Source organism: Delphinapterus leucas, chromosome 3 (assembly GCF_059928025.1).
Source record: "Delphinapterus leucas isolate spDelLeu-1000000601 "Yukka" chromosome 3, BTC_Dleu_Yukka2, whole genome shotgun sequence".
Taxonomy (NCBI): domain Eukaryota; kingdom Metazoa; phylum Chordata; class Mammalia; order Artiodactyla; family Monodontidae; genus Delphinapterus; species Delphinapterus leucas.
The window spans coordinates 135,494,209-136,647,641 of NC_143131.1; the positions used below are offsets into that span (position 1 = coordinate 135,494,209).

Below are 1,153,433 nucleotides of genomic sequence, written 5' to 3' on the forward strand. Positions count from 1 at the left end.
TGCTGTTCCATGGAGAACAGACTTGGGGGGGCCTTGGCCCTCCCCGCCAGGCTTGGCCTTCAGGCCCCAGGAAGAGCAGCCCACCGCTCATCCCAGAGCCTGTCCCCTGGGGGCTCTGGCCAGTCTGGACAGGAGGCTTTGCTGTCGCGGCAGGGCTCCCTTGTGCTCCTCTACGCAAGCCATGGCTCAGGGTGGACGGCGCTGAAGTGATTGCTCTGCTGTACATTGGGGGCTGAGGGTTTCATGATTTTAAAAGCAGGGGTTTCTTTTTAACTGCAGAGAATCTCTTTTTATCTTGTAATCAGATAGTGAGGCACTTGGGGTCTTCCTGCTTCTGCTGACTCCCTGTATTTACTGGACTTTTTGCTTTTACATTGCAGGTAAACTAAAAGATCTTGGGAACTTGGTTCTTCGGCCTTTTGGACTCTCCACAGAGAATTTCCAGATCAAACAGGATTCCTCTACTGGCTCCTACTCCATCAATTTTGTTCAAAATCCAGATAATAACAGATAACAAAGATAACAATGGCTTGTAAAGCTGGCTTGGAAATTGTATGCTGCCTGTGTTAGCAAGGGGAAAGGCCCTGCCAGTGTTTAACGTTTAACAGCATCTTATCTCAAAGACAGGCTATCTCGTAGAGGCCAGTGCTCCCTTCTCCCCCTTGTTTTATGATCAGGGTGAAACGCAGTTCCTGATGTAATGAGCCTAATTTGATTTCCATTTTAAGGTGGTGTCTGTGCAGCTGTTGCCTTGGTTCTGGCTGTTCTTTGTTTTGTCCGGGAGAAAGCCTGCTTGTCAAGGCTCACCTCCCCGAGCTCCACAAAAACAAGCCCAGCTGGAGTCTCCCGGGCCGAGCAAACCTGCTGGTTGGAGACTACCCAACCACGATCGATGGGGTCCCCACCTGCTGTTCCCTCGCCCCGATCACACGCACTGCCCAGGCTGCCCTGCGTGGGCTCCAACATCTCCTAATTTCTTCTGTGGTAATAAACGCTTTCTGTGACAGTCTGAGCTGGGTTGTGAATTTTGTCCCCATAACAACAGCTAAAGCAGTGTTGGTTTCGAGCAGTGTTACTGGATTCCACAAATCTGCCCAGAGTCTTAGTTGCCACCTTGAAGATGATCTTGAAGAGCTGACCATCCTACCATGTATTAGGATTCAGAAACTCCACCTCACAAGCTGTCCCGGGCCTCTCCAGGTTTGTGCAGATAATTACAAAATCAGTGTTTTTGACCAAGTATCAATCTTAGTAATTTCAACTTAAAATAGCTTCATTCAGGAATGGTGGTATGTGAATCCCAGAGCAAAACCATATTCTTTTAGACTCCATGAACCCAGAAGTTTCAAAGGTAGATTTTTTTTTTTCTAGTCATCAGTGCTGGTGAAAAGCTTTTAATTGTTATGGTTTGAGTGTCAAGGGCAGTGACGTGCAGGTTTCATCTTAGAAATGAAGTAAGTACACGTATAATTCTGTAAGTGACATGCAGTAGGCATGCTCCCAGTGTTAAGAATTGTGCTGTTGTTTCGCTCTGTTCCTCAGAGCCCCTCAGCGTGTGTTGGTAGGCAGTGGAATCATATGCTGTATCCACACTTTGTGATTTGCGAAGCCTTTATCCCAGGTTGAAATGGAATTCCTCATACACTTTGTAAGGGGAAAGGGAGAAGGAGAATGTGGTTTTTAATTTTGCTTTGCTATCTTTATGATAAATCCGGCATCTGATTTTTCCCGAAAGGTGTGTGTGAGAAATCATACAAGTTGTACAGAAAGCTTAGCTGAAAGCCGTGTGGCCCACCCAGCAGTGATGAGTGCATCCTGGGCAGCTGGTGCTGTGCACTGCTGCTCCAGTAGGAGCAGCCCTTCTCAGACCTCTTGATCTCAGGACCCCTCCACACTCGAAACAATTTAAAGAGCGCTTTGGTTTATGTGGGTTACATCTCTTCATACTTCCCGTATTCGAAATTAAAACAGAAATTTCTTAAATATTAATTCCTTTAAAAACAACAAAATACATTTTATGTTAATACAAGTATTTTAGAAAAAATCTAAAAATCACATTTTAGTAAGGAGAGAGACATCGTTTTACATTTTTGCAAATCTCTTTTAACATGTGGCTTGATAGATCTGCTTACGTACTCGTTTTGTCACGATATCACGTGTCATGTAGCCTGGAAAATTCTGCATACCTGTGTACTTGTGACAGAATGAGGCAAATAACCTCTTATGAAAGGGTCTCAGGAACCCCTGGGGAGCCTTGGACCACCTTGAAAACCACTTTGTCAGATTATGACTTTTGACCTCAGTTGCTGAGACTAAGCAATGGTCAGGGCTGAGATTCCTGAAGGCTATGTGAGTCTCCAAGGAATAGGAAGTAAACCTGTTTGCCTGGAAACAGCCTTTCTTAAGACAATACCATTGCTGCAGGGGGTAGAGGTTTTGCTTCTTAGGCATCCTTCCTCCTCCTCCCCACTTCCTCGCTGAAATATTAAAGGAGGCCAAACAAGGCGAATATTAAGTGCTTCTAGTGATTGGGCCAAGTAATATACCTGGAAAGGAAAGGAAGGAAACCTAAGTAGGTGTGAGTTTGCTTAAGCCAAGGGGTTTATCTATCACTGTTACTTTTCTGCTTCCAAAATCTGGAAGAAAAGATAGATTCAAACCTTTTGAAAATGTTTGTTCAAACCTACAGAAAAATCCTGAAAGGGTTGAAAAGTAGGAAGAGTGTACGTACGAGGGAGGAAGGTGGCCTGTTGCTAAGATGTATGATTTAAAATTCTGTGATGCCTTCCTCCCCTCACACACAAAAAAAAAAGGTATACCAGAATTTACTTTTAAGGTAATCACACTGTGACATCGTATATATACTTATGCCAGTGACATTGCAATGGATCAAAATAATTTTGGAATCTCCTTCTAGAATTTCCTTGAAGGCTCAAACACAGGTTTAAAAATACTATGATCTATTCCCTATCTGCCTCCATGAATAGACCAAGAGCTTCTGGAAGGTAAGGGCCATGTTTATATTCTTCATAGCACCAGCAGCTACTGCTTTACTAGAAATTTTGTAAATTGGCATTAAAGAATGTTCCACGAGAAGTGGTCTCAAAGTGAACAACCATTCTATCCAAACGTCTCTAGATTCTGTGGCCTTTATTTGGTACCTGTTTTTTTGACGCTTAAAAAGACATTCATAAAGAGTCCCTTTAAGCTGGTCGAGCACATCTTGTGCAGCCACGTAGAATGTCCTCAGATGGTGATCATTCAACCTGGCCTGTAAACATATGCCTCCTGTTTTTTTGTTTGTTTTTGTTTTTTTGGCTGCGTTGGGTCTTCATTGCTGCACGGGCTTTCTCTAGTTGCGGGGAGCGGGTGCTACTCTTCACTGTGGTGGCTTGTTGTGGAGCACGGGCTCTAGAGCACAGGCTCAGTAGTTGTGGCGCACGGACTTAGTTGCTCCACGGCATGTGGGATCTTCTCGGGCCAGGGCTTGAACCCGTGTCCCCTGCATTGGCAGGCGGATTCTTAACCACTACGCCACCAGGGAAGCCCTGCCTCCTGGTTTTTAAATTCTTATTTTTGCATCTTGTATATTTACAAGGATTTGTGTTGAGAGTTTCAGAAATCCCCAACTTTTCTAGTTTCAGGCTCCCCTCCTTCTCCCAGGTCATCTTGTGTTCTCCGTATATGTTTCCACACCGTCTCCCAGTTCTCACATGAGCAGCTTTTCCGTTCATGGGAGCCTCTGCAGAAGGCTTGCCCAGGAAATGGCACTGTCACTACAACAAATTCACACTTGAATGGTAGTTTTTGTGTGCAGAGTGTACTGTGGATTAGTTCATTTTCCACACATCATGGTTGAATCCTAGTCTTAAAATCCAACCTCTTTTTCTAAGAACTGTGACTTTCCACACGCGTCTTCCTCCCATCACAAGCACTGCAGCTGGTTTCTCGTTCCCCTGCCCTTTAGCTCCTCGTCCCCCCCCCCCCCGCCCCCACCCACCCAAACGTCTCTTATTGCATTGTTGTGCTTATAGGCCTAGAGAATGCTAACACCATGCCGAGATGTGGAGGCTGGGAGTGGCCAAGCCTGCTAGCTAATGACCTGAACATTGCAGCCCGGGGCCCGCGTGTGAGCTTCAGTAAACTGACAAGACTTCACACACTGGACCTCCAGAGTTACTCAGGTACAGTCAAAGGTGTGAATGTTTGTTGAGTCCTACAACACTTTGTGTAGTTGAAGGTAGGGAACTGCTTTAGGAAATGTTGCTGGGCCTGGTGATTATTTCTGGTGCTCCTCAGGTCTCTGTGGTAGTTTCCAAGCCTATCGCACACATCTCACACAGCTCTCAAGCTAGAATCCAGACTGCTTTAGGAAGGCCAGGCACAGGGACTTTACGGAAGCGTGTTCCAGTCTGATTGGACTGCCGTGGAATGGGGAGCCGGCAGCGGCTGTTAAATGTGAACCTGATTGGAAGGTGTATTTGGAAGGTTGTTCCCAAGAGCTAAATAAGCAGACCTGCAAATTCTTTTACAACTGGTTTAGCAAAACTTGGAATGTCAAAAGGGAAGGCTGTGATAGGAGACCAAGGAGGATGGGAACAGCCGTGCAAGTTAATGGCTGCTTTAATCTTGAGGAAGATCTTTAAAGGGAAGGGGCCAATAACCCTCCAGACCAGAGTGCAAATCTGAGACACGGCACAGGACAGGAGAAATCAGCGGCTTAATTAAGCGCCTGCCCTTTCCCTCTCAGCTCTCTGTGCGTTTTCGCTGTGCGAAGGGAAAGCCTGCGGCTGCCCAAGCTCAGTCTCCTTGGTGCGACTGAGCCCTGCAGCCCAGCGGTCGCCACCAGCCCACTGTTATGTCGGTGTTGCTCTCTGTTCACTTCTGCTTTTGACCCTGCCTTTTTCACCTCCCTGCCTCGTCCCTCCAGTATTCCTTAAGACGCTGTACTCTTCCTCTTCTACTCCTGTGGGTGTATGCTGTGTACTCGATACACACCCCACACCCTAGTAGAATCTCCTGGAAGCAATTTCAGTGAGATGTTTATGACTCTTTTCAGCCTGTCCCCTCTGCACTTCAGTAGTAACAAGCTTAGTCCTTCCATCACCTGGATTTCCTTTAAAAAAGGAAGTATGTGGACATTCTACCACATACTTCCAGAAGTGGCTGGAAATTCTGTTCCTTCAGGGAGCTGCACAGCTACGCAGAGAAGGGAGGTTTCCAGTCACTTTCTGTTGTCTGGAGAGCGGCCTTGAGCCCACATTAGACTAAGTCCATTAATATTGCTGAAAATGAGAAATGGACTACTTGCTACCAGCCAGTCCAAGAGGTGGGGCTAAAATAAACTGCAGAACATCAGAGTGACTGCTTAAGACCCTTCAAAGGGCAATCAAAGAAACTAATGATAAAATCAGTTTATGAAAACTAGTGAGGATGTCCTCATGTTTCAAAGTATCAAAAATTTCAATCTTCCTGGCTAAGAGCTGGTAACTGTTGAAGGGAGGGATGGGTATATGGGGTTTGTTGTACTCTACCTTTACAAATGTTTGAAATATTCTATGATAAAAATACTCCATTTCCTTCTAATTTCTCAACCCTCTGAGGGCTATAAGCTAGGAATAAGCTCCATCACACAGAAGTTAATTCAGCCAGACTAGGAATATGACTCCCTACACCGTTTCCTTTCACTCAAGGGAAAACTTTGTAAGCTCACATTTTCCCCTTAGCTAAAGCATGGCAGAGCCTGCTGCCCCACTGCCAAGGAAGCCCACAGCTAATAATCTGGCCATGATTCAGTCCCAGCTGCTAGTTCCGGCTTGCTGAAAAATACAGCCTACCCAGATGGCAACTCCTATCAGGCACTGGGACCCCTTGGCCATCAGGCATCATGACAGATGTGAAGGGAGTCAACCCAGAGGCTCCTGAGGAAGCCCTTAGTTCCAAACGTGAGGCGCTAGATCTGCAGATAGTGGAACCTCATTCTTCTTGGTGTGGTGCTTTGCTAGGCTGATGTCTGTATCGGCCACCCCACCGACTCACACCAGGCAGCTGCCCTGTGCTGCCAAGCACACAGGTGCCCTCCAGCTCCCAAACTCAGCAAGTCGGAAATCCACAAACGTGAAAGTCGTCAAGCAAACTGAAGACAGAATGAGGCCAGGGATGGGGAAGCAAGGGAATGGAGTGAGGTGGGGCGTGTTTATTGGTAAATTTCAAAGGATATAGGCTTTGGTGGACGCTATGGTCCTTGTTGTCAAGTACACTAGACTGTTTTGTAGGGACGGTCTGACTGCCCCAAAGGAGAATACGCCGTCTGCAACTTTGCCTCAGGAAGTTAACTGGGAGAAAAGGTCTGATAATTTCCTAGAGCTCTGTGACACTGACTGGATTCTGCCACTGGCTGGTTGGCATCAGACCAGGAGTTACAGCTTCAGCTTGTGCTTTTCCAGCCGCTCCCTTTCTACAGGCGTTAAAGCAAGGTGCGTTTAAACATGTGAATCACCCCCATCACCATCTTGTAAAGTTGCTTTGTGTCTCACTGAAGCCCCTGGCTGTGCCTTCCTAGGGCAGTGACACATCAGGCTCCCCTTTACCTCAGGGCCCTTCCCATTTTGGAATTCGCTCACCTCCTTTAGATCACAGGTTTGAGCGGTCTGCTCAGTGTCCAAAGGAGTCAGGCACTGAGCGCAGACAGAGTTCAGAAACATAAGATTATAGAATATTTCACTCGGGGAAGAAGGTTCCCTGATGTTGCCCATGTTTTTGGCCTTGGCTGAGTAGGAACTAAAGAGCTAGTTGAGTGAGACACTTATTTTCCATACCCCATTTTGGCCAGTGTGGCCACTAAGTGATTCTTCTGTTGGTAAGGTAACTGATAGAACTAAGATTAGAGTCCATGTCTCCACCTTAGACTAAATAAAGCAAGTTATTCAGATAAAAGCGTCATCATAATATCACCCACTCTCTTTCCCTCCTTTATGTTAGAAAGTTGCTTCTACAAATGGGCTTCAGGAGGGAATGAAGAAAGGTCTAACCCTAGAAGTATTAACTCTCCAGGTCAGTGACCTTGCATTGGGTTTGGCCAGCTCTTTCTTTCTCGGGCACAGGATGCCTTAGTCGTATTCTCTTTCATCCCAGGGTCATCGCCTTCTTGATATCAAAGGAGTTAGGCCGTGAAATTTTTTTGTGAGTAAGCAAAGATTTGGCAGGATGCTCATCACTAGAAGAAAGTATGCTTAAAAAACACATAGTATGCTCTATTCAAAGCTCTGAGGGAAGACTCATTACTTGAAAGAGTAGAGACGAGCTGTCAGGTATAAAAGCAAGAAAACGGCTAACTTTTACGTGCAGTGACACGCCCAGCGTGTGCAGGGAGACACTGGTACAGCCTTAACGTGATTTGAGGGCATGGATCTGAATTATGCTGTTATCTGAAGACAGCACCCAAAGTTGCCATCTGTGGCTTTTGTTACTCATTCCCTCTATCTTGTAGGAGTTGTATCTATAAATATACTGACATGTATACAAGATGGTTAGGAATGGTATTGCAGGGGGTCTCTTCTAAGGCCTTCCCAGATAATATGCACATGACTTGTTTACCTTCCCTGGTTCTCTCGTTCCATTTTCATTTGTGGGAAACATGAGGGGAAAAAAAAGATATTAACGGAGCCAGATTTCAGTGGCCTCCTTCTTATGCTCATTTAGATAAACTGAAATGGGAGAATGTTTGTGATTAAAGACTCCATGATACTCTGGAATAACAGGCAGCCTTCTAAAGGATAGCTTTACCCAAATGGGGAAAGAAAAAAAACCAAAAACGTACACTGACTGAAGTTTCTGGGTCAGCCCTAAAAAATCTCAACTGTCTGGTAGGTATCAAGAGGCTAATTTTTCCTGACAACTGAGTGTTTCTGGTCAAACACTTGACCTAACGTTGGATGTACTGGGCTTTTAAAGAAGTAACCATTTATCCATAAGGGCAAGGCTAATTAAAATTAGGACAAGCCCAGCAGTAGATGTTTGTTTAATTACATCCAACTCTGAGTAATGGGTTATTCGTTTCCATCAGAAAAGAAAACAGTAATGTTGGTGCACAGGTTCCTAATTAAACTATTCTCCTTTCCTCTATCCTCTATCCTCATAAAGACATCCCATTGAATCTCCCAGTGATTAAAAACTACAGGTTGTTCTCCTAAGGAAGCAGTGCTAGTTAAAACAGCTCCCTCAAGGACAAGTGGTTGAATTTTAACAATTTAAAAAATAACCTTTAAAACCTAACTAACTCCTAAAAAGTAAATGAATAGTTTTTAAATAACTAAATTTTAAAAAAAATCAAGACTTTATTGGATAAATGTTGTACAACATTCTTTAACATTTAGGTCTCAGCATAGTTTAGATGAGAAACAATTTGTCATTCAGGTCTACAAAATGAAATAGGCTTGTGAAGATTTGAAATACAGACAAAGGAAGCATGAAGCAAAGCTTAAATATTAAGCAACTAAAGCGGTGAAAGTGAAACAGCAACATGGTATGTCTAGATTTTAAATACCACCAAGTTTCATTTTTTAAAAAAATGAAAATCTGGTTTATAACAAACACACACCACTGAGAATTGTCTTAAAAAATATTTAGATACTTAAAACCCGATCTCTCCCAGTTCTTTTGCCTTTATATTACTTCTTGGTCATTTCCATCACTCTGCAATTAGAATTTTTGATTACACAAAATCTGCTATGACCTGGGAGTTATCTGATTCTTGAAGTGAGCCTGAAAGGTACTGCTGGGTTACATATCTGAAAGAACAAGAGGGACCCGAGCCTAAGCTCTGGGGCCAGAGAGCAGGGCGCCACTGAAGTGTGCATCATCTTTAGAACGCCCTGCTGCTACAGTTCCTGAGCTGACTTTTTCAGACTTGATCAAATGTGTAATGACTTCATGATCAATGATTTTCCGTAAAGACAATTTCAGAATGCAGTCTAGACTTTTAGTTACTTACAGTGTAATTAGGATTTGCATTAACTGGCTAGAAGCAAGACTGCCTACCTTTTCTTGAGTTGTAAAACAAATCCTAGCCAGGTATAGTAAATATTCTAAAACTCACCCAGAACTTTTTGTTACTCTTGAGTGTGGGGTTAATAAGTAATTCCAAACCTATACTGTAAGATTATGCATAGCTTGAACACTTGAGCCAAATGCTCAAGTTATGTTGCTTCAAATGCATTTTCTATTTTTCTCCTTTTTTTGTATTAAGTAATCAATATGGATTATCTTTCTGGTTTAAAAAATAAATCAGCATTGCCACTAAAAAACTTCAGGTTTATTATTAAAAGTACGGCACCATCAAATATAAAATGCCTTAAAAATGTAGTACTAACAGGTCCATCTGGTTTTCTCATTAATGTTTTCTCCATTCATTAAAAAAGAAAAATTAAGGTTTTTCATAATATGTATTTTTCATAGACAAGAAGAACATTACAGTCTCCATTAATAAGAATTCATACTTTATGCATGAAAAGTTCACCATCTTTATGCGTCTGTTCCTGCTGCTTGTTCCCCAGGGTCAAGTCCCATCTGACACCTGTGAGGATTTCTTGCACTTAGAAAGAGAGGCTCTCTGTGGAGAGAGGTCAACATCAAAATTCAGATATTATCACCTTTTCTGAACTAGTTCAGAAATCAGTAAGGATAGGGAGAATAGTACAAGCCTTTCCAGCTCAGCAGAATTAAGAACTGGCTCTTAGAGTACATTTTCACTCCAAGATCAACACTAGCCTGATCCACTTTGAGTCAGAATTTGAAAGGTAAGAATGTAGTTATGAAAGTGTGCACAAAATATTAAATACTGGTGGCAAATAAATACATCTTAATATGTTCTAACAAGCAAATGTATATTTAAGATGATATAGCCCTGCTTTACTAAAGATCCAAGTTTTCTTAGTGGGTTGGGGACACTTGGCCATCCTTTTAGTAGTATGTGTTTGTTAGATAATCTTTTCTGTTTCCACTGGCATCCTGAAGGAAACATTGGCCTCGGCATTTGTGACTATTGCTGTTTCATTAGAAGAGCCATTTTAGTAATACCTTTGTTCATATCTGAGCTGATTAAACCTTGGAGAAAGCACAAAGTTTTAATATGAAAAATAATTCAGCATTTCTGTCACCATCTCATGCCTTTCAGGCTGTCCAAACTGTACTGAGAAGAACTTCATGTTCAAAAGAAGGTACTGTCAGTGATTCTTCACACATAAAATTCAAGAGAGTTCTTTGCGTATTTCACATCACTTTTCTCCTCATCTCATGCATAATTTATTGCAATAGTTTTTTTATAAAATATTCCCCTAATACCTTTTCTTCGGTTTAATATAGCACAATTTGCAAGTGCCCCTTTATAGACTGTTGGTTTTAACCACTGCCTGCATATTTACTTCTTAGTGCAGCTTTAAAAATCTGAGTCTCCAATTTCATTCAGTCCTGATGCTCTGGTGTTCTCTGTCATTGTGGTACAGGTCCATGAAACCAGCAGCCTGCTAATGTCTTTGTGCTGAAATACAGTAAAGAAAAGGAAGAAAATGTAGTTAAGCACAAGTAATTATATAAGAAAAATGATGTCCTTGTTTAAATTAAGCCCTATATAGACTGTGGGATCACACCTGATTTTTTACTTTAAATCAGTTAAACCTGACCAGTGTAGGTTTTTTGAGAAAACAACTTACTGCCACTGTAAACCAGCAGAAGCATTCATGTTCTTTCTGAAGTATATCTGGCCAAATTCCAACACAAATAAAATGGTTTTCACCTTCACGTAATCAATCTGCACTTGAGTGTATTTTTGTAAATACTTATTTATGAATGTTTGCCTAATAAAGGGAATTTTAGCTTTGTTCTTTATGCTGCCATTTCACAAGTAACAATATAAAAGTTTGCAAGTCAGCTTCGCCGCTGTGGACTATGAAACGCCAGCAGCCTTCCTCTAGCACAGGCTTAAGAAGCAAATTTATATACAAAACCAGACTATGGAAAAATCAGCTGCAGGTGACACTGTCTACATATGTGCAAGAGCACAAAAGAGGGGGGTGGAGGGTGCCTCCCCAGAGGTAGACACACACAGCACGTCAGAAGGCATCAAGAGCACCATTTTGCTACTGGAAGAGAACTTAGGTACACTGGTTCCATTGACCAGTGTCCCTTGTTACAACAGCAAACCAAGTTACCAGCAGAGGCACTCTGCACCATACCTCCAACAAAAAGCCGGGCTCTGAGCAGAACATTTATAAAGGGCAAGGCTTATAAAAATTACTGCTAAGTAGCATGACCAGAATGCCCAACATTACCGACCTCCCTCTGATATCAAGAAGTAGTAGAATCCCACTGAAACGCTCTACAATCCCTGGTTATGCCTCTCAAACCTGTGAGCCTAAGTACCAATAAGAGTTTGAATTCTATAAGAGGTGATCTGTGGAAAGAATAATGATTACTTTTGGTCAAATGTATTTTTAAACCAAAGATATGGTATCTTCAGTGGAATAATAACAGACAAAACAAAAATGCAAAAAGGAAAAAAGAAAAACCACCCCCATCCTTCCCAATATTTGACTATGAAACACTTCAAAGTAGATGTATTTCTCATTCTTTGATAGAACTCTTGATCTTATGTTAACTTTCCAGGGCTGCCATATTTCATTCACTTATTGGATCAAGGCCTATAAAATAAATTTCACAGGGCATTCTATCACATTTCTTCTCAAGCAATGAAAAATTGCTTCTAGCCATAAATACCGCACACATCAAAACAGCAGTCCCTGCTTATTACTAAAGCAACAGAATCATTAACATGGTTTTAAAATTTGACACTAAGCTAAGAAAAGTTTTTATTTTCTAAAAGTAAGATATTATACTAATATCATAATACTAATAAATTTAGACTCATGGAAATTTGCAAGTAAATATCCCCATTTTATAAACTGAAAGAGAAGAAAAGGTAAACAGCCAGTTCCATGTACAACTCCATTTCCTTCTGCTTATGACTCTCAATATTTGGCTTCAACCTTAGTGAGGCCTATTCCAGTTGGCAGGAAAGCCAAAGATCGAAGCAGATCTTACTACTACTCCTGTGGGAGGTGCAGAAAATTGAAAATGCTGTTCCCTCAAGGGGTCACCAGGTAGCTACAACTCCTATACAGCTAAGAGTCCAAAATACCCCAGCCTTAATCTCTGATCCAAAATGTGCCATTCTGACCCAGTTTGCAAATTATAGCTCATACACAATGATACAGTCCAATTACAGCTCTTCACTAGCTTCAAACACCAGAGTTAAATAGCCTTAATCAAGAAAGCAAAGAAAAGATCCTAAGTTCAAAAAGCAGCACAACAAAAATCCCTTAAACCCTTCCTGCCATGTAAGAGCCCCAAATAAGGATTTTGAGCATTATCTAAGGAGGTTTTAATAAATATACCTAGATTACAACTACACCTCAGCATTATCTTTGCCACCCTCTAAGTTTTGACATGCCTTATGTAAATGACAATGGTTTTGAGGTTGATTTAATTAAGAATATATATACGTTCATATACCGATATACATATATATTCTTTATATTAAGTAATGACTATCTGAGAAGTTAAAGTGATGAGTATAAAAGTGACAAAGAAAGACTGAGAGAGTGAAAAGATAAAGAAATCCACTAGTTGACTTTCCATGGAGACTCAGTTGCTACTTGACATAATTCTGCAATCTGACACCCAACTTCTACCACCCTACGAGAAATTCCTCTGGATTTATGGAAACTCTCAGGAGGCCGGCTCTACCTTTTTTTTTTTTTTTAAACACAGCAGGTAATATTGACTGAAAGCTATTTTCACTCATGAAAACTATCACCAACATGAGGTACACCCAGCTACCAAGGTCAGTGAAAACAAAGGAAAAAGAACTAGTGCATTCTTTTACGTCTAGCCTAATCTACTTTGGGAATGGTAAGTGATGACATGAAGCCCTCTTCACTTTGTGGCAGGGCTTAACACAGACAGACCTGCCCGTTTCACTGTTAACGTCAATGCTCCCAGTCTGAATCCACAGTGGTCTGTCAGACACTGTAAGGGAGCAGCAGCACTCGTCACTGTCTGATGTAATAGCTGCCATTTGTTGAGACCTATGGTAGAAAAAACCAAGTTAACAAAAATAGAGCATTTGAGTTCTTTTTCACCCATTTTACCAAAAAAAAAATTTAAAAATAAGACCAAAATGCAGGTGAATTTTTATAATGAATTTATTCTAGATAACTTGCTGGCTTCACACAACGTGAAGCTCTGGTACTAAAGGAAAAGACTTGAGGTGTGTACACACCAGTCTTGTCCAGGAGAGGGCACTCTCCAGCCCAAGTCAGTTGAGCTGCAAAATGCCTTAAGGCTCATGAAGATGTTGCCCTCCAATGCTAACTCACAATTTAATGCTCCTGACAAAAAATTTTTACTGGCCTAACACTAGCCTAGTGATGGAGTAGTCCTGACCTTCTCAGTATTCAATAAGGGCCAAAGTTGTCATCCCTATCTGTATCATATCATTAATGAGCTCAGAGACACCATTTTGAAGAATCACCAAAACTGCCTGAATCCCTCCCCTTTCTCCTTAATGCCAATGGCACCTGTGCATAGTATTCAGCACCTGAACTTAGTGAGGTAACACCTACTTGAAATAAGTTTGACAAGGTAAGCTTTCTCTTAGGCTTTCAGAACAGAGACTTCAAATACTAAGCAAATGAAGGATTACTATTTTAAGCCTTATTTTTTATTAACCTATTTGCTTGTTTCCTTACTTTCCCTACTTTAAGTACAGTATAAATAAGAAAAAACTCATCTATCATATCAGTGTAGGCAACTCTGGGATCACTGATTTAGATAATGTCCAGTCCCTGTAATATTTTTTTAATGCTGAATCAGAAGCAGTAGCTAATCAAAACCTTTTAAAAAAAGGCTTTTCTGACACTGAAAAGGAGAAACTTTATACACCTGATCTATAAAGAAACATGATTACTTCTGAATTTTAACTCAGAGGAGAACAATTTTCTTAAATGTGGTTTAATAATGAGGTTATTTACCCTTTTGTTCATGGGAAAACTTAAATATACTATTAGCTACAATCCAACAGCAGTCACACAAGAAAAACAGAAATATGAACGCACGAAGAATTTATCTTTTGAACCTCTCCCTCCATGGGTAAAACTTAGGTTTCAACAATCATCCTAAAGAATCTCCTTTTCACTTCTAGGCAAGAGGAGAGTCAAATCAAAGAATGATCTTATTTCTGTGCATTTACCCCTCCAGCGCCCAGAAATGCTGTGTAAAATAGTAACATGCAAGACCCCAGTCCACAGATCCTGGCCCATGAGTCTTTTGTGCTAATGTTTAAGATGAGTATCCCCTCAATGCTTTTTAGGGTCTCAAGGTTTTTCTTTAGAAACTGACCACACTTGCAGGACCCATGAGGAAATGCCAGAAAGCCCCAGCAGTGAGGCAGTAAATGGAAGGAGACCCTCATGAAAGGCAGTGATTTCACTGGAAATTACTTGTTTTGTCCTTTAAGAGAAAGCTTACATTCAACAATGGCAACTACTCCTGGGAGGCAGCAGAGATATAAAGGGGCAAATCAGAACACGGTAAGAACCTTCAGTCTCCTTTGTAGAGTGCATGAAAGAAGGAAGTAGAGGTCACACTCTTAGAGCAAAGCCCAGAATTAAAAACTAAAGAATTAAGATTACTATCTTCCTGAACATTCAATATAAATTTTCTCTTAATACAATGTAGCGTGATGCAACATGAACAACCAGGAAAAGAATAGATAGTGCCTCATTTTACAATAGACATTCTGGTTTTCCACCCTAATGCTATTTTTCTAACCAGTTATTTAATTAGGGTTTTAGACAAACTGCACATAGTTCTTCCCAGCATACCAGGACAAACACCAAGATGTGCCACTCCCAGCCGGATTCCCTGCTAAAAACTAAACGGTGAGGGGAAATCACAGGTTTGTAATCAACAGCATCTCAAACAGGAGCCATGGGTAGAAATGACTACCCTCTGGAAAATATGGCCACGACGCACACAGATCAAGGCCTTGGAATGTAAGGTATTTCCCTCCTAGAAATGGGAAACAATCTAATCATACCAGTGGCAATAAAAGGGGATGTTCAAATTAATGTCCACTTTTTCACCATTTGGCAAGATATTAAAATAAAAACACCAGGGTTCCAGGAAAACACAGTATCTGTACAAAAAAGCTTATTTACACTACTTAAAAGCTGACAAGTACAGCTCTGTGGTTCTAATACCTTTGGAAAGTCCTCCTAAGAGGACCTCTACTCCACTGAGCCCCACCAGCTCAGATACTTCTCATGCCTTTGAAAGGATCTGGGGTGTGCTGGGCTTCTCAGATGGTTACTGATCATTAGTATGTAAGTGTCTGAATCATAATTCCTTTTCCTCATTCAAGAGTTGAAATGTCAGTGGACTTCTCCCCTCACCATATTCCCCATGACCTCCAACCCAGTTGCCCTCCACAAATGCCTGTTGGGACTAGTCAGACCATGCCTACTGCTAGATATCTGTGGATGATCAGCATACTATGATTATTGGAATTTTCAGATAATAACATCGCTGTAACATTTTTTAAATTTATACTGTGTGTATGTTGAAGAAAGATACTATCAAAAGCTACCAGAATGAAATTTCTATGCCACATACAGAGAGCGCTAGTTGTGGTAATGACAGCAAGTATATACGTAAGTCTTGTGCCAGGCACTTTATTGCTTTAAACATTTAAATTCTCACAATTACCTTTTGAAGAGGTACTACTTCTCTCCCCCATCTCACAGATCATGACACTGAGGTAACCTGCCTAGGATCACACAGCTTGTAAGTGGCAGATCCAAGTCAGGCTTTGCCTAGGAAATCTAGCTCAAGAGCCTGTACTTTCAACCATGTGCCTGAAAAGTGAAAAAAAAATGATCCTTTGCTCAATAAAAAGACTGATACCGAGCACTATTAGTGCAAAAATGTTAACGGACACTCCAACTCAACTGCATCACTGGCAAGTTACATTCTCATAAGTATTTCTATCATTTACACTGAACAGGATGATCCTCTCACAGTTCTATTAAAAAAAAAAAAAGTCTCCCCAGACAAGCCAAAAAAAACCCTATTATACTTTACCTGGGGGGAAAAATGTATTCCTTCCAGGACTTTTCAGTAGCTTTTAAGAGAATCTTTGTGCTGCAGAAAACTGAGTGAGGGATACTGAGGGTTACAAAATTATCTTAAATATTTAAAAAACAAGCTCTTGCTAAAACTTGATATGTGTTAAAATTACAAGTTTTTTAGTTTACATGAAAAGGAAAAAGTGTGATTATAACACAGCCTTAACACTTCGGCTATGGGGTATCTGGTATTCCTTCTAGATAACCACACTGGATAGAAAAAATAATAAGGAGGTTTCTGGCACTAAGACTTCTAAGGCAACAAAAGGTTAACTGTCACATTCTTATGATACAAGGAAAATTCCATATTTAAATAATGGCTGTGTTTTCAACTTATTTTTAACGAGATCTTACAAATATCAGGAATTTAAAGAAGAAATATTTCATGCACTTTTAAACCAACTTTTAAAACAAGTAATTTTAGAACTGACCAGTTTTTAACATCAAAGTTTTATGAAATTGTTTTACAAACCAAAGTGTCTAACGGAAGAAGGCCCACAGCTTAGACCATATACTACAGCCATGTAATTTATTCAGCTGAAAATGAGAATTTGACTCAGAAATTCACTATTATGATAAATCCTGGTAACTTTTGAGTCTATTTTCTTCATTTCCTTTACATATCCCCACAACCAATCTTTAATTTATGCTAACATAGGAATCTATAAGAAAAAATTCAAGTTTGGCAATTAGTTTTTTCAGAGATTAATTAGATACATTAAAATTTGATTCTATCCAAGATGGATTTTAAGGCATGATATAAAAATTCAGTATTTCCTACCAAAGTGTAGTATACAAGATGATCTTAGAATTTTAACAGAATTATCTACATGTCAAGGCATATTTGTTTTCCATTGGTAGTACTGACATAAAAAGTGGAAAAACGGTACACATGAAAATATGGTAAAGAGTGTGATGGTATGTAAATAATTAAAGTTTTGGAAACTAATTTAATTAACTCCATTACTAAAATCATTTAAATGGTTTCCATATTCACAAAATTGTTTTTGTCATTAGGAGGTGATGGTTTTAACCTAAAACGTACTGTTAAAGAGTATTTAATAGGTAAATGCAGTCATACTAATTGACCTAAAAATTTTACCAAGAGGTAGGGATAGTTGTTAAAAATGGGGGCACCATTAGCCCTGTGCAGGACTGCAGGTTGATTAGGAAGGAATGCTGGAAGCCAGGCTGCCAGAACAATACCATCCAAACTTAAAAGATTTCTATCAAAAAACAAATTACAGATGGATGGTAGTGATGACTATACAACAACATGGATGTACTTAGTGCCACAGAACTGTACTTATGGTAAAAATGGTAAACTGTATGTTAGGTATATTTAATCATTTTTTAAATACCAAAAAAAAAACCCCAGCAAATTACAATTCTCTATTAATATGAAGGGAAAAAATGATTTCCACCTAAAGTCCCAAAGAAAGTAAACTGGAAAAAAACCCTGTTTGAGTCTATAAAGGTTAAATCTCTTGAGTGAAGAATAAACAAATGAGTTGAGCTGTTTCTCCTCTGATCTCAGTATCAACTATCCATGGTAAAAACACCAAGATATCCTAGAAAACTAAAAATATATAGATCACCTATATGACTTAAACTACTGAAGCTTTCATTTTTTTAATTTCTATTCACTCTTTGTTGAATGGAGTACAGTAAATGTACACAAACTGTAAATACAGAATATTAAGAGCCTAGTAACTAAGTCAGAACCAGGTAAAGGTAATTAAGGCAGCTTAGCTGTTTTATCTCTCCTGGCTATTGGCAAGGCACCAGCCTCCTGTTCTATTTCTGAATTCCCTCTATCAGGCATTTTAATTGTTTTAATAGCAACCATATTAATATAATTCCAAAGCAAACACTAAATTTGTCCCAACTTAGAAACAGGGTCTTCAGAATTCTCTCTGGCAAATTCCCTGTTGGAGGCCATCACCGGATACAGATCAAAACACTGTCCTGAATTTAAACATTATCAACTTCTCTAGACATTTGCCAATCTCTTCTCTGCTACGACTACTACCAAATGTGAACCAGTGCAGCACAAGCTATAGAAAAAAATTCACAACTTAAAAGGAAAAATCTAATTTTAGATCCAAATTATAGGTTTCTTAAGGTATTTCCAATTCTCAATTGTTATTTTATATTAAAGAATGTGTATGTATATAAAAGAATTTAAATGTGTATCTTCAACATAACCAATAGTAAGTACAACCTGCTCAAATAGGGGTGCAACTCTATTTTTGAAATTAGAAATTCAGACCCGCTAATGAAGATACTCATTTAGTTGATTTTAGTAAGTTCCATATCCTTTGTCCACAGTTCATCTTCATATCTATATTCCTGTCTGTTGTCTTTGCTACTTAGTACCAATCTAAAATTACTATTTATAGATTTTCCCCATGAAAACCAAGTAGGGACACACCATCTAGTCCTGTAAATAGGCTTCAGACTAGTGAATTCTACTTTCTTGGTCTCATGATATCTCAGGTCTCTGGTTCCACATCTATAGAGTCCCTTCCAAACTTACAGAAGAGACCTCTTCTGGTCTATAAATTCTAGAAAACTGAAAGACAAAAACACTCTGATGCTTTACATTTCCAAAGATCTCTAGAAATAAAGACATCTTTAGCTTTCACAGCTCTTACTTCCCTTAGTTTCTCCCCCTTGCTAATCCTATTCTAACCACTTTTCTTAGACCACTAGAGATCTGGCCTAAGCCTCGTTTTCTCTCTGCAAGGAGGAAAACAAATACCCATTTGGTTGTCTCCATATAAAGAGTTCAGTGTCTCCTTTTTTGTTGTTGTTAAAGAGAAATGTAAGAGAAAAATGGCTACAATTACCCAATTCAACTCTATCTCCATCTACAGTGGATACTGGACAAATATATCTTAGCTGCTTAAGAAATTTCTGTTTGAAAACACTGTTTAGTATGCAGCTATTGGTTTAGTGTTTAGAACACACAGTACATCTTTAAGATTACAGAAATTCTTTCAAACTTGTTTCCCTATAGAAACTTCAGATGAAATATGCCAGACTGCTGGTTTAAAACAGAGGGATTATTTGGCATAATAATAAGAGATCATGCACATTTGTGATTATGCTTCAACCTTTTCTTCAAAGGTATGGACTATATCAAATTAAGGGTTACTTTTATACTCAACAATCATGATTTTATCTTTTTCTTTCTTCTTTTTCTCCATGGCTTCTGAAACAAATCAAATTTAGTTTATCCCACAAGAGCACATTTGCCCAAGCACTTAACTACATCAGAAGTATCCACTGTCAAAACCATTTCTATGTTAGGATAAAACTCACCTGGATCATTACCCAAAGCCTTAGAATTACATAACTTAGGTGACTCTTTGCTTTGCCTGGTTTAAATCTTCCTGAACCTTAGATTTCAAACTTTCGAAAATATCTGCATGAACAAATTCACTAATCTGAAACAAGTTCTCTGAAAATCTTTTAAGATACTTCCTTAAAACCCCTCAATCACACTATGAACTTCTTTCAACCTGTTATAATCAAAGAATTTTTAAAATACTATATTTCTGTTTGCAGGAAAGAATATGTTCTATTCAAATGAAACATTTTTTTTAAATTGTGTGTTTATTATAATCAAAAAGCATTGACTGAGTTCCCCAGAAGAAATTCCACTTGCTTTTGCAGAAACTGGTACATTACCTTAAGGAAGCTGACCGAAGACTACTGATTTTCAATCTCCATTAATCTTTTCATAATTCCATAGTAACTAAGATATTTCAAACTGCATACTTAGAAATCCATAAAAAGTTGCTCTCTTTAAAAGTTCCAAGTTTCCAAAAGTGTCAAACTGACATTGTATCACATTTAAAAGCTAAGTTGGAGCCTAAAATATGAAAGCAACTTAAAAAATCTTGGGACAAACTTGCCTCCACAGGCAATCAATCAGATTTTTCACTAACAATACAAAGCTAAAAATGGAAAATAAGAAATCAAATCTTAGGGACAGATGGACCATGTAGAAAAATAGTGAGCTAAGTTACAAGCCCCAAAAACAATGATACCTGAGGCAGAAGATAAAGCAGAAAAGAGATTGATTTTAATTACACAAATGTAAAAAAAGAAGAAAAAGAAGCATGTGATGAAATATTAAAGCTAAAAATGAAATAATTAAAATCCATACACTTATGAGAAATTGGCTGCAGGAGGGTCTCAAGTCTAGAAGCATATCAGACCTCTATACTACAAAACCTCATTTTAAGAATATATTGATTAGTCACTTATTTGAATTTTATCATGCTCAGATTATATATTCCCTGATAGGGCAAATAGGAAAATAAGTGATTTTTTCATCTCCTCTATACACTATTACAAAGAATAATTTTCTACCATCTTGAAATTTTTCAAAGCTTTTTGAGAAACACACACAAATAATTTGGATTTAGTCGATTTTATTTACAGCTTGTTTTTTTTTACATTTCAGAGCATTACACAATTACATTTTCTCATTTTCTGACCTGCAAACAGATACCTTAAATGGAAATATTTTTTAAAAATTATCAAACTAGGTACATCCAAAATGCAACAATTACATATATGACAATTAATTCACAAAGTGTAATTTACCAGGACGTATCCTAAGAATTTAGGAAGAGCCAGTCAGGAGAAATCTGACCAAATTTAGCAATCACCTATTTACATATCCAAAGACAAACCTATCTAACGTCCCAAACCAGAAGTCTGAAAGTTTTTGTTAAGTCCCCACTGGACAAGAGAGAGAGCGATGATTCAGACCTAGCCAGCCTTGACAGTCTTAATCCCAAATACTGGGCTATTGCCCCAGTGTGCAATTCAACAGCAAGCATCTCAGTTTGTCAAACATCTTATGTATCAAACTCCCATGCCATTATGCACATAGAAAGGCTAAGTGTTCATTAATTAAAAAACAAGTATCATTAAATATCCTCACTATTCCCCCTAGCTCACCAGCCCTTACTATGATCCCAGATATGCAACCTGTGTCACATAGTGACAGGCTTTATTTGATACATGTATGTATCTATGCGTACACACACACACATATTTACATGTGTGTATATACGTATACACATACACACAGTACTAGGTACAAATGGCAATTAACAGTCCCTGCAAAAATTCATTTTCAGTTGAGGCTATGGCTCCTATGCCTTGGGGTGGTTTTAGACTTCAAAACTGAAAAATACTAAAATCTCACTTCCTTAAGACAAAATTTGATTGCTTGTTCAGTTTAAGCTTCTCAGTCTAAAAATGGCTGTAAGGTTAAGTATAAAAAAGCAGCCAACTGAGTGCAAGTTCTCTCTCCAATTTGGCCAAGCTATCTCGTAGAAGTTACCCCTAACTAGACTAGAAAATCTGTGGCACCTTCCAAAGGTTCTTGCCTACCTTACTGTCCATGTTCACGTTTCAAACTGTGTCAACAGAGCCCGCACTTCAGGGGTCAGCTGTTGGGCAGCCTTAGCTGCCTCTGTGATAGCCTTGCGATACAGGCCCTTTCTCTTCTTATTAAAGCGTGACTGGAAGTTTTCTAAAAAGGGGGAGAGTTGCGAAAGAGCCAGGAAAGATGTTGTTGGAGACCCGAACCATGAAATACGGGCCTCCTGTCGGACTAAAAGGCCGTTATCTTTCCGGCTCACAGTTATAGTAAGAATACGGGCTGGCCACCAGGGGAAGCCATATATCTTGGCCCAAACAATGTCCCCTACACATATGGTCCTGCCGTCTGGTGTGACGCACTTAGAGACGTTTTTGGAAAATACTTTCATTTTCAAGGAATTACTGAGCTTTTTCTCTTCCTTTGAAGAGGAGGAAGTAGAGGATGTGGAAGGTGCATGCATACAGCCTGGAGGAAAATCAAAGCTTTCAGAAGAACTACACTCAGAGTTGGAGGATTTCAAATCATCTGTGCTATCAATGCTACACACTGAAGCACTGGAAGAGTCAGACTTCTTTTGATTTAGGGTCATGTAAACAGAGACATTGCTTTTGCTGCCCTTTTTGCCCAGTGTCTGTGGTTCATCCTGCTCACCAGGCACAAGCACTTCAGTTGTGTCCTGAACCTCACTGCTGGCCTCTTCAGGGCCTTTGGAGGGACTCTGATTTTCTGAAGGGGCCTCACCTGCTGAGCGGGTAGAGGTGCAGCGGGACTGGGGCTTTGGTGCCATCTTGCCGCTCCGCATTTTCTCCAGTCCTGTCTTCAGAGAAGAGTCATTTTCTTCATTCCTGTACCTCTGTGGTTTTAAACGAACCCGGGGTGGAAGGGAACCTGAGCTAGGATTCTGGTATCGACGTGTGAAATGGACTTTTGAATGTGCATTTTTGGACGTAGAGGTTTCACTTTGCTTCTTCTGTGCCTTTTCTTTGGCAATTTTCAGCACTTCCCGAGCTTTTGCATGATCCATGTTCTTATTCTGGAGCACTTTTTTAGTACTTAACTGAGCTTTTGATGTATTTGCCTGAGCAGAAACTTTGACTACTCTGCCTCTGCTGTGAGCAATATTTGAAACCTTAACCACAGCATTTCTTTTCTGGCTTTCATTTTGGTTTTTCCCATCCACCTTATGGTCAGTTTTCAGTTTTTTGTTCACAGTAGTTACACTTTCATTTCTCCGTTTTTTATCTTCATATTTAGAAGAGTCACTTGCACTACTACCTTTTCTAATTTCTTTTTTTTCAGCAACGACACTGTTTTTACACTTGTCACACAAGACTTGTCTGGGTCGTAGTTTAATAGCATTCATTATTGAAGTAGGTTCTTCCCTGTACATTTTTCGTTTGGGTCGCTTAATTTTCCGAGGAGGTGGCTGAGGTATTGATTGGTTATATGTGTCCCTGATAAACAAAGGGGGAGGATAAGGTGCTCCTTCATGGAAGAGAGGTGGTGGTTTGCAAGTCCACAGGCTTTCGGCCAAGCTCAGCTCAGGAGGCGGGACAGGAGAAGGGTCTTCGGGAACAGCACCATTCACGTCACGCTTGACATCTGTCCCTTGGAATGTATTATTTTGGAGCTGCATGGCTTCAGGTTTATCCTTATATTCCCTTTTGGGAAATACTGTCACAGGGATCCCATGGGGCCCAAACCTTTGAAAGAAATGAAAGGAGAAAAGAAGCCATTAAGTTAGTGTCTATAATTCAGTTTCTTGAAACACCACCTAATGTTTATTTATACGACCTTTCCTGAAAACTATTTCACCTTAAAAAACAAAACCAAAAACCTAAAGACGACCTCCCCGGGTCCCAAAGCCCTCCATTTTGGGGGGGCTTACATTTTAGGTCTACACTCAAGAAGAAATACTCAATAGTTGCTCTAAGCAATGCCATAATAGCTGATGTTATTTAAAATAGATCTTTCCAGTCTTGAATCAGTAAGGATGTTCTATCAGATAGCTTAATAGTTAATATCATTTGATATAATGTTCGCTCAACTACAGACAACATGTCTAGTAAATGCAACTATAAATTTGTAACATACATATCTTCCTCTGGTTATAATGGCTTTCAAAAGCTTCACAAAACAAATACAGCCCTAACTACCCCAAAATATTGAATCAGTAAAATTCCAACTCAACTTTATTGTTTAAACACTATAAAGATTCAAAGGCGTTTGCTTCTCTACTGTTCTACCCTAACTCTTAAGGCCTTCATCCAACCCGGCCACCCCCCCGAGAAAAAAACCACAAAAATACTAGAAATTCAGATACTCAAATAACCTCAAAAGCAGACAGTTATAAGGCTATAGCTTTCTAGCTTTTTAAAATCACATCATACATTAAGAAATATTTTCACATTGCAATCCAATAAAATGTTTATGCATGTATACATGCATGCACATAAATACACACACTTAAGCAAAAGTTTCATTAAATACTTGACCTTATATTATGTGAAACATAATTATATTTTTTTTCTACTCTGGTCTATTTTCATTTGTTTTGATGCTAGTCAGATGCATTAAATGGATTTCAAAGCTCCCTTACAGGTCCAGACCCAGTTTGCAAAGCACTGGTATAGAACACAAATCTCTACAATTACCAGTTTCTAATAAAACAGGGGTCAAATAACCTTGTTTCTCCTGTAGACTTAGAAATAACTGTGGTTTAATCTGCCTGGGCTAAACATCAAGAACCCTTAAATCTAAACTTGCTATACTCAGATTCCTGCATATAAAAATAAAATCAGACTACCAAATGATTTCATCATGTACATGCTAACATGCTAATTTTAGGCACTCACTGAGTCAAACAGTACTGAACACAATACAATTCTAACACCAATCCTCTAAAGCAGAGGTGCTTAGAACCTAAGGACTGGCTTCAAGTAGTCGGGTAGAACCCCTGACGTTATTAGATGCAAATGTTTTGTAAAGTTCTCTTTTTCTGGAGAATGAGTCTTGGTTCTCAGATTCTCTAAAATGTCTTTACGTCCCCAAAAAGGTACAGAATTCTTTGTTGGAAAGAAATCTTGAGATTAAGTTCTTAGGGCTGCAGATACACCTAAACTTGGTTAGGGATATAGGAAGAGCCAACACCAGGATATCTGGTTCCAACACCTAAATGGTTTTTTTCCTGAAGTCTTGTTAGCTTGGCTACCACAAACCAACAACTTTCAGCAAATACAAACCACAAAGGAAGAGGAAAGCCTTTTTACCTGGAGTGGGACAAGTTTGGGTCTGGGCTAATCCACAAAGGAAGGACACATTCCTCACTATACCAAACTTTGCAAAAAGTAGCTTTCAATTCAACTATACTTCAATGAAAAATAAATAAATAAATAAATAAATGAATAGCTTTCTATTCTAGCATAGTATTTCGTACCCAAGTTGTTTGCTTCCTGACTACTTAACTGCAAGGCACTTTGAGCATCTGGCCTTAGCTTATATGGAGGTGCTCAACAACCACTTTTTCAAGGTGACAGGAAGACACAGGTTATTCTTGTGTTTTAATCTAGAGCTACATAAAACAATATAACTTATGAGATGAGACCACTATTTGTATTAACAATAAAATTTTCTAACTTGTATTAGAAGCCATCATTTTGCCCCATTACACTTTCACTTGTTTCCATAACTGAGATAACAAATTTCCTCCTTTTACTAGGAATAACTAAACCTCGAGCATCTTAAAAGTTTTTTTTTTTTACCAACTTTGTATCCTGAAGCAGTACTAAACCTCTCTAAATTCAGTTTTTGCATATGTAAAAGGGAGTAACACTATTTCCTACCTTAGAGAATTCAGGGGAGGATTAATAGGTCAACAAACGTTAGCCATTTTTCTTGGCTAAACTTTATTTAATTTACTTCACTTAAGTAATATGATCTTACTTTCAACTAATAATTTACCAGAGTTTGGGATCCTTTCTATAACTCTAATTCATTATCTCAATGTGAGGATGATCCAGCCAATTACTTTAAAGCTGTTTATATCAAATAAGCTGTGAAATTTGATACGTCTACCTTCATGGAGTTTAATAAGAACATTAATTTCACTTCTGGGTTTTTCTTCTTCCTTGCCTTTCCTTCTTAAGAATATAAAATACAAGCATTAAATGTTTTTAATAACATAGGGAGGCACTTAATTGTGTAATGATGAATGGAAACTGCAGACACCAGAAGAAAAAGGGAAAATAAAAAGACTGGTAATTGTGGGTAGTGGATTGGCAAAAGCAGAAAAAAAAATTTTTTAATTCATTTTTAACATCTTTATTGGAATATAATTGCTTTACAATGTTGTGTTAGTTTCTGCTGTATAATAAAGTGAATCAGCTATACATATACATATATCCCCATATCCCCTCCCTCTTGCGTCTCCCTCCCACTCTCCCTATCCCACCCCTCTAGGTGGTCACAAAGCACCGAGCTGATCTCCCTGTGCTATGTGGCTGCTTCCCACTAGCTATCTATTTTACATTTGGTAGTGTATATATGTCAATACTACTATCACTTCGCCCCAGCTTCCCCCTCCCCACCATGTCCTCAAGTCCATTCTCTGTGTCTACGTCTTTATTCCTGCCCTGCCACTAGGTTCATCAGTACCCTTTTTTTTTTTTTAGGATTCCATATATATGTGTTAGCATACGGTATTTGTTTTTCTGACTTACTTCACTCTGTATGACAGACTCTAGGTAGAAAAATATTTTTAACTAATAATAAAACTTCCTCAACAACCAGAAGGATAAATTATTGTAAGAGGAAAAGGGGGATCAGTGTCCTACTCCATCTTAGTAATCATTCTGTTTCCCTTCCATGGACAACATTTAATACCATGGCCATGTTTTCAAACTGATTGTGGAGAGGTTGGTTGCGAAATCAAATTTCATGCGTCACAGCTATGATTTAAATTAAAAAACAGTGTAAGTATATGTAACTGCAATGAATCTGTTTCATGTATCTATGTATATACAGGAGTCTACAGATAAAATATATCTGTAACTATGCTCAAAAGTTTGAAAGCCACTGACTTATGAAACTATTACCTTAATAAGAATATAAAGTAGCAACAAAATTATGGTCTCCTAAAACCCCTAAAATCTAATTTCTCAAATATAGTCGGGGAAATCTGCAACACAACAACACTCGGTGATGTTTGAAAATGGAGATTCTTAAGCCCTGCCCCAAGACTGAATGGTAAGACTCTCCTAGGGTGGAACCCAGGATCTAAATTTTTAGCAAGCATGTCTGCTTTAGCTTTTTCTAAGGTGAAGATATTTATGTCCCATATGAATGCTCACCAAAGAGTGACCTCAGCAGAGGAAGAATTTAATGATCAGTGGAGATGTGGAAAGCTGACTAGTGTCCCTTGCTTGAGCTTCTCCTAAAAGAACTTTTTACAAATACTCCATGAGTTGAGTAGTAAGACTCAAACTATCTCTGCTCCTTCCCCTCCCCTTCTTTGTGCAGCATGAGTGTATTTATTAATGTATTAGTGACTCATTCTAACCCTTACCCATTTACAACTTTTTGTACCCAAAAATTCTAAAGGAAAATTACTCAGGTATTATGGCTTAATTTAAAATAGCTTTTTGGGAAAACTAGGTAAAATATACAAGAGACCTCTCTGCACTATTTTTGCAAATTCCTGTGAATCTATAAAAAGTTTTAAAACTAGCTATCATCTTAATAATTTAGGAGTAGTGAGTGTCAAAATTCTGAGGAGGGAGAATACTGGGGCTTCCTAGTTATTTTGTGTCAAAGCAAGAGAAAATCACTGTGAAAAAGAATCTTCAGCAGGCTTCCCTGGTGGCACAGTAGTTGAGAGTCCGCCTGCCGATGCAGGGGACACAGGTTCGTGCCCCGGTCCGGGAGGATCCCACATGCCGCGGAGCGGCTGGGCCCGTGAGCCATGGCCGCTGAGCCTGCGCGTCCGGAGCACTCCGCAACGGGAGAGGCCACAACAGTGAGAGGCCCGCGTACCGCAAAAAAAAAAAGAATCTTCAGCTAATGTAAATGGGAAACAAATGCTCAGAAAAAAAGTTCAGGCGTGTTAGTTGAGACAGGCCCCAGTGTTCTTTCTGGACCAAACCTCCCTCCAATAAATATATCAAGGAAAGACAAAAAGAAAGCTTTTCCTCTCTTAATTCTTTTCTCTTAAAGAAGCTACAGTAGGAAAAAATTACATGCAACTAACTCGTTTTAAAAAAATCTAGATGTATTTCATTTCAAGCAGATGTTTTCAGAAACTACCTCCCTCCTTAAATTAGCAACAGGTTCAATCATAAAGGAGGGAAAACTGTGAAGCAAGCTTATCCTGGTTCACATTGCATCTCTGCAAGATTGGTTATTATGGCAGAGTTTAATCTCAGGACAAATGAAATTAGTTCACAATAGAAAATCTTACAAAATAAAATGTATATCTATGCCTCAAAAAATTAAAAATACAAGCCAGCACATCCACGTCTGGGTATATAGCCAAAATAATTGAGAAAAAAGGATCTCAAAGAGATATCTGCACACCCATGTACATAGTAGCATTCACCATAGCCAAAATGTAGAAACTGCCCAAATGCCTCTTAACAGACAAATGGATAAACAAAATGTGGTACATACATACAATGCAACATTATTCAGCCTTCAAAAAGAAATCCTGTCACATGCTACAACATGTATGAACCTTAAAAACATTATGCTAAGTGAAATAAGTCCATCACAAAAAGATAGTGTATGATTCCACTTATATAAGATATCTGAAGTAGTCAAATTTATAGAAAGAAAAAGTAGAATGGTTGCCGGGGACTTGGGGGAGAGAAAAATCAGGAGTTGTTTAAGGGGTAGAGAGTTTTAGCTCTGCAAGATGAAAAGTTCTGCAGATCTGCTTCACAACAATGCAAATGTACTTAACACTGCTGAACTATATACACTTAAAAATGATTAAAATGGGCTTCCCTGGTGGCGCAGTGGTTGAGAGTCTGCCTGCTGATGCAGGGGACACGGGCTCGTGCCCCAGTCTGGGAAGATCCCACATGCCGCGGAGCGGCTAGGCCCGTGAGCCATGGCCGCTGAGCCTGCGCGTCCGGAGCCTGTGCTCCGCAATGGGAGAGGCCACAACAGTGAGAGACCCGCGTACCGCGCAAAAAAAAAAAAAAAAAAAAAAAAAAAAAAAGATTAAAATGGTATATTTTATGTGTTTTTTACCACAATTAAAAGTGTTTTTAATTGTCTATCTACCTAATGAAGAGGGGCAAGTTTGACGAGAAGCAGTATATTTCCATGGTAGTAAAGGAATTATTAGTCCAGGGGAAATAGTAATTACACTGGAGAATAACAGGACAACACCCTGACCTGAGGAAGGACTCAAGTGAACATTCACCAATGAGGGCACATGAAGATCACATGCCCACAGATATGGTGCCCTGAGCACACAACATTGTGTGTATAACCTGAGCCTCTCCTAAGCAAGTATCAGACAACCCTAAATTGAGAAACAGTCCCCATTACATATATTCTATATTATATTGCAACTAAATGCAATAATACATGATCTTTTACTGGACAAAAAAAGTTTTAAAGGACATTTCTGAGAAAATTGACAGAGTAATGAAATACGGGCTACAAAACAGATAAAAGTTCTCTTATCAATGTTTCCTGAATTTGAAAACTATATTGTGGTTATGTATGAGAATATCTTTGATCCTGGGAAATAAATACTCAAGTATTAAGGGGTGAAGGAGAATGATGTATGCAACCTACTCTCAAATAGTTCAAGGGAAAAACATGTTTATATAAAGAATGATAAAGCAAATGTGACAAAATGTTAAAAATCAGTGCATCTAGATGAAGAGTTTGAGTTCTCTGCTTTGAAATTATTTCAAAATAAAGTTTAAAAATTATTTTTAAAAGTATAACCTTAAATTTAGTTTACACCTCAGTTCCATCAAAACTTTCAAGGAGGGACTTCTCTGGCGGTCCAGTGGTTAAGACTCCGGGCATCTATTGCAGGGAGCACGGGTTTGATCCCTGGTTGGGGAACTAAGATCCCACATGCTGTGGCATGGCCAAGAAAAAAAAAAAAAAAACTTTCAAGCAAAGAAAGTACATAAAAAAGATTTGTTCTACTTAAGCATAAATGCCAGCAAACTCACCTGAAGTACCACTAAGCACAAAATCTATTCAAATACAAGTATGCTAATTAGTCACACAGTATAAAACTAGGTCCCAACCCTACGACCTAACTGCAGTAGGTGAGACCACAGTCACTGCCAAAAGAGGCTATAGACTAGAGGGAAAGAAAGCACCGAGGATTAGTGATTAGGCAATGAGCTTTGCAGGAAACTGACTACACCTGGAAGGGTCCGAGCACATTAAGCAAAACAGTAGAGGCAGAAAATGGTTGCCCATTTTTGAATGTTGGTAACCAACTTAAGTTAGTTTAAAAAAGTGAAACACTGAGCAGGTGCAGAAAAGCCAACAGGTGAAAAGATGCAGCGTAGGAATTACCAGTCAGCAAACAGTCCCCCTCCATAGGAGACAGGTAAGGATTCAGAGACTTAAACAAGCAATAAAATACAGATAACCATCTGGTGGAAAAAGAGGGCATGTTGATGAGTGTATTAAGGGAGGGTTAGGTAAGAGTGTGATGGATGAAGAATACTAGTGTCAAAAATAAATAAATAAAAAATGGTTCTGAGGAACCTAGGGGCAGGACAGGAATAAAGAGGCAGACTTAGAGAATGGACTTGAGGACACGGGGAGGGGGAAGGGTAAGCTGAGACAAAGTGAGAGAGTGGCATGGACATACATACACTACCAAATGTAAAATAGATAGCTAGTGGGAAGCAGTCGCATAGCACAGGGAGATCAGCTCCGTGCTTTGTGACCACCTAGAGGGGTGGGATAGGGAGGGCGGGAGGGAAGGAGACGCAAGAGGGAGGGGATATGGGGATATATGTATAGCTGATTCACTTAGTTATAAAGCAGAAACTAACACACCATTGTAAAGCAATTATACTCCAATAAAGATGTTAAAAAAAAAAATACTAGTCTCTTAAAAAGACAAGACCAGTGAAGGCTTCTGACTAAATATAGTGATAGGACCAAAAGTGTACATCACTTTGTTAAAAAGTTTAGCTGTACTAGTCTGTTTCCACCATTTAATAAGTACAAAGAACACAAAAACATCTTCCTTTCCCTAACTTTGAAGTATGTCATTCTCAAATGTGAGCTCTTCTCAATTACGGTTTTTTTTAATATTTATTTATTTGGATGCATCGGGTATTAGGTGGTTCGTGGGATCTTTTGTTGTGGCTTGAGGGCTTCTCTCTAATTGTGGCGTGCAGGCTCCAGAGCACACGGGCTCAGTAGTTGGTGACCAGCAGGCTCTAGAGCGTGCAGGCTTAGTTCGTGCGCGGGCTTAGTTCATGCGCGGGCTTAGTTGCCCTGCGGCATGTGGGATCTTAGTTCCCCGACCAGGTATCGAACCCTAGTCCCCTCCATTGGAAGTCGGATTCTTAACCACTGGACCACCAGGGAAGTCCCTCAATTATGTTTTAGAAGCATGTAAGAAGCAGAGAGACTGTAAGGACTAAATTTCCCTAATGAGACTATAACTTTCTCTTCATGACAAAGCCCATAATTTCCTCATAAGCCACCTGCCCCAAGGGGTATTGGGAAGAAAAGATTGAGACACATTCCCTACCATCCATCACAAAACTCCCAGTTGTCTCATTCTCTCGTAAAATATGTCATCCTTCCTTATTAAAAGGGGAAAGTCATACTTCGCCAGTATTACCTGAAGCTTCCACAGACTTTTTCAAGGTATTTTGAAGATGCAGATTATACTGTAGGCCACAATACATTTAGGTTGAGTGGCTATTCAAGCAAACCCATTTAAGCGACTATAATAGCTGCTGTCATCTTAGTGCTGCCACTTAGTAGCTACTTCATAGAAGTATTATTAGCTAACAACTATATAGCATTTACTATGTGCCAGGCACTATTCTAAATATTATTTGCATCAGTTGATTTAATCATCACAATTTATAGCTGATGAAACTAAAGCACAGAGTGTAGTGGCCTTCCCAAGATCACACAGCTAGTGAGCAGCAGAGCCAGGACATGAACCCAGGCAGTCGGCCCAGTCAGGTTCTTAACCACTACTACTACTATTACTGCTTCCCTCACGTCAAGTTACTTAACGCCCCTCCCTCCACCTCCACGCCCCACTAAGGAAGTGGAGGAGCTGACAGGTACACATACTCTTTTCTGAACCCCATGGAGGTGAACAGGCTTCAGAATTCAGAATTTTCCCAGTTTTCAAAAGATAATAAGAACCCTATCATCAAGCATATTACTATTTCAGCAGTAAAATGAAATGAAAGAACATTCACGCTAAATGGGATAAATACATACAATATGCTCACATAATTTCAGTCAGGTTAGGGTCTGCCACCAAAAAATTAACAGGAAGTTCAGTTTTCAGAGCTTTTTGGATATTGGAATTGCGGTTACGTAACTTGACAGAATTGTCAAGATTAACTTCAAGATTAATTAATATACATAATTGCTTACCATACAGCCTAGTACACAGTAAGTAGGCATGATACATGGTAATTATTATTAGAGTAAAATTAAAACATACTCAACTTTGTTAACTAAGTGAATGGATGGTGTTTTTAATTAAAAGCCCCAAGTATTACAAGGGCAATCTGCAGGGACTGTGGGTACCCAAATGGGTGAGGAGGGAGGGAGGATGACTTTATCAACATACAAACAAAACATCCACCAATTATGAACAAGAATGCCAGGAAGTATCTTTTAAAATTAACTGAGGGTGGGCTGCATAAAAGTCTTAAAAGAACATCTCTGTAACCATAAGAATTTACTCAATCTTTTAAAAAGTCTATGCAATTCCCTTTTATAAATATAGCTTTGCTTTTGGAGGGACGGAAAAAAGAAGTTAAACCCGAATAATTCAGATTTTAAGCTCCCACTCACGTACCTTCAAACAACCCTCTAAAAACAACTTACCTGGATATTTTGGAAATAAAGATGGAAACAACTATAGAGAAAACGCTGACGCTTCAGCCTTTTTAAAAGCAAAAATAGTCACAACATCTGTATGGTACTCATACTATTTAACTCCCTAACAGTAAATTCTTCTTTTAAAATAACCATCCAAGAAAATGATAATGACCACAAAGTGGCAAAATACTTTTAAGAGCAGACAGATGTTGACTTCACTTTTGTACATCACTTAGAGAAAGATACTTGACATTTTCCCAAGAAAATGAACACTGATATAAAAGAATCTTTTTAATTATTAACATAAATACTCATCACAGCTTTCAAACACTTGAAAAGAATTCCCTTGGTCCTGGCCCTAAGACACCAATAAGCAGTTTTAAGTTCTCTATATTTCCATTATGATTTCTATGTACTTTTGATATTTCTTTTGTATTATGTCCAATAGAGTCTACCACAGAGAGGTCTAAGTTATTTCTCAACAGATGGACTTTTTCTAAAAGGCAAATTATTCAATTTATTTCACTATTTCTATTTTACCAAAAACAGGTTGTCCAACAACTTACTATATGTTAGTCTTTAAATTCTTTTCCAATTCAATCATCCAGCACTTAATGCTGATCTCGTGCTCAACAAAATTCAAATCTGACATTTTGTGATTCCTCCCAGGATGAAGTGGACTCCACTGTTGCCAGGGCCAGGCCAACCAAGACAAAACATTTAAGACCTAGGACCATATATGAAGAAGAAACCCCATTTTCAAAAATGCCTGAAGAATTCACTAAATTGAACTGAAGAGCAATTCTTATTTTAAAACCAAGCAGCTATTCCTGGTTGAGTGAGGAACAGAGCACTCTGCCATTTCTACCTACCAGGGTAACTCCCCACCAAAATCATAAGCTACATGGTAATGGCAAAATATAGAAATGTATTAGAACAGGGCTGTTTTCAAACCTTAGAGAATTGTATATCATTCAGAAAAGCATCTTCAATTTCTCAGTGCTTTCCTATTCAAATCACAAAACGTAACTCTCACAAACTGCTGTGACTCCCAGCTGTTCATCTTATTCCATAAGCAAAAAGGCATCTTTGATACACCTACTAATATCTACCCCTTATAGTTTTAGGCAATTTAATCTCTCTGAGCCTTCCTGTCTTTATCTGTGAAATGGGTATTAATAGAATTTACTTCATTCGATTTTCTAGAGTAAAATGAAACAATGTACACAAAGTGCACAGTGCCTAAAACAGGAGTGGGAAATACATAGTAGCTATTATTAATTACAAAGTAAAACTTGGCAACCTTCCTAGATGGTGGGAATAGGCAGAAAAGTGAAGTCAAATACTATAGAAGGTATGTGTTTTAAAAAGCTAAAAAAACATTATTCTGTTTTAAGGCCACTTAGTACAAAGGGAGAGAGACAAAAATTATGGACTACTTAAATTTCTAGCGGGCAGCCAGATTTAAGAAACAATTTGCAAGTCTAATTACCAGTTCTACAAAAAGTATCTGGATCTGCCACCCAAGTGGCCCATCCCCATATGTACTGCTTACTTTACAATTACATTCCAATCAAATTACCCAATAACTTAAAAAACAGGTTTAACAAATTTACGGTCCCACTATTTTGGCAAAACTATCCCCTAAAAGTCAGTTATCTCCAAATATGCTCTAAGAATCATCTGCATCGGAATCACCTTGTTAAAAACAAACTGGTGGAGTGGAGCTCAGAAATCTTAAGACACTTGTTTTGAGAACAACTGCCCAAAAGATGATTAGCCAAAACATTCTATATTAAATCCACCCAGAGTATAACTTAACCTCCACTTTCCTGCAAGATCTGCCACTATAGCAAGCTCTGTTCTGCTGGTGTGCCTGAATTAATCTGGGAATTAAGGTAGAACAGGACGAATAAATATCAAGAAATAAGGATGCACTTCAGAGGCACAAATAACTACTAAGAACATCTTTCATTTTTAATCAATGTGAAATTAACTCAGCCATAACAGAGAAGATGAACACATAATACACAAATTCTTTAATGGCCCCCCACAGAAAAACTGATCTTATGAAGATTAAACCTAGTTTCCTCAGGAGCTTTGCTTTAAAACGGTACACTGTGAGGTATGGTCTTATTTACACATAAAAGGCTGAAAATTAACCTTATTAGATACCCAACTCCAATAAAACATGCCTGGCATAATTTGTGTGTAACACATCTAGTTACCTAGATCATGAAATTTATTTAATACTGTGATGTTACACAGAGTCCTTACATTCAAACTAGACTTTTAATGTCCAACAACTAATCATTTCCAAAAGAAATAAATCACTGCAGTCCAACAAGTGATGAACAGCTCACTCTCAATACTGTATATACTAGTACAGCAGTAGGTGTCCTAAAGCTGCCTGGGTCAGAAGGTGATTAGCACTTGTCTCAATGCTATTTCACTGTGGAAACCCTTTATCAACACCTTGGGGTATAAGCAGAATAATCATCAAAAAATATTAAAAGTGTTTTAAATAGGTACAGCTCAACACAATCATTCAAGCATACTACTTGAGGGCCTAAATTCTCAACCTGGACACTTAGTATAAGCTACTCATACCACTACTCACTGCTTCACCAGAATGGCTGTATATTTTTCCCACCAAAAGTAGGGCTATTGCACCATACGTTTCATGATCTCTGTAAAGAAAAAAAATCATTGTCTTGGTTTATATTTCCTTAAAAAACAAGTAAATCTACAACTTGTCTTAAGAACTTAGTGAAATCTGAAGATTTCTAAAGAAATCACCTCAATTCTTTTTAATGCAACCCGCATACACACACAGAAAAGGCAGTATTTGTAAAAGATCAATTCTGAAATACAACCAGCTACAACCTTTAATAAGCATGTACCACAAAATTAAAATGCACAAGGGTTTTTAAGCACAAGCATTTACTTCATGATCCCTTAATTCGTATCATGTACCAAAAAAATGGAATCAGAAAGGTTTCTCAGGATTTCAAAGCAGCTTTATAACTTTAAAGATGTGGAGAACAGTAACAAACAGTTTAAATGATCCCTCTTGTAAGAAGCAACCAGAGGTCCCATTAAATATGTCCCTTCAAGAATAGATTGAGAAGACTGAGAAACTACCATTTCAGAGGACTGGGCTGAAGGCTGGTTAAATTTTTCTAGGTTTGGAATTACTAAAGTTGGAGGTGTGTTTAAGGGATAGGCCTAGAAGTTTGCAGGCAGGCAAGAGATATCGTATCATTTCTACTGACCCAAAACAAGGCCCTTAGGGGACTACAGTTGTCCCTTCTGTTTGCTCTTGAGGGAAAAGGCCTATTTTAAAAACGTTATGGAAATGCATCCAAGGGGATGCAATCGGAAAAAAATCCAGAATGTGGAAAATTCTACCAATAAAAGTCTATGGAGGGCTTCCCTGGTGGCACAGTGGTTGATAGTCCACCTGCCGATGCAGGGGACACGGGTTCGTGCCCCGGTCCGGGAGGATCCCACATGCCGTGGAGCGGCTGGGCCTGTGAGCCATGGTCGCTGAGCCTGTGCGTCAGGAGCACCGCAATGGAAGAGGCCACAGCAGTGAGAGGCCCGCATACCGCAAAAAAAAAAAAAAGGCTATGGATTAACAAATCAACTGCAAGGAAATAAAAGTAATGGCAGGAGAACTACAGATGAAAAACTTAGGAAACTTCTTAAACAACTGCAATGTATAAACTTTACTTGATTTCTAATTTGAGCAAAACTTAGATGTTGATTTTGAGACACTGCACATGATGATGTAAAGGGATTGTTGCTATTAATTTCAGTGTGACAACAGTAGTACAATTAAATTTTTAAAGTTCTTATCGTTTTACAGATCTCTACTGAAATACTTATGGTAAAATTATATGTTTAGGATTTGCTTCAAAATAATCCATTGGAGGTGGGCATACGATGAAACACATTTGGCTAACAGCTGATAAATGTCGAAGCAAGGGACATTCATTTACCATAATATATAATACATGGATATTCATTTACCATAATAAGAAAATTAAACAAATATTATGGTACAACCACTGATTATTCTGTCTAAAATAAGATAGTTTAGCAACCTGAAGGAATGCTTATTATATAATGCTAAATGAAGAAACAAATGTACCTATGTCAAAATTTCAAAAGCGTAAGGTTAAGGAACAAAAGAGAATAGGAAGACCAAACTGAATTTGTGAGTTAGTTGATTATCTACTTTATCTACTAGTATTAGACTACTGTCATTAGACATTGCTAATGAATTCAGTAGGCAGGTAATTTAAACCACCTAAGAGAGCTGCGTATAAAACAATAGTGGAGAGGCCTAGAATAAACTGGAGAATGCAATGCACACCTCAACTTAAAAGCATTCAAATAAATACTCCACTACATAAAATCCGTTTTTAACCAGATATTCAAATATCCTCATTTTTAGGGTGACCAAGTCATTTATTTGCCAAAGCAAGCTACTTTGAATAAAGAAAGGAGGTAAGAATCAAACCAGGATGGTACAGGAAAACCAGACCACCTGGTCACCCTATTCACTTTATCTATATAAACTGAGGCATTAAGTTTGTTTGCTTATTTGTGCTTAAAGCGAACTGCCTAAACTCAAAATGAATTAGCCTCATACACACTAGAGACTGAAGCCCAGCGAGGCAGAGATTTGCTCAAAGTCATGGTGTTAATTGAAGAGGCAGGTGCTACAAGTCAGCACCCAGTACCCTGACACTGTCCAGATCAATCTACTATTTAGTACCATTTTCTTCTCTTTAGGTTTTGGTTTTCTTAAAATTACATGTGTCCTGCTCCTTTTTTCCACAAAAAGAGTCTCTTCAAAATGTGTTCATCAAATAATTCTAAAAATAAGGCAAAAAAATAATACAATAACAGGAAGGTGAAGAATGTCCAACAAATGCTTACAAAAGCAAAATCCTGATTAATCCACATGTATATGAAATCCTGTACTCTAAGATCAAACACTTTTTCTACATGCTGGACAACCCTAAGACATTTCTGTACCATGCATGATTGTCAGAATAAAAAAATAAAAGCAATAACTGGACCCTTGGAAGACCGGAGAAAAGCACACATACATTGATGCACCTAGTAGCCTCCCAAATGTTAATTCTTTCCTGATTATCTCACTGAAGAGGCAAGAACCAAGACCTCAGAGCCTACTACATTCCCAGTAGACAGCTAAGGAAATGGGGAGTCTCCAGAGCAGCTTCTATGGCTATGAGCTGACTAAAGAATCTCTTTGGCTCCAACACCCATACACAACCTCTGTATTATCCCATATAGCTATTAACATCAAGATAAGCACTATATTTCAGAAATATGCAATTCTTTACTTACTGCTTAACAGGAAATCTGCCAACCCAACTACCTTCCTAATATGAAATTAGAAAAAGCATAGACTTTAGAATCAGATCCAACCTACATCTGAGCCCTTACTTTGCCATTTACAAGCTAGCCAAACTGAAGGAACTTCAATTTTCTCCTATATAAATGAAAAATACCACCAGAGTTATGGAAGTTAAAGCATGTGGTACAAAGCCTGGTACTTAACAGGCACTCAGTAGGAAGCTCTTGCTTTAATTTTTATTTTATATTGGAGTATAGCTGATATACAATATTGTGTTAGTTTCAGGTGTACAGCAAAGCGATTTAGTTATACATATACATATATCTATTCTTTCTCATATTCTTTTCCCATATAAGAGGAAGCTCTCGTTATTTCTACCTAATGGTTTCATTCAATGGCCAATTCAAATAGGATACAAACTATTTTTATTTTATTTTTTATTTATTTTTTGGCTGTGCCGCCTTGCGGGGTCTTAGTTCCCCAACCAGGGATGGAACCTGGGTCCGGGCAGAGAGTACAGAGTGCTAACCACTGGACAGCCAGGGAATTCCTGATACAAACTATTTTTAAAGCAACTGATGACCACAGTCACGGTCTTGGTAAAGTCTGTAAAGAGTTATCTCCTGGATCATCGGTTAACCCCAAAACTGTGCATGAAAGTATGCAATCAACGTAAGCACAGATTACAAAATATACTGGCAGATCTATTTTTCCAAATTATATTAAATTATGAAAAAAAAGATACTCAACTAGTCAATCACTGGTCCAATAATAATTCCTTGAAGTGCTAAATTTTAAAAACACTGCTTTATTTCCTCACCACTTCCACAATGTGTGTGACTCCCATATAAACTTCTAGAAGGCACAGACTGTGTCTCATACATATAATATTCAGAATAACTAGGAGGGTGCCTTATACAGATGTGCTCAATAAATATTTGTTGAATGAAAAGTTGATATGGTTCCCTTAATGGCGTTTTAAAAAATACTTTAATGACAGGATCCTTTCACTTCAAAACATTAAATTGCAAAAGGTTCATAATAAGAACAGCACCCCCAACAAAAGAAGCTGCTGTTTATAAGCACTGTAGGTAAAACACACCGAAACTCAAAAAACGAATGGCTTTCCCTATGAAAGAAAATTTTAAAAAACAAAACACCAAGACAATGAGCACCTCAAAACAGGACAGCACTGTCCATTCCATTTCCAGAAACAACTTACCTTTTTGCACCTTCCTTTTGCAGATTTGAAATCCAGATTCTCACACAATCACTGGCCTTCGCTTCTGTTTGATTCAATAGCATACACACTACGGAACATACACATTCTCTCTCTTGCTATTATTAAATACATCAGTACTGGTCTTATTCTGCTTTCTAATTCCGATAACAAAAGTGCAAAAGTCCTAACCCAAAATTCTTTAAAAAAAAAAAAACTAATTAAAAATTTTTTTGAGATTTAACAATGTTTGAAGTAACTGTAAAGGCTCCCATCTTTTCCCATACTTCAATTATGTATTTTAAATGGCTTTCTTCCCCAAATGAGAAGATTCTTGTGTCTTGATGGGAGGGCAAGCAGTTACAAGTAAAACGTACTAAAATAAGCCATTTCTCAACAGGTGAGATACCATCAGAGTGTGTGCTGTTGCAGGAAACAGAATGGAGAGCCGTGAATGGGAGTCTCTGCACTTCATATCTGCAAAAGAAGAGAATAAAAAGGTTAACTCTAGACTTAGAACAGAGTATCTTCATCTGTTTAAAGCAATGCCCATAAACAATTTAAATTTAAAAATGAAAATGTGCTAAAACAAGAGGTTTGTGGGTGAACTCAACCATTTAAACTGTATCTACAGTTTTAGAAGTCAGTATCTTAACACTTTTATACCACACCATCTTGATATTAAAGGTTTAATAAAAAAATCCCATCTCTTTAGGCTTTTCTTAAAAGTTATCATTAGCCAATTAGCCAAATGTGCTAGGGGGAATTAGTTCTAACCGTAAGAATAACAGTCGAAGAGCTCATTTTTAATAAACGTTCTTCCCTTTATAAGGAGCGGCAGTTAACCTTTTGGGAACCCCAATGCTCACACCCCTTTCTCCAACCTCATTAAAGTTAAAGGTTAATTTGAAAACAGCGCAATCTCCCCTACCCAGCACCGCGTTCTCTGCGAAAATCCTTCTGCGTTTTGCACTGACCCACCCGCCGCAGTGTGGGTGAGCCAGAGCCAGGGCCAGGTCACGGAAGGAGGCCGGGGTTGCCGGGGGGTGGGGGTGAGACCCGCGAGCCCGTCAAGCACCCGCGGCTCCCCCCCCCACCCGGCGGCACACCTGCCTCGCAGGCGCCCACCTGGGGCAGGGACCGCCCTCTGACAGCCCCGCGCGCCTGCCCCACTCGGAACGCGCGCCACGCGCCGCGCGGGACCCGAGGGCGGCGCAGGCGGCTGGGCGCCGGAGAGGCGGGAGCCCGGGGTGAAGGGGCCGCCCGGGCTCGCTCCCTCCCCGGGGACCGAGCGGACCGGGGCGTGCTGGGGTCGGGCGCGGTACCTTTTGGACAGATCCATGAGGACCCCGGAGAAAAGCTTCTCCCCGAGGCGGAACGACACGACGAGCGCGTCCTCAATGATGTGGTCCAGCGTGACCCGCACCTCCGAGCCGGGGATCAGTTGCGACACCGCGGAGTCCCCACCCGCCGGCGGCACGAGCGCCGGGGCTGAGGGCTGGGGCAGCGGCGGTTCCTGGCGCTCCTCGGGAGCCGCGGGCTCCTCAGGCGGCGATGCAGGGGAAGGTGAAAGGCCAGGCCCTTCCTGTGGCGCGGCTGCCGCCGGCTCCACCACCCGGGCGGGTAGCTTCTCCTCAGGGTGCAGCTCCGGCCCCGCCGCCTCCGGGCTGCGGGCTAGCTCCCCCGGCGGCGGTGGCGGCGGCGGCGGCGGCGGGAACGGCGGCTCGTCGGCCTGAGGAGAGGACTGCTGCCCGTCGGCCTCGCCGTCCGGCACAGACGCTTCAGTGGCCGTGACCGGGAGGGGGTCAGTGCCGGCCTCGCTGCCGGGAATGGGCTCCATCTCCGGCTCGGCCTCGCCGGCGCCCCCCTCCCCGGGGGACGCTGCAGTCGCTGCCGCCTCTGCAGCCACGGCCGCCATTTTCTTCCTGGCTTCTCCCTCCTCCAACTCAGTCAGTCTACAGCGGCGGTGGCGGCAGCGCTCCTTGGTTCCCTGGGCCTTCCCCTCCCTCCAGCGAACAGTTTTGTCCCGCCCTTACCCCGATGCTTGTTATTGGCACCGCGCCATTGGTTCTGTCCTACAGCCCTCCCGCACTTGCAATATTCCATTGGCCAGGTGGGGACGTCTATCATCCAGTCAGTCCATCCCTCCCATACAGAATAGGAACTTCTCATTGGCCGGACTAGTTGTCAAATGTCGAATCTTAGAGGAGGAGTGTGGGGCGGGCTCAAAGGGGGCGGGGGGAAGTCAAAAAGCTGAGCCTTATACTTATTGCCTCTCTCTATTGGATGGAAGAGAAAATGTAGTCTTATGGTTGGCCTATGCTCCTGCCCATTATCAGCCAGGGTTTCAGAGGTGGGATAAAGGAGGGAATCACGTGGCGTGCCTGTTCTTTCAAAGACTACGGAGGGGAGGAGTAACGTAATGAGGGAGGGGAACCGCTTCCCAAGAATCTCTGCGCAGAGGTCCTTAGAATAAATGTTATTTCTGGGCGCGGACTTGCTTGCAGCCGCGTGTGGGCATGACAGGCTTCTTTGGGAAGGACAGCTAAAGTTTGAAGATAATTCTACAAACAGTTTTTGAGGTCCTCCTATGCTAGGCACTGTGCTAGGTGCTGGGGATAGAATGATGTGCAAGACGTTCTCCATAACCTCATGGCAGCCACTTCAGCTCCCACACAAGGGGTGTTTCCTTGAGTTCTCTCCACTTTCTAGGAACAATGCACCTACTTATTTCAAAGTAGGAAAATGCTAATGAAAACAGGAAGGATACCATGCACACTGGATTAAGCCGATGAATGTTCCAGAGAGCAGTACAGAGGCACTGCTGAACTTCCACGTGAACACCAATTTTCAACCCAAATTCACTGGAAAGTGGTCGCACCTGGTTACTTGCTTCAGCCTTTATCTTTCCTTGCCGCTCGTATGCCACAGGTGCAAAAAGCCTCTGCAGCGTCCTAATGCCTCTACTTCTCTATTCCCGCTTTAAGTTTCTTGATTTGTTTTGTCTGGAAGAATCTACTGAACCTTTTTCTTTCAAAAGGCTCAGAGTGAGCCTTTTCTCCAGAAGAGATTGTAAGCACTGAGAATGCGTGCAGGAGCGAGGAGAGAAAAGTTGCCAACATGAGGGAGAGTAAAAAATGAAATTCTAAAGACTAATTACAGCCAACATTTATTGGGCACCCCCTATGTGCCAAGCACTAGTACAAACATTTAGTATAACACCTCATTTAATCCTTACAATACTACTATAAGGCAGGTATTGTTATTATACCCGTCTTATAAATAAAGAAATTGAGGCACATAAAGGGTGCTGAAGGTCACTCAGCTAGTAAGTTGCATAGTCAGAATTCCAGTTTTGTTTTTTTTTTGGGGGGGGAGATAAATTAGGAGATTGGGATTAACAGATACACACTAGTATATATAAAATAGATAAACAGCAAGGACCTACTGTATAGCACAGGGAACTATACTCAATATCTTGTAATAACCTATAATGGAAAAGAATCTGAAAAAGAATATATATATATATATATATATATATATATGAATCACTTTGCTATACACCTATAACTAACACATTATAAATCAACTATACTTCGATTAAAAAACTAAAATAGCAAAAAGAAAAAAAATTCCAGTTTTACATTGAAAGGACTGAAAATGGGAAAAAGTAACTATCACCATATGCTCTGTTTCAAGCCCTGGGGCTCTTGGGAAAGGCACCTAGGAAATCCCAGTCAGGGCAGGATCAGCATCTGCAAAGTAACAGAAGGAAATAAATTTACTGAGTGTCCACTCTGTACCAGAGATTCTCCCATAAGCTCTCATTTAAAATCCTGTGAGTTAAGTCTTCTCCTTCTTTTACAAGTGAGGAAACTGATCCCTAGCCAGGTTAAAGGTCTTCTTGTCAGTCACACAGATAGCTAGCAGCAGATCCTATAGAACCCAGGTCTTTCCAAGTGCATGATTGTTTCACTCATTCACTGAACAAATAATTTATCCCCTGCAGGCTAGATGCCTGCAGAAAACAGCCATGGATCCCACCTTACAGAGTTTTTGCCATGATCAATTTTCTATATTTCAACATAATCAATTAATTAAACATAACACATAATCAATTAATTAAACATAACACATATGAAACGTGTAGACCCATACTGAGTTCCCACATTGTATAGTATCCCACATGGAGAAAAATACAGTTCAGGTCCTACGACCTGATTACCTCTTGCAGTAATTCATTGCAAGATGCTGCAGTAAATCATTTAAATTAAGGATTTATAGCAGATGGTGGCATATCAAGTCACCCTTCTAAATCACCATTTTCAGCCTGCAACTCAAGATCCTCTACTGGCTCCCTATGTTCACATCAAGTGTATCCTCTTCTGCTTGTCATTCAAGGCCCTCTCTGTTCCTACTTTATCTTTCAAGGTCTGTTCTCTACTATTCTTCAAGCTTTCTAATACTGGGAAGATCTTTCATCGATTTATTCCACAGATAAATATTCAAGGCCTACTATATGTCAGTTACTGGGCTAGGCAGTTAGAAGCCATGCAGAAAGAACATGAAAGCCTCCTTGGAGTTATTTTTCTAGTTAGGGAGCTAGAAAATAAGCAGTGAATAAATAACATGATTCACAGATTATGAGCAATGCCATAAAAGAAATCAACAGGGTGAGGTGATAGGGAATAGCTGGGGGAGGGGCAGAGAGTGTCTCATTTAGATATGGTGGTCAGAAAAGACCTCTCTGAAGACAAGATATTTTAACTAAAATGCAAAGGATAAGAAGGAGCCAGCTGGCCTTCCCTGGTGGCACAGTGGTTGAGAATCTGCCTGTCAATGCAGGGGACACGGGTTCGGGGCCTGGTCCGGGAGGATCCCACATGCCGCGGAGCAACTGGGCCCGTAAGCCACAACTACTGAGCCTGCGCGTCTGGAGCCTGTGCTCCGCAACAGGAGAGGCTGCAATAGTGAGAGGCCCGCACACTGCGATGAAGAGTGGCCCCCGCTTGCCACAACTGGAGAAAGCCCTCACACAGAAACGAAGACCCAACACATAAATAAATAAATAAATAATTTTTTTTTAAAAAAAGGAGCCAGCTATTGACATTGTTGAATGAACACCTGGGTTAAAAGGAGCAGCAATTGCTAAAGTCCTGTGGCAAAAGAGGGCTTGGCTTACTCCAGAAACAGGAAGAGACCAATGTGGTTGAAGAGGCATAAGCAAGAAGACAAGTAGCTGAGATAAGGTTGGAAAGGAAGACAGGAGTCAAATTATATTTTATGTACTGCAAATACAAAAATGAGATTCTGCCCTCGGAGGGTTCCATATATACTGGGACCCCAGCTTTTACATGTGCTGTTGTATCCTAGTCTCCCCTGCCTTCTGTCTCCTCCTGGCATAGGATCAGCATAGAAGAGGCCCTTGGTATTTGTGGAATGGATAGCCACATGATATTTGGTGCTGAATGGATAGAGGTTTTCATGAATGGTTGGAAGGTTGGATGATGTCTTAGTCCATTCATACTGCTAGAACAAAATGCCACAGACTGAGTGGCTTATAAACAACAGAAATTTATTTCTTACAGCTCTGGAGCCTGAAAATACAAGATCAGTGTGCCAGCACAGTCAGGTGAGGGCCCTCTTCCAGGCTGCAGAATTCTTATTGTATGTTCATTGGCAGAAGGAGGCAAGGGCACTCTCTTGGACCTCTTTTTTTGTGTGTGTGGTACGCAGGCCTCTCACTGTTGTGGTCTCTCCCATTGCGGAGCACAGGCTCCGGATGCACAGGCTCAGCGGCCATGGCTCACGGCCCCAGCTGGTCCGCGTCATGTGGGATCTTCCCGGACTGGGGCACGAACCCGTGTCCCCTGCATCGGCAGGCGGACTCTCAACCACTGCGCCACCAGGGAAGCCCATCTTGGGCCTCTTTTATAAGTGCATTCGTCTCTTTCATAAAGGCCCTGTCCTCATGACCTAATCACCTCCCAAAAGCCCCACCTCCGAATAACCACCTGGATGGTTAAGAGTTCAGCAAATGAATTTTGGAGGGACACAAACATTCAGGCTGTAACAGATGGACAGCTGGTTGATTGGACAAATCGTTGAATAGATGGATGGATGGGTGGATGGAGGGGTGGATAGATGAATGGCAGGGATAAGGAATCCAGCTGACTACCCAAGTGCATCCTCACTGTCACAAGCCGAATTCGATCTCTGAGCTCTGTGCGTACTACAGGTTGGTGGCTAAAAACTCAGAAAGTAGAACGAATGAACCTGTATGTGACTCCTCAGTTGGGCTCTGACTAGCGTATGATCTGGGCATAATCTTAGCCAAGTTGCTTAACTTCATTTATAAAATGTCTTAATAATAACTACCTGCCAGGACTTCCCTGGTGGCACAGTGGTTAAGCATCCGCCTGCCAATGCAGGCCCACACAGGTTCAAGCCCTGGTCCGGGAAGATCCCACATGCCGCGGAGCAAGTAAGCCTGTGTGCAACAACTAGTGAGCCTGCGCTCTAGAGCCCGTGAGCCACAACTACTGAGCCCGCGTGCCACAGCTACTGAAGCCCGCAGGCCTAGAGCCTGTGCTCCGCAACAAGAGAAGCCACTGCAATGAGAAGCCCGCGCACCACAACGAAGAGTAGCCCCCACTCACTGCAACTAGAGAAAGCCTGTGCGCACCAACAAGGACCCAACGCAGCCAAAAATAAATAAATTTTAAAATAATAATAATAACTACCTTCCTCTATGACTTGTTTTTTAAATTATGTAACATATATGAAGTGTTTAACATAGAACCAAAATCATAGTGAGCATAGCTCAATAATTGTTAGCACCTACATCTAGAAATGCAGAATTAGGACTTCCCTGGTAGTCCAGTGGTTAAGACTTGGTGCTTCCACTGTGGGGCACGGGGGTTCAATCCCTGGTCTGGAAACTAAGATCCCACATGCTGTGTAGCACGGCCAAAAAAAAAAGAAATGCAGAATTATCATTGCAACTGGGGCTGATCATACTCCAGGGGCTCTGACTCCCAATAACCAAACTTGTGAGAGACTAAGTAAAAACCCAGACACTGGGGTGACATGAAGAGGGATAAATGGCTACTTATGGCTTAGTAGGTTTTGTTTTTGTTTTCTGGGCCTGGACTCTCAGGAAATCAAATTATCGACAGACAAAGCATGGGTAGTGGAGACTCAGGACAAAAGGAACTAACTGACAGCACGTGGCTGAGAAGCCACAGTGCCGAATAAATTGCTCCTCCTGTTCTAGGCCTATTTTTGTCCAAGTAACCAATATTTCTCTTCTAAAATCAGATCGCCCACTTCCAGACCAAGATTGTGATAGATAACTACTAACAGACATGTCAATCACTGGCTCTCTCTCCATGTGTCTCAGCAGTTCTCAATGTATTGAGGGATCTCTCTGAGAATCCGCTAAAAAGCTATATTTTACATACTGTGTGATCACATTTATATAAAATACGAAAACAAGCAAAACAAATTTATGCTGTTAGAAGTCAAGATAGAGGTTATTCTTGACAGGGGGAGGGGGGAAGTACAGGGAGTGACTAAAAGGGAATACGAGTGGAGTTTTCTGGGATTCTGATAATTTTCTGTTTTTCATCTACTCACTAGTTATACAGGAAGGTTCAGCTTATAAAAATTCATCAAGCTGTGCACATATGTGCTTTTCTGTGTATAGTTTTGTATTAGTTATCTTTTACTGCTAAGTGTCTTAAACAACATATATTTATTCTATAGTGTCTGGGGGCAGAAATCCAGGCATGGCTTAGCTGGGTCCTCTATTTTGGGTCTCTCTCCAGGCTATAATCAAGGTGCCAGCAGGGGCTGCAGTCTCTTCTGAAAGTTTTACTAGGGAAGGGCCCACTTCTAAGCTCATTCATATGATCTTTGCAGGATTCAGTTCCTCAGTGGCTGTGCTCAGCTTGCCAAGTGGCCCTCTCCATAGAACAGTTTGTGATTTAGAGCTCGCTTCATCAGAGCAAGCATATGAGAAGAGCCAGAGAGAAATGATGCAAGGAAGAGAGAAGTCACAGTCTTTTATAGCCTAATCTCAGAAGAGGCAGCCTGTCACCTGTGCTGTATTCGGTTCAGAAGCAAGTCACTAGATCCAGCCCAAACACAAGGGGAGAAGATCATACAGGGGCATGAATACCAAGAGGCAGGGATCCTTGGGAGCTGAGGGTCACATCATTTCAAGTTTTTAAAACATGAAAAGGAAAAGTATTCCAGATGTTTCCCCAAACCTCCCCCCACCCCAACATACTCATCCACAGACGCTGCTAAAGCCTCTTGTTCGATGTGGATGCTTTCCACCCCACACTACCTGCTCCCTCGTAACAGATCCTCACTTCAAACTGGCAGGTGGAAGAGGCCATCATATTACAGAAGTAAATCCCAGTATTGAGGACAATCCGTATAAGGAGAGCCATCATTGACCCAACCATTATTGAGCACCTACTATATGTCAGGCTGAGACAGCAGCCAGATGAGCCTGGGGGGAATCAAGCACATCAAAGGTGGGCACTGTCCTGAGACATCTTCCTCCAAGGTCTCGGGTGTCCTTTCACATGCTCCTCTCCCCTCTCTGTATATTCTCAACAGCTGCCATGTCAACGTAGTTCCTTAAAAATGGACCCCAAGGGATGGAGTAGTTCTAGGCTGATCATCTCAGTTTGTCTGTGACTGAAGGGTTTCCTGGGACACAGGATGTTCAGTGTTAAAAGTGGGATAGTCCTAGGCAAACCCTAATGGTTGGTCAGGGTTCATACTTCATGTCCTGCAGAAATGAACCCTGATCTTTGCAACAACCCAGCAAGAAAGGGAGCCTCAGAGAGGTTAAAGAAAGCTTCCAAAGCTAAAGACTGGGCCCCTCAGTCTCCAAAGAATGTGCTCTCAGCAACTTAGATCTTTTGGCTGTTTCTTGTATTTCCTTAGACATCCCCTGGGACAGGATCCTTGGGTAAATGGCATATCAGGGTGCATTTTTGTGTCTAGCCTTCTAGTTCCAAGCCCACAGGTTAAATCTGACCTTAAAAATAAAAGTAGAAAATGTGAAAAAACAAAAACAAAACCTGACCTTAGATTCTAAACACCCCTGATTGTACCCACCCCATCAAAAAATTCTAAGAACTTGTATTTACTTGACATTCCTCTAGGTTGGGTTCTGCCATCATTTCAAATGTGATAGCTATTATTAGATTTTTAGACCCTTGTAAAGTAAGGACTTTATTTTATAGCTTCCTTAGCACAGTGCTGGGACAAGTAATATCTAATATTTATCAAGTGCTTACTTCACATCAGGCCTTAAATCAATTAAGCCTTTTATATCCCTATGAGGTACATCGCATAATTATCACCATTACAGATTAGGAAACTGAGGCACAGAGAGGTTAAGTAAGTTGCCAAAGGTCACACAGCTAGTAAGTATAGGTACCAAAGAGTAATATCTATTTGCTCATTGATTATAAAGAGTTCCCTCTGTTTTTTTCTGGAAAGACTATCATTTGTTCTGACAGACTTAAGTGAAGCTTTCTGAAAAATGGGTGGAAACCTCAGCTAAAGAGGTACATGTGATATGCCAACCATTCTTGAAAAACCATGAACGCATGATCATTTTGATAGAATTGCTTCTGTGTCATCACAGTTTCTCTCTGTCTTGGTTTCCTCATCTCTACATCAAATGATAATAATCATCTCTACCTCAAAAAAACTGGACCAGGTCTAAGAAGCAGCAACTATTCTTATTATCCCTCCCAAAGTTCTGGAGGCCTGGGCAGGAGCATGGAGGTCATTTGGTTCGTCCAGTGTAAATTCTGAGCCAGAAGCTGCAGGCCAGGCCCTGGTCTTAGCATTTGGTTCATGGCTATTCACTTCCACACAGCTATTTCAGTGTTTACCCCCAGTAATTTCTCTCACTACACACTTGCTACATAGCAAATGAAAAATGAACTGAATATTCAGTTCTAAGTAGCTTTGGTTCATTTTTATAACAAATTCCTACTCTCTGTTTTATTTGTATTTGTTTGTTTTTAAAACAGCAGAGAGTTTTTAGGAAGGAATGTATGTACAGCTAGACATAGAAAAAAACCCCTGTGATGTCTGTCTTGTGCATCATTTGCACCTCTCCTACAGAGCACAGTGCCTGGAGTACAGTAGGCCTTCAAAAATATTTGTAGAATTCATAAACAAATGACTAAATGAATGGTTATTTCTAGGAAGTAGGATCACTGTGGGGTTTTTTTTTCTTTTTGCCCATCTACATGTCCCAGTTATCCTAATTTTCTCATTTTTCTACAATGAACATGTATTTCTTACGGAAAATATTTAAAATCTTACTTCAGCAAATAAATACATAAATAAGTGAATAAAATGGAGCCTGGGTAGCCTTGTAATAGGAAGGTTTCAAACATGGGCTGCCTGGACAGGGTGTGCATGACTCCGTGGCCTGGGATCTGATGGGAGAAGGAACAGGAGTCCCCATCCTAGAAGCCAGAGGTTCCACCAGCCTGCCCTTTCCGTTTTCCTTTGGCCCACAAGACATCGTTTCTTTGCTCTCGTGTGTTTACTGGGTGAAAGCAAGAAGCAAGTCCCAAAAGTGTTTTTCAAGGATTGTAAATGATTCATAGGGAGCTCATAGACCTTGGCTGTCTTCACGTTGCTGCATTGGAGGTGGTGCCGCTCCCACGCCCTCCCCGCCCCCCGAACAGTCCCTGAACCCTCAGAGGCGACCCTCTTCTGTAAGTGTTGGCCCCCGTATCCAAATCCGAATTCCTTCCAGACTCAGCCCACTCCACCCAGGTCTGTAGATGCTGACGAAGAAGGGAACAGACAAGCCAATTTAGTTGTCATCCTCTCTTTGTTCCCTTGACCTTGAGGCACTTAACTCAGCAGAGCTAGCAGTGCGGGGAGCCCGGCAGAGTCCGAGAACGAAAGACTAGAAACCTCGAAGGGCTCTTGGAGCCCGCGCTCCTTCTCTCTGCTTTGGTCACCATAGTGACTTCTCTCTGAAACCTCAACCCTATGGTTTCTGCTGGATATTCATTCATAATAAGGCCACCTCTGCGTTTTCCGCCCACTGCGGAACAGGCACCAAGTGCATGTGGCTGACGCACTGGGCCTTTAATCTGCAGGACGGGGGGGGGGGGGGGGGGGGGGGGCGGGGGGGCGGGGGGAGTCAGGGCGTGGCGGGGGGGGGGGAGGAGAGTAGGGGGGTGGCGCATGGCGGGGAGGCGGTCCTGTGCCGTGCAGAGGGAAGGTTCAGAACTGGGGAGGGGTTCAGACCCCTTGTGGTTCTGTCCCCTCGGTTTACAGAGGAGAAAGGACTTGCCCAAGGTTTCTCAGCCCTTCGAGAGACAGCCCCGACTGAAATATGACAGCCCTGACTCCTGGCCAACTGCTCACTGCACTCCATCATCAGGGGTGCACGTAGGGCCCATGTTCTCACCCCAGATTTTCTAACTTCTTGGCCTTTTGTGCCAAGCACTGGGCATACTTTCTGGGACTGTTACTAAAAGTTATGGAATTTATGGTAATCAGATCGTGATGAGCCCCTAGTGAAAGGCTAGAGCTAGAGTTCCTGTAGTGAGACAAAACACTTCCATTTCCAGTACAGATTTGCAAGTAAATTAGCTCATTTAATCCCTAAAATTACCCTGCAAAGTGACTGTTATTATTCCTTTTTAAATTGAGAAACCTGCGTCTTCAGAGAGTGTTTGAATGGGTAAATTGGAGTCAGGTGAATTTGAATGCTAACTCTGCAATTTACTAATGATAAAGGATGGCACAATAGCTCATTAGTACAGGCAATGACTTCAGATTCACTGAGTTCAAGTTCTGCCATTTCCCTGCTGTGTGACTTTGGGCAGGTTACTTAACTTCTCTGAGCCTCTATTTCTCCATCTGTAAAAACATGATAATAGAACCTACTTCATAAGTCATTGTGAGGATTAAATAAAGTAATGCATGTAAATCACTTAGCACTGCGCCTGAGGGTTAATAAGTGGTTTCTGTTATTCCAAAATTAGAAAGTACTCTCTCCTGCTAGAACTTCTGGTCACACACAAAAAGAGAAAATCTACACCCCTCTTCCAGGTTCACCCAGAGCCCAAAGCCTTTCCTTTGTGTCAGCCAAGGAACAGAGCACTTGAAAAAAATGACATTCCAAAGAGAGGAAGGTGAATTTGAAAGATGCTTTTCATAGCTTGATTTCACATTTTTAAAAGATTCAGACAAGGGAAGAGTGGAAATCTGTATCTTTCTATAGCCTTGCTGCTAATACCTCCAGAGTTATGCTGCCCAGCACGGTGGCCGCAAGCCTCGTATGGTTACTGGAAACATGAAATGTACCTGGTCCAAATTGAGATGTGATGTAAATATAAAACACACACTGCATCTTAAAGACTTGGTACGAGAAAAATATTATAAAATATCCCATTGGAAACAACAGGTTCCTATTGTATAGCACAGAGAACTATACTCAACATCCTATGATAAACCATAAGGGAAAAGAGTATATAAAAAAAGAATGTATACAGGGCTTCCCTGGTGGCGCAGTGGTTGAGAGTCCGCCTGCCGATGCAGGGGACGCGGGTTCGTGCCCCGGTCCGGGAAGACCCCACATGCTACGGAGTGGCTGGGCCTGTGAGCCATGGCCGCTGAGCCTGCGCGTCCGCAGCCTGTGCTCCGCAACGGGAGAGGCCACAACAGTGAGAGGCCCGCGTACCGCTAAAAAAAAAAAAAAAAAAAAAAAGAATGTATATATATGTATAACTGAATCACTTTGCTGTACAGCAGTAATTAACACAACACTGTAAATCAACTATACTTCAATAAAAATAAACAATTAAATTTAAAAAATAAATATCCCATTGATAATTTTTATACTGATTTCCCATTGGAATGATTTTTTTTGGCTGCACCATGTGGCATATGGGATCTTAGTTCCCCGACCAGGGATCAAACCCATGCCCCCTGCAGTGGAAGCAGGGAGTCTTAACCACTAGACTGCCAGAGAAGTCCCTGGAATGATATTTTAAATAGAATACATTGGGACTTCCCTGGTGGCTCAGTGGTTAAGAATCTGCCTGCTAATTCAGGGGACACGGGTTCGAGGCCTGGTCCAGGAAAATCCCACATGCCACGGAGCAAGTAAGCCCCTACGCCACAACTACTGAGCCTGTGCTCTAGAGCCCGCGGGCCACAACTCCTGAGCCCGTGTGCCATGACTACGGAAGCCCACACGCCTAGAGCCCGTGCTCCGGGACAAGAGAAGCCACCGCAGTGAGAAGCCAGCGCACCGCAACGAAGAGAAGCCCCTGCTCGCCGCAACTAGAGAAAGCCCGTGCGCAGCAACAAAGACCCAACGCAGCCAAAAATAAATAAATAAAATTTAAAGTAATAATAATAACTACCTTCCAATAGGACTTGTTTTTTAAATGATATAACATATATGAAGTGCTTAACACAGAACCAAAATCATAGTGAGCATAGCTCAGTAATTGTTAGCACCTAGATCTAGGAACGCAGAATTAGGACTTCCCTGGTGGTCCAGTGGTTAAGACCCGGTGCTTCCACTGTGGGGCACGGAGCAGCAATCTAAACCCAATGCAGCCAAAAATAAATAAATAAATAAATTTTAAAAATAAAATAAAATATATTATTAGAGTTAATCTTACCCATTTCTTTTTTTTTTTAAAGATTTTTTGATGTGGACCATTTTTAAAATCTTTATTGAATTAGTTACAATATTGCTTCTGTTTTATGTTTTGGTATTTTTGGCCCCGAGGCATGTGGGATCTTAGCTCCATGACCGGGGATTGAACCCGCACCCCATGCATTGGAAGGTGAAGTCTTAACCACTGGACTGCCAGGGAAGTCCCCTACCCATTTCTTTCGATGTTTTTAATATAGCTACCAGAAAATTTTCAGTTATATATGTGGCTCACATTGTATCTCTAAGGCTGAGCTAGTATAGAAAACTCTAATTCCAGCTCAGCTGACCTACGTAGGACACCTCACATTTCTCTCGCTTAATTATCACAACAACATTATCTGGAAAGTATCGTTATCTACATTTTACTGGTGGAGGACAAGCTTAGGGATGCCAACCCTTCATTTTGCCAGGTAAGGTCACCAAATCACTATTATTATGTACTATCATCATTTCATAAAGAAAAGACTTCTTTAATAAGAATAAAATTGAAAATTTCAACTATGTAAAACAGTACATTGACGCCCACAACTGTCTCCCCCCAAAAAAAAAATAAAAGCAGCGGCATTCTTTAAAAGTTTATTATTTTGCAGGCACTGGGTTAATATATGCTTCATCTTATTCAGTTCTGTAAAATCTATGAGGTCAGTACTATTATCACCCTTTAACAGATGAGGAGACTGAGGCTCTGGCTGTAGGATTTTAAGAAGATAGGTTACAGGGTCCCTGGAGAAAGAGAACCGGGAATGGCTTTCTTGATGGAAGAGAAGCCATTTTGGCCTAAGCCATTTTGTAATCTAAGCCTGGCCACAATGCTTGCCCTTGAACAGGTCTCAGTAATCAATGATCTTCAAGAACAAAGGAATGCAGGAGCAGAGAAAAGGCAGTCAAACAACACTGCAGTGATAAAGCAAAGTCCTAGTTCCTCCTCAAGGGATATACATAACAATATATCTTTGAGTTCTTCAAGAACTAAGGCCTCCACCCAGGTGGGGAATGGAATGATGATGTTGACCCTCCTGACTTCAATCAACTAAAGCTTAGACTCTGTGACCTTGGCCCCAATTCTACAGTGAATCCTCCTTTGCTCAAGCCCCTTCATGAATATGCATGTACACTTAGCTTGAAAATTCCCCAATTTTGCTGTTGGGGAGACACTGCTTTGGGAAAGATCCCCAGTGATCTCCTTACTTCCTGCAAGTAATAATAAATCCGTCCTTCTCCCCATCTGTGGCTTGGTGTGTCTTTGGTTCAACACCCACCAAGAGGCAAACCCATTTTTCAGGTAACAGGATTTGAACTGTCAAATGACAAAAATAATACAATTTTGTAATGAGTATCATGTCCTTTACTTAAGGGAAAACAACCCATGGATTGGGGGAGCACAGTGCCTCACAAGCAGTGCAGCACTCCTTCTGAGGGATTCTGGGCAAAAGCGAGTTTTACAGAGCATTAGATGAGGCAATGCAGAAACAGGGCATGATTGGCTAGGAGGTCAGGGATTCCTTATAAGGCCAGCAGGTCCTGTTTTCTAGGATAAGGTGAACTAGATTTAGCTGTTATTGGTGTAGTTAGGTTTCCTAGACAGTGAGGTGTTTCCAGTCCATGTGGGCTGACTCAGGTTTAGATTTGTAACTTGGGCCAGGCCACTGGGCAGCCTCCATTTTGTGGGTACCGATATAGGAATGTCCTTTATCAATTCCCCACTTTTGATCAATACTCTCAGTTGTACTAGAGTATTGATCAAAATTTAAGGTGTTAACTCAGCTCTGAGCTACTGCTTTTTGTGAATGCTGGTGTCAGGTTGGATCTCTGACTGGAATTCATGCCATTTTTGGCGTTCCAGGCAAAGGGAGATCATTTGTCTGGTCCCCAGCGGCTGCATGCATGCATTTATAGCCTTTGAGAGAACATAGCACACAAGGGAGACTATTAGAATGATTATAAGCAGGATGGTACCCAACATTTGGAGGGCACTCTGACTCTGAGGCCAAGGTGCCATGACCCAAACCAACTCAGATCAGAAAGATCAAAGAAAGACCCTGTTGAAGGAGTCACCTTCTTAAACCAAATGGCTTGCTCAGTGATACGTAGCTGAGTCTCAACTTCCTCAGACTATTAATCCAAGTGCAGAAAGTGGTGTTGGGCACAGCACAAATACATCCTTGCTCATCTAAAAGATAATCAAGGGCTATCCTATTAACAACAATTTTGGCCAGGGAGTCCAGGGATTTTTGTTGGACAGCTATTCCTTTAGCAGCAGATTCTGTGATGGCTTCGGGAGTTAAGGAAAGATTCCTGATCATAGCTTCCTTTGCACTTACTTCAAGCCAGAGGAGGAGGGATCTGCTAAAGGAAGGGAATTCTGAATCATGAATGCCTCCTGGTAATTCCTGTTTGGTTCGATAATGCAAATTGAGGGGAGTTACAAATGTTCAAATGGTACTTTTGGGGGTGGAGTTATTCCCCCGAAACTTGGATGGTTTTACTAGGATTATAAATTTGACAGGTTAAGCACTGATTAAAAACTATAGTTGCAGGGCTTCCCTGTTGGCGCAGTGGTTGAGAGGCCGCCTGCTGATGCAGGGGACATGGGTTCTTGTCCCGGTCCGGGAAGATCCCACATGCCGCGGAGAGGCTGGGCCCGTGAGCCATGGACACTGAGCCATGGCTGCCGAGCCATGGCCGCTGAGCCTGTGCATCCGGAGCCTATGCTCCGCAACAGGAGAGGCCACAACAGTGAGAGGCCCGCATACCGCAAAAAAAAAAAAAACCAAAAAACCTATAGTTACAGCCTCATGGCATAATTTGGACCTTTTTTCCCCCCCAGTAAATTAGTTCTTTATTCTAATCAGAAAGGTCTGAATTTTATTTACCTGTTGCGTTATTAAAAGAAAACTTTTTAACGGTCAAAAAATAAATATCATAAGTTCAATTTTAACTTTATAGGCACTTTCAAGTTCATCATTACATTTACAGTATTATATCAAAGCTACATTTAAAAACTTTAGAGGGACTTCCCTGGTGGTCCACTGGTTAAGACTCTGTGCTCCCAGTGCACGGGGCCTGGGTTCAATCCCTGGTCAGGGAACTAGATACTACCTGCTGCAACTAAAAGATCCTGCACGCTGCAACTAAGACCCAGTGCAGACAAATAAATAAATAAATAAATATTTAAAATAAATAAATAAATAACTTTAGAAAAGTTTTCCTTGTAGAAAAGGAAATAGGTAAATTCTTTAAAAAAAACTTATTCTTTCTCTTAAAAGAAGTGGACATGCCAAGTGAGAAACGTGCTGATACCTTGTAGAAGCTTTTTTCTGTTCCCATGGTGTGTCATGGAACATAAGGTATGGAGAAGTGGTACCCTGAGAGATTATGGGAGAACCAAGTGGCCATCCTGACTCTCCCAGAGTGTGGAGGTCTTACTTATATAAGATCCTTTGATTTCCAGTATCGGTGTTCCCCAGGAGGCGAAGAAGTGTGTTGTAAAATGATGACCTATGATGTTAGAGGCTCAGTTAGAATATTAATGGACATTTGAACCATGCAGTAAATTTCATCCATCTCTGTGGACGCAGTGGCTTTGGCATGAAAATCTGCCTATGCCTTTCTCTGGTATTCGGACTCAGTTCTTTTAGTGTGAGCCGTGATCTTCATGAGAGCGAGTTTAGAAGGGAGGAGAATGGCAGAGAGAAGTGCTTCTACTTATACCCCCTTCTGAATAGGAGTGCCGCTTGAAGTTGGAAAACCTCTTTGTTTCCATAACATTCCAAAGCCATGTTCCACACCAAAGGCACAGCAGCCATCAGTGTAAATGTTAACTAATTTTTCTCGAGCGATCACGCAGGCTCTTCTGGTCAAGGCAAATAATTCTGCCTGTTGTGCTGAATTACCTTGTGGGAAAGGTCTGTGTTCAATGAACTCATATTGAGTAGGGACTGCACCACCAGCTTGATATTTTCCCTGTTTATTTTCGGTATAAGACCCATCCACACAGAGAATTAAATGTAGGTTATGTAGGCCTATGTCCTTTAGATCTGGACGTGGGGTAACTAATTGGAAAGTGACAGTCTCACAGACATGTTCTTCTTCCACATCTGATAAGGGAAGTAAGGCAGGAGGATTAAGAACGCTGCACCAAAAATAAAAATTAAACAAAAATTAAAATTAAAGAAGGGGGGCTTCCCTGGTGGCAGAGCGGTTGAGAGTCCACCTGCCGATGCAGGGGACACGGGTTTGTGCCCTGGTCCGGGAAGACCCCACATGCCGCGGAGCGGCTGGGCCCGTGAGCCACGGCCGCTGAGCCTGCGCGTCCGGAGCCTGTGCTCCACAACGGGAGAGGCCACAGCAGTGAGAGGCCCGCGTACTGAAAAAAAAAATTTTTAAAAGGGAATTCCCTTTGGGAGATTGGGATTGACATATATACACTAATATGTATAAAACAGATAACTAATAAGAACCTGCTGTATAAAAATAAAATAAAATTCAAAAAAGAAAAAAAAGGGAATTCCCTAGCGGTCCAGTGGTTAGGACTCCATGCTTCCACTGCAGGGGGGAACAGGTTTGATCCCTGGTCGGGGAACTAAGATCCCTCAAGCCTCACGGTAAGGCCAAAAAATTTTTAAAAACCTTTTTTTAAAATTAATTAAAAAAAAAACAAACATCGCAGAGTTTAAGATGTATGTTAGATGGACATAAAAGCAGGAGTCCAGGACTTCCCTGGTGGCGCAGTGCTTAAGAATCCACCTGCCGGGCTTCCCTGGTGGTGCAGTGGTTGAGAGTCCACCTGCCGATAACTCGTGCCCCGGTCTGGGAGATCCCACATGCCGCGGACCGGCTGGGCCCGTGAGCCATGGCCGCTGAGCCTGCGCGTCCAGAGCCTGTGCTCCGCAACGGGAGAGGCCACAACGGTGAGAGGCCCGCGTACCGCAAAAAAAAAAAAAAAAAAAAATCATCCACCTGCCAATGCAGGGGACACGGGGTCGAGCCCTGGTCCAGGAAGATCCCACATACCGTGGAGCAACGAAGCCCGTGCGCCACCACTACTGAGCCTGTGCTCTAGAGCCCATGAGCCACAACTACTGAGCCTGTGCACCTAGAGCCCGTGCTCCGCAACAAGAGAAGCCACTGCAATGAGAAGCCCGCGCACCGCAACAAAAAGTAGCACCCACTCGCTGCAACTAGAGAAAGCCCGCACACAGCGACGAAGACCCAACGCAGCCAAAAATAAATACATACATACATATTACGAACTAAGCAGTTTAAAATATTAAAACAAAAAAAAAGTAGGAGTCCAGGGACTTCCCTGGTGGTCCAGTGGTTAAGACTTCACCATTCAGTGGAGGGGGTGCGGGTTCGATCCCTGGTCGGGGAGCTATTATAAGTGAGCAGGACCCTATGGGGCCTTCCTGGGACAGTGCTTCCCCACATCCTCTGCTTCAGCCCTGTTCTGAAGTACCTAGGTAATAGTATTTGATGCACATTTCCTGAGTTGTTTTGCAGATGTGAACCACTCCCCCCCACCAAATGGAAGAACTACTTGATGACCATGAGCACATAGCTCCAGGCCTCCTGGAGCCTAAGGCCTGATAATGTTAACCCCTGTGACACCACCCTGCTGCCTCACCACCAGCCAATCAGAGAACTGGGTACAAGCTGGTCAGGTACCCTGCGACCACCACCACCCCCCGCCCCCGCTCCTGGCCTTTAAAAATACTTTGCCAAAACCCTTCGGGGAGCACGAGGGTTTTCAGGGCATAAGCCACCTGGTCTCCTTGCATGGCCTTGCAATAAACCTTCCTCTGCTCCAAACTCCCACGTTTCAGTTTGTTTGGCCTCACTATGAGTCGGGCACATGAAATCGAGAACTTGGCTTAACACTGAGATCCCACATGCCTGGCAGCCAAAAAAACCAAAACATAAAACAGAAGCAATATTGTAACAAATTCAATAAAGACCTTAAAAAAAAACAGAGGAGTCCATAAGTAGTGGGTCTACTTGAGGAAAGATGCTGATCTTAGAACAACAGCAGAAAATGTTGGAAGATAAATACATTTCCTAAGGTCAGATCTGTTGAGGCTTCTATTAACTGAGTTGCAGCTGCGACTGCCTTAAGCTGATTTGGGTCAACTCTGGCTACTGAGTTTGGCAGCCTGCTGTAATATTCGGCAGGTCTCATTCTTCCACTGCAGTCTTGAGTTAACATTCCTAAAGCCTGATTATTCCTTTCTTGGACGACTATGGTCAAAGATATGTCATAGTTGGGTAGACCCAGTGCCGGAGGATTTTGGAGGGCTGTCTTAAGGTCAGTAGGTGCTTGTTTGTTTTTGTCTTCCCATGATGGGGGTTCTGGTGTGGTTTTGGTGGGTTCATAAAGCAGGGAAGCTTTTGAGGAAGAATTAGGAACCCAAAGCCTGCAATATCCTGCCAGGCCTAAAACCTCTCTAAGTTGTTTTTTTGTGGTAGGTTTTGGACAGTTTTGTATTCATTGTATGTACTTTAGAGAAAAGTACATAGGGATTTAGAAATCCCCTAGTGCTTTTTTTTTGTAATTTATTCATTTATTTATTTTTGGCTGCCTTGGGTCTTCGTTGCTGTGCATGGGCCTTCTGTAGTTGCAGCGAGCGGGGGCTACTCTTCGTCGCGGTGCGCAGGCTTCTTATTGTGGTGGCTTCTCTTGGGTGCTAGAGTGCGGGCTTCAATAATTGTGGCACATGGGCTCAGTAGTTGTGGCTTGTGGGCTCAGTAGTTGTGGCTCATGGGCTGTAGAGCGCAGGCTCAGTAGTTGTGGCACACGGACTTAGTTGCTCCACAGCATGTGGGATCTTCCCGGACTAGGGCTTAAGAACCCGTGTCCCCTGCATTGGCAGGCAGATTCTTAACCACTGCGCCACCAGGGAAGAACCTCCCCTACAGCTGTAAATCATGTCCTAAATAGCAAATAACCTGATCGCAAAACTCAAGTTTTTCCTTTGAGGACTTGTGACCTTTGCTTGCAGACTGTTGGAGTAAATATATTGAGTCTAATTTAGAGGCTTCCTGTGTGGAAGAACACAGCAACAGATCATCCACATATTGTAAAAGTTAGGGAATGTAGAGTGCTCAGATCTTGCTAGAGGGCTTGGGAAAATATGTGTAAGTTCCAGTAAGTCCCTGAGGCATTATGGTCCAAGTATATTGCTGATTGCTCCAGGAAAGGCAAAAAGTGTTGGTGATTTGGGTCCAGAGGGATGCTGAAGAAAGATGAGCTGAAGTCTACCACTGTGAAACACTAGCAGTTGGTGGGACCTGTGATAATAACGTCTTTGGATTGGGTATCACTGGAAGATGAGGAATCACAATTTTATTTATCGCCCTTAGATCTTGGACAAATCGCCATCCTTGCCCACTTAGCTTTTTTTTTTTTTTTAATTTTTATATTTATTTTTGGCTGTGTTGGGTTTTCGTTTCTGTGCAAGGGCTTTCTCTAGTTGCAGCAAGCGGGAGCCACTCTTTGTCGCGGTGCGCGGGTCTCTCACTATCGCGGCCTCTCTTGTTGCGGAGCACAGGCTGCAGACGCGCAGGCTCAGTAGTTGTGGCTCACGGGCCTAGTTGCTCTGCGGCATGTGGGATCTTCCCAGACCAGGGCTCGAACCCGTGCCCCCTGCATTGGCAGGCAGATTCTCAACCACTGCGCCACCAGGGAAGCCCCACCCACTTAGCTTTTTAATTGGGAGGATGGGAGTGTTAAAAGGGCTGGTGCAGCCAGCCCTTGTAAAATTTAACCCTTGTAAAATTAAAGATTCAACAATGGGGATGAGTCCTTGTGTAGCCTCTGATGTTAGTGGATATTGAATCGATTTAGGCAAAGGTTTGGTAGAGTGTATTTTTATGGGTTCAGCACTCTTGATTTTCCAATGTCTGATGATAAATTTGCCCACAGATTCTGGGGAACTCCAGATAACTCCTAGGGTGAAACATCTTCAATACTATCTATAGCAAATTGTAGAGCACATAATAATTGCGATTCGGGTTGGTCAGGGAATTCAAGGGTTATTTCTCCATCGGGCATGACCTTTATGTGCCTTTGTAATTTTTTTTCTTCTTTTTTTTGGCCGCTCAGCTTGCAGAATCTTAGTTCCGCAATCAGGGACTGAACCTGGGGCTACAGCAGTGAAAGCTCCAAGTCCTAACCACTGGACCGCCAAGGAACTCCCCTTGTCCTTGTAATTTAGATCAAAGATCTTAGCCCATTAAACTCGAAAGAGGCTGAGTCACAAAGTAGAAAGGTATTCTCATTGAACCTTATTTGAAAACCCCACTATTTTATATTGTTTTTCACTCTGAGGGATAGGTTGTTTTTATTTTTTTTTAATTAATTAATTAATTTTGGCTGCGTTGGGTCTTCGTTGCTGCGCTCGGGCTTTCTCTAGTTGCAGCGAGCGGGGGCTACGCTTCGTTGCGGTACTCGAGCTTCTCATTGTGGTGGCTTCTCTTGGTGCAGAGCACGGGCTCTAGGCACATGGGCTTCAGTAGTTGTGGCTTGCGGGCTCTAGAGCACAGGCTCAGTAGTTGTGGCTCACGGGCTTAGCTGCTCCGTGGCATGTGGGATCTTCCCGGACCAGGGCTCGAACCTGTGTCCCCTGCATTGGCAGGCGGATTCTTAACCACTGCACACCAGAGAAGCCGGGGATAGGTTGTTTTTAAAAGATGGGGGCTGACTTAGGTTTAGATTTGTGACTTGGGCTGGGCCACTGGGGCAGCCTCCATTTTGTGGGTCCTGATATATGAATTTCCTTTATGAGAACCCACATCTGGTCAACCAAAGCCTGTTCTCTATCAGTTCTACCTCCCCATAACTGTCCTAGGAAGTGATTGCAGTTTGCGTTAGGTTGTAAATTTGATGAGTTTTTGTTATTGTTGTTTGTTTGTTTTTTTTAGAATTCCATTATAGATTTATATCCTTTCCCTCCCCAGCCCAGTCTGTACTTGAATTTGGGGAAAGGTAGTTACAGTTGAAGTGACACATGTACTTAGAAGGAAATCAACACCTCTGCCTTCATCCTGCATGAATATGAAAGAGGGATTTCTATCTAGCTAGCCCTTTGGATTTTCCCTTCTGATGAGGAAGCTCTAGAGAAGTCCAGGCTGTAGTTGGGCTGCCTGCCTCCTTTTCACACACGGCTTCATGTGCATCCTTCCAGGCAGTGCCTGAGGCCCTGGAGACCACTCCACTTCAGCCCTCTTTCCACCTGACAGGGGATTTAGAAACGAGCTTCCCATGCCTGATCAACAATTGATCTCTAACTTGTCCACCTCCTGGCTTTCAGCTCTCAGAGCTCAGCCCTCAGGGAGATCACACTTGACGTTGAAAGTTGAGGGGAAACCTGCTTGGCATTAACCTCCAAATTCAAATCCTGAAGTTGCAGATTTGCAGGGTGGGTGATTAGGGAGGCTGGCATTTTAAAGCCACAAGTATAAGGGTAGGCCCTTATGTCTTTTAGTCATATTGGGCTTGTGATTATAATGACTATTGCTTGGTAGATGCTTTGCAAACATGGAATCATCATGGAATCATAGCAACTCTTATTCATCATACAAATGAGGAAACTGAGGCTAAGGGAAGTGAAGTGATTTGCCCATGTCACACAGCTGGTGATGGCTGAGCCAAGACCCCAAACCTGGTCTATCAGACTCCAAAGCTTAGAACTCGAAACTAGTTTGCCCAAGGTCATGTCATGGCTAGTAAGTGATGGAGCCAAAATTCCAATTAAAACAAAAATGAGAGACCATGCTTTCGCCAGCAAACTTGTAGAGATGAAAGAAATGATGATATCAAATGTGAGTGAAGGTGAGTGAGATGAGCTTTCCTTCAGGCACTCAATCCTCTGCAATTTGATGTTTCCCTTTTGAATAGCAATTTGATAATATATACAAAGTCCTTAATTTTCTTTTCTTTCTTTAAAAATAATTTATTTATTTATTTTTGGCTGCATTGGGTCTTCGTTGCTGCACGCGAGCTTTCTCTAGTTGTGGCGAGAGGGGACTACTCTTTTTTTTTTTTTTTTTTGACAGTACGTGGGCCTCTCACTGTTGTGGCCTCTCCCACAGGCTCTGGACGCGCAGGCCCAGCAGCCATGGCTCACGGGCCCAGTCACTCCGCGGCATGTGGGATCCTCCCGGAATGGGGCACGAACCCGTGTCCCCTGCATCGGCAGGCGGACTCTCAACCACTGCGCCCAGGGACTACTCTTTCTTGCGGTGTGTGGGCTTCTCATTGCGGTGGCTTCTCTTGTTGTGGAGCACAGGCTCTAGAGCGCAGGCTCAGTAGTTGTGGCACACAGGCTTAGTTGCTCCACAGCATGTGGGATCTTCCCAGACTAGGGATTGAACCCGTGTCCCCTGCATTGGCAGGCGGATTCTTAACCACTGTGCCACCAGGGAAGTCCGATGCAGCTTTTTAAAAAAAAAAAAAATTCTTTCTTTATTTGGCTGCACTGGGTCTTAGTTGCAGCTTGCAGGGTCTTTTAGTTGCAGTATGCAGGGGTCTTTTAGTTGCGGCATGTGGGGTATTTTAGTTGCGGCATGCAGGGCCTAGTTCCCTGACCAGGAATCGAACCCGGGCCCCCTGCATTGGGAGTGTGGAGTCTTAGCCACTGGATCACGAGGGAAATTCCTCACTATGTACTTTATTAAAGGGGAGGGAAAAGGAACAACCTAAATTTCACCAACAAGGTTTGGTAAATTAATTGTAATATGGCCACTCAATGGTATATTATGCAACTTTAAAAGTTGTATTCAAAAAGATTTGCATTAACATGAAAAGTGCTTATGACATAAGTCTAAAAGGATAGAAAGTACTACGATAATGTTTAAATGCATAAAAATTCCTAGGAATAAATACTCTAAAATATTAATATTTTACATTTGAATATTTAATATTTGAATGTTAGAAATAGAAGCCATTATAATTTTTCTTCTTTCTATTTTTCTGCATGATTAAAATTTTTCATAAGGAATAAACCTGACCAAGGAGGTGAAAGACTTATATGCTAAGAGCTATAAAACATGAATAAAGGAAATTAAAGATGATTCAAAGAAATGGAAAGATATCCCATGCTCTTGGATTGGAAGAATTAATATTTTTTAAATGGCCACACTACCCAAAGCAATATACAGGTTTAACATGATCCCTATCAAATTACCGATGACATTTTTCACAGAACTAGAACAAATAATCCTCAAATTTATATGGAACCATAAAAGACCCAGGATTGCCAAAGTAATCCTGAGGAAGAAGAACAAAGCAGGAGATATAACCCTCCCAGACTTCAGACAATACTACAAAGCTATAGTAATCGAAACAGTGTTGTATTGACACAAAAACAGACATATGGACCAATGGAACAGAATAGACAGCCCAGAAATAAACCCACACACCTACAGTCAATTAATCTTTGATAAAGGAGGCAAGAATATAAAACGAGAAAAAGACAGTCTCTTCAGCAAGTGTTGCCGGGAAATTTGGACAGCTGCATGTAAATCAATGAAGAACACACCCTCACTCCATGCACACACACAAAAAAACTCAAAATGGCTTAATGACTTAAATATAAGACAAGACACCATAAAAATCCTAGAAGAGAACATAGGCAAAACATTCTCTGACATAAATTGTACCAGTGTTTTCTTAGGTCAGTCTCCCAAGGCAACAGAAATAAAAACAAAAATAAACAAATGGTACCTAATCAAACTTACAAGATTTTGCACAGCAAAGGCAACCATAAACAAAACTAAAAGACAACCTACAGAATGGGAGAAAATATTTGCAAATTATGCAACCGACAAGGGCTTAATTTCCAACATATACAAACAGCTCATACAACTCAACAACAACAAAAAAACAATCCATTCGAAAATGGGTGGAAGACCTAAATAGACATTTCTCCAAAGAAGAAATACAGATGGCCAATAGGCATGTGAAAAGATGCTCAACATTGCTAATTTTTAGAGAAATGCAAATCGAAACTACAAAGAGGTACCATCTCACACCAGTCAGAATGGCCATCATTAAAAAGTCTACAAATAACAAATGCTGGAGAGGGTTTAGAGAAAAGGGAACCCTCCTACACTGCTGGTGGGAATGGAAGTTGGTGCAGCCACTGAGGAAAACAGTATGGAGGTTCCTCAGAAAACTAAAAATAATTGGGATCCACCAATCTCACTCCTGGGAATATATCCAGACAAAACTCTAATTCAAAAAGATACATGCACACCTATCTTTATAGCAGCAGTATTCACAATAGCCAAGACATGGAAACAACATAAATGTCCATCCACAGATGAATGGATAAAGAAGATGTGGTACATATATACAATAGAATACTACTCAGCCATAAAAAAGAACAAAATAATGCCATTTGCAGCAACATGGCTGCAACTAGAGATAATCATACTAAATGAAGTCAGAAAGAGAAAGACAATACCATATGATATCACTTATATGTGGAATCTAAAATATGACACAAATGAACCTATATACAAAGCAGAAACAGCCTCACAGACATAGAGAACAGACTTGTGGTTGCCAAGGGGGAGGGAGGGTGGGGGAGGGATGGACTAGGAGTTTGTGGTTAGTAGATGCAAACTATTACATACAGAATGGATGGACAACAAGGTCCTGCTGTATAGCACAGGGAACTATATTTAATGTCCTGGAATAAACCATAATGAAAAAGAATATTAAAAAATAGTATATATATATATATATATATATATATATGCATATAAACTGAGTCACTTTGCTCTACAGCAGAAATTAACACAACATTGTAAATCAACTAAACTTCAATTAAAAAAAAATTTTTCCATAAGGATATTTTTCCCTTAATGGATAAACATTGGCCACTACAAAGAGTATTCAAAAGTATGTGCTGTGGTCTTTGAAAGCTATTCCAAGAGAAGGAAAATCATAATGAATAATATCAATATCTTTGGACTAAGTGTAAAGCAGCTCAAAGTGACTAATTTGAAGGAAGCATGATAATTTATTCAGACTCTGCACCTCCCCCTTTCCTTTCTTTACTTACTCCCCTTTACTTGTTTTCTTTTTTTTATATTTATTTAATTTATTTTATTTTTGGCTGCATTGGGTCTTCGCTGCTGCACGCAGGCATTCTCTAGTTGCAGCAAGCAGGGGCTATTCTTCGTTGCGATGCACAGGTTTCTCACTGCGGTGGCTTCTCTTGTTGTGGAGCACGGGCTCTAGGCACGTGGGCTTCAGTAGCTGTGGCACGTGGGCTCAGTAGCTGTGGTGCACGGGCTTAGTTGCTCCGTGGCATGTGGGATCTTCCCAGACCAGGGCTCGAACCTGCGTCCCCTGCACTGGCAGGCAGATTCTTAAGCACTGTGCCACCAGGGAAGCCCTGTTTTATTTTCTTTTCATCACTGATCGCTACAGGAGATGATTGTTGTCCCTTCTGTACCCCTCCCCCACTGTCCCTACCCCTGCACCTAGATAAGTCTCTAGCTGTCAGTAGCCCTCAACAAAGATTTGTAGAAGGAATGGATTCACTCTTGCCCTGACTGACGTTCCCCTAAGGCCAGAGTGCTGTTATGTTCACTCAACTCAGGAGTTCAAAGAAGAGAAACTGAGAAGGGAAGGACAAGAACGTAATATAAAAATATCTCTGATCCATCTGGCCACTGGTATATGAACCACTGACGACAGCCTGCAATGGATCAGGATTCCCATGCCCATTGCCAACCTTAAAAAGAATAATTCATTCTTGGCCAAAAATGTTAATAAAAATAACTCCCGGGCTTCCCTGGTGGCGCAGTGGTTGAGAGTCCGCCTGCTAATGCAGGGGACACGGGTTCGTGCCCCGGTCCGGGAAGATCCCACATGCCACGGAGCGGCTAGGCCCGTGAGCCATGGCCGCTGAGCCTGCGCGTCCGGAGCCTGTGCTCCGCAACGGGAGAGGCCGCAACAGTGAGAGGCCCGCGTACCGCAAAAAAAAATAAAAATAAAAATAACTCCCATATTTGGAATGTTTACCACATGCCAAGGACTGTGTTAATAGAAATGTTTCTGTGTATTAATATTATTTCATCTTTATGATAGCCCTATGGGTAGATATTATTATTCTAATTGAAGAAACTGAGTCTCAAAGAGGTTACAAAACTTGCCCAAGGTCACCCAGATGGCAGGTGTTGGAGGTGGCATCCAAAGTGAGAGCATTATGGTTTTCATCCCTTGCTAAGCATGAGAAAATGGAGATTACCAGACCCCACCTGAAGTCACCAACTCAGGATTTCCCAGAGTCTGGCCCTGGGATGTACTGAAAAGTCTCCACAGGTGACCTGAAACCCACCAAAAGTTGAAGACTTAGGCCCAGTTTGGTCTTAATCCAAACTCACCTTTTTAACCACTCACTTGGCTTGGACCCAGTACTAATCATATTTTGTTACTTCCCCAGAAGAATCTTTGGTAGAACCATTGCTGATCTTTGTGAAGGCTTTGGTCCAAATATCAGCTTTCAGGATGTGACTTTGTCTTTGGAGTAATGGAAACCAGCGCACAAGCTCAGAGGATTCTTAACAGAAAGGTCTCGAAAACCCAGATGATCTAATAATATCTTTCAAGCCCAGGAACATACCTTTCACTCAGCCTGGAACGCTGCACGCTCCTCCTTGCCTCTTTAGCATATACCCCTCCATCTCTCAGATCACAACTTCCCACAGAGCTTTTCCTATTTACTTGTGATTATTATTTTTTAAATTTATTTATTTTTTTATTTTTGGCTGCATTGGGTCTTTGTTGCTGTGTGCGGGCTTTCTCTGGTTGCAGCAAGCGGGGGTACTCTTCGTTGTGGTGCGCAGGCTTCTCATTGTAGTGGCTTCTCTTGTTGCAGAGCACAGGCTCTAGGCACGCAGGCTTCAGTAGTTGTGGCACGCAAGCTCTAGAGCACAGGCTCAGTAGTTGTGGCGCATGGGCTTAGTTGCTCTGTGGCATGTGGGATCTTCCCGGGCCAGGGCTCGAACCCATGTCCCCTGCATTGGCAGGCAGACTCTTAACCATTGTGCCACCAGGGAAGCCCCTTACTTGTGATTATTATTTGTTGTTTCCCCCTGCACTGGACCAAAGAGAGCAAGGACTAGGCCTTGTGTTGCTTATCTCCAAACTGTAGCCCCAGGCCTAGCATGTAGTAGGTGCTCAGTAAATTATAGCTAATCTTTATAGACCTCCTACTATGTGCCAGGTTCTGTGCTGAGCACTTCATAGATATTAACTCATTTAATCCTTACAACGACCAAATTCCCATTTCACAGATGAACAAACTGAGGCATAGAAAGACCAAGTGGTCACTTAAGGGTCGAAAAGGCTCAAACCCACCACACTAGTCAATTGTAAAGCCCAGATTCAAACCCAAGCAGTCAAGCTCCATAGTTGAAACTCTTGACTAATTCATATTATGGTGGTTGATTGATTGATGGTTTAATTAATGGCCTGTGGAGCAGCCACACCCACAGTTCACCTGCTGGAGACTAGAGTTAATGCCTGCCTGGGCAGGCCTGAACAGAATATCCAGGCAACATGACCAAGCACCAGCCATCAGAGAGAGGCAAGGTACCCCTGAGATTACATCCTGGCTCCATCACTTATCCTCTTTGGACTCCAGTTCTCCCATCTGCTATGTAGGCTAGTAATTATCACCCTCAAGAATATTATGAAGATTAGATGACCTGATATACATGAAACAATCTCCCATGATGCATCATACCGGGCAGGAGGCATACAACACAGTGTTTCCTTTCTTTAATCAATCTTTCCCTTTCTGCAATTCAGTCTAAAGACTGTTCTAATAAGGCTCTAGCTTTTTCCGATGAACATTCTCCAGAGGAGATACAAAAGCAGCTGTGGCCTTTGCTTGCGTCTGCCTGCTCCCTCATTGAACACTTCTCCTATTTCTAGCTCATCTCTCATCACGGCCTTTTTCTTTTTCCAAGGTATCTAGGATACACACTTGCTAGACCTGGCTCTGAATTCCCAGAGGTGGCCAAAGCAGGGCCTTGGACAAGTAGCCACATGGGGAAGCTGAAAAGGACAGAATCAAGAGAAAAAATTTTGTCCTGAGAATGGAAGCAAGGTCAGCCAAGACCTCTCTTCTGACAGCAGCTCAGAAGCAGAAACGGGGGGAAAGGGGAGCGTCTTTACTCATTCTTTCCTTCCTCCCTTCATCTCTCTCCCTCCCCCCATCCCTCCCTTCCTTTCTTCTTCCCTCCTTCCCTCCCTCCCTTCCTTCCTTTCTTTCTTTCTAGACAAAGGTCTTTTTTTTTTCTTAAAGGACTGAATGATTTGGGACTCCAAATGACCTGAGTATTGACTAGGACCCATGACAAGCTAGGAAGGACAGTGCCTTTATTTTTAAACATTTTTTTAAAGAAGTTTTATGTACTTATTTATTTTTGGCTGTGTTGGGTCTTTGTTGCTGCGCGTGGACTTGCTCTAGTTTCCTCAAGCGGGGGCTACTCTTCGTTGCGGTGCACGGGCTTCTCATTGCAATGACTTCTCTTGTTGTGGAGCACAGGCTCTAGGTGCGTGGGCTTCAGTAGTTGTGGCATGTGGGCTCAGTAGTTATGGCTTGCAGGCTCTAGAGTGCAGGCTCAGTAGTTGTGGTGCACGGGCTTCCTGGACCAGGGCTCGAACCCATGTCCCCCACATTGGCAGGAGGATTCTTAACCACTGCACCACCAGGGAAGCCCAAGGACAGTGTCTTTGTAGAGACAGGCTACTGTGGCATGTTTAAGCATAAGGAAAAATTAGACTCAAAAGCACCTCCCCATAGGTCTTTTGTTGCTTGGGTAAACTTCCGGCCTGGCAGTGCAAACAACTGGCAGAACTCTCCTGCAAGGGCGATGGACCACTTGTTCTTGAAATCACTCGAGCACCAGTGAGAATAGGGGAAGGGGTACAGGAGGGAGTCCACACAAAGATCCAGGTCCATATGTCCCTTTTTTAGGTAGGCCTCCTGATTTCCTCTTTTTTTTTTCAGATGAAAACACTTTTCCAATAAATACATGCACATAGTGAACAGTTCAGACCACTCAGAAGAATAAAGTGAAAAGTTAGCCTTCTTTCTACCCCAGTTCTCAGGTTCTTGGGTACAACTATTATCTTCCCCCACCCCCCAAGATATTACATAACATCAGATCTCCTAGTCCAAGCATTTTGCTTCCTGTAAATTATTTCAATCACCCAATATGTATGGAGCCCATTCTATATGGCAGGCACTGAGGATACCACGATAAGCATAGAGTCCCAGTCTCTGGCCTCAGGAAGCCTACAGCTTAGTGAGGAAGAGCACTAATTAAGTAACCGTGGGAACTCCCTGGCAGTCCAGTGGTTAGGACAAGCTTCCACTGCAGGAGAACCGGGTTTGATCCCTGGTTGGCAAACTGAGATCCTGCAAGCCATGTGGCGTGGCCAAAAAATAAAATAAAATAAAATAAAATAAACCAGTAACCGTACATGCATAACTGTGAAAAGTGCCATAAAGGAGAAGTACAGGCATAGAACGTGCCTGGCCAGGAAATGATATTTAAGCTGGTGTCTGAAGAATTTTAGGAGTTAAAAACAAGAGGGAAAAGGTCTTTCTGCCAGAGGGAACATCATGTGCAAAGGCCCTGCAAAGGGAAGGCATTTGTAGGAGGGACTGGGAGAAGGCAGTGTGGCTGTACAGAGTGAGAGGGAGGTGTGAGGTGAGATTCAAGGGCAGGCAGGGCCGGCTCACACAGCCATCTGGCAACTCTGGCAACCAGCCCAAAGCTTTTTAGACTTGTGACTGTAACAAGGCCGTGTGCCAAGCACTTTGGAGAAATCAAAGACCTTTCAGAAATTACTGGAAAAAATATGGACAAATGAAGCAAAAGCTCACAGCAGGAATTCGAGCCTGGGGGGCAGAACAGTCCTTGTGTGGGTTTGGAGGCAGGACAGAAGCCTTCACCAGGCTGGGAATGGAGGAGACACCCAAAAGAATTGAGAGTAGGGGCTTCCCTGGTGGCGCAGTGGTCGAGAATCTGCCTGCCGATGCAGGGGACGCGGGTTCGTGCCCCGGTCCGGGAAGACCCCACATGCCGCGGAGCGGCTGGGCCCGTGAGCCATGGCCGCTGAGCCTGCGCGTCCGGAGCCTGTGCTCCGCAACGGGAGAGGCCACAACAGTGAGGGCCGGCGTACCGAAAAAAAAAAAAGAATTGAGAGTAGGATCTTGAGGAGATATTTGTACACCCATGTTCACAGCAGCATTATTCACAATAGCCAAAAGGTGGAAGCAACCCAAATGTCCATCGATGGATGGATGGATAAACAAAATGTGGTCCATATAGACAATGGAATATTATTTAGCCTTAAGAAGGTGGGACATTCTGACACATGCTACAATATGGATAAACCTTGAGGACACTATGCTAAGTGAAATAAGCCAGTCACAAAAAGACAAATACTGTATGATTCCACTTATGATATACCTAGAGTAGTCAAATTCAGAAAGATAGAAAGTACTACAGTGGTTGCAACAGGCTGGGGACTTGTCATTTTATCATCTATATAGTTTCTTATGTCCACACTGCAGACAAGATACAGAATAGCTCCATCACCACAAGGATCCCTTGTGTTGCCCTTCTGTAACCACACCCACCTCCCGCTTCATCCCCAACCCATGCAACTCATCCATCCTCCATTTCTAAAATTTTGTTATTTCAAAAATGTTATGTATGGGACTTCCCTGGCGTTCCAGTGGTTAAGACTCCGCACTTCCAATGCAGGAGACACAGGTTCAACCCCTGTCTAAGAACTAAGAACCCATATGCCGTGTTGAGCAGCCAAAAAAAAAAAAAAAGTTATGTAAATAGAGTCATATTATATGCAGTCCTTTGGAATTGGCTTTTTTCCCCTAAATTCCATGGAGACACATCCAGGTTGTTGTATGGGTGAGTAGTTTATTCCTTTATGTTATTAAGTGGTAAGTACTCCATGATATGTACTTACTTCAGTTTGTTTGACTAGTCACCACTGAAATATATCTGGGTTGATTCCAGCGTTTGACTATTACAAATAATGAGCATTTGTATACTGGCTTTTTGCGTAAACGTAAGTTTTTATTTCTCTGGGGAAAATGCCTAGGAGTGCTATTGCTGGGCTGTATGCTAGTTGCATAATTAGTTTTTAAAGAAATGGCTAAACAGTTTTCCACAGCTGTACACTGACACTCTCACCAGTAATATGTGACTGATTCATATTCTCTGCATCCTCACCAGCATCTGGTGTTGTCACTAGTTTTTTTTGTTTTGTTTTGTTTTTTGATAAATTTACTTATTATTTTATTTATTTATTTTGGCTGAGTTGGGTCTTCGTTGCTGCGCGCGGGCTTTCTCTAGTTGCAGCGAGTGGGGGCCACTTCATTGCGGTGAGCGGGCCTCTCATTGAGGTGGCTTCTCTCATTGTAGACCACGGGCTCCAGTCATGCGGGCTTCAGTAGCTGTGGCACGTGGGCTCAGTAGTTGTGGTGTGGCTTGCGGGCTCCAGAGCGCAGGCTCAGTAGTCATGGCACATGAGCTTAGTTGCTCCGTGGCATGTGGGATCTTCCAGGACCAGGGCTTCAACCCATGTTCCCTGCATTGGCAGGCGGATTCCCAACCACTGCTCCACCAGGGAAGCCTGTCACTAGTTTTTATTTTAGCCATTCTGATAGATGTGTAGTGATATCTTGTTGTAGTTTTAATTTGTATTTCCTAATAGCTAATGATGTTGAACATGAAAATGTGCTTATTTGTCATCTATTCTTTTTGATGAGCTTTTTCTTCATGTTTTATACCCATATTCTCATTAGATTGCTTTTTTGTTTTATTACTGAGTTTGAGGGTTCTTGATATATTCTAGATACTATTCCTTTGTCAAATATGTGGTTTGCAAATATTTTCTTCCATTGGGTAGCTTATCTGTTCATTGTCTTCATGTGGGCTTTCACAGATCGAAAATTTTATATTTTGACAAGGTCCAATTAATCAGGTTTTCCTTTTATGAATCATACTTTTTGTGTTACGTCTAATAACTTTTTACCTAGTTCTAGATACTGATTTTTCACTCTTTTTTTCTAAAAGTTTTGTAGTTTTACAGTCTATGATCCATTTTGATTTAACTTTTGTATAAAGTGTGAGGTTTATACTGAGGTTCATTTTTTTTTTTTGCCTATGGACATCTAATTGGATTTGCTTGATTTCTTTTAAAGACAAACTTATCCAGAACCATGATCAGACTATTAGATTTAGCCATCAACAGCACAGATGCAAAAACAAACAAACAAAACAAACAAACCCAAACCTACATTAAAACCCTTTGTTAAAACTCCTAGAAGAGATCATAGGCAAAACATTTTCTGACATAAATTCTACCAATGTTGGGACTTCGCCTGTTAGTCGAGTGAGTAAGAATCTGCCTTCCAATGCAGGGGATGCGGGTTCAATCTCTGGTCGGGGAACAAAGATCCCACATGCTGCGGGGCAACTAAGCCCACCCAGAGCAACTACTGAGCTGGCATGCTCTGGAACCTGGCGGGCCACAACTAGAGAGAAGCCTGCTCGCCGCAACGAAGATCCTGTGTGCCGCAACTAAGACCCCACGCAGCTAAATAAATAAATAAATAAATATTGTTTCTAAAAAGTCTATAAATAACAAATGCTGGAGAGGGTGTGGAGAAAATGGAACCCTCCTACACTGCTGGTGGGAATGGAAGTTGGTGCAGCCATTATGGAAAACAGTATGGAGGTTCCTCAGAAAACTAAAAATAACTGGGATCCAGCAATCCCACTCCTGGGCATATATCCAGACAAAACTCTAATTCAGAAAGATACATGCACCCCTATGTTCATAGCAGCACTATTCACAATAGCCAAGACATGGAAACAACATAAATGTCATTGACAGAAGAATGGATAAAGAAGATGTGGTATATATATACAGTGGGATACATAAAAAAGAACAAAATAATGCTATTTGCAGCAACATGGATGCAAATAGAGAGTATCATACTAAGTGAAGTAAGTCAGAAAGAGAAAGACAAATACCATATGATATCACTGACATGTGGAATCTAAACTATGACACAAATGAATCTATTTATGAAACATAAACAGTCTCACAGACATAGAGAACAGACTTATGGTTGCCAAGGGGGAGGGGACTGGAGGAGGGATGGAGTGGGAGTTTGGGGTTAGTAGATGCAAACTATTACATATAGAATGGATGGACAACAAGGTCCTACTATATAGCACAGGGAACAATATTCAATATCCTATGATAAACCATAATGGAAAAGAATATAAAAAAAAGAATGTATATAAATGTATACTAAAATCACTGCTGTACAGCAGAAACTAACACAAAATTGTAAATCAACTATACTTCAATTAAAAAAATAACAGGGCTTCCCTGATGCCCCAGAGGTTAAGAATCCACCTGCCAATGCAGGGGATACAGGTTCTGGCCCTCGTCCGGGAAGATCCCACATGCCAAAATAAATAAATTAATTAAAATAATGTATTTTAATTATTAGCCAAAAATATAAATAAATAAAAAATAACCTCTTGGGTGATGTTCTTCAGTGTCTTCTTTAATGCTGCCAACAAAACCTTTTTCACTGTTAAGCAGGTATCTGGTCATTGAGAATGTTCTCTGGACACAGCCCTCTGGTTCCATGACCATGCCATGTGCCTCCATCCACGGCCTCGTCTTCCTCCTCCACAGTGGTGTAGGGGACAAACCTAAAGCCCTGGAGCGCTTGGTGTTTGGACCTCTCCCACCTGCAGTCCGCAAGCGAGCGTTCCCCACAGCTCAAGATGGTTCCTTAGCATCCGTTGTTTCAAAGCACAAGCCTCTAATGAAGAACCTAACAGCTGTTGGCCCTCTTTGGGAGCCTCTGACTAAATAGGACGGCAGTGGGAGGAGACTGTAGTGATACTTACTCAGCAGTGACCACCAGGAGAAAGTGCGTTTGCTTGATTCTTTTTTTTTAATAAATATATTTATTTATTTTTGGCTGCCTTGGGTCTTTGTTGCTGCACGCAGGCTTTCTCTAGTTGCAACGAGCGGGGGCTACTCTTCATTGTGGTGCGCAGGCTTATTGCGGTGGCTTCTCTTGCTGCGGAGCACGGGCTCTAGGTGTGCAGCCTTCAGTAGTTGTGGCTCGTGGGCTCTAGAGCGCAGGCTCAGTAGCTGTGGCGCACGGGCTTAGTTGCTCCGCGGCCCGTGGGATCTTCCCGGACTAGGGCTCGAACCCTGCATTGGCAGGAGGATTCTTAACCACTGTGCCACCAGGAAAGTCCCTTCTTGATTTTTAATCATCACCTCTCTCCTTGTTACTCATTCCCAACACAGAGAGACAGCCCCACCCCTGACTCCTTTAGGACATGTGGGGTTAGGTTTTGTTTTGGTCTAAAATAAATTGACATTACCTGTTTTACAGGTATTCACAGGATCTCCCTAGGGTACTAGAAGCCTTTCTAGGTGTCCCCAAAACAAGTTTGGGCACCATTGCACCAGAAACTTTTTGGGGTTTGATGTATTGTTGCTTTTCTGATTTATTCATTGATTTCACATGACAATCATGCTAGGAGTTACCATGTGTGGTGTCCAGCCATATGCCAATTGCTTTGCACTATTTATCTCTTTTTATCTTCACGATATGCCTGCAAGGTACGTATTTTCATGCCTATTTTATGGATAAGAAATTGAGCATGGGAGAAGTTGAGTAAATTACTGATAGGAGAACTAGAATTTAAACCCAATCTTTCTGATTTTAAAACCTGTGTTGAAAGTGAAAACATAACCCGCAGAATGGGAGAAAATTTTTGCAAATTGTATGTCTGATAAGGGAGCTTTACCTAGAACATATAAAGAATTCTTATATCTCAATAATAAAAAGACAACCCAATTTAAAAATGGGCAAAGACACTAAGTAGACCTTACTCCAAAGATATACAAATGAGCAGTAAGCACATGAAAAGCTGCGTAATGTCATTAGCCATCAGGTAAGGTAAATTAAAATTAAGAGATACCAATCACACCCACTAGGATGGCTATAATTTAAAAAAGATGAAGAACAGAAGGCTTTGGTCAGGATGTGGAGAGGGTGGGACCCGCATACACTCTTGATGGGAACGTAAAACACGTGTAGCTGCTTTAAAGCGATGCATCTGGATGTTCCTCAAAAGGTTAAAACAGAGTTACCACGTGACCCAGCAATTACAATCCTAGATAAATAGCCAAGTGAAATGGAAGCATATGCTCACACAAATACTTGTATGTGAAAGTTCATAGCAGCATTATTAATAATAGCCAAAAAGCAAAAACAACTCAAATGCCCATCAGCTGATGAATGAATAAAGTGTGGAATATCCATACAACAGAAAACGATTTGGCAATAGAAAGAAATGAAGTACTGATACATGCTATAACCTGGATGAACCTTGAGAACATTATGCTAACTGTAAGAAGACAGACCTAGAAGGACCACATATCATTTGATTTCATTTATATGAAATATCCAGAATAGGCAAATCCACAGAGACAGAAAGTAGATTAGTGGTTGCCTAGGGCTGAGGGGAGTCAAAGGGAAATGGGTAGTGACTACTAAAAGAGGCTTTTTTCTGAGATGATGAAAATAATCTAAAATTGATTTTGGTGATGGTTGCACAGCTCTGTGAATATACTAAAAAGCACTAAACGATACACTTTAAATGAATGAGCCATATTTGATTTATATCTCAATAAAGCTGTTAAAAAAATAAGGCCTGGGTTAACACATGCCTTGTCAGGGACTCAGTTTCTCATTCAGTCAGTCATTCAACAAACATCTGTTAAATACCTACCGTGTGTCAGGCACCATTCTGGGCACTGAGGATACAGTGGTTTGCAAACCAGACAAGGGGCCTGCATTTACAAGGCTTATATTCTAATGTAGGGAGACAGAATATAGACAAAGAAATTTTAGAGAGATCAGGACTTCACTGGTGGTCCAGTGGTTAAGACTCTGCACTCCCAATGCTGGGGGCACGGGTGGGTATGATCCCTGGTCCGGGAACTAAGATCGCGCATGGCACATGGTGCGGCCAAAAAAAAAAAAAAAAGTAAAAAAAAAAAATTTTAGCGAGGTCATTTCAGATATCAATGCATGCTATACAGAAATGAAATGGGTGGTGATCATTTTGTAATGTATAGAAATACTGAATCACTAGGTTGTGTACCTGGAACTAACATGGTATTGTAGGTCAATTATATTTCAATAAATAAATTAACTAGCTAGTTAACTGATTAATTAGAAAGAAACTAAATGGGGGTTTTAAGATAGGAAGTGACTGGTTGAAAGGGAAGTGAGCTACTTTAAATAGCGTTGCTAAGAAAGGCTTCTTTGATGAGGTGGCCTTTAACTGAATTATTCCTTCCTTCCTTCCTTCTTTCCTCCCTCCCTCCCTTCCTTCCTGCCTTCCGCAAACATCCCCTGAGCTCCTGTAGGCCCTGTGATAGGAACTCATTCCATGGCCAAATCTCAGCTTCCACCAATGCCTTTTCTGATTGACTAATCTGTTTCCTTGTTCAATTTGGTGCCCATCTGATTTGTGAAATGTTTACATAGCATCTTTCCCTTTCTCTGTCTGGTGGGAGAGAGGGAGATAGCAAAAATTGCTTCCCCTTGGGACAATGAAATAGAAATCATTCAGCAATTGCAGAGAAAACCGGAAAATAAAGCAAAGATTTTCTCAAAATCAGTGCCATGGACTAAACACATTGGTTTTGTTGAAGTCCCTGGGAATTTCCCCAGTTCTTACGTAAACCTGGTTGACAAATGAGAGAGTCCTAGAGGATGAAACTGCCAGCTGGTCAGGCTGCGGCCTCTGCTCAACAATTCCAAGCCCTGCGGTCCAGACCCTGGTGCAGAACAGTTCTTTGAGTTTCTAAGTGAGTTCATGGCTTTCCCTGTCAGGACCCTAATCCCAGTCCAGTGATACAGGCAGCGCTGGGTGGCTCTGAGACCCCTGACCCCCGAGGGCTCACCACCCATTTGAATGCCACCGGAAGTGGTATTTCTGACCCTAAGTACAGCGAGCTACCCCTTCACCGGGATCTGCGGCAGAAGGCACAAAAAGCAGACTGACCCGTGGAGACAATGGGAAGAATTGGTGGCCCAAATTCTGGTCCTGGTTCTGCCACCGACTAAACCTGTACCTTACTTAAATCTTATCGCTTTTTTGGGTCCTTGTTTCTCCTTTTGTAAACTGAGAGGGTTGGACCACTTCTGGGATGAATAAGACCAGATCTGGATTATGCTACACATACCCCTGCCGTGCAGATGTCACTAATGGATCACACCACTAATGTGACATCACGCACTAATGTCCCTCTTGAGATTCAGCTACAGAATCCTTCTCAGTATAGTATTCTAATCAGCTGCCATACCACCAATGGATCAGGGTTAGCACACAGCTTAGCACCTACTAGCCATGTGCCTGAACTGGGCTGTTTCTAATATCCTGATGAATCTGAGCCTCTAAGTTTGCAATCACAACAGAGGTTGGGCCTGAGAGTGGTAGGAAAGGAACATGGGCATCAGAATCAGAAAGTCCTGGGTTTGAATCTCAATGGTGCCGTTTACTAGTTTTGCAATCTTGGGTGAGTTAGTTCTCTTTGAACCTCAGTTTAGTCTTCTCTGTAAAACAGAATCAGTGTCCCTAACACACACAGGGTTGTACGAATTAAATTAGATAATGCTTGTAATATACCTTTGGCTTGCACACGGAACACAGACACATCCAGCAAATGTGTACACCAAGAGATTTGTCTTCTACCCTGCTATGCTCCCCTCTCCACCCCACACAGCAGAGAAGCCCTGAGAGGGGCTATTGACCTGTGCTCCCTGAAGTCCCCTCCTCCCAGGGCTGTCTCTTCTGTCAATGTCAGATAGATCTCTGCCCTTCTAACACTCCCTGGGGCCTGCCAGCATGTCAGGGAGCTCAAAGCAGCCTCACAGTCTTCTGGCCAAGGCAGAAGCTGGAAAGAACCATCAGAGATTAGTGAACGATGGGCTTTCCCTCTGGTTTTCACACTTGGCTTCTGCTTAACAATAGCAGCACCAGATGCTGGATGCAGGTGGGAATATAGTTTCTTAGAAGCAGGGCTGTAGCTGGGCTATTGTTTTTGTCATTTAATATAGGTACCCGGGGCCATTGTGGGAAAACTTGGTTTATAATTTCTGTAGGCCCTAGATGGCAGGTTCATGGCCCAAGTACCACCAATCTCTTTACCTTAGCCCACCCCCCATCACTGTGCTAAGAGCTGGGTTCTCTGGGAAGCAGACTGTGAGACAGAAATTTACACGTGAAAAATTTACTGAAGATGCTTTCAGAATCAACAGCTGTGGGGAGGGGAGGAAGCGGGATGGAGCACCGGAGAAGATGAATTATGATGTACATGCAACAAAGGCCCCAGTGCATTCCACCGGGAGCTCAGGAGCTGGAGTGACCTGGGCAGCGTTGCCTCCTATTGTTGACCCACATTGATCATTGGCGCGGCACTCTTCAGCCAAGGGCAAGTCCTGGAGAGGGGTCCCAACAACACTCCCCCATGACGGGCGAATAAATGACTCAGTCCTGGAGCCACAAACCTGTCTCAGGATCCATCACATGTGCTCATGCAGACATCGCATTTCATTTCACTTATTTATTTATTTGGCTGCGTCGGGTCTTAGTTGCGGCACGTGGGATCTTCGTTGCGGCATGTGTGATCTTTCGTTGCGGCACGCAGCCTTCTCTCTAGCTGTGGTGCAGGCTCCAGCATGCTCGGGCTCAGTAGTTGCTGCGCATGGGCTTAGTTGCCCTGTGGCATGTGGGATCCCAGTTCCCCGACCAGGGATGGAACCTGCGTCCCCTGCACTGGAAGGCAGATTCTTAACCACTGGACCACCAGGGAAATCTAACACATTGCAGTTCTTCTCCAAGGCAATATGGGGCTTCAGAATTCTCCTCCAGACTGTGCTCCAGGTAGCCGTCAGCAATCCATGAGGGCTGGCATGCTAGAGGAAACATATGTCATCCCTACCCTAATTTTTTTTTTCCTTTGGCACGCCGTGAGGCATGCAGGATCTTAGTTCCCCGACCAGCGATGGAAACCACGCGCCCTGCAGTGGCAGCGCCAAGTCTTAACCACGGGACCGCCAGGGAAGTCCCCTAATCTTAACCCTTCATTTTATAGAGTGGGAAACTGAGGCTCAGAGAAAGAAAGCCACTTGCTCAAGGCCACACAGATGAGTTAAAATCAGAGGCAGGACTAGAGTCCAAGCCCCTTGACTCTGAAATTGATGCTCTAGACCTGTTCAGATTTAGGTTTAAATAAATCGAAGTTAAATAAGGTCCTCATTTGCACTTGCCACATTTCAAGTACTCAATAGCCACATGTGGCTGGTGGCTACCGTATTTGATGAGCGTACGTTATTAGAACAGTTCCATCATGGAGAAAAGTTCTACTGGGCAGCACTGCTCTGGACCCAGTACCCATGCTGCCCCTTTGTCCTCAAATTCAAAAGTTAGAGGACATCCCCCAAACACCTTTGTTTCCATTAGCAACCCTTCTGTCAGTGGTTGGTGATGGTGAGTTATGATAAGGGGTACGTAAATGTGGATGTTAACAGAAATATCTACCTAAGTGCAAGCCCTCCTGGGGCTACTAGGGAACCAGAGATGGACTGTTTTCTGCAAAAGGAAGTCATTATTTGTCAGGAGAGATGTACAGTTCCTACTTCATTTACTTATTCATTCATCCAACAAATGTTTATCAGTTTCAGTCTAGAGCCAGGCACTAAGCTGGGTGCTGGGGGTACCAAGATGAATTAGACTCGGATCTTGTCCTGGAAATGTTCACGGTCTAGTGGGGGAAACACAAGGTACATCTTCATGGAAGTATCCTGGTGGGACACCTGTAGAATGCGTATGAGTTTGCCAGGTGGGTAAACGCTTCTGCAACCACAAAGGATGGAGAAGTAAGCAGCTATAGAGCAACTGTCCCCCAGGGAACCTTTGGCAATGTCTGGAGACATTTTTGGTTGTCACAGCTGGGGAAAGGGATGCTACTGGCATCCCAGTGGGTAGAGACCAGGGATGCTGCTCAGCACCCTACAAAGCACAGGACAGCCCCCACGACAAAGAACGATCCCCCCGCATATGTCGCTAGCATCAGGGTGGAGAAACCCTGCTCAGGGTCTGCACTAGAGATCTGCAGGTGACAGTCTTCAGTCCCATTGTCACGGAGAAGGGTAGGTGGACGGGAGCACGCAGGAATTGAGAAGCTGCTTTAGAAGGCCGCAGGAAGCCACTGAAGAACCTTAACAGATTCAGTGGCAGGATTAGATTTGTACTTTAGAAAGGCCCCTGTTGGGGCCCAGGGTAGCCCACCCCAAAAGGTGCCTCAATGGCATATTGATTATTTTGAATTAAAGTTTCTTAAGAAATGGCCAATGCAAGAGGGACACTCTGGCCCTCCTTTCTGTCTTCCTGAAAGCAGGAGATCTCTCTCTTCTGTGAAAGGTGCTCTCCTTGCATCTGGGGAGAGACGGACACATGTATCACCAAAGATAAGGAATTTGGGCTGAGAATCCTATGTAAACAAACCTTGTTAACGTCTTTAATTTACTATTTCAAGCCCAAACTCTGTTTAGATTCCTCATTAATTGAGCACCCAAAGCCTAAGTTTCTTCGTCCTGTCAATTCCTCACAAATGTATTGTTTCTCTGTCTAAAAAGTATAAAAGCTGCCTGCTTTGGCCACTTCATTTCTATGGAACCTCCCCATACACAAATAAAATGTGTTTCTTTTTCTCCTGTTAATCTGTCTTGTGCCAATTTTATTATTAGTCCAGCCATAGAACTCAACAAGGGTAGAGGGGAAATTTTCCCCCTCCCTGACACCCCCCTAATTACTTGGTGAGAAACGGACTGGAGGGCATGGAAGCTGGGACACCTCTGGGGAGGCTGTTGATGGTGGTGGCCATGGAGACACAGAAAAGAAGGTGGACCGTGGAGCTTGGTGATGGGCTGTGGTAGAACAGGAGAAGACCTAGCACTTGTTAGAACTGTGATTGAATAACTTTCTGTGTAATTGAAACTGAGCAGGACCCTGCAGGGCCCTCCTGGGTACAAAAGGCCCTCTGTGCCCTGTTCTTGTTTGTAGAAAAAGGCTTTAGTCTCCTAGATCTTCCCTGAGTTCCAAAGAGCAGATTCAAGCTTTTACTAATTAGGGAAGCAAGGGAATGCAGAAACAAACGAAAAGCAGTTAAGAAACAATAGTTCGGCATAAGAGTCCTAGCTCACCCTCAAGGGATATACACAACAATCTGACACATATCTTTGAGTTGTTCTGATGGAACTTAAGATCCCCCACTCAAGTGGAGGAAGGTGACTTCATGCTGAACATAAGCACACAGACCCCAGACTGGATGGAACCTGGAGGAAGGTGATTAAGACTTCCAAAACACCATCCTGTTACCTCACCACCAACCAATCAGGAGAAACTCATGCCGTCTGCCACCCTCACCCCAAATGTTACCTTTAAAAACTCTTCTCTGGGCCTCCCTGGTGGCGCAGTGGTTGAGAGTCTGCCTGCCGATACGGGGGGCGCGGGTTCGTGCCCCGGTCCGGGAGGATCCCGCGTGCCGCGGAGCGGCTGGGCCCGTGGGCCATGGCCGCTGAGCCTGCGCGTCCGGAGCCTGCGCGTCCGGAGCCTGTGCTCCGCGGCGGGAGAGGCCGCGGCAGTGAGAGGCCCGCGAACCGCAAAAACAAAAAACAAAACACTCTCCTCTAAAAGCCATCGAAGAATTCAGGCCTTTTGAGTGCAAGCCACTGTACTCCTTGCTTGGCACGCTGCAAATATAGGCTGTACTTTCCTTTACCACAAGCTGGTGTCAGTATATTGGCTTTGCTGTATAGCAGGCGAGTGGACCCAAATTCAGTTCAGTAACATAATTAACTGCTTAATGTCTTTCTTCTCCCCCCTAGACTGAAGCTCCAAGAAGGCAGGGATGGCATATCTTTTAATTCACTTCCCAGACTTGGGCAGATTAATTCTTTTGAGCTTTGGTTTTCTCATCTGTAAAATGCAGGTGATACTGGTAACCCTCCTTCTTAACTAAGTATTAGGATTAAATGAACAATCCAGCAATTCCACTTGTGGATTGTAAAGAAGAAATGTTGCCTGCCATTCCAGTTTTACAAGAGTCAAGCCATTGGCCACTGCAGGCACCCACCTGAGGGGAATTCAGGATGGAGAAAAAAACAGGAAACATTCTGTGCTTTGGATATACTGGCTCCAAGATAGTTAAGGTGCATATCTAAGGAAAAAGTTCAAATTACCCCATACATAGAAAAGTACTAAAATCATTAACTTGAGGTGTCTGTTCTTTGTTCTTTGTGATTAGCGGTAATTTTTTCATGCTTGACTACATATTTTCCTGGCAAAAGTTCACAGATATTCTGGCTCCTCCCTTACCTTTTCAGAGCAGTTCCTCACAGCTATCTGAGAGGCTGTATCCCAGGCTAGAGTCCTCAGTAAGGTCCCCAAATAAAACTTAACTCACAGGCTTCCCTGGTGGTGCAGTGGTTAAGAATCCGCCTGCCAATGCAGGGGACACGGGTTTGAGCCCTGGTCCGGGAAGATCCCACAGGCTGCGGAGCAACTAAGCCCGTACACCACAACTACTGAGCCTGTGAGTCTAGAGTCCGCGAGCCACAACTACTGAGCCCACGTGCCACAGCTACTGAAGCTCGCGCACCTACAGGCCGTGCCCCGCAACAAGAAAAGCCACTGAAATGAGAAGCCTGTGCACCACAACAAAGAGTAGCCCCTGCTCACCGCAACTAGAGAAAGCCCGCACGCAGCAACGAAGACCCAATGCTGCCAGAAATTAATTATTTAATTAAAAAAAAATTTTTAAACTTAACTCACAACTTTTACATTATGCATTTTTCCTTCAGTCGATAGGGTATATACCCAAAAGAACTGAAAGCAGGAACCTAAACAGGTATTTGTACACCCATGTTCATAGTAGCACTATTCACAATAGCAAAAAGGTAGAAGCAACCCAAATGTCCATCAATGGATGAATGGATAAACAAAATGTGGTCCATACATACAACAGAATATTATTCATACATGACTAAATGAAATTTTCATACATGCTACAACATGAACCTTGAAGATGTCATGCTAAGTGAAATAAGCCAGACATAAAAGGACAAATATTTTGTGATTCTACTTTTATGAGATCCTTAGAATAGGCAAATTCATAGAGACAGAAAGTAGAACAGTGGTTGCCATGCACAACAATGTGAGAGTACTTAATGCCACTGAATTGCATGCTTAAAAATGGTTACAATGGTGAGTTTTATGCTACATATATTTTACCACCACCACGACAAAAAGATTAAATGAGATCATTTTATAAGGCCTCTTAGCATAGGGACAAATATTCATTATTATCACTTTTTTCCTAGAAGTGTTCTAATCAAGAGAGGAACCAAGAGCTAGGGGAGCAGAAGCAAGCAAGCTGGCTGTGTGTGGTCTGCCTCGGGGACCGTTCACAGCTGAGATGATACTGGAGTGAGACTTTGCTACAGAGTTGGAGGGGGAGGCTCTGAGAGGCCAAAGCTGCAGCTCCTATGAGCCTGAAACCACCACAACCATCAAGCTCTAGAAGGGGAGCTCCGCACGGAGCTGGGGGGCGGGGGTGAGGGGGGCGGTGGTCTGCCTGGGTGAGCCCTTCCCCATAAGGGCCTGAGGGCCCATACTTTGTCTTCACCAGGCAGGAATTTCTGGGCCTGGGGACATCTGTGTTTGGTATCTTGATTGCTGACCTGTCCCAGCAGCTGCTAAACCACGATACGCTTTCTCTGAAACCCAGTGGGCAGACAGAAAACAAGTGAGCCTGGCCTTCCCGGCTTTTGTGTCATAATTAGTATTCTATTCCTCGTGTACAGAGAAAATAGCCAGAGCACCTGCTCTGAGAGGCGTCAGTCGGCGCCAGATCTCCCCGGGGCATTCTTTACATGTATACCATTTCAGGGGAAAGACCTTTAGGAGCCTTAGTCTAACCCACTCATCTCACAGCGAAGCCAGCACAACGCCAAGGAAGTCGACAGACTTGGAGAGCAAGGGCTATGGTTCAAATCCCAGCTGGCCACTTCCAAACTGTGCAACTTCGAGCAAGTTCTTTAACTTCTGGAAGCCTCATTCCTCCTCAGTAAAATAAAGATAATAATACCTGTCTCTTGGAGATCTTCTGAGGAATGAAGGTCAAGGAGAAGTTTAAACTTGCGGCAGCTGGCTGGAGGGAGGTTTGGCTGCACCTCCTCCGAGAATGCTCTCTGTACCAGCCACGTCTTTTCACCCTCCATCTCTTGCCTGCTTATTGTGTTATTGTCTCCCTGACATCTATCCTCACCTAAAGTTGTTTATGTGTATACTCATTGGTTTTATTCTTCCCCCTTCCTCCACCAGAAAGTAACTCTGACCCATTCTGGCTCAGCAGCTAGGGCTGGATCTAGCACATTAATGGCATTTAGTAAACGTTTGTGGAGTAAATGGCCCTCAAGAGTTACTCTGGGGTTAGATCAAGCCTCGTTTCTTCAAAGTGTCATACAACACATGGGCACTTTAAGTAAATTATTTCAGTAACTGTTGAGAAGTCATCAGCCTAAGAGAGATACATTTAGCTGTGTGGACCAGAAGTAGTTCATATCTCCAAGGCCTAGACAAGGACAGTAAATAAAATGAAGGCCTCTGGTACCAGTCCCTCCTTTGCTGGAACCCAGTGTCCAGGTAACGTGGGCGAAGCACTGGGGTTCTGGGGGTAGAGGTGGGAAGAAGATGGATGTGAGAAGGGTAAGGCTGAGTGGGGGGAATAAGATAACCCAGCGTGGGGATTGGCTTTTCTAGGATTCTGACTCTTGGCTGTGCAGTACATTGCAGAGTTGGGTTCTTAGAAATCACTGTATTGAACCAGGGCATCATAGTAGTGAAATACGTAGGCTCTGGGTCCAAACCTAGGTTTATCCCTTACTTCCTGTGTGATCTTGTCACCGCAGAACCAGTCCCACAGTGGCCCTATTCTGGTTCTAACAAGACACTGAGCTGTTTTTCAGGGACGACAGAACAAAACCGCAAGTCATGCAGCCAAAGCATGTGCAGAGGAAAAAATTTTGACCTCAAACAAATTCGTCCCCTTCCCCCATCCCCCCACCCCCTCAAGAAACCAAAGGGCCTGGGACATGACCGGAAGTTGAATGACGGAACCCAGAAGGGAAGGATCCATTGTCCAGGAAGATCTGGTGGTGAAGCCCCTTTCCCACACCTTTTACCCTAAATGGCCAAGTTCCAGAGCCCTCCAATCAGAACCTGCCTGGTCAGACCTTCAACATACCAACCGTCCTCCCCTAATTCATAAAAGTTTGACAGAACCCCAGATGGGGAGACAGATTTGAGCTGTGCCTCTTGTTCCCTTGCCGGCCAACCTCGCAATAAATTTCTTTCTTTTCTCAAATGCCGGTGCCATAGTATTGGCTTCTATGCACGTAGGGCAGTGAGCCCTTTGCTCAGTAACAATCTGGAGTCAGGTTTGTTTCCTCTCTGGGTTTCAGCTTCCTCATCTGTGAAATGGGATGATAACAATACAAGGTACTTTGAAAAGTTATCCCCTGGTTAAATGAGGTCACCCAACAGTTAGCATAGTGTGCTACTGAAATACATTTCGAGTCCCAAGATAGAGTCACTCCCACCTGGGGTGCCAAGTCAGCAAACCAAAACTTAGATAATATTCATGTCCCAGCAAACGCTCCACCTGACCAGGAACACAGTATACCCAGGCAGCCAATCCCCAAAAGCCGAGCTAACTCTGAGCTCTATACTTATTTCCTTGTTCCTTATTCATTTGCTAATTTTCTCTTCCTTGTTCCTTATTCTTTATCCTATAAAAGCTTCCCACCTTCTGTCCCATTTCGCAATTCTTTGGAACCTTGGGAACCGAGACTGCCTGCTTCATGAAGTGTTAAATAAAGTGTTTGCATCACCTGAATTGTCCTCTTTTTTTTTTTTTTTAATATTTATTTATTTATTTGGCTGCACCGAGTCTTTGGTGCAGCATGCGGGATCTTCATTGCCACGTGCGGGATCTTTAGTTGCAGCATTCAAACTCTTAGTCGCGGCATGCGGGGTCTAGTTCCTTGACCAGGGATTGAACCTGGGCCCCCTTGCATTGGGAGCGCAGGGTCTTAGCCACTGAACCACCAGGGAAGTCCCTATATTGCCTTCTTTACTCATTTGTAACAGCACTCAGCACAGAGGAGCAGCAGAATCCTTCTTAGCTATATTTTCATTCAGATGAAATGTTGAGATCTAGCGTAGAGACATGACTCCAGTTGGTGGCAGAGCTTAGAACTCACTGCTCTCAGTTCATGCTCTGTCCTCTATCTGTGGTGGCTGCCATCTCTTGTCCCCAGGGCCTTGGATCTAAGAGGGGAGCCTGAATATGTAAACAATAAATCTCAGGAAACTACAAGGATGACAAATGAGGCTTAGTATGTGTAGTCAAGTAGACCCATGCCTTGTGATATTAGGATCTTCAGAAAGAATCCCCTATCCAGGATGATGGTAACGAATAGAGTTTATTGAGTGCTTTCTCATATGTACAAGACATAGTCTGAGTGCCTAAAACGATTATGTTATTTATTCTCCAGAGCAACCCTAGGAAGTAGGACCTGTCATGACTCCCATTTTATAGATGTGGAAATTAAGACCATAAGAAGTTTAACTGGTTCAAGGCCATAGTAAGAAAGTTCTAGGGAATTCCCTGGTGGTCCAGTAGTTGGATTCCGCGCTTTCACTGCCGAGGGCCCTGGTTCAATCCCTGGTGAGGGAACTAAGATCCCACAAGCCACACGGCGTGACCAAAAAAAATAAAGATAAATAAAAATATTTTTAAATTAAAAATAAGAAAGTTCTAAATGGAACTATGTGGCATTCCCTCCTTGCCCCACCACAGATTGACATTCCAGTATTAAAGAGTCCTGCCTAAGGATCACAGCATCTTTTTTTTTTCTTATTTTTTGGCCATGCCATGCAACATGTGGGATTTTAGTTCCCTGACCAGGGATTGAACCTGGGCCTTCAGTATTGAAAGCATGGAGTCTTAACCACTGTACCGCCAGGGATCATAGCATCTTATACGCTATACTTGGTATAGTATATAAGACTATACTAAGTCCTGGCAGTTATGTACATATTCAAAATGTATGAATCTGTTCACAGTAGACTCTCAGAGGTGACAGGAGTATTAGCAATAATAACAGCTAATACTATGTCAACTATTGTTGTAAGTTCATGTAAACTTTAAAAGCAAGACTACAAAGTAGGAACCATTATTATTCTTGTCTAACAGAGGCATAGAGAGGTTAAGAAAGTGGCCACTGGAATGGCGTGGCTGATGGTCAGTAAGTGGAGCAGGGAGCTGAACCCAAGCAAAAGCCACAGGCAATCCTGTGTCTGCACTTTGCCCTGTTCTGCCTCTTGGTAAATGACCTGCCCAGTTGCTTGATAACCTGTTGGTAGGCTGTTTGTAGGCTCAGGTGACCCTTTGTGAATCTGAAAAACAAAGCCATAAATACTCTCTTCAGGCACATAACTCTCTGTGATTTTAGGGGCTTCCCAAAGCCTCTGTCAGAAAACCTCCAAAAAGTAACCTCATTTCAATCCAGATCCTCTACCTCTAATCTCCCCATAACACCCTCCATCATTGTCCTTTAGCCTGGCTCTACCATCTCCAAGAGTGGGAACGTCCTACCTCCCAGGCAGCGCATTCTTCAATCAGCAAGATTCAATAGAAACTCCTCCCCTCTGATGAGATGATGTTGCCTCCCAGAGCCTGCTGCACAGAGCCTGGAGCCTTGGAGAGCAAGTCAGCTTCCAGCTCCCAGACAGCTCTTCAAAGGACAGCCCTGGGTTCATCCCATCCCACCCCTGCTTCCTGCAAAGCTTCTGATAGGCAGGGAGTCCTGGCCTCTCATCTAGTTGTTTGTCTCCCTCTTGAAGCAAGAGAAGTAGAGATGAGGGTGATGCTGCTTCACAAAGGATGTCCTTGTCCCTGCTGAGAGCAGGTATGGATGGAAGGAGCCTAAAGAGCCTTCCTGGGGCTTCCCTGGTGGCACAGTGGTTGAGAGTCTGCCTGCCGATGCAGGGGACACAGGTTCGTGCCCCAGTCCGGGAAGATCCCTCATGCCGCGGAGAGGCTGGGCCCGTGAGCCATGGCCGCTGAGCCTGCGCGTCCGGAGCCTGTGCTCCGCAACGGGAGAGGCCACAACAGTGAGAGGCCCGCGTACCGCAAAAACAAACAAACAAACAAACAAACAAAAACCAAGAGCCCTCCTGATCCAAGAACTGCAGGTGCGGATACCCTTCTGTTGGCTTGCTATGCACGCTTGGTCAGAGGCTGGACTGCATGTTTCTGGGCCCAGGTTAGTCTTTCTGCAAAACTAGGGGGGTTGATTAGATTGAGGTTGCAAACCCAAAAGCTCATTGAGGCCAAGCTAATGATAGAAATATCTAGGAATATTCATTTCCTCTACAAAGAAGAAGGCTCTCTTCTGAACCTTCTTCAAAGAAGAAGGCCACTCTCTTTTTCTATTTCTGATGGAGCCCTGGAGGCAAACTATCTAAAGTAATAAAGACAAAACTGCCAGCGGTGAGGAAAACGGCAATGAGCACTTGGTCTCAGTGGAGGGGACCAAAGGGGACTGTCGCCCACTTCCCGTCTGCAGGGGCAGCTGTGGGATGCCGACTCCGTCTACGGGAGCGTCTGACACTCAGCATCACCAATGTGGACACAGAGACGTGGTGATAGGAGATCTTACCCACTTTCTTTTTTTTTATTATAAATTTTATTATTATTATTTTTTTTTTTGGCTGTGTTGAGTCTTCGTTGTTGTGCGTGTGAGCTTTCTCTAGTTGCGGCGAGCAGGGGCTACTCTTCATTGTGGTGCGTGCACTTCTCATTGTGGTGGCTTCTGTTGTTGCAGAGCATGGGCTCTAGGTGCGCACGCTTCGGTAGTTGTGGCTCGTGGGCTCAGCAGCTGTGGCTTATGGGCTCTAGAGCGCAGGCTCAGTAGTTTTGGCTCACGGGCTTCGTTGCTCCATGGCACGTGGGATCTTCCTGGGCCAGGGCTCGAACCCGTGTCCCCTGTATTGGCAGGCAGATTCTTAACCACTGCGCCACCAGGGAAGTCCCTTACCCACTTTCTAAAGAAGCCAGACACATGAATTTTTATGTGAAACTCCCAATTTTTAGAATGTTGGCTCAAATTTTTCTTAAACAGTGGGAGGGCCAAATGCATGTTTTGAACTGTGATCCACCGGTTTGCAATCTCTGGAGCCGGTGGTTTTAAAGCTCCCTTTCTGCTGGAACATTCTGTGGAGGGAGAAGTGAAGAGAGCAGGAGGGCAGGAAAGAAGGAAAGATGGCAGGAGCCACAGTGAAATCTCTCTGAGACCTGGTTTGGCCTCTGCTGAGCCTCTGAACCTCTGCTAGTTCAGATGAGGGGAGGGGGAGGGGGAGGGGGAAAAGGAGAGGAAGGTCTGGCCTTTCTAGGCTTGGGAGGCTGTGCTCAGTAAACCATCCTTTCCATTGCTTTCAGTTCTCACTTGGGAGAAACATAATGGCCCCAGGCCTCAGGAGTGTCTGAGCAGGTCTGAACGGGAGGCCCAGGTCTGTGGCTGGAGAGGCAGTGCCCTGGCTCCTAGGGCTGATGGAGAAGGGGAGGGGAGGGGGCACACAGCATCCTAGGCCAGAGGCGGGCCCTGGGCCTCAGCCTTAGGCTGGACTGCTGCCTGCTCCCTGGCTTGCTTCTAGCTCCCAAGGAGCCCTGGATATCTTTCCAACTGGGCCTCTGTGTCAAGAAGGGAGTTTATAGCCCATGGTTAGCATGGCTGACCGCCAGCCTGGCAGATGGCCAGAGCCCAGAGCACATTGGGAAGGAGCATAAACAAGGCCCCTGGTGGGCAGCTGTGACCCAGAATCTTCCAGCAGAACAGAAGTAAGCAGGGAGGAAGAACACCAGGGGGACCCTTCCCCTGACCTCTCAGGCTCCCTGGGCTCAGGCATCAGCCTGGGACAGGATGGTGCTCCCTGAGGCCCCAGGCAAGCAGCCGTCACAAAAGGGCTGCAGGAGTTCACTTTTAAGGGGCCTTTCAACCTTCTGAGACTGTGAGTCCATGACTATGATCCAGCTTTTCTCACACTGTCCTCTGTACAGAGGACATTCGTGGTTTCCCCTCGCCTGGAATCCACTTCGCTCCTTTTGTTAGAGGCACCCTAGTTATCCTTCCAGAAACAATCCCTCCTCCACTCTCAGTCCACGTGGATCAGGTGAGGCTAACCTGGCCTTTCTACCTGCCTGGCTCCAGGGTGGAGGAGGGATTGTTTATATGTGCCAGGCCTGGCCTGGCCTGGCTGATCAGCCGATTTCTACCTCTGCTGGGTCCAATGAGACCACCCGAAGGAATTTTGCTGGAACTCTTGGGAAAAGAGACATTGTCAGCAGTCAGCTTCCTGCACATCTGGAGGTGCTGGAGACCATCTGGCCAAGACACTGGAGGAGCTTCCTTGAGGACGACGCCATCACAGAAGGAGACCCCATGGAAAGAGAGGGAGAGAAAGAGACGGAGAGAGAGGGGACCAGATTGATGGATGCACTGATGTGTATAAGAGAGAGATAGAGACCTGAGACTTGATGAAACGGTTTAAGCCCCTGGATCCAGCTTTAACTGATGAAGTGTTGGATCCCTGGACTTTTCAGTGAAACAGTGAAGAATATGCCACTGTGGCATAAAAATTACTTTGAGCAGAAGGCATTTGAGTTCCTGATATTTTTTATCTGCTTGAAAGCATAGCTTCTCAAAAGAACTCAATTGTCCTAAATCCCTCCCTGGGGAGCAAAAAGGGAAGATTGACTAGAGACTAGAATTACCCACCTAAACAGACACTGTCATAAAGTGATCATATCTCCCATCTAGTCTCCTAAGGGCCCATTTCTCTTTCCTCATAGTAATTTGTTTTCCTGTAACTGCCCTCCTCCCTCCTCCCCTTCCCCTAATAAGATGGTATATAGGGATTTCCCTGGTGATCCAGTGGGTAAGACTCCGCACTCCCAATGCAGGGGCTCCGGGTTAGATCCCTGGTTGGGGAACTAGATCCCACATGTATGTCGCAACTAAGAGTCCACATGCTGCAACTAAGAGTCTGCATGCCACAACTAAGAGTCCGCATGCTGCAACTAAGACCCAGCGCAGCCAAAATAAATAAATAAATAAATAAAATTAAAAAAAAAAAAAAAAAGATGGTATATAAACCCCAAATTCTTTTTTTTTTTTGGCTGCACTGGGTCTTTGTTGCTACGCACGGGCTTTCTCTAGCTGTGGCGAGCGGGGGCTACTCTTCGTTGCGGTGCGTGGGCTTCTCATTGTGGTGGCTTCTCTTGTTGCGGAGCACAGGCTCTAGGTGCGTGGGCTTCAGTAGATGCGGCGTGCGGGCTCAGTAGTTGTGATGCATGGGCTTAGGTGCTCCGTGGCATGTGGGATCTTCCCAGACCAGGGCTCAAACCGTGTCCCTGCACTGGCAGGCGGATTCTTAACCACTGTGCCACCAGGCAAGTCCCTAAACCCCAAATTCTAACCACCTCCTTGAGTCACATTTTTCTGTAAACTTCTGTATATTATGTGATTAAACCTATCTTTTTTTCTTACTAATCTGTCTGTTGTTGGTTTAATCCACAGGCCCCCATTTACATAACCTAAGAGGGCAGAAGAAACGTTTTTCCTCTCTTACATCAGTTATATAAGCAAAAAAAAAAAAAAAATCTACCTCTGACATCAGCTTCCAGGACTCCAACGTTCCACACGAGATTATATAATTATATTATGTAATTATACAGTAAATCTGTGATTTACTCTATAATTTGCTTAAGGAGTAAATTCTACTTTACCTAATTTTTTTTAGGACATAGAGAAGCCAGCAATAACCCAGGCCTCTGAAATACTGCCCTGGTTGACTGAAACTAGGGGAATTCGCCCAAGAAGCCTCAAGGATCCTGGCTGCATTCCTGCCCTGCCTGCACGTCCAGCATACACCCTAGACAGCCCTGGTCAGTACCGAGACCTGCAAAAGAGAATGTCACAGGTCCCAGTGGTGCCCTTTATTCATTCATTTGCCAATTGAACACATATTTATGGAGCACCAACTGTGTTCAGAAATGATGTTCTTATCCTCAGAGATCTTAGAATTTGGTGAGGAAAACAGACCAGTAAGAAGAATTTCATCAGAATGTGATGACTGCTATGCTAGAAATAAACACAGAGAAGGGACCTCTAGACTGGGGAGAGTGGCAGGCATGTCATAGAAACTTCCTGAAGGAAGTGACCCTTGAGATGAGTTCCACAGGATGAGAAGGAGTCAGCTGGATAGGGGGTAGAGGAAATGCTTTCCAGGCAGGCAGAAGGAACAGCATGAGGTACAAACTCCAGGGGATGGGAAAGGCTGTGGCCTGTCAGTGGGAGTGACTGGGGTAGAGACAGAGTGGGGGGAAGTGCAGGGGATTCCCATCAGGGAGCAGGGCCTGTCTGACAAGCTGGCTTTGATGAGGACTGCTTCCCTGCGCATACATCGCACAGATGGCTCAGACCCGAATCTGAGGCCAGGGCAAAGCCTGACTCATGCCGCAGGGGAAAAAACAAACTGGAGGAGCCCCAGGCAGGGCCCCAGGTCAAGGGTGTGCAACAGAGCCCTGGCCACAGAGAAAGCCTGGACCTCCCTATTGGAAATGATTGAAGGCAGGGCCTGTAACCTCATCTTCCATCTCCGGATTCCTCCCTTTCCCACACGTGTCCTTGAGCTCTGCAGGGTCTATAAGGATGGGAGAGATCATGGGTAAAAGTAAGGACTTTTGAAGTCAGGCAATCCTGGGCCCCAGTCCTAGCTGTGTCACGAAGCGTGGCCTTCTTCCTCAACCTCTGTGTGTCTGTCTCCTTGTCTGCAAAATAAAGCTAGTAATAGTACAGATTCAATAAAGTAATGCGTATCTGGTGACACAGTCATGCATTCATTCATTTACTCTTTCTTTTTATGTTGTCTCTTAGCATCCCTTTCTTCGGGGATCCACACCGCTCTCTGTGTTTTGTTAAGACTTTCAGGGGACTTCCCTGGTTGTCCAGTGGCTAAGACTCCACACTTCCGATGCAGGGGGCGCGGGTTCGATCTCTGGTCGGGCAACTAGATCCCACATGCCACAACTAAGAGTTCGCATGCCGCAACGATAAATAAGTAAATAAATAAACATTAAAAGAAAAAAAAAAAAAAAAGACTGTTGGTTACAGAGCCTTGGCCCCTTCCGGGCCACAGGGGTGGGGCACAGACTATGTCCAGCCAGTCATGCTATCCCCTTCTTGGCAACAGTGATTGGTCCCTAGGGTGCACCTGAGATTCAAGCAGGCCAACCAGAGACTGGATTTCTCTTCCCCGCTGTTACTGAGCTGGAAGAATATGAGTTTGGAGAGAGAGCGCATCTACCCGTGGGTGGCGTCACTTCTTACAAGGAAATAGAGCCGAGATAGCGATGACGATGATAATGAGGATGACGATGACATCACCACGCCTTGCTTGAAGCCAAATCTGTTCCTGAATTTTCCAGTTTGAAGAACATATTCATTCATATTCTCCTCAAGCCAATCTAGTTTGGTTTCCTTTATATGCAGCTCCAAGACTCTTAAGCCATTTGGCATGTGAAACCCTGACCACGATATCTGTCCCCAGAGGAAGAGCTCAGTGAACTGTCACTACAATGAAGAGGGTGAAAATATCTTAAGCTCCTCCACCATCACCCCTTTCCCTCCCAGAACACAGTCTCAGCCCTTACCTTCTGGCCTGGGGAACACGCTACTAGCTGTGTTGGCTTCCCATTTGCAAGAATGGCCTGGGGGTGAGGGATATGGTGACAGGCAGGCCAAACACCCAGTGCCCACCAGTTAGCATGGGAGCTGCAGCAGCCCCGCCGAGGTCCCCAGTTGCCCACTGAATGTGATGTGGATCGACTGCCTGGTAGAGTGGCCATCAGCTGGAGTCCCACTGACCTGGTCTGCATCCCGTCACTACAGAAGTGTGTCTCAGTCACTTTATCTTTCTGGGCTTCTGTTTTCTTTTCTATAAAACTGGCACAATAAAGGCCCCTGTCGCTCAGACAAGTTGTGAGGACTAAATGAGAAAAAATTAATAACAAGCCTAGTATTGACAGTATGCTCGATATATTCCAGGCATTGTTCTAACCAGTTTACAAACTATTAGTCCAATTGACCTCCACAGTAAGCCAAGGGTATAGGTACTATTATTATTCCCACTTTACAGATGAAGAAACTGAGGCTCGGAGAGGTTAATAACATGCCCGGCATCTCAAAATTAGGAAGGGGTAGAGCTGGGATTTGAATCCAGGCATTCTGACCTGAGTCCACATCAGTAGAGGTCTAGGCAGGATCAAAACCCACGCCAGAGGTTCATTGAAGCAAAGGAATTTAATAGGGGCAACTAGTTAGAGAGGGGCTAAAAGAGATGAAAACCAAGGAAAGATGGGGCAACCTAGAGGTTAATAACTGTAGGAAATCACTATTTCCCCAGGGCTGATGGGACAAAGGGAGGAGTCAGTGTCACTGCAGCCCAAGGAGAGCCTTGGCTGCCTGGTAGGAGCTAGGACATTGGAGGAAGGCGCCATCCTCTGGAGTCACTGCCCGAGGTTGCATGAGTGGCGGTGTCAGGGGTAGGGGATGGGGTGGATACATCTCAACTTCTCCCCACCCCCTGCTCTCTAAGCTGCTGGCACCTCCCATTGGCCAAACTGAAAAGGAAGCCAGTGGGCAGGGGAGCCTGGGAAACATAGTTCAGCCCCCTAGATGTGAGCCCAGCAGAGGAAGGGCAGGGTATGGGTCTGAGAGCAAACAGTAAATGACCTGCATACCCACCGTGCCATACAGCCTTTTCATCAGAATGCAGGGCACATAAGGGCAAGTGCACCCATAAATGGGAACTGTGAGGACAAGAATTTAGGTCTCTGACTCCTGGTTCAATGTTGTGTCTGGTACAGGAGCAGAACCCAACAGTTACCGGCATCCTGTGACACTGAAAAGCAGAGGAAGGGGCAACTGGGGCTCCGGATGGTGCCTCCTGTTCTTGGCCTTTGCACATCTGGAAGCTTCTACAGACGGCTCTACGCAGCAGAGTGCAGATCCGCAGCAAGAAGCAAGCACTGTTTTTCTCTTTCAAGGGTATGAGAGCAGCCTGAATATCCCCAGCAACTGCTCTGGGATCTGAGAGAAACGGATGCAGCTGCTGCTGAAGAACAGGAGGCAAATACGTGGGGTGAGGCGCCTCTCAGCTCCCCACGCCCTCCTTTTGCAAAGGCCGTCACCTCTGTCCCTGCGGAGTTCCCTCATTCCCCTCACCCCTGCAGGCCCCATATAACCTCGGTGAGTAGCTGGGAAGCAGCTGCCACCTGCTGCCCAGAAAGCCGGCAGGATCCCACAGGTGACAGCATGAGCAAGGGCAGAAGGTCCAAGCCAGAGCAAAAGAGATGTGGAGTTGAGCAGGTCCCGCCAGGATGGAGTAGAGATGGTCATGGGAACCCTTCCCTTTGACCAGAATTCTGCCTCTAGGGATTTATCACACAGGTAATCTTACACAAGCACATAAAGACTTCTGGACAGGGCTATTCACTGCAGTGTGGGTTATTATTCACAGAAGACTAGGACAAAAAAGCCAATCGGAGGTGATTTGATTAAGCAAATAATGGTGTATTTCAACAATGGAACGCTCTGTTGCACCTACAAGGAATGAAACATCTACATATGCTGAAACAGGCTCATCTTCCAGACAGGCTGTTAAGTGAAAAAGGCAAAGGCCAGAACAGTGTGTCTAATATGCTGGGGCGGAGCCAGGGGTCGGGGAAGAAATGTTCTTATGTGTATTTATGCAAGCACCTCTTGCTATCCAAATCTGTTTGGTTTCTGAATTCAGATAGCAGGGGTTCCAAGCAAGGGATGCTGCCTTATTGGAATCTTTAACTCCTGTCTTTCATTTCCGATAGCAAATAGCAAGAGTTCATTAGTAAACAGTTCATCCAAGAGGCTATCTGAATCTATTTTGTTCCTGAGTTGGAATAGTGTTTGGCTAACCAGAGTAGACAGTAGGGATATCTGTATATGTAAAGCTCTCACCCTGTGTACGTGTGTATTTTCTCTCTGGGAAGATACACAGGGAATTGGTTAGCAGTGGTTGCTGCTAGGGAGGGTAATTCAGCCCTGGGGTAATGGGGTAGAAGTGAGACTTATTTTTCAGTTCACACATATGTGTGGTGGTTTTAATACATGGCCCCGCAATTCTTTAAGAGGTGGGATCTATGTCCTGTCCTGTTCCATCTGAGGGGCTTTGCATCTGCTTAGTCCGATGAAGAATGGTGGAAGTGATACTACATGACTTTGAAGGTTAGGTCATAAAAGGTCATGCAGCTAGATCTGGGACACTTTCTCTCAGACCCCAGCCACCATGCTGGGAGAAGTCTAAGGCACGTGGAGAGGCCCTGTGCAGGCACTGTGGTCCCCAGTGCCACCTGGGCTCCAGCTCCAGCTCACATCATATGCAGCCGTGTGAGTGAGCCATCTTGAAGTTCAGCCCCCATCAAGCATTCAAATGACTGCACCCTCAGCTGCCATGTGACCACATCAATGCCAGAGACCCCAAGTGAGAGCCGCCCATAGGAACCAACTCAGAAACAGAACTGCAAGAGACAATAATACATTGTTGTTTCAAGCCACTGAGTTTTGGTGTAGTTCTATGTATGTGAATATTAACTGGACCATATATATCATCACACATATTACCTATTCAAAATTAAGAATATCAGGCTTCCCTGGTGGCGCAGTGGCTAAGAATCCACCTGCCAGTGCAGGGGACACGGGTTCGAGCCCCGGTCCTGAAAGATCCCACATGCCGTGGAGCAACTAAGCCCGTGCACCACAACTACTGAGCCTGTGCTCTAGAGCCTGCCAGCCACAAATACTGAGCCCACATGCCACAACTACTGAAGCCTGCATGCCTAGAGCCTGCACACCGCAACAAAGAGTAACCCCTGCTTGCCGCAACTAGAGAAAGCCTGCGCGCAGCAACGGAGACCCAACGCAGCCAAAACTAATGAATAAAATAAATTTTTTTAAAAATTAAGAGTATCTTCCTTGTAAACATACAGGGATGGTGCTAAATGTTAAATGTACAGTATCTCGGGCTTCCCTGGTGGTGCAGTGGTTGAGAGTCTGCCTGCCGATGCAGGGGACACGGGTTCATGCCCCGGTCCGGGAAGATCCCACATGCTGTGGAGCGACTGGGCCCGTAAGCCATGGCCGCTGAGCCTGAGCATCCAGAGCCTGTGCTCCACAACAGGAGAGGCCACAACAGTGAGAGGCCCGCATACTGCAAAAATAAATAAATAAGTAAATGTACAGTATCTCATTTATTCCTCACAAGTTCACTGTAGTTATCTCCATTTCACCAATGAGAAAACTGAAGCTCTGAGGGGTTCTCTGGTTACCTGCCCAAGATCACACCTCACAAAAAGCAGCCCTAGGATAAGAAACCAGGAGGCCTCTCAGTCCCAGGGTAACTGTCCCTCCCAGGACCCTGCTCTCACTTCTTCCCACTGCAGGCCTCACCTTCTCCAGTGACGGGTTGGGAAGAGGTGAGGGGTGGAAACTCACAGCCCACAGGGGCCTGGTCAGTAACACAGAGGGGTGAAGTGGGCGTGGTGGGCTCAGCTCTGGAAAAACCAGCTCAGAGTTGCCAGATCGTTGGATTTTTTGAATAGAATCCAGAAATCAGATTTTTTTTTTTTGCGGTACGCGGGCCTCTCACTGTTGTGGCCTCTCCTGTTGCGGAGCACAGGCTCCGGACGCGCAGGCTCAGCGGCCATGGCTCACGGGCCCAGCTGCTCCGTGGCATGTGGGATCCTCCCAGACCAGGGCACGAACCCGTGTCCCCTGCATCGGCAGGCGGACTCTCAACCACTGCGCCACCAGGGAAGCCCCCCAGAAATCAGATTTTTATGTGTACTTTATTTCTGTTTTAATGTTGGCAACTAGTTGTGTGTGTGTGTATTGTTATTTTTGTTTTTTTCATTGTGTAGACTGACAGGCAAAACAAAAGCCTGTGGATTTGCCTCTTTGGACTACAAGGTCTCCAAGGAGTCTTTGGCACAGACGTTCTGACTTTCGGCAGAGCCTCTCCGGAGAGACAGTGCAATTCCAATCCCAGGAGGCTCAGATCTGAGAATGGAGAGGGGTGGTAAAGACGGAGACATCCCAGCCTCTCCAGCAGTGGGGAGGGGAGGCAGGCGGTGCCGGGAAGCCAGGCCACAGGGACCCACAGCAGTGCTGGAGGGCAGCTGAGCCTGTGGCCAAGCAGCCGCCATAAGCTGCCCGCCTTCCCAGAGCTGTTTCCATTGCAATGGGAAAGCACCTCCGCCCGCCCACACCAGCCATTTTCTCCACATCTTCTGCTCACCCCACTGCTTTCCCAACAGGAACGCTGCCCCCACCTCTTCCCCATCGACCCTTCTTAGCGGAGGGGGGGATCGATCCCGACCTCAGCTGTCTCCCTGGGCCTCTCCCTCCCCACTCCCCAGTGTCTTCGATTCCCTCCTGAGCTTGCGGTCCATTCCATTTTCAGCTGACTTGTCTTCCTCTGAGATCCAGCCTGGCAGAGCGCTGTGGAGTGATTGATGAGCTAGGGAGCTCTGGCTGGCAGGCGGGTGGGCAGCCAGCCAGAGACGCAGCTCTCACAAGACAGCCCGGCCGCCCAGGGAGAGCCCCCAGCTACTGGGGTTCTCCCTGAAGTCCCCCCGCCGCCACCCAGGTTGACATGGCAGCCGCTCTGGACAAAGCAGATAACCACGAGGGCCACCGCGTACAGTACCTGGCACACAGCAGTCCCTGAGGCAATGAGAGCGCTCTATTCTCCACTCCAAAAACAGACCCAAGAAAATGAAGACCGTGAGCTCCTTAAAGCTGGGAATGTTCTCATTCAGCCATGCCTCTCAGTCCAGGTGTTTATAATGTGTACACTCATTCATTCGTTCATTAATGCAGCATGAGCCTTTGCTGTGAGGATCAGCTCTTCATTACAATTGCTAGTGAGGTCTTGGAGGACAGGGTGGTTTGAATCCAGGCTCCATCGCCTCCTAGCTCCGTAAACTTGGGCTCGTCACTTCAGCTCTCTAAGCTGCAGCTTCTCTCTCAGGGTTGCCGCCATGAGATTGTTAGATAATATGGAAAAAGTGCTTAGGACAGACCCTGGCATATAAAGGAGATCAAGAAATGTTTTCAGCTGGGGCTTCCCTGGTGGCGAAATGCTTAAGAATCTGCCTGCCAATGCAGGGGACGTGGGTTCGAGCCCTGGTTGGGGAAGACCCCACATGCTGCAGAGCAACTAACCCCATGCACCACAACTACTGAGCCTGTGCTCTAGAGCTCACCAGCCACAACTACTGAGCCCATGTGCCACAACAAGCCCGTGCTTGAAGCCCGTGCACCTAGAGCCCATGCTCCACAACAAGAGAAGCTACCACAATGAGAAGCCCACACACCGCAACCAAGAGTAGCCCCCGATCGCCACACCTAGAGAAAGCCCACCTGCAGCAATGAAGACCCAATGCAGCCAAAAATAAATTAATTAATTAAAACAAAAAAAAAAGAAATGTTTTCAATAAACAGCAAATAAATGAGGGCCTACCACGTGCCAGGTTCTGGGGCTACAGCTCTGAGCGAGGCAGATAAGATCCCTGCTCTCATGCAGTTCACCTTGGAGAGAGTCTGGAAAACCAACAACAAACAAATAACTGAACAGACAAACAGGAAATAGCAGGTAGAGCTAAAAGGGCATAGGATGGAGAATGGCAAGGAACGATGGTGATGGGAGCGATGGCCTTAAGGCCCCTCCAAGGAGGTGACACTGGAGTTGAGTTGGGACGAGGAGGACAGGTAAAAATCTGAGGAGACAGCATTTTAGGCAGAGGGAACAGCACATGTAAAGCTCCTGAGGCAGGAGCAAAGCTTGGAGTATGTAAGAATCAGAAAAAGAAGAGAGAGGGGCCCACGTGGCCAGAAGAGCAAAAAAGAGAATGTAGGAGATGAGCTTGGAGACCTAGAACAGGCCAGAGCAGCAAGGACATGTAGGTCAGGATGATGGTTTTATTTTAAGCACAGTGAAGTGACTATGCTTTTGTTTCTGTTTTGCTTTTCAGTCTTCACAATTTAAAAAAAGAAAATGCCACAACTAAGTAGCCCGTGTGCCGCAGTGAAGATCCCGCGTGCCACATCTAAGACCCGGCACAGCCAAAGTAAATAAAAATAAACAAATAAATAAATATTTAAAAATAATAATAAAATAAAAATTAAACAAACAAACAAAAAGGATTAGTTGCCAACATTTTAAGCAGGGGAGTGGTGTGATGAGGGAATAGAAGAGGGAGCAGCTGAGAGGTTCTCATGGTGACTTGGACCAGGGAGGTGGCCATGGCAGGTGCAGGATGGTCTGAGAGGTAGCAGGGACAGGTCTTTTCCTAGATTCCCAGGAGGAGAGAAATTGGACCAGGTGTCCATGATGATTCCTGGGGTTTTCATTTGAGCTGCTGGATGAATGGTGGTGCTGTTTACTGAGATGGGGCAGCTCCATAAAGTGTATGTTGCTTTATGCCATCAGTCAAGAACAGGAGGCACAGCACTTAACCAGAGGTGGTCTCTGTCCTTAGGAACTCGTGGTCTGGACGGGGAATCAAAGAAATGAGCAAGCGATGACAATTTAGCGTGACAGGCACTATGACAGGGAAGGAGAGGAGGAGAACCCACCCAGACATGGGGGAGGGGCCCAGCTCCCCGAGGAAGGACCTCTGGGCCGATGTGTTCCAGCCCTTCCCTCCAGCCTCCCTCTGTCCTCCTCCCTCACTATACTCCAGCCACACTGATCTTTCTACTCTTCTAAAAAGCCACTTTGGGGGCTTCCCTGGTGGCGCAGTGGTTAAGAATCAGCCTGCCAATGCAGGGGACACGGGTTCAATCCTTGGTCCGGGAAGATCCCACATGCCGCAGAGCAACTAACCCCGTGCGCCACAACTACTGAGCCTGTGCTCTAGAGCCTGCGAGCCGCAACTACTGAGCCCCCAGGCCTGGAGCCTGTGCTCTGCAACAGGAGAAGCCACCGCAATGAGAAGCCTGCGCACCGCAATGAAGAGGGGCCCCCACTCACCGCAACTAGAGAAAGCCCGCACGCAGCAACGAAGACCCAATACAGCCAAAAATACAAATAAAAATATATAAATTTAAAAAAAAGGCTTTTTCTTTCCTGCCTCTGAGCTGTGCACATGTGCTTGCATCTTTTAGGAGTGTCCACTTCTATCTCAGCCTGTTTCTATCCCCCTCTATGTTCATCTCAACTTAATTTTTTTTCCTGCTGAAATTGTTGAATTGACCATCTCCTCCTATAAGAATCTGTAAGGGTATAGGAACAGATCTGTGTCTTATTCACTCCTGGATCCCAAATCCTCAGCACAGCCCTGCACACGATAAGTACTCTATAAGTATGGGGGGACTTTCTTGGCGGTCCAATGGTTAAGACTCCACACTTCCAATGCAGGGGGCACGGGTTTGATCCCTGGTCGGGGAACTAAGATACTGCATGCCGCATGGTGTGGCCAAAAATAAAGCACTCTATAAGTATGGGTTGAATGAATGAGTGAACAGATGAATGAAGGTAAGGCCTGAAAAATGAATTGAGTTAGACAGGCAAACAGCAGGGGAGGTAAGACTAGTCCAGGCAGAGGGGATGGCTTGTGGAAAGGCCAGGAGGCAAGACAACACAGTATAATCAGAAAACCAAAAGGACTGACAGATCTGCAGCTACCTGTATTTCCTCCATGCCCTCGGCCTGGCCAGCACACAGGGGGTCCTCAGTAAGCATGAAGGCCTCCCTGCTCTCTCCCGTGTGGTGAACAGAGAAACTGCAGCAGGATGGCCAGAGCCCAGGAGCTCCCAGGGTAGGGACTGTGCCTCACTCTGTGCCAGGCCCAGACCAGCACATCATAAGTTTTGGACGTTGACTGATGCTGAGAGGACATTCACACCTCAGCTGCAAAAGTGATGGGACTTGATAATTCCAGAATGTTAGCTCCAACTAAGTCTTTAGAGCCCAACCTGCCCCCTGTTACCAATGAGGAAACTGAGGCCCAGAAAAGGGAATGGATCTGTGCAAGCTCACACAGCAAGTCAGTGAGGTGGGAGCCCAGATGTCCTGACTGCTGGTGCAGAGCCTCTCCCACCCTGTTCCCACTTCTACCAGTCCCCCTCCTTCCCTCTCCATCCTTCTGCCTTTCAAGATGTTAGAAACCAGCAGATTGGAGCCAACAGAAAATCCCTGAGTGCCTTTTACCAGGGTGAAGGCATTGTGTTACAGGGAGGGCAGATGGGGCGACCCATTAGCAAGCAAACACTGAGTTCCTGTAGGTTCCATTAGTGCTTCTAATTAACCCATTAGCACCCACTGGAAACGGGAAGCACAGAGATCCCCAGAGGGGATGAGTAATGGAGTGAGACAGCTTTGATAAGGCCAAGGGAGCAGAGTTGGAGAGACAGAGAAGGGGTCTTTCCTCTTTCCTTAGAGAGGGTGCCAGGTACTGTCAGGGATGAAGAAGACCAGGCAGGACTCAGAAGCATGGCATTTCAGAGCTGGAGGGAACCAGCTGAGCTGACCCTTTGTACAGATATGAAAACTGAACAACAGAGAGGAAGAATTTGTCTGAGTCACTCATGGAGAGCCCAGGATTCCTGGCCATCACACTACATTACAGGACTCAAGTGTGTAACAGGAATTATGGCTAAAAATACAGCAAACCATTATTGGAGCGCCAAGCTAACTGCTTTACATATTTATCTTATTCTCACAGCAATCCTGGGAGGCAGGTACTATTACCCCAAAACTGAGGCTCAGAGTGGTTGAATAACTGCCCCAAATCACACAGTTAATATGTGGAAGAGCCAATATTCAGACCCAGGCAGACTGATCACCAAAGTCTCATCTTCATCGTCATGCCATCTTGGGGAGCAGCAGAAAGAGACAGAACCACCATTTGATACATTGTCTGCACAGCCCTTTGCTCCGGCATGCTTTTTATTTTAAGCATTTAAAGATGATACTATTGTCCTAGTTTACAAGTGGAAAACCCAAGGCACAATGAGGCCAAGGAGCCCACCTAATGTCACACACACAGATACTGTCAGAGTCAGAATGCAAACCGGTTGATCTCACTTCATCGCCAAGGCTCTGGGCCACTCCACTGCATGAGTGTGAGGACTCCTACTCTAGGACAACCATGTAAATGTGCCTACCTCTCTGCTTGGCATCCAGACTGATCCTTCTGCTTACTCGGGGAACCACTGAATGAAACCGCCTGCCCTGGCCAGGCACCATAGCAAGCACTTGTATGAGTTATGTTAAACAGGCAGTCCTGGTACGGAATGCGGAACTAACAAGCTACCACCAACCAGAAGAATTTGGGAAAGGTCAAAAGGAGAGAGGAGACTCCAGTCCATATGCCCTACCAACCACCCAGAATCCTTCTCGCTGGAATCCATCTTGGCTGAGTGATGTGCGCACCACCAGGAAGGACCCCGAGTCAGAGTGACTGGACAGAGACAAGCCGGAAACTAACCCCATCACCATAAAACCTGAGACTGCAAGCCACATGGCAGAGCAGTCCTCCTGCGTTTCCTTACCCTGCTGCTCTCCACCCAGGCCCCCTTCCCAATAAAGCGTCTTGCTTTGTCAGCACGTGTATCTCCTCGGACAATTCATTTCCAAGTGTTAGGCCCACTCTCAGGCCCTGGAAGGGGTCCCTCTTCCTGCAACACACTTGTTCATCTATTCATTCACTCAGACAACAAATGTAATATTGCGTGCCTGCTGTGTCTGCCAGGCCCTTGCTTACGAGACCAGTGGGATTCCAGCACTTGTGCAGCTACCATTCTACTTGGGGGGCAGGAAAGACAGATAGCAATTCCAACAGGGTAGGGATGAGCATTGGGTGTCATGGCATCACCTAGTCCTAGGGGACAGAGAAGGCCGAGCTGAGTCTTGTAGGCCAATTAAGCATTGTCCAAGCGGAGAGGAGCTAGGAGCAGCCCACACAGAGGCCCAGAGGTATAAGAGAGCCCCAATTCCAGTAAAAGCTGGGCGGGAGCTTTTACTGGAGGAGGCAGGTGGAACTGGAGAATCAAGAAGTAGCTGGAGTGTGGACTTTACCCGCAAGACAATGGGGAACCACTGTAGGATATTACATGTATCATGAAGATTTGCATTTAGAAAGCTTGACTCTGGAAGAAGGATGTGATGGGCTGGGGGTAGATGCCTGGAGGTGGGTTTGGTGGTGGAGTTTCCAAAGATAAGGAGGACTAGGGTGATTGATTTGATCCAGGAGTGAGAGGCAGGGACATGGCCTGTTACTGACTAGGATGACAGGAGAATCAGGGTGGGGGTTGGGAGGATGAGAGACAAGTTCCTTAGACCTGCTGAGTATGAGATGCCTAAGGGCGTCCAAGAGACTCTGTCTAGAGCGTGCCTGCACGTACTGGCCTGGATTTCAGGCCTACTGGTCTTAAGATTTTGCAGAGAACTGACTCCAGACCTTCTTACTCTGTGCCTCAACTTCTTCATCTGAGGACTTCCCTGGTGGTCCAGTGGGGAAGACTCACGCTCCCAATGCAGGGGGCCTGGGTTCAATCCCTGGTCAGGGAACAAGATCCCACATGCATGCTGCAACTAAGAAGTCCGCATGCTGCAATTAAGAAGTCCGTGTGCCACAACAAAAGATCCCACGTGCCATAACTAAGACCGGGCACAGCCAAAATAAATAAATAAATAAATTTTAAAAAATTAAAAAAATTTTTCCTCATCAGTACAATGGGTAATAACACGATCTCATAGAGTTGTGAAGATTAAAAGGATATAAAATATATAATTAATGTATAAAGCATTTGACACAGTCCCTGGTACATGGGGATGCTTCATAAAGGTTAGTTGAATAAATATATGAATGGATGATTCTTTGGGCTGTGGCTGCTAGAAGTTATTTGGGAAGAAAGAGTTGATTTAAAAATTCATGGACCTTATTCATACACCATGATCAGGTGGGATTTATCCCAGGGACGCAAGGATTTTTCAATATCTGCAAATCAATCAGTGTGATGCACCACATCAACAAACTGAAGGATAAACACCATATGATCATCTCAGTAGATGCAGAAAAAGCTTTGACAAAATTCAACACCCATTTATGATAAAAACTCTCTAGAAAGTGGGCATGGAGGGAACCTACCTCAACATAATAAAGGCCATATATGACAAACCCACAGCTAACATCATTCTCAGTGGTGAAAAGCTGAAAGCATTTCCTTTAAGACCAGGGACAAGAAAAGGATGTTCACTCTCACCACCTTTATTCAACATAGTTTTGGAAGTCCTAGTTATGATAATCAGAGAAGAAAAAGAAATAAAAGGAATCCAAACTGGAGAAGAAAAAGTAAAACTGTCACTGTTTGCAGATGACATGATACTATACACAGAAGATCCTAAAGATACTACCAGACAACTACTAGAGCTCATCAGTGAATCTGGTAAAGTTGCAGGATATAAAGTTAATGCACAGAAATCTCTTGCATTACTATACACTAACAATGAAAGATCAGAAAGAGAAGTTAAGGAACCAATCCCATTCACCACTGCAACAAAAAGAATAAAATACCTAGGAATAAACCTACCTAAGGAGGCAAAAGACCTGTACTCAGAAAACTATAAGACACTGATGAAAGAAATCAAAGATGGCACAAACAGATGGAGAGATATACCATGTTCTTGAATTGGAAGAATCAATACTGTGAAAATGACTATACTACCCAAGGCAATCTACAGATTCAATGCAATCCCTATCAAATTACCAATGGCATTTTTCACAGAACCAAAACAAAAAAATTTTTAAATTTGTATGGAAACACAAAAGACCTCAAATAGCCAAAGCAATCCTGAGAAAGAAAAATGGTGCTGGAGGAGCAGGCTTCCTGACTTCAGACTATACTACAAAACTACAGTCATCAAAACAGTATGGTGTTGGCACAAAAACAGAAATATAGATCAATGGAACAGGATAGAAACCCCAGAAATAAACCCACGCACCTATGGCCAATTAATCTATGACAAAGGAGGCAAGAATATACAATGAAGAAATGACAGTCTCTTCAATAAATGGTGCTAGGAAAACTGGACAGCTGCATGTAAAAGAATGAAGTTAGAACATTCTCTAACACCATACGCAAAAATAAACTCAAAATGGATTAAGGATCTAAATGTAAGACCACATACTATAAAACTCAGAGGAAAACATAGGCAGAACACTCTTTGACATATCTTTATGGGTCCACCTCCTAGAGTAATGAAAATAACAAAAATAAACAAATGGGACCTAATGAAACTTAAAAGCTTTTGCACAGCAAAGGAAACCATAAACAAAATGAAAAGACAATCACAGATTGGGAGAAAATTTTTGCAAATGATGTTACTGACAAGGGATTAGTCTCCAAAATTTACAAACAGCTCATGCGGCTTAATATCATTAAAACCAATCATCAAACAACCCAACCCCAAAACGGGCAGAAGACCTAAATAGACATTTCTCCAAAAAAGACATACACGTGGCCAAAAGGCACATGAAAAGATGTTCAACATCACTAATTATTAGAGAAATGCAAATCAAAACTACAATGAGATACCACCTCACTCCAGTCAAAATGGCTTATCATCAAAAAATCCACAAACGAGACTTCCCTGGTGGCACAGTGGTTAAGAATCTGCCTGCCAATGCAGGGGACATGGGTTCGAGCCCTGGTCTGGGGAGATCCCAGATGCCACAGAGCAACTAAGCCCGTATGCCACAACTACTGAGCCTGCACTCCAGAACCCACGAGCCACAACTACTGAGCCCACGAGCCACAACTACTGAAGTCCACACACCTAGAGTCCATGCTCCACAAGAGAAGCCACCACAATGAGAAGCCCATGCACCACAACAAAGAGCAGCCCCCGCTCGCTGCAACTAGAGAAAGCCCATGCACAGCAACAAAGACCCAATGCAGCCAAAAATAAACAAATTAATTAATTAAGAAAAAAAAAAGATGTGGTACATATATACAATGGAATATTACTCAGCCATTAAAAAGAATGAAATAATGCCATTTGCAGCAACATGGGTGGACACAGAGATTGTCATACTGAGTGAAATAAGTCAAACAGAGAAAGAGAAATATTGTATGATATCGCTTATATGCAGAATCTAAAAAGAAATGATACAAATGAACTTATTAACAAAACAGAAACAGACTCACAGACTTCGAAAACAAACTTATGGTTACCAAAGGGAAAAGGTGGTGGAGGAAGGATAAATATGGGATTAACATATACACACTATTATATATAAAACAAATAATCAACAAGGACCTACTGTATAGCACAGGGAACTCTACTCAATATTCTGTAATAACCTGTGTGGGAAAAGAATCTGAAAAAAGAATGGATATATGTGTGTGTGTGTGTGTGTGTGTGTATGTATGTATATATATGTGTGTGTATATATGTATATATATATATATAAAAAACTGAATCACTTTGCTGTACACCTGAAACTAACACAATATTGTAAATCAACTATACTCAATATAAAATAGAAATTAAAGTTTTAAGAAAGAGAAACAATTAAAATTCATGGACATTTTTCCTCCTTCTTCAGCATTCAGGGCTGGGTTGGAGGGTAGGGGAGAAGTGTAGTAATGCCAGTGTTAACCTGGAAACGACTGGGTAAGGGAGGGGATGGTTCCATCTTCCATCCTCACCCCTACCCTGGAGAGACACACACACACCTCTAGGTGTTGAATAATTATAAACCTATAAAACTGGGGGGAATGGTGCGGGGGTGGTTGGTTGGAGGACATTAGAGCCCTTATAAAGGAGGCTCCAGAGAGATCCTTGTCCGCCATGGTGGCACCTTGATCTCTGACTTCCAGCCTCCAGAACAGGGTGTAAGGCTTTGGGACATTTGTTTTGGGAGGAAAGGAATGGCCAGGCCTTTTCTGTGCTCTCTCTCAATGGAGCTGGGGATCTTTCTGCAGGAAAGCACTTTTTAAGCTAGGGAGTAGAAAAAAGAGCTCAAGGTAGAGCTCAGAATTGAGCGCATTCATTCACTCATTCATCCATTCATTCAACTAATTAAGTGGTTCTCAACCAGGGGTGATTTTGCCCCTTGGTGAACATTTGTCAATACCTGGAGACATTTTTGGGTGTCATAACTGGTGGGGAGGGGGAGGTGTGCTATTGGTATTGAGTGGGTAGAGGCCAGGGATGCTGCTAAATACCCCAAATGCACAAGATAATCCCCACAACAAAGAATTTTCCAACCCAAAATGTCAATAGTGTGGCAGTGGAGAAATTCTGATCTAGTTGGTACTTACTGAGAGCCTATTGTATGCCTACTAGGAGATACTAGGAAGAGGAGACAGTCAACTTTACTACCAGGTAGGGGAGACACACACTAAATTTATCAGGTGATGATAAGAGTTATCAGGAAAACGTGAGAGATGCTGGGGGCTGCAGCACAGGGAAGGGACCCTTGACTTTTCTTTTTCTCCTTCTTTTCTTTAATTTATTCATTTTTTGGCTGCATTGGATCTTCGTTGCTGCACGCAGGCTTTCTCTAGTTGAGGCGAGCAGGGGCTACTCTTCGTTGTGGTGCACAAGCTTCTCATCGCGGTGGCTTCTCTTGTTGTGGAGCATAGGCTCTAGGCCCATGGGCTTCAGCAGTTGCAGCATGTGGGCTCAGTAGTTGTGGCTTGCAGGCTCTAGAGCACAGGCTCAATAATTGTGGTGCAGGGGCTTTGTTGTTCCGCGGCATGTGGGATCTTCCTGGACCAGGGCTCGAACCCATGTCCCCTGCATTGGCAGGCAGATTCTTAACCACTGCACCACCAGGGAAGTCCCACCTTGACTTTTCAACTGCAAAGAGCTGGAGGAATGGAACTGCTAGGGCAAAGCCCCTAAAGGCTGTGGAGAATCTGGTTTCATTTATTCTGAAACTACTACTGAAGTGCTTCCTGTGTGTTAGGCACTGTCCCAGACGCAGAGTATAGATCACAGGGCAATACAGATACAAATTCCTTCCCTCTTCAACAGCACAGCCTCCGGCCCCTAAGGAGACTAAAATAATGAGGAAAAGTGCCTCCTGTGGGCACTGAGAAGGTGACTGAAACAAATATGGGAAGTGAGGGAGTGAGCTTCCCAGGAAGCAAGGACCACCAGTGCAATGGTCCTGTGGTGGGAGTGCAAGCATGTGGAGGAAATGGGGAAGGCCAGTGTGGCTGACTGGAGTAGTAGGAGATGAATCAGAAAAGGTCTATGGTCTGAACGTTTGTGTTCTCCCCAAATTTATATGTTAAAATCACCCAAGGTGAAGGTATTAGTGAAACAGGAGGGAAGGGGGCAGGGCACAACCTTTAAAAGAATGACATAGCCATAGGACATGACAAAAACTGGTTAGAACGAACTAGGTCCAAGATGGCGGATGAGTCAACTTCTAGCAGACCTTGAGCCTTATTATAGGCTCACTGTAACACATCAGTACTCTAAATGACACACCCACAGGCACCATGACAGTCCCAAGGCCGACCAAAGATGGTAAAAAATTGGGTGGTGGCCCCAATTCCTGGAAATCCCCATCCCTTCCCCAAAATATTGATAGTTGGAATAATCCTCCCACTCATTAGCCTATGAAATTACTCACCCCTGCAAAAACTGACAACCCCATACCCTGAGGCCTCTCTTGTCTTCTGAGATGGCCCACACTCTGTCTGTGGAGTGTGTTTCTCCCTAAATAAATCCACTTCTTATCTATCACCGGTTCCCTCACTGAATTCTTTCTGTGATGAGATATCAAGAATGTGAGCTTCATTAAGTCCTGAGGCCAGGTGTGTGATCTCAATTAATAGACTGTGGGATTAAAAGACCATGGGCTTGGGCTTCCCTGGTGGTGCAGTGGTTGAGGGTCCACCTGCTGATGCAGGGGACACAGGTTTGTGCCCCGGTCCGGGAGGATCCCACATGCCGCGGAGCGGCTAGGCCCGTGAGCCATGACCGCTGAGCCTGTGCGTCCGGAGTCTGTGCTCCACAATGGAAGAGGCCACAACAGTGAGAGGCCCGCGTACCACAAAAAAAAAAAAAAAAAAAGACCGTGGATTCAAGTCCCAATCTGAGTTCCATGGTTTCATTAGGAGGTGGGGCCTTTGAGAGGTGATCAGGTCAGAAGGGCTCTCATGGGATTAGTGCCCTTATAAGGGAGGCTCCAGAGAGTTCCTTGTCCCCCACAGTGGCACCCTGACCTCTGACTTTCAGCCTCCAGAACTATAAGAAATAAATTTCTGTTGTTTATAAGCCAGTAGTCAGTCTGTAGTATTTGGTTACAGCAGCCCTAACAGACTAAGACAAGAGGTCATGGGGCCCAGATCATTGGGCCTTGTAGGTCACCATAGCGATGTAAGCAGATAGGGTAGGGGGAACCCGGAGAAAGAGAACCAGGCATGGCTTTCTTGACATAAAAGAAGCCATTTTTGGCCTAAGCCATTTTGTAATCTATGCCTGGCCACAAAGCTTGCCCTTGAACATGTCTCAGTAATCAGTGATCTTAAGGGAAGCGAGAGAATGCAGGAACAAAGGAAAAGCAAAGAAGAAACAATAGTTCAGTGAAAAAACAGTGTCCTAGTTCCTCCTCAAGGGATATACATAACAATTTAATACAGTCCTTGAGTTCTGCAGGAACTGAGGCCCGCACCCAGGTGAAGGACAGAATGATGATGTTGACCCACAGGACTTCAATCAACTAAAACCTGGACTCTTATCCATCATGGCCCCAATTCTATGCTGAATTCTCCTCTGCTCAGGCCCCTTCATGAATATGCATGTACCCTTAGCTTAAAACTTCCCCAAGTTTGCTGTTTGGGGGAGACACTATTTTAGGGAAGATCCCCAAGTGTTATTACTTGCTGCGAGTAATAAATCTTTCCTTTTCTCGATCTTTGGCTTGGTTGTATCTTTTTCTGACCCCCACCAAAAGGCGAACCCAGTTTTCGGGTAACAACAGGATTAAAGGAGAAGATGTCTGACCAGTAAGAGCTGACTGTGAGAAGCTTGTAGAAAAGAGTAACAAGAGGGGTTGTGGGCTGTCTAGACTGGCAGTAATAAGTCCACAGGAAGCAATGTGGAAGGAGAGGGGAGGAGAAATGGGTTGCAAAGCTCCACAAGGAGAAAGCAAGGGAGTGACCTTACCCCCTAGACCCTGATCTACCGGGAGTACCTGGGAAAATTAACAGCTTCCCTTGAGGGGACAGTAAGGGAACAGGGTCCTGGGGTGGTGGGCAGGGGAGGGCAGGTTTCAGGCCAGGAAGGGGAAGAGAACGTGCAGAGAAGAGGCTGAGAATCAGCAGTTTTCTGATGAGGACTGTGGGCTCCTGACAGCACCATGGCAGGGTGGTCGCAGAACGGGAGTCAGATTAGCTGTGCCCGGGCTTGTGGGAATCAGGGTCTCGGTGATGGAGGATAGACGCCGAGGGAAGCTCGGGCTCCTGGTGGGGAAGGATGTAACAGTTCCACAAATGGTTACTCTCACAGCTCCTATTCTGAGCCACACCTTTAATAAATGTTTGCTATTACTTCTATTATTTCGCCAGGAAGCCAGAGGAAGGAGCTTCTGAATTCCTCCGGGGCGGCCCTCCCAGTTCACCCCGGAGGAAAACAGGCTGGGGCGGGTCTCGGATTCCAGCCACGCGGCTGGAGCCACCGCGCACCCCACGGCTGCCCTCCGGCGGCTCCTCCCGATTCCTTATCAGCCAGGAGATCCCCAACCAGGCGCGGATCAGATGCTGCTTTCAGAGCCCTAGGCAGCTGGGTGTGTCTTCCCTGCTTTGCAAAATCGGGGAGCAAAAAAAAAAAGAAAAGCCTGTACGAATATCCTGGCTCAGGTGTGGGACTCGCCTTAGAACTGGGCGGCAGCAGAGTCGGGTCGGAAGTCGCGTGCGGCACCACGCGGAGAGCGGGGGGCGGAGGCCGAGACGCAGGCACCTCCCCTTCCCCGCCAGCTAAGGGCCTCCGCCAACCCCCGCTGCAGCCCCGGTCCTGGCCCAACTGAACCTTACAGGCCCCAGGGGCCGAGGCGCCCGCATCCCGGCCCGCTGGCCCACTCCTCCCCGAGGGAGGCAGCCCCCAACCTGGCTGTTGGCCACATGCTGAGTGGCCTGGGGCAGGTTGCCTCCAGTCTCTGGGCCTAAGCTTTTCTCATGTTAAAAGAGGACGCTGGGACTTCCCTGGTGGCGCAGTGGTTAAGAATCCGCCTGCCAATGCAGGGGCACACGGGGTTGAGCCCTGGTCCCAGGTCCCACGTGCCGCGGAGCAACTAAGCCCGTGAGCCACAACTGCTGAGCCCCTGTGCCACAACTACTGAAGCCCGCGCACCTAGAGCCCGTGCTCCATAACAAGAGAAGCCACCACAATGAGAAGCTCGCACACCGCAACGAAGAGCATCCCCTGCTCGCTGCAACTAGAGAAAGCCCGCGTGCAGCAACAAAAACCCAACTCAGCCAAAAATAAATAAATAAAATAAATTTATAAAAAATAAAGAGGACGCTGGACTCAACTTCTCCAAGGTCCCTCCAGGTTGGGGCAGTCCCTGCAATGACCTACCTTCTCCGGATTTGAAACTCTTCCCTCCTTGCAGCCTTCAGGTGGCCCCTGGGTTATCTCGGATGGTATTTATCCTTTCTGCATCCTTGGGGGCAGAACAGTTGCAGTGCAGCTGTGCTTCCCAGCAGAGGTCAGCATACTTTTTCTAAGAAGGGCCAGATGATAAATAGTTTAGGCTTTCTAGACCAGGCGTTCTCTGTCACAACTATTCTACTCTGCCCTTGTAGCAAAAGCAACCGTAGAGGATGGTAAACTAATGAGCGGGGCTGTGTTCCCATAAGACTTTGTTTATGGCAGCTGGTGTGAATTTCTTATAATTCTCAGGTGTCAAGAAAATTTTCTTTTTATATATTTTGTTCTTTCACTTAAAAACACAGAAAGTGTTCCTAACCTAGCAGGCTGCACTAAATCAGTTTGTAACCCCAGGCTTTGTAATGTGGGCTTTGGGGCTGATTCCTTCACTTTTCTGGAGCTGTTTCTCATCTGCAAAACACTGACAAACTTCAGCATGGCTGTGGGGGGGGCGGGGGATGATGTCAGACCACAGATGAAACTACTACATAGTTGATGTCATTCTCCATGTTGTAGCTGGTCCGTGTCCCCAGCAGAAGATGGGGGCTTAGAGGTCAGGATGGTGTCTTGTTGCGTCCCACACTCCCCTCATTTCCTGAGTGCAATTATGTGACAGGCACTGTGTTAGCTGCTCAACATGCAAATCTCATTCAATCAGCTCAGGCTCAGGAGATAGAAATTGTAGGCAGATAGGGTAAGGGGTCCCGGATAAGGAGAACCGGGCATGGCTTTCTTGACATAAAAGAAGCCATTTTTGGCCTAAATCATTTTGTGATCTAAGCCTGGGGCACAAAGCTTGCCCTTGAACAGGTCTCAGCAATCAGTGACCTTAAGGGAGGTGACGGAATGCAGAACAAAGGAAAAGCAGCCATGAAACAATATAGTTCAGTGATAAAACAGTCCCAGTTCCTCCTCAAGGGGTATACTAACAATCTGATTATGTTTTTGCGTTCTGCAGGAACTAAGGCCCCCACCCAGGTGGAAGATGGAATGGTGATGTTGACCCTTCTGACTTCAATCAACTAAAGTTTGGACTGCCCAGGCCCCTTCATAAATATGCATGTACCTTTAGCTTAAAACTTCCCCAATTTTGCTGTAGGGGAGACACTGCTTTGGGAAAAATCCCCAGTGTTCTCCTTACTTGTTGTAAGTGATAAATCCTTCCTTCTTCCTTTCTTTGGCTTGGTTGTTTCTTTTGGCTCAACACCCACTGAGAGGCGAACCCAGTTTTGGGGTAACAAGATGACATATTCCTACTTTACCGGTAAGAAGGTGAGGTTCAGAGCCCAGACTTGAACTGGGTGTTAGGTCAGCCTCCAGAACCCCTTTCTTTGTTTCCTTGTTTTTCTGTCTGATAAAACTTAGAGTTGCTTAGTCTAGCAATGTGGCCTCAAACAGAATACTATTTTTCTAGATATCTGTAAACTCTTTGGTCAAAGGACAAGCTATAATTAATACCCGTTATGTGCACCTGTCATTTGCTCCCATTTTTCAGAACAGAAAACTGAGGCTTGAAGAGGTTGAGGATTGAAATCTGGGCCTGTTTGACCCCTAAACTGAGCCCTTTCAACTGAGAACAGTTTCCACGTAACTGGTTGCATAGGCTCCAAACCTAGGAGCCCTCTAGGTCTCCTCCCATCCCTTCCCCCATGCCCAATACGTTGGCAAGTTGTTTTGATTCATCCTTGAAAATATATCCTGAATCTGTCATTTGGGGGAGGGAGAAGAGCTGCTTTGGGGCTACTGTGATCTTTTGAAAATGCATATTAGAACCTTGGAAGCCTTCCTAGTTGACTTGGAATAAAATCCCAAACCTTACCTAGAGGGCCCTGGGCCATCTAGCCCATCTCTCTCCCCTGTCCCCCACTCATGGCCACATTCCCTTAGCTCCAGCCTCAGTGGCTTCCTACCTTCCAGTGTAGCAAGAGGCTGCAAGAGATAACGCAGGCACCATGTGGTCACAGAGAGATAGCCTGGTAAATGGCAGTGTGATGAGAATGTGACTGCGATCAAGAGGACAGTCTCTTCCAGGCTCTCAACCTCAGCACTGTTGACATTTGGGGCCAGATCATTCTTTTGTTGTGGGTGGGCCATCCTGTGCCTCGAAGGATATTTAGCAGCATCCCTGGCCTCCACCCACTAGAGGCCGACCCTCTTCAATTATGATAACCAAAAATGTTTCCAGATATTGCCCAAGGAGACAAAACTGCCTCCAGCTGAGAATCCTGGGTCTTGGGGGAAATGCTGCAGGAGCCGAGAGGGTGGTGTGGAGACAGCAAGAGCAGGAGGTGGAATGTGAAAGGCAGCAGAGGCTGCCTCCCCTCCTTGCACAACTCCACAGCCAGCTCCTCTGGCTCTGTCCCTGGAGACCCTTTGTCTCTGCTGGAGGCTTCCTTCCCATAAGGCTGCAGTAAACTGCGTGTGTGTGTGTGTGTGTGTGTGTGTGTGCAAGAGCTGGAGAGGGAAGGGAGAGAGGGAGAGAACCCCTCTGGCCCCAGGTCCCAAGCCTCTGAACACACCAAGCTACAGCCCTGGGGGCCTCTGGCAATGGAGTCTAGGGTCCTTTGCCCCTCCACTAAGTGACCTGAGGGAGATGACTCAGTGGCCCCATCCCCAGGCTGTAAGGGGTGGAGGTGGGGGGACAGGGAGGCACCAGCCTGGTCTCCACCATCCCCTCCCCACCACAGACAGCCCACCAGCCGGTCCTGTCCAGCCGGCCTCTCAGGTTCATCAGAACCTGACCCCTCCCCGCCCTGGTTCGGCAACCATCCCTCTGTATCCGGAGGCCTGGAGTCTCCCCGTGGCTGCCTCCCTGCTTCCACCCTCACCCTTCCTGTCGTTTGTGCTCCAAGAAGCAGATGGAATGACCTACTAAGATTGCAAGTCAGATCACGCCATCCTGGCTCAAAGCACTCCAGTAACTTCCTCGGACCCCAGAATCAAATCCAAACCCCGGGCACACCTTCAAGCATATGTGGTCCCCAGCCCCCATCTTTTACCTGAAGTTTCCCCTGCCTGCTCTCCCCAGTCCTGTGTCCTCAGCATTAAGGTGTCCCTTACCTGACAGGCCTTCCTGCCCACCCCGTCTGAAAACAGTCTCCTCAAACTCCGGCACCTCCGCCTGTTGTGTAGTTTTCAAGGCACTTTTGACCACACGTCTTACCTTGTTTCTTTCTTGCCTGCCTCACCTGGAATCTCAATTCCTTGCCTGTCATTAATTTCTGCATCCCCAGGGCCCATGTGGCCAGCACATAGTAGAGCTCCATAAATATTTATCGAATAGACAAACGAATGAACAATTCGATAGCCTCAAGAGTCCCTGTCCTTGCTATGGCTCTGCATCTCATCACAGGCTTTGTGGCCTTGTGTGCAGTGAGGCTCATAGGCAGGGACGGCTCAGCCCATGGTGGTGGGGCAGCAGGCGCAAACAGGACAGCCCTGAAAAGGTGCAAAGATGTCGACAGAGGCAAATGCAAGGATGTGTCTGGTCACAGTGGGGAGGACACTTGGGGGACTTGGACATCTTTCCATGACTCTAATGATGACTCCATGGCTTCAAGAATCCTTTCCCTCCTTTTATCAGTCTCTTTGTGACCCTTTTTGAGGGCGACTCATTGTTACTATTATTAAGCTGGCTTCCCTCCACGGAAGTACCCACCCCCGGGAGAAGCCGCGGGCCCGCTTGGGCCCACAGACGGTCGTGGTGGAAAGTAGGTGGCCCCTCCTCCCCTGGGCCCAGCCTTCCCAGGCCAGGCTGCGGAGCGCGCCACCAGAGGGCGTTCCAGGCCACCGCATCCCTGTGCACTGGCGGCCAGAGGCGGGCAGGGCGGTGCTGGGCTCTGCTGCGTGTACGCCTGCTGGGGCCTCTCTCCCTCTCCCTCTCTCTCTCCCATTCAGGTCTTCCTGCAAGAAGTGGGGCTGGACCTGGCCGTCTCTGTGGAGGGGGCTCCATATCTCCACCCCCACCTGCAGTTAGCTCCTCTCTGATTGAACCCCTCCCTGTATAGTCACAGGCCACGTGACTTTCTGAGCTGGAAGAGGCTTAGTCAGGGTCTCGCTGCCTTACCTCGCTGAGGGTTAATCCAAGGCCGTGAAACACAGTGTTGAGTCTGGCTTTATATCCGCACTCTGTCACTTAAGAGCTGGACCACCTTAAGTGGGTTCCCTAACCTCTCTGAGCTCAGGCTGCAGACGTTCCAGCCTTTTAAGGCTGTGGGAGGTGACACATGCAAAGTGCTTAGCACTGTGCCTGGAGAGAGCCATTATCATTATGAAAGTGGCCTGCTGAAGGCCACCTGTCAAGCTGAGGTGGCAGACCTGGGCCCAGAATCCTCAAACTCTCAGGCCCCAGCTCTTCCTGTTGTGGTGGGCAGAGGCCCCCTCTGCTTGCACCCTTACTTGGGGGAGAGGTCTGTGTTACCAGCCGATGTCGCAGGACAGTCCCCACGTGCCTCATCTGTGTTTTCCTGCCATGGGCTTCCCTTGAGAATGGCTCCACCCTTCCTCCTGGCCTGGCTACACCTGAGCTCCCTTCAAACCAGCCCAGGGGTGGGGGGAGGGGGAGGCAGTCTCCAACGTGTTGGGAGGCGGCTCTGCCAGGATCTAGCACATACTCTGTCCCAGCCGTTCTACTTCAGGAGACTTAATCCTACAGACAACAGTAAAATAATGCACAACATTTCCCACTGCAGCTTTGTTTGTGATTACAATAGTTGGAAGTAACATAAACGCCCCTTCAGTAGGTGACTGGTCAAATATGGTGGAGTCACAGAATGAAACACTAGGCAGCTGTAAGAAAGAATGAGGACGTCTTTGGTACCAACATGGAACACTCTTTAAGCTGTATTAAATAAAAAATCAAAGCATGACAAAGGGGGGAATATATATACACATAAAAATGTATACATATTTGTGTATATATGCATCAGATTGCTCTGAAGGACACATACAAAACTGATCATTTTGTTTACCCGGGGTGGGGTGGATCAGGGTGGCAGGAGACCTGGGTGTGAGGGGAGATTTTCTTTTTTCTTTTGGCTTTGCTGCATGGCTTGTGGGGTCTTAGTTCCCCAACCAGGGATTGAATCTGGGCCTTCGGCAGTGAAAGCGCAGAGTCCTAACCACTGGACCACCAGGGAATTCCCTAGGGAGATTTTCTTTGCAGCCCCTTTTGTTACTCTTGAATATTGAAACGTGCATGTGTTACCTGTTTTGAAAATTAATTTTAAAACTCTCTTTAGGGACTTCCCTGGTGGCACAGTGGTTGGGAGTCCACCTGCCAATGCAGGGGACACGGGTTTGAGGCCTGGTCCGGGAAGATCCCACATGCCGCACAGCAACTAAGCGTGCGCCATAACTACTGAGCCTGTGCTCTAGAGCCCGCGCGCCACAACTACTGAAGCCCGTGCACCTGGAGCCCGTGCTCCGCAACAACAGAAGCCACCGCGATGAGAAGCCTGCGCACCACAACGAAGAGTAGCTCCCGCTCACCGTAACTAGAGAAAGCCCGCGTGCAGCAACGAAGACCCAAGGCAGCCATAAAAAATAAGAAAAAAAAAACCCTCTCTTTAATGAAAGGAAATGGTGACCAAAGAAAAAATTATGTAATACAACATAATAGGACATGATATAATGTAATATATTTGGGTTGGAGAGGATCCAGCTGGGATGCTTCTCCCCTTTCTATCCCCCTCCTTTCTCCTCTTTTCTCTCTTTAGGAAGCTGCCTTTTCTAGACCAGCTCACATGGTGAACTGTCTCTGAACTTATTCATTCATTCACTTGTCATTGATTTATTCACCAAATGAGCTCTGGGACAGAAGCAGGATTTAGGCAGACATAACAACCTTCTGCTGTGTGGGGGGCAGAGAGGTACTGTGAACACGCAACTAGCCAACAATGTCATTACACTCAGCATAAGTGTGGTGAAGGAGAGGTCACATGGCAGCACAGAAAAGGGGACCTGACCTAGCCTCTGGGTTGGAAAGGCTTTTCTGAGGAAGTGACTTGTTTTTCCCATTTATTCTTGAACAAGCTCTTATAATCTCTTATGAAAGAATGCAAACACATACAGAAATAGAGAATATATTATCATGAACCCCATATGCACCCATCACCCAGCTCCCACAATGAACAACATGGCTAATCTTGTTTTGCCTCTGCACCACACCCACTCCCTCACTTCACCTCCACCCAGTTATTTTGAAAGAAAATCCCAGGCCTCTTATTATTTCATCTGTAAATATGTATCTCTAAAAGATAAGGACTCTTTAAAAAGAAAAATATAATCACAACACCATCATCACGCCTAAACATAATGAACCTTTCCTTAGGAGAGGAAGTGACATTTAAGCTGAGAGCAGGCCAAGCAGGTGCAAAGGCCTGAGGCAGAGAGGGGCATATATATGGGGCTTCCCTGGTGGTCCAGTGGTTAAGACTCCATGCTTCCAAAGCAGGGGGCACAGGTTCGATCCCTGGTTGGGGAACTGAGATCCCACATGCTGCGTGGCATGGCCAAAAAATTAAAAAGAGAGGGGCATATATATATATAAGTAGATTTAAGGAATAAAGACAAGGCCCAGGTGGCCGAAGCAAAGAAGACAAGGGTGGTGGGCAGTGGCCAGACCATCTGGGGCTTTGTAAGCTGCAATAAGGAGACTGGCTTTAAACGTTATCCTCATAGCAATGGGTAACCCCTGAATGGCTTTAATCAATGTTGAGAGATGATCTGTGGGCAGTAAAAAAAATAATTCTAGCCGAATTTGAGCCTGAACTGTGCTTTCATGTTTTGCAGGTTGAGGAGTTATTTCTCTCCTTCAAGATGTTTGGATATCTGTGCTCCTGTCTGACAGAGTGTGAACTCTGGAATCGGGCCGAATGGAGTTCAAATCCCACCTCTGCTCTTTATAAGGGGTGTGACTGTGGGGAAGTCTCTCTCCCTTTCCAAGCATTCTTTCCCTCATCTATAAAAAGACCCACAAAGTCCTTGCTTCAGAGCTCACTGTGGAGATAGAATGAAATTCCATAGGGGAGTCGCAGTGTCAGGCCTTTCCCTCCCTGCTTCCTGCCCCCGCCATACTGTCTTTACCGGGAAATGCGCTGTAGAGAGTGAAAGAGAAGCCAAGGGCTCAGGGCCTACCTGGGGTAGGAGGCCTCGCCCTGCCAGCAGCCTTGAGCTCCGCTTCCTGGTCTCTCTGAAGTCCGGTCCTGAGGTTTACAGCCCCATGGGTGGGGCTGGGGTGGGGATCACGGAGGGAGGCAGTATGGCAGCTAAGCTTTCCTATTGGCTGTTGGAGACCAGTGGTGTCCCAAGTAGAAAACGGCAGGCTCTCGGGAATCAAAAAATGTGGCAGGTCTCCTCCTCCACTGCCAGCAGTGTGGTTTTAGTTTATGATAAGGCCTGAGTCTTCTGCCTGGCTCAGAACCCAAGGCCCTCCAGTCAAGGACAAGTTCCCAGTAAAGATTAGATTGTTACCCCTGGCCAGGATTTGCAGTCTCAGGAAGGCCACAGCCCCGGCAGGTCCACCCCATCAACTTTCACTCTATGTATGCACACATACGCAGGCCCCTGGCTCAGGCGGACGCTTATACCTGCACACATGTGCACACTTCCTTGTGTGTATATGCACTTTTCTCCACGCATACTTACCCACCTGCCTGTGCATATATGCACATAAACAGGCATGCATGTGTAAACTGACACTTATATACACACCTGCACACTTACATACACACCGCCACCTACACATAACCCACAATCCTTAAAACACACACACACAAACTGCACACACTCAGATACACTCACCCTCATATTCAAGACATACTCCTGCTGTGGTAGATCATTTCTAAAGATGGCTGCCATTAATTCTTTTCTCTGCACGTGCATGCTGCCTTACCTATCAGAAGGTAAATTCTATTCCCTTCCTCTTGAATGTTTGTGGAAGAAGCAACGTTCTGAGATTTCTGAATCCAGGCTTTAAGAGCACTGGCAGCTTTTACTTCCTCCTTGTTGGAAGTCAGCTGCCACGAAAGAATTGCAACCATTCTGAGACTACCATGCTGTGAGGAAGCCCAAGCTATTCATATACAGAGAGAGAGGAGCCATGCTGATGTGCACTAACATGTCAGAAACAGGAGGGAAGCCTTCTTAGACCTTCTAGCTCAGCCTAGCTACTAGTGGAATGTAGCTTTGTGAGTGACCACCGATGATGCCATTTGGTGCAAATGACCACCCAGCCACACCCTGCCCAAATTTCTGACCCACAGAATGATGGGAAATAATAAATAAAACTTTAAATAGTTGTCTTAAGGCATTGTTTTGCAATAGTTTGTTATGCAACAATAGGTCATTGAAACACCCATACATATTACATACTCACTTATGTTCATGTATACAAACCCATGTACACAAACATGTGTGACATGTGTGCGTACACGCACATACCTTTGTACTAGGCACTTCCTTTATTTTGGTCATGCCACGCAGCTTGCAGGATTCCCCAACGAGGGATAGAACCCAGACCCTCAGCAGTGAAAGGCCAGAGTCCTAACCACAGGAACACCAGGCGATTCCCTGTACTAGACTACTCTTCCTCCAGGCAGCCTTGTGCTTTGAAAGGCTGATACCATCCTCAGTTCCAGGAGAGGGATCCTGATGAGTCTAAACCAAACTTGGTGGTCTCATCCCCTCCAAGATGGGTTTAGCTTTGGCAACATTTAGTTCTAGCCAATGAGACACGGGGGGAGGTAGGATTGGGCTTCTGGGAAAACTTCCTCATTCTTAGGAAAGTCACCCTAGAAACAAATATGCGTTTATCAGTCGCTGGATTCTTAACGTCTGAGTGTGGGATATGGAAACGCTACAGTCGTTTTGTGACCATGAGGATGCAGAATTAAGCAAAGTGGAGATGTGGACAGGCCCTTAAAGACATTATTGATCGAGGCAATCAGTCAACTTGAGAGTCCTCCCTCCCCACCTCTGGAATTCCAATCATGAGAGATAAAACGTATTTATTGTTTGGGGAGGGTTGTTTGTTTTTGCTTGAAGTCTAAGGCATCCCACTAATATCTACCCTCCCTTCAGTAAATAAACACTCTCACATACCTGTGAACAAACAGGTCCAAAGCTGAGCACATGTGCACTCTGCTTTGCATGTATATACAAGCACATAATAATACTCCACACGTATACACAGTGATACACACCCATACACAAAGGAAGCATATATCCTTCTACATACAGATACACGGGGACCTACACATACTTTGTTACACATGCATGCAATTCCTGTGTACAGTACCGCAGACATAAACACACCTGGGCCATGTGCATTTTTATACAGAGAAGCACAGAGACAAACACTGGTCACGTTAATGTCAACGTGAATTTACCTATTCCTGCCCACGTCTGAATAGCTGTAACAAACATACAGCTCTGAGGGGCTCCTTGGCTGTAGTGAGAAGCCACTGGCAGAGGCCAACAGCACCTCACCTGGGACTGACAGAAAGTTCTGGATAGAGATAGGAAAGAGGGACTTGCAGACCAGAACATGGCCCAGGAGGCAGGAGGACAATTCCAGTGTGACCTGGATGTGCAGCTCCATAGTCATGGTGGCTGAACTCAACACAGCACCAAGGAAGGCTGTGAGAAGTTCGCTTCCACCCTCAAAGGGGAAAGAAAACCTCCCCGCACCTGCCCAGCATTTCCTTCTACACTGACACAAAACCTATGCTGTGAGGAAGCCTAAGCTAGCTTGACCTCCAGGGGCCTCTTCTGGCTTTCCTCATAGGCAAACACTTGACCTAGACATTGCACGAAAGTGAATTTTCACCATTTATGGCAGGGGGCACTCTAGGTAGAGAGACAAGTGTATGCAAAGGCACGGAGGTGCAAAACAGCATAGTGAGTGTGGGAGATTCCAGTGACCATGAGTCTGCAGCAGAGAGTCAGCGTGCGACAGAAAATGAGGCCGGGGAGGTGGGCAAGGGCCATGTCGGGCCCCTGGGTTCATCTCTGCACTCCACAGCCCTGTCCACTCACCCTGACCCCCAGTGCCAAGTGACTCTGCACTTAGGACTTCATCTTCCATCCACTGGTCTTCTCATGCCAAACTCCTGCATCAGACTGAGAAACAAGATGTTTGGTTTCTTTTTTTTTGGGCTGCGCTATGGCTTGTGGGATCTTAGTTCCCCGATGAGGGATCGAACCCGGGCCCCTCAGCAGTGAAAGCGCAGAGTCCTAACCACTGGACCACCAGGGAAGTCCCTAAATGACGTTTTGGAAGATAAGGTAGCAATAAGCAAATTTCCTTTCTGTCTTGCATACGAGGTTATTTGGACTTTATTCTCTCAATCCCCCTTCTTGTATCTTCCCATAACCCAGAGGAGTTACCAAGGAATTTTTTTTTTTTTTTTTTTGGCCACACCTCGCGGCACGTGGAACTTCCCTGACCAGGGATTGAACCCTCACCCCCTGCAGTGGAAGTGCAGCGTCTTAACCACTGGACCACCAGGGAAGTCCTACCAAGGATATTTTTGTTACATTAGTTTTTATTTATCATCTGATAATGTAAATTCGTCTTCCAGAAATTTCCTATTTCTTTTTTTTTTGAATTTTATTTATTTTTTATACAGCAGGTTCTTATTAGTTATCTATTTTATACATTAGTGTATATATGTCAATCCCAATCTCCCAATTCATCCTACCACCACCACCACCCCAGCTTTCCCCCCATACGTTTGTTCTCTACATCTGTGTCTCTACAGAAATTTCCTATTTCTAAGTTTAAGGAAATGCAAGTTCTAAAATAGCACATATGATACAATCTCATTTTGGGTAAAAGGTTGGCATTGTATATTTACGTGTGCCAATAAGGTCTGGAAGGATACATACACCAACTTGTAAACAATAGTTATATCTGAGTGATGGGATTACAGATGATCCTTATAGGTTTTTAGGCTTTTCTTCATTTTTTAGAATTTTATGCAAAAAGCATATGTTACTTTTATCAGCAGGAGAAAATGATTTCAAACCTAAAAAAGACTTTAATCTACATTTTAGCCAAAAGTATGAAGTTGGTTGTAAGAAAGTGAGAATAAAGAGAAAATTTCAGGGAGAAGTGGGGAAAGGAGACATGAAATCAGCTTGTGCAGGATGGAATCTTCCAGGGCTCTTCAGGAGCCCTGACCTACCCTTACCAAGGGAGTCTTGCAGCCCATCCTCTGAACCAAGGCCAGTCAAATAGGTGAAGGGGATCACAGAAACAGCTCCCACCTCAAGGAAGGTCTGAACTAGGTGGCAGTATGAGTCATGTGCAGGAAAAGCATGCCAGGCAGTAAATGAGAGGTGAGCTGAAGAGCTAACTCACCTGGGGGTGGGAGACATGGGTTCTGTTCCCAGCTCTGGCACCCAGCGACCTTGGGCAAGTCGTGTCACCTCTGTGAACCTCAGTCTCTTATTTGTCAAGGAGGTATAATGACAATAATTGGAATGCTGTGATGATCAGATGAGATAACTTACCTGTGACTGCCTTGTGAACTCTGAGGTGTGCCATAGGTCATCTTTCAACCTGCAGCAGGGCCTCTGATGCAAAGGAATCCATCCCTATGATGGAATTTCAGACCCAAGCAGTAGGCAAGTGGAACAGACCATGTGGGGGCAAGGCCCCTTTGGATGGTCCTTAAAATCCCACCATGCAGGCTGCAGCCTGCACAGCTCTGACATTTCAGAATATAAAGTCAGGAAGGGCACTCACGTCTTAGCTCAAGGACCCATACAGCCCATTCCTCTCTGTAGAGCAGTACACCCCAAGGAGAAAAAAATAGGAGTGGCCACTTCCTGGCCTCCTCTGAATGTCCAATCCTTTTCATAATTTAACTGCCTACTCCGGATAATTACTTTTCTCCTGCTTATGAGCGTAGAGCAATAGTAGTTCCCAATAACTTAATAAGGCTAAATTATAATGAGTGTCCTGCGGAATTACACACTGCATTAACACCAAATGAGTTCATTAGAAATTCATTAGGAGTGATTCCTAGGGCTGCCACAGGAATTAATCACGGTTAGCCTGCGGCAGCAGAAGGGGCAATGAATAATTGCCCAGGAACTGGATGAAGACCTTTTGGCATCTGACTTTGGCCTGAAGCAATATTTTTAAGAGTCATGCGGTGCTTTGGTTCTAAGTTTGGAGGTAAGGTTGTTTGGATGTTGTTGGATCTACCTCCCTTGCTTCCTCCTCCTTGCTGGCTATGGCCCCACCAAGGATCAGACCAGGAGATATGGGGGTGGGCATGCCCAGTTCTGGGGTGTTGAGAAGTTATAGAGAGGACTTAGGGTTCTCGCCTGCCTGGCATGCATTTCCCCTTCCTCTGTATGAGCCTCTCCATGTTCCTTCCACGTTCCTTGAAGAGCTACCCCTCCCCCTCGGCACATGGGTCTTCATGGGACTGTCAGTCAAGAGGCTCCACCCACCCCCAGGAGTTGCATACAACCTAGCTAGGCCAATTGAACTTTGTCTCTTGGTACTTTTTTTTTTAATTAGCTAGCATCTATGAAGTATTTGCTAGGTGCCAGGCCCCTTCCTAAGTGCCTTCATGTACTGAGTTATCCAGTCCCCCCATGTCTCTAGGAGGCAGGTTTAATTGTTAGCCCCATTCTGCCAACCAGGAATCTCAAACAGGTTAAGTAACATGTCCAAGTGATACAGCCAGTAATTGGTTGAGCTGGAAATTGGAGTCTCAGGTGCAGGGCTATAAGGATGGAGGGTGGTTGAAGTGATTCACTGGATGGCAGTGCCCCATGGGGTCTGTCTCTTCCTTCCTTCTTGCTCTCTAGTGCTATAGGCTGTCGGGAGGTCTGGTGGTTTAGTTTTTCCATCCCTTCTATGAGCTACCCTATACCCTCCAAGAAATCCACTCCCACTTTTTTGCTTGTCACCAAGAATCAGCGTCTGTACTTACATCTGAAAGAGCCCCAAGTCACCCAACAAGTACCTGTAAAGCCCCTTAAGACAGGCCTCGGGACTTACCTGGTGGTGCAGTGCACTCCACGGTCCCAATACAGGGGGCCAGGGTTTGATCCCTGGTCAGGGACCTAGATCCCACGTGCATGCTGCAACTAAGAGTTCGCATGCCACAACTAAGGAGCCCACGAGCTGCAACTAAGGAGCCCACCTGCCCCAACTAAGACCTGGTGCAACCAAATAAATAAATATTAAAAAAAAAAAAAAAAAAAGACAGGCCTGCCCTGGCTCAGCTGACATACAGGTCACACAGAAACATAAGGCCAGTTTCCTGCCCTCCAGCTGCTTACATCTCAGATAGAAAAGCAATGGTAACGATTGATTCCCATACCCTCCTATGCAGATTCTAAGCAAAAGAGAGCCAGACCTGGGTGGGCTAGATGCGTGGAGAAAAAGGCTTCATGGAGGGCACAGCACGTGATCCTTGGGGATAGTCACTGTCGTGGACACCTTTCCATCGTCTGCCATGCCACAATCCCTTCTTCAAACACTGTCCCTCTCTACGCAGAACAGTTGGTCCTGATTGCTGAGGTGGTACCTCAGGATCCCACTGGTGGGGCAGAGCATCTGCACCCTGTCTCTGTTCAGAGAACTCCTCACTGCATGGACCCCACCTTCCAGTATGAGGCTGAGAAGGCCAAATACTCATCTTCTCATCACCCCATCACGTGGCAACGAAGTGCCTGCCTGTGACTTGGGCGCCACCAATCAGACATTCTCACAAAGGCATTTTCTCTGCAGCTTGCAATGCGAAGAAGCAAGGGCAAGGGAATCCATTCTGGTGGGGGGGGGGCATGTCCAGTGCCCAGGGGAATGGTGGCTGCAGTGCCAGTATGCAGTGCCGCCGTTGGTAAGGGCTCCAAACTGCCCAGTCCAGCTTTTGGTGGTACTGGCAGCGGGATCCTCACAAAACCATTTCTGTGATGTGATTGTGGCTATGGTTCTAGCTGTTTGTCCACTCTCGTCCCTACTTGTTTTCCAAGCCTGAAAATTCTGTGATCTAACTGATATCCTCACAATAAATTTATTTTCTGCTCAAATCAGTTTCCATTGCTTGCAATGAAGAGCTCGGCCACCCTGCCCACAGCTGATTGGACCAGAGGCAGACACTTGACTCATGACAGACCAATCAGATTATCTCTCTCCTGACTCAGCTTCTGTTGCGTGTTTTGAAGGCCCTGTTGTCTGCGAGCACATGGACAGCAGAGAAAGGGCGTCTGTGGAGAATCAAGTTGAAAAAGAGAGAAGATGAAGATGAAGAGAGGGGGAGGGGGAGAGAGAGAGATTCCTCTAGTTCCTCATGAAGCCCTCTATTTCCCCTTGGGTTCTCCGAGTTGCCCCTGCATCCTTAAAATATTAGGTTGAATTATATGAAATTGTTGTTTTTATAGGTCAAAAAGGTCAAATAGCAGCAATTATGTGTGCTGTAACCTAGTAAGCTCGCCTTTTGGCCTACGCTGGATCAAGTGGGTTTCTTTACTTGCAACCCAAAGGGCTTTGTCTACAACAGTCAGACATTCTATTAGCTCAAAAATAGGGAGTGGAGGGCTTCCCTGGTGGCGCAGTGGTTGAGAGTCCGCCTGCCGATGCAGGGGACACGGGTTCGTGCCCCGGTCCGGGAGGTTCCCACATGCCGCGGAGCGGCTGGGCCCGTGAGCCATGGCCGCTGAGCCTGCGCGTCTGGAGCCTGTGCTCCGCAACGGGAGAGGCCACAACAGTGAGAGGCCCGCGTACGGGGGAAAAAAAAAAGGGAGTGGAGCGAGCAGAGACAGAGCAGAAGCAGGAAATAAGGGTTTTCCATGTCTGGCAAAGACTGTCCCCAGTGAGAAGGCTGCCTTGCAGACCAGTGGCTACAGGACTTCCCATCTCCTCTCTGGGCACTGACTCTGAGGTCACTGTCCTCCGCTGGTTTGTAATCCATGAACTTCCAGAAGGTCTTCAGCCCCACCCTACTCACCTCATGTAATACCACAGCTGACCCTTGAACAACAGGGGATTGAACTACCTGCCTCCAATTATATGCAGATTTTTAAAAACAGTAAATACTACGGTACTACACAATCTGCAGTTGGTTAATCTGCAAATGCAGAGGAACCACAGATACAGGCGGGGACTAAAAGTTTTTCATGGATTTTCAACTATACAGAGGGTCTGTGCCCCTAATCCCTTGCATTGTCAACTGCATTCATGTTAATATATGATCTTGAATAATGTTTTTGTTTTCTCTACACGGTGGTGTTTCCTAGTCATGTGTGCACTTTTCCCTACCTAACCTGACTATCCAATAACAGGGGACTGGTTGAAGAAGTTGTGATATATCCATACAGTGCATTGCTATATGGCCATTAAAGCGATGGCTGGGGCTGCGGTGAGCAGGCGGGCAGTGGGAGTGATGTAGAAGACTTGATAAGGGTAGTTGGCATGGAGAATGAGGTTGAGAACCACCCACTGATGAAGGGGAGTACCACTGAGATGTTCAAAACCTGGCTGAGGGCGGACCATGAATTTGTGGTTATGTGCACCCCCCAATCCCATGCCTTTTCTTCTGGTTGTAGCCAGCAGTCCTGGAGATGGGAGGTAGAAAGACACTTTTTTTTTTTTGGTCCAAAGATGGGACCTGGGAAGTGAAGGTGGCCAAAGGACATTGAGGATCCTAGTGAAAGAAGTGAAGCATCCATGGGCTGGATAGGAAAGGAAGTGAGGCTAAGAGTAGGGGATGAACTGGGGGAAAGGGGATGAGCTGTGAGGCTAGGAGATTCATTCAATGGGGGTGGGGACTGTTTTCTATTCTGCTGCATATCTTCCTTCCCTAACACAGCCAGGTGCTCAGTAAATGTATTTTGAATGAATGAATATGTGGGTTATAACTCTGACATTAGAGCCAGAGACTGGCATTCTGCTTTTCGTCAGAAAACCAGCGATATCCATAGTCGTGGCAAGTACCACTTCAGGTCAGAGAAAACTGAGTTCAAATCCAAGCTGCATCAACAAGCTGTGTGACCTTGAACAAGTCACCTAACCTCTCTGAGCCTAGGCTTTCTTTTCAGTAAATAGGGATAATGACAGCTTTCTTGGAAATTTGTTGCAGGGATTAAATGAGATGCCATGTGTCGAGCACTTAGCACAGTGTCTGGCACTTGGGGATCACTTGCTAAGTACTGCAGGAGGAATAATGGTCTCCAAGAGCCTGGCTGGTTCTGGAGGCTGCATCCTAATCCAATTGCTGCATTTAGTTAGAGTTCATGAGTGCAAGACCTGAAGCTAAACTGCTTCCTCAGTCAACTAACTGTGACATTTCTGAGCCTGTTTACTCATTTATACAGTGGGAATAATATCAGGACCTATCCAATAGACTGGTGGGGAAAATTGGGTGATAATTTATGTAAAGCATTTAGCATACTGCAGGTGCACACCAGAGGCTGGCTGCTGGGATTCCTCATTATCTGAGATGCAGAAGGCCATGGGAGGAGCTGACTTTGTTGGCGGAAGAACAGGAGTTTTAGACCTGTCAGACTTTGAGATGGCATAAGACATGAAGTGCAGCTGTTAGGTGGGCAGTTGGATATAAGTCCAGAGGGGAGGTCTGAGACGGGGAAAATATCTGGGAGTCATCAGCATATAGATGAGGTTTAAAGCCATGGACTGGATGACATCACCACAGAAGTGAGGGCTTACAGAAAAGACAAGACTGAGGACTGAACTCGGGGTCATCTGATGCTTTGCAATGACGGGGATAATTGCCACTGCAAAGCTGGTGACCAGACACAGTGGGGCTGAAGCTGCACAGCCAGCCTGCCCCAGCAACATTTACTTAACATGCTCTTATATACTCGGCCAGGCTCTGAAAAAAGTGCTTTACAAAAGTTAACTCATTTAATACTCATAACAACCCTTTAAGTTAGAAGCAATTATTATCTCCATTTTGCAGATGGGAAAACTGAGACACAGGAAGATAGTTAACTTGCCCTTGCATACACAGCCAGCAAGTAGCAGAGCTAGGATTCAAACCCAGGCAGGCTGACCTCTGAGTCTCTATCTCTTCCAATTTTAAAATTCTAATTCTAATTTCTAATTGTGGATAAACAAAGTGCCAAGAGGACTTTCCAAGGGAATGCTGAATTTCTTAGTCTCTGACCCTTGAGAGCACAGCTAGGCGAATCATCCTGGAATAAACTGCCATCAGAGGTCCCATTGATACTCCAGGATCAGCCCCAATTAGCATTTCAGATTCTTGGTTGAGGAAAGAAGAGGAAGGGGGGTTTGATCAAGGAATCTAGAGGATTGACCAAAAAGTTTGTTTGGGTTTTTCTGTAAGGTGTTATGGAAAAACCCCAACGAACTTTTTGGCCAACCCAGTATAACACTGATGGATCAATTACTACACCCACGGCTCTGGAAAGTCCTGGGGTGGGGAGGTCAGGGAGAGGTCAAGGGCTCCTCTTCCAACCACGGACTCCAGCACCTGCATTTCCTACTTTCTTCACTAGTTACTCTCAGAATAATGGTGGCTGATTTGAGGCAGGAGCCAGAGTCCAGGTGGGAAGTTGGGGTGGCCTCGGGGGATTAGCCTTGGGGCCATTCTCCATGCGGTAGAGCTGCTCTGTTGGTTCAATTGCCCCATAAAACCTCACTGTGATAGGGAGGCAGTTTGAGTTCATTTACCCCTCTTGGAAGGTTCTCAATAATGAGTGTCTGAGCAAATAGGTGAACCCCAGTTGAAGAGGGAGAGAGAGAGGGTGTGGACGGGAGGAGGGTTGGAGGGTAAAATTCACACATAAACTCCAGTGAAAGGGAGCACAGCTGAGTCAGGTGTCTCAGTGCCAAGGCTGTCCTTTCCCACACCCTTGCCACTCCCATCCTGCCCTTGACGCTGGCTTTGGATGAGCTACTAAGGAGAAAAAGGTTCTGACCATGCACAAGGAAGTCGATGGGAAAGGGACTTAATTGGGGTTCTGGAGAGCCCATCTGCCAGCTCCTGCCCACGTCTGCTGGCCTGGAGCTTCTCAGGGTAGCTGCAGCACAACCAGCAGGGAACTTGTCAGATGCAGATTCCAGGGCCCCACCAGGCCTACCAAATCAGAACTCCTGTGGGTCAGGGCCCAGAGGTTTCCGTTTTTCACAAGCCCTCTCCTCCTGCACCCGCTGCAGTGTACGATAAAGATCACATTTGAAAAACTGTCTCACAGCCTATTCCAGACTGATCTGAACAAATAAAACAAAATCAGAGGGATCCCAGTGCCTACTAGCTGCACAGCCATAAGGAAGTATGAAATGCAGCCTCTTTCCTTAAAGGGGTTATAATCTAATTGGGAGGGACTTCCCCGGTGGTCCAGTGGTTAGGACTCTGCATTTCCATTGCAGGGGGCATGGGTTCAATCCCTGGTTGGGCAACTAAGATGCACATGCCGCGCGGTCAAAAAAAAATCTAATCGGGAGATAAAAGACATACTTTGTGAAGAGTTAAATTAATGCTACAATGAATAATTCAAAACAGTAGGCAGATAGGCTGGACAAACTGCCAATGAGTGGGAATAACAGTATCATTCAATGAGCAGCTACAAAATACTAGATCCTATGCTAAGCCCTTTATTTATATACTGATTATCTCACTAAAATCCTGGAAAATAGGTATTTTTATCCCCATTTAATAATGAGTAAATTAAGGATTTGGCTTATTTGCCAATCTCTCTCACATCCGCCTTCCCTGACCCTTAAGAGGTGATCAGGGTGATGCCTCTGTTTTCCCACAATACCCCAATGTTACAGACTTTATCTCAGTTATCACACCATGTTACAATTGCCTGTTTACTAGGCTGGTTCTCTCACAAGATTTGAGGACAGATGCTTGGTAGTTCCAGAATCTAGTGAACAGTAGGTACTCAGTATTTTTTGAATGACTAAAGATTGTGTGTCTGAAGTCTCAGGGCTAATAGTGTGACTCACAAGCCCAGGTTTCCCCCTGAGCAATTACAAGCAGCTGGTATACACCTGGGGGATTCCTGTAAAGGACAGGTTGGAGTAATCAGAGAAGACTCCCGGGAGGAGGTGGAGTTGGAAAGACAATTCAAATTTGGAAAGACGGGTGAAAAGTGAGCAGTCATTCTATGCAGGCCAAGGCATAAAGGTGAGATTCTGCAAAGGGCACACCTCCTCCGAGCCTAGAGACCCCAGGGGATTTCGGGAGACTACACCCCTTTCCCCAAGCCTCCCTAGCCTCCTTAACCATCTTACATCGAACCTACATCCTATACTTCTGTGAAATTACAGGGAGATGGCAAAGGCTCTATTGTTTCCCCATGCCCAGACCAGTATGACATGTTTTTTATTAGTGGATTTCGCCATTTGGAAAGTCCCTTTTAAGAATTAATGGGAGGGCTTCCCTGGTGGCGCAGTGGTTGACAGTCCGCCTGCCGATGCAGGGGACGTGGGTTCGTGCCCCGGTCCGGGAAGATCCCACATGCCGCGGAGCAGCTGGGCCCATGAGCCATGGCCGCTGAGCCTGCGCGTCCGGAGCCTGTGCTCCACAACGGGAGAGGCCACAACAGTGAGAGACCCGCGTACCGCAAAAAAAAAAAAAAAAAAAAGAATTAATGGGATAGTTTTCAGTTTCCATGAAGAAATAAGATCTGTTAATGTTTATGATATACTGCTAAGTGGGGAAAAAAGCAAGACAAAACAGTGTCTTTGGATTTCATTTTTGTTAAAAAGAACAGGAAAAAAAAAAGGATAAGCACAAATAAGTTTGTGTGCATGTGGGAAATGTCCAGAAGGTTATATACTGAATTAAAGCGCAATTGCTCTCGAAAAGGAGATGTAGGGATGTGGGGCTTTCCCCTTTACTTTACCCAGCTTTGAGCTTTTGTCTTCTTAAACACTGAGTATGTATTAATTTTACAACTGAAAAACAAGACCCCATGGTGGGATTATAGGTAGGTTTTAGTTTATTTGCGCTTTGTTCTTCCCAAAGTATCTACTATGAACATCTATTGCTTTTAAAAACAGAAAATTAAAAACCCTTTCCTCCATAAAGATTGTTTAAAGAGGAAAGAAAGAGAATCTCAGGGTGGCACAATTCATGATGTTGGGAAGCAGGATGTTTGGGGGAAAAAAACTAAAGATGCTCTAAATTCTGAGTTCCAAGAACTTCAGCACCCAGGCAATCTGGGGCTAAACCAATTCAGTCTCAACATGGCAAAACATATTAAGAGCTGTAAGAATGTTCCAGATCCCATAACTTTGTAATCCCATCCTGGGGCTTTAGCTCAAGGAAATACTTTAAAAAAATTATCTACATATAAAGCAGCTCACTGTGGCCTCTCATTTAATGGGGTAACCTGGGCTCCCCCTAAAAGTCCAACAGCAAACATTATGCAGCCATTTCTAACAATAAACATGGCAGCTTAATAGAAACATGGGACTGTGTTTACAAACTAATACCGAGCAAAGAAAAAAAGAATGGAATATTGCATTATATAGTGACTATGGCTATTACACCTGCTATAATTAGAGTGGTGGGAAAGAAAGCAGGGATGAGAGAGGAGAGAGATGAATGAAAGAGGCAGGAAGACAATTTAAAAAGTAAAAATAGTTATAGTGTTAGGGTAATGGGATTATGGAGGACTTTTGGAAATCTGTTTAAATGATGATGAAAGTTGCCTTGGTAGTAAATATGAACTATATATAGGGGCACTGCGACTTTGAGCAAGTTACTTAACTTCTCTGAACCTCAAGTTTCCTCCTTGGCAAAATGGGGACAATAATGGCACCTACTTCATAGAGTAGTTTGGAAGATTAAGTGATATAATTCATATAGAGCAGTCAGCATCATGCCCAATGCATGATAAATATTCAGTAAGTGTTAGCTATTATTTGTCATTGTTATTTCATCATTATCATCAATGAGGGGAAATTCTCATATGCTCCAGGTGGGAGTGTAAACTGTTCTAGCCTCTGAGAAAGGCATTAGGGTACAGATATAACTTATATATAAGTTTATATATAACTTTAGATACAAAACCCCTTTGGTTCCAGGAATTGCATGTCCAGGAATTTATCCTTAGCAAATAATCTCAGTAAATAATCTGACATGTACACCAAGAGGTGTGAATGAGAATGTTTATCTCAGAGTTATTCATAATAGAAAAAGACTGGGAACAACCTAAAGACCTGGCAATAGTTACATAAATTATGTTTTGTTTTTTTCTTTTTTGCGGTACACGGACCTCTCACTGTTGTGGCCTCTCCCGTTGCGGAGCACAGGCTCCGGACGCGCAGGCTCAGCGGCCACGGCTCACGGGCCCAGCCGCTCCGCGGCATGTTGGATCTTCCCGGACCAGGGCACGAACCTGTGTCCCCTGCATCGGCAGGCGGACTCTCAACCACTGTGCCACCAGGGAAGCCCCTCAGAGTTATTCATAATAGAAAAACACTGGGAACAACCTAAAGACCTGGCAATAGTTACATAAATTATGAAACATACATCCCACGGAATATGTACGATATACCTTTATGTAATGATATACACGTGTACTTACATCATTACATGAAAAAGAAATGACAGAACAATATAATCTTATTTATAGAAGAAAGTGTAGGTGTGCATTTAAGTCTAGAAGGATAGCTACCGACCGTTATCAAGGGCCATCTCTGCCAGAACTGTCACTTGCTCTGAATTATGAAATTTTAATATATATAATTCAGCATCAGAAAATCCACGATGAGGTGTGGGTGAGGGGAGTGTGGGTGTGTGATTTTGTGTTTTTTTAAAGTGAGACACCTGGCTGGAGTGAGGAATTCTAAGATTGGAGACTGCAGACTGGCAGAATGTGGCAAAGCTGGCTTCATCAGTTCAGAAACCACTCAGTCCCAGGTCTGGGGGGTTAGCAACTGTGGTGAACTCTGCTTTGGATAGAAATGATGGGGATTCTTGGACAGCCCACTCTGGAAAAGGAGACAGATGCAAAACTTTCCTTATTAATAACAAGAAGAGTGACGGCCTTTGTAAGTGCTTCATACTTGCATGGCCAATCGGTTTGATCCAGAGAGCAGTCCCACAAGACAGGCAGGGCAGGAGTTATCACCGAGGAGATGGGAGTCCTTAATGTGAAGTGGTGCCAGAATCAGAACAGGGACAGGAAGCGGGGGCTGAATTACTAGCCCTCCCAGTGGTGAAGCTGGAATAGAGTGAAATTCACCACGCTCCCAGCCCATGCCTGGCCCATAGTAGGTCTTCAGCGCACCTGGCACTGCCTCCTCTGATCGGCTCCCTGGGCCCTTGGGCAGCTGCTTCCCTCTGCTCGCACCATCTACACCCATCTCGTGCCTATTCTCCTTCAAGTGCTCTTTGCTGCAGACAACTCATTGTTTCCTTTCACTGTGGCCCTTCCCACCTTCATCACATTGTTCCCTCAACTTAGAACGTCACCTGCCTACATTCTCAGTGTCTTCCAACCTTACCACTTCTGTAAACATCCAAATTCCTTCAAGACCTGTATTACATGCCATCTCCTATGCAAAGCTACACCAGCCAGCTGGACACCATCACCCCTTCCCTAGGCCCCAGGCCCCAGATCTGCACGTCTCTCGGGACACATCCCATCCTGCTTGCACAGGGGTTCTCTGCAGGTGTGTTTTGTCCCTGGACCAGACTGGAGGCTGTTTTGGGAAGGGGGTATGTCTCACTGCTTCCTCAGTGCTGGCCCCAAAATGAGGTGCCCGAGGCACTTTGGTGGATGAATGCAGGGGTGACTGAGTAAATGAGGGAAGATGGGAGCGTGGATAGAGGGAGGGCTGGGCAGAGGTGGATGACACCTCAAACCCTGTGGCAGAGCTGGCCCTGGCCTTGCCAGTGGCAATGGGTTTCCAGCCAACGAGTCCCCAGGGTGAATAACCTCAGGTTTCTGCTGCCTGCCTCCATCATAAAATTGCCGGTGCTTCCTCTTCAGGGGTGGGAAGGAGAAGCGGGGTGACTTTGGGGCTGAGCCTCAGCATCTGGGAGGGTTTATAAGCTGAGGCACCAGACCCCTCAGCACCGCAGCCCTGCTTCCTCATCCTTCTTCTCCTGAGCCTCCAGCTCTCCGGCAGCATGGCCTTCACTGGCAAGTATGAGATCGAGAGTGACAGCAACTATGACGAGTTCATGAAGCGCCTGGGTGAGTGAGCTCCTGAAAGCACCTTCCTGGGGCTGGGCTGTCACGGCCAGCTCTGCACAGGGAACCCAAAGTCTGCGAGGCTCAGAGAAGTTGAGTGACTCGTGCAAGGTCACACAGCCAGTAACGGGTGAGGTGGAGAGTTGACTGGTTTATTCATTCAAGCATTTACTGAATGCTTGCTACACGCACGACCAACCCAAAGTTACTGACGGGGCGCCTCAGCCAGACTCGCCCGAGGTCACACTGTGCATCAGTGGTAGATGTCATTAGACCCCCTGGACCCGAGGATGAGATGAGTGGTGTCACCACATCCTGCCTGGGGAAAGGTGACCAAGGGGTGGGAGCACAGAGATCAGGGTTGACAAGCCACTCGATCACTAAGTCACTGAGCAAACGGGGGCCTCTTACAGTGCTAGGCACTCTGGCTGGAGATCAAAGACCCCACTCTTCTGACTGTTCGATTTGCAGCACTGGTTGTGAAGAACCAAAGAGACAGTGGACTTGACAATCCTGCAGAAATCTTGGTGTGCTAGCTAAGTGTGAGGCAGTGCAGTTGTCTAGATTGACGACAGCCCCAGGGGACCAGGGCCTACTACCTCCTGGTAGGAAATGGGCCCCAAGAGCGGGATCCGTGTGCCCTGGGGCCTTGGGAAGGCAAGAGCCCTTCTGAGTCAATCACTGGGACTGGCCCTGAAGGAACAGTGACTTGGCTTCACCTACAACAGTCTAGATGTAGCAATCTTTATCTGTAAAACAAGAGCATTTCAAGACAGTCTTGAAGGTCTCATTCATTTTAGAAATTTGTGAGGTTGGCAAATTTCTGTTCTACTACTATCAGAAGAGCAGCTATTATTTATTCTTAACTATATGCCAGGAGTTTTACCAGACACAATCACTGTAATTTAATCCTTGCAACAGCCTTGTGAAATGGGCCTTATTATCCCCATTTTTCGGATGAAAACACTGAGGCTGGGAGAGACAGTGACTTGCCCAAGCCACATGGCTCACGACATGGGGCTTGTGCTCGACTGTCAGGCTAGCCTGCCGTAGGGGAGGCAAGCTCGTGCCCAAAGCCACAAGTCATAGGCAGCTCTTACATGGCCACTCTGCTTGTCCCCTGGCCCAGGGCTCCCCAGCGACAGGATTGAAAAGGGTCGCAACCTCAAGACTATCTCAGAGGTGCAGCAGGACGGGCAGACCTTCACCTGGTCCCAGAACTACCCCGGGGGCCCCTCCATTACCAATAATTTCACCATCGGCAAAGAGTGCGACATGGAGACCGTGATGGGCAAGAAGTTCAAGGTGAGAGGCAGCTAGCCACCCCTCCCTCCTTTGCCAGGATTCTGGCTGAATTCTTGGTCCCCACCATGTCCCTGGGGGCTGCTCCCTGAGCTGAGGCTTCTTCTCGAGTCTAGCCTCCAGCTTTAACAGCTTGAGTTACTTGGCAATTCAGCCTCTCCTAATTTTTAATGCTACCGTCAATAATGGACACTATAATGATAGTAAAAATTGTTAACATTTGCTGAATTCTTCACACATATATTGCAGACACTTGCTGGATCTGTCACACATCTTAATGCAGGTAAGCCCATGAGGTCGCTACAGTTACTGCCCCATTTTACAGATGGGGGAGTTGGGCTGAGTCATAGGATTAAACAGCTGCCTGGATCCCACAGCAGGGGCGGGCCTGCATAACCAGGCAGTCTGGTTCTGTAGAGCATAACCACATTTTTAAAAAAATTAATTTATTTTATTTATTTTTGGCTGCACTGGGTCTTCATTGCTGCACGCGGGCTTTCTCTAGTTGCAGCGAGCAGGGGCCACTCTTCATTGCAGTGCACGGGCTTCTCATCGCGGTGGCTTCTCTTGTTGCGGAGCACGGGCTCTAGGCGTGCGGGCTTTGGTTGTTGTGGCCCATGGGCTTCAGCAGTTGTGGCTCGCGGGCTCTAGAGCGCAGGCTCAGTAGTTGTGGCGCACAGGCATAGTTGCTCCGCGCCACGTGGGATCTTCCCGAACCAGGGCTTCAACCCGTGTCCCCTGCGTTGGCAGGTGGATTCTTAACCACTGCACCACCAGGGAAGCCTCCATAACCACATTTTAATGCTGCCTCCAGCGTGGCCTAGAGATTAATTGCCCAGGCCCTAGAACCAGACTCATCTGGGTTTGAAACTGCAGTCTTGGGTAGCAAAGAATTGAAAGGTGGTTGTTTGTCCCTTCCTACCCAGACTGGTCCCCCGGGTCTTCCACCCATTCCCCTCTGTAGCTTCCAACCCTGGCCAAGAGAGTACTTTGCTCCTTCAGGCTTCTAGGCTGCCAAGGTGGAGGATACGTAGTCATAATATTCATATTCTGCCGCTTGGGTATTTTAAAAATGTAACAACTTCTCACAGATATCTTTCTGTGTCAGCACATGTTGACCTGCGTCTTCTTTTTTAATGGTGGTACAGTATCCTATAGTATGGAAATGCTAGCATTTACTTACCACTCCCTCATTAATAGATTTTTAGGGTATTTACCAGTGGATAATACAGGTTGGATATTTAGGTTGTTCACTATTACAAACAATGCTGCAATCAACACCCTTGGATGACATTAGCATCGTTCTAAAAATGATGATCATAACTGACTCCATAGTTAACAAGGGGTGCTCAACACCAAGCCAGGCACTGCTCTAAGCACTTTATATGTATCATAGTAAATCATTTAATCCTCCCCATGACTCCAGGAAGTAGGTACGGTTACTACCCCTATTTTAGAGATGAGAAAACCGAGGCACAGGGACTTCCCTGGTGGCGCAGTGGTTAAGAATCCACCTGCCAATGCAGGGGACACGGGTTCGACCCCTGGTCCGGGACGGTCCCACGTGCCGTGGAGCAACTAAGCCCGTGCGGAACAACGACTGAAGCCCGCACGCCTAGAGCCCATGCTCCGCAACAAGAGAAGCGACCGCAGTGAGAGCCCGCCCACCGCAACCAAGAGTAGCACCCACTCACGGCAACTAGAAAAAGTCCATGTGCAGCAAAGAAGACCCAACGCAGCCAAAAATAAATAAATAGATAAATAAACAAACAAACAGAAATGAGGCACAGAGAGGTTCAGTAGCTCGCACAGTTATCTGTATCTTTGGATATATGTAATCAGATGTCTATAGGGCAAATTGATTCCTAAGGGGTGATTGCTGAGGCCGCAAGCCGGCGGCTGGCCTGTGTTTGGGGGGTGCTCTGCAACTCTGTGTTTTGCTTCTCTTCCAGGCCACTGTGCAGATGGAGGGTGGGAAGGTGGTGGTGAACTTCCCCCACTACAACTACACCGCGGAGATCGTGGATGGCAAGCTGGTGGAGGTGAGTGTCCCGCTGGTTCCTGGCAAAATCGATGAGAATGCTTTTCTGCCCCCAGCCATGGCCCCCAAGAGGTGGTCCTCTGGGCAGCTGGCTTTATGTGCAACCCCCCCCCCCGCCCAACCATGGGCCAGGCTCTGTGCTGAGCACTGGGTGCACATGACCTCATTTGACCTTCACAATCACCCTGTTAGGTAAGGATTTTTATCCCCATTTTGCAGGTGAGGAAACTGAGACACGGGATGGCTAAGTGATTGGCCGGAGGGCACAGAGGTTTTTTGACAGAACAGGGATTTGGCTCTGGGCAGTCTGACTCCAGTGCCCACGCTCGCCCCCCGCAGGGACACACGTCTGGACCCCTCCCAGAGTGTGAATGAAGTGGGGAGTCTGGGTGGGCCCTGCAAGGGTACCCATCGCTCCATTCCAGTTCCACAAGGGACTTTAGGCCCTTGCTGTTAGATGTTTTGGTGTTTCAAGAGAAGCTGGAAGTTGGCACTTCCAAGTGAAATTTCCAGTCTAGCGAACGTTGCCAACTAATTAAACATTTTTTGAAACGCTGACAGGGACAGCTCACACACCTGTGGACTGACCCCTCCCACACGCCATTCTCTGTAAACACAGGTTGGAGGTGCTGCCCTGGAAGGCCCTCATCTCACATCCCTCTCTTCTCCCTGGGGCTCCAAAGTTTTCCCCAGGTGAAAGAAACGGTGTGAGGTTAAGAGGAAAAGGAAGGCGTTTCTACATGTCATTCCCCCTTCGTGAGCCTGTGTCCTGGGCTAGAGTCCCCCTGGGGGACGTCTGGTCTGTCCTCCCCAAGCCTCTCCAGAAGGGAAGTGATGAGGGAAGCAGGGTTTGCCTCCCCCTGTCCTCTCTCCCTGGCTCTCAATCTCTCCCTTGTTTCCTTGTTTTCCTCATCTCAAGCCCAGTCTAGAGAAAAGGAGCACGTGGCCCAAGAGGCTCAGTACCCTCGCATTACTCCCATTTTACAGAGAAGCCATAGAGTCTCAGAGACACGAGTAACTTGCCCAAGGTCACACAGCTACTTTGTGGTGGAGGCAGATCGCATCAGCTGACTTCTAAATTCTCTGCCTGCTCTTCCCAGGCCAATGGGTCTTCTTTCTCCCCTTCATTTTAGTTTAAAAAAAAAAAATCTAAAAATAAATAGATGTACAGTGTTTTAAAAATATATCTATGTGTATGTGTGTGTGTATATACACACACACACACATATACACACATATATATATATGTATGTATATATATGTGTGTGTGTGTGTGACATAAGTGACTATACATTTTCTTCTGGATGGAAATCGACCTCTTGGAGAACCTGATGAAAGCTAGAGGCAAAGCTCCCCAGCCTGTAAGGAGTGCAGGGAGAACACAGGGCAGGAGAATGGAGCACATTTGTGCCCAACTGAACTGATCTTCCCAAATGGAACAAACCCGTTTCCTAATTCCTAGAGGCGCCTGACCATGGAGCCTATATGGTGTGAGCAGAGCCCAGAGTTCAGGGCCATTATACACACGCACGCGCACGCACACACGCAGGCAGGCACAGGCATGCACACACGCAAATGCACACGCACAGAGACTAGGCACCAGAGACAAGCCGTCTTGGTTGCAGATCTCCCATCTCTGGAAGCACAGAATCATTCTGGATACCTCCCTCCTTCTCCACCAACATGGGTGCATTTTGCAAGCACCCCTCCTCCCGTCTCCACCCACCACCAGCACCCCTTCTCTCATCACCTCTCCTCTAGACCGTGCCCCAGCCTCCTCCCCGGCCTCCCCCTCCACTTCATCTTCCATCCATCCCATATGCAAATCACACATCACTTCACACTGCTGCCCTTTGACAAAACTGCTTCCACCAAACTCCATTTGCCACCCACCCCTCCTCACAAGAAAGCTGCTTTCCTCTGCTGGGGATCTGGACCAACTGATGCTATGCATACATCCCAAGACAGCGTGTCTTGGCCTTGAGCCCAGGGCACCACACACAGCGGGCCTTGGCTGAACAGTATCCTCTTGCAGCCTCTTCCATGAATGCTTACACTTCCTGAGGACAGGGAATGTATCTTCCCATCACCGAGCACAGGGGCCCCATAAATGCTAAATGGTGCAGAGGGTGAGCATGGCCCCTCAGACTTAGAGGGGTGACTTATTTCTCTAACCTTCAGTTTTCTCATCTGTACAATGGGGACAAGCTTGGTGTCGTGCAGATGCGCCTGGCACGGGTGAACTGATATGGACAGACGGGTGGAAGATTATCCCATGAAAAGCCACATCACGCCAACATCTGTTAGCACTTTGGCCATGTAGAGTCCACACAATGAGTCCTGTAACAAATTGGGAAACTGAGGCCCAGAGAAGCAGTGCAGCAGGCTCACTCCCACTCAGGGCTGGGACTGGAAGCTGGTCTACCTTCTCTGGGCCCCATGGTCACCTTGGGGCCCCTGCACTGACACCCCCTGTTCCTGCTGCTTCTTCCAGATCTCCACCGTTGCAGGTGTGTCCTATGAGCGCGTGAGCAAGAGGCTGGCCTGAGCTAGTAGGCAGGGCTCCGCGGGGGGCCGCAAAGCCACCAATAAAGCTGATGTAACAACAGACATTCTGCTCATTCCAGAGCCTCTGCCTTTGTTCTCTGGTGTCTTGGGGCAGTTCTGGCTGGTGGGGGTGGGAAACCCCTGACGATGGCTACACAGGCCACACCTTGGCCCTGAGATCTCTGTGGGACCTGTGTCATGGCAGAGGGAGACGGGTATGGACGGAAGACCCCTGGCCCCGGGGAGAGGGCAAAGGCGGTGCTCAGGATGCACGGCGGGCACACTTCTGTGGACCCCTCGCCCCAGCCTGCCACCCACACTCTGCGTGGAGACCATCCTTTCAAGAGACAAATATCACCTCGGAAGGGTGGCACACTGACTCTCAGGTGGGCCACAGGAAGGTGGGGAAGGGCTCCCCGCTGCTGGGTCCCGAGGCTGCACGGACACTGGGATGCACCCACCAGGGCTTAGCCAGGGAAGGTGTTTCAGCATGGCTGTGGCTCTCTGCTAATCTGCTGTGGAGTCGTTCCTTTGGGTTTCAGTTTACCTGCTGGTACAAGAGGGGGCCAGGAGGACCAATGAGGGACTGAGGAGAAATGGGAGTCTATGAGATGGCAAAGGGGTTATGGGAGTGCCAGGCAGAAAGCGAGCTGTCAGAGTAGGGCTTAGACAGGCGGGCCTGGGAGAAACTTGGAGAAGCTGCAGTGGGCTGGGAAAGGTGGTCAGAAGGGTCACTCTGATCCCCTGGTAGGTGCCTGGAGCCCTGCATCAGGAAGGATTCTGAGGCAGCATTTGGAATGAGCAGGCATCCCTGCCTGATTACAGCGTCTGTCCGGGGCATGGAAGAAGAGGAGGGAGGTCTGCCTGTCCCGTGGCTAGATAATCGCTAATCCTGATGCACTTTTTTTCATTCTCCTCTTTCATACTCCTTGGGAGTATTCCCCATCTGGGTACCACCCTAACTTCTATTTTATTACTTTTTTTGGCCACGCCATGCAGCGTGCAGAATCTTTAGTTCTGGACCAGGGATCAAACCTGTGCCCCCTGCAGTGGAAGCGTGGAGTCTTAACCACTGGACCGCCAGGCAAGTCCCCACCCTTTTTTTTTTTTTTTTTTTTTGCGGTACGCGGGCCTCTCACTGTTGTGGCCTCTCCCATTGTGGAGCACAGGCTCCGGATGTGCAGGCTCAGCGGCCCTGGACTCATGGGCCCAGCCGCTCCGCAGCATGTGGGATCCTCCCGGACCGGGGCACGAACCCGCGTTCCCTGCATCGGCAGGTGGACTCTCAACCACTGCGCCACCAGGGAAGCCCCACCCTGACTTCTTTTTACCCCATATTTTTCTCTATGGCAACTCACTTATTTTTACTACAATGGAAACTTTATATCACTTATATACATGGAAAGCCAACATCATTTGCCATAAATAGACTAAGACTACTTAAAAAAGTCAAAGCTGAACAATGTTGACTTCTAGCTGGATTCTGCTGCCAAAGCCATGACTTTGAGGCCTCCCTTAGTGAAAAGCATAAGAGCCTTACAAGAGCCAGTAGCATCAAATGGGAAACTCTCTCCTTCCCTAATCAAAAATCCTGCAGGACTCCTTGAAAAGAGAAGAATGCACTCACTATAAGAGTTGAATTATCTAAGTGTCCATCAGTGGATGAATGGATAAAGAAGATGTCTCTCTCTCTCTCTCTCTGTCACACACACACACACACACACACACACACACACACACAGGAATACTATTCAGCCATAAAAAAAGAATGAAATTCTGCCATTTGTGACAACACAGATGGACCTTGAAGGTATTATGTTACGTGAAATAAGTCAGATGGAGAAAGACAAATATCGTATGATTTCAAAATAAAACAAAACAAACTCATAGATGCAGAGAATAGATTAGCGGTTACTGGAAGGGAAGGAGGTTAGGTGGGTGGGTGAAATGGTTAAGGGGGTCAACTGTATGGTGGTAATGGATGCTACCTAAACTTGTGCTGGTGATCTCTCTTCAGTATATACAAATATACTATAAACTATATACAAATATACGAAGTATACAAATATACTGCGAAGTATATACAAATATACTGCAAAGTTGAATTATAATACTGTATACCCGAAAGATATACTACAAAGAGAGTTGAATGATCTAAATTATCTTGAATATACAAGTCCCACATATGGCTTATTAGAAATAAGGTTTGCCCGACACCTTGCGAAAGGTCTGGCACACAGCAGGTGCTTAGTAAGTGCCACCTGACCTCAGGTCCTTGCAGCCTGTGTAATCTATGGCCTTTCACTCTCAGGGGCCAGCCTCAACTTGGACGGACAGCACAGCCCAACTCACTGGCAGCTCAGTCCTCGCCTACCCCCACATTGTGCCCTGAAACTTGTTGCTTTCCAAGGACAGCACTCAGCCTCCCGCACCCACCCACCTAGCCGGGATCCTGTGAATGCCATCATTTTGCCAAGACTTATTGCTAATTAAGTTAACTAGGTAAGCATTAAATTAAACTAGCAGTGTTGCTGTTTCCCCTCCAGACTGAATAATTACTCATAATGAGCTTGGATAATAAGTCTCTAAATAACAGAGAGGTAACCATAATTAGGCTGAAAATTGAGAGAGAGAGAAGGAAGGGAGAAGAGTAGAAAAGAAAGAAAGACCTGAGGGGGGAGAGAGATTGTTTATACTTTGGTAACCGATTCAAGGACAAATTCAAACACTGCAGCCAGTGTTACAGATTCATGGAATGGAAGGATCTCAGAGCTCAACTAGTTTAAACTCTGTATTACACAGATATAGAAACCAAGGCTCAGAGAGGGGAAGAAATTCACTAAGGTCACACAGCAGATTAATGAAGGGCTGGGCATCACTGGCTGATGGAGGCTACAGTTTCTCATTCCAGCTTATGGGGGTAAGTGGAGTAAGGTGTGATGGGGTGAAGTGTCCATGTTGCTGGCATCTTGGAAGAGAGGCTTCCTCAGCCAGTAGTAGGGACAGTGGTTAAGAGCTTCGACTCTGGAGTCACATTGCCAGGGTTCAAATCCCTCTTCTACCACCTAGAAGCTGTGTCACCTTGGGGTAAGTTCATCCATTTCTCTGAGCCTCAGTTTCCTACCTTGTCAGCGGGGAAAACAACTACGCTTACCTAATAGAGTCATCATGCTACAAATTAAATACTAGCCACTGTGACCACGACCACCATCATCTCCATTATCAGCACTGTCATTCTCAAGCCAGGGTGATCAAAGTGTTAGGAGTGCCCCCTCCACTCACTTTAAGGCACATGGGCACGCTGCAGTATTTCTTGGCATCTTGTCTTGTCCATGTGTAAAATAGGCTAGCTAATAAGACCTTCCCTTCCCGGGTGACAGAGGAGTTGCAAGGGTTAAAGGTAAAAATCCTCGCTAGTGGCCTCCATAAAGTTAGAGGCGCCTCACCATTTTGCTGTGCTGTTCAAGGTGCGGTAGTGACTCCCTGCTCAGTTCGGTTGCCCTTCACCCTGACCCTTGGAAGTCATCTCTAGCAACCATTTCCCTCCTGCCAAGCTCATCTGGTGAAATGGGGGCTTCTCAAAGCATCTTTAAAGACTACCACTAGGTGGCGTTCCACCACACACCTGTGGCCCCCAAGGATACCAAGAGGTGTTTGTATGCTGGGGGTGGGGCAGGGGGGTGAGCAGTGAAATCCCAAGTGATTGGGCCATGGTGTGGGTGTGTGTTTCCTCTGGGGGCGGGGGCAATGCGGAGGCCACAGGCTCCTCAGTCCTGCATATCTAAGTGCAAAACTGAGTCCACACCACTTGCCCATGGTGAGACCTTGGGCCTCTCTGAACCTCAGTATCCTCATCTGGAAAATGGTGATAATGATGTTGTCGTGAGGACAAAAGATGAGCAGGGGGATTAAGAGACCATGAGGAAAGTGTCAAGTACAGGGCATGGAACACAGTAAGTGCTCACTAAACAGGGCCCTTCTTGGAGGTTCTACTGGTGTGACTGGGAACACACTAGGTCAGAGCTTCTAGAGCAGAGAGATGTGGCCAGACCTGGCTGTGCATGTGCATCTCCTGGGGGTCCTATTAAAAGGACAGCCCAGGCCCCACTGCAGACCTGCAGAACAGGACACTTTGGGTACAAAGACCAGGGAGATGTCACTGTTCTGAAGTGCTCCCCAGCCAGGTGTGACCTTGGAGGCCATTCCAGTCCCAACCCTCCCATTTTGCAGATGAAAAAACTGAGATCTAGAATAGGGGACTGACCAGCCCTCGTCCACACAGCTAGGGAGTAGCAGAAGGCCTGACTCCAGTATATACTGCCTGCTGTGGCTCTGGTAAGGGCAAGGCCTGAAACAATTGTCTGAGCTGGGCCAGCAGATGGATGACCACTTGAGTTCTTCCTCCTTTAAAGCTAGAGCTGGGATGGGGGGCGGTGAAGCTCTGGGGCTCATCTGGGCCCCTCCTCAAAAGGGAAAGGCCCACTCATCTACAATATTTGTCACAGAACTCACTGCTGAATAATGATGCCACATATTCCATGTTTTCTTATCATAAACCTGAAGTGCAGCCCAGGCTGACAGCTTTCTCACCTTACACATGAGAAGACAAGTTCAGAGTGGAGAAGCAGCTTTCCTCAAGGTCATCTAGCTAAGAGCAGACAGACTCGCACCTTCCACCTCTCGGGCTAACGTTCTTGTCCGTACACTAGAAGCTGCAAGCTTCCAGCCTAAGAACCACCTTAACCTGCCGTGTGTTTTATTGGTCTTCTATTGCGTTGCAATTAAAAAAAAAATTTTTTTAATCACGAAAAATTAGATTTCCTAGCAAGTGCAGATATCCAGTTTCTCTGAAAATCTGGAGTTGTGGCAAAATAAGGCTTATATCCCTGAAAGGTTGTAATTAGCCAGAGCTGAACAGAAGCCACACCCCCTACAGGGGACACACTGGCTTCATCAGTCCCCATCGCCTCGCGCTGTCTCAGTCATCCAGCGGATTCACTCACTATGTTACCTGCCTGGTCCTGGTGGGCCTTTGGATTTGAGACGCCTGCCAAACGCTATGGCCTTTCTGCTGAAATTCGTCACAAATGGCTTCCCTGAGGAACAGAGAATGAGGTTAATGAGATTGGTAAGATTCTTTCCCAGGAACTTGGTGCCAGGGATTACCAGAGGCAGCCCAGAGGTGGGGTCCCTCCCAGGGGGTGCTCTGGGGAAGCCCCAAGCCTGGTCCCAGATCTTCACCTTCACAGATGGGGCTGGGGGAACCCCTCCCACATCAGAGCCTGTTGGGGGCAGGCAGATGGAGCCGTAAATCACGTTAGCCTGTGGCAGCTGTGCAAAAGCTATGTTTCTGTACGTTTGCTGCTGGGCACACTCTGAGAATCCCCTTGACCCCGTCAGTCAGCAGCACGAATGCCTGGCCACTCTTTTGCGAACCCATATCCATTATTCTGTCGTGTCTTCTTCACCAGGTGAGCAGGACGGCCAGCTGGAGCCTTGCACTTATTCAAAACTCGACTGAGGCATCTCAGGGCGGCGGGGCAGCTCCAGGCTGCCTGGGTTTGAATTGTGCCTCCTTCCTTTACCACACTGTCTTTAGGCAAAGAACTTCTCTGTGGCCGTGTTTTCTGATCTGTAAGGTACAGCTGCCTTGTAGGGTTACTAGGATGATTATAGTGAATAGTATGAGCAAATTCCTTAGCAGAGTGCTTTATAAACAGCAAACGCTTAATAAACGTCAGCTGGGTGATTAGTGTCACGATCACCAGGTATCTATATATTCTATTGGCTGCAGGTGGTTTAGGGCACAGCCATCAAACCCAGTAAACAAACTAACAAGATCGTTCCAGATGATTTAACAGCTATGATGAAAACAAAGGGGTAAGGAAAGAGACCTGGGGGATGACAAAGACCTCTTTGGAAGGTGACCTTGTGGGCTGAGGTTTTTCAACCATGGCACGGCGGTCATCTGGGCCCAGTCCATTCTTTAGTGTGGGGGCTGTCCTGTGCGTTGTAGGATGTTGGGCAGCATCCCTGGCTTCTGCCCGCTGAATGCCAACCATGTCCCTCTCCCAACTGTGACGACCAAAAATATGTCCAGACATTGCCCAAAGTCCCCGGGAGGGCACAAATGAGCCCCGCTGAGAATCACTGATATAAGGGATTAAGAGAGGGGAGCATTCAGATGACAGAATAGATGGCTTTGGAGAGGTGGACTTTGAACCCAGAGGGTATGAGGAAGTGGAACCTTAACCCTGACCTTAATCCAGGCATTTGTGATGTTCAGCCGATTTCCTTAAACTAAATCACTCTCACTACCTCCATGATGGGTTCTGTTTTTCTGGAGAACCCCACCCGATTCAGAGCTGGGATGTCAAGCCTCACTCACCCCCACTGCCCAGCCCGTGTCCCAGGGAGGCCCAGCTCCAGCTCCGAGGGCAGGAGCCCGTCTTGCTGTCATGCCCACAACCTCTTGGCACCAGTGTGGGTGCCCATCCCCGGAGGCTGACGTGGGAGAGGGAGGGAGGGCTGGCTGGGAGAAGGCCAGGAAGAGAACCCAGAGAGGCCACGAGCAGGTGATGTGTTTATTGCGGGACCACTTTTTTTAGGGGCTGGGCTGGCTGTGAGGTTCTACTGGGGGGGTGACGACAACACGGATGGACGGACCCTCCCAAGCGCCCAGCCCCAGAAAAGACAAACACAATAACTTGGAATCCAAACCGGTTGCACATAAATAGAAGGAGGTTGGCAAAAGAAAAAGAGAAAACAACAAATGAATGTGCACTTTCCTATGCTAGGGTGACAAAGCGGCCCCGCACCGCCCACGTCCAGGCTCTTCTTTACTCAGCTTCCACGCTAAGGCTCCCATCTGCTCTGAAAACCGCCTTCAGATCCGACTCCTGGCAGCCCCCCTGCCAGTCTCCTGGACTGGCAACCAAGTCAAGAAAACTAAGATGGGTTCTTCTCAAAAAAAAAAAAAAAACCAACCAAAAACCGCCTTCGTGGTTCTCTGCACCTCCCAGTCCTAGGGGGTGAATAATGGGACCTCTGACCCTAAACCAACCAAAACATAAAACACGCTGAGCACAAGCCGTGAGTCAGAATAAAAACATATTGCACATGCTTCCAAGAGTCTTCCTGAGAGCCCTCTCACTGCAGAGACCCAAATACTGGCTTCTGATCCATCCTGTCACTGGCTGTCAGTCGTGTAACAGACCCTGCACACCCCCAAATCCCCAAAGCCAGTTGGCATCAGGCATACAATCCCACATTATGAGCCTCTGCTCTGAGCCAAACTTGAGGCTGAGGCTGGGTTTAGCCTCAAGCAGGAGATGCATGCGGTGGAAGGACGTGAGTATTGCTGGGTTTAAATCTTTGTCTACTTTTCAACAAGCTTTCTCCTCTGGGTGGTTATCGAAGTTCTACAGGTGAACAGAGCATCCAAGACGTGGAATCTTCCAGAACCGAGAGCCTGGAAAGTGGTTCTCCCCAACTATATGCTTTTGCAAAGGGCGCTCTGTGGTTAACCACAGGTCTGCCCCAAGCCGGGTTAAAAATCTACAGCCCTTGCATGGGACAGGCAGTGTGGCGATCACCACCATCTTTCTCCTAAGGACTTTTCAAGTAGCACAAAATCCCTGATACAGCATGTAAACAAGACATCTTACTGAACAGAAAGCTAGGTCACTTCGGGAAGCAGCAGCATGTGAAATATCTAAAAGGCTGAAGAGGGTTTTAGGTTCCATAACAAAGCAACAAGACAGCTGCCCACTGTGCCTCGGAAGGCAGACAGACGCTCGTGCACGAACACACACACAGGCCCCTGTGGATGGAGCCAGGGGAAGAAAAGCACCCCAGATAGCATCTACCGGGGGTCTGGAGACACATCAGGCTGCCCCCTTTTCAGTGGTGTAGCTGCCATCGGCAAAGAATAAAGGAGTCTTTGATGCTAAAACCTGGACGTGCTCATGAACTGCTGGTCTGCATCCAGTCCCCAGTCTCCTGGCCTCTTCCCAGGTCTTTCTCGACCCGCTGGGCCCCTCTCCAGGGGCTGGCCACCGAGCCATCTCCTTGCATCCCAGCCACACGTGGAAGACGTTTTCCCGAGCAATGCTCTTGGGTGAGGTATGTCACTGCCTGTTTTGCCCCAGGTCAGTTTTATTTAAAAAGAGCATGCATCCTCTCCGTTCAAGGGTCCGGAGGCTCTGCGGGGACAGCCTCCCAGGCGCCTCACTGGGCTGAGCTCCCTTCGTCAGCATCCTCTTCCTCTGCCCAGATCTCCAAGGCCTCCCTGCGTGGCTAAAGGTGCCCTATCTGTCGAAACAGCCCGCAGGGAACGCGTGGCTCCCGCTGAAGTAGCTGCTCCCGTAGGTGGCGGCGAGGCAGTGTCTGGGCTCAGCTGCAATAGCCATGTGCATGCTGAGGGACGTGGGCAGCGGCACGGGACACACGTCCAGGGGCTGGAGGGTGGGGTACAGGGCATGGAGGGATGAGCCGCTGCCCCCTGAGAGCAGGGTCCCCGAGTGGTGGGCCTGCAGCGAGTCCCGATAGGCCACGCACAGGTCCTGCACGGGGGTCTGGAACTGGGCCAGGGCCATCGCTGTCGGCTGGCCGAGGCCGGGGTAGGCGGGTGGCTGGAACAGCACCTGGGTGGGAGCTGGGGGTGTGCCGGGCACCATCGCCAGGGCCTGGCTCTTGACCGCAACGGCATCCTTGAGGATGTTGTCATAAGCTCTGAAAGGAAAGGACTTGGGTGAGACTTGGGAGGTCAGAGGCTCCAGCACCAGACACCTGCCTTGCTGAGGGGGATGCCAGGAGACCCATGTGTTGTGACTGCTGGGCCTCTCCCAGCCTGGGCTCACTGCCTGAAGCACTGCCTCAGCTGTTCTCTGACTAAACTCAGGCCTCAGGTCTCAGCTTGGATCTGCTTCCTACAAAAACCCTCTTCTGACGCCTCAAGACTAGCCTAGCTGTCCCTGCAGCCCCTCTGCACTGCCCCACCTTGGCGGTCAACACCACAGATGATAACTTCCGGTCACTACCTGGTCCCTCGTGCAGAGTTCGAGCTTCGACCCATCTGCTTTTGCTCATCGCTGCATCCCCACCCTGGGCACAGCGCCTGCCCTAAGAGGGCAGAGCTCCCGGTGCTTAGGTGAGCACAACCTCTGCCTTCAAGGCACTTCCAGCCAGCTCCATCCCCAGCTAAGCTAGCAGATTTCAAGCAGGTTGCCCCCAGGGACCTAAGTGTCTCCATCTGAAAAGGGGGATGGAACAGGTCTTTTGCCATCTCAAAAAAAAAAAAAGCTTCCCGTAGTAAATCTTTTTGGGAAAACAAATCAATTAGAGGCTTCGGTAAGAAAGGAACAAGTGGAGGCTGCAGCAGGTCTGAGCAGGAGGCTACCCCAGAGGGACAGCCTTGGGGAAGAGGCAGGGCTGGTGGCTCAGTATCCAGGGGCACCCATCCTCACTCAGGCTAGACCGTGTTCTCCAGCTTTGGGCACCCTCTAGAAGGCAAATTCTAAAATAAGGGCTAGGGCACAGGACTGATTCCAGAGGAATGGGACAAAGGCAGCTGCACCAGGAGGCTGAGAGGTGGCTCTTCAGGGGCTGGCCCCGTGGTCAGCGGGGCCAGCATCCAGGAGATGCCACCAGCCGTTGGGTGGAAGAGAGACCAGGTGCAGCCAGGCGAGGGCTTTCTGTCCTCTCTGCCCTCCTCCCTGCAGTCACTACTGAGCTCTTTTGCTTCCGATATCAGTTTCAGGGTGTTCTGTCTATGATGCCTTTAAGCATCCTCTCTGAAACAATGAACACTTCCTCCCCAAGATTCCCAAGGACCCTTGCAAGGAGGCTGTGGCCTCTTATGTGGAGCCACCCTGGGCTTAGCTGGCTAAGAGTCAGCTTTGTGGCCATGTCTGAGAAAAGCAGCTCATAATGAGAGTGTCTCAATATAATCACCCAGAAGACTGACTGATACACTGGGTCAAAGAGCCCAAGACACTCAGAAAGATGTGCACAGAGCCCTTCTGCGGCTACACTCTTGACCTACAAATTGCAAACCCAAAGCTACTCAAAATAGGAGGGACCAACTCCCCGAATCCCAATTCTGTCAGGAGTCACCACGGCCCACTTTCCGTGAGCCATCAACCCACCATAAGCCTCCAGGAAATTGCCTGAAGTGGGTCTTATGAGCAAGTGGAACTTCGGTATTTCCGAAACACAAAGGATCAGGAGGGGAACTTACACCAGCAGGATTTCGATGCATGTGCTGAGATGTTCCAGGGAGTAGTTTGAGATCCTCTGCAGGTCTCTGGTCCAGTAGGGAGAAAGCTGAAGGCAAATCCTAGAGGCCCCGACGCAGGCTGCGGCCACCACAGAAGGCTGGAATTTGTAGAAAATATGATCTGAAAGAGAATCACAGAGAAAGAGGCAGCATCAGAAAGCCTGGTCCTGGAGTCCTGCCTTGTGCTCCCTGGTAGACAAATGATTAGGTCCAAGGTTGTTCACTGCTCCCGCAAACACACACACACACACACACACACACACACACACACACACAATGAAAAATTAAAACAGCATGAATTTCCATTCTTGAATCTTAAAACACCTTGGCTCTCTCAGTCTGGGATTTCTTATGTCAGCCTAGAGCAGCAGTTTTCAAAATACCATCCCTGGCTTCTAGGGGCTGCAGTGGGCTTGCTGATGGGCTACAAGCAGAACTGCCAAACACCTGTTCCTTCCTTTGGTTGTTAGGGGTGACTGACACACTGTTTCAAAGGCTTCTTTTTGAGGTTATGACTGAAGGCTACTTAGTAACAAAGCCTGGCCCTCAGTAGGCACTCACTAACAATCTGTTGAAAGAACTAAAGAATGAATGAATGCCTGTAAGTGTTTGATATTCTTAACTAAAATTGGAACTTGACTTATGTTTACTGGGGAATCCTCCCCACCACCACCCCAGCTTTACTGATGTATAATTGACAAATAAAACCTGTACATATTTACAGTGTACAGCGTGATGTTTTGGTACATGTACACACTGGAAAATGATCTGAGAAATCTTAACGTCCTACTTTGATATCTGGCAACATGGCAAAGCTGGGACTACTTATGTGCAAAGGCAAAGCGTTGAAATTCCCGCAATTCTCATGAAGGTCAGTTATCAGCGCATTATTATGCTGTCTTAAACTGTTTATGACTTTCAATGATTTCAACATTTGCCTGTTAAAGTATGAATTAGGCAGGGTGGTACGGTTACAGACACAGAGTCAGACTCCCCAGGTTCAAATTCCAGCAATGGCCTTGGGTAAGTTACTTCACGTCTTGAGTAACAACTAAGGAAACTGATTCGTAAAATGAGAATAGCACAAATGATTTTCATGTGAAGTCGTTGTGAGGTTCAAATGAGACAATGCATGCAGAGCACTAAAATAAGGTGCCTGGTACATAGTAAGTGCTCATTTAATGCTTGATATCACAATTGTTGATGTTGTTACTGATATTATTGATATTTGGTTTGCAGTGGGTTATCAGGTGGTTGTATCAACAGTATTTCTGACCTAGTGTTGTACTTAATACCTAGATCTTTAGATACTTCAAATAAAAGTCCCCAAGCAGGACAAAAGTTTATTGCTAAAGCAGATGTAAACATAATCCTCTCTCCCACCCTACCTGTATAATGATAGCTCTTCCGGAGTGACCTACTTGTGGATTTGCATTGTGTTCCAGATTAGTGTATAAAAAACTACCAGGGCTTCCCTGGTGGCGCAGTGGTTGAGAGTCTGCCTGCCAATGCAGGGGACACGGGTCCGTGCCCCGGTCCGGGAAGATCCCACATGCCGCGGAGCGGCTGGGCCCGTAAGCCATGGTCGCTGAGCCTGCGCGTCCGGAGCCTGTGCTCCGCAACGGGAGAGGCCACAACAGTGAGAGGCCCGCGTACTGCTAAAAACACAAACAAAACAAAAACTACCAGGTGATCAGTAAATAGGCTACCAGCTGCCTGCATACAAGCTGCTACTTCTCTTTTACACGTTACTGCTAACACATGGTTGAATCGTTGCTCCTTCCCTGCTGATCCCTGCCAAGTGGAGTGATCTGGTGATTTGGGCGGATGGGCCCCCATCAGCAAGGACTCCCTGGGGCAGATCTCTCAGGGCCCCTGACCCCGGCCCCCATGTGGTGGGGGGGAAGGGCGGACAGGCCCTGACATCAGCCCCACCTTGCAGGGTGACCTCTAGGAAGTAGTGGGCGTACTCCTTGAGGCACTCTTTGGTCTTGCGGGGGCAGGTGGTGGGCCAGCTGTGGCAGTGGTGGTCCTTCTGGCTGACGGAGGCCAGGAGGTAGTAGTCGAGGAAGTGGGCAGGCGTGGGCAGGCAGAGGTTCCAGCCGAAGGCCTCCAGCAGCAGCAGCTCTGTGCTCAACAGCTCCTTCTTGGTAAGGGAGAAGTTCTGGCTGCTCAGGATTCTCGTGCTGTTTATCTGTTCCAGCTTGGGGACGTGGTCTTCCCTGTCCTCGAACTTACCTGAGGGAGAAGCAGAGGTTACTGGGACTTTTACAACACTTGCTGTAAAAGCCCACCTTAAAGTACCTGGACGGTGCTGGCAGAGAGAAGAGCAAGCCCAAAGGCACACATTCCAGATCTGTCACACCTGGGCTCGAATCCCCAGGCCATCACTTCCAGCTGTGCCGTGTGGTCATGGAAAGGTGTCTCACCCTCTCTGTGCCTCAGTTCTCTCACATGTAAAATGGAACTTATACATCCTAAACATTTTGTCAGATTCAATGGGAAACCTCACACCAAATGTTCAGACCAGCAATAAGGATCACAGAAGGTGATTGACAGCAGTTAGCAACAGCAGCAAGGGCCTGGGGAGTAAGGTGGCCCTCCCATCTGGTCCTCGCTAATTCAGCCTCAGGACTGGTCAGGGGGCCATTGTCACGGTGACCTTGCAAATCTGGTCCTGTCCCTCCAGATGTGGAAAAGTCCTTCAGTGGCTCCCCAGTATCTTCAATACTGAGTTTAAACTCTGTCAATGGGTTCTTTAGTTTGGATTCCCCCACACACAGTTTGCTTGGGATGTGAGCCTAGGAAAGATCTGTAAGTAGGAGAAGACAGGAAAGGGACAAAAGCCAAAAGGGCACTTGATCTTGAACAGGTTTCTGCACCCCTATGCTCACTGCAGCATTATTCACAACAGCCAAGACAACCTAAGTGTCCCCTTTCAGATGAATGGATAAAGAAAATATGGTATTTATATACAATGGGATATTATTCAGCCATAAAAAGAAGGAAATCCTGCCATTTGGGACAACATGGATGGACCTTGAGGGCATTATGTTAAGTGAATAATGAGAGAGTCAGAGAAAGACAAATACTGTTATGATATCTCTTACATGTGGAATCTTAAAAAAACAAACTCAGATACAGAAAGCAGATTGGTGGTTGCCGGAGGGGGTGGGGGATGTGAAGATAGTCAGAAAGGACAAACGTCCAGTTATAAATTAGTCCTGGGGATGCAACGTCAGGCATACTGACTACACTTAACCGTATTGCATATTTGAAAGTTCCTAAAAGAGTGGATCTGAAAAGTTCTCATTGCAAGAAAAAAAAGTCTAACTATGTGAGATTACGGATGTTAACTTATGGTGGTGATCATTTCACAATATATGCATATATCAAACCACTGTACACCTTAAACTAATGCAGTCTGCCAACTGTATCTCAATAAAACTGGAAAACAAAAAAAGTGGTGTCATGTAACTCCCAAAGCGAGGCTTTAAGAGGTCTTGCATCTTCTGCCTTTGCCCCGCCTGGAGTGCCATTCCGAGACCTCTGTGCAAGGAATCAAGTCTAGCCTGTTGGAGGTGAAGAGGCCACAAGGAGGAGAACCAAGATGCCCAGGCAACAGCCCAGCCAGCACCGACTCTCACACACGTGAATGAGGCCACCCTGGACCTTCCAGGCCAGCGGATCCTCCAGCAACTGTATGAAGGAGTCCAGGTAATACCAGCACAGAAACCACCAAGCAACCCACATCGTTGTTGTTTTAAATCACTTAGTTTTGGGGTGATTTGCTTTGCAGGAACAGACAACTGGAATACATTCATATCAATGCACAGTGGCAAAAAGATGCGAAACCCTACAGACAGACATGTCACACAGCTCGGGAAGTACCGAAGGAATAATGACCTCATACTGGAAGGTCCTGGAAATAATCTGCAGGAAATAAATCCGCATGACGCTAGATACAAACAAACAGAAATAAAACACAAGCCTGGGGTTATCCCACTCAAGGGTCAAGGAACCGAGGACTTCCATAGCAATGTCCCCCTGGCAGTCACCAGTTGTGGAAGGCCCTAGTGGCAGCCTCTGCTGTGGAGGGCTCTGCAGGCAGGGGGCGTGCAGCCACCACACCCTCACTCGGGGGAACCACGCACACCTGGCTGTAGCCTCGGCCACGGAAGTTCTCTGCAGGCACCGTGCCCTCCTTGCCTACGAGCCTTTGTCCGCACAGCCCCTCTGCACAGAGCACCCTTCCCCATCCCCTCTTCACTCCGCCAAGCTCACCCCGTCCTTCACCTCGAAGCCACTGCCCCCTGGAAACCTTCCCTGACCATGGTCCCCACATGCTGCCCGATGTCCACATCGGATGGTGGTGGCCTCGGTCTGGTCACCTTGGCCTCCAAGCCTAACCTCACTGGCTGCAGAACAGCTGCGGGAGCAGGTGTCGGAAGAGGCAGTGGGCGACCAAGTTGAGCTCTGAGCACACATGTGTGCCGATGAAGGGAACAGCCAACAAATCATCCACACACCTGTGCTCAACTGCCAGCTCCCCCTGACCCAGTTCTCAGCAGACGCTCAGGCTCGCTGAGAGAGAAGGAAGTAACCACTTCAGGCAGGCGGCCTTGCAGCAGATACAACACATTCCTCACGAAGGCCTCAAAAGATGTCACTGAGAAATGAAACACTGACTCTGGGAAGCCTGCATCCTTCTTCTCTGGGAGCCAGGCAACAGCCCACTGGGTGGGCAGAGATGGTGACGTGAAGCTCTAGTGCTTGCCACGGAGGAGCAGAGACGATGCTGACCGGTCCCGAAGCGGCTTATAGCAAAGCAGCCCAGACTCATCTCCTTCCAGAGCCCCATCCACGGCCCCGCCGGCGGAGCACACACCTTACTCCCTTGCCCTGTACCAGGGCAACTCAGGCAGGAAAAGGTGAGGACAGTGCTGCCCCTTGCCCAAGGGGAAGAGGCTCTTGAACGCTGAAATCCTGGGTAGGGGGGACCCTGCTGACCAGGCCTTGCTGCCTTCCGCAGCCTCAGGGCCCTTCACCCTCCCCAAGCACTAGATCCAGCCACACTTGGAATCTGGCCCCTCCTCCAGCGGGTGTGCTCATCCCCTCACCCCCTTATCATGTGTCCTCCAGAGCTCAGTTCAGAGGCCGCTCGGTGTCATCAATGCACTTCTCACGCTCAGATTGTTTCATCTCAAATAGTAGTATCAGTGGCCAGCACCTGACCATTAATAGGTCATTAACAAGTGTGAGCCCCAGAAAGATAGGAACCATGTCCCACGTATTCGAAGGTGTTCCCCGAGGTGCCAGCACAGTCCCCGGCACACAGTAGATGCCCAATGCCTATTTGTTGAGAGAATGAATGGTTCTCTCTGGATAGCTGAATTGTAGGCCATTTGAATTGTTCTCCGATGCTCTCTGATTATCTGTGTCTGCTATTTTTTTCTCCAACAATTCACTTATTCTTTATGCAAATTAAAAAGAAAGAAAATAATATTTTTCTTGCAAAATTGTCAAGGTTTCCCTGAACCTTGGGCTGACGTGAGCCAATGCTGTTCGCAGGCACTCGATAGCTAGAGCTCTTTTCTTCCCAGAGCAGAGGGTGGCACGGTGAAGGTCACCGCTCTGGCAGAAACCTTTGCATCTAGGACCTTTAAAATGGAGAGATCTGGTGTCAGCACCTTAACCAAGCGAGCAAATGTAGCATCGCTATTGCATCGTGCCAGCGGTGGCACCAAGACCCTTCCACGGTCTTGCTGGCAGCCAGCAATCTATTCCAACGGCAGATGTGCTCAATCAGATTAATTTCTCCCTGCCCTCAGTGCTTTTCAAACCTCTCAGAGTTCAGGCCCAAAAGGGATCACCCTCAAATGGAAGGGGCCGTGGATTACTGAGGAATCTGATTCATCTGCTCTCTCTGCTCCCCACACTGGAGAGGCTACATAGGGACCCACCGCACTGCAGAGCAGGGCGGAGCTGGGTCTGAATCCTCGACAAGTTGACCCTGGACCTAAAAGCACTAAACTCCACAGGCTGTTCATTTCTTCTCTAGGAATCCGCCCCACACGGAGAAAGCATAGCTACGCAGGATGCAAAGTGCTGTAAGAAGTACCCAGCACACAGAAATGGACAGAGCTCCCATGCTGGGGCTGGGCACCAGGCTTTGTGCTGGACACACAACAGATCCTCCCAGGTAGGTTCTGTTCGGAGCCCCAGAGGCTCAGAGAAAAAGCTCACGCAAGCACTCAGCTCCACACCTAGGAGTGACCTTACAGCCCCTGCTCTTAGCGAACAACACATTTCACAGCCAGCAAAGATTTTATGAGTTTCCTGGTGTTGCACGTGCCGGGCAGACGTTTCCTCCCCTCCTCCCATGACCGTGAGCCGGGCAGCCCTTTGTCCCCAGCCCGCCACCACCGAGCACCGCCACTCAGCTGCTTGCTCCCTATTGACAAATGGCACAAACAGCAGATGCCTGGGAGTCTTTAGGCAGGTCCCCCAGGAGGGGTGGGGTACATTAGTCCGAGTCTTTGCAAGTCAGACAAGAGCCACAGACTGTCTTCAACTTGTTTGATGTACTTTTTATTTGGAAAAGTTTCAAATCCACAGGAAAGAAGAAAGAACTGAACAATGAACCCCGATGACCCTTCCCCAGATTCACCAACAGCTGACACGGAGCCACACAATTGCCATGTGTGTGTGCGTGTGTGTGTGTGTGTGGTATATAAATATTGGTTTTACTGGACCATTTTTTAATTAAGTTGCAGGCATGACATGCCACCCCTGGATATTTCAGCATCCATCCCTGAGGTCATTTTCCTACCTAATCATAATGTTACTAGCAATTGCAAGAACATCTGCATTAATGTAGTTAACATTTTCTAACATTCAATCCATATTTGACTTTCCCCAAGGGTCCCAAAAATGCCTTTATAACCTTTGTTTTTTTGATCCAGATCCAAAAGGCTACACATGGTGTCTGTTACATCCCTTTGGTCCCATTCTTTGTTTGTTTTTCATGACATGGACTCTTTGGATGAATCCAGGCCAGTTGTACAATGTCCCATATTCTGGATTCCCTGATTGTTTCCTCATGATCAAACGGTTTGAGCAAGAAAACTACAGAGGTGACGTTTTGTCCCTCTTAACAGATCACATCAGGAATTATACAACATCAGTTTGTCCCAGCAATAGCGATGCTACATTTGATCGCTTGATTAAGGTGCTGATATCAGATCTCTCCATTTTAAAGGTACCATTCTCCTGTGAAATTAATAAGTCATCTGTGAGGTGACTCCTCAAGAATAAGTGAATACCCTGTTTCCCAACAGCCTTTAACTTAATGGTTTCGCATCCATGGAGGATCCTTTCCTGAATAAATTATTACATTGGGGTTGAAAAAAAGAATTTTTAACAATTCTACCATTTCATCTACATTTTTCTTTTTGGATATTCACACTGTCCCAAATTTGAACAGTCGGAGCACTGTCAACACACTAAAGTTAAGAAAAAAAATCCTAAGCCTATCAGAGCACTCACCCTGAATCTGGGAGGCCAGCCACATGCACACGAGCCCTTAGTGTTGATGGCAGTGGTGAAACATACAAACAACACCTCTGAGGATGCTCTGCACACCAGCTGACTGATTGCTCCCACACTCCCAGGGGCTGGTGCAAAGAGAGCCTGAGCCACACTTGGCAGGTCATAGAGTGAGTTAGTGGACTGATGACCGTGAGGCCACCAAGTGATCTAAACTCTTAACCACAGACTAGGCCACAGTGGCCAGACACTGTAAGCCAGCAAGCCTCAGGAGTGACACTCACACACTGGCTTTTTTTTTTTTCCTCTCTCTTTTTTTAAATGGCATTTAAAGAAATTATAGTAAGATGCACATAACAGAAAATGTACCATTTTAACCGTTTTTGACTGCACTGTGCGGTAGCATTAAGCACATCCACGCTGTTGTGTAGCCAAAATCTCCAGAACCCTTTTCATCTTGCGAAACGGAAACCCATTAAACAGCTCCCTGTCTCCCTCCACCAACCCCTGATAACCACCTTTCTACTTTGTCTCTATGAATTGACTAAAGACTGGCTCCTTCTTCTTCTTCTACCTACTGTCCTGACAATCAAGCCTTAAAACAGACCAAACAGATTCCTGACTTTTCTGAAGTAGGGTCAAGAGAAGCAGTATTTTTAATTGCTTAAAAAACAAAACAAAACAAAAACCAAACTCTTTATTTTGGAAAAATTTTAAAATACCCAAAAAATAGAGAAAATGTTATAATGAAGCCCCATGAATGCATTATGCGACTCTAACACTCATCCACATTTACACTGACTTTAGAAAAATTCTTAAATAAAAACATAAACAGCACAGAATGGGAGTCTATAAAAAGCCAGTGTTGCCCGTTTCTCAAGCCCAGGCCCAGCGCTGCCCACTCTCTACTAGACAGGTCCCAGTTAATCCCCCCAACAGTCCTTCATGCCTGGCAAGATGCCCATTTACAGGCTCATTCAGGATTACCTGCTGCCCATTCAGGAGGTAAACCTAGGCTCAGACGTGAGGCCAAAGTTCCCCGGCTAAAGAGAACCAGGTTTTAATGCAATAGCTATTAAAATTATTCTTCTTTGCTAAAGAAGTACAATGCCTTTAAAAACAGTCAAAGCTGCCCTTTCTGAAGAAAGGCCTCTCTCCTATTTGAAGTCCTCCCCCCGCCCTTCATCTGAGAAAGAGAAACAAAATTGGATGCGGAATTGAGACCCCATGGCTACCCTCCCGCTTCCCGCAGCTCCCTGCCCTACTCTGTATGCTGCTCATGATAAAGGGAAGGGGGGAGGCAGGTCAGAGGGTAAAGAGCCACCCCCGTGGCTGCCTGGCCCTCCAGGTGGACCTGACATCTTCTGAGCTGACTGTAGAAAAGAGCTGGGCGGTAGAGGAGCTGAGGACCCAAGAGGAAAGAGAAAGCCCTGGTGGAAAGGGCTTTTCACCAGTACTTGGGAGAGAAAGCACTGGGCCCTTTAGTCCCCAGGCTGGGCCAGGCTGAGTGGAGACCTTTCTGATACTAATTCTTCCTTCTTCAGATCCTTCCTTCGTCGAAGGGGAGAGCAGTGGCCATTAGGTGGGGCAGAGCCGGCCAGCTTTATTTACAGCTAGTCCTGAGGATATTTAATAAGGGCTGAGCACATCCTGTTAACCAGGGTGAACCCGGATTCTGGGGGAGGTCCTGACTGGAAACAGGCAAGAATGCTCCCCTTTTCCCTCCAAGGACTTTGAGTTCAGGCTCCAGTTCTAGTTCTCCATCCTTACTGCTGTTACGACCTGTATGGCTTTGGGCAATCACTTGGAAACCCACAGCCCAAAGGGTGGTCAGGAGGGCTCGAGGAGACAGTAGGTGCGTGACTGGCACAGGACCCGGGGCACAGGAAGCGCTCCGTAAACGGTAGCAGATGCTGCTATTATTCACTGAACATTGTTATTTACTCCTTGCGCCCCGGACCTCTGATCTTTCTTCTAAAGTCCTGTTAGTTGGGTAGAGATGAACTAGAGTTGGCAGCCGACGCTACAGACATTTTCTTACAGGCTCTGAAAAAGGGGTGGAAATAAGTCCAACCAAAGGCTCCCCCAGCTCCACCAATTCCAGCGGCTGGGCTGTGAGGGACCCCCAGAGAGGACGCTAGAGTGGCCCCAGCTTCCTTCCCCTGGATTGTGACCTTGAGTTCCACCCTCCTGCTGGTGGTTCCAAGGTTCACAGAGAGGGAGGCCAAGGGCAGTGTGGGGTCCAAGGCCTTTCCCGGATGGGTCTTCCCCGCAGGGGTGGGAGTTTCCCAGGTGTCCCAGCTGGTTAGCAAGAAGCAGGGAATCCACACACTAGGATGTGAGCCCCGGAGGGCAGGGAGTTTCACACTTGGTTCCCCTCTGCATCTCAGGCTCCACGCACAGCACAGCAGGCATCAAGCAATACAGGCAGTCCCGAGGGAGGGGCAGCCTCCACGGACCACGTTTGTTATGCCCTTGACAAGTGAACTCAGTGCATTCTGGGAACAACCCCAGGGGCTGGGAGTGTTTTCCACATGGAATCAGAAGCTCAGAAAGGTTAAGTGAGTTGCCCCAATCACCCAGCTGTGAAGGGCGAGAGCAAAATGAAAAGTCTGGCTGGCTACTTATTCCATGAGGATGGGGACCACACCTGTCTTGTAGAACATTATAGATCCCCTTCACCTAGCACAGCAGCCAGCACAAATTCAATACTTAATAGGTTTTTTTTAAACCAATACATAAATGGCTCTGAAGTCCAGAGCTTTCTATACCACAAGCAGGAAATCTCAGATACAATCACGAAGATCCCTGCAATTCCAGAAAGTCTCCATAGTGAGTTTACCTACCTGGGTGCAGGAATTCCCATGGATGTGGGTGTCAGGTAAGCTGCAGCCTCCCCATCTAACCCCCATGTTCTCTACAAATACTCATCTTCATCAATCCTCCTATTTATTCCAGAGCCTTTCCACTAAAGATCTGTATGATCAACAAGACTCAGTTTTTATTTCCAATGGCAGAACTGAAGTTGAAGAGTAAATCTCCAACAGGGATGCTTTCTGTAATAAAGAACAGCCTCCCCTAGAGGGTGTGGAGAAAAGGGAACCCTCCTACACTGTTGGTGGGATTGTAAGTTGGTGCAGCCACTGTGGAAAACAATATGGAGGTTCCTCAGAAAACTAAAAATAGAGCTACCATTCCACTCCTGGGCATATATCCAGAGAAAAACATGGTCCAAAAGGATACATGCACCTCAATGTTCACTGCAGCACTACTTACAATAGCCAAGACATGGAAGCAACAGAAATGTCCATCGACAGATGAATGGATAAAGAAGATATAGTAAATATACACAATGGAATACTACTCAACCATAAAAAAGGCTGAAATAATGCCGTTTGCAGCTACATGGATGGACCTAGAGATTATCATGCTAAGTGAAGTAAGTCAGAAAGAGGACAAATACCATATGATATCACTTATATGTGGAATCTAAAATAAGACACAAATGAACTTAACTATGAAACAGAAACAGAATCACTAACATAGAGAACAGACTGGTGATTGCCAAGGGGGAGGGAGGTGGGGGAGGGATGGAGTGGGAAGTGGGGTTAGCAGATATAAGCTTTTATATATAGGATGGATAAACAACAAAGTCCTACAGTATAGCACAGAGAACTATATTCAATATCCTGTGATAAACCATAATGGAAAAGAAAATATTAAAAAAAGAATGTGTATATATATATATATATATATATATATGTATAACTGATTCACTTCGCTGTAAAGCTGTAATGAACACAACACTGTAAATCAACGATACTTCAATTTTTTTTTTTTAAAAAAAGCTCTTTGGCTTTTTGTAGTTATTGAGGCCAGAAGCTTGCTTCCTACTTGTCCCCAAAGGGGCATGCTCATATGTCCAGCAGACAAGTGTCTTTCCGAGGAACCAGGGGAGACAGATTTTGAGCAATCTGATGGAGAAGCTAGGAAACTACTCTGGGGACGGCACCCTCCGAGAGGCTGTTTGACTTTGCGATGCAGCACGGAGAGGCAGAGCAAGTACGGTGCCGAGGGTCACCCTGGGTTCTCCAGAGGCTCAGCCACTCACTGGCTGTGTGGTCTGGGGCAAGTCTCAACCTCTGGGGCTGGTGCAATGGGAGAAACAGAAGGAGACAGAATGGTGGTGAGGATGACACAAGGGCTCGGTGTGCTCAGAACAGGGCCCAGCCCTCAACAAACATTGGAATGTGTGCTGCTTTATAAACCTCTGCTCGCTTCAGGACCAACCGTGCAGTCACAGTCACAGGTGCAATAACAGCTTAATTTGTGAACAGGATTTGAGGTGGGAGAAAGCCAGGAACAGAGCAAGAAAACCCTCCAGCTATAAGACAGTGCTTCGGTGGTGGTTTTCAGGGAAGGGAGGAAGATGTGAAGACCATAGCGGTGGGAAGCGGGGAGGATGTGTCTCCCCCACGCTATCCTGCTGCAGACATGCTGTGTCCAAGAGCTCCAGCCCCTCCAGAGACCTGGAGGTTAGGAAACGTCCTGCAGAAACAAGCCTGTAATCTCAGCCAGACCTGGGTGTCAGGGAGACCCGGCATGAAGGTGAAGCTCGGCCACCTTCCCTGGTTGAGCTCCCTTCCTTCCTCAGGACACAAAGAAAGGTCCTTAAGGAATGTCTACGATCCCTGTCACTGAAGATTCCTTCCACACACACGTACTCTGCCTTACAGGGTCTCCCTCCTTCCCCTCCTCACAGCAAAGCTGCATCTCCAGTCTCCCGCACGGAGCAGAGCTCAATACTGAATGCACGAATGAATGAAAACACATTTCTGACAGGCTGACTCAGTTCCTGAGTCCAACTCTGGACCGGAGATGAGGTTGCAGGTGGTGGTTTTCTCCAGGAGGAAACTGTAAAAATGTCTCCGAGGTCAGAGGTGGCATTCGGCCAGCTGGGTCAGACACTGGCTTCCCTTCTGGCTGCGAGGACTTCCCCGTCTCAGGATGGAGCAACTGGTGGCATGACTTCACACGGTGGCCCCAGCAACGCCCAGGCTCCTTTGTGCTCCTCTTTACAAGGGACCCAAATAATATCATTGACTGTAAGGGGCCATGGGATGTGGCCCCTTGTCATGTACACGGCTGGCATCTGGGGCCTGGATTACATTACAGAGTTCTCCCCTGTAATGAGGGTCACTGCTTTGCAGAATGCCCACTCCTGGCTCACCAGGGGCTGCCCTGGACTGGGCCTGACCAGGCTGCCGGGCTTCAGGAAGAGCTGAGAGAGAGCTCTTCTAGGCTGTGGTGCTGAAGGCATGGATGGAGGGGTCCTGGATCCTTTGTTGTTCCAACCTCTCTGCTTGGAGAAGGGAGGAGAAAGAGGAAGAGGAGAAGGGGGAAGGGGAGGGGGAGGGGAAGGGGGACGGAAGGGGAGGGGGAGGGGAGGAGTGCAGCAATCTTGGCCCCCTCTCTCAAGGTTAGAAGGGGAGTCACTTCCAGACGTGAAACACCATCCTTAGGGCCGAAGTTTTCATCCAGGTCAGCTAAAACGCACTCTGCAGCCTCGGAAAGCAGAGGAGCCAGGCATCTCCCAGCAACCTCTTCATTTGCTGGTTTGAGTCTTCTTGCTAGAGCCAAGGAAGAAAGTGATCTGGGACCTCCCTGGTGGCACAGCGGTTAAGAATCCGCCTGCCAATGCAGGGGACACGGGTTTGAGCCCTGGTCCGGGAAGATCCCACATGCCGTGAAGCAGCTAAGCCCGTGCGCCACAACTACTGAGCCTGCGCTCTAGAGTCCACGAGCCACAACTACTGAAGCCCACGTGCCTAGAGCCCGTGCTCCACACCAGGAGAAGCCACCGCAATGAGAAGCCCGCGCACTGCAACGAAGAGTAGCACCCGCTCGCTGCAACTAGAGAAAAGCCCGTGCACAGCAATGAAGACCCAATGCAGCCAAAATTAAATTTAAAAATAAATAAATAAATAAAAGAAAGTGATCTGCTGTGGGACAAGTGCTGCTGTTGTGTAGCAGCTGAGAGCAAGGACTCGGGGGGCAGGGTTGGGGGGCGGTGATGGCCACCTGGGTTCCCATCCTAGCTGTGTGCCCATGGGCAAGTTACCCAACTACTGGGCCTCGGTTGCATCCTCTGTCAACTGAGGAAAATAACAATGCCTACTTCACAGGATTGTTCTGAGGATTAAATGAGCAAACCCACACAAAGAATTCAAAACACTGCCTGGCATAGAAACAATAAATATTAACCATTCCATGATCCCTGAGGCCAGGATCTGCCCTCCACCCGCAAATTCTGATTATAGAAAAAAATGCAGTGAGTTTGCAAGTAGTTTTTATTTTATTCTTTATATTTTTTTCTATTTTCTAATTTTCTACAAGGGACAAATACCACTCTCCTGCTGAGGAAAAGCAGTTTCAACTTCTCAGAAGACGGGCCCCTAGAAGCCACAACCGGCAAAGTAACTGCCAGAGAAGGTTCCTGAATGTGGATCTGCCCTAGTCCAGGACTAGGACATAGGGAAAGGCAAGGCATGCTCCTTGAAGACCATCTTGAAAATCCACTAACATGAAAACAATCTCATCTCACCACCCAGAGAGGGGACAGGCTGGCATATTTCCTTTGGGCCTGGAAGGGGCTTTTGTTTTTGTTTAGAGGACAGTGATCTTCATTTTTTTATTTTTTTAAAATAAATTTATTTTATTTATTTACTTATTTTACTTATTTATTTTTGGCTGTGTTGGGTCTTCATTGCTGTGCGCGGGCTTTCTCTAGCTGCGGCAAGCGGGGGCTACTCTTCGTTGCGGTGCGCGGGCTTCTCATTGAGGTGGCTTCTTTTGTTGCGGAGCACGGGCTCTAGGCACGCGGGCTTCAGTAGTTGTGGCTCGCAGGCTCACCAGTTGTGGCTCGTGGGCTTAGTTGCTCCACGGCATGTGGGGGTCTTCCCGGACCAGGGCTCGAACCCGTGTCCCCTACATTAGCAGGCAGACTCTTAACCACTGCGCCACCATATAGCTGATTTACAATGTGTGTTAGTTTCAGGTGTACAGCAAAGTGAATCAGTTATACATATACACATATCCACTCTTCTTTTTTTTTTAGATTCTTTTCCCACATAGGCCATCACAGAGTATTGAATGGAGTTCCCTGTGCTATACAGCAGGTTCTTATTAGTTATTTATTTGGAAGGGGTTTTAAAATCAACTGAAAGGTGCCTTGCTGGTACGATCGAGACCAATGCTGACCAGGCGGTGGGTGTCCCGTGGAGGGCAGGGTGCTGTGACCAGGGGAGTGAACACCCACTACGTGGAGCCCGAGTCTCCTGGGCAAGGCAAGGAGGGGCTCTAATCTGGAAGACAGTCTCTGGGTGTGGGGAACGGGTGCCTAATGAAGGACTCTGAGCTCTGCCCTCTCAGACTTCAGCAGCAGCAGGAGAATGCGTATAATGCAATTCTGGCCATAAGAGCGGAGAAGGTACTACAAGACACGAGTATTCACTACAGAGAGGGTTCAAGGCTGCTGCAAATAAAAAGAAAATAAAGATGAATGCCTAGCTCCCAGCAGCCAAACTGCAGACAGCGTGAGGAGTGGACAGGCTGCCCAACGTCAATGTCTGGGTCTTCGTGTGAGCCGGGCTGTTCTCCTAACAGTAAGGACACCTGGATTTTCTCAGAAGGGCGACTGGCTTGTTCCAGGCAGGTGCCCAGAGACCTGCTGGTCATGCTTGGCTTGAAGTCTGCTTCTTTATGACGGGGACTTGATCTACTTTGTACCTTACAGTCTCCCAGGCTCAGCGCATAGTAAGTACATGTGTGTGGAATGAACCATCGTCAACGAAAGGGCCTGTAGGCACCCCTACCGTTCACCCCCGTCTCCCCGGGGCTGAACACAGCACCTGGCGTATTGCAGAGGTGGAATAAATGTTTTTTGACTGGTTTACCCATGCAGGGTCAAGGGCTCCTGAACACTGCATGATTAATGAACCCATGCAGCTCAAGATTCCCCCTCCTCTCAAAAAACCCCAGGCCTTGGGCTTCCCTGGTGGTGCAGTGGTTGAGAGTCCGCCTGCCGATGCAGGGGACACGGGTTCGTGCCCCGGTCTGGGAAGATCCCACATGCCGCGGGGCGGCTGGGCCCATGAGCCATGGCCGCTGAGCCTGCGCGTCTGGAGCCTGTGCTCCGCAACGGGAGAGGCCACAACAGTGGGAGGCCCACGTACCGCAAAAAAAAAAAAAAAAAAAAAAAAAAAAAAACCCCAGGCCTTGGCCAAACAGGTCTGGGCACTAGAATTGCTAAGGCAAATGGTGTGATTTCTGAATTTCCAGCCCAGCCAGCTATCCAACCGGCACGTCACACAAAATCCCTCCCCCCAAATAGTTCTAAGCCTGCCAGTCTGCAGAGATGGGAACAGGAAATGGAAAATCACCGTGTCCTCACTCACTGTGCCATAACACTGGAGCCCCGAGCCCGGATCTGCTCAGCGTGGCCCTCACGTGACAGACCACTGTTTTCAGTCCGCCCATGCTGTGTGGCCACTGCCAAAATGTCACCGATTAGAAGATGTACCACTGATGTTGCAGCAGCTTTCTGGAGGAAATAATAAACTATGGTCATATGAAGCACACACATCAAAGGTAAGACCTATCCTGGTGTCTGAAATGTGAAACCATGGCAGGGAGGAAACTGAGTGCTGGCCACTCTTGCATGAGAGGCAGGGAGTGTTAAATTATTTCCTGCATGGGGGCAGCCACATTTCCTCGCAGATTTGTGTTTAATCCTATAAATAAATCTTAGGGTTTGTCTGAAGTACACCCCTGAACAAGGCCACCTGGAAAAATTGCTCCCTTTGCATCTGCTGCCTACAATTAGTGCCCCAGAGGGGTCCCAAGCATTCCTAGCTTTGGGGGGAGCTGGGGTGCCTTCCTTCATCCTTGTCCAGAAGGGAAATCCAGGAGGGATTAGGACTGCTTCCCCCCACTTTGCTGTCAAAGAAGCTGCTTCTCAGTCACCAAAGCAGGGGGAGGGGAGGGGAGCGGAGGGGAGGGATGCAGGGATGAGAGAGGGGGAGTGAGGCACTTTCCTAGGAGAAAGACAGGCCTCTCCTAGAATCTCCCGAGACCCAGAGGCAGTGCCTTTTTTGGTACCTGCCCTAAGAAATGAGGCTACTGATTTCTGGCTTAAGAAGCCTTAAAAGCAGTTGGTCTGGGAACTCATTTCTCACCTGGACACCCTGGACAGGACAAGGCAGAAAGGCAGGATGCAAATGTACTCTGTGCTGGGAGCATAGACAGAAGCTCAAAGTGGACGAGAGGCCAGGATGGGGGAGGGACAACGCTCCTCTTCTGATGGTGTGTTGCTCTCGTGGAGAAGCACGTGCTTCCAAAGGCTCCCACACATTAAGTTCAATTTAAGAAAAAAGGGATCTGCTCAGCTGTTGGTCAAAACCTCTGCAAGGCAATTCAGTGCTACCCACCGAAACCTTAAATGCACACACCTCTGACCAAAGCAATCCCACAGACATACCTCAGTGCGCAAAGATGCAGAGGAAAGGACAGCTGTTGTCATATTGTTTAAAGCAGTAAAAAAAAAAAAAAGAAAAAGATGGCAATGTAAATATCCATCAACAGGGAATCATTCTATAAATGTCAGTGTTTATAATATGGAGAACTCTGCAGTCAGTAAAAAGAGTAAGGTAAATCCATACAGACGGGAAAGATGTTCCCTAAGGTACCATGAAGAAAACACCTTTGGTATTAATCCACTTGTGCAAATGTAATGGATTCTGATTATTTACTGTGCACACTGATCTGGTGAATACAGAACCACGCTCCTAGGGGAAGATACAGGGTTAGGTTCCTTTGAGCCTCTGATCACAACCGATCAACACATAACCTTTTTTGTGTATTTCTGTTTACTGTATTGTTGACTCATGATCACTGAACTCACAGCCAACAGCACTTACACCTTATACCTGAGCAAAGCTTACCTAACACACACATTTTTCTCCTAAGGTACACACACCACAGCCTTCCCAAACGTAGGAACACGACACTGCAATTCAGCACGATGGTTAGGGCCCGTTTTACACAGCAAAAACACCAACAAGCAGAAAAATGAGAAAACATGGCACTAAACAGCAAAAAAAGGACACCTGTTATTAGTATGAGAGCTGAGAAGGCACAGCGCTGCCTTGTTCGACCTCAGCTGGGAACACGCACGCCAGGCGATTCACATCTTCTGTTGCTCAGCACGTGTCCACGAATGACCCGAAAAGTTCCGGGAGTATTGATTTTGGGGTTACAGATAAATTTTAGTGAGTAGGTGAATTCACAAGTATGGAATCTTGGACTCATGAGGGCTGACTGTATGTTTGTATATGCACAGAACATTTCTAGAAAATACACTCGATCCATTTTGGAAAAAGATGTAAGGGACTTTTGCCAGAAGTTATCTCTGGAGAATGAGATGGGTAACAGATTTTTTATTTTATTCTTTGAATCTCATTTACAAGTGAGCACACCATTTCTAATTTTAAAACTCTACAGGAGGGAGATGGGCCTTTCTGCAGGTAAGCACAGCAAAGCATGACAGACTCACGCCGGGCTACGGGACCCTGCCCTGCAGGAGGACCCATGTGCAGAGAGGGGTCCTTCCCTTGCAGAGGCCGTGGGACCACACTCCTGCTTGATGTTTCCCTCTCCTGGGGAGGAGGATGAGGGCTGAGATGAAGGCCAGCATTGGACTCAGGCTCACCTACAAAAATATGGAAGTCAGAACTTTATCCCAAGAAACAGATGGACTTGTCCCCCTGAGCTTTCACAGCTTTTCACAAGCCAGAAGCCAGGAGCAGGACAGGGCTCACCAACAACTCAGCACTAAGAAACCTTGTTTAGGGGCTTCCCTGGTGGAGCAGTGGTTGAGAGTCCACCTGCCGATGCAGGGGACACGGGTTCATGCCCCGGTCTGGGAAGATCCCACATGCCGTGGAGCGGCTGGGCGCGTGAGCCATGGCCGCTGAGCCTGCGCATCCGGAGCCTGTGCTCCGCAACGGGAGAGGCCACGATCCGGGAGAGGCCACAACAGTGAGAGGTCTGTGTACCGGGGAAAAAAAAAAGAAACCTTGTTTTCCCAGGGAGTGGGGTGGGGGTCTGGAAGTCACAATGAAAGAAAACAGAAGTCTGTAAAGAGAAAGTATGACGGAATTGGGATTAGAAAGGAAAAAAAAAGAATAGAAAAAGGAGGAAGAGAGGGAATCTGGCAATTTTGTTTAAGGGCAGTTTTTGGGGTTTTTTTTGGCCACACCACGTGGCATGTGGGATCTTAGTTCCCCGACCAGGGATCGAACCCGTGCCCCCTGCATTGGAAGCAAGGAGTCTTAACCACCAGACCACCAGGGAAGTCCCTTTACGGGCAGTTTATACGGCTGTTAATCTATGATTCATTCCCTCCTCTCACCCCCGGAAATGAAAATAGGTTTGTTTTCCCGATTCTGAAAATACGTAAGTACATCTAGAACTGGAAGGATACACGCCAAACTTTGGGAATGGGACTATGGATTTGGGGGGAAACAATTTTTTTACACTAAGTCCTTCTGTATCTTTTGTATGTTTCTAACAATAAAAATGTATCTCATACTTTTTGTATCATCACATTTAAGGCCATGCTACATAGCATAACATAGCATAGCAAGCATGCCTCTTGTCTTTCCGGTTTTCTTTCCCTCCCTCTCTCCTTCCTCAGGCTGGTCCATGCCCTGAAGCTAAGAACTCAGCACCCAGTCATCTCTGAGCAGTGACAACCAGGCAAAAGTAAAACTCCAAGTTTCCTTAAAAAGTTCAACATAGAATGACCATATATGACCAGCAATTCCACTCCTAGGTTGCTACGCAAAAGAATTGAAAATAGATGTTCAAACAAACTGGTGCCTGAGTATTCACAGCAGCACTAATCCTAATAGCCAAAACGTGAAAACAACCCAAATGTCCATCAACAGATGAACGGATAAAAACAAATGTGGTCTATCCATACAACAGAGATTATCTAGCCATAACAAGGAATGAAATACTGATACATGCTACAACACGGATGAACCCTGAAAACAGAACGTGAAAGAAACCAGACATAAAAGGTCACGTGCTGTATGACTCCTTTTCATATGAAATACCCGTAACAGTCAACTCTATACAGACACAGAACAGACTGGTGGTTGCCAGGGGCCAGGGGTGGGAAGGAATGGGGAGTTACTGCCTAATGGATACATGGGCTCCTTTTGGGGTGATGAACATGTTCTGGATCTAGAGAGAGGTGATGTCTGCACAACAGCGTTAATGTACTAAATGTCACGGAACTATACACTTTACAGTGGTTAAAATGGTAGAGTCTATGTTGTGATATGACTTCTACCTCAATTTAAAAAAAATAAAGCAAAGTTCCAAACTGTGTGACCTTGGGCCTCTCTGAGCCTACAGAATGGTCAGATGACAGCACAATCACACAGGCTGGTTGTGAGGCTTCCAAGTGATGTGTGTGTAAAGTGCTTGGCACAGGGCTGGGCGCATAGAAGGGGACCAGTGAGCAATGAAGCTGCCCCTGCCGGGACGACGATTATTACGTGGCACTGTGAAAGCCAACTCACCTGCAAGTGGTGGGGTTTCTGTGTTGTCAAATTGTCCTTTTAGTTAAACACCAACAAGCAAAAGACAGTTGGGGAGGGGTGCTGTGTGAGATGAAAGACTAAAGAAGAGAGTGGCTCTTCTCTATTTATGGTATATTTATATCTAGATTATATTTATACTAGAATTCTCTCCTCTGTCAAGGTAGGAAATGCAGTTAACTTGGTCCTAGAAAGGCAAAGGGTGGCTTTGCCAGTGGTCCCCCAAGGAACAACCCACAAGCTCTTGCTTTTCTGCCCCCTTCCCCAGGCTTGGAGACATGCGTCCTTGACTGGCTCCTGTTTTATGGGGGCAGAAGGGGCTATGTGTAGGTGAGAGGGCTCCACCTATGCAAAGGCCCTTACCTGCAAGCAGCTTTAAAAACCTAAGAATGGACAGATGGGGGCAAGAAGGACTATCCCCCTTCTTATCTGGGAATTAATTATTTGCAACAAAATTAGCAGAACCCAGAACTTCCTGAGGCAAGGTGAACCCCCTTGTGGCTGACAGTCGGCCTGGCGAGAGGGGAGGGAGGAATGAATAGGATTTCAGGCTGTCATGGAAACTTTTCTTTCCTGGGGCCTCTGAGCATATGGCAGGTGTCCTGAAAAATCCGTTCCTGCTGCCCAAGGCTGGCTGCTGTCCTCAGACATGTGGGTGAGGGCCTCTGCCTCTCCCTCTGAAAGGCCCCCTCCCTCTGCCACGGCAGCAGGCACAAAGGAGTCCCCAGTGCGCACCTCTCATCCCAGCTCCCCAGACAGATGCTGGGAGCCTCGGTGAACCCATGGAAATCCGAGTCCCCTGCCCCCAGGGCCCTCGAGGCAACCCGCAGATCACAGACGGCAGCAGGCCAGAGGCCACGGTGCAGACTCCTCGAGGGCCGCTGCAGCGGGGACAAACCCCCCAGCTCCTCCCAAGACAAAAGAGAGCTGCGTGCTGATTTGAGACTTTGAAGTAATGAGCAGGCTGGACTCCCAGCAAGACAGGCTACCCTGTATAACATGGGAAATCCAGTTGGCTCAAGGTAGAGAAAATCACAAGTCAGGAGGCTGTAAACCCAGAGCAGCCAAAGGGATTAAGATAACAGCAGGTGGCAGGTGCCAGGGTGGAAAAAAAGGTAGAATTCTGAAAACTCTAAAGCCATGTGTCTGGACCTGGGTGATTGTGCTGGAGGGTCTGTAGCAGCATGCCAGGGACAGACAAAGCCACAGGAGAAAATGGGCATGGTGGTCTCAAAGCATCAGAGGGAATCAAGCACTGGGGAATGGGGAAGGGACCCATAAAATAAAATAGGACAATAACATATTGTAACGGAGAATGTAAGATGTGATTGAATTTTAAGGAGAAAAGACTAGATGTCAAAGAAATGTGACTGCAGCTGGCCACTTTGGGGTGTCCCACCCGTCTGCATGAAGGGCAACTTGGCCCAGCTCTAAGGGAAACTCTGGCTCCATTCATTTCCTTTAGCCCACAAATATTGTTTTCATTTTATTTCATTTTATTTTCTTTGGCCACACCACACGGCATGTGGGATCCTAGTTCCCCAACCAGGGATAGAACTCCCGCCCCCGGCTCTGGAAGCATGAGAGTCCACAAATCTTATTTTTTGAGGCCTTACTATGTGTTCCTTTCCCTCCCTGAAACTCACTGCTTAGCGGGGGAGGTGAGTGTCAATCAAAAGTCCATGAGGCCATGCGGCTGTACCTCAGGGAGGCCTTATGTACACCCCACTCCCAAGGCGGCAGGGGAGGCTTTCTCAGGGATGTGAGTACAGGGCCCAAGCGCCATTTAACCAGGACCAGATGGGCAGGGGGAAGGAATGGGAAGTCCTGTGGGCAGAGGGAACAGCATGTGCAAAGATCTGCGACAGGAGGGGCTTGGCTGGAACCTAGGGATGGAAGAGGAGAAAGGCCTGAGGTCAGAGAGGCAGGACCCTGACGGACGGTCCTTCTAAGACTGTCGGTAAATCAGGGGGCAATTTTTAGTTGCAGCGTGGCATGGCAGACTGTGCTTTAAGCAGATGACCAGAGTAGTAGCATATTCATTTCCTACCTAGGCAGACAGATGGTCAAAGCCATGCCGTGTTTTGTTTTGTTTTTTTAAGATTTTTTTTTTGGATGTGGACCATTTTTAAAGTCTTTGTTGAATTTGTTACAATATTGCTTGTTTTATGTTTTGGTTTTTCGGCCGTGAGGCATGTGGGATCTTAGCTCCCCGACCAGGGATCGAACCCACACCCCCTGCATTGGAAGGCGAAGTTTTAACCACTGGACCGCCAGGGAAGTCCCCATGCCGTGTGTTTAGTGAGGCCTCACTGGAAGATACAAACTCCAAGAGGCCTGTGCCCAGGCCTGGAGACTACACAATGGGTCCTGCTTGGGGCCCACACAAACAGTCACATTTCTAAACACCTCTAAGAACAGTGGTTGCTAGGGCTCCCCCCCCCCCATGCCAGCAATTTCAGAAGCCCTATGTCAGAAAGCAGGTAACATGGGGTTAAGACACAGGTTCTGGCACCATGCAGTTCTGGGCTCAAATCCTGTCTGCTATAGATGAGCTGGGTGACCCAAGGCAAGTTTCTTAACCTCCCTGTGCCTCGGTGAAATGGGGGTACTAAAAGTATCTGTCTTCTAGTGTCACTGTGTGGATTCATTAAGATCAAGCTGCTAAAATCCTCATCCCTTGGCCTGGTATGTTATAGATGCTAAAGAAAATGTTGGTTATTATTACTATGGTTCGCATTCAGCTAAGGATGAACACGGAAGACCATGGAAATGCAAAGTGCATTTGCAAGTGCAAATGCAAGTGCAAAGACCATGGAAATGTAGAACGACCCGGGAGCGCCCGGGCTCACCGGCTGAGGAAACAGCACGGGGAAGAAGTGGGTTCCACGTACTTGCGAGCAGAAGGCAGGAGACTGCCACGGCGTAGAGCTGCTTGGAGGTGGTGATGTTATAGCGATCCAGGAAGTGGTCCAGCAGGTAGACGGCCAGGTGCCGGGCAGCGGGACAGAGCTGGCAGTGGCTGCTCAGCAGGGTTAAGATGTCAACAAAGAACCGGCGGCTCTTCAGGAGCGGGGAGTGGGCTCGGAAGGTGGGCAGCTTCAGCTCCTGGAACAGGCAGGGCAGAAGGGGGGTCAGGGCTGTCTCCCGAGAGCCTCAGAGGCCCACCTGCTGGCTGGTGAGGAAGCATTGATTCCCTCCACACCCTCTTTGTTTTCCTTCAAGTCCCAGGATGGCAGTTCCTCTATTCTAGAAACTCCTGGACCGTCTCCCACCTGCCCTCACTGAGCATAGGCTTGTAAAGTGTCAAGAACATGAAGACAGAGGCAGGTGAAGGAGCGGGTCATTCCCAGCAAAAGCTCGACTATCTGAGATGCACAAGGCCATAAAACATGTAGGAGGCCTTGAGTTGGAGACCCACATCCAAATCTTGGTTCCTCTACTCAACCAGTTTGACGGACCTTGGTCAGCCTGCCTTCACCTTCATTTCTTCCTCAACAGCAGAGGATTAAATGAAAAATGGATGTGAAGCACCTATTTTGAAAAAATTCACCATAAAAAAGTTGTTAAAATAACAGTACAAAGAACTCCCAAATAGCCTTCACCCAGATTCATTAGTTGTTGACATATTACGTTTTCTCCCTCTGCAGACATAGGTGCTTTTTTCTAAAAGTAAGTTCTAGACATCATATATCCCCCTAGGAGGCAACTTTTCCTTTGTAATTCATACACTGCCATGTCACCTGAATTTATTTAGTCTAACGCAATAAAAACCAACAAGAGAAGTGTCACCCAACCAAGATTTTTATGATGGAAAAATTTTTCTTGTATATCTACCATATTTATAATTTAACCAAAGTAGACAAGACACAATTTATTTAGGAAATGTCTTAGAAACATTTTGTCAAATAGGGAAACAAAACTGAGGAAAAACAGGAAAAGAAAAGCTGGCAGAAAGGGAATTGTGAGAGCTCACTAAGGGCAGCTTCCCTGGGGGAGGAGATTAAAACAAATTGGTGCCCATCCTCCGTCTAATGCCCTCTTAACCCTGGGGCTTTACTTAAATAGCAACAGCTCTGGGATGAGAAGATATCTGTTCACTCACTCATTCAAGAGATATCAGTTCATTCATTTCACTCAGTATCAAGTACCTCCTATACATCAGGCATTATTCTAGGCACAGGAGGTACAATCTGGAATGAGATAGACACAGACCTAAATGTAAGATTAAAACTATAAAACTCTTGGGAAAAACACAGGAGCAAATCTTCATGACTTTAGATTAGGCAATGGCTTCTCTGATCTGACATCCAAGACAGAAGGAACAAAAAAAGAAAAAAATGCATGTTAGACTTCAAAATTTAAAACTTTCAAAAGATAACATCAAGGGCTTCCCTGGTGGCACAGTAGTTGAGGGTCTGCCTGCCGATGCAGGGGACATGGGTTCGTGCCCCAGTCTGGGAGGATCCCACATGCCGCGGAGCGGCTAGGCCCGTGAGCCATGGCGCTGAGCCTGCGCGTCTGGAGCCTGTGCTCCGCAACAGGAGAGGTCACAACAGTGAGAGGCCCACGTACCGCAAAACAAACAAACAAACAAAAAAACAACAAAAAAAGAAAAGATAACATCAAGAAAGTGAAAAGACAAACCACAGAATGGGAGAAAATGTTTGGAAATCATATATCAACAAGAGACTCTAATTCAGAATATATAAAGAACTCTTACAACTCAGCAATAAAAAGGCAAACAACCCAATTTAAAAATGGGCAAAAGGGCTTCCCTGGTGGCGCAGTGGTTGACAGTCCACCTGCCAATACAGGGGACACGGGTTCGTGCCCCGGTCCGGGAAGATCCCACACGCTGCGGAGCAGCTGGGCCCGTGAGCCACGGCCGCTGAGCTTGCGCGTCCGGAGCCTGTGCTCCGCAACGGGAGAGGCCACCACAGTGAGAGGCCCGCGTACCACAAAAAAAAAAAAAAAGGGCAAAGGACTGAATAGATATTTCTTCACAGAAGATATAGAAATTGCCAATAAGCACATGAAAAGATTCTCACGTTACTAATCATTAGGAAAATGCAAATCAAAAGCACAATCAGATACCACCTCACATCCATTAGAATGGCTATTATAAAAACCAAAACGAGAAAATAAACAAGTGTTAGCGAGAATGTGGACAAAATGGAACAAACTGGAAGCCTCAATACACTGCTGGTGGAAAAGTAAAATAGTGCAGCCAGTGTGGAAAACGATCTGGCAGCTGCTCAAAATGTGAAACACAGAGTTACCACATGACCCAGCAGTTCCAATCCTTGGTGTATTCCCAAGAGATGGAAACACAGGGCCACATAAAACCTTGTACTGGAATGTTGATAGTGGCATTATTCATAATAGCCCCCAAATGGAAACAACCCAACTGTCCATCAACTGATGAATGGAAAAATATGGTCCGTCCATCCCATGGAATATTATTAGGCCACAAAAACAAATGAAATACTGATACGTGTTACGACATGGATGAACCTTGAAAACATTATGTTAAGTAAAAAAAATCCAATCATAAAAGGCCACATATCCTGTGATTCCCTTTATATGAAATGTCCAGTATAGGAAAATCTGTTGACCAAAACTGCCTGCCTCAGCCAGGCACAATAATAACCACTTGCACGAGTTGTGTCACGACAGGAGGTCCTGATAGGGCACACTGCCGCTGAAAACTAACCAGGAGAATTCGGGAGGGGCCAAAAGGAGGGAGGAGACGCTGGCCCATAATATGTCCTGCCAACCTCCCGGAAACCCTCACGCTGGAATCCATCTTGGCTGAGAGATGCACACACCATCAGGAAGGACCTTAGTCAGACCAAACAGGGGCACAAGCAAGATGACTGGCCAGAGACAACCTGGAAAGCTAACCCCATCACCATAAAACCTGAGACTGTGAGCCACACGGCACAGCAGTTCTCCTGGGCTCCCTTATTCCACTGTTCTCTGCCCAGGCGCCCCTTCCCCAAAAAGTCTTTCGCCCTGTAAGGATAACGTGTCTCCTCGGACAATACACTTCCGAGCGCTAGACAAGAGCCCACTCTTGGGCCCTGGAAGCGGCCCCCCTTTCGGTAACAAACCCACACAAACAGAAAGCAGATAGCAACTGCTGGGAGCTGGGGGCAGTTGGGGAGGTTAGTGGCGGGGGGACCTGCCAATGGATATGGGGTTTCTTTCAGGGATGATGAAAATGTTCTGAAATTAGATAGTGTGGATGGTTGCACAACTCTGTGAATACCCTAAAAGCAACTGAATGTATACTTCAAAAGGGTGAATTTTATGGTGTGTGACTTATATCTCAATAAAGCTGTTATAAAAAAATAAGATGGACACATCACCCACTCTCATGGAGTTTATGGCCCAGTTAGAAAGAGCTGGCCATCAAAGAATAAGGCAACTGCAGAATTCCAAACCATGATCAACACTACGGAGGAAAGCTGTGGACTCTGGGAAAGCTCCTCTGAAAGCAAAGCCTGGTGGAGATTTCATGCTGGGATCTCTTTTCTTCTGGCTTATTCCCCCAGAGCCCTGAGTCCGCCACACAGCTCTCTCAGTAGCCCTAGGGCTGTGCTCAAGGAAGATGCCCAAAGCCTCAATCAATTATTTCCTGTTCCTAACATTATACATGAAGAAACTGAGTTTGACAAAGTCCTACAAACCCCAGGGCTTAACTAACTAGCAATATTAGATCTGAGACTAGAAGAATTTTAATGTAGCCTTTTTCTCAACCTTTTATTTTTTTTAAATCATGGAGAAAATCTTTTTTTAATAAACAATTTTTAATTGAAGTATAGTTGATTCACAATATTTTGTTAGTTTCAGGTGTACAGCAAAGTGATTTGGTTAACATATATATATATATTTTTTCAGATTCTTTTCCACTATAGGTTATTACAAGATATTGAACATAGTTTCCTATACTATACAGTAAACAATCCTTATTGTTTATCTATTTTATATATAGTAGTACGTATCTATTAATTCCATACTCCTAATTTATCCACCCCCCCTCTTCCCCTTTGGTAACCATAAATTTGTTTTCTATGTCAGTGAATCTGTTTCTGTTTTATAAATAAATGCATTTGCATTGTTTTTTAGATTCCACATATAAGTGATATCACATATTTGTCTTTCTCTACCTGACTCACTTCACTTACTATGATAATCTCTAGGTCAGTCCATCCAGGTTGCTGCAAATGGCATTATTTCATACTTTTTTATGGCTGAGTAATATTCCATTGCATATATGTGCCACATCTTCTTTACCCAGTCATCTGTCAGTGGACACTTAGGTTGCTTCCATGTCTTGGCTATTGTAAATAGTGCTGCTATGAACATTGGGGAGCATATATATTTTTGAGTTAGAGCTTTTGTCTTTTCTGGATATATGCTCAGGAGTGGGATTACTGGATCATATGGCAATTATATTTTTAGTTTTTTAAGGAACCTCCATACTGTTTTCCATAGTGGCTGCACCAATTCACATACCCACCAAGTGTAGGAGGGTTCCCTTTTCTCCCCATCCTCCCCAGCATTTATGATTTGTAGACTTTTTCACTCATGGAGAAAATCTTAAGTTCTTTACGGAAAAGATCTGGCTTCCCTGTGTATTATTCATCTACACTGCTTGATGGATTCATGCTGCCCCTTGAATGTGGGGTCTGGGTCTGCTCTTGCTTATGTTTGTTTTGCCACCACCCTGGTGTGATGAGAACATGGTCAGGTGCCCGAAACTAAATAGTGAAGGAGTGAAGGAAGGGAGGGGAACAGGAAGGGAGGGACTGCAGTGATGAGTATCAACCACCGGGGGCCCAGAGGAAGGTGTGGCTATCTGTGTAGAGCAGCAGGTCCGTGGGGACTTCAAGGAGAAGAGACCTGTCTAGCCAAATTCTGGAAGGATGTCTAGGAATTAACCTGTTGAAGAAGCAGAAAGGAAAGGAAGCTCAGCAGGAAAAACAGCACCTGTAAGGCCACACTGGTGTCCCGTCTGGGGAATCTGGAGCCCTTGGAACAGCCGGAGAGGGAGGGTATGCTTGAACAAAGCAGGCTGCGAGGGTGGGCAGGGTCCCAGACTGTATGTCCTGCTAAGATATCCGGCCCGCCCTGAGGGCAATGGGGAGCCAGCGAAGGGTTGAGAGCAGGGCACTGACACGGGCGCAGCAGCCATGCGGGAAGACCTCTCAGCCAGGCTCGTCCTGGGCTACAGCCAGACAGCTGGTATCAGCAACCAGCGTGTGGCTGCAGCCCCTCAACGACAGAGCCCTCTCCCCATCCTCCAGCAGCCTCCACAAGCTTGCAGCCTACTTGGGCATTTCCTCTAAGCAGAGGGCTCTATGGCTCTTGACAAGAAGCAAGCAGTCACAGATCCTTGGTGTTCCACAGGCAGCAGCTGGGGGAAATTAGCCAAGCGACCTTTGGCCCAGGCCGCGCTGCCCTCATCAAGGCAGTTCAAAGGCCCCAAACACAATAAGTCAGATATGCAATGTCCTGACTTCCCTCCCGGCTCGGCTCAGCCCAGCCAAGCTTCACTCCCTCCCTCTGGATTTTCCCTTGTGTCAAGAGAAACTCAAAGCAATACGTTGTTAGGTCTTTCCTCTGAACACTCCCCTGCGAAAAGGGCCCACTGGCTTGAGCAGATTCTCACAGGAGGCCATCGGTGCATAAAAGAAAAAGCTATGGACCTTCAGAACAGGCAACAATAGCTCCGGAAGGAGTTAGCAGGTAGGGCTTCCTGGAAAAGGCCGGTCTCAAGTGTGGGCAGGCTTCTGAACACTAGAACAGATGCCTGCGATGCTTCCCAGCCCCATTTCTTCTCCTCCCTCAGACACGGGTTTAAAGGTCACTTCCTGAGAGAGGCTTTCTCTGACCCGTCATCATTCCAGATCAGGTGCCCCTTGTTTTCTCTCTTAGCACGCTGTTCTTCACAGCCAGGTATTTACCTATTTATGTGTCTTTTCCTGCTAAACACTAGCTTCAGAGAACAGGAGCCACGTCCATCTTGCCGATACCATCTGCCCAGCGCCCAGAGCCTGGCCCAGGGGCAGGTGCTCAAAAAAATATCTGCATGAGCAAAAAGGAATGAACAGCCATCAAAAGTCATGGAGGAAACTTACATGCATATGACTAAGTGAAAGAAGTCAATCTGAAAAGGCTGCACACTATGACTCCAACTATATGACATTCTAGAAAAGGAAAAACTATGGCGAGAATGAGGAAAGATCAGTGGTAGCCAGGAGTTTGGCGGGGAGGAGATGAACAGGGGGAGCACAGAGGATTTTTAGGGCAGTGAAACTACTCCGTGTGATACTATAATGATGGATCCACGTCCAAACTCACAGAATGTGCGACACCAAGAGTGAACTCCAATGTAAACTGTGGACTTTGGGTGACAATAATGTGTCCATGTAGGTTCACTGGCTGCACCAATGGACCCCTCTGGTAGGGGGGTTGTTGACAGTGAAGGAGGCGGCAGGGGTACGTGGGGAATCTCTGTACCCTCCGTTCAGTACTGCTGTGAACCGAAAACTGCCCTAAAAGACAAAGTCAATTTAAAAAAAAAAAAAAAAAGAATGAACACAAGGACATCCCTCCCTGTTCCAAATACACCCATCCCTGCCATATATAGGGGAGCAACTTGGCACAGATTGTAAAGTCAGGCAGTTCTGGGGTGGAGTCTCACCTCCACTATTTACTAACCTTGGGCATGTGAATTCTGAACCCGTGTCCTCATGCAAAAAACCGGGGTCACAGTGCCATAATGTAAAGCATCTGGCACTTAACAGCACTCAAGCAAGCGTCAGTGGCCTTTCCCTCAAACTGGGCAATCAAATCTCAGGTAAATTGAGCTTATCTGCCTCTGTCGGGCTCTCATAGGAAGCTGCTTTGTACGGTGGAACGAGACATTCTACCTGAGGGGTTATAGCTGGGCCTGGGGGTCTGTGCAGAAAAGGAAGCCTGACCACTCCACGTGCTCTGTGGAGCCCCGGAACCAAAGGGAATTAGGAGCTCTGAGCCTCTGCTTTTCTCCTGCACCTCAGAGCAGGGCGATTCTTTGGCAAATGAACAACAATGCGGGATGCCAGCATGCCTACCCTGCTTAGTTGAGAGTCCAGCCGATTACTCCCCTAACCCAATTAGCGGGGAAAGGCATTCATTACAAGGGCTTTGCTCTAAGGATCGCATTCCTCCCCAAGCACTCTTGACCTAAGTCAGCTCCGGGTGCATGAAGCCAGACCCTCCGTTGAGTGCTGAGTGGCCTGGATTCCAGAAACCAAAGAGCAGCCTGCTGAGAGGCGGCTCAGGAAGCTCTCCTGGATTAGGCAGGCACTTGGCAGGCACGCAGCAGCTGGCGCGGGCGGAAAGGGGGCAGGAACCAGTCAGGCAGGGTGACTTTGCTCCAGCTGGGGCCAGGGGCAGCATCGGTGTGGCCAGCACAAAAGCTGCGGGGAGGGCAGTGAGAGGAGGGGTGGAGGGGCGGGCAGAAGCTTCCTGAAACTCTCCCTCCCCAGTTCTGGCTCTTTATCACCTGATCCAGAGGGGAGAGCACCTGTGCCTCAGGTACATCTAAAGGCGGGAGCACAGGGACAGATGGCCATGATAGGGTGAGGGCAGGGGGATCCACCTTAAAAAAAACCCTGCTCTTGTTATCTCAGTAGTTTACCATATTTTTAAAAATAATAACAATGGACTAGGAAAAAAACTATTAGATGTATACCAAAGTGGTTACAGTGGTTATCTCAGAGGGCTGGGATCCCACATGATTTTTACTTTCACGCTTTTTAACACTGCCCAGATTTTTAAAAAACATTCACTGTAAAAAAAAAAACACAAAAACATTCGCTTTATTATTTCAATTACTGTGTTTCCAGTTTGGAAAAAATGGAGAGAGGGACTGGATACCCACTATATAAGGACCAGCTCAAACCTTATCCCCGAGGATTCCCTGGCAACCCTGCGTCATCACTTTGACAAAATCAGCTCTTTAATAATAGCATCCCCCCTGCCAGTGCTGGGCTAAATATCCCGCTTCACCCTCACAAGATGCAAAGACCCCACCAAGGCACTACCCAGAAGTAGTGTTTTTCTTTGTTTCTTCTTTTTACTAATTATAAATTAGGTGCTCACTGATAAATCTTCTAAAGTAAAAAAGAATAACAAATATCACTGATAATCCCTGGTGCAGCGAGAAGTACTATTAAGTTTCACATGGATTCTTCGGATGTTTCTCTGTGCAAACTTTCACAGAACAGGATCCTCGTCTACAAGCACGTCCCTTTCACAGGAATCTGTGGTTTCAATGGCTGCCTGGAGTTTCATTGTGAGGTCGTGCTGTGACTTAACCAGACCCCGATTCTGGACATGTGGGCTGTATCTCCTATCTTCCTTCGGGTGTCGTCTGAGAGGCCTTCCCTGACCCCCCTCTGCTGCAGCACCCCTACAATCAGCGGTTACTGCTGACTCAAGTGTTCCATCTGTCGCCCTCTCCCTGCCCCCACCACCCACAATGTGATCTCCGGGAGGGAGGGAGCCACCTCTTTCCAGGTCTTGGTTGTACCCCTGGTACCCGGCACACAGTGAGGGCGAATGAATATCTGTTGAATGAGTGCATGAATGTATGAATGAATGAATGGAGTGTCCTGTGATGAACACAGGTGCGACCCAAGCAAACACCAACTGGGGAAACTTCCCTCCACCTGGGGCCTTCTCTAACCTCCTCCCCCGAGTCTCCCTTACCTGGTCCTGCACCCTTCCCTGGGGTAACCAACGGGGTGGGGGAACGGCCCCCGAGTGGGAAACCCCAGGGATACCAGAGGTGCCATTTTGGGGGAGAGGAAGGCGGTGGGTGTCAAGACAGGCTTGAGTCCTTTAGAAACACTCTCCTTGCTGCCTAAGAGCTCTGCCTAAGGCTTTCAAAGCAGAAAGAGGACTACCTGAGAGGTGCAGGGCTCCAAGAGAGGCCAGGGACAAGTGAATCATGACCCACATGAAGCCCCAAACCGAGCTACACACAGAGGCAGCAGGGCCACCTGTAGAGGCTTTGGAGGTTTCCATGCTTCCCCCTCCCCTCCCCCCAGCACAGAGGCGCTGACCTTGGCAGAGGTTGGCAAACCCTCTGCACCTGTGCTGGGCTCAGATGTGCGTGGGAACATGGGCAAGGCCAGCCCCAAGTGCACTTCAACAGACCCTGAGCCCGTAGCCAGGACCCCAGCCCATCACTGTTGCAGGAGAGACGGGGAAGAAAATTCAGTGTGTGGCCCTCACCAACAGCCTCCGCCGGCATTTTAAGGCTTACCTCAGAGGGCTCTGAAGGTCATGCGTACTGTGAAAGTTCAGCCAGTCACCCCTGGTTTCTTATATTAGGGGAGAAAGGGAAGTCTTCATTTGACCTCTTGGTGTCCTGCACTGTGTTACTTTCTAATTGACTATTAACCCACTCTTTCTTCCGATCTCTGCTTAAAAGTCACTTCTGAAAAGTGTTCCCTGGTCATGCCCCTGTCAGTCTCCGAGCATCCAGGACTTTCCAGCCATCCATCCATCTATCCCTCCATCCACCCCTCCCTCCCTCTCCCTATACAAACACCACCTTCTTCACCCCTGACTGGGCATCACGAGGGCAGGGACTGGGTTCATCTTGTTCGGCTCTGTGACCCCAGCGCCTGACACAAAAGAGATACTCAATACTTACCCAAATCTCCAAATTTGGGGAACTGCAAATACTTGAAATGAAAAGGTAAGACAAAATGAGCTGCTCCTGATCTCAGGTTGAATAAAACTATTCACCTAGTTGAGCAATTCCAACTACTCACAAAGCCTGGCAGTGTGAAGGCGGGGGGGGTGGGGTGGGGTGGGGTGGGGGAAATGCTGAATTCCAGGGGAAGAGAAAGCTGTCCTTGCCTTGGGGTGGTGTCTACTCAACAGCAACACAGGGTGACCGAGGAGGAAGAAGGTCAGTGTTTACAGAGGGCTGGGAGCTTTAAGAATCATAAATTATGCCCTCCACACTTGGTCATTCCAAAGGTAATGCTTCCCAACATGTGTTCCATGACACCCCAGCCCCTGAAAAAAGGGTTCTCTGGACCATTAGTTCGGGAAACACTACATACATATTAGCCCATTAGAGGCCCTGAAACATTTGTTCAGGAAAAAACTTACATAGTCTTGAGAAACGCTAGGTTAAATTTATTTATCCACAGACCACCAACACCTGCTGTCCTTTTTCAGGGGCAGACTAACAACATCCCAGAGAGCTTGTTCTGTGAAATGGTGCTTTAGAGTGCTGGCAGCTGGGCCCTGGTGCGCTGGGGAAAATGAAACGCCGGCACATCTGCAAGGCAAGACTCTGGTGAAAATCCTTGGCTCACTGCCTAATAATTTGATGATTCGAAATCAAGAGATTAACTGAAAAGCTTGCTGAGATTAAAAACCACAGCTTCCACCTGAAGAATGGCCCCTGGTAAGAATTTCCACATGGCTGTAGTATTAGGAGCCTAGGAGGGGCACAAGAGGCCACAGATGCCAGCCACAGAAGCCCCGGGCAGCCAAGTGCTGGCTGCCCTGCCTTGAGGGGTCCAGGGACTGGGCCCAAGATTAAATCTCCTGCCCCTGTCCCATCTCTTATATATATATATATATATATATATATATATATATATATATATATTTATAACTTTGGCAGCTCCCAATTCTCCGTAAACCACAGACCTGGTTCCTCCTTGGTTACCCTCTGTTGCTACTGGATAGACTGAGGCACATGTCACCCCAAGGCAAAGACAGAGCTTTCTCTTTCCCCTGGAATTCAGCTCCCTGAGTTTTATACCTCCCCTCTGGTCTTCATGAGTACCTGGACTTGCTCATTATGACGAATGTATCATATTTATAATTTGAAAACATGTATCATATTTATAATTTGAAAGCTTATATGTATGTATCATATTATACATACCATTTTATATATATGTATCATATTTATAATTTGAAAGCTTCTATGTCATTTGCCAGACACTGCATCCCATGCATTTTGTCCTCTCATCCTCCAACAGACCCAGGAGATGGGGATCATCAGCATGCCAGTATTCCAGACAAGGATGGCTCAGAGAGGCTAAGTAACCTGCCGAAGGGCTCCTAGTTAATAAAGGATGGATGTGGGCTTCCCTGGTGGCGCAGTGGTTGAGAGTCCGCCTGCCGATGCAGGGGACACGGGTTCGTGCCCCAGTCCGGGAGGATCCCACATGCCACGGAGTGGCTGGGCCCATGAGCCATGGCCGCTGAGCCTGCGCGTCCGGAGCCTGTGCTCCGCAACGGGAGAAGCCACAACAGTGAGAAGCCCACGTACCGCAAAAATAAATAAATAAATTAAATTAAATAAATGACGGATGTGAATCTGGGCTTTCTGACTCCGTGATCTTAACACTATGTTTTGGGGTCCCCATGGGATAGTTTAGGTTTGTGTTTTCCTTCCAAAATAATGCTATAGTTAACTGATTATAAAATATCTCATCACTACAGAAATTGTAGAAAATACGATGAACACAAAGAAAATTTAAATCACCAGCAATCTCTCCACCAGGAGATAACTGTGAGTATGTATGAGTGTCGATATATGCCCTTCTGACACTGTTTCTCTGCACACAGACACCCCCGACAATTTAACCCAATTTAGGCTCTCCATCCCAACACCCACCATCTTGACATGGGCCCCGGCAGAGGTACTGCCACTAACAATAGTACCCAGGAGACTGAGGCACAGAAGTTCAGTGGCCAAGGCCACATTCCAGGTTAGTGGCAAATCCTGGCTTGGACATCAGAGGAGCTGGCTGGGCCCGGGGTGTGACATTGCTTTGAATGTGACAATTGCTTCATACAGCCCAAGGTGCAGAGCACGGCTGAGCTGCTCTCCCACACCAGCCACTGAAAGAAAACCACTCTGGGTCTCCTCCCATGCTTCCCACCATGCTCATCCTCCCTGCTGCCAATGGCTACCTCCCGAGGGAGGCTGGGCCTCCAGGCTCTGGGCCAGCTCCTTGGGAAACAGCTGCAGGGGTTGAGTCGGCCTGAGAACAAAAAGCAGCAAGACGTGAAGAAACGCCATGGGTAACCAAGGTGACCAACAGGAAGTGGAGACATGCAAATTGAAAGGGAAAAAGAAAGGGGACGAGGTGGGTTGGTTCTTCAGAGGCCTCAGGAGGACACACCACAGACCTGGGAGGCCCTGCAAAGCCGGAGGATCACTCACCCTCCCTTCCACTCTTGCCCGATTGCTTCATAAACCCCGAGGAGACATTTTCCGTAAAGAATCAACTTCTCTGTGGAAACACTATTTCAACATTCTCGAGAGGGTGGCTTGCAGTACATGAAGCCAACAATGCTGGTGACATCCTCTCCTGCTGATATCTGGCCTGCAGCTTCCTTCCAGCAGAGAGAAAGGTCACCCCCAGCCACCCCATCTCTCCCGGGCCCCCTGAACTCTGCAAATGGCAGGAAGGCCAGCTCCAAACACACCTCCTCATTCCCAGAACCGAAAACACTCACAACCTTTTTATTAAACGCCCCCAGAGTTCTTGCATTCAGCAGCTTCCTGATATGACCACGCCCCACACCTTCTCGACTGGGGGTGCCCCTCATTCTCCCACACCCTCCATCACCTAAGGGTAGGGGTCATGATGTGCCCCCTTCTACGGTGGTTCTCTGCAACAGGTCCAACCCTTGACTCTCTCTTCCTGTTCCCCTGGGTCACCATTCCTAAGCTGTGGCCTCAAAAGCTCTTCACTCCACACTTCCAGCTCCCCTCCCCAATTTCCAGATTCCTTCTGATGGATTCTCCTGGGCACCCAGACCCTACTGTGCAGCCCAAAACGAGTCAGTTAGGGTAACCACCACCACTAACCCCTGGTCACTCCAGCTGGGACTCCAGTCCCTTGCTGACCTGGGTTTCTGCAACCGTGGTCAGTTGATCACAGGCACTGGAATCTCCTGGGGATCTACTGAAACATGGAGGCTGCCCCCAGGTACTGAGTTGGATAGCGTTTCACCCAGATTCATGTCCACCCAAAACCTCAGAATGTGACCTTATTTGGAAACAGTCTTTACAGATGCAATCAAGTTAAAATGAGGCCACATTGGATTACTGTGGAGCCTAATCCAATGACTGGTGTCCTTATAGGAAGAGAAAACAGAGACGCACAAACATACAAAGGGAAGACTAGGCAAAGACAAACAGATGCAGAGGGCCAGGTGAGGATGGAAGCAGAGAACGGAGGGATGCAGCTACACGCCAAGGAACGCCCAGGGTGGCCGGCAACCACCAGATGTTGGAAGAAACAAGGAAAGATCCTCCCTGCGAGCCTTTGGAGGGATCATGGCCCTGCAGACACCTTGCTTTCAAACTTCGGGCCTCTAGAACTGTGAGGGAATAAACTTCTGTTGTTTTAAGTCACCCGGTTTGAGGCAGCCCTAGGAATCTATTACACTCCCCATTTCCTGACTTACTGAATCAGACATCCTGGGATGGAGTCGGGCACCTAAATATGCTTTACAAGCACTTCATGTGAGCCTGATGCTTGACTATAAGCTCCATGAAGACAATTTTGTTTTGTTCATCACTTATATCCCCAGTAGCTAGCAGTGTGTGGCATGTGGTCGGCTGCTAAAAAACATGTGTTGAATGCAAGAATGAACCTGCGCCCCGATGCGCAAGAACTACTAGTGCCTTGCTTGGTCAGGACATTAAGGCAACTTTAATTATCAAATAAGATAATGTGCAACAAACATTCAACAACGTCTGGCATACTGTGCCCAATAAACACCTACTCCCTTAATTTAGAGGGCAGTGGGAGTCTTGAAAGATTACACAGAAACTAGCAATTAATTGCTGGAAGGAGCTTTCTAAGAACACTGCTCATCATGAAAAAGGCCAATCCCTCAGCAATGGAAAATCTCTTTGTTCCAACAAGTAAGAAACATGAAATCTTTCACTGTTTGTTAACTAGTCCTTTTGACCCTATTTCCTAAAACTCTCAAGTCTCCCCACTTCCTGCCCTGGTTCAGAAGCCATCTCCTTGGATCATTACTAACACCCAGGTCTCCAAGGCCAAGGTCATTTTCCAGTGATTCAGCCCTGGCTCCTCACAGCTCTCCATGTGTCTCAGGATAAGTGTAAACACCTACAGAGACCTGCATCCCAGAGCCAATGCTCCCGGTCCATCTCCCCCTCCTCCCCTACTCACCAGAGCGCCCCTGGCAGGTCACTGATGTGTGACTATCACACGTGGCCCTGAGCCCTGGTAGATGAACTTCCTCCACATCTCACCTTCTCTTGGAAGCTCTTCACACTTCCCTAGGCAATGGGGTGTCACCGCTGGTACAGTGGTTAAGAGTGTGTGCTTTGGGGCTTCCCTGGTGGCACAGTGGTTGAGAGTCCGCCTGCCGATGCAGGGGACATGGGTTCGTGCCCCGGTCCGGGAGGATCCCACGTGCCGCGGAGCGGCTGGGCCCGTGAGCCATGGCCGCTGAGCCTGCGCATCCGGAGCCTGTGCTCCGCAACGGGAGGGGCCGCGACAGTGAGAGGCCCGCGTACCACAAAAAAAAAAAAAAAGAAAAAAAAATAGAGTGTGTGCTTTGGAGCCAGGTTGACTGGGTTCAAATCTTGGCTCTGCCATCTACCTGCTGTATGACCTTGGGTAAGTTATTTAACTCTCTGTACTTTAGCAGGCTCATCTGGAAAGTGGGGATAAAATGAGGATAATTTAGTACTTACTAGAGGGGGTTGCCAGAGGATTTAGATAACAGGAGGGAACATACATCAAGCACACAAGCACCCATTAACGGGGAACAGCACTGCTACATTTCACTGGCTTTTACGACCATTAACAAATAGAATGGCCAGAAGCGGTTTGAGATGATTAGCCTCAGCTGTGCTAAGAACACCCCCCCCCCCCCCCGCAACCCCCAGGACCGGAGTGGGGCTTGGGGCTGTGGTATCTCCTGGGAGAGCCTCTTAGGGTCTGCAGGTCATACACGGGGTTCAGTAAATGACTGCCTAATGAAGAAGCCGTCTGCCAATAAGCCACGGGGATGGTCCAAGGAAATGAGCCAGAACTCTGCCTTCCCAGATTCACGGCCAGTGGCCACCCGGCTTCCTCCCTCCTGATCCAAATGCTGAATCCCCTTCACCTGAACCAGCCTTCCAGGGAGAATTCCTACCTGGGAAGGTGTCGCTAGGGGTTTGACTCAAGTTCCCCCAGAAAGTGCTTTATGGCCCATCTTAAAAGTAACCATGCAAGATAAACCCTGAAATATTAAGGGATAATGGAGTATTATGTCTGCATCTTGGTCCAAGAGGGGAAAAAAACCGCCTGACAGAAAAAGGGGATGATAAGGCAAATGTGTAAAAGTGTTTGCAACTGTGTACTGCGCTGGCAACTCTGCTAAGTTTGATAATACTTCCAAACAGAACGTTAACACAAAAGAAAAGACCAACAAGAGATTTCCACTCAGAGCCAACAGCTCTGTGCCACTCGCCCCGGGGTGGAACCCCCGCTGAGGGGAAGTCCCTGTTACACATCGCTGCCTTCAAGGCTGCGTGCGACTCCTCTGCTTTTTCAAAGTCAGACTCCGGACAGCAGACCGCGAGGTTTTAAGGTCCCAGCTCCCCCACTTAATGGGGGCCTTGGCCAAGTGCTGAAGCCCTTGGAGGCTGTTTCTCTCCCAGTAGATGGAGTTACTGGCAGCCATGCTACCTACCCCACCAGACAGTGAGGTCCAGGAAGGCGATGTGTGTGTGGGCTGTAAGGCACAGACCCCAGACCAGGCATCCGTGATGAGCACACACCAAGAGGCTTGTGGCTACTCTGCTCAGAACTGGGGAAACACGGCCCCAGCCTGCTCTCACGCACCTGCCGTCCAGAGAGGGAGCCAAATCCAAATGCAACAATCCCACTAAGAAATGTACAATTACAAGTCATGCCCGGTGCTGAAGGCATAATCGAGGGTAGTCTGAGAACGTCACAGGGGTGCAGACTGACCTTGTGTGCGAGTGGGAGAAGGTTCCTCTGAGGAAGTGATGTTTGACGGCCAACTAGAGAACAAGGAGATTGCAGCATATTCTAGTCCCACAGAGTAGGGAAGTATACAAGCCAAACTGTTAACAGTGAACGCAAGTTAAGGATACCATGAGGAAGTAACAGGCCAAATTAAGAACAGGGGGTGTCCCTCAGGACAAATGACCTGGTTTCTCCAAAACCCAATGGCATGAAAAAAACAATTTTAAGGAGCTGGGAGACAGGGAAACCATTACAGAATAAAAGACTTAAGAGTAATTTTTTTTAAAAACCTACTGAATAGAAGATATTTGCAAATGATATGACTGATAAGGGGTTAATATCCAACATATATAAACAGCTCATACAACTCAACATCAAAGAAACAAACAATCCAATTAAAAAATGGGCAGAAGAACTGAAGAGACATTTTTCCAAAGAGGAAATGAAGATGGCCAACAGGCACATGAAAAGACACTCAACATCACTGATCATCAGGGAAATGTAAATGAAAACCACAACGAAATAGATTATCACCTCACACCTGTAGAATGGCCATCATCAAAAGAGCACAAATAACAAATGTTGGCAAGAATGTGGAGAAAAGAGAACCCACCTACACTGTTTGTGGGAATGCAAATCGGTGCAGCCACTGTGGAGAACAGTAAGAGATTTCCCAAAAAACTAAAACCAGAACTACCATATGACCCAGCAATTCCACTCCTGGGTATATATGTGGAAAAACAAAACCCAAAAAACAGAAACACTAATTCAAAAACATACAGGTACCTCCATGTTCATAGCAGCGTTATTTACAATTGCCAAGGTACGGGAGCAACCTAAGTGTCCTTCAACAGGTGAACAGATAAAGAAGATGTGGTACATATATACAACGGAATACTACTCAGCCATAAAAAAGAATGAAATTTTGCCATTTGCAGCAACATGGCTGGACTTGGAAGGCATTATGATAAGTAAAATAAGTCAGACAGAGAAAGACAAATACTGTATGATATCATATGTGGAACCTAAAAAGTACAACAGACTAGTGAATATAACAAAAAAACAGACTTACAGATATAGAGAACAAACTAGTGGTTACCAGTGGGGAGAGGGAAAGGGGGTGGGACAATACAGAAGCAGGGGATTTAAAAAAAGGGTTATTACAGGATTATATGAAATCATGTATGTGAAACTTTTGAAAATTATAAAGCACTATAGAATTTAAAGAAACTTACATTCAATTAAAAAAATATAATGCATGGATCTTATCTGGATTGTGATTCTGAACAATGCCAACTATAAATGCCATTTCTGAGACAGCTGTGAGAACTGAATTATGGACTGAGCAACAGATTATTAATGAATGACGGTGAGTTTTGTAATAATGGCATAGTTGTTATGTCAAAAAAAAGAGGCTTTTATTGCTTAGTAGATATTTATGGGTGAAATGACATGCTGTCTGGGGAAGATGAAACAGGTACTGAAGCTGGGTAGAGGGTACATGGGGATTCATTCCACTTTTCTTTCTAATTTTGTGTATCCTTTTAAATTTCTATAATAAAAAGGAAAACACAGTGGTGCACTCCAAAGAGTCAGCAGTACTGAGTTACTTGCATTTTTTTTTTTACAAGGATCAGGAAATTAATTGTTATTAAGCAGAAAGTTATCTACCTCATCATACTTGATAACTCCACCTAGTTTAGTGTATGCATGAACCACAGTGAAACCAATTCCCCTCTGATGGGCATTTAGGTTTTCTCCAAGTTTTCCTTACAATAACTGAATCCATCCAATTCCTGATGCTTTTCTCTGTTCTTACGATCCACCTCACTCCTTGTCATCACAACCCACCCACGCAAGTCAATGGATGACCATTTTTGGACTAAGTAAGTAGCTGGTGCTACCAGGGGAGATGTCCCTACCACAAAGAAGGCCCAGGCCCTGGTACCATCTGCTCCAGTGACCTTGCAAGGGAGCCAGTGCCGCAGGACAATTCAAATTCCGCCTCAAGATTCAAGTTTCCAAGTAACTGCCACTTGGGGGTAGAGGGAAGCACACACTGCAACAATGGGGCTCAGAGAGAGCCTGGGAGTTTTCTGGCCAGGGTCGAAGGTCAGCAGCCCTCACCCAGCCTGACACAGGTCTCAGGCTGGTTCCCTGCTGCATATGGGCCTCCCCAGATCCTGGAAAGTATTCAGAGTTCTCTACCCCTTCCTTTCCATCCATTAGCGCTTTTCCCATTCTGGGTTCCTGATTCTTTTAAACATAGCCAAGGGACACCATTTTGACTTACTGAAATGGCATGGAATTTTTTTTTTTAATGTTTATTTTATTTATTTATTTTTGGCTGCGTTGGGTCTTTGTTGCTGCGTGTTGGCTTTCTCTAGTTGCAGTGAGCGGGGGCTGCTCTCCGTTGCGGTGTGTGGGCTTCTCACTGAGGTGGCTTCTCTTGTTGCAGAGCATGGGCTCTAGGCGCACGGGCTTCAGTAGTTGTGGCTCGTGGGCTCTAGAGCGCAGGCTCAGTAGTTGTGGTGCACGAGCTTAGTTGCTCTGCAGCATGTGGGATCTTCCCGGACCAGGGCTTGAACCCGTGTCCCCTGCACTGGCAGGTGGATTTCTTAACCTCTGAGCCACGAGGGAAGCCTGGCATGGACTTTTCTTTTTTTTTTTTTTTTTTTTTTGCGGTACGCGGGCCTCTCACTATTGTGGCCTCTCCCGTTGCGGAGCCTGCAGGCTCTGTGGCCATGGCTCACGGGCGCAGCCGCTCCGCGGCATATGGGATCCTCCCAGACCGGGGCACGAACCCGTGTCCCCTGCATCGGCAGGCGGACTCTCAACCACTGCGCCACCAGGGAAGCCCCTTTTCTTTTTTTTTTAAAGGCTAATATCCAGGGTTAGCAAAGTTACTGGGAAGCTGACACCCTCCCACACCACTGGTGCAAGTGCAGGCTGGTGCAAGTTTTGATAATTTATTAACTGGTGAAACTCAAAGTTCTTAAAATCACACCCCAAGACCAGCAATTCTATTTTAGGCATTTATTCTCATGAGCACACTTGCAGACAGAAGAATAGGATCACCACTGCAGTGCTGTGTAAAATCAAATGGTACAGGAGAAATGACCCAAAAGACCATCAAGAGGGAGATGAATGAACAAATTATGTAATACACATACTGTGGAATATTACTCAGCAATAAAAAAGAAATAAACTCCTAATAGATACAACATAGGTGAATCTCAAAAATGTTCTCAAAAGTGAATCTCAGGGGCTTCCCTGGTGGCGCAGTGGTTGAGAGTCCGCCTGCCGATGCAGGGGACACGGGTTCGTGCCCCGGTCCGGGAAGATCCCACATGCCGCGGAGGGGCTGGGCCCGCGAGCCATGGCCGCTGAGCCTGCGCGTCCGGAGCCTGTGCTCCGCAACGGGAGAGGCCACAACAGTGAGAGGCCCGCGTAACGCAAAAAAAAAAAAAAAAAAAGTGAATCTCAAAAGTGAATCTCTAAGTTAAAAAAGGCAGAGAGAAAAGAGCACATACATGTAACTCCATTTATATGACACTCTGGAAAACACAAACTAATCCACACAGACAAAAAAACAGATCAGTGATTGCCTGGGGCTGGGAGCATGATGGGGTGAGTGACTGAGAAAAGGTACCTGGGAACTTTCTAGGTTGATGGCAATGTTCTGTATCTTGACTATGGTGGTAGTTACATGAGTACATACATTTGTCAAAACTCACTGTATACTCGAAACTGCATATGCACTTGAGATCTGTACATTGTATTGTACATAAATTAACTTCAATTTAAAAAAATGAAAACGCAGCTCCATCTAAGTATCTAACAAAGAAATGAGTTAAATCATGGTATATCCATACAATAAAACATTATGCATGATACCGGAGAAGAATAGTTAATTACGTACAAAGTTACTTAGTATATGCAGTTAAGAAAAAAATTGTTATGAAACTATAATATACTATGATAACATTTATATAAAATAAAATGTATATATTTGGATAAAAAATTACCAAAAAGAAATATTTTGTTCATTCGTTCAACACAAACATATTGAGTATCTACACTATACCTTTATTGTTACGATGAGCAGAAAAGACCAAAAAAAAATCCCTTCTCGTCATGGAGCTTCTGTTTGGTCGTTTCATAAAAAATATTTAAATTATTAAACTGTACACATTTAAAAACATCAAATGGTACAGGGAAGTGTGTAAATGCTACTACCACTTGTGTTAGAACACACACACTTGGTTTGTTCATGCAGAGAACAACTCTGGAAGGATTCATGAGAAACTGGGATCAGTGGTACCTTTCAGGGAGGAAAACTAGAGCCTCTTCACCATCCACCCTTTCATATAACCTGGGTGTTTTTCCTTTTTGCCATGTTCTCATATTGTCTATTCTAAATAAACACAATCGTTTCTAATTTTTTGCTAAAGTCCAATAATCAGGAGTTGGGTGGAGAAGAATGATATGGAAATGTGAGCATGACATACTACAAAATCAACAAAGTGTTCTGAGAAAAGATATTTTCCATTTTTACTAAAAAAAACTCCAAAATAAAAATGTATTGTGATGACAGGCACACAAAGGAACAGAAGAACCTACACCAAAATGTCAACAAATTACTTCCAATGGGTGGGATTGTCGGGGGGAATTTTACTTTCTTCAGAAAGACAAATACCACCTCCTGGGACATGCCCAAGACCCAACGGAGGGTCCCCGGGAAGCATTCCTGCACCGCCGTTCACCGTGCCCCTGCAAGTACACCTGAGCCTCGTCGTTCCATTCTGTGCTCCCCCAGTGGCTGTGTCTGCAGCAGGTGAAGGGATGGACACCCCTTGCCCTCCCTCCACACCTCATCACACTGGTCTGGGAATCCTGAGATATCACACACACCTCATGCCTGCGAGGGGCTCACAATCTAGTGAGTAGGACAAGTTACTACACAGGTGACAAGGACAACGAAAGAAGCATGAGGTTGGGGCCAGGACACATGGGGTAAGGGAGAGAGGCTTGAAGGACCAGGAAGTTGGCCCTCAAGCTGACAGCCATCCCATGACCTAATTTCATCATGTGTACCCAGAACCTGCTAATTTTAAACTTGGGTGGATGCATCTTTTGGCAAAAAAAAAAGTGGCTGTCAGTCTAATCTGAACACTCCTTGGGGCATACAGCTGGTTACTAGAAAAACACCAACAGCCTCATTGTCACCACCAGCATGGTGGGGATGATCTGCTCCTCCCCCCATGTTCAGTGAAGAAGTTCAAGGGCACAGGTGTGATGAGGAAGAATCCTGACTCCCCTGTACTGACTGGCACCCCCAGCCCCAGCAGAAAAGTAGTCAAAGGAGGAGGGCTCTAGCTCTGCTCCAGCAGACGCAGTAAGGCCAGGTAGGATGATCAAAGGAGTAATTTAATATTTGAAAACAATGTGACCTACAAGGTCTTAATTTCCAAAATATACAAACAGTTCATACAACTCAATAACAAAAAAACAAACAACCCAATCAAAAATTGGCCAGAAGACCTAAACAGACATTTCTCCAAAGAAGACATACAGATGGCCAACAGGCACATGAAAAGATGCTCAACATTGCTAATTATTAGAGAAATGCAAATCAAAACTACAATGAGGTATTACCTCATACTGGTCAGAACGGCCGCCATTAAAAAGTCTACAAATAATAAATACTGGAGAGAGTATGGATAAAAGGGAATCCTCCTACACTGTTGGTGGGAATGTAAGTTGGTGCAGCCACTACGGAAAACAGTATGCAGTATGGAGCTTCCTTAAAAAATGAAAAAATAGAGTCGCCATATGATCCAGCAATCCCACTCCTGGGCATATATCTGGAGAAAAACATGGTCCAAAAGGGTATATGCACCCCAAAGGTCACAGCAGCTCTATTTACAATAGCCAAGACATGGAAGCAACGTAAATGTCCATCAACAGAGGAATGGATAAAGAAGATGTGGTACATATATATACAATGGAATATTACTCAGCCATTAAAAAGAACGAAATAATGCCATTTGCAGCAACATGGATGGACCTAGAGATTATCATCCTAAGTAAAGTAAGACAGAAAGAAAGACAAATACCACATGATATCACTTATATGCGGAATCTAAAATATGATACAAGTTAATTTATTTAGGAAGCAGAAACAGACTCATAGACGTAGAAAACAAACTTACGGTTACCAAAGGGAAAAGGTGGGTGGGAAGGGATAAATTAGGAGTTTGGGATTAACATATACACACTACTACATATAAAATAGATAAACAAGGACCTACTGTAGAGCACAGGGAATTATATTCAGTATCTTTTTTTTTTTTTTTTTTTTTGACTGCACCACGTGGCATGCCGGATGTTAGTTCCCTGACCAGGGACTGAACCCACACCCCCTGCAGTGGAAGCGTGGAGTCTTAACCACTGGACCGCCAGGGAAGTCCCTCAATATCTTGTAATAAACCATAGTGGAAAAGAATATGAAAAAGTATATATATATATATATATATATATAAAACTGAATCACTTGGTGTACACAAGAAACTAACATAACATTGTAAATCAACTATACTTCAATAAAATAAATAAATAGGAGTACTTTAAGGTTGAGCACCGGATAAAGGGGGTCTGCACAGAGAGGAAAGGGAGCCATCTCTCCATAGCAATTTGGGCGGGAAGAGGTTCCACCCTCCCATTCACTAGTCAGAAAGCCTTCCCGGGGCTGGGTAGAAGATCTTGCGGATGGGGTCTAGTTCCTGTGTCCTACCCCTCGGCAGGCACATGACTTACGGCCCACCGCTGCCCTTCCCAGCCTCAGCCCCAACACCATCCAAAGGTCCACTGCTACCTTTCTTATGAAGACCCTGTCACACTCGCGAACCCCTCAGAGAGGGTGGTCACAAACTCCAAGCCTTACCCTAACCACGCATGTCACAAAAGGGGCTGTCGGCCTCCCCGGGAGTGGTCGTTAAGTGGAAAAGCATAGAAAAGCACAGCACCTGTCAAGTAGCCGCCACGTGCCTCACACGGCTCTCAGGTTCTCTCACTGAATCCTAACATTCCTAGAAAACATTTCCCCCAGTTTACAGAAGAGGAAATTAAAGAAGATTCACTCATCTCATCCTTCTGCAGAGGGGTGCTCTGTTCTGGACACTGCAGCCCCGCACTGAACACGACAAACACAGGCTTGTTCTTGTGGAATGTACATTCTCGTGTGGGGGAAAAGATAATAAGCAAACAGAAAATAATCCCAGATACTCATTAAACGCTATATAGAAAACAAAACAGGATGATTTGATTGAGGGACACAGAGGAACAGTTATAGAGAAAAGGAGACTCCAGATAGAGGGAACAACAGCCTGTGCAAAGGCCCTGAGGCATGAAGGAGCTTGACTTATTCAAGGAAGAGAAAGGAGGTCAGAATGGTATGGGGTAGGAGACAAGGCAGGAGAGCAGGCCAGGGCTGGACTGTGTCAGGTAACAGAGGTGGTGATAAGGACTGGAAATTATAACTGCAATGGGATGACGGTAGAGGTCTTTAAGCAGAGAAGTGACACAACCTAAGTTCTGCCTGTTGTGGGAAGAATGAACAATGGGGCCAGGTTTAAAGAGGTTTAGAGAGGCTAAATAAGCACCTCAAGGTTTCACTGCCATTAGTAGCTTGCATTCAACACCAAGGTTTGTTTCCCCAGTGTCACATTTTATATACTGTAGTATAACACTATACTGGAATCTCATATCTGACAAACAGGGGGGCTCCCACTATCTCTGTCATCCCAGGCTTGCTTCCTGCACCAGTCAAGTGAGGATAACTGCTCCTGGTTCTATGATGACAATTCAACAGCCTAGATGGAAACACACTTTGTATTCATCTGGCAGCATTCAACAAACAAAGAGTATGACATTATAAGCAAGGAAAACCAGTGTGGAGAAAAGGGAACCCTCCTACATTGTTGGTGGGAATGTAAATTGGTACAGCCACTATGGAAAACAGTATGGAGGTTCCTCAAAAAACTTAAACTAGAGTTGCCACATGATCGAGCAATCCCACTCCTGGGCATATTATATCCAGAGAAAATTCTAATTTGAAAAGATACATGCAGTACTTCCCTGGTGGCTCAGTCGTTAAGAATCTGCCTGCCAATGCAAGGGACACAGGTTTGATCCCAGGTCCGGGAAGATCCCAGATGCCGCGGAGCAACTAAGCCCATGCGCCACAACTACTGAGCCTGTGCTCTAGAGCCCGCAAGCCACAACTGCTGAAGCCAGTGCACCTAGAGCCCGTGCTCCTCAACAAGAGAAGCCACCACAACGAGAAGCCTGCGCACAGCAACGAAGAGTAGCCCCACTTGCAGCAACCAGAGAAAGCCCGTGCGCAGCCACGAAGACCCAACGCAGCCAAAAATAAAATATTAATTAAAAAAAGAGAAATGAACAGAAAAGACACAGGCACCCCTATGTTCACAGCAGCACTGTTTACAATAGCCAAGACAAGGAAGCAACCTAAATGTCCATCAACAGATGAATGGATGAAGAAGATGTGATATATATATACAATGGAATACTACTTGGCCATAAAAAAGAATGAAATAATGTCATTTACAGCAACATGGATGAACATAGAGATTATAATACTAAAAGAAGTAAGTCAGAAAGAGAAAGGTAAATACCATATATCACTTATATGTGGAATCTAAAATATGATACAAATGAACTTATTTACAAAACAGAAACAGACTCACAGACACAGAGAACAAACTTATGGTTACCAAAGGGGGAAGAGGGTGAGGAAAGGATAAATTAGGAGTTTGGAATTAGCAGATGCAAACTACTACCTATAGCGTAGATAAACAACAAGGTCCTACGGTATAGCACAGGCAACTATATTCAATATCTTGTAACAAACCATAACAGAAAAGAATATGTATATGTATGTATAACTGAATCACTTTCCTGTACACCAGAAACTAACACAACATTGTAAATCAAATATACTTCAATTAAAAAAAAAAAGAAACCCAGGATTTACCCTAATAAGACCAGCTTCAAGTCACAGGTGACCCCGAGTATCAACCCGAGTGAGTTTTCTATCTCTAACCTGAAAAACCTGGACAAACCCGTCCTCCTTCAAGGTAGGGAGCCCAACAGTGAACCAATATGGCATTATGGCATGGGTGAGGCACAATTAATGGGGAACTGCCTGCCCTGCTCCTCTGAGTGGCTGGAAGAGAGATTAGAACAATCTTGCTTATATACAAAAGGTTGAGGATTCTCAGGTAGTTGAGCTGGTTGAGTTTATACTGCTCTCAGAAATCCTTCCTGCTAGAAAGGACCAGTGAGGTCAAAGCCATTCCTCCTAAGCTATGAGCAGAACAACCACTTGAGCCTACAATGAACAAGGAAGCCCAATTTCCACGGCAGGCCTCACTAATTTATTTAGCCACCACCTCCAGAAAAGGACCAAGACCTTACTGCCTGGTCCACCATCCCACTGCCCCAGCTTTTTAATTGAAACACCAAGACCTGGATTTCTTCTCCAGATGCCTAAAATATGCTTGCACCTTGGGCCATTCTGTTCTGGGAAGAAGACCAAGGGGAGCAGAGGAAAGCCACAGCCCGGACAAGCAATGCAAGATGGAGATAGACTAGGTACAGGAAAAAAGAAAAAATAATTTTACTAGAAGACAGCTACCCCCTGATGAGGAAAAAACCCTGAAAAGCTGGTGACTTTTTAAGCAGAACTCCATAGACATCGGGTGCAAATGCACTGGATATGAGACCTGTTTGTGTAGGGAGCCAGCTAATCCACTAAGAAGACCTCTCCCTCCCTGTACTGGGTTGAATGGTGTCCCCCCAGAATTCATGTCTACCCAGAACCTAAAAATGTGGTCTTATTTGGAAATAGGGTCTTTTCAGATGTAATTAGTTAAATTAAGATGAGGTCACACTGGATTAAAGTAGCCCCTATTCCAATGACAGGTGTCCTTATAAGGAGAGAAAATAGATACAGATAGAACACCATGTGACAATAGAGACAGAGATGGGAGTGATGCCTCACGAGCCAAGGAATGACAAGGAGTAGCATGGCCTTGCCAACACCTTGATTTTGGACTTCTAGCCTCCAGAACTGTGAGAGGAGCATATTTTTATTGTGTAAGTCCCCAGGTTTATGGTACTTTGTTCCAGCAGCCCTAGGAAACCAATACACACCTTTATTTCACACCTGTTCCCCAAACCACCCTTCCCAGTCTCAGCCCAGGGGCAGGAGACAAGACACACAGGCCACATCTCTAACCCACCTGGACTCTTCCACCTTCCGGGAGCCCATCAGCACTTCTCCCTTTGAGGTGAGGGGAAAGCAGAGATCACATTTCAGGTGCCTCCACCTTCTGCCACCAGCGGCAAACTGGCAGGGGAGTGTTTGTTGTCTCCCCACATTCTCTTAGTTTTGTAGCCTCTCCTTTATGTATTTATTTTATTATTTTTTTTAACATCTTTATCGGAGTATAATTGCTTTACAGTGGTGTGTTAGTTTCTGCTGTGTAACAAAGTGAATCAGCTATACATATGCATATGTTCCCATATCTCTTCCCTCTTGCATCTCCCTCCCTCCCACCCTCCCTGTCCCACCCCTCTAGGTGGTCACAAAGCACCGAGCTGATCTCCCTGTGCTATGTGGCTGCTTCCCACTAGCCACATAGCTATCTATTTTACATCTGGTATATATGTATATATACCAGTGTATATATGTCGATGCTACTATCACTTTGCCCCAGCTTCCCCCTCCCTACCATGTCCTCAAGCCCATTCTCTATGTCTGCGTCTTTATTCCTGTCCTGCCCCTAGGTTCATGAGAACCATTTTTTCTTTTCTTTTTTTTTTTAGATTCCATATATACGTGTTAGCATACGGTATTTGTTTTTCCCTTTCTGACTTACTTCACTCTGTATGACAGACTCTAGGTCCATCCACCTCACTACAAATAACTCAATTTCGTTTCTTTTTATGGCTGAGTAATATTCCATTGTATATATGTGCCACATCTTTATCCATTCATCTGTCGATTAGGTTGCTTCCATGTCCTGGCTATTGTAAATAGTGCTGTGTAGCCTCTACTTTAGTGTTTCTTAAATCTTATTCAGTCCCATCCTAGATATATTTGGGGTGGGGGCATTAACTACGTATGCATTATACTATCATTTACCTAATTATTCTTTATGTAAAGTCACTACTTTTACTTAAATTTATTTTAAAAGGAACTACATCGTTACAATATATGGAAAATCATCATCAGTTAGCCTATGCAGAACTTGCTCGATATATACGTTTTTAAATTGCACATTAAAGTAAATACACGATGATTATTTTTTTTAAGTTCATTCATGTACCCTTTAAAATAATCTCGGGTGACAGTACTATGGGAAATACCACCTTAAGGGGTACAGTTTAGTTGTCTGAGAACTCTGGGCTCCTAAGCAGAAAAACCAATTTAAGCTCTCCAGTCTCGTTTCTCACCTCACGACTGTCCCAGGAGGAGGCTAAGAGCAGGAGGAAAGAAAAGCACCGGGAGTTCCTAGTTCCCACGCAGGGCGACCTGAGGATACGGGGTCGAGAGCGAAAGGGACTTTAAATACCCAGACCTGCGAGTGACAAGGGCGGGGACGGACTGACCTTCTCGCGCAGGGTGCAGTGGACGTCCGAGGCGACACGCCCTTCCCACCACGGCTCATCCATCATCGAGTCTACAGCGCCGCGACGCGAGGCTACCGGGCTCTCAGGGTGCACCCTGTGTGGACACGGGCAACTTCAGCGGCCGTAGCGCGCCCCCCGGCATCCCATCCTCTGTCGTCCTCGGCCGGGGTCTCTGCCGGGCGCCCCCTCCTGTCCCGCTCAGCGGAGCTGGCGGTCGCCTCCCATCCCGGGAAGGTTGCAGTGCCCCCTCCCCTCTATTCGCGGGACCTGAGGCGACCTGGAGCTGTGCAACAACTTGCAGAATTTTTATCTTCCCTTTTGCAAAAGTTGCAGAGAAAGTTGCCGACTTCGCTAGCTCTCCAGAGGCCAGGGTTCAGGCAGCGGCCACCAGCTCGCCGTCCCCAACTCCTCCCCCGCCGCCCAGCCTTTGTCCTGCTCCCACATCCTGCCCTCCAGCCGGGGCGAAACTCACGCATCCCTCTCCGGGCGTGGGGGGCTGCGGGCGCCAGGCCCCCCCGGCCCAGGGCCCAGCTGGCTGTGCCCTGGGGTGCCTGCACGCGGATGGGCCCTAGCGCTGGGCGCTCCACGCTCTTGACTGCCGCCTCCGTAGCCCGGCTAGCCCCCGCCACCGCCGCGCCCCTGCGTGCGCTCGGGTCCCGCCGCGGCTCGCAGCCTCGGGGCCGCCGGGGGCCTTCCTCCCTCGCCGGGGGAATTGGGGGCCGGGCCTCGCGCATGCGCCGCCGGCCCCCGCACCCCGCGGGGCGGGGGGCTGGGAACTGGAGTCTTTCTTTCGCCGGCGCTGGCTGCGTTTCCTGTCAGCCCTCCTCCCCCGCCTCGGTGGAAAGCTTCCTCTCACCTTCGCGTGGGCGCCGGGTGGCCTCCTGGGCACCCCGCGGACTCACGCGGGCAGCGCTGGGACCGCGGCGCCAGGACCGCGGCGCCACCTGCGCGCGCCACTCGTGAAAGGCGCGGGCAGAATGCCCCCAGAAAGTTCTCTCTCCCGCGTGCGCTGTTCTAGCCAACCTTTCGTCGGTTCCACCTGGTTATTTATTTCTTTTTTTTTTTAACCGGCCCTGCAATGGGGAGGTGGATTTCCAAACGGACAGTTCCCACGAAATCGCCAGAAAATCCGCTCTTGATTATTCTCGAGTCCCTGATTCTAAAGGAGGCTCAGTAAATCAACGGATTTTTTTTTGTGCTCCTGCAAGGTATAAATTGTACGCCTTACATTGGGAGAAAACCAGTCTTTTTGGAGGGCCCGCTGGATGGAAGGCATTGTCTTTTTAATTGAGTTGATTGTTTTCGGAAAGGCACGCCCTTTAATTAGCTCCTCTGATGGCACAGAAGATTGATTGGTTTTTGTGATTCTTCTGGACGTTCACAGATCTGTTTCAAATCCAGCTGGCAACTGGGTGACTTTTGCCATGTTCCTCAGACTCTGTAAGCTTGGAACCCTCATGTGTAAATTGGGAATAAAAATTGCACCAACCTGCTGGAGATACTGTATCATTAAATAAGATACTTCATATAAAGGGATAATCGCCATGCCGAGTATAAAACAAACAACAAATAGCTGCCACTAAAGAGCCTTTGGTTTCTGACTGGTACCCAGGTACCCACCTGGGAAAAAAATGTTTAAATCAGCTTTAATAAGCTTCAATAGGTGCTTAAAGAGAAGTTTTAATGTAAAAAATAAATTTTAAAAACTACTGTGAGGGGCTTCCCTGGTGGCGCAGTCGTTGAGAATCTGCCTGCCAATGCAGGGGGCACGGGTTCGAGCCTTGATCTGGGAGGATCCCACATGCCGCGGAGCAACTAGGCCCGTGAGCCACAACTGCTGAGCCTGCGCGTCTGGAGCCTGTGCTCCGCAACAAGAGAGGCCGCGATAGTGAGAGGCCGGCGCACCGCGATGAAGAGTGGCCCCCGCTTGCCGCAACTAGAGAAAGCCCTCGCACAGAAACGAAGAGCCAACACAGCCAAAAATAAATAAATAAATATTAAAGGCGAAAGAAGAAAGGGGAAATTGTAGATAAAGGATCTAGTTTAAAAAAAAAAAAACTACTGTGAAAGTGAAAAGTATCTAAGAATAAACAATAAGTGCAGGCTCTTAATCAAGAAATTATAAAGGTTAAACATAATAAGAAAGGCTTGAAGAAATAGAAATAGGTGAAAATATCAACTTTACTCAAATTAACTCAATAAAATTCTAACGATTGTGGGTAGATGGGGGTGGGGGAGGGATGACACTTTTTCTAACACTCAAATGGAGGAATATCTATGGCAAAAGCTAAGATTTTTATATTTTAAAAATGGGGTATAGATCTATATATTGCCAAATCTTAAAACATATTGCAAAGCTATAATTCAAACAGTGGTGTTGACACAAGAATGGATGGATTAAAAAAAAAAAGAATGGATGGATAAGTATCAGTGGAATAATTGAAAGTTTAGAAACATCCTACATACTTAAAAATTAACTGTGTGAGAAATGTGGCATTTCACTTTTGAGGGGAAAAGGATAAATTCTTCAATAAATTGGGCAGGGGAAATTAGTTAACTTGGGGGAAAAAAGTAAAACTAGGGATTTATTTAAAGCATCATCAAAATAAATATAAGAACTTGTCAAATGACAAAACTAAGACAATTTAGTAATGAGTTTGATGTTCTTTATTTAAGGGAAAACAATTCATGAATTGGGAGAGTGCAGTGCCTCACAAGTGGTGGAACATTCTTCCCAAGGGATTTGGAGCAAAAGCGAGTTTTATAGAGCATTAGAAGAGGCAACGAGGAAACAGGGCATGATTGGCTAGGAGGTCCTGTTTTCTAGGGTAAGGTGAGCCAGCTTTAACTGAGCTGGAGGACTGTGATTGGTGTGGTTAGGTTTTCTAGACAGCGAGGTGTTTCCCATAAGTGCAGACTGATTTAAGTTTAGATTTGTGATGTAGGCCAGGCCACTGGGGCAGCCTCCATTTGGTGGGTCCCAACATACAATTTAACTTTTTCAAACCCAAAGAACTACAAAGAAATATCAACACCCCCCCCAAAAAAAATCACAAGAGAACTAAAAGAAAACACAGGTTATTTCAGAGGAGAAGGCCTAGAGCTTAAGGCATAGGAAGAAACAAAAGGCCAGGATGAGTATATATATTTTAATAAATATGCGAGACTTAGACATCAAATATCACCAAAAGGGAAAATGACAAATTGGAGAAAATGTTTTTAACAAACATGGTAAAGGTTGATCTTACTATATAGACCTATTGTAAATCAACACATATTATAAAACGCTAATACCTGAAATGCAGAAAAGGATGAACAGGCATGCATGATAGAAGAAATTCAGGGACTTCCCTGGTGGTCCAGTGGTAAGGAATCCACCTTCTAATGCAGGAGACGCAGGTTCGATCCCTGGTCGGGGAACTAAGATACCACGTGCCACGGGGCAACTAAGGCTATGTGCCACAACTACTGAGCCCAAGCACCTCAACTAGAGAGCCGGTGTGTCACAAACTACAGAGCTCACGTGCTTTGCAGCCCCTGCACCACAACTAGAGAGAAGCCCACATGCCACAACGAAGATCCCACGTGCCTCAACTAAGACCCAATGCAGCCAAAAATAATAAATAAATATTTGTTAAAAAGAAAGAAGAAATTCAAATGGACAATTATCATTTTTTAAATGCTCATACTAGTAAAGACATTAAACATGTTTTAGAAACAAGGTATATCTTTGTCAAGAATTTTTAAGAACACAATACACAGGATTGACAAATATATAGTGTTGGTGGGAATATAAATTAATACCATCTTCTGAAAGACAATATCACTCAAAAACCTTAAAAATGTATCATTGTGGGCTTCCCTGGTGGCGCAGTGGTTGAGAGTCCGCCTGCCGATGCAGGGGACACGGGTTCGTGCCCCGGTCCGGGAGGATCCCACATGCCGCGGAGCGGCTGGGCCCGTGAGCCATGGCCGCTGAGCCTGCGCGTCCGGAGCCTGTGCTCCGCAACGGGAGAGGCCACGACAGTGAGAGGCCCGCGTACCGCAAAAAAAAAAAAAAAAAAAAAAGTATCATTGTATCCAACTATTCCACTTATGGAAATTTATTATAAAAATATGCAGATGAGTACAATGATTTCTTTTTTTTTTTTTTTTTTTTGTGGTACGCGGGCCTCTCACTGCTGTGGCCTCCCCCAATGCAGAAGACAGGCTCCGGACGCGCAGGCTCAGCGGCCATGGCTCACGGGCCCAGCCGCTCCGCGGCATGTGGGATCCTCCCGGACCGGGGCACGAACCCGTGTCCCCTGCATCGGCAGGTGGATTCGCAACCACTGTGCCACCAAGGAAGCTCCGAAAGATTTCTTTACAAGGGGTTTCATCAACAAATGCTCTTTTATCATAGTGAACTATTAGAACAGGGACTGGTTAAATAATAATTTGGCTCTTACCATTTTTTAAGAGAATGAATAATGACTTAAGAAAATGTTCACAAGACATTAAGTGAAAAAGGAGATTAGATTATGATCCCAATTGTATATTACATTCACACACAAACACAAAAGAAACAAAAAAAGTCCGTAAAAATATTAACTGTGTAATCAGAGTGGTAGGATTATGGGTAATTCTAATTAACTTTTTATTCTAGTATATCTGAATTTTCTAAATTTTTATAAGAAACATGCATTACTTTCGCAAAAAGGAAAAAAGAGTGAATGTTATTTTTAAGTAATCACCGATATATTTACTAGAGTGGCCTTCCATTGAATAACAATTCACAGTGTTGTTTTGTTTTTGGTTTTGTTTTGTTTTTTTCATAGCAGTATTATTTCTTTCTCAGGCTACACCAAAAGAGGACAGACCTTTATTATTCACTGATTCGGAGTCTTCTTTTCCTAAACTTCAGCTCTCAGTTATCTGGAGTTCCGATAGGTGAGAGGGAGACAGAATCTTGGGGCTTTTCTACCAGGGTATTTTAAGAAGATACTAAACATCATTCGTATTCTGCAGTCCTTTTTGTATCATTCTCAGGAGTCTCTCGTTTTCCCAGTGTCTCTGAAAGATAAAAACGTGTTGCACTGATGGTTTTGGTAGTGAGTCCTGTCCGCAGGTAGAAATGACGTTGGTGCCCTCAGCAGAGGAAGCTTCCTCTGGTGCACAGCAGGGGAACAACACAACTGGAGCTACTTCTCCCACCCACTCCATTCCCAACTAAGCTAAGAAGTATCCATTCATTTATTCATTCATTCACTCAAAAAGTAAAACTGTATCAAGTGCTCACTGTGAGCCGCTTACCACCCTCCCACTTCCAATCTCTGAAGCTCACATGTTCGGAACCAAAGATTTAGAGCAAGGCCATCCTACCTCAAACTTTACCAGGTATAAAATGAGAAAAAAATTTTTTTTCTCTGACCTTTCCAATCTTCCACAGAGGACAAATCAATCTAATATTATGAACTGCTCACTTTAACTTTCCTTTGTCTTTTTTTTTTTTCCATAGGCTATAAGCTCTCACATTAAAAATATATTTATGGTGAAATGAACGTGTTCTCATCCTGGTCCTAGGCCTTGTTCTCCTCCCCAAGGATAAGCAGCGCCTTGTGTTTCCTTCCAGAAGTGATCCACACACTTACCAACATGAACACCCATGCCTTTCCCCCCTTTACACAAATGGCAGCATATGGAATGCATCCTTCTGCACCTTCTTTTTCCCTCTTGGTTGTTTCATGGCAGTGCCTGCAGAGCTGCACAGTTATCCCATAGCCCCATAGTATGGATCCATCATGATGTATGTAACCAGTCTTCTTTTGCTGGATACTTAGGTTGTTTCCAGTCTTTTGCTGCCATAACCACACTGCAGTGAATATCCTGGGTGGCAGGATGGTCAGTGACATAAATTCTTCAGGCACTCAGCTTTACAGGTCCTAAGCTGAGGCAAAGACTTTGAGTAGTATTTCCTTAGGGTCTTAATGGTTTGCATTGCTCCATTTAGGACCAAAGGCATGAAGCCTGGCTCAGTTTATAGGGACAGAAGGAAGACATCTGGGCTATAAACTTTGAGACATAAGCCTTGTTTACCACTTTGGTCTTTAACCAAAAACCAAGCCAACCCCGTTAAACTCTTTCTAGCTCTGTGCTCTACATAGTCTAAAGGACATTGGCCAAATCCTTTATGATCCTTGATTAGAAATTCTTGAGATGTATTTCTACAGATTAGGTCTGAGACCCCAGCAGGAAGAATTTTAAAAAGCAGCATTTTGCAAACAAAACTCAGAACCTAGGATATTTATAAAGCTGGTCCATACTACTTTTTTCAATTAAAAAAATAGTATGAGGGGACTTCCCTGGTGGCGCGGTGGTTAATTTAAGAATCTGCCTGCCAATGCAGGGGACACGGGTTCGAGCCCTGGTCCGGGAAGATCCCACATGCCTTGCAGCAACTAAGCCCATGCGCCACAACTACTGAGCCTGCGCTCGAGAGCCTGTGAGCCACAACTACGGAGCCCACATGCCAAAAATACTGAAGCCTGTGCACCCTAGAGCCCAAGTGCCCCAACAAGCGAAGCCACCGCAATGAAAGCCCGCACACCACAACGAAGAGCAGCCCTCGCTCACCACAACTAGAGAAAGCCTGCATGCAGCAGTGAAGACCCAATGCAGCCAAAAATAAATAAATAAATACATTTAAAAAAATAGTATGAGATCAAAAAGGCACAAAAGGAATAAGAAAAAAATAAATTTCCCTCTCGCTGGGCCAGTTCCTGGGTTGAGTTGTACAGGCTCAAGCTCAGGAGGGCCTTGTGCTTGACTTTAATGTTCTACTGTCACCACCTTGAAATTCTTAAGAGTTTTGTCTTTGAACCTGTGTTTTGTAAACAAAGTCCAGGAGGACAGAGGAGCATGCATATGAGCAGATGACATCTGTGACATAGGTGTCTGCTGTTCCTTGCTGCCCCATGAGCATGGAATTCTAGTGGACCTCCTAGGCCTGGGAGTTTAGTGAAATCCAAAGAAGTAGAAGGTAAGCATGTTACCTCTATACCTGGAGGGCAGGAGGAACTGACAACCCTGAGAGGCTATACTTGCACTGCACTAGACTTGCTTTGAATGCAAAAAGAAGGTGTGACCGTTTCCTAAAGGCTGCTGTAAACAAAATACCACAAACTGGGTGGTTTAAAACAACAGAAATTTATTCTCTCACATTTCTGGAGGCTAGAACCCTGAAATCAAGGTGTCAGTGGGGCTATGCTCCCTCTGAGACTCTGGGTAGAACCCTTCCTTGCCTCTTTGAGCTTCTGGTGGTGGCCGTCAATCCGTTGCTTGCGGCTGCATCACTCCACTGTCTGCCCCTATCTTCACAACATTCTTATAAGGACAGTAGTCAGCCATCTAGGATTAAGGGCTCACCCCACTCCAGTAGGATCTCATCTTAACTAACTATATCTGGAATGACCCTATGTCCAAATAAAATATTAGGACTTCAACATATTTGGGGGGGAGGACACAATTCAACCCATAACAGAAGGCAATAACATTCTGAGAAATAGGAATGACCCAGGAAGCCTATCACAGCCTTTCTTACTGGTGTTGCTTCCTTGTATTAAGCTACCATGTATCATGACACAGAAGGAAAGGAAAAGGTGGGGCAACCTGTCATTCTTTTTCCTTTCCTCTCTTCCCGACTCATGAGTGAGCCAGAGGTAGAGAGTATTGATAAGATGTGCACATCTCAAGAAGTTCATTGCAACAGTATTCACAATAGCCAAGACACGGCTAAGTGCCCATTGATGGATGAATGAATAAAGAAGTTGTAGTATATATACACAATGGAATATTATTCAGCCTCAAAAAAGAAGGGAATCCTGTCATGCATAACAACATGGATGAACCTGCAAGGCATTAAGCTAAGTGAAATAAGCCAAACACAAAAAGACAAGTACTGCATGGTATCACTTACACGTGGAAGCTGAAAGACTCGAATTCATAGAAGCAGGTAGTAGAACAGTGGTTATCAGGGGTGGGGAGCTGGGGAAAACGAGAAGATGTTGGTCAAAGGGTACAAAGTTGCAGTCCTGTAAAGATGGGTAGGTTCTGGGGATCTAATGCACAGCATAGTGTCTGTAGATAGTAAAACTGCATTTTAGGGACTTCCCTGGTGGTCCAGCGGATAAGACTCCATGCTTCCAAGGCAGGGGACACGGGTTCCATCCCTGGCCACAAGGATTCCACAAGTGGGGGAGCCAAAAAACAAAAAACACAACAACAACAAAAACAAAAAACAGGTAATTATGTACAATGATGGGGTGATGGATATGTTAATTAGCTCAACTGTAGTAATCATTTCTCTGTGTTATATGTATGTCAAAACACATGTTGTACACCTTAAATGTATACAATTTTTATTAGAAAACAGAAACAAAAAAACCCAAAACAAAAAGGAGTGAAATTAAAAGTTTCATTAGTTGTGTGCAGCATTTCCACTGCTATTATAGAAACTAAATACATATGAACATAAAAACTGTGAAATATGAATTGTGTGATTTCAGGGATCCTGCATATGAGTTAAATACTTTTACTTATGCATTGAAAAGTGGCAATGCACAATATAAAGATGAATGATAAAACTCACAGTAATATTTAAATTTTTTTTTTCTTTTCTTTTTTTAAATTTTTGGTCATGCCATGTGGTTTGTGGGATCTCAGTTCCCCGGCCAGGAACTGAACCCACGCCTTGGGCTTTGGCAGTGAAAGCACAGAGTCCTAATCACTGGACTGCCAGGGAATTCCCAGTTTTTCTTTACTTAGAACCTTAAATAGCAAATAAAACAATGACAAGTTGAGAGATGGCAGAAGAAAGGAAAAAAACTTTATATTTTAATAACTTTAACAGCACTTTTCCCTGCTTTTTGAACAAGGAGCGCCATGTTTTCATTGAGCACTGGGCCCTGCAAATGGAGCTAGCCCAGCTCCCACCTCTGGTCCCTCTGAACTCTACCCCAGAGGAAGCCCATTGCTATGGTCTGAATGTTTGTGTCCCCACCATCTCCTAAATTCATATGTTGAAATCCTAACACCCCAAGGTGATGCTATTAGGAGGTGGGGCTTTGGGAGACGATTAGGTCATGAGGGTGATGCCTTATAAAAGAGACCCTGGAGGGACCCCTGGCCCCTTCCGCCATGTTGAGGACACAGCGGGAAGGTGCTGGCTATGAACCAGGAGGTCACTAGAATGTGACCATGCTGGCATCTTGTTCTTTGTGTTCCCAGCCTCCAGAACTTCTGAGAAATAAATTCCTCTTGTTTATAAATGACCCAGTCTGTGGTATTTTGTTATAGTAGCCTGAATAGACTAAGACACCCCTTTATGTTTCCTCCCAAAGATATTCTATACCTTATGATTCTTAATCTGAACTCACCCATCCCCCTCCATGGGCAATCCTTGGGGCAAAAATGTCCCCTTCTCCCCAACATTACAATTTACCCTCACACCATTTAGGCTCCTTGAAGACAAGGACAGTGCCTTATGTAAAGGAGGTGGTCAATATAGTTTTCCTGCATTAATAGATAAATGAGGGACATATGGGCTGCAGAGCTAATGGAGTCTGAAGGAATCAGCTGGCTCAGACTTCAGCTTGGTAAGGCATTATCCCCAGTTTTCAAATGAGACTCAGAAAGTTGTAAGACCCTGGACACTTATGCTCTCTGGTAGTAAAAAGGAGGAACTATTGTTTCCTTAAAAGACTGTTGTGACTATGAAAAGAAGAAAGGTACATGGAAGTACAAACTGCTCTCTAATATGTGTCACTCAAAACATGCCAGAACCTTCCTAGGACATTGCTTTTTTTTTTTTTTTTTTAATATTAATTAATTTATTTGGCTGTGCCAGGTCTTAGTTGCCATGTGCTGGTGCTTCATTGCGTCACACAGGACCTAGTTCCCCGACCAGGGATCAAACCCGGGCCCCCTGCAGTGGAAGGGTGGAGTCTTAACCGCTGGACCACCCGGGAAGTACCAGGACATTGCTCTTTACAGCCTAAAACAAGTGCTGTGTAAACTCACTGTGGGGAGTTGGCAAGCAGCTCTCCTTCCACAGGGCTCAGTTTCTCCTCTGTCAAAGGAGGGGATGGGATTAGATCCCCCGGGTGGGAAACAAACCCAGGGGGACCAAGGGGTCAGGAAGACAACGTGAGAGAATCTTGCTGGGTGGAAGAAAGCTCTCACAGCCCTCCTGTGTAACTTCCCTACCCCCATTCCCCACTCTGAAGGAGACACAGGGATAGTCCTTCTCTGTGAGGAAGACAACAGCACCTCCTAATAGCATGTTCAAGGGCCATGCAGCCGAGGCGCCAGGGGACAACAGGGAGTGGTGAGGATTGCGGTGAACCAGACAGCTCATGGCGCATCCCAAGTGAGGCGCCCGCTGTCCTGCTCTGATTGTTCCAGCTCCAGAGTTTGGGTCCATTATTCCCAGTTTGTTAGATTTCTCAGAGAAAGAGGAAACCAAGATATCTCCTGACTTTTAAGATACTGGCTTTTTTTCCTTTCCTTTTCTTTTTTTTTTTTTTTTAATGCTTATGGCCACCCTCAGCTCAGCATCAGACCCATTTTGTGAACGCTGGACTAGGTGTGTGATAAGGAGCATTCCAGCCTGACTAGGAGTCTGTGGGGAACAATGGAACAAGAGCCTAAGAGCTCCCCAGACTCCAGGAGGAAATAAAAGCAGCCATTAACTTAAAAGCCCCTGAGCCTGCCAGACGCCCCTCCCCTGACAGACAATGAACAGGAAGGAAACTGAGACTGGACAGTAAAAAGCAACCAGACAAGCCTGCTGGGGCCTGCCGGTAGGACCCTCAAGCTGAGGGGGTCCTCACCGCCAGCAGCCGGCTGCTGATTTCCTCAGGCCACGGGATGCCAGGAGGTCACCTTCTATGAGGGGCTTCCAAAGCTTGCAGGTGTGCAGAGGCCCAGGCTCGAAGAGCCAAGAATTAGGGCAGCAACTGCTCAGCTTGGGGGGCCTGAGGCTGGGGGTTAGGGGAGGGCGCTGGGCAATCTTCTATTTTGACATTTTTGGATTACACGGGTATCACTCTCCTTGTAACACTATTAAAACTTGATTAAAATATGTTGAAGATCCTAAACAACCCCACTCTCCTACCACCATTAGGCAACTATGTGATATCAATGTGATGGTATCTGGGGCTGGGCACATGGAAGGTGGGGGGCATATACCCTGAGAAAACCACAATTCAAAAAGAGTCATGTACCAAAATGTTCATTGCAGCTCTATTTACAATAGCCAGGAGATGGAAACAACCTAATCATCGGATGAATGGATAAAGAAGATGTGGCACATATATACAATGGAATATTACTCAGCCATAAAAAGAAACGAAATTGAGCTATTGTAATGAGGTGGACAGACCTAGAGTCTGTCATACAGAGTGAAGTAAGTCAGAAAGAGAAAGACAAATACCGTATGCTAACACATATATATGGAATTTAAGAAAAAAAAATGTCAAGAAGAACCTAGGGGTAAGACAGGAATAAAGACACAGACCTACTGGAGAACGGACTTGAGGATATGGGGAGGGGGAAGGGTAAAGCTGGGACAAAGTGAGAGAGTGGCATGGACATATATACACTACCAAACGTAATAGATAGCTAGTGGGAAGCAGCCGCATAGCACAGGGAGATCAGCTCGGTGCTTTGTGACCACCTAGAGGGGTGGGATAGGGAGGGTGGGAGGGAGGGAGATGCAAGAGGGAAGAGATATGGGAACATATGTATATGTATAACATTCACTTTGTTATAAAGCAGAAACTAACACACCATTGTAAAGCAATTATACTCCAATAAAGATGTAAAAAAAAAAAAAAAGAGAGAGAGACTAGGTCGGAGGCTCCAGGTGGAAGCGGTGGAGGAGGTGAGAAGGGGCCAGACTGAGCATATTTGGAAGTCAGAGCCGACAGGATCTGCTGATGGAACAGATGTGGAGTGTGAAAGAGGGGAATCAAGATGACCCCAAGGTTTTAGGTCTGAGCACCTGAAGGTGGTAGTTCTCATTTCCTGAGACCTTAATCCCATGACCCAGGACATTTTTGATGTCTTGCCCTCCCCCGACCCTGGCCTCTCTACCTCCCGCCAGCTCAGTGCTTAAATCAGGGCTCTGAGAGAGACTGCCCAGACTGCAGCCTTGACCTTGCTTCCTTCTAGTCGATGATCTCAGGCAACTTACTTAACCCTGGATTCTTCATTTGTAGAATGGGGATAATCAGGGGTAGCCCCTTTATAGAGTTATATGAAGATCAAATCATATCATGCGTGGTGTGCAGAGGGCACTGAGTGTGAGCCCTAATGACTATATAATCATGGAGTTGTAATCACCTGAATGCAGCTTTGTATTATGCTGCTTCTAAGCCCCAAATTATCTCATGAGCATTTTTCAGGAGATATCTCACAAATATCTTTCAAAAATATTTTCAGGGAGTTCTCTGGTGTCCTAGTGGTTAGGATTCTGGGCTTTCACTGCAGTGGCCCGGGTTCAATCCCTGGTCAGGGAACTGAGATCCTGCAAGCCGCACAGTGAGGTTAAAAAAAAAAAAAAGTAATAACAATTTCAGTGGCTGCATAATATTCTCTCATGTTGCTAAATCATTTATTTAACCAGGCTTTTATTGTTGGATATTTTAAAATACGACTGAGAGTTATTGGTAACACATTGTGCTTTATCTGTGCATTATAAATAAAATCCTAAAAACATACTTTCTTTTTTTTTTTTCTGCGGTACGCGGGCCTCTCACTGTTGTGGCCTCTCCCGTTGCGGAGCACAGGCTCCGGACGCGCAGGCTCAGCGACCATGGCTCACGGGACCAGCTGCTCTGCGGCATGTGGGATCTTCGTGGACCGGGGCACGAACCCATGTCCCCTGCATCGGCAGGCAGACTCTCAACCACTGTGCCACCAGGGAAGCCCAAACATACTTTAAAAAAAAAAAAAAATTATTGGGGTATAATTGATTTACAATGTTGTGTTAGTTTCAGGTGTACAGCAAATTGTAAGTGCTTTACATGTAATAAGTCATTTTTTCCTCATAACGATCCTATAAGGTACTATCATCATCATCCCCATTTTCAAGATGAGAGCATGGAGGAACAGCAAGATCAAGATCACAAAATTAAGTAGAAGAATTAGAACAGAACCCAGGCAGCTTGGCTCCAGAATCTACATTCAGAACCACTACACCAGCCTCTCAGGTCCACTAACCTCCTACGGATGCTAATACCCAGCCATTATATCATATTGAAGTAGGCTGGACCTTCTCAGATCAGACCAGGCAGTGGATGCACCTGGAGGGCTTGTGAAGCAGATGGCTGGCCCCACTCCCTGGGTTTCTGAATCCCTGATAAGAAGGGGTGGGCCTGATCGTTTGCATTCCCAACAATGCCCAGGTGTTGCTACTGTGCTGGTCTGGGGATCCATCTGACCCGTGAGGACCAGTCCCAAGTCCATTCCCCTCTCTCTTTCATAAGCCACCACTTCATACCTGTTCTCAGCTTCCAACACTTTGTCCCCATCCTCACTCTTGACTGATGACCTTCCTTCTACCTCACTGAGAAAATAGAAGCTGTCAGAAGGGAACTTCCACAAGCTGCCCCAGCATATTTCCTCACCTTCCTGCTGCACCCTCTCCTGTTATTACAGATGAAGTGTCTCTCTGCTGGATCATTCCCATCAGTATACAAACATGCTATAACTTCTCCCAGCTTAAAAAAAAAAAAGTACTTTAAATCCCACGCTTAGCTACCTCTCTCTGCTTTACAACTGAGCTTCTCAAAACAGTGGTCTCTACTCACTGTCTCCAATTATTCACCTGGTGTCTCTTTTTATTTTCTAAGAAAATTTTGTGATAAAATACATAACGTAAAATGTGCCCTTTCAACCATCCTTTCAACCATTTTAAAGTGTATAATTCAGTGACATTAATTACTTTCACCCTGTTGTGCAACCATCACCACTGTTTTCAAATTTGTTCCTATATATAGGAAATGCCAAAGAATCCAGAAGAAAGCTACTAGAGCTCATGAATGGGATTAGTGTCCATATACAAGAGACCCCAGAGAGCATCGTTGCCCCTCCACCATGTGAGGACATAGCAAGAAGACGGTTATCTATGAACCAGGAAGTGGGCTCTTACCAGACACCAAATCTGTCAGCATCTTGATCCTAAAGTCTCCCGCCTCCAGAACTATGAAGTATAAATTTCTCTTGTTTATAAGATACCTGCTCTATGGCACTTTTTTTTTTTTTGCCCACATGACATGAGGGATCTTAGCTCCCAGACCAGAGATGAACTCACGCCCCCTGCAGTGGAAGAGCAGAGTCCTAACTGCTGGACCATGTATGACACTTTGTAATAGCAGCCCAAATGGACTAAGACACTTGGCTTCCAGCCCCACGGTCCCTTGATTCTCTCCTACCTCTGTAGGAGAGAGGGAATGAGACCAAAGAGGCAGAGGTTGGGGCAATGCAGCCACAGGTCAAGGAATTGCCATCAGCCCCCAGAAGCTAAAAGATGCAAAGAATAGATTCTTCCCTAGAGCCTTCAGAGGAAACATGGCCCTGCTGACACTTAGAACTCAGATGTCTGGCTTCCAAAACTGTGAGAGAATCAATTTCTGTTGTTTTAAGCCACCAGGTATGTGGTAATCTGTTACAGCAGCCCTAGGAAACTAATAGAGTTGTCTAGTAGACATCTCCAACTCAACATGTCCAAAAACAAACTCTTCTTTTATTCACCTCCTACTCCCACCCATGAACCTGCCCCTCCCACAGTATTTCCCATCTCAGTAAAGGACAATTTCAGCCTTAAAGTCACTCAGGCGAAAACCTTGGTGCCCCTATTAAGCCAACGCTTTCTATCACATCCAAATCATTGGCAAACCCTGTTGGCTGTACCTTCAAAAATAGTCAGATCACTTATAACCTCCTTCCTTGCAACCACCTGGGTCCAAGCCACCAGCATCTCTTGCTTGGATTATGACAATCATCTCCTGTCTCCCTGATTTTGTCCTTGCCCTTTAAACTCTTCTCAAAATACTAGCCAGAGTGGTGCTGTTAGAATCTAAGTCAGACTTTGTTACTCCTTTGTTCAAAACCTTCCAATGGTTTCCCATCTCACTCAACACAAAAGCCAAGTCCTTAGAATGCGCTACAAAGGCCCTTATGATCTGGGAACCTGCATCTCCCTGATGTCACCTCCTACTACTCTTCCCCTCCATCACTTGGCTCCTTGACCAACCATGATGGTTCCCACCCAAGGAACTTTTCATTGAGAATGCTGGGGGTTTGGGAGGGGAGCTGATAGGATGACCAGGCTACATTTTGTGCCATTTGAGACTGTGGACATGAATTTAAAGTGAGATCAATTGACATAGTTGTTTGTTCTCTTTAACATTCAATTGCGGATGAGTGGATGGAGAAGGAAGAGGGTTGGGTTTGGCCAGATTAAGGTTTTGCTAGGGAAGAATGATGGAGAGAGAAGAGGGAGGACATTATGGCCATTTGTATGAGGAAGTGATTATAATATTGGACCATGAAATCTAAGCTGGATAAGAAGGATTTAAGTTAGGCAATGCATATAAAGCACTTACTACAGGGCTTGGCACATTGTTAAGTCTCAAGAAGCATGAGCTCTTACTATCACAAGCATTCATCGTAAGTACACTAAAAGAACTCTTAAACCTAAAAAGACCTGGCAAAATTAACAGCAGTACCACACTCTATCCCAGCACTTGTGATTAAATCTCAATCCCTATAAACAAGAGATGGCTTTTAAGATAGAGCAATAAAATTCAAGATAAAGATGATACTTAACAAATATGTATGTGTCTTGGGTATAAATAAATAAAAAGTATATTTTGGACTTCACTACCACCAGAGTGAAAAGTCATAATTGCTTTCTAACTCTAAGAATTTATAATGGGCAACATCCAAACATATCCTTCGATTTAAATACATAAAGATTTGTTACCCCTCCAAAGATTTCAGCCTGATGATATGGTGGTTTTCTCTTAGGGGTATGCTTCATCTTACAAATTGTCACTGACTTGCTTTCAGTGATACATTAATGCTGACACAGAAAGTACCTTTTCATCTGTTACCCATATCTGCCAAGAGGAAAGCTGTGGTTGACTAATTGGAAGCACACAATCAAATGCATCAACTTTATCAATGTGTTCTGGGTACCCAAGGCCATGGCCCATTTCCCGTCAAACTTAAATATTATTCAAAGATTTGGCTAAGAAAAACATACTATTTCTGTGTTCACACAAATAGAGATGTTAATGAGTAGAATGTCAAAGTCACATATATTTTAAAGATTAAAACATATCAGCAGAATTCAGGAGCTGGGCCATGGAGCAAAAACTCAGCAGATGGGTACTGTGATAGGAGGCTCCATCTGCCAAGGTCCTGCTAATTTAGGATTAAGACGAACCCTCTGTGTCGGCACTGTGGTAGAGGGAACGTGGTAGAGGACATTTCTGTGCTAAGCACCTAGGTGGATGGGGTTGCCCGCTACTAAATGAGGGAACTGGGGTTGGAACCAAGGGTTGCATGTTCAAGTCTCTGGTTTTACACTTCTAACTGCAGGAGCCTCAATTTCATTATCTGAAATGGATGTGGTAACTCCAAAATGCCTCAATTCTATCGTTCACGTTTTGACATTTCTAGTATTGAGAATGTGTCTCAAAATTAACCCATGTGAAGGGGTAGTGTTTGCCTTTAAGTGGATAAAGAATAAAGCGGAAGGCAATTCTTTTTCTGGGTGTTGATTTAAAATGTAATGAAGCAGAGAGGCCCCAGCTCATAAGGCTGTTGTGAGGATTAAGTCAGCGGAAATGAGATGCTGTAGGTAAAGCATTTAGGGGAGCGTCTGGACCTGGGGTGGAGGGGGGTGCGGAGGAGGGGCAGCTGCAGCCCTCAGATGTCCCCCTTCCCAGCCCAGAATGCTGCTAAGATTTCCATGTCACCTTATCTGCGCAAAGACCTGGCAGAGCAAGACAGAAAAAGAAGAGGGAAAACATCCCTCCCCTGCTCTGCAGGGTTACTTCTTATCTATAATTTGTTCTAACTAGGTTCAAGGACTTGGATTTCTCTGATGCTGTTTCCTGCTCCCCTCCCTTTATTTTGTTAATCACTATGAATCCGATTTCAGAACACTGTCAGATTTGGCTCACCCGTTCAACACCTCTGCAGGGGGACCTGCAGCCTGCATTTATTTCCTGTTTACATGCACATCATTTATGTAAAGCCATTGTTCAAGACACTCCAGGGGCTCTCCATCTGCATGTTAAGCCCACGTCGGGTCAATGGCCCTTAATGCCATCCCTGATCACCCCGCCATTGTTTCTCTAGCCACGGGGGCCCCTTGGCTGTACGCACGCACCCTGCGAGCGGCTATCTCAGGCCTTTGCGTTTATTGTTCCCTCCGCCTGAAATGCTCCCCCTCCCCCTCAGCACCCTCAGACAGTCGCATCTCACTATCTGAGGGTCTTTACTCAAGTGCCACCTTTGCAGTGACACCTTTTTTTTTTTTTATTCGGTACGCGGGCCTCTCACTCTTGTGGCCTCTCCCGTTGCGGAGCACAGGCTCCGGACACGGAGGCTCAGCGGCCATGGCTCACGGGCCCCACCGCTCCGCGGCATGTGGGATCCTCCCGGACCGGGGCATGAACCCGTGTCCCCTGCATCGGCAGGCGAACTCTCAACCACTGCGCCACCAGGGAAGCCCCAGTGACACCTTTTTTGGAACACCTCGCTGAAGTCGTAACCCACCCCTAACAAGCCCCCTACGCTCTCTCCTACTTTATTTTCTCTCCATAGTAGTTAAGACCATGCAACATACTATTTTACCTTTTTGCCTGGTTTATTGCCTCTCTCTGTTAGAGTATAAGTTCCATGAAGGCAGGAATCTTTCTCTATTTTGTTTGCTGCTTTATCACCACTGTCCAGAGCAGAGCTAGCACATATAGGTACTCAGTAAGAACTAGTCTTTATGTATTTAGCATATCCCTTCTTTAAGTTGGAACTGAAACAGGAGGGAAGGGGGCAGGGCACAACCTCTGAAAGAATGACATAACCCTTGAGGCTACAATATAACCTGGTTAGAACCAACTGGGATCAAGATGGCGGAAGATTGGACTTCCAGCAGACCTTGAGCCTCATTATATGCTTCTTGTAATACATTAGCATGCTAAATGACATACTCACAGGCACCATGACAGTTCCAAAGCTAACCAAAAAAGGTCAAAAAGTGGGCAGTGGCCCAATTTCTGGAAATCTCCGCCCCTTCTCCAAAATAGTTGGAATAATCCTCGCACTTGTCAGCCTATGGAATTACCCAGACCATATTTCAGGGGCTTCTCACCTTCTGCGATGGCCCACACTCTGTCTGTGGCATGCGTTTCTCCCAGGACCATTCTCGCCTTTTGAGACAGACTGCATTCTGTCTATGGAATGTGTATCTCTCTAAATAAATCCACTTCTTACCTATCCCTTTGTCTCTCCCTGAATTCTTTCTGTGACTAGATGTAAAGAACCTGAGCTTCATTAAGTACTGAGACCAGGTGTGTGATCTCAATTAAAAGACAAGCCACAGTCTGGGTTTTAGCTGGGTTCAAGTCCCCATCTGAGTTGTGTGGTTTCAGAACTATTGGGCCAAAGGGACGACTATTCTCTACAGTTCTTCACTTTAGTTTTTGCTTGTACCAGTGGTCTGCCCCTTTTAACTGCTGAGTAGTATTTCATAGTGTGGATGTACTGCCCTTTGTTTAACCGTTTACCCATTGAAGAGCATCTTGGCTATTTCCGGTTTGGGGCTACTATGAATAAAACTGTTATAAACCATTGTGTACAGGTTTTCACGAGACCTTAAGCCTTCATTTCTCTGGGATAAATGCCTAGGAGTGCAATTGCTGAGTTGCACTGAGTGGTAGTTGTATGCTTTCTTTTTAAAAGAAACTGCCAAACCATTTTCCAGAGTTGCTATACCATTTTACATCTCCACCAACAGTGTAAGAGTGATCCACTTTCTCCACGTCCTTGCCAGCATTTGGTATTGTCACCCTTTTTTATTTTAGCCGTTTTGTTATGTGTGCAGTGATGTCATGCATTTAATTTGTATTTCTCTGATAGTTAATGATCTTGAACATCTTTTTTCCCTGCTTATTTGCCATCTGTATGTCTTCTTCAGGAAAACGTCTCTTTATGTCTTTTGCCTACGGTCTGATTGGATTGCTTGCTTTTTTAATATTGAGTTTTAAAAAGTTTCAAAAATATATTCTAGATATAGTCCTTGTCAGATATGTGGTTTGCAAATATTTTCTCCCACTCTGTAGGTTGTCTTCTCATCCTCCTAACAGACTAAAAGTTTTTGGTTTTGATGAAGTCCAACTTAAACATTTTTCCTTTTAAGGTCATGGTTTGGTGTCAAGTCTAAGAACTCTTTCCCTAGTCAGATCCTAAAGATATTCTTCTATGTTTTTTCTAAAAGTTTTATAGTTTGAGTTTAAATCTATGATCAATTTGGAGTTAGTTTTTGTATAAAGTGTGAGATTAGGGATTTCCCTGGTGGCGCAGTGGTTAAGACTGTGCTCCCAGTGCAGGGGGCCTGGGTTCATTCCCTGGGCAGGGAACTAGATCCCACATGCATGCCACAACTAAGGAACCTGCATGCCTCAACTAAGGAGCCCTCAAGCTGCAGCTAAGGAGCCCGTCTGCCAGAACTAAGACCCAGTGCAACCAAATAAGTAAATAAATAAATTTAAAAATAAAAAATAAAGTGTGAGATTAGATTGAGTTTTTTTTTAAAACCTATGGATGTCCAATTTGGAGCCTGCTTTTTAACAAATCTTTAGAAACATCAAGGTCTGAGAACTTCTGGGGAGGGATTTGTGGGATTTACTTGGTGATGTGATGGTAAATGTTTCACAACCAGTTCTTGGTGAGGGAGGGATAATTTCCATGGTATAAATACAACCTTTATAGCTGATTGCAAGCAACTGATATGATGCCCCTGAGCACAGAGCTGGGAAGAGATTCACAGAAGCACACCATTATGTAATATGCCCACACTTACAGGAGATGCATATGACCTCAGAAGTATAGATAATAATAAAATGTGGAAAGAAATGATGCGTTTTGAGTATTTATCAACTTTGTTTTAAATATAACTTACTTAATTTTAAATTTATGTCAAGAGCTTTGGAGGTTCTAAGAGGTTACCCTACTTGCAAGCTACATTGTCAGTTTCATGGATGCTGGCAGAAGACATGAGACTCCTGCATTAGAGACAAAGGACTTTATTACTTACAGCAACTGCAGTAACTAGAGTGTCAGCATTACCTTGTACTAGTTCCCTGAGCCCCAATTCCCAAAGGGTGATGCAAAATGGCACTTATCCATGCAGTGGGTTGTATATAGGAGAGGAATTCTGCGTTTAGGGATCCGAATGCTAAGTTATCATCTTTTATAATGCTCAAAGGCAGACATTATCTTTATTACTCTGGACAATAAGAAAACTGCCCTTTTTATCTTGAGGGAAACACTATACAAACAAGTTTGAAAAGATAGTCCTGAACAAAGATATTCAGTGCTTCCACTCACAGGACCAGCTGAAATGAGAGAGACTCATGAAGAATTGACTCCAAACAGCCTATATAATTTATTTTTTAATAATGGCTGTGTTTAACAACCAGCCCACAAAGTTCCTGAAAATGGAACAATAGGCCCTCAGAAGCCAGTACATTGGCTCCAGTACACCAATGTATTTCGAGGAAAAAAAAAAAGGAAAGACTAAGGGAGAGATTCTCTCTGGATTGATTTCACCAGCTGGGAGCCCGGGAAGCCCCATCCATGGAGGAAGCTGTTTTAATGGTTTGTTTTCCAGAATGGTTATTATTATAATGGAAATTCTAATAATAGTTATTAAAGTAACAATAGCAACTACTCTTTGTTGCCTGTCAAGTACAGGTCATGCATTTTGGGGGCTTTTTATCTCATTTAATCCCCGAAATTACCTACGAAGTAAGGAGATTATTACTATCCTCATTTAATAAATGAGAAAACCAAGACTCCTAGAGGTCAAAGAAAAAAGCTGGGCTGGGATTGAGCTTGTCCGGCAAACTCTAGCTCTGAGGAGTTGAGAACTCACAGTCTTTTTTTTTTTTTTTAATATATTTATTTATTTTATTATTTTACTTTATTTATTTATTGTTTCTGGCCGCGTTGGCTCTTTGTTGCTGCACGCGGTCTTTCTCTAATTGTGGCGAGCAGGGGCTACTCTGCTGCGGTTCACGGGCTTCTCATTGTGGTGGCTTCTCTTGTTGCAGAGTACAGGCTCTAGGCGCATGGGCTTCAGTAGTTGTGGCACATGGGCTCAGTAGTTGTGGCACATGGGCTTAGCTGCTCCGCAGCATGTGGGATCTTCCCGGACCAGGGATCGAACCTGTGTCCCCTGCACTGGAAAGTGGATTCTCAACCACTGTGCTGCCAGGGAAGCCTGAACTCACAGTCTTAAAAGCAACTTTTCCACTCACGTCGACTGGCATTATTGGGACCCCACCTGCCTTCTCTCTGTGCCTCTCAGGAGCAGGGCTTTGTGGTGTCATGCTGGCAAGGGCCAAGGGCATAGATTTCTGGTCTCTGTTTGCCAGTGAGTTCCAGTGTGACCCTGGGCAGATTATACATCTCTGCACCTCTATTTCCTCATCTGTCCAATGATGGATGTTCTGGTGGTACTGTTCTGCCAGTCTTGCAGAGTTATCTGGAAAATCAAAGGTGCCTCAAAATGGTCTGGGGTTGTAGTTTAGGTTGCATGACTTTGTACCAGCTATAAAATCTCTGCAACATCCCCCCCACCTTAAAGTTTCTTATGTGTATTATGGGGGCGGGGCATATGCGGTCACCATGAGGCTGTCAGATTCTGAGTCTATAAGTGAGATAATAGCTCCAGAAGGCTCTGGAAAAGGCAGAAAGCAACCCCCAGACGTGAGGTATTGTTCTTCACTCGCTGCTGCTCCATCTCTTTCTAATTTCCTGTGGTTTTGCAGACACCGGGCTCAGAGAGGGTCAGGTAAGCATGTGTGACCTGAGTCTTTGGACGGCAGGAGTGATGGTGGTTCAGGCAGGGCTGCTCTCCCTGGGGGCAGATAGAGACTCCCCCCATGTGCCAGGCAGGAGGTGTCTGAGAGGCGCAGGAGCCTTGGGTATCGCCTGCCTCTGAGCCTCTCAGCTCAGAGTCTGTTCAGAGCTCCGTCTGCGCCCCACCTGAGTTCCAGGCTTAGAGTTGCCGAGTGACTGGCTGGAGGAAGGCATTCTAAGCCCAGGGACCGCCAAGTACAAAGACCTAGAAGGGGGAATAAACTTGGCAGGTTTAAGTGGCAGCAGACCAGCCTGGCTGGAGAGGGAAAGGGGAGGAGGTCAAACATTCGTAACCTGCTCCAAGCAGCCGAACCCCCAAGAAGCCAAGGAGCCCCAAGGGGGCAGGTAAGGGATATTCCCACTACTTGCAAATGCTCCGGGTGCCCTCGAAGGCGTGGATCGGCCTCTGGTAACGGGCCGACAGCCAACAGCAGCTCTGGCTGTGCCCACCAAGATCACCTGACCTTTTCTCTTCCTCCTGTCAACTTGTTTGCAGGCTGGGTCTGAGCCAGAGGTGAGGGGGCTGGCAGGGCTCAGAGATGTAGCCTTGAGGGCTTGCCTCTCCAGCCATTAGAGCCAACGCGATGTTACCAAGGCCCCTTAGCCTCCATCTGCCAGTTCCAGAAACCCAGTCCCCTGGGGGCAGGGGGAGGGCAGGGGGAGGCTTCTGGCAGCAGGACTGGTGAGTCCTAATATCACAGCCTATCTGAGAGGCACAGGAACTCATAACAGACTCACCTGTTTACAAAATTCCCAAAGTCCAGGCTGCACTCTGGGCTACTTACATCAGAATCTCTAAGGGGGGAGGATTTGAATATTTACAGCCCACTCAGGAGATTCCACTGTGCAACCCAGGCTGAGGACCAGGGCTGTGGTTCCTTGCAGCTCTCTGGGGCCTCTGAGTTCAGACAGAATTGGATTTGAACTCCAGCTCTCCGACTGCACCAAGTGACCTCAACCAACATTCTGAGCCTCGCTGAGCCTCTATTCCCTCCTCTGTAAAAAGTGCATCGTAGTAATACACCTACCTTATATGTTGTCCTCAAGGCCAGAGGTATTAATCCATGATAAACACATGGCACAAAGGGTTCATTCCTAGTAAGAGTCCAATAAATGTGTTTATTGTTATTACTTTCCCAAGGTCAAGCATGCCATTAGAAAGCTCCTCTTTAGGTTAAGTTGAAATGTTCTTATGGCTGCAAGAATCATCGTCTCAAAACCCAAATTTGCTTGCATCACCCACCCACTGAAAATCATTCTGTGGTTTTCCTTTATTCTCAGAGTCAACAGAAGTCTTGAATTTGACTTAGCAGCCTTCAAGGCTCTGCCCCCTCACCTTCTTTTTTATTTATTTATTTATTCATTTATTTAATTTTTGGCTGCATTGGATCTTTGCTGCTGCACGCGGGTTTTCTCTAGTTGCTGGGAGCCAGGGCTACTCTTTGTTGTTGTGCGCAGGCTTCTCATTGTGGTGGCTTCTCTTGTTGCGGAGCATGGGCTCTAGGCGCACGGGCTTCAGTAGTTGTGGCACGGGGTTCCCCCTTGCAGGCTCTAAAGCGCAGGCTCAGTAGTTGTGGCATGCAGGCTTAGTTGCTCCGCAGCATGTGGGATCTTCCCGGACCAGGGCTCGAACCCGTGTCCCCTGCATTGGCAGGCGGATTCTTAACCACTGCGCCACCAGGGAAGCCCCCCCTCACGTTCTTATTTTGCAGTCTTTTCTCCCTTCACACCATGACCTGGGGGAGGGGACTCCTTTGATTCCCCGGACCCGCCCTGCTGGTCCCACCACCGGGCCTTTACATATGAAGCTCCCATCACTGCACCCCTGGAATGCCTTCCCCACTCTTCTTCCTGCTATCTTACCCTGTAGATCTCAGCTTGGTCATATCACTCTACCAGTAAAGTTCTTTACACTCTGACCAGGACAAATCCTCACCTTGTCATTCTCATGGCACCATCTCACAGACATTTTACATTTATTTCTCTGGGCATTTGTCCAATGCTCGTCACCTGTGCTGGACTCTAAGCTCCAAGAAGACAGAGACCATATCTGCATTTTGCTCACCCCAGCATCCCCAATGCCTAACTCACTGAGTTGAGGTTTGATAAATACCTATGGAATACATGGCCCAAATTTGGCCTCTTGATAAAGTCCACCAGTTCAAATGCGGCTCCTTGCAGCAGTCGGTGCCCTGGACTAGAGGACTGCCCTGCAGGGGTGGGCCGGCAGCTTCGGGACCCCCACTCTTCTCTCCTCTCCCTCCTTATAGAAGGTGGCTCTTCCAGACATCCAGGTCCTCCTCGGACAGGTTCTTGTTGTACCACGCTTGGAGTGGGATTCAAAGTAGCCGATGGGGTGCTTTTCAAGAGTGATTTGCCCACAGAGTTCTGCCAAGTGGTGGGGCAGCTGAGAAGTGTTTCAGGATTTAATGCCCTCCTTAGCCTTTCACCTCTGAGGCCCTTGATCTCCATGTAATTAAGCTCATACATTAAATGCGCTTTATGGGATGAGAAAGCCCCACGTGGAACATGGACTTTTCACACCAGGAGGCCATTTTAGGTTATTGTCAGCCTCAGCTTGAAAAATCACTTGGGGTGGGGATGAATTGGGGTTGTGAGTTTACAAGGGCATCAGTGAAAATAAATACCAGAGATGAAGCTAAACTCTTCCTTCTTGTTTTTTTTTTTTTCCTCGGCCACGCCGTGAGGCTCGCAGGATCTTAGTTCCTCGACCAGGGAATGAATCCAGGCCCACGGCAGTGAGAGCACTGAGTCTTAACCACTGGACCGCCAAGGGAAGTCCCTTCCTTCTTGTTTTTAATCAGGGTCACAGGGATGTAATACATACGTGCAGATAAAATGCCTCAGAGGAAAAATAAATAAAACTAAATAAAAATTAAAAAGCGACTTGCCCAGAGCCATCTTTGGGCCCTTTCTGAGAAATTCTGTTTAGGTTTTTGTCTCCAGAGCAGGGAGAGGCCTGGAATTTTGCAGAGGTTATTAGGAGCCAATAAGTAAGCGCCTACCCTCCTCCTGGCCTCAGCTGCTGCATGAGGAGCTAGGCCTGTGAGGGTAACTTCCATCTTACCCGCAGAGCTCCACAGCCAGCGCCCACCTGGGCCTGAGGACAGCTGTGGAAGGGACACCAGGAAAGGGGAAAATGAAGAAAAAGAAACACACATAGGCTCCAGCCCCATCAAAGAGTAGAAGCTGAGTCTTTTCTATTCTAGTTTTCCCCTCAGCCTGGCCCAGGGATTGGCAAAGCTGGCTGTACTTCAGAGTTGGCTGAGGAGCTTGTAAAGGGCCAGACTCCCACGTCCCATCAAGGAAACTAAAGGGCTGGAGGAGGTGCAGCTCCGTCCACACCCTTCTCTACCCTGCGAGCTTCTGACTCCCCACCTGTCCTGGGGACCACAGGCGCCATCCCTGACCACAGTGAGGCCTTCAGAGATGTCTGCTGAGTTGAGATGAAATCTGTAATTGACTAGACAGGATCCTGCTTCGTGGGAGGGAAATACTTGGGACCCAAACCCCACCACATAGGAGTGCTTCCAAGTCAGAGCACTTGGTGGGGAGGGCCTACTGCCCACAGAGGGGCCCGCTCATGGCCAATGTAGCTGAAAGTGCAGCCTCTAGATGCGCCCGCTTGGTTCCAGTCCTACTGCATTGACCTTTGGCATTGACCCAAGCTCTCTAGGACTCAACTTTCCCCATCTGTAAAGTGGGGATGTTGATCATAGTAGCTGCTCACAGGGGTGTGGAGAAGCTGAGAAGAGACAATACACATAACACCCAGCATGTGGCTAATGTTCAGTTAGATAATAATGTTATTATCTTCCAGCTCAGGAAACCTAATAACAGCAACCACTGATTGTCTTCAGTGGAAGCAGAGGGCCAGATGTGAACGTTCAATGCTTCAGAACATGCTGGCCTGCTTCATTCAGCTGTTTTAATTTATGTTTCAGGAATTTCAGGCTCTTTTCTTAGCTCTGCTTTGGAGACAGAAGCATAAATATTTAGGGCCAAAATGGATTCTGAAACCATCTGATTCAATCCTTCGTTTCACAGATAGGGTAACTGAGGCCACCTGACGTGAAATGGCTTGGCCAAAGCCACACAAGGAATCAGAAGAAGACAGAGCTGGGACTGGAACCCAGATTTCTTGTTTTCCCGGACAACTGCGGTATTCCTGCACTCTACCAGCTGCCTCTGTAATTTAGAATGTGTGTGAAATCCCTTTAACTGAAAATGCTAGAAAGATGTGTGGTTCTTGTGTTCTTATTCTTTTTCTTTTCTCCAGCTGAGGGTCATGGTCGAATAATATCACGGATCAGAATCTCTCTCTCTTTCTCTCTCTCTCTTTTTTCCTTTGGCTCAGAATCTAGAAAACAGCCTGGAGAAGAAACCAGGGTAGATCGTCCAGCCTCTAAGCCTCAGGACTGGAGGTTTGTGTGGTAGACGTTCGCCCCCTAGTGGAATGAGTGAAGATGACAGGCAGGGAGTGAAGAAGCTTCTGCCTCCAGGACCTGGCTTCCCAAGGGGTCTGATGCAGCTTGCACAGCCAGGCCTCCCTTACCTCACCCTAATGCCAGCACCGTCAGATCCCATCTTTACTTAAAATTGTGATATTCTGTTAATCAAAACACTTTTTGGTATTAATTTTGATTTATTAAGACATTGAATTAAAATATTATTTATATTGATTATTTTGGGGGCACCTCCTTTAAATTTTGCACGTGAGGTGAGTGCCCCATTTGCCTCCCCCTATCGTAGTCTTTTTAAAATATTTATTTATTTATTTGTTTGTTTCTTTATTTATTTTCCGACCATAGTCTTAATCCAGAAGGCGGCCCTGGAAGAACCCGCAGATACCTGATTTGCTGACCCCCTCACTTGTCGGAGGTGCCCTGAGGCCCGGCAAGGGCTGGGCTGGGCCAGCCTGTTAGGGCAGTGTGGTCTGCTGCTTTTGCACTGAAATAATCAGAACTGCGTATTTCCCAGCCTTTCTCCAGAAGCGAACGGTGACAAAGAACCTCTCCTTGCCCAAACTCTAGCCAGGCTCCTCTGAGCCCTCTTCTTTTTTTTTTTTTGTTTTTTTTTTTGAGCCCTCTTCTTTACTAGGCCTGTCAACCTGGGCCTATAAAGACTTAAACAAACACTAACATCGTTTCCAACAGCTCAAGGCCCTGTGACCCATGCCCCCCTTAAAGTGGCTGCCCGAAAACACTCAAGGCAGCCAAAATCATGTACTGTTTGTTCCAGCCAACATCTGAAGATAGCGCCCCGTTTCCCAGTCTCTGTGGGAACGTAGGAACCCCATTTTGATAGAGGCCAGTTAGCAAGTCCATAAGGGCTTCACCTAGACCAGTCCCCTCCCCCTTTCCCCTGAGTCTACAGAGCCCCCAGTCAGCCCCATCCCCACTCCCTCATCCTCCCTTTAAAACACCCAGTCACCACTGAATAAAGCAAAGTGAGCCCAATTCACATTGGACTCTTCCAATGCAGTAATATACTACAATAGTATATTACTAATTAAAATCAGTCCTTACCACTTTAACTAGTGTTCAACTTTTCTTTGAAATTTATTTAATTTATTTTTGGCTGCTTTGGGTCTTCCTTGCTGTGCACGGGCTTTCTCTAGTTGCAGCGATTGGGGGTTACTCTTCGTTGTGGTGCGCAGGTTTCTCATTGCAGTGGCTTCTCTTGTTGCAGAGCACGGGCTCTAGGCATGCGGGCTTCAGTAGTTGTGGCTCATGGGCTCTAGAGAGCAGGCTCAGTAGTTGTGGCACTCGGGCTTAGTTGCTCTGCGGCATGTAGGATCTTCCTTGGCCAGGGCTTGAACCCTTGTCCCCTGCATTGGCAGGCGGATTCTTAACCACTGCGCCACCAGGGAAGCCCCCAGTGTTCAGCTTTGTTTCTCTTTGATAACGGCTGACTTTTGAAGAGTGTCCCTTATGTGAAAAGACCCTGGGGCCAAGGGCAATTTTATTGCACAAAGATGCACTGAATTCTGGGTCTTCCTCAATGCCTAAAGCATGAAGCCCTAGGGAATTCCCTGGCCAGACTCAGTGCCTTCACTGCCAGGGCCCAAGTTCAATCCCTGGACAGGGAGCTAAGATCCTGCAAGCCACGTGGTGCAGTCAAAAATAAACAAAAAAAATAAATAAATAAATAAAACTTAACAAAAGACAAAAAAGCATGAAGGCTTAAAGATAGGCCCTATTTGCAGGGGCCCACAGTAAGTAGCTAGACTAGGAGGAGGGTCTGGTGCCCCAGCATGTCTGGGAAGGCCACCTCGTTGGAACACCTTCCTCAACTGGGCCTACATCCTGCATCACCTGCTGGAGGACTCCAAGTACTCAAGGCACCAAGGAGTCAGCCACCCTCAGAAGTGTTAGGGGACACACCAGCCCTCCTCCTTGCCATCAACTGGCTACCAGAGACCCCTCTCAACTGTGTCACCTACTTCTGCCCACCTGCCACCAACCCAGCGCTCCCACCTCACCACTTCCAGCAGTCCTGGGCCACATCCAAGGAAGACGAGACCCCAGAACTTGGTCCTGCAAGGCCTCTGCCTCCACCTGCCCGATCCCCTACAAAGAGTGCTAAGGCTCCCCTCACCCCATTATCCCCCTCCTGGGGATTCCCTGGCAGGCTGCCAAGGGGACATGGGTTTAGGTCAGGCCCAGAAGTGGCAACCACAGAGCTTCAGGGTCCTGCCCATCTTGCTCAGGCTGCATTTATTACCGAGGTTTCACAGAGTTGAGTCAACTGCCTTCAAATGCTTGAATCCCTGGAGGTAGGAAGAGGAAGTGGCTAAAGGTGCTCTTTTTAAGAATGTAAAATAAAGAAGAAGAAAGGAAAAGACAAAAGAATTGTTCATAGACAAAAATGCCTCGAGCTCAGAAGCTGGCCCTTTCCTACAGGGGTGCTGGGCAGGACCCCAACCACACACTAACCTGCTTGGGCCCCAAACTCCTTCCTGGGTTTCTCAGACCCATCCCAAACTCATATGTTTTGTGGCCTAAAGAGAATGGAATTATTTTAAGTAAACTCCATTTCATTTATGGAGGGGTTCACCCCTTCCAGGACCACCTCAGGCAGTGTTTCCTTTCCTTTCCTTTGCCCCCCAGCCCCACTTTTCCAGCTAGAAGACGGTCAACCCAATCTGCCAGGGACCTGCGGTTCCATCAGAAAGTTCTCTCCAGCAATCAACTTGGGAGGCTTCTCAGCACCAGCCACTCAGATCCCTGTACGCTGGAAACCCCTGGGGCGGGGGAAGAGATTCATCTGTATGCTACTCACATCCGCCCAGTGGTTCTCAGGCATGCTGGGGTAACCCAAGTACCTCACTGATTGAGAAGCGGGCCTGCAGGTGATTTGTTACTAATAATGAAGGGCTTAAGTGTGACATTGACTTGCCTCACGCGTGGAGCAGATTCAAGGTTATCTCTGTATGACTGTCACGCTCACTCCTGCTTTCTTGAGCTGAATGAACTCTTTGCCACGACCTGTGAGGTTCCGTGTAACCTTCCAGCCTCGCACCTCAGGTCCCTATCTCCTTTCTCACTCACCCATCCCTCTGGCCTTCAGCCAGTTCCACAGGTGTGCCAAGCTCTTTCCTCCACACCTGCCGCTCTTTCTGCCAGGACACCCCTCCCCTTTTGCCTTGCTATATCTCCTGTTTTAGGGCCCAGCTTAAAAATTAACTTCTTCTTGGTACTGACTTGGAGGGGACTTCAGAGAGCCTTGAGGAGTTGGGGGGGCTGGAGATATTCTGTTCTTGATCTACATGGAGGTGACAAGGTGTGTACATATGTGAAAATTCATTGAGCTGTCCATTTAAGATTTGTAGACTTTATGTAAGTAAACCCAAAAAGATGATATCTAAAAAAACAATTTCACCCTTTTGCCTGTCTCCTGTTCTTTCTATTACTCTCAACCATGGCATATGCATCTCCATCTTGCCACAATAATTATACTATTTGTTGGTTTGTTTGTAAATTTTTTCTCCCATTAGAATGTAAGCCCCACGAGGAGAGAACCACCGTCTGTCTTGTTCACTGAGGTACCTTCTGGAGTGTAGCACAGTGCCCGCCACATAGTACATATTAAGAAAATTAGCAAATGGATAGATGGAAGGATGAATTAAAAAGCTTGGATTTAATGGTGGAGGAACAGAGGGGCAGAGGAGGTCAGCCAGAGGTTAGAAGCTCCCAACTTCCAGTTCCCAACAGAGAGTTTAGGGGTCTTGCTCTGGAAGCCCAAGCTCAGGAGCTGGTGCCCTCCTCGGTGACCCAGCACTGGCCTGTCTACACCCCATTGGGGTTGTCCTGGTCGGCATAGATGAGGAAGCCCGTGAAGAGGCTGTCGGTCCAGTATGGGTCATAGAAGAGCCCATTCTGCTCTGAGTAGAAGATCTGCAGCCAGACCTCGTCACCCTGCTTGAGAGCCAGGATGGTGGAGCCCGAGGCCACATCGTGGTTGCCCGTGTTGGCGTCGAAGGTCCGGATGCGGTACTGGCCGTTGTGCACCAGGCCGATGGCCAGGTGCTTGTTGGCCAGCGTGATATCGTAGGTGAAGTAGTAGATCCCTGGCACGCCGCAGACGAACTTGCCACTGGACGTGTTGTAGTGGCCGCCCTCGTTCATCAGGATCTTGTCGAACTTGATGGGCAGCCGTTCCCTTGGGTAGCTCTTGGTCACTGCCACGGAGAAGGCCGACTTGGCGTGGCCACTGCCGCAGCTGCAGGGGCCCGGGAGTCCGGGCTCCCCCTTCTTGCCCTTGGGCCCCTTCTTGCCCGGTGTGCCATGCTTTCCTGGGGCACCACTGACCCCCTTGGGGCCGCGAGGGCCGGCCCGCCCAATGGCCCCTGCTTTGCCCTTTGGTCCTGGCTTTCCCCGGTTACCTGTCCGGCCAGGTGAACCTGGAAGACAGAGCAGCTGGTGTTACGGAGGGGACCTCAGAGAACTAGGCAGAGGCCGTTGGCCTGGGCTTTCCATCCTTAGAGCACAAGCCTTTGGATAAGGGAAAGAACATGAAGGCTGTGGAGTCGCATAGAAATGGGTGCAAATCCTGATGGTACAACCAGGGGCACTTCTCCCTTCTTATCTGGAAAATGCGAATGTGACACATACCTTCCAGAATCATGTGGATCAGGGCAAAAATAACTTGTAACAATTCACGCCCTCCCCTTGTCCTGCCTTCTAAGGAAGAGTCTGATTTGTCTGCCAGGTCAATCCTTCCCCCGGCTGTGCTGGTAATGGGTAGAGACAAGAATTGCAAGAAGCCTCTTGACTTCAAACCATTGACCTTAGTGAACTCCCTGCCCAGTGCCCAAGATCCCTGCCCACGTGGGCAAGGTTTTTTGTTTTTTTTTTTGCGGTACGCGGGCCTCTCACTGCTGTGGCCTCTCCCGTTGCGGAGCACAGGCTCCGGACGCGCAGGCCCAGCGGCCATGGCTCACGGGCCCAGCCGCTCCGCATTATGTGGGATCCTCCCAGCCCGCGGCACGAACCCGCGTGCCTGCATCGGCAGGCGGACTCTCAACCAAGGCGCCACCAGGGAAGCCCCAAGGGCAAGGGTTTTTACAGCAGCATTGCTTACGATAGCAAAACACTAGGAACAACTAAATGCCCAACCAAAGGGAGATAATGAGAAAAATGATGGTCCATCCATTATGTGCAATTCTCTGCAGGAGTTTAAAAAATGAGGCAGATTTGCATGCACTGTTTGAAAACTCCTCTAAACTACACTGTGAAGAGGAACAAGCAGGTGGCAGAAACTTCTTTTTGTTCAGAGGAAACCACAACGCTATTTCTACACCCATTTAAGTGCCTGGCACATAGTAAACACTTGCTAAATACACTTGGTATAGCCTGCAGAACATTTTCACAGTATTACATTTTCACAGTAATATGTGTCTGCAGAACACCTCTGGGTTTTTAATACCCATACTCTAATAATGTGCATTTCTCTCAATACAACATTTTTTGGTTGATGATTATGTGGGAAACATTTATATTTATGTCCCCCAAACTCAATACAACATTTTATACAAACTGTATCTGGGTAACAACTGGAGTCACATCCAAACACAATGGTGGTACGGTTGATACAACTGGCAGACTGGCAGAGCTGTGGGTAGATGCTTTGGAAAGCATGCCAGATGTCAGTCAGGGAGCCTGCTGCTGGAGGGGTTGCCAGGTGCTAAGCAGTGTCTTAGCATCACAGCACACAGGGCAAGTGTTCGTTAACCATCCTACAAACTGGGTGATCAGCAGGTAACGTTGCAGATACTTCACATCCTAACAAGGTACTTGGCTCCTTACTTGTACACATACAGGGATTTTTCTGTGCTTTAGAGTTTTGTGTTAACGTGTAATGCATTTAAATTTTTCCTATTTTAAGTAACCGGGAAATAGATTTCCAAATAGCATTTTCTCACTGAACATCTAGTTTCCAGGAACGGATTGCTTATGCTGAGTGCCTGGAAGTGTTTGGTATTATGATACATACATGTAAATATATGAAAGAGGCCGGGGAGCTTATACATTTAACCAATTAATAGTGGTTACCTTTGGAGGATGAAAGGAGGATGACGAGGGGTAAGAATTAAGAAGAAATCTTGCTTTATTTATACTGTTTGAATATATTACAATGAAAATGTATTTGTGTATTATACGTGTAATTAAAAATAAATAAAAGGAATGGGGAAAAAATAAAACTAAGAAAGGTCAAAAAGCTGTTCTTTGAAAAAATGAAAATAAATGAAAGGTGGGAGAAAGGACCATGAGAAGAGGAGGAATAAAGACAGGGTCATTTTGGATTGGAGTTTTTTGGGAAGACAAATAGATAAGGAAGTTTTATGACGTGTTATGGTGTGTGCTTCCTTTTTGAGTTCCTTTTTTGAGAAACTTCTGGAAAAGCTGACTTTTACTTGTCAAGACCTTTCTGGAGGTGGGTTTGTATGTGTATGTCAGGGGGAGGGTGGTTGGAGATTATCCTGTCCTATGACTGGTCCCAGGATGACCCAGCTTTATCTGAGTTATGTGTGTCAGGACTCTGCATCTCTCAACACTGCCTTCCTTGGTGTGTTGGCTTAGTTCTCAGCAGAGGCTCAATACATGGCAGAAGAGACAGCCAAAACAGCCCCAAACATACATCCTCAGAGTTCTTAATCAAGGTGGGGAAAGTCAAGAGCAGAGATATCCTGTTTCTCTTAGGGTTCATAAGGATGATGGATCATGTCATAAAATGTCATGCAAACTCTGGCTGGCTCTGCTTGGAGCACACGCTCAGATCCGAATTGATCACCGTGGTCAGGAAATGGGAACTATGTTGTCCAGTGCCTGACATACTCTGACCCCCCTTAAGTCAAAGCCATTATCATTATTTTTATAGTTATTCTTCTGGAAAGGAGGTGCTTTTGGAGGAATTAATTTGATCTGGTAGGAAAGGGCCTGGATTTGGAGTCTGCTACCAGCCTGTGGTGTGAGCTCAGCAAGTCTATTAAGGGGCAACTACCATTTATTGTATGTCTACTCTGAGACAGGTGCTTCACATGTTATTTTATCTCATCTTCACTGCACCAGTGTGAGGTAGGTCCTGTTATAATCCCAATTTTAGAGAAGAGGAAACTGAGGTTTGGAGACGGGCGAGGTAATTTGTCAAAATTGGTATCCAGGTTTGTTACAAAGTTTAAGTTCTTGCAGCTACGACGTGCTGTTCTTAACTTAATCATTCTGATTTTGTGTCCTCATCTGTAACATGGGGATAATAAGAATACCTCATCCATAGGATGGTATTGCTACGCCAGCAAATGAGCAGCATACTCAAAAGTGCTTTGTCAATGTTAAAATGCCATACAAATAAAAATTATGATTTCACTAATGCTCGAAATGTACACTTTGGGACGCTGCTGACACTGAAAAGTGCTTGGTTACTGGGGTAAGCGTTCAGAGATATAAGGAATGTCAAGGATGAGAAGGGCTGTAGACAGTATCCAACTTGTCTGCTACCTGCCTGGCACCCTTTCCTTCGGGAAACTGCCCTTCACTACTTCATGTGGTCCTAGGGAGGCTGTCAGTCACAGTGGCCAACTGCCGTCACCACACGCTCACACACACCAAGGGGTGGGCACTTGACCCAGTCCTAGCAAATGGTGGTACCTCACCTCCATAGTCAAAGGGATTGGTCCAGGATGCACATGTGATCAAGGAGACTCAGTCATCCTGAGAATTGCTCTGTGGATCAAGCCGTGAGGAGGTAGGCTTGAGCACACCAGTGGGCATTTCATAACTTCCAACCTTTGTGAGAACAAAACCAACACACCGAGAGGAGCAAAGCCTTGACAACAATATTTGAGCTCCTAGACCCAGCTATTCCTGAAGCTCAGCTCTTGGACTTACTAGTTGTATGAGCCAATAAATTCCATTTGGGGCTATAAATTGGGTTTCTGTCGCTTGCGACCGAAAGAGTTCTGAATAATATTTCAGGAGACTTGCTTAAAGTCACTCAGCAAATCAACGGTGCAGCTGGGGCAGGAACAGAAGATCTGATGCTCACTGTTCCTTTCCAGAGAATATACTGCTCTGTTTTTTAAAGACACATTAATTTGGTTTACAATGAAATGGAATTCACATTAGTTTTCATAACTTTGCAAACCCCTTTCGTGTCAGATGTTGTCAACCCCAGGTGGGGACAGGAGAGACAGGCACTGGGCTTCTTACCTTCCTCTCCGCTGTCCCCCTGGTCCCCGTCCTGGCCATCCTGGCCATCTTTGCCTGGAAAGCCCATCCTTCCGACCATTCCTGAGGTCCCTGGTGATCCTGGGGGGCCCGGTGGGCCCTGGGGGCCAGGCAGGCTGCAGATGAGTTGAGGGGAGCCCTTCTGGAAGTCCCTGCGGGCGAAGGCACCAAGCAGCGGGTCGGCCGCACACGGAAGGGCACAGGCCAAGAGCACCCAGGGGATCATGGTGGTCACCTATGGGAGGCAAGAGAGCTGTGAGCTAACTGGGGGTCAGTCAGAAAGGCATCAAGAGGAGGAGAGGGCATCTGGGAGAGACACAGTTACATTTCTGATCCTTCCTATCTCCCACATCACATACAAGTAGCTGGACAGTGTCATCACATCTTGAGGACATATTTGGATGAGCTGAGTCATGGACTCAGAATACCCTTGGGAGGGCTCCTGCGGGGGAGGCACATGTCCTCACACTGTCACGCTCCAGAGTGGCAGGACTGACAGCCCAGTGACAGCTGCTGGGGAGGAGCTGTGGATGGAGAGAAACGATCCATGGTTTCATTCAAATATGTGGCATGAATGGAAAGTTACAAGTTATCAATACTTCCAACTGCAGGCGGTGATTTGCAACTAGGCTGCCTCTCCCAGAGGATTTGGGGCAGCACACTGGTGGGTGAGAAGTGAGGTGTCAGCTCTGAGCGAAGGTGCCCCAAGCCTCAGCAGCACCGGTGGGCCGTGGGCACAGCTCCTCTGTGGTGGGCTCCCTGTGCACTAGGCCTGGGCTAAGAGCTTTCCACACGTTACTTAATCTCACGGCATCCTTACCGAATAGATACAGAGAGGAAATGGGGGCTCAGAGAAGTTCACAGCGTGACTAAGTCAGGCAATTAGCAGTTGGCAGGGCTGGGATTTGAACGAGGCTGTGCAAGTCCAGAGCTTGTGTGCTTTGCTTCAGGCTACACTGCTTTTTTTTTTTCTTTTTTCCCCGTTAAAAAATAATAAAAATGTTACACTCACATTGTTATAAAGTCAAATAATACCATAAAGCTTATAATGAAAAATTGTGCGTGATCTTCATACCCACCCCTCAACCCTCCCCCGCTCCAAACTCTTTTGGGTATTTCTTCTGGCATTTACTGACATTAAAAGACAATATGCTTACATGGTTTCTTTTTATCAATTTTGGACATTTCCTTTTGAACTCCTGTATGTGACAGATGAGGATTCAGCCCTCTTCCGTCACTCTAGGACCCTGTTTTCTCTCCCTCATGCAGTTCAGATATAATCTTTGACTGAATCAAAATTCACTCTGAATTATTGTGTCTTGTTTACTGCTAAGCTGAGCACTGAACTATAATTATACTTCCTTTCTTATACACACTTTTCTTACTGGAGATATTAATAATTTTATTTGCTTAGTTCTCTACGCCACTATTTTCTACATTATCAAATGTATCAGATAATTTACCTCTTCCATTTATTTTCCTAAAGACATAAGTCCTGGAGCCCTCCATTCTCTTTTTCCAACCTTTGTACATGCTAAGCTGTCATCCCAGGATTTTCCTTTATAACCATCATGGCAATTGTCTTTGCCTCTCTCCTGCGTTGTATCTCCTGCTTTACGAATCCCATGTCTTTCTCTTATTTTATTTTATTTTTTCACTCTCTCATTTTGGTGGCACATTTGGTGTAATAGCTTCCTGGAAAAGACGTGTGGGATGTAATTTTTTGGGGACAATTTACAAGCCTCAATATGTCTTAATTTCACACCGTGTCCTTAAGGCTGGGGCATGATCACACCAGAGACCAGAGTGTTATGTGCCCAGACATTATCTACCTCCAGCCCCTCACCGGGAAGATGCAGAAGCCAAGGTCCAGAGCAGAAATAAGCCACTTGTTCAAGATCTCTCAACAAACTGGCTCAGTCACTTTGTGACCAACAGCCTCTCTCCCTGGAATGAAACCAGGAGAGAGAACATTCCAGGTATGACTTCTTGCCTCTAGGGTGAGCTCTGAAGTGGTAACTGGCTTTGTGACTTTAGGCAAGCCCCTTTCCCTCTCTGGGCCTCAGTTCCCCCCCTGAAAAATAAGGGGTTGGTTTCTACACTCAAGCATGCATCAGATCCACCTGGAGGGCTTGTCCAAACCCAGACTGCTGGGTCCCACCCCCAGAGTTTGTGGTTTGGTAGGTCTGCGTTGCAGCTGGAAGATTTGCATTATTATGTGGTATGTGAGGGACACTGATGCTGTCGGTTCACGGATGCATTTTGAGGACCACTGGACTAGATGATTTCTAAGCCCCTTCACCTCTGATGCTGACTGAGACTTTCAGACTCCACTTGGCCCTCTCTTACTAGATATGAAGTCTTGCTGGCTTCTCCGTTCCCGCACAGCCTTCAGCTGCCTCATCACAGCCTTCAAGCATGAGGGGGCTCCCCGCAGCCGTGGCACTGGCAGTAGGGGAGGACCACTGCTCAGGTCTCACCCTTGGAGCTCACAGTTCCCTCCTGGGCCCTCAACCTCCCTTCCCTTCACATGCTGCTTTGCCTGAGGCCTGGGAGCCCGTCCAGACCACTGCGCCACCTCTGGAAACAGGCCGATTCTACCTTTCCTCCTGACCCCTCCAAATCTTTAACCCTGGGAACAGATGAAGGGGAGAGAAGACCAGGCCTCCCCTGCCAGGGAGAGGAGGGGAGACCACAGCACAGCGCTGCGCGGCCACTCGGGGGTCTGGCCTAGTTCCAGCTCCAAGGCTCACCAACCTGGTGACTTTGGATAAGTTACTTTCCTTCTCTGGACCTCAGAGAATAAAGGTCACAGAGGTGCCCCTGGCTAGGTAGAGATGATCTAGTACCAGATACTGCCTTAAATAACATGACATCATATAGTAACAAAGTTATTGTCTTTTCAGTTTCTGTAATCCTGATGAATTGAAGAAAAAAGTTTCAGTTTGGTGATAGTACATTTTTCATGCCTCTATACCCCTTTCTAATATCACTTTTGCACAAAGAACACTGTCTTCTGTGGCAGTGCACACCCATTATTAAAGAATCTTGAGCAAGGCTCCACAAATAAGCATGGAAACCTTGGAAACCCCCAGACAGGGCCACAGCGCCAGGGACCCTGGGACAGAGCATCTGCTAGGACGCAAGGAAGGCCTGTGGTACGACGTAAAGAAAGGGACTTGACAGGGGCACAGGTTAGGTCTGGGTATCTAGCCCTTGGGAGAGGGTGCAAAGAAAGACTTAGTGGGTCAGGGAAGGAGGGTGTTAAAATCAAAATTCTCACCTGAGCACCAGGACTCACGAGAGGCTGCATGCTCAATTGAGAGGTCAGGCCAAAGTGAAGAAATGACAAAGGAATAGTTTGAGAGCTCATTCCATAACTCTGGGCACTCTTGGATTTTACTGAATAAAATGCAACCCGTGTGGTGGGGAAGGGGAGGAGGCGTGGAAATGAATCTGAGCCCTGCCTCTGGAAGCTGGTGGGTGGGAAAGTGGCTGGTTGCTGCATGAAAGGGGGAAGAGAGAGCTCTCAGTTGCACAGAAACCGGGCTGACTGCCTTCTCGCCTGCCTTCTCTGGTAGACAGAAGGTGCCAGACATTCCGCAGCCCCAGCCGGCCTGAGCTGGAGGCACCAGGACAGAAAGTGAGGGGCCCAGCAGTGATAAGCATGCAGGGTGGATGCCCGAAAACCAGAAGCTGAGGGTGAGGCCTGGACTTGCCGGCAAAAGAAAGTGTGGTGGCCCGCTTCACGGCTGTTACAGTCAGAGGGCTCAACCTGGGAACCGCCAAGGAGCCCGCAGAAGGCCCCCAACAAAAGAGACATCCCTGTCTGCCAGGCCCAGAAGGGCCGAGGAGCTTAGCCCTGTTCCTGCCAAGAAACAAGAATCCCCCTGCTGTCTGTCCCTTTACTTCTCCTTCCCCTCGTTCCTTCAGCCTGGAAAGAGGTGAGCTGAGAAGGGGGGCAGGTGGTCCAGCCAGTCTTACACCTGCACTGGGAGACAGGAAGAAGTCTCACCTTTGGTGCCACCTGGGCTCCACATGGGCTGCATAAGTGATAGTGGGAGGTGGGAGGCAAACTCGGTGGAAGTTACATGCATGATGGACTTTGGAAAACTGTCCTAGGCACTCCCCAGGCCCCAGGAATCTCCATCTCCTTCCCTTGTCTACTTGATGAGAATCTTACAAAACTGGTCTTAGTGTTACTTGTGAGCTGGGACACATCTGGGGCCCCAGAAGAGAAACCGACTTCTCAAAGCAGGTTTGAAATAGTTTGGAAAGTTGCAACCTGCGAATATTTGGGACAAGGGAGGGAGGGAGGGCGGAGGACGTGAGCTGAGAGGGGGGCTCACTGAGTGATCCCACTTAGTGATGCTGGCCCAGGGTGGGCCCCAGTGGCGGGGCGGAGGCTCTGGAACACGCAGGGAGGAAGGGATTTCTCAGAGCTGGAGCCTGGAGGTTCCTGAAGCAGCTCGAGCCAGGAACTGTTTTGGAAATAAAGGCGGGGAGACTAGGTTCTGGTTCCAAACCTAGAGGGAGGGAGCAGAGTGTCTCCTTGCCTCCGGGGCACCTCTGAAAAAACCAGCTCCAAATAGCCCTGCTCCCAGCCTACTCTCCACACCACAGTGGTGAAAAAACCTGGGGATGAGGGCTTGGAGGGGGGCCAAGGCTGCAAGGCATCCAGACAGGTGAACTCTTGCTGGGGCTTAAAAATAAACTTAGAATGACAAACTTGAAGAGAGCCCCAACGGGCCATTTAAGCCAACCTCATTGGTTACTGACAGGGAAACTGAGGCAGAAGCAAACTGACTTAACTGGACACCTACAAACTTCCAGGCACTGTGCAAAGCTCTTTACTGGAATTATTTTATTTGAAGTTTACAATAAACCCTATGAAGGCAGTAAACTTATAATCCCGTTTTTCAGAGGAAGAAACAGAGGCTTGGGGACTTCCCTGGTGGTCCAGTGGTAAAGAATCTGCCTTCCAATGCAGGGGACGTGGGTTCGATCCCTGGTCGGGGAACTAGGTTCCCACATGCCGCGGGGCAGCTAAGCTTGCGCGCCACAACTACTGAGCCCGCGAGCCTCAACCGCGAGCCCACATACCCTGGAGCCCGCGTGCCACGACTAGAGAGAAGCCTGCATGCTGCAAAGAAAGATCTCGCATGCCTCAACGAAGATCCCGTGTGCCACAACTAAGACCCAATGCAGCCAAAATAAATAAATAAAATATTAAAAAAAAAAAAAAGAAACAGAGGGTCTGAGAAGTGAAATGATTTTACCCCAAATCACACAATTCGAGTACTGGGGAGAACATTCAAACGTGTGTCTGAGGGGCTCTGAAGACTACATGTAATGTAGTATGCCTTGTTCCCTTCTCTGCTATTTTTTTTTTTTCCTGTTTTATAGAAAAGTAAACTGAAGCTCGGAGAGGTTAATTTGCTCATGTTTAAACAGCTTGTTCATGGCAGAAGTTACATTTGAACTTGGGTTTGGCAGACCTTAACGCCCAAATGCTTTCCATTATGTCAGTGTTTTTTGGATTTTTCTTCCTAAATATCTGAAATTACAGAAGAGACCTTGAAGCATAGGCCAAAGCCACACACAGCAACAGAGAAATTTCTTTGATGTCTCATCTTTTATTATATCATATAAAATACATGGTTAAGAAAATGTAGAAGTGATGCTTTTTCTCCTTCAGGGTACTTGAGATTGATGCTTGAGGAAACCTCCTGTCCTTTGAGAGGCCCACACGTGGTTTAGCCAAGGTGATGGGGGGCAGCCTCTGAGCCCTGACATCCCACCATTGGGATGCCCCTTTGGAGTATTAACGGGGTGTTCCCAGGGGCTGAACCAAAAGACCAGGGTGTACAAAGCACCTCCCCTTCAGCCCCATCACCTCATTCCTTGCTTAGAGCCGTCAAGAGCCTCCAGCCTTGTCTCTTGCTGCCTCCACTGGCACTCTCCAAGCCCAAGCCAGAGAGATCCTTTATAAACATAACTCAGCCACATCACTTCCTGGACGGTCTTACTCCAGTGGCTGCTGGCTGCAAATAGCAAACCCTTGATGTGGCCCTAAAGGAAATGGTCCCCTGCCTCCATCCTAACCCTGGTTCTTCCCCTCTCTTCCTGCACTCCCCCCCATTTCAGGCGAAGCTCCATTTCACCCTTTTGCCTGCAATCCGGGGGCCCACCCTCTTGGCATGCTGGCTCTTTATCTATTGTGTTTCAGCTTAAATGTCACTTCCTCCAAGGCCTTCCTCTCAGACAGCTCTCCCTTTGGAGCCCAGCTCCTTGTCCTGTCTTTCCAGCCCTTACATCTCACCCGTATTCACTGCATTTGTCTGCTTGCCCACTTACTGGGCCTCTCCCGTTAAAATGGAAGCCCCATGGGAGCAGGGACACCAGCTATATCCCCAGGGCTTCCAACTTCTTTGCTCATAGTGGGTATTCAAGAAATATTTGCTTGGTTAATGCGTGTTTGAGACCCAGACTCCGCCCTGAAGAAAATTCACGGTGAAGAGAAAAAAAGGCTGTGGCCTAAATCCAAAAGGGCCCTGATACCCCTGGATTCAAAGAAGTTTTCTCCTTTCCCCAGTTTTTCTAACCCAAACCCGATCCAATTCTAATCCCTCCTTCCTTTGACCTCCTAGAACACAGGGCCCCTACCCCCATTCCAGGGAGGGGGCTTGCAGAATATTTTACATACAGCAGGTACTCCATAAATGTCTGTTCAACTGATAAGAAAAAATAAGCATTAGTCCTTCTTCACCTTTAAAAAAACGATCTTAGTTCCTAAATTGTCCTTGCTGGTGTAAGTTGACCAGGGAAGGCTGCCTGGTAGTCTTCCTGCTGAGGGGAAAAAAATGTTACTTGGCCCAACCCCCAAAATGGAATCATGAGGTGCTAAGCTGGGATGAAGTTCTTTAGTCTGGTTTTAATTTACCCAGTCCCTGGGTTCCTCATCTCTGAGTTAAGTAGCTCATGATTCGTAAAGACAAGTGTTCTAGGAAAACACTAGACGCTTAAAGGGCCCCAGCCTGAGGTCCCCTGTCAGAGGCGGAGCCTTCCTCCTCCTTGCTCTTGCCCTTAGCTCTCAGGACATGAACCCCTGGTTCCCTCCCAAGGGCCCTCTATTCAGACTGTGATGTGAGAAGGGCCAGCAGTGCGGATATGGGTCTCTCAATGCCTCTACCGGAATGTGGAAACTCCAGGGACACTTGTCTGGGCCTTGAGCAACGTGGCTGAGCCTGAGTTCTGGCACAATCTCCCTTGGAGACCGGAAGATATAAATTGTGCTCAAATAAATTTGACCTGTTGGTTATGAGGATGGACACACTGACAGGTAGGGATGGTGTTTCACTCAGTGACTAAGAGCTGTGGGAAACACAGCCACTTAGTTTCCTCAACTATATCCAATGGAATAATAGTATACCTACCTCATGGAGTTCATCCAGGAATAATAAGATAATGTATTCAAAGCTTCTAGCCCCGAGTGTGACACAGTAACCCTCTCCCTCAGAAGCCGTCAGATAGCTGCCTGCCCCACGTTTCAAGTCTCAGGGCTAATACCTCCTCAGAGAGGCCCACCCCTGCTTGTTTGCTCAGACCACCCTGGTCCTCCTTCCAAAGCACTTGGCCCGAGTTGTGATTATACATTTTTTGTTCCTTGGCTCATTAACTTTCTGTTGTCTGTCTTCCCCCTGGAGTGGAAGGTCCAGGAATGCAGAGGCCCTGCCTGTCTTGCTTTCTGTTATGGCCACAGCTTAGCACGGGGTCTGCCCTGCCCACAGTAAGAGCTCAACTCACAGCTGTTCAACGGCCTTGAATGAAATGGTCACTCGTGTAACAAAAGAGCAAAGGGAGCAAAAGGATGACAAAACCACACTTGGCTACTGAGGGAAACCCAAGGAGAACACTGGTCTTGGATTCAGAACATGTGGGTCCCAGGCCTGGTTTTATAACTCACTGGCCACGTGGAAAAAGTCATTTCCTCCTAGCCAGGCCTCATTTTCTCACCCGTAAGATGGAGATCATAACCCTCACCCCATCTGCCTTACAGAGTTCTCCTGAGAATCAAACTAGATAACCAATGTTGAAAGCAGAACACGATACAAAAGTTAGAGCCTTGTTTAAAATCGTAACTGCCACCAACTGCAGCGGAACTAACAGCGTGCAGTCCTGACCTCCCACTAGGAGCCCCTGGAGTGTTTCAGGTGGAGGACACCTGAGCCTGATGCAGCCGGGCAATTCTCCCTGCGTTTGCAGTTAAAAGGAAAGGGCTGGTGATGGGATTGGGGTGACGCTTGCTCGCAGATGAAGCTCACTGAAAATTCGCTTTGATGGGAGCGAAATTTCCGAAAACACCCCATGCCCTCCCTGAATTCCAAGAAGCAAATTGGAAACAGTTTCTCTGAGAAGCTGACAGAGGCCGATGGGAGGAGAAAGGGTCTGGCTGCCGCTCCTCCCGCAGTGCTCACGGAACCAGTCCCCTTTCCTGGGATCTGGAGACCGATGCCCATTTGGAAACACTCCAGCACTGAGTCTACATACAGAGGATTAAAAGTCATGGGGCCCACTTGCCAAGAGGCCTCAGAAAATATTTGATCTGCTGTTTTCTCCTCCCCCCACCCCCGTGCCCCTGTTTTTGGCTCAGTCTAGATAAAGAGGTCCAATACCAAAGCAAGACCTAATGACGGAGCAGGAGCCAGGATCTCGCGAGGTTTGTCTCAGCGGGAACTCGAACGGCACCGCGGAAGTCAGCGTGGTGGGCCCTGCGTTACCGCCGCCAAGGTGTACTTTCTGACAGATACGCCCAAACTCTTACACACCAACACGCGTGGCATGTGATGTGGTGGGCGTGGAGCCCACCCTCTGGGTCCCTGGCTGCTTCACGTGGGACTTAAGTCCTCGAAGTGAGGGCCAGAGTCAGGCTCCCGGGCGGCTGAAGCCAAAGCCGTCAAGCTTTGGACCTGCCCACAGCTGTTTTCCGCCCTGGAGACCAAGGACCGCAGTGAGAGAAGCAGGCAGCTGATGTGTGGGGTGTGAAGACGGGCGAGGAGGCCCGAGGGTGTTCAGAGCCCTGTATCCAGCTTCTCCTGAGGGCCGGCCTCCAAGTGGCCGACCAGAGCGCTGCCCAATAGGAGGAGGATGTGAGACGCATGTGTCATTTTAAGCGGTCTCACTGCCACGTGAAAAAGGTAAAAAGAAGCAGGTGAAATTAATTTTCATATGTTATTTCACCCGGTATATCTCAAATATCATCATTTCAACATGTAATCAATGTAAAAATTGTTGAGGCATTTTACATTCTTTAAGTGCCACTAAGTCTTCGAAGCCCAGTGTGTATCTCACACTTGCAGCACTGGCCACGTTTCAAGTGCTTGATAGCCACCCGGTGGGTATTGTATTAGATGGAAGCAGAGTTGCTGGAGTTGAAATCCCACCAACTAGCTGTGGGACCTTCTACAAGTTACTTATCTTCTCTCCCTCATCCTCATCCTCTCCAAAATGAGGACGATAATAATAGTACGTACCTTAGAAGGTTTTTATGAGGATTTAATTTTCCTAGAGTAAGGCCTGCCATATGGGAGAGATATAAAAGCATTAGCTATTATTTGTCCTTCTGAAAAGCAAACAAGATGATGGATGTTGAAAGCAAAACATGATACAAAAATTCAGACCTTGTTTAAAATTGTCACCAACAGCAGTTCAGCCAACGGAAGAACACCCTGATCTCCTCCATGAGTCCTGTGGCATTTCAGGTGGAGGCCCCTGTAGGCTCCTAATAAATTCTCCATTTTCAGGTAAGATAGTTTGAGTTTTATTTCTGTCTGTTGCTACCAAAGGAGATTCCTAGGGAGGCTTGGCCTTCACTCCTGCCGTTCCGTCCTGAGGGAAGGATGAGGGTGTCTGGCTTGGCCCTGTACCCCTGATCCACTTGGTTTGTTCAGGCTCCACAGTACAGAGATAGGTGAATCAATGGGAGAGTGTTTATCTCATCAAGTGACAGGAGGCCAAATGGGCTATCACGTATGCAGGTACTTGGTACCATGGCTTGGAAAGACTGCCTAATAAATGGTGTGGCTTATTCTTATTGCCTTGGAGGCCAGATACTGGGGATCTGAAGATGAAAAAATGTGGTTGCTGCTTTTAAAGGGCACACCATCTGGTTATACTGAGGGTCCCACCTGGCCTACCTATACCAGGAGAGAAAGCAAGCCTTGCTCCTCTTTTCTCTTTGATACAGGCTCCCCTGAGGAGCATCCAGGACCATACAGAAGGCAGGGGAAGGAAATTTGGGGGTTAGATGATTCCTTGGAAAGATGTAGAAAGGACTGTGCTTGAAGATCCAGGAACTGAGGGAGAGGAACAAAGTCTGAACTCTGAAGGGCTGGGGAGAAAAAGCTAAGTTTTTTCTTTTTTTTTTTTTTTTTGCGGTACGCGGGCCTCTCACTGTTGTGGCCTCTCCCGTTGCGGAGCACAGGCTCCGGATGTGCAGGCTCAGTGGCCATGGCGCACGGGCCCAGCCACCCCGCAGCATGTGGGATCCTCCCGGACCGGGGCACGAACCCGCGTCCCCTGCATCGGCAGGCGGACTTGCAACCACTGCACCACCAGGGAAGCCCGCTAAGTTTTCCTTGACTTCCCTGGGCTTGCTGGTTTCCATGGAGTCTCTTCCAGTCAGGCTGTGATGGGCATTCAGGGTAACTCTGAAGATCTGACACAATGCTAGCCTTCGAGAGCACAGAGCTGAGCTGGTGGTTAAGTAATGGTTAAGAGTCATTTTCTAGCTGTTTGATCTCTGTTAAGTTATTTAATCTCTCAGTTTTCTTGTCTGTGAAATGGGAAAAGCAATGTGTATCGTCTTATTTGAATCATTTGAATTTGAAATAGCATGGTATAAAAAAATTTATTGTTTCACTTTATGTGTGAACGTTTGTCAACAACCTTGCAAGGCTATTCTAATAGGTAAACAGAAATTCTCATGGGTAAACAGAAATACCTGCCATCCTTCAGCTGTATTGAATTACACCAGTTTGAATTATTTGAGGTCTTGAGGAATGTCTCCATGAGTAATTTGATTGCTCATACTTCCATTATAGAGTAACTGTGAATATTAAATAGGATCATTCAGTAACAGCCCACAGTAAGCACTCAGTAGTAGTAGTGTTATTCTGATATAATTGCACTATGTGAAAACAATGAGAGATATAATGGGAGAAGGAATAATGAGCAGGCCTGGGTCTGCTGTTTCCTCATCTGTAAAATGGTGAGAACAGTGAGCTTGTGAGGAGTTGAACAGTTGTGAGCTTTGGGATAAATGGCACCGAAGGCAGTTGTAACAGCGGAGGTGATTTTACAGCATGGCATGAATGCAAAGGTGCAGGATTTCTACGGGTGTGCCCTACTTTAAACAAGGATGTAAAATTGGAATTTTGTCATTCAGTGATCAGATTTTTGTTAAGATTGTAATGTGCAAGGACCTCTGGCTGAAAACTATGGAAGATGGTCCTGCCACCGAGGAAGTTATAATCTAGACAAGGGGTGACCAGCTGGCTTATCAATGACCTTATGCAAACCATAGACTGCACCATGCTTCTGGTTTTTTTTTTGTTGTTGTTGTTGTTGTTTTTTTAACGTTTGAAATTGTTGCCAATGTAAAATTTGGGAGATTTTATGTTAAAATCAAGATTTCAAAATAAAATACCTAGAATAAATCTAACCAAGGACGTAAAAGGCTTGTACTTGGAAAACTGTAAGGCACTGATGAAAGAAAACAGATGGAAAGATATGCCATGCTCACGGATGAAAGAATTAATATTGTTAAAATGACCATACTACCCAAGGCAATCTACAGAGTCATTGCAATCTCTATCAAAATACCAATGGCATTTTTCACAGAACTAGAACAAATAATCCTAAAATTTGTGTGTAAACACAAAAGACCCCAAAACAATAGCCAAAACAATCTTGAAAAAGGGGGACAAAGCTGATGGTATCATGCTCCCTGATTTCAAACAATACTACAAAGCTGCAGTAATCAAAACAGTATGGTTCTGGCACAAAAAGAGACACTTAGATCAATGGAACAGAATAGAGAGCCCAGAAATAAACCCACAGTTGTATGGTCAATTAATCTATGACAAAGGAGGCAAGAATATACAATGGGTCAAAGACAGCCTCTTCAATAGATGATGTTGGGAAACTGGACCACTTTCTTATACCATGTACAAAAATAAACTCAAAATGGATTAAAGACTTGGAATCATAAAACTCCTAGAAGACAAGATAGGCAGTATGCTCTTTGATATTGGTCTTAGCAATATTTTTTTTAATATGCCTCCTCAGCCAAGGGCAAAAGTAAAAATAAACAGATGGGACTACATCAAACTAAAAAGTTTCTGCACAGCAAAGGAAACTATCCACAAAATGAAAAGACAACCTACTGAATGGGAGAAGATATTTACAAACAATATATATGATAAACAGTTAATGTGCACAATATACAAAGAACTCATACGACTCAACAGCAAAAAGACAACCTGATAAAAATTGGACAGAAGACCTGAATAGACATTTTTCTAAAGATGGCCAACAGACACGTGAAAAGATGCTCAACATCACTAATCATCAAAGAAATGCAAATCAAAACTACGATATCATCTCACACTTGTCAGAATGGCAGTTATCAAAAAGACAACAAATAAGTGTTGGCCAAAATGTGGAGAAAAGGGAACCCTTGTGCACTGTTGGTGGGAATGTAAATTGGTGCAGCTACTATGGAAAACAGTAAGGAAGTTCCTAAAAAAATTAAAAATAGAAATTCCATATGGTCCAGAAATTGCACTTCTGGGAAAATGCACATCTGAAGAAAACAAGAACACTAATTTGAAAAGGTACATGCACCCTTATGTTCATTGCAGCACTATTTACAATAGCCAAGATATGGAAGCAACCTAAGTGTCCATTTATAGATGAATGGATAAAGAAGATATATATAATGGAATATCACTCAGCCATAAAAAAGAATGAAATCTTGACATTTGTGACAACATGGATGGACCTGGAATGGACCTAGAGAGTATTATGCCAAGTGAAATAAGTCAGACAGAGAAAGACAAATACCATATGATTTCGCTTACATGTGGAATCTTAAAAACAAAACAAATGAACAAACATAAAACAGAACAGACTCAGAGATACAGAGGACAAACAGATGGTTGCCAGAGGGGAGGTAAGGGAGAAGATGGGTGAAACAGATGGAGAGTGAGAGGTACAAACTTCTAGTTATACAATAAATAAGTCACAGGAATGTAATGTACAGCATAGGGAATACAGTCAATAATATTGTAATAACTTTATATGGTGACAGATGGTAACTAGACTTATTGTGGTGATTATTTTGTAGTGTGTAAAAATATTGAATCTCTATGTTGTACATTTGAAACTAATACCATAACTCAATTATACTTCAAATAAAAAAAAAAGATTTCCAGCTTTTCTTGAGAATCTGGAGGATCTGCAGCATTCTGGCAGGGCACCAATTGGCTACCTCTTGGACAAGGTGTTATGGGCTGAATTGTGTTTCCCCAGAATTCATATGTTGAAGTCCTAACCCCCAGAAGCCCAGAGTGGGACTGTATTTAGATATGAGATCTTTAAAGAGGTAATTAAGGTCAGACAAAGTCATATGGATGGGCCCTAATCCAATATGACTAGTATCTTAATAAGAAGAGGAGATTAGGACATGACACCCAGACCAAGGGATAGCCATGTGAGGTCACAGTCAGAAGGTGGCCATCTGAAAGCCAAGGAGAGAGCCCTCAGAAGAAACCAAATCTGCCATCCCCTTAATCATGGACTTCTAGCTTCCAGAACTGTGAGAAAATACATTTTTGTTGTTGAAGCCACCCAGTCTTTGTGACTTTGTTATGGCAGCCCTAGCAAAGTAATACACAGGACCTATATTCTTCAGGGTCAAGTCTTCACCACTCCTAAATGTCATGCATCCTGTTCACTTACGTATCATGCACGGCCTTTGTTGGCGTATGATCTAGAGGAAGAGGGTATTCTCCATGTGTTTGTTCTGCATGTATGTTCTTATTTCAAAGCTCTGATGTTCGTTTTCTCCTGTAATTCTCCCCACAGTTCTAAGAGGCTGATGCTATCATCCCCATTTGGCAGGAGAGAATACAGAACTCAGAAAAGTGAAGTCATTTTTCCCAGGTCAAAGCTGGGATGTAACCCAAGCCTGTTGATTCAGGGCCCAGGGCTCGTGCCCCTCTATCACGGCCCCTCTGCTTGGGCACAGGACCCATGCACATAAAGCCTTAACTAACAGGGCAGCTGCGTGTGTGTGTTATAGAAGTAAGCCAGTTACAGCAACGCACAAATCCAAAGGAAGATTATTTCCTTGAAAAAAGATTTGGCATAGAATTCCCTTCAAAAGTAAACCTAGATTAGAATTTGATTAACAGAAATCTGACTTATGCGGGAGTTCGCCTCATGGAGGTAAAGCCAGCTTGGCAGTCCTCTGACCTGGAGGAAGGAGTGGGGGAAGCTGTGAGTATATAAAGGGTCTGTGTTGCCCCATGATGAACATTCAGGAGTAGAAAGCACCAGACACTGGGACTGTAGGAAAGAAGGTCCAGTCATCTGTGTCCAATCTGCAGGTGAAGATGAGAGGAGGAATAGCAAGATAGGGAAGAATGGAGGGATTTGCAGAGAAAGAAGTAACTTCTTGGGGGAATTTGCTGAATATTTGATGGAGGCAGAGTAGGTTTGAGATGCCCCAGACTTGTGAAAGAAATCTCAATTCATTTGTGTAATGACACACTGTACACGGGAACAAAGTATACGCACATATGGAAAGATGGCCAGTGTACACTGTTAAGTGAAAAAGCAAGTTGCAGCAGGGAACGTCAAGTACGATTTATCCTTGAGTTTAAACAAGATAGACACAGATAAATAGAGATGTGTATGTATGTTTGTGGGGGAAATTCCTGAAAGGACACACATCTTGTTAAAGGGGTTACCTCCCAGAATTGGGAAGGAGTGTGTGACCTTTTACTTTTCACTTTCCACCTTTTTGTACTGTGTGAATTTTTTAAGGTAAGCATTGTCAGTTTTGTATCATTTAAAACAAAAGGTAACCTGAAGGCTTAAGGATTGGAAGACGGTCAAGGCTGTGTCCCTGTTAGGGGATGGGGAGAAGTAAGACATCTGGGAAGAAAGGAAGCCTGTGCTGCTCTGGATGTATTAGAATGAAGGGCAGTAGTGAGGTTCTGGAAAGTGTGGAAGGTTTGCCGAGCGGCAGTTGAAAGTGAGCATACTGGATATGATTACCAGATAACGGAATGAATCAGAGAAAAGCTGTGCAGATGGGAGGGCAGAAATGGAGGAGCAGAGAGGACTTGGAACACTAACTGAGCATCAGCCTTGGATTGGCACATATAGGACACTGTCGTTGCTATTGCTGCTGGTTCAGTGGGGTCTCTGGGAGATGGCCAGTCTAAGGAGGTGACCCTTGAAGGGTTCCACGCAGGAGAGTTTTGCAGTCAAAGGGTAGAGGACCATTGCACTGAGGTTGTGCAAAGGATTCAGGCTTTAGGCGAGAGGCCTGGGCTGGGAGGCTGCAGGGAGCCAGTGCAACCGTTTAGTTGAGAGGAACAGCCCTGGAATAGGGCAGTGGCAGTGGGGATGGAGAAATAAGAACAAAGTAAATAAGACAAGGCTTGGAGACAAGTAGTGGGGAGGGAGAGTGAAGAGAGTTGTGAAGAAATGGGTGCAAACCTCAGCTTGCCTGTCTGTATGATATATTTGATTAAAGAAATGTTGTCAAGAGTCAATTAGATAATGCACTTGATAAGTAACTATGATTGTTAGCTCCGGTATTGGGCTCAGACTTACCAGGCTTCAAATCCCTTTACCACCAACTACTAGCTGTGCAACCTGAGCAAGTCATTAACGTCTCTGAGCCCGGTGCCCCTTCTGCAGGTGGTGATAACCTGTTGTCATGGAAACGAAAGAGCTTAAGTGGAGGGCTGGCAGGGCCTGGCACAAAATAGGTGCAAGACAAATGGTCGAACTATTACTATCAACGATAAAACCTCTGAGCACAGAGCCTGGCACACGGTAAGCGCTCAATAAATGTCAATTCATGTTGTAATTCATAAGGCTGCCCGGCCTGCAAAGAGGGGGTGTTGGCAGTACCCTCCCTCCCACCTCCTCCTACCCGCGCCAGCACCGCGCATCCCCCCTCCCCGCCCGCACTTTCCATCCCTGCCGGAGGGTGGCGGGGGTGCGGACTGGGCAGACCACGCAGACACTTACCCTCAGCGCCGCCGGCCACGTCCAGACGGGTCTGCAGCCACGAAGCTCTGGGCCGTCCCGCCTTCCGTAGCTGCAGCCCAGCCGGCTCCCGCCCCGGGCATACTTTTCCCATCCCGTCATGGGCGGGAGAGCTCTCCGCCGGGTCACGTGGGCCGGCCCGCAGCGAGGCGCGCTCTCTTGGGCATCGGTTGGGAAAAACCTTTTAGCTCCGGCAACAACTTGAGTATGTCGATGCATCGCTCTGTGCATACAACTTGTCAGTGCATTTGAAATTTTCTGTGCACGAGAGTGATTGTTACCCAGGCGTTTGCAAGTGCGTGGGTATGTGTGCATGTGTTTGAAGGGGCATGTGTGTTGCTTGTACATGAGCATTCATCTCGCTGTGGATCTAGGGGTTGTGCTGTGGGCATGACAGCTTATAACAGAGTACCTCTTCCTGTGTACTGAATGTGCGTGTACTTGAGAGTGATTAGGAATCGTGTGTACATGTTTAGTTTTGTGTGTGTGTGTGCATGCATAAGTGCATGTGCCCAAACATACATCAGGGCTGTGTCTGCACGTATATACGCACATATCCAAGCTTGCAGCTTGGTGTGCGACAGAAGTGTACTTCAGTTTCAGTGTGTACACAATAGTTGCTGGATATATGTGTTGGGTGCACGTTTAAATGTGTGTATGAGTCAGCAGTAACTTCATATCAGTGTGTATGTGCATAATGCTGTGTGGCACCTGTTTGTGCGGTGGCTCATTCTGTATGTGTTTATATGTATATGTGCCTTGGTGTGGATTTGGTCCATAATGTGAGTGTGCACATACATAATAGTAGGCACCCCTGTGTCCCAGCCCTCATCTCCGTCCTCCCCAGAAGATGAGGCTTCGCTGGCCTCACTAACTGTCTGCCCAGCCTCAGGTCATTTAGAGACATGCCCCTGTTCGAGGACCCCAGCTCCCAGATGGGCAGAGTGACCATGTTTAGGTAGCAAGCAGACACTAGAGGAAAGAAAAGTCATCAGAGGCCTGGGTTTTGCTTCTCTCTATTCCTTCCACTGCTCTCTTCCACTAGCTACCAGTATTTCACTTGGCTGCCAGAGCATCAGGTGAACAGATGGTGTATGACCCAAGGTTTATAGTCAGAATTTTAATGCAGATATGCATTAGAATTCTAGAGCTGGTTCCACCACCTTAGCCAAGTTAGTTATCTCATAGGTGGTATTTCATTTCTGAAAAGGAGGAAGAATAATAAGTATATTACCTGCACTGTCTTTCCCCCTAGAGTTGGGACACTCACTCATAGAGATGTTTGGTAAGCAATCAAACTATGTAGAGAATTATTATTAATATTACATAAATATTATTTGAGGATGAAAGTTAGTGGGCTTAGCAAACATTTAATAAGCATCTATTACGTGTCAGTCCCTGGCTAGGTGCTGGGGATCTAGAGGTAAACCAAATAGGCTTGGTGCCTGGCCTCGTGGAACTTAGAGTCTAGTGAGGATCGTACAAGTGGTTTCATGTGAAATAAGTGTTGCAGAAGAGAAAGACACTGAATATGAAACTGGGAGGCCAGGGGAAGGCCTGGGGAAGTGATGTCCAGTTGAGCCTGAGGGAGAGGGTGAGAGCTCTAAACATGACTGAAAGATGACACGTGCAGTGGGGTTTAGTGTGTCAATTCACAGGTGGCTGGAAAGGGGACCTCTGTCCACCACCCCCTCTGGGTACCTTGGTCTGTTCCCAGATGTGTCAGGAATGGAAAAGGTGAGGGATCCAGGCTTAGGGTGCCAGGAGGCCATTCAGAATCTAAAGGGCTCAGGAAAGCCCCTCTCCTAGGGTAGAGTAAGAATCTCCATGTGTTACCCATGGGACTCCACTGCGACACAAGTTGAAATCACTGGCATGCCCTTATTGGCAAGAAGATGGTTAATGAACAGTATAGGGAAAGGCAGTAGTGCCACACTCAGCACCCAGTAAATAAATGTTTACTGGCTGGCTGAATGGGAACAGATGTTTTTCCAGCGTTTGGAGGAGTCCTGGAACCCAGGTCCCCTGAAGCTCCCCCTTGGGGCCTTGTCCTGTGGATCCTTGCAGTGGTGATGGCATCACAGAGCAGGAAATCCAAAATACTCATGAAATGGCTATTTCAGGAGCTGGTTCAAGCTGGAACGGGGCTCAGGACTTCTCCCCAGTAGCCTGTTTATGTCTTTTATTCAGTCCACAAACATGTAGTACCTATTTTGAGTGTGGAGACAAGGAGATGAACTTCTGGTCTACAGGGAAAATGAATGTGAGCACAAATTACTGTAAGATGCAAAATACAATACGTGTCATAGGAAAGGTACAATGTGTTATAAAAAATGAGAAGTCTTTCCCCCTTTGATTCATTTCAGTTCATTCCATAGTTTCATTCATTCTAGAGAACGTGGATACATTATGACACTGATGGCCACAGCGAGTTGACAGTCTGGCAGGGGCAGCCATGTGCCAGATGGGGTAGATTTGCTTGTTCCACGCCTCTCATTGAGTGTGCCTTCCTATACTGCAGAGGCCAAGAAGCTAAAAATCTGTTTTCTAGGCTCCTTGCTGCTGGGTTCCTGTTTGAGATTTAGGTTTAGCTAGTCCTGTGTGCTGTGTAAGACCTGGACTCAAAACTGAGTTAGGAAGAAAAACCAGTTGAGTTAGGTGCAGAGGAGACAGCGGCCTGGGAGGACTCCATTTTGCTGGGGCTGACCCAAAAGGTACAGCACAGCTCTGGAGTTCTGGCAGTAGCTCCCAGTCCTCCGATTACACCTAAGGTGGTGTGTTCCGGTAGCCAGAGACTGGGCTAGTGGCTCCCTGAGCTCTTGCTTCCAGGTTGTGGATGGGATGGGGAGGGGAGGTGGTCAGTACTGGGGTGATGTTTTAGGAATCATTCCTGGCAGCCCAGGCACAACTTGCTCTGCCCTGATTCTGAACTCAGTTGATTCTCTTTATTAAATCCGTGTCTGCTTAAAAGAGCTAGAAGGGTTTTGTCTCTTCACTTGAACCCTAATTGATATGTCATGCTGTGAACTATAGGTGCTGGAAAAGTCAGAGAAGGGAGATGAGTGCACAGCAGAACAAGCAGGGAAGAAATCCAGAGGACTGCTGTTCTTTGCTCTTTTCCTCTTTCAATTCCACCTCCTACCCTCAGCCGCTCTTCGATCCTATAATCAACCTTCAAATAAATTAATTAATTGATTAAGTATCAAACAACTACAGTGTACAAGGCACTGTGATGTTGGGGGTCACAGTCATGAATAGATACCCAAGGTCTCCGTCTCCATGATGCTTATGCAAAGACAGATGTTCTACTAGCACTCAAACACAGAATGCAAACTTGTGGAAAGAGTTATGAAGGAAAAGAAGAGGGAACTGTGGCACAGAATGATGGTGTGGAGTCTGCGAGAGAACTTATTTTGATTGGGAGATCTGGGATGATCGCTCAAATAGGTAACGTTTAAGGTGAGCCGCACAGGATAAAAAAGGGCCAGCTGTGCCAAGGTGGCAGAGGAGGAGGGGGAGAGGCGTCAGCAGAAGGAGCAGAGTGTATGAGAGCTACGTTAACCTATCTCAGCATCTTCCTGTGCTCCCTGTGTAACAGTCATAGGATGATGTCTCGACTCTGTAGCCTTTCTGTAGCCTCACTAACTGAAAGCCCTCTATGATTTGACGTCTTCCCAGACATGTCTCCTGTTTTTCCTGTGTGACGGCGTTCCTCAGCCTCGGCACTGTTGACATCTGGTGCTGGATGAGTCTTCCTTGTGGGGACTGTCCTGTGCCTTGTCGGATGTTTAGTCTCTACCTCTGGCCTCTACCCTCTACATCAGGGGTCCCCAACCCCCGGGCCACGGACCACTACCAGTCTGCGGCCTGTTAGGAACCAAGCCGCACAGGTGAGCAGCGGGCAAGCGAGCGGAGCTTCATCTGCCGCTCCGCATTGCTCCCATTCCCGCCTGAACCATCACTAGCATTACCTCCTGAACCAACCCCTCTGCCCGCCGCCCCGGCCCATGGAAACATTGTCTTCCACGAAACCGGCCCCTGGGTGCCAAAAAGGTTGGGGACCGCTGCTCTAGATGACAATACTAGGCCTCTGCCCCTAGTTGCGACAACCAAAAATATCTTCAGACATTGCCAAATGTTCCGAGAGGGGCAACATCGCCCTCCTTTGAGAACTGCTGCCCCGTGGGTAGCTCTCCTTTGGTCAGGTGGTCTTCTTGCTGGCTCCTGAATGCACCTTTATGTTTCTGTACCTCCCCTTAAGCAGTTCCCTCTACTACCTGTCTTCCACAAAGCCTTACTCATATGTCTACTAGAAATGCATGGCTTTTCTCTGCCCAGCATCCCTCTGTCCTTTGGGGAATTTGTACTGGGTGACTCATGTGTTTTGAGTGGTAGAGGAAGAATGTTCTGCCTGCCCAGGCATGTGGACCAGGTACCCTTTCCTGTGCCCAGTTAAGAGCCCAGATGGTGGACGTGAGACCCAAGCAGAGCCAGTCAGTCTTTCCATGGGCTTTCCATGACAGGGCCCTCTTTTCTTCTGAATTGTTAACTGTAAATACAGAGCCCTGGGCTGCCACCAGCAGGGAGCCTGCCATTTGGAGAGAGCCTGCTTATGGCAGGAGACAGTGACATCAATACACAAGTAGGAGGAGATTCAAGAAGAACTGAGAGGTGGAGGGAGAGTTCTGTGAGCACATTATTAGAGCCCTTAATTCAGAGACTTGTGCTAAAGCATTCACATTCTTATATTCTCTCTCTCTCTTTAAGCTAGTTTGGATTGTTTCCGTCAGTTACTATGGAAAGAGTCCTAATGTAATTTCCTTCAATGCTTGGTTCAAATCTCTCCTCTTTCATGAAATCCTTTCAACACAGGACAGTCTGAAGAAAATGCTTGCTTTGAATCCGTAATTGTTGGTTTTCTGGAGCCAGCAGCCAGTTCTGTGCCTCTCTTCCCAACTTTGAGCTTAGTGACGTCATGCTGCCATTTGAAATCATCATAGTGAGAATAATTACACCACGGAAATCCACAAATACTACAAATCAAGGCTCTCATTTTTTTTTTTTTCAAGGCTCTCTTTTTCCCACCTCAGCCTGTTTACCAGCGCGCCACTGTCTAAATCTTCTCAGTTGTACCACCCATTTCGATATTAATCATGTACTAATTCATGACATCTTTTGCTTTCTGAATATGGTGAGGTTGGGAAGACAAGTGCCCCCAACATACGCTGCATGTGAGTCTTCAGAATCTCAAAGGAGGAAGGGTCCTGAGAAATAATTTGGTCCATGGTCTTCATTTCATACACAAGGACGAAGAGGTCCAGAGACATTCAGTGACTTAGTAGTCAGTTGTGGAGTCAAGACCAAGTCCAAGATCTTTTGACTTACGTGCATTATTAAAATGCGGGCCTTCCTAGTCTTCCTGTATGTCTTTTTCAACCTTTCCTTTTTCTGGTTTGGGTACAGAAGAGCATTTAAAAACGATGTTGAATCATTCCAAACTGCTAATGGCCAAGATCCAAGTTGTCAGTGCTTACTTTCAACAAGGGACTTTGGGGCTGTGAAGTCTCCAGAATGAGATAATTCCAGATGGGGTCTTACTAATGTGGCAGCACTGGGAGACAGCTGTTAGTAGACAGGACTTGCTGCCTTTGCATGGAAAGAGCATGATGTTGGAGTGAAGGCTGGCTGCTCTGTGTATTATATCACTTAGAATGAAACAAGATGATAGTTGAACTGTAAGGAAAGGTTTGCGGATTTATAAAAATTTAAAATACACAATTTTGTTTTTTCTGGCTGCATTGGGTCTTCATTGCTGTGCACAGGCTTTCTCTAGTGGCGAGCGGGGGCTACTCTTCGTTGCTGCGAGCTGTGTTCTTCGTTGCTGGGCTTCGTTGCTGTGCGTCTTCATTGCTGGGCTTCTCATTGCTGGGCTTCTCATTGCGGTGGCTTCTCTTATTGCGGAGCATGGGCTCTAGGTGCGCGGGCTTCAGTAGTTGCAGCACGTGGGCTCAGTAATTGCGGCACGCGGGCTTGGTAATTTCGGCATACGGGCTCAGTAGTTGTGGCGCTTGGGCTCTAGAGCGCAGGCTCAGTAGTTGTGCCACACGGGCTTAGTTGCTCTGTGGCATGTGGGATCTTCCCGGACCAGGGAGCAAACCTGTGTCCCCTGCCTTGGCAGGCGGATTCTTAACCACTGCTCCACCAGGGAAGTCCCACAACTTATTTTTTAATATAGCTGTTCTATTTCCTGTAATTATTTCTTGGAAGTGTGCATAAGGATATCCATTGCAACCTTGTTTGAACTAATAAAAGACTGGAAACAATCCAAATGCCAAGTAATAGGGGACTAATTAATCATTATACATACATACATAGAGGCAGAACTCTTTGTACTATTATGGAATTATCTTCAAGACATATTGTTTAGTGAGAAAAATAAGAAGCAGAACAGTGTGTATAGTTTGCTACCATTCAAATTAAAAAAAGAAGAGCGGGGGGCTTCCCTGGTGGCGCAGTGGTTGAGAGTCCGCCTGCCGTTGCAGGGGACATGGGTTCGTGCCCCGGTCTGGGAAAATCCCACATGCCGCAGAGTGGCTGGGCCTGTGAGCCATGGTCGCCGAGCCTGCGCGTCCGGAGCCTGTGCTCCGCAACGGGAGAGGCCACAACAGTGAGAGGCCCGCGTACTGCGAAAAAAAAAAAAAAAAAAAGAAGAGGTGAGGAAAACACAGACACACATGTTTGTATGAACACAATTTATCCCTAGGAGGATATACAAAAAATTGCAACAGCAGAAATTGTCTCTGGAGAGAGGAACTGGAAAACAGCAGTAAGAGAGAGGCGTATTTTTTCGCTTAGGTCTTTTGGAACAATTTGATTTTTTTTTTTTTTTTTAAAGAAAACTGGTACCGTGATTTTTTTTTTTTTTTTTTTTTGTGGTACGCAGGCCTCTCACTGTTGTGGCCTCTCTCGTTGCAGAGCACAGGCTCTGGACGCACAGTCTCAGCGACCATGGCTCACGGGCCCAGCCGCTCCGCGGCATGTGGGATCCTCCCAGACCGGGGCATGAACCCGTGTCCCCTGCATCGGCAGGCAGACTCTCAACCACTGCGCCACCAGGGAAGCCCCTCCATGATTTTTAAAAATTAATTAATTAATTAATTAATTATTGACTGTGTTGGGTCTTCGTTGCCGCGTGGCATTTCTCTAGTTGCAGCGACTGGGGGCTACTCTTCGTCGTGGTGCGTGGGATTCTCATTGTGGTGGCTTCTCTTGTTGTGGGGCACAGGCTCTAGGTGCGGGCTTCAGTAGTTGTGGCTCGCAGGCTCTAGAGCGCAGGCTCAGTAGTTGTGGTGCATGGGCTTAGTTGCTCCGCGGCATGTGGGATCTTCCTGGGTCAGGGCTCGAACCCGTGTCCCCTGCATTGGCAGGCGGATTCTTAACCACTGCAACACCAGGGAAGCCTGAACAATTTGATTTTTAAAACAATGGAAATCTTTTACTTACTCAACACTCCTCCCCTCAATAAAATAAAAAATAAGGAAGTGCCGTATTGCACTTTTTAGAAATTCTTCCTTTGCTGTGATGGATGAGCCAGATCTGGGGATGTGGCAGAGAGTTTAGGGAGTTAATAATAATAAACCCCCAACAATTATAGACTTTCTTTTTAAAAAAACATTTTCAAAGAACAGTCTCTTGCAGTCTTCCAAGTTTGGGACAAGTATTTTTCCCATTGTATAGTCGAAGGAGCTGAGGCCCAGAAGCAGGGCCATCTTCCCAAGGTTACACAGTGGGCGAGGGGCAGAGTTGGAATGAGAGCTCATATCTCGCCCAGGCATAAGTTCCTTCTTCTAGACAGTGTTTAGCTGGGCAGAGGGCTTCAACAAGCAGAGTAGTTTTCACGGGAAGGAAAAGAAGAACCAGAGAGTTATAAGAAGCTCTTCTGGCCTGAGGTTTCGGAAGAGTTAAAGGCCTTGAGACAGCTACAATCCCAGAGCAAATGAAGTCAGACCAAAATAGACACCACTTATATTCTAGGGGAAATGACCCAGAAAAGATCCAACCAGTTTCCAGATGTAGCTTGAAAGGCTTCAGTTGGAGAGACTTCATTTTGGAATCTCATGCAAAAACCTCTCTTGATGAGGTTTCTCAACTCAGTATGTGGATCAGAAATGAACAGACATTTGATTTGAGGGAGATGCTCTGCTAAGAAGGTCTAGAGGCTTGTGCTTTGTAGAATCAAGCTTAGAGAAAGTAACCTATGAATGAGTATAGAAATGAAGGCTTTGCCATGCTTTGCCAGCATAATTTTGGGAGGGAATAGGAGAAATGTAGGGTCTATCCCTGCCTTTTGGCTGAGATGAAAAGCAGAAATCCCAGACTGAGGAAATGAGGCTTGATGAAACTGCATAAATGAGATTTAGCTAGTGGCTAAAAGAAATGTTTTATCTGTTAGCTGTTGTGAAGTGGAAGGAGACTAATTTCTCAAAATCTGTGTTTTAAAAGACTTCTACACATTTCTTTTAAATAATACTCAGAAAACACTTAACTCTACATGTCTCATCCACTTAATTTATTATGGGTATGATAAAAAATTAAAAACATTAAAGCACACAACAGTGTGTCTACCGTGCTACTGCTTATGAAGGAAAAAGGTTACACACACAGACACACACACACACACACACGTTTATGTGTAACCACACTTTGAAGACATGTAGCCTGGTAGCCTTGGCTGTGTCTTGGAGGAGAACTGTGGAGCTGAGATGGGGTGGGAGGTACAGCCTTCACTGTACTGTCTCAATTTACCAGATACCTGTTTTACATATTAAAAATAAAACACACTCTTAAAAAACCTCAAAGGGAAAAACGTAGCTTTATAATGGAGAGATGTGGCGGCCACGCTGTTAACCAAGTAGGGAAATTTAGCATTACCAAGGGCATAAAACCTGACATTATATGATACATCCAGGGTTTTTTTTGTTTTTTTTTTTTGGGGGGGGGGTACGTGGACCTCTCACTGTCGTGGCCTCTCCCGTTGCGGAGCACAGGCTCCGGATGCGCAGGCTCAGTGGCCATGGCTCACGGGCCCAGCCGCTCCGCGGCATGTGGGATCTTCCTGGACCAGGGCACGAACCCGTGTCCCCTGCATCGGCAGGCAGATTCTCAACCACTGCGCCACCAGGGAAGCCCACATCCAGGGTTTTAACCTGAATATAATTAAGCCTTCACACCTAACCTCTGATTAGCAGAAAGTATAGGGAATAGAGAAACTAGTTAAACAACACAGGAGAAAACAGTCAATTCAGAGAGTGGGACATTCTTTAAAATGTTAAATGTCATGGAAATATTAAAAGGTGGTTCAAAAAATTAGGAATAAAAGATATTTTGGGGGCAATTGGAAGAACTTTGAATATGGTCTGATTATTAGACATATTAGGGAATTATTGTTAATTTTCTTGTGTGTGAATAATGGTTTTGTGGTTATATAGGATAATGTCCTTATTCTTAGGAGATGCAATGCTGAAGTATGGAGGGGAGAAGACACATGGTGTTGGGAAGTTACTTTAAAATGGTTCAGAAAACACACATGAATGCACAGACACTCACACACATGAACCCCCCACCCCCACACACACAAAACAGAGTTGGTTATTAAGCTATAGTCTTACCTTCAAACTCAGCTATGTGATGTAAGGGCTGGGACTTTGCAAATCACATTTCTTCTTTGCCAGCGGGCCTTCTGTTAGTCTGCCAATAGGGGGCATTAGAAGGGGACTGGAAGTCTAGAGGAGCCACAAAGAGCTTGCTTCTTTCTGTTTTGCTTCCTGTTACTCTCAGCCTGCCTGAGCAACAGTTCCTCACCCTGGCAATGAAAGTTATTTCCTGTAGGAGCAGCTGGTTTAGGTTTACATTTTTTCCACAGTCTCAGAATACAGCCCGTCTTCAGACATACCTGTATCAGCTGGCAAAGCCTTCTCTAACCCAGCTCCATGGGACCCTTCGTCCAAGCTTCTAAATTCTATTAATCCCGAGCTCTTCTCCCAGCCCTAGGGATGGTAACTGCTTTCTGTGTTTATACAGTATTCCTTTTACCCTTCCAGTTCTCTGATACCTGGTTCACAGTTCTTTATATTAAATTTTCTCTGCAAAAGTAACTGGTGGAGTTTGTGTCTCCTGACTGAACCTTGACTGATACAGAAACTGGAACTAGGAGTCTCAGGAAACAGACCCTTTTTTTAGGTGTTTGGGTTTGTCTTTAGACTTGAATGCAATGTTGAGCTCCTTGTCATGGAAATGGGATGCTAGTAACTCATGGCATGGAGTGGCCCTGATTAATCTAATTATTGGCTGTAGATTATTGTGATAAAGGACCTCCTGAAGCAGGTACCTTGGGGGACCAAGTGGCTGCTGGGAATAATGACGACCTACAGGGACTGTGGGGCGGGATGCCTCCTTCTGAGTGCTCTGGAGTGTGTACAGAAAGAAAACAACACACTCAGCCCTTTAAAGTCTCAGCCCAAGTCCTGGTCAGAGAACTAGAGAGATTCTATGGCAGCTCTAAAAGTATTGCAAATCTGTTAGAGCTGCAAATTCAGACACAAGATTTAATTGTGATCGTTGTAGAATTTAATGTAAGTTGAGCTCACAGCCTATGTCTCTCAGTGAAAGTTAGGATGAGGGTTGGGAGTGTCCAAAGGACTTGGAATGAGGACATCTGCGTGGACACAGATGAAACTGAGAATCTGAACCCCTAAGTCACTCTGAGCCTTCCATGCCTTCACCTTCTGTGTCTGAGATTAGGTTTCCTTTGCTTGAAGTCCTTGTAATACTCTCACCTGAGGCAGGTGACTTTCAAGGAGATGCCTGTACTCTTCAAGACCTACCCCACCACTCCTTGCTGCCACTAGACCCATAACTAGGGTCAGATCCAGCATATTGCAAGGGAACAAGTACAAGTCTGAACCTGGAGGGAAGAATTTATAATACAAAAGAACTGCAAGATTTTTCTAATTTGTATAGGCAGAAACCAGGTGAATATATGTGGGAATGGGATTCTAAGAGCATTAGATGGAAAAAGGCAGACTGTAACAGGCCAAATTTACTGATATGGGTGTATGTATCAGGGATTCTGGATTTAATATGTTAGCTCATATAAGAATTTACTTACTTGGATAACTTGAACTCAACAGTGACCTACATATAATGAGTTTGAGATCCCAGAACTTCCCTGGCACAATGTAGAGAAAGGGATTAAAAGACTTGGGGAGATAGAAATGTTGCTAAACTTATCACGTGTGACCTTTGAACTTCCCTCACCCACTACCCACCCCCCCAACTATATGGTTGAAGAGGGCCCAGAGGACACTCATTCCCTGAGATATTGAGCAATACATTAGTGAGATCACCGATATCCTTGGAAATCTCTGTGGTGGCTTTTCTCTGTGGGCTTGTATGATGGTAGAAGATGCTGCCACTGAGATGAGTTCATTGATTTCAGTGGGGTCGATAGGATCCTGGAGTAGCCGAAGCCAAGTGGCAGTGTTCAGTCATGAGAGAGAAGGTGGATGCACTTAGTGCCCAGCAGAGACAAAATGGAAATCAGAATGTTTTGATCCACAGGGATTGTTGATAGTAGCTGTGAAGGTTAATTTTATGTGTCAATTTGACTGGGTCATCAAGTGCCCAGATATTTGGTCCAACATTATTCTGGGTGTTTCTGTGAGGATGTTTTTGGATGAGATGAACATTTAAAGTGGTGGACTTTGAGTAAAGCAGATTGTCCTCCAAAATGTGGGTGGGCCTCATCCAATCAGTTGGAAACCTGAATAGAACAAAATGACTACCCCCAAGCAAGAGAGAATTCTGTAGATGGCTGTCTTTGGACTGGAACTGCAGCATTGGCTCTCCTGGCTCTCTGGCCTACTGGCCCACCCTGCAGATTTTAGACTTACCAGCCTCTATAATTATGTGAGACAATTCCTTCTAATCAGTCAGTCAATCCTACTGATTCTGTTCTCTGGAGAACCCTAATACAGTAGCTAAATGGTACAGTAGATCTAGGAATGGAATAGATAGGCAGTCTACTAAAACATTGCTTGATCTATGTAATGAAAAACCCTAGGGCTGGTGCCCAGAAATCTGACTAAAGTCACTACAGAGAGAGTCATAACCTCTCCTGCAGCTTCCAGACCTAAGCCAGTTGTCAGATCCAGAGCCCCTTGATTGAAGGACATGCTGAGTTCCCTTAAGAACTCCATGACACTGCCACAAGTATATACTAGACACTTCCTCCAAGACTTCCCCAGAAACCTGCAGTCTTTAATAGGTGACTTAGTATTATGAAAAAAGGAAAGCCTCAGATCTTTTAGGGATTAAATAATAGGCACTGGCCCTGAATTGATGCTAATTCCTGGGACCAAAATACTACGATGGTCCACCAGTCAAAGTGAGAACTGATGGTGGTCAGATAATGAATGGAGTATTGGCCCAAGCTAAAATTACAGAGAGCCTAGTAGGTCTGTGAACCCAGTGGTTATATCTCTAGTTCTTAAATGTGTAATTGGAATAGATATATTCAATTCCTGGCAGAACCCCCAGATTTGCCCTCTGATCCATGGAGTGAGGCCTATTATGGTAAAAAGGGACAAGTAGAAGTCCCTAGAAGTTCCCTTCCCTACCAGGGTAGTAAACCAAAATCAACACCACATTCCTGGAGGAAATTGCAGGGATTAGTGCCACCATCATAGGCTTAATATCTGTCACATCCCCGTTTAAATTAACCTGCTTTTCCTGTGCAGAAGGTTGTTGGATCTGGAGATTGACTATGGATTACTGTAAACTTAACAGATAATGACTCCAGTTGCAGCTACTGTTCCAGATGTGTATCTCTACGAAAGAGAGTCAGCATAACCCTTGGCAACTCGTATACCATTAGTGACCTGGCAAATACTTTTTCCCCCTCTATATCAATTTCAGTGAATAACGCAAGCAGGTTGTTTTCACCTTGCAGAACCAAGAGATCACCTTCACAGTTCTGCCCTAGGGCTACATCGACTTAATGTCTGTGATAATCTAATCTGCAGAGATTTTGATAATCTTGACATTTCACAGATCATCAGATTTGTCCACTTCACTGATGACATACAGATGGCATCTGATAAGAAGGTAGAAGCAAGTACTTTAGATGCCTTAGTAAAATGCATGTGAGTCAGAGAGTGGGAAATAAACCTCATAAAAATTCAGGGACTCATCCACCTTGGTGAAGTTTCTGATGTGCAAAGGAGTGTATGTTAGTCTGCTTGGGCTGCCATAAGAAAATACCATAGACTGGGTGGCTTAAACAGCAGAAACTTCTCAGTTATGGAGGTTGATAAATCCAAGATCAAGGTGTGGCAAGGTAGGTTTAATCCTGAGGCCTCTTTTCCTGGCTTGTAGGAGGCCGCCACCTTTCTGTGTGCTCACATGACCTCTTCTTTATGTGCCAGAGAGAGAGCAAGCGTTTCATAAAGGCATTAATCCCACTGGGCCAGGCTCCCACCCTCATGACTCCATCTAAACCTAACTGCCTCCTCCCAAAGGCACATCTTCAGATGTCACACACTGGGGCTTAGGATTTCACCATATGAATTTGGGGCTGAACACAGACATTCAGTTCATAACAGAGTGTGGCAACAGACTGACACCTATGGAACTTATTGGTCTTGTCATGTACTTCATCACTCAGAGGCACCTGGTCTGTTAGAATGATAGAATGAGCTACTTAATACTCAGTTACTTGCAACTGGGAGAAAAGAATCTAAAAAGATAAAGTTCTATCTTGTAGGATGCAAATGTGCTTTGAACTGGTAACCTATGAATATACTTTTCTTTTTTTTAATCCCCCAAGCCAGAATACATTGGTCTGAGAATCAAGGGATGGGCACCTAATAATTCACAGAATTTTTGCTTCCCATTGCTGTGACTGTGACTCTTGATATTTTGGAAGTCTCAGTTCCCAAGGGAGGAATGCTTTCACCAAAGGATGTAACAGTGTTTCCACTGAACTGGGAGTTGATACTGCTGGTTGACCGTATTTGGCTTGTGCTGTGGGGTTAATGCCAGTGGGCCTGAAATTGGTCTGGTCAAGGCATGGCATATCCTGATGAATAGTGTCGCTTTCTAACCGTGTATCTGAGGAGTTGCAGGGTGGTTTGTATCAATTTGTTATCATTGTTTACTGTAACAGTGATATAGATGTGACTTACACCTGGAGACTTCTTCTATACCCCCTCAATCCCACAAAAAAATAAACAAAAAACAAACCTTGGTGGTTGGGGCTACTCATTAGGCAACAGAATAATTAATGGCACTGTTACTAAATTTGAGGAGCTGAGACTGTGTTTTCCTCATTCTGGAGAGAAGGTAAGAGCATCTTTATTTGTACAGAGGATAGTTACCTCTTAAGAGAACCACAAACCTATGTTTATTGTATAGAAATTCAATTATGGATAGAAGGATGACTGGCCAAAGAGATGGGCTGTGCTGGTTACTAAGCTCTTGTCTTTCAGCTTCAGACCCACCCTCTATATGTCCTGTAATCTGCTTTGTCATGCTGGGGCTGGGACCTCACAAAGTACATTTCTTTATCACCTAGCTTTCTGTTAGGCTCTGCAAATAAGGGGTGCAAGAGACATGGTGGAAATGTAGAGGAAGGACCAGGGATTTACTCCCTCCTCATTTGCTTCCTACTGATGACAGGATCCTCCCTGCAGTGGTTCTTCACCCTGGCAGTGAGAGTTAGTTTAGGAGCAGCAGTTGGTTTAAGTTTTCAGTGTTTTCACACTTCCAGAGCCACCTCATCCTACATGCTCAGAGACGGCAGCATCAGCAGGCTGGCACCCATTCTTCAGACTTTTGAGCTCCTAAGACAGTAATACCAGTCAGGCAGGGCCTCTTCCTCAGACACTGGAGTCTCACTTCCAAGGGACCCCTCATCCAAGCTTTCACATTTTAATAATGCCAGCCTCTTTTCTTGTTCATCTAGCCCTAGTGATGCTGTTTCCTGCATTTACTATCTCTGTGACACCTCAGTATCCCCCTTTGCCTATTAAGTTCTCCAATACCTGGCCAATGATTCTTCACTGTAGATTCCTTTTATTTAAAAATTGGTACAGTTTCTGATCTTACTGGACCCTGTTTGATACATGGATACCTATACATTTATATAAACAGATAGCTATAGCAAAATGTTAACACTTTTTGAATCTAGAAAACAGCCATATGGGTGTTCATTGTATTACTCTTCCAACTTTTTGGTATATTTGAGACCTTTCATAATAAAGCATTAGGGATAAGGTCTCCTGAAAATCTGGATAAATATCAGTACCAGAATAAAAAAACCTGATAAAGGGCGAAAGTCTCCAAAATTATAGTAGAAGGAAATGATACATAGAACTGTGATTGCTCCAGAAACCAAGCTGATGCCATTACAAAAAAAAATCGAAACAAAACAAAAAAATAAACAACAAAAAGTCTATTTTTCTGTTTATATCTAGAAAAGGTTCTATCTACTATGTCACACCACCAAAATTAAGTGAATGAAATATGACCTCTGTAGAAAAGAAATGAAAAGGTTCTCTAGAGAAAACTTGTCTGTTTCATCTTATAGGGGAGAAAAACTGAGGCCCAGGACAGGTAAGAGTTGTCCAAAATCACACAGTAAAATTAATGGAGTCAAAACTTTCCCATTAGCCATTCATAATAGGTAAGATTGGAAGCCAAGTATATGAAGTAAGTCTCTTGGTTGCATGTGACAGGAAACTGCAAAAGAGGGAATTAGCCCATATAACTGAAAAGTAAAAAAGTATGACTGCATTTAGGTGTGGAAGCAATGTCATAAGGAATCTCTTTCCCTTTCTTGGCTTTGTCTCTGTTGGCTTCACCGTCTGGCAGCAAGGTTGATCACTGGAAGCTCCAGACTCACATCCTGCTAGTTTAGCAAGTATAGCATCTTTCCCATTAATTCCAGCAAAAGTACTGGAGCTGACTCTAATTAGCCAGGATGGGGCCATACAGACTGACAGGGTGGTAAGGAAAGTTCCTTAAAGAAAAATAAGGGTGCTGTTAAAAGAAGCAAGTGAATGATTGAATCAATGCTGAGCAGGGCAAAATAAGAGATGACGGGTCTGCCAGACCTCTTGACTCCTATATGCTGAGGGCTATCGAGTTTAACCTGCTAGTAAGTAGCTGAGATAGGACTGGAATCCATTTCTGTGTTAGAGTAAGACTTAGAGCAAAACTGTGAAATGAAAGGGAAATAACCGTAGGTTCTCAGAAGGTACTCTCAGAAGATAAAGTACAAAATACAATGAATTCGACAATTACCTTATACAGTCCTTCAAATTAAGGTAGCCTTCGAAAGCTTCAAATTTTTCTAAATGCTTGGTAGATATTAAAGCCAGGCTTACAATATTTTGGTATAATTTAATGCTAAAGACGATAATATAAATAAACTATAGTTTAAACTATAAATATCCAGACCCTATTAAAAAAAAACTGAGATGTAATTTACATATCATAAAGTTCACCCTTTAAAAGTATAAGTCTGTTTGGTTTTGATTCCCATTGGATTGTCTGAAAACACTGACCTATCCATTCACTTCAAGTGGCTTTTGGTGGCTTAGGAAAGCAGCCAAGATGGCAAAAATCCACGTGGTCAAGTCAGTTTTAGGCAAAAAGCCCTTTTTATCTTCTCTTTCCCACTGTTTCTCAATGATTTCTTGCAGTCTGGTAGTTATTGGCTCCATGAGAGTTGTCACCACCAGAGGCTCAGGTGGGGCATTTTTAATTTGAGCTACTAATCCCTTTTCTAGAGATGTTTAAAATCAGGTATTTGGGAAAATCTGTAATGAGAGTAAGTTTGCTTTCAACCAGTCATGCACTGAGAGTGACATCTGCTGGTCATAAAGATTATTATTTATACTGTCTTGACTCCTTTTTGCAATTTATCGACGACCTCATATTATGAAAATATAAGAAAAACAATTATGTATTCCTTGGAAGAAAAAGGAACGAACACATAGGACTTATATATGCCAATATATGTACCACTGTGGGAGATTTTTTAAATTCAAAAAAGAAATCTAAGTTTCCTCTTCATTTTATCAGACAGCAGTCTCATTCATTTGATCAGGGGAAAATGAACTGTTGTAGAATTTGAAAAAGAATTAAAAACTCGGTTAGCCATTTCCTTTAAAGTGTCCTTTGGGTTTTTGTTTCAGAGCAGAAACTAACGAATTCAGTCTAAGAGAAAACTGTAGTGGACCTAACAAAAGACTGGCTATCTCGGGTCGTTTGCTTTTGGCATTTCATCCTAATCTTGCTATTGTATTGTTAGGTCCCAGGCTTCATTCATACCCTTGCTCCCATTCCTACTTCCTTCCTATCTTTAGATATGCATACATATTAAACTTTATACATACTCTTCCAGATTTATTCCTGTATTAGCTTTGGAAATTTCCTCCACTGCTCTTGATGTCAGATTATACTGGGAAAAATTAGGACTTACATTTTCTAACTATATTTTTATAGAAAAGAAGGCATGTATTTATATTTATTGATAAAGCATTTTGATGGACAGTGATAAAGTTTAGTTTTGTGTAGGAAATATAAAATTCAATTTGTGTACTCAAGTGGCATCTAAATTTGATAGTTGGACTTCATTCCCCTTCAAGTTTAAAAAAAAAATTTCAAAAGTGCTATGATTACCCACCTTATAAACTTTGTGGATACCCCTGATTCTTTCCATGTGATAAATTCCTAGAGGGAAAAATCCTCAATCAAAGGGCTATGAAGGATCAAGAGGAATGAAAATTAGTACTATCATAACAAAAAAATTGGAAGTAGTAGGAGAGGAGATGGATGTTTTATAAATTCAGTCCTTACCTATTATCTAGAGGAGTCAACACATAACTTCTAAATCTGATAAATCAAAACTGGCCTATGTATTTGGTATCATATTACTTAGATATATGGGTGGGACCATAAAATGTTAAAGCAGAAATGGTTAAGGTAACTGGGTAGGAAGGGGACTGTGGCTTTTCATTATAGGGCTCATTTCTTCTCCAGCCTTGAGCATATTGTACTTGGATAAAACATTGAATTTTGAAATAAAAAATGTTAGTTTATTCACATTTAAAAATAAATCTAGCCAAATTATCATCCAGGAAAGTATATTAACCTAGATTCCCATGGGGAGCTTTTTGGTGGCCCTGAATTACTACAGTGACTTCATGTCAATTTCTTCAGTATTTATATTCTGATCCATTCAAAAGTTTTGAACTATCTTAGAAAAATGCATACAGCATAAGGTGTAAAATAAGTGAGGAAACTGAGGTAAAGGAAAAATAAGTGTAGGAAAAATAAGATGAGGTGAGAGGACCATCGGAACCATATGGAAAGCTGGTTAAGAATGAAGATCCTTGATCTTGTCCAGACCAGTTAAATTAGCATCTCTCAAATAGGGCTCTGGGATCTCCTCTTTAGCAGCCCTGATGACTTGGAGTCTGGATGTAATGTAAAAGAAGACAAAGAGTGACTAACAGGATATTAGGATGTTTATTAATGTCATGGAATTTAGAGCATAGGAACTAAGAGGAATGGACATTGTGAGACTAACTCCAAAGAATACATTTAAAAATAAATCTTACATTAACTAGGGCCATCCCTTCTCTCACTATAACATTTCATAATCCTCTTCTGATTTCATTAACCTCCCCAAAACAGCCCTCAAGGACATGGGAGGACTCAGTCTGTCATTTCATCCTTTGACTTTTAACATGAGATGCATGTTCTGGGAGGTCTTTTTCTCTTGGCTCTATTCGTAGCCTATTGTACCATTTAGCTTGGATATTGTAGTGCTTGAGTGTCTTTTTTTATGTATCACATCAAAAGGTTAAACAGATACTTAGAAGAATCCTATGTATCAGCAGCACTTAATCTTTTCTGCTGCTTGTGCTTTTATTCTCAAAACATATTTTCACATCTCACGTGAAAATTAAAAGTTAAAAATGCTAAACTTTTAAAGGATTTGGTATATCATAAATATAAAAGAGACAGAATTATAACTTAATTTTACAATGGAATTAAGAATATATTAAAAATTATACATTGAAAAAGTCTATCAGCTTACAGTGACTTCTGTAGCTGTAGTTTTTGTTCAATGATGTCTGAGAAACGAGGAACTTTTTTTGAAATAGCCACACGGATGTCATCACTCATATTCACGTAGCTTCTGGACTTTGTTTTAAAATGCAAGAGTGATGAAAATCCCAACTCACAAAGATATGTAGTTGCAAACGGTATAAGGATTTTTAGAGCTGTCTTTGCTAGGCTTGGAAACACTGTGAATTGAGCACACCAGAAATCCTCAAGGTTCATTGTCTCAAATTCCATTAGGATTTGGCCACTAGCTCGTAATTCAGCAAGATCATTTTTCATTAAATAGCCATCATCAACAAAGTCCAAATTAAAAAGAAATGGATCCAGTATCCATTTACTTGCCTCATCAAGATCTCCAACAGAGAAATATCCGTGGAAGAAGTTGCTTAACTGTTGCAGGTGCACTGTTATTTCAGCTGCAATGCATATTGCTTCATTATCTGAAACAACGATTTCTTCAAGAAAAGGAAAGTTGGTAAAATTTCTTTTCTCAATTTGCTTTAGCCAAAATGGAAACTTCCTAACAAAAGCAGACAACTTCTCTCTAGCTGATACTGTGTTCATTCCAGTCCTTTGCATAGATGCACTAAGTTCATTTAGGTGTTTGAATAAATCTGCAAGGTATGCTAGGTGAATTTTAAACTCTTTGTTTTCAAAGCCATCAACTAAATTGCTGCTTTGGTGGTGAAGAAACTGATTTATTTCTTCATACATTTCAAAAATATGAGTAAGTATTTGGCCTCGGGAAAGCCACCTCATTTCAGTATGGAAAAGGAGAACACTATACTCTATTCCAATTTCTTCAAAAAAAGCCTGAAACAAGCGATGATTTGGAGCTCGCCCTTTGATAAAATTTATTACCCTCACCACAGTAAAAAGAGCATCCCTCAGTTTTGTAGGCAGTGTCTTTGTGACAAGTTCATGAGGGTTCAACAAACAATGTGTGATCACGATATGAGGTACCTCTTTTTTCATACAGGAAACAAATTCTGAATTTTCTCCTAGGATAGAAGAGGCACCATCAGTACAAACAGAGCCACATACATCGAGTGCTATCTTATGCTTCAGAAAGAAGTCTCTGAACAGATTGAACACAGCTTTTCCCTTCACTGTTAACTGCAGTGGTTCACAGAACAGGAATTCTTCTACGATCTCTCTTTCCTTTATGTATCGCACAAATGCCATTAGCTGACTGCAGTCATCCATGTCTGTTGTCTCAGCAAGCTGAATACCCACTTTAAGAGGACTGGCTTTGATATCTTCTAGAACTTGCTGTAAGATATCCTGGCTCATTTCATCAATTCTAGAATGGATCACATCATCTGATAAGGATACCTGCTGAAGCTTCTTTTGTGCATCTGGTCCCAAAACTATTTGTGCTATTTCCAGGGCACAAGGTTTCACTAATTTTTCAGCTATTGTATGAGGATTCTTCTCCTTGGCACATAAATACGCAAACTGATATGATGCCTGTAGTAAGGTATCCTCCTGAGATGCAACTCCAAATGCTTTCAGGGTTTCACTCTGATCGGATGGTGTTGGCACATGTTTCAGGCTATTGAGATCGTGCCCACCTATACCACCATGCTGTCTGTTAAAATGGTCAGACAGTTTTGATGGTCGGAGGTCAGCGTTTGAAAATACAGAGTTACACAATACACACTGTGGGCGCTGAGTTCCATCAACCTCTGTTGTGCAGGTGAACCAGTAACGAACATAGTCATCGTCCCATTTGCGTTTCTTCGACATGGCACCCCAAAATTCTCACGTAGTATTCCAGAGGTGTCGCAGATTTTTTGCTTTGGAAGTAAAATATAACCCAGACATTAAAAACCAGTGGCTAACTGAATTAAAACAAAGCCACATCATATGCCATCCTGTCATCTGTGTACATGTCAAGAAATATCCTGCAACATGTCAATTCAAAGTAAGCCATGACAGCATGACAGCCCAACTTAAACCTAGCAAACTCACAGCTAAAGCCCTGGAATAAATACCTTGCCAGCAAGTTATATACGAGAGATTAGGGCTTATGCAAATTGTGATTACCCATAAATTCTCTATTGATGAATTGCAGTTACGGCTTAATTTGTTTTCAATGATGTATGTTCCAAACAAATCTGGTACATTTTGTATCCCCAGAAAAGGCATCTCACTACCACCCCCTTCTTTGCATCTTATGCCAAGGATGTATGCACACCCCCAGTTATGAACTAGTGAATAAAGAAGGGAGTAATTCACTAAATACTGTAAGGAAGGGCAGATTTTGACATGGTGGCCAGTTCTTTCTAATAGTTAAGGATTAAACAGGTCTATAAAACTATTTGATCCTTGAGTGGCTTTGACTCCAACTTAAGCAGAGAATTTCAAACAGGTCTGACCAAGCCACCCTTGACACAGAAGTAGGATACACAGTATCAGTCCATGATTCACACTGTCCATATAAAAAAGCAAAACAAGTTGCTCAGGAGAAACACAACTATTCTTGTTACTGAAACTTCAGAAAAAGCTCTCTCATAGAAGAAAAGCCTTAATTACAGTACGACAGGTTGTAGAAGGCAGTGGTTCTCTAGTTTAGTAAATGGAGGAATCATATAAGTCTCCTGTGAAAATGCAGATTCTTGGACCCCACCCTGAGATATTCTGATTCCCTAGCTCTGGAGTAGGGGCCCCAAATCTGTATTCTAAATAAGTATTTTAGATAAGTCTTATGAATAGTACCTAGAACAGTAATCTCTAACAAGAGATGCCTATCACAATCATTGGGAGCCCCTTTGAAAGTATACATGTCCCTATACCACCTCAGAATTAATAAATCATCATCTCCAAAAGTAGGACAAAAGAATCTAAAATAAAGTTGTCCAGGTGATTCTGATACACATCCTAGTACATAGACAGATTTAGAGAAATGAAACATATCCTCGGGCCAATTCCTAGCTTACCGATATTCTAGGTTGCTAAGTAAACACTAAATGCTTTAACAGGCAATTATGTTTTCTGAGTTGATGACAACTTCTTACGAAAGTTGAGGGACCTAACATTTCTCCAAAAAAGACATATGGATGGCCAAAAAATACACGAAAAGATGCTCAACATCACTAATTATTAGAGAAAGGCAAATCAAAACTATAACTCACCTCACACTGGTCAGAATAGCTGTCATCAAAAAATCTACAAATCTGCTAGAGAGGGTGTGGAGAAAAGGGAACCCTCTACACTGTTGGTGGGAATGTAAATTGGTACAGCCACTATGGAGAACAGTATGGAGGTTCCTTAAAAAAACTAAAAATAGAGCTACCATATGACCCAGCAATCCCACTCCTAGGCATATATCTGGAGAAAACCATAATTCGAAAGGATGCATGCACCCCAATGTTCATTGCAGCACTATTTACAATAGCCAGGATGTGGAAGCAACCTAAATATCCATTGACAGAGGAATGGATAAAGAAGATGTGGTACATATATACAATGGAATATTACTCAGCCATCAAAAGGAACAAAATAGTGCCATTTGCAGAGACATGGATGGACCTAGAGACTGTCATACAGAGTGAAGTCAGAAAGAGAAAGACAAATATCATATAATATTGCTTATATGTGGAATCTAGAAAAACGGTACAGATGAACTTATCTACAAAGCAGAAATATAGTCACAGATGTGGAAAACAAACTTATGGTTACCAAGTGGGGTAGGGAGGGTGGGATGAATTGGGATATTGGGATTGACATATATACAGTACTATGTATAAAACAGATAACTAATGAGAACCTACTGCATAGCATAGGGAACTCTACTCAGTGCTCTGTGGTGACCTAAATGGGAAGGAAATCTAAAAAAAAGAGTGGATATATGTATATGTATAACTGATTCACTTTGTTGTACAGCAGAAACACAACATTGTAAAGCAACTATACTCCAATAAAAACTAAAAAAAAAGTCATAAATGAAACATTAAAAAATTTTAAATTAAAAAAAAAAAGAAGAAAGAAAGTTGAGGGACCTAAAAAGAAAGACATGCCTTTTTTTCTTTCTCCCTCCTGAGCAATGAGTAAAGGTGTAATCCACAGGTAGACTCAAATATACCTTAGAAAACATTTCTATCTCCCACGTAAATAAGTGATCCCCTAAATTTCCAGAGTTCTGTGCCACAGAATATGGCTGAAATAATGTAACAGGAGTACATTTAAATCCAAATGCCCACTTTGGCCATTAAAAAAAAATCACAGTTAAGTAAGCCAAGAATATTAAGGCATTAGCTTTCTAGAGGCTCTGCCAAGAATGACTAGTTGTAAAATGCACTTCTATGTAACTAGTAAGTTGATCTGCCATATGGTTGTCATCAGTCAGTTTAAAATTGGAAGATGTCTGCCAGTCAGTAAAGGCAGTTTAAAGTTTAGAGTTGATCTTAAGCGTTCCTTTATCAAGTGATGAGACTATGGGCCAACTGTGTTTAGAACCTCGCCTAACTGATAACAAAATGATGACATAAGCATAAAAAATGCTTATCTTTCTGTATTCTGTTATTTATATTTTGGGGAACAGAGGGAGTGAAGGAAAAAGCTTTACTTCAAATGATTTCTCACTAGAAATCATTATAGGATGAGTTTAGAGTCCATTGTTCCCCTCTCTGACTATGCTGCTCAAGTATATTCTGATTGAAGATTAACCTGTTTGGAAAAGAGTTTTTAGAAAAACTCATTTATAGTATTCTTCTCCATCCCCCTCAAAAAGGGAGAATAGGTAGCAAGAATTTTCAAGACCCTCAAAGATGAACTTACTGCCCAGGAGGCTTTCCTGTGTTTTAGAAACTCACAATTTTCACTTGCTCCTTTGTGGTATTTAGCAATCACAATATCCTAAAATATGTAAACATTAAAAAAGCATCACCTATTAAGGAATTATTGTTAACTGAAACTGTGATAATGGTATGGTTGTGTTAAAAAAAGGTCTTAATTTGTTAGAGATACAGACTTAGTTATTTACAAGTGAAATGATGTCTGGGATTTCCTTTGAAATACAGTACTTCAGCACACATACACAAACACACACACACACACACACACACACAATAGGGTGGAAACAGAACAGGATTGACCTTGAGTTGGTAACTGCTAAAGCTGGATGATGGGTACACATCATTACACCATTCTCACTCTATATATGCTGGAAAATTTCCATAATAAACAGTAAAATAATCAAAAAGGTTTACTTATTAAGATAGACATAATTAGTTTTTAGAATGATTCTTTTGAGAGTTTGTTGAAAGCTATCTGAAGAGGCAGAATGTAAGACCAGATATAACAGAGTAAAATGTTTGGCAAATTTATGAAGGGTAGATACGAAAAAGCATCACAATCTAGAGAAAAAAGTCAGTTACAAGTGAACATTAACATAACAGAAATACCTGAGGAAGGCTAAAACATCTATTTCAGCAGTGACAACACTAAAGTGCAGTTGTAAACCTAAAACCCCAAACCAAACACAATCCAACTTGTACCTGGCCACCGCCTGTGCCCGTCCATGGTAGGTGTCGGTGTCCAGGGAGGCAGAGGATTGAATCATTACATTTTACATCGTTAAGAGCAAAAGCCAGGAAAGAAAGGACGGGAATGCAATAGCTGAGCAAATGCGCCAGAGGCAAACGCCTGGGATCCTGCCTTGGTCACTTAGGCTGGGACCTGTCCAAGCTTCAGTCCCTCAACCGGGGAGGACAATAGTACCTACCTTACAGGGCTGTTGGGAAGTTTAATTATGAGAATGCATGTAAACAACACCAGCTCGTAACTGGTAGGACCTCTTGGTGTATTATAAGGACGGAGCGTTTAGAAGGCGGCCCGGGCGAGCTAAGGACGCCGGAGGAGCGGGAAGAAGACTCTGCTCGGTCTCCACCCGACGTCTCCTAGCCAGAGGAGCAGGCCCAAGGGATGCTCGGGCTTCTTTTAGGCGCCCGTTTCAGGCTCCAGTTCGCTCTCCGCTCAGGCTGGGGCCCAGCCTCCGGGCGCTGGAACCAGTCTAGGTGGCGGTTCCTCGTGTCCGACTCCCGAGCAGGACCTTGCAGGGCGCGGTGAAACAGCAGCGCCCGCGGCGTCCCCCGCTCCAGCCGCGCCGGGTCCTATCCGGGTTCTCGGGGAGGGCTTCCCGCCCGCAGACCGGGCGAGGCGGATCCAGGCACGCAGGCGCACTGGCAAGCGGCTGAGGGCCCCGCCGCCCTGAGTAAGGAGCACGCGCGCTGGTTTTCTTTTCAGATGGGGGACTTGGAGCTGGGGATTTTTTGCTTATTGTGTCTGCCAGAGAGGATGAATCGTAGAATCTCGGGAATGGAAGGCCCTGTGAAGCCCACATAGTTCTACTTTCTAAAGCACTGCAGATAAAATTTTATATTAAGTCAGGCTTTGAGCTTGGCGGTTGTAAAGCTTCAATAATTAACCATTTTCTATGTGGAATCAATGAGGAAAAAGAGAAGGGAGCGCATTCTACTTACAAATTAAACATTCAGGCAAATGGGACAAGCTGTGCATTCCAGTAACATACTAATGGTGGAGGCTGAGCTTGTGTCCTCTCGCCCATGCATGTTGCCCTCCCCCGACTTCCCATTAATTAGAGCATGTGGATGAATTTGCTAATCATCATCATTCACCTTTGAGAAACGATTTTAAATTTTATTTAAAATTCTTTTTAACAACAGACTCCTAGATAAATAAACCCATATTAGAGAGATTGCTGAGAAAAACCCTAAAGTAGAAATGAGAAAAAGTTGAAAGAAACAAATCTAAATATAGCCCTCTTTCCTATTTTGAGGGTATTTAATGAAATCACATTTTACTCATTTTTGTATAGTTAGTCTTGGGAGAAGCATCCCACAAGGCTGGGGGAGGGGGAAGTGTCAAAGAATGTGGGACAGATACTTTATTTTCAGGTATTGAGAGTGAACCTGATAAAAAGATTGAGAGCCTGCTTAAAGTTTCTGTCAATGAAAGAAATTGCAAAAGACCAGCTTGGCCCAGAAACCTGGGCCTTAAATGCTAGAGAAAGGAGTAGGCTTTAGAGTCAGAGACTTGGGTTTATGTTCTGGCCCCAACACTTTTTACTGTTAGGACTTGAGCAAACCACCTGGACTCATTAAGTCCTTATGCTTACTGTGAAATATGGATATCATCCATTACTCACCCCATGAAATTCTTTTGAGGAGATAACATGTGAAAACTACATTACATAGTTCCAGCACTCAAAAGGCAGCTATAATTGAGATAATAAAATCAAAGTTCATTATCTTGAGTAATGTCCTAGATTTACCTTTTATCCAAAATGAAACAAATAAGACATGATTTCATATATTATAGAATTCTTCCTAAAATCAGAGTAAATTAGATTTCAAGAAGAGGGAACAGAAGCCCTAACAGAAATGTTAGGTGACACATTTTTTAGAGTCCTGAAATTGTTTAAAAAAAATATTTTATTTATTTAGGCTGTGCTGGGTCTTAGTTGTGGCACGCGGGATCTTCAGTTGCATGCAGGATCTTTTTTTTAGTTGCAGCACGTGGACTCTTAGTTGCAACATGCATGTGGGATCTAGTTCCCCGACCAGGGATCGAACCCAGACCCCCTGCATTGGGAGCGTGGAGTCTTACCCACTGGACCACCAGGGAAGTCCCTCCTGAAAATTTCTAATTCAAACACACAGAAGCTAACCCTGGCTTCCTGCCAGTCCTATAGATCACTTGTCTGCCAGGTATTTGTTTTTTTTTTTTTTAATATTATTTATTTATTGAGGCTGTACCAGGTCTTGGTTGCAGCATGCGGGATCTTTAGTTGTGGCATGTGGACTCTTAGTTGCGGCATGCACGCGGGATCTGATTCCCGGACCAGAGATCGAACCTGGGCCCCCTGCATTGGGAGCGTGGAGTCTTACCCACTGGACCACCAGCGAAGTCCCCAAAGATTTGAAATAATGCTGCAAACCACTCACAGTTAAGTATTCTCAGTTATACATCTTTATCAACAAAAGATAAATAAAGTACAAAATAGACAGTAATATCAGACTATGTTGAACAAGTCTATGTTAAGGTAGGAATATGAAAATGTAAATTTTTGACACTCTTAAAGTAGGTAAGAATTCGATGTATTTGCATTGCTGTCTTAATTTCATACTGGTCTGAATCTAGATACCATGTATATCCACAGAACTTGATAATCCGATTCAGTTACTCTCCCACCAGCACTATTTCTGAGATGCTAACTTAATGCAATATTCTAGTGGGTTTTGGTAGTTTAGAAAAGCCAGTGAGCTGTTAAAAGTCAGTGTCCTTGTGTCAGGGGTTTTAAACAGGCTGTTTTCACTGATCCCACTCTCACTGTCAGTACTATCTTCACAGTGTTCTTAGAAGAAGGCTAAAAATTGCAGCAATCTCAGTTACTAATAGCCCTACAAGCTATACTTGTAATTCTTTGAAGAAACCTTCAACTTCAGGTTTTGCTTTTTGCAAATTTTACAAAAAGACACCTGCTGGCTATGAAGATTAGGTACAAGAGTTATTCTATAATCTTTTAAAAATCTAATATTCATGATTGTTATATAAAGGCAATCACAATTAAAACAGCAATTAGTATCACAGACCACATCCTCTATGCTAAAGAAAAGGATTTCTGTGTCTAAACACTCATGTCTAGAATGGTAAAAGACCTAGTACTAACACTGACTCAAGGATGACAAAATAGTTTTTTTTCCATGCAAAGGCTAACGCATTTAGTTCTGAGTATAAGATACAAGGAAATGTTCTGAAAATCAAAATTTTATAACCAAGTGGAAAACAGGATTATTACTACACAGACTGACATCAGGGATAAAGTTTTCACACGTTCTACAGTCCTTTCAGTAACCCAGAGCTCAAGACAGGATATTAGCTTCAGATCAGAAAAATCCGAGAAGGCAAAAAGAAATGATTATCAAATAACTAGTGTTATAGTTACTACTAATTTAAAAAAAACTGAAGCCCTTGTTTTGAGAAAGAGTAACTAACTGCCTTCAAAATGAGTGCTAACACTAGATAAAGGGCCGTAAAAATTGAGGAAATGAAGTTTGAAACTTAATAAATAAATGTTGAGATATTTGTGATAGGTGGAGAGCCAAGACCTTTTTCCACATCATTAATATAAAATTGGAAATAAAATCTTAATCTGCACTTAATATACCGCTTTTTTTTTCTTCTCTGTTTCTTCAGTATGGAAAGGAATGAATTTACTCTAAGTCTTCTGGATGCTTTAAAGTCAGGCAGCAAGAAGAGTAGATACAGATTTTTCCATTGATAATCATCAGCAAGAATCTAAAAGAATGTATCAGCAGAGTCTATCTTCGGTGACCATCTGCGACCAGTTACTACTGTCCGAGGAAGGAGGCCATGGGGTCATCTGGCCTCTGACGCTTCATTCTGTAGGCCTCCATTTCCTCTTCAGTGGGTTCCCGAGTTTCATATATGCTACTGTAAGGCCGCTTCCTCTCATCAATCTGCATGATCTCCTTGACATGAAGAAGACGGGCCTCCTCTGCATTCAGTGCCTATAGTGAGAAGAAAGAGATGAGTACCGTGGCTCTACATCAGATCTCTTTTGTGCAAAAGTGGTAGAGTACCAGAAGACCCCACTGAGTATGAACTACTACATCAAAAACCTAGATTGCGGGCTTCCCTGGTGGCGCAGTGGTTGAGAGTCCGCCTGCCGATGCAGGGGACACGGGTTCGTGCCCTGGTCCGGGAAGATCCCACATGCCGCGGAGTGGCTGGGCCCGTGCGCCATGGCCGCTGAGCCTGCGCGTCCGGAGCCTGTGCCCCGCAACGGGAGAGGCCACAACAGTGAGAGGCCCACGTACCGCAAAAAAAAACAAAAACAACAAAAAACCTAGATTGCCTGGAAGAGCTTGGGAGTCAGCCCTTTCGCTGTCAAGCTGCAACTAATCACTATTTGGCTCGTACATTTTCATAGAGCACAAAACATTCTATGACATTTTCAATGAAATTTCAAAGAAATTTTATTTAACAACGAAAATTGAATGAGGTTTATTTTACTGACAGAAGCCGGCAACTGATGCTTTTTGGTGGAGACTGCAATTCTGACTTTTCCCAAGACTTGCTGAAACTTACAAATTATAGAGCCAGATGGCAAGTCTCTCTGGCGAACATGTCATAACTCTAAAATAACAACTATACCAAGCATTTTTCTTCTGTGCATCAGTGATATTCAACAAATAGTTCAAGAAGCAGGCAATACCGAGACACACAAAATCTCTATTTGTATTCTACACCTGATAGGTGACCTGAGCAAATCACCCAGACTAGGGGCTCATTTGCTCATTTTTAAAATGAGCTTGTAAATAGGACTAGATAATTTCCTAAGGTCGCTACAAATAAAGAATGCTGTGGTCACTTTTACTGTTTACTTAGCCTTCACAAAGTACCTTTTTCAATTTTTCATGTTTCTTTTCTTCGTCATCACTCTCTGAACTGCTCTTTCGATGCTTCCTCTTCTTCTTTTTCTTCTTTTTCTCCTCTTTTAGTTTTTCCTGATGCATCTGATTGCGAGGATGCAAATATAGTGTTGTTAATGCAAAAACAAGTTCTAGCACAAGTTTTAAAGTCCTCCCTCCAAGACTTAAAAATTCAGGACAACTGATCATGGACTTACCTCCATGAGGGTCTGAGGTTTTTTCACAGATTCTTCTCCAGTTGTATCATTTATAATACACTCCTCTGAATTCTGTGGAAAAATATATGTAATCTAACTTGAGAGTCATAGTTACCAGTCATCTAAGAAAAAGTTAAAATTTGAAACATAAAAATATATGTTTCATATAAATTTTGACTTAAGAGCTTTGGCTGTTGTTCACTTTTAAGCACCAGAGGGCAGTTACTTACAGCAGTCTCCTTCCCAGCTTCGCCAGTACAATAGGAATACTTGAAAAAAGAGTGACAGCATTTGTATCCCCAACGGCCTTCTTTCCAGTAAGAGCCCCAGATATGCTGCAGAGAGACACAGAGAGGTTATTTAAAAATGAACCTGAAACCAGGGTCTCTCATATACTGTTTTTCTTTCTTTTTTAAAAAAAATTCTATCATTAATTAATTTGTTTTTAAAAATTGAAGTATAGTTGATTTACCATGTCGTGTTAGTTTTAGGTGTACAGCACAGTGATTCAGTTATAAATATATTCATTTTCAGATTCTTTCCTCTTATAGGTTATTACAGAATATTGAGTATAGTCCCCTGTGCTATACAGTAGGTCCTTGTTGGTTATTCTCATATACTGGTGATAAAAGGAGGAAAATTATGGGGATGCTAGGGCTAGCTAACAGGGAGAAGGTGTGGTTACAACGGTCTTACATTCTATGCCCCCCCAAAATTAAAAAATTTAGGCTATCTGACTTCTCTTGAAAAATTGAGGACTGGGAAATTCTGGGCTCACATTCCCACTTGTCAATAATTGGCTGTTGCTGACCAGTGGATGCCCCTATTAGACAGGGCTTGTGTTCTCTAGTTTATAAAATTTGCCTGGCTCATTTCACTCATCTATGATTACTGGCCTAGCTCTTATTAGGTAGCTAGGTTTTTGACTCTTACTTAGAGAGACAAGTGTAGTTTGGGTACTTAAAGTACAGCAAATTATATGCTTTATCATGCGATGCAATATGACATACACTGTATCACCTATGAAGTGTTCCTGTTAACTTTAATCAAGCCTTTAGATCCGAATTCCTGTTTATAGGAAATACAGGGAATACAGGAATAAGTTATATATCACTAGGAACCAGTCGAATACAGGATATGAGACAGTTTACAAGATAACTGGCATGATCTGTTAGAGTCACTGTCATGACAAAGGGGAGATACATGCTAGAAAAAAGAGAGATAACAACCAAATAACAAAATAAACGTAAGCTGTGACTGGAATCTGTGTCTCACACTCACGCACAAAACAGTTATCCCCACTCCAACCAAAAAAACCCAAACAGTTATTTAAAGGCATTTTGGGGTATATTTTGGAAAATGTGATAAAGGACTAGAGATTAGGTGATATTAAGGCATTAATGTCAATTTTCTGAAGTGTGATAATGGTAATGTAGTTATATAGGAGAACATCCTTAATTTTAGGGTACATGATACAGTGTTATGGGTGAAATGTCATGATATCTGTAATTTCCAAATGTTTCAGTCAAAAAAATATAGTTACTTACACACACTCACTCACACACACACACACACACACACACACACACTCTTCTAGACAAAGCGTATATGGCGATCTGTAAAAAAGAATTTGAATCTAGATGGTGGGTATATGAGTAAAAATAATAGTATTCTGTCACATTTTGGGAAAATTTCATAAAACAGCAATTGGTGCAGCCACTGTGGCAAACAGTATGGAGCTTTCTCAAAAAAACTAAAAATAAAACTACCATATGACCCAGCAATTCCACTCCTGGGTATATATCTGATAAAAACAAAAAACTAATTCGAAAAGATACATGCACCCCAATGTTCACAGTAGCATTATTTACAATTGCCAAGATATGGAAGCAACCTAAATGCCCATCAACAGATGAATGAATAAAGATGTGGTGTACATATATACAATGGCAAACTACTCAAACATAAAAAAGAACAAAATTTTACCATCTGCAGCAACATGGACGGACTCGAAGGGCATTATGCTAAGTGCAATAAGTCAGACAGAGAAAGACAAATACTGTATGATATCACTGACATGTGGAATCTAAAAAATACGACTAGTGAATATAACAAAAAAAGCAGCAGACTCACAGATATAGAGAACAAACTAGTGGTTACCAGTGGGGAGGAGGGGAGAAGCAGTATATAGGGGTCGGGGAGTGGAAGGTATAAACTATTGGGTGTAAGACAGGCTACAAGGATGTATTGTAGTATGTGGGGAATACAGCCAATATTTTGTAATAACTGTAAATGCTGTATAACCTTTAAAAATTGTATTAAAAAATAAGACAAAGTTAAAATGCAAAAAAACAAAATGAAACACAACGACTTACTAATGAAAAATACAATCCAGAGCAAAATGCTAACAAGGATACAAAAATAATTCTGGTTGAACACATACAGTATGATTGTGGATCTTCACATCCTCCTCATACTTGGAGGAGGCAACAGCCCGCTCCTGTCCTTTGATGACTGTCCCATGTCTTGAGTACTCCACGTAGTCTTCGGTCTGAGCTAAAAGCAGTTCAGCTGGAGGGGCATCCAAGTGTTCTTGGCCACCGTACTAAAAGGACATTGAACATTATTAAATATATTTTACAAAGATTTGCATTCAAATCTCTACTGAAGGGTTTATTTCCAATCAGGAAGATTAGAGGACTATTCTTCATGGGCTTTGTTATACAAAACACAGTGAAAAAAATGTCACCAAATTTTCACAAATAAAAGATGTCTCAATTGCTACTCATCTGTTGAGTGTGGTAAATTACAAAATGCTCATAAAATTCCCCTTATCCTCTGTGCATGCCCATTTGCCACATGACTTTGCTGCTCCTTCCCTTGAATCTGGGCCTGGCCAGGCTACTTGTTCTGGCCTATGGAACACTGGCAAATATGATGTAAGCAAAGACCTGAAAAACACTTGTGCACTGGGGCACACTTTGTTGCTAGTTTCTGGTATCCTGAGAATGCCATGTAAAGAAGCTGGGCTAGCCTATCAGAGGATAAGAACCCATGTGGGGCAGAGATGAGCTGTTCCAGGTGGGCCTTCTCAGGACAGATGAGGGCTGCTAACTGCTAGAAACCAAAGTGAGGCCATTCTAGATCATCCAACTTCAGATAGGCAGACTCAGACCAGGAGACCCAGCTGGCATACAAAATGGTGAGAAATAAGAAACGTTTATTTAAACTATTTTTTTTTAAACTATTACATTTTGAGGTGATTTGTTTTGCTGCAAAAGCTCACTGATATAGTTTCACTGATACTGTATACCAATTGATTGCATCAGTGGAAGGACAGGACTAATCCTGATGGATTAAAATGGACTGTATATTGTATTCCAAATGTAAATCAAATGTTTATTAACTGATAATTTCTATTTAAGAAATGTTTTCCTTTAGCAGTTTGGTCAAAAATTACCTTTTCCAGGATGCTTTCTTTCTGCTGTTCTTTGAAGTCTTCTTTCTTGACTTTGAAGGACTTATACAACAGCTCTAGTTTTGTAGGATCAGCTTGCAGATGCACTTCAGACCCCTTGTCATAGGCTTCCCAAGCAAACACTAGGGTAATTAAAAACATCGTAATGAGCTGTCACCTACATTGTTTTCATGCTTCTTGGAAACAAGCTTTAAAAAATGCCCCTAAATTTCTTATGAGCTGATATAAAATACCTTGACATAGAGAAAACACTTACATTGTGTCTGAGCCATTGAAATGGTATCACCTGTGTATCTAACAAAGTTATCCCCCGCGTAGCTCACTCTGTAAACACAAATTAAAAAAAAACAAAACTGTTTCAGAGATTGATTTCTTTAAAGAAATTCTTTTCTGACCTGACCATAGGTGATGCTCATTTTAATTCAGATTGTGGTTTATGAATAAAAGCTCCCCTCCCCTACCTTGAAATTTTTTTTTTTTTTTTTTTTTTTGCGGTACGTGGGCCTCTCACTGTTGTGGCCTCTCCGATCGTGGAGCACAGGCTCCAGGCGCACAGGCTCAGTGGCCATGGCTCACGGGCCCAGCCGCCCTCTTGAAATCTTTACATTGCACTTGGTACTTACTCATCTGGATTCTTTCCTGCATTGGCATAGGGATTCTCTCTCATCGCTCTGGTTTTGGGATCATAGTAAGCAGAATTTGGATCTAAATTCCGCAAATACTAGAAGGAAAAAAATATTTTAAGACTGTGTTAATGTTTACTTTCATCAAAGAAGATTTCAGCAGACTAGTAGGAGGAGCCAATTAAATGTGTGTGTGCATGTCTGGGGTACAGGTGAAGAGAAAGAAAACCGGAATGACACCTAACCTTGGAATGACTGACTATATTACCCATATACTACCGAGGTACCATATTAGTAGACAAAATTTAGGCTGGGAAGACAAATATTTTTTGAATATGTATGTTGAGTTGGCAAGGCTTACTTTTGCAATATCTTCTCGAATCCTGAGATTCCGGACAGTAATTCGTCTCTTAGAGTCAAAATTCTGTCCAGGCATGTCAATGTCATCTGCATATTTATCTTCATCCTCATCTTCACTGTTATGATCTTTTTCCTGAAAGAGGAAGAGAGAGGGAAAAAAATTTTTAAGAAAAAAAGAGCAGCATCTAGTTCTTGTTTTCCCTTTAACCAAACCCTTACTCACTGTGTTCTTTAAACCTATTATTATTATGAATTATATATTACTATTAATATTAGCCATCAGAACTTTAAAAATTTCATGTATATCCAGATAGGGCATATATTTACTACCGTCTGAGAATTTGGTTCCTCTTCTCCCCACTGGTGTTTTGGAGAATTCTGTGTCACGAAAGAAGGAAACGAATCTGTAATTGTATTCCACTGAATCAACTGATTATTTAACACTTTAAAAACATAGTTAAAATAATATAACAAATTTAACTGAACAAATTCTTACATTTCTCACTTGTAGCGAGCACATAAGTTTTGAATACAAGTATGTCATTGTGAATAATTTTATTAGGCTGTCTACAAATCCAAAATTTTCATTGATGATAGGACTATAATCACACAAATGTAATAGAAAGATTAAGTTGATCAGTATACCTAAAAAATATTCATTTCATATGTATTCAATCTTCAGACATAACATTTTCATTAAACTTCACTGTTTTTCTATTAAGGCCAAAAAGAAAAGTTACCAGGATCATGTAATAAGTATCTTTAGAGCCAAAACAGCCTTTGTAAAATTTAGGCAATGAAGAAATCTACTCAGGTGACAACACGCTGTGATTTAAGAAGCGTGCAAAATCCTTGCCTCAAAGACACTCTTTCTTCATTAGCAGTTGGTCACGATATTCTCTATCTCCACAAAATGCCGAGAGCAAAGTGCTCAGTACTTCATCATGTCCTTTTAAAAAGGCTTCACACGTTTAAAACAATACCTTATACCATTAGTGGGGGGATGTGGAAACGTGTGTATAAAAATAAATATGTATATATATATGGTATATTGGTGGAAGCAAAAATTTGTACAGGCTTTCTGAATGCTAGCTAAGTGATAAGTCATCAAAATTTTTTTTTTTAAAGTCATCAAATTTTACATATACATATTCAGTGCATCAACAATTACACTTTTAGGAATTTATCATAAAGAAAAAATGTCTATTATATAAAGCCTTATAAGAATCTAGTGTTGGGTATTGTACAAATAATTAGGAAAAAAACAGATCAACAAGAGATGATTGGTTATATAAAATATTGCACTCAATAAACACTGAACAACCATTAAAGTCATTCTGTCCAAGGTGTGGAAAAACACATATACTTTGCTACCATTTTTTTGGGGGGGAAAAAAAAAGAGGGAAGGATGGGAATAAGATTACATATTTGTATTTGTTTGTATTTACACAACAAACCTGAAAGGATCTGTAAGAAAAATAAAAATGGTTATGGGGGGGGCTTCCCTGGTGGCGCAGTGGTTGAGAGTCTGCCTGCCGATGCAGGGGACACGGGTTCGTGCCCCGGTCCAGGAGGATCCCACATGCTGCGGAGCGGCTGGGCCCGTGGGCCATGGCTGCTGAGCCTGCGCGTCCGGAGCCTGTGCTCCGCAACGGGAGAGGCCACGACAGTGAGAGGCCCGCATACCACAAAAAAAAAAAAAAAAAATGGTTATGGGGGGTGAGGTTTAGAGATAGGGTGGATGGAGGCACATCTGTCTTCTTAAATTATTTTGATTACTGAACCATGTGAATTTATATACAAATAAATGTTACAGGTCTACATTTAATGATACGGAGAACAAGTCCTCACTGCACTGTATATTGTTAAATTGAAAGAGTAGGTGATAAATGAGTATGTAAAGATGAATCCATTTAAAAAACATGTTGTATGATAATCACACACATCCATGGATGTATGTGGGGGGTGTACTGGGACACTGAAAGGCCTACTTGAAAATGTTAACAGTTAACATAGGGGATATTTTTCTTCTTTATAATTTTCTGTGTACTTTTTCTGAATATTTGTTGCCTTCAAAATTGGGAATTTAAAAAAATATATATTTTTTGGAGTTCTTACAAGGTGCTAGTTCAAAAAAGGACATTTATATTGCTACACAGACAGCTAAATCTCTATAGTACACATAGCTCTACTATATGCAGTTAATCTTCATATCCAAATGGGCAAAATTCATACTTACTTTCCCAGTAAGTATGCTTACTGGGAAAATAAATTATAATATGTTTACAATAAACAACAACAAAGAATATGTTAGAAAAACAGAAAAAGGCCCTCTTTTTTCCAGAGTTGGTAATGATTAACAATAGCTACAAATTACCAAGTGTTTACTCTGTGATATGTATGCTAAACCTCCTGGTGGGGGTAGGTGTTGTTATCTCTGCTTTAGAGATGATCAACTGAGGCTCAGAGAGGCAAATTAATTTTTCTAGGACCACCTAGCTAGCCAGGGGCAGAGCTGGGTTTTAACATTATCTGTCTGCTAACTTGTGCTTTGAACCTGCCTGATAGGTAGCTTCTGTGACTGCTCAGACTTGGTGATTAACTTACCTAGTTGTGTTTTCTTTGTACTTATACTTGCTAAGGGTCCCTTTTAGAAGTTTAAACTCGACAACTAGAAAATGTTTATTATTTACTTATGCCATTAATTTGTTAAAAGAAATTTTCACAACTCTAATAAGTATAATATACTCTAACTATTAAGTTGACTGACTGGAAGAAAAAAAAGGAAAAAACCTGTCTGCAATACATCTTTTTTGTTAGTTTGAAAATTTTTTGCCTAGCTATAAAATTATTACATGTTCATTACGGAGAATGTGGGAAATACTAAAATAAATAAATAAAAAGAAAAATTCACTAATTCTATATTAAATGAGAAGTGGTGTTCTGGTCGTCTTCCCTGTGTGGTAATATTGTAATATTTTACATGTGTCATTAAAATATAAGTGTTAGCCAGTGTTGTTACAAAGTTTTGACAAAAGTCATTTTACATTCTATCATGCAGAGGAAGGATAGCTCACTTCACTAATTCCCTATTAAACTATTTCAATTTCTTGCTGTTGTTAAAAAGTGCTGCAGTGAACATCTTTGTGCATAATGACTTTTCTGAACACTAGAAAAAATTTAGGATGGATGGATTTACTAATTTAATTCCAGAAAAGGTATATAAATGTTTTATGGCAATATTCTCTCCAAAATGATTGCATCAATTTATAGTCGCATGAACTCTATAAGTCAGTTTTACTCTTTCTCCTCAATAGCACTTCTCTCTCCCTAAAATCTTTTCTAACTTGAGAGATATAAAATGAATTTTTTCTTTCAATCTTCATTTTTTGTTTACTAGGAGTTTGAATTTTTTTTTAATGATCATTTTTATTACTTACAGCCTGTTCCACTAATTTTCCTGAGGCTAATTCTTCTTGGAGTTTTTGGGCTTTCAGCGTTCGTTTTGCCTAAGAAAAAAGAAACATTTGAAATTTACTTAGTCAAATGAACATTTAATTTTTATATGTGTAAAATGCGTACGTTTATTGTTTTCAGTAAAGGTCACTGGACAAGGTCATGTTTTGTAGCTCTAGACCTCTGGCTCCTAAAGAGCAGGAGTTACAACGAATTCCCTAGTGGTCCAGTGGTTAGGATTTTGTGCTCTCACTGCCAAGGGGCTGGGTTCGATCCCTGGTCTGGGAACTAAGATCCCAAAAGCCATGCAGTGTGGCCAAAAACTAAACGAACAAAAAACCCCCCAACTCTACTGAATGCTCTGTGGTGACTTAAATGGGAAGGAAATCTAAAAAGGAGTAGATACGTGTATATGTATAACTGATTCACTCTGCTGTACCTCAGAAACGAATACAGCATTGTAAAGCAACTATACTCCAATAAAAATTAATAAAAAAAAACACGAATGGATAAAGAAGATGTGTGGAATATATATACAATGGAATATTTAGGCATAAAAAAAAGAATGAAATTTTGTCATTTGCAGCAACATGGATGGACTTGGAGGGCATTATGTTAAGTGAAATAGGTCAGAAAGAGAAAGACAAATACTGTATATTACTTGTATGTGGAATCTAAAAAAATACAACTGCTGAATAAAACAAGAAAGAAGCACACTCATAGAGAACTAACTAGTGGTTAGCAATGAATAGAGGAAAGGGGGGAGGGGTAATAGAAGGGTAGGAAATTTTAAAAAGGGGGGGTTATTATAGGATTATATGAAATCATGTGTGTGAAACTTCTGAAAATTGTAAGGCACTGTAGAATTTAATGACTCTTTCATTCAATAAAAAAAACTAAATTAAAAAACAAAAAAATCAGGATGAATTGGGAGATTGGGATTGACATATATACACTAATATGTATAAAATAGATAACTAATAAGAACCTGCTGTATAAAAAAATTAACTTAAAAAAACCCCCCCAAAAAACAAAAAATGAAAATGAGTTGGATTCAATCAGCCATATTTAAACAGGAGTTACAAACTCCTGTTTGAACCAGGCATTAATGTAAACCAAGTTAGACACCACCAGGGGTAAACTGCAGAGAACAATCCCTGCTGACGAGGTGCCACCTGACTCGAGATGACTGACCCCTCCAGGCTGGCCCAGGATTACTGCATATTTCACTGTTCAAGAAATATAAAATTCAGATTTTTATGTGAAATCCCATGATTTTAAATGTTAACTCTACTTAAAAACAAAAACAAAAAAAGCAATGTGCCTGTGGTGTTTGAAAAATGGGAGTGAGTAGGTGAAATCATAACAGAAAAAATTTAGGTTAAATTAAAATAAAATTCAATTTTCTGAAATGACTTATCCTCTTCCCCTTCCCCCACCCTGAAATGCTATGTGAGACAAGTATAAAACAGGCCCATAGGCAAGATATAGTCTGGGGGCCAAGAGTTTATAAAAGAAAGGAAAAAGCTTTGGACACTAATCTGTTCTAATGCTTCCAGTATTTTTTGCAACCTAAGTCATGGAGTAAAGGACAATATAAGAATGAAATAAAAAGAAATTGCTGCCAAATAGGGCTAGCACACTGTTTATTTCACTATTCAATTAGGCTTACTACTACTACAATAATAAAAATGCCATCATTTTTATACTGCTTGAAGACTCAAAAAATAGAGTTGCTAAATTAGAGATACAGCAAAATGTACATTCTTTAAGGATAGCAGGAAAGCAGTGAACTGTGCTCACCAGATCAACTTTCGCATACTCTTCTACAATTTTCATGTGTTCTTCTGGATTGTAGCCGTTCCACCGATCCCTCTTCCCATCATAGTCAAACATCAGCTGAGGCTGGACGTGTTCATCTGGAGCTATATTAGTACCTGTAAATTTTGCTCCAACTCGCCTAGGTCTCTGGAAAACACAATAAGATTAAATCTTTTCCTAAGTATCTATAGCCCAGAGGAAAACTTCATATAATCTTTACAGAGTGGGTGTGAACATACCATGGGACTTTATGGTTTATTCAATTATCATTTAGTCTTCCAGCAAAACTTCTGATGATGCTAAACTAATTTCATTCAAATTAATTTTTATTTAACTTGTACCTAAATATATGTAATTAAAAAAACAGAATGAAGCTCTCTGACAGGAATAAAGAGACTCTCTGACAACAGTTTCCAAAATTCTCAAAGGTGAACTCACCTCAAAGCAGTCTTTCTTTTTGTGTGTCATGGCTCCACAGTTTTCACATGCTCCTTTGCGGTACTTAGTAGTTATGGAATTCTATAAATGGATGTAAAGAAAAACAAGGAAAATTTTTATTTATCTGAATAAGTTAAAAATAACTTTGGCTCTCGTTCCTATATTGTCTAGTGAAATGATTTATTCATTAAGAGGAAAACCAGTTAGAATCTCCACTTTTTTTTTTTTTTACATCTTTATTGGAGCATAATTGCTTTACAATGGTGTGTTAGTTTCTGCTTTATAACAAAGTGAATCAGTATACATATACATATGTTCCCATATCTCTTCCCTCTTGCATCTCCCTCCCTCCCACCCTCCCTATCCCACCCCTCCAGGTGGTCACAAAGCACCGAGCTGATCTCCCTGTGCTATGCGGCTGCTTCCCACTAGCTATCTATTTTACGTTTGGTAGTGTATATATGTCCATGCCACTCTCTCACTTTGTCCCAGCTTACCCTGCACTTTTATAAATGAGAAAGTTTAAAGATTTCAGCAATATCAAATTTATAAAATATAGACGCTAAAGTAGTATGTACTGTGAATTTTAATACCACATAAAAGGTCATATAATCTGTTTCTGCTTTATATAGTATTGCTTTAGAGGTTCTTATATTAAGTTCTTAAAATAAAATCTCCATTTTCACATGCATATATACAAGTTGCATACATACCTCTTTTACACCCCTCTTGTACCAGTCTCCAGATGAGCTATACTGCTTTTGTTTCTCTGGCTGTGGTCTCTGGTGCTTTAAAGTAGGCCTTTTTGATGGATCGATATACCATGGCACTGAAGAAATATACTGAGGAATATGAGGATTGATGTCTCTGTAATAAAATAAAATTTTTTTAACAGAATGAAGTTGAAAAATAATTGATATTACAATTACAAAGGTAGCCTATGCAGAATCTAAGAATAGAGATACTGTACTGGGAGGAGAAAGGCAGAATATGCTTGTTATCTCTATAATAAAAAAACAATTAAAAATAAAGAAAATAATTTATATTAGAGTGAAAAAATTTCCAACAAAGAAACTAAAAATAGTGATATAACTAAAGCGGGAGGAGAGATGAAGGAATATAGGGACCTATGTAAGTGAGATTAATCTTGTATCAGAGCAAGAACTAATAATGTCTACAGTTGATTATAATAATGGTATAGGTATGTTATTTAGAGATGTGGAGGTATCAACCAGAAAAACTCAAAATAGACTGACAAGTACAGTCATCCCTCAGTATCTGAGAGGGACTGGTTCAGGACCTGCCTCAGATACCAAAACCTGCAGATGCTCAAGCTGCACAGTCGGGCCTCTGTATCCATGGTTTGGAATCCGAGGATTCAACCCATGGCAGATTGTGTAGTACTGCACGTAGTTATTGAAAAAAATCTGAGTATAAGTGGACCCACACATTTCAAACCTGTGTTGTTCAAGGGTCAACTATAGTCACTTGTGTAGAGTAGGACAGGGAGTGGGAAAACCAAAAAGGACTACAGCTATTCATTACAAGTCCATTATTATATGATTACTAAACCTTATACATATGAGTTTAATAAAATAAATAAAAACAAAAATGATGTAAATGATAAAGATGGCTTCCTGTCAAGGCAAAGGATGAGAAATTGGTAAACCAAGTAGACATTTATTTGAATTCTGAACAGATTTTGCAAAAAAATTAAAGTACTTACTTTCCTTCTTCATCAACTTCTGCAGGGGCATTACCCAATTTTCGCTGTTCTTCTAGCTCCTTCTTCTTTCTCCAGTCCTCTCTGGTCATCTTCTTTGGTTCCTCCAAACTCATTTCTTTGGACCCCGAAAGGGTGGCCGCATTACCTGCATCCATGGCTGCAGCTGACATGGTTATCTGGCCTTCTCTATGAAAAGGAAGAAATATCTATTAGTATAAACTAGCCCTTGGTGAATTCACCAGTGAAACTATCAGAAGTACACTGTAGGGCTTCCCTGGTGGCGCAGTGGTTGAGAGTCCGCCTGCTGACGCAGGGGATATGGGTTTGTGCCCCGGTCTGGGAAGATCCCACATGCCGTGGAGTGGCTGGGCCCTTGAGCCATGGCCGCTGAGCCTGCGTGTCCGGAGCGTGTGCTCCGTAAGGGGAGAGGCCACAACAGTGAAAGGCCCGCGTACCGCAAAGAAAAAAAAAAAAAAAGTACACTCTAATGACACATACTGTGTGTTATACAGAATGTTTCATATTCTAGACATTATTAGTTAACTTCTTGCTCTGATACAAGATTAATCACTAACATAGGTCCCTATCTTCCTAAATCTCTCCTCCCCCTTTAGTTATGTCACTATTTTTAGTTTCTTTGTTGGAAATTTTTTCACTCTAATATAAATTATTTTATTTTTAATTTTTTTTTATTATAGAGATTACAAGCATATTCTGTCTCTCCCTTCCCACTACAACATCTCTATTCTTAGATTCTGTACAGACTACCTTTGTAATTGTAATATCAATTATTTTTCAACTTATGACTTATTCTTCATAGTATCTGTAAGGGAAAGATCTCTTTCCCCTCCACAAAAGTCTTTATATACTGTTGCAGTTTTTCTCTCAACTCTAAGTTATAAGTGGAGAGAGACATACACATGTATTTAAAATTTCATGAGACTCTTTCTCTCATATATATTCCTGAATTCCTCTCTACGTAAGTGTCTCAAACTTTTCTACCACACTAACCCTTAATGAGTACGTAGGGTCCTATCTCTGTTCCTCTTAAAGACTGGATGCTTTAAGATTTACCTATATTCATCGTCTCTATTTCCTCATCTTCTGCTTCCCTTCTCAATCACTCTGATTTAGCTCCCACACCCCTCCCCCCACTCCAAAGATACCACTAAGTTATCAATGTGCCTAGTCCTCTGGACATTTTTCAGTTCTGTTCCTTCCCCTTTTGATATATTCTTATCCTTTGACTTTATGTGACAGTATACTCTCCTGGTTTTTCTTGTATCCCTCTCGCTGCTTCTCCTGAATCCTTTGTAAGTTCATCCATTTCTGCCCAGTTATTTTATTTTGGATTCCACAAGGGTCAATCCTGGGGCCTTCTTCATCACTCTAAACTCCACCAGAGGACAAGCTCATCTATTTCCAAGGTTTCGATAGCCACAGTATACAACTGCTGGCTCTCCAATTTATTTCTCTACTCCAGACCTTTTGTCTGAGCTTCCAATAAATATATTCCAATTGCTTACTTCAAAGTACCTCCACTTAAATGTCTCTGAGAAACCTGAACTCAACAAATCTTAATTCAAATTCATAATCTTCAACTAAAAAAAAATTCATAATCTTCTCTATGAAATCTTTTTCCACTGTTCCCTCTCTTGATGAAAGACACCACCATCCATCCCTTTTCATAAGTGTTCCAGCTAATTCCCACACCTATTTCATCACTAAGTAACGTTATTTTCACCTTCTGAATATCACTCAAATTCATTTACTTCTACTGTCAATAACCTTAGTGTTAATACTTTTCCCTACCAGTCTCTCCCAATTCCCTCCAATCAGTTTTCCACACTGCAGTGTTATTTTTTCAAAACACAGATTTGACCATATCATGTCCACTACCCAAGCTTAAAACCCTCTAATGCAGCGCTGTCCAAGAGAAATATAACGCCAGGCCTATATGTCATTTAAAATATTCCACAGCCATACTAGAAAAGTAAAAAGAAACAGGTAAAATTATTTTTGCAGTATTTAACCCAATATACCCAACATATTATCATTTCAACATAGGAAAAAATCTGTTTAGACTTAGAAAAACTAAGTCTTTAAAATCTGATACGGATTTTACACGTATTCAGACTAGCCAACATTTCAAGTGCTTAAGAACCACAACAGTTAACAGCTACTGTACTGGACAGTTAAGCCCCAATGGCATCTTATAATTCTTACTTTAAAAACCACTGAAGACACAGTCCTGGTCTGACTGGGCACAGGTACTATGACTGAGGCCTAGGACGGCGGCTTCCTTCTAGGTCCCCGTTCCCTCCTCAACGTGGCGTTCATCAGTCTCGTAAGGATATTTGTAACAATTAGGAGCCTTTGGTCCACTTCTCGGGGTTCTTCACCCTCACCCACCTCCCTCTTGAAGTTCTCACAATATTTCCCTACCCGGTCCCGCCGCTGCTGACACCAAGACAGCCGGACATGAAGGAAGCCGACCATCTATGTTTACTTCCTGACCTCCTCCCTCTCCCAGCAGCCCCTGCGGCACCTTCCGGACGACCCACACATGCGCGCTAAGAACTCTTCGAGTCTCAGAATCCCAAGCGGAGCTGGTCTCGCGAGATGTTGAGCTGTGTCCGTTTCTCTACTGTGGGTCTATAGAATGGGTTAGGTTTGAGCAGCTTCTTTTTCGGTCTGTTCTTTGAAACTCTTTTTTAAGAGTCGCCGCGTCATACGACGTAAAACAAAACAAAGAAAAACGTAGTAGAGAGCAGACGACAGCTTAAGCCTCACTAGAGCGCTGTGAAATGAAGGGGGAAGTGCGTGAAGTTAAAAAAAAAAAAGTTAAAATTAGCATTAATTAGTAGCCAGGTAGTGTAACACGCTGGGGACAAGGTAAACACAAAGTGTCTTCCTCTCCTCGAATTTACATCATACGGAGCGAGAAAGACACTGAATTATTCAAAAATGTATAGTTCTAGAAAGCCGCTATGAAAGGTATACCAGGTGCTATGAGAACATGAGGCATTATTCCGTAATTGTGACACCTCGTCCCAATGTGATATTGTATTTTACTATTAGGAAAAAAATACTATAAAACGATTTCCATTTTGGGAAAACAGTAATATTTATGACATCTCAACCTTCCTTTAAAGTATAATATGAAATAAAATACTGGAAAATATTAATGTTGGAGTAGAACCCCCCCCTTTTTTTTTTGGTCCTATCCTCTCTGTTCCGGTCACGTTTTATTTTTCAAAACAGTATGTGTTCCTTTCAAATGTCAGAGTGACATCCTTGCTTCAATAAGAGATCTCATCATAATATAATCTATTTTTTCTTATTAAGAATGTTCAGTGCCTAGCATAGGAATGTAAATATTAATTTTGATTTTACAGGGCAATAGTTGAAGGGACAGAAGTTGTCAGAAAATAGTCTGAAAGTGAGTAGTCTGAATCACTCACTTTGCTTTTTTTAATATATATTTTATTTATTTTTGGCTGTTTTGGGTCTTCATTGCTGCGCGTGGGCTTTCTCTAGTTGCAGCGAGTGGGGGCTACTCTTAGTTGCGGTGCACAGGCTTCTCATTGCAGTGGCTTCTCTTGTTGCGGAGCATGGGTTCTAGGCACGTGGGCTCAGTAGTTGTGGCACGCGGGCTCAGTAGTTGTGGCTCGTAGGCTCTAGAGTGCAGGCTCAGTAGTTGTGGCGCACAGGCTTTGTTGCTCCATGGCATGTGGGATCTTCCCAGACCAGGGCTGGAACACGTGTCCCCTGCATTGGCAGGTGGATTCTTAACAACTGTGCCACCAGGGAAGTCTCACACTTTGCTTTTATCTCCTTAAAACAATTCCCAAAATTTGCTTGGAAGTGTTAAGGTGTATTTAGTTAAAACTATCAGGCACAAGCCAGGGAGTACATCTCTCAGAGGAATTATAGAATGTGCTGGACAAGAGAGAAGAACCTTTTGTAAGGTTCAGATTCCCCCTGGAGGATTCTGAGGAGGGTCTAGGGAAGCAGGGATCAATTCTGGATGGGTTGCTATTTGATAAACTGGGATTGATTAGGATCTAGATGCAGATATAAGGTGAGGATGGTTTAGCAATTGGGTATCTCCAGTAATGGTCTGGGGTATAGCAGAGTCGGTTTGGGGCATCATTAGTAAGGAAACAGTGGTTACTCAAAGAGGGAGTGGTTGTGCATTTTACAGTTACTGCATGACCTTGGGAGACACAGTGCTTTCTGTTGTAGGGGGAAGACTTACCCTAGGGAGATATAAACCTTGTGCCCCAAAACTTCAGGAGATAAAGAATCCCCACTTGGAAGCTGTAGGTGTTGTTAAAGATAAAAGCCACAGGCCCAAAATGGTGTTACTTGTGCTAAAGCCCATGATACCAAACCTAGATTTAACACCTAACGTAATCACAACTTCAAAATGTAATCCCCAGAAATGTAATCCAATCAACCAGTTTGGAATTTCCTGGTCAGTACTGAAGAGGTAATATGTCACGTGGACCCTTTCTATCATCCCCTCACCCCCACCCTGCCTCTCAGAGGAAGAAGAGGCAATCAGCTGTAAAAACCTTGCTGTTCCTCGCCCCCTTCCCCGCCCCTCAAAGATGTCCCAGCCTAAAAATAATCCTTTCTATTATTCTGCTAATAGCTCCATGCCCCACCCTTCTTCCTACAAAAACTTTTCAGTTTGTACAACCCCTTGGAGCATGCGTCTGGTTGCTAGGTGGGATGCTGTCTAATTCATGAGTTGTTGAATAAAGCCAATTAGATCTTAAAGTTTACTTGATTGAATTTTGTTTTTTGACAGTGTCATGCAGATTTGGTTTCAAAATGAACACTTTTGTGTGTTGATGATGTAATATGGAGCTGAGACATTTAGAAGTAGATACAGGGAGGAAATAAGGGGAGGGGTAGGGATAAAGGAGAAAGGACAGAGAAGGGGCAAAGAAGGTATGCATTTTTTTGTCCTTCCTCTTTTCTTCATGATGTCCAGCATTTAATAAGCATTCAATAAATATTTGTTGAATGAATGAGACATTCAATCAATTTTGGTCCTGAAATGCCAGGGAAGATGGGACAATGAATTGGCATATGTTTCAAACTATATCTATGCCAGGTGTAGTGCTAAGCCTTTTGTGAAAGAGTAATGTAGGCTCAACTCCTCTCTCCCAACTTACATGCAAGTTAAAAAGTATCTGGTGACCTGTTGGGAGTACGGTTTGGATGACACAGGTCACCCTTGGTCTTTTGAATTGATTTCTTTATCTTGTTCAATATATTTCTATTTATTGTAGAAAGGAAAAGGTCACCAACTTTTTCAAGCACAATTTCTCCCCATATCTTGGAAATTGGAATTCCTTTTGTATATCTTTATTATTCCTCTGATCTTTTTCTCTTGTTCACCCTCTGTCTTTCCCCCACCAGCTTTGATGAATATATTGTTGAGATGTTAAAAGTTTAAAATAAGTCCCTATTGGGACTCACCTGGCGGTCCAGTGGTTAAGACTCTGCGCTTCCACTGCAGGGGGCACGGCTCGATCCCTGGTCTAGGAACTAAGATCCTGCATGCCATGCAGCATGGCCAAAAACAAACAAAAAAAGTCCCTATTAAATGATAGAAGTTTAAAGGAAGCCTGAATTATGTACTCATTAGGTCATTATTTTGTTCCTAAGTCAGATTCTGTATAAGAGACAGCATCCTAACCTGAAATATTGATGATAGTCTTGCAATTAGGAAATAATCAGTCCATTTTTAAAAAATTGCAGTATAATGGATTTATTATATTAGTTTCAGAATCAGTCCATCTTAATCACAAGCACCACAGAATGACACAAACACTGCCGTTTTATCTACCTGTACTTTCATTTCTTAATTTTTAATTCTGCCCTGCTAGTATTCACTGGACCTAATATGGGTTTTTTTCCCCACCGGACTATATATTGACTGTATATGTATTTTTAATTTTATTATTTATTTATTTATTTATTTTTTTGCGGTACGCGGGCCTCTCACTGCTGTGGGTTCTCCTGCCGCGGAGCACAGGCTCCGGACGCTCAGGCTCGGCGGCCATGGCTCAGGGGCCCAGCCGCTCCGCGGCATGTGGGATCCTCCCGGACCGGGGCACGAACCCGTGTCCCCTGCATCGGCAGGTGGACTCTCAACCACTGCGCCACCAGGGAAGCCCTGTATATGTATTTTTTATATCTCTAATTGAAATACAACAATTATGTATCCGTCTCCCTTCGTCATTTTCCCGATGACTACAATGCCTTTCCTCCAGTGCTGCCCCTTCTATTTGATTTGATCTGCTCTATTTACTCTCTGGAAAAATAGTTGATTAGTTGAAGACTTTAGGAAAATAGTTCTGTCACCACCTCACCTTGACTTTTTGAACTTCACAATCTTTTCATTTGAAAACGTCTTGGACACCAAAGTGTCTCAGGAAAAAACAAAAAACTCCAAAAACCAACTCTGTATCTTGGTATTACAATAATCGTCATAATTATTTATTTCTTGGAATTGGAGACCATATTTACTCCCCTTCTATTTCTGTGGGGAGCAGGTTAAAAAACAACTAGAAATCCGTGATCAAGGTGTCAGCGGGTTTGATATTTCTTCTCCCGGAAAACAAGCGACAAAGTTGACGGGGGACGCTTTCGGGGCGGAGCCCAGGGAGCTTATGTTCCTACCATTGGTTCTTCGCGGGAGCCTCCTCCCCACTCCTTCCCCGCCTCCTGGACGGATGAACCAATAGCGGCGTAAGTTGTGTTTTAAACGCCGAGGCCCGCGCGACCGCTGGAGATCGTGTCTCGCCAGAGTTTGGCTGTTGTTCCCGACGTGGGTGAATGGAGCGGTCGCGAGTGGTTGGGCGGGAGGGGTCCGGCGGGGTAGGAAGCGGGGTCCGTATGTCTGGGAGCCGGGGCTGGGGATTGGGGGCTGGGACTAACCCCGGGACGTCTGTAGCGCCCAGCCGGTTGAGCCACGGCCTTTGGACTGCGTCCGCAACCCACGGCGGTTCGGTTCCGATGGGTAGCAGGGCCTGTGCCAGTCCCAAACCGCCAACTCTTCTGGAACTTAGGGCCCCTGACTCAGGCTTCAAGAGTTAAGAGCTGGATTAAGTGCCTGTCGGCTCAAGATCTGGCTTCTCCCTCTGCTTAGCTCTTGTTTTTGCATAGACGTGCCCAGGGTAGAAAGTTGGGTCTGTGCTACACCTTAGGTTCTTTCATCTTCCCTAACTCCCAGGGTTTAATGAGTATTTCACACCCCTAGGTAATCCAGAATGGCTACTCTGATCTATGTTGACAAGGAAAATGGAGAACCAGGCACCCGTGTGGCTCCTAAGGACGGGCTGAAGCTGGGGTCTGGGCCTTGTAAGTATACAGGCGGCAATCAGGTACACAGGTATTGTGAATCAGTGGTGGGTGTGGCCTGGAGCTGGGGGAGGCATTTAGTATACTTTGCCAGCAATTGGAGTCAGGTTTACCCAATACTGCTACTGCCAGCTTCTTGTTACGGGTCTCTTTTTCATGTTCAGTATCTTAATGAGATTATTTAAGAGGGTACTGAACTGAAGTACTGTTAGGCATAGGACCATGCCGCTGTCAAAAAGGGGTTAAGTTTGGGTGTGAGAATTAGGCCACGTTTATAGGCAAGGTCAGCCTTCAAGTTGCACAGGCGTTTACTGCTGGAATAATCTCACGGTAAGACTTTTTCTTTAGCAGTCAAAGCTTTAGATGGGAGATCTCAGGTTTCAACACCACATGTTGGCAAAATGTTTGATGCTCCACCAGCTTTACCTAAAGCTGCCAGAAAGGCTTTGGGAACTGTTAACAGAGCTACAGAAAAGTCAATAAAGACTAATGGACCCCTCAAACAGAAACAGACAGCCTTCTCTACCAAAAAGGTAAGTGTTGGTTATAAATAAAGATGCTGTTTAAACACTTAAGCTCTTGTGACTCTTAAAATGACTATTGGCATCCTACCCGACTTTCTCCTGTGTGAATAGAAAGAAATAGAGGCTAGCAAACATAGATTAGCAGAAGAGAATCATCATACTGTCTTTGTGGACTTCCCCTGTAACTCGAGATCACGTCTCAGTAGCAGCTGGTGAATTTTTTTTGCCTCACCTGCCCTTAATGAGTGTCTTGAAGCAGATTGATTGGTAGAATGTACTTACAGATTAAAAAGTACTGAGAGGGAGGGTATTTTGCAAGAGGTCACGTTGCTAATATAACAGCTCAGGTGCTGCCATCCTTCTCCCTTCCTTCCAGAGCAAGCACCAGTTTTTTAGGTTATAACGTGGTAGCATGTTGACCTTGGTATGTGTGTTTACAAACTGTAGGTTAGTGCATCCTAGACTGAGAGGACTTGGCTATGAAAGATAACTTTAGCATGTGGATTAACACTTCATTTCACTAATTGTTTTGTTTAATGTGTATTAGGAAAAAAACAACTAGTACTTGATATCAAACTGAGACTTACATGTGTGGTTTTAGGACAAGGATGTCTTTTTAAAAAAACTGAGTTGAGTAAGAGAAATGTTAAATGCAAGTATTGCAAGGATATAGCAAAAGTGACGAGAATCTGACAGAACTGAAATGTGGGAAACCTTGCGTTAGGGATTTCCTCTAGCCATGCACATGTGACGTAAGCATAAATCAAGACTATGCAGGTTTCCATTTTGGCCCACCATTGTGGACTGCCTGCCAATTCCAGACTAGGGAATTATCCACTGTGGGCTTCTAAAGTCCTTGGCTGTCTTTGGCTGCCACTTACTCTGTGTATTTGAGGAACACAAATTGGTTTTTAAAACTAACCAAGCAAATAATTTAGGTAACACTGATGGAGACACCAACAGAAAATTATATTTCCAACAGCCAAAAATGGCTTCCAGGATTAGCTTCTGTTCTAGGTGATTCACGCCCATTTTCTCCTTTGTTAGGTTGGGTGATTGAGTCAATTAGTTCTGAATTAACTCCACTCTACATTTTGATAACTTATGCTAACAGGTGCTGATACTTATATTTTAGAATTAACTTTTGAGCCATGATATTAGAATTGCTTGCTGAATTGTATTTGTGTGTAATTTTGAGAATGAAGGATTATGGTTTCTTAGAAGTCAGCATGAAATTGAAAACAATTTAAAATGGGGTGAAGCAGTCACATGTCTTAAAGAAGCCCTATGATCTCTTGTACTAATCAGTTGACAAGGCTTCCGCTCTCACTAATGTATGTTTTCTTGGGTTGTTTTAGATGACTGAGAAGACCGTTAAAGCAAAAAGCTCTGTTCCTGCCTCAGATGACACCTATCCAGAAATAGAAAAATTCTTTCCCTTCAACCCATTAGGTAATATCTTTTGGTATTGCACAAATGCTTTAGCCTTGAGTTTCTCTTAGGATCCAATTCAACTGTAACTTGATATAGCTATGAATAAGACATGTGATCCAAGACTGTAACAAGGCTGTCTGAATCTGGGTTGCTTTGAACAAATACACTTGTTGTGAATTTATTTGTAAGATATAATCTTAGGTCAGAAGAGGAATCCGAGCTAAGATGTGGAAAACATTGTTCCTGTCCTCAAAAGCTAACCACCTAGGGGGAGATTACACCTATTCAACGTTAGGGGACAGTCTTCTTAGAAAACCATTTAGAAAGAGGGCTCTATGTCAAGTTGAACAATGCCTGAGGGCTTCCCTGGTGGCTCAGTGGTTAAGAATCCACCTGCCAATGCAGGGTATGCAGGTTCGAGCCCTGGTCCGGGAAGATCCCCCATGCTGCAGAGCAACTAAGCCCATGCACCACATATTTCTGAGCCTGTGCTCTAGAGCCCTCGAGCCTGTGCTCTAGAGCCCTCGAGCCACAACTACTGAGCGCGCGTGCCTAGAGCCCGTGCTCCGCAATAAGAGAAGCCACCGCAATGAGAAGCCTGCACACCGCAATGAAGAGTAGCCCCCACTCGCCACAAGTAGAGAAAACCCATGTGCAGCAACGAAGACCCAACACAGCCAAAAATAAATCAAATAAAAAATAATTAAAAAAAAACAACTTAGTTTCTTTCTAAGCTAAAGCATTTAGTCAGCAATACTAACTATATACAAGTTGTGAATCCAACCCTTGCTTGTCCTATTTCTCCACAAGCATATTAAATATTTCTTAAAAAAAACCCCCAAAAAACAATGCCTGAAAAATCCACATAGCCAGTGAAAACGTGCTTTTTTTTACTCCTTCAACCTGCTACACGTATCTGAAATGTTTTCTATTACAGAACCAGCTTTTCAAGCTTTTTTTTTACTCACATTTGAGGAGAGGCTACCATACGCCAGGCACGAATAAGCTTGGGATGCAGTGGTTAACAAGACAGGCCCCACCCTGAGAAGCCCATGATTTGGAGGGAAAGTCAGGCACTGAACAAATCATCTCACTTTGAGTGTGAGCAAGGAGAAACACAGGGCCTGTTAGGGGGACTGAACCTAGCCTGTAAGAGCAGGGAAGAGTTCTCTCAGGAAGTGACACCCAGTGGAGTCTTGAAGGATATAAGGAAATAGTTGGGTGAAGAAAGGATAGGGCAGGGCAAGAGCGCTGTAGCAGATCAAAGTGTGTGCAAAGATCCTGAGGCAGAAAAAAGGACTGGAGTGGTTCTGGGAAGCTGAAAGGCAGAGGTGAAGGATGGTACTGGTGAGGGGGTGGGGACAAATCACACAGGTCCTTTGAGATTTCTGAGCTGGATTTTTTGCCCTTTGATCCAAAGAGCATTTAATCATTCCACTAGTATACATCTAGGTTGTTTCTGGCTTTTATATATTACAAAACAATTATGCAATTATTGTTGAGAGTTTGTGAGTCTCTCTGGAGAGTAAACTGCAAGAAGGATTGCTGGGTCTCAAAGCTGTGTGATTAAGTTTTGATAAAATGTGGTACATCCGTTCTAATAATTACCATTCAGGAAAATGAGGTAGATTTATGCATATTGACCAGGAAAGAGGACTAAGATATGCTGTGTTGGAGGAAAGAGATATTGCTAAGTTGCCTTCCAAAATAGGAGCATAAATTATTGAAGCCACCTTCAGTGGGTGAGGATGCCTGCTTCCCCTGTAATCTAACTGCAAATGTTTTAAAGCTCTAATCTTAATCAGAAAGGTAATTGGTATTTTATTGTTTTAAATTGGGGTATATGAGTGTGTCTGAGCATATTTGACTATTGGTCATTTATAGTTTTTTAATTTTCTGTTTGTATCTTTGTTTTCTCTTGATTTTTGTGACTTGCTTACACTGTGTGTGTGTGTGTGTGTGTGTGTGTGTGTGTGTAAGTGTGTAAAGAACTCTGTGGATAAAGGTAATTAGCCCTGTATGTTGCAGACTTATTTCCTCTGGGGTCTTTTGTCTGTTTATGCTTTCCTTTACAATTCAGTGTTTAAATTAAGTAGTCACATATCACTCAATTCCTTTTTGAATTCTGAGCTTTATCAGTCTTGAAAAAGAATAGACCAATTCCTAGTATTTAGGCTTTAGAGAACTTTCGCACTTCAGAATATGATGGTTCTCCGTCCTTCTTTGTTCTTAGCTTTTGAGAAAATGCTTAAATTAACCTCTTGGGGAGTTTTGTTAAATTACAAATTAAGTTTTATGACTGTGATCAGTCTGTTCAAATTGTCTGTTTCTTCTTGATTACCTCTTCGAAAAGAGGCAAGACTCTAATCCTACTTTTGTTACTGTCAAGAAAAATTAGTTGTTTTAAATAATTCCTAATCTGAAAGGCACTTGGATTTTAAGAAGAAATGTTGCCTAAAACAGCATTTCTTAAATTTGTTTTAGGACTTTTACACTCTTACAAATTGGTGAAGACCCCAAAGAACTTTTGTGTAGTGTTTATGTATTCTATATTAGAAATTAAAATTGAGAAATTAAAAAAGAATTAATTTGTTTAAAAAACAAACACATTGGGAACATATGTATATATATAACTGATTCACTTTGTTATAGAGCAGAAACTAACACACCATTGTAAAGCAATTGTACCCCAATAAAGATGTTAAAAAAAAAAACACATTACATTAATGTACGTAGCTTGAAACAAAATTTTTTTTACATGTATAAATTGTGAGAAGAATGGCATGGTTTTATATTTTTGAAAATTTGCTTAATTTGGCTTAACATAAAACAGCTGGATTCACATGGATTCTGCAATCTGTTGCATCTTGTTTTGGTTGAAGTATATGAAGAAAATCTGGCCTTATGCAGACATGTATTTAGGAAAGAGAAGCATTTTAAGTCTTTTATTTATTTATTTATTTTTGCTGTATGCGGGCCTTTCACTGTTGTGGCCTCTCCCGTTGCGGAGCACAGGCTCCGGACGCGCAGGCTCAGCGGCCATGGCTCACGGGCCCAGCCGCTCCGCGGCATGTGGGATCGTCCCGGACCGGGGCACAAACCCATGTCCCCTGCATCGGCAGGTGAACTCTCAACCACTGCGCCACCAGGGAAGCCCTTAAGTCTTTTAGATAAGTATAGATAGTTTTCTTTGCCATTACCTAAAATTCAACAAGTGGCTGTTTCTGTAGGCATAGTTGCAACGTGGAATCCAAAACCGTTTCAGTAAACATTGCGTGCTCTGACAATAAAATCCATTGGTCTGTTTTGCATTTTGAAGGTATCTTTTATCCTGCATTTATCACCATTGATCATTTAGAAATACTGGTACCCTGGGAAATGTAGGTCATGTTGAAATGTTTCATTATGAAGTATCAAAAGCACACTCATTAATATCACCACTGATCTAATCAGAAAAGTCTTCAGTATTAGGAAGCTCTTAAGCTAATGCTTACAGATAAGTTTACTGATATTCCAGTTTTTTTTCCCCTTGAAATTGTGAATTTTATCATTGGCAACAAATACCGTTTCCCTTTAAGTGGTAGACTTCTTTCATTCCTCGGAAAATAATGTGCAACACATATCCAAGGCTGAGTTACCACAGTTTGTCTTTCAGTTCTTTCAAGTAAATGCTGTCCAGGAATAAGGCCTCTAGTTTAGCTTGCAAATCAAATAATTGCACGAATCTTTTTTTCTTGGAAAACACCATGGTCCTTCAGTATGCGGTAGATGTGTTTTATGGCATACTTCACATCATATACAGAATACTAAAAAGACATGTTCTCAAGGGTTGAGAGCTAATAAAATTAATACTGTTTACTGCATGTGGTAAAGTATGTGAAACGCATTTTTTACTGCAAATGAATGGCAGCGAGGAATATAGTGACTACTAAGCATAGTTTATTGCCACTGCCTTGATTCATGCACAGCAGTTTTCTCTACCATTGCTTTTGGACCATCATTGTAAATGTCAACACAGTGGAAAAACATATTAATATTATTATAAAAAATAGTTTGAGGGCTTCCCTGGTGGCGCGGTGGTTGAGAGTCCACCTGCCGATGTAGGGGATGCAGGTTCGTGCCCCGGTCCGGGAAGATCCCACATGCCGCGGAGCAGCTGGGCCCATGAGCCATGGCTACTGAGCCTGCACGTCCGGAGCCTGTGCTCTGCAACGGGAGAGGCCACAACAGTGAGAGGCCCACGTACAGAAAAAAAAAAAAAAAAAATAGCTTGAGCTCATGGGCCCTGTGAAAGCTGACCACCCTGAGGAGTGCTGCCCTGACAAAGTACTTTTCTGTGGCAGATTTCGAGAGTTTCGACCTGCCTGAAGAGCACCAGATTGCACACATGCCCTTGAATGGAGTGCCTCTCATGATCCTCGATGAGAAGAGGGAGCTTGAACAGCTGTTACACCTGGGCCCCCCTTCACCTCTGAAGATGTCTTCTCTACCGTGGGAGTCTAGTAAGTGAACGAGTGCCCTTCTAGAAGGTCTGTAAACAATCTGTGTCATAACACTTCCATTACCATGGGGACAGGTTGTGCAGAAGGTTAGCCTATAAGTAATTTCTATCCTTCAGACTGCAGGGATAAGGTTTCAGGATAATGAAAACTATTCTCAACTGGTACTGCTTTTTAGTCCCAAATGTAAAATTGTCATTCTGGAATCGGGACAGTCTTAGATACAAGCAAAACCAGAGGAAATTTAGTGTGTAACTTCTTAGGTTATAAGCTGAAGTATAATAAACTTGCTTGGAATGAGAATTCCAAGCTACACCCAAAGCTCGTGTAGGATCAAGACCCACGTAATAGCATCAATTGGCAAACCTTTACTGCAGAAAGTTTGAGGTCTTGGTTCAAACTGGTGGTCAAAAGCCATCATCAGTATGTTTTCTATTTGTTCTGATGGAATACCTCACACTATTTGCTCAATTGCATTAATGATAATTGTTGGCCCTTACTTGGGTCTCTAAGGATGATGGGATTTCAGGTACTTCTGTGATTTATCTCATAATGAAGGTTAATTCTGTGGCCACGGCCACTTTCCAAGAAATAAGTGAGAGCGGGTATGTGTGTGTGTAGGTGGCGCGGGGGTAAAGATTCCTTAGACAAAGGGAAAAACAAGAATTCATGATTAAGAGTGACAACTGGTGTGTGTGTTGATGGACACGAGGATTTGCAGATATTGAACAAGAAATTCCTGTTTTCTAGATCTGTTGCAGTCTCCCTCAAGCATTCTGTCGACCCTGGATGTTGAATTGCCACCTGTTTGCTATGACTTAGATATTTAAATTTCTTAGCACTTTATAGTCTGTGGGTATGTATTAATAGTTTGTATTAATAAAGCAATTCTTTGTTTAACAAACTCTTCCTAATATTGTGGTTGGTATTGTTTGGAATTTGCTTAAAACAGTATGAAAACTAGTAGATGTGTTTAACAGACAAGAGTCTATAATCTGAGAAGAGAAGTTTGTCCGAGTTAAAAAACTTTCCCTGAAACCCTCTGCTTTGTTTTAACAGCTTGTTTTAGAAGCTGCCACCGTTTTCCCTGAAACATATACCCCACCATGTGTACTTTACTACCTTTTTGTGGCCATTAACTACTGACAGTTAATAGATCTCTTAATAGGAAGAGCTACTTCCAGCTCACTGTGTCTGTTGCTAGGCATTCTTTATTGCTGGTTCTGTTTAGTTTCTAATGCCTTCAATACTCTGTATTCAGTGATCAGAATTTGAAAGGCTCTAAATCTGAGAATTCTGCCTTCTTGAGCTCTTCAATTGGGTTCTCTGAAGACCACAGCAGATAATTTACTGATAGTAAGATCCACTTTCTACCTATAGGAAACTATTTATTTGCTAACTCTATGTTGGGAATTGTTTTTAAGTCTTTAATAAGCATTATTGTGTTTCATGTTCATGACCCTGTTTTTCAGATGAGGACAGTGAAGCTCAGAAGTTCACTGATATATCAAAGACACGAAGAGCTAGAAAATGATAGAACTGGTATTTTGATTCCATAGCTGAGATTGGAATCAAAATATCAGATTGCTCATGGATTTTCTCTTTTTTTCTTTTTTCTTTTGGGCAGAGGGGCTGGATGATGTTTAAAAATATTAATTGTTGCCACCATTTTAAATTAAGAGTTTCACATATCTTTGGTTTTAGAGCTTCTCTTGGAAAAGCAGACCTGTTTATAGTAGGCCCTTGTTTCCAACACCTGGTGGAGTGGCTGCCTTTTACGTGAAGTGTGGGCTTTCCGTCCTCTGAACCCTATGTGAGATGGTTTGAGGGGAGAACTGAAGTATTCCTCTTACTCTCTCTCTTCTGTGACTCAGCCTATTTAACTCACTTAACTTGCCTGGGCCAGGCAGCCAATTGAATTTGATCCTTGCTAAATACTAACTTATATAGGAAGGCTTTCTCCTGAAACATCTGTAGCATCTATAGTCAAGTTAGAATGTGAGCCTTTTCTTTTCCATCGTTATTAGAGGAATCTGCAAGATATTAGGCATGAAACACTAGGAACACATATAGATTCTGATCCTGAGTTTAAAACTTCTTTTTTTAGTTTTATTTACTTAAGAAAAATGAAAAAAAATTTTTGGCTGTGCTGCTTGGCATGCAGGGTCTTAGTTCCCTGACCCTGGATTGAACCCATGCCGCTGCAGTGGAAGTGCAGAGTCTTAACTATTGGACTGCCAGGGAAGTCCCCTGACTTTCAAACTTTGACCCTGTAAACATAGCTGAACCAGCCTGGATTTCTGAAATTAGTAGAAAGACTTCTAAAAGAGAATAAAGTAAGACAACTCGGCACTTGACTTTAAGGGAGAGGATTAGACCTTATATCCTCAGGTATAATAGGGCCACTTTGAAAAGCAAAGCCTAGTTTTGAGCGACTTTCATACCCTACAATATACTTAGAAACTTTGGAAAGTGATTTGTTGTGGTGGAGGGAACAAAGGGCTGGGAGCAAGGCAACTGGTCAGTCCTTTACCAGTTAGTTACTGCCCTTGGTCAGACCTGGGCACAATTGATCTTCTCTTCACTGCTGTTAGCTGCAAAGTGCTTAATATTTGTTGACTTTGAGAATTTTAAACAGATGCTTTTCCATTAATATAGATAATTCTTTTTGTGGGTATTGTTGCTGTTTGTAAACAGTTTATTAAGTAGCATGTGTTTTGCTTCATTACTTGAGAAATCTTATGAGAAGCCCTGTTTGGAAATCTAATCTGTCCAAGCAGTAATACCGTAGGATTAAAGTTTCTTTCAATCACAGTTCCCCGGCACTGGACTGAAACATGCTCTTACCTATGTAAGGTTCATCCACACCTAACTTCTTCTTTTAAAAAAAAAAAAATTATTTATTTTATTTATTTATTTTTGTCTGTTGGATCTATGTTGCTGCACGCGGGCTTTCTCTAGTTGAGGTGAGTGGGGGCTCCTCTTTGTTGCAGTGCACAGGATTCTCATTGTGGTGGCTTCTCTTGTTGTGGAGCACGGGCTCTAGGCATGTGGGCTTCAGTAGTTGTGGCATGCAGGCTCATTAGTTGTGGCTCAGGGGCTTAGTTGCTCCACGGCATGTGGGATCTTCCCGGACCAGGGCTCGAACCCGTGTCCCCTGTGTTGGCAGGCGGATTCTTTTTTTTTTTTTTGCGGTACACGGGCCTCTCACTGTTGTGGCCTCTCCTGTTGCGGAGCACAGGCTCCGGATGCGCAGGCTCAGCAGCCATGGCTCACGGGCCCAGCCGCTCTGCGGCATGTGGGATCCTCCCGGACCAGGGCACGAACCCACGTCCCCTGCATTGGCAGGCGGACTCCCAACCACTACGCCCCCAGGGAAGCCCTGGCAGGCGGATTCTTAACCACTGTACCACCAGGGAAGTCCCACACCTAACTTATTCTTGCATTGGCATTTTTCAGGTTTCAAATTCCCTTTAACCATTCTTGCATTTCAAATTCCAGTTAACCTTCAACAGGGACACAAAGCCTTTTAAATATATTAATGCTAATATTCTCTATTAGACTAATTCTGAACTAACCTATATAGGAAGGTTAGTCCCTATACCAAGTTCCAAAAGGGTCAATACTATGGCAGAAATGTCGTAAGTTGACTTTGTTCTTTCCAGTAGTTTAATCATTTACCATTTATTGAGGCCCCATGTGCTAGGGACCAAGCCTACGCCTACCATGGTTAAGTAACAACATTGCCTCTGCCCTCAGGTGCCTGGCATCCAGTGGGGAGAGAGGTATCAAATGCCATTGTGATACAGGAAGATGCACGTGGGGGTGGGGAGGACCAAGAGTTGGGGAGCACTCCCCAGCCCAGTCTAGGGAAGGACAGGGAAGGCTTCCTGGGGAGGGACATGTGGATGGAGACTTGATAGAAGAGAAGCACTCTGGTCAGAGAGAACAGCTTTTGCAGATGGCAGGAAGCAAGATAACATAGCTTGTTAAGTGAAAACTGCCTTTCTGTTTTTCTCTTGTTTAGGTTTGAGCAAGGAGTGTGTTTGGCAGCAAGGGAGCCTGGACAGTGAAGCAGGGGCCATATGGCTTTTTGAACTGTGCAAGGGGTTTAGAGTTTGTCCTGGGGGTGTTTGGTGCCATGGAAAGGTTTCATTTTGTTTTCCATTTGTCATTTATTTAATAGTATTTTCCTGCATAATAAAGCAAACTAAAATGTACACACTTATTTTCAGCAATAGTTATACATATATCTTAAACTGTATACAAACTTAGAAATATTAAATATCATTACAGAAAAATTTGAAATTATGAAAAGATATATAGCAAAAACCACTTATTGAAAAGAGCATACATGTGGTAGCTAGTTGGTAAATGCTGCTTCTGTATCAGTATACACACTTTGAATATCATCCTTCTGTGCTATTGATGTGTTTAATTTTTTTCTTATATCTGCAAATACAAATTTCACTAATATTTTCCCCTTGAAATAGAGAAAAAATTCTGTACTGTTCCAGGGACCCATATTGAGAAATGCTCTTTTGTATATACCATCTCAAGTCCTTACAAGCTCTTTATGCTCTTATAGAAATCATATATACTGTTTCCAAGGTGCACCATAAATTAAAAAAAAATTTTTTTGCTTTATATTGGAGTGTAGTTGATTAACAATGTTGGGCTACTTTCAGGTACACAGCAAAGGGATTCAGTTATACATGTATCTATTCTTTTTCAAATTCTTTTCCCATGTAGGTTATTACAGAGTATTGAGCAGAGTTCCCTGTGCTATACATTAGGTCCTTCTTGGTTATCTATTTTAAATATAGCAGTGTGTGCATGTCAATCCCAAACTCCCAATCTATCCCCCCCCACCTGTAACCATTAGTTTGTTCTCTAAAACTGTGAGTCTGTTTCTGTTTTGTAAATATGTATATTTGTATCATTTTTTTAGATTTCGCATATAAGAGAAATCATATGATATTTGTCTTTCCCTGTGTGACTTACTTCACTTAGTATGGATCTCCAGGTCCATCCATGTTGCTGCAAATGGCATTATTTTGTTCTTTAGAAATAAAAAATTTAATTAATTAATTTGATTGCACTGGGTCTTAGTTGTGGCAGGTGGGCTCCTTAGTTGTGGCAGGCGGGCTCCTTAGTTGCAGCTCGCCTGCTTCTTATCTGCGGCACTTGGGCTCCTTGGTTGCAGCAGGTGGGCTCCTTAGTTGCGGCAGGCAGGCTCCTTAGTTGCGGCTTGCCAGCTTCTTAGTTACGGTACTTGGGCTCCTTGGTTGCAGTAGGTGGGCTCCTTAGTTGTGGCACGAGAGGCTTCTTAGTTGTGGCATGGAAGTGGGATCTAGTTTCCTGACCAGGGATTGAACCCTGCCCCCCTGCATTGGGAGTGCAGTCTTAACCACTGTGCCACCAGGGAAGTCCCTATTTCATTCTTTTTAATGACTGAGTAATACTCCATTGTGTATATGGACCACATCTTCTTTATTCATTCATCTATCGATGGACATTTAGGTTGCTACCATGTTTTGGCTATTGTAAACAGTGCTGCAATGAACATTGAGGTGCATGTATCCTTTTGGACCATGTTTTTCTCCAGATATATGCCCAGGAGTGGGATTGCTGTATCATATGGTAGCTCTATTTTTAGTTTAAGGAACCTCCATACTGTTCTTCATAGTGGGTGTACCAATTTACATTCCTTCCAACAGTGTAGGAGGGTACCCTTTTCACCACACCCTCTCCAGCATTTATTGTTGATAGATTTTTTTTTGATGATGGCCATTCTGACTGGTGTGAGGCAATACCTCATTGTAGTTTTGATTTGCATTTCTCTAATAATTAGTGATGTTTAGCTTCTTTTCATGTGCTTTTTGGCCATCTGTGTGTCTTTTTTTGAGAAATGTCTATTTAGATCTTAGGCCCATTTTTTGATTGGATTACTATTTTGTTTTTGATAGCGAGCTGCACGAGCTCTTAGTAAATTTTGGAGATTAATCCCTTGTTCGTTGCATTGTTTGCAAATATTTTCTCCCATTCTGTGGATTGTCTTTTTGTTTTGTTTATGGTTTCCTTTGCTGTGCAAAAGCTTTTGAATCCCATTTGTTTATTTTTGTTTTTATTTCCATTACTCTAGGAGATGGATTGAAAAAGATATTGCTGCGATTTATGTCAAAGAGTGTTCTGCCTATGTTTTCCTCTAAGAGTTTTATAGTATCTGGTCTTACATTTAGGTCTTTAATCCATTCTGAGTTTATTTTTATGTATGGTGTTAAAGAATGTTCTAATTTCATTTTTTTAAAGGTAGCTGTTCAGTTTTCCCAGCACCATTTATTGAAGAAATTGTCTTTTCTCCATTGTATAGTCTTGCCTGCTTTGTCTTAGATTAATTGAGCATAGATGTGTGGGTTTATTTCTGGGCTTTCTATCCTTTTCCATTGATCTATATTTCTATTTTTGAGCCAGTACCATGCTGTCTTGATTACTATATCTTTGTAGTATAGTCTGAAGTCAGGGAGTCTGATTCCTCCAGCTCCATTTTTTTTCCTTCAAGACTGCTTTGGCTACTCAGGGTCTTTTGTGTCTCCATACAAATTTTAAGATTTTTTTGTTCTAGTTCTGTAAAAAAATGTCACTGGTAATTTGATAGGGATCGCATTGAATCTGTAGATTGCTTTGGGTAGTATAGTCATTTTCACAATACTGATTCTTCCAATCCAAGAACATGGTATATCTCTCCATCTGTTGGTATCATCTTTAATTTCTTTCATCAGTGTCTTAAAGTTTTCTGCATACAGGTCTTTTGTCTCCCTAGGTAGGTTTATTCCTAGGTATTTTATCCTTTTTGTTGCAATGGTGTATGGGAGTGTTTCCTTAATTTCTCTTTCAGATTTTTCATCATTAGTGTATAGAAATACAAGAGATTTCTGTGCATTAATTTTGTATCCTGCAACTTTACCAGATTCATTGATTAGCTCTAGTAGTTTTCTTGTGGCATCTTTAGGATTCTCTATGTATAGTATCATGTCATCTGCAAACAGTGACAGTTTTACTTCTTCTTTTCCAATTTGTATTCCTTTTGTTTCTTTTTCTTCTCTGATTGCTGTGGCTAGGACTTCCAAAACTATGTTGAGTAAAAGTGGTGAGAGTGGACATCCTTGTCTTGTTCCTGGTCTTAGAGGAAATTCTTTTGGCTTTTTACTGTTGAGTATGATGTTAGCTGTACGTTTGTCATATATGGCCTTTATTATGTTGATGTAGGTTCCCTCTCTGCCCACTTTCTGTAGAGTTTTTATCATAAATGGATGTTGAATTTGTCAAAAGCTTTTTCTGCATCTATTGAGATGATCGTATGGTTTTTATCCTTCAGTTTGTTGATGTGGTGCATCACACTGATTGATTTGCAGATATTGAAAAATCCTTGCATCCCTCGCATAAATCTCACTTGATCATGGTATGTGATCCTTTTAATATATTTTTGGATTCTGTTTTTAGTATTTTGTTGAGGATTTTTGTGTCTATGTTCATCAGTGATATTGGCCTGTAATTTTATTTTTTTATGGTATCCTTGTTTGGTTTTCATATCAGGGTGATGATGGCCTCACAGTGAGTTTGGTAATGTTCCTTCCTCTGCCATTTTTTGGAAGAGTTTCAGAAGGATAGGTGTTAACTCTACTCTAAATGTTTGATAGAATTTGCCTGTGAAACCATGTGGTCCTGTATTTTTGTTTGTTGGGAGTTTTAAAATCACAGTTTCAATTTCATTACTTGTGATTGGTCTGTTCGTATTTTCTATTTCCTCCTGGTTCAGTCCTGGGAGATTGTACCTTTCAAGGAATTTGTCCATTTCCTCTACGTTGTCCATTTTATTGGCATATAGTTGCTTTGTATTTCTGTGGTGTCTGTTGTAACTTCTCATTTTTCATTTCTAATTTTATTGCTTTGAGCCGTCTCCCTCTTTTTCTAGATGAGTCTGGCTAAAAGTTTGTCAATGTCATTTATCTTTTCGAAAACCCATCTTTTAGTTTCATTGATCTTTTCTATTGTTTTCTTCATCTCTATTTCATTTCTGCTCTGATCTTTATGATTCCTTTACTTCTGCTAACTTCGGGTTTTGTTTGTTCTTCCTTCTCTAGTTGCTTTAGGTGTAAGGTTAGGTTGTTTATTTGAGATTTTTCTTACTTCCTGAGGCAAGCTTGTATTGCTATAAACGTCCCTCTTAGAAATGCTTTTGCTGTGTCCCGTAAGTTTTGGATTGCTGTGCTTTCATTTTCATTTGTCTCTAGGCATTTTTTTGATTTCCTCTTTGATTTCTTCAGTGATCCATTGGTTGCTTAGTAGCATATTGTTTAGCCTCCACGTGCTTATGTTTTTTATAGTTTTTTTTTTCTTGTAGTTGTTTCTAATCTTGTAGCATTGTGGTCAGAAAAGATGCTTGATGTTATTTAAATTTTATTAAATTTACCAAGGCTCCCTGTGTGGTCCAGCATGTGATCAGTCCTGGAGAATGTTCCATGTGCACTTGAGAAGAAAGGGTATTCTGCTTTCGAATGGAATGTTCTGTAAATATCAGTTAAATCCATTTGGTCTAATGTGTTGTTTAAGGCCTGTGTTTCCTTATTGATTTTCTTTCTGGATGATATGTCCATTGGTGTAAGTGGGGTGTTAAAAGTCCTACACTATTATTGTGTTACTGTCGATTTCTCCTTTTATGGCTGTTAGTATTTGCCTTATATATTGAGGTGCTCCTATGTTGAGTGCATATATATTTACAATTGTTATATCATCTTCTTGTATTGATCCCTTGATCCTTATGAAGTGTCCTTCTTTGTCTCATAACAGTCTTTATTTTAAAGTCTATTTTGTCTGATATGAATATTGCTACTCCAGCTTTCTTTTGAGTTCCATTTGCATGGAATAACTTTTTCCATCCCCTCACTTTCAGTCTGTATGTCTCCCCAGATCTGAAGTGAGTCTCTTGTAGACAGCATATATACGGGTCTTATTTTTGTATCCGTTCAACCAGTCTGCGTCTTTTGGTTGGAGCATTTAATCTGTTTATGTTTATAACGATAGTTATCTATATGTACTTAATTGCCATTTCGTTATTTTGGATTTGTTTTTGTAGGTCTTTTTCATCCCTCCTCTTGGGTTCTCTTGTGATTTGATGACTAACTTTAGTGTTGTGTTTGGATTCCTTTTTCTTTTTTGTGTTTGTATCTACTGTAGATTTTTGGTTTGCAGTTACCATGAGGTTTTGTTATAGCAGTCTGTATATAAACAAGATTGTTTTAAGTTGCTGGTCTTTTAATTTCAAATGCATTTCCAATATCCTGCGTGTGTGCTCTGCTCTTCTCACAGTTGCTCGTTTTGATATCATGTTTGTGTGCAGATGATTTCCTACCTTTACTGTATATTTGCCTTTACCGGTGGTCTTTTCCATTTGTAATTTTCTTGTTTTTAGTTGTGACCTTTTCTTTTCCACCTAGAGAAGTTCCTTTAGCATTTGTTGCAAAGGTGGTCTGGTGGTGCTGAGTTCTTTTAGCTTCTGCTTGTCTGTAAAGCTTTTGATTTCTCTTTCAAATCTGAATGAGAGCCTTGCTGGGTAGAGTATTCTTGGTTGTAGATTCTTCTCTTTCTTCACTTTTGTCACTCCCTTCTAGCCCGCAGGGTTTCTGCTGAGAAATCAGCTGACAACCTTATGGGAATTCCCTTATATGTTATTTGTTGCTTTTAATATTTTTTCTTTGTCTTTAATTATTGTCCATTTGATTACTCTGTGTCTCGGCATGTTCCTCCTTGGGTTTATCCTGCCTGGGACTCTCTTTGCTTCCTGGACTTGGGTGACTGTTTCCTTTCCCATGTTGGGGAATTTTTCAACTATTAGCTTTTCAAGTATTTTCTCAGGTTCTTTCTCTTCTCCTTCTGGGACCCCTATAATGTGAATGTCGGTGCATTTAATGTTCTCCCAGAGGTCTCTGAGGCCATCCTCATTTCTCTTTGTTCTTTTTTCTTTATTCTGTTCTATGGCAGTGATGTTCACCGTTCTGTCTTCCAGCTCACTTATCCATTCTTCTTCCTCAGTTATTCTACTATTGATTCCTTCTAGTGTATTTTTCACATCAGTTATTGTGTTGTTCATCTCTGTTTGTTTTTTAGTTCTTCTAGGTCTTTGTTAAACATCTCTTGTGTCTTCTTGATCTGTACCTCCCTTCTTTTTCCAAGATCTTGTATCATTTTTACTGTCATTACTCTGAATTCCTTTTCAGGTAGATTGCCTATCTCCTCTTCACTTAGTTCTTCTGGGGTTTTACATTGTTCCTTCATCTGGGACATAGTCCTCTGCCAGAAGGGTTTTAAGGAGGGAAGTAACAAGGTCAGGTTTGTGTTTTAGAACCTCGCTCTGGAGGCAGGGAGACCAATTTGGAGTCTGTTGCAGATTAAGATGATGATGATGAAATGACCTTGAAGAGATGACAGTGGAGAAAAGACTAAGGCTTCAGGAGGGATCCAGGCATTGGAATTGGCAGGATGACAAATGATGGGGAGAAGGCACGGGAAAGATCAACAGTACATGGGGAAAACCCTCATACAAGTGTCCCCAGGTGTGTTTACAAAGCTGTTTGTTGCTGCATAATTTATAATGGGAAAACATGACACAGTTAAACACTGGAGTAAAATGTGCTCATTAAAAAGGACAAAGTAGATCTACATATGTAGACATGGAAAGATAACCATGGAACTTTTTTGGTGTACAATATGGGTTGTAGAACAGTCTTTAGGATCACTTTTATTTAAATACATATATGCTTACATGAGACAGGAAAGCATAGTGGTGAGGAGTATAGCCTCAAAAGTCAGATCCTGGCTCAGCAGCTTATTCTGTGACCTTGGGCAGGTTGTCAGGAGGATTATATGAGCTAATGCATGAACACCCAAAGCAGGCTCGTCAAGGAGTAAGCCCCTGTGAGTTTTAGTTACTGTTACAGTTAGGTTTATTTGGGGGTATAAAAATTATCTGTAAAGCTATGTGTTCATCTCTTATTAGGATTATCCTGTGTGTGTATGAATACGGGATATTAGCATAGTTTAAATTTATGAAATGTGTATATTAATAGGATTATACCACTTAAAGAAAGAGAAAACGCCCTTCCCTCTGGAACCTTGAGAGCCTGGAGTCTGAAGAGATTGTCTTCCTCTTGCTGATTCCCCACAGACCTCATTGTGGAGTTGTGGGCGTCAGGTTTTAGCCTTACCTTGATACCTGCTCCTAAGGTATCTGGATACTTAAGGATGTCTGAATACCTGGTTTGTGACTTGGGTTGGGGATCGTGCAGGGGATTCTGAAACAGCCTCAAAGGAGGCTAGGGGTGGGATGTGGTACTTGGTGTTTTTTTTTCCTAAATTATTTATTTATTTATGGCTGCGTTGGGTCTTCATTGCTGCACGTGGGCTTTTCTCTGGTTGTGGTGAGCAGGGGTACTCTTCGTTGCGGTGCGCGGGGTTTCTCTAGTTGCGGCAAGCGGGGGCTACTCTTCATTGCGGTGTGCAGGCTTCTCATTGTGGTGGCCTCTCTTGTTGTGGAGCACAGGCTCTAGACGTGCAGGCTTCAGTAGTTGTGGCACGCGGGCTCTAGAGTGCAGGCTCAGTAGTTGTGGCGCACGGGCTTAGTTGCTCCGTGGTATGTGGGATCTTCCCAGACCAGGGCTCGAACCTCTGTCCCCTGCATTGGCAGGCGGATTCTTAACCACTGCGCCACCAGGGAAGTCCCGGTACTTTGGTATTAGTGCCTTTTGAGAAATGAAGATCATTCCTGGAGAAAACCCCACCCTCTGGGCCAATTGGCATCCCTAGGATTCAGGATCAACCAACTTTAGGAGCTGACCTGGGCACACAACACTACCTGACAGTTTGACACTCATATTCATTCTCCCACTTTGAGTCAACTGTTTTCATACCTTCTCTACTGTCTTAACTTGTACCTTTCTCCCCAGCACCCCTGCCTCTTGGGTACTGTACCTCCTCCTTGCAGAGACTGGCTCCTGCCAACAGTCAGGAATGCTCTCATTGTGCTATCATTTATTCTATAAGCTGCCTGCATCTTGCAAAAGAAGTGTCCCTTCACTTGTGCTCTGGGTCAGTTATCACTGTCTTCTCCTTTTTATTTTATTTTTTGCAGCTTCTCTAGTCTCAACTCCATCTCTAAAAATCCTTATCTCCACATCTTTCTTAAATGTCAGATTGTAAGGGCTCAGTGTTGGCCTCTTTTCTCATTCTACAAACCCTCCCCTGTGATCTTATCTACTGCTGTGGTTTAGAATCCCACCTCTGTACTGCGTTTGTAACTCTAACCCACGTTTGTGTCTCTAACCCAGGTCTCTCCCCTGAACTCCAAGACCCCAATCTGTAGTTTCTTACTTGAGATCTCAAATCTAACACATTTAAATTAGAACTCTTGGTTCTCCCCTCCCAAATCTGCCTTTTGCTAGCCTTCTCTATCTCAATAAATGGCATTTACTCATCCCAAACCAAACCTGATGGTTCTGCTTCTACTATATGTTTCTAGTTTGCTCACTTCTTTCCCATCCCTCCAATGCAAGCCGTTATCTCTTACACTGACCAAAGCCCTCTAACTGGTCATTCAGCTTTTGCTCATGCCCCTTCCAGTCCATTCAGATCATTGACCAGAGTGACATTTGAAAAGGCAAATCTAACTGTGAATCCCCTGCTTAGATTGTAATCTAAGTAGATTCCCATCGTGCCTCAGGTAACATCTGAACTTGTCTCCCTGGTCCTGGAGGCTCTGCCTGATCTGGGCCCTGCCTGACCCTCCAGTGTCCCCTGTTCCGCACTCCTTCTCCCCTGAAGCCGGCTGCACCTGTCCTTCAGTTCTTGAGTGCACCACTCCTGCCCCTGGTGTGGCCCCTGCAGGAGGCGTTGCCTGGTTTCATGGCAGTTGCCTCCTGAACTGCATTTCCTTTGCCCATTGCTGATTCCATCTAAGGCATGGTTGATGCTCTCTGACCTCACCTCAAGTGGAGGAGCTGCCCGTTTCCCTTCGTCTTACGTCTCACCTCGTCACCTTCAGCTCCCTCACCTCACACGCCTGAGCAGTCACCTTATCCTGCCAATTCCACCTCCTAAATGTTTCACAAACTCCTGATTCTTCCAGTGCTTGTCATCCCTATTCAGACAGCCATCATTTCTCACCTGGGATGTTCTAATAGCTTCATATTTCTACTTTAATATTATTTCCCCAAAGCCATTCTCTAGGCGGCAGCAAGGATGAGGTTTCCCATTCAGCAAATGTGACGGTATCATTTAACTTCAGACACCTGAAGGTGTCTGAAGTTTTCACCTCCAGGAGTTTGATTACCGTCTTTTCTTTTTATATCTTCCATGTCTCTTATTAATGTTTTGAACATATGGAATACAGTTATAATCTGTTTTAATGTTTTTGTCTGTTCACTCTGACATCTATGTCAACTCTGTGTTGGTTTCAATATGTTTGTTTTTTCCCCTCATTACGGTTCATGTTTTCCTACTGCTTTGACAATTTTTAATTAGGTGTCAGATGTGAATTTTACCTTTTTTTTTATGCTGGGTAGTTTTACAATTCTAGAAATGTTCTTAAACTTTGTTCTGGGATGTAGTTAAGTTATTTGGAAACAGTTTGATTCACTTGAGTCTTGCTTTTAAGGTTTGTTAGGCAGGGCTAGGGTTAATTTCCCCTTAGTACTGAGGTAAAACTCTTTCATTTGTTTATTATTATTTTTTAATTTATTTTATTTTTGGCTGTATTGGGTCTTTGTTGCTGCGCGCGGGCTTTCTCTAGGTGTGGTGAGCAGGGGCTACTCTTTGTTGTGGTGTGCAGGCTTATCATTACGGTGGCTTCTTTTGTTGCGGAGCACGGGCTCTAGGCGCACGGGCTTCAGTACTTGTGGCCCGTGGGCTCTAGAGCACAGGCTTAGTAGTTGTGGCTCATGGGCTTAGTTGCTCTGCGGCATGTGGGATCTTCCCGGACCGGGGCTCGAACCCATGTCCCCTGCATTGACAGGTGGATTCTTACCACTGCAACACCAGGGAAGCCCCAGTAAAACTCTTTTAACCTGTGTTCTTCCATTTATCTTTACAACAATCAAATGAATCCTTATATTACAGATGAGGAAACGAGGCTTCCGAAGTTTGTGACGCAGCTGGCAGTTGTTGGAGCCTGGAATCAAACTCATATCTGTCTGGCCCCGGTCTCTCTCTGTCTCTCTGTCTCTGTCTCTCTCTGTCTCTGTCTCTCTCTGTCTCGCTCTGTCTCTCTCTGTCTCTCTCGCTCTCTCTCTCTCTCTCTCTCTCTCTCTCTCTCTCCCCAGCTTTATTGAGATTACCACTATAGTGTTAGCTAACACCGCCATCACATCACATGATTACCCTTTTTTCTTTTCTTGTGGTGAGAACATTTAAGATCTACTCTTAACATATAATACAATATTATTAACCATAATGCCATGCTGTACATTAGATCCCTGGAACTTATTTGTCTTAAAACGAAGTTCATACCTTTTGACCAACATCTCACTCTACTCTGTTTCTATAAATTTGGCTTTTTTAGAATCCACATATAAGTGATACCTTACAGTATTGGTCTTTCTCTGGCTTATTTCACTTAGTGTAATGCCCTCACGATCCATTCATGTTGTCGTAAATGACAGGATTTCCTTCTTTCTCGCAGATGGATAATATTCCATTGTGTGTGTGTATGTATGTATATATGTATATCACATCTTTTTTATCCATCTGTTGATGGACACTTAGGTTGTTTTTGTATCTGTGAATAATGCTGCAGTGAACATGAGAGTGCAGACATCTCTTCGAGATCCTGTTTTCATATCCTTTGGATATGTACTAGAAGTAGGAGTGCTGGATCATATGGTGGTTCTATTTTTAATTTTTGAGGAATGAGGTAAGACTCTTACTAGCCTGTCCACTGTTCCCTGAATTCTGAGGTTTTACAGTCTGTCTGTTGGGAGCAGACGCTATTCCCAGCCCTGTTTGAGCTCTGGGCATTCTTCTCTCTAATCCTTTCAGGTAGTTTTCTTGCATGCATGCAGTGGACACTGGAGGGGAGACCCTCTGCAGATTTCCAGGGTTCTCTCTCCTCTCCAGTGCTCTGCCCTGCAAACTCTAGCTGCCATGGTATTCCCTGACTTCTGCTCTGTCTCTTCAGCTCACAGAGCTGGCTTGGCTTTCCTTTCTTCCCCACTTTGTGGCCTCGAAACTCGCAAAGCAATACACTGGGGCAATCCTAGGGCTCACCTCATTTGTTTCCCATTCCTCAGGGATCACTGTCCTTTGTTGCCTGATGTCTGTTCTCCTGGAAACCATGTTTTATAGATTTGTCTTGGTTTTAGTTGTTTCAGGCAGGAGGGTAAATTGGTCCTTGTTACTCCATCTTGGTTGGAATTGAAAGTTCCCTCTAGGTGTCTTCCCCCCCGCCCCTCAAGTAAAAATTAAATGGTGAATTAACCATTTTAAAGTGTACAACTCGTGGCTTTTAGTACATTCAGTGTTAGGCAGCCATGACCACTACCTAATTTCAGAAAATTTCATCACTCCAAAAAAAGAAACCTATGCAGTCATTCCTCATTTCATTTACTTTTTAATGATGCCCCACTGCCCTCTGGATAAAGTCTACGTGGCTCCCAAGGCTACTCGGTGGCTCCCAGGGAGATGATGGTGCGACTCCTCTCCTGGAAAGCGCTTCCTATTTGCCTGGCTCAGGCCTATCCATCCTTTAGCTCTCCACCGAGATACTTCTCTTACCAGATGCCTTTCCTGATACCCTGAGATTGAGCTAGGTTCCTTCCTTTTTGCTCAGTTGGCCCCAGACTCTTAAACTTCTGGCGCTTAGCACGCTAAGCTGTGTCTGTCTGTTTGGCTGTCTGTCTCTTCTGCCACCCTGGGAGCTGGCTGATGTCTGTCTGCTGTTGTGTCTTACCTGGCACGTGGTAGGTACCCAGGTATTTGCTGAAATGAATATGTCCTCAGTCCCCGATTCTTAAGAGTTCCGGTGACTGCAGCATGTCCAATGTTAGCGTCATGCAGAGTCAGGGCTGAGGAGCCTAATCCCATCAAAGGTTTCTGCAGAGAGGCGGTGGCGGAGCACAGGTGTGGGGGGCTGCCTCCCCCCGACACAGCGTAGGTAATCATTTGTGTTCCGAGAAGTTCCCAGCCATCAGGGTGGAAATGTGAACCCGTCTTCCTTCTTCAGTAATTACTACCAGTGGTGTTTTGTTGACCTCTTCTCCTGGCTGGGTGTGATGGGTGATGCTTAACAGAATCTCAGCAGATTCCTTAGCTCTCTGGTTACTTTTGGTTAAAATGAATTTGGGGCTTGGAATATAAGCCTCAGTCCTGTTCCTTTCAAGACTTCAGTCTCACACTCACTTTGAGCTCTTCTCCCTGTCCCCCAGCACAGGCTAGAGCTGGGACTCAAGCACGTGCCTGTTCAGCTCTCCTCCCACCTCCCCTCCCCTGAAGCTGCCAGGCCCCTCGGGGGCCTTTGGCAGCCCAGTGCCAGGGTGGGCACCTGGAGGGAGAAGGGACTCTGCTCGTGGGACCGGATGCATGTTGGTTATGAACAGCGTCCTGGCTTTGCTCTGGGTCTGGGGCTGTGTGTGATCACACAGTCCTCTATGGCTGTGGACCCCCGTCCCTCCTAAGGCAGCCATGCCTCTTCCCACACTTCTCCCAGGTGGGCCTCCTATTGCTTGGTCCACAGCCATGGCCTCTGCCCTTCTGTTAATAACCACCTGGGTCCTTTCCACAGGAAAGGGGTCATAGTAATAACCATGGGGCCCTTCGAGGGCTACAGAGAATGGGATGGGGTGAAGGTTTCCCAGGCACACCACGTCAGAGGCTCTTCAGACCCTGTAGTCCTCGACTACTCTGGCAGGTGAGAAATCTCTGGGCCATGAGCAGGCACCAGTGTTTGAGTTCAAGTCCCCACCCGCCAGTGATCCCCCCTCCCTCCCCACAGTGCAGTGAGAAGACAGAAAAAGACACCCACCATATTCTCAGACACCCAGAATGCTCCCCACCATGCTTGGCTCTGCTGGCGGCACCAGGGGGGCCTATAATTTCTGCAGCTCAGCAGGTGTGCACCTAGGGGACAAGATACCACTTTCTCTTTCTTGCAGGTCCCCCAGTCTTCACATGTGATTTGTTTAGAGCTACTCTTAGCTACGGCGGGGGCGGGGGGGGGGAGGAACCACGCCCTCCCACCATGGACATGGGTTTTCCCTGCAGACACCCAAAAGCTAACTCTTATCAGGCTTTCCTTTCCTAATGGTTGACGCTCACCGGGGCTGGTTCTGGCATCTTTCAGCAAGCCCAGAACGAACTTTAGAACATGTTGCATTTCGTGGCTTTTGGGGACCTTAGCCCCATGTGCTCAAGCAACAGGAGCAATGAAATAGCAGATCTTCCATCCCTCTCTAGCTCGAGTGAACGCCTGCTGAGGGGTGGTTTATCTTTGCAGTCTCCAAGTCCACAGCCATGCCTGGCATAGACAGACAGTTTATGGGATTGAGTTACAGCAGGAAGCATGACAGCCAAGTGGCTGCCTGTGTCCCTGGGTGCACATGCTCCCAGGAGGATGCGTGCTTATATTCCCGATGAAGGGGCCTCTTTCCCATAAGAGGAGCCTGGATGGATGAGCCACTTCTCTTCCCGGAGCACGAAGTGGAACAAACTGCAGGCCCTGCCTTCCTCTGGTGCCCGAGGAGTGGGAGGGGGTTGCCACGACGATAGCATGCACCATACTTCCTGCCCATGCTGCAGCACTGCTGCAGGGGTGCGAGCTGCCTGCCGTTGTTATGCTGCTCAGACCCCAGGCCCTGGTTGTCTTCTGGTGTCCTACACACTCGCACTGACACACCAGAGGGGGCAGCCCACTGGGGGCACTGTGGGGAGACTAACCGAGGGATGTAGTCCAGGGACGGGACACGTAGTTAAGAAGCATCTTGGTCTTCCTGGAAAGATCAAAAGCTAGTTGAGCAGTGTTGTGCATTCCTTGGTTGAAAACTGGGCGTGTAACTAGAGCAGTGAAACAAATTATATTTCAGTCCTGCAGAAAGACTGAAAGAGGCAGAGGGGTGAGGCTGGTGTGGAGAGATGCTGAAGGGGGCAGTCAGATGGAGAGAGACAGGGAAGTCCCCAGACTCATACCTTGAAAAGGAAACAGAACTGGGAACTCAGAAGGTAGCAGACATAACACCACACAGGGCTTGGCACCCAGCCGGCACTCATACTCAGGCCTGTTGAATTTTATAGGAGGGATGTGTTCCTAAGACCTTGCATAATTAAAAATTAAGTAATTGAAGACTAATCCTCACATGGATGCTATATTAGTGTTCTTGGGCTTCCATAAAAGAATACCCTAGACTGGGGGCTTAAACAACAAAACTTTATTTTCTGACAATTCTGGAGTGTAGAAGTCCAAGGTCAAGATGTTGGTAGGTTGATCCTTCCTGAGACTTCCCTCCTCTGGCTTGCAGATGGCTGCCTGCTCTCTTTCCTAACATGGTTTTCCCTCTGTGTTGTCTGTGTCCTAATCGCCTTAAAGGACACCAGTCATATTGGATTAAGGCCTACCCTAAGGACCTCGTTTTAATTTAATTAGCTCTTTAAAGGCCCCATCTCCAAATGTAGTCACATCCTGAGGTACTGGGGGTTAAGAATTCACCATATGAATTTCAGGTGTGGGGAGGAGAGACCCAATTCAGCCCATAATAGATATTGTGTGTTTCTATTAAAGAGGCAAAGCTAAGTGGTAGTGACATAAACATAACTTACACTTCATTTTTAAACCTGTTAAAACTTTGAAAAATGATCCTTGATAAATTCTGAAAAATTGGTAGATGCTTTGCAGTTTAAAATTTTATGTAGAAGATGACTTAATAACCTTTTATTTTTAGTGTTGGAAACCTGCATAGTCCAGTTTCCTTTTTTATGCAGAAAATATCTATTGAGTGGTCAGTGTGCACCAGGCACCATTCTAGGCACTGAACAAAACAGATACAAATATAGCATATAGATACAAATATAGCATTGAACAAAACAGATACAAATCTCTGCCTTCATCCTAGCTGGAAGAAACAGACTATCTGCCAAATAATAGTAAGTTACACCATATGCTATAAAGTGGTAGGTGCAGTAGAAAAAATAAAGTAGAGAAGAGGGTATGTCCTTTGGGTGGGTTGAAATTTTGCATATTATAGATGGCCACATTGAGAAGGTACTTTAGAAAAAAGACCTGAAGGAAGTGAGGGAGGAGCCCTGAGGACATCCAGGGTTAGGACTGTCTAGGCAGAGGAGAGAGCGAGTGCAAAGGCCCTGAGGTAGGAGTGGACTTGGCATGTTTGAGAAAATGCAGAAAGGTCAGAAAGGCTGGGGGGGGGGTTTGAGTAATAGGGAGAGGATTGGGAGACAGTGCCAGAGAGGTAGACCGGGACTAAATCATGTAGAATCTTGAAAGCCATGGAAATTAGTTTGGATCTTAAGTGTAGATTCCTGAAGGACCAAAAGATTGTTGAGGACAGGGTAGTGCTGAGTTGGGAAGATGGGGAGTGGGGTGCCTGAGGATCAGGTTGCAGAGAGTTTGAAGTTATTGGTAGTGATGGTGTCCAGGAGATGACCACAGGAGTAAGTGACTCAGGTAGGTGGAAGCCAAGCTCATTGTAGGAGAACTGTAAGGGAATTTTGAGAGCAGGGTCTTGGAGGGAATAAGCAGAATGAAGGAGTGGTATTAGAGAGAATGGCAGCGAGCCAAGAGTCAAATTCTTCAAGGAGGGAAGGGTTTGTTTTTGACCCAGGTATTTGCAACAAGACAGGCAATGGATGGTGTAGTCTGTTCACGTGAGGTTGGACCTGGGGTTTTAGGACAGAGGGAGGGCATGTGGTCTGGAAGCAGCAGTGGAGCAGAAGCCTCCTCTTCACTGATGCTCATGGGAGGCCTGGGAGGGATGGCAGCTGGGGGCCACAGTTCCCTCTAGGTGTGAAATGTGATTGACTTCTAGGATATTGCTCTTGATGACTTTATTTATTTAATGAAACCTAAATGGGATTATTACTTCTTAATATTAGGCTTCTCAGTCTAGATGAAATTGAGTGAGGATTTTTCAGAAGTTCTTTTCCTTAAAAATGGAATAACGGTTAGGAATTAATCGTTTATGCTCCTTGGTCTTCAGATGGAGGTCTTCAGAGCCTCTCTTTACTGCTTGTAGGATTCTGTCCCGAGGTTCATCATTGCCTTGACAGGCTACATCCAGAGCACAGTGGGAGAAAAAGTTGACTTAGAAGACGTGCAGTTGCCAGGAAAAGAGCAAGAATGGAGGGAAAAAGGAAGAAAAGGCATTTGAAACGTCAGTAGGAATGTTTTGGGTGGAATGAACTTCGGGGAGAAGTGACTCATTCGCCCTACAGATAGGAAGTCACAAAGCAGTGTTCTCCAAGGGTGCCTGGGACCCAGGGGCCCCGAGACCCTTTTAGGGGTGTGTGAGGTCAAGACTCTTTCAGGAATAGCACCAAGATGTTTTTTGCCCTTTTCATTCTTTTTCACAAGCATATAGTGGAATTTTGTAGAAATTATGTGAAGTGTGATATCACAGCTGATAGAATGTAGCAGCAGATAGAAGAATCCAGCTCTCTTCATGTAAGCCAGATATTAAGGAATTCTGCAAAAATGGGGACTTCCCTGGCGGTCTAGTGGTTAAGACACTGCGCTTCCAACGTAGGGGACGCAGGTTCAATCCCTGGTCGGGGCATTAAGATCCCGCATGCCATGCGGCCTCCCCCTCCAAAAAAAAAAAATCCTTAAGACACATATTTAAAAAAAAAAGAAATCTGCAAAAATGTATAACAATGTCAGTCTCACTAAATGTTTTTTTATTTGAGAAAATACTTTTCATAAAAATATGTTAATTATATTAACATTAAAAGGGTTATTACAATATTTAAATCAACTAGTAAATATTTTTAAATTCCCATTTAAATTTCTAATGCTGTATATATCGATAGATATAATCCTTATAAACAAAACGAAGGCTCTTTGTGGTCCTTACTTTTTAAAAGTGTAAAGGAATCTTGAGACCAAACAGTTTGAGAACTAGTGGATAAGAGGCCAGGCTCTGGAGTTAGTGTGCTTGGGTAGGAATCCAGGCTTTGTGATCTCAAGCAAGTTACTTAACCTCTCGGAGACTTTAGTTTCCTTGTCTATCAGCTAGGCCACCTTATACAGGTATTGTGAACAAGTGAAATAATGCATTAATAACACTTTGCACAGTTCTGGGTATAAGAATGATCATTTCAAAAATGTTGATTATTACTTCATCAGTTGACTGAATGCATAATTCTTTGCTAAGTGCTGGGAGGATGTAAAATGGCATAAGTCACAGCTCCTACTCTGAAGGGGTTTGCTGCCCAGGTAGAGATTTCTGGATTTGTAGTCTGCACCTTTGAGTTCAATTCCCAGCTCTTGACCAGCAACCTCACCTTGAGCGAGCCAGTTCCTGTGGGTAAAGTCTGATAATAAAGGCATTGTGGGACTTCTCTGGTGGCGCAGTGGATAAGACTCTGTGCTCCCAATGCAAGGGGCCCGGGTTTGATCCCTGGTCAGGGAACTAGATCCCACATGCATGCCGCAACTAAGAGTTCACATGCCACAACTAAGGAGCCCACCTGCTGCAACTAAGACCCGGTGCCACCAAATAAATAAATATTTAAAAAAAAAAGGTATCCGTGAGGGTCCGCTGAGGAGATGGTAAATTCCCGCTGTATCTTCCAGGCACTGCTGTCCCCTGACGTAGTTTAACACTTGGATTTGTCCTTCTCCTTGAAAATTACGCTGTCCTTCCTGCTTTCCATTTCCGGAACCTGCTTTTCTTCCCGAGATATGTAACTATGCCACTAGAGGGCACCCCCTGCCTTCTTATTCATTCATCGTCTGCTGTTTCTTATTTGGAAATGTTCTTTTAGCTGAGGTGGGTGGCAAGTCCCGATTTTGTCTTCAGGACACTCTCAGCTCGGTGAGTGTGCTACGTTTTGTCTGAAAATCCCGACTCTGTTTATCAGTCGATACAGGTTTACTGAGACTTCTTTAAATAAAGCTGGAGGGAAGGCGTTGGTGGAAAGGAGATTGTGGGTGTCACCGCCACCACCTGACATTACAGATCATGGACTCCATGCTAGGCGGTGCTCAGTGCTTCACGTGCATCGTCTCATGGACTCTCAGAGTAACACTAGCGGGCGTAGGTATGGGCACTCATTTTTAATAGTTGGAAGCCTGGGCTGTGATTGGTTAAGTAACTTGTGTGAAGGCCAGTGTGTTGGAGCCGGTTCAAATCCCGGTGAAGTGTGCTGATAGCAGAGGAGGGTGGCCTGCAGGGAGACAGGATTTGCACAGAAGAGGACCAGCGAGAGTTTGGTCAGGCAGGGGAAATGGTCTCCAGAGGGGCTTGCACTGCCTGTGAGCTCTGAAAGCAAGGAGCAGGTCTTACTGCTCTAGGGTGGTGATTCTCAGCCTTGTCAGACACAAACACCCCTTTCTGTAGAAAGTATTTTACAACAACCGTTTTACTATTCTGAAGTGAAATTCAAAGGCAGTATATATCTATGTTTACATATATACTTACATCTAATACGAAGGACAGTACTACCTATCAGTTGAGTATCAGGCTGGCGGGTGTACACAGACCAGACGATGGAAAGTGCCAGCATAAATCCCCAAATGGTCCACTAGGGGGCGGCGTACTTCTTCCACGGCTGTGAGCTCTTCCCCCAGTCGACTCCCCTCGAGTTGCCTTTGGGCCGCTCCCCTCTCCTGTCCCAGTGGCCTCATGTCACACTCCTCCTGGGGTGGCGTGATTGTCTCCCTGAGGGCCCCTTAGTGGTCAGGGGGCAGGCGGGGAGTGAAGAGAGGAAGTCACAGAGCATGGAGCTGACCCCCAAGTGGGTGTGCTAGATTTCTAATCACATGAACGTGCCATGATCAGAGTCATGTGCTTTAAAGTTTTACTTTTGTTGTTGAGTCATTTGCTTAAAAAGTGATTATGAAGTTACACGTTTGTCTTATTTTCATTAAATTATTTTTGAGGTTACTTTGTATTGTAGCAAGTGGTAACTATCGATTTAATTTTTTCTTTAGTGGATTTAATTTTTCTTTAACCTAAATACATTTATTTATTAAATACGTATATTTAAATAGAAACCTTAAATGAATATATAAATGTAAAACATATCACTTGCCATAATTAGAGGGTAACCTAAAAATAAAAAAAAAACCCAAATAAATAAAACAGTGTTACTACATTCTTGCTGTACTTTGGTTTCCCACCAAAGGTCCAGTCTCTCTCTATAAAAAAAAAGAAGTTTAACAAGTGTTAAAGACAGAGTCACACCAAACCAAGACTAGCCTTAAAGTAATCAGAGAACTAAGAGAGAAATGAAAGGGAATATTTTTCTCACTATTTAAGAGAATCCATGTTGTTTAAAGCTTTATCTGTACTCCTAAAATCACCTCCCATACAACAGTGGATGAAAATGTCTCCCACTCTGGAGACATTGGTACAGCAGATGGCTTCCTGGACTTGGGAGTCAAGGGACCACTTACTAGCTGTGTGTCCTGCACATGTTGCCTGCCCTCTCTGGGCCTCTCTGTCCTCACCTGTAAAATGAGGAGGTTAGAAGAGATGATCTCTGAAGTTCTTCTGGATCTAACAGTCGAAGACTCTGAAGCCCTGATTCTCATCAGAAGGAGATCCAGGACTTAAGGTGAGCATCCTCTTGTTTTGTGCTTAGAACCTTTGAAGGGGGCTGGGGAAAACCATGGATTCTCAGAAATTCCAACTAGCACCCTCTCTCCCTCAGGGCAATTTAGCCTGACATAGCAGAGTTCTAAACTCTAAACTGAGAGTTTAGAACCTGGATTCCAAGAGACCTGGATTTAAATCCCTGCTTGGCCTCCTACAAGTTTTGTGACTTTGAGCAGTTTTGTCCCCAGTTTCTCAAGCTATAAAATAGGGGTGATAGTATTTATCCTTATTGTGACGATGAAATTATAATGTCAAGTGCTTACTACAGTGCCTGGCCCGTGGCTTAGCAGTGATTCCTGTTTATTATGATAATTCCTAAGATGCATTTGCTCATTTTTAATGAAACTTGGTGGTATCCTGGAAGTAAGCCATTGGGGGAAACTATTTGGTGGCCCTGTTCCCAAAATCTTTAAAACTGATGAAATGAATATTATAGACGCCCAAGAAGGGGAGGCCTTGTCTGAGAAAGGTGAGTGTGAATGTATAAGGCTGTCCCACCTACACATGGCCTTGGTGGTAATGGGGGGGCCAAGCGTATTTGTGTGGGTTTTAGGACTTTGAAAAAAATAATTTTTTGTTTTTAAAGCATTAGCTGAGCAGCTTGTGGCTTTCCAGCCCACAGGTTTCCTGCGTCTCGGCCTGGCCCCTTGGTGCAGGTGCCTGTGAGTGTGTGCGTGGGACAGGGGAGATGGGGGGGATGGCAGAGCGACACAGTTTCCCGCTTGTGGCCCCTGATCCACTCTCCCACCACGACAGGCCTGTTCTGGCCCACGTGCAGCCGGGCCAGGTGGCTGGGGCAGTGGGAGCCTGTCGTTTGGAAGAGCGGCATTGCTCGTCCTGGGAACATCTATCTCTGAGGTCTTGCTGCCACTTCTGGGACATTCCTGACCAGATGGAATTCCCCTGATGACATTTTTTTGGGATGATCATGTGACAACTACTCCCTAAAACACAGAGAGTTCTGTTGTTTGAGCTGTGGACCTGGATTTTCTTTCTGACCTGACCACTAATGGGCTCTGTGACCTTTCTGAACACTTCTCTTTCTTCCCTTCCTTATTTGTAAAATGAAAGATGAGATCATACGAGTGGTTTTAAGTGATAAGTTATTTCTGTCCGTGTGGGGTAGGTGTCACAGCACCTTTGGACAAGCTGATGAGAGTTATAGACTCTCTCTCCAGAAAAATGTAGGTCCCCACACATTTTATATAAAATTTCAGGCTGTTCCAAGACGCCCCTGGAAATCCCTCCGTGGACTCCAGGTGGCAAACCACTGATTCTGTGCTTCATTCAGCTTACAAGCTTCTATGAAGCCCCTGCCTTCCAAGTTGGCTTTCCTGCTGAACCCGAACCAAATGAAGAACTTGTCAATTTGTAAACATGTGTTTAGTACACTCTCCCTCACAGTCCAGCAAAGTCAGTCTCAGCTCAGCAGGGCCGTGCAAGAGCTGTGCTACCAGGGCCTTTTCATGTGGCCATGCAAGTTATTCCCTGCACAAGCCATCCGCAGTTGATGGCCAAGCCTTTTCCTAATTCACACAAAGGTGGGTCATGGGCCAGTAATAGCCTTTGCAACATACACTTGGACACCAAAATATAAGGTCCAGCAGGAGATTCTCCACCCAAGGGCTTGGCCTGAAGTTGGTTCTCCCTGTTTGGGCTCAGTAGACAGTATTAATTAGTGGCTGAAGAGAGGGGTCATCGAGAGGCTAGAAATATGCACTTAAAGAAGACTCAGGTAACACTGAGATCCTTGAATGAGTTAGGACTCTTGTGGAAAGTAACTGCATTCATTGGAGTTCTTAGTTGCAGACAATCGAAACCAACTCAGCTGACATAAGCAGGAAAGGAATTTATTGAAAGCACGTCAAGTGGTCCACAGAAATGTCAGGAAAGCTACAGAATAGGCACGAGATACAGAGCAGTGACATGGAGGCGAGGCCTCAGCCAGAATAGTGGTCTGAGTTGATGCAGCCCCAGCCTGGCCATGGATGCCACTGCCGTCAAACAAACCCAGCTTATGTTGCTGCCACTCGTGAAGCTGGATGGAAGATGCAGCTGTCGCCAGCAACCGTTAAAATGAATCCTCTAGGGCCCCATTTCATTGCAACATCTGATTGGTTGCACCTGGGCCATGTGCTGGACCATCCCGGCTGCAAGGGATACTGGGAGAGCGAGTGACTGACATTTTCAACTTGTTTGTTTCCCACCAAGACTCTTAATTGGGGGATTTCCCCAAACCATCGAAGGCAGCCCTCCCAAATCAACAAGCATTCTGCAGACACAGCAACCAGCTAGAGTTAGCTTCAGTAAAGAAAACTCTTGAAGGCTGTAGGGTGTTTCATGAAAGCAAAGACAGGAGGGAAGCCAGACGGTGAATGGCATGGAACCAGGAACTTGAACATCAGTGGAACGCTTCCTCCAGCTGTTATCTCTGCTGCTCTGGGCTCTTTCTTCATTTTCTCTTTCTGCTTTCTGACATTTTATTTCCTCAGTCCAGGAGGTAGGATCATGTGGTAAAAATGGGGGGTTTGGAGCCTCCTCCGTGGCTCTAAGGGTCCCTCTCCGGAAGGAGAGCTTGGCATTCACCATGACGGGTGGCTTCCACCCACTTCGTGCCTTCATTCTGGCCACACAGGATGGGTCTCTGCTGTTCTACACGGTTCTCCCCCTGTGGAGGTGCCTTTAGATAACCTGAGCACACCTCCTCATGTTTCTCTGAGGCTTTGGTTAGCTGCTCAGATATTCCCAGAATGTCAGGTCTTCCTCATTTTACTAATGGAGGGTCTAGGTTCTCAGAAATTAAGTGACTTACTCAAGACTGACCATCCCATGAGTGAGCTGGTGCATACACAGTGCTTAGAAGAATGCTTAGCGTGTGGAGAACCCAGCAGGTGTTAGTGACGTCACTAGGATTTCTTTTCTTCTAAAGTGCATTTCTTTCCTCTTCTCTCTCTCTCTCTTTCTTGGTGCCCTCTGTCCTTTCTTTCTTTCCAAAACTATGTACTGAAGGCCTGTGTACCCAGTACTATTGTAAGTGCTGAGAACTCATCTGTGAACAAGACACAAGATTCCTGCCCTTATGAGGCTTTTAGTTCAGTAGAAAGCAAGTCAACAAGGTGATTTGTGCTGGTGGTAAGTGCTCTGAAGGAAACAGACAGAAGTGACCGAGGCTGGCTCTCGGGGAGGGCTACTTTGACGTGGTGATGCGGAGGGAAGAGGCCTCTGAGACAGTGGTTGTGAACGAAGATAGGAGGATGAGGGCTGATGGAAGAGGGAGGAGCGTGTGCAACAGCCCCGAGGCGAGAACAGACTGAGAAGCCAGCCAGCCAGTCCTGGTGGCAGGAACACGACCGGGTGAGAGGGATGGGAGATGAAGGTGGAGAGGAGGGCAGAGGTCAAGTCAGGAAAGGCCTTGTAATGACGTAGTCATGGGAGCCGTATGGGTAGGACAGTGTCGTGATATGATTTGGAGTAAAAAAAAAAAAAAAAAATTTTATCAGAGAACCACAACCGAACCAAACTAAACAAGAACAATAATAACAGAGATACCCAACTGACCTGTACTCTTCAAAAATGTCAGGGTCCGCAGACATACAGAATGGACTTAAGGACATGGGTGGGGGGAGGGGGAAGCTGGGGCAAAGTGAGAGAAGCTTCGATGCATATACACTCTACCAAGTATAAAATAGCTAGCTAGTGGGAAGCAGCCGCATAGCACAGGGAGATCAGCTCAGTGCTTTGTGACCACCTGGAGGGGTGGGATAGGGAGGGTGGGAGGGAGGCTCAAGGGGGAGGGGATATAGGGTATATGTATACATGTGGCTGATTCACTTTGTTGTACAACAGAAACTAACACAGCATTGTGAAGCAGTTATACTCCAATAAAGATGTATAAAAGAAATGTCAAGGTCAAGCAAGACAAAAAAGGGCTGCACCTTGAATTTGCACATTGAAGAGATATGGCCATTAAATGCAGTGTGTCGTTGGGACCAGATACTGGATTGGGAAAAAGTTGTTCTGAAGAATACTGTTGGGACAATGATGAAATTTTGAAATGTACTGTTTTTTAGATAAGAGTATTGCATCATTGTTAAATTTCCTGGATTTGTTAACTTGGCTGTGGTTAGGAGAATGTCCTTGTTTTTAGGAAATAAATACATGTGAAAGTGTATAGGCATAAAAGGGCATGATGTCTACAATATACTCTCAAAAGGTTCAGGATAAAACATATGTAGAGAGAGTGATAGAGCAAATACGAAATGACATTAAAAATTGGTGAATTTGTGTGAAGAGTATCCTTGAGTTCTCTAACTATTCTTGCAACTTTTCTGTAGGGTTGATTATTGGTATGGTTAAGTTTAAGTTTATCATCTTATTTTGTTTCTATTTCATCTGTTCTTTGTTCCTCTTTTTCTGTCTTCTTTTGGATTTTTTTTTTTAATGGACTTCTTTGTTGGCTTTTTAGCTATAACTGTTTTTTTAGTGGTGGCTTTAGAGTTTATAGTATACATCTTTAACTTATCACCGTTTACTTTCAAGTGATATTATATCACTTCACCTATCGTATAAGAGCTTTGAACAATGTACTGCCAGCTCTCCCCTCCCACCCTTTGTGCTAGTGTTGCCATAACTTTGTACTTTCTAACATGTTATAAACCCTATATTACATTGTCATTATTGTTGTTTAAACAGTCACTTATCTTTTAAAGAGATTTAAGTAATAAGAAAATACTATTTTTCTTGGGGCTCCTCATCCCGTTGTGTAGGTCTGTATTGCCACCAGTGCCTTTTCCTTTGCACCTGGAGAGCTCTAACATTTTCCACCCCTCCTCCCTTATCACTGATTTTGAGTAATTAGGTTATATAACGTGCCTTCCTGTAGTTTTCTTCACGCTTCTTGTGTTTGGGGTTTGCTGAGCTTCTTGGATCTCTGGATTTATAGTTTTTGTCAAATTTAGAAAATTTTCATCCATTATTTCTTTAAATAGTTTTTCTTCCTGCCCCCACCCTTGGGACTCATAGCTCACTGATGCTCTTTTCATTATTTCCAGATGCTTATTTGACAGGCCACTTCCAGTCCTCGGCCCCAGAGATGCAGATTCCATTACTTTGGGTTGGGGTTTGGGAACTAGTACAGTATTTTTAAACCAGTCCCTGGGAGATTCGGATGCATCTGGTCCAGGACCACATTTTTGGGCTTTTTAAAAATTAATTTTGTTTTCTAATTTAAAATGTATTTTCAAACTTAAAGAAAAGTTGCAAGAATAGTTGTAAAAACTTCTGAACTCTCTTTAACCAGATTTACCAACTGTAAACATTTTGCCATATTTTCCCCCCACTCTGCCAACAACAAACACGCTTTTTTCCCCCAGGACTATTAGAGAGTAATTTACACCAAGCCCCTTTACTGCTAAGTCCTTCAGTGTACACTTCCTAAAACGAAGGCTATTCTATTACACAACGACAGTAAAATGATCAAATTCAGGAAACTTAACATTGATAAAATACTGTTATCTCATCTTCAGTCCATATTCTGATCTCACCAGTTATCCTTATAGTGGCCTTTATCCAGCCCGGGACCCTACCTGTGGTCATGAATTCCACTTAATTGTCATGTCTCTTTAATGTCCCAAGGACCAAAATGTGAGAAACATTGTTTTAAAGCTGGTTGGTAGTGGAGGAGAGAGAATAACACTCCCTGAAAGCAGCTGAATCCCAGGAATGGCAGGGCAGAGACCTGAGGGCAAGGACCTCCTGCTGCCGTGTCTGTGGGGCCTCTGTGGACCCAGGGCCAGCGTGTGGAATGTTCCAGCTCTTCCTGCCGCCCCACTGCGGGTCTTAGCTTCCCCTGTATGAACGACCTTATTAATTCCCTTGCCCTTTCTGCCCTACGTCCATTGCTTAGGGCAAACAAGTACATCTCTATGATGTGCAACTGAGAGTGGGAAAGGGAAGAAAAAGTGAATGGAGAGGAGGAGAATGGGAAAGACAAGTAGAAAAGTGGAATAAACCAAACTGCCCTGCGCTTAGATCCACAAATTGCTGGATGACTTTGGGCAAGTTAGAAAATATTTTCCAGCATCAGAACCAACATCAAAATAAAACGGGCTCTTACTTTCTGTGTCCTGAGATTGAGATACTGTTGTAAGGCCCTTGGAAATCGTTATTATTGTCAGATGGAGGATGGGAGAAATCTGCAGACAAGGTTACATACTTATGAATGTCCCACCTCGTCATACCAGGGTATCCACCTTCACGTGGATTTTGCACAAGTTTTGTCTTTTTTTGGTTTTATTAAAGGGAGTGAAAGGGGGAACTCAGTGCACATGACATTGATGGGAATGAAAAAAAAAACACCCCTATTTAGAAATCTGATACAAAAGCAAAGTCATCATTTTCAAATCCAAACTTGGTTCCGACTCATTGGCCAGACTCGTGCTTCAGCACAGGCTTTGGGGAGATGCTCCCAGGCCCACGTACCAGGACGCAATTCTCCAAAGTGTGCAAACTGGAGCTGCAGGGGCAGGGTTTGCGCTACATGAAGCTGGCACTGAGAAATGCCCAGGGAGTGATACCTGTGCGTGCAAGCCTAACACCTTACATCGTGATCTGGTCCTACTGTGGCTTCCTTTCTCCCACCTCTCCGTCTCCATCCAGCCACGCTCCACCTCTTCAGCGCCTCCAGACCTGGCGACCATCATGTTTGCTGTCTACTCTGCTTGGAATATTCTTTTCTGGATCTTTTTCTTCTTAAATCCTGCCTCTCTTTCTGTTCTCAGCTTTGAAGTCACTTCCTAAGCCTTCACTGCAACCCAAGCTTGGAGTAGGTGCCCCTACCTGAAATCCCAACATGCTATGAACTGACCTGGCACAGTTGTGATTGCCTGTTACCATGCCTGGACTGCACGGTAGATTTTAAGGCCTGTGAGATCAAGCACTGTACTTTCTTTACTGTGAGATTCCTGGCTCATAGCATAGTCCTTGATGTATAGTAAATGCTCCATAAATATTTATTGGATGAATTAAAGAGAAGCTGGCTCAGATCTGATAGTTTGGAAATTAAAACAAAAAGGGTGAATTAGGTTTGGCAACATCATACAAACTCCCATGCACCCCCATTTCTCCCTCTAACTGTTGTGGAGAGCTCAGATTTATTGCGTTATCTGGAAGTCTGGAGTTTGCCTTTACCTGCTTCCTAATCTTCCCCAGCTGGACATCCAAGTGGTCACCAGACCCTAGATAGTCCACATCCTAGGGTCTGTCAGGGTCCATCTCTCCTTTCCATTCTCACTGCCAGTACCCTCATAACCTCTGTGTTGTGTCAAGAAACTCCCTTGCTCCTCATTGAAACCTTGCCCTGACGGGTCCACTGGTCTCCAGAGATGGACTTACTCACACTGGGCTCTTGGCCATTCCTCAGGCATTTTTATTTCTTTATTCTTTCACCCATAATGCTTCCTCAGCAAGGAATCTACCCCTACCCCCCATACCTGTTGAATCTGCCTACTTAACCTGCAAGGCTTAGCTTAGATTCTTCTTCTAAGCTTCTTTTTTTTTGTTTTTGTTTTTTAATAAATTTATTTATTTTTGGCTGCATTGGGTCTTCGTTGCTGCGCGCTGTGCACGGGCTTTCTCTAGTTGCGGCGAGCCGGGCTAGTCTTTGTTGCAGTGCGTGGGCTTCTCATTGTGGTGGCTTCTCTTGTTGTGGAGCACGGGCTCTAGGTGCGCGGGCCTCAGTACTTGTGGCAGGTGGGCTCAGTAGTTGTGGCTTGTGGGCTCTAGAGCACAGGCTCAGTAGTTGTGGCGCACAGGCTTTGTTGCTCCGTGGCATGTGGGACCTTCCCGGACCAGGGCTCGAACCCGTGTCCCCTGCATTGGCAGGCGGATTCTTAACCACTGTGCCACCAGGGAAGCCCTAAGCTTCTTAAGAATAAGGATATCCCTTACTCTCTGAGTCTATTTCGCTTCTGAGTTCATATAGAATCTTTGGGTAGGGAGGGATAGTGGGTTATCAAGCACTAAGACGTTCCTGAGTTTGAGAGAACAAGTGGCTGGAGTTCAGATAGAGAAAGACAGCTGTCATAACCGTGACCTGTGCGCATCACCATTAATAAGGACCAGGGCTGAACATCTCACCTGCCTTATCTCCTTTAGCCTTCATCACAGTTCTTGGGGAGTGAGGGGTGGGGAGTCAGTTCTTTAAATATCCTGATTTTTACAGATAAAGAGACAGAGGTTCAAGGAGGTAACCTGATTTTCCCACAGCCGCCCAGCAAGGACGTGGTGGATCCTTGGTGTACCTGGAGTCTATTCCGCCTCTCTCCAGAGCTTGAGCTGGTGCCTGTTGCGCCCTCCTAAAGAGAACAGCCACTCCCAGGCACCTCTGCGTGGCCAGAGACATCGCTTTGCACATCGTAAATGCTCCATCAGTCTTTCAAATGAATGGATGCTTTCTAATTGATATTGACAGATTATAATCTTTCATTATCTTCTATCATTAACATTGATAACAACATGGTACCTAAATGCAACCCTTTTGTCTATTTAAATAGAAGCTCTGCATGTGAGTGATAAAAAAAAAATTAAATCGTACAAGAGCATATAGAATGAAAATGAAGTTTCCTTCCCTCTCAGGCCGCCTAGTCTAATCCCCAGAGGCAACCACTGGTAATAGTTTCTTGTTTATCCTTCTGGAAATATTCCACGTATAAATCAGCATATATGAATATAGACTTCTTTAAAAGAAACACAGATAGAAGCCTACCGTGCATTGCTCTGCATCTTGTTTTCGTTTAGAAGTGGGTTCTGGAGGATGTTCCATTCCTCACATGCAGATCTACTGCAGTCACTTTAAGGGCACCTAGTGTTCTGTAGAGCGGATGTGCCTGAGGTTGGCTTAGCGAGTGCTATGTTGACGGATATTTAGTTTATTATCCTTATTTTGCTATTGCAAACAATGCTGTGAAGAATACCCTTGCAGGGCTTCCCTGGTGGCGCAGTGGTTAAGAATCCACCCGCCAGTGCAGGGGAGACGGGTTCGAGCCCTGGCCCGGGAAGATCCCACATGCCCGGAGCAACTAAGCCCGTGCGCCACAACTACTGATCCTGCGCTCTAGAGCCCGCAAGCCACAAATACTGAGCCCACACGCCACAACTACTGAAGCCCGCGTGCCTAGAGCCCGTGCTCCGCAACAAGAGAAGCCACCGCAACGAGAAGCCCGCGCACTGCAACGAAGAGTAGCCCCTGCTCGCAGCAACTAGAGAAAGCCCGCGCACAGCAAGGAAGATCCAGTGCAGCCAAAAATTAAAAAAAAAAAAAAAAAAAAAAAAAGAGTACCCTTGCACACACTTGTTTGCCCTCACGGTGAGTGACCTGTATCCCCTTACATGTAAATGTGTAAGAGGTACACATTAAGAGGTAATTCTGGGCAGTTCCTCCCCTTCTAAAAATAGGAGAGCAAGGTACAGAAGTATTTAGGAATCTTCTCGAAGGAAGGAAGGGAGGGAGGGAGGGAGGGAGAAAGGAAGTCAGAATATTCTACATTTTAGAACAGGATCAGATTGGAAGGTTAACATGGAAAGGTGTCCCCCGCCATACACCATTAGTAAAAATCATAACATAAAAAAGTTCAGATGTTTTTCCACAGGGACCACCTCGTGGTTTTTGTTGAAGGATCTTTTGCTTTTAAGACATTCCTTTTTTGGTGTCCCTGCTTTTTTCTGAGACCCAAAGCCTGGGCTTAGCCTGCCTGTGACAGTGGCCAGAGTGAGGAATGGGGCAGCACAAAGAACAGGGGTCCCCGGCCCTGGGATTGACCAGAGTCAGAACTCAGAGTGCAACAGAGCCCAAATTCACAGCCCTTATGCCAGCCGCCCACTTGACAGATGAAAAAACTGAGACCCAGAGAGATGTCATCTGACTGTCAGAAACTAATTGACATCATCTTGACACAGGTCTACCAACTCTGAGACGAGTGGCATCTTAAAGTAGGTGAAACCCTAGGCAGATACCCATTAACAAATATAGCCCCCGTGTTTCATTTTTATTTCACAAATGCAAACAGAGCATCAAGACACTCATGAGTCTGCTCTGGGTCGACGGCATGTTAAATGTCGGCTACCCCCTGCCCCGAAAGGATGCATCGCCCAGATGGAACTATGGTTTACGATGTCCTGGTAGATATGGAGAGCAACAGTCAGTGGGTCTCAGGGGCCTAATGTGTGCTGACGCTGCCCATCATTCAGACCCTTGGACGTTCTGAAGGATGACGGTCAGCTGCCTCTTAGATAATATATCACGGCTGGCCCCAGTATTATCTGTCTCGTGTCCTGGTGATGTGGCTTGGAGAACTCCCAGACACCACACTGATCTAGGTAAGATCTGAGCTGGCAGCTCTTCCTGTCGAAAGAACCTTGTAAGTCAGAACTTTCCAGAGAGCACACAGTGTGGCTTTGGTGGCTGATGTGAGTCCTTGGGGACAAGGAACCTCCTGGGTGCTCCTTGGTGTTTACAGGCACGCAACTCTCCAATTTATTTTTTCTTCATTCTGGCCCAAGTGCAGGCAGTGTGGTGTGGTGCTGGAGGGTAAGCTCAGGCATGAGGAATGTCTGGATTCAAATCCACTGCACAGAGCAGTGTGACCTTGAACGAGTTACTTAAATCTCATTGTGTCCTCAGCCTGGACAGGTGCACGATTCTCTTGATGCCGTGTCCACCTGTGAAAGTAAAGGAGTTTGGACTAGAGTGATTTATTAGTGGCTTTATAGGATTTCACTTGCATTAAAAGGCCACTGGCCTGAGTGGAAATTGGAGTTGAAGCTGGGGAACCAGACCGCTGCATTTGGATCCCTGCTGTGAATTCTTTCCCCCTTCCCACTGTGTGACCTTAGGCAAATCACTGCACTGGTCTGTGCCCAAGTTCCCTCAACCCTAAAAGGGTACTTAACTCACAGGTCATTGTGAGGATTGCCTGAGATGTGTGTGTAAGGTGACACAAACACATCTCATGAAATATGTGGTAGGTTATATGCATAGGTCTTGTTTTGAAAGACAATGTCCGTACCTGTAACTCCCCTGCTCCCTCCTCCAAATACAATATGCCTTTCCTTTTCCCTACACTTTAATTCACTCTAATTGTTAAAAGTATGTGTGTAATAAAAGATGCTCACACACGGGCAATTCATTCATATTTATCCATTCAACAAACTTTTTTAACATCTTTATTGGAGTATAATTGCTTTACAATGGTGTGTTAGTTTCTGCTGTATAACAAAGTGAATCAGCTATACATACACATATATCCCCATATCGCCTCCCTCTTGCGTCTCCCTCCCTCCTGCCCTCCCTATCCCACCCCTCTAGGTGGTCACAAAGCACCGAGCTGATCTCCCTGTGCTATGCGGCTGCTTCCCACTAGCTATCTATTTTACGTTTGGTATTGTATACATGTCCATGCCACTCTCTCACTTTGTCCCAGCTTACCCTTCCCCCTCCCTGTGTCCTCAAGTCCATTCTCTACGTCTGCATCTTTATTCCTGTCCTGCCCCTAGGTTTTTCAGAACCATTTTTTTTTTTTTTAGATTCCATATATATGTGTTAGCATACGGTATTTGTTTTTCTCTTTCTGACTTACTTCACTCTGTATGACAGACTCTAGGTCCATCCACCTCACTACAAATAACTCAATTTTGTTCCTTTTTATGGCTGAGTAATACTCCATTGTATATATGTGCCACATCTTCTTTATCAACAAACATTCTTTAACTTTGTCCTGTGTGCCAGTGACTATGTTTGAGGCACTGGGGACACATCAGTGAACAAGACAGACACAAATTCCTGCCCTCAAGAAGCTTACACTTTAGTTGGGGAAGATGGATGACAGCTAATATACTAAATAAGAAAGTTATATAGTATGTCAGAAGGTGATGAATGCTATGGAAAAAAATGTTGGGGAGTGGATAAGACAGGAAGTACTGAAGTGTGTGGGCTGTTTAAAATGTGGGGCAACTCCTTGAGAAGGCGAGAGCTGATCAAAGCCTTGAGGGGGTTGAAGGAGTGAGCCATGGAGACGGTAGGGAGGAGAGCTCTGAGGAACAGCAAGGAGGCCTTTGTCACCCACTGGAGAGGGCAGGGCTGATGGCAGAACATGAGGTCCCAGAGCTGAGAGGTGGTGGGTTGGGTGCACATTTCCCTGGGCCGTGTAGGCCATTGGATGGATTTTCATTTTTGCTCTGAATGAGAACAGGTTCCACTGGAGGTTTTTGAGTAGAGGAGTGCCATGATCTGATGTAATTTTAAAATAATAATTTAAAATAGTCTTTTCAGCATTGGTCATTTGAGCAAAGACAGGCAACAACCTAGATGCCCATTAGTAAGGAGCAGGTTAAATAAACGCACTGTAGAAAAGAAAGCTCGTTCTGTATGGATATGATATGTGCTATGGACTGAATGTTAAAATTTGTGTTGAAGCCTAATCCCCAATGTGATGGTATTTAGAAGTGGGCCTTAGGGAGGTAATTAGATCACAAAAGTGGAGCCCTCATGAGATTAGTGCCCTTGTCAGTAGAGACAGAGAGAGCTTGCTTTTCCTCTCTCTGATCTCCATCACCTGAGGATATGGCAAAACGATGTCCATCTGCAAACTAGGAGGAGGGTCCTCATCAAGTACCCGACCTTGCTGGTGCCCTGATCTTGGATTTCCAGCCTCCAGCACTGTGAGATCTAAATGTTTGCTGCCTAACCCAGCCAACCTCTGGTATTCTGTTACAGCAGCCTGAGTTGACTGAGAAAATAGAATATACAAGATACATTGTCAAGTGAAAAAATGCAAGATGCAGTGTTTGTACCGTGCATTCACACAGAGATCTCCGTTTTTGCATTAACTATGTCTGAAAGATATGGAGGAAACTGATAGCCCATGGGAACCTGGAGCCTCTAGGAGGATGGAGTGAGGAGGACCCCTTTTACTCTATACACTTTTCTCTCTTTTGAATCTTGAGCCATATGAATATATTACCTATTCAAAAAATGATCAAAAATGAAAGGCATACACGCTTGTACCAAATCAGATGATATAATTTGAATATAAAGAAAATTAATAATGGTCCCTTCTGTCTTCCTTTCCTAGCCCCTGAGAAAACCCAGTGATGTATATCTTTTAACATCTTTCTCTATGTTTAAACATGAGTATATAAAAGTTATAAATACATCTACATTTTCTCCTTGAAAGCAAGAAACCAACAAGAAATGGGATTATGTTATATTCATTAGTCTGTAACTTGCTTTCCCCCAAGCTTCATAAAGCACCGTGGCCATTCTCTGGACCAAGCCAATAAAACTCATGTTTATTATTATTATTTTTTAATAGCAAAAGCATCCATCATATGAATGTGCCATAGTTTATTATTTAACAACTCCCTATTTGGAGCACATTTAAGTTGTTTCCAGTGTGTATGTGTGTTTGTGTATATGTGTCTTTGTGTTATGCCACTTCTGACAGTGCTGCAATGAACATCTTTATATGTCTTTCAGCTGCTTTCAGATACTCCATCTGAGCTATTTTGGGGTGAGGGCAGGCGGTTAATCTTCTTCCCATTTGTTTGTTTGTTTGTTTGTTTGTTTTGGCCGCATCGTGTGGCTTGTGGGATCTTAGTTACCTGACCAGGGATTGAACCCTGGGCCCACGGCAGTGAAAGCACCAAGTCTTAACCACTGGACCACCATGGAATTTGCAATCTTCTTCCTATCTGTGAAGCACTGCAGTGGGTCATATGAAGAGCTGGGCTTTAGTCCAGCTTGCCCACTGACTATAACTCACTGTGTAACTATGAGCAAGTCTCTCCCCATCTCTGGGTCTCAGTTTTTCCATCTGTCAAAGGGGGAATTGGACTAGGTGATCCTGAAGGGCCTTTCCATTTTCTAGGCTCTTCATGGGGTTACAAGTTCCACAAGGAGAGGGACCATGTTTTGTTTTATTCACTGTTGTTTTCTTTTTTAAGTTTTAAATAACTTTTATTGAAATATAGTTGTTGTGGGTTTTTTTGTTTTTTTGGCTGCATTGGGTCTGGTGCGCAGGCCTCTCATTGTGTTGGCTTCTTTTGTCGCGGAGCACGGGCTCTAGGCACTGGCTTCAGTAGTTGTGGCACACGGGCTCAGTAGTTGTGGCTCACAGGCTCTAGAGCGCAGGCTCAGTAGTTGTGGCGCATGGGCTTAGTTGCTCCGTGGCATGTGGGATCTTCCCCAGCCAGGGTTCAAACCTGTGTCCCCTGCATTGGCAGGCAGATTCTTAACCACTGCACCACCTGGGGAGTCCTATTCACTCTTGTTTTCTAAGTATTAAGCACATAGTAGGCCTCAACGAGTAATTATTGATCAAACAAGTGAATGGATTCTTCGTCTTGTTTAAGCTCATGAAGTTCAATCATAGCAGAGTAGTGTGAGCTTGTGCTTCTTTTTCCCTCTAAATCATGCTTCCTCCCACCTCAGTAAATATCTTTGCCCTTGACCTTTACATCTTGTAACCACGTGACCTTTTGTTCTTCTACTGATACTCATGTGATGTGTGTTTCACTATAATGTGTCTTTTACATATTAGGCCAGGATTCTGTGCCATCATTTACTACTTGTGTGGCCCGGGGACAAATTGACCCTGTTTCCTCCTCTATAAATAGGAATGGAAGTTCACTATTTACTATGCACATGTGCTTTGAAGTAAATTATCTAAGCCAATATGTGTGAATTGCCTAGCAAATCGCCTGGTGGATAGTAAGTATTCAAAAAATGGTCGTAGTTGTGGTTTGAGCAGGGTGTAGCCTACACGATGGGCATTTCAATTTGACAAGTGATCGTTGTCATCTGTTAGATGGGAGACAATGGCCTGGGTACTGGGGTGATTCAAAGCTGTGTGATAATGTGCCCTGTCCTTCAAGTAGCTCATCACGAAATCCCAGAAACATCCATTTTGTAGTAGAATTTCATCAAAATGATTAAGTATGTTACAACATACATATTTCTTGTTTTCCTTCTTGGGTAGTTACCACATTAAAAGATACATTTGCACACAATATAGAGTTTTATGCATTTGACTATGTTTTTCTTTTTCCAAATGCCTGGACCATTTTTCAAGTCATGTTGTTGGTTTGGGAGGATACCTTGAAAATTGGGGTGGGTTGAAATAGTTGAGGCAGGAAAGGGTGAAGGCAGCTGAAGGCTTGTTTCCTTTCATTTTCTTCATAGAAAGGGTCTGAGACTCAACTCAAATTCTATTGATGTAGAGAATGCCTAGAACATGGTTCCAGGGAAAGAAATGCAAAGGATTATTCATCTCAGAAAAGGGAATCGATTAGTGCTTCTTATGTGCAAGTTACAGAAAGCCAAAACAAACTGGCTTAAGTAATACACGGTTTATTGTCTCACATAACTGAATTGTTTAGCAGCGCTTTTTTAATGACGGCTTCATTTTCAGCTCTTACATGAGTCCCTGTGGCAGCTGCAGACCCCCCTTATGGTAGCTAAATGGCATGGCAGCTGTAGACCCAATATCCATATACTACATCATCTAGGGGGAGAGAGAGGGCGTCTTTTGGAGATTCCTCAAGGAGCCTCAGAATTGCTTCTCTTTCATTGCCCTGACTTGGGTCATGGGCCCTTTCCTGAACCAATCATCATTGTTCTGAAGTGTGGTTTAAGCCCATCAGTAACCACTTTTGGAGGGGAGCATAGGATCAATTCCATTCAAAATAACGGGGTTGAGAATGGGGGAGTGGTGATTTCACAAAGGAGATCTCCAGCAGTGTTTGGAAGGGAAGTGGATACTAGGCAGCCAGTATATAGTAAGTGCCTACTAGAATCATCAATTATTTATTTATTGAGTATCTACTGTATGTTGGCCATAGTTCTAAGTATTTTACATGTACCAACTCATTTAGTGCTAAAGAAAACCCTATGAGGCACTACTATTTTTTCTATCCCTAGGGTGAGGCAACAGAGACAGAATGAGATCAAGTAAGTTGCCTACTTGGTAAGTGGAAGCAAACAAATTCAACATAGGCAGTCTGGCTCTGGACCTGCTGCTTCAACGTTACACCATGGTTTTTACCAGACCCAGGTTGGAATCTAAAGTAGTTCTGCTCCACAAAGTCACTTCCCTAATTCTATTTGCTGTAATCTGTAGTTTTTCTCAGGATGCTTTTTATTTTATTTTTTAAAATAAATTTATTTATTTACTTTTGGCTGCATTGGGTCTTCGTTGCTGCGCGCAGGCTTTCTCTAGTTGTGGCGAGCGGGGGCTACTCTTCGTGTGGTGCGAGGGCTTCTCATTGCGGTGGCTTCTCTTGTTGTGGAACACGGGCTCTAGGCACGCAGGCTTCAGTAGTTGTGGCATGCGGCCTCAGTAGTTGTGGCTCGCGGGCTCTAGAGCACAGGCTCAGTAATTGTGGCGCACGGGCCTAGTTGCTCCGCGGCATGTGGGATCTTCCTGGACCAGGGCTCGAACTCGTGTCCCCTGCATTGGCAGGCAGATTCTTAACCACTGTGCCACCAGGGGAGTCCTCGGGATGCTTTTTGAAGAAGATGATGTTCCTATATTGCTCTGGATCTTTTCACTTAGTTGAAAGCTTTTGGGCAGTTTCAGGGTCCCATCATGCTTTTAGGAGTTCATGGGAAAGACAGAGTCATTTTTGCTTAAAATTACCCTTAAATTGCATTTATCTTTGATCTATAAATATTTACACTCTGTTAATGCATGGGGTATGTATTCCTGGGCTTTTATCTAGCATCTTTTACTAGCAGCATTGCTGGTATTGTTTTTCCTCAGCAGAAGCTTTGAAGGAGGAAGAGCAGAAAGGTTTGCAGAGGGGAAGCAGCTTGGTGGGAAGATGTTTATGAACCCCTGCTTGCTGACCTCCTTCCCTTTTTTCCTTCTCCTCCTCCTTCCTGTTCTTCCTTTGTCTCTCTCTCAAACTAACACTTTCCATCTTTTTATAAAAGTAATACACTTGGATTATTTTTTAAATGTAGAAGCACAAATGAGGAAATTTAAGAAACATCTCATGTAGTTCCATCTCCCTTTTGCACGTAACTACTCTTCTTGGTGTGTTGCTTTCACTTTTTCTTATAGAAATTACATGAAAACAGCTTTTTGTAGTATTATTTCCTTTTTAAAAATATCTATGGGCTTCCCTGGTGGCACAGTGGTTGAGAGTCCGCCTGCTGATGCAGGGCACACGGGTTCGTGCCCCGGTCCGGGAAGATCCCACATGCCGCGGAGCGGCTGGGCCCGTGAGCCATGGCCGCTGAGCCTGTGCATCCGGAGCCTGTGCTCCGCAGCGGGAGAGGCCACAACAGTGAGAAGCCCACGTACCGCAAAAAAAAAAAAAAAAAAAAATCTATAAGATCTTAAAAGCTGTGGTGAAGCATTCTTTAGCATCATCACTGTATTTTTTATTTTTTAAAATTAATTTTTATTGGAGTATGGTTGCTTTACAGTGTTGTGTTAGTTTCTGCTGTACAGCAAAATGAGTCGGTTATACATATACATATATCTACTCTTTTTTAGATTTCCTTCCCATTTAGGTCACCGCAGAGCATTCAGTAGAGTTCCTTGTTCTATGAAGTAGGTTCTCATTAGTTATCTATTTTATATGTAGTAGTGTGTATATGTCAGTCCCTCCCATTCTCCCAATTCATACCACCCCACCTTCCCTTCTTGGTAACCATAAATTTATTCTCTACATCTGTGACTCTTATTTCTGCTTTGCAAGTAAGTTCATCTGTACCATTTTTCTAGATTCCACATGTAAGCGATATTATACATTAGTTTTCCTCTTTGTGACTTACTTCACCCTGTGTGGCAATCTCTAGATCCATCCACATCTCTGCAAATGGCACGATTTCGTTCCTTTTTATGGCTAATATTCCACTGTGTATATGTGCCGCATCTTATTTATCCTCTCCTCTGTCGATGGACATTTAGGTTGGCATCATCACTTTAAGTAGAGTGAATACACGTCTTTGGTAGATGCACCATAATTTATTTTGCCAGCTCCCTATTTTTGACAGTTAGACTTGTCAGTGTTTGGATGTTAAGACAGCTTTACTCGTGAGCATTGTTTGGCCAAATCTTTGCTACATTATTGATGACTTCCTTCATTTGCTGGGTCCGATTGTGTCAGTCTTCCACATCTGGGGATGGTGATGCTCTACTGCTCTTTCAGGCCCACTGTGTTGTTCCCACCTTAGAGCTGCTTGGTTTTCAGGTTCAGGAACAGCCTCTGAGAATGCAGGAATGCAATGGGCATCATTATTATCTTCCTGCCTGTTTCTGTCACAGTGTAGTACCATCCCTGCACTGGGCACTAGCTCTCTGGAGGTCCAGCTTGGGGAAAGGCCATACAAGAAATACAAAGCTATTTAATAGGTGACCTTTTTGCTTTGTCATTTTCAGGGCGTGCCAAGGACCATGTATTATGTTTGGCACGTTACTGCTTTTTTAAAATAAATTTAAGCTTTAACACACCCCTGTCAGATAGGAGTTATTCCCAGTTGTGTTAGAAGTCAGTAAAAGCTAAGTTAGTTTTTCTCAGCTGGAATCTAATGGTCTGGCTCTTTCTACTACTACTTCTTGTCTTAAAGGGTGTTAAGCTAGTTGGAGAGACCAGCTGTGCACAAACGAAAAGTTAAAAACGTTGGACAAGGCACACATGCCAGACAGTCCTGCGATACGATGGAGGGAGGGGAAGCTGGGGTGTGGCAGCCTGGAGGCCTTCTGCTGCTCACATGCTCTGTATGAGGCAGCTGAGCCGAAGGGCACTTGGTGACGTTGGGTTTTCCTTTGGTTAGAGGCTGTCCACCAGGGACAGCTAACCCTCCCTTGAACTTGCAGAGAGGAGGGTGAGTTGAATCCTCATTCCGGGCTCCAGCTGAACTATAAGCTGTTTGAGGCACCAGCTCTAACCCTCACCCCAACAGAGCCTGTCTTATTGGGGATTTCCTGGGTTCAAGAACCCCAAGCATCTCAGCTACTGAGTGGGCTGGAAACACAAGCATCATCGTGACGCTTGGAGGTATTTTTCATAGCTATCTATGTCACAATTTCCTAGTACTGGATCAAAGCGTCTGAGGGCCAAAGAACTCAGGTGGAGACGTCCCTAAAGTACTCAGGGGCACGTTTGAGGTCATCTTTCCAGTATGACCTTTTTGTACCCCTGAGCCCACACTGTGATATTTTCAGATAGTGGCAAGATTCTCAAGCTTCGTGTTTGTGCGTCATGAACCGTGAAGCAAGGCCATCTCTTAAACGTGGAACCAGGTAACATATCAGAGACTCTGGATGTTGCCTATTTGTGCTTTTCCAGGGCTCATTAGGGAAGAACTGGCTGGCTCCAAAATTCAAAAAGAAAACTATAAAATCAAAGCTAATAAATGTTTAATTAAATGCCTCCCCAACATAACATCATAATATTGTATCAGTTTATGAACTTTAAGCCAAGTTATATATCAACATTAGTTTCAGTTAACACAGTTTTTTTCTGTTTTTTTGTTTTTGTTTTTTTTTTGCCGTACGCGGGCCTCTCACTGTTGTGGCCTCTCCCGTTGCGGAGCACAGGCTCCGGACGCGCAGGCTCAGCGGCCATGGCTCACGGGCCCAGCCGCTCCGCGGCATGTGGGATCTTCCCGGACCGGGGCACGAACCCGTGTCCCCTGCATCGGCAGGCCGACTCTCAACCACTGCGCCACCAGGGAAGCCCTCAGTTAACACAGTTTTGTGGAAAATCAAGGACTGCCTTATGTAATATTTCCTGTGGGATATGGATTCATTTAGAAATGTCTAATACAATGGTAGAGGGTGGGGGATGGGTGAGTGAGTTATTCAAAAGGAAGGGTGGCCCTGCTTGGATTTAAAATAAAACAATGCAGGGCTTAAACTTTTTCATATTGATGTTGTACACATTGCCTCCCAAGTAACTGGGTAGAAAATAGGTCCAGCCCAGTAATCCTATTAATTTTCGTGTTTGTGAGCACCTGTAAAGAATGTAGCATGGCATTTAGTTAGTTTGGGGCTCCAAACCAGGAAAGGCAGTGTTCTTGTCACCCAGGAAGATTCATATTCATTCAAAAATTCCCCTCCTCCCAGCATCACCTTTCTAACTGTAACTCTGGGAAGTGATGAAACTTCTCTGAGTCTCAGTCAGTCATCTGTACATTATCACCTGTAGGATGGATGTTAACACCTATTTTATGTGCATTAAATGAGAATGTAGCTAAAGTGCCTAGCACTTTGCCTGGCATATAAATTCCATAAATGGTGTTTAAGTTCACCACCCCCCCTCAACAAAATAAAACAAAAATGATATAAATTTTGACTATAAAAGGATGAGGCTAAATTCCTATATTATCCATGAAAACCTGGCTCAAGATTTTAGAGTCTGTTCTTACCCAGGTAATAGACAATGGAGGTGCATACAGCTGGCCGCATGTAGCTATTTAAATCCTGGCTCTGCACATCCACTTGCTTGGTTCTAGAAAACCATACCAAAGGAGCCCCAGGTGTTGTGAAGGAGCCCTTAGGAATGCATAAGTCAAGTTAACTGACTGGAACAGGGTAATGAGCTTGTTAGCAGAAACCAGCCAGGCCTGGGTTCCTTCTGCGTATTCCATTTGAGTCAAGCCCCAGTTAATGGATCCAAATGACTTCAGATCTCTTTCAACAAGATCGTCACTAATTGGCATGATGTAGCTCTTAACCCTTTGTAAAAGCTTCACAAATAGGTCATTTACTCCTTATTTCAATGTGGAATGGGTAAAGAGTACACTTAACTCTTCTGGTCAACTTATCCTTCCTCTCATCCATCCAGTGTTTCAGAAAATGCTACATAATGCCTAAAAGTCAGCCCAGAGCTGACTCAGATGCCTGGGGCCAGGCCCATACTCCCAAGGAGCTCCTTTCTCGTGAGAGAGAATCTCACATAAATACAGAGTTTTAATGTTGGTGCCCTTCAGCGGCAGTGTAATGCAGCATGTGGGGTTCAGAGATCCCAGGAGAGGGAACCTCAGTTCAAACCTGGCTCTGCTAATTTCTGGCTATGTGACCTTGGGCAAGTTTTTAATCTCTCTGAGCCTCATTTGTAATCGGGATAATAATAGGATATACTTTTTGGTGTTGTTGGGAGGATTGAATAAGAACCTGTATGTATGTACAGTGTCTGGCATATAATAAGTGTTCAATAAATATGTGCTTTTAAAAAAGTTACCTATAATAGAAGGGCAAACAAAGCGTTTGGGAGCCCAGCAAGGTGAGCAACGAACACCTTCTGGGGAGGTAAGGGAAACGACTAACTCTGCTTGGAAGCAAAAACCTTTAAATTGGCTCTTTTCTGTCCACGGGTAAATTTCCAGTGTAGGGAGGGTATATTTATCTTGTCTGGGGATCTTCATTTGCAATTGCATATTCCAAGGGTTTAGGAGGGCCTTTCCAGTTTGGGAAAAGGAGCGGCAAACGGTGGTACCCCCTGGCAGCAGTTCCTAATTGTGTGGCCTTGGGCAAGTCACTCCAGCCTCCTGGGAGATAAAACTCTCTTCTCGGTAAAATGGGGATCATAATACCGGCTCCCTGACATGCTGCTGTGGGATTGGGAAAGCTCTTGCCTGTGAAACACTGAGCAGAATGCCTGGTGCATAGTAAGAGCCCATTAAAGTTGAGCTATTATTGTTATCCTTAGCTGAGTGAGGCAGCTTTGTATCTCCACATTTCAGAGAAAAGTACTGGGAAAAACATTTCCGGGTCTCCTGCCTGCCAGGTCAGCGCTCACTTCAAGCAGCCAGTTTAAAAGCACCCATTTGTTCAAACAGATTCAGGCCTTGTGTATCTGCAGCACCGATCTTGACCCCAAAGGCTTAATTCTCTTTTCTTTTTTTCTTTTCTTCTCCTCTTTTTCTTTTCTTTCTTTTTAAATGAATGCCTGCACACGTGTTATTTATTTATTCATTCTTTATTTACTTATTTATGGTTAACGTTAAATTGAGGTTTGAGCCGAAACTCAAGCTACGCGTACTTGAAAGGTGGACGGGCTCGTTGGGCAGCGGTTAGAGCTCTCGGGGGTTTCCCCGCGGGGCTGCGAAGAGTACAGACAGGAAGCCCGGGACCCGAGCGCCTGACCAGAACTTCCCCGGGGGAGGCTGGAGCAGAGCACGAGCATCCTGCCCAGAACTCTCCAGAGCGCGCCGGCGGGGCGCGTCGTCGCCTTCCCCAGCGCGCGTGCAGAGGGTCCCGGGCCCCCGCCCGTGGGTCCAGACTCAGCGGGCAGCGGGAGGGACGTTGAGGCTATTCCCCAGGGAGAGGCTGACCCTGCCAGGCTGGAACCTTCCATTCCGGCCCAGCCTCTTCCCCCTTCTCTGCGCCCAGGAGGGAATCGAGAAGGGACTTTCCAGAGAGCGTTAGCGGGCAGGGTGTGGAAATGGAATAAAAGCATATGCAAATAGGCCCTTGCGTGCCTTCCTCTACCCCTGCGAGCAAGAGCCTTTCTCCAGAAAGATGTTCTTGCTCCAAGACACTTGACAGCGCTCTTCCTTCCCTGGACGGCGGCAGCAGGGCCGAGTGAAGTGGTAACACCCGGGCAGCGGCAACGCCAGGGTGGGCCGGGTGGACAGGAGGGAGTAGCAAACAGAGGAGGGGAAGAACGGCCGCTGAGTTGGAAAGACAAAGTAAAACGAAATTTTAGGAGCTCGCTGTGAGTATGAGCTGGGAAAAATAATCATGGCAGGCTGATTTATTATGTACGTATCCTCTGTCTGAAAAGTAGCTGGCTTTTGTACAGTGGGTTATTGCAGAGTAAATGGCACATTAAAGATATAATCAAGATGTTTAAGGCATTTTGAATGACGTTAAAAAGTAGGTGAGACTTTTGTCACGGTCTATAAATATAAAACTGTCAGGGCCTTGGAGAGATTTCCAGTGCTTTAGTTAAGATGTGGCTCCATTTCCACAAGGAAAATATTTTTAACCTTTCGTTATTTTCAGGGTGGGGTGGGATGGAGTCTGGAAGTGGTGTAGAACCTATAGGGATGATAAAATAATATGCTTTAAACCCTGGAGTTGTAGACTGTAACCTCTACTTAGCAAGTCATGAACTTCCTTGCAGTGACAGTAGCATGAAAATATTACATAGTGCATATGGTACTCTTTATTTTATATTGGAGTATAGTTGATTAACAATGCTGTGTTAGTTTCAGACGTACAGCAAAGTGATTCAGTTATACATATACATGTATCTATTCTTTTTCAAATTCTTTTCCCATTTAGGTTGTTACATAATATTGGATCTCATTCAGTCCTGCCTTTGGGTATAAGAGTTTTTGTGTTTTGAAAATAATCTTTTTTTTTTGTTTTTAACATGCTGAACCTGACTTTATATTAATGGGGCAAATAGTGTAGCTTTTCTTTCTTAAAGGCTTAACTGTATTATTGTATTTTCTTGTCTTTTGGGACCTGTACATTCAGTGTCCATTATTTCACTTGCTTACCCAGAGTTCTGCCTGATTTTTCCCCAAACTCTTCTGATTGCTGTACACTGCTGACATTTGCCCCCATGTTGTAAACTATGGATTTGAATAAAGTGGATTTCTCTTCATTTGTTTAATAAAAATCACCTTGCTGTCCTTAGTCATAGCACTTTTGAGAACAGATAAGCAAACTCTTTATGCTGGAGTTCACAGAGGGAGAAGAAGGTAGAAACTTGACTTGGGGGTTTGCTCAGATAGTTTGGAGCTGCTTGGATTGGTAGCACATGGACTGGCTGGGGTCAGAGTCTTTTCTTCAGGATCCGTCCAGGCCCAGGCATGGGATGGGGTGCAGTGCTGACTGGAAGGCCGGTGATGATTCTTGGTCATCCTCTTATCTCTGAATTCCTATCATCCCACCTTTTTCCAAGGACCCTGAAGAAACTCAGTGTAGTCTTACCTTCTCAGTGTGGGCCTTTGGGCTAAATCTGTAGCAAATGTTTATTTTCTCTGACTGTCAGCATTTTATAGGCTTGGGTGTGGTCCCGAAAAGCCAGCTTTGGGTACTTTTTAAAATTCAAATGGTGATTCCTCCCTCTGGTTGTTCTACAATCTGGCAAAAGTTCCTTATTTTGGTCCTGGCCTCAATCTTAATAACAACAAGACATTCTTTTTATTTTAATGATGACTAATGAAGTATTTTTATGGTTTACAATTTGCAAAGCATTCTCATTTGGGTCATTTCATGTAATTTTCCCATAAAATTTGTAAGGTTAGTAGAGACAGTTGAATTGGCACATAATGGGAGCTTATTAAATATTTGTTGAATGAATGAATTATCCCCATTTTACCCATTGAGACTCAAAGAGGTCAAGTGACCTACTGAAAGCCCCACTGCCCAGGAGGGACTCGAACTCAGATCTTCTGATTTTTTTCCGCTCCAGATCGGCTCTGATATAGTGTTTTACGTGATATTTGTTGTCTTTTCTCTAGGAAAATGTCTTTGATTCTCCAAAAAAGATACTGAGAAACTGCAAACAGTTGCCTGTACTATCAAAGGGTGGCCAAGAGCTTCCCTACCCCTTTATACAGACTTTTCTTAGGCTCCTTACTCTGCCAGAAATTTATATCTTTAAGGTCATGACTGTTTGGATATGTTCCTTATTGGGGATAAACATTCAAGGTTATGCTGAAAAAATGACTGTCTTGGATTTTTAGTATTTCTTGGAGGTGTGGGCATGAAACCACACAGATCTCAGAGGAAACTAATACCACGGTTTTGCGTGTGTAGCTGAACAGTTGTCTCTAGCTTTGTCTCCTGAGGTATGGGGAGAGGCATGCGGTGCCATCTTTTGGCCGGGGGCCTGGTGTGCGGGGACCAGAGGTTGCCTGGCCTACAGTAGTTGTGACCACTGCTCCCACTGCTTGAGGAACTGTCATCCAGATCCGCTCGGATATTAAAATCACAAGGAAAGAGCCCCCTGTTCTCCCAAAGCCAAGACTTAGGCTCTATGCACCAGTAACACTCCATCTGCTTGCCAGAGACTTCCTTCAAGCCCCGTGACACCAGGAAGGAGAATTTCCCTTCTAAATCTAAAGCTAGTTAGAGAGGAATGACAGCGGGAGTCCACCTGGGCCCTTTCCCTTTGACTTCTGTAATTGGAGATTCAGAGCTTTGGCTGTGAAGTTTCTCCCAGAGGAAAGTTGAGAAAACAGTTCTGATTCCTTCTCTACTGAACTGACACCCCTTCTGTCTTCAGTGTGTGATTGTATGGCCACCTAGGTGGTCTCAAACCTGCCAGTATTGCCCCTGATGGCTTATGTGCCTTGTTTAGACAGGCCTTTCTGAAGTGAAGGCTATAAAGATTTATTCTTATATTTATTTTATTTGCAGTTAACTCTTTCATCCAGCTGAAGTGTATTTTTCATAAGGTGTGAGACAGATCTGAAGTTAATATTTTCCTCTATAGATGCCAGTTTCCCCCTCTGCAGTTCGTTTGTTTGTTTTTTAATAAGCTTTTAACTTTAGGATAGCTTTAGATTTACAGAAAATTTGCACAGAGAGTACAGAGAGTTCCTGTGTACTCCTCTCGGCTGCTTTTTGAGTTGAAAGGATATATTTTTGCCTGGTCCTAAATTCCCACATATACACAGATGTCTTTCTAGAATCTTACTTTTATTCTATTGATGCATTTGCTATTTCTGCCTCAACGTCATATGTTTAATTAATATTAGTTCTAGAGAGTTCATAGCTTTTGCTAGGGAATCTGAGATCTTACAAGGCTTTTAAGAGGTCATGTCGGGACCTCAGGGAAGGAAGGCAGTATTAGCCCTGTGTATGGGTGTTACTGCTGCTGAAGTGACTGGCCAGGAAGGAACACATGTACCTCTCTAGTACACAGGGAGGGGTCATCATTGGTGACCTGCGTCCTGTAGAGAATGCCCTGTTCCTTGAGCACAAGCCTCGGACACAGTAACACGGACTAGGCTCTGGGGTAGGGTTTTTCCTCCTTAGTACCACTGATATTTTGGGACTGATCATTCTTTGCTGTGGGGCTGTCCTATGCGTTGTAGGATGCTCAGCAGCATCCCTGGTCTCTACCCACCAGAGGCGTTAACAGCCCTAACTACTCACGACAATCAAGTTATGTTCAGACACTGAAAATATCTCCTGGGGACCAACCTGCATGCCTCACCCTCACCCCAGCTGAGAACCACCGGTCTGGTTCTAGCTGCCTGAGCGTTAACCCTGGCTCCACCGTTCAGCAGCTGTGTGCCTCTGTTTCTTCCTCTGTAAAATGCAAACAATAATGGTGTTTGTCTCCTAGGATGGTCCTAGGAGACCATTTGACCATTTGGGCAAATACACATAAAACACTCAGAACAGACACTGGTGGGACAGATCCTAGCTCAATGTTAGCTATTACTATTACTTAAAAAGCCCTTTATATTTGCTCACACTTCTAATAAACACACAGACTTCCCATTTTTCTACTACCTCCATAGCTTCCCCACCACAGAGCAAATGTGTTTAAAGCATAACAATATTTGCCCCAAAGTTACATGTTAGTGAAATGGAACTCTATTTTCAGGGTTCTGTAACTGCTAATTAATCAGCTCCCATGATAAACTCATCCGAGCTGCCTGTGATTTTTATTTGCAGCTACAGAAGAGCAATTCCAGTTAGTGAACAGGCCTTTAAGTGACAGTCCAGCTTTGTGGAACAGCAGAAAGGCCCAGAAACGATTCTCTAAGCAAGACAGTAATGCCAGTGGGAAGAGAGAAATCTGGGATGAGGAGAAGACTGAGGATTTGCTCGATTCATTCACTTGGTGGCTTTGGAAATGCTGTGTTCATTTACCGTTGAAACACACCATCATCTTGCAGTTCAGAGAGGGCTGGATGGAAGACTTGTCTTCCAGCAATTCATGTGACTTAGTCACCCAGAGGTTTTTTTTCCCTTTTGTAGCAGTAGCTTTTGTAAAACCATAATGTTTGCTGTTAAGCTTGTCTGAGAACCCCTCTCATGGGGATGATTATTTCCAGTGTGTAAGAAGAGCTGGCTGATATGGGGGAGGGGGTGTGGGCTCTTTCTACCTTCGTCCAAAGGGCTCACTTCCTCCGGTGAAACCAGGAGTGGTTTGAAGAGGCGAGGACTGCCCTGGCTTGAGCTGGAGGGGCTGGAGTCTGGGTGGGGCTCATTAGTTTGCTGGCTTCAGTGAAGCTTGGTTAATTCACTTAGCCTGTGCAGCTGGGCTGTTGGGGACGCGGGTTCGGGAATTGGAATGATTAGCTTGAAATCCCAGTTCCTTAACTCGCTGGCTGTGTGACCTTGGGCAAGTCCCTTGAACCTTTTCTCATCTTTAAAATGATGCTGATGATTGTACCTTCCTCATAGCTTTTTTTGGTGAATTTTAAGTGAGATAATTCATTTAGCCCAGTGGCTGTTGCATAATAAGCACTTAACACATCTTAGCTGTTACGGTAATTGTATAATTATCATTTATTTGAGTGTCCTCTGTGAGTACATTCAGGTCAAAATTCTACAGTTTGTGCCTCCGAAGAGTTTCATACTCTGGAAATTAGTGTTTTGACAGGTGAGCATCGAAGGCTGGGGAAGTGGGAGGGAGTCAGAGAAGTCCCCAGAGACTGGTACCTTAGTAACCACAAGGGCATGGACCCTGGATATGGCAGAGCCTGTGGATAGAGGGAGAGACAGTCAAGGCCATGGAAACAGGGACAGGGAACTTAGAATCCTCCCCTCCCCCGCCCCATAGGAGACAGTTACCAAGTTTAAAGTGGATAGGCTGGAAGACCAGAGAGAGAAGTATCTCCCACTTCTGCTGAGTGAATCCAGCCATCAGTTTCTGCAGACTTTAAGCCTGTTTTGTAGTAAGCTCTGCCTGATTCCTGGCCGAGTGGGCCCTAGAGCCTAGAGGTGCCTCCCTGACCCTCTTCCCATGCATGGGCTGCAATCAGTTGTTTGGTGAGTTGTGTTTTAAGTCTCTTTTCTCTTCATAGGAACTCACCTCATGTTTATAAGGGGATTTTGTTTTACACAAAGGGCTAGTGAAGTTCAACCCTGGAGGATAACCCTGCAGTTTCTTACTGGCAAAGATTTGTCAACTCAGTTTCTTTAATATGGCCATGTCTGCTCCAGCTTTCCTCCTAAGGCTGTGTGTGGAGACCTAAATGAGATAATCACTCAGACTGTTTAAGATAAAAGAAAAAAATAAAGTGCTATGTAAGGGACTGTTTTTTTAGTAGCGAGCATATAAAGCAATTTCGAAGCATCTCCTTTATACCTTTGGGAAATGAACTGGAAGACCAGGATTCATTTAGCTCTGAAAGGATTTTAGATTTGCAAAGTTATACCGGATGAGTAGCTCTCCTAAAAGCCTCACATACTAGAAACTCATTCCTATATTCTAAGTGTATATAGCAAGAGCAAAGTGCCACAGTAGTAATTTTGGGGCGGCAAAATCTTATTTATAACAACTTTCGGGTTAGTTTTTATTTTTTCCTCAAAGAGTGGGTAAAATGCATGAAGGAGAAGGGCATGAATTCTTGGAAACGGAAGTGAATAATTCGTCTATCATAACACACCAAGACCAAGTCAGGTGTGGGTTTCTTTCCGTAGGATAAATTCCATACGTTTACCCAACAGAGTTACACAATGGAGTTCTGTCTTAAAAGAGAATTCAGGTTTTTATTGATTTAATACAACTTTAGGTTTCCTGGGCTCTGTACTGGGGAAGTGCTAATAATGGGTAGAACAGGAGTGTTGATAAATGTGAACAGTCAGTGGTTAAAAGGCCTTTGTATTGTTCTTTTGTTTCCATGTTTTCTGACTACAAATCTCATGAAGTTGATAAAATGTCTCATAATGTGGAGTACGTCCTGGTAAATAGGAGGCAATTACTTGGCTGAGTTGCTCTGTCCTGTTCTCCATTCCGGCTGAGAAATGGTTCTGGCTGTGCAGTTGAAGTTCACTGTGACCTGGCTGCTTCAGCAGTGCAGGAGCAAACTCCTGCCTCATTGGTGATGCAGACCCTGAAGAACCAGAGGTTGGAGGGTCTGGGTGACTCCGTACAGGTGCGGTCCCTGATATCCCCGTCCAGGTGACGCAGTGACTGTTCAGAGAGCTTGTGAGGAGGTTATCTGAAAGGTGTGGTGATCTTCAAAACCAGAACATGACAGTTGGGTGGAGGGTGGGAGAGCAACTGGGAACAGGAGGGAATCTTTCAGAGGGCAGAGGGAACGAGTTGTTCATTATAAGAAAGACATAGAATTTGTTATCGCAGAACAATTACTTGAGAAATGTTTTCTAATTGTCTACCATGTGTAATGTACCCCTGTTATGGGTAGGGAGGGCAAAGAGGTTGAAAATAGCACACCTGTCTTTGAGAATTTCCGTCTCACAAGGCATGCACTGATGGATACAAGACCCCACAGGATCAAGTGTTAAATTGCATGATGGATATGCGGGACTATTTCATGCCCTCCCCACAACTGTTCATCACATCCGGCCAGAATATTTTAAAAATGCAGTCAGGATCACATCACTTCCCTGTTTCTTCTGTTTACCCCTGATTCCTAAGCAAGGGTGATGTGAACTGCCCCTTGGCTGCCTGGGCCTCCTTCACTCTTGTGCCATGGCTGGTCTCAGTACCATCCGCAGGAGAGGCGTCCGTCTCGGTCCCCACTTGCGTGCCTGCTCATGTCCTATCTCAGAGTGTTTGAACATTCTGTTCCCTCTGCCTGGACTCCTGACCACAGCCTATTTTTCCTTCAGGATTTCTCCTTAAATGTCACTTTTTCCTAACTACCAGGTGCTTGGTAGGATCATGTACTTTTCCATTGGCAGTGCTTCTCACATTTGAGCTCGCTTGTTTTGTATGATTGTCAATGAGACCTCAGTCTTTCCTGCTATTTGGTCATCTCCAGGAGCATCAGGGCAGCAGCCGTGTTCATCTTCTTCCCCGCTGTCTCCAGCATCGTGCTCCAGAGCCTGCCATGTAGCAGGTGCTCTGTAAATGAGTGATGGATGAATGGATGGCTGGATGTGGACAGAGAGAGTCCACTGTCCTTTAAAAGCACATTGTCCCTTCTCCTACTGGGGCACTTGGTATGTTGTACTAAACATTCCTGTCTACCCTCACATGCCTACAGCTTCCAGAGGGCAGGAATTGGATCATAATCACCTTTTCATCTCCAGAGTCTGGCTCACATAGAAACCAATGAAGGTTTGTGGATGAAGAATGTATTATGCATGAATAGGGTCGGAGTGGGGGGCTTATCTGGGTTTTAAAGCGTGCCTGGGGATGAGGGTGAAGGAAAAGTGAATTTAAGCATCTAAAATAGCAGTGGGAGTTGGGATGCAAAATAAGATTAGGGTTAAAAAAAAAAAAAAGCTGAAAACTGAATTAGACATATACCGCATAGTCACCAGACACAGCTTGACAGGATGTACTCATACTGCAGATTGGAGGCTTGGGTGGCAAGGTCGCTGGGAATTTCCCCACCCGAACTTAATACCTTGAATAATGTCTGTCTTTCAGCCTGCTGTCCATCTCAGGAGTTTTATCCATTCTACAAATATTTATCAAGCACCTATTCTCTGCATTCCCAACAGGGGAACCGTCACCCCCAAAGGCACAAAAATTGGCTTGCGGGAGGTGAAAAATTTCATCCTTTTTATGTATAAAGCACAGATATACATATAGTACATGAACAGATATGTAGTATGTCTATGGTATTAAAATTTCATAGTGGAGGTGATTAGGAAAAAATCTCTAAAAAGGCTCTTTTGGGAGATGATAATGAAAAAAAAGGTAGAGAACTGACTCGCTCTATGCCAGGCATTATTCTTTTCAAGGTGCCTACCCCCATGGAAGTTTCATTCTTGTGGGGCAGGCAGTAAATAAATAAGTAGCCATAACTGTCAAAGGGTAAGAAATCCTGTAAAGAAGAAAAAAGCAGGCATAGAGATGGTGTACATGGGGGTGAGTATGGGCACGTCTGTGGCTCTTTGAGGTAGGGGGTCAAGTAACTTGGATGAGGTGACACTTGAGAAGACTCTGGAAGAAGTAAGGGGGAAGAGCATCCCAGGAAGAGGCAGCAGTGTGGAGGAATTGGAACGGCAAGGAGGCCACTTGGGCAGGAGTGGATGAGTGAGGGAAGCATGGTGGGAGATGAGGCTGGAGACGGGATAGGGGCCAGGTCACATGGGCCTTATATACCGTGCTAGGGGATCTGGGTGTTGCTCTGAGCAAGCTGGCAAGCTTTATGCAGGGGAGTCACTGACCTGATTTGCCTGGCTGCTGTTTGGAGGGTGGACAGTAGAGGCAGGAGTAGAATCAGGGGACCAGCAAGAAGGCTATTGCTGGGGTCTCCGTTGGAGGTGGATGGTGGCTTGGGTGAGAGAGAGGGGTTAAGTTCCATTGTACTGTGAAGGGAGAGCTCACAGGCCTTGCAGAGGGATGGAAGGGAGGGTGCGAAAGAAAGAGGAGTCAGGTAAGCCAAGGTTTAGCCCAGGCACTGGGTTCCATTTATGGAGACGAGATCGACCGTGGGCGGAGCACGCCTTCCCGGGGACCATTCCTAGAGTGAGGTCTTCCTTCTATCAGCTGCAGGCCCCTCTTGTTGACGCTAGGCTTAGCATGTATATATATTTAATTTAATATGTATATATTTAATTTTAATTGAAAAAATGTTATTTTTATACAATTTTTAAAGTTTACTTTCCATTTACAGTTATTATGAAATATTGACTATATTCCCCGTGTTGTACATTATCTCTTTGAGCCTATCTTAGCATATATTATATATTGCCTTCTACAGTTACTTATCTTTCATTTGTATACATCGCTACCTTACCTAGTCTTTAAATTTATTTAGGGAAGGAACTTTTCTGTTGTTGTCGTTCTTTCTCCAAGAGGCAGGCAGTGGGGCAGAATGGTTACAATTGTTAGTTGTGTGTGCTAGGGTAAGTGTTTTAACTGCTTAGCTTTTACCCTCTTTCCCTTTCTCTTCCCCCCTTCCTCTTCTTCCTCAGTGGTTTTTTTTGTTGTTGTTCAGTGAAGAAGGCAACCGTATCTACTTCCTACCACCACTTTGTGAAAGCAAAGTGAGACTTGCTTATAAAGCCTTGCGTAGGTCTGGCAAGCGGTTGGTGCTTGGTGGTTTTTACGTCATGTGGCTCTCCCCTTCCCACTAGATTTCTGTGTTGCTGGCTCTTGTATCTCAGGGTCATCTAAGCTGGAGCTCTTTGCGGTAAGGGTATCCCTTTTCCCCTTCCATGTCTTGGTTTTCCTTCATAAAAAAAGGGGGAAGCGAGACTTACTGAAGCGATGAAACAGTGGAGCCCCTCAAATGCGGGTATTTGCTCTGTACGTGATGTTGAATCCTAAGTGTGACAGGCTCTGTTGAGTTGAGGATGATGGAGAAGCCTTTCCATGCCACCCAGGGGGAAGTGAGCGCCAAGTGAATCATTTTCAGTAAGCAGAATCGATGCTGCAGCCTGAGCAATACAAGACGTTTATATAGTAATCACCAAATTGTGTGGATCCAACCAGAATGAAAAATGCCTGGAGCCTTGGCTTAGGGCCATGGATGAACAGAGCATGAAGCCTGGCATGGAACAGAAGGAGTGGAAGGCATGGGGGTAGCACGGTGATATAAACAGATGTACATTTAAGTAGAGATGAAAATACGTCGTTGCCTCTTTCCCTTTCTGCAGTCGTGGCAGACTTCGTTAATCTATCACATCATTCATTCCTGATTCTGATATAAAGCTAACATTTCTTGAGTGTTTACTGCATGCCAGACACTGTGTTCTGTGAACATCATCTTCTTTACTCCCCACAACCACTCGGTGAGGTGGGTCTATTATTATCCTCCTAGTCCGATGAGAAGACAGTCTCAGAGTGGTCAGTAATGTGCCCAGGGTCTCCAGGCTGGCCAGTGGCAGAGCTGGGATTACAACCCTGGCCACCAAACTCTACAGCCTGCCCTCTAATCATTACGCTTTACAGCCTCTAGCTATGCCCAGATGCTACCTCAGAATCCTTCTACCCCGTAAATTTATTCCCATCTGCTTCATTAAGGTTGTGGGATAGAGGTTCATACTACATGTGCTCATTTGTTCATTCATTTGCTCATTCACTAAACAATACTTCTGTGCGTCTGCCATGTGCCAGGCACACTGTTAGGTGCTGAGGATTCCGTAGTGAATGAGACACAATCCCTGCTCGGGGGCTACGCTTAGTAGATCGTGACTTCTTGTCTGAGACTCTCTGCAGGTAGGAAGAAGACTCAGAATTTGTGTGATTCGGGATACTTCCCTGTGTTGAACCAGAAGTTGTCCCGATTGATGATGGAAATCAGCAACAACCTGAAAAATGCATTATAATGCCCAAGCGTGCACCCTGGACCAGAAATCGGGCCACCTGCCACCTTTTTCTGACTTGACTGATTGAGCTATTTGATCTTGGGCCTCAGTTATAACTCATGTTCAAGCAGTGCTTTCTTATGCGTTCGTTCACTTTGTTCCTTCCAGTAGCTGAGTGGAAGGAGTTCTCTGAAGTGCAGAGAGGTTATGTGACCTGCCTGGTTCTCACAGCTGGTTGGAGACAAGCAGGTTGGAGACTAGAACCCAGTTCTAACTTCTAGCTCCTTGTTCTTACTATCTCATCATGCAGTATCTTAATGTCTTTTCAGGCCTTCAGTTTCTCCAACTATAAAATAGGGAAATTAAACCACATGGTCTCTAAAAGTTCCTCCCTCCTTCCCTCCTTCCCTCCTTTCCTCCCTCCCTTTCTTCCTCCCTTTCTTTCCTTTCTCCCAAATCACCGCAGTGCCTATGTGATCCAGACATTATGCTAGAAGTTGGAAATAATGTTGTGGAGAACACGCACACACACACACTCACACTCCTCAAAAAAGTTAAAAGCCCATAGAATGGGAGAAAATATTTACAAATCATATACATGGGACTTGTATCCAGAACATGTAAAGAACTCTTACAACTCAATAATAAAAACAGCCCAATTAAGAGCTTGGCAAAGGTTATGAAAAGACATTTCTCCAAAGAGGTGCAGGTGGCCAGTAAACACATGAAAAGAGCCTCCGCATCATTAGTCATCAGGAAAATGCAAGTCAAAACCACAATGAGATACCACTTTACACCCAGCAGGATGGCTATAATCAAAAGAGAGATAATAACAAGTCTTGGCAGAGGATGTGGAGAAACTGAAGCCCTTATACACTGCTCGTAGCCTTTGAAAATGGTGCCGCCCCACTGGAAAACAGCCTGGAATAGAGTTTCCATATGACCCAGCAATTCTACTCCTAGGGATATACCCAGGAGAAATGGAAATGTATATCTACACATATGCTTGTACACAGGTGTTCACAGAAGCACTGTTTATAATAGGCAAAAAGTGGAAACAATCCATTTGGATTGTTTGAAGAAAATGTCTTAAAACTGGTTATGTTGATGGTTACATAACTCAGTGAATATACTAAAAACCAACAAGTTGTACACTTTAAATAGGAGAATAGTATGATATGTGAATTATATCTCAATAAAACTATTATATATACTTTAAAAAGCCCTAGCATGAGCTCTGCCCTTGTGGAAAACATAATCTTGTTTGGGAGATAAGTATGAATCAAATAACTATACAAAAGTTGTTTTTTTTTTTTTTTGCGGTACGCGGGCCTCTCACTGTCGTGGCCTCTCCCCTTGCGGAGCACAGGCTCCGGACGCGCAGGCTCAGCGGCCATGGCTCACGGGCCCAGCCGCTCCGCGGCATGTGGGATCTTCCCGGACTGGGGCACGAACCTGTGTCCCCTGTATCGGCAGGCGGACTCTCAACCACTGCGCCACCAGGGAAGCCCACAAAATTTTGTCGTTACCAATTATGGTAAGTGCTATGAAGGGAAAGAACCAAATCTTATGACAGAGACTAGCAGGAAGTTAATGGGGGTTAGGGAATAGATATTGATACTAGGAAAGCTGTAACATTCCGGTGCTCCAACAGAGATCCTCAAATAGCAGTGGCTTAAACAAGGTAGATGTTGAATTCTCGCTTATACAGTACTGCAGGTGTAAGCAGTGCGGGGCTCATATGGAAGCCCACAGTTGCAGGGAACTTCTGGCGTGTTGCTCTGTCCTTCCCCTGGGGGGGCTGCCCTCATCTGCATGGTCCACGGCGACTCTCCATCAAGTCTACAGGCTGGCACTGAGATGGGGAAGGGGGCGCTGGAATGCTCATCATTTCTGCTCACATCCAATGCTCAGTCACATGAGGCTGGGAAAGGAAGTCATATGCCAGGTGTCCATGTGCCCTTAGGGGCTCTGTTATAACCTTGGAGATCCTATTACTAAAGAAGGAGGGGAGAACAGATGTAGGGTGAACAATTAACAGTTTCTGCCGTGGATGGCCTCTCTGAGGAAGTGACATTGAAGGTGAGAACCTGAGGATGAGTTGGTAGAGAGAGAGAGGGAAGAGTTTTCCAGGCAGGGGGAGAGCGTGTGTAAGGGAAGGCAGGAAAGCCCAGCTACAACGTTTAATGATGTTTAATGATGTGCGTGTCTGCGAAGAACATCCTCCAGGTGCTTAGGACTCAGGAGTGCCAGAACTAGACCTGGTCGTGGGAAGCAGTGGCTCTGGATTCACCTGGCTCTTCTCTCTTGTATCTTACAGGGCTGGGACGGGCCTGGGCCGTGAGGAGGGGGGCTTTGTGCCGACTCTGGAAAGCCTATATGTATCCCCAGCTCTGAGAACTGAATTCCATGGGTTGTGTCAGTGTCAGACCTGTGAAGTTTAGTTCTTCAGCTGGGATATCTCTATCATCCTGGACTCGAGGGACATTGGAGAGAACAGATCCGAGGTCGGCTGAAGAACCTGGAAGACTGGAGACAGAAGGGCCAAGTCTCAGGCTCTGAAGCAATAGGGAGGATGGGTTCACAGGAGGAGCACTCATTTCATTGTGAGAAGACTCGGATTCTAGCCGAGCAGCGTTCTAACTAGCTAAATGGATGCTCTAGGCAAGTCAGTTTTGCTGCTGCCGCTGCTTTTACTAGTTTACCTTTATTGATTACTTACAACGTTCCAGGTGCGGTACTAAGTGCTTTCCATGCTGTTATAGGAGACTCTTGGGAAAAATCACTTTAGTGAAGCTTGGGACGCCTGGCGCTGCCATGCAATGATTTTTTCCCCTTCTACATGGAATCAGACAGAATTAACAGAATGTGACAAGTACTCCTTAGCATGGATTGCTGAGCTAACTGGCTGGTCCCTCTTTAGGATGAGATACATGGATACATCCCTCTTGTGGTCCCCCTCTCCATTTATTTGAATCTCTAATTCCTTGCCTTCTGTAAGTACATTAGGGCTATATAGTGTCTTTGTATTCCAAACTAGGCAAAAGGAGGTTGTGATTAGACCTTACTGTGGTTCCCAGTTTCTCCCAGGGAAAAGGGATATGAGGGTTTTGAAGGCCTGCTCCCTTTGCCAGTATGGTCAGCTGTGTGCTGTAGGTCAAGCCCTCTGTTGTCCTCCTGTGTCACTGTCAGCTTGGTCTGCTCTGAGGGTCACGCTTTCTACAATAATGATGATTTCCACCTTTAGGCAGAGGGCTGAGGGCTGCCTAAGTAATATCTGGGCTCTATTAGGCTTTAGATTTGATGGGGAGCCAGGCGTTCCCATCTATTGGAAATTCATCTTTGAGGGTCTTGGTGTCCTGAAATGTCCATCTCCTTATGTCTACAGAATGCAGGTGTGGTCTGGCCCAGGGAGGGGAGGCAGGCACAAAGTGGGAGGCCCACAGCACATGCCTTCTCACTGTGTCTTCTCAGTGACACTGATGTGTATCAAGTGCCCACTACATGCTGGGCACTGGGCTCAGTGCATCTTGTGTATGATCTCAATGAATCTCACATCAAGCCTTATCTAGAAATTGAGGACAAATTAACCAAAGGATGTCAAATAAAAAAGTGTAATGATGTTATATGATACAAAAGGGTGCTTGGTTCTTCTGAAGGCCCCCGGTGTGGGTGTTGGACATGCGTGTGCTCTCTGGGCTGTACTGATGGTATTAAGGGCCTCTCCCACCCCCTCTCAGTCTGCCCATTTCTGTCCTTTGCTTACTAGACCTTTAGCCAGTGACTCATTCTAGAACCAGAACACTAGTGAAACTCAACTGAGACCAGAGATCAGGGTCTTTAGTCCTAGATGCTGGAGAAATTCCAGAATTTACTCCAGAAGCTCCAAATGCTCTGGATTTCAGACCATCTGTGTTGTGAACAGGGGCTTAGAGCACAGACTCGTGGTTTACTGCAAAAGGCTAATCCTTAATGCAGGTGAACTCTTCCTAAAGCAAACCTGGTAAATGAAATATGGAATTCTCTCTCTCACGCACACACACACACACACTTAAAAAAATAACACAGTAGATCTATGAGGAGTAGGTGAAAATTCACTATATAAGATAATATTTCATTTCCTAAGAGAACTTTTATTAAGTAAGAGGTGATTCCATTAAGTAATACATTTTCCAAGGATTTTTGAGATTGTATTTGCTTTATCAAAACATTTTATATAAGTGGAAAAAGTAGGTTACAAAATTGCATGGATTATATGATTCAATTTATGTAAAATTATAAATGCATAAAGGAATATGTGCATTGAAAAATGTACATCAATTTATCAACAGGGATTATTTCTTTAGTGGTGGGAATTAACATGTGTTTTTCTTTCTTTGTATTTTCTTCTAGTGTTTGATTCTTACACTGAGCATGATTAATTAAAACAATAAAGTTATTTTTTAAATCAATTTTTATTGGAGTATAGTTGCTTTACAATTTTGCATTAGCTTCTACTGCACAGCAAAATGAATCAGCCACACATATACATATATCCCCTCCGCTTTGGATTTCCCTCCCATTTGGGTCACCACAGAGCATCGAGTAGAGTTCCCTGTGCTATACAGTATGTTCCCCTCAGTTGTCTATTTTATACATAGTATCAATACTGTATATGTGTCAATCCCAATCTCCCAATTTCTCCCACCCCACCCCTTTCCCCCTTGGTATCCATACATTTGTTCTGTACATCTGTGTCTTTATTTCTGCTTTGCAAATAACGTCATCTGTACCATTTTTCTAGATTCCACGTACATGTAAAACAGTAAAGTTATTGAAGAAGATTTCACATACAATTGTGATGAATCTAGACAAGTGCTAGTGCTGTGCATTTGGTAGAAGTTATGTTGCACAGGTGTGTCATGGAAGAGTGGATGGAGGTTCCTGATATGTTCAGTGAAGGAGGTGGGCATAGGGAAATATACAGTGTGATTTTTTTTTCAAGAGGGAGGTGTGTATGTGTGTCTGTGTATGGAGTCCAGTGGGTAGTGGGTGGTAAGGTAGCAGGCGATTTTTCTCTCTCCCTTACTTAGGCTTTTCTGCCCAAATAAGAAGAAAAAGAACTCTCACTGTATATGTGCTACTTCCCAAGAATCCATCCATTGTGTAAACCAGTGGTTTTCAAGTGAGTTTCCTGGACGAGCCACATCAGTATCACCTGGGAACTTATTAGAAGTGTAAATTCAGGCTTCACCCTTATCCTACTGAATAAGGAACTCTGGGAATAGGACCCAGTAATTTCTGTTTTAACAAGCCCTTGGGCTGAACTGTGGGTGTTAATCAAGGGACATCCCCACTCCACCAAACTGAAACACAGCTGATACTGATATGAAAGATGCTGGCCACTCCTACAAGTATGAGGGTAGGTATTCCGTAAAACTGATCTCTGAGAGATGAAGGGCAGGACCACAAACCTCTAGATCCTTACCAATGATCATTCCCTGCAGTGAACAGTAGATCTAAGTTTTTAAAGTGCAAACTTCAGGTGCATAAAATCACCTGAAGAGGTTGTTAATTAAGGCAGATTCCTAAGTCATGCCCCTGACCTACAGACTCAGCATCTCCTGAGGTCAGCCATTTCAACCATCACCCCTAAGGGATTCTATCAAGGAAGTTCTGGGACAACACTTTAAGCAACGGTTTTAGGCTTTTTCAGACTCTCTTTCCCCCCGCTGTATCCTCGCTTACATTTCTTCTTTCCTTCTCATCCCCTCCCTTCCTGCTGTGATTGGTGGGATCTCAGAGGCAGATTCATCATCCTTTCGGCTCTGTGCTTCAGAGACAACAGGTCAGATGCTCTTGGAGAGGTGCCTTGGGAGTAATAATAATGGAAGTATTGACTTGCCATCCTCAGATTACAGGGGAAGGTCATGATTTATCAGCTCATGTTGATGGGACACGGTGCGTAGCTGGACACACACTCAATAGTCACTGTCTATCCACATGACAAGGCTGCTGAGACTCAGTGATTTAGGGACACAGTGGTTTCTTAAGTCCTCCCAGCTGTCAAACCCCTGTGTTAGTTAAGGTGAAGATTCCTGTATTAGGGTTCTGCAGAGAAACAGAACCAGTAGGATTATATACACATAGAGATTTATTATAGGGAATTGGCTCATGTGATTATGGAGCACCACTTGGCAAATCTCATGATCTGCAGGGTGAGTCAGCAAGCTGGAGACCCAGGAGAGCCAATCGTGTCCTTCCAGTCTGAGTCTGAAGGCCTGAGAACTGGGAAAACCAAGGTGTAGTTCCAGTCCAAAGGCCCGCAGGCTCAAGGACTAGAAAGAGCTGATGTTTCAGTTTGAGTTCAAAAGCAGAGGGAAAAAATGTCCCAGATCAGCAATCAGACAGGAGGAGTTCTGTCTTACTCCCAGGAGGTCAGCCTTTTTGTCTATGCAGGCCATCAACTGATTGGATGAGGCCCACCCACACTGGGGAGGGCAATCTGCTTTACTCAGTCCGTCAATTCCAATGTTAATCTCATCTGAAAACACCCTCACAGACACACCCAGAGCAATGTTAGATCAAGTATCTGGGCACCTTGTGACCCAGTCAAATTGACACATAAAATTAACCTTCACAGTTCCTTTTTCATGTTTTTTCACATCTAGATTCTCTTGCCCTCTTCTCTGATAATATTTCAGAGCTTGGATGTCTGGTTGGCACAGAGGCTTGAAAAATGCTCTGGGGGGTGGGGGTGGGGAGCCAGGCATCTTGCCCCATTACGCTTTGTTCTTCTTGGCATTAAAGTGCTTTGAGGAACTGTTTTTGAAGGAAGTCCTGCTCCTACCTCCTGGGACGGCCCTTCCAAGTAGGAGAGCTAATTTCAATTTTTCCTGGGAAAGGCAACAGTAGAATTACAACTTTCCTATAGTAGGTATTTGCAGTGCTCCAGGTGTCTTATATGAAGAAAGATATCATTTCCATTTTCTAGATGAGAAAACTGAAGTTCAGGAAGGTTATGTACCTCGCCTAAATTTCACACACTATTAAGTTTCACAGCCAGGATGTTAATCAAGGCTTTGTTGTACTGGGCTTTACATTTACAAAGCACTTTAACACACATTATTTTATTTGCTGACCGTAGCTTTCCCCAGTGAAGTAGATATTATAACCATAATTTTAGAGATGGGAAATAGAGTTTTCAAAGGTTACACATCTTTTCTATCTCCTGTGTCATGTAGCTAGAAACTGCTGAAGCAGGGACACAAATCCAAAATCTCAAATAAAAAGATAATTTTTATTCTAAAAAGATTCATAGGAATACACATAAACTTAGAAGGAAGGTAAGAAAGAAAAAAAATCCCCTGCCTCAGTTTCTCTAATGTGACTGAAAACAGAGTAGTATACATTGAGGTCCACCCTAATTCCCCTGCCTATGTCTTTGGTAAGCAGGAGTGAGCCCTTATACATGATCAATTCCACCCTCTGGGGCACAGTTATACTTTAAAATATATTAAAATTACATTGTTGGTAGCTTTTAAGAAACCATAATATATTTTTGCCCTGGGTCTTGCCATACGGCTAAGACTGGTCAGATTCCACCTGCCTCTGGGCAACAAGTGTGTTTTCTTGTTTAAAAAAACTAACATATTTTTATTATATGAGTAATATGAGTTTACTGCAAAAGAATTCTGAAAATGCAGAAAAGTGTAAAAGAGAAAAAAATTTAAACTATCAAAAAATTTTATTGTACAGTAAAGTATTTTTTAACTGGGAATTTGGAAAATTCAGAAAATCATAAAGCAGAAAAACTACCCATAAGATTATAGATGACTATTTTGGCTTATACCTTTTCATTTTCACTTTTTAAAAACACAATTGGGACCATCATTTAAATGTAATTTGTTTGTGTTTGTAATTTGTTTTCCTGTTTTTGTCATAAGCATACCCTCATGTCCTTATATGATCTTTTTCATGCATTTTAAATGGCTGCATATGTAGTTCATGGAGTGGATGTGCATTTGTTTGCGTGATCTTCCCCTGTTGTTGGACATTTAGAACTTGGATCTCCTGAATCCGAATCTGCTGCTCCCCCACCCACACATATCTGTCTTTATTTCCTTTTAGCCTCTTGCTTACATTGATTCAGGCATTATTCGTGATGACCTTAGGAGTGTTAAAAAAAAATAAAAGCCTAGTAGCTTCTTATTCATTAATGTGTAATGATGCTAGTGTTAAGGATTTACTGTGTACCAAGTTCTATCTTAAGACGTTGAACAGATTTTCATTAAAGTTACCATTTCTGTTATTCTCATCATACAGATGACACCACAGAGGCACAGAGAGGTTGAGGTAAGTATCAGAATGCACTCACTTGTCCTGAGCAAAACATTCAGCTTACAGAGCCTTATACAAATAGGCCTTTATTCATTCTGCATTTGGGCAGCTATGGATATTGCTTTGGAGGCTCAGACACATTAAGACTGCTGTCACTGCAGTCCTCTTCTCCCATGCCTCTTGGTTTTAAAATTGCTGCGACTGATCTAGACATCACATCCCAGTTCAGGGCAGGAAGAGAGTGAAACAGGTGGTTCTGACTGATCACTTCTGCCCCTTTTATCAGGAAAGCACATTTTCTTCTCAGAACTTCCTTTTTCACTCAGCAGGATTCCCCTCATGAATTATTGTATTTTATATGATCACTGCCAACTGCAGAAGAGGCTGGGGAAAAACCTTACCTCTAGAGGAGAAGTTGACTAGATGAGAGCGATTTGGTTAGGACTGTTGGGTCAGTTAACCTACATGGCCACCACAAGATACTTGCCAAGGTCAAGTGTTGGTCTTATTTGACCCAACCAGCCTATTTCATACAGGTGCTAATACCCATTAGCTGGGAATTGCTGTTTCTCACACCTCTAGAAGTGGCTAGACTAGAAGTGGCCTGGAGCCTGCCAAAACTCATCTTTCACTGAATATAACGCCATCTAACGCACGCTAACATTTTTTATCAATATTAATGTCACCGCAAAGTGCCATTAAAATAGAAGTGATTTTCATACATTATTTAACTGCAGTGTGTCCACCAAGCCATTCTTTTGCTGGAGCGCCGTCTCCTTGGCATTTATAAACTAGGTAATAAATCTGCAGCTCACTGGGTTCGTATCCTCGGTCTGTGGCATAGGGAGAGGAGGATCCACAAGCTTTTTGGGCTAAAACAAGTCGCTGCATCACTTTTCTCTCAGCCCTGAGCATGTTCATTAAGGGCCTGGTCGCAGGTGAGCTGAACTAGGGGCTGCACAGTGGCAATGCTGAAAATGATGGCTGTACCCCACTTCTTGAAAATATGGCTTTATCTAATTAGGAAGGGGCTCAAAAAAGATCTGTCATTTACTGGAACCTTTCAATTGTGGTTATTTCTAGAGCAGAAGTCTAAAGTAGCAATTAATAGGAGTGTTTTGTTTTAGGGCTGGGACTGGAGTGAGGTGAGTGAGGTGCTTAAGATATTTAAGCAAAATTTAAGGGGATGTTCACTCCCATTGTCGTGTATTACTTGCATGGCCCTGGTTTTGTTTTGTCTTTACTAGTTGCTAATGTTTAAAAATTGGGATAATCATTCAACAAAGGTTTTTTTGATCACTTCTGTGTGCCTGGCACTATTCTAGTCACTGGGGATACAGTAATGAATAAAATAGTCATTATTGTCCTCATGGCACTGATATTTTAGTAAAGAAGAGATTTCATAGAGAAATTTGGATTTTTGGCTCCTTAAAGTATCAGAAGAACTGAGAACTGTGAGCTGGCCTTTCCTTATGACAGCCATCACTCACATCTGGGGAGCTGCCGCTTCCTTTCAGTTGAGGCATGAGTTCGTCACACTCCCCATCGCTCCCTGCTGTGTTGTTTGATCCGCACGGATCTCTATGAGTGGATACCCCTATTATTGCCAAGTTGCAGATGAAGAAACGGATGCTCAGAGAGGTAAAGTGACTGGCCCGGGGTCTTCTAGCTATAGAAGGCAGAGTGGGATACGAACCCAGTTCTATGCAACTTCCGAGGCTGAGATTGCTGTCACTGTGCAGAGCAGTGATTTAGGAGGCAGGAACACAGAAGTATCAGCAAGCAAAAGCATTCAGCCCATGTAAGATCAAGTGAGAGAGGGGTATCAGCAGGAAACAGACGGCACCCTCCAATTAGGATAGCTCAAGCAGAGTTTCATAAACTATTTACAAAGGCGTGGGCAGAGTGTAGGGAAACCACAAGGCGTAGTGCAGGACCCCAGATTAGTAACAGTGGGACTCTACTGCCACTCCTAGACCTCTAGGGGCAGGTGACAGGGTGGGGTACTGGAATCGGGGGGATAGGACCATAGAGAGGGCTGCACACTTGAGCTGAGAACTTTGGATGCAGCCGGCCCCTTGGCACCCCACGGGGAGGGAACTTGGAGAATAAATACCCCAACCGTACCAAGTTCTCTCTACTCCTTCCCATTGATCTCTTGCCAGTGCCAAACTCAATTGGAAGTTGGAGGACAAGAAGCCCATTGATGCATCCCTCCAGGTTCTGGGGGTACAGAGCAGGGTGGAGAGCAGTGGAGAGTGGCTCAGGAGGGGCAAACAAAGGCAGGGGCAGGTGAAAGCCAAGGGCATTTTAGGGGGCAGGGACTGATGATGGGTAGGGGAAGAAATTAAGATAATTGTGAATACGGGGTCCAGCTTTGGTTTTTTTTCATCAATATATTTTTAAATTGAAGTATAGTTAGCTTACAATGTTGTGTTAATTTCTGCTGTACAGCAAAGTGATTCAGTTATACATATATATAAGTCCTTTTTTAAAATATTTTTTTCCATTATGGTTTATCATAGGATATTGAATATAGTTCTCTGTGCTATACAGTAGGACCTTGTTGTGTGTCCATTCTGTATATAAAAGCTTACATCTGCTAACCCCAAGCTCCCTCTCCATCCCTCCCCTAAACCCCTCCCACTTGGCAACCACTAGGCTGTTCTCCATGTCCGTGATTCTCTTTCTGTTTTGTGGATATGTTCATTTGTATCATATTTTACTTTTTTTTCCCCTGGCCATGCCGTGCGGCACGCGGGATCTTAGTTCCCCAACCAGGGATTGAACCCGTGCCCCCGGCAGTGGAAGTGCAGAGTCTTAAACACTGGACTGCCAGGGAAGTCGCCATTTGTGTCATATTTTAGATTCCACATATAAGTGATATCATATGGTATTTGTCTTTCTCTTTCTGACTTATTTCGCTTAGTATGATAATGTCTAGTGGCACCCATGTTGCTGCAAATGGCATCATTTTGCTGTTTTTTATGGCCGAGTAGTATTCCCTTATATATATATACCACATCTTCTTTTTCCATTCATTCTGTTGATGGACATTTAGGTTGTTTCCGTGTCTTGGCTGTTGTGAATAGTGCTGCTATGAATATAGGGGTATGTGTATCTTTGTTTTGTCTGAATATATGCCCAGGAGTACGATTTGCTGGGTCATATGGTAAATTATTTTTAGTTTTCTGAGGAACCTCCATACTGTTCTCCATAGTGGCTGTACCAACTTACATTCCCACCAACAGTGTAAGAGGGTTCCCTTTTCTCCACACCCTCTCTAGCATTTATTATTTGTAGACTTTTTAATGATGGCCATTCTGGCTGGTGTGAGGTGATACCTCATTCATGTTTTGATTTGCATTTCTCTAATAATTAGTGATGATGAGCATCTTTTCATGTGTCTCTTGGCCATCTGTATGTCTTCTTTGGAGAAATGTCTATTTAGGTCTTCTGCCAATTTTTTGATTGGGTTGTTTTTTTTGTTGTTATTGAGTTGTATGGGCTGTTTGTATATTATGGAAATTAAGCCCTTGTCGGTTGCGTCATTTGCAAATATTTTCTTCCATTCTGTAGGTTGTCTTTTCGTTTTGTTTATGGTCTCCTTTGCTGTGCAAAAGCTTGTAACTTTGATTAGGTCCCATTTGTTTAGTTTTGTTTTTATTTCTATTGCCTTGGGAGATGAAAGGAAGAGCTTTGATGGGGCTGGGAAATTTCTTTCTCTTTCTCTCTCTCTCCCCGTCAGCCATGTTTAACCACCTGTCTACTAGAAACATCATTGATTTCATGTCAGAGATTCCTCAAGTTTGTAACACAGGGCTTGAAACTTTTCTTGTGATGACTTTCCAAATGGACAAAATTCTGAACAATGTAGGGAGGTAACTTCTTCCAAGTTTTCAGAAGGGTGACAGAGTTCATTGAACCCTAGCATTGTGGAAGCCTGTATCTTTAAACATCCAAGACTGATCTGTCTGTTTTTAAGTTTCTCCTCTAAAGTCTATTCGGCTTAATACTTCTTGTCAAACACTGTATATCTTGCTAAACTGAGCCATGTATTACCACCACAAAAAATCATTTACTTGCTTGCTTTCAGAATTCTCAGTTTCTGAAATGAACTGGACCATGGCTTTGGATCTTTAGTGGATTTTAATCAGTATGTTTCAATCATCTTTACAGTTACATTTCCCGCATGAGTATCCCTGTCAGCATAGTAACAGCAACAAAATCAGGAGCGCTTTAGCTAATATGGTAACAATGCAAATAGCTGTTAAACCTAGTATATGTGGCTCAGAAACAATGTACTTCTGAGAATACATAGCTGCAGGGAGGGACATAGAGTGTGGCTGGGTGAGAACACTCATATGAGGAGCATGGTGTCATAATTAATTTAGGGAACAGTTGTGACACCATTGGTTGGGTACCTGTGAGCCTCTCCCCCTCTTTTTCCTTGTTAATAGAACCCCAATATTGTTCAGCGAGTAGGCAAGTCATGTGCCTTGAAAGGGCTGGCCTCTCCAGTCCCAAGGAGAAAATCATTTGTCCATTCCAGGCTGGATAACCTTGTCCCTTTTACCAATGATTGGATTAGCAGGGTCATGGAATGCAGTCCTAATAGGATGTGAGAAGTCTGCTGTGGATATCTCTAGAATAGGTTCTTCCTGTTGCTAAAAAGAGTCACATAGGAAGAAATAGTTGCCTCTTCTTTCCCGGACAGTATCATCGCAGCTTGTGATGCCTAGAACTGTGGCAGCCAGGTAATGATGTGAATGGAGCCAGGTCTCATGCTGAGGGTGGCAGAGTACAAAGATGCTCTAGGATGTCATAATTCAGGTAACCACTGAATTCACCGACCTGAGTCCTAGCCTACCTCAGGTCTTATTATTTGAGACACTGTGTTTCTGATTGTCGACACTACAGACACAGGCGGCTCAGATCTTTATGCATCGTAGAGATGCATGAAATTCAGGAGTTTAAGGGAAGGGTAACATGATTTTAACATTTTGTTTTCCTAATTTTTTTGAATTCCAAAAGTAATACATAGATGTAAAAATTCAGTCAAAACAGAAATGTTAAGAATAGAAGCAGGAGTAAATCCTGAGTTCTCTTCACAAGGAAAAAATACTTTTTTCTTTTTCTTTTGTTTTATGTCTATATGAGATGATGGATGTTCACTAAATTTATTGTGGGAATCATTTCATGATGTATGTAAGTCAGATCATTATGTTGTGTATCTTAAACTTATACAGTGCTGTATGCCAATAAAACAGGAAGGAAAAAAAAAAACCGGAAGTCTCCTATAATTCTCCACCTCCTACCTACATATGTTAATATAATGTTAAAAAAATGGGATCTTGAATAGACATACCTAACAGGACATCTTAGATGTCTTTTATACGAATAATGTAGATCTACATCTTTCTTTTTAGCAGTTGTGTAATATTCCTAAGTATGGCTAGATCATACTTTTAAAGACCTGATGTGGGTGGTGCTTTAAAAAAATGTGATCCATGGGTAACTATATTCATCTCTGCCCCCAATCTCTGCCTTCAGCCATTTCTGGCAGGTGTCGCTGTCGTTCAGAGGGGCATGCACAGGGAGAAGGTGTGTGGCACAGGGAGAAGGTGTGTGGCACAGTGAAGGGACACAGGATTTGGGGTCAGGCAGGTTGGGGCTGGGATTCAGCCCTACCATGTATACTAGCTGTGCCATCTTGGAAAGTGATTGAACCCTTTATGTCTCCGTTGCCTCACCCTGCTAAAAGGGATAATAAAACCTACCTCTTAAAGTTGTAAGGGTTAGAAATAATGTGTTAACTCACTCACAACCTAGAATGATATTCAATGAATGACAGCAATTATTCTATGAAAGGAGCCGACTCCATGAACTCGTGTAACTGTCTTTGGTTATCCTCACTGAGCACACAATGGACAAAGATGCACTAGGACTTGTTAGCCAAAAATAATTTCTTGAAATTATTGAGCAAATGGTACAAAGTAGGTCCGTGGAAACAAACAATCTAAATTCACGTTTGTGTCAATCTTGTAAAGGAGTTAAACATTTAACCTTCATTTCCTGGACAGAGACCTGCACATACAGTATGAGCAATTTGTCAAATAGGCCAAGAAAAGACACCATAGTAAGAAGGTTTCGGTAGGCTGGAGTGGTAGGCTAAATTAAACAAGGTGAACTTAATTAGGGGAATATGTAAAATTTAACTGTTTGTTTCCTTTTCTTTCTTTTTTTGCACAATACAGAATGGGAGAAATGTGATTTAATAACAGGTATGAAAAAGGCTTAGGGTTTTCTGTGGCTGAGGTTCAATGTGAAGCCATAGTGTGATACAGCTGTCTAATCAAGCAACTGGAGTCTTAGGCCTTATAAAGAGAAATAGGAAATTCAGAATGAGGAAAGTGATGCCTCCACTTAGTTTGCCCTCGTCAGACCACATGCTATAACACTAGGATGGCGAGTAACGGGCACGCAGGCTGAGGCTTCATGTTTGTATGCCATGACAGATAACACTAACTAATCATATTCCATTGTGTTTCGATGTTGCCTCTGAATCCTTCTCAACACTGTCTTTAAGGCAGCCAATATTTTTTCCACGGAGTTGGCATGCAAGATGAAACCTGTCGGTAGCCAATGGACTGCAGGCTTCTCCTATGGTCTTCTTCTAAGGACACATTTCATGCTTAAATCACGTGGTTCAACTTTTTACCAGCCACAAGAGATTGGATATGGACCCAAGTTCCGCCAACCTGTAGGATGCTTAAAGAGCTTTATCCAAACTAGAACAAGTTCCCTCACTTTGATTCTTTCGGGAATTTGAGCTGGGAAGAAAAGAGTAAATCAGGCAGTTGCTGGCGGGCTCAGAGTGGACATAATGAACATAAGAAAAGGGAAGCAAGAATGAGGAAGCAGAAGCTCTGAGGTAGAGATAATCTATAAGGGGAGAGGGGTTAAGGGATTGGCTGGCGGCAGCAAAAATGGTGGAAGAAGAGGCAGAGCGCTGAGGATAAATGTCACCCTGCTGCTGAGGGACCGGCAAGATCTCTTGTCCTCTGGCTGGAGATCCAACTACATTGCCATCTCTACTCTTCCCAAGAGGCGTCATCAGCCTGGGGTCCGTCAGGCTGGCCAGAAATGTGAGGTTCCTGTTTTTCTTAAGTCCACTATAAACACCCCCTCTTACTTGACGTGACCGAGGGAATCTTTGCTCCTTGTAACCCAAAACATCTACTTAAGGTTCTTTGTCTAGCTCCGGGCGCCATAGTGGCAAACCAGAGCAGGTGCCAAAGAGAGAGACTAGCGTGGTAAAGAAGCCTGGGAATCTCACACAGGAGTTTTCAAAGCTATGAGGGTGTTCAGCCAGAGCAGTGGCTCTTAAAGTGCGATCCCCAAGCAGCAGCAGTGGCAGCAGCATCTTAGAGATGTAAATTGCTGGGCCCACCCCAGACCTACTGAATCCGAAACTCTGGGGGTGGGGCCCAGTACTCTGTGGTTTAGCAAGATCTTCACATCTGATGCATGCTCAAGTTTGAGAACCACTGGCCTAGAGGAGACCAAGGCAGAACATTAGTACCATCTCTGGTTATTTGAAGGACTGTCAGGGCAGGTGTGATATGAGACCCCTGAGGGCAGCACGAAAACTAGAGCTTAGACAAAATGTGGAGACAGATTTCAGGGCAATAGAAGGGGGACTTTGCAAGCAGTTAGTGTGGTTTGAGAATGGTTTGGGTCTGTTGGGTAGTGAGCTGCCTGTCCCTCACTGGTGGTGGTGTTCAAGGGGCTGCATGACCGCCCGGTGGTAGATATTGTAGAGGGCTGTGAAGTCCACAGGAGGGAGAAGAGAAGACTGAAGGAGGAAGTGTGAATTAGGAAGACTCTAAATCAGGAACCGTGATTGAGGACTGGCATCCTGGGTCCCTAGATGCCATGGTGACAGTGGTGGCGTGGGGCAGTAACAAGCCAATTGTGTGTATAGGAGTTTCAGGTGGGGCTTCTTTCCATTAGAGGCAGGTCCACAATCCTGGTCTCTGTCAGGAAACAAATCCTAACATCTAGGACCAGGATCCCACTTTGGGATTTGCTTACTATCCCTATCTCTAGATTCTAGCCCTTCACTAAACGATCGTAAGCAAAGGCAGAGACTCTGATATTGGGGCAAACAGGTGGAGGCAGTCTGATCACTCACTCACCCAATCCTCTTGGGACAGGCAGTAGAATAACGAATATTAATATCAAAGTGTCATATTGCGCTTAGTGGGTACAAGTTTTGGCTCTGGAGTCAGAAGGCCAGACATGTCATTGCATGACTTAAGCATACTTCTCTCTGCCTTATTTTTCTTGTCTCTTAAATTGAGGCTTATATGAGTTGCTGTCTCATAGGGTTGTTTTAGGGTTGAGATGGTAGCCGTGTGCCCAGTCCCCGATGATCACTCAATATGTTTAACTATTATCATTGCTGTAATTGTATCTCATCAGACTCCTGAAGTGCCTATGAGGAGGGTAGGGTAGGTTTTGTCTCCCCATTTTACAGCCCCAGGAGCCGAGGCACGGGATGGTTAGGACCAGGCTGACGTCACACTGCTTCAGTATTAGTGGCAGACGGGAGCTAGGACTTGGTTTTCCTGACTTCAGGTGGCCAGGACAAAGGACAGATTCTGTATGTGTGTTCTAGAAAGAAGAGCAGAATCAGTTTTTTGAAAAGGCCATATATGCACGTGAGAAACATTCTACAAAAAAAGGCATGTGGTGCAAAGTAAGTCTTACCGTGCCGCTAACGGGCTGGTCTCCTTGTCCCTTTCTGTTGATGGACTCTGTGCATCCTCCAGGAGCTGGTTCATGCTTGGACAAGCCTGGGGTGTATGGATCCCTGGGTACTATTTCTAAGGCCTGTTGCTGTTTTGGTCTCCGGCTCTAGGCGTGTGCGTGTGTGTATGTGCACGTGCGAGTGTGTGTGTGTGCGTGCGTGTGTGTGTGTGTGTGTGTGTGTGTGTGTTGTGAGGAGGGTTTATGAGGGCAGAGTGGGGTTTGGGATCTAACCTTGCCCTTGGAAAGAGAGGCCAGTAGGTCTGGGCAGCACCAGAGATAGGCCAGGGCCAGTGCTGGGTGGCCTCCTTCAGCCTCCCTCAGGGCTGGGGGCCTTTGAGTTCTCCACCCTGTTCCAGAAGACACAGGCGGGTGGCCTGGGGGTGTGAACGCTGGCCCACTTCTCCCTTGCTCTGAGTCTGGCTTTCATCTCTTTCTTAAGGTGCTTTCATTCCCCCTGCTCCTCCCAATCTGCCTGGGGAAAGCTGATGGGGACCCCTAGACCCCAAGCTGCTGGATCATCACACCTGAGGCACAGCACAGGGGTGGGGGTGCAGGTCATGGAGGTGCAGGTCACAGGCCCAGGGGCCCGCACTCCTTGGCTCTTCCCCTTCCTCCTGGGGTCTCTGCTCAGCCAGCTCCTGGGGGAAATGTCAGACTCACTCAGCTTTAGTTATCCTGCCACTTTCCCAGCTTAGAGGAACAATCTTAGTATTTATTATTATTATTACTATTATTATTTAACTTCTAGAAGCCATGCTCTGACAAACACAGCATGGCCTTAGTTGCCTGCCATTTTGGCCAGGAGACAAGGGATGGGGCCAGCTGAGAATGCCAGTCCTTTCCGGGGTCAGCTGGGCCGAGACCATCCCCTGTCAAATCCCCTGGCAGGCATTCTGGTGTCAGAGCAGATTTCTGTGCTTCCTGGTTTCTGGTTCTCTCCAGGCTTAGTCCCTGGCTTCCCCTTTCCCTGGGCTGGAGTTTAAAATGTTCTGCGTGAAGGCCTCGGTGTGTTGCTTCTCTGAGCCTCCCTCAGCAGGGTCCTGCCTCTCTGATGACTGGAACTATTTAAAAACATGCTTATCAGTCAGCCCCTTGCTGGCCTATGCAGGCTTGAGTATATCCACTCACGGGGATACAGTCCACCACTTCTGGAATCTCCCATCTCATTCTTAGATGGTTCTAGAGAGAAGAGCAGAACTAGAATTTGTGGCCAGGACTGTTTGTTTTGACAGGTACTGGGCTCCTAACCTCAAATTCCTCTTTCACTTAAAAGTCCTATGGGTTCTTAATCTCAGGATGTCTTTGAACATTTCTCTTAGGGTCAAGTTTCCAGCGGCTCATCTAAAACTTGGATGGGCTGGGTGGGCCCATTGTTCACCGGAAGGAGTGTAAATGTAGGAGAAATCCATCTGTCACAAGAGAGAATCAGGTAGGGGATGGGCAAAGTGACTTCTAAGGTCCTGTCCTCATCATGCATTTGGGCTCCACATTCTCTTATTCTCTGAAGGAGCCAGAGTCTGCAGTTTTGGGGCCTTATCCTCGGTACAAGGAGAACAAGTTGGAGAAGTTACCGAGTCCTGGGATGAGCCCAGCAGCTTTCTTCCTTTTCTCACTTTGCTTCTCTCCTTCCCCCCACCCTTTCCTGCCTGAGGCGGTATGGCCAGCAGCCAGAGCTCCTGAGCCCTGTTATTTAAAAAAAAAAAATTCAGCCATCACCATGGCAACCTTCATCCTGCACCACCTCAACCAGAGATACGAAGAAGCAGTGAAAGGGAAAGTTTAATAAGATTTTTAATTAATTTATTTATTTTATGAATCTCACTGACAGTGTCTATCTTTTTGGGAAATAGAAATGTTCCATTTTTGTGTCGTTATCAAAATGCTATTCATTTTCTGCCCCTGGGCTTCAGGAGGGTCACCATCACTGCTTGCTTTCTAAGGGCTCCCTTCAGAATGGGTGAGGGGTCTTTTTTTTTTTTTTTTTTTTTTGCGGTACGCGGGCCTCTCACTGTTGTGGCCTCTCCCGTTGCGGAGCACAGGCTCCGGACGCGCAGGTTCAGCGACCATGGCTCACGGGCCCAGCCGCTCGGCGGCATGTGGGATCTTCCTGGACCGGGACACGAACCCATGTCCCCTGCATCGGCAGGCAGACTCTCAACCACTGCGCCACCAGGGAAGCCCTTTTTTTTAAAAAATTTATTTGGCTGTGTCAGGTCTTCATTGCGGCGTGCGGGATCTTTCGTTGCGGTGCACGGACTTCTCTCTAGTTGTGGCATATGGGTTTTCTCTTCTCTAGTTGTGGCGTGGGTTCCAGAGCGCATGGGATCTGTAGTTTGTGGCACGCGGGCTCTCTAGTTGAGTCAGACGAGCTCAGTAGTTGTGGCGTGTGGGCTGGGTTGCCCCACGGCATATGGGATCTTAGTTCCCTGACCAGGGATCGAACGGGTGTCCCCTGCATAGGAAGGCGGATTCTTTACCACTGGACCACCAGGGAAGTCTCTGGGTGAGGGGTCTTATTTGGCATTTTGGCTTTTTGAAAGGGTTTGGAGTTGGGCTAATGCTAGAGCATTTCCATGGCTTTATTCTCCCTTCCATTTCCCTGACATCCAATCAGAGTCACATCAGGGTATTGAAAGCTGGAAGGGTCCTTAAAAATCACTTAACTCTGTAGTGCCATTTCTGTTGCTGCACGTCTAGCAACTGTTCTCCCACGTTCCGAGAGTACTTCCTAGATCAGCCCCCGGGGTGCCTGGTCTCTGGCCGTGTCAGTCCACGTGATTCAGGTGGATCCCAGAACTTCCCTTGACCACAGCTACTGGCTCATAGGTGAGCATGTGGCCCAAAGGCACCTGTGAGGGCAGTCCAGGGCCTTTTGTGTGCTACAGCTAAGAGAAAGCCCCTCTCTTTTTCTGCTGTGGGGATGAAAGCCTGGAGCTGCTGGAGACCCCCATATACAAGGAACCTTCCTGCAAGGGGACCAACAGAGAGGGAAGCAGAGCTGAAGGATGGAGGAGAGAGACCAGGCTCAGAGGAAGTTGCTTGACATCCTAGACTAAGTCCTCAATCCATGGCTTTTCAGTTTCATGAGTAATACGTATCCCCCTTTTACTCCCCTTAAGGCACTTTAGGTTGGGTTTTCTGACACCTGAAAAACAGTGGCTTTGATGTTACATACCCCAAGAGTTTAGAAATGAGACAACAGACAGCCAGGGCAGGGAGGCACCACCCAAGGTTACAGAGAGACAGCCCCGAAGGTCAGGTGTCCTGATGTCCGTGTAGCCTCTCAATCTGCTGTCCTTCAGTTCTCAGGCTGATTTCCCCACCATGGCAGGAACAAAAGCTGAGCTGGTGGGGGCAGAATGTTAACAAGTGTAATTACGGTAAAGACACCTGCTCAGCTACCTGCCCCAAGGGTGATGGTGAGCATTTGCGGTCATATTCAAGGAAGGTCTCCATCCTCAGAAGATTTTTGTGCCTTTTATAGGTTAGGAGGGATCCCAAGACATGTCAAGAAAAGCACTAATCACATGACTGGTGCTGCATAGCTGTGAAACCCCAAGACGTAGCTCACCTGCTTTCTCCACTGAGATCTGCTTTTTAACTCTGTAAACAGATGTAATTCAGTCAGTAAACCAACACTTGTGATTTCATTAATTCCACGGAAAAGCATTAATTGAGGGCCTCCTATGTGCTAATCACTAGTTTAGGGACACAGATTCAGTAGTCAACAAGGTAGCCTCAGTGCCTGTCCTCGGGGAACCTACACTTCAGGGTGGGCATGAAAATAACCAGAGAAACACAGACTTAGGGACTGTGAAAAGTCTTATGAAGGAAAAGTACCCAGTGCCATGAGAGCATATGAAGAGGACCCATCTCATCCGCTGAGGCAGGGGAAGTGCTGAGCAGAGATGGCCAGAAGGAGCAGGTATTAGCTAAGCAGCGTGGGGACCAGTATTTTGAATACTGGACAGAGCCTGGGCAGTTAGGGGGGCAGGGCTTTGAATTCATTCATGCCAGTGTTTGTTGGGTACCATATGTCAGTGTTCCTCTCTTTTGCTTGCTATTTTAGGTCCTTTTATTCCTGCCATCAGATTCTCAGAGCCCAGGAGTCCTTGAGTCAGTTATATAAACTATTTTCAATCTAGGATCCTTGGTGCTCTGGCCTCACGGCTCCACAGGTTCAGATACGCTGCGGGCTAACGTCTAGTTAGTCACCCTTTTGTGTGTGAGGTTAAAAAATTCCGCCATCGTAACCAAGCCTGCTCTTTTAGAGAAGGGCGCGGATTGCTTCTATCCATCCTCAAAAGTGCCTCCTCTCCCCCCACCACCCCGCCCCGATTTCCCTTTCATTTGTCTGTAGAAGAATGTGGCGGCAGTGAAGCTTGCTGCCACTAGGGGGCAGGAGCGCCAAAGCAAAGGACTAAGTTCCGGGAAAAAAGCAAATGAAGCCCGCAGGTAACACGCAGGCAGTCCGACAGGGTTTGCGCTGGTGTAGGCCCCGTCAAGCTCCGAAGCCCAAGCTTTACGTGTCTCGATTCCGATACACCAAGTGTGCTTACAATGATGATTCCCTCCTGCACGCTGTTGATTGCTACAGATACTAGTGCCAGCAGAGAAATTTTAAAAAGGAGCCTCTGGTGGGGGTGGTTCTTTTTGTCTATAAAACAAAGGAATGGAGTCTTGGATTAGAATTTAAGTTTGAAAGAGCCCTTCAAAATGTGCAGAGGGGCCAGGGGGCCCCAGTCCTGGTTCGCAGTGTGCTGTGTGACCTTGCTTAAGAACATAACCTCTCTGGGCCTAAATTGCTCCTTTATAAAAGGATGATACGATGTGAAAAGTCTCTTCTGATTCAAAGAATCCAAGTGGTGAAGACAGTTAAGAGTGGAGAACTGCACCCTTAGATGACTCCTTGTGTAATTTCTAATTTGGGGGGTTCTTTCCACTGAGGGAGCTCTGTTTTCCTGACTCACACCTCCTTTCATTTTACAGATGAATACACTTTACCACGAAGGAATGAAGAGCTATGGGCGGGGTTCTGGCAAGTAAGTGGTGAGAGAGATACTGTCGGTTCTTTCAAATCGCACCATGACCAAATCCTCTTTGCCTTCGATAGGGACGAGCTATTTGGCTCTGATGTGGGAGACAGGGTGAATATCTGTGAGAAGCAAGTATCTCCCTGAAACTCAAATTAAACCCTCCGTTATCCTGGAATCCAGAGCCTTACTGAACTAGCTCACGAGGCTGCCGGCTTGAGAACAGCGTGGAAACAGGACTGCTCTGGGACTGAGAGATGATCTTTAAGGCCCTTTTCTGCCTTGTCACTCTAGAATGAGAAGATTTATGCCCAGACAAGACTATCCCTGGGAGGCCCCACCAAGAAGTGGAGCTTCGGCCTAAAGCCACAGTCTTGTTCTAAGACGGGCCCCCTGGGACTGGCCCCTGAGGACCTGTGCTGTCCTCACCGCCCACTGCTGCTTTGGGCTGGGGGAAGATGGTGGACCATAACGGAGACAAAAACCCCAAACAAATCAAAAACCAACAACAAAAACCCTATAGGAAAACCTCCTTTCTCTGGCAGCACCAGTTTCTGGGATTCACGACTTAGACCCAAAATGTAGAGTGGGAGGGGTCAGCAGGGGCTCGGGGAGGCTCCGCTCGGATTCTCCTTCCCGCTTTGGGTGATGGCTCTCTCTCCCCGCCCACCAGTGCCTGATCGACAGCAAGCGGTTGCCTTGCGTGGCTGCTGCCTTTCCCACTGAGCAGGATGTTATAGATACCTTCGCTCTCAATTAATATAGATCAGCGCCATGATTCGTGTTTCTCTAAAGATTATTTTAATGTTGACGTTAGTGGAAGTTTATTTTTTGGTTGGGTGACATCAGTACCACAATTTGTAATGATCGCAGAATGTTCCAGTTATGACTGTTTTTGGCTTTTTTTGGCCAGGCCTTGCAGCTTACAGGATCCTAGTTCCCCGACCAGGGTTGAACCTGTGCCCGCTGCAGTGGAAGTGTGGAGTCCTAACCGCTGCACCACCAGGGCATCCCCCTGCCCCACGGTTTTAACCGGCAACTCCCCACCCAACCCACACATTGCACATCCCCTAGGTTGCCTCTCTTCATCTTGACACCGGGTAGAGGCGGGGAATCACCGCATCTTAGGGATCATCCTCTCTAGCCCTTTCATCTCCCAGAGCAGGGATGCGGCTTCCAGCTGGTGGCTGACCGGGGCTAGAATTCAGGTTTTCTGAATCACCACCCCTCTCAGGATTACTGAAGGTGGCCAGGAAGGGAGGAAGAGGGGACTTCACCCTCCAATGCCTGGCAGTTTACAGATTGTTACGAGTGTCCCCTCTTACACATTTTTATATTCTCTTCCATGTTTCTACAATAAGTGTCCAAAATTCTGTCCCTGGCTGCTTGCCTGTTGGATAAATTTGGCCTGCCCGTCCTTCCTGTGCCCGAAAGTGACATTTTAAACCCCTCCCTCCTCTCTCCCAGATCTGTCCCACCTCTGCATCCCCCAGATTGAATTTCCCAAGGGCGACTGCCACACAGAGCTAGCAACCCGTCACGAGATGGCTAAATATAAACCGTACAGACTGCAAATCAGCCTCCACGATCATCTGCTCCTTTGTTTAGCTTATTATCCTCCCAAATCAGGCTGGCGGGGAGGCACGCGCCTCGTCCATGCTGCACAGGACCCGGTGGGTGTTGGGGTCCCACAGGAGAAGCCAAACAAACACACTCTGCTGTGTGCCGAGTCGTTCCCTTCTCCATGGAGCAGGCCCTGCTTTCCAGATAAAGCTGACAATCCCCAGGCTCTGATTTCCAAAGCAAATAACTGTGACTCCCCTCAATATTGGGAACAGATGCAACAGTCTGGCTGAGGGCTGAGTGCAGCTAGGGACAGAGACACATGATGTGCTGTGGAAGTCGTCTTACCTCCCTCAGGGGAGGATGGGGAATGGGGGACGATGACCTGGGAAGGGATCAAGGGTTCAGAGCTGTACCGCCGTCCTAGAACATGGCATGTAGGGAGAGTGACCCCCAGAGGCACACATTTTTCAGGGGGGACTTCCGATCAATTAATGGTGACTGACATGGACCCAGGTTTGGTGGGTGCGAATAGGTGTGCCTCACACTTGCCATCTGTGATCTAGAGGAAACCAATCTCAGGAGGTAGGATTTCTTAGTATGTAGGGTGGAGCGGTGGTTCCAGAAAGTTACAGGCTTAGCTGAAGCCTCAAACTGTCATGTTGAAAACATTCTTAGTGTTCAGGATCTCATGAATGGTTAGTTTTTCTAGAGAGTTGAGGTCCATTTTGAACCTTGGATTGTAATGGGGACAAGGGCACAGGAAAGAATCTGTGTTTGGAGAGGACCCAGAATGGGATGCTATCATGAAAGGACACCACTGACCTCCACTGCTAATCTGATGGATATTTACATGTCTTCATCTTAAATGACCCTTATCAGCGCTTGGTGCTACTGGCCATTTCTTTCTTCTTGAATTATGCTCTTCCCTTGCTTAAAAACACTCTTCTGCTTTTCCTTCTGTCTCTTTGATCTTCCCTTAATTTCTCTTAAGTTTCATCCTCCTCTGTCATTAAATATTATGGCCCCTTGTCCATAGACTTGTCCTAGGTCCCTTTCTTTTCCCACCCTGTGTTCTCTCCCTAGGTGATCTCATCCTAGCCAATTACTTTAATTCCCACCTACATGGATATATTCAACCTTTTATATCTTGAGCTACACAGAACCCCTTAGCTCCAATGGCCTATTTAGCATATCTGCTTGGGTGCCCCAAGGGCAAGTCAAACTCAACATGTGCAAAAGCAAGTCTGTGATCTCCCTTCTGTGCCCCGCCCACTTGGATCTCTTCTGGTGTTTCTTAACTCCAGTTAAATAAGGCAGAAATGTCACCCTGAACATACCCCCTCCTTCTCTCTTCCTGTATCCAATCCATCACCTAGCCCTGATGGTTTTTTCCCCAGTTTTATTGAGATACCATTGACGTATAGCATAACGACTTGCTATATAAGGGGTACAGTGTAATGACTTGACGTACATATAAATACCATAAGTTTAGTTAACATCCATCTCATATAGTTAAAAAAACGTTTATTCTCCTTGTGATGAGAATTTGTAGGATTTGCTCCCTTAGCATTTTTCAAATATGTCCTACAGAAGTGTTAGCTGTAGTCACCATGTTGTACATGACATCCCCAGAACTTATTTATCTCATAACTGGAAGTTTGTACTTTTGACCACCTTCATCTAATTCCTCTGCACCCTGCCCCCCCACCCTGATTCTAGTAAACACACATCTGTTCTCTTTTTCTATGAGTTTGGTTTCATTTTTTTTAAAGATTCTACCTATACATGAGGCCATACAGCTTTTGTCTTTCTCTGCCTGACTTATTTAGCATAATACCCTCAAGGTCTATCCATGTTGTCACAAATGGCAGAATTTCCTTCTTTTTAATGGCTGAATAATATTCCACTGTATGTATATATCCCTCACATTTTCTTTATCTATTCGTCTGCTGATGGACACTTAGCCTGATAATTTTACCTCATAAATATTTTTGAATTTGTCCACTTTTTTCTGTCATGACCGCCATCCTAGATCGTTACTAAATACTTTCCTTTCTTGCTCAAACTACAAATGGTCCAAAACACCCCAATTCCTTTCCTTAATTTAATTTCAGCTCCCAAGTTGTCAAAAAAGGTCTTTGTCAAAAGGCACCTTGGATCACCTTCTCTTTCTCCTCCCACTGTTTCTACTCTGATATTGGCCTCTAGTTTACTGCATGCTGAGGACTGTTAAAATCCCAGCATTCACATGGTGCTTTCATTCCAAAGCACTTTTTTTTTTTGTTTTTTTCCCAGTACACGGGCCTCTCACTGTTGCAGCCTCTCTCGTTGTGGAACACAGGCTCCGGACACGCAGGCTCAGCAGCCATGGCTCATGGGCCCAGCCGCTCCGCGGCATGTGGGATCTTCCCGGACTGGGGCACGAACCCGTGTCCCCTGCATCGGCAGGCGGACTCTCAACCACTGCGCCACCAGGGAAGCCCCTCAAAGCACTTTTGTTCTCATCATCTCATTTTATTTTCAACTGGCCCCGTGAGTGGGTCACAATCACCGCATTTTAGGGATCTTATCTGCCTTCCTTGGAAACAGTCTCAGAGACGTGGATCACCTCTTCTAAGGTCATCACTGGTTAGTGAGCAGGGCTCACGTCTGCTGACTCCCCACACTGACCTCACTGTTCCCCCTACTACTCAGAAGAGGACTTTGGATGAGCCAGATGCCCTTTAAGGCATATTCTAGGGCTAACAGTCTGTGATTCTGTGGTTTACAGGGACCAAGAGGAAGTTGCAAAAACATTTCAAAGAGAACTTTAGAGGTGAGGTTGAGAGAAAAGGTTCAAAGTGAAACTTGCCTTTCTCCACAAGTGAGTTTCAGACCTGAAGCCTGAAGACAACAGATCAATTCTCTCTGCCTCGTGGCTGCTGCTTCTCTGGCCTCTCAGTGACCATGACTGGAGGTTGGCTTACAGCCTGATGGTGACCCAAGAAGGGTCAAGGGGTTTTAATCTTGCTTGGGGAAAAGATTGAACGTGGGAGGAATGAAAACCTCATGTTGTGCTAAAGAGGGTAATGAGAAGTGAAAATAATCCACTGTGAATGAGCCCCTGTGACAAATTGAAATAGAAGCAGGTGAGCCGTAGGGATGGAGAATTTGAGGGAAGAAAGAGTCAAAGCAATGAAGGGCTAGTGATTTCATGTTCCCAAATGCAATCCACATAGTTTAAATCTGAGAACATAGCAGAAGTTTGTGTTTGTGGTATAGATTGCGATGTCTTCTTATAGTTATGTGTGAATTAAGAGCTTCTCAAGCTGCAAAAAGATTGTTAATGGACTGAATGATCAGGAGGGACTCCATTGATGAGATAGATGGTCATACTTCATGAACTTTTCATTAGGCTGGATACAAAAATATAGACATTTCCTTATCCTGGGTGTGAATATGACAAATGGTGAGCCTGTGGACCATGTAAAGTAGGGATGGTAAACAAGTTTAATTTCCTGTGGTATCCCTGATTGTGTACATGGTTGTGACTTTTTTCTTTTTTCCAAATGTATAAAATGTCCAGAACAGGGAAGACAGAAGACAGAAAGCAGATTAGCGATTGCTTAGAACTGGGGTTGTAGGGGAAGGAAGAATTGGAAGATGACAGGTAAAAGTTACAGGGTTACTTTCTTTTAAATACCTTTTAACTCCCTTCACCCATTTCTCCCCCCCACCTCTGGCAACCACCAATTTGTTCTCTGTAAGTATAAGCTTTTTTCTTTTTTAAAAAAGACTCTACCTATAAGGGAGATCATACTCTAATTTGTCTTTCTCAGTCTGACTTACTTCATTTAGCCCAATGCCCTTGAGGTCCATTTATGTTGTTACATATGGCAAGGTTTCATTCTATTTTATGGCTGAATAATATTCCATTGTGGATACATAAACCATAATTTCTTTATCCATTCATCCATCGATGGACACTTGGGTAGTTTCCAATATCTTGGCTATTGTAAATAATGCTGCATTGAACATGAGGTGCATGTATCTTTTGGAGTTAGTGTTTTTGTTTTCTTCAGGTAAATAACCAGAAGTGGAATTGCTGGATCATACAGTAGTTGTGTTTTAGTTTAGATTTTTTTTTTAACAAGTTTATTTTCTTTTTTTAAATGTTATTTATTTATTTTTGGCTGTGTTGGGTCTTCGTTTCTGTGCGAGGGCTTTCTCTAGTTGTGGCGAGTGGGGGCCACTCTTCGTCGTGGTGCGCGGGCCTCTCACTATCGTGGCCTCTCTTGTTGCGGAGCACAGGCTCCAGACACACAGGCTCAGTAGTTGTGGCTCACGGGCCCAGTTGCTCCGCGGCATGTGGGATCTTCCCAGACCAGGGCTCGAACCCGTGTCCCCTGCATTGGCAGGCAGATTCTCAACCACTGCACCACCAGGGAAGCCCGTGTTTTGGTTTTTAAAGGAAACTCTGTACTGTTTTCCATACTGGCTGTACCAGTTCACATTCCCACAACAGGGCATGAGGGTTCCCTTTTCCCCATACCCTCGCCAACACTTGTTATTTCTGGTCTTTTTGATAATAGACATTCTAACAGGTATGAAGGGTAGTGGCTGTCTTGAACACTGGGATAAGGAAGATTTTAAAACCAAGCATGGGCTTCATGGGGAAATGTGTGATGACTGGTTAGCAATTTCTGCCATGGTTGAGGAATGAGGCAGTGGGAGTACAAGTGCTGACCTGGGTCAGTGCTACTCAAAGTGTGATTTGCAGGTGGATGTAGGTCTAGAAATATTTGTCACCCATGAAGAAATGAGTACAGAAATGGTAAGTAAGCATTTAAAAACTTTTATAGCAATTTGACATTGCAGCCTCATCCAAGTATATAATTCCCGTTATTTTATAAAGTATTGATCTGTGGCAGATTGAAAACAAAATTAAAACCTGGCCCTTTACCAGAGATAGTTTGAGAAGCAGTGACCTGATGGACTGTATTTGACCCCATTAGTTCCTATAAAAGACTTTGGACTTGGAAAGCTTATGAATGCAGCCGAGGTCCTATACATGTCGGCATTTACGTGGACTTGTTGACTGAGCACGGGTGTTTGCCAGTTTTCCTCCTCTTGCTTGGCAGAAGGATTAAGGTAATAACTACTCAGAGATTGCCAGAAATGCCTTCCTGGACTTCTCTACCCATTTCTACTTTCCATTTATTCCATAAAGCCTTCACTAACATTGGCTTCTTCCAGTGGAGAGTCAGTGAGGCCAGCAAAGAGGTGATGTCATAGAAGGGCCTGGAGGGTGATCAGAGAGAGGTGTCCAACATCAGCTATTGAATTGGCCTGGGTGGCCGCTGGGATCATACATGAAATCACCCATTCATTTGCCCATTGATGCATTCGTACTCCTTCATTCTGTCATTCAGCAACTCTATGTGGAATGCCAACTATAAGCGTCAAAGTGCCAGGTCCTGGAGATATGATGGTGACCAAGGCAGACGCGTTCTCTGCTTTCACGAAACTGACAGTTTAGGAGGGGGACAAGTCTTAAAGCAATAATGTGTGTGAGTGGTGATATAAATCCTGGTAGGTAGTCTGATGGAGAAGCATTGGTTTCTCTGAGAATATTTAGCAGGGGCCCTATCCTAGCTAGGGCATCTTGGAAGGCCTCTGAGGAAGTGACACGTCTGCCGGAGTGGCTGGACCATGATGAATGACTGGAGAGCAAAGGAAGTGACTAAGATGATCCTGGGGAGGTGGGCGAGGGACAGAAGGTGCAAGGCCTTGCAGGCTGCAGAAGGAGTTTGCACTTGATCCCAAGAACAGTAGGGAGCCTAATGGAATTACAAATATGGTTACGCCATGGTCTCTGCTCTCAAGAGACCATCAGCACAGTGGAGGAGAAAGATACCTAAACAACTACCTATAATATAATGTGATCTGGGTTGTACAGAGGTGTACACACAAATGGGAAATAATGGGGTTAGGGGACCGAGATGCGTTAACAGGTGAAATTTGACCCTGTCATTCTCCTGCTTTAAACACTTCGGTGGTTGCCTGTTGTGCTTAGAATATAGATGAGATCTTTCTGTATCGCCCCACATGGTCTGGTTGCTCCCTCAATCCCCAGACTCTTCTGGGGGCACTGTCTTGCTTCCTCCACTTCTGACCGGCATCCTGACTGATCATTCTTTAAGTCCCCAGAAACCACACACTTTCTTCCTATAGAGTGGCCTTTATTTATTTATTTAATTAATTTTTTTGGTTGTGTTGGGTCTTTGTTGCTGTGCGCGGGCTTTCTCTAGGTGCAGCAAGCGGGGGCTACTCTTTGTTGCGGTGTGCGGGCTTCTCATCGCACTGGCTTCTCTTGTTGCGGAGCACGGGCTCTAGGCATGCGGGCTTCAGTAGTTGTGGCACGCAGGCTCAGTAGTTGTGGCTCGTGGGCTGTAGAGTGCAGGCTCAGTAGTTGTGGTGCACGGGCTTAGTTGCTCCACAGCATGTAGGATCTTCCTGGGCCAGGGCTTGAACCCGTGTCCCCTGCATTGGCAGGCGGATTCTTAACCTCTGAGCCACCAGGGAAGCCCTAGAGTGGCCTTTTGTTTGGAATGCACTCTCCCTAGGCCCCCACTGCACCCCTGTCTGCTTCACTCATTCTCTAATTTTACAGATCTCAACTTAAATATCCCTAGTTCCCCAGAGGACCTTGTACTTCTCCCTCCAAGTGCTTAGGACAAGTAGAATTCTTTGTTTGTATGATTTGTTGTTTAATGTCTGTCTCCCCTGATGCAGTAGGCACCCGATACATATTGAATGAATGAATGAATGAATGCATAAGAAGACAGCTGGCCTGGCCTGGGAAGATAGAAGTGCTGGCATGAGAGAGTGGACATGGGGCATGGAGTTTGGGTCGAGGGTGGGGGAGTGGACATGACTGGTCCCAGAGCACAGCTGTTCCTTCTCTGTTGGCTTTTCCTCTCTCCCAAGCATGTGTGAAATGAGCCACAACATGATGGGACTCTCTGAAAGGCCACTTTTGAGGGATTATGAGTGCCAATCCTTAGCTCTTCAGGGAAAGCAAGTATCCCAGGTAGATAAACCGTGCCTAGTCCTATCTCTGTGAATTACAAGAAAACCCTTCAACCTTAAAGTTGCTCAGGACTACAGAGCTTCTGTTGGGGTGTGTCATTTAGCAGGTGATGAGCATGTTGGAAGGCTGGGGGCTGGGGCTGTGGTCAGCCACAGCTGAGCCCTCCCTCGTCATTCCCCTCTGCCCTGTGTGAGTCAGTCCCTGCTGGCCTTAAGGTTTTGGTTCAAGAACCAAGAGGCCCATGTCTGTAAAATTTTCTCTGTGAGTCATCTATTGCCGTGTAACAGCTTATCTCCAAATGTCGTGGCTTAAGATAATGCATATCATTGACTATGCCTCATGGTTTCTGTGGGTCAGGAATTCAGAATACAGGGGGCATGACCTGTGTCTGATGCTCCAGGTCTGGGGCCTCAGGTGTGGGAGCAGGAGGGTTGAAGGCTGGGTGCTGGAATCATCTAAAGTCTCCTTCAGTTATGAGTCTGGCGGGTGATGGTGTTGCTGGCCTGGGGACCTCGCTGGGTCTGTGGGCTGAGACACCCACATGTGGCTTCTTCATGTGCTTGGGCTTCCTCACAACATGGTGGCTGGATTCCAAGGGCAAGCATCTCAAGGGAGAGCCAGGTGGAAGCTGAATCTGTTTTAGAGCCTAATTCTCAAGTCACACAGCGTCACTTCTGCTACATTTTATTCGTTAGAAGAGAATCACTAAATCCTCCTCATGTTCAAGGGGAAGGAAATTAGACTCCACTTTTTATGGGCATATTTGAAAACTACCACATTCCCTTCAACAAAAGTCCAGAGAGTACCCTGGAATAGCGGTATATGCTCCAGTGTAAAATAATGACGTCCGGGAATTCGCTGGTGTTCCAGTGGTTAAGACTCCATGCTCTCACTGCTGAGGGCTCTGGTTTGATCCCTGGTCCTGCAGCCACGCGGCCGAAAGAAAAAAAGAATGACATCATAGCAAACATTTCATTTCTGAGATTCTCTAGGACCCTACCCTGGGCAATGTTTTGACAGCTCCCCACATCCCCCAACTCCCTTTAGGAAGAGGCACTAGTTTCTGAGAAGCTTCTCTACCCCTGGTTAAATAAACATAGGACAGTCTGATTTTACTCTGTGTGTGTGTGTGTGTGTGTGTGTGTGTGTGTGTATGTATGGTGGGGACCATCCACAGTTCACCTGAAACTCTGCAGACAGGCTACTTACTATCCTGGAACATTGGGAAGCTTCTCAAGGTTCAGTACACATTTCTGATATTTCAGAGCTGCCCAAAGACATAATAAAGAAATAAATAAGCCACACTAATAGTGAAGAGTTACATTTAAGGGAAGGTTCTTCGACTGAGCTAGTTTAAATGTTAATTTTGTTACTCAGGAGGACACTTTGGAACTCCCTGTCATTATCAAACAATTAAACTGTAGTTCCTTATTAATTTTTACTACTTTCCTAGGGTAATTAGTGGCACGTAATGTGAATTGCATCCCATTAATGAATAGATTTTCGAATGTGAGTGGGCAGAACCTTTTATTTGGCTATCCAACTAGACAAGGCCCACAAAAGGAAGAAAGGTGGACCCTTGCCAGAATAGAGGGCCTCTGCATGTCTCCCTGAGTCCAGGGTGAAGCCCGGCAGTACCCTTTATAAAACATGTAGTCATCAAGCTTCAGGAAGTATGATGGTCCTGGCGCCTTCCTTGAACTCAAAGTTGGCAGTCAGAAAAAGGATAGTTCTATTGGAACAAAGATTTGGAAACCAAAACCACGATATGGAGATTCCTGAAGTCTTAAAGGAAGACTCTCACTTGCGGATTCATCTTTTTGGTTTTGTTGAAAGTGCAGTTTATGAAGCACCTACTATATGCCTGGTACTTTACCAGGCAACATGAGTATATTATTTAATTCTCCACATTCCTTCATGAGATCGCTATTATTATCTCAATTTCATAGACAAGGAAAACTCATCTTGGGCTTAAAAACATGAGATCATATATTAAGTGACAGATCTTGGCCCTGAGGCCAAGTCCAGCTGAGTCTCAAGCCCCAGTTCTCAACCACTGGATCACTGCCTGATGGTCGGGCCATATCTTTATTCATATCCTCTGTTGCATCACTCTGATTTATTTTAACATTTTTCTTGTTTGCAGATTCTATAACTAACAAAATTGAACACAAGTGTTAAAGGACCTTAGAGATGTAATGTGATCCCTTCATCGTTTTTTTTTTTTTTCCCACTTCATCTTATAAATGAGAAAATTGAGGCCCCGGGAGGAGAAGGGACCGTCGACTGAAAACAGATGCACAACCTAAAAGTTGAGAATTATGTTTTATTTAGCGGACTTTCTGAGAACCTCAAGGCCAGGACACAGCCTCTCAGATAGCTCTGAGGGACTGCTCCCAAGAGGTAAGGAAGGAGGTAGGATATATAAGGGTTTTTGCAACAAAGACCAGGTTGTTGGAACATTAGAAGATTACCGTTAATTAAAGAAAACCAGAGAGCTCAAGTTAATGAATTCAGCACTTTTCTATGTATGGGAAGATGCAAGAGTCTGGGCTCACTGAAATCATTCCTTTGCTATGCACCTCAGCTCTCTGGGGCCAGTGTCCTGTTCTTGCACATCCTGAGTCCCCTCAGGGTGCACAGTTGGGGATGGCGGCCATGGCTGAGGGCTTGGCAGTGGGCAACCTGGCAGCCCGGAAGCCATTTGTCACCATGCTGAGTTCCTGCAGGGCTCACCACGGGGGCGGCTGTGGTGGATTGATGGCTGAAACACCCTTCGTTTACTGACATGGCAGGACACTTTTTTCATCCACAGGACCACCTGACCCAGTGAGAGAGCAGTGAATCTGGTTCCATGTACATCCTAGAGGTGGTCCTGGCTGCCAGCGGTTCCCCTGATTCCTACTCTGTTGGCAGAATCCTCAGATCCTAACAGAGAGGCTGACCTCTGGCTTCCTGGGTGGGCTTCTCACCAGCAGTGTCACCTGCTCTGAGAATCTAGGTAAGTCACATTCCCTGTATGGGAAAACCATAGCCAGCTCTGTCTTGTCCCCTGGCAACCCAAATGTCACCAGCCTGAAAATACAAATTGTGTTGGCACAAGTCCCCACCTGCCTGGATGACAGCATTCAACCCCTCCTCGGTTGACCCGGGGGTAGGTGGGGGGCAACTGCCGAGACCACAGGAAGCAAAACTGCAGATAAGGGGGGACCACTGTATAGGAGAGCCTGGATCCTGATGGCTTGGTTGAGTTGCCCAACCAAGCCTAAGGGCGCCTTCCTCTGGGCTTCTCACTTAAAAACAATCAATGCAGAATGGTTTAAGACATTCTTAACCTCTTTATCAGTTATTTCCGGCTGAAAGCTAGCCTAATAGATAGTAGCATGTTGAGTGACGGGACGCAGTCCCTGCCCCGACGGAGCTTACACGCAATCGCTAGATGACAGAGATGCCGGGCAGGGAAGAGAGCGGAGTTGTCGGCTGGGGCAATGCCTGGGTACCAGCTCAGCCGTTCTCTTCTGCTTATCAAAGGAGAAGAACAGCATTCCTTGCACACCGTGTCTCCGTTCAGTATAATTAAATTCCATCTCTATTTGCTTTTACTTTTAACTTCTAATTTCTCAGAGTAAATCTGAGCCAGGAAGAGCTGACCAAGGAAGCAGCTGCCCCTAGGAGCCTGGCCGGTCTGCAGGCGGCTGTGGTAGACTGCGAGCTCATTTAGAGAACACTTTTGGATCGATAATGATTTCAGTTCCACCAGAGGCAAGTGTTTGGAGCCAGTGACTCTGGAGGAGGAGAGATGCTTACATTCGGAGCGCTGGTGTCACGGGTAGAGGCTTTTTCCTTCTCGCCTTCTCTGCGTGGGAGAAGTCATCTCTTTTTTGGCTGGAGGGTTGCTAGATCAGTCAGTCCTGGCAATGGTTGATTCACAGTTCAGATTTTCTCTCGCAGGTGACAAGTTTTGCCAGGAGAGAGGCAGTGGAGGGTAGTGGTTAAGAGCTCCAGCTCTAAGAATCCAGACTCTACCTCTTTACAGGCTGTGTGACCTTGGGCAAGTTACTCAGCCTGGCTGAGCCTGGATTTCTTTATCAGTGCTCTGTGGATAATCACAGGAGACAAGGCTTCTGCTGGCCCTCAGCAGGCCTTCCATAGATCTTCCGAGAAGCATGGTCGCCAAAGGCTGGAATGGGGAGGGAGTGAATTTGTGGAATGCACAGAAATGAAAACATCCCCAGCAGCTGGGGGCGTAACATCAGTAAAGACACAGAGGTCAAACAAAACAAAATAAAAACACAAAACAAAACCCAAAACACGTTGAGGGAGGGGTACCCAGGGCGTTACCAGGAGGTGTTGAGATGAACTCTGTCTCCCTGCCTAGATCTGGTACTGTCAAGGTCCTGCCCTGTGAGAAGTGCCTCCTGTTAAAAAAAGAACTAAAACACTCCCCCAAACGTGACATCCATAAACAAATATTTTTAATGATATTCAAAGTTTCTGTGTTTTTAATGGAAGAAATTGGCACCTTTATGCTGCAGGTAGACAAGTATTCTATTAAAATATTTTAGTAGGACAATTGTCAGTGTGAATCAAGAGCCCTAAAAGTGATCACATCCTTTGACTTGGCAGCTCCACTTTCAGGAAATGATTAAAGGAACTAAGATTATGGTTGTGAGAAATTTAGTTCACATGCTTTTGGCACAGTGTTGTAAAAATAGAGAGGAACTGTCCAATAATTTCTTAAATTCTGGTGAATCTGTAAGTGGAATACCATGTTACCATTAAAAAATATAGAACATTGCTTTTTAAAAGAATGTTATTGAAGTATAGTTGATTTAAAATGTTGTGTTAATTTCTACTCTACAGCCAGGTGATTCAGTTATATATATATATACATTCTTTTTCATGTTCTTTTCCATCATGGTTTATCACAGCACATTGAATATAGTTCCTTGTGCTATACAGTAGGATCTTGTTGTTTATCCATCCTCTATATAATAGTTTGCATCTGCTAATTCCAAACTCTCAATCCTTCCCTCCCCCAGCCCCCTCCCCCTTGGCAACAAGAAGTCTGTTTTCTATGTCTGAGTCTTTTTCTGTTTCGTAGATATGTTCATTTGTGTTGTATTTTAATTCCATCTGTAAGTGATATCATGTGGTGTTTGTCTTTCTCTTTCTGACTTACTTTGCTTAGTATGATAATCTCTAGTTGCATCCATGTCACTGCAACCGGCATTATTTCATTCTTTTTAATGGCTGAGTAATATTCCATTCTGTATATTTTTCACATCTTCTTTATCCATTCATCTATCAATGGACACTTAAGTTGCTTGCATGTCTTGGCTACTGTAAATAGTGCTGCTATGAACATAGGGGTACATGTATCTTTTCGACTTAGAGTTTCTTCTGGGTATATGCCTAGGAGTGGGATTGCTGGATCATATGACATCTCTAATTTTGGTTTTTTGAGGAACCTCCATACTGTTTTCCATAGCAGCTGAACCAATTTACATTCCCACCTACAGTATAAGAGAGTTCCCTTTTCTCCACACCATCTCCAGCATTTATTATTTGTAGATTTTCCGATGATGTTCATTCTGACTGGTGTGAGGTGATACCTCATTGTAATTTGGATTTGCATTTCTCTAATAATTAGTGATGGTGAGCATCTTTTCATGTGCCTCTTGGCCATCTGTATGTCTTCTTTGGAGAAATGTCTGTTTAGGTCTTCTGCCCACTTTTTGGTTGGGTTGTTTGTTTTTTTGTTACTGAATTGTGGGAGGTTTTTTTTTTTTTTTGCGATACGCGGGCCTCTCACTGTTGTGGCCTCTCCCGTTGCGGAGCACAGGCTCCAGACGCGCAGGCTCAGCGGCCATGGCTCACGGGCCCAGCCGCTCCGCGGCATGTGGGATCTTCCCAGACCGGGGCACGAACCCGTGTCCCCTGCATCGGCAGGCGGACTCTCAACCACTGCGCCACCAGGGAAGCCCCTGTGGGAGCTTTTTGTATATTTTGGAAATTAAGCCCTTGTCAGTTGCATAAAAAGTGTAGAACATTGTTGAAAGCCTGAGAAAAGGCTCAAGATGGATGCAGATGTGAAACATGAAGACTGGATTATACTTCTGAGGTTTAAACCTGCTTCTACCACTTCCTAGCTGTGTGGCATGGGACAAATTACACAACTTCTCTGTGTCTAGGATTTTTCATCTGAAATAGGGGTCAGAAATCATAGTTGCTTTATGGGTTTATTATAAGTGAGATAATGCTTGTAAAACTTAGGGCAGTGACAAGTACATGGTAAGTGCCTCATCTATCGTTAAGTGAAACTATGAGGACATATTTCAAAAAAAAAAAGGAAGGGAAGCATATGTGCAAAAAAGAAAAAGAATTTATTTATCTATTCAATACATATTTATTGAGTACCTCCCATATGTCAGGCTCTGGAATACAGTGGTGAACAGAAGAAGCCCAAAATCTGCATTAGCAGGGTTTACCGATCCGAAAGGAAGTCATCCTAAGGATCGCTGGGGGTGCCTTTCAAAATGCAGGTGCTGGGAACCCATCCATACCCAGAAATCTGGATTCTGCAGACGTGCGGACATGCCCAGGAGTCTGATTTTGTGTATGCATGGGGAGATTCTGCTGCAGGCTTTGGGAGACTGTGCTGGTGGAGGTACCACCGAGCGATGGTTGGAGAGGGATGAGGAGTGACTGGTTTTTTTCCTGGTATTTTGTAAAGTTTTAACAGTAAGTAAGAATATTTTTTAAAAAATTTTATACCTTTGTAAACGTTTTATATATATAAATATTCGGCAGCTCTGCCCCTCCAGTCTGCCTTCCCCCACATCCAGCACAACCCTTATTTCTTCCCCAATAGCAGAAGCACATTGCATAGATTCCAGATTAGGAAAGCCCTCTGGGAATGGATAGTGGGGCTGTGATTCTCAGATACCTGCAATATCACAAAGGGAAGGTGGAAAATTTCTTGCCCAAATCATCTACTTTTACTTGGATCTGCTTCGGAGCAGGCTCTCTTATGCAAAAGCCCTCTTTAAAGATGCATTTCATTTGCTTTCTTTTTCCTGCAAATTCTCCTGACCTTGAGATTTCTCTGGTGGCTCTAATAATTGGTGCTGTTTCCAGGGTCATTTGTATGGACACTGTGTAATGCGGAGGTGGGGGGAGAAATCTCCGCAGTCATCCTGTGCTTGTATCAGGTGAATTTATATGTTATGGGTTTTGGTCAGATTGATTTGTGTGAAACACCCTGGGGTGTTTGCAAATATGAAAGTTCTTGTAGTGCTGGTCGCTTGTTTGCATTTACAGGAAGAATATAAAGAAGAAAAAAAATTTGCTCTCTCTGTTGACAAACCCCATTGTCCCAGGAGCGTGGTAGAGAAGCAGATGAAGGGGTTCCAACAGGAGAGAAAATTAGAGGCAGGGAGATCAGAGATCAGGGTGAGAAGCTGCCAGTGAAGGCTCATCTGCCCCGGGAATTATTGACAGGTGTGGGCTGCATGTTTTTAAGTACTGGGTAGGTCTCACTAAAGAAACAGGTTAAGATAAGCACAACTGCTATGATTAAAGGCTTTAAAATCTCTGAATTCTTTTATAAGTGGGCTCCGTGGTCCTACCTTGAGTTCATTCAGCGAAACAATGTCCATTTTGGGCTGATCTTAGTAGTTACAGACACATAGAAGGAGTACCTGTCAGCTTGGTTATATAAATTGAAAAACATATCTTCCCCAACCCCAAACCAAACCAAACCAAATCAGAATACTTAACTTCTTGTATCAGTTGGTTCTGATGCCTGAAATACTTTTAGTGTGGTTTCTTTTGGTAAAGGTAGGCACAGTAAGTATGTAGCATGCATACGGCTACTTCTTACTTCTGAGCTCATGACAGCCATCACTAATCAATAATAGTATTCTCTACTGCTGAGGCCAGATGTCAGCACTAGTGCCTAATAATCTTACTTATAGTCTGGGCAGAACATTCTTTTGGGGTTGGTCTTAAGCATAGATAGGGTTGGTGTTTGACCTAACTAGTAGAAATTATAAGGCCTTCCCTACTCCACCAACCTTACCCCATTTAGCAACTCCATTCCTAAATTTCTCATTGTGATAGCCATCCCCCCTTTTTAATTGAAGTATAGTTCATTTACAATGCTATGTTAGTTTCAGGTGTACAGCCAAGTGGTTCAGTTACATATATATACATATATATATATATTCTTTTTCAGATTCTTTTTCCTTATAGGTTATTACAAAATACTGAGTATATTTCCCTGTGCTATACAGTAGGTCCTTGTTGGTTATCTATTATATAGTAGTGTGTATATGTTAATCCCAAATTCCTAATTTACCTCTCCTCTCTCTTTCCCCTTTGGTAACCGTAAGTTTGTTTTCCATGTCTGTGGGTCTGCTTCTGTTTTGTATATAAGTTTGTTTGTATCATTTTATTTTTTAGATTCCACAAATAAGCAATATTGTGTAATATTTGTCTTTGTCTGGCTTATTTCACTTAGTATGATAATCTCTAGGGCCATCTATGTTGCTGCAAATGGCATTATTTCATTCTTTTTTATGGCTGAGTAATATTCATTTTATATATATATATATATATATATATATATATATATACCCCATCTTCTTTATCCATCATTTGTCGCTGAACATTTAGGTTGCTTCCAGGTTTGGGATAGCCATCCCTTTTGGATAAAGCACAATTGGCAAAGGCAAAGCACCTGCATTGCTTTTCTTACTGCAATGCCTCCATGTTTTATCCTTGACAGGCACCAGTTATAAATCACAGCGCTCACAATGAGTTCAGGAGTCATCTTAGAATCTTTCTCAACACAGCTTCCCTTGCAGCTTCTACCAATAGCTGAGATTTTGTATAAAGCAGGAAAGGTATTTGCCATCCATGGGTTTCTGGTAGTGAGGCGGCCAGGCGTCTGCTTGTGAATTTTCCCATCTGATTAGTGTCATGAGGGAATGGGGGAAGGGAGGGAATAAGGGTAAGTGTAAACTCTTCAGTCTGGTGTTTAAGACCCTTTGTGGTTTGGCCTCACTTTCTATCTCTAATCAAAGAGCCTAGGTTTGCTCAGACAAGCATTCCCACTTGCTTCCATACTTTTTGTTTTTTTCCTTTTTTGGGTCCTCTGTTCACTGTTTCCCCCACTTGGAACACCCTCCCTCCTGTCCATCCAATTCTTGCTGTTATTTAAGGCTTAGCTCATGGTCCATCTCTTTTTGCTAAGTCTTTTCTAAATACTAGCAATGCTTTCTTTGTGGTTTAAAGTCCCAGGACATTTACAATTCATTCTACTCACTTGGTATCAAACATCTTCCCCTGAAACATTTGTTTCCTTTTAATGTCTATGTGTTTGAATTTTTTAGCCACTAGACAATAGACCTTGACAGCAGGGTCTGAGCCCTCATCTTCCATTGTGCTGAGTGTATATGTTGGGTAAGAACGATTTGTCTGTCCAGGGCTGGTGGAAAGAGGGGATGCTGGTGGAGGGTAAATGAGCCACACTTCATCTGCTCTGCATTCTGGTTTAAGTCCCTCTCTGTTTCCATTTGAGGCCTTTGAAATAGGATTCAAAACATAGGCTAGGATGTCGGTGGGTTTTCCCACAGAAAGCTAATGCAGTATTGAGAGATGATAAAACGGAGGATCTGGAGGGTGCAGAGCAGCGAACCTCCAACTCCAGGTAGTGGGACGGAGCACCGAGGTAAGTTTCACTTCCCTTTGGTTCTTCCCGCCCTAGTAGGAAGTGATGACAATATCCAACATTCAAAATCATTTAATCTTCAGTCTTACCATTAGGGAGGAGTTGCATTTTATTAAAGCAACTATCTTCATTGTCACTCTGCCCCGCTCAGAATCCGGTGTCAGAGAAGTAGAGCTCATTTTGTATGTCTGAAATATTTCTTAGTAAGTTTTTAAAATAAATCTTCAATGCTACTTAAAAGTGATATAAAGTTCATCACATATACATGCTTGCTTTCTGAGTGTTTTCTATATATTTCCAGATTATATGAGGATGTTTTATTCAAAACGATTCAAAATGATTTTCCTTCATTACAATGTCAACATATTTGTATTTTTATTTTACTTAGATAACAGATACACAAGTTCATAAAAGTATTCAATGAAAAATTTGTACCAGCCGCTGAGCATATAAATGATCATTCTTTTCAGGGTAGTAGATACTAAGGCAGAAGTTATTGAGAACCAAAAGTTCAGTGGAGAAGCTGAAACCCAAAGGGCATGGGACTTGGCTAATGCCCTGGCTTTGTTAATACAACTTGAAAAAATTAGCCCCAATTTTCTTCCACATCCAGTTTCCATAGCTAGTTGGTAGCTTCCTTGATATCAGAGATCCAGCTTCTGTGATCTTTGACAAGCAATTAGACCAGTAAACCCCCCAGTCCTCATCTGTAACATGAAGAAGTTGGATGAGCTGTGGTTTACAAACTGTGCTCTGCGGGATCCTAGGGTTCCCTGGGGAGGGCAATAGGATAGCTCTCTACCAATCTCTCCCATTACAGCAGCTCTTTTTAATTACTGTTTTTCAGTGTTACAGTTAAGATTTGATTTGGAAAAAATGGACTGGATGATATCCAAGTTATTGTTCAGCTTTCAAAAATTCTATGTCCAGTCTTTACTCCTAAGGTCTAATCCAGTGAACAAAAAAGGGCTTAACTGGGGCTTCCCTGATGGAGCAGTGGTTGAGAATCTGCCTGCCAATGCAGGGGACACGGGTTCGAGCCCTGGTCTGGGAAGATCCCACATGCCACGGAGCAACTAGGCCCGTGAGCCACAACTACTGAGCCTGCGCATCTGGAGCCTATGCTCTGCAACAAGAGAGGCCGCGCACCGGCCCGCGCACCGCGATGAAGAGTGGCCCCCACTCGCCGCAACTAGAGAAAGCCCTCGCACAGAAACGAAGACCCAACACAGCCAAAAATAAATAAATATTTTTTTTAAAAAAAGGGCTTAATACATTTTATTGGCTAAGAAAATAAAAGGAAACATTTTGTGAATAATGGCTGACATTGATGGGCTATCTATAATGTGCTAAATGCTTCATAATTATTATTTCATTTATCCCTCACCACAGCCCTGTGAGGCTTAATCCTTTTAGAGAAACAGATATTTTTAAGCAACTTGGATAGAGCATATTACTGGTAAGTGGAACTACACTGATATTTTAAAAGTATAAAGTAGTTATATTTGGGCTCCATTCTCAAAACCTTTGTGTACCATCGTAGTTTTCCCTTGAGTTCTCTCGTCCCCTTTATTCAAGAGTTCATAGCCCTCCTGAATCAAAGTTTTAAAGAATCTCAGGAAAAAAATGGAAAATCATTTCCCTAGATCTGGGCTCCTGAGGATGCTTTAATCATGCGACCCACGGGAGGCAGAGGACTAGATGAAATGACCCAGAGAGGTTAATTTCCAAGTTCCTCATTCTATGTTCTCATTCAGTGATGGCCAAGACGGCTGTTGCATCGAAGGCCATGTTTCTGAATTGACTTCTGTCTTCAGCATCCAGGGAACATGTGCCCTCTAATCACCTCCCCCCACCCTACCAACCCCCAAATGGGAATTATACACCCTCAGTGGTTCAAGATGGCAATTTTGGAGCTAGGTGGTGAGGCTAGGTTTAGGGCATTACATTTGAGTTCTTCCCCCTGTGGTACAGCTTTAACTAATGTTTCCAACATGTTCTCTGTAAGTAGCAGGAGACAATAAGGGAGCATCTGGGGTTTCCAGGAGCCTTGGAAAACAACTTTGCATAAGTCCTCTTAGGAATCAGTGTGATAATTTCTTGGGGGTTTATACCAGGAGTAAGATCCATGAGTGGTAGGTAAGCTACACTGACCCTGGGGTAAGGTCGGGTGGGGTGCACGGTGAGCACTCGTACAGTGCCCTCCAGAACGACCTTAGCTTTTCACTCCCGTGAAGATCCCATTCTCCCTTATCCTCACCGAAAGTCTGAAGAGTCTACAGAGGTTTCTCACTGTCATTTTAATTTGCATTTGTCTGATTGCTAGGGGAGTTGAGCAGAGGATTATCTTTCTCTTCCATGAAACTGTGAGTTCCTCTAAGGCCGTGCGGTAATCGTGTGTATCCTTGGCCTCTGCTACCCAGTAGGACCTCCTTACTTACATGAGTGCCCGGCTCGTCCCTCAGCAGAGGCTTCAGGTGTTCCAAATACAAGCTTTTTCTTGAAATTTCTTTAAGTTGGAAGCATCTGTGTCTAGCTAGTGTCTGCCAGAACTGCAATCAGGATGATGACCAGAGTATTCATTTGTTTCTGTAAAATCAGAGAACTAGTGAACTTCAAGGACATGAAGAGGAATGGTCGGCTAATGACAGGTTTCACTCAGTAAACTCTGATTTCCTCTCTTGTTTTTCCTCAGTGTGATACGTCATCTTGTCAGCTTGCGTGCCGCTCACTTTTGATCTGTTTGAAATGCTTGCCTGGGGCCATCCGTGGGAAATCGTCTAGTCTGACCCATCCTGTCCCCATCTCTACACCAGTGGCTTTGAGCACTTTGGGGTCACGTGTCCCATTGATACTATGATAAAAGTTACGGACCCATTCTCTGGAAAATTCACGTGTGCACAAAATTTTGCACGTAATCTCAGTGGACATGGCACCCAAAGACTTATGTGGCAATTGTTTGTTTGTGCACTCATTTATTCATTTACTTGCTCATTCACTTATTCACTCGTTCATTCATTTATTGTTAGTTAATGCTGTGATCTAGGTGCTGTGTTAGATATTGGAGACCCATGAACAACAGTCCCTACCCTCAAGGAGTTTATAGTCCAAGCGTACAGGTGGTAAATAAACCACTTGTGATGGTAAATTTTGTGTGTCAATTTGATGGGGTTAAGGGATGCCCAGATAGTGAGGGTTTTTCTGGAAGAGATTAGCATTTGACTAGGTAGACTGAATAAAAACGCCCTCCCCAACCCCCCCACCCTCCTGGCTCCAATGCTGGTGGGCGTCATCCAATCTGTTGAGGGCCTGACGAGTACAAACAGAGGATGGAAGGACAAGTTTGTTCTTTTTGCTTGGCTGAGACATCCATCTTTTCCTGCCCTCAGAAATCAGCATTCCTGGTTCTCAGGCCTTCAGACTTGGACTGGGACTTAACCGCTGGCTCCCCTGGTCCTCAGGCCTTTGGACTCAGACTGAATTACTCCACTGGCTTTCCTGGTTCTCCAGCTTGCTTTTTTTATTGTGGTAAAAATATATACAACATAAAAGTCACCATTTTAACCATTTTTAAGCGTACAACTCAAGGACATTAAGTACATTTACAATGTTGTGCAACCATGCCACTATCCATTTCCAGAACTTTTTCATCACCCCAAACAGAAAGTCCCTATTCCCCCCTCCCTTCTCCCCACCTCCTGGTAACCTTTGTTCTACTTTCTGCCTTTATGAATTTGCCTATTCTAGATACCTCATATAAGTAGAATCCTACAATATTTGTCCTTTTGTTTTTGGCTTACTTCAGTTAGTGTAATGTTTTTGAGGTTCATCCATGTTGTAGCATGAATTCAGAATTTCATTCCTTTTTAAGGCTGAATAATATTCCATTGTATATATAGACCACATTTTGTTTACCAGTTCATCTCTTGTGGACACTTGGGTATTTCCACCTTTTGGCTATTGTGAATAATGCTGCTATGAACATTGATATACAAATATCTGTTTGAGTCCCTGCTTTTTTTTTTTTTTTTTTGCGGTAAGCGGGCGTCTCACTGCTGTGGCCTCTCCGGACGTGGAGCACAGGCTCTGGACGAGCAGGCCCAGCGGCCATGGCTCACGGGCCCAGCCGCTCCGCGGTATGTGGGATCCCCCTGGACCAGGGCACGAACTCGCGTCCCCTGCGTCGGCAGGCGGACTCCCAACCACTGCGCCACCAGGGAAGCCCTGAGTCCCTGCTTTTGATTCTTTTGGGTATATATCTAGGAGTGGATTGCTGGATCATATGGTAATTTTATATTTAACTTTTTTAGGCTATATATAATTTTCTCAGAAATTTTTGAAAGGATTTTCAAATTGTGCTTTGTAAATTACTTGGCTACTTATTTAGTTTATGATTGGTTATTTTAATTTTTATTCTATAAGATTATTATCCTTTTATTTTGGTAATCATCTAGCACAGTGGTCCTCATATTTAAGCTTGTATCAGAGTCACCTGAAGGGCTTGTGCAAACAGAGCATTGAACTCCATTCCCAGAGTTTCTGATTCAGTAGGTCTGGGGTGAGGCCTAGGAGTCTTCATTTCTAGCAAGTTTTCAGACAAGGCTGATTTTGCTGTTCTGGGGGCCACATTTTGAGAACCACTGACAATGCATACTCAGGAATTCTTGAGGTAAAAATAGAACTTACCAGCTGTTTTCAAATGTAATAATTTTATGAATACTAAACCTAACAATTGCTGAAGCTGGCATGATATATTTTATAGACAAACACATTCGTTGCAACTTTGCAGTTTTATTTTTGTATTTTGTAATCAACATTCTTTTTTCAGGTCTTTAACATTTTTATAGGCCTCTCCCAAACTTATAGGCCTTAATTGTACCCAAAGCATTGATGGAGAGAATGGTTTTTCCTAACGCTTATAGATTTGCCTTATTAAAAAAAAAAAGAAGACTGGTAATTATCCCATTGTGTAGATGCATCATAATTTAATCACACCCAATCAATAAACTATAAGTTGTTTGCATTGTTTTCCTTCTAAGCAAAGCTACAGTGAACACCTCTCTATCCCAGGGGTTCACATTTCTGACTGCCTGTTAAAATCACCTTTTCTAATCAGTTTTCTATTCCTATCCTTGGGCCTCACTACCAGAGGTTCTGATTTTATTGGTCTGAGTTCATGCTGCCCAGGCATGAATATTTTTTAAAAGGTCCTCAGGTGATTTTAATGTGTAGCCAGGGTCGAGGATCATTGTCCTACATGCAACTTTGACCACATGTGCTGTGTCTTGTCTGGGCCAGGACATTCCCTTGAGATCTGATGCTAACCCAGAAGAAGATTCATTGTTATCTTTGTAAAAAAGATGTTCAAATGATTGTCCCACAAGTGAAGACATGCTATGTTATTGCTGCATTGTCAGTGGGAACACCTGTCCTGCTGGTTCTCCTCTGCTCTAAAAACATGCACACTCCCAGCCTTTTCTGGCACAGATGCTTGTCTTGTAATTGCCAGGGAGGAGGGAAAAAGAGTGTTAAAAAGACAAGCTTCATTGCAGGAATCAGGATGGTAGTTCATTCCTTATCCTTAAGAGTCTCTGAATTTAGTTGTTTTCATTATTTAAATTCTAGCATTGAAGAAATCTTCAGTGTAGAAACATTAGGACAGATTAATAAGTGAAAGGAAAACTACCTAAGTGTCTGTTTTCTATTTAATGAAGAATAATGAGAATCAAGTCTACTCATCTTAATCAACAGAGGTGTTCAAGCACAAATGTTACATTTTGGGTTGAAGATGAATGACTAGCAACAGATGCACAGATTTTTGTCACTATTGTACGTACTTGGAGACAGACGTGACTCTATAAACCAAGCCGAAAAAACAAAGGTGATGTTCAAAATATACAACAGCTGGTATGGCATGGGGCCTGGTGCTGCTTGGGACACAGTTCTGGTCTGTTTTGACCAAAACCAGCCCTCCAAAAGCATTTGATGTGGGGGTATTAAAAGTCCCCTGCTTTCACAAGCCTACCCCACTTGCCTGTCACATTGCCTGAGATTCCACCCCTCACCTGAGTAAAAATTTTATCTTTCTTGTAAGATCAATACAGATATCTTTTGGAGGAGAGTATGTGTATATATGTGAGAACTTCATTTCCTAATAGCTTTTTACCCTTGCTGTTGATTACTTTATAACCTGAGCATGTTCCCTGTTGGAACTGTTCCCTGGTGGACTGGACATAGGATATAGATCAGTGTTGGTGGGGAGAGAGAAAATTCAGGACTCTGGGCTTCTGCCTGGGAGGAAAGGCCTCACTCGTGTAGTGACATCATTAAGGATGAGGTGGAATGGGAATGGGAAGAGGACTTGAAGATCAACGTGGCCTGTTTTTATCATTTTGCCAAGTAATTAACTTTAGCAGAGATGCCTAGATCTGGAAGGAACTGTAGAGATCATCTCTTCTACATGCCCCAATTTATATCTCAAGAAGCTGAGCCCAGAGAGGGAACGTGACTTGTTCAAGGCCACACAGTTGTTTAGTTTGGCAATGTGGGAAGAATTTTAGTGTCAGAACTGGCTTTAAGGTGGGACTCTTCTGCTGTCCTGGGAAATGGGGCATACATTTCAAAAAAGTGAAAACATGTGAAGGGATGAAGAAGTCCAGAGTATGCCATTGTTACATAAAAATTATTTTGAGCTGAAGGCATTTGAGATCCTGAAATCCCTTATCTGCCTAAAAGCAGAGCATCTCAAAAGAACTCAGTTGTCATAAATCCCCTCCCTGGGAGCAACACTCTAGTCTTCTTGGAGATGTAAAGCTGGCACCACACCAAAACAGACATTATTACAAAACTATCATGTCCCCCATTTATTCTAAGTGCCCTTTCTTCCCTCTCTTTCTAAAAAGTCATTTGTTTCCCAGAAGTGCCCTTCTCCCCCTTCCTTTCCCCTATTAAGATGGTATATAAGCCCCTTTGGGTCACATCTTTTTTATGAACTCCCATGATTAAATCTGATCTTTCTCTTGCTAATCTGTCTGTCTGAGTTTAATTTGCAGGCACGCAAAACAAAATGTAAGAGGTTAGAGAAAAAGTTTTTCTCCATGACACATGACTCATACAAAAGACAGTAAACATGTAAAGATTTTATTCAAAGAACATAGAGCTGGTTCCAAAAAATTTAAGAAACACATTTATATAGTATGTTAGTCAAGGGAATGTGAAAATGAATTTGCTAAAAGATACAAAATTGGTTAATGTTCTACAGGGCAATGAAATTGTAACCTTTGGGACAGAAATCTACAAGTTAACATTATTTTCACAATGTCTGTTCTCTAAACAAGTAGTGAATGGCAAAATACAAAGTCCTAATTAATAATCCTCGGATGAGTCTGTTAAACAATGATACTGAAAGGAGGTACGTTTACTATGGTAGTTTATTTCCAAGTTTTGGGTAAATTTGGCTTAGTATGGGAATGTGATGAAAAAATGTCTGAAGTACTCCTCAGTTGTTACTGTTTAGCAGGAAAATGTGCTTTTGGAGTGTTCTGGGTCCTTGATTATGTGAGAGTCCATCCATCTATATATCTCCTATGCATATACTGCAAGAGGAGGTGATCCTAGGAAAGAGAAAGTCTCATTCTATCGATCCTCCCAGTATCAATCAGCCAAACTGCTGAGGGTTTGAAATCCTGGACCCAAGAGGGGCCTATTCTTTGCTGGAAGCCATAGTAAACAGATTTAGTTGTCAGTTTAGCCAAGAATGAATGGAAATAAGTGAAAATTTAAAGCTTTTGGAGCAGAAGGCCTCTTGAATTTGGGGGTAGGGGTTGGGCAATGACAGCTCTCCTCTGGTGTTTTGGGAGAGGAGAGCAGTGCCTGAAATCATTTTACTTCCTTTTCTCACCTCAGTGACAAAATATGTCCACACACCTTGGTGATTCTCCAAGTCCAGGACTTGGCCATGAGGTCTGGTCAGGGCTGAATCTGCTCCAGTCAAGGTTTTCTTGGGAGTGCCTATTTCTTTTTGTTGTTGTTGTTTTTTGTTTGTTTTTGTTTTTCCGGTACGCGGGCCTCTCACTGCTGTGGCCTCTCCCATTGTGGAGCACAGGCTCCAGACGCGCAGGCTCAGTGGCCATGGCTCACGGGCCCAGCTGCTCCGCGGCATGTGGGATCTTCCCGGACCGGGACACGAACCCGTGTCCCCTGCATCGACAGACGGACTCTCAACCACTGTGCCACCAGGGAAGCCTTCTTTTTTTTTTAAAAAAAAAATAAATTTATTTATTTATTGCTTTTGGCTGTGTTGGGTCTTCATTGCTGCAGGCGGGCTTTCTCTAGTTGCGACAAGCAGGGGCTACTCTTCGTTGTGATGCGCGGGCTTCTCATTGCGGTGGCTTCTCTTGTTGCAGAGCACGGGCTCTAGGCGTGCGGGCTTCAGTAGTTGTGACACGTGGGCTCAGTAGTTGTGGTTCATGGGATTAGTTGCTCCGCGGCATGTGGGATCTTCCCAGACCAGGGCTCGAACCCATGTGCCCCTGCATTGGTAGGCGGATTCTTAACCACTGTGCCACCAGGGGAGCCTGGGAGTGCCTATTTCTGAATTTGCCTCTGTTTGCATTTCAAACACCTCTGTTATTTAGTTAAAAACTAGGGTGTTCCTTCTTCTTAGGCTGGCAATGACCCCAGTGAAACAGTGTTTGGAAATACCGCATATATTTGTATTTCTCAGCTCCTGCCTCTGAGCTGACCTCTGTGTCTACTCTCTCTCACATACCTGCAGAGGCAGGGCTGTCTTTGGCCATGTTGTGAAATGTTTGGGGAACACATTCCTCCTTATGCCTTTGACAGCTCCCACCTCAGTTCTCATATCCTCTACACACCCCAACAGAATGGGTGATAAACAAACTATTCATTCATACCAAGGCATAAATGACTGATAGCTTTTAATTTGTTAACTATCCCAGAGGTCTCATTGTTTAATATTGAAGTATAATTGGTTTACAGAGATCTCATTTTAAAGAACTTTATTATTGTTTTTTTTTTAATAGGAAAAGGTCTTGTTCATTATGAAAGGCTTAGGAAATACAGAAATGTATTAAGAAGAAAATTTAAATCACCTAGAATACCAGTATCTGGAGATAACAAATGTGGCTAACATTTTGCTATACTTGCTTCTGGATATACACATACTTAAAAACATTGAGATTATACTGTTTTATTAACTTTTGACTTGTGGTTGAAAGCAGTTCCAAGGGTGGAATTTCATGTATCAGTTAGCGGATTGCAATGATTTGTTTTTTGATCTGGGGAGGAAGCAAATGGGAGTGCAAGTGGGCAGTGGGAGCTGGTGGATACTCATGAACTAACACCCTAGAGGCACCTCTATCCAAGGAAACAATTTTCTGTCCACAGGTTGTGCTAGCAGAGGTGGTCTCTGAGACAGACAAGATTTTTGGAGCTATTTACATTACTGTGTGTGCAGAGAGTAGGTGAACCCTAGGCATTTTTTTCTCCTGTTTGCGAATGTATGTACTCTAGCCTTCCCCGACTTTCTATGTGGCACCATTGCCTACCTAGTTCTTCAAGCTAGGACTTGGTTCTCACTCTCCCTCCCTGCTTATATTTTGAAGGTTCTACATTTACTTCTTTATTTTTAATTTTTAAAGTTTACTTTTGGCTGCACTGGGTCTTTGTTGCTGTGCACGGGCTTTCTTTAGTTGTGGTGAGCGGGGGTTACTCTTCATTGCGGTGCATGGGCTTCTCACTATGGTGAATTCTCTTGTTGTGGAGCATGGGCTCTAGGCGTGCAGGCTTCAGTAGTTGTGGCACATGGGCTCAGTAGTTGTGACACACGGGCTTAATTGCTCCGCGGCATGTGGGATCTTCCCGGACCAGGGCTCGAACCCGTGTCCCCCTCATTGGCAGGCGGATTCTTAATCACTGCACCACCAGGGAAGTCCCTGAAGGTTCTCCCCTTAAAATATTTCCTGAATATAATCACTTTTTACTACCTTCACTGTTATCACCTTGATCTAAGTCTCCATCATTTCTAACCTGAATGAGTCCAGTTAACGCTTGTGGGAATAAAGACCAACCCAGTGAGAACAGGCAAAGGCTATTTGTACAGAGCTTGCTGTAACAAAGGAGCCAGCCACCATCACTTGTGTTTTGGCCGAGACTCAAAAGCAGGCAGAGGAATTGGAAAACGTCATAGTGGAGAAAAAGGAAGATTTCAGGTATGTCCCTATTGAAGGCTGTTATTGTGGGGAAGTTGTAGGTGGGCCAATAAGAGGTAGGACATCTTATGTGACTGGTGAAGGCTGCATATTTGGCTTTCTCTGGTTGGTCCTAAGTTGGAAGCTGCCAGTTATTAATCAAGTCCTGCCTGTTTTGGGCTGGTAGTTATAGGAGTTTGGCTTTATGGAATTTTTTCTAGAGATGGTGGTCTGACTTTGTACAAGTCTGACTTATAAATAATAAGTAGGCTGGCTTCCTGAGCTCCCTAGATAATGGGTCAGTTTCTAGGGCTGGTTGCAGACAGTAGGTTAGAGATCTATTTTTACATATGGTTTGGCCATTGTATATTCAGCCTGTCATGCTGCATTCAAAATTTAATGGTGTTTCTTTGGTGAACACTTGGAACCAACTTGATTGGGAAGTAACTACTCTTACTGTCATCTCCATTTACCTAGAAAGAACCTGAGGGTCAGAGAGGTTAATTAACTTGCCCAAGATCACAAGGTAAGAAGAGCCTGGCTTTAAACCTTGGCAGTTTTCATTCCAGAAGTCACCACCTTAGACTACCTCCCTCAGCCACTTAGAGACTGGGGTCACCCTGTCCTTGCCAGTGTGTTAGATAAGGATTTAAAATGCAGCCTCTCCACCAGCAGAATTTGCATTTTGCCTCTGCTAACTCTCTCCCTGAGGAAGTCAGTCCATTCTGTATGACCTAACTCATCTTATATCTTCTCAGTGAGACTTGACTCCATTCATCCTATTTTCCTTTTAAATATCCAATGGATTATAGCAGATAAAGGAGTGAATCTCTGAGAGGAAAATAGAAAGCCTTGGGACATCCCTGTATACACATTTAGGAGTCATACTGCCTAGGTTTGATTCTCAGCTCCCCCACTTAGTAGCTACAGACCTTGGGCTGATCTCTGAATTTATCTAAGCCTCAGTTTCCAAATCTGTAAATGGGGATGATGATAAAATACTACCTATCCTATGAAGCATAAAGATTTAAATAACAGACACAAAGCACTTGCATGATGCCAAGGCAGATGGTAAGTGCTCAATGTAAATTAAAACACAAATACCCTTAGAAGATTCTTTCCTATGGCCTTAACTAACGTAATATGGAAAGTGGGAATTTTAATTGTCAATAGTTTGGGCTGGAAAGGGAGGAGAGAAAAATCCTAGAGTACTCTTTTTCAAAAATTTTCGGGACTTCCCTGGAGGTCCAGTGGTTAAGAATCCGCCTTCTAATGCTGGGGACACAGGTTCAGTCCCTGGTTGGGGAACTAAGATCCCACATGCCGTGGGGCAACTAAGCCTGCACGCAACAACTACTGAGTTCACACGCCTCAACTAGAGAGAAGCCCGTGCGCTGCAACGAAAGATCCCACGTGCCTCAATGAAGATCCCGTGTGCCACAACTAAGACCCGATGCAGCCAAAAAATAAAATAAAATAAATAAATATTTAAAAAAATTGTCTGGGAAAAGTGAAGACTTTTCAAAAATGTTGACAAAAAGTGGCATTCCCACCCATCCCCACGCACACACATGCTTCTTGCTCCCATACGCTATTCACTTTTGAGATCCTCCAATGATTACAGGGAAAAGACTGAATAAGATTTTATTTTTACTGATTGAATTGAACAATTGGTCTTTGTAAATCCAAGTAAATACACAGCACATTAAGAACTTCAAATCCTATTTTATTTGTCTTCTCTGGGTCACTGTAATTGAAATAATAGAAGCCAGATAAATAGGCATTCACTGGAGTAACAATACAGAGATGCCTAGCCTTTTGTTTGTAGAAATAATCACATATCAAGGGCCTTATCCTGTACTTGGGTACAAAGCACAAAAGAATAATTTAAATTTCCAGTTCAAAAGAAAAGCGATCCACACCCTCCAACCACAGTTTATTTTCTGTCTCGGTGGGATCTTCCCATCTAGGGGAGCTAGGGAATGTGGCACAAAGAGGGTAGAGAATTGGTTCAGTGGTGCTGCAGCGTCTGGAATCCCTGCATGGCCAGAGGGGAAGGTCTCTGGAGTCCTAGCCCGTAGCCATAGTGAGGCGGAGAGAACGTGGGTGCAGGTGCCGCAGAGTGAAGTGAGGTGGGAGCTGGCGGAAGTTCCTATCTGATTGCCTTTATTTTCAAATGATTTAGAGAAGCAAAGTCAAGTGCTGAAAATGGGGACGGGGCCTCGAGGTTTGTAAAGAGAGGCAAAAACAGGAATTGTCAGGGAGAGTGGAAGAGTGAATGGGCTAGCAACAGGACCTGCTTGAGGTTCAAGGTCATGACTTGACAGTGACCAGTCAGCCCCTTTCTCTAGCCGCTTTCAGCTCTCAGGGTACAGGGGCAGAGCAGGCAGAGACTTGGTTTTAACTGAGAAATATGTGGTTTAGCCAAGTGAGTCTGACAAAGTAAGAAGAGGCCAGGGGACTGGGCAAGAGGGAACAAGGATAACAGTGGGTTGGGGAATCTGAGCCCCTGTTCACTGTCCCTCCCCCTCCCCCATGCCGTGTCCTCACTTGGAGGGCGGGATACTTGAAAGTGAAATTTTGGAGGGGTTTTAGTGATTGGTAGTGACATGGTTTAGGATCTGGGGTGAGACCATGGGGGTGATTGGTGAAGTGGGATAGAGACCAAGCTCATCAGAGGTGAGAAAAATCAAGAAACTGAGTGAACGGGGTATTGGAAGGGTCAACAATGTAGATATTGGAATCACCAGTAATTAAGACAGATTTGTATTGGAGAGAGGGACAGTGAGCCAGGAGCTAAATATTCAAGGGATAAAGGAGGTGATGCTGGGAGCAGGACGGTAACAAGGAGGGGTGGTAAGTGGTGTAATCTGATAACATAAGATTCAGAGCTGCAGGGATTTTACAGAGGAAGGAAGGACAATGTTCTGGAAGAGAGGACAAACGCTCCATCTCTAAGTCTAGTGGATGGGAGAGAGTATAGATCTTACTCGAGGGATCTTCGGGGAAAGTCACATTCTCAGAGCAGAGCCAGGATTCTCTTAAAAAGGTCCCTTTGGAAATTCAGCAAACAGATCAAGGGGGTAGAGAATGATACATAGTAACCCTAGAATAAAATGTGATACACATGCTGCTTTGATTGCTCAGAGAAAAGGCATGCAGGAGGATTATGGATAGGATGTGACAGGTGACCTGAGTTTTAGAGGATGGGTAGAAGTTCTCCAGGTAGATAAAGAGAAAGGAAAGAGAGAGAAGAGCAAGGATAAAGGCATGGTGGCATGGTTAGATTTGGGGAACTGAAAAGAGGCTGTTGAGAATAGAGGAGGAGGGATGCGGGGCTGGAGAGTCCGAGGCAGGGGTTCCATCATGAAGGGCCTTGAATGCCGTATTTGGAGGTTGAACTTTACTTGGAAGTTGTTATAAGCCATTGAAGGTGTATGAGCAGGACAGTGACTGGATTTTTAAGTAGTATTGAATTCAGTAAAACAACCATTCTGTGATTTGCATTTTTTCATGTATGTATCTATGAATACAGATCTCTTTCTATCTAATCCAAAATATGAAGAGGATTCCAGTTATTACAGCGCAGATTGTTGTCATCTGGATGCAACCAAATACTGAAGATTTAAGGCAGGGACCAGAGCACTAAGTGGCTTGGGGAGGGGCCTAAAGACCCCTAGGGGTTAGGAGTCTTGGCACAGACAAAACCCTGAACTGAATTCTTAGCTTTTCATTTACCATTTTGTGGCCTAAACAAATTACTTAATTTCTCTGACTCTCCTTATTGGTAAAATGGGAATAATAGTCCTTACTTGAAGGTTCCTGTGTGGATTAAATGAGGTCATGCTGTAATGTACTCAGCAGAGTGACTGTCTCATGGTAAGTGAATATTAACTGTTTTTTTTTTTTTTTTTTTTTGCGGTACGCGGGCCTCTCACTGCTGTGGCCTCTCCCATTGTGGAGCACAGGCTCCGGACGCGCAGGCTCAGCGGCCATGGCTCACGGGCCCAGCCGCTCCACGGCATGTGGGATCTTCCCGGACGGGGGCACGAACTCGTGTCCCCCGCAGCGGCAGGCGGACTCTCAACCACTGAGCCACCAGGGAAGCCCAGCTGTTATTTTTATGGTGTATGAACTTCAAGCTCACACATGCGCCTACATTACTTCCTCTCTGGTTTGGCTGCACATTGCAATGACCTGGTCCTACCTTTTAAAAACAGGCATAACTTGTTTCCACCCCCAGGCATTATGATGGATTTGGTCAGGGGTACCGCCTGGGTGTTTTTATAAGCTCCCCAAGGTGATCTTAATGTGCGATGAGGTTGAATGCTGTTGGCTCTCAGAGGGCTGCACCCTGAACTGGCAGCATTAGCATCACCTGGGAATTAGTTAGAAAGGCAAAATTTCCCTGGTCTACTGAATCAGAAACTCTGGGGATGAATCAGCAATCTGTATTTTAACAAGCTCCCCATGCAGACTCAAGTTTCATAAGTACTGATCCAGGGCTAGCCGTTGAGGGTGGTCATTTCAGCTGTTGACATCACTTGCACCTGAACCAACAGGTCTCTCAGACCCTCCCCCTCCACTTCCTCTGCTTGCTCTCCTTTTTTTTTTTTTTCCCCCTTCAGAAGAGGCTGATTTAGGGCTGAGATTTCTTTTCTTTTGCTTATTTAATTTTGTATATTTTCTTTTTCTTCTTTCAGGTACGCTTCCATTCTCCCAACAAAATGTCGGTGCTGGCTACTGGGGGTATGGAGCAAATAAGGAAGACACGGTTCCTAATCCCATGGAAGGCCCAGTTGTCGTATTGTGATTTATAATGAATGTGTACTTGGCCTTTGTCCCCACTTCTGGCACAGACCTCCGAAATTGGAAATTTCCCTTGGAATTTTCTGTGATGAGAGCGTTTAAAGGTGTCTTTTGTTGTGTTGATGGTAACTTCTGAACCACACCTAAGGATGGAGGCTGGTTGCCAGGAGAGCCCATCCTGTGATTATAAGTTTCAGTTCCACCCCCGACCTCGGGGCAGGGGAGAGGGGATGGCGAATGACTTCAATCGCCAATGGCCAATGATTTAATCAATCGTGCCTACGTCATGAAGCGGCCATAAAAGCCCGGAAGGACTGAGTTCAGAGAACTTCCGGGTTGGGGAACATGGAGGTGCCGGGAGAGTGTTGCACCGAGAGGGCATGGAAGCTCCGTGCTCTTTCCCCACATCTTGTCCTATGAATCTCTTCCTTCTGGTCGTTCCTGAGTTATAGCCTTTCATAATAAACTGGCAATCTGGTAAGTAAAATGTTTCTTTGAGTTCTATGAGCCACCCTAGCAAATTAATCGAACCTAAGCAGGGGTTTGTTGGAACCTCCAATTATCGCTGGTCCGTCAGAAAACCTGGGCTTTTGACTGGCGTCTGAAGCAGGGGTGGCGGGTGCAGGGGGCAGCCTTGTGGGGCTGAGCCCTTATCCTTGGGATCTGATGCTACCTCTGTGTAATATCAGAAGTGAGTTGAATTGTAGGGCGCCCAGCCGGTGCTGGAGAATTGCTTGGTGTGGGAAAGAACCCGCCGCACATTGGAGTTGGAGTCAGAAACTTACAAGCATTAAAAAAAAATAAAAAGTAGGGCTTCCCTGGTGGCGCAGTGGTTGAGAGTCCGCCTGCCGATGCAGGGGACACGGGTTCGTGCCCCGGTCCGGGAAGATCCCACATGCCGCAGAGCGGCTGGGCCCATGAGCCATGGCCGCTGAGCCTGCGCGTCTGGAGCCTGTGCTCCGCAACGGGAGAGGCTGCAGCAGGGAGAGGCCCGCGTACCGTAAAAAAAAAAAAAAAAAAAAAAATGTAACCTACTAGGCCTGTCTTGGGCAGGGTGAAGGGTGATTTTAGGTCCTCAGCTTGCCTGTTTCATATCCTCCTCTTCCTGTGATCTTGTTCTCTCTCCCCTGCCTGTGTGAAAACCTATTCTCACGTTTGGATTTGACCTCAGTCATTTGTAATTTAGTTTGAGCTACTCTGAGTATAAGCCTTGTTTGCCTACCAGACTGCATACACCTGAGGAATGGGGCTGTGTCTTTATTTCTTTGAATGCACACACTTCTGCAGTTCACATTCCTGTAATAAGATGCCACTTGCACTTTTAAGTGCTGAACAGCACTGGCTTTGGCACCACAGATGAGGGTTTGTCTGCAGCCTGCTAGCTGTGTAAACTTGGGCAGCTCATGGCGCTTCTTAGCACTTCAGTTTGCCCATCTAAAATGGGCTTGATGATCGTTAACGTCATACAGTTGTGAAGACTGTGTAAGAGAACGCATGGAAAGTGCTTAGGTCAATACTCTACTGAGGATATTCACTGAGAGCGCTCAATGAATGGTACATGTTAATGATCATTATTAAATTTCACTTCCTGCTGGGAAAGGATAGGTTTCATCCAGAGCAATATGGTAAAATGCCTGTCAGACTCCAGTGAGCTGTTGGGAAGCTTTTGGACAGAGTCTCTTTTCCCTGAGGTACAATTTCTACTCTGACAGCCCCCTTTCCAGGCAGCCCAGAAATGTCACCGCCACCAATGTCTCCAGAAACCCCTCTTACTGAGCCCTTCATACAGTTTCCTGTGGTCTCACCAATGCTGGTGCTGAAGCTGCCTAGAGCAAGTCCTAAATCTTCTCTTCAGGGAGTTTAATACCTTGCAGAAGCCTGAAGCCTATTTTATTTTATTATCTTTTTATTTATTTTAAAATAAATTTATTTATTTATTTATTTTTGGCTGAGTTGGGCCTTTGTTGCTGCGCGTGGGCTTTTCTAGTTGCGGCAAACAGGGGCTACCCTTCGTTGTGGTGTGCAGGCTTCTCATTGTGGTGGCTTCTCTTGTTGCGGAGCATGGGCTCTAGGTGCGCGGGCTTCAGTAGTTGCTGCATGCGGGCTCTAGAGCACAGGCTCAGTAGTTGTGGCGCATGGGCTTAGTTGCTCTGTGGCATGTGGGATCTTCCCGGACCAGGGCTCGAACCTGTGTCCCCTGCCTTGGCAGACGGATTCTTAACCACTGCGCCATCAGGGAAACCCCTTGAGCCTATTTTAATTGAATTATTTCATTCAGTGTCAGGCTTAAAGAGCATCCCTACAGGGTCTCAGCTCTGAATGAATGCATTAAAAAATTAAATACTGTAGATGATGGCATAATCCTCGAGGCAGTTATAAATAGAATCTCCTCTGGTGCCGTTTCATTTCCCTGCATTAGTTAATAAACACATTTTTATAGCGTCTGCTTTTCATTTTCCTCCCCTAAAGTTCTTTAGTTGACTTAGTAAGAAAGAGAACAAAACTCAGAATAAAACAAGATATTGGGGAAGAATTTACTATCTTAATTTTCGGGGCTGGAAGGGATTTTCAACATTACCTGGTCTAACCCTTCACATAATTTACCTGGCATGAGGCAGAGGTCTAGAGAAGGAGATGGCTTAGCTAGGGTCACAGAACTTCACCTCCGATGAACTTAGCTGGAAAAGACACAATCTTTGTTCTGGACGAGTATTGGGAGCCACAGTGAAACATGGTGTAGGAGAATGAGCAGACCAGGGCCGTGATTAAGGGGGGTGCTTTGGCCTCAGACTACCAGGGATTGAATCTTTGTCCACCTCATGCTGTCTGCCTTTGGGTAAGTGATTTAACATTGCTGGGGCTTAAGTTTCCTTACCTCCAAATAGGGATAATAATCGTACCTACCTCAGAGTGCTGTTCAGTCAGACAACAGTTCACTAAAAAGCTTAGAACTGTACCTGGCACATAGTAAGTGCTCAATACATTTTAGTTGTTATTGTTAGTAAATAATTTTTTTAAAAGCTCTCATTGGGATGGTAATGGGCAGGCCCTGCATCTTTAGCACTTTATGGCAGTGGCTGTGGGCTCCCCATAAGGATTGAATTCCTTATTTCCTCCAGTAGGAGGAAAGTCCCAGAGGTCCTTAATCCAAGGGCAGGCTTCTTTGCTAATGAGAGTATGTAGAAGAAGGGCAGGTGTTAAGGGGTCAGCTCCATCAGAGAGGGCTGAAAATGATGCTGTCTGATCCTTTGAGAAGATCAAATACAAAGTGGATTTTAAGTGCTTAAAAAATGTGGGAGCTCAGTGAAAGGGAGGTGTTAGTAACAATAGTAAAACTAATGTTACCAAGTACATTAACAGCCATTATCTCATTTGATTCTTAATTATATATGAATATATAATCTATAGATATTATGTAGTAAACCATCAACTCTCTTGAATAAACAGATGAGTAGTTGGATAGGCATTATTGTCCCTTTTTTTCTTTTTTTTTTGCGGTACGTGGGCCTCTCACTGCCGTGGCCTCTCCCGCTGCGGAGCACAGGCTCCAGACACGCAGGCTCAGCGGCCATGGCTCACGGGCCCAGCTGCTTCGCGGCATGGGGGATCTTCCCGGACCGGGGCACGAACCTGCGTCCCCTGCATCGGCAGGCGGACTTTCGACCACTGCGCCACCAGGGAAGCCCTATTGTCCCATTTGAATGAGGAAATAGGGATGCAGTCTTTGCTATGTAACAGACCACCCCAAAGATTAGTAGCTGAAAGCAACAGCGACTCCTTTCTTTTTCTGTATGTTTATCTTTTATTTATTTATTTATTTTTATTAGTCATCCATTTAATACACATCAGTGTATACATGTCAATCCCAAGCTCCCAATTCATCACACCACCACCCCCACCCCCCGCCGCTTTTCCCCCTTGGTGTCCATACGTTTGTCCTCTACATCTGTGTCTCAACTTCTACCCTGCAAACCGGTTCATCTGTACCATTTTCTAGGTTCCACATACACGCGTTAATATACGATATTTGTTTTTCTCTTTCTGACTTACTTCACTCTGTATGACAGTCTCTAGGTCCATTACGTCTCTACAAATGACCCAATTTTGTTCCTTTTTATGGCTGAGTAATATTCCATTGTATATATGTACCACATCTTCTTTATCCATTCGTCTGTCGATGGGCATTTAGGTTGCTTCCATGACCTGGCTATTGTAAATAGTGCTGCAATGAACATTGGGGTGCATGTGTCTTTTTGAATTATGGTTTTCTCTGGGTATATGCCCAGTAGTGGGATTGCTGGGTCATATGGTAGTTCTATTTGTAGTTTTTTAAGGAACCTCCATACTGTTCTCCATAGTGGCTGTATCAATTTACATTCCCACCAACAGTGCAAGAGGTTTCCCTTTTCTTCACACCGTCTCCAGCATTTATTGCTTGTAGATTTTTTGATGATGACCATTCTGACTGGTGTGTGGTGATACCTCATTGTAGTTTTGATTTACATTTCTCTAATGATTAGTGATGTTGAGCATCCTTTCATGTGTTTGTTGGCAATCTGTATATGTTCTTTGGAGAAATGTCTCTTTAGGTCTTCTGCCCATTTTTGGATTGGGTTGTTTGTTTTTTTAATATTGAGCTGCATGAGCTGTTCATATATTTTGGAGATTAATCCTTTGTCTGATGATTCATTTGCAAATATTTTCTCCCATTCTGAGGGCTGTCATTTGGTCTTGTTTATGGTTTCCTTTGCTGTGCAAAAGCTTTTAAGTTTCATTAGGTCCCATTATTTTATTTTTTTATTTTTTATTTTTTTGCGGTACGCGGGCCTCTCACTGTTGTGGCCTCTCCTGTTGCGGAGCACAGGCTCTGGACACGCAGGCTCAGTGGCCATGGCTCACAGGCCTAGACGGTCCGTGGCATGTGGGATCTTCCCGGACTGGGGCACGAACCCTCATCCCCTGCATCGGCAGGTGGACTCTTAACCACTGTGCCACCAGGGAAGCCCCCATTTGTTTATTTTTGTTTTTATTTTCATTACTCTAGGAGGTGGATCAAAAATGATCTTGCTGTGATTTATGTCAAAGAGTGTTCTTCCTATGTTTTCCTCTAAGAGTTTGATAGTGACCGGTCTTACATCTAGTTCTCTAATCCATTTTGAGTTTATTTTTGTGTTTGGTGGTAGGGAGTGTTCTAATTTCATTCTTTTACATGTAGCTGTCCAGTTTTTCCAGCGCCACTTACTGAAGAGACTGTCTTTTCTCCATTGTATATCCTTGCCTCCTTTGTCATAGATTAGTTGACCATAGGTGCGTGGGTTTATCTCTGGGTTTTCTATTCTGTTCCATTGATCTATGTTTCTGTTTTTGTGCCAGTACCATATTGTCTTCATTACTGTAGGTTTCTAGTATAGTCTGAAGTCAGGGAGTCTGATTCCTCCAGCTCCTTTTTTTTCCTCAAGACTGCTTTGGCTATTCGGGGTCTTTTGTGTCTCCATACAAATTTTAAGATTTTTTGTTCTAGTTCTGTAAAAAATGCCATTGGTAATTTGATGGGGATTGCATTGAATCTGTAGATTGCTTTGGGTAGTATAGTCATTTTCACAATATTGATTCTTCCAATCCAGGAACATGGTATAACTCTGCATCTGTTGGTATCATCTTTAATTTCTTTCATCAGTGTATTATAGTTTTCTGCATGCAGGTCTTTTGTCTTCCGAAGTAGGTTTATTCCTAGTTATTTTATTATTTTTGTTGCAATGGTAAAGGGGAGTGTTTCCTTAATTTCTCTTTCAGATTTTTCATCATTAGTGTATAGGAATGCAAGAGATTTCTGTGCATTAATTTTTCTTTCTTTTTTTTTTTTTTTTTTTTTGCGGTACGTGGGCCTCTCACTGCAGTGGCCTCTTCCCTTGTGGAGCACAGGCTCCAGACGCGCAGGCCCAGTGGTCATGGCTCACGGGCCCAGCTGCTCCGTGGCATGTGGGATCCTCCCGGACCAGGGCACGAACCCGTGTCCCCTGCATCGGCAGGCAGACTCTCAACCACTGCCCCACCAGGGAAGCCCTCTGTGCATTAATTTTGTATCCTGCCACTTTACCAAATTCATTGATTAGCTCTAGTAGTTTTCTGGAGGCATCTTTAGGATTCTTTATGTATAGTATCATGTCATCTGCAAACAGTGACAGTTTCACTTCTTCTCTTCCAATTTGTATTCTTTTTATTTCTTTTACTTCTCTGATTGCTGTGGCTAGGACTTCCAAAACTATGTTGAATAATAGTGGTGAGAGTGGACATCCGTGTCTTGTCCCTGATCTTAGAGGATATGCTTTCAGTTTTTCACCATTGCGAATGATGTTTGCTGTGGGTTTGTCATATATGGCCTTTATTATGTTGAGGTAGGTTCCCTCTGTTTCCACTTTGTGGAGAGTTTTTATCATAGATGGGTGTTGAATTTTGTCAGAAGCTTTTTCTGCATCTATTGAGATGAGCATATGGTTTTTATTCTTCAATATGTTAATGTGGTATATCACATTGATTGATTTGTGTATACTGAAGAATCCTTGCATCCCTGGGGTAAATGCCACTTGATCATGGTGTATGACCCTTTTAATGTGTTGTTGGATTCTGTTTCCTAGTATTTTGTTGAGGATTTTTGCATCTATATTCATCAGTGATATTGGTTTGTAATTTTCTTTTTTTGTAATATCTTTGTCTGGTTTTGGTATCAGGGTGATGGTGGCCTCATAGAATGAGTTTGGGAGTGTTCCTTTCTCTGCAATTTTTTGGAAGAGTTTGAGAAGGATAGGTGTTATCTCTTCTCTAAATGTTTGATGGAATTCACCTGTGAAGCCATCTGGTCCTGTACTTTTGTTTGTTGGAAGATTTTCAATCACAGTTTCAATTTCATTACTTGTGAGTGGTCTGTTCATATTTTCTATTTCTTCCTGGTTCAGTCTTGGAAGTTTATACCTTTTTAATAATTTGTCCATTTCTTCCAGGTTGTCCATTTTGTTGGCATAGAGTTGCTTGTAGTAGTCTCTTAGGATGCTTTGTATTTCTGCAGTGTCTGTTGTAAGTTCTCCTTTTTCATTTTTAATTTTATTGGTTTGGGTCCTCTTCCTCTCCCTCTTGATGGGCCTGGCTAATGGTTTATCAATTTCGTTTATCTTCTCAGAGAACCAGCTTTTAGTTTTATTGATCTTTGCTATTGTTTTCCTTGTTTCTGTTTCGTTTATTTCTGCTCTGATTTTTATGATTTCTTTCCTTCTGCCAAGTTTGGGTTTTGTTTGTTCTTTTTTCCCTAGTTCCTTTAGGTGTAACGTTAGATTGTTTATTTGAGATTTTTCTTGTTTCTTGAGGTAGGCTTGTATAGCTATAAACTTCCCTCTTAGAAGTGTTTTGCTGCATCCCCTAGGTTTTGGATCGTCATGTTTTCATTGTCATTTGTCTGTAGGTATTTTTTGATTTCCTCTTTGATTTCTTCAGTGATCGCTTGAATATTTAGTAATGTATTGTTTAGTCTCCATGTGTTTTTGTTTTTTACTTTTTTTCCCCTATAATTGATTTCTAATCTCATGGCGTTGTGGTCAGAAAAGATGCTAGATATGATTTCAGTTTTCTTAAATTTACTGAGGCTTGATTTGTGACCCAAGATGTGATCTATCCTGGAGAATGTTCCTTGCACACTTAAGAAGAAAGCGTAATCTGCTGTTTTTGGGTGGAATGTCCTATAAATATCAATTAAATCTATCTCGTCTATTGTGACATTTAAAGCTTGTGTTTCTTTATTAATTTTCTCTCTGGATGATCTCCATTGGTGTAGGTGAGGTGTTAAAGTCCCCCACTATTATTGAGTAGTCGATTTCCTCTTTTAGAGCTGTTAGCAGTTGTGTTATGTATTGCAGTGCTCCTATGTTGCGTGCATATATATTTATAATTGTTATATCTTCTTCTTGGATTGATCCCTTGATCATTACTTAGTGTCCTTTCTTGTCTCTTATAATATTCTTTAAAGTCTATTTTATCTGATATGAGTATTGCTACTTCGGCTTTCTTTTGATTTCCATTTGCATGGAATATCTTTCTCCATCCCCTCACTTTCAGTCTGTATGTGTCCCTAGGTCTGAAGTGGGTCTCTTTTAGACAGCATATATATGGGTCTTGTTTTTGTATCCATTCAGCAAGCCTGTGTCTTTTGGTTGGAGCGTTTAATCCATTCACGTTTAAGGTAATTATTAATATGTATGTCCTTATTACCATTTTCTTAATTTTTGGTGGTTTGTTTTTGTAGGTCCTTTTCTTCTCTTGTGTTTCCCAGTTAGAGAAGTTCCTTTAGCATTTGTTGTAGAGCTGGTTTGGTGGTGCTGAATTCTCTTACCTTTTGCTTGTCTGTAAAGCTTTTGATTTCTCTGTCGAGTCTGAATGAGATCCTTGTTGGGTAGAGTAATCTTGGTTGTAGGTTCTTCCCTTTCATCACTTTAAGTATATCATGCCACCCCCTTCTGGCTTGTAGAGTTTCTGCTGAGAAAGGAGCTGTTAACCTTATGGGAGTTCCCTTCTATGTTATTTGTCTTTTTTCCTTTGGTGCTTTCATTAATGCTTTTTTTGTCTTTAATCTTTGTAAAGTTGATTACTATGTGTCTCAGTATGTTTCTCCTTGGGTTTATCCTGCCTGGGACTCTGTGTGCTTCCTGGAGTTGGGTGGCTATTTCCTTTCCCATGTTATGGAAGTTTTCAACTATAATCTCTTCAAATATTTTCTCAGGTCCTTTCTCTTCTCCTTCTGGGACCCCTATAATTGAATGTTGTTGCATTTAATGTTGTTCCAGAGGTCTCTTAGGTTGTCTTCATTTCTTTTCATTCTTTTTTCTTTATTCTGTTCAGCGGCAGTGAATTCCACCGTTTTGTCTTCCAGGTCACTTTTCCGTTCTTCTGCCTCAGTTATTCTGCTAGTGATTCCTTCTAGTTTATTTTTCATTTTAGTTATTGTATTGTTCATCTCTGTTTGTTTGTTCTTTAATTCTTCTAGGTCTTTGTTAAACATGTCTTGCATCTTCTTGAATTTTGCCTCCATTCTTTTTCTGAAGTCCTGGATCATCTTCACTATCATTATTTTGAATTTGTTTTCTGGAAGATTGCCTATCTCCATGTCATTTAGTTGTTTTTCTGGGGTTTTATCTTGTTCCTTCCTCTGGTACATAGCCCTCTGCCTTTTCATCTTGCCTATATTTCTGTGAATGTGGTTTCTGTTCCACAGGCTGCAGGACTGTAGTTCTTCTTGCTTCTGCTGTCTGCCCTCTGGTAGATGAGGCTATCTAAGAGGCTTGTGGAAGTTTCCTGATGGGAGGGACTGGTGGTGGGTAGAGCTGGCTGTTGCTCTGGTGGGCAGAGGTCAGTAAAAGTTTAATCTACTTGTCTGCTGATGGGTGGGGCTGGGTTCCCTCCCTTTTGGTTGTTTGGCCTGAGGTGACCCAGCACTGGAGCCTATCCGGGCTCTTTGGTGGGGCTAATGGCGGACTCTGGGAGGGCTCACGCCAAGGATTACTTCCCAGAACTTCTGCTGCCAGTGTCTGTGTCCCTTGGTGAGCCACAGCTGCCCCCCGCCTCTGCAGGAGACCCTCCAACACTAGCAGGTAGGTCTGGTTCACTCTCCTATGGAGTCACTGATCCTTCCTTTGGTCCCGATGCACACACTACGTTGTGTGTGCCCTCCAAGAGTGGAGTCTCTGTTTCCCCCAGTCCTGCTGAAGTCCTCCAATCAAATTCTGCTAGGCTTCAAAATCTGATTCTCTAGGAATTCCTCCTCCTGCTGCCACACCCCCAGGTTGGGAAGCGTGACGTGTGGGTCAGAACCTTCACTCCAGTGGGTGGAGTTCTGTGGTATAAGTGTTCTCCAGTTTGTGAGTCACCCACCCAGCAGTTATGGGATTTGATTTTATTGTGATAGCACCCCTCCTTCCATCTCATTGTGGTTTCTCCTTTGTCTTTGCATATGGGATATCTTTTTTGGTGAGTTCCAGTGTCTTCCCGTTGATGATTGTTCAGCAGTTAGTTTTGATTCCGGTGTTCTCAAAAGAGGGAGTGAGAGCATGTCCTTCTACTCCGCCATCTTGAATCAATCTCTCAACGACTCCTTTTTTCAATTTAATTTTATTGAAGTATAGTTGATTTACAATGTTCTGTTAGTTTCTGGTGTACAGCCAAGTGATCCAGTTATACATATATATGTATTCTTTTTCATATTCTTTACCTTTATGTTTTATAACAAGATATTGAATATAGTTCCCTATGCTATACAGTAGGATCTTGTTGTTTATCCATTTTATATATAATAGTTTGCATCTGCTAATTCCAAACTTCTGATCCGTCCCTCTGCCAACCCCCTCCCCTTTGGCAACCACAAATCTGTTCTCTATGTCTGTGAATCTGTTTCTGTTTCATAGATAAGTTCATTTGTAACAATGACTCCTTCTTCATGCTTCTGTAGGTTGGCAGGGTGGCTCCTCTGCTGGTTTTGCCCAGGCTCAAAATGCTGGAAGGTCCATTGGGTTGAGGATCCAAGAGAGCCTCAGTGGTATATTTGGCAGTTGATGTTAGATGTGGGCTATGATGCCTTGCTTCTCCCCACGTTGCTTCCCCTCCTCCATAGACTAGATTAGCATCCTTACATGGTGGTCTCAGGGAAGCATTCCAAGATGGTGGACACAGAAGCTGCAAGGCTGTTGCTTCCACCATATTCTATTTGTCAAAGCACGTCTCAAGACCAGCACAGATCCTAAGCTTGGAGAAACTCCCTCTGTCGATGAAAGAAGCTGTAAGGAATATGTAGTTATATTTAATTACTAGGAGATTAGCAGATTTCATCTTTCATTAGCATTTGGCCAGGGTCCCAGAGCCTATACGAGTCAGGGTCATGGCTTGAACTTGGGTTCTGTGACTCCAGGGCTTGTGGCGTTTCTTCTACAGCACAACCACCTTTGCTGCAAGAGGAAATGCAGCTCAGGGATGAGGCAAAGATTTTCTGCCCTTAGACGTTTTAGGGCACTGGGCACCTGCTGTGTCTGTTGAAAAATGTCATAATCCGGAAGCATTGTGGTTTGGACATAACATAGTTCTTTATTTGTACACAAAAATACCCATAATATGTTTACATAGTATAATTCAGTGTAGGCTCTTTAAAATGAGAACCTGACAGAATGGCTTGCTCTTCCAGGAGAACTAATGTGCGTGTGTGTGGCTTAACTTAAGAGAGATTTGTTTAGGTTTCATCCTCTCAGTTATTCACAGAAATCTAGGCCTAGGAAAATAAGCTCTTTAAAAATGGTGAGGTTTGTGTAATGGTCACATGGTTCCCAAGCATTTGGCTAAAGCTTGAGAAGATGAAACAAGGGTGACTGAAAACAAAAAAGAGATTAAATTTCAAGCCAACAGGGGCTCCTTTAAAACCTTAGAAAAGAACAGAGCAGTCTGTTGAATAGAAAACCTATAGAAGAATCTGCCCAAATAGATTCCCAAACAGTAATGATCTGTTTTGAGTGGTAGAAGAAAGTGTTTCACAGAATAGTTTGATTTTTTTTTTTCTTCTTCAGCGCTTGGGTTGGCGACCTTTATAACTGTACTGTTGCCTGCAAAATGTACTTAATGGCACTCAAAATGGTTTCTTAGAAGAGAATGCAGTAAAGTATAAATACGTGGTCTCCCATTCCTGCCTGCTAAGGGGGAGGAGATTGCTGCTCAGCGGCCTGCTTCTGCAGTGCTGGCTGAGGCAGCGGACAGAAGAAAGTGCCAGGAGGAAGGGACCCAAGCCACCAGGGAGAAAGGACCCTGGATGGGATGCTGCTGAGAAGCTCTGAAGGAGGAGAAGGACAGCAGTGCACAGGGCACCTTTGAGGAGAAGGAGGTGTGCTTGTGAATCACCTGGGAGGAGTTTTAGGAAGTTCAATCTTGTTCTGTAGCGCGGGACGCAATTCCCCATTTGTGCTTCAAGATACCTTCCCTGAAGTCTTTGCTGCTTCTTGAGACTTTTGGGGTCCAGTTTGTGTTTATTTTGAATATGACCCCACATGGAGAAGCAGGAGCTAGAAGACCTAGTTTCATTTGAGTTATGCTAATTTTCTCCTAATCTTATTTTCTAGGCATTTTCACCTTTCCAACCATGAATTTTTTTTCCGTTGGTGGGGGGTTTACCAACCCTACAGGTTTTTTTTTTTCCTTCCTAATTTTGTTGTTGGCTTTCGCTAGTGGTGAGTTCTGATGTCTGTCTGCAAGGCTCTCGCTGAAAAGTGCTCCCTGGGCCAATAGTGAGAGTTCAAGATATTGCTGATGCAACAGCAGGCTTTTTCAGGGCCCAGCACAGGCTGCTGTGAGCTGCTCATCCGAGCACTGGCCTGCTTTCCCTAGCACAATTTTGCAAGTAATTTAACAACTATGATGCTGCCCCAGGGCCACCCTGCCATTGGAGCCAGCAGGCATTCAAGTCATGCCGTTTGTATTCCTTGGTGTTTCCAGACAAGCTTTGTTACTCATATGAGAATCAGTTGTCATTGTGTTCCATTTCCCACTTCCGGCCCTTTCATGTTCCTTTTGTGACTGTGGGAGAGGGCATCTGAGTAGAGGGATATTTGGATTAAGATGAAAAAATAAGAGTCTTCCCTGGGGTAGTGTCAAAACCAGAATGATGATAATGAGAGCACATACATGCATAGGTGTGTTGACTCTTACAGCCTTAGGAAGTAGGAGTGTCTACATTTTGCAGGGGCTGGGAAATTATTATTTTTTAAAATGGTTTTTTATATTGGAGTATAGTTGACTTACAACGTCATGCTGGTTTCAGATGTACAGCAAAGTGATTCAGTGATACATATACACGTATCCCTTCTTTATCAGATTCTTTTCTCATATAGGTTATTACAGAGTATCGAGTCTAGTTCCCTGTGCTATGCAGTAGGTTCGTGTCGATTATCTATTTTATATACAGTAGTGTGTATATATTAATCCCAACCTCCTAATTTTCCCCTCCCACCCACCTTTTCCCTTTGGTAACCATAAGTTTGTTTTCTAAGTCTGTGAGTCTGTTTCTGTTTTTAAATAAGTTCATTTGTATCATTTTTAATTAGATTCCACATATAAGTGATATCGTATGATATTTGTCTTTCTCTGTCTGAAGGGCTGAGAAATTAAAACTGACTTTTTAAAAGAAATATCTTTAATTGTTTAAAAAATTAAGTTTTGGCTGTGTTGGGTCTTTGTTGGTGCGTTCGGGCTTTCTCTAGTTGCGGCGAGCCGGGGCTACTCTTCGTTGCGGTGTGTAGGCTTCTCATTGCGGTGGCTTCTCTTTTTGTGGAGCACGGCCCTAGGTGCACGGGCTTCAGTAGTTGTGGTGCATGGGCTCAGTAATTGTGGCTTGCAGGCTCTAGAGTGCAGGCTCAGTAGTTGTGGCTCACGGGCTTGGTTGCTCTGCGGCATGTGGGATTTTCCTTGACCAGGGCTCAGACCCGTGTCCCCTGCATTGGCAGGTGGATTCTTAACCACTGCACCACCAGAGAAGTCCCCCAAACTGACATTTGAACCCATATCTTGGCATAAGTTCCTAACCCTTAAGCTACAGTGTACCTCCTAGAAGAGGGTCAGGAGGTCTGGGTTCTAGCATAGCTGTTTGCTCTTGTGCAAGTCAGTTCCCCTGCCCAGATCTCAGTTTTTTTCAGGTGTAAAGTGAAATTTGGCTATAATCTTTAAAGTCCATTCCAGCTGTATGAGTTTGTGATTCAGGAATTTATAGACACTTCTTATGTGCCAGGATGCTGATCTTAATATAGAAAGGAAGGCATTCCTGCCTTCTGGGTGGGCCATGGAACCAGTTATAGTCTAACAGGAGTAAATAAGAGTATAATGGTCCTGGCACGTAGCAGGCAGAGGTCATGCTCAAAGTAGTTAATAACTTGTTTGGTAATGAAAATCAACATATAAAATAAACTAATTTGAAAAGCCCTTTTAGTTTATATACTATCTATCTATCTATATTTTTTTATTTTATTTTTTTTGCGGTACGTGGGCCTCTCACTGTTGCGGCCTCTCCCGTTGCGGAGCACAGGCTCCGGATGTGCAGGCTCAGTGGCCATGGCTCACGGGCCCAGCCACTCTGCAGCATGTGGGATCTTCCCGGACCGGGGCACGAACCCGTGTCCCCTGCAATGGCAGGCGGACTCTCAACCACTGCGCCACCAGGGAAGCCCATCTATCTATATTTTAAAACTGCTTGGCAAATAATATAAGTTGTGGTGCATATCATTGGTCAAACCTTTCTAATTTCCAAGTCATTTGTTGAGTTTTAGATTTTTTCTAGTTTTATTGAGATATAATTGACCTATTTAAGATGTACAATGTGTTGATTTGATACACTTATATATTGCAAAATGGCAACTACCATAGCATTAACTAACACCTCCATCACATCACAGAATACTTATTTTTGTGGTGAGAACATTTAAGATCTAGTCTTTTAGCAACTTTTAGCAACTTTCATATATATATAATGAATAACTTTATATCATGCAGTATTATTAACTATAAGCACTGTGCTGTACACTAGATCCCCAGAACTTTTTCATCTTATGACTGGAAGTCTGTATTTTTTGACCAACATCTCCCCCTTCCCCCCAGACATTGGTAACCACAGTTCTAGTCAGTTTCTATGAATTAGGTTTTTTGATTCCAAATATGTGATATCATAGTAGTATTTGTCTTTCTCTCTCTGACTTATTTTACTTAGCTTTATGACCTCAAGTTTCATGCATGTTGTCACAATGGGCAAGATGTCCTTTCTCATGGCTGAATAATATTCCATTGTGTATATACATATATACGCTACATCTTTATCCATTCATCTGTTGGCTAACACTTAGGTTGTTTTGATATCTTGGCTGTTGTGAATAATGCTGCAATGAATATGGGAGTGCAGATAGCTCTTCCAGATCCTATTTTCATTTCCTTTGGATATATACCCAGAAGAAGGATTGCTGGATTATGTGGTAGTTCTGTTTTTAATTTTTTGAGGATCCTCCATACTGTTTTCCATAGTGGCACCACCAATTTACATTCTGATCAACAGTGCACAAGGGTTCCCTTTTCTCCACATCCTCCCCAAAACTTGTTGTCTCTTTTCTTTTTCATGGTAGCCATTCTAATAGGTGTGAGGTGATACCTCATATGGTTTTGATTTGCGTTTTCCTGATGATTAGTGATGTTGAGCACCTTTTCATGTACCTGTTGGCCATGTGTATGTCTTCTTTGGAAAAATGTCAATTCAGTTCCTGTGCACCTTTTAAAATTATATTGTTTATTTTTGAATTGTATGGGTTCTTTATATATTTTGGATATTAAACCCTTATCACATAGGTGGTTTGAAAATATTTTGTCTCATTCAGTAGGTTGCCTTTTCATTTTGTTGATGGTTTCCTTTGCTGTGCAGAAGCTTTTAATCTGATATAGTCCCACTTGTTTGTTTTTGCTACTGTTGTTTTTGCTTTTGCTGTCAAATCCAAAAAAATCATTGCCAAGACTGATGTCAAGGAGCTTACCTCCTATGTTTTTTTTTTTTTTCTAGGAGTCTTGTCATTTCAAATCTAAATCTTCACACCATACACAAAAATCAATTCAAAATGGATTAAGATAGGGGTCTGGTTTCATTTTTTTGCATGTGGCTTTCAGTTTCCCAGCACCATTTATTGAAGATACTATCCTTTCTCCATTGTATATTAATGGTTCCTTTGTTGTAAACTAATTGGCCATATATGTGTGGATTTGTTTCAGGGCTCTAAATTCTGTTCTTTTGATCTATGTCTTTATTTTAATGCCAATACCATACTGTTTGATTACTATAACTTCGTAATATTGTTTGAAACCAGGAAGTGTTATACCTCCAGCTTTGCTCTTTCTCAATATTGCTTTGGCTATTTAAGATTTTTTGTGGTTGCATACACATTTTAGGATTGTTTGCTCTATATCTGTGAAAAATGCCATTGGAATTTTGATAGAGATTGCATTGCATTGGGTAGTATGGACATTTTAACAGTATTCCTCAAATCCATGACCATAAAATATCTTTCCATTTGTGTCTTCAATTTCTTTCACCAATGTCCTATAGTTTCCAATGTATACATCGTTCACCTCCTTGCTTAAATTTATTCCTAAGCATTCTTTTGGGTGCTATTTTAAATGACTTTGTTTTCTTAATTTCTCTTTCTGGATAGTTCACTATTATTGTATAGGAATGCAGTTGATTTTTTTATATTTTTACTGAGTTTGTTTTCATTCTAACAGGTTTTTTTTTTGTTTTTTTTTTGAGCCTTTAGGGTTTTCTGTATATGATAGGTCTTCTGCAAGTAGAGAATATTTTACTTCTTCCTTTCTGATTTGAATAACTTTTCTTTATCTTGCCTAATTGCAAGTCTAGGACTTGCAGTGATATGTTGAATAGGAGTGCTAAGAGTGGACAGTCTTGTCTTGTTTTTGACCTTAGAGGAAAGGCTTTCAGCTTTTTACCACTGACTATGGTGTTAGCTATGGGCTTGCCATATATGGCCTTTATTATGTTGAGACTCCTAGAAGAGAACATAGGTGAAACATTCTTGCATATAAATTGAGTAATATTTTCTTAAATCATCTCCCAAGGCAAGAGAGATAAAAGCAAAAATAAACAAATGAGACCTAATCAAACTTAAAAGATTTGCACAGCAAAGAAAACCATAAGCAAAATGAAAATATAACCTATGGACTGGGAGAAAATATTGCAAATGTTGTGACCAAAAAGGGCTTAATTTTTAAAATATACAAACGGCTCATACGGTTCAATACCAAAAAACAAACAAACAAAAAAAACAAAAGCAAAAAACTGCAACAACCCAATCAAAAAATGGGTAGAAAGAAGACCTAAATAGGCATTTCTCCAAAGACATACAGATGGCCAACAAGTACATGAAAATATGCTCAACATTGGTAATTATTAGGAAAATGCAAATCAAAAGTACAATAAGCTATCACCTCATACTTGTGAGAATGGCCTTCATCAAAAGGTCTACAAATAATAAATGCTGGAGAGGGTGTGGTGAAAAGGGAACCCTCCTACACTGTTGGTGGGAGTGTAAATTGTTGCATGCACTATAGAAAATAGTAAGGTGGTTGCTTAAAAACTAGAGTTTACCATATGATCCAGCAATCCCACTCCTGGGCATATGTCCAGAAAGATGAAAACTCTAAAAACATACATGCACCCCAGTGTTCATAGCAGCACTATTTACAGTAGCCAAGACATGCAAGCAACTTAAGTGTCCATGAATGGATAAAGATATGGCATAATATACATCAATATATACACATACATACAATGGAATATTACTCAGCCATAAAAAAGAATGAAATAATGCAGTTTGAAGCAACATGGATGGACCTAAAAATTATCATACTAAGTGAAGTCAGACAGAGAAAGACAAATATTATATGATATCACTTATATGTGGAATCTAAAAATAATACAAATAAACTTATTTACAAAACAGAAGCAGACTCACAGACATAGAAAACAAACATAGTTACTAAAGGGGAAGCCAGGGGGGAGGGATAAATTAGGAGTATGGGATTAACAGGTACACACCACTATATATTAAAAAAACAACAAGGATTTACTGTATAGCACAGGGAAGTATATTCAAAATCTTGTAATAACATAATTGAAGACTCTAAAAAAGAATATATATGTATGACTGAGTCACTTTGCTGTATACCTGAAACTAACACAATAGTGTAAATCAACTATAGTTCAATTAAAAAGAGAAAAAGACAACAAATAACAAGTGTTGGAGAGGATGTAGAAAAAAGAGAACCCTTGTGCACGTTAGTAGGAATGTAACTTGGCACAGCTGCTATAGAAGACGATATGGAGTTCCCTCAAAACATTAAAAATAGAACTGCCATACGATCCAGCAGTTCCACTTCTGAGTATTTTTCTGAAGAAAACAGAAACACTAATTCAAAAAGATATATGCACTCCTATGTTCATTGCAGTATTATTTGCAATAACCAAGATATGGAAGCAACCTAAGTGGCCATTAATAGGTGAATGGACATAAAGAAGATGTGATATACACACACAATGGAATATTATTCAACCATTAAAAAACAATGAAATCGGGCTTCCCTGGTGGCGCAGTGGTTGAGAGTCCGCCTGCCGATGCAGGGGACACGGGTTCGTGCCCCGGTCCGGGAAGATCCCACATGCCGCGGAGCGGCTGCGCCTGTGAGCCATGGCTGCTGACCCTGCGCGTCTGGAGCCTGTGCTCCGCAACGGGAGAGGCCACAACAGTGAGAGGCCCGCTACTGCAAAAACAAACAAACAAACAAACAAAAAAAACAAACAATGAAATCTTGCCATTTGCAACAACATGGATGGACCTAGAGGGTATTATGCTAAATGAAATAAGTCAGCCAGAGAAAGACATATACCATGTAATTTCATTTATATGTGGAATCCAAGAAAACAAAACAAATGAATAAACAAAACAGAAAAAGACTCATAGATACCTAGTACAAACAGGTGGTTGCCAGAGTGGAGAGGGGTGGAGGGATGAGTGAAGTAAGTGAGGGAGATTAAGAAGTGCAAACTTCCAGTTACAAAATAAATGAGTCACAGAGATGAAGGGTACAGCAAGGGGAATATAGTCAATAATAATGTAATATCTTTGTATGGTGACAGATGGTAACTAGACTCACTGTGGTGATCATTTTGTAATATATAGAAATATCAAATCATTATGTTGTACATCAGGAGCTAATTACATTTTTCTCTTTTGATTCCAAGCAGCTAGAATGAAAATTTAAAGAATTTGGCTGCAGCTGTTTAACCTAGGGGGTAAAAAATGTTTTACTTGTAGAGAATATCTGCCAGCCAGTTTTTTTTTTTTTTCTTCTAAGTTAGAAATACAAGGAAAGAGACAAAAACTGCAGCTTGAGGGAATGAAGCTAGGGAAAAAAAGATCCCTGACAGTGCTGTGATGTTTCTTGGACATTGGAATTGGTTACCAAATATTTGATCAGACTGAGGTTTTGCCTGAAGGTGATCCTATCTATAAACTGCTTGAGAGGTGAGAGTTTAGACAAGATAATTTCCACAGCCCCTTGAAAGCTGTGTTTGGCAAAGAACGTTCTGAGGCCACGTATATCAAAATTGCCTGGGGTGCTTCAATTGGGCTTTTGCATTTTTAGCAAGTTTCCTTTATCATTCATGATCCAGTCAGAGAAACAGCAATGGAAGAGAGATTTAATGAAAGGAAACAATTATTACATGAATTATCTGTTGTGGGGTTATAGAACACCCTAAAACTAGTAGCGTAAAGGAACAATTGTTTGTTATTGCTCCCCAGTCTAGTGGACAACTGGATTGCTCTTCTGATCTTGGCTGGTATCCCTCATGTATCTGTGGTGGGTGTCAGGCCAGCTAGGTGGCTCTGGTTCTGTGGTCTGACTGATTGCTGGCTGGGGAACCTGCTTCTCCGTGAGGTCTCTCATCTTCCAGCAGGCTAGCTCAGGCTCATTCACGCAGAAGCTTAGTGAGATTCCAAAAGGAAGCATGCAAGGTCTTTAGGTCTAAAATCAACTGGCATATTGCTTTTGCTACTATTTACTGGCTTAAGCAAGTCATAAAGCCGGCCCAGACCCAAGAGATGGAGAAACAGATTTCGCCTGTTGATGGGAGGAGCTTTTTCTCTTTTAACAAATTTATTTATTTATTTTTGGCTGCATTGGGTCTCCGTTGCTGCGCGCGGGCTTTCTCTAGTGTGGTGAGTGGGGGCTACTCCTCGTTGCCGTACGTGGGTTTCTCATTGCTGTGGCTTCTTTTATTGCAGAGCACGGGCTCTAGGCATGTGGGATTCAGTAGTTGTGGCACGCGGGCTCAGTAGTTGTGGCTCGTGGGCTCTAGAGCGCAGGCTCAGTAGTTGTGGCGCATGGGCTTAGTTGCTCCACGGCATGTGGGATCTTCCTGGACCAGGGCTTGAACACGTGTCCCCTGCATTGGCAGGCGGATTCTTAGCCACTGCCTCCAGGGAAGTCCAGGAGGAGCTTTATAGTCACATTGCCAAGGGGAATAAATAGAAGGGATTAATGGGTACCATTTTGCCTATAGTGTGTCATGGTAATAATGGTGTGAGGAAGAGGGGGAGTAAAAGGAACAAGGGATGTGCTGAGGGTGAGCACTTCGTTAGTAGGATTTTAATGGGACTGCTCCTTTTTAATAGGTGGAGTCTATCCCTCCATCTCTTGAGTGGGCTGGACTTATGACTTGCTTTGGGGAGTGTGGGGCTGCGAGCAGACTGGAAAACAACTGCCACGCCCCTGTGGAATTCTTATCCCATTAGAGTTTTGAGATCTATTGCTCTAATATGCTATGATTCTAGGTGGGTAGTGAACTATAAGCCCCATCCCAAAGATGAACACTGGCTGGGTCAACTGTGGCTTGGTGAAGAATTCCTGGGAAATTACTCTTGCTGATTTTGACCTATAACTAGGCTGGAGGTAGGGGTGTAGACAAGATAAGTATGCTGAATGGGCAAGAAAGTCAGAGTTTGGTCTCATTCATTATTATCTCAAAGGAGATTATCTGTATGGAGAAGCAATAGACACAAAAATCTTGATGTTTGTCATCTGATAAGTTGCTTGGCCAATGGTTTTAGCCAGCAGCACAGAGGATTTGCATGATGGTGTGAGTGAGTGGGGTATAGAGAGGCAGGCAATCAGCATGAATATTAATCCAATCAGTCTGTTAAAGGTCTGTAAAACGTCACAATTCTGGATCCTCTAATGAGAAGAGGGAATTTACATATTGTTAGAGAAACCCAGTAGCTTCCACTTAAGAGTCAGATAATGACTAACTACCACAGCTGAGGGGACATCCAAAGGATGGGGCAAGGGGTAGGAAGACAGAAGGCAGGGTGACAAATGGTACAAGGATGACTCTGCTACTGGGGAGTTTACAGAAATTCCACACCGAACGCCGCAGAAGCTTAATTATGGATCCCGAAGACAATTAAATATGTAATGGACTGATCTGGCACGAATGTGTTTTAAATATGCATTACTTTCCTGTAAGAACTATTTAACAGTGATTATTTATACCGAGGCTTAATTAGTGTTTGAAACTGGCCTGCACATGTGAAAGAAATAACTCCATAACCTGAGCTCTTTAAGACACTCTGGAAATCATCTACTCCTTCTCCCCTCATTGTGTCTCTAATGAAACTGGGGCCCAGAAAGCTGCAGTGGCTTGTCTGAGGTCACACAGCTGATTAAAGACAAAATCAGGACTAGAACTTGAGCTGGGTGATTCCCGGTCAAATGGGTTTCATAATCTCTTTTTTTTTTTTGACAGAGGTGAGGCCTGTATCTAAATGAAACTTGAAGACAGTGTCTTCTAGATTCATCAGAATCACCCATGGGTGCTTTTATAGATCTGCCTGGAGCCTAGGCCAGAACTTCAGAGGCAGAATTCTGGGACAGCAGAACAAAACCTTAGGAGTGTGTATTAAAAACAACAACTCCCTTACACGTTTTTGATGTCCTGTCTCCCTTTTCCCTTGCCCAGCTCTGGGTAAGGATATGGTTTTAGGCATTGATTAGCAGGAGAGAGAATTCTTTCCAGAGGTCTACATACTTTCAGTTCGGTAAGGCCTGAAGCCCCTTCTTGACTGAGTGACTGCCTGAGGGGCTCATGTGCCGTACACCCTTACTCATCAGTGATTTCCATGGGCCCATCCTTTGTACAGGGAGTATTAACACTGAAGGTGCAGCATTGGCTATTGACAAGTTGGCTCCCCCAAGTGCCTTCAGAAAATTGTAGGATGGCATTCCAGTTCAGGCCACCTCAAGTATTGATCCCCAGGTGCCACGTTGTTGGTGTGTTTGGCCAGTAGTGAGTGTGAGTTAACAGGGAGGGAAGCCAGCTCTAAGGATAAATGAGTCTTTCTTGCCCGTCGTGTCCTCTGCAGTTTCTAAAACAGTACTGGGCATATGTTAGGTGCGTAGTTAATATTTGTTGACCGACTGAATGAAATGGAGCCCCTCACTGGGTGCCAGCTGTGAAATAGCTGTGCTGTATCTTGAGTCATTAAGTGTCCTCTTTCCAGAAGTGTGGCTGGATTCTGAGTGTAGTTGGGATTCATCCTGTAAAGCTCCACGGGGCCTAATGGGTGATGATAAATCATAACCTTCCTAGGTGTTCAGAATCGATTTCACACCTCATCTGTTATCGTGAGCAGAATGTGTGAGAAAGTACCCTCATCGCGGTAATACATCAGCTCACAAAAAATAAAAAATGCCTGAAGATCGGAAAAGGGAACACCGTTATAGTCCATGGTGTTTAATCAACTACCCAGACATTGATGGATTTCAGGGGATATTTACATTTGAATCATGGCATCTAGAATGTCTCGAATACAACCCGTAGTTTATGGAAAGCATGGAAGCAATTTAAAAAAATCATTTCTCATTATCTGTAGTTAGAAACAAGGTCTCTCTTTGAAGAAATATTCTTTCTACCAAAAAACAACAACAAAGGATAAATCCTATCTAGAGCAATGATAGCCTCGGCTGCCGGAATCCTCAGCATGTCCCTGACAGACATCACTAACTGATCACGATATATTTTCCTGCTGTGCCCAGTACAGTCTCATTGCTTCTCCATCCAAGGCTTTAAGAAACCATTACTGATTGATCTGAGGTGAACGGAAACTCACTCACTATTGCTGATCTTGAGTTTGTCTTTGTTATTTCTCTGAAAAGCTAATATTAGCAGATAAGAGGATGAAGGGAAAAGCAGAGGAAATGCTATCGGTTTGGAAAGCATCTTGAATTGGTCAGCTGGTCCACTCCGTTGCTTCCGGACAGGGTCATATTCAAAGCCATGGGCTGAGGATGATTTCCTCGCTGGCAGTGTTTCACCAGCTGAGATTTAGGGGCCAGGTGCATCAGAATCACTTGGGTGATATTGTAGGCACTTGTGCCTCACTCAAGACTTACTGGATCAGAACCTCTGGATTTGAAGTCAAGTACACTGCATTGGAACAAGTATCCAGGTGTGTCGTAGTCACTCTAATGTTGGAGAACCACTGCCCTATGGAGATCTGGGGACTAGTCTCAGCTCTTGCCATTCACTTGGGCCCATCCCTTACTTGAGCCTCAGTTTTCTTGTCTTAAGGAGAAATAATAACATCTGTGCCGTCTACGTCATAGGGCAGCCATGAAGCTCACTTGAGTTGAGACACCTGAGAATACTTTGAGGCAAAGTGACTGCTATAAACATGGAGTATGTTGTTGTCCACCTGTTAAACTTGGTGGGGAATTGGGGTATATTTTCAAAAGTTTATTTTAACTTTACCAGGAGCCAGTGATCTAATACGCAGAATGACATAGGAGAAAAATAAAACAACTCTGCCGAAGAGACCAGAGCAGTAGTTCTCAACCATGCTTACAAATTAGAATCATCTGGGGAAGTTTTAAAAACTGCCTAAGCCAGAGCCCCATCCAGGACACAGTTACAAGCATCCAGGGAGTGAGCTTGGGACTTGGCAACCCTTGTGGGATGTATTCTGGTTTCCAGCCTTCCTGAAGAATGGCTGACCTGTTTGTCTTTCAAGCCTATTGGCATTTCAGTATTTTGCCAGCACATTTCATTTTATTTAAGTTACTCAGGCTCACACTTGTTGTTTGCAACCAGAAAACCTTAATTGACATCTCATTAGCTGGTTAACCCTCAAAGCTAGGGACTGTGGCTGTCTCCTTCACATCTGGATCCCGAGTGACTCACGCAGTTCCTGACATAGAGTGGAGATGAAAAATTGGCTTATATAAATTGAGAGCTACACAAGTGCTGATCCTAATTGGGGCAGAGTAAATCTAGGTGTCCTCAAAGTGAAGAGATAATGCATGTAAGGTTCCTGGCATTTATAAGTGGGCACTCAGCAAATGATTGTACTGGTCGTTTTTGAACACTGTGGAGATACAAAGGTGGGTAAGACTTAAATGAGTTTGTGGTAAACAAAATTTTATAAATAAAGAATGAAAGTCCAATGTTATTGAACACAGTCATGCTCATTCATTTGTGTTGTCTGTGACAGACTTTGTGCTGTGAATACAGAGTTAAGTAGTAGCAACAGAGACCATATGGCCTGCAAAGGCTAAAGTATTTACTTTCTGGCTTTTATAGAAAAGGTTTGCTGACCTCTGGTCTAACGGTGTAGATTGGATAAATGAGTGTGTGCTGGATATTCTCCTTTTGCCCCTCAGGATCAACTTTTCACCCCTTCCACCATGTTCTGTACCCCAGGAGGCTGGCCTCTAGGGTAGGGTTTCTGGCAGTTCTCAATGTCTGGTCCTGGAATCAGCATCATGCTAATTGATGGTGATCTTGTGGCAGATTCTTGAGCCCCATTCACCCCAGACCAATTGAATCGGAAAATCTGGGGATGGCGGCCCAGGAATCTTTAACAGCCCTCAGGTAATCCTGATGTACGTTAACATTTGAGAACCACTGATCTATGAGTTCCCTTGCTCTTCAGCTTCCTGTCGATTTCTGCCAGTTAGGAGCGTCGGCAAAAGATGGATTGAGGGAGGGAGGAAGGAGAGCAAGGCAAGGTATTCGTTCACTGTCTCTCACCCTGTGGAGTGATTTGTGTATGTATGTCTGTATGTATTTATGTCTTTCCCCATCTGGGATTCTTTTAAATTGAAGTATAGTTGATTACAATATTTATGTTAGTGTCAGGTGTACAGCAAAGTGATTGTTTTATATATATATACTTTTATATATATTTATACTTTAAAAAATTATTTTCCATTATAGGTTATTACAAAGTATGGAATATAGTTTCCTGTGCTATACAATCCTTGTTGCTTATCTGTTTTATGTATAGTAGTTTGTATCTATTAATTCCATCCTCCTAATTTATCCCTTCCCTTTCCCCTTTGGTAACTGTAAGTTTGTTTTCTATGTCTGTGAGACTGTTTCTGTTTTGTATATAGATTCATTTGTATTATTGTTCAGATTCCACATGTAAGTGATATCATATAATATTTGTCTTTCTCTGGCTGACTTCACTTAGTATGATAATCTCTAGGTCCATCCATGTTGCTGCAAATGGCATTATTTCATTCTTTTTGTTTTAAAATTAATTAATTTTAGCTGTGTTGGCTCTTCGTTTCTGTGCGAGGGCTTTCTCTAGTTGTGGCAAGCGGGGGCCACTCTTCATCGCGGTGCGCGGGCCTCTCACTATCGCGGCTTCTCTTGTTGCGGAGCACAGGCTCCAGACGCGTAGGCTCAGTAGTTGTGGCTCATGGGCCTAGTTGCTCTGCGGCATGTGGGATCCTCCCAGACCAGGGCTCGAACCTGTGTCCCCTGCATTAGCAGGCAGATTCTCAACCACTGTGCCACCAGGGAAGCCCCTTTCATTCTTTTTTAATGGCTGAGTAATATTCATGTGTGTGTGTGTGTGTGTGTGTGTGTGTGTGTGTGTTTATCTCACATCTTCTTAAGCCAGTTGTCTGTTGGTGGGCACTTGGGTTTTTTCCATGTCTTGGCTGTTATAAATAGTGCTGCTATGAATATTGGGGTGCATGCATCTTTTTGAATTAGAGTTTTAGTCTTTTCTATGGAGTTATTTAATTCCTCAACTGATAGTCCCAGCTCCTGTAAGGCAGCCCTCTCCAGGCAGCCTTCTTTGTATTGGGTCTCATTAGCAATAACTGTTGCCTCTTCTCATCCATTTTTTAGGCCTGCGAGTGGTGATAGGGGCTTCTGTTGCCAGACTTGGGGCTCACACTAGCTGCCATAGTTTACCTCTAGACTTCCCACACCTCGGTAAACAGTCTCTTTATGAAAAACAACTCAAATTATTCTAAAGTGAATGTGCTTTGTGCTGGGACCATGACACATACAATACATAAAATGCTAACTTGTAAGGTGTCATACTATAAAGGCGAAATGACTGATACTCAGTAAGGGTTTGGGGAGCCCAGAGGACAGAAAATCATTTCAGAAACTTTTAGGTGCTAAAGTCCTCACAGAAGGCTTCAGAGGAGGTGTGACCTTGGCTGGTCTCTTAAAGATGGATAACATGCACCTTAATGTAGGAAGCATTCCAAGACTTGGATAGTATGTATGACTGTCTAGGCAGCCATGAGTCGTTGAATTTGATGAACATATAATGTTGGGTTGAGAACCACTGTTGTAGGTAGTAAGGTGCCATTGAAACTTTCTAAGTAGGTAAGTGATGTGGAGATAGCTTAAGAATGAACAATCCAGAATTTGGTGGTTAAGCAGACAGGCTATGGGATCGGAGGGACTAAAGTTAAAATCCAGGCCTGCCTCATACTAGCTGTGTGTCTATTAGTAAATAATTTAATATTTCTGAACCTTAGTTTCCTCTATAAAACAGAAATGGTGATACCTTGTATAGATGTCATAAAGGTTAAGTGAAGAGTTCTATGTAGAGCACTAGTACTGTGCCTGGAATACTGTAAATGATCAATAAATCGTGTCATTAGTATGGTCACTCTTATTATCCTTCTCAACCCCAAGAATTTACCGCATGCCCAAGAGCTGTGAATGTTAGACGGGAGACCAGTGGCCTGGGCTCCGACAGCTAGAGGATACATCATCGTTGTGACTTAGCGTCATCTTCCAACATGCTTCTCCTTTCTCTGATGGCCTTCTGGAGAAGTTGCTGTGCACGCTCCAAGCAAGCTACTATCCCTACAGCTATCTCTAAGGGACACAGGGTCAAAAGGGTTCTCATTTAAGGGTATCAGTACAGAAATCACTTGCACATTCTTAATTTTTAAAATTTTATTCAAGTATAGTTGACGTACAATATTATATGTTACAGGTGTACACCATGGTGATTCACAATTTTTAAAGGTTACACTCCATTTATAGTTACTATGAAACATTAGCTATTTTCCCCATGCTGTATAATATATCCTTGCTGCTTATTTTATACCTAATAATTTGTACCTCTTACTCTTGTACTACTATTTTGTCCCTCCCCGTCCCCTCTCCCTACTGATAACCACTAGTTTGTTCTCTATATCTGTGAGTCTGCTTCTTTTTTGTTATATTCACTAGTTTGTTGTGTTTTATTAGATTCCATATATGTGATATCATATAGTGTTTGTCTTTCTTTGTCTGACTTATTTCACTTAGTATAATGCCCTCCAAGTTCATCCATGTTGCTGCAAATGGCAAAATTTCATTCTTTTTTATGGCTGAGTAGTATTCCATTGTGTGTGTGTGTGTGTGTGTGTGTGTGTGTGTGTGTATGTGTATCTATATAGTTATATGTATATCACATCTTTTTAATTGTTTTTGTTGAAGTATAGTTGATTTATAATGTTTATTTCTGCTGTACAGAAAAGTGATTCAGTTATGCATATATATACATTCTTTTTTTAATGTTCTTTTCCATTATGGTTTATCATAGGATATTGAATATAGTTCCCTGTGCTATACAGTAGGACCTTGTTGTCCATCTATTCTGTATATAATAGCTTACATCTGCTAACCCCAGCCTCCCACTCCATCCCCCCCAACCCCCTCCTCTTTGGCAACCACAAGTGTGTTCTCTATGTCCATGAGTCTGTTTCTGTTTCGTAGACCTGTTCATTTGTGTCGTATTTTAGACTCTTCATATAAGTGATATCATATGGTATGTGTCATTCTCTTTATGATTTACTTCACTTAGTGTGATAATCTCTGGTTGCGTCCATGTTGCTGCAAATGGCATTATTTCATTCGCTTTTATGGCTGAGAAGTGTATATATGTAACATCTTACAGAAAAACCCAAACGAACTTTTTGGCCAACCCAATATATCATCATTTTTTTTTTTCCTGAAGGATGTATAGTTTTGTTTTTTTTAACTTTTTATTTTATACTGGAGTACTGTATAGTTGATTAACAATGTGTTAGTTTCAGGTATACAGCAAAGTGATTCAGTTATACATATACATGTATCTATTCCTTTTCAAATTCTTTTCCCATTTAGGTTCTTACATAATATTGAGCAGAGTTCCCTGTGCTATACCGTAGGTCCTTGTTGGTTATCCGTTTTAAATATAGCCTTGTGTACATGTCAATCCCAAACTCCATAACTATCCCTTCCGCTGACCCTTCCCCCCTGGTAACCGTAAGTTTGTTCTCGAAGTCTTTGAGTCTGTTTCTGTTTTGTGAATAAGTTCATTTGCATCATTTTTTTTTTAGATTCCACATATAAGAGATATCATACAATATTTCTCTTTCTCTGACTTACTTCACTCAGTATGACGATCTCTAGGTCCATCCATGTTGCTGCAAATGGCATTATTTCATCCTTTTTAATGGTTGAGTTAATATGTACCACATCTTTATCCTTTCATCTGTAGATGGACATTTAGGTTCCTTCCATGTCTTGGCTATTGTGAATAGTGCTGCTGTGAGGATAGGGGTGCATGTATCTTTTAAAATTATAGTTGTCTGGATATATGCCCAGAGTGGGATTGCTGGATCATATGGTATTTCTTTCTTTAGTGTTCTGAGAAACCTCCATAATGTTTTCCATAGTGTCTGCACCAACTTACATTCCCACCAACAGTGTAGGAGGGTTCCCTTTTCTCCACACCCTCTCCAGCATTTGTTACTTGTAGACTTTTTAATGATGGTCATTCTGGCTGGTGTGAGGTGGTACCTCACTGTACTTTTGATTTGCATTTTTCTAATAATTAGTGATGTTGAGCATCTTTTCATGTGCCTGTTGTCCATCTGTATATCTTCTTTGGAGAAATGTCTATTTAGGTCTTCTGCCCATTTTTCGATTGGGTTGTTTGTTTGTTTGTTATTGAGTTGTATGAACTGTTGTATATTTTGGAAATTAAGCCCTTGTTGGTTGCATCATTTGCAGATATTTTCTCCCAGTTCATAGGTTGTCTTTTTGTTTTGTTTATGGCTTCCTTTGCTGTACAAAATCTTGTAAGTTTGATTAGTTCCCATTTGTTATTTTTGTTTTTATTTCTATTGCCTTGGGAGACTGACCTAAGAAAACACTGGTATGATTTATGTCAGAGAATGTTTTGCCTATGATCTCTTCTAGGAGTTTTATGGTGTCATGTCTTTTTTTTTTTTTTTTTTAATTTATTTTGGTTGCACCAGGTCTTAGTTATTGCATGCGGGATCTTTAGTTGTGGCATGCGGGATCTGCTAGTTGCAGCATGCAGACTTCTTAGTTGTGGCATGCATGTGGGATCTAGTTCCCCGACCAGGGATCGAACCAGGTCCCCTGCATTGGGAGTGTGGAGTCTTACCCACTGGACCACCAGGGAAGTCCCAGTGTCATGTCTTATATTTAAGTTTTTAAGCCATTTTGAGTTTATTTTTGTGTATGGTGAGAAGATGTATTCTAACTTCATTGATTTACATGCAGTTGTCCAACTTTCCCAACACCACTTGCTGAAAAGACTTTCCCCATTGTATATTCCTGCTTCCTTTGTCGAAGATTAATTGACTGCAGGTGTGTGGGTTTATTTCTGGCTCTCTATTCTGTTCTGTTGATCCATATGTCTGTTTTTGTCATACCATGCCATTTTGATTACTGTAGCTTTGTTGTTGTTGTTTTTTTTTTTTTTGGCGGTATGTGGGCCTCTCACTGTTGTGGCCTCTCCCATTGCGGAGCACAGGCTCCGGACACGCAGGCTCAACGGCCACGGCTCATGGGCCCAGCTGCTCTGTGGCATGTGGGATCTTCCCGGACTGGGGCATGAACCCGTGTCCCCTGAATCTGCAGGCGGACTCTCAACCACTGTACCACCAGGGAAGCCCGATTACTGTAGCTTTGTAGTGTTGTCTGAAGTCTGGGAAGGTTATGCCTCCTGCTTTGTTCTTTTTCTTCAGGTATATCACATCTTCTTTACCCATTCATGTGTTGATGGACACTTAGCTTGCTTCCATATCTTGGGTATTGTAAATAGTGCTGCTATGAACATTGGGGTGCATGTATCTTTTCAAATTAGTGTTTTTAGTTTTTTGGATATATACCCAGGAGAGGAATTGCAGGGTCATATGGTAGTTCTATTTTTAGTTTTTTGAGAAACCTCCATACTGTTTTCCACAGTGGCTGCACCAATTTACATTCCCACCAAGAGTGTATGAGGTTTCCCTCTTCACCACATCCTCACTGACATTTGCTGCACGTTCTTAATTTAAATGCAAGAAAAGGTAGAATTTTCTCCTCAGAGAATGCCAAAATGAATTAAGTTACACTGCATGCAAAGACATTGGGGTGTCCTTGGTGCTTATCTGCAGGCGGTTTCATTTGAGGGGGTGTTCTTTTTTCACCATTTTTAAAATGAGCGATTCTCAACCAAGACATGCTGGTGGGATGCAGACAAATAACTGGGTAGTCTGGATGTGGCAGCCTCTGTTCTTTCCTGATGCCCCTTTGAGGTAGGACATGGAAGTTTGATCCATCTCCAAAGTAGATACAGTCCAAGGAGCGTCCAGGAGAAGTGACATTTAACTAAAGATTGTGTATGGGGATTAGAAGAGGGACCTACCTTTATACATCTTGTCCTTCTCCCTAGAGTAGTTCTTCCTTGAAAGCCATCTTTTGTATCCTTACTTTTTTTTTTAACATTTTTATTGGAGTATAATTACTTTACAATTATGTGTTAGTTTCTGCTTTATAACAAAGTGAATCAGTTATACATATACATATGTTCCCATATCTCTTCCCTCTTGCGTCTCCCTCCCTCCCACCCTCCCTATCCCACCCCTCTAGGTGGTCACAAAGCACCGAGCTGATCTCCCTCTGCTATGTGGCAGCTTCTCACTAGCTATCTGTTTTACATTTGGTAGTGCATATATGTCCATGCCACTCTCTCACTTTGTCACATCTTACGCTTCCCCCTCCCCATATCCTCAGGTCCATTCTCTAGTAGGTCTGTGTCTTTATTTCCGTCTTACCCCTAGGTTCTTCATGACTTTTTTTTTCTTAGATTCCATATATATGTGTTGGCATACGGTATTTGTTTTTCTCTTTCTGACTTACTTCACTCTGTATGACAGACTCTAGGTCCATCCACCTCACTACAAGTAACTCAATTTCGTTTCTTTTTATGGCTGAGTAATATTTCATTGTATACATGTGCCACATCTTCTTTATCCATTCATCTGTTGATGGACACTTAGGTTGCTTCCACGTCCTGGCTATTGTAAATAGAGCTGCAGTGAACATTTTGGTACATGACTCTTGTTGAATTATGGTTTTCTCAGGGTATATGCCCAGTAGTGGGATTGCTGGGTCGTATGGTAGTTCTATCTGTAGTTTTTTAAGGAACCTCCATACTGTTCTCCATAGTGGCTGTATCAATTTACATTCCCACCAACAGTGCAAGAGGGTTCCCTTTTCTCCATACCCTCTCGAGCATTTATTGTTTTTAGATTTTTTGATGATGGCCATTCTGACTGGTGTGAGGTGATACCCCACTGTAGTTTTGATTTGCATTTCTCTAATGATTAGTGATGTTGAGTATCCTTTCATGTGTTTGTTGGCAATCTGTATACCTTCTTTGGAGAAATGTCTATTTAGGTCTTTTGCCCATTTTTCGATTGGGTTGTTTATTTTTTTGTTATTGAGCTGCATGAGCTGCTTGTAAATTTTGAAGATTAATCCTTGGTTAGTTGCTTCATTTGCAAATATTTTCTCCCATTCTGAGGGTTGTCTTTTGGTCTTGTTTATGGTTTCCTTTGCTGTGCAAAAGCTTTTAAGTTTCATTAGGTCCCATTTGTTTATGTTTGTTTTTATTTCCATTTCTCTAGGAGGTGGGTCAAAAAGGATCTTGCTGTGATTTATGTCATAGAGTGTTCTGCCTATGTTTTCCTCTAAGAGTTTGATAGTTTCTGGCCTTACATTTAGGTCTTTAATCCATTTTGAGTTTATTTTTGTGTATGGTGTTAGGGAGTGTTCCAATTTCATACTTTTACATGTACCTGTCCAGTTTTCCCAGCACCACTTATTGAAGAGGCTGTCTTTTCTCCACTGTATATTCTTGCCTCCTTTATCAAAATAAGGTGACCATATGTGCATGGATTTATCTCTGGGCTTTCAATCCTGTTCCATTGATATGTATTTCTGTTTTTGTGCCAGTACCATACTGTCTTGATTACTTTAGCTTTGTAGTATAGTCAGAAGTCAGGGAGCCTGATTCCTCCAGCTCCATTTTTTGTTCTCAAGATTGCTTTGGCTATTAGGGGTCTTTTGTGTTTCTGTACAAATTGTGAAATTTTTTGTTCTAGTTCTGTGAAAAATGCCAGTGGTAGTTTGATAGGGATTGCATTGAATCTGTAGATTGCTTTGGGTAGTAGAGTCATTTTCACAATGTTGATTCTTCCAATCCAAGAACATGGTATAGCTCTCCATCTATTTGTATCATCTTTAATTTCTTTCATCAGTGTCTTATAGTTTTCTGCATACAGGTCTTTTGTCTCCTTAGGTAGGTTTATTCCTAGATATTTTATTCTTTTTGTTGCAATGATAAGTGGGAGTGTTTTCTTAATTTCACCTTCAGATTTTTCATCAGTGTATAGGAATGCCAGAGATTTCTGTGCATTAATTTTGTATCCTGCTACTTTACGAAATTCATTGATTAACTCTAGTAGTTTTCTGGTAGCATATTTACGATTCTCTATGTATATTATCCTGTCATATGCAAACAGTGACAGTTTTACTTCTTCTTTTCCAATTTGTATTCCTTTTACTACTTTTTCTTCTCTGATTGCTGTGGCTAAAACTTCCAAAACTATGTTGAATAACAGTGGTGAGAGTGGGCAACCTTGTCTTGTTCCTGATCTTAGTGGAAATGGTTTCAGTTTTTCACCATTGAGGACGATGTTGGCTGTGGGTTTGTCATATATGGCCTTTATTATGTTGAGGAAAGTTCCCTCTATGCCTACTTTCTGCAGGGTTTTTGTCATAAATGGGTGTTGAATTTTGTCAAAAGTTTTCTCTGCATCTATTGAGATGATCATATGGTTTTTCTCCTTCATTTTGTTAATATGGTGTATCACGTTGATTGATTTGCGTATATTGAAGAATCCTTGCATTCCTGGAATAAACCCCACTTGATCATGGTGTATGATCCTTTTAATGTGCTGTTGGATTCTGATGAGGATTTTTGCATCTATGTCCATCAGTGATATTGGCCTGTAGTTTTCTTTCTTTGTGACATCTTTGTCTGCTTTAGGTATCAGGGTGATGGTGGCCTCGTAGAATGAGTTTGGGAGTGTTCCTCCCTCTGCTATACGTTGGAAGAGTTTGAGAAGGATAGGTGTTAGCTCTTCTCTAAATGTTTGATAGAAGTCGTCTGTGAAGCCATCTGGTCCTGGGCTTTTGTTTGTTGGAAGATTTTTTAATCACACTTTCAATTTCATTGCTTATGATTGGTCTGTTCATATTTTCCATTTCTTCCTGGTTCAGTCTCGGAAGGTTGTGCATTTCTAAGAATTTGTCCATTTCTTCCAGGTTGTCCATTTTATTGGCATAGAGTTGCTTGTAGTAATCTCTCATGATCCTTTGTATTTCTGCAGTGTCAGTTGTTACTTCTCCTTTTTCATTTCTAATTCTATTGATTTGAGTCTTCTCCCTTTTTTTCTTGATGAGTCTGGCTAATGGTTTATCAATTTTGTTTATCTTCTCAAAGAACCAGCCTTTAGTTTTATTGATCTTTGCTATTGTTTTCTTTATTTCTTTCTCATTTATTTTTGATCTGATCTTTATGATTTCTTTCCTTCTGCTTACTTTGGGGTTCTTTTGTTCTTCTTTCTCTAATTGCTTTAGGTGCAAGGTTAGGTTGTTTATTTGAGATGTTTCCTGTTTCTTAAGGTAGGATTGTTTTGCTCTAAACTTCCCTCTTAGAAGTGCTTTTGCTGCATCCCATAGGTTTTGTGCCGTCGTGTCTCCGTTGTCATTTGTTTCTAGGTATTTTTTTGATTTTCTCTTTGATTTCTTAAGTGATCACTTCATTATTAAGTAGTGTATTGTTTAGCCTCCATGTGTTTGCATTTTTTACAGATATTTTCCTGTAATTGATATCTAGCCTCATAGCGTTGTGGTCGGAAAAGATACTTGATACGATTTCAATTTTCTTAAATTTACCAAGGCTTGATTTGTGACCCAAGATATGACCTATCCTGGAGAATGTTCCATGAGCACTTCAAAAAAATGTGTATTCTGTTGTTTTTGGATGGAATGTCCTATAAATATCAATTAAGTCCATCTTGTTTAATGTATCATTTAAAGCTTGTGTCTCCTTATTTATTTTCATTTTGGATGATCTGTCCATTGCTGAAAGTGGGGTGTTAAAGTCCCCTACTATGATTGTGTTACTGTCGATTTCCCCTTTTATGGCTGTTAGTATTTGCCTTATGTATTGAGGTACTCCTATGTTGGGTGTATAAATATTTACAATTGTTATATCTTCTTCTTGGGTCGATCCCTTGATCATTATGTAGTGTCCTTCTTTGTCTCTTATAATAGTCTTTAGTTTAAAGTCTATTTTGTCTGATATGAGAATTGCTACTCCAGCTTTCTTTTGATTTCCATTTGCATGGAATATCTTTTTACATCCCTTAACTTTCAGTCTGTGTGTGTCCCTAGGTCTGAAGTGGGTCTCTTGTAGACAGCATATATATGGGTCTTGTTTTTGTATCCATTCAGCCAGTCTGTGTCTTTTGGTGGGAGCATTTAATCCATTTATATTTAAGGTAATTATCGATATGTATGTTCCTATTCCCATTTTCTTAATTGTTTTGGGTTCGTTATTGTAAGTCTTTTCCTTCTCTTGTGTTTCTTGTCTAGAGAAGATCCTTTAGCATTTGTTGTAAAGCTGGTTTGGTGGTGCTGAACTCTCTCAGCTTTTGCTTGTCTGTAAAGGTTTTAATTTCTCCATCAAATCTGAATGAGATCCTTGCTGGGTAGAGTAATCTTGGTTGTAGGTTTTTCTCCTTCATCATTTTAAATATGTCCTGCCACTGCCTTCTGGCTTGCAGAGTTTCTGCTGAGAGATCAGCTGTTAACCTTATGGGGATTCCCTTGTGTGCTATTTGTTGTTTTTCCCTTGCTGCTTTTAATATGTTTTCTTTGTATTTATTTTTGACAGTTTGATTAATATGTGTCTTGGCGCGTTTCTCCTTGGATTTATCCTGTATGGGACTCTCTGTGCTTCCTGGACTTGATTAACTATTTCCTTTCCCATATTAGGGAAGTTTTCAATTATAATCTCTTCAAATATTTTCTCAGTCCCTTTCTTTTTCTCTTCTTCTGGAACCCCTGTGATTCGAATGTTGGTGCATTTAATGTTGTCCCAGAGGCCTCTGAGACTGTCCTCAGTTCTTTTCATTCTTTTCTCTTTACTCTGCTCTGCAGTAGTTATTTCCACTATTTTATCTTTAAGATCACTTATCAGTTCTTCTGCCTCAGTTATTCTGCTATTGATCCCTTCTAGAGTATTTTTAATTTCATTTATTGTGTTGTTCATCATTGCTTGTTTCATCTTTAGTTCCTCTAGGTCCTTGTTTAATGTTTCTTGCATTTTCTTTATTCTATTTCCAAGATTTTGGATCATCTTTACTATCATTATTCTGAATTCTTTTTCAGGTAGACTGCCTATTTCCTCTTCATTTGTTAGGTCTGGTGGTTTTTTACCTTGCTCCTTCATCTGCTGTGTGTTTTTCTGTTGTCTCCTTTTGCTTATTTTACTGTGTTTGGGGTCTCCTTTTCACAGGCTGCAGGTTTGTAGTTTGCATGGGTTTTGGTGTCTTTCCCCAGTGGCTAAGGTTGCTTCAGTGGGTTGTGTAGGCTTCCTGGTGGAGGGGACTAGTGCCTGTGTTCTGGTGGATGAGGCTGGATCTTGTCTTTCTGGTGGGCAGGTCCATGTCTGGTGGTGTGTTTTGGGGTGTCTGTGGCCTTATTATGAATTTAGGCAGCCTCTCTGCTAATGGATGGGGCTGTGTTCTGTGCTAGTTGTTTGGCATAGGGTGTCCAGCTCTGGAGCTTGCTGGTCGTTGAGTGAAGCTGGGTGTTGGTGTTGAGATGGAGATCTCTGGGAGATTTTCATTGTTTCATATTACGTGGAGCTGGGAGGTCTCTTGTGGACCAGTGTCCTGAACTTGGCTCTCCCACCTCAGTGGCACAGCCCTAATGCTTGGCTGGAGCACCAAGAGCCTTTCATCCACACGGCTCAGAATAAAAGGAAGAAAAAGTAGAAAGAAAGAAAGAGGATAAAAGAAAATAAAGTAAAGTAAGGTCAAATAAAATAAAGTTATTAAAATAAAAAAATTATTTAGAAAAAAAATTTTTTTTAAAGTAAAAACAAACAAACAAAAAACGGATGGATAGAACTTGAGGACAAATGGTGAAAGCAAAGCTATACAGACAAAATCTCACACAGAAGCATACACATATACACTCACAAAAAGAGGAAAAGGGGAAAAAATAATAAATCTTGCTCTCAGAGTACACCTCCTCAATTTGGGATGATTTGTTGTGTATTCAGGTATTCCACAGATGCAGGGTACATCAAGTTGATTGTGGAGATTTAATCCGCTGCTCCTGAGGCTGCTGGGAGAGATTTCCCTTTCTCTTCTTTGTTCGCACAGCTCCTGGGGTTCAGCTTTGGATTTGGCCCCGCTTCTGCGTGTAGGTCGCCTGGAGGGCGTCTGTTCTCCACTCAGACAGGACGGGGTTAAAGGAGCCGCTGCTTCGGGGGCTCCGGCTCACTCAGGCCGGGGGGAGGGAGGGGCACGGAGTGCGGGGCGAGACTGCGGCAGCAGAGGCCAGTTGCACCAGCCTGAGGCGCGCCGTGCGTTCTCCCGGGGAAGTTGTCCCTGGATCCCAGGACCCCGGCAGTGGCGGGCTGCACAGGCTCCCCGGAAGTGGGGTGTGGATAGTGACCTGTGCTCACACACAGGCTTCTTGGTGGCGGCAGCAGCAGCCCTAGCGTCTCATGTCTGTCTCTGGGGTCCGCGCTTTTAGCCGTGGCTCGCGCCCGTCTCTGGAGCTCCTTTAAGCAGCGTTCTTAATCCCTTCTCCTCGCGCACCAGGAAACAAGGAGGGAAGAAAAAGTCTCTTGCCTCTTCGGCAGGTCCAGACTTTTCCCCGGACTCCCTCCTGGCTAGCCGTGGTGCACTAACCCCCTGCAGGCTGTGTTCACGCCCCCAACCCCAGTCCTCTCCCTGCGCTCCGACCGAAGCCCGACCCTCAGCTCCAAGCCCCCGCCCGCTCTGGCGGGTGAGCGGACAAGCCTCTCGGGCTGGTGAGTGCCGGTCGGCCCTGATCCTCTGTGCGGGAATCTCTCCGCTTTGCCCTCTGCACCCGTGTTGCTGTGCTCTCCTCCGTGGCTCCAAAGCTTCCCGCCTCCGCCACCCACGGTCTCCGCCCGCGAAGGGGCTTCTAGTGTGTGGAAACCTTTTCTCCTTCACGCCTCCCTCCCACTGGTGCAGGTACCGTCCCTATCCTTTTGTCTCTGTTTATTCTTTTTTCTTTTGCCCTACCCAGGTACGTGGGGAGTTTCTTGCCTTTTGGGAGGTCTGAGGTCTTCTGCTAGCGTTCAGTAGGTGTTCTGTAGGAGTTGTTCCACGTGTAGATGTATTTCTGGTGAATCTGTGGGGAGGAAGGTGTTCTCCGCGTCTTACTCTTCCGCCATCTTCTCAAATCTCGTATCCCTTCTTTTTTAACTCACAAATCTCCAATATTAAAAAAAACACTCTGCTCTCACATTCTGTGGCATTTCACCCTCGCCCTGTGCTTGTACACCTCCACTCAGCAAAACCTACCATAATAAGGTATGTTACTGATTTCCCTCATTCCCCCCCCCCTCCCCGCCCCCTGCCAATGAAATGGGGTAGATTCGATTAAAGCCTCCATTCACCATACTCTAGGTAGAGTTCAGCTAATGGTGGTGGCGGTGGAATTCCAAACAGAAAAGTGTTGGGTTGTGTCTCTCTAGGGCAGAGGGAAACAGTGGGTCTTGAACACAGTTTGCTTTTCAAATGGTGACCCACCTGCCTTCTTTTTTTATTAAATTATTATTTTTTATACAATTTTAAGGGTTACTTTTCATTTACATTTATTATAAAATATTGGCTATATTTCCCATGTTGTACAATACATCTTTGAGCCTACCTTACACCCAATAGCTTGTACTTTGCACTCCCCTACCCCTCTGTTGCCCCTCCCCACTTCCCTCTCCCCACTGGTAACCACTAGTTTGTTCTCTATATCTGTGAGCCTGCTTCTTTTTTGTTTTATTCACTAGTTCGTTGTGTTTTTAAGATTCCACATATAAGTGATATTGCACAGTATTTGTCTTTCTCTGTCTGACTTATTTCACTTAGCATAATGCCCTCCAAGTCCATCCACGTTGCTGCAAATGACAAAATTTTGTTCTTTTTTATGGCTGAGTAGTATTCCATTATGTGTGTTTATATATACCACATCTTCTTTACCCATTCATCTGTTGATGGACACTTAGGTTGCTTCCATGTCTTCTGCCTGCCCTCTTTTGATGGTAGTACCTGAAAATCTCTTCTCTTAGGCTAGTCAGCTTACCAAAAAAGAGTTCTCCAATCTCCTCTTTGGGAGGGGCCTTGGCTTTGGGGCTGCCCGCATTCTAAGAGCTGAGGGTCTAACCTTCTGATCAGGGAGGACCTTGCTCTCAGCCTGCGCTCTGCTCATGGTACCTACTGCAGAGTCTTCATTTCAACCTCCCACCTGGTTTGGGGAATGGAGGTTCCATGTCTGCACTGGTTGGGGTAGGGGAGCTGGCTCAGGCTTTGAAACACCTTGTTTTCAGCTCTACTCCCTGGATCCCCATTTTTAGAGTTACCTGGTGCTTTTGATTCCCAAACTTCTGAGGTCTGTTGGTAGGCACTGCCGGGATTTATGTTGGTTTCTCACCCTGCAGGTCCTTTGCAGAGAGAAGACAGCTGAAGTGTAATCCAGTTACCCTTCCTTTATTTCTTTTCCATTTTCCTAAGTTTTTTTTTTTTTTACTCCTCTTTGTCTTTAGTTCTCTCCCTTTCTCTTTGTTCTTGAGGATTTACACCTTTCTACTCCCTTAACTCATATTCTAGTGGGATTTTAGGAGAAAGTGGAGATAAATGTGTATGTCAGTCCACCTCATTTAACTGGAAGTTGAGCTGATGTTCTCTTTTTCTGTTTCAAAAGTTAACTTTTTCTGTTGTTGCTGGTTGTGTGGGTTTGCCAGCCTTTCATTAACCAGAGTCATTTGTTTTCATCCTGGAATACCCATGGAGATTTCTTTTAGGTTTCAGAATTTGTCTTTAGAAGATTTTCAGCCAAGGAGCTGATATATGCCCTATTTTCAAAGCTTGCATGGGTGAGCAATGCATCCATTCAAGAGAGAAGTGGTAGAAGGTCTTATCAGTCTGGATGTGTCAGCCTGGATAAAGGGGCCTTCCATCTTCCCAGGAAATCTGCCACAGAATGATGCTGAGCTATCTTAGTTATTAAAGAAAGCCTACACATCACTCAAATCAGTTCTCAGCTCCCCTGTGCTCTGAGTTTCTATCTACAGTCATTAGTATCATCTCTGGGTGTTTTCTCTGCTTTGCTGGGATTCCGTGTTAATCTGCTTCTTCCTTGGCCCTTGTGTCTCCTTCATCACTCAAAATATACAGCTGCTCTGTCTCGGCACGGTGGGTTCCTTACACCATTTCAGTTCTTACTACTTCATATGCTCCAGAGCTATGAAGGATTTTAGAGATCACCTAGTGGCTTCAACGTGCAGTCTACAGACCAAAAAGAAGAGTTTTAACCAATCTTGGGGGAAAGCCTGGTACATGAAGCAGGTAGAATGAGAGCTGTTTTGGGTAATGTAGGGAAGGGAACCTACCCCATCCTGATCACACCTCCCGAAGGAGATGGATTAACCACCACTGATCCCATTTAACTCTCATCTTGAATGTGAGAGGCTGAGTCCCTGAGTTGGGAAGTAATTTGCAGAAGGTCATGTAGTGGACTAGTTCAGGATTTGAATCAAGGCCTCCTTATACTTTACCATTTCCTCTAGATCCACAAATGATGAAGCCAGAAGGGTGATTGTGGAGACTTTCAAGTGAGTGATCAAACAGTGGCTGCATCCTATGAGCCTGACTGCCCCTTTTTTCAAAGGCTCCACTCATCCATAGTCTTGTATGAAAAAATCATAAATAATAATTCTCGCTGAAACGGCCTCCTTTCTGCCCCAGAATTGGTGTCCCGCTGGCTTGTTAATTTTAGTTTGGGAGTCAGAGACCTAGTGACAACTGCTATCGTGCAGGGCTCCTTGGCTGTTCAGTAAATGCTAATAAACCGTAAGTTGCAATCCTAACAATCCCTGCCGCCCGAACCAAACTGCAAGGGCAAAGATGACTTTGGTCTGAATTGGATTTGAAAAGGCTGAAAGGACAGGCTTTGAGTACGCAGTGGAAATGCCAGTCGAATATTAATTATAGCGGCAGTGCCGGCCCGCGGAAGGCGCAGTGGTTCAGCCACAAGAACGAAGAACGGGAGAGGGATGATGAATGCAGATGAGATGCTTCTGCCTGTGAAATCCAAGTGTGGCTTCACAAAAGAGGCCAGGGAGCCTCCGGTGTTTTTCTGCAACTCTTTTGGTGTTCAGAGAGGTCTTTCTGGTCTTCTCATTTGCTCGTTTTATTTATTCCTCAGAATCACCAGGGTGACGCGGCCATGAGCTATCTTAGGGGCAGGTTTTAATTAGTGGCTTGGGATTCCAAAAGTGGCAGTGAGGTAGATGGGGGCTTCATAACCTCTTTGACCCAGTGATTATTTACCACATTCCAGGAACAGGCTGTTCTGGTCCACAGTGAACCAGACACATAATTATAACCGGTCCCTTTATGCAGCAGGCGTCTAGACACAAACGCACACCTACCCCCCCCCCCCCCACACACAGACACACAGCATTAACAGCATCGGGCTGTAGGGTGGGCAGGGATAGAAGTTTGCTTACGAAAATAGGGAGCCATAGGTAAGAGATAATTTCCATATATCTCACTGCCTGGCAACCTTTTAAATTATGTATACTGAAGAATTTCCTACAGCTCTAACTGCCCAATAGATTGTGTGACTAATTGTTTCTTTCTACTTAAAATGGAAGCCTCCTGGTAGGCTGTATGTTTCGGTGCAATTATGTCAACCTGACCAGGGCCGAGGCCATTTTAGCTACCTGAGGGGTGTGCTAATTGTTCTGAAGTGTGCTGCCTGGGGTGCGCCTCATTGCTGTAGTGGTTTTAACGGAACTTCTAATTAAGAATAAGAAGGGAAAAGGGGCTGGGTGCATTCCTCCCACATCAGGGGCTCAGGCAGGCTGCCTTTGAGCACAACAGTGTGAACATGCCCATGGTGGGAGCCAGCTGGGGCAGAAATTGATGTGCCTCAGGTGTGGTTTGTCTACAGGCTTGGTGCAGGCTGTTGGAGCTGTAATTAGAGCTGGGCCAATGTCAACGTGGTGTCCGGGGTTCCAGTCTTTCCAGGCTCTGTGTCAGTGTTTGGAGGGGGTGCCTGTGGAGGAGCTGGAGGGGAGGAGGCTGGAAAGTTTAAGTAGCTGGAAGTACAGCCTGAGGGAGTTGGTGAGACAGGACTATTCTGGCAAATCACATGCCCTGACGCTTCCGTAAGACCAGGCTGCCCTGGTTGTTAATTACAGTGGGCTGGGAATCCCACCGGGGTTCGGAACACTAGTTTTGTCTCTTGTTAACAGAGCATCTTTGGGTAAACTTTAACTTTTCCGAGTCTCAGTTTGCTTTACCTGTAAAATGGGGATTAAAAATATGAATTAAGTTTGATGTTATTTTGTTATCATGGACTTAGAACTCAGGAATGTCTGCATCCCACATGGACAATCATTTCTCCCCTCTGTGGGACTCCACTTCCCAATTCCCCTTACTCCGTTCTTCGCAGACTAGTACCACAAGGAACATTAGCAGAATGAGAACAAAAATAATTCATTTATAACTGAGCCCAGTGAACCAAAGTAGGAGAAAGAAAAGGGAACGAAAGCGAGGTTGGCTTTCTCCATGAGACGAGTCTCAGCTTAGTGTGCTGACCGATCTCATGGAAGGAGGAAAGAGAGACGCAGGAGAGCTCAGATGTGTCTGGAACTCTTTTTTTTTTTTTTTTTTTGTGGTACGCGGGCCTCTCACTGTTGTGGCCTCTCCCGTTGGGGAGCACAGGTTCCGGATGCGCAGCCCAGCAGCCATGGCTCATGGGCCCAGCCGCTCCGTGGCATGTGGGATCCTCCCGGACCGGGGCGCAAACCTGTGCCCTCTGCATCGGCAGGCGGATTCTCAACCACTGCGCCACCGGGAAGCCCTGGAACTTTTAAAAAATATAGGCCGTCAAGAATCACTGATTTTCCTGGCACTCTGACCATTGGATCATTCTCTGGTCTTTGTCTATAGGGAAGAGAAGAGTGGCAGGCTGAGACAGAGACCTCATGGTATGAGAGAGGCAGAGGAAATGTCTCTCCCCACCTCTGTCTCCTAGATTTGTAGTCAGGACTAGATGAAAGAACATTCTTATGAGCCAGTCTGCTACTATCATTGGCCAAGGCTTGGTTCTAGCCCTGGAATGACCTGTGATTTCAGGCTCTGACATTCTATCAGGAGTGATTAAAAAAAAAAAGATGCGAGTCTGTATTGAGTTCCGTAAGTGGTGTGCAGAGAGGTTTGAGAGTTCAGTGACTAGGGAAAGCTTTATGGAAGAAGTGGTCGTTAGAGGTCTGAATTTGAGATTTGGGCTTTGATCAGGCGTTCTAGGCAGAGGAAGTGGCCCAACCAAAGGAACAGAGGTTGGAAAGTGTAAAAAGTGTTTAGGATGGCAAGCAGCCTGATTGCCTCAATTGCAGGCTCTGAGCTCGGCAAGGTAGGTCAGGGTCAGGCGATGGGGGCTCAGTGAACACCTGGTTCAGGAGTTGGGCCATAAATAGAACACACAGCTCTTGCTTATCTCCTTTGGGAGTTATTTTTATTTTTTAAATAAATTTATTTATTTATTTATTTTTGGCTGCGTTGGGTCTTCATTGCTGCGCGTGGGCTTTCTCTGGTTGCTGCGAGCGGGGGCTACTCTTCGTTGTGGTGTGCGGGCTTCTCGTTGGGGAGCACAGGCTCTTGGCGCACAGGCTTCAGTAGTTGTGGCTCGTGGGCTCAGTAGTTGTGGCACGTGGGCTCAGTAGCTGTGGCTCACGGGCTTAGTTGCTCTGCGGCATGCGGGATCTTCCTGGACCAGGGCTCGAACCCGTGTCCACTGCATTGGCAGGCGGATTCTTAACCACTGCGCCACCAGGGAAGCCCGGGTGTTATCTTAATATCCTTCAGATTCCTTCCCTGCCACCTGCTTACTCTCCCTGCCCACCCCCCACCCTCCAACTATGTTTGTGGTTTGCTAGTGCTTAGCCAGTCAGCGGGTTTTCAGTTGACTTAGTAGTGGCTTTAATTATCCTTTTGAAAAGCTGATTAGTCTGGTTTCAAACACATCTACTGAAAAAAGGATTTACTGATAGCTTGAGTGGAAGCTTCAAGGGCACTTAGGAGTCAACTGAGTATGTGTTCTTACAGAGGAGAATCATGAATTCAGAAAAATGTGGTGGCCTTAGTCGTCTCCAGGCCAGCCTCTTCATTTTACATATAGAGAAGAGTGAGAGAGGAAAAAAGTCCCACAATAAGAAATTTGCAGATCTGGGAATCAGATCTCCTGACTCTTAATTCAGTCAGGTCTCTTTTCACTGTGTTGTGGAAGGAGTGTAACCTAGAGGTTAATATTTTGGGCTCTGAAGTTGGGCTCCTCGATGTTGAATCTTGGCTCTTAGCCACATAATTGCCTGTTGACTTTTGGGAAGGGTATCAAGCCTCAGTTTACCCATCTATAAAATGGGACAAGGAAGCCAAGTGGAAAAATACATTATCATTTTCAGGGAACAAAAAAAAGGGCGTATATTGATATTTCCTATTTGTCAAAGAGCTGCCTGATGTGTAGGCAGTCATGTCCAAGGGGTGAAGCAAGGGTCTTCTAAAGAAAGGGTCTTTTGGCCAAAGATGTCGATATCCTCACTCTGGCCTGCCACCCTGCCTGCTTTATCTTTGGGATGAAGGACCCCAAGACCTCTTAAAATAGATGAATTACCAAGATGGGGTCTCACATTAGATCATGATGTTCATTAAGACCGTGGTTTGAATGACATCCTCTGGTTTATCCTGAGCCAGTAGTGAGGCCAGGAGGGTGACATGAGGTCCTGCTTGGAAGGGTACCCATGGGCCCATTTGGTAAAAGCACTTATTGAGGGTACCTCAGAGATTCCATTTTCCTTTTTCTTTTTTTTAAAATATATATATATTTTTTATTTATTTACTTTTGGCTGCATTGGGTCTTCATTGCTGCGTGCGGGCTTTCTCTAGTTGCGGTGAGCGGGGGCTACTCTTCCCTGCGGTGCGTGGGCTTCTCATTGTGGTGGCTTCTCTTGTTGCGGAGCACAGGCTCTAGGCGTGCAGGCTTCAGTAGTTGTGGCATGCGGGCTCAGTAGTTGTGGCTCTTGGGCTCTAGAGTGCAGGCTCAGTAGTTGTGGTGCACGGGCTTAGTTGCTCCGCGGCATGTGAGGTCTTCCCGGACCAGGGCTCGAACCCATGTCCCCTGCATTGGCAGGCGGATTCTTAACCACTGTGCCACCAGGGAAGCCCCTCCATTTTCAACATGGAACAGATCTTCTAAATCTCTGTCCTCTGGCCAGCTGGGGCAATTGAGGGTAGCAGAGGTGACCCTCAACCTCCAGCAAGTTCACATCCCCTCTTTGGGCCTTTTATCCCTTCTCTGGTTTGTTGCTCCTTAAAAAGAGGAGGACTTGGCTAGAAGCCTAGCAGTCGTTAAGCTCTCAGGGTTTCTGTACTCCCTTCTTGAAAGAGAACCCTCACTGTCCAACATGCTAGTCTGTTACAAATGGGGAAAGCAAACGTGTGCTGCTCTTCACACTTTTGTCTTTTGCATCCAGTAAGAGGGATAAATGCTGCTTTTTCGTGTGTGTGTGTGTGTGGGTGGGGGGGAACGGTGAGTTGTCTTAAAGGCAAGATTGGAGGTTCAGAAGAAGCAGCTAGGGGAGCTTCAGAATTCTGTTCTGCCTCTGCAGACCAGAGACCTCCAAGGTGACTTTAAAAAAAAAAAAAATTAAGTTTTGGCTGCGTTGGGTCTTCATTGCTGCGTGTGGGCTTTCTCTTACAGCGAGTGGGGGCCTATACTTCGTTGCGGTGTGCGGGCTCCTCATTGCGGTGGCTTCTCTTGTCGCGGAGCACAGGCTCTAGGCGTGTGGGCTTCAGTAGTTGTGGCACATGTGCGGGCTCAGTAGTTGTGGCTCGCGGGCTCTAGAGCACAGGCTCAGTAGTTGTGGCACACGGGCTTAGTTGCTCCGTGGCATGTGGGATCTTCCCGGACCAGGGCTCGAACCCGTGTCCCCTGCATTAGCAGGTGGATTCTTTTTTTTTTTTTTTTGCGGTACGCGGGCCTCTCACCGCTGTGGCCTCTCCCGTTGAGGAGCACAGGCTCCGGACTTGCAGGCCCAGCGGCCATGGCTCACGGGCCCAGCCACTCCGCGGCACATGGGATCCTCCCAGATCGGGGCACGAACCCGCGCCCCCTGCTCCGGCAGGTGGGGTCTCAACCACTGGGCCACCAGGGAAGCCCCTAGCAGGTGGATTCTTAACATGCGCCACCAGGGAAGTCCCCGAGAGGTGACTTTTTACTCGTATAGCCCCATCCTTCACCCCCGAGGCTGCCCTTTTGCAAACAGGCTGATATGAATTTCATAGTCAAACAGATCTATGCTGGCTCACCTGCCGTGTGGCCTGATATTTTAAAATTTTACCCTTTTGGGTTAATCTTCTCATTTTTAAATGTGCAAGCAGAGCTGGAAGGGACTGCCAGTTCATCTCTAGCTGATGAGATGGTTGAAGAGACCTCCTTGGGGGGGTGTCAGGAGACTCCAATTCCAATCTCTGCTCTAACTCCAAATTACTGGGTGACCATGCGCACAGCCACTTATCTCTCATCTCAGTTTTGTCATCAGCATCTTAAGGAATATCTCCCACCTCAACCTGTGGGAACATAGGAGAGCTGGGGTAGGAAGGGCTCAAGACACGGAAGAAAGAACACTTTTCCTCAAAGTTCAGTCAAGTGTCTGTCAGGCAGCCTCCCTTTGCTGCACTGGGGTCTGAGAACAGGCTCTGAGGATACTGTGCCTCCCGGGTGGTCTGGGGCTTTGTTGTGCCTGAGCTTACCTTCCTCCAGCCCTGATCGGTGAGGGGCTGGCTCCTCCGATAGCCTGGGAGTCAGGGGAGAGATGGTGGCTGTTTAAATTTGGGGTCAGAGGAGGGGCGTAGGGGCGGTGATGTGCATGGTATTGGAGCTGGGCTTGGTGTTTTATTTACACAGCAAGCAGCCACGTTTCCGGAGGGGTGTGGAGGTATTGACAGAGATTATAGGAGAGTGAATTTCCTATTCGTCCACCCCTTCGCACCTAGAGCCAGCTGACAGTGTGTGAGGGAGAGGCGTCCTGGCTCCAGCTCCCTCCTGACAGCTGGAAATGCCGGCTGCCCTGCCCCCTCCTGAGGCGTTTGTAATTCCTTAATACCTACTGATCTCAGAAAGGCAACGTGTGGCGCCTCCCCGGGTGCATTATCTTCCCAAATAGGGTTGCTGTCCTCCTGCCTTCTCTACTCTCTCTGAAACCAGCCCCCATCTATGATTTTCTTCAACAGCAAGAGTCACCATATTGCTGAGCTCTGACACGGGCAGGGCACTGGGAACACATCAGAGAACAAGGCCACTGGCTCCCTCCTTTATGGGAGCGTTCGTGTGTGTGGTGTGCGCATGCGCACGCGCAAGACTCAAACAACTGCGCGCACAGTACATTGGTTTACCAGAGGTCCTTCCCCCACTGTAACTAGCCTTCCCAGAATAGCTTTCAGAATCACAGAATGTTAGAACCAGGCCAATTCCCACCCTGAGTGGGGAATCGGAGTGAACCTCAGTTTGAGGTTGAAACCTGGGGAAGGGATTTGTCCAGAGTCAGAGCAGAAACTGTGGGCAGGGCCAGAGTTGAAACTTGGCCGCCAACTCCTGGCTCGGCTTCCCCTGCGCCTTGTTATTCCTGCTCCAGCTGCAGGAGGAATCCTCAGGTGTGGTAGCTCCTCCGCCGATGCTAGATGCTAGGTGGCACCAGCACACCTTGGAACAAAAAGGCTCCCAATCTGGCTCCCATCTGAAAATGCCCGAATCCTCACTGCTGGCAGCCTGAAGTCCAGGCTGGGTGCTGTCTTCTCCTAGTGCCCTCACAAGGCCTGCCTGCTCGGGGGGCTGCCCCTGATCACAGTCCCACTTCCTTCATCCCTTCCCGGGTCCCAGATGCCTTGGGGACCTGTTTGCTCCTTACCTGGAAGAATTCACTCCTATGTGATTGATTTCTTTTGGGGGCTCTCTGTGCAGAATGGAGAGTTCTGGCTGGGTGATCAGCTCAGGGGAGCTATTTTAGGGCCATGCAGGCACAGATTCCCCTTAGGTGCTAGTATCTTTCTTACTTACTGAAGCTTCTGTCTGGGTGAACAACCCAGCTGAACATGGTGTGGTCTCTCCCCAGGTCACATTGCCAGTCTGTGACAGAGGGGGGATGGAGTCCAGGCTTGCTAAGGACCGCAGTACTTTGTCTCTCAAGAGAATGTCCAGAAGACAAGACCCTCTGCCACTTGGTCCCTACCTGCCCCTCCAGTGCCATCTCACAGTTGTGGAGCTCTGTGGCTAAGAGTATGGGCTCTGGTTTCAGACTCCTGGGATTGGAATGGCGTCTCCCCAGTTGTTAATTGTGTTACTGTGCCATGTTTATGGAACATTTCTCTGCCTCAATTTCTCCCTCTGTGAATGGGATGGGGTAGATTACATAGGATCTCAAATTTCTTTGCAACTTCCCCCACTAAAGGTGGAGTATACTTTCCCACCCCCCTGAAACTGAGCTGGCCTTGTGACTTGCTTCCATAGGAATGGGTGGCAATAACGTGTGAGCTCTGAGCCTAGGTGTCAAGAGGCTTTGCAACTTCTGTTCTTTCAGGACATTGCTGCCATGCGACAAGCCCCGCTGATGCCATTGAGGATGTGAGGCCACATGGAAGGAGATCCCAGCCGTGCAGCCCAAACTGCCCACTCACAGCGTTGTGAGTACATGAATGATTTTGGGGGTGGTTTGTTATGTTGCTGAAGCTGACTGAAATAGGGGAGAATAATAGTACAGTAGTCTTTCCTTATCCATGATTTTGCTTTCTACAGTTTCAGTTGCCTGTGGTCAACCATGGCCCCAAAATACCAAATGGAAAATTCTAGGAAGAATTTGTAAGTTTCAAATTGCATGATTTTGTGAGTAGTTTGATGAAATCTTGTGCCTTCCCACCTGGGACATGAATCATCCCTTTCTCCAGCATATCCGAGCAGTATATGCTACCCCCATTACTCACTTAGTAGTGCTCTAGTCTCAGTTATCAGATCGACGGTCCTGGTATTGCAGTCCTGGGGCAGGTAGGGACCAAGTGACAGAGGGTCTTATCTTCTGTCCAAGTCACCCTTACTTCACTTAATAATGGCCCCCAAACACAACAGTAGTGATGCCAGCAATTTGGATATTCTCTTACTGTGCCTAATTTATAAATTTTATCATAGGTATGTATGTATAGGAAAAAACATAGTGTATATAGGGTTTGGTACTATCTGTGGTTTCAGGTATTTACTGGGGGTCTTGGCGCATAATCTCCTAGAATAAGGGGGACTGCTGTACCTACCTTGAAAGGTTGCGGTGAGGTTTACATAATAATGGGAACTTAGATCAGCGCCTAGCACACATGAAGCAAATACAGTCGTTACTACTAACATCATCATGGGGCACTTCCTCTTGCTTATTGCATTCTAGTCCCACCGACCTCCTTTCTTCTTATTCTTCTTTCTTCCTTGTTCCTTCTTTCTTCCTCCTTCTTCTCCCCCTCCGTCTTCTTCTTCTTTTAAATATACCAAACTCTTCCTTTTTCAGGGCTTTCATAATTAATTCTTTCCGTTTGGAATTGTCCTTCCCTGCTGTCTTGTTTTCATGGTTGCGGTCTCAGCTGAAACTTCTTCTCCTTGGAGAGGTCTTCTCTGAATCTCCCTCCTCCCTTCCTCTCCATTTTTGCTTCCTTTCATTGTGTCTGATCATCACATTTATTGATTTCCTTGAATGTTGTCTGTCTCCCCTTCTAGATTTCAAGTCCCTTGAGGGCAGGAGCTGGGCTTTTATCCTTGCTGCCCACCATGGTGCCGTGCACAGCAGGCACTCACTTGGTATTTGCTGAATGAGTGGATGAAAAGAGGCATCTAGTCAATATGAGTTTGAGGTTGGTGTCTGGTTTCCAAGAACAGGGGAGTGTCCAGGTTGGAGTTTCAGAGAGAGGAGACTATGTGTGCTGCTTCTCATTCTTACAGCCGTTTAGGTTTTTGTCACACTCTTTGTTGGATCAATTATGTTCCTGATATCCTATGTCCAATAAGGCTATGGGCTTCTTTAGAAAGAAATTGAGTCCCTCACAGCCCCAAGCACATTGTCAGGCACCTAGTAGAGGCTTAACAGAAGTTTATTGGATAGATAAAAAATGGATGGACGGGTGGATGAATAGATGAATAAATGAGTGAATGTAAAGAAGGATGGATGGACAGTAGTACTGAGACTGCAGGCAACAATGGAAAACCATGTTTATTTTTTCCTTCTAATAAAGGACAGTACATTTCCAGTCAATCTGTAAAATGTCATGAACGTATAAAAATGTATTAAGTACAGTCATCAGCATTACATTGCAGAGAAATAGGTGTTATAACCTTTTCCCCTAAGATGGTACTTGGATGGTCACTGTTGGTTTGCTTTAACAAAAAAGGGCAAGAGTAGGTGACCAGTTGGCCTGGTTGGCCCAGGACTAAGGAGTTTCCCAGGATGTGGGGCTTTCAGTGCTAAAACTGGGAAAAGCTCAGGCAAACTGGGATGGTTGGTCATGCAAGAAAGAGAGCAGCACGAGAATGTTGGGTGTGCTTTGGTGTTTAGGTACAGGGGTCCGATATTTTCTCAACTTCCCATGACCTCGCTTCCTTTTAGCTCTGGAATAAAAATCCCTGTGTTATTATCAAGGGTGTTACAGCTTTCAAAGGGTTTTAACAACCCCGTGTAATTTTGACTTGATCTTTATGCCAAGCCTGGGAGGTAGGGCAGTTCTAACCTAATTTGCAGGTGAAGCATGCCACGTCAGTGCTCCTAGAGAATACGGGGCAGAGAAAAGACTGCCACCCCCATCTCCTGAGGCCAGTGTTCTTCCCACTACTCTGTTCTTTTCTGAAACATCCTACCTGTCTCATCTGGCTTTCAGGAGTGAGCAGGAATCATACAGGGGAAAGGAAGGACCCTGAGATCCAAGCTTTGGCTTTGGCTCATTCCCCTCATTTGGGACAATTTGTATGATTACTGCTTTGCCTGATGTGTTTACCTGCTCCTCCTCTAGCAATCCTCATGAAGGATTCCCCTGAAGACCCACCAGCTGGTCAGTGCTGGCATCATTATGTGGCAAAGTCAGTGAAAGAGATCCAGTATATTTGGGCCATGTCCCAAATGGCCCTTCCAGTTAAGGTTTGCCAGCAGGATGGTCAGAGGACCAGCTCAGTCTGCCATGTGCCAGCTTGATTGTTGAGCTCTTTTTGGGTACTTCTGCTGAGAAGTTACTCAAATGATAAGTCAATTCATGGGGTGGCTGTAACTTGCCACACTTGTTCCCACCCTTGTACTTTTTGCCTGACATATATGGGCACCACCTTAAGGCGGGAGGGTTCAGTAGTCCTCCCTGGCGCACCTTAAAAGACTAGGGACAGGCTATCCTTGCCCGTGGTAGACCTCACTTCTCTTGACAGTGTATTAGAATCCTATCATCCATTCTTTTATTCCAACACTGTTTTGAGCTCTTTTGCATTTTTGGCATTTATGACCTCTAGGGATAAGAAGTCTATGTAATCCTTCTTTTCCCTGTGAAGTGAGACTTCCTCTGGCTCTCCCTAATTCAACTGAAGCCTGTGATATTCTGGGATAAGCTTAATAAATGGGGTTTGACACTGGTCCTACTCTTTCAGATGTTGTTGTTTGGGCTCAGAGTTGCTCTGTCATGCGGGTCGTCTGTTCTGGGTGCAGCTGTGTAAAGGTCTGATCTTAGAGCTTTCCTTTTCTGAGAGTTGAACGAGGAATGGGTACAGGCTTCCCCTGCTATCTGAAAGTAGAGCGTTAGTATGAAAATTTTCGTAAGCTGAAATGGCGTAAACAAAGAAGCAGTTACCTTAGGACACATCTTGCTAATGGATGCACAAAGTATCTGGATAGATCCAGATAAAGCACAGCTGCTTAGACACAGTTCAAAGCTATGGCGGTTTGATTCTGAGCTGCTGAGAGGAGTTCCTGGGGAAGGAGTTGGGTGGTACCACTCATTGCTCAGTGCTCTATAACCGCTGGCTGCAAAATAAACGCTGAATGCTATTTTCACTTTTCACCTTTTTTGGGGGGTAAAAGCAGAAAGAATTCTTTGGATTCTTTGGATTTCTTTCGGTTAGCAACAACAGGTACCAATGTAGATCTTTGGTAAAAGTGAAATGGCTTAAGGCAAACTTTTGAAAAGTGGGGCATATTTGTACTTTTATTTAAAAATAAATAAAGTAAATATCTTTAAAAGAAGAGTGCTGCCCATGCCCTCTTGGTAGATTCCCCAGACTGTGGGACCTGTAGCCTATTAGCTGAAGCGTGGAGTTTCTGCTTCACGTGCTTACGTCCATTCGCTTTCACATGCTTATGTTCTTTCTGCCTCTTAAACTAGCTGCGGCCTTATGACCCTCAGAAGTGTCTGTGGCTCTGAGTTCAAATTTGATTTTAGGGCTTCCCTGGTGGCGCAGTGGTTGAGAGTCCGCCTGCCGATACAGGAGATACGGGTTCGTGCCCGGGTCCAGCAGGATCCCACATGCCGCGGAGCGGCTGGGCCCGTGAGCCATGGCCACTGAGCCTGCGCGTCCGGAGCCTGTGCTCCGCAACGGGAGAGGCCACAACGGTGAGAGGCCCACGTACCGCAAACAAAAACAAAAACAAAAAAACCCAACCCCCCCCCCCCCCACACAAATCTGATTTTAATCTTTAGATGTGATTTTCTTTGGTTTAGAGTAGACCCAACTCTGGAAGGGATGTTAACCCCGACATGACCATCCCTGCAATACACTTGAGATGAGGCACTTGTGTGTATGAGACTCTTCTGAAACTTGAACTCTTGACACCGAGGGGTGAGGTGATGGTTTGACAAGCCCAGAAACTTCCAGATCTTGAGATATTGGCTGGCTCGCTACACACTTCTTGGCATCTGGGAAACTGATGGCCCAGTTGCATTGGGTTGTAGGCTGTACTTAACTAGAGGGTCAGAGAATGTCTCTGGGTTAAAAAATGAAAAACGCTCAATGCAATAGAAATATAGCTTCCTTATAAAAAACCTTTTGCAAGAAGTGCTGCCTGGCAGCAGGAGAAAACTAGAGGTCGACTGGTTTCCAGTCCTTTTTTGTCAGACCCCTTGGGGCCAGCACTTCCTCTAAGGAAGTCAAGCCTGGTGGGGAGAAGAGGATAAGACGGGCACATTCTTCCCTTCATGAAGAGGAAGAGTCGTGGTTAATTAAGCCAGTGATTAGGCGGCCTCCTCTGAGTTTGTGCAGATCCCTGCAGGCCCCTCATATGGTCACTGAACTCTGGGATCGGCGATGACTGCCCTGGCTGAAGGGCCGGTTCGAGTTAGTCTGTCCACTTGAGTAGGCTCCGGACGCCATCATCCTACTAGGCTCCAGGAGAAGGTGCTCCCCAGATGAGAATTTAGTCCAGGAGTCCCGTGAGCATGGGTCATCCCTTATGTGGCCTCCACTGGATCTCTCTCCGGGCAGCACCCAGTCCTCTTTGTACTTGCACTCCACAGGGCTCGAGCTCTTTGGGGTGCTGGCTCTGAAGCTCGGTCCTGGGGCAGGTGGCCCTGGACGGTGGGTGGGCTGGGCCTCTCCAGGGACAGTGGCAGGCCTCTGTCGGCTTCTCCAACTCTGGATTTCCAGCTCTCTTTTGTCCATGGGGAGTTTGTCAATTTTCTGAGCTTTTAAGATTGGAGACTTCCCATATGTCCCTTGTAGAGCCAGGAGAAAGTACCTGGTGGGAAATAATAGAATAAAGATATTTTCTGACTTCTGACTTCTGAATTTCAGCATTGAAAGGGTCCTTAGAATCCAACTCCCTGCCCAGGGAAAGATCATCTTTTTTTTTTTTTTTTTCCAAACAATGTTAATTTAATGTTAGTTATTATAAAGAAAAGGTTACCATGTATTGGCCTTTAATGACTGCATGAATCATGGGGTACTTCCTTGGGGAAGCCTTTTTTGATTGAACTTCCTTCTCATAAATGCTTGTACCACCTCTTAGTTCGTAATGATGGCACTTAAAAATTTTTTTAAAAAAAATTTCATTTATTTATTTTTAACATCTTTATTGGAGTATATTTGCCTTACAATGGTGTGTTAATTTCTGCTGTATGACAAAGTGAATCAGCTATACGTATACATATATCCCCATATCTCCTCCCTCTTGCGTCTCCCTCCCACCCTCCCTATCCCACCCCTCTAGGTGGACACAAAGCACCGAGCTGATCTCCCTGTGCTATGAGGCTGCTTCCCACTAGCTATCTATTTTACATTTGGTAGTGTGTATAAGTCCATGCCACCCTCTCACTTCGTCCTAGCTTACCCTTCTCCCTCCCCGTGTCCTCAAGTTCATTCTCTGCATCTGCATCTTTATTCCTGTCCTGCCCCTAGGTTCTTGAGAACCTTTTTTTTTTTAGATTCCATATGTATGTGTTAGCATATGGTATTTGTTTTTCTCTTTCTGACTTACTTCACTCTGTATGGCAGTCTCTAGGTCCATCCACCTCACTAAAAATAACTCAATTTCGTTTCTTTTTATGGCTGAGTGATATTCCATTGTATATATGTGCCACATCTTCTTTATCCATTCATCTGTCGATGGACACTTAGGTTGCTTCCATGTCCTGGCTATTGTAAATAGAGCTGCAGTGAACATTGTGGTACATGACTCCTTTTGAATTATGGTTTTCTCAGGGTATATGCCCAATAGTGAGATTGCTGGGTCGTATGGTAGTTCTATTTTTAGTTTTTGAAGGAACCTCCGTACTGTTCTCCATAGTGGCTGTATCAATTTACATTCCCAACAACAGTGCAAGAGGGTTCCCTTTTCGCTACACCCTCCCTAGCATTTATTCGGGAAAGGTCATCTTTGCCACTCTCTTGACTGATGGATCAAATCTATGCTTGTATGCCTCTGGTACTGGGGAGTTCAACAACAAAATATAACAGCTAACACTTGTTAGGTACCAGGACTATTCTAACTGCTTTACATATTATTAACTCATATTATTCTCCCCCAAATCCCATGTGGTTGGTACTTTTGTTTCCCGCTATGTACAGACATGGAGACTGAGGCACCGAGAGATTGAATGATTTGTCCAGAGCCACACAGTGGTCAAGCTGTGGTGAAGACCAAGTGCTGTGGATTCTGAGGCTTTTCTCTCATCTACCGTGCATAAGGCAGTCCATTCTATTTCTGAGCTCTTCTAATTTAGGCAAATTTTCTTGCTTTGGAATGTCAACTCTTTGTGGAACTTAATAATTTTAAAGTAGTTTCCCAATACATCCTTGTCTTGAATCCACAGGCTATGCTAGCTTCACAGCATCAGTGTATTATCACTGTTTTCCAGATGAAGATACTGAGGTCCCAAGTGATGAGATGGGTTTCCTAAGGTCTCCCGACAAGTTGATAGATCTCCTTGATGGTTAACTCAAGGTTCCTTTCCCCTGCCAAGCTTCCTGTAGCCTGTAGTGGACTCTGGAATCGGGGGTCTCTATATGTGCCTAGAATATTTTCCTGTTCCAAGTTTAGGTAAGAAGGTAACTAAAACTATGTCATCTGTGGTAGAAGCATATACCATCTTGTGATGCTGGGCAGCTCATACCCCCTCTCTGGGTGTCAGTTTATCTAAAACGTAATCCAGTTGGTCCAGAGGACATCTAAGTTCTTTTCCAAAAATAATCCTTAAATGTTTTTTTTTTATTTCTAAAGCCTTATAAGCAGAGAGGCTCCCATCCTTCTATTATGTCTAAAAGATTCAGGATGACCTAAAGTGAGCAGGGGTTTCTGAAGACCACAGTAGATCCTACAGAATCAGAAACTTCTCCCCATTCTCTCTCATCTCACCCAGGGCGGCAGTGCAGGTGACCATTACATATGTGTTTCAGGAAAGACTCAACTTCCTGTGGGAAACTGGAATTTTCTCAGTTTAAACATTCCCCCAAGCTACCAATTTCCCTCTCTGTCCATTTAGTGAACAAATACCTGGCAAGTTCCTACAATGGGCCAAGCCCCAAGGGATTATTAAGCTGGGAACCAGACTGACAGGAATCTTGCTGTCAGGAAGCACAGGAACAGAGCTAGAAGCCGCAGGAGCAGTGAGAGTGTCAAACACGTGATCTGGTGCAAGAAATCTTCCTTGAGGAGGAAACATTAAAGGTGAGGACTGAGGGACGCATAGGAGGAAGCCAGGCAAAGAGGGGGTGAGAAGCAAATCCTGGGCTCAATGGCTGCAGTGTGGAGAGTGAGGGCAAGAGTGAGGGACTAGGACACAGAGGGGTTGGCAGGGTCAGAGCAGGCAAGGACCATGGGGAATGTTTTGGGTTTTGTGCATTATTGTAAAGGCCTTGGGAAGGCCTTGGAAAGTTATGAACATGACACGATTACACTTTGACGCAATGATAATGGATTAGAGTAAAACCCAGTAGGAGACTATTGAAGTAATTCGGAATGAAAGTCTTATAACCTATCCATGGTGGTGGCTGTAGAAATGGAAATAGACGGAAATACCTACTGAGAAATAGGTTAGCAGATAAAATTGTCAGGTCTTGGTGATGGGCGAGAGAGGGGCATGTGGTGGGTGGTATCAAGGATAAGTCTCAGGGGCCTGCCTTGATCCTAAGTGGTCACAGTGGATGAAAGGAACTCGGGAAGAGAGCCAGGTTTCTGGGATGGTGGTGGTGACAGAAAGTAGACAGCGAATTAAATTACAGATGTCTCCCACTTTCCTCAGATGTAGCAGGCCCAGTGCCGGTGAGGCATAGGTAGCTTAGAAAGATGTATCTGGGATTCCGGAGAAGGATCTGGGCTGGGAGTTTATATTAGAGATTCGTTTGTGAAAAATGATATTTAACTTCACAATAGTGGTTGCTATGTTTATGGAAAGAATTAAAGTGAGAAGACAAAAGAACCTAGGACAAAGGCTTGACAATACAAAGACATGAACCAGCAAAAGAAACAAAGAAGAAGTAGGAGAAAAACCAAGAGAGTTCTGTGTTACTGAAGCTAAATAAAGAGTGTCCAAGGGGCTCTATTGTAGCGAATTACGATGCTGCATTGTGTTTTAAAGTTTGTGTGTTAGTTATTTAAGAGATAAAACAAAAGAAACTTACTTTCTCTTAGTTTAAGAGAATCCATATAGTTCCTTTATACTGGGTGAAGTAATTAGACCGAGATAAGTGAGGTCACGCTTAGTGGCTAATTATCACAAGCTTGGTGAGTGAAATCAATCTTATTATAAGTACAGCTTACATCTTTAAGTGAACAAATAGAGTTTTCTATAGCAAACATTCTATCATGTAGATTTCTGTAACAAAAATTAATTGTCCTAAGGTTACAAGTCAACAGTCCTTGGAGCTATTAAAATAATCCTTTCTCTGTCAAAGGAAATCTCTTTGCCTTTCTTAGGCAACAGAATTAAACAGTAATTCAAGTTTATGATGATCATATAGAATAAGCAGAAATTTAACTTGCGCACTATGGTAACTGGCAAGAAAATATTTGCCTACTTTTCCCTAAGTTGTCCCTCATTTGTTTAACAAGCTGTAATGTTGAGTGTTTGTCTTTTCCAAGAACGTTCATACTTTTCAACAACCCTCATCAAGCTGGTAGCCTCTGGCTCCAAATGTGTCTTCCAACCAAGGGTAGGACAAGAATCCTCGGCTGATGACTTGCTCTTTCCATACCCCAGATAAGACACAGAACAGAGGAGGTCAGTCCTTGGTCGGAGGTGATCATAACCATGTTTAACCCCAAAAGTGTGGACAAAAATATTTAACCCACATATCTGATGCCCTTTTCCAATGAGGGCAGGACCTTCATGGTCTCTCCCAGGCTCCGTCTCCCAAGGGGTTGGGCTGAGAAAGGGGGTGGGTGGGAAATAATGTCCTCTGAGGCTTGTGCTTAATTGCTCCCCACTCTTCAGTCCCAGGGCCCTGTTTTAATACTAGTTACTTTCACCTGTATTACGATCAAACTTCTGTCTGAATTGTCCACTGGGCTGTAGACTTCTTGAGAGCAAGAGTTCTGTTTTATTCATCTTTCTGTTTCTTTAGCATCTTTTTCTCATTTATCTCTGAGGGCAGCCTACATGACAAGAACTCTGCTAGCTGTGGGTTATATAATGATAAGGAGACACCTTCCTTCCCGGAGTTAACGGTCAGACCAAGACAAACAGATAAAACAGATGATGTGGGCTAGAGGTAGTAGTGACAGATAGACCCAGGTCATGGGAGCACAGGAGCGAGGGGGATCTGTTTCAGCCTGAGGGAGGCAGGTGAGGTCATGCAAGGGTTCTGGAATTGCTCGTGCCTGAAATGATGTCAAAGGGTGAGACGGTCTGGTAACGAAGGGCATTTTGAATAGAAGGGGCAGCATGAACGCAGGCAGGAAGGGGAGAGGGCAGGGAGCCTTTAGGGAAGTCCAAGAAGCTTGGTGATGTGGAGCCCAAAGTTTGAGCTTTGGGAGCAGGGGGATGAGGCTGTATAGGCCAGTAGGGGCCAAGCAGGGAGGCTGCGTCCACAGTGCATACTCAGCCGTTTGCCGAGTTCACAGTAGTGTTTGTCATATCGGTATCTTCAGCCTCTAAACCCTGCATCAGATGTCAAGGTTCTGAGGTGGCTTATGAAGAAGAAATGGAGCCCAAACTAGGTTAAGCAAGCTTCCAAACTTATTAAAGGAAGCAAAGCATGCTAATGGCTCTCTGCCTGTAGAAAAAGTTCTATACAATGTTGCAATGGCTTCTTGACTGTGGCTTATAACGATAAAGTAGCTGAATTTCAACGTTCAGAGCAGACGAGATCCTAAGGATGGAGAGAGGCTGAGTCTTGCCTCTGGGTACAGCATCGTTAAGTTCACCGAATGCTCTGACTAGAGAGCGTGGGATGGAGAACAGAACACTGGCCTCCGAGTGGGGAGAACTCAGCTCCCACTGTGACTTGTGGTGGGCTGGAGGACACATTCTGGTCCCTCATAGGACTTAAGCTGTTCCATGAGCAAGTAGGACTACAACCACTGCTTTGCCTAATTTCTAGGTGATTTTGCAAAAGGCATTTTTTGCAAAAATGGAGGAGCTAGATAGAAAAGCATGTGTCAAGAGTAAATTCTAAGGACATGCCAGGCGTTGTTGTTGCTGTTGCTGTTTTCCGGGAAAAGGCGAATGTAGAGGATTTAGGCTGGAAATGTTAGAAATAGTCCCTCTGCAGGAATGATTTATTTGGCAAATACAGGGTGTGTGTTTTAACAAATTTGAGTAGTATTAAAAAGTTGACTATTTCATGCAAAATTTGAATTTCTGGGAAAAAGCTAAAGCTCTGAAATGCTGGTCTTGATCTTTCCTTGTGGCAGTGGTAGGCTGAAGCTTATTAGTTCCTTCTCCTAATGTCGGTCTGTACTTCACCTGGTTTGCTGCTGTTGCTTACCTGTCCCTGTAGGCATTTGAGAGTGAGACTCCTGGGCTAAGGAATAAAGGACTATAGAGCTCTTCAAAATGATTCTTTTTACACAACAAAGTTTGTATGGCAGGAGGGTAGGAATTAGTACTCTCATTTTACAGATGTTATAACAGAGGTTGTGCCAGATTTGGTGACCTTGCTGCTCTGTGGCTGAGCTGGGACCAGAGTCCGTGCTATTTGCCTCCAAGTTCATTATTCTTTCTGTCCTAGCTCCCTATCTTTGAAACAATAGCCTCAAGCATCCCAGCTGGAGACAAACTCCTGACTCTTGGGCTATGAAAATGGCTGATTGAGGGGAGAGTGGTAATTCTAGGAAGAAAATAGCACCCCCTGTTCAAACCTTGGGAGAAGAGCCACGACCGGTGTGAGGAGGCAGACGAGGTAGAATGTGGGGTCCGAGAGCTGGCCTTCCATCACCCAGTAGGGGTTGATGGGACTGTTGCAGGTGACGCAGGTGGCGTTGTACACTAGGGATACCACAAAGTACATCAGGAAGCTGCCTGCGAGAACAAGCCCGTGGATGATGGTCTGTGGAAGGAAAGAAGTAAACACTGTTGAAGGGATAGCTTAGATTAGGGGGGAATGCAGTCACGCTACTTTAACTTGTTTTAAACTTCTTTTTTTGGAAATGCCACATACCTGTAAACAATTTAAAAAAGTGTGCCATTTAATGGCTTATGATAAAGTAAACACCTATATTGCTACCACCCAGAATTTGAACACACATACCCTGGAAACCCCTAAATCACCTTGACTTTGGTGATAGTTTTCATGATACTCTTTAGTTTTACTACCTATGTTTCTCTCCTAATAGTCTGTTTTTAAAAATTAATCATATTTGATGTGACTTTTGTCTTTTTTCCTCAGTATTATGTTTGTGTGATAAATTCATTTTTTCCACATGTGGCTGTTAGTTATTCTTTTCCAAAGCAGTGCAGTCTTCTGTAGTCTGATCTCATTTTGCCCTGCCTGTTTTATGCTGCTTTCCTTCCAATTCTTGCCCTCTTTTAAACTTACTGACGATTCCATATAATTTCATTTCCCTGTCTACTAGTTTGAAAGTTATATATTTCATTTCCATTCCTTAGTGATTACTCAATAAATGCTAATAAGCAGTTTTAACTTACTGTGATATAAAGTTTCTGTTTCCCTCCTCCTGAATACATTAACTTTAGAACACATTGTTTACCTCCCTCCTGACTCGTATCTCATTGCTACTGTGTATTTAAATTCTATTATCTTTTTAAATCACATAAGTCATTATTACAGTTTAATATGGTCAGTATTCATTAAGATTACTTACATGCTTGACACTTTTTGTGCCTTCATTCCCTCTTGCATTTTGGACTTTCCATCTGAGCTTTCTTTCCTTATACTTTTTAAAAAAACTTTATATTAGAGTGTAGTTGGTTAACAATGTTGTGTTAGTTTCAGGTGTACAGCAAAGTGATTCAGTTATACATATACAAGTATCTCTTCTTTTTCAAATTCTTTTCCCATTTAGGTTACTACAGAATACTGAGCGGAGTTCCCTGTGCTATATACAGTAGGTCCTTGTTGGTTATCTATTTTAAATATAGTAGTGTGTACATGTCAATCCCAATCTATCCCTCTCACCCTCCTTTCCCCCTGGTAACCATAAGTTTGTTCTCTAAGTCTGTGAGTGTTTCTGTTTTGTAAATAAGTTCATTTGTGTCATTTTAAAAGATTCTGCACAGAAGTGATATCATATGATTGATATTCATCCTTCTCTGACTTACTTCACTTAGTATGATAATCTACAGGGTCCATTCATGTTGTTGCAAATGGCATTATTTCATTCTTTTTAATGGCCGAGTAATATTCCATTGTATATACGTACCACATCTTCTTTATCCATTCCTCTGTCGATGGACATTTAGGGTGCTTCCATGTCTTGGCTATTGTAAACAGTGCTGCCATGAACATTGGGGTGTCTTTCCTTATACTTTAAATAGAGTTGACCTTTGAACAACATGGGTTTGAACTGTGTGGGTCCACTTACATGTGGATTTTTCTCAACAAATTATACTACAGTATTACCTAATCTGTGGTTGGTTGAATCCACAGATATGGAGAACTGATTATCGGACTTGAGCATCCACAGATTTTGGTATTTGCATTGGGTCCTGGAACAAATCCCCTGTGGATACTGAGGGATGGCTGTACATCCTTTAGAATATCCTTTCATGAAAGTCTGCTGCTGATGCATTCTCTGATCCATTATTTCATTCTCATTCTTAAAAACTATTTTTGATCTTCTTGGGAAGTTATTTTATTTTAGTATATTTAAGATAGCATTTTACTATCTTCTGGCTTCTGTTGTTGCTATTGAGAAGTTAGCAACTCTTTATCTGTTATTCCTTAGAAGGAAATCTCTTATAACGTGGCTACTTTTATGATTTTTATTTCGTCTTCAGTGTTCTATAGTTTTCTTATAAGGGTGGATTTTAAAAAAATTTATCTTGCTTGGGTTTTGCTGATCTTCTTGAATTCGTGGATTGATGTCTTTCATTACTTTTGCAAATTCTCAAGTCACTATCTTTTCAAATATTGCCTCTGTCTCATTTTCTCCTCCTTTCCTTCTGAGACTCTCTAATCAAATGTACGTTAGATCTTTTAAGATACCACCATATCTTCTATATATCTCAATATCTGTTCCATAATTTTCATTATTTTACTTTTGTTTTATATTCTGGATAATTTGACCAGTTCACTAATTCTCCCCTCAGCTGTGCCTAATCTGCTGTTAATCCAGCCATTGAAACTTAAATTACAGTTATTGTATTTTTTAATTTCTAAGAGTTTTATTTGCTCTTTTTTTCACATCTTCTAGAATTCTTGCAGATATTTTAAAGCTTAATCTTCTTTAAACATAGCAAACAAACCTTTTCTATGATTTATATCTGATAATTCCAATACCTGAAATATTTGTTACTGATGTTTGTGCTTGTGGTCCTCATTGAGTTCTTGTTTCATTTTGAGCTTCATTATTTATTTATTTATTTGTTTTTTTTTTTTTTTTTTTTGCGGTATGTGGGCCTCTCACTGTTTTGGCCTCTCCCGTTGTGGAGCACAGGCTCCGGACGCGCAGGCTCAGTGGCCATGGCTCACGGGCCCAGCTGCTCTGCGGCATGTGGGATCTTCCCGGACCGGGGCACGAACCTGTGTCCCCTGCATCAGCAGGCAGACTCCCAACCACTGCACCACCAGGGAAGCCCCATTATTTATTTTTCTGTGTGTTTTTGAAAACTTTATTTTTCTTACTCATTTCAGAGTTATTGAAACTTCTTAATGCAATCTGTTGTTATATAGTGCAAAAATCTTCTTAAAGTCTACTGTTTATTATTATATATATTTTAATTGAAGTATAGTTGCAGTGATTCAGTTATATATATATATATATATATATATATTCTTTTTCAGATTCTTTTCCCTTACAGGTTATTACAAAATTGAGTATAGTTGCCTATAGGTCCTTGTTGGTTATCTATTTTGTATATAGTTGTGCGTGTATGTTAATCCCCACTTTATCCCTCCCCCTCCCCCACCCCTTTCCACTTTGGCAACCATAAGTTTGTTTTCTATGTCTGTGGGTCTATTTCTGTTTTGTAAATAAGTTAATTTGTATCTTTAAAAAAAATTATGATATAAGTGATATCATATATTTGTCTTTCTCTGTCTGGCTTACTTCACTTAGTATGATAATGAGCTTCCTTATTTTTGAATATGTGATGCTTCTTGGCCTTGGAAAATTAGTGGGGATACTTTGAGGCTTAGGAAAACTTTCCCTGGAGAGGGTGTATGTGTATTTTGTAATATCCTTGGGCACTGTCAGTTACTTTAAACTGAATTCATAAGTCAAAATTTGGCTCACCCAGGTGGTACAAAGAATCTGGGCCGCAAATCTGTGTGAGGCCAGCCCATGGTCCATTTCCCAGGATAAGTCCTTTTTACTGATTCTCCCTGCTCTCTTCAGCACAGTGGGAACAATCCCTACAGTCCCTGCTGGGGAGGGGAGTGCAGGTAGGTCCACTTTTGGGTATACCTTTACTCTGAAGGTAGAGCCTTTGGGGTCCTAATTTAATGTGATCTCTTATTAGACTCCCACTTTAGCAGCCTGGCTTTTAATTTCTGAACTTTATGCTCAATGAAGTCTGCCAAAAAGTTCATTTTGGGCAGGGTTGCAAACGCTTTGAAGAAAACAGAGGCTTTGGCTCAGCTTGCTTCTCTACAAACCCACTTTCCCAGAGGCTTTGGTCTTTATCCTGTCATCTTTTTCATACCTTTAGCATATGTATACATATATACTTGTGTGTGTGTGTGTGTGTATATATATATATATATATATATATATATAAAATGTGTGTATACATATATATATGTTTATATATGTATACATATATTAAATACATACATACATACACACACACATTAATTTGTTTTCAGTGGAAGGGGTGGTTTGAATATCCTAGCCCCTGTTCCTGAAAAAGAAAGCAGTTAGCTAACTTTTTAAATCACTTTGGTGGGGACTGTGAAAGCTGACACAGCTATTAAAATTCATGTTAGATTTCTACCCAGGGAAGAAAGACATTCTCCCTCTGCTTCAAGCACTTTAAAAAGGGAAACACTTTTTTTCATAATGATTCTAGTAGCTAACTAACTAACTCCTTTCCCAAGAGCAACAGAAATCACCAGTAACTACCAGGATACCTGGTCTAGAGGTGCATTAGGTGGATTAATAGTGCTGAACGGTGAGTGAAAGGAACAGGTTCTGTCTTTTAAAGCAGATGAATGCAGTGCTCTGAGAAAGAGGGCCGAACGACCAGTCATTATATTACACATTGAGGCCTGATTACTTACAGGGCAATTTTGAAAGGTTAATAAGATACCTAATGGTTAAGAGGGTCATGGAGAGCAGAGATCCTCTTGGGAAATATCTTGTGCTGGTGTTTAAAAAAAAGTAATTAAATTATTGTGAAATATTTCAAGTGCATAGTCAACAAATCTCATATACTTGATATCCAGCTTTATCAATTTTAATCTTATGCCATATAAAGGGGAGCAGAATATATCCATCCCCAAATAAGTCTCTGGCATAAGGATTATCTTGAGCTGGTTATTTTTAACAGCAGACAGAGGAGGAGCTCTGGAAACTGAAAAGAAGTTATCTTTTTTTAAGAGACATTTACAGTTATAAGGGAAATCTCCATTTGTAAGGGTGTCTCCCTCTCTGTACCTGGAAGAAAAGGGCAATTCTATATTTCTAGGAAATCTTTATCAACTCCAATATCTGGCCTCCCCTAGCCTCAAAACTTCTTTTGTCTTTAGCTAGAGATGGTATTTAAGGTGGTGGCCAGGGCCATTTCAGAAAGTTACTCAGTTTCCTGGCCTCTCCCATGTGTATAGGAAGTATTTATTAAACTTCTGTTTTTCTCCCATTAATCTGTCTTTTATTACAAGAGTGTCTAAGCTGAGAACCTAGAAGGGTAGAGGGAAAATTATTCTTTCTTCCTCTACACATATTTGCCTCAGATTTTATTAAAAGATTAAGCCTTACAGATACAATTCAAGCACCCACGTATCCCTTTAGTCTTGAAAATAAACTCAGTGTTCATCATTCTTCTGTGTATTTTATATATACCTTTATGTATCCATGTTAATGGATGCTTTTTAATTTTATCATGTATAGGTATCCCTCTGAATTATGCTTTGGACCTTTATTTTTGTTGATAAATGCCATTCTAGTTTATTCATTTTAACTGTTCTAGTGTATGAATATGCCACTATTTATTTATTTTCCTGTTAATGGACATTTAAGCTGTTTCCGATTTTTTTTGCTATTAAGAACAATGAAGAAACAAACATTCTTGTACATGTCTATGTATATACATGTGCAAAAGGATGGCCCAGGGTGCATATTTAGAAGTGGAATTGTGTCATAGCATATAGTGAGTACTTAAACTCCTCTAGCTATTTTCAAGTTGCTCTCTAGAATGGTGGTATCAGTTTATAGTTTACCAACAGAATATGAAAGTTCCTTGGTTGGGCTTTATTATGTTTAACGTGCTACTGAGTTAGTGTGGCAATATTTTATTTAGAATTTTTTACATTTATGTTCATTGAACAGATTGGTCTGTAATTTTGTTTTCTTGAACAGTCCATGCTTATTTTCATATCAGAATTATTCTAGCCATGAACATTGAATTGCCTATATTTTCTATTTTTTTGAATCCACGAAACAATGGGTATGAGAGAGGAATTATCTGTCCCTTATAAGTTTGGTCAAACTGACCTTTATAATCCTTGGGCTTGGTGTCTTTAGGAACAGGGTTACTGAGTCAATTTCTGTAATAGTGATTGGTTTATTCATGTTTGCTGAATGATTTTGACTATGCTTTGGTAAATTTTACATTTAAAGGAATTATTATTATTTTTTGCGGAACGTGGGCCTCTCACTGTTGTGGCCTCTCCCGTTGCGTAGCACAGGCTCCGGACGCGCAGGCTCAGCGGCCACGGCTCACGGGCTTAGTTGCTCTGCGGCATGTGGGATCTTCCCGGACCGGGGCATGAACCCGTATCCCCTGCATCGGCAGGCGGACTCTCAACCACTGCGCCACCAGGGAAGCCCTAAAGGAATTATTTTTATTATTATTTTTAAAAGGTCAAGTGTTGGGACTTCCCTGGTGGCGCAGTGGTTGGGAATCTGCCAATGCAGGGGACACGGGTTCGAGCCCCGGTCTGGGAGGATACCACATGCCGCAGAGCAACTAAGCCCGTGAGCCGTGGCTGTTGAGCCCAAGTGCCACAACTACTGAAGCCCATGCACCTAGAGCCTGTGCTCTGCAACAGGAGAGGCCACCGCAATGAGAGGCCCGCGCACCATGGTGAGGAGTGGCCCCTGCTCGCCACAACTAGAGAAAGCCCGCACACAGCAGAAGACTCAACACAGCCAAAAATAAATTAATTAATTTTAAAAAGCCAAGTCTTTATTTATTTTTATTTGGCTGCGTTGGGTCTTCGTTGCTGTGGGTGGGCTTCTCACTGCAGTGGCTTCTCTTGTGCAGCATGGGCTCTAGGTGTGTGGGCTTCAGTAGTTGTGGCACGTGGCTCCCGGACCGGGGCTCGAATCTGTGTCCCCTGCATTGGCAGGCGGATTCTTATGTAGTTTTAGCTTTTATGTTCTTGCATGTTTCTTTCTTCCTTTAGTGAGGGTCTGTGGGTGGTAGACCTTGCAGAGTTTATCTGAAAATGTCATTTATCACAGTCTTAAGTGGTAGTGTAACTGTTTTTGTTATTTTGCCTCAGGTCTTTGAAGATAATTACTCCATTGTTTTTTCGGTTTCTACTTTTTTAACTGCTGTTAAATTTCAAGTAATTGGTGCATAGTCTGTCTTTCACACTGTACAGTTCTACTATGATATACCAGGCAATATACCCAGGTTTATTTTGATTACTCGTCATTCTCAGTGATGATCTCTTCAGATACTGCTTCTCTACTATTCTTTGCTTGTTCTTCTGTGACTCTGACTCCTATTATGTAGCTGCTGGAACCATTTATTCTAGCCACCATTCCTCTTGATTACATTTTCATATTTGTGTGGCATTCTGGATGGGTACCCAATACTACCTTCCAATTTGGTAGTTTACTTTTAGCCAGTGTCCAGTCTAATTTCAATGACAAAATTTTTGTATTTTTCAAGAGTTCTAAATGTTTCCTTAGTTTGGCTCAGTTCCCAGTATTAAAGTTATGACTCTTGTCTGTCTTCCTCACAGCTTCTAAGTGGTTTTTCTGGTGGTTCTGAAAGAAATTTATCCTGTGTACTTAAGCTTGGCTAGGCCTTTTCGTTTTCATCATTTCGGTCTATCCGTCATTGGCATGAATTGGAGCAAAGGGGTTTTCCAGATGGGAACTGCGTGATCTGGAAGCTCCCTTGGGTGGCTCTGATCAGCCACTGCCCAATGTCAGGGCCTGGCCTAACTTGTGATAGTAGGGCGTGGGGAGGAAGTCCCATTGCAGAATGCTGCGAACACACTGAGCCTACTTGGGGAAGTCTTCGAAATGGTTAATACAAATGCTTTCAGAAAGAGCCATCTCAGCTTGGCCAAAGACAGATCTTTCTGTCAAGGGGTCTCCCTGCACCAGTCAGTCTTACCTTCTCACACTATTAGCACAGAGGTTAAACGGTCAAGAGTCAGCTGGCCAGGGTTCAAACTTGCTTCTGTCTTGAACTACTTGGGGAAAGTTTCTTAACCTCTTTATATTCATTTCTATAGCTATAAAATGGGAATTAAAAAAAAAAACACCTAACACATGCGTATATTGCAAAAGGATTTCCACAGTAAGTTTAGTTAACATTCATCACTTTGCAATACTCTTGAACAACACAGGTTTGAACTGCACGGGTCCACTTATACACAGATTTTTTTCACTAAATACATACTATAGTACTACACGATTAAAGCCATGGATGTGGGACTGCAGGTACGGAGGGCCAACGGTAAAGTTAGTGTGTGGATTTTTCCCTGCGTGGAGGGTTGGCGCCCCTAAACCCCAAACTGTTCAAGTGTCAACTATATATGTATGTCAAGTCATTAAACTTATACAGCACTGTATGTCAATCATATCTCAATAAAACTGAAAAAAACAGAACGAAACGCTCCAAATACCATCTAACACAAAGGGCTCTGGGAGGTTAAGTAAGATAATACATTAAAACATGTACCTGGCATATAATTTTAAGCTCTTTGTTTTTATAATTATCATTGACTGACTATGTTTTCGTAATTATCATTGACTAGTCGAATTTAATGAGAAAGATAGTGTTACCTTTTTAGATACTAAAATGTGATCTTTGGACGTGCTTGAGATATGCTTACAGGGAGACAGTCTTCTAATCTTTTACCCCCAAGTTAAATGGGGAGCATATCTCCCTAACACAGCCTCAAGTATGATCAGTCTAACGTTTTCCTTTCTCTCAAACACCCCTGAATTTTTTAATCAAAAATTTGCATTTTGGCAACAAATTGTCTCATTGTTCTTTATGAATTAGTTTTTTCATCCTGGCTAGATGGTTACAAAGTTGAGGCCAGCAATTTTATCTTCTCTACCTCTTTATCCCTGTACAAGTGGAACACAGGTAGGGGTTCAGTATGTATTTATCCAGTGGATCAATTATATGGAGTAAAGCAGCTCAGAAATCTGAAGGTGGTTGATGAACAGGAACACAATTCTTAGGCCATAAGGGCTCTGGGGCACTTACCCAGGTCTTCATTTCCATTGCCTGGTGCAGGAGGATTGTGGCGAGGGAAACGGTGTTGATGGGTGTCCCAAAGGTAAAGACGTCGATGTCAGAATCCTTGTAGGTCTGCAGAGGAGGAACAAACAGGCACTGGCAGATGTGCCCATGGACTGAAGGCCTTGGCTTTGACAAGTGATTGTAAAACATCAGTGAAGGCAGGTGTCAAGGGAGGGGCAGGCTGGGGAGAAGGCATCCAGCTGCCATCACGTGGAGCTGACCCAAGGGACAGACAAGAGGAGGAGTGAGTTGACAGGACTAAACTCTTGAAAAAGCATTTGCAAAGGAAGCCATGATGAGTATTCCAGAACACTGCAGAAGGAGTCAAGGAAGAATTTACTGAGTGCTGACTAGGCAGGGCAAATGTGGTACAATTTTAGGGTATAAATGCTATAATGGCAGCAAGTACAAGGAACGCTGGGAGTAGAGAAGAGGAATTAGCTGAGACTATAATAAGAGGAGTTAGTTAGTCTCTTGCGAAGAGAGAGGAAAGGCAAAGGCCACAACTGAGGGTGAAAAGTCCAAAAGCTGAGACTATAATAAGAGGAGTTAGTCTCTTGAAAAGAGAGAGGAAAGGCAAAGGCCACAACTGAGGGTGAAAAGTCCAAATCGTCCTAGATGGTAGGTCTGTTGAGCACACAGTAAGGGCAAAAGGTGAAGCAGGAAAGGCAAGCAGAGGCCTGACCAGGGAGGGTATTGTAAACCAGGAAATTCAAAGAAAGCACAAAATGCCCACCTCAACACTCCTCGTGTTGCTATTTGCAAATGAACACGAGCCAGAGACTAGACACCACTGGCTTCCTGGGAGCAATTACCCCACACCCGAGTTCCCTGTCTAGGATGAATACAGATATCCTATGCTATATAAATTCTCACTCTTTAAACTGGGGAACCAAACTGAGATGGGGCTGGAATCCCTTACTACCTGCATTCTTGTTTTTATCTCATAGAATGTAGTATCCCTTATTATCAGAACTTCCTGCCTTGACCTTGGAAGGTCAAATCTAAATATAAACCAAGGGTTGCAAATTCAAATACCTTCAGTGCTCAAGTAAGAAGCGGTAAATGAGTGAAGAAGGCCAGGCATGACACAAAAGGGCATGGTGGGGACTATGGCAAACTGGAGCACATGCCCCCCACCGAAGCAGGGCAGTGAGTCAACTCTGGATTCTCGCCACGAGGGAAAAATGACCCAGTGTAATAATAGCTTTCAGTGTTTCAGAAGCTGGCAGAAATGAAGACGTTTTGGTAAAATATTCTGACTTTCTGAATACCAGGGTAGGGTGGAGTCTGCAGGCCTCCTCTTTGGAGCCCCTGCTCTGAATATTAGGAAACTATTAGTCTGGGATTTCATATAAACAGGACCAGTTCTACCCTGCTATTTGTACGGTTAGAATGGGACCATACAACTTACCAGGTAGGGGATAAAGAAACAGACGAGGCTCTGGTAGAACGCATCCGCCATGGAAATCCAGAAAGTCAGCAGGTTATAGCACTGGCAGGAAATAACACATCGACAGTAACCACCATCAAAGCAAGCCTCTGTCCTTTGTAAGCAACTTTCTTGTGCATGGCTGGACTAGACAACACGGCACTTACAATGCTTCTTATCTTAGAGGCAATAGAATGGAACGATTAAGAGCATGGGCCTGGGGGTGACAGACCTCAGGTCCAGTTCCAGCACTGTGTGACCTTAGTGAAAGTCACTAAACTTCTTTGAGCATTGTTTCTTCTTCCTTAGAAAGTAGAGAAAAACACCGCCAACTATTTCCTTGGGTTTCAAGAGGTCTAAATGCACTTGTGCTTTGGTAGCTAGTAAAGGCTCAGCTACCAAATAATTACCAAATGATAATGAATGATTATCATTCATTAGCACATTGTTAGTGCTAATACAAACTTGGTAAGTTTAGAGATTCTGAGGTTTCTGAATAGCATCTGAAAGAGAACCCTCAATCACAGCCCAGGGTCACAGGTTCCCAAGATCTCAGTGGCTTCAGAGACAACCTTTCTCATTTTGTGCTTCACTCCTCTTGCCTTCCCTGGGAAAAGTGAAACTGTTCACATTGTATGTTTTTGCCACATTAACTTCTTTTAATGTTAGTTACTCAAGGAAGACATTATGCAGCTAGCTCGCCCCTGGGAAGGGCCCAGGATGTATGTGTGCCATCGCCACTCTCCCTTGCCTGAAGTGCTGGGGTTGCCGTGTTGCTCTCCACCTCTCTCTGGTTGAGGATGGGGCTTGGTTCTTCACTGGCTGTCCCCAAAATATCACCAGCTCTCAAGCACCACATCTGGCTTTGCCCTCCTTTTCCCCAGGTGCAAAGGTACCCTTGTGCATATCGACATCCCTTTTCCCAGAGGTCCCCCTTCGAGGCAGTCAGGTCCCCTCTCTGCCTCCTGCATCCAAGCTCCTGACCCGTGTCTGTGCTAGTCGGGCTGCCTGCTGTGTGACTTCTCCAGATCATTGAGGGCATCAGTGTGGCCTCTGTGCCTTGTAAGAGACTGTTTGTTCTGTGGTTTTAGTCCAGGGGTTCCCAAACCAAGCCTTGGGCATTCTGTTGAAAGCCTACAGACAAGGGCCAGATAAGGGTGATGGGATCTTTCTGGAAGCCCTCTTCCCCTTTAACTAGGGCAGTCCCGTATTAACGTGTGATGTAATTAAGAAATAACTGAAAAGAAAAATACCCACTGGTCTGGTCCATCACCTTCAACAGCAAATGAGAAATAGGCCAGAAGCAGGGAGCAGTGTTTCCGGGTCACGTGGGAGGTAAGTGGCAGAGTGGTGACCAGAACACAGGACCGCCAGCCCAGCACTCATCCTCTGACACCTCAAGGGAAGAGAGGAGCTGGAGGTCACCTCCCCGCCTGCCCGAGCCCCTTACCTCAGAGTTCTGACCACTCTTGTACAGCTCAGGCAACGCCAGGAGTGTTTCCATAGAGACGTCTTTATCGAGGACTCCGAAGACAAGAGGAGGCAAGGAGGTGAAGAAGAGATTGAAGAAGATCAACTGCCAGTAATCGATCATGGTGGAGCCAGAGAAACCACAGAAGAACTGGTACCAGAAGAGCAGGTTGACGTAGCCCTGCAGGCAGAGGGTGCGGCCTTGTGAGTGAGGACCCGCGGGCAGCCGGGTCACCAGATGCTGCTTAGGAGCTCTGACAAGTCCCTACTCAGACTTGGAGCTTCAGTTTCCTTGTTTGTGACAGGCAAGGTTGTATAAGGACTGCAGGTAATTTTCATCCCTTAGGTTCTACCATCACCACTTCTACTAACCTTCTTTAGGACCTGAAAGGAATTCCACCGATTTGTTAAGTATAGGTTGTCAAGAGCATAGGGTTTTGGAGGCAGAGAGGACTGGTTTTGAATCCCCAGTTGGGTCATGTACTAGCTTGAGTCACACCCCAGTTGGGTGTGAACCCAGTCAAATTGCTTAGCCTTTCTGAACGTCATCTTGCCATCTTTCGGATACGATTAGTAGTACCTAGACCATGACATGTGATACAAAAAGGCAGTAGTTGTGATTAGCAGTGTGGTAAGAGGAAGGGATGCTAGAAAGCCTTGACCGCGGGCAGGAAGGCTGGCGGGAGGATGACTTCGTGAGGAGGTTGACCTCACAACACTTGCCTCATGGTCACACAGCTCCACAACACTTGCCTCATGGTCACACAGCTCCAAAGGTGAAGAAGAAAACCTTGTGCCTAAGTTGCTTTATGCTTCCGAAAGATCTTTCTACCCAAGACCTCCTCACCTGAGAAGGGCTGGGTCACTATTACTATCTAACGTATTGTGATGTGGTTTGGTGACTTGACCAAGGTCACAGAAGCAGCCGGTCCTGGCATTAGAACTAGAACTTCTCAGCTCTACGTGGCTGGGGCACAGAGGCGTGAAGGATGTTGTAAGGAAGCTTTCAGTGGGTTTGTGTTCAAGCTAGAATTCTCATTCCCTGATTGCTGGGCCAGTGTTATTTTTAAGAGCCTCCCTGTTTAGTACTGTAATACTACTAGTAATATTAACACCACGATTGTTATTTGAGCTTCTATTTGTGACAGGTGTGTGACATACTATATTAGTATATACCACATTAGTAGATGTGCAGTATACATAATTTGTCCCATCAACCTAGCAAGATTAATGTCATTGCTAATAATATCATACTACTATATGTATTATTAAATATTATAACTTGATAATAATGTTAATATTATTTAACATTATCTACAGACGAGGAATCTGAGGCTCTGAGTAATATTATTTAACATTATCTACAGACGAGGAATCTGAGGCTCTGAGATACTCAGTTACTCCTTGCCTGTGTTCACAGCCAGGAAATGGCACAACCAGCCACTGAGTTTTCAAAGCTTCCTCCTCAACCACCCGCAAGAACTCTTAGTCCCGTTTTTGGATTATATAATAACAATGCTAACCAAGATTCTTCCAGCTGAGGAACCCCATCCTTTGGCTTTTCTGCCAAGGTGACTAATGGGAGGTTTCCTGGCTCTGAAGGAGACCCCGGTGCTCTGAGACACCCTGGATGGACCTTGCATCTCTCTGTCTGAGGGCCGGGCTCCCCTCCATTGCCGCTCTGGGGCTTCAGGTCATCCCGCTCCCACTCCAGTCCTGTGATGCTGTGGGGGCTTTTCTCCTATGAGTTTTGGTGAAGTTCTGTCTCAGAGGAGGAGATTTGGGAAGGAGAGGGCTTGGTCTGTTTCCTGTGCTGTAGGTAGGTTTGAAATATGCTATGGGCAGACACTGAGTCCCCGGATCAACATCACCCACTTGTGCACTTGACAGGATTGGTTTAAGAAGAACCAAAGTGCTAAAGTCTCCTTGATACTAGGGTTCAGCAACTGCATGAGGCTTTGACTGCTTGTTTTTTTTTAAGCCCTTTGAGCACCTTGCCTTGCTTCTTCCTCCCCAGCTAGCTGGGTCAGACAATAACTCTTATCTCCATGTACGCACAGGCAGCTTGAGTGGCTCAAATGGGGTAAGTGACTACACCAAAGTCCCTCTGCCAGTTGGGGCTGGAACTGCGACTTGAGGTTGTAGAACCTTAGGACGCCAGGGCGGGAAGTGACGCCATCTACAGACGAGGCCAAGAATAGCAACGGCAGCAAACACAACAGCAACCGAGACTCCTAAAGCGCATCTTATGTGCCAAACTCTGTTCTGGCTCACTCAGTCCATCTACCAGCCTTATGAGGATATCACTACTATCCTCATTTTACAATTGAGAAAACCGAGCCTCAGAGAGGTCAAATCATGGGGCTGGGGTTACAGACTAGTAAGTAACAAAGCTGGAGTCCAGACCTAGATGTTCTGGCTAAACAAACAATATACTACTAAACAATCAATGGATCACTGAAGAAATCAAAGAGGAAATAAAAAAATACCTAGAGACAAAAGACAATGAAAACATGATCATCCAAAACCTATGGGACGCAGGAAAAGCAGTTCTAAGAGGAAAGTCTATAGAAATACAATCTTACCTCAGGAAACAAGAAACATCACAAATAAACACCTAACCTTACACCCAAAACAACTAGAGAATGACAAACAAAACCCAAAGTTAGTAGAAGGAAAGAAATCTTAAACATCAGAGCAGAAACAAATGAAATAGAGATGAAGAAAACAATAGAAAAGAAACTAAAAGCTGGCTCTTTGAAAGATAAAATTGATAAACCTTTAGTGAGACTCATGAAGAAAAAAAGGGAGAGGGCTCGTTTCAATAAAATTAGAAATGGAAAAGGAGAAGTTACAATGGACACCACAGAAATACAAAGGATTGTATGAGATCACTCTACACCAATAAAATGGACAACCTAGAAGAAATGGACAAATTCTCAGAAAGGTATAACCTTCCAAGACCCGACCAGGAAGAAGTAGAAAATATGAACAGACCCATCACAAGTACTGAAATCGAAACTGTGATTAAAAATTTCCAACAAACCAAAGTCCAGGACCAGATGGCTTCACAATCGAATTCGTTCAAACATTTAGAGAAGAATTAACACCTATCCTTCTGAAACTATTTCAAAACATTGCAAGGAAGGAACACTCCCAAACTCATTCTATGAGGCCACCATCACCCTGATACCAAAACCAGACAAAGTTACCACACATGAAAAAAATTACAGGCCAATATCATTGATGAACATAGATGCAAAGATCCTCAACAAAACACTAGCAAACCAAAGCCAACGATACACTAAAAGGATTGTGCACCCTTATCAAGTGGGGTTTATCCCAGGGATGCAAGGATTTTTCAATATCCACAAATCATTGTGATACACTACATCGACAAATTGAAGGATAAAAACCATATGATTATCTCAATAGATGCAGAAAAAACTTTTGACAAAATTCAACACCCACTTATGACAAAAACTCTCCAGAAAGTGGGCATAGAGGGCACCTACCTCAACCTAATAAAGGCCATATATGACAAACCCACAGCAAACAACATTCTCATTGGTGAAAAGCTGAAAGCATTTCCTCTAAGGTCAGCAACAAGACAAGGATGTCCAGTCTTGCCACTTTTATTCAACATAGCCTTGGAAGTCCTAGCCATGGCAATCAGAGAAGGAAAAGAATAATAGGAATCCAAATTGGAAAAGAAATGTAAAACTGTCACTGTTTGCAGATGACATGATACTATATATAGACCATCCTAAAGATGCCACCAGAAAACTACTAGAGCTCATCAGTGATAAAGTTGCAGGTTACAAAATTAACGCACAGAAATCACTTGTATTTCTGTACACTAACAACAAGAGATCAGAAAGAAATTAAGGAAACAATCCCACTTACCATCGCATCAAAAAGAATAAAATACCTAGGAATAAACCTACCTAAGGAGGAAAGAGACCTGTACTCTGAAAACTATAAGATGCTGATGAAAGTAGTTAAAGATGATACCAACAGATGGAGAGATATACCATGTTCTTGGATTGGAAGAATCAATATTGTCAAATGACTGTACTACCCAAGGCAATCTACAGATTCAGTGCAATCCCTATCAAACTACCAACGGCATTTTTCACAGAACTAGACCACAAAATTTTATAATTTGCATGGAAACACAGAAGACCCCATATAGCCAAAGCTATCTGAAAAAGAAAGAGCTGGAGGAATCAGGCTCTCTGACTTCAGACTATGCTACAAAGCTACAGTTGCCAAAATACCATGGTACTGGCACAAAAATAGAAATATAGATCAAAGGAATAGGCTAGAAAGCCCAGAAATAGACCCACACACCTGTGGTCAGTTAATCTATGACAAAAGAGGCAAGAGCATACAGTGGAGAAAAGACAGTCTCTTCAATAAGTGGTGCTGGGAAAACTGGACAGCTACATGTAAAAAAATGAAACTAGGACATTCTTTAACGCCGTACACAAAAATAAACTCAAAATGGTTTAAAGACTTAAATATAAGACACGACAGCATAAAACTCCTAGAAGAGAACATAGGCAAAACATTCTCTGACATATCTCGTACCAATGTTTTCTTAGGTCAGTCTCCCAAGGCAATAGAAATAAAAGCAAAAATAAACAAATGGGACCTAAAGGAAACCATAAACAAAATGAAAAGGCAACCTACATACTGGGAGGAAATATTTACAAACAAAGCGACCTACAGGAGATTAATCTCCAAAATATACAAATAGCTCATGCAGCTCAATATAAAACAAACAAACCAACCAGTCAAAAAATTGGCAGATCTAAATAGACATTTCTCCAAAGAAGACATATGGATGGCCAAAAAGCACATGAAAAGATGCTCAACATCACTAACTGTAAGAGGAATGCAAATCAAAACTACAATGAGGTATCACCTCACACTGGTCAGGATGGCCATCATCAAAATACCTACAAACAACAAATGCTGGAGAGGGTGTGGAGAAAAGGGAACCCTCTTGCACTGTTGGTGGGAATGTAAATTGATATAGCCACTATGGAGGTTTCTTAAAAAACTAAAAACAGCTACCATGTGATCCAGCAATCCCACTCCTGGGCATATATCTGGAGAAAACCATAATTTGAAAGGATACACGCACCCCGGTGTTCACTGCGGCACTATTGACAACAGCCAGGACTTGGAAGCAACCCAAGTGTTCACTGACAGAAGAATGGATGAAGAAGAAGATGTGGTACATGTATACAATGGAATATTACTCAGCCATAAGAAAGAACGATATAATGCCATTTGTAGCAACGTGGACCTAGAGATTGTCATACTGAGTGAGAAAAGTCAGAGAAAGACAAAGATCATATGATATCACTTATGTGGAACTAAAAAATGATATAAATGAACCTACAAAATAGAAACAGACTCACGGACTTTGTAAACAAACTTATGGTTACCATAGGGGAAAGGTTGGGGGAGGGATAAATTCGGAGTTTGGGATTAACATATACACACTATATAAAATAGGTAATATAAAATATATAATCAACAAGAACCTACTGTATAGCACAGGGAACTCTACTCAACAATCAGTAATAACATGATTACTGTTATTATTACTAATAGCATATATGGGAAAAGAATCTGAAAAGGAATGGGTATACGTATATGTATAACTGGATCACTTTGCTATACCCCTGAAACTAATGCAACACTATAAATCAAGTATACTCTTATATAAAACAAAAATTAAGTTATAAAAGGAATAATCCAATTAAAAATTGAAACTGTATTAATCCTTAAAAGAATACAAGGTTCCTGACCTCCAAGACAATATTTATGAGCAGGCCCTTTGCAGAAGAAGTTTGCAGAGCCCCGATTTAGACCGTAAGCCTCATGAGAGTGGGGACCACGTGTGTCTAGATCTCTGCTCTATACCCAGTGCCTGATAATGTTCCCGACACAGCAGATGTTCAATAATTATTTGAACAAACTAAGTACATCTTGGTGGCTCTGTTGTCCTCACATGCATCCTGGAGTTTTAACGTGAAAATGTGTTTCCTTCCACAGGTCGTGTTAGGACCTTGTGCGTTTCCACTTGCTCTGCCTGGCTGGAATCTCTGCACCCCGGGGAGACCGTATTGAACCCCGTGATGGCATCGCTGAGACTGGGCGCCTGTTTTTCCTCCCAAGAAGCCACAGTGCAGTAATTAACTCACTGTTCACATTTCAGAGCAGGCAGGGCTTTAATCCCCTCGGAAATTGGTTTCGGACATGGAAGTTATAGTTCTCCACCCTCTAATTGCAAAGGGGAGATAATAGGGCATCAGTATCGCCATTTCGATCCCGGTATTGAGCTGGAAATAAATATCATTTAAGCTCTGAAAGCATGGCTGGCTGGAAACGTTTCCTTTTCTATTCCACAAATTTAATGCAGAGAGGAGGCTGTGCTTATTCAAAAAAACGATTCTCTTGGAGGCAAGGAAAAAACATTAAACGGGGGCATTTTGAATTCTAACTACACAGTCTTTCTGGTCAAATAGAGACTTGTTTGCATGGGCTTGCTGAAATAATGGTACCATCCAGTGTATGGAATTTACATTATTTTTTGTCACGCTGCTTATTTACATATACATTGAACTTTGCACAGAAATGCCTATTCCCGAGTCAGGGTAACTGTGACTTTCCTGAAAGCAGGCCTGGGAGAATGGAGTGAGAGGAAAAAATATATGCCATTTCGTAGCTGCTACTTGGCTACTGTGTTTCGCTTCCATCACTCTGGTCTTAATCCTCCCTTTTTCCTTATGCAAAAAGGAATTGGATTCTATTTGGAGTCTCTTGGGGATTATTCAAAGGTCCTCAGGCTAGATAATGAAAAGCGCAGGCCCTGTTCTCTCCCTTAGTACAGCAGTGCTCTGACTTCTTCCTATGCCCATTGTTAATCGAGGGCTTTGCAAACAAGAGCCTCTGACAGTTTTAATACCTCAGTTGGTGTGTGCCTGCTTTGGGCCCTTATCAACAAGACAAAAAACACACATATCTTTCAGAGAAACAATCATACCTTCAAATGATTGTATAGTGCTCCGTGCCATCCAGAGCTCTGATGCTAAAACCTCTCGATAATACTTCTAGGGACAGAGAGAGTCCTATTCTCCCCATATTATGGATGAGGAAACCAAGGCTCAGAGAGTTGAAGTAACTCTTTCAAGTTTACAAAGCATACTAGAGTCACGCAAGACTAAAACCCAGATGATCACCCTGCTCTAAACATTTTTGCTAATGTATATCTTATTTAGAAGTCCTTGTTGGGAATGCCGGCGATGTTGAAGTGATACACAGGGTCTTGGGTGGAAACCTTCCCCCTCGCTCTCCTGAGGGTCAGGGTTCTGCTCTTGCCTATCCGGGTGACTATCTGGGGAGGAAACCTAAGCTACAAGTTAGGCGAGTTGTTCTTCAAATCCTTCTTCCTTGCAGTCAGAAAAGAAATCTCATTTATGGAGGCCCTCTAAGAGTTACCACAGCAGCAACAATGATAAAAAGAAGAATGGCTAACTTTATAGGGTGATCACTAAGCGCTGATCACTTTCCATACAAGCTGTCAGTTCATCCCCATGGCAAGTGTGCGAGAAAGGTACTATTACCATCCCCGTTTTAGAGATGAGGAAACTAAGGTGTGAAGCCATTACCAAATACAGGAGCCTCAGTTTGAACCAAATCTGATCTGACTCCAGAGTGCTCACGCTGCCTCCTATGTGCCAGGTGCGTGCCAGACAGTATTGCCAATGTTGACGATAACCTCACCAAATAGTACTAGCCCCATTTTATCAAAGACGAAATTGAGGCTCAGAGAACTGAATTATCTTGCCCAAGGTCACTGAGCTAGTAAGGGACAGTTTCAGGATTCAACATCCAGGTTAGCCTGACTTATTTCCTTACATAGAGATGCTTTGTCTATTTCAGCGGGGAGAGCTGGCTGTCCCCTGGCCAGGACTCCCAAGGCTCGGGTGGGAGGTTACCGCAGGGCTACTCACCACGTTCTTGTAGAAGTAGTACGCCACCATCCTGGCCAGGCGTGAGTAACACCAGTGTCCGTGCACAAGCAGCAGCTTCTTGAGGTGTCTGAAGTGGGAGATGGCAAAGTCGCTGGACATGACGGCCTGAGAGGGCAGAGCAGACACATCAGCTTCCATTCACTGCTGCCAGTGCACCAAAGAGGCTCCCCTGAGGGTGCTGCTCTGTTCTGGGTCCACAGGCGGTAGGGTCTAAAAGACCCTTTGTCACGTGTAGCACCCTTGGGTGGCTTTATGGACTCTGACACCCCACCCTCTCCTCTGGGAAATGCAAATCCCACTAGAATCCAAGGAGGGCAGGTCAGAAGGGACCAGTGGTCTGGTCTGGCCCTTCACCTCCTTCCACTTATCCAGTAAGCATTTATTGTGAACCAGTGTGTGTTGGGCACCATCTAGGGATGTGATGGTTGACCAGAGAGTAGGGGCTTCCATGCAAGTGATCCTCAAACCTCTCAACACCCTTGGCCACCCACCAAGGCAGGCCGTTTGCTCCAGTCTCATGTGGAGCTGATGGATGGATAGCTCTTCCTTTCCATGGAGCTGAAATGTGTCTTTTGCCCTTGGGATGACTCCGAAACAAGGCCCAGTTCATAGTCATTTTTTAGAGTGTGAGGTTTGGACGTGCCTGGTTATAGATCCTGGTCCGCGTCTTGGTCAGGGCGTTTAGCCGCTCCCAGCCTCAGTCTCCTCATCTGAGAAAGCGGAATAACAATCCCTCACACACAGGGTGGCAGCTGCTGGAATTAGCTGGGCTAATAAGCGTGAAGTGCGGATAGAGCGCTGGCCTACGATAGACACTCAAAAGGTGACGGTGTTCGCTCCTCCCCACCAACGAATTTAGGCACCACCTAGTGTCTGCACTGGTGGTGGGAATACAGTTGTTAATGGTTCAGAGCCCCAAGGTGGGGTCTGTCTTAACGGGAAACATTAGCAGCTCAAGTTAGTAGGTTTGTTCCAAGCTGAATTTGAGTAATTTTGGTACACTTTTAAGGTATACCAAGCAACTTACAGGTCCATCTAGCCATCACGACTCAAATGGCAATTGAAAAATATTTTCCGATGTCCTTACAGCTGTCACTGCTCACAGAGGGCACTGCCAACTTGGATGTGGGTGGAGGTTACAGGGAGGAAGCATGGAATCGGGAAGGCTTTGTTTTCCCTGAATGGTTGGGTACTAGTTGGCTTTAGAATATGGGTATCGCCAGCTGTCTATGAGAAGCCAAGCATCTTTGATCACTCTCTTTATTCTGAAGGACTGGGCAGTAGGGATGTGGTGATGGAGGTTATGTATAGGCAAGGATATCTGTCTTTCAGATGATAATTCTGCAAAGCTCTTCAGTATAAATACCTCCAACACTGTGGGGAATTGCTTAACTCACTAATAAGGATAAAGGAGAGTAAGAAAGTAACAAGTAGAGTTGAAGCAAATGGTACCTGCATGCCTTCCTGTCCAGATATTCCAATCCCAATATCAGCAGCTTGAATCATGCTTACGTCATTTGCTCCATCACCTGAAGGGAGAGAGGTCATGAGATCCTGGTCCAACTGCTACGTGACAATGAGAAGTTTTATACAAGTGGCACTAAATCGTCCCTATTTTATGCACAAGTGAATCCTTTTCATGTTGCTCTGAATAGTCCTATAGGAAGAGTCATTGCTACAGGACTTCAGCCTGAGAGATCTTTTCTTCTTTGGACAAGAAGCCCTACTCTTTCTTTATCATTTACCAAATATTTATTGTGTCTTTTTTTTAGGCACAATGTTAGGTATTGGGAATACAATGGTATGTGAGTCTTGGGCAGTGCTTTACAGTTTGCCGAAAAGGCCTTCTCAGGTGTTACAGTGGGCTTCACTGAGAAGCAGATGGAGAATTAGAGCAACACAGGGGCTCGGCAAGGGCAATCCAGGCAGTGAAGGGACCCGGAAGCCCTGGAACTAAGATCTTTCTGTTTCCACGGCCAGCAAACCCCCCCTCACTCAGTATAACGTATGCCGACCGTATCAAGACAACTGGAATGCTGGACAGCTAAATCATCAGAGATTGTCAATGGTGTCCAAGGACAGAGACAATGTTCAGTGATGTTTCTAAATAGAGGAACATGGGATTGACTCATTTTTTAGGTTGAGGTACATTGAGTCACTTTGGGTTCCCAGTCAATGAATCAGTTGATTCAGGGAACTGGAGGTTAGGGCATGGAAATACATACACACACATGCCACCTTTTATACCAGCACCGTCAAACAGATTTTCCTGTGATACAAATGTCCTATAGCTTTACTGTCCAATTTGAAAACCATTAGGCCCCTGTGACTACTGAAATGTGGCTGGTGAATTTCTATTTAATTTTAAGTTTAACTTTAAATAGCCACATATAACAGGTGGCAACCATGTTGGACGGCACAGCTCTCAACAGTGAGGTCTTCCTTACGAGCCTGGCTTTTCCAGACTATGATGCCTTATCCATCAGACTAGAGTTTAGCAAACTTTTTCTGTAAAGGGCCAGATAGTAAATATTTTAGGCTTTGTGGGCCAAGAAGCAAAACTGAACAACTGTTCCTGCTGAGAGGCAAATCGTTTTTACACATTTTACTATTAAAAACACAAAAACCATTCTTAGCATCTCTACAGAAACATGCAGTGGGCCAGTCTCAGCTTGAGGGCCATGATTTGTAGACTGAACTGGCTTCATCCTTCTCCTTCTCCTGGCGCCACCTGTTTTTCCAGTGGGTTCTCATAATGATCTGCAAGTCAATTTATATGAGATATTAGAGAGAATATGGATTTGGGGGAGAAAATTTCCTTCTCCTAATTATCTGGCAACAAAATTCATTAAGCTCAAAAATTGTGTCAGTGTAAGTTGCTGTTATTCTTCTAACGATGATTTTTTTTTCCTTGATAGCACAGCAGTGCGTGATTTTCATCTTCCCCATGGCAGAACAAATCCACCCTTTAACCTCTTCTGTTAGCAAGGCGGTGGAAGCAGAGGTGTGGAATCCCGCTATTTCTTGCCCTGCTGGTTTTGTTTCTGCTGCTGTGGCAGTGAAGCCAGTCCCTTACCTCTGGGAATCAATCCCGGGCTATTGCCTTGAACGTGTCTGAAGTTTGGAAGAGGACAATTCAGGGAATACAATTAGGATGCAGTTGCTAAAGCTCTGCTCCCTCTATTCTTTCTGCCCACTCCCTCTTTTTTTTTTTTTTTTTTTTCTGGTTTTGAACTGCTTTTACCTGAAGACCAGGAGAAAAGGAAAAAAAAAAAAACCCCACCAATGTAAAGTAGGCCCCTTATTTGAAATGCCAGGAAAGAAAATCTCTTTCCATGTCTTTGCAGGAGGAAGAGAACCTGAACCATCTGTAAGAATGTCCTCACACAAAAGCAACGTTTACCATGTGCTTGGTATGCGCTGGGCATGGGATGGAACGGAGTAAGACTGACATTGCCCCTCCACTCAAGAAACTTCTGGTCTCCTGAGCAGCCCAGCACTGAAGGCGTAACAGTGCTGTGGAGCTCTGTGGGAGCCCACGGAGTAAAGGAATATTAGGCGGGATTGGAGGAGGTTTTACAGACGAAACGGCTTGAGCAAAGGTCAGGAAGCGAGAGAGGACGAGGCTCCTGGAGAATGGTAAGCAGCTTCATGTGGTTGGGACATGGACTGCTGAATGCCGTGGGGAGGAAGGTGGCTGGAGAGATAACGGAGCCCAGATCGTGAAGGTTCTTGTAAACCAGCTTTGGTTGTTCCTGGAAGGTTTGAAGTAAGGACCCTTAATTTCTCTGCCTCCACCATGGCTAAAATTTAATCCCCTATGAGAAATTCTTCAACAGCCAACAAGCCAGCGTTTGCTGAGGGTATGCTGTGTGTAGAGTCTTACATTGAGAAATGAATATACAACACTAAACGTGGGACAAGCTTCACTTTTTAGATCTCCCCACCAGCCATCAACACTCGACAGAATATCAAGTCCACAGGCACCTGAGGTGCGTGGTATTGTGCCATGTGTTAAGTATTGAAGGGCACATGGTCGGCATCCCAGAAGTGAGTGGGCCTGAATGTATATTGAGCTCCCTGGATATTCTGAACTTGAGGCCCCTCTTGCCTTTGGCCTCCATCCAAGTCCTGACTTTTCCTTAGCAGACCTGCTCATCCTGAGAACTTGGATTTGCTCGCCCACACTGCTTAGCTGCTGCTCACCTGCTGACTGCCACATCTTGATTGTCACTTTGAACTCTCTCCCTCTAAGACAATGACCCTCAGCTTGAGCATCCTGACGGTGATACGTGACCCCTCACCTCTGGTCTAGAGTGGGCTTGCCCAGCTTCCCCCCACATCTCCTCATGATGGGTACCTATGGAAAGGGTCATGGCTCTTAGCCTGTCTCGCACCAGCTTGACGAGCATACTCTTCTGGAGTGGGGTGGAGCGGCAGCACAGGACAGACCGGCAATACTGGGTCAACTCCAGAAATTTCTCCTCCAGTTTTCCCTGGAAAATGGCATTCAACGTCTTCCCATCGATGACCAATCCAACCTCTGGAACTGCAGCTCCTGAGGTGGGGGGTGGCGTCACAGAAGGTAGGCGGAAGAACCCAGAGAGCTTGTGGTCCGGCTTCTGTGGTCCATGAAGTAGCTTTACCTCTTCCAATACCAAGTTGAGGATGGATTCACAGGTTTCCTATAAAGAGCAGAATAACGAATTTGGTGTCAGTAAGCAACATTAGAAACAGGTTAAAAATGTCACATTATCCTTTAGTTAAAGAGTTATAAAACTCTACCCCCATAGAGATGACCCGGGATTTCACTCTCTGATTTTGACATTTCTCTGCAATATTTCAAACAGCATCAAAGCAATAGTAATTTGGAAACAAATTAATGGCCAAAATAGGAGAGACAGCTTGGCAATGGGAGTGGAGATAGCACAGCGAGATGGGGGACTTTTATAGGGATGATAGAATGTAGTAAATGATACTGATATGATGGCAAATGATGACAATGTGTCATGCTGGTATCCTACTTTCCATTTCTCACAAGTCATTTCTGTTCTCCTTGGTTCCTCAGAACATTCCTCTGTGGTAGGTAGGGTGAGTATTACTGACTTTAGTTTCGAGATGAGGAAATTGAAACAGTGAAATCTTTAGTAACTTGCCCAAGGTCATCTCGAATTGTGGCTTCTTAACTGAAAAAATACATTGCGTGTTTAACCGTTTGTATAAATGTATTGGTCGTACTGGTTAAAACTGACCATGTGGGCTTCCCTGGTGGCGCAGTGGTTGAGAGTCCGCCTGCCGACGCAGGGGACATGGGTTTGTGCCCTAGTCCGGGAGGATCTCACATGCCGCGGAGCGGCTGGGCCCGTGAGCCATGGCCACTGAGCCTGCGCGTCCGGAGCCTGTGCTCCGCAACGGGAGAGGCCACAACAGTGAGAGGCCTGCGTACCGCAAAAAACAAAAAAAACTGACCACGTATGTGAGTCTTATTGAGTTTTTCTGATGTTTACCTTGAAACATGGTGAAGAAATTATTTCCTCTTATCAATTCTCCTCCATTACTTTTGATTGTATCAAAGATAAAGACAGATCTTGGATCTAAAGATATCCTTAATACCTCTTTCACTTGTTTAAACATCACTTTTAAATAAAGATAGAGAAAAGTGGTGGCAGTCAGCTGTATTATCAATTTTAATTTCACTGTTCTGTTCACGGGGTCTTTATTTAGCAGTGTTCTTATATCTGTGGCAAGGGGTGATGATTTTTCATTTACTTTAGTGCTAAAAAATCTTCTAAAAATAAGTTTTGAAAAGTTCAAAGTGAGTCTATTTAAATGAAATCATTAAATAAACAACAGTATAGATAATATGTGGATTTAGGCAAAAATCGTGGAGGTTGTTCTGAAATGACAAGTTTGGAGACCCCTGATCGAGAAGCTTCTGAGAATATTTGGAATAATTTCTTCTGGAGTGAGTAGGACTGCAGCTCATTATTCTGGAGGCTTCCTTTAGGGGATGCTAAACTGAGCACTGCAAGCAAGAGGATGTGCACAGGACCTAGCGGGGCCACAGGAAGCAGTTCAGGAGCAGGTGGCTATACCCGAAGCACTTTTCTGGGAAAGAGATCAAGGTAGTCCTTGCTGGAACTTGGGGTTGGCACACAGTATATACAGGCATACCTTGGAGATATTGTGGGTTTGGTTCCAGACCACTGCAATAAAGTGAATATTGCAATAAAGTGAGTCACATGAAATTTTTGGTTTCCCAGGACATATAAAAGTTATGTTTAGTAAGTATACAATAACATTATGTCTAAAAAAACTGTACATATATTAATTAAAATACTTATGGCTAAAAAGTGCTATCATCTGAGCCTTCAGCAAGTTGTAATCTTTTTCCTGGTGGAGGGTCTTGCCTCTATGTCCGTGGCTGCTGACTGATCTGGGTGGTAGTTGCTAAGTCTGGGGTAGCTGAGGCGATTTCTTAAAGTAAGACAACAATGAAGTGTGCCACATCGATGGACTCTTCCTTTCATGAAGGATTTCTCTGTAGCCTGCAATGCTGTTTGGCGGCATTTTACCCACAGTAGAACTTTCTAAATTGGAGTCAGTCCTCTCAAACCCTGCTGCTGCTTTATCAACTGAATTTATGTAATATGCTAAATCCTTTGTGGTCATTTCAACAATCTTCACAGCATCTTCACCAGGAGTAGATTCCATCTCAAGAAACCACTTTCTTTGCCCATCCATAAGAAGCAACGCCTCAACTATTAAAGTTTTATCATGAGATTGCAGCAATTCAGTCACATCTTCAGGCTCCACTTCTAATTCCAGTTCTCTTGCCATTTCCACCACATCTGCAGTGACTCCCTGCACTGAAGACTTGGACCCCTCAAAGTCATCCATGAGGGTTAGAATCAGCTTCTTCTAAACTCCTGGTAGCGTTGGTATTTTGTCCTCTTCCCATGAGTCACAAATGTTCGTAATAGCATCTAGAATGGTGAATCCTTTCCATAGGTTTTCAACTTATTTTGCCCACAACCAGCAGAGGAATCACTGCCTATGGCAGTTATAACCTTATGGAATATATTTCTTAAATAATGACTTGAAAGTTGAAGTTCCTCCTTGATCCATGGGCTGTAGAATGGATGTCATGTTATCAGGCACGAAAACAACATTAATCTCATTGTACCTCTCCATCAGAGCTCTCAGTTGACCAGGTGCATTGTCAGTGAGCAGTAATATTTTGAAAGGAATCTTTTTTTCTGAGCAGTAGTAGGTCTCAGCAGTGGGCTTAAAATACTCAGTAAACCATGCTGTAAACAGTTATGCTGTCATCCAGGTTTTGTTGTTCCTTTTACAGAACACTGGCAGAGTAGATTTTAGCATAATTCTTAAGGGTCCTAGGGTTTTCATAATGGTCAATGAGCATCGGCTTCAACTTAAAGTCACCAGCTGCATTAGCCCCTAACAGAGTCAGCCTGTCCCTTGAAGCTTTGAAGCCGGGCACTGACTTCTCTCTAGCCATAAAAGTCCTAGACTGCATCTTCTTCCAATATAACACTGTTTTCTCTACATTGAAAATTTGTTGTTTGGTGTAGCCACCTTCATTAATGATCTTAGATCTGGATAACTTGCTGCAGCCTCTACATCAGTACTTGCTGCTTCACCTTGTACTTTTATGTGATGAAGATGGTTTCTTTCCTCAAACCTCATGAACCAACCTCTGCTAGCTTCAAACTTTTCTTCTTCAGCTTCCTCACCTCTCTCAGCCTTCATGGAATTGAAGAGAGTTAGGGCCTTGCTCTGGATTAGGCTTTGGCTTAAAGGCCTGTTGTGGCTGGCTTGATCCTCTATCCAGACCACTAGAACTTTCTCTGTATCAGCAGTAAGGCTGATTCACTTTCTTATCATTCATGTGTTTATCGGAGTAGCACTTTTAATTTCCTTCAAGAATTTTTCCTTTGCGTTCGCAGCTTAGCTAACTGGCACAAGACACCTAACTTTTGGTCTGTCCCAGCTTTCAACATGCCTTCTTTACTAAGCTTAATCATTTCTAGCTTTTGGTTTAATGCTAGAATTTCTAGCTTTTGGTTAAAAGCTAGAGATATGCAACCCTTCCTCTCAAACACTTGGAGGCCATTGTAGGGTTATTAATTGACCTAATTTTGATATTGTTGTGTCTCAGGGAATCGGGAGGCCTGAGGAGAGTGGGGGGAGATGGAGCAACCTGTTCGTGGAGCAGTCAGAACACCGACAACATTTATCAGTTAGGTTCGCTATGTTATGTGGGTGCAGTTCGTGGTACCCTAAAACATCAAAGAACACTAGTCACAGATCACCATAACAAATACAGTAATAATAAAGAAGTTTGAAATACCGCGAGAGTTACCAAAATGTGACACAGAGACCCAAAGTGATCAAATGCTTTTGGAAAGATGGCGCCAACAGACTTGTTCAATGCAGGGTTGCCACGAAACTTCAATTTGTAAAAAACAGTATCTTCAAAGTGCAATGAAGTGCAATAAAATGAGGTATGCTGTCAATTCCTCCAACATGTGACTGCAGCAAGTCACTGGAAATATAAGCTTCAAAATAAAATCTCTGAATTTACTTATTTCAAATTTTCTATGTAATAATCATAATCGTTGCCATTCATTTAACATTCAGTATCTGTCAGGTACTGAGGCAGGCAGCCTCTAAGATGGTTCTCAGTGATCTCCATCTCCTGGTATTCATGTCCTTCCTTGTGTAACCTCCAACCCTTGAGTGTGGTTATGACTAATGACTCCTTTCTAATGAAGAGAATTCTGCAAAAGTGATGGGATGTCGCTTCCCAGGTCAGTTTATCTAAAGACTGTGGCTACCAGTCTTGGCAATCTTTCTCACTCTCTCTCTTGAATGGCTTACCCTGGAGAAAACCAGCTGTCACGTTGTGAAGCAGCTCGGTAGAGGGGCCCCTGTGGTGAGGAACCCAAGCCTGTCAATAATCATGTCCGTGAGCTTGCAAGAAGGACTCCTCTCCATCACCAAATGACCCAACCAGTTGAGCCTTTAGATGCGCTCACATCCCTGACCGATAGCCTGACTGCAACCCCAGGAGAGACCTTGAACCAGAGGTACCCAGCTAAGCTGCTCCTGGACTCATAACCCACACATACTGTGGGATAATAAATGTTTACTGTTTTCAGCTGCTAAGTTTTGGGGTAATTTGTTAACTCATATAAATGCAGTGCTAGTAAGTATTGCTCTTATGTGAACTTATTTAACCCTCCCAATAGCCTCTGAAATAAATCTTTTCAATCCCTATTCTACAGATGAGAAGAATGAAGTTCAGAGAGATGTGGTATCTGGATCATATTACGCCTTCAATATATGTTGTTAATAATAACAATAATAGTTGCTATTACCAGTTCCTATCTAATACTATATAGTCCCTTCTAAAATTCCTTGACAGATCAACATTTCCAGTGATGGGTTAGTAATTTTCTCGTGTTATGGATGAGAACCCTGAGTTCTAAACAGGTCCCATAGCTTGCTTATAGCTTTAAGATACATAACAAAGAAACCATAGCCCTAAATCAATTTATATTGAATCAGGCAGATTAAAACCCTTGGAGGAAATATCCACCAAATATGTAATTACATTAAACTGGGGTTTAAATAAGTCTGAGATTTAGAATAGGTTTCCCCAGTTTCTGTCTTAACATATCTCTGCACCTACTACTTTCCCAAGGGGATGAGAAAGCCTAATTTTCCAGGTTTAGTGGGCCTGGGGGTGTAGGCAGGGTCCAACATTCAGGTACCAACTTGGAGGGTTGTGGACAGCTTTAAAATTCTTGACAGTGACTGAGCTCAACTTGGAACGTGGCCCACAGTTCCTTGGGAGCTTTGGCTAATTAATCAAGAGGCATCTTCCGCTTCCTACAGGAATGCATTGCATTTAACAGAACCCACAGAAGCCCACTCTATCCCCCTCAGGAGCACTCACAGGCTTGTTGATATCCTCCTCCTGGAATCTGCTGGAGTGAAATGATCATTGCAAATGGAATTTCCATTGCAAGTGGGGCAGGCAGACATCCACACTATTACAGGGATCAAGCACTCAAGCCAGCTGCAAATTACTTTCTTTCCTAGGCGTCATATTAACGCCAAGATTTCCCTGAGAATAGTTTCATTTTGAAAATTCATTGGGGTTTAATCTAATCATGGCATTATCTGTTCACCTGACAAGAAAGTAAGTGATTTTCCCAATTCATCTAAAGGGCCTCTGGCACTTTTATTAGCATTCACTACCTCTTTAAAAAAATCTGTGTACGTGGATTCTTCATGGAATGAAAACCAAATTGAAACCTGTAAAAGTCTCTTCTGGGTCCAGTTCAGCCCCAGGCAAAAGTGAAGGAGTGAGATTGCATCATCCTTCCTGCCTCTCTTTCTGCGCTGTTCTTTCCATCTTCCATCTTCCTCCCTCTCTCCATCCTTCTCCCCATGGTATGTTCTAGGTCTCCAGGTGCCCCCCCGCCCCACAACCCACTGCTTTCCTTGTTACAACCGCACATCTAATCCAGTCCTGTTCCCTTTGATAGGAGCACACAACTCAATGCCTACTTCCCATATTCATCAGCCAAGGAGATAGTGGAACTTTACTTTCTGCAGTTTGCATCGTGAAAATAGATTTTTTCCTCCTAAATATAAAACTGTGTTATGACTTTACGCTTCTTTAGACTTTATACAGTCCTCTGTCTCCAAAGCTTGCTCCCTGCCCCTCACAACCTATTCAGGCTGAAAATTACAGTTTTCAAACTTGGCTTATCTTTCTCTCTCTCCTCCATGCCATCAAAACATACTGGTCTCACGTGTCATTTCCTTCAGGTTTTATTCTGTGGCAACAAATTGCACATACGAATTGGAGCTGAAATTTTAAACTCAGAATCATTTCTATTCAATTGGGGTTTTTCAATGGATAAGTTAATCCAAAGTATAAGAAACAATTGAGGATCTGTGAGCAAACAGTCTGGTATAATGCAAGTAGCACTGGCCTGGCCTGAGAAGAGCATTTTAGACTTGGTCCCTCAGAAACTACCAGGGTGGCCCTGGGCAAGTGACTTAGCTCCAGTGGTCCTCAATTTCTCACGTGTAGAATGGGGAGACTGGGCCAAGGATGAGACTCGAGAGAGGCACAACTTGCTACTAGGTACTGCTAGATGTAATATAAATAGACTGGTCAACCATATGTGGGGATGGGGTCGAGGATATTGGGCTGGATGCCTTCTAGGACCCTCGGAACTCCAAGATTTGGGGGTAGGGGTGCGTCTCCTGTGTACCCAAGTCCCACCCACAGTCCCGTCTCCTGTTGGCCTAGAAGCTGCTCCGCACTTGGATATTTGAGCTCTACTTTGGCCTCACCTGACTTTCTGTGTTAATGGAATAAACGGTGTCCTTCTGGTCTAACAGTCTGCAGGCATAGGCGATATTGACTGCCGTCGGCTGCTTATCTCCAGTCAGGACCCAGAGCCGGATCCCAGCCTTCTGCAGAGCAGCGACTGTATCTGGAACTCCTTCTTGCAGCCGGTCTTCGATCCCAGTGGCTCCTGGAGTGATTAGAGACAGCAGAACTCACATTTATGTTGAGAAAGTAGCTGCTTAATTTCCCCAAAGCCCTATCAAGCCAGGCAATGATTATTAACTTATCTCTCGTGTTCTAGGCTGTGCTAAATGCCCAGGATACAGCTGTGAAATAGACAGAGCTGGTCCCCACCCTTTCGGTGCTCAAAGGCCTGCTGAGTAAGGATTTATAACCGAGCTGTTTGAGGAGAGAAGCCCAGGGTGCCGGGCAAACATGTATCAGGAGACCCGAACTTCATTTGGAAGGTCAGGGAAGGCCTTGCTGAGGAAGGGCCACTTAAGCTCAGACCTGGGAGATAAACCCAAAAGGTGGGGAAGGAGGGGGAATTCCAGGCAGAGGGATCAGCATGTGTGAAGGCCCAGAGGTCAGAGTAGAAGATGACACAGAAAGGCAGGCAGAGCAGGGAGAGAGACGAGGCCAGGCAGGGAGGGGTGGAGCTGGATCCTGTAGAGCCTATCAGGGCATGAAGGGATTTGGCATTTATTTGGTAGCAAAGAAGGCTATGAAAGGGAGTTAAGTTGGAGAGTGATGGGATCGGTTATGAATTTTAAGAAGATCATTCTCGAGAATGGATTGGAGGGTGGAGGAAGCAGGATGAGATTCAGGACTAACAGTCAGAGGAGAGCTGGTGTGGCTGGACTGGCATAGCGGCAACAGGAGTGGAAAGATATGGAGAGACTGGAATCTTTGCCCTGCAAGCGCCCACCGCAGAATTAACAGAGACTTGGGTTTTTGATAACGTTCTTGGAGGGCATTAAACATGCGGATTCCATCATTTTTTGAATGGTCTCAAGCTTTGAGCCAAACTTGATGATTGTATACCCAAATATCCAATAGCTGTGCAGTGATTAAGCAAAAATAAATCTGCATTTAAATTGAGATTCATTTCAGACCACAGACTAATGGCTACCCATCTCACTCTGGGCAGGAACCGGCGTGCCATTTCTTTTAATAATCCCGAGTGACAATAGCTTGGCAAAGCGGTTACATTAGATGCATATTGAAAAGTTGATTTAATATCGTGGGACTCGGTGTGAATGCATGGCAGCTTTTTAGTGGCATGACAGTTTCTTCGTGGCAGGATGAAATCTCTTCCCAGCCCTAGTCCTCTCCATCACAAGCCATCTGGAGGGAAGAAAACAAATCTCTCTATCCTGAAATGTGCCTGTTTTGTATTTCAGGCCCAAGTGCACAGGTAAACCAACCCATGAAAAGTGATGCCCGACCCTCATCTTTTCCGCCGAGCGTTTGCCTGGAAAGTGAGACTGAAAATGATGTGTGTTACCGGGAGGCAGGGTGAAGGAGAGAGCAGGAAAAACACATTTAGTTGTGTGAAAGAGAAAATGAAACAGGAAGGTGGTGAGAGCCTTTCTCAGCCAGGGAAGCCCACGGGTCCTGACAAGTGTGTTCGCTTTCATGCACTACCGGCTCAGGGGCATTTCTCACCAGCTGAGGCCAGAAGGCTCCCCTGAAACAAAAGAAACCGCAGGGGAGAGGGTGTGAAGGGGGTCAGGTGCCCTAATGGGATGACATTCCGGGGGTGGCCCGGGGTGCCAGATGGAGCTGTCTGGACTAGCTACCCTCTATTTCCTGTTAAAATGGGTTCTCGAGGCCAGCTTTCAAGGGGGCCTTGTGAGGCAGCAAAGGCCCCTGCAGTCCAAACACAGGCAACAGAAAAGCCGAAGGAGGTGGGGAGCAAACCTGTGTCCCCCTGTTTTCCACCCATCTGACCAAATCTTGCTGGTACCTTTTTTATATAAAGAGGTATTACCGTCTTCTTACAGCGACCCTAGGTCTTCCCCCTTCAACCCTGCCTGGCTGAGCTTGGTGATTTGGCCAGAGGAGGCGCAAAGGCTCAGAGGGGTGTGGGGCTGTGTCCCTGGGCACACAGCAAGGTCACCACAGGGCCAAGATGTGGCCTTCATCCCCAGGCCAGCACTGCCTCCCAAGATGAAAGAAGCCTTTTGCCACGTGGCCAGTATGTGCGCGCTGTTCAGGCATCGCCTTTCCGGGGTCTTATTCCCGAGCTGTGAAGAGATTAGTCTGATAAATAAAGCCTCCCCCTTCTCCCTTGGCAACGCTTTTCCTTCAGCAGAAATCCAACGCTGTCTCTTAGCTGGTGTTTTCCATCTTTCCCCCGAGAGTATCTATCTAACTTCTATACGTCTTTACAGCAGCAGAGTGATTTTTGTAAAACACAAATCTGTCCCTGCTTTGATCCCCTTCCCCTCTCCAAACCTTTAGCCTGTGATCTACACGGCCCTTCATAACCTGCATCCTGCTGATCTCCCCCGCACTCTGGGGTCCAGCCGTAGGAGACCTCTGAGTCCCCAGCCAGCCCAGGCTTTCCTGCCTCCAGGCCTTCATTCGGGCCCTTCCCTCTCCTGGAACACCCTCCCCCTTTGACCAGCTCCTTTTCTCTGCTCAGTTCCGGCTGTCCTGCACCCTCCTTGGCTCCACAGTAGGTTGCCACCTTCTCCTTTGTGCTTTCATCCCATCAGGTACATCTTCCAGCCCACCTCTCATCACACTGCTGAAATTACTTGTTTAATCATCCAAGTGTCTTTGCTACACTCTGAGCTCCAGGAGGGCAGGGTCTGTGTGTGCTGTTTTTTAATTTTTATTGGAGTATAGTATTTACAGTGTTGTGTTAGTTTCAGGTGAGGGTCTGCAGCTCTTGTTCCCTGTTGTAGCCACGATACCTAGCATGCTACTTGGCACATAGTAGGTGCTCAATAAACATTTGAACGACTGGAGGAGAAGCAACCAGGCTTCATCCAGCAGGGAGTGCAGGAATGCTCCTGGGGCATCCTCAGGAAGCTGCGTGTGGAGTCGGGGTTGGATATCGGCACAGCCCATTGGTGCCAAATGCCTGGAAGGGCACCCCAGGGAGGTTCCTAATTGAGACACATTTGAAGCAGTGTCACAATCAAGGCCAAGAACTCCCTTTCCAGCTTGCAGCATTCCTTTTTTAAAATGTAATGATAACTTATTTTTACCTACCGAGTAAGATGAGTTGATTCTCCAGGTGCTGTGCTGTCTCCATGAGAAGCTCATCTCTGTTGTTGAGGGATGCCTCAGCCTCACTCCGGAAACTGGCCCATCTCTGGAAGTCCTCTTCACTTAAGATCTATGCAAAAAGAAGAGGCTTGTTCACAGCTCTGGGTGACTCCCTCCCCCTGCCCATGTGCTGGGCCTCCTACGGGCCAGTTTGAGCTTCACTGTACAATTAGATGGGGCTTTTCCCTCAATGTTTTTTTTTTTTTTTTGAGTCTTGAATTGATGAAGGATTGGTTCTTCGTGTTCCATTATCATCAAACTTCTGTTGAGCCCCTGTGATGCTCTGGTCACCGGAGATATACCAGTGATCGAGACAGACAAGAATCCTATAGGCCTGGGCTTATGTGCTAGTGGAGGGTGAGAGACATGATCCAAGTGAATAATTTAAAAGAATGGATCATGTCAAGGAGTTCCATACAGAAAACAAAGAGGGTGATATGATGGCGTATGACAGGGTAGGGGGATAGTTGTGGGAAGAAGGGTTATTTCATTTGGATCGTCAGGTCCCTTAGACAAGGTGACATGTCAGCTGAGATCCAATGACGAGAAGGCTTCTGTCACAGGGAGGGGTAAGTTCAAAGGCCATGAAATAGCAATGGACTTGGCTTTCTTTCTGTCCCTTGAACTTACCAGTTGGCTTAAGGATGGAGAGCCAGGTGGAGAGGACCAGCAATGAGGCTGGAAAGGTGAGAAGCATCCAGATCTTGCATAGCCTGGTAGACCATTCCACCAGCTGCTGGGGGTGCCCAGTGGCTGAAAGAATCCAACTAGAGGGCATATCTGGAGTCCATAGCACTTTTAGACCCCTCTGTTGGCATTATATCCTCACTGTCTCTTTTTTTTTTTTTTTTTGCGGTACACGGGCCTCTCACTGTTGTGGCCTCTCCTGTTGCGGAGCACGGGCTCCGGATGCGCAGGCTCAGCGGCCATGGCTCACGGGCCCAGCCGCTCCGCGGCATGTGGGATCTTCCCGGACCGGGGCACGAACACGTGTCCCCTGCAATGGCAGGCGGACTCTCAACCGCTGCGCCACCAGGGAAGCCCCTCACTGTCTCTCATAGTAATGAATGACTCTTTCCTTCGAGCATCAGCTATTCTTGAATTTTCCCTCTGTGCACGGCACTGTAGGGAAAACCAAGGGGACACAGGTAGGCCTTTTGCTCTCAAGGAAGAACAGTCTCATCAGGGGAGGCAAAATAGGAATAGATAATGTCAATAAAAAATAGAAGGTGGTAAGGATATAATTACAATTTATAGAATAGTAATGCGGGTCACTGTCCCAGGTGCTGTACCTGCGTTGTCTTAGTTAATGTCCCTGACAATTATATGAGGTAGGGAACACTAGCACCTTTTTACAGATAAGAACATCCCCAAACTCAGAGAGGTGAAGAAACTTGCCCAAGGTCACACCACAGATACGTGGTGAGATTGGGACTTGTCTCCTGGTAGGTCTGGCTTTAAAGCGGGTGCTCTTAAACTTTATGCTGCACTAAGCACCCACAAAAGAGATGAAGAGCTCTGGGGATTTATGGAGAAGAAGCCACTTCTAGCCATCTTGAAATGTATGCCCATCATAGCTCCCCTATCTGATTTTAGGTGCCTCATTAGATGCCCCAGCTCTGGGATTCATAGCTCTTTGCCTCCTTTCCTGTAGGGGCAACAAAGTGAAAGACCTGAAGGGCATAAGGTGGGTAATCTACTTGACTATAGCTGGGACAAGGGCAATGCAATCGGGAATGGTAGGAAACATGACCAACCCCAGAACACAGCAGAATACATCCTTCATCAAAGGGATCAGTTGCTACATGGCTCTAGCTATTTGTAGCCATTCAAGAATGGAGATCCAGTTTTCCAGATCCTCTGCATTTTCAAGAGAAACCAGAAATCTAGATTTGTATGTGATCACATAAAGTCTCCCCAATTCCAAATCTAGTCAAATAATGCAAATGTTCAAAGGATATTTGAAGGCAAAATTATAACATTAAAAATTTATGAGTTATAGGTCATCAGTTACATAGACAATGGAAAGCAAGGAACCACAAAGCCACACTAATAAGGAACCTTGCCACTCAGATTTTTGTCCCAGCAAAATTGTCAAAGTCATGGGTCTCTGTGGTCAGGATAGCTAATTTTGAAAATATTAAAACAACCAACATTGAGGATCTTCTAAAAAAGAAATAGAAAAGACAGAAGCAGGGTCGAGGCCTTTCAGCCACTAAGCGTGGAATTTGTTCTCACCTTCTTGGCGATGCACAGTGTTCGAAGGCCGTCTCTCGCATACAAGTCTAGATGCCTCTGGGTCTGGGCTCGGATTTTCCTCACCTTCTTTTCCACATCAGCGTCAGTCGCTGTCAAATAGTCATTATCCCCCATGAGGTCGTGGGCAATTGCTTAGGGATCCCGTTCCTAACACTCAGGCATCTTCAGAGGAGGAATTCCCTCATACCCCCGCCCCCCGTAAACATGGAACAGCTCTCCCAGGCTGCCCTGGAAGGCGATAACTCCACGGGTCCTTAAATTGTCTGCTCTCTATATCTGATCATCCAACGTCTGGCTGAGAGAAGTACTATTTAGGGAAGGTAGGTGGTTCCAGGTATTGTTCCCAAATGCCTGTTTGCAGGAATTCCCTGGCGGTCCAGTGGTTAGGACAATGTGCTTCTACTGCAGGGGGCATGGGTTTGATCCCTGGTCAGGGAACTAAGATCCTGCATGCTGTGAGGCAAAAAAAAAAAAAAAAAAAAGCATGGATAACCCAAACATCTGTTTGCATCAGAACCACCAGGGAACTTAAACCAATAATAGAGATTCGCAGGTCAGGTTGAAGGCCTGCTGAATCAGGGGACTAGAGGTCTGAGTGTTTCTTGTTACCTAAGGAGTTTTCCATGTGGCCAGTTTAGCCCTGGATGACCAGTTTGCTAAGTCTCAGACATAGTATCCATCACCTTCTCCGTCATCTACTTTAGTCCTTATAGCAAGTTGCTTCCAAGGTGGCTACAGACCTGAATCTCATTACTAAGTTCCTCACCATACTGGGTTTGCTGAGTTAGGCTTAGAAAAAGTATTTTTTGGATTCCTATAAATCTAGTGTGAAAATTATTTCATTGTGTTGCTCCAAGTCCCCCTTTTGAAGTCCTACATAATACGATTCTCTTAGAAGAAATTTATCTTTTTCTTTTGAAATTCCAGTACTTTGATCTATCAGAGAAAAAAGAATTTCTCAGCCTGGGCTGGTGGTTGTGGGGCAGGATTGATGCAATCACCGCTTCCTTTATCTAAGATGTTACAGACATCACTAATCAGTAGCAGCACTTTGTAAATGTGAGCTTGGAAAAAGCTTCTGAATCCTTCTTTACCAGGGCTGGATTGAGATCTTTAGAAGCCCTAAGCGGTAAACAGATTTTGTGCACTTTGTCCATCCCTCCATATAATGCAAAATTAAAAGTACAATTCTTAACAGTAAGGTAAGTATAAGGAAGTTCAACAAAGCTCTCACTTTCTCCATGATACTATTCTAAGGCTGCTTTTATGCAGTATAAAAATCCCTTCAAAGATTATTTTCTCATTTTTCAGATGCTACTGGTTTCCTGGTACCTTAACGACAGTCTTTGTACTTTATCTTTTTGAGCACTATCTACAATATTTTATTTTCAAAGACATCAGCTCCCGAGATTACACACCTTTTGCCTTCTACCTGTGTGCCTTTTGAGTTTACATTTTTGTTCAGGCTACCAGGAACCTCAGGGTCAAATTGAATGTTCAAACACTGTAAATATATTAAACCCTGAGGTTATTTTTCCCCCTCCTTTTGAAATCTTTGCTTCGCAAATCTTATAGTAACACTGTCTATGTATTTTTTATCGGAGGCATCGGTAATCCATTTTGGAATCAGGTGAGGAACGGAGAAAGAAACATCTCCAGGGCAGTGTGGAAGGCTGTTGCCCGGGGATAGAATGCCGTGGCACCCTTGACTCGGAAACACTGAATTCACTTGTCTGCCAGAGTCTGGGGATGAAGAGACTTAATTAGCTCCCTTCCCATTCAAAACACTCATCAACCCCCATGATCCTCTTGGCTCTCATCCATAGCCGATAATTCAGGAGGCACAGGCTGCCTGGGCAATTCTAAAGCTTGGCTAGAATCTACTACCCTGGGAGAATCACAGCCCCATAACTGTCTTCTCCTTGCTAGCAATCAGGAAGCGGCTGCACACTAATTCATGCTGTTCCAAAATTGGACACTGATATGTAGGGACTTTGGAACATTTTTCTGGCTTGGAGCAAGTTTATGAAAATCTGTTTGGGGGAGGCTGGGGAAAGGGATGATAAAGAGGACCACCCGAGGCTTCCCAGAGTGAACCGAGCCTGATGCAGAATTCTGGCAGCATGGAAAGAGCCCTGAACTGGGATTCAGGATACCTCCACATAGGATTTACCACTAGTTAGCTGGGGCCACTTCTTTTAAGTCACTTCCCTCTTTGGGTTCAGTTGGCTTCTCTCCAAAACTAAGAGTTAGGACCACAGTGTGTTCTAGTGTATGTTAATGGGTGTCCTGGTGAAAAAAAAATTGTGTATGGAGAGTCCATCTTTAAAATGAGTTTGGAAAACTAGAAACTGGGATAAATAAAGTTAAAGAAGTTCCTCTATGACAAGACTGCCCAAACAAAGCCTTTAATAAGTTCATAATGAGCTCTGTAATTCTCCAGGTCATAGAGACGTGTAAAGCAAGCTGCTTTGTGGAGAGCATCTTGAGGGTTTGTGTTCCAGTTGGGACCTGCCGGACTGAGTGACACTATAACCTGAGCCCCTGGTTACCATCCACGCCGCCTGTTAAATAAGCCCTCTCTTCTTGGAACCCGGTGGGGTGGACTCACCACAGGCTGGGTCTTCCAGCAGGTCCATGATGACGCAGTCAGCACCCTTGGTGTAGACGATGATCTCACCGGTCAGCGGGTGCCTCACGACCACGGACATCCTCTTCCTGACAGAGTCAAACTCCAGGGTGCAGAGGACATCGAAGGTGAGGCAGGTGCCCTGGGGCAAGCGCACGGTCACCTGCTTGGGCGTCCGGGACACCAGCGTGAAGCTGTAGGCACGGGCAGCGTGCACCAGGGCAGCCTCATCAGGGCTCTCGGCCTCGTAACAGACTTCGGGGCCGGCCAGGCTGAGGGCCGGGTCCTGCAGCACCTCCTCCAGGGAGGCACCCGGACCCACCCCCAGGATGTCACCCTGCTCCCATGTGCTGCTCCTATAGCCGCCGTCGGTGGAGTAGCCGCCACTGCTCACAGACGCGTCGTCTCTCTCTTCCGAGTCCGTGGTGGGCATGTTGGCCCCCAAACTCTCCCCCAGGTCCACGTCGGAGGGTGCCGTGGTCGAGAATGACTGGCTGAGGCTCAAAAGCTTCAACCTGCGGAACAGCTGCTGAATCTTCTCCAAGGATGTCACCAGAGCCTTGGTCGAGGGTGGCACTGTGACCTTGTGGTAGAGGAGGGAAGGAGACCATGACTCTCCAGGTTGGGAAAACTATCAAGCTGTCTTATGAATCTCATTTTGCAATCAGTGAATTAGGTGGGCCTTCAGTGACGGTGGGCAAGTCTTCTCCCCTCTGTGAGCCTCGGTTTACCTGCCTATAGCATGAGGGAGTTAGGCCATTGGTTTCCTTCCAGCCCTGACTTCCTAGGGATTGGTGATACTCATTTTCCTCTATCTTATGACCATCCCACTCTGATCATGGGCAAAGCAAAGGAGACAAAAGCCAGACTCACAGTAGGGGTTCACATGCCCTGCACCCTTATCATCGCCTTGTCTGCTTTATTTTTGCACGCAGCATCTCACTTCATCCTCCCAGCGATGCTAGGGGATCCTATCATTATCCCAATTTCTGGATGAGGCAACTGAGGCATAAAGAGGTTAAATTGGCTGTGATCACCCGGTGTGTAGATAGCAGAGCTGGGTCTCAAGTCTGGGTCTGTCTGACTCCAGGGATTGGGCTCTTGAGCTACCTGCCAGCTAAAGCCTCCCCACTGATGTGCAAATTGAGAACTGGATGCTGTCCTTCCCCAAATGGTACTGCTTTCTCCCTTGAAAATAGGGAGAATTGCTCAGATAATGCTTCCTGCGTTCCCCAAACTCCCTGAAGACTTCTGATTACTTGCCGACTTTTCAGGGTAGTTTAGAATCTGGGTGTAATAATGGGGGCTCTGGTTTGGTGCCTGGATGAACGCTCTTCTTCTTGATTTTTGTGGCCACATGTTGTAACACCCAGTTATTCTTATTTTTCACTTACAAGGGAGCTTGGGTGAGAGTATGTGGATAATCGAAGGTAAATCTATCTTCTGTACTGAAAAATAATTCAGAGTATAACGTCCTATGAGTGGCCATCCAGGTGCATTATCTCCAAACTGGCAGAACTTCACACATGGTGTTAATTTTTTTTAACCCTCCATTAAAAAGCAGATACCACTATACCGTGATATTATTACAGAATCGTACAGATCGTTCTGCCGTGTATTCACCATACGTCCTTCCTTAAGTTCCTCAAGCTCTCTGAGCCACGCCACTGTTTCTTCACTTGTTAAATCCAAAGACATACCTCCTAGGACTGCTGGGCTGTGAGGATTAAATGATAGTGCAGCTGACATGTTTGGCATGGAGCCTGGCACACAGCAAGTGCTCAGTAAATATTAACTTTTAACATCTACCCTGCAGACAGACAGACACAAAAATGTGAGATCTATATAGAGAGCTCATATGGAACTTTCAATATTTTATTTAAAAAAGGAGGAGATTGAGGCCCAGAGAGGCTAAGAGCTCTGTTCAAGGTCTCACAGTGATGAAATGGTGACAGTGTGGCTAGGACCCAACTATCTTGTCCCCCTGTGCAGGGCTTCCGCCCTCGCCCCTCGCCCTCCTCTCATCCATCCCACCTTACCATCAGCGGTCCTTACCCTCTGACGGGGCTCTGCGGTCGTGGAGACCGTGACGGAGTTGCAGATGGTTAAGGCCAGGAAGAAGTCAGCAGTGGAGGAGGTGGTGGAGAGGGAAGGCTTGGCAGGTCTGCCGTCTGACAGGGTTTCCAGCCACAGGGCTGCATCTCGTACCTTGGTCAGGAGGTTTTTATCCGGAGTCACATCTTTTTCCTGGGAGAGAAAGGCCCGGGTCAGAGTCTCCTGAAGGGACTGGGGAGGAAAGCCCCCTCCGGCAGATCCTTTCATGCCTGGGAAAGGCTGATACAGTGCCCCCTCTGCGATCCTGCATCCAGCACGTCTCCCCTCCTTCCCTGGGCCTGGTCATTGTAGAGTGTGATTTGGTTCCTCCCTTTCCCTCAACCCCACATGTCCATCAGTTACAGGCTCTGGTAGTTCTTTCCCCACAGGGTCTCCCCGCCATTTACCCCTCATTCCTGATGTTTCCAGCCAAGTGCAGACCCTCTAGCCCTCCAGCTTGGATTTCTGCATCAGCCTCTAAAGTGAGGTGGCTGCCTTTCACCTCTCTTCTTTCAAACCCTTCATATGTATCACCCATTCATCCTCCTAAAAATACTATTTCCCTCAAGGTATTCTTGAGCTTGAAAAAATTCCGGGAGATCTTCATTGTAAACACGATCAATTCAGTCTGGCACCTAAAGTCTTTCCCATTCGCATTTCCACTCTTGATTCCCACCACTCTGCATTGTGGACCCTCAGCTAGGCCGGGTGGTCTGTTTGCTGCCTCCTGGGGGTATACTCCCCTCCTATGCCTCTGATCACACCCTGTTTGAAGTCCTCTCCTGTCTACCCAAATCCTACCTAGACATCAGTAACCATGAAAACTCCACGGGTCCATGAGATCTGATCCAGCCCACAGTGAGTTCTCTGTCTTCTGAGCCACAGTAACAGGCTCCTGAATGCAGAATGTGCACAGGAGTCAGGGTAAGGTGAATGAGGCAAGCTGGCCAAGGCACAGTTGAGGACACTATGGGATGGGGGGCTGTGAGACCTGGCAAGTCCCACCCCATCTAAAAGGGGGCGACTGCTCTGCTACTAACATGCTCCAGGGCTGGAACATTTTGCCAAATCTCTGGATTTTTCAAGATAAAGTAGAGACGATGTGAGAACTGTGTTTTGTTTCTTTTCTTTTTAAAAAAACCTGTGGGCTGGATCTGACTCATGGATTTCCAATTTTTCCACATCTTTGTAGAAGTTGCCACTTCTACCATCCCTCTAGAATTCACTACATATTGACCTATATTTTAAATTCAATTTTCTTAAGTCCATGTTTAATCTCTCTAGAGATAAACCAAGAGCCTGAAAGACAAGAGACTGCCTTTTCCATGAAGTTGTATCTTCTGTAACTCCAAAGATTGCTTTGTTTGAAGCCGAAGTTCAATAAACACTAGCTCTTCATAGATATGACAAAAGCCATTCCGCAAAAAGCCATTTCGATCAATGTTCAGAGTTCACAGGTTAATTAAAGTTTAGAAGAGAGTCAATGATTGGAAACGATGGGCTGACGAATCTTGACTGATTCGTGCAGAGTGAAGACCGAGAGCCAACAAGCTAGCAAGTTTTACAAACAAGAACCCAAGTTGAGATGAAAAACAGCCTGTGGGGAAAGAGTCCTCAGACTGTCTTCTCTGACTACCAAGTGCAGTGACTCCAGAAGTCAGCTTCTCACCTCCCTGGGACTGCTGGCACAGGCGAGAGCCACAGGGGAGGAAACCCAGACTGACGTGGAGGTGCTGGATGGCTGGAGGGATGAGGGTCGGCTTTTCCAACAGCACAGCTTGATCCGGGAAGTGGACTGCGGGTGGAGCTCACACTGTAAAGAGTTCTGACCTTCATTTGGAGGGCTTTCCCAGAGCCTACGCCTACACTTCCAACTTGTTGATACCATCTTAAGAGGACAGTGTCCAGAAAAAAGCCTTTTCATTAAAAGGAAGAGTGCGAGTAAAACCGCATCCAGTCTGCATTCCCTTTCCTTGCCCTGTAATAAGTAATGGTGGGCCGTCCATACCATACAGTGACCCTATTTTCAGAAAGCTCAGGAAGGAGCAGGAACCATCCATCCTCCCTGCCTCTGAGTACAGCTGTCATAGCAGGAACTGACAGTGATGGAGCTAATCCTTCCTTTCCAACAATGTCAGTTATGTGATCTCACTGGGTTCTCACAGTCCCAAGTTGAGATGAAACTAGCCCCAACTTAACTGAAACCCAGAGAGATGTCTGACTTGACCAGCGTCACCCAAGGAGTCATTGTAAAGCCAGAATTGATGTCAGACCCCTTGACTGTGAACCTAGGGTCTTCCTTTCTGTGGTCGTGGTAAAGTAGCTATGTTCCCTTATGAATGCTCCCTTGCGTACTCCTCTAACCAGATTCCAGGGTCCATCCAGTTTACCAACATCACTCACGGAACTCTGAGCCAATTTCTTTTTTTCTTTTTTTTGCGGTACGCGGGCCTCTCACTGCTGTGGCCTCTCCCGTTGCGGAGCACAGGCTCCGGACGCGCAGGCTCAGCGGCCATGGCTCACGGGCCCAGCCGCTCCGCGGCATGTGGGATCTTCCCGGACCGGGGCACGAACCCTTGTCCCCTGCATCGGCAGGCGGACTCTCAACCACTGAGCCACCAGGGAAGCCCTGAGCCAATTTCTGATAATAGTAACGACAGTTCCATTTCGTGGAGTGTTTCTTATGTTCTGGGTACATCCATTATCTCACTGCATCCCCACAGCACACTATCTGTTGAGTACTATTATTCTCCCAGTTACCTCTGCACTTCAAACGAGGAAACTGCTGCTCAGGGAGATTAGGTGTCTGGCCCAAGGTCTCACAGCAAGTTGATTCAAGATAGTCCGACTCTAGAATTCATGCTCTTTAACCTCCACGCCAGGCAAGATCTCCCATGAGAAGGAAGTGGCCTTTGATACTTGCTGACAGTTGGCATCTTTAGTGTCTGGGATCCCAAATACAACTGACGGGCTTATATATCTAATCCTTAGGGCTCAGCAGGGAGTCCATGAGATTATAAAGGGGATTATGGGAATCTTTTTCAGAAAGTAGATTTCATTTTTTTTTTGGCAGGGGTACATGAATGGGATGCTTTTAACCCTTACCAAAGATACCCAGACTTGGGAACAAGCTTGGAGGTCATCAAGGCCAAATCCCCTATTTTCCTGATGCTAAAACTGAGTGCCAGGGAGGAGGGTAGTGAACTCCCCAAGATTGCACATTGAATCAGAGTCAGAACTAGGACAGTTTTCACACCACCTGACTCCGGCCTCTGACAGCACACCGCTTTGCTCCAAGCTATGCATTAGGTATTTCCAAACGGTGACACAGTTAAAATGATTTAACGATTATGTATTGCATGTCCATTACTCTCTAGTCTCTAAGTGCCATGAGGGCAGAGACTGTGATGTGTCCCTGGTGCTTGGCAGCCTGTAGGCACTCACTCGAACCTTTGTTGCCTGACTCCTATCTAGGACACCATGCTACCTCACCAATGATTAACCCATGGGGGCTGTTTGTTAAAACTCTTATTTAGTATATTTCTACCCAATCATATAGCAGTGCACTAAAAAAAAAAAGTTCTGCAAAGGGCCTGCTTCTCTCTGGCATTGGCAGCAGGCCCAGCCTGCAGGTGTCAGCGGCAGATGTCAGGGAAGCTTTATCCAGGCACGCAGACTTGCTTCTGCAGGGCAAGCTTCTTCGTGGTTCCCTTCATCCACAGCCCATTGGTTTGCTGTCCGGTTCATTAACATTTAGGAACTTGGCATGTAGGATGCTTTTAGAGAAAGCAGTGCCCCCAACCCCCTCCTTCAGTCTGTTTCTCTGAAGGAAAAGAAATATACATTTGTGGAGCTACCAGTTGCTCAGATTAGAGCTTTGTGGCAGCTGGGCTCCCAACTGGTTGGATTTCTTTCTATTGCAGAATACCCGAAGCTCAGATAAACCCTCTTTGGGGAAGGTGATCTCTGACCTCACACCACATCCTCAAGGATCCTCCTATGATCATCAGATTATATCTATTGACAACTTATAGCAAAGTCAGGGGCTTTGGTAAGTGCTTCCATGTACATCATGTAATCATTATAACAGCATCAAAATAGCTACTATCATTCTCCCATTTTATTTATGAGGCAAATGAGGCTCACTGAAGATAAGTAACTTATCTAAGGTTCCAAAATCAATTAAAAAGCTGGCTCTTGAATCCAGTTCTGCTGATGCCAAAACCCAAACCCTTAAACACAATGCCAGCACTTCCCAAACTCTAACATATACACAAATCAGCTGGGTGTCTTATTTAAATGCATATACTGATGCAGCAGTTCTGGAGTGGGGTCTGAGCATCTGCATGTCTACAGGCTCCCAAGTGGTGCTCCTGCCGGGGGTCCGAGGACAAGAGTTTGAGTAGCAAGGCTCTAGGCTATAGGGCTGCCCTATAGATATAGCCCACTTCCTCTCTGACTGGGGAGTGTTCTGCATTGAAGGCTGGGAGAAGAAGGCCAAGCTCCATTCCATTACACTCCTCTCAGTTTTAGTGACGGCTCACTCATGGTCACATTGGTGACTATCACTAATTGGGTGCAGCAGATTGTTGCCATGGGAACCCACAGAGCCAGCGGTGGAAATGAACAGGAACCCTGGTGCATAGGCCTGGAAGCAAACTCTGTGGCTTGGTTCCTCCCATGTCTCTATCTCCTCGTTCACCTCTCTCCGACCTGTGCCTCTTATTCCAGCCATTCCTTGGAACCCCAAGTCTCCATTTGCTTGTGCAGAATGTCTCCCCTAAAACAACCTGCACTCTCCCCACTAGATGGTCTCTTCTCTTTGCTCTGGTTAACCTTTAAAATTTTGTCTCAAATTCAGCTCTGATGCTAACCCTTCCAGGAAGCCCCCTGATGCCTAGTTTGATGTAGGTGCACCTCTTCTGGGCTCCTATAGCACCTCTGCACCCATACACCCCAGCACTGAGAGCAGTGCCCTGTAGGCACTGGGGTTCTTGCCCCTTCACTGGGCTGTAAGTGCCTGAAATCAGGAACAATGCCCCATTAGACTTTACATCCCCAGTGTCTAGAACAGTACTTGCTATATTATTTAGTATTTGTTGACCGACCAACAATAAATGAAAGGCTATTCTAAAGAAATGTAGACACTGAGAATACAAAGACTTGGAAGAAGGGGAGGAGGCAGACCCTTCTATTTGCTTTGGTGAGTGTCTGAACTCATACAACCACTTGAAAAGTATCAATCAAAATTTTAAAAATGCACACAATCTCAATTTAGCAGTTATGCTCTAAGAATACCATAGAAAAACTTACATACATGTATAAACATGTGATGGCTCGACCATCCAACAAATTCTAACAGCCATTAAAAATGGGATGAAGTGGCTCTCCATTGAATATCTGTCAATTTGTCTACATATATGAAATATTCCCCAAGATTCATTAGGTTAAGAAAAAGTCCAAAGTCCAAAACAGTGTGTATGCTATGCTTCTGTTTGTGGGAAAGGATGTGTTTATGTGTACACCCCACTTGCCTGCTTCTATATAGATACAGCACCTCTGGCAAAGACACAGGAATATACAAATAATGGTTGTCTCTGAGGTGGTGGGGAATAGAGGAGGGAGGGAGGCTTACTCTCTTCATTTGCCCTTTGGTTCCTTTTGAATACTTAGCCACGTGGTTGTATTGCTATTGTCGAAACAAACTTGCCCAGTTGCTGGGGAACTGAAGGCTGAAGTATTATTTAGGGCAGTCATGTTTTTGCCCTTGATGATGGTGTGGCCTTGATGATATTGAGTTTGGTTCAAGAATGGGGAGAGCTCAATATTAGTAAATATTTGCTTAAATAGAAGCATGTGGATTATTAAGGTAAGCTTTTCCCTAATGGGACAGAAGCCCCAAGGAAAAAAACTCAGTGGCCTAGCAAGAAGAGAGTTTCCCACAGCATCCATTCATGATAAAAACCCTTACCAAAGTGGGTATAGCGGGATCATATCTCAGCATAATAAAATCTATTTATGACAAACCCACAGCCAACATAATACTCAACAGAGAAAGCCTTCCTGCTAAAATCTGGAATGAGACAAGGAGGCCCACTCTCACCACTTCTATTCAACATAGTATTGGGAGTCCTAGCCACAGCAATTAGACAAGAAAAATAAAAGATATCCAATCTGGAAGGGAAGAGGTAAAATTGTCATTATATGCAGATGACATGATGTTATACATAGAAAACCCTAAAGACTCCACACAAAAACTACTAAAACTGATAAATGATTTCAGCAAGGTAGCAGGATACAAGTTTAACATATAGAAACCTGTTGCATTTCTTTATACTAACAATGAAATATCAGAAAGAGAAAGTAAAAAAAACAATTCCTTTTAAAATTGCATCAAAAGAGCCCAAAACCAAAACCAAACTTAGGAATAAACCTGACCAAGGAGCTGAAAGACTTATCTGCTGAGAGCTATTAAACAATGATAAAGGAAACTGAAGATGATACAAAGAAATGGAAAGATATTCCATGTTCTTGGATTTGAAGAATTAATATTGTTAAAATGGCCATACTACTCAAAACAATCTATAAATTTAATGTGATCCCTATCAAATTACCCATGACATTTTTCAAAGAACTAGAACAAAGAATCCTAAAAGTTTTTTGGAGCCACAAAAGACCCAGAATTGCCAAAGCAATTCTGGGGAAAACCAGCAAAGCTGGAGGCATAACCCTCCCAGACATCAGACAATACTACAAAGCTACTGTAATCAAAACCACATGATATTGGCACAATAACAGACATATGGATCAGTGGAACAGTAGAGTGAGCCCAGAAATAAACTCACACACCTATGGCCAATTAATCTTTGACAAAGGAGGCAAGAATATACAATGGAGAAAAGACAGTCTCTTCAGCAAGTGGTGTTGGGAAAGCTGTAAATGTAAATGTAAATCAATGAAGTTAGAACACACCCTCAAACCATACACAAAAAATAAACTCAAAATGCCTTAAAGACTTAAATATAAGACATGACACCATAAAATTCCTAGAAGAGAATATAGGCAAAACATTCTGTGACATAAATCGTACCAATGTTTTCTTAAGTCAGTCTCCCAAGGCAAAAGAAATAGAAGCAAAAATAAGCAAATGGGACCTAATCAAACTTATAAGCTTTTGCACAGCAAAGGAAACCATAAACAAAATGAAAAGACAACCTACAGAATGGGAGAGAATATTTGCAAATGATGTGACCAACAGGAGCTTAATTTCCAAAATATACAAAAACTCATACAACTCAACAACAAAAAAACAAACAACCCAATCTAAAAATGGGCAGAAGACCTAAAGAGACATTTCTCCAAAGAAGACATACAGATGGCCAATAGGCACATGAAAAGATGCTCAACATTGCTACTTATTAGAAAAATGCAAATCACAACTATAATGAGGTATCACCTCACACTGGTCAGAATGGCCATCATCAAAAGTCTACAAATAACAAATGCTGGAGAGGGTGTGGAGAAAAGGGAACCCTCTCATACTGTTGGTGGGAATATAAATTGGTGCAACCACTATGGAAAACAGTGTGGAGGCTCCTTAAAAAACTAAAAATAGAGTTGCCATATGATCCAGCAGTCTCACTCCTGGGCATATATCCAGAGAAAACTCTAATTCAAAAAGATATATTCAGGGGCTTCCCTGGTGGCGCAGTGGTTGAGAGTCCGCCTGCCGATGCAGGGGACACGGGTTCGTGCCCCGGTCCGGGAGGATCCCACATGCCACATAGCGGCTGGGCCCGTGAGCCATGGCCGCTGAGCCTGCGCGTCCGGAGCCTGTGCTCCACAACGGGAGAGGCCACAGCAGTGAGAGGCCCGCGTACCGCAAAAAAAAAAACAACAAAAAGATATATTCAGCCCAGCGTTCACAGCAGCACTATTTACAACAGCCAAGACATGGAAGCAACCTAAATGCCCAAGGACAGATGAACGGATGAAGAAGGGGTGTGTGTGTGTGTCTAAGCCAGCCATTAAAAAGAATGAAATAATGCCATTTGCAGCAACATGGATCAACCTTGTGATTATCATACTAAGTGACGTAAGTCTGACAGAGAAAGATAAATACCACATGATATCACTTATATGTGGATCTAAAATATGATACAAATGAACTTACTTATGAAACAGAAACAGACTCATGGACATAGAAGACAAACTTATGGTTACCAAAGGGAAAGGGGGTGGGTAGGGATAGGTTAGGAGTTTGGGATTAGCAGATAGAAACTACTATATGTAAAACAGATAAGCAACAAGGTCCTACTGTATCGCACAGGGAACTATATTCAATATCCTGTAATTAGCCATAATGGAAAAGTATATGAAAAAGAATATGTCTCTATCTATCTATCTGAATCACTTTGCTATACGCCACAAACTAATACAATATTGTAAATCAACTATAGTTCAATAAAAAAAAAAAAAAGAAAGAAGTATCCCAGATCTTGTAAGACCCAGTTCTGTGAAAAGGGTCACCACAGCTGTGTGCCCCCATTTGGGACCCTGGGAGCTAAAGGAAGCAAAGCTGAGACAGGCTTCATCCATTTCTTGCCCTGTGTGGTCACATGACTTACTAAAAGATTTTGCGCGCTTGACTAGTTAAATCAGGACTCTTACCTAACCTTGCCGTGGGAGTTTGTGCGCGTGGGCTGTCCCTGTCAACCTGGAGCAGACTATAAGTATGGCACAAATATCTTCCCAAGAATGAAAGGAAGACCAAGTTTCAAGAAAGGAGGCAGAGGGCCAAAGACACCGCCTTTACTTCCCTCTATTGCATTCTTTCTAGACAGGTGGGAGGGGTCGTGCCCACAGAAGGGAGAGGTGGTGGGGTTTGGAGCCTAAACGGCCCTGATGCAAACTTTATGATTAGGAAAACAGTCTTTGGTCTGATGACTCAAAAATATTTTTCCAAGTGGCATGTCTAAACAAAGACTCTCTACTCCAATCTTGGCTGCTTACAGACCAGGGGGGAAAAGGCATTTCACTTTCCCTCCGGCAGGACTATTAAATGCTGGCTCAGAACTCACCACTTTCCTAAGAATATTACCCCACCCTAAAGCCACAGATTTTAGAGCAGCCAATTAGACAACAATAACAGATGCTTCCTTGATCTTTGTAGTAAAAGAAAAAAGCCAGCTTTTGTTGTAGTGGTTGTTATTGTTGATTTTTGGTTCAGAGCAATGGGCTTCTTTGGAATGGGGTTGGGTGCTCCGCCATGACCTGGCATCCCTGGGGCTTCAGAGGCAAGTTCTGGCTGAGTTTACAAAGGAAAGGTAAAGCACTGGTCTTGCCAAGACATTACCCAACCAGGTTGGTTGCCAGACGGGCGGGTGCAAGAGGAGGCAACACAGAAAGCCTGCCAAGCGGGGGTGAGTGGGAGCCAGGAGCCAGGGCATCCCCCTGGGGCTGCCATGGACGTTCTCCCTGGACTCACTCAAGGGTCTGCCACTCAGACACAGAGAGTTTACAGGTTAGTGTCAGAGGCCTTTAAGGCAACATACATCACCCCCTTTAGCGAATGCCTCCCAGGCTGTACAAGGCGCCCGTCTGACCCAAATGAAGACCATTTTCCAGTGGGGTGATGGTATGCTTAGAGCGTTTCTCAATCTTGGTTGCTCACTGGAATCATCAGAAATAAAAACATGAATGCTCAGCCCCCACCCTAGCCCGAATATCCCAGAATCTCAGGGGAGAGAGCTTGACATTGTGTTTTATGAAAACTCCCATTTCCCCTCCCTGTCATCAGTTATGTGAACATTTGTCCAAGGCAGACAGCTTTCCTTTAGAAAAGTCATTTAAAACTTCTATTAGTTATCCATCTGTCTAGAACACATGAGCTTTAAGAGTTAAATCCTCAAAATCAACTCACGAGGCATAACAGTAATCCCTTTTCAAGATGAGAACATCGAGGCTTCCAGCTCAGTGAGTTGACCAAAGTCACGGAGCTAATACACAGTGGAGCAAAGATGAGAACCTGGGACATTTGCCCCAAATGTGCTTAATTCATAGCTGGCAGCGACCTTGCTGGTCAGCACAAGCATCATAGTATTTGACTTTTAGGACAGCCAGTCAGAGTTGTAAGCAACGTATTTTCAGGTGATGAAACAGGGAAAGAGAGAGGTTTAACATGTTGCATAAGGCCACCCAGCAAGCCTCAGCAGAGTTGAAACCAGAGCCTATGTTTCCTGACCCTTGACCCAGTGCCCTCCCTAACACATAGCCAGGATGCTGACCCCACTGACCCCAGATTTTCAGCCTGACTTGTAGAACAGCATAGTTAGCAGCTCATAAAGAGAACACATCACCATCCTGTCTTGCTCAGGCAACAAGAGTTGGGTCTTACTCTATGTGTCCATTTCCTTATTGCTCCTAAATGCATTCAGTTAGAACTGGACTTGGAATGTGCCAGCCAGGGCAGAACAATGACATCCAGGATCTGGAGGCAGCTCATAAGTTAACGTGTCCCTTTCACTGACCATCAGCTAAGGGCCCCGAATAAAAGTTATACTGACTGACTCAGGGCTGCAATTTTTCTGGGCTGCTGAGATTTGTCCGGCTGGGCAATGAATCTGTGTATCCCAAATGAGATGTACACAGGAAAGCTTCCTTTTCCCCCCCGTGTCCTGGGGGAGACATTCTCAGACACACGGGATGCCCATGGTATCTAGAACTGGAAGATGCCAAAAGACACCGGTAGTGCAAGACTTACCACCTGTGCCCAATGAGAATTCACTGAATTCATTGTCCAAATATTTAGGTAAAGAACTGAGGGGAAGGGCATTCCATTCAGAAGGGACAGAATTAAATTAAAGAAGGAAAGACTTGACAATATGCATGTCCTGTTGTTACTTCATTTGGGAAAATCAAAAAGAAAAATAAAACCTAAAATCTTCTCAAAGGATCATTCTTCTCGTAGGTTTATAAGCATTATATGTCTTAACACACTGTTATCGTTTTCTCCTTGCTACTATTGCATTTCTGTGCTTGATAATAACATAAGAGAGTTAAATTTGTACTTACTTAAAGTTAGATAAACAACAACCCAGAACATACAGTCTCACAGCGTTTCTTGTCACAGTCAGAAAACAGAGTCCTGGATAATGAATACTAGGTAGCAATGTGGAAAAGGCTCTTGATATCATGTCAGATGAAAAAAACCCAGCAGCTATAATTTACGTGTACTATGACTGCAAAAATGTTAAAATATGTAGTTTGTGTGTGTGCACGTGTGTGTGTATTAGTGGGGGAAATAAAAGACTGGAAGGAGATTCACCAAAATGATCATTTTGAAAATCTAATGTTCTAATAATGGGATAATAGCACCAGTCCCTCTGTATGTGTGTCTTGTTCAAGATACCTGGGGCTCCCTGAGGCCTTTTCTGTAAGTGCAGAAGACTCTGGATGATGTGTTCCCCAGAGGAAGAGCCTGGTGCAGAGGAAAGTGGGATGAGACAGGAGTCAGAGGCCCTGGTTCTGGCCTTGACTTTTTGGGCATGCTGTTGTCATCTTGGGGAAGGAACTCAGTTTCTTCACCTGCTGCCTGGACGTCTAGTGGTGACTATCCCAATGGATCAAATGTGAGGGGCCAGATGCAGAAAGCCCCAAAGTTGCAAAGTCGAACATCCTAGGGGCCTGGCAGTTAGCCTAAGGGAGTGACGTGGACTGAGTAAATTTGACAGAGATGTTCCTTGCATCATAACAATTTAAGACTCTTTATCACAATAAATACATTCTCCCATTTTTCTTGAAACCTAAGCCTTACGGGCTCATCTTTTGTTTTTCCACCTTATAGAAACGTGGACATGTCAGATATTTCTTTTTCCTCTTAACTGTATTTTGGAAAAAATGCATAATGAACATGCTGCTGGGCCTCAGCTCAGGGATGAGGATACAGAGAGAGGGGGTGAGGGACAGTGATGGACTGAGGACGGCACGCCCAGGCTGAGCACCGACTTCTTCATTCAAACCACTTATTGCCACAGGGAAATGCCGGCTTAGTGGGGACACTTTTTTCAATTCCATTTAGAAATCTCCCAATTTCTAAACATTGAACATTCGAAATTAACAAGAATCCTACGTGCCCCAAAAAACCTGTGTAGATTACATACAAGACCAAGAGCTGCCATTCTGAGAGCTCTTCAGGGTTTATACACCCTTTTCTCTTTCATACCCCAGAGCCCTCCCCCTTCTCTCCCTGAGACAGGCCACCAGCAATTCAAAGAGGAAAAGGCAGGGACTTACTATGGAGCTGCTGAAGGCCACAGGGGGCTGTGAGATTTCACAGCGCCCCCCGGACCTTTGTCGCCAGTGGCCCTGGATGCGTGCCCGGGCACTCTGGCTCCTCAGAGGCTGGGACCCTCCTTGGCCCCTTATTGTTGCTGGTCCCTGGTCCCTTCGGGCTGGGAAGGACAAGCACCGGTATTGGGTCCACTCTTCACTGTCTGAGTCCAGCTCCTCTGGGGTCTCTAGTCGCTTAGCTGCAGGAAAGGAACCCCGTTATTGCGCCAGTCACACCTTGGCCAGATCATGGTTGGGGAGATGCCAGACTTTGGGGGTGGAGCTAAGAGTAGGCAGCTGGCTACCCCAGCTGGTGAAAGAGGGGTGCAACTAAGTTGCACAGGTTCAAATCCTGGCTCTCCTACCTCCTAGCTATGTGACTTTGCGCTTCGCATAACCCATGCCTCTCTTTCCTCAATTAGGGGTTATAAAAAAGTACCTAACTCACAGGCTTGTTTTGAAGACTTAACGATATAATGATATAAAAGTGATTAGCATACTCTAAGGACTGGTAGTGGTAGCTGTATTATTATTAAGAAGAGATTAGAAGCTCCATGTAAATGGTTACCACTGTGGCAAAGGGGATTGGACCGCCTTTAATATCCCCTCTTTTCTCTTTCTCCATCCCTCCCACTCAAAAGAATGAATGCTGCTCTTGTGAGTTTCTTCTCCTAGTTAGGAAGAGTGTGTGTGTGTGTGTGTGTGTGTGTGTGTGTGTGTGTGTGTGTTGTCGGGGGAGGGAGCTGAGGGAATCAGTCAGCTCTGTCGGCCACCTTCAGTCTGTGCAAGATAACAGTCCAGGCATTTCATAGCCACATCCCCTAAGGCAAAGCTGGAGGGCGTTTCCTGGATGTATCACATCTCACCATGTGCCTACACCTGGGCCTGTCCTGTCAGGTAAGGGGACGTGAGAAATTCTTAAACTTTGGCTACGTGACTGGCACATAATTTGGACATTTCCCCAGTGCATTCCTGACAGATAAAAATCCTGTGTGTAAATGGCACCAAAGATCAACCGACTGGAGGGCTACCACACAGGAGATCACTGATAGCCTTTGTGAACAAATGAAAGTTTACAAGTGATAAGAACAGCATTGATCTTTGACAAGGAAGCCACAGGGATGCAGGAAGCTACTTCCCACAGAGCCACCCAGCCTCTGCTGGGAGCCAGGATAATGGTTTTTATCATCATTCTCTCAGGAGAGCAGGGGCAATTCCTTTAGAAGAGGGGTGGGAGCCCCTGGAAGCCCTCGTACCATTTTCTTGGTGAGAATACTCGTGGCCCATGATGGTACAACGCCTGAACACCATCTTGTTCTCGGTCAGCGTCCCCGTCTTGTCAGAGAAGATGTACTGGATCTGGCCCAAGTCCTCAGTGATGTTGAGGGCTCGACACTGAATGGACAAATAGGTCTCTTCATCATACAGGTCAAGGTCATTGTGCAGGAAGAAGACTTGCCCGAGCTTCACCAGCTCGATGGACACGTACAGGGAGATTGGGATCAGTATCTGTGGGGAGATCAATTCCCATCGTATCAGAAAATGGGCCTGTCCCCCACCTCAGAACCTTCACTGGGTGATGGGAGTAGCAAAGGGATTTCATGGAAAGCTCAGGTCAGCTCACATGATGGACTTTCTCTGTGAAGTTAAAGATTAATGACCTCATGCCTCCCTTGGCATTCTTAGGGTCATCTGAAAAAGAGATACACCTTCTTCAACCAGAGATATCCAGTACGGGGTAGGCACTCACCATTGCTTGTTTAATGACTGAGCCAGAAGGAGGTAAGGAGCTCTAGCTACCTCAGTCCAGAGTCTCCTGATGCCCCTCGGATCTCTATGCCACCAAAGACTGCTGCCCACTTTGACGGGTATTCAGACTCATTTTCTTTTGAAGGATAGTTAACTTACAATGTTGTGTTGGGTTCAGGTATGCAGCAAAGTGATTTAGTTTTATGTATATAACATACATATATATATTCTTTTGCATTGTCGTTTATTACAAGGTTTTGAATATGCTACACAGTAGATTCTCGTTGTTTATCTATTTTATATATAGTAGTGTGTGTCAGCTAATCCCAAACTGCTGATTTATCTCTCTCCCCCGCTTTTCCCTTTGGTGACCTATGAGTCCTATTCAGACTCATTGTTGATCCCTGCCCACTGATCCAATACCTAGTGCCTATCAGGTGCTTTATGTGTCACATGCCGTTCTAGGTCGTGCAAATGGCAGTGAGCAGAACAAAACCTCACATTCTAGTAAACAAACAAAGAAGTAGATACTGGGTAGCGGTAAGTCTCATGAAAAAGAGTAAAGAAAAGTGAAAGGGGTGAAGGCTGGGAGGGAGTGGGTCATAAGCCATGACCTTTGCGCAGAGACCTGAAGAAATGAGGGTGTGAGCGTGAGGTTATCTGTGGGAGGAGGAGGGTTCCGGGCAGCGCATGGGTGGCTGGGTGCTTGCAGGGCGGGCGTGAGAGTCAGCAGGCCTGTGTCTGAGTGTGCAGGAAACAGCTCGGAGACGTGGTCCAGGAGGGAGTCGGGGTCCAGATCACCTAGGACCTTGGTGGTTGCTGTCAGAACTTCAGTTTTCACATTGAGCGGATGTGAAACCACCAGAGGGTTCAGTGCAGAGGACAGCATGACCCTACTCACATCTTAAAAGGATTACTGTGCTCAATGAATGAACGAACTAATGAATGAAGAAGGATCATCAGTAAGAGGACAGTGAAACACCCTCAAATACTGGAGGGACTCAAACATAGATGGGGTTTTGTTAAAACAAAACTACAACTTGCCTTATCTTTTCATAGACTGTGATTACTTATAGAGCCTGAGGATTTTTTTTAATCTGTCTCTTTATACTTCACTGCAGGTGTTTACCTATAGTCGTTGCCTTTCTTACCTCTCTCGTAGGTGCTCTATGTTTTTGTTTTTTTCCTCCTGTATAGTGCCAGTTCTCTTTTTCCATCTCAAACTTTCAAATGAGAAAACACTAACCTGTGGTTTCTTTCTCTCAGTGCTTGGGGTCTGAAAGTTCTCTGTAGTTCTCTGTGCTGCGTTATCTTTTGTTGTTCCCGGGTCACTAGGGTTTACCTGTTTAGATCTGGCAGAGGGACAGGCACACGTGGATCACTGCTATAATCTTACTTTTAAATGGAAAATGCTGATAAATATTTTCCTCTGCTATTATCTGAGGCCAAGGTCCCCTCCACAAGGCAGGGCTGGTCCTGGCATAATCCCAGTTGTGAATACTTTCAAAGACCCATAAGAAAGCGATAAACATTTCCCCATCTCAGTCCAGTTAGTTCTTTCACGGGGCCAGCGCTGATTTTTCTTTAGTTTGCAAAGTTGGGCAGATATTGGCCACGGGTCTTCTGAGTCCCAAGTTACAGACGGCCTCCTACCTGGAGCAGAATGATCATGGTGAGGAACATGTAGAAGCCTCCAAGGGCAAGGGGAAGGAAGTTGCCCTCGGCATCTGGCACATCAAAGGGAGGGTGTTCTGCAAAGGTTCCATTCCAGAGGCTGTGACCTAAGAGGAGGCAAAGCCAGGCAGGAGGCAAAATCTCCCATTAATCCTAAATGGGTCAATTACATCAGCCCTTCCCTGACCTATTGCCAGAAATGAGTGTGCTTTGGAGGAACCCATCCTTATTCTATATAGCATAGGGGTGTGTGTGTGTGTGTGTGTGTATTCAGTTAGCTCTAAAGTGGTCCTTCATATATACTACATTTCAATCTCTTGATAGGCATTAAGTCTGTCCTCCCAGAGGAGACTAGCATGGGGATTACTTACATTTTGTTGAAGTCCTGTTATTCAGGGGTTGGAAAGCGAGAAAGGGGCATGAGTTTTTTTTTTTTTCAGTTGTGTGGTAGAAAGAACATGGCTGGGAAGTCTTCACAGACCTGTATCCTAGTCCCTCTTTCTCTCCCATGCACATACCCATCCACCCATCCATCCATCCAATCAATCATCCAATTACCCATCCACCCATCCACCTGTCCATGCATCCATACATGCATCCATCTATCCATCCGTCTGTCCGTCCGTCTATATCTCTGTTCACTCACTCCTCCCTGCCTCCTTCCTTTCCCTCCCTTTATCCAAAATTTTTTAATTCAAGAAGGAGTCGGTCCTACTTCTTGTCTTTGAGGAGTTCTCTACCAAGTCAGGGAGTCCGATGTAAAGATACAAATCCCACCTAGCATGAGGGGTGCTATGCCAGATCCTGGAACACTACGAGAGCCCAGAGTGACGGCACCAGAGGCAGACCGAACCCTCTGTTTCCTTAACTGTAAATGGGGATAACAATACCCATCACGTGAGGATTGATAAGTGCACCTCGCACCGAGCTCTCTGAATCTCAGCATCCTCACCTGTCAATTAGTAATAATACCTTCTCCATGGGGTTGTTGTGAGAACAGGATAACCTAATGTGTATGATGCTCTTGGCCCCAGGGCAGGGACTATAGAGAATAAAAGGCATAGGGGTTCCTACCCTGACCCTAAGATACTTCTTTGCACAGGAGGTTGGGTCACATACCATCAGATACAGCAGAAGAAAGGAGACTTACAGACGTGAGGTTAAGGGCCAAATGTAAGGCACAGAGTAAGGGTTACTACAGACCGTGAAAGAAGTCAGAGCAGGCTGCATGGAGGAGGAGGCCTGGAGGGGTTCTGAAGACCAGGTAGGTACTGGGTGATCAGAAAAGCCTGGGGGGAACATTCTGGGCAAATAAAAAAGAAACACCATCTTCACACAATTAAAGCAAACATGTGATAAATGACCCTGAATGGTGCTCATTCGAGAGCTTTCACCTCCCGCGGGAGCTGTGTTTGATACGGTGCCAGCAGCGGCCTGTGTTATTCTCAGGCAGAATAGAATCCTGCCCCTCCCAATTACTTTCTCCACGTATTTATTATCTTGGGCAATCTACCAAGCTGCTTCTGGTTGGCCTGTACCTCATCTAACTCTGTGATCTTTTAATCATTCACTTCCTTTCCCTGGAGACGCAGTGAGATGATCTCCAATGTCCTTTCCAGGTCTGACGTCCCTGAACGTTCGGGACGTTCCCTGTCCCGAAGCAGAGCTGACAGTTCTCCAGAATTTCCGGGGACACAGGGATGGCCCACAAAACGAACAGTTGGTTTTCTGGTTTGCCTGCTTCCGTCCCATGCGGGTGCTGCCCTTCCAGCCACGAGCCCCTCACATGGAGTGCCATTAGACACATCTGGGAAGCATATTCATTCAAAACTCCAGGCCACGCACAAGATTGAATCCCACTGTCTTCACTGTGGTGACATAGAAAATCTCTGTGGGCCTAGGAAGATCTTAAGCTTTGGACACTGTCTTTCTTTTAATCTTTTTTAATTTTGTCCGCACCTCATGTCTTGCAGGATCTCAGTTCCCCTGCCAGGGATTGAACCCGGGCCACAGCAGTTACAGCACTGAATCCTAACCTCTAGGCCACCAGGGGACCCCCTGGACACTGTCTTTTAAAAACAGTGATGGGTGCGATTTCTGACAAAAGTAGAGCGCAAACGCTATAGCTGCTCACTGGCGTGGGGTTGGCAGGGGGTTCTGGACTCAGCATACGAGTTCTTAATTTTGATCCTCCCTGCTTCTTTCTGGGGTCTCCTTTAGGGTCCTGAGAACCATCCTTAGTGTTAAGCCATGGAGGGGGAGAGTGGATAAGAGTGAGGGCCCCTCTTCCCCTACCCTCCGAGGATCTATTGAAATGGCTCCGATCACTCGTGTCTACACCTCCCACAGCTGTCTAAACCTGGCCGTCGTAGAACCTGGCCACGGCCCATTTCTAATCAGGTCTCCACCCTTGGCCTTGCTCTTGGCACACCAAATGGCCAAACACTCCTCTGCATAACATGGCTCTCCTTCCTGCCGCTGTGCTTTGCTTGTGCTGCCCCTGGGGTAAAGTGACCTCTCTCTTTCCTTTCACAGCTGCCTGCCTCATCCTGTTCCTGTCCCCGCCCTCCCCTGGTGAACACCTGCTGCATCTGGGAATCAGCTCCAGCGAGACTTTCTTCCTTGATGCTCCCATAATCCCGGTCGTGGGCTGAATAATGGCCCCCTAAGGTGTCCACGCCCTCATCCCTGGGCCCTGTGAATGTGCTACCTTAGATGGCAAAAGGGACTTTGCATATGTGATTTAGTTAAGGATCTTGAGATAGGAAAGAGGAGCCTGGATTATCCAGGTGGGCCCAATGATGGAACTACAAGTGCCCTTATAAAAGGGAGGCAGAGGGCCACACTCCCACAGACAAGAAGGAAGTGTGAGTGGAAATTGGAGTAATGCGCTTTGAAGATGAAAGAAGATGCTTCAAAGGGAGAAACACAGGCAGCCAGTAGAAACTGAGCAAGACAAGGGACCGATTCTCCCCCTGGAATCTGCAGCCCTGAGGACACCTTGGTCTCAATCCAGTGAAACCGACTTTGGACTTCTGAACTCCACAGCTATAACAGAATCAACTAGCATTGTTTTAAACCACTTAATTTGTGTTGACTTTTGACAGTGGCACTAGGAAACGAGCACAGTACCTGTTACCGCCCTCACTGAGTGGGACAGATGGTGTTACTGATTCTGTTCTCAGGTTGGACTTCCTCCTACTAGACTATGAGGACCTTCCTGCTCTTTGAGGACCGGTCCTGTGATTGATTCATCTCGTTACCCCTTCATGACAAGGGGGTGCCTGGGTTCAGGAAGTATTTCTGGGACAGATACATGATAGACGCTCTTCCTAAGATTTAGAGTGCATACTACTTTCAGGAGAATGTCGTCTGCATTTGTACTTAATTGGCACCCTGTTAAAATACGGAGTAGGCTTTCTTTGAGGCTTTTCTTTCTTTAGATGAGGAAACTGAGGCTCCGAGTTGCAGCAACTCGCCCAGAGAAACAGAAGATGATTGTGGGGTTGTCCTTTCCGGAACATTCCATACCTACAGCCCCAGTGAGGCACATGAGGAAGAGGATCCCGATGCAGAAGAAGATGTGTGTGTTCATGCGCCGCTCGATCTTGCTGCGTTTGTACCGTGGGCCGCTGTTGTTCAGCATGGCTTTTGTCTCATGGCCTTTGAGAGAAAATGAGATCGTCAGTCCTTGGCCCCTGTTTGACTCTGGCTCTTCTCCCATGAGATTTCGATACAAGAGAAGTTTCATTCTCTAACCTGAATCTGTCCTGCTGCAGGGAGGTTCTGGGAACGGCCGGAGAGACCTCACACAACTTGTCAGCAGGTTTTTACTGAACATCCCCTACCTGCCAGACACTGGTGGGCATGGACAGAGCTACTGTGCACAGGCTGTGCCCTGCACAACTCGAGAGGTAGCCCTCATTTTGTAGCTGTCATAGATTTGTAAGCCCATTAGGACACATTTGTAGCAAATGACAGTAAGCTGTCTTGAGGAAGGGCCATCTTTTTCTAATTTGCACAGAGGTGCTGTTATGGGCTCAGTGGTGGGATACAGTGGTGAGACACATGATTCACAATCTGGTGGAAATATACAGGGAAACAAGTAAATAAGGTAATTACAGTTAGCCATAAGTCTCATGAAGTAAACAATAAATAAGGGGCTAATAAATAAGAGATGGTGTTACAGAGTGTGGTCAGGGAAGGCTTCTCAGAGGAGGTGACATTTGAGGGAGACCTGAAGGGAGAGAGAAGAGTTGTGAGAAAAGGGTTTTAGGCTGGGGAACAGTATGTGCCAAGGCCCTGTGGCAGGACTGTACTTGAGGCCAGTAATTATCATGCTTGCTTCTTTGCCTAAGGTGTTGTCGTGCTCGTGCAAGAGTGGTAGTGGCTAAAGGTCTCCACCCCAGCATTAACTCTGGGCAGCTACTCTCCTACCCTGGAGTTCTGCATAAAGTTCTGTTTAAAGAAAAGACAGTAAAATTTAAAAACTACTGAGCTCATTCAGGCACCAACCCCCCTCTTTTTTTTTTTTGCAATTAGAGAAATTCAGGACCAAAACGTAGAAGGGACCTGCTCCAAACGAAAGAATAAATTGACACCAGAGCCACATGGAGAACCCAGGATTCTGACTCCCAGTCTATTTCTCCTTCCAGTAACTCCTGGAACCCAAACCACCCAGCTAAGAGTTGAGAGTCAAACTGAGCCTTTGTCTTTAGAACAGAGCCTCCCCTTTGGGGCTGCCAAATTGTATTTACCACGCTGTACCCCTCAGCAGTCAAATTAAAAGAGACCCATCACATATTTTCTGTGCAAAATTAGAGAAAACCAATACATCAGCTCCAGCAGTGTGTGGTTTAATGCTACTTAGCTGGTGGCCTTGTGGATTTAAAGCAGCAACAAAACTGTAGGCGTGAGCATGCTAGGCTTATTAAATTAGACTCAAGTTGCTGCAGCTGTGCAGGGGCTGACACAGCTGTGGTTCCTGCGTGCCCCAGGCTCACCCCGTAAAAGGGGTCCTCGGGCCACCCCCTTCACCCACCTGCTTCCTCACTTCCTAAGATCCCCCTGTTCTTTTGGCAAAATTTGGGCTCAAGGGGGAGGCAGTATGGTGTAGTGGATAGAATGTGGGCTCTAGTGTCCGACAGAGCTTGGCTCTGTGGGTACCTGACCTTGGGTTATAGGGAATTAATCTCAGGAGACATGTGACCTTGGGGGAATTAATCCTTTTGTAACTCAACCCCTCATCTGCAAAATGAGATATAATCGTTGTGTGTTTTGGGGTGGGGGAGTGAACTGATATACACAAAGTACCTAAATTAGTTTCCGGTACACAGTAGGAGCTCAATAAATGTTTGCTGTGAGGAGCGCATACCTCCACACTGAATCTCTTCCTTCTGGAAAGCTCACTTGTCCATTTTCTGGCCTTTGACTCCGAGGTGCTCCCACTTTGTTCATCTGTATTATCAAGGCAGAGAAGGTAGCTCTAGGCCAGTCATTCTCCCCAGGGGACACCTGGCCAAGTCCCGAGAAATTTTTGGTTGTCACCTTTGAGGAGGTGGTGCTAATGACATCTAGTGAGCAGAAGCCAGGGATGCTGCTAAACACCCTATAGGATGGCCCCCACCACAAAGAACAATCTGGAACAAATGTCAGTGGTGCTGAGGTTGAGAACCCCTGGTCTAGACAGTAACACTAAACACAAGTTGCACCATTTTTGCTCACATTTCTTGAGGCCCTAATGTGTGCCAGGCATTGTGAACCTTATAACCCTAGGAGGCAGGGGTTATCAGTGCTCCTTGTGGTGAAGACTGAGCCAGCTTCTCAGGAACTTGCAGCCAGGCAGTGATTCAGCCCCAGGCGGCCTGAGTCCCCAGTCATGGTTAACTCTCCCTGCATCTGCCTGCCCACACACCACTCCCATCACCCACTCTGACCTTTGTTTCTGATTAGGCAGAGAAGCAAATCCACGTCTATGCAGGTTTTTTGGTGCGGTAGGGACTGGAAGCGTTCTTGTCTACTAGGTCTACCAGATGGCACTGAACTCCATTGCCAAAGACCCTTGAAAGCAGTGACCTGTGCTGACAAATATAACATCCCTCCCCCAAATTGGGGAAAGCCAGCTAGATTGTGACACAACTTTTTAAAAAACATATTTTTGGTTTTTTTAAATTTAATTTGATTATTTTTCATACTGCAGGTTCTTATTAGTTATCTATTTTATACATATTAGTGTATATATGTCAATCCCAATCTCCCAATTCATCCCACCACCACCGCCCCCCCTCACTTCCCCCCTTTGGTGTCCATACATTTGTTCTCTGCATCTGTGTCTCTATTTCTGCCTTGCAAACTGGTTCATCTGTACCATTTTTCTAGATTCCACATATATGCGTTAATATATTTGTTTTTCTCTTTTTGACTTACTTCACTCTGTATGACAGTCTCTAGGTCCATCCATGTCTCTACAAATGACCCAATTTTGTTCCTTTTTATGGCTGAGTAATATTCCTTTGTGTATATGTACCACATCTTCTTTATCCATTCATCTGTCAATGGACATTTAGGTTGTTTCCATGACCTGGCTATTGTAAATAGTGCTACAATGAACACTGGGGTGCACATGTCTTTCTGAATTATGGTTTTCTCAGGGCATGTGTCCAGTAGTGGGATTTCTGGGTCATATGGTAATTCTATTTTTAGTTTTTTCAGGAACCTCCATAGTGTTCTCCATAGTGGCTGTATCAATTTACATTCCCACCAGCAGTGCAAAAGGGTTCCCTTTTCGCCACACCTTCTCCAGCATTTGTTGAAAAACCTATTTTTCTTTCACAGTCCCCCAAAGGGAATCTTAGGGTGGACTGATGTTTTAGTGCTTTTCTATGTCTAACAAAAGTGGGTGTCTACTCAGACCAAGACAAATCAAATCAAACAAAATAACAAGCAAATGAAATACTACAAGGTGTCCCAGTGAGTGGAAGATCCAGGGAAACGTATTCTGGAGACTTCCAGGGAAGGTAGACACTCCAGGGGGACTGTGTTTCCTCTACAGAAGAAGTCTGCAGTTGTTCACGTAACAATAGACACATACTGAGTACCCACGGAGTGCCAGGTGCTAGGTACTGGGGATAAAGCAGTCCCAAGACCTCCCTCCAATACTTCAGGTACCATTGTGAGAAGTTACCTTTTTTCAATGGGAAGCAAAATCAAAGTGCAAAGGAGAGATAGACCACCATATATGGAGCCACAAAATGAATAAAGGTAATAATAAAAACAATAACTAAAACCCATCCTGCCCTCACTTGCTACACACAGCTCTGGGTTCTTTCCATGTGCTGGGTCACTGGACCCTCATGGGGGGGCCTATGGGGCAGATGGAAATATTCTTCCTGTTGTATAGCTGAGGACACTGAGGCACACAAGGTGAAGTTGCTAAGTTTGGTGATGTTATTCCTCAGGCTCAAGTAGATACTCTTCATCCCACCTGTGGTTAGTGTCAGAAAAGTGTTAGGGACACATGAGCGTGAGTCCCCCTCCCTGTCTTGTCTGGATAGGTGACAGTAACTTGGAACTGAATTATGTCTCTGTGGACCAAGTGAGCTGCTGTGATTCCAGCCTCGGTTTGCTTAGCTGAGAAATGGGAAGTCACATGACTCTACTCCTTAGAACTGATGTGAGTTCCCACTGACTGCAGATAAATTTGGAGGAGGTTTTGGAGGAGAGAGGATAAAGGACAGGGACATAGGAAGCTGTCCAGGGACAGTTACCCGCGTAGATGACAATGCCAACAGCCACTTTGGTGTTTCTGATGGTGCAGCCTCGAAGCAGAAGACTCTCACTGCCAAAGCCGGTTCTGCTCTGGTCGAGATGTTCCCTGGGGATGAGGAAAGACAGGGAGCTGTTTGGTGGCCTCTCCACGCTGTCACCGGTGACTGTCATAGAATTAGAGGGGCAAGTAACAAGATCACTCTTCTCTCTCTTCCTCAGAAGAGTGATATTAACTCAGAATCTAATCCCCGTGTTCAAGTGCAACTCTTCATTGCTCCTGGGATGTCTAGTGGGGGCTGGACCATTAGAAGGGAATTACCCATCCCTAAGGACGTAATCATTTACTCACCTAAAAGGCAGAACTCTGCTGAGGAAGCCTTAAAATAAACAGACCTCACAGGAGGTGGACCAGCAACCCTGTGCGACATCCTGCAAGGCGGCTTCTCAAAAACGAGGTACATGGAGTGTTTCCCTTTCTCTAGCCTCCAGAAGCACTGCAATTTTCCAACTCACTCTAGAAACTTCTGAGTCAGTCCACATTAGTGATTACTCAGCGTCTGGCCCTTATTCTATCCTGATGCCCTCCATTTGGGTTTTTCAGGAAATTTAAATACAACTTTCCCTCAACATTGGGGAGAACAGAAAAGTAATAATCTGAACCCTTAGGGATTTTTCTCCTTCTAATTCTTTAATGCTTCATTTCTCTAGGTCCAGTGATAAGTGTTTTCCATGTATTAATTAATGGTCATGACAATCTTATAAGATAGGTCATGTTTCCTACTCATTTTATAGATAGGGAAATTGAGGCAAGTTCACAGAGCTAGTATGTGGCAGAAAGGGGATTCAAACCCAGGGAGTCTGGCTCCAGAGTGCTATACTGCCACTCAATACTCCTCTTAATAATAATTCTTTGTTTGTAAACTACATTTATTTACATTATTTTATTTGTGTCTTCACAGCTCTGGGAAGTTAGTACGGTGATCATCCTCACTCATAAGAAAGATGAAACTCAGAGAGGGTGAGAGATTTTTCCAAGGCCACTCACCTAGTACATGGAATATCCTAGGACTTGGGAACCCAGGCCCCAGACACCAACCCTCATGTGGTTTTCACTACACCAGGGTTCCCAATATAGCACCCCATTAATTGATATTGAATCGGAGTCATTCCCATTTGCAGTTCTTTGAAATCTAATGAGGAAATGTCTCAGTATTTCGTTAACTTTTTTCTAGCCCTTATTTATCTAACTTTTCAACACAGAGGAGGCTTTGGCAAGTAATAGTCTGTAGTTAGAATGAAATAATAACTGATTTGATTTCATTTTATTAATTTTACTGTTATGAAGTTTATATATGGAAAGCAATACTGCCATAAATCTATGGCAATCTACATATGGCAGTGATGCTGGATGCCCACAGTGCCAGTAACATACATTTTCCTTTGGAAATAAAGAAAGCCAATTAAAAAGTTGGAAAGTAGAGGTGTTTTATGAATGTAATACAAATCATAAAGGTGGTCCAAGAATGGCTGAATTTTATGACCTACCTCTCTTTATCAAGGAGGGAGTTGGCTATGGATAGTATATTGGGATAGAAACTTGAATGATTCAGTGTCAGTAGCTAGTGGTTTAAAGAGTGTTTTTTTATGATTCTCTGAGGTGATAACATATGACAGCATCTTTTTCTCCCGGTCATAATGTTCCTTTTTCAATGGATGGTAGAAAGAGATTAGCCATCTCATAGCTCTTCTATTTAGTGCTCTGTTTACAGGGACTTTTTTTTTTTTTTTTTTTTTTTTTTGCGTACGTGGGCCTCTCCCGTTGCGGAGCACAGGCTCCGGATGCGCAGGCTCAGCGGCCATGGCCCACGGGCCCAGCTGCTCTGTGGCATGTGGGATCTTCCCGGACCGGGGCACGAACCCGTGTCCCCTGCATCGGCAGGTGGACTCTCAACCACCGCGCCACCAGGGAAGCCCCAGGGATGTTTATTTAACCAACTCAGAGCATTATGAGGGGGAGCATATTTCTCCACCTCAACACTACTGACATGTTTTGTGGGATCGTTCTTTGTCGCGGGGGCTGTCCTGTGCTTTGTAGGGTGCTGAGCAGCATCCCTGGCCTCTACCTACCAGATGCCAGCAGCACCCCTTTCCCTAGTTGTGGCAACCAACAATGTGTCCAGACTCGCTAAAGGTCCTCTGATGGAGCGGAGGAGATGGGGTTTGAGAACCACTCCTTTATAGAGATCTTATTGTTTAAAAGTTACATTTTCAAATCTGACATTCCTAACCTTCAAAGCATTAAAAACTACTCATTTTCTAGCCAACCTGGCTATCCCCAGGAGAACTCCTAAATTAAGGGGACCCAAAGAAGCTTCCGGAGACCTGGAGGCATCAGACAGTAGGTTTGTTCAGGAAGAGAGTGCTTATCATCTGTGGGTGCTGGGCCTTGGCAGAGATGTAGGACCACAGTGAATTCCCCAGCATCCCATGGGTAGGCTGCTGGACTGACCAACTGGACTTTCAGGGCTCACCCATGAGGCCCGGGCAGGTGGGGAAAGACAACTCTAAGGGCAGCAGCCAGGAAGAGGAGGTGCTGGGGGTTGAATGGAACTGGGAAAGTTCTGTCTGAGATGAAGGGCCAGAGCCCAGGATGAAGCTTAGAAAGGCTGGGTGCTGGCATGAGCTGTTTGGGGGAGAAAGGATTACAAAGAGAAACCCAGAGATGAGGCTGCTCTCTAAGAGGAAGGAGAATGGCTCAAGGCATGGGTCACTTGGGATGAACCAAATCCACAAAACTCGGGCACGAGGGGTAGACTCCTTCCCCGGGCAGGTGGCAAGCTCTACCTTGCCAGATGACTGCAACGAACCCTCTTCTCCCCCAGGAGCTCGTGCCCTTCTTGCCTGTCTCCATCTGCTCTCTATGAGTTTTTAAAAAGTAATTTGCATTGAAAAGCTGCTATTTCTCTTGTACTGTTCTTACCCTTTCGCCTTTTATCTTGCTCCTCAAGATATCTCATACGGCCTGAGAAAATGTGGGTGGAGGGAAAGCATTGACACCTGCCTCCCAAGAAGCCTTCTTAAGTTTCATTGCAGGGCACATTGGTAGAGAAGTTGCTATAACATGTCTGAGCTGTGTGTGCAGACCATGGAAAACACACCGGGGTTGGAGTGGAAAGACCCGGCTGTAAATCCTGGCTTTGCCTTGAAGCTGCTGTGTGCCTCTGGGAGAATCCTGAAAAATCTTATCATCAGATGTCCCATCTGAAAAATGCGAATCATAATTCTCACTTCCCTGGGTTGTTTTGCAGATTAAGTGACACGATGTTCTGTGAAAGTCCTCTAACTCTTAAAGCCAGAATACGGGCATTTATTCGCATCTGTTACCACTACTCTTTTTTTTTTTGCAGTAAGACCGGCAGTCAAATGTGGGAGCAAAATTACAGTAAAACTCTTAGGCTGAACCAGAGGTGAGGAACAATAACAACAATAATTGCAACAGCAGCAGTCGCGTTAACTATCTACTCTGTGCCAGTTTCTGTGCTACGGGCTTTGCATATGATCAGTTCTTAGACAAGAAAAGTCCTGTGATGTAGATATAATCTTTATTTTACAGATGTGGAAATGAAGGCCCAGAGAGGTTAATTAATTTACTCAAGGTCACACAGCTTGTAAGTGACAGAGCCTGGTTTCGAACCTAGGTCTGTCCAACTCCAAAGTCCCCGTTCTTACCTACAGGGCAGTAAAGGCCCCTTCAGAAATCTGATCTAAATTCAATCATACTTGCCTCCCCTGAATCAGAGTGTGGTCTCGATTTTGATGCTGTTTCACCAGAGTTCTGAACTATTAGTGAATTTAACCCTGTGAGATAATTAAGTATCACTCCAGCAAAAAAAAAAAAAAAAAGACTAGAAAAGTTTTCCCAATTTAGTTAGTTTTCTCTAGCCCTTTTTTTTATGATAAAAAGAAATAAACTTCCTTAGGACCCAGATGCTTATCTGTTTGGCCATTTCAAGAAAAAATGTTTTCTAGCTGCAGAGGAGATATTTACAAGCAGCACACAGGCAGCACATACTTACATATAACCTTTAAACCTGTTAAGGTGGTTGTTAGGCTTCTCACACACGATGATGTTGTGGAAACCTTCTGGTCGGAACTGTACCTCCTGTGAAAGAGAGGACGCTGTGAGGTTATTAAGTCAGAGGGATCTCGTTTTAATAGGATCATCAGGAGAGCTAATCACTGTTAGAACCATTGCAAATAAGGTAATCCCCGCTTTGTCACACTGTGATAGTTGTAATGTGTTAAAAGAAACAGTTAAATCCTCATTAGGGAGGAGAGAATAGATGCAGATGAAAAGTTGGATGCGCTGCAAAGGGAGGGCCCTGTCCTGACCACTTTTCCCCCGGCCTGGGTTTGAGTCTCTAGACTCAAGCTGCCCCACAGAATTTACTGCAATGATGGAAATGTTCTATGTCTGCACTGTATAATGTAGAAGCCACGCATTGCACGTGGCTGTTGAAATATGGTAGTATGACTGAGGAACTGATTTTTAAATTTTATTTAATTTCACTTAACTAATTTAAAGTTAAATAGCCACATGGCGGCTAGCGGCTACCAAACTGGGCAGCATAGAAATAGATGATCAAAAAAGTAGAGATTATAAATCACACGACCTACAGCTAGCCAATATTCGTGTGTATACAGAACTTCCAGGCTTTAAAAAATATATGCATATACCTACATACACGTTTATGTATGGACAAACATACACATTTATGCATTTCAACAATGAGATTTAGTGTTCATACAACTTGAACATTTTTACATGTTACCTGGATAGATACCTATTGCATGAGGTATTTCATTTAATCCTTTCACTGCTGAACACTGACATGGTTTCAATTGTTTGGCTATTGCAAAAATGCTGTGCAAATAAGTAGCTAATAAAATAAGTAGGGACTTCCCTGGTGGCAAGGTGGTTGGGAGTCTGCCTGCTGGTGCCGGGGACATGGGTTAGAGCCCTGGTCTGGGAGGATTCCGTGTGCCGCAGAGCATCTAAGCCCGTGCACCACAACTACTGAGCCTGTGCTCTAGAGCCCGTGAGCCACAACTACTGAGCCCGTGAGCCACAACTACTGAAGCCCGCACACCTGGGGCCTGTGCTCTGCAGCAAAGAGAAGCCACCGCGGTGGGAAGCCTGTGCACCGCAACAAAGAATAGCCCCCGCTCGCTGCAACTAGAGAAAGCCCACGTGCAGCCACAAGGCCCAACGCAGCCAAAAATAAATAAATTTTTTAAATTCTCAAAAAACAAACAAACGAAACAAGTAGCATTTACTAGACTCTTATTTCTGTCAGATGCTGTAATGAGAACTTAAGAAATGCTATTTTTTTTCAAGCTTTCAATCATTTTATGAAGTAAGTACTTTGATTAGCCCCTCTTTAGAGATGGGAAAACTGTGACTCACAAGGGTTAAGTGGCTGTCCGTGGTCATATCAAGACTGCGATTTGAATCCAAGTCTGAGTGCAGACCCTCTGCTCTTTACTTGCACAGCACACTGCCCCCTGGTGAACATTCTTATAGCAAAGCATTTAAAACACATTCTTGACTCTTCACTTTTTCTCTTTCATTCAGTATTTTAGTTGTACAATCTCTTTAAGTTCAATGAGGGGGAAAACACAACTAGGGGTGGGGAGATCTTGCTTTCTAATTCTACCCCACATTGCCTAATAGTGCATTCAACTCTCGAGCCTCAGTTTTCTCCTCTGTAGAATGGGGCTAACACCCCCTCCCTGTCCATCTCACTTGTGCCCCAGAAGATAGAATCCATGTGGGAAAGTTTTGAAAGGTATAACATGCTATGCATATAGAATGAAGTAGTACTAAAGGTGGGATTGGAAGTGGTTCCCAGGGTAGAGCTTTTAGCACGGGGAGTGAATTTATCACTCCAAGCTTCAAGGTTCAAAGGAGTAAATTGATTAGAAGAAATGATGGCATTTTCTGGCTTCGTGTAAATATACTGTCCATTGGTTCTGTGGGGCGCCAACATAAACTCTCCATTCACTTGAAATAAATTACCCATCCAGGAGTTTCTAAAAATACAGCCCTCTTCCCTCCAAGTATTGATTCTTTCAGGGACAAACACTTGCCGAGTGCTGAGATGATGACAAATCACGCTGTAATTTGTCAGCTGCTTCACGGCCCTGATTAAGCCGTGTGCTTCCCTCCTGATCTGTACCACTCAGCTCATTGCTAGCTTTCTAAATCCAAACTTATTTCAGATGTGAGTGGCAGCAGGGTCTGAGAGCTAATGATCCTGCTGCAGTGGGTCCCTGTCAGCTGTTTAATCATACCTGGCGGATCCCCGGCAGTGCTCAAGTCTCTTGTCCCTCAGTGGGGCTTCCCAATGACCTTCCTCTTGAAGCATCCCTTGCCCTTTTATTCTTCTGGGCACTGGCCTTGGGTGCTCTGTCTCCCTCTCTACACGGAGAGGTGATTTCGCCCTTTCTAGCTCTCTGTCCTCGGGCCCCTTCTGTTCCTCCCCGAGATAGACTGTGGAGAGGGCCACACGGCACTGCTGTCTCCAGAGACCCCATCAGCATTGCTTGCTTCTTAGGCTTTCCTGTAACTCACTCTAGGGAGCTGCTAGGAGAACTCAAGGACAGCAGCGGCGGGGGCATTGCCAAGCCCTACAAATCTATCAGGGTCCTTATTTTTTACCTTGTTCAGGAATTTCTGATTCACTTCTGACTCACTACCCCTTAGCTTTTCTTAGCTTGGGAATGAAGCCCACCTAACCACCTTTTCTTTCAGACCCAGCCTTTTATCTAAGGTGTTGTCCTTATGAAAGGAACAGCCATCAGGGTACAGGAAAAGGCAAACCCTTTCCAGAGAGCACAGTGTGTTTGTGGTTCTTCAGGCCAGACCTACTGATCTGGAGTATTTACTATGGGCCAGGCACCTGTCATTAAGTTCTCACAGTAACCTTAAGAGGTGTGGACAGAAGTGCAAATGCAGATTCAATAAAGCAATTGTCTTATGGCTGGTAAGTAACAGAGCCAGCAATGCAATCCACATCATCGGACTCCAAAGCCAACCGTCAATCGTTATTGTCACTGTCACTGAAGCCAATCGTCAATCGTTATTGTCACTGTCACTGAAGCCAATCGTCAATCGTTATTGTCACTGTCACTGTTATCACCGTCATCATCAATACATTTACTCCACTTTCTCCTCTCACTATTATTATTATTACAGTACTTACTGAATGCTCATTGTGTGTCAAGTATAACTAAATATTTTATACATGCTATTCTCTTGAATTCACACAATAACTCCATCAGGTAGATACCATTATTACCCTATTTTACAAATGAAGGAACTAAGGCTTAGAGAGATTCAGTGAATTTTCCCAATGGCGCACAGCTAGCAAAGCAGAAGACAGGCTTTAATAACCTCAGGACGTCCGACACCACACAGCCTGCTCTCTTAAACCGCAGTGTTGTATTTTTTTTTATTAAAAAAATTTTTTTTGCGGTATGCGGGCCTCTCACTGTTGTGGCCTCTCCTGCTGCGGAGCACAGGCTCCGGACGCGCAGGCTCAGCGGCCATGGCTCACGGGCCCAGCCGCTCCGCGGCATGTGGGATCTTCCCGGACCGGGGCACGAACCCGTGTCCCCTGCATCGGCAGGCGGACTCCCAACCACTGCGCCACCAGGGAAGCCCCACAATGTTATTTTGATGCACAATGAAAGATTATTGTTTAAGATCTCCTTTTGGCTCTATTTCCTTTTCTATATTCCTTTTCCACTTCCTATGACCGAAGTACAATAAATGAGGTCTGTATATAGTTGACTCTTGAACAACATGGGTTTGAACTGTGTGGATCCACTTATGCAGGTTTTTTCAATAGTGAATACTACAGTGCTACCCGATCTGTGGTCGGTTGAATTGGTAGATGTGGAACTGCGAGTCCAGAGGACTGACTATAAATTATATGTGGATTTTCCACTGTGTGGATGGTTAGCATCCCTGACCCCAGTGTTATTCAAGGGTCAACTGTATGTGGAATCTAAATTTAAAGAAAAAAGCTTATTGCCAGAGGCAGGGAGTTGTGGGTGGGTGAAATGGGTGAAGGGGGTCAAAAGTTACAGACTTCCAGTTAAAAAATAAATAAGTCAAGGAATATAACATAAGCATGGCAACAATACTTAATAATACTGTACTGCATATTTGAAAGTTGCTAAGAGAGTACACCTTAAAAGTTCTGTTCATAAGAAAACAAGTAACTATGTATGATGACAGATATTAATTTAGACTTATTGTGATCATTTCACAATATATACAAATATAAAATCATTATGTTAGACACCTAGAACTAATATAATGTTCTATGCCACTTGTATCTCAATAAAAAATGTAAGCAAACCCCAGTGTCTAGAAACCATCATCATTATCACCATCACTACCACCCTTCTTAACTTGGGTCAGATAAGGAAGAATCAAAAACTAAATTACATAATATTGTCCTGCTGACCTTTGATTTACTGCTATTAACATTTTTTTATTTCTTTGATTGTTTCTAAAAGATTTGCATTTATGTTTCACGAAAGGTTCTGCACTGGCTCACTTTCATTTTTTCTAGTGTCTACATAGACATCTGGTTGATTGGCAGCTCAAGGCATTTTTAGACCAGGGTAGCTCAACTTGCCACTCTTGACATTTTGGGCTGGATAATTCTTTGATGTTTAGCAGCATCCCTGGCCTTTACCAACTTGATGCCAGTAGCACCCTCTCCTTCTCCCCCTCAGTTGTGACAGCCAAAAATGTTTACAGACATTTCCAAATGTCCCTTGGGGGAGGGGGAAGAACAAAAAATTGCTCTAGAAAAAGTTCCAAGTTAACAGGAGATAAAGTTGCAGAGATTGAGAATACTCTCTATCGTAACAGTCCATTAGGAAAGGACACAATCCAAATTTCTATATTTTCTTCTCTTCAGTTGGAAAAAAGTTACGTTTTATGACTGGGGGTCATAATGACTTGTAATAAGAGAAATCTGTATATATCATTTGTATACCACAGAAACTACTGTATAAGCATGGTGGAGGCTCCTGGCAATATATGTACTATCCTACAGTTACAAATAAAAGGGGGGAGCTTCCCTGGTGGCACAGTGGTTAAGAATCCACCTGCCAATGCAGGGGACATGGGTTCGAGCCCTGGTCAGGGAAGATCCCGCATGTCACAGAGCAACTAAGCCTGTGCACCACAACTACTGAGCCTGCACTCTAGAGCCCGTGAGCCACAACTACTGAGCCTGTACTCTAGAGCCCGCGAGTCACAACTACTGAGCTCCTGTGCCACAGCTACTAAAGACCGCACGCCTAGAGCCCATGCTCCGCAACAAGAGAAGCCACTGCAATGAGAAGCCCATGCACTGCAATGAAGAGTAGCCCCTGCTCACCACAAGTAGAGAAAGCCCACATGCAGCAACAAAGACCCAACGCAGCCAAAAATAAATAAAAGGGGATTTGTTATGAAAAAAGAATTCATTTTTAATATATAGTAGAAAATATATAAAAATTACTACAACTAATAAGCAATGTGGTGTGTTACCTCTTCCAAGTATAATTTGCATTTTAAAGTAGGGCACCTTCAAAAGGTAGAGGTTAAGATACTAAATTGCCTAGACAGAGAACATTCTTTTGAGAATTATTACTTTATATATATTTTTAACATTTGAGAGGTTTTTTATCTGCCACCTCCTCTATGAAGCCCACCCATATCCCCACAGACTGTTTCACCCCAGCCAACAAAAATTGCTCCTTTAACATGTTTCCACATCAACTCTCATGCCTCCATTTAACACTGATGTATCTAGATCTCTGCTTCCTTGAGTAAACTGTCAGCTTCCTCTAGAGCATCTCCTGTGATACCTTGTGTTAACAGGCACACTATAAATATTTGGAGAGGTAAGGTTAGTGCTGGGGAGATGAATATCATAAATATAAATACTGAAAGGTGATGGATGAGGAGGTAACAAAGAAAACCTCTCTGTAAAGACTGCCCCACACAAGTAGGAAAAGCCCCAGGTACAAATCTTAACTTTGATTCATGGGAATAAGATTGCTTCTTGCAAGGAAATTCTTTGGCTCAACTAATACAAAAAAGAAAAAAAGTAGTCAAAATCGTAGATCCCAACATGGGCCAGACTAGTCTCCTATCCATCCATCCATCCATCCATCCATCATCCATCATCCATCCATCCATCCATCCATCCAATGATCCAGCCATGTATTCAAGTATTTATTGAATACCCATAATGTATGAGCCATGGAAGTGAGAATTAGAGAGAAGAAAGAGGTTATTGACACAAATCAATTATTGCAGCCGTAAAACAACTCAAAGTTCCCAGTTTAGCTGGCTGTGTCAATGGTGGTATCAGTGAAAGCAAAGGAAAGTGAGCCAAGTGTTAGTGTGTAATGACTCTCTGGGATTAATGTACTCCTCACTGACCTATGCCCTAGATACAGTAGGCTGTATCCTCCTGGGGCAACCGGGAAGGCCATGGTGAAACAAAGAGGTTGTGATATATTCCTGTATCTAGACTAGGCCATTTCCTTTGAATTAGCCTCAACTTTTACTTTCCTAGCCTTATTTTTCACTATTATTCAAAGTTCATCAATAAATATGATTACATAAATGTATGGATGATCTTTTGAAATTGTCTGTAGTGGACAGATGTTTTCTGGTGACTCACTCTCTATCGTGTTCTCCTTCCTTTAACAATCCTTTAACCTCCTTTTGGAAAACCACCTTTTCTCCCTGGTTCATAATCTTAATGAGACTATAAATCACGATGCCCTGCCCACTAAATTCGCTCGCTGTGGGACTTTGCCTTGAGTAGAATAACTCAGGGAAGGAAAAACAAAGGAGAACATTAAGTAATTGCTGCTACCAATATTCTCCTGCTGAGTTGAAATTTCCTGGTACTTGTTTCTGAGCCTGGTTCTTCAGATTTCCTTAGAATCTGTGAGTCATATTGTGTACTTCACCCCTTCCACCTCACCTCCCAGCACATTTTTTGATAATTCCGTTTTGTTCAAGTGAGCCAGAATCATTTCTGTTCCTTGAAAACAAAGAATCCTAATCAACACAGTTGTCTACTCAGTCCACTGGACATCTCTAGGCCTTTAAAAAATAATGATGTGCATTTACTTCGTAAAATCACGCTTCACAAAATGCTGCCCCTTATTTATGTGATCTTATTTGATCTTCCCAACTCTTCTGTGAAATGTTCAGGACAGGTTAGTCCCATTTTATAAGAGAGAAACCTGAGTGTTGGTGATGCTAAGCAACTTGCCCAAGGTCACACAGCTCATGAACACCCACATTTGTCTGATTCTAAAGCTTGTGCTTGTTCTTTGCTGGATGTAAGCATTTAATGCTGTCTTCTTATAGAACAAACCCTCTGAGCCTTTTTCATGATTTCTTTGCAAGTTTTTCTCATTGACAATTCCCTTAAACCTTCACTGCCAAGCTCAAGTGTTTACCTCTTAAGGACCCATATGTCTACCATAGATCATACAAATTCTCCTTCCTTTGAGCCTAGACAATTTGTAATATCCATACCACTCATTTGGAGCTTCAAACGTTTTACACTTTTATTTGTCAAATACCAAGCTGTTTCTATAAGCCAATTGGTAGATGAAGCACTGCAACTTGTCTATACATCCCCATGTGCACCAAAATGCTGTCTGTAGACAGAGTAAAAATAACTCTAACACATACATGGTTTTCAAATTTCTGTAGGAATCCCTGAGATCAATAAATACAAATCCATTTAAAAAGGTCACCAAATTCATGGTAGCTTTTTGTTTTAATTTATTTTCTTAACTAACGGACACTGAAAAGACAACCACTTTCAGGGAGGAGGGATTTGGGGGTTAGGATTATCAAAATTTTTTGATAGTCACTGAGGGTATTTATGTTAAAGAAAAATAGGGACCCACAGTTCTAAGCTCTTACAGGACAGGAAGTATGTCTTAGACCATTCTGAAACCCCTCTACAGCCATTAGGAAATATTCAAGAAAGATTCTGCTAGCCAGATGGCAGAGTAAGAAAACCATGAGCTCAACTCCTCCCATGGGCGTATCAAATTATAACTATTTACAGAGTAACTATCAATGAGAATGACCTGAAGACTAGCAGAAGAGAGTTTTCAAAACTAAAGCTATAATGAAGGAACCACAAGGAGATGGGTAGGAGGCACAGAGATGTGGTAATAGTCAAGACCCATACCCCCAGGTAAGCAACCCACAGATGGGAGGATAATTCACAACTGCAAAGGTTCTCCCCAAGGAGTAAGTTCTGAGCCCTACATCAGGCTCCCCAGCCCAGGAGTTCTGCATGAGGAAGACAAGCCCCTAGACTACCTTGTTTTGAAGGCCAGTGGGGCTTGTGTATGGGAGAGCTGAAGGAAACGGAGACTTCATTCTTAAAATTCATATGCAAAATCTCACACACTCTGAGACCCAGAACAAAGGCTGTCATTTGAAAGGAGCCTGGGTCAGACCCACTTACTAATCTTGGAGAGCCTCCCAGAGAGGCAAGAGGCAACTGGGACTCCCTCTGGGAGATGCTGGTGGAAGTCATTTTCAGAAGCTCATTCTACCACGAGGACTCCGATGTTGCCAATTGCCATCTTGAAGTCCTTCTAGCCTATTAGAGCTGGGGCCTGGCCCCACCCACCAGCCTGTGAAACACAATGATTCAAAATCTATGCAACACAGCAAAAGCAGTTCTAAGAAGGAAGTTTATAGAGATACAAGCTTACCTCAGGAAACAAGAAAAATCTCAAAAGAACAACATAAACTTATACTTTAACTAGAAAAAGAAGAACAAACAAAACTGTAAGTTAGTAGAAGAAAAGAAACAGTAAAGATTAGAGTGGAAATAAAGGAAATAGAGACTAAAGAAACAAAAAAGAAAGAACAATGAAATTAAGATCTGGTTCTTTGAAAAGATAAACAAAATCGATAAAGCTTTAGCCAGACTCATCAAGAAAATGAGAGAAAACTCAAAAAAGTCAGAAATGAAGGAAGCTACAACTGACACCACAGAAATACAAAGGATCAGAAGAGATTACTATGAACAGTTATATGCCAATAAAATGGAAAGACAGAAGAATGGATAAACTGGTAGAAACATATGATCTCCCAAGACTGAATCAGAAAGAAATATAAAATATGAACAGATCACTAATACCACAAATGAAATTGAATCAGTAGCCAAAAAAACTCCCAATAAGCAAAATTCCAGGACCAGATGGCTTCACAGGTAAATTCTACCAAATACATAAAGAAGAGTTAGTTCCTACGCTTCTCAAACTATTCCTCAAAATTGAAGAGGAATGCTTTCAAACTCATTCTATGAGTTCAGCATCACCCTGATTCCAAAACCAAAGACAAAAAAAGAAAGATTAGATATGGGGAGGGGGAAGGGTAAGCTGTGACAAAGTGAGAGAGTGGCATGGACATATATACAATACCAAACGTAAAATAGCTAGCTAGTGGGAAGCAGCCGCATAGCACAGGGAGATCAGTTAGGTGGTTTGTGACCACCTAGAGGGGTGGAATAGGGAGGATGGGAGGGAGGGAGATGCAAGAGGGAAGAGATATGGGAACATATGTATATGTATAACTGATTCACTTTGTTATAAAGCAGAAACTAACACACCATTGTAAAGCAATTATACTCCAATAAAGATGTTAAAAAAAAAAAGAAAAATTACAGGCCAATATCAATGATAAATATATATGGAAAAATCCTCAACAAAATGTTAGCAAACCAAATTTAACAATACATTAAAAGGATCATTTACCATGATAAAGTGGGATTTATTCCAGGGCTGCAGGGATCATTCAATATCTGCAAATCAATGTGATGCACCATGTTAACAAACTGAAGAATAAAATATCATATGGCCATCTCAAGAGATGCAGAAAAAGCTCTGGCAAAACTCAACATCCATTTACGTAAAAAAAACACCTCTCAACGAAGTGGGCATAGAGGGAATACAACTAAACATAATAAAACCCATGTAAGACAAACCTGCAAGCAACATCATACTCAACAGTGAAAAGCTGAAAGCATTTCCTCTAACATCAAGAACGAGACAAGGATGCCAACTATTACCACTTTTATTCAACATAGTATTGGAAGACCTAGCTATAGCAATCAGACAAGAGAAAGAAGTAAAAGGCATCAAAATAGGGAAGAAGTAAAAGGTCACTATTTGCAGATGACATGATACTACACATAGAAAATGCTAAAGACGCCAACAAAAAACTACTAGAACCCATCAGTGAATGTGGTAAAGCTGCAGGATACAAAATTAATACATAGAAACCTGTTGCATTTCTATACACTAACAATGAACTATCAGAAAGAGAAATTAAGAAAACAATCCCATTTACATTTGCATCAAAAAGGATAAAATACCTAGGAATAAATCTAACCAAGGAGATTAAAGACCTGTATTTGGGAAACTGTAAGACACTGATAAAAGAAACTGAAGACAACACAAACAAATGGAAAGATACACCATTCTCATGGATTGGAAGAAATAATATTGTTAAAGTGACCATACTGCCCAGTGCAATCTATAGATTCAATATAATCCCTATTAAAACACCAATGGTAAATTTTACAGAACTAGAACAAATAACTCTAAAATTTAATTAGAAGCACAAATGATGCAGAATAGCCAAAATAATGTTGAGAAAGAACAGAAGAACTGGAAGTATCACACTCCCTGATTTCAAACTATACTACAAAGCTACAGTCATCAAAACGGCATGGTACTGGCATAAAAAATGACACATAGATCAATGGAACAGAATAGAGAGCCCAGAAATAAACCCATGTTTATATGGTCAATTAACTTATGACAAAAGAGGCAAGGACATACAATGGGGAAAGACAGTCTCCTCAGTAAATGGTGCTGGGAAAATTGGACAGCTACATGTGACATAAACTGTACTACTTTCTCATAGTACATACAAAAATAAACTCAAAATGGATTAAAGACTTAAATGTGAGACCTGAGACCATAAAACTCCTAGAAGAAAACATAGACAGTACATTCTTTAACATCAGTCTTAGCAATATTGTTTTGGATCTGGTTCCTCAGGCAAGGGAAACAAAAGCAAACTTCCAGTTACAAAATAAGTGAGCCATGGGGATGAAATGTACAATATGGGGAATATAGTCAATAATAATGTAGTACCTTTGTATGGTGACAGATGGTAACTAGATTTGCGGTGATCATTTTGTAATGTATAGAAATATCAAATCACTATGTTGTGCACCAGGACTAACATAGTGTTGTAGGTCAATTATAGTTTAATACCAGCCAACCAATGAAACAAACTCATAAAAAAGAGATCAGATTTATGGTTACCAGAGGCAGGAGGTGGGGGGGGGGAATTGGATGAAGGCAGTAAAAGGTACAAACTTCTAGTTATAAGATAAATAACTATTAGGTAAGGAATGTACAACATGATTAACATTGCTGACATGAATTAACATTGCTGTATGTTATATATGAAACTTGGTAAAAGAATAACTCCTAAGAATCCTCATCACAAAGGAAAACATACTCTTTTGTTTTCTTTTATTGTGTATCTATATGAGATGATGGATGATCACTAAACTCATTGTGGTAATCATTTCATGATGTGTGTCAGTCACATCACTATACTCTATACCCTAAACTGAGACAGTGCTGTATGTCAATTATATCTCAATAAAACTCAAAGAAAAAAAAATCAAAACAAAAAAATAAAGAGCTAAGCGCATTAAAAAAATAAAACGAAAGATTCTGTTCATTGAAGAAAGAGAAATCAGCTAAACTCTTTCCTCCAACAGAGAATGCACTTACATACTGAGCTTTTATCATAAGCTGGTGATGTATGTGAAAAAGAAGAGTTGAACAAGGGATTGCCAAGCTTCTGCAAAGCTCTCAGAATGTGTTTTTACACAACTCTCAGGTTAGACGACTAGAAGAGCCAACTCCACTCCACGCCAGGAGGAGGATGACAAAGCAGCATTTGTAAGTTATTTGTGGACTCTGCAAGGACTCACAGGCTCACAGGAACTCTGCAAGGACGGGGGTTACAGGGTACACAAACCACACCAACCTGGGCAGCTACACAGGAGATATACTGCGACCTTAGAAGAGTACTACTTAAAGTGGTTAAAAAAAAATTTTTTTTTTTTTTAGCATACTAATTTGGATAAATGGTAGAATTAAATGTTCTTCATGCCCCAGCTACTGAGTCAGGTGACTGAGGTTTCCTCCCTGACATGCAAATTAACCCTGTGATTTCTGAGAATTCTATCTGAAAACTAATGACATTTACCAGCACTCGATAACCTTCCTGCTTTCTGGTCAGAGTTCTTTTCAAGATAACCTGCAACAGTGACTGGCAGATACTTTCCTCTCTGACTCTGGATGAGGAAATTGTCTGCGTGTGCAAGTAACTGGGTCTCCCTGCCTGCCCCAGTGATTCCCACAAAAGCACACAGACAGGGCTGGAGGGCTGTGGGAGAAAAGGTCTATTTAAGGATTCCTTATAGTCTGTGTTCCCTTTTTTTTAAGTGGACAAATATTCTGATTTTTATTCAGGGCGAAGACTAAATTTAATCTTGAAATCTTCCCATGACATTTTTCCAACAAAAAGGCATGGGTTTGGCATGTGAAGCTAATACTGAAAAAAGAATGATTTCTTCTCTTATTCCTAAAAGGAATCAATTAATTATTTGTGGAATTGTTTGTTAACAATTGTCTGTTTAATTCCCTCTTAGAGCCTGTATGTCTCTTGTTTACACCTGGACCCCCAGAACATGCTACAGTACTTGCCGTATAGAAGGCATTCAGTCAATATTTGGTGAATGAATGCATGAATGCATGCTGGAAATATGGGCAGCTGCCACCAGATGGGCAGTGGAGCCTTACGGGAGTGTTGCAAAGACATTCTTTTCTGTACACATTTTTATTGCTGTGGATAACTGAGACACAAGAAAATGACATGAGATCCAATGTTTTGTACCTCATGTTTTGGCAAAAGAGGTGACAAAGAAGACAGTATGAATTCCAGTTTGAGAAACTCTATATTCAGTTATTTCCAGAAGAGATGATCATAATGAGTCACCCCTGTGATAACAACAACAACAGTGACAAATCCTAACACAGTGTCTGGCAACAGAAGGACCTCATCGGGTGCTGGTTGAGTAAATGAATTTATCAAATGAACTACAAAGATGTATGTGCAGTGGTTGAGAGTGGCAAGAACGAAGTCTATGGGAATGCAAAGAAAGGAGGGATTCATCCCAGGTACCTGGTGCCTAGGCAGAGAAAGGGCAGATGGGAAAGGGCTTTTGGGGAAGAGGAAATGCCACTGGGAGCTATAGGAGAGAGGACATTGGACCCCCCTCCTGAAGCATAGATAACCTTAGTTGTACGTAAGTTAGGCTTATATAGCCCTGATGTGGAATAGATGCAATGGATATTTATTGCTGTGCTGCTCAGTACCCTCCTGCTTCACAGGCCAATTTCAAACATGAAGTTGAACTAGAGGATGCCAAGGACAGAATCCTTCCCCAGTGGCCAGAGTGAATTGTTCTAGGGGTGGGCACATGATACCAGCCAGGCTAATCCCTGGGATGTTTTTCAAGCGGGACAACAGGGAAGGTCCCCAGTCCCTTTTTGGGAGGTGGGGCATAAATGCAGTTTTATTGGTGCCAATTTTTCTTCCACATGAAAGAAACTGGTTTGAGAGACTAAAACCAAACATGGAGAGAAATGTAGACAAAGGAGATGGAGATTGTACTGATGGATAGAAATTTCAGGTCCACATCAGTCTGAGACCCATCTCACCCTGTACCCTTCCAATAAGACTCCTTTTTGTCCAAGCTACTTCGAACTGGAGTTCTGTCACCTGCAACCAAGAGTCCCGACTAATCCATATACTAGAGCGGTATGTCTCTCCTTTGAGATACCAAGTATTTCCCACATTGGCCTGAAATATCCACAATTATCCATAGTGTTTAAGACAGTGAAGGCCACTATTACAACATAAATATGTTATCGTGGGGTATGGAGATAGTGGGAGGGAGAAAAACTTTAAGCTGTTAAAGATTTCATCTGTTAACACCTTAATGAGATTATATCTTTCACACAACCTGGCAGAGCTTCCTAATGCGGCCCTTAAGGGGTAAAAAAGGAAAAAGAATGTTTAATAGAAGTGAGCAAACCATTGGGAAGGGAGCATCCCATGTCTGTGTGTGTGTATGTGTGTGTGTGTGTGTGTGTGTGTGTGTGTGTCTGTGCACCCATGCCCCAGCAGAACTCTGGAGGAGAGGTCCACCAAAAGGAAGTCAGAAAAGCAAGAAGAACTACAATCCTGCAGCCTGTGGAACAAAAACCACATTCACAGAAAGATAGACAAGATGAAAAGGCAGAGGGCTATGTACCAGATGAAGGAACAAGATAAAACCCCAGAAAAACAATGAAGTGAAGTGGAGGTAGGCAACCTTCAAGAAAAAGAATTCAGAATAATGATAGTGAAGATGATCCAGGACCTCGGAAAAAGAATGGAGGCAAAGATAGAGAAGATGCAAGAAATGTATAACAAAGATGTAGAAGAATTAAAGAACAAACAAACAGAGATGAACAATACAATAACTGAAATGAAAACTACACTAGAAGGAATCAATAGCAGAATAACTGAGGCAGAAGAAAGGATAAGGGACCTGGAAGACAGAATGGTGGAATTCACTGCTGCAGAAGAGAATAAAGAAAAAAGAATGAAAAGAAATGAAGACAGCCTAAGAGACCTCTGGGACAACATTAAACACCAGAACACTCGCATTATAGGGGTCCCGGAAGGAGAAGAGAGAGAGAAAGGACCAGAGAAAATATTTGAAGAGATTATAGTCAAAAATTTCCCTAACATGGGAAAGGAAATAGCCACCCAAGTCCAGGAAGTGCAGAGAGTCCCATATAGGATTAACCCAAGGAGAAACACAGCAAGACACATAGTAATCAAATTGGCAAAAAATAAAGACAAAGAAAAATTATTGAAGGCAGCAAGGGAAAAATGAAAAATAACATACAAGGGAACTCCCATAAGGTTAACAGCTGATTTCTCAGCAGAAACTCTACAAGCCAGAAGGGAGTGGCATGATATACTTAAAGTGATGAAAGGGAAGAACCTACAACCAAGATTACTCTACCTGGCAAGGATCTCATTCAGATTCAGTGGAGAAATCAAAAGCTTTACAGACAAGCAAAAGCTAAGAGAATTCAGCACCACCAAACCAACTCTACAACAAATGCTAAAGAAACTTCTCTAAGTGGGAAACACAAGAGAAGAAAAGGACCTAAAAAAACAAACCCAAAACAATTAAGAAAATGAACATAGGAATATACATATTGATAATTACGTTAAACGTGAATGGATTAAATGCTCCAACCAAAAGACACAGGCTTGCTGAATGGATACAAAAACAAGACCCATATATATGCTGTCTACAAGAGACCAACTTCAGACCTAGGGACACATACAGACTGAAAGTGAGGGGATGGAAAAAGATATTCCATGCAAATAGAAATCAAAAGAAAGCTGGAGTAGCAATACTCATATCAGATAAAATAGACTTTAAAAAAAAGAATGTTACAAGAGACAAGGAAGGACACTACATAATGATCAAGGGATCAATCCAAGAAGAAGATATAACAATTATAAATATATATGCACCCAACACAGGAGCACCTCAATACATAAGGCAACTGCTAACAGCTATAAAAGAGGAAATCGACACCGACACAATAATAGTGGGGGATTTAACACCTCACTTACATCAATGGACAGATCATTGAAAAAGAAAATAAATAACGAAACAGAAGATTTAAATGACAGAATAGACCAGATAGATTTCATTGATATTTATAGGACATTCCATCCAAAAACAGCAGATTACACTTTCTTCTCAAGTGCGCACAGAACATTCTCCAGGATAGATCTCATCTTGGGTCACAAATCAGGCCTCAGTAAATTTTAAAAAATTGAAATCATATCAAACATCTTTTCTGACCACAACGCTATGAGATCAGAAATGAAGTACAGGGAAAAAACTGTAAAAAACACAAACACATGGAGGCTAAACAATACATTACTAAATAACCAAGAGATCACTGAAGAAATCAAACAGGAAATGAAAAAATACCTACAGACGAATGACAATGAAAACACGACGATCCAAAATCTATGGGATGCAGCAAAAGCAGTTCTAAGAGGGAAGTTTATAGCTATACAAGCCTAGCTCAAGAAACAAGAAAAATCTCAAGTAAACAATCTAATCGTACACCTAAAGGAAGTAGAGAAAGAACAAACAAAACCCAAAGTTAGCAGAAGGAAAGAAATCATAAAGATCAGAGCAGAAAAAAATGAAATAGAAACAAAGAAAACAATAGCAAAGGTCAATAAAACTAAAAGCTGGTTCTTTGAAAAGATAAGCAAAATTGATAAACCATTAGCCAGACTCATCAAGAAAAAGAGGGAGAGGACTCAAATCAATAAAATTAGAAACGAAAAAGGAGAAGTTACAACAGACATTGCAGAAATATAAAGCATCTTAAGAGACTACTATAAGCAACTCTATGCCAATAAAATGGACAAACTGGAAGAAATGGACAAATTCTTAGAAAGGTATAACCTTCCATGACTGAACCAGGAAGAAACAGAAAATATGAACAGACAAATCACAAGGAACGAAATTGAAATTGTGATTGAAAATCTTCCAACAAACAAAAGTCCAGGACCAGATGGCTTCACAGGTGAATTCTATCAAACATTTAGAGAAGAGCTAACACCCATCCTTCTCAAACTCTTCCAAAAAACTGCAGAGGAAGGAACACTCCCAAACTTATTCTATGAGGCCACCATTACCCTGATACCAAAACCAGACAAAGACACTAGAAAAAAAGAAAATTATAGACCGATATCACTGATGAATATAGATGCAAAAATCCTCAACAAAATACTAGTAAAAAGAATCCAACAACACATTAAAAGGATCATACACCATGATCAAGTGGTATTTATCCCAGGGACGCAAGGATTCTTCAGTATACGCAAATCAATCAATGTGATACACCATATTAACAAATTGAAGAATAAAAACCATATGATCATCTCAATAGATGCAGAAAATGCTTTTGACAAAATTCAACGCCCATTTATGATAAAAAAAAAACTCTCCAGAAAGTGGGCATAGAGGGAACCTACCTCAACATAATAAAGGCCATATACGACAAGTCCACAGCAAACATCATTCTCAATGGTGCAAAACTAAAAGCATTTCCTCTAAGATCAGGAACGAGACAAGGATGTCCACTCTCACCATTATTATTCAACATAGTGTGGGAAGTCCTAGCTATGGCAATCAGAGAAGAAAAAGAAATAAGAGGAATAAAAACTGGAAAAGAAAGGAAGAAGTAAAACTGTCATTGTTTGCTGATGACATGATACTATACATAGAGAATCCTAAAAGTGCCACCAGAAAACTACTAGAGCTAATCAATGAATTTGGTAAAGTTGCAGGATACAAAATTAATGCACAGAAATCTCCTGCATTCCTATACACTAATGATGATATATCTGAAAGAGAAATTATGGAAACACTCCCATTTACCATTGCAAAAAAAGAATACCTTGGAATAAACCTACCTAGGGAGACAAAAGACCTGTATGCAGGAAACTATAAGACACTGATGAAAGATATTAAAGATGATACCAACAGATGGAGATATATACCATGTTCTTGGATTGGAAGAATCGATATTGTGAAAATGACTATACTACCCAAAGCAATCTACAGATTCAATGTAATCCCTATCAAATTACCAATGGCATTTTTTACAGAACTAGAACAAATCATCTTAAAATTTGTATGGAGACACAAAGGACCCCGAATAGCCAAAGCAGTCTTGAGGGAAAAAAATGGAGCTGGAGGAATCAGACTCCCTGACTTCAGACTGTACTACAGAGCTACAGTAATCAAGACAATATGGTACTGGCACCAAAACAAAAACATAGATCAATGGAACAAGATAGAAAGCCCAGAGATAAACTCACACACCTGTGGTCAACTAATCTATGACAAAGGAGGCAAAGATATACAATGGAGAAAAGACAGTCTCTTCCATAAGGGGTGCTGGGAAAACTGGACAGCTACATGTAAAAGAATGAAATCAGAACACTCCGTAACACCGTACACAAAAATAACCTCAAAATGGATTTGACACCTAAATGTAAGACCGCACACTATAAAACTCTTAGAGGAAAACATAGGAAGAACACTCTTTGACATAAATCACAGCAAGATCTTTTTTGATCCACCTCCTAGAGTAATGGAAATAAAAACAAAAATAAACAAATGGGACCTAATGAAACTTCAAAGCTTTTGTACAGCAAAGGAAACCATAAACAAGACGAAAAGACAACCCTCAGAATGGGAGAAAATATTTGCAAATGAAGCAATGGACAAAGGATTAATCTCCAAAATATATAAACAGCTCATGCAGCTCAATATTAAAAACACACACAACCCAATCCAAAAATGGGCAGAAGACCTAAATAGACATTTCTCCAAGAAGACATACAGATGGCCAAGAAGCACATGAAAAGCTGCTCAACATCACTAATTATTAGAGAAATGCAAATCAAAACTACAATGAGGTATCACCTCACACCAGTCAGAATGGGCATCATCAGAAAATCTACCAACAACAAATGCTGGAGAGGGTGTGGAGAAAAGGGAACCCTCTTGCACTGTTGGTGGGAATGTAAATTGATATAGCCACTATGGAGAACAGTATGGAGGTTCCTTCAAAAACTAAAAATAGAATTACCATATGATCCAGCAATCCCACTACTGGGCATATACCCAGAGAAAACCATAATTCAAAAAGACACATGCACCCCAATGTTCATTGCAGCGCTATTTATAATAGCCAGGTCTTGGAATCAACCTAAATGACCATCGACAGACGAATGGATAAAGAAGTGGTACATATATACAATGGAATATTACTCAACCATAAAAAGGAATAAAATTGAGTCATTTGTTGAGACGTGGATGGACCTAGAGACTGTCATACAGAGTGAAGTAAGTCAGAAAGAGAAAAAGAAATATCATATATTAATGCATGTATGTGGAACCTAGAAAAATGGTACAGATGAACCGGTTTGCAGGGCAGAAGTTGAGACACAAATGTATTGCACAAACGTATGGACACCAAGGGGGGAAAACTGCGGTGGGGTGGGGATGGTGGTGTGCTGAATTGGGTGATTGGGATTGACATGTATACACTGATGTGTATAAAATTGATGACTAATAAGAACCTTCAGTATAAACAAACAAACAAGCAAGTAATACTAAACTTTCTTTGGGATATTTGTATGAAAATATGTTAATATAAATGTTTCAGACATTACATGAAATTTCTAAAAATCTTATATGTTCTGGTATAATGTTATAAGTCATAATTCTAGTTATCACTTTAAAATATATATCTCAGAAATAACTAAATTTCCTTGTCAATTGCATTATTATGAACTTTCATCAAATCTTTAACCGTGGTCATTTTTAAGTCTTTTGTCATTACAGACAGTTCTGGCTGTACTCTGACGCTTTTGCAAATATGTTCCTATAAAAGGGTTTCATCTTCAAGGAATTCATGGAAAAGACTGACAAGTACAGGTTTCTGGTAACTGACTATACTGCTGAACTGAATGAATAAGCATTTTCAGAACTCTAATGGAAAACTGATGAATTCATAAAAGTGCCAACAAAAGATCAAGATGAAAAAAAAATTAATTACATGGGACTGAGTGAACTGATGAGGATGATTATAATTTTTGTGACTTTTTATTTGAATTTAAAAAAAAAGGAAGTCAGGGGGCTATAAAAATAAAAATAACAGCTTTTTACAGAGTTGTGTCCATCATGGTCATACTAAGTATTATTGTATATAATTATAACTAAAACTTATAAAACTTCAGTATTTTCATATATGTTAAAATTGTATTTATTTGAGAAATGGAAAATACATATAAAAGAATCTAAAATTTACTTTAGCAGTGGGAGAAATAATCAGGTACATCAGAATTTAGTTCCAATTCTGTCTCCGTACTATATTGGCTAGGTAATCCTTGACAAGATTCAATCTCTCTGAAATTAACTTTTCTCATCTTGAAAATGTCGTTAATTCTACTTCTAAGGGTGAGTGTCCAATATCGAGTGTCAAATATCAAAAGGGAGGTGTGTAGTACAGTGGTTAAGGACTTTGCCTGATGTGGGGGAAGGATTTACATACTTAACATTGATGAGGTTGAGTAAAACCCTCTAGCCCTTAATTTGAAGTATCAGCATAATTCTTGATGTATTTAATCTTAAAAAAAAAAGTCCTAGTTCTGTTCACTTAAATGGCCTAGAGACAATGATTAACCCAATAGCAAAAAGTACCTCTAGCATGTACTTACTATGACTTCTAAACGCCATTTTTCTATCGAAAGGGACTAGATTTGTCAAAGACTACTGAGGTCATGGCAAAAGAACTTGGAAGCCAATTTGAAGAAGTTCCCACTGGCTAAAGATGGGATAGTCAATAAAGATAATAACTGCAATGATTTGACATACATCAAACATGTTTTAATCCAGGAGTTCATACTGATAGTAAGAAAGAAAAGCTCACTGGTCAACTTTGGAGGATGTTAGGGAATCAAACCATTGTTTTAAAACTGGTAAATAAAAGGAAAGGAACAAACACTTATCCTGCCTTTATAGAGGGTAGTGCACAGTAACCAAATACTTGATGAGGGGAAATTCCTCTTTATACATGAGTTAGAGTATCACCATTTTGCAAATCCCAATTGAATTAATGGATCTAAACAATGATCATCAACGACTGCTTACACTGAAAAAAGACCACCAGACATTTTGTACCTCAAGATGGTAACACACTTTATTTCCTATGATGTAATGTTGGCATAAACATGCACACAAACACAAGTCTAACCTGAGTCTAATTTAGGCACTAGATCCAACCACCAATTTATAGAAATATAGTGGGTAGGAAAACAAAATGGAACCACAAGGAAACAACACAATCAGCAAAATCCAGACTATGGGAAATTTTACGGGACAAACAACTTGTTTTATTCAGCAGCAAAAACTAAATATGCAAGGGGAAAAAAAAAGCTGGTTAGGGAACCTACAGAGTAAAAGAGGTTTAAGAAAGTAATCTTAGTATTTGGCCTTATTTTGATCCTTATTCAAACAAACTGGAAGTATTGAACACTGACTTGGAAGTTGAGATCAAGAAATTACTGCCACTATTTTAGGCGTGACAAAGATAGAACGGTATATTTTTAAAAATCCTATTCTTGACAGATAGATAATGAAATATTTACAGATAAAATGCTAGGTATTGAAAAGACCTGCTTCAAAATAATTAACAGAGAGAAGAGGGTGGGGATCTAGATAAAACAAGGTTGGTTATGAGCTGATCGTTGAAATTTGGTGATGAGCACATAAAAATTTATCCTATTATTCTCACTTTTGTATATACTTGAAAATTCCCATAATGAAAAGTTAAAATAAAAGAACTCTTCTTGGGTTTAAAGCTGAGCTCAGTCCTTTGCTTGCAGAGTTATTGAACTGTTCTTGCTTCATTTGTCAAATGGGGATAATCAAAGTGCCTGTCTCATAGGGATTTTTAGAAGGAGCAGAAGAAAATAATAGGTATAAAACACTTAGAAGAGCTGCTTATGGCACATAGTATGTGCTCAACCAAGTTATCTATTGATACTGTTTATTATTATTATTATTGTATATTGTTACGTAGATGCAGACCCATTATAAAATCCAGCAGGAAAGAGAATTCTTCTCTGGTTCTCAGGGCAGACAAGTTGAATGGACAGGCAGAGACTTTTTGTTTCATTCAAGATGCATCATCACTGAACTGGGATGGTGATAGATAATTCCCCACCCCACCTCAACTCCGTAGGTAAAATGCTCTCCTGTCTAAAAACGTTAAATCAGCACACACATTCACTGTGGAGGATCCAGGTTACAATGGCTCTTTTTAGTTGAGCAAATGGCTTAAAAGCACTAACCATCAGTGGAATTCAAGCTAGTTAAAAGGCAGAGTCAATTAAGAATCTTTTAACGTGTGCAATAAAACAGATAGGCACAATTATTACATTAATCAAAGATGCTCTAGGCAGTGCTTTCCAACTTCAATTGCACATGAATCACCTGGGGGGTCTCTTAAACTGCAGAGTCTGATTTAGTTTGGGGCAGGGCCTGAAATTTCGCATTTCTGACAAACTTTCAGGTGATGCTGAAGAGGCTAGTCCGTGTCAACCTGGTGTCCCAAGTTCCTTGTTACTGGGAAATGATCTGACACACACTTCAGTAGGATTTGGGCTTCAATGGTTTGGATAAAAGATAACTAGGATAATTGCTCTGAAATACTAATTGGAAGAATTCATTTCTGATTCTTTGGCTTTGGTAAATGTTCCATCTACCAAAATAAATGGCACATACTTATTTTCAGGTGTTAAATCTCTAGTGCCCATCTTGGAACCCCTTTAAAGAAGAGATTTTACTAAGCGGGGGGTGGTGGAAGAAGGATGGATTGGGAGTTTGGGATTAGCAGACGCAACTGTTATATATAGAATCGATAAACAACAAGGTCCTACTGTATAGCACAGGGAATTATATTCAATATTCTTTGATAAACCATAATGGAAAAGAATATAAAAAAAGAAAGTATATATGTGTATAACTGACTCATTTTACTGTACAGCATAAATTAACATAATATTATAAATTAACTATACTTCAATTAAAAAAAGAAGACATTTCAGGTGTCAAAAATGTCCCCAAAGAGAAAACTGTACAATTTTTTTTTTTTTTTGGCGGTACACGGGCCTCTCACTGTTGTGGCCTCTCCCGTTGCGGACAGGCTCCGGACGCGCAGGCCCAGCGGGCATGGCTCACGGGCCCAGCCGCTCTGTGGCACGTGGGATTCTCTCGGACCGGGGCACGAACCCGCGTCTCCTGCTTCGGCAGGCGAACTCTCAACCACTAGCGCCACCGGGGAAGCCCCAAAACTGCACAATTTAATTCTCTAACGAAGTCCTCTTGCCTGCTCTGCAGACCTCGGCATAATCCTAATTTTGTATTCCTTCCCTTTCTGTTCTTTTCCCAGCAATGGGATGTAGGAATAAATATTTCAAGAACAGGTCAATAATGTTGTGAATGCAAAGATGGCCCATCATGATAAAAGTTCCGACTGAAAAAAAAAAACAAAACAAAACCCTGAAACCTGACTTGGTCTAAGTTGCATTCTGGGAAATGGATTTTGAAACTAACTCTTTGGCAACCTTGAGAATGATGTGCTGTGTCACAGGGGAAAGATCCTTTTGAGAAGCTCTCTCATGTTTATAATTTCCCCTGAACCTAGACAGGAAAGGCAAGGATGAGCTGTCTAAGCCATGAGGATAGTCAGCCTCTCGGTCATTCCTCACCTGTTGTGATCACATGTGTTCCATACAATGTAGATTAATGTGTTCAAGTTTCCATATTAAGGTGAAAAATTATTGTGCCCCAAATGGTTCTGAGGTTAAATAAGTTTGGAAAGCTCAGGGTTAAAGAAAGTTTAACTGGCCTCCTTCCTCTAGGTCTTCTCTGAGACCTTAAAATATTCATGGACATTGGAACCTCCAAGAGGGGTCCACAGGACTTCGGCCTCCTAATCAGATTTGACCACACACCTTGTTTTTTAAGAACTCTCTCTTGAGATAAGGATTTGGCAGACTCCACCTTGAGAAGTGCTGATCTAGGGGAGCTGGGACAAAGTTCGTCTTATTGACTTTCAATGAACAGAACACAGCAGTGAAAATGGTTGTGGGTATATGGTGTGGGGTTGGGAGTTTCTAGAAATCTCTGAGGTTAGTAAAAACCCCCTTTTGGCAAAATAACAGTCTCATAGCCAATAGGAATAACAAGCTTAAAAAAGTCATTAATACTAATTATTTAAGATATTAAATTTACAAACCACATTTGCAGGCGTTCAAAATCTTCTCTGAGACAAGTGGTGAATTTTGCCTTTTTTGTACCTTAGGGTTTTCATCTGTCTAATGGAATAGTGATGTCCTCCTCACAGGATGGTCATGAGGACAAAGGACAACATGGGCAAAACATGTAAGACTCCTGTAGATGGTGGCTTTATTCCCATTATTATGATGAGTGTTTTTTGGAAGTAACAGCTTCCCTTTATTATACAGGTTTTTGATGAACTAGTGGTAGGTTCATATTAGATCATCTGGGAGAACACTTAAAAAATATGCATGCCCAAACTACTACTCAGTCCCCATGAATCATAACTTGGTGATAATAATGGGGAAGGATGCATGTATATATGAAAAAGTTTCTCCCTGTGATGGTTATGATACATCCAAAACACCTTCAATGCATTTAAGACAAATTTCTAAATTGTGATCCCACCTCTCCTGTAGTAGTCCTGGGATATGGTCCTTGGAATCAAAGGTTTCTGTGGTTAAATTATTAGAAATATTATATACTAGTACCTTCCCCCCCCTCCCCCTTTATTAAAGTATCTGAGAAGTTCTGCAGTACACACTATTGGAAAACTTGTAACCTATTGCCTTCTGATCTTATTTGACAGTGCAACATGTATTTTTCTTGCAACTCTCATCAACATCTTTGTTCAACACATTTGAGAAATATTATATATAGAGTTAGTCAGAAGAGAATTCTATCCATATTCAGAAATATTTTTGCACTGAAGACATAAGGGAGAAGCAAGATCGCACAGAGCAGCTAAAATTCCTCCTCCCCAGGGAGCTGGCTAGGCCTGCTTTTATTCTTCCTGCTGCTTGTTACTTACGTGTGGAAAGAATATTGAAAACGATAAATGTGTGTTTTCAAGTAAGCAATTCTGGGTAAAGTCTGGGTGAGAGTCAAAGGACCAGGAGATGAGCTACTGCAAACCTTAAGAGCTGAGACTGGACAAACTTGGCTTTGAATCCTGGTTCCAATACTTCCCAGCTTAGTGACCTTGGGCAAGTTACTTCACGTTCCTGTGCCTCACTTACCTTATAAGGGCTTTAAAAAAGTGCATTATTATTAGTACTGTTTATCCCTGTTCTTATAGAAGTGGAAAAGCACATTTAAGCCAAGTGAGGGGGAGAATCAAGAATTGAAATAGAATAGAGAATTCTGGAAACTTTCAAAATCAAATAAATCTTGTTCCCTTTACAAGTGAATTTATTTATTTATTTATTTTGGTAAATCATTACACCAAGTACCCTATGAGAATTCAGGGTTAGAGTTTGAGAGATGTGATTAACTTGAATTGGCTGGTTTATAGCAGTGGAGCGTGAATGACCCTTTCATCCAGCTCTTCATTCTAGTCAAATCCCAAACTATCAGACTAATTAATATACAAGAAACAGCTTGGGAGCCGCTGCCAATGGCAAAAAAGAGAAGGGACTGGGTGAACCTCAACAGCACCGAAATAACTGCCCGAGAAAGAGAATGAAAGACTCAGAGCTGTGGTGAGGATGTTGGGGTGGGCCAGCTGAAGGGTAGATTTACAAACACACACACGTTTTGCTGCTCCCAGAACTTAAAAACAAAAACAACAACAAAAACCAGGGCTTCCCTGGTGGCGCAGTGGTTAAGAATCCGCCTGCCAATGCAGGGGACACGGGTTCGAGCCCTGGTCCGGGAATATCCCACATGCCGCGGAGCAGCTAAGCCCGTGTGCCACAACTACTGAGCCTGCACTCTAGAGCCCACGCGCCACAACTACTGAGCCTGCGTGCCACAACTACTGAGCCCGTGTGCCACAACTACTGAGCCTGCGTGTCACAACTACTGAGCCTGCATGCCACAACAACTGAGCCTGCATGCCACAACTACTGAGCCCGCAAGCCACAACTGAGTCCGTGCACCACAACTATTGAAGCTCAAGCGCCTAGAGCCTGTGCTCCACAGCAAGAGAAGCCTCCACTCACTGCAGCTAGAGAAAGCCTGTGCACAGCAATGAAGACCCAACACAGCCAAAAATAAATAAATAAATAAATTAATTAAAACAACAACAAAACCCGAAACCCGATAGAATAGAATAGAAAGTTTCAGAGTCCTCTGCACGTAGTATGACTGAGGCGGCAGTTTTATACACTCACACACATACCCACATGTGCGTGTGGATAGGTGTGTGTGTGCAATATGTATTTCTTATTGTGAGTTATGGTTAAAAAAGCTTGAAAACCTTTGCTCTAGAGGGCAGCCCACAGGGCCCTGAGCCAAGAAATAGATTGTTATTTTGTGTCTAGAATGGCTTTGTGAGCTTACCCAGATCCCACCCTACATTTTTGTAAACACTGGGATGATTGGGTGAGTGTGGCAAGGACAAGCAAAGGAGAGAAAACTCAGACGCCAAGCCCCAGGGCAGTGATTGACTCAATAGAGCCTGGGCACCAATGGGAGGACTGAGCCACTATCACAACCACAAAGCAAGATGATGGCGTGGTGGTCATGGTAGTTTCCATTCCCATTGTAGGAACTGTAGCTGAGGTAGCAGCAATAGACCATTTATTGTGTATCTACAATGCAGCAAGCCCTCTATTTTGTTCCTTACTTTCCTTATCTCATTTGAATCACACAGTAAAACTTGGGGAGAGCTATTATTACTATTCCCATTGTAAGGATGAGAGAACAGAGTTCAATCACAGAAAAGCGATTTTATGAGAACTATTCATCTGGGGCTTTGAGAGAGGCAAAGTGAGGTATGATGAGTGGCCTTCTCTTGAGAAGTTTCTGTCTAGATAACGAAACGTTAGCTCATGAGCATCTCTGAGGAATGAACCACTTGCCTTCCTTCTTCTAAATCCCCTGATTCATCCGTTTTCTCCCCAGCCACAGGCTGTCAGGATGAAGAGGAGTGATAGAATTTTATTCTTTTCCATGCATAGAGCAAGGTACCAGATGGGAAATCAACCCTTTCAAGGGGAATTTTAATTGAAAACTAGAATATCACACCCAGTTTCGATCAGTCAACACATATTGCCTATGCACGCCATTGATATTTACTGCCAACTATTTACTGGTCTCTTACTTACCATGTGCCTAGCTTCATGCTAAGTAACTCATGTACATATTATTTTATAATCAAGCAGGACCTTATGGGGCCTTTTTGGGGCTGACCTCTCCCCCATATTCCCTGCTTTAGTTCCTTTCTGGAGTACCTAGATAATAGTATCGATGCACATTTCCTGAGTTGTTTTACAGACATGAAAACCCCCATCAAATGGAAGATGTTAACTACTTGATGACCATGAGCACATAGCCCCAAGACCTACTGGAGCCTGTGGACTGATAAACCCTGTGACACCACCCTGTTCCCTTACCATCAACCAATCAGAGAATTGTGCATGAGGAGATCACATACCCTGCGACCCCTTTCCCTTAGCTGGCCTTTAAAAATGTTTTCCTGAAACCCATCAGGGAGTTCAGTCTTTTTGAGCACTAGCTGTCCCAGACTATTTGTATGGAGGCTTACAATAAATGCTGCGTTTTCCTTTACTACGACCCAGTGTCAGTAGACTGGCTTTACTGCACGTGGGCAAGCAGAACCAAGTTTGGCTCAGTAACAATTCAGTCTTCAGAAACACCCTATGGAGAGGGTACTATTTTTGTGCCCATTTTCCAGATGAGGGAATGAAGGTGTGAGAGGGTAATAACTTGCCTTGGGTGAGACAGCTAATAAATGGTGGGGTTGGACTTTGAGTTCAGCTCTGCCAGACTGTAGAGCCTGGGCTCTTAACCACCAAACAATCATGATTCCTCCATGATATCCAAGGTATCACACACATAAAGTGGGGATTAAATTAAAATGTTGATGATCACTCCCTGTCCTTAAAGAGGTTTCGGTACTGTTGAGAAGGTAAGACCTACACAAATGGAAAAATAGTTAATGGTACCTTGCTGCTTTTATGCTGTGGTCAAAGGAGTATTAGAAAAAATTCATGGAGGGAGAAATTGCTGAAGCTGAGCTGGGCAGGATGAGCCAGGATTGGATACGCACAGAAAAGTGGGTTGGTCTCAAGAGTAATTGAGCAGATACTAGACCCCTTGGTTTAGAGCAGAGAGCACAGTTTCTTCAGTTGAATGGAGGGGGTCCCCATTTAAGGACTCTGAGGCCTTCAGCAAGTTATTTACCTTTCCCAAGCCTCAGTTTCCCCATCTGAGAGAAGGGGATGATATCCATCTCAGAGAGTTGGTGGGAAGATTAAGTGTACCTAAGTGCCTGGGAAAAGGAGGCATCTACTACCTTCTCCTCTACACACCATATTAAATCCAGTTTCCCAGTAGAGCTGGCTGGCATCTTCCCTTTGCCATTCCAGTTGAAGATCTTAGAAAGAGCCTTACCTGCTGTGTGAAGCCCTTTACAACACACCTCTGTTTGAGGTTTGTCTCTCCATCCAAGTTGGAGGTTTCCAGATGACAGATCCCACTGGGGTCTGAGGAAAAGAGGAGGAGTATGTCGGCTGGGATGATCTCATTGCATTGCATTTGGATGAAGTCCCCCACTTGCACATCCTTCCAGCACTTCTGCGTGTAGCTCTGCTCTTTTCTGGGGTTGGAGAAAGACAGGGGTCAGAGTGAATGTTAAAGTTCTCCAGAACATGAATGAGTGAATGGAAAAGGTCCCCCCTGCACCTAATATCCTCCAGTCAGCCTGTCACAGGACTGCTCTGTATTCTACCTTGCCCCAAATGACCACTCTCATCATCTCTAGAAAAGCTAAGCATGATCTATAGAGTCTCACTAGTAAAGATCCCTCCTTATGACCATGTAGACTTTTGATTAACTGTCGGCTATTGACTGGTTGCTGTGCTCAGCCCTTGCTTCCTAGCAGGAGAAAAAATTTAAAGGAAAAGGTGATTATATAGTCATATTAACATAGTATTCTTAATATACATCACTTCCTAGAATACCCAGTTATCACTGTAGAAAGCAGGGTCACCAAAGAATGGAGTATAGGAAAGACTGCTTTTGGTTATGGGTGGAGAGCAGCAGTGGGAAAGGTGAGAATATAGACCACCGTCTAGGAAGATCTGGAGTGGTGCTGAAATAGGAAGCAGGGAATTAGGAAGATGGCACCAGGAACTTTGATAGGATGGGCCCCACAGTGATCACAGGATCAGAGGGCTAAAGAAATCTGAGAAAATGATGTACTTTCTCTTCCTATCCAATTTATCAAGCTCAGGTAATAACAGGGGCAGCAATTGTGAATCTAGCATTTCTACCGTGCCAAGCACTAGAGTGAATTAATACTTCATTTACTTGCATAATAACTCACTGGAGGAGATGTTATACCCATTTCATAATGAGGAGCTTGAGGGTTCAAGGGAAATTTCCCAAGGCCTTACAAAAACAGAGCTGGACCCCGAGTCTGGGTCCAACTTGACACCAAACCCAGTTTTCACTGCTTGAATATCCTACCTCCGGGAAACCATCCCCCTCTTTCCTCTCCAGTGGAATGGCAGCATCAGCTTTTACAGCCCTGGCAGAAGGACTCGCTACTCCCCAAGGCAATACATTCCGTTTCCAAGAGCCCTCATTTTACGAAATTCTTCCTTCTGATTAGCCAAATATTGAACTAATTCTGCTCTCCCAGGCTATCTGATTTACTCCATCTTCTACCATTAAAAAAAAAAATATATATATATATTTTAATGAATTTATTTATTTTATTTTTGGCTGCGTTGGGTCTTCGTTGCCGCACGCGGGCTTTTCTCTACTTGCAAGCGGGGGCTACTCTTCATTGCGGTGCGCGGGCTTCTCATTGCGGTGGCTTCTCTTGTTGCGGAGCACGGGCTCTTGGCGCACAGGCTTCAGTAGCTGTGGCTCATGGGCTCTAGAGTGCAGGCTCAGTAGCTGTGGCGCACGGGCTGAGTTGCTTCCAGGCATGTGGGATCTTCCCGGAGCAGGGCTCAAACCAGTGTCTCCTGCACTGGCAGATGGATTCTTAATCACTGTGCCACACAGGGAAGCCCTAAAAAAATACTTTAAAGTATTCATCAGGTGTCTTCTGAAGCCTTTTGGACTTGCCAAGTCAAATTCAACTTTCCAAGTGCCCTCAATTATTCTGTGTGACACAGTTTCAAGATCTGTCTTAGAGGTGAGGGCTCTTCTGACTAAGGCTGTGTTCGGAAATGTTCCTCTTTAAATGTGGGATCTGGGACCAAACCAATATTCCACATGTGGTCTTTTAAACTAAGTCCAGCTGGCTTGCAGCTGGATGCCTCTGAGCCCAGCCAGGCCTGGAGAAGCAGGCTCTCTTTTGCTATTTTTCTCCACTGATGCTGAGCCTCTCTGGGCATGTTACTGCTTCTGTTTTTGTTGGAATCTGAGCTGCCCTGGGCATGACAAGACCACTCTTCCACAGAGCAAGAGACGTGACGAATTTCACTTTTCTCCTCTGAGTTCGTAAAAGTCCTTGAGGAGGATAAGGGTTTGACGCCTTTCTCCTTTCTTTGGGGGCCCTTTAGAGAAGCCCAAGGAAGCCCTCCTAAGACCCCATTTTTCTTGTCAAAAAGATCCTTTCAAAGGACTCCTCCAGTTTCCTGAAACAGATGCACATCCATCTGGAAGACTTTCGGAAGGCCAACCAAGGGAAGATCTGATCAGAGTCTATAAAATAATCAGGGATTACAATTAGGGAGCAGTCTTGTAACTCTAAAGACCCACAGAGTTCTGTGGAAGTGCCCATGCTCTAGGGAGCCCAGTGTAGCAGCCACTGGTTAACCGTGGGCAGTATCACCCAAACGGGGACCACTTCTGAGCATTTTGTGAGCAGTGCATCTGTAGCACTTTTTTTTTTTTTTTTTTTTTTTTTTGCGGTACGCGGGCCTCTCACTGTTGTGGCCTCTCCCGTTGCGTAACACAGGCTCCGGATGCACAGCCTCAGCGGCCATGGCTCACGGGCCCAGCCGCTCCGCGGCATGTGGGATCTTTCCTGACCGGGGCACGAACCCGTGTCCCTGCATCGGCAGGCAGACTCTCAACCACTGCGCCACCAGGGAATCCCATCTGTAGCATTTTAATAATAATAATTCTTTTAATGGGAAAAGGATGTAACAGGTTTCTAAGCACTTCTTCATTCCATCAACTTATTTTAGAGCAGCTTATCATCTGCTCTACCTTATTTATTTACTTTTTTGACCATGATAAGTAGAGGCAGTCCCCCCAGATCTGTTTCTCACTGCCATTTCAGAAAAACACTTATCTGTTGATTCGGGGAAGAATTGTTTTTTTCTTCAGAGCAGCCTTGGGAACACCTGTTAAATGTCCAAATATGAAGCTACTTAAAGAAATTGGAATGGCAGATACTCTCCATTGGAAAAGGAATCTTGTATGGTGAAGGAGGGAGGCTTTCTCTATTGCTTTTTTTTTTTTCCTCCTTTTTGAGAGGACACTTTAAAAAAAAGGATCCTTGAATATTACAGCAAAATTGCTCCAAGGAATAAAGGATTATCACTCAACTTGTCTTTACTCTTCTCCCCTTTGACTTCTGCCCTATTGGGTAATGCCTTTGGGGATGGCCCACCATTGGTTGCTTGCTGTAATCTCAGCAATGTGGCCGGTATTGAGATTGGATTTAATGAGAATACCTTTGACTCTGAGCGATATCCTGACTGCCAACACTTCCAGAGCACACTTGTTCAAACCAGAAGGTTTGCAAAAGCTAGTTGGGAACGCTACATACATAGACATACCGAGGCAAGGCCAATGCACCGCCACCCGTGAACACTGAAATTCATTCTTCCTCCTTCTAATAAAGGGCTCCACTGCATATTATGGGATGTAAATTATTAATGGGATGGAAGATGGATGTTATGCAGATGAACTTATGAAATATATGTGTGTGTATATATGTGTGTATGTGTGTGTGTGTGTATGTATATATATTTATGAGCAGTCACTTCTGTGAGTTTGGCTGGAGCGCTGTCTTGTCAACTCCCATAATGATGATAGGTATCGCGAGGTCAATGGAACCGCACAAGAAGCTATAAGTCAGACTGGTCTCTGTTTTCTTTCTATTATTCTTTGGGTCCCTGGGAGGTCCTGTCCAGTACTGCTGTCCCGTTAATAATCGCCTGTCTTTCCTTTAGATGTAATCTTCTCTTCCTTAGGATGACATGCAGTGGTGAAGGGACACTCTTCGTCCCTGTTGTAGGCTTACCCCCGCTAAACAGAGATTGCCCATCTCCGGGTCGTGCTCAAACAGAGGCACATATGCCTCCAGGCACACATCTTTTCTTGTGTGTCCAGGAGCACTGAAGCTATGGGAACAACATGATTTTTGGGGTGTCCAAAATTTTCTTTTGGGGGGGACATAATTTAGTAATTTAGCTGGTACAAAATTTGAAGAATTATATATTTATATTGACCCAAATGTAGTAATATTGTAGAATCAGAGTCAGATTTTATAGGAATTTTGGGATAAGAACAAGTGACATCAGGGACATTTCCTTCTTGCACTGGGTTATTCTGTGCCGGTTTCCTGATCCTCTGGGGGCCCACTTTGTCTCCTCAACTGTGGAAAAGGCAAGGGTGCATAGCTCCGGGGTTGGGGCGTCCAGCCCGAGGAGGTGCTGAGTGGCTGAATCCAGCTGAGGCAGAAAAGCGGCGTGCTTCTGCATTGAGGGACGCCCAGATGTGGCCACAGCTGGCTGGGAGCCACTTTGAGGAGTCATTCCCTGGTTAATCCAGCCCGTTCGGAACAGCTGCCCTGGGTGGACACATGCACACACTCCTGGTCATTTCCCTGCTCAGTGAGTCCACACCTGGGAACTGATTGCTATCTTAGTTTTGTGGCATGTTCACTGCTGCTTAAAAATAAGACAAATCGACGTGGCTGGGGACGAAGACTCCATCTGGCAGATTCTGCCTTGGGGAGAAATTAAGTGGTGCAGTGCTAAATGGCTTTCTGAGAGGAGATAGGGCTTATTAAGAGGTAAATAAACAGCAAGAGAGGTTTATAACCAACTGGGTCCTGTGGGGAAGCAGGTGAAAGGGGGGGAATGGAGGAGGAGAAGGTGCTTAAGCTTCCATTTCTCAAGTGCTATGTGGGTTTTGTAAAAAGGGTCTCAAGGAACTAGGGTAGAGGGCATTTATCAGGCAGCTTAGTTGTCTGTGGGATCCCCATCCAGTGTAGGAGGATGAGCCGACCTGGGCTGTCCTTCAGGAAGCTGGAATGTCAGGCCCAGGATGGTCAGCATCGCTATCCCAGGGTGAAAGGGGAAGCCAGTGAGAGCGAGTGCAGCCTAGTGATTAAGAATGGGTTTGAGTCTCAGCTCCGCCACTTACTACCTGTGTGACTTGGGGAAGCCACTTAACCTTTCAGAGACTCTATTTCTTCAGTTGAAGGTAATACGTGTATTTGCCTCAGAGGGTCGTTGGAAGGATTAGTGACATGACGCAAGTAAGGGACTGAGTTCTTGGTTTCGCACTTAGTAAGTACTTAATGAATACAGGCTTCTTTTATGATGTTGATGACAATGATTGTTAATGTTACGGTGAGGGCTAACCACCACCGCCAGCCCCAGCATTTTCTTCTTCATGCCATTGGGATGCCCGCTTTATGTCCGTGATGACATTTCATGAATTGGGCTCAGGCACATAACGTGCAAACACAAGGGACTTAAAAAATCCAAACATTTTCCCCAAGTCCAGAAAAGAAGGACCCAAATTCAGCCCACTGAAGACCAAGGGCTCTGGATGCTGGCTACTGGGCAAACTCCCAGAAAAATATATCGTTAAGATCAGGGCTGCCCAGCAAGTTCTTTGTGGATGTCGACAAACTAGTTCCAAAGTTTATATAAAGAGGCAAAAGACCCACACTAGCCAACTCGATATTGAAGGAGAGGATGGACACTACCCATCCTCGAGACTTACTATAAAGTTACAGTAATCAAGACAGTGCGGTATCGGCAAAAGAATAAACAAATGGATCAATGGAACAGAATAGACAGCCCAGTAATAGATTCACATAATTATAGTCAAATGGCTTTTGACAAAGGAACAAAGGCAATACAACCGAGCAAAGATAATCTTTTCAACAAATGGATATCCACATGCCAAAAAAAAAAAAAAGAAAGAAAGAAAGAAAGAAGAATCCACAGACCTTACACTCTTGACAAAAATTAACTCAGAATGCATCACAGACCTACCTAAATGTAAAATGCAGAACTATAAAACTCCTAGAAGACAACATAGCAGAAAACCTAGATGACCTTGGGTGTGGCGATGACTTTTTAGGTAAACTAAAATAGGCACTATTCATGAAAGAAGTAACTGAGAAGCTGGACTTCATTAAAATTAAAAATTTCTGTTCTGTGAAAGACAATGGTAAGAGAATGAGAAGACGAGCCACCATCTGGGAGAAAATATGTGTTTTGCAAAAGACACGTCTGATAAAGAGTCATTATTCAAAATATAAAAAGAAAAAACAAACTCAAAACTCAACAATAAGAGAAAAAACAACCCAATTAAAAACGGACAAAAGATCTGAATAGACATCTCACCAAAGAAGATATACAGATGTCAAATAAGCATGAAAAGAGCTCCACATCACATGTCATCAGAGAAATGCAAATTAAAATGAGATACCACAAAATACCTATTTGAATGCCCCGAATCTTGAGCGCTAACACCACCAATTGCTGGTGAGGAGGTAGAGCAAGAGGCACTCTCACACACTGTTGGTAGGAATGCACAACGGTACAGCCACTTTGAAAGACAATTTGGTGGTTTCTTATAAAACTAAACGTATTCTTACCAAACGATCTAGCAATCACGTATCCTATTTACCTAAACGAGTTGAAAACTTATGCCATGCAAAAACCCACACATGTATGTTTATGACAGCTTTATTTGTAATTTCCAGAACTTGGAAGCATCTAGATGTCCTTCAGTAGGTGAATGAATGAACTATGGTACATGCAGACAATGAAATATTCTTCATAGCTAAAAAGAAGTGAGCTACCAAGCCATGCTAAGACATGGAGGGAACTTACATGCATACGGCTAAGTGAAAGAAGCCAATGTGAAAAGGCTACACACTGTATGATTTCAACTGTAAGGCATTCTGGAAAAGGCAAAACTATGGAGACAGTAAAATTATCAGTGGTAGCCAGGGGTTGGGAGGTGGGTAGGGATGAACAGGTGGAGCACAGTTCCAAGAAGAGTCAAGCGTCCTGTAGCTGGTTCAGGAATACTTGGAATGCCCAACTGTCTTTGTCTTCACAGCGGTGTGCTCACGTAGAGACAATATCGTGGGGTGGTTAAAAGCTCTGGAGTCATGTGAGCCTGACTAAAACCCAGAACTACTTCTTACTTCTTACATACAAGGTCGTGTGACCTTGAACCCACTACTTGACTATATGACCCTCAGTTTATTCGTCTATCAAATGGACAAATAAAATCTATGCTACAGGTTAAAGTGAGAGTTCAATAAGATAATACACGAAATGGCCTTAGAGCAAATGGCATTTACTGCTGGTATTAGTATCATCACAGTTATTATTAGGTTGGAGGAAACAGGGTCACTGCTGTGGTGATAGCAGAACAGAATCTGTGTGGTTGTCTATTTTCATGAGCTGTCGTGAATGAGGGGTGGCGCTTTGTGGTTGGAGGAGGAGCTTAGCAAGGGAGAAGGAACTGAAAAGGGAGGAAGGGTCCTGTGGCTTCTGTCCTGACCTGGTCCCACAAAATGGAAATGGAACAGCAGTTAAAGGCTTAGCGTTAAGTTAAAGTTACGCTAAAGACAACGTGGGCCTGGGGCAGAGGGCAGTGAGCGCAGCTGTGTCCCCGCACCCGCCTGTTTGCTACAGACCACGATGACGGGGGCTTTAGACTCAGGCAAGCTCCAGAAAGAAACAGCTGAGGCTGGAGGAGTGGGTAGGAGACCCGGACCCCTGGCTTGGATGGAAATATTGGGGGACATGAACATATTAACTATACCTGAGGATGCCCAGATATATCTGGGGAGGCCTGAGTATTAGGGCGGGAAGAATGAAGACCCAGATCAGCAGCTTGGGGCATCTGTATTTATGTGAATTCATTAACACCCAGAGGCCGAATTGTTTCATGTGTCTTCTACTTTCAACTATGCAATAAGCTTGCTGACACCTGGGATGACCCTGGGTCTTATATCTCCGTACCTACATGGAGTCCGGTATGGTGTCTAGCACACAGGGGAGTGTTCAGGAAATATTCAGTAATTGATTCCTTGTAGATTTGTCTTGAACATGAGGCAGTAGAGGAAAAGCTTTCCTAATCTTAAGTCATTTTGACGTCTCTCTCTTTTTGTTATGGACGCACTAACAGAGACTTCCAAAAATGATATCATAATAATATAATATGATGGATGATACGAATAGATATGATGAGATGATATAATATAATGTATTTAATGTAATGTAATACAATAAACTTATTTGTATTAAGTGCCTATAATAAGCCCAGCACTTAACCAACGTTACCATTTAGCTGCCTAATAATGACACAACTTTTATTATTATTGTTACCTGTGTTTCATAGATGAGGAAACGTAAGCCCAGAAAGGTTATCTAACTTGTGTAAGGTCACATAGGTGTGTCTGCCAGGACATAGGAGTGATAGCTGTGGGGACTTCATGGCTCAGCCTGGTCTCTTGGTCCTGTTCGAAAGTGCAGTTCTAAGCAGATGACCTCTCAGAAGCTGGCGACATAGACGTAACTGAGGCTGGGTCGGGAACAGGAGCCTCGGCTTTTGGAATTGTGAGCTCCATAATGGCAAATCAGAGGCTATAAACGCTCACCCGCTCACGTACAAATCACGCCTGTTGACACAAGTGCAGAGCTTCAGGGACACCTGAATTCTTGTTCTTTGATTCTTCCACCCATTGAGTTTGGGGGAGAACCTAATGCATTCTATCCTGAAATGACAAGCTGAATTGGCCCACATAGTTTATGGCCTTCTGTGAGCACAGGGCGAGGCCATGGGAGTCGGGTGGGCACTTGCAAAACCGACCCTTTAGAGAGGAGGCTACTTGGCTGGTGCCAAATGCAGAGCAAAGACCTGCGGAGTGGATGCAGCAGGCTGCTGGTCTGTCAACTACAGCCAGTGGCACTTTTCATAGTCATGCTTCAAATGACACTATGATCCCCTGTTTTGTGCACTTTCAGATTCTTTCCCCAGGCCTATTTTGCTACGTTATTATAGCTTGGAGTCAAGTTCTATGGTAAAGCGTCTGTCCTCTTCTATGCGGTTCAAAACCCCAGCCAATGATCTGTCTATCTTACTCCCCTTGAGTCAAGCTCATGGTGACTCTTGGCTATCAAGGTTATCGAACTCTCCTTAGTAATGTTTTAGGCAACATTTTCTGAGGGCTACTGAATGCCGGGAACTATACTAAGCATTTTACATGCATTACTTCATTTAACAGCTGCAGCAAACCGAGGATATAGTTTTAGGGTAAAGAATACATATTGTATTTCGATGTTAGGACGGCCCTGGCAAAGCCTAAATTCTACCCTGTCAATCATTTCATATCCTTTCGGTTTCCCAGAGGGATGTTATATGGAGGAAAATGATAGTAGAATGGGGATCAAATAGCTACTATATTAAGAGCCACGCAAATATGATATTTGAATGTACATTCTATGTTAGAAGCTGGGTTGGGAGAAGGGGCTTAGGCTCCAGGCCAGATGAAGCCACCTAAATCCCTCACCTAAATCTAAATCTTGGTCTGGGTGTGCTCAGGAGTGCTGTGGAAACGGAGTTAGGGGAAAGAGGTCCAGGCTCTAGAAGGGTTTCCCAAATTCAGATTTTAAATCCTGCCACATACAATAGAAGAGAAATGAGAGAGCAGAGCATAAGTTTTTGCTTTTAAAACACTGTTACCCTGCCCACTGGTAAATGTGGCTCTGTGAATGTCCTTGACCTTTGCCAATAAAATAAACAATTCCTCTCTTGTATGGATGGGAAATGTAGCAAGAAAGATGAAGGCTTAGGTTGGGCCTGACATTGAAAAAATGAGAGTTGAAGTGAATGGAAATTAAAAAAAATTATGTAGTGCTAATTATGGTGCAGACACTGAGTTAACAGTTTATAAGGATTATTTCATTCAACCCACATGCCCCTGGGAGATAGGTGCTAATACTGGCCCTACTTTATACAAGTTGAAATGGCGGCTGCAGTGATCAAGTAACTACAGGTGTCCACACATTTAGTAAGTGGCAGTTCTGAGACAAGCCCGGGTGTGATGCCAAGCATCCAGTATGAGACTTGCTGAGGCTGCTTTAAGCGCTCTCCTTTGGCACTGCATTGTATAGTTGTTTCTATAGCTCTGCTACGTTCAAGCCCTCTGACATGTCATCTCACATCTTTTCACAAAACTTACCGTAGAGAGACTATGACCATTATTTAAAGATGAGACAAATGGGGACACAACTGCCTAAGTGGCTTCATTTAGGTCATGTAGTTAATTGGTGACAGACCCAGGATGAGGACCTCTGGTTTCCTCATTCTCAGGCTTTCCTATGGGGGCACCGGCACGGAAGGAAACTGACATACAAATAAAAGCAGGCTGCAGGCCAGGCATCTGCCTTCTCCAGCAGAGTTTTCCACAGCTGGGAAACCAGGCCCTCAGTGCCATGCTGTCAGAAGACTGGCCGCGATCCTGTAGCATCTGGAATTCTTTTTATGTTATAGCAGCCACCTGACTTACAGAAAAGAGAATCTCCAAGTCTTGGTAAAAAGTCAGAATTTAAACGTTTCTAGGGAATTCCCTGGCGGTCCAGTGTCTAGGACTCGGAGCTTTCGCTGCCAGGGCCCGTGTTCGATCCCTGGTCGGGGAACTAAGATCCCCCAAGCCATGCGGCGTGGCCAATAAAATAAAATAAAGTTTCTAATCGAATCATTTCTCTCTTAAGCTCCTGCTATCTCTTGATCCTGGTCTTCTTGATACCAGCATAAATCACACATACAACCTTCAGGTGACACATGAAGAGGCTGTGAGCTGACCTGTTTTCTTTACCTATTTGAATGCTCATCCTTCAGTGCCCTCCTGAAACGTCACCTCTTCAGAGAAGGCTTCCCTCGGCTGGCTCTGATGTTTTTGGCAGGCAGATGTGTCACTGCAGCCCATGCATGACTGTGACCCTTTGTCCATAGGCAAGGGACACTGTAGCTGTTTACAAGTTCCTCATGCTCTCTGGACTGAGAGCCCCTCGAGGGTACGTGGGGCCTTCCATGTTGATATACACGTACTCCGTTCAGACGTAAGACTTGCTGAACAGATGAATAATTGTGTGCTCGGCTGCTGAAACACTGGAAGGCTTTTGCTGCATTACAATATGGGGACAAAAACCTTCATGGATTCCCTTGGTTCCCACTCCTGCTTCCTTGTTGCCTGTTTTCTGAATACAAATAAAAATATACGAAGCTGGATGGAAAAATACAATTCTCTTGCTCTGTATGGTTTCTAGATTCATTAAATTGAGCCCTGGGAGAAACTAAGCTAATACAATTCTGAAGCTAATCTCTCCTTGAAGTCATTCCATAAATCTGATTAATGGGTCACTTTTAGACCACAAGCACAGTTGCTATATTAAAAGAAAATGCTCTAACAGGATTGTAATTCTGTAAACAAGGCTTCTGCTGTTTGCAAAAAGATTCTCTCACAGTATAAACAAGTCTAGGCTGGATGACACATGGGATTAAGGTGAGCAAAATTCTTAGGGTCCTAGCATTCAACTGTACAAAAATGAGGACATTTGACATCAGTTTCTCAAATGTGTGAAACTGAGACAAAATGGATAGAACTAGTGTTTGAGATATAAGCTTTCATGTTGCTTCTCAGAAAAAAATTGTCCTCTCAGATCTTGTGTTCTTTGCCTGACATACCGTCATGTATTGTGTTGGTCAAAAAGTTCATTTGGGGTTTTCAGTAAGATGGGATGACAAACCCGAACAGACTTTTTGGCCAGCCCAATATCTTCAACGTTTGGCAAAAGGAAATGCTCCCTCAGCATCATCACTTAAGATAATAATAATATCTAGCATTTTCTATCTTCCTATTCTGGAGTTTTTCATAGAATTAATCCACTCCAGGGTTAGAATAGCTTTAAGGATATATATTACAGAGTGTCCCAAAGTGTGTCTCCTCCTGTTAATATGTGAAAAGCAATTCACAAGGAGTCGAGGCTCAAAAATATTTTAAGGTGATGGTGTTGAGGACATAGTGGTGGCTTCTCCAACATGTGTTTCTCCTTCTCTTGGAAAGACCTCATTTTTAAAATCTGGATTTTTCACCTTCCCTGTGTAGCCCATATGCTTTCAGGGAAGTGAACCTCATGCTGGGCTCTATGGCTCAGGTATAACCTAATCAGCGTAATCTCATCTCCTGCTCAGAGGGATTGGTTCAGGGATGGGCATGTGACCCACTGGGGTCACTAAGAGATGAGGAGGATCTGTGGAGTAAGCTTCCTGGACCTTCCAAGAATGCTTCTGGAAGTGCTTTCCTTTCTCCCTTTGTGGGTTATTATATGTAGATGTGAGGGCTGGAGCTGCTGCAGCCATCTCATTGCCATGAGGGAAATCTACCTGGGGGTAAAGATGACACAGAGGGGGACTGAATGAAAAGGACAGCTAACTGCTGCAGCTAGAACGCCGATTGGCTGAATGAACCATGCTTGATCACCTGCCCACCTCAGCATAGTTGTAGTGACTTAAGAAACAAAGTCTCTTCATTGTTAAAATTGTTTAAGTCGAGGTTTCTGCTTCTTGCAGTAGAGAGCATCTCAACTGACACAACAGAATATATATAAAACTGAATCACCTTGCTGTATACTTGAAACTAACACAACATTGTAAATTAATTATACTTCAATTAAAAATATGAATTTGTATATCCATTATCAATAACCATAAAGTCTTCCCAAGTACATATTGCATGATGTGTGCTTTTCTCTTTTTAAAAAAATTAATTAATTAATTAATTAATTTATTTTTGGCTGTGTTGGGTCTTCGTTTCTGTGTGAGGGCTTTCTCTAGTTGCAGCGAGCCGGGGCCACTCTTCATCGTGGTGTGCGGGCCTCTCACTGTCACGGCCTCTCTTGTTGCGGAGCACAAGCTCCAGACGCACAGGCTCAGTAGTTGTGGCTCACGGGCCTAGTTGCTCCGCGGCATGTGGGACCTTCCCAGACCAGGGCTCGAACCCGTGTCCCCTGCATTGGCGGGCGGATTCTCAACCACTGTGCCACCAGGGGAGCCCGATGTGTGCTTTTCCAAGGTAATTTTTCAGTCCTGACAACTATGATAATCAAGTATTGAAATAAACTGAACTTAGAACCTGGTTTTCAAATACTCTCTTTGTTAAACTATGATTCACCAAAATAGTGAAGAATGATCAAACCCATTATTATCACTAAACTTTTATCTATAATAATTTTAGAACGATTTCTCTGAAATTATATTATTAAGAAATAAATAAAATAATATCATTTGTTTTAAAAAAATAAAAAACCTGTATGTCCCTCCCTGCCAGTGAGCCTGGGGATAAATGTTTCTTTTTTCTGGATTGTTATCTCCTCAGTTTTCTGCCACTTTCCTGGAAGCTATTTTGAGAACAGAATGACAACAGCCTGGCCTGTATCAGGCCAGCACCCAGCACAGGTCAGTCTGTGATCTGATTGACACTGAGATTATCCCCAAGAACAGGCCTATGTTTCTGGGATGCTCAGGGCAGAGGATTTCTGGCAAAGCAGGGAGAAGAGAACCAGGCTCGCTGAGGTCCCCCTGTATCCCTCCCCAAGGAACCAGCCTCACTGTGCATCTTCCATGAGAAAAACAACAAAGGAGAAAGACAGAAAACAAAAAGTGATGGGGTGGATTGGTGACAAGAGGAAAACAATGTTTTCTTAAAAAATCAGTCTCTTTAGGAAAGGCGGCGCACTCCAACAGTTTTTTTTTTTTCCTCTCTTTATAATTTCCTTACTCAAAGGTGAGGAATGACTCAGTCTCAACTCTAGGTATTCAGTGTGCTAACAATACTCAAGACAATTAGATCCAGCTGAAAAAAAAAAAACCCAAACGTTCAGATTAATATTTTTAGATGTGCAATTTTGGTCCTGTAGGCAAACAGAACAGAAGCTCATCTTTTGCTGAGGAGAAGGTACGGAAGTTCTCTTAGGGGTGCCCTGGAGACAGCTGAGTCCCTTGCATTACATGATCTCCTTAGAAGCTTCCCCAGGCTACAATTTCCCGAGTGGAGTCTGGCTTATAAACTATCACCAGCCAGCTCCAAGTCATAAGCTCCATGTTCTCCCCCGGGGAAGAGAACTTCTTAGAAAGAAGCAGCCCCTAAACAGCTGTAGGGCACACATCGGAGCAAGCGCCTTTCACTCTAAGAAGGACCAGAGCAACTGCAGAACGTCTTGGGGTCCATTGCCAGCCCAGAAAGCACTCTTTGTCACCGCAATCTCACTGCAAGCCCAGCCTCCATTCCCTTGCTTCTTTCTGGGCTACATGAATTGTCACAAAGTTGAGACACACGGTAACTCTGTTTTCTTCCCTTACTGATCGAGAGCGTGTCCTTTTCCTAACAACCCAGTTTGGTTTTTGACTCAATGGAGTCTTTCTAAGACAACGACAGGTATAAAATTATGTTAAAGTACATGGCAAGACAGGTGGTGAGCCATGTTTGTTTGGGTTGGGATATCAGAGAGAAAGCTTAAGGACAGTCTTGATCGAGCTAACGTGCGTTTCACATTCTAAAAATAAAGCAATTACAGTTTGCAGACTGAGTATTTATCATACATCAGGAGCAGTGCTAAGTAATTTCCAAGGATTATCACATGCAATTCTCACGACCACCTCAGGAAGTGTTCCAATTTTACGAGGGACAAAATGAGTCTCAGAGAGGTTAGGTCACTTGCCTAAGGTCACAGAGTTAACGATTGATCGAGACAGCGTTCAATCCAGGCAGTGTGTCTCCAGGACTGGTTCTCCTAATACACTGCCTACTGCTTTCCTGAAAAACAGTGATGCCACTTTTCTCCAAGGGTCTCCAAACCTGCTCCAACGTGCTCATGGCCACACTAGACCTAAAATGGTTGTGAATTTATGCAAAACTCTTAAATGTCTAACACATTTGAAACAGCAAAGAAAATGTCACATAATAAAGACCTCCTAATTTTAATCAACGATTGACTCAAGCCTCAATTCCTTTTGTTTTATGTTTTTCGGTTTTAAACCATAATCCCCATTGTGGAGAACTGAACAGCTTCACTGTGATAAAATGATGCTATCTTCCTACCCCATCCTTCTATAAACAGCACCTGCGGTGGCAGCAGCCACAGAAAGATCAGAGCTGGGGCCGAGACTTCCCCGGGTGTTTCGTTTTACCTGCTATAGACGAGGCACTCTCGGTTATTGATCACTGTATCGGATTTGTACCTCCGGAGGTCTTCCCAAGCATCCTTGATGGCAGTGACCGTCAGGATGATACAGATCGGTATCATGCTCACCTCAGGCTGGAAAGCATTGACCACGGGGATAAAATTCAGAACCACAAGGCCCACAAAATAGAAATTGGCAAACCGGTGTAGCTGCTCAAAGATGTTCTTGGGTATGAAGGACAACAGAGTGTACTTGCTGGTCTTAATTTGATTCCCATGGTAATGTCTGTTGGGGTTCTCTTTGTGGGACCGTCCTTCAAAGGGCAGGTTGGAGACCACCACTCGTTTCCTGTCTTCTTTCCTTTTCAGCCTTTCCTTGCCTTCCTTTCTCATCTCTGCTCAATCCCGTCTCTTTAATTCTCATAGCAGGACACTTGAGCTCCCCATAAAAGAGGTTCTTCCCTGATCAGTTCCGTTGTTCAGCTGTCAGCGAGTGATGTTCCTGACATCTTTTACTCGCCTTGTCTGCTGAAAATCTCTCTCTTCTTTCAAAAGGAAAACTAAAAGTAAAAAGCCGGTGTATAAACTCTAGGGGAGAAGTATGACAAGGAAAGAGCTTGCAGAGAACAGGTGTGTACCCACCAGGTCACTTCCTTCTATTTGTTGAGGCTCCACCTGTTGGAATGCAGACGTCACCCACAGGTAGCTTCCTTTTCCACCCCAGGCAACCAAGAACAGGTGTGCCAACTCTGGGTCCTAAAACCTACCTGGCTAAGTTCTAAAAGCAAGGAGGTTTAGCCAAGAGCCACAGATGCTTTAAAAACAGTATACATTTTCCTGTTTGGGAGACATTGCCTGTCACTCTCCAAAGAGCTGTTCCTGAACTTGGTCTCCTGAGATGATTCAGTCAATTTTAGAGTTTAATTCTTGAGGTTTCAACCCTGCTCTTATGGCATTTACATGAGTTAAATTAAAGGTTTCTAAATCTCAGCACTACTGACGTTTTGGGCTGGATCACAATTCTTTGTTGTGGAAGGTTGTCCCGTATATTGTAAGATGTCTAGCATCATCCTTGGCTTTTACTCACTAAATGCCAGTAGCAACCTCCTTCCCGATATGGCAACCAAAAACGTCTGCAGACATTGTCAAAAGTTCCTTGCAGGGCAAAATTGCCCTGGTTGAGTATCACTGAATTAAATGAATTGAAGAAAATTAATGTGAGAAGAGAGACCAATTTTTTGAAAACACTGATAAGTTTGCATAATCTATTTGCCACAGAGAAAACAGAGGAATGATTTCCCTTACCTTTCATATATCTGGATGTTGGAGCAGTTTATCTCTCTATCAAGGCGGTGTCTCTTGAAGTCCTCTATGCCATCCTTGACCATGGTGATGAACAGGACAATGGCCAACGGTAACATGGTAATTTCCCTGTGGAAGACTTCCATGGAGGGCATCCAGTTCAGAATCACCAGGAACAGGAAATAGAGGTTAGCCCATCTGGAAGGGGCAAGCAAGGTATGAATGAAAACTGTGGAGAAGAGAAATATACTTGCCGCATTACTGCTTCCCTATTAGCCCTTGCCAACTAAAAATGACATTCTCTTTCAGTGTCACCTCGAACATCATGGTAAGGGCTTTAAAGTCAAATCCATTTAAAATGGGGATAGTACTATCTACTTTAAAGGGCTCCTATAAATATTACATGGGATGAATATTTGTTATGTATGCAATGGAGGGTTCCAGAGTATAGTAGTTGCTCAATAAATGATAGGTGCTAATAATTACAAAACTTAGGATAATGTCTAGGTGCATATTTTGCTTTATAATTAAAAGATAATTTTGCATATATTATTTCAAAAGAGTGGCTTGCACTTTTACGTTTTCCAAGTGCATCTTTCTCCCTCTTGCCACAGTGCCTTTGCACATGAAGGTCTGTTTGAAAGAACATTCTTCTGGCTCCCTTCTCTGACTTCTCTCTGCCTCTTTCCACCTAGTTAACACATTCTCTTCTTTCATATTAGACTTCCACAGTTACTTCCTCCGAGAAGTCTTCCTTGACTTTCCTAACTAGGCCCGATTGCTCTTGTACTCACTCTAATAGCACCATATCCTTCTCCTTGGAAGTACCTATCTGAATTATAGTTTACACCAATTTACATAATTCCTAAAATTAATATCTGTCTCTTTCACTAGCCAATATAGTCAGGACAATGTGTCTTTTTCTTTTCGCTCATGTATCTCTAATACACAACACATGACTTAACACAGAGTAGAATCTGATAAATACTGAATGAATGAGTGACAAAGCTTCTCAAGGTACACGCATCTGGCCCAGAGGGTAGCATTTCTGAGTTCATCTGAGTGGCAAATACTCGGCTATAAAGCGTGTGCTGTTCAGCCAAGCGGTCGTATACCTGTGAAACTGCTCCAAGAGATTCTGGGGCAGGAAGGTGAAGAGGGTATACTTGGTGGTGCAGATTCTGTTGCCAGAGTATCTCCTGGAGACCTTGGCCCAATCCTGGTGGAATACGTCATTGTTGGGGAACACGACCCGCTGCTGTGCCAGGTTGTAGTTCTGCGCCCCCTCCTCTGGGGACAGCAGTGGTGTGGCTTCTGATGGAGACTGTGGGAGGCCATCTCTGACTCGCCACTGCCACCGGTACCAAGACGAGTCCACTGAGAGGGCCATGTCTGGCAGCAAGCTACGATCTGAGAAAGGACATGAAATCATCATGGTCAGGAGAAATATGAGGCTTGTCAACGCAAGGTGTGGATATGTTTACGACACACGGGTGGCACATTGGCTCATCCACTTGTCCACCCAACCATCCAAGGTAGACTGTGGCACACGAGGTGAGAAAAATATGTTCAATCCCTATAATTCATACATTCTAGGGTGAGAGACATTAAGCAAATGATCATATAAATAAAATACAACTAACACTCTGATAAGTGCCATGAAAGCATTTCAGCTGGTGGATGGTGTGGAGAGGGTGTAGATGACCTCGATGGGGCAAAAGTGTGGCCTGGAGGACTGTGAACCCAGGGCTCAGAATTCTAGCTCTGGTTCATTCCTGACTCCAAACTGCCCCTTCACCTCTCTGGGGTTGTGTCCTCACCAGAGTATGAGGAGACTTAGTCTTACTCTAATTTTTTCCACAAGCCTTTTGTGAGGAACAAATTGGACAGTATAAAAAGTGGAGACATGTCTTAAAGGGAAAGCTGTTTATTCTCTAGGTTTTCCCTCGCTCTAAAGTTTTCTGATACCGATGATATTTCAGAGGCGCTCATTTGTGGTCAGACCCTCACGTGAGAGTGATTGGTGAAACAAGAGAAAGTCTCTTTCCTAGGAAATTTGGGCCTGAGGCGACTGGACTGCACTGAATGCGGTGCCATGAACGCCGTGGGCTTTTCCTGATCTGGTTGTCTGGGGGTGAGGGTTGGAGACCCCTTTCCTTCTTGCCATTCCATTTGGTGGTTTCTGAAACTGAGCCCTTAGTCCTAGATGGAGGAAGGAGGCTGCTTTATCTAGGATATTCCAGTTTCTGAGCTCTTTTAATAGAACCTATAAGCAAGCTCTCAAGGTTCCTTTTGGCCAAATCTTGCTTAGAGACCCAGTAGAATGAATTCAAATACATACTTTATAAGGTTAGAAGTTGTAGATAGTTTGCTTCTCACCTAGTAGGCTTGCAGGATGATTTTCTTTTGAATAAATGGATGAGTAAATGTCAGGCATGATTAATCTCACAGTGAGCAACCCCATCTGTCATTGAAAATGTGATTCACTAAAGGAGAAGTTCCATTTCTCATTTAAATGGTAATATTTTACCTTCCTGATGCTCCTATGATCTGACCCTTACCCTAATTCTCCTCATGACTTTAATGAACCCAAATGATTTCTAATGCACAGACCCCAAGGCTGAAAGAAGCTCTTCAGAGTCTTAAGTGAGCCCTTGTATCAAGCATGAAAAAAAGTAAATGCAATTACTGACGCCCATCATAACGAGACAAAAGCAATATTATGACATGTGGTAAGCCTGAAATAATAATGTATATCTTCTTTCTCATTATTAAAATAAATGCCCCTTTCACGGATTCTTTTTTAAAAATATTATTATTATAAAAGGAAAGGAAAGGAAATGAAAAGATCATTCATGAATAGAGTGGAAAATGCAAACAAGAAATCTTGCCTTGGCTAATGCCATACATATCAGATGTCTGTCAATTTTATGTGATAAGGTCTTCACAAAGGAAGACTGGATTGACACGGGAGATGCAGGTGAGTTAGGTGGGGCAATTGAGAAAGTCCACTTATCATATTATATTCTTTTCTTTTCTTTATTAACAGTGAAAAATGGGCTTACTTAAAAGCAAAGCAGATATAAAGTGGATGCCAAACAAGTAGATGAAGTTTGATGAGGAACTGAATATTTGCATAGTTTCAAAGTAGCTTTCCTTCAAGTTATTAATTACAATGGTTAAAGAAAAAGAAAAGAGAATCATTTGTAGTGGAGAAATGTGGCAGACATGACCTTACCCAAGAGATCAAAGCAAACATCACCCATTTTGGGATAACTGGATATGCTGGGTCTCCTGATACGATATACTGAGAACGTCACTTCTGTGGTAGTCACAAGGAAACACTGAAAAATCTCAACCTGGGGGCTGGTCTACAGAATTACTGGCTTAGGTTGTTCAAATGTCAAAGGTCAAAGAAAAGCAGAGGAACTGCTTCTGATTCAAAAAGACTAAAAAGGTATGACAACTAAGAGTAATGTGTGATCCTGGATTGGCTCCTGGACGGGGGGGGGGGAGATAAAATAGGTATAAAAGACATTATTGGACAATGGGAAAAATTTAAATATGAAATGTGGATTAGAAACAGGATCTTAATAATGTTAAATCTTCTGATTATGATAATTACATGGTGGTTATATAAGAAATTGTTCTTAACATATGGAAACCAAGAGGGGAAGGGGGTGAGGTGGGATGAATGGGGAGATTGGGATTGACATATATACAGTACTATGTATAAAATAGATAACAAATGAGAACCTACTGCATAGCACAGGGAACTCTACTCAGTGCTCTGTGGTGACCTAAATGGGAAGGAAATCCAAAAAAGAGGGGATGTATGCGTACGTACAGCTGATTCACTTTGCTGTACAGCAGAAACTAACACCACATTGTAAAGCAAGTATACTCCAATAAAAATTAATAAAAAATAAAAAGCAACAAAGAGGTCAGCAAGAAGAAGCTAAAGAAAAATAAGGGGAGGAAGGAAACTGATTGACTTATTTAGCTAGATTATATTTAAGTATGGTTAGAGGTAGGTACTCAGAGGATGTCAACAGTAAACCATCTCAGCTCTGCTTTCCCTTACGTTGACTTCAGTGTCCTTTCCTAACTCCTGCACGCATTGAAATCTTACTTCTTCTCCCCGCGCTTACATGTATTACCTGATCCAGCCTTTTAGGCAGTTGGCTATATTTAGTCAGTACTTAATTAAATAATAATATATATGAATTTAGTAAATAAGCTCTTTTTCATTAGTCATTTGAAACAAAGAATCTGAAGGAAGGGGCCATATATCATGTCTTTTGTATTATCTGTAGCGGCTTACATACGACCTTTCACAAAGCAGGTGATCAATATATACTAAAAAAAAAAAAAAAAAAGAAAAGAAAGAAATTGCTCTCGTTTGCAGGAAGTCCATCCTAAAGTAGTTATGGGTTAAGGGGCAAGACACTTCAATGGTGTGTATGTATATGTGTGTGTATACATATATGCATATGTGTATATATACACAGTTAGCTAGGTAGGAGGTTGTGGAAGGGTGTTCCAGGTAGAAGAACTGGTTCTAGAAAGTTCATAGGACTGTTCTATAGAGGCCACGAAGTAGGGTACAAAGAGTAGCAAAAGGTGAGGGTGGAGAGGCAGGCAAGGGCGAGGTGGCCTGTTAGAGCTATTTATTATGCTGAGAGTAAGAAGTCCTGGAGGGTGTTGGGCAGGGAAGCAGTGAGCAGAGCTGTGGGCCCCAGGCCGTGTGAAGCACACGAGAATGGGCTGGACGGACCAAGACGGGGAGGCAGCTCCGTAACCCACTGCTTTCCCCTTTGCTCCAGAGAAGCCACTTCTTTCCAAAAGTAGAACAGGAAACAAAGGGGGATTGTGCAATTCTTTTATCTGAGGTGTGGTTTATTACTGTTTTCAGAAAGGGAGGGGCATATCTGAAGCAACTCTCCAAAGTCCTTCCGATTGTAAAATCTCTCTCTCATTCTAATTTTCCTGAAATGGCACCTTCCACTAACAATAAACTTGGGGATTATCTTATTTTGTTAATGAACACTCAGATCACCTCTGGCTTGCGACAGTAATCCTCTCTGGCACCAATATCACTTTTCCACTGGGCAGAATGTCCCCTAGATGGGGTGTGTGTGGGGAGTATTTCTATACGGTGGACCATTAGTCTAAAATACTGGGTTAATTAGAGTTTGCTAAGAAATTCTGTTCTTATTCCCAAACTTTCTCTATCCTGCCTGGCTCACGTTTTCAATTAACCCTAGTTCTTTGCTTTTACATTTTAATGAACTCAGCTAAACCCCATCTTTAGCAAATTCCATTTTTATTGTTAGGAGTCAATTAACCAGTTATTCATTGAATCAAAAAAATACTTATTGAACCTTTGTCAGGATAAGTGCCACAAAGGAGAAGAGGGTGCAATGTGATTGCAGGACAGAGGGATGTGACCCCGTCCCTGAGGAGGTGGGGTTCACTGAGCTGAGATCAAGAGATGAGAAGCAACTGCATAAAATTGTGTGTGTGTGTCTGGATGTAAGTGAGCAACCTAGGAAGAAGCCACATTCGCAGGCTTCCTGTGGCTACAGCAAACATGTTGACTTTAAAAATGGAAAGACCCAAGTCGGGCTAGAAAGCAGGAAAAAGTGGTTTCAGTTCCCTGAAAAGGATATCAGTTGGTCAGGACCGTGGGAGCGGGGGGACCCTATAAAATTAAGTTTAATCTACACTTAGGTTCTAGAAGAATAGTACACTATCCTGATATTAGAATTAATTAGAATCTAAGAAAGTTTCGTCCTCGGTTAACCACAGGGGTTTTTAAAGCACCCCACCCTGAGGACAAAATGTGTAAATCTTACAAAAACAATTTCCTGTTAGACACTGAGTTAAACAATAACCACCTTAGAAGAAATAGTCTGGGGTTAGTGTGTCCTCAAATCTATCAATTATATCAGTTTTCCCCAAATTGCAAGCATTCTTGAGTCATCTTTCCAACTCTTGCTATACCTTAATAACATTTGTTTTATTAAATGCAGTATATTTTATTTCAAGTCAACTCACTTTTTAAAAGCTTAATCAACTTTGGCTTTGTGCTAAAGTACTGATAACTGAAATTAGGAGTTTGACACACATTATTTTTTTTAATAGGCACTAACAGGTCCGACTTTTATTAAAACTGTTGGCCTGTTACTACAACATTTGTCCTAGACCACCTATAACTCTATTTGCTATCTGGAAACCAGGTTCAGAAACATCACCAATCACCCAGAAAGTATCAGTCATTTTAATTATTTGAGGTATTTCCAACTACTGCAGGAAAGACTGCTAACATGTTTTGTAAGATTTTTGTTTGCTTCTCACAGAAGTTTCAGAACAGCAGAGGCAACAGCAACAAAAGGTTTTTCATCAACCCTGAATTAAAGCAAAAGTCCAGTGACCACATTCCTATCCATTCCCCAAGCATTTTACTAGATCAAGGAAAGATTTGCAATAAAACAATCTTATCATCAGTTTCTTATTCATTTTGCTTTTTCCATTTATGTTGATTGGATTTGCTTAAGGAAATGGCCCTCACGTTTGCTAGAATCTGAGGTATACCTTTTTTTTTTTTTTTTTTTTAATTTATTTGGCTGTGTTGGGTCTTTGTTGCTGCGCATGGGCTTTTCCTAGTTGAGGTGAGCAGGGTCTAACCTTTGTTGTGGGCGTGGGCTTCTCATTGCAGTGGCTTCTCTTATTGTGGAGCATGGGCTTTGGGCATGCAGGCTTCAGTAGTTGTGGCACGCAGGCTCAGTAGTTGTGGCTCGCGGGCTCTAGAGTATAGGCTCAGTAGTTGTGACTTACAGGCTTAGTTGCTCTGTGGCATGTGGGATCTTCCTGGACCAGGGATTGAACCTGTGTCCCCTGCATTGGCAGGAGGATTCTAAACCACTGTGCTACCAGGCAAGTCCAACTTTTTTTTTCACATTTGTTTTGAACCTAGGATATGTCACATTATTGATACAGTAATGTTTCTTTTTTTTTTTTTTAACCCTCATAACATTACTAAGAGTCTCATGCTCTACCAACTGAGCTAGCCGGCAGGCTTCTTCACGACATTATTAAATTGATAGCGTCTTAGATTCAAAGAAATGTCTTTGGTTGCAGGCCAGAAAACAGAAATCGTAGTTTGAGAGCCGCTCACTAAGGTTTCTAGTTCTGGGACCCGTCCAGGAAAGTTCAGTAAGGCTTCATGAGAAAGGAATGGTCAAAGGGGAGACCTTATCCTGCAGTAGAGTTCAGCTCGGGCAGAAGCCTTGTGGATGCCTCAACTTCAGAGTCTCCATTGGTCTTGAATTCAGTACAGGAGTCTACATAGAGCTGCTATGTGCCATCAGCTCCTGTAAGTACTAGACGGTGCTCTGTCCTTCCCAAAGGGAAGGGCAAAAGCTGTGATTGTGCCTCATTCACAGACCACAAAACGTGTTCTATAATTAGGATGCCAGATGCTGCCTTCCTCTAGAGAGGAAGAAATACTGAATAAGAACCGAGTCTGCAGGCCCTTGCACAGGGTGGGGTGAGGATGGCTGCTTTTAGAGGTTGGTGAAAGTGGGAGTAGTGTGAAAGGTGTGGGGAGAGTGAGAACGAAACAGCAATCACCTTAAATAAAATTAACCAAAGGATGCAGTTCTGTAGAAGAGAATGAAAATACCTGACAAATGAAATCCTATAGGACCTTTGTGGGAAAGGAGCGATCAAAAGGTAGATTTTTATAAAACTTAACGTATTATCAGCATGCCACACTCAGTGTCCATCACGAGTCTAGTTAATGTTTTTTACCCAATTGATTTTCTCTTAGCTCCTCGGTCCATAAAAGACTTACCCCAACAGATTTTCAAGGACAACTATTTTTTAAACAGATGAAAAGATATTTCTGCCATGTTAAATGTCATTATCCTCCGAGTTCATTAGCATTTAGGGCACCACCAGTGATCCAGCAAGCTTATCTCCCATTCAGTGTATTTGGAGCTCAAACCTCACTCATGGAGTATTGGACAGAGGTAATCGCCCTGCCTACCTGCCATCTCTACTTCTTTGCTGAGTATCTCAACTTTATCATTTCTAGACCTCCTGGATTCTCTCCAAAATTCACTTTGGCTCCAGTAGTCCTTATTTCTATGAATAGCATCTCCAGTTACCCAAATGACCTAGTCATTACCTTGGATCCCTCCTTCATTTGATACAGACAATCTATCTTTGTGTTCTATCCATTTTCGTCTTCTGAATATTCTTCAAATCCATCAGTTTCTCAACATTTCTACTGCTTCCATTTTAAAAAAGACATTAGCATCTCTTGTCTTGGATGACTGCAACAAACTTTTAACTGGTTCCTACATCCTTGCTTGTTCCCTTTCCAATCTAGCCTTCACATAGCAGCCAGGGTTATTTTTCTAAAGTGTAAGTTAGATCATGTCAGTTCTCTTATTAAGGCTCTTTATGATTGAGCCTTTGTACAAAATCGAGACTTCTCACTGTGGCCTACATTTCTTTATACGATGCAGCTCCTGCCTACCTCTTTCCTTGCTGCTCAATATTCTCAAACACTCCAAGCTCTCCCTCTCTCTCTCTCTCTCTCTTTTTCCTGGAGCATGGATCTAGGCATTTAGTAGTTCCTTTCCTTAAAAGCTCTTTTTTCACTTTTAAGCTAGGCTAGGCTGTGAAACAAATAAGGCTCCAAATCTCAGTGGTTTAGCACAACCTACGAAGAGTTTACAGGTCCGAGTAATTCACCTCCATCCAGTGACTCAGGGATCCAGGCTCCCTCCACCCCATGATCTCGACACGTGGCTTTAAATATAACCATGACAAGGACCCAGAAGTGAATAACATTACCTTGCTCATAGTCAAATGGCCAGAATCAGTTACCTGGCCTCATCCTAACTGCAAGGGAGGCTGGGCTACATGGGAAGCACACAGAATCTTTGGTGGGTATTGGTTGTCTCTGCCAGGTCGCAGATTAAAAGACGTTTCTTCAGAGAGTTAAATAACAGATTAATCCAGTGAGTGCTACTGGAGTAACGTGGCACCATGACGACAGGACATGGTCAGAACGTCATTACTGCCGTTAGCTGAAGGAAGAGTTTACATTTTCCAAATACCCTGACACCTTCTACTTGCGTGTCCTACTTCAAATTTGAGGCCAAGAGAGTAGCTCCTAAACTCTGGCCCTTCAACATTGCCCTTGAGGTAGACCGCTGACAGCAAGAGGTCAGAGAATTCCCATGTGCTCCTGGCACAGTCTGTAGATGGAACACATTATATGCTGCCTACATATGAGAGCCCCTATTTTAAAGTGTGGCAGGTACTTTTAAGATAGATATATTGTAAATTTGTATAAAGTCATTACCAAATACACAATCGGATTCAGCTGCTGTGCATTTTTCAATTAAAATTATAGCAAATTCCAGGTGGAGGTTGTAAAATTCTTCGATGACAAAAGAGATCTTTGGGCTCTGAAAGGTTGGAAACACTGGTGTAGTAAAGGGAGCCCAGGACTACACGCAGGGTGTTTGGCCGAGAGACTGATCTGTAATGCACAGTTCCTGACCTTACAAAATAATTGTAGACATGAGATGTATACACAGGAAAGGTAACTGGATAGGCTATCAGTGGGGAATTGAATAAATGTAGACATCAAGGAGTGGTGGTTGTCAGAGATGGAAGAAAGCCTGGATGACTAGGAAGGATGAGGCAAGTTCCCGGGGAAGCAGAAGTGGCCAATTAGTGAATATGAGGGCTTGGGTATTGGTCCAGAAGCAGGCGTGGGTCCAGAAAGTATAAGAATAGGCAAGTGAGAAGCCCCATCTGTTGTCCCCACCTCTCAGACCTACTAGTCAGAAAGCCCAGGGCTAGGGTGGGGGAATCTGCTCTCTTAACCAGTTCCCAGATATTCTATGGCAGGGGTTGCCAAAGAACCAACCTGGAGAGGCCCTGCCTTATGCGCTCACATATCTGCTCTCTATTGAAAATGACCTTTTCCCATTTTCTCCCCTCTACTCCAAGCCTGATTCCCCAAGTCTTTTCCTTAATGAAAGACAAAAGGTCTTGGGAAATAAAAAGACAATCTGGGCAATCCTGTCTTTGTAACAGGCAGGTAAGATGAGATGCGCAATTTCATTTTTTATATCCCTCCAGGCAGAAATGTGATTTCACTTAAAAGTTGTTTTATAGATTCTTTTGGTTTGTTTTACTGACAAAATAATAAGTTGGGTCTAATTAAAAGTGAATAAATTGCTTGCAGAAGCTGAATAAATCAGTGCTGAGCTGCAGGGTGAAGAAAGCTGTTCAAAGTCTGCAGGGCTGAAAGCAATTAAAAGACAATAGTATACACTGACAGGCTCAGTTCACGTCACTCAAAACATATGCGTGCTTATGTGAGTTTCATGCTGACTAACAAGCCCAGGAAAGCCTGAGGTGGGGACAGGCAGGGAGCAGGACCTGGGAAATTTGGGAGGAGCTTTCTACAAGGTCAGATGGACGAGTCACCTGGCTTAGTGCAAAGAGCGTAGGACCAGATTTGTTAAGTGGGGTGAGAAAAATGGATATTTTAGCAGGTACCTCCAGAGTTTCTCTAGGGAGGGAATATCCTCTGATTAGTACGTGGGATGAATGGCAAGGGGACAAGAATTAAGGGGAAGAGGAAACAGGAAAGGGAACGGGAGAGAATCAGTTGCCAAAAGCATGAGAAATGAGATTAAGATGGGAGCAGGTTGGTGCTTGTGTTGTCAAAAAAGGGCAGAGGGGCTATTTTTTAAAATTGAGGTATAATGGACATACAACATTATATAAGTTTCAGATGTATAGCGTAGTTATTCTATAATTGTATACTTCGCAAATGATTGGCACAAGAAGTCTAGTTAATACCTGTCACCATATACAGTAACAAAATTTTTTTTTTCTTGTGATGAGAACTGTTAAGATCTACTCTCATAGTAACTTTCAAATCATTATTAACTATAGTCGCCATGTTGTACACTACACATGACTTAATTTTATGACTGGAAGTTTGTACCTTTTGACTCTCTTCACACGTTTCACCGCCCACACCCACCTCTAGCAACTACTAATCTGTTCTCTGTATCTATGAACTTGTTTTTTGTTTGTTTTATATTCCACATATAAGTGAGATCATACAGCATTTGTCTCTGTCTGGCTTATTTCGCTTAGCATAATCCATCCTTAGGATACATCCATGTTTTTACAAATGATAAGATTGCCTTATTTCTTTATGGCTGAATAATATTCCATGGTATAAATGGCACTTTAAACAATATTTACTTACAAATATGTATGATATTATAATGTAATATCCATCCATGTTACTTTAAAATTGTTAGTAAAACTTTACAACACAGAGTGGCCTTGTCTGATTGGTACCGTTTGATTGGGGGTAGAGGTCTAAAAGTCAAGAAGGAGGTGTCCCCATATTTGGCTCAATGCCAGTGGGAGAAGCTAAAAGAAGAGCCACAAGAAAGAGTAGAGAGTGAGAAATTTGGCCAATGCTGGGAATGAGAACCAGAGATGACTGGGAGAAACGTCAGTCCCACAGGCATTCACAGAAGTTGGGGGCAGGGGAAGCGGTGGCATGGGGTCTTCCATAGGATATGGGATGGGGGCTCAGGTTGACCTCATCTGGATTTTAAAGGGCAGAATAAGACACCAAGCTGACATCTGGCTTACACATCCCACTGACCAGCTGTGTGACCATGGGCAGGTCAGTCACACTCTCTGGGTCTTGTCTTAGTTCCTTTCTCTATAAAAGGAAGGAATTGGACCAGGTAATGGTGAAGGCCCATGTATGTCTCTCACACTTTCACTTCAGCTTTAATTCACTCTGACTTTTCTGAAATCAAGGGGATGAGTGCCCCTGATGAGGGATATTGCCAGAGGGCAGATTATTTCCTCCCCACATGCCAGCCTTTCCATAAAAGGTAAATGACCTCACAGCACATAATTGCTAAGTGGCTGATCTTTTCTCTTTTCAGAAATGCAGCTTTTTCATCCAACCATTTTGGTTGAGTTACTCTCTCACACGTACTTTGGACTGAGCATTCTCTTATTTCCAAAGAAATAACTTACTCTCTCATTTTTATTTCTCCTCTTTTATTAGATTAATATATTAATAACAAGGTTCTCAAAAGGCCTCCATATGTTCCAAACTTCTATTCTCAAAGTGGAGAAAAATTTCAGGAAAGATCCAACTTTCGATTGGACATCGCCACTTGGACATCTCTTAAGAATATCAAACTCAGTTTGCCTCCAAGTAAACTCATTATCTTTACTCCTACATCTGCTATTACCCTCTCTTTCCTATCTCCATGGAATGGCAATGCTACCCTTTCAGTTGCCCAAGCTTTTGATTCTTCTCTCATCCAGTGTATCCAATCAGTTACCAAGTCCTGTTTATTGTAACCTCTACATATCTGTCAGTTCTGTTGACTCTTTTCTGGGCCCACTGCCACCACCCCAGTCCAGGCCACTCGCATCTCTTGCCTTGATTACTTGAACAGTTTCATAGTTTGTCCTTCTGCTTCCAACCCCGCCCCCCAATCTGTTTTTCCACAGTAAAGTCAGAAAGACGTCATCAAATTGTCCATCCATTTATGTCATAACCTTGCTCAAAACCCATTCTGGGGACTTCCCTGGTGGTGCAGTGGTTAAGAATCCACCTGCCAAAGCATGGGACATGGGTTCGAGCCCTGGTTCGAGAAGATCCCACATGCCACGGAGCAGCTAAGCCCGTGCACCACGATTATTGATCCCACACACTAGAGCCTGCTGGCCGCAACTACTGAGCCCACGCACTGCAACTACTGAAGCCCGTGTGCCTAGAGGCCGTGCTCTGCCACAAGAGAAGCCACCGCAATGAGAAGCCCGCGCACCAAAACAAAGAGTAGCCCCCCGCTCGCCGCAACTAGAGAAAGCCTGCGTGCAGCAACGAACCCCCAATGCAACAAAAAAATAAATAAATTTATTAAAACAAAAAAACCCCCATTCTGGCTTCAGTTTCCCTCAGACAGGATAAGGAACAAAACTTTAACATAACTGACAGCTCCTTCCCTCCGTGAACTAGCGATGGCCTCTCTTTCCAGGCTCATCTTTTGTTAATCTCTCGTTCGTGCTCTATTCTGATCATAGGAAATTATTTTATTTCCTTTTGTGCCTGTCTCTGTCACAACCAACACCACCAGCACTCCCTAGCTCCCATCCCCCCAAAACCTAGCTAATTTCCATTCATTTTTTTTAGGACTTAGATGTTACCTCCCCCAGAAAGCCTTCCTTTGTCCTGATATATGATTGAGGGGCAACTCGTGTGCCTCGTAGTACCCTGTCCTTATCCCGTTTTAGCTCCTAGCTCTGTATATTAAGCCTATGTACTTGTTGGGATTGAGGGCTTCTACAGGGTAGTCACCACTCTACCCACCAGTGTCTTCTGGGAGCGGTCAGCACTTTACGCCTCCTTTCCCAGTGCCATGATAGGCACCAAGACATGCTTGATTTCTCTGATGAATAAAAAACGTGTATATCAATATTATTTTTAAAAATTTCAAAGAACTTCAACTCTATTACAAGCATACCCTTAGAGATATTACAGGTTCAGTTCCAGATCACCACAATAAAGTGAATGTTGCAAAATAAAGTGAGTCACATGAATTTTTTGGTTTCCCAGGGCATTTGAAGTTATGTTTGTACTACATTGTAGTCTATTAAATATGCAAGAGCATTATGTCGATGGCTGCTGACCGATCAGGGTCGTGCTTGCTGAAAGTTAGGGTGGCTGTACAAGTTTCTTAAAAAGAACAATGAAGTTTGCTGCACACGATTTCTCTGTAGCATGAAGTGCTGCTTGATAGCATTTTACCCACAGTAGAACGTCTTTCAAAACTGGAGTCTGTCCTCTCAAGTCCTGCCACTGCTTTATCAGCTAAGTTTATGTAGTAACAATCAAGTTCAATGTCTTATATGGGTGTGGTTCGTGGCGCCCCAAAACAAATACAATAGTAACATAAAAGATCACTGATCACAGGTCACCATAATGAACTGTAATGAAAAGGTTTGAGATATTGGGAGAATTACCAAAATGTGACACAGAGACACGAAGTGAGCAAATGCCATTGGAAAAGTGGCATCGGTAGACTCGCTCGAAGCAGATGTGCCACAAGCCTTCAATCTGTAAAAAACGCAGTATCTGAGAAGTGCAATAAAATGAGGTATGACTATATTCCACACTACCCTCCAAATAATCCTTTGAGGTAGACTGAGTCTGTATTATACTGGTTCTCCCCAGCTGTAGGTGTTAAGTTCCTCAATATGCCCCTTTAGGAGAACCTGTGGTTAAGGAACTTCAGAACTCATAGTAGAAGTTCTTCTTCCTTGCGACCAAGTTTGAGAGTGTAATAAAAAATATTTTGAACAAAGCAATCAAGGTAGTGTGTCAATATCAATGACATTTATCTTTTAAAATAATCATAGGTATGGCACAATTTCACGCAGAATCTGCTCCCTGGAACATTTTAATGCTTGCCTCAGCTAACACGAGAAACTTGAAATTAATTTTGTTTGTCACTAGCATCTGTTATGAAGCATGAAAACAACATTGTTGATTTATGGCTCAGAGCTTTTGATTTCTGGCTCCTCAGATCTCAGAGACTCTGAATGACTGGGTTTTTGAGATGGGCAAATTATTGGGGACGTGCTTCTGAAACTACCTTCCCATAACACAGTGTTACATGTCCTTCACTCTGCTCAGAAGGAATTCTGATCAAAGTGCTTGTAACAAAATGCTCTCATACCTCTCAGCCAAGGCTTTCCCTACAGGCCCAGGGTGCGGTTCTAAGATCGCAATTCTCATGCTTTCAGTATTCTTTATCTTTCAGTATTATGTCACTCCCATCTCTACTTCCAATGTACCATCTTCTTCCTCTTTAGTTCCTTGTTCTGTTAGAAATGACGTGATATTTGCATATACCAGAACTGAAATTGCCTGGGTCGACTAGATGTGCAGAAGTAAATCTGCTGCTACTGAATTTTCATATTTGTTGAAATCATGCCTTGGAGGGTATGGCTGTGGATAATTCTGAACTTTTCCATATTTTGCAGATCAATCTGATTGCCCTTTTTCTCTGGAATCATAAATAAAAAGAAGAGAGGTTAGGTGACGTGCTTAAGGTCACAAAAATAATCAGCGGTAGAGCTGACATCAGTTCCCTAATGTATAGGCTGGACAAATGGCTTTTGGTTTTTCTATGTCAGTGTGAGCCATTTATGTTTATTCCTATAATTTTAGACATCTGTGATTGCCCTGTGATTGTTTGTTTGAAAATAAACTTTTGATTTTGGAATAATTTTAGGTTTACAGAAGAGTTGCAAAGATAGTAGAGATTTCCTTCACCCGAGATTCTCCTAACGTTACAAAACCAGGGTACATTTGTCAAAATGAGAAATTAGTGTCCGTACACTACAATTAATTAAACTACAAACTTTATTTGGGTTTTACCTTGGCATTTTACAATTTCTCAAGTTACAAAGCATTTCAAATTAGAGAAAAATACAGAGCTTGACCCAAGTGCCACAGTACTTGATCACTGGCAGCAAGAGACTCAATCGGTTAAATATTTGTTGGTGGATTGTTTGTTTTCATATCCTTCTATTCCTATCTGAAACGATACTAAGTGACTTTCTCATGCGACCCACACTCCTTCTATCTCTCCCACTATGGTAGAGCCCTGAGCTGGTGTGGGTGGGCAGGGGGCTAGCTCTTCAGGGCAGTAACTTTGGACTCTTGAGAAGAGCTAATCACAAGCTTCTTGCCTCATTTCAGACTCTGAAAGGTTCTCTGGCTATTTTAAGACCCAGTAAACTGCAAGCGAGCACATTTCTGGACAGAGACTTTACATTGGCATGTGACAACATCACATACTCTTTTTCTTTTTTTGGTAATATGCACAATTTACCTTCAGGATAGGGGCACACAGATCCACATACGGCTTTGCGAAGAATAATAGACCACAGTTGTTAATGTTTGTTTCCCACAGTAAAGAAGTTTGCTAATATCGGGTGAGTGAATGGAGATCTACAAGGTTGTAAAGGAGAAACTGACTGTGGTTTCCTATGGTGAGATCATAAACCCAGAGACAGCAGGAGAGAGAAAATAGACAAAAAAGAAATGGGAAGAAAGTAGGAAAACGGGTTTCACCATTTAAATACTCTTCTGCCTTAAATGGCAAAGGCCCGTGGAGATAGGGGAGAAGCAGCACAGTGATAAACCAATCAGCCATGATCAGCTGGAAAGAGAACGGCAGAGTGACGTTCCCTGGCTGGACGGCTTGATGGGGCTTGGGGGCTGCGCACTTCTCCAGGAAATTTACCCCTTCTGAAGACTTGGTCCCCGAGGCCCAATTCTCCCCTCTCCATTAAACCTCAGTCCTTGGTGAGAGATCCTGGATGTTTAGAAAAACCACTGGGCCTTGCTTTTTATGTTCTTGTCTGATTGAATTCTGATTGAGGCTGCTGAAGCAGACCCACTGACATTTCCTGGTGCCCAGGGGGGGGTTGGCAACCATTTAAACATTTACTTAGGGTGTTGCAGGGGTTTTGTTACCTGATTAATAAAGCAAAATCAGCATTCTCTCTGAGGCACTTTGTTTGGCCTATTATTCTGATACAGAAATTTGAGATAAAAGCAAATTAACACATGTAGGTAGCTACACTCACTCTTCTTCCCACCTCCTAATCACTTCATTCTGGCCTTTTATGAAAGAGCCAAGGAGATAACACTCCATCTGGTAAGCAGATAATTTAGTTCCAATTTTCTCAACCTTTTTAGAGTTGTGCGTGTGGGGATTTGGTGATGTTTTACATCTCCAGTATAATGGTTCCTGTCCCAAGTGCTTCATAACTATCCAGGCTATAAATATTGCATCTAGGCACCTTTCCCTTTCTTTGGACCATTAGAAAGACAAAATGGTTCTGCTATCAAGTAGAGTTGGGGGGTACTGTTGACTACAGCATCATGTAGAGTAAACTCTGATGGTGGCAGGATGCACGTATGGGTTTTGGAGTCTGAAACACCACAGGGTATGTATTGAGAAGAGAGGGAAGGTGCAAGTTTGAGTTAAACCTATTTCTCCCTTCTGCTGTGTCCCTGTGGCACTGAGACTTGTCCTACATAAAGCTGGAAGAGCTGTCTGAACAGGGGAAAATCCATCCTAACTATGATTTGATTTATCTGCACGAGGCCAAAAAACCAGGGTTCTCATGGACTAAAGACCCTTTAGAGACTGAGATTCAGGCAGTGCGCACTGGCACTAGGATAGCAAGCAGACAGATGATACACACCAGAGAGCTGGGCAACAGACTCGTGTACATATGGGGCCTCAATGAGTGACAGAGGTAGCCTTACAAATCAGTGTGGGCGGGCGGACTGCTCAATCAATAGTGTTGAGATCACTGTTAGCTCATACAGAAGCAACCAATTTCTATTTCACACTGCACGTACAAAAAACAATCACAGGTGCAGCCAAGACTCCCCTCATGGGGAGAGGAACTTAAAACAAAATATAGGAGAAAACCCCTATGACCTTAAGGCACAGACATCAATAATTAAAGTTTGATAAATTTGACTATATTAAAATTTCTATGTCCTAAAGAATGTGGAAAGACAAGTCACAGATTGGGAAGATATTTTTGTAACATTATTATAGATACAAATTCAAAAAGGAAAAGGCAAACAACCCTGAAGAAGAATGAGAGATGATAAGAACAGGTTGTTCACAGAAGAGAGCACCCAAACGCCCCCAAATCACATGAAATTATTTCCAGCTTCACTACTGATCAGGGAAATACAAATTTAAACAACAACAAAGTGATACCTTGCTACAACATCAGATGGGCAAAAAATAAGAAGTCGAATTATGTTGGGATTTGGGGAAGATGAGCTGTAATGGGCACTTTCTTAGACAGATTGTTATGACCACTTGGGAAAGCAAATTAACTTTATCAAGCCAGGTGGAAAGCGCACATGGCCCTGGACTGAGCATTTCCACTTCTAGGTAGATACCCTGGAGAAACTCGCACACGTGTACAGAAGGAGACATATTCAGAAATGTTCAATGCACCATCATTTAGTAAAAGTTAAAAACTGGAAACAACTTAAAAATCCATCAAACATACAATAAAAAAATAAATTATAGCATGTTTATAAAATGGAATATTATATGGCGGTTAAACTCGAACCATATCACCATCAATAAGCTGCAAAGTAATAGTTCATAAGTCTCTACAGGTTTACTTATCATGTTGCTGTAGGTACAATTGTAAGCACTTTGCATGTGACTATTAACTCATTTAATTCCCTTGCCAATCCTGTGATAAGGGTACTATTATCATTCCCATTTTATAGATGAGCAAACTAAGATACAGAGAAGTTTAAGCAGTTACCCAAGGTCTCATAGCTGTCAGTGCCAGAGTTGGGCTGTGACCCAGCCTGTCTAATTCCAGAATGGGTGCGTTAAACCCTATACCTGTCTTGTAAAATAAATAGAAGGCTGAGCAATGAAAATATAATGTTGAACAAAAATTCAATTTGGAAGACGATACATACAGTATGATTCTCTGATTCTCTGGTTAGTTATGATTAGGCTTAGCTTCAACTGCATTTAACCACAGTAACAAAACGTGCCTTAACCAGGATATTTAGTCATGACACAAAACAAATCTAGAGGTAGGTCTCCAAGGCTGGCTGATACACAAGCTCCAGGGTAATGAGGGACGCAGGCCTTTCTGCTCCACCATGTTTAGCACTGGTGTCCAACCTCCAGGTGTCTTATAAACCAAAGAGCTACTGGAGCTTCATCCACATCACTCATATTTCAGGTAGGAAGGAGGAAAACGGGAGGAAGGGCGAGGGTACACCTGGCAGCTGAGTCTCTTCAAAGGGTCATTCCAGAAACACTGGCCAATGACCTTCACCTTCATCTCACTAGCTACCTCTCTAGCAGCAAGTGAAGGTGGGAAATGCAGGCCTTTAGCTGGATGCAGTGTTGCCCAGAACAAACTACTTGTTCTGCAAAGAAGAAAAGTAAATATCGAAGTAGGTCGACTAATAAATAATACTGAGTAGGCAACAAAGAGTTTCTATCGGAAGTGCCACTTATATAGGGTTTAAAAGAATGTGATATACTGTTTATAGATTTATACATACTTATTATGATATAAAAACATGCATGGGAATAATTAATACCAAATTTAGGACAACAGTTATGTTTGGAGAAGGAGGGGAGTGGGAGGATACACAATAAACTTCAACTGTATCTCAACTTTAAAAAAAAAATCTGAAGCAAAAATGACAGTTAAATTGCAATAATTTGGGTGGAGGGTAAGGCCGGGTGTGCCTTTTGGGCATGTAGGTATGTTTTCAATGCTCTCCCTCTTCTTCTGCGTGATTCATTCACTCCTTCTCATTTTCCTCTCTTTTTCTAGAGAAGGGGAGAGATCCCCCAGAGCCATCTCCCCGGTTCAAAGCTCAAGCCCTCTCTGAACTTACGGCAGTTTGTTCCAAACTGCAGCAATTTCGGAGTGTGCCTGCTTCAACAGGAATAAATTGGTTGAGGGCTTATCAAATGTCAAACACTAAGCTATGGCCTTGGCAAGCATTAACTTATTTAATCCACAAGAGCCCTGGCAGCTAAGAACTACTGTTATTTCCATGTGACAGAAGAGGAAATAGGGCTCAGAGAGTTTGCCTATCTTTCTGAAAACCCCACAGTCCACAGGGGCAGAGTCCAGATTGGAAGCCACACCTGTCTGGCCTCTGGACCTGGGCTTGTAACCAGCTCTTCTGATGTCCAATCACTCCCCTGCCCCATCTCCTGCTAGAACTTCTAAGAAGGGCTCTCTGGGATGTAGCCAAAGCAAGATGCCAAGCATAAGGTGGGATGCTAGGATCGGGATGGAAAAACAGGCTGGGTTTTCCTATGGTTGGTAGGGGTCTCAGTTTGGAAGGGCCATGGAGGGCCAGGCTGAGATGAAGGAGAAAGCTAACTGCTCAGAGCGGGGACTTGGTCTAGAAGCCAAATAAATAAGGGGGGCTTCTCAAGGGGCTTTCATTAGTCACAGTGTTGCTGCCACAGGGTAGGAATCAGCCAGGTACTCAGGGTAGAACCCTGGCCAGGAAGAGTGTGCCTACACTGACGTCCCCACTGTCATTTCTCCCTGAGTTTTAAGCAGGGCACAGTACCAATTACTTGTGCTCTCACGGCCTGTTCCCTCTGCTTCCCCTCTAGAGAGCTCCTTGAGGAGACTGTGTCTGGTACAAGATCTGAGATGCTGCTGGCATACGGTAGGAACATAAATGTTTGCTGAATAAACAAATGAACAAACAAACAAACAAGTAAACTCAAGAGGACTGAGGTCCGCTGGTGTCCTCTGAGCTGGGGCTGAGCACTCAGCACAATAAACACAAATTTCGTTTAAGTTCCTTGAGGACAAGGCATTATTTGTGTTTGCACACTTTGCCCCAGCATCATGCCCACAGCTGAGCAGAATTGAGATGAATTACAAAATAAAAACAGGGATTTATAACAATGCACTGGAATCGTATGGCGTACTCCAGAGATCCACAGGTAAAGAGCCAGGAGGCTGTTTGAAAATGATCCCAAAGCTCTAATAAAAACATCATGAATCTCATCATCAAAAACAAAATAACTATGGTCACAATTTATTTGGTCTATCTTATGTGCCAGGTGTTGTTAAGTATATTATCTCTAAAACTTACCGTCACCTTGCAAGGTAGGTATTCTCCTTACCATTTCACAGTGAAGAGGTTAAGTGGGCTCTTGAAGATCAAACATATCATAAGGAGCCCAGTTAGGATTTAAATGCGGGTCTCTTGGGCTCCAAAGTCTATACTTCTACTACTGCGGTGGCCAGACTTTTCCCCTTTGACAGACTGAGTTGCAACATCAAAAAATGGCAGTAAAGAAGTTACATCTCTCCTTAAGGAAAGATTCTGGCATGTTCCCATAACTCCTCCCAAGGCACAGGTGATCTTATGGCTACTCTGAATATATTTAAGCTGCAGCTCCTAATCTAATGGTTTTCTGCTGGCAAATCTAGTTGACTTAATGTAAGTCCTTATTTCCCAGAGGAGTGACGCTGCGAATTGGTATTACCCTATGGAAACGTGGTATACTCTAAAAATACCAACATTAATCTTGAACATAAACGAAGGAAAAAGCAACCCCCAAATGCATACTTTTGCAAACATTTATTAAGAAGCAAAAATCAAATAGGGAATGTAAAGGCTACATTGTATTTTCTTCTTTCTGTTCTTAAAGAGGCTTTATAAAAATCTGAGAGCAATGAAGGCTGAAATGCAAGCGCTGGCTTCCTTTTTTGGCAAATATCCCTCTAACAAGCTTCCTAAGCACTCTTTTTTGCTCCAGGGTCCTTTGAATTGAATTCAAATGAAAATCAACTCAAACTTTTCTTATGAGTCAATATGCCTGAAAAACCTCTGCAATCAGGCTTTGACCAGGAAATCTTGATCCTTGTTTTGTGATGTAAAATACTCTGCAATGACTACCCTCTTCAAGAGTTTCAGCTCAGATCTCTTGAAGATTCTTCTTTTGCTTCTTTTATGCATTTATATTTTCCCCCTGAGTTTATAGCCTTGAAATCTCAAAGTATCCTTAAACTCATGCTAGAAACTCGCCTTTGATATCTCACCACAAGTGCTGTTAGCTTTTCAGAGAGATATTGTCTTGGTAAAAATTGTTGCTTTGGTGGAAAAGTATATGATTTGCATGTCTGCACGTAAAGCCATGCGATCAAAACTTATTCCACCTCATGACTTAGCGCATTGCTTTTTCTTTTTTTTTCCCCCATGTTCTTTTCCCTTATGGTTTACTACAGGATACTGAATACACTTCCTTGTGCTACACAGTAGGACCTTGTTATTTATCTATTTTATATATAATAGTTTGGATCTGCTAATTCCAAACTCTTAATTTATCCCTCCCCCACCTCCTTTCTTCTTGGGTAACTGTAACTTTGTTTTCTATGTCTGTGAGTCTGTTCCTGTTTCGTAAATATGTTCATCTGTGTCATGTTTTAGATTCCACACGGGATGGTATTAGGGAGTGTTCTAACTTCATTGATTTACGTGTGGCTGTCCAGCTTTCTCAACACCACTTGCTGAAGAGACTGTCTTTTCTCCATTGTATAGTCTTGCCTCCTTCAAAGATTAATTGACCGTAGGTGTGTGGGTTCATTGCTTTTTCTAATTATTGTTCTGCCGATTCACTCAGCTGATAATTGGCATGAGCGACTACATTGGTTGTAGTAAGTAGGCCAGTTTTAACACAAGTTATGGGTGCTAAGGACTAAGAGTGTGTGTGTGTGACTTGTGATAAGAACAGTATGAATGTGGAAAGTTGCCAGTCGGGCCTTCTAAGTTGGGGACAGCACACACACAGTGATCTCTTTGAATCACAGGATAGGATGCATCAGAACACCTAGGGATCCATGGACAGTGGTGCTCGCTCCTTATGGAACATGTAGTGGTGGAAAACTTTCCCCTTCTTCCTTTTTAGGTTCTTTGGCTGGTCTAATAATTAAATTGACACATGACAGATTAACAGGAGAAAAACAAGTTTTGTACGTATGAGAGGCCTGTAAAGATGAGACTCCCCAGCAGTCAGGTGACTGAGGCTTACATACCATCCTGAGCTAAGGAGAAGGGGTAAGGGATCTGGGGCTTTAGAAGGGAGGAAGACAATTCACAGGAAGATGAAACGAGCAAATGTTTGGTCAACAAATGTTTGCCCTGCCATCCAAATGAGTCTTTCTGGTATAAGAAGTTATCTCTGGTAATAGTTCTCTTCCTGATATAGCCGTCTATCTAAAATTCTTTTTTTTTTTTTTTTTTTTTTTTTTGCGGTATGCGGGCCTCTCACTGTTGTGGCCTCTCCCGTTGCGGAGCACAGGCTCCGGACGCGCAGGCTCAGCGGCCATGGCTCACGGGCCCAGCTGCTCCGCGGCATGTGGGATCTTCCTGGACCGGGGCTCAAACCTGTGTCCCCTGCATCGGCAGGCGGACTCTCAACCACTGCACCACCAGGGAAGCCCCTAAAATTCTTTTAGGCGGTTAAGGGGGAGGTAAAAAGCTCTGAGTTTGCTGGGCCCGAATTGTCTTCAGCTCAAAATAATCCATGTGCCAAAGTGGCGCATTCTGGAGATGGTATATTCTGCTCCCCACCAAATGTTAACACTTCCTGAGCAATGAGATTTCATAGGCAATTATGGCGATACTGACCTAATGCATAATACTGATGGAATACTGAAATGAGGTTCAAGATATAAAATGGGTTCTGCTAGATCTTCAACACTGTCACCCCTAGGCTAAAGTTCACACTTTTGCCTCTTCTTGGCCCAAGCCCATTGCCATGAGTATGATGGCATGAAGGAAGGAAAGTGGAATGGGGAGTTCCGAACAGGCTGCTACAGTGCAAACCAAGATTTCCAATGAAGCTTCTGGAGATTAAGCTTAGGAAGCTCAAGCTGTGTTTTGATCAGCTATAACGAGCCATGTCCGAGCTGATGGATGGGTTCATAGGACAGTCTTGCAGAGAAGACACACAGAAACTCTAAGAGGCCAGATAGATGGCTGCAGGGCTTCCTGATGACTTGACCTCTGGTTCTACTCTTTGTGGGGGTAGCTGCTTTCTTGCCCTTAGAGTCTATGAGATGCTCTGATTTCTTTCAATATACCCTCCTTTATAAAACAAAACTGAAAAACAACTCCACATCCATGCTTTCTCCTTGACCTATCATGACATCATGTATACAATTTGATCCAGACTACCTGAGTAGTACCCCAGCTCTGCCACTCCCTAGCTCTAAGTCCTACTTATCCTTTTAGTATCTCAGTGACCTTATTTGTGTGGAGATAGTAATAATATCTACCTCCTAGGGTTGTAGGGATTACATGAGAAACAATTTCTAAAACATTGGAGCAATGACTGCCCCATACTAAATGTTTCTTTTTTAAGTGGTTGCTAACTTATATATATAAATATATACATTTATATTTCATATGTAAATATATATACACAAAGACAGTTTGTGGATACTTATAAGTCCATTGACTTATAAGAAAGTTATAAGTTAGAAAGTTATAAGTTAGAAAAGTTCCCTGATTTGGATTAAAATTTGTGTTTATAATCAGAACGGGTTATTTACTTGAAGATTATATTCCACGGAATATCATCTATATAAAGACTAAATTTCTTAGACCAACAACAGAAAGACTAAATAATAGAATTTAGGTTACTTCCTCTCCTCTCAGCTAAAATCAGAGGAAATAAATTTTGAGGCTTCACTCATTTTCTCACTCATTCATTCATTCAGTACCCCAGTTGCTCTATGTTATCCTTCCCAGTGGGTTGTCTTAGCACCATGTCAGCTGATCACTGGCACCCTCACTGAATTTGATTGCTATTTCAGCTGCTCCCAAGAATATGAAATATTCATTACAGACCAAACAGCCTTTCTGTGGACAGCAAACACGTCAAAACACAGAGAAAAAGACTCAGGGATTAAAAAAAAAATAAGGCAAGAAGAACAGGACTTGCCAGGCCAAATGGACAAAATCTTATTTACAAATGACCTCTAACCTCTGAGATCAGCTCAAATAAAGAAACATCTGTCATCTTTGGGAACATCCAAAACTCTTTACCCTGACAGGGGCCGCCAAAGACCAGATTCCATTTCAATCTAATTGGCTCCTTGCCCTTTTCCTGCCTTCCTCAGCCATGCACAGAGAGCTAAACCATCTTGGGACAGGCAGCCAGCCCAGAGACGTGCGACATCTTGACAGCAGAAACGGGGTACAGGCAGGGCAACAGCTCTGCTAATTAAAGAACTGGATGCATTGATTTCAGCTTCAGAAGGAGCAGCGTAGATTGTGGTGCCTGGAATCTCGGAGCTCCTGTTGATGGCAGCACTTCGGTAGAACTTTTCTCTTCATCAAGGCATAGTACAGAGACTTCTCTGAGGGAACTATTTAGCCTAAGCGTGATCTACCTTTTAAAAAGGCCCTCCTTAGTGCCATTTTCTAAGCTGCAAATGGACAAGTGTGAGTGCATGAAACAGACAGATGTCAAGCAGAGATATCACGAGAAATGCAGGCTGGGTGTTATAGCCTTTCATGCTTCTACTCGTAAGTATTTACCAAGCATATATTAAAGTTGAAACAGTGTTGTAGAAGCTGACGATATGGCATGAGCTTGGCCGATGAGATCTTTCCCCTCACGAGGCTTCTATTTCGGTGGAGGGGATAGATGACAAAGAAAAGTAAACAAGATCATAGCCGACTGTGCTTAGTTCTCTGAAGGAAGTAAGCAGGGAAAGGAGGATAATCCTGAGATTAGTAGCTAACACTTGATTTTTACATACCAGGAATAATTCTAAGCCATTTGCTTGTAACAACTCATTTACCTTTCACATTTTAATTAATTGACCCATTTGGCAGATGAGAAAAAGGAGGCAGAGAGAGGTTAATCATAATTTGTTCCCAAATTACAACTCCATCCTTCCAGTTGTTGGCCAAATACTTTTGTGTCATTCTTATTTCTCTCGATCTTTCTGTCTCTCTCTATTGTACCCCATTAACCAATCACATATAATCAATCAGGAAACCTCTACCTCAATATACAATTGACCTTTGAAACAAAGCGGGAGTTAGGGGCACTGTCCCTTCACGCAGTCGAATAACCAGCCCCTGGGGTGCGTAATTCCTCTGTGATTGTGTTTCTGTATCCATACATCCAACCAGCTGTGGATGGTGTAGTACTGTAGTATTTACTATTGAAAAAAATCCACGTATAAGTGGACCCGCACAGTTCAAACCTGAGTCATTCAAGGGTCAGCTGTATTTACAGAGTCTGACCACTTCTCTCCACCTCCTCTGATATACGCTGGTCTGAGCCGTCATCACCTCTTAACCGGCTTGCTGCAATCAACTCCTAACTGGTTGCACTTCTACCCTGGATCCTTGGAGCCTGTTCTTAACAGAGTAGCTACAGTCATTCTGAAAAAATAGAAATCAAGTGATTTCACAACGCCTCTCAAAACTCTCCAATGGCTTCCCATACACTCAGAGTAAAAAACATAACTAAATTCTTTGTGTTTGTATTCTTTAGTTACCTGTAGTCACCACAGAAGGCCCTGTGTATTGTGGCCCCTCCTCTCACCTCTGACCACCTTTCTAAGCCCCCTCCCCTCCTGGCTCAGTCTGCTCCAACTATGATGGCCTCATACTTGTTTTGAGGGCACTCCTGCCATATGACACCTTAAAGCCCAAGAATCTGTCTTGATGCTCCCCGGGATCCCTTGATCACCCTGTTTCTGCTCAAATGTCATCTTTTCACTGGGGACTTCCCTGACCAATTTAATACTTAAAACCACAAGCCCTGTAGGCCCCAACACTCTTTATCATTTTTCCTTACATTTTTTTTCTCCAAACCATTTATCATCATTTGATAGAACATGTTTTTACTACTTTTTGTTTGCTTATTGTTTGCTCCCCACTACCAAAATATAAACGACTGAAGGCCATGAATTTTTGTCCATTTCATTTTTTAGATTGCCTAGAAGAGTTCCTTGTGTGTAGGAGGCACTTAGTAAATATCTGTTGAGTTAATGAATTAAGGAAGAGGACCTACTCCTCTGATTTGATAATTTAAAAAAAAATCAAGATTGAAAAATTAGTTGACTTGGACGCTAAATAAGAGAGGTCAGGCATGAAAATAGCCTGAATGTGTAGAAAGCAAAATGTTTGCTTACATGCACTGCAGTTTAGTCTTCACGGATTACCCTAGATTATTCAGTCACTCTCTGTGCTCACTAAGAACATCTGGGAACTCAGAGAAGTGACTTTCTCTCTCTAGACCTAGCAGGTAAAATAAGGGCAATGCACCAGCATTTATCGTACGCAGCTCTAATTGCTGGGGCTACGTCACAGGCTCATCATGGGATTCTCAGGCAGCAAATGTGCAGGCGCCTTATCATTGATCATCGCCAATGCCACGTTCATGGGAAGAGATGCAGGGAAGAAAACAGCAAAATCTGTGACTCAGATCTTCAACAGTGAGACAACTGAGACCCTAAAGCCGGACTTTTTCTTATTCATGATTGTAGCTCTGTAGGAGAAGGTATTTTTGGGGAAAGTGTACATGGAAGGCTGATCTCAATCACAGAATAGGGGTCTGGGGGAAGGTTTGCCTTTTCCCAAACCACAGAACAATTCCAGGCAGCATCAGGAGAGCTGCTGAGAGCCGCACAAGCCTAACTCAGGATGACGCAAGTTGCGGTCTCGATAAGACCTTGCTTCATAACATGGTCAGTGTTCCTCTTGGGTGCTTTAGACTCTTTGTCTGTACAGTGGGTGGGCTGTGCTAATGCTAGTGAGGAGGGCAGGGCTATTCTTAGGGAAGTTTCCTGGCATGTGAGCCCAACCTTCCCTGTGAGCCCAGAAGAGAAGCCCAGGCAGGACTGTTGTGTAACCAAAGGTGAAACAGGCCCAGACATCTGTAGCAGCCCAGGTATTTTTAGAAAACATATTTTCGTCTTCAATTTACACCAGATCTGGAGTGGAGCTAAGTCATTACAACGTGTTAGGTCCTGTTTATTCCAGCCCTGGACAGCTAGCTTTGTTCAGTAGACACTGGTAGGGCCTGTCTATGGGGGCAGTGTATGCCAAGGCTGCTGCAGGAATCTGCGTCCCTTGAATTTGGCGTTTCCTTAGTCACACTGCAGTGAAGTGACATCCTCCTATCCTGAGAGAAGATGCAAGGTTGGAAAAGAAGAGAGCATAAGTGAGGAGGGAGGGAGGGAGGCAGGGAGGGAGGGAGGAAGGGAGTGGAGCTGGGGAGAGGGAGAGAGAAAGAGAGGTAAAAAAAGAATTGAAGAATAGGAAAAGGCTATTCAATTTACTGGGTATCTACCACACATCAGCTTTATATTAAGTACATTAAAAACATCAACTCTAATCCACACAAACACTGCAAGGGCTAGGCATTCGCATCTCCACTTTCCAAAGGAGAAAACTGGGGCTTAGAGACGTGAGTGACTGGTGAGGTTATACACGGATAATGGCCGATCCTGCACAGCCCTGTCTGGCTCCAAGTTCATGCATTTCCCAGCATGCTGAAGTGGGGGTAGTAAGGGTCAGGAAGGGTGTCTATGCTGGACTCTGCATAGTGAAGAATTTAACCTTTTGCCCCAAAGAGGTCTGCTGTTTGTCCTCGGCTTCTGGGAAATAATCTCTAAGGCCTCGGAATGTCATATGTGAGTGTTTTTGTTTGCTTGGGGATGTTGGGTCATGTCAGATAAACTAACAACATGACTTAGGGTGGATGCTTTGGGTCACGTAGTGTCAATTCAATGTCCAGAGGGGCTGAGATCAGCCATGTGGGCAGACAGCTGTATCTATAGGATGGAGCCCCAATAAAAACTCTGGAGGCCAAGGCTTGGGGGAGCTTCTCTGGTTGAGAATACTCTGTGCATGTTGTCACACATGGATGTTGGGAAAGTAACACTGTCCACAGCTCCATGGGAAGAGGACAATGGAAACTCTGCATTTGGAACTTTCCTGGAATTGGCCCCATGCTTCCTTGGCTTATTTTCATCCACATCCTTTCCCTTCTGTAAACTATGACCTTGAGTATAACAGCTTTCGGTGCGTTCTGAGTCTTGCTAGTGAATGATCAACACTGAAGGTGGTCTTGGGAAACCACAAACCTGCAGTTGGTGTGAAAGGTGAGGGTGGGCTTATGGACTGTGCTCCCTCTAACTTTGTGGGCTCACTCAGCCCTTGCACTGGCAGCTTTCTTCTTCTGGACTGTGTTTCGCTCTTCTCTCCTTGTCTGAGTAGCAAATCCTGGAATGAGCCACTGTAACACTGGGTTGGGCCAGCAAGGGACTGGCGACATGAGATCAGGGGTCAAGTCCAGGAAAGTGACAATCAAGCAAAACCTGGGAATGGCAGGTAGGAGCTGATGAAGGGCTGGTCTGGACACAGCAGTCACAGATGGCCCCTGATCCTAGCCTAGCTCTGCCTCTTGTTTGTTTAATGCCTCTGGGGGCTGGAGGTTAAATCTCTCTGGGCCTCAGTTTTTTCACCTGTAATATGAAGGTACTGAAATAATTATTATTAGGTCGCTTAAGGCTGCAGATTTTCTGGGATTCTATGGTCTGACAGCATGGAAATAGTAACGACCCCTTGGAGGCTTAGAAGAAGATGTTTTTTGTCCATTTCCAGATATTCTTGCAGGGCTGGGCAGCTGGGGTGCTTAGAACACAGTGCTAATACTTATTGTGATCACAGATTGATGTCCACAGAGGCCAGGTTACAGCACTATTCCTCCTGTCTTCCTGCCCTCCTTCCCTCCCTCCCTTCCAACAGCTCTAGTGTTCCACCCATACACTTCAGCCACTGTGCTAGCCGACAGGGACTACAAAGGCCATCATGACACAGTCCTGCCTTAAAGGGAACTTTAATAAGGTGGGGTGTTGGGTCACGTGAACAACTTCATAGAACATCTAAGTAAAATAACGGTTAACTAGGAGTAGAGAGACACGCAAAATTTGAAGGAGTGAACAATTGTTCAAAAGGTGACAATAGTAGTGGCTGCAGTAACGGCCTAGAAGGAGGTATTATTGAACTTGAAATAACAATTTCAATGGATAGAGGTTGGTCAAAGTGTCTTTCCAAGAGATGAAAGTGGCAAGAATGAAGGCACAGAGTTTTAAGTACAGAGTGTGTCACGGGCCCACAGCCTGTGAACCTGCGTGACGAAGTGTAGCAGGGGAAGCAGCAGAACAGGAGTGGGGGGAGAGGGAGGGGGAAGGGAGAGACAGAGAGAGAGAGAGAGAGAGAGAGAGAGAGAGAGAGAGAGAGAGAGAGGGAGGGAGGGAGGGAGGGAGGGAGGGAGGGAGGGAGGGAGGGAAAGATGAGGTTGGAAACACAGAGATCGGAGAACGAACGGCCTTGTCTGTCAAGTCAAAGCATTTTTATCTTGGTAGCAAGGAAGAGTCTGCTGAAGAAGGAAGGATAAGACCATCCTGTGAAACTATGTTTATCCTTGTTTCTACTGTGCTTTCTTGAATCAGTGGTGATGCGATGATAGTAGTGGTGACAATAATAATGTAAAAATAAATCACAGTGCACCCCTGTAGATACTTTACATTTTTCAAACCACCATCACTTAAACACAGTTTTTAAGAAGCACAATTTTAAGCCCTCACACTGCTAGGCCCAATGCACAGAGTTTCTATAAATCATTTCATGCTGACAAAACCCATGATGGGTATACCTGTCTGTTTTAGAGACACAGAGCATGCAGGTCCAAGAAGGTGAGTTTGCACAGGGGCCCAGAGCTGGCGAACAGCAGGGCTAGCCTTGACTTTGCCTCTCAGACTCAAGTCTGTTCTCCTGACCCCTGTGCTGCCCCACTATCTCATTTCATTCTTACCCTGCCTGGGGAAATACTACTGTTCCCATTTTATAGATGAGGAACCTGAGGCGAATAAAGATTAAGTCATAAACCCAAGACCCCACAACAAGAACGAAAATTATTTCTTTGGCTTCCTAATGCGCTCTCTTCTTGCCTGACAGGAGCTGTAATGACACATGCTACATACAGCGTGCACAGCTGTTGCATATGCTTAAGTCTGAATGAGCTGCTGGGATAAATCAATATTTTTTCATTATTGAATTAGATGACTGAGCCCACATGGAATCTTTCTTCTGCCTGTGTATGTTGCCCATAGTGGCTCCTCTGAATTTGCATTCTATTCTCCCTTATGTGTTCTAGACACTTCCCAGGGTATTTCTTCAATTATCCTTCCTTTTGTGAAAACTTTACCCCTCTAACCTCCAGCACCATGTTTCTACTATATGACCCGTCGCCTGGTCAATTGGTTAGACCAGTTGGTTGGACCTGAGGGCATTCTCAAAATCAGCCAGGTCAATCAAATTCAGGGAAAGGACTGGGGTTGGCTGTGTGAACACAGCCTTAAGGGGGCTACTGCACCACAGCTAGCCGGGAAGGAGTTCGGGAAAAAGTCTGGAACTGCCTAAGAGGCAAGAGGCCACTGTTTCGGGGTGCGCGAGCACAGGGGATTCAGAGCACCACCTAAATGAGCTACAGAGACACTTGCGAGCCGCAGCTATCAGCATGGACCCCAGAGATGGGCATGAAATGCTAAGGCTGCTGCTGCAGCCACCAAGAAGCCTATGTGCAAGCACAGGTCACTATCCACACCTCCCCTCCCATAGCCTGTGCACTCCGCCACGGCTAGGGTCCCGGGATCCAGGGACAACTCCCCCGGTAGAACGCACGACACGCCTCAGGATGGTGCAACGTCACGCCGGCCTCTGCCACTGCAGGCTCGCCCTGCATTCTGTACCCCTCCCTCCCCACGGCCTGAGTAAGCCCGAGCCCCCGAATCAGCGGCTCCTTTAACCCTGTCCTGTCTGAGAGAAGGACAGATGCCCTCAGGCGACCTACACACTGAGGCAGGTCCAAATACAAAGCTGAACCCCAGGAGCTGTGCAAACAAAGAAGAGAAAGGGAAATCTCTCCCAGCAGCCTCAGGAGCAGTGGATTAAATCTCCACAATCAACATGATGTACCCTGCATCTGTGGAATACATGAATAGACAATGAATCATCCCAAAACTGAGGCGGTGGACTTTGGGAGCAACTGTAGACTTGAGGTTTGCTTTCTGCATCTAATTTGTTTCTGGTCTTATGTTTCTCTTAGTTTAGTATTTAGAGTTTATTGTCAATGGTAGATTTGCTTGCTCTTTTCCTTTTTTTAAAAAAAAAAATATATATTTTCCTTTTTCTCTTTTTGTGAGTGTGTATGTGTATGCTTCTTTGGGTGATTTTGTCTGTAGAGCTTTGCTTTTACCATTTGTCCTTGGGTTCTGTCTGCCCGTTTTTTTCATTTTTTTAGTATAGTTTTAGCAGTTGTGATCATTGGTGGATTTGTTTTTTGGTTTGGTTGCTCTCTTCTTTCTTATTTTTTTCATTACTTTAAAAAATTTTTAAATTTTTAATAATTTATTTTTTATTTTAATAAATTTATTTTCTTTTTTCCTTTCATTCTTTTTCCCTTGCTTTTCCTTTGAGCCATGTGACTGACAGGGTCTTGCTGCTCTGGCCGGGTGTCGGGCCTGTGCCTCTGAGGTGGGAGAGCCGAGTTCAGGACATTGGTCCACCAGAGACGTTCCGGCTCCACGTAATATCAAAGGGCGAAACTCTCCCAGAGATCTCCATCTCAATGCTAAGACCCAGCTCCACTCAATGACCAGCAAGCTACAGTGCTGGACACACTATGCCAAACAACTTGCAAGAAAAGAACACAACCCCACTCGTTAGTAGAGAGGCTGCCTAAAATCATAATAAGGTCACAGATACACCAAAATACGCCACTGGACGTGGTCCTGCCTACCAGAAAGGCAAGATCCAGCCTCATCCACCAGAACACAGGCAGCTCCACCAGGAAGCCTACACAACCCACTGAAACAACCTTACCCACTGGGGGCAGACACCAAAAACTATGGGAACTATGAACCTGCAGCCTGTGAAAAGGAGACACCAAACACAGTAAGTTAAGCAAAATGAGAAGACAGAGAAATACACAGCAGATGAAGGAGCAAGGTAAAAACCCACCATACCAAACAAATGAATGGGAAATAGGGCAGTTTACCTGAAAAAGAATTCAGAGTAATATAGTAAAGATGATCCAAAATCTTGGAAATAGAATGGAGAAAATACAAGAAATGTTTAACAAGGACCTAGAAGAACTAAAGCAAACAAACAATGATGAACAACACAATAAATGAAATTAAGAATTCTCTACAAGGAACCAATAGCAGAATAACTGAGGCAGAATAATGGATAAGTGACCTGGAAGATAAAATAGGGGAAATAACTACCACAGAATAGAATAAAGAAAAATAAAGAAAAGAAATGAGGACAGTCTCAGAGACCTCTGGGGCAACAGGAAATGCACCAACATTCGAATTATAGGGGTCCCAAAAGAAGAAGAGAAAAAGAAAGGAACTGAGAAAATATTTGAAGAGATTATAGTTGAAAACTTCCCTAATATGGGAAAGGAAATAGTCAAGTGCAGGAAGCACAGACAGTCCCATACACATAAATCCAAGGAGAAACATGCCAAGACACATATTAATCAAACTATCAAAAATTAAATACAAAGAAAAAATATTAAAAGCAGCAAGGGAAAAGCAACAAATAATATACAACGGATTCCCCATAAGGTTAACAGCTGATCTTTCATCAGAAACTCTGCAAGCCAGGTGGAAGTGGCAGGACATATTTAAAGTGATGAAAGAGGAAAACCTATAACCAAGATGACTCTACCCAGCAAGGATCTCATTCAGATTTGATGGAGAAATTAAACCCTTTACAGACAAGCAAAAGCTAAGAGAATTCAGAACCACTAAATCAGCTTTACAACAAATGCTAAAGGAACTTCTCTAGGCAAGAAACAAAAGAGAAGGAAAAGACCTACAATAACAAACCCAAAACAATTAGGAAAATGGTAATAGGAACATACATATTGATAACTACCTTAAATGTAAATGGATTAAATGCTCCGACCAAAAGACATAGACTGACTGAATAGATCCAAAAACAAGACCCGTATATACGCTGTCTACAAGAGACCCACGTCAGACCCAGGGACACATACAGACTGAAAGTGAGAGGATGGAAAAAGGTATTCCATGCAAAGGGAAATCAGAAGAAAGCTGGAGTAGCAATTCTCATATCAGACAAAATGGACCTTAAAATAAAGACTATTACAAGAGACAAAGAGGGACACTACATGAAGATCAAGGGATCAATCCAAGAAGAAGATATAACAATTGTAAATATTTATGCACCCAACACAGGAGCACCTCACTAATAGCCATAAAAGGGGAAACTGACAGTAACAAATTCATAGTAGGGAACTTTAACACCTCACTTTCACCAATGGACACATCATCCAAACTGAAAAAAAAAAAAAGAAAACACAAGCTTTAAATGATACATTAAACAAGATGGACTTAATTGATATTTACAGGACATTCCATCCAAAAACAACAGAATACAGTTTCTTCTCAACTGCTCATGGAACATTCTCCAGGATAGATCATATCTTGGGTCACAAATCAAGCCTTGGTAAATTTAATAAAACTGAAATCTTATCAAGTATCTTTTCTGACCACAACACTATGAGACTAGATATCAATTACAGGAAAAAGTCTGTAAAAAATACAAATACATGGAGGCTAAACAATACACTACTAAATAATGAAGAGATCACTGAAGAAATGAAAGAGGAAAACAAAAAATACTTAGAAACAAATGACAATGAAAACATGACGACCCAAAACCTATGGGATGCAGCAAAATCAGTTCTAAGATGAAAGTTTATAGTAATAAAATCCTACCTTAAGAAACAAGAAACATCTCAAATAAACAACCCAACCTGACATCTAAAGCAACTAGAGAATGAATTACAAAACCCCCCTAAAATTAGCAGAAGGAAGGAAATTATAAAGATCAGATCAGAAATAAACGAAAAAGAAATTAAGGAAATGATAGCAAAGATCAATAAAACTAAAAGCTGGTTCTTTGAGGAGATAAACAAAATTGATAAACCATTAGCCAGACTAATCAAGAAAAAGAGGGAGAAGACTCAAATCAGTAGCATTAGAAATGAAAAAGGAGAAGTAACAACTGATACTGCAGAAATAAAAAGGATCATGAGAGATTACTACAAGCAAGTAGATGCCAATAAAATGGACAACCTGGAAGAAACAGACAAATTCTTAGAAAAGCACAACCATCCGGGACTGAACCAGGAAGAAACAGAAAATATAAACAGACCAATCACAAGCACTGAAAGTGAGACTGTGATTAAAATTCTCCCAGCAAACAAAAGCCCAGGACCAGATGGCTTCACAGGTGAATTCTGTCAAACATTTAGAGACAAGCTAACATGTATCCTTCTCAAACTCTTCCAAAATATAGCAGAGGGAGAAAAACTCCCTAACTCATTCTACTAGGCCACTGTCAACCTGATACCAAAATCAGATAAAGACGTCACAAAGAAAGAAAACTACAGGCCAATATCACTGATGAACATAGATGAAAAAATCCTCAACAAAATACTAGCAAACAGAATCCAACAGCACATTAAACAGATCATACACCATGATCAAGTAGGCTTTATCCCAGGAATGCAAGGATTCTTCAATATATGCAAAACAAACAATGTGATACACCATATTAACAAACTGAAGGAGAAAAATCACATGATCATCTAAATTGAGGCAGAAAAACCTTTCAACAAAATTCAACACCGATTTATGATAAAAACCCTCCAGAAAGTAGGCATAGAGGGAATTTACCTCAATATAATAAAGGCCATATATGACAAACCCACAGCCAATATCATTCTCAATGGTGAAAAACTGAAACAATTTCCTCTAAGATCAGGAACAAGACAAGGTTGTCCACTCTCACCTCTGTTATTCAACGTAGTTTTGGAAGCTTTAGCCACCTCAATCAGAGAAGAAAAAGAAAGAACAGTAATCCAAATCAGAAAATAAGAAGTTGTCACTGTTTGCAGATGACATGATACTATACATAGAGAATCCTAAAGATGCTACCAGAAAACTACTAGAGCTAATGAATGAATTTGGTAAAGTAGCAGGATACAAACTTAATGCACAGAAATCTCTTGCATCCCTATACACTAATGATGAAAAATCTGAAAGAGAAATTAAGGAAACACTCCCAGTTACCACTGCAACAAAAATAATAAAATACCTAGGAATAAACCTACCTAAGGAGAAAAAAGACTTGTATGCAGAAAACTATAAGACACTGATGAAAGTAATTAAAGATGATACAAACAGATGGAGAGATACACCATGTTCTTGGATTGGAAGAATCAACATTGTGAAAATGACTCTACTACCCAAAGCAATCTACATATTCAATGCAATCCCTGTCAAACTACCAATGGCATTTTTTTACAGAACTAGAACCAAAAATTTCACAATTTGTATGGAAACACAACAGACCCCAAAGAGCCAAAGCAATCTTGAGAAAGAAAAACGGAGCTGGAGGAATCAGGCTCCTGGACTGCAGACTATACTACAAAGCTACAGTAATCAAGACAGTATGGTACTGCCACAGAAACAGAAATATAGGTCAATGAAACAGGATAGAAAGCCAAGAGATAAAACCATGCACCTATGGTCACCTTATTTTTGATAAAGGAGGCAAGAATATACAATGGAGAAAATACAGCCTCTTCAATAAGTGGTGCTGGGAAAACTGGACAGCTACATGTAAAAGAATGAAATTAGAACACTCCCTAACACCATACACAAAAATAAACGCAAAATGGATTAGTGACCTAAATGTAACACTGGACACTATAAAACTCTTAGAGGAAAACATAGGCAGAATACTCTAAATCACAGCATAATACTCTAAATCATGACATAAATCACAGCAAGATCCTTTTTGACCCACCTCCTAGAGAAATGGAAATAAAAACAAAAATAAACAAATGGAACCTAATGAAACTTCAAACCTTTGCACACCAAAGGAAACCATATACAAACCGAAAAGACAACCCCCAGAATGGGAGAAAATATTTGCAAATGAAGCAACTGACAAAAAGATTAATCTCCAAAATATACAAGCAGCTCATGCAGCTCAATATCAAAAAAACAAACAACTCCATCCAAAAATGGGCAGAAGGCCTAAAGAGACATTTCTCCAAAGAAGATATACAGAATGCCAACAAACACATGAAAGGATGCTCAACATCACTAATCATTAGAGAAATGCAAATCAAAATTACAGTGAGGTATCACCTCACACCAGTCAGAATGGGCATCATCAAAAAATCTAAAAACAATAAATGCTGGAGAGCGTATGGAGAAAAGGGAACCCTCTTGCACTGTTGGTGGGAATGTAAGTTGATACAGCCACTATGGAGAACTGTATGGAGGTTCCTTAAAAAACTAAAAATAGAACTACCATACGACCCAGCAATCCCACTACTGCGAATATACCCTGAGAAAACCATAATTCAAAAAGAGTCATGTACCACAATGTTCAGTGCAGCTCTATTGACAATAACCAGGACGTGGAAGCAACCTAAGTGTCCATCGACAGATGAACGTATAAAGAGGATGTGGCAATATATACAACTGAATATTACTCAGCCATAAAAAGAAATGAAATTGAGTTACTTGTAGTGAGGTGGATGGACCTAGAGTCTGTCATACAGAGTACAGTACGTCAGAAAGAGAAAAACAAATACCGTATGCTTACACATATATATGGAATCTTAAAAAAAAGAAAAAAGTGGTTCTGAACAACCTATGGGCAGGACAGGAACAAAGATGCAGACGTAGAGAATGGACTTGAGGACATGGGTAGGGGAATGGTAAGCTGGGACGAAGTGAGAGAGCGGCATGGACATATATACACTACCAAATGTAAAATAGATAGCTAGTGCGAAGCAGCTGCAGAGCACAGGGAGATCAGCTCAGTGCTTTGTGACCACCTAGAGGGGTGTGATCGGGAGGATGGGAAGGAGACGCAAGAGGGTTCGTATAAAGCAGAAACTAACACATCTTTGTAAAGCAATTATACTCCAATAAATATGTTTAAAAAATGTTTCTAATGTTTAAGTTCAGAGCAGCCATGTGTTCCTGACCCAGCCTTCTGTCATAATGGCCACATCCGGGTTGATCCTCTGTGGGTGAGTTTGGCTTTGCACAGGGGTTGCTTTCTGACAAGTGAGCAGGTAGCTGCTCCTGATATCTTTGCAAGTGTTTGACTTGGGGAAGGTTACACTAAAAGTGTCTTTCATGAGCGGGATGCAATGGCTTTCTGAGCCCTGGGCACACAGCATCTGGATGGGGAATCTGGTGAAGTGATCAGGAGGGGAGACACAAGATCAAGAGGCAGATCATGATTATAGCTCATTATAGATAAAGTTCTTTTTGCTACTTTTGAACAAACTCAATCATTCATTCAACACATATTTATCAAGTGCCTGATAATAAAACTTATGATTTATTAAGTGCTTACTATACTCCAGGTACTGTGATAAGACTTCGGTCTGTATCAATATTATTCATCCATCCATCCAATAACAATTATTGGATGCTTGTTGTATGTCAGGCATAGTTTTAGGTGCTGGGACTATAGCAGTAAAAACAAAACAAAGCAAAACAAAATCCCTGTCCCTGTGTGTGTGGGTGTGTGTGTGTGTATTGTGTGTGTGAAACAACTATGTAATAGTTCAGACAGTGGTAAGTGCTATGAAGCAAAATAAAGCAGGGTAGGGGAACTAGGTTATGGGGGTGTGGTTGCTATTTTATGCAGCAAGATCAGGAAAGTCCTCTAGGACAAAGTGACATTTACACAGAGACTGGAAGTAAGGGAGTAAATCCATTGGGATATCTTAGAGAGGATAATTCCAGGAAGAGAAAAACCAGTGTAATGCCCCAAAGCAGAAGCATGCTTGCATTTTTGAGCAAAAGGAGATCAGTGTAGCTGGAGCAAAGAATAGAACTAGGAAGTGCAGTTTGGGGTTTACTGAAATAATATTGCCACTTGAGAGATTATCATGGTTTAGATCAGTGACTTAGGGATGGAGATGACAGATGGTCAGATTATAGATATACTTAGAAGAGCCCAAAGGATTTCCTGATGTACTGAATGTGAGGTAAAAGAGAAAGAGAAGTCAAGGACCAGAGAGTAGTATTTGTCATAAGCAGCTGAAAAGATGGAGTAATTATATATCGAGATGGGAAGACTATGGAAAGAACTGGCTTGGGAGATGAGGCCAGGAGTTCAGTTTTGGATATGTAGTTTTGAGATTATCAGTAATTATCCAAGTGGAGATGACCTGTCGAGAGCTTGGTATTTGAATCTGGAATCTGGGGGAGAGATCTAAGTTGGAGATATACATTTTCAAGTCATCAATGTGTAGATAGTATTTAAAGCCAGGGGATAATATGAGATCATCTAGACAGCAGGTGCAGAGAAGTGTCCTAAGAAATGAATACTGGGAAACTGAAAAAGAGTGGCTAATAAAGTAGGAGGAAAACCAAGGGAGAACAGAGTCCTGGAAGGCAGTGAAGAAAATAAAGAATAAAGAGTGATAATAGGCATTGGATTTGCCATTATGGAGCTCTTAACAAGAAATGTTCTCATTGAATGATAGATACAAGAGCCTGATTATATTGATGTAGCAGAAAATGGGTGGCAAGGGAATGAGAGAGTGAGCCCAGACAAGTGTTAGGGAGTAGGACAATGGAAAGTATGTAAATCAGGAGAAGTTTTTTGTTTTAAGGAGGGGAGTTGTTATAGCATGTTGGCATGTTGATGGGAATGATTGAGTAGAGGTGGAAAACTGAAGACCTAGGAGAGAGGGAGTAATTGCAGAAACAATGTCCGTAAGTAGAAAAGTACACAAGTACAAGACTTCAAATACAAAAGTGAAGGAATTGTCTTAGGTCAGAGCATTGACATTTAACAAGAAGAAAAATAGAGAAAATGGGCACAGAGGTAGGTGGGGAGGTAGATTGGTTGGTGGAAATGTGTGGAAGTTTCCTTCTTATGGCTACTGAGTTCACAGTTTTCTCAGTGCAATAAGAAGCAAAAATTCATTGGCTTGAAAGTGAAGAAGCAGCAGAAGGTGTTGGGAGTTTGAGGAAAAAGAAGGTATAAAACACTCATAAAGAATAGGAGAGTGTGCTAGGGAAATAATTTTATTTATCCTAAAGTAGCCTCATAAGTCAGGTATTATTAAGTAAATTTAAAATATTAGGATGCTGAAGTTATAGAGTTAAGTAACTTCTCAGAAATATATAGTAAATACATAGCAGAATCTAGATTTGATCTTGGTCTGTCCGCCCTTAATTATTGTGGAGGATAAAAAATAACTATATAAGACATATTTCTTGTGGCCATGGAGTTTAAGCCAATTATGAGGGAAAAAACCACCTTTACTTCAAAAGGTTAATAATAATCTAAGACGCTATAAGTGATGTAACCACTGAAATTCTAGGGAAACCTTACTTGAAGGATTCGATGTTAACTTGGAATAGAATGGATGATGGTTTCATGGTGGGACATGAGTTAGGATTTAGATGGTAGGATGTGGATAACAAATAAACACTAGAGAAGGCACTCAAATGAGAAGTAGATCAAAAATAAAGAAGAAGGTGTAAGTGATAGAGGAGTACTTAAGGAATGGAGTTTTGGTAAATCTAACCTTAGGAGAGCCTGAGACAAGTAAAAAATTTATGTGTTAACAAGGTTCTCTATCAATGGAGATAATTTTAGTACTGAAAAGATAAGATGTAGAAGTGGAGGAGGTTGTGTTGGAGAGACGTGTGCAGTTGATGGGGGTGCTAGTGGGAAAAAACACATCTGTTTTTGTGGCATTGGTAACCAGAGGACTAAGTCTTGGGGAAATCATACTCTCTATAGAAAGAAAGAGGAATAACTCCAGAAGGCAAAGAGCCAGAGAGGGGATCCTTAAGTTCTGTCTTTCCGCATCTCTGACTAACCTCTGAACTATGCATACATGGAACAGATCCAAGAAGATCAACTAAAAACAAACAAAAATATCTGAATTGAGATAGAAGCTGCTTCCCAAGAAGAAAAGTTTGTAGTCTACCTCCAACAAAGTTAAATGCCTACTGAAAGAAAAGAAGCTATATCTTGTAGAAAAATAATACGATCCAGAGTCTCCATGCTTAACATTCAAAATGTCCAGGATATTCAATGTATATGACCCAGCAACATGTGACCAGTTCTCAAAGGAAGAGACCGTCAGCTAAGATGAAACCAAGATGACCCAGATTTTAGAATTAGCAGACATGAAATTCAACAGTTATTATATCTACCTTCAATGATATAAAAGAAAATATGCTTGCAATGGGTAAAAAGAGTAAACATCTCAGCACAGGTACGGGAACAGTAAAAATGCACAAAATTAATGTTCTATAACAAAAATAAAATATCTGCAATAAAATATTCACTGGATGGATTTAACTGAAGATGGAAATGATAGAGGAAAAAGTGAATCTTAAGATAGATGAATAGAAATTGTCCAATGTAAAGAACAGAAAGAAGATGAGTAGAGCCTCAGAGGCTTGCTAGATAATATAAAAGAGTTTAACATATATTTTATTGAAACTCCAGGGGGACAAAAATGAGATAATAGAGTATAAAAAATATGTAAATAAGTAGTGACCTAAAGCTTCCTGAATTTGATACAAGACATAAATTTACAAATTCAAGATGCTCAATAAACCACAAGAAGAATAAATATGAAAAAGGCCAGAGACACATACATGTGTCAGTGACTATGAAAAGCCAAGGAAAAGAGCAAATCTTGAAAGAAATCAGAGAAAAATGACACATTACATATAAAGGAATGATGATTTGATTAAAGGCCAGAAAAGATTAAAACATCCTCAAAGAGTTTTTAAAATGTCAACAGAATTATATAAGCAGCAAAAATAATTCTTCATGAATAAAGCAAAACAGACATTTTCAGATAAAAGAAAACTACGAAAACTTGTTGCTACCAGAGCTGCACTATAAGAAACACTAAAGGAACTTCAGGCTAAAGCAAAAAGATACAAGATGGAAACTCAAATCCCCAGAAAGGAATGAAAGCATCAGAAGTGGTGAATATCTATGTAAATGTATAAAAGACTATTTTTTTGGCCTTTTTCTTCTTAATTTGTTTACAATACATGTGCCTGTATAGAGAAAAAACAACAGCATTGCCTTCTGGGATTTTTATGTAAGTAGATGTCATAAATATAAGAACAGCATAAAGATGTAAGTAGGAGAATAAATGAAATTACAGGATTTTAAAGCTTTTACATAGTTAAATAGGAAAATAGACAATTCCACAATTATAGTTAGAGATTTAAAAACTTTCTTTCAGCAACTGGCAAAGATAGACAAAAAATTAGTAAAGACATAGAAGATCTGAACACTATTATCACATTTATCTGACTGACATTTATAGAACTATACCTAACAACTGCTAGCATACACATTCTTTTCAAGGGTATGTGCACACCAGAATATGTTAGGTTGTAAAACAAATCTCAATAAGTCTTAAAAGTCTGAAATCATACAAAGTATATTCTCTGACCAAAATGGAATTAAGTTAAAAATCAATATGAATAAGGTATTCATGAAAGTCTCAATTATTTGGAAATTAAATAATGTACTTCTAAATAATCCGTGTGCTAAAGAAGAAATCAAAATTATTTCAAACTAAATGATAATTTAAAAAGGAAAAAAAATTTAAAAATCAAGGATCTAGGTTTCTACCTTAAGAAAAAGACCAAATTAAAGCCAAGGTAACAGAATGAGGAAGACAATAAAGATAAGTCTAGAAATCAATAAAATAAAAACTGGTCACAAAACAGGAAAAAATAAAACCAGAAGGTCAGTTTTGAAAAGGTCAATAAAATTAATATACCCTATTTGATTGCTGAAGAAGATACAATACACAAAATATGAATATCACTAAGCACTGCACATCTTACAGACATGAAAGGATAGTAACGGAATGTCATGTACTACTTTATGATGATAAGTTTAACCACTAAAAGTGAGCCAATCCTTTGAAAGACATAAATAATTAAAATGGACACAAGAAGAAACAGGAAAAAATGAATAACCTTAGGTCAATTAAAAAGTTGAATTAAAATAAAAATCTCCTTACAAAGAAGAACCAGGCACAGATGGGTGCACTGGTGGATTCTAACATTTAAGGAAAAATAAGAACAATCTGATACAATCTTCTTTAGAAACAGAAGAAAAGGGAATTATTTTCAAATTATTTTAAAAGTCCAGTATTACTAGGTGAACACATCACAAGAAAAGGAAACTACATACCAATTTTCTTCATGAACATAAGTTAAAAATCCTTAACAAAATGTTTGTAAATAAAATCCAGTAACGTATAAAAAGGGCAGTGTATTACAACCATTTAGGATTTATTCTATGAAACAAAGGTTGGATTTAACATATAAAATCAGTTTGACTCCCCATATTAATGGAATAAAGGAGAAAACACATGTGATAATTTTAGTAGAAGCAGAAAAAATTATTTGATGAAATTCAACTTGCATTTATGATAAAAACTCTCAGAAAACTAGGCATAGATAGGATCTTCCTCAACCCAATAAGGATATCTATACAAACCTTACAACTAATGTCATACTCAATGGTGAAAGACTGAATGCTTTCCCCTAAGAACAGAAACAAAGCAAGGATATCCACTCTCACAACTTTTATTCAATATTGTATTTGTAGAACTATGTAGGTCAATAAGGCAAGAAAAATAACTAAAAGTCATACAGATGTAAAAGCAAGATATAAAAATATCTTTATTTGCATACAACATGTAGTATACATATAGAAAATCCTGAAAGGCAGTAGAATTAATAGGTGCCTTAAAAGGTTGCAGAGTACAAAGTCAATATGCAAAAGTCAATTGTATTTCTGTTCATTATCAATGAACAACTGAAAAATAGCATTAAAATAACAAACCTATTTATAATGCCATAAAAATATGAAGAACAAATCTAATGAAAGATGTATAAGACCTGTACACTGATAACAGCAAAACACTGCTGAGACAAATTAAAGAATATCTAAATTAATGGAGAGCTATACTGTGTTCATAGATTGGAAGACAATATTGTTAGGATGGAATTTTCCCCAAGTTGATCTATAGATTCAATGAGATCACAATCAAAATCATAACCAGATATTTTTGAAGAAACTAATTTCTTCAAGTTAATTTAAAAAATTTATGTGGAAGTGCAAAAGTCCTGGAATAAATAAAACAATCTTGAAAAAGAATATCAAGTTTGAAGGACTTATGCTGCCTGAATTCAAGACTTACTGTAAACATAAAGTAATTAAGACAGTGAAGTATTGGCATAAATAGAGACAGCTAGATAAATGGAATTGAAAAGAGAACCTAGATATAGACTCATGTGGTCAACTGATTTTGACAAAGACACCAAGGTAATTCAATGGGGAAAGGCTAGTCTCTTTGACCACTGATGTTGGAATAATTGGATATCTGTGTGCAAAAAAGTAAACCTTGACTATTACTTTACACTATACATGAAAATTAATTTGAAATGAATTGTATACCAAAATGTAAGAGCTGAAACAACAGCAACAAAATTCCACTAGAGAAAGGAGGAGAAAATATTATGACCTTGAGTCAAGTAAAAATTTCTTCAGACTCCAAAAGCATCAACTATAAAAGAAATTAATTCATAAATTAGATGATATCAAGGGTAACACCTTTTGTATTTTAAAAGACATAGAGAAAACCAAAAGGCAAGCTATCCTCTTACAGGAAATGTTTGCAAAACACATATCTGACAAAGTGGTGTATCAAGAATAAAAAACTCAATTATAACAAGAGAAGCAACCTAATTTAGAAAGTCTACAAAATATTTGAACAGATACTTCACAAAAGAAGATAAAATGAATGGCCAGTAAGCACATGTAAATGTGCTTGATACCATTAAGTATCAGAGGAATGAAGATTGAAAGCACTTACACATACACATTAAGTTGGCTAAAATTAAAAAGAGTGACAATATCAAGCGTTGGGAAGAATTTGGAATAAGTGGGACTCTCATACAGTGCCAATATGAGTGCAAAATAGACAGTTGGCTTGAAAGAGTTTGGCAGTTTCTTGTAAAGTTAAACAGATACTTGCCATAAAACCATACAATCCCATTTCAGAAAACTAGTATTTACCCAACAGAAAAGAAAATATGTGTTCATCCAAAGACTTGTATTTACCCAACAGAAAAGAAAACATGTATTCATCCAAAGACTTGAATATGTATATTTATAGTAACATTGTTCATAATAGTCAAAAACTGGAAACAGCCACTATGGAGAACAGTATGGAGGTTCCTTAAAAAACTAAAAATAGGGCTACCATATGATCCAGCAATCCCACTTCTGGGCATATATCTGGAGAAAACCATAATTTGAAAAGATACATGTACCCCAATGTTCACAGCAGCATTATTTACAATAGCCAGGACATGGAAACAGCCTAAATATCCATTGATGGAGGAATGGATAAAGAAGATGTGGTACATATATACAAAGGAATATTACTCAGCCATAAAAAAGAATGTAATAATGCCTTTTGCAGTGACATGGATGGACCTAGAGACTGTCATACTAAATGAATTAGTCAGAGAAAGACAAATATCATACAATATCACTTATACATGGAATATAAAAAATGGTACAAATGAAACTATTTACAAAACAGAAATAGAGTCACAGATATAGAAAAGAAACTTATATTTACCAAGGGGGGGAAGGTGAGGGAGGGATAAATTGGGAGATTGGGATTGACATATAGACTCTGCTATGTATAAAATAGATAACTGAGAGAGGAACCAAGATGGCGGAGTAGAAGGATGTGCTCTCACTCCCTCTTGCGAGAACACCAGAATCACAACTAGCTGCTGGACAATCATCGACAGGAAGACATTGGAACTCACCAAAAATGATACCCACATCCAAAGACAAAGGAGAAGCCACAATGAGATGGTAGGAGGGGTGCAATCACAGTAAAATCAAATCCCATAACTGGTGGGTGGGTGACTCACAGACTGGAGAACACTTATACCACAGAAGACCACCCAATGGAGTGAAGGTTCTGAGCCCCACATCAGGCTTCCAAACCTGGGGGTCTGCAACAGGAGGAGGAAATCCTACAGAATCAGACTTTGAAGCCTAGTGGGAATTGATTGCAGTACTTTGACAGGACTCGGGGAAAGAGAGACTCCACTCTTGGAGGCCACACACAAAGTAGTGTGCGCATAGGGACCTAGGGAAAGGAGGACTGATCCCAGGGGAGACTGAACCAGACCTACCTGCTAGTGTTGGAGGGTCTCCTGCAGAGGTGGGTGGGGACTGTGGCTCACTGTGGGGACAAGGACACTGGCAGCAGAACTTCTGAGAAGTACTCCTTGATGTGAGCCCTCCCAGAGTCTGTCATTAGCCTCACCAAAGAGCCCAGGTAGGCTCCAGTGTTGGGTTGCATCAGGCCAAACACTCAACAGGGAGGGAACCCAGCCCCACACATCAACAGTCAAGTGGATTAAAGTTTTACTGAGCTCTTCCCACCAGAGCAACAGTCCACTCTACCCACCACCAGTCCCTCCCATTAAGCCTCTCAGACAGCCTCATCCACCAGAGGGCAGACAGCAGGAGCAAGAAGAACTACAATCCTGCAACCTATGGAACAAAAACCACATTCACAGAAAGACAGACAAGATGAAAAGGCAGAGGGCTATGTATCAGATGAAGGAACAAGATAAAACCCCAGAAAAACAACTAAATGAAGTGGAGAAAGGCAACCTTCCTGAAAAAGAATTCAGAATAATGATAGTGAAGATAATCCAGGACCTCAGAAAAAGAATGGAGGCAAAGATTGAGAAGATGCAAGAAATGTTTAACAAAGACCTAGAAGAATTAAAGAACAAACAAACAGAGATGAACAATACAATAACTGAAATGAATACTACACTAGAAGGAATCAATAGCAGAATAACTGAGGCAGAAGAACGGATAAGTGACCTGGAAGACAGAATGGTGGAATTTACTGCTGTGGAAGATAATAAGAAAAAAGAATGAAAAGAAATGAAGACAGCCTAAGAGACCTCTGGGACAACATTAAATGCAACAACATTCGCATTATAGCAGTCCCAAAAGGAGAAGAGAGAGAGAAAGGACCAGAGAAAATATCTGCAGAGATTATAGTCGAAAACTTCCCTAACATGGGAAAAGAAATAGCCACCCAAGTCCAGGAAGTGCAGTGAGTCCCATACAGGATAAACCCAAGGAGAAACACGCTGAGACACATAGTAATCGAATTGGCAAAAGTTAAAGACAAAGAAAAATTATTAAAAGCAGCAAGGGAAAAACGAAAAATAACATACAAGGGAACTCCCATAAGGTTAACAGCTGATTTCTCAGCAAAAACTCTACAAACCAGAAGGGAGTGGCATGATATACTTAAAGTGATGAAAGGGAAGAACTTACAACCAAGATTAATCTACCCGGCAAGGATCTCATTCAGATTCAATGGAGAAATCAAAAGCTTTACAGACAAGCAAAAGCTAAGAGAATTCAGCACCACCAAACCAGCTCTACAAGAAATGCTAAAGGAACTTCTCTAAGTGGGAAACACAAAAGAAGAAAAGGACCTAAAAAAACAAACCCAAAACAATTAAGAAAATGGTCACAGGAACATACATATCGATAATACGTTAAACGTGAATGGATTAAATGCTCCAACCAAAAGACACAGGCTTGCTGAATGGATACAAAAACAAGACCCATATATATGCTGTCTACAAGAGACCCACTTCAGACCCGGGGACACATACAGACTGAAAGTGAGGGGATGGAAAAACATATTCCATGCAAATGGAAATCAAAACAAAGCTGGAGTAGGAATACTCATATCAGATAAACTAGACTTTAAATAAAGAATGTTACAAGAGACAAGGAAGGACACTACATAATGATCAAGGGATCAACCCTAGAAGAAGATATAACAATTAGAAATATATATGCACCCGACAAAGGAGCACCTCAATACATAAGGCCACTGCTAACAGCTGTAAAAGAGGAAATCGACAGTAACAAAATAATAGTGGGGGATGTTAACACCTCACTTACACCAATGGATAGATCATCCAAAATGAAAATAAATAAGGAAACAGAAGCTTTAAATGACACAGTAGATGAGAAAGATTTAATTGATATTTATAGGACATTCCATCCAAAACCAGCAGATTACACTTTCTTCTCAAGTGTGCATGGAACATTCTCCAGGACAGACCACATCTCGGGTCACAAATCAAGCCTCAGTAAATTTAAGAAAATTGAAATCATATCAAGCACGTTTTTTGACCACAACACTATGAGATTAGAAAGGAATTACAGGGAAAAAAAAGGAAAAAACACAAACACATGGAGGCTAAACAATACGTTTCTAAATAACCAAGAGATCACTGAAGAAATCAAAGAGGAAATCAAAAAATACCTAGAGACATATGACAATGAAAACATGATGAACCAAAACCTATGGGATGCAGCAAAAGCAGTTCTAAGAGGGAAGTTTATAGCTATACAAGGTTACCTCAAGAAACAAGAAAAATCTCAAGTAAACAATCTAACCTTACACCTAAAGGAACTAGAGAAAGAAGAACCAACAAAACCCAAGGTTAGCAGAAGGAAAGAAATCATAAACATCAGAGCAGAAATAAATGAAATAGAAACAAAGAAAACAATAGCAAAGATCAATAAAACTAAAAGCTTGTTCTTAGAGAAGATAAGCAAAATTGATAAACCATTAGCCAGACTCATCAAGAGGGAGAGGACTCAAATCTATAAAATTAGAAATGAAAAAGGAGAAGTTACAACAGACACTGCAGAAGTACGAAGCATCCTAATAGACTACTACAAGGAACACTACGCCAATAAAATGGAGAACCTGGAAGAAATGAACAAATTCTTAGAAAGGTAGAACCTTTCAAGACTGAACCAGGAAAAAATAGAAAATATGAACAGACCAATCACAAGTAATGAAACTGAAATTGTGATTAAAAATCTTCCAACAAACAGGGGCTTCCCTGGTGGCGCAGTGGTTAAGAATCTGTCTGCCAATGCGGGGCACACGGGTTTGAGCCCTGGTCTGGGAAGATCCCACATATCATGGAGCAACGGGGCCCATAAGCCATAACTGCTGAGCCTGCGCGTCTGGAGCCTGTGCTCCGCAACAAGAGAGGCCGCGACAGTGAGAGGCCCGCACACCGCGATGAAGAGTGGCCCCCGCTCGCCGCAACTAGAGAAAGCCCTCGCACAGAAACAAAGACCCAACACAGCCAAAAATAAATAAATAAATAAATAAATAAATAAAATAAAATAAAAAATCTTCCAACAAACGAAAGTCCAGGACCAGATGGCTTCACAGTTGAATTCTATCATACATTTAGAGAAGAGCTAACACCCATCCTTCTCAAACTCTTCCAAAAAATTGCACAGGAAGGAACACTCCCAAACTCATTCTGTGATGCCACCATCACCCTGATACCAAAACCAGACAAAGGTACTACAAAAAAAGAAAATTACCGACCAATATCACTGATGAATATAGATGCAAAAATCCTCAATAAAATACTAGCAAACAGCATCCAACAACACATTGAAAGGATCATACACCATGATCAAGTGGGATTTATCCCAGGGATGCAAGGAGTCTTCAATATACGCAAATCAATCAATGTGATACACCATATAAACAAATTGAAGAATAAAAACCAGATGATCATCTCAAGAGATGCAGAAAAAGCGTTTGACAAAATTCAACACCCATTTATGATAAAAGCTCTCCAGAAAGTGGGCATAGAGGGAACCTACCTCAACATAATAAAGGCCATATACAACACACCCACAGCAAACATCATTCTCAATGGTGAAAAACTGAAAGCATTTCCTCTAAGATCAGGAATGAGACAAGGATGTCAACTCTCACCACTATTATTCTACATAGTTTTAGAAGTCCCTGCCACAGCAGTCAGAGAAGAAAAAGAAATAAAAGGAATACAAATTGGAAAAGAAGAAGTAAAACTGTCACTGTTTGCAGATGACATGATACTATACATAGACAATCCTAAAAATGCCACCAGAAAACTCCCAGAGTTAATCAATGAATTTGGTAAAGTTGCAGGATACAAAATTAATGCACAGAAATCTCTTGCATTCATATACACTAGTGATGAAAATCTAAAAGAGAAATTATGGAAACACTCCCATTTACCATTGCAAAGAGAGAATAAAATACCTAGGAATAAACCTACCTAGGGGGACAAAAGACCTGTATGCAGAAAACTATAAGACACTGATGAAAGAAATTAAAGATGATACCAACAGATGGAGAGATATACCATGTTCTTGGATTGGAAGAATCAATATTGTGAAAATGACTATACTACCCAAACCAATCTACAGATTCAATGCAATCCTTATCAAATTACCAATAGCATTTTTTACACAACTAGAACAAACCATTTTAAAATTTGTATGGAGATAAAAAGACCCCGAGTAGCCAAAGCAGTCTTGAGGGGAAAAAAAGGGAGCTGGAGGAATCAGAGTCCCTGACTTCAGACTATACTACAAAGCTACAGTAATCAAGACAATATGGTACTGGCACAAAAGCAGAAACATAGATCAATGGAACAAGATAGACATCCCAGAGATAAACCCACGCACCTATGGTCAACTAATCTATGACAAAGGAGACAAATATATACAATGGAGAAAAGACAGTCTCTTCAATAATGGTGCTGTAAAAACTGAACATCTACATGTAAAAGAATGAAATTAGAGCACTCCCTAACACCATACACAAAAATAAACTCAAAATGGATTAGAGACCTAAATGTAAGGCTGGGCACTATCAAACTCTTAGAGGAAAACATAGGAAGAACACTCTTTGACATAAATCACAGCAAGATCTTTTTTGATCCACCTCCTAGAGTAATGGAAATAAAAACAAAAATAAACAAATGGGACCTAATGAAACTTCAAAGCTTTTGCACAGCAAAGGAAAGCATAAACAAGACAAAAAGACAACCCTCAGATTGGGAGAAAATATTTGCAAATGAATCCACGGACAAAGGATTAATCTCCAAAATGTATAAACAGCTCATGCAGCTCAATATTAAGGAAACAAACAACCCAATCCAAAAATGGGCAGAAGACCTAAATAGACATTTCTCCAAAGAAGACATACAGATGGCCAAGAAGCACATGAAAAGCTGCTCAACATCACTAATCATTAGAGAAATGCAAATCAAAACTACAATGAGGTATCACCTCACACCAGTTAGAATGGGCATCATCGGAAAATCTACAAACAACAACTGCTGGAGAGGGTGTGGAAAAAGGAAACCTTCTTGCACTGTTGGTGGGAATGTAAATTGATACATCCACTATGGAGAACAGTATGGAGGTTCCTTAAAAAACTAAAAATAGAATTACCATATGATCTAGCAATCCCACTACTGGGCATATACCCAGAGAAAACCGTAATTCAAAAAGACACATGCACCCCAATGTTCATTGCAGCACTATTTACAATAGCCAGGTCATGGAAGCAACCTAAATGCCCATCGACAGCCGAATGGATAAAGAAGATGTGGTACATATATACAATGGAATATTAGCCATAAAAAGGAACGAAACTGAGTCATTTGTTGAGACGTGGATGGATCTAAAGACTGTCATGCAGCGTGAAGTAAGTCAGAATGAGAAAAAGAAATATCGTATATTAACGCATGTATGTGGAATCTAGAAAAATGGTACAGATGAACCAGTTCGCAGGGCAGAAGTTGAGACACAGATGTAGAGAACAAATGTATGGACACCAAGGAGGGAAAACCACGGTGAGGTGGGGATGGTGGTGTGCTGAATTGGGCGATTGGGATTGACATGTATACACTGACGTGTATAAAATTGATAACTAATAAGAAGCTGCTGTATAAAAAAACAAACAACTAATACTAAAGTTTCTTTGGGTTATTTGTATGGAAATATGTTAATATAAATGTTTCAGCCATTAAAAATATAGATAACTAATAAGAACCTACTGTATAGCACAGGGAATTCTACTCAATACTCTGTAATGACCTATATGGGAATAGAATCTAAAATAGAATAGATATATGTATATGTATATGTATGACTGATTCACTTTGAGGTACAGCAGAAACTGACACAACATTGTAAATCAACTATAGCCCAATAAAAATTAATTAAAAAATGAAAAAGAAAACATATGTTCATCCAAAGACTTGAATGTATATATTTATAGGAACATTATTTATAATAGTCAAAAAACTGGAAACCACTGAAATGTCCATCAACAGGTGAATAGATAAAAAAGTTGTCAGGGTGGAGGGAGGGATAAGTTAGGAGGTTGGGATTAACATATACACACTACTATATATAAAATAGATAAACAACAAGGACCTACTCTATAGCACAGGGAACTGTACTCTATATTTTGTATACCTATACCCACAAGGGAAGAGAATCTACAGAAGAATATATATACACACACACACATATGTACATATATATATGTATAACTGAATTGCTGTGCTATATACCTGATGTTAGTCATGATATTGTGAATCAACTATAATTCAATAAAAAAAATCTAAAAAGAAAAGTTGTCATATGCTGATGCTGTGGACTGTTAGCCGTAAAAAGGAACTATCGATAAACAACAATGTGACTGCATCTCAAGACATGCTGAGTAAAAGAAGTCAAACACAAAAGACTGTTAGACATCATATGATTCAATTTATATGCAATTTCAAAAAAGGGAAAACTGTAGAGACAGAAAGTAGATCAGTGGTTTCCAATGACTAAGGTTAAGAGGAAAGGATTGACTGTAAAGAGGCCTGGGCACAAGGAAAGTTTAGGTGGTGATAGCAATGTTCTATATCTTGATGGTGGTGATGGTTACAGAACAATATGCAATTACCAAAAAATGGGCAGAAGACCTAAATAGACATCTCTCCAAAGAAGACATACAGACGGCCAAGAGGCACATGAAAAGATGCTCAACATCACTATTAGAGAAATGCAAATCAAAACTACAATGAGGTATCACCTCACACCGGTCAGAATGGCCATCACCAAAAAATCTACGAACAACAAATGCTGGAGAGGGTGTGGAGAAAAGGGAACCCTCTTGCACTGTTGGTGGGAATGCAAATTGATACAGCCACTATAGAGAACTGTGTGGAGGTTCCTTAAAAAACTAAATATAGAACTACCATATGACCCAGCAATTCCACTACTGGACACATACCCTGAGAAAACCATAATTCAAAAAGACACATGCACCCTAATGTTCATTGCAGCACTGTTTACAATAGCCAGGTCATGGAAGCAACCTCAATGTCCATCAACAGAGGAATGGATAAAGAAGATGTGGTACATATATACAATGGAATATTACTCGGCCATAGAAAGGAACGAACTTGGGTCATTTGTTGAGACGTGGATGGATCTAAAGACTGTCATACAGAGTGAAGTAAGTAAGAAAGAGAAAAACAAATATTGTATATTAATGCATATGCGTGGAATATAGAAAAGTGGTACAGATGAGCCTGTTTGCAGGGCAGAGGTGGAGACGCAGACTTGGAGAACAAGCGTATGGACACCAAGGGGAGAAGGGGGGGATGGGATGAGTTGAGAGACTGGGATTAACATATATACGCTGCTATGTGTAAAATAGAGCCTGTTGTGTAGTGCAGGGAGCTCTACTCAGTGCTCTGTGGTGGCCTGAATGGGAGGGAAATCCAAAAAGGAGGTGATGTATGTATACATATAGCTGATATACTTCACTGTACAGCAGAAACTAACACAACACTGTAAAGCAACTATACCCCAATGAAAAAAATGCAATTATTCAGAATCAGATTGTACATCTAAAATGGATAAATTTTGTTATATTCAAATTATACCCCAATACATCTGGGAAAAAACCCTCTGATATGTAAGACAGAGATGGGAAGCGTCTTTGAAATTATAGCAAAGATGGGTGGGCCCAGATTTCACCCCTGCCCTCATCCCGTGAGATTCATAAATAAGTAGCATATCTAATTTTAAACTGGCACACTCAACCATATGTGCCACACCTCATGTACACAGAAATGTACATTAAGTTAAATAATGCAGGTGGGTCCTCTTGCATTCCACCCACTCACTGAGCATGTGCCCTGATGAGAGAGATGAACAGCTGCGATCCCTCCAATCCTCAAGCACCTCACCCCACTGAAAGTGATTCCAGTGTGTAAAGACCCATTTTCAACAACATGGTTTCCAGAGGCAACCCAGCCTTAACTGTCCAAGGTGAAAAATAAAATCATATTTATATATAGCTTTTTATGGACAATTTAAAGGATTCTCAAAAGTTTGTTTTTTTGTTTTTTTTTTTTGCGGTATGCGGGCCTCTCACTGTTGTGGCCTCTCCCGTTGCGGAGCACAGGCTCCGGACGCGCAGGCTCAGCGGCCATGGCTCACAGGCCCAGCCGCTCCGCGGCATGTGGGATCTTCCTGGACCGGGGCACGAACCCATGTCCCCTGCATCGGCAGGCGGACTCTCACCCACTGCGCCACCAGGGTAAGCCCAAAAGTATTTTTTTTTAAATTTTATTTTTGGCTGTGTTGGGTCTTTGTTGCTGCGAGTGCGCTTTCTCTAGTTGTGGTGAGCGGGCTTCTCACTGCAGTGGCTTCTCTTGTTGCGGAGCATGGGCTCTAGGTGCGCAAGCTTCTGTAGTTGTGGCTCGCAGGCTCTAGAGCGCAGGCTCAGTAGTTGTGGCTCACGGGCTTAGCTGCTCTGCGGCATGTGGGATCTTCCCGGACCAGGGCTCAAACCCATGTCCCCTGCGTTGGCAGGCAGATTCTTAACCACTGTGCCACCAGGGAAGCCCTCAAAAGTAATTTTGACCAAGTATGATTTTTGTTCAGGGCCAACTTCAATGCTAACTTCTACACCAGCTGTGACTTTCTTGAACTTCAAGAGAACCCTAAGGCTACACAGAACAGTTTGTAAACCACTCCATGTCTGGACACCTCAAGTGAGGAACTTGTCACTTCACAAAGCATTCCACTCCATTTTGGACCACTGAACTGTCAATTTTCCAAACGTGGGTCATCTTGCCATGATCTCCACTTACTGGCCCTGGCTCTGCTCTATGGAGCCATGTTGAAAAATCGTCTTTTCCTTGAGAGTTCCTTCAAATTCCTGATGGGTATTGGGTTCACCTCTGGTCTTTTTTTTTTTTCTAATACTGAACAACCCTAGTACTAGATTGATTTTTCCCTTCTGTAATCAGTATAGCAATGGTCTGTGGCCTCAACCCAAAAGAGATGCTGAATTAGGCGATGGTACCTTGGCACCACCTGTCCTCAAGTGACTTAACAACTTCAGCAACTGCCAAGTACAGGAAGCCTGTGAATACCAAGAGTTCCTGCACTCAGTACATTTTCCCAGCTGAGCTCTGCAGAAGGAGTAGCAGTGGTGCAAGTCTTTGGACCTTTGTCTGACCTCCATCCCCAGACATGTCACTGATCTGCTTTGGGAGGTCACCATCCCTGGCCAGCTCTCTGACTCGGCTCCCATCTCAATGGGACTTTATAAAGCCATGGAATGGAAACGACCTCCCCCGTCCTCACTTCCCTTGCCCCAGCCTCCGTCGGGGAGCTATTCAATGTACAGTAATGACCATTAAGAAGCTGCATGTTTATTTTGCAGGCAATCTCGGCTGCCTCCATTGCTGGACTGAGCCCTCTACCAGGCTTGCACAAGCAGCTCTGCTGGGAGCAGTCACGCTTATGAACTGTTCATGGGGTAAGCCCATCGCCGGCTGTCAGCAGCTGAACGCTCTTTACCCTGAAGAGATAGAAAAGGAAGGAAAGACAAACAGCTCTGAAGAAACGCTTCTGTAAATTTAGCAATCAGAAGGGCTACACAGAATCATCGAATGCCTCTCATTCTGTGAATGCCATTAGTCAATATTTCTAGCCTCTGTACAAGGTCCAGTACTCTGTAGGACCTCTCCCACTCCATGAGTGAGAAAGAAACTAGATTGAGGTCACAGACTTGGGTTCTAATCCTGACTCAGTCTTGAGTTAGCTTCAGCAATGGTTTCTGGCAGTCTCTCCTTGTCTAGGAATGCGCTAGAAGAGCTTATGGGTAGTGAGCCTGTCAAATGCCACTACCAGGATCACAGGCAGCCGTAACAACAGCAGCATACAAAGAATGAGGACATTACTAGTGGTTAAATCTGTTCTGCACTTTACATTTTTCGAGGTTCCTTTCTTCCCTAGAGCTCAGTTGAGACTTTCACCATTTTTCAAAGCAATTAGAGGTAAATAATAGTAACTCCATTTTAGCCTGATAGGAAACTATGCTGCAGAGGTTGAGATAGTCACTCAAGATAACACTTAGGGACAGATCTGGGGACTTAGGTCTCCTAATTGCTAATGCTGGGCTCTTTTCATATACTCTCTGCATAGATCCCAATTATTGTCATCTAAATAGCCATGATTTTCAGAACTATTTATTGAATACCTATTAGATGCCAGGGTTTGAGCTAAGTATGTCACACTGTTTACAAACGGAATCATTAGAACAACCCTATGCAGAAGAAATACAGATATGAAAACTGAAGCTCCAACAGACCAAATAACTTGCCAGAGTTATTCTCCAATCCATTACAGACTAATAAGTAATCTCGAGCAACCGGCAACCTCTCTGACTCTGTGTCTAATGGGTTTAATGATATCTCCTCCCGGTCTCCCAAGGCTTAGGTAGCATGGGGACCATCTGTGCTAATGGACAGGAGAATGTCTCGAAACATGTGAAGTGACAATCCTTTTCTCACAGCTACTAAACAGCCAAGCTGGGATTCAAACCCAGGCGTGTACATTTCCAGACTGAGGGTGTAAGCATGATACTATATGTCATACTAAGTATACATAGAAAAACCCATTACCCAGACCACTCACTGCTGGTCACGTACACAGAAAAAAGGACTCCATGGTAAACACTTCAATCTGTGTTGATTAAGAAAAAAGGTCAGGGACTTCCCTGGTGGCGCAGAGGTTAAGAATCCATCTGCCAATGCAGGGGACACGGGTTCGAGCCCTGGTCTGGGAAGATCCCACATGCTGCAGAGCAACTAAGCCCGTGCGCCGTAACTACTGAGCCTGTGCTCTAGAGCCCGCAAGCCACAACTACTGAAGCCCGCATGCCTAGAGCCCGTGCTCCGCAACAAGAGAAGCCACCACAATGAGAAGCCCACGCACCACAACGAAGAGTAGCCGCCGCTTGCTGCAACTAGAGAAAGCCCGCGCACAGCAACGAAGACCCAACACAGCCAAAAATAAATAATAAATTAATTAATTAAAAAAAAAGAAAAAAGGTCAGTAAGTCTTTTGAACCCTTAAATCCCAAAGGGCTGTTCCCTTCATTCTGGACACAGGCAGCAAGGAGTTAACGCTGGGTGATGAGAAAGGGGCTGTAATTACTTTGGCTGCACCAGAGATTCACCTCTTTCTTGCAAGTCTTTGCTTTTCACCTGCTGAGCAAATAAGTATCACCAAGGAAACAAGATCTTTTCTTTCCTGTCATTCTGAACTCAAGTGTAGCCACTTCAAATAATGGCAGGAGCTACTTTTGGAAAAGGAAAGGTGGAGGGAGTGAGGGGGAGGTCCTATGTAGGTGGCTATGAAAAGAAAGAGGGAAGAGTGATTTGGAGGACTTCCGGGGGGCGGGGGTTGTCTTTTGGGACTTCCTGGTTTCGGGTTCTGGCTGAGTTCATCGTGGATATCCTATGGCCTTCTTGGCTGGTGGTCTCAGAGTGATAGAAAGTTTTAATTGCTTTTTAAAAATGTTTATTTCTTCAAAAGTTCCTGAAGCAATCCCCTGGCTGCCCGAAGTCATTACTTCCAGATAGTTCTAGTGGAAATTGGAGGATAGGGAATGAAGTGATCATTAAAAATAATTATAATCGTGATGACGATAGTGGGAAGAGCGTGTACTGAATGCTTGCTATATGCACAGCATTTTGCTGAATACTTCACATACATATTTTATTAAATTCTCACAGCCACCATGTGGAGCCGGCACTACTACTGTCTCCACTTTGTGGATAATAAAACTGCAGCTACGAGTTTCAGGAAATTACCCACCATCCTGAAACTACTGGGTGGATGGATGGACCGTTATTCAAACCTGGGCTGTGGTCTGATTATGGGGTTTGAATTCTTAACACCCACGCTTACATACAGGATGTGACTTAAGCCCTTAAATAAATAAGTAGTAATTACTACAGAAAATTGTTTAGAAAAAGACAATGGAAAAAAACAAAGTAAGAAATAAATAATGCTCCTTGATATGAGAAAGGCTGTCTGGGTGGGTTACACTGACTCAGCCAAGATACTTGACATTTATTTTCATTTGTTTTCTAGTTTCGCATTTGTGGGAAGAGGAGATATGATGAGAGAAGGGAGTTGGAAGCAACAGGAGGGGTGAGAGAGGCTGATCTCTGCAGGATTATTAACCTATATGCTTTTAGGAACTAACTTGAGGTCCGGTAGCCAGGAGCAACTGGAGTGAAGGCAAACCACTATGATGCTGGCCTCGACCTATGAACCAGGACCTCCAGACAAAGGACAAGTTTAGCAGTAGGAAAAATATATTGAGCTAAACTTTTCTTTCTTTCTTTTTTTCTTTTTTTTTTTGGCCGTGCCCCATGGCTTGGGAGATCTTAGTTCCCTGACCACGGATCGAACTCGCGTCCTCGGCAATGAAAGCATGGAGTCTTAACCACTGGACCACCAGGAAAGTCCCTGGGCTGAAGTTTTCATTTAAAACTTATCTCAAATATCATAGGGATCATAGGATGATAACTAAATGGCATCTCTGAAATCACCTAATTCAGTGTTCTCACTGGGATTTATTTTGCCCTCTGGGGGATATTTAGCAACATGCAGAGGTATTTTTGATTGTCACAAACTGGGGGAGTGAAGGATCATGCTAATGGCCCGGAATGCGTAGAGGCCAGAGCTACTTCTAATCCTCCTCCAGTGCCCAGGACAGCTCCCACAGCAAAGAATCATCCAGCCCCAGATATCAATAATGCCAAGGTTGAGAAATCTGTTCTGGTTCAACTCTCTAGAAGCTTAATGGTTAAGATCCATGTTCTATTTAAAAGTTACATTTTATTAGTAAAGTGTAAAGAAAATAAAGCTCTGGAGACGTTTAACCTATCACTAATTGTACCATCAGCCCTGGCTTAATCATGCAAATTAAACAGCTTCTGTGTTGTCCCAGGCAAACCAGAGAGCAGACCAGTATGTTTCTTCCTGGCTAGTGGCTTTCTTTTCTGCCTGGGTTCCCAGAGCCTGAGGTTCCCTGAAGAGGCCTCGTGGGCAGCTGGGCCCCTTTCTTCCTGGGATCACTGCAGATCCTCTTTTATGTATATAAATCCAGTGGATTAGGGTCTGTTTCTAACCACTCTGGACAGATTTTCACCCAATTTGGAGAGTAACATTGGGAATATTCTGACTTCTATTTTTTGAGGGAGACACGACTATCTCTTTGAAAGACCCACTGAAACACCCCAAAGACAGATTAGCTAAGACTGAGGTGCAATGACAGGCCTAGTAACTGTCAGTTAGAAGAGAAGTCCATGTGGATAGTAAAATCAAACTGGGGTTTCAGTATGACTCGGAATCATAAGTGGCAAAGGTATGGCTCTGTATCACTGTGGCTCTCATCGGCAATAAGCTGCTCCTTCCTTTTACCCAGGCACGTCTGGAGGGGACTGGGGTGGAGAGCAGAGCAGTAGAGGGGAAAGGCTGTGGGCCTTGGAGGCAGCCTCGGGCTAAGCTCTGTGACCTTGAGCAAATTACTTAACATCTCTGAGCCTCAGTCCCCTCCTAGAGCTGTTGTAAGGCTTCCATGAGTTACCATGGGTCAGGTCTTAGAATAAATTGTGTCTGGCATGCAGGAAGTTCTCAGAAAGGATTAGCTGCTGCGTTTTTTTTTTTTTTTTTTTTTTTGCGGTACGCGGGCCTCTCACTGTCGTGGCCTCTCCCGTTGTGGAGCACAGGCTCCGGACGCGCAGGCTCAGCAGCCATGGCTCACGGGCCCAGCCGCTCTGCGGCATGTGGGATCCTTCCGGACCGGGGCACGAACCCACATCCCCTGCATCGGCAGGCGGACTCTCAACCACTGCGCCACCAGGGAAGCCCAGCTGCTGCGTTCTTACCTTCATCATCATTATTATGCCGGAGCAGTACATAATGGACACCAGCTGATGCTATTCTATATGCTGGCATTCTATGTAAGGTTTCATTCTGTTTTTAAAAAAGGTTTTCTGCTAAAAATAAATCTAGGGACTTCCCTGGCGGTCCAGTGGTTAAGACTTCACCTTCCAATGCATGGGGTGTGGGTTCCATCCCTGGTCAGGGAGCTAAGATCCCACATGCCTTGTGGCCAAAAAACCAAAATATAAAATAGAAGTGATATTGTAACAAATTCAATAAAGACTTAAAAAATCAATCAATCTGAAAAACCACTGGGCAGCTTCATTTTCACATCAAAAGCTTTTAAGATTCCTCTTATTTTGAGGCATGAATCAAAAGTGTCACATGACTGAGGAAAAAACCCAAGGATGCAATCTTAGGCCAAATGATGCGTAGCTGGGGAGAGGGCCTTCCTACCTCTTCTTTGCCTTTCACATTTAAACAAGTCTATGCAACTCTTCACTCACTTACTTTCATTCTTTTCATTCTTATTTACTGTCCATCACTGGAGTTTCTTAAAGATATTAGCCAACGCAAATAGGTCGCCATCCTGTGTCTCACCTAGATCTGGTAGCTTGGTTGGTGGAGGGTCTTAGAAGAGTAATGGAAACACCTATTAAAGATTGTTTACATTTACAGTGATTACATTTCGTGACTCTGAACTGAGTGGGTTCAAATCCTGAGCTTTGCCACTTATAAACTCTGTGACCTTGGCAAGTTATTGAGCATCTCAACCATGGTCTGGAGAGAGTATGTGACTTACCCAAGGTCACACAGAGAATGGCAAAGCTAGAACTGGAATCCAAGGCTCTTTTTTTTAAAAATTTAATTTATTTATTTTTGGCTGCTTTGGTTCTTTGTTGTTGTGCAGGGCTTTCTCTAGTTGGGGCCAGTGGGGGCTACTCTTTGTTGTGGTGCGCAGGCTTCTCATCACAGTGGCTTCTCTTGTTGCGGAGCATGCGCTCTAGGCGTGCGGGCTTTAGTAGCTGTGGCACACGAGCTCAGTAGTTGTGGCTCGTGGGCTCTAGAGCGCAGGCTCAGCAGTTGTGGCGCACGGGCTTAGTTGCTCCGTGGCATGTGGGATCTTCCCAGACCAGGGCTCGAACCCGTGTCCCCTGAATTAGCAGGCAGGTTCTTAACCACTGCACCACCAGGGAAGCCCATGGAATCCAAGGCTCTTGACCAAAGATCACAAAGTGGCTGCCCATGGGCTGGGTTCAGTTTGCAGATGGTCTTAGTTTAGACTGCACAAGGTTTTGAAAAATATTTGATTTAGCTGCCACAAAGAACTGGGAGATTTCTCCCGAAACTCTGGAGTTCCTGCTTCTGTTTCATCAACGAAATAGAAGTCATTATAACATCTACCTCTCAGGGTTGGCGTGAGAACGGCAAATAATCCACGGCGTCTCTTAGCACAGTGCCTCGTGCATAGAATTTACACAGTGAGCTATTATCAGCAGCAGCGTTAAAGCTGGGATTGGAAGATTTCTGTCTCCACTCTGTGATGCTCCCTCCTAGCGACTCAGTTATATCTGCCTCACATCTCTGCATTTGGAACCCATGCTTTTAAAACCACTAAAACAGCCGCTAAGTCTGACTCACAGAGGAGCCCTGGAAGGGGTTAGCATGAGGGCAGGAATTACTCAGCGGGAGGCTGGGGCAGGCACTTTCTAGTGGCTTTAAATTGATCCACTTATATAATCTTCAGAACAACCGCAGGAGGTCACTCAAGTTTCCCAATGTGTAAGTCTTGTTTCTTAAACTACTCTGTAAGTACCTCCAGCATACGCCTGGCATCCCATACCTCAAAATATTCACCATCACTCACCACCATACTCTGTGGGATGATCGAGGCTGCCTCCTGCCCCACTAGGAAACTGTGGTCCAGAGATGCGAGAGGAATCACTGAAGGTCACACGGTAAGTGGCAAGCCTGGGACTTGAACCTAAGGCTCTTTACCAGTGGGGGCAGATTGGCTACTCACGACTGTTCTTAGTTTGCAGAGGGGCTTAGTTTGGGCTGCACCGCATTTTGAACAAAAAATTATTTGCCAAAGTTTAAAATACAATTGTGAAATTTTGCATATAAATCTGGATTCTTGCCTCCTTGGAGGATCTGGCCTCCTTGAGCCAGTCCTACAGGGCAACATTGGCTGGAGCCGAGCAGCCTTTGCCCTTATCTGGGGAAAGAACTCTAGTTCATCCTCATCCCAAGGTCTTGGGCTAAGGAACAACCACCATTTTCCTATTCTGCAGCCTGTTATGTTACTTAACAAATTTTATTATGTTACTTAACTATTATGTTACATTGGAATTTGTGACTCTGAAATCTCTACTAGTGCCTTTCCAGCCTTCCCCAGGGCCTTCTACAGTACTGGACTAAATTTATCAGACAGCAGCCCTCTGAACAGCCTCTAATGGGTTGAATTGTATCCCCCCCCCCCCCCCGCAAAGATATGTTAAAGTTCTAACCCCCAGGGCCAGTGCATGTGACCTTACTTGGAAATACAGTCTTCTTTGCAGATGTCATCAAGTTAAGATGAGGTCATGCTTAATGAGGGTGGACACTACTTCAGTATGATGTGTCGTTATACAAAGAGGAGCAGAGACACAGATACAGACCCAGAGGGAAGACGGCCATGTGAAACCAGAGGCAGCTGATACAAGCCAAGGAACATCTAGGGCCACCAGTAGGGTGGAAGAGGCAAGGAAAGACCTTGCCCCAGAAGCTTTGGAGGGAGCATGGCTCTGCAGACACCTTGATTTTAGAGTTCTAGCCTCCAGAACTGTGAGAGAGTAAACTTCTGTTGCTTTAAGTCCCCCAGGTTGTGGCACTTTGTTACAGCAGCCCTAGGAAACTAATACACAGCACTGTCACGCATCCCTTTCACTTCCGGTTCTTATAGCCTGCTTTTACCTTTGTCCTCCTTCAATTCTGCTTCCCTGTCTCTCTCATCCATCCTCCAGTACATCTCTATCCTCCTTCTCCCTGTCTGCCTCAGGTCCACTATGGACTTTGAACCTGACTGATGTCTCCCAGGATGAAAAGGACCCTGGATGCACTTCTGAGTTTGGCAAATAGGGAGGTAACACAGGGGAGCGATTATTTGCACGTGTTGATATGGTTACTGCTGGGCGGCACAGTTGCCAGGCTGCCAGAAACAGCTGCCGGAAACCTGAAATCTCAGTGCCGATCACTGCAGTACCACCTTTGGGAGCTGCGAGAACAACAGGCTTGCCCAGGACTTTGTGTGAATTGGCCCAGACACCTCTTCTCCCTCCACAGCATCTCAAAATCGACTCCAGTAGCTTCTTAGCATTCAGTGCAGCCCTCGCTGGTGAAGCTTAGACAGGCCGTTCGGTCCCTGCAAAGCAGGGCACTGACAGCTTTTTCCCTTTTCTCTTCCTCATTACTTAATCTGTCCACTTCCTGATACTAATGGATTTTTAAATGAGCCTAGGACAATTGATAGCATTTCCCAATTAAAACCAAATATCCCTCATCCACCCTTTACGCGGCCACTGGGTACGAAGGAGTGCCGGGGAGCAGGGGCCCAGCCAGACATATCTTTCTAGCTGTCCTGCTCTGACCCTCTCCGCCTGCAGAGATGCCGAAGCCCCTCTCGTGGGAGCTGGTTATTGCAAAGTTGCTCTGAGATGCAGGAGTGACTTCTAGATGCCAGCGGGAGGAGTGCTGGCTGAGATTTCTGAGTAGATACAGTGATGGTGATAGCGTCAGAGACAGGATTTTTCCCAATCCTCTCTGTTGTCAACTGGTTTCATAACCACTGAATCCAGATGCTGCCCTCTGAATGGGGAGAAATCCTTGTACAGCCATAGTAATTGATAGAAAGTTTGAGAGACAGTGGGCTGAGGGTCTGCAGAAGTAGATCCTCTTATTTTTTATTATTATAAGTGATTATAAATAAAAGAATGGAGCTACTGCTTATTGAGTGCCTGCTGTGTGCTAGACCCTGTGATTGGCACCTTACATAAATTATCTCTAATCCTTATAAGACCATTTGAGAAGGATAATCTCTCTTTGTTACAAAAGAGGAAATAGACGCTCACAGAAGTTAAATGACTTAACCAAGGCTGCACATCTAGTAAATGTCAGCACTGAATCTAGGTAGTCTGAATCCAAAGCCATGTTCTTTCTGTTACTCTAGGAGAGACTTAACTGCTACTGGCTGCAGGAAGCGTAAATTTAGTAACCGTATTTGGGGACTGTGCTCAGGGCAACCTTAGAGGGTTGATATACGGTGAAGGTGCAGTGGAGGGTTTATTTACTTACTTATCGCGGGAGAAGAAATGCCTGAGAGTGACAGCCCCACTACCTACATAGAATTCTATCTTCTCAGACCTCAGGCCCCTCCTACAGAAGTTTCAAGGTTACCCTGAGGGGATGCCTCCCAGAGAGTCCTAGACATGCATGGCAGCAGGAAGGAAGGGGCGGGAGGTTCGCTTTTCCTATTTCTACAATCCAGCTGCCCTCCCCATGCTCCGAGAGTCAACCCCCAACTCCTGTTTCAGTTCCACACCTCTTTCCCAAGCCTTGTTTCAGCTATTCCTCACTGCCACCAGGTGGGATGGGGCCCTCTCTTGTCACTAGTATTTCTGCAACGCAGAGAAGGAAACTCTCTGAGAATGAAGAAGCTTGCTCAGGATAAACACCTCGGCTAGCTGCGGCACTAGCTCTCAAATCCACATCCTCTGACTTCGTGTACACTCCTGGCAGTTAAAATGGCAGAAGCCAAGATCTTGCGTGGCTGTGTGTAGAAACGAGTTCTGCCTTTGCAGCAAGACTGTGGACCCCTGGAAGAAGAATGAGTTCAGCGTTGGGTTTGCTGGAAGAGAGAATAGAGCGCAAGTGAGCACACGTGAGGGTCACAGATGGAATCCTCTAGCCAGCCAGCTGGCCAATTACCACCAGAGACAACTCAACTAGGCCACATTCTATCTCATTTCAACATGTCCCACCTTTGGCATTCTCTAAACCTGACTGAGGTTGTTGAGCTCCACAAAAGCTAAGTTCCTGGATATCAGTGCAAAGAGCAATAGGGGAATTAAACGTCCTTCTTTCTCCAAGGCTACAGATGATCTCCAATCTTTCATGTGCAGGTAGCAGTAATGGAGATTGCAGAAGGAATGTAGCTTGTAATTAAAGACGGAGAGTAAGAAGATGTTCTGAATTGTTCTGCTGTGGTTGCGCTTATGCGCCTGACGGTGGAATCTACACAAGATCTCATTCTAGAATCCCTCGTCATGTTCTAAGCTAAATGTGTAATCTTCTCATAGTGTTCCAGACCTACTTCAAACTCTGGGCAAACCCACATACCAGTCTCACACAAAAGCTTAACAAGTGCCCTTCTAAAAACTTAACGTGACTTAACCAACTTGGCTACTTTGTAACCAACCAAAATGGTGCCAAACCTGTGGCTCCATCACTAACCATCATTTAGCAAATGGCTATGCCATTCACTCAGTTGTCCAACAACTTGGCTTCATTTTTCAGTTCTCTCTTTCATGTTCAATAACTTCTGTTGGTTCTAATTTATAGAATTTCTAGAATCCATCCACGCCTCTCCACTGCCACTCGTCTTATCTAACCATCACCCACGCTCTTGTCTTTAGAGTGTCTCCCTCGTTCCCTCCACCACCACTGTTTGGCTCTAGAACCATCCTATACTCTGCTGCCTGCACAACTTTATGTTACAAGCCTGCTTAAAACACTATCACAGGGACTTCCCTTGTAGCACAGTGGTTAAGACTCTGCGCTCCCAATGCGGGGGGCCCCGGTTTGATCCCTGGTCCGGGAACTAGATCCCACGTGCATGCTGTAACTAAGAGTTCATATGCCACAACTAAGGAGCCTGCCTGCCGCAACTAAGACCCGGTGCCACCAAATAAATAAATAACCAAAAACTACAACGAAAAATCCACTATCATTAATCCTCAACATCTTCCAGAAAAATACAGATGAGGAAATAGACACTCTCAGAAGTTTAATGACTGAACCAAGACTGCATACCTAGGAAGTGTCAGTGTTGAGGTGTTCTGAACCCAATCCATGTTCTTTCTGTTACTCTAGGAGTAATTTATTGCACTGGCTGGAGGGAGCACAAGTTAAATTAACCATATTTGGGGACTGTGCTTATTTATTCATTATCTTATGTGAGTGGGAGAAGAAATGCCGGGAGTGGTAGCTCCATTACACACAGGGAATTCTACCCCCTTCCCTCCTCCTGCCCCCTAAAAAAACACCAGTGTCAGTGCCACCTACTCCCATTGCCCCCGTACTTATGCCCTGGAATAATCTGCCCCTTATATTTTAATTGCTTGTTTAGTTGTCTTTCTCTTTCAGACAGAGAGTTCTGGGAAGTTGCAGACTGTTCATTATTAAGCACCACACCAGGCATGTGGTGGGCACTCAATAAGTATTTATTACTTTCTTTTCCTTCCCTCCCAGTTTCATTGGTACTGAACACATCAGTAAACAGCTAGCTCCTCTCAAACACGTCCCTGGCGTCCTCCAGGCTTTGCATTCCCCCTCTCAGGTTCCCCCTCTTTGCATTCCCCCTCTCAGGTTCTCCTGTCCTTTCTTCTCAGAAGTTGTTTCAGGCTCATGCCATGAAATGTCACTTCAAAATATTTAACAAAAAAACAGAGAGAAGCTTGGTGTTATTTTCTTTTTTCCCTCAAGTCTCCCATGGTGACAGGATGAACTGAGCAGTAGTGGAGCTGTGTTGCCATGGTAACTGATAACGGTCTAGTCCTTTCACTTTCTTTGTAGGCGAAAAATATATCTCTTTTTCTATAACTAGCAAAAGATGAGGATTTTTCTTATCGTCTACTAGATACCTAATAGCCCAAAGGACTCATTCTCAATTACCCAGTGCTTGCATTCATTCTGGAAGCTCTTTGCTGCTGATCAAAATGATCCATCAGAACCGACACTGTCACTGGTACCATCCTCTTGGTTGTCACTCTGGAGCCCTACAGAGGCTCGGCAGGAGGAATTCTGAATTGTTTGGTACAAGGGGTCTGGAGAAAGAAGTGTTTGTGTACATGTGTGCACACATGCCTGTGTGTCTGTTTGTGGTAGGAAAGGTGTGTTTCAAATTTTTGTCGTGTTTGAACTAGGTCATTCCACCTAATAATTCAGGGACCCTCTGTACACGAAGCCTTTGCTGTAAAGATCAGAAGAAGATTCTTGGAGGGCCAGGATCAGTGTGCATCCTCTAATTGGCTACATGTGTAGGAGTGAAAGACGGCTGCTCAGAGACAGCTTAAACTCTAAGTAGGGCAGCCACATATCCAATCTTAAATTAAAAAAGAAGATCTTCACATAAAAAGTCATTTGTGCATGTAAGAGAAAGAGAAAGATAAACTAGAGCCAATTCCAACTCCAGGGGGACAGGTCTCCGTCATTTTTTCTTCCAGAAAAAAGAAAAAATACGATTCCTTCCTTTAGATTTCCCTGGGTCGTTTCTCATTTGGGCTGCCAATGCTATGGTGTGGGCATGGTGGGTTACCCTGATGTCCAGAGAGGGTAAATGACCTGCCAAAGGTCACAGAGCAAGTTCATGACAGGCTTCATGTAAATTCAAGTTTTCAAACTTGAAATCCAAGACTGTCCTACCCACCATGAAAGGGCTCCCTCTCAAGAGACAGCTGGGTCTTCTGATATTAGCCACCTCCTTTGCATCCTACCTCCAATGGCCATAATATAAATATTCATGGAAAAAGCCTCTGAGGTTAGACATTTAAGTGCAAGAAAGTTGGTAAGTCTTCTAGAAGATTCTCTGTATGGACTCCATACTCATACTGTGAGTCGAGTTTGCTGCTGCTGCTCTAATCCCATTTACTTTCCACAGCAAGCCAGTCTGGTCAGTACTAATGTGATCCTTGTTTTAAAAATGAAGAAAGAAACTCAGAAAGGTTAAGCTCCTTGCCCAAGTTCAAGGAGTTAATAACTTGTAGAATCAAATATGAAGAAAAGAGAAAGGGGAAGAAGGAAGGGAAGGAAAGGAAGAAAGGAAAACTCTTCCAGGTAAATATGTACCTGTGAAGTTCTGGGCCCTGTGCTCTGCACTTTCACATACAGCATCTGATTTAATCTCAGAGCATCCCTGTGAGGTGGGTATTTATCCTATGCAGGAGGAAACTGAGGTTCAAAGAGGTTAGACTGCATTCTGGATATCATGCAGCGGGTAACTAGCAAGGCTGGAAGATCAGCCTCGTTTGAACTGGTCAGGCAAAGCCTGTGCTCTTAACTTTTGCAAGATGCTGCCTCCAACATCTGGCATTACTGACATAAATTCTGAAAAGCTACAGACACTGTGAAACAACTTTAGGACTGAAAGAAAGCTAGGAGATGCTCTTAGCTCCCTATATATGGACACAGGGGGTAAGAACACAGGAATTCTCAGAGTTCAGCAAGTGTTTTAATACGTTCAGTGTCATGGACTGAGGGTTGTGTTGGTGAAAGGGCATGGCTACCCACCACTAATCAGCTGTGTGATATTGGGCAGATTGTCCACCCTCTGGGCTTCTGTTTCTATAAGTGGAATCTGGTGGTTGGGCTAGATCAGTACTGACCAGCAGAGAGACTTCCAATCACATGCCAATGCTGATTAATTAATATGTGGTGGCTGCCTGGACTGCTGTGTTGTGAAGGATTCTGAGGCTGCACCTGTGCCATGATCATCGGGGATCTTTACCTTGGGCATTAGAGGTGGGAGTGGGGGCATACATGTCGTAGTTTTGCCATTGCAACACTGATGAGTAATAGACATTTGTAGTTTTATCATCTTTGTTTATTCACTCAGTCTCTTGTAAAGCAATTTCTATTTTTGAGCTGTAGTTGCCTCAGCAAGAAATTCTCCTACTCTGTGTGTATCTCTATGGTCAAGCTTCAAGACCCCTCCCCCCAATAAAAAGATCCATTAGTGAGGAATTTGCTGAAAAAAACCCATCTTCATCCTTTCCAGCTCCATGATGATTTCATGGACTTCAATCATTCCAAAGTTTTGCTTGTATCTTTCCAGAAGGAAGAACCTTGAAAACTTCAGTCTATCTCCTTCTTCTTAATCATTACAATGATGAGAAGAATGATGGCAGGATAGGAGGAAGCGCTTTTTGATTTGTTGGAAAATGTAAGCCTTATCACTTTGGAAAGGAGGCAAGCTTAAAGGCAACATGACTGAAACGGATAGAAGCACAACCAGGAAAATCAGAGGAATGGTGGGCTTTTCATGAAATACACAAATACAGGGATGAAGAAGTTTTTTGGAAAACTTAATGGAGAAGTGTACTTTAGGACAGAAGATTCCAAAGTGTGATCTGAAAAACATACGGGATTTCTTGGAAGTACTGCAGGGGCAGGTGTAGGGGACAGGAGTGTGTGTGGGGTTTGGTTGGGTGGCCACTGGTTTCTTTTCTCAACCTACACGCCTCAGCTCCTCTCATGTTCTGCTTTATGAATTATGTTTCCATGCAAGACTTAGTTGTGAGTAAACATTGTAAGTTTGAAAACCATGCATTTAGATAAACAAAAGAAAGTACCATTTCACATAAAGGCCAAATAAATAACTGAATCCATTATATGAAGGAGTGCGTTAAAGGCTTAAGACAAAATCATTGATTCAAAAAGTTTGGACCATTTTCTGAAGGATAAGGGCCAAAAAGTGCTGCTGGAGGAGGCTGTGCCCTGTCTAACATTACAGTGAGGAAACATCTTGCCCTTTTCTGGGAAACATATATTAGCTGGAACTCAGTATAAGTCTAAATTCCCAGTCTTGAAATTGCTCTTGTGGAGATGGCACCCTGCTTTTTCTGAATACCCTTTCTAGAAGAACCCTTGTTGTTGACACAGAAAATAGCACACTTGCTCCTGAGCTGGTAGGAAGACTGAAGAAGTAGCAAGTACTCAGAATTAATTAACTCTGATTTACAAAGCAGCATCACTGACACACGATAATTAAAATCTCACCTTAGCCATTATTTTATTTGCTTTGCTACGCAACACATGTGCACACACAGAAAAAAGTGTCATTCTTACCGTGATCTGAAGAATGTCTGGGTTTTCTTGGGAGCACTTCAGGGATGGCTGTAGGATAGAGAAGTTGTTTTGAAAACCGAAAGAGACAGAGGATTTTAAATGAATGAAGTCTACCATTTATCCAACACCTATTATACGGCACAGATCATCACAAATAACTGAATAATGCTGATGGCAGCTAACATTTATTGAGTCCTCGTCTTGTGTTGGTACTGGTGTAAACGTTTTATATATACGTATTAACGAATTTAACCCACATACCAGCCTTAGGAGGTAGGTGCTCTTATGATCTTTATTTTTACAGATGAAGAAACTGAGGCACAGAGTACTACAAAGGAAGTGGCAAGGTCAGGATTGAAATGTAGACTGCCTGGCTTCAGATCCCATGATCTGAATGACTATACTATGGTTTCTTAATTTATAAAGTTCCTTAAAGAAAATACCTTACTAAACCCTTACAAAACAATCAGCTCACTTTACAGAAGAGAAACCTGAAGTTCAAAAAAGATAAGAAACTTGCCATAAGTCATACAACTAGGAAATTATACAAAGGGGCTTTGAGTTCAGATTTGAATCCAAAGTTTATGGTAATTTCTATGGTAGCCTCTCACATATAGTATATGTTACAGCCATTTTCTGTTAAATATATACAGACATAGAGAAAACTGATGGTATGATGACAAAAATCTGTCAAACAGCATTATCATCTTCCCGAACACCATCCACATAAATTTCTAACTCTCGACTGCTTGTTAAACTTAGACCTGAGAAGAAGGTTGCTGGGAAATAGATGTTATGATGAATCACGGTTTTTATGTGGCTCAGGATTTTATTGTTTCTTGGTTAGGAAAGAGGCGATGAAAAGTCAAAATAGATAAGCTTTCAAAGACATGTAATCAGGGCTACAAATAAAGATGTGAAATGAAACTCCAGGATGTGTTGTAAGTTCCCGTGGAAGTGAAAGATGTGTTCAGACACTATGTTTTAGCAGATTGGGTCCCATGTGACCTCCAGGCTATACCTTGACTCTAAAGTTATTGGTGTAACTCAATCCGTACTTAATGATGAAGATTACCCAAGATGAGGCCACTATCGTCACTGATGTGCAAATTCTAAGCAAGTGTTGATTTTCAGTTTCTTGTGGATGGGCTGACCACGGAATGTACCAGCAGAGCCTTCCTAGAGATGACAGAGGCCAGGAGGCCACACTCAGCTGTCACTAAAGGAAGCAGGCAGTCCTGTGGCCACTGCAGTTAGCACTACAGAGTTAGAAGCAGATGCTCCCCATTGGGTGGCAGCCCCTCACATGGGAAAAGGGAGCTAAAGGACATAGAACTGAAACATCTCATTCACTTAATTTTTCTAAAGTTTTACTGGGATTTAATGTATAATAAACTATGTGTATGTAAATTACACAATTTAATGAGTTTGACATACTATACATTCATGAAAGCATCACTGCAGCCAAGATGACGAATATATCCATCATCCCCAAAGCTTCCCTTTGCCCCTTTATAAGTCCCCACCCCTTACCCACCCCTGTCCTCTAGGAAACCACTGATTTGCTTTCTGTCTTATAGATGATTTAGTTTTTAGAATTTTATATAAGTGGAACCACACAGTATAGATGTTCTTTTGTTTTCTGATGGCGGGGGATGTGTGTCTGGCTCCTTTTACTCAGCGTAATTATTCTGATAATCATCTATCTAGTGTGTATCAGTAATTTGTTCCTTTTTGCTGCATGGATATACCACAATTTGTTTATTTACTTGGTGATGGACGTTTGGGTGGTTTCCAGTTTGGGGCCATTATAAATAAAGTTGCTCTGAATTTCTCTACATGTGTGGATACATGTTTCTCTTTTCTCTTGGGTAAATACTGTACTTATGAGGGGGTAGCTCGGTCAAATCATGAGTGTATGTTTAATTTTTTTTTTTTTTTTGAGAAACTGTTGGAGTTTTTACTAGGAGATTTTTCCATTTTGCATTCCCAACAGCAGTGTATGAGTGTTTTAGTTGCTCCACATTCTTGACAATACTTCTATGATTAGTCTTAAAATTTTTTTTTCCAATAAACTGTGCAACCTGTATTTTTTCTAACATCTTTATTGGAGTATAATTGCTTTACAGTGGTATGTTAGTTTCTGTTTTATACCAAAGTGAATCAGCTACACATATACATATATCCCCATATGTCCTCCCTCTTGATTCTCCCTCCCACCCTCCCTATCCCACCCTTCTAGGTGGTCCCAAACATGAAGCTGATCTCCCTGTGCTATGCGGCTGCTTCCCACTAGCTATCTATTTTACATTTGGTACTGTATATATGTCCATGCTACTCTCTCACTTCACCCCAGCTTACCCTTCCCCCAGCCCATGTCCTCAAGTCCATTCTCTACGTCTGTGCCTTTATTCCTGTCCTGCCCCTAGGTTCTTCAAACCAATTTTTTTTTAGATTCCAATGTATCTGTTAGCATATGGTATTCGTTTTTCTCTTTCTGACGTACTATACTCTGTATGACAGACTCTAGGTCCATCCACCTCACTACAAATAGTTCAATTTAATTTCTTCTTATAGCTGAGTAATATTCCATTGTATATGTATGTGCCACATCTTCCTTATCCATTCATCTGTCGATGGACACTTAGGTTGCTTCCATGTCCTGGTTACTGTAAATAGAGCTGCAATGAACATTTTGGTACATGACTCTTTTTGAATTATGGTTTTCTCAGGGTATATGCCCAGTAGTGGGATTGCTGAGTCGTATGTTAGTTTTTTAGCTTTTTAAAGAACCTCCTTACTGTTCTCCATAGTGGCTATATCAATTTACATTCCCACCAACAGTGCAAGAGGGTTCCCTTTCTCCATACCCTCTCCAGCATTTATTGTTTCTAGATTTTTTGATGATGGCCATTCTGATGGGTGTGAGGTGATACCTCACTGTAGTTTTGATCTGCATTTCTCTAACGATTAGTGGTGTGGAGCATCCTTTCATGTGTTTGTTGACAATCTGTATATCTTCTTTGGAGAAATGTCTATTTAGGTCTTCTGCCCATTTTTGGATTGGGTTGTTTGTTTCTTTAATATTGAGCTGAATGAGCTGATTGTAAATTTTGGAGATTAATCCTTTGTCAGTTGCTTCATTTGCAAATATTTTCTCCCATTCTGAAGGTTGTCTTTTCATCTTGTTTATGGTTTCCTTTGCTGTGCAAAAGCTTTGAAGTTTCATTAGGTCCCATTTGGTTATTTTTGTTTTTATTTCCATTTCTCTAGGAGGTGGATCAAAAAGGATCTTGCTGTGATTTATGTCATAGAGTGTTCTGCCTATGTTTTCCTCTAAGAGTTTTATAGTGTCTGGCCTTACATTTAGGTCTTTAATCCATTTTGAGTTTATTTTTGTGTACAGTGTTAGGGAGTGTTCTAATTTCATTCTTTTACATGTAGCTGTCCAGTTCTCCCAGCACCACTTACTGAAGAGGCTGTCTTTTCTCCATTGTATATTCTTGCCTTTTTTATCAAAAATAAGGTGACCATAGGTGCATGGGTTTATCTCTTGGCTTTGTATTCTGTTCCATTGATCTGTATTTCTGTTTTTGTGCCGTACCATACTGTCTTGATTACTGTGGCTTTGTAGTATAGTCTGTAGTTCAGAAGCCTAATTCCTCCAGGTCCGTTTTTCTTTCTCAAGATTGCTTTGGCTATTCAGGGTCTTCTGTGTTTCCATACAAATTGTGAAATTTTTTGTTCTTGTTCTGTGAAAAATGCCATTGGCAGCTTGATAGTGATTGCATTGAATCTGAAGATTGCTTTGGGAAGCATAGTCATTTTCACAATGTTGATTTTCCAATCCAAGAACATGGTATATCTCTCCATCTGTTTGTATCATCTTTAATTTCTTTCATCAGTGTCGTACAGTTTTCTGCATACAGGTCTTTTGTGTCCTTAGGTAGATTTATCCCTAGGTATTTTATTCTTTTTGTTGCAATGGCAAATGGGAGTGTTTCCTTAATTTCTCTTTCATATTTTTCATCATTGGTGTATAGGAATGTAAGAGATTTCTGTGCATTAATTTTGTATCCTGCTACTTTACCAAATTCATTGACTAGCTCTAGTAGTTTTCTGGCAGCATTTTTAGGATTCTCTATGTATAGTGTCATGTCATCTGCAAACAGTGACAGCTTTACTTCTTCTTTTCTCATTTTGATTCCATCTATTTCATTTTCCTTCTCTGAGTGCTGTGGCTAAAACTTCCAAATGTATGCTGAATAGTGGTGAGAGTGGACAACGTTGTCTTGTTCCTGATCTTAGTGGAAATGTTTTCAGTTATTCAACATTGAGGACGATATTGGCTATGGGTTTCTCATATAAGGTCTTCATTATAGTCAGGTAAGTTCTCTTTACGCCTATTTACTGGAGGGTTTTTCTTTATCATAAATGGGTGTTGAATTTTTTCAAAAGCTTTTCATGCATCTATTGAGATGATCATATGGTTTTTATCCTTCAGTTTCCTAATATGGTGTATCACATTGCTTGATTTGTGTATACTGAAGAATGCTTGCATTCCTGGGATAAACCCCACTTGATCGCTGCGTATGATCCTTTTAATGTGCTGTTGGATTCTGTTTGCTGGTATTTTGTTGAGGATTTTTGCATCTATGTTCATCAGAGATATTGGCCTGTAGTTTTCTTTCTTTGTGACATCTTTGTCTGGTTTGGTATCAGGGTGATGGTGGCCTTGTAGATGAGTTTGGGAGTGTTCCTTCCTCTGCTATATTTTGGAAGAGTTTGAGAAGGATACGTGTTAGCTCTTCTCTAAATGTTTGACAGAATTTGCCTGTGAAGCCATCTGGTCCTGGGCTTTTGTTTGTTGGAAGATTTTTAATCACAGTCTCAATTTCAGTGCTTGTGATTGGTCTGTTTATATTTTCTATTTCTTCCTGGTTCAGTCTCAGAAGGTTGTGCTTTTCCAAGAATTTGTCCATTTCTTCCAGGTTGTCCATTTTATTGGCATATAGTTGCTTGTAGTAATCTCTCATGATCCTTTGGATTTCTGCAGTGTCACTTGTTACTCCTCCTTTTCCATTTCTAATTCTGTAAATTTGAGTCTTTTCCGTTTTTTTCTTGATGAGTCTGGCTAATGGTTCATCAACTTTGTTTATCTCTTCAAAGAACAAGCTTTTAGTTTTACTGATCTTTGCTGTCATTTCTTTCATTTCTTTTTCATTTATTTCAGGTCTGATTTTTATGATTTCTTTCCTTGTGCTAACTTTGGGGTTTTTTGTTCTTCTTTCTCTAATTGCTTTAGCTGTAAGGTTAGGTTGTTTGAGATTTCTTGTTTTTTGAGGTAGGATTGTATTGCTATAAAACTTCCCTCTTAGAACTGCTTTTGCTGAATCCCATAGGTTTTTGGTTGTCATGTTTTTATCATCATTTGTTTCTAGGTATTTTATGATTTCCTCTTTGATTTCATCAGTGATCTCTAGGTTATTTAGTAGTGTACTGTTTAGCCTCCATGTGTTTGTATTCTTTACAGATTTTTCCTGTAATTGATATCTTGTTTTACAGCATTGTGGTCAGAAAAGATACTTGATACGATTTCAATTTTCTTAAATTTACCAAGGCTTGATTTGTGACCCAAGATATGATCTATCCTGGAGAATGTTTCATGAGCACTTGAGAAGAAAGTGTATTCTGTTGTTTTTGGATGGAATTTCCTAATAATATCAATTAAGTCCATCTTGTTTAATGTATCATTTAAAGTTTGTGTTTCCGTATTTATTTTCATTTTGGATGATCTGTCCACTGGGGAAAGTGGAGTGTTAAAGTCCCCTACTATGATTGTGTTACTGTTGATTTCCCCTTTTATGGCTGTTAGCATTTGTCTTAGGTACTGAGTTGCTCCTATGTTGGGTGCATAAATATTTACAATTATTATATCTTCTTCCTGGATTGATCCCTTGATCATTATGTAGTGTCCTTCTTTGTGTCTTATAATAGTCTTTATTTTAAAGTCTATTCTGTCTGATATGAGAATTGCTACTCTAGCTTTCTTTTGATTTCCATTTGCATGGAATATCTTTTTCCATCCCCTCATTTTCATTTTGTATGTGTCCCTGGGTCTGAAGTCGATGTCTTGTAGATAGCATATATACAGGTCTTGTTTCTGGATCCATTCAGTCACTCTATGTCTTTTGGTTGAAGCATTTAATCCATTTACATTTAAGTTAATTATCGATATGTATGTTCCTATTACCATTTTCTTAATTGTTTTGGGTTTGTTATTGTAGGTCTTTTCCTTCTCTTGTGTTTCCTGCCTAGAGAAGTTCCTTTAGCATTTGTTGTAAAGCTCATTTGGTGGTGCTGAATTCTCTTAGCTTTTGCTTGTCTGTAAAGGTTTTAATATCTCCGTTGAATCTGAATGAGATCCTTGCTGGGTAGAGTCATCTTGGTTGCTGGGTTTCCCTTTCATCACTTTAAATATATTCTGCCACTCCCTTCTGGTTTGCAGAGTTTTTGCTGAAAGATCAGCTGTTAATCTCATGGATGGCCTTGTATATTCTTTGTTGCTTTTCCCTTGGTGCTTTTAATATTTTTTCTTTGTATTTAATTTTTGATAGTTTGATTAATACGTGTTTTGGCATGTTTCTTCTTGGATTTATCCTGTATGAGACTCTCTGTGCTTCCTGGACTTGATTGACTATTCCCCTTCCCATGTTAGGGTAGTTTTCAGCTATAATCTCTTCAAATATTTTCTCAGTTCCTTTCTTTTTCTCTTCTTCTTCTGGGACCCGTGTCATTCGAATGTTGCTGCATTTATTGTTGTCCCAGAGGTCTCTGAGACTGTCCTCAATTCTTTTCATTGTTTTTTCTTTATTCTGCTCTGTTGTAGTTATTTCCACTCTTTTATCTTCCAGGTCACTGATCTGTTCTTCTGCCTCAGTTATTCTGCTTTTGATTCTTTCTAGAGAATTCTTAATTTCATTTATTGTGTTGTTCATCATTGTTTGTTTGCTCTTTAGTTCTTCTAGGTTCTTGTTAAATGTTTCTTTTATTTTCTCCATTCTATTTCCATCTTTAGTATCATTTTGGATCATCTTTAGTATCATTACTCTGAATTCTTTTTCAGGTAGACTGCCTATTTCCTCTTCATTTGTTTGGTCTGGTGGGTTTTTACCTTGCTCCTTCATCTGCTGTGTATTTCTCTTATTTGCCCATCTTATTGTGTTTGGGGTCTCCATTTTGCAGGCTGCAGGTTCATAGTTCCCGTTGCTTTTTGTGTCTTCCCCCAGCAGTTAAGGTTGGTTCAGTGGGTTGTGTAGGCTTCCTGGTGGAGGGGACTGGTGCCTCTATTCTGGTGGATGAGGCTGGATCTTGTCTTTCTGGTAGGCAGGACCACATCAGGTGGTGTGTTTTGGGGTGTCTGTGACCTTATTATGATTTCAGGCAGCCTCTCTGCTAATGGGTGGTTTGTGTTCCTGTCTTACTAGTTGTTTGGCATAGGGTGTCTAGCACTGGAGCTTGCGGTTCGTTGAGTGGAGCTGGGTCTTAACATTGAGAGAGCTTTCACTGTTTGATATTACATGGAGCCAGGAGGTCTCTGGTGGACCAATGTCCTGAACTCAACTCTTCCACCTCAAAGGCTCAGGCCTGACACCCTGCTAGAGCACCACGACGCAGTCAGCCACACAGATCAGAAGAAAAGGGAGAAAAAAAGAAAGAAAGAATAAAATAAAATAAAGTTATTAAAATGAAAATTAAAAAATTATTAAAAATAAGAAAATTAAAAATAATAAAAAAAAGAAAGAAAGAAGGAAGAGAGCAACCAAACCAAAAAAGAAATCCACCAATGATACCAAGTGCTAAAAACCTTACTAAAAAACCAAAAAACAGACAGACAGAACCCTAGGACAAATGATAAAAGCAAATGTATACAGACAAAATCACAGAAAGAAGCACACACATGCACACTCACAAAAAGAGAAAAAGGGAAAAAAATGTATCTATAAATAAAAAAAAAGGAAGAGAGCAAACAAATCAATGAACAAATCTACCAATGATAATAAACTCTAAATACTAAACTAAGATAAACATAAAACCAGAAACAAATTAGATGCAGAAAGCAAACCCCAAGTCTACAGTTGCTCCCAAAGTCCCCTGCCTCAATTTTGAGATGATTCGTTGTCTATTCAGTTATTCTAAAGATGCAGGGTACATCAAATTGATTGTGGAGATTTAATCCACTGCTCCTGAGGCTGCTGGGAGAGTTTTCCCTTTCTCTTCTCTGTTTGCATAGCCCCTTTCTCTTCTCTGTTTGCATAGCTCCTGGGGTTCACCTTTGGATTTGGCCCCGCCTCTGTGTGTAGGTCACTTGAGGGCATCTGTTCTTCGCTCAGAAAGGACGGGGTTAAAGGAGCCGCTGATTAGGGGGCTCGGGCTCACTCAGGCCAGGGGGAGGGAGGGGTACGGAGTGCGGGGCGAGCCTGCGGTGACAGAGGCCAGCGTGATGTTTCACTAGCCTTACGCACGCCTGGTTTTCTCCCCAGGAAGCTGTCCCTGGATCATGGGACACTGGCAGTGGCAGGCTGCACAGGCTCCTGGGAGGGGAGGTGTGGACAGTGACCTGTGCTTGCACACGGGATTCTTGGTGGTTGCAGCAGCAGCCTTAGTGTTTCATGCCCGTCTCTGGGGTCCGCTCTGATAGCTGTGGCTCATGCCCAACACTAGAGCTCGTTTAGGTGGTGCTCTGAATCCCCTCTCCTCATTCACCCTGAAACAATGGTCTCTTGCCTCTTAGGCAGTTCCAGACATTTTCCCGGACTGCCTTCCAGCCAGCTGTGGCGCACTAGCCCCCTTCAGGCTCTGTTCACACAGCCAACCCCAGTCCTCTCCCTGGGATCCGACCTCCGAAGCACAAGTTTCAGCTCCCAACCCCCACCTGTCCCAGTGGGTGAGCAGACAAGCCTCTCAGGCTGGTGAGTGCTGGTCAGCACCAATCCTCTGTGCGGGAATCTCTCCGCTTTGCCCTCCGTACCTGTTGCTGCGCTCTCCTCCGTGGCACCGAAGCTTCTCCCCCCCGCCCCCAGTCTCTGCCAGTCAAGGGGCTTCCTAGTTTGTGGAAACATTTCCTGCTTCACAACTCCCTCCCAGAGGTGCAGGTCTCATCCCTATTCTTTTGTCTCTTTTTTTTTCTTTTGCCCTACCCAAGTACATGGGGGAGTTTCTTGCATTTTGGGAGGTCTGAGGTCTTCTGCCGGTGTTCAGTAGGTGTGCTGTAGGAGTTGTTCCACATGTAGATGTATTTCTGATGTATTTGTGGGGAGGAAGGTGATCTCCATGTCTTACTCCTCTGCCATCTTGAAGGTCTCTCCACTCTTTTAAATTTTTAACCATTCTAGTGTGTTGTTGGTATCTCATTGTGGTTTAATTTGCAATTCCTTAATGACTAAAGATTGCACAGCTTTTCATGTGTCTTTTACCATCTGTAAACTTTTTTTTGTAAAATATCAGTTTTCCTTTTTAAAAAATGGATTGTTGTCTTATTTTTAGGTTATAGGAGTTTTGTATACATTTTAGTTATAAGGTCTGTGTTGGATATACGTCATGCAAATATCTTCTCCCAGTCTATAGCTTGCTTTTTAATTTTTGTAACAATGTCTTTTGAAGTGCAAAGTTTTAGATTTTATGAAATCTGAATTATTGGTTTTCTTCTTTTACAGTTCAGGCTTTTGTGTCATATTTAAGAAATCTTTCAAGTCCAAGGTCACTAAGATGTTTCTCTTATTTTTTTTCTAGAAGTTTTGTAATTTTAGATCTTATATTTAGGTTTATAATCAATTATGAGTTTTTGTTTAGGATGTAAGATTGAAAGATCATTTATTTTTGCATACAATGGTCCAATTTTTTCTAGCACCATTTGGTGCAAAGATTATCTTTTTCCCATTGAACTGCCTTGGTGCTTTTGTCAAAATCAATTGACTATGTATGTAAGTCCATTTCTAGACTATTCTGTTTTATTGATCTATATGTACAGACTCAAATTTGACATAAAAGTAGTCATGCTTTCCTAGAGGGCCTTGATTGTTAGAATCTTTTTATTTGCCTTAAAAGTAGACATGACCAAATCAAATGACAACAAAGGGGATGATTTATACGTGGGTAGGGAACATACTGGGCTGATGTTCACTGGAGTATAAACTTCGTGAGAATAGAGACAATGTATTATTCACACTTATTCCCAATGAACGAATTGAAAGATAAGGCACGATATCATTGGAAGATGGTTGAAATAGCAACCAGGTAATCTGGGTCTAGTTCTGGCTTTGTCATTCACTAGTATTTGATCCTGGGTAGCTAATTTAATCTTCTAAGCCTCCATTTTCGGAAAAGGGGATTGTTAAAAACAGGTAAGTAATGGAACACTGGAGAATCACTGTAGTAAGGATGGGGGTGTATATAAGGTGGGGGGGGGGGCTAGACCTGACACTATTGCTCTCTCCACAATCTAATGGCTAACGTGGAAAGCAGTTCAGTTTGCTTTGTGTGACAACAGAACAGGATTTCTCAGTCTTAGCACTACTGATATTTTAGGCCAGACAATTATTTGCTGTGGGGGACTATCCCATATACAACAGAATGTTTAGCAACAACACTGGCACTCTACACAGAGGGCCTGTAGCACTGCCCTCCCAAGTGTGGCAGCCAAAAATGTGCCCAGACATCGTCAACTGTCTATGAGGGCAAAATCAGCATGGTAGGGAACCACTGCTATAGAAGGTACAAATGGTATTCAGTATAGTAGGCTGTAGGGAGACAAAATTTTCAATAGCAAGGGGACTTAATCATGGTCAGAATTACCCATGGGAAACTCAAGTTGTCTGTGGTGGAGGTGGTGGTGAACGTGAGTTTTCTAAAATATGTCAACAGGAGGTGGCTATACATCACAGTGGGTACTTAGATATGCAGCAGATGCCCAAACTAGGTAAAGCCTTTCTAAACCTCCGTTTTCTCCTCTGTAACACAGATAAAATTATGTCACCACCACAGGGTTTTATAATGATTAAATGAGATGTCAACCATAAAGCCCTGGGAACAGCACCCAGCACAGAGTATATGCTTAATACACGGTGGATATCGTTGTTGTTACTACTGTAGAAGCAGAAACTCCTGCACTCCAGAAATACGTTCCTACATCAGAAAGCTTTGGCCCCTGTCCATTCTCTTCCCAGTACTTCTGTGAGGGAAGAGAAGATGATTACCTGACTGATCAAAGCACTGACAAGGAGATAACTAGCAGTCAAGGTCTTGTACCTTGACAAGCTTTAGCCTCATTCTTGAACTTCTGTCTCCTGGTTTCTGCATGGTAAGCAGATACAGGCAGGCCTGGTCCCTGTCTACCAGCCTCTCTTTTTCTGATTCAGTGTCCCCAGATAGGTGAATGGACTTGGGCCTCTCTTGGGGCCTGATCATCTCTCTTTTCCGACCAACGTATTTTGGAATACTGGGTCAAGATTTAGATAGGAAGGAGAGAGAGAGAAAGACAGACACAGAGACAGAGAGAGATAGAGACAGGCTAGGTAAGAAAAATAATAGAGTTCTCGGTAAGCCCTGTGATTCAACCTACCCTCTTTATTTACCAGAGCTTTGCAAAGTTCCCAACGCTATCAATGATGTAGTCCTTTGCATACCTTTTATTGTTAGCTACTGTACATGATTTTCTTGAGAAACTTATAAAGTGGTAAGATAATTAGTAGTGCTGGATTTGGGTCTGTTAGAGTCCCAGACTGCAGAATAACCATCAAATCAGCAACCCAGTCTATAATAACTTAAACTATAATTTTTACATTTCCTTCCACCAATAAAAATTTTTTTGTTTCAAGAATCTGGAAAAGAAGGTTAGATTTGCCTTTCAGAGTCCTTTTAAGCTCTAATTATTTTCTCTGAGTTTGTTTTACCTGACATGCATAAAATTCTAGGCATGCACTGTTAAATATTTTGCACCCTTCAAGATAAGGAAAGCTCTGCCTGGTACTGGTCTGGCGGATCAATCTATATTATAATTTTTTTCAAAGCCTCTTATGGGATGACAATTCACTTTTTAATAACACCTTAGTCTTTAAATTGTATCATGAAGGAAACACAGGTGAGCATGATAGCTTATTCAAAGACTCTAAACATGATAATAAGAGGGTAATTTTGTCACCCATGAATGATGTGTCTGTAATCATCTTTGGTGTAATATACAACAAGAAAATAAAACAGAACTAGATTTTTTTTTTTTTTTTTTTTAAGATCGTGGCTTCTCCTTGTGTTTTACTGAACTCAGTAAGGCATGGGTGAACATCTGAGTTCTTTCTACACTTAGACTTTCCAAACATCATAGTGTATGTTTTATAGACACCTATGGCAATAAGCTGTGTAATAACGGTCAATATGTCTGCACACAAAGGAGTATTCAGCTGTCTGCTCTTTCCTGCACACTCTCCTCCCATCTCTATTCACGGTCTGCATGCAAACATTTCCTTCTTCACCCACCATCCTCTCCAAAGGCAGATTCTTTTCCCTTTAGAAGCAACTTCCTCCAGAGTGGAAATCCACATGTTATACCTATTTCCTTAATTCTATTTCCTGGGCGAATACAGTTACTCACCCCCTATGCTTGCTCTGGCCCTGTCCCAGAGTTTGCTTGTTCGTAGGAATTCTGGCATCCTTGGGCATCCACTGACTTTACTACCATAGCCATGACTTCAGAGACTGCATCCGGGCCACACTCAGATGTGCTCAGACTCAGTCTGCAGCTGTTTCATGAACGTTCTCAGAGTTGCATCCTTAGATAGCAGAAGACAGTGCCAGCAGTTTGAGGATATGATTCCCAAATTCTAAACATCAAGGCAGAGGTCAACTTCCATGTTTATCCTGGGCAAATCAGGCAATCCCAGCACCTGCTATCCCAGCACATAAGTCAACACCTCCACTTACATGCTGCTAACAGGCACTTTGCCAACACTTAGAACAGCAGTGTTGGTATTTCAGTGAAAGGAGGTGTGACCGGGTTTTAAACCGTGTGCTTGCAGCTTCAAATAATCAATAACCGAGCAGGTTAGGATCCTTCATTCCCAAGGAATCCTTGCTGCCTACATAAACCCAAAGACACAATGAGCCTGGATAAAAGGTACTGTGATTGCCTCTCATGTCCTGGTCAGCAAAATGAGGATTTTCCGATTTCCCGGTTAGGGTTCCTATCCTTTTGGATTATATGACGTAACATTTCCAAAGAAATTTTGGGAGCTGATCTATGATTGTCAAGATTTTACTTTCCAAATTAAGTCAAACTGAAACCAAAAGCTAAGCTACTTTTACTCTCATCATGCTTTTACTCTGTAAAGAATATTCGGAAGGACATACTCTTAGAATAAACGCAAATCCTTTAGTTAACTAAATTTAACTTAATAAAAAACGTATTACATGTTTTTAATTTTTCTCATTTTGCTGAAGACTGATTTGAGGGCGACACTGGTGCTGTTTCATACACACAAACACATTCACTCAGAGCAAGGTAAAAGACAGTTTGAATTTGACACCTGCTCCCCGCAGACTCTGTGGGGGGGGGTTTTCCAAGCTAACCTGGGAAGTACCAGGCCCCCAGAATCCTCTGGGTTAATATTCTCACCATCGAATAATCTTCCCTAAAGTATGGGGGCAAGCTGAGGAAGCACTGCTTTGAGCAATGTGCGAAGACCAACTTTCTCTGACTGAACACTCCTGTGGCAGGCACTGGGCTGAGTGCTTACTTTAATCCCTAAATAAGAAAAAATAGAGGTATTTTTATCCTTTTTCTTTCTACAAATGAAGAAACTGTGTTTCTGAGAGATGAAGGAACTTGTCTGAATTCACAGTGCCACTGAATAGTAATTCTGAGATTTGAACCTGCGTCTGTCTTCCAAATCCTTAATTTGGAATTAAGTATCTGTAGCCATGAAATGGATTACAGTTATTACTTCACTAGAATCAAAAATGGGCACTTTCTTTCTAATATGGGAGAGGGGGGACCTCATTCTCAGAAAACCTCCAAGGTAAAATGTTACCCTGACTGAAATCCTAACAAACCAGTTTAACCCCAGATGTTGCTAAGCTGATGTCTGTGGAAATGTCCTGACCTTTTTATATATGGCAATCGCACGAGTGAGTTACTGTTTTTCCACCATGAACAGACAAGCGTAAATATGGTATACCTGGTGATTTGGGGATACCTTCCAGTAAACACGTGTGTTTTGCATTTAGTGAACCTGACCTTCAGAGGTCTGACTTCCTTGCATTCTTTGCAAGTAAACTTTGTTCTTTCTTGTCCTGAATGTCTGTTTCTCAGTACTGTGTCCCTCCCCAGTTTTCCTTATATTGGTTCCCAAACCCTATCTGGGGATGTTAGTCACCCAAGTTCCCTACCCAAGTACCTGAGTCTCCTTCCTTTTTTCCAGTCAGGCCAAGCTTCTACTTTGGGATCTTAGTTACTGTTGACACCATCATCATTTTCTTATTTCCCTTCCTCCCATCATCTTTGTTATTTATTAAACATTTGCTATATGAAATTTTATAAATCCTGTATCCATACTGCTTCCTTTAATCCTATTTTTTTTTTCTGGCACATATGCGGCATAGTCACAATTACTCCCATTTTTAAAAAATGTTTTTTTATTTTTTTATATCTTTATTGGAGTGTAATTGCTTTACAATGTTGTGTTAGTTTCTGCTGTATAACAAAGTGAATCAGCTATACATATACATATATCCCCACACCTCCTCCCTCTTGCGTCTCCCTCCCAACCACCACCATCCCACCCCTCTAGGTGGTCACAAAGCATGGAGCTGATCTCCCTGTGCTATGCGACTGCTTCCCACTAGCTATCTACTTTACATTTCGTAGTGTATATATGTCCATGCCACTCTCTCACTTCATCCCAGCTTACCCTTCCCCCTCCCTGTATCCTCAAGTCCATTCTCTACATCTGTGTCTTTATTCCTGTCCTGTGCCTAGCTTCTTCAGAACCACTTTTCTTTAGATTCCAAACATATGTGTTAGCATACGGTATTTGTTTTCCTCTTTCTGACTTACTTCACTCTGTATGACAGACTCTAGGTCCATCCACCTCACTACAAATAACAATTTCGTTTCTTTTTATGGTGGAATAATATTGCATTGTATATATGTGCCACATCTTCTTTATCCATTTGCTGTCGATGGACACTTAGGTTGCTTCCATGTCCTGGCTATTGTAAATTGAGCTGCAATTAACATTGTGGTACATGACTCTTTTTGAGTTATGGTTTTCTCAGGGTATATGCCCAGTGGTGGGATTGCTGGGTCGTATGGTGGTTCTATTTTTAGTTTTTAAGGAACCTCCATACTGTTCTCCGTAGTGGCTGTATCAGTTTACATTCCCAACAACAGTGCAAGAGGGTTCCCTTTACTCCATACGCTCTCCAGCAATTTATTGTTTGTAGATTTTTTGATGATGGTCATTCTGACGGGTGTGAGGTGATACCTCGTGGTGGTTTTGATTTGCATTTCTCTGATGATTAGTGATGTTGAGCATCCTTTCATGTGTTTGCTGGCAATCCATATATCTTCTCTGGAGAAATGTCTATTTAGGTCTTCTGCCCATTTTTGGATTGGGATTTTATTTTGATTCAGCTGCATGAGCTGCTGGTATACTGTAGAGATTAATCCTTTGTCAGTTGCTTCGTTTGTAAATATTTTCTCCCATCCTGAAGGTTGTCTTTTTCTCTTCTTTATGGTTTCCTTTGCTGTCCAAAAGCTTTTAAGTTTCATTAGGTCCCATTGTTCATTTTTGTTTTTATTTACATTTCTCTAGGAGGTGGGTCAAAAAGGATCTTGCTGTGATGTATGTCATAGAGTGTTCTGCCTATGTTTTCCTCTAAGAGTTTCATAGTGTCTGGCCTTACATTTAGGTCTTTAATTCATTTTCAGTTTATTTTTGTGTATGGTGTTAGGGAATGCTCTAATTTCATTCTTTTACATATAGCTGTCTAGTTTTTCCAGCACCACTTATTGAAAAGGATGTCTTTTCTCCATTGCATATTCTTGCCTCCTTTATCAAAAGTAAAGTGACCATATGTGCATGGGTTTATCTCTGGGCTTTCTATCCTGTTCCATTGATGTATATTTCTGTTTTTGTGCCAATACCATACTGTCTTGACTACTGTAGCTTTGTAGTATAGTATGAAGGCAGGGAGCCTGATTTCTACAGCTCTGTTTTTCTTTCTCAAGATTGCTTTGGCTACTCAGAGTGTTGTGTTTCCATACAAATTGTGAAAATTTTTTCTCTACTTCTGTGAAAAATGCCATTGGTAGTTTGATAGGGATTGCACTGAATCTGAAGATTGCCTTGGGTTGTATAGTCATTTTCACAATGTAGATTCTTTCAACCCAAGAACATGGTATATCACTCCATCTGTTTGTATCATCTTTAATTACTTTCATCAGTGTCTTATGGTTTTCTTCATATAGGTCTTTTGTCTCCTTAGGTAGGTTTATTCCTAGGTATTTTATTCTTTTGTTGCAATGGTGAATGGGAGTGTTTCCTTAATTTCTCTTTCTGATCTTTCTTTGGTACTGTATAGGAATGTAAGAGATTTCTGTGCATTAATTTTGTATCCTGCTACTTTACCATATTCATTGATTAGCTCTAGTAGTTTTCTGGTAGCATCTTTAGAATTCTCTATGTATAGTATTATGTCATCTGCAAACAGTGACAGCTTTAATTCTTCTTTTCCGATTTGGATTCCTTTTATTTCTTTTTCTTCTCTGATTGCTGTGGCTAAAACTTCCAAAACTATGTTGAATAATAGTGGTGAGAGTGGAAACCTTGTCTTTTCCCTGATCTTAGTGTAAATGGTTTCAGTTTTTCACCATTGAGAATGATGTTGGCTGTGTGTTTGTCAAATATGGTCTTTATTATGTTGAGGTAAGTTCCCTCTATGCCTACTTTCTGGAGGGTTTTTATCATAAATGGGTGCTGAATTTTGTCAAAAGCTTTCTCTGCATCTATCGAGATGTTCATACTGTTTTTATCCTTCAGTTTGTTAATATGGTGTATCACATTGTTTGACTTGTGTATATTGAAGAATCCTTGCATTCCTGGGATAAACCCCACTTGATCATGGTGTATGACCCTTTTAATGTGCTGTTGGATTCTGTTTGCTAGTGTTCTGTTGAGGATTTTTGCATCTATGTTCATCAGTGATATTGGCCTGTAGTTTTCTTTCTTTGTGACATCTTTGTCTGGTTTTGGTATCAGGGTGATGGTGGCATCTTAGAATGAGTTTGGGAGTGTTCCTCCCTCTGCTATATTTTGGAAGAGTTTGAGAAGGATAGGTGTTAGCTCTTCTCTAAATGTTTGATAGAATTTGCCTGTGAAGCCATCTGGTCCTTGGCTTTTGTTTGTTGGAAGATTTTTAATCACAGTCTCAGTTTCAGTGCTTGTGATTGGTCTGTTCATATTTTCTATTTCATCCTGGTTCAGTCTCGGAAGGTTGTGCTTTTCCAAGAATTTGTCCATTTCTTCCAGGATGTCCATTTTATTGGCATAGAGTTGCTTGTAGTAATCTCTCATGATCCTTTGTAATTCTGCAGTGTTAGTTGTAACTTCTCCTTTTTCATTTCTAACTCTGTTGATTTGAGTCTTCTCCCTTTTTTTTTCTTGATGAGTCTGGCTAATTGTTCATCAATTTTGTTTATCTTCTCAGTGAACCAGCATTTAGTTTTATTGATCTTTGCTACTGTTTCCTTCATTTCTTTTTCATTTATTTCTGATCTGATATTTATGATTTCTTTCCTTCTGCTAATTTTGGGTTTTTTTTTTTTGTTCTTCTTTCTCTAATTGCTTTAGGTGTCACTTTAATTGTTTATTTGAGATATATCCTGTTTCTTGAGGTAGGATTGTATTGCTATAAACTTCCCTCTTAGAACTGCTTTTGTTGTACCTATAGGTTTTGGGTCATCGTGTTTTCATTGTCATTTGTTTCTAGATATTTTTTGATTTCATCTTCGATTTCTTCAGTGATCTCTAGGTTATTTAGTAGCGTATTGTTTAGACTCCATGTGTTTGTATTTCTTACAGTTTTTTTCCTGTAATAGATATCTAGTCTCATAGCGTTGTGGTTGGAAAGGATACTTAATATGATTTCAATTTTCTTAAATTTACCAAGGCTTGATGTGTGACCCAAGATATGATCTATCCTGGAGAATGTTCCATGAGCGCTTGAGAAGAAAGTGTATTCTGTTGTTTTAGGATGGAATTTCCTATAACTATCAATTAAGTCCATCTTGTTTAATGTATCATTTAAAGCTTGTGTTTCCTTATTTATTTTCATTTTGGATGATCTGTCCACTGGTGAAAGTAGGGTGTTAAAGTCCACCAGTATTATTGTGTTACTGATTTCCCCTTTTATGGCTGTTAGCATTTGCCTTAGGTATTGAGTTGCTCCTATGTTGGGTGCATAAATATTTACAATTGTTATATCTTCTTCTTGGATTGATCCCTTGATCATTATGTAGTGTCCTACTTGTCTCTTGTAATAGTCTTTATTTTAGTCTATTTTGTCTGATATGAGTATTGCTACTCCAGCTTTCCTTTGATTTCCATTTGCATGGAATATTTTTTTCCATCCCCTCACTTTCAGTCTGTATATGTCCCTGGGTCTGACGTGGGTCTCTTGTAGACAGCATATATACGGGTCTTGATTTTGGATCCATTCAGCCAGTCTATGTCTTTTGGTTGGAGCATTTCATCCATTTACATTTAAGGTAATTATCGATATGTATGTTCCTATTCCCATTTTCTTAATTGTTTTGGGTTTGTTATTGTAGGTCTTTTCCTTCTCTTGTGTTTCCTGCCTAGAGAAGTTCATTTAGCATTTGTTGTAGAGCTGATTTAGTGGTCCTGAATTCTCTTAGCTTTTGCTTGTCTGTAAAGGTGTTAATTTCTCCCTCAAATCTGAATGAGATCCTTGCTGGGTAGAGTCATCTTGGTTGCAGGTTTTTCCCTTTCATCACTTTACATGTGTCCTGCCACTCTCTCTGGCTTGCAGAGTTTCTGATGAAAGATCAGCTGTTAACCTTATGGGGATTCCCTTGTATCTTATTTGTTGCTTTTCCCTTGGTGCTTTTAATATTTTTTCTTTGTATTTAATTTTTGATAGTTTGCTTAGTATTTGTCTTGGTGAGTTTCTCCTTGGATTTATCCTTTATGGGACTCTCTGTGCTTCCTGCACTTTGCTGACAATTTCCTTTCCCATATTAGGGAAGTTTTCAGCTATAATCTCTTCAAATATTTTCTCAGTCCCTTTCTTTTTCTCTTCTTCTTCTGGTGCCCGTATCATTTGAATGTTGGTGCCTTTAGTGTTGTCCCAGAGGTCCTCAATTCTTTTTATTCGTTTTTTTTTATTCTGCTGTGTGGTAGGTATTTCCACTCTTTATCTGCCAGGTCATTTATTCGTTCTTCTGCCTCAATTATTCTGTTACTGATTCCTTATTCAGAATTTTTAATTTCATTTATTGTGTTGTTCATCATTGTTTGTTTGCTCTTTAGTTCTTCTAGGTCCTTGTTAAACGCTTCTTGTATTTTCCCCATTCTATTTCCAAGATTTTGGATCATCTTTACTACCATTACTCTGAATTCTTTTTCAGGTAGCCTGCCTGTCTCCCCTTCATTTGTTTGGTCTGATCGGTTTTTACTTTGCTCCTTCATCTGCTGCATATTTCTTCTCATTTTGCTTAACTTACTGTGTTTGGTGTCTCCTTTTCACAGGCTGCAGGCTTGTAGTTCCTGTTGTTTATGGTGTCTGCCCCCCGTGGGTGAGGTTGGTTCAGTGGGTTGTGCAGGCGTCCTCGTGGATGGGGACTGGTGCCTGTGTTCTGTTGGATGAGAATGGATCTTTTCTTTCTGATGGGCAGGACCGCATCCGGTGGTGTGTTTTGGGTTGTCTGTGAACTTAGTATGATTTTAGGCAGCCTCTGTGCTAATGGATGGGGTTTTGTTCCTGTCTTGCTAGTTGTTTGGCATGTGGTGTCCAGCACTGGAGCTTGCTGGTTGTTGAGTGTAGCTGGGTCTTAGTTTTGAGACAGAGATCTGGGAGACTCCTTGCTGATTGATGTTGCATGGGGCCGGGAGGTCTCTGGAGGACCAGTGTTCTGAACTCGGCTCTTCCACCTCAGAGGCTCAGGACTGACACCCGGCTGGAACACCAAGACCCTGTCAGCCACACAGTTTTTTTTAAGTCTGAGGTCTTCTGCCAGAATTCAGTAGGTGTTCTGTAGGAGTTGTTCCATATGTAGATGTATTTTTGATGTATTTGTGGGGAGGAAGGTGATCTCCATGTCTTACTCCTCTGCCATCTTGAAGGTCCTCCTCAAGATATTTTAGACATGCCCATCTTTTGGGGCCGCCAACGTAGGTGAAAATAAAGGTGGAGTCTGAGTATCTGAAATCGGGCAGGGCATGGTCTTGTCGGGGCCAGGGTTGCTCAAGGCGTGGGGGTTCCCAACGAAGCAGGCTTTGCCCTTGCTGCACGTTCTAGTCACATTTTTAAAAAGAGAAGACTGAAGTTTAGACAGATTGTGCTATTTACCTAAATTCATTTGACTGGAGAATGGTGAAGCTAGGAATGTAAGCCACGTTTGTCCATAATCCATGCTGTTAGCTGCTTTATATGTCCTTTCCTCTTTATCTGGAAGACTTGCCACAATTTCTCTGAATACCCACACTCAAGTCCTAATGCAAAGTCTGTCTTATTTCCCTGGGTCACAGGAATTCTCTCTCCTCTGAAGTCCTCCAACACTGAATCGGTGCTAATGCATTAGGCATTACTCTGTTTTGTATCGTCTGTCTCTCAGTTATAAGTGCCCTGTCTCCTCTGCTGCACTGTAAGCTAGCTGGGATTCCAAAGGCACTTAAGAGATTATTAGCAAACAGTGTAAGCCAACCAAGAACATCCCTGTTTTTTATAGCCAGTGAACCTACTGACGGGTGCAATTTTCCAGCAAGTTACCCAGGGAGGGCCCAGAGATTTGAGAACATCCAGAAGGATGCATTCAGGAAGTTAGTGGGTCTCAGTGGTCCGGCAATAAAACCTCAGCTGGCTTATTATTTATTCTTTCTTTCCACCACTGCTTAGTGAGCACGTGCACTATGTTGGACACCAGGACAGGCATTGGAGATACAGTGGAAAATAAAACAGATGTTACAGGTGAGATTCCATAAAACTGAAGCCTGAGGCTTGAGTTGGCACTGCATCACGGGGAAGTAAGAAATCATCTCCAAAGTCACGGAAACATGTATTCACGAGACCCCACTCTGAACATCTCCTGTCACATTTGCCTCTGTCTCAGTGTCAGATGTGCACTTCCTGGAGCACCTGGTAGACAGACGCTCATTAGATGAGGTTGGAGTGGTACACGGCACATTTGTTTAACAGAGGAGGCATGATGATAATTTAAATCCTTGGCAAATTTCATTGTCTTTATAAATCAAATTCCTTCCCTTGAGCCCCACCTCTATTTCCTCTCCCTCAAAAGGTTTCCAAGACTGCTTGGTTGCCAAACTCCTCTTCTAACTGACTGTATTGGTTATGGAGATTGATAGAAGAGGTGACATGTGCATTACAGAAGGAAAAGCTCAGAGTACCTGGAATTGAGACCGGGGCCCACATTTCACCATGGTGGCACATCCTACAAGACTCACACAAATGCTCTATTAAATTAAATGACTGCAGGCTCCATCTGCACTAGTAATCTCCAGATAGGCTGAACTCTTTTCTAGCCAATAGCCTGCAGGTGTGCAAATAAGCACTCACAGTCCATACCAGATGTCAGGGCCTAATTAAAATATAGAATGAAAGTGCTCTTCCCTAGGTACTGAGCAGTCAGTACCTCAGAGCTTCTTGGGACAGGAAGTGGCAAAGGCAGAAAATTTAATTCCAGTTGTTGAAGCAAATAGCTGCAAGAAATTCACCTCCTGAGAGCCACTTAGCAAGGAGTAGAAAGTCAAAAAGCAGCACTGAAACCGTCTCATTCTCATGTTCAACAGCGTTTTCAGGTGGTTACCATAATATAATTAGCATGGTTATTTTTAGACCAAGGAGAGAGACTCAGAGTTAAGGATCCCAACCTGACTTTCAGATCCTGGAGTCACAGTGCCCTGATTAGGAACGTGTTTCTACAGTTGACAATTTTGCCCTAGCGGGCAGCCATATAGTGTGGATTCTGAGAGGGTTTCTAAAGTCTTAAGAGAAAAGAAAGCTGAAGAGCTGTCAATCACCTAAACAACATACAAAGAAAAGTGATGAGGTAACTCTATTTTAAAACCCATAGGAGCCCAAACATGGAGTTACAAGAAAGGTTTATAATCACTTAAGAATTTACCAAATCCTTTCCCCCCCCACTTTCCTAAAGTTCCCTGTCTCTCTCTTACTCTCTCTCTCTGGATGCCAATTTGCCAGTCACTCTTCCTCTGTATTTTTATCTTTCTTCTTACTCTCCCCGCTCCCCACCCCCTTCCCATTGCCTCCAGTTTTGGTTGTGATGCAAAAAAACAAACAAACAAAAAATGTGGGCCTTAGAATTAGAAAGATCTGAGTATGAGTTCTAGCCCTTGACTATTTTAATTTTGTTGTAACTAAATATGACTTTTTCTATTCCCTAGGCATATTTTAAACATCAGATAAATTCAATTTCAAGGCACTTTCTCAAAAAACAAAACAAAGTTGTTTAAAATCTGGGTAGCTCTCAATTTACTTCCTCAGGGACCTCAGTGGGCACTGTCTTTCACTGAGACAGGGCCTTTCACATCCTCACTGCTCAACATGCATCTCAAGGGATGCACATGGCAATTTTGCTCAGTGCACTTTTAACAGTTATGCACTTATTTTAACATGAGCTTAGGAAAAAAGTGAAATAAGCACATCAAAACCATGACCTCAAGGATAAGAAATAAAGTTAATTTACAAGAATATAGGGTATACAGGTAGGACAAATAGATGGCATGCTTTTAGGGCAAAAAATATGAAGGAGGTGCTTGAATAAATGCAGTTTTAGAAGCAGAGTTATTACCATAGGGTCCATATTTACATGCTTGCCATATATTGGATGGATGCCAAAGGCTAGGTCCACACTTATGTTGTGACCATTTTCTATCCTTTATTATTATCCATGATCTATCCTTTTTGTTACTACTCTAGATCTAAAGTTATTGAGGCTCTGAGCAGTTAAAAAATTCACCCAAGCAGACAGTGCTGGGATTGAATCATGGCGCTGGCCTCAGTTCTGGAGCCACACACCTTCAGTCACAACACAATGCCTTGGAAGCATGTGCAATGCCTGCACCTGGTCAGCTTGCAAGAAATGACAGCTGTTCATCAGCATAATCGTTTATGTAAAACAGATCCTTAAACTCTCATATCAGCCCTGCGAGGTAAGTATTCATCTCTTTCTTTTACAGGTGATCAAATAGGCATAAAAAGGTTAAGTGACAGCCAGTGTTGAGGAATATTTGGGATTATTCGAGAGAGCCTAATAATACATTACCATTAGCATCTTTAACCCTCATTCCTGCTAAGTGCCGGCCAAGGGGCTTGGGTGTCCCACAAATGGGGTGTGATTATAAAACAATGAGAATAATCTTTAAAGAATTATTTTTACAAGCGGCACGTTAAAAGGAAGTCACTCTCGTTATTTTATAGTCCCATCTTATTTTGATTTAAGCCAGAGTTGATGAGAAAATGTATCTGTGGTAGGAAGAATTATAAGATGGCCCCCAAGAGACCTGGTCCCAGGTCTACACATGCCTTCGCCCATCCAATCAAATACTATCCTAGGGACTGTGGAGAAAAGGCTCGGCAGTTATAATTCAGGTCCCAAAGCAGTTGACCTTAAGACAGATTATCCTGGGCGTGTAACTAATAAGATGAGCCCTTCAAAGGCACTGGGCTCCACCTGGCAAGAGAAATTCAAAGTGTGAGAGGGATTTGATGAGGAGAGATTTTTCACTGCTGGCTTTGAAGTTGGATAGAAGGGGGGCACAAGGCAAGGAATGTGTGTGACCACTAGGAGTTCTGACAGTTTACAAGGAAATGGGGAACCACAATGCTACAACTGCAAGGAACTGAATTTAGCCAACAATATGAATAAGTTTGGATGTAGATTCTTTCCCAGAGCCTCTGGAAAGGAACACAGCCCAACTGATGCCTTGAGTTCAGCCTTGGAAGACCCTGAGGAGAGAACCCAGCCAGGTGAATCCAGGTAAGTCACCCTTGCCTGGACTTCTGACCTAGAGAAACTGTGACATAATAAATGAGTACTGCTTTAAGCTAAGCTTCTGGGAATATGTTACATAGCAATTAAAACAAAACAAAACAAATACTGTAACTAAAGCCTTAAATGGTAGCCGTATTCTATAAATATTATTATATATATAAATGCACACAACTGAATCATCCACTGTATTTTCTACTCTTAGATTTGGGTAAATTTTACAGCTTATAAAGACTAAATCCACGGTCTAATAGTAATTACAACAATATCTAACATTCATTGAACAATTATGACATGTTCATTGCGCTAAGTGCTTCTTATGCATTAAATCATTTAATCTTTACAATCTTAGGAAGTAGGCACACTATGAATCCATATTTTACAACTGAGGAGATTGGAACTAAGAAAAATATCAAGGGCAACATAAATTCTATTATTTAAAGGAAAAGTCATTATTATTATTATTTATTTTTGCGGTTCACGGGCCTCTCACTGTTGTGGCCTCTTCCATTGCGGAGCACAGGCTCCGGACGCGCGGGCTCAGCGGCCATGGCTCACGGGCCCAGCCACTCCGCGGCACGTGGGATCCTCCCAGACTGGGGCACGAACCCGTGTCCCCTGCAGCGGCAGGCGGACTCTCAACCACTGCGCCACCAGGGAAGCCCGGAAAAGTCATTATTAAGTCATTATTATGGCATTAAAAGTCATTACTATGGCATTAAAAACAAATTTTGCTTGCATTAGTAAAGGTAGGAATATTCCATCTTTCTTTTTTATTTGCCTTTATGCTCATCTCAGACCTGTGATACCCACCCCCATGTTCACAATGATGATCCTCATCCTTACAATGATGATAAATAAATCCTCACCAAAATAATAGCAAATCTTACCTAACGATGTATAAGAGTAATAATACATCATGATGAAGTGGGGTTTATCGGAGGAATACATCTGGTTCAACATCAATATAATTCATTATATTAACAGAGTGAAGAAGAAAAATGATATGATCATCTCAATAGATACGAAAAAAAGAAGCATAATATCTATTCAAAAATAAACACTCTCAACAAACTAGGAATAGAAGGAAAATCTCTTAACCTTTAAAGGATGTCTAAAAAACATACAACTCTTATCATAGCTGATGAAAGACTGAATCCTTTTCCTTTAAAAGCAAGAACAAAGCAAGGATGTCTTCTCTCACCACTGCTATTCAATGTCTTACTGAAAGTCTTGGGCACTGCATTAAGGTAAGGAAAAAAAATAAAAGGCATATAGATGAGGGATTGGGAATTATGAGATAAAACTACACACCTGTCAGGAAGGCTAAAATTTAAAGATCAGTCATACCGAATTTGGGTGAAGATATGGAGGAACTGGAACTCTCCAGGGAATGTGAGAATGTTAAAATGATATCAGCCCTTTGGAAAACAGTTTGTCAGTTTCTTTAAAAAGTTAAACTTACACACCTATAATATGATCCAGACATTCCATTCCTAGTTATTTGTCTTTACAAAATGGAAAGAAAAAATATATACGCTCTTACAAAGATTTATATACAAATGAGCAGCTATATTTGTAATAACCCAAAACTAGGCACAATGGTGAAGGGATAAACTATAAATGCATGTATACCCATACAATGGAAAATTCTCAGCAATAAAAAGAGAACTATTCATATATGTAACAAAATGGATAAAATTAAAATGATCATACTGAGTGAAAGAAGTCAGACCAAGAAATAACAGAAGTACAATGGGTTGGGGAGGAGTGAGAAAAAACTTCTGGAGACTATGGGTATGTTTGTTATTTTGATTGTGGTACAGTTTCACTGGTCTATAAATATGTCAAAATTTATCAAATTGTGCATTTTAAATAAGTTCAGTTTATGGTAGAGCAATTATAACTTAATAAAGCTATCTTTAAAAAATACAAACCATGAAGCAAGGATAAATAAGAATAAAGGACAATCAGGAGTTTTACACTCTTAAGACTGCTCACTAAGTTATCTCAATACTTGGCACATGGTCAGCTCTCTGGGAAAAGTAGGTCTTCTCAATATTATCCTCAGGCTATGTGGGCAATACATGGTGCCCCCTACAGGTTTGCATGCCAGGTTTGCTTCTGATTGGCTCATTTCCTGCTGCACACAAGGTCTATCATCCAGGAAGCCACTGGCAGTGGTGTCTGTGGGATGGAGCGCAGATGCCTGGGCTGTGACTTTGTGTCCTAAAAAGCCAGCCCTCCCGGGGGAAGTCAGTGATGCTTTAACACTCAGATCCCCAAATATCCCTGGGTTTGTGGTTCTGACTGAAATACACAGTGAATCCTCAGGAAAAAAATCAGTTGATGGCTCTAAACTGTTGCTAGCACATCAGCAACCAGGACCTCATGGACCGCACTTGAGACAATCAACCATGAAAACCGTCTTGTTCTTAATTTTGTTGCACTGATTTGGCGAGAAGGTCATTAGACTAGAAATCAGAAAAACTGAGGGTGTTTGTTGTTGTTTTTGTTGTGGTTATTATTATTAGCTAATTAGTTCCATGGTTCTGTGACCTTCAGTTTTCTTAGCCTCTCTGTGGCTTAGGTCAATGGCTCCCCAAGATTGTTCTAAGGACTCATGCTCATCTGACTGCTTAAGAATCACTTGAGGAGCTTTGAAAACTACAGAGGCCTGGTCCCTATCAGATTTTGAAAAATAGTCTTTGCTCATGGAAACACTGTATTTTTGTCCTAAACAGACTCTGTAATTACATATCAAAGGACCAGGGAGGTCTACGAAGTTAGAGTGTAAAAGCAGGCTGCGTGGGATAGAAATGTCTGTGGTCCAGCCACCTGCGTTTTTACGTATTTCAAAAACACCTCACTTGATGCTGATGGGAACCTCTGGGGGAGGTAATTTCTGGAGTCATTTCCAGCTCTATTAGAATGGTACTTCTACAGCTTCCGAGATGGCCCATTTATTCAGCTAAATACCATATGTGCCATTTGTTAGGTTACATTAGCGCTTCTATCTTATAGCTGAGAATTTCTAGACTCAGAGCAGTTAATATTTTTCCAGTATCACATCACTAGAAAGTGGCACACCTCAGCCTCCAATCCCATTCTGACTTGCCCACCTTGCTACAGTGTAGTGGCAAGTTCTGCCTGGGAGGGTTTCAGGGTGCCAGAAACATCTGCCTCTGTTCGAGCAAGCAATCACATGATGGGCAGTCAGACATGCTCATCCCATGCAGCCTGACCTCCCAGCTCCTTTGATGGCTAATTGCAGAATCCATTAACAATGGATGCCGTTAGCAATGACGAAAGCTACTTTACGAAAACCCAGTATGATGGGTCTGAAGTCTCTCGGGCCATTTGCCATTGTAAAGACTCCTGTTAGTCTGTGGATCATCACAGATATCACTTTTTCTCTTGTTTATTCATATACAGACTCTCGATTCAGTGTTTTCCTCCACAGGTAGGAAGACGCAGCAGGCTTTCTTAAGGGCTTTAATTGAGAAGGATGTGTTCTTCCACTGTGGTTCATTAGAAGCTTCACCAGCATAACGCCAGGAGGTGGACATAAAAAACTAAACAACACCGGTCTTCATTTTGGCCCCATGGGAAGAGCAAATCGAGGTCCCAGCCACTTAAGGCCAGCTAATCAGGACTGAGGGCTTCCGGGGTTGCACTGGCTGTGACCAGCACCCCGTCTGCATCCCCACCTCTTCCCTGGAGGCACAGCTGAGGTCTTAGTGGCATCAGGAACAGAGAGAGATCAGAGTTCCGGCTCCATTTCTTTCATCAAATTGCTGTGTGGCTTTATGCAGATCTCATAACCTGTCTGGATATTCAGAGTTTGCATATGCATAAAACGAGTGAAAATACTGTATCCCCCTCCTGGAGCCGCAAGGCTCAAGGCTTCTTGGCTTCCTTGGCACTACTGGGCCATTCTTTATGTTTTCCTGAGCTGAGTATCCACCTTGGGAGGCAGGAGGGGGCTTGATCTATGAAGGACTAATTGCTTTAGATTTCTTAATTCCAGGATGGGAACAAGAATACAAATCTAGTATGTTTTGGCTGGGTGTTCTCTTTTGTAAGTAACGCAGTCCTGAGCTCAGGCTCCAGGCTGGTTTGGCTGTGTCTGAAGGGCAAGGCCTCTTTTTTTTTCCGCCTGGTTTTCACTCCTTGTCAATAATCTTACAGTGCCTTAGAGGCGTGCAGACCCACCCTCACTGGCTGGTAACTGTGAGCCGTGAATAAAGTGAGCAAATGGGGGGAAATCATGCTGGCGGCATTTTACTTATTACCGGCATCACTGGCTCCCTGGACCCACCAGGCGCGTGTGGAGACTCGGATGAATCTTCTGAATCAGGGAGGCAGAACTGAAGTTGGTTAGACTCCTCTGAACACAGCCCTCTCCACGATCTGCAGCAGCTCTGCGGAAATCAGCAGGCTGTGGCCGTGGTTATCATCCAGACTCCGGGGCTCTGCCCCTGCTCACGTCTCCTCAAGGCCACGACTGTCTGCATCCGGCCAAGTCAAGCTCCATTCCCACGGGCTGAAGGGGGCCAGGATCTGCCACTGGCTGACCTAACAGAGATTTTCTCTTGATGCAGGGTCCTTGAAAATGCAACTAAATAGAGATTAGGAGAGCAGAGTCGGTTTAAGTCCCGCTGCCTGATTTTAATTAGACTGCACTTGATTTGTTTCATGGTTAAATATAAAAACATCTAGTACTTTTTATCCTCAGACGGTAACTACAGGAGCTCAGGGCACAAAAAGGGGACACCCCTTACATGTGATTAGATGCGGGCCGCATCAGTAACATCGCTTTCAGCCCTAGCTCCAATCCCAGTCACAAGTCAGCTTGCCTCCTTGGAAGTGATATGATGAACTGTGCTAGGATGCTGCCTGGGTTTCCATCCCAGCTCCACCATTTTTGACCTACATGACCTTGACAAGGTGTTCTGCCTTCTGCAAGCCTCAGATTGCTAATTTGTAAAATGCTGATAATTGTATCTACCTCCCAGGGCTACTGAAGAGATTAAATGAGCACCCAATAGCACCCAATAAATACGAGCTACTTCAGTTACTGGGGCACCTTTGCAAAGGCAGTGAGTGGGAGGTAGCTGAAGGAGCTCCACGGCATCCCATTAGACGGTCAGCTCCATGAGGACCAGCACCGTACCTTGCTCCCTTGTTGCTCTATCCCCAGTGCTTGTAACATAGAAAGCACCCAATAAATATCTGAAGAATTAATGAGGCAGATGGACCTAAGTTTAAATCCCAGTTCTGCAACTTTCAGTCTTGGACAGGTTTTTCTACCTTCTCTGCTTCTGAGTTTGCACATTTACGAAATGAGGAGAAACAATCTTGCAGGGACAGCCAGCTGGTACTGTGTGTTTATTATGCACCAGGCACTGGGCTAAGTACTTTCCATGGGATGCCTTGTTTGATCTTTCCAACAGCCCTTTCGAGGTAAGTGTGGTTACTGGTGTTTTTCATTTGTTTGTCTATTTGCTTTCACAGATTGTGTAACCGATGTCCAGAGTGATCAAGAAATGTGCTGAGTGACACAGCTACTGAGTGATGGAGATGGGGGCCCAAACCACTTAGGCTGATGCCAGGTCCTGTACTGTCCATCACAATGCTCCATGTCTCGTATAGACTCCAGGAAAAAACAGGGACTCAAATGCAGCTGCTGCTGCTTTTTTTTTTTTTTTTTTTGCGGTACACGGACCTCTCACTGCTGTGGCCTCTCCCGTTGCGGAGCGCACGCTCTGGACGCGCAGGCTCAGCGGCCATGGCTCACGGGCACAGCCGCTCCGCGGCATGTGGGATCTTCCCAGACCAGGGCACAAACCCATATCCCCTGCATCGGCAGGCGGACTCTCAACCACTGCGCCACCAGGGAAGCCCTGCTCTTGTTATTATTAAGGATTTTCCCTCCGTGACACTTGGTGGAAGGGAAGGATACAGTCAGCCTAGTCATCTGTATCCTTATAACAATTTGTCCACACGTGAAAATTCTTGCTCCGTCAGAACGCAGAGGCTGAGATTTCAGTGTGTGTGTCTGTCACCCGGGCCAGAATACTGATTTGAAAATCAATGCAAACATGTGTCTTCAGAAGGCATTTCAGTTGGGCGACTGTGAATAATTCCCATATGCAGCTGGCGAGGAGGGCAAGAGAAAGGGGAAGATTCCCGCAGCTGGTGAATTCTGAGTGATCTGGCAAGATGGGGGTCAAACAAAATAAAGGCAGGTGCCTGAGCCTGACTTCTTCCCCCATATGTGATGGCAAATCACAAAGCTGGGGAAAGCCTGAGATGGGTGACCTCAGAGGTCATCTAGTCTTGCTAAGGAAAGAGGACCAGAGAGGCAGAAAGGATTAGAGCTACAGAAGCGATGGTGACAAAGGGTCGCTGATGAAGGCTCTGCTTGAACAACCCCTAAAGTGGGTATCTATGGTTTGTGCCTGGCTAGTATCCAATCCATTTTTTGGTGACAGTATTTCCCGGGGGAGTTCATCAACAAGGCATGACCACCAGTTTGACCTGTGAACTGGCCCCGAGCAATCAGACGCTCGTTACCCCTACCCCTGTCCTTGGAATGTGTGTTCTTGCCTTCCTCCTGACAGAAGCTGTCCAAGGACACAGCCTTGAGATAATAATGTGCTGCTGAGATCATTTGGACTGTGCATGTACTTGAGCCCAGATAAGGCCTCTATATAAACTCTTCAGATCTGGCAGGTGGGTGAGGAAATCCATTTGTTTTGTGACCACCCAAGACAAACCTCATAAGTAAATTCCCTTGCTTATTTAAACAGCCACCTACCAATCTGGAGTCATCGGCCATTTTCTGCAATTTCTCCCTGCCCTCTACGTATAGGGTTGTGACCCAGCAGTAGCTTGACTTGGGCAACCACCCACGCAGTCCAAGTGCACCGACCTCAGAACTGGTGCTCTCCTACCACACCGTCCTGCCACTGGTCAAGGCCACTCATATCTCCCTGGATAAATCCTGTTAGCTAGTCTGGAGCAGAGTTCTTATACTTGTTTCCCAGGGCTGCATTGGGAAATCCAGAGATGGAAGGTGGAGCCTTAGTTTCTCTACTCTTCCAGGAAAGCCACATAAGACTTTTCTCTAAGCAGCACTGTGGGCTTATTCACTAAGGCACTAAGTACTGGAGCAAGGGGAGGACTGCAATTCAGAGAAATACACTGGAAGAATCCGGAAGGTGGTTATATGTCCCTCATATCCAACCTGGCTCAAACAATGACTTCATGGTTTTTAAGTGGTCAGAAAAAGCTATTAGACAGCAACATTAAAAGCCAAACGCTTTCCAAAGCAATTCTCTAAACACTGTATCTATCACAGCTTTGTTTATAAGAGCAAAAGATTGGAACCAACCTAAGTATCCATCTATAGGAAACTGTTTACATAAATTTTGATTCATTCATACTACAAAATGTTACGTGCCCATTAAGAAGAATAAGAAAGCATTGTGTGCACTAATGTAACACCGTCTCCAAGAAACAATAAGTGAAAAAAACACCAAGGTGTAGATCAGCGCGTATACCGTGAGGGTTACAAAAAAAACAAGGTGCATCCATATTTGAATAAATAGAGACTCTTACTGGAAGGAGGCACTCACACAAAGTGGTTATTTAAGGAGAGGAGAGCAGAGAAGTTGAGTGAAGCCTCTGCAGAAACCTTAATTTTTGCTCAATATCCAAAATGCATTAAACATGTTTTTACTATGTGCATGAATTGAAAATAAACATAATTTTTATGCAATAATAAATAGGTCTTTATAAAATTTAGAGCCTCACTTGGAAACTGCACCTGAATTTTTCTCTATCCTTCAAACTTGATTAGGAGGCAGATTTAAAGGCATTTATTTTCCCCCCTGCAGTGAAGCCCCAGGGCTCCAAGGCTGGGAGAAAGCTGCTCCAATCCTGCAATATCCTTCCTTAAGCGACTTGATGACACCAAGTGAGAGGAAGCAGTTGTTCAAACTCCTCATTCACTATTCTCCACAACACTCATCATGGGTAGAGGAGGAGGCTGACAGCCAGTTTCTCCCTGTTTTTAGTGGTTGAGCAGCAGAAGCTTTCAACTGTATCTCCAGTCAGCCCACTGGATGTCCACTAGGGAGCCAGGGACCACAGGATGCTGCAGCCGGAAGGGGGTTAGCTCGGTAGCCTCCAAGGCGGGAGAGACCCCAGGGGAAGGCAAGACGATCCACTGCAGTGTGGATAAAAGAATTTCTATTCATAATCACTTTCTGAAGTAAGCTTAACTCATATTTACTTACAGATTAAGATGCACTTTATAAACACATACGCATATAGTGAAGGTGTATCCTGAAAGTGTTTGCTAATAGAGGCTCACGGTCAAACTATTTTGAGACCACTCTGTAGTGTAATTCTAGAGATAGCAAAGGGCACAGTGACAAGAACATCAGTTTTAAAGCCAATGGACCTCGGTCAAAATCCCAGCTCTGTCCGTTATTAGCTATGTCCTCTGAATAAATGACTGCCTTTCTATGCCTGCTTCCTCACTTGTAAAAATGGGATAATAATAGTACCTATCTTAAGAGGTCATGGTGAATATTAAATGCAATAAACTATGTATGGCAGCCTGATTGTAAGCTGGCTCTGAATGATTCCCACCTTCTAGTATTCATGCCCTGTGTAATCCCCTCCCCTTGAGTGGACATAATGACTTACATTTAATGAATACAATAGGCAAAGGTGATTGGACAACACTTCTATAACTAGGTGCAAAAGACTGTGATTTCCCTCTTGCTGTCATCCTCTCTCACTCTTCTTGCATCTTTGCCCTGTGGAGTGGGCAATCTGTCAAGGAACTGCGGGCAGTCTCTGGACAATGGCTGGTGAGGAACTGAGACCCTAGTGCAACAGTCCTCAAAGAACGCAACGCTACCACGTGAGCTGGTCAGTGGATCCTTCCCCATTCAAGCCTTTGAGTAAGACTGCAGCTCAGGCCGATACCTTTATTGTGTCCCTGTGGGAAACCCTGAGACAGAGAACCCAGGAAATCTGCTCAAAAACTCCTTATGCAGAAACTGTGAGATAATAAACATTATTCTTTTAAGCTATTACATTTTGGGGCAATTTTTTATTTAGCAGTAGGTAACTAAGACAGCATGTGAGTAGCTTGACAATGTGTGACATACAAAGATTTAGTAAATGTTGGTAGGGAACATTATATGGCTGATGTATGGCTTTATCCCACACCCACAGCAGACTTCACAAAATATTTTTTTCCTGGTGAACCCAGATATAGCCTCAGAATCCTTCTTAACATAGATCTCCAGGAAGCTATCAACTGCTCAGATGAAACTTTTGGCCAACTCTGATCTGATTAATACTTCTTACCTCTTTACGCTTCCTCTTATGTAATATTCCTTTAATGGAAACCCAAGTCTTTCTTTCATCATGAGAGAGATGACTAAAAATTATCAGAATGACTCTATGAGCATACATAAAATATAAAATGGCTGGCATCACATGTCGCCCCAAGAATAGATTTTTCCTGAGGGAAGGGTTGAAGAGAAGCTGATAGTACCTGAAATCTTAAAAGAACAGAGGAGATAAGCTCAGAAGGAGGACCTAGGAGCACCAAAGATCACCTTATCCTATCTCTCATTTTTGCCATGATTTGATCTTATTGTAGGGCTGCCATTTTGAAAAAACGAGAGAATAGAGGGCAAATTGTTTTGAAAAATAATGAAATGCTCTGAGGAGTAAATAATTGTTCTTAAATATAGAAAGTGTCCTTCAAATGATTATGAAAGTTTGTTTTTCTGCCTAACTTGATAATAGTATGAGCTATGGAAATAATGCACTTTTAATAATACTCTACTTCACATGTGCTTCATTTTGTGGGTTAAAACACATTCATTTTGTGGGAGAAGGTATCAGGGAGAATGGCTACAAAAAATTGTCTTTTAGATCTGTTATGTGCACACCAAAGTACATGAGGGTCTTCAGAAAATGTATATTATTACTCACTAGGTCTGGGGTGGAACCTGGGATTCTGCATTTCTAAGAAGTGACCAGGTGATGCTAATTCTGTTGGTCTCCAAACTTCACTGTGAGCAGCCAAAGAGCAATCTCTCTTCCTCCTTGGAGATAGTTGAAGGATTTCTAGACTTGGTTTTCCATTAAAGGAATATTATACTTGAGGAAGAATGAAGAGATAAGAAGTATTGACCAGATCAGAGTTGCCCAATAAGTTTCATCTGAGCAACTGATAGCTTCCTGGAGAACTGATTTTGATACTCTAAGCCCAGGAGCCAATGGAGTTGTCAGTTGGCGATGGGTGTAGGGTGTGTCTGTTCAGCTAGCTCTTTTTCTGGGCACCCGGACATTAAGTGACTTAGGGAACAGGAAAACCACCCTTGCTGCTCTGGGAAGGATGACAAAAATTCAAGAAACTTAGATAAAGCCTTGAATGACATGAAACATTTTTGAAAATAGAAAAAGCAAATATATATCATTTATGGAAAGAGAAAAAAATCTCATCTTTCTTGTGTGTTTTGGAGCAAATCAAACTGGTACAACATTACAGAACCCGTTCATTTTGCAATGGGATAGAATTTCATATAAAGTCGCATCTCTAAGTTCATCATTTCTTTGGTTTTCATAAACTCACCGAACCACATCTTGTTTAGGAAAAGAAAGGTAAAAATAAATCAAATGCTGGTCATAAACATAGGTTGACCCCTGAGGTCATTTAGTACAAGCTGCCCCTTATACAATACTTCCTGGGGCAGAATTGTCTTTTGCCCTAAGATCCTGGAGTACCACCTGGAGTTGTATAGTGTTTCCATTGTTTTGGGATGTAGATTATAATAAACAAGTGATAGTAAGAGCTATGTGAGATGATTAAGAAGAGCATAGATTCTCTAGACACTTCACTCTTTAGGAACTTCCTTCTTTCCATCATGAAATATTTTCTATATAATTTGTTCACTCTTTCACCCCAAAATTACATCCACACAGCAATGTAAATATGTTGGGTATTTGGTATGTATTTGTAGACAACAAAAGAAAACCAGACCTGGCTCCTACCCATAGGGAGTTTACAGTCTATACAAAGGACAGACAGACCATTACTCAAGTAAACACAAAAATAAATATAATCGCCTATAATAACAGTAATTCCCTTACTGTTCTGTAGTAGGACAAGATAAAAATGTGGCGTTTAGCAAAGTTCACATTTGATGCAATTTGCCCCCATTTTCTTCTTCCTGTCATTTAACCTCTCCCTCGTGCAGGAGCCCAAAGCACAGGCATATCCAGAGCCCCCCAACGGCCCATGCTCTGCTGGCACATGGCTGTGTCGAGATTCTAGTCTTTAATGGCTCTGCCCTTACACAGCCACGGGTCTCTCACTGACCCAGTGATCACCCTTCTAGAATCTTGACCAAAGACATAACCGTAAGTGTGGAGAAAAATCTCTGTGCACATGAGTATTTGGTATAGTTTAAAACAGTAAAAATATTAACTAGTAATGACAGATATCTTTTAATTGAGGATTGAGTAAATAACTTACCTTTTATTCCTGAAATGCAATATTAATCAATGGTAAAAAATGATGTGTATACACACATACACGATGCAATGGAAAGATGTCTATAATGTATTGTTGAGCTTAAAAAGCAGGTCATAGAATAGCTTGTATAAAAGTAACTCATTTATGTAACATTGTGTGTACGTGTGTTGTGTGTGTGAATGTAATACGCATCTCCATTACATATAAATACACACACACATATATATATATATATATATATAATTTTTACTATAGGTCCAGGGGCACTTTTCTCTATGCGTAAACACATTGGTATCCTGTGTCTCAGTCATCACTGGTGCTAAGGGATAAACTTAAATTGAGGTGTATAAGAATAGCTTAATATTCCGTCTTGGCCAGGTAGCATATTTGTACTGCAGCTGAGAACTTCAAGGCCCAAGACAGGGACTGGTGTGGACATTTTAGGCAGATCAATAAGAGAGTTGGGGGCAAGAAAGTCTTTCTGCACCTCTTCAATCATTTCCTATAAATATTCAAATTTAAGACCACACACAGCTCACAGGTGACTCAAAACCCAATGAAGACATCTGAGGAATGTTATCTTCCTATGGCTGCACAGAGCAACTGCCTAGACATGAGTGATGGTAGTCAATGCACAGAATAATGAATTTGAGAGCCAATTTAATAGGATGAACTCCTACTGGTAATTTTCAGGCATCAACTCAAATTCTTTAGCTAAAAAAATTGGGTTTTAAAGCTTTATTTTTTCTGTTGAGTTCTTTTAGGCAGGTGGAAGGTTTTATTAAGCACACAGTATCTATAGAGTTGTGCACGCCTCTGTGAGATCCCAGACAAATTAAAAAGTCAAGTTAGCAATGCATATTTAATACTGCTTTGTAGTTTTTTTTTTTTTAAGTTGGCAGCGATGTTTATTCTTTGAGGGGGAGTTTATAATTATGCAACTTGGAGAAACAGTCTGCATATCATACAATGATAATGCCTTGGGTTTTATATCCAGAGTCAAAAGTATTTCTAAATATTTCTTCAATTTTATGCACGACTTGGGGGAAGGTTTGCCAAGGCTGGGGGCCTGCTTTTTCTTCAGTGATGGAGTATATGATGCCTTGGAACTCAGGTACCTGTACCAGTTTTTATCTGAAATGTGCACAGTATCACCTTAGAGCCTTTACAATATTCATCCTTCCTTTCTCCTTTTAAACAAGACTTTAATTTTGTTCAGATATTCACTTTCCTCTATGTGACCACGTGCTTCAGAGGATGTGGATCCCATCCCTAGCCCCAAGAAGAGATTAATGATTGGTCTAAGCCAGGCATGGTGGTCACATCTTGCTTTGCCAGGGATTGATTTAAGCAAGGATAGGTGACAGAGTTCTGGCCAATGAATGTGAGTGAAAGCCTGCTGGAGGACTTCTGGAAAAGCTGATAAAAAAATAAATGAAAGAGACAGTCCACTGAAGATGTCAGAACCCAGATCATGGTGACATTTTTGAACTATTCAATTAACCAACTATGGACCTATCCTACTTTATTTTTTTCCTATCCTACTTTAGGACATCTTGTTATGATAGCTAATAATCTTTTTCTTATTACTTAAGCCATCTTGAGTCTGTGTTTCCTGTTACTTGTAGCCAAGAATATATCTTAAGTGATCTGTACCTTGAGAGTTCCTATGTTGCTCTGGGGAACATATATATAAAAGAGAAAAGTTAAGCCATATACTTGGCATCTGATTTACTAATAAGGCCAGTGGATATTTGTTTAAACTGGTTGAAGGAAGGAATGGTAGTTTAATAAATCTCACCTTGGTACCAGAAAGGAGTTCATATTCTATAACAAACAAATAGGAAAAACTACTCACGATTCACACTCCTGCTTTCACTGAAACAAGTATCACCGGTCCTGATCCTCCTGTCAAAGCAAGCCTGCAAGATGCAGGAGAGAAAATCAATATAAAACATACAATCTCATTTTGGCATCATCCAGTCATCAAGTATTTTGCCCTTTTCTCTCCTACGGGATGACTCCAGCTTTAAACTTCATGGATCAGGCTGGACATTTTCCCAGGAAGTTGTTTCAGGAGGAAGAGTCTATTTCTACCAGAGAGGAATAAACTGTTATCCTCCGGGTGCACGTCCTGTTTCCATAAACTCTAGTTAAATGCCTAATTGCTCTGAGAAATGCGTATTGGTCCAGCTACCCAGTGCATTCCATCTTCTATGCCACATTCACTGGTTCAGGGGTGGGCATAGGCCCCAATTCAGGCCAATTCATGTCAGTCCTGACACTTGTGTTGAAAATGTAGGGGAAGAGAAGCTCTCTTTCTGTTGCACTCAGGATGGTGAGGATGCACACCTGAAGCTGCTGGCAGCCAACGTGGGAAATCACAGCTGCAGTTTTGAGTAAGAGGTACCAAGCCTTGATGTTACTTGGGCATTAGCATCTAGCTATGATCGAAATGCTTGAACTTTCCAGTTGCGTGAACCAATACATAATCCTTTTTTGCTTAAGCCAGTTGGGTTTTCTGTCTCTTCCAATCGAAAATCCTCACTAAAACAGAGAAGGAGGGCAGGTATCATAAATCTCACCTTACAAGGTATGAAATGGAGGCTCAGAGAAAGGTTAGGGTGGGACGTCCAAGACCTCCGCTCAAGGGCTCCTACCATGCTAGTCTGCCGCCTACTCATTCAGCGATTCATTGCAGCAAAGTGGAAGGGATCAACACACCCACTGCTATCTTAACTGACTTCAAATATTTCTGGTTTAGAGAAAATGAAGGAGTCTTCCACTGGATTACCAAGGGAGATTATCTACATGACTTTCGCAAAGTAAAGATTGTTACGCGTGTGCACACACACCCACACCTACACTACAAAAGTGCCTTAGATTTGCACAGAAGATCATCTCCCCCCAAGGATCTGCCCAGGCTGCAGGGTGGCTCTGGTGGAAGCCCTCTTTCCCCAGGTGACAGCTGCCCTGAGTCCACAGATCTTCTCTGCTGCCTGTCTCGTCGTCCTGACCCTGTCATCTCCGTGCCCTTGTGTCTGCTGGTCTGTGACTTGACTGATCACAAGCAAGCTCTCCACCCAGTTGACTCTCTTGCCCAGTGACTGGTCCACTTACAGTGAGTCACTAAACAGAGGTCACAAAGAAAGGCCACAACCCAGATCCTGCTCCTTTGTGTGTTCTAACTTTTTTCTTAAATTGAGCTACATTTAAAGATTGAAAAATTTTACATAACAACTTAGATTTTATGCTGCACTTGAAAAAAATCAAAAGGACTGTCAACACTACATGTACCCCCCACACAGTGACATGGACTGAATCCAAGTGCCTGAGTCCTTTAGACATATTTTCTTTCTTCACTGTATTATCCATCTGGCTTTTTTCTTTTTTTTCTCTTTTTTTACTCATTTCTGCCACCTGCCTGGCCGCTATGAACTCATGCATTTTCAACCCCTGTCTTGACTTTCCTACACCTATTGGCACTAACCCAACTGAGATGCCACCTTGCCCTCCAGTGGCTGTGTCTGGAAGTAGCCTGTTTCTAGCCAGGTTCCCACCCCAGGCTCCAGTCTCTCCAGGAACAAAAGCACAGGTGCAGCAGTGTGTGGTTTTATTTTGTTTCCTTGGATTTTTATGTATCCTTGGATGTGGACCTTCCAAATCCTCTGCCAAAAATAGGAGTCATGTATTTAAATCAGAAAAAAAGATTTATAAATACTCTTGTAAAACGAAGCTGCCCTGTGTCTTGTAGGGGACAGGGATCTAAGGGAGGCTGTGTGGTGTGATCAGCTAGGCACTTGATGAGAAGTCTGAAGATTTTGTCATTCTGTGACCTTTTATGAATGATTTCCTTCTCTCTGCCTCAGTTTCGTCATCTATCAATAAAGGAAGCTGAGCTAGATCAGAAGTTTTACGCTGGTGGCCCACAAGCCATATCAAGCCAATAGATGGTATTTTCTTCTTTTATTAATTATATGCCAACAGCTAAAAAGAAGAATATTTCAAGTAAGAATCCAGATAATGCAGATGACAGTCTTCTCAGAACTATCTAGCAATGATCAACAACGGGCCAGCATTCCTGAATGACCATGATGGTTAGATGGGGGCTCTGAGTTCACCCCAGTCCTCACCTACTTCCCAGTGGGCATATACACACACACTCTCACCCCCTGATCTGTTCGTTTATGTCCCTGTCTGCCCTCATAGGCACTTGCTCTTGCCACCTTTCATTGAGATGACCTCTAGGGACCCATCAGCCCCAATTCTGTGAGTGGAGATTAGTGATCTAAGAGTTAGAGATGACTCAGACAAAAGAAAAAATGTTCTGAGCAGACACCATGCTGCAGCGTTCCAGCAAACCTTAATGGGTCACCTCCTCCCACTTGGCCCGGAGTTGAAACAGCAAGACGCCCAAGCCTTTGTCGTCCCACTACATGGTTAATCCTGAAAGGGCAACAGCCGGGTTTTGAAAGTAGCAGAAATATTCTTCCGTTGGGGTTGCTGGCTGATTCTCTAAGCAATTTGCAATTCAAGTGCCTCTTTGTTTTGTATGAAAATTTGCTGCTATTTGGAAAGTGGGGAAGAGCTAAATTGCATCCTGCTGGTTTTACTTTGACTATATCAAAAAAGAAACTGTTAATCTGGTTCCATAATTAACTTTCCTGTTCTAAAACGGCCCTGGGATAGAGTTCAGAGAGTGGCTGTCAACTCCCTGCTTCTCTTCTCAACAATGTCTTTCAACAGGACACCCTGAAAGAAGAATGAAACCAGGTGGGCATTGGTCTTGATTTTTACTTTTTCTGATTTTTCTTTCCTTTTATCCCTATCCAACCAACATTTAGTGAGCCCTTACTGTAGGTAAGGCACTGGGCTGACCCGGGTGAGTATGAAGATACATAAATTCCAGTGGAGCTGCCAGAGACTATAAGTTAATTTTCCGTCCATCCATCCATCCATCCATCCATCCATCTATCCATCTATCCATCCATCTATCCATCCAAGTGTTTTAGGTTTCTATGTTATATGCCAGACATTGTGCACAACATGCTAGAGAGACAAGATAATTGATACAAGCAAAGGCATGTAGGCTGGAGATTAAGTTTGATGATCAAGGGGAGACCACTTTGGTCTGAGCAGAGGGCTCAGACTAACATTAAGAACTAATACTCATTGACTACTGAGAACTATACTATGCAGTTTTTATCTATGACCTCAATGAGACCTCACAAAGTAGTAATTTTTTGGTTACATGTTACAGACAGGAAACAGACTCAGGTAAATTCCCAGGGAACACACTGGTGGGACAAACAGCAGAGGTGGGACCAGGATCCATGTGTGACTTCAGAGCATAAGCTTTTAAGTACGAAACTGCACTGCCCAGTGGGAAAAGGACTAAAGAAGGACTTGGATTCCCACCAATTACTCATTCAAGGGATCAGTAATGCATTAATCCACTGATTCATGGAAATACATATTTGTTAGTACCCTGTGCAGAAGAGTACTCTGAAAGCTGGGGCTAAAGAAAGCATGACAGACAAGGTCCTTGTCCTCCTGGAGTTTACATTCCAGTGACCTCACACTGAAGTTCTCCAAATTGCACAAACTGCACGTTCCCTAAATTGCACAAGGCAGAAAGTACAAAGATCAAGCCATAATGGTTCTTTAAGGAGAACACTACCAATCACGTGACCTTTCCCCAGCTCCACTTAGATAATTTGGATGTTACCCCATCTCCACATTTTCTTTGAGGGGCATTTGTTCCCTCTTTTCTTTTCTCTTCTCTCTATTCTCTTCTCGCCTTAGGTTTGTTACAACCATTTTCCAATCGTATCCTCAAATCTAACCTGAAAGAATCTGTAAAGAACTTGCTCTTTGCAACTCGTTGAACAGACCTAAATCCTTTCCCACAGTCACTCGGGCTCTTTCAGGTTCTGGCTTTGAGGAAAGGTAGACACAGACCTAGTTTTACTCCTGGTCCCAACCCCACACCTACCTGAGAAAACTCCCAGCATTCACCAAATTGGGCCTGTAACCTGGCCCTACAAACATAGATGTTTGTATCAAGTTAATGTATCATCCCAAAGTTTTCTTGAGATCAGGCAGAGACACTGCATTATTCCTGAGAATTAGAGGAAGCCAGGACTCCTGACTGTGTTAAGGCTATAATGGACCTCAAGCATCCAGGACAAATTGCCCCTTGGGTCATTACACCAGTAAATGAGGAGGACAGCTGAAACAAGATCTCAAATGGACAGGAGAACGAGGGTGCTGAGGTAACTTCATGTTCTCTGAATGTGGTAGATAGAATAATACCCTCCTAAAGATGTTCATGCCCTAATCCCTGGAATCTATGAATATATTACATTACATGGCAAAAGGAACTTTGCAGATGGAATTAAGGTTACAGACCTTAAGATAGAGAGACTATCCTGGACCATCTGGGTGGGCCCAATGTAAACACATGGATCTGTAAAGGTAGAAAAGGAAGGCAAAAGGGTTGACCAGAGATATGCAATGATGCAAGGAGAGGTAGATGAGATTTGAAATGTAGGGACTTGATCCACTGTTGCTGGTTTGATGATGGATGGTGGGCCATGAACCAAGGAATGTGGGCAGCCTCTAAAAGCTGGGCATAGTCCTTAGCTGAAAGCTAGCAAGGAAATGGGGGTCCTCAGTCCTACAACTACAAGAACTCAATTCAGCCAACAACCTGAATTAGAAAGGAGATGGATTTTCCCTTACAGTCTCCAGGAAGGAACACAGCTCTGCTGTCACAATGAATTTATCCTAGTGAGACCCATGTTGAACTTTTGACTTACAGAACTGCAAGATAAATAAATAAAGTTCTGTTGCTTTACATCTCTAAGTTTGAGGTAATGTGTTATGGTAGTAAAAGGAAACTAATAAGCTGACTTTTGGGTTAACCGCCCATCCGTTGTTAAGTTTAATACAGCACCAGGTGGGGTTTGAAAGCTAGTTAGGACTTGGTGTGCCTGAATGTAGCATACAACCCCAAATAACAATGGCTTAAACACCTAAAGTCTTATTTTTTGCTTTAAAGAAGTCTGGGGGTAGGCAGCCCAGGGCTTCCCACTAAGGTGCTTCTATAGAGTCATCAGAAAAGTGGGCAGATTCCAACTTTCTGTTCTGCTATTACCAGGGTTGGTCCTCATTCTTCTGATGCGACCTGACTACCAGAGCTCTAGCCGTCACATCTGAATTCCAGGCAGCAGCCTGGAGGAAGTGTGAAGGAAAGCTATTTCTTTGAGAACACTTTTCAGTAGTTGCATACAATGGTCCACTCATATATCCTTGGTCAAAACTTGGTCACATGATCACATATAACTCTAAAGAAGTGTGAGGCAGACAATATGCTCAACTAAAAGTTAGAATTGTCATTAAGGAGATAGGAGAGAATGGATTTGGAGTGAGAACCAACAGTATCCATCTTCATTTTTTTTTTTTTTGGTGATTGGTGGATGGTTCTCAAAAGGCTCCAGCTACGCAAATGACTCTGGCTGGGATGCCAGCTCTTCCCTCCACACTGACTATAGGCCCTTCTTTCCCTCTTCTCAGTCCTGTTTCCTAACTTTAATTTCCAGTCTGCACTACTCTTATCCAGTCTTAAAGGTCCATTTCAAATGTTACGTTCTCTAAGAATTTTTCCTAAGTTCCACTCAGATGGAAATAATCGTCACACTCCACTTAAGTGAGAGTTATTGCTATATGTGAGAGTGTCTCTTGCCTTTGGAATGCAGGCCATCGTCTTATTCACAGTTGAAAGTCTCAAACACAGCATGAACTCAGTATACACACGACACAGCAGAGACTGCTAGCTCGTCCCCCCAGGATCCATAGTCCTCTTTTCCTATTAGGAATAGCCACCCTCCCTGACCCTAAGTGTTGTCTGTGTACATTGCCGTCCAACTAGATAGCTCAGTGCTGCGTCTCCCTTGGGGTTATGTGTGACGATGTGACTACGTCAGGACCAATGGAATATGAATTGGAGTGATATTTGCAGATTCTGGGTCATCTCCATAAAGATAAATCTACTTGCCAGGACTCTTCCTCCTACCCTCTTCGTGTTGGCTGGAAAACAGTACAGCAGTTTCCTTGGAACCAGAGATGGAAGCCACATGTGGAGGATGGCAGAGCCAAACGGCCAGCCTGTGACTCACAGTGACCACGTGGAGCTGCCTACCTGCCCTAGCCTGCTCGCCTACTTTTAAGCTGGGAGGGATACACAAACTCGCTCTTCTAAGCTGCTGTATTTGGTTTTCATGACAGCAGTTTATCTGTGCATTAGCTCGTTCCCATGATGAATAGAACTGGTCTCTCTCCCTATGGACAGCAGTCTGGCTTCCTTTCCACTTGTCTTGTAGCAGGAGGCTGACACTTAGCATAAAATAATGAGACTTAAAGTACTGAACGTACTTATGCCAAGCCTTAAAAGCAGCCAGGTGTACTTGATAGGAGGTGTGAGCCCGGCTCTCTCATTCTGGTTAGCTAGGAGAACTAAGTGAATAGGTTCGAGCCTAGCATTTTATTATTTCTGCTGGAGTCACTCTGGAAAATATCTTTAATCAGAAGTTTGTCCAGAGGTTCCTAAATAATGTTTTGCACTGACATTCACTGCTGATTCATTCTTCTCAAACCCATCATTTTAGAAAATTGTCTTTTGCTGCCTAAGTATTTCTTGCCATTTGAAGAAATGTACAAAGTCCCATTTTTCGCCATACCCCTTTAAGAGCCTATTTAGGCAATTCCGCTTAGCCTTCATTTTCTAGCTATTAACAACAAAATGCCTTATATTTGTATGTTGTTTAAAACTTTTTGAAACACTTTCACAATAATAATAGCATTTAATCATCAGGGAAGCCTGGTAAGTTATGTAGCCTAAGTAATAGTATTCCCACTCCCTAGATCAACAGTCCTCAGCAATGGTGTGGTATAAAAGTAATATTTAGTTATCCATTGCGAAGTTTGTTATAATGAAAATGTTTTTTTTTTTCAAATAATAAAATGTCATTCTTTTAAAGTCATCATATAAACACAATAGACAGTGTTGAGGAGTTAATGTGTCCTAGGAACAGTCTTCAGCATGGGGAACACAGTGGTGAGCAAAACAGACAATATCCCTGTTCCTGAGAATCTGATGGGCAGTTGATGAGTCAAGATGGTGAACATCTACTGTCTCATGTATACTGCATCATCCCCCTCCTCTGGCCAACTGTTCCCCTGTTGCTCCAACCATGTGATTCTTTTTTTAAAAAATTTTTATTGGGGAACCATGTAATTCTGATGGGGTTGTTGACCATAGAAGGAGGCAACAGATCCAGGCCTGCATTTCTGATTACTGTGTTCCTTTGGCCACAGTGATTGGTTCAAGAGAAGTCACATGATCCAAACCTAAGCCAATCGAAGTCTTTTCTGGGATTTACAATTTAGGAAACAGGAAGAGAGAGAGGCCCTTCTTTGATTTGTCATTACTGGGCTGGGATGATGTAATCTTGGAGCCAACTGTGGCAGTATTTTTTGCCACATGGAGGACACCTCTTGCAACAGAGAAGTAGAACCAAGAACATTAGGTGATGGGGAGGTGGAGAGGCAGGCATTAAGGGAGAGGCAGTCACAACAATTTGGAAGGAGACTGATTCATTGGAACAGATACTAAAACAATGACTAGTAGGTGCTCATTACTTATTTTTGAAATGGCACATGGAAAAGAGAGGTGAACATTACTTTTGAGCCCCTTTGTCTGGACGTTCCTGTTACCTACTACAGTGTGTTGAGTAGAAAGATACACAGGACATATTTCTTAAATGAATGAATAAATAAATAAATGAATGGCACTATATTGACTATGACTTTGGCTAAGAGGAAAGGTATTGAAGATTGAAAAATTTCCCACCATCTTATTTTATCATAATGTTCATCCATTGTTTCAAAGTATTGTGAATCAGAGGACTTAGAAAAAGAGCTTAGATATCGGGCAGGCCTAGCTTTGATTTCTGGCTTCAGCAGCAACCAGCTGTGTGATGTTGAAAAATAATGACTACCCCCTCATAGGGGTTTTTGATGAGGATATAATGAGGTAAGAGTAAAGCTTTAATAAGAGCAGCTGATAGGAGGGATGAATTGGGAGATTGGGACTGACATATACACACTACTATATATAAAATAGATAATAATAAGGACCTACTGTAAAGCACAGGGAACTCTACTCAGTACTCTGTAATGACCTATATAGGAAAATAATCTAAGAAAGAGTAGATATATGTATATGTATAACTGATTCACTTTGCTGTACACCTGAAACTAATACAACATTGTAAATCAACTATACTGTAATAAAAAAATTTTTTAAAAAGGATAAAAAATAGTAATATTTTTAAAAAGAAATTACAAATAGAATACTAGATTTCTAATTAAGTTCACTCAAAAGATAAATTTTAAATGCATTATGGAATTAAACACACACACACAAAAATTTACCAAAAAAAGAGAAGCCACTGACATATAGTCAAAAGCTCTAATGCTACCTATATTCATTAAACCAGTTTTATTGAGTGAGTGTCTTTATATGTCAGGACTGTCTTAGTCCTGGGGATACAGGAGGATGAGACAGATGAGGACCTTATCCTCAAGGAGATTCTGTTTGAGTGGAGGGAGGTGGTAACGAAATAAAAAACATAAATGATTAAGTCATTTGAGGAAGTAGTACAGGTCATGGATAATAAAGTAGGGATAGAGATGAACACAGCCTCTTCTAGACTGGGTGGTCAGAGAAGACTTCTAAGGGAAGATGACATTTGAGCTGAGATCTGCATCCAAAAAGGAGCCAGCCGTATGAAGACAGGGTAAAGAGTGCTCCAGACAGAGGGAACAGCAAGAGCAAAGGCCCTGAGGTCAGAATGAGCCTAGTGTATTTAAGAAATTTAAAGAAGCCTGTGTGGTGGGCTATAAAGAATGATGGAGACCATGGTGGGAAGAGAGGTCAGGGAGGGGCCCTTAATTTCCCAGCCATTTAGACTAACTTGTACTATGGGGCAGGCTCTATGTTGGGAACCAGGGATACAAGCATGAAAAGGCAACAGCTCACTCAAGGAGTTCTCAATCTATCTAATCTCAACAAATATTAAGGGAGGTTTCAGATGAACTGAATTTTGTAGAGCCATCTTTTGACTATCTTATACCTGCTGGCATCTGTGTCTTTACCATTATAACTGGGTTGGAAGTAAGGGATAGTTCTGTGTCAGGCTTTCTTCATGAAGCAAGCAGGAGGCAGTTAAAGAGTAAACGTGAATTTGCCCACAGGAAAGAATTCAGTGTATTTCATGTAATTACACCTCATCAAGGACAAATCCCATCTCTGTGAACCCATGCAATGTTCTGGAGGAGAGGAAGCGATGGTTACACTCATCGGAACCCCAAGTGGCGAGTTAAAATCTATTATTGTGAAGGATTGTACTACAAGTCATGCCCAAGCACTTTCCACACTGTCCACATTTCTGATTTCTCTATGTTAAGTCATTTGTATGTACTGCTATGTTTTATTCATTAGCACTTTGAGGGCCTAGAGGGCTCGGAGCAGCAGAGGGTAATTTATTTATAAAATAGAAAAGGGAGAGTACAAAACTGATCAGAACTTAGGCTTAAATCAGGGCAAAGTGAGATATCAATCCATTTCCCGCAAGAATACCTTGTTCTTCTCTCCCTGGGTGACCTTGTCCTTTCTCATGACTTTAAATACCATCAATAGGTTTTTTTTTTTTTTTTTTTTTGCGGTACGTGGGCCTCTCACTGCTGTGGCCTCTCCCGTTGCGGAGCACAGTCTCCGGACGCGCAGGCTCAGCGGCCATGGCTCACGGGCCCAGCCGCTCCGCGGCACGTGGGATCTTCCCGGACCGGGGCACGAACCCGTGTCCCCTGCATCGGCAGGTGGACTCTCAACCACTGCGCCACCAGGGAAGCCCCATCCGTACGTTTTTGATTCTTAAATTATATCCCCAGCTTAGACCATGCTCTTGAGCTCTAGACTCATGTATTCAATGTCTGGTTTGACATCTTCACTTAGATGTTTCATAGGCCTCCCAACTTAATGTGGCTCAACAATAGCTCTTCAGAATCTGGTTTGGCTTGCCCTACCCAGCATTGCGTTCCTTCTTAACTCTTCATTATCTCTCTAAATGGCACCATCGTACACCCATTGTCTCCTGATTTATTTTTTCTCCTGATGCCCAAAATCTAGTACATCAACCAATTCTTGTAGGGTTCACCTCCAAATGATATCTTAGACCTCTCCTTTCATTTCTATAAGCAGTTACTACCCAAGTTCAAATCTTCCCTATCTGCTGCCTAGAACAGTGCTATAGACTCCAAAAAGGTTCTTGCTTCACTCTTACCCTCCCATAATCTGTCCTCCATAGAGAGAACTTGAAAAATGCACATTAGATCCCTCCCCCTGCACACACACACTTAAATCACTTCAATTTCATTATACTTTGAATTTTATTCACACCTTTTCCCTGGACTACAAAGTGAAAAATGGCACCTGCCCACCTCTGCAATCTCACACCACTCACCTTCCCCATCCAGCTCTAAGTTCTGGTCATAAGTGACTTCCAAGAACATGGCAAGCTCACTGACCCCTTAGGGCATTGTGTTTGAAATGGAATGCCTTTTCTAGCCTCTTTGCCTAGTGGGCTTCTCCAAATCTCACCTAAATTTCACAGAGACCTTCTCTAATTCCTCTACCTAAAGTAGCATCACAGCAATAGACTCTCTCACAGTACTCTATTTCATTCACAGCAATTTTCAAATTTCAAAATAACACTCCTTTGTTATATTATTGTTGTTGTCTGTCTCTCCTATACTGTGTTGAATTCCAAAAATACAAGGAGCACATTCATTTTGTTCATTATTGTCTCCCTAGCCCTAAGCACACTGCCTCAAAAGGGTAGGTCCTCCATATTTGTTAAATGAATAAATAAATGAGTGCATGAATAGATAAATGTTTCTCACTGATGGTAATGATGGAGGCCCATGTTATACAGAAATCATCTCCCTTTGTATTTCAACGTTGACATGGTTGCATTGGCCATTCCACTCCTTTATCATATTACAAACCATCTTTTCTTATCCTCTTAAAAAAAAAAGATTTGAGTCTCAGATTGGATAACTCAATAGCAAAAAATTCTCCCTTAAAGTTTCCCAGTTACCCAGACAAAAAGTCTTCTAAGTATTACAGAAAATACCCCTATTACTCATATCTTTGGGTAAAATCATTGAAGACTTGTGTAGAAAGAAGACTTGACTCTGGTATCTACCCTACTATCTTGGGTAAGTCACTTCCCATCTCTGATCCTCAGATTTCCACATTGGGCTCCTTTGTTTGCTAGTGCCAGTATCTTCAGCAAGTCACCTAACCTCTCTCAGCTCCAGGATACTTGTAGTGGGCTGAATAGTGAGCCCCTAAAATATATGTCTCTATCACAATTCCTGGAACCCACAAGTGTTTCCTTGTTTGGAAAAAGGTCTTTGCAGATGTTATGAACTTAAGGATCTTAAGATGAGGGGGTCATCCTGGCTTAAGAAGACGGGCCCTAAATCTAATGACAAGTGTCCTTTTAAGAGAAAGACAGAGGGAGATTTGAGACAGTGGAGAAGGCAACGTGACCACAGTGACAGAGGTTGCAGCCACAAGTCAAGGAATGCCAAGAGCCACCAGAAGCTGCAAGAGGCAAATAATAGATTTTTCCGTCAAGCCCCTAAAGGAAGTGTGGCCCTGTGGGACTTTGGACTTCTGGCCTCCAGAACTGTGAAGGAACACATTCCTGTTGTTTTAAGTTACCAAGTTTGTGGTATGGTGCTAGGGCAGCCTTAGGAAATTAACGAAGTATTAATCTGTATGATAGGTGTGGCTGAGGGTCACTGGGCCTCCTTAACCCAGAACCCAGTTTCTAATGTCACCATATTTGGTGACCCCACCAGGCCCACTCTAGAAACTTAACTGATGTGTAGTCCAGTAAAAAGAGATCCGGAAGACCATCTTATCCACATCATACCACAGTCTCCTTAAATAGTCAGTGTGCCCCTTCTGCTTCCCATGCAGCTATTTCTCCCCCTTTTCTGTGACCTGTGCCCTCCAGCCACCTTCAGCCACGTGGACTCTCCTCTCTTCTTGATCCTCACTGCCTCTCCAAGTCCTCTCAGACAATACATCAGCCAGTGTTTAAGGAGGGCCCAGTCTTGCCCTAGGTTCTATGGAGATTTCCACTTCCACAAGCGATGTGAAAACATTAATACTAACAGTAATGAGTGGTAATAGTAGCTAACAGTAACTGGTTGTTTAGCCTGTGTAACCATGGTGCTAAGCACTTTTAAGGTATTATTTCTTTCAGCCTCCAAAAACAGGACCTCCTAAATGAATTCTCTAGTAAACATATTCAGGGTACAAGGCACACTATTGCATCTTCAGGACCCCTATATAGTGTTGTCTGGCTTCACATTTGCATGTGCCCTTTGGAATGATCTCCTTCCTCCGGAAAGACATTTGATTCTAACCAGCAGATCGCAAAGGAAACTACATTTTACATTTTCTTCACGTTAAGGGATTGCCTTGTCCTCTGACATGTTGTCTATTGAAGACTGTTTCAGGAAGTGAGAATTGCAAGAGTGAACACTTCAGCCAGGCACTAGCCCCTGCAGGTGGAGGACCAGAAAGGAGTGCAGAAGGAGTAGGAGAAAAGGCAGGAAAGGCAGAAAAAGCTAGCTGTCTCTTGTCGTAAAAATTGGGTGCCATTTACTCCAGGAGTATCGGGATTTAATTTCACCGGGAGCTTAAACAAACAATCTTCTTAGGTTGGAAACTGGAGGGGAGGGAGGGAGGGCAGGCAGGAACCTAAAGAAAACTGCCAGGTAGAACTTGCCCCAGCTGCCGGGGGCACCCAGGCGCGGGCAGCAAAACCTTGCCCTGAGTCGCCAGTGTGTGTCAGAACTCATTAAAAACATATGGCTTCCAGGCCCCTTGAGGCCCAGGAACCAGGACCCCAAAACCCATAGCTGGGAAAGGCGTCATTCGCTGCACCTTCCCCTTGACTGCCTTGCCTGCCGCAGCAGCTGGGTTCACATACCTATCCCACATGGCTCCACTGTGCCAGGCCCACAGACGCACCAAATGCCCTGGGGGTTACTCTTGGTTACGTGCATCCTGAATTACTATCACTTTTTGCATCAATACCAGCTCCCTTTTGCTAAGTCTCTCCTCTACCTGTGTCCCTCTGTTCTCCTGAGACTGCCAGCTTTGCTAAATTGTTAGTTTTTCCTACAGTACTTTTCAGGCCCTCTCTGCTTAAACTTCACATATCCTATTTTAGAATCATTTGTGTCTACCTCTGATTTCACCCCCAGCCTAAGTTCTTTGAGGCCACAAATTATATTTCACATACTCCATGTCCCGCAAGTGCCCAGCACCTGGCCTTGCATAGAATGGATACTCAAGTTGTTTCTTTAATAAACAACTATCCATTTTGTACATGATCTGTGACAGGAACTTTACTGATGCTGGAAGAACAAGCTAGGAGGGAACAAGCTAGCTGTGGACAAGCTGATTTTAGTGAGAAAGCTAGAAAATATTGATACACACACAGAGCACTGGTGTGATGCTAAATACAAGAAAAGAAACAAGTATGGCGACTGAGGACAGTTGATGGGATCAAGGAGCTTCGACAGAGTGGGCATGGGAAGGTTTCTTTGAGGTGGTGACATTTAAACCAGGGGAGAATTCTCGGCTGAGAGGACTTGGAAGTTCAAAGGGTGGGAAAGGGTTTGACATATTCAGAGAATTGAGGGGAGGCCACTAAGGCTAAGTGTCAGCTGGTGAAGGTGGAGAGTGGAAGGGGTGTGAACTGGGTAGAAGTGTCTCCCTAAAATTCATGTCTACCCAGCACCTCAGAATGTGGCCTTATTTGGAAACAGGGTCTTTGCAGATGTAATTAGTTAAGATGAAGTCACATGGAGTAGGGTGGGCCCTATTCCAGTGACTGGTATCCTTTAAGAAGAGAAAACAGACACAGCGTGAGAGACACACAGGGAAGAGGGTCACGTGAAGACAGAGGCAGAGATTGCAGTGATGCGTCTACAGGGTAAGGAACACCCAGGATCAACGGTCATCACTGGAAGCTCGGGAAGAAGCAAGGAAGGATCCTCTCCAAGATCCTGACACCTTGATTTCGGGCTGCTAGTGGCCAGAACCGTGAGAGAATAAATTTCTGTTGTTGAAGGCCACCAAATATGGTAATTTTTTATGGTATCCCTAGGAAATTAATACAGGGGGCAAGGGAAAGACTGTTTATTAGTGAAATGGAGATTCATCAAAGAATGTTAGGTGGTAACAAGAACTGATTTTTTTCAGATTTGTGTTTTATAAAGGTACCTCAAATGAGTGAAAAAAGTCCTCACGCTCAGAACACTTTCCTATATCTTTCCTTAAGGCTGACTTGCCCATGGCACCAACAACGCAGCTGCCCACTGACCATACACGATGGGGCACTCCGAGAGATTAGTCATCTGGTTTTACCATCTCCACCATTAACCACTCGAGTTCTCTAAACATTTCCCTTTCATTTTTAAGCAAACAGGAATCTACTTCTGCATTCTGAATTTAGCTCCTTTTCTCTCTAGTCACGTGCTGATGACATGTGTTATCCTTTCTCCTCCTCCCTTCAGATCTAATGGAAAACATCACACATTCCGAAGTCACTGTTAATTAAAGCTGATCTGTGCTTTGCTGACATTGCTGTCAAAAGTGCTTATTTAAGGGATGAAGGGTACTTCTAATTCTGAACACAACTTTCAGTATGTGCCTAAAAATCAACGCATGACTGGATTCAGGTGCCCAATCACAGCTTGAATTAAGCAATTCATGAGTGCTGGCTGTCTGATGCTTGTGGAAAAACACATAACTTGGGGGTGAGAATGGGAAAATGGGGCAGCAAGCAGAAAGTTCTGGAGTCCACAGCTTTATGCAACCTGATAGGATTTGGAGTTCTCAGTTTCTTAGAGAAACTAAGAAAATAATTTTCCTTTTTCCTTACAACTGATGGGTTCAATCATAATTCTCCCTCATTCAAGATGCCAAGTATCCTGATTAGGAGTTTGAACCTTACTCCTTGCCAGGTGGAATAAGGCCCTTAGAGCTGGAGCACTAACTATGTGCCAGTTATTGAACCAAATGTTGTATATCCATTATCTCATTTAAGGAGGAAATTGTGCACCATTGATAATGATGAAAATGCCAGTAACTGTCATTTATTAAGTGTCAAAAATCTTGGTCGGTACTTCATATACATTATTTCTCGTAATCCTCTCTTGGTCGGTACTTCATATACGTTATTTCTCGTAATCCTCTCTTGGTCGGTACTTCGTATACATTATTTCTTGTAATCCTCTCTTGGTCGGTACTTCGTATACTTTATTTCTTGTAATACTCTCTTGGTCGGTACTTCGTATACGTTATTTCTTGTAATCCTCTCTTGGTCGGTACTTCGTATACGTTATTTCTTGTAATCCTCTCTTGGTCGGTACTTCGTATACGTTATTTCTTGTAATCCTCTCTTGGTCGGTACTTCGTATACGTTATTTCTTGTAATCCTCTCTTGGTCGGTACTTCGTATACGTTATTTCTTGTAATCCTCTCTTGGTCGGTACTTCGTATACGTTATTTCTTGTAATCCTCTCTTGGTCGGTACTTCGTATACGTTATTTCTTGTAATCCTCTCTTGGTCGGTACTTCGTATACGTTATTTCTTGTAATCCTCTCTTGGTCGGTACTTCGTATACATTATTTCTTGTAATCCTCTCTTGGTCGGTACTTCGTATACATTATTTCTTGTAATCCTCTCTTGGTCGGTACTTCGTATACGTTATTTCTTGTAATCCTCTCTTGGTCGGTACTTCATATACATTATTTCTTGTAATCCTCTCATTGTAGGGTAGTGATTGGGAGTATGAACTTGGAGTCCAACACCCTGGATTTAAATCCTGGCTCTGAAACTCAGTAGCTAAGTGACTTAGTTGCTTAGTCTTTCTAGGCCTCAGTTTCCTCATTCTGGAAACAAATGGAAATGATAAAAGTATGTACCCTATAAGGACTAAGTGGAATCCTGTAATACAGTCAATATAGTATATGGCCTATTAAGATGATGATGATTAAAAATTACAAAGACAACAGTAACAATTGTATAGCATTTTCTATAGGCCAAGCATGCTTCTACACATAGGTGTTATTATTTCTATTTTATAGATGAAAAAAATTGAAAAGTAGACAGGTTAACAAACTTGCCCTTTATCACACAGCTAAAATGTGGTAGAGCTAGGATTTGATCCACTGATGGTAGCACTGTGACCTGGAGTTCACACTACAGCAGTTTGCACAAAGTACATGCTGGATAAATATTTGTAGATTGATAAATTATAGGCAATACATTCCTGCCGGAGAAGACTCTTGGATCTTGCTTAATAGTTTCCATTTTTACCTGATTAGCTCCTAATACAACTGGTTTCTTTTTTTCCTCCACTGGATTCAGCAGAGATAGGCCATTGCCCTTTGATTCTCAGTAGTTCTTCAGTCTGAGCAGAAAGTACTTCCTGGATAATATTTGGGAATGATGACATCAGCTTAGGAAACAAATCTAAAACATTCATACTTCAAGGCTCACGTAAAGGCCTACCTCTTCCAAGAAGCTTTGAAACTTCCCTGTCATCTGGAGGGCCCTGCCCTACAGGGCCCTCACAGCTTAGGCCTTCTTGTGCCTCTTATTAAATAAGTTTGTAATGCAGAGTTTGCAGACTCTTGGTTCCACTTTCATGCTGTAAAAACCTTGCTTAGCCCTCAGAATGTCCTAGAGTTACTTCCAGGAATTCTTAGAGGAGTTTCACAGGAACTTGTGTAATTCTGGCTCCTCCTCCCTGATTTCTGTGGCTCAGGAATCCACTGGGATATATTCAACCATCACCCCAACCCCCAGGGTCCTCTCTGTGAACACATTTCCTGCCCAGGGAACTTTCTGGCCACAAACCCCACCAGGAACTAAAATGGTGCTGCTTCCCCTACAGAAATGCAACTTGCTATTTCACTGCCTCATTGGTCCTGCCGTCACTCTGCTTATACTCTTATCTCACAAAGCCCTTCATGTTAACGGCTCCCTTAGCCTCTGCTTGTAGCACCTTTCCCATCAGTCTCAGACTGCAGCCAGGCTCAGAGACAGGGGGACGCCCGATCTTTTCCTTTAGAGCTCTTATTACCAGTGGCTATTACACATTATTTTGTGACATTTCTGCCTAACGTCTGTCTTCCCTATTAGATGGTAAGCTATGGGGGAATAAACTGTATATGCTTTGATCACCATCTCACATTCAGAGTAGTACGGTCTTGAACACAACTGTGCTGAGTAAATATGTACTGAGTGAATCAATGACTATTCTGTTCTCCTGAACCCATGCTTTTCCAAACCAGGGATCCAGGTAAGGAAGACAGAAGTTCTAATGCAAATCAATGTCTAGGAAGAGCTCAAACACCCGTCCTGGCTCCTGGCAATATATACCCCCAATTCACCAGTTGATCAGATAGAATCCAAATCCGGATTCCAACTGCAGGTCTTGAATTTAGAAGATATGTAGCCCACGTGGTCCTTCCAAATAGATTGGAAGCTTTGGAGCTGGGGACAATGCCTTCTTCATCTCAGCACCTTCCACCTCATCTGGCACAATGCCTAGCACAGGAGATCTGCCCAAGAAATAGTTGTTGCATAGGACTAAGCATGATTTTCAAGATGAATGTTTGCCAGCTTGTTACTGATACGCTGCTGTCTTCCAGCCATGTCTGTGGAGGCGGAGGTGGAAACATGGCAGGGATTTCTGTAACAACTTTTTCCTTCAGGAAACATCTCTGGAAATGGTTCATACCACCTCATATCAAATGCTGAGAAACTATTTCCTAAAAATATAGGTGCACCTTAGAAAGCTGAAAATAAGCTGAGGAAGATGAGTGCCTCATGACTGCTTCCTCCAGGAAGCCAAATGCTTCCTGATTTGCCTCAATTTGCAAAGACAGAATAAAGATATCTAGCCTAGTGGTGCAGGATTTTTTCTGCAGGTAATGTCAGGCCACAAGCTCTTGTCTCTGCCCTTAAATGAGGTCAGGAACATGCCTAACCCACAGCCAAGATCCGTTCGCAAGTCAGATGTCAAGTCCTAGCTCTCAGCTGGGGGCATTTTTGTCCTTGAAGACATCTGACCATGTCCAGAGACATTTTCGGTTGTCATACCTGAAGGCTTTAATTGGTATCTAAATAGAAAGATATCAGTAAAAATATCCCAGGGCTAATGCTAAACATCTACAAAGAATGCAAAGAACAACCTCTCATAGGAAAGAATTATTCAGCTCACAAAATCACTAGGGCTGAGGCTGAGAAACCCTGGCCCAGGTAAGACCAAAACACAGGGCTAGTGACACACTGAATTCACACAGAGCCTGCTGTCTACTGCTTAGGACATCGGAGTCCTTTCCCTTTCTTCCTGCCTTCCGTTGGTTGCTCATGGCCACAGCATCTCCGATCCCCCAGCTGCAGCCTCCTGGATGTGGCCTGTGCACATTAGGGGGCAGCTTGGGTTCAGACTTGCAGCCACTACTGTGGCAGGATCCAGAGTCCCAGGCAGAGAGGGCGATGCCTTTGTCTGGCTTCTCACCTTTCTCCTGCTGAGTTCATGGGAGAGGAATCTGTCTCTCTCCAGTCCCACAATTCTGCATCTTTCACCCCACTCCAGAAAAGGGAAGGAGGGGAAACAATTGGGGCTCAACATAAGCTGTGCCTTCTGCTCAGAAGGAAGGAACTAGTTTCAGCTGACTTCACGTTTCTGTGCACACTCCCTGAGAAGTGTTCCTCCTTGCTGCTTTCCCAATAGCACAGTCCTGCTCTAAAGGCTTCTGTTGGTTCACCTGGCTTGGTGGGTTTCGAACCTGCTGACCTGGGTTTGACAAGCTGTGTAACCTTAGACCCCTGAACCTCAGTTTTTACATAAAAGGAGAATGCTATGACCAATCGTTTTAGTTGTGTTACGTGGATAAGAAAAACATATATCACCTGCCACGGACTACTATGTCCATTAACACCGCTATGAAGATTACCATATGCCAGCAACTGTGCTAAGTGTTTTACACACTATAGGATTTAATTATCACCATAACCCATTTTGAAGAGGAGTAAACTGAGGCATGGAAAGAGATGACTTGCTCAAGATCAGGCAGCCTGTAGGTGATGGAAGAATTTAAACCTGGTCGTCTACACTAAGCTCTGCACTAGTGATGTAGAGAAAAAGCTCTGAATCATGTGCGGTACTCTATAAATCTCAGAATTTGCCCTTTGTGCTCTGTATTTGTACTTTCTACTTTCAACTAATGTGTACTGTGTGTTCCTGTGTTTTAGAGACTGTGTCAGAGAAAGTCACACTGAGGTTTCTCCAACACCATCCCTGCAGGATTCCCGGGGAGGCAGAGATCAAATTTCTGACACAGTCCCTGACCCAGCCTACCGTTCTCTGATGGACTCCCGAGTTCAAATGCTCAGATTCACAGCAAATAAACCATCTAATGTCCTACACCCATGCCCATGCATAAAGACAACTAGATCTGTTTGGCCAAATAGCTACTTCTGTAAAGGATGAAGTTACAGGTGTTCATCATATCCTCAGGGAAACCATTTTTTTGCCTGATCAAAGTTCCCTTTATACAGTCTCACAGTAGCACGTACCTCCCTGCTCAGCACCGTCCAGACTGCATTACATGCTCATTTGTGTGTGTGATAAGTAGGTGAACTACCTTAAACAACCTTTGCTCATTTTTGCCCTGTGTCTACCACAGTGTCGTATATATAACAGTACTCTAGAAAGAAGTCAAGGGAGTAAACTCGAGTTTGTGCTATGTGCTAGGCCTTGTAGCATCATCTTACCATGCATTCTGCATGTACTATCTTACCATGTGAGCACGCATTGGTGCTGACGTTTTGCAGATGAAGAAACAGGCTTAGGAGGGCACCTTCACACAGCTGGTAAGTGTGGAGTCAGGATGCTAACCCAGGCTGATCTGGATCTAAAGCCCCATGTTCCCTCAGCATTAGACTAGAAATTTGCAAACCAGATATTTAGAAACCTGCAGTCATTTGGGAGAAGATGTTATGATCCGCAGTTAAGCATGTGGGGTCCAGAGTCAGTCTGCTTGGGTTCAAATCTGGGCTCCATCACCTTCCACGTAAAGGTGTTTGATCTTTGCTCCTGTATGCATTCTGTGCCTCAGTTTATTTATATGTAAAACAGAGATAAAAAAAATAGGAGTACCTCATGGTGTTATTGTGAGGGTTAACTGTATTATTTGTAAGGTTCTTAGAATAGAGCTTAGCATATATGTGGCCACATATTAGTTTTATTCTCCTTCTGTGAAGAAAGAAGGGCTTTACAGACCATTTATCACTGCTTATATATTATATTTAGAATGCTGCTGATTAAAATCACTTAGGAGCAATTAATAATAATTTGCGTTTCCTACAAGGCAGCACCTCCACATATTCATTTAAACAATCACTGGTATTTAATAGCATCTTGTTAAATTGAATTGTCTTGCTAAGTGTATCTTGAAGGAACCATTTAGATCATCACTGAAGTTTTAAGCTGTCTGCTCATCTTAGAAGTAGAACCAAAGCTGCCTTCCATGCTGCTGATTTGAGGACAGGCAAGCACACACGAGCATTTCTGGGTGACTACACTAACTAGGTCATACCCACCTAGACAGGCCACCTGGGACCAACCCATGTTTTCCAAGCCTGAAGTCTGTCTCACTGCCTGCGAAGGCCCTGGTACAGTGAAGTAGAAGGCACTTAAGAGCATTTGCACAGTGCTTGCCACGGCCCTGAGTGCCTCAGAGGATCTCTCTGGGTTCTTGGAGTCTGTAGCAGTGTATGTGAGCAGATGACCCAGGTTTGAGATGGGGGGATTCTGTGGGAAGATAGTCGCAAGGCAGATGACATTCTCCTGACACAGACCAAGGTCAACTGCCTTTGCTGCCAGTAAGGACAAGATCTGAAAACAAGCTACCAGGCAGACTTGTAAAGGGTAAACTGGCACTGCCATCTTTCCTTAATAAGTGTGCATACACCCACACAGGATTATTCCTTAGAGCAGAGGAGATAACGTTCAAGAGACAGAGATGCAAGCTGAGAGCAGAGGGTTCCCTTCACTGTGTGTGTTTTTCTCTCTGAGCACTGTCCGAGGTCTTAGGAAGTTGATCCTTATCCTCTAAGGAAGATGGAAGCTAACCACAATTAGCATTGATGGAATTTTTACCATGTGCTAGACGTTTGACAAACATCACGTAATCCACTCAACAGCTCTGTTTCCCTGGGTGCTATTATTATTCCCATTTTCCAGATGAAGAAATTGAGGAGACAGAGAGTTTGAGGAACTGGTCCATGGTCACTTAGCTGTAAGTGGCAAAGTCCAGATTTGAACACAGCCTGTCTTCTTAACCAATATCTACACTGCCTTCCAGAATTCACCATCACTTCCATAACTATTTATGGCAGGAGAGTCCTCTATCAGCCTCTGTGTAGTACAGGGAAACTTTCCTGACTTCAAGCAGAGTACAAGTGGGATTAGCTCCATTTTCAAGGGCTCCAGAAAACAGACAGATGAGGAAAAAAAAGAAAGAGATGCAGAGTTCAATTCTGTCAAAGAGAGAATCTAGCAACAAACTAGAACCACAGAAGAAAACCATACATACAGCTGTTAAGAAAGAATAGTTCTCTAGTTACTGATATGGAAGCTACAAGAGAAAAACACCAGGCAGGAAGGTGTGTATAATTGCTCTGATCGTGTTGCTAAAATATTCATATATGTTTATAAACGCATAGACTTTGCTGGTAATAGTGATTGCTTCTGTAAGGGAAACTGTTCGGAAGGGAGCAGGGAAGGAGGGAGACAATTTTCACTGTAAACCATTTTTTATTTTTTAAACTTTATGCCATGTGTTTGTATTACCTAGTCGAAATGAACTTCTAAGAACTAAGAAACAGAATGGGCTGTGCTTTGAGGTGGTGAGTGGACAGGGAATATTCAGATAGACTGTGCAGATATCAGAGATGCTGTAAAGATACTTTGGAATAATCTAAATGGGAAAAGAATTTGAAAAAGAATGGATACTTGTGTGGGTATAACTGAATCGCTTTGCTGTACACCTGTAACTAACACATCATTGAAAATCAACTATACTCCAGTATAAAATAAAAATTTTAAAAAAAGATACTTTGGAGGGCAGATTGGGGCTTGGAGTTATTCTAATGAATCTGTGATTATATTATACTCACATCACTGGAAATGGTGCTTTCACCATACTCCCTATGGTGATAATACCTTGAGGATGGCATGTTGTCTCTGTCTGAGGGTGGTCAGGGGATCCTGTAAAGTGACCATGGCCTTGGAGACCTCCAAACACATGAGGACAAACTTAACTTTGAGTGTTCTGCTTTGGGTCATAATTCATCCTTCGAAAGGCCCAAGAACCTATATTTTATCATCAATTCCTGCTACTGCTCCCACAATCATGTTCCCTTTTAATATGTTGTAAATAAGCTTTTCTCTACCTTAGTTGGCTTGGCCACATTGTTCTCTCTCACCGGCATGTTCTTCCCCAAACTCTTCGTGGACTTGTAACCTTCTTATCCTTCCAATGTCAGCTTAACTAATTCTGAGGAAGACTTTCCTTGACCATTTATCTAGGTAGATCCTCCATTCTTCTCCAATACATTACCTCATTTATTATCTTTAAAGAAATGTGTATTAGTTTGTCACAGCTGCTGTAACAAAGTACCACAACCTGAGTGGCTTAAACAGCAGAAATGTATTGTCTCACAGTTCTGGAGGCTAGAAGTCCAAGATCAAGGTGTTGGCAGGGTCGGGTCCTTCTGAGAGCTGTAGGGGAAGGATCTGTTCCATACCTCTGTCCTGGTTTCTGGTGGTTTACTGACAATCTTTGGAGTTCTTTGGCTTGCAGAAGCTTCACCCTCATTTCTGTTTTTATCTTTACATAACATTCTACCTGTGTGCCTGCTTCTGTATCCAAGTTTCCCTTTTTTATTAGGACATCACACTGGATTAGGGCCCACCCTAATGACCTTACCTTAGCTAATTACATATGCAATGACACTATTTCCAAATAAGGTTGTATTGTGAGGTACTGTGTTAGGACTTCAACACATGAATTTTGGTGACACAATTCAATCCATGATAAAATGTATTCAACTTGATTTATCTATTTGTTTACCTATTTATTGTTTCTTATCCCCTCACTGTGCTGTGAGCATCCTGGGAGTAGAGATTACATCTATTTACTTCCCTGCTGTAAACTTCGTATTCACCATAGCGCTTTGCACATAGTATAAACTGGCCTTCATTTCTACTAGCTTGTCTTTTACTGTTGCTGATTTGTAAACTTTCTTAATTGACTTTAGATAATAATGCTCGGTTGGTTAGATGAAATCCAAATATTTTTCCAAACCTGTGACTTGCTTTTTAACCTTTGAGATGTCTTTTCAAAACCCACTGACACACACCATTGTAAAGCAATTATACTCTAATAAAGATGTTAAAAAAAAAACCCCACTGACAGTTTTAATTTATTATTTTATTTCAGATTTTCTGTCTATGTTCATTTGTGAGATGGCCAATGATTTCTCTTTCTTCTTGTGCTTGTCTGATCTTGACTTCAAGGTTATATTAGCTCTAAATATGACTTGGAAGTGTTCTTTCCTGTTCTAGAACTGTTTAACAGAGATATTATCTACTCCTTGAACATACAGTCAAACTTACCTGAAAACCTGACTTGGTATGAGTAGAAGGGGCTGGGGATGGGGAAAAGAGATAGTTTTAACTATTAATTCCATTTTCTTTAGTGGTTAAGATCCTTCTTTAGTGGTTAAGATGTGTATTAGGATTTTTAATGAACGTTCAGCTTTCCTATTCTTTTTTTCTTGACTTAGGTTTGATAAGTTATATTTTTAAAGAAATTGATCATGTAATCTAAAACCTTCACAACTACTGACCTAAAGTTGTAAATAATATTCTGTATTTCTTTTTAGTCTCTACAGTATCTTCTATTTCTTTTCTTGATTAACTTTGCCAGAAGTATGTATGGCTTATTATGGGTAAATCTTTTCTAAGAACCAAATATTGACTTCTTTTTTTTCCATTTCTTTTTTAGTTTATCAGCTGTTTTAAATTTTTTTCTTATTTTCCTTCTATTGCACTAGCTCTTCTGTTAGCTGATTAATTGCCTCCTTTTTCATAATATGAAAATTTCAGGCATTAGTTTTCCTTCTTACAAGGTTTACAATTCGATATGTAGCATTTTCATTACTTTTTAGCTCTAAATATTTAAAAATTTCTGTTATTCTTTCTTCTTTGACCTACTTATTAGTTTGTTTCCAAATACAAAAATTTTAAACTTGTCTTTTTGTAAGTGCTTAATAATATTTCTAATTAAATTGTTTAGCAGGATACCAATTGTTTAGCATTTATTGAGATTTGTTTTGTGTTTACTGCATGGAAAATTTTATAAATAACCATGTGTCCTTAAAAAGAGTATTTATTATCTAAATAGGGTGTTGGGTCCTCTGTGTGCTCATTTCATCAAGCTTGCTAAATGTATTCTTCAGATACTTATATGTTCTTATTAATATCCAGCTGAAGCACATGAAAATTTAATCAGAAAGCAATGATGATCTACCATAAAGATTGTGGTTTTACTTCCTACACTGTTGGTGGGAATGTAAAATGCTATAGCTACTATGGGAAACAGTATGGAGGTTCCTCAAAAACTAAAAATAGAGTTATCATATGATCCAGCAATCCCACTCCTGGAGAAACTCTAATTCAAAAAGATACATGCACCCTAATGTTCACAGCAGCACTATTCACCACAGCCAAGACATGGAAGCAACCTAAATGTCCACTGACAGATGAATGGATAAAGAAGATGTGGTACATATATACAATGGAATGCTACTCAGTCATAAAAAAGAACGAACCAATGCCATTTGCAGCAACATGGATGGATTTAGAGATTATCATACTAAGTGAAATAAGTCAGAAAGAGAAAGGCAAATACCATATGATATCACTTATATGTGGAATCTAAAATATGACACAAATGAACTTATCTCCTAAACAGACTTGTAGACATAGAGAACAGACTTGTGGTTGCCAAGGAGGAAGGGGAATGCTGGAGGGATGGACTGGGAGTTCGGGATTAGTAGATGCAAACTATTATGTATAGAACGGACAAATAACAAGGTCCTACTGTACTGCATGAGGAACTATATTCAATGTCCTGTGATACACCATAATGGAAAAGAATATGAAAAATAAAGTATATATATGTGTAACTGAATCACTTTGCTGTACAGCAGAAATTAACAACATTGTAAATCAACTGTACTTGAATAAATTAAAACAATAGCAACAACAAAAAGATTACGGTTTTATAATTCTGTAAATCTGTTTATACCTATTATGAGGTTATGCCCTTAGGTGTATGAAAATTTGAGATTTCCTGGTGAATTGTAACTTTATCAATGTTGTGAGCCTCTTTATTTCTAATAATTTTGCTTTAATGTCTATTTCATCTATTTTACGTGATGTTGATCCTGCTGGGCCAACTTTCTTTTGGTTAGAATCTCTTCATATCCTTCTACTTTCAGCCACTTTGTGTCCTTAATTTAAAAATTAAGAGCTTCAGATTGCTTTGTGTAATTTTAATCCAATATGCTAATCTCTGTCTTTATAGGCAAGTTTAACCTATTGATGTTTTTGTGATTTGGCACATTTTCATTTTGCCATTTTATTCAGTACTTTCTAGTTGAACATTTGCTCTTCTTGTGTCTCTGTCTTCTGCCGGTTTAGATGTTATTCAATGTATTTTTATCTCTTTTTTATTGATTATCCTTAACAATTTACCACAGACACCTAAAATATTGAAATTAATTATATCTTGACCTCTCCTGTGGAACTTAGATTTCTTTAACTCTGTTCATTTCTGTGTCCTGCCTCGATCCTATCTGTCTTACCAGTTGTTACCGAGAATTTAATTCTACCTTTGTCTTTATTACTTCTAAATCAAATATTATTACTGTTCTCTCATATGGTCAGTATTTGTTTAAAATTCTTGAAATGTTTAAACTTTTATTGCTCAGCATTTTCCTCTTAATTCATTTTTTCCTACTGGATTAATTTCTCTACTAATTGCTTTAGCAGAGTCTCTTACTAGTTCTTCTAGTCTTTGTCTGAAAACATCTTTGTTTTGTTCTAACTCTTAAATACTACCCTAGCCAGATATATATTCTGAGGTTAAAAGTTATTTTTCTGTAGCACCATTTTCTTTATATTCTATTTTACAATGAGAAGTCTGTCAGTTTATTTCTTTGCAAATAATATACATACTTTATATGTTTTTCTGAGATTTTTGTCTATTATTCTTCTGTTTTACTCTGTGTCTAGGTATTGCACAGACTTTAATCTCTGAATCTCATTCTAGTTAATCTGAAATATCAAAACAATAGTTTTAGGGGTTTCACTCTCATTTTATCTTTCTCTGTCTCTCCTCCATGTCTGTTTTTTAATTTTTACCCTGCAGTTTCTATCTCATTAACTCACTGTACTGTTTTCTGGGTAATGTCTTCATAACTATATTCTAGTTCATCACTTCTCCATTCCAGTTCAACCATCAATTAGTTTTAAACATCATTGACTGTTTTTTTTTTTAGTTCCAGAAGTTCTATTTGGTTCTTTTTATATTTGCCTGGTGTTTTATATATATATATATATATATATATATATATATATATATATATATACACATATATATACACACACACACACACACACACACATATATATCAGTTCCTTCTTTTATGTTTTTCCTCAATCATATTTTATAACCTTTGCCATTTCTATTATCTGAAGTTCTTGTCTAATTCTGATATTTGTTGTGTTAATATCCATTATTCTTGATAAATCATTTCAAACACAGAAGAATGTTTCCTTCAACGTTTTTATAGGTTTAAATCTGATGTGAGTTCATTTTATTCAAGTTCATTTTTCAAAGTTTGATATTTTCTTGTATGGATAGCCCTATTGTTCAAGTACCATTTGTTGAAAAGACAGTTTTTTTCTTGTTGAATTACCTTGGCTATTTATCAAAAAACAATTGATCATCTATTCTGTTATATTGGTCTGTATGTTCACATGTATGTCAATACTACACTATCATCTTGAGCACAACAATTTTATAGTAATTCTCGAAATCAGGTAGTACACACTCTCCAAACTTATTATTCACTTTAAGTGTTTTTGTGGCTATGTTAGTTCTTTGCATTTCCATAAAAATTTTGGGATCACTTTTTAAATTTCTACAATAAAGCTTGTTTGTATTTTCATTGAGATTGTGTGGAACACATACACAATTTTCAATAGAATTGACATCTTAGCAACATTGAGTCTTCTCATCTGTGAATTTAACATGTCTTTCTATTTTTTATAGATTTTTAAAAATTTCTCTCAGCAGAGTTTTTAGGTAACAGTTTAATTTTTTTCTGATGGTTGTGAACAGTATTTTAAATTTCATTTCTAATCATTTTTTTCAGTTTTTAAAAATACAAATGAGTTTTGTATATTTACCTGTGACCTTCCTAAATTTACTTAGAGTTCTAGTAGCTCTTTTGAGCATTTTCCAGTGCATGATCATGTTTTCTATGAATAATTAATAATTCTTACCTTTATTCCTTTCTCAGTAATGTGTATTTTTTTCTTCTTGATGTTTTAAGATTTTCTTTTATATCACTGTTTTTTCGAAATTTAATTTTGATGTGCTGTAGTGTTGTTTTCTGTATATACCCTACATGGATAACTGGATTTTTAGTTCATTGAGTTAATTGGATTTTTATTTTTATAGTTTTCATCATTAAAAAAAATTCAAAACACTTTTTTACCTATTCTCCCGTCTAGAACTCTAAGTACACATGGTTATTTGACTTATTATTGTTCCACAGGTCACTGAGTCTCTCTTTTTTTCCTTCACTATTTTGTTTCTCTCTTTGCTTCAGTTTGGATAATTTTATTCTTTTGTCTTTAGGTCCATAATCTTTTCTTCAATGTAGAATGGGCAGTTAATCACACCTAGTGAATATTTTATTTAAATATAATGTATATTTCAGCTATAAAGTTATGCTTCTTCTTTATATCATTTATCTCTCTCCTATGTTCAAATTTCCTTTAGATCACTGAGAATATTTATAGCAGCTATTCTAATGTCCTTGTCTATTAATTCCATTATCTCTGTCATTTCTGGATGTTTCTACTGACCGATTTTTCTTCTGGAAATGGGTCACATTTTCCTGCTTAATTCTAAGTCTAGTAGTAGTTTAAATGCTCGACATTGTGAATATTATACATCGTTGATTATCTGGATCATTTGTCTCCCTTTAAAGAGTGTTGGACTTTGTTCTGGCAGTCGTCTAAGTTATTTGTAGGTCACATTGCTCTTTTGAATTATATTTTAAAAATTCTTTAAAGTAACTTTTACTCTAGTGCTAACTTATCCCACCTGCTAAAATGTGTAGGGTGTGGTCCTATGGAGTTGCTATCAAGCGCTCTCAGCGTCTAATGTTTACTCTCCACCAACTTTTCAGAACACAATTATCTCCCAGCCCTGTATGAACTCTGAATGGGCCAGCTTACAATGCCCAAGTTTTTCTTTGGTTGGTCTCACGTAGTTTCATCCTGCACATGTGCACTTTAATATTCAGTAACACAATCAAAGGGACCCCATGAAATTTTCTGGAACTCTTTCTTTGTAGAGTTTCCTCTTCTCTGGTACCCTAGCCCACAAATTCATTTCACCTTAGCCTTCCTGAACCCTTATTTCAATCTTCTCTAATCATTGAGTCTGTTGAACTCTGCTTGGGTTTTCCCTTCCTGCAGTGTGGTCTAGAAAGTGCCTACAAGCAGAAGTTAGGGCAATCAAAAACTTACCTAATTTTCCCCCCTTCTCTTAGGGACCATAGGCCGAAACTGCCTTGTGTTCATCATTTGAAAAGAACTGTTTCATATATTTTGCTTAATTTTCTAATCATTCATGGAGAGAAGCAAGTCTAGTCCAGTTACTCCATCATGACCAGGAGCAGAAGATCTCAGGACCACTTGTGTATGTGCATTTTACAGCTTCATATTTCCTGGACCAAGCAGATGGTATAAAAATCAAACTCCAAACACAAGTAAAGACAGATTCATTATGAATTTTCAGAGGTTTCTTTATACCTTTCCTTGAGCTTAAGACATTGTATGTAAGATTCTAATGTCCCTTTGCTGATAGGCAGATTTTTTTTCTTCAACTCTAGTCTTTCACTGAAGTCAGAGTCCTTTGAAATTTTTGGTTTTATATAGACAACTTAATTCAAAATTCCTCAAATAATTGAGACTCAAGATTTTGGTTCCTGCACACTAAAAATCAAGTTCTTATGTTATAGGGACTACCAGTCCTACCTGCCATCCCCCAAACTCACTTCAGTCACTTAGAATAATACCCCTAATAGTAACAAAAAAGTTTTGGTTTTGACCCCTTAGGATTTTCTTTACTTTCTTGGGTGCTTAGCTAGCACTAAAAGGATGTTTGTTATATTTTCACTTCTAGGTGACTTTCAGAGTATGTAGTCAAATTGTCTATACGATTTTTAGCTTATTGGCCATCATGACAGAAAACAAACATCATGTTAAATAATTTTCCATGAAACTATATAGCTATTCATTAGTATTTTTAGTGGCTTTAAAATATTCTAAAATTGATCTAACTTACCACTATTCAATATTTAAGGTGTCTGCATAATTTGTACTATTATTATTATAACTAGTTCTCTTAAAAGTTAGTTTAATACAATGAATGTTTTCTTCTTTTAGTAAACTTTCCAGATAAACTCTAAGAAGTAGAATTTTGGGGTTGAAATAATGAAACTGTTTAATAAGATTCCTGTCTAGTTTCTACAAAACTTTCTTGCCTCTGTGTCTTGTAGTACAATGACTAAAACTGAAAGGGGATTCAGACTGGATATTGGTTTTCCACTTTTCATTATTTTATGAATAATAAAGAGGGTTAAACTAATTCCTGGAAAATATAGTAGCTCTTAGTGGCCTAGAGATACATCCAACACAAACAAGAGGTACTTTAACAAACCTCTGATCAGTGACATTTCAGAAATAGAGCAGCCGCTTGCTTATTTTCATTCCAGTTATGCCAAGAGGGGGCAGGTTTCAGTAAACACCAGCAGTTCCCCCTTTGCAGGTGGTTCTACTGTAAAATAGTTTGCAAGAAAGTACCCTCTGTCACATTTTGTAATGAAAACTTTTATTTCAAAGTGTCTGCATTTTCCTGTGGTTTCCGGTGAGTACTTGGGCATGCTCACAAATGACTGCCCCAACCTGAGAAAATCTGCAGTAGAAAATCAGTAGATACAGCAGCTTCCCAAGTGAGAAGTGTGCCAGAAAAGGTCACGTGTCTTCTTTGAATATCTCTAACAAAGTGTGCTGAACACACTAGCCTGGGGGTCAAGGGTTTTCCTAGTCCCATTTTACCGATTGCTAGCTTTGGGCAAGCCACCTTCTCCCTCTGTGCCTCGTTTCCTCTTTGGTAAGAGAGGGCATTTGCCTGTGATCTCCCCAGTTTTTTCTAACATTTCCAAAGACTAAATATGACATGTCACCTAGCTTTATGCATTTTCACAAAGGTTAATTCTTTGGGACTTTTCTTCCCTTTTTTTTGTTTACGCCACTATTATACCTCTTAATAAAAGTTGTGTGGTTATTATCTTTATTTGGTCTCTCTTGCCCACTGAGCTGTAAGTTGTTTGGGGTCAAGAACTGTCCTATGCATCCCCCACCTTCCCAAAACCCAGCATATACCTAGCACGTAAGAGTTGCTCAGTAAATATTTGTTGGATGAATATAAGATTTCTAATGTAAAACTTTATTTCACTAATGTCATTTAAATTATTTCCTGCTAATGCTTATTCTTATGGCAAAAGGTAGTAGCATACATTTTAATATTTTCTTTAATCTTCCGTTTTTTATAATCTTACCAGATGCACTCAAGCAATTCATTTCTTAATTTATTCCAACGACAGTGTGTGTGTGTACGCACTGTGACAGTTGACATGGTGCTTGGGTGTGAAGTGCTTGATACACATTTGTTGAATAAATATGCTTTTTGCATGTGACAGAGTGTAATCATGACAGCAGATCAAATAGGCCTAAGGTTTTTTGAGCTTTGAAAACCCGTTCTTTGCTTTCTCAAGTGTGATTTCGGCTGCAGATTAAGCCAAGCCTTCTTTTGTACTTGATTGGTTAGGCACAGAGAAAACAGTGTTGACGTCACATCATCCAAATTTGTTAGGAATGGAGCCAAATTTCTATATGCAAAACTCTCTGGACTGTTTTTTTTCTTAGCTCAGAGATCCTCTGTAGTGCCTTTATCTGCAGTGCAGATTTCTACTGCATATTCTACAACTGACGTCAATGGAAGCTCCAGAGGAGAAATGAGGACAGCATATGGAATGGGATCCAGAGGGATGGTTGACAAGTAGAAATTTTACCCCTGCTTAGCCTGACCTTCAATCTCTGACTCTCACTCTAGTTAATCTGACACATCAGAACAGCCACTTTGGCTAGTTTCATTTTCATTCTCCATCTGTGTGTCTCTTTCTCCCTCTGTGCCTCTGTCTCTCTTTCTCACACACACATCCACGCTCTCAGCAGACAGAATAGTGTAGTGGTTGAAGACAGACTTTGAAATTAGTCAAACCTAGTTTACATCTCAGCTTTGCCACTTATTTTTCCTTTTTCTTTGTGACTTTAAATGAATTGCTGTTGTTTGTTTGCTTTTAGTTTCAATGGTTCCAGCATTCTTTATCTGTTCAATGGAGATTAAAAATAGTATTTTCATGGTCTGTTGTTGAGTGAAGTCAATAAGATGATTCAGGTAAACTTCTTAGCATCACGGCTACCATTAAGTCCAGAGTTAATGGTGACTACCTAGCATATGGTCTCTCTTGTTTAACTGCACAGCTTTTTTCTGATACCTTATTATGAGTAAGATTACTGAATTTTCCTACTTTTCCTCTTCTGTTGGATACACGCACCCTGCTTAAGCCTTCAAAAAGCAAGAGAATTCCCTAAATCAGGAATTCAGGGGATAACAAACTACATCATCCTTCACTTATGGGAAAATACAGATGACTAACTTAGAAGAAGAAAAGAAGAGTTATGGGAAGGCCAAATGAGTTCAATAGAGTTCAGGCATTAAAGGTCTCCTTATTGACTCATGGGAGAGCTCATCCGGACCTCTGGGTTTAAAGTCTGCTTATTTCTAGTTTATAAACAAATCTAACAAGTATGAACCTTCCTCATCTCTAAGGGGGAGTAGTCTTTCTGGACTAGGAGATTCAGAGATTAGGAGAGTCACAGATTAGAAGAAAAGGGTAACTCATTGTGAAAAGTGCTGAAAGTCTAATCACGTGGGAAGAGACAGAAGAAACAGGAATATTTGGGTTTATTTTAAAAGGAATGAAATTACTTACAGCAGCATTTCCATACTGTGATTTTTCTATAGGGTGTCAATATATAATAGGCAATGAGAGTTACTTGATCAGTGTGCAAAACGCTGGGTGAAAGAAAGTTAAATAGATCGCCATTCTTCTTCATGGCTTCACAAGCTCTTTAGTATATTGAAGTATACTCTGAATTTCTAAGAAAGAAGGATGCGTGGCTAGTTTATACTGGGCTTCCCAATCTAACTTGACCACAGAACCCCTTTTATGGAATATTCATATTATTAGTGTTCCATAGAACCTACTTTGGGTTATTCTGGTCTCAGGCTTTTATGCAAGTACAGACTATTGGTCAAATAGTCCAACACTTGCCCAACAAGTGATCAGGGAATCACAGCAGTCGAGTGATAGAGTCATAATGATATCACAGAGCCATATGGAAAAATTAGATTGGGTTTAATGTCATCTTTTAGATAAAGGAAACACCTTCAAAGCAGTTATTTTAGTTTTAGGAATTCAACCTTAGGAACGCTCATAAAACTCTGCATACCTTTTTAAGATTGTTCATGAATACATTATTTACCATATTAAAACACTTAATGACTAAACGTCCATCATTAAGAAATTGCCCTGGTAAATGATGGTTCAGCTAATATGATGGAATGCTATACAAGTGTTCAAAAGAATGTGGTAATTCCACCTGTATTGGCAGGGAAATATACACCCAACACATTGTTGGAAAAAAAGAGAACGTTGTAGAGAGAAGGTATGGCAGACTAAATATTTATTTTAAAAGTTAAATATATATGACACAGAGAAAGAAATGAATGAATGAATAAAAGTGTGTGTGTGCGTGTGTGTGTGTGTGTGTTCGTGTGTACAGGCACACACACATGGATTCATCTGTGGAGCAAGAAAGATGACTTTCAATTTTTAATGTATGACTTCTGCTTCCAGTTAGAATAGAAAGTGTTGTAAGAGACTGCTGCTCCCACCCTGACAATAAGATGAGACTAGATAGGTCACAAAATCATACTTCGAAAAAAGCCACTGGAGAGCTGAGGATACAAAGATATCTAAATAAAACAAACAGAATGGGGTAAGTAATTCTTAGGAGAGCATAATGTCACCACTCCTTTCACTCCTGAAGGTATGGCAGAAAAAGAAGCAAACATGTCATAGATGGGGGTAAGGAGAAACCAGCCCAATCTGTAACTGTCTTTTCATGGCTAGGTAGGGGATGGCATGACAGATTAGAATCCTTAGCAAATCCAAACCCAAGCAAGAATGCTCTCACCTGCCAACTCTTTTCCACAGGACCTTAACCAAGTGCACAGGGTTAGAAAGCCAAAATCCGTGGTGGGCCAAGAGATCTGATAGAGATTTACTTTAAGGAGGATGGGTCTTCATCAGGTATAAGGCATCCTTTTTTTTTTTTTTTAAGGCATCAGTCTTCCAAATGGCAGGTGGCATCTGCTACCAGGTGGCGACCTGGTGGCAGGGTAATATGGTGGGTAGATTTCACAAGGCACAAAAACCTAAAAGACTGATGGCTGTGTCATAAAGAAGAGAGATCTCCCACAATTTTAAGAGCTGACAGCTTGATGGTAGAATATAGAGGAAACTCAAGATTCTCACTAGTAATGAGGTCCCTAAGCCCTGACGAAGGCAAAGCTCTGATCCTGCCCTCAGATCCGTTGAGGTCAGTGGTGAACTGAATTTAACACGAGCTCCAACAAACCCCACATCCAGCTCAGTTATAGATTAGCTGATCCGATTGACTCAACTTTCCACATCAGCAGTCTGAAGACAATATTTGTTTCACTCTGTGGCTCTTTTTACATACAATGTCCAGCATGAAACCAAAAATTATGAGATGCGCAAAAAAGCAGGAGAAGGTGATTTACTGGGTTGGCCAGGAAGTTTGTTTGGGTTTTTCGTAAGAGCTTACAGAAAAACCTGAACGAACATTTTGGCCAACCCAATACAATGAAGAGAAAAAGTAGTCAATAGAAGCAGTTCAGATGTTGGAATCAGAAGACAAAGACTTTAAAATAACTGTGATGAATATGTTATAGAATCTGGTGGAGGAAAGTGGACAATTCACAAAGAGTGGAGAATTTTAAGCAAAAACTGAAGGCTGTAAAAAAGAACCATAATTTTACATTGTATGATTTTTATCACTTATATTTGAGTAGTGAGGTGTTTTAAAAATTTAAAAAGTGACTTTAAAAACAATTTCCCAAGTCTTTCCATGTGAAATGGCTAAAGTATAATTCAAATACTTTAGAGGGAAACCTCAACTCAATGGAAAAAACTTTGATGTAAATCTATGCACTCTCTGAAGTTTATTGGCAATAATGGTTCTAACCATACCTGCAGGCATCAAACAATCAAGGTCTCCAGATGGACATCTAGACATTACAACAGTGATCACATCAACAGTATTTCTAAAAGCCTATGTGTGGGAGGTAGACTTTTCTATCCCAGAAGTATGATTCCAGGATAAATCATAAATCATAATTATTTATCCAGCAGTATGATTCCAGGATAAATAATTGTCCCTAAGGGAGAGGGAGAAGCACTGTTTTCTCTGGGAAGAACTTTTTCACTTTCATCTTTTCAAGGAGCAACAGCAGATTCTTTTGCTTGCCATGGTCATAATGCTGTTAAAGAGTAATTGGCATGCTGTCCAGGATGGTCAAGTTCAGTCTTAGGCTGGATGTGGCAGAAACCAATATGTGTTAATTTCTAAAAGGTAGATTTGATTAATCTGTACAAAAGTGTGTTGCATTTTCAGGGCAACACTCTTTATAAAATGCTATTGGTGGAGATAAACATGGATGAAACTGAAAAAAGCAGAGAGATGTGTCAATAGGATGAACCACATTTAAAATTTAATGAAATGAAATCTTAATCAGGGAGCTTAGTGATGGTGCATCTTCTCAGTTTACAACATGCATCGGGATACTCACATGAATTCTCATCAAGCAGAGAAGCTCTTTGGTTATGATCCTTGTAGTATACATTTTAGAAGTTTTTATACACGTTTCCTAGTCCAAACATGGATTAGTTATCATGATAAATCTTTCCCTGAGGATTAAGGTTCTGAAAGACCTCAGCATCCTCAATTCTTCTCAGTAAAGGTAATCGCCAGAACAACCTTAGTCTGTAGGTATCTCACTGCGTTCTTGACAAGAATTTGTGGCTGCCTCCTACTCCCACTCCCCACAAGATTTTGTGTGTTCTCTAGGAACTGAAAAATCAAGGTTTTCCTTACAAAGTACTGACAGCTGGGATACAGATTACTGATGAGGTGAGAAGTCCCTCTGAACACATGCTCAGTGGGAGAATATCCAAAAAAGATGTTGTAGAGCCGAGAGACAGAGAATTCCTCAGCAAGACTTCTTTCATTCTATAAGAGTCCTGTTTCTTACACCCTGGATTAAGATGTGGCCAAAAAATAATTTGTGACTGAGGGAGAGGGGAGCAAAATTACTGGGTTGAGTTGTCACTTCTAACTCCAAACACTGGCTCAGAAACAGGCTGTGCTTGCTGAAAAACAACCCGAGACGTATTGCTTTTGGTGGTTTATTTTTTAGAAGGAATATGAAACTTTTGCTTGTCAGTCACTTGCAGGGGGAAGGGGAGTGGAAAATGACAAGTAGAAGTGGCAGGAGGAGCATGTGGTCACCCCTCTCTGCTCCCCAAGGTTTTATGGAACATGCTGTTTTCTGGGACCTCCTACCTGCATCAGGAATAAGCTTATGTGCTACACTGGATCTTGACCCACTGGCTTGGATCCACTTATTTCTCTCCTCGGGGGTTAGGATGAAGGCAAGCCTGGAGCATACTCAGCATTATGAGGATAAAGACTACCATTATATTTTCAACCGGAAAAGCTCTTCCTCTTCCTGATTCCAAAGTCCTGTCAAGTAGCTATTGTCTATGCTATACATATTTGGCTAATGTCTAAGAAGCAAGTTGGACATTGGCTTAGGGTGTTTGTCTCCTAGATAGGGATTTTTCTTCATGTACTGGAATCATACAGCCCCACACCAAAACGCACACACACACGCAGACACACAAACAAACACACACACACACACACGGACAAACAGGTTTTCATAGGGTTCCTGATGGAATCTGTAGTCAGATCTGATATTTTCTGTTTCTGGTTACCTATATATCATTTCAATCTCAGTGGGAAAAAAAACAGTATGAGCAATATGGAAATATAACAGAGAGCTAAGTTTGTTGTTTGTTTCATGCAATTTATAATCTTTTGTTTAACTAATTCTTGAAGTTTGGTCCTGACTACTGATATCCTGCAGAGTGGAATGCAAACCATTTCAAAACAGTTGGGCAACTGAACCTTGGAAAACCCTCAAAACCTTGTAAAATCATGACTAATCAATAAAGATTTTAAGTTTCTTGGAAACAATGGAACGGTTCTCCATTTCTCTAGCCTGCAGAGATGCTTATATGAGGTAGACATGCTGTAATTCAGTGCTGAGTGAATGAAATATTTGTGGAAGGCCTACCATGTGCTCAATAATATGCTTGTTATTTGTAGAGAACAAACTGAGATAGAGTCCTTGTGCTTCTCCTTTCTGGTATAGACAACTGTCACATGTACTCTACTTGTCCTTTACATTGCTCCATCAGATTTATCTTTCTAAAACCCTAATCTCATCACATTTTTCTTTACATCCTACATTTTCTTAATTGCTTATTTAATCAAGTTCAAATGAACACTCTCTGTGAACTAGTTGCAAACTATCATTGCTTCTTTAGCTCTTACCAACCCAACAGGCAAATTATTTTCCCTCACAAGATTTCTAGCAAACTCAGATATTCACGTGTTGGCTCACTCTCATTCCTATGACTCAGTCATTCTTTCCCATGGACTTGACCCAACCATATTCTTCAAGCTGAAATTAGCTGCCACCTCCTTCAGGGATCCTTCATTATACTCCATCTCTGGCCAGCATTTCCTCCTCCTCCTTGTATTACATAATGTTATTACTTCTTGCAGCTCTTCCCTGAACTATGAGGTCCTGACAACAGACCCTCCTCCTGGAGTTATCAAATATTCCCTTGCTCAAGCTGAAAATGCCTTCTTTAATGTCTCAAGTTTCTTTTTCTTAAGAGTTTTGGAAAAATCACTGTTTGGCTTCTGGGCATATGGATTCACTATCTTATCATATATCCAGGCATTCAAAAGTCTCTCCGCCCCATCAGTCAGCCCATCATGTTTTCTCATCACTGCTGATTGTCTAAAGCTGCTAAGTTGTTTGGGCATTCTGAGAAATAATTTTGTGGGGTTTTCTTTTTTCAACTAGAAAGGACTTTTTGAAGCAGGGATAAAAAAAATCAGCTACTGTAAATGTGGGTGAGGAGGGTCATTTATATACTGTTATTATCTCTTATCATACAATTCAGAAAATTTAGCTCTTGGAATATTCTTAGCAAAGTTACAAATGCTTTGAGGTGAAGGGATATATTTTATTTCTCTTTATATCCTCTTGGTACCTAGTACAGTGTCATGAACATAGCAAGAGCTTGTTAAACATTCGTTGAAATGAATATTTTCTAAAAGGGAAATCCATGTTAGCGTTTCTCTTCCTAAAGTGTTGCTACTGTCTTATTTCATGAGAAAGCCCTAACAGAGCTTCTAAAATATGATCAAGGTTTCTTTGCCAATATATATATTTTTTCAGAGAAATCACAGCAAAGTAGCACATTTTTAATGCTATTAAAATATCATTTGGTGGTAGTTCTCCCCTCAAGTTAATAGTCCTTAGCAAAGAAGCCCTCTTACAGAAAACACAAGTTTTGCCTTCAGAGCAGAAAAGTAAATAGCTAACATTTGTTCTCCCCCATTTTTCAAATATAGTACCATCTGGTTTATCCCTTAGCCCTGGAGAACCATTTAAAAAATTATTTCCCCATGATCCATTCTCCATCCTATCCTTCTCCTGGAGATATTCCTGTACTTATCATTATCTCACCAGTATACGATAACCACTCCTGTTTATAAAGGTATTCATTACCTCACAGAAGTTTGAGCAAAGTTATAAGAACCAAATTCTTCCATGTCCGGGTTCTACAACGTAGCCACAGATTGTAGGCATCATTGGGGACTGGGCTATCTTTCACTCACAAACTTTTGCCAGAATTATAAGATTATGCTGGTACTTAGAATCCCACTCTAATTGCCTTCTCATGTGGCACACATCTTGAAGCCCTGGGTTACTATGCTATACCTCATCAACTCCCCATGCCTCTCTTCTCTGCATTATGTAGCATGAAGTTGGAAAACTGCGTGGGGTAGCTGGTGTTAGACTTCCATTCTGGAGGGTCTCACACTGTAGAGTTTTAGGGTTCAGAATGGACCCTTATCCTAGATTCCTTTTAGAATGGCCCTGGGAATGTAAGAAAACAGGCTCATATGTACCATCAAAACAAGATATGGATGAAACTTCCAATTTGTGATGTGGAAACAGCCTAGAGAAAAACCTCAACAGACAGGGCTGTCATCTGGCTGTCAGGCAGCATCAAGCCATTTACCAAATACCTTTTCAGTACTGTTGTCTGTCTGAGACCCTCAATATACTTGACCCAGGTTTTCAAGTTTTAGAATTTTGGCTGGACAGCATTTTAACAATGCCAAGATGCTATGAAAAATATGTTCTTCAATTGAAGGGACCATTCAAATATTTTTTTTGGCCTTCAGTATCTGTGACTTTTATTAACAATGGCAAGTCGTGACACGTGCTTTGAAGAGAAATCATGTAGGACAAGGGTCTAGAGAGTGATATAGCAGTGATTTATAAATATGGGGTCAGGGACTCTTTTGATGATGAGATAAAATTTGACTGCAGACTTGAATGAAGTGAGGGAGTAAACAGTATAAAAATTTGGAGGAAGGACATTCACATAGAAGTAACCCATCTGCAAAGGCCTTGAGATGGGAACATGTTTGAGGAAGACCAACAAAGTCATGATGTTGGAGTTCAGTGAACGAATGGAGAGTCATAGGAAACAACTTCAGAGGAATAGTGAAAAAACGGGTTATGGAAGGCTCTGTGGGCCATAGCAAGGATATCGGATTTTATTCTGAGATGGGGGCGTCAATGAAAGTTTTGAGATAATAAAGGGTTAAATAAGACAAAAGGGAATCAAGAATACTATAAATACCAGGCTAAACACTAAAAAAGAAACACAAAACTTCATAAATAGCCAAAGGCAAAAAATAAAAGCAAAGAAGACACAGTGAATGAAGAAAGAAAGTAAATACGATGCTCACAGAAATTACAACATAAATGACAGATTGGGCACCAAACATAAGTCACATCAATAAACATGAATGAGCTTAACTCATCTATTAAAATAAAATGATTCTCAAAACTATTCATCAATGAAAATCTAAATTCAATGTTGTATATAAGAGATGCAGCTAAAATGCAGAGATTCAAGGCTAAAAATAAAGAAATGCACTGATTTACCACAAGCAAATGAAAACAATAAGAATGCAGAAATTGAAATTCTCATACCAAAGTAGAATTCAAGCCCAAAGCACAAAATGAAGTCAAAGACATTTTATAATTCTAAAAGCCATACTTCTCTATGAAAAATATAACAAAATTCAATAGCATTCACATACACAAATGATAGTTGGAAGACAATGAATAAGAAAATCTTATTTATAATAGCAATAAAAAAGATAAAGTAGTTCTCTGTGCCTGGAGACCACCCTCACCATTTCCCTGTGAAGCCCTGCATGGTGTGGGGTGCTCTCCTTTCCTGAACTGCACGGAAAGAGGTGCTGGAAATACAACAAACAAGCAGCCACTGATGGTGCCTTCACAGAGCTGATACTTTTGGTGGGAGAAAATTAAGGAAGAAGTGAAATTTGTGGCCCTGAACCAAGATGGCAGAGTAGAAGGTTGTGCTCTCACTCCCTCTTGTGAGAACACTGGAATCACAACTAGCTGGTGGACAATCATCGACAGGAAGACACTGGAACTCACCAAAAAGATACCCCACATCCAAAGACAAAGGAGAAGCCACAATAAGATGGTAGGAGTGGCGCAATCACAGTAAAATCAAATCCCATAACCACTGAGTGGGTGACTCACACACTGGAGGACACTTATACCATAGAAGTCCACCCACTGGAGTGAAGGTTCTGAGCCCCACGTCAGGCTTCCCAACCTGGGGGTTTGCAACGGGAGGAGGAATTCCTAGAGAATCAGACTTTGAAGGCTAGTGGGATTTGACTGCAGGACTTCGACAGGACTGGGGGAAACAGAGACCCCACTCTTGGAGGGCACACACAAAGTAGTATGCACATCAGGACACGGGAAGGAGCAGTGACCCCAGAGGAGACTGAACGAGACCTACTTGCTAGTGTTGGAGGTTCTCCTGCAGAGGTGGGGGGGTGGCTGTGGCTCAAGGTGGGGACAAGGACACTGTCAGCAGAAGTTCTGGGAAGTATTCCTTGGTGTGAGCACTCCCAGAATCTGCCATTAGCCCCACCAAAGAACCCAGGTAGGTTCCAGTGTTGGGTTGCCTCAGGCCAAACAACCAAGAAGGAGGGAACTCAGCCCCACCCATGAGCAGTCAAGTGGATTAAATTTTACTGAGCTCTGCCCACCAGAGCAACACTCAGCTCTACCCACCACCAGTTCCTCCCATCAGGAAACTTGCACAAGCCTCTTAGATACCCTCATCCACCAGAGGGTGGAAAGCAGAAGCAAGAAAACTACAATCCTAGAGCCTATAGAACAAAAACCACATTCACAGAAAGATAGACAAGATGAAAAGGCAGAGGGCTACGTATCAGATGAAGGAACAAGATAAAACCCCAGAAAAACAACTAAATGAAGTGGAGATAGGCAACCTTCCTGAAAAAGAATTCAGAATAATGACAGTGAAGATGATCCAGGACCTTGGAAAAAGAATGGAGGCAAAGATCGAGAAGATGCAAGAAATGTTTAACAAAGACCTAGAAGAATTAAAGAACAAACAAACAGAGATGAACAATACAATAACTGAAATGAATACTACACTAGAAGGAATCAATAGCAGAATAACTGAGGCAGAAGAACAGATAAGTGAGCTGGAAGACAGAATGGTGGAATTCACTGCTGTGGAAGAGAATTAAAGAAAAAAGAATGAAAAGAAATGAAGACAGCCTAAGAGACCTCTGGGACAACATTAAATGCAACAACATTCTCATTATAGGGGTCCCAGAAGGAGAAGAGAGAGAGAAAGACCAGAGAAAATATTTGAAGAGATTATAGTCGAAAAATTCCCTAACGTGGGAAAGGAAATAGCCACCCAACTCCAGGAAGCACAGCAAGTCCCATACAGGATAAACCCAAGGAGAAACATGCCGAGACACATAGTAATCAAATTGGCAAAAATTAAAGACAAAGAAAAATTATTAAAAGCAGCAAGGGAAAATTGACAAATAACATACAAGGGAAATCCCATAAGGTTAACAGCTGATTTCTCAGCAGAAACTCTACAAGCCAGATGGGAGTGGCATGATAAAGTGATGAAAGGGAAGAGCCTAAAATCATGATTACTCTACCCGGCAAGGATCTCATTCAGATTCAGTGGAGAAATCAAAAGCTTTACAGACAAGCAAAAGTGAAGAGAAATCAGTACCACAAAACCAACTCTACAACAAAGTCTAAAGGAACTCTTCTAAGTGGGAAACACAAGAGAAGAAAAGCACCTACAAAAACAAACCCAAAACAATTTAAAAAACGGTCATAGGAACATACATATTGATAATTACCTTAAACATGAATGGATTAAATGTTCCAACCAAGAGACACAGGCTTGCTGAATGGATACAAAAACAAGACCCATATATATGCTGTCTACAAGAGACCCACTTCAGACCTAGGGACACATTCAGACTGAAAGTGAGGGGATGGAAAAAGATACTCCATGCAAATGGAAATCAAAAGAAAGCTGGAGTAGCAATACTCATATCAGATAGACATTAAAATAAAGAATGTTACAAGAGACAAACAAGGACACTACATAATGAGCAAGGGATCAATCCAAGAAGAACATATAACAATTATACATATATATGCACCCAACATAGGAGTACCTCACTACATAAGGCAACTGCTAACAGCTATAAAAGAGGAAATCGAAAGTAACACAATAATAGTGGGGGCCTTAAACACCTCACTTACACCAATGGACAGGTCATACAAAATGAAAATAAATAAGGAAACAGAAGCTTTAAATGGCACAATAGACCAGATACATTTAATTGATATTTATAGGACATACCATCCAAAAACAGCAGATTACACTTTCTTCTCAAGTGCACACGGAACATTCTCCAGGGAAGATCATATCTTGGGTCACGAATCAAGCCTCAGTAAATTTAAGAAAACTGATATCAAATCAAGCATCTTTTCTGAACACAGCTCTATGAGATTAGAAATCAATTACAGGGGAAAAAAACTTAAAAAACACAAACACATGGAGGCTAAACAATAAATTACGGAATAACCAAGAGATCACTGAAGAAATCAAAAAATACATAGAGATAAATGACAATGAAAACACGACAATCCAAAACCTATGGGATGCAGCAAAAGCAGTTCTAAGAGGGAAGTTTATAGCTATACAAGCCTACCTCAAGAAACAAGAAAAATCTCAAATAAACAATCTAACCTTACACCTAAACGAACTAGAGAAAGAAGGACAAACAAAAACAAAGTTAGCAGAAGGAAAGAAATCATAAAGATCAGAGCAGAAAAACATGAAATGGAAACAAAGAAAACAATAGCAAAGATCAATAAAACTAAAAGCTGGTTCTTTGAGAATATAAACAAAATTGATAAACCATTAGCCAGACTCATCAAAAAAAAGAGGGAGAGGACTCAAATCAATAAAATTAGAAATGAAAAAGGAGAAGTTACAACAGACACCTCAGAAATACAAAGTATCCTAAAAGACTACTACAAGCAACTCTACGCCAATAAAATAGAGAACCTGGAAGAAATGAACAAATTCTTAGAAAGGTAGAACCTTCCAAGACTGAACCAGGAAGAAATAGAAAATATGAACAGACCAATCACAAGTAATGAAATTGAAACTGTGATTAAAAATCTTCCAACAAACAAAAGTCCAGGACCAGATGGCTTCACAGGTGAATTCTATCAAACATTTAGAGAAGAGCTAACACGTATCCTTCTCAAACTCTTCCAAAAAATTTCACAGGAAGGAACACTCCCAAACTCATTCTGTGATGCCACCATCACTCTGATACCAAAACCAGACAAAGGTACTACAAAAAAAGAAAATTACAGACCAATATCACTGATGAATATAGATGCAAAAATCCTCAATAAAATACCAGCAAACAGAATCCAACGACACATTGAAAGGGTCATACACCATGATGACGTGGGATTTATCCCAGGAATGCAAGGATTCTTCAATATATGCAAATCAATCAATGTGATACACCATATTAACAAACTAAAGAATTAAGACCATATGATCATCTCAATTGATGCAGAAAAAGCTTTTGACAAAATTCAACATTCATTTATGGTAAAAACTCTCTGGAATGTGGGCACAGAGGGAACCCACCTCAACATAATAAAGGCCATATATGACAAACCCACAGCAAACATCATTCTCAATGGTGAAAAACTGAAAGCATTTCCTCTAAGATCAGGGACAAGACACGGATGTCCACTCTCACCACTATTATTCAACATAGTTTTGGAAGTCCTAGCCACAGCAATCAGAGAAGTAAAAGAAATAAAAAGAATACAAATTGGAAGAGAAGAAGTGAAACTGTCACTGTTTGCAGATGACATGATACTATACATAAAGAATCCTAAAAATGCCACCAGAAAACTACTAGAGCTAATCAATGAATTTGGTAAAGTTGCAGGATACAAAATTAATGCACAGAAATCTCTTGCACTCCCATACACTAATGATGAAAAATCTGAAAGAGAAATTAAGGAAACACGCCCATTTACCATTGCAACAAAAAAGAATAAAATACCTAAGAATAAACCTACCTAAGGTGACAAAAGACCTGTATGCAGAAAACTATAAAACACTGATGAAAGAAATTAAAGATGATACAAACAGATGGAGAGATATACCAGGTTCTTGGATTGGAAGAATCAATATTGTGAAAATGACTATACTACCCAAGGCAACTTACAGATTCAATGCAATCCCTATCAAATTACCAATGGCATTTTTTTTACAGAACTAGAACAAAAAACTTAAAATTTGTATGGAGACACAAAAGCCAAAGCAGTCTTGAGGGAACAAAACGGAGCTGGAGGAATCATATTCCCTGACTTCAGACTATACTACAAAGCTACAGTAATGAAGACAATGTGGTACTGGCAGAAAAACAGGAACATAGATCAATGGAACAAGATAGAAAGCCCAGAGATAAACCCACGCACCTGTGGTCAACTAATCTATGACAAAGGAGGCAAGGGTATACAATGGAGAAAAGACAGTATCTTCAATAAGTGGTGCTAGAAAACTGGACAGCTACATGTTAAGGAGTGAAATTAAAACACTCCCCAACACCATACACAAAAATAAACTCAAAATGGATTAGTGACCTAATGTAAGACTGGACACTGTAAAACTCTTAGAGGAAAACGTAGGAAGAACACGCTTTGACATAAATCACAGCAAGATCTTTTTTGATCCACCTCCTAGAGTAATGAAAATGAAAACAAAAATAAACAAATGGGACCTAATGAAACTTCAAAGCTTTTGCACAGCAAAGGAAACCATAAAGAAGACGAAAAGACAACCTACAGAATGGGAGAAAATATTTGTAAATGAATCAACGGACAATCGATTAGTCTCCAAAATATATAAACAGCTCATGCAGCTCAATATTAAAAAAACAAACCCAATCCAAAAATGGGCAGAAGACCTAAAAAGACGTTTCTCCAAAGAAGACATACAGATGGCCAAGAAGCACATGAAAAGCTGCTCAACATCACTAATCATTAGAGAAATGCAAATCAAAACTACAATGAGGTATCACCTCACACCAGTTAGAATGGGCATCATCAGAAAATCTACAAAAAACAAGGGCTGGAGAGGGTGTGGAGAAAAGGCAACCCTCTTGCACTGTTGGTTGGAATGTAAATTGATACAGCTACTATGGAGAACAGTATGGAGGTTCCTTAAAAAACTAAAAATAGAATTACCATATTACCCAGCAATCCCACTACTGGGCATATACCCAGAGAAAACCATAATTCAAAAAGACACATGCAGGGCTTCCGTGGTGGAGCAGTGGTTGAGAGTCCGCCTGCCGATGCAGGGGACATGGGTTCGTGCCCCGGTCCGGGAAGATCCCACATGCCGCGAAGCGGCTCGGCCCATGAGCCATGGCCGCTGAGCCTGCGCATCTGTAGCCTGTGCTCTGCAATGGGAGAGGCCACAACAGTGAGAGGCCTGCGTACCGCAAAAAAAAAAAAAAAAAAAAAAAAAGACACCTGCATCCTAATGTTCATTGCAGCACTATTTACAATATCCAGGTCATGGAAGCAACCTAAATACCCATCAAGACATGAATAGGTAAAGAAGATGTGGTACATGTATACAATGGAATATTATTCAGCCATAAATAGGAATGAAATTGGGTCATTTGTTGAGACATGGATGGATCTAGAGACTGTCATACAGAGTGAAGTAAGTCAGAAAGAGGAAAACAAATATCATATATTAATGCATATATGTGGAACCTAGAATAATTGTACAGGTTAACCCGTTTTTAGGACAGAAATTGAGACACAGATGTAGAGAACAAACGTATGGACACCAAGGGGGGAAAGCCGTGGGGCAATAGGGGTGGTGGTGTGATGAACTGGGAGATTGGGATTGACATGTATACACTGATATGTATAAAACTGATGACCAATAAGAACCTGCTGTATAAAAAAATATATGAAATTCAAAAATTAAAAAAGAAAGAAGATAAAATATTTAGGAACCAATGTAACAAGAGATAACAAAAATTTATATGAAGAAAAGTATAAATACTCATGAAAAACATAAAAGTACCCATGAGCAAGTGGAAAAATAATCCTGTTCTTGCTTAGGATGCCTCAACGTAATCAAGATCTCATTTTCACTATGTTAGTTTGTAAATTTAATGTAACCCAACAGAAATATTGACACACTTTATTATCAAGCTAGATATATTGAACCTAAAGTTCACATGAATGTGTATCAAATCATCACATTGTATGCTTTAAACATCTTATAATTTTATTTGTCAGTTATGCCTCAATAAAGCTATGAAAGAAAAAATAAATATACAAGTGTAGGTAGGAAGAGCTATGGGTGGGGGGCGGGGTCTAGTCCTCTGGATGTTAATACTACTAAGCCTCTATAATTAGAACAGTGTAGCACTGGCTCATGATGAGACAAACTGCAATGGAATAGAAGTCTATTATAAATGTATTATCTAGACTTATTGGGGAAAAGATGATCTTTTTAATGAATAATGTTGGAACAAATGGATGACCATTTTTTTTTAATGAAAAAAAAAAGGATCCACTCCTCATGTCACTCTAAATTGATCAGAAAAGTAAATGTAGGAAATAAAACCGTACCAGTACTAGAAGAAAATATGGGTGAATTACTCTATAATCTATATTTAGGAAAACTTTTAAAATTGTGCCTAAAATATTCCAGATTATAAATAAAGAATTGATAAATTGAATATACATGGCAACAAAACAAAACAGAACACCATAAGCAAAGTAAAAATACAAATGACAGGCTAAGAGAAAGTGTTTGCAGTGGATATCACAGAAAAAGGCCCAGTATTGTTAATATATTATACAAAAACCTTTAACACTTGAAGAAAAAATAAATACTAATAATTCTATAGAAAATGGATAAAAGACATGAAGAGGCAATTTACAAAACATTATAAATTTGAGCCTTGAACATATGAAGATATATTCAACTTCACTCATATGAAGATAAATGTAAGTTAAAACTCACTGAAATACTGTATCTCACTCATCAGATTGGAAAAAACTCAAAAGCTTGACAATACACTTTGTTTCCATGGCTGTGGAAAGACAGACACTCTCATACATTGTTGGCAGGAATGCAAAACGGTAGGAACGCAAAACCCTTATTGAAGGGAATTTGGCACCAGCTAATAAAATTACTTAGGCATCTATCTTTCAATATAGCAATCCCACTTCTAGGGATTTGTCCTGGAGATATACCCCACAGTAGTACAAAAAGACATATGCACAAAGCAACTAATTACAGTATTATTTTTAGGAAACTACCTAAATGTCTAAGCACAGGAGATTGATTGAATATATGGCCCCTATATTCAGTAGAGTACTATCCATCTGTAAACAAAGAATGAGGAAGATCTCTGTAAACTGATGTGGAGTGATCTCTGGGAGACATTGTTAAATGAAAAAGGCAAATTGTGAAAGAGCTCACATGCTATCCTTCATAAAAGAAAGATGAGGCAATAAGATAACACATATACATCTACTTATCTTTTAAAAAAACACAGGAAGAAGTTACCAAACAATAATCTTAGTTACCTAGACGGAGATAGGCCGAAGGAATACAGGAGGAAATGGCGCTTTTCTGAGTATACCTGTGTGCCATAGCTTTGATTTTTAGAAGTATGTTAATGTTCTTCATATTAAAATATTAAATTGATAAGGATGGGAAGGAAGAAAACTTCTAAGTGAAAGCAAATTGAAAACAAATGAACCTAACTGCATTTCAAATAAATAATATAACCATGCTAAAGGGAAGGGGAGAAAGAACTAATCCAATTAATTTATGAACAAGAGTATTTGATCACATACTTTTAATCCGGCACAGAATTTCAAGTGTATGTGGAACATTTTACCAAAATAGATCCCACGCTGGCCATAAAGCAAGTCTCAACAAATTTCAAAGGAGTTTTTAAAATTGGTGTATAGTTGCTTTACAATGTTGTGTTAGTTTCTGTTGCACCACTAAGTGAATCAGCTATATGTATATATATATCCCCTCCCTCTTGGACCTCCCTCCCCCCCATCCCATCCATCTAGGTCTCCACAGAGCTCCGAGCTGAGCTCCCTGCACTATACAGCAGGTTTCCACTAGCTATCTGTTTTATACATGGCAGTGCCCATGCCACGTGTGTCAATCCCATGTGCAAGTGCACATGCACAGTGTGTCAATCCCAATCTCCCAATTCATCCTCACCCCCCACCATGTCCACACGTTTGTTTCTTACATCTGCATCTCTATCCTGCCCTGCAAATAGGTTCATATGTACCATTTTTCTAGAGAATATATTCTTAGACCACAATGAATATAAACTAGAAATAAATAACAGAAAGATAACTAGAAAAGACTTCCCCAAATCTGAAAGCTAAGCAATACACTACTAAATAACCCATGGAACAAGAAGAAATCATTATGGAAGTTTAGTAAATATTTTGAACTGAATAAGAAATATAGCTTATCAAAATTTGTGAGATACAGATAAAGCCATGCTTAGAGAGAAATTGTGGCCTTGAGTGCACATACCAGAAAAGAGGAGACACTAAAAATCAATTATCCAAGTAGCTTTCTCAAGGAAATAAGAAAAGAGCACATGAAACCCAAAGAATCTAAATTGAAGAAAGTTAATTTTAAAGTGTACAGTAGATAGAATTTTAAAAATCCAAAAGGTGGCACTTAGGAAAAACTAACAAAACTGATATACCCCTGGAAAGTCTAATCAAGAGAAAAAAAGAAAACACAAAAAACCCCAATAACATACAGGAAATTAAGGAATATCATTAAAGATTTAACGGACAAAAATTATCATTGGAAGATATTATGAACAACTTTATATCAATAAAATTAAGAATTTAGATGGTATGGATACATTCCTAAAAAAACAAACCTACCAATTGACATATGAAGAAACAGGAAATCTGAATAGTCCTATGGCTATTAAAGAAATTGACCTCAGCAGTTAAAACATTCCCATAAGAGAATTTAGGGACCCTGGCTTCCCTGGTGATTTCTTTTAAAATCTAAGGAATACAGAACACTGATTTCATAAAAACTGTTCCAAAAAATAGAAAAATAGCGATCACTTCCCAATTTATTTTATGAGGTTGGCAGAGCCTTGATACCAGGCCCAGATGAACACCTTATGTAAAATGAAAGAAACAAATGGAAGATTATTATTGGAGTTCTGATCCAAGATGGCAACATGGGAGCCTCCTGAACTCACCTCCTTCCCTGGGCACGCCAGATCTATAGGTTTACAATGGAGCAATTCCCTCTGGAAGAAATCCAGAAACTAGCTGAGTGACTCCTATACATTAAGCACAAAAGGAAATACCCATATGACCCACATTAAAATGGGTAGGAAAGGTTGAGACACAATTTTGTCATAAACCTGACCCCAGGCATAGTCCCGTACAATTGGGAGAGAACTCCCAGCTTCTCCTGGGGAAGTGAAGGGTTTGAACCCCACATCTAGTGCCCCAACTTTTAAGACTCCCACCTGAGGGAGGGGCCGCAAAACACCTAGCTCTCAAAGCCAATGGGACTTGTGCCCATAAGACCAAAGCAAACAGTTTCTAGGGGGCTGGTGACTATCCCCCAGGGCTCAACACAGAGGGAGCTGGCGGAAAACTCCCATCTCCTACAGAATTTTTTCCCTGAAAGGGGCCTTTTTGCATACTTTAAAGCTGTTGCCTGAAGGTCAGGTTTCTAGGTGCTGACTATAATCTTCCCCCCCTGGATCAGTGAAGCCAGCAATACCACCTTCAGTTTCTCACTTGAGTCTCCTGCAAACTGCCAATATCTCCCTGGAAGCTTATACACATTTCTGGTGCTCCTGCTGTTGTAGCTGTTGTCCAAGGGACAAACCCATAGGACTGCCTGGCTCTGAGAGCCCCTGGGGCTTATACTCACAAGTCCAACTGGACTATGGTAAACAAAGACATAATAGTTACCTGGCTGTCCTTCCACGGCTCAGTACAGAGGGAGCAAACAGAAACATCTATTTCCCAGTCTCTCCCTGAAAGAGGCCTATTTGCATACTTTAAAAGCTGCTGCCCGAGGGCCTCACTTTTAATTTAGCACACATCTAGGGTCTGACTGTGACCCATTCTGGGGAACAGGGAAGACAGTGGACACCTTTTAGCTTGCTCCAATTTTCCTGTATCTCCCTGGGGGTACTGGCACACATGTCTGGCACCCCAACTCTTGTGAAGCCACCCAAGGGCTGGGCTCTGCATCACGTGGCTCAGAGAGCCAAGGGTGTTTGCATTCAAAAGTCCCACAGGACTGTAGCAAACAAAGAAGCAGTCATGAACAGGCTCAGGAGTAGTACGCACAGTTATACACCCAGACCCAGCACATGTTTTAAAAAAAAAGCAGGCAAAAAAGATCATCTCCAAGTGTCTCCCTAGCAGGGTCCTAACTACATACTCTCCCAGCTGCTGCCTGAGGATCCATCAGCCTGTATCTAGCTGTTGCATGTTGTGGACAAAGAATGTCACCTGCCACTTCAGTAAATGACAATGTTGGCCCCATCAAGCTATCAGCCACTACAGCTGCCCCCAAAAGTAGGCTCTGAGGGAGAATTCAGGATGGTTAAAAATAGGATACTGGCCCTAGATAGTTAAGATGCCTATCTAAGGAAAAATTTTAAATGACCCCAGATTCTTATATCCAGCCATACATAGAAAAGGAGTAAAACAATTAACTTGAGATGTCTCTTCTTTGTGATTAGCAGTAATCTTTCTATGCTTGACAAGATGTTTTCCCAGAAGAAAAGTTTACATATATTCTGGCTCCTCCCTACTTCTTCAGAGCAGTTTCTCAGAGCTAGCTGAGAGGCTGTCTCCCAGGCTAAAGACTTCAGTAATAAAACCTAATTCTTAAATTTTAGGTTGTGATTTTTTTTTCAGTCGATACTGTGATCCTCCCTTTTGGGACATGCATTGGTCCTGGCAGACCCTCAACTACCGGGAGCCACTAAGAATAAAGAATGAGGCTTGGACAATTACAAAGGTTTGAGTAACGACCAAAAGCTTGGACTGGGCTGACTGACCATTCATCTCCTAAACAAGACCACTCCATCAAGACTAGGAGAGGTGGTTATTTTATCTATTGTGCAGAAGCTGAAACAGAGACAAGGAAAATGAAGAAACAGAGAAATATGATCCAAATAAAAGAACAAGATAAAACTCCAGAAACAGATCTTAATGAATGAAAAGGAGATAAGGGATTTACCTGATAAAGAGTTCAAAGTAACAGTCAAAAAATGCTCACTGAGGTCAAGAATAAATGTACGAACAAAGTGAGAGTATCAACAAAGAAATAGAATATATAAGGAAGTACTAAACAGAAATCACAGAGCTGAAGAATACAAAGATTGTTATAAATACAAGCTCTTTCATGTAAGCATCACAGTATCCACAAAGCAAAAACCTATAGTAGATACACAAAATATAAAGAGAAAGGAATCTATGCATACCATTTCAGCAAATTATCAAAGCACAAAAAAAGAGTAAGAAAAGTACACAGGAAAACAGGAATTACAAAAATGTCAGAAAACAAGAAAATAGCAATAGTAAGTCCATACCTATCAATAATTTAAGTGTATGGACTAAAATCTCCAATCAAAAGACAAAGACTGATATACTGAGTTTCCAAGATGGTGGAGTATAAAGAACCTCCATTCACCTCCTCTCATGGGAACACCAAAATTACAACTATTTTCAGAACAACTATCAATGAAAAACATGAGAAGCTACCAGAAAAGATCTTCTACAACTAAGGATATATAGAAAGAACCACAATGAGATGTGTAGGAGGAGTGGAGTGGTGGTATAGTCAAGACCCACACCCCCAGGTGGATGACCCACAGACAGGAGAACAGGAGTAAGGGGTCTCAGCATGACATAAGGCTCCCCAGCACAGGGGTCCTGTACCGGGAAGATGAGCTCCCAGAGCATTTGGCTTTGAAGACCAGTGGTGCTTACTTTCAGGAGTTCCAGAAGGCTGGGGGAAACAGACATTTCACTTTCAAAGGGTGCACACAATATGCTCTGGGACCAAGGGTGGAAGCAGTAATTTGATAGGAGCCTGGGTCAGACCTACCTGTTGACCTTGGAGAGTGTCCTGAAGAGTCAGGAGGCAACTGCAGCTCACCCTGGGGACATGGACACTGGTAGCAGCCATTTTTGGGAGCTCCTTCTATCACACGGACCCTAGTGCTGGTAAGTGCCATTTGGAATTCTTCCTCTAGCTTACTAGCCCCAGGACCCAGCCCCACCCTGGCCCAACAGTCTGTAGTCACCAGTGCTGGAAAGTCTCAAGCCAAGCAACTAACTAGGTGGGGACCCAGTCCCAACTACCTGCAGACAGGCTGCCTTAAGAACCCCTGAGCCCAGAGCTGCCCCTGGACATGGCCCTGCCCACCAGAGGGCCCAGGACCCAGCCCCACACACCAGTGCAGAGACACTAGACATGGAACCCTCAAGGCCCTCCAGCCAGAGATGCTGGGACACAGCTCCACCCAACAGTGGGCAGGCACCAGCCCCAGAACGTGGGCTGGATGCAGAGAAGCTAGAAGTTTTTAACAAAGAGTTAGAAAATATAAAGAACAACCAAACAGAGATGAAGAGTACAATAACTTAAATGAAAATTACACTAGAAGGAATCAACAGTAGACTAAATGATACAGAGGAATGGATCAGCAAGCTGGAAGACAGAGTAGCAGAAATCACTAATGCTGAACAGGAAAAAGAAAGAATGAAAAGAAATGAGGACGGCTTAAGAGACCTCTGGGGCAACATCAATCACATTAATATTCACATATTTACAGGGGTCCCAAAAGGAGAATAGAGAGAGGAAGGGACTGAGAACATAATTGAAGATATAGATGAAAACTTCCATAACCTGGGAATGGAAATAGACATCCAAGTCCAGGAAGCGAAGAGAGTCCCATACAGGATTAACCGAGAGAGGAACATGCCAAGACACATTGTAATTAAAATGGCAAAAAGTAAAGATAACAAGATAATATTAAAAGCAGCAAGGGAAAAATCCAAGATGTTACATACAAGGGAACTCCCATAAGGCTGTCAGCTGACTTTCCAGCAGAAACTCTGTAGCCCAGAAGGGAGTGGCATGATACATTTAAGGTGATGAAAGGGCAAAACCTACAACCAAGAATACTCTACACAGCAAGGCTCTCATTCCAATTTGATGGAGAGATGAAAAGTTTTACAGACAAGCAAAATTTAAGAGTTTAGCACCACAAAACCAGCTTTATAAGAAATGTTAAAGGAACTTCTCTATGTGAAAAAGGTCACAACTAGAAACATGAAAATTACAAAAGAAAAATCTCATCGATAAAGGCAAACATACAGTAAAGGCAGGAAATCATCATGCACAAAGCTAGTAGGAAGGTCAAAAATGTAGTAAAATCATCTATATCCACGATAAGGATATACAAAAAGATACACAAAGCAATTAAATGTAAAATATGTCAAAACTGTAATTGTGAGGGGAGGAGAGTACAAATGCAAGATTGTTAAAATGCATTTGAAATTAAGAGATCAGCAATTTTAAAGAATCTCTCTCTCTCTCACACACAGACACAGACACAGACACACACACACACACACACACACACACACACTGCTATATATAAACATCATGGTAACCACAAAGCAAAAATCTATAATAGATACACACAAAAAAAGAAAAAGGAATCCAAACATAACACTAAAGATAGTCATTAAATCACAAGAGACAGGTATAGGGTATTAATAGGTACAAACTGCTATAAATAAAATAAATAAGCTACAAGGATATATTGTACAACACAGGGAATACAGCCAATAGTTTATAGTAACCATAACTAGAATATAACCTTTAAAAATTGTGAATCACTATATTGTACAACTGAAACATACAATATTGTACATCAACTATACTTCAATAAAAATAAAGATATTCCGTGTTCATGGACTGGAAGAATATTGTTGAAATGTTCATACTAATCCAAGTGATCTACTGATTCAATGCAATCCTATCAAAATTCCAATGGCATTTATCACAGGCATTTTTAAAAATTCTAAAATGTGTATGGAATTACGAAGATGTGAATAGCCAAAGCAATTTTGAGAAAGAAGAAAAAGCTGGGGCATCATATTTCCTGATTTCACACTGTATTACAAAGCTGTAATAATCAAAACAGTATAATTTTGGCATAAAAACAGACACATATGTCAATGGAACAGAATAGAGAGCCCAGAAATACACCCATGTGTATATGAGCAATTAATTTATGAAAAAGAAGCCAAGAATATACAATGGGTAAAGGATAATCTCTTCAATAAATGGTCCTGGGAAAACTGCACAGCCACATGCAAAAGAATGAAACTGGATCCCTATCTTACACCATACACAAAAATAAACTCAAAATGGATTAAAGACTTGAACGTAAAGCCTGAAACCATAAAACTCCTGGAAGAAAGCATAGGAAAAAATCTTCCTGTTACTGGTCTTGGCAATGATTTTTGGATTAGACACCAAAAAAGCAAAGGTAACAAAAACAAAAACAATTGGGACTACCTCAAACTAAAAACCTTCTGCACAGCAAAAGAAACCATCAACAAAACAAAAGGCATCCTACTGAATGGGAGGAAATATTTGCAAATTATTTATCTGCTAAGGGGGTTAATATTCAAAATGTATAAAGAACTCATACATATAACTCAATAGCAAAAATAAAAACAATTTTATTTAAAAAATGGGCAAAGGAACTGAATAGACATTTGTCAAAGAAGGCATACAAATGGCCAACAGGTATATGAAAAGGTGCTCAACATCACTAATTGTCAACGAAATGCAAATTAAAACCACAATGGGTTATTACCTCACACCTGTTAAAATAGCTATAATCAAGAAGACAAGAGATAAGTTTTGAGGAGGATGTGGAGAAAAGGGAGCTCTTGTGCACTGTTGGTGGGAATGTAAATTGGTGCAGCCACTATGGAAAACAGTATGGCAATTTCTCCAAAAATCTAAAATAGAATTACTATATGATCCAGCAATCCCACTTCTGGGTATATATCCAAAGGAAATGAAAACAGAATCTCAGAGAGATATCTGCATTCCCATGGTTACTGCAGCGTTGTTCACAAAAGCTAAGATATGGAAACAACTTATGTGCCCCTTAAAAGATAAATGTATAACAAAATGAATCAGTTATATGCATACATATATCCCCATATCCCCTCCCTCTTGCATCTCCCTCCCACCCTCCCTATCCCACCCCTCTGGGTGGTCACAAAGCCCCGAGCTGATCTCCCTGTGCTATGTGGCTGCTTCCCACTAGCTATCTATTTTACATTTGGTACTATATATAAGTTCATGCCACTCTCTCACTTCGCCCCAGCTTACCCTTCCCCCTCCCCGTGTCCTCTGTAGAGCAATTATACTCCAATAAAGATGTTAAAAAAAAAAAGATAAATGTATACAGAAAATGTGTTGTATACATATTCAATAGGATGTTATTCAGCATTAGAAAGAAGGACAGCCTCCAATCTGTAACAATATGGATGGACCTTGAGGCCATTAGGCTAAATGAAATAAGCCAGACCAAGAAATATATACAAATACTACATGTTATCATTTACATGAGAAATCTTGAAAAAAGCCCCTCAAGGTCAGAAATGGACAGTAAAAATGTGGTTGCTAGAGCCTAGGTGGTAGGCAAAATAGGGAGAGGTGGGTAAAATTGTATAAACTTTCAGCTATTAGATCAATAAGGTCTGAGGATCTAGTGTAAAAATGGTGACTATAGTTGATAACACTGTACTGTATAATTGAAATTTGCTAAGAGAGGAGAACATAAGTGTTCTCACCTAAGTAAAATGAGTAAGTAAATTGATGTAGCTGTTAATTAACCAGATAGGAGGAATCCCTTCACAATGTATTTGTACATCAAATCATCACGATGTAAACTTTAAGTATCTTACAATTTTATTTGTTAATTGTACCTCAAGAAAGTTGGAAAAAAGTAAATATTACTGGCCAACCTTTTATGAACATAGAAATCATAATCTTAAACCAAATATTCCCAAACAAAACCTAGAGATTTATAAGAAGGATAATACATCATGACCAGGTTGCAAAGGAATGCAAGGGTCATTTTAAGCTAGAAAAGAAACTGGACTATTTCAACATATTAATGGGGGGATGGGGCAGAAGGAAAGTCATATGATCACTTCAACAGAAGTAGCTGTGGGTGTATGTGAGATGTGGTTAAGTTGAGGGTACATCTAGTTTGGATTTAGTGGTATATTTTTATGTGGCTTGTGGTCACCCCCAGGTACAGTTCATTGATTGCTAGCTGTTCTAGGGTAGGAATGGCTTCCAGGTATAAACTATTTCTGCTGTGCTGATTTCAATAGCAATACTAAACAAAGGGGAAGATCTAATTCAATACATAATAAATCACCACAACCAGGACATGGATGACAAAGAAGCTAAGTTTCACCAATTCAAAGAATATTTAAGACTACCTAGGGACTTCCCTGGTGGTGCAGTGGTTAAGAATCTGCCTGCCAATGCAGGGGACACAGGTTCGATCCCTGGCCCAGGAAGATCCCACATGCCATGGAGCAACTAAGCCCGTGGGCCACAACTACTGAAGCCCACGCACCTAGAGCCCGTGCTCCAAAATGAGAAGCCACCGCAATGAGAAGCCTGCGCACGGCAACAGAGTGGCCCACGCTCACTACAACAAGAGAAAGCCTGTGCGCAGCAACGAAGACCCAACACAGCCAAAAAAAAAAAAAAAAAAAAAAAGACTACCTACTCTACAACCTGAAACATCCTAAAAAATTGCAGGTCATTTTAAAAAAAATCTGTAGTGATTCCCCAAATTTGACAAATTTTTGAACTTAAATACACTTTTCTAAACTACCTGTATTAAAAAAAAGTTTTTATCAAATTATAAGAAAAGCTGAATTGTCTTTCTATTTTCTCTGAAGAAAGTGATAATGTAAAATTGTTACCCTATGAAGGAGTAATCCAAGAATAGACAGCTAAAAAGTGCAGAAATGGAAAATTGTAGGGGGTGTGATGGGTAGTGAATTCATATGATTTTTCTCAATTTTTCTTGATTTAATGGTATTTAGAGTTATTTTTTGTCTTTTAAATTTTATAACCTGCTGGGATTTATTTTCTCCTAGTCAATAATTATTCATTCTTAACTTTGATTTATAATTTACTATTTTTTTTCTTAGCTCACACCTCCCAAAATGAATTAAGCTTTAAGCAGCACAGAATCTGGATCTGCCTGTGCCCACTAGAATTGACTTGTATTAAAATACTAAAAATAGTAAAGGTTAGTAGGATGTGGAACAACTGACACTCTCATACAACCCTGGTGGAAGTGTAAATTGGAATGACTGCCTTAGAATACTACTTAGCAGTATCTACTAAAGTTGAGACAGCCATACCCTATGACTAAGGAATTCCACTCCTAAATATATACCTACCAGAAACACACATATGTGTACTAAAAGCTATGTTTGAAACTATTCATGGGAGCATTATTGATAATAGCTCCAAATTGGAAATAACACAAATTTCCATCAATAGTAGAATATATAAATAAATTGTGCGCTCACACAGTAGAAAACCAAACAGAAATGGAAATAAACAACTGTTACACGTAACAGTACGAATGAATTTCATAGACCAGACTTTTCCAAACTTTCTCAGGTCATTATTGTCTCAGAAAAAATTTTAAAGTGCCACTACACCAAAAGAAAAATATAACAGTCCCAATTATTAAGTAGTTATGTCACAACTTAATAAATATTTATGTCCTAACAACTTAGCAGTCATGTTAAAAAGTACACATAAATTGAAAGAAAAAACTAATATTTTAATTTCATCCTTAAATAACCACAGTAACGTACTAAAGGGATGTGTATTCCTGCTAGGCATTGCACAGCTTCTCAAATCTTGGAATCAGATTGGATACTGCTACCCTCATTTTTTGTTCCACAGTAATTTCTGTACATGCTTGCTTTTAATTACAGCTTGAATGTTACCTTTGAATGTTTGCAAAGCTACGACACCAAGAAATGTAGTACAACTTAATGTGGAAACTGAACCGTCATGAAGTATTACTTTGTTCACTGTCTGACAGATGTTGAGCATTATGATGTTTCTGTAAAATTTACAAATACCCTGCAGTGCCCTGCGATGCACTGCTACACTGTTTGGGAACCACTATTGTAGACATCACATTGAGCAAAAAAGCCAGACACGAAGGCATGTATGAGTGTGATTCCATTCGTATAAGATTTCAAGGACAGGCAAATTTAATCCTTGATGTTAGAAATCAGGATCTTGGTTACACTTGTGAAGAGGGAGAGGGCCATAATTGGGAAAGGGCGTATCAGGACCTCAGGAAAGCTCGTAAAAACATTCTATTTCTTGACCTAGTGGTGGCTTCCTGATCAAGTGACTAAGCAGGAGTGTTCATCTTGTTATAATTCACTGAGCTGTATATGCAAGGTTAGTGTACTCTGTGTGTGTGTGTGTGTGTGTGTGTGTATAAATTATACGTGAATAAAAAGTTTTTTTAAAATAGAAAAGAACAAAACAACAAAATATAAGAAATTACCCCTTAAGGGTGAAGCCCTTTCTGACCCTAGCCAAATCCTTTGTTTTCCTTTAGAGCGTTATCTCCTAGTCTACATTTTTTTTTTTTTTTTTTTTTGCGGTACGCGGGCCTCTCACTGTTGTGGCTTCTCCCGTTGCGGAGCACAGGCTCCGGACGCGCAGGCTCAGCGGCCATGGCTCACGGGCCCAGCTGCTCCGCAGCATGTGGGATCTTCCCGGACCGGGGCACGAACCCGTGTCCCCTGCATCGGCAGGCGGACTCTCAACCACTGCGCCACCAGGAAAGCCCTCCTAGTCAACATTTATGTGCTCATCTGTGGTATCTCTGGCTAGACTGTGAGCTCCTGGAGGATAGGGGTCATGTCTCATTTATCTCTAATTTCCTAGTGCTTCAAACATGACAACACAGAAGGTGGGTAATTATTGTGAAATAAAGAACAGTTGTTCAAAATAAACGTACAAACTCTCGTCTTTTTCTCTATCTGCTGTCTTTTCTCTGTCTCATTCAAATGCCCTGAGTGATGTTCTGTGTATGACACATCTGTGACTTTCCTTTTTAAAATTCCCTATTTTCTAACACACCATTGTAAAGCAATTATACTCCAATAAAGATGTAAAAAAATAAAATAAAATTCCCTATTTTTATGATATTCGTTTCTCATCTCCAAAGAATACATTTTTAAAGGGACAGAAACACACACCCACACATGCCGACATACCCACATTCTCTTTTAAGAATTTATTTATATACATTATAGACTTCTAATGTTACTCAGTACAGTCCACGGACCAGTGCCAGTCCATGAATGGTTGATTACTGGTTTACAGCAAGTTAAACACAGAAATTGAGTATATATGTTTAGAAACGAGTACATCAACTTAACCCTACTAAGATATCTGAACATGTGATTGGGAAACTTGCCTTACAGATGACATGAGTTATGTCCTTGTCATTCATAGAACTAGTTATTGGTTGAACATGGATTGGACAAAAAACAAAAAAACACTGGTCCTTTTCCATGAATAGTTGTTAATGCTCTGCCATTGACTATCAGAGCTGGAAAAGACCAACCCCATTATTTTACTAGTGGGGAAACTGAGACCTAGAGCTTACACAGTTCTTGATTGCCAAGCTAGTGGTCTTTATACTCTAATGCCATCCACATTCCTTATATTAACAAAAAGATTCAAAGATAAAATCAACATTATTCCTGCTATTGTTACTGGCAGTAGCAACTGTAGCTACTGTTTACCCACATTCAATGTTTATTAGCCAGAACCACATGAAATGGTTATTTATACATGTAAAAACTGTCAAGTGTCTATAATTTCACATGGTTCAACTCATATGAAACGCTGACATATGAAACAATGCCAAGTGTTTTTAAGCCTTAAAGGAGAGACATCTGGAGCCAGAGTACGTGTTGCTTGGCAAGTTAGTGGAGTTCTCTCTGGGGCCTGTTCCCACGTCCCTAACCTGAAGCTAGTAATTGTACCCACTTCAGATATTTATTGAGGCTTAAATGATCCTAGCCTTGGAAGAGCACCTACCTGGCGGGAAGTAAGTGCTTACTGAGTGTTAGCTCTTCTGATTAATCAAGGAGATGATGTTAAAATAATCTAAGAACCATCTTGTGAAATAGAAACATATTATCCTCAGTTTATAGATGAGGAGACCAGAGCTTTAAGAGAACATAGTAACTTGAACCTTTGTCCATCTGAGTTCACGCACGTGCCCTGTGTCTTACATACTAATTTTCAATTAAGTGACAGCTGAATCAAGTTGAATAACCTCATTAGGGTGTTTCATCAGAATTGCCAATATTTGAGCAGATCAACCTTCTGGGACTCTTTAATAGTTATATCAAAGAAAGTGCAAGCTTTATTATATTCTGATTAACAGAAGCTAATTTCAGCATTTTCCCTCATTTTTAGGTCTCCTGATGGACAGAAATGCTGTAAGCAATAAACAAGCTAATGGTTACCACGTCTGATTTCCTAATAGTTCAATCCTGTAGTAACCCCTTAGGTATTTCATTCACCTTCCAATGGGCCCCCAAATCCCAACAGCACCATCTCCTGGATGCTGAGAAGGGAAAACTCCACATGGCACCTGCTGCCTGGAACCCGAGCTGTTCAACTTGGTCAGCATTTTGTACAACACCAAAGAAACAGTGTCATCTCGTTTTCTCCTTAAACAGAATAACTAGTCAAGAAACTCCCTTGAGAAGCAACAAGATATGATTGAATTTTTCAGAATTTTCTATTATTCTATCAAGTTCACCTGACAGCAAAGGACAAGCTGCCTTTCACATAAGCGAATGCATCAGCAATTCAGAAGGAAAAACATGGGTTATTAAGTAGGAACAAGTTTCTCTGAATATATTTATACCAACTCATAGAAACCATTCTCTTCAGAAACCTCTGTGACTGTTTTCTAGTCTCAGTAGTGCTTTAAGGTTGACAGATGATAATAAAATACAATGAAATTACCTCCGAGTTCTGAAATGTACATCAGCTTGTACGTTCCTCATGACTTGATTTTTTATTTTTCCAACATGGCTCATCCATAAGCCATAGTTTCAATACTATTCTCAAGCACTCAAGGTTTATGTCTGTGGAATACAGCTACTTAGGCCTACACCATGTTTATATAAAGGTAAAGAATACAGAATTTATTATATATACGTGTATATGTATACATACACACATATACAAGGTACATGTATATACCTATTAGCTAAGAGCTAGAAGGGGCCTTTGAAATCATCAAGTCTCCTTTGTTGTCTTATAAATGACTCTGAAACCCAGAAAGCAATGCTATTCTGAAGGCTACACAGCAAACTGGCTTCTAAATAAAGCTTGAGGGAACAAGTATGTAGCAAGCACCTACCATATTCTGAGGACTGCAGCAAGCATTTTCTATACATAAGTTCTCATAACATTTCTATGATGTCAGCCTCACCATTCTCATTTGATACATGAAAGAATTGAGACTATATAGCTAATAATCGCCACAAGTGGAATTAAAGCACTGGTGTAATTGAGTTCTTTTCAGTACACCAGTGTTTCTCCGAAAGCACTCACGCCCACATCCCGGTTTTTTGCCATATCCACACACCAAATATATTATTGTTTTCTAAACCTTTTCTTTAAATAGACTAAACATTTATAAAGGAAACTTTTTATCACCACCTAAGTGTAAAACAAATATAATGTGCCATAAGTAGAAGACATTCGTAGAAGTAGATACAAACCAACCAAAATCTCGCTAAATTTCAGTTAGACTCTGCTGCTCCCTACATTGGATTTGCATCCTTCTCTTTGTTGACAAAAGAGATTAGCAATGGTTAGAGAGGTATTAAAGGCCTGTCAACATCAAACTGAGATTTAAGGATCGACAGAGAAGACAGGGAAAACTTTCACTATGTGATTCAGCTGTTTGACGGCACATCAGAGAGTGACCTAAAGTCATCTTGTTCCTATCTCAGATAATTTTGAGTACTGTCCTGGTACCTACTCCTCACTTTGAGAAACACTGACGTACCTAAAGCACCTGGGCAGGTTCTCCAGGTCATGTTTCTCTAACTGGGGTCAATATCAGAATCATCTAGAAGCTTCTTAAGAACTCAGATTTGAGTCTTCCCAAGTTTCTGACTCAGCATGTCTGGGGTAGAGCCTGAGAAATGGCATTTTTAATGAACTCCTGAGTAATGCTGAAATGATCTGGGCAGAAACAACATCTAGAGAATCCCTGCTCTGGGTTGTACTTGGGGTTGGGGGAAAGAGGTGGAGAATATACGGTGGCATGTATGTGAAAATTTCGCCATCAAGTTTGATAGTAATTGCAGGGATCTGGTAGTTTTATTGAAACAGGTAGATACAGCAAAGAAACCATGTACTCTTGTGTTCCTGTGTTGTTTCTTCAATCTAGTGAGTTCAAATTGATAGCACACCATATCAGAGCAGCCTGCAGTAACTTCGGTTGAGGGATAGAAGTGCCTCCTCCAGGCCCAATAATTCAGGTCATTTCCAGGTGGCTTACCATCTGCAAGGCTCTTGGCTGCTTTTAACAGCAGCCAGTGATCATTAATCCCAAAAGCAGAAAATGAGACTCTCCTTCTTTCTTCCACACATTAAGACATTATATAACCCTAATAAATGCCATGACAGTTACTATTCCCTCCCTTCTGGTTCCAATTAATAGTAATGACTAATACTTATAAAATGCCTTTGTGAGCCAGTCATTGCATTGTACTAGGTGATTATACACACACACATACACATTCTCAATGCGAGGTTTGAGGAGCTAAGTAACTTATCTAAGGTCACACAAGAAGTAGAACAGTGATTCAATTCTAATTTCGACGACTATTTTTTTCTACTAAGCCCCCCCACTGCTACTGTTACTACTCATTTGCTCAGTCTTAATATAATTGTATTTTATAGAGAACTAAAAGGAGGAGAAAAGGCTCCAGATGCTTGAAACTTTTGAAAGAAAATTTTAAAACGATGCCATTGAAAGGGAGAAATCAGTGATGTTTAATCAGCATTGGAGGTAGAGCTCCCTAGGTTCAAGAGCGGAGGGATGTCTGACAAAGTCTTATTTTTCGGAGAGGGAATAAGTGGGTAAAACCAGTCTCAGAAATCCAACCTGTCTTAGCTTATTCTTGAGTCAAGAAGGAGATTTTTATTCCTCTCTGGAATGTCAAGGGCCATTTTGGAGAACAAGTATGGTAGAATAACCAACACCGAATTGAGAGCCATGAGCCTTGGTTGTTGTTTTGTCTCAGTAACTCAGACTTTGTTTTCCTGAGTCCCAGGTTCACCATCTGTAAACCAGACAGCTGGCCTAAGTTCCTTTCTCAGTTCTGCCTTTCAGAATGGCAGACTCCTTCAACTGGGTTTATTAGCACCATATACCTCAAAATGACAATGCCCATCTTTTAGCATAACGGCAATATGGTTTGATTGCAAACTCAGCAGTGGGTTTCAACCTTCAGTCTTTCTATTAATCCACCCATATGTGAGGTTACCCTGCTACCTTCTTTGGAAGATACATGTTAACCACTGGAGGAGGGAATTTGAACCCTCTGAGGTAGAAATACAATTTAAATCCATATAAATAGAATTTAAGAAATGAATTATCTGATAAATTTTTAAAAAGTCACCAATGGCAATGAAATGGCAAATTCAGTAGGTGTTGTTAGGCGTAATTATAGTAACATCTGAAAAGAAAACAACATCTGTGATTTGCCCTATTAATGGTTTAATGTAACAGTGCATCTGTTACTGGAGTAACACTCCTAGCGATCTTCACTGTCTGTTTGCAAGATCTGGAAATAAAGAAAGGACTGTTGGAGAAGAAAGGAACAGGGTGCCAGATTGGCTATTGTTGGTCAAATTCCTCCCCAGAATTTTGAATTCCCCTCTAGCTACCTCGACCAGAAGTGTGTAGAAAATTCAGAGGACAAGTGAGTTCCACCTTGCATATGAACTCCTGCAGGCTAAACAACTAGCTGCTCATAGTGATTTTTAAAAATTTACTTTTCATCTTGTGGTTAGATATGTGTTACCCCAGCCCTAATGGCATGCCTCAGTAGGATTTTACTAAAGGTACTCATCATGACTCGTATGAATGAGGCTTTTTTTTTTCTGGGGGGAGGAGTTAATACTCAGGGAGTAAACTTATTCTCTTTAAACATCAATTTTCTCCCTTGAACTCAAAGGAAATACAGAAGTTCCCACCTATAGTTGAAATTCACTGCAACGTGCCAGCTTCAGGGTATATGGAGATGAAATTGGGAAGCCATATAATAGTCTCACTCTTTTCCTCAAAGCTGTATTTTCTCTCTGCTTTGAGAAAGACACTAACTACATCTCCTTCTTCAGCCTGCAATGCCTGCAATGGATAAGTGCAGGATAGATTCTTTTTTTTTTTTTTTTTTTTGCGGTACACGAGCCTCTCACTGTTGTGGCCTCTCCCGCTGTGGAGCACAGGCTCCGGATGCGCAGGCCCAGCGGCCATGGCTCACGGGCCCAGCCGCTCCGCGGCATGTGGGATCTTCCCGGACCGGGGCACGAACCCGTGTCCCCTGCATCGGCAGGCGGACTCTCAACCACTGCGCCACCAGAGAAGCCCTAGATTCTTTATCATAAAACGTATCCAGGTCCATTCAAACTGCAAGTTCTATTGCATGAGGAAGCAGCATTTGCCAAAAGCTTATCCTAATGAAATCAACTGAAGAAAAATACAACATTCTGTTACAAAAGAAATGTGGATCTCACACTCAGCAAGGCAAATACAGTTTCAAATGTGGTATAAAGAAAAATGGTTATGTGTTGGGCCTGATTCAAAAGTTAGATTCAGTGAGCAGAGGAGGCAATGATTCCTCTATTATATGGAAGGGGCAAGTTGCTGTTACTCACCCCAGCAAAGATGACGTCTCTCCTGGGCGGGCTCCATTAGGAACTACAGAAAACAGGGCTTGAAAGTGGCATATTTCTCTTGTGCTGCTTGGCTAAAATATCACTTTTCTCTCCTACGATATTTTTCATTTCTCTGATTATATCTGATGGTGTCAATGCGAGGCCTTAAGCTAACACTCTCTTGGAAACTCAGAGAAGAGGAAGGCCTGGAAAGAAACAACTCTGACCAACAAAGGAGAAGGGACAAATAAGCTGCCTCACTAGAGCCCTGTGAGAAAGAAGAATAGCCTGACAGAGCGTGGAGCCCAGTCCCAGAACAGTGAAGGCAGTGTTCTCCGTTGGGCTGCGCGTTTACATAGCACCATCGCTGTTAGACGTGGTTCTTGCATACATTTCTACTTTCTGTGAATCAGCGAGCCAGCAATATCAAAATTCATAAGTGATTGTACTCTCTGTATATGGTACAAAAATGACTGTCCACTTACCTTTTGCAATGCATGTAATTAAGTGTGAGACAAATATAACCTCTGTTATACCTTTGTTTGGGGGCCTGGAGTATAATTTAGTTGCTGGGTTTCAAGGGCACTTAAGAAAGAAAAGACTCTCTGCAGTGACTTTTATATGCACGCTGGTGATGAATTTGCCCTCAGAGCTTCAGAAGTCCCATTCTGCAGTAGTCATTTTTCTTACCGATCACTGTTTGATTATACAAAGTAAGGAAAGTGGGACCAATATATTGTATTTATGGATTATGTGAATACTTGAAACATACAGAAAATCAGAATTGTTTATGGGCTGATTGAGAGCTTCGAGTCACACCCTTAAAAGGAAAATTTCACGTATGATATATATATATATTTACTGAGTTGTCTGTTACTCAGCTAATTGGGGTGTTAGTTACTGGTGAGCCCATTAAAAAGAAAAAGAGAGAAGGTAAAGCAAGCAACAAGCCTATTTTGAGGGTAGCAAAAGGGAAATATTAACAACCTTGGGAATAAAAGGAGGCGAAAAGAAATGAACATACTATCTAACTTCATGAAAATCTTTCCATATGACCTTGGTTGGTTGCTATGTTAACTGTGAACTTACATGTATGGTTGGATCCTATCAGACTAGTAAGTAGAAGCACGGACATAAGAAACGTTTTACAAGGGCTGAAGCCTCCATAACGTCTACACTTTGAATAGCTGTAAGGTACAAGGTAGGAATTTTTAAGAACATAAAGTCTGCCTAACAATTTGGACAGTCTAGAAGCTTTTCAAAAGGCACTTGGCGTTTCACAGACATCCATCTGCTAAAGAGAAGAGTGCTTTGCAAGTCCTAGTTTCTTTCCCTCCCTTTTCTCAGAGTCCTCTGGTTTCTTGGCACTAGTGTGACCTAAAATCACAGATCTGGCTCATCACAGAGTGTTAGCATCAGAATTGAAGGCTGTTTTGCACATGTTTTGCATGTGCTGTGGGAGAGGACACCACTGTAAAGCTTAGAGAAGTTAATAAACCTGCTCAAGGCCACACAGGAAGTTGGCGGCAAAGACGGGACCGCAAACCACATCTCCTCACTCATAAAACCAGTGCTCTTCCCCTCACCACTTCCCCAGTAGAGAGAGGTGCATACAATTCTGGAACAAGAGGGTCTAGAGTATCTTGTGGACTATTATACTGACCAATGGATAGAGAGTCCACAAAGCATAAGCCCATTTTCCAAGCTATTTAGAAACTGTAAATACTAACAGGCATTTGCCAAGTTATTTGCACGATGAAGTTGGAATTAAAAATATCACTGTCTGGCTAATTAGAACCCTAAAAACAAGTAATAGATGGCAAACACTATGTTCAGTTTTTGCTAGAGAGGCCATGTTTCTTTTGTCCAGCTGTTGGGATTCCCTAATAAAATCGTGTTGAAAGATCACACATCACAGAACTGTATGTAGTTCCCCTTTCCTGCCATCAGCTTTTCTACACTTAAGTGAATCAATCATTTTGTATGTATTTGCATTTCTCATTGGCTGCATCATGCTCTTCATGCATGATTTTTAGAGTTTTTCACGGTTAGCCTTTATATTCTTGCTGCCCAAAATTGCCAATGAAGAAGCAATGTTTGACAGAAACTTCTGCCCCTTCATCTCCCACCCACCCATACCATATACCCAGGATAAACTTCATAAGCTTAAGACCAGTTATTTACTAAAGGCTGTGCAAATTTTAGTGGTACTAATTTTTACAACTCTTGTTGAGTGGTGATTCTGTGCCAAGCACTGGGGTGAGCACTCTACATAATGTGACTCATTTAATTCCCCAACAACCTTAACAGATTGACATAATTATTTCCATAAAAAAAGTTGTAAAATTCTTCAAACAAACCGAAATAGAAGTAGTTGTGGGGAAAAATCTTATGGTTACTTTGATAAGGCAATGCTTGTTTGTCTTAACTTTACTCAGGAGAAAGGCAAGGGTCTAGACTAATCTTCCCTGAACAAACAAAATCATGTTTTAAGTACTTGGAATGGAAAATAACTTGAGGCCTTTTAGCTGGTTAGCCAAATGCAAACACTGGTATAGGATTAATGAACAAAGGTTGGAAAAAGAACAGAAGCATGAGGAGGAGTTAGTAATATGAGGGATTAGCCATAAAATGAGTTCCTTCAGGACTGAGGCAAGGGGATGGACAGTGGGGCAGTGGCCAGAGCATCAAACATCTCTGGAGATGTAACGTGATGGAAAACAGTTCATTTACCAGATCTCCCCTTAGGAAGAATAAGCAGCATGAGAAGAGGTAAGATATCCTCAAGGGCCATGCATGAACACCCCTAAATCACCGTTTCTCAACAAGGGATGACTTTGCACCCCAGTGGACTTTTGGCAATATCTGGAGACATCTTTGATGGTCACACTGCGATGGAGAAGTCACTGACATGTAGTGGGTAGATCCCAAGGATGCTGATAAACAGCCTACACTGCACAGAACATCCTCTCATGACAAAGAATTATCTGGCCCAAAATGTCAATAGTGCTGAGGTTGAGAAATCCTGCCTTAAATGTTCCCTGAACTCCGGAGGTGCTGGGTTAAGCTAACCGCAGAACTGAATCACTGAGTAAATGAGTTTGGCGCGTCTTGGTTACCTTTCCCCAACCTAAGCTTTGCTCTTTCTCTAGATACTTGTTGAACAACCTTCTAAAGATGGGCAGTTTGAAGGAGTGTGAAGTCTCGGGCTGGGCCTCTTATCAATTAATTTGATTTCTGAAATAATCTTAAAAAGCAAAGACAAAGTGATGATGAAGAGCCTTTATAGTAAGGAATATTGAGCAGGGACAGGCTCAGCTGAAAAACACCAGCAACTACAGAAAACCTCAGTGGGTGATAACTTCTTGGTCGTTTGTCATCAAGTAATTTCTGTGATATTCAGGGTTCCTAAGCCAGATGTGCCACAGTGGTAATTACCTGCACAAATATTTCGTTTGGCCTGCACAGACTTAAACTTTAGATTCACTGGCAGCATTAAACACCCGGATGCTCCTCATAATAACGCAGATCCTTTTTTGGTGGAACTCAACTAGCCAAACAACTGACAGCCATGGGTACACTTTCCCACCAGTCAAGAGTTGTCCACTGCTGGGACTTCCCTGGTGGCACAGTGGTTAAGAGTCCGCCTGCCAATGCAGGGGACACGGGTTCGAGCCCTGGTCCGGGAGGATCCCACATGCCACGGAGTGACTGGGCCCTTGTACCACAACTACTGAGCCTGCGCTCTGGAACCTGTGAGCCACAGCAACTGAGCCTGTGACACACAACTACTGAAGCCCACATATCTGGAGCCCGTGGTCCACAGCAAGAGAAGCCACCACAATGAGAAGCCTGCGCACTGCAGCGAAGAGTGGCCACTGCTCGCCGCAACTAGAGAAAGCCCACACACAGTGACAAAGGCCCAGTGCAGCCATAAAAATAAATAAATAAAATAAATAAATAAATTTAAAAAAAAAAGAGTTGTCCATTGCTGAATAATGCCATTGTGGACAGGGCATGACTATCCCCATTCCTCAACTGGACTGATTCAGGAGGTTCTATTATCTGCCTGGTCCCTGTAGCAACCTTAGTTTGCAACTCCTGTCTTAAAAGATTATACTTGTAGTAGTCTCTTATAACCCTTTGTATTTCTGCAGTGTAAGTCGTGATTTCTCCTTTTTCATTTCTAATTTTATTGATTTGCGTCCTTTCCTTTTTTCTCTTGATAAGTCTGGGTAAGGGTTTATCAATTTTGTTTATCTTCTCAAAAGAACCAGCTTCTAGTTTTATTGATCTTTGCTATTGTTTTCTTTGTTTCTATTTCACTTATTTCTGCTCTGATCTTTATGATTTCTTTCCTTCTACTGACTTCAGGTTTACTTTATTCTTCTTTCTCTAGTTGTTTTAAGTGTAGGGTTAGATTGTTTATTTGAGATTTTTCTTGTTTCTTGAGGTGAGATTGAATTGCTACAAACTTCCCTCTTAGAACTGCTTTTGCTGCATCCCATACATTTTCAGTTGTCGTGTTTTCGTTGTCATTTGTTTCTATGTATTTTCTTTATTTCCTCTTTGATTTCTTCAGTGATCTTTTGGTTATTTAGTAGCACACTGTTTAGCCTCCATGTATTTGTGTTTTTTTCTTTTTTCGGTACACGGGCCTCTCCCTGCCGTGGCCTCTCCCGCTGCGGAGCACAGGCTCCTGACGCGCAGGCTCAGCGGCCATGGCTCATGGGCCTAGCCGCTCCACGGCATGTGGGATCTTCCTGGACCAGGGCACGAACCTGTGTCCCCTGCATCGGCAGGCGGACTCTCAACCACTGTGCCACCAGGGAAGCCTTATTTGTGTTTTTTACAGTTTTCTGCCTGTAATTGATTTCCAATCTCATAGCGTTGTGGTCAGAAAAGATGCTTGATACGATTTCAAATTTCTTAAATTTTCCGAGGCTTGATTTGTGACCCAAGATGTGATCTATCCTGGAGAATGTTCCATGTGCACTTGAGAAGAAAGTATATTCTGCCACTTTTGGGTGGAATGTTCTATAAATATGAATTAGATCTATCTGGTCTATTGTGTCATTTAAGCTTGTGTTTCCTTATTTATTTTGTTTGGATGATCTGTCCATTGGTGTAAGTGGGGTGCTAAAGTCCCCTACTATTATTGTGTTACTGTCAATTTCTCCTTTCATGGTCGTTAGCATTTGCCCTATGTATTGAGGTTCTCCTATGTTGGGTGCGTAAACATTTATAATTGTTATATCTTCTTCTTGGATTGATCCTTTGATCATTATGTAGTTTCCCTCCTTATTGCTTGTAACAGTCTTTTTTTAAAGTCTATTTTATCTGATACAAGTATTGCTACTCCAGCTTTCTTTTGATTTCCATTTGCATGGAATATCTTTTCCCATCCCTTCACTTTCAGTCAGTATGTGTCCCTAGGTCTGAACTGGGTCTCTTGTAGACAGCATATATATGGGTCTTGTTTTTGTATCCATTCAGCCAGTCTGTGTCTTTTGGTCAGGGCATTTAATCCATTTACATTCAAGGTTATTATCGATATGTATGTTCCTATTACCATTTTCTTAACGGTTGTGGTTTTGTTTTTGTGGGTCTTTTTCTTCTCTGTGTTTCCCCGCTTAGAGAAGTTTCTTTAGCATTTGTTGTAAAGCTTGTTTGGTGGTGTTGAATTCTCTTAGCTTTTGTTTGTCTGAAAAGCTTTTGACTTCTCCATCGAATCTGAATGAGATCCATGCTGGGTAGAGTAATCTTGGTTGTAGGTTTTTCTCCTTCATCACTTTAAGTATATCCTTCCACTCCCTCTGGCCTGCAGAGTTTCCACTGAAAAATCAGCTGATAACCTTATGGGGATTCCTTCGTATGTTATTTTTTGTTTTTCCCTCACTGCCTTTAATACTTTTTCTTTGAATTTATGGACAACCACGAAGAAGTGGACAAGTTTTTGGAAAGATACAATTTTCCAAGACTGAACCAGGAAGAATTAGAAAATATAAACAGACCTATCACAAGGAATGAAATTGAAACCATAATTAAAAATCTTCCAACAAACAGAAGTCCAGGACCAGATGGCTTCACAGGCGAATTCTACCAAACATTTAGAGAAGAGCTAACACCCACCCTTCTCAAACTCTTCCAAAAAATTGCAGGGGGAGAAACACTCCCAAATTCATTCTATGAGGCCACCATCACCCTGATACCAAAACCAGAAAAAGATATCACAAAAAAGAAAATTATAGACCAATATCACTGATGAACATAGATTCAAATATCCTGAACAAAACACTAGCAATCAGAATCCAACAGCACATTAAAAGGATCATACACCACGATCAAGTGGGCTTTATTCCAGGGATGCAAGGATGCTTCAATATATGCAAATCAATCATTGTGATATGCTGCATTAATGAATTAAGGAATAAAAACCATATGATCATCTCAATAGATGCAGAAAAAGCTTTCGACAAAATTCAACACCCATTTATGGTAAAAACACTCCAGAAAATGGGCACAGAGGGAACCTACCTCAACATAATAAAGGCCATATATGACAAACCCACAGCAAGCATCATACTCAACAGTGAAAAACTGAAAGCATTTCCACTAGGATCAGGAGCAAGACAAGGATATCCACTGTCGCCACTCTTATTCAACATAGTTTTGGAAGTCCTAGCTACAGCAATCAGGGAAGAAAAAGAAATAAAGGGAATGCAAATTGGAAAATAAGAAGTAAAACTGTCACTATTTGCCAATGACATGATATTACACATAGAAAATCCTAAAGCTGCCACCAGAAAACTATTAGAACTAATCAATGAATTTGGTAAGGCTGCAGGATACATAACTGATGCACAGAAATCACTGGCATTCCTATACACCAACAACAAAAAAATCAGAGAGAGAAATTAAGGAAACAATTCCATTTACCATCACAACAAAAAGAATAAAATACCTAGGAATAAACCTACCTAAGGAGGAGAAAGACTTGTACTCAGAAAACTATAAAACATTGATGAAAGAAATCAAAGATGACATAAACAAATGGAGAAATATACCATGTTCTTGGATTCGAAGAATCAATATTGTGAAAATGACTATACTACCCAAAGCAGTCTACAGATTCAATGCAATCCCTATCTAAATACCAATGGCATTCTTCACAGAATTAGAAAAAAATCTTACAGTTCGTATGGAAACACAAAAGACCCCGAAAAGCCAAAGCAATCTTGAGAAAGAAAAAAGGAGCTGGAGGAATCAGGCTTCCTGACTTCAGACTATACTACAAAGCTACAGTAATCAAGACAGTATGGTACTACCACAAAAGACAGAAATATAGATCAATGGTACAGGATAGAAAGACCAGAGATATACCCACACATATATGGGTACCTAATTTATGACAAAGGAGGCAAGAACTTACAATGGGGAAAAGACCACCTCTTCAGTAAGTGATTCTGGGAAAACTGGACAGCTACATGTAAAAGAATGAAATTAGAACACTCCCTAACACGATATACAAAAATAAACTCCAAATGGATTAAAGACTTAAAGACCAGACACTATAAAACTTTTAGAGGAAAACATAGGAAAAACACCCTATGACATAAACCACAGCAAGATCTTTTTTGACCCACTTCCCAGAGTAACAGAAATAATAACAAAAATAAACAAATGGGATTAATTAAACTTAAAAGCTTTTGCACAGCAGAGGAAACCATAAATAAGACAAAAAGACAACCCTTAGAATGGGAGAAAATATTTGCAAATGAAACAACAGACAAAGGATTAATCTCCAAAATATACAAACAGCTCATGGAGCTCAATATCAAAAAAACAAATAATCCAGTTAAAAACTGGGAGGAAGACCTAAACAGACATTTCACCAAGGAAGACATACAGATGGCCAACAGACACATGAAAAGATGCTCAAGATCACTAATTATTAGAGAAATGCAAATCTAAGCTATAATGAGGTATCACCTCACACCAGTCAGAATGGCCATTATCAAAAACTCTAGAAACAATAAATGCTGGAAAGGGTGTGGTGAAAAAGGGAACCCTCCTACACTGTTGGTGGGAATGTAAATTGATGCAACCACTATGGAAAACAGTATGGAGGTTCCTTAAAAAACTAAAAATAGACCTACCATATGACCCAGCAATCCCACTACTGGACATATACCCTGAGAAAACCATAATTCAAAAAGAGACATGCACCACAATGCTCACTGCAGCACTATTTCCAATAGCCAGGACATGGAACCAACCTAAATGTCCATCGATAGATGAATGGATAAAGAAGATGTGGCACATATATACAATGGAATATTACTCAGCCATAAAAAGAAACGAAATTGAGTTATTTGTAGTGAGGTGGATGGACCTACATTCTGTCATACAGAGTGAAGTAAGTCAGAAAGAGAAAAACAAATACCGTATGCTAACACATATATATGGAATCTAAGAAAAAAAAAAAAGGTCATGAAGAACCTAGGGGCAAGACGGGAATAAAGACACAGACCTACCAGAGAATGGACTTGAGGATATGGGGAGGGGGAAGGGTAAGCTGTGACAAAGTGAGAGAGTGGCATGGACATATATACACTACCAAACCTAAAAGAGATAACTAGTGGGAAGCAGCCACGTAGCACAGGGAGATCAGCTCGGTGGTTTGTGACCACCTAGAGGGGTGGGATAGGGAGGGTGGGAGGGAGGGAGACACAAGACAGAAGAGATATGGGAACATATGTATATATATAACTGTTTCACTTCGTTATAAGGCAGAAACTAACACACCATTGTAAAGCAATTATACTTCAATAAAGATGTTAAAAATAATAATATATTTATTACATGTTAATATATAACATTTTAACAAAAAATAACTATATTTCCCAACACAAAAAATTAGTGAGAATTTTTCTAAATCTCATTAGCATTTGGATTAGAAGACAGCTGGATTCTCATATCTGTTTATCCATTCGTTCTGTTGCATCATGTTCTTGTGTTGAAACACCTGAAGAAAAATCCAGCTTTATAGTTATAAAAGGGAGGACTCATGGATCCCCCAAAAGACCTTTGAGAACTGGGATTAGTTTTATGTGTCAACTTGGCTATGCTACAGCCCCCGGTTATTCAATCAAGCACTAGTCTAGGTGTTGTGAAGGTATTTTGTAGGTGTGATTAAAGTCCATAATCGGTCCACCTTAAATAGGGCCTGATTTGATCAGCTGAAAGGCTTTGGAAGCAGAGTTGTGTCTTCCCTGAAGAACAAGAAAAAATTCCATCTGTAGATAGCAGTTGCAGCTCATGCTGAAGAATTCCAGCCTGGCCTGCCCAATGGCCTATCCTATGGAGGTCACACTTGCGTAGCCAGCCCAATGATCATGTAAGCCAATTCCTTGCAATAAATCTCTTAATATATATCACCTACTGGTTCTGTGTGATACAGGGACCCCCTAGGGATCCTCAGCCCACACTGTAAGAATCACTGATAGAAGATATATTTCATAAAGCCTTGATGTCACTTACCTAACTGGCTTAACAATAATTCTATGAAGTCAGAAAGGCAGAAATCATCACTCCTATCCTCAGAGAGTATATTTATCAAATGGTACACATCCATCAATGGCTCTTAGTCTTTTTTTTTAAATAAATTTATTTACTTATTTATATTTTTGGCCGTGTTGGGTCTTTGTTGCTGCATGCAGGCTTTCTCTAGTTGCAGCAAGTGGGGGCTACTCTTCATTGCAGTGCACGGGCTTCTCATTGCGGTGGTTTCTCTTGTTGCAGAGCATGGTCTCTAGGCATGTGGGCTTCAGTAGTTGCAGCTCGCGGGCTCTAGAGCTCAGGCTCAGTAGCTGTGGCGCACGGGCTTAGTTGCTCCGCGGTACGTGGGATCTTCCCGGACCAGGGATCGAACCTGTGTCCCCTGCAATGGCAGGCGGATTCTTAACCACTGTGCCACCAGGGAAGCCCAATGGCTCTTAGTCTTGATCCTTAAAGTCCTGGTTCCTATTGCAGTGCTCCTATCCTTCAGTACAATAACCTTGAATATATTTGCAAGTATACACACAGATCTACTAGACATTCATCTTACTTAATACACTCATGCCACAAAGAATTTCCTCAGAAAAAGTAGGTAGGACTACTTTAAGTGAATTTCTTAAGGGAAAGTGATACAGAAGAAACACAGGGCTTTGTTTTATGCTCAAGCAGTTTACAATTTACCTGGGAGAAATAAGATTACTCACCCCCGAAAACATGAGATTTAACGAAGTAATTAGGACTTTGATTCTTTACCAATACTTTTTTAAGCACTAGGCACTGGAATAGGGCCACTTCCATCTTTTTCAGCTACTTCTACTGTGGAATGGACCCCCCCACCACGTATTTGATGCTCCCACTGGTCAGTGAGTTTATGGAAGACAGGGATAGTGACTGACCAGCAGGTGCTTAGTGATAACGACCTGTTCATTGAATGACTGAGGGTGCCAAGAATGGGTGCAATACATAAAGGTGAAAAGAAAGAGCCAAAGTGGAAAAGTTGGGAGAAATGGAAAAACCAAAGAGCTGAAAGATGGAATATGACTTTCAAAAAAAGAATAAAGAGGAAGCTGAGCTGGAGAAAAGTGTGTGTATCAAAGAGTAAAAGAGACTTATGAGAACAAACGAAAGGCTTCCATTCTATTAAAGACTGGCCAAGGAGTCTGTGCTTCATCAGGAAGAAAAGGCAGAATAGTATCATGGCTGAACGTGTAAACTTCAATCAGACAGATGTGAGTTTGGGTCTTAGTTCCATCACACACTAGCTATGTGATCTTGGATAAATTACCTGACCTTTCTGGGCCCCAGTTTCCACAACCGTGAACTTTTAGAGAGCTATTGTGAAGATTAAAGGAGAAAGTATATGTAAAGTACATCACATCGTGCCTAGCATAGAGTAAATCCAGTGAGTGTTGGCTCTCATAATTATTAATGTTACTACTGCTATCATTATTAATTCTAGGGGCAGCAAGCAGCCCATGGGAGGTTTTTAATTGGGATGGTGATATGGAGGCACCTGTCAATTTTGAAAATATATTTGATGTTAGTTAGAATGAATCATTAAGGGGAAATACTGGAGCCAGAACAGTCAGGAGGTTACCTTAATAGACCAAGCACAAAGAAGTGACAGAGGAAAGGAACATGCTAGCCCAGCGCTCCTTCCACTGCATCATCCCATACACAATAGATTGGACCTCTGCAGCTTATTATTCTAAATAGGAGCAAAAGGTCTCTTAAGTATAACTGGGAAATGAGAAACGGTATAAAATTTTGCAAGTGTATTTAATTTCAATACATTGTTGATCAGATTTAGGGGAGAATTTTAGAATATCAAAGTTGCAACTTTTAGAGATTGTCAAACTCTCTGACATACTGAGACTTTCAAGCTCCCTCTGTTTACATGGCAAATTAACTAAAGGTTCCCAGAAAACAAATTGCTAAGGAGACACCAGTCTAGGCTAATAATTAAAAAAAAACTGCTTATAAGTCACATAAACATCTGTGTGTATGTCTAGGATCTTTTGAGAGTTATGTATAGCTAGATATATAAGTATCTACAGAGCTTACACATGGTGACTATTCACACTGAATGAAACCCATCTGTTAATATTTGGGTACACTGGCGGTAAAGTCAATTGATGACAGTTAGGTGTAACAGGAGCTGACTAGGAGAAATCACTTGCCAATCTATAGCACTGGTCTTGTTATGTCTGTATCCAGTATTTATGACATCTTTTAATTTTCAATTAAGTTTTTGGTCTTAGTGTGAGGTTTAATCTTTATTTTCAAACACAGAAAACTGGGATTCTTCCTGAGCAACTTGAAGCATAGCAGAATGTCAGTAGGCTGAATCACAGGGTTTCCTAAAATTGTACAGTTTTAATAATGTGTACACACTGAAATCCAAAGACGTGCTGATCTCCACGTATAACACTTCTGACTTAGTATGGGAGGTCAATGACAAATGGTACAGAACATTCACCAGAATTATGATTTAGCTACTAGTTTACAGTGGAATGTCTAGTCTCAATTGATTGAAACACATGTGCTTATGTTTCAGTGTAATAGATGTGAATCCCCCTTTCAAAAGAATTGCAAGTTTGCATTGTGCATTTGTGCAGAAATCATTGATTGGAATAGGTATTCCATGAGTATAAAGGAAAAAAAAGACATTAAGTAAGAGACATCTCATAGTGGCCTTTGTACATGATTTTCTCTCAGTCAAATGCTAGTACTCAAGTTGACCTTCCAGGTAGAAGGGATGGATTGTCTCAGAGCCAAAAATGCATTGTTGTGCAGGCCCTGTGGTTGTCTAACAATACACATTTGCAAGGTAGCTGCTTGGGACAGAGGTGGAGCGAGACCCGGGAAGAGAGAGATGTGATCTTCATCTACAAATAAAAGCCTTGCATTAGCTAAACGTACTGATAAGCAGTGTGTGTGTGGCTCACCACTTCCTATGACTTCTAGGTGAGAGGTAACTAGGAACTCATGGAGTTAAAGCAATCAACTTGGAATAACAGCTTGAGATGAAATAGGGCCTCAGATTTTAAGTCTTCCAATATTAGCATATCACAGATAAAGGAGACAGAGACTCAGGAAGGTTAAGGAGGGTCATGAGTCAAGGTGACCGCCAGGACTATTTTATAACTTCTAATCCAGTATATTTTTGCCACTTCACACTGTCTCAGTGAGGTCACCATGATCACTGTATTTCTACCCAACTGTTTTCTACCCATTTACTTTAGCAAAACGGGAAATTTATTGGCTCACAGAACTGGAATGTTCAGAGATCCAAGGGCTCTAATAATTGCATGTTTTAGTCTGGCTTTTTCTGTGTGGTGGGCCAGATGGCCTTTGGAAACTCCAGACACATATTGACTCAGCCTATAAGCCTCGTTAGAAGGTCTTTCCTGACACATTTTATTTTGCCAAAGTCCCGGGAAAACCTCTAACTGGTTCACTCTGGATTAGGTACCCATCCACAGCAGCCCATGACATACTCTGCGCCAAAGTCTTTTAACCACATTGAATATATTATTCATAAGAAAAAGGGGTTATCTGATTAGAAGGAAGTCAGGGATTCTAAACAGGCACAAGCAACCAACATATATCATAATCATATTTCTAAAATAAAATATCATGGAAGGAAATATCTAAAAAGGGAAACTTACCAAACAACGGAATACCAACTATGGAAATGGTGTTGCTTTTCTTCTTTAAAATAATTTGTGTCAATATCTGTAATGACAAAGATAAGGAAAAATCTCATTTCAGTAGATGAAAGATTGATTCACTATGGCTTGCATCACAATAATTGCTTTCATACACACCCAACATAAAATATTATATAGTCTTTGCACAGTGTCTGGCATTTAATGAATGCTCATTCCCATTCTTTGCACATGTACAATTGTTAGCCTTATTTGTGCCAAGGCCACCGTCATCGCTTTTATCACCACGGACTGTCAGGGTCATTCACGTTATGAAGTCTCAGTTAAAAGACAAAATGGACTATAAGCTGTTCCATATTTTTGGTTTCCAACATTTGAGTTTTTGAATGCCATGATTCCCAGAATGGCCTACCATTTGCTCTGTGATTTCATAGCACATATTCCCACCCTCCTTACATTTCAGTGGGACTTGCATTATTCTGATTTTCTTTTTAATTTCAATCCACATGAACCTTGGTTATTATGTCTTTGAGAATTTCATGATATAGCTAGAATTGTGTCATCTGGTAAAATTAGGTTTCTACAATGTCACTCTGGAGGATAATCAAAGACTTAAATGCAGCACAAATTGTTCAGAACTTATCACCTGTCTAATTTCAGTAGAGACCAAAGAGGTAGCGTGTGATCATGGTCAGGAGCCAGGGCTTTTAAGTTAAGAAGTTCTGGGTTCAAATCCTGATTTCTTACTAGCTGGTTTCTTAAGCAAGTTACTTTATCTCTTTAAGACTTAATGACCTCACCTATAATGTGGGACAATACCACCACCTAATTCATAGGTAATGCATGTAGAGTGTGTGGTACCCTTTGAACTCTAAATACAGATTAACCATTATTATGACAGTTGTAATAAAAAAAATTATGTGTGGGCAATAAAATGAAGAACAGGAAGAGCACCTGCTGCAGTTGCAAGAGAACACATACATACATTTGTGAACGGTGATTTTATCGACAGACATCTTTTACGTTTTGTTCAAGAAGCCTACCCAAATTTCTTTATTCTCATCGGTCCGCCTCCTTTTGGATTCTTTATAATCACAACTTTTTATCAACAGCTTTGAGGTATAATTGACAAACAAAAATTGTATATATGTAAGGTGCACAAAATGATGGTTTAATATATGTATACACAGTGAAACGGTTACCACAACCAAGCTAATTACCACATCCATTGCCTCATGTACTTACCATTTTTTGTGCGTGGTGAGAACACTTAAGAGATACTCTCAGTGACTCTGAAGTAAACAATTCTATGTTATTAACTACAGTCACCATGCTGTCTGTTAGATACTCAGAACTTACTCATCTTATAATTAGAAGTTTGTACTCTAACATCTCTCCATTTTGCCTGATTATTATTATTTTTTTTTTTTTGCGGTACGCGGGCCTCTCACTGCCGTGGCCTCTCCCGTTGCGGAGCACAGGCTCCGGACGCGCAGGCTCAGCGGCCGTGGCTCACGGGCCCAGCCGCTCCATGGCACGTGGGATCCTCCCGGACCGGGGCACGAACCTGCATCCCCTGCATCCGCAGGCGGACTCTCAACCACTGCGCCACCAGGGAAGCCCTGCCTGATTATTTTGATTGTTCATTTTTTAAGATAAGAAATTAGGACAGATACAGAATTCTGTGTGACTCTTGAATGTCTCTCAAATCTATTCATTTCTTCCATTTCTTTTTTTTCCGTGAGTTTTTATTTTACTTTTTTATTAATTTTTTTTGGAGTATGGTTGCTTTACAATGTTGGGTTAGCCTCCACTGTACAACAAATCTTCCATTTCTATTGCTTGAGTCCAGGCTATCTCTTCTCTTGCCTGCTCTCTCTTGTTCTCACTGCTTCTGTGCTCACATCCTATGGTGATCATTGCTCCTGGTCATCAATAGTCATCCCTCCTCTACTTCTGGGCATTTAGGAGGATCGCCCTTTCCTGGGCCTTAGAGAAATGTATGCGGCTTCCCTGGTGGTGCAGTGGTTGAGAGTCTGCCTGTCGATGCAGGGGACACGGGTTCGAGCCCTGGCCTGGGAGGATCCCACATGCCACGGACCAACTGGGCCTGTGAGCCACAACTAATGAGCCTGCGCGTATGGAGCCTGTGCTCCGCCACAGGAGAGGCCGCGACAGTGAGAGGCCCGCGCACCGCGATGAAGAGTGGCCCCCGCTTGCCACAACCAGAGGAAGCCCTCACACAGAAACGAAGACCCAACACAGCCAAAAATAAATAAATAAATTTAAAATTAAAAAAAAAAGAAAGAAAGAAATGCATGGCCATGTGACCTGTGGTGGCCAAAAAAGTAAGAGTGGAAGTGACGTGTGATGCTTCCAGGCGGAAGCACTTGAGCTGATGTGTGTGGTTCTCCATGTTCTGTCCTTGTTGACATGACCACCAACCTTCCAAAAGGCAGAGCTTTCGTCAGCCAGAGTTACAGAGTGAGGATGATGTGGAACAGAGTGACAAATGATGCATGAGCAAAAAATAAAATTTGTTTCACAAACACAATTTAACTGCTAATTAAAGGCTGCCTGGAACGTAAACTGCTGCATAATATTCTCTCCAACTGGAATTTAGGTAACTCTTCCGCAGGAATTACAGCTTGCTTCTTATGCAGTCTTTGTGTCACCAACCTGAGCTTAATATAAGGAATCAGTAATTACTTGTCAGTGGACTGACCAGGGAAAGAAACTTGATTCTCTCCTCCAGCCCTTTTAAATCAATTGATTGTTTTATGTAAGTTAGCAGTAGACTTACATACAGTTACCATAGGTATATGGACTGGGATGAGAACCCCTCTTAAAATGTTCTAAGACTCCTCAAGCTGTCCTTTTGTATGGATATGTCTAAGGCCCATAAATCGTAAATCATTATTCACTCACTAACAGGGGCCCAAATAAACCTATGTCTTATTTCTATTACCTTTTAATATTCTTCTATCATGAAAGATATGGACGGAGAAAGGTAATGGAGGATGGGCTTTCTGATAACTTTCGTGTCATCATGGTTTGGCCAAAGGCTGGAACATTCAAACCATGATTATAAACAGTGGTATATAAAGTGTCTCCTGGGACTTTGGTCCAAGATCAGTCTACAGTTTTAGTAGACTCAAGTATTTGATTTGATGTCTCCTTGATGCCTTTCCCGAATAGCACAGTGGAAGCAGAGGTATCAGATGTGAGGGTATCTCAAGATTGTGCCTCAACAGGAAGAAAAGTCCAGGCACCAAATGTTTTGCTAGGGAGAATTTTTATGCAAATAGCCTTGGGAAAGACTTCCAAACCCTTGTTGAAAAACTCCAGAATTTTTCTCCATTCTACTACTTTAATAGTCAGCAGCCCCGAATTCTTGCTGTCACTTCATTGCCTCTTCCATTTGTTGTCTCCTTCACTCTGTCATCGGTATATCCTATTGATGTGAGTCTTGTTTCTGATTTCCAGGGTCTGCCTTGACTTTTGGTGACTGTGTAGGATACAAATCCCATCTCTGAAATCGCATCAGTAACATCAGATAGAGACTCCTCAACTGTATGCCCATAAATGGCCCTCCCCACAATTCTCCATTGTAACTAACTTTGAATTGGGCCAAAGAGTATAGGACGACAGGTCCACGTTTGATTTTCCATCAACCTCAGCAGTGACTAATATTCCACTATCCTTCGTATTTTTATTTCCTTTAAATTCTTTGGAAAGGATCCATTCAGATTAGTTTCATAAGATCAAAGCTCATATTGCTATATATTCTTACTTTTTCACATTCTAATGTTTCTGAAATTGCGGTGCCTCTTACACTTGATATTTACCTTTAATGATATATTTTTAATCTCCAAATTATTAAATTTACAATGCAGTGTATAATTGGTAGCATCTTAGAACTCAAGGTATATGTTAATATTACTCCTCATATTAGAGGTTCTCAAGTACACTTTATGACACTGGCTTCTTATTGCACTGCATACATGCAATTTAACAGAGATAAAGGGTTATATCCCCAAGAACTGTGAAAGCCAACCAAATCCTGAGCATCACAGGCTAGAGGAGTGTTGAGCCTGGTTTGCACAGATGTGTCTGGTCTGCCTTCTGAAACTTCTGTACATAAGTAACAACAACCTTTCCTCATCAAGAGAAGTTGCCAGACTATCACCACATCTGGGGTGGAACAGCAGCTAATTTTACACAAAAAGTCAGTACTTGTTTGACTTTTTGCTCAAATTCTCTGGCTTCCCAATCCACTTGAACATGTTGACTAGCTGGTTAATACTTCTCAGGGAAAACTGCATTTAATTTGATCCCATTTCCTCTTTTTCTTATACTTAAATTTACAAGTAAACATCATCACAGAGTTCACAAGGCTTTACTTAATTTCCCTATCTGCACTCAACATTTCACTTGCTGAAACCACTGCTATGAAGTTTATGCTTTTCTTTAGACAAAATCATATACACCAAAACCCCCCCACTAAAACACTGCATCTTCTCCAACAACCTCACTGTAAGACATACAAGCATATGATAACATACTCACATTTCCAATATAAAGACGCACCACCTAAAATTTCTTGTTTTACTTATATAAAAAAGGTGGGCTTCCCTGGTGGCGCAGTGGTTGAGAGTCCGCCTGCCGATGCAGGGGACACGGGTTTGTGCCCCAGTCCGGGAAGATCCCACATGCTGCGGAGCGGCTGGGCCCGTGAGCCATGGCCGCTGAGGCTGTGCTCCGCAATGGGAGAGGCCACAACAGTGAGAGGCCTACGTACCGCAAAAAAAAAAAAAAAAAAAAAAAAAAAGGCATGAGTATCTCTCTCTGATCTGGAAGTCAGATGTTGAATTATCATAAGTTTATAAAGAAATGTTTTTCTCCTCAACAAATCAACTACATGATACTACCCTAAGCTTTGGGAAGATAAGTGACTTTTTCTAAGACCTACAGATTGGTAAGGACTAGCATTTATTGGGATTAAACATTAGGCATGGCTTTAAATTCCCAGGAATACTTGGTGAGGAGAATCCTGGAATTCATACCACTATACCTATACAGATTAAGAGAATCAAGATTTGGGGCCCTCAGTAGTAGATGAAGCCAGTGATATATTAATACCCATCCAATCTATAATTATTCAATTGCATTAATTAAGTAGGGAAGCCAAGTGATTTCTTTAAGGGTTAAAAATGTATCAACTACTGCGGAGTCAGTGACATTATGAATGTGCACTGAGATTGATTCATACAGTCCTGGGTCTAATTTTACTTCTGCCACCTTTTCCTGGTTATTTGACTTTGTAAAACTACTTAATCTCTTAGGCTTAAGATACTAGCCTTAAGTTTCTTCTTCTGAAAAAAAAAGCAAAATAATAGCTATTTTACATGATTATAAATTTCCTCTCTCTCTATCTCTATCTCATGTGTGCGTATATACCATATCTGGCATAATGAATACTCAACGGCAGTTGTTGTTAACACTATACTCTACCCATCCCAACTGTAAACTCAAATACCCTACCTAATAGCTCTCATTTTCCCCTACCAATATGAGAACTGGACAATCTAATTTATCTTCTAGGCTACCATCATTTATCAACTCACTCTCCCTTCCTGTCAGGCTAAGAGAAGCTGAGAGAGTAGGACTAACAATAGAAATCATACAAATGCCTAATTTCAAGGAAAAAGTGCCGTGGGACAGGAAATAGTCCTATAATTGCTCATTTTTTCAGCTGGGAAAAGAAAAGTCTGAACAAAATTACTAACAAAACCTTCCACTAAAAATTCTTCCTAGCACCTCCTTCATAAAAACCTCCTGCAAATAATTGGTACAGAAACAAGGAATCTTATTCAAATATGGGTAATCACAAAGAAATCTTCATAAAAGTTGTCGCTCTTATAGATAGATACTATGAAGCACAAAAGGAGAATGGAACAGGAAAAACAACTGAAAATAATGAACACAATAAAAAAAATATTGCTATGGAGAAGATCAAGATGTGATTGAGTTTTCACTGTGAAAACCACCTCATGAAATGATGATCACTAAAATTCAGAGATCAAGTCAGACCTCTAGGACCTAGAGAACTATTGTCAGAATACAAAAGAAAAAAGAATAGAGCTGATTGGTTTAAGGAAAGAAACAGAAGATAAAACTGAAGCCAACAAAAAAATGAATCTGAACTGGGAAGCAAACAAGGGAGATCAAAAATTGCTATAAATGCAGTAAACCACAGAATACTAGAATAGGAAATGTTAAAAAGATTAGTGAGAGAAATTACTGGTATCAAAGACAGATGTGGTTATAAAAGATGTGTATGACTGAAGCCCGTGATGAAGAAATGGAAATAGGCAATTAAAGCAAATGTTAAGGATTATAATTGAAGAAAATTTCTCAGACATAGAAAAAAACTTGAATATCAAGTTTGAAAGGAAACTCTAGAAACCTAGGGCACCTGCCAGGCACTGGTGGGGGACCACAGACACCTAAGGGGACTGGAAGAACCCCCAGCAATGGGCTTGCAGGATCGTGGTTCCCAGGCCAGAGGTCAGGCCCGAGCTCCTGTGGTAGGAGCTCCGAGTCCAAACCACAGGACTAACAGAGAACCTCAGACCCCAGGGAATATTAACTGGAGCCAGGCCTCCCGGAGGTCCTAATCTCAGCACCAAGACCCAGCTCTATCCAACTGCCTGCAAACTCCAGTGCCTGACACCTCAGGCCAAAGAACGAGTAAGACAGGAAAACAGCCCCACCCATCAAAAGAAAAAAAAAAAATGAAAGGACAAAAAAATATGTTACAGAGGAAGGAGCAAGATAAAAACCTACAAGACCAAATAAATGAAGATGAAATAGGCAACCTACCTGAAAAAAGAATTCAGAGTAATGATAGTAAAGATGATCCAAAATCTCAGAAACAGAATGGAGAAAGCAAGAAACATATAACAAGGATCTAGAAGAACTAAAGAGCAAACAAACAATGATGAACAACACAATAACTGAAATTAAAAATACTCTAGAAGGAATCAATAGCAGAATAACTGAGGCAGAAGAATGGATAAGTGGGCTGGAAGAGAAAATGGTGGAAATAACTACCACGGAGCAGAATAAAAAGAATGAAAAGAATTAAGAATTAATTTCATGCCAACATGAAAGGATTGTCAACATCACTAATCATTAGAGAAATGCAAATCAAAACTACAATGAGGTATCACCTCACACGAGTCAGAATGGCCATCATCAAAAAATCTACCAACAATAAATGCTGGAGAGGGTGTGGAGAAAAAGGAACCCTCTTGCATTGTTGATGGGAACGTAAATTGATACAGCCACTATGGAGAACAGTATGGAGGTTCCTTAAAGAACTAAAAATAGAATTACCATATGATCCAGCAATCCCACTACTGGTCATACACCCTGAATAAAACATAGTTCAAAAAGAGTCATGTACCCCAATGTTCATTGCAGCTCTATTTACAATAGCCAGGACATGGAAGCAACCTAAGTGTCCATCGACAGATAAATGGATAAAGAAGATGTGGCATGTATATACAATGGAATATTACTCAGCCATAAAAAGAAATGAAATTGAGTTATTTGTAGTGAGGTGGATGGACCTAGAGTGTGTCTTACAGAGTGAAGTAAGTTAGAAAGAGAAAAACAAATACTGTATGCTAACACGTATACATGGAATCTAAAAATAAAATGGTTCTGATGAACCTAGGGGCAGGACAGGAATAAAGATGCAGACGTAGAGAATGGACTTGAGGGCATGGGGAGGGGGAAGGGTAAGCTGGGACGAAGTGAGAGAGTGGCATGGACTTATATATACTACCAAATGTAAAATAGATAGCTAGTGGGAAGCAGCTGCAGAGCACAGGGAGATCAGCTCCGTGCTTTGTGACCACCTAGAGGGGCGGGATGGGGGGAGGGTGAGGGAAGCGCAAGAGGGAGGGGATATGGGGATATATGTATGCATATAGCTGATTCACTTTGTTATACAGCAGAAACTAACACAACATTGTAAAGCAATTATACTCCAATAAAGATGTTAAAAAAAAACTGAAAAAAAAAAGGACCCTCTATATTCCAAGAAAGAAGTAACACAGAATGGCCAACATTATGACATACCATAAAAAAGTTATTGGATGTCAAAAAAAAAGGGGGAATCCATTGGGAAGCCAAAGGAAAAACAATTCAAGTCCTAGAAAAGTTGGGGAAATAGCTTCAACAAATGCTGAAAGACAGACAGCATTGCCTATTATATCCTCAGGGACAGAAAATATGGTTTGGAACTTTATACCCAGCCAAACTATTTTGAACATGGAAGAACTAAGGGAATATTGTTCCCAAGAGACTTTATTGAGAAATCTGTTGGAGGAAAAACTTCAGTCCATCCATATATGATTGTAAAAATTACAGCCAAAAGATTTATGGAGCGGACTGAATCTAACTATAGGACTGAGCCTAAATGTCATTCAGGGATAGTTGTTTCAGAGCAGAATATACATTTTATTAACCTTGACAAAAGTTGGGAAAAGAGGGATAAATGAAAACATGTAATATAAATACATTGATTGCCTCATGTCTTATAGTTGAGAATAGTGAATTAAGAGCTAGGAGGATAACAGAACAAAAGGAAACAACCTAGCAAAGATAATACTGGAAACTGAAATTGGGTGGAAGAATAAAGGGAAAAAGAGAAAATACAGTAGTTTTTTTTGCGGTACGCGGGCCTCTCACTGTTGTGGCCTCTCCCGTTGTGGAGCACAGGCTCCGGACGCGCAGGCCCAGCGGCCATGGCCCACGGGCCCAGCCGCTCCGCGGCATGCGGGATCCTCCCAGACCGGGGCACGAACCCGCGTCCCCTGCATCGGCAGGCGGACTCCCAACCACTGCGCCACCAGGGAAGCCCAATACAGTAGTTTTTATCACTGCTTACGAAAGAAAGTTGATAGATACTATTTAAAGCAATAGAGAATTAGTAGTTACTACTCATGTTACACTTAATACGAAAACGTAAAGATAAACTTTTCAGATTATCAAAAGAAGTACATATAAAATGAAAACAGAGACAATATATAGTAAAGGATTTAAAAAATATTAACGAAAGCGCCCATTCCCTTTAAATTAAGCATATTAAAAGAGTAGGTATGGCTACTTTCCTATGTTAGATCAGTAGTGTTTTATGGTCCAACAATCAGTAAAATAAATTTCATTTAAGTAGTTAGTGCTGCTTTTCCCTTGAGGCTCTCTAAAAAAATATCTCAGAATATTAAAAGACAGATAAACCTTTTACTTGTGCCTGAAATTATGTAAAATTTTCATTAACCCATCAGCTAAATAACTATACCCTAATTGGTGGCAACTTCTTTAATAAAAAGGCCATATTTTCTTCAAATTGCCAGAAGACTCTTCCAAGTGTACATTTGTACATGTGGTATATTGAATAATAGTGATGAGGTTTGCTATTTCAGCAAGGAACAGCAGTTTTTAGAAAGTAGAGTGGTGCTAAGTTTCCAAGCCATCTCTCTTGCAGTGGGATTGGTAAAGAGAGATGTATGAGTTTGCTAGGGCTGCTATAACAAAGTACCACGAGTGGGTGGCTTAAACAACAGAAATTTAGGGTCTCGCAGTTCTGGAGCCTCAAAGTCCCAGATCAAGCTGTTAGCAGGGTTGGTTCTTTCTGAGGGCTGTGACAAAAGAATCTGGTCCATGCCTGTTTCGTAGCTTCAGTGTTTTGCTGGCAATCTTTGACGTGCCTTGGCCTGTAGACCCATCATCTTGATCCCTACCCTCATGCTCACATGGCATTCTCCTTCTGTGCACATCTCTATGCACACATCTCTCCTTTGTCTAAGGACATGTTGTATTGGCTTAGGAGCCCACCTACTTCAAAATGACCTCATCATAACTTCATTACATCTGCATGTCTATTTCCAAACGAGGTCACATTCTGAGGTACTGGGAGTTAGGAGTTAACTGTGGGAGGAGCCACAATTAAACCTGTAGCAAGACAGAAGAGAAAGTGGTGGTTCTGAAATGATAGAGCAGACCATTCCACCTGTCAAAGTAGACAAAACCAAACTGGATGCCCATTAAAATCAGGTGTCATTGCTGGTATACATGTTGAATGTCACTGGGACCTCTTGCAGTTTCTTACCTACCAAGTAGATGACTTTGCTTAATGATATTCATCAGTGATAAGAAAAAAGGCAAATGAGTACATCAGAGTATGAGAAGAGGAAATTAAGATCTAAATCCAAGCACCTTGATACTAGGACATCTAATCAGTGAATAGAAACATTCCTGACTTTGTAAGACTTTCAAATTTACTAATAGTCCATTTTTTCTGCCTAGCATATTGTTTATAAGCAACCTTATATTGTTAATAAGTGTAATTCACTGCTGTTGGACCTAAGCAAGTCTTCCAAAACCTCATCAGGATTATTAACTCCTCACAGAGACACACACACTCTGTTCTGGGGCCAACTATACTGCAACAGTTCTTTGTTGATAACAAAGGGTGTAGGAGTGGGCGGCCTGAAGTTCTACTTGTTGAAATCAACTTAATGTGCCGTGGAGCAAAAAGAGCTTTCCTATTTTTCAGGTAGCAAAAACCCTCTATCCCACAAATTTCAGCTTCACTTAACTGACCAATGTTTTCCTAGGTCGGGGAATGCTACTTAAAAGGGTTTTGGGCAATGTGAGATAATGCAGGGTGCTACCTAAAAGTGGTAATGTAACCCTGATATTCATAATGAGATTTTTCTTTTTTAGTTCCATTTTGTATTGAACACTCAAAAGAATTAGCTACCTCAATTTGGTGCTAGTGTGATTTTAATCATTAATACATCCTAATCTCCCTTATAACACAAAGGAAGATACCACAGCTCCAAGTTTTAGTTTTGTTTATTTAGAATATGATGTTATTTTTAATTATATTTATTTTATCATTACTATCTAGTTATGGTGTTTGATATAAATATTTCCTTTATGACAGGGACAAGTATTTTTAAAATAAATTGAAAAGTCAATTTTTAAAAAAACTACAGGGCTTCCCTGGTGGCGCAGTGGTTGAGAGTCCGCCTGCCGATGCAGGGGACACGGGTTCGTGCCCCGGTCCGGGAAGATCCCACATGCCGCGGAGCGGCTGGGCCCGTGAGCCATGGCCGCTGAGCCTGCGCGTCCGGAGCCTGTGCTCCGCAACGGGAGAGGCCGCAGCAGGGAGAGGCCCACGTACCGCAAAAAAAAAAAAAAAAAAAAAAAAAGACAAAACTACAAAATAAGTAACAGTCATGGAGTTAGGCAAACATTTGAAAGGTAGCATGCAAATAACTAAAATTTGGGAACTAATGAATTAATTCTTTCATTTATTCTGAAGGTATTTGCATACAAGAACAAAGCACTCCACTGGATGCTCAATAAATGTATTTAGTTGCAGGAAAAAGTTATCCTCTGCACCCAAATTTGCATGTTTTGGCTGGGCAGAAAGGAAAAACACAGAAATCCAGCAAATCTTTTTTTTGCTAGAATAGAGCAAGGGCTGAATTCCAGCCACCTTTGGAGCTGGTGGCAATGCCTCCTCCTTCCTTTCTGTTTTTATCCCCAGCTTCCCTGTTTTGCATTATGTTTGATCCCACAAGCCACCTCTGACCCTTTTGGGAATAGGCAGAGTATATAAAAAGGGAGGGGATTAATCAGTATTTGTTGAATAAATGAATACGTAAGTGAATGAATAAGCAAGCAGAGGACTGAGGGGGAGAACTGCAAAGCTCTGATAGTTCTTAGCTCTCCTGTTTTAATAAGGAGGGTTGATTCAAGGAGCACACTGTGATTCTAACAAGGAAGGTAGCACCCTGCCTGACCCAGATGGGGACCGTGGAGTCTGAATAGGCAGGAAATTAGAGAAAACACTCGTCAGTGAGTGTTTGTCTTCTCTCCAGATGTACTGGAGGGCTGGCTGATAACCCCAGATGGACCCAGGAATGACTTCTCAGGCAAGTCAGAGGAAACTGAAGCTTACGGTCACCTTGGCTAAACCTCAGATTAAGTGTGTCAGTTCTAATTCAGAGGAATCATGAAAAAAAAAGGTCTGGTTGTTAGTGTAAAGGAAAGTTGTAAAACTGCCTTTGAGAGGGAATCCAGCCTGAATTAGTAAGAGAGAGAAAACCTGCCATGTCTTTGTTCTCTGCCCAGGAGGGCCATCAGTGTGACCCTGAAAGCTCTGCCGGGGGACAAGAGAAAATCCCTGGTGGCCTTGTGGAAGTTGTTTTCATCCTAGGTGACAGGATGATTCACAGGCTGTTGGAGAAAACATCAGTCGCAGAGCAAAGAGAAACATGACTGAATTTAACCTGCTGTTCTTGACTCTCTAGGTTTTAGCACTTCTTCCTTTGTAATACAGCACTTTACATATATGCCCTCCCTCTCCTAAATTGGACTCCGCCCAAAGGCAGGATTTCTTTCTTTTTTTTTCTTTCTTTCTTTTTTTTTTTTTTGCGGTACGCGGGTCTCTCACTGTTGTGGCCTCTCCCGTTGTGGAGCACAGGCTCCCGACACGCAGGCTCAGCGGCCATGGCTCACGGGCCCAGCCGCTCCGCGGCATGTGGGATCTTCCCGGACCGGGGCACGAACCCATGTCCCCTGCATCGGCAGGTGGACTCTCAACCACTGCACCACCAGGGGAGCCCCAGGATTTCTTTCTTGATTCATTTTTGTAGTCTTCATGGTACCCATTATTTGAGACTCAATAGGTGTTTGGTATGTATTGGTTAAATGTATGAATGAAAGTAGACATTTGAAAATTGCTACAGCTGTTATTTAAATCCTTCTCCATGAATGTTTGAGTGCTTACCATGAACCAGACAACTTTTCATCACTGGGAGAAATTTAAAAAATAAGTACGCCAGCCTCACTTCTAAAGACATTTGTAGACCTGAGGCTGATGCAGCCATGAACATTAGTAACATTTATACAACTGAGATCATAAGAAACAAAGTGAGAGGGGGATATAGCAAAGGGATGTGAGTGCACAGAGAAAGAGGAATCAGATTTGGGGACTGCTTAGCGCAGAGACTGGGGAAGGAGCATTTGTTGAAGGCTTTGAAGGATGAAATTCAATAGGTGTAGGTAACTCTGGAGAGGACGTCCCAAGGGAAAATTATACCCCAGACAAAATCTTGACATGGGATAGAACAGAGTTTGTTTTGGCGTGCTGGGTAGTTTAGAGGGGCTATGATAATGTTCACAATGTGGGGGTGTGTATGTATGTGTGTGTGTGTGCGTGTGTATGTGTGAGAGAGAGAGAGAGGGAGGAAAGGGGGGAGAAAGGAGGAGGAAGAGAGAGAGAAAGAATCGAGGAGTTAAGGTCATCTGGGCACAGATTTCACAGAGCCTTAAAAACTGGGTGAAGCCATTTGGATTTAACTAAGTAATGAAGATCATGGAGCAGGGACATGGCACAATCTCAGCTGCTCTTTAGAATCTGGATGCAACAATGAGCTCATCTGACCAACAAAGCTAGGCAAGAGTTACTGACGCCGCCTCCTCCAGGGTCATTCTTTTCCTTCCTGGTATCAAGGGTGCACCACCTAAAAGAAGACTCCAAAAGATGACAGCTAACTCAAGGAATGGTTCCCTGCTGGAATCATCCAAAAAAGAAAGGACAGTGTAACAAGGAAACAGTGGGAGAGTCCTTCTAAAGCACAAGGCACATTTGTCTCTATTTGAGGGACGATTTAAAAAAAAAAAAAAAAAAAGCTTCCCTTGAACATATGTCCTTAAAGGGAATGACCTAAGTGTTTATTTTTACTTTTTAGCAGGAAATGTATTCCTGTGCAATCAAATACCTAGAATTGTCGAGAGAAAGCTCTGTCTCACAAAGGGATGTCAGCTGGTAAGCACAGAATGAGTGACAGAATTAGAAAAAGCGTCTGCCAGCTCTAGTGTAATTGATTCAGGCATGAATTTTCAATTGGTGTTTAAACTATTAGGTGAATGGAAATATAAGCACGTAATGAACAAAACACAAGTGAGATCTCATCACCCCTCTGATCAAAGCTCGGCACTGAGCCCCCTTTCACTCTAAGAGCCCAATTCCTTACAGAGGCCCCCAAGATCTCACACCATCTGCCTCCATTCCTTTCCTAAACGCAACCTCACTGTGATCCCCTTGTTCCTGTAACTTCAGCCACACCAACCTCCTTAGTCACGCACCCTCCTTAAGGTCTTCTGGTCACTATCCTCGAAGTCTGGATTCCTCTTCTCCCAGACGTCTGCTTGGCTAACTCTTTTCTGATACGAGTCCCTATTAACAGTCAGCTTCTCAGCACCCTGTTTACAAATACACCCCATGCCGTTGCCACCCTCAAACACTCCCAGTCTCTGTCACTCCACTCTCTGCTTTTCCCTACTAGGCATCTACTGAGTGCTAACCTATGATATAATTTACTTATATGGGGAGACAGAGATTTTTGTCTTTTGTTTCCTGCAAAAATCCCAGGTATCTAGAATAGCACCTGGAATGCAGTAGTTGCTCAAATATTTGTATAATGCATTGAATAAAAGCCTATGGGCAAAGGAGTCTTTTGTGAGTTACCTTTGATAAGTGGCTCCTGCACTGCCCGCGCATACAGTGGGAGTACAGATCGCAAGTGGGGACTGGCCTCTGCGTACATGAAGGGGCAACGCTTGCCTCTGGGCATTCACTACCATAAATAGGTGAGAAGTGTTGCCTAATTAGAGGATAAGGAAAATATATTAGTGCTGAGAAATTAATGAGCTTAGGGAACAGAAAATCAGTGCCTCTGACAAAGGAATCTGTTAGAAAAACAAACACAGCAGAGGCCAAGAGAGAGCAATACCAACTTCTAGACTTGGACCTTTCTGCTTCAAAGATGCAGAAGTTTCGTCTCTGATAAACTTCATTAAAAAGCCAACAGAATTCTCTCAATGCCCAGGCAGCTTCTTTGAACTTGCCTCCTTTTGTGAGCTGTTCTAGAAACTAGCCCAGGATCTGCATGCTGGGGAAAGACTCTTTCGTCTGACCAGGGATTAAGGCAATCTGCTTCTTCGGTCTGGGGGAATCTCTCTCCCGGGGGCCAGGGGATTAGATGTAAGCAGCTGTCTGGAATCAGGGAGCAGAGGGAAGGAGGCAGAAGTACACAGTCCAGTCTCAGCACAGGCTGTGAGCCATTCCAGTTTCTATTCTATAATCAGCTTTGTTTTCCTTTGTTCCTACGATTATGATCTTTTATGTTTTTCATTCCAGCCGCTCCTAATTCACGAAGCCATGCAATGGGTGTCAGGGGTCTGAAAATTTGTGAGAACTAGACATTATCGTTACAGTGAATAAATATCAGATTTTTGTGTACATATATGTACTATTTTTGAGCTATAGGTGTTCCTGGGACCAATGAAATATAAAAATGCTATTAAAAGTGTTGCTGAGTTCATTGAATGGCTTGTTATAGTACTCCTAACACAGTAACCTTTTGTCACAATGGCTCAAATAAACATGAATTGCTATTATCACAACGTTAGACAAAATCTTCTGTGGGAAAAAATATGGTAGGGATAAATCATCTAGGTCAAGTTCATCACTTACTTCCTTAATAGTTTGGAGAACCACAGAGAGGGAGACGTTAAGGTCTCATGGTGAAATAACAGAAGGCTGGAGCAGAATCCTGGTCCTTGGACACCCAGCACAAGGCTCTCAACAAGGGCTCTAACCTGCCAGCTGACTCCAGCCTTCCAATATTCCTCACGGAATGGACATTCCCCTACCCTTGACCTCTGACCATTTAAACTCTTGCTAGGTGGGTCAGCTGATAAGAGGATCCTTCTCTAGAAGGTAAGACCTGCTTTTTGCAGAACTAGATGCTCCTCCCCCACTGGCAGTGCAGCTCACACAGGGGTTCTCAGGAGAGGTACCCCAAGCCCGACGTTCCTTTCTACTACAGATCAAGCAGCTGGCTGCCTCGCTTCTCCTCTCACCCCAAACCAACACATTCTCCACATTGCGGTGTGAATGAAAAAGATTGCCTGCCATATCAATAAACAAAGGATCTTGCAGGCATCAAGCTATCACATTATAGCTTCCCAGCTGGTGAACCCCAAGGGAACTCACAATGGAGACAAATGGGCTGCCCACTGCCAAGCCCTCAGCCACTGCAGTCACCCGCACCTGTGAACTCTGAAGAGATTCAGGATGGAGAAAAGCAGGATACTGGCCCCGGATAGCTGAGGTACATATCAAAGGAATGATTTCTGTAAGCCAGACTCTTGCATCTTCCCCTATACAGAAAAGTGCTAAATTCCTTAACTTGAGATATCTGGTTTTCTTTCATTAACAGTAATCCTTTGATGTTCCAACTACCTGGTCTTTGTTACAAAAACTCCTATATATCCTGGCTTCCCCCGCCCCTGGCTTGCCTCTTGAGAGCAGTCCCTCAGAGTCATCTGAGAGTCCTGTCTCCTGGGCTTAGTCCTTAGAATGTCGGTCAAATGTCCTTAGAATGTCGGTCAAATGTCCTTAGAATGTCTCAACTTTTAGGTTGTGCAATTTTTTTCAGTCAACAGCCGCGTGAGTGGTATTTTCAAAACAGAAATCTATGACTTGATTCAACAAGTCTTTGACCATCCAGCCCTAACCCTTACAGAGCTTACGTAGAAGTGGGTAGTGAGACAGGTAGCAAGCAAAGACATGACAGGGGTGGTAAGAGCTATGAGGACAGGAAGTGGAGGGGAGAGACATGGTGTGTGTTTGGTGGGTAATTTTTACTCTTCTGAGGACTAGAAACAAACTCCTGAGTGTGGCCAGTAGGGCTCTACCTGATCTGGCCCGGGCTGCCTCTCCAGACTCATGTTATACTGGATGTCAGACCCTGATCTCTACCATGAAGTTTGCCACTGGGCCTTTGCACGTGCTCTTCCCTGTCTACCTCAGACTGCCTCCTTCTCCCTAGTAAATTCCTTCAGAAGATTCTTCAATTGCCACTTTACCAGGGAAGACTTCGCTGCCGCCCTCTGGCACCATGGAGATTCTCCTTCAGAGCATTCATCCCATTCATGATTTAATTCTTGTGGTTATTTGACTAATGTCTGTTTGTAAACCCCATGAAGGCAAAGTCCATGTATTATTGGGCTCATCCTAACACTTAACAGGTGTTTAATAGATATATATGGAATGAGTAAAGATTCTGTAGAGATTCTCTTTGTGGACTTTTAAGGTCTTCTTAGCTGGGGATTTTAGTTGCTCCCCGTGACTCTACTAAATTGTTTTTTTTTATTGAGGTAAAATTTATGCACTGTAAATTGACCATTTGAGAGCATGCCAACAGTAAGTTCGTACATTCACAATGCTGGGCAACCATCACTCAGTTGGAACTAGATAATTCCAACATTTCCCTCACACCAAAGGGAAAGCCCATACCTAGTAAGAAGTCACTCCTCTCCCACCTCCCTCACAGCCCGTAGCAGCTACAAATCTGTTTTCTCCATCTACAGATTTGCCTCCTCTGGGTATTTAATATAAGTGGACTCATACAACACGTGGCCTTTTGCGTCTGGCTTTTTTCACTTAATGTTTCACAGTTCAACTGTGTGGTAGCATGTACCAGAAATCCAGTTCGTTTTATGGCTGAGTAACATTCCATTGTGTGTGTATGCCAGCTATACCTATCCATTCGTCATTTGATGGGTATTTTGGTTGTTTTCACATTCTGAGTTTTGGGACTAGGGATGTTATGATCCTAAGTTTAAGATTTCCTCCCTCCCTTCCCTCCTTTCTTTTTACTACTTCTTTACCATTTTTGGAGCATACTAAGGGGGTGGAATTGCTAGGTCCTAGGATAATTTTCTAGTTAATGTTTTGAGGTCTCTTGTGTACGAAGAACAGATACTGTGTTTGCGCAGTTGCTGAGGTTTCTCCTCTTTACCGGAACTGTCTGGTTTCCATGACTTTGGCAGGTGGCTGAGCAGCCTTGTGCATGCTCTGGGTGACCATCGTGGGCTCTCTGTCCCTTGTGCCAGAATCCCCCCAGCCTGTGTCCTTCACCTCCTCCAGTGATTTTCTCCATTACCTCTTCCTTTCAATACATGACCTATTTTTCTTTCCAAAAGCCATTAGCCTCCATGGAGCCTAGGAAACAGGTTTAAATGTGCCATTGCAGCCAAAAGTTGCATATGAGTTTTGACAGAAAAAGACACTTCCCTTGGCCCTATTCATTTACTTCAGCGAGCCAGTCTCCAAGTTTTGTCAACTTGGGAAAATTATTTAAACTCTGAGTCAATTTTTTCATCTGTAAAATAGGAATGATACGTGTTTTGTAGAGGTAAAAGAAATATAGGTCAAAAGCTTGGAGCTGTGCCTAGCAGAAAGCATATGAAATACTCATTTGTTATTTTTCTCCAACCTAAGATGCCGTAGTATAGAGGGAATTTCATTATTATAATTATTTAAAATATCATTTTTTATAATGATTCCTAATTATTTGTTTTAAGCAGAAAGTTGACATTTTCTTAATGTATGAGTCCTTTAGTGAGAAGCTGCAATCTTTAAAGAATTAAATGTGCTCCTTCTCTGACTGAGATCTTCCTATGGCTTCTCATTGCGTTTAGAATAAAACTCAAACTTCTTCCATAGGCCTTCATGATCTCTTCTGATCTGGCCCCTGTCTTCCCCTCTAGCTGTATTCTCCCACCTCTCTCCGTTTCTCTCAAGCTCCAGCCTTGCAGGTCTGCTGTTCCCTCAAGGCCCCAATTTCTTTCCTGCCTCAGGCCCTTGGCGTCTGCTGATGACCCAGGCTCCAACCTTGTCTCCCAGGCTTTCCCAAGCTTTGGGGTAAGAAAGAAACTGCTATCAATTTCCTTAACTGCTTTCATTCCTTATGCTTGATGTTTAAAAGGAAAACAGAACCACAATTTTTTGTCACTGCATGCTTTCTGATAAATATTTATTTGTCTACCTAGAGGTGGTCAGTCCCCGCTTCTGAGCTGTGAGCTTCATGAGGCAAGGAATCTGGTGTGTTTTGCCCTCACTCTTCACACACAAAGCATCTCGACAGAGGAGCCTCCCCTTTGTTGAATGAATGAAATCACGATTTCTCTTCTACCTTGGTGCCAAAATCATTTCCAGTGAGCCTTATTTCCAATCCATAACGAGATCAAAAGTGATAGTAAGGGTCGATATTAAAAGCGTTCCCATTTGCAGTAACATATACAGAGAGATGCAGCTGCCTTTACAGAAGCAGCTTTGACATGGGGTGGGAGTGTGTGTCAGGGTTTTTACAGGGATATTGAGAAAAGTACCGTGAGCGCCCACTCCCAAGAAAAAGGAACCACAAGGATACCACAACATCAAATTGTCTAATTATTGGAAATAAGAAAATGGAAAAAATACTATAGTCATGTATAAGGCTTTGGGGGACAGCAGTGGTGGGAGGGACTACAAAGGGGCACAAGAAAACTGGGGGTGATAAATATGTTTACTGGGGTAGCTGTGGTGATGGTTTCACAGGTGCATCCATATGTCATAACCTGCATTCTGATGTTTCAAATGTGTGCAGTTTATTGTATGGCAATGATACCTCAATAAGGCTATTCAAAGCATTAACAAAATTAGGGGGAAAACAACAGTAACCTCCACAACGAAATAGCAGTCATGAATTTTCTCGGGCTGATTAGATCAGAATCTAAGTTTCTGAAGGTGGAGCTAACGCATCCTACTTGTTCTGGGAATTCTGGGATGGGACACTGCTGAGGTCCCTTTTGCAGAGGTGACAGAGAAAGACGAGCCCGTGTGGGGCAGTTGTTGCCATCCAGGCCTCACCCCCATTCTCAAGGGGGCGCCCCTTCATGGGGGAGTAAAAGTCAAGAACCTCTCGCGCACCAGCGCTCAGAGGGAAGCTTTCCAGCAAGGACAAGAAGGAGCTCGTGCTGTTACCGTGTTTTGTTTTTGCCTAAAGCAGTGAGGAGCTCAGACACCAGACCTGCAGCTCCTGCAGAAAGCCCCCCTACAGCCACTGACCTGACCTTTCCTTTCCTGAGGCTGCCCTCCAACTCCCAGCCTGCTCTCGACTACTGAATCCATCCAGTTTATGGACAGGGCATCTCTTCCCCTCACATTTTTTTCTTTCCTCCATTTTCCTCTGCTTACATTTCCTTTCTCTTCTTGTTCTCTTCCTTTTTAAAATATGAAAGTAAATTTATGCTGGTTGGACACTATGTGGCCAACTTCTCACTAACCTTATTCTATTTTGTCTTTTAAGCCAGACCAGGGAAGAGCTGCCATCAGCGTTCCTATTTCACAGAAGGGGAAAACGATACTGTGACAGGTTCGGGGGCTCACAGATGTTCTGCCTCCAATAAATGCAGAGCCAGGATTTGAACCTGGAATACCTCCAATGTCTGAGCTCGTAAGTTCCAGACACAGCCCCTTTCCTGATCTCCAAGATTTCCTTCTTTCTTTTCCCTTTACACAGGTATTAATGTGTGATGACTCCATTAAATGAAGTATTCTATATTTCTAAAAAATAATGTGGTAGAGTATATTAAACGGCATGGAAATAATCCTTGCATACCCTAAAGCATAAGAAACACATTTAATAATTAAGTACTCTATGTCAGTGCATATGTACATAGTAAATTAGAAGCATATACACCAAATTCAGCAAGGTAGCAGGATACAAGGCCAACATACAGAAATCGGCTGCTCTTCTTTACACCAACAATGCAACATCAGAAAGGGAATGCATAAAAAGGAATACCTTTTAAAGTTGCAGCCCCCAAGATAAAATATTTAGGAATAAACCTCACCAAGGAGATGAAAGACTTACACACTGAGAACTATAAAATGTTAACAAAGGAAATTGAATATTGTATTGTTAAAATGGCCATACTACCCAAAGCAATCTACAGATTTAATGCAATACCTATCAAATTCCCCATGACCTTTTTCACAGAACTGGAACAAATAATCCTAAAATTCATATGAAACCATAAAAGACCCAGAATTGCCAAAGCAATCCTGAAGAAAGAGAACAAAGCAGCAGGCATAACTGTCTCAGACTTCAGTCAATACTACCAAGTTAATCAAAACAGCATGATATTGTCACAAAAACAGACATATGGATCAATGGAACAGAATAGAGAGCCCAAAAATAACCCCACACACCTATGGTCAAGTAATCTTTGACAAGGGAGGCAACAATATACAATGGGAAAAGACAGTCTCTTCAGCAAGTGCTGTTGGGAAAGTTAGACAGCTGTGTGTAAATCAATGAGGTTAGAACACATCCTCTCACCATACACAAAAATAAACTCAAAATGGCTTAAAGACTTAAACATAAGACATGATACCATAAAACTCCTAGAAGAGAACATAGGCAAAACATTCTCTGACATAAATCGTACGAGGTGAGTCTCCCAAGGCAATAGAAATAAAAACCAAAATAAACAAATGGGACCTAATCAAGCTTACAAACTTTTGCACAGTAAAGGAAACCACAAACAAAACAAAAAGACAACCTACAGAATGGGAGAAAATGTTTTCAAATGATGCGACCAACAAGGGATCAATTTCCAAAATATACAAACAGCTCATACAACTCAACAACAAAAAAACAAACAACCCAATTGAAAAATGGGCAGAAGACCTAAAAAGACACTTCTCCAAAGAAGATATACAGATGGCCAATAGGCACATGAAAAGATGCTCAACATTGCTAATTATTAGAGAAATGCAAATCAAAACTACAATGAGGTACCACCTCACACTGGTCAGAATGGCCATCATTAAAAAGTCTACAAATAACAAATGATGGAGAGGGTGTGGAGAAAAGGGAACCCTCCCACACTGTTGGTGGGAATGTAAGTTGGTGCAGCCACTGTGGAAAACAGTATGGAGGTCCCTCAGAAAACTAAAAATAGAATTACTATATGATTCAGGAATCCCACTCCTGGGCATACATCCAGAGAAAACTATAATTCAAAAAGATACGTGCACCCCTATATTTATAGTAGCACTATTCACAATATCAAAGGCATGGAAACAACCTAAATGTCCACTGACAGATAAATGGATAAAGAAGATGTAGTACATATATACAATGGAATACTACTCAGCCATAAAAAAGAACAAAATAATGCCATTTGCAGCAACATGGATGCAACTAGAGATTATCATACTAAGTGAAGTAAGTCAGAAAGAGAAAGACAAATACCATACGATGTCACTTATATGTGGAATCTAAAATATGACACAAATGAAACTATCTATGAAACAGAAACAGAATCAGGGACATTGAGAATAGACTGGTAGTTGCCAAGGGGGAGGAGGGTGCGAGAGGGTTGGATTGGGAGTTTGGAGTTAGTAGATGTGAACTATTCCATATAGGATGGATAAACAACAAGGTCCCACTGTATAGCACAGGGAACAATATTCAATCTCCTGTGATAAACCATAATGGAAAAGAATATGATAAAGAATATGTATATGTATAACTGAGCCACTTTGCTGTAGAGCAGTAATTAACACAACATTGTAATTCAACCCTACTTCAATAAAAAATAAAGTCAAAAAAGTAAAAGAAAAAATAAAGAAGCATGTACATCAAAATGAGTCATTGGTCGTTTGCCTCATGAGATGGTGAATTAGATATGCTTACTTCTCTTAGCTTATCTGCATTTTCTTAAATATTCATGATGAGCATGTTACTTGTGTCATAGACAAAAGTACAGGAATGCTTTCTAAAAAGTAGCAGTCCTTTAGAGGGGAGGGTTATATTTTCTTTTTTTTCCCTTATAATCTTGGCTCTGACTAGTGAGCAGCATCTCTTCTCTGCTAGGAGAGCCACGCAATGAGCTTGTCCCAAGATTGCAGAAAAATCAAAGGTGCAAATAGAAACATGTCTAATGCAAAACTCAGTTCTCCACTCAGAATGGGAGCTTTCCTCTGAAGAGTGACCACAGATACACAGAGGGGCTCCGTCCTGGCAATGCTCTGCAAATACTGTGGACTTTCATATGCTACCTTCTACCCAAGATTTCCAAGTCTCTCACCCCAACTAACTCTTCCCTTCCTCTTCTGGGCTTGGCTCTTCCATCTATAACTACCTTATAAAACCAACCAATTTCTGCCCTGAGGTAGAAAATTCATAGTCCTAACAGAAATAGAGGGGTTTTAATAATATAACTAAAATGTCCTTACAGTTCCTCATTTGGTTGTGAATCAGATCAAGGAAAGACCCATGGCTGCTTTGTTTTCACTTAGGATTCATTCATTCATCTGAGTAAAAATAGAGTGTCTACTTGGTTCCAAGCACTGGGCTAAAGGCTGGGGATTTAGTAATAAAAAGACGCAGTCTCTGCATCCCCCAGCTTATGGGGAAGGAACAGCCCATAAAAACTGAAACCAAGAAAACACTGTTATACTGTGAAGGAAATACACAAGGTGACATGATGAAGAGTAACTAGGGGCTGATTGTAGATATGGAGGAAGGGAAGGCCACTTGGCAGAGATGATATTTGAGCTGAGACTTGCAAGTACAGGGATTGGATAGGAAGCACGTGATAGGTACGTATCAGACCTTTGCTTTGGGAATGAATGAGTCATCTGGGTTACCTTTCTCTGCATCCCCCAACAGCAGGAGACCAATACACCGTGGAACTTGATTCAGACAAGTTATTGAGCTCCAATTATTGGCTAAGCATTCTGTTTTATAGACTCCACCTCACTCAATCTTCCCAAACACACACATGAGATAGAGCTTTAAATAAAGGACCCATTCTACTGATGAAGAGAACGTTCACTGAAGTTAACCTGCCCAATGGCTGGTGAGTAACACAAGTAAGATCAAAGCCCATATTTACTGGACGGCTCCGAAATCCACCTGCTTCCACTCATCCTTGAAGGAGTACGGGTATGAAATCATGTCCAAAAGGGTTTAATGAGAGAACTAAATAAAAATGAGCACATTACTGTTTACATAGTGGAAATCTAAAATCAAATGTTAGTTTTACAGAAGTCATTTGCCTCTTTAAGTGTGAGGTCAAATTTTAGGGGAAAAAAAGGCCATTTTTTATATGAAAAAAAGAAGTCTCACTGTCTCAGTAGCACTTCAGATGGATGTTCAGACTTTCAAGAATATTCTTGTGGGCAAGAGACTTGAAGAGCACGGAACGAGGGAGCCTGTGTCCTGGGTTGGCCTTGTGAGTAATTTGTTGCATAATCTTAGGGAAACAAATCCACCACTCTCCATTTTGGAGTCCTTGATGATACCCTTGCTAGCAAACAGCAACGTGATGAATTGTGGCAGACATGTGGGTGAGAACTAGTGGGTCAAAGTTCCCTGAAAATAGAGAAACCCTAAGCATTTGAGGAGATAAAGAATGGCAGAGGAGAACCTAGTCTTGATGTCTGCTCTGGGAGAAAGGAATAGAGCTCATGATGGAGGTAAAAAAGAATAAGAGGGCAAGAACTGAAGGTGACAGAGAGAAAAATGAGAGCATCTTTTCTTTTCCTAAATAGCCATCGACTTCTTGATGTCAGTGCCTACTTCTTCCTAATCTGTGTTTTCCATATAGAACCTGTTAGAGGGCCCTAGCACACAGTAGGTAATTAGTTAACTGAATGGTTAATAATTTGGAACACTCTGAGAGCTGGGAAAGGACACTGTTACTACAAAGACATGCTGGCTAATAAGCGATAAAAAGTAAGAAGAAGGACACAAAGTCAGATGGCTAAAGGGATCCACTGTGTAAGCTTTAGGAATTTGTCACCAGCACCAGCTGAGAAGAGAAATTGGACGTATCCAACTATCATCCATCTGACATTTATTAAACACTCACTCTACGTGAGGCACTGTGGCACCACAGAGATAGAATCTTGGACAAAACATACCTGCCCTCTTGGAGCCAAGAACCTAGTAGATCAACTACCTTTCCTCAAAAGTTAATAATACAAGGAACTATTAACAACAGCAGTGAATGGCTGAGAGGTTGTTTATTTGCCGTGTGACCTTTTAAGACCATCCAGTCTAAAGCTTCTATCTTATAGACAGGAAGGCTGAGGCTCAGAAAGGCCAAGTTGCTCAGGGCTACGTAGCTTGTTGATGGAGACCCGAAACCAGAGCCTGGTCTAGCGACCCTAAGTCGCTAGGCTGGGTCTCAGAGAAGCTTGTCCCTGTTTTTAAGGAGTGATGCTGAGGTTGTGGCAGGCATCGGGGCTTGAAGGCGCTCACATGTGGTCCTCAGCTCACTGTGCCTTGCACACGGAGAGAGAGGGGCTTCCACCAGGCCTTGGCGGACAGGCTTCCACAGGCCCAAGCACACTGCATTGTCTGCATGGCAAGTGGGCTTCAAAGAGCCATCAAGGGACAAGAGCCGTGGAGCATCTCCTCGGTAAATGGAAAACTTGTAACAACATGAATCTGCTCTTTCCCATTACACAAAACGCTAAGTACCCAAGCGTTTGATGGTCCACTGCAAATGAAATATTACAGAAGCCTTGATACCATTTTAATATCCTATTTGTCATCCCACTTAGCTGACTGCAGGACAACTCCAGTTGTCATTTAAGGAGTCTCTGTCACATGCTTGACAAGGTTTATCCTGGCTGCTCCCTGCAGGTTTCACACATCCAGCAACAGTGGAACAGGAGCAGAGCCTGGCCTGCCTGTCCACCCACCGGCCCCGTATTTTCCTTGTTCAGAAAGGCGTGCAGGTGTGCCGAGTGGCTGGAAGCTGCAGCCCTATGCACAGCCCCGGTCAGGGGGGGCGGAACGAGGCCCTCTGGACAAGAAGGTCATCCCTGACTAGTGGCCCAGCGGTTAATGTCTACCTGGTGACCTACAGGAGGTCAGGATATCCATGGGGGAAGCCCACCTGATAGTTTCCATCACCAAAGGTTTTAGGACTGAGGGCCTCAGCTCCCTGCCGAGGACGTCACCCCTACGCCCTTTTCCCCAGCACCAGGAAAAATCCCAGGACTTTAATATTCAGGAAGCTGGAAATGGTTTCCTGTTTTTTTTTAAAGGGGCTTAAGTTCAGAAACCATAGAAGGTTCTGAGAGTGGTGGTTGATAGTACCAAAGCTCTGGAGTTACACGGTAGGGTGGGGTTCCCACTTCCTAGCTGAGCAAGCTACTTCATCTCTCTGAGCCTCATGTGTTTATCTGTTAATAAAGATATCCATAGTACTTTTACAACAGGGTTCCTGTCAGGAGTGGATGAGGCAGCCCAGGAGAAGTGCTTCTAGCAATGCCTGGAACTTAGTTGTTACCTAATACGTGTTAGCTCTTCCTGTTCTGGGTCTTTACCATCTAGGCAGAGGCAGGATGGGCAGACAGTCCTGACAAGGGAATCACATTAGCCTCTCTCTCTGTGTGTTTGTGTGTGTGTGCATGTATGTACGTGTGTGTGCACTCACATTACCATATAATATATGGCATATATATATTATATTTAGATAACTTGGTCAAGCCTGTCTGCCCAACTTGTAATATATACTTTTAGGCAAAATATCTATTTTGCCAACATCAGCAAGAGAGAAGGAAAAGGATGAACAGATTCTTCAGTTACATACAGTAATGCATCTATAATGTCATAAAGAGCGGTTGGCATGTAGCAAGCCATCCTGGAATAAGAGCTATTATAATCCTAAAATCTGGGAGCCGCTGGCAGTCCTGTTGCCAACAGTAACCTTGTGCTTATTCTTATGGAGGCCTCATGCTTCCCTTAGGCGTCGTGTGAGACAATGTAGCTGCTCTTGGCACCTGACTGAACTGTGAAAAGTGTGGAATGACAGACAGAAGGAAACATGGAGCATATTAACTTCTTCCTATCTCACAAATGCGGAAACTGAAGCTTGGAGGGAAGAGACAATTCCTCAAGGCTATACAATGAGTTAGAACATGGATCAAATCCAACAAGGTGGGAGAAAAAGCTAACAGATTTTGAACAGTAACCCTTGGATTGAATATGATACCAAGTGCTGCCAACAAACCTATAAATTAGTTACTACTATTAGCCCCATTTTACAGAGGAGTAAGCTGAGGCTTAGAGAGCTTAGGAAACCTGCCTCATGTCAGAGAGCTAGTTTGGCTCCAGAGTCCACGTTCTTGACCAGTTCACTGCCCTGTGTAAGTAAATCTTGATGGCGGAGTTATGGGTGGGGAGTTAACGCACTACGTATGTTCGGCCAAGAGGAAAACGCCTTATGGCGTTGATAGCCCAGCTTTGTATCTAAGACTCAGATGGGTCTCGCTCGGTTCAATCCCAGCTCTGCCATTTAATAGCTCTGCAGTTGACCTTGGTCAAGTCCCCAACCTCCTTGAGCCCTGGGTTCCTCAGGAGTAAAGTGAGACAATCTGTGTCCCACAGGGCTGCTGAGAAAATTCTACAGCAGCACAGCTTAGTGATTAAGAGAGCAAGTATGACCCACAGCTCTACCCCTTGAAAATGTGATATCTAACATATTTCTTAACTTGCCTGGATCTTCAATTTCCTTATCTGTAAAACAAGTTAAGAGATAGCACCTTTCACCTGGCAGGTTTTTTGCGATGCGTCAAGATCATTTATGTAAAGCCCTGGCACTAAGACTGGGGGGCTCAGTGAGCACTTCCTAAAGGTCAGCTAATATTATTATTACAATGTATATGAAACCCCACTAGAGCACGGAACACACTGCTGACATTTAATAAAATTTGGCTGTTAAACGGATGATAAACAGAGCTGTTTCGTTAAAACATTAAAAAGCCTAAGCGTTTATGCCTAGGCTTCTGTCTCAATCCTACCTCATTTCTCTGGTATAAAAAAACGTGTTTGTGGGTTAGAGCTGGAGTGGGAAAAGGGTTAAGAAAGAAGTGGGACAATTGTACTTACCTGAGGACTTATAACTCTCCAGGATGTACCGTTCCCTCACTGCCTCTGCCCCCTCTCTTTTACTGCTATTCTATTGGAATCCTGCCTCAGGAGGTAACTGCTATCTGGAATTGTGTCAGCACCTGACTTTTAGATTTAGACTTTTAGCTTTTGAACATTGAAAGCGTGGAAAGGTAAGTTCTGAAGGAACTTGGAAAATAGCCTCTATTTATTGAAAAGTTAGAATGGGTCAGGCACTATGCAAAGCATGTTACAGTTTTAAGACGTTTTACCTCCTAACTTTCTTATTAATGTGTGACCACAGAAATGGATTGTCCTGGGATCTCTGAGACATTTCACTATAGAAGGCGCTTTTTTTTTCCTTTCCAGTTTAATTGAGAAACAATTGACCTATTATAGGAAGAGGTTTTAACCAAAGAGATCTATCCAGAAACAGCCTCTGGGAAAACATCTATCAACCAGTTTACTCTCCATATCCAATGCTACTCAGGTTTTCCTGAGCCAGGAAGGGGTTCTGTAGACCCCATGGAACAATTTTCACATCTTGTATAAGCACCATGGAAGGAAGAGTCAGCACAAGTAATTCTTCAGGTTCAGGCCAGTTGTTATCTCCTCCCTACTCCCTGTGTAACATTGATGTTCAGCTGTGGACATTTGACAGACGTGGTAGGTTAGCACATCTGTACTTCCAGGCCCAACTTCTCCTTTGCTTAAATCTACCAAAGGGTACTTAAAAACCTGAATTTCCCAGGTTCCCTTGCAGCTAGGATTAGCCCTATGTCACAGTTTTGTCCAGGGAGATGGAATGGAGGTCTTCTGGTACCACTCTCCCTCCTCATACTGTGACTATAAGGTACGGGGAGGAGAAGGCAGTGTGCTAAGCAGGCAGAGAGGAAGGACAGAGAACACGGGCCTGTGAGGACACCTTTGAGTCCATGCATCAGCGGTGGACTGCTTCCGTCTACACTTCTTGTTTAAGCCACTGTAATTGGATCTTATTTGTAAATGACTTATTCTTAACCCATGTAGTGAATGGATATTTGTCATTTGTGGCTACTCAGGCTCCACTCTCCCTCTCTTCTGCAGCAGCAGCCAGATTTCCTTGTAAAGAACTACTTATTCCCCATATGGAGCCTTGGGCAGAGGGGGACTGTCAAAACGCCTAGCCCTGGGTTTGCCAAAGTGGTGGCACCAAGTCGAATAGTTTCCTGTGCTTCCTACCATGAAGGCCCAGGTGCCTGTCTTTTACGACATGGTTCTTCAGTCTTCACTTAGATTCTAAAAGTTACCCCAGATCCTTCCAATAAATTCCATATGTTCTGAAGTTAGTTAGAACCTGTTTGTGTTGCCTGCAGCCCAAGAGCCGTCCTTGATACTTACTGATCTCCACAACAACATTGCTACTGAATAGTTTCTACCCGCAAGGTAATGTGCTCAAGTCTTTGCCTGCATTATCCCATGTGATTCTTACAAAGCTCCATACAGTAGGAACTATTAGGCCATTTCAGAGGTGGGGAAACTGAGGCTCAAAGAGGTGAAGTGATTTCTCCAATGTCATACAGCAAGGAAGTAGCTGAGGCAGAGACAGTTAGTACTCACCAAATATTCACATGCTACTCTATATTACTGAGCCTTCTGTCATTTAAGTTGGGCCCTGGTAACCAGTACTGGCCAATGGAACATGAGTGGCCATGACATATGCACTACCAGGTGAAGGCAGGTAAGAACTGGTGAATCTCTTCTATCAATATTTCTTATTCCCCACCTCCGTGGCCTTGGAGGATAGCTTGACCACAGGTGGGATGATGGCCTCCCAACCCACACTGGGGTGTGACATTGGAGAGAAGAGAACAGTGTGAAGGGCTCTGATGGGAGAAGCAGAGGAGGCTCTAAAGGCCTTAGAAGAAGCATTGCACCCAGACTAGCAGGAAGGCTTCCTCAGCATTCCAAGGAGCCAATTTATTTGGCCAAGAATTCAAAACATTAATGGAAGAGGTGATAGAATAAGATGTAGCAAATACTGGCTATTCTTCCTGCATTCCAAATTCCCCAACAGGGCATGCAGCGGCTGGGGACTCCTCCACACAATGTGGAGAGAGAAGATTCTGCCACATAACTGTGCCCTTTTTTGTTTGGGGCTTATTTCTACATTCTGGGAGAGGTATCATCTAGGAGACTTACAAGTATTGGTTTCAGTCTTCCCAGGCCCTCTAACTAAGTAGCAACAAGACCACATTCTTTTCATGGGGACAAGACAGAGCTGGTGGCCAAGTGTCCCCCAAACCTTCTCTGCCTCCAGCTCTTTAAAAAGGCCGTTTCCTACAAGGCATCTAATCCAAGTAGGTGCAGGGATTGCCATCTCACCATACTCTCCCTGCCACGCCCACGCCGCTGTTAGTCCCGTGGCCTGGAAGGCTGCCACTTCACTTCTTCATTTACCCTCATTCTGCCCAGCTCAAGCCTCCTTCTCCATCCATCCTTTTCCATGAAGCCTCCTGGTTATTTTAGTTTGCATCTCTCTCCCTTCTCTCTTTCTCCAAGAACATATATTCTGGCATCTGGAAAATACAAAATCCTAAAGAACAGCCTAGCGGGAAATTGTCCTTATAATTGTTCAGCTCTTTAGGACAGAAACTATGTCTCATTGTATCTTCTAAAGACCTCATAATGTTTGGTCCAGTGATGGGCACTTAGTAGACACTTCCTAAATATTAATTGATTGATTTGGTATACATGGTACAGTTCAAAGCATCCAGTAGATGCTCATTAAATAGTTTGGAGGCCAACATTATGACATATAGAGCAAAAAAAAGGCAGATTGATCTGGGACACAAAGGGCCCTTGATTCTAAGTGATGCTGTGGGAAGAGAAGGCACACTATGGTGCCAGATACTTTAATAGGCACTTTTGTGTACTTTAGTACAGCAGATGCTTTTGTATACATCGTCCAGGTTCGTTATGATAGCAACCTTCTGAGTTAAGTACTATACTTGATCTAATAGATGAAGAAAATTAACATGGCACTGGAGAATGATTCAACTTCAAATGTGACACCAGAGTCTTGGTCTTATGATGAAACACACTGGTTCTCCCACTAGGCAGGCCTAATAAGGGATGGTCTTTGATGGTACTTGTCCCAGTTCCAGATCAGTGTTCTACAAGGAGTGAGCAGAGGAACCTGGCAGAGGGCTACGAATGGCGTTACCAGAACCATCTTGAGACAGTGTCCTGGACCAAGAGCAGGACCTTGTTAAATGTGGTGTGTCACTGAACCCTTCCCAGTGGAGCCGCCAGAGAGACCACTCAGATAAGCTGGTCTGCAGAATCACCCATTAGGTTCTTGTCTCCATCTTGACTATTTCAATATTTGGATACCTGAAGTTAACTTAAAAGGTTTGGAATCGCTTCTATTTTTGCTTTTGTTTATAAAACAGCTAAGTGACAAGAATTTATTCCTCTCTAATTAGGAGGAAAATAATAGATTAGAAAGAACCTGGGAAAAATCACAGGAGTGCAGAAGAGTGTCAGGTTCCATCTCAAAGGCCTTAGATGACCAACAACGGCCGCTTTCTGCAAGCAGTTCAGTAAAGCAGAACAGCTGTCAGCAAGGGAGGCGATCTCATTTCCAAAACCATCCAGTGTTTCAATGACCTTGAACAAGTCACTTCACCTTTGGGCTTTAGTTTCTGAGTTTGTTAAAAGCAGGGGCTGAGTAAGTTAAAATCCAAACTCATTCTCATAGCCTGAGATGCCACGTATGATCTGGCCTTTGCTCATTTCTCTCTTTCTGCCCCCCCCCTCCGCTTCCTCCTCATCCACTGTGCTCCAGCCACTCTCTCCTCTCATCCTTGACAGGCTTGCATGAAGGCCTTTGTGTTTGCTCTTCTGTCTGAAATGTTTTCCCATACTCTTCCTTTCAAGATGAGACAGATATCTTTTTGATATTCGGGCTTCAGCTCTGCCAGACTTTTCCTGACTCTCTTAGCTAAAATGGTCCTCCACAAAGTACTGTCCCATTAGCTTGTTTTTTTCATAGTATCCACCACTTTCTATCTCCCTTGTTTGTGTGTATATTCTCATTCTCTTCCTAAGAGAAAGAAAGACTTCATGAGAGCAGGGACTTGGTCAGATTTTTTTTTTTCCAGTGCTCTAACCTCTAGGCTGAGAACAAATTCTGGTACGTAGTATATGTTCAGTAAATATCAAGTAGCCAATTGAACCATAATAATGTGTTTATCCAGATATATGCCCAGAAGTGGGATTGCTGGATCATGTATCTGGAGAAAACCATAATTTGAAAAGATACATGCACCCCAATGCTCATAGCAGCGCTATTTACAATAGCCAAGACATGGAAGCAACCTAAATGTCCATTGACAGAGGAATGGATAAAAAAGATGTGGTACATATATACAATGCAGTATTACTCAACCATAAAAAAGAATGAAATAATGCCATTTGCAGCAACATGGTTGGACCTAGAGAGTATCATACTAAGTGAAATAAGACAAAGAGAAATACAATATCTTTTCACTTATATGTGGAAGCTAAAAAAAATGATACAAATGAACTTATTAACAAAACAGAAACAGACTCACAGACTTTGAAAATAAATTTATGGTTACCAAAGGGGAAAGGTGGGGGGGAAGGGATAAATTAGGAGTTTGGGATTAACATATACACACGACTGTATATAAAACAGATAATCAGCAAGGACCTATTGTATAGCACAGGGAACTCTACTCAACATTCTGTAATAACCTATATATGGGAAAAGAATCTGAAAAAGAATAGCTATATGTATAACTGAATCACTTCGATGTACACCTGAAACTAACATAACACTGTAGATCAACTATATACTCCAATATAAAATAAAAATTGTTTTAAAAATAAGCTGTGAGAGCAAGTAAACAAATAGGAATAAAAAGTTTTTCTATAAGAATATTCAGTTGAAGCTCAATATTTTTCACCCTGTATAACTACCTTGAAATCATAAATTTGATATTGTTCATTGTAAAAAATAATGTTTATATATGTCTCTATAGTTTTCAAAACTGTACTACCACGTTTAGTCTCACTCTGACTTCACTATCTTGTGAATTAAGAATTATTCTATTTCAGTGGTTCTGACGAACCTAGGTGCAGGACAGGAATAAACACGCAGACACAGAGAATGGACTTGAGGACACGGGGAGGGGAGAAGGGTAAGCTGGGACGAAGTGAGAGAGTAGCATTGACATACATACACTACCAAGTGTAAAATAGATAGCTAGTGGGAAGCAGCTGCATAGCACAGGGAGATCAGCTCGGTGCTGTGTGACCACCTGGGGGGGGGGATAGGGAGGGTGGGAGGGAGAATCAAGAGGGAGGGGATAAGGGGATATATGTATACGTATAGCTGATTCACTTTGTTATACAGCAGAAACTAACACACCATTGTAAAGCAGTTATACTCCAATAAGGATGTTAAAAAAAATTATTCTATTTCAGGACCAAGAGGATGTGTGTGTGTGGGGGGGGGTAAGATAATCAATTTAATAATTTGGGGGATTGTTACAGGGGAATGGGAAAACCACGACACTTTATAAGGCAATTTATAAGGCAATTTATAAGGCTGAATCTGCTTAAGAAACGTTCATGACAAAAAAAAAGAGTGTAACTTAGAATCAAGGAAATATCATTATAAAAATTTTCAAAATGAGGAAGTAACTTTCCCAAAAGTGGTAGAAGCCAACTTTTAAACTTCTTCTGGTGTCTTTTGCATTTCAGGCTTAACACCCAAGACTAGCATCATCTGGTCCTAATACCTTTTCAAGGCTCGGAGGACAAAGGAGATACAACTCAAAACTAACTTTTGTGCTGCATCTTAAAAACCTTTAAACGATTCTACAAACATTCTCCCTCATCCCCACCTCCTCACACCCCAGCTTTAAGACAGTGCCTGAGAGCTAAAAATGGAAGAACGTGAGCTTCAACTGACCTAAAAAGTGAGAGAAAAGGATGAGCTGAAATGAATTACAAGGAAAGACTGAAGCTTCCCTTCACCAAATGTGGCCAGGGTACGTAAATACAGAGCTGGCTGGAAGTAGGAGGCTGGACTAAATGTCTTTCAAGGTCATTTCCAATCTTTACACATTATTTTGGATGACAGGGGAGTACACATGCTCACATACATTGAAACTTTACCCCAAGTGTATGAGAGTCTGGCATGGATAGCCCTGTGAATTCGATTAAACAGTTAAGTCTTCAAAAATGTTTCTCTTTAGGAGGTCAGAGAGAGCAGTTTTCACAGAATTATACTCTCAGGGACGAAATTCACCTCAGGGGACCATGTGACCCATCCTGGTTTCTTTAGACACAAAAAATATGGTAATATTTTTCCCGCTTCATCTGTGAAACAATAATGACCTGCTTGCTAAACGTGATGCACGTAGAGATCTCAGCTCTATGTCTGGCAAACAGTAAGAGTGAAGACATTTTGGTTAGCATCATGATTATTAATCTATTTTAGTGGACAGATATTTAAATAAACATTATACTATGCGTAAAGACCCAAGAGGAAGACAAAGAAACAGTAGCCACTGCCAAGGAGCTTTGCACCCCAGTAGGGAAAGACATTACTTCCACTGGTGTTGAAAGAGACTAAGTGAGCACCGGACAGAGATGGGAACAGGTAGGGCAGAGCTTGTGTGCTTGGCATAGCAAATCAACACGAGTTCTCACATGAAGAATAAGTTACCCAAAGAAATATGGGACTTCTGTGGGATGAGGACAGTCCTTTGTAATTATTTTTTAAGACCCTAGGTGATATTAAATAATTATGCTTTCCCTATCTCGAGACCCTGAGAATACCAGGTAGGACGGCTCAAGGGGGGCGATCTAACCTGGCCTGCCACACTTCCCTGTGCTCTCTGTGATCTTCAAGAGTACGGTTTACGTAATTCAGAAAGTCCATTCCCCTGCTTCTTTGAGAAATGGGGCTTAAAAAAGGCAGTACTTCAGGTAAGGGATGGCTGTTGAGGCCCCTGGCTCACTGGGGGCGAGAGGACAAGATGGCTGATGACACAATATCTGAGTCCTTCATATAATAGCGGTACTGCAGATCGTAACAGAATTCAATTTGATTGAAATATTTAGCTCCCTTAAACAAGGCAACAAAGCCAAGACATAGAAGCAATCTAACTGTCCATTTATGGATGAATGGGTAAAGAAAATGTCGTTATCTATCTATCTACATACATATACACATATACATGTGTGCACACATATATAAAGATGGAATACTATTTAGCCATAAAAAGAAGGATTGATGAACCTGAGGACATTACGCTAATTGAAATAAGTCAGACTAGAGAAAGACAAATGCTATATGAGCTCACTTATATATAGAATCTAAATAAACAAAAAACCAAGCTCATAGATCCAGAGAACAGATTGCTGGTTGCCAGAGGAAGGGGTGGATGGTGGATGAGGGGAATAGGTGAAGGTGACCAAAACAGTACAAACTTCCAGCTCTAAAATAAGCCATGGGGAGGTACTGTACAGTGTGGTGACTATAGTTCATAATACTGTATTGTGTATTTGAAAGTTGCTACGAGAAGAAAAAACATTTTTGTAGCTATGTATGGTGATACATAGCTTATTCTCGTGGTGATAATCTTGCAATATATACAGATATCAAATCATGTTGTACACCTGAGACTAATATAGGTCAATTATATCTCAAGTTAATAAAGCACGTGTGCGTGCGCACGCGCGCACGCGCGCACACACACACACAGCAACAAGAACTCCTCCTAATAAACCTCCAGGTAGATAGACAGGTAAGAGATCTCTTCCTCACCTTTCTATGAAACTAGCACCAGAATGGGAATTAAGAGATATATGTTTCCAGCCCCAGCTCTACGCTTTTTGTACATTTTGGCAGGACTCTTAACCACCTTACAAAACTCAGTGAGACTCGCTGCTCTCTGGTGCCCTTCTCCTGAAATCCAAGAAGCCAAGACTGATGGAGAAAATGGATGCTAGGGGGATTCCCTTCTGTCTCCTTTTATTTCCTCCCCACCCTCAGAACTGTGTTGGATCATGGAGGCTGAGTTGGCACCAGGGGTGTTTGTCCTGAGTCTGCAGCCTCATAAAACTAGCTTCGGGAAAATGAAAGCTGCATGTATATACCTAGTGTTTGTGTTCACAAGTTGGCCTCTCTGAGTTCATTGTCCCTGTCCATCCATTATCTACTTCACCTCAATCCTCTAGGCCCAAATCTCCCATACTAATTTGGTTATACAACTCATTTCTTTCATTTCCCCCATCTAAAGGTTCCTAAGAAGGGAGAGCTGGCAAAAACCAACAAACAAAAAGAACCAAAAATCAAAACTGAAGAGATGTAAAGAACCTGCATGTTCTGTCTCCTTTACGTATCCTTTATGCTGTTGCACCTTTTACAGGGTCAGAAGCCTCACACTGATAGTAATGAGTTATTCAGGGCATGCTGTGTTACTAGGCCTGTGTGTAATGTAAACAGAATTATTTGCCGTGGAAATACCCAGTCCAATCTCTTAGCAAATTGCAACCCCTGAAACTAGGTCCCTCTGGAAAGCACTTAAATAAATGTATACCTTGTTGGAGAGATTTGCAGCAATTTGAGAGGCATACTGGGTTCTTTCTAATATAAAAATTGATAGTCTCTTCTCCATTTATCATAAAATTTAATGAACAATCATTTATCAGAACCTGTTAATTACCTGATCGTTCATTGTTTGACAGGTTCAGTTGAACCATCAAAATACTTCTCCAAAAAATGCAAGCTATGTGCCACTTAAATATACATGTATGTATATATGTGAGGAATGTTTATATATGTCTGTATTCATTGATTTATGAAAGAAAATTAAGCAGGCTTTTGTATTTTGCTTTGCTAGATTTAAAAAAGCAGTTTTGTTAAATTAAGTTTTCTTCTAGGTTCAGAACTCACCTGGACCCAAAGGCAAAGAGGTTATACAGCACAACCCTACTCTCAAGGACACTTTACAAATTTAACTAGGGAGTTAAGACTTATAAACATGAACTAGATGAAAAAAGCAAGGCTATAAGCAGCCATGACTATATGCCCAGGTACAAATGATACAACTGGTCAGGGAAAGAAGTTTCTAACACGGGATGTAAGTTGCCCAATGCTCCTTTTCAAAGGACCATGAAAAAGACTCCTTCCAGGGTTTAGACCTGGGAAACAGCCTGTCTCTGAGAAACAGCATGATGGCCACCATCCCGAGCAGGTGTAGTCATAGGTGTTTCATAAAGCCTGGAATGGAATCCTGTTGAGTCTGGTAGCCAAACACAAGCTGGAGACCAGTTTAGGGGCCCAGAGGTGGGTTCTGTGAGAACACGGTGCCTGCAAGAAAGGAAGGGTCCCGAGGCCTGGGTTCTCCTGCCAGCCTCCCTTTTTGAACCAAGCACTGAACCTTCTTCAAATCATATTAAATCATGCCTTTAAAAGCTTTTTCAAGTATGATGAAATAACATCTTAGGGTGGGAAGGGAAAGTTTTTTGGAGGTTGTGTTCTAGAAGGAATCAAATTTCTGGATATCTCAGAAAAGGGAAAAGACATAAGGAGAGATTTCTCTCTCCACACTTTGGCCTGGGACTCTCCCTGAAGTGCACCAGCTGACTTCCTAGAACCATCACAGGTGTTGAAGATGAGACCCTTCCCATTCCCTTAGCCCACCATCTGTGTGGAGGGGAGTCTTCACTTCCCAGGACAGCCCTTCTGTTACCATAGAAACGGAATAGCTCACCTACTCTGTGCTCCCATAGAGGTGAGCAATTTGTAACAACCTGTGAGACACAGTGTATCCCTATTGTACAGACAAGCAAACTGAAGCACAGAGATATTCAGAAACTTTCCAAAGTCATACAACCAGCAGATAGAAGAGCAGGGATGGCATCCGAGTCTACACGACCGTCTTCGCATGTCTGCACTGGGGAGGAAGGATGCATGCCCTGAAGACGCCAGGCTGGGGCCTGGGAACGTATGCTCCAGCCTTGCTCCACTGCTGCTACTTCATTACAAGATCTCGGGTGAAGCGCTTGCCTGTTTGGGGCCTCAGTGCTCAACCGAGGACATTGAGCTCACTGCTCTCCCAATTGAAGGCCCAAGATGTTTTGGTAACTAGTTTTCCAAGAAAGAATCCATAGCTTTATGAAGGGATCCATCATCCCTCAATATGTTAAGAACCACTAGTTTAGTAATGTTAAGCTATAAAACTGTACCTGCCAATATTTATGAATACATTTTTACGTTCAGTATTATTCCACAAATTTTGCATATTTAACTCATTTAATCCTCATTAAAAACTCTGCGGCAGGTACGCCTTTTAGAGATGAGGAAAGAACAGCAGAGAGAAGTTAAGTAACTTTCCTAAGGACACACAGCAAGAGGCAGAAGTCAGATTCAAACCCAGGCAGTCTGGCTACAGAGCCCACACTCTTAAACCACTACACAGACACCTGGAGCAGGACTGTGCCTCCCAGCGTTAAAGCTGAAGGTTCAAAGGGCTGAAAGAGTTCAGAGATCATCTGGTTCAGTGGCTTCCAAACTTTTTCGTACTTAGCTGGACTCTATTTTCTTATCACCTACGGTGTCACGTGTCCTTTACAGTAGGCTGGTGCATGAAACAGATGAGAGCTTCTGAGAAGACAGAAAGAACGTGAATGCACTTGTGTGTGTGTGTGTGACTGTGTGCACCTTTGTGTGAGATGTAGGGGTCAGTGTGTGGGAAATGTTAAGTGTCTCAAAGTCCTTCTCCTTTGTCCCCCGTGGTAGCTCTACATCATGTCCTCTGAGGTCTACAGCTGCAAAGAGAGAATGTGAAGATAGCTCATCTTGTCCCGCCCTTCTGTTTTGCAGGGTGTAAAATGAGGCACAGGGAGCTGGGTGTGGACCCAGGCTCCTGGTCCCAGGGCTCAGTCCTCTTTCTGTCTGATCTCCTTTCTGTAACCAGGCTACTGCCCAACTCATGGCCAAAGGGCTAGCACCAGTCAAGGACAAATGCACTCCGTACATACCTTCCAAGCCTCTCCCTGGGCTGCCTGGATGTTTGAATGCTTCTAACCTTCCAGCTGGCTGGGGACAGTCACCTAAGGGCTTTCTAGGACAGGATGAATGGAAGAAAGCTTTGGAGTTGTTTGGTAATAATAGGAAAGTCAATGACAGGAAAATGGTCAGCTCCAAGTGGACGGGGTAGGGGGTCACCTAAAAAGATCCTTATACTCAAGTCACATCACACCATTTGTCCATTTTGAGTGAGGCAGCGGGTAGAGGAGGGAGCGAACACCTCTTCCCCCACCTGCCCCCAAAATCTGGTGAGGCTCGTTCTCCCAGACAGAACATGTCTGGGATGTCATACCTACTTAGAAGACAGCTTTGCAGTCCTCCCTGCCACCTGCCTTCCCTTCTGGGTTTGCCATCATGCCCCTCTGTTGCCTCTGCAGTTGGCCACTGGACCTGGTTGAGTGTTCCAAGGAACAAGCTCGCAGGAGAGCTGTGGCCTGATTTAAACAGGGAGGGAACCACCACGGGGCAGGGTGGGAATCAGTGGCCACAATGCTTCCCAGCAAGTCCCTGTGATGTTGAATGACTGGGCGGGGTTTCTATGCATGGGCAGTGGAGGAACACCCTCCAGGACCACACTGAGGAAGGGAAGCAGGGCATCCTCGTCTGCCTACTTCCTCTTTTCGCACTCAGGGTTCTAGTAAGGGCTGCACATGATCAACTATTCATCCCAGGGAGCATCCACAGGGCACTGGGCATGACGCTAGGTGCTGCGGGAAAACGAAGATAAAGACAGTCCTCATGAGGCTTCCAGCATAAAAAGAGAGGCAAACTTACATCAGATGATAAAGTTTATAATTATCATTGGTAGTAAGCTTCATAAAGGAAACATAAGGAGCTAGAACATATAGCAGTGGGTCTGACTGAGTCTAGGGGTTAGGGCAGGGAAAACTTCCCTGTGGCAGTGATATAACTGAACTGAGGTCTGCAGGGCAGGTAAAATGACTAGGAAGAGAGGCAGGAAGAATATCCAGATGGAGGGAACACCAAGTGCAAAAGCACTGAGGCTACCACACATACTTCTTTATCCACCATGATATCGGTGACATATTGACAAACACATATATTCACATACATACATCCTATTTACTCATCACCTGCTATGCCACACACTTTACATTTTCTCATTTCTTCTTTCTCAAGGTGTTAGAGAGGCAGACACAAACACGGAACAGAGTTACGTGAAATGAGAGGTTATATATGTAGCATAATGGGCAGAAAAAGGAGGGCCATAATAGCCTAGAGGGCCGGTGAGTCAAAGGAAGTTCACGGGAGGAAAAAACCCTTGTGTAAGAGTATGATTTCCTACACAAAGTGAGCGAGGAATACAATGATATCTTAGGCAGGGGGTCCAGTTAACCAAAAGCTGGAGGTAGAACACAGCCCGGTGCCTATACAGGCAACTTGCAGCATTTCAGTGTTACCCAGAGAAACACTGCAAAGCAGAGTGGGGCAGATTAGGCAGGAAGCCCTTGTATGACATCCTTGCATGTGTTTATTTTTTCAATGACTATTTATTGAGCATCTACTACCAGCTAGACCCTAGGGCTATGATACGGCACAAAATCAGACTTGGTCTACGGCCTGGGAATTGGGACTCACACAAAACAAGGACTCAATCAGGTGAAAAAGACAGCCCAATAATTAGAGCAATGGGAGTTGGGGAGATGACTGGGAGAAGTATCTAGAAGCCAGATTCTGTAGACCCTGTTAAGAGTGTTGGTCTTTATTTGCAAAGTAGTGAGAAGCTCCCATAGGGATTTTTTTGGGAGAAAATGTATCTTTACTTTCACTCATCACTAACAGCAATGCAGCATTCTTTGAGTTTTAAACATAGTCAACAAACCACAGTACTATTGGCAGCGCATGTGCCTTTGTCACAAAATCACAGATATTTTCAAATGAAATCTCATAGGGTTTTAAACATCAGCTTTAAGCATGTTCAGATTCATGTTGTGAAAAGATGACTTTGGGTGCTGGGGGCAGGGGGAGGGCATCTATTCTGACTTGGACTCCCTGTCCCTCTCCTAACTCCCATCTATCTGGCAACGGAAGGGAAGCTCGGAAGCCACTCTCCAGCATCATCTGGCCACACAGAAATGCTAGCGGCTTCCACTAACTCTGCTTTTGCAGCCATCTCGGGTTACTAACCACGACGCCTTGCTGACTGCCTCTGAGGCCAACTGCAATGTCTCGGCAACAATTATATTAATATTAGAGCTAGGAATGAGCTGATGGAAAGGTGTTCATGCACGTAATGAGGTTTCAGTTGCATTTTAGGAAAGTGTCAGATAATTTGCTGAGAGACGGCAGAGTTTTTACTGTTTGTCAAGAGATGGGGGGAGGTGGAACTCGAGCTCCTCAGCTTCAGCTACAATGTGAGAAATGTCATCTGTACGAGAGACGCTCAAGGCAGAATAAACAAATGTGACGGGAACAGTGACAGGGAGAGGGGCACAGGAAAAGAGGGGGGGATAGGAGGGGAGGGGGAGTGTACAAAAACATAATTATCACCTAATATTGATCAAGCATCACCTGCACCATCTTATTTAAACACGGCAGCTCTGTGGGGCAGGTATTAACCCCATTTGACACAGGGCTCAGAGTGGCAATTCAAAGCCCTATTTTTTAAACTCCAAAGTCTGATTTTAGAAGACTTGACATTATGCTCCATCCCTAGATAAAAAGGCCTGTAACCGTTATGTGTCTTGGTGTAGAACTGTGGTCTATTTTATATGAAGGGGAAACACTTTCCCCCTAAGCTCAGGTGAATGTCAATATTGTATGTTCCTGTGTGACATTCACGTGATCTGAGATAGTCATCCTGGCCAGTGGTCCCAAGTGTGGGACACGTAATGATTTCCAAGGGGCACATGGAGCCCACACTGAATAAACTGAATCACATAGTAAGAAGACTGGGAAAAACGAAGGGGTTGATATAGAACCAATTACACTAAGTCTGTAGTTGGGATCACCTGGGAGCCTTAATCAATGCCCAGGTTCAAACCCCACCTCAGAGATTCTGATTTAGTTAGTCCTGTGCAGTACTTCTTACACTTTAATGTCCTGTGAGCCACTTGGGGACCTTGGTAAATGCAGATGTGGATTCCCTGGGTGTGGGTAGGCTTGAGATCCTCTATTTCTAACAGGCTACAAGCTCCCAGGGAGGCCAATGCTACTGGTCAGGGGACCTGACTTGGAGCAGCTGGTGTCTAGGTGTAGGCAAAGGTGAGAACCACTGCTTTAATGAGATGGTTTCATTTTGGTGCTTAGCTTTTTTGGAGTTTAAAAAGCTGTCAATTAGAATGAGTTATACATGCACACGGAACACAAATTAAATAGCAATGACCCTCCGTCCCTCTCTATTTCCAATTGCCAGAAGCCTGTTCCCTCTACAGAATCAAATATTGACATCCTTCCAGAAGGATCATTGCACACACAAGCCTAGACGCATGTGTATACACATATTCCTTAAAAAAAAAACAACCCACAAATGGCAGCATTCAGGTCGCACTCTTCAGCACTTTGCTTTTTTCACTTCATGCATCTTGAACATTGTTTCTTAACTGTACGTAAAGAGCTGCCTCATTTTTTTTTAATGGTTAAATATATATAAGTGCATTCACATTGTTGTGTAACCATCACCACCGCCCATCTCCAGAGTATCTCAAGCTGAACCTCCACACGCATGAAATGGTGCCAGGTAACAGGCAACTCTCCTTTGAAACAAGGCAAGAGCTGGTCTCAGAGCCAGAGCTTTCAGTGGACAGCAGGGTAAGGCTAGAGTTTACTCATGGAGCTGTGCATTCATTGTATTTAATTGCAGTCACCTTCTGTGATGAGCAATACTGATTTTCCTCTTACAGTAGCTCTCTTTTAAATAAACTGAAGTTCCATCGAAATAATGATGTCTGGTGAGCTTTAGTGAAGGCTGCCCCTGGCTGTGCCACAGGTGAGAAAGTTGCAGTTCAAGAAGAACTAAAGCACTGGACACTCATCCCCCTTTCTGAGCTGCCAGCTGACATTCTTCTCCACACACTAAGCTGAGAAAACAGCCTTCCCTTCAGCCCCATGACTTGTACCCAATGGCAGCCTTTCTTAGGCCATTTTCTCTAAGCCAGGCCACATAGCAGACCCTCCTCTGTCATCCTTACCAGAATGCTAACCAAGAATGAAGGTTCAGGTCCCTTATGGGATTTTGTGTCCCCTGATAGAAACAGGGAACCCAAACCCAGGCTCCTTACGCTAAAGCAATGGGAGATTGCCCTTCTAGAAAATGGCACCCTTCAGTGGGTGGGTGTCTGGCTTGAGAGCAGTCAGAAGGACCAGCATCCCTCTCACACGGGACGGTGCCTAGCACACCTGGGCTGAAGACAGAGGTAGGTTTGCTGAGCAGCCCACGATGGCGAGAGCTCAGGTTGGGGGCCCAGAGTCCCAGCACAGAGGCCAGGGCTCACCACCCACCAGCTCTGTGACCTCTGGTGGGTCATTTCACTTTGCCAGGGGCAGGGGTTTGTTCAGTGCAAAATAGTGAGGTGGAGGTCTTGTGATGGTGAAATGAGGTAGTATGGGGAAGTGTTTAGCACTGAGCCTGGCACATTGTTAGTGCTTAATAAATGGAAATCTTATCATCCTGGACTCTTCCTGAAGGGGAATTCAAGAAAGGAGGAGATATGGGGAAGAAGTGGGGTCCAGGAACACTCACATGGTCACTGCCCAGCCAGGCTTTCACCTGTGGTGGAAAGAGGTAGAGTGTGTGTGAAAGACCTCCCAGTGCAGCCGTGGCAGGAGAAATGGCATTATTAGATGGGATGGAAATGACGAACTTCACCCCGAAAAGAGAGTCCAGACTAACTCAGAAAGTAGCTGAGCAGAGAAATACTGAGAAGCTGATAGAGGAAAATGTGCTCCCAAATGTAATAATTCTAATACCCAACATTTAACCCTCTCCCTTCTGTTTCTTCGTAAGCAAAACAAACAAGTATCTGAAAAATCTGCAATAAACATGTACTTTTTTGGTTGTTTTTGATCCAGGGAATAAACGCTTGAGCCTCTCTTATGTGCCCGGCACTGCTCTAGGGGTCGGGGAACAGTGACACAGGAGCAGGTCCTTGCACTCATGGGTGTACATCCCACTGGGTCCCCTCCCAGCCCTTGACTCGGTGGCCCATTCAACTCGCCAGCGTACAACCCCTGCTTCTCTCTGAGTGTCCTGGAAAGGCAGCGGTATTTGGTGTTCCTTCTGCAATGCAGAGGGAGGGAAAATGGATGGTTGTATTCTCAGAGGTAAGCACAAGCATTTGTTTGGAAGCTCTCTCAACCGTTAGGAAACTAAAAAGATTTACATTTATCCATGAGGTATCTTTTGTGACGAGGACAGCAAATACAGCAGCAGGGGTAATGAGTAATGGCCAGGCTTGGGTTGGAGCTGCTCGGGTCACTGATCAGGAGATAGGCAGATAAGGAGCAGTGCAGCGAGGCCTGGAAAACGTCCTTAGCACGAGTGGCAAAAGCAGACTGCATGCAAGGGAAAGACTTGTGTGTGATCTCTTGGTAGAAAAGGAAAAATTTCACATCGAACCATCAGCCAGTGCATTATTCTGGTCAGGGCTATAGATTTTTACTTTGAAAGCAGTGGTTCAAATCCCACCTCCACTACTTACTTAATAGGTGCTTAACCTTAACCAACTTGAGTGTCCTCATCTGAAAGTGAAGAGCGCCATGCTTACCTCATTAGGTTGGTAGGTGAATTAAGGGAAATGGTACACATAAAGGGGTCAGTATAGTGCCTGAGACACTGTAGGAAATCTTAGTGCCTGAGACACTGTAAGAAATCTTATTACTAGATGTATGCAGAGTTGAACAAAATGAAAGCAGTGTTATGCTACTGCAGAGAATAATTTGTGCAAGATCTCATAGACAGTAGAAGGGCATGGTGACTAAGATTTAACTAGATTTCCCCGACTCCCTTCCGCATTTACACCTGGTAAGAGCCCAGCTGAGTAAGCACTGCTTTCGAGGGATGACACTTTCTTGACAGGCAGCCACGATGCAGCCCACCATTTTGTCTGCTTTTGTAAATAACATAATTCACAGCCCAGTCATCAGGCTAAGATGCCAATTACTGAGTTACCTCACAGCCCTGAAAATATGCTTTATAATCTGATCAAATTCAGCTTGCTCTTAAACCAGACCGAAAAGTGAACAAAGAAGGAAGGAAAAGTTGGAACAGCTTAGAAGGGTTACTGTTCAAAAGAAATAGGCTGAGGGTGCCTTGGAGAGACGGAAACTCTGCCCTCATTCTTTCCTACTGTGATATTCCTGTGACCACGGGGTTACGGGGAGAAAGCCAAGTTGATTCATTAAGGAGTTCAGCTGTGTCTGGAGAAGTTGGAGCAAAAGGAAAACAGCTCACGGTCCAGGGCAGGAAGGACCAGCGAAACCAGGTGAGGCAGGTTTGTCTACAGCGCACCCCCCCCACCCCCCGCACCGCCCCCGTGGGCCTGGCCCAGCAGGACCGGTTTTTCCATGGCTAGTTGGGAATGTGTTATCACAGCATCTCAGAGAGGGTGACTCAGGCAGGAGGAGTTTGGGGTTGATGAGCACAGAGGTGAAGAACACGTGTTCAATCACACAGGTTTGGGTATATGTCCTGGTGGTGCCACTCAGTTGGGTGTCCTTGACCATGTCTGAGTTCCCCTGAATGTCATCTTACTCTTCCCTCAAATAGGCAGGATAATACTGGAACCTACTTGAGAGTATTGTTAAGATTCCATGAACTAGTTAAATAAACTCACACATAGCAAATACTCAATAAAAGGAAGCTGTTAATTATTAATTACTGTCATGATTGGGGAGGCATCTCAGAGCCATGCACAGTTAGTGCTGGCAGCAGCAAGATGGGGGCTTCCTGGGGGTCCTGGTTGCTCTCCCATTGCATGCTGGGATCCTGCAGAAGCAAGTCCCCACCCAGGGAGAATGAACCCGTACAATAACTCCAGTATCCAACTGGGTACCACGACCGAAAGAACACAAGTGCTGGCATCTGTCTTTGACCAGCCCAGGACAGACCCCCGGACAGTTTCCTCTGGTCACTTACGCCAACATAGATGCTAACTCAAGAGACTGTGTATCAACAGATTTCAGCCAGCCAGCACAGGACGATGTTATCACAGAGCTGAAAGAAGGCCCCTAACCGCTCAGGTAAGAGCTGTGTCTTGAGGAAGAGGAGTGCTACTGACTGCTTTTAATGAGCAAACTTATCACCACAAGGCCAGTGTGGTTGCCTGCCCACAGACAGAATCCTGAATAGAGGAGAGAGTTCTGGCTGGTTTGATGATAACCTAGAGGCACAGCTTGAGACATTTCAATAAGATACTTTAGTTAACAACCTAAAAATGACATAAGTAGGTATGTGCACAGAGAGAATGTAGGTTGGGTCTTGGAGTGTGAACTCCTGTCAAACTGAGTTCCTGGAGGAATGTGCATTTCCTTTCAAGTTTATAGAGGAAATAACGACATAGAAGAGGGAAGGCTTGGGATGACCACAGTCGGAGGTTTGCATCCTAGCCCTATGACCTGACTCTTCATCAGTTTCTGTACTTGGGAGTGTAGGATAGGAGTGAGAAGACCTCGCTCATAGGAGGGCTGAGGGAAAAGCAGCAGTGGCAGCAAACATTTGAGTGGACGTTATATACCAAGCACCGTTTCAGCCCCTTACATGTATCCACTTAGACAATGCTCACAACACCACTAGGGGAAAAGTTCAGCAATATCCCCATTTATAGATGGGGAATCTGAAACAGAGTGGTTGAGAAACTTACCCAAGGTCACACAGCTAGCATCTGACAGAGCCAGGCACCCTAAGCCACAAGCCCACAACTTTACCACCGTGAGTGACCGCCTGTTGCACGTGTGTTAACATGAGGACAATGCTTCCATCAGTACCGAGTAGGAAGAAGTAGTTAATAAATGTTGACTATCATGATTATATCATTAACCCCTAGCATGGCATGTAGTATCTGCAGATTCTCCAGAAGATTTAAAGAATTTAAAACATTTTGGGTTCAGCCTGGTATCAAACTTATGCTCCGGGTTAGGGCTGATGATTTTCACGTTTCCTCTTGGTGAGATGCACCATTTTGCTTTCTTTTTGAAATATGTGTCATTTTCTTCAAAGGTCACTTCGAGAAAAGGAGTATCGGTAGAACATTTTTCTAAATCTTGGTAAACAAGATGTATGGAAAATGGTGAAATAAACCTGCATCATTTCAATGAACCATCACTGGCATCTTCTCATTGGATGACATCCTGTGGGGATGGCAGTCCCGGGGATGTCGAATTGTATATGACGATCCTAGCATAGTGTGGCCCAGTAGACAGCAAGGCACCTGGTACGTAAGTGCAAGTGCTCTTAAGTCAAGCAGCACGTGTTCAAATCTGGGTTCCATCACTCCCTACCTGATGACCTCCTACCCTCCGAGTCTCACATTCCCCATTTCCAAAAACAGGAATAGTCAGCATGACCATGAAATGAGATTATCCAAGGAATCGTTTTAACATTTACTAAGTTCTCGGGAAAAGTCCGCTGCCAATATTGCAATTATCTGCACCATGGTCTAAGGACTCGGGAGAGGATTACTGAGAAGCCTGGCCAGGATTCAAGTCAAGGTCTCTGGACACTTAATGTCATTCTCTTTCCCTGATACGACTTTGCTAACGGACGTCTTCCTCCTCAGAAAATCCTCAGGACTCTGGCTTCGCTCCTAATTCAAAAATATATTTTCTTTCAAATAAGGCCTATTTTAAAATCTGGAAATCAAGAATAGTACAAGAGAGTAGAACAAGATAAAGAGTGCCTTAAAAAAAGAATCACAGAACCACCTGAGGATATAAAACCAGAAGTCCCTTAAATCAAATAGGGCCAGGGCTGATGTCAGAAAGGCTTACCACACATTACAAGGAAGAACACATAAGAACAAGAAGGGGCCCATAAAAACCACCAGCGTGTGACATACTGCCAAGCGCTGTGTGCCTGTCATTAGGCTGGATTCTAATGCTGATCGCTGCAACGCAAATCATCTGGGTGTCAATTAAAGCGTGTAAGTCGATTCTTGAGGTAGCTGCCTAGGAGAAGGAGTCCTGCAGAGAAGTCTCTTCCTCTGATAGATTTCTTTTGGAATTGTGGATTTTCTGCAAGTGAAATTCTCCAAAAGAAACACACCTCCCTGTGTATTCTCTGCCCCTCACTGCTTGCAGGGCCAGGCGCTTGTAAAGCAAGAGATATATCGCACTGGTTTCTACATCACTGTCACCCCGAATACTCTGAAACCTCACCGGCTATCGAGGGCAGCTATTCTCAGGCCATCTTACAGAGGAGAAACACGAGAAGTGGAGGCACTAAAGGGACGTGCCCACAATTGCAGAGAGCGGTAGAGCCCATAGAGACACTTGGGACCCCGTGTTCCTAAGCATGGGCCTCTTCCCACCCCACAAATGAATGACACTCAAAATAGCAAAAGGTACGTGCGCAAAGGCTGGTGGGAATTTGAATGAGAGGCTTGATGAAGCAGGGCTGGAAGCGTGCACTCTCAGCTTTCTGAAATCACATTGGCATGCCAAGTACCCCAGGTATGGCCAAGGTCAATACCCTGTGTCCAGAAGGGCGTTGCTGGGCTGACTCATAGGCCGTGTTGCTTATCAAGACTGGCCAGCAGAGCCAGCCTTATCATACCTTGCTGGTTCTCAGGGAATGAAATCCACTTGATAGATTTCAGCCTTTTTCCCTATGTTACTCCAAGAATGCAATCAGTTGCCCCTTGAGCGCTTGAAAACGCAGACGCTCTTTACTTCAGTTTCCAGACCAACACGTTCGACTTCCCAAGGAAGACTGAGTCGAGCTGTTGGATAAGAAGGAGGCGATGATACCTCCTGATCCCTTCTATTATTTACTGACTCGATAAACTTTAACCCAGCCCCTGTTACTGGGAGATATAAGCCCTGGGGACCCAACAGTGTCCTGCAGGCAGAGGACATGTACGGTACCTACCCTCATGGAGTTGTACTTGGGAGACAGACAATAAACAAGAGGACAGACTTTCAGATTGTCATCACTATAATGACTATAATCAACACTATAAGGGAGTATACATGGGGATGGCAGTGGTGGGTCTACTTGTGTTGCTGGGTCTAGGAAGCTCTCTTAAACAGGCAACATCTGAGCTGCAGCCTTATTGAAGGGAGAGCACCAAACACAGGAAGAGCCCAGGGAAATGTGTTCCAAGCAGAGGGAAAACCACAGGTCCTAAGGAGGGAAAGAACAGCTGGCTCACCACGAGCTGAGGGACCCTGTATTAGGTGAGGTTGGGGAATGGGCAAGGGTTGGAGTCATGAGAGGCCTGGTAAATTGTTTTGGGGGTGTTGGGTTTAATTCTAAGAGGCCACAGGGCACTGGCCCAGTGTCCAGCTCTCAAAGGCATTCCTTTCCTCTGGTGTTTTAAAGACCAGCTCCACTGCTCAGCTGTAATCTTTGAATTCTTAATGGCACAGCACATGGGGATTACATCTTGCTGACAGTGAGCTCTTAACAGTTTCTGAATCCACAAGAAGGGGCTATTGAGGCCTGAGAAGCAGAGACCCAGGTCTAAATTAATTCCTGAACATGGCAGGGGGAGATGGAGGCTGTCAGCTTTGTTCTGCTTGGAGAAAGCCTCTTTGCAAAGCCTCTTCACAGGTGGTTGCCTCTCACCTCAGTACACTTTGAATCTGAAAGACACTTGGCTAAATATGACCTCATGGATATAAATCAAGAGTGTGTACTGAGATCAGCAAACCCTGGTTTGCCTCAGTTAACCTGCCTGACCTTCAGCCCCCTCATCACTAATTGTAGATAATACCAACACCTGCCACACGGGCTGCAACAAAATGAAAAGTGCTTCACCATCATGCTTTGCAAATCATAAGCTCTCAATAAGCTCTTACCCTCACTATTTATTCATTACCATCAAAAATCCAACTCTCTGTCTCACGTTTACTCTTCCTCACACAATGTACATCTTTCAAAATCCTGCACAATGGTTTTGTAAGCTTTTGGAAAGAGCCCCTGAAACAGTACAGGTAATGACCAATGCCTGTATATCATGGACTCTCCATACAGGTAATTCATTCCAAGCTATCGACAGCAAAGGCAGAGGCTGTCTGCTCAGCAGCGCACGGAAACAGCGGGGACCACATCGAGTGACCGCTATCACCGCCTGCAGCTACCCTCATGACCCAGTCAACGGCACGCACGGGGCCTTCCAGTGTGAACAAAGAGCTCCCCAAGTAGAGCACTGAGGTTCCATGCGAGCCCGGAACTGCAGGTGGCTGGCGGTAGACACGGCTGCAGCACCCAGAATACAGAGGCCTGGAGCAGCCTCAGAGGTTCCCTTGGAAGCAGCATCCCTACCCCAGGACAGCAAGCAGTGGGGAGAGCTGAGAAGAAAAGCGCAACCCTTCCCCACAGTCTTAGCATCAAGCAGGGTCCGTACCTCCTCTGTCCTTGGTGCAGGGTCCACAGCTATGACAGGGGGAGTCAGCACGCCTTGGGCACTCCTTGGGTTTTTCTTCTGGTGGGGAACTGTAGCGGGGGAGACTGGGTTGCAACCCCCTCCAGTTACCCCATCAAGCGGGCGTGACAGCCACGAGAGAGCTTCCTTCTCATGCCTGGCTGGAGCAGGCAGGCGCAACCGCTTCTGAAGCCCAGCCTTCAGTGTCACACACCTGAACACAATTCCTCCACCCTATATCCTCCTCTCCCGGCCCTGCTGCAGAAACCTGCTTAGCCCCGCCCTCCCCACGGCCTGGCTGTGACCTGGTCTTTACCAGCCCAGCTCCTGCCCCTGCAATTTATTTTGAGAGAGAGCCCCTGGGTTGGAGTGAGAATTTAGGACTTTAATCCAGCTGAGGGAAAATGGGAAGTATCCATTTTCTGGTGATTAATTTTTAAAACTGTAGGAATTTGAAGGTCAGGTGTCAGGGGATGGGGGCACTGTCCAGCTGCTTCAATCCAGGCCAAAGAGCTACATCTCTCTGCCCGAGACTTGGCTATATCACATCCTAACTTCCGGGGCCCAGCTTTTCCCAGGACCGGTGCAGCGACTACCTGTATTCTCAGTAGAAAGGTGGGAGAGAGAACTTGAGATCCAGGTTGAAATCTGCCCACCAGGCCAAAACGAGATTCTGTTTCTTCCTCTGTGAAGTATTGGGGAGGTCAGTAAGGAAAGTTTAACAATGCACCCCATGTCTGTTACTAAAAAGCACTTGGTCATCCCAGCTAATTGCTGTTCCACTGAATCCACAGGCGGTCTTAACATAAGGAGTTAAATGATCCTTGAAAAAAGGCATCGTTACTCAGGTGCCAAATCTAAGCATTTGGGATTTTATTTCCCTACCCTGACAAGTATTCTGTCTCTCCAGATGAGAGGTCTGCAGACTTTAGGATTCATAGAAATTATCCAGGTATTAAAAATGAAGATTTCTGCATGAAACTTTCAGATTCCAGGAAGGCTCAGGAAACCACATTTTAAAAATTTTCCCTAGGTGATTTTGATGTGGGTGGTTGGTGCCTGGACTTTAAGGAATACAACCCTAGAATAGGCCTAAGTTCTCCCATCCCAGCCTGGCATTTCTAGGTGGCTTTTAAACTCAGCCGAGGACCAGCTGTTCTCCATTGTTTTCAATTCACTCTTTTGCCCCTGCCCTCAGGAATTTTCCAGCTGACTCCAGTATCTTCCTCCTCCGTTTGAAAATGAGCTTTATCAGAGGAAAGAGTGTTAGCTTCGCCAATACTGCAGCTATAAGAGGCCTTAGAAATGACATCATTGAAGCCTTTATCATACCAGCAGACACCAACGACATTAAGCCCTAGTTCTGCCCTTTCTCCCACTGGAGGCCCAGACCTCACACTACAATCACCGTCCTGGAGCAAATCCCCCCATGCCGGCCCCTCCCCAGGTGCAGTCTCTCTCATAGTACTTCCAAAGAGAAGCCAGGTGTGTGGGCCTCACAATCAGTTCTTCACCCTGCCCTACGGCCGACACAATCGGTGTTCAGGTCCCTTGTCTCTTGAGTCAAGTTTAGTTTTTGAATGAGATTCTCACATCCAACCTGCTGTCCTAAATGGAGTTCTTATACAGGCAACTAGATCTCATATGACTGCCTGTCCATGCCAAACATTTTAATCCTAAGACAACTACAAAGCACATTTACTAAGCACCTAATATGGGCAGAGGCCTGTGCTCAGCTCAGCAAGGGGTGTGAAACTATAGGTAGCTCAAGTAATCCATGGGATACAAAAGGGAAACTAAATAAAAATGTTTTCTTGCCTTGTCAACGCAGTTCTGCCAGACTTTCCCAATACTCACAACCTTCAGACCAAAGGAATGGTAGCACAGCCCAGTGGTTACAAACACAGGCTTTGGCTTGGATTCAAACCCTTTCTCTATCAGCTCCCAGCTGTGTGGTTTTGGGCAAAGCACTGACCTTCCCTCTGGAATATTAGTAGTACTTATTTCACAGGCCTGTTACCAGGATGATATGAATTAATATGTATAAAGTGCTTTTAACAGCAAAAGTGCTTAAATATTATTATTATTATTATTCAGGAGATCCTGAACACTGTTACCACGTATTTATTCGCACTATAGAAGATTCATAATGTTTTCTCACCTAAAGACCAATAACGCCTTCCAAACATTTGCTCCATTTGATTTATGCTTCTCAACTCTATGTTCAAGGTTCTTTAATTAGTTTTTCCATGGTTCCTTCATGTATTTACTTAACTTTTTCTATTGAGGATGTACTACATGTCAAGAACTGTGCTAGGTCCTGCTGATACAATCAGTGGAAGTCATCTCCCTGCTCTGAGGAGTTTACAGCCCTTTGGTGAACCGGATATTGACTGAAGTCACACAAAAATTGTGAAATTAAGATCATGACAAGTGTTGAGAGGGAACAGTGCCTGGTGCTGAGAAAGCACGGGAGAAGGGATTTGACCTGGTCAAAGGGTTAGAGTAGAACTGGGCTGTGAAGGAAGAGATGGAGTTGGCTACGTGGAGTGGGGGTGACCAGTCAGAATGTTACGGATAGAGAGACGCCATGTGCCAGGTGTACTAGTCAATTTTGCCGCAGTAACAAATGACCTCCACGTCTCAGTGGCTTATGCCATAAAGGTGTATTACTTGCTTATTTTACAGGTAGTCTATGGGTTGACTGCAGCTCTGCCCAGGCTATGACTCTGCTTCTCATTCAGGGACTCAAACTGCAGGAACAGTCCCTATGTGAGATATGGTATTCTTGTAGCATAAAGAAAGGTCAGGAGCACTGGTGGAAATGTGCCATGACTCTGAGGGCTTTTGTTGGGCGTGGCCTTGTTCTGTTTACATTCCTTTGGCCAAAGCCCGAAGTCAATGGGACAAGGAAATATGGTCCTAAACACTGGGGACATAGCAAGGTACAGGGCAGTTGACAGGAATGTGATCCTCCTACAGGGAAAGGGATGGGAATGAATAACTGCAAAAATAATATAATTTACTACATTAGGGCTCTGTGGTAAGAGGCCTGTGTGGCTAGTGGTGAGAGAGTTGGTAGGAACATAGGAGAGATGAGGGTGGAGAAGGAGGTGGGGACACGCCATGGAAAGAATCTGAACTTTACACTGTGAGCAATGGAAACACTGACCTTTACCTGTTCAATCTCTTTCCTTAGTTGTGAAAAAATACTTTCCATGTTTTTCTGGTTTCTGAAGTTATACATGTTTATTATAGAAAGTGTGGACATGGCAGATACATTTTTTAAAAGTCACCCTTAACGTTACAAGTCAGAGAGAACCATCATAGACTGATACTTTGTTGAATATATTTCTAGACTTTTTGATGCTATTTAAATATACATAAAGTATTCTTACAATCAAAATTGGATCATATTCTCTATCAGTTGTTATGAATACTCTCCAAGTTATTAAACAGTCTCCCCATTGCCTCATCATACGGATGCACCATAGTTTAACCAGTCCCCAACTATTGGACATATAAGTTTTTCTAATTTTTCCATTTTATAAAAATTTCTAAAGAATTCTGCAATGGAGTTGTTTAGATTCAGCAACATCCATATCATTTGGTAGATGTGGCAATGTTATCTTAAAGGGTATGACAAATTTAAGGCCTCTGATACATATTGCCAATTGTCCCTTGAGAAAAGTCAGAGCAAATCACACACAACCCTAGAGCAGGATTTGCCAACTCGGTTGAAAATTATTTTACATTGCCAATTTAATCAGTGGAAGATACAGTCTTACTTTAATTTTGCATTTATTTGATCATTCAGGACAGACCTTATTTTCTATAATTCCCAGTGCTTTCATCAGGGAAGGACTTACCTGATTAAAATGCTGGGCCGTTTGCATCTTCTTCTTAGAATGCGCTCCTGGTTTCTCTTCAGCAAATTATGACTACTTTGTCCCTTACGACTCTGTAAGATTTTCTTCTGCTTCCTATAAGAAGCCTTCTTTGCCTCCATCTCTTTGCTGTGGAAGCTGCCAGGAAAGATGTGGACAGTCGGTTTTACGTATATGATAGGAGGTCATGGTTCCATACACCTCGTCTCCCCATATGGAGAGAGTGTTTCCGAGATTGAATTTTGTTCCCCCCTAGAGTGACTCACTCTGTCATCTACATGCCTTATAGTCCATAAACATTTGTGAATGACTGCTAAGAAGAGCCATAATGGCACAATGGGCGGGTAAGTTTTGACCTGATGAATGACTCACTTGTGGATACTGGCACATGGCTATATTAATAAAAGATTATGGACCAAAGATCATTGTGAATGCTGCTCAGGAATTCTTTTTTGATTATATTCTAACATCAATCTTTCAACTTTCATAACAGAGGTTAGCAACAGCACATCTGATTTGATAGACACCCAATTACTTATATCTCTCTCTGACATATATACTTTTCCTCCTAGCCAGAGTCAAAGAACTTTTACCCATTTGATATGTGGTGTGATTCCCAGTTAACTTTTAATAGAGATTGGATGGTTTTCCCCTCCTGTTACAGGTTGTGCTAATGTCTTGTCAAGCTAGTCTGACAATGTAAATTGTACCTTCACGCTCCCCTTCTCATGTTACAGAGGGGCCAAGCCTTACAACATGGAAAGGCCATTAACGGAGCATCGGATTATGTCAGTAAGGAACGCGGAGAAAAGGGCAAACCTTGTTGACGTGGTCTTGCTTCCTGGGGTGGAATCCTGGTGGATTAAGTGCTTGCAAGTCTCTCAGAGGCCTCGGTGGATTGGGTTTATGATGATTTCTTTCTGCACTGGCATCGCTTGCGCCCCGTCTTGAAGGAGCGGGGACTAAAGCCTGTCAATTCTTTGTCTCATCATGTCACTCCTTCTATGCTCATTCTGTACCACTGAACCCAGAAGCAATTGTAGGATTATTCCCTCACATAGCTCCACATAGCCCCCCTCAGTGACAAGAATGGTTACATGACATCAGATCTATTTGCCTTCCCTACATGTTTCAATATTATCAGATGGTGTTTGAATATAGTATACAGTCTACCATATAGTCTCACTGCTCTCTCGCATCTCACAAATATTACCTATGCCTTCAAATAGATGCCCATCTCCTTCCAGAAATAGTGAGATTTTGGGTTTTAATCATTGTTTTCCAAATAAAGCCGAGGCACCACCTGAACAGGTGTTCTGTCCATGAATTACTTAATTAAAACAGCTCGCTGAAGGCCGCTGAAATACCAGAAGAAGAGAGCAAAGCACAGAGACTTATTTATTTATTTATTTATTTATTTTTTGCGGTACGTGGGCCTCTCAGTGCTGTGGCCCCTCCCGTTGCGGAGCACAGGCTCCGGACGCGCAGGCTCAGCGCCCATGGCTCACGGGCCCAGCCTCTCCGCGGCATGTGGGATCTTCCCGGACCGGGGCACGAACCCGTGTCCACTGCACCGGCAGGCGAACTCTCAACCACTGCACCACCAGGGAAGCCCCACAGTGACTTAATTTTGAGTAAATCCTTTATTAAAATGGAAGGAAAGACAATCTGGTCTACTTCAACTTAGGTGAATGCATTAAAAAATGCATCGGCAAAGAATGATGCCTTGTAATAAAGCAGTGTTTCCAGAGTGGGGTAGGAAGACCACCTACATTAGGATGATTTGAGGAACGTGTGACACGTTCAGGTTCCTGGTTCTGCCCCAGACCTACTGAACTCGCCGAGGGTGCAGCCTGGATCTGCCTATTAACACCCACCGTGCCAGATGATTTCTTCATACACGAAACTTTGAGTGCCGGTACAGGGCTTAATGATCTTCTGTGGGAGAAGTCTGAATGTGATGTGGTCTTCGTAAAACTCTGTGTGTTGGAACAGTGTTTAATGTCTCCCTTCTAAATTAAACTGTGTGTCTGGTGAAGACAGGGACCGGTGACTTCACTCCCGTATTCCCAGGGCCCAGCATGGTGCCTGGCCCATTCCTTACCTGCTGGATCAGAAACTCCAGGATTCAGGCCCATCTTTATTTTAACAAGTCCTGCAGGTGAGCCTGATTCATGCTACAGTTTGAAAAACCCTGGTATAAAAGAATCTTTTCAGAACAACTATTTGCTCCTTAAGAGTAGGAGCCTGCTGCCCTTCCCACTCACCCGCCCACTTCAAACGGGATATGCTTCGGTCTATATGATACCATATATCTTTTAAGACAGAATATATTACGTGATCCCAGGCAGAGTTTCAAGGAAAGGAAATATTACCTCCATTTGACAACAGAGGACAGTGAAGTACATTGAATGGAGGTGACTTGTGTGAGGTTGCGCAGCTGATAAGGGACAGACTTGGTGTTTAATTCAAGGTCTCTTAGAAACTTATGCCACATTCTTCCTTATTCTTCTGCTAATTGCCTAGGTTCTGGCTTATGTTTCATTGGGCTGCATGAGGACTCTTGTGAGAGTTTTTTAAGGGGAGAAATAATAGAGTCTCTTCTTGCATCACTAATGGCATCACCCTGAGGACAGCTGCCTTGTGGGACCTTGAGATCTGAGTAGTTTCCTGAACATATCATCCAGAAGTGATTTGGAGGGATTCACTGGGACTTCTAGGCTGGAGAGGCAGCCTGATTATTGTGGAATTCTCCCCTCTTACATCTACCAAACAGTCCTTAAAAGCTATGTATTTTAAAAATTCTGTTCCAGATGGGGCTTCCCTGGTGGCACAGTGGTTGGGAATCTGCCTTTTAATGCAGGGGACACGGGTTCGTGCCCCGGTCCGGGAGGATCCCACATGCCGCGGAGCAACTGGGCCCATGAGCCACAACTGCTGAGCCTGCGTGTCTGGAGCCTGTGCTCCGCAACAGGAGAGGCTGCGATAGTGAGAGGCCCGTGCACCGCGATGAAGAGTGGCCCCTGCTTGCCACAAATAGAGAAAGCCCTCGCACAGAAACGAAGACCCAACACAGCAAAAATAAATAAATAAACTCCTACCCCCAACATCTTCAAAAAAAAAAACAAAAAAATTCTCTTCCAGAAACCAAATTAAGTCATATGTCTACAGACTGGAGGAGATCAGAGTAGGCCTGATGGAAGAATATTCATTGGGAATAAATAAACATTTATGCTGAAGACAGATCTGTGCTTTTTAAAAAAAATAGAGTAGTGAGTGAGGTCATGCTTGATTGGCCCAGAGCAAAGTAGGTGACATCATCCATTCATTCATTCACCCTCTAGGCCCACTTTGAACTCATGGTTGCGTGAATACAAAAGACAATGCCATTTCAAATATAGCAAGACGGGTGCCATGACAAGCAAAGGCAAGATGCTGTGGAAACATGTAAGAGGGCAAACCAATCAGGTACGGGAGTTAAGGAAGGCTTCCTGAAGGTAGCGAGCCTAGGACCGGAAGATTTTATAGGCACTGCCAGATGAGGAGTGTGCAAGGAGAGAAATGTAGGGAGAAGGAAGGGGTTTCTCAGCACAAGGAGCTACATGCAAAGAGTCTACTGCAGAGTCAGGTAATCTAGGCCTTGTAACTATACCCCAACTTATCTCTGTTCTTGGGGGAATCTAAACCAAGATAGAGACTGGAAGACAGGCTTTAGTCCAGTCACTCGAAATCTTGGCATCCTCTTAATCTTATTTATCACCACCATCATTATTATAATATTATTATTAGAGCTAATAGAATGGCAGACTATATTAATATAACTACGTATTCAGAACGGAGAATGGAGAATCCTCTTCCCTTCTTCTCAGTTTAGATACATCTGGGGTTCATGTTTGATGCCCCACTTAAAAGGACCCTGATAAACTGCAGTGTGTTCAAGGGTAGGAAAGGGGAAATATCTCATGTGAGGAATATCTAAAGAACTAGAAGGATTAGGTGAGGCAGGAGAGCTACTTTTCAATTCTCAAGTGCTATTATTGGGGGAGAACTCTTCCCTAACATCTAACTCTAGGCTGTCTCCCACGAAACTGTCATGGCACCCTTTAAATTGTAAGTTTCATTGGGGATAAGGACCAAGTTTGTCTTACTACTGCTTCCTCAATGCCTAGCACAGTGCCTGGTAAATAACAGGTACTCAGTAGATATTTGTTGAATGAATGAATGACTGGGACAGAAGCAGTCTCAGGCCAACTGCAGGGATTTTCTAGGCTCTGTATTATTCCCACTCTTTCCAAAGATTAGAGCTTGGCTGTACGCCCTTTTGACTAGAAATCTGGCCCATTTAAAATATCCAAAGCACATCACATCATTGTGTCTGGTTTCCGTGGTGTATGTACAGACAAATCTTTTTAAAAACTTAACCAGTGGATGAGATGCCATGTCTAGTAGTTCTGCAGTACAGCTTGGAGAATTTATTTTTCACAATCTGTTCTATGCATCATCAGCCAAAATATACAATTGAAATTGTTGCTGAGAAAGTGACACAACTTTTTTCAGATCCAAAGACCTGGGAATTGACCCCTCTGCCTAATCTACTGCTAAGTGTCCTGAGATTGCACAAGAGGAAAGAGGCTGTAAGTGAAGATTTTAATCATAGAGCTGACAGGTTCAAAGCACCCCAAGCAGTTTTCTGAACTTCTCAAGCATCAGAGCATCTCTCCAAGGGAATTTAGAGACCATTTGGTCCAACATCTTCATTTTTTATATGGATCAACTTGGGTTCCAAAAAGTAAAGTGTCTTTTTTCCCATTAAAGCACCCTATTAGTGGCAGAGCAGGTGTCTTTACTCAAAGACCTGCTTTCTCCACCATGCATTGCCACTTTCCTGCTATTCTTTCTTTTCCATCTGTGTTAAGCTCAGTATTCATCTTCCTTTAAAAATCAAAGATGGGCTAAAACATTAAGCTGACTTTTTTCAGTTTCCTCCACCTAGAATCATGTCCCTCTCAGCTACCTCTTTTCATATGAAGCATAGAGCAGAATCTTTTCCCTTATCTTCCCTTTGGGTTTTCTTTTTCACAAAAATGGTCTATTTAACTGGTAACGACAATTTACATCTTGGCATTCTGGCAGGCTACAGCAAAATAACATATGCAGGAAAACCAAACGGAGGATTTTCTACCTCATAGGTGATTCCAGACATTACACTTGGAGATGACCACATTGGTCACCGTTATATTCATTAGTGGGAAAACGTATTTCAGTTGAGGAGGAGAGATCTTTAACTCTGGTGCTTCTAAGGATGATAGGTGAAAAGGACTGTCCTATGAGTTGAGAGTGCTGAAAGATGAGACATAAAAATAAATCTTGTTGTATTGCCATGGAAAAGCTTGTTCTTCATATTTGCTTTGCAACAGAGCTTGGTTTTAGTTTGAAAACTATTCAACCTTGATGTTTGAAATATTAACATTTTATCCGCAAATCTGTTTACAAATCACAAATCATGCTGGTAAATATTCATGGACCATTCTCTTTTGCTTCCTGGGAAAGTATGGAGAGTAGAAAAAAACCTTATGGGGTCAGAGCTTGGGGTGTGGTGGGAGATAAGACTGAATATCAACAGAGTTAAGCTGGCAATAAATTTGGGTTGCTGTTTGTGGATCTTGGCTGCAGAATATCCTCAAGCACTTTCAAAGATGAATGATGCTGGGGAAAGGCAAAGCCAAACTTTCTGGCCCCAATCCAAGCACACACAGGCTGGGATGCTGGAAAACTGACAGCAATGGTGCCTCATACAATACCTTCCCTTGCACTGTGTAGAATGCTTTAGAATTTACCAGTCACTTGCACATATATTTTGTTACCTGACCCTATGAGATGTATTATTATCCCCATCTCAAAAATGAAGAGACTGATGTTCTTTGATTTTAAATGACTTGCACATGTTTTATAAGACTAACAACTCAAAAAATTGGACCTGGATCCCAGATCCATTGACTTCTGGTCCAGGATTCTTTCAGGTACATCTTATCATTCGGGACTCAGATTAAGACACCTCTTCCTCTGGCAGACATTTCTGTCTATCAAAATCTGGATTAAGTAAACATCTCTGGGCTCAAAAAAAAAAAAAAAAAAAGATACCCTATAACAGCCTAGCCTAGCTCTCATCCCATTGACTTCTTCTAATGAATTATTCCCTTGACTTTATTTTTCACTGGACAATGCGCCCCATGAGAAAAGTGACTTGTTTACCATGGTAATTACAACACATTGGGCCTGGTAGTAAAATATTCTCTAAGTCTTTGTGAAGTGAACTGAATTCCAACACTTATTTTACAGGGAGGATAGTAAAGACCTGACTTTTAACCTGACAAGTTCCAAGTCTGTTTAGAATGGGTGTTTTCAAGGAAGAGCTAGTTACTGGTGTTGCCCTCTTGAACATCTCATTGCAGATGCCCAAGAGAGGACTTGGAAATTCTTTCTAACATAGACCATGGCTCTGCTTTAGGAATTGCCCCTGTTTCCGTTTCAGTTGAAGGGCTTTTCTGCCCAGCTGTGAAATCAAGATGGCGAAAGAATGAGAAATTTTAAAAGTTCTCTGGGTACAAGGAACATGTCCTGTTGTTTCCTCACCAATGTCCACAAACCTGCAGAAGAGGGATGTGTATGTTTGACTCTCTAGAGAAGCTGTGTCTGTTCTCCAAAGCAGCCATCCTCTGCCAGGCAGATAATTGTGATGGTGAGGCTGGCACAGGTGCCAGGTGATGTCTCATCATCACAGATGAAAAGGAGCAAACGCTAAGTGAAAATAAACAATGAAAAGGTCCACTTAAAACTCATAACCTGCATAACTCAAAATTGAAAGTGGGACTTAGGATCTCTGTCCCCTTTGGAAATTTGTAAATTCCACCCTACTCTGTGAGATTCTCCAACGTGGCCAGCACAGCCAGAGTTGGCTAGACTCCCAGGTGCAATGCAGAGTCCATCTGTTTGGTCACTCTGTCTGGTGTGGATTTAGAGAATGAGTTGTGTGCATGGGACAGGTTCCAGATAAATTTGAATTTCCTAAATATATTGAAAATATGGTTGTGAGTTCTAAGAGTTAGAGATTCCCTCTGTGCCTGGCCCCCACCCCTCAACTGTTTCAGTCCATCCATATACAACAGAGGTTTAAAGGAACATAGGATATACTCTGCTGTAAGGCTGATAAATCTAGTTTAGCAAAATGCCTGGCTTAGAGTAGGTATTTAATAACCATTTCTTTAATAATAATACTACTAGCATGTTTTTACTATTTTTATGCATCAGGTGATATGCTAAGTGTTTTCCTTCTCCTTTGTCTCTCCTTCTCTCTCTCTCTCTCTCTCTCTCTCGCTTCCTCTCTCTGCTCCTTCCTTTCCTTCCTTTTTTTCCCCACAAATATTCATTCATTTCCCTGTTTCCATAGCAGTTACTCTTCTAAGAGCTAGGTCTATGCTAGTGAACAAGTGACATTATGCACCTTAATTTCTAGTTGGAGGGACACTATTAATAATCAAGTGAACAAACAATAAAACTTCAGACAGTGATACATACTATGGAAACATTAATAAAAGAGAGTAATAAAAGTGAGTGGGGATGAAGGATATTTCCTTTGGGCATACAGGAAAAACTTCTCTATGGGAAAAGACATTTGAGCTGACATTCTTTCAGTCAGTAAGAAAGAATTTGTCACGTAGCAGTCTGTAGGGGCAGTTTTCTAGGCAGATGAGCATTCCAAGGTAAATGTCCCAAATGAATCAGACTTGTTTGTGGAATCCAAAGAAGGCAGCATCTCTGGAGCAAGATGCACAATGGGAGAGAGTAGTATAGAGATGAGGTTGGAGAGGAAAGCAGATGGCAGATCACGTAGAGATGTTGTAGGCTATGGTGGATAAGACTTCAGTGCATTACCTCCTTTAACCAACACAATAACCCTATGATGTAAGGGATATTTGTATCTCCATTTATAGAGGGGAATGGTGAGACATAGAGAGGTAATGCAGAATGGTCAGGGTCACATCACTGGCAAGTGGCAGCATCCAGATTTGAAAACAGGAGCCCTGGCTCCAAAACTCAACCTACAAATCCCGATATAAATCCAGACATTATCGATGACATCTTAGAATCACCTCCCTTCCCACATCCAACCACTCATCAATCCATGTTCCCATCAACAACACAGAATACTGGGTACCAGCATGAATATGGGAGTCAGTGCCAAACAAACCCAGCTTAAGATCTCAGCTCTGCTTTGATGGGCTACGTGATCTGGGAAAGTCATCTAATTCCTTAGGGCTTCTGTTTTCTTGTCTGTGAAATGAGACTACTAATAGTACTTTCTTCCCACCTCTTAGAGTGTCGTGAGAATAAAGTGATATCGTAACTGCCCATGCTAAGTCCTCAATAAATTCTTAACCTCAAACCAAACCAAACTAAATCCCCACCACATGTATCACGTACCACAACTCATCTGTCCTTCCTCTTTCTTTCCCCACTGTTATCGGGGTTGCAGATCACTGCTGCTACCATCCAGTCCTTCTGAGTCACACTCCTCAGGTGGAGTCAGAAAGCTGCATTTTAACATACTCTTCTATTGTTTCTAACGCAAACCAGAGTTTAAGACCACTGGAACAGACCATCAACCAAGATACAAGATGATCTTGGTAGATCTCAGTGTCAGCCTTAGACATTGCAACTATATTTGTAAATATACAGTGTTAAAGATTAAATGGGATTTCAGGTCTTTTTGATGCTATTTTGATGGTGTGACAGTCAGAGTGTTGGTAGTACATGAATCCTGTCCTGCTCTTGCCCATCTTCCATGTTCTCCTGCTCTTACAGTATTCCCATGTGAATCAGATGCAAGGAGTAATTGCCAAATGGTATTTAAAATACAACGTGTGACAACCCTCAGCACACAATTATGGTAAAGGCTAATCTGATTCGCCTGTTTAGGCTCAATCTGACATTTAATTCCAATACTGACATCTCAATTTGAATCTTCAGTAGGCATTTCAAATGTAATATTTAATTTCAGATTTACTATGTAACCGTACTCGTTATCTTTCCTCTAAATCTGCTCCTTCAATAACATTTCCCATTTCGGAAGAAGCCCATCTATCCTTCCAATTGCTCAGGATGAAAACTTGGAGAAAGCAGTTCGTCTTCTATTTTTTCATGACCCATATCCACAAACCATGTTGATTTTGTCTTCAAATCATATCTAAGATAAGACTTCTCAACCACTCTGCTGCCATCACCCTGAACTAAACCATCATCATCTTTTGCCTGAGGTATTGCAAGAGCCACCTTACAGGTTTCCTTGCTTCTGTCCTTGCGCTTCCAAAACTGTTCTTAATAGAGCAGCCAAAGAACACTTTAGAAACCTAAATCAGGGCAAGGTATCTGTGGTAGACTGAATAATGGCTTCCCAAATATGTCCAGGTCGTAATCCCCAGAACCTATGCGTGGTATATGGCAAAAGAGATGTCACAGGTATGATTAAGGATTTTGAGATGAGGAGATTATCTGAGTGGGGGAGGGCATGGGTCTGATGTATCAATAACTATATTGGTCTTTATAAGGGGATGCTGGAACAATCAGAGTCAGAGTGATGTGATGATGGAAGCAGAGATTGGAACAACAGGCTTTGAAAATGGAAGACGGGGCCGCAAGCAAAGGAATGCAGGTGGCCACTAGACCCTGAAAAAGGCCAGGAAACAGAGTCTTTCCTCCCAGCCTCCGGAAGGAACCATCCCTGCTGACACCTTGACCTCAGTCCAGTGAAACTGATTTCAGACTTCTGACTTCCAGAACTGTAAAGAATACGTTTGTGTTGATTCAGGCTGTTCAACTTGTGGTCATTTGTAACAGCAGCAACAGGCAATTAAGACAGCTCCCCCTTTATTCCCTCTCATCCTGATTAAAATCCAAAGTCATCACAATGACCTACAAAGCCCCGCACAATCTGAACCCCACCATCCACCTTGTGACTCTGACCTCACCTCCTACGATACTCCCCTTTGCTCACTCTTTCCAGCCACTTGGCCTCCTTGCTTCAGATACCGAGACATGTCCCCCTGCTCTTTGCCTTTGCTCCTTTCCATACCTGGACTGCTCTTTCCCCAAAATAGTCTCATGATTTGATCCTCACTTCCTTGGGTGTTGCTCAGCTGTCTCCTCCTCAGTGGGGGCTTTCCTGACCATGCTACTTGAAATCAGAACACATCTCCTTTGCACCCTTCAATTCCTTGTCCCAGTTGCCTGCTTTATTTTTTCCAAAGAACTTATCACCATCTGGCGAACTCTAGTTTTGCTTATTTATTTCCTAGAATGTAAGATCTATTTTTCTTTGCTTTGTGCAGTGTTATAAGCCTGCCACTTCCATGATGCTTGCACACAGTAGGTACCCGAAATATTTTTGTTAATTGAAAGGAAGTGAAGTGAATGAGTCGTTAACCCAGTGCAACGTCCAGCATGGCTTGGCATGCAGGCAGATGGTAGGGCTCCAAGGAGAATCCTGACTCAGCTGAGTGAGTGTTTCATGAAGTTTGCGAAGAAGAGAGGCAGGTGACACGTCCTGCCAAGGACAAGTCCTAATTTGACTTACTAACCAAGCTGTGTGTAGTGGAAGGCATGAAGAGAGGAGCAGAATATGGGCTAAGGTCCATTAATGCCGTGGCCCTACATATTAATATTCATGGCGCAATTAGTTCTTGATCACTGACCAATTATATTAGCTATTCTTCCCCCCTTCCCTTGAAAGGAGACCTGGAAAGAGAGTGGACAGAGAAGAGAGTTAAAATTTCTTTCCCTTATATTGGGTTACTTTTAAATTTTTCAGAAAGTCTCAAGAAATGATTTAATGAGGAAACCACCAATTTCCAAACTTTCTCTCAATGACAGACGATGATCCACGAGGAAAGTTTAGCTTCCGTTTCAGCATAAGGATGTGGTCTATGCAAATTAAAAGCTCTTCAGCAGTCATCCATTAGCAATGGTGCCACATACTACACCACACACACGTCACACTGCACAAATGCAAGGGAAATTGATACCACTGGGACCCAAACCATGGATACAATTCAAAGCAGAAGCCTGGCTGGAGCAGCTTCAGGGGTGGCAGTCTAGATCACCTGTCAGTTCTAAAGCAGTTGCCTGAGGCTCTGAGGCCTCATCTAGAAGCAGTAGGAGAGAGTGCTGTTATGCTGAATGAGTGATACAGGCCCTGGGCTTAGGAAAGGCACACATGTCACAGTCTTTCTTGCTTTAGGTGAGAGAATATATTTAAGAGATTAGGATTTGCAAAACAATCTCAAATGGGAACCACTGGGTATTTTCCCTTTCTCATCCATGGATTGTCAACCCTGCCTAACATCCTATGTTAGGAAGGAGAAAGCAAGTTAGAAAGAGGTTAAAGGATCTGGTTGAACTTGTACAGTTAATGTATGAAACAGCAAAAAGTCCCAAGGTTTCAGCAACTCTGCTTATCTTTAAGCAATGACATGTGACACCCTGAAGGATAGGTACTTAAAGAACAGCACAGTGAGTGTGTGGAAGCTTCCACGGGTGAACAAAAGCTTATTTTCCTCATCCTGATCTATCATTTCTCACCACATGCGCTATTTATCAGAAAATGGCTCACTAGCCACCAAGTAGGTGATAGTTATTGATAAGACAAGAAGACAAAACTGAAAGGAAGGGCTTCCTTGGTGGCGCAGTGACTAAGAATCCACCTGCCAAGACAGGGGACACAGGTTTGAGCCCTGGTCGGGGAAGATCCCACGTGCCGCGGAGCAACTAAGCCCGTGCACCACAACAACTGAGCCTGTGCTCTAGAGCCCGTGAGCCACAACTACTGCCTGTGCTCCGCAACAAGAGAAGCCACTGCAATGAGAAGCCGGTGCACCGCAACGTAGAGTAGCCCTGGTTCACTGCAACTAGAGAAAGTCTGTGTGCAGCAACGAAGGCCCAAAGCAGCCAAAAGAAAATAAGTAAAGTTAAAAAACAAAAAACAACTGAAAGGAAAAAGTCAGGCAGAAAAGCACGCTGCTACTAGGCTTCTTCATTACTGTAGTGGATTGCCCAATCCATGCTGCTCTTGAAGTTGGCTCTGAGTCCGCTTCCTTTGGAGACCTGCTGATTGTGTTACAAATACGAGTTTGACACGTAGCAGATGAGGATCTTTCAAAACACATGTTCAGTGAAGAGGGAGGTCACAGCTTAAGTAAAACCCATGTGGGTTCTTGGCCTGGCTCAGATCAAAGAACGTGGGGAGTAAAATCCCCTGGAAGGTCATGTAAATACACCTTCCATTTCCTCATCAACCTCCAGGTCTTCAGACGTTCCTGGTTATGGGGGCCCTTCCTCAGGTACTGCCCTCATCTTTTGGGGTTTTGGCCTCCTACAGCATTCTCAAGTATTTTTCTCTCATCCTCCCTATCATCTCTCTACCCTGAAATTGTCTTGTGGGTAATCCTGGCAGCTGGTCCCATACAATGCTGCTCTCAGTAGCTTCAGAGCTTTTGGAGGTAGAATCTTTTCCCGCAGCTTTTATCCCTGATGGTGGGAAGATTATGTGCCAGGTGACAGCAGGGAGGACAGATGGCCTCATTTTTTGCCTGGTTCCTATTTAAAGTCAGGTTCTTCTCCTCTGATGTCATGTATATCAAAAGTCACTCCTCCTAAGCAATGATATTTACTTACATTAATTATTCCTGGACTCAGATTTGCATTGAAAGAAAATTTAGACGTCACTAAATTTTTTTAAATGGATTTTTTCCTGTAAATTAAAAAGGCACACAGTAAAATAAATTCTAAAACTGTACAGAAAGGCACAAAATAAAAGATAAAGTCTCTTTTCTCTCATCTCTCCTAAAGGACACTGATAAAGATAAAGTGTCTTTTCTCTCACCTCTCCTAAAGGACACTGATAAAATTTCTTGCATATCCAGTCAGAAATATATTTATACCTATATCTATGTCCAGCTATCCCTTTTCTAATTCTCAGAGTTGTGGTAACACAATGTATACTATTCCTCACTCAGCTTTCTATTTTTATTAATAATTTATCTTAGAGATAGTGTCATGTAAGCAATATAATCTTACACTCTAGTCTTTTTTTCCGGACGCGCAGGCTCAGCAGCCATGGCTCACGGGCCCAGCCGCTCTGCGACATGCGGGATCTTCCCGGACCGGGGCACGAACCCGCGTCCCCTGCATCGGCAGGTGGACTCTCAACCACTGCGCCACCAGGGAAGGGAAGCCCCAATGTCTGTTCTTTTAACCAACCCCTTCTACACAGTGTTTTCCCATCATATGTCACATAGGAAGGCCCAGAGAAGAAATGACTCCCTAGCAGGCATGGTTGGTTTGGACGACACAAAAGAGAGTGGGTACAGGCTTACAAACCTTTGGTCAAATATTTAAAGCACTGTCATGTGGAGAAGTGGCTCCGAGGTCAAGTCAGTTCAACAGGACCAGTAAATAGGAATTGGGAGATACTGACATAGGCTCAGCCAAACTACAAAGGAGAATCCCCAAATTGCCAGATCAGTTTCTCCCTCTTGTAAAAGGAATGATTCTCTCTCACTGAGAGATGCTATGTCAGTCTATACAATACAGGTCTGGGGGAGAGAGGGTAACGGAAGGGAGAAGGAAAGGAAAGCTGCCTTAGTGGGAACAGAGGAGAAAGTTTTGAGGGGAGGATGGTGCTGCAACACAGCTGCACATTGAGAGAAAAGGAGGGGAGAGGAAAGAGGATTTCTTATGTCTTTCTGTGGACACTTTATTTGGGTCCCTTTTAAAGCTGTTGAGTGGCGAATAGAATTCCTTTCTCATTACTTTTGGATATTGACTATAATTTTTGAACATAAAGTCCCTCTGAGATTGAACCACCTGCGTCCCTGGATTATAATGGTTACATTAAAAATACAACTTTAAAACAATTGACTGAAAATGGAAAAACACCTGCTTGATAAAGAAGTTAGTAGCTTGTCATTTGAAATTTAAGCAGAACGTCAAAGACAATTTTCTGGAGACTGAAGTATAGGTTATCTGCTAAAGTCTCTTCCAACTCTCACCAGACAATGACTCTAGTCTACTGCCAAGTACAAAGAGCTTCTCTGGGTAGAACAGAAGGGACCCTTTACATGTTCTTACAGATACCCTCTTGGACGAAAGTTGGCCAGTTTGGGTTTGGAAATGGGTACAGTAATGGGACATTGTTTCTGTTTTCCCATCTAGAATTTCCTGCTGAATGACTTGCAGAGTGGAGAAAATGGAGGTGTCAGGGGACTGTGGAGAAATGAGGAACACGGTATCAGTTCTGGCCAGGGTTGGGTGTGTGACCTCAGGTTGGCTGCCAACCTCTGTGTGCACGCTCTCCTGCCACTTGCATACAGGGGTATGATACTCTCTGTATGTCCAGAAGAGATGATCTGTTTGGGGAGCTATTCTCACCTCACCAAAAATGGTCCCTGGAATGAGTTGAGCAGGCAAACTGGTGATGGACCAAACACAGGAAACAGGTGAGAACACTGGACTGCAAGGGTGCCTGTGTGACCTTGTGAGGGTCCCTTCCCTCTCTGGGCCTCACTCTGTTTATTGGTGAACAAAGAGGACTAGACAAATACTCTGACAGCTCTCCTCACCCTGATATGCTGGTTAGCATATGTGCAGGTCAGTATGTTTTTGCTGTTGCATAATCCTCAGGAAGTTAAAACATAGAATAAAACCGGGATACAGAAATAAGGCAGAGGGATGGCATCAAGAAAGAAACAAAAAGAACTGGGCAAGAAAGGCACCAATTAGAGTATGGAAAATCATAAATTTGCTTAGACAAAGTAATGTTACAAGTGGCCAGGGAAAGAAAGTGTTAGAAATTCTTAGCAGATTCTCTTTTGCTACAAGTATTTCTGAGATATGAAGAACTATAGTTGAGAAATCTCTTTTCTTCCCCCTTCTTTCTTACTATTCATAGCTGGTCTGAAAATTTGACCTTCTTTAATGACACACAAGGCTCTCCGTCATCTGCCCTATCTGTCTTTGCTACTTTATCTCTCTATAATCCTTCCTGACTTTTCATTACGGTGGCCACTCTGGACTCTCACAAAGATTTTGTACTTTGCTATCTGTATTAGTTTGCTCAGGCTGCCACAGTAAAATACCACAGATCGGGTGGCTTAAACAACAGAAATTTATTTCTCACAGTTCTGGAGCTTAAGATGCTGGAAGTCCAAGATTAAGGTGCTGGCAGGTTTGGTTTCACCTGAGACCTTTCTCCTTGGCTTGCGGTTGGCTACTTTCTCAGTGTGTCCTCACATGGCCTTTTCTTGGTGCACAGGAATCTCTGGTGTCTCTCCCTCTTCTTATAAGGACACCACTCATATTGGATTAGGACCCCTACCTTAAGTTAAATGGCCTCATTTAACTTAATCATCTCTCTAAAGGCCCTGTCTCTAAATACAGTCACATTTTGAGGTACAGGTGTACAATTCAATGTATGAATTTTGGGACACAATTCAGCCCATCACACCATCTCATCAACTTGGTTTAATGTCTTCTCCCCTTTTCTATCTTTCAAAATCCTATGCATCCTTTAATTCCACCTCAAAAACCCTTCCCTCCTTTTCTTCCTTCACTTATCACTCCCTCTCTCTGTAACTAGATTTTCTTTTAATTGAAGAAGTAACACTTGTACCTGGCATACTAATAAAAACACAGAAGTGCTACCTTGTAAATGATAAAACTCTTTCACACCCCAAATCCCTCATCCAGAGTGCCCCTCTGCAAGCAAATGGTTAATACCAGTTTTGGGAGTCTCTTGTCTGATCCACAGTACCCACATCCTGGCCATTAGCCCACACTTCCTAGAGAGAAGGGCTAATTCTAAGTGAGGGATGGACAAAGGTATCATAGACTGTTGTATATCCTCTCATACAAGGTCTTTTCCAATTCCTGATGATTAGGTCTTTCTCTAGGCAGTGGGACAGAGAGCAACCTGGGGCTATATGCCTCACACAGATTTGGATTTGAATCCAAGCACTAGAACTTGCTGGTTGTATACTTTGGACAAAGTGTTTCATCACTCTGGGCCTCTGTTTACTTATCTACAAAATAGGGACAATAATTACAGTAAGTCCCCTACATACAAAAGAGTTCTGTTCCGAGAGTGCATTCATAAGTTCGATTTGTTCATTAAGTCCAACAAAGTTAGCCTAGGTGCCCAACTAACATAATCGGCTATATACTGTACTGTAATAGGTTTATAATACTTTTCACACAAATAATACAAAAAAAACAAACACAAAAAATAAACATTTTTAATCTTACAGTACAGTACCTTGACGAGTACAGTGGTACAGTACAGCAGCTGGCATACTGGGGCTGGCATCAAGTGAACAGGCAAGAAGAGTTACTGACTGGAGGAGGGAGAGGAGGTGGGAGATGGTAGAGCTGAAGGATCGTCAGCAACAGAAGATGGAGGGCAAGCTGCAATTTCACTCATGCCTGACCTTGATGGCACAGGTTCTGGTTCTTCGTTGGATTCAATTCTATCTACCCTCTTGAAAAAATGATCCAGTGATGTCTGGGTAGTAAGTCTTTTTTTCTTGTCATAGATGACACAGAAGCACTGGACTGTATTCTGAATGGCTGCTGCAACCTTCGTGTACCGTTCTACATTTGGGTTCTGTGCCTCAAAAACTAACAGTGCCTCCTCAAATAAAGAAAATCCCCTTCCCATTTCCTGTTTTGTGAATCTCTTCAATTCTTCAGTTACTGAACGAGGGACGTCTACCATCTTTTCACCTCACTCCACTCTCAATTATTTTCACTTTTGTTTCCGTCGTTATCACTTGGCGCTTAGCAGTGCTAGCTACATCACTGCTGCTTTTATGCTTGCCTCTGGACATTCTGGGTTTGAAATAAAGATACTGTACTACTGCACTCTATACAGTACTGTAAAGTACACAAAAGCACAACCCCTCGTAGAGGATGCGTGCACGTGACAATGTATGCCAAACATGTGAACTAACTTAGGTAATTGGACATATGAACGCATGTTTGCATCGTCGAAAGTTTGCAACTTGAAGGTTCGTATGTAGGGGACTTACTGACAAAGGTAATTATTATAAAAGTAATTTTGATCTCATGGACCTCCAAAATGGGTCTTGGGGACCTTTGACCTTACTAGACAGTTCTGGGATGAAACAAGAGGTTGCTTGTGAAATGCCATGGGAATGGCATGCAGTAGTGCTGCAGAAATGTTCTTCCTTTTCATCACCCTCTGTGCTTCTGCAGGACTCTATGACTACTTCATGGCTCCTGCAGGATGCTTTGCTCTCAGCCTGTCCTGTGGCTCCTTTGAGAGCAGGGCCCAGGTAGGTGTCGCTTTATATCTTTGAAGATCCCACTGATTCTAACTCAGTACCTATTTAGGCAATAAATATACATTAAAATCAATTTAAACATGGATCTATCTGGCATACAAAAGGCAAAGTATTCTGTTTTGTGATGTAAAGATGTGGGAGAGTAACCCAGTTCTGTCTTAATTGAGTTGTGGCCGTAGGCAAATCATTTAAGTCGCCTTCATCCTCAGGTTTCTTATCTGTAGTATGTGGGTGGCCAACTGTACCTCATGGGGCTGTTGGGAGGGAAACTGATAGAATCACCAGAGCTGCTGCAGGACAGTTACATAGAATTATGAGGATCTTTCTTACTGCTTTCTGTTTTCCCTTCCATATGAAATTTTCCCTTTAGGTACACAGTGTCCCAGTTCCTCCTATTCTATCCCCTCCTCATCCTGAGAGCTCACCACAAGCAAGGTCTGGAGGGAAGATAAGGAGCTAAGGTGTGTAAAAATGTTGTCAGAGCTATTCTTTTCCTAGGTTTTGACAGTTTGAAACTGCATTGCTGCAATTTTCTGTTCCACTGTCAACCTGACTTGTGTGAGCCATCTCTAAGGTAATCATTAGTGAAAGCCTCACATGACAATTTATCTAATGATGGAATCCACATTGTGCTGCACATGCCTGTCCTCTTAAAATACAGTCAGCAGCTGACCAGCAGGACATCAGTCAATTTGTGATCCATTTGGTGCCACTCAGCATCTTCCATGCAATTTCTAACTACAGTGTCCAGTTCTCTGGTACCTCATTGGATATTCCAGAACCTCCCATTTGACTGTCTCTAAGGGCAAAGCATACCGTGTACTTATTCTCTGATCCCATCCCATGTCTCCATCTCCAAGATTGTATCCTGAGTAAAAACAGGGAGAGCAGCCTTGAGGTAGAAGTCAGGAAGGCCACCAGGCAGGCTTGTGGTAAGAGTGCTGGTGGGCAAACAGATTTAGAAGGAGAAGACAAAGTTTGTCCAGGTCAGTTGTTCTCAAACATTTTAGTCCCAGGATTCCTTCACACTTGTAAAAATGATTGAGGACCCTCAATAATTTTTTTGTTCCTGTGGATTATATCTACCAATAATTATTGCGTTAGCAATTTTAGAAAGGTTAAATTTTTGTGACTTTAAAAAAAAATAGCAATCATAAGCTGTTAACAACAGCACAGTAACATCAATACACATCATGTAGCTTCTGGAAAACTCCATTTTACATTTAAGAAAGAATAGAAGTGAAAAGTCAGTATTATTATAAAAGTAATTTTGATCTCATGGACCTCCAAAATGGGTCTTGGGGACCTTTGAGAGGCAAGGACATTGGAGGTTAAAGGACAGAGACAGAGAGAGAGAGAGGGAGAGAGTCTGTGTGTCTGTGATATACATGAATCTCTCTCTCTTTTGCTAATAATGATAGCACATTAGTGTTTACTGCGAATTAATACTCTGCTAATTCACAGTTATTATTTAATTTAATCCCCGTAATAACTCATGAGAGGCGTTGCTATTATTATTCGCATTTTACAGATTAAGAAACAAGGCAGGTTTAGAAAGAGAGGTTAAAACTCAAAGTGAGGCCAAATTTCCATGACAGATACCAGAAAAGGACAAATCAGGTTTCTAATGCAAACTATTGCGGGGTGTATTCTAAAGTCTGTAGATAGAAAATGAAAAGACTTGAGGAACACTCTTCTACGAAAAAACCACCCAGGTTAAGGGTTATTTAACCGTGGAGGATGACAAGGGTAACTTCCTGGTTAGGTTCTAGAGAGATGGGGAGAGCTGACTGTAGTGGATGCTGTTGTGTGCTGTCCACAGCCCCTTGATATTGACTGCTGACTGCTCTCAGCGAGTTCCTCTCTGGGAATTATACTCAAAAAGAGGGCTGTTAATCCAAGGTCACACTTCTTCCCCTGGGGCAGCCCAAAGCCAGGACTAGTTAGTAGGTATATACAAGCCCTTAGCGCAAGGCAGGACAGCTCTGAAAGGCCACTCAATCATAGACCTGCCCACGGGATCTGAGGAGGCCTTTCCTGCGTGTGCAGTACCGCTCAATACCTCCCTCGGACCAGGCCTGCTGCCTCCATTTCCCTGAAGGTGTTGATCCTGAAGGCACTTCTCAATCAACATCCTGTTGCCAAATCTCCTTCTCAGAGTCTGTTTACCAGGAGAACCAACCTAAGACAGATTCCCAAGTCTTCCACCATTTGAAACAGTTCATTCCAATTCCTTTTAAATATTAGGTCTCCGTAGGCTTAAGCCTCTTGGCACTCAGCAACCAGTGGGAAAGTCCTGATTTATGCTTACCCAGCCTTCCAGCAGTAGGCTTTTCATTCCATGTTGGACACTTTAGATTTTGACAATGCTTCCTCCTACTGAGTGGAAATCGGCCTGCCTGGTACCCATCCACCGTTCTTAGTTTTCCGTGTGGAGCTTTTCAGATCCACCCATTCATTCTTCTGCGATGGCTGTGTCCACATTACAATCTGGGTGGATAGATGAGAACCTGACCAGAGAGCTGGACCACACAACATTTTAGGTGCTTCCTAGTCCCAAGGTTTTCTGATTCCAGGAAAGATTTTCTGGTAGGCTGTTCATAATAGAAGGTTCCCTCTTTCCAATCTCCACCTTCCATGCAGACTTGGATGCCTCATGCCACGGAAAGGTGGTAGCCTAACAAACTTCCTTCTGATTCTTCTTTTGTTTTCTGTTATAGTCAAATAGGAGTGAAGGTTTAAGGCCCCTGAGTTACATAGTTTTCAATTTGACCCCATATACCTTCTTTCTTGTGAACCAACTTAGCTTTGTGCAGTCTCATCTTCCCTGCTGTGCTCTGGAAGTAGGACAATTTTCAGTGTTATTTTTAATCATGTAGCACTCAGGGAGATAATGATATTGGTTAAAATGTGAACTTAAGAAAGGTAATTCTCTTGGAGAAGGATGAATGGAAGAAGTGTGTCTTGCCTGCAAAGCTCCACTAGGTGACATTTCATTAAAGCAGTATTGCTATTGTGCTTATTAGAGGTAATTGCTCATGCTATTATTGTTAAACGAGTAAACTCCTCAAAGATTTAAATGTCCACATTTCCGTGGTAGAGTGAGGATTCCAAAACAAAGGTTTGTCATATTTTTTAAGATAAAATACCCAGATCTATGCCTGGCAAATCTAGCTTAGCCTAAAGAGAGAATGAGGACTCAAGACAAGATTTCTCACCTGCATTCCACCACCAACTTATTTATGTGACCTTGTGCAAATCACTTTCCCTCTCTGGGCTGATTTCTTCTTTGCCCTGAGTGGGGAGAGCAAACTAGACAATCTTCTCAGGTCTTTTTACTTCTATTATTTATAATTCGATCTCATTCATTTATGTGTTTAAATGACAAGTTTTTTAATACCCTCATCACCAAATTTGTAACGAAGACAAAATTTGACCATTGGTGTGTTGATAAAATACTTACTGTGAAACATTACTGTGATTTTAGGCAATTCTAATTTTTATTGTTGAAGAAGACCTGTTAGAGGCATTTTTTCTCATACTGAGTTTCAGAGTCTTTTATTTCAAGTCAAACAATTTCAGCGGTCAACAACCTCTCTACTTTTTCAAGCCCTGTGGAATGAGCGTCTTTGAAACCTAGAGAAAGTCATCGGGGAGAGCAAGAGAGGTCTTCACAGATAATTATCAGCATTAGACAGGAGAAGGGCACTCAACACTCTTGTCCAGTTCTGCCAAAGAAACCTCTTTAAAGTTTCTAATTTCCAGAGTGCTTTTACCTGAACTATAACAGATGCCACTGAACAGAGGCTTGTAATACTTTACAATGTCATAGAATTTTTTCCCATCTTTCTCTCCCTAAGCCTTAATAAAACAGAAGGGATAGTACCTTCAGAGCTCAAGCTCCTCTGGACCTGTGGATTTGGGCCCAGGGGAAGGCACTTTTAACTCTTTGAGAGCATTACTGCTCTCCTGTGGACATCGAATAACGAATGCTACATTGATTCTGTGGTTTGAAATCTGCTTCTCCCTTGCTTTCACTGCTCTCCTTACCCCCAGATTCACAGAACCTAGGGCTATCAACGTCAGAAAGGACTTGGCTGGTTGCCTGGTTTGATGCTTTTCAAAGGGTGTTCCATGAAACAAGAGCCACCGTGGGAAAAAGAAATGGCTCTTTCTTCAAAGAAGTTTCAGGAAGTTTGCAAAAAACTGTCACAGTGTACATTACATTTTAACTCTCTGGAGTTTTCTACAGTAAAGCAACCTATTTGTAGAACCCATTGTTTGGCAAACCTATGAAATGGTTTGGAGAGACACAGCTAATCTAACAATTTTATGTTACAAATAATGAAGAAACAGAGTTTTGTCAAGAATAAAGTCCAGGAAAAAACTCTAACTTGAAAAGATACATGCACCCCTATGTTCATAGCAACACCATTTACAATAGCCAAGACATGGAAGCAACCTAAATGTCCATCAACAGAGGAATGGATAAAGAAGATGTGGTACATATATGCAATGGAATATTAGTCATAAAAAAGAATGAAACAATGCCATTTGAAGCAACATGGAGATTATCATACAAAGACAGAGAAAGATAAGTTTCATATGATACCACATATATGAGGAGTCTGAAACAATGATACAAGTGCAATCATTTACAAAACAGAAATAGACTCAAAGACATAGAAAACAAACTTATGGTTACCAAAAGGGAAAGGATAAACTGGAATTTAGGATTACAGACACAGACTACTATATATAAAATAGATAAACAACAAGAACCTACTGTATAGCACAGGGAACTATATTCAATATCTTGTAACAGCCTATAATGGAAAAGAATCTGAAAAATAATATATATGTGTGTATAACTAAATCACTTTGCTGTAATCTGAAACTGTAAATCAACTATACATCAATTAAAAAATAAAAATTAAAAAAATATATAGTCAAGAGTTTAGTCACAATAAAAATGTAGGGGGGCTTCCCTGGTGGCACAGTGGTTGAGAGTCCGCCTGCCGATGCAGGGGACGTGGGTTCGTGCCCTGGTCCGGGAGGATCCCACATGCTGCTGAGCGGCTGGGCCCGTGGGCCATGGCCGCTGAGCCTGCGCGTCCGGAGCCTGTGCTCCACAACAGCAGAGGCCACAACAGTGAGGCTCACATACCGCAAAAAAAAAAAAAAAAAAAAAAAAAAATGTAGGGGAAGCATTGGACTCAGAACCCTGTATCTTCTGGCTTTCAGCCCTGTTCTTTTTCCACCATACATTCTAGTTGCAGATCCAAATCTAGAATATCCTCTACAATTTTTCAAGACACAATATGAATTACACACAATTTAAAACAAAAATGGACCTAGACAATGTTGCCTAGTATTATTTTACTAGTGAGCAAAGCAAGACTCAGAGAGGACAAGTGACCTTCTCAAGGTCATGCAACTAAGTACAAGCAGAACTAGAGATAAGAGGTGAATTTGCTTAATGTCTGTCTAGGTATGGTGCCCATACTTATGTCACTTGTCCAGTTTAACCCATGCCTTAGATATAATCTCCATTCTTAATTCAAAGTCATTCTGTACATGTGTCATTATCAAATTCAGTTGAATAGGGTTGTTCCTTTTGCCTTAGCAGAAGGTGACAATAGGACAGATAAGATTTGATGACACGGTTTTGACAAGAGAGAGCCAATAAAAATAAGGATCAGAATGAAAAATGTCAAACGCATAACTTCGAACATGAACCCACCTTCTTTAAAGTTTGGCTTAGACTAGTGAGAAATTGGGTTCTTAAATTTTTTTTAAAAATCTAATTATAGCTCTGGGTAGCAGTGACAAAGAGCCCAAATTATTAAAGATAATAGCTATAGAAATACAGATAGAGAGCATTTACTAAATGTTTACGGACTACCAGGTACTGTGCTAAGGACTCATATGCACTTAACCTTTGCAATAGCTCTACAAGGTAGGTATGCCCATTTCATGGATGTTCAAGCTAAAGCTCAGAGAGATTGGTTAAGAGATTGGTTAAATGTCACGCAGTAGCAACTGGTAGAAATAGGATTTGAACCTATGAAGTTAGTTTCTAGAGTCCTTCAACAGTTTACAATATTAAAATACCACATTGAAAACCAAATCTGAAAATATGATATAGAAATGTCTTCCTCCTTTGAACACCCTCTTGCCCAGCAGGAAGCGTGGATCTCCATTCTTTCATCCATCCATGTCAGTGAGTTCATTACTAGCCACTCTAGATAAGGCTGTGCTGCCTTATATTTGGAGAACCTCTTAAAGGATGAACATAAGCGCTCCTAGTCTCTTATGTAGTGGAATTACATGATTTGGAGAAGGAAGTGCGCTGAAGGCAACTTTTCCTGCTCTGGGAAGAAAGAGTTTGCCAGAGAAAATAATCATGTTGATAAAATGACCCTAAGTGTAGTCGGCATAAGAAAACTGGTCTAAAGTAAGTTGGCAGCTTTCCAAAATGCGCTCATATTCAAGATGCTGGTCCATCTAAATATATTCTGTAACCACCTTTGTTTGCTTTCTCTTATGACCAAGGTGATAGTAGTGGCTTTCTTGCCTTTTGGAGAATAGCCTTTGTTTAAATGGCTGGTTCCATGGCTCTGGAAAGACTGAAGTGTCACCAAAATTTCTAGGGGTTTCTAGGAGCTTGCTTCCTCCTGATGACTTCTGTCTCTAGATTTGCAGCCACTGTGGTGTTGGCCTATTCTCCTGTTTCTGGGGAGATAAAGCTGCTCGCATTTTCTGAGTTAGATCACCTCACTGAACATTTGGAGGGTCAAGGGGGAGAGCAAACATTATGCCCTGCCAAGTTTTCTGCCACCTCTGCCCTCCCCTGCTCTCCCTTCCCTTCTCCCCTTCCCTCCCCTCCCCTCTCCTTTTCTCTCCTTCCCTCTTAGGAACAAATTTCCCTTCCTGCCACTAGCACATAGCTCTGCCCTTCTCTGACGGCTCTCTGTAAGCTGACGTGCATTCCCCACAGCATCTCAAGGCATACTTCCAAGCTATATGGTTTGCTCCGTAAGAAAATTCTGTAGCATACCCCTGAGAATAAATTTTTCTCTACTTGTTATAACCATATGTGCTTGAAAATAGCAAAATTGTGTCTTTTCTTTTAAATTCTGTGCTTCTGACTTCTCACCAATGTAGTCAACCTGCCTCCCTGGTTATTTAATGCTAATACTTTACAAAGAGAAATGGTTCTATTTTTTTAAAAAAATATTATGTCTCTAAGTCACATCTCATGTCTCCTTACCTCTCTTATATAAGGAGAGTAGGGAGGATGTTGCTTAATTTTCTTTAAAGATGAACAAAAATTGAGGCCCAGGAGAGTTAAACGAGCTGTCAAAATTCAACCTGAACCTACCTGGCACCAACACTCATGTTCTTTCTTGATGTACTCCATTACGTCTGGTACGCATCCCCCAAAACATAGTATAGAGCATCATCGGTTTCAGCAGCAGGCACCCACAGCGGCAAGCTCTGCAGTACAGTTCTGGGGCTGCAGGCCACCAGAAAGAGAGAGAAAGACAGACAAAGGGAACAAAGACAAAGAGACAAAGAAAATTTCCATCATTACTGGTCCTCCTCGAGCTTTGCTCGTTATCTGGGAGCACCTTTTCTCTACCCTGCAGGAGGAATGTGCTTTTAAACTTAACTGGATAATGATTCAAGTTTAAATACTTCCTTTTGCTCTTGGGTCCAAATCCAAACTCCTGAACATGTTCTTGAGTGATCTGCGCCTGCCTCTTTGCTTTTTTTTTGCAATACGTGGGCCACTCACTGTTGTGGCCTCTCCGGTTGCGGAGCACAGGCTCCGGAGGTGCAGGCTCAGCGGCCATGGCTCACGGGCTGCTTCGCGGCATGTGGGATCTTCCCGGACCGGGGCACGAACCCGTGTTCCCTGCATCGGCAGGCGGACTCTCAACCACTGCACCACCAGGGAAGCCCCCCCACCTCTTTTCTATCCTCATCTGAGTTACCTACTCCCTCCTTTGATCACCTCCAGACAACTGGCCTCTTTGCAGTTCTGCAAAAAAGCCATGCTACCTTCTGTCTCAGCCTCCCTCCACATGCATGTCTCCCAGCCTAAAATTTCATCCCCCCATCCAACCTGCCACCTTTTCACCTGGTCAACTTTTTCTGGTTCTATGGTTTCCATTTATTTGTCTTCTCTTTTGAAAAGCTCTTCCCACTAACCTGTGCTGAAGAGCCTTCCCCCCATTTTGCCCTATGTATTGACATTATTTTTTATGGTCTCTTGCTCCCACAAGCCCTCATTAAGCTCTGAGATCAGTGCTCAGTGTAGTTCCTGGCACATAATAGGCTTTCTTTTTTTTTTTTTTAACATCTTCGTTGGAGTATAATTGCTTTACAATGCTGTGTTAGTTTCTGCTTTATAAAAAAATGAATCAGGTATACATATACATATGTCTCCATATCTCTTCCCTCTTGCATCTCCCTCCCTCCCACCCTCCCTATCCCACCGCTCTAGGTGGTCACAAAGCACAGAGCTGATCTCCCAGTGCTATGCTGCTGCTTCCCACTAGCTATCTATTTTACGTTTGGTAGTGTATATATGTCCATGCCACTCTCTCACTTTGTGCCAGCTTACCCTTCCCCCTCCCCATATCCTCAACTCCATTCTCTAGTAGGTCTGCATCTTTATTCCTAGCTTGCCCCTAGGTTCTTCATGATGTTTTCTTTTTAGATTCCATATATATGTGTTAGCATACGGTATTTGTTTTTCTCTTTCTGACTTACTTCACTCTGTATGACAGTCTCTAGGTCCATCCACCTCACTACAAAAAACTCAGTTTCGTTCCTTTCATGGCTGAGTAATATTTCATTGTATATATGTGCCACATCTTCTTTATCCATTCATTTGTTGATGGATACTTCGGTTGCTTCCACGTCCTGGCTATTGTAAATAGAGCTGCAATGAACATTTTGGTACATGGCTCTTTTGAATTATGGTTTTCTCAGGGTATATGCCAACTAGTGGGATTGCTGGGTCGTATGGTAATTCTATTTTTAGTTTTTTAAGGAACGTCGATACGGTTCTCCATAGTGGCTGTATCAATTTACATTCCCACCAACAGTGCAAGAGGGTTCCCTTTTCTCCACACTCTCTCCAGCATTTATTGTTTGTAGATTTCTTGATGATGGCCATTCTGACCAGTGTGAGATGATATACCATTGTAGTTTTGATTTTCATTTCTCTAATGATTAATGATGTTGAGCATTCTTTCATGTGTCTGTTGGCAACCTGTATATCTCCTTTGGAGAAATGTCTGTTTAGGTATTCTGCCCATTTTTGGATTGGGTTGTTGTCTTTTTTGAATGTTGAGCTGCATGAGCTGCTTGTAAATGGAGGTTTTTCCTTTGCCAGTTGCTTCATTTGCAAATATCTTCTCCCATTCTGAGGGTTGTCTTTTCGTCTTGTTTATGGTTTCCTTTGCTATGCAAAAGCTTTGAAGTTTCATTAGGTCCCATTTGTTTATTTTTGTTTTTACTTCCATTTCTCTAGGAGGTGGGTCAAAAAGGATCTTGCTGTGATTTATGACATAGAGTGTTCTGCCTATACTTTCCTCTAAGAGTTTGATGGTGTCTGGCTTTACATTTAGGTCTTTAATCCATTTTGAGTTTATTTTTGTGTATGGTGTTAGGGAGTGTTCTAATTTCATTCTTTTACATGTAGCTGTCCAGTTTTCCCAGCACCACTTATTGAAGAGGCTGTCTTTTCTCCACTGTATATTCCTGCCTCCTTAGCAAAGATAAGGTGACCATATGTGCATGGGTTTATCTCTGGGCTTTCTAACCTGTTCCATTGATCTATATTTCTGTTTCTGTGCCAGTACCATACTGTCTTGATTACTGTAGCTTTGTAGTATAGCCTGAAGTCAGGGAGCCTGATTCCTCCAGCTCCGTTTTTCTTTCTCAAGATTGCTTTGGCTATTTGGGGTCTTTTGTGTTTCCATACAAACTGTAAAATTTTTTATTCTAGTTCTGTGAAAAATTCCAGTGGTAGTTTGATAGGGATTGCATTGTATCTGTAGATTGCTTTGGGTAATAAAGTAATTTTCAAAATGTTGATTCTTCCAATCCAAGAACATGGTACATCTCTCCATCTATTTGTATCATCTTTAATTTCTTTCATCAGTGTCATAATTTTCTGCATACAGGTCTTTTCTCTCCTTAGGTAGGTTTATTCCTAGATATTTTATTCTTTTTGTTGCAATGGTAATGGGAGTGTTTTCTTAATTTCACTTTCAGATTTTTCATCATGAGTATATAGGAATGCAAGAGATTTCTGTGCATTAATTTTGTATCCTGCTACTTTACCAAATTCATTGATTAGCTCTAGTAGTTTTCTGGTAGCATCTTTAGGATTCTCTATGTATAATATCATGTCATCTGCAAACAGTGACAGCTTTACTTCTTCTTTTCCAATTTGGATTCCTTTTATTTCTTTTTCTTCCCTGATTATTGTGACTAAAACTTCCAAAACTATGTTGAATAATAGTGGTGAAAGTGGGCAGCCTTGTCTTGTTCCTGATCTTAGTGGAAATGCTTTCAGCTTTTCACCATTGAGGACGATGTTCGCTGTGGGTTTGTCATATGGCCTTTACTATGTTGAGGAAAGTTCCCTCTATGCCTACTTTCTGGAGGGTTTTTATCACAAATGGGTGTTGAATTTTCACGAAAGCTCTCTCTGCATCTATTGAGATGATCATATGGTTTTTCCCCTTCGATTTGTTAATATGGTGTATCATGTTGATTGATTTGCATATATTGAAGAATCCTTGCATTCCTGGGATAAACCCCACTTGATCATAGTGTATGATCCTTTTAATGTGCTGTTGGATTCTGTTTGCTAGTATTGTGTTGAGGATTTTTGCATCTGTGTTCATCAGTGATATTGGCCTGTAGCTTCTTTCTTTGTGACATCTTTGTCTGGTTTTGGTATCAGAGTGATGGTGGCCTCATAGAATGAGTTTGGGAGTGTTCATCCCTCTGCTATATTTTGGAAGAGTTTGAGAAGGATACGCGTTAGCTCTTCTCTAAATGTTTGATAGAATTTGCCTTTGAAACCATTTGGTCCTGGGCTTTTGTTTGTTGGAAGATTTTTAATCACAGTTTCAATTTCAGTGCTTGTGATTGGTCTGCTCATATTTTCTATTTCTTCCTGGTTCAGTCTCGGAAGGTTGTGTATTTCTAAGAATTTGTCCATTTCTTCCAGGTTGTCCATTTTATTGGCATACAGTTGCTTGTAGTAATCTCTCATGATCCTTTGTATTTCTGCAGTGTCAGTTGTTACTTCTTTTTCATTTCTAATTCTGTTGATTTGAGTCTTCTCCATGTTTTTCTTGGTAAGTCAGGCTAATGGTTTATCAATTTTGTTTATCTTCTCAAAGAACCAGCTTTTAGTTTTATTGATCTTTGCTATCGTTTCCTTCATATCTTTTTCATTTATTTCTGATCTGATCTTTATGATTTCTTTCCTTCTGCTAATTTGGGGGGGGGATTTGTTTCTCTTTCTCTAACTGCTTTCGGTGTAAGTTTAGGTTGTTGATTTGAGATGTTTCTTATTTCTTAAGGTAGGGTTGCTATATTGCTATAAACTTCCCTCTTAGAACAGCTTTTGCTACATCCCATAGGTTTTGGGTCCTCGTGTTTTCATTGTCATTTGTTTCTAGGTGTTTTTTGATTTCATCTTCGATTTCTTCAGTGATCTCTTGGTTATTAAGTAGTGTGTTGTTTAGCCTCCATGTGTTTGTATTTCTTACAGATATTTTCCTGTAACTGATACCTACTCTCATAGCATTGTGGTCAGAAAAGATGCTTGATATGATTTCATTTTTCTTAAATTTACCAAGGCTTGATTTGTGACCCAAGATATGATTTATCCTGGAGAATGTTCCATGAGCACTTGAGAAGAATGTGTATTCTGTTGTTTTAGGATGGAATGTCGTATAAATATCAATTAGTCCATCTTGTTTAATGTATCCTTTAAAGCTTGTGTTTCCTTATTTATTTTCATTTTGGATGATCTGTCCATTGGTGAAAGTGGGGTGCTAAAGTCCCCTACTATGACTGTGTTACTGTCGATTTCCCCTTTTATGGCTGTTAGTATTTGCCTTATGTATTGATGTGCTCCTATGTTGGGTGTGTAAATATTTACAATTGTTATATCTTCTTCTTGGATTGATCCCTTGATCATTATGTAGTGTCCTTCTTTGTCTCTTGTAATAGTCTTTGTTTTAAAGTCTATTTTGTCTGATATGAGAATTGCTACTCCAGCTTTCTTTTGATTTCCATTTGCATGGAATATGTTTTTCCATCCCCTCACTTTCAGTCTGTATGTGTCCCTAGGTTTGAAGTGGGTCTCTTGTAGACAGCATATATACAGGTCTGGTTTTTGTATCCATTCAGCCAGTCTAAGTCTTTTGGTTGGAGCATTTAATCCATTTACATTTAAGGTAGTTATCAATATGCATGTTCCTATTCTCATTTTCTTAATTGTTTTGGGTTTCTTATTGTAGGTCTTTTCCTTCTCTTGTGCTTCTTGCCTAGAAAAGTTCCTTTAGCATTTGTTGTAAAGCTGGTTTGGTGGTGCTGAACTCTCTTAGCTTTTGCTTGTCTGTAAAGGTTTTAATTTCTCCCTCAAATCTGAACGAGATCCTTGCTGTGTAGACTAATCTTGGTTGCAGGTTTTTCTCCTTCATCACTTTAAATATGTCCTGCCTCTCCCTTCTGGGTTGCAGAGTTTCTGCTGAAAGATCAGCTGTTAACCTTATAGGGATTCCCTTGTGTGTTATTTGTTGCTTTTCCCTTGCTGCTTTTAATATGCTTTCTTTGTATTTAATTTTGATAGTTTGATTAATATGTGTCTTGGCGTGTTTCTTCTTGGATTTATCTGGCCTGGGACTCTCTATGCTTCCTTGACTTGATTAACTATTTCCTTTCCTATATTACGGTGGTTTTCAACTATAATCTCTTCAAATATTTTGTCAGTCCCTTTCTTTTTTTATTCTTCTTCTGGGACCCCTATAATTCAAATGCTGGTGCATTTAATGTTGTCCTAGAGGTCTCTGAGACTGTCCTCAGTTCTTTTCATTCTTTTTTCTTTATTCTGCTCTGCAGTAGTAACTTCCACTATTTTATCTTCCAGGTCACTTATCCGTTCTTCTGCCTCAGTTATTCTGCTATTGATTCCTTTTAGAGAATTTTTAATTTCAATTATTGTGCTGTTCATCACTGTTTGTTTGCTCTCTAGTTCTTCTAGGTCCTTGCTAAACGTTTCTTGTATTTTCTCCATTCTATTTCCGAGATTTTGGATCATCTTTACTATCATTATTCTGAATTCGTTTTCAGGTAGACGGCCTATTTCCTCTTCGTTTGTTAGGTCTGCTGGGCTTTTATCTTGCTCCTTCATCTGCTGTGTGTTTCTCTGTCTTCTCATTTTGCTTACCTTACTGTGTTTGGGGTCTCCTTTTCATAGGCTGCTGGTTCATAGTTCCCATTGTTTTTGGTGTTGGTCCCCAGTGCCTAAAGTTGGTTCAGTGGGTTGTGTAGGCTTCCTGGTGGAGGGTACTAGTGCCTGTGTTCTGGTGGGTGAGGGTGGATCTTGTCTTTCTGGTGGGCAGGTCCAAGTCTGGTGGTGTGTTTTGGGGTGTCTGTGGCCTTATTATGATTTTAGGCAGGCTCTCTGCTAATGGGTGGGGTTGTGTTCCTGTCTTGCTAGTTTTTTGGCATAGGGTGTCCAGCACTGTAGCTTGCTGGTTGTTGAGTGGAGCTGTGTCTTGGCGTTGAGATGGAGATCTCTGGGAGATTTTTGCCGTTTGATATTACGTGGAGCTGGGAGGTCTCTTGTGGACCAGTGTCCTGCACTTGGCTCTCCCACCTCCGTGGCACAGCCCTGACACCTGGCTGGAGCACCAAGAGCCTGTCTTCCACACAGCTCAGAATAAGATGGAGGAAAAAAGAAAGAAAGAAAGAAGAAGATAAAATAAAATAAAATAAAGTAAAATAAAATAAAGTTATTAAAATAAAAAATAAGTATTAAGAAAAAAATTTTTTAAGTAAAAAACAAACAAACAAAACGGATAGATGGAACCCTAGGACAAATGGTAAAAGCAAACCTATACAGACAAAATCACACAGAAGCATACACATACACACTCACAAAAAGAATAAAAGGGGAAAAAAAAAAAATATATATATATATATATATATCGTTGCTCCCAAAGTCTACCTCGTAAATTCGGGATGATTTGTTGTCTATTCGGGTATTCCACAGATGCAGAGTACATCAAGTTGATTATGGAGATTTAATCCACTGCTCCTGAGGCTGCTGGGAGAGATTTCCATTTCTCTTCTTTGTTCACACAGCTCCCAGGGCTCAGCTTTGGATTTGGTCCCGCCTCTGCGTGTAGGTCGCCAGAGGGCGTCTGTTCTTCACTCAGACAGGACGGGGTTAAAGGAGCCGCTGCTTCGGGGGCTGCGGCTCACTCAGGCCGGGGGGAGGGAGGGGCACGGATTGCGGGGCGAGCCTGTGGCGGCAGAGGCCAGCATGACGTTGCACCAGCCTGAGGCGCGCCGTGCGTTCTCCCGGGGAAGTTGTCTCTGGATCCCAGGACCCTGGCAGTGGCAGGCTGCACAGCCTTCCGGGAAGGGAGGCGTGGTGAGTGACCTGTGCTCACACACAGGCTTCTTGGTGGTGGCAGCAGCAGCCTTAGCGTCTCATGCCCGTCTCTGGGGTCCGCGCTGATAGCCGTGGCTCGCGCCTGTGTCTGGAGCTCCTTTAAGCAGCGCTCTTAATCCCCTCTCACGCACCAGGAAACAACGGTCTCTTGCCTGTTTGGCAGGTCCAGACTTTTCCCCGGACTCCCTCCCGGCTAGCCGTGGCACACTAGCCCCCTGCAGGCTGTGATCACGCCGCCAATCCCAGTCCTCTCCCTGCGATCCGACCGAAGCCCGAGCCTCAGCTCCCAGCCCCGCCCGCCCCAGCGGGTGAGCAGACAAGCCTCTCGGGCTGGTGAGTGCCGGTCGGCACCGATCCTCTGTGCGGGAATCTCCCCGCTTTGCCCGCCGCACCCCTGTGGCTGTGCTCTCCTCCACGGCTCCGAAGCTTCCCCCTCCGCCACCCGCAGCCTCCGCCCACGAAGGGGCTTCCTAGTGTGTGGAAACCTTTCCTCCTTCACAGCTCCCTCCCACTGGTGCAGGTCCCGTCCCTATTCTTTGGTCTGTTTTTTGTTTTCTCTTTTGCCCTACCCAGGTACGAGGGGGAGTTTCTTGCCTTTTGGGAGGTCTGAGGTCTTCTGTCAGAATTCAGTATGTTTTCTGTAGGAGCTGTTCCACATGTAGATGTATTTCTGATGTATTTGTGGGGAGGAAGGTGATCTTCACGTCTTTTTTTTTTTTAACATCTTTATTGGGGTATAAATGCTTTACAATGGTGTGTTAGTTTCTGCTTTATAACAAAGTGAATCAGTTATACATATACATACGTTCCCATATCTCTTCCCTCTTGCATCTCCCTCCCTCCCACCCTCCCTATCCCACCCCTCCAGGCGGTCACAAAGCACCAAGCTGATCTCCCTGTGCTATGCGGCTGCTTCCCACTAGCTATCTACCTTACGTTTGGTAGTGTATATATGTCCATGCCTCTCTCTCGCTTTGTCACAGCCCACCCTTCCCCCTCCCCATATCCTCAAGTCCGTTCTCTAGTAGGTCTGTGTCTTTATTCCTGTCTTACCCCTAGGTTCTTCATGACATTTTTTTTTCTTAAATTCCATATATATGTGTTAGCATACGGTATTTGTCTTTCTATTTCTGACTTTCTTCACTCTGTATGACAGACTCTAGGTCTATCCACCTCATTACAAATAGCTCAATTTCGTTTCTTCTTATGGCTGAGTAATATTCCATTGTATATATGTGCCACATCTTCTTTATCCATTCATCCGATGGTTGTTTCCATCTCTGGGCTATTGTAAATAGAGCTGCAATGAACATTTTGGTACATGACTCTTTTTGAATTATGATTTTCTCAGGGTATATGCCCAGTAGTGGGATTGCTGGGTCGTATGGTAGTTCTATTTGTAGTTTTTTAAGGAACCTCCATACTGTTCTCCATAGTGGCTGAACCAATTCACATTCCCACCAGCAGTGCAAGAGTGTTCCCTTTTCTCCACACCCTCTCCAGCATTTATTGTTTCTAGGTTTTTTGATGATGGCCATTCTGACTGGTGTGAGATGATATCTCATTGTAGTTTTGATTTGCATTTCTCTAATGATTAATGATGTTGAGCATTCTTTCATGTGTTTGTTGGCAGTCTGTATATCTTCTTTGGATAAATGTCTATTTAGGTCTCCTGCCCATTTTTGGATTGGGTTGTTTGTTTTTTTGTTATTGAGCTACATGAGCTGCTTGTAAATTTTGGAAATTAATCCTTTGTCAGTTGCTTCATTTGCAAGTATTTTCTCCCGATCTCCGCATCTTACTCTTCCGCCGTCTTGAAGCTCTCCCCCCCATAATAGGCTTTCGAGAAATAATGTTGAATGAGTGAATGAACGAATGAGCAAGGCAGCATGGAAGAGTGTTCTTTTCTTCCTGTGCTCAGCTCATATATTTGCCCATCCTACAAACGTCTAGTAGACCTTCCTCGTCATGCTTGTATTAAAGGGACCCAGGGTTTGAGATGACAGAGGCCCTGCCATCTGACACTTAAAACTGAATAGGAAGCTGTCTGGGAGGCAAGTTTGGAGCACCGTAACTGAGCACAGACTTTGTCTTTGCGAAACCTTCTTATCTACAACCTTCCAGAATCTCCTTAAGTCTGCCCAACATGTTGTGCACCCAGTACATCATGATGACCCTTTAAGCTGCCAGGTCAGCAGTATTGAAAACAAGCATGTCTCCTCCACCCAGCTGCAGTCCCGGTGATTTCTAGGCTCTGGTTTTGCAATTTCTGAAAGAACTGCAAGGACTCTTGGGATTAATAGCTCAATTTAATGTGTTTGTTTATCACGAATTGAGAAGGCCAGTCTGCCTATTTCCTCCTAAAAGGGAAAACATTTTTCAATTACTTGTTAGAATGCTTATCCCTGTTCCCCTCAAACTTCAGAACCCACACAAGCCTGAAAAATCCCCGAACTAGCCTGGTCTTATTGTTAATTTTCTGTATATATTCTCTCTACCTTTCATTTTGCCATGTAATCACACAAATTCACGTATTTTCACGTAAATAATGTTGCATTATTACTTAGCTATTTTAGGGGTGTGTGTGTGTATTCTGTCTCCCTATGGTGTTCCCTGAGTACAAGAACTTGTGTACTTCCTTTATAAACCCCGTAATATTTAGCACGGTTCCAGGAATTCCTTAAGAGGTCAAGGATGTAGGTCAAGGATGTAATAACATGCCACAGGTTGAGTTCTCCAGAAGAAGACATAGTGATGAAGTTCGGTTTGCAGGATATTCGTTAGGGATCAATGCACCGTGGAAGGAAGGCAGGAGAAGGACTGGGCAGGTGGAGAAGCCCAACTGAGCTGCAGACCCTACAATGCCTCAGCCAACCCCACAGAGTAGTTCCCTAACCATCAACATGACAGGGCCTCTACATCCTCCAGCCTATGCCTTCATCAGTCATTCTACGGAGACTCCCTGAGAAGGGCAGGCCCTTGGGGGTCTTCCTGCCACTGAAGCAAGGGCCAGAGAAGCTGTCAGCTAAGGCTGCCTGCTGATAACCAGGGCAACAAGTTCTTCCATGAAGGGGAATCTGGGTGGCACATCACCTTGTCTACCATGAAGTAGGTGACACCACTCACTAAAAGACATAAGAGATTAAAGTTGATAAATACCTGTGGAACTGAATCCTATTGGCCAGACCTCTGGCTAAGGCGAAAGACCACCCCACGAACCCAGACTATACTTAATAAGGGAAAAAGAATAACTGTACCTTGGTCTGGAAATGATATGGGGCAGACAATGCATCCCCCTAAATTTAAAAGGTTCTTGAACACATAGGAAAACTTACATTTCCAAATCCAACCAGGATGGTTCCTTTTCACAGATGGTTCTGATTTAATGAGTACAGAAATGCTCCCCACCTAACTTCATATTCAATTCAAAATATTTCCCCAACAGTGCCTGAAATCTCTACCATTTTAATGTACGTAACAACATGACATCATCTGACTCACATAAAAGCCTATGCAAGAGCAATAGCTGCTCCCTATTGAAAGCCCGCTATGTACTAGGCATTTTACACATCTGTTTCTTAACATTTGTGGGGTTACAAGCCTGATCCTGTGCTAAGCCCTTTTTTGGGATCATCTCATTAAATCACAACAACAACATTATAATGTAAGTTCTCTGATTGCTATTTTAGAGACAGGGAAATTACAATTTACCAAGCGGAAACAATTTGCCCAAGATCACAAGGTAGTAAACTACAGAACCAGAATTTAATCTAAGCAGTCTGAACCCAGGGAGATTTTACAATTTTCTTTACCACAAGGACACCACTTTCTCATTAAAGACACTTGACTATTTTTTTGAAATTTATTTTCATAAGTCCTTTAGGATTTCGGAGCCTCAGGGGCTAGACCCCAAGGATTAACAGGGTGGAAAACTATTCTACATAACTATGACAAGGGAAGGAACTCAAATTCCCCAAGAGGGAATGAGAGGGGCCAGGCAGACCGGTCCCTCTGTGCACGAAGGGTTGAAAAGAAGGGCGTTGTTTCCCTCATCATACTTACGACAGCTCAGCTGAAGCTCTTCAGGAGAGCAAAAAACAAGTAATGAAAGTTGAAAAAAAATCATGTATGTAATATAAACTTCCTTTTCAATCTTGCAAAAGCTTCAGCAAAATTGACCTTGCTCATGAAGACACTTGTGTGAGTGGGTCCGTTAGAGGGGCTTGAGGAGGTGCTGAGATCTGCATCTGAGTGGGTGCTGGGTGATCACAGAGACAGCCCACAGAAGCAAAGGATCCCCAAGACAAGAGAACAACTGATAGCTGGATTTCCCTTTCATTTAAAGTAACCCATCAGGTGAGTTGATATTTCCATCTTATGGCTGAAGAAATAGTGACCATGAGACATGACCTTGCCAAAGGTCACACAGAGAATAACAACAAACCAGACTGTCATGACAAACCAGGTCCCATAGCCTGAGCTTATTTTCCTATGACCTTAAACTGTCATCCGAAGAGGACAGGGGAAATAGTAAAACAAGCAAACAAAAAGCTGTTAATAGTCCGATTCCTCTCTTAGGTCCTTAATTTTAATCTCTTTGACTTGAGCAGAAGAAGCCAAACGAAAAGTGAAAGCCACAAATCAGACTCCTTCTGAGTCTGTGTGTGGAATACCAGGCGGCTCTGATCCCTCATCCTTCCCCACGAAAGACAGTCATCACTGCATAATGAGGTTACAGCTCTTGGGGGAGACGCAGGGAGGCAGGGTATTTTTAGCCTCAGAGAGCTGAAGAAGCTACACATCACAACCCCTCAAGATCGGGGAGCCTGTTGCTACCCATGACATCTCTGCAAAGCAGTCATGAAATTTAAATTCGGGGAGATCCGCATGTCGCTTCAGGATACAGGTACCTAGCCCTCCAAGGAACAGCAATGTTTATACAATAAAGAACCTGAAACATGAAAGCTGGCTAACAGCGTCACATCAAAAGCCCAGCCAGAGTGCTCTCCTCTGGTTGTTTCATTTGCACTGAGACAGGCATACCTGCCAGTATGGATTGCAGACCCAGATGTCCTCATTTGACCCACAGTTGGGTGAGTAGAAAGAAGCAGACCTTCAGGCAAAGGTTCTAAACTTTGAACACTTACTCCGTTCCAGGCTGTTCTTGGCGCAGGTGACAGAACGGAGTATAAGAGAGATGAGATCCTTTCCACAGGGAGCTCACTGTCTCATGGGCAAGATGGGTAGGACAATCTGGAATACAAGACAGCGGAGCAAGGGAAGTTCTCAAACTCAGGAGACCAGCCTCTTGGTTACTTAAACCAAGCTGCAAAGGGGTTTTGGGGATAAGAAATAAGCAAAGACTTACATATTAGAACCATTTCTTTCTAGGCCTATGATTCACTAGGTAGGACAAAGTGAAGGCATTGGCGTGGCCCAGGAGGCCCCTGCCTTGTTCACCTCTCTGGGCATGAAGACCAACAGTGGTCTCTCAGGAGGGCCCGGGACTTCTTGCACCACACCATCCATGAGAACGTCCCACAAAACTTCTGCTCCTTGGTTTGGTGTCTCCCACCTCTTTGAAAACTTCTTTTCCAGCAGTCATTACCCTAAACTATTCATTGTCTTTGCCCCAGTGTACATGGGTGAACATGAGAAGCATTTGATGCTTTTGCCCACACTGACTTTGGCGGGCTAAGTAGGAGCAACACCTTCCCCCCTGAGAAGCCTGAAGGACCCTTCTGTGGAGCATGAGGTGAGGGTGTCCCTGAAGTATCCTGTCAGGGCTGCACCAAGCTCATGAAGACCACAAGGCAGGAGTCTCAATTAAGGAAAATAGGGACATTCCATCCCTTCCAACCAGATGGTTGATCCTTTCTCTTCTTCATGCAGTTTCTTCATTTCTCACTCACCGTCCCCACACCTTTCTTCACCCTGTCTCCTTTTCCCCATGTAGCTGCACTGTGGGCATTCCCACCACTGATGGCTGGGTGATCCCTTTGCCTGCAAACAAGATATGCAGCCAAGCACCAGGCAAAGATTCCAGGAGGATGGCCTTCTTTTCCAAAAGGAGCCCATCCACCTCATGGTCAAGTTCAAAGTTTGTTTCTGGTACTTTCAGGAAAATGTTCCCATCCCTGAATCACTTAACAGCTGGGCTATCTTGTCAAGTGGGGAAGGTGGGGAAACCTGACCTAAGCCTGGGGTCCATTTCTATGTTCCTACTTTTGAATCCAGTTCCTGTCCCAGGGCTGGAGACAGAACTGAGAGGTCCCTGAATATGTGAAAAGATGTCCAAGCTGATGAACTGCATGTCCTACTGCTTCTTCTAGTTTTGCTAGGAAATTCCTCTGAATCTTCCCCCCACCTCCCCTCTGCCATTCTCCCATTTGGGGGAAAAAGAACACAGAAGGGAAACTGCTTTATGCCACCACCCCATCCCCAGCTCCCCTTAGTTCCACTGTATCCAACAGTCAATAGCCAAGGTCACCCACCCAATAGCTCATGGTCCACCCACTGAGCTGTTTGCACCCTCTCTGGCCTTGAGACAGGAAGTGAAGTTACATAAATGATAAACATTTTCATTTGTGCAGAGAGGGAGACAAATCCCCCAGCTGCTGTCCCTACAGCTACACACACATACACACACACACACACACACACACACACACCTGGAAGTCCAGCTCTTAGAGCATGTGCCAGGTGGGTGAGGGGAAGTCATTGACTGCTCTGCACCTCACTAAGGCCAAGCGTAGGGCCTGTCTCTCCAGTCTTCATAAGGAAGGGAAAGGCATCTGGGTAAAAGCCTTGGTGGGTCAGTATTTCTCACCAAGAGACTGAGAAACACAGATTTCTCCCCACTCTTCCAAACTCAGGGCCCAGCCTCCCCAGACTGCAGTTCTCACATTGGTGATACAGGAGGCCACTTGTCTTTCATTATTTATGGAGGATTTCTGGCCATAGCAGGCCCATGTGGCCCCAACCACCCCACTGCCATGTAAAGTTCAGGAGAGTGAAGGCTTAGGGAAAAGGGCTGCTTGAGCCAGTACCTGGGCTTAGGACTTTATTGCATTTATCACCTTCACAGCTCTTAGAGACTTTTATAATAATTTTGTTGTTTTTTTGGTGCAACTTTTAAATGATGAAATCAAGAAAAAATATTTTAAAGACTCTCTGAGTAGATGGAAATGAAGAAATGCTGGATGGTAATGGATATGCAATACCACTGTCAACTTCCGTCCATGAACAGGCTCTTCTGGAGGCCAAATCAGGAGTTCCCTAGGAGGTGGTGCTCCCCCTTTATCCAAGCATGAGCTACTAGGATACCCTAAACCTTAACCTCAAATGTGGCAGACACAGAGGACATCACTGTCCTATTTGAACAAGCATTTTTTAAAGAACATTTTCTCTGGGTAGGAAAAACAGATTATCCCCTTCATAGAAGGTTCTGCATGGATGGAAGGAGACTTTAGGGTTCAGTGGAGGAGGCATACCCCATAATACAGACCAGATGGTAGTGGTGACAGCAGCCTGTGGGACCTGGCACCCTTGCCACCTGCTGGTGTGTCCTTATGGGAGACAGACTCACCAGGAGGGATGGAAGGAGGATGCCTTGGATACAGTTGCTGGGAGGCTGACACTGACCTAGTTGGTTTCAAGGCAACTTGCTGTCTTTCCCCTTTTCTCCTTGGACAAATCCACCTTAGCAAACAGCTCATCCTTTTTGGTGGGAAAATCCTCATCCTGGGAAAGGTGGCCCATCACCTCTCTGATGAGGGAGGTCCCTGTGCCTGCTCACTGAGTTCCTAAAGGGAATGTCCCCATCTTTCCCTAAAAGGCCCAAACATTTTATTATTCAAAACTGGTAATGTGACAAAAGTAGAAGAAAGTCTGGGGAACTTTTACAAATTAAAGGACACTCCAGACATGATAGCTAAATATAATATGTGATGCTAGATGGGCTTCTGTATTGGAGGAAAAACAATGCAATATAAGACATTATTGGATAAATTGACAAGAAATGCCATCAGCAGATTAGATAAAATTTCTATATTAATGTTCAATTCACTGAAGCTGAGAAATGTATTGCAGTTGTAGAAAAGAATATCCTTCTTAGGAAATGTGCACTGAAGTAGTTAAATGGCAGTATGTATGCAATTTACTTTCTAACGTTCAGGAAAAAGAGTAGTCGTGCGTATGGACAGAGAGAAGGCAAATGGAACAGAACTTAAAGCAAGGTGAATCTGGGTAAAGAGTATGCTCTTTACTATTCAGGCAGCTTCTCTGTAAGCTGGGAATTATTTTCAAGTGAAAAATTTTATAAAATGACCCATGACCCTGCCCCCTAAATTTTAAGCCCTCTTTGAGACGCTCTAACTTTTGCCTTCTGCCGCTGCCCCCATCACACAAGGCCCCCAGAGATGTGGTAATCCAGCTGTACATCCTTTGAGTTAGGAGCTGCCTCAGGCAAACACCCTAGGGTGTGATTATCACAGCTGATGTTCAAACAGTTCAAGCAGGATTTTACAAAGTACTGGAAAAGAGCAAAACACAAATGGAATTAAAAAGTCTAAACACAAACAAAAATACAAAATAAATACAAAACTCCAAAGAGGAGACTGACAGCCCTGAGATCCAACCTTTGCTTTGACACACACCTGGGGAAAAACATTGCATCTCATTGCTCTTCAGTTTTCTGATCCAGAGTGTGGAGATAAATACATTTGTTTAAGTGGTAAAAAAACAAAAACAAAAACAAAAAACAGATAAGCCACATGAGAAAGATTCATGAAAAGAAGCGTATCAAGAAAAACTAACCCTATCAGGAAAATGGAACAACAAGCTACTGTAGTTGAAGCAGAATGGTACCAATACAGGGCTGGGCAGGAAAACAATGAAACAGAACGTAGTTCAGAAATCAATCTCAGCTCCCAAAGAAATTGTGTGTTTGAAACAGAAGGCATTTAAAACTGTTGGGAGAATGTTACAGTCAATATATTCTGTGGAGAAAAACAAGAAGCTGAGGAGAAATGGATTTTTACAATGTTGGAAAACAGGAAGCTGAGATGGTCAGAAACATCTGGGCACTGCCCTCACTTTTCAGTCTCAAATGTTAATACGGAATGCTGGCAAAGAGCTTATTCTGGAGAAAACTGAGAACAGCTAGACACCAGATGAGTAGGTACAGAGCTGAGGTAGTTTTTATTCTTGTCTGAGTTCACAGAAATAGTCCAATTTTTTGTTGGGGGGATACACCTCCTCCGGTGCACATGCTTTTAGTCTACAAGAATCAGGGTGGGGGCTTCCCTGGTGGCGCAGTGGTTGAGAGTCCGCCTGCCAATGCAGGGGACACGGGTTCGTGCCCCGGTCCGGGAGGTTCCCACATGCCTTGGAGCGGCTGGGCCCGTGAGCCATGGCCGCTGAGCCTGCGCGTCCGGAGCCTGTGCTCCACAATGGGAGAGGCCACAGCAGTGAGAGGCCCGCGTACCGCAAAAAGAAAAAAAAAAAAGAATCAGGGTGGGTGTGCGCAGCTGAAATCACACATTGAAGGAAATCAGCTGGAGCAGGAGATGGCAAGTTTTTTCTGTAAAGGGCCAGATAGCAAATATTTTAGATTTTGAAGACCAAGAGGCAAAATTGAGGATATCATGTAGGAAGCAGGCAGAATTCTAAGGTAGCCCTGAAGATTCCTGCTTCTTGGTTTATACCAATGACATACTGCCCTCTTCTTGAGTGTGGGTAGGGTCACAACTATGATGAGATTTCACCCCTTGATCAGGTTTAATTATATGACAAAAGTAATGGGATTGTCATTTCTGTGATTATGTGATGTTATACAAGACTTTGTCATAGCAGACCGAGATTCTCTTGCTGGCTTTGAAGAAGTAAGTTGCCAAGTTGTGGTTAGGACCTGAGGGCAGCCTCCAGGATCTGAGAGAGATCTTTAGCCAGACAGTTAACAAGAAAACAAAGACCTCAGTCCTTCAACCAAGGAACTGAATTCTGCCAACAATCTGAATGAGCTTGGAATAGGACCTCAACTCCAACTGATAATGTAGCCCAGCTGACACTTAATTTCAGCCTTGTGAGACTCTGAGCAGAGAACTCAGGAATGCCATACTAAGACTTCTGACCTGCAGAACTTGGAGATAATAAGTGGGTACTGTTTTAAGCTTCTAATTTTGTGGTAATTTGCTATGCAGAAATAGAGATCTAATATGCATACTTATTTTAACAAGACAGAAAACAAATTTCTGCAATGTTTTTGTTGACAAAATACAAATATAATATTACATAATTTTTTTCTTTTGTAATATAGGTCTACTAATGAAAAGAATGGAATGGGGGGGTAACATCTTTTTTTTTATGGTTATCTAACATTCCTTTTATTTTTTTTTGGATGACCACAACAAAAGCAACAATTGTTGCAATTACCAAACACGAAACACACTCATACTATGTCATAATGTTGACATTCAGTCCAGTAATCCTCCACTGTAACAGCTCCTTTTCTTTGCAGTGAAAATCGATTTGTATATTTTTTGCCTCTGAGTCCTTGTGGGATTTTTTTTTTAATTTAAACAGAAAGCCACAAAAATTATAATCATCCTCATAGTTCACTCAGTCCCATGTAATTAATTTTTTTTTATCTTGATCTTTTGTTAGCACTTTTATGAATTCATCAGTTTTCCATTAAATCTCTTTTTCCATTAACATCTCTTTTAATTGGGGTCAATTTAGTATTTCCAATAATCAAAATTGATTGTAAATACTCGTCTGTTAATACTCATCTGATTTGTGACTAAAGTTTATATATTTCATACTTGAAAATTTATTTTTGCATAGGTAGGTCCTATCAAACAAATAATATCAATCCATGAGCATATGAATTTTTAAAAATTGAGGTAAAACTCATATAACATAAAATTAACCCATTTAATATGGCATTTAGTGCATTCATAATGTTTTGCAACCATCACCTCTATCTAGTTTCAAACATTTTATCACTATAAAAGCAAATCCTGCACTCCTTAAGAAGTTGCAATCCATTTCCCCCTTACCTCAGTCCCCGGCAACTACCAGTCTGCTTTTGGACTCTGTAGACTTCCCTATTCTGATTATTTCATATAAGTGGAATCACACAATATCTGACCTTTTTTGGCATATTTTACTTAGCATGTTTTCAAGTTTCATCCACATTGTAGCAGTACTTCATCCCTTGGTAGATGTATATATCATAATTTATCTTTTATGGTATATATGTATCTATTATGTTTATGATAGACACTTCAGAGGTTTCCACCTTTGGCTGTGAATAATGTTGCTATAAATATGTTTATACATGTATTTGTTTGAGTAGTAGCTTTCAGTTGGGAGTGGGGGTGGTATATACCTAGGAGTGGAATTGCTGAGTCATATGGTAATTCTATGTTTATCTTTCTGTGAAACTGACAAATTTTTCCACAGCAGTTGTACCACTTTACATTCCCATCAGCAATGCACAAAGGTTCCAATTTCCCCACATCCTTGCCAACACTTACCATGTGTTTTTTGTTTTTGTTTTTTTGATAATAGCTCATCCTAATGGGTGTGAGGCAGTGAAGTGGTACTTCATTGTGATTTTGATGTGCACTTCCCTAATGACTAACAATGAGCATCATTTCAGGTACTTACTGGCCATTTATAAATCTTCTTTGGAGAAATGTCTGCTTAATTCCTTTGCCCATTTTAAAATTGGATTGTTTGTCATTTTGTTGTTGGGTTGTAGGAGTTCTTCATAGATTCTGGGTACTAGACCCTTACCAGATATATGATTTACAAATATTTTCTCCCATTCTGTAGATTATCTTTTTGCTTTGTTGATAGTGTCCACTGATGCTTAAAAGTTTTTGATTTTGATAAAGTTTAATTTATCTATTTTTCTTTTGTTTTTCATGCTTTTGGTGTCATACCTAAAATTCATCATGAAATTCAAGGTCATAAAGATTACCTTACCTCTGTATTTTTTTGAAGAGTTTTATGGTTTTAGCCTCTTTATTTAGGTTGGTACATTTCAAGTTAATTTTTGTATGTGGTATAAGATAGGGTTCTAAGTTCACTTTTTTGCATGTGAATATCCAGTTGTCACAACACTGGATTGAAGAGACTTCTTTTCCCATTGAGTGGTATCATTAAGTATATGATTTTAACTGGAAACATTCATTGCTTAGAAGGCATTTATAGAATTCTATTAGATCCTTCTCTTAATATTTTCTTTTTACCATGTCATTACATTGCTGATTCATCATTTTCATTTGAGGATTATGTGGAAGCTCCTCAATTACAGTAACATGAGTTTTGAAATTCGACAATTTTCTTCTCACTTTCATTGAGGTCTGAAAAATGTTGCTAGAACTGCAGTTTTAACTCAGAAAAAAAAATATGCTACAAATTCACATGGAAATGAAAAACTCACTTCTTGTTTCAGCTTTTACAGCATGGAAAGTGCATAATACAGCTTGCCATTACTAGTGATTAAAACAAGTTGACATTGAAATTACTTAACCACAATGTATGGTACATTGTGCTATCATACACTATTTTGTCTTGTAATTTTAGGTTGAATTTAATCAGAAATATTATGAAGTCTGAAGCAATAGCTAATTTTCAAAGCCATCTAGTACTCAGTATTTGTTGAGAGCAATTTCTTTTTGTTCAGAAAAATTTCACTCTTGGCTCTCCACTCAAAAAATTTACAATAAAACTTTACCACTGCTAAGTTATTGAACTTCTGGGTGGTACGGAGCTTATTCTGCTTATATTTCTGACTAAAATTCATGAAACTGATGACGCTTCATCCACAAGGTGAATGAAGTCACTGCTGGCATGCTAGTTCAATAACATGATAGAGTCAAGTATTTTCTGCAAACTACCTGCCAATGAATAATGCAATGAATAACCACAGGCTTTAAATACCTTCCATTTCCATAACTTTTATAAATTTGTCTGTTTATATATTTTCCTTTCCCTCATACATTTTTACCACCATCAGTTGTAATACATCTTAGCAGATTCCATATCAGTTTTCATTGAACAGTGTTTTTAAATCACTGAAAATATTCTCCCCTATAAATATCCCATGCAAATTATTTATAGAGGCTAATTCTCTGGTCACTTCAAATTTGGCATTGACCCTTCAAATAAACAACAGAAAAGTATCGGTAAAATGTGTCAAGTTAAGAGCAAGGAAGATGATTCAAAATCATTTGCCTCGTTTTTAATTGACTACTGATGTTGTTCCCAATGTCCTCAATATTTTGAGCCACTGTTTTCACTAAAAGCCTAACAGTTTAAACAAATTAATTTTTTTCTGAATGTATTTATTTGGAGGCTACATTTAAACATGATTTAATTAACTCACCATTGGTAAATTTCTCTTGCTTGGCTAATAAATAGGTCCATCTGACACTTACTTTAATTGTAGTTTGGTTCATTTCTCTTCTAGGTGTGAAGACATTTTGCTAGGATGAGATAATCCCTTTAAATTATCTTAAATTTTTCTAACGGTTGTTTTCCTGTGAGTTGGGAATATGGCAATGAGTTCTTCATCTGGTGATGTTGAAATGAATTATAATCCCTTAGCACAGCTAGAGTGTCACTCATAATGAACACAATGCTTTGCTGTGTAATTTCATAATAAATAATAATTAATTTCATAATAAATTAAAAGGTTAATTATTTAATACTACTTTGCATTAAAAGCACAACATTCAAGGTCCTATTTTTTCTTCATTTCTTGTTTTGACAAAAATTAATTTTTAATTAATTAAAAAAGATATTGTATGGTGATATGCATGACATTTGAAATACCCTCAAGTTATAACTGCATGATTGTGGTTAGTAGTGCACCAAGCAGCAGTGAGATAAGAGTGTGCTACATACGGGTCTGTGTCCTAACTACTCAATTCTGTGGTTCAACATGAAAACAGTCATAGGCAATAAACAAATTAGCAACACTGAACATTTGAATGCCAAATAACTTTTATGTACCACAAATTACTTTTCTCCATTTAGTTTCTTTTCCAAGTGTTTAAAAATATAAAATTATTCTAGCTTGCAGACAATTTAAAAACATTAACGAGCCAGATTTGATCTGCTGGCCAACGTTTCTGGTCCCTGGCATAAACCAACAGATAACAAAATAACCAGATAGAATCTACAAATGAACTCTGAGGAGAATTCGCATACAAGGGTTGCTTTTCACTCTTTTTGTGAAATCTGAAGATCCAGCAACAGTAGGCCCAGGTGCTGATATTCCCATATGGCAATAATTGCCTGCTTTAGATAGACCACATCCTCTCCACCTGGCCCACTTCACTCATTTGAGGTCCACTCATGTTGTTGCGTTTATCAATAGCTCATTCCTTTTTATTTCTGAATTGTATCCCATTGTAGATACACAGAGTTTATCCTTTCACCAGTTGATGGTCATTTTGATTGCTTCCACTTCTTGCCTGCTACAAGTGAAGCTTCTGTAAACATTCACATACAAGACTGTGGGACATATGTTTTCATTTCTCTTGGCTAGACACCTAGAGTGGACTTGCTGGATCATATGGTAAATCTATGTTTAGCATTTTGAGAAACTTTTCGAGGCTGGCTTTTTTTAAAAATTGGGTTGTCTTATTATTGACGTGTTCTTTATATATTCTAAATACAAGTCCCTTAACAGATATATGATTTGCAATTATTTTCTTCCAATCTATAGCTTATTTTTTCATTAATGGTACTTTTGGAAGTACTAAAGTTTTTGATGACAGTCAATTTATCTTTTTTTCTTTTATGGATGTGCTTTTGATGTTGTTTTATAATTTTAGCTCCTACATTTAGCTCTATGATCCACTTTGAGTTAATTTTGCGTATGGTGTGAAGTTAAGGTTCTAATTACGTTTTTTCATGTGGATATCTAATTGTTTCAGTATCATTTGTTAAAAAGCCTTTTCTCCTATTTAATTGTCTCGGTGACTTTGTTGAAATCAATAGGCTAACCATAAGTGTTGTCCTAAATTCTCATTCTATTCCATTTATCTATATATCTATCTTTATGCCAACACCATACTAACCTGATTATTGTAGCTTCATAGTAATTTTGAAATTCGGAAATGTGAGTCTTCCAATTTTGTTTTTTTCAAAATTGTTTTTGCTATCCTGAGTCCCTTGCATTTTCCACAAAAATCTGAGGTCAGCTTGTCAATTTATGGAAAAAAAAAAAAAGCCCTCCTGATTTATTGATAAGGATTGTATTTAAGCTACATATCAATTTGAGGAACATTTCCTACTTAACAGTACTGAAGCTTCCAATTCATAAATGTAGACTGTCTCTCCATTTGTTTAGGTCTTCTTTATTTCCATGATGTTTGTAAATCTTGCACTTCTTTTACTAAATTTATTTGTAAATACTGTATTCTTTTGATGGTATCATAAATGGAACAAAAAATCATTTCTGGATTGTTCAGTGTTTGTATGTAGAAATACAATTGATTTTGTATGTTGATCTTCTATCCTATGACCTTGCTTAATGCATTTATTAGTTCTAGTAGTTTGTGTGCGTGTATGTGTATGTGTATTCCTTAGATTTTCCACATACAGGATCATTTGTTGGTGAATGTGTAGAGTCTTACCTCTCTCTTTCCAAACCTGATGCTCTTTGGTCTGTTTTATTGAGTGATTTCACTAGATAAAACTCACAGTGTTGAATAGAAATGGCACAAGTAGACATCTTTAGCTTGTTCCTGATGTTAGGGGAAAGAATTCAGATTTTCATTATTACATTTAATGTTAGTTGTAAGTTATCTGTAACTGCCTTTTATCACATTGGGGAAATTCCATTCTAAGTTTGTTGAGCACTGGTTTTTTGTTTTTTTAAAATATTAATGGGATTTGGATGTTTTAAATGCTTTTTCTGTATCTGTTAAGATGATCTTGTGGATTTTGTCCTTTTATTAATATGATGTATTACGTTAATTGATTTTTAGATGCTAATTTACCCTTGCATTCCTGGGATCCATCCCACTTGGTCATTGTGTACAATCTTTTTTATATATTGTTGATGGGGCTTGTTAATGTTTGCTGAGGAATTTTCACATATATGTGTATGATGAATATTTGTCTGTAGTGGGTTTTTATTTTTTTTGGTTAGGTTTTGTTTTGTTTTTGTTTTTTGTGAGTGATATCTTTATCTGTCCTTGGTATCATGCCTTGTAGAATAAATTGCTGTGTTCCCTGATCTTTGTTTCCTGGAAGAGTTTGTGGAGGATTGCTATTATCTCTTATTTAAATGTTTAAAAGAATTTACCAGTGAAACCATCTGGCCTTAAGCTTTACTTTTAATTATTAATTCAATCTTCTTGCTTATTATAGGTCTATTAGATTTTTAATTTATTTTTGAGTCAATTTGGGTAATTTTTATCTTTCTATTAAATTTTCCTTTTCATCTTAGTTGTATAATTTGTTGGCATGGACTTATTCATAGTATTTCTTTTAACTTTTCTAAATTTGGTTATGATGTCCACTCTTTCATTTTTTACTTTGGTAATCTGTGTCTTCTTTTTTATTCTTTGTCAGTCTAAATATAAGTTTCTCATTTGATTATATTGATTTTCTTTATTTTTTTTCTGATTTCTACTTCATTGATTTCTGCTCTAACATTTATTATTACCTTCTGTTTTCTTGCTTTGGCTTGGGGTTTAGTTTACACTTCATTTTCTACTTTCTAAAAATCAAAACTTAGTTTACTGACTTAAGATATTTCTTCTTTTACAATATAGGCATTTAAAGCTATAAATTTACCTCTAAGTACTGCTTTATTGACATCTCATAAATTTTAATATGTTGTGCTTTCATTTTCATTCATGTCAAAATATTTTCTAATTTTCTTTATGATCTCTTCTTTGACCCATGGGTTATTAAAAGTTTGTTGTTACATTTTCAAATACTTAGGGATTTCCCACATTCCCTTTTGTCACTGATTTCTAATTTAATTCCATTGTGAGGACATACTTTGTGTGATGTCCAGACCTTTCAATATATTGATACTGCTTTATGGCCTAGTATATGTTCTAAACTAGAGAATGTTCCATGCACACTTGAAAAGAATGTGCATTTTTCTGTTGGGTGAACTGCTTCCTAGATGTCAATCAGGTCATTTTGGTTGATAGTTAATAGTGTTGCTTAAGTCTTATATATTGTTGCTAATTTTCTGTCTAATTTTGATATCAACTTTTGAGAGAAGGGTTTTTAAGTCTCCAATTATTATTGTTCAATTGTTTCTCTTTTCATTTCTGTCAGTTTTAGTTTCATGTATTTTGGGACTCTGCTGTTATGTGAAAATATGTTTATCGTTGTCATATATTCCTAATTAATTCTTTTATTATTATCAAATACCCCTCTTTGTCTCTACTAACATTTTCTATCTTAAAGTATATTTTGTCTGATATTAGTATGGTTCCTCCAGCTTTCTCATTGTTACTGTTTTGCATGGTATAGCTTTCTCCATTCTTTTGCTTTAAACTTAAGTCTTTGTATGTAAAGTGTTTTTGTCTAAGTGTCTTTGTATTTAAAGCTCTTGCAGGTAGCATATTGTTGGATCTTATTTTTGTTTGTTTATTTTATTCAGTTTGATAGCCTCTGCATTTTATTTGGAATGTTTAATCTATTTATATTTAATATGGTTGAATTTATTTCTAATTTTGCAAATTATTTTCTATGTGTTTTATACTTTTTTGTTCCTATGTTCCTTCTTTACTGCCTTTTTATGTTAAATAGATCATTTTAATTTCTTTGTTGATATTTTAATTATATATTTTACAAGTTATTTTCTTAGTGGTTGCTCTAGGGATTACAATATGCATCTTTCTTTATCAAAACTGACTTGAGATTTATACAAACTTAAATCCAGTGAACAATAGAAACATTTCTCCAATATATTTCCATTCTCTTCTTAAACTTTGAACATTTATTTTTATATATATTATATAGTCCTATGTTATAAACTTAGTAATACAGTTTTTCACTGATTATTATTTTTCAGTGTTTCATTGCTTTTCAGATTGCATAGTATTTATTGTTCTACTCTCAAGTTTGTTGATTTTTCTGCCAGTTCAAAGAATCTATTGAGCTCCTCTGATGTATTATTTAAATTTCAGTTATTGTACATTTAACTCAGAATTTCAATTTTGTTCTTTTTTATATTTTCTGTCTCTTTACTGATATTCTCTAGTTGGTGATTCATTGCTGTTATATTTTCCTTTAATTTTCTAAACATTATTTCCTTTATTCATTTGAATAAATTTATTACATAGCTGCTTTGAAGTCTTTTGTCTGCTAAAGTAAACATCTGGATCCCCTCAAATATAATTTATATTGATGCTTTTCTTTTTCTCTTCATTGGTCAAACTTTCCTATTATGTTGTGTTTTTCACAATTTTTTAAAAACTGAACATTTTTAGCATTATAATGAGCAATATATTACAGCACTCTGGATTCTGATTTCTCCACTCCCAAGAGATGTTGTTTTAGCTGTTTGTTGGTTTAGTGACTCGGCTGGACTAATTAGTGACTTGGCTGGCTGGTAGAATCTGTCTAACCTGCATTGTTTAACCACTGATGTTACCACTTAGGTATTTTTTTTTTTAATCCTTTTTTTAAAAACAATTTTTAGACCTGGCTTTCTTGGGTTTGCCCCCAGGTCAGCACAGCTTAGTGGTCAGGAGACTGTTCAGAAGTTTTGCTTAAACACCTTGAGATTTTAACCTTTTGCTGATGACTCTGTGTGTAAACTGCAGAATGCCTTCAAAGCTCAGACAGTTAACGAACATGCCCCATCTTTTACTTTCTGTTTGTGCAAGACCTCACATTTAGTCAGAGATGAGTAGATATCTAAGGGCTTCTCTTGTCTCTCCTGAGCAGACACATGCCTTCTAGACCACCAGAAACATCTGGGTTATTATCAAAACCTGTCATGCCTGCCTTGTTCCTTGCATTTCCCTACCACATTTCTGGCTAACCTGTTGCTTGGCTCAGTCAGTAGCATGGCCTTAGGCAGACGTGTTGTTTGCCTTCCTAGACTGGCACTGAGATCACTGTTATTTTTGACAAAGCTCTTGGGCATGTGACTTCTCTCCACTCTGCTCCAAATCAAGCCAGCCCTCTATGGTTGTAGAGCTGTTTGTTCTCACACTCTACCCAGCCATGGTAAAACTACCATGCCTGGTAGCTGGGGATAGACACAGCCTAAAAAGTCACAGACTCTCACTGTCCTTATAGATGTCTAGTAGTTTTTCCTGAATAAACACTTCTTAATTTATTGTTTGCCTCTGGTCATTTTACAGAGCCCTACAATGATTGCTTTTAACAATTCTGTCCAGTTTCATCATTGCCTTTTGGGATTTGGATTTACCAAACCTCTTCTCTGACATTTTGTAGTTCCTTATCTAAGCATATACATTTTATAAAGAAAATACTCTTATATATTTAAACAGTACCTATAAGTGTAATCAAGCTCAAAGGCTGAATCCCCAAACCATCATGAGGTACCGTTCAGCATCTCACAGCAACCCATAACAAAATTTTAATCTTTTTCTTACTCCCTCTGAAATTTCATGAAAAGTACATATTTTTAATAATATCAAGATCAAAAGACATAGAGAATATCTTTCTTTGATTATTGGTAAGGAGAGAGATGAGGGAGAAGTCTGAGACTCATTCTACTTCCCATGTAGAATCATTCCTAATGTGAGGAATTGAGGACCTAGAAGGAATAGGATGGTAGAGTTGTCACAGACCTAAACCTCGTTTATTTGACTCCCTCATTTTACAGATGAACAAACTGAGTCCCAGGGAGATTAGCTGTGGGAATAAATTTTGTCTTGTTACTTTTTAGAGACTCAGTTATGTGTGTGTAGCTATTCTTTTTTAGCAGTGGCAGAGTTGGAAGAATTGAAAAACTGTGTGGAAGACTGATGTTGGTTACTTGGCAGGATAAAAGTACTCCCAGTAATTCCTTTCACTTTCTTTCTAAGGAAAAGAATATGCTTTGTTGTGACAGCAAAGGACTCTTTACACAGAAAAAGAAAAATCAATTTCTACAGATGCCAGCTCTGCATTCTCTAGTTATGTGGTTAGAAATATGAAATTGGAATATAATGGTCAGAGATTTGTATTAGGACTCATTTGGGAATATGTGCTGGGGAGGAGACATGATGAACTCACGTTGCATTGTTTCTATACTCACAGTATAGAATCAGACAACTGTGTGGGTCACCAATAACAATGCTCAAAGTATCACTATTGCCTATCATCTCTCATAAGACTCTAGACTGAAATAAGACTTCTGCTTTCAGAAATGGGGCAGATATGAACAAACAGAACTCTTTAAGAGGGGTAGCAGTTTCCTGTGGTTTGTCTAATATCCTCTGTACTTAATGGCAGTGACTTGTAGTTAATGCTTGACCCTTTATATTAGATGCCCTGTTTGAATTGAGTCATGCTTTTTACCTTCTGTATCAAATATCTTGCATTGGGGTGCAGATGCTCTGTAATCATGGAAGTGGCTTTAAATCAGACACTAGGAAAAGGGATCTTTTTTTTAGTGAAAATAACAGGTAGCTTTTAAAGAGAGGGAGGGATGACTAGGGGAGTGGTATTTTGAGGTTTGCAGATTTCAGGATTTGAAATCATCTCATGTTGTTAAGTAGCAAAAAGTGTTGGTTAGAACTGTTTTCACGTAAGGATAAATATTGTTGCCTTGATGTAACACTGACCACAAGCCATGGGGTTAGAAAAGACTGATGTCATGAGGAAGAAGAGAGAGGCAGCAGGGTGGAGAGGAGGAGAGGATAGAAAAAAGGAGGAAAAGAAGGAAGGGAAATTCGGAACTCAGAGGAGGACTTAGCAGAAAGGGAAAGGAAGAGAGAAACAAAGGAAGAAAAAGAAAAATGGAAGATGAGGAAGAAGAAAACCAGGAAAGAAGACAACAAAAGCTCTATTACACATTATAAAACCTGAGCACTAGTCTTCTTAGGCTACTACTTAAGAGAAATCTGTTAACCTCTCTAGGTTTGTGGTTTTATATCTGTTGAGTGAATGGATTGGATTAGATGATTGATAATGGTCCTTGGTGGCTTACTATCCTGTGAGAACAAAACTGTTCCATTACGTACTACTTTTCAGTGTGTTTCTGTCTGTGTGATCTTATTTGCATCTACCACCCTCCTAACTTGCTCACTCTGTTCCAGTCATACAGGCCTTTCTGCTGTTTGTCCAACATGCAGAGTCCACTCCTTACCCTCTGATGCCCTCCTACGCCTTTTGCCTTGTCATTACCTCTTCCTGAAGTTTTCTCTCATCAGCTCTTCACAAGCCAGGCTCTTTTACATCACTTAGGTTTCTGCCTAAATATCACCTCCCTGGATAGTCCTTTTCTGACCTCCCTGTATTTTAGGAGACCTCACCTGCACCCTTCCATTCCTCTCTATCACATTATTCAGTTCTACTTACTTGCTGTGTCATGTAATATAGTATAACATAAATATATGTAATTATATATATATATATACACACACACACACACACACACATATATATATTATCTGTGCTTCTGTGAGGCAAGAATTTGGTCTTGTTCTCTGATGTATCCTTAGCACCTTAGTACCTGTCACCTCATAGGCACTCAATAAATATTTATAGAATAAGGTTCACACCAGGCTGTGGTGGTACACCAGTCAGGTTTTAATATCTACTTTTTATAGATTAGGACACCACAGTGTAAAATAGAGAATCAGCTTAAAACATCCTGTGTATTTTTGTCTTATTCCGTTGTCACTCTGTGCCCTTGCCTGGCATTTATACTAGACTTCAGGACTGTGTTTCACTCGCTGTCCCCAATCCTCAAACTCTGTAACATCCTGCTCTGATTAATAAATTGCAATCAATTGCAATGCCTTATTATCTCCTTAGGAGGCCTGAAAAGAATGTACTTACCGCTCAACATGGGAGGGGAGCTGTGGCTGGGTAACCCAGAAAAAAATACTTCAAGAAGAAAAAAATATATATGAGAGCAAACGAAAAGTTGTTCTAGGTAGAAATAACTGAAATGATGTATTTGCTGCTTCCAAACATCAAGTTTAATAAAAGTTGCTTGGTTTGATGCCTGGAGTGCTTAAAGCAACATTTCTCTAAGTGTGGTCACCTGATTCAGATAAAACCAAGGTGCTTGGTAAAATTGCAAATAACTGGGAAAACTCCAGATTGATGGAATCAGAATCTCTGGGTGTGGTTCAGAAATATGCATCTTTACTAAGTTCCCTGTCATGTTTTCTGACACACACTAGAGTTTGAAATGAAACTGGCTGAATGATTATTCAGCTTTATTTTGTGTTTTAAAGCTCAATATCAAAAATATAAACAACCCAATCAGAAGATGGGCAGAGGACCCAAATAGTGATTTCTCCAAAGAAGACATAGAGGTGACCAAGAGGCATATGAAAAGATGCTCAACATTGCTAATTATTAGAAAAATGCAAATCAAAACTACAATAGGGTATCACCTTACAGTGGTCAGAATGGCCATCATCAAAAAGTCTACAAATAACAAATGCTGGAGAGGGTGTGGAGAAGAGGAAACCCTCCTAGAACGTTGGTGGGACTGTAAATTGGTACAGCCACTATGGATAACAGTATGAAGGTTCCTTAAAAAACTAAAAATAGAGTTACTATATGATCCAGCAATCCCACTCCTGGGTATATATCCAGAAAAGATGAAAACTTTAATTTGAAAAGGTACATGCACCCCAATGTTCATAGCAGCAATATTTACAATAGCTAAGACATGGAAGCAACCCAAATGTCCATCAACAGATGAACAGATAAAGAAGATGTGGTATATATATATATATATATATATATATATATAATGGAATATTACTCAGCCATAAAAAAGAATGAAATAATGCCATTTGCAGCAACATGGATGAACTGAGAGATTATCACACTGAGTAAAGTCAGACAGAGAAAGACAAATATCATGGAATATTACTTTGTGTGGAATCTAAAAAAATGATACAAATGAACTTATTTACAAAACAGAAATAGATTCACAGAAGCAAACTTTCGGTTACCAAAGGGGAAAGTGGAGGGGGGAGGGATAAATTAGGAGTTTGGGATTAAAAGATACACACCACTATATGTAAAATAGAAAACCAACAAGGACCTACTGTATAGCACAGCAAAATATACTCAATATCTTATAATAACCTATAATGGAAAAGAATCTGAAAAGTTTTATATATGTATGTATATATAACACATATATATATACATGTCTATATATAACTGAATCACTTTGCTGTAGAGATGAAACGAATGCAACATTGTAAATCAACTATACTTCAATAAAAAAAGAGTAATACACTTGGAAATAGTGTATTACTCTTTCCTTCATTTATCACAAACATTTGCTGGGTGCCTACTATACATGAGACACTATGCTGGATGCTTGGATACAGAGATGAATGAGATGTGAGCTTTGTGGTAAAGGCCTCTGTCTTTTAAAATCACTAAAGGTCAGAGAGAGAAGAGAGTGCAGTGCAATGGAGGGATCCCATTCTGCAGTCTGGGTGGGAAGGCTACTGTCAGATCTGAAGGGTTATTATGTGGAAGGGACAGAAGCCTTGTTCTATGTGACCCAGAGGACAGAAGTAAGGCAAGGTTGGCTGTTTCAGGAAAGTTAATTTGAGTTCCATATGGAGAAGAATTTCACTGTGATCAGAGCTGCCCAGTTGGGGAGCAAATAGTCACTGGCTTCATCCAAGTGGGTATTAGAAGACCATCTGTTAAGACTTTGGAAACAGGGATACCTACATTTAGTGGGAGGTGGAGCTCCATCACTTCGGACTCTGAGATTCACTGATTCACAAAAACACTATATTAATCATTATTTTACAACAATTTATGGACCAAAATTATTTTATGTCTAGATGAGACAGGCTCACCATTCTTATAGGATAAGAAGAAAACATATACTAAGATTGATAGCTAGCATTTCTGGCATGCTTACTATGTGCTAGACCTTATGTTAGCCATCCGCTATGTATTACTTCCTTTTGGCCTTAGAGCAACCCTGTGATGTGGGTACCATTATCATCTCCATTTTACAGGTGGACCCAATGATATTTTAACCCAGTGACCTTCCCAGGAAGAGGGATAACTTGACTTTGCAGATTTTAAAATGTTAAGACAAAATTCTCACGTAAGGCTCCTGGCTAATGTGTACTCAGGTCTCAGATCTTGCCTTCAGTGTCGCTTCCTGGGGACAACCTTCTCAACTCCCCCAGATTAAGCTAGGTCTCTTGATCATCTACTCCCACAGTACCCTGTGACTCTCTTTCTTAGCTATTGCCGTGAACAATTATAAGGGGAAGAAACAGCCTGAAATTTCATTTAAAAGAGATTCACTTTACTCAGTTGAAACTATACCTCATCTTATTCTATAATGGCAACATGGTAACTGAACCCTAAATCCTCCAGGGTGGTTGCTCAGCCTGGAAGAGAAATATAGGATTTCATTTTTAGTATAGGCTGCATCTGTCACATAAAAACTCAAAGGCTCTCTGGCCCAAAGTCAGTGGCTTTAGGTTTGCATACAAAGCCCTTCTGTCATGGTCTCTGACCACCACTTCTGCTGACTCTTCCTCCTCTACCCTGCCCATGTCCACCATAAATGCCTAATGAGCCTTGCTTTTTTTTTTTTTTTTTTTTTGGTACGCGGGCCTCTCACTGTTGTGGCCTCTCCCGTTGCGGAGCACAGGCTCTGGATGTGCAGGCTCAGCGGCCACGGCTCACGGGCCCAGCCGCTCCGTGGCATGTGGGATCTTCCTGGACCGCGGCACGAACCTGTGTCCCCTGCATCGGCAGGCGGACTCTCATTCACTGCGCCACCAGGGAAGCCCAAGCCTTGCTTTTTTTAATCTTCATTATTTTGCTCATATGGCTACCTCGGCCTGCATTCCTGTATCCTACCTCTCTGCCTGGATAACTTTCAAGACATCATCTTTTTTATGAAGTCACCCCCTGTTTCATTTGAGTCCACACTGTATACTGCTTACAGAATTCTATAATAACACCTGCAACACTTGGTTTCACTTAAGCCTCCTTCTACTAGATCAGGGGGCAGCAAAATTTTTCTGGAAAGACTCAGATAGTAAATATTTTCAGGTTTGTGGGCCACACGGTTTCTATTAACTGCTTAACTCCACTGATGTAGCACAAAGCAGTCATAGGCGACCTGCAAATGAATGGGCCTGGGTGTGTTTCAATAACACTTGACTTAGCAAAACAGGCTTTGGGCCAAATTTGGCCCAGAATGTAAGGTTTGTCAATATCTGTTCTAGACTATCAACACTTCAGAATTCCGACCATTATTTGTTTATCTCTTTCTAGGTGCTATCCTGATACTTAGCACATGGTAGGTGTTCAGAAAATGTTTGTTGACTGAACACGATGATTCCAAACCTGATAAAAACTATGCCGTGAGCTGAGACAATTTCCTTCCCAACTAGTATTTTAAAATCCTAACACTTTCCATTTTGAGCTTCAATTTATCACCTGACAAATGGGGAGAAGTATCAGTTACCTTGTATCACCCACAGGGTTTTGATGAGGAGCAAAGTGACATTGCACTGGGGCTGAACTGAAATAAGACAGAGCACACACACGAGGGACTCTTCTGTCATGTGCTGCTGGGCTTGTAGCCAGTGAGGTCTTCACAGAAAAGTTTAATGGACAAGGAAACATGCAAATGGGAGGTCTGATTGGGCAAATGAAACTGAAAAGAACACCCCTTCAAATTGACAGAGAAAGATCTGAGGAGGAGACAGGAGACCCATTTGCATCCAACAGCTGCACTGACTCGAGCTCGGCGGGTATTGGAGCTGTTGCGCTGCCTCATTACCACCCTTACGTGGTGACTGAGCTGGTGGCAAACTGATCTGTCCCCTCAAGCGGCAGTGCTGGTTGCTTCTCTGGGCCTGCCTAAAGCTGATCTGAGTGTGTCCAGCCTCAGTGAGGAGTTTTATAAGAGAGCACGTGTTGCCCAGGGAACTATGTCATTTGGAGGTGGACATATCACAGATCGAGTTGGCTTGGGGACCTGAGTGTGTCCACTCCAGTGGGGAGCTAAGGGAAACACCTGGGGAAAGGCACATAAAGACAATTCAGAAGGTAAGGTGAGAATGTGCCCAAATCTAACCTGGACCACTGTAAAAGTATAGTTAGAATCAGACCAGAAAAGATGGTGGAATCTGTCATCTGTTCTTTCTCCCTCTTACTCTGAAGAGTTCAAATGCAATCTATATTACTGGTACCTTAGATTGCTCATTATACGGGTCAGTTAGGCCCCAGTGGGCTATTCTAGAAATCTTTGTCCATTTAGAACACTGCCTTCATAGTAAGTTAATGCCAAGGTTCTCCCAATTGATTTATAAACTCTTAGGCCAGTTTTACCCTATTTGGCTTCTGTCTGATTGGTTTGTTTCTTGCTCTTTGTGAACACTTTGAATCCAGCTGGCCTGCCTGCCTCTGCTCTCTGCTTTGCTCTCTCCATGGCTCTTAACACCGGCTGTACTAAAGAATCACGAGGAGGGTCTTTAAGATGATTTGGTGCCATGGACTCTGTTAGCAGAGGTCCTAATTTCATTAGCGTGGATAGGACATAGGCATCAGTATGTTTTAAAAGCCCCCAGAGGGGAGTCCAATTTTTGTGGAAGTTCAACACAGTGGTTAGAGCTCAGGAGTCTGGGAGAGACAAGGATGGTTTCATGTCGTAGCTTCCCACTTACAACATGACCATGGGAAAGTGGCCTAACTTCTCTGTTCCTTAGCTATTTCATCTTTTTTTTTTTAAACATCTTTATTGGAGTATAATTGCTTTACAATGGTGTTGTAGTTTACAATAGTTTCTGCTTTATAACAAAGTGAATCAGTTATACATATACATATATCCCCATATCCCCTCCCTCTTGCGTCTCCCTCCCTCCCACCCTCCCAATCCCACCTCTCTAGGTGGTCACAAAGCACCGAGCTGATCTCCCTGTGCTATGCGGCTGCTTCCCACTAGCTAGCTATTTTACATTTGGTAGTGTATGTATGTCCATGCCACTCTCTCACTTCGTCCCAGCTTACCCTTCCCCCTCCCCGTGTCCTCAAGTCCATTCTCTAGTAGGTCTGTGTCTTTATTCCCATCTTGCCCCTAGGTTCTTCACGACATTTTTTTTTCTTAAATTCCATATATATGCGTTAGCATATGGTATTTGTCTTTCTCTTTCTGACTTACTTCACTCTGAATGGATCAAGAAGATGTGGCACATACATACAATGGAATATCACTCAGCCATAAGAAGAAACGAAATTGAGCTATTTGTAATGAGGTGGATGGACCTAGAGTCTGTCACACAGAGTGAAGTATTTCATCTTGTTTAATGGGGCTAATAGTAGTCCCTTCTTCACAGGGTGATTGTTATGAAGAACAGATTAAGATAGCATATGAAAAGCACTTAGAAGAGCATGTAGCACATGGTGGGTTAGTAATGAACATCAACTATGATGGCTACTGAAGGTTTTGTTCTTTTTATCGTGGTTACGATTCTTACTGTCGTTATGATTATGACGATGATGGTGTCGACTACAAATTGGCACTTGCCATGGGCACTTGCCGTCTGCCTCTACAAGGATTAAATCATGAGCTGCTGACTTTCAACACGCCCCGAAAGCAGTTCAGGGTGGAGAGCTGACGTGAGGCACGCTGCGCTCTGGGAAAAACTGGCAGAACAGGTCTTCAGATAGGTATTTTCAGGAGCCGATGTTATGAGCCCGATTCTTGTATCTCCTCATATCTAGAGAAGCACTAAAATCCCTCATGGTGATGACTGCTCCTTATGACTAGCAGAAACCTTCTGCAAAAAAATATGTGCTCGATTGCATGTACTCCCCCTTCACCAAGATCACATATATACTGACCTTCCCCCCTACCTCTTTGGAGCAGTTTCTCAGAACTATATGAGGTGCTGTCTCCTGGGCTGCAGTCCTCATTTTGCCCCAAATAAAACTTAACTTGCAACTTTCACGTTGTGCATTTTTTTAAAGTCGACAACAGTGCTGATCACCAGTGTGATATACACACTTTATTTGCCTACTTGTGCACCCCTGTGGTTACTCCCAGGCACAACAAAAAGCTAATTTTCTATTTTTGCTTTTCCATCCTACAGCAGGCTACATAAACACCTATAGAACAGGAGTCTAGAACTAGTCAGGAGACCTAGGTTCAAGAACCCAGTTCTGCCATATACTAGCTATGTGATCTTGGGTAGCCTTCTAGTATTCTCAGGTATAATTAAGGCAAACCAATATATACACAAAAAAGAACACTATTATTCCCTGAGAGGGAAAACATTTATTCTTCTCTCTGTGCATGCTGAACCACTAAGAAGACCTGTAATGTCTTTCTTCTTGATTCCTCTTGTAGTGTAATCCTTTTACTCTTTTAAGAACGAGCCAAAATTCTACCTTCTTGCTTAAGAACTTACGGAGAACATCATTTTTACTTTTATGTTTTCCCAGCATATTATTGGTACTTCTTTTGGCACCTTCATTTTACTTTGTCTTGAATTATGACTAGTTGTTTATTTCTAGTCTCTCTTACTATGAGGTCACTAAAGGTAGAGGGTAATTTTTTTTCACTTAGAGCCAGATATTTTCTAGGATAGAACCTAGCATGTTAGATTAATCAGTCATAGCTGCATAACAAGCAACCTCAAAATCTCAGAAGCTGCAAAATAGGCATTGATTTCTTAATCACGCGTTGCGGGTCAGCTGGGGAAGCCCTGCTTCAGGCTGTAGGTGTGTGGGTTGGTCGGGGCTGCTCAGCTCTATGTTTCACACATCCTTCTTCTGGGACGGGTGGGTTAGCTGGAGCATGTTCTTCTCATGATCATTGCAGAAGTGCAAGGGGACAAGCTCAACTACACAAGCCCATTTTAAGCCATTGTTCATGTTTAGTCTGTATATACCATTAGCAAAGCACACCACGTGGTCAAGAGCAAAGTCATCTTTTATGAGAACTGAAATTTACATGGCAAAAGTTATAGATATAAAAGTGATGAAAATTTGTAAGCAATAATTCATTCTAGCACGTGTATAGTAGGGTTGAAAAAAGGCAACAAAAAGCAAATAAGCATTTTCAACTAATAAAATTCATCTTGATGCTGAGAAAACATTTCCTAAAATACTCATCATGAAACACAAATTTCAGCAGACGTGACTAAGTGTTTCATCGCAAAGGAGGGATGGGGTGGGACTCTATGGTAGAATAAGTATGGGAAATATAGAGTTACACTGAAATGGTTTTTTGTTTTGTTAACTGAGACACTTTTAGAACTTTTGATTTGTTAACTTGTGTCATGAATATGCTAAAGGATGACTTAGTAGGGAGTTTTAGCAAAACTTACAGGAGCATGAAAATTTCCTTTTAGGAGCTTCTTGTTGAATTAGAGTTGTAGGGGACCCATTTCAGGACATACTGTGTGAAATCATGGGAACACAGTTTTCTTAATCTTTCACTTGGAAGGGCTGCTTGAGGAGTTGATGAAGGATTCAGGCAGTAAGGGCAGAATGGCCGATGAGGAAGTTGCATGAAGACTCTGATGATACAAAGTGGACATAGTGAGGCAACTATTTTGAAAAAACATGCTCTTGGGAAACCCAAATAATAAATAAATATAGAAACTGAGAATTCTATGAACATCTTTCATGTTGCAAGTCACTATAATGTCAAAGCAGAACCTGGTTGGTTGATGAATCAGAGAGCTAAAACTTTGAATCAAAATTACATCTATTTAAATATGATGGGATTGGCTTGGCTGGACACCTCCCGTCCTCTGGGGTGCCATGCTTCTGACTGCAAAGCTGGAGCTGATTTTCAGGGTTAGGGGACAAGCCCACAGAGGAGGTGGATTATCAGATCACACTGGACACTCCTGCTCTCCAGTTGGTGTCTATCTCCCGTCTCAGTCCTTTGTCCTTTCCTTTTCAACTCTTTCACTGAACTCTAATCTTGAGAACATGGAGTTGAAACTCCCTGGGCTCTGTTGACAAATAGCTGATGCATTGATTAGATAGATGGAACTGATAGAAGCAAAGTGATTGCTGGGAGTGGAATGAGGAGGGTAGATAAGTGCAAGGAGGGAGGAAACCAGGAAAAGAAACACAAGACAATCTTGTGGAGTTGGAGAGCTCTTCTGAACCCATGGGGGTCAGGCTGCAGGGAAATGTATTTAGATGGGTTTGTGAATCAGGACTGAATAATAAAACTCAGGTGAAAGATAGAGGTGAGAAGCACAAAATTTGAAGATGCACAAAGCGTATTAGTCTCTTTCTGACAGTTTCAACAAATAGATGTATTTCTTTGATTTCCTGCAGAGCAAAATGTTGACTCTCTCTGTCAAGAAATAAGATAGTAGAGATAGCTTTTATAGTAGAGGTGATAGATTCAAATGACTAGAGAGCCTCCGTAAATGATGTCAATGGGTGAAGTTGGACAGGGTGAAGTTGGAATTGGGGAGACAGGGATAGTGGTGAGTGAACCGGAAAGCATATGCCCCATCTAAAGCATCGAAAGCTGGAAACAATCTTCAGGCAATTGTTGCCTTGCTAGAATAGAGATCCAGATTTGCCAGATGTTCTGATTTATAAAGCAAGGCTATGCATGCACATTTAATGTATCGATTAATATCCTTTGGGGCATGCTGCATGGGTATAATCCAACCCACCACTCAGGGGTTTGTGAACCCTTCCTTAGAGGGCTGCAGTGAGGTGAGATTGGGAAGGCCAGCCTTGGAATCTGACACCTGGAGTTAGATCCCAATGACCTGGAGGTTACTTACTGACTGACTTGAAATTTCCTTGTCAGTAAAAAGGGGGATGATAATGCCTACCTCATAGATCTAAGGTAGCTTAACAGTTGCAGTCAGTGTAGCAAAGGCAGCTGTCCACCAAACTTCTGCCGTCCTTCTTTGGGACATAGTCATTTCTAGGTAGTGTCTTCCCAGCAATGACTACATTTCTTAGGTCCTGCTTACAGCCAGATGTGGTCTGGTGAGTTGTTCTCCATAAATGGACTGAGAACAGAAGTGATATATACCACTTTTGGACCAAAGCTTTCAGGAAGCAGGGATGCCTTCTTTCTCTTCTCTCTGTCAGCTAAATACATGTGCTGATGAGGGGGACTGAACCACAAGATGAAAGGAGACTGGGTCTCAGCATCTCCACGTGGAGGACAGCCAGCTGCCAACGAGGACCATCAACTTGCCCTGTTAGATGAGTGACAGATGAACTTCTGTTTTGTTTGGGTCACTATATACTTTGAGATCAATTTGTCACTGCAGCCTGATCCAGCCTAATAAAACAATCCTTGACACATGGCAGGTGCCATGTGAAGGTGAGTTCCTTTCCCATGAGTTATAGTTATGCTCAGTTACCTTCTCTTTTACACTTATGATGCGTGCAGCCCTGTCCTGTGCTCTTTGCCTTCACGATGTCATTCCTCACCACAGTACTGCCAGACAGATATTATCACTTACATTTTACAGATGCAGAATCAGCAACTCTGAGAGGTGAAGTTATGCACTCAGGGCGACCCAGCTACACCCGCTCCCATGTAAGCGGTAGAGCTACATCATGAACTAGGTCAGTCTAATTCCACACCTGGGCTTTTTCTAGTGAGCCACACTGTTTTCATGTCCTGACACTGGGGGCAAATGGAGTATGATGGAAGAAAGATTCCACATGGCTCTGAATACTCTGCTAGATGCTTTTAGTCCATTTTCCTTCTTTATCAACAAATAGAGCATAGACAGCTTCAGGTAACATTTCAATAATTTAGAAAGATTTGTGTGACTCCCCGCTGGAACCTAAAAGTATTTTAGCTTATCCAAATTGGATAAAGGGTGTGATTTTCCAAAGAAACTTCACACTGGATTATTCTATGACAATAGTATCAGACTGGATTTGCTCAGCTGCATTTAAGATAAGTGAAGGGAAAAGACTTTTCAAAGTAGAATCTAATCTCAAATTTATCTTTGTATCCCTAGGGCCTATGTCATCTCTAGCACACAGTGGGCATGGAATTATGGTTTGGAAGAAAGGAAGCAAGGAAGGGAGGGAGAGAGGGAGCAAGGGAAAGTGACAAGAGGAGAGGGATCAGAAATCGACCAGGAGAGGAAGGAGAGAAAGGAAGAATAGGCGGAAAAAAGGAAGGGAGAGGTATCAGATTACTGTTGTGCAGTCCTGTCTTCTATTTTTGGTTGAAGTCCCAGCACTTGCAGTAACCAGCTGTTTAAATATCTAACATAAATTTAGAATTGAAAGTCACCTTGGGTATTTACTCTGAGCCCTCTCTGGGAAGATGAGGAATTTGAGATTCAGAGGTTAGACAAACTTAACATTTCTCAGCTGGTTAATTGCAGGACCAGGATTGGAATCTAGTTCTCTTCCCCCCGCCCGACCCCGGTACGCGGGCCTCTCACTGTTTTGGCCTATCCCGTTGCGGAGCACAGGCTCTGGACGCGCAGGCTCAGCGGCCATGGCTCACGGGCCCAGCTTCTCCGCGGCATGTGGGATCTTCCCGGACCGGGGCACGAACCCGTGTGCCCTGCATCGGCAGGCGGACTCTCAACCACTGCGCCACCAGGGAAGCCCCTGGAATCTAGTTCTCTTGATTCCCAATTATACCACACTTTAAAACTTTTCACCATACAGTTGTGGTAAAGATAAATGCAGCTAAGATGGAAGCACAGAAGCTGCTTGGTAGAGAATTCACCAAAAATAAGTACATGTGCGTATATATGTAGCTTCATTATTCTGAGCCACTGATTTATGTTAAGTCACACATACATTTAATTGTGGCAAACTGAACCCCAGGAACTCAGCAAAGAAAGGAAGAAGCAAAGAGGGGGGAAGAGTTTAAACAATGCAGGTGGCTGGCCAGTCACTCGTCTCAAACATATGGCCCACGGCAGCCAGACATGGGAGCCGCAGACCTGCTGTTCCTCCCTCGCTAGCAAGTTCTCTCTTGCTTCCCATGGAGTACACATTTCACTCTGCTGAGTGTTTAGTGTTTAAAGATACATATTTTTCTTACAACATTGCCCCTGGATGCAAGCCAACTCACCACTTCATCTGGTGCTCAACCGAAGAAAGAGCAATCTTTTCCAAAATTGGAGCAAATGCAGTCTGAGTTGGACAGGCTGAGAGTTCGTATTAGATCGCCAGTGTGGTGCCTTCTCAGGGCTATTGCAAGGTGATTTTTCACTAGTTGTGGTGCTTGCTTTAGAAGCTGACTTGCGATCTCAATCCCCTGTTGAGATGTGAGGTTTCTGTGCTATTGATTTCTACACGGTACATTCAGCGTCCTATCTGCTTGCCTCTCTGACTTTAACGTGGCCAAGCATCGTGCACTTTCATTGCAATTAGTGACTTTGTAGCCTTGACTCAAAGTGTATTATCAGGAAAATACATGTCTGGATGATGAACAATATTTAAGATTCTGTAATACTGGGGACCCATAATACAAAACTGGCAATTTTTAAAAAAGGGCAATATTTAAGATTCCTCTAATTAGGAGGACCAACGACAAATATTCTCCCAAAGACAGGAATTCTATAGACTTCAAAGAGCAGTGGATAAGAGGTTAAAGGTCCTGAGTTGGAATCTTAGTCTGCCATTGATGGATGGGTGGCACTGGGCATGTCACTCACAGTATCTGAGATTTGACTTCATCACTTAAAACATGGGCAGGTAGTAATTATAACCTCAAAAGCTGCTTCCACATTTTATATTGTTTCAATCTATTAAATATATTTCCATTTCTTGTGTGCGCAAGGAGAAGAGAAAACAGCTCTTTAGAATCCGTTTGCCCTCCTGCCACTTGGTAGATCACAAGGCAAGGACCGAATTAAGACTATAATTTGGCTCATTGCCAAATTAGAAGTTTGAAGCTGCCTTAATTTCTCCTACAAGATTTTTTTTTTGTCTTTTGTTGTTGCAGGTGCAGCCACTTGTTGGATTCAGTTTCACTTTTTATACTGAACATTCAAAACATAAGAAACCCCAGTGTGTGTCTCTCTGTCTCCCACCGCAGCCTCATTCCAGTGAATCTGGGCATTGCTGACTGCTCAGGGTGGTCTCCTGGACTCTGGCCTTCAGGCTACTAATGCTGTCTTATTTCGATGCCGCCAAAGGCTCACTACATGAGAGATCCTGCCCACCTCTGTCGGGTTCTTCTAAGAAACGGTGACCAAGAAGAGTGGATACCTCTTCAAAGTTGGAGAAAAGAACACTCCATGAAGCTGAACTTGTCTTTTCTTCCTACTAACTATGAATAGCAACGAAAAACTCTTGTTCCAGCCAAAGTATAACACAACCCCACAAAGTGTTACCACCTTTTGAGTTGAACAAGGAAAGCATGAGCAAGGAAGGGACTAAGATGAGAGGACACAACCACTAATGAGTGAAAAGGAAAAATAAAAGGTATCCATAGTTGAAAGTGTCAAAAAGGAGGACAGCACTTCAGATGAATGAAACGACCTCCTTTTTTTTTTTTTGGAAGTCCTCCAGAGAGATGAGTGTGATCACCAACTGAAAGACATTGAGTGCTCGGGGAGGGAAGAAAGTTGCAAAAATAGTGGATTCTATTGAGAAGATATATTCAGAGATTTCTGAGCCTTGCTGAGCCACTGATGGGCCAAGACATGGATGTGCTGTCTCATGTCATCATGGAGTGCGTTCTTCATGTCTGTCTGTCTTCCTTACCTCATTGTGAGGACTTCAGGGCTTAGACCAGGCACTCAGTGCCTGTTTTCCTGTATTAAACATTCTCTTAGAACATCTCTGCTTTCGTTGCCCTCATCTTGAAAAAGTATCCCTAATTTTTCTTTTGCAGGCACAGGAACAGGACGGAAGGGAAGGGGAAGTTTATATGAGTCATTTGTAAATGGAAAATCCAATACAGACAGAAATGATGATTATAGGGGTGGCTGAGGAAACTAAATGGAATGATACAAAGTTAGAATATAAGCAAGATCTAAACAATTCCATGTTTGATACAGAGCATAGTAAGAATTCTGAGAAGGGGATGATGACTGTGGGCTGGAGCCTCATGTGGCATTCAGCTCCCAGAGTCATGTTTAGAAGGGAACATCCTACAAAACAGTAGCTGGATTTGTAGCGTGGGAAGCTAGGAGAGCTCTTATTGTTTGCATTGCCCCTTTCCTTTCATCTGAGTCAAAAGAGGACCCAAACCTCCTTCATCCAGCAGGGGGAGCCATGTTGCCTGAAGAGACCATCTCTGCTCTTTGGCCATTGGAGTGTGGAGGGGAAAGTATGGGGTCATTGGAGAATAATAATGTACTTACTTGCTATATTTAAAAGCCCTGATGCTCCAAAATAATTTATCAGAAAGAACTTCCACCGTTTGTTTTTTAACAATCCAGCGCAAGTGATATTCTAGGGATGAAGGCGGGGTATGGCAATAAAAGAACAATAGTGGTAATAAGGAAATATTTAGTTCACTAAATTAAAAAGAGAGCCAAATACGCTTCTGAAAGACTGAGAAGATTCAGATGGTGTGTAACCTTTCAGCTTGTCTGAGTTTAGCTTCTGATGAGAAGACCATGGAGAACTGTGTTGAAGTTTACTCTGTGTGACAGACACTCTGCTCAAGCACTTTTTTATGGCTTCTCTCACTCAACCCTCACAGCAACACTATATATTATAGACTATCACTGGAATCATTTAAAAAATACATAAATGTTATACAGTGAAGTTACGGAAAACTACCAGTAGGTGCTGGAGCCAACACAAAACCCCAGAGAGTCTTGAGTTCAGGGTCCACATTTTCAGGGGTTGTCTCTCTTATTGTGACAGATATTATGTTGGATGCTTAAAAAGTATCTTCTTTACACAGCTCCCCCCAAAATACTAAAATGGAGGGAAGTTAAGTGACTTGCCTAATACCACATAGCTAGTAAGTAGCCGAGACAAGTCTGTTGATTTCAAAGCCACGCTTTTTGACCTAGGGACTGGGTCGAGTATAGAAAAAGAATAGATCTTGACTCCTTCCCTCCAGAATCTTATACTCTTATAAAGGATACAGAAGGCAATGGACAGAAAACAGCAAAACTTGAATTCAAATTCCGGTTCAAGGTATGAGGTTAGTAGTTGACTGCACTGAGCCAGGAGGAATGGCAGGCAACGTCTTGGCTGCCGTGGCCTGAAGTCTTGTAGGGGGGTGTGGTTAGTTCTGGAATTTGCAGGAAGACTTGCCCGTCTCTCACTTTAATCATCGTCCCATCTATCTGTTTCTTCTCTATGGATCTTGAAATAAACCCCTTGTCTATTTTCAGCTGAATGATGCCAGGGAGACGGGCCTGGTGTCCAGGAAGCAGAGATCTCAGCGATCTGTCCCGGAGTGTCTTATGACTCCCAATCCAGGGCAGGGGCACAGCTGCCTCTGCTGTGGGAGCCCAACCTGTGGATGGTGGGAGGTAGCTGTGCTGCCATGTGGGTGGCCGAGCCAGGTCTCAGGTGCAAGGTATTACAAATTGGAAATTACAGCTGCCAATCACTAACATTGCACCTGGGGAGACGTTTGCAACAAACGTGTGCAGGGAAATGTATTCAGTGCAGTTGTGTGTAGACAGATGGGCCAAGGAGATGATCTTAGGAGAGAAGGAAAAGACATGTGTATTATATATTTTCACAAATGTCTGACTTTCATAGAGAAAACACGAAGAGCTACCTTGTGTGGGGTGCTGGCTATGTACCAAGTGCCCTGCATACCTGATCTCTCCTTGGAGGGACTCCTATTGAACAAGGGCTAGAGATGGAGAATTTAAAGAGGTTCAAGTAAAACCACACAATTTTGAGCCCAGAGTGGCCGGAAACCAAAGTCCATGCCTTGGGACCCAACAAGCAGCTATCCTTCATGTGCTCAGAGAATCCATGCCTTAGATAAAGCACAACCCCAGACCTTCTTCTCACATCCAGGAGCGGGTCGTTGTTGTGGTTTCTGTATTTGTATGTGGGAAATGAATAATACACGGCGGCAGCTCTGCACACTAATATTGGTTCTTCTTGCAAATGCAATGGTGGAGGCTCTTCTGGGGCAGCTGGGGTGAAACTTCTGCTCTCTCTCCCTTGCCTTTGGTCCAAGTTGTGGGTGACATCTGCAATGGAGCCTCCACACAACAGCCCGTGGGATGACTGAACATTTCTCCTAACTGCCCTTGATCCTGGCTAAATAGCAGCCCAATGTTGTTCCCAGAAATCATGTCAGCTTATAATAAACCATTTTCTGTTTGAACTAACCAGAGTGGATTCTGTGGTCTGCAAAAGTCCCTCTGACTTATGTCACCCCATTTGACAAATGGGGAAACTGAGTCTCAGAGGATGTGACTTGCTTATAAGGAAGGAAGCATTCCTTCCTTCTATCCTATTCTTTTTGCACAGGACACATTTTCTCATTAAAGTCTTCGATGGACGATGTTTATTTGTAAGAAACAGGAGCTCAGTCTGTTCACGTGGTTTCACCCTCAGGGCTTGTTATCATGTGGCATCAGTTCAAGTAACATGGAATTCTCTTTTTGACCGGACTTTAGAGGAGTAAGAATCCTTAAAAACACCATAAACAGGAGATAATATCTGGTGCACTAAAATGAAGGCTGTGTAGATATATGTTGCTTTGGCCACTTCAGGTGACTTTTCCCTTTTGTGGTAAGAGCCTCATGCTTTTCCTGTCGAGAACTGTTATCCCTCCCTCCAAATGATTCCGATGGAACTGAATCCAAAAGGCCCCCTCCAAAGAGCAGCACGCGACTCGGATTGGCCAGATTATCAGTGTGGTCCACAGGTGGGCACATGACCCGAGGGAGGGGTCAACCAGTGTCAGTTTTGTTTTGACTTCTGTGAGAGAGAGATTTCCATTATATTCCAACTTTCTGTAAGCATGGAGGCTCGAAACTTCAAGGGACCATCAACTACCACATGGAGCAAACCGATATGAGAATGAAGCTTAAAAAGAAGAAAACAGGGCTTCCCTGGTGGCGCAGTGGTTGAGAGTCTGCCTGCCGATGCAGGGGACACGGGTTCGTGCCGCGGTCCGGGAAGATCTCACATGCCGCAGGGCGGCTGGGCCCGTGAGCCATGGCCGCTGAGCCTGCGCGTCCGGAGCCTGTGCTCCGCAATGGGAGAGGCCACAACAGTGAGACGCCCGCGTACCGCAAAAAAAAAAAAAGAAGAAGAAAACAGAGCTGATAACTGAGAGAGAGGAGTGCTAGATGGGGAGAAACATCTGGAGAAAGAGAGACAGAAAGAGATGAACAGAGAAAGACTGAAAGGAAAAAGCAGAAAGAGACAAAAACAGAGAAAGAAGAGTTACGCGTAGGCACATGTATACACAGACACACAGAGAGGGAGCAACACACACACCTAGACACTTATAGACATGCACACACACATGCATACAAAGATACATGCGAAGAGGGCCAGAGAGACTCGATGCCACTGACACTTGTCGGTATCATTTGAATTCCAGCAGCCATCTGTGCCTAAAACTGTATCTCTTCATGGGACTTCCTGGTTCTAAGAGCCAACGCTGCTTCAGCCCATTGGGCTTGGAGTCCTAAAGAATATAGACCAAGAATCTGGTGTTTCTGGTTCCATTTTGGTCACTCAACCAGCTCCAGCTCTGGGACCTAACTATATCTCAGATCCTCAGTTTTCTCATTTTTTAAGAAGGCAGCAATTACACCTGCTTTACCTCCTTCCAATGTTGTAAGAGCTGAATCCATCAGGCTACGGAAGGAATATGAAAGTAAAAACAAATGCTCTACAGATATATGGACATCATCATGGAACATCCATCTTGAAAAAATTGCCCTGGTAGGAGTTCGGTGTCATTTTCCAATGCTGTTGTTCCCACAGTGGACAAGGCTGGTGGAAGAAGTCCTCTACCCAAGCGATGCTTTTTGAGGTAACAGAAAGCAACTATTAAAATGTATCAAACATTCGGGGAGCCGATGTATCTAATGGGAGGGAACTGCTTTGAACAGAGATGATTGCTACTTTTAAAGACACCTCGAGGGAATGACCCAGAAAATTATCATGATCTCCTGCTGCAAAATGGTTGTCCCATCTCTATTTGCGTTCAGCTAGAAAGGAAATGGCGGGGAGTACAAGTAATCCTGATCTTTCAAATCTGTGTTTTACTGCTTTTACAGAGTTAAATCTTCAGGTCAAAAGAAGAAAAACATTTCACTGATTTTTTTCCTCATGCCTCTCGGATGGGAGATGTTTTGTTCGTGATGTGTTGGGCTTTTTAGCAGCAATACTGCTGTAACTACCTTGGGTGGTAAAGAAATAATAGTTGGTAGTTATGATAAATAGCTTGCCTCCTAAAAGCAAGGTGAAATCTTCTGGAGGAAATCATCTCAAAAGTATTCATTCAAAGAGAATATCTAATATGTATCGAGTGCAGGACAATGAAATAGATGTTTCCCATCCTTCGTCTTCTTGAGAACTCATATGTGGGGTAGACAATTGAACCACATCTTCTAGGTGAGGAAATTGAGTACAGAGAATTTAGGTGAGAGGCTCCCAACGCTGGTGTACATCAGCACCATCTAAAGTGCTTGTTTAAGAAACTGATTCTTTGGCTGAAGCCCAGATGAGTCTGAGGTGTGAGATCAGGTGTGGGAAACACTGTGTTCAATAACTTGGCTAAGATTATACTGACTGCTAGTTGATCTAGGTCTATAGGAACCCGAATTCCACATTCTTTTTGTTTCATCGTCTTTGTTGATGATCCTTCAGGGTAACTTAAACAAGCAAAAAACTCAACCACCCACATCCTTTGCGTTGCTCCTTATACCTAAAATAGTCCATCAAAGATAGGAAATCACAAATCCTATTGAGTCTACACTTCTGGAAAACTATTGTCCCTCTAGTGACTGTTGTCTCTATTTTGGACCTAACACAGAGCTAATTAAATGCACACTGGCCTATGCCAGGTTTGGCGAGTGACACTGGATAGTTTATCTGCTTGCTGGCAAAATTAAGAGAACAAAACACATTCACTAGAGTGTGGAAGGTCAGCTCTCCTTAATAAAGGGTTTGCGGCTATGTGAAACTAGAAAAGAAATGATGTATTCTGAAGCTATTTTCATCCCATTAGCATAAGTCAAGAAGAATAAAGGCAAATGTACTGTCAAAGATGAGGCTCCAAATCTGATGTTCATTGAAGGGGCATAATTGACTTTTTTCTACCACCTCCACTGACCCTTTCCCCTCAGCTTGGAAACACGGTACTGGAACATTCACAAACACTGAAGGCATACATGTACTTTTCAAGTTTTTCTATGACAGGACAAACGTTTTCTGAGCTCAGGGTCTGCAAATCTACTGATCCTTAGGGAAGGAATAAATTGTTTCCTTCTCTAAGGCCAGGCAGCACCACCACCAACTGTCTTCCCTAGAATAGAAACCGAATAAATATTGGATCCTGATGCCTTTAATTCAGAGCTGGTGGCAAACTAATTTTAATTCAGTGTAATCATGGTTCTCCACTTGGTCTGCGTTATGATTTGGGGCATTTTCTCCTAGCAGTTTTGGTTTTCTGAGAGTACCAAGATAACTTAGAAAAGGGAACTGGAACTAGAGAAAGCAAGGGGATAGCTTAAACCCTTCTCAAAAGAGTAGAGACTGTTTCTGGTATACATAAATCACATAGACCCTTTCACCCAGAGAGGCATTTCCAGAGTGTTTTTCTTTTCCAAAGTAATAAACAAACAAACATTTTGTCTATACATAATCTTTCTCATATTCACTGTAAACCACAATTCAGGATTTTTCCAACTATCCCAGATATTCTGAAACAAAGACTGGCATTTCACTTTTAAAGATCCCATGTTGTCTAGCACAGGGAGATCAGCTCTGTGCTTTGTGACCACCTAGAGAGGTGGGATAGGGAGAGTGGGAGGGAGACGCAAGAGGGAGGGGATATGGGGATATATGTGTATGCATAGCTGATTCACTTGGTTATACAGCAGAAACTAACATACCATTGTAAAGCAATTATACTCCAATAAAGATGTTAAAAAAAAAATCCCACGTTGTCTAGTTTTTTCTACGAGAAGTAAATCTGGGTCTTCATCAGAGCCATGAAAATTTTGAGGTAAAAGGTGGGAGAGATGAACAGGGATGCCCTCAAAATGCACCGGTGGGATTTTGAAACATCTGCCTTTAACAATGGAATTCTTAGTGGGAAATGGGGCCTGAGGGGGTGGGGAGAGCACAGCATTATAGAGAGGGCTGTTTGTCCATGCACCATAAAAATGGGCACTCCGATGGTTAGTGTCATGGAAACTCTCTCTTCACTTCCGTGCATTCCCCTGGCTTCTCGCTTTGTCTTGGCCTACGTGGAAATTTTCTCCCATGTCCAACCATCTAAGTTAGGCAGATCTGATTTTTCCCAGGTTGCTCCTCTTTTCCATACAACCTACACTTGACCTCTGACTTTTCCCACAGTAGGCCATTCTGGGAAACCACCCGGTTCACTCCAACCCCAGCCTCTGGGATGCTTCCAGCCATAACAGCAGGTTTAGCTGGCATCCCTTTGTTCTTTCTGAGTTTTCTGTGGTAGGCATTATTTCATTCCATCTTCTACCAGTTAACCAGATCCCAAACTCATCTGACTGACTTGCATTATGGCAAATGCCTGTCAGAAATGAATCTGAAATAAAATAGTGTTGGGTCTTTAATGGTGAGATCCTAAATCACCCAGTGCATGATGACTTGTCAAACACAGCCCCTGTTAACCCTGACATCCTATCTCCCTCATCCATAGCGGGAGATATTCAGAAGTTAATTCAGGCAACTACTCTTTAGTAATACTGGTCAGGGTCTGGTTCCATCTCCTTTATATTTTATACATCTGCTAAACTGGCCTGAAACTAGTGTGACCCAGTAAAGTATCCTATCCTTTACCTGGATTAGTGGCTGGCCTATGTATTCCCTTCAGTTTTCACCTGTTTCCCGTTGGCTTTCCAAGTTGAGAGGAAGAAGCTGAGTCTCTAACTTCACAGAACCAAGAAGATGAAACAATACCCAAGGGGAAAAAGGCCAAGAGAGATTTCCATCCCACCTTTAGTTCAATTCACAGTCTCTTTATCTCCTCTATTCCATCCATTTTGTTCTTAAACCTTATCATGGCCCCTCCTTTACCTTGATGGTGAAGTGAGGTGTGGTAGGGAGAGAGAGAGAGAGAGAGAGAGGGAGAGGGAGGGAGGGAGGGAGGGAGAGAGAGAGAGAGAGTGTGTGTGTGTGTGTGTGTGTGTGTGTAAGTAGGGAGCTCCCACTTTGGGTTAGAACGTGCATTTGATGAAAAAGAGGTGGAGAGGGAAGGTGTGGGGAAATCAGGCATTCTCAAACTCCACTGGCTGGAAAGGCAAATTGGTAAAACTTTGCTTGAGGGTATTCTGTTAATATTTATCAATCATCTTAAAAATGTACGTTCTCTCCTTTAGGAATCTATTTTTAAACAAATAATAAAAAATGTAGAAAAGGATTTGCGTCTGAAGATCTGAGTCTCAGCATTATTTGTACCAATGAAAAAATTCAGGGATTTGTTAGGTAAGTTATAAAATATCCACACAGTGGGATTCCATCATTAAAAATACTGTTTCTAAAGAGCTTTTACTGATAGGGAAATGGTTATGCTAAGTGAAAAGGACAGATGTAAAGCCATGTGACTATAATACCAGTTCTGCCAAAAATGAAGTATTGAAAAAGACTGTACAAAAATGTTAATTGAATTTTGGGTGATTTTTTTTCTTCTTTTTGTTTTCTGTATTTAAAACACACACACACACACACACACACACACACACACACACACACACACACACACCCCTCCAAAACAATAACTACTAGGGAACAAAAGAAGGAAATATAAGGCGTAGGGGTTTATTAGACCAAATGCAGACAAATCTTCTGGGAGGCGCCCACAGTTGCAAACACAGAAGCTGACCTTGACCCAACAGCAAAAAGGGATGGTTGGAAAGATATGTGGGGCTTATAGAATTGGGGAGAGCCTGAAGATAAAGCTGGAGAAAGGCAGGTAGGCTACCCGGAACGTTCATGGCACCAGAGCAAATGGACAAATGGAAGCCCATATACTATATGTTTAACTATTTATGAGTTATAAATCAAACTAACAGACTATTACATGAAATATGTTCTATTCTTTGCTCTTGACAAATACATCTTCAGAGCAACAACAAAAAAATATGTGCAAAGCAACAGTTACTTCCAAATAACTTGCAGCTAGCCCGCACATTTGCCCTGGGGATTTGCAGACACAGCAGAAGCCAGGCAGGAATACAGAGAGGACAGAGAAGAACTTTCCCTGGATGCTGGTCCTCTTACCTCAGCTTCCTCTTCTGATGGCTCAGGAAATCCATAAGAAAAGCTCTTGTGTTTTCTTTTCTTTGAGGTGTCTGGGGTGGAGGGGTGGAAGGGGGCTCTTAATTCTCATAAAGCTGCTTGACAGCTAAAATCCTCCTTACCCCTCTTCTAGGCACTTCATAAGCTATAAGACTTCTTACCCTACACAGTTCAAGCTGGGCAACCTCTGCCCACAAGGTGCCCCCTGCCACACCAGCCTCTGCTTTTATCGCACTTTCTGGTTTCTCAAAGGAGCCTCCACCCTCCATTCTTCTCTTTTCACCTGCTCACAAGCCCTAGGAAGTGCCTTGCCAGTGCACATATGAATACCCCAAGGCAAGTTTTATTCACACCCTAACACCTCCTTGCAATCAGCCATTCCTTGGCCAGCCTCACATCCTAGGGGTGTGGGTGCCAAAGGCAGTGTGGTCCACACTTAGGAGCAGAAATATGGGGGAAGCCTGGACGTAAGCTGGGGCATATGAGCAGGGAATTTGGGGACCCTGGGCATCCAAAATGGGGTGGGAGAGCTCCAGGTGGGGACACCTCCTTGGCCCCACTGGAAAAAGGAATAGGGAAGCCCTGGAAGACCAAAAAGAAGGAAGCAGGGAACAAAGGCTCTCTGGTCACCAGAAGACCTCCTATGGTCACTGCTCTCTCTGCTGGTGGTGACAGGTCAAGTTTCAAGGTCTAGGAGGAGGTCTTTTGACTGGCCACTTTTGGGTCTCCTGACAGCCTTTAACTGGACTAGATAGCAGATAGAATAAATATCATGCTAGTACAGTTGGAGGGGCTGGGGTGGGTAATGGAAAATCTGCCAAGACCATATAAATACAATGGAAGAGGAAGCTTCAAAATGGATATAAGGAGGCCATTAGGAAGGGGAATGGATTCTGGGGAATCACTTATAAAGGAGTAAAAACACTTATCTATAAAATATCCTACTCGTGCAAGAGAAGGACATGGCTGCAACTATTCTCTGAGAAGCCTAATCTGATAACAGTGTATGCTATGGTCTGAATGTCTGTGTCCCAAATAATGTTCAAAATTGACATGTTGAAATCCTACCCCCAAAAACAATGGTATTAGAAGGTAGAGCCTGTAGGAGTTTCTTAGGTTGTGTGGGTGGAGACCTTATGAATGAGATTAGCGTCTTTTTGACCCAGATCCCTTTTATCATGTAAGGACACAGAGGGAGGGTGCTGGCTAGGAAGCAGGAAGATGGTCCTCACCAGAAAGCCACCAGGCTAGTGCCTTAATCTTGGACTTCCCAGCCTCCTGAACTGAGAGCAATAAATTTCTGTTGTTTTTAAGATAACCAGGCTACAGTATTTCGTTACAGCAGCCCAAACAGAATAAGACAGTGCATAAGATAAATTGGAGACAGGAAGACAAATTAGGAACCATCTTTGCCTCGGAGTAAATATTAGTGGTTCCCTCTGATACCAATGGTCATCGAAAACAATGACTCTCAGATTGCTTTTGTGGGCTTGGACTCTAGGTAACTCCTTCCAACCCTCTGTAGGTTATGGAGTGATGTCCTGCCCAACTGATTAGACTGTATGTGATGCTGGGTGAAGTAGGGAGCTCTCTTGGAGGCACAAAGGCAGACAGGCTGTTTTGTGTTTGGAGGAACTGCCGCTGGATTGAGGTAATCACACTGAGACCCACTATGTCTTGGAATACTTGTCTATGAAGGATGAAATGAGTCCACTGGGGAATATTTATGTCACCCACACCCACACCCACACCCACACACAGAATGTTGAAGGGACCTAGTAATGTATAACTGCAACAGAAGAATTTATGTGTCAGACTCCTCTCATAACAACTGATCTCATTGCTTTTATGTGAACAAATGTGGGGAGAGGGCTGGGGGAAAAAAACCATTATTTTATATCTCAACTTCTGAGTTGAATGCCTAGCTTCTGGTTAAATACTTCTGAAAATCACAACAGAAGGTCTCTGGGAGTAGGGATTACAAATTCTCCCACATGACGCGTTATTTCAAAAGCTCTCACTCAAGTGTGTAAATGCCTGTGCTTCTAGGCTGAATGATTCATGGCCTTTAGTACATATTTTCTCCTTTGAAGGTTGAAGTGACGATGATGTCTTGTACCTTATTAATTTCTTCTGTCCTCTTAGTTTCTCTTTGTCCTTCCATCCAAGGGTTCTCTCTCTTTCCCTCTAGCAACTCTCTTGGTTCAAATTAGCCACCTTCTCTGTCTGCCATTTCTGTCAACGGCGCAATTATTGTTTGTCTTATTCAGAACTGATACCCAGGAGACATCATTATCTCCTCCACTTTCCTCACATCTAGTCAGTCAAAAGCTCTGTCAGCCCTGTCAATGTGGCCTCTATGACATCTTTTATATGCCCACCATCCATTCATTGCCTGCCATCCCATCAGGCCTCCATTATTTCTCATCTTTATATACAATATATTATGTCCACAGTCCAAATTTTAAAAATAGTCTCCTTTTAAACAATTGCTCTCTCTTCATACAAGTCTATATTCTATTAGAAAATTAATACACGGTTACTAAACACTATTTTAAAACTTTCCAAGGAACTTCCCAGTCTTAAGCATAAGTTACAAATTCCTTAACTCCGCATTCAAGGCTCTCACTCCATCGGGTACCTACCTTCTTTTTTTTTTTTTTTGTGGTACATGGGCCTCTCACTGTTGTGGCCTCTCCCGTTGCGGAGCACAGGCTCCGGACACGCAGGCTCAGCGGCCATGTCTCACGGACCCCGCCGCTCTGCGGCATGTGGGATCTTCCTGGACCGGGGCATGAACCCGTGTCCCCTGCATCGGCAGGCGGACTCTCAGCCACTGCACCACCAGGGAAGCCCCTACCTTCTTTACATCTCTCCTCCCACAGCATTTGCATCTGGACTGGTCCACTAAGCGTTCCTGACAACTTAAAGCACATTTTTACCAGACTATCTTTGTTTCTACTATTCTACCTGCCTGAAATTCTTTCCCTTCATCTCTACCTTTGCCTAATTCTAGTGCATCTTTTAAAGTCTGTCTCAAACCTGACCTCTGCTGTGGGACCTTTTCTGATTTATAATATTTTATTCTTCTCTAATGAACTATAGGAACTTACCCTCTCTACCATTCTCTCATTTTAATTTAATGCTAGCTAGCTAGCTGTAATGTTATTTCTCTATTAATAGAAATATTCTGTCTTCCAGCTAGCTTGTATATTCCTTGAGTATATAACCTTTCTCTTATGTTGTTTTGACTTGAAATTCTAACAACACCAATTAATGAAAAGAATAATAGCTACGTTCATTGGATGCTTACTATGTACCTGGCACTGTGCTAAGAGTTTTATGTTTATGATCTCACTTGAGTCCTTACTGTCAATGAAGGAGGAAGGCCCTGTTAACCTATCCCTTTGCACATAAGGAAGCGGAATCTTAGAGAACCAGAGTAACTTGTCTGAGGTCACAAAACTAGAAAGTTGTGAAATCAGCATTTGAACCTTGGTCTTTCTTGTGGCAGAGCCTAAACTTATAAACCCATTTTCTACCGAAGCTTTAGTTTTCACTCAACTACATTCAAAGAGTTTCTGAGGGCCAACCAAATACACAGCATCATCCTTGTGACCTATTCATTGATATGACAACTGCAAATAGCTAAAAGTAGTTTAAACTAGCCTACACCAAATTGGCTATTTCTGTGGAGGCACACAACATTCTCAGGGAACCCAAGTGCAGCCAGCAAAATTAAGGATGGTGCCGTTTCCTTTCCAATCGTTTTGTTGCCAGAGCTGCTCCAGGTCTTTGCTCAAAACCTGCCAATCCCCACCTTTAGCCAGAGTTAACATAAATCTTTAAGTTAAAGGGTCAAAAGATAAGAAAGGAAGTTAAGAAGAACAACACAAACAACCCCAGATGGAACCAGCTGGGACAAAGATGGCTGCAAATCTGACCTCCAACAGACCCTGCATCTCATTATAGGTTGATTTTACTACATTAGCATATTACACGTTATACCTACCAGCGGTCATGACCAGACATTAAGTACCAAAAAAAGGATAAAAAGGGGGTGGCACCCTACTCCCTCGAAAAAGCACTGCCCCTTCCCCATAGACGAATGCATATGCCTCCACATCAATGGCCTCACTTCTCCTCCCTTTGTCTTTATTCTTTAAAATTAAATCCCTCTAGCCAGGTGGGTGAGAAGTTGATCTGTGAACTTAGTTCCTGCTTCTCCATTCTTTGGCCACTGAATAAAGCTTGTGCTCTATCCATCTCAGCTTTAGTTTTGTTATTTGCCTACTCAGAACTGAAGGGAAAAAGAACCCGCCCCTGCAGAGGCAGAGAACCTTGGCTGGACTAGGGCCCAGGCAGGGTCTATGTGACTTAATTCAGTAATATTTTCATTGAGAGGTCAGGTCTAATTCTCCTCCCCCTTGAATCTAAACTGGACTTAGTGAATTGCTTATTCTATTAGTGACTAATAGAATTGGAGCAGAAGAGAATGCAATGCCAGCTTCCACCCTGGGACCTTGAGAGACTGGAAGCTTCCATTTCTTCTCTTGGAATATTTTCTGGAGGAATCCTAAGCTGCTCTGAAACGTCTGAGACCGCCATGCTACAGACGTCACATGTACATGGCCAGGTAGACATTTCCAGCTGAAACAAGCCTTACTGCCAATCTCACCAAGGCACCAAGCATATACGTGGAGACATCATGGGCCCTCTAGATCAGTCTCTCTGCCAGATGAATACCAGTTAGTAACTTCGGTCAATGACATGAAGTGGGAGACCCACCCACCCAAGCTCTGCCCTAATTCTTCACCCATAAAATCATGGGATATAATGAAATGGTTGTCACTTAAAGCACAAACTTTTGAGTTAATCTGCACAGCAAACGGTAACTGAAACTAACTGGAACCAGGAACTATTAACCATAAACTTCTCTATGAGCCTACAGGGACTTTCATCCTCTTTCCTTGCTATATTCTTGTGTCATTCTTCTCCTTTTCTGTCAAATAACTTCCGGTTTCCTGTGCAGATAGGAGGAATTAGTCATAGCACAGCACCCTACTTTATATGCCCTTCTAGTTCAAGCGATGACAGAAACTGAATAATGCCACATGTTTTAATTCTAAATTTCCACGGGATTGATTTTTAAATTGGGCTCAACTTGAGTTGGTTTTCAACCCTGCTATAAAAAAAACAGCTAAGGAGAAGGGGTCACATAATACAAGTAGGGCTTCCAGCATCCATAGCAGTGTATGTGTCATGGGGAATGATTCGTTCTCAGAAAAATACTAAGTAAGGCTTCACTTAAAAGCCTGCCTTCTGGGGCTTCCCTGGTGGCACAGTGGTTGAGAGTCCGCCTGCCGATGCAGGGGACACGGGTTCATACCCCGATCCAGGAGGATCCCACGTGCCGCGGAGCGGCTGGGCCTGTGAGCCATGGCCGCTGAGCCTGTGCGTCCGGAGCCTGTGCTCTGCAACAGGAGAGGCCACAACAGTGAGAGGCCCGCATACCGCAAAAAACAAAAAAACCCCAAACAAACAGACAAACAAAAAGCCTGCCTTCCTTATTTCTGGACCCTCACATGACTCTGCTCTCCACTTCTACGCTATGAAGTGTGTCAGCTTCCTGAAGGGTTTTCGCATGCTCATGAGCACAATACTGATCTCTGGAGTAGCCTCTGTTACTCAGTCTCCTCCAGCAGTTCTTGAGGCAGCACAGGAAATTGGCACCCCAGGCATACTCAGCCGCCATTAGTTAAACATTCTCCCCAGTAGCTGGATTGGGATGCTGGTCTAGAGGCAGAGTAGTGGAGTGGTTAGGAAGAGTCTAATATATACAGGCACACCTCTGAGATATTGCAGGTTCAGTTCCAAACCACCGCAATAAAGCATATGTCTGAACATTGCAATAAAACGAGTCACCAATTTTTTGGTTTCCCAGTGCATATCAAAGTTATGTTTGCACTATACTGTAGTCTATTAAGTATGCAATAGCATTATGTCTAAAAACACAATGGGCATACCTTAATTAAAAATACTTACTGCTAAATCATGCTAACCATCATGGCCTTCTCTAAGCCATAATCTTTGTGCAATAGTAACATCAGAGATCACTGATCACAGATCACCATAACAAATATAAATGAAAAAGTCTGAAATATTGCAAGAATTGCCAAAAAAAAGTGACACAGAGACACAAAGTGAGCAAACGCTGTTGGAAAAATGGCACTGATACACTTGCTCAATGCAGGGCTGCCACAAACCTTCAATTTGTAAGAAACATAATATCTGTGAAGGGCAATAAAGTGAAGTGTAATAAAATGAGGTGTGCCTGCGTATACATATTGCATAAAGCAACATTTTCCAGATGTTAGTCTTTCATTACCACATTTTTGGATTTGGGGCCATTTCCATTTACTATTGATACTAATACTTACTTTATATTTTTCTTTAAATAAATTTATTTGTTTGAAATATAAATGTGGGCTTTCCTGGTGGTTCAGTGGTTAAGAATCCACCTGTCAATGCAGGGGACATGGGTTAGAGCCCTGGCCCAGGAAGATCCCACATGCCACAGAGCGACTAAGACCGTGCACCACAGCTACTGAACCTGAGCTCTAGAGCCCGCAAGCCACAATTACTGAGCCCACATGCCACAATTACGGAAGCACGTGCCTAGAGCCTGTGCCACACAACAAGAGAAGCCACTGAAATGAGAAGCCGGTGCACCGCAATGAAGAGTAGCCCCCACTTGCTGCAACTAGAGAAAGCCCACACGCAGCAACAAAGACTCAATGCAGCCAAAAATAAATAAATTAATTTAATTAATTACTTAAAAATATATAAATGTATTCATTTAAAAAGTAACTATCAGAAAAAGTCTGGACCTGCCGAAGAGTCAAAAGACATATTCTTCCCTCTTTGTTTCCTGGTGAGCGAGGAGAGGGGATTAAGAGCGCTGCTTAAAGGAGCTCCAGAGACAGGCACGATCCACGGCTAACAGCAAGGACCCCAGAGACAGGCATGAGACGCTAAGACTGCTTCTGCTGCCACCAAGAAGCCTGTGTGCGAGCACAGGTCACTCTCTACACCCCCCTTCTGGGGAGCCTGTGCAGTCCGCCACTGCCAGGGTCCCGTGATCCAGGGACAACTTCCCCGGGAGAACGCACGGTGCGCCTCAGGCTGGTGCAACGTCATGCTGGCCTCTGCTGCCGCAGGCTCGCCCCGCATCTGCACACCTCCCTCCCCCCAGCCTGAGTGAGCCGCAGCCCCCGAGTCAGCTGCTCCTTTAACCCCGTCCTGTCTGAGCGAAGAACAGACGCCCCCCGGCGACCTACATGCAGAGGCGGGGCCAAATCCAAAGCTGAACCCTGGGAGCTGTGCGAACAAAGAAGAGAAAGGGAAATCTCTCCAGCAGCCTCAGGAGCAGCGGATTAAATCTCCACAATCAACTTGATGTACCCTGCATCTGTGGAATACTTGAATAGACAATGAATCATCCCAAATTGAGGAGGTGGACTTTGAGAGCAAGATTTATGATTTTTTTCCCCTTTTCCTCTTTTTGTGAGTGTGTATGCTTCTGTGTGAGATTTTGTCTGTATAGCTTTGCTTCCACCATTTGTCCTAGGGTTCTATCTGTCCGTTTTTTTTTATGTATTTATTTTTACTTCAAAAAATTTTTTTATTTTAATAACTTTATTTTATTTTACCTTATTCTTTCCTTCCTTCCTTCCTTCTTTCCTTCCTTCCTTCCTTCCTTCCTTTCTTTCTTTTTTATTCTGACCTGTGTGGATGAAAGGCTCTTGATGCTGCAGCCAGCAGTCAGTGCTGTGCCTCTGAACTTCAGGACACTGGTCCACAAGAGACCTCCCAGCTCCACGTAATATCAAACGGCGAAAATCTCCCAAAGATCTCCATCTCAAAACCAACACCCAGCTTCACTCAACGACCAGCAAGCTACACTGCTGGACACCCTATGCCAAACAACTAGCAAGACAAGAACACAAACCCACCCATTAGCAGAGAGGCTGCCTAAAATCATAATAAGTCCACAGACACCCCAAAACACACCACCAGACGTGGACCTGCCCACCAGAAAGACAAGATCCAGCCTCATCCACCAGAACACAGGCACTAGTCCCCTCCACCAGGAAGCCGACACAGCCCACTGAACCAACTTTAGCCACTGGGGACAGACACCAAAAACAACGTGATCTACGAACCTGCAGCCGGCAAAAAGGAGACCCCAAACACAGTAAGATAAGCAAAATGAGAAGACAGGAAAACACACAGCAGATGAAGGAGCAAGATAAAAACCCACCAGACCTTAACAAATGAAGAGGAAATAGGCAGTCTACCTGAAAAAGAATTCAGAATAATGATAGTAAAGATGACCTAAAATCTTGGAAATAGAATAGAGAAAATGCAAGAAACATTTAACAAGGACAAAGAAGAACTAAAAATGAAACATACAACGATGAACAATAAAATAAATTAAACTAAAAATACTCTAGAAGGGCTCAACAGCAGAATAACGGAGGCAGAAGAACAGATAGGTGACCTGGAAGATAAAATAGTGGAAATAACTACTGCAGAGCAGAATAAAGAAAAAAGAATGAAAAGAACTGAGGACAGTCTCAGAGACCTCTGGGACAACATTAAACGCACCAACATTTGAATTATAGGGGTTCCAGAAGAAGAAGAAAAAAAGAAAGGGGCTGAGAAAATATTTGAAGAGATTATAGTTGAAAACTTCCCTAATATGGGAAAGGAAATATTAATCAAGTCCAGGAAGCACAGAGAGTCCCATACAGGATAAATCCAAGGAGAGATACACCAAGACACACATTAATCAAACTGTCAAAAACTAAATACAAAGAAAACATATTAAAAGAAGCAAGGGAGAAACAACAAATAACACACAAGGGGATCCCCATAAGGTTAACAGCTGATCTTTCAGCAGAAACTCTGCAAGCCAGAAGGGACTGTCAGGACATATTTAAAGTGATGAAGGAGAAAAAAATACAACCAAGATTACTCTACTCAGCAAGGATCTCATTCAGATTTGATGGAGAGATTAAAACCTTTACAGACAGGCCAAAGCTGAGAGAGTTCAGCACCACCAAACCAGCTTTACAACAAATGCTAAAGGAACTTCTCTAGGCAAGCAACACAAGAGAAGGAAAAGACCTACGATAACAAACCCAAAACAATTAAGAAAATGGGAATAGGAACATACATATCGTTAATTACCTTAAATGTAAATGGATTAAATGCTCCCACCAAAAGACACAGACTGGCTGAATGGATACAAAAACAAGACCCATATATATGCTGTCTACAAGAGACCCACTTCAAACCTAGGGACACATACAGACTGAAAGTGAGGGGATGGAAAAAGATATTCCATGCAGCCATAAAAGGCAAGATCGACAGTAACACAATCATAGTAGGGGACTTTAACACCGCACTTTCACCAATGGACAGATCATCCAAAATGAAAATAAATAAGGAGACACAAGCTTTAAATGATACATTAAAGAAGATGGACTTAATTGATATTTATAGGACATTCCATCCAAAAACAACAGAATACACATTTTTCTCAAGTGCTCATTGAACATTCTCCAGGAAAGATCACATCTTGGGTCACAAACAAAGCCTTGGTAAATTTAAGAAAATTGAAGTTGTATCAAGTATCTTTTCTGACCACAATGCTATGAGACTAGATATCAATTACAAGAAAAGATCTGTAAAAAATACAAACACATGGAGGCTAAACAATACACTACTTAATAACCAAGAGATCACTGAAGAAATCAAAGAGGAAATCAAAAAATACCTAGAAACAAATGACAATGGAGACACGATGACCCAAAACCTATGGGATGCAGCAAAAGCAGTTCTAAGAGGGAAGTTTGTAGCAATACAATCCTACCTTAAGAAACAGGAAACATCTCAAATAAACAACCTAACCTTGCACCTAAAGCAATTAGAGAAAGAAGAAAGAAAAACCCCAAAAGTTAGCAGAAGGAAACAAATCATAAAGATCAGATCAGAAATAAATGAAAAAGAAATGAAGGAAACAATAGCAAAGATCAATAAAACTAAAAGCTGGTTCTTTGAGAAGATAAACAAAATTGATAAACCATTAGCCACACTCATCAAGAAAAAAATGGGGAAGACTAAAATCAATAGAATTAGAAATGAAAAAGGAGAAGTAACAACTGACACTGCAGAAATGCAAAAGATCATGAGAGATTACTACAAGCAACTCTATGCCAATAAAATGGACAACCTGGAAGAAATGGACAAATTCTTAGAAATGCACAACCTGCCAAGACTGAATCAGGAAGAAATAGAAAATATGAACAGACCAATCACAAGCACTGAAATTGAAACTGTGATTAAAAATCTTCCAACAAACAAAAGCCCAGGACCAGATGGCTTCACTGGCAAATTCTATCAAACATTTAGAGAGGAGCTAACACCTATCCTTCTCAAACTCTTCCAAAATATAGCAGAGGGAGGAAGACCCCCAAATTCCTTATACGAGGCCACCATCACCTTGATAACAAAACCAGAAAAGGATGTCACAAAGAGAGAAAACTACAGGCCAGTATCACTGATGAACATAGATGCAAAAATCCTCAACAAAATACTAGCAAACAGAATCCAACAGCACATTAAAAGGATCTTACACCATGATCAAGTGGGGTTTATTCCAGGAATGCAAGGATATTTCAATATATGCAAATTAATCAATGTGATACACCATATTAACAAATTGAAGGAGAAAAACCATATGGTCATCTCAATAGATGCAGAGAAAGCTTTTGCCAAAATTCAACACCCATTTGTGATAAAAACCCTCCAGAAAGTAGGCATAGAGGGAACTTTCCTCAACATAATAAAGGCCATATATGACAAACCCACAGCCAAAATCATCCTCACTGGTGAAAAACTGAAAGCATTTCCACTAAGATCAGGAACAAGACAAGGCTGCCCACTCTCACCACTCTTATTCAACACAGTTTTGGAAGTTTTAGCTACAGCAATCAGAGAAGAAAAGGAAATAAAAGGAATCCAAATCAGAAAAGAAGAAGTAAAGCTGTCACTGTTTGCAGATGACGTGATACTATACATAGAAAATCCTAAAGATGCTACCAGAAAACTACTAGAGCTAATCAATGAATTTGGTAAAGTAGCAGGATATAAAATTAATGCACAGAAATCTCTGGCAGTCCTATACAGTAATGGTGAAAAATCTGAAAGTGAAATCAAGAAAACACACCCATTTATCATTGCAACAAAAAGAATAAAATATCTAGGAATAAACCTACCTAAGGAGACAAAAGACCTGTATGCAGAAAATAATAAGACACTGATTAAAGTAATTAAAGATGATACAAAGAGATGGAGAGATATACCATGTTCTTGGATTGGAAGAATCAACATTGTGAAAATGACTCTACTACCCAAAGCAATCTATATATTCAATGCAATCCCTATCAAACTACCACTGGCATTTTTCACAGAACTAGAACAAAAAATTTCGCAATTTGTATGGAAACACAAAAGACCCCGATTAGCCAAAGCAATCTTGAGAACGAAAAAAGGAGCTGAGGAATCAGGCTCCCTGACTTCAGACTATACTACAAAGCTACAGTAATCAAGACAGTATGGTACTGGCAAAACACAGAAATATAGACCAATGGAACAGGATAGAGAGCCCAGAGATAAACCCACACACATATGGTCACCTTATCTTTGATAAAGGAGGCAGGAATGTACAGGGGAGAAAGGACAGCCTCTTCAATAAGTGGTGCTGGGAATACTCAAAAGGTACATTTAAAAGCATGAGATTAGAACATTCCCTAACACCATACACAAAAATAAGTTCAAAATGGATTAAAGACCTAAATGTAAGGCCAGAAACTATCAAACTTTTAGAGGAAAACATAGGCAGAACACTAGGACATAAATCACAGCAAGATCCTTTTTGACCCACCTCCTAGAGAAGTGGAAATAAAAACAAAAATAAACAAATGGGACCTAATGAAACTTCAAAGCCTTTGCACAGCAAAGGAAACCATAAACAATACCAAAAGACAACCCTCAGAATGGGAGAAAATATTTGCAAATGAAGCAACTGACAAAGGATTAATCTCCAAAATTTACAAGCAGCTCAATCAGCTCAATAACAAAAAAAAAACAAACAACGGAATACAAAAATGGGCAGAAGACCTAAATAGACATTTCTCCAAAGAAGATATACAGACTGCCAACAAACACATGAAAGAATGCTCAACATCATTAATCATTAGAGAAATGCAAATCAAAACTACAATGAGATGTCATCTCACACCAGTCAGAATGGCCATCATCAAAAAATCTAGAAACAATAAATGCTGGAGAGGGTGTGGAGAAAAGGGAACACTCTTGCACTGCTGGTGGGAATGTGAATTGGTTCAGCCACTATGGAGAACAGTATGGAGGTTCCTTAAAAAACTACAAATAGAACTACCATATGACCCAGCAATCCCAGTATTGGGCATATAACCCGAGAAAACCAAAATTCAAGAAGAGTCATGTACCAAAATGTTCATTGCAGCTCTATTTACAATAGCCAGGAGATGGAAACAACCTAAGTGCCCATCACCAGATGAATGGATAAAGAAGATGTGGCACATATATACAATGGAATATTACTCAGCCATAAAAAGAAAGGAAATTGAGCTATTTGTAATGAGGTGGATAGACCTAGAGTCTGTCATACAGAGTAAAGTAAGTCAGAAAGAGAAAGAAAAATACAGTATGCTAACACATATATATGGAATCTAAGAAAAAAAAATGTCATGAAGAACCCAGGGGTAAGACAGGAATAAAGACACAGACCTACTAGAGAACGGACTTGAGGACATGGGGAGGGGGAATGGTAAGCTGTGACAAAGTGAGAGAGTGGCATGGACAAATATACACTACCAAACGTATAATAGATAGCTAGTGGGAAGCAGCCACATAGCACAGGGAGATCAGCTCAGAGCTTTGTGACCACCTAGAGGGGTGGGGTAAGGAGGGTGGGAGGGAGGGAGACGTGAAGGGGAAGGCATATGGAAACATATGTGTGTGTGTGACTGATTCACTTTGTTATGAAGCAGAAACTAGCACACAATTGTAAAGCAATTTTACTCCAATAAAGATTTAAAAAAAAAAAAACCACCTAGAGACAAATGACAATGAAAACTCGACAATCCAAAACCTATGGGATGCAGCAAAAGCAGTTCTAAGAGGGAAGTTTATATCTATACAAGCCTACCTCAATAAATAAGAAAAATCTCAAATAAAAAATCTAACCTTATACCTAAAGGAACTAGAGAAAGAAGAACAAACAAAACCCAAAGTTAGCAGAAGGAAAGAAATCATAAATATCAGAGCAGAAAAACAATGAAATAGAAACAAAGAAAACAATAGCAGAGATCGATAAAACTAAAAGGTGGTTCTTTGAGAAGTTAACCAAAATTGATAAACCATTAGCCAGATTCATCAAGGAAAAGAGGGAGAGGACTCAAATCAATAAAACTAGAAATGAAAAAGGAGAAGTTACAACAGACACCACAGAAATACAAAGCATTCTAAGAGATTACTACAAGCAACTGTATCTCAATTAAATGCACAAACTTTAAGAAATGGACAAATTCTTAGAAAGGTATAACCTTCAAAGACTGAACCAGGAAAAATACAAAATATGATCAGACAAATCACAAGCAATGAAATTGAAACTGTGATTAAAAATCTTCCGACAAAAAAAGTCCAGGCCCAGAAGGCTTCATAGGTGAATTCTATCAAACATATAGAGAAGAGCTAACACCCATCCTTCTCAAACTCTTCCAAAGAACTGCAGAAGAAGGAACACTCCCAAATTCATTCCATGAGGCCACCATCACCCTGATACCAAAACCAGACAAAGATACTACAAAACAAGAAAATTACAGACCAATATCACTGATGAATATAGGTGCAAAAATCCTCAACAAAATACTAGCAAACAGAATCCAACAACACATTGAAAAGATCATACACCATGACCAAGGGGGATTTATCCAAGGGATGCAAGGATTTTTCAATATACACAAATCAATCAATGTGATATACCACATTAACAAACTGAAGAATAAAAACCATATGATCATCTCAATAGATGTAGAAAAAGCTTTTGACAAAATTCAACACCCATTTATGATAAAAGCTCTCCAGAAAGTGGGTATAGAGGGAACCACCTCGACATAGTAAAGGCCATATACGACAAACCCACAGCAAACATCATTCTCAATGGTGAAAAACTGAAAGCATTTCCTCTAAGATCAGGAACAAGACAAAGATGTCCACTCTCACCACTATTATTCAACATAGTTTTGGAAGTCCTAGCCACAGCAATCAGAGAAGAAAAGGAAATAAAAGGAATACAAATTGGAAAAGAAGAAGTGAAACTGTCACTGTTTGCAGATGACATGATACTATACATAGAGAATCTTAAAGATGCTACCAGAAAACTACTAGAGCTAACCAATGAATTTGGTAAAGTTGCATGATACAAAATGAATGCTCAGAAATCTCTTGTATTCCTATACACTAATGATGAAAAATCTTAAAAAGAAATTATGGAAACACTCCCATTTACCACTGCAACAAAAATAATAAAATACCTAGGAATAAAGATACCTAGGGAGACAGAAGACCTGTATGCAGAAAACTATAAGACACCGATGAAAGAAATTAAAAGTGATACCAACAGATGGAGAGATATACCATGTTCTTGGATTGGAAGAATCAATATTGTGAAAATGACTATACTACCAAAGCAATCTACAGATTCAATGCAATAACTATCAAATTACCAATGGCATTTTTTATGGAACAGGAACAAAAAATCTTAAAATTTGTATGAAGACACAAAAGACCCCGAATAGCCAAAGCAGTCCTGAGGGATAAAAACGGAGCTGGAGGAATCAGACTCTATGACTTCCAACTATACTACAAAGCTACAGTAATCAAGACAATATGGTACTGGCACAAAAACAGAAACATAGATCAATGGAATAAGATAGAAAGCCCAGAGGTAAACCCACGCACCTATGGTAAACTAATTTATGACAAAGGAAGCAAGGATATAGAATGGAGAAAAGATAGTCTCTTCAATAAGTGGTGCTGGGAAAACTGGACAGCTACATGTAAAAGAATGAAATTAGAACATCCTTTAACACCATACACAAAAATAAACTCAAAACGGATTAGAGACCTAAATGTAAGACCAGACACTATAAAACTCTTAGAGGAAAACATAGGCAGAACACTCTTTGACATAAATCACAGCAAAATCTTTTTTGATCCACCTCCTAGAGTAATGGAAATAAAAACAAAAATAAACAAATGGGACCTAATGAAACTTCAAAGTTTTTGCACAGCAAAGAAAACCATAAACAAGATGAAAAGACAACCCTCAGAATGGGAGAAAATATTTGCAAATGAATCAATGGACAAAGGATTAATCTCCAAAATATATAAACAGCTCATGCAGCTCAATATTAAGGAAACAAACAACCCAATCCAAAAATGGGCAGGAGACCTAAATAGACATTTCTCCAAAGAAGACATACAGATGGCCAAGAAGCACATGAAAAGCTGCTCAACATCACTAATTATTAGAGAAATGTAAATCAAAACTACAGTGAGGTATCACCTCACACCAGTTAGAATGGGCATCATCAGAAAATCTACAAACAACAAATGCTGGAGAGGGTGTGGAGAAAAGGGATCCCCCTTGCACTGTTGGTGGGAATGAAAACTGATACAGCCACTATGGAGAACAGTATGGAGGTTCCTTAAAAAAGTAAAAATAGAATTACCATGTTACCCAGCTATCTCACTACTGGGCATATACCCAGAGAAAACCACAATTCAGAAAGACACATGCACCCCAATGTTCATTGCAGCACTATTTACAATAGCCAGGTCATGGAAGCAACCTAAATGCCCATCAACAGACGAATGGATAAAGAACATGTGGTATATATATACAATGGAATATTACTCAGCCATAAAAAGGAATGGAATTGGTTCATTTGTTGAGACGTGGATGGATCTAGAGACTGTCATACAGAGTGAAGTAAGTCAGAAAGAGAAAAACAAATATCGTATATTAATGCATATATGTGGAACCTAGAAAAATGGTACAGATGAACCGGTTTTCAGGGCAGAAATTGAGACACAGATGTAGAGAATAAACATATGGACACCAAGGGGGGAAAGCTGCGGAGGGGGTGGTGGTGGTGGTGGTGTGAAGAATTGGGCGATTGGGATTGACATGTATACACTGATGTGTATAAAATTGATGACTAATAAGAACCTGCTGTATAAAAAAGTAAATACAATTAAATTTTTAAAAATGAGTGTAAAGCTAGATAAAACAGACAAAAACAACAATTTCAGCTCTCTGGGAATCAACCAAAGGCATATAGCAATCTGAAAGCACTTATGTTTGAAAAACTGATTAGCCTTGGATAAGAACAGTAGGAGTCTATAATAGTTCTTGCCTGAGAAATTTCCCATTTCTTCCATCAACATACAGGTTCTTCCAGTGCAGGGAAGGCTACAAACCAGGAGCTTGACAGTCACAATTGAAGGAGGATCACTAGATTCGGAAAAGGTCAAAGTTCTATGACGTTTTTAGAGGAACAGGGAATGCACGGCTAATAGAGCTGGAGTTGGCAACTGTGGCTTCAAAAATATATATTCTTGGCTGAGACAGAATACATGTACAGTGGAGACTATAAAGACCCAGCAGAAAGTAAAAACTGAGGCAGATTTTAAAGCTGCCTGAATTTATAATGCACTTTCTTTCTTTTTTTTTTTTTGCGGTACGCGGGCCTCTCAGTGCTGTGGCCCCTCCCGTTGCAGAGCACAGGCTCCGGACGCGCAGACTCAGCGGCCATGGCTCACGGGCCCAGCCGCTCCGCAGTATGTGGGATCCTCCCAGACCAGGGCACGACCCCGTGTCCCCTGCATCGGCAGGCAGACTCTCAACCACTGCACCACCAGGGAAGCCCTGCACTTTCTTATTCATACAGGTTTATTGGCAGAGGACAGGAGCCTCACTGGCTAAAGGTGTCTGAGCACAGCCTGTTTAATAACTGGCTGACTATTAAGTTAGGCAGATCCAAGGGTGATCCCTGAGAAACCAGGCTTCAAGATTAAAACAAGAGTTATTTCTAAGAAAGGAAAAAAAAAGAGAAAGAGAGAAAGAAAGAAGGAAAGAGAGAAAGAAAAAAAACCTTGAGCAGCGACATCAGAGATTGCACACTCTAGAAGAGGGATATTTCACAGATTTAGCCAGTAAAATTACAAAACAAAGAAACTAACAAGCTAGCAACAACAACCTTTTTGGGGGAGGGGGCGTGAAGACTCAGAAATCAAAAGTGCTACAATATGTTATCTAAAATATCCAGTATAACAAAACTTTATAAGACATGCAAAGAAATAAGAAAGTATAAATCATATTCAGAAGAAAAAAAGAGCATTCAATCATCAGTAGAAACTGTGTTCCCAGATATTGGATTTAACAAAGATTTCAAACCAGCTATTACATATACAGGCAAAGAACTTAAGGAAACCATGTTTAAAGAATTAATGAAATAATACTAAGAATGAATAAAATAGATTTTTCAATAAGGAAATAGAAATTACAAAAACGAACCAAATAGACAGCCTGGACTTAGAAAGTACAATAACTGAAATGAAAAAGCCACTAGACAGATCAACAAAATACTTAAACTGGCAGAAGAATCAGATGAACTTGAAGATAGATCAACAAAAAGTATTCAGTCTAAAAGATGGACAAAAAAATCATTTTAAAGAAAAGTGAACACAACTTCACAGACAATATCACAAGTATGAACAGACATGTAGAGAGTGCCATAAGGAGAGAGAGAAAGAAGCAGAACAAGATTTCAAGAAATCATGGAAAAATTTCCCTAAGTTGATGAAAACTATTAATCTACATACCTAAGATGTTAAATGAATCCCCTGTAGGATAAACACAAATAGATTCATACCCAACGCAACAGAGCCAAATTGATGAAAAACAAACAGAAAAGAGGCCATAGTCCAAACCCTGCACAAAGACAGTATCTCTGATCTTTACTTATTTAGTAGGTATATGATTAGGTCTCTTAACCGCAGGATTTAAATGGAAACAACTCTATCTTGTCCAGAACCCTTGTGATCACTTGTACACAATGTTTTGTCTGTAATTATGGAACAGAGTAACAATAACTTGAATGTAAAAGTTTAACCATGAAACCTATATAGCTTGGCCATGTTCAGAACAGAAACCATTGCCTGGCAGAGTATGTCTCGAATAAACCTTCTGGTTCAGAGGAAGATATTAGTTGCCTCCTGACATTTCAAGCACATCAGATTCCCCAGAGAAGACGATTAGGATTTTCCAGCTTTTCTGAAGATGATGACAGGAACATTCACATCTGGGGAAGGCACATATGAGTCTATTGATAGACTGATAATTAGCAAGAACTCATCAAGACGTGGCTGCTGATGCCTGGCTTCTTTCTTCCTAAACTCCACAATTGTTCATTCTCTCTCAATAAGTCAGGCTGATTTCTTCATGTAGGAATTCCAAATAATACCTTTGAGAACTGAGTGTTCAGATAGAAGAGTGGGAAAGTTCAGGTATAATACAACTCCAATTCCACTGCCATTCATTCTCTGTTCCATTCCACTATTTTCTTAGGATAATAAATCTTTCTTCATTGTGGACCTGCAGCCCAGAAGACAATCTCTTGAAAATTACAAAGCCTCACATCAGCTTGTCTGCCAGTATCTCAACAGTGAGTCTTGCTCTGCCTGAAATAGTTTATAAGCTGGGCAGCTTGAGACAATAAAAGAACTTCGTACTTGAAAATTTTTATTCCCTTTATCCTCAAAGGGCATTGCATTAACAGGATTAAAAGAGGGCCTCCCACTTGCAGCAAAACTCTGGGAGGTAGTTAGAAAATAAATACAAAGTCCAAGGCCAAACTCCCAGCTCATATGAGAAATTTAAAAAATCTCATTTCCATCAGTGATATTATAACACGTTTACTAAATTAATGAGTTACTTAAGGGTAGAGATCAGGGCTTATTTGTATCTTTTGACAATAGTACATGGTAGGTACTCAATTTTGAAATTTTACTTGCAGAATACCTATTTTGGGAGATTATTAATCTGGCATATATATATATATATATAATTTGGCATATATATAATTTGGCATATATATATATTTTTTTTGACCTGTGATTCAAACCAATTCATTGGTCAGAGGCAGTATTGTTTAGAGCTGTGGGACTTCCTAAAATACACATTTACTTAACGTCACTGGATGCTGAAGGTTCATTAATGTTTAGAGTCTTTCCAGCTTCTGTTTATGATTTCCCACCTACTGAAGCATCTATTTGTGGTACACTCAATATTTCACAGTGCATTAACATATATTGGTTCATTTCTTTAAAAGTACATTATTATAAAAGCACTGCACAAATAGCACAATTTAAGTGTACATAATAATTATTTTCATTTGCCAAACAAAGCGAAAATAACTTTCATCAACAGTTAATTCCCTTCTTAATTCCTTATAAAACAAATTCATTAAAATGTTCATTCTTTTGCCTGTCCTGGTTTTCTTTCTCATTGTGCACTTAACTTTTCTAGCCTGTTTCTCTCTTAATCCAAGTGGAAGGTGAGAGAATGAGAAGAGATGAATTTTAACCACAAAATATTCTTATACACAAGTAATTTTTCCTTGCCAGGTTCTTTGGTAGTGACTATCTCAGGCCCTAAGATTTTATATTAGCTTTGGCTATCAACTTGAGTTATGAAGGTATTTGTAATTTTTATTTTTCTTTAGTCTTTTATATATATATTTTTTAGCATTTTTATTCCATAACCCATGGATGGTCCATGGATGAGAAACATCAGCATCACCTGGTAGCTTGTTAAAAATGTAGACTCTCAGGCTCCACCACAGACCTCCTGGATCAGAGTCTACATTTTATGAAAATCAAAAATTTGAATGAACAGAAGATAGTGGAGTAGAAGGACGTGCTCTCACTCCCTCTTGTTAGAGCACTGGAATCACAACTAACTGCTGAACAATCATTGACAGGAGGACACTGGAACTCAACAAAAAGGATGTCCCACATCCAAGTACAGGGGAGAAGCTGCAATGAGATGGTAGGAGGGGTGCAATCACAATAAAATCAAATCCCAAGGCTGCTGGGTGGGTGACTCACAAACTGAAGAACAGTTATGCCACAGAGTTCCATCCACTAGAGTGAAGGTTCTGAGTCCCACATCAGGCTTCCCAATGAGGGGGCCCGGCAATGGGAGGAGGAATTCCTAGAGAATCAGACTTTGAATGTTGGTGGTATTTGATTGCAGGACTTTGACAGGACTGGGGGAAACAGAGACTCCACTCTTGGAGGGCATGCACAAGGTAGTGTGTGTACCAGGACCCAGGAGAAGAAGCAGTGACCCCATAGGAGACTGAACCGCACCTACCTACAAGGGTTGGAGGGCCTCCTGCAGAGGTGGGGGTGTGACTGTGGCTCACCAGAAGGACAAGGACACTGGCAGCAGGAGTTCTGGGAAGTATTCCTTGGTGTGAGCCCTCCCAGAGTCTGCCATTAGCTCCACCAAAGAACCCAGGTAGGCTCCAGCGTTGGGTTGCCTCAGGCCAAACAACCAACAGGGAGGGAACCCAGCCCCACCCATCAGCAGATAAGCAGATTAAAGTTTTACTGAGCTCTGCCCACCAGAGCAACACCCAGCTCTACCCACTACCAGTCCCTCTCATCAGGAAGCGTGTAACAAGTCTCTTAGATAGCCTCATCCACGAGAGGGCAGACAGCAGAAGCAAGAAGAACTACAGTTCTGCAGCATATGGAATGAAAACCACATTCACGGAAAGACAGACAAAATGAAAAGGCAGAGGACTATGTACCAGATGAAGGAACAAGCTAAAACTCCATAAAAACACTAAAAGAAGTGGAGATAGGCAACCTTCCTGAAAAAGAATTCAGAATGATAGTGAAGGTGATCCAGGACCTCGGAAAATGAATGGAGGCAAAGATCGAGAAGATGTAAGAAATGTTTAACAAAGACCTAGAAGAATTAAAGAACAAACAAACAGAGATGAACAATACAGTAATTGAAATGAAAACTACACTAGAAGGAATCAATAGCAGAATAATTGAGGCAGAAGAACGGATAAGTGACCTGGAAGACAGAATGGTGGAATTCATTGCCGTGGAACAGAATAAAGAAAAAAGAATGAAAAGAAATGAAGACAGCCTAAGAGACCTCTGGGACAACATGAAACGCACCAACATGTGCATTATAGGGGTCCCAGAAAGAGAAGAGAGAAAGGACCTGAGAAAATATTTGAAGAGATTATAGTTGAAAACTTCCCTAACATGGGAAAGGAAACAGCCACCAAGTCCAGGAAGCTCAGAGAGTCCCAGGCAGGATAAACCCAAGGAGGAACATGCTGAGACACATAGTAATCAAATGGACAAATAATTAAAGACAAACCAAAGTTATTAAAAGCAACAAGGGAAAAACGACAACCTACAAGGTAATGCCCAGAGTTTCTGATTTCTCAGCAGAAACTCTATAAGCCAGAAGGGAATGGCATGATATATTTAAAGTGATGAAAGGGAAGAACCTACAACCAAGATTACTCTACCTGGCAAGGATCTCATTCAGATTTGATGGAGAAATCAAAAGCTTTAGAGACAATCAAAGGCTAAGACAATTCAGCACCACCAAACCAGCTCTGCAAGAAATGCTAAGAAATGCTAAAGGAACTTCTGTAGGCAGGAAACACAATGGAAGGAAAGGACCTACAAAAACAAACCCAAAACAATTAAGAAAATGGTAATAGGAACACACATATCGATAATTACCTTAAATGTGAATAGATTAAATGCTCCAACCAAAAGACACAGGCTCATTGAATGGACACAAAAACAAGACCCATGTATATGCTGTCTACACGAGACCCACGTCGGACCTAGGGGCACATACAGACTTAAAGTGAGGGGATGGAAAAAGATATTACACGCAAATGGAAATCAAAAGAAAGCTGGAGCAGCAATCCTCATATCAGAAAAAATAGATTTTAAAATAAAGAATGTTACAAGAGACAAGGAAGAACACTACATAATGATTAAGGGATCAATCCAAGAAGAAGATATAGAAGAAGATATAACAATTATAAATATATATGCACCCAGCATAGGAGCACTTCAATACGTAAGGCAAATGCTAATAGCTATAAAGAGGAAACTGACAGTAACACAGTAATAATGGGGAAATTTAACACCTCACTTACACCGATGGACAGAACATCCAGACAGAAGATTACTAAGGAAACACAAGCTTTAAATGACACAGTAGACCAGAGAGATTTAATTGATATTTATAGGACATTCCATCCCAAAACAGCAGATTACACTTCCTTCTCAAGTGCACATGGAACATTCTCCAGGATAGATCATATCTTGGGTCACAAATCAAGCCTCAGTAAATTTATGAAAATTGAAATCATATCACGTATCATTTCTAATCACAGTTTATTTAGAAATGAGTTACAGGGAAAAAAATGTAAAAAACACAAACGGGACTTCCCTGGTGGTTCAGTGGTTAAGAACCCACCTGGAGACATGGGTTTGAGCCCTGGTCCGGGAAGATCACACATGCTGTGGTGCAACTAAGCCCATGTGCACAACTACTGAGCCTGCACTCTAGAGCCCATGAGCCATAACTACTGAGCCCATGTGCCACAACTACTGAGGGCCGTGCACCTAGAGCCCATGCTCTACAACATGAGAAGCCACTGCAATAAGAAGCCCACACACTGAAATGAAGTGTAGCCCCTGTTTGCCACAACTAGAGAAAGGCAATGCATCAATGAAGACCCAACACAGCCAAAAAAAAAACACATGGAGGTTAAACACTGTTACTAAATAACCAAGAGATCACTGAAGAAATCAAAGTGGAAATTTAAAAAATACCTAGAGACAAATGACAATGAAAACATGACGATTCAAAACCTATGGGAGGCAGCAAAAGCAGTTCTAAGGGGGAAGTTTATAGCAAAATGATCCTACCTCAAGAAAAAAGAAAAATCTCAAACAAACAATCTAACCTTACACCTAAAGGAACTAGAGAAAGAACAAACAAACCCCAATTTTAGTAGAAGGAAAGAAATCATAAAGATCAGAGCAGAAATAAATGAAATAGAAACAAAGAAAACAATAGCAAAGATCAATAAAACCAAAAGCTTGTTCCTGGAGAAGATAAACAAAATTAATAAACCTTTAGCCCGACTCATCAAGAAAAAGAGGGAGAGGAGTCAAATCAATAAAATTAGAAATGAAAAAGGAGAAGTTAAAAAAGACACCGCAGAAATACAAAGCATCCTAAGAGACTACTACAAGAAACTCTATGTCAATAAAATGGACAACCTGGAAGAAATGGACAAATTCTTAGCAAGGTATAACTTCCAAGAGTGAACCATGAAGAAATAGAAAACATGAACAGAAAAATCACAAGTAATGAAATTGAAACTGTGATTAAAAATCTTCCAGCAAACAAAAGTCCAGGACCAGATGGCTTCACAGGTGAATTCAAACATTTAGAGAAGAGCTAACACCCATCCTTCTCAAACTCTTCCAAAAAATTGCAGAGGAAGGGACACTCCCAAACTCATTCTATGAGGTCACCATCACCCTGGTACCAAAACCAGACAGAGATATTACAAAGAAAAGAAAATTACAAACCAATATCATTGATGAATATACATGCAAAAACTCTCAACAAAATACTACCAAACAGAATCCAACAACACATTAAAAGGATCCTACACCGTGATCAAGTAGGACTTATCCCAAGGATGCAAGGATTCTTCAATATACACAAATCAGTCAATGTGATACACCATATTAACAAACTGAAGAATAAAAACCATATGATCAACTCAATAGATGCAGGAAAAGCTTTTGACAAAATTCAACACATATTTGTGATAAAAACTCTCCAGAAAGTGGTCAAAGAGGGAAACTACCTCAACATCATAAAGGCCATACATGACAAACCCACAGCAAACATCATTCTCAATGGTGAAAAACTGAAAGCATTTCCTCTAAGATCAGGAACAAGACAAGAATGTCCACTCTCATCACAAAACTATTCAACATAGTTTTGGAAGTCCTAGCCATGGCAATCAGAGAAGAAAAAGAAATAAAAGGAATACAAATTGGAAAAGAAGTAAAACTGTCACTGTTTGCAGAAGACATGATACTATACATGGAGAATCCTAAAGATGCCACCAGAAATCTACTAACGTTAATCAATGAATTTGGTAAAGTTGCAATATACAAAATTAATGCCCAGAAATCTCTTGCATTCCTATACATTAACAATGAAAGATCAGAAAGAGAAAGTAAGGAAACAAACCCATTCACTCTTACAACAAAAAGAATAAAATACCTAGGAATAAGCCTACCTAAGCAGGTAAAAGACCTATACTCAGAAAACTATAAGACACTGATGAAAGAAATCAAAGATGACACAAACAGATGGAGAGATACACCATGTTCTTGGATTGGAAGAATGAATATTGTGAAAATGACTATACTACCCAAAGTAATCTACAGATTCAATGCAATCCCCACCAAATTACCAAAGGCATTTTTCACAGAACTAGAACAAAAAATCTTAAATTTTGTATGGAGATACAAAAGACCATGAATAGCCAAAGTAATCTTGAGGGAAAAAACATGGAGTTGGAGGAATCAGACTCCCTGACTTCAGGCTATACTACAAAGCTACAATAATCAAGACAACATGGTCCTGGCACAAAAACAGAAATATAGATCAATGGAACAGGATAGAAGACCCAGAGATAAACCCACACACCTAAGGTCAACTAATCTATGACAAAGAAGGCAAGGATATACAAAGGAGAAAAGACAGTCTCTTCAATAAGTGGTGCTGGGAAACTGGACAGCTACATGTAAAAGAATGAAATTAGAACACTCCCTAACACCATACACAAAAATAAACTCAAAATGGATTAAAGACCTAATGTAAGGCCAAACACTATAAAACTCTTAGAGGAAAACATAGGCAGAACACTCTTTGACATAAATCACAGCAAAATCTTTTTTGATCCACCTCCTAGAGTAATGGAAATAAAAACAAAAGTAAACAGATGCAACCTAATGAAACTTAAAAGCTTTTGCACAGCAAAGGAAACTATAAACAATACTAAAAGACAACCCTCAGAATGGGAGACAATATTTGCAAACAAATCAATGGACAAAGGATTAATCTCCAAAATATATAAACAGCTCATGCAGCTTAATATTAGAAAAACAAACAACCCAATCAAAAAATGGGCAGAAGACCTAAATAGACATCTCTCCAATGAAGACATACAGATGGACAAGAGGCACATGAAAAGATGCTCAGCAACCCTAATTATTAGAGAAATGTGAATCAAAAGTACAATGAGGTATCACCTCACACCAGTTAGAATGGACATCATTAGAAAATCTACAAACAACAAGTGCTGGAGAGGGTGTGGAGAAAAGGGAACCCTCTTGCACTGTTGGTGGGAATGTAAATTGATACTGCCACTATGGAGAACAGTATGGAGGTTCCTTAAAAAACTACAAATAGAACTACCGTATGACCCAGCAGTTCCACTACTGGACATATACCCAGAGAAAACCATACTTCAAAAAGACACATGCACCCCAATGTTCATTGCAGCACTATTTACAGTAGCCAAGCTATGGGAGCAACCAAAATGCCCATCGACAGACGAATGGATAAACAAGTTGTGGTACATATACACAATGGAATATCACTCAGTCAAAAAAAGGAACGAAATTGGGTCATTTGTAGAGGTGTGGATGGACCTAGAGACTGTGTGAGTGAGGCTACAGAGTGAAGTAAGTCAGAAAGAGAAAAACAAATAGTGTATATTAATGCATATACGTGGAATCTAGAAAAATGGTACACATGAATGGATTTGCAAGGCTGAAATAGAGACACAGATGTAGAGAACAAACTTATGGACACCAATGGGCGTAAAGTGCTGGGGGGGGCGGTTTGGGATGAATTGGGCAATTGGGATTGACATATATACCCTAATATGTATAAAATAGATAACTAATAAGAACCTGCTGTACAAAAAAAAATTTGTATGAACATTAAGGTTTGAAAAGTGCTTCTCTAACCCACTGGTTCTCTAACTTTGCTGCACATTGGAATCATCTGAGGTATTTTCAAAAATACAGATTTATTTTTAATCTTTTATTTTTTTGCCATTACCACACTGTCTTGATTACTGTAGCTTTAAAATAAGTCTTGAAGTTGGGTGTGTCAGTCCTCCAACTTTGTTCTTCCCCTTCAATATTGTTTTGGCTATTCTGGGTCAGTTCTCATGCTATGAATTCTGATTTAAGTTGTATGGGTAATGGTATTAAAAAAAAAATTCACCAGGTGATTTTTATGCAGCAAAGCAAGAACTGCCATATTGCACGGATTACATTGACAACACTGATCTCTGTAAATAAATTTTAAGTCATAGCATATATTCTCAGTAAAACTGGGAGATCAGTGGGTAGGTTATTAATATGCCCATTTCACAAACGGAGACAACAAGATTCAGGACAGGTAAGTCACCTAGGAGGAATAATATGATGGGGTCTACCCTATGGCTTGCTTTTCTGATGCTTTTTCTCTACTGCCACATTGCCTCTTACATTAGTAAGGTACAAAGTACAATTTTCAAAGTTTAGACTATGTATACCACAAGCAACTTTTTCAAACCTATCACCAAAAGCCACCTTTATTAAAACAACTTGATTTTGCTATATAGATTATTCTAGAAAGTTTAAGTTGGAATAAAAGGAATACCCACATGATCTCATCATTACTTAAGTAATTTACTTGTTATTGAAAAAAATAGAGATGAAAATCGTTGAAACCCACTGACTGAAAGCCACCAAGAACACCCAGAAAAAAAATGTTTGGTTTATTTAGCTTGCTGCAGCAAAGGAAAACACCTTCCAGTGAATCCATGGGAACATCTTAGTAAGGGAAAAGGAGACTAGGAAGGGCTTCTTGTAGGATTTAGGCTTGTGCTGGATGATTCTCAGGAGGGATTAAGAAAGCCAGGGCTGGTTCTTTACTGGAAGCTCTCAAGCAGCAGTGATTGTATCTTAGTGCATTTTATCTAGGAGGTGAGAGGATTATAGGGGCTAGAGCTGTCATTGGTAAAGCAGCGTCAGAATCATGCAGGTCAGTCAGAGGAGGCTGTGTTTAATCATTTGTGGTTGCAGAGTGGCCTTGCTTCTGCCATGTTCCAAATGTGATCCTAATGTGATCTTGCCTGAGCCTTACTCTGAAGTCTCACAGTCTGCTTACAAGATGGATTTTTTTTTTTTAAACTTTATCAATCAAAGTATGTCTTTAGGGCTTCCCTGGTGGCGCGGTGGTGGAGAGTCCGCCTGCCGATTCAGGGGATACGGGTTCGTGACCTGGTCCGGGAGGATCCCACATGCCGCGGAGCGGCTGGGTCCGTGGGCCATGGCCGCTGAGCCTGCGCGTCTGGAGCCTGTGCTCCGCAGCGGGAGAGGCCACGGCAGTGAGAGGCCCGCGTACCGCAAAAAGAAAAAAAAAAAAAAAAAGTAGCTGGGAAGGGTTTTTTGGTTCTGTTGATTAAATTCCAGGTGAAGTATTCATGGGAAAATGTTAAGGGTAAAAGAATAGAAATAGACTATATCATTAGCAGAAAAGTGAAAGAAGAGAAATAGATTTGCAAAACATATAACTATCATAGAAAAAAGAGAAAAAAAGCATAAAATAAGGTGATAGAAAACAGTTCAATTATATCGACATTAGTAGTAACAATTACAATGAATTATGCCTGTCAACTGGGAGACAGAGACTATCAGATTAAGTTTTTAAAGATCCAACTTTATGATGTCTAAAAGACACATTTAAAACATTAGACTGGGAAGATTGAAAGAAAAATGATGGAAAAAAGTATATCAGGCAAGGGAAAGCTGAGTAATAAGACAAATTGTACTTTAAGATAAATAAAGAGCACGATTAGTGATAAAGTAAATCACTATTAAATAGTGACATAATGATAGGTTTTATTACCAGGAAGGCATAATAATTCTGAAATTATATGTATCTAATAAAATGTTCTATCTATACTTATCTATACATATATAGACACATATAGATATAACCTATGATGGAACTACATGGGCACATTGGTAGATCCACCATCATGGAAATTTTCAATATATCTTTATCAATTTTAAGACAAGCAGATAGAAAATTAGTAGGATACAGAAATTTGAATACACACATAACAAGATTGATATAATAAATGTACAGAAAATTCTGCTTCTAACAACTAAAGAATAATATTTTTCCTCAAGCATTTATGGAACATTCATAAAACAGACCTAATACTAGGCTGTAAAGCAAATATCAATAAATTTCAGAATATGTTCATTATTAGAACACATTATATAATCACAGTACGTTTAGAAATAACCTTTTAAAAGGGATAGATTTAAAGAAATAAAGGAGACAAACAAACAAAAAACCTTATATTTTTTGTCTTGAGACCAGAAAAAAATCATAACGGAAATTTAAAATACAACTGAATGATAATTAAAATACTGAGAATATTGTGGTATAGTCATATAATGGTATACTAGAGTAATGAAAATTGACAAATTACTGCTTTATGCAATCACATGGGTGAATCTCACAGACACAATATTTAGCAAAGAAGCCGAATACAAGCTTACACAATCAACAGTTTCATCTTCATAAAAAAAGAGGCAAAACTAATGGATGGTAATAGATGTCATAATTGTTCTTACTTTCAGGAAGGGATAGTGGCTGGGGAGGTGCATGAGAATGTGTTCTGAGGTCGTAGTAATGTTCTGTACACTGGTGGGGGTAATACCCCTGCCACCACCTAACTACTACCAATAGTACTGCTTTTATTCTGTGAACATTCAATATGCCGCAGACTTATTATGGTTTGTGCACTTCTCTGTGTGTACTTCGATAAAAAGTTTCCTTTAAAAAAAGCAAGCAAAACTATATGAAATATTGCAGATGAATACCTATGTGCCAAAACTTTTTTCTTAGTAAGTAAGATAATGGTCCACTCAAAATTTAGAGTATCAGTTACCTCTGAGAAGCAGTGGGAGGCTGGCACGTGATCTGGGAGGAATGTAGGACATCAGTAGAACTGGTGATGTTCTAAGCCAGGCCAGGGGTCGGAAGACTTTTTCTGTCAAAAGAAAAATAGTAAATGTTTTTGCCTTTGCAGGCTATAAAGTCATTCTTGCAACCATTCAAATATGCCATTGTTGCCTGAAAGCCACCACAGACAATATATAAATGGATGGGCTTGACTGTGTCTCAAAACAACTCTATTTACAAAAACAAGTGGCGGAGTGGATTTGGCCCACAGGCCATACTTTGCTGGTCCCTGTTCTAATTCTTCACAGAAGGTCAAATGGCCTCATTGACAGTTATTCTCTGCATTTCTATGTTTTGTAATTTTACCTGCCTCACTTATATGGTTTTGCACATTTCAGAAAATAGACACCCACCAAACTCATGTGGGATGGTATGAGGGAATCCAGTGTGACAAGCCTTTAAATTGGGGTTGCTATTCTATATTATCAGTTGAACACACTCTGCAAATACTATAGTATCATTACTTGGCTAATTGACCTTAAATGAACTATATAATCTCTGTTTCTTTACCTATAGATGAGGATAGAAACATGTCTGTTTTTCATAGCCATTTGTCAAAACTAAATGTAATAGTGTAAATAAAGTGCATAGCAGTCTGTCCAGTTCATAGTGAGCATTCAATGCTGCTGCTACGACCACTCTGTGGCTGCCACTACTGCTTTGACTACTACTACTGTACTGCTACTATTAACCTCTAGGAGCCCAAGGTCTTTGATGGAAAGTGAAGGAGGTAAATAAGGTAAGCTCAAAAGCTACTTCTAGCTCAGCGTCATAGACAGGAACTGACTTAGGATGGACACGTGTTTGCCCAGCTGAGGTGACTTGATTTAATGAGTAAACAAGAACAATGATACTCAGGGGTGCTTGAGGACATTTCACTTCCTTAAATAGTGTTTTTCTTTTTTAATTAATTAATTTATTTTGGCTGCATTGGGTCTTTGTTGCTGTGCACGGGCTTTCTCTAGATGTCGCGAGCAGGGGCTCCTCTTCATTGCGGTGCCTGGGCTTCTCATTGCAGTGGCTTCTCTTGTTGTGTAGCACTGCTCTAGGTGCACGGGCTTCAATAGTTGGCACGTGGGCTCAGTAGTTGTGGCTCGTGGGCTCTAGAGCACAGGCTCAGTAGTTGTGGCGCACGGGCTTAGTTGCTCTGCGGCATGTGGGATCTTCCCGGGCCAGGGCTGGAACCTGTATTCCCTGCACTGGCAGGTAGATTCTTAACCACTGCGCAACCAGGGGAGCCCCCTTAAATAGTTTAAACATACCCATAGCACCACTCTTTTACGCTGAGTATGAAGCAAGTGGTTCCTGAACAGCGTGCAGTGGTGGTAGCCTCAACATCAGAATGCTTACAAATCCCAAATGGGTTAAGATTTTACTGTAGAAAAGATACTGAAAAGAGGTCAGGAAGAGTGGGAAAAAAAAAAGCGTAGGGATAAATGAGGTCATGCCGCCAAGAATTCAGGGTAGCTGCAAAGTACAGTTGTTGAGTGTTTTGGCTCTCCTGGTAGACCTAGATTCCATCCTGATTCTGCTCCTTCCTAACTAGGTCACTGATGCAGTTACTTAAAGCTAGAGCTTCAGTTTCTTACTCTGTAAAAAGGAGGTGATAATGAAATGTACCACTTAATGTTGGATACATGTCAATCACTTGGCTTCATGCCTGCCTATAGTAAATGTTCAATAAAGGGCCTTACTATCACTTAATACCCAAGTTTGAGTGTTCCTTTTAAACATGGAGGACAGAGGACAAACTTTAAAACCTGCAACACTTTGAAGAATCCCCTTTTCCCCAGGTGGACTCAAGAATGAAAAAAGCGACCATGCATTTGTCAGTGCTGTGTGCCAGAAATCAGTCTAGGGATTTTCTGTATATTATCTCACTTAATCCTCACAAAACCCTGCTGAGGTGGACATTAGCATCCCTGTTTATAGAAAAATAAGCTTGCATTGAGAGAGGATGGATAACTTATTCCAGGTCCCACAACTAGGAGCTTAATCAAGGTCTCTCTGATTCTAAACCCAGGACTTTTTTCTGCTCATCACCTTGTCTTTTTTTTTTTTTTTAATAGACCCCTTTGTTTTGTTGCAATGTTTCAGTGGTTCAAATTATAGGTATGTTACTGCATTTGTAATTTGGGTATTGGCCTCTGACATACTAGGCTTTTTTGTGCCAGGGGTCTGAGGTTACCACATTCCTCTCTTGGCCTAGAAGTTAGTTTTTGAGAAGAAACCTGCCTATTTCCATTTCCCTCATGTGTGCTGACAGCTCTTGGAGGGAACAGCTGTCCCTGTGTCTCTTCAGAATAGACTTCCTAGAGAGGGCTACAGAAAGATTCTGCCATGTGTTCTGCAAATTCCAGCCCCCTTCTCCTGAGGGCAATGACAACTACATTTTTATACAAACCCAGCATGGAAACTTTTTTTTTTTTAATACTTCGCAAGAGCTATAATTACCTATTCCTAATTGAAGAGTAAGTCAAATAACTTTACATTGAAGAAGAATAAAAGAACTGACAGGGCTTCCCTGGTGGCGCAGTGGTTGAGAGTCTGCCTGCCGATGCAGGGGACACGGGTTCATGCCCCGGTCCCGGAAGATCCCACATGCCGCAGAGTGGCTGGGCCCGTGAGCCATGGCCGCTGAGCCTGCGCGTCCGGAGCCTGTGCTCCGCAACGGGAGAAGCCACAACAGTGAGAGGCCCGCGTACCGCAAAAAAAAAAAAAGAACTGACAAACAGTGGGAAGTATTTTGTCAATTGTGGGACCTTGAGGTCCTGGTACAAAAGCCCTAGTTTGGGAAGTGCAGACACAGCAGGCCACCACTTGCCCCCAGTGAAGGAACTTGGCCTCAGTATGTCCCTTATTCCAGCTTACCAAGTTCAAGAGAAAAATCGCACTACTGTGTACACACAGAACCAGCAGGCTGTGATAGTATCTGCTCACCAGCATTCGTGAGCTGTTTTGGGACTGCAGGTTGACACCATGCAACTACACCTTTTTGCTCAGGCCCGCTTCTGACCCATATACATTTGTGTTGCTGAAGTCCACAACTCATAACTATGCAAGTTGGGAGAAGCTAATAGGTCTACAAAGATATTAAACTCACTGAATTCCTGAGTGATGTTTATGCTCATCAGCCTAATTAATATTCTTGTCTCTACTAACGTGATAACATCATCTAGTTTACGTGTGAGTGCAAAAGAATTAAGGAATTAAAATACGAATACGTGTCAACAGAGAGAGCTGTGCTAACCGAGCAAGAAGTCTGTGGCAGTCGCTGCTCTAGGCGTTTTTAATACGTCATCTCATTTAGTTCTTCACAACAACCCTCAAAGCAGTGTTATTATTCCCACGGACAGGTGAAGAACACGGACTCACAGACACTGGGTGACTTATTCAGTGTCCTGAAGTCTCAGAGAAAAGATTCAAAAGCACATGTATTCTCACAATCCCATGCTTCCTCTCCCCGGTGAAGTTTACATTGTAATCCTCATGGCAAGCCTTTGAAGAAAGTACACTACCACCTCCATTGTACAGATGAGGACACCAAGACTCAGAGATGTTAAGCAAATTGCCTAAGATCGCAGAGTGTGTATATGTAAAAAGCAAAATTCTCATTCAAGTCTGTCTGACCGCAACAAATTTTAAATATAAGCAGTGGTACCTGGTTTTTGGCGTTTCAGTGTTTTCAATAAAATATTATGTCCAACTGAACCAAATGACCGTTGCCTTTCAACTTCCAAATTCAAAGACTGGGACGTGAGTGGAGCCAGAGTCAGCATGAGACAGAGGAGACGGTAGTCTCAAAAGAATGCTCTGATTAGTTGCTCATCAAATCTCTTTCTACCACTGTCTAAATCGCACCTTCACAGCTTGGGTCAGGACCATTGCACTTTGAGCGGTGGGATTACATAACTGAGAAGGAAAAACACGGCAGAAAGTATTTTGCTTGCCAGCTCATTACTACCTTTCAGAATGTCTAGCGATGCTTGGGATGTGGGAAACAGGGCAATGGGAAGGGATTAGGAGACCTAACGGTAAATTCTCAGACTGAGGTGAGATCTGAACAAGTCAAATCAAATTCTGCTATACTATCCACCTGCTGGATAACTGGGGGCAAGTTATTCAGACTCCTGGGGTGCTGTAAAGATTAAATAAGTTTGTGTAGCTGATGTATTTGGCATCGATCCTCATACATAGTAATAAGCACACCATAATTGTTCATTAGTTTATCATGATAGCATCAGCCAGGGCAGAGGGATGACAGTGGGTTCCCACCTCCCTTGGTTGAGTTGGTTGCAGTCCAGACTAAGGTCGATCTCAGTTCATTTAAGGTTCTGCCACTTTCTCTTCACTTCTCTCTGAGAAGCAGAGGGGCGGGCAGGGGATACGGGAGGGCACACCGGATCCTCTTGAGATGCTGCCTGCAGCTCTGCTCTGCACCCTGCTCTGCAGACCAGGTGTTCCAGGCACCTAATCTTTGCAGGTATTTAGCAAATCAAAGCCAACAGCAGGAGGCTGTCAGCCTGACTATGATAAACACCCTCTGCAATTTAGCGCATTCACACAGAGTGTGCTAGCAGGATGAGTTAATTGCCAAGCTAGCAACCAAGCTGATGTTTCTTGAACACCCTGAAAAGCCAGCTGAGAGCTGTCTAAGAAAGTCTGGGGTAGTGGGAGGTTTTCAAGCCTGAAGAAAAAAATTGGGTGGGGGTGGTAGGTGAGGAGATTGGCAGGTAGTAACACAAACTATATTAACCAACTCTTGAAAATATAATTACCTTCAAAAGGACAGGAAAAACAAGAATTGGACTCAGAAGGAGCCCTAGAAATTGTGTAATGAAAGCCTTTCATTTTACAGGTAGAAATTGAGGCTACGGGTGAGGCAGTGGTTGAGGGGCAAGAAATGGACTAAAGGCTACAGTCAGTGACAAAGCCAGCACTGGAATGCCCATATTTTGAGTCCGGATTCAGTTCTGTGCAATCATGCCTTTACTATTAAATTTTCTTCTCGAGTTCATAACGGGCCGCATAGTGTAGGCTCTGGTGTTATCTCGGCTTTTGACCAATTACTAGTTCTGTCAGCTCAGGCAAAGTATTTTTTCTTTCCGTGCTTCAGTTTCCTTAGCTCTAAAAAGGATTAATATTGGTATGTATTCCAAAGGATTATTAAGACAAATGAGATAGTGTTAATGGTTTGAAAGATTGTGAAGGTGTCAATAAAATGCATCTAATATTATTATTATTGGCTCCAGAATACTCTTTGATTTACTTGGTGATGAGTTTGGCTGGGACTTTTGTAGTGACTGAGGACATGGCAGAAACATCAACTTTCTGATAATTGCCTCTCTTGTATTTCTTATACACACACCGAGGGAGGAAAGCTATATATACTACTACAAGAAAAGAGCTCTGGACCAGTACAGGCGATCTCCAATTTACGATGGTTTGACTTGCAATTTTTTTACTTTACCATGGTGTGAAAGCAATACACATTCAGTAGAAACAGTATTTCGAATTCCAAATGTTGATCTTTTTCTGGGCTAGTGGTAAGTGCTACAGTCATCTCTTGCGATGCTGGGCAGTAGCAGTGAGCCACAGCTCCCAGGCAGCCACGTGATCAGAGTAAACAACTGATATCGTGCAACCATTCTGTACCCATACAACCACTCTTTCACTTTCAGTGCAGTATTCAATAAATTACATGAGATATCCAACACTTTATTATAAAATAGGCTTTGTGTGAGATGCTTTTGCCCAACTGGAGGCTAGTATAAGTGTTCTGAGCACGTGTAAGGTAGGCTAATCTAAGCTATGACGTTCTGTAGGTTAGGTGTATTAAGTGCATCTTCAAATGACAATATTTTCAACTTAAAATGGATTTATCAAGATGTAACCCCCATTGTAAGTGGAGGAAGATCTGTACTATAGAATTTGGTTCTGGTCTCAGCTGTGGGGTAATTACTAGATTAACAGCAGACAGTCCACATGACTCCTTTGAACCTTCTTTGTAAAAGGGATAATAATGTTGATCCTATTGTGTTACTGTGGCAATCAAATCAGATAACGCATGTGAAGTATTTTGGAAAATCTACATACACAAAATATAAGCTCTTATATTTTTAAAGCCAAAACTTTTCATAACTCCTTTTCTCTCATTTCCCTGTTTGTTCCATGGCCAAGTCCTACCTGATTCTACCTTTAAAATGTTTCAAATCCAATCAGTTATTTACCTTAACAGCCACCATCCTAATCCAAGTCACTGTCATTTTCCACGTGAACGCTTTCAATAGCCTCCTAACCCATCTACATGTGTTCAGTTTTACTCTTTTCCAGCACATTCTCCACAGAGCAAATTGGCACTTCAGTCCTTAAAACTATTCAATGAATAAAATATAAGACCTTAACTGATCATAAGGCTTTAAATGACCTAGCATCTCTCCTAGCAGGCTCCTTCTCACTCAAGCTTGCGTGGTTTCCAATGCTTGACAAAGACAGTATCTGCATTAGAAAAACTCAGTCTTCCACCTCCTGTGTCTCCTTTACTGCTCACACAGAACTCTCCATTTCTGATACTTTTGGTCACCAAATATGAGGTTTTTTTCCTCCACACTAAGCAATGCTCTGAGATACCAGCTGGGTGCCCTACAATTTAACTCAATGCTGTTTGGAGATAGCATCAGGTCCCACTGGTTAAGGGCTCAGTCCTACAAGTCTGCCCGCTGCTCCCAGCCCCTTCAGAAGCCAGTCACAAGTCCACTTTATCACCGGAGCTTCTGACCAACCGGCCATAGATCAGAGGTTCCAATGACTCCCTCCTTGGGTTTGACTAATTTGCTAGAGCAGCTCATATAACTCAGAGAAACATTTTACTTACTAGATTGCTGGTTTGTTGTAAAGGGATATAACTCAAAAACAGCCAGATGGAAGAGACGAATAAGGCAAGATATGGAAAAGGTCATGGAGCACCCATGCCCTCTCTGAGCATACCACGCGTTTGCAAACCCAGAAGCTCTCCAAACCCACTCCGTTTGGGTTTTTATGGAGGCACAATTGATTAACTCATTGGCCATTGGTGACTGAACTCAATCACCAGCCCCTCTCATTTCCCTGGAGGTCAGGGGGATGGGACTGAAAGTTCCAATCTCTAATCGCTTTTCTCGGCACCCAGCCCCCATCCTTAGGTGTGGTTCAAAAGTCACCTCATTAACATAACAAAAGACACATTTATTGCTCTTATCACAGGAAGTTCCAAGGGTTTTATCACAGGATTCAAACAGTTGCTAATCAAAGGGGGAGCAGCCAGAAAGCACCTGAGGCAAGAGTAAAGGGACCATCGGAGAAGCTCATCAAAATTAGGAGACCCAACAACCTGAAACCCTGCACACACCTTAATCTTGTCAGCAACCCCACCCTTTTGAAACTTTGGAGAAGAAAGAAGAAATCAAGACTGTTACTGCCTTGATCCTTATCACATACTTCTTACTGAGTCCTGACTGTATAACCTCTCCCTATTCCCTAGGAAGGGGGACACAGTTCTTGAGGTGTTAGCTTACTGTGTTCCCTCTTTGCCTGGCAAAGAAATAAAACCACTCTTTCTTTCTCCTCCATAACTCTGTCTCCATATTTCTGTTCGGTATTGGTGCACAGAGAGCCAAGATTTTGGCAACAGAATGTCAACGAGTTGACGATGCCCTCCTCTTTGAACCATTACGATAAAACTCCTCACTACCCCCTCCAGGTCGGGGACATAGACTTTTGAGGGCATTAGCCCACTCTGGCTCCCTTTGTCCGGCAAAGCAATAAAGACATTTTTCTCTACTTCACCCAAAACTCTGTCTCTGAGATTCAATCTGGTGCCAGTGCATAGAGGTGGGATTTGGGTATCAAGGTCTAAATTTAATTGTCATCTAGGAGAGGATTTACCTGACTCTGCAATCTAAGTCAGTAGTCTCCTGGAATCTTTTAACTCATGCTATCCCTTTATAGCACTTAACTTTTTAAATTGTATGCTGATTAAAAAAAAATGTAGCTCTCTCACTCAATTGCAAGCTCTATAATGGCAAGGGCCATATATGCATTGTGCATGTTTATATCACTTGAAATTCTTAGTACAGTGTCTGGTCGTATTTAATAAGCACTGGGTGCTTGTGATTTTCAAGATGGAGACCTGGTGAGGGAAGTTATGGGGAAATTTCTCACCTCAAACTCAGTGTAGAAATTCTGTTTCCAGGCAGGATAAATTAAGGACATGTATTAAGAAGATTTTGCTTCTATGCAACAACCACACATAACAAAATCAATATTTAGAAGTATGATTATTAAAAAAGACTTCGAAGAGGTATGGAAGCAAATACAGATGGATAATTAGAATTCCTTAGAGGAAAGAACCCCTTCTAGGGAAGCTGGGATCAGAGTCCTTTTCTTTTTTCCTGGAGGAATTTCCAAGTCTGGGAGTAGGCTCTCAGACTAGCTTGCTATTGCCAGAGCGGCACTTCCAGGAGAAGGAGAAACCAGCAGAGCTTCTGATGGTTGTATTTGCTGCTGTGGCATTGTGAAATCTAGAAGACTTCCTATTCCATGGCTTGTTTTGCCACCCGGACATTTTCCCCCAGGTTTATTAAGGTATAATTAACAAGTAAAAATTATATATATTTCAAGAGTACACTGTGATGTTTCGATACATGTATACATTGTGAAATGATTACCACAATCAAGCTAATTAACATATCCATCATCACCTCAGAAATTACTTTTTTTTTTTTCAGTGAGAACACAATATCTATTCTTCTAGAAAATTTCAAGTACATGATACAGTATTATTAACTGTAGTCACCAAGCTTTATATTAGGTCTCCAGGGCTTATTCATATTATAACTGAAAATTTATACCATTTGATCACAGCTCCCCATTCCCCCCCCACACCAAGCCATTGGTAACCACTATTCTACTCTGTTACTATGAGTTTTGACGTTTGTAGATTGCACACATAAGAGAGATCATGTGGTAACTACCTTCCTGTGTTTGGCTTATTTCACTAAGCATAATGTCCTCCAGATTCAACCAAGTTGTTGCAAATGGCAAGATTTCCTTCTTTTTTAAGGCTGACTGATAGTTCTGGGTGTACATGGGTGTGTCTCACATTTTCTTTGTTCATTGTTTCCAGATCTTGGCTATTGTGAATAATGAAGCAATAAACATTTGAGTGCAGATATCTCTTCAAAATACTATTTTTTTTTTGGATATATACCCAGAAGTAGGATTGCTGGATCGTATAATACTTCTACTTTTAACTTTTGGGGGAACCTCTATTCTGTTTTCCATAATGGCTGCACCAATTTTCATTCCCACCAACAGTGCATGGGATTCCCTTTTCTTCACATCCTCACCAGCACTTGTTAGCTCATCTTTTTGAGGATAGCCATTCTAACAGGTGTGAGGTGATACCTCATTTGGTTTTGATTTGCATTTCTTTGATGATTACTGATGTTGAGTACATTTTTATGTACCTATGAACCATTTTTATGTCTTCTTTTGAAAAAATGTCTATTCAGTTATTCTGCCTATTTTTAAATTAATTATCATTATTTGCTCTTGAGTTGTGTACTTTATTTATTTTTGATATTATCCCCTTATCAGATGTATGATTTGCAAATATTTTCCCCCACTCCATAGGATGTGTTTTCATTTTGTTAATAGTTTCTTTTATGCAGAAGCTTTTTAGTTTGATGTAGTCTCATTTATTAAGTTTTGCTTTTGTTGCTTGTACTTTTTGTGTCATATTCAAAAAATTATTGTCAAGGTGATTTTTTTCCTGTTTTCTCCTAGGAGTTTTATGTTTTCAGGTCTTATGTTTATGATGTAGATCCATTTTGAGTTAATTTTTGTGAGGGGTATAGGAAATACCTATACCACTTTCATTCTTTTGCATGTGTATTTGTATTCTTTTGCCAATACCATTTATTTAAGAGACTATCCTTCCCCATTGTATATTCTTTTTGCCCTTGTCGTAGTTGGCCATATATATGTGGGTTTATCTGTGGGCTCTCTATTCTGTTCCATTGGTTGGTGTGTCTGTTTTTATGCCAATACCATACTGTTTTGAGTACCATAGCTTTGTAATATAATTTGAAATCAGGAAGTGTGATGCCTCCAGCTTGATTTTTCTTGCTAAAAAATGCTTTAGCTACTCAGGGTCTTTTGTGGTTCCATACAAATTTTAGGATGGTTTGCTCTATTTCTGTGAAAAATGCCATTAGAATTTTGATAGGAATTGCATTGAATCTGTAGATTGCTTTAGGTTTCCATTTATTTGTGTCTTCTTCAATTTGTGTCTTCTTCAATTTCTTTTATGAATACTTTATAGTTTCTAGTGTACAGATATTTTACCTCTGGTTAAATTTATTTCTAGATATTTTATTCTTTTTGATACTAATGTAAGTGAGATTGTTTTATTAATTACTTTTTTGATAATTAATTATTACTGTATAGAAATGAAACTGATTTTTGTATGCTGATCTTGTATCTTGGAACTTTATTGAATTTGTATACTAGTTCTATCCATTTTTTTGGTGGAGTCATTAGGATTTTCTATATATAGATTGTGCCATCTACAAACAGAGACAATTTTACTTCTTCTTTTCTTGTGTGGATGCCTTTTATTTCTTTTTCTTGTCTGACTGATCTAACTAGGACTTCCAGTACTATGTTAAACAGAGTGGTGAGAGTGGACACCACTCTCCACAAGTGTTTTTGTTCCTTATCTTAGAGGAGAAGCTTTCAGTCTTTCACCATTGAGTATAATGTTATCTGTGGGCTTGTCATATATGACCTGTATTATTTTGAGGCACTTTCTGTCTATATCCTATTTGTTAAGAGTTTTATCATGAATGGATGTTGAATTACGTCAAATGCTTTTTCTGAATCTATTGAGATGATAATGAGATTTTTATCCTTCTATTAGTATGATATGTCATATTTATTGATTTGTGTACACTGAACCATCTTTACATCCCAGGAATAAATCCTATTTGATCATGGTATAAGACTTTTAATATCCTGTTAAATTCAGTTTGCTAGTATGTTGTTAAGAATTTTTTTTTATCTATGTTCATCAGTGATATTGAGCTGCAATTTTCTTTTCTTGCAGTGTCCTTGTTTTGCTTAGGGTAATGCTGGCCTCATAAAAAGGGTTTGGACGTATTTCCTTCTCTTAAATTTTTGGAAGAATTTGAGAAGGAGTGGTTAATTCTATTTTAAATATTTGGTAGAATTCACCAGAGAAGCCATCTGGTCCTGGGCTTTTCTTTTTTGTGAGGTTTTTGTATTACTGATTCAATCTTCTTACTCATAATTTGTTCAGATTTTCTATTTCTTCATTACTTGGTAGTTTGTATGTTTTTAGGAATTTATTTCTTCTAGGTTATCCAATTTGCTGGCTTATACTTGTTCACAGCAAACTCTCATGGTTCTCTGAGTTTCTGCAGTCATAGTTGTGATGTCTCCTCTTTCATGTCTAATTTTATTTATTTGAGTTTTCCCTCTCTCTTTTTCTTTTGGTTAGTCTAGCTAGAAGTTTGTCAATTTTGTTTATATTTTCAAAAAGTCAGCTTAGTTTCATTGATATTTTCTATTCTTTTTCTGGTATCTATTTCATTTATGTCAATTCTGATCTTTATTATTTCCTTACTTCTGCTAACTTTAGGCTTAGCTTCTTCATTTTTTAGTTCCTTGAGTTGTTTGTTTGAGATAAGTTGCTTATTTGAGATTTTTTTCTTAATGTAGGCATTTATTATAAACTTCCCTCTTAGAATTGTTTTTGCTGCATCCCATAAGTTTGCTATATTCTGTTTCCATTTTCAATTATCTCAAGATCTTTTTTTAAATTCCCTTTTGATGTCTTCTTTGACTCATTGTGTGTTCAGTAGTGTGTTATTTAATTTAACCTATTTGTGAATTTCCCAGTTTTTCTCCTGTTATAGATTTCTAGTTTTATACCATTGAAGTTGGTAAAGATACTTGATATGATTTCAATTTTCCTAAATTTGTTAATGCTTGTCTTGTAACCTAACATATGATCTATCCTTTAGAATGTTTCACATACACTTGAAAAGAATGTGTATGTGGTTGCTAATAGATGTACTGTTCTATATATGTTTATCAGGTTCTTTTGCTCTAAGTATAGTTCAAATCCAATGATTCATTATTGATATTCTGTCTGGATAATTGATCCATTGTTGAAAGTGGGATATTGAAGTTCTCTATTATTATTATATTGCAGTCTATTTCTCCTTTCAGATATGTTAATATGTGCTTTATGTGTTAATAGGTGCTCCAATGTTAAGTGCATATATATTTACAGTAGTTATATTCCCCTGATGAATTGACACCTTTTATCATTATATAGTGGTCTTCTTTGACATTTGGTATAGTTTTTGACTTTAAATCTATTTTTTCTTATATAGATACACTTACTTCTCTTCTCTCTTAGTTTCCATTTGTATGGAATATCTTTTTTCTATCCCTTCATTCAACCTATATGTGTGTTAAATCTGAAGTAAGTTTCATGTAGGCAACATACAGTTGCTTTTCAGCCATTCAGCCACTCTGCCTTTTGATTAAATAATTTAATCCACTTGTATTTAAAGTAATTATCAATATGTAAGAAATTATTGCATTTTTGTTAATTGTTGTTGGCTGTTTTGTAGTTTCTTCATTCATTTTTCCACTCTTACTATCTCTCTTTGTGGTTTTATTACTTTCTATAATTATATGCTTCTATTCCTTTCTCTTTTGATTTTGTGTATCCAACAGGACGTTTGTAGCAGTTTGAAGTGACACAAAAGACCAGGGAACTTAGCAGGAAAGGAATAATACAATCTTGAACAGTCTTGCAGTGCTTAGGAGGAAAAAGTTCCACTAACAGGAGGTATTTATAATGAGCACACAATGAGTCTCACCCATGAGACCTTAAAACCAGAGATAGATTGTAACTAAAGCTGCAGCCAGTCCTGACCCTGATCAATTAATTGGGTTGAGGTAATCAGCCCTTTAGCCTGTTACTCAAAGAGGAAAAGGAAAACACTCTTTGGGGAAAAATAACATCAACGTAAGTGTCTATAACTCTTTTAAACATAATATCTAGTATACAATAAAATATTACTACACACTTGAACTGTCAGGAGAATGTGAGAGATAATCAAGAGAAAAAGCTATTAATAGAAGCAGACTCACAGATAAAGCCAGATGTTGGAGAAGGCCAACCAATAACTTAGGGCTTCCCTGGTGGCGCAGTGGTTGAGAGTCCACCTGCTGATGCAGGGGACGCAGGTTCGTGCCCCGGTCTGGGAAGATCCCATGTGCCACAGAGCGGCTGGGCCCATGAGCCATGGCCGCTGAGCCTGCGCGTCCAGAGCATGTGCTCCGCAACGGGAGAGGCCACAACAGTGAGAGGCCCATGTACCACACACACACACACACACAAATAAAATAACAAGTATTACAAATAAGTCAAAGAGTATAGAAGATGGAGAATATAGATAAGAAGAGGAAAATAAAACATTCAACATAGATTTTTGATCTATAAAAAGTCAATATTCTAGAATTTAAAAAATACTTGAAACTAAGAATTCATTGGATGGATTAAACAACATCCAATTGGGTAGTAAATAGCAGAAGACTGCCTTTTAGTTTCCTATTAGTAAACTCAAAACAGGTCAATAGAAAATATACAACTAAAACTTGGAGGTAAAAAAGATGAAAGAAGCATGAACAGAACACAAGAAATATTTGGGACAGAGGTTTAAGTTTGTTTTTTTTTTTTTTTTACCATCTTTATTGGAATATAATTGCTTTACAATGGAGTGTTAGTCTCTGCTTTATAACAAAGTGAATCAGTTATACATATACATATGTCCCCATATCTCTTCTCTTTTGCGTCTACCTCTCTCCCACCCTCCCTATCCCACTCTTCTAGGTGGTCACAAAGCACCGAGCTGATCTCCCTGTGTTATGTGGCTGCTTCCCACTAGCTATCTATTTTACATTTGGTAGTGTATATATGTCCATGCTGCTCTCTCACTTTGCCCCAGCTTACCCTTCTCCCTCCCTGTATTCTCAAGTTCATTCTGTAGTAGGTCTGTGTCTTTAGTCTTTATTCCTGTCTTGCCCCTAGGTTCTTCATGACCAATTTTTTTTCTTTTTTTTTAGATTCCATATATATGTGTTAGCATATGGCATTTGTTTTTCTCTTTCTGACTTACTTCACTGTGTATGACAGACTGTAGGTCCATCCACCTCACTACAAATAATTCAATTTCATTTCATTTTATGGCTCAGTAATATTCCATTGCATATATGTGCGACATCTTCTTTATCCATTCAACTGTTGATGGACACTTAGGGTGCTTCCATGTCCTGGCTATTGTAAATAGAGCTACAATGAACATTTTGATACATGACTGTTTTGAATTATGGTTTTCTCAGGGTGTATGCCCAGTAGTGAGATTGCTGGGTCATATGGCAGTTCTATTTTTAGTTTTTTAAGGAAGCTCCATACTGTTCTCCATAGTGGCTGTATCAGTTTACATTCCCACCAACAGTGCAAGAGGGTTCCCTTTTCTCCACACCCTCTCCAGCATTTATTGTTTGTAGATTTTTTGATGATGGCCATTCTGACTGGTGTGAGATGATATCTCATTGTAGTTTTGATTTGCATTTCTCTAATGATTAATGATGTTGAGCATTCTTTCATGTGTTTGTTGGCAATCTGTATATGTTCTTTGGAGAAATGTCTATTTAGGTCTTCTGCCCATTTTTGGATTGGGTTATTTGTCTTTTTGATATTGAGCTGCATGAGCTGCTTGTAAATTTTGGAGATTAATCCTGTCAGCTGCTTCATTTGCAAATATTTTCTCCCATTCTGAGGGTTGTCTTTTGGTCTTGTTTATGGTTTCCTTTGCTGTGCAAAAGCTTTGAAGTTTCATTAGGTCCCATTTGTTTATTTTTGTTTTTATTTCCATTACTCTAGGAGGTGGGTCAAAAAGGATCTTGCTGTGATTTATGTCATAGAGTGTTCTGCCTATGTTTTAGAGGTTTAAGTTTTGACATTCATATCAGAGACCCAGAAAAATGAGAAAAAAGAGACAAAGGGGTAGAAGCAATATATGAAGAGAAAATAATTTAAAAGTTTCCACAAGTAGTTAAAGACTTCAACCTACACATTCAAGAAGCAAATCCCAAGTAAGATAAAATAAATTGCAATTTGGTTCAAATAATTCCAATGCCGAAAATCAAAGATAAAAGAAAATATTTAAGCAAGAGAGACAAAAATAAAACAAAGCAAAACAAAACTATAGTAACTTCACAATGAGAAATATGGAAGCCATAAAACATGGATTAACTTCACACTGCACAAAGAGAAAAAAAAGCTTTATCCATCAAGAAATCTTTCAGCAGCACTATTTACAATAGCCAGGACATGGAAGCAACCTAAATGTCTACTGATGATGAATGAATAAAGAAGGTGTGGTACATATATACAATGGAGTATTACCTAGTCATACAAAAAAACAAAATAATGCCATTTGCAACAACATGAATGGGCCTAGAGATTGTCATCCTGAGTGAAGTAAGTCAGACAGAGAAAGACAAATATCATATGATATCACTTATAGGTGGAATCTAAAAAAAATGGTACAAATGAACTTATTTATAAAACAGAAATATAGTCACAGATGTAGAAAACAAACTTACGGTTACCAAGGGGGAAAGGGTGAGAGGAGGGATAAACTGGGAGATTGGGATTGACATATACACACTACTATATATAAAATAGATAACTAATAAGAACACACTATATAGCACAGGGAACTCTACTCAATACTCTGTAATGACCTATATGGGAAAAGAATCTAAAAATGAGTGTATATATATATATATATATGTATACATATAACTGATTCACTTTGCTGTACAGCAGAAACTAACACAACATTGCAAATCACTTATACTCCAATAAAAATTAATTTTAAAAGAGGAAGATAAAAACTATTTCAAAAATAAATGTAAAATTTAAAGATATTAAAAAAAAAAAGCTAAGAGAATTTGTCACCAGCCCATGACACTACAAGAAATAATGAAGGAAATTCTTCAGGATGAAGAAAAATTACCCTAGAGGAAGCACAAAAGTGTATGAAAGAATTAAGAGAATTAGAAAAGATAAATTGATGTGAATATCAACCGTTTAAGCAGTAATAATAATTGTGTTGTGGAGTCTATATACAACACATAGAAGTAAAATACATGAAAACAATAGCTCAGAGGATAGAAAGGGGTAAAAAAGTTAAACTGTTGTAAAGTTCTTGCAATATTTGAGAAGTACTAATAATTAAAGTAGCATATTTAAGTTCAGGATGCATAGTCTGAACTTTAGGGTAACTATTAAAATAATAAGGCAAAATAGCAATAACCAAAAAAGCTTATGAAAGAGATAAAAAAAAATGAAACATTAAAATAATATGAAATAATAACAATCAGTAAAAAATGAAGGACAGAAGGAAACAAAGAACAAATAGAACAGAAAGAAACTGAAAGCCAAGATGGTAGACTTAAACCAAATTATAGCAATAATTACACTGTATATAAATGAACTTAGCATTCTAAGTAAAAGACAAAGATTGTCAGACTTGCTAAAAAAACCCCCACAAAAACCAACAACTAATCTGTTTACAAGAGCTACATACTAGGGCTTCCCTGGTGGTGCAGTGGTTAAGAATCTGCCTGCCAATTCTGGGGACACGGGTTTGAGCCCTGATCCGGGAGGATCCCTCATGCCGTAGAGCAACTAAGCCCAGGCACCACAACTACTGAGCATGCGTTCTAGAGCCCACAAGCCACAACTACTGAGCTTGCGCTCTAGAGCCCGCGAGCCACAACTACTGAGCCCACATGCCACAACTACTGAAACCCACGCACCTAGAGCCCATGCTCAGCAACAAGAGAAGCCACTGCGATGAGAAGCCTGCGCACCGCAACAAAGAGTAGCTCCAACTCGCCGCCACTAAAGAATGCTGTACGCAGCAACAAAGACCCAATGCAGCCAAATAAATAAATAAATAAATAAATAAATAAAATTAATTTTTAAAAAAAGCTACATACTAAATATAAAGTCATCAAGAACTTGGCATTAAACATATGGAAAATGTATACCATGTGGAATTTAACCAAAAGAAACTATGTGTGGTTATAATATTACTTTCAGACAAATAAAGCTTTAAGACTAAAGGTGTTACTAAACATAGAAAAGGATATTTCATAATAATAGAAAAGTTAATTAAACAAACATAACTGCTCAAACTTTCTATGCACTTAATAACATAATTTTAAAATTAAAATATATAAAGTAAACGTGGACAGAGCTAAGAGGAGAAGTAGGCAAAGACGCAATTGCAGTTGCAAATTTTAGCACACCTCATTTAGTAAGTGATAAAAAAATAGCAGACAAGAAACTAAGATATAGAATCAATGTTTGTAAAACATATCCAACTGGTGCAGAATACAAATTCTTTTTAAGTGGATTTAGAACATTTACCAAAATAGACCCTTGCCTGGGCCAAAAGCAATACATTGCAAAAGACTGAAATTATAGAGTGTATGTTCTCTTTCCACAATAAAATTAAACTAGAAATCAATAACAGAGAGATAACTAGACTATTACCAAATGTTCAGAAAATAAGCAGCATACTTCTTAATAGCTCATTGGTCAAAGAAGAAGTCGTAATGTAAATTAGAGAATATTTTGAAACTGAAGATAAAGAGAAAAATGACATAAATTCATTTAAAATTACTTTATAAGCAGGGTCTTTGTAGTTAAAGATTTTTCAGAAGTACAATTAAGTTGAAAAAGCCTGTGGTCAGATGGCATACTCATTTGCTAGCGCTGCCGTAAAAAAGTATCACAGATGGGGTGAGTTATTAAACAAGAGAAATTTATGTCCTCATAATTCTGGAATCTAGAAGTCCAAGATTAAGGTGCTGGCAGGCTTGGTTTCTTCTAAGGCCTCTCTCCTTGCCTTGCAGATAACCCTTTCTGTCTCTGTCCTTACATGGTCTTTCCTTTGTGTAAGTACATCCCTGTGTCTCTTCCTTTTCTTAGAAGGACATCAGTCATGTTGGATCAGGGACCAACCATATGACCTCAATTAACCTTAAATACCTCTTTAAAAGCTCTATCTTCACGTACAGTCACATACTGAGGTACTGTGGGTAAGGACTTCAACAAAAGTATTTGGCGGGATAAATGGGGAGATATAATTCAGTCCATAACAGATAGAAAGGTCCTGGCTTGTCCCCTCCACATCATTAAGGATGGGACAAAGAGAAAAGGTAATGCTGAAGAACAAAAGAATACTTGGAAAAACAGAGGTTCGGGGAAACAAAAAACCTTAAAACATAGCAAATTGTCTGCAGTTAAAAGGCCACAAAAAGTAGCAATGGTAATATTACTAACCTGTAACATTTGTTCTATGCGTATTATTCAGATTTTATTGATGATTAAATAAGGTAATCAAGTAAGACTTGAGCATAATTCAGAGCATAAAACAAGCATTCAATAAATGTTACATACTGTTATTATTTCTGAGCTGTGTTTTTGCTTCTGGAAGGAGGAGGCAGGCAGTGGCTCAGGAGCTGAATTTTGTTTAAAATTACTAAAATTATATGGTGCTATTTTATTGTTTGTTTCAAGAATTATAATGGCAAATGGAGGTTAGAAGGAGTCTGCTAATATGTAAGAGACAGTATTGGTTGTTATGGTGAATCAAGCCTTGGAAGAAGCAGAACATGTTTCATTTTATTTTGATGCTTATCCCAATGTCTATGAAAGTCTTCTCTCAGTTGGAAAAGAATACAAGTAAGCTATAAAAAATTGATTTCTCACCAACAGGACATTTGCAGTTATGGTGGAAATATGTGTAAGCAAGAAGAGAAAAAATGGTTTTCAGTTCTGTTTAGTTGAGAGTAAAAGGAGATGATAAAATTGTACCATGGACGATCTTCTCGATAGGGCCCTCCAAGGTCTCTGCTACCCTTCCATTCCAAGGGAACACCCGTGATACCAATAATCATAAGAACTGCCCTCTGCTGAACACCTACTATATACCATACACTGTAAATCTCTTTTCTTTCTCTCAAAACCCACTAAAATAGGAAACTGAGTCTCAGAGGGGTTATATGACTTGCCCAAGTTCACAGAGCTACAAATGGATGAACTGAAATACAAATCTAAGTTTGTGGAATTGAAATCTCATTCTCTTTCTGCTAAAGATGTGTTTGTTTATCCAGTGGTTATTGGGTAAAGTAAAGAAACAGGACTCAAGGAAATGACTGAGTACAGATTTGGAGGCTCACAGCCTGTCTTCTTTAAGGAACTCTCAGAACTGGCACTTTGTCCTCCACAGAGGAAGCCAGCTGGGTACCCCACCCATGACCCTCTCATCCATGCATCCTCCCTTGCTATCCCCTGTGCCATTCCCTCTATTCAAATCTCTACTTCCTTTTACCGGACTTTAGTAACCACCTCCTAACTAATGTCCTTATCTTCAGTCAGCCCCCAGTCCAAGTTCTCCTCTATATACACTGCTTGTCAGACTTAGGTTCTCTCAAGCACAGCTTGGAATGTGTCGCTTCTTTGCTAAAACAGCAGCTACAACAAAGTCATTCCCCTGTGTCACATTCAGAACAAAATCTCAATTAGCCCCAAGTTGTTTTTCCTACCTTCTCTTCCACTCTGTGCCTACACTTACTGGTGTCCAGACATGCTGAGTTTACTACTCTATATTATTGAAGTATGTCCTCCAATTCCTCACTTCCCTACCTTGGCTCATGCTACTCTGTGTACTGTCCTCCCATGCAAGTATATCCCCATCTATCAAAATTCCTCTCTATACTTTGAGGCCAACATCGATGCAGCTCTGCTATGAAATCTTTCTAGACACCCAGAGTCACATGTCTCCCAGAGTACCATCTGTCTTCACTGTCACAGCTGAAATGGCTGCCTTATTGGTCCCAGAGGATAAGCAGTTTGAAGATAGTGATCATGGTCTATTTTTCTTTTTTTGTCTCCACTGCTTGACAAATAGTCTCTCCTCAGTAAGTGTTTGCTTTGGTTGAAGAGATAACGCTGTGATACATGTACTGATACTCCACAGTCATACTGACTGTTTACTGGCTGTTTATTATAGAATTTAGGCAGAAAGGGAGATAAAGTGGCTTGGTTTTAAAATCCTATTTGGTCTAATTTTGCGTAACTTCAGAACTTTGTGTATCTTCAGAGTCAGAATTCTTTTTCCTTTTGAAGGAATATCTAAACAATTTAATCAGAAAGGTTGTATTTGGACATCAAAGTGAAAATTACAGACTCATTCTTCCTCTCTAATAGAAAACTAAAAAGAACAACAAAAAATCATGGCTGAACAGGCAAATGTGGAAACCACAGAATGTTACAACTCCCATTTATTTCTCCCATAGGGAAACTGAGCCATGTGAAATGACTGACCTAAAAATCACTCTTTTATCAAATACTTGCATTTTATAGTCTACGTAGAGTGTACGAACAAGACTAAATCTCGGCCTGGTACCCAAGTCTCCACTTGTCAACATTTTGTCCATAATTACTTTTTTGTTGTGGTTGAGAGAAATGGCTCTGAAGTCAGGGAAAACAGGTTTTCACTACTTACTAGTGATGACCTTGGATGAATTAATTAATTAGTCTAAGGCTCATTTTCTCATCTGTAAAAAGAGAAAAATATCAGCATCCACCTCATAGAGATGTTGTGAGGATACAGTTGGATGATGCTTATAAAGGGCTCAGCTCAGAGCCAGACACACAATGGAGTACTCAATGAACGTTAACTGCCACCACCACCATTAGCATTATATTTTTATTGTCAATATCACTGCACCATGCTTCCTTATCATTTCCTTTTGTGAGGTCTTGGGCATACTTCCTCTTACCAATGAATGCAATGTAGGAAGATGCTGCCAGTATTTTCCTAATTTCTGTGATGATCAGAATTACCTTCTATGCTGTGAAAACAGGCCAGCAGGTCCTCCAACCCTGATCCTTATACTGGAAATTCTGGTGCAGTAGATCTGGATTGGGGACCAGGAGCTTGTTTTTAAAAAGTGCCCTATGGCTGCTTACAGAGAGGTTTGCCTGTCAAAAGCCTATCTGATCACCCTTTTGACAAGTCCATGATCAAATCTGATGGAGGAAAAGAAAGGAAAACAGAGTAGGTACTGCTTTTGAAAGAAGTGTGAATGGGTGTAACCCCACTGCAAAATCACATACAGAAGGGTCCTGACATGCCAGACACGCTTCAGGATGGAAGCTCTTAGAATGCCTCCAACAACTGTATGAGGTTGATGTTCTTATCTCATTTTATAGACAAGGAAACAAACATAAAAAACTTGGTAAGTCATTTGCCTAACAAGATCATACAGTCAGTAAGTCAGTAAATGTCAGAGTTAGCATCTGAACTTATATATTTACTGTTATGAACCTCTTTCTACCATTCCTTCAACTTCTCTGAAAGGTAATGAAAATCTGGGGATGAAGAGCTATGAGATGAAATACTTTTTAAAGCAGGGGATATGTATTAGATATGACTAGGTCCTCTGTGCCTAATGATATCTTGCTCATAGTAGGTGCTCAATAAACATTTAGTGGATGAATAAACTTGGCTCTTTACACATTGAAGCAATGATACATTGTAGCTTTTTAAAGAAAAATTACAAAATGAGTGATATTTATTGTGGGTGCTCTCATATTTTCCTTTTGCTCTTCTTCTATTCTAAATGTACAATGCCCTTGGATTTGTCCTACTCAGATCCTGACTCTTCAAAGAGGTGGACCCATGTTTTCAAGCTCTTCTGTAAATTATATTGGTTTGAGAAATGCTTTTCACACATAAATTTGTTTTTTTAACTAGAAGGTTGTTGGCCAAAACAACAATTAAAAAAAATAAATCAGGGAGGGTATGTTCAACAGGTGAAGTACAGGAGATATTTTTAGGTGGTGGCAATATTCTGTATGATACTGTAATCATGGATGCATAACACTATGAATTTGTTTAAGTACATAAAACCTTACAGCACAAAGAATAAACCTCAATATATGCAAATTTTAAAAAATTAGAAGGTTGGGGGAATCTCAAGATGGAATATAGACTATGACAAAATAATTTAACTGTGTTAGAAATACATGAAATAGCCTTCCTTAAGGGGGTAGAAGGAAATGGTCTTGACCTAACTAACTTTGGGGATGGGTAGGGTATACAAGACTAAATGCAAAAGAAACAGCACATAAGCACCATACTCTAGCTGATAACGTTGTTTCCCATGGAAGCATGGTTTAACAATTTTGAAACCACTTTATACGTATACTGAAACTGAACAATTAAATAAATGGATGGTCAGTGGTAGGAGCCAGGTTTCTCACTGTTGGAATGGGAGGTTACAGACAAACAAAATAAGAAGGCTAGAGTGATACATGTGGTAATGGATTAGAGTTGGAGACATAAGTATAAATTCATATTTAGCTTAATATAGGTAGGTACTAATGGTTGAATATAGAAGTACCTGTAGATATGTGTACATACATATATGGGTTAGTATACATACATATTTTCCTGTTCAGTCAGTTGAGAGGGCCTACAAGCAAGCACACACCCATAGAAACCAGCAAAAACACTGCCCAGATACTGGTTTCTAACACTATTCTCCATATAGATCAATGGAACAGGGTGGAAAGCCCAGAAATAAACCCATGCCCTTATGGTCAATTAATCTATGACAAAGGAGACAAGAATACACAATGGAGCAAAGACAGTCTCGTCAATAAATGGTGCTGGAAAAACTGGACTGCTACAAGTAAAAGAACGAAATTAAAACATTCTTTAACACCATACACAAAAAATAAACTCAAAATGGATTAAAGACCTAAATATAAGACAGGATACTATAAAACTCTTAGAGGAAAACATAGGCAGAACACTCTTTGATGTAAACTGCAGCAATATCTTTTTCAATCCATCTCCTAGAGTAATAGAAATAAAAACAAAAATAAACAAATGGCACCTAATTAATCAAAAGCTTTTGCACAGCAAAATAAACCATAAACAAAACAAAAAGACAACCCACAGAATGGGAGAAAATATTTTCAAATGATGAAACCAACAAAGGATTAATCTCCAAAATTTATGAACAGCTTATGCAGCTCAATATCAAAAAAACAAACAACCCAATCAAAAAATGGGCAGAAGAGCTAAACAGACATTTCTCCAAAGAAGACATGCAGGTGGCCCAAGAGGCACATAAAAAAGATGCTCAACATCACTAATTATTAGAGAAATGCAAATCAAAACTACAATGAGATATCACTTCACACCAGTCAGACTGGCCATCATCAAAAAATCTACAAACAATAAATGCTGGAGAGGGTGTGGAGAAAAGGGAACCCTCTTGCACTGTTGGTGGGAATGTAAATTGATACAGCCACTATGGAGAACAGTATGGAGGTTCCTTAAACAACTAAAAATAGAGCTACCATATTGATCCTGCAAACCCACTCCTGGGCATATATCTGGAGAAAATCATGATTTGAAAGGGTACGTACACCCCGATGTTCATTGCAGCACTGTTTACAATAGGCAAGACATGGAAGCAACCTAAATGTCCATTGACAGATGAATGGTAAAGAAGATGTGGTATATATTTACAATGTAATATTACTCATCCATAAAAAAGAATGAAGTAATGCTATTTGCAGCAACATGGATGGACATGGAGATTATCATACTAAGTGAAGGAAGTCAGACAGAGAAAGACAAACATACGAGGACTTCCCTAGCAGTGCAGTGGTTAAGAATCTGCCTGCCATTGCAGGGGACAAGGGTTTTACCCCTAGTCCGCGAAGATCCCACATGCCATGGAGCAACTAAGCCCGTGCGCCACAACTACTGAGTCTGCATGCCACAACTGCTGAAGCCTGCATGCCTAGAGCCTGTGCTCCACAGCAAGAGAAGCCAGCACAATGAGAAGCCCACACACCACAATGAAGAGTAGCCCCCACTCGCCGCAACTAGAGAAAGCTTATGTGCAGCAATGCAGCCAAAAATAAATTTTAAAAAAAATCATATGATATTACTTATAAGCTAAATCTAAAAAAAAAAAAGGATACAAATGAATTTATTTACAAAACAGAAACAGAATCACAGACTTAGAAAACAAACTTACAGTTACCAAAGGGGAAAGTTGGAGGGGAGGGATAAATTGGGAGTTTGGGATCAACATATATACACTGCTGTATTTAAAATAGATAACCAACAAGGATGTACTGTATAGCACAGGGAACTCTACTCAATATTCTGTAATAACCTAAATGGGAAAAGAATTTGAAAAATCATAGATATATGTATAACTGAATCACTTTGCTATACACCTGAAACTAAGACAACATTGTACATCAACCACACTCCAATATTAAAAAATAAATAAAAAAGGAAATGGAGCTCCTTGTGGAAATGGCTGATTTCAGAATTGGGGTGGGAAATGTATAAGCTGGGCCTAGAGCATCCTGTAATTCCAGAAAGTTAGACATTTGCACTCCCCTCACCACCTCAACACACACACACCAGAGAAAATCCCCACAATGATGAAATTATGTTAAGAGACAGAGGAACCAGTTGAAAGAATACCTAATAGCCAAACCTGGAACAATTTGAACAAAAATAAATTAGCATTAGATTATAATGCAAAGTATAAAATAAATATCCATGAATCAATACAGATATAAGTAAATAATGATATAACTAATAAATAAATAAATGCTTAAATAAATAAATAAATGGAGGAAAAGAGACAAATCACCTGGACAAAGAATTTCAAAGAATTTATTTGGATACTCTTCCTCAAAGAGATGGGAAAACACTCTATATACCTTAGTGATTGTCTAATGGCTGCTCATAGTGACTTCCTCCCAAAGATATAGTACAGAAAGGGAGAAAAAAAAATTAACTTAATAGAGGAGAAAACTGACAAACATTACCTTCGTTAGGTGATCAAGATCAGTACCAACAGTGATAATAATGTTGATAGTATGTACTCTGATATGATGTAGTAAGAATGACACTTAACCACTGTAATCTCTCTCCCTAAATACCATAACCCCTGTCTATTCATGAGAAAAACATCAGACAAATCCCAATTAAAAGACATTCTACAAAATATTTGATCACTATTCCTCAAAACCATTAAGGTCATCAATAAGAAGGAAGCTATCATAGCCAATAAGAGCCTAAGGAGACATGATGACTAAATGTAACATGATATCCTTGATGGAATTCTGGAAAAGAAAAAGAAAATTAGGTAAAAGCTAAGGAGATATGAATAAGGTATAGGTTTTAGTTAATAATAATATATCAATATTGGTTCATCAATTGTGACAGACATACTGTACTAATTAATCTAAGATGTTTATAACACGGGCAACTGGGTGTGGAGTATATGGACCCTCTCTATACTATCTTTGCAAGTCTTCTGTAAACCTAAAAGTATTGAAAAATTAAAAGTTTATTTAAACTACAATGGAGAAAGCATTCCTAACTGAAATGAAATTGGTTTTATAATGCTCTTACTTTAGAAGCATCTGTTGGAATATTTGGATTTAAATGTTCAGATGTGTATTTGGTGCCAAGAAAATGCTTCCAAAATAATGGCCCCTGAACAAAATGTCAACCTGGGTAAAACAGCTTTGTGGTTTGCAGTTTAATGGCTGGAGCCAGCTTGTGTAGTTGGTGACTAAACCCCTCTCCTATTTGTCTTGTCCAATCACAGCAGCAAGAGCTTGCTAACACTAGGGACTGTTTTCTTTAAAATCAAAAAAGGTATGGGGGAAGACGGCAGAATGGGAAGATGCAGAGTTCACGTCCCCCCACAACTAGGGCACCCGCTGGACGCTGGTAGGGACCTCGACGTCCAAGGAGACAGGAGGAACTCCCAAGTGAACTGCCAGGGGTTGGGCCGAAACTCCTACAGTGAGAGCTCTGAGTTAAAACCACTGGACTAACAGAGAACCTCACACCTCAGGGAATATTCATCGAAGTGAGGTCACCTGGAGGTCCTCATCTCGGCACCAAGACTCAGCTCTACCCAACAGCCTACAAACTCCAGTGTTGGAAGCCTGAGGCCAAACAACCAGTAAAACAGGAACACAATTCCACCAATCAAAAAAAAAAAAAATGAGATGGCAAAAAAATATGTCACGGGTGAAGGAGCAAGGTACAAACCTACAAGACCAAATAAATGAAGAGGAAATAGGCAGTCTACCTGAAAAAGAATTCAGAGTAATGATAGTAAATATCCAGAATCTCAGAAATAGAATGGAGGCACAGATTGAGAAAATACAAGAAATGTTTAACAAAGACCTAGAAGAACTAAAGCTCAAACAAACAGAGATGAACAACACAATAACTGAAATGAAAAATACACTAGAAGGAATCAATAACAGAATAACTGAGGCAGAAAAATGAATAAGTGAGCTGGAAGATAGAATGGTGGAAATAATAGCCGAGGAGCAGAATAAAGATAAAAGAAAGAAAAGCATTGAAGACAATCTCAGAAACCTCTGGGACAACACTAAATGCATCAACATTCGAATTATAGGAGTCCCAGAAGAAGAAGAGAAAAAGAAAGGGTCTGGGAAAATATTTGAAGAGATTATGGTGGAAAAATTCCCTAACGTGGGAAAGGAAATAGTCACCCAAGCCCAGGAAGCGCAGACAGTCCCATACAGGATAAACCCTAGGAGAAACACACCAAGACACATATTAAACAAACTAACAAAAATTAAATTCAAAGAAAAAATATTAAAAGCAGTAAGGGAAAAACAAAAAATAACATACAAAGGAATCCCTATAATGCTATAAGCTGGTTTTTCGGCAGAAACTCTGCAGGCCAGAAGGGAGTGGCAGGATATACTTAAAGTGATGAAAGAGAAGAACCTACAACCAAGATTACTCTACCCAGAAAGAATCTCATTCAGATTCAATGGAGAAATCAAAACCTTTTCAGACAAGCAAAAGCTAAGAGAATTCAGCACCACCAAAACAGCTTTAAAACAAATGCTAAAGAATCTTCTCTAGGTGGGAAACACAACAGAAGAAAAAGACCCACATAAACAAAGCCAAAACAATTAAGAAAATAGCAATAGGAACAAACATATGGATAATAACCTTGAATGTAAATGGATTAAATACAACCAAAAGAAACAGACTGGCTGAATGCATACAAAAACAAGATGCATATATATGCTGTCTACAAGAGACCCACTTCAGACTTAGGGACACATACAGACTGAAACTGAGGGGATGGAAAAAGACATTCCATGCAAATGGAAATGAAAAGAAAGCTGGAGTAGCAATCCTTGTATCAGATAAAATAGACTTTAAAATAAAGACTGCTACAAAAGATAAGGAAGACACTACATAATGATCAAGGGATCAATCCAAGAAGGAGATATAACAATTATAAATGTTTATGAACCCCACATAGGAGCACCTCAATATATTAGGCAAATTCTAACAACCATGAAAAGGGAAATTGACACAAAAGCAACACAAAAATAGTAAGGGACTTTCACAGCACACTTACACCAACGGACAGATCATCCAAACAGAAAATAAATAAGGAAACACAAGCCTTAAATGACACAATAGACCAGGTATATTTAACTGATATTTATAGAACATTCCACCTGAAAGAGGCAGAATACCCTTTCTTCTCAAGTGCACATGGAATATTCTCCAGGATAGATCACATCCTGGGTCACAAATCAATCCTTGGAAAATTTAAGAAAATGAAATCATATCAAGCATCTTTTCGAACCACAACACTATGAGATTGGAAATCCATTATAGGAAAAAAACCTGTAAAAAACACAAATACAAATACATGGAGGTTAAACACTTTGCTACTAAATAACCAAGAGATCACTGAAGAAATCAAAGAAGAAATTTAAAAATACATAAAAACAAATGACAACGAAAACACGATGACCCAAAACCTATAGGGATGCAGCAAAAGCAGTACTAAAAGGGAAGTTTATAGCAATTCAATCTCAAGAAACAAGAAAAATCTTAAATAAACAATTTAACCCTACACCTAAAGCAACTAGAGAAAGAAGAACAAACAAAACCCAAAGTCAGTAGAAGGAAAGAAATCATAAATATCATAGCAGAAATAAATGAAATAGAAATGAAGAAAACAATAGCAAAGATCAATAAAACTAAAAGCTTGTTCTTTGAGAAGGTAAACAAAATTGATAAACGTTTAGTCACACTCATCAAGAGAAAAAGGGGGAGGATGTAAGTCAAAATTAGAAATGAAAAAAGAGAAATCACAACTGACACTGCAGAGATACAAAGGAATATAAGAGACTACTACAAGTAACTATTTGCCAATAAAAAGGACAAACACGAAGAAATGGACAATTCTTGGAAAGGTACAATTTTCCAAGACTGAACCAGGAAGAATCAGAAGATATAAATAAACCTATCACAAGTAATGAAATTGAAACTGTAATTAAAAGTCTTCCAACACACAAAGGTCCAAGACCAGATAGCTTCACAGGCGAATTCTATCAAACATTCACAGAAGAACTGACACTGATCTTTCTCAAACTCTTCCAAATAATTGCAGAGGAAGGAACACCCTTAAATTCATTCTATGAAGCCACCATCACCCTGATACCAAAACCAGAAAAAGATATCTGAAATAAAGAAAATTATAGACCAATATTACTGATGGACATAGATGCAAAATTCCGGAACAAAATACCAGCAAGCAGAATCCAACATCACATTAAAAGGATCACACACCATGATAAGTGGGATTTATTCCAGGGATGCAAGGACTGTTCAATATATGCAAATCAATCATTGTGATACACTGCATTAACAAATTAAGGAATAAAAACCATATGATCATCTCAATAGATGGAGAAAAACTTTTTGACAAAATTCAACACCCATTTATGATAAAAACTTTCCAGAAAATGGGCATAGAGGGAACCTACCTCAACATAATAAAGGCCATATATGAGAAACCCACATCATACTCAATGGTGAAAAACTGAATGCATTTCCACTAAGATCAGGAACAAGACAAGATGTCCACCCTCGCCACTCTTATTCAACATAGTTTTGGAAGTCCTAGCTACAGCAATCAGGGAAGAAGAAGAAATAAAAGGAATGCAAATTGGAAAATAAGAAGTAAAACTGTCACTGTGTGCAGATGACATGATACTATACATAGAAAACCCTAAAAATGCCACCAGAAAACTACTAGAACTAATCAATGAATTTGGTAAAGTTGCAGGATGCAAAACTGATGCACAGAAATCTCTGGCATTCCTATACACCAACAACAAAAAATCAGAAAGAGAAATTAAGGAAGCAATTACATTTACCATCACAACAAAAAGAATAAAATACCTAGGAATAAACCTACCTAAGGAGGTGAAAGACTTGTACTCAGAAATCTATAAAACACTGGTGAAAGAAATCAAAGATGGCATAAACAGATGGAGAAATATACCATGTTCTTGGATTGGAAGAATCAATATTGTGAAAATGACTATACTACCCAAAGCAATCTACAGATTCAATGCAGTCCCTATCAAATTACCAGTGGCATTCTTCACAAAATTAGAACAAAAAGTTTTACAATTTGTATGGAAACATAAAAGACCCTGAATAGCCAAAGCAATCTTGAGAAAGAAAAATGGGGCTGGAGGAATCTGGCTCCCCAACTTCAAGCTATACTGCAAAGCTACAGTAATTAAGACAGTATGGTACTGGCACAAAAACAGAAATATAGATCAATGGTTCCAGATAGAAAGCCCAGAGATAAATCCATGCACATATAGTCACCTAATTTACAACAAAGGAGGCAAGAACATAAAATGGTGAAAAGACAGCCTCTTCAATAAGTGGTGCTGGGAAAACTTGACAGCTACATGTAAAACAATGAAATTAGAACACTTCTTAACACCATACACAAAAATATACTCCAAATGGATTACAGACCTAAATGTAAGACCAGACACTATAAAAGTCTTAGAGGAAAACATAGGAAAAACACTCCTTTACATAAACCACAACAAGATCTTATTGACCAACCTCCTAGAGTTATGAAAATAAAAACAAAAACAAAGAAATGGGACCTAATTAAACTAAATGCTTTTGCACAGCAAAGGAAACCATAAACAAGATGAAAAGACAAACCTCATAATGGGAGAAAATATTTGCAAATGAAACAATGGACAAAGGATTAATCTCCAAAATATACAAAAAGCTCATGGGGATTAATATCATAAAAACAAACAACCCAATTAAAAAATTGGCAGAAGACCTAAATAGATATTTCACAAAAGAAGACATACAGATGGCCAAGAGACACATGAAAAGATGCTCAATCTCACTAATTATTAGAAAAATGCAAATCAAAACTACAATGAGGTATCACCTCACACCAGTCAGAATGGCCATTATCAAAAAGTCTAGAAACAATAAATGCTGGAAAGTGTGTGGTGAAAAGGGAACACTCCTGCACTGTTGGTGTGAATGTAAATTAATACAACTACTACGGAGAACTATATGGAAGTTCCTTTAAAAACTAAAAATAGAACTACCATATGAGCCAGCAATCCCACTGCTGGGCATATACTCTAAGAAAACAATAATTCAAAAAGAGACATGTACCTCAATGTTCATTGCAACACTGTTTACAATAGCCCAGACATGGAAGCAACCTACATGTTCATCAACAGATGAATAAAGAAGATGTGGCACATATATACAATGGAATATTACTCAGCCATAAAAAGAAACGAAACTGAGTTATTTGTAGTGAGGTGGATGGACCTAGAGTCTGTCATACAGTGTGAAGTAAGTCAGAAAGAGAAAAACAAATACCATATGCTAACGTATATATATAGAATCTTAAAAACAAAATGGTACTGATGAACCTAGTGGCAGGGCAAGAATAAAGATGTAGACATAGAGAATTGACTTGAGGACACAGTGGGGGTGGGGGAAGCTGAGGCGAAGTACGAGTAGCTGCGACATATACACACTACCAAATGTAAAATAGATAGCTAGTGGGAAGCCACAGCATAGCACAGGGAGATCTCGGTGCTTTGCGACGACCTAGAGGGGTGGGATAGGGAGTATGGAAGGGAGATGCAAGAGGGAGGGGATATGGGGACATATGTATGCATACGGCTGATTCACCTTGTTGTACAACAGAAACTAACACAGCATTGTGAAGCAATTACACTCCAATAAAGATGTATATAAAAAAGGCGGGGAATATTGTATAGTACGTGTCTCAGCTGTATATGTTTTAAAAGCTTTAACTTTTTCACTGAGGAGAGGGGAAAAAACACTTTGGAATAGTGAGTTGTTTTGTATATTTTTGCACCTAGCACATCAGCTTTTCCCTATATTTTACTGTATTATCAGAGTTTGTATTTACTGGAAAGGAAACATACCAGCTGTGTATTTAGAGATCTGATTTAGCGTCCTTTTCATATGAAGTGCATTATAAAAGTCCCCATTAATCCTCTGGCTTGTGAATTTTTGCATATATATATAAACACCTGTCCTGTTTCTAAAGTTTAACCTTGAAATGACTCTGTTTCTAATAAATACTAGTGTTTAAACACATGTAATACTTCAGTATATTATTGAAAGAATGAGACTTGGAGCTTCAATATAAGAAGTAAATATTTAATACAGGATTATGGGGAAACTTGTCTTTGAAATTAATGTATTGATTGAGACTCTTAGTAATTATAACCTATCAGCAAATTAGTGTATTAACGTGCATTTAAACAAGTAAATTACATGCTTTAAAATAACTAAATACTTATTTGGCTTGTCAGTATTATTCAAACGATTTAAAATTGGTGTTTCTGCCCATAAATGTAGACACTCTGTTAGTATCTACACTAACACTAATTTCTACACTAACACTAATTAGTATCTACACTAACACTAATTTCAGACATTCTGTTAAAGTATCGTTCTATTTTACTTTAAATGGAGGGGTTGGGTGAGAAAATATGATGCAAAAATTATAAAACTAATTTACATGTCAAAATTCTACTCATCCTTAAAATCTAACCTACTAACTACCTGCCCTTGAAGGTATTATATTTTTTCAGATATATGTAGTGTCTCCCTCTTCAGAAACCCTGTAACTTCTCAGATAAACTGATTACAAGCACGCAAAAAAGACATGTCTAGCTAATCTCAAGGAAAGAGATTTTTGAAAAAACTAATTCAAAGATTTCTCTCTTAATGGCCACATGCAGAAAATAATGTAAAGGAATGTCCAGCTAAAGATGATTGGGAGAGAGTCACAAAGCTGAATGCAGGACATTGTTGTATGTTTCAAGATCTGGTTTGAGGCTGCTAGGCAGTACAGAGCGGGTGGACAGCTTTCACTTGTCTTAGGGAATTATTAATATCATTAAAAGCTATCAGATAATTGTTCAGGTATTTTATCAGGTATTTTAGCTACTGTCTAGGAGAGGTTATCAATTACATTATGCAAAAATGTTCTGTGCCACATGAGGTTTAAGAAAATTTTCTTTTTCTGCACCAAATGACTCATCTCAGACCAGGTACTTGGTGGCACCCTGCATAACACAGGAAGCAGAGGAATAAACATGGAAGGTCTTTCTACAATATAATTTTACTAGAAGAATTTTTAGAGGGAACAACATTTCTTTTTCTCTCTTAATGGGATTTGCCACAGATATGTATAAGTAAATCAACATTTCTCTTTCCTCCACTAACCTATATTATGATTTACCCTTAGGTTCCATGCAAGCCCAAGGAACACAACACTTATATACATGAGAAAAAGAGGATTTTAAACTTTCAGACTTTCACAAACATTGTGCTGTTTGTGGTATGTTAAATCAAAGTGAGGGAATGAAGGAACTCATAATCCCGATCATAAAACTGCATATCAATAACACTAGCTGGCTGCAATAGATGAGCAAAGACTGCTGTTTTAGAAAAGTTCCTTTGTCGTCTTAGAAATTCGGGTTTTCTTTTTTTTTTTTTTTAACCCTAGTACTAACTACAAATACAAAAAGCACAGGCTTCCACAAACCAATTCAACTTCCTGTATTGCAGTGTTTAATTCACAAAAAAGGGGCTATACTTGATTTCAATTCACATGTAACAAAAGAACCCCTACATTTCTGAGTATTGAGATTTTCATTTTCTTCTTCCTTTGCCTAAAATGAAGACAATTTCACTTGTAACAAGAAACACAAATTGTTGAAGAAGACAGCGTGTTTGAAGCACATGCTAACAACAAGTGAAATTATGGAAGACAGTGAAGGAAATTCAGAATAATCTCAAGTCACTAATGCTTTTAATAAAAACAATATCAATGCTGAAGATTTCACAATGAACTTAATAGTGAAAAAGATGATAGCAATCACAACTACAATTAGAACTCCATACACTCCACTCTTAGTCACTGATAGAGCGAGCAGACAAAAAGTCAGAAAGGATAGTGAGGATTTAAGAGCAAAAATAAGTTTGTGCAATGGATAACTGTGCCAAAAATATTGAAAATACATATTCTTTTTTGAGCACATATTGAACATTTAAAATAAATGTATACTAGGGCATAAAGTAAGTCTCAATAAATTTCAAATCTGAATGCACCATTCAGATTACATTCTTTGAACAAAATTTAATTTATTAAGAAAACAGTAATAACTACAATGAGATATCATCTCACACTGGTCAGAATGGCCATCATCAAAAAATCTAGAAACAATAAATGTTGGAGAAGGTGAGGAGAAAAGGAAACACTCTTGCACTGCTGGTGGGAATGTGAATTGGTACAGCCACTATGGAGAACAGTATGGAGGCTCCTTAAAAAACTACAAACAGAACTACCATATGAGCCAGCAATCCCACTACTGGGCATATACTCTGAGAAAACCATAATTCAAAAAGAGTCATGTACCAAAATATTCATTGCAGCTCTATTTACAATAGCCAGGAGATGGAAACAACCTAAGTGTCCATCATCGGATGAATGCATAAAGAAGATGTGGCACATATATACAATGGAATATTACTCAGCCATAAAAAGAAATGAAATTGAGTTATTTGTAGTGAAGTGGATGGACCTAGAGTCTGTCATACAGAGTGAAGTAAGTCAGAAAGAGAAAGACAAATACCGTATGCTAACACATATATATGGAATATAAGAAAAAAAATGTCATGAAGAACCTAGGGGTAAGACAGGAATAAAGACACAGACCTACTAGAGAATGGACTTGAGGATATGGGGAGGGGGAAGGGTGGGCTGTGACAAAGCGAGAGAGAGGCATGGACATATATACACTACCAAACGTAAGGTAGATAGCTAGTGGGAAGCAGCCGCATAGCACAGGGAGATCAGCTTGGTGCTTTGTGACTGCCTGGAGGGGTGGGATAGGGAGGGTGGGAGGGAGGGAGATGCAAGAGGGAAGAGATATGGGAACATATGTATATGTATAACTGATTCACTTTGTTATAAAGCAGAAACGAACACACCATTGTAAGATACATTATTGTATCTCCAATAAAGATACAAAAAAAAAAAAGGATTGGAAATTAAAAACAAAATACACACAATCTCAACAATGGATGTATGACCTAAGAAACCTTAAAGGAAAATATATTCATAATTTGACTATAATGAAATTACTACCTATTAAAACCTGCAGCGTGCAGGTAATTAAAGTTTAATTTGTACATTTGAATGTTAACTTCTTAAAAGAAGAAAAGCCAAACATCAATAAGTTAAAATCTTACTAAAAATATTTGACAAAGAATAAACACAAAGAAATTTGATATCGACATCAGTAACAAACGTAGAGCAGAATCTAGTGAAATAGAAAGACACAATAGAAATAACCTACAAAGCTAAAGTTTGGTTGTTTGTAAAAATTAATAAAATTCACAAACTTCTGTAGACAAGTTCTAACAATTATACAAGAAACAGGTGATCCCAGTCTCACATAAGTAACTCCAGATAATGGAAACAGAAGGATTATAACTCTGGTTTCATTTACATAAGGCTAGTATAATTTTGATACAAAAAGCTGATGAAAAGTAAGAGATAGAAAACTTACATTCCGGTTTTGCTTAGGAACATCAATGCAAAAGTCCTAAACTAAATATTAGTAAATGAAATCCAGCACAGAACAAAAAAGACCATACAATGTTTTTATTTGTTTGTTTGATTGAAATTAGGTTCAAGCCAAAGATGCAAGAATGGTTTAAAAACTTTAAGATCACTGATGAAAGAAATTAAAGTTGATACAAACAGATGGAGAGATACAACATGTTCTTGGATTGGAAGAATCAATATTCTGAAAATGACTATACTACACAGAGGAATCTACAGATTCAATGCAATACCTATCAAATTACCAATGGCATTTTTTACAGAACTAGAACAAAAAATCTTAAAATTTGTATGGAGATACAAAAGATGCCAAATAGCCAAAGCATACTTGAGGGAGAAAAACGGAGCTGGAGGAATCAGACTCCCTGACTTCAGACTATACTACAAAGCTACAGTAATCAAGACAATATGGTACTGGCAAAAAAAAAAAAAAACAAAAACATAGATGAATGGAACAAGCTAGAAAGGCCAGAGGTAAACCCATGCACCTATGGTCAACTAATCTATGACAAAGGAGGCAACGATATACAATGGAGAAAAGACAGTCTCTTCAATAAGTGGTTCTGGGTAAACAGCTACATGTAAAAGAATGAAATTAGGACACTCCCTAACACCATACACAAAAATAAACTCAAAATGGATTAGAAACCTAAATGTAAGACCGGACACTATAAAACTCCTAGAGGAAAACATAGGCAGAACACTCTTTGACATAAATCACAGCAAGATCTTTTTTGATCCACCTCCTAGAGTAATGGAAATAAAAACAAAAATAAATAAATGGGACCTAATGAAACTTCAAAGCTTTTGCACAGCAAAGGAAACCATAAACAAGATGAAAAGACAACCCTCAGAATGGGAGAAAATATGTGCAAATGAATCAATGGACAAAGGATTAATCTCCAAAATATACAAACAACTCATGCAGCTCAATATTAAAAAAACAAACAACCCAATCCAAAAATGGGCAGAAGATCTAAATAGACATTTCTCCAAAGAAGACATACAGATGGCCAAAAAGCACATGAAAAGCTGCTCAACATCACTAATTCTTAGAGAAATGCAAATCAAAACTATAATGAAGTACCACCTTACACCAGTTAGAATGGGCATCATCAGAAAATCTACAAACAACAAATGCTGGAGAGGGTGTGGAGAAAAGGGAACCCTCTTGCACTGTTGGTGGGAATGTAAATTGATACACCACTATGGAGAACAGTATGGAGGTTCCTTCAAAAACTAAATGTAGAACCACCATGCGACCCAGCAATCTCACTACTGGGCATATACACAGAGAAAACCACAGTTCAAAAAGACACATGCACCCCAATGTTCATTGCAGCACTATTTACAATAGCCGGGTCATGGAAGCAACCTAAATGCCCATCGACAGACGAAAGGATGAAGAGGTTGTGGTACATATATACAATGGAATATTACTCAGCCATAAGGAACGAAATTGGGTCATTTGTTGAGATGTATGTAGAGACTGTCATACAGAGTGAAGTAAGTCAGAAAGAGGAAAACAAATATCGTATATTAATGCATATATGTGGAACCTAGAAAAATGGTACAGATGAACCAGTTTGCAGGGCAGAAATTGAGACACAGATGTAGAGAACAAACATATGGACACCAAAGGGGGAAAGGAGGGGGGGCGTGGAGGTGGTGGTGTGATGAATTGGGCTATTGGGATTGACATGTATACACTGATGTGTATAAAATTGATGACTAATAAGAACCTGCTGTATAAAAAAATAAAATAAAATTGAAAAAACAAAAAAACTTTAAAATCCAATCAATATAATAACTAATCACATTAACATATCAAAGAGACAAAATATTATCATCTTATAGACAAAGAAAATATGTTCAATGGATTTCCCTGATGGCACAGTTGTTCAGAATCCACCTGCCAATGCAGGGGACACGGGTTCGAGCCCTGGTCCAGGAAGATCCCACATGCCATGGAGCAACAAAGCCCATGTGTCACAACTACTGAGCATGTGCTCTAGAGCCCACGAGCCAAAACTACTAAGTCACAACTACTGTGCCACAACTACTGAAGCCTGCATGCCTAGAGCCCATGCTCTGCAACAAGAGAAGCCACCACAATGAGAAGCCCACACACCACAACAAAGAGTAGCCTCCACTTGCCACAACTATAGAAAGTCTGTGTACAGAAACAAAGGCCCAACGCAACAAAAAATAAAATATAAATAAATAAATTAATTTAAAAATATATGTTCAATGAATTCAACTTCCATAGATAAGAAAAAAATGCAGCAACTAAAAATACAAGAGAACTTTTTTAACTTTATAAGGGATAGCTAAAAAGTAAGCAAGTATTATTCATAATAATGAGATACCTAAAACTAAGATCAGGCAAAAAGCCCTTTGGCTCTTTTTGCAAAATTTTCTAATCAACATTGTGTTGGTAGCTATTGTATTGGCATCATATAGGTAAGCAGTAGAAGTAAAGCAGAAAAAATAATGGTATAAATATTGGAAAGGAAGAAAACATTCTGTCATTATATGCAGATGATAAAACTGTCTACATAAAAAACCCAAAAGAATGTGCAGATATATTATTTGAACTAATAAAAGATTTCAAAAGTTGCTGAATTTAAAAAGATTAATGTACAAACTCCAAATAAATTTCTTTATATCTTTAATAAATAGAAAACATAATCTAAAAATGTATCACTTACCTGGATATAACAAACTTAAGTTATAAATCTAAAAATATGTGTAAGCCCAGGATGGAGAAAAATTTAAAAACTTCATTCAAATACATGAAAGAAAACATAAGTAAATGGAGAGGTATACCATGTCCATGAATTGGAAACTAAATATCATAAAGGTATTGATGCTCCTTAAATTGATTTATAGATCCAATGCAATTCTAATCAAAATGCCAACAGCATGTTTTGGGGAACCTGACAAGCTGATTCTGAGATACATGTGTAAGAACAAAAGCCCAAAAGATAGCCAAGATATTTCTGAAGATGAGTAGTTGGGACAACTACACTGGCAGAAATGAAGACTTATAATCAAGCTGTAAGCACTAATCTATGATACTGTAGCAGAGAATGAGAAATGGACTAATCCAACAAAACAAAAAGTCCAGAAATAGTATTGCACATAAGAAAATTTGATTACAGTTCAAAAAACAATGCTGGAACAATTTGTTATCCATAAGGAAAAAGTTGAACCTCAAATCACATCATACAGGAAAAAAATTCAACTTTAAAAGCACACTTTAAATTTTGTAGGAGAAAACACAGAAGGATATCTATAACCTGGGGCTAAGTAAGGATCTTTTAAAAAAACACAAAAATGAAAATTATAAAAGATTGAAAAATCTAACCTCATTAAGAATAAAATGAATATTCATCAAAGTTATGATACAAAATGTCAAAATACAAATTAGCAATTGTAAGGATACATTTATAAAGTAGTTTATTCCTGAATATGTGATGAAATGTTACAAATCAAAAAGAAAAATACAAACAGTCCAATCAAAATGGATAAAGGACTTGAACAGACACTTTACAGAAGAGACAAAAATGGCTAATAAATATATGAGAAGATGTCCAACATTGTTAGTAATCTTCAAAATACAAATTCGAGTGAGAATGAGCTTCTGGCTTACACCCATCCGATACAAAAAGATCAAAAAGTTGGACAATAACAAGTATTGGCAAGGATGTGGAACAATGGGGCCACTCATACTCTGATGGCATTATTAATAGTAAAAATTAGTACAACTACTTTAGAAAAAATTTGTCAATGTTTTATGAAGCTGAAATGTCTATTCCCTACAAAACAGTAATGTTTTGAGAAATCTTGCATATATGTTTCATGAGTTATGCCCAAGTATGTTCATTGTAACAGCAAAGAATGGTGGAAGTACCCAAACATCCACCAAAAGGAAAATGGAGAAATAAAAGTGGTGTCTATTGAAGTAGTTCTAGACAGAATTTGGAAATAAGTGAACTAAAGCTGTATCATCAACATGGATGAATCTGAAGTATATAATATTGGGAGAAAAAACAAGTTACCAAAGAATTCTTACAGTTTTATTCTATGTACTTCACTTTTGAAAACCTGAAAAATTAAATGATCTATTGTCTGGTGATGTACAAATAGGGCAAAATTTTAAAACATAAAGCAAGGAAACGGTAGACATGAAATTCAGTACAATGGTTAACTCACGTGGTTGTTCAAGAGAACAATGAAATAGGGCTTATATGCAATTATGAAAGTTTTGACTGCTAAACTGATGGTGTGTATGTATATCAAATGATTAAATGACACATTCCAGTGTACACAATATGTAACATACTTCATCAGCTTCTTGGGAGACTGAAGGTTACATAATTCTTTCCTTAACTATTGTTTAAAACAAGAACATGAATACCATCATGGTTTTGTCATTTCATGAAGGTGTCTTAAGTATTCTTAGAGTGATAAAGTCTGAAGTTATGTTAATTTGCAAGTTGATTCTTGATGAAATCATTATTGAAGACATTTCCAGTATGCTATATAAGCATTTGAGTGCACATGTGATTGGCTGGGAAGGCTGACTGTACACATGTAAATGAAGCTGGGCTGTGAACAGGCTGCACAATGAAAGTGGGGAAATGATCATGGCTTCTAGGCTTTCTGAGTTCACCAATGGACTTCACTGCTTGAGTTTCCCTTTTGATTTTTTCAGTATGTACCATGGGCTTCTTTAAAATAGTTTAAAAATGTATTTTGAATACAAGTGCTTTTAGAAAAACTTGTAATCAAAGGCCTCATCTTCCACCCCATCTTTTTCTGCCTTAGCCAGCAGAAGGGGCTGATCAATGTAAACAAATTCAGAGAATTGAATTTGCTTTTCTTCATGAGAAGAAAGAAAATGGATCACAATACAAAGAGAAAGGAATTAGACTAAAATATTTGTTCAGTTTAACAAGCAAGAGAGACTTACAGAATTGGTTTATGCAACCAGTTGTTTCTCAAGAAAGAGATAGTTTCTCAAGCTGCACACTTTTAATCAACAACTGCAAGGCAAAAACTGTAAATGTTTTTACTGAACATGAAAAGATTGCTGCAATGTAAAATAAGTTTGAGAAGTGGAAGAAGCAAACTGGCCACAGAGACTGCATATCATTTAAGACTCTTCACTAAGATTCATATCTTAGTGGATAAATTAGCAAAAAGCAAAACTTATCTGTCATTTTTATTCTCTATCTCTCTCTGGTTCTCTTGTCTCTCTCTTTCTCTCGCTCTCTCTCTTACACATACACACATACACAAATCCTTTGGTGGCTATTCTATTGAGAAAGTAAACTACATTGACTGTTTTAGTCTAAGATATGGCATCATGTTTGGCTTATGAGAAAAGAAGGTGCTTGTGGGAACTCATTGAACCTTACTGATTCTTTAGTAGTAGGCTTCTGATCACACTGGCTGGGCTCCTGTAAGAGCAAAAGCATTGTTTTGATTTATATCCACAGGCCTGTTTTATTTATTTATTTTTTGCGATACGCGGGCCTCTCACTGTTGTGGCCTCTCCCGTTGCGGAGCACAGGCTCCGGACGCGCAGGCTTAGAGGCTATGGCTCACGGGCCCAACCGCTCCACGGCATGTGGCATCTTCCCGGACTGGGGCACGAACCCGTGTCCCCTGCACCGGCAGGCGGACTCTCAACCACTGCGCCACCAGGGAAGCCCACAGGCCTGTTTTTATATCTGCTAAAATGTTTGCTCAAGTCTAGCCATGACCATCTAGTCTCAAATATTTCAGAGAGTAGAGCTTATAATTTGAGACCAACTTTAACAATGTTCTTTGAGAGAGAGGGAGAAGGAGGGGGAGGAGAGTGAGAGAGAGAATGTTTTCTAAAGCAGATGTAAGACAGCAAAGCAACTCAGAACCTCAGCATTTTCTGAGAGCTGAGTATTTGAACAATGATGAGAGCAAATAAGGAGAAAGAACCAGATGGGCACCACCCTGCTTCCTTACCTCTTCCACCTACATTTCCAGTCCTATGTCTGTACAAGGGAAATTTATTTATAGTGATGGTCTGAGGTAGCTCTCTCTAATGTCTGACTCCACCAAATCATTACCCATTCCTATGGTTGCTATCCCTTAGGTAGTGTAGATATGTTCTTGGTTTAACGGAGGAGGAGAGGAAGAAGGAGAAGAAGGAGAAAGGAAGATCCCTTTGAAGAGCATTTGGAAATTCACTGTGTATATTTAGTTCCTAGGAAAATTCCAATAACTAGGATGTAAACCACTTAACAGTTCAATTTCAAGAAACATACACAGCCACAACTGTATGTTCTCTGGAGCTACTGGAAGTGACTACCTCATTCACAATACACTGGGCACAGCTGCAAGCACTGACCAGCTTACTCACAGGGCACGGAGAACACAAGAACCTAACCATAGAATGAAAGTGATAATGAGGTTCTCCAGATCATGGCAGCTTCTCAATTGTTGGAAATTCCTTCACATGGAAACCACTGCGGCTGTTGTGGATATTTTGACAGTAGATGGAATGTGCTAAGAGAAATAGAATCAAATCAAAAAGAAATCTGACATAGCTCAACATGAACTATTTTGGTAAGCTGCACAAATCAGGTTTTTAAAAAAACGTATAATGAATATTTTGAATTTCAAATAAAATAACAGATTTTAAAAAGTCTAACAAATTGGGGATCTTACCTTCTTCTATAGGTACACTATTATTTTTAATACCATTTTATCCATGCTTGGATGAGTCACTGATTGCAGCAATTTAGTTTCAAAAGAAAGGGGATTTATTTCTTTAAACAAGCAACAATAGAGCGAACATCCTTATGAAGATATTTTGTTCTACCTTATTTGTGGGTTGTAATATATTATGTGATGATCTATTATCTGGGTACTGAAGAAGAGCCACTTCCTGTCTCCATGGTATCTATATTAAATTCTATTTCAAGTGTTATTTTTGATGGCAGGCTGTCAAGTTGATGAATGCACGTGCCCGATGTTGTTTTCCAGGTTTCTAATTTGTGATAATGAAGTTGTGTGAAGATTCTCATGCACATCTTAGAGCATTCTCTGCATTGTAAAACTCCTACAGGAAGCACAGAGCTAGTAAGACTCCCAATGGTCATTGTAACTTTGTTGGAAGGAAAACTACTAGATGTGCTATTGAGAGGCTTTCAAGACTGACCAAAGACCACTAAGATGTGTCTGAAGTTTAAAACCAAGTTTCTCTTCCTTGGGAGGTTATATATATGGGGTTTTTTGATTAGTAGTTATCATAATGTTTTCTGGTACCTTATGGCACTTTATACATTCCTTATGTTGTACATTGTTCTATTTATTTATACTGATTTGCCAAAACAAAAGCAAAAGAAAAACTGTAGTTTATTCTTCCCTTTATTCACTAAGCATAGGCCCTACGGGAGCAGGAGATGAGAGAAGTCTCTTTCTGCACTTCTTTCTCTCAGGTTCTATTGCCTCCATGTGTGGTAAATACTCTCTTCACTGAGTGTGAGTCTGCTGTTCAAAGGTGCAAATTTTTCATACCATCTGGCTTTTAAGTAACTTTCTCCATGTGTTCTCAAGTGAAGAAAAAGAGATCTTTTCCAAGACTGAAGGAAAGCCAGCTGTATTGACCTGAGAAATGACAGCATTGGCTTTGTTATGGTATGTGAGAATGACCATGAATTAGGGTTGATAGATAAAATACAGAACACCAAATTAAATTGGAATTGCAGACTAACAAAAAAATCACTTTTTTTTTTTTTAGTATAACTGAATTCCATTTAATGTATTGATTTTAGAACCTAACCATCATGTAAGATGAGACTGTGCTTCACTTTTTATAAAACCCATCCACAGCTATTGTCTCATTTAGCTCTCCACAGTTATTTTGATTGGGACTCAAAGTCTGTCTTATGCATGCCCATTCTGCAGATGAGAATGTTGAGATTCAGAATAATTACATTACTCAAGGACACGTGGAGAGTTAAGAGGCAGTGTTTGAACTTATATCTGAGTTATCTCCCTTCTAGCCTTGTGTTCTCTTTTTCACAAACTCACTCCTACATGGGAATAAATTATAATTGATTAATCTTATGAATACATTCTAGCTAGTTGATAGTAATACAATTATATAATAATACTTCCCCTTTGATAACATTGTGTCTTAACTAATAAAAATGTCTGCTTTCCTTCAAGATCCTATGCATAGGTGATTTGGGACAGTACAGCCTTTTATTAAGAGATTCGACAGGGCTATCTGAACATCTTAACATCTCACCATATGAAACATTTCACCTACTGAAATTGTTCATTGGCATAAAAAATATGGATACATGATGTTTTCCTCTAAGAGTTTTATAGTATCTGGTCTTATATTTAGGTCTTTAATCCATTTTGAGTTTATTTTTGTGTATGGTGTTAAAGAATGTTCTAATTTCATTGTTTAACATGTAGATGTCCAGTTTTCCCAGCACCATTTATTGAAGAGACTGTCTTGGCTCCATTGTATATTCTTGCCTCCTTTATCAAAAATAAAGTGACCATAGGTGTGTGGGTTTATCTCTGGGCTTTCTATCCTGTTCCATCGATCTATATGTCTGCTTTAGTGCCAGTACCATACTGTTTTGATGACTGTAGCTTTGTAGTATAGTCTGAAGTCAGGGCGTCTAATTCCTCCAGCTCCAATTTTTTGTTTTTTGTTTTGTTTTGTTTTGTTTTTTCTCTCAAGACTGCTTTGGCTATTTGGGGTATTTTACGTCTCCATACAAATTTTAAGATTTTTATTCTAGCTCTGTGAAAAATGCCATTGGTAATTTGATAAGGGTTGCATTGAATCTGTAGATTGTCTTGAGTAGTATAGTCATTCTGAACAATATTGATTCTTCCAGTCCAAGAACATGGTATATCTTTCCATCTACTTATGTCATCTTTGATTTTTTTCATCAGCATCTTATAGTTTTTGTAGTACAGGTCTTTTGTCTCCTTAGGTAAGTATATTCTTAGGTATTTTATTCTTTTTGATGTGATTGTTTATTTAATTTCTCTTTCTGATTTTTCATTGTTATTGTATAGAAATGCAACAGATTGCAGCAATATCTTTTTCAATCCATCTCCTAGAGTAATGGAAATAAAATAAAAATAAATAAATCAGTCCTAATTAAACTCAAAACTTTTGCTCAGCAAAAGAAACCATAAACAAAATGGAACGACAACCCACAGAATGGGAGAAAATATTTGCAAATGATGCAACTTACAAGGGATTGATGTCCAAAATTTACAAACAGCTCATGCAGCTCAATATCAAAAAAACAAACAACCCAATCAAAAAATGGGCAGAAGACCTAAATACACATTTCTCCAAAGAAGACATACAGATGGCCAAGAAGCACATGAAAAGATGCTCAATCTCACTAATTATTAGAGAACTGCAAATCAAAACTACAATGAGGTATCACCTCACACCAGTTAGAATGGCCATTATCAAAAAGTCTACAAACAATAAATGCTGGAGAGAGTGTGGAGAAAAGGGAACCCTCCTACACTATTGGTAGGAATGTAAATTGGTACAGCCACTATGGAGAACAGTATGGAGGTTCCTTAAAAACTAAAAATAGAGCTACCATATGATCTAGCAGTCCCACTCTTGGGCATATATCCAGAGAAAAACATGGTTTGAAATGACACATGCACCCCAATGTTCACTGCAGCAGTGTTTACAATAGCCAAGACATGGAAGCAAACTAAATGTCCATCAACAGATGAATGGATAAAGAAGGTGTGGTATATATATACAATGGAATATTACTCAGCCATTAAAAAGAATGAAATAATGCCATTTGCAGCAACATGGATGGACTTGGAGATTATCATACTAAGTGAAGTAAGTCAGACAGAGAAAGACAAATATCATGTGATATTGCTTATATGCGGAATCTAAAAAAAGTGATACAAATGAACTTATTTACAAAACAGAAACAGACTCACAAACTTAGAGAATGAACTTATGGTTACCAGAGGGGAAGGGTTGGGGGAGGGATAGATTGGGGGTTTGGGATTGACATGTACACACTGCTATATTTAAAATAAAGTGCTTTTCCATGAAAAAAAATATGGGTTCATGAATTATGGAAACTAAGATTTTTAAAGAATAGTTCTTGAAATTATTAAAGTCTTTTGAGGCACCCCCTCCCCAGTGCCCACACATACACAAGCATTCATGCTCATTCACGCTTTTGCTGAAGCATACCTCTAAACTTTCTGTCCTGAAATCACTTTCAGAAGTCTTATCCTAATGAGTTTTATGTTTTTGATTGTGTCAACCTGCTTCCCTTTCCTGGTTTGTTTCATTTTTGGGGACTAGCAGAAGTTACACAGTGACAGTATGATGCAATGTCACGCTGTTTATTCACTAAACTGTTCTAGATGGTTAGTAACACATGCCAGGGCTTGTGGTCATGACTGGAGCAGTTTTCAACTTTGCCACTTCTCTGGTGAAATTTCCTCCCTCAATCATTTCAGGTCTTCTGTGTAGAAGGGGGAAGTTAATAATAATATCAGAAGGAATAAATTCTGAGCGAAGAGTTTCCCTAATGTTGAAAATGCCCTGAGCATTATCTTCACAGCACTGTCAATTACTGGCTTCTCAAAATGCCACATTTTCAAAGAAAGGAACATGTGCCAACCTAAATGTGGCTTTTCATGCACAGTGGAGTGGGAAAATCAGTAAGGGGTTAATATACTTGAGAGCATGGCTGAAATTTCCCTACCCCATGCATGTGTTAGTGAGTTCACTATCTGAATCTCTCTCTTTCTCAAGAGGTCATCTCACCAGATCCATTTTCAGTTAAATCCTTAGTGCTTTATCCAGTGGACAAGTTTCCCTTCCTCCAGAAGATAGATGGCAATGTACAGGTACAGAGTAACTTTAATAAAGAAATCTAAGGAATCTGGGGATAGACAAACCATTAAGAAATAGAGGAGAAGCTAAGGGAGAAAATAGTCAAAATGGAGAAAAGAGAACTTGTGAGAAAAATATAGAAATTGGGACTTTAAATCATTTTTGATAGTAGAAAATTATGCCCTTCTTTGCTCAAAGGAAACTGAAGACTTTACAAGTGCCTTGGACATCAAGTTCTGTTTTAATACTTCATACTTCAATGAGGGAGAAACGTGCTGCTTAAAGTTCCTTTGAAATTTATATCGGATCTAAAACTCAAGTCTAAAAATGTTCTAGGCATAAATAAATTTATAGGCTCCCAGCTCTAGAAGAACCTGCAAATAGATCAAAGCACAACCCCATGGCACCCCAGTTTTCCCCCTCTCTGCTTTCGGTACAGAGAATATATTTTAATTTTTTATTTAAATAAAGGAGCACTGGCTAAAAAGAGGCACTGAGCACAGATTCAGATGAACAAAACTGATGAAGTAGAAACGAATATGCTTGAATTAATCATAACGCTTTAATCAGGGTTTTCTTTTTTATTTATTTATTTATTTATTTATTTATTTATTTATTGTGGTATGCGGGCCTCTCACTGTTGTGGCCTCTCCCGTTGCAGAGCATAGGCTCTGGACGCGCAGGCTCAGCGGCCATGGCCCACGGGCCCAGCCACTCCGCAGCATGTGGGATCTTCCTGGAGCAGGGCACGAACCCGTGTCCCCTGCATTGGCAGGTGGACTCTCAACCACTGCGCCACCAGGGAAGCCCAGGGTTTTCTAATGCTAGTTAATTGCATCCACAAAATATAACACAAAATGAGTTTGGTGAGTTGCAAAAGGGAGACTTAGAGACCCCAAACAGGGTCCTATTTTGAACAAGGGTGATGTGGAAAAATTGACCAATTGCCACTGAAGCTGTTGTGTGCCCAAGTGGCTGAATAAGCCTGGCTATCAGTCAACTCAATTAAATTATAGGCAAAAATTAAATGTATCATAGACGTACCATATTCTATTTCATTTGTTTTCCTGAGTAATTCCATTCCCAAGAGACATTAGACATTTCCCAGGACTGAAAATAAATTACATATTTTTCCCAACGTGGTTTCCATTAATTTAATTCACTGCATAAGAGTTAGAACAGTCGGGCCCCTGTGGCATTGGGATATCTACATGTTCATTGTGATTGTACTCCCCCCCAAAAATCAAAGTAGAAGACTCTATGAACTCCACCGTCACTACCCCACACCCCGCCTTTAGAAACACCGATTTGGTCTCTCTGACAGTACCAAGCATTTTGATCACTAATTCCCCTCTTTGGGTTAGCACATAAATAATTTTTATTTTACCCTGCCTGTGCGATATAGAGCGCTATATCTTAAGCACTGTATGTGTTATTGCCAACGAACCATTTTAATAATTGAAACCAGTGTTCTTTTTTTTTTTTTTTTTCCCTCACAGCTTATTCACTCAACTCCACAGCAAAGACCCTCTGGTAAAAGTATGTGTCATTAGCATTTATAAGCTGCTAAGGTCTCTGCAACCCCTTTCCCCACACTGAGTTGTCTCAATATCTGAGTTCATGAGAGCCAGCTTATTCTAAGAAAAGCCAATTCTTATGTAGGACATGAAGATGAAGTTTTTATCAACAAACATCTAATCTTTCCGATTCCCTTACAGATGTTAAGCCTTCACGTCTCTGAGGCTGACATCAGTAGTTTGATACCCCAAATTTCTAATATATTGCTTTGTCTTTTTTTGAGTCTCTGAAGAGAGACCCTCTGCTTATACACTTTTCTAGTTTGATAAGTTAGATGATATCAGGCTCTGAGAATAAATAGACAGGAAAAAAGTGAAATTACAGTGGAGGTGGGATGGGGTGAGGAAATGCATGGTGGGTGAAGAGAAAGGACATAATTCAGTGAAGATGAATTGTGTGAAGCAAAGCAATCCTTCTCGCATCTACGTTCCTGGGCTATTGAGGTTTATAATTCCAAACGTACCCATCTGACTTATCTGAAAATAATCCAAACAGATTTGTTTGCACTTTTGTTTACAATATCTGCTGTTTTTGTGCACTATCCCTTCAGAGCTAGGACACTTGCAGACAAGTGTTCGTTGATCAATGGTATTGAACTAGTTACTTTATAAATTTGGCTGGGTTACATTGACTCATTAATTGGTCTGCAAAAGCCTAGGCTTTGTGTTAAAGGAGATGTCTAGTTTCCTCCCAATCAGTAATCCTTTATGCTAAAAGGCAGAGTGGGCTCAAGTCAAATCATGAAATGGGCAGACTGCTTCCTTAACGACCCATCTGCTTTCTCTAATCTCTCCAACACATTTTTTTTGGTCACTTCTCTTCTAAACAGCTAAGAATCTTTCACTGTGATGCCCAACAGTTTGGGACAGAATTCTATGAAGGGGAGTTTTCTATGAAGTGGCCGGGAGAGGTAACAGGTTATCCTCTCTCTGTCTTAGTTTCCTCATCTGAAAACTCACCCCTAATATATCTCTACACAGAAAACTCATAAGATCAAAAATAAATAAGATTTTTTCATAATACACCAAAAGAACAGACCAAACAACTTCCTCTTTTCCATTTCACCCATATATATTTTGTTTTGTAGCAATAGATAACTGATAAAATTATTGTGGTAAGCATTAGTGGTATACAACAGTGGCATACAACCTTGCTTAATAGATCTATATTCTAGTCTCAAAGACTACAAAAATTGTATTACAATTGAGACATATCTTATGTGTTTTTCCTTTATGTACATAGGGGGATGCTATATAGAGGCATGTGTTTAGTAACTTGTTAATGGTTATCTGTGGTGCTTAGTAGGAAACATGTAGTTAATGCTAAATTGCTTAATGCTTACTATATAACAGGCACAGAGACATTTACATGTATTCAGTCATTAAACATGCATAATAACTCTATGTGATATATACTATTACTACTTCCACTATGCATAAAAAGAACCTGAGACACAGAGAGGATAATAGTTTTACCTAAGATCACATAGACAGTAAGTACTGGAGTTAGAGTTTCTACCCAAGCAGTCTGATTCCAGAGTCTATACCCTTAAATTCTGCACACTGTTGAACTAAGACAACTGCTGTAGCTACATAGATATTTTCCCACCAAAAGTCCTTAGGTAATTTGGGGAAAGTTAATTTTTATTATGAGGTATGAGATAAAAAGTAAGGCAGATTAGGTCAATAAATCTCTTACTATCCACATTGAATTTTCCCAAAGATGAATATAGGAATTTTTAGTTTTTAAAACATCACTCAGACTCTCCCTCAAGGTAGTAAACAAAGCAAAATTTTTTTCACTTAAAACAGGAAAATTGCACTGGACATTCAGTTATGCTAGAGATCAAATTAATTAAATTTTTCTTCTAAATAGAGAATAATATCTGATGCTTTTATTTTGCTAACTAATACTTGGTAAACCTATGAAATTAACACACTTAGTTTATTTACATTGTAATCTGTTTGTCCTTTTGATTATAGAACAAGTAGTTATTTCTATCGTGAAGTATGAGTTTTGTTGGAATTTCGTTCCCTGAATATTCTTTTTTCTTCTCTACAAAGATATTTACTTTCAGCACCATGGAGAGAAATTACCTCCCATCTAGGCTGGTGATTTGCCTGTACCAACATGCTAAACATTGGAATCTACTGTGGCCCTTGCTGGGGAAAAAGAAAAAAAAAAACCTACTGATTCATAATCTTTGGAATTAGGGAACATTGAGTAAGCGGGCATAATCCATAGGTAATTCTGAATATTAGCTAAGTATGGAACACCTGACCTAGTTTTATCACAGAATCTTAGAATAATACTTTAACTATACAACGCTTCCGGCCCTCTGAAGCTGTGGGGTTGCCACGGACAGCAATTATTCTTTAATGTAACGATGGACTTAAAAACAAAGGAAGTTCTTGAGGTTTATATTCAGTGTCCTACTTTCCAGTTCACGGTTCTTCCTGTTTGGTTATCATTTTCTCATGACTTATATCCATTATATATCCCTCTATGTTAACCTACTCCTGGAATATAATAAGATGAGCAATTCATGAACAGTTGATATAAACTGAAAATTCATAGACGAGAATAACAAATGGCCAACGTTTTTTTAAAAATAAAAAAGACGTTGGGCTTCCCCGGTGGTGCAGGGAATCTGACTGCCAATGCAGGGGACAGGGGTTCGAGCCCTGGTCCAGGAAGATCCCACATGCCGTGGAGCAACTAAGCCCGTGTGTCACAACTACTGAGCCCACGTGTCACAATTATTGAAGCCTGCATGCCTAGAGCCCGTGCTCTGCAACAAGAGAAGTCACTGCAATGAGAAGCCTGCACACCTCAACCAAGAATAGCCCCTGCTCGCCACAACTAGAGAAAACCCACCCATAGCAACAAAGACCCAACGCAGCCAAAAATAAATAAAAATTTAAAAATTTATAAAAATAAAAATAAAAAAGACGCTCAACTTCATAGATTATTAGGTAAATGAAAAATTTTAAAATCAGATATATCTTTCAGTAACCCGACAGATGGGTAAGAAGCTTGAGTTTTCTAGTGTTGGCAAGGATGCAATAAAATGGGAATTCTCAAACACTTCTGTGTGTTTAATAAACACTGATATTTTGCTAACCCACACCCATTTTCTGCCACTTTCTCCCTTGTTTACCTTTAATTTAGAGACCAAAAATGTAAACAGTCATTTCCCAGCCTTCTTTGCAGCTATGGTGTTCATATAACAGAGTTCTATCAATAAATATACGAAAAAGTCTGTGGTGGAGGTTTATGAGAAAGTGAGTGTTCGTTGAGAAGAAAGTAGAGTTGTAGAAGGTACCTCCTTGTCTCGGCTTCATTATGTTTTGAATGTAGATGTGATACCTGCAGCAATGGCTGTCATCTTGTTATCATAAGGGAAAGGCCAAGGATGGCACAGATATGCAGCTATAATATTATTGAACAAATGCCAGTAGCTGTCTGCCTCCACACTTACTATTTTGTGAGAAAAATAAACCTCCTTTTATTTATATTACTTTTAATTAAGATTTTTTGTCACTTGCAGAATTCCTAAAATACACAGTGGGGCTCTACATTGATGAAATGTTTTTGGAAGGCAATTTGACATATCTATCAAATTTTAAATGCACTAAGTATTATTATTGTAATTTTATGTCTGGAGATATGAATTTATCCTAAAAATATATTCACCCATATACACAAAGACATATATGTATACAAGAACATTAATTTCAGCATTTTTTTGCAATAGCAAATAATTGGAAATAACCTGGGTATTCACCATTAAGGAGAATGGTTAAATAAAACATGGGTACAATGCAGCTATTAAAATAGTGACCCTACACACACAAACACAGAAGGGTCATCGAAATTCACAGCTGGTTTAAAAAATACATATAAAAACAGTATGTAGAATATGGTGCCATTTATATAAAAAATATACGTGTGTAGGTATAAGTGTGTATGTGAAGCTTTGACAATTGTTTATTTTTTGCATGGAATAAGAATGAGAGTTTCAGTGTTCTTTCCAATCCTCAGTACTGTTTGAATCTTGGTCAGTGAACATATAATTACATATTAACATATTAACATGCTAATAAATTTATACATGTCAAAATAGAAACACTTGATAACAGCTTAAATGTTTACCTTCCTCATGAGAATTTGAGTTAAAATACTAATTAAAGTAATTAACTGAACTTCCAGGTAAGCAAGGGAGAAATATGATATGTGTAACCTCTTTGGCCTCTAAAATTATACAGTATAGGTGGCTACTTTTAAGTTATTTCTAAAACTAATCTTTTCCCAATTCATAGTTTGGTATTAAATGGGTAAAAGATCTTCAGAAAAAAGTAAAGCATTTATGAATATAGTAATAAAAATTTTATGTATATACCTTTAATTATGAATGAATCTATAAGGATAATTTAGACATTGGTAAGTTAAGGATTACCTTAAATTACTCTTTTATTCTAGACTGTTCAGTTTTTGAGTAAAAGTAATATCGTTTTCACTGAGACAGCATTTTGAGAATTACAAGTATTATTTAGGGACAGATAATTTTATTTTGTCTTTCTAATGATTGCTAGGCCTATCTTATTAAATGTTATGTACTTTATTTGATTTGTTTATTATCAATATCTATCCAAAATTAAAAAATGGAAAACTCTTAAAGCGATCAATCTTTTTTTTTTTTTTTTTTTTTTGCAGTACGCGGGCCTGTCACTGTTGTGACCTCTCCCGTTGCGGAGCACAGGTTCCGGACGCGCAGGCTCAGCGGCCATGGCTCACGGGCCCAGCCGCTCCGCGGCATGTGGGTTCTTCCCGGACCGGGGAACGAACCCGTGTACCCTGCATCGGCAGGCAGACTCTCAACCACTGCACCACCAGGGAAGCCCCAATCAATCATTTTAATACTTTAGCTCACATTTTGATAGCTATTTGATAATACTGATGAAGCCAAGTTTATAAATTGGGTCTACTGCTCTTCTACTGATTCCAAAAGATGGGTGTTTTTTCTTTCATTATTTTTTGTTCATAACCAGATAATTTTAAAAGATGTACCAATGGTTGTGTAGGAACAGGTACGTGGGAGCAAGGATGAAATCTGTTATTAGAGTGAGCTCTTACTGAAAAACTGAGGATGAGCAAGTAGTGTGTATTTACAAGAGGCATCATGCTTGCCATAATTATAATATCTAACGCTTACTGAGCACTTACTATGTCCCTGGCATGATGATAGTCTGTTTACATGCTTTATCTCACTTAACCTTTAAAACAAGATATAAGATAGGGCTTCCATGGTGGCACAGTGGTTAAGAGTCCGCCTGCCGATGCAGGGGACACAGGTTCGTGCCGCGGTCCGGGAAGATCCCACATGCCGCGGAGCGGCTGGGCCCGTGAGCCATGGCCGCTGAGCCTGCGCGTCCGGAACCTGTGCTCCGCAACGGGAGAGGCCACAACAGTGACAGGCCCGCGTGCCACAAAAAAAAAAAAAAAAAAAAAAAAAGATTGATTGCTTTAAGAGTTTTCCATTTTTAAATTTTGGATAGATATTGATAATAAACAAATCAAATAAAGTAAATAACATTTAATAAGATAGGCACTAGCAATCATTAGAAAGACAAAATAAAATTATCTGTCCCTAAATAATACTTGTAATTCTCAAAATGTTGTCTCAGTGAAAACGATATTACTTTTACTCAAAAACTGAACAGTCTAGAATAAAAGAGTAATTTAAGGTAATCCTTAACTTACCAATTTCCCGTGAGCCATGGCCTCTGAGCCTGCGCATCGGAGCCTGTTCGCCGCAATGGGAGAGGCCACAACAGTGAGAGGCCCGCGTACCGCAAAAAAAAAAAAAAATAGATTCTATGAATTTCTTCATTTTACTGATAAAGTAGCTGCTGCTTAGAGAAATTAAGCAATTTCCCCAAGACCATAAAACTAGCATGGGATTCTACCTCAGGTCTATGTGACTCTGAAATTCAAACTGTTAATTATCATTCTGTACAGACTCCAAAGGCATTAGACAGGGACTTGTGACATATATATATATGTCCCATGTTGACAAATACATTGTGTTGTTCAATACTATGTGGCTAGGGCCAAGAATAAATTAGATACTCAATATATATTTGTTGAATGGGTGAATAAATATATGCATGAGTGAAAGGCTAATAATCTGAATGAAAATAGAATCAACTCCTTTTTTGTTCATAAAACCAGATCCCCTCTTAAGATGCTACTTAGTGGTTGCCTTCTCTGGGTATTGGCTGGAGAGACCTCTAAGATGCCTCCTGTTTAGTAATATTAACAATTTAGGAAATACTGTGTATTAGTCCTAGAGAAATAGCTTTAAACTGGAGACTAACTGAATTTTCCATCCGTGGATGGAGATAGTCCAGATGGAAGAGTGCTTGTAACAACTCCAAACAACATGTCCTTCTTTGCTTCCTCCTCTCACTGGGTCATAAAGAAACTCGTGGAGAGGGCTGGGTTTGAAGAGCTCCCAAGATAGCTTTCCAGATGACCTCTCGGTCACAAGGGCCTGCTATTTTGAAAGGCATAAGTACCATGGAGAGAGAGCAACGGGAGTGCGTGACATTTCCTTCCTTGATTATCATTCTGGAAGTGCTGATGCAGATTATTCTGCCTCAGAGGGAGGGAGCCTGAGGTCCTGGCTTTGCCTAATTTGCAAATCCAGGAACAAATTTATCTTTTAGAACTCTATCGAACTTCTCAAATTGAGGGAACTAAGAATAATTTCTACAAATGTGATAAGAAAAGAAGCAAAAGAAAGCCTGGGATCTGTGTTATTCCATATAGAGATCATGGGTAGTACCTGCCTTTTTTTTTTTTTTTTTTGCGGTACACGGGCCTCTCACTGTTGTGGCCTCTCCCGTTGCGGAGCACAGGCTCCGGACGCGCAGGCTCAGCGGCCATGGCTCACGGGCCCAGCCGCTCCGCAGCGTGTGGGATCTTCCCAGACCGGGGTTATTAACCTGTATTCTAAAATGAGCTTCCAGTTACAACATTAACATCTAGCATTTAACAAGCATGGGCTAGGTGCTAAATATTCTGCTAAATCCTTTGTATAAATTATCTTATTTAACCTCACGGTGCTATGAGGTAAATACCATTTTATAGAGATTTTGAGGTACAAAGAAAGATAAGTAACCTGTCCAAGGTCACACAGCTGTTCATAGAAAGCTAGAGTTGGAACTTAAGCTGTTTAACTCCGCATTGCTTTAACCACTAACTCTCTTGTCATAGAAATAAAATGGTCTAGACCTTTAGTTTTATCCTTTAGCCAAGATTTAGGATCACAATCATTAAATGAGTAGAATATCCTTTTTCTACCTCAGAAGTTGGAAGACGTGCAGATATCATATGCATTTGGTTCATCTAGTCATTCAACGGGTGTTTATTGAGTACCTCCTATGTGCAGGCACTGTTTCAGGCCCTACAGATACGGTCAGTAGCGAAGAAAACAAATGGAAATCCTTGTCCTCGTGGAACTTATATTCTAGTACATTCTAGTTCCTCGTATTTTATCAATAGGGACCTAAGTCAGTCTGGGTGATATAAGAAAGGTTTTGTCCCTGGCAAGGGACACACAGGCATGTAACTTTGCTTTTCTCTTGGAGGCTGATCACTCAGACAAAGAGACATATAGTTTCTGGAGGTGAAAATGAAGTTTGTCAACCAAGATTAAATGTTCATATTATAGTGGCCAGCCAGGAAATGTAACGAAAGTGGGTCAGGAGCTGACTGTGGTGTATTAAAGCGACCTAGCCAGTCTATAAAGGCAGGCCCCTCTCAGCTCTCATGGGCTCTCCCCAGACTGGAATGTGAACCATTGTTGTAAACCTACCAGTATTTCAAGAGAAGGCAGAAATCTCATTTTTTTGGTAAAATATTCAATTTTGTAAATTTTGTAAAATTAATTAAAAGTAAAAAACAACAAAGTATAAAGCCCCAAACTCTGTGCCAATTAAAAAATATCTATTTTAAGGCTGAATAATATTTCACAAATAATGCATGATTCCACTTATATGAGATATCTAAACTAGTCAAACACAGAATTAGAGCATAGGATTGTGGTTGCCAGGGACTGAGGGGAAGGGGAAATGAGAATTATTATTCAGCAGCCATAAAATTTCTGCTGTGCAAGAAGACGATGTTCTACAGATCTGCTGTACAACACTGTCTCTATAACTAACAAAATCGTATGGTACTCAAGATTTTGTTAAAAGGGTACATCTTGTAGTAAGTGTTCTTACCAAAATTAAAAAGAAAACAACACATCTGTTAGAGTATGTCCATGTGCTATCAGTTGTATCTTCCCCTTTGTGTGTGTGTGTGTGTGTGTGTGTGTATGCATGCTGAGGTGGGACAATTAGAAACGTTCCAGCAGTTAGCAGAGTGATCGCACTGGAGGATCATATCACCCGGGGCTTCCACTCTAAACCTAGTAGAAAATAAAATGAAGGAGGCCAGGGACCTTGCAAAAGATCCTTGTAAACGAAAGGAGGAATTAAATCACCAACTGCGGGAGATACAAGGGGAGTTTGACGAAAGAATCAAGAGCAGTGTCAGAGTCAGCATGTACCTTCCTGCAAAAACATCACATATGTGGCGCAGTGGTTGAGAGTCCGCCTGCCGATGCAGGGGACACGGGGTCGTGCCCTGGTCTGGGAGGATCCCACATACTGCGGAGCGGCTGGGCCCGTGAGCCATGGCCGCTGAGCCTGCGCGTCCGGAGCCTGTGCTCCACGGTGGGAGAGGCCGCAGCAGTGAGAGGCCCGCGTACCGCAAAAAAAAAAAAAAAATTTACTTCAACCAACGTCACTTCCCTCCAGGCTCCTGGCAGCTCACTGACTTGCTCTGAGCTGCAGAACAGGCAGGTCATTTCCTCTTTGTCCTGGAGCTTTGGCAGAAAGAAACTTTTCTTCTGAAGCTTCAGAGGCAGGGAATAAAGAAAGCCTAGGAATCCCAGAGGACTTTCTTGCAAGGGAGATGAAGTTTTACCTCACTCAGTTGGTCATGCAGGATCTGGGTACTGCTGTTCTCTAGCAAGGTTGATTTGTTCCTTGTTTATTGTGGTAAGAACACTTAGCATGAGACCTACTCTCTTAACAAATTTTTAAGTTCATCATACAACATATGTTCATCATACCCATATTGTTGACTATGGGTACTATGCTGTACAGGAGATCTCCAGAACGAATTCATCTTGCATAAGTGAGACTTTATACCAATTGAACAACAACTCCCCATTCCCCCTCCCCTTGCCCGTGGTAAGCACCATCCTTAAGTGGAACCAAGCAGTTTTGTCCTTCTATGGCTGCCTTATCTCTCTTAGCATCATGTCCTCCAGATTCATCCATGGTCGTTACAAATCTCAAGGTGTGTTTCAACTCAGTTCCCCACTTACACAGGCATGGATGAATTTGAATTCAAATGTAGCAGACTCATGTTCTAGAATCATTAAGCAGAACACTTTACTTGGAAATAGAAGGAAAAATATTATTCACATGACTCTGAATAACTTTGTAAGTACAGAGGAAAACTGAGAAATCAATTCTTCTGTGGGATTTATGAGTTTCTGGTAGAAGGTAGACTCTCCAAGAATATGGGAAAGAATAAAAATGTTTAGCTAAATGTCTGGTGCATGGTAAACAACTAATAAAAGTCAGCAATTTTTATCATTAGTCAATTCAATAGATAATTTGTCCTCTATTGAAATTATAGCTAGTGTAAATTTTGTTCATTAATTTAACTGAAACACTTATTTCTATGAAAACTTCAAAAATTGTCCCAAAGCTATGTGCTTTGACTGAAAAACAAAAGGGTCTTGTTTAAAACATATTGTTAGTTATTTCCTTGGCCCAAAATGCTAATGTTCACAAGCAGCAAGGCTACTGACGAATGTCTTACTGAAATATAAGTAGTAATCATGATCATCCAGGGTCTGAAAAGATTCCCTGGCAGTTTGTAAATTTCTATCCTTTTAGGCTTTTTGATTTCCTACTGCAGGTGCGTCATTTTTGACAGAAAATAATCAGTTGATTGTATTCACAGGGAGCAAAAGTCATATGTGACATCAGCTCAGCTGCTCCTACAACCCCCAGCTGAGATAGACTTCTCTCCTGGTAGCTACCCTTTGTGTTTATTATCATATTTAGGGTTTACTCAGTGTTCTCAAGTATACGATCTCATCCAAACCTTATGATAGCCTGGCAGGTATACTGTACCTCCTTGTGAACATAAGGGAATTGACTCTGAGGGGCAAAAGGACTTGCATTGGGCCACCTGTGTGGCAGAGCTGGATCATGAACGCATGACTTCTGACTCTAGATTCAGGACTATTCTCATTGCCCCAGGTTGTTGTGAGACCTAATTTATCTTTCCATCCTGGCACACTGCCTTTTGCCTGTCATCATGTGTAAAGCTATAGTACATTGTGCCATGAGAATCACTTGAAAATGTACTAATGTGCTTTTAAATACTATTTATAGACTCGGATCACTTTTTACCACCTAGAAGCTAAGTAATGAAAATATAAAAGCCGATAAGCACTTGGTTAAGACTCCAGCATACTTATTGATTATAATTTAGTTGGGATGTACACCATTCTCCAGTCAGCTAAGCAATATCAAGTGATTAAAATAACTGATTAAATGATAAACATGTTGCGGTTTTCAACCTTTTTACTGACTGATCTAGATTGAGTGTTTGGCCTAGTCAGAGTGCAGCAATCATTAAAATGCTCACTAAAGTTCTAACAGAAAATGTATGCAATGATAGATTTGTGTCTGGCCAAGAGGAAATTATAAAAATTTGGTAGAGCAGATTAAGGAAATGTTTAAGAGCAGAAACTGTGGAGTCAGGGAGACCTGGGTTTGATTCCCAACTAAGCTGTGCCATTTACTAGCCGTGTGTCTTTAGGCAGGTTGCTTAACCTCTCTAAACCTCGGTGTCCTCACCCATAAAATACAAACAAGTTCCCCTGCCTCAGATGTCTATTATGTGAATTAAATGAATCAATTCAAGTAAAGGGACTGGGGTACTGGCTAGCATATCAAAAAATTCAGGAAATAAATATTAACTACTATTATGGTTATTATTATCCACTTAGTGTCTCTAACTTAAATTCCCTCATTAATTTCTTTAACCATAAAAACTGGTTAAAGAAGTCTATTCAGCTCATTGTACTGGTATCGAAGTCAATGGGATAATGCGGAGAAAGGATTTCTCATTCAGTGATGTGTGCAGCCTAAGCACTCAATGAGTAATACGTACTATATTGGACACCTCTTGTGCACTGTCTCAGATCCTCTCGGTCTGCGTTCTGCTCCTGACACTGCTATAGGCAACTCACTTCACGTCTGAGCAGCCCGATAAGTCTTCACCCACCTCACCACAGCTGCGCTGTGTTTCTCAGTTTCTGAGCCTGGATTTTCTATGTGGCTGAGTTGGAGAATATATAAGGAAATTCTTTAGCACTGGTGCATGTGCAAATTTGGAAATTTAAGGGAACTAATACCCTATGGGGGACTTTCCCAATGAAAGACTGAAGCTGGCGGATGAATGCTCTCTTCTTCCATCCCTCAGGTGGACAGTGTAGTTGCATTTACTCAGCAATTTGGGGTTTTTTGTTTGTTTGGTTTTCAGGATTAAGCCCCAGTTTCCCATAGCAATGATCAGCTGGATAACACATCCTTTTTCTCATACCTTATTTCAATCTTTCCAATCCCCCACTGCTGTTTTCTAGGATTACTTCCCAAATAAACTACCTGCACACAAGTACTTGTCTCCAGTTCTGCTTTCAGGGGGACTCAGGATGTTATAATATGTGGCTATAAGCCAAAGTGAAGTAAATATATTTTGTCTTTTAGATACTGTCTCCTAAGAATCATACTGAGGCATTTGTATGGTATTAGAAGAAGATTGCTGAAATATATCTTGAAGATAATTTACACTAATCCATTGAATGCTTCTAGTCTGCCTTAAGTTGATCTTAAGTGATATTCTGGTCCGGGGGTGGCAAACTTTTTCTGCCAAGGGACTGACAATGAATATTTTAGGCTTTGAAGGGCAGGTAATCGCTGTTGCAACTACTTGACTACTGTTGCATCATGAAAGCAGTCAAAGGTAATAAGGTAAATGAATGGGTGTGGCTGTGTCTCAATAAGTCTTTATCTACATGTGGCAGGTCTATACTTGCAATATAGATGTGATATATAAACTCAGACATTTTTCTGGCAGATATGTTAAAAAGATAGTAGTTCTAATTTTGTACTCTAAAGATATTTTTCTCAAAACATTTACTTTATAATAACCAATTATTTCTCCATATGTTCCTTTCTGCTACCCCCCATGCAGATGAACTATGATGACCCTAGGAGGGTTCAAGATGAGTGTCTAAGGACTCATGGTTAATGATAGTCAGCATTTACTGAGTGCCTACTCTGTCCCAGGTGCGTACTAAGTGCTCTTCTGCTTAGCTCATTTATTTCTGAGAGAAACTGAGGTTATAGAGGCTATGTAACCTGCCCACATGCTCGTCCTCAGCAAGTAAACCACTGAAGTGAGATATAAACCCAATCCATCTCCTTAATTTGCCCTCTTAGGGCCATAGAACGTTTTGTAGTATTTTTGTAAAGCTAATGATTCTCTTCTATGGCATAGCAAGTTATATTTCAATATATGGAGTCTAAACCAGGAGTGGAGAGAAACTTGGGTGGTTGTCTAAGGAGGCTGCATCTACCATTCTTTGTCAAAATATTCTTGGAGTAAATGACCAGTTGCACAGCTTTAAAAATTTCTAAAATCTTTTGGTGCTGTCATGTAGAACATGGTCTTAGTTATTCTATAGTCATTTTTAAAACTGGATTTTCATAGTTTATCGGGATTGGTCCAAGAAGGAAGCAGAGCATGAAACTTCATATATTGACAATTAGATCATTTATATCCGTACTAAGAATATACTTACAGTGGTTGATAATTGTCACTGAAACAGCAGCTAATTAGAAGGAAAATAAATTAAAAAAAATAAGAACAAGCCAGAGATCAAGAGGACTTAGCTTCATGCACAAATTGTGATGTACGTGTTCCTTAGAATGGTATAAATGATATATTTTCCAGATAAATAACAAAAAGCTATTTTTGAACACTAAATAAGAGCAGGTTTTAACCATTATCTGACTAAAAGAAAGATAGCAATAATGAGAAGGGGTCATGAATCTAAGGTGACAAGCCATTGTTATTGGATTTCTATTGGACTGTGCTTTCAATCCATGTTGAACTGATGTCCTGCCAGACCAGATACACGACTGGGATGGGAGTCCATAGTTCATTCTAGAAAACACTGAGTCCAGCCATGGGATAGAGAAGCTGAAGGCAAATAAAGAGCAAAGCAGATGCTCCTTTGACATTCAACCTTTGGTCTTTGAAATGGAAGAAAGATGAGCTAACAATTAAATGGCATTTGAGGTTAGATTTGAGCTGAGAGTTTGAATAAACTCCAAATCTCAGAATAACAGCAAAATTAGTGCGTGGCAGGATTCAGTCACATTATGATCAGAAGAACAGGGGTTAAATATTTTCTTGAAAATGACGATATGCATGTAGAAGGGAACAGAGATCGGGAGAGGATAAATTGGTCTGAAGAAATATAGAAATACGGATAATTTTTCTTTGAATGACAAGAAGATTTTGATACTGCTCTGCCCTCTTAGAAATTATCCAAGAAATAATCTTTACCTTCCCTAGACTGTATTTGAAGACTTGGTTCTGTGGTAAGGCATCTAAAATCAATATGAACTCAATTGTTCATTCATTTATTCAACAAATAGAAATTTCTATTCAACAAATAGAAGTCTTTAGTTTGCTGCTCTTCTCCTTGGCATAACTTTAAAATTTTTCTTCAGCACCCATATCCTCTTTGGTTCACATTCCCAGGTGGCAAGGGTGGGCCCCACCACCATCCCCTGACATCAAGAGTGTCCTGGTTCAGTTTAAATAAGCATAGTCTACCTCCCTTGACACCGAGGTTGCTTCAAGGTTAGGCACATCACAGCCAATTTAAAACAAGAAGAAGCTACTGGGCTTCCTCTGTCTTCCATGGAAGCAACTAAAACAGATTCTCTCTTTCTCCCTCTGATGGTGTGATATGAAGATGTGGAGCCTGGAACCACTGAAGGCTTTATGCTGCCAAGAGAAGTGCCTTGGGCCTTGGTAATTCAGTGGGTTTAAACCACTGAATCAAGCCTTTCATGAAGTCAGAACATATTTTGGACTTTTTGGTTTTGTGAGTTAATGAACTCTCTTTACTGCTTAATCTTGTTTGGTTTGGGTTTCTTTTTGTCACTTGTTTTCAAGAGTCTTTGTAGAGTAAAAGCACGCTGTGTCAGATTCTGGGGAACCCAGACAAGTAATATTATCTTTTGCTTTCAGGAAACTTCCTGTATCATGGAAATACAACCTCTGAGCTACAGGTTGATGGAGACCTGGCTACTTTCAGGCACAACACTGGAGCACTAGAAGAAATTGACTGGATTAGAGATTTTAAAAGGGAAATTATTAAAGGAAGGAAAAGGAAGAAATATTACACCAGGGGAGCCAAGATACAGAAACAGACAACAAAAGCTTGTGCTACTCCTATGCATAGATTGAAGAATGAAAGTCTACAAAGTTTGATCTCAATGCCAACAAACCAGTTTATATGAAAATCGCTTAAATATCCTAAAAGCTTGTGCAGAACAGAGAAACTTTGGGGAGGATCCACAGCCTTTGAGAGCAAAGAGCATATTCTTTCCTCCTACAAATAACTGGGAACAAGATATCTGTCTAGAATTAATCAGATTGGTGTCAGGAATGACTTACAAAGCAAGCAACATCTAAGAGATCAACTGTGTTATCTTTAAGAACAGTTTAAGCTGTTAAAAATAGACTGATTTGTATTTGGAGCTCATAGCTACATTTAATTATATCCTCTATTACAGGAAAATTGGCTGAGATTGTTAACCTTTCCTTTTCAAAAGAGTTAAAGCAGCCCTCTGGCTTGACTAGGGATGTCTATTTTTACTTAACGCAGAATGGAAATTTATTGTTCTGGGTTACGTAAAAGAAAAAGGAAAATAAATGCATTTGTCTTCCAGCTATAAAAATGATCTCTTGTGGATTTAGCTTTGGACTTCTACATACAAGATGGGACGTGATGTAGAAAAGTAAGACTCTAACTCTAATGTGAATACAAATTACACTGGAATCTTGTGGAAATGCAGATTCAGATTCAGGAGATCTAGGGTGGGCCTCAGATCTGTGCTTTTCACAAGATCCCCTGTGATAGTGATGCTTCAAGGACCATGGATCACACTTTGAGAAGCAAGAGCGTAGAGCAAAGAGCTGGGCTGTGTAGGAATCAAGAAGTCTGGGTCTAGTTTCAGTTCTATCATTAATCAGTTGCAAGACCTTTTTAACGTCACTTATGCTTTGAATGTTCCTCATCCATAAAATGATGGGGTTGGACTTAGTCATCTCAAAAACCCCTGCCAAATCTAAGCCAACAGGAAAAAGAACCTCTATATGTTTTGCATCGTGTTTTACAACCTTCTCTATACATTTTCCCTTGTTCTTTTCTTCATAGAAGGTGTCATCTGCCATGCCAGCAAACTTGAATATTCTCCTTGGCTCTTCTCTCTTCATCACCTCCCTGGATTCAATGGGTCATCAAGTCTCAACCAGTTCCCTGAAAAGAATTCTAGACTCTTTGGTTTGTGTGTCTCTACTCCCACTGGGACAACTAAAATTCAAGTAACCATCATCTTCCTCTTGACCACATTATTTCAGCCTCCCAAAAAATTTCTACCCCTTTATGCCTCTTTCCAATCCATTTTCTTCCTTCATTTATTCAGCAAATGGGTATCTTTAATAGTCTGGTTAGCAGCTTTTTCTCTCCTCTGGGCACAGTGTTTCCTATACCCTGTAGCACACCTCCCCTCCTGTCCTCTCAGCCCTGTGTTAGGTGGGTTCCACCTACCTTCCCATCCCAATATCGAATTTATATCTAATCATTTCCTGCCCTGTATGAAATTCTTCAGGGACTTCCTACTTTTTATAAGGATGTGGACTGCGGTCTCTGTTATGACATAGGCTGGGCATGATGTCACGCTTGTCCACTCTCCTCTTCCCTTCTTGTTTTCACATTCTAGTCCTACCGGACTCCTTTAAGTTCTACAGAAGCACCATGCTCTGTCTCATCTCCGCTTCCCTGCCCCTGTCATTCCTTGAGTGTAGCATATTCACTCTCCCCCTCTCTAATTCACTGAGTCCCTGCTGGTGAATTATTTTGCTGGGCTCAGCTGAAATATCACTTCCTGATTCCCATAGTTAAGTTAGGACTCTGAGATTAAATGTGTCAGGACTACTTTGCACTTGACCTCCATAATACTCAATGACACACTATTAAATATTTGCTCAATGTGTTCTCCAGTGGACTATATGCTTGATGAGGACAAGGTAACCCTTTGCCTCACACAGGACTGGCTTTGAGAATACTTTCAATGATCACTAACAGAGTTCAAATGGAAAAAATTATAGTTACCAGTTTGGCTTTCTTTCTCTTTAATGTCCAGGTTTTATAGACTATTGGGTAACTCTTGGATACTCTGGTCTCTCTGCCTTTAACTTCTCTTTATGTCAATCTTTTCTTCATATTGTTAGCATTTACTTCAAACCAGAACCCCAGCCTACTCCTCTGCTCAAAAATTATTTTATGTCTTCTCACTGCCTATGGAGTAAATAACACACTCATAGACTTCATTCAAGTTGCTCCATAATCTGTCCTAAGAAATCTTGAGGACACCATGCACTGCCCCCATGTCATAATTATGACATTATGGCAAATATCATAATATCCAGCCAGATGGGATTATTAGCTGTCTCCCAATCCTCTTTCACATTTCCTGGTTCCATGATTTTGTTGCTAATGTTCCCTTTTCATAGAATATTTCTATAGCTCAACATAAATGCTCTTTTGTTATTAGTCATTTTTATATACCCTGGATTAAAAATAATCTCTTCTTCCTCTGTATTCTCTTAGTAGTTCATCTGTCCCTTCATGCTGGAGGTTCAAAGGACCCTAATCACCCTTGTCCTCTTGTTCCTGTTCTAGCCATTGAAATGGACGCAAGAAGCCAAAAGGTGTAATTAATAAATGAGGCTTAAAACTCATAAATGACAAGTCTTCCTAGATTGTTAAACATGGCTTAGACCTAAGGGCTTCCCTATTCCCCTACCCCTTCCCAACTCTACATTCCATGTGGGAAAAATCAAGTCTATTGAGAAAATGCTTATATGGACAGCTAACTGCAAAATTATAGCTTCCTTCACAAACTTATTCAGGAAAATGACTTAGAGCAATACTCTGCAGTAGAGATATAATGCAAGACACATATACAGTTTAAAAAACATTTCGTAGCCACATATAAAATTTTAATTGGCAAAATTAATTTAATAATATATTTTATTTAACCCAGCATATTCAAAGCATTATCATTTTAGCATGTAATCAATATAAAAATTATTGATGAGATACTTTGCCTGCTTTCTTTTGTCATACTAAATCTGGTATGTATTTTATACTTAAAAGACATCTCCAGTTCTCAGTAGCCACATATAACTAGTGGCTATTCTATTAGAGAGCAAAGCCTTAGAGAAATACAGAGACTACTATTATATTTCCTTTTTAAAATAAATTTTTATTCTGAAGTAATTATAGACCGAAGAAGTTGCAAAGAAATGAAGAATAAGGTTCCATGAACCCTTCAGCCTGTCTCCTTAAATGCTGATGTTTTTAAAAATTACAACAAAACCAGGGAATTATACTGACCCAGTACTGCCTTTAAAAAGCAGTGGCCTTTCCTCACTATATAACCAGATTTCTCTGCGATCACCAGTGGATAGTTTCTTCTTTTTCCTATGGGGAGAAATTCATAATAAAATGGAGATATGAGCTAAAGTTGTTCAATCTAATATATTGCTTTTGTCTAGAGAGTGGATCAGATTTCTTTCTACCCATGAAAGAAAGAACTCTTTCCTACACCCACCCCAGTATATTACACTCTGCCTTATTGTAGAGTTAATTATTTCTAATTCTACTTTTATTGAAGAGGTACTAAGATCCTGGGATATAGGGAAATATTCTTTTCAATATCTTCCACACAAACAATGGTTTGCATAGAGAAGATGCTCAGTGAGTATTTATTGAGATGGTTTCTTGAAATAATCCAATTGTTATGTGACAGGCATTCACTATGTACATTTTCAAGCTACTCAACTGTTGCATGCCTAAAAGGGAAATGACAAAACCTTTGAATAGGTCTGATGAACGGCTTTTCTCAGGCAAGAAGGATTTAAGGGAACACAGTAAATTAACCAGTAGGGACTATTCTATCCATCTAGAGATACAAGCCTCTTTTCCTTAATTTGGTTTTAATTGGAATTAAGTCTTTGAGGTACTGTCATCCACTTTGTGGATAGTTTTTCATGGAGTTTACCATATCCACGCTTCAAAAAGAGAAAAACAGAGATGTAAAGGCCTCCCAGGCAAACTGACATACAGGATTATTCAGCTAATAATTGGTGCATGGATACAAACCACTGTCTTTTCTGTCCAATTTTTTCACTCTAGATGTATTGAATCAGCTCCAAGAGCTACTGACTTCAAATAGATTAAAACCCAAACACCTCAGCTATGTGATTAGCTATATTTCTAGATCCAGCACAGGGTCAGGAACATGGCAGAGATCAGTAAACATCTGTTGGATGAATGAGTAGATGAACTGATGATGTTCTCATTCAGTGTCACTTTTTCATGTTTGTATGATCTAAGAATAGATTGTCTTAGTTGGAAGGGTATTGGATAACTTATAGGGAGCTGTCAAAGCTCACCAGGAAATGTGACCAGCTGCTCAGGATCACCTGGCAACAGCCCTCCCAGGGCCAATCATTATCACTTTCCCTTCATTTATCCAGGCATATCTATATGGTAGAGCCTGGAGTTCTGGTGATTACTGTCTTCTAGGCACACTCAAAGTCTATACAATCAACAGCAGTGTGTCTTCAGATCTTTGCTTATCATTTATCTACACATGTCTCCCACCTGCCAACCAGCTCCTCCTCTAGCCTTTGACAGTAACCAAAACATCACCCTCAAGTTTCCCCTTTTATTTATGCCCCACATCCAATTTAAAACAAAATCCCATTGATTAGGACTCTAAAACATCTCTAGAATCTGGCTCTTTCTTTTTCACGCAGCCACAGACTACCTCTAACATGGAAAATTGCAACACTGCCCAGGGTGGGCCCCATATTTCCTTCCACTCTTGCAGCTGTCCATTTGAAGGGTGCAGATGTGCCCACGTTGCTTTCCTGTTTCAAATCTTCCAGTGTCTTCTCACTAGTAAAGAGGTATGTCTCTAACATGGCTTCAAAGGCCTTGGCTGATTGGGACCCCACCTGCCTCTCTAGGCTCATTTCTGCCCCTCTCTCCTCACATACTATGCTTGAGCCACACCAGACCTCTTCGGATCACTGCAAGTGACATGGTTTTCCTCATGTCCTTTACACACATTGTTCCCTTTGATTGAAGCACTGTCTTTCACTCCACTGCCCCACCCTCTTTCATTAGCTCATTCCTATTCATCCTTCAAATTTCATTTTAAATAGTACTTTGTCAGGAAGCCTTATCTGACCTCTAGATCAGTTTAGAACTGTTTTATGATTCCATTCACACATCACATTTCTTCTTTATGATATTCACTGTAATTATAACTTCTTGTTTAACATCTTTTATCCTTGCTCAACTGTAATTTCTGTGTCTTAGGAACCATTACTGCGTTAAGGCCTAGCAGAGTGCCTGATAGGTTTTGGGTGCTCAGTAATTATTTATCAAAGGAATAAAATATATGTGCTCCTCATTTCCATTCCTCTTTATTTCTTTCTTTCACAGATCACACTTTCCTTCATCCTATGACTCTTCTATCTTCATAAATAATTCATTAATGATCATCATCTTTATGTGTGGTACAGTGGGAAATGTGAGCCTGCTGGGAGCTGGAGAGTTTGCCTGGGGAGACACATCTGTCTGGTGTAACAAAAAAGGTACTTAACAGGAAGTTATAACTCCAAGTTTTAGCTTCGGGGTCTACCATAAACTTCAGCTAGTTCCTTCCTCACTTCAGGTCTTAATTTACCTTTGTGTAAACTGCACAGTAGCATAACTTGAGATGACCACCCAAGGCTAATGTTCTATGTCTCATCCGCCCCCAAAAAAACCATGATAGCTGACTCTTCAATTATAAAGTGTTGATGCCACAAAACCTTTAAAAAATAAAGTATAACTGCCTTTTAGAGAATCTACGAAAAAGTGTTGAACTTCTTTCCAGAAAAATGCACGTATGTGCAGGCATGACCCTGACATTTTGCTTAGAATTTTAGGTTAAGAAGTATTTCTTCAAATTAAATTTACATATTTCTAAGACCACCTTTAGGCACATTTTTGAAGTAGCTGAAGTTTGATTTTTATTTCTTTTCACCCTTCTGTTTGCTTTCTCTTTGCTCAGTCACTTATCGGCACTTAGGACTACTCGCCATTTAGGTGTAAAATCTCAAACTTTTCAATTGCCATGAGATACTACTTATCCATCAGACAGAGAAATTCCAAAAGAAATTAAAAGGCCTAGTAATTATGTGATAATATTCATGACAGTTCATTGTTTGTATGTACCAGAGTTTATTTATCCACTCTCCTATTGATGGACATCTTGGTTGCTTCCAAGTTTTGGTTCTCATGAATAAAGCTGATATAAACATCTAGATGCAGGTTTTTGTGTGGACATGTTTTCAATTCATTTGGGTAAATGCCAGTGCTGGATCATATGGTTAGAATATGTTTATTTTTGAAAGAAATGACCAAACTGTCTTTCAAAGTGGCCATATCACTACGCATTCCCATCAGCAGCAATGCATGAGAGTTCCTATTGATTTACATCCTCGCCAACATCTGGTGTCATCAGTATTCCAGATTTTGGCCATTAAAACAGGTGCACAGTGGTGTCTTATCATTGTTTTAATTTGCATTTCCCTGATGACATATCTTGTGGAACATCTTTTCATATTCTTACTTACATGCCATGTATATATATTTTTAGTGAGATGTCTGTTAATGTCTTTGGCCCATTTACTAATCAAGTTGCTTGTTTCCTTATTGTTAAGTTCTAAAAGTCCTTTGCATATTTTGGATAATAGTCCTTTACCAGATGTATATTTTGCAAATATCTTCTCCAAGTCTGTGGCTTGTCTTCTCAATCTCTTGATGCTATCTTTTACAAAGCAGAAGTTTTCAAGTTTTATGAAGTAAAGCTTATCAATTATTTCTTCCACAGATTGTGTCTTTGGTATTGTATTTTAAAAGGCCTTGTGATACTCAAGGTCATGTAGATTTTCTCTTATGTTATCTTCTAGGAGTTTTATAGTTTTGTGTTTTACGTTTAGGTTTACACATTCTGTTTTGAGTTAATCTTTGTGAATGGTGTGATGTCTATGTTGATTCATTTTTATGCATGTGGATATCCATTTGTTCCAGAACTATTTGCTGAAAAGTGTATCTGTGTTCCACTGTACTGCCTTTGCCTCTTTGTCAAAGATCAGGTGTCCATATTTATGTGGGTCTATTTCTGGGTTCTCTGTCCTGTTCCATTGATCTATTTGTCTAGTCTTTTGTCAATACCACACTGACTTGATTACTGTAGCTTTATAGTAAGTCTTGAAGTCAGAGATTAGTTCTTTTTTTTTTTTTTTTGCTTAATAAATACTTATTGCACACCTATCAGGTAAACACAATGGTGAACACAATGATGAACAAAACACAAAACAACAAATTTCTCCTTCATGTGGTGAGGCAAATATTAATCAAATAATCAAACAAATAAAAACTGACAAACTGTGATCAGTGTCGTTAACAGAAATTATAGGGATTTATGAGAGAGATTAAATAGGAAATGGATCTCTATTAGGGCATCAAAGGTTTACCCAATGTAAGACCACTTTAGTTAAAGTGTAAAGGATATAAAAACATCAAATTGTATTAAATTAAGGATGTGTATGTGTGTGTGTGCATGTGTGTTTAGGAGAGATGTGAAGGGAAATAGCCTGTTTGAGGAAGTAAAAGAAAAACAATATGGTTTATACATGAGGAACAAAAGGTAGAGAAATGCTTGAGAGGACTGAAGAGGAAAGCAGGGCCCAGACCCTATGCAGCTTTGTACGTCACATTAAATTTCTGACTATTTCTCTAGAGGAATGGGAAACCATGCTGGGGTTCCAAGTAGGTTAAGTGACATGGTCAAATTCCTCTTTTTGAACTATCATACCAACTGACTTGGGAGAATGTATAAAAGTTGGCAGGACAGGATGCATAAGAGTCGAGAAAGAATCGCTTGCAATATTCCAGACAAGATATCATTGAAGCTTTGACTATGACTCATAGATTGGTGGAGCTCAAAGGAATCTGTAAGGTCAAGTATTCAACCCTGCTATTTTACAGGCGAGGAAATTAAGGCTCAGAGAAGTTACTAATTGTGCCTAAATTCTACCCTTTCTTCAAAGGCTTCCTCCTCCTGTTTTCTTCCTCTCCCTCCTCCTCTGCTTCTCCCTCTCCCCTTCTTCCTCCTCATCCTCACCCTCATCTTTCTGTTCCTCCTCGATGAAGTCCTTTTTGCTATGCACTCAGGGTCAAAACCTTCTTTCAAATTACCACAGTCCTTAGAGTCATGCTGGATGCCCCTTGGAAAGGCATTTTGTTCTGTCATTGTTAGGTGTCAATGTCCCTGCAAATAGATTGTAAGACCTTCACAACCAGAGGCCAAGACACACACATGCTTCTTAGCCTGCCCGGCATGTTGGGTTTTTGCTCATAAGGATAATCCTTCCAAACATTTATAGGATAATGCATGAAATGAACGGAACCTTATTAAAAGGGAGACAATGCAGAAATTCACTTCTAGAAGGAATCTGTGAAATGAGAGAAGGCCAGGCATATTCTGGATTCTAATTGCAAAGGCCAACCCTCTGCCATTACACCAAGAGATGTAAGAACAGAGGCCTGGATTCTCATCTCTCCTCTGCCATAAACTGGCTTGGTCAAGTGACTTTATTACTGTATCTAGGATGCTCCTTTAGCAGGAACAATCTGTAGCCAAAGATTAAGTTGGATTTCAGTCATTTATTTTTTTTATGGCATTAAAGAAGCCTACAGAAGGCAAGAAAAGCAAAACATAGAACTGATTCATAAGTGACCTTGTGACATAAGCAGATACTCTTTGTTATTCTCAATCACAAAAGCCTGTAAATATCTTGTAAATCATAAATCACAATGTGCAAATATTTTAGTTTTTTTGTTTCCTCTTTTATTGTCTATTTTCTCACTGGATTGTAAACTCCTTGAGGGCAGGGACCTTGTCTTTCATGTATTATGTTATGTCCCCTGATACAGTACATGGACTAGTCTATAGCTGGTACACTGCCACAGTTTGTTAAATGCATACATGAATGAAATGGTTACATTTTTTCAAGATACATATTTCAGTCCAGTCTCAACACACCACCGTAATCACCTGTACCTCATAAGAATGAGGTGAAGCAATGTTGCAAAAGCCTTCCGGGGAGAGGAGTCAGAAATCTTTGCTACCAATTCAGAGATGTTTATCTTTCAGTGTCTCTTTCTAGTTTTTCAGGTTGCCCTTGACATCTCCTGATTTTTAGCACTTGCTGATAAACACTGATGGATTCGGCTTGCCCAGATATCTTGATGTCTAAATCATAGTTTGGATCCTTCTTCATTTTCAGCTTTAAATTGTATAGATCCTACATATCAGCCAAGGGTAAGGTTGAAAGCATTCTAAAATAAAAATAGTGTGCTGACTCTCCCTAGGTATCCCAGACAAGCCTAATAGATAAGCCAAGACAGAGGACTGAAGCATCACTTAGAGCAATGCCTTCGTCCTGGAGAACAAAGAGAATTTTCATCCGAGTAGACTTGTCACCACTTCAAAAGGGAGCACATTATAGCACCTCAGTTCCAATAGACACTTATCTTTTTGTTATTTAAGCTCTCCAAAAGCTTTCCCCTGGCCTCTGTTTCTAAATTGTGGTGGAACCAGACATTCTATTCTACTAACATTCCATGCAAGTCAAAGAGGTAAAAGTTCTCAATTGTCCCAACTTCTCCTGCACAGTGTATTAAAGGAGGCTGTTTACGCCCACCCTCACTAGCCTTTGAGCTCCAAAAAGGCAGGCACCAGCATCTTCGTGTTCACTAATGTATTCCGGGCACCTATTATAGTGACTGACATATAGGAAGAAATCAGTAAATATTTGTTGAATTGTTGAAATTGATTGTACAGAGCCTTTAGTCTCCATAGCAAGTACACATAAGTGATCAATTAACAGAGCCATAGGTTCACTGCAGCACTATTTACAATAGCCAGGACATGGAAGCATCCTAAGTGTCCATCGACAGGTGAATGGATAAAGAAGATGTGGCACATATATACAATGGAATATTACTCAGCCATAAAAAGAAATGAAATTGAGTTATTTGTAGTAGGTGAATGGACCTAGAGTCTGTCATACAGAGTGAAGTAAGTGAGAAAGAGAAAAACAAATACTGTATGCTAACACACATATATGGAATCTAAAAAAAAACAAAAAACAAAAAACGGTTCTGATGAACCTAGGGGCAGGACAGGAATAAAGACGCAGACGTAGAGAATGGACTTGAGGACACAGGGAGGGCGAAGGGTAAGCTGGGACGAAGTGAGAGTGGCGTGGACATATATACACTACCAAATGTAAAATAGATAGCTAGTGGGAAGCAGCCGCATAGCACAGGGAGATCAGCTCAGTGCTTTGTGTCCACCTAGAGGGTGGGATAGGGAGGGTGGGAGGGAGACGCAAGAGGGAGGAGATATGGGGATTTATGTATGCATATAGCTGATTCACTTTGTTATACAGCAGAAACTAACACACCATTGTAAAGCAATTATACTCCAATAAAGATGTTAAAAAAAAAAAAGACAGCCATAGGACTTTACCCCTGGAAAGGATTTCTTGAGATTTTCTAGTTGAACTCCTTAACTACACTACACGGGAAGAAATTGCGTAGAGCTAACTCAGCATTTAGAACAATTGTCTCCCACACCCAGGAAGTGATTGATTTGGCCTACGGTGCTGGTTTTCTGTTCATAAACACCAAAACTTAAGAGAATATATTTAACAATACAATCACAGTAAATATAATAGTATCTTTTCTCAGTAATTCTCCAGCCCTGTTAGTTCTTGCAGCTTTTCTGGGTCTTTGAGAGGCAGAATAATTCTCATGGAGAGATGTGCCAGTTAACGAGATCACTGTTTTTTTAGAATGTCAGATGATAGGGAGCTTGATTTGTTTCTCTGAGTCAGCAAAAAATGCCCCTGGCTTGAGATGTAGCCAGTGTTTCTGAGTTAATAGACTTAATCCCTGTGAATATTTATTTTGTACTTACTTTATGCCAGACACTTTTCAAAATGCTTTATGTGAATTAACTCATGGAATCCTCATGGCCACCTTGTAGCGTAGGTTCTATTATTATCATTTTCATTTTGCAGGTGAAGAAACTGAGGCACAGAGAAGCTAAGTAACTTCCTCAAGGTCACACAACTAGTTAGTGGAAGAGTCAGGATATGAAACCAGGAAAGGTGTTTAAAGATGACAGAGAAAACAATGTATTATTATTCTAGATGGAGGGTATATCTCGCTTCCCCATTCACTTGCAAAAGTGAGTTAGCCTTCTCATACCTAGGATATACCTTTAAACTGTTGAATTACATAAGCTCATAAATTCTCTACTGTAATGAAGTGTGTTGGAGCTGGGTTTTCTATTACTTGCCACCTAACTATTCCTAGCTGATATAGTTTGCATGTAAATTAAATGAGTCAATGTGTACACAGAGCTGTGCTTAATACCTGGTACTTATCAAGTGTTCAATAACTTGTATCCAACATTATTCTAACCAGAAGTTTCTCTCTATGGTTTTCAGCACTTTCTGCCTTTATTCCCATCCCCAAGTCTCTTTCTCAGGTTCTTAAAGCCCTCTTGACCTATTGAAATCTTTACAGCCCACCTCAAGTTCCTTCTCTCCTCCAAAGCCTTTGCCCAGATCCCTGGTTGAAACAGGAAGGAAGCGGGCAGGGTACAACTTTTAAAAAGAGTGATATAGACATAGGACATGACAAAGACTGGTTAGAGGGACTTCCCTGGTGGTGCAGTGGTTAAGACTCTGTACTCCCAATGCGGGGGGCCCAGGTTCGATCCCTGGTCAGGGAAGTAGATCCCACATGCATGCCACAACTAAGGAGCCTACATGCTGCAACTAAGGAGCCTGCCTGCCATGACTAAGACCCGGCGCAAGCAAATAAATAAATATTTTTTAAAAACCCCAAAACTGGTTAGAACCATTTGGGTCCAAGATGGCAGAAGATTCGACTTCCAGTAGACCTTGAGCCTCATTATATGCTCATTGTACTACATTACCATGCTAAATGACACACCCACCAGCGCTATGACAGTGAGGCCAACCATAAAAGGTCAAAAAGTGGGCAGTGGCCCAATTCCTGGAAATCCCCACCTCTTTCCCAAAGTAATTGGAAAAATCCTCCCACTCATTAGCCGATGAAATTATCCAGCCCATAAAAACTAACCACGCCATATTTTGAAGTCTTTTGCCTTCCAAGATGGCCCACACTCTGTGAAGTGTGTTTCTCTTAAATTCACTGGGAACATGGTCACCTGTCTCTAGCCAGCCTAAAAGAAATGCTCAGGGCCTTGCTCTGTGCTCACAGAGTGCCTTCTTCCTCTGTCACTTAACACATGACCTTGTGATTCTTTGTCTTCTGCTCCTTGAGGGCAGGGACTACTTTCTTTGGCTCTATACCCTTACAGCCTGACAGATAGTAGGTGCTCGATAAATGCATAAATGATCAAATGAGGTTTTAGTAGGTAAGCTCATCTTAGCAGTGATGGCCCTGGCAAGGGGACAGGAAGTATATCAGAAAACCTTGTATATATATATCATATACCTCTGGTATATCAGAGTCACATTAATAATTTATCACCAGGAAACAGAGGAACAATAAAGCAGAGAAAGCTTTCCTAGCTACATCCTCCTGAAAAGCAAGAGGGAGTCCTTGACTGGGAACTACTTATAAATGTATAGTTTATTGGAGTTTTTGGTAATGGTTTGTAAATATCCTTGACTTTTTTCAGAGAAATATTTTCTCATCTTTTCATCCTAGTGCCTTATATTTAAAACTCATTTCTCAAATATTGTCAAGTTGAAAATCCAACCAGAGCCTCTGAACTCACCCGTGAAGCTTTCTTCCCCCTTGTTTTTGCTAGCCATCAGCCAGAAATTTTAGTTTAAGAGTGGGGTGGGGGAGGGGAACTCATTGCCTTGGCTGCCTCAGTGGAGAAAACTTTAAGTCAATTTTTTTCTTTAAATCCTCGAGTTGAAAGTAAGTTCCACATTCTGTGAAAGGACTGGAGATAAGACTGAAGGGAGGTGACTGTGAAGGGGAGTGTCCAAGGAGACTGATTAGGTCTCTTATACTGTTCAAGAAGAAATAGAGCAGAGAGGGATTTGATGCAGACCTTGAGCGGAGCCTCCCTGGGATGGAAAACGCTTCTATTCATCTACTCTGGCTCTTGAGGTCAACTTCAAAACTTTATTTCCGGACAGAGAAGCTCAAGTAAATGCAGCTCTTCTCTCCCATGTCCTGTGGCAAAGTTGGACAGCCTAGAACAGCCTAGTTTTTACTTAACAAATATATATTCTCTGCACAGAGCTAGGGTTCAGGAATGAGAAGCAAAGACAATGGCACCTCCCAAATCTAGGGAGCATGAGAAGGTCATTAAATAAAAGCATTCCAGTCCCAGATGATTATCATTTAGTTATGACCCTCTAAGCCAATGCTCTTAACCACTACATGGAATCTCTAGCCTTAGCAAGGCAGCGTTTCTTTGGTTTTCTTTTGGTAGTTGTTGCTCTTATGTTTTTTAATATTATGCTCTCTCTCTCTGTCCTCTCCAATGAACAAACATAAGAGTGCTTGCTACAGGGCCAGAAGGGGCAAATGCCCTACTGTTCTCAAGGAGCAAGGAGGTATATAGAGGACAGCAATTAGGAGTTTCAGTTAGAGACTCATCATCTAGACTAGGGTTTGGACTCTGGTTCTGTCTCTTAATAGATATGTGGCCCTGGGCAAATGACTCAGTAATATTCACCCCATGGTTTTAATGTGAACATCAAATGACATGTTGGTTTATATACAACATTGTATATAAAATTGTACATTTATATATGATAATGTATAAAATTGCACACTTTATATATGGTAATGTATAAAATTGTACACTTTATATATGATAATGTATGAAATTGTACACTTTATATATGATAATGTATGAAATTGTACACCTTATATATGATAATGTGTAAAATTGTACACTTTATATATGATAATGTGTAAAATTGTACACTATATATATAGTAATGTATAAAATTGTACACTTTATATATGATAATGTATAAAATAAGCAGTTTCTGATGCGTAGTTGCGTACATGTAAATGGTAAGCCTAGTGATGATTCCATCAAAGTTTAGACTGCATTCTTTCTAGAAAAAAACTCATTACACTGGTCCTTGGGCCCCATAACGTCACCATCCTTTATCCCTCAATTACCTTCTGCTTAATAGTAATTCCTACCAAAGGACAGTCTGCTTTCCATTGTGAAGACAGAAAACTGTGTACATGTGTGTGGTAGGGGAGGTGAAGAGTGGTTCTTAGGAAAGGCAACAAAACATTTAGTGAGTAAGAATGTGCAAGGGAAAAAAGTTAAAAGGTAAGCGCCAATCCCTTTTGCTGGGCCCAGCTGCTACGTATATTGGCTGCTAATGGCTCATACTGCATACTCAGCTGCTCAGATGCATACTCTTCTGTGAAAATTTGCCCTGGGCCAGTGGAAGCCACCTAGCTCAGAGATGCCTGGAGGATACACCATGCCCCCTCCCCCAACCACCTGTGCAGCTCTCCGCTAATGCCTGACTGAGAGGAATAAAACCCTGCTCCCTTGCCCCAAGGTGGGATGTTTTGATGCTGCCATTCCCGCTACAGGGCTTCCGGAGGGATCAGGCTGAGTCTTTGCCTAGGGTCTTCCCGCGTCTGTCTCCTCACTCCCAAACTGATTTCACTCGAGAGCACTCTCTTAGAACTCCCTGTGTAAGGACCCCCATCTCAGGCTCTGCTCCCAAGGAATCTAACCTAACAACTACTCTCAAAAGTTTTTATGGAGCTATTCCCCCCACGGTGTCCTGCCTCTCAGCTTAGAGGGGTAGTCCAGAGTCAGCCATTTGTTCGGCTTTCAGCTGGCAGATGCGAAACCAAATTGCCAAGAACACAGAAACGAGCTAGGTGTAGCAGGCCTGTGAAGCCTCGGTGCTGTGAAGACTGGGGACATAGTAAGGGAGGGAACAAATCATCATTCAGCTGCAGACACTGTTCAAAACTTATGTTACTTCATCTTATTTAAATTCTAATAAACCTAGCACAATGTCCCCCAGGTTCATCCATACTGCTGCATATGACAGGATTTCCTTCTTTTTTAAGGCTGAGAATATTCCACTGTCTGAACATACCACATACTCTTCATCCATCCACTGATGGACAAGTAAGTTGTCTCCCTTTCTTGGCTGTTGTGCAGTAATGTTGGATGAACCTGGAGGACATTATGCTGAGTGAAATAAGCCAATCACAGTAGGAAAAGTATTGCATATTTCTATTTATAAGAGGTATCTAAAATAGTCAAAGTCACAGAAACAGAAAGTAGAATGGTGGTTGCTAAGGGCAGCGGGGAGGGAGGATGGGAGTTGTTCAATGGGTATAAAATTTCGGCTTTGCTAGATGAATAAGTTCTAGAGATCTGCTGTACAGCATTGTGCCTCTCGTTAACAGGACTGGATTGTACACTTAAAATTTGTTAAGAGTGTAGATCTTATATTAAGTGTTTTCTTACTACAATAAAAAATAAACACATTCCTTTTTAAATTAATTAATCAATTTTATTTTTGGCTGCGTTGGGTCTTTGTTCCTGCGAGTGGGCTTTCTCTAGTTGCAGCAAGCGAGGGCTACTCTTTGTTGCATTGTGCGGGATTCTCATTGCGGTGGCTTCTCTTTTGCGGAGCACGAGCTCTCAGTGTGCGGGCTTCAGGAGTTGCAGAACGTGGGCTTTAGCAGTTGCGGTGCGCGGGCTCAGTAGTTCTGGCTTGTGGGCTCTAGAGCACAGGCTCAGCAGTTGTGGCGCATGGGCTTAGCTGCTCCGCGGCATGTGGGATCTTCCCAGACCAGGGATCGAACCAGTGTCCCCTGCCGTGGCAGGAGGATTCTTAACCACTGCAACACCAGGGAAGTTCCAACACATTCTAATAAGACTAAAAGATGGTTTAATATTTTTATCCAAGTGATTTGCCCAGGTTTGTATATGGTTGCATGAGGTAGAAGAGGAAATAAAACCTATTTTATGTTTGGTTAACAGGATTCTTTCTAAATATTGATGTAGCTCTTTTAATTTATTTTTTTGGTGAGCAGGAGATTTTTTTTTTTTTTTACACTGCCTGTTATCACTCAAAACCAAGAACTTAATGGTAAGTTAAAGAAAAAAGTTGGAGCAGTAAACCTAGTTAAGAATCTCTGCTTATCTGGGACTTTCTTATCTTAAATGCAGGGTTTTCAGCAATGTCAGTTCCAAATCCAGCATGCATGGTTTCAGGGAGGCCTCGTGATTTGGAATAATTTTATAATATTACCATAGCAACTTATGTGATTGCACAGCTACTGAGAATAGAAATCCACAACAAAACTGTTAGGAAGGAATTTTTTTAAACACATATACAGTTAGAATTAAATAAAAACCAAATTGTGTTTTTGTGGGGTGATGCTACAGAAATTGTTTAAATGAATCTTATTTTATTTTTTTAAATATGAGAAACTCAGTAAGGAAAATTCAATGCAATATGACAGCTGTAAAAAAAAATCCTGATGAAAGTAGTGCTTGTGTAGCAATGCATGACAGAGGGCTGCAGGAAAAGTCTGTATGTTAGAAACTGGTTGAAAATGTATTGAATAGGTATAGCTGGTGAATATTTCAAGGACTGATGATAATCATCAATAATATGACTATGGAATCATTCCTGTTTCCAGCCAAAGGTACCCAATTTGAGAGTTCCAAAGCTAGGGTATTAAAAATTATTCAAATGGAAAAGTTCTTAGGGGTCATTTATGATGTTTGACTCACCCTCGCAAATTTGAATTTTTTTTAAGTTTTTTTTTTTTTTTTGATGTGGACCATTTTTAAAGTCTTTATTGAATTTATTACAATATTGCTTCTGTTTTATGTTTTGAGTTTTGGGCTGCGAGTCATGTGGGATCTTAGCTCCCCAACCAGGGACTGAACCTGCACCCCCTGCATTGGAAGGTGAAGTCCTAACCAACTGGACCACCAGGGAAGTCCCTTGCCCTTGCAAATTTTCCAGTTATTGGTATGCCAATAATATATAGTGGTGGATACTGGCTGTTTTGCCCAGTTTCTATTCCTCCTTCACATGGTAAATTATACTATGCTTTTCTTTGGGAAGCCACCCTCCCGCATCATATCCTTGTGTTTGATGGGGCTGAATCCATCACAACCATAAGCTCCTGGGGAGGACACACCGCCTAGCTAATCGGAGCACAACATCCCCCCAAACACAGAAATGAGATAAAGCCTGAGCAAGGGCTGAAGTCCAATAGGTGAGAGCTCACTCAGATTTTTATTGGAACTCTTGGGAAAGAAGCTCTTTCTTTCCATTGGATTTGCTAAGGTGTTCGATTGAAAATAAAGAGAAACAGGTATCCATTGGCACAAACAGGGTTAAGCCTACCAGAGAATGAAGGCAAAATCCAGAAATGTGACTGCAAACCTCAAGTGGGCCCTTGGCAACACCTGGCAATTCTAATATATTTTCCTGGTCAATCTACTCTCTCATTCTCTGAGAGGTCCACTTCAAACCTTCTCCTTTCTCTTCAAGCTTCCAGTATGCTCCCCTCACCATCCACTTGCATCTGATGATCCTGCTTTTTATTTCAGTGAGAAAATAGAAACAATCAGAAGAGAATTCCCTACGTTTCCACTGGCAAATCTATCAACTTTCCAGCTTCTGTAGCCATATATATTTTGCTCCCCTTATATTACAATAGGGTTCAGTCCCTGCCTGTATATACTGTCAACCCTCTCCTCTGTGTACTGGATCTTGGCACCTACTACTCAAGGAGTTTGCTTCTTTACTTACCCCTTGCTCTCCTTCATTATCCAAGTTCTCTTTACTATGTTATTGCCACTGGTTTATGAATTTTCTGTGACTTTTCCCAACTTAGAAAACTAAACCGTTCCTTCCCTTAACTCACACATCCTTCTTCAGGTTCTGCCCTATTTCTCTATTGTCCTTCACAATGAACTTTCTTCAAAGTATCTATGCTCCCGGTCTCCTCTTTCTCCTCCCATCTCTGTTTAACCCTCACCAATCGGAATTACCATCCCATCTTCCCAGTGAAATAGTTCTTGTCATGTTCTCACTTTATTCAATGTCTCAGTAGAATCTGGTACTACTGATCACTCCTACCTTTTGATGTATTGACTTCAGTTGACTTTGAGAACATCTGTTTTCCCCTTGTCATTTGCTCTTCCTTTCTCATTTTTGTGGCTGGATCTTTTCCTCTTTTAGAATAGAGCTGAGTCCTAGATCCACCTCTCTCCTCTATTTATATTTGCTGTCCATGGCTTTAAATATCATCTTTTCACTCATGGATACCTCCCATGTGTTTATCTATAGCCCATACTTCATCTTTGAGATGGCCTAATATGCATCTCTGTGAATCTCCAAATATACATGCATGAATATTTTTCTGTCTAGATCCCAAAATATCAATTTTTACTTCTCTTTTTCTCTTATACCACACATCTAGTCCATCATTAAGTCCTGTCGGTCACAAACCTGCCTGCCTCTTTCCATCTCTGCAGCTTTACCTTAGTCTAAGCCAGCACCATCTATCTCTCACTTGGATTAGAACCTGAGTCCCCTAACTGGTTCGCTGCTTCTTGGAGTGTCTTGCCCCTGTTAGATGACACTTCACTCAGCAGGTAGATGAGTTCTTTTAATATAGAAATCAGATCATGGCACTTCACTGCTCAAAACCTCCAGTGGTTTTGCATCAGCCTTGTAATAAAAGCCTAGCTACTTACTCTGGTTTCAAGGTCATATATGTCCTGGTCCTTTCCCCTGCCAAACTCCTTTCCTACTGCTCTTCCTCTCACTCACTCAGCTCCAACCAACCTGAACTTCCTGACACTCCACGACTGCAATATGAAAGCATGCTCCAGTCTCAGCACCTGTGAACTTGCTGTTCACTGTAACTGACATGCTCTCCCCTGGTTATTCACATAGCTCACCTCTTGATTGTCGTCACCTCCCTGACCAATCAGTCTGTTATAGTCCGTCCTCAAACCCAATCATCATTCCGTATTCTTTAGGTAGGCTTGTTTTTCTTCATAGCACTTATCACTCCATATGGTATTATAGATTGATTGATTGTCTCTACCCCTAGAACTTCATGAAGGCAGGACTGTGTGTATTCTACCCCTGTATACTCAGCACTCAGAATAGCGCCTGACACAGAGTGGGTATTCAATAAATAGACGTGAAGAAATCAATGAATCAATGAGAGCAGCAAAATTCCTAACACAACTTTTGAGCATATGAATCGAGCAATGCAGGATATGGTCTTCTCCCCGTGCTGTGCTAGAGCTGTCTCACACCAGCTAATGAAAATGGAATGTGCTCATTTCCTCCCAACTCTACTTTTAATGGTGTTAGTTTGAAGTCAGGCATGATGGGGGTATTTACACTATGGAAATCAGCAAATTCAACAAGTCAGGGATTCTTTTCTTTTTTCCTCTTTACCATCTCTGGAGAGTTCGCATTAACATTTGCCAGCACACCACCACATGCCTACAGCTATTCTTTGTAAAGTTTCAGTAATGGGGCTCTCCCTACTCGCTATAACAGCTAACCCAATGTGTGGCAGCTTCACCATTGCAAGTACTTAGTGACAGTGTAGCTTCTGAAATCTGCCTGTGAGCCATTTCCCCTTTTAGTTCTCGTTCTGTTTTCTGCAGTAACACAGAGTTAGCCTAATCACTCTTCCATGTAATTAACCCCCAATATTTGAATAAAACTCTTTGTACATCACCCCCTCTCTTAATCTTCTTCCCCATGTATTTCCAGGCTAAATATCCACAGGCTTCTCCCTTTTTTTCCCCTCTTATTGGCCAACCTCATGTTTTAAAGAAAACACTTATTTTTATGTATACCTAAACAATGAGTATTTTATATATAATCAAACATGATAGGAACTCAACTGATGTTTGATGTGAATTTATAAAAAATTCTGCAAGTTATCTTGATTATAAAATTTTTTAAATGTCAGTATTGATGTATATTCAGGACTTCTATATATAAACACATACTCAGGCTAAAATAAATTTCTTATTTAATTTCAGAAAGATTAAGGCAGACATCTTTCATATTTGTTCTCATAGTTTGTTATATCAAATATTTTCATAACGTACAAGGAAACTGAGCCTGAGGTTTTTTTTTAATTTATTTAATTTGTTTATTTATTTTTGGCTGCATTGGGTCTTTGTTGCTGTGCATGGGCTTTTCTCTAGTTGTGTCAAGCGGGGGTGTGGGCTCAGTAGTTGTGGCTTGAGGGCTTAGCTGCTTGGCGGCATATGGGATCTTCCCGGACCAGGGCTCAAATCGTGTTCCCTGCATTGGCAGGCGGACTCTCAACCACTGCGCCACCAGGGAACCCCGAGTCTGAGTTGTTAGAAGACTTGACCACTGGTATTAGCAAACTAAGATCTTCCAACTCAAATCCCAGTCTTTTCTTTCCATTAACTCCTAGACTCATCTCTTAAGAAATACTTTTTTTTCTTAAAATGGCTATTCCTTTATGTTAATCAGTATTTACTGTCTGTGAGGTCTCACTCAGGCACTAGATGAATAATTTTAATTAGCATCTCTAACTACTCTGAGTCTTATTTGCCTCATTGCCAAATCTAGATAGTATTACTCTATCATCCCAAAGACTAATAATCGTTTATGAACTTTTTCTCATTTTTCCTATTAAGATGACTGTTTAATGAAAAATACCATTGATTTTTATTTTGTCATTTTCTAGGTGCTCATGCAGTCAGCAAATCTTTATTGGGGATATTTTATTGGACAGATAATCTTCTGGGCTCTGAAGGTACAAGGATGAACGGGCTGAACAAGTCTCTGATCTCATGGAGCTCATATCTTAATGAAGAGTGAGGACAAAGCAGACGATAAAGAAGAAAAATAAACAGAACTGTGGATAGTGATAAGCTGTTTATAAAAAAGAAAACAGGATTAGGTGGGAGGGATGACTTCACAGGGGAGGCGGTTGATTGGTCATGGAAAACATCTTTAAAGAAGAGACTTTTGAACTGAGGCTTTAGAAATGATAAGGAGACAGGCATGCAAAGTCCTGGAAGGAGAGAGCATACAGAGCAGAGGAAACAGGATGGTGAAGGTCCTATATGGCCAATGTGGCTCTAAGGTACAAAATTATGTCACAGAGGAAGTCAGGGGCCAGATCATGAACTTTGTGAACAATAATAAAATTGTATTGTATCCTAAAGGCTATGGGAAGCCACTGGGTAGTTTTAAGTAGTAGAGTAACATGATACGGTTTATATTTAAAAATATCTCTCTGATTGCTTGGTGGAGTGTAGATTGTCAGGATCAAGCATGGAAACAGGGTGACCAATTGGAAATGGTCCAGAAAAGAGACGTAGAACAGTGTCATCAGTAGAGATAGCTATATTTTCAAGGGTATATTTTGAAAATGGAGCCAATAGGATTTGAGGATGAGTTGAATGAAAGTATTGAGGAAAACAGAGAAATAAAAAATGAGTTCTGGGTTAAAGATTTGTGCAACTAGATATATGTTGATGACATTTACCAAGATGAGAAAGCAGGGGGTAAAAGTGACTGGAAAAGGACCTGGGTCTCTAGTGTCAGATGGTGTAGCAAATCCTTGAAGATGGTTGTAGTAGAGGCAAAAGAGCAATGCATTGGGCATTAGAAGAACAGATTTCTATGCCTTGGTGTCTCTCTGATCATATGAGTGATCCCAGGCATTCTTCCTAAACATGCCCAACAAAGTCTTAGATTTTTCATTCTTTATGTGAGTGGTTTAGTCTAGATTGTTTCTAAGTTTCTTCCCAGCTCTTCTCTTCTCTAATTTACAGCAACACCTGCTTCTCCACAGCCCGATACTCACAGCCTGTTTTCCCACAAGAAGAGAAGTCCTTGTTCCCAAAGTCAGAGCTGGGTCTTCTATTTCTTTGCCCCTCACTTTAACAAAATAATTTTGTATTTTACTGGCTTTGCCAGGTAACAGACTAAAAAAATAGTTCTTATTTTTATCTTTTCAAGCTGCTTCAGTTCATTTCTTTAAAACACAGACTCGAAATAGCTTGTTTTTTTTCAAGTTGGTTATCAACTGGAGAAGTATGTTAGCAGTACATGTGTATGTATGAGGGAGTCATATGTATTTTTTATTGTAGATCCCTGTCTACTGAAGAGTCTTTCTTGTGGTCAAAACTTCATCCAAATGAAAGACATCCCAGCAATGGTGTAGGTAGCCATTTATAAAGAAGGAGGGTGAAAATAAACAAAGTAAGAAAGATTAACGTGCCCACCTTTAGGAATAAGGTGCTGCCTGCCTGAAAAAGAACCAAGTACTGTTGTCTCCAATAATGCTTCCATTAATCAAAGCCTTGAAGTAACTGCATAATGAAGCAAAGAAATTAATGGATATTAGCATAATGCTGTACTTTCTCCTTTGCTGGCATGAGTGGCAAACTCAGGGTCTGTACAAGTGTCAGTCTGTTTCAAAATATTATAGATTGGGAAAAAGAAATGACGACTATAGCAACTCCCAAAGAGGGTCCTGCAGACAACTCCCTAGTATTGGAAGCTGCTCCAAAGATGAAACAGTTTCTCAGTTAGTACAGGGAGAAAATTTTGCATACTCTACACTTGTCCTGGAGATATACAAAATGTATCACAAAGCCTCACAGTAAAGAAACCTGTTTACTTCTGTTGAATTCAAAGTTTCTCAAATTACTTTGCTCATATTATAACAATCTGCAATACACTCTCTTAAAAGAGTCCCTACAGTTTCAATTACTTAATTAATAGAATTGTCCAACTCTGGCTCCACAAGGCTCTCTAGCATGGCTTTTATGCTGTCTTTATGTGGGCATAGCGCCTGGTACAGATCTATGCCAGGTTGGCCTCAAAAATATTAACTCAATTTGAATTACATTTAGTCTAACATTCTGCCTATCAGTGATATGCACTGTCTATCTCAGTTTCAGTCAAAGTGTGAAGCCATTTCCCCAAAGCCTAGCTGATCCACATTTGGAGTCCATCTTCCAGAATATGGTTTGAACTTATTTAGAGGCTCAGCTTCAAGAAAATTCCATATATTCTATTCCATATACTGTATTATATTCTCACTTTCTATTCCCAGTTTCTATACATGTTTAAAACCTACTGCTTTTCAGACTCACAGATATAGAGAACAAACTCGTGGTTACCAGTGGGGAGGGGGAGAGGGGCAGTATAGGGGTTGGGGAGCGGAAGGTACAAACAGTTGGGTGCAAGATAGGCTCAAGGATGTATTGTACAGCATGGGGAATATAGCTAATATTTTGTAATAACTGTAAATGGAAAGTAATCTTTGAAAATTGTATTTAAAAAAACCTACTGCTTTTGAGCTTCATGACTTTCTCTCTGGTCTTGTTATAAAATGTTTATTTGGTTTACAATAAAAGCTTCTATTAAAAAGTTTCTGGCTACTTTCTTTGAAGACGGCAAATCTTCTTGGAGCAGTTTTCCTGTCCTGGGAAGAATCTGACTGGCTCCTTGGAGGTGAGAGCTAGATGGAGAGGTCCACAGTATTTGAGAGAACCATGTGGCATGAGCTGAACTGGGAAGGAAACTGGTTGATTTCTTTGGCTTCAGATGAGACTTTTGGAAGGAAAAGGATGGAAAACAACCATTTTCCTTTCAGATAAGTAATTAGAAATTCACTGATAAATTAAAATGATTCTAAAAAAGACTTTCTGTCAAACAAAGGGCATCAAAAATGAATTCATCATGAGGAAAGGGAAATTTAATGCGGCGAGGAACAAGGTAGTCATGGTGGGAAAGCTAGTTTGGGCAAAGAACAAGTGACCCTTGAGACTAGTGCTCTAACGCTCAGGGCAAGATTAGGGACAAAGTCTGAGCTGGTGAGTGTAATCTAGAGGCTCACCCAGGGGCAAGGAACTGCGGAAACAGCAACACGGCACAGAATCCTGTCTGGCTAATTTTCAATAGCCAGACTGCGTGGCAGAAATAGAAGCGACTGCAAGTCAAAATCTGGGATCTTTTAGTAGAAAAATGACATTCTCTCATTCTTTCTGTCTGGGATAAACTGATCCATTTGGTGTGGGTAAGTCCCTAGGGAGCTATAAATGTGAAGTAACTGATTGGGGTGATCAACAGGCTTTGAACAAGTCATGTGATTTTTTTAAAAAATAAATTTATTTTATTTTATTTATTTTTGGCTGCGTTCCTGCATTCCTCCATTTTTTGTTTCCAGAGTTATCCTCATCCTTATCCAGAGTTTTCAGAATTCTGACCACTTGGCTCTGTACTCATTGACCCTGCCTTCTTCTTTGAATTATTTAAATTAAATACTTAAACATCATATGTCCTATAGAAGGAATGTTTGCCTTATTTTTAGGGGGCAAGTTACTTGCTGAAAAATAATGTGATATAGCACAAAGAGGAGGATAAACTTTTCATTGAAAAGTTTCCTTCTTGGTAAAAATGAGGAAAATCTCCAAATTCTTCCCTAGATTATTGACTGTAAAAACTTTTTTATTTACCAAAGGAATAATCTATCTTTGCCATTTTCTCCAATATCTAGTGAAAATCTGTGCATATTTTAGGTGTTCAAAAAGTACCTGCTGTTTGATAAGAGGGCAGGAAATTTGGCAGTAACAGGATGATGTTCATAAAGAAGCAAAGACAAGTCAATCAAGGCAGGATGGGTAACAGAATGGAGGGCCATACATCCACACCCTGTTTTACTCTGTGCCAGGTGCTATGCTAACTGTTTTTTCATGTATCTATCCAGGAATTCACACAACAAAGCTATGACAAGGTGCTATTATCCCCATCGTGCACACTAGTGTGGTTATATGGCTCCATATAACAGAACTGGGAATTTGGACACAGGACCATTTAAATTCAGAACATATAGTGAATATATGATATTCATGTAATATGTCATATGATACCTCTCTTATAACAATTGAGATTATCCCTATCTACTTCACAAATTGTCTAAATAAAAGCTTTAAAATGTATTTATTTATATGTAGATACATAGATATCAATATTTTTAAATCAAATTATCAAATTTATAGGTCCAACAATAGGTTGCTCTATCCTATTCCTTCCCTCTCCCATGACTCTGGGAAGTTACTCTCCTGTTCATTTTCCAACAGTGATGGTAGATGATGCAGATTTTCTATATTACTCTCTAAGGAATGAGAAGAAAAAAGCACAGATTCCTAGCCAAGTGAATCAACACTATCTGAAGATGGTTCCTCCTTTTCAAACAAGTTGATATCTATTCTAAGTGAAAAACGTCATCTTCTCCTTCAAATGCTACCACAGTTTGGCAAACTGTCCTAAGACCATGATGAATCTAGCCCCTGGACACCCAGGTAAGTCATTCAGGCTTTTATAGCCTCACATTCCCCTTCTCCAACATGATGGTTGAAACCAAATTCTGAAATTCCATCTAGTACTGAAATTTTTAAGGTTTAGATTAAGCATAATATTATTTAAAGGTTTATATTTAGTTTATATTAGGACCAGTTTCTCTGCTATTACCAGATGATAATTCTAATTAAAGATGCAGTCCTTGGTTATTAGAAATGTGTTGATTTCCATTTAATTTTATTATTGTCAGAGAACATGCTTTGTATGATTTTAATTTTTAAAAATTTGTTCAGATTTGTTTTATGGTCCAGAATATGGTCTATGTGCACTTGAAAAGTTTGTGTATGAGTATTAGGTAGAGTGTTCTATAAATGTTAATTCAGTCAAACTGGTTGATAGTGTTGTTCAGGTCTTCTACATCTTCATTGATTTTTCGGTCTACTTATTCTATCAATTACTGAGAAAGGAGCATTGAAGCCTCCAACTATACTTGTGGTTTGTCCATTTCTCCTTTCACTTTTATCAGTTTTTGCTTCATTTATTTTGAAGACCTGTTGTTAGGTGTATAGCATTTGTGAGGTTCTGACTTCTTGTTGAATTGACCTCTTTATGTAATTATGTCTTTGCGTAATGCCCTCTTTTTTTTCTGGTATGCTTTTGCTTTGAAGTCTACTTTTCTGATGTCAAGATAGTCATTTCATATTTGTTTTAATGTTTTCATGGTATATTTTTTCCATCCTTTTATTTTTAATCAGAAGTATTTACAATTAAATTGTGTTTCTTGTAGACAGCATATAGTTAAGTATTTTTTTATCCAATTAACAATATCTGGGACTTCCCTGGTGGCATGGTGGTTAAGAATCTGCCTGCCAATGCAGGGGACATGGGTTCAATACCTGGTCTGATAAGATCCCACATGTTGCAGAGCAACTAAGCCCATGCACCACAACTACTGAGCCTGCACTCTAGAGTCTGCGCACCACAACTACTGAGCCCACATGCTGCAACTACTGAAGCCCATGTGCTGAGAGCCCATGCCCCACAAGAGAAGCCACCTCAATGAGAAGCCCACGCACCACAACGAAGAGTAGCTCCTGCTCACTACAACTAGAGAAAGCCCGCATGCAGCAACGAAGGCCCAAAATGCAGTCAAAAAAAAAAATTAATTAAAAATATGTGCTTTAAAAAAATCTATCTTTTAATTGCTGTGTTAGAACAACTATAATTATTGATATTATTGGATTTAAATCTATTATTTTCTTAGTTGTTTTTTATTTGTTCCTTTTTCTATCATTTCTGCTGGTTTTTGAATGAAATAATTTTTATTATTCTATTTTATTTCCACTATTGGCTTATTAGTTATACCACTATTTCTGATATTTTTAGTGGCTGTCTTAGGATTTACAATATGCATCTTTAATTTATCATGGTATACATTCAAATAGTATTATATGACTTCACACATGGAGTAAGAACCTTACAGAAGATTACTTCCTTTTCACTATCTTATCCTTTGTGTTTTCATTTTATTTTACTTTACATATAAAATAAAATATACTTTTGATATTTTTTGCTTCATACAAGCAATTATAAAAATAAGAAAAAAAAGTATTTTATAGTCACCTTCATTTTAACTGTTTCTAGGTCTTCTTGTTATGTGTAGATCCAAGTTTCTTTATGGCATTCTGTCCTTTTTCTTGAAGAACGTTAAGATTTCTTATAATACGTATCTGGACAGTGAGTTTCCTTAGCTTTCTTAGTTTTGTTTTAAAACAACTTCATTTCTTTTTAAATTTTTGAATTATATTCTCACTGGGTATCAAATTCTGGGTTGTTTTTGTTTGTTTTCTTCTTTTTAGTAAGGATGTGATTTCATTATCTTTTTTCCTCCTGTGTAATGTATACTTTTTTTCTCTACATGTCTTCAATACTTTATATTGGTTTTCAGCAGTTTGAATAATTGTATCTTTTTTTTTTCCTACTTAGGCTTTTCTCTACTTCTTGGATCTGTGGTTTGACGTCTTTCAGCATTTTTGCAACGTTCTTGGCCATTATCTCTTCAAACGTTTCTTCTACTCTAGTCTCTCTTTCTTGTTCTTCTGGAATTCTAGTTACATGTATGTTAAATAATTTTATATTGTCACATGATTCTTAGAGCTTTATTCTATTTTTTTCCACATCTTTTTTCTCTTTGTGTTTCAATTTGGGTAATCTCTATTGACCAATCTTAAACTTTACCAATTATTTCTTTGACTACGTTGAATCTATTTTTAAACCTATTGAATAAATTCTCCACTTCCAATGCCCTGTGTATTAGTTTTCTACTTCTGCTGAACAAATTTCTACAACTTAGTGGTTTAAAACAACACAAATTTATTATGTTACAGTTCTGGAGTTCAGAAGTCTAGAATGGACCACCAGGACTGCATTCTTTCTGGAGACTCTGGGGAGAATCTATTTCCTTGCTTTTTCCAGCTTCTAGGGTCTGCCTGCCTTCCTTAGCTCATAACCCCCTCTTCCACTTTCAAAGACAGCAGCATAGCATTTTCAAATCCCTCTATCTCTTTCTGACTTCTGCTTCTGTCATCACATCTCCTCCAACACTGACTCACCTTCCTCCCTCCTATAAGGACCCCTGTGATTACATTGAGTCCATGTGGAAAATCCAAGATGATCTCTCCATCTCAAGATTCTTAACTTAATCACATCTGCCAAGTTCTGTTTGTCATGTAAGTTAACATATTCACATATTTTGGGGACCGAGAATATGGACATCTTTGGAAGAGACCATTATTTTGCTTCTACAACCTATTTTTGATTTCTAGCAATTTCATTTAATTCTTTTTTATTTATCTCTCTCTGCTGAAATACTATCTCTTTCTGCAAATGTCCACCTTTCCCATTATATACTTTAACATGTTAATCATATTTGCTTTAGAGTCTGTATCTGATAGTTGCAACATCTGGGTCATCTCTGAGTCTTCTTGTTTTGTTTTTTTGTCTTTGGCAATCAGTTGCTTTTGCCTTACCTTTTTGTGTGCCTCATATGTTTGATTGAAAGTCAGGCATCCTGTGTCGAACAGATGAGTTAAATAACATTTACACTTGGAGATAAACATGACTCTTCTCAGGCTGTAAGTATGGAAGATTGAATCAATCCAATCAAGAGTTGAGTTCATGTGGGGTTTGTTGTGGCCACAGTTTCCTTTAGAATTTTATAGGTTTTTAATGCCCTAATGATGCCTTGGGTTTAGGATAAGCCTAAGGTTGCAAGAGGGCTTTTTCTTAAATTTTTTGCTCCAACATCAGCTTTCAGCCTTCCCTATATGTCAGTGTCCCAGAAGGGGCCTTTCCATGCTCTTATCCCACTCCTACTGGTAGAGTCTGTTTGCTTTACTTGGTTCTTGCCAGACTAGTGGTTAGCACCAGGGTGTCTCCCGTGGTCCTATTACTGCTTAGATAGCCTTAGATAGACCGTATGTGCCTAGGCCTTGCAAATGAGGTTTTCTCATCAGTTCTGTCCTTCTACCCAGTTGCCAGCAACCAGTAGCTCTCTTGTGTCTGTAGTGTGGCAGAGTTACCTTCTGCTTCTCAGTGGTATAAGACCCCTAATAGTATTATAACTATGGGATTATGCACTTGGGATAATTTCTGGATCCCATCTCATGGGTAGGATGCTGTTTTCCATTTGTCCCCCAGTAATATTGGCTCTTTACTCTGTACTTTTGGAGTTAACAGAATTTGATGTCCCTCTCCTAGATGCTTAAGACTTGAGTGAAGAGCCAGTTAGAGGTTCATTGAAAAGAGCCTATAAGTGTGTCTGAACTCCCTTTTCATCTGTGGCCATCAGGAGTTCTATACTGCACATTAGTCCATATTTGAGCTTCAGCAATTTGTTAAAAATTTAACGAATATCTTTCTACCTGCTTTTATGGTGGCCCCATGTTTTTCTTGTAGTCTGTCAGAGAAGAGTTAAGCCATGAGTCCCATTTCTCCTAGGGGATGAGTTGGAAAGATTTTCCTTGAATTTCAGGCTACTTGGTTTCTCTGCCACCTCAACTATCTGAGATGCAAGAAAAAAAAAAGTTGTGATTTTCCACTTTATCCAGCTTTTATTCATTGTTTGGATGGGAGTAACTTTCCAGATTTCTTCATTCTATGTAGAAACAGAACCGCCTAGTAAAGTATTTGTTCACAAATACATTGGTGTTGTCCTTTTCCAAAAAGGAGAAAAGTTTTGGTGAACGCATGTTATCTCATTCTTTTCTATTAACACTCCTCCTAAGTAATAATAAAAATGACGATAATGACGGTGATGAAGATGCTCTTGATTATTATGGCAATTACCTTCCATTAAATGCTTACTAAGTTCCAGATACTGAGCTAAATATTTTATACACATGGCTTATTGTTTAATTTTTTTCGAAAAACCTAGGATGCAGATACTATTATGATTATCTCCAGTCTATAGACTGTAAAAAATGTTTAAAACTTTTCCAAGCTACTGAGCGGAAGACCTGGTACTTAAAACAAGGAAGCCTGATATCAGATCCCACCTTCCAACTTAACCCATAATATAGCATTTCCCCCAACTTTCTTTTCTTCATATCTAATAGTATTTTTCCACTGTCATGTCTTCTCTTCTTTATGGCTTTTGATAATCCACTGGGATTGATATCTTTTTAAAACCATGTTCTTGCCCCTTTTAAATGATATATCAGTTCTTATTTTTATTATCATTGCACATTATACCTTCCTACTAGACTCCTAGATCTAGGACTGGATTTGGAATTCTAACTCATCACTGTAGCCCCCACAGTTCTTAGTGCAGGGCCTTGAAACTAGACTGGCTTTACACATGACCTTGCCAATCAATCACCTCTAACTAATTTTCAGAAATTTTGAGAGAGGTTACTATACTTTTTAAGCTGTTTGACTTAGCAGAACAAATAAGACATCTGAGAATGTCACACATAGCCTAGTCCTGCTTGGACATCTTTAATAGTTGCTGTAGAATGTAAAGGATCCATCCATAGTGTACCCAAAGAATTTATCATCTCCCCCTTCCCCAACTCCCCAGTATATCCCACCACCAAAGTGTGCTCCTCCTCCAACGTTTCCTGTCAAAGTAAAAGGTACCATCAGCCATGCTGTATCAAGACAGTAACCCCAACATAATCTTTGTCTTGTATGTTTCTCTCCTCCACCCACCACATTCAATCTAGGACAAAACCCTGTAGATCCACGCTTCCATGTAACCCTTGAATTACTCTCTTCATTTCTCCTAATATCACCCAAGTCCAGATCACTTTTACATACTGCTTCATTTGGGGCAATATCTTCCCAGCCAGTCTCCCTGCCTCCAGAGTTGACTCTCACTAACACTCCTCACACATCAGAGAGATAATGATCTTTCTAATATGCTAATCTGATTCTGTTACTTAGCTGCTTAAAACTCTTCAGTGGCTCCCCACTGACTCAGAAAAAGGGACAAACTCCTTAAGAAATGTTCTAGCTGCTATTGCTGCAAAACACACCACCCAAGATTAGAATTTCAAATACAGCATGGTGGGGACATTGCCTCTGCTCCACAAGATCTGGGAGCTCATTTGGGAATATTTGCAGACTGGGAGTAACCTGACAGCTGAGGGCTGGTATCATCTAGAGGAGAATTCACTCACATGTCTGGTGGATAATGTTAGCTGTTGGCCATTACTCCCAAATACTGATATGTAGCCTCTCTTTGTGTTCTTTTTGCATGGACTAGTTAGGGCTTCCTCACTTCATTGGTGACTGAGTTCCAAAAGCAAATGTCCTCAGAGAATAAGACAGAAGTAATGGCATTATATAATCTAGTCTCAGAAGTCAAAATGTCCACCCAGTTCAAGGGGAGAGAGCATTGACTCCACCATTTTATGGAAAAAATGTGGGAAGATCACAGTTTAGAAGAGTATGTGAGGTGGGAGATATTGTTGTAATCATCTTTTGAAAAGAGAATCTGCCACAATTTACTTAAGGCCTTTTATGATTTGATCCCTGCTTACATCTCTATAGCATTGCCGTCACCTGTCTTGAACTCTGCTGTCTAGACATACTGACCTCTTTCCCCTAAATCTACCATATTTACTTGCTTTTGATATTGTTCACAAGACTACCCCTCTCTCTGAAATACTTTCCCATCACATCCTCCCATCCTCCCTACCCTTCCTGGCTAGCTTCCTCCTAGATGTTTTTCCTTACAGCTGACCTCTCCTCCAAACCTGGGTTGTGCCACTCTTATCATTTCCAGATAACCCAACACAGTACATGGTAAGTGGTCAAGAAATATTTGTTGAGTAAATGGATGTCTCTCCCAAACTAGGGACTTATATCCAAATCACTATGGTTTCCCCTAAGATTTGTACAGTGCTGACCCATTGTAGGTATTCAAAAATATTTGTTGAAAGAATGAAGTTGTGTGTTCTTTCAGTGATCTATAGAGGATTTTTTTTTTTTTTTTGAGAATTCATGGGGCTAGGCAAAGCTCTTAGAAGAAGGATTCATGTTGAGCCTTGCTATACCAATTGCTAACAGAACTCTGCAGACAGAAATCTTGAGTCAATAGTGCTGGCTTCCCAAAGCTTCTTCCAAGTTAATTCTTTCCACTTCTCACTCAAATCAACAGTGTCTCCACTTAAAGGAAAGAAGCTCAATTGTCACATAAGAATTTACTAAGCAAAAAGCATCCTAAAATTGCTGCCAGAATCTCCAGTGGGGATTGAAAGGAAGAAATTATGTGGGTTTTCCACTATCAAGATGGGTTACAGAGCTATGTGAGCATCTTAGTCTTCCTGTAAACATTGCTATGGTAACTGACAGGTAATTAGCTGTTTATTCTACACACACACACACATGCATACACAGTTTCAAACTGGAGGCTGCAACAGCCTGTAAGCATAAGGAAAGGAAATCCATTTGCGGACTGTTCTTAAAATTACATTTTTGGAAAGCTTTCCCATTGTGCACCTTCTAGGGAAAGAAAATATTTATGGTATGGACAAGCATTACTAAAAATGATCATATTTTCAACTGTCCCCTTTCACATTCTTCTTTTCATTCCTCCCTTAAAAAGAGAACTTGGGTTTAGAGATCTATCTTAAATTTTGAGTTGAGAAATTGACAGAAAAGATGGCAAAGCAAAGAAATGGAGATATTAATAGCAACACTAACAATGAACTCACCTGTTAAGGAAATATACAAAGAGTCCAAATTTCCTTCCAGCTAGAGGTCAAAATGACTAATTATTTTCTTTGTATTTTCTAACATGCTCCATGGTGCTAATATGAAAAGGGAATAAAGGTGGATACTAAAAGAGAGCAAATTGCTTATTTTGGCCCGAATTTGTATTATTTTATGAGAAGACTATTAAAGCCTATTGCGCATTTTATTCACATAATTTCTGAACATATTTGTATATAATAACCTTCCACCCACATGTAATTACATCTTATTTGTGCATAATCAAAAGAGGCAGTTGGAAGAAAAACAAGTTCTTCATAAGATCTGAGATAGAGATTAAGAAGGGCCTAATAAATACTTTTAAGGAGGAATAAATTCTACCTCAACACACACTTTATAATTATGTCATTTAAGTGTCTTGAATCACAACTTTAATTGAAAAAAACAAAAAACTTGGAAGCAATTATCAGAGTATCTATTTTGTGTTGCTTAAAGGAGCATGGCAACAGATGTTTCTAGTACATGTAGACAGAACCTCAGCTAGCCTAATATTTATTAAATGATAACACATATCACATATCAAATGAGTTTAAAGAGCACATTTTAGAAATTGTGCTAATGTGTTTCTCAGCAAGGGGCCTGTGCTCCTTGATTACTTCTCTCCAGGAAGCCAAGCCTGGTGTCATACATTAGCAAGGAGAGAGTCTGAAGAAAAGTCAAAGAGACAGAGGCAGGAAAGCTACTATGTAAACTCTTGAAAGGAGTCATGATCGGAAATCTCAAAGTGTAATGTGCCTCTCACCAAACTCTAACATCCTGGGTTATAGTTTTCCAGAGGCATATTTAACAGAAAACAAGTGGGAGGTGTGGCTTCCTCCTCCTGAGTATGGCACTTGAGAATCAACTTGGTGTTAAAGTGAGAAACTAGGGCTATCACCTCTCTTCACATCATTATGTTCCAGATTTCCCAGTCCCAGCCCTTGCCTCCAAAGAGATGAGACTGCTCATGTGGGTTTCCTAGGCTCAAACAAGTGTGGGGAGGGGAAATAATTGGTACCTGCAGCAACTCCTGTGGCTTATAGTTTGGTAAGAAGAGGACACACACACACACACACACACACACACACACCACACCTATTAAGCTGACCCTGACACAACTCTCATTAGGGGAGAAGAGCAGATGCAACATAACTTAGCATCACTTTTCCCTTGGCCCCTGCTGTGGACTGAATTGTGTCCCCTCCAAATTTATAGGTCAAAGCCCTAACCCCTCCCCACCATGTGACTGTATTTGGAAAGAGTACCTATAAGGAGGTGATTAATATTAAATGAGGTCATAAGGGTGGGTCTCTGATCCAATGGGATTGGTGTCTTTAGAGAAGGAAACATCAGAGACCTTACTCTCTCCTCCCTCCTCCCTCTTCCTTTCCACTCCCCCTCCCGCCCCCTGTCCTCATGCCAATGAAAGGTCAGCCCAGGAAGGAAGTGACCTTTCATCAGAAACAATAGGCTGACACCTTGACCTTGGGCTAACCAGCTTCCAGAGCTGTGAGACATACATTTCTGTTGTTTAAGCCTCCCAGTCCATGGTACTTTGTTATAGAAGCCCAAGCAGACTATTATAGCCCTGAAGGTCTCTGATGGAGCCACATCTGACAAAGATTCTGTCCGTGCATAAGGGATCTTGCTGGAGCAGAGAGCTCCAGTCTTGCTACATCACTGCTCTTTTATACTTAGGGTTCCGTTAATTAGCACTTCTGACTTAAGGCAAATTTACAAACACATAGTACTCCTTTTTCTCTAGCATCATTGCAACACTTGATTGCGGTGGGCCAGGGAGGTATGAGGAGAGAAAAGGAGAGTCAGGTGCCCAGAATCCATAAACAATATCTCTGCCTCCAGCTTTTTCACCTCCAGGAGAAGCCATTTCCTTGTACCACCTTTTGCTCGGGGACAGTTCATCGCTGTCCACTGTGATGGCTAAAACAAGGATTGTTTCTTATCCTTACTGTAATTCTGACAACACTGCGTAGCGTTATTAACCTTATTCTTTCAGCTGAGGTATCTGAGAAACACAGTCATCTCCTCGAGATCACTGGTCCAGATTCAGGATTTGAATCCAGGTCTGGTTGACCTCAAAGCTCAAACCGGTGATTCCAATAAATTCATCCAAAGTGTTCTATGGAGTGGATGAAACTTTACGAAATACGGAACCAACCTGATAAGCTAATCCAAGATTAGTTATTTGCTTAATAAAGTACTCTTCACTGGCGATATTCTGAAATCTTAATAAATACCATTTAATTATAGAGATCTTTTCAAATTAGGAAGTGAGCTTTTGGCCTTTATAGTTAGATGTGTAAGAAGACTTTTCTGTAGGAAAAGAGTATTAAAAGCTCTTGGTCATGTTTGTGGTTACTCCAAACCATGAAAAGGATCCAGAAGACAAAATTCCACTTTCAAAGGTTAGTACACTACAATGAAAAATACCAGATGTGGGTTAGGGTGTTAGGATTTTGATTGTGTGTTTTTTTTAATTTTTCAGGATTTCTGTAATGTTATTAATTGCCTTTGTGATTAAAATTTTACCACAACATTTACTGAATACTTACTATTAAGGTCTAAATACTTAATGCATAATTAACTCATATAATCCTCATAACAGTCTTGTGAGTTAATTTCTATCATTTTGCATTGTTATTTTACAGATAAGGAAACTGAATCCCTGAGAGGTTTAAAGCTAGTAAATGACAGAACCAGGATATAAAGCCAGGCATTCTTTCACCAGGGACCATGCACTGAACTCCTCCAGTAAGCTGTTTCTTGAATGGGTGAATCTAGTGAAAGAGAGCGGTCCAGAGCATTCAAATTTGGAGGTCTACGGTAGGGGAGTTGGGGAAGGAGGTGGGACAGGGCAGCTAAGAAGCTAGACAAAGACCTCGGATTCAGATGAGGTGGCAGAAAGAGCTCTGCTCTGTGGCAGTCTTTCTGAAGTTAACGTTATCATGTGAAATTAATTAACAGTTCTAAAATAAATGAGTGGCTTTATATCCTTATATCCTCAGCCACAATAATCATATTCTATGCTTTGTTTCACTCAGTCTCTCATCACAAAATTACAAGGTAAATGCCTTTAATGGGTATGCTTTAGCTTCATAATTAGCAATCTTACATAACAAATTATTTTTTAGGTAATCCCATCTGGAAAGGGCAACAGCTACAGTATTACAGTGCTTTGTAAATAATAGAAATAGAATGCATTGCCTAGAAGCCAGGGCGCTAAATACTCAGGTCAAGCAAAATGACTCCCTGATATTTTGTATTACCCCATTACCACCTCAAAAATCACCACATAAGTAATATTAGTTATACTCAATGTGTAGCTACAATAATACAAATCAGTCTGGGAGAGCAAATATCTACCTACTGCTTAATGGTTTCACATAGGCAATGAATTTCATCTTATCTGAGGAAAGATGTTGTGGTGATGTTAGCAAGGTCAGCATTTAGTTCATCTACAAAGAAAAGGAAAGCGATTTCCTTCATCTATATAGTCAAACGTTTATCCATCATTCTATTCTATCTACCCACACAGCCACCCATCCATTTATCCATCCATCCACTCATCGATCCATCCATCTATCTTCCCAACCACCTACTGATCTAATGAGTATCCGTTGAACACCTACAATGGGTGTGTGTCAGTCAAGAAATGCACATCTTCTGCTGTGGATCTTGTTTGGGCACTTTCTCTTCTTTTGTTCCTAGTCCATTATTTTTTTCCTAAGTGTAGTCTGTGCACCATCTGCCACAGAATATCCTAGGGATCTTATTAAAAACGTACTCCAGGCACCCATCTACTTTCCCTAGTTTATTAGGGAAATGGTGGTCCATGAACTTGACCTTTCTTTTCTGAAGCTTCATTTTCCATTAGGGAAATGAAGTGGTCCATGAACTTGATCTTTCTTTTCTGAAGCTAAAGTGACAAACAACACAGAATGAAGGTCAGAGGAACTGGATGAGAAGAAACAACACCCATAAACTTGCCCTGGTTCTATATAGGGGCTGATTCCTGGAAGCACTGAGGTACACACAGCTGACAAATATCACCTCCAAGATCATCAAGTAGTCACGCCCAATAGAGGGAAGTGGTTTAGCCAAGGTCACGAAGGATGTTGGCAAAAGAGTCAAGGTGACAGTACAGGTCTTTCAATTTTTATTCTAGTGTTCTCTTGGCCGAGCACATCACAATACCCCCATGAACTGAAACTTTACACGGCTGTCTGAGAGGCCACTCATCTCTCTCCAGAAGCTACTGACAAAGAAACCATTTTTCACTCAATATGTCACATGCAGGTGAGAGACCCATAGCAGATGCCCCATGATCTCGGTAACCAGCACATCAGTCAATTTTCATCTTCCATGGTGAGGAGGCACTGCACAGAGCAAGACACTCTGAATCTGGGGCTGCAGCTCACATCAAGAAAGGTTCCACTCAAAAGGCTTTGTGCCATACACCTGACACCTATTATCCTCGTCACTGTTGTTAGTGTTAAAATCACCAGCCTTGTCCACGCAACTAACTTTAACATGTGCCAGACACTTCAGGTGGTAAAGAATTCAAGTGTTGTAATGGCATATTGATATATTCTTACTATGCATGAATTCAGCTCTGCACTGTTCTCCCCACTACTCTCCCCCCACAAAAAAAATTGCGTCGGGGGAGAGAGAGAGAAGTAGGAGAGGAGCACAGAGAGAAAAAATGTGAAGAACACTGGCAATTTTCTTCTCCCGTTCCCAAACATCTTTGCCACTTGGCAGAAATAATGGTTAGAATAAATAAGTTCTAACCATTAGATTCTTCTCTTCAGGTAAAACTTTTGGCAAATTGTCCATTACCTGGCATGAGGGAGAGATACTAACATTGGGCATTGACTTCCTGCCAGGTATTCTGCGAAAAGCTCTCATACACATTGTCCCGGTTAATCTTTCCAACAGCCTTACAAGCCAACTGATATCTTGCATAGCAAGGGTTCTGGAATCTTGACACAGAAAAATGGTTTATATGACAATATTACCTTTCATTTGTGCTAGGATTTATGGTTTTCAAAGTACATCCACATGCATAAGCTTACTAAGTGCAATTATTTTTAGATGAAAAAAATAGTAGGAACATTGGTTGTCTTTCTGGTAAGCATCCTTTCCTTTGGTAAATATCTCCTTTTCAGTGGTCTTAGGGATGTCAGTCATGGGGCTCATGAGCAACTGCTCTGCTCTACCATACTGCCGACACACAAGGTTGAGCATACTACCAGCCTGACTTCTCAGATGATTGCATTCTCCTGGTTCCTTGAGTTTTAATGTATGGACCAGTGAGAAATGGTGAGATCCTCCTTCCTTTTGGATAGTGAGTCAATGCAAAAAGCTTGGGGCAACCAATGGTCATACTTATTGTCACACGGAAAGAGTCAACATGAGAAAATGTCTAATTTTTAAAAAAGGGTTAGAGTTTGGATTAGGTTGAAAGAAGGAGGGTTGAGAGAAGATGTTGTCGTTGATAAACACTTGGATCCAGCAAAGCCTGAGGTCTTCACCTCCCTTGAACATCAATTATGTAAGCCAATGATTTCTTTCTTAAGCTAGTTTAATCTGTGTTTCTGTAATTTTCATGACTAATACACCTACAGAACAGGAACCAGAACCAGAATTCTGGCCTTTTCTGATGTATACTCCAGTGCTCTTTCTCCTAAACTATGACGTCCAGGGAAACCTGGTGCTTGTGAAATCAAGAGAAGGCATATCACATGGGGTAGCAGAGTTGAAAATACTCTTCTTTTAAAGGGAAGAAGAATAAGTGTGAAACTCATGGCTCAAATTAGGAAAGAGCAAAATGAAGAGAATTAGTTCTCTTAGGAAGTTAGTTAGAAGTTAGAAGAGAATTAGTTCTTCTTAGGAAGTAACTGCAATGAAGACAAGTATATTTCTTTCCTAATTTTGTCAGTAACTACCCCTAGAAATTAAACCCAGCTGCCACCACTTCTGACTCCAAGGCAATGATCCTTGTCAAGGAATTCACAGCTTCATTACTTAGGCATGGTAACTTAAAATAGGGGTGGTTTCACCTTTCTTTCCATCCTTACCACTGTATTCTACAACTGGCCCTTCTGACCTGCTTAGAATATGTTAATTTACAGAATGTAGTCATTTCCCTTATCAGCCCCTCCAGGCAGTTGGCAAGAAGTATTTTCAGCTACAGACCTTGCAATCAGCCACTCAGACCTGCTGGCTTCCTGTGCCCTGACAGATAGAGCTAATTAGCACTCAGCAGCTTTTAGGCATTATCTCTGGCTCCAGAACATCCCCATAAATGAGGGGCAGACCTGTCTCCACCCCCAAAGGACAAGAAGAAAGTCTCAGATATTTGGAGGTTAAACAACTTTCTAAAAGTTCCTCCCTCTCTCTGAATTCCACTTACCCTTTCATGGTCATCTCATATCCCATTGTTTCTGAGCAGCCTTAGGAGACTACATCAACCTTTGAAAATATTTTCTTTGTCATGTAGATTTGTATATCATTTTCTTACCACACCGTCACCATATACAGTACAACTGGTGACATAATCCTCATCCATCCATCCATCCATCCATCCATCCATCTATCCATCCATGTAGTCAACCAGCCTTTACTGAGTGCCTACTCTATGTCAAACACAAGTGGATTCATAGAACCAAGCAGAAAGAGAGCTTAGTTATATACTAGTTGGGAAAGAAGGGTAACAGATATGTAAATGTATAACTGACTCACTTTGCTGTACACCTGAAAATAACACAACACTGTAAATCAACTATACTCCAATAAAAATTTTTAAAAAGAAAACAAATTAGCAAGATAATTATATATCATGATGAGAACTACTGAGTTACTAAATCAAATCATGGTATGTAGAGTGAAGGGAGGAATGAGTAGTTAGAGGAGGCTTCTCTAAGGAGCTGACAGGCAAACTCAGATGACGAAGAGTCAGCCAAGCAAAGATGCAGGCATGGTCATCTTCCAGGAAGAAGGGAGCACTAAGTACAAAGGCCTTGGTGTGGAAATGAGGCCTGTGCATTTCAAAAAGAGAAGGAAGTTCAGTGTAGCTGGAGCAAAATGAGTGAGGGAGGGAATGGCTCCCAAAGAGGTCCAGGATTCAGCCCTTCTTTGAATTTTCTTCTGACTGCAGTGGATGGTCATTGGAACACTTTTACACCATCATGTAACAGGAACTGAATTAAGCTTTGAAAAGATCACTCTTGTTGCTAAGTGGAGACTGGACTGGGGGGCAGCAGACAAGCATGGTAGCATAGAGCAGATTCACTATCACATCCTTAGTATGTGCCTGCCTCTCCACTTATGTGCTGAGCGTTCCACTTCTATTCCTGCTGGATCCCTTTAGAGCCCAGAGAGACATTGGTTATTTTTGTATTTTATAAATGAAGAACCAGTTGGGAATTTCCCCAATATCATAATTATTAAGTGGCTGAGCTGGGAATGCACATCCAAATAACTCCAAAGCCTTTGTGCTTAAATGCTTTATTTACTGCATCATACTGTGTCATAAACCCTTGACCTTTATAAACTTAATGATCAAGGTTTTGATTAATTTTAAGAAACCGATGTCCCATGTTGTATTAACTTTAATTTTGTGGAAACACTCACTTATGTGCACTATAAGCGTGGTATGTAACAGGGAGGCACTTAAAGAGTGAGTGGTCCTCTACTTCCCTGGTGGTGCAGTGATTAAGAATCCACCTGCCAATGCAGGGGACACGGGTTTGAGCCCTGGTCTGGGAAGATCCCACATGCTCCGGAGCAACTAAGCCCACGCACCACAGCTACTGAAGTCTGTACACCTAGAGCCCATGCTCTGCAATAAGAGAAGCCACCGCAACGAGAAGCCTGTGTACTGCATCGAAGAGCAGCCCCGCTCACCACAATTAGAGAAAGGCCATGTGCAGCAACAAAGACCCAACACAGCCAAAAATAAATACAAATAAATAAATAAATAAATTTATTTATTTAAAAAAAAAAAGAGTGAGTGGTCCTTCAGCCATATGCAGTATCTCTTGTGGAATGTCTCTCTAGAGGCTGAGCATAAGAAACATATGATTCTCCAGGGGACTGTGAATCAGGAACAATTTTTTCTGATATAGAGATGTAAGAATGTGAAGAGAATGCTTACGTTTTTTAAATATTACTGCTTTTTTGAAAGAATTTATATGCCATGGAAATATATGCAAATCGGGACTTTTTGAATATCTGTGGATATACTCTTCCAAATGTCAAGGCTCTAGAGTGTATCCATAAAGGAAGGTTTAGGAACATCCATCACCAGGCCCTTTCAGTCAGGCTGCCAGACTATGCTCTGTCCTGTCAATCTCACTTTATAATTTACACATGAAAACCTAACTTTGACTCCAGAATTCAATAGCCATAAACTCCATGATGAAATTAAATAAGTTAAGCCATGCAAATTTTCAAATCTGGTACCAAGATCTTGGAAGCATCAAAATATTTGGGGAATTTTCTTTTCAAAGGGAAGAATGGCAAGTTGGGGTGAGGTTCAACTTAGAGGTCACTGGGTAGAAAAGAATTCTCTTCTGGCTTTTCAAGGGAAATAGTAGAACATCAGTCTCCAGCTACTCTGTGGGGTTGGAGCTGTTCAGAGGAATCAACAAAACTCACATAGTCTCTCCTAAAGTGGAGAGAGTACCACCCCATTATGCACCCTTTGTACCTGTCCAAGCCTCTTTTCCTCCTCTTAGAACATACCTGCATTAGGTCTTTTCCTTTTTGGGGGCCAAGGATTCATCTAATTATCTGCTTATACATCTCAGAGTAATATAATCACCCCAGCTAAGGCAATGACGTTTTACCAGCGACTTTATTGGGACAGGACCTATCCCAAAGACCCAGATGCTAGAGCAGACCTGTGTGTAAGAAATGTCTGGATATCCAGGCCCCATGGTTCCTTAAGTGCCTTATTTACTCAGTTACTCCAGTTACTTATTAAGGAAAATGCCACAGATATGCCTCAAACACAAGATAGTGGTAGACTGTAGTGTTTAAAGAATAGAAAAATCATCCAGAAGGTTCTAGGATTAGCAAATAGCCTCCACTTTGCTCCCTATATTTCATTTAGTTAACAAACTTTTACTGAACATCTACTATGCAACAGGCACTGTTCTAGATGCTTGGGAAACATCAGTGAACTAAACAGACAAAAAATCCCTGCCTCCCATTCACAATACCCAAGAAGTGAAAGCAACCTAAATGTTCATCAGTGGATAAAAGGATAAACAAAATGTGGTATACATATACAACTAAATACTGTACGGCCTTAAAAGAAAGAAAAATACCATATGATCCAGCAATCCCACTCCTGGGCATATAGCCTCAGAAAACCATACCTCGAAAAGATACATGCACCACAATTTTCGCTGCAGCACTATTTACAATAGATAAGACACAGAAACAACCTAAATGTCCATCAACAGATGAAGGGATAAAGATGTGGTACATGTATACAACAGAATATTATGCAGCCATAAAAAAGAATGAAATAATGCCATTTGCAGCAACATGGTTGGACCTAGAGGTTATCACACTAAGTGAAGTAAGTCAGAGAAAGACAAATACCATATGATATCACTTATATGTGGAATCTAAAAAATGGTACAAATGACCTTATTTACAAAACAGAAACAGACTCACAGGCTTAGAAAACAAATTTATGGTTCCCGAAGGGGAAAGGTGGGAGGGATAAATTAGGAGGTTGGGATTAACATATACACACTGCTATATATAAAACAGATAATTAACAAGTATCTACTGTATAGCACAGGGAACTCTACTCTGGATTAACCTATTTGGGAAAAGAATCTGAAAAAGAATAGATGTGTATATATATATGTATAACTGAATCACTTTGCTGTACACCTGAAACTAACACAACATTGTAAATCACCGTACTCCAATATCAAATAAAACTTTACAAAAAATCATAAAAAAGAAAGACAATCCTGTCATTTGTTACAATATGGATCAGCCTTGAGGACATTACACTAAGTGAGAGAAGCCGGTCACAAAAGGACAAACACTATATGATTCCACTTATATGAGGTATCCAGAATCATCAAATTCATGGTAATAGAAAGTCAAATGGTGGTTACCAGGTGCTGGGAGGAGGGAGATAAGGGGAGTTGTTTAATGGATATAGAGTTCCAGTTGGGTAAGATGTAAAAATTTTGGAGATCTGTTTCACAACCAATGTAAATATTCTTAACACTACTGAACTGTACGCTTAAAATTGATTAAGATGATAATTTACGATATATGTTTTTACCACAATTGAAAATATATTCCAGCCTCATGGAGCTTATATTCTAGTGAGACTAGGGGTGCAGTGGGGCTAAATGAAAGTATACACTAAACATAATAAGGAAAGAATATAGTCTGTTAGAAGGTAAGTACTCAAAAAAAGTAAAGGACAAAATAGGTAGGGGAGGACTTGAAGGGCCAGTTGCAGAGGGAAGTTCATTGTTAAGTAAATAGCATATAAAACCTCATTAAAGGTAATATGTGAGCAAAAGCATGATGCAAGTGAGTGATTTAGCTAAACACATAACCATGGTGGGGATGGGGGAAGGTGGGGTTTGTGTGGTGGTGAAGGCGAGCATTTAAGGCAAAGGGAACAGGTAGTACAGACCCAGTGGTGGGAATGTGCCTGTTATATTAGAGGAACAGCAAGAAAGCCAGTAGATTTTCCCTTTCCAGATACTCATCATGCCTGGGGCCATTCAACAAAGCAGAGGTCAGTGTCTTTGTGGGGATGGTGATTAGAATTTTACTCTAAGGCCCACCGATATTTTGTGCATGTTTCAGTATTCATAAAGTTCCCAATATTGTACAAGGGGCTAAAGATAAAAAGGTAAGCGAGACAGGCATGCCCTCGCTGCCAAGAGGGAAGAGGGGAGAGTTAGTCCACAGGCAAGGGCAGTCACTGCAGTCAGTATCTGATAGGGATGCAAGAGGACTAACTTCATAGGGGAGGTCAGAGAAGGCCTCCCTGAAAATGGACCGAACGTTCTAGCCAAGATGTCAAGAAGTTAGCCAGAAAATGAGCAAGGGGAACAGTGCTCTGGGTGATGGGGTAGCGTGTTGGAAGGCCTGGAGGCAAGATGACACAGAGCATATTGGGAACTGAAACAAGTTTAGCATGAATATAGTGTAGGAGAAAAGGGTACATAACGAGCATAATGGGGGAGAAAGATGCTGGGAGATATCGTGAGGGCCTTAAACAGCTTAAAAGCTGTTATAAGAAATTTTTTTAATTTAAGAAAAATATTTATAAATTGTTTTAAAGTGGGAACTAATGTAACTAAATTTTACCCCTTCTTTTCTTTTCTGGTATGAAATTGGTCTCTTCATACTTTTTGGCTCGTTGCCATATTCCCATCATTGACCCATGTATGGTCTGCTTTTACTGATTAGTTAGTTATTTTTAATAATTTAATAACACCTTTGGACTCACTACTCATTATGAAAGCTATGAGGCTTTGACAGAAGTCTTTATCTCTTTCCTCCAACCACCCTGTCCCATAGCCCTGCCCTTCCCAGTTCAAGGTAACAGTTACCCTAAATTCTGAGTTTATCCTTCTCTTGTTTTCTTTTTTTGTTTGAAGCTTTACAACCCTATGTATTTTTTTAACATTGTGAATTGTGGTAAAAAATATATAACAAAATTTACCATCTTAATCACTGTTAAGTGTATGATTCAGTAGGGTTACAAATATTCACATTGTTGTGAAACAGATATCCAGAATTATTTTATCCTGCAAAACTGAAATTATATCCATCTGACATCAACCTTCCATTTTTCCCTCTCCCTACCCCTCTCAACCACCATTCTACTTTCTGTTTCTATGATTTTGACTGTTTAGTTACCTAGTATAAGTGGAATCATACAGTACTTGTCTTTTTATGACTAGTTTATTTCACATAGCATAGTGTCCTCAAGGTTTATCCGTGTTATAGCATGCAACAGAATTTCCTTCTTCTTTAAGACTGAATAATATTCCATTGACAAAATATATATATCATATCACTTAAAGTATTTTTAAAAGGTATACTTTATTTTGGCAAGAGCACTCTGGCTGCTATTGGTGGAGTTTGGAGGGAGATGAAATAGTCCACAAGAGTGGACTATGATGGAGGCTATGATGTCCAAATTGCACTAGTGGAATTAGTCCTTGTATTCCAGGCATTCCCACATGCAAGGGCAATTAACCAGAGTTCCCAAGCTAGGGTACCACATGCTTTGGGCATGAAGCTTGGTGCCTGGGAATTATCTGCCTGTTGGTGAATCTGCCATGATTCTTGGAAATCTACTCATTTCTCACTGTGTGAGAGTAGATCATCCATATTAGCTGACATCTGCAGAGTTCAAAAGGCTGGCAGTGGGCAGGAAGACCCCTATTCTTCCTCAAATGACCAAAGCATTTTCTCCCATTTTCTTTCCCAACAGAAAAATCCTTAGGGTAAACAACAAGGTCCTACTGTGTAGCACAGGGTACTATATGCGATATCCTGTAATAAACCATAAAGGAAAAGAATATAAAAAAGAGACAGTGCGTGTGTGTGTGTGTGTGTGTGTGTGTGTGTGTGTGTGTGTATGTAAAACTGAATCACTTTGCTGTACAGCAGAAACTAACACAACATTGTAAATCAACTATACTTCAATAAAAAAAAATCCTCAAATTGAGTATCAGAAACAGAAATGAGAATTTTGAACAGTATCTTCCTTTCTTTCTCATTAATTCATGCATGACCTCTTTCTGGAACTCTTGTGAATAAACAGAAATTTAATGGGGTCAGAAAGGATTAAGATGGAACTCTTATAGACCAAAATAGTGGGATGGGAGGGTGGGGAAAAAGGCAGGAGGGAGAGAGAGAATTACGTGAGACCAGAAAAGGAGTCAGTCAATGAGATGCAGAAGGAAGTATGCAGGGGAGTATGTTTACTGGGGCATACAGTATTACACAAGCTACAAAAACAAGTAGAAGAGGAGGTGGAAGAGGCAGAGGGAGAGCAGAGAAAAGGGGGTGGCCAGAGGTGGGAATCGGCCCAATGAAATGGCGCCAACTCCCAGAGAGATTGCTGAGGGCTTCCAACCTGCAGACCCATCTGTCACCTCGGATTCTAGGGCAAACCTCATTAGTGTGAGGGGCACCCCACGGCTCAGTCCCTACCCCCGGGACCTCGGATCCCCATCTGGCAAGCTAACAGAACAAGCCTGCCATGGGTTTGCATTCTCTCACACGCTCTTTTTCTGATAAGGAAAATGAATGTTTTCCACTATTTATTTGGTATTATTGGTTGTGCCATGCTGTTATTCTAGTCTTAGGAATCACACTAACTTGATTTTAAGCTGACTGTTGAAGAAAGCTAATAACTTAACTCTTTGTGTAATTAAACTTTGAAAAGCAAATCCTCATTCCTAGTCATCCTACCTGGCAGGTGGTCGAAGACATCCACCAGACTTCCAAACTGTGGCACCTGGGATGCAGGCCAGATGCTTCAGGGCTGGGGTTACTCAGAAGGCCAAAGGGTCACATACTTCATGAGATGTTCTATTTCTTCCTGGAAAGAAATGGGAGGAGTTAGGGGGATACTGCAAATCTAGAGATTTACATTTCTAGTGGTGAAAAATGCTATCCATAGGAACCACAAAGAAAGTGAAATATAACTTATTCAAGGAACATCCATGCACATAACCAGGGCTTACTTGAGGATAGTTAAACACTCTCATAGGTGAGCGTCCTCTGCCAAAGCTGTAAATTCATTCTTATTAGGTATTTGAGGGCTTGGTGCTCTCTCTGCATCTACTTAATTCTTTTATCTATTCAACAAATGTGTATCAACTGCTTACTCCATGCCAGCACTGTGATAAGTACTGCGGCTATAGTCCGTCATGTAAAAGACAGATTTTATTTTTCTTGCCCTCATGGTGCTTACAATTTCGTATGATGATTGAGGATGCATAATGGGAGGGAAATTGTCAAGTTCCTTTTCAGAAGATACAAATATACTCTTCCACTTTGGGATAGTTGCACACATCGTCTCTCCAGATTTCTCTTTGTCTTCTACGCACTTGAGAATGGAACAAGGGAAAGAGGGGAGATGGGACCCCCAATAATTGCCTTGTGTTCCCACCTTCTCTACTTTGCTGTGTTACCTTGGGCATGTCATATAACCTTTCTGAGACTCCATTTCCCTCATTTGTAAAATCCAACCTGCCATATTTACTTACCTCACAACCTCTGTGAGGTTGGAATAAAATCAAATATGGAAGCCCTTTGTAAAGTGTCACACAATGAAGTGTTCTCTTTTGCCCCTTTTTCCCTTAGGCTTTGGTGTCAAGACATTGGGTGGTCAAATCCCCCCTCTGCGTATCCAGTTGTATGGCCTTGGGTGTTTTCTTGAGACTTTCTGAGGCTCTGTCTCCTAATCTGTAAAGTGGATATCATAGCATTGAACACATATGATTGCAAGGATTAAAAAGAGCTAATAACATGAGGTCCTACTCTGCTCGGCAGCAAGTGTGCTCTTGATAAAGGTTAAATTATTATTTCCTTTCTTTCTTCTTGTTCTGCCTTCTTTCTTGTATTCTTTCACTTTACCTCTGAAGACCACTAAGGAAGCAAGATCAAGGTTATTGTGGGTGGAGGGGAAACTATATGAGTTAGTTTTTCCCCTCAGTAACAATTCTTAAGCACTTAGCATCTTTCTTCTCTGGCAAAGCAGTAGTCATTCTAATAGGGGTAACAGTTAATGAGATAATAACAATAGCAGATAAAAATTAATGCTAACTATGGAATTAGGATCAAATCACTTCATAAGAATATCTCATTTAATCCTCTCTGCTCTGAATTAGGTACTGTTGTTATCAGGAAAATAAGGCACAGAAAGGTTAAATAACTTGACCAAGGTCATGGTGCTGGAGCCAGGACTTGAGCCCACATTGGCTGACTCCAGCATATACTATATATTCTTTTTTTAAAATAAATTTATTTATTTTTTATATTTATTTCCGTTGCGTTGGGTCTTCGTTGCTGCGTGCAGGCTTTCTCTAGTTGCGGCGAGAGGGGGCGACTCTTCTTTGCGGTGCACGGGCTGCTCATTGCAGTGGCTTTTCTTGTTGCAGAGCACGGGCTCTAGGCATGCGGGCTTCAGTAGTTGTGGCACACAGGCTCCGTAGTTGTGGCTCGCAGGCTCTAGAGCACAGGCTCAGTAGTTGTGGTGCACGGGGTTAGTTGCTCTGAGGCATGTGGGATCTTCCTGGAAGGGTTCGAATCCGTGTCTCCTGCATTGGCAGGCGGATTCTTAAACACAGTGCCACCAGAGAAGTCCCTACTATATACTCTTAACTGCCTGATGTTCTGGGCTCCTGATCACCATATTTTATAAGGCCTGAGCTACTCAAGGTAAACTGGCACTGCTTCTGGCTTTTTCATCCAAGTTCTGTAATGAAGCTGTTTGTTAAGATACAAAAATAAGCATTGAACAAAAGGATGGATGGATCAATGAATGGATAGACAGTTCCTGAGGACTTCAAAGAATATGTGGTTCTTCCAGACTCTAAGTGATTTTCAGCTCTCTAAGTGAAATCTGTTATGTTCCAGCATTCCTGCTGTATTGCTCATTTTTTCTTATTCTTTCTTTGCTTTTGTTTCAAAGAACTACCACCTTCAACGTCCTTTCTCCTTACAGGAAGTTACTATCTGCAGCCATTACAGCTTCAGCTGTTAATCTCAGGTAGTTTATTCAGGTCCTTCAAATGAGTTTGGTTCGAATACTACAAATCACTACTGCTTTCTTGTTTATCTCTAATGTCCTGGTTAGGAATACCAGAGGGAGTGCAGATATTGTTAATATAATTGTTATATAATTACATATATAACATAATTGATAATGTAACCATCTGAGAGTCTTATTATTTTGGCACTCAGGCCATAATAAGTGTACTGGCTATCAGGGCTGTACTCTTAGAAATTTAGACCCTGTTCTTTTGTATTCACTCTTGGTAGCTTTCAAATATGATCATCATTTGAGTTTTGATGATTCTGAATGATTTTATGTGATTCAGATGCAGGGCCAAATTATGTTTATTTTATATATTTATTTTTGAAAAGAAGTTAAAGTATCTTTGGATTCAGAAAACTTTAGTTTGAAAAGACCTCAGGATTTCAAAATTGGAGATGTGGATGCATAAACCTGTAGAATAAAGCCCTCTGTAAGATGTAGGTGAGATGAGAGAACTGGATTGGTTGAAAAACTTTGTATCTCACTTCTTCACAGTTTGGGAAAAGAGAGAGCCAAAGAACTCAATTAGCTACCCTAAAAATGTCTTTGATTCCAGCTTTCATTTTCATTAGGAGGACTGAAGAAATCTGATATTTTGGGATTTTTTTTTTGGTAGATGTAGTTAATAAATGAAAATGGGCAGTGTATTAAAATTAGGCATAATGCATTCTTATTCTTTTTTGTTTGTACTTGTTTTATAGGAATTAAAGAAAAAAATGAAAGGTGTGCTGTTATCACGTCAGCATAAGGATTGAAAACTCTATACAGTATATAACCATTTAAAAATTCAGCTAAAATTCACATAACGCAAAATTAACCATTTTAAGGTAAATAATCCAGTGAAATTTAGTACATTCTCAATGGTATGCAGCTATCATTTCTATTTCTGAAAACTTGTCATCACCACGAAAGGAAAACTCATACTCGTTAAGCTGTCACTCACTTCCATTCATTTCTTCCTCTCCCCCCAGCCCCTAGTTGACTTTCTGTCTCTATGAATTTACCTATTTGGAATATTGCATATAAATGGAATCAATCATATGATACATGACCTCTTGTATCAGCATTCTTTCATACTGTGGCACGCATCAGTACTTCATTTCGTTTTATGGCAGACTAATATTCCATTGTATGTATACACCACAACTTGTTTATCCATTTGTCTGTTTATACTTAGGGGTTGCAGTGAATAGTACTATTATGAACATTTGTGTACAAGTTTTTCAGTTATTTTGGGCATATTCCCAGGAGTGGAATTGCTGATCATATGATAACTGCTGATCATATGATGATCCACCAAACTGCTTTTTACAGTGGTTGCACCAGTTTACGTTCCTACCAGCAGTGTATGAAGACTCCATTATCTCTACATCTTCAGCAAAACTTATTTTTCACTTTATCTATTTTTTAAAATTATAGCCTAGTGGGTGTGAGGCAGTATTTCATTGTGATTTTACTTGCATTTCCTTAATGGCCTATGATATTGAACAACATTTCATGTGCTTCTCAGCCATGTATATATCTTCTTTGATAAAATGTCTCTTCAATTACTTTGCTCATTTAAAAAAATTGGGTTGTGTATTTTTCTGTTGTTGAGTTGTAAGAGTTCTTTATATATTTGACCTTTAAATATATATACACATATATGCAAATATCTTTCCCCTTTCTGTATGTTGTCTTTTCACTTTCGAGATGGTGTCCTTTGATGCACAAAAGTCTTTTTTGATGCACAAAATTTTGATAAAGCCCAATTCATCTATTTTTCTTTTGTTGCTTGTGCTTTTGGTGTCATATCTAAGTACCCATTGCCAAAATAAAGTACATGAAGATCTACCCCCATTTTTTCTTCTAAGCGTTTAATAGGTTTAACCCATACATTTTGAGTTTTGATCCATTTTGAGTTAATATTTGTTTATGAAGTAAGATATGGGTCTAGCTTCATCATTTTGCTATTAGATATTCCTTTATTGAAACACAATTTGTTAAAGAGAATATTCTTACAACATTGACTGGTCTTGGAACATTTGTCAAAAATCAATTGACCATAAATATATAAGGTTAATGCTTTTTTGTTCACCAATGTTTTTACACTCATAAACATTTCTTTGCCCTTGGATAATGAAAACAAGACATGGCTTTTTTAATTTTCATACTTTGTTTTTAAAAATCAGTACAACCTGCATTTTACATATTAGAGTAAATATTGACATTCTGCACTATAGTATACTACACTGTTATTTTGTTCCAGCATTTATTACTCTTATTTTAAAATTGTGGTTTTCCCACAGAAACCAAAGTTATTGACAGGCTTAGTTTCACATTTCTTATTTTGGTTCTTAAATTTTATTATATGTTAAAGGAAGTACTTAAAACACCTACCATGAATATTAATCTATTATAAAACAGTTATTAAGATGGCTCTAGGAAATACATTTAATATGGAACATATTGACTTTCTTATATTTTCTTTATTATCAGCTTTTAAATTTTATACTGAAATTGATGTCTTTTTAAAAAAATTTTAATTTTATTTTTTATACCACAGGTTCTTATTAGTTAACCTTTTTATACATCTTAGTGTATATATGTCAATCCTGATCTCCCAATTCATCACACCACCACCCCCCAAAATTGATGTCTTTTGATTACAGTTTATACACTCATTTTGACTCAATTCCATTGTGTTAAGATAAAATGGATAATTTTCAACTTAAAGTCTCATACTGAACACAAGAAAGTGTTTGTGTAATTGATATTTCATGAAATAAGGTCTACAGATGCTCTTTTTGATTCTAGCTCTAGTGAGAAATGGCTCTAAATGCATTAGAATTTGCAATCTAAAAGTAGTGTGAAAAATGTAGGAATAGTAAGGATATTGTATTTCTAAATGTTTTTCTGCATTTACTTCAATTTTTGATAATATGATTGGCTAGATATCTGATCACTGCCTTCTGCTATGTGCATGCATATGCATACACACAAGCACACACACACACACGTATAAACATATACTAGTGAAGACTAACAAAGAAGCAGAAATTTATCAGACAAATATCTAAGTCAGAGGGTGGCAAACTACAGCTCTGAACCAAGTCTGGGATGCTGCCTGTTTTTGTATGTTCCCTAAGCTAAGAATGTTTCCCATAGTCTTAAATAACTGCAAAAAGAAGTGTCACATGAAAATTACCTGAAACTCAAATTTCAATCTTCATAACTGAAGTTTTATTGAACCACAGCTTCCTCATTCATTTACCTATTGTTCACTGCTGCTTTTGAATTAATATACACTACCATGTGTAAAGTAGACAGCTAGTGGGAACCTGCTGTATAGCACAGGGAGCTCAGCTCAGGGCTCTGTGGTGATCTAGATGGGTGGGAGGGAAGTCCAAGAGGGAGGGGATATATGTATACATATAGTTGATTCTCTTCGTTGTACAGCGGAAACTGACACAGCATTGTAAAACAACTATACACCAAATTAAAAAAAAATATCAGGGGTGAGTAGTCATGATGGAGATGTTATGACTGCAAACAATGCCTAAAATGTACACTATCTAACCCTTTACAAAAGAATGTTTGTTGATCTCTGCTTTAAGTGAAGGCTAGAATCCAGAGCAGTAGGCAAAACACTGAGACTGCTTTTGACCTAAGGGTATTTTGAAACTGGTGAATTTGAGCTTCAGTTTTCAGGGTCTTGCTGGCAAACTGAAAAAAGGAGGTTCTAATAGAAGATTTTCACTGTATAAATCTGGCAGACCAAAGGGCAATACTTTTACTGTGAATTATGAATCAGGAATAAATGGCTCCTCTAACCCCTAGGGACCACAATGAATGTTGCCTTGATGCTAAGCATGGTACAGGAATCCCTGAGCTGTTTAACAATATACCTTCCTGGAACAGGCTTTGAAACACAAATTAATGTTATTTGGGTAGTCCAAAAAGTTTCTTATTGTAAATTAAAAAAAAAATGTCCCTAAATACTTCGAGGTTTCTAGCAAAAGTAAGTAAATGTATGTATTTTTATTATTATTTTTTACTTACCTTATTTTAATATGTATATAAAAAGTAGAATTTAGAAAGCTGGCTTGCTCTCTGTTAATATTCAATACTATTTGTTTTCTATTTTATTAATTTCTGTCTTTATATTTAAGTTTTTCTTCTTTCTATTTACTTTGAGTTAGATCTGTTTCTTCTAACTTCACAGGTAAAAATTTCAATCATTGATTTTAAACCCTTTTTCTTTTCTAATGTAAATATTTGAAGTTATAAATTGCTATATGCCACAAACTTTAAACACTGTTTTAATGCATTCTACAATTTTTTAAGAAACTTTTTACTTTGAACTAATTTTAGACTTAAGAAAATATTTTTTAAAAGAGTACAGAGTCCATGTATACCCCTCCCAGCTTCTCCTAATGTCACCATCTTACATAACCATTGTACGGCTATCAAAACCAATAAATTAATATCGGTACAACACTATTAACTAAACTGCAGACTTTATCTGAATTTCACCAATTTTTTCAATATTTTTGTTGTTTTTCTGTTATTTCTCCTTATTCTTATACAATCTTTGACAGTTCCTCAGTCGTTCCTTATCTTTTGTGACCTTAACATTTTGAAGAATGCTGGTCAATTATGGTTTAGAATGTTTCTCAAATTGGGTTTGTCTGATATTTTCACATAATCAGCATAAGGCTATACAGTTATTTTTACAAGAGTGCAACAGAAATGATATTTGGTACTTTTTGCAAAATATATCGTGGGCTTCATATAATTATGTCTTAGTTTATTTTAACCTCGTTCTCTTTACATGATATACTATACATTTTTTCTTTCAGATGGAAATATTCTTTAATATTCTTTGTCATTTCTTATTTAACCCATAGATTATTTAAAGTGTGCTTTGTTTTATTTATAAGTTTTGGGCTTTCTGAACATCTCATTTTTATTGATTTCTAATATATTTCATTTTACTCAGAGGATATACTTTGTAAGACTTTAATTATTTTGAAATCAATTGAAACTTATGTTTAGCTTAGCTATGGGTTTAGAAAGTATGTGCATTCTACATGTCGGGTGAAGTCTGTAGATGTCAATTAGCTCAGGGTGTTAAATCTCCAACTATGATTGGGGATTTATCTCTTTCTTCCTTTAATTTTGTAAGTTTTCCTTCATATATTTAAAGCTTTGTTATTAGACTTATAAAGGCCAATACTTCAGAGATACTGTGGGTCTGGTTTCAGATGGCCACAATAAAGCAAATATTGCAATAAAGTGAGTCACAAATTTTTTGGTTTCCCAGTGTGTATAAAAGTTATATATATACTATACTGTAGTCTATTAAGCGTGCAATAGCATTAGGTCTAAAGAAACAAGGTATATACCTGAATTTAAAAATACTTTATTGTTAAAAAGGCTAACCGTCATCTGAGCCTTGGGCAAGTCATAATCTTTTTACAATAGTAACATCACAGATCACCATAACATATATAAAAATAAGGAAAAAGTTTGAAATATTGTGAGAATTACCAAAATGTGGCACAGAGATGTGAAGTGAGCAAGTGCTGTTAGAAAAATGGCACTTATACACTTGCTCAACACAGGGTTCCAAAAACCTTCAATTTGTAAAAAACGCCTTATCTGTGAAGAGCAATAAATTGAAGGACAATACAATGAGGTCTGCTTGTATATATTATTATTACATTTTTTGGTGAATTAACCTATCTTTTTATCATTATGAGATGTTCCTCTTTATTTCTAATAATACTGTTTGTCTTTAAGTCTGTGCTTTTTTTAATGTTAATATAGCCCTCCACGTTTCTATGCCTACTCTTTAACAGCATTTCTTTTTCTATCATTTTAGTTTTTCCTATCTATGTCATTAAACTTAAAGTGGGGTTTTGTAGACAACATATATTTGGTTCTTTGATTAAATCCAATCTAACAATCATTGACTTTTAACTGGGGTGTTTAGTTCATTAAAATTTAACTATCAATATGGTTGAATTTAACTGCCATTGTGTCATTTGTTTTCTATTTCCCTGCCAGTTTTTGTTCATTTCTTCCTTTAGTACTTTCTTAGGGATGTTAGTAAACATTTTTAGCGTTACATTTTAATGCCTCTGTTGACTTTTTAGCTAAACGTATTAGCATTAGTTTAGTGGCTGCTCTAGAGTGACAATGTCTATCCTTCCCACGCACCTATGGTCAACTAATCAATGACAAAGGAGGCAAGGATATACAATGGAGAAAAGACAGCCTCTTCAATAAGTGGTGCTGGGAAAACTGGACAGCTACATGTAAAAGAATTAAATTAGAACACTCCCTAACACCATACACAAAAATAAACTCAAAATGGATTAAAGACCTAAATGTAAGACCAGATGCTATAAAACTCTTAGAGGAAAAGATAGGCAGAACACTCTTTGACATAAATCACAGCAAGATCCTTTTTGACCCACCTCCTAGAGTAATGGAAATAAAAGCAGAAATAAACAAATGGGACCTAATGAAACTTAGAAGCTTTTGCACAGCAAAGGAAACTATAAACAAGATGAAAAGACAACCCTCAGAATGGGAGAAAATATTTGTAAACAAATCAACGGACAAAGGATTAATCTCCAAAATATATAAGAGCTCATGCAGCTCAATATTAAAAAAACAAACAACCTAATCCAAAAATGGGCAGAATGCCTCAATAGACATTTCTCCAAAGAAGACAGACAGATGGCCAAGAGGCACATGAAAAGCTGCTCAACATCACTAATCATTAGAGAAATGCAAATCAAAACTACAATGAGGTATCACCTCACACCAGTTAGAATAGGCATCATCAGAAAATCTACAAACAACAAATGCTGGAGAGGGTGTGGAGAAAAGGGAACACTCTTGCACTGTTGGTGGGAATGTAAATTGATACAGTCACTATGGAGAACAGTATGGAGGTCCCTTAAAAACTAAAAATAGAGTTACCATATGACCCAGCAATCCCACTACTGGGCATATACCCAGAGAAAACCATAATTCAAAAAGACACATGCACCCCAATGTTCATTGCAATTCTATTTACCATAGCCAGGTTATGGAAGCAACTTAAATGTCCATCAACAGACTAACGGATAAAGATGTGGTACATATATACAATGGAATATTAGGCATAAAAAGGAACGAAATTGGGTCATTTGTAGACATGTGGATGGACCTAGAGACTGTCATACAGAGTGAAGTAAGTCAGATAGAGAAAAACAAATATTGTATATTAATGCATATATGTGGAACTAGAAAAATAGTACAGATATACTGGTTTGCAAGGCAGAAATAGAGACACAGATGTAGAGAACACATATATGGACACCAAGGGGGGAAAGCAGGGTGAGGTGGCGGTGGTGGTGGTGGGATGAATTGGGAGATTGGGATTGACATGTATATGCTAATATGTATAAAATAGATAACTAATAAGAACCTGCTGTAATATAAAAAAATTCAAAAAAAGAAAAAAATATATATCCTTAACTTAGCACTGTTAGAATTAATTTGCACTACACATAGTAAAATATAAGAATGTTGTGACAGAATAGTTTCAATTATTCTCTGGCCTTTGTGCTATTGTTACTTTATATATTATATAGGTATATGATAATAACTCATATAATACATGTTATATATTTTTTCAAATATTCATATATGTTTTAAAGAAATTAAGAGTAGAAAAATCATATATTTATTATATTCAGTGTTCTTTCTTTCTTCTTATAGATACAAGTTTTCATACAATATTTCTCTGGTGTCATTCTAGCCTAAAGAACTTTCTTTAGTATTTCTTGTGGTGGAGGTCAGATGGTGATAAATTATTTAAGTTTTTGTTTACTGATTCTTTCATCTGCCAGCCAACCTACCTGCTGTCATTTCTATACAGCAAATTTTTCATTGCAGGTGTTTTACTTTATAATTCTAAAATTTCCATTTGCTTCTTACAGTCTCCATTTCTGCTCTGGGTTTTCACATAATTTCTCTCATTATAAGCATATTTTCCTTTGAGTCTTTGAATGTATTTGGAATAGGACTCAACATCCAAACTCTGTCTTCCCTGTGGTGAGAAGCAATCGAAATTGTTCAACATTTTTAGTCTGTCATCTGTTGCTTTACACTGAGAAATTTGGTGCTTCCTTGATTCATGAGCAGTTCAGAGATCACCAAAGGATTTGGGCAAGTTTATTTGCAGATTTGGGGGGTCTTTTGGCACCTTCTTTTCCAAAATTGCTGCCTTTATTTTACAGATTCTGACTGCACTGATTTTCATTGTCTTGACTCCTTGAGCTAGTAAGACTGAGCCTAGCCATGCCTCTTCAGATTTGGAGTTTTCAGTTACATGAAGTAATAAATCCTCCATACACTTCTTTTTGTCTTAAGTTAGTTTGATTAGGTTTTTCATCTGTTGCAACTGAAGAAGGCGTAATATAAAGGCTTTTACTAATTAGCAGAACCTCTGGCAAAAATGGAGCTTTTTCAGTGGAGAGTCATAGATTCCAATCCTCCAGTTCATGTCAAATTCAAATTAGGAAGAAACATCTGTACCTTCACTTGGGTAAAATCAAATTGTAAACGATTTGTTTACATTTCTGCATTTTTTGCTAGACTGTGAGGTTCTTTATGGCACAGGCAATATCTTGTTTGTCTCTGTATTCCCAGTGCATAGCATGGTGTGCTCAACAAATATTTGTTGAGCGAATGAATTTTGGCATTTGGATTTGGTAACTGAATTGCAAGATACTATCTAACCAAGCAGTTATTAAGTCCGGGATTTATTGATCAACCCACCCTCTACACTGAAGCCAAAAAAACCTATTAAAGAATTAAAGTAAGTCATTTCAAAGACTCTTTAATACCATCTAATACTTTCCCAAAGCATTCAAGACAAGTGTAATCTGGTTTCCAAGGTTTAGAAAGTATACCATGTCCTGGCCCTTTTCTTTCTAATTTAGTTCTTACTACTCTCCCACTTTTTCATTATGCTCCAGCTCACTGGTCTTCTGTTTCAAAAATTTATTCTCTGTAAGCTTATTTCTGAACCAGAGCTTTTTCACTTGGCTGTTCACTCTGCCTAGAATGTTCTTTACACAACTTTTCAGCTGGTTCCTCATCATTCAGATCTCAAAAGGTCACCTTTTCAGAGAAATTTTCCCAAATCTCCCTATGTGCATGAGTACCACCTATCAGACATAAACAGTTTAGTGCATTACTTTATTTTTATTATTTATAGCATTACTACTTTATGAAGTCATCTTATTTGTTTTCTTCTTTATGGTCTTTCTCACATCAAAATAGAATCTCATGGGAGCAAGAAACATACCTGCCTTGTTCACTCCTGTATCTTCAGTGCCTATAACCGTGCTTGCTGGTTGCCTAGAAAGAATTCAATAAATATTTGATAAACAAATGAATTTAATCATAACAAGCAAACCAAAGGTGACTGTAAATAATCTGTTTTAAAAATGGTCAGTTCGCCATAAAAAGAAGTCAAACTAGTTATTTGGAATCATGAGGTGAAACTGTTGTCCCTCTGGTTTTGCATGGCCAGGAAGTAGGTTGAGTCACAGAAATATAGCTGTCATGTAAGAAAAATAACAAAGGGCCAGCCTAAGTTGTTTTATTGCTCTTTCACTCTTTTTGAAGTAGAATTTATACATAAAAATGAGAACTATTGAAGTTAATGCTCTCACACAGACTGGCCATATTGATTTTTCTCCACAATTGAACTCATTCATTCTGCATTTACTATCTGCTAGATATTCATTTAGGGGCAAGCATTGACCTCTATATTCATTGTGATCCTTTTTATTGTTCATTTTTTGATGCTATTGCTCCAAACACACCCACATGAATATATTTGGTAATTTTTCCGATAGAAATTGCCATTTCTTCTAATGAAGATCTCTTCTCAGCATATTTATTTATAAACATGATAGGCAGTATATTAACACTGTTTGAACATTTGTGCTACTTATCATACAGTTGTGTATGCAGATGGCATATATTAGCAAGTCTTCAGTAATGTTATGGAGGAATCAAGACAGGCATAGTTCACCGACTCTCTCCTACCTGCTTTGCAGAATTTCCAGTTCTAGATATTCTACTTGTGGATTCCACATCCACAGAAATGACTAATGAACAGATTTGGTCAATTGTCACCTAAAAAAGCACTGTGTTTTCTCCACTTGTTCTGGCTTCCTTCTAGGGAAAGTTCTCTCTCTGAATCTTTACATCTTCTAGGCACCACAGGTGTTGCTATATGTTCTACTGCCTGCTTCTCCTGAGCATTACTATGTGCTGTTGCTTCCTCCACTGTCATTCTTGCTGCCTAACAGCCTCACTACTCACCAAAGCCCCCAAGATGACAAAGCCACTGTATTTCAGGAAGAGGGAAAAGGATTGATTCCCCCTCCTTTATTTCTGTAGTCCACTTTGTTACATGGCCTCCAACAAAGAGGCTAGGGTCTTCCTAAGTTTCCTGGTGAGTTAGTTGCTTCCAATAACACCCAAGGTTCTTGATCCTCAGCTCTATTAGTATGTTTGCCCAAACACATAGCAGGATCTATATGCAAGTAACAATTATGTGCCAACTGCAAGCCTCCTCTGGTGACTAAGTCTTCCTTACTGAACCATACTGAACTGCCTGACTCAATAACCACCACTAACATTGACTTGTCATGTGCTTGTCACTGTGCTAAGTGCTTTATGTCTTAATCTCAGCTAAATCCTTTAAGGTAGATTTCTGTCATTATCTCTAGGAGGGAAGAGAGATTTGCTTGTTTTGTTTCCTGCTATATCCTCAACACCTAGAACAGAGTAATTGTCCAATAGATATTTGTGAGGTGAATGAAACTTCATTTTATTCATGAGAAAACTGAGGTTTAGCCAAAGGTAAAGTAACTTGCTCAAGAATTTGGCAGCACCAGGATTCAAAATTAACCTTATCTGACGCCAAAATTCTCACTCGGAACCTCCTGAAGATTCCTTGGTCTCAGGCAGAGACCTCTTGTCAGACCCATCTCACCAGACAGACCCATGTCGAAATCTCAGCCTGGAGTGTGAACCAGGCTCCAGTGAGGACAGTGCCACACTCATTCTGTGAGGAAAACTGAGAAGCAGATACTGAGTGAATGTTTTTGAAAAATCAAATATTCAAGTTTAATCAGAGAAAAACAGATATAGCAATTCCAAACCATACTCTCCATCCTTCCAGTCTAAGTTCCGTTACTTTTGGCCTGGACCCAAAAACTGTCATTGCTTCCACTAATCCCTCACCTGGAAAGGTTACTCCTTCTCTACCCAAATCCTCTCCATCCTCAATGACCGAACTCAAAGAGGATCATGCCCATACAATCTTGATTGCCTTAGTGAGAGATTAGCTCTCTCTTCTAATTGAACTTAGTCATTGTTTGGCCAAGGTTATAATAAAGCTGCTGAATGAACAGTAACTATTTATATGAATTGAGTAGCTCAAATTGAGGAGAATTTATTTATCACTCATTTGTTCATTGCATGCTGCCTTGCATTTCATTTTTGCACATTTTCTCTCTTTAGTCAGATCTCAAGAACCTTGAGGGCAGGTTCTATGTCCTTTTCTGCTTCATACCGCACACAGTGCAGAGACTATTGTTAGACACTAACGCTTTGCTGGTGATTAGATTGATTGGCCAATACGGTGATTACAACTGGGCAGGGCCTTGGCAAAGGGCACAATGTCCTTGGCATTTCTGTGTTTACCTTAAGCTCCATTCTGTTGATCCATAAGGTCTACATAACTCACAGCCAGAGTATAAGGTTCCCAATTAGAAAGTTTTGCATGTAAGTGGTTTTATTCACTTGAGATTTTGATTTCCGATGAACCCTTGTGCTGCTCAGTTGTTGGCAGTCTTCCCGAAGTACCCAAGCAGTTCATAAGTGACTGTGGTTAGGCTTTTTGGAGTAGAGAAAATATGTAGACAGACATTTTGTCCAGAGAAATGTAGACAGTGACTGTTTTCTTCCCTGGATGGGGACTTGACCTTGCTTAACCAATCACAACTCAAGAGTCAGACGAACCTAGAATGTGTCAATACTCCCTTATACAGAAGTACAAATACAGCTAATTTAAGTTCTTCCTGAATGGTGATATAACTTACCACATATTGGGTCTTTCTCAAGTCCAACATGACCTTATCCTGCAAGAACTACCATCAACATCTAAGCCTTCCACTAGGGGTCCACATGCCTAGTGAAAGCTAGGATGAAATATGTTGTATCTACATGTACTGCTGAGCTTTTATATCCTTAACTGGACTAAAGATAAATTCAAGTATCTGTGTGTTTCTATAGACTTTTTCAATCAATCAGTAACATATCTGAAATACTCAGGGATGTCACTTGTATGTCCAAATCTGCAAAGAAAGGTATTATCTATTAACTCTTTATATCAACTCTCTGCTTCATTTAAATCAATCTATTCTCCCTTGCATATTTTTAATAAGAATATGGAGTTCTTTGGTCCTGGATTATCTGAGTGATATCCTATTTTTCTAAATTGTTTTCTGTTTTGAGCACAGTCAAAATGAGAAAAAGATATCCCCGCCCCCAATTTTTATAGGATATGACCTTAACTGGGACTTTGTATCTATTAAGACATTTTAAAGTTATAATTACTGGCTGCCAGCACAGACCTTAATCTCAAATTGCATTATCTCAAGACGTCCAAAAACACTGGCAGCTCATCAGTGACAGCTCTGAAATAGCAGACTTAAAGGCAGACCAAAATGTGTTATCCCAAGCAGATCACCTCAGCCGGGTCCCAGTAGAGGAAACACAGATTAAAAACTAAATGACAAACGCAAAAGTACACAAAGATACTAAAGAAAAAGTCCATCTTCAGGATTCAGCAGAAGGACGCTGAACACTCATATTTTTAAGCATCCAATTCATGGCCATCTGGTCGTATAAAATACATAGAGCTTACACCTGTCTTAAACCTTATATACTTGCTAAAATGCACTACAGTTTACAGATATATTTTACACAAGCTAACGAATTTGATCTTCCTAACTAACATGTAAAGCTGGCAGGATTATATCTGTGTCAAGATGTAGAAATTGAAATCTGGAAAGTTGAGCTTCGTGTTGAGAACCAGGTTTGGTCTGGCTCTGTCAAGAGACCTTTTCTAGTTAGTAAGTGAGGTCAAGTAAGCTAATCTCAGTGGCAATAGCTTCCTCATCTATTAAATAAGGACAAGTCCTACATACCTGATTGTTGTGAGGAGTCGACAACGTAGGGTGTGCAAAGTGCTTACTAAACATACTGTTTGGCACATTGTATGTGACCTGATAATTGACATTTTTCAAGGTTACTAAGCTAATAAATCACAGAGCCAGCCCCAAGATACCAAACCTTATTGAGAAGAAAATAGTTTATATAGTGAAACTCAGTATAATATTATCCACTCATTTACCCTTGAAGACTTTTTGAAATCAATGTAGGTGACTTCTACTACTAGGGCAATGCTAGAGCTGGAAGCTTGCATTTCCATTAAATTTGACATTTTAATAAATGCTTCCTAGGGATAATTCTATTTTTTCTTCACAATAATCCTGTGTAATCGGGACAGACGATATACCAACTTTCAGTCAGATCAGGAAATGAAAATCCAGACCCATCATTTTCTCTGTCACTGGGGCTCAGTGGCTCAGTAACAGCACCAGACGATACCAGAGAGGCAATGGGGAAATTTCTCAGTGCCTCTTCAAATGTGAGATTGCGGTTCACTGGACCTACTTTCCCTCACCTTTCCCTTGTCTGCAGTTAAGTATTATTTTGGATTCTTTCTTTTTTTTAATTTCAAATCCATCTCTCTCTCTTCATCCAGGTCAGAACCCAGGACCAAGCCATGGTTTTCCTGTGGGCACTTGCAGTAGCCACCTAAATGGACTCCCTGTTTACACTCGTGTTCCCCTCAAATTTGTCTGTGGTAATTTTCTTTTGACAGTGGAAGAGCTCTATGATTGATATCTGATTTCTGGAAAAAGAAAGTACCTGGAGAGTTCACCAGTTCGCTGCATAACAGAGATGACTGCTAACCTCTTTCTTTGAGGGCAACATTAAGTGTTCTTCTGTTCGATAATGAACAATTGGCAAATTGCATAGGCTAGAGTTCCTGTTATCAATCATTTAAATGTTTTCAGCCTGGGGGCTTAGATCCTCAGTGAGGCCATGTCAAAGGTTGTTTGCTAGACCAAGTAGGCTGTTAAAGATTACAGTTCTTTCCTTCCAGAACTGGCCAAGATGTACAGCGTAGACAAGGGTAGTCACCTGTAGGCTTCTTGTGAGGTTCAAAGGTGAAGACGTATATAAAGCCTTTAAGCACAATGCTCAGCAATTAACATATGCTCACTAAACGTTATAGGCTATTATCATCCTTAAAATGGTATTGATTCTCTTGTTAAATAATAATTTAGAAGCTAAGAGGTCTGAAAATACACTGTTAACGCATTGAGAATTCCTCTAGCCTATTCTTAGCACCCAGCAGAGGGTTCAGTGTTCCCTAACCTTACATGTAAACTGTTATTGTACACACCAATATTTATTAAATTTATTAAATGAGTGAATGTTAAGAAGAACACCACATTCAGGAATCTTCCTAATTTGTTAATTAGCTGAGTTCTTGACCGCTTCACCAATTTTTCAGGTTCTTATGAGGAAAGTACTAGAAATTGTAGAGACATTATTTCTCTTCCTATTAGCATTGAAAAATTCTTGTTGATACGTCTTTGATGATATCAAAGATTCCACTGAAGTAAAAAAGAAAGGAGATAGGTATTTCATACTTAGGAGAGATAATATAAGGAAGGACAATACACGCCCATTTTACACTGATAGATCATGAAACACCATTACTACTCTGCAGGGTTTAGTATAAAATGGAAAACACAAGCGGTGGAGACACAGTGGTTAAGTTGTTTAACAGCATTTAACTTCCCTCACTGCCTGGACACTTATACAGAAAGGCATACATTTAAATGTCTAAACAATAAAAGAAAGTATATTAAACCAATACATCAACAAAGGAGCAACAATTATGTCTTTCTGTACAGTGGTGCAGCATTACAAAGATACAATTAGCATCAGTGTGGAAAATGTTTCCTTAAAACTGGACTGTGTAAATTACATAATATATACTAGGATAATAAATTAATCACACTGAATTTTAAGCCAGGAGTTTGAGGTATGAGTCTGGTGGGGACCTGAATTCTACTCCCTCCCTCACTTCTAAGCAGGAATACATCTCTCTTACACATCCGTTTTCACCCCTCCCATCTTTTCCTCTTTCCTTCCTTCCAAATTACCAGATAACTGGTTGTGGGTAGGAGGACACAGTACTCAGTCTTTGAAACAGCCCAGTCTGCCCAGTCACAGGGATCCCATTAAATGGCCCTTCATCTAAGCAGGTTTCCCTGATGGCCATGTTACACAACGTGACCTCATCATTGCTGTATCAGAAGTGGACACTTCACTTGAGTAGGACCAGGGGCTCATTCACCACAATTTGGCAAGAGGTGAAGTGAAGAGAAGGAGAGAAGGCAGGGGACGGAGGAGGAAAGGAGAGTGTGATGGCTTCTTCTCTTCAGTCAGGTCTCTGCTCATGTGTCCCTCAGGCCTTTCTTGACCACCCAAGCTGAAGATGCACCCCTCAGCCACTCTCTGTATAACATAGCTCTGTTTTACCTGCTCTGTGTCACTTATTAATATGAGGAATGATCTTGTTCTTGTTTTTGTGTTTTATTGATCTATCTTTCCTCTCTGGTGATTACTAGCAGGGACCTTGATTTCCTTGGTCCCTGTGTCTTTGGAGCCTAGAACAGTACTTGACACACACAGACACTCAAATATTGAATGAGTTTATAAAAAGGAAAACAGACATATGATTTTTGTTTCAGTGTCAGAAGCTACAGACTAGTAACTCTTTGTTCATTTAGGATAACTCTATCTGATATCATAGGGAGAATTCGATTCACAATGTCAACAGTTAAATTCCTCCAAAGGTCTTCTCCCCTCCTCCTCCCCTAAATTATACTCCCCATTTTTATTCACTCTCTTAGTGAAAGATAACCCTCAGGGTATAAGAAGCACCTTCTAGAATAATTTAAGCCAAGTCTCTAATGACTACAAGAAGCTCCTTGTGCCATTTTACTTTCCAAATTTCATAGACACAAAGAAATGTCACTTAGTTCTCCAATTCTGGACAAGGAAAAAAGTCCAGAGAAGAAAAGGAATCATTCATCTCAATTAAATTTTGCAAACACTTGGCCTCTTTTATCAAATAACTTTGAGCTTTAAAATAGGTAAACTCTCTCCTGTAGGATATGAACTACTTAGAGCTTACAGGATAATTTACTCATCATTGAAGTTAACTTTTGTTGAGAGCCACCATGTTCAGAAAACTATTCCAAATAAGGTATACAAAAAAGAACAAAGACATGTTTTTCTTCAGGAGCTGGTAACCTAATCATGTGTTCTGGATGAGTACAAAACAGTTACAAAAGAACACAGGGTTAAGTACCCAACATATAACAAAACCTAAAGGAGCTACGGAAATTTGTAGTTACAAGTGCTCACTTTGGGTGGTAGGGTAGAACACATGTATTTGTGAAATTAATATTTGCCTTTAAGCAATAATTATGTACTAGTCCCTGGGTGGATAAAACAGAGTTGGTCTCACGGAGCTTATTATTTAGTAGAGGGGACTGAGAAGTAAAGAAATAAATAATTACAAACTGTGATAAATACCGTGATAAAAAACAAACAGGGTAGTATGAGAAAAATATCTTAGGTGACCTACTTTCAGCAGGAGGCAGGGGCAAAGGGATTTTCAAAGGCTTGTCTAAGAGGATGACACTTAAGTTTAGACCTAAAGCGAGGGGATGACATGGTCAAGAAAGGGATGGCATGATGCAGATAGAGGAAACACATGTGTGAATTCCCTAGAAACATCATCACCTTGGCATGTTAAAGGAAATGGAAGAAAGTCACGTGACTGGAGTAAAGCAAGCAGAATAGCCTGAGATGAGTTTGGAAATGCAGGCTGATCAGGCAAAGCTTTGCAGGTTATTGTAGGGAGTGTGTTTACTTGGGTAAGATGGAAAATTACCTAGGTATATCACAGCTTCTTTTTATTTAGATCTCAATCACTTAATAATTACTGACTAGGCACAGTGCTAGGCACTGCTTCATGGCAAATTGAAATGGGTAGACCTCAGAGGAGTGCCTCTGAAATGGACTATTGCAACTTATTGATAAGGAGACCCAGGGCTTGGCTGAAAATACAAAGTCTTCACTCCTAAGCCCAGTCCTCACCCTCGGTCTCATCATAAGAATTCAGACATATGAATAGCCTTATCTATTCTCTGTTCATCATTAATAAGAGGAAATTACAAAAGGGAAAAATGCCTTCATCAGAAGAAATTTCTTTAATCTAGTTATAACTAGATAATGTTTTACATCTGCTTCTGAGGCACCCCAAATGGAAGCCTTTTATTATTAGCATTGCCAGAGTTGTGCTAAGTCTGCTGTACGCCAAATGCTTCAGAAAATCCCACTGACAGCCATGGCTGTTGTGATGGTGGGAAATTACAAGCTGTGATAAGATGTCAGGAGTCCCACATGATCCAACGAGTCGGAAGAGGCTAAAATAGTACGTAGAGGATAATAAATGTGAAGAAGAACGTGCAGCCTTTCTTTGATCCCGAGAGTGGGAAGGAAAATTCTAAACATTTCTATAGCCAGCCATTTCCTATTGCGTCTGGGATGTTACATTTTAAAGGATTGGGAGAGCAACACATGATTTAGATTTCTCTAGACTGCTAGAATCTTTAACCTTTTAAAAATGTCACTTATTTTATTTTATTTAAATTGAGGTATAATTGACATATAACACTATATTAGGTTCAAGTATACAATGTAATGATTTGATATTTGTATATGACAATTGATCACCATGATAATTCTAGTTAACTTCTGTCACCATACATAGTTACCACATTTTTCTTGTGATGAGAACATTTACGATTTACTCTTTTTAGCAACTTTCAAATATGCAGTACAGTATTATTAGCTATAGTCACATGTTGTACATTACATTCTCATAACTTATTTATAACTGGAAATTTGTACCTTTTGATGCCCTTCACCCATTTTGTCCACCCGTCACACCCTACCCCCTGCCTCTGTGGGATCATTTTTTTGTCTTTGTTTTTTGTTTTACTTTTATGTTTTTTAGATTGCACATATAAATGAGATCAGACAGTATTTGTCTTTCTATGTCTGACTTATTTAACTTAGCATAATGCCCTCAAAGTCTATCTATGTTGTTGCAAATGTCAGCCTGCTAGAATCTTTGCAGAACTCTCCCAACTTTAATGTGCATGTGGCTCATCTGGGCATCTTATTAAGATGCAGATTTTGCTGTGGGAACTTACAGGTGGGGCCAACATCCTGCATTTCTAACAAGCTCCTGGGGATGCAGGAGGTGCTGGTCCATGAGCCAAAATGTGTAAGGAGCTACAAAATCTATTTTAAAGTTAGGGTGATACAGAGCTGATGAGAGATACTGGTAAGACAACTTTGTTATAAATCTATTTTCCTACTTAGGAGTCTTAGAGCCCTGAATGCCCATAATGACTGGTTTCCTCCTGTGTGTTTTTCCCCTCTTGTTTTCTCTCTCAAAGTGCAAATAATTTATGAGCTGAAATACATCAAAGTTTAACAAATTCTCTTGAGTCTACTTCCAGATACCTTTATCACAGCTCTTAATGTTCTATGCCCTTTCCTTTTGTGCCCTTATCATTTTTCCCCTGGATTGCTCCAGGAGCACCTTAATTAGACATCTTAGACATCTTGCCTTTTACCTCCATTATGGCTTTTCATATAGAAGACAGAGCTATTTTTCCAAAATGCAAATCGTATGTCACGACCCAACCTAAAATCCTTGAATGGCTCCATATTTCCTTCAGGATAAAATTTAACAGGAGCCTGAGAGGAATTTTTCCTGTTATTCTGAAATTATAGTAAGACCCAAAGTTGAGGATAAAAGGCAATAATTTTTTCACATCCCAAATTCAATTAGTTGCTAAGAGAGCTTAACAAGATATAAATAGATAAAGGGATTTTTAACAGGGAATTAGCCGTAAGCAATTGTGGAAGCTGGTTAAGCAGTCTCTGTGAAGACTGTTGTTTCTATGTTTGGCTAGAAGGGAAGATAGATGTAAAGCAGGGGGATCAAGAGCAACCTTGAAGACACAAGCTCAGCCTGGAACCCCACTTGAAACCCTGTCAGTTTGTGCCTCTGAACTTGTTGACAACAGTGCCCTGTAGAAGCCAGAGTCCTTCATCACAAAAGTAATTACACATACCTCGCCCAGAAGCTGGAGAAGCTAAAAAGGATTCATGAAAATGTAGAGCAATTTCAGATCTAGCTCCTGCTTCATGAAAACAAAGTGTCCTCAGATCAGCAAATATGTACATGAACTAAATAATGGATGTTGCTTCCCTTTCATCCTCCAAATCTCTCAAGAATCTTCTCTGTAGCACAACCTAAACAGAAACGTACCAGAAAGTGAGTACTGAAAATGTACTTTGGTCTAGTCAAGTTGACACACTACACAGTCATCACCGTCGGTTTATTTTTTAAAATAGGCTCATAGGACCATATTACTTTTTTTAGAGTATTTATCTTAGAACTTGGAAATATATTTCTCCTTCATTAGTCAATGAGACTCATTAAAGCAGAAGATGTACTTGGTTTTGCCTGTCACTAAATTCATAGTGACCAGCCTAAGACATCACAATTAATAGACCCTCCTATTTACTCAATAATGAATGAATGAATGCATGGATGAATAAAAGGCAATAAAAATGTAGGAATAAAAATATATTTGGCTTGTGTCAAGTTTCTGAAATGTGGAGGCCCTGGGCCCATGGGATGTTTAAAATAATATCCAAAAGGAATTCTTTTCAGATGTAAACTGATTCCAGTCAATATGGCATAGCAGGAATCATATTTACCCTCCTCCATGAAACATTTAAAAATAACCACATAAATATATGAAACAGCAGTGTTCAAAACACTGAACAACAGTCAATGAGGAAGAGTGATCCTTGGGAAACAAGAAACGAATGAGATGAGCCAATGATTGCCTCAGCTTGTTGCCTTGAGAAAGTTTCTAGGCCATGGTGCAGTGGGGGAAAATACAAGCAGAACACAACAGATTCCCTGAGTTGAGGGAACAGAGCTGAGAGTCCAAGGAAACCAAGACAATTAGAGTTCACAGGACAGAGTACTGGAGAGGAGAAAACCTACAGAGAGATAATCACAGAGATTTGCATAGGGTCTTCATAGAGTATACAGCAGAGGACTGATCAGAGCATGAACATGAGAAAACTACCTGAGATGAGAGAAGGAGCCATACAGAAGGATTAAAGTGCCTGGCACTCACACAGGGAGGGTAGTATTGACACAGAACTGACACAGGTTTTTAAATTAGCAGACAAGGACATTAAAACAATAATTATAATATAAAATTTCAAAAAGTTAAGTAGACATATAAGATACAAAAATCAATCAAATTAAATTTCTAGAAATAAAAACAATAGTAACTAAGATGAAAAATATGCTGAATTGATTTCACATCAGATCAAATAGATCAGTATGGGGTACAGAAATTGAAGATGTATCAATAGAACCTATCCACAATGAAACACAGTAAGAATAAAAAATAGACAAGAAACAAAAAGAGTATTAGTGAGCAGTGGGAATACATCAAGCAGTCTAATGTAATTAGAGTATCCAAAGGAGATAAGGCACAGAAAAATTATACCAAGAAACAATGACTAACAACTTTCCAAATTTGATGGAAACTATAAACCAATGGATCTAAGAAACTACAAGAGAATCTCAATTACAGGAAACATGACGAAAACTATACTGAGGCACATTATAATCAAATTGCTCAAAACTAATAATTGAGAAAAATCTTATGTACAAGGTAATAAAATTAAAGATAATAGCAGAATTCTCACCAGAAACAATAAAACTGTGCAAGTGAAAACATCTTTAAAGTACTGGGAGTAGGGCTTCCCTGGTGGCGCAGTGGTTGAGAGTCTGCCTGCCGATGCAGGGGTCGTGGGTTCGTGCCCCGGTCTGGGAGGATCCCATGTGCCACGCAGCGGCTGGGCCCGTGGGCCATGGCCACGGGGCCTGCGTGTCCGGAGCCTGTGCTCCGTGGCGGGAGAGGCCACAGCAGTGAGAGGGCCATGTACCGCAAAAAAAAAAAAATAAAAAGTACTGGAAGTAAAAAGTGTCAGCTGATAAATTTACACCCAATGAAACTATCTTTCAAAAATGAAGGTGAGGGACTTCCCTGGTGGTTCAGTGGTTGAGACTTTGCCTTCCCATGCAGCGGGTGCAGGTTCGATCTCTGTTCAGGGAGCTAAGATCTCACATGCCTCGGGGCCAAAAAAATCAAAACATAAAACAGAAGCAATATTGTAACAAACTCAATAAAGACTTCAAAAATGGTCCACATCAAAAAATCTATTATAAGGGAATACTAAGGAGGATTGCATATCAACAAATTAAGTAACTTACAGAAAATGGACAAATTCTTAGAAAGACACAAACTATTAAAAAATAGTAAAGAAAAAAATCTGAATAGACCTATAATAAGAGACTGCATTGGTAATCAAAAATTTTTCCACAAAGAAAAGCCTACAAATAGATGATTTCAATGGTAAATTCTGCCAAATATTGAAAAATGAATTAACAGTAGTCTATCACAAACTCATCCAAAAAAAATTTAAGAGAAGGAAACCTCCTTCCCACTTCCTTCTATGAAAAAATTTCTACCCTGATACCAAAAGTAGACAATGACATTACAAGAAAACTACAGACCAATATCTCTCATGAATACAAACTCAAAAACCCTCAAAAATAATAGAAACAGAATTTGGTAACATATACAAAAAACAAGAGCATATACCACCACCAAATGAGATTTATCCCAGAAATGCAAGATTGGATCAATATATGTAAATCGATCAATGTAATACAGCATATTAATAAAAGACAAAAATAACATGATCATATCATTTGATGAAGAATAAGCATTTGAAAAAATACAACTCCCTTTCCTGATAAAGAACACTCAACAAACTAGGAATAGGAGTAAACTTCCTCAACCTCATAAAGGGCCCCTATTTTTTAAAAAAAAACAAAGACTGATAGCATCATTCTTAAAGGAGAAAGATTGAAAGCTTTCTCCCTTAGATCAGGAATACAGCAAGGATGCCCACTCTTGCCTCTTACACTTAAAACTGCAGTGGAAGTTCCAGCCACTGTAATTAGGAAAGAAAAAGAAAAAAGGCATCAAGACTGGAAAGGAAGAAATAAAATGATTTCCATATAAAAGACCTGAGGAATAAACACAAAAAAACTATTACATCTAATAAACAAGTTCAGCAAGTTTACAGAATACAAGATCAATACACAAAAATCAATTGTATATCTATACACTAGCAATAAGCTCTGAAAACAAAATTATGAAATAATTCCACTTAAATTCAAAAAGAATAAAATATTTAGGAATAAATTTAACTGAAGATGTGTACTGTGAAGACTTGTGCACTGAAAACTACAAAACATCATTGAGAGATACTAAAGAAAAACTGAATAAACTGAAAGACAGCCCATGTTCACAGATTGGCAGACCTAATATTGTTACAATGGCAATACTGCCCAAATTAATCTACAGATTTAACAAAATCCCTATCAAAATTTCTGGCTTTTTTTGCAGAAAGTGACAAACTGATCCTAAAATTTGTATGGAAATTAAAGAGACCTAGAATAGCCAAACAATCTTGAAAAAGAAGAACAAAGTTGGAAGACTCACACTTCACACTTTCAAAACTTACTATGAAGTTACAGTAATCAAGACTGCAGGATACTGCCATAAGGCTAGACATACAGGTCAATGGAAGAGAAATAAGAGTACAGAAGCAACCTATTCATTTATAGTCAAATGATTTTTGAAAAGGATTCCAAATCAGTTTAACTGGAAAAGAATATTCTTTTCAACACATGATGTTAGGACAAATGGATGGTGGCATGACAAATGGTTACTATGGACCTCCCTACCTCACATCACATTTAAAAATTACCTCAAAATGGAACAAAGACCTAAAAGTAAGTGCTAAAACTATGAAAGTCTCAGAAGAAAACATAGGGATAAATCTTTGTGACCTTGGTATAGGTTTTGGTTTCTTAGATATGACACCCAAAGCACAAGCAATCAAAGAAAAAATAGGTAAATTGGACTTCATCAGGATTAAATAATTTATGCTTTAGAATGTATTATTAAAATAAAAAGGCAGCCCAAATAACAGGAGAAAATATTTGCAAACCATATATCTATATATCTAAGGATTTAGCATCCAATATTTTTTGTTGTTTGTTTGTTGTTGTGTTCCAGGAATCTTGTGTGCACCATGAAGTTACTGTCCTCCACCTGGTGGGGGACTTTGTTCCTGCAGAAGAAGTCAAAGATATATTGTTTTATATGTCCCTTGAGGAGGAGGCAGGACCCTGCTTTATCACTGCACTATTGCTTCTTGATTGCTCTTTTGTTTCTGCATTCTTTCCTTTCCAGAATTAGAAACCGAATCTACCCTTTTGAACTCAGGGAAGGTCTAAGAGGCTGAAGACTTTTTCTTACAAACAAGAAATGGGGGGATATGGAAAGGCTTTTGTACTCAGGAGGGCCCCACAGGGTCCTGCTTGGTTCCAAGTCCCCACTTTTCTTCAATATTCCTCAATCTTGAGGAGAACAAATGTTGGACAAGAAAGGGAATAACGTTTTGGGTAGACGGGTTAGTCATAAACCCTGCAGAGGAATTTGGTTTTAGGGGGACTCAGTTTCAGTCCCCAGTCCTGTTTCAATCTTCTCCAGAAGAGGAATGGTATGATGCCCACTCTGGCTACGTCCTGCTGGGAATGGTATGATGCCCACTCTGGCTACGTCCTGCTGAAACAGGGGATAGTGCTGCCTCAATTTGGGGAATGGACACCAAGTTCGAAATATTCCAGAATTCCAAGACTTGGATCCACATCTTGTATGATTAAGATCTCAGTCCCTTAGTCCACCATTTTGGTGCAACAGACCCAATTAGAAGTAGTTCGAGTGAAAGCAGTTCTTTTGCCCCTTTCCTGTTTTCCCATTTCTGTTTCCCTCTAATGTTAAAAGAACCTGATTATAGGAATGAGATCATTAGGCAATTTAACCTAACTCCTGACTTACGCACACCATGCCTTGCATAACCTGTTGATTCTTTTCCTAGATTAAAAGAAGTAAGAATGAAGAATGAAGTAGTTAAAGAATGACTAGCTCTCTACCCACAACAGCCCCCTTAGGAATCCTGCAGGCAGATCATGCAGGCAAGATAACTTCTGAAGCAAGAGTCAGCCAGTCTGCAGACAATGGAGAATGATGCAGAATCCAACTACCTGCCTTGAGTATTCACTGAGATTCTTTCCCCCTTTTCCCCTTTAAAAACTGTCATGGCTGAGCAGAATCTTTGAAGCTGGTCTCGGGACATGAGTCTACCTTCTCCCCAGAATGCTGGCTTTTCTGAATAAAGGATCTTTCCTTTCTACTGACACTTGCTTCTCAATTATTGGCTTTTGAGTGGGGAGCAGCCAAACTTGAGTTCAGTAACAAGAGAAGTGACAACCTGAACTTTAATAGACAAAACAGATCTCATTCCCTGCAGAATTCAGGAGAATAAACCTGAAAACCTGTCTGGATCTGGCACTTCGCGGAAGACTTGCTGTAGCCAGGTAGCCAGAGGTCTAATTTTATCTAAGTAGGTTTTAACCTCTGATAGCTTCCAGTATTCTTACACCTCAACAATAAAAAGACAAATAACCATGCAAATGAGTGAATAATTTGAATAGACATTATTCCCAAGAATATATACAAATGATCAACAAGCACATCAGAAGTGCTCAAAATCATTAGCCAGTAGGGAAATGTAATTCCAAATCACAATGAGATACTACTTTATATTCACTAGGATGGCTATTAAAAAAAAAAAGTCAAAAACAAGTGTTAGTAAGGACATGGAGAGATTGGAAATCTCATACACTGCTGGTGGGATTACATAATGATGAAGCCACTGTGAAAAACAGTTTGATAGTTTTTCAAAATATTAAACATGGAGATACCTATAATGATGAACATAATTCTACTCTTATGTATATATCCAAAATAATTGAAACCATATATACACAGATGTTTATGTGTTATTCATAATAACCTAGTAGTAGAAAGAAAAAATAAATGTCCATCAACTAATGAATGGATGAACAAAATATAGTATATTCATATAACGGTAGCTTCTTCAGCCATAAAAAAGAATTAAATACTGCTACATGCTACATGGAATGACCCTGAAAACATTAAGCCAAGTGAAGGAAGCAAAAACAAAATGCCACATATTATAAAATTCCATTTATGTGTAATGTCTAGAATAGGCAAACCTACAGAGGTAGGAAGTAGGGACCCGGAACTGGGGGGAGGGGATAATGGGCATTGACTATTAATGGAAATGGATATTCTTTTCAAGGTGATGTAAATATTCTAACACCAAATACCTCTACCCGATGACCATCAATATTATTGGCGAAGTATTCTATGTATACATGAAAATATATGAATGTGTACCCTCTAATGTTTCACACAAATATTAACATGTTATAAACTTTGTTGATGACAAAAAAGCACAAGAAAAGATGTCAACATATTAGGCATTGGGGAATTGTAAATTAAAACCGTAATGATATATCTCTCCACACCTATTAGAATGACTAAAATTAGAAAAGACTTGACTATACCAATTGCAGGGGAAATTGTGGAGGAAATAAACTCTCATACGTTGCTGCTGGGATTGTAATATCATGCACACACCTTACAAGAGATTTTGTCCGTGTTTTAAAGTGTTACAAACATGCTTACGATCTTGTACAACCACTTCACTCTCAGATATGAACCCAAGAGGAAAGAAAATACATATGTTCATGCAAAAATCTGTATATGAGTGCTCATAGCATGTTTGTTTGCAATAGCCAAAACCTGAACCCAAACCAGATGCCCATCAATAGGGGAAGAGATAAACAAATTGTGGTTATCCACACAATGGAATACTATTCCACAGTCCAAAGGAAAAAGATTATTGTTGTACACATCAGATTACTCTCAAAATTACTATGCTAAGTTAAGAAGCCAGACAAAAGTTCCATACAGTGGAATTCTAAATATATAGAACTCTAGAAAATATAAACTAATCCATTTTGATAGAAAGTGTGTGATGGGTTGCTTGGGGAATGAGGAGATATAGTGGTAAAGAGGATTAACTGGGGAGATGAGGAAACTTTTGAGGGTGATGGTTATGGTCAATATCATGATTGTGGTGGTGGTTTCCTGTGTGTATACATATGTCAAAATTTATTATACTGCCTACCTTAAATTTATGTAGTTTATTGTAGGTCAGTTATTTACTAATGATAATAAATTATATAAATAATTTTTTATTTTAATGAAATACAAATTAAACAGTATAAAATGACAAACATAAACAGTTCACTTTGATGTTTTTTCAAAACTAATATTTTGAATGGTTTGATGATAATAATTGATTTTAAGTGTGTGAATTACTGAGATAAATCAATGATTAAAAAATCTTTGAATAAATATGAACAAATATGGTATCTTCTGCTTTATTTAAGCAGAAAAATAAATTTACACAGACATGCACACACACACACACACTGAGTAGTGAATCTGAGGGTCAGTATTTTTGTAAGTAGGAGGAAAAAAATGAATAAATTTCTTGACATTTTGCTCTAAGTCCTGAGTGATCATGGATGACTAATATATACATATATTAATTACTAGCTCTTTTTGACTATTCATTTACTTGAATAAGTCCTCGATAAACATACTTTATAAATCAAAAGTTTCAAAAAGGCACCCAGTAAAAATTGTCTCCCTCCTAATCCCGGTCCCTGGTATCTAGTACATCTACCTAATGATCATCAATATTACTGGTAAGTTTGTCTATGCATAAAGAAAATAACCCTTTAATATTTAACATGAATTTTAATATAACTATAAACATTGCTCTTCACCTTGCTTTTCTTATTTATCATGAAGGTCATATATCAATACATGAAGATTGCTCAGTTCTTTTGTTTAAATTAGAAATATTGTGAAGTTTTCCTACATGTAGGTTGAACCAGTTTACCATCTCACCAGAGAAGAATGCCACTGTTGACCCATAACTTCACTAAGAGTAATTTATTAAACTCTGGTTTTTGTTAGTGTGACAAGTGAAGATGGTAGTTCATAGAATTAAATTCATTTCTTATATGATGAATATGGGTAAAAATTTTTTGAAATATTTAGAGAAATATTATATTTCTTTTCTGTGAACTGTATTCATGCCATTTCTTCATTTTTTTTTAAACCAGGATTTTATACAAAATTATCTAGGAAATCAAAGAGGAGGCAAAACTTCCCAATTCATTCTGTAAGACCAGTTACTAAAATCAGACAAAGACCTTTTTAAAAAAGTAACCTGGCAGTCCTGACTCTGGGTCAAGACTGTGGCAGTTCAGGCTGTACTGAGGCTCTGGTTTTGCTAAGACTGGTATCATACAGGTGACCCCTTCGACCTGTTTTCCCCACTTGAATTCTCGATAACTTGCAAGAGCCAGGTGAGAAGAGGGCAGTGCTACAGGAGGAGAGACCACTGGAGTTATGCCAGCATTTAAAGTTATGTTCACCTTGGAGACCTTCAAGATGGTGGAGGAGTGAGACGTGGAGATTGCCTTCCTCCCCACAAATACATCAGAAATACATCTACATGTGGGACAACTACAGAACACCTACTGAATGCTGGCTGAAGACCTCAGACTTTCCAAAAAGAAAGAAACTCCCCACGTACCTGGGTAGGGCAAAAGAAAACAGAACAAACAGAGACAAAAGAATAGGGATGGAACCTGCACCTCTGGGAGGGAGCTGTGAAGGAGGAAAAGTTTCCACACACTAGGAAGCCCCATCAGTGGCGGAGATGGAGGGGAGGGGTAAGCAGGGGGGAAGCTTTGGAGTCATGGGGGAGAGCAAAGCAACAGGGGTGCAGAGGGCAAAGTGGAGACACTCCTGCACAGAGGATCGGTGCTGACCAGCACTCACCAGCCTAAGAGGCTTGTCTGCTCACCTGCTGGTGTGGGTGGAGGCTGGGAGCTGAGGCTCTGGCTTCAGAGGTCAGACCCCAGGGAGAGGACTGGGGTTGGTTGCGTGAACACAGCCTGAAGGGGCCTAGTGTGACACAGCTAGCCTGGGGAGAGTCCGGGAAAAAGCCTGGAACTGCCTAAGAGGCAAGAGAACATTGTTTCGGGGTGCGTGAGGAGAGGAATTCAGAGCACCACCTAAATCAGCTCCAGAGATGGGCGTGAGCTGCAGCTATCAGTGTGGACCCCAGAGACGGGCATGAAATGCTAAGGCTGCTGCTGCAGCCAACAAGAAGCCTGTGTGCAAGCACATGTCACTATCTACAACTCCCCTCCCGGGATCCTGTGCAGCCCGCCATTGCCAGGGTCCAGTGATACAGGGACAACTTCCCCAGAAGAACACATGGCATGCCACAGGCTGTTGCAACATCCCACTGGCCTCTGCGGCACAGGCTCACCCTGCATTCCATACCCCTCCCAACCCCCCGCCTGAGTGACCAGAGCCCCCTAATCAGCTGCTACTTTAACCCCATCTTGTTTGAGAGAAGAACAGATGCCCTCAGGCGACCTACACACAGAGGCGGGGCCAAATCGAAACCTGAACCCTGGGAGCTGTGCGAACAAAGAATAGAAAGGGAAACTTCTCCCAGCAGCCTCAGGAGCAGCGGATTAAATCTCCACAATCAACTTGATGTATCCTGCATCTTGGAATACTTGAATAGGCAACGAATCTTCCAAAAATTCAGGTGGTGGACTTTGGGAACAACGATATATATATATATTTTTCCTTTTTCTCTTTTTGTGAGGGTGTATGTGTATGATTCTTTGTGTGATTTTGTCTGTAGAGCTCTGCTTTTACCATTTGTCCTAGGGTTCTGTCTGTCCATTTTTTAAAATTACTTTTTATTTTTTTTATTTTTAATAATTAAAAAGAATTTATTTTAATAATTTTATTTTCTTTTTTTCTTTCTTTATTTCTCTTTTTCTCCCTTTCTTCTGAGCTGTGTGGTTGACAGTGTCTTGGTGCTCCGGCTGGGTGTCAGGCCTGGGCTTCTCAGGTGGAGGAGCTGAGTTCAGGATATTGGTTCACCAGAGACCTCCCGGCTCCATATAACATTGAACGGCGAAAGCTCTCCCAGAGATCTCTATCTCAATGTTAAGACCCAGCTCCACTCAACAACCAGCAAGCTAAAGTGATGGACACCCTATGCCAAACAACAAGCAAGACAGGAACACAACCTCACCCATTAGCAAAGAGGCTGCCTAAAATCATAACAAGGTCACAGACACCCCAAAACACACCACTGAATGTGGTCATGCCCACCAGAAAAACAACATCCAGCCTCGCCATCCAGAAAACAGGCACCAGTCCCCTCCACCAGGAAGCTGACACAACCCACTGAACCAACCTTACCCACTGGGGCCAGACACCAAAAACAACAGCAACGAAAAACCTGCAGCCTGTGAAAAGGAGACCCCAAACACAGTAATTTAAGCGAAATAAGAAGACAGAGAAACACACAGCAGATGAAGGAGCAAGGTAAAAACCCACCAGACCAAACAAATAAGAGGAAATAGGCAGTCTACCTGTAAAAGAATTCAGAGTAATGATAGTAAAGATGATCCAAAAACTTGAAAATAGAATGGAGAAAATACAGGAAGTGTTTAACGAGTACCTAGAAAAACTAAAGAGTAAACAAACAATGATAAACAAAACAATAAATGAAAATAAAAATTCTCTAAAAGGAATCAATAGCAGAATAACTGAGGCAGAAGAATGGATAAGTGACCTGGAAGATAAAATAATGGAAATAACTACTGTAGAGCAGAATAAACAAAAAAGAAAGAAAAGGTTTGAGGACAGTTTCAGAGACTACTGGGACAACAATAAATGCACCAACATTTGAATTATAGGGGTCCCAGAAGAAGAAGAGGAAAATAAAGGGACTGAGAAAATATTTGAAGAGATTATAGTTGAAAACTTCCCTAATATGGGAAAGAAAAGAGTTAATCACATCCAGGAAGCACAAAGAGTCCCATACAGGATAAATCCAAGGAGAAACACACCAAGACACATATTAATCAAACTATCAAAAATTAAATACAAAGAAAAAAATACTAAAAGCAGCAAGTGAAAACCAGAAAATAACATACAAGAGATTCCCCATAAGGTAAATAGCTGATCTTTCAGCAGAAACTCTGTAAGACAGAAGGGAGTAGCAGGACATATTGAAAGTGATGAAAGGGAAAAACCTACAACCAAGATTACTCTACCCAGCAAGGATCTCATTCAGATTCAACAGAGAAATTAAAATCTTTACAGACAAGCAAAAGCTAAGAGAATTCAGGACCACCAAACCAGCTTTACAACAAATGCTAAAGGAACTTCTCTAGGCAGGAAACACAAGAGAGGAAAAGACCTATAATAACAAAAACAAAACAATTAAGAAAATGGTAATAGGAACATACATATTGATACTTACCTTAAATGTAAATAGATTAAATGCTCCAACCAAAAGACATAGACTGGCTGAATGGATACAACAAAAAGACCCGTATATATGTTGTCTACAAGAGGCCCACTTCAGACCCAGGGACACATACAGACTGAAAGTGAGGCGATGGAAAAAGATATCCCATGCAAATGGAAATCAAAGGAAAGCTGGAGTAGCAATTCTCATATCAGACAAAATAGACTTTAAAACAAAGACTATTACAAGAGACAAAGAAGGGTGCTACATAATGATCAAGGGACCAGTCCAAGAAGAAGAAAAAACAATTGTAAATATTTATACATCCAACATAGGAGCATCTCAATACATAAGGCAAATTCCAACAGCCATCAAAGGGGAAATCGACAATAACACTATCCTAGTAGGGAACTTTAACACCCCACTTTCACCAATGGACAGATCATCCAAAATGAAAATAAATAAGGAAACACATGCTTTAAATGATACATTAAACAAGATGGGCTTAATTGATACTTATGGGACATTCCATATGAAAAAAACAGAGTACACTTTCTTCACAAGTGCTCCTGGAACATTCTCCAGGAAGGATCATATCTTTGGAACAAATCAAGCCTTAGTAAATTTAAGAAAACTGAAATCATATCAAGTATCTTTTCCGACCACAATGCTATGAGACTAGGTATCAATTACAGGAAAATAATACAAATACATGGAGGCTAAACAATACACTACTTAATAACCAAGAGATCGCTGAAGAAGTAAAAGAGGAAATCAAAAAATACCTAGAAACAAATGACAAAGAAAACACGATGACCCAAAATCTACGAGATGCAGCAAAAGCAGTTCTAAGAGGAAAGTTTATAGCAATACAATCCTACTTCAAGAAACAAGAAACATCTAAAATAAACAAGCTAATCTTACACCTACAGCAATCAGAGAAAGAAGAACAAAAAACCCCAAAGTTAGCAGAAGGAAAGAAATCATAAAGATCAGGTCAAAAATAAAGAAATGAAGGAAACAATAGCAAAGATCAATAAAAGTAAAAGCTGGTTCTTTAAGAAGATCAGGCTTCCCTGGTGGCACAGTTGTTGAGATTCTGCCTGCCAATGCAGGGAACACGGGTTTGTGCCCCAGTCCGGGAAGATCCCACATGCCGCGGAGTGGCTGGGCCCGTGAGCCATGGCTGCTGAGCCTGCGCGTCCGGAGCCTGTGTTCCACAATGGCAGAGGCCACAACAGTGAGAGGCCTGCATACAGAAAAAAAAAAAAAAAAAAAAAAAAAAGATAAACAAAATTGATAAACCATTAGCCTGACTTATCAGGAAAAAAAGGGAGAAGACTCAAATCAATAGAATAAGAAATGAAAAAGAAGTAACAACTGACACTGCAGAAATACAAAGGATCATGAGAGATTACTACAAGGAAATATATGCCAATAAAATGGACAACCTGGAAGAAATGGACACATTCTTAGAAAAGCACAACCTGCTGAGACTGAACCAGGAAGAAATAGAAAATATAAACAGACCAATCACAAGCAGCGAAATTGAGACTGTGATTCAAAATCTTCCAACAAACAAAAGCCCAGGACCAGACGGCTTCACAGACGAATTCTATCAAACATTTAGAGAGGAGTTAACACCTATCCTTCTCAAACTCTTCCAAAATATAGCAGAGGAAGGAACACTCCCAAACTCACTCTACGATGCCACCATCACCCCAATACCAAAACCAGACAAAGATGTCACAAAAAAAGAAAACTACAGGCCAATATCACTGATGAACATACATGCAAAAATCCTCCACAAAATACTAGCAAACAGAATCCAACAGCACGTTAAAAGGATCATACACCATGTTCAAGTGGAGTTTATCCCAGGAATGCAGGCATTCTTCAATATACACAAATCAATCAATGTGATGCACCATATTAACAAAATGAAGGATAAAAACCATATGATCATCTCAATAGATACAGAAAAAGCTTTTGACAAAATTCAACACCCATTTATGATAAAAACCCTCCAGAAAGTAGGCATAAAGCAAACTTACCTCAATATAATAAAGGCCATAAATGACAAACTCACAGCCAACATCGTTCTCAAAGTTGAAAAACTGAAAACGTTTACTTTAAGATCAAGAACAAGACAACGTTGCCCACTCTCACCGCTATTATTCAACATAATTTTGGAACTTGTAGCCACAGCAATCAGAGAAGAAAAAGAAATAAAAGGAGTCCAAATTGGAAAAGAAGAAGCAAAGCTGTCACTGTTTGCAGATGACATGATACTATACATACAGAATCCTAAAGATGCTACTAGAAAACTACTAGAGCTAATCAATGAATTTGGTAAAGTAGTAGGATACTAAATTAATGCACAGAAATCTCTTGCATTCCTATACACTAATGATGAAAAATCTGAAAGAGAAATTAAGGAAACACTGTCATTTACCATTGCAACAAAAAGTATAAACTACCTAGGAATAAACCTACCTAAGGAGACAAAAGACCTGTATGCAGATAACTATAAGACACTGATGAAAGAAATTAAAGTTGACACAAACAGATGGAGAGATATACCATGTTCTTGCATTGGAAGAATAAACATTTTGAAAATGACTATACTACCCAAAGCAATCTACAGATTCAATGCAATCCCTATCAAACTACCAACGGCATTTTTCGCAGAACTAGAACAAAAAAATTCACAACTTGTATGGAAACATAAAAGATCTCGAACAGCCAAAGCAATCTTGAGAAAGAAATATGGAGCTGGAGGAATCCAGCTCCCTGACTTCAGACTATACTACAAAACTACAGTAATCAAGACAGTATGTCAAAATTTATGAAATCATACACTTTAAATATGTGTAGTGTATTGCATACAATTATCCCTCAATAAATCTGTTTCTTTTATTTTTTAAGGATCAATTTCATCTTTCCAGGTACTGAACATTTTGAATGATTCTGCCATTTGTCAGTCACAAAACTTCGAAATCAGCACTAGGACTGACACTATGGAAACAAAGGAGCTCAAAATGTTTGTGATGTCCCATAAATACTCTGCAGAAGCTATACGGCAGCTTCTCTTAGAGGTTTTTTATTCAGTTAAATGAATTTCCCTTACCTGAAACAAGGAGTAAAACCTGGCAAGGATTTGAAAAGTTGTTAAACGTATTTCTGCAACTTCATTTGCAGTCGTCATGCTTATATGAAGTTCTTTCCCAGTTTACATTTAAATCCAAAGCTTTCAATATCAAAATTTGCATAATACCTATTAATTTCTCATATGCTATTATTTGAATGACTGGAGCATTACAAATATCATCAAAATAATGGAAAAAGTTATCACTGCACAAACTTGGGCTTCTCATATTACTAAGCCAGTCTCAAACTTTTGTGATTTCAAAAATAATAATAATAAAGCAAAAACAACAAAATAAGTCATAGTGATTCTGTTTTCTACAATAGCACATGTTAAACGAAGAGATGAACAAGTTGCTCCCTATAGAAATGACCGTGATGGTACCATTAGTCAATGTGCCAGCCTTTTATTTGATCTATGTTTATTACTTCCATACCTGGTCAAAATGATTTATTGTACAAGCTTCACTACTTATTATCTTGTCTCATACATTTTTCAATAAGGGATTGATCGTAATTCCTTCAGTTGTACTAAAAATAAAATAAAATAAAGGTATTAAAATAGTTTTCTTTGGAGACCATTTAAAGTTCATAATACATGGATAACTTAAGTGATTTGTGGATTGCAAGTTATGGAGGAAAACCTGAAGGTAAGTTCCCAATTTGAAATTTCAGTCGTGGGTGAGATTGTCTTGTTACCACACCATAAAGTCAGCTAATTTCACTGAGGCTTTGAAACAGGGATTGAAGGTAAGTTTGAAGCAGAGCAAGAAAAGTCCGTTTTGTAGTTGTACCAGTCTTATAGTTCAAGGCTTTATCTACTCTTTTTATCTTTATATGATTTAAATAAAAACAAGTCAGTAATTTCTTTACATATATAATTTTCATGATATGTACTCATTAATTCATTTATCAAATAGTTACAAAGAATCTACATTGTATGTACTAAGTGCTAGAGACATAGCAATGGACAAATCGGATAAAGTCCCTGTCAAGAAGTCACCAGAGTAAGACTGCTCAAGTACTTCTGTTTTGGAGAACAATTAAGAGGGTTATAGAGTAGTATGATTTTCAATATCTATCTGTCTATCTCTCCATCTATTCTTCCTTCATGCTTTCTTTCTTTCCCTCTCTTCCAGATAAATGGGAATTTCTTCTCAGTTCACATTCCCAGTTGGATGTTATCTTTTTCTTCAATAAATCATGGAAATCAACCTTCCCTGTGAGAATCACAACATAGTCACTAGTTCTTCATATCAACAGGAAAAAGTTGCAGCATCAACCCGGAATCATTCCTGGGTAAGGAGGAATTAAATAGGGTTTTGCACAACAGATAGATAGGGAAAAACAAACAAAAATATTTGCCATATCCATGACAAAGAATATTACCTAAAGAGATTTTAAGCAATGTCATGAGTATATGAACTTGGAGCAACATAGAATTGGATTCCAGTACTGGTTTGATCACTGACCCCATCCCATCACACTCCCCAAGCTGTGGGGTTATGGGCAATTACTTAACCTCTTAGAGTCTTGGTTTCCCTTCTATAATTTCATAGAATTATTGTAAGTATTGAATCAAATGACCCATGAAAACTGCTTAACACTGTGCCTAATAGTAAGACTCAGTAAATATTTACTGAATGAATGGTATCTGTTAGAATAATCACACAAAAATGAGTAATAAATAAAGAATATCTGAACACCAATACTTTTGATTCTCACTGTATATATATATATATATATATATATATATATACATCTATGTAGATAGATTTAACTGTTTTACTTTCATGCTAAATGACCCAATAGTATTATAGATGTTCTTTTTTTTTTTATATCTTTCTACCTATTTTTATTTATGGTCCATAAATACCATTTAAAAAACACACAGCTTTCTACTTGCTAACATTCCAAGTAATTTATGGGTAAGACCAAAAATCCCAGCCTAGTGTCAAGGTTTATCAAAAAGAAGCACTGAATTCAAACACAATACAGATAAGGAATAGAACCAGTGCCCAATGTGGAATGGCAAAGAAACTAAAGATGACCAGCAGGGCTCAACTCTTCTATTCAGAGAAAAGAAGGTGATTATTTCAAAAAGACAAGAGTAAACACTCAGCCAGGTATTCAATAGTGGGCTTACATGAGACCAAACAAATTTCTTTCACTCAACAAATATTTACTGATCAATAACTCTTTGTCCAGGATTGAATTAGTCATTGTGAATTTGGCAGTGACCAAAACAAAACAAAGTTTGTTTTTGAAGCTTGTATTTTAGTGAGAAAGTAAAACAATACGCAATTAAACACACACACGTGTATATGTGTGTGTATATATACATATATATGACATCAAATATAAGTGCAATAAAGAAGAAGAAAGCAGGGTGTTGGGTAGAGAGTGAATGTAGAATGACGTTAATTTACAAAGGTCAGTGAATGCTTCTCTGATACACCCTGGAATGCTTTTACACAGCAAAGGAAACTACCAACAAAACGAAAAGGTAGCCTACTGAATGGGAGAAGATATTTGAAAATGTATACCCAATAAAAGATTAATATCCAAAATACAGAAGAAACTTATACAACTCAACATAAAACAAAACAAACGAACAGCCTAAAAATGGGCATAGGACTTAAATAGACATTTTCCAAAAAAGACATACAGATGGCCAACAGACACATGAAAAGGCGCTCAACATCACTAATCATCAGGGAGATGCAAACTAAAACCACAATGGATACCTGTCAGATGGCTATCATCAAAAAGACAAGAAATAACAAGTGCTGGTTAGAGTGTGGAGAAAAGGGAACCCTTGTGCACTGTTGGTGGGATTGTAGATTGGTGCATCCACTATGGAAAACAGTATGGAGGGTCCTCAAAAAGTTAAAAATAGAACTGCCATATGATCCAGAAATTTCACTTTGAGGTGTTTACCCAAAGAAAACAAAAGCACTGATTCTAAAAGATACATGCACTCCAATGTTCATTGCAGTACTTATCTACAATAGTCAAGATATGGAAGCATCGAGAGATGAATGGATAAAGACTAAAGAATATTACACAGCCATGAAAAGGAAATCTTGCCATTTGTGACAATATGGATGGATCTAGTGGATACTATGCTAAATGAAATAATTCAGACAGAAAGACAAATACCACATAATCTCACTTATATGTGCAATCTAAAAAACAAAATAAACAAACAAAACCAAATGAAAACAGATTTATAGATATAAGAGAACAAACCAGTGGTTGCCATATGGGAAGGAGTTGAGGGAGGTGGGTGAAATAGGTGAATGGGATTAAGAGATACAAATTTCCAGTCATATAAATAAACAAGATAAATAAGTCATGGGACTATAATATACAGCACAAAAAATATGATCAATAATATTGTAATAACTTTGTGTGGAGACAGATGTTTACTAGATTTATTGTGATCATTTCATAATGCATGCAAATATCAAATCATTATTTAGTATACCTAAAAGGAACATAATATTGTACATCAACTACATTTCAATAAAAACTGTAATTTTTTTCCTAAAGGAAAAAAAGTGTCTGATATTTGAATGGAAGCATCAGTGAGGTGAGGAAACTAGCCACATGGATATCAAGGGGAATATTGTTTAAGCAGAGGAAAGAGAAAGTGCAAAGACCCTGAGGCAGAAGCTGGGTTGACATATTCAAGGAACACTGAGAAAGCCAGTGTGGTTGGAATGGGGTAAACTCGGTGGAGAGTTGTAGGAAATAAGGTAGGAGAGGTCGCGGGGAGAGGACTTAAGCTAACTCTAAGGTCTGAGCCTGTTACTACATGGATGTGGATGGAAGACTTCCAAATGCTATTTAAACACAGTAATACTTTTAATAAATAATAGCAAATACAGAATATTAAAAAATGAATTGAAGTGAGAGTTTTAGGTTCATGGAGAAATTTTGAGTTATTTGCAATCTTTCACTATTATAAATTAATGCTTCCATGAGCCTAGCCCTATGGATACATTTTCTTTTTCTTGTTAACAGCTTAATATTACATTTTTTTTCTTTTGTAGGAGTTCACATATTAGCCTTAAATATTACTTTCTAATGGGGACAAAATAAAGGAGGTATTTTTCAGGGAAACCAAGCTTCTATATATTGAAGAGAAAAAAATCTACATATGTCAACAGTATACCGTTTTTAAAGCTGAGGGATAGGATATCACTTGATTCAATTTATCACCTGAACAAGTATTTAATGAAAGTCTATTAGGCTCACAGATCTTTTGGAGATACAAACATGATCGAAAAACAGATGGCTCCTGATTCCTCAGTGTTTTACACAGTAGTAACCATTACTAAAGTGATCCCTGACTAGAAAGGGGAGCAAAATTATTTTAGGATTTTTACTAGGGTGATAAAATTAGGATCACATTAGAGTCTGAAGATCTGGGTTCCATCCCCGTCTCCATCACCTCCTAACTGCACGTGACCTTGAGCAACTCAGGTATCTTCTAAGTTTTCTCGTCTGTAAAATGAGGCTAACGATACCTTCCATGATTAATTCACGAGGACTGGAAACACTGATCTAGCACTAGGATAGCATAAGGTAAAATGATTAGAAATAATAAAGTTTGTTAAGGAGTGAGGAAGTAGAGTAATAATAAAATCAATGATGCTACTATTATTAATGGAAACTACAGTATGAGAATTAAAAGTGCTTGAATTGAGATCCTAGCGTTCATGCTTATTAACTTTGGCCAAATTCCTTAACTGTTTCAAGGTTCAGTTTTGTCAAAAGTAAAATGAGGACAATTATGGTACCTACCTCTCAGAATGGTTGAAAGACCATTTTTGTTGAAAGTGTTGTTTGGGATAATGCACATGAAGTGTTTAGCAGAGTACCTGGGCACATCTTAAATGAACAGTAACCTTTAGCTATTCAGGATGATGAAGATGATAACGATGATGGTGATTGCCCTGCTCATGAGCCATAATTGTAAACAAGAGAAACAACTTCTGGCTGACTGAAACTGGAAAGGAACTTATTGAAACAATACTGGTAGCTCACAAAGGCACAAGGTAAAAGACTGGAAAATCAGGTTCTGAAAACAGGCAAGAATCACCAGAATCCAGGTAGCTAACATCAAACTCATCATACAGAACCAGGTGGTAGGAACTGCAGTGAACATACAATGCCATGCCTTGCACTGAAGCTAAAAAGCAGAGTTAATGGTAATTTTGCCACCGGTGCCCATAGAAACCTGTTACTGCTACAGCTCCCTTGTCCCTCTTTCTTTGAGACACTAGTTTCTGTTTCAGGTTATTGTTTTTGCCAGACAAAGCCTACATCACCTTTATACCTAAGCTTCAAGGGGCCTGGGAAAGTCCTCACCTAGACCTTGTTTCTCCCACAAAGCCTCACAGGATGGAAAATTTCCTGTAACACAGGACAGAGTTTCCAATTATGGACAGCCCAAAGAGAAAATGACCAGTAATATGCTGAGGTTTTGAAATAGTGAAGAGGACATTCAGAGATGGCCCTGAATGAGAGCATAAGTGAACCACTTGTTTGAACCTTGCTTGCTATTGTTTGTTCCACTGCCTGGCTGATGCTTTTAGCTCCCTGCTTCCCTCAGGACCATGTTGTAAATATTCAGCAGAGAGGCTTTTGGATACTGGGTGAACCCCGTACTATTTTCTTGTGGCAGCAGGTGGCATAGAAGGGGCTCCTCAATATAAATCGTAGTTTATGAAGAGTACAATCATTTGACAGAATTCAGGAGCAGCAGTCCAAAAAGCACATCCATGTTTCACAGTTAATATCGATAGGAAATGACTTTAAATCAAATATTTAAAAAGTTAAAGATACTGCTTTAGTGTAATCTGAAGCAATAATTTTTGAAATCTTGGGTAAATTATTATATTTCCCACAAAATTCTCGTCTGGATCCGCACATAAACATTCCTTTTGTGGCTGCCTACAGTATTCCCTAGCCTTCAATTTCCACTTTTTGGAAGAGCAATACACAGTGGGTAACTCATCATTACCATTCAGAGGTGGCCATGGAGACCTCTTAGTTTCTGAATGAGTAAGCAGCAAAGTCTGTCACTCAGGGAAAAAAAAATGCCTGATAGCCTACAAATATCTTACTTGTCTAGAAAGAGAAAGACAAACTCAAGTCACACTTACCAAGAACATATCCTTAAAAAAACATACTTTACATACCCCAAATATATATGGTTTAAGTAATTAAAAGAATTTCAGGGGAATTCCCTGTTGGTCCAGTGATTAGGACTCCATGCTTTCACTGCCAAGGGCTGGGTTCAATCCCTGGTCAGGGAAATAAGATCCCACAGGTCACGCGGCATGGCCAATAAATAAATAAACAAACAACAAACATTTGAAAAAATTTTTAGAAGTTTTATTTTAACCGTGTTAACGCTTCTGTTACCAACATGTTTCCTCTATTAATCAGACTGGTGTTTGGGCCATTCTTCGTCTGTTTTGTTTTGTTAGGCTTTTTAAAATAAAAGTTGTTGTTTTTGAATTTGGTTTGCTTTGTTTTTCTGATTCCAGGGATGCCACTGAGATCCTAAAAAATGCTTCCTGATAGTCTAATAGGCTAGGAGGACAGTATCTGGAGTCCAAGGTCTCCCAAGTGTACACAGCTCTGCTGAACCCCCTCACTTTGAGTAGGGTCTCCAGAAGTCGGCAGACTTTCATAGCTTTTATAGATATTGCATCTCAAAATAGAATGATCTCAATTCCTGAAGTTAGATTGAGGTGAGCCCAGGGTGCCAATGCCCCTAGGCATCCTGGAGTATTAGTTCTCATAGGTCAAATGTAAGTCCTTCCTAGAGGAAGATAATATATTTCTAGAACTCAACACATTTGTACACATACTTTCTCAATACAATGCCAAGTACACATTAAAAAACAACAAAGCACACTAATAGACCATACAACATTAATGACATGACAGAAAAAAAGACAGACACACATTCTCCAGTTACGGGAGTCTTGAAATACAGACATTTAAGTAATCATGCTTTCTCTGTAGGAAAAAAAAAGAAAGAAAGGCAGGAAGAAAGAAAAGGAGGGAGGGAGGGAGAGAAAGGAAGGGAGGGAGAGAGAGAAAGGAAGAAAGGAAGGAAGGAAAGAAGGAAGGAAGGAAGGAAGGAAGGAAGGAAGGAAGGAAGGAAGGAAGGAAGGAAGGAAGGAAGGAAGGAAGAGGCAGTTTTCACAGAGAACTAGAAACCATAAAGCATAAAAATTCAAGAACAAAAAATTAACTATGTGAAATACAGGATTCAAAGGGTAGGTTAAAATCAGAATTAAGAGAGAACCAAAAAAGAAATCAGTATACCAGAAGATATGTAAAAATAAATAAATAAAATAACCAGAATTAAACACAGAAATAAATGATTAATAAAATTGAAAAGAGGTAAGAGAAGGTCATTTGCATGCTATGAATGTCCCAGAGAGAAGAAAATCGGACAAAAACATTATTTGTGAAGATAATGGCTGAAAATGGATGGATATTAAGCCAAAGAACAGGATAAAGATTAAAAAGTTTTTACCCAAGCTATTAACTCAAGAGAAATAAAGAATATGTGTATACAAACACTTGTACTCAAACGTCCATGGGACTTTGTAATAGTTCCAAACTGAAGAGGAAAAAAACCCTAAAAATCCATAAATTAAGTGAATGGATAAACAAATTATGATATATTCTTGCAGTGGAATACTACTGAGCAATAAAAAGGAGTGGACCATAGATACACATAACATGAATTAATCCCAATATTATATTTTGAACCAGAAAAAGTGGCTAAAAATTTTTATTTTATTTATATAAAATTGTAGAAAATTAAAACATTTGTGGAGACAGCACATCAGTAGTTGCTTGCAGACAGAGCTGTAGAGCTTACAAAAGGGCATGAGAAGACTTTTGTGAGTGGTAGAAATATTCATGCTCCTCATTATGGTGTTGTATATTTTATGTGTATTTGTGACATGTAAAATATTTTTCAATAAATTTCTCTCTCTCCCTCTATATATATACAGATATATGTCAGATATAGAGCAGAAGTAACTAAAAGTTAATATAGCTGTATTATATCAGAAAGTAAATTTTAAAGCAGAAAGCATTGTCAAAGAGAGATATTTCCTAATGACAAAAGTTTCAATTCACCAGGACAATATTCAAAACTGTATTCAAATTTTGACGTAAGTAAAATAAGAAATAGCCAAATCCACAATCACTGTGGGAAATTTTAATCACTTGTATCAATAATACAGAGGAAAAGTAGACAAAAAATCAATAAGAACACAGACTATTTGAACAGCACAATCAGTACACTCAACCAACAGAACACAGCAACATATGCACATTCATTCCAAAAACAAAAGTATAATTTCAATAACTGACCAAATGCTCAGCCAAAAAGCAAGTCTTAAAAAATTTCAAGGGATTAAAATTTATACTAATGTTTTCTGTTCATACTGCAATGCAAACTTAAAACTACAAATATGGGGTTTCCCTGGTGGTGCAGTAGTTGAGAGTCCACCTGCCGATGCAGGGGACACAGGTTTGTGCCCCTGTCTGGGAAGATCCCATGTGCCGCGGAGCGGCTAGGCCCGTGAGCCATGGCCTCTGAGCCTGTGCTCCGCAACGGGAAAGGCCACAACAGTGAGAGGCCCACGTACTGCAAAAAAACAAAAACAAAAACAAAAAAACCCAAAAAACACAACTGCAAATACCTCATATGCTGGGAACTAAAATATTCTTTTTTTTTAAATAAATTTATTTTTTTCCTTTATTTATTTATTTTTTTGCAGTATGCGGGCCTCTAACTGCTGTGGCCTCTCCCGCTGCGGAGCACAGGCTCCGGATGCGCAGGCTCACCGGCCATGGCTCACGGGCCCAGCCGCTCCACGGCACGTGGGATCCTCCCGGACAGGGGCACGAACCCATGTCCCCTGCATCGGCAGGCGGACTCTCAACCACTGCGCCACAAGGGAAGCCCAAAATAAATTTATTTATTATTTTATTTTAGCCTGCGTTGGGTCCTCATGCTGCACATGGGCTTTCTCTAGTTGTAGCAAGCGGGGGCTTCTCTTCATCGTGCGGGCTTCTCATTGCAGTGGCTTTTCTTGTTGCAGAGCACAGGCTCTAGGTGCGCAAGCTTCAGTAGTTGTGGCACATGGGCTTAGCTGCTCTGCGGCACGTGGGACCTTCCCAGACCAGGGCTTGAACCCGTGTCCCCTGCTTTGGCAGGCGGATAGTTAACCACTGCGCCACCAGGGAAGCCCAGAAATATTCTTCTTAATAAGCCCAAGTGTTAAACAGAAATAACAATGGAAATTAAAATACATCTTGGAATCAATGAGAATGGATATATGACAAATCAAAACTTGTGGGGTACAGCTAAAGCCAGGATTACAAGGAAAATTATGAATATATGAGCATATGAATATAGGATAAAATCAACAAGCTAAACATCCATCCCAAGAAGTAAAATACAAAACAAACGAAAACAAGTTAAAACTAAAATAACTAGAAAGAGGAAAATGATAGAAGAAACTACTAAACATAAAATAGATTGGATTAGCACAGTTAAAACTTGATTATTTAAAAGGACCAACAACATTGGTAAATTCCAGATCACAGTAAATGAAAGGAAAAAAAAAAGTCTTCCTGTATTTTGGATTTTCACTTTAATCAGAGGTGTTTTAATAGATATTTTATTTTTGTTTTCTGTTGGATTTTGTTTGTCTGATTCTAGGTGGGAAGTCCTCTTGTGATTTGTTCTGATTTTAATCCTTTTATTAAATTCTAACTTTATTGCATTATGATTATACAATTTTTGTTTGCATTACATTCTGGGGAAATGTATCAAAATTAATTTGTGGCAAAATATGCAATCAATTTTCACAAATATTCTGCTTGTAGTTAAAAAGTTATAATTTCTATTATGAAGGTTCATATTCTTACTTACATCTATTATGTACACTCATTGATTATGCTGATTAGGTCTTGTATATTATTAGTGATATTTTCCTTACTTGATCTTAGACCAATGGATATGTTAAATTATTAGTAGTATCTTTTGTCTATTTATCTTCACATTCCCTATAGTCCTCTTTATGAAATTTGTGGCTGTATTATTTGGTGCATAGGTATTAATAATTAATATATCTTCTGCATATTGTGATTTTCAGTATTATAAAGTAGTCTTTCTTGCCTGATTTTATTTTTAGGCCTGATTTATCTATTGTTCTTTATCAAGATAATAACCACAGTTTTCTTTTCATATGAATTTCACTAGTATATCTTTGCTCTTCTTTTATTTTTATCTTTTGGGATACTCTTTAAGTTGTGCATCTTCTACCCAACATCGAATTGTATTTTGCTTTGTTAGTCAATGTTTTTATTTTAATGAAAAAATAAGCCCACTAACTGTACTCATGTGACATAATATTTGTTCTTGGTTCCAAATTTTTTAAATGATTTAGAATTTATATAGTCTTTTACTGTGGTCTATTTTCCTTTCTATTTTTTTTTTTGAATTTAAAATTTTTTTAATTTTCTTATACCGCAGGTTCTTATTAGTTATCCATTTTATACATATTAGTGTATATACATCAATGCCAATCTCTCAATTTATCACAGCACCACTCCCCCACCGTCACTTTCCCTCCTTGGTGTCCATACGTTTGTTCTCTACATCTGTGCCTATATTTCTGCCCTACAAACCGGCTCATCTGTACCATTTTTCTAGGTTCCACATATATGCATTAATATATGACATTTGTTATTTTCTTTCTGACTTACTTCACTCTGTATGACAGTCTCTAGGTCCATCCACGTTTCTACAAATGACCCAATTTCATTCCTATTTATGGCTGAGTAATATCCCATTGTATATATGTACCACGTCTTCTTTATCCATTCGTCTGTCGATGGGCATTTAGGTTGTTTCCATGACCTGGCTATTGTAAATAGTGCTGCAATGAACATTTGGGTGCATGTGTCTTTAAGAATTATGGTTTTCTCAGAGTATATGCCCAGTATTGGGATTGCTGGGTCGTATGGTAGTTCATTTTTAGTTTTTTAAGGAACCTCCATACTGTTCTCCATAGTGGCTATATCAATTTACATTCCCACCAACAGTGCAAGAGGGTTCCCTTTTCTCCACACCCCTCCAGCATTTGTTGTTTGTACGTTTTCTGATGATGCTCATTCTAACTGGTGTGAGTTGATACCTCGTTGTAGTTTTGATTTGCATTTCTCTAATAATTAGTGATGCTGAGCAGCTTTTCATGTGCTTCTTAGCCATCTGCATGTCTTCTTTGGAGAAATGTCTATTTATGACTTCCCGATTTTTTGATTGGGTTTTTGTTGTTTAATATTGAGCTGCATGAGTTGTTTATATATTTTGGAGATTAATCCTTTGTCCGTTGATTTGTTTGCAAATATTTCCTCCCATTCTGAGAGTTCTCTTTTCTTCTTGTTTATGGTTCCCTTTGCTGTGAAAAAGCTTTGAAGTTTCATTAGGTCCCATTTGTTTATTTTTGTTTTTATTTCCATTACTCTAGGATGTGGATCAAAAAAGATCTTGCTGTGATTCATGTCAAAGAGTGTTCTTCCTATGTTTTACTCTAAGAGTTTTACAGTGTCCAGTCTTACACTTACATCTCTAATCCATTTATTTTTGTGTATGGTGTTAGGGAGTGTTCTAATTTCATTCTTTTACATATAGCTGTCCAATTTTCCCAGCACCACCTATTGAGGAGACTGTCTTTTCTGCATTCTATATTCTTACCTCCTTTGTCATAGATTAGTTGACCATAGGTGCGTGGGTTTATCTCTGGGCTTTCTATCCTGTTCCACAGATCTATATTTCTGTTTTTGTGCCAGTACCATATTATCTTGATTACTGTAGCTCTGTAGTATAGTCTGAAGTCAGGGAGTCTGATTCCTCCAGCTCCGTTTTTTCCCCTCAAGACTGCTTTGGCTATTCGGGGTCTTTTGTGTCTCCATACAAATTTTAAGAATTTTTGTTCTAGTTCTGTAAAAAATGCCATTGGTAATTTGATAGGTATTGCATTAAATCAGTAGATTCCTCTGTGTAGTATAGTCATTTTCAGAATATTGATTCCTCCAATCCAAGAACATGGTATATCTCTCCATCTTTTTGCATCATTTTCAATTACGTTCATCAGTGTCTTATAGTTTTCTGCATAAAGGTCTTTTGTCTCCCTAGGTAGGTTTATTCCTAGGTATTTTATTCTTTTTGTTGCAATGGTAAATGGGAGTGTTTCCTTAATTTCTCGTTCACATTTTTCATCATTAGTGTATAGGAATGCAAGAGATTTCTGTACATTAATTTTGTATCCTGCCACCTTACCAAATTCATTGATTAGCTCTATAGTTTTCTGGTGGCATCTTTAGGATTCTCTATGTATAGTATCATGTCATCTGCAAACAGTGACAGTTTTACTTCTTTTCCAATTTGTATTCCTTTTCTTCTCTGATTGCTATGGCTAAAACTTCCAAAACTATGTTGAATAATAGTGGTGAGAGTGGATATCCTTGTCTTGTTCTTGATCTTAGAGGAAATGCTTTCAGTTTTTCACCATTGAGAATGATGGTTGCTGCGGGTTTGTGGTATATGGCCTTTATTATTTTGAGGTAGGTTCCCTCTATGCCCACTTTCTGGAAAGTTTTTATCATAAATGGGTGTTGAATTTTGTCAGAAGCTTTTTCTATATCTATTGAGATGATCATATGGTTTTTATTCTTCAGTTTTTTAATATGGTGTATCACATTGATTGATTTGTGTATATTGAAGAATCCTTGAATCCCTGGGGGAAATTCTACTTGATCATGGTTTACGATCCTTTTAATGTGTTGTTGGATTCTGTTTGCTAGTTTTTTTCAAGGATTTTTGCGTCATATTCATCAGTGATATTGGTCTGTAATTTTCTTTTTTTGTAGTATCTTCGTCTGGTTTTGGTATCAGGGTGATGGTGGCCTCATGGAATGAGTTTGGGAGTGTTCCTTCCTCTGCAATTTTTTGGAAGATTTTGAGAAGGATAGGTGTTAGCTCTTCTCTAAATGTTCGTTAGAATTCACCTGTGAAGCCATCTGGTCCTGGACTTTTGTTTGTTGGAAGATTTTTAATCACAGTTTCAATTTCATTACTTGTGATTGGCCTGTTCATATTTTCTATTTCTTCTTGGTTCAGTCTTGGAAGGTTATACCTTTCTAAGAATTTGTGAATTTCTTCCAGGTTGTCCATTTTATTGGCATAGAGTTGCTTGTAGTAGTCTCTTAGGATGCTTTGTATTTCTGCAGTGTCTGTTGTAACTTCTCCTTTTCCATTTCTAATTTTATTCATTTGAGTCCTCTCCCTATTTTTCTTGATGAGTCTGGCTAATGGTTTAACAATTTTGTTTATCTTCTCAAAGAACCAGCTTTAATTTTATTGATCTTTGCTATTGTTTTCTTTGTTTCTATTTCATTTACTTCTGCTTTGATCTTTATGATTTCTTTCCTCCTACTAACTTTCGGTTTTGTTTATTCTTTTCTCTAGTTCCTTTAGGTGTAAGGTTAGGTTGTTTATTTGAGATTCTTCTTGTTTCTTGAGGTAGGCTTGTAGAGCTATAAACTTCCCTCTTAGAACTGCTTTTGTTGCATCACCCAGGTTTTGGATGGTCGTGTTTTCATTGTCATTTGTCTCTAGGTATTTTTTGATTTTCCTGTTTGATTTCTTCAGTGATCTCTTGGTTATTGATTAGCCTCCATGTTTTTTGTTTTTTTTTTTTTTTTGCAGTACATGGGCCTCTCACTGTTGTGGCCTCTCCCATTGTGGAGCACAGCCTCTGGACGCGCAGGCTCAGTGGCCAAGGCTCACGGGCCTAGCCGCTCTGCGGCATGTGGGTTCTTCCCAACCCGGGGCACAAACCCGTGTCCCCTGCATTGGCAGGCGGACTCTCAACCATTGCACCATCAGGGAAGCCCTGTTTTTGTGTTTTTTATGTTTCTTTCCCTGTAATTGATTTGTAATCTCATAGCGCTGTGGTCAGAAAAGATGCTTGATATGATTTCAATTTTTTTAAATTTACTGAGGCTTGATTTGTGAGCCAAGATGTGATCTATCCTGGAGAATATCCTGTGTGCACTTGAGAAGAAAGTGCAATCTGCTGTTTTTGGATGGAATGTCCTATAAATACCAATTAAATCTATCTGTTATATTGTGTAATTTAAAGCTTGTGTTTCCTTATTAATTTTCTGTTTGGGCGATCTGTCCATTGGTGTAAGTGAGGTGCTAAAGTCCCCCACTATTATTGTGTTATTCTCAATTTCCTATTTTATAGTTGTTAGCAGTTGCCTTGTGTATTGAGGTGCTCTTATTTTGGGCGCATATATTTTTATAATTTGTATATCTTCTTCTTGGGTTGATCCCTTGATCATTATGTAGTGTCCTTCCTTGTCTCTTGTAACATTGTTTATTTGAAAGTCTATTTTATCTGATATGAGTATTGCTACTCCAGCTTTCTTTTGATTTCCATTTGCATGGAATATCCTTTTCCATTCCCTCACTTTCAGTCTGTATGTGCCCCAAGGTCTGAAGTGGGTCTCTTGTAGACAGCATACATATGGGTCTTTTTTTGTATCCATTCTGCAAGTCTGTGCCTTTTGGTTGGAGTATTTAATCCATTCACGTTTAAAGTAATTATTGGTATGTATGTTCCTATTACCATTTTCATAATTGTTATGGGTTTGTTTCTGTAGGTCATTTTCTTCTCTTGTGTGTTTCCCACTTAGAGAAGTTCCTTAAGCATTTATTGCAGAGCTGGTTTGGTGGTGCTGAATTCTCTTAGCTTTTGCTTGTCTGTAAGGCTTTTGATTTCTCTGTCAAATCTGAATGAGATCCTTGCTGGGTAGAGTAATCTTGGTTGTAGTTTCTTCCCTTTCCTCACTTTAAATATATCATGCTACTCCCTTCTGACTTGTAGAGTTTCTGCTGAGAAATCAGCTGTTAACCTTATGAGAATTCCATTGTATGTTATTTGTCATTTTTCCCTTGTTGCTCTCAATAATTTTTCTTTGTCTTTAATTTTTGTCAATTTGATTACTATGTGTCTCACCATGTTTCTCCTTGGGTTTATCCTGCCTGGCACTCTCTGCATTTCCTGGACTTGGGTAGCTATTTCCTTTCCCATGTTAGCAAAATTTTCAACTGTAATCTTTTCAAATATTTTCTCAGATCCTTTCTCTCTCTCTTCTCCTTCTGTGACCCCTATAACGCGAATGTTGATGCATTTAATGTTTTCCCAGATGTCTCTTAGGCTGTCTTCATTTATTTTCATTCTTTTTTCTTTATTCTGTTCTGTGGCAGTGAATTCCACAATTCTTTCTTCCAGGTCACTTATCTATTCTTCTGCCTCAGTTATTCTGCTATCGATTCCTTCTAGTGTGTTTTTCATTTCAGTTTTTGTACTGTTCATCTCTGTTTGCTTGTTGTTTAATTCTTCTAGGTGTTTGTTCTTTAATTCTTCTAGGTCTTTGTTAAGCATTCCTTGCATATTCTCGATCTTTGCCTCCATTCTTTTTCTGAGGTCCTGGATCATCTTCACTATCATTATTCTGAATTCTTTTTCTGGAAGGTTTCATATCTCCACTTCATTTAGTTGTTTTTCTGGGGTTTTATCTTGTTCCTTCATCTGGTACATAGCCCTCTGTGTTTTCACCTTGTCTGTCTTTCTGTGAATGTGGGTTTTTTTTCCCACAGGCTGTAGGATTGTAGTTCTTCTTGCTTCTGCTGTCTGCCCTCTGGTCCTTCTTTCTATTTTAATAGTTTGGAAAGTTTGAATTTTTTTTCTATTTCTTTAATTTCTCTTTAATTTTAATACTTTCTATACTTTTATCTTATAAGAAATAATGAAATTAATTAACAACCACTTCTTTCTTCCACTGGCTAAAGATGGGATAACCTGAGCACTAGAAAGAATGATGGTTGAAATTCTGTTCTGTAGCTGATTAATAGTAATCAAGTCAGAAAATTCCAAGCTGTGGGGAAATCTACAGGAATTAAAAGCTAAATTCTGCAATTAAAAAAAAAAAGCAGGGCTTCTCTGGTGGCGCAGTGGTTGAGAGTCTGCCTGTTGATGCAGGGGACACGGGTTCGTGCCCCAGTCTGGGAGGATCCACATGCCATGGAGTGGCTGGGCCCATGAGGCATGGCCGCTGAGCCTGCATGTCCGGAGCCTGTGCTCCGCAACAGGAGAGGCCACAGCAGTGGGAGGCCCACGTACCGCAAAAAAAAAAAAAAAAAAAAAATAGCAAAGAAAGAAAGAGATGAAGGGGGAACCTCACAATTAAAAGAGAATTAGGAGACACATCAAGCAATTCAATATATTGGACTTATTTGTATCTTGACTCAAACAAACAGAATGTAAACACACATAACATACATTTGTAAGAGAATGGGGAAATGTGAATACTGACTGGTTATCTGATGATTTTGAGAAACTGTAATGATGGTTTTAACAGTGTTATTATGGACATGATTTGATTTTTGAATGAGTCTCTTTTCATCAGAGATACATAATATTTATAGAAGAAATATATATCAAGATTTTATTTCTAAATAATATGGATTCGGGGTATAGACTGTGTACCCATAGATTAAAAAGAAGATTTGCCATAAATTGCTAATTATTGAAGCTGGATGATAGATACATGAATTTATTATTTACTATCCTCTCAATAATTGTATATATTTGAAGTTGTCAATGTGAAACAGTTACAAAAAGGATTATGGCTATAATTCATTAGAGGACATTAAATATATTTTAAAATTCCATGAATTCATAAGAAAACATACCCCTTCCACCCCCAAAATGAGATTACACACACATGCACACACACAGAAAATACAAATTATTGGGCAGCACTAAGACTCTAGGATAGTAACCATTACTCTGAACATTGATAATTAAAAGGAAATAAATATTTATATTGCTTTTGCCTAATGAACCCTAACTCAGGGAAATTAAATAGCCCTGGTAAACAAGAGAAATTTCTTTTATAAAGAATTCCAGTTAATAAGTGCAAAGGAGGTGACATAATTAGAAAATCCACCATTTTGCAATCCATAATAAAAGAGCTGATTCAAGTAAATGGTCATCAAATAATGGTAAACTACTGAGTGAAATTCAATGAAGGGCTTTATAATCAAAGAATCACACGGTCATGACCTATAATCACTGATCTTATTGTCACTAAAAGTGAGATATGTTCCCTCATATGATATAACAACAATGCATTCTCAGAAATGCAAATTTTTCCTGAACTTGATCAGAGTTTTAGGTCCACATTCCAGTCTACAGATAATACAGTCATGATAAACAAGTTCAACTACACCATGAAGAAACAAAGTGCCAAATCCAGAATGCAGAGCAGCACGTCTTCTCTGGGTTCTTTAACAAATCAGTGACATAAAAAATGGGAGTAGGGAGGGGGCACTCTTCTATCTTAAAAAAGACTTAAATGGCAACTTCATTGTTAACAACCTAAGTATCAATACTTAATACTTAAGTATTAACAACTTAATATTATGAGTGGACACTGCTTAAATACTAATTTGAACAAAACAAATGTAAATGAATTCCATTAGAGAGATTTGAATATAGATTTGGTATTAGACCAAAGAATTGGAGTTCATTTTGTTTTGTGTTGGTAATGGCATTGTAGTATGTAAGAAAATGTCTCATTTTAAAGATGTTTATTAAAATACCTTGGTGTTAAATGATAGTATATCTGACGTTTGCTATATTTCAGAAAAAACTCAGAATTAAATGAAATAAGAATACAAAAATATTGATGGTTATTAGAGTTGGGTAACTGGTACATGAAGGTAGTTTGTATCTTTTATTTTGGGGTATGTTTAGAAATTTCCATAATAAAGTTTAAAAAATGACTGAAATACAAACTCTGTCTGATATGATTTACAAACCAACCAAAATAGCTGAGACATATAAAATCAGACCACCACACTTTGCTAATGAATCCATTAATCCTTATATCCAACCACTAAAACATATATACACACATATAAATCCAGGGCTGTATGTTCTTTTTTAGATGTATTTCTCACTTCTAATTTTACTAGTTCACCAAAGTTAAGGAGGAGAGTAAATTGCCACTGACCTGTGGCAAGAAGTTTGAAATTTGACATTTGTGATAAAGAATAGGCAAGAAGTCAGAAAATATATGCCCTAAAAGAATTCTCTTTTTTCCTAAATAAACACAATTCATACAAGCAAAAAGAAAAAGGAATTACTCAATGACCTAAAATACACAAGTGAAAACCAGTGCACTCATACCAATACTGAATATGTGCAACCCAGGTAATGTCTTTGTAAGGCAAGTATTCCTTTTCACTGGAGTCAAGTCAAGACTGTTCTGAGTAATCAATTGACATTTTTTTCTTCTTATTTTTTTTATTTCTTCTTATTTATTTCTTATTTATTCTTATTTTTTAAGTAATAGAATTATTTTTCTCTCTCCACCAAACAGAATTTTTTGACACAGAATAATGTGAGAGAGAGCTGAGACTATGGAGCCATAAATCATGAGTTTGATATGCTTCTCTGCCTCATTAGCTGGGTGAGCTTTAAATGCTTTATCTATGAAATGGGTATAATAATAAATATTTTATTGTTTTATGAAGGTTAAATAATAAGCCCAGTACCTGACACATCATAAGCCTTCAATGACAGAGCGCTGTTAAAAATAACTTCTTTAGCACACATCTGTTTAGTTTGCCTGCATGGAACACATTTCTCCTTCCTCTAGTGGCAGCATCCTGATTTTCCTCTGGAAGCCTCCCTTTCTATACTTTTTATTGTTGGATCCTCTTATCTCATTCCAGGGATAGGCATGAGTTCTAGGCCTGATCAATTAGTCTTCCACTGTGTTTCCTACAGTAGGGTTTCCCAACTTCAGCACTATTAAATGTGGAGCTGAATAATTCTTTACTGTGGGGGACTGACTTGTGCATTGTATGTTTAGCAGCATCACTGTCCTCCACCTATTCGATTCCAGTAGCATGCTTGAACTGTGACAACCAAAACTGTCTTCAGGCATTCCCAAATGTGCAAAATTGAAATCCACTGGACAGTAGTGATTGGCTCAGGGGTGGGATATGTAACTCATATTGGTCCAATCAGAGTCAGTCATTGGAATTACCAGGTAGGAGATGCACTATTTCCCTGGTTTTGCTCAGCTGGTGTAGGGGAAGGCAGGGGAGGTTGTAAGATTGAAACTACAATGGACTTCTTGCCAGGATGCGTCAAGGCCTTTCTTGAAACTGAAAAAGAGTGAGTCAAGAGATGAAGAGAGAAACGAAAAAAAATTAGTCTTGGTGATCTTCTTTAAAGGCCCGTATCCAGCCATTTCTGAAGCAAGATGTCCCTGCACTTTTTTAATAACAGGAAACTATGTACTCTCCTTACTTCCTAAGTCAGCTTGAACTGGGTTTGAAGGACTTGCAAACTCAAGGCTAGCTATATTATAACTACAGCACTGGAGTAGGAACTCAGATTATTACGTGAGGCACATTGAGATGAGCAGGTCTTAACATTTTTGTTATATAGATCCTAATTAAAATTTGAGATGTTTTGGAGACTTTCTCCTAAGACATGTAGATATAAACATAATTTTGTGCCTGATTTCAGTGGACTCAGGGACAGCTCCCCAAAGTCCTAAAGATTCTAAATTTTAGGTGTGCATTAGAGAGTTTTATGTTCTAAAAAACTGGTTCTGATGCCAGCAGACGGCTTAATAGATTCAGATGCATTTAATTATGTCTCTAATATTTCTTTCTCAAAGACGCAGAGCGAACATACAAAGCCATTTTTGGCCATCTCCAGAGTCCCCATTCTCAGAGTCAATGTCTGAAGATGATCAGGACGAAAGAGAGAGATCATCTATTTCCGTTGTATTAAAAAGAAAGAAACAGTCTTACGCCTGGCAGTGATAATTATTCCCTGCCATACTATAAAAGCTTTAACAATCAAAGAGAGTCTCACTAAGCATTTTTTGGACTCCTGACAGAGACCACACTGCACGACCCCGTGCAGCTGGGAACAGCACAGGTGAATAAATACAGCTGCCTGGGAGCAGTACGTGGTGTGCCGTATTTTGGCTCACCTTGAGCAATAATGAAGCCTAGAGATTTTCTTTTTTTTTTCCAGTAAAGAATTGGAGCATCAAATAGGAGCCCTCCTCAGCTTCCCACTCTGGGAAGAGCCTGGGGATTTACAGAACAGCTTGAAGTCACCCTCTGCTTCACCTTTGAAACGGGTCCTTGTCCTCATGCCCTGCTAACTCCAGCAGACACTCTTACCCTTCGGTTTTTGTGAAAACAATTGTCAGTTGTTTCAGGCACAGGTAGCACACCCTGCCTTAGTGCTGGGCTTCTAAGTTCCTTATTGCCACTGCACATATTTCCATTATGTAGCTTATGTGACCTCCTTGTGACATAAGGTTAGAACACCTTGTTTAAGCACTAGCTCACTAGAAATATCCTCAGTTTTCCCATCTCTACAATGGGAACTGGTTGGATTGGATAACCTCCACATACCTTCTGTACCACAGGGCCCAGGGCTGAGTGGTGATGCAGCCATGGAGCTCTAACTATGCCAGCAACTCAGTAAATGCTGCCTATGCATCATCCCATTTGACTCTCACCACAACCCAATGTTGTAGGTAATGCTGTTATGGCCTTTTTAGAGGAAACTGAGGCACATCGATGGTAAATGACTTGTTTGCAGCTACATAATGATGGGATAGGGAGCCAAGCCCTCAAGCTAACCTCAGACCACTTTTTCACCCTCTTGGCAACATTACTGGCATGAATCTAGATCCTCCTCTTCTCTGTTCCTGACAACCGCCTTTAAGGTTTGCCATGAAAATCAGCCTGACTTTAGGCAGCATCTTTAGCTAAACACTCCAAAGGAAGGCTCTCTGCCAGGAGGACCTGTAACCCTAACATCAGGCACCTGGAGGACCAAAGCCTTTTAGCCTGCTGAGCTTATCATGATCACTGGTTTTTATTTATTTATTTTGGTTTAGTTATAATTAACATACATTATATTAGTTTCAGGTGTCTAACATAATGATTTTATATTTTTATACACTGTGAAATGATCACCATAATAAGTTCAGTTACCATCCATCACCATACAAAATTGTTACAATATTACTGACTATATTCCCTAAGTGTACATTACATCCCTCTCACTTATTTTATAGCTGGGAGTCCGTACCTGTTAATCCCTTTCACCTATTTCATCTGTCCTCCCACCCCTCTCCCCTCTAGCAACCACAGCTTGTTCTTTGTATCTAAGAGTCTGGTTCTGTTTCATTTTGTTTGATTGGGTTTTTTTAGATTCCATAAAAGTGAAATCATATGGTATTTGGTTTTCTCGGTCTGACTTACTCCACTTAGCATAATACCCTTTAGGTCCATTCATGTTACTGCAAATGACAAGATTTCATTCTTTTCTATGACTGAATAATACTGCATTGTATATACATAGTACATCTTTATCCTTTCATCAACTGACAGACACTTAGGTTGCTTCCATATCTTGGCTATTGTAAATAGTGATGCAATAAACACAGGGGTACATATATCTTTTCAAATTATTGTTTTTATTTTCTTTGGATAAATACCCAGAAGTGGAATTGCTAGATTGTATGGTAGTTCTATTTTTAGTTTTTTGAGGAACCTCCATACTGTTTTCTATAGTGGCTGCACCAATTTACATTCACATCAACAGTGTATGAGGTTTCCCTTTTCTCCACATCCTCGCCAAAACTTGTTTATTACTGGCTTTTAAAATGTGGTTTGAATCCCAAGTATGGTGGGAAACTCAGAATCTTCCTCATGATCTCTGGTTTCTTGTAAAGACCATGTTTCTCCTGGTAATTTCTCATTCAGAATCTCTGCTTCCACTTACCATTGTCTTTTGTATGTCTCTTTTTGTGGTTATTTTCTTTTCTGTAATCTTCATTAAACAAATGTGGAACACAGCTGTTTTCCTTAATATCCCTATATGTTATCTATACACTTTATATGATAGACTTTATTTTTTAAGATTCAGGATAAAAGTAGAGGAACTTGTAGCATCTTATTAACTTTTCAGTCCCTTTAGTTTTAAGTGCTAATGATTTGGCAGGAGATGGCATAGTTTTCAAAGTAATCCATCCTGTAAGATAGACACTGATAACCTGACACACTGTACCATGTTCCTTATTGCTGCTCTGCTAAAACACCAAAACAACACAATGACAAAGCTAGGCCAATCCACACCTGCCCAATGGAAAGGGAAAAAAATTCTAATTACTTAAACCATGTCTACCCTCTTCAGTCTTCTGACTAAAAGCTTTGGGAGTATTGTCTGGATATGGAAATGGAGCTAAATAAAATACACAGGAGTTACTGATTTTCTCTGGGGCAACACTGAATTTGCAAGAATGCTTTCTAGAAATTCAGCTGGTCAAAATCAAAGGCAATGATCTATATGCAGAATTTATTATTTCTTTCTTCAACTTCCAAACCTGCTAAAACTATGACAGTCTCTTTATCTGTTGTTTTGTCAAATTTGCATCTCTCCAGTGCAATAAATACTAATTTCACTTATTTATATAAATGATAAAAGGTAAATGTGGCATTCTATGAGTTGTTGGTGGGGGAGGGGAGTGTATTAGATGGCAATTTGGTCAAGGGAGCCTAGAATACCATAATTCTGCCCCAAATTATAGCCTGCATTCCTCTTTATGAGGTTCATAATAGAACTGAAAATGGCAAAAAATGAAATCCAAGTATCCCTTTGAGAGATGGTGCTGAAACTCAAGAAGTGGAGATTTCTGGAGAACCACCCATAGCACCTGTCTTCTACTAAAGGCACAAGGTGACACCGCCTTGTGAATGATGCCCAACAAATGGTTTAGAATCTGACCAAATTATCTTCCCTTCTTGATTTAGAAAGGAAGGGTTTGAGAAAGGATTCCCCTCAGGTATAAGAGGAAAATGTTTCTTCTCAGCCTCTCTCCTCACCTCTGCTATTGTCCTTCCTACAGTCCTTCCCAAATAAGGAATATGAAACACACATGTGTGACTGAAGATAAATGCATCTTAATTTATTCTCATCGTCTTGTTTTTCAGTCACTTTTCATACTAGTGAAAAAGGAATTAGGTTGATAAGAACACAGCTATTACAAAATATCTCAAGCAGTTACACATAAATTTTGAAATACCTTACATAACAGGCAAGCATGGAGGAATAGTTTCTCATGCTGTATTTTAATACTGAATAATGTATTCTGGGCAGCTGTGAACAAGCCACTCTCTGGGAGGCAATGTTATTTTGAGGTTCCATTCTCAATATTGTATGTGATTAATAAGCACAGAGAAATTAAATTCAAACAAAGTGCTCTGCATACTAAAAACGAGGCCTACACATATACCATGGAAATGAGATTTAAATGAGACAGTACCACCAACTACTTTTGTAAATGAATTATTTTGTAAATGAATTATTACCATCAATTTGAAGTTTTTAAAAGCTTTTCTATTCAGTTTCTTTGGCTTTAAAAGGTATATTAAGGATATAAAAATATGTTCATGCAACATAGCCATGACCAACAGATGCTACTGAATTTTATTTCTACTTTGTGCATACATTCATGGAGATAAAATTTGGTTACCAAACTGGCCCAGGGCAGAGCAGAGAAGTAGAGGAAATTAAGTTTGGTGAGCTCTCAACCTCTTCTTTTTGAACTTTTTGCCCTTTTTGTGGCATTGCACTATTGTCTTTCTTCTTGCTCCTAGAAGAAGCTCTGAAATAAGTCATTTTCAGGTAGTGTAAGTTTTGGTCCCTATATTTCCTATCCAGGGGGGATTTTTACATCTTTTGAGATTTTGTCTTTGTAGCTTGTTAAACAACTTCTAGCACCAAAAAGCAGATGGAGAAGATTTTCTTAGAGAGAAGGATCTTCTTACTACCCAAGATATTTAAATAAAATTTAGGGACTTTTTACTTCACCCAGTGTTAGTTCCATTGGTATACCCAAAGAATTTTCATATTGCAGTTCAAAACAATACATCACCCCAGAGTGACAAGATATTATCTTCCCACTTTATATCCTTATTTGAGAAATAACAAGTAGATCAAACACGAAAAGAACAGATTTTTCTATAGCCTTATAAATACAGCATTTACTCTCGGACCCCTCTGGCAAATGATTTTATTCAGAGTTCAGGGGCACTGAGTGGAAGAAAGGGACTAACTATGATGTTGAAATGTATCAGTAAGTTCAACCACAACTCATTTTTTTTTGATCCTGACAAGATTTCCGTTAAGTCTTTTAGACCAAAGTTCTAGAATAAAAGGGTTGTGTCATCTCATCTGGATAATGATTTTTATTATTCTCAATTATCATGAATGCACCCAAAACAGGAATTTATTTTCCCTTTATCTTGCCAAATTCCAATGCACGTTTAAATTCCTAGGTTCTGTAGTGACAGATGACAAATAATAGCTTGTGTTTAGTCAGTGAAGTCCAAATAATTTATGTTTCTTGGGTGCAGTTGTTAAAAATGATCTTAATCAAAGAAACCATTAAATCAGTAAGCAAGTTGTCATAAATAAACAAGGAGCCATTGTCATTGCCCTATTTTGTAATCCATTAGGCATATCATATTTTCTATGATTCTGAATTCCTAGAGAGGGGAAAAATGCAACTTATCGATGGAACCAGTACTGAGCTTGAGGCTTGGGAAATATTTTGCAAATGGTTCAGATAATTAGTTTCCAAATAGTTTCCCCATTACAACAATGCCAGTGGCAACATATTGGAGACGTACTGTCTGACGGCAGAGAAGTGTTTAACAGCACATGCTTTGGGACAAGGAACACCTTTATTCATTTTTTTTTCCCTTCAGGACGTAGCTGCATGCATTGGTTAGGGGAACACTAGCTGCTGTAATAAACAAATCCCCAGATCTTAGTGGTTTAATACAACACAAGTCTATTGCTCTCTTATCAAAAGACCAAAACTAGTACTCCCAATTGGTTAGTGGTCATCCTCCAAGTAGTGATTCAAGTTCCCAGGCTCACCCATCTTGTGATTTTACATTCTCAAAGATGGCTTCCAGAATTTATGGTAGAAGGAGGAAGATGCATGGAGGATTGAGTACGGGATATTAATTACAAGTCCAGCCTGGAAGTGGTACTCTTCACTTCTCTCAAAGTGCATCGTCTAGAACCCAATACCATGGCCACAGTCAATGGGAAGGGAAAGCTGGAAAATCTACTCTGAGTGTGTTTTCAGAAAAAAAGGCAAAATAGATTGGGTTATGAGGTAGCCCGGCTCTGCCACTCAGCGACCTATGTAATATGTAATAATCTCTCTCCGTATGATTTTCCTCATCTACAAATGAAGTTAAAAATGCCTGTGTTCACTGAATTGTTCTAAGTTTATCACAGTGTTCTGCAAATAGTAGTGGTTATTGTGACTAAGAATAACCCTTCATTGAACATTTCCTCTACATTGAGAAAGGTTTTATTAATTCTCATTTTTGACTATTGAACATCAAACATTTATTCACAATTCAAAATATATCATGAGAATGAATGACTCCTCCACCCTTACCCTAGCTAGATTCAAGAGAAGCAAGAAATCTGAAAATGGTACAATGGCAAAGGACATATAACTTATCCATGTTCAAATCAAATGCAGAAGAAGGGGAAAAAGTTTTAAGACTGACTAAAGTAGCATACTCTTTTTAGCATCCTAAGAATGAAAAACAGGCTTGAACAATTTTGTTGGACATTTCTATCATCTATTTACAATAGGCACTGTGAAAATTCTGTCTAAAGAAAATCATAATGCTTTTGTCAGAATTTCTTTCTCCATCTCTAACTTTCTTTGTATCCTTTGGATAAGCTATAAAAATTTGATTTTCCTAGTTGCTGATCTCAGAGAAACTAAAATGCAAGAAAGACAGTTTTTTCAAAATTACAATCAGGTCATTGAGCCCTCATATTATGTCTACATACACAAAGAGTCGGCATAATTTGATTGGTTAAAAACAGCCCCACAATATCATACTTCTAACTAAATTCTACAGTGGCTACTGGTGAAGCTGGTTTATAAATCATGAAGGGATATAAATGTAAGTTTTTCTCCACTAGGGAAGAATTCTACATCCTGATGGTTATGAGATCAGTTATGTTTTCATTAGTCATGATTTCTTTTGGCTTACATCAGAAGAGAGTTAATTCTTAGCTTGTTTTTATGGATGATTTGCACTGGTTCTTGGGACAGAATCTTCCAGCGAGACTGACATATCCATGAGTTAGCAATAATTTATCAACCTAAAGTCAGTATAACACAACCAGGGAAGACGTGGTTACCCCAATGGATCAAAAATGAAAAACACTGGAAGACCATGTTGACACACTTGAGAGGAAAAGTTCTTGGTTGGGGTATGGAGATGCTAAGACAAACTTCTATTGCTAAGGAAGTTTGATAGTATGGCTCTGGGCAAGATGTAGGGATGGCTTTGAAAATTATATCTGAAACCTAAATACTCAGCTCAAATAATCCACAAGGAGGCTAGGAGGCAGAGACTTGAATGTGTAGAATCATGTCTGTGAACCCACCCTTAAAACTTAGTAGAGGGACCAGTCACTCGGATATAGTTAATACTTATCCCTTCAACCTTATCATTTTCCTGTCCTTCCATTGAGCTCTAAACTCCGTTAAACTGAAATACTTGCAGCTCCACAGTTTTCTCTTTTTTCTACACTATTGCATTGATATTCCTCTAAGCCCAGACCCAGTCCTTCCTTCTTCCCCTGGTTAACTCCTATTCATCCCTCAGAACTTTGTTTAGCTGATGCTTTCTATAAGTGGCCTTCCCTGACTCTCTAAGAGTGAATTATATGTTCTTTTTATGTGTTTCCACTTTATCCAGTGGTTATCAGTAGGTTATCATAGTGGTTATCACCATCCAGTGGTTATCATAGTAGGTATGAATTGCCTGTATGCTTTTGTTAACATTTATCCTCTTGGAGTTTAGAAAAGAGCTTAACTTGCCACTGTGTTCTCCCACTATCTTGTAAAGTGCTAGGTACATACTAAATAGGTCTTAATTTTGTTGAGTAAATATATGAATAAAAAATGAAGTCTGCTCTTCCGTTTGCCTTAGAAGGGTATATCACTTGCTATGCCTTGCTGAGGCTATGCTATGCGTCAGACCCATTGCCTTGGCTGAAGTCTAGTTTATTTCAAATAAAATCTGAGCTATTTTGAGATCTCCCAAGAGGTGACAGATAAATTAGTCTGAAACACCAAGAACTGTGCAATGGTTTGGTGGTTATTTGACTTGAGAAAAAAGAGTTATTCTTTTCCCTGTCCCTTGCTTAGAGGAATATTTGTCTCTTTATATGATATATTTCTCATTTCTCAAAATCTATTCCTTCATACCCCAGTCACGCAGAGCATAAATAAATTATGTTTACAAAAATATTCTGCAATCTAGAGATGAAAACTTCTACGTAAATGGAAAAACCTGCACTATTATCTTCAGTTACCTTTGGAAATTTTGCATCTGAAAAGCATCAGTTTTAAAATCACATTATGCTCCATTTCATATTCTAACTCATGATTAGAGCAGTGTTGGACCAGCAGGTTTTCCACTAACGCCACACTTGTATACAAGATGCTACCCTGCGTTGCTGTCTAAATAATCCTTTACAGAGATGAAAGGTTAATTACCAGCTGTTCTAATGATTTGTTGTTATTGATTTAAATGCTCCATTTGTTTCAATCATAGTTGTACGACTTTATGCTACAAAAACTCCCATTAACCCTCTAAAGAAATTACAGTTCCCCTTTAAAATAATGTTTTCCGAAGGTCTAAGGCAAAGTAGGAAAAAAGAAAGCAAAACAACTGGAAAACCCCCTTAATAGAAAGTGTCCCATGGTTTGTGAATGATCATCACTCCCTGTGGGAGAAAATATCAACAAGATTAAGCATATAATACCATTACCTTGCATTTGCATTCTCCAAATAAGACCATGCATATTTAAATTTCAACGTTACAACTGAGAAAAATGGGGAAATGGAAGTTAAGTGATTGTCCAGGGATATCTAGAGAATTATAGTCAAAATGTAGGACTCTAATTTAGATCTCTTTAAGTTTTTGTGTTGTTTTCTCATCTAGAATACTCACACACACACAAACACACACACACGAGAGGACCCTTGCAAGCACTGGGAGAGACAAATATTGTAAGCACTTTGCAAATAAATGATATATTTTGCTTATTAGCAAAGTAGAAAATTTTAAACTTAGAGTAATTTAGGGGGATTCATGAACAAAATTCTTCCTTTTTAAAAAAAATTGAAATATAAAGTAAGCTTTGAAGGACTCTATGAAATACTCAATGGTAGAATTTTTCAAGAAAAAATGACTGAAGTACGAGGAGACCCTGAAAATTCATTAGTTTTTAATAGATGTGGGATTTTAGGCTTTGAAATTCTTTTTTTTTTTTTTCCTACAATTGCTCTAAGATTTGCCATCAGGGTTGTAACCAAAACCTGTTTATATGTACCAGATGCCACCAATGTTCATAGCAGCACTATTCACAATAGCCAAGACATGGAAACAACCTAAACATCCATTGACAGATGAATGGATAAAGAAGATGTGATATATATATATATATATATATATATATATATAAAGGCATACATACACACACACACACACACACACACACACACACAATGGGAATATTACTCAGCCATAAAAAAGAATGAAACAATGCCATTTGCAGCAACATGAATGAACTTAGACATTATCATATTAAGTGAATTAAGCCAGACTGAGAAGACAAATATCAGATGATATCACTTTTATGTGGAATCTAAAAAAAAAATTATACAAATGAACTTATATATAAACTAGAAATAGACCCACAGACATAGAAAACAAACTTATGGTTACCAAAGGGGAAAGGGGTGGGGGGGGAATTAATTAGGAGTTTGGGATTAACAATATACACACTACTATATATAAAATAGATAACCAACAAGGACCTACTGTATACCACAGAGAGCTATACTCAATATTTTGTAATAACCTGTAAGGGAAGAGAATCTGAAAAACAATATGTATATATTTGATATATATACGACACAATCATTTTGCTGTACACCTGAAACTAACACAGCATTGTAAATCAACTGTACTTCAATTTAAAAAAGTGTACCAGATGCCACTTTACTTCTTAGTCTTACATGTATTTTATGTATTGTAATGATTTTTTAAGAATGAAGGCTGGTTTAAATCTACATGTATATGTAGATTACTTAAATATATCCTCTCCTCTTATTTATGCACTATTTTTTTATAAAAAATTATGTTCATCATAGGGTTATTGAGTGCCCCAAATTAACTATTCATGAAGATCTTTGCACAGTGCCTAGCATACAGTAAACTCTCCACAAATGGTAGTTGCTATGTGTCATTACCAGCATTAACTACTAACAGTTGGGGCTAACAGACCCTCACAGGAAAATGTCTGCATTGCAAGGTTAACTATAAAGTATTGCAATTACATTGTATCTTATTTAAATTTATGGCTTGGATAGATTTCAAGGATAACTCTTTTTAAAATAGTACCTTGGTTCTACACTTATTCCAATCATTCTGCTATTCCTCAAAATGTTACAACACAGCATTGAAATCAAGCTTCAGAGCCAGCTAATAAACCAGTTGAAAGAGGCAGCCTTAACATTTCACAATTATGTTTTTTACATCCACGTGATATTGGAGTTTATTTCTGAGGGTACAAGTGTGTTCACATCTCATTTACTGCAAACCATTGTGTCCTCAATTGACTTTGGAGCCTAAAAACAAAAATCCTTTGTGACTCAAAAATAGTGAGGATTAGCTAGGAAAACTGCGTTTGGGTCTGGGACACAAGCACTTCTTTCAGTAATTAGCAAACAATTTGATTTTCTGCACAATTTGGAGCATTGCTTTCTATCACTTGCTGACTTCTCTATGACAATGTAGAGAAACAAGTACCATGCCAGACAGTCTCTGCACTTTGATTCTCTTTCTTGCCTAGAGGAGGATAGAAAATTCCCATAGCAGTTCAGCTGAATCCAGATCACCACCTTTCAGTCCAGTTTCCGCTTCCCTTCACTTTCCTATAGGTCTCAGTTCCTTAGTTTTATGTGGTTTTTCTGTTTACATTTTTTTAAAAGTCACTTTTCAGTGACTTGAGACTCAATATTGCTATAAAATCCTTGCCTTGGTCGAGTACTTTTGGTTTCGAGTAAAGAAAATCCACTTAAACTATATTAAGTCAACAAAGCAACTTAGAAGCAAGAGCATATCACATATCACAGGCAGCATGGGCAGTCCAATCTTAAAAAGGATGGAAACAAGAAAACATGCCAACATATGTTAAACTCTCCAGTAACTGACCTTAGTCCTACACCAAGGCAGCTAACCCCCAGCCCCCTCTGTGTAGTTGTCTCCGTCTCTCTGGAGCCACATCATTTTTCATCACTGCTGCTTTCCTTCGTCTCTTTCCGTCTTTCCTCTTGGCAGAACTGTTTCCTCTTCCTCCCCAGCCCATGATGCAAAATGCCTGCCCTGTAGTCTTTCAGCTTATGTCTCCTCGACTCAAGGAAGAAGAAAGATGACCAGCGTTTGGAAATGCTACTTCCAAACTTCTAGCAGAGGCATTGGAATTAACCTACACACGGGTCAAACACATCCTTGGTCCAATAACTTCCATGTGGGAGAAGGGATTTTTACAACATGAATAGGACATCAGCACGACCCTGCACGTCCGTCTGTACTCCAGGGGTACAGGGCATATAGGCTGTGGCATGGACTAAGAAAACACTCTCTATGGTGTCTACTATTCTGTTCTCCCTTTTGAAAAGATCATTTCCCATCCACATTCTTTCCTAAAACGGTTTTCCCATTTTTATTACCTCAGGGAGAATGTGAAGAGTGTAACTCCTGCCAAGCAATGCCAAAGCTATTCATACTTTCAAAAGCTAATGAAGACACCATAGCTAATCTCTGGGAGGTATCCTGCATAGCTAGGTGATGTCAAATGAATACATCAATTCAGTTCAAACAAAGCCATCCAGAGGAGCACCTTATAGACATGCTGAGCAGCCTTCTACTGCCTTTGCCTCTTTAAACAGTTGTGCTGATGCCATGGAAAACATCAAGGACACATTCCAATCAATATCAACTTTTTTTTCTGACACAGACACAAACACTCCACATACCCACATACACGAAGGCATTTTTTTAAAGAAGCAGAGCTTAGATTGTTTTTAAAAACAACAGACCTACTAGAGAATGGACTTGAGGATATGGGGACGGCGAAGGGTAAGCTGTGACAAAGCGAGAGAGAGGCATGGACATATATACACTACCAAACGTAAGGTAGATAGCTAGTGGGAAGCAGCCGCATAGCACAGGGAGATCAGCTCGGTGCTTTGAGGTCGCCTGGAGGGGTGGGATAGGGAGGGTGGGAGGGAGGGAGATGCAAGAGGGAAGAGATTTGGGAACATATGTATATATATAACTGATTCATTTTGTTGTAAAGCAGAAACTAACACACCATTGTAAAGCAATTATACTCCAATAAAGATTTAAAAAAAAAACAACTGGCATGCTAGCTACTAACCACTAGACAGCACTGTACTCTATACTTCAAACATTTGTTAAATGATTTTTGAGGTTCTGCTAGTGCCAGACACTCCACTTAGTTCTGATGATAGAGAAATGCACAAAGTATGGTTCATATCCTTAGAGAGATCAGAATTTAATGGAAGGGATGGTTAAGCAAACAGGAAAATATTAAGACATAGGAAATAAGTTTTAGGATGGGAGAAGGACAGATGGCTTTGGAAGAATGTTCTCTGGGATAAGACCTGAAGGATGTTTGGGAGGTTAAGGTAGAGAGGAGAGAGTAAAGGAGGTAAAGGCAGTTAATCGAGGGTATATATTTATTAAACAAATGATTATATGCCAGGCTTTGGGCGATGCCCTGGGGATACAGTGGAGACTAATTCACACAGCCTCTGAATTTTCAACCGAATGGGAAGTCCAAGGATAATCAAAGTATCAGAAAAAAACAGTGTTGAATGCCAGGAAGGAAAAGTATAAGGGAAAATCACCTCTTCAGAAGATAAAAATAGCATGTCTTATTTCTACTTATTTAGCCACAGGAGGACTAGACCTAGGAGATACAGAGTGAGGAAGGAGAGACAATTGAGAGATTCGTGTGAGTGGAGCAGGGAGCTCCGGAGTCATCATGGAAGAAAAGGGGAAAAGTAGGAAGCAAACCGACCTTGCAGGGTCCAGAGGCTCAGTTGAAAGATTTTGGCTTGAACCTAAGTGCAGTAATGTTCCAGTGAGGGTCAGGCAGAGCAGGAATATACTTGCATTTGATTTTTAAAATGATCACACTGACTACTGTGGAGAGCATATCCGTGCTTGGGAGTGAGGAAGACAAAAGTATGGATCTAAGGAACTAAAAATAATTCGGTCTGATTGGAAGTCAAGAACTGAAGTAAGTCGGACAGAGAAAGACAAATTTCATATGATCACTCATATGATGAATCTAATTTTAAAAAATGATATAAGTGAACTTATTTACAAAACAGACTCACAGATTTCAAAAGTCAACTTATGCTTACCAAAGGGCAAACATGGAGGGGAGGGATAAATTAGGAGCTTGGGATTAACATACACACACTACTATTTATATATAAAACAGATAATCAACAAGGGCCTACTGTATAGCACAGGGAACTCTACTCAGTATTATGTAATAACCTATATGGGAAAAGAATCTGAGAATGAATGTATGTATAACTGAATCAATTTGCTGTACACCTGAAACTAGCATGACATTGTAAATCAACTATACTACAATAAAATTAAAAAGAAAAAAATCTACCAAGGCAGGAGGGGGAAGAATTGTATAGATCGAGAATGGGAAGATGTGAGGCCAAAGGGGTAAACAGGAGGAGATCATAGACTATATTGAAATTACATAGGAAAATATATAATCTATGATGAACTGTGATACCTTGCTTGGGGGGCCATAACAAAATATCATAGACTGCATGGCTTCTACAACAGAAATTAATTTTCTCATGGTTCTAGAAGCTGGCAAGTCCAAGATCAAGGTCTGGCAGGGTTCAGTTTTTCATGAGGGCTCTCTTCTCTTGGGGTGCTCACATGGCCTTTCCTCAGTGTGCGTGTTAGGGGTGGGAGCAAGCTCACTGAGGGCTCTTTTTTTTTTTTGCAGTACGCGGGCCTCTCACTATTGTGGCCTCTCCCATTGCGGAGCACAGGCTCCAGACGCGCAGGCTCAGCGGCCACGGCTCACGGGCCCAGCCGCTCCGCGGCATGTGGGATCTTCCCGGACCAGGGCACGAACCCGTGACCCCTGCATCGGCAGGCGGACTCTCAACCACTGCGCCACCAGGGAAGCCCTGATGGCTCTTTTTATACACATACTAATACCATCAGATCAGTGCTCCACCCTTATGACTTCATTTTGCTTTAGTTATCCCCTAAAGGTCCTATTTCCAAACATAGTCACATTGTGGGTAAGACTTAAACATGTGAATTTTGAGGGGGCACAATTCAGTTCATGGCATTCAGGAAATTCATTCCTTCTACATTTCCCAAGTACTTTTTGTCGAGGTGAGTAGCCATTTGATTACATATAATGCGGTCTTTCCACCAAACCAATTCATCCAAGAAAAGGTGGCCTTATAAAAAAGCTAGAGCCTAAAAAGCATACCTTTGATTATAAATCTTATGAGAGTGCTAATCCCAAGTAATTGGCCTAAATCCTATTGAGAAAAAAAATTTTGTAGAGACTTTTTATCCCTTTCTTTTGATGCCAACCTTTGACATTGTAATTATGATTCATTTTGTAAGGTAAATGTAACCAGAAACTAATATCACATTTGCACTTGCATTAATTATTCTGATTACACGTTATCTTGAAAACATTCCACCAAACTGTTTGAGCCTTTTCTCCTCTTTATTTCAGCTTGTTTGTCAGGAGTCCAGAGACAGTGCCAAATGAATACCACTGCTCAACTAAAATGAATTATTTAGGCACTATATTGTCTATGTTTTATCACGGCAGAGACTTGAGCTCAATGCAAGAATTTTTCAGAAATGGTGTGTTCCATTTTTCTGACCATGTTTAAGCACAGCCTGGAAGATTACCTGGGGGCATGAAGGTGAAGTAGATGCACTAGAATAAATGACCTTAAAAACTCCCTCCCAACCATTCCTCTCCGTGATTTATCGTCAGGCCACTACACCCAAAGATCTATCTCTATTTTAGTTCTTAGGCTTCATAAATCTCAGGAAACTGAAACTTACTTTTCTACTTATAGTTATTTATCTGCACTTGCAGAAGCTTGCATGGCTCTTGTGCTTATCTTGTTTATCCTGTTTATTCAAGGAAGATTTTACTTACTGAGAATTAGATGAGGTTTCTTTTGAATTATTATAATGTGTGCTTTGCCAACGCAGATGTCAAAGGGTGTTAAGCTTTGGTTTGTCCAAAAGTATGCTTCTAGATGGGACCTAAATCTCGTTGTTTTACAGAGGAGGAAACTGAGGTTTTTGAGTTTTGAATACAGGCAGTAACTGATATAAATATTGTCAACTTTCTATATCCTTTCATAGCCATATCTCAGCATAGCATGTATAAAGTGAATAGATTTTAGAGACAGACAGATATGAGTGTAAATCTAAGCTCTGACAGTTACTGTTTAGCCTTGGGTAAGTTAATTAACCTCTCTGAGTCTCCACTTCCTCATCATTAGAATACATATGTCGGGCCTCCATGGTGGTGCAGTGGTTGAGAGTCCGCCTGCCGATGCAGGGGTCACGGGTTCGTGCCCCGGTCCGGGAAGATCCCACATGCCGTGGAGCGGCTGGGCCCGTGAGCCGTGGCCGCTGAGCCTGCGCGTCTGGAGCCTGTGCTCCGCAATGGGAGAGGCCACAACAGTGAGAGGCCCGCGTACCGGAAAAAATAAATAAATAAACAAAAAGAATACAGATGTCATACTTCACTTGTTGCAAGTATCAGAAACAACTTAAAAACAATATTTGGCATAGGGTGGGCACTCAAAATGGGAGCCGCTCTTATTACTACCATGGATCTCTCACCTCTGAGACAGCATGCTCTGTCACATTTCCACTTCTCCTCCCTTCTCTTTCAGCCTTTGTTATCTAGGGTCATCTTCCTCAACTTTGTCTCTGCTTCTCATCTCATTCTAAGACTGGCCAGGAAAAGACCTGCGGTGCCAGAACTGGAAGTGATGACAAGAGAGAGAAAAGCTCCTCTCTGCTGATTTACTCCTGAAGCTGGCAAGGCACTGGTCACTTGTTCTGCCCCTTTCCTCAGAATCCAAACCCCTGCGTTCCATTAACATCTAGGAAGTCTGAGAAACAGTATCTTCCCAGTGGATATGGGTGAGTCCTCTTCCATTCTTTGGGTATAAAGACTCTCTATTAAGTGGTGATTCCTCCAAGAAATAAGAATAAAATAAAAATAAAAATAATATAGTATAAAGATGGTGCCAGCAGGAAAGCCAGCAATATAAACATCCTGGCTTACTTTTCATTCCCCACCTCCCCAGCCAGCCCCTCCCCACATGCACATAATCCCATTTGTACCAGAAATAAAAACCTGCTCATTCAATGTAGGAAGCAATGTAACTACGAGCAACATGGACTAGAACCAAGTTTTCTAAACTCTTGGTCTAACACTTTTTAAATTGAGGTCTAAATGATATTCTCAAGTAGAACTTAAATCAACTCTTTTTCTAACTTAAACACAGTCAACACCCAATTTCCTGCACTGATGGAGAGAATAATTTACAGTTGATGTTGGAATACATTGTGTAATGGGTATTAGTTTTCTAAAGATATACTTTCCTAATTATTGCTTTGGGTAATGGGTATTAGTTTTCTAAAGATATACTTTGTGTAATGGGTATTAGTTTTCTAAAGATATACTTTCCTAATTACACTCAGCTGAAGGCAGGTTGGGTGGAATGGAATGGGTAGCAGCTTAGGCGTCAGTGTGTCTGACGCTAAACAAACAGCTAAAATTTCTAGAGCACGTACTTTAGGTCAGGCATAAGTCTACAAACAATTTTTCTTGCTTCATCTCATTTATTCCACACAAAAGTTTTATGCGGTAGGCATAGTATCTGCTTCATTTTTACAGATGAGGAAATAGAGGCCCAAAGGATTTAAATAAATTGCTCCATCTGAAGAATGATTGTATTGAGAAGGAGTTCTGACAGCGTCCTTAGATTTCCAGATTTCAGATCTACTAATGAGGTTTTTCATTCTCTGAGCACATCACCACTGATGAGAGATGGAAGATGGGCAGACGCCCGCTGAGTGGCACCCAGAGCCCTTCAGAGGGAAAATACCAGCAGGATAAAGTTCAGATGTGAATAATTGCCCTGCTTCAGCCACTCACGGTAGGCAGCAATACTAAAAAATTAGAGTCACCTGAGGTGAGTAAAGCACATGCAAGGGAATTAAGAGAAAGAGAAAGGTAAGAGATTATTGCAGATGGGGAAACAGAAAGCCTGGCAGGAGACAGAAAGCTTGGAGCACGGTGGTTAGCAGTACAGGCTGGGTGCCAGTCCCCACTCTTTACCATATTATTTGAACAAGTTTCAGAATCTCTCTAAACCTTGATTTTCTCATTTAAAATATGGATAATTATAGCACCGACCTCCCTCAGTGGTTGTAGGTGGGAGGAGATGAGGCAGGTCAAGCACGGAGCCCAAGGCTGGGTGCTAAGCAAGTGCTCAGTACCTATTAGCTTTTATTAGATGGTGGAGTGATGGAGTTAGGACCATGTGGCTGTGCATGACCTGTGACTGTGCTTAGACATGGAAAGTGAAGGCACAGTTCACTATATCCATCTGTGCGTGTGTCCTTTGTCTAATAGTGATATGACTCTTTGGAGTGGTATTTTGAATCAGTCCCCACCGGTTTCTGAATAGTGATGCAGCCCAATATAAAGGTGGTCTCTCAAGATCACATCACTGCCGTGTGATAACTGGTTACAGTGGATTAAATTAGGTGATGGTGATGGCTTGTCTCAACTCCAGAGATGCTAAGAAAATCAGTGCTGCACAGTTCAGCCTCAGCAATAGTTCAACCTACTACTTTCCTCCACCTTCCCATTCTCCCTCTCTTTCCCCCTTTATTTTCCTTGATCTTTTTCCACCCCTTCTCCTTCTCTCCTTTGAATTTCTCCTTGAGGGATTCAACTGACTGGATCTTGAATCCAAACATGTATTATGGAAACACACACAGAAACAGATACAAATTCTGTTAGAGGTGAGACTGCAAAGAAAATAAAGCAGATATGCAGAATTATCAAGAGAGTAAAGAAGGAAGAGCAATATATCTCCAGATCTTAGAGTAAGATCAACTAAAGAAACCCACTGCCTTACAAATAAAAGCACTTATGAGTACAATCTAAAAGTCCTCATGTCTCCAGCATCAAGTGCATTTTTCAAGAGTTGACTAAGTCTGAACCCCCAGCCTATGCAGCTGCAGAGAATCTGTCAGCTTCTCTCCCCCATTACTTGCAAGCATTTCTACAAATCCTCTGGGAATGACAATATATACTGTTAAAAATCCATCCTGTCTCCTACCCCTCTGTGCACTACTCCTGTGAGGACTGCCTCTCTCAGCATTGTGGGCCCCCACCTCCAAGCCTGCTTCATTTCATCCAAGAACCAAACATCATTTCCCCATAAGAATGGCTGAAGCCAGGTTATGGTGATTAATGGAACTTTACTAAAGATGTAGGGATAACATATAGGAATTTAAATGCAGAAATGGGAAACTTCAACCTTCCCAGCTGGTTGTCAAGTATCACTGTTCCTGGGGTCCATTGACCAGCTAGTCTAAGGGGTACACAGTTAGACCTCTTTTTTTTTTAACCTTGACCTGCCACATTTTTGCAGATGTGTACATACTGCTCCCTTTTTTTCTCTTGGCCTTGCCCATGGCCTGTAGACAGAGGAAATAAACCTGAAAATCAAATTATGTTCTACTCTGTCATCAGTGAAGGTGGACCTTCAAACCCTCATACCTCCATCTCTTCATCCCAGTACAGGCTCTAAGCTTGTCTTTGAAAAAACAAGATATTTTCAATGGCATATTTTTCTCCCCAAACAAGAGAAATATGACCCTTAACATCAAGTTTAAGACTCTATGGAGTCATACAAAGTCTTAGTAAAATTTGACATTTAATTTCTTTTTTTTTTTTTTTTTTTTTTAAGGCATCTGAGATTCATTTCCCAGGTTGGGCTCAAGGTCCACGTAACTGGCATTTCTTCCCAGGGCAAACTCAAACAGTGGGAAGCTTTTTTCAAGTCTATTGTGTTGGTGAGTGGCAGCATTGATATCAGAACTGAGATCTTTCTATCCCTTTCAGAACAAAACTCTGGAAGTCTCAGATTTATCTTTCTAAAAAATAATATGACATTACAACTCTACTTTTTTCTTCTTGGGAGGGGATAATGCAGCCCTAGTAAGAAATCAAGAGAACAGGTTAAGTAGAAGACCTCATTTACTCTTTCCTGATGTTCATTAGTTCCTTCATAAGGGTTTGGGGAAATAAAACAAGAGACCTGAAGAGACTAAGCACTTTCCCACATACACACCCCTCAGCTGAATGCTGCTGTGCCCTTCACGGTCATACCATTCAACTTATCTAGGGTTTCCTACACAAAATATTTCAAATGTTTTACAGCGAGACTCATAAGAAAATGAAGGTGGCTGACAAACTGGGAGCAGTTACTGCTGCAAAAAACAGAACAAAAATGGCAATGCAATTGGTAGAGAGCAAGAGAAAAAAAGACTAAATAACGGGCAGGTTTGGAATGCTTTCCTGGTGTAAGTTTGCTCATACAGTATTTAGGGGAGATAAAAGGGAAAATGTCTAAAAATGTCAAGACAAATACCCATGATACCAATGTGGTTTGGGTGGGATTGAAAGTGATCAGAATATGACTTCACAAAATAAAGATTAGAAGGTGCTTTGAGAAAGGTAATAGTTGAGTAGGAATAGAAATATGTGCATGAAAGTGACTCCTTTAACGAGCAGAGTCAGTGAAAAACCCAGTGAAGAATTTGGACAGGTCGGGAATAAGAGTCCTGCTTGGTCTTTCCAAACAAAAATTCAACTAGGACAGGGGGTCACACCAAAGTCAAGCCATGCACGACAAGCCGAAGCAGAAACTAGGAACTTCTGTCATTTACCAGCCAGGACGCAAAAAGAAACATTGCTAAGATAAGATCTCAAAGTAAGGCAAACAATTCCGGAGCTTGGGGAGGCATAAAACCCACTCACTAGATAAGAGAGGCGGCTCTTTCTGAAGGTCGTAAGCACTTACCTGGTCTTGCTACTGCAAAGCATTTCAGGGTTGAACGGCAGAAGGCAGGTGCTACTGGACACACCTCCCCCTTGCTTCATTTACCAGGAGAAAGTTCTCTGCTGTGATGGCAGTGTACTGGGTAAAATTTTTTGGATGCCAGGTACTGCGCTGGGTCCTTTTCACTCATCTCTCATCTGCACCACCATCTTGCCTGCATTTTACAGCTGAGGACTGAGACAGCGAACAGGTAACCACCTGAATCCACAGAGGCTAGTGATTGGTTCAGCTGGGAACAATTAGGACATCGTCGGAGGCCCTGGTTAACAATTATAGCTAATAAGATATCAGGAATTCCTTTTCTGCAACTGGAGTTTGGTCATCGAATTTGTCTTTACCTGGAGATAATATGCCATGGAAAATGCAGGAGTGTGAAAGTCAGAAGACTTCAGTCTAGCCGTGTTTCTGTCACACATGATTTATGCAGTTTTGGAGAAGTTATTTAACCTTTCTGAGGTTCCTTTTTCTTATCTGCAAAATGAGTTTAGCTTCTTTAGAATGTATGGAGGTTAAATTTTGCAGTGACAGTGAAAACCCTTTGACTCTGCTTACCAGTTCTGTTTGTAGTTATTTTAAATGATGGGGCTTCATTTGGCCGATAATGCATCTCGTTCTCCTTTTGTTCTAATGAATCTCCAGTTAATATAATGTTTCAATCAAGACGCAGAAATGGGAAATGCTCAAGCTAACAGTAGCAAGAGCTAGAAACTGATTCAGCTAACTTAATACAGCGAGGTATATTGTAAAGATCCTGGGTATCTCAGAAAACTTCATAAATAGAGCCATACCTCCTGAGGACAGCTGCCAAGAGCCCAGGAATTTTCTCTCCCTTTTTTCTTTTTCCCTCAATACATGTATCTTCTAGACATCTGCTTAATTCTTTTCTCTAAAAAAACAACTTTTCTGTCCACTCATCCACATGCACATAGCTGTCCCTTAAGGTGCCTTAAGCCCCTGCTGTCTATGTGACTTTCCATTTTGGCTATCCTAGAGGAACTGCATCTGTCTCTGTGTTGCAATTCCCCTTTCCCAAGAGAAAGCATGTGATGGACTCAGGTTAGTGCAGGGGTGAACCTCAGTGTTCAGTGAGCTGTAGACAGAGGCTGTGAGTCAGAGGTGTCTAAGGCTGGCTTTTCTAGGCCGTGATGAGACATTTTTTATAAGAAGGAAGTATAGGGTGAGGAAGAGAGGATTGCCATCTCTACTCTAGGTGCCCACAGAACATTTCTTGAAAGAAACTCAACATTTTTTATATTTGGTACCTCTGTATAGTCAAATGTCCTTTGAGAGTCAAGAATAAAGAATAGGGAGGGCTTCCCTGGTGGCGCAGTGGTGGAGAGTCTGCCTGCCAATGCAGGGGACACGGGTTCATGTCCCAGTCTGGGAAGATCCCACATGCTGCGGAGCGGCTGGGCCTGTGAGCCATGGCCGCTGAGCCTGAGAGTCCGGAGCCTGTGCTCCGCAATGGTAGAGGCCACAACAGTGAGAGGCCCGTGTACCGCAACAAAAAAAAAAAAAAAAAAAAAAAAAGAATAGGGAAGGGTTAGTGACTTTTCCCAATATTACTCAGATATAATTAGATATAATTAGGCCATTGAGTAGAGACCTAACATCATTAGAAGACACAATAAGGTATTTAGAATAACAGATATTATCCTTTTACTGTACATTACATGCTCCCTCCATGCCTCACAAACATATCCACCCCTGCCCGCCCAGGTAACTTCCACAGCAATAATCTTGTATTATGCTGAAAATTTTCCTTTTGGGTTATTGGAACCTCATAAACAAGTGAGCTCAAAAGGCAAAAATGTGGTTCACTTTCTTTTGACACCTGTAGAGAAATCACTGCCCTGGCTTTGATTTAATCAACCCAGGTCATTAAACCCTTAACATTTAAAATAGACAAGTGAATGATTCTTTAAGGGTCATAAAATTCCTTTGTCTTCATTGGCAAATCCATTATTTAAAATAGGACAATCACTACAGTGTTTAAAAATTGAGTTCTGCTCCAGGACATGGGCTTCTTTCTAGGACTGAGCAAAGTGCAATAACTTAGAAAAGGCTAATAATTGTGAAATGTTAACATTCATTTTATGTAATGTTATTACATTATTTGGACACTGCTCTGAGAGAGAGTAATAGCAGTGACGTTTTTGTGAACTGCCAGGCTACAGAAATGGATGGAACTGGATTTCTGTCCATCAGTAACTCCATGGGATAGCAGACCTCATTCAATTGCCCTGTGTATGAGCCCCATCATAGTCTGTAGGCTCTTGGAATGCCCCCAAAACTGCTAGAGACTCTTTCCCGTTCCACCACTTTCTTTGGAAGAAGGCCTGACTCTTTATGACTGATGGGATTGATTTTTTGAAATTGTTTAGAGAAAAAAAGTTTGGGCTACCATTCTGAAGAAGAAAGATAAGAATGAGAAACCATCAAGGAGTGTGACCTTTCGGGTCAACAACTCAACCCCATTCTCTCTGACAATTGCTTGTCCCGATCCTCTGACCAAATCTGTCTGGGCCATGACAGAAAACCTGACCAAGCTGGGCCATCATGTTCTCTCTCTTGAGAATTTGGAATTAGTATTGAAAGATATTAGTTAGATTCTTTTAGTATCTGAACTCAGAGGACATTTGACCTTGGCAGCTATGATGGGGCAGTTCTTTTAAATTACGCTCACGGAACAGCAGATAGTATGAGGAAGAGAGAGAGAAAAATGAGGCAGAAATACAGAAGGAGAAGCAGAGAAGCGAGTTTATAAACATCCAGAGAAAGAGAGTGAGAGTGGCTGTACTACTTCCGGTGGCTTTCCCAGTTCTAATTCGTTATAAAGCATTTTTGCCTTTGGGTTCTGAGAGATAACCCTGAACTCTTAACAAGAGCAAACCCTAAGCTATTTACATGTGAGTTAGTTCAAATGGGTTTCTATTACTTGCAGACAGTTGAGAGCAAGTTTATAAGCCAGTGAGAATGGAGAAAAGAAAAAAAAGAGAATTAGAAAACTGGTTGAAAAGACCTTTTACAAGGTTTCAAGATTTAGTACTTACATGTATTTGTTTTGAAGGACAAGGTGTAAAAATCCCCCTTTTAGAAAACAGAAAGTTCAATGAGATAACTCTTTGAGATTCCCTTTACTGATATGATCCTAGTCAAGATATTAGTTTGGGGGGATAGCATTCTTAAACTGACTTAAAAATTTGTTTTAGAATCAATACTTGAATAGAGCAGATCTCTTCCTTGGCATTGGCAACTACTGCAAGTCAGAATGGGAGAAACTATCTCAAAACAGAGCCTATGCTCTTAACCCCAGCAACCATGACCCCAGGAAGGTACTCATTTCACATAGCGTGGCTGCTTTTGCTTTTGCTCTAACGCTTATTTTCTTTAATAAGTATAAGGAGGTCATCTGGCATATCCACTACTTACTAAGAGAATACACAGAATCTTAAGAGTATGCATTGGAGCAGATACATTTAGACGGAGCGGTTGTTCCTAAATCATAAATAGAAGGAACATTAATGGCTGTTGTGGTTTCTCATGAAAACTCAGACAATTCTCAGGGGCGGGTGATAAAGAGCCCAAAGCTTCTCAACACCAAAATGGAGGAATGGTATGACTGGGGAAGGCTACTGTTTCCAGGTTTTTTTGTTTTTTTGGTTTTTTTTTGTTAAGGGGAAGTTGATGAAAATGTTTTAAAATTAGATAGTGGTGACGGTTTTTCAATTCTGAATTTGCAAAAATCTACTAAGTTGTATACTTCAAAATGGTGAATTTTATGGTAATTGATTTATATCTCAATAAAGCTTTTTTTAAAGAACATGCAATAATTTCACAAAATAGCATAAATATCAATAGTTGAAAATGTCACTGATAATGACACAATAAAAATTGACTAGAATGTTAAAATGAGATCAACTTTTTCAGGCTATAGACAAGAATTTTTATAATAACTCATACTTAATTTGACCTGGAACTTGTCCCAGACTTCACTAGGCTTCTGTGACAGTTTTCGGAGGCCTGAGGGAGAGAACAGACCAGCTTATTCCTTCATGAAATAACTTCATGACATCTACAATCTCCTTGCAGTCAATATCCAACATTCAGTGAGGTAAATTGGGTACTATATATGACCAGAGGAGCAATGCCTCATAGATTAAGTAGCATGGGGAAAAGGAATTTGGTGCCTCTATGCCTTCCTATAAAAATATTTCTGAGGCACTGGGAGAAGACATTGGTATTGTGGTTTAGTTTCCCCAGTGATTATGTCCATCATAAACTACAGAGGGATATGTTTTACCTCCAAGGGAAAAAAAAAAAAAGATTAATTTCCCTGTTTGTTAGGGAACTCACACCTAACTTTATCTACATCCTCTTTCTCCTAACCCTTGGGTGGAGGTAGAACTTTTTCTGTGTTAGTTGAGCTACATTCTGTGCATACCAAGACAGGTGAGACCTGTAGTAAGTCTCAGAGGATGTCCTAGGAAAACTAAACTTGTGAATGTCTTATTTAGCTCCTTAAAATCTCACAGAGGGGATGGTAGATTAATAAGTCACAATATTCAACACACAGTACTTTTTATTGCTGAATGCATGTACATGTAACAAAAAAAATCCAGAAAATAAATCTCAAGAGATGTCATATGCTAATAAACTTTGGAGATCTAGTAGATACTTTTAACAATTATGAGTTTTATATATGAATGGTTTTCTTAAAAAATAGTTTTCCCTCTCTTTATTTTCTTCAGAAGTAAGTTAACATCCAGAGTTTCTGGAAGTGTTTAAACTTTTTCAGCCATATACATATCAAATAAGTTCTATTGCTAAAGAATTAGTGTTACAGCTTTATTATTTGGGGCACAATTCAAGAAGAAATAGATTTAGTGTGTAAGCATTCTACCAGCAAACTCCTCTGAAACTCTGGAATTTTAAAAAGAAATATGACTTAATGGGTTAGATAAATGGTAGAATGAGCAGAATTTTTTCCTCCTACATTTATGTTAGTAAAACATAGGCTTTTCACAGCACTGCTGTTTAGTACATATTGTTACATGTTAAGGTTCAATTGGGAACAAAGAAAATTCCATGTCATAAGAGTCTTCTTTCTTTACACAAAATATCTTTCCAATATCTAGTTTATCTCCTGTAGTACCAATATTTTCAATAGTAATATATTATATCCAAACACTGTACTGAGGTCTGAAATTATTAGTCTCCCTCCTAATATTCCCATTGCCTATCCCTTCTGAACAGTCATTGCTTAAATCTTCTCCATTATTCCAGCTTCCTTCCCATCTATCGAATACTTTTAGCTTTCCAAAATTCACCCATAACAACTATATTATTTGATTACCACAAGGTCTCTACTGTAAACTAAAATTTTAGAAATGGAGACCTGAGTGAAATAAAAAGGTATTTATTTAAGTTATGTTAGGATTGCAGCCCTGGAGAAACAGATTCATAAAACAGTTGAATTGTGTTCCACCTGACTACAAAATGGGGCAGGCAAAAGGCAAAAGCCACAGGGTTACAGTTTGCTACATGAGTTGTTTATCAAAAATTATAATTGGAGCTGGCAAGAAGTAAGGATGTTTGTTAAGTAAAGATTAGTTGGGGTCTGAAATGGTTGCATAGTTACAATGGAAGACCTTGAGACCACAAGGTTGCAGCTGGCAAGTATTGTTCTGAATATGGCTGGGAATGTCTTTGGGTCTGGTACAGTTCAAAGAAAATTCAAGTTCTCAGTGGTGCAGAGATATGTCTGAGACCAGATCCTTAATAGCTGCCAGACTCCATTTTTGTATGCTTAAATTGTGATTCCACCATTATAATTTTAATTTGTCATCACTATGAAGTAGGTGTTTAGGTATTTCAGGTTGCAATCTCATCGTTTAAGAGGTAAGAAAACTGAGACCCAGAGTTGTTAAGTGATTTGTTAAATGGTAATGACTTACTTAGGGCTTTTATTCAGGTGGGTCTCCTTCCTAAAAATCTAAATAAGCTTGATTCAACCCCCAATTTCTGGTCTGTGAGGATATAGACCCTTTGCTATAATTTCAAAAATTCCTCAAATACTTACTACTTCATAGTCCTTACTGCCTGGAACTCTTCTATCTTACACATGTCATGTCTACTTTGTTGTGCATCCATTTGGATGAGAAATGCAGTTTTTTCTTTGATTCCTCCTAAATTCCTTTACAATGAGATTTAAAATTTCTAATTAAGGCCTTATTACATTCTGCTAAAAACTGAAAAGTTTTTGAGAAAACCTTCCATTCACAGTCCAGAGTAATACTTCTTAGAGCTCTTTGTTCTCCACTGAATTTTTAAAGTTTCAGTATGTCACAAAAACCATAGCTGTCCCCATACTCTCTTTTCTTTCCACACAATTCTTCCCCAAACTGCTCTACCCATCTCAACTGAGGCAGAGGCTGTTTTCTCCAACTCTGTTTTTAATCTCTGAATCAGCTCTTTTTTTAATACTAGATTTTAAACTTTAATTTTCTTTTCACCTATTTCCTGGAATGGGTACAAATATGGAGGGTCCTATAGCTGACTTCTGAAGACAAGATTTGTTGTTACCTTTTGGACATACAGATGAGAAGGCGAGAATATCTTGAAGGATGGGCATGGTACTAGGAAATAAAGAAAATAGATTTAAATGGAAGTATTAAAAATACACATATAACTTCCTATTGTTCTTTTAGGGCAATAGTTTTTCCACCTCTCAGATGGGGTGGCCAAGTTTTCAGAAGGGCAATGACTTACCCATGATGCATGGCCAGAATAGTCTTTGGTGCACACTAAGAGGCTTATTGGGAGACTGCATACACTTACCCTAAAAAGGACATGACCCTTTCTTTTGTTCCTGATTAGTACTATGAAGGCATGCCTTCACCCAAATGCACACACATGAAAAAGATGGAAATATTCCCCATGTACCATAATATTATAGCTTCTATATGCCAGACTCTTTACTGCAAGGTATTTATTATTTCCCCCAGTTACAGGTAATAAAACTGAGGCTCAAAGACCTATCCAAATCCTCATATGTACTATGAAGAAGAACTTGTCTGTGATACAAGATTCAAAATTCTATGCTTATTATACTAGTGATTATAATTGAAAATGAAATGCTAGTGTTGGGTCAGCCTTCAGAACTATCTAGTCCATTTTTAATGCTAAGTTTAGCAGCCAAGGGACAGTAAGTGGCTTGTCCATGGTCATATGACAAGCCAACAGCAGATCTGGAAGAATTATCATCTGACTTCCTTTCAAGAATTTTACATTGAGGTATAAGATGTCTTTATTTTGTTCTATAAGTTATTTTCCTGTGTGAGTTTTCTTTCCTCAATGACCCTTCAAGATCTTTGAGGGCAGTGTTGCTTCTTAGACTTTGCCAGCTCTCCCCTTTTTGTCCACCTCGTCCCCCACCATGTTTGCCTACAAACATCCAGGCCTACCTGAAATAATATTAATTTGCATTTGCATAGCACTTTACAGCTCGTGTTCTCAACCTTGACACGACGTATTGGTCCCAATCATTTATTGTTGCGTGTGCGGGGGGAAGTGTATGTGGGGGGGTGGGTGGGTGGGTGGGGGTGTCCTGTGCATTGTAGGACATTTAGGCACCATCCCTGGCCTCTACCAACTGGATGCTAGTAACACCTTCCTCTCTTCCTCCACCAGTTATGACAATCAAACAACACCTTTGAAACTGTCAAACGCAAACAACCTAACTTTAACCTCAAGGAACTAAAAATACAAGAACAAACTAAGCCCAAAGTTAGCAGTAGGAAGAAAATAACAATGATCAGAATGGGAATAAATGAAATAGAGACTAAAAAGATAATAGAAAAGATCAATGAAACTAAGGGTTGGTTGTTTGAAAAGAAACAAAATAGACAAACTGCTAGCTAGACTTACCAGAAAAAAAGAGAGAGGACTCAAATATAAAATTAGAAATGAAAGATGAGACATTACAACTGATAATGCAAACGCTCATAAGAGACTACTATGAACGATTATAAACCAACAAATTGGATAACCTAGAACCAATGGATAAATTCCTAGAAACATACAATCCAGCAAGACTGAATCATGAAGAAATAGAACCTCTGAACAGACCAATTACTAGGAAGGAAATTAAATCAGTAATCAAATCCTTTGAGGATTTGATTACTCCCGGACCAGATGGCTTCCCTGTTGAATTCTACCAAATATTTAAAGAATAACTAGTACTAATACTTCTCAAACTTTTCCAAAAAACAGAAGAGGAGGGAACACTTCCAAACTCATTTTATGATATCAGTATTACTCTGATCCCAAAGCCAGACAAGGACACTACAAGAAAAGAAATTGTACCAATATCCCTGAACATATTTTTGCATGAACATACATGCAAAAATCCTCAACAAAATATTAGCAAACTGAATTCAATGATACATTAGAAGGATCATACACCATGATCTAGTGGGATACATTCCAGGGATAGAAGGATGGTTCAACAACCTCAAATCAATTTCTGTAACAAACCACATTAATAAAATAAAGAATAAAAATCATATGATTGGGCTTCCCTGGTGGTGCAGTGGTTGAGAGTCCGCCTGCCAATGCAGGGGACATGGGTTCGTGCCCCCGTCCGGGAAGATCCTGCATGTCGCAGAGCGGCTGGGCCCGTGAGCCATGGCTGCTGAGCCTGCGCGTCCGGAGCCTGTGCTCCGCAATGGGAGAGGCCACAACAGTGAGAGGCCTGCGTACCACACAAAAAAACAAACAAAAAAAAGAACTCATATGATCATCTCAACAGATGCAAAAAAATTGACAAAATTCAACATTCTTTCACGATAAAGACTCTCAACAAACTGGGCATAGAGGAAACATACCTCAACATAATAAAAGCCATATGTGACAAGCCCATAGTTAACGTTACACTCAGTGGTGAAATGGCTGATAGCTTTTCCACTGAGCCAAGGATGCTCAGCCTTACCACTTTTATTAACATCGTACAGGAAATTGTAGCTAGAGCAATTAGTCAGGAGAAAGAATAAAAGGTATCTGAATAGGAAAGGAAGAGGTAAAACTGTCTCTTTTTGCAGATGATGTAATATTATGTATAGAAAACTAAAGACTCCACCAAAAAACATTAGAACTAATAAATAATTTCAATAAATTTGCAGGATAAAAAATCAGTATACAAAAATCAGTTGCATTTCTATACACACAACTATGAACTATCAGAAAGAGAAATAAAGAAAACAATCCTATTTATAAAAACATCAAAAAGAATAAAATATTTAGGGATGAATTTAACCAAGGAGGTGAAATACCTGTACACTGAAAACTATAAGACACTGATGAAATAAATTGAAGAGGAAACAAATAAATGAAAAATATTCTGTGCTTATTGATTAGAAGAATTAATATTGTAAAATAGCCATACTACCCAAAGTGATCTACAGTTTTAATGTAATCCTAATGTCATTTTTCACAAAAATAGATAGAACAATTTTTAAATTTGTGTGGAACTAGAAAACACCCCTAATAGCCAAAGCAATCTTGAGAAAGAAGAACAAAACTGAAGGTATCAAACTTTCTGATTTCAACCTATATTACAAAGCTATAGTAATCAAAACAGCCATGCAAGGTAGGCATTTTCCTATCCGTATTACATATGAGGAAACTGAGGCCAAGTAGAGGAAATGACTTGGCCCCAACAAGCTATTTAAGGTATTTACCATTAAATGTCCCTCTGTATTTCAAGAAAGCAGAGACTTTTTTTAATCTCTGCATCTCTAGTATCTGATACAGTGTCTGGCATATGATATATACTCCTTAAATGATGAAGAAAGGAAAAGAGAGAGCAAAGAATGAAAATCGAGATTGAAACCCAGGTCTATCTAATTTCAAAAGTTGCTCTCTCTGTTGTAATTCTGTCTTGCAATCCAAATCCCTCTGAGGACTATTGGCTAAATCCCAGTGACCTAGGAGATCACTTCTGATTGGAACAGGTTCAAGAATAAAGGAGGTGGAGGCAGGAGGAAAGAAGCAATCTGGAAGCCCGCCTCTTGGCCGGGTAGCCAAAAAGGTTGCATAGACTGTTTAGTGGAGGAGGTCCAACTACAGAGTGAATCATCTTTTGAGTTTAGAATAAGATAAGTTCCACTCAGGTTGTAGACGGGCTTTACACTAAATCCCTGACCCCCTTTCATTGGATGAATGGGTTGAGGCTTCTCTCTTGAGGGTCCCATCCTAAAGGCAGTGGATACATGTACAAGCTATGCCCTCTGGACCCCCTTGATCCCTAAATATTGCTTATACCTATTTGTCCATTTTATTTATTTATTTATTTTTGGGTAGATTCTCACTGCCGCTGAGGCCAGCTGCTCACACAATATGCTTGTAGCAGCATTCCTGGCAGGCTCTTTCTCAGAAAGCCAGTCTTGCTTATGGTCTTTCCAGCTGACTGAATGCTCTAAAGCTCACCCAGGCTGTAGAATCAGGAGAATATATACACCTGTAGGTATGTATCTTCTAGGGCCAGGTCAAAACTAGTGAAATAAAAAGCAGAGTTATGACATTCATTGTTTCATATTAACACAAGAATGACAATAGCAGCAGCAATAACAACATCTTGGACCATTTACTTAAAATGCTTAAAAACAGAAAACCATTGCTGAAGACCACTGAGTTAGCTGGCAGAATCAAGGGGTGTGGGAGGACACAGTTGTTTCCAGTTTTTTCTCACCCAAACTCTCAGACCAATGAAATTAGACTCTTAATAGATCAAGTCAAATCAGCTCAATCACAAGAGAAGAATTTATTGACTCATGTAACTGAAAAGTCTTGGGTTTTTTAAAACAGTCTCATCAGAAATCTCTATCTTTTTCTCTCCCCCACTCTCTTTCTCTTTCCTCTGATTGAGAAAAAAAAAAAAATCTCTCTTCAAATTGCATATCAGTCTCTCCAAAACGACTCCTCATGGCCTGAGGGTGACACGCCTACCCCAGTACAAATCACTGAGTTTAGGAGAATTGTCTGATTGCTTCCCAAAGCTCACTCTGGAAGTGGGGAATGTGGGTAACTTGCTTGGCAGTCCCACCTGGGAACATGGAATAGGGCTCCAGGTGGGCCCATTTAGATGCTTCCTCAAAAGCAGAAAGCCAAGGAGTTGAGTTGGGTTTCACAGCTACGTAAGAATAGGATGTGCACTGCAGGGTCTCCATCCAGAACCAGAGCTCAATCTTCTTAGAATATTTTCTTCTACTCCTGTCATGTAAAGCAAGGTATTTCCCTGCTCTCTCCTGTGCTTGTTACAGCAGAGGTGGGAGCTTCTTATTGGTTTATCTCCTCCTAGGGCCTGCTCATTAGAAATAGTGGATTCCTTTTTATTGGATTAACTGATTTATCTTTCCCCGTGAAAGCAAGTTTAGTAACACAAAAAATTAAAACAACTGGAGGCTAAAAGTTTGCTTCTTCTGTTTCTTATATTATCTGAGATGAGGGAGAAGAATTGAGGTCTATTCTTGTTTTTTAATCCTTCAGGTCAATAAAACCATAAACAGACTATTCAGATAGTCCTATATTAAATAAAAGCTACCAGTTATAAGACCCAGCAACTCCATGTTCTGACACATTCTTTGGCATTGGTCATAGTCTACATTTTTGATTAATCATCATTTCTTATCTTGGGGCTTACTGAGTATCTACTAAATTCTAGGAACTTTAAAAATATCTACAAATTTATAAAGAAGAGTTAGTATCAGCCTCAATTTATAGATAATGAAACTGAAGGTAAGAACATTTAAATTGTTCAAGCAAGGCCACAGAGCTAATAAGGAGAGGAGCTGGGATTCATAGCCAGACCTGTCTGGCTCCAAGCCCAACTGTCTTTCAGGATACCATATTGTTTATGCATGAGAAACCATGTTCTTTATCATTTGTTCAAAGATGTCTTTCAGTTGACTAGCCCTTATCAAAACAGCTAAGTGAAGACCCTCTTAAATAAGGAATGCTCTGTTTTTGGTGAGACTGGGGAACACCATTCGTCCAAACCTTCTGGAGCATTAATAGTTAATTTGTTTCTGCATCCCGAGTCTCTCACATCATTGTCTCCTTTCTTTCTAGCTGTCCTCATATTAATAAGTGAGTTTAAATGATCAATGCATAAATACCACAACAAAAATCTTTAAGAAGCTGAAATCAAATTTGAGTTTATTCTAATGCCTTCTCCTAAAAGGAAGAGAGGCAAGAATGAATTATCAGAGGGAACAGTATGCAACAGAAGCTCTGGGAGCTTGTTAACAAATGGAGCTGCTTTAAGTTTCAATCACAGAGTCCATGCTTTGGTAGATTTGGAATGGGACCAGCCTGGGTGATTTTTTTTTTTTTAATTTTTATTGGAGTCTAGTTGCTTTACAATGTTATGTTAGTTTCTGCTCTACAGCAAAGTGAATCAGCTATACGTATATACACTCTTTTTTAGATTTCTTTCCCATTTAGTTCACCACAGATCATTCAGTAGGCTTCCCTGTGCTAAACATTAGGTTCTCATTAGTTATCTCTTTTTTTTTTTTGGTACGTGGGCTTCTCACTGTCGTGGCCTCTCCCGTTGCGGAGCACAGGCTCCGGACGCGCAGGCCCAGCGGCCATGGCTCACGGGCTTAGCCACTCCGCGGCGTGTGGTATCTTCCCGGACCAGGGCACGAACCCATGTCCCCTGCATCGGCAGGCGGACTCTCAACCACTGCGCCACCAGGGAAGCCCTAGTTATCTCTTTTATACATAACGGTGTGTATATGTCAATCCCAATCTCCCAATTCAGCCCAGGTGATTTAGATACAAGTGATTCACCAACAGGCAAACAATTTGGAAAACCTTGGTGTAGTAACTCAAAAACTAACTTGATTCTTGTTAGATGTGGTCCCTTCCCTCTTGCCCTATTGCTAGATCAAAGTTTGGTGATTATAACCTATAATTGTTAGATTATATTGGAAAGGACACACTGTAATGATAGCAGACTGGATTAAGTGCCAGGAGTCCTGGGTTCTAATCCTCTCTTGGTCTTAGTTTTGTGTATTGATAAACATTCTGTAAGAGCATTTGGAAAATTTAAAAATTAAACTATGCAAATTCAGAGGTTTTCTTGAGGGATTTCAGAGATATAGCTTCTAGAGGCTGTACAGCTGAAAAAGGGGTTCTGAATATAACATTTATTCTACATTGAGACATTTGTGAACCTTGCAGCTTATTTCCCTCAAGGATCAATAGAGTTCTGAGGCATATATGAATTTCTTCTGAAAGAATTTTCAGTAACCTGAGTCTATTTCCCCAGCTTCTTCCATTATTCAGAAACCCTGGATGGGAATTTCAGGGTCCTAAATTTATATACCTATAATATGTACATAATAATCACTGGTAGAAGAACAATAAAGGATATTCCCTAACAAAGATAGGCAAGCTGCATTGTGATCATATACTAGTAAGACAAGAAAAGCAAAAAAACTGATCCAGAGGTACTTAGAAATAATACAAATTTTCTTATATCCTTTAGGAAAGATTATTTGTGATTCTTGGTTCCATTGTAAGCTGCTTGTCATTTCACTGAATTCAACTCTGTTTAACCTGGTAGCCCAGAAATGTGTCTATTTTCTAACTTGTCATTTCCAATCAGCTCACAAAAGAAGTAAAAATGGTCAATAGACATATGAAAATATTTGATCTCACTAACCACCAAAGAAACGCAAAAGGAAATGGTTATTTTTTCATGACTAACAAACTTGAAAACATTTTAAGTTGAGCAAAAATTATAACAGTGTGGAGAGAATTGGGAAAACAGGTACTCTCATTTAGCTCTGATAAGAAACACAATGTGTACATCCATCAATCCCAATCTCCCAGTCCATCCCACCCACCCCCTTGGTGTCCATACGTTTGTTCTCTACATCTGTGTCTCTATTTCTGCTTTGTGCAGGGCATAATGCTAGGCACCGAGGACACATAGAGAACCAGCGCTTTTTCATTGTTGCTGTGGTTATTCCTGCCAAAGTTCTTAGTCTTTAGGAGAAATGCCTTTCCATGAAAAAAAAAGAAGACATTTACAAGAAATTGTCTCATGAGACATATTGACCTACAGCTTCAGGAAAAATTCTTTTCATCCTAGATTATGAACCGTTAAGTGTCTACAATAGGATGTTGAATCACCAGGTAAAGAGAAAAAGTTGGCTATCAAATAAAGCTGCTTCTTCTGGGAATGTCAGAGAAAAAGAAGCTGGGGTGGCGAAAGCAGCTAAAAAGCAAGAGGAGATACTAGGTTAATGTTTTTTTTTTCTTTTTTTTAATGAAATAATGTGACATTGCAAACAACTTCTAAATCTCAGTGCCAACCATTTGTTCGTTGCTCGTGGGTCTTTCCTCGTCTGCTGAGGTCACTCTACTGGGAAAGGGTGTTGATATCAGACCTACTTCTTTTGCCTTTCTGTTTTTGGGTTCAGTAACTTCAGGAGCATCCCCTTCTCATGGTGGACAGCCGGGCCATGCTCTATCTGAAGGCTTTAGGAGAGGATCCTTCCTTTCTTCCTGTCTTCTAGTGGTCACCAGCAATCCCTGGCATTCCTTACCTTGCAATATTATAACTTCAGCTTCTATCTCTGTCTTAACATGACCATCTTCCTCTGTGTCGCTGTGTCCAAATTTCTTCTCATAAAGACGGCATTCATTGGATTAGGGCCTATCCTTTACCCAGTATGACCTCATCTTGACTTGATTTCATTTCCAAATGTAATCTCTCTTCTTCCACCTCCCAGACTTCATGGTCACTCAGGCCATTCCTTGTGCATGAAGTATGCTCTCCTTTCTCTGTTAGTCATATGCTGCTTCAAGGCCTAACTCATGCATTTGCAATCTCCATTACATCCTAAATCTATTGTGGACAGGTTTAAAGACTTGCTCACGTACACATTTTAAAATACTATTTGGCATTTGGTGGGTACTCAGAACAGTTTGTTGAATTTATTTTAATTGAGAAAAAAATTTGTTTAGTGATTTCTCTGGTGGAGGATCTGTTAGGCTCAATTCCAGTCATAGAATTTTACCCGCAGCCATAATGCACGGGAAACTATTGTGGACAGGTTTAAAGACTTGCTCACGTACACATTTTAAAATACTATTTGGCATTTGGTGGGTACTCAGAACAGTTTGTTGAATTTATTTTAATTGAGAAAAAAATTTGTTTAGTGATTTCTCTGGTGGAGGATCTGTTAGGTTCAATTCCAGTCATAGAATTTTACCCGCAGCCATAATGCACGGGAAACCATGCCCTTCTCTAGGAAAACAGATTAAAGGGAGATGGCATTGAAATAAAGAGCTCCTATTTAGAATTCTAATAAATGATGCTGTTAGGTGTCATTTTCTGAAGATATCTCTAATTGGAGTCTTGTCTTATTCAGAAGTGATTAAAGGTGTCATTTAGGCAAAAAAATCAAACTTTTATGTTTGATTACATCTGTAATTATAATGCATCAACAGAACAACTGTAAATACAGAAACCTCATGTGCTTTTGATATCAGCTGCTGTGGAAGCCAAAGGCACGTTAATTACCTTAGGTATTCCGTGTCATCAATCCAGTGTCTTAGTTTTATACGGTTAATTTATGTATTGGCAGGTGATTCAAAATCTTTCTATTTTCATATGTGGACCAGTTTCCAAAATTTCCATCATGTACCAGGGTATGTCTGAGCTATGCTAAGAAACTTTTGGAATTAGGAGAATTTGAATTATCCAGCAATCATCTCTTCTACTTTTCCATTTCTCACTTTGTAGGTGGTAAAACTGAGGTCCTTTCATAGACCACGTGACACCTCACGCTTTACTTCTGACATGACCTAACGTTCCACTCACGTGCCTCCCAGTGTAAATCAATCTCCTTTAACAAAGTCTTTGATCTTGGTGATTTTCAGGATGTAAGTGGTCAAAACCCAAACTAGCACGGGGCTGTGATTCTAGAAAGTGCAGGCACAGGTGTCTCTGAGTGATGTAATGACACCATCTAGCCATGATCTCAGTCTTCCCATTTCTTGTCTCTGCTTTCATTTGTGTTGGCTCAATTCCCAGGCAGACTCTTCTTGTGCTGGCAGGATGGCTACCAGAAGCTGCCACACTTGTGTCCTGACGCATCCTCAAATCTTGCTGAAATAAAGAGGTATCTTACCCACCCCACAGAGAAGTCCCACGGTTGCATGGCATTGACTGGACTGACTTGGTCACTCATTTATCTTCCAACAGATCACTGTGGCCAGGAGGGATATAATAAAATAATTGGTCAGGTCTGGGTCATGTGTTTACTCTGGAGTCTGCAGGGGTGTGAGTCCTAGTAGAGCACAAGGATTATGTGTGGAAGAGGGAGGAGCCTAAGGTGGAGGTGGGGGCAATGGAAGGAGTCTGACCCAGTCGGGGGTAGCATTTTATCACTGACTTTTGTTTAGCCTGTGGGCTTAAGGTGATAAAAAAATACAGACCAAATTTCAGTCAATTTTATTATTGTTTTAAAATTCTTTTCAGACAATTGCCTATACCTAGAGAGAACTACTCATGTCTAATCCTCCCTGTTTTTGGTAAGCCACTGTCCCGAGGAAAATATGGACAGAAAAATATATCAGATGTCCATCATTGTTGTGGATCCAGAAAATGGAGGACTATTATTAATAATATTAAAAGTGTCTTAGTGCATGCTGCACTTTGCACTTTACAGAGTGCTTTCCCATACACATCAAAAGATTATGCCAGATTATTCCTTCATTCATAGATGATGAAACTGAGCTTGAGAGAGTTGAAATGTAGTTCCTGAGATCATATAGCAAGTTAAGGGCTGTATCCATTTTTTAAAGTGTTGGGCTTTTGTATTTATAACCTGGATCAAACATCACAGTCTCATTTTCATTGTTAGCCCTTTTCTTCTAATAGGTGTCAGGGTCAGGAGAAGAGAAAATCACGAGTTAGAAATAAATATGATATGTGGAAAGGTGAGGCACGGGGTCAATAAGTATCAGGATAAAAGACCTCACAATGGAAATATTTCCATTTGCAGAAAGAGATTAGGAATATCTCTATTCTAGCAAATGCATACTTATTTTTCCCATTAAGCTCTGCACATACCCAAGCATATTTATTATTATTATTACTCAAGAGGAGAATGGGTCAAGAATCTTTTTTTTTTTCTCCACGTAGGATACTCTTTGGATCAACTGATCATTTATTGATAAAATAAAATCTTTAGCCACACCCCACCCTAACGTGCAAACTCAGAAAGTTTTAAGAGGAACTGCCACTGTCAAGCCAAATCAAGACCCTGTGGTTTTCAGCAGTGTTCAAAAACTCTGATGGTCATGACAAGACCTAGGTTGCTTATGAAAAATACAGCTCACTTGGTCCCACCCCCAAACTTACTAATCTAGAATCTTTGGCTGTGGTCAAGGTAAATATTCTTTTAATAAGTTCCCCAATATTGGTATTTGATTGTTGAAGTTGTTCATTTGTTCATCCAATAAATATTTATCAAATACCTACTATGTATATTTTTCTACATTGGGATACATCAATTAAAAAAAAAGGCTAGAATGTACACCCTTAAGCAGGAGAGACAGATGCCAAATGAAGAGCATAATAAAAAGGTCAACTCTATGACATGATGGATGGAGAAATAAAAAGCAGAGCAGGTATGGGGTCAGGTGTACCTGGGTGGGTGTGGTTAGGGAGTAGAGGGCAGTACCAAATTGGGTAGTAAGCCTAGGACTTATTGAAAGACTGGAAGGGGATGAGGGAATTACTCAAGCAGATTCTTGGGAGGATGGTTCCAGGCAGAAGGAACAGAGTGTAAGCCCTGGTAAGAAGCATGTCTAGTTCATCTGAAGTAGAGCAGGAAGGTCAGTGTGGCTGGAGCTCAGAGAACCAGGGGAGAATAATAAGATCCAGCATCAGCTAGGCCCATGCCAGGATTTGGGCTAGGTATAGACTTTCAGGCCATTTTAAGAAAGTTGGCTTTTACTCTGATTGAAATACAGAGGCATCATAGCCTTTTGAGCAGAACAATTCTATGATCTGTCTTGCCTTTAAAAAAGATCAGTCTGGCTGTTGTGTTGAAAACAGTCTGTAGGGCAGCAAGGGTAGCTACAGGAAGACCAGCTAGAAGCCTTGTTGAAATAATCCAGATAAAAGATTGTGGTGACTCAGACAAGGCTGGTAACAGGGAAGAGGATGAGAAGCAGTCAGATTCTGGATATATTTTGAAGTTATAGCCAGCATGATTTTCAGATGAATTAGAAGTAAGGTGAGCAGAAAAGAGGAATAAAAAATGACTACAGGTGTCTTGGCCAGACTAACTGAAGTTGCCACCAACTTCGGAAGAAAGATCAGTCTTGAACATTTGAGATGTCCATTAGACATTCAAAATATAATGTCAAGAAACTAGACAACAAGAAACTCCCCTGGAGTTTAGGGGAGGAGTATGCAATGAAGATATTAATTTGAGGCACTCCAGCATGAAGTGGCTGGGGAGCAGATGAGAAACCAGCAAAGGGCTCTGAGGAAGGGCAATCAGTGAAGCAGAATCAAAACCCAGAGAGGGCTAAGAAGGCTGGTTTCATGAGCCAGTATCCACTATTAAATAGCTTGTGCTGTCACCTAATACTATGCTTACCCCTACTTGGGGTTACTTTTAGTTCGGCAGAACACATGGATTTTATTCAGTTATTTAACAAATAGTTAAGCAGGATGCTGTGTGCTGGGAATTAATCATCAGTCTTTGGGGCCAAGAAATCTCCCCAGATAAAGTGATGTTTAAGGTTTTACCTGGAAAGTGTGAATAGGAATTCATGAAAGACGGAGTTTTAGGGGTGAGAAAAAATGTTTCAGGAAGAAGAAACAGTAAGAGCAAAGGCCTAGAAAGGAAAGGGAATGAATACTGTCTCTGTGGAATTGAAAGTAATTCAGCCTGGTGGGAGCTTGGGACTCAAGGACAGGATGAAAGAGCAAGATCTAGAGATGAGCAATAAACAGATCACAAAGGACTTTGAGTACCATGATAAATTTAAAGGTTTTCCTTAGGTTAAAGCAGAAAGTTTGAAGGTCTGTAAGAAGGGAAGTGACAATTAGACTTTATAATATGTTTTGATACCTGGTAGAGTGAGTTCCTATGCTTTTATTTTCATTTTTATAGCATGTAATTATTTGCTCTTTATTATTAAATATCTTCTTCCTTACTAAAAAAAAAAAAAAAAAAAAAAACCCAAACCATAAAAACAACATAGCCTATTGTGATGGTTAATTTTATGTGTCAACTCCGCTGGGCTATGACGCTCAGATAGTCAAGCGTTATTCTGGATGTTTCTGTGAGGGTGTTTTTTGGATGATGTTAACATTGAAACCGGTGACTCTCAGTAAAGAAGATTGCCCTCCATATTGTGGATGGGTCTCATCCAATCAGTTGAAGGCCTGAATAGAAAAAAAGATTGACTTCCTTGAGCAAGAAGAAATTCTGCCAGCAGACGGCCTTTGGACTTGAACTACAACATCAGGTCTTTCCCAGCTTCCAGACTGAGGGCCTTGGCATTTGAATAGCAACTTTAGCCCTTCCCTGAGTCTCCAGTCTGCTAGTCTACCTTTCAAATTTTAGATGTGCCAGCCTCCATAACTGCACGAGCAAATTCCTTAAAATAAATTTCTCTCTATATATACACACATCCTATCGGCTCTGTCTCTCTGTAAAACCCTGACTAACATAGCTGAGAAGGGGAGATTGGAAGCAGGAGGACTCACCAGGCTCTGCATATGCCATGTAGGCTTGGGTAGCTCCCTGAGCATTTGTTTTTCCCTGCCTACTCCACACCAGGGATCTCAGAGAGGCTGTCCTGAGTGCTCCAAGACTGCTCCTGGCATGAGAGTCAGAGCCAGGAGCCAGCATCCTTACTATCTGCCAAAGCTGGACCAGGAAAAACTCACTTCAAACTGGCAAGATCCCACCTGTAATTTAATTTTAGATAAAGATTCTTAAACATTTAAAAGCTTTCATTTATTAATCTTCTTGTACTTTGTATGCATCCATAGTTTTGTCTTATCAAGAGAGATACTTTAAATGTTCAAACGACTTCCTGACAAGTCGAATGAGAAATGAGAATGAATAAATAAAGAGCTGGCAAGCCACTTCTGAAACGTGCCAACCTCAAATGGATCTCTGATCCATCCAAGGGTGTTTTGAAGCGTGGAGAGAAAACTAGGTGTAAAAAGAATCCTTCCAATTTTTTGTCAGGTTGATCCACTCAGAGAATGAGAAATGTGAACCCTGCCCTGGGCCACTCCTGTACTGATGTTCCAAGAACCCTGATATTTCCCTGCCATGAATCTCACACAATTTCAGGAGCATTTATTAGCCTGCACGTTCAGAAACTCTCTTGATCTCCTGGGAAACTTCTACTGGCCAGGTTTCCTAATGTCCAGTTGACCAGTTGACAAGAGAGGCGGGCTTTCTCTCTCTGTGTTGTCTTAGCTATAAAGAAAGTCCAACCTTTACTGCTGAGACATAAATAACAACAACAACATAATCTTCCACACTGAAAAGTATGGCTTTTGTAATTCATAATTTTAAAAAGAAGACAGAGAAAAGATAATGATATTTAAAGAGAAAGAAAGTAGATTTTCAAAATCCTTTGAAAGATGTGTTTAAGTTACTTGATTTATTTCAACAGCTCTCTGCTCTCACCCAAATAAATTAAGGGAAACATCAAAATATCTAGAATTTGACAATTCTCAGCTTTTAAAAATAACATTTAGAAAATGTAAACCTATAAACATAAAATGGAAATTTAGGAGTAAACACTTCTCTCTTCTTTTTGATCCCCTAAAGATTTTGGACTTGTTTCTAATTTCACTGTCAAAGATGCTGTATCTCCAAAAGCTAAACTGAGGCTGTAGAATATATCAGGTAGCAGCTAAGTAAAGGGGTTAAGGGCGTGGGATTTGGAGTTGGCCAGCTCTGGGATGCAATACCAATCATTGCCATTTTGTGTCCTCTGCAACATAGATATGGCAATTGTTCACACCTCACAGAGTTGTTTAGAGAATTGAATTCATAACACATACTGGGAGGGGAGAGTGTCAGGTACTGGAACTATTTCTCAGGTTCTTCTTTCCTTCCTCCCTTTATTTTGTCTTGTCCTCTTCGCTTTCTTCCTCCTTCTCTCCTTTCCCAGGACACCAAGGTGGGAGCAGGTTCTTCTGCTCATCACTATGGATTAGTGATTTTCAAACTGTTTTGTTTATCAACCAATAATAATACATTTTATTATTGTGATTAGGATGAAATTTCTTCTTTGCATTTCCCGTCTCCAACCACTGTGGCTTCATCTCAGCAATTTCTGGATACTTTCTTTTACTAGTTCTTTTTTTTTTTTTTTTAATCATCTGTAAACTACATTTATTGTGCTTACTGGGCACTGGGCACATCAGATACAAAAGAGTTGGGATGGGGGCAGGTAAGAACTTAAGAAATTAAATATACACATTAATTTTACCACAAATTCTAACTAGGGAAGTACAAAATTTGTACAAATTATACTTTATAATGAAATTTTGATGTCTGTCAAAAGGATAAGCTATACATACAATGCAATAAAAATGTTTTAAAATTGTGCTTAATATCACAGAACTACCCTGAAATGGGTTGATAAAATGCCTATACAGCATTATACACATATATTTCACATTAAAGATTTGACCCCATTGTTGAGAAATCTATGGTTGACAACTATATGTACAGTTCCTCTAAGAAACATTGCAGCATTTGTAGTCCATCTCTCCTTTAAACTCCACCTTATTTTAGTTTTACTTACTATCGAGTTCTCTTCAGACCCGTTTATATTTCTTTTGTCTGATCATCTTCTTCGAGTTTCCTGATTTCATTTTTTAAACAATTTATAGTTTCACGACTTGCTTTTAATCTCTCCTTAAGATCTGCAATTTCAAAGCTTGTTTTTTTTTTTCCGCAGCTTCTAATTTTTCTCTGGTTTTCACTTCAAGTTCTGCAAATTCTGTTTCATGCTTATAGGATCCTAAGGTAAGCTGACGAGATGTTAATAATTGTTGTATCATCGCTGTTGTGTCTTGAAATATCATTTCATCATAGAGCTCTGAAACCACTGTCTTTTTTCCCAGCATTGCATTGGTGTCTGATTGAAATAGCTTTAATAAATGATATAGTGTTACAGGTCTTTCATTAGGATCAATGAAAAATATTTTGATGACTATTTCGATTTCACCCCAGCCTGCTTCAGTAATTTCATATGGAGGCTTAGTAACAACTCTTAAAGGATTGCCATAGCTTTCATGTAATTTAAATTGGATTTTCTTCACATATGCTGACATATCCTCATTTCGATATGGTTTTACATATACTGTCCACTGATGGGTGTGCCCATCCTCTTCTCTTTTCTTTCCAAAATATCGAGCAACATTACCATAAATGATTGGTTTAACAGTAGTAACCCCCTTCACTCCCCCGCCGGAGTCAGGCCCAGATTCTGCCATTCTCTTGAACATATTGTCCTACGGAAGAAGCCGGCGCCACCAGGGAAAGAGACCGGAGCTGGCGGACTCGCCGCTCCACTCAGAGGCCCCACACCTCCCGCGCGGTACCAGGAGGAGGGTTTCTAGCCGAAGGAGGATGGGTCAGCAGGACTCGGGGTGCTGAGGGATCACCAACGCCTCACCGCGGGGGGCGTCACGGAGATGAGAGCGGTGGAAAGCGGGACCTTTTTATTAGTTCTTCACTTTCAGGTTCATTCACTAAATTCCAGTCTACACAGGGTCTTTGGGGAGGTGGAAATGTGTGGGTAGCTTCCCTTGCCCACTGAATTTGTGCCCATGCTTCATCCCCAGAGTTGACATAGTGGAGAATCTTAGGGCTCATGACCCCCCTCCACCCCATCAGTGACAAAGTGCCCCAGAGCCTCCACCCTCGCCTCCCTTTTCTCCCTTGGGTGCTCTCCCAGCAGTTCTCTGCCCCTTCAGGATTCTTTGCTCCTCTCCCAAATCCTTGCTCTGGTGGCTCTGTCTTATTCTCCGTCAGGGCCATGTGCCTGCTGAGTGGGCCCAGGAGGTGTTGTAGGAGAGTAAGGGGCTTCTGCTCTACCGGCAGGAGAGAGACAAAAGCCCTCCGAGTGAGTGATCTAAAAGCCAACCAGACTGTTTACATTGTGAAAACTTCTGCTGGCAATTTTCTGTACCTATTTCTACTAAAAAAGTTTCTCTATTTTTTGTTTTGAGAGTACACGGAAGTATTTTACTTTCTTACCTTTATAAGGTGTCAGCTTCCAGGAAAGGGAAGAAAACTGATCATTCCACCACTATAATGGCATAGAAGCTTGTTCACTCTACACACACTCTCATGGAGCTTGTCATATGCTCCTTCCTCAATCTCGGTTTGAGGATTACGACTCTAAAACCTCAGCATGGATTTTTGGCACAAGAAAGATGAAAGTTTCTGTGTCTCTCTGGCCTTACTGTACCTGCCCATAAAGTAAAAGATTCAGTGCCGTGGGGGCTTCTTGCATTCTCAGATTAATCTGGCATCACTGGGCTTGCAATTCCTCAAGACAACAACTGGATGGTGCTCAGTAGTGACCGCCTCTTTAGATAGAGCTTGTTTCTCCCCAGTTACCCACAGTCCCCACCACTCCCTATGTATTACACCAGGCCTGTGTTATTTGTCTACAATTTCATTAAGCCCTGTGTCCACATTTGAGCTTCCAAGATATATCAATCCTTTAACTAAATTTTGTATCTCATTAGCCTTTTGACCTTCAGAACTGGAACCAATTATTCCCCACCCACTTTGGACTTCTATTACTAGAAATACTGTATTACTGATCCAATATCAAATTCATGCTTTTGAGTCTCAGCACTTTCCGAGGTGGAGTGACCAAGGACCCACTAGGTCACAGATGGGAGTGCAGTGATGAATCTAACATCTTAAATGAAGCTGTAGAGGAAAAAAAAAACCACATTTCTTTCCTACTCCATGTTCCAGCCTGTTTGATTCTTTCATGGGTCAAACACTGCCACTCTAGCGGCACACCTGGGCCAGTGCCACGGGCTGGCTTCCTAAGCTTCATTGTGCCATCTGCTCCGAGGTCTGCCATTTCCCCAGGTCACTACCGCTGAATGGTATGCAGGTCTCCACTTGCCT

General features: G+C 42.0%; 9 protein-coding genes, 2 long non-coding RNA genes and 1 pseudogene across 25 annotated transcripts in view; 4 read left to right on the forward strand and 8 right to left on the reverse strand.

The window, feature by feature from the left end:
- The window catches only part of TTC1 (tetratricopeptide repeat domain 1), an 82,693-nt gene extending 81,684 nt beyond the window's left edge, over nucleotides 1-1,009 (forward strand). For 2 of the 3 annotated variants that reach the window (XM_022566065.3, XM_022566064.2), the window contains exon 10: nucleotides 381-1,009. In XM_022566065.3, the coding sequence (XP_022421773.1) occupies nucleotides 381-514 (134 nt within the window). In that variant the 3' untranslated portion in view covers nucleotides 515-1,009. The remainder of the gene's footprint in view (nucleotides 1-380) is intronic. The other variant, XM_089909626.1, reaches the window with a different exon arrangement.
- A 7,307-nt stretch (nucleotides 1,010-8,316) lies between these two features.
- Nucleotides 8,317-41,380, reverse strand: PWWP2A (PWWP domain containing 2A). 3 transcript variants are annotated; one of them, XM_022566005.2, is made up of 3 exons: nucleotides 40,664-41,380; nucleotides 21,660-23,354; nucleotides 8,317-10,537 (listed from the first exon to the last, which is right to left on the reverse strand). In XM_022566005.2, the coding sequence occupies exons 1-2, from the start codon at nucleotides 41,254-41,256 to the stop codon at nucleotides 21,674-21,676; spliced, it is 2,274 nt and encodes a 757-aa protein (XP_022421713.1). In that variant the 5' UTR covers nucleotides 41,257-41,380; the 3' UTR covers nucleotides 8,317-10,537; nucleotides 21,660-21,673. The 3 variants fall into 3 exon arrangements, 1 of the variants encoding a protein (XP_022421713.1); XR_016392837.1 differs by lacking the exon at nucleotides 8,317-10,537 and adding an exon at nucleotides 13,052-13,142 and having other exon boundaries at nucleotides 16,198-23,354; nucleotides 40,664-41,379; XR_016392838.1 differs by lacking the exons at nucleotides 8,317-10,537; nucleotides 40,664-41,380 and adding exons at nucleotides 13,052-13,142; nucleotides 39,342-39,546 and having other exon boundaries at nucleotides 16,198-23,354.
- A 95,716-nt stretch (nucleotides 41,381-137,096) lies between these two features.
- Nucleotides 137,097-143,260, forward strand: FABP6 (fatty acid binding protein 6). The gene is made up of 4 exons (XM_022595085.2): nucleotides 137,097-137,331; nucleotides 138,458-138,633; nucleotides 140,583-140,672; nucleotides 143,166-143,260. The coding sequence occupies exons 1-4, from the start codon at nucleotides 137,265-137,267 to the stop codon at nucleotides 143,217-143,219; spliced, it is 387 nt and encodes a 128-aa protein (XP_022450793.2). The 5' UTR covers nucleotides 137,097-137,264; the 3' UTR covers nucleotides 143,220-143,260.
- Nucleotides 143,261-149,787: 6,527 nt separating this feature from the next.
- CCNJL (cyclin J like) lies at nucleotides 149,788-205,773 on the reverse strand. The gene is made up of 6 exons (XM_022595180.2): nucleotides 204,980-205,773; nucleotides 204,487-204,601; nucleotides 176,608-176,821; nucleotides 155,433-155,735; nucleotides 153,459-153,618; nucleotides 149,788-151,951 (listed from the first exon to the last, which is right to left on the reverse strand). Exons 2-6 carry the CDS (start codon nucleotides 204,550-204,552, stop codon nucleotides 151,528-151,530), a joined length of 1,167 nt encoding a protein of 388 aa, XP_022450888.1. The 5' UTR covers nucleotides 204,553-204,601; nucleotides 204,980-205,773; the 3' UTR covers nucleotides 149,788-151,527.
- Nucleotides 205,774-234,866: 29,093 nt separating this feature from the next.
- C1QTNF2 (C1q and TNF related 2) lies at nucleotides 234,867-239,683 on the reverse strand. The gene is made up of 2 exons (XM_022595195.2): nucleotides 239,436-239,683; nucleotides 234,867-235,630 (listed from the first exon to the last, which is right to left on the reverse strand). Exons 1-2 carry the CDS (start codon nucleotides 239,677-239,679, stop codon nucleotides 235,017-235,019), a joined length of 858 nt encoding a protein of 285 aa, XP_022450903.1. The 5' UTR covers nucleotides 239,680-239,683; the 3' UTR covers nucleotides 234,867-235,016.
- A 29,289-nt stretch (nucleotides 239,684-268,972) lies between these two features.
- Nucleotides 268,973-282,867, reverse strand: ZBED8 (zinc finger BED-type containing 8). Its single transcript, XM_022595209.3, has 2 exons — nucleotides 280,729-282,867; nucleotides 268,973-276,799 (listed from the first exon to the last, which is right to left on the reverse strand). Exon 2 carries the CDS (start codon nucleotides 276,747-276,749, stop codon nucleotides 274,968-274,970), a length of 1,782 nt encoding a protein of 593 aa, XP_022450917.1. The 5' UTR covers nucleotides 276,750-276,799; nucleotides 280,729-282,867; the 3' UTR covers nucleotides 268,973-274,967.
- Nucleotides 282,868-282,972: 105 nt separating this feature from the next.
- SLU7 (spliceosome associated SLU7) lies at nucleotides 282,973-300,127 on the reverse strand. Of its 2 annotated transcripts, none has more exons than XM_022595177.2 (16): nucleotides 300,026-300,127; nucleotides 297,581-297,766; nucleotides 296,568-296,721; nucleotides 295,855-295,935; nucleotides 295,399-295,563; nucleotides 293,580-293,648; nucleotides 290,470-290,517; nucleotides 290,141-290,272; nucleotides 289,780-289,877; nucleotides 289,413-289,480; nucleotides 289,139-289,278; nucleotides 288,122-288,283; nucleotides 285,909-286,013; nucleotides 285,679-285,750; nucleotides 285,452-285,565; nucleotides 282,973-284,557 (listed from the first exon to the last, which is right to left on the reverse strand). In XM_022595177.2, the coding sequence occupies exons 1-16, from the start codon at nucleotides 300,061-300,063 to the stop codon at nucleotides 284,378-284,380; spliced, it is 1,812 nt and encodes a 603-aa protein (XP_022450885.1). In that variant the 5' UTR covers nucleotides 300,064-300,127; the 3' UTR covers nucleotides 282,973-284,377. The 2 variants fall into 2 exon arrangements, with proteins under 2 accessions (XP_022450885.1, XP_022450886.1); XM_022595178.3 differs by having other exon boundaries at nucleotides 299,807-300,114.
- Nucleotides 300,128-304,346: 4,219 nt separating this feature from the next.
- PTTG1 (PTTG1 regulator of sister chromatid separation, securin) lies at nucleotides 304,347-312,324 on the forward strand. 2 transcript variants are annotated; one of them, XM_022595173.3, is made up of 6 exons: nucleotides 304,347-304,430; nucleotides 304,863-304,963; nucleotides 305,312-305,496; nucleotides 306,846-306,939; nucleotides 311,265-311,423; nucleotides 312,171-312,324. In XM_022595173.3, the coding sequence occupies exons 2-6, from the start codon at nucleotides 304,873-304,875 to the stop codon at nucleotides 312,248-312,250; spliced, it is 609 nt and encodes a 202-aa protein (XP_022450881.1). In that variant the 5' UTR covers nucleotides 304,347-304,430; nucleotides 304,863-304,872; the 3' UTR covers nucleotides 312,251-312,324. The 2 variants fall into 2 exon arrangements, with proteins under 2 accessions (XP_022450881.1, XP_089765753.1); XM_089909627.1 differs by having other exon boundaries at nucleotides 305,315-305,496.
- A 42,737-nt stretch (nucleotides 312,325-355,061) lies between these two features.
- On the forward strand, nucleotides 355,062-472,566 carry LOC111185520 (uncharacterized). Of its 4 annotated transcripts, none has more exons than XR_016392847.1 (3): nucleotides 355,816-390,854; nucleotides 401,630-401,886; nucleotides 402,299-424,726. It is a non-coding gene; the product is annotated as an uncharacterized LOC111185520 (long non-coding RNA). The 4 variants fall into 4 exon arrangements; XR_016392849.1 differs by adding an exon at nucleotides 472,467-472,566 and having other exon boundaries at nucleotides 355,821-401,886; nucleotides 402,299-402,484; XR_016392848.1 differs by having other exon boundaries at nucleotides 356,150-401,886; nucleotides 402,299-402,484; nucleotides 424,134-424,726.
- Nucleotides 467,765-625,665, reverse strand: ATP10B (ATPase phospholipid transporting 10B (putative)). 5 transcript variants are annotated; one of them, XM_089909632.1, is made up of 23 exons: nucleotides 622,985-625,665; nucleotides 598,833-599,127; nucleotides 597,721-597,915; nucleotides 581,393-581,597; nucleotides 552,872-552,957; nucleotides 548,795-548,901; nucleotides 544,560-544,691; nucleotides 541,008-541,135; nucleotides 538,862-539,114; nucleotides 537,570-537,805; nucleotides 525,237-525,428; nucleotides 523,164-523,764; nucleotides 520,532-520,641; nucleotides 518,237-518,363; nucleotides 515,014-515,198; nucleotides 507,974-508,298; nucleotides 505,066-505,142; nucleotides 503,593-503,718; nucleotides 495,540-495,740; nucleotides 494,072-494,152; nucleotides 492,622-492,726; nucleotides 483,681-483,868; nucleotides 467,765-477,620 (listed from the first exon to the last, which is right to left on the reverse strand). In XM_089909632.1, exons 1-23 carry the CDS (start codon nucleotides 622,989-622,991, stop codon nucleotides 477,161-477,163), a joined length of 4,422 nt encoding a protein of 1,473 aa, XP_089765758.1. In that variant the 5' UTR covers nucleotides 622,992-625,665; the 3' UTR covers nucleotides 467,765-477,160. The 5 variants fall into 5 exon arrangements, with proteins under 5 accessions (XP_089765758.1, XP_089765759.1, XP_089765755.1 ...); XM_089909633.1 differs by lacking the exons at nucleotides 597,721-597,915; nucleotides 598,833-599,127; nucleotides 622,985-625,665 and adding an exon at nucleotides 596,423-597,714; XM_089909629.1 differs by lacking the exons at nucleotides 581,393-581,597; nucleotides 597,721-597,915; nucleotides 598,833-599,127; nucleotides 622,985-625,665 and adding an exon at nucleotides 484,644-484,715 and having other exon boundaries at nucleotides 552,872-568,363.
- A 2,095-nt stretch (nucleotides 625,666-627,760) lies between these two features.
- LOC149749717 (uncharacterized) lies at nucleotides 627,761-835,758 on the reverse strand. 2 transcript variants are annotated; one of them, XR_016392844.1, is made up of 5 exons: nucleotides 835,492-835,758; nucleotides 784,949-785,015; nucleotides 705,692-705,755; nucleotides 667,937-667,984; nucleotides 627,761-653,450 (listed from the first exon to the last, which is right to left on the reverse strand). It is a non-coding gene; the product is annotated as an uncharacterized LOC149749717 (long non-coding RNA). The 2 variants fall into 2 exon arrangements; XR_016392845.1 differs by lacking the exon at nucleotides 627,761-653,450 and adding an exon at nucleotides 653,457-662,720.
- Nucleotides 835,759-1,150,646: 314,888 nt separating this feature from the next.
- LOC111185515 (YEATS domain-containing protein 4 pseudogene) lies at nucleotides 1,150,647-1,152,257 on the reverse strand (annotated as a pseudogene).
- Nucleotides 1,152,258-1,153,433: the final 1,176 nt, after the last annotated feature.

Excerpts from the sequence above, each read along its gene's own strand:
- SLU7 (XM_022595177.2), bottom strand. The coding sequence starts at position 300,063 with ATGTCCGGCTGTCTTGGTGTCAGCAGCGGCGGGACCGG. Across the intron at positions 296,722-297,580 it reads GAAGTTGATGAAGAAGGAAA|AGACATCAATCCTCATATTC; the intron begins GTAAGTACTTTA and ends ATTTTATTACAG. Across the intron at positions 285,566-285,678 it reads AACCTCAGACCCTCATGGAG|ATGCATCAGGAAAAACTAAA; the intron begins GTAAGTCCATGA and ends CCTCGCAATCAG.
- CCNJL (XM_022595180.2), bottom strand. The coding sequence starts at position 204,552 with ATGATGGATGAGCCGTGGTGGGAAGGGCGTGTCGCCTCGGACGTCCAC. Across the intron at positions 176,822-204,486 it reads ACTGCACCCTGCGCGAGAAG|GAGCTGAAGCTGCCCACCTT; the intron begins GTCAGTCCGTCC and ends TGCCTGTTCCAG. Across the intron at positions 155,736-176,607 it reads CTCCTGCCTTCTGCTCGCAA|GTAAGTTCGAGGACAGGGAA; the intron begins GTACGTGGAACC and ends CTTCTCCCTCAG.
- ZBED8 (XM_022595209.3), bottom strand. The coding sequence starts at position 276,749 with ATGTCGAAGAAACGCAAATGGGACGATGACTATGTTCGTTACTGGTTC.
- C1QTNF2 (XM_022595195.2), bottom strand. The coding sequence starts at position 239,679 with ATGATCCCCTGGGTGCTCTTGGCCTGTGCCCTTCCGTGTGCGGCCGAC. Across the intron at positions 235,631-239,435 it reads GGGGGACAGCGGAGAGGAAG|GTTCACCTGGCCGGACAGGT; the intron begins GTAAGAAGCCCA and ends TCTGTCTTCCAG.
- ATP10B (XM_089909632.1), bottom strand. Across the intron at positions 515,199-518,236 it reads GAATCAACTCATCTTACTCG|GAGCCACTGGGATCGAAGAC; the intron begins GTAGGTAAAAAT and ends TAATCACTCCAG. Across the intron at positions 505,143-507,973 it reads AGCCATGACCCTTTCCATAG|GTGATGGAGCAAATGACGTA; the intron begins GTACCCATCATG and ends CTCTCCCTTCAG.
- PWWP2A (XM_022566005.2), bottom strand. The coding sequence starts at position 41,256 with ATGGCGGCCGTGGCTGCAGAGGCGGCAGCGACTGCAGCGTCCCCCGGG. Across the intron at positions 23,355-40,663 it reads CTCATGGATCTGTCCAAAAG|GTTTGGGCCCCATGGGATCC; the intron begins GTACCGCGCCCG and ends TTTCTTTCAAAG.
- FABP6 (XM_022595085.2), top strand. The coding sequence starts at position 137,265 with ATGGCCTTCACTGGCAAGTATGAGATCGAGAGTGACAGCAACTATGAC. Across the intron at positions 137,332-138,457 it reads CGAGTTCATGAAGCGCCTGG|GGCTCCCCAGCGACAGGATT; the intron begins GTGAGTGAGCTC and ends CCCCTGGCCCAG. Across the intron at positions 138,634-140,582 it reads TGATGGGCAAGAAGTTCAAG|GCCACTGTGCAGATGGAGGG; the intron begins GTGAGAGGCAGC and ends CTTCTCTTCCAG.
- PTTG1 (XM_022595173.3), top strand. The coding sequence starts at position 304,873 with ATGGCTACTCTGATCTATGTTGACAAGGAAAATGGAGAACCAGGCACC. Across the intron at positions 305,497-306,845 it reads CAGCCTTCTCTACCAAAAAG|ATGACTGAGAAGACCGTTAA; the intron begins GTAAGTGTTGGT and ends GGGTTGTTTTAG. Across the intron at positions 311,424-312,170 it reads TTCTCTACCGTGGGAGTCTA|ATCTGTTGCAGTCTCCCTCA; the intron begins GTAAGTGAACGA and ends CCTGTTTTCTAG.